General features: G+C 35.1%; 1 protein-coding gene and 1 long non-coding RNA gene across 8 annotated transcripts; both read left to right on the top strand.

Annotated features, from left to right (window-relative positions):
- The first annotated feature begins 22,649 nt into the window (after positions 1-22,649).
- Positions 22,650-45,046, top strand: LOC118916651 (uncharacterized). Of its 2 annotated transcripts, XR_005026476.2 has the most exons (4): positions 22,650-22,725; positions 27,364-27,563; positions 43,181-43,251; positions 44,735-45,046. It is a non-coding gene; the product is annotated as an uncharacterized LOC118916651 (long non-coding RNA). The 2 variants fall into 2 exon arrangements; XR_005026475.2 differs by lacking the exons at positions 43,181-43,251; positions 44,735-45,046 and adding an exon at positions 32,258-33,277.
- A 145,091-nt stretch (positions 45,047-190,137) lies between these two features.
- PCDH9 (protocadherin 9) lies at positions 190,138-1,138,517 on the top strand. 6 transcript variants are annotated; one of them, XM_036893668.2, is made up of 6 exons: positions 190,138-190,709; positions 191,906-195,076; positions 515,116-515,217; positions 797,217-797,418; positions 1,134,925-1,134,993; positions 1,136,349-1,136,452. In XM_036893668.2, exons 2-5 carry the CDS (start codon positions 192,041-192,043, stop codon positions 1,134,951-1,134,953), a joined length of 3,369 nt encoding a protein of 1,122 aa, XP_036749563.2. In that variant the 5' UTR covers positions 190,138-190,709; positions 191,906-192,040; the 3' UTR covers positions 1,134,954-1,134,993; positions 1,136,349-1,136,452. The 6 variants fall into 6 exon arrangements, with proteins under 6 accessions (XP_036749563.2, XP_057350543.1, XP_036749558.2 ...); XM_057494560.1 differs by lacking the exon at positions 1,134,925-1,134,993 and having other exon boundaries at positions 190,139-190,709; positions 515,161-515,217; positions 797,343-797,418; positions 1,136,349-1,138,517; XM_036893663.2 differs by lacking the exon at positions 1,134,925-1,134,993 and having other exon boundaries at positions 190,139-190,709; positions 515,161-515,217; positions 1,136,349-1,138,517.
- Positions 1,138,518-1,153,433: the final 14,916 nt, after the last annotated feature.

Below are 1,153,433 nucleotides of genomic sequence, written 5' to 3'. Positions count from 1 at the left end.
TATTTTTAATTAAAAGGCAAATTGACTGAACGTAATTGAACTTTGAAAATACACTTAAATCTGATTTTTGATTAGTGAAATCTTTCTCATCAATAATTTAACTACTAAACTGATAAATCCCAAAGCATTTCTTTAAAAATCTCATTAACGTGCCTACATCCTCATTGTTCTGTAACTCATGTTTAATTACAGCTAAGTCTTTATTAAGAGACAGCCTCAAAGAAAAATTTTTAAGAAGTAGTTCCCCAGCAGAGATGAGATCTAACTAAAGGTCACATGAAATTGTACAGGAAGCTGCAGGGATGCTAGTGGTGGCTTAAGGCAGTGGTGTCATCCTTGGGGAAGTGGTGCTTCCCAGATCTCTGCATACACCAAATATGTCATGTTAGTTAAACTTGCATCCACTTTCTTCATCCACTTTCTTCTTTGGGAAATAATTTTGAGATGAACTGAAAATCAACTAATGCCTTCTTTTTCTCATTTTGTCTGTCAAATTACAAATTTAACTGCTGTTTAAAATTCATTATATAAACAAATCATTTATACTATTGGAGTCATATAACATTTTTTTCAAAGGATCATCATTTTTATTAAAACTTGCATACATCTACTGAAATCTAGTAAGGCAAAATTTTAAAGAAAATAAACACTATGAGATTAAATCCTCTGGCGTTTTTTAGAACCCAACACTAAATATCAAATCTTTATCTGACACATCTTAGGTCTTCCTGCCATTGGCCTCTATCTTCAAACTTCAGCCTATCTTAGTTTTCTCTTTTTCTCAGGAAAGTAATAGCCTGGTGCCTGATCAGTGAATGCAATCACCTTTTACTCTTAGATTTGTTCCTTGTTGAACTGCTGAGTTGTAAGTAATCAGCCCAGCTTCCTCTATATCAGTTTGACTGCTCCAGAAACTGGAATGTAATTTGTTAGACCACTCTTAAATTCAGCCTCTGGGATCCCATGTCACACTGCAACCTAATCTCTGCTCATTGGAAAAAATAAAGCAATTCAGTCTTGGCACTAACTATATATTTTTTTCATTCATATAGTAATTTCCTCAAGTCCTCTTAAAAAGTACTAATATTTTTTTACATGCAACATTCTGAAATACATAAATTCTACAAACATTCATTTGCATTTACCCTGTAACTTTTACCTATTTTCCAAAGAGTAAGCAAGGAATAAAAATTGCTTATAGAAATAGGATTTTTGTGTCTCCTGTGGTGTTTGTTTTTCTAATATAACAGTTATAATTTAACAGCTTTAATGTGGTTGCAAGAAAGCTTTTGTCCAAATTTGCAGCTATACATTAAAGTTGCTTCCAATGTCAGTCTACTAAAAATTTTAAAATAAAATAAAACAAAACAATGACTTAGAGTCCAGAGTACTTGCTTTGCAATCAAAATAGTTATCAAATAAAATTAATATGAATTAGTATAAACAGTATAATGAGTCATACATCTAAAAATAAAATTTCCACATGCAATCATTTTTAAAAAAAAAAAGTTATTTGTTTCTTTTATTTAAGCTTAATGAAATATCAACAGATACATTTCCCCTACTCCTAAACAACTCATATATTTCCTTGTGGGCAATACTTGGAACAGATTATTTACAACCTCCATTTCTTGAATTCATATCTTGCTGAAGCAAATTCCCAAATTCATTATTATTTTGTTTCTGTTTAGTGAAATTGAAGAAACTTTATAAATTTATTCTTACTGACAAACCTGTAGATACTGCCTTGGGCTTCTCAGTTACATAAACTAACAAATTCAAAAAATTAAATTTGAAGATTAAACTAGTTCAAACCTCTTTTTTCATATATAAAGGATAAACTCCTGAATAATAATATATATCAAACTGTTAAAGTATTTCACACTTCAGGTCTTCTAGGATATTCTTGGTGTCTAAAGATGAATTTCCCTAAATAATACAGTCTCATGTAGAATTTATAGACAATAGAGTTCCTATTCAGTAATGCCTCTTGCAGTACTGGTATGTGACAGATCTGAATAAAGGTTTGCTGCTTGCTTGTTTTTGGTCTGGTATTTTTCTGAAGACTATAGCACATCAGAATGCTACAGTTAATTTATTACTTATCCTAAAATCTAAGCAGAGTAGTAATAGAGTATTAGATTTGAGGAAGACCATGTAGATGATCTAGTACTAGCTCCAGTGCAAGTGAGATACTGTTATAATGTGTAAAATGACATGACGTATTATGATATGATGCTATACCATTCCTGAAGAAGGTCTCCTACCTTCTGCTTGGGAAACCCAAGTCATTGGGTATAAATATTTCAAAATGTAAGCAGTGATTTTTTTAAAGATGATTATTTGAGAGTGATTTTGCCCCTTCTTCTCCTGATAGAGTCCTTTTACTCATTCTTCCAGTTCTGGTGGGTTAAATATGTGCTCTTCTGCCCAGCACTCTTCCAACCCCACTCCATGCTAGGAAGAACTAATCCCACCATCTAGGGTGCCTCTGTGGTTATTTTCTCCAAGGTTCCTGCAGCCCCTGTCCTACCCATTTATACTTTCTTATTCAGAGTAGTAATAGAATAACCATTATAATGTGTCACTATTGAAACGTCTCAAAACCTAAGCTAATATTCTTTATTTTGTGGGAGCATGTATTTACTGATTAGATCCTTTCAGAAGGTAGAGACATCAGCAAATGGTCTCACATGATAAGGGTTTATTGCAAGGTTAATTAAAATGTTAAGAGAATAGAAAACAAACTCTACATCTCCTCTCTTAGAAGGGCTTCATGAATATCAAGGGACATCTCGGGAAATTCAGCAGCTTTAGGAGCCTCGGGCAGGTTCTTGTGCCTTCAGCAGTAGGCGTGCTCTGCTTCCGCCTCAAACCCCCATCCTGATGACCCTACTCATCTCTGTTGATTATCTGCCCTCCTTCCTTTTCCTTTCCAACTCTGTGGCTGTCATGGTCAAATAAAGAACATAATTGGTTTAGTTAATCTCTATTTGATCTATTCAATATACAGTTCCCCTGTTGGGCAGAGTTCTCCTATCAAGCTACTGCATAAACCACAGCTCTTAATTTCCAGTCTATACATGGTGCTTTTGGAAGGGCCCCAATTCCTATTTGGGCAACTGGAAGGGAATCATGTGACACAAAGCATGAAAATATGTATGCAAAAATATTGGCTGCTTTTCTCTAAAGAATAATGTGGGGGTGACATGGCAGAGCAAGTTTCCTGTGCTATCTAACAAAACATGCTTATAACTTTTCTGTTTCTTTGCTGTTACACAATTACAGTTTGAAACTAAATTAAGTAATTATTAACCAATTTAAATTTTTGCAGGCATCAGAATGGCTCACCAGGATTAAAACCGTTTTAGTTGGCCATAATGAATTAAATTAGGAGTGTAATATTTAAAACAAAGACAGAAATAGGCACAGCTGCCCACTCCTCCATTCTCCATCCCAGGATTCAGAATTAAAGGCTCCGTGGTCTGGGTGTGCTTACACTGGATGTGTTTGGCTCTTTAAGACACGATAGCACTGGTTCTACTGAATCCTTGGCTCATCCATCACAAAGGCCTGCACTGTTCCTAGGGGAAAAGGGGGAGGGTAGGTGTGCATCTCAGGACACGATGATATGGACGGATTTCATTTCGCCACAGCAGGGCCAGCCGGTGTCCAGGGTTCTGGCCGCGTTAAGTGCCCTCTTGATTTTTTTCTGTGGAAGCGTAATAATATTAACACCACCTCTCTTACGCAAAGCACCAGAAATTGAGTTCCTATATTAATTGGCTTTTTTTTTCATATAATACTTATGACAGAACAGGAGATCTAACTAACACACGTTCAAAAAATCTATCTTACTTGGTGAGGCAAGTTTAAAAAAAATCAAAACTTTCTTGCATCTGGGCGCTGCCGTGGAAGGAACTTTTTTGATGTGCGATTGTGAGCTAACAGACGCCGTGAGGGGAGACAAAAGCATCGGTAGCGAACACTTGGCTGCCTCTTCCTTCACTTTGTTCACCTCAGGTGAACAAATTTTTTTTTTTTATTGTTATTGTTGAAATGTCAAAATTTATTATTAATCTCACACCGAGTTATAAGGCATGTACACATTACATTCCTTGACTGTGTGTTTTCCTTTTTCTGATATTGACATGATGAATGTTGATTTTTATAGTAGATACTGATTTAGCCACAATTAACCTCTTGATCATGCCTAGTAGTCCTTCTGCTTGGCCATGTAAGAAATACATACGTTATTATATTTCACTATCAAAGGTGATTCTTAAACCTCCTGAATGCAGTTAAAGTGTTTTTTGCACATTTTCATGCACTATAAAAAACTGTACAAAGTTACAACCTCATTTGTGTCTTTCTCAACCAAGTGCTAATTACTAGTGCTGCCCGTGTGTTTGTTGAAGTAACCACTCTCTGAGCTCTATTTACTTACAGAGAATGGGGGTTTTCATCCAGCATGGAAATAACAGTGATTGAGAGCACAGAATAGAGTTTGACTCTGTGAATATAAGTGACTGCCACATGGAAGAAAAAGAATCTCGACCTACTGTTGTTAATCTCACCTTTTCTTACTTTGTAATCTTTTAGTTTTATGCTATCTTTTGTTTGCTTTGCTTTTAATATTTATTTGTAATGGCAGATGGATAGCAAAAGGACAAAGTGATGGATATAAACACAGCACATAATGCTACTGGGTGAAGTTTCTTCTCGGCACAAAACCTGTTTACACCTAACTAAATCGTTGGTGCTGCTTCTTGGTGGAAACGCGATCTTGATCTTAGATGGGAAGGACAGACAGCTGAAGTTCAAAATTTCTTACTCAGTTAATGTGAGAGAATCATATATAAATTGCCAGTACAGAAATGTGTAATATAACCAAATGACCCATGGGGAATGGCTGGAATAAGACTGGTTATTTCTTGATTGTGAGAAATACTGCAAAATCATGAAGATACAGATTGAATAAAAGGTATTATCCATCACCATCTTCATGATCGTGATAACAAAATTCACTCTCTCTCACAGGACAGGCTTACACAGCAACAGATAATAGCTTATTCAACTGTCATTGTGCAGTTACCGTGGTTTTTAAAGGGTAAAAAGAAAAAAAAATCACACAGGATCATTAAACAATTGAAAGAATTTAGAAAATGAATGGGAGAGAATTAAGAAAAGAGAGTTCCCTGATCAATGCTACCTAATACTTCGACTTCGTGCTAACAGATGAAGTTTTCAGGTCATCAGCAATTATTTTATATGTAAAATACCAGAACTTGACTAATTTCATTGGTTTGTTTGTTGTTTGTTTGACTCAACTGGCAAATCGGCATATTTTTTTTTCCTGTCATTTAAATATTCATACAGTAGTTCCAAATTGAGCAGCGCTTGCCTTGTTGAATTTTTGCTCACTCCTACAAGATGACAGAATAGTGGCAGTTTGGCCATAAATATACTGTTGAATAAATCTAAAACTTTGTGTGTTCAATACCAACTCAGCTTCAAAAAACAGACAGTAAGCATTTACATTCCAATTGGTCTGTATTAATATTCCTATCAGAGCCCTTTAACTAAGTACTATCTAAAATTTACTTTCACACAATCTCTGAAAGTATAATTATTGGTTGATATGCCACGGTGTCTTTACAATAGGCCATGAACTGAATATGAAAATTATTTACTAAAATAAATGAAAACCTCAGACTACTGGAACTTACTGAATATTGCTCAAAGGTTACATTGCAATTACTATCTAATAGCCTTAAGTTTGTGACAGAAGATATTTGAGGATCGCAAATAGAATGATGATTAGGACTTGGTACTGTGGTTAAATTGTTATAAAAGTATTCATTAAACTAAAACTTCCTGAATGGTATTTACTTCCGTAGTTTATAAAGACAGGGAATACATACACTGCACATACAATGAAAAAAGTTCTTTAAGATTTAATACACATTAATTTGTTCAGTCAGGTTTTATATATTATTTTATAAATTAAAATGGTCACTTCAAAAAATGCTGGGCAAAAAGTCCCTTGAACTCAAAATTTATCTTTAATAATGCACATGCCAGTGTCATAGTTGCAATTTTAAATACAGAGATCCAAGGTCTAAGGATAAAATTGACATAGAGTACTATTAAATAAAAACATGAAATTCAAGTCCCACAAGAGCTTACACAATGAATTTCTCTGTTTAAAACTGAGAACTGGCTGTGTAGACACAGAGATTCACTCCTTGGCGCTTTCTTCAGGTTCTCTCAAGCCACCCACTGACACTAGGTAGCTCCTTGTGTGCAAAATCATAGCAGTAATACTTTTATTCAAAGGATTACCTGCCTTTCTGGAATGATAAGTTTTCTCCAAATGTACATACAAGAATGCAAGGCATGTGCTGGTATGATTTCCTGAAGGGGAAAGAAATCCTCTTCTGGACACAAAAAGAATCTAAGTCAGCAACACATGGTGTCCTGATGATTTCAGAGCAGCGTTTCAGTTTTAAGTCTCCGTGGGACTGTGTGACCTTTTATTCAGTTTCTCCAAGAGTTTTCTCACCACCCCAAAACACATATAATCCATTATCCCAGCAACTGTCAGACCCTTAACCAAAACCCTCACTTTTCTTCTTCAGTGTTTCAATGTTTCCCAGTCAGCGTATTTGTATATATTTTGCACTTTCTATACTTTCTTTTACGGATGTTGTTATATATATATGTATTTTAAGTTTTGTTACTATCCTTAGAAAACATTTCTGAAGAAGATACTCAATAATTATTTGTTTATTCATTGGAATGAGTGAATGAATAAATAGTCTAGCTTTGCTTTTGTTTGGGGCTGATATATAAAGTGTAAAGCTTGCACATACAGTCTTTTGTAATACCTTGAGCAGCTCCACAAAGTACCTATCTTTCTTTCTGGTGTAGTTTCTGCTGCTTTTGTGATCTCTGCTTTTCTTATGTTGCGGAAAACTGAGCTGGACCGCCTGACATAAGAACCAAGCGGCCCTCAGAGATTTCCAGCAGGAATGAGGTTTATTTCACGCCAGCGGGCTCAGCAGAGAGTAAGCTCCAAAGGTCTGAGCTCCCAGCGCAGGCAAGGGGAGTAATTTATACTTTCTTACTTCCATATACGTGGCAGATTTTGGCACGCAGCAAGCAGGGCAGGAAGAAGAACCAGGAAAGGCCTTGGGGAAGGAGACTGGAATTCCCATTTTGGTTCTATTGGCCATGTTAGAAAACTGTCATTTTCCTGATCAGTTAAATTAAGGAATTTGACGATTTCCTTATGTTATGCCTTTCTGTTATTTAACCTGGTACAGATTTAATTGTTGCATGTTTTTATATTTATTTTCGATAAATTAATCAATATTTTCTTGTAGCATTTCTCTTTTAACTTCAGGAATATACATAGCAAAATAATAGTTGCATTTTAAAATACAAGAGATCCTAAGCTGATGATAAAATTGAGTTTTTCATTTTTATATTTCTTAGCATATTTGTTATCATTTTTGTTAAATAAAATCTGTTTTATATGATCAAGTTGAGATTAGTGCTCAATGATCTATGTTTGTGGGGTTGGTTGCCGAAACTCTGTTTAAATCAATATTCATACTTACTATCAAGAATTTAACAGTGAATAAAAGTAAAAGCTAAATCATTCATATACGCATATGAGAACACAGATGTTTCCCTTTTAAAATTTTGAGAATTTTTTTAGTTTGTCTTCCTTGAAATGATAAAAAAAGTAATCATCTGATTATTTGTAAATCCACAATATTCCATCATGAAGTGAATTTATTTCAGTACGGAAGGCATACACTTTAATTGCTTTTTAATATACTCACCTTTTATTGCATCTGTGTATGTAAAGAGTCTGTATATGTGAGAGGTGAGTAGGTGCAGAGTCAGTACATCATATTTAAGAGAGAGAAACCAGGTGAGCACTTTTAACTTATGCCTCAGACAATCTCTGGTGGCTAGCTGTGGAAATACCTATAAATGCAACGATTTTAGTAATCATGTAGCCTTGTGTCCCTCTACCAAATGAAATGCATTTGGAGGAGGATGTAGAATCAATTGTATTACTGCAAAGCAACAATTTTAAATGACACTTGAACTGAATAATAATCTTCATCATTTTTCAAATCTCACAGCAGAGACATATAAATTTATTTTTCTTTTTTCTCTTTTCCAAGCATTCCCCTCCATGGAATAGATTGACTTCAACAACTGAAATATTCTCACCTTCATAAACATAAGCACTGTATAAACTCTCTTCTGGTGAATGGTATGCCTAGATCTTTAGCAGGGTGAGGAAAGAACAGTATACCTGAAAATCGTCCTCCTCTTTTCTCTCTTGAAACCATGTTCTTTATCTGACATAGTATGAAGTCTAAGTCAGATACGACAGCAAAGCCCAATGAACTGAAGAGGGTGTGGGATGCTGGGATGACTTTCTATGGTGATCAGCTCTGGCAGTGCTACCATTGCATTTCAGTTTTAACATTTGCATGAAGAGGAAAATTAGAAAACTACATAAAGTGATGGTGCGAATGTTGCACCTGAAAATGGTATACAGTATGCATGCCAGTTCTGTAAATGAGAGCTATATCTTTCAGTGGAATATCATAACCTACAAAATAAACTGTTATTAACAAATTATCAAATTTCTTCTAATGACAAATTAGAAGACAGAGACTGCCATAAGTCTGAACTTCAAATCATTATAATAATGATACATTTGTGAGCGAATTTGAATTCAGCTAAAAGAAAGACACTTGAAATTTTAATAATGTGCAGCTTTATCACAGGCAAAGGGAAAAATCCAATTGGCATTTCCATACTGAATTTTAGTTGATAGTCTTCCATTTGTACTTTCCCAATCCACATTGAAGACTGGGGCCACAGATTAAGAATTTGGAAACTACCTCCATATGATCGCCAATACTCATAGGTTTTGTTTTTGAGAAATAATATTTTAATATTTTATTCACAGCTAAATACAGTTGACCTTTAAACAATACAGGGTTTGGGGCACTGACCCCAGCAAAGTTGAAAATCCATACATAAATTTTGATTACCTCAAAACTTAAGTACTGATGGGTCTACTGTTCCCTGGAAGCCTTACTGATAACACAAACAATTGATTAACACCCTGTTTTGTAAGTTACATATGTTATGTACTGTATACTTACAATAAAATAAGCTAGATAAAAGGAAATGTTATTTTCAAATTGTCATAAATCTCCAAAACATTTTCTAATATATTTATTGAAAAATATCTGTGTATAAGTTAACCCACACAAGTTTAAACCCATGTTGTTGAAGGGTAAACTGTGATCAAGCCAGAAAAAATATATAATAATTATATTAGCATACATTAAAATATTTTAATGGGGTGAGATAATGGTAACATATCTTTTACTGCCTGCATCAAATCTCAGCCAAAGGTGAACTGTATGAATGTGGATATCTCTGGAGGTAATTTAAAAAATCTAAACAGAATATTACTGTATCTTTATGCATTCCATAAATAAATTTTAATGTTTCATATATGTCATACTAATTCAGTCAAGATTTTTCTGCTCTACTATAACATTTTAATTTTCATGTTGTGCTGAATTTGTGAAGGAGGCTATGCTTTGGAAACAGTGTTTAAATCTGTTCTTAAATTCCATTTATAAAATATAGTGTGCACATTTTCAACTTTAAATGCTACTCCTGTCTTATTTATTTCAGAAACCTATGTTTTCAGCTTACATTACAGGAACTGCACACGTGTAACTCCACAAATGCTTATAGCTAGTCCTTTAAAACAAGTTGTAGGTGTCATGGATAGCTTGTGATAACTTCTAGTTAATGCTTACTGGTACCCAAACCATTAGACATGCATGTTTCAATAGTTTGTATCATTAAATCACTCCTAGCTTATCTAAAATTAAAATTTAATTTACTATATATTACTCTCACATTTCAAGAATTGTGTCAGAACAGAATATTACCATTTTACTAACTTTGAAAGCATTTATAAGATATGATACTAACATTTTCATTTATTTATGGAAATGTTTACCAGATACATAGTCCTACTACAGGGAAGTAGTCTGGATTTGAAGACTGATAATGACAAACAGAATGCAGTGTGAAGTTCTCATGAATAAGCTTAGTGAACACCACTCCCTTCTGCATCCCTCATTCCTGATGGAAACCTGCCACGACATTCTTCTTAAATAAACTCCCATAAAGTGAGTAACTCACAAGTCAGAGGTGCCTGGAAATTATGGATTTTCTTCCTTTTACACTAGGTTTCAGCAAACTAAAGCCCACAGGCCAAATCTGACCCATCACCTGTTTTTTGTAAATAAAGTTTTACTGGAACATAGCCATGCCTGTTCATTATATACTAAGACTATTTTTGCTTTGCAACATCATAGCTTAGAAGTTGTGATTGTGACTGCATGGTCCACAATGCTGATTGCTCACAGTTGTACCCCTCAGTGGGAAGTGCCCTTGATCACTAGAGACTGCATCATCCACCACAGCTATGCCTTGTCCTAGGGGGATACAAAAGCACAGCCTCAGTTGGAGACAATATTAAAGGTACATGCCAACTCTGAACTTTGCCATTGAGGGTTGACTGAGGTGTAACTTGCAACTCTACAGCATTTCCCTCTACCAAATTGTAAATTTATCACAGCTGTATCTCCCAAGTAGACCTCCTAGGAATCCTCGTACATGTAACTGCATGCAGTCAGTTCACTAGGAACCAGTCTAAACAGGTGGGGATGTTTCAGATTTATTTCTCCCATTTTTCTTTCTTTTTTTTCAATTGAAGTATAGTTGATAAACAATCTTATATTGGTTTTAAGTATACAACACAGTGGTTCAACAGATACTCACATTATTAAATCCTCACCCCAAATAGTGCAGTTACTATCTGTCAACAGAAAGATGTTACAGAATCATTGGCTATATTCATCATGCTGTACTTCCATATCCATGGTCAACTTATAATTGATAATTTTTGTGCCCCTTTATTCCCCTCCCCTATGGTAACCACCAGTCACTTCTCAGTGTCCATGAGTCTATTGCTATTTTGTCCATTTTTTTAAATTAAAGTATAGTTGATGTACATTCTTATATTAGTTTCAACTATACAACACAGTGGTTCAACAGTTACCCACATTACTAAATCCTCGGGCCCACTAGGTTTCAGCAAACTAAAGGTCAACATAGGAAGATGTTACAGAATCATCGTCTATATTTTCCATGCTGTACTACCATCCCTGTGACCAACTTATATTATGATTGAGAATATTTGTGCCCTTTTATCCCCCTCACTCTCCTGACCCACTACTGCAACCTCTCCCCAATGGTAACCACCAGTCATTCTCAGTGTCTATGAGTATACTGCTGTTTTGTTCCTTTTATTTTATTTTGTTTTTAGATTCTACATGTAAGTGAAATCATATGTTATTTGTCTTTCTCTGCCTGGCTTATTTCACTAGCATAATGGACCTTTAGGTCCATACATGTGTCCCAAATGGAAGGATTTCTTTTTTATGGCTGTATAATATTCCATTGTGCGTATGTACCACATCTTTTTTATCCATTCATCTATCGATGGACACTTTAGTTGCTTCCATTTTTTGGCTATTGTAAATAAGGCAGTGATAAACAGAGGGGTGTATATATCTTTTGAAATCAGGGACCTTGCTTTCTTTAGGCAAATTCCTAAGAGTAGAATTACTGGGTCAAATGGTATTTCTATCTGTACTTTTTTGAGGAATCTCCATACTACTTTCCACAGTGGCTCTCCCATTATTGTTGATTAATCTGCTAATCATACTGTAAAAGCCCTACAGACTTCAAAGGTCATGCCCAAGAGTGACAACTTAGAATTGGCTGAATTTTGGTTTTCTGTTATTGTTATTCATTTTTTTAATGCTATTGGGTTGACTATTATGCATGTCTGTGTGTCTAAGTTTTAACTTCCAAATGCCAAACAGGGGACGTAAACTATACCCAACTAAGAATACAAGTAAGTGTATGGCTTCCTGATATTCCTTGTGTATCCTATAGAAATGTACCTATAGTGTTTGAAGTCAATGCAACCTACTTGCAAGGAGCAACCTACCTGATGAGGGGAACATGAAGTTCTAAGTTCACTGTGTATTTTTCAATTCAAGTAGGAATAGGAACAAATCACTTAAGATTCTCCCTATGGGATATTTTAAGGACTTTGTAATTCACATAAGAACAATATGAAACCACAAAGATTTTTTTTTTAATTCCCTCTAAATCAGTGTGTTACATTTTGAGTGGTTAGGAGTGAATGCAAGACTATATAGTCCAGGAAGGAGGTAATGGTAGTTTAAACAAAAAAAATAACAGAGTAAGCATGAGAGAAGTGGATGGACTCAAGATGCATTTACTAGGTAAAATAGAAAGTACTTCGTAATCCATTAGGTGGGAAGGATGTGGTATGTTTCAGGGATGACTCCCATGGTTCTGACACACCCTACCAGATAGATCATCCTATTTATTATAATAAAGTGTATGAAAGACTTTTCATGTTAATACTGTTGAATTTGAGGTTTTTAGGATATGCAGATAGGATTGTCAGGCAATTTGTTGCAGAAACTAATCTACAGCACAGGGACAAAGTATACCTGGAGATGCACATTTAGGACTCAGTGCTGTTTAACTAGTAAATGAATCTATTTGTAAATGAGATTGCTAGAGCACATAACACAGAGTGAGAAGAGAGTGAGTCTAGGAGTCGACTTTACAGCATTGTACCGTTTAATGATCGGTAAAGCAGAGTACATCTGTATGAGGGTGACAGAGACCAGAGAAGGAGCTGAGAGAATGCTTTTATTGTGATTAAGTAATTTAAAATATGCAGAATATTTAAAACAGCAGCTAACACCTAATAAACACTACCTAAATGTAAGCTGATTGTTACTGAATGGAGGAGAGGGCAGTATATAAACAAATTCATGGGCTTCAAGGAAGTTATTTTTACAAGTGGTTAGGGAAATCACAGTCCTGAAGCAGCAAAGGTGAGCAAGGAGGACACTAACCAATTTTCTTACGATGAGGTATGTGGTGAGAGAAAATCAACCATTCCCACTCAGAAGGCCTGGATGTGAAGTACTGTGCTCAGTAGGAGCCTCAGAGAAGTTGATGTGAATATTGGGGAGTCTGGTGATAATGAAGAGGGAGAGGCGGAATGCTGGGTGGGGCAAAGGGCATGGAGAACTGGACACAGAGCTCGTTATGGGGATGCTGTTACAGAAGGGAGTTAGGAGCCTGGAGACCTATACTTTGGAAATGGATTGATTACTAATAATAAAAATAGGCATAACAGGTTTAATCCAAATTGTCCTTTGAGGAGGGAGACAATGGGCCTCACGGGCAGAGCATGTGGTGCGCTGCAGGTCGGTCCGTGAGCAGCAGCACCACATTCTCGGCTCATCGGCCTGAGACTGGGTAACATCGCCTGTGGCTGCTCAGTCTGCAACCTGATAGGCTCAGGGATTGTCAACTCAGTGATTGCAGATTCTGCACTAGAAAGAAAAATTTTTATTTAGCATTTAATTTACTCATTATCATTCATTCAAAAGAGGCATAAAATTTAGGTTAAGGATAGGGAAATGGTCTTTGGAAACAGTGGGAATCTGGATTCCATCTGCCTTCTTCAGTTATCCCATTTACATACCTCTTTAACTTCTTTTGTCTCCAGTCTCTATTTCCTAGAATTACATCAACTTTTCTTCCGATGATAGAAGAGTCAGAAGAAAGATTTCCCTAACTAATGGCAAATTAGAAAGTTGATGCTCATCTTCTTTAAAGACTCTTAATTTATCAAACTCATAAAATAACAACACATTGAAAACTATGTACCACATGGTTTTTATAAATGACCCATTCACTTTTTGTTATTATATCAACTGTGGGTGATAGGATTAGATCTTTTGATATTTTTAAACACACAAAGAAACTGAGACTAAAATACATGTGCAACTTGTTATTTCTTTTCCCTCCATTTGGCTTCCCCTTTCATAAATCCTATCTAATATATTAATATCTTCTAGAAAGTCCTTTCAATATTATCTCTTAAATGACCTTAACCATTGCTATACTATTAGATAGCACTAGCGTCTGGATTGTCTTGCCACTTATATATTTTTATATATTTTTTTATCCTTCAGAAATTCAAAACCCATTTGATCCAGCCTTTAATAGTCATCTTATTCCAACTGAGCTCTTTGCAAGAATAAAGGCCAATTCTTTGGACATATCCATTGTCATCTCTTTCACTTCCAACACCCTCCATAGCCATAAATTCATTACCTGACAATTTAGAAATCACACCTTCTGAATCTGATTTTATCTACCGTTTATATGTGAATGAGACGACAATTCCTATTTTCACATTTCACTTCTGATCCAATAATAATTGACCCCCTTACTAACCCGAAGTCCACTGTCAACCAATTTACTTTTGGCATTTTTTGAAGCAAGAAATCTAAAGCAAGGCAAACTCATCTTAAAATGCAAAGACTAACACATGGCATTTAAGAATGCAACCTCTAAAGCCAAATGGTCTGTACTTGAATTCAGAATTACTTAACTTTCTTTCCCATTCTCTTACCTATAAAGTGAAGTGAGCGGGTGCATAGAGTTGTGGTAAAGGTAAGTGGACATCATGAGTGATAAGCACCTTATAGAACCCAGTACATAGGAGCCCCATTAAGTCCCTAGGATTAAATAAATAATTCTTATGAGACACTTATTTGGTACTGCCACCTGTAATCATTCAATAAATGTTACATTCTGTAATTAATAATAATATTAGTAATGTTTGTCTTATGAGCACAATAACATCTACCTTATAAGATATTCTCAAGGTTAGTGAAAAGTTACATGAGCAGCAGCCATCATGGTGCTAAATAATTAGCAACTGTTACCAGAATTGTGGTCTCTCTTACCTCCTAATTCTTTTTTTCACCAATCAATATAGTCCCTGTCCACACAACAAAACAAAACAAAATGCTGCTTTCTTAGGTCTTATTTTGGAATTATAAAATGAAAAAAATACAGAATCCAGTGCAAAATCATGTGGTCTTAAATTTAACTTAATTCTTGTTTTAGAATTATTTTATTAAGCTCTGGGACAGATTCCTTATAAAGCTGATGCTAGCTGCTCAGAAGATTTGTTAATGGCATGAATTAATAGTTCATGTCATTAATCATAAGGAGATGACATATTTTTTAAAATATACTCTTTTCAGGCACTTTTAGGTTAATAGTAAAATTGAGGGAAATGTATAGAAATTCTCCATTACCCCTGCCCCATCCATACATTGAATTTTTTACATTACTAGAAAGTCATGTTTGACTTGACATGAATTCCGCAATATATGTCTCTCTCATCTAAAACAATTCAGTCTGGATAATATCCTCCTTTCCTTGTTTACATTCTTAGAGGCATTGATGTACTTCTGTCTTTTAAGTTGAAATTTCCTCAATTCCATTGTCTTCTTTGTCTTCTGGGGACCTGCTCCTTCAGTTACCCAGAATACTATAAAATATTTAACCTCTCCATCTTGATTGCTCTCTCACCTGTTACTCTCCAATGTCTAAAGCTTTGAAATATCTTCCTATGATGCTTCGGCTTCCTTTTCCTTTATTTCATTTTCAGTTCAAAATTTTTCATACAAGTGGTATGTATTGACTGCCTCTACTTAATCGCCAATTCTTAACTTCTTTAAGAAACATTTGCAATGTTTCGGCTACCTAAGGAAGTTCCCCTTTTTAAAGTTCCCCATTATTACCTCTCAATCCTTCCATTCTGAAGAACGCTGGCATTTCCCCAACTCCTTGCAAGAGCCAGAGAAACGGCATAAGAAAAGGCATAAAGGCAGGAAAGCATCTATTTGGTCTGGCAATGCATCCAAATTTAGTTGCAAAAGTTACATGAACCAGGCAGAAGATAAAACGGATATGTAGGGAAGAAGAAACCCTCACACAATCAAAATCAGAGTTAGAAAAAGGTGTTTCTTCCATGAGATGTCACTGTCTATAAATACTTATTGTGTATGAAACCAAGGATCAAACTTCCATTTAACCTGGGTATGTGTGTATGTGTGAAATTGGCATAATTAGCTCAAATCAACAGAGTCTACAGTTTTTCCTTTCTGTGACTTCAGTTACTAAGCTGGCTGTTTTTCCTCTCTGTGACTTCAATATTATTGATTAAAATATCAAATTAAAATGAATGTGAAAAGGCCTGGGAAAGAGCCTCAACACAGCTGGAAATATGACAGCAGTGAGTCATCAGAAGAACAAAACCTTTAAATACGGTTCTTGGAAGTATGAATACATCAAATTATCCTTGGTAGTAATTGATTATTAGCAAAGGATAACTGTTAATGTCATATATAATCATCCAACTTGGTGCTTGATTTTGAATGTTGATGTCATATTTAAATAGAATTCAAATAGTATACACAGGGATGGATTTCGGTAAGATAAGCAGAAATTTTGAGCAAAAAGTAAGCCCACTGTATCAAAAATAATCTTCCTGTGCTAGACATAAATAGGGCCTTTCCCTTAGACAAAAGAACTTGGAAATAATGTGCCCTGTAGACTCTTACAAAGCAGTAGTTGCACAAAGCTCTTTTTTAAAAACAGAAGATTTTGAATCCTTTTTAGATACTGTATAGTGTAAGCTAAATAGAGGTATTTGTGCCCTCTGAGAGACAACAAACACTTCAGATAAATAAGCATTAGTTTTGGAACAGTTTACTTCCTTTACTTTTCCAAAAGATTAACTAGAAATTCAATCCAAGCAACATTTAAAGAATCACAAAATAAGAAAAGTTTAATAACTAGGCAACATTAAACCATTCATAGAAGGATTATATGCACTTGAATCAGTGACTATAATTAAAGATGATCTGTGATTTTTTTTAAAAAGTTGGATTTGAGATGAAAAGAAAAAGAAAACAGCACAGTCATTCAGAAATTGAATAACAGAAATATAAAGCATTTTGAATTATTTTTGCTTCACCTTCACAATTTTTGTTTAATTTATATTAGAGTTCACTATACTAATATTACTGATATCTTTCAGTAGACCTTGAATGCATTTCCACCTATTTTAAAATAAAGCAAAACTTCACATGAAGTTATGGTGTTGATATATATTTTTTCTAATATATATATTGAAGAAACATAACTATGAATTTTTAAAAATAGGTCTGCACAGATCATCTTATATAGTAACTAGTAGTGAGGAGAGAGGGAAATAACTCTTTAGAAACTGATTGTCTCAGGCAGCTTAGGCAGCTATGCCAAGATACCATGGATTGTGTAGTTCAAAGAACAGACATTGATATCTCACAGTTCTGGAGTCAGGGAAGTCCCAGATCAAGTTGCTGGCGGATGCAGTTCCTGGTAAGAACCCTCTTCCTGGCTTGCAGATGGCCACCTTCTCACTGCACCCCCAGACGGTGGGGAGAGAGAACACTGGTCTTTAGTTCTCCTAGAAGAGCACTACCCATCCTGAGGGCCCACCTTCATGACTTCATCTAAACCTAATTACCCTTCGAAGGCCCCATCTACAAATACTATCACACCGGGGTTAGGGTCTCAGCGTGTGAATGTGGGGACACAGTCATTCAGACCATGACATTGGTTTCCATGTATTTGAAGAAAAAAAACTTAATTTTAAGATTTATTCCCAATTCCACCCCCATTATTTTTGTGCCAATTAGAGTTTGCTGTGTTACCCAATTTCTCTATTATTTGCACATCACCTTTCATTTTAAACTGGGTCTAACATTCTCATACTTTGTAACTCAGCATAATACATACAAGCAAGTCTTCATATCTAGTAATGGAAAATAAAATCCAAACATTCTACCTTCTTTATTTGATTCCCCCAGTAATATAATCAGCTGAAAACTTTTGCCAAATGTGATGTAGGTTAACTTGACGATCAGAAATGATTGATAGTGGTGAAGGGGTTGATACAATTCCAGAAAAGTGCATAATATCACACCACGGAAGTGAGTGAAGACAGGTGGTGGACATGAAACTATTAGAACACCACCAAAAGTATTTCATAAAATGAGATTTTATGTTTTAAATCATCTTATTTTAATATAATATGCATACAATAAAATTGACCCATTTTAAGTGGAAGTTTGTAAGTTTAGAAAAAATATATACCCATGTAACTGCAATTTCAATCAAGAAATAGAACTTTTATATCACCAAAAGCATTCCCTCATCCGTTTTTAGTCAAACCTCTTACTTACAACTATAGATTATTTTTTGCCTATCTTAGATTTTCACAAAAATGGAATTATATAGTATGTACACTTTTGGTTTGGCTTCTTATTTTCAAAATAATGTCTTTGGGACTCATCCATAGAGCTTTTATATCAGTTGTTCATTTTTTAAATTGATAGTATCTATGCCACACCTTGTTAAATAATTCACTTTTTAGTAGACATTTTGGAGTTTTCTAGTTGTAAGCTATTATGAAGACAGCTATTCTGAGGCATAATTCTTAAATTTTTGTGAGAAAATAAATTTTCACTTTTCTTGGGTAAATACCTAGAGTGGGATTGCTGGGCCATATAATGGTTGCATTAAACTTTGATAGAAAATGCCTAATTGTTTTCCAAAGTGTTTGCTCCATGTTATACTCTTGTCAACAATGTATCAGAGATCTAGTCATATCACAACACCACTAACACTGTATTCTTGTCTTATTAAAGTCAAGTGTTTGTGGTGAATGTATAGTGGCATCGCACTGTGGCATTAAATTACATTACATAACATATTGCTTCAAAATTATTTATTGAAATGATTACTCTCTCCCTATTTAATAACCTTGGCACTGTTGAAAATAAATTTATCATATACATATGGTTGTATTTATTTACTCTTAATGTCTATCGCCAATACCATTTCTTGTTTATTTTGAATCTGCAGTAAATCTTAAAATTGGGATGTTTAAATTCCCCAATTCTGTCCTTCTCATTTAAAATTCTGTTTGCAGGACTATTTCATTTTCAGATACTACAGATTTTGGAAATAGCTCACAAGTTTCTACCTGAAAACCCACAGAGATTTCTATTGGAATTGTATTAAACCTATAGATCAATTTGGGAGTAATTATAATTTTTACAATATTGAGTTTCCCAATTTATGAACATGGTATATGTCTCACTGTTATAGTTGAATTTATATGTCAATTTGGCCTGGCCACAGTACACAGTTGTTTAGTTTGACTTCGGTCTAGATTAATTGTGAAGATATTGTTTAGATATGATTAACATATAATCAGTAGACTCTTGAGTAAGGTAAATTACCTCCATAATGTGGGTATACCTCATCCAATCATTAGGAAGAAAAGACTGTGGTGCTCCAAAGAGAAGCACTCAAGCCTGCCTTCAGACTCAAGCCTGCAATGTCAACCACATTAGTTTCCAGCGTGCTGGCCTGTCCTGCATATTTTGGATTTGCCAACCTACACAGTTGTGTGAGCCAATTCCTTAAAATATGTCTCTCTCTTTATATGCAACCTATTGGTTCTGTTTCTCTAGGGCACTTCCGCTAATAAATTCTTTTTTTTTTAGAACTTGTGTTTTTCAGAAATGCTTTAGATTTTTTTCACTCAAAATATTGAACATAGTATTTAAAATTATCCCAAAGCACTATATGTTTTTGATACTATTTTAAACTGTATTTTCAATTTAATTGTCCATTCGTTTGTTGCTAGTGTAAAGAAACCCAACAAATTTGTGTTATTTTCAACTTGAAATATTCAACCTATCTAAATTCACTTGTTTATCTAGTCCATTTTAGTAGATGCCCTGGGATTATTGGTGTATACGAATATTTTTTCTGCAAAAGAAGACAGATTAGTTCTTTATTCCAATCTGTCTATCTTTTATTGCTTTTTCTTACATAATCCAGGAAGGAAAACAAAGCCTTAGAAGGAATTACCAGTTCCATTTGTGCTGTGAGAAATTATTTATACAAATGAACAAGATTGAACAGTTTTTAAAGAAAAACTTATGGCCATATTTGATTGCATAAGAAACTCAGAACCTTATACATCTTTGCAAACCTAAAATAAAAGAAATATACAAATTACTTCTGCAATAATTTCAAGAAACCTGATTGTATTTTACATACCTTTTAGAGATGTATTTTTACCTGCCATTGGAAAAAGAGTTTATCAAATATAGGCAAGCATTCAAAAAGAATGTATGCTCTTTCAACTTCTGAGAACTTTCTAAAAGTAATGTATCGGTTTGGTAAAAAGTGGCATTTTTTTAGGTGTGATTTATTTTCAAAGATGATCAGTAATCACCATGCATGTGAAAAGGCAGAATACAGTGACTCAAAGGGGTCAAGATGAAAGAGAAAGAAACAGTAACTGTATGACATAGTTCTGGGTCCTGGGCATTGTGAGGGTCTTCGCACTGGGCAGTAAGTACAGGATGAGAGCTAATATCAGGAACTATGGAGCCAAATAACCTTCATTCACTCACTCTGTGATCATGGGAGACATTTTTAATCTCTCTGTGCTTCACGTTTCTTCACATATAAAATGCAGATAATTATTGTAGTAACCTAGTAGTGTTATTATGAGGATTAAATAAGTTATTATTCATAAATGACTTGGAAGAGTGCCAGACACATATTAAGGTGTGTGTGTGTGTGTGTGTGTGTGTCTGTGTCTTTTAAATATAATTTTAAATTCATATTATTCATATGCCTCAAGGCAAAAGTATAATAGTTGTCACAAGAACTACTCCAATGATTAGTTCAAGAAGTTACATATTTAATTATAAAAAGATTACAGATTTCACTATAAAGAACAATTTCATAGCCCATTTTAGAAGGTATTATCATAAAAGAAAAAAGCTACTAATATCTTTTCACATGTTAACCAAAAATTAAGATTCTCCCTTAGCATTCTGTGTTCTTTCTTCCTCACATAGTTCATCACATCACAGTTTCCTGGCCCTCAAATGATAGCTTAAATAAGACTTTCTCAGGGAAGTCTCCCTTGATCTCTTTCTCTCTGATACATGTCTTAATAAGTCCTACATTCTTGCCTTTATAGTACCCACCACAATAGTACTTAAATAATTATTCCTGTAATTATTCCTCTTATGTCTTTCTCACAGCAACACAATAAGCTGCTCAAAAGGAGTCTTTCTTGTTTGTAACTATTTCTTTTTCTAGCAGAGTGTCTGACACACAGTATCTGCAAGTTTCCCTGAGAGAAGGGATCCAGCCATACTCCTTTTACCCCTAGCTATTGAGTATATTGGGGGGTGCAATAAATGTTAGTTGCCAGAATGAATAAAGAACTTAGCATATAATAAAATGACACAATTTTTTGAGTGACAAATCAAAGATATGTTCTGCAAAGTTACAATGTAGATTTTTGGTGCCGCACTTTGGAAACACTGTCTAGCAGTATAATGCTAGTCCAATTCCCTGGCATTTACTTGATGGGTTGAGCATGTTGTATTAAGGACTAAGTGGAAGGACTAAGTGCCATAAAATTAAGGAATTTTATGACAGTCCCTACTAGTCCAGCCTCCACTATACATATACATTCTTCCATTTTTCCAATAATACACAAATTTAGGCGCTGCTACGGAGGGATTTTGCAGATGTAATTAAGAATCCAGATTGGGTTGACCTTATAAGAAAATTATATGGGAGGGACCTATGACCCTTTAAATCTAGGTCTAGAGGTTAGAGACAGGAGTGGAGGGATGAAGTGTGAGAGAAATTCCATGCAAGAGAGGACATTCTGTGTTGCTGAGGAAAGGAAACTTCTAGGAGCTGAACGTGACCCTTAACTGACAGCAAGGAAATAGAAACCTCAGTCCTTTAGCTTCAAGAAACTGAATTTTGTCAATGGTCTGAATGAGCTTGGAAACAGATTCTTCCCCAGATCCTCAAAACAAGAACACACTCTGGCCCACATCTTGAATTTCAGCCGTGGAAATTGAGAAAAGAATCCAACCACCTTGTACCCAGACTTCTGATCCAAAGACTTGTGAGCTAATAAATGGGTACTGTCTTAAGCCTCTAAGTTAAAAGTAAAAATGTGTTATGCAGCAATAACAAGTGAGTATGTCTCTGTATAGAAAAATGTAGATTTGGTTTACAAATGTAAAGAAAAGTTGTATGGGGCTCAGATGAGTCGAATTTATCTGTCCATAACCTTTTGAGATTCAGTTTTAACTGTTGAATAATAAAATTTGAAAATACTCAATTTAACTGTTAGTTCTGTTGTTAAAATTAAAATTCAGTCTCGAAAGAAAAGATGAGAAACCAATTTTAAAAATTATTGTGAACATACTGTAAATTAGCTCTAGTCAACAAGACAATGTTAGTGGAAATGAAAAAAAAGTTTTTAAGTTATATTTTTAAATAAACATATATTTAACAGAGAGTTTGCTATTATGCTTCAGTTCGAAACACGTTAGCTTATTTGAATATGCTAGAGAGATGATCCAGGTTTACAGATCTCCAAAGGCTGTTTCCTTCAATATCCCTGTACCTTCACCATTTCTGTTTGAGATGCTTGTTTGAACCCCACACTTCATGTGGAAATCACAGAGGGGAGAGAGAGATTACAGCCTGCCACTGTGTTTGAAGGTCAGATCTGTGCCGTTTTTCTGTGTCCTTTTATTAAAATGGAGAATCTGCACACTATAGACCATGATGAGAATAATTTCTCTCTGTAACTGAAACAACTCACTTATTCTCAGTCAAGAAAACTTTTGGTGCTGGGGAAAGACCCAGTGGTGAAGGGGAAAGGTAAAGAGGAACTTCAGAATTTCTTCAGCAGTGCAACAGCTGCTGTGCTAGATAATGGAGAAATCCCAGCACTTCTTCCTTCTTTTTTATAATGTTTTCAGAGCAACTCAGTGAATCCCTTGTATATCTGAGACCCTTGCAGTATTGTCTCATGTTGCTTTATTACCATAATAAACTTGTGAATCATAGTAACTAACTCAGCAGGGCTCCTGTGTTGTCACAAACGTGATCCAAAAGGGTGCCAAGTCAGCAGTTCCTTGCTGCTTATTAATATAGCACATTACAGAGATTCATTTAAAACTTCAACAGATGTAATATAATGAAACACTCTACTTATAATTACAATTATGCTGACACTTAATAATAATTGGGCCTCTGTGCCTGTATTTCATTTTGCTCTAAAGACAATTGGATCTTTTCAAAAGAAGCTAACCCCTCAGCAGGTATTCTGCTAAAAAAGAGCTAGCATAATTAAGTGAGAAAGCAAAAGTGGTTATGGCATAAGCAACAAGTGTGCAACTGAAAGGTAGAAATTAGAGATTTGGGGATCTAAGTTTTTAAAGAGAAAGCATGGTTGCAAAATGAAAATCAGGAGGCTTAATGATAGTGTATAAATACTTAGAAGTAAAAAGTAGTAAAATGTGTCCTGATGTGATTAGCAGTTTGTTGTTATTATGTAGAATTATATGTCAAGTGTAAAAAAGCTCTTCATAAACAGCTCATCACACCAAACTGTTTCTTGAAGGTTCGTTAAGGGTAGGAACTAACAGCCATTCTAGTGATTAACATAATGCCTGTTTTCCTACCATACCATATTTACCTCTGTTATAAATCTTTATCTTTATCACAAATATAACTGCAATATAGAAATTATACACCAAACATTGATGAGACTTGGATATCAAATAATTAAATTTCTTCTCCAAGTGCAAAATTTATATTTAGGATTTTATTGACTCAGAAATTCCCTATAATTAAGGGTTCTTGATCTCACAATGAAATATACAGTTTTAAATGCAGTTCACCGAATGATGCTGTCACCTCCACAAGCTTAATTTTAATTGTAATAATTGAATAAATATGATTGAGTTATAAATTAATGGTGAAACATAGTAATAAATAATAAAAATATATTATAGTCTAGGTTTTAGGGAAATGTATTTGTTAGTACCCACGATTATGCTTTAATTATACAATCTAAGTGAATGCTCCAATAGGCACTGGATATTGACATCCTTCCTTTGGGAAACATCATCTAGAAAAAGGTATATAATAAATAAACATATAGTGATAAGTTGTGATAACTGCAGTGATACCAATAAAAGCAGGGTTGTGTAAAAGAATAGCACAGAGGATTGAGTTTAGAATGGATGAACAGGGAATGGTACTTCCTCAAAGGAGCCATTTTAGCTGAGAGCAGATTGCTCAGTAGCATAGTTTGGGGTGAGAGGATGAGAGGAAGTAGTTCCAGGCTGAGCATATGCATCTAAAAACTCTGAGATGCAGATCAATGTAGATGTAGCAGATTGTGAATGGTCCAGGGTAAAGTCTGAGATCTGGAGTGTTTAGATCATGAAGAGTCTCTTAGAACAGGTTTAAAAATTTGGGATTTTAGTTCAACATTGCAAGGTCATGAAAATATTTTAAATATATGGAAGATGGGTGACTAATTTTAATTTTTCAAAACATCTCTTTGGATGCTCCGTGGATAGGGCACTATGAGCAGAAGACTTGAGTTCTGAAGATCAATTCTGCAATAATCTAGGTGGGCCATGCTGGTTTTAATGAAGAAATAGACATTAGGTCTTTGGGAATTGTAACTATACATTGAGCCTTTAAAGTTTTACATCCAAGAAAAAGTATCCTGTTAGTGGTACAATATTTTATTTATTTATGTAACTACTAGTTACTATGCTTTGCCTCGTTATAAGATTCTAATGTGTTTTATTAAAGACACTGCTAATTAAAAATAAATGTGTGGCCAATCATGGTGAAGTGAACACTGAGCAAAAAGGCAAAAGATAAACATCAAAAATGAGGAAAATTAATTAAACTGAAAGCTATACTATCCTGTACATTAACTAGAAAGGGGACACGTTTTGCTTATAATATTTCTAGAACCTAATAAATGGAAGGAAACATTTCTATTTACAAAATATAAACATCGAAAGTTCTAAGAGAAATAAAACTCTCAGTTGTAAACAATTCCTGATATTGATATCCAAAGTGAAATCACTCCATATGAAATCCTCGACTGAAAATCCTATGCCTAGAAAACAATGACCACCAAGTGACTTCTTAGTACTTCAGCTGAGACACTATGCCCAGGTTTAAAATTTTTTCTCCAGAATTAGTTTGGGACTTGTTCCAACTGCTACTTCAAATGGTCCCTAAATCTTCATGTGTCCTTAAGACTGCTTAACTATTGCAATATAAAGTAAATAGTGTAATACTGAGGAAAGGTCAGAAAAAGTATGAACAGAAACCTTATTCCTAACAGGTTCCTTCACATTGTGCTGAAAAATGCAACTAGTAATTTCTAACAGAGTAACTCAGCCCCCACCTACCTCTTAATCAAACCCAATAGCCTAGACATCTGCAAGAAAGACTGCAGTGGTGATTGGAGGCTGGACACATTAGAGAGAGCAAGGACTGTGCTCTCAAAGGGCCTCGCTTTGCAGACTGCTTCCATGCTCAGCAATGTTTTAAGATCTCTGAGCCTTGCTTACCTGGTTTTAAAATGCTGATAAGACTGGCTGAACATAGCTGTCATGAGGATTAGAAATGACTCATGCAAACCATCATTAGAGTGCCTGATGCATGATAAGCACTTAACCGATCACAACTATTTTTCTTTACTTGTTTTAAACCAAAACAAATAAAGTTTATTTAATGTTGCTTCCAAAAGCTTAACGCTTGCAAAAATAATGCCAGTAAAGTTGCTGATCTAATGAAAGTAGCAAATAGCAGGACATTTTGTTTTACTATAAGATACCAGGGACTAGGAATGCATTTTTATATGGTAACTTATCATAGTAGATAAATACACACTGATCATCCCACAAATTCCTGAAAAGTCACTCTCAGGACAAGAACAATCACCAGGTGTTCTTACCACTAAGAAAAATCCTGGCAGGAATAGCAGGGTGTAGAGAGGATGGAGATTAAAGCAGCAGGAAAATGGTAAGGAAGGAACTCACATATAGAACTGTAATAGCAATATATTACCCACTTTACTATAAAGCATACCCTTAATTTCAAATCAAATTATGCTGATTTTCAGCCTAAGAACAAAGAGTATGTGTACAAATCCACTGTTTGCCTTCTATTTCTTTCTTTTTAGATACATTAACATTGAGTCATTAGTTTTAGACATGTGAGAATTTCATACATTTATGAAATTACAGGTCAATCATATGAAATAAATACACAAGAAAATAACCATGTTATATCAAAATATCTTTTGTGAGCATTCTCAGTGATCCTGGATTATATATCTTTTGTTGTGAATCACTTAACTGCTTCTGTCCCCAGAGCTGAAGACAAAATCTCTTATAAAAGTGTGTCTTTTATAATCAAAAATACCTGATAGCAGATTTTGCAAGTTGGTTTCACTCTGCAGTTATTTTTCAGCTTTATTTACAAATATAAAGACATTAAGGATAATGCAATATGGAATTCTTAAACTCAACATGCTTTCCTGAAGTAGCACTAATTTCGGAAATATATAAACTAGTAAGGTGCAAGTGCATTTGTGTGTCATAGTCTGCTGCTTTTTATCATTCCCTTATCTATTAAGAGCATTTAGATGTGTGTTGTTTAATATTCAGATGTAAATGTAGTCTTAATTCTTTGGAGGTATTTTCTCAGTCACAATGAGTCAGGGAGATGCCAAAAATATTAATCATGGATCTAAAATCAATTGTAATGTTTGTGTGCATGTTAATCTTGCACAGAGAAAATTGGGAGCAAGTATCTCTAAGCAGATACTTTAACAATAAAGTCTGGCTGGCAGCTATTGGTGCAGTATTTTCTGATTTTCTACTAAATTCTCATGGAAAGCCAAAAATAAAAGATTGTTTGAGTACAGAACAGTAGAACTGATGGTTAATTGGCCATCATAATCTGGGGCAATGTTTTGCTAAGTATAGGGTCTGTAGAACTGGATTCAATACTATAATTAGGGTAATGTATTTAGGGGATATTTTGCCTCTCCTCTTCTACTCCCTGATTTAGAAGCACAAGTAAAACCAATCAACAAACTGCTGTTCTTTGACAATCATGGTGCTATTGTCAGCTCAAATCCTATTCTAAAACTGCCATTGTCATATAACAATTGCCCGGGACACCTTGGTAGTAAGGAAATGACAGAGGTACATTGACTTTTGAGACTTTCCAGAAGTAATTTGTTGTTGGCAGGCAGCCAGAGCCTTGGTCAGTTATGTCATTACTCCCCATATGCTCCATCTATACCAGGATCCAAGGGGCAAGACAAATGGACAGATGGAAAGAATTACAGTTCATCAGAGCATGAAGAAGAAAATCCCTCGGATGGTAGAAACTGAGCCGTATGCTGATGTACATTGACGTACTGTCCAAGTTTGGTTCAGAGAAGAGTCTTCAGCTAGCAGCCAAGAGGCCGAGATAGGAGCCAAGTGAACACCAAACATTCATGGGTAAGCGTCCGATTTTGACAGATCACTCTCAATTCAAGGATCAGTAAATCAAGGATAATTTAGGACTGAAAAATGACTCCCCTTCTTTGTCTGCTGAGTTTCGCAGCATCATGCTTGAAGCAGTCGGTATCTCTGCTGTACGGTCACATTCCCATAGTGCCCTCTACTGCCTTCTAGCAGTTTGGAGACAGTAGGTTGGTTGAAAGCCGAGGTGTGTGCTTTCAGGTTTGAGAGAATAGATAAGAGAAGAAGGAAAAATAATGAGATTTCTTTTTTACATGTTCTTGATTACTGGAAGATATATTTTAAAGCCATCTTAAATGCTTGTAAGCAGTGTTTCTCCTTCAGGCCCTGGTCGAAGGTCCTTCATGAATACCTCTCAGAATATTCTATCCCAGTAAATTAAAATAAAAGTATACTCTAATTAGATAAGTGCTAATTTATCAACAAAAATGTTTTTAAACAAGTTAAAAGTCTTTTAAAATGGCATTAACAATTGATGTTAATACATCACTGCTTTAAAATGTTAACTGCAGAAAAATAAAATGTTTATACTGCAGATTACGAACCCCAAAAACAGTATTCCCTTCCACTAATTGTTGAAATTTGCATTTCTTAAACCAGTAACTGATGCTAGAATGCTTTTATAGTAGTGGGGAAAGTCTAGTTTGATGTAAGAAATTGAGAACTATCTTTTTTAGTCCAGATAGTTGCAAAGAGAAGGAACTATACAAAGTAAAATTTTCAGAGTGTTGCAAAGACAAATAAAATGATTGAGAAATAATAAAACAAAGCCTTCAAGGTAGCAGCAGACCTTTTTTGGTATTACCACAGTTACAGCTTTAAAACTCCACTTGAAAGTCTCAGGGAATCTATATGACATAGCAAAATGATTGACAGCCCAAAGTAAAGAAATTATTCTGCACAAATTGAAATAGTATAATGTTTTTAAGCCTGTTTCTTTTAAAGAAATTCCATAAGAAGTTAATATGAAATGGGATTTAAAAGATACTGACATGTAGATATAACACTGTGTCCACAATCACATTCAGAATCACAGGCCAATTTTATAACCGACAAGCACAGCAGCAGATAGTTTTACTTTGAAGTTTATGTCAAATTGCATTTTGACATTTCTTTTTATAGTGAGTAAATGTAAAAACAAACATCAAAGTGAAAAGGAATGTATTTTATGCCTGGTGTGTATTAATAGTGCAAACTTATCAATGAATATTGAAACTGAAATTAGAAAAAAACACTGCAGTGTGTTCTCTTTCCAAAACAGAAATGGTAAATCACACAAACACATAATTTGTTCTGTTATATATATTGTAAAGGTTATGTTTATACTATGAGCTGTGAATGAGATTAATGAGTTTTCTCAGCACAGTAAACCTCCTCCACAGAAACAGAAGCTAAATTGCAATAAATCATGGGTTTATGTTCAAGTATTTATGGGATAGGAAAGATTTAGAGTTCCTGTGTAGAGAAAGCCATCCCAAAGTAAAAGGGAAAATTACGGCATCCGTAACATAAAGGTAGATAAACTAGGGCAAGCACAAAGTTGTGCATTCAGTACACTTTAGTAATGTCAGTAATTTATTAAAAGTAATTATCATAGCACAGTTTCATGGTTATACTTCACCAGAAGTGACAAAACGCTAGCTCAATATGTTAGTTACCTTCACATGATTATGTATCAAGACCAATTAAATTAGAGCTGTCATTTTTCTCCATTTCCCTTAAAACTAAATATATTTTTTCTTCTAAAAATTTGTCAGCAGTTTCACAGGGAGTGTGGTGCAATTCATCTAGTATAAAGTATCTCACATTATCATTTGTGCCAATAAGTTGGTCTTATATCACTTCCTAATGAGAAGTTCTTTTATTTTTATTTTTTAAACAGGGGAAAAAATCTACTAATCATTTGGTTTCCTGGTAAGAGTGTACTTTATGAAAGTTATATATAAAGAGGTTTTGGAGACAAATTTTGTAGACAAACATCTTGAAGAAAATCTAGTATCATTTTGAAGTGAACAGTATTTCTGTATCTTTAGTTTGTGGCATTCAAGCCAAATGCTGAAATACAATATATCAGTACTAACCTAGATGCCAAGATCCTAGTTAATTTAACTTTGCCTAAACCTCTAAATGAAAGATTCACTATTGGAAACAGTAGAGTGACCTTTCTACTCAATATCTTGAGGAGAAAAAAGCAATAGAATCTGATATATTCTGCTTCTGGGAATGTCATTCAATCTGGTTCAAACATGATGTAATGCTAAGAAAAGAGGAAATCACATTGTTTCAAAAAAGATCAAAATCATTTGAAGTGAAAGATTAAATAAGTAAATTCTTATGAGATAATCAAGAAAATAATTCTGATCTCTACAAATAATGACACAGTAATAAAGTTGAAAATATATGTTAAGGCATGAATATTATGGTTTAGACATTTTAAATGGACTACTTTTCTCATCTATTATCAGAAGGAAATCAGACAAACCACATAATTAAACTTATATCATCTATGCTCACAAGTGAGTTAACAGTCTTTGTTAAAATTATATAGCCTCAACATACTCTTGATGGAATAGGAACTTTTTGGTTGAGGAACCAGAGATTACTCAGATTCAATGGCAATGCAACTTTTCTAGAACAGATTTTATTAGGTCTTTTGAGAAATTTGTGTCCACTAATGGATGAACAGTCACTTATATTACTAAGATATTTTAATCTGTCAAGTTTAAGTATGTCTAAATAACAGATTTAATGAGTGCTAATCAAGAGAGAGCCAGAAGTACCAAAATTTTTAATGTATAATATTATCTCTAAAGTGGTGAAAATCTAAGGGTAGAGATAGAATTAATGTAATGTGAGAGATTTTGATATTTTCTGAAATGAAAAAGTTAACATTTTTCTTTAAGCTATGCAGTCTCAAAGAAAGAGCAAACTCCATATTGATTCCTAGGCATCAATAAATAGCAACTGACAAAAAAGTAAACTATTTCTGATTTGACACCCTTACAGACACCAAATTACATCAAACATCTCAGTCTATATAGTACATAAACTATTACATGTCACATTTTCACATATGTCTACTTTGATATATTTGGACCCTTTTAGTGCTGTCAGACTATTTGCTAACAGTAATTGGCAGGTGAGTAAGTGCGTCATTCTTATTATTCACGGAAACCATTAAAATGATTCATCTTTTTCCCAGCAAAATTGTTTCATTTCTATCTAAACATGGAAAACCACAGAAGGATAATTGCATTCTTTAGTAGTATGTTCAAACTTATTCAGAATTTTTACATTGGTTTGATAGGAACCATATTATTCCAGCAAATACAAAAACACCACAATCTTAAAAAAATAGGCCAATGTACTTATTCTTGCCTTATAAAGATGTACCATGTAAGATGAGATCACAAGTAAGAGCATTTCGCTTTAGCTCTTTTTTAAAATGTACTCATTTAGTCAGTTTTATGTAAAAACGTTTTACATCTTCTCATTTGCAAGAACATTCCTATGTTAGATAAAAGAACAAATACATTTACTTCATAATAACTTTTATGAGTGAAATTTCATAACAACAAATCAAGTTATGACCACAGCAAAAGATCATATCTTCTCATGACATTGACACATGACACAGTTAATGCTTTATCAGGAATTAGTTCCAGAACAAAAACTCTAAGGATGATTAAAGTGTTGTTAGTGAAAAGCTAGGGACAAGTAAAGGAGTATTTCACAGGGCCACGGTACATTCAAATCTGCACACCATACAAAGTACGCAGAGTTAAAACAAGCTTACAATACAGTAAATAAGCAGCTGAACCAAATTAACCCCAATCTAACGGCAGATGCATTTACAGGCACACTTCGGAGACACTGGCACACTTCAGTTCCAGACGACCTCAATAAAACAGAATCACAGTACAGTCAAAGGAATTTTTTGGTTTCCTAGCACATATAAAACTTTTGTTTACACCATACTTAAGTATGTTAGTGTGCAACAGCATTATGTCTAAAAAAAAGGTACTTACCTTAATTTAAAAAAAAACTTTATTGCTAAAAAATGCTGACCATCATCTGAGCCTTCAGTGAGTCATAATCATTGATCACAGAGCATCATAACAAATATAATGAAAAAGTTTGAAGTATTTTAAGAATTACCAAAGTGTGACACAGAGACACAAAGTGAACAAGTGTTGGAAAAACGGAACAAATAGACTTGCTCAAGAGGGTTGTCACAAACCTTCAATTTATAAAATACGCATTATCTGAGACATGCAATAAGGCAAAGCTCAATAAAATTAGGTAGGTATACCTGTACTTTCATACATTGTAAAATGAATTTAATTTGTATAATTTAGAGCAAAATAGAAATAGCTTGATAGCTTAAAATAGCAAAATAGCTTAAAAGCAAATTTATAATAGTGTTAAAATATAAATATCTTAGAAAACTTAGGCTCTAAGTGAACAAGTTCTCTATATTAAAATCTATAAAATATTGCTAAAAGAGATTTAAAGAGACCTTAAAAATGGAGAGATATATCATGTTCATGGAGGGGAAGTCTCAATATGTTTAAAATGTCACTTTCTCCAAATTGTTCTGTAATTTTATCTCATTCTCAGTCCTAATACCAATAAGTTTTTTTGATTTTTGGTTTTGTTTGATTTAATAGCAAATGACAAGCAGACCTTAAAATTTGGATGGAAATATTAAGGACCTAGAATACATTAATCTTGAAGAAGAACAATTCTGGAGCTCTTGACTTCAAGATTCAATATAAAGATAAAATAAAACCAAATAAGGATAACCAAATAAATAAATGGCAAAACAGAACATGGAGCCCAGAAATAGACTCAGATGTTGATTTTCTACAATGGCATCCAGCAATTCAATAGATAAGGGCAAATATTTTTTAATAAATAGTGCTAGAAAAAGTGACTATGTATATAATGTATTATACATATTGGGGGATGGGAATCTAGACTCTTACTTATTCCACACACCAAATTATTGTAATACCTTTGCAACCTTGGATTAAGCAAAGTATTTAGGCCAGACACAGAAAAAAAATAATAAAAGAAAAAAGCAATGAGACAGCACAAAATTAAATACTTCTGTTGATTAAAAAAATACTTTTAGAAAAATAAACAAGCAAACCACAAACTGGGAGAAACATGGAAACCGTCTTGGCAGTTAGTTAAAAAGGCATGTATAGGAAGTTCAAGAAGAGGCAAAACAAATATAATGTGAAAAAAATCATTGTTGACCTTTCAAAGACAATAGAGGTAGTTCACTGGGAAGAGACATGAAAGAACTTGTGGAGGTAAGAGTTCCATATCTTGATATGGATATAAATGCAACTCTCTATGCATAGCCTTGGTATAATCGCCAAGTAATATCTAATAACCCCACCTGAGGCAACTCCTACAAAATCACTGGCTAATCATCTTCAAAAATGTCAAGATCAAGAAAGACAAATAAAGACAGTATGTTCCAGATTTAAGGGCCTAGAGAAAAAGGGCAACTACATACAATGAATGCATCATCTTGGATTGGTTTTTGGAGCAGGGTAAAATCACTATAAAAGACATTATTGAAGCAATTAATAAAATTTGAGTATGGACTGAAATAATGTAATATGAAAGATTTTGATAATGCACTGTGGTTATTTCAAAGAATTTCTAAGGGAATATACATTTAAATAAAAAAGTACATCTTTAACTTATTTAAATGGCCCAGAAAAATATGTGTGTTTATGTAAGAGAGAATATTAAAGGAAATGGAGCAAAATGTCAACATTTTTTGAACTGCACAAAGAAGACACAGAAATTTCTTGTACTATTTTTGCAAATTCTCTCTAAATTTAATGTATCAAAAGAAAAATCACATACAAATCTAAGAGCAATGTAAGACAGAAAAAAGGGAGCATCGGGGGTAATGGAAGGCTAGGAGATAAAACAGCAGAAGTTCACATTTCTCGGTTTGGGGAATACATGATTCCTTTGGTTTTACGATGTGGTTGTTATCCAGATGAAAGATCGTGGAGGAAAGCCTTGGAGAAAGCAGTGAGGAAAAAAATAACTCACCATCTGGAAGGTGACTGTACTTAAGGGAAGGTACTCATTTGCTTATGAGTTATTTAACAGGATGATGTCTACTAGAAAGAAAAAAAGTAAACAGAATCTCAAGGTTCAACTTACAAAGCATTCTCTTTAATGGTACATGTCTCACTCAATGTACACTAACCAAGATAGGTCAGTTTTAGTTCTAGATCTGCTACTTAGTGGTCAAATATATAATTTAACATTTTGGTGCCTGAATATCTCATTTGTAAGTAAAGCAACAAAGATATCCAATTCATGATACTTTAATGAAAATGTAACCATTCACATAAAGAAATTAAAATATCAAACAATTATTTAATAACAATTCATTAATCAACAATTAAGTATTATATGAGATGTCATCATGCACATGTATAAATATAAAAATTAAACCATCTGTTGATATTCATAGGTACAAATAATATATATCACTAGATTCCATGTTATTTGCTTTCAACACTTGCAAAAAAATAAACATCAGTTGCTAAAGCAAATTTTTATTTAAAGCTTTTGACATAATATAACCATTAAGATACATTATCTTGATTTTCCTTCTGCTTTTTTTGGAGCTGTCCTCTGTTTTGCATAGTTCAATCTGGTTCCATTGGCAAACCCAAAATTTTGCAAAAGCGAGCAGCTTTGCAGATGTTTCTCAGGTATTGAACATATTTGAGCTGCTGTCTTGGGAACAAGGCAATTTTTACACAATGAATTGCTACATATACTTTAAATGTCAAGACATGCTCTCCAATTGTACAGGCTCTTTTCAGGCGGCCTAACTTAGAACACTGTCACATTTTTAATTCTACACACATTCATTTATGAACAATCACAGCAGGTCTTCTTGACACTTTGTTTTCTACTTTTAAACCTTGATCTAGAATTTCTGGTTCTAATTACGTTTTCTATTGTCTTCCATGGGATGTTAATAGTTCTAAAACTTTAATAAAAACCATTCATTATATATATTTGAAAGGTCATTTAACATAAAAATATTAAAATTGAGTCATGACATTGAATACGATCAGCACAGTTGTGTATTTACATATCTGTATGCATATATAATGATATCTGCAAATGTCATAAAATTCCAACAGATTAAGAAAGTCACATTGAATGCTTCATAAATCAGTGAGGATAATACATGTACTTACAACAGAGAAGGATCTTTGGAATAAATCACATACATAAGTAAATGATGAAAATGCTCATAAAAATAAATGTGATATTCCCTGCAATTGTGACAAAGAACAGGGAACCATAATTTCTTGTTTTATTTTTATTTTTTTATTGAAGCATATTTGATATACAATATTATATTGGTTTCAAGTGTCCAACACATTTCTGGTTTTAAATAACTTTATATCAAGGATTTAGGATTTGGCTTTATATGAGTCTTTTATATATTACAATCTCATTTTTGTCTCTTTAGAGCCATTGTGTTCATTGATTTTGATAATGAATATAATTTATACAACACAAAAATCTATTGAGATTTGTTGAAATTAAAGTGACACATGGAATGTGCTTTGATAATGCCTACAATATTTGTACATCCAATTTTTCATCATTAACTTATTTAATATCCAACCATGACTTTCTCTCCTTTTACTTCTTCAAATAATAAAAGAATCAAAGGATTGAAGAATCATTCCAAAGCTATGTATTGAACACTGCATAGCTATGTGCTTTACAACGTAATATAAGTTTGCACATAAGCAATAAAAGTAAGAAAAAGAGAAAATAAGGAATTTAAATTAAGAATCGCTAATGATAAGGCTGGTGCACATAATGGACTGCATGGACTTCCTTATATTTTTATTTACAGTCCAGGAAGCAATTTACAATCCAGGGTTATCAGTAAAATCGTTCTGTAATCATTATCAAATAAATACTAACTAATCGCTTGGCAGACATTTGACTTTTCTTAATATTTGAACCAAATATGTAACTTTTTTCCTGAAGAAATTTAAAAAAGGGCTTTATGGTTCTGATAAGAGGCCAATGAAAGCCATTTAAAAAGCCTATCTCGATACTGGACCATTCTCTCTCTGCCTGTCAGAGAGATCATTGCAAGATGTAGATAAAATCCATCTTTCCAAATCCTATTAAATCTTACCATCTAAATCCTCAGATGGTATTTTACTGAACATGGCATAAAGTCTCACCTCCTAACTAGGTTGCACAAAGCCATATATATGAACTGGTTCTTTCTTAAGTTTCAAATACCCTGATGGCTAGCATCTCTGCTTTTCTCACTGAGCTTCTTAAATGAGTCACTTATTTGAAATTTGCAGATAAGCCCAACTCCATACAGCTTATTGTTATAGCAGTTGCTTCCCCCCTTTATGGAAGGCTTTCACTCCAGATCTTCACACGCATGGCTGATTGAGTTCATCTGGGCCACTGCCCAAACATGGCCTCCCCTGAGAATCCCACGGACCTTGTCCAAAGGGATCCTCTTCTGCAGCCCACACCCTCTGTTATGATGTTTTCATCATCTTCATGGAACTTACGAATGTATGTGATGATGATCCATATACACAGACGTTTTTCACATGTTGCTTATCTCCTGTCCCCCCAGGTATAACACAGCCCAAGAAACAAACCCCTGGTAGTGGTGTTGCTGCTATGACCCAGCACCAAGAAGAATGTCTGGCTCTGAGCAACCATTTAATAATTAACTTTTGGGATGATTCACATAATGGGGAGCTAACACACTATTATCTGAGAACACCACTCTCTGATTTCCTGGGTTGTGCAAACAGAAATTAAAATACTTGGAGTAGTTTCTGATCTTCAAAATCAGAGGATTCTGCATTAGGGGACAAAAGGGCTGGATGCTGAGGGATGAATAACTGTGGTGGGGGTCCCCATATCTTTCAAACTAAGCAAATTTTAAAAATCTGTCTTATCTCTTGAGCTGCTGTGCAAGATTTTCTTGGAAAATAATGGTTTTATTTATTGAAATAACAGCAACACCAGAAAAATGTTTTAAAACCAGTGATCTATGGGAATGGGTGCAATGTCCATAAACTTTAGGTGTGCCTCCATTATTTTTTTTCTTTGAACTAAAATTTAATAGATATTGGGCAATATTGGGTTCAAAATTACTTCCTGACAAATCCTTGCAAGCAATCTATTCTATGTAATTGCTCAAGTGTAGAGTGGTATCTTTTCACAGCAAAACACTTACTTTTTTATAAAAATTGAAGATCCATACAAGAACACTTGACTGAATGTAAGGTCACCACATCTCTGTAAGAAAATGAGTAGAAGTGGTTCATACTAGTGTACCATTCTTTCACAAGTGTGAGCTTTTTCTAAAATATATACCTATTTATAATAGGCACAATTACTTTGTATCTTATTAGTCTTCAGCATAAAACATTCCAAAAACTACCTATTGCCTAAAAGACTAGTTAAGGCATCTTTGGACAGTACTATGACACATCATGAACTGGTTAAGCCAGCCTCTCCCACCAACCCCCCCCACTTTTCTCTTTCCCATACACTGAACTCTAGCCTTCGGGAAATTAGCCATTCCTGTGCATGTTTTCACTCAGTCTATTATCACTTCCTCTTTTCCACTCCTCCCTGGAGCCTATAGGAGTCAACCACAACCCTCTGTCTACTTCCAAGAAAGAAGTTCATTGGCTGCTAGTCAAAGAACATATTCTTGTACTGAGATAGATGCTGGATTAAACAACCTTAAAGGTCACTTCGACTCTTTACCAACATTCTACTAGCTATTAGTTTGAATAAGCATTACCCACATCAATCAACAAGCCCAATTAAAGCTAGTTTTTGTACTTAATTTCCTCAAATACAAATTGTGTTTCACATAACTGCATTTTTGTTTTATCTAAGAACTTTTTATATCTTTCAGAATGTTGGGTACCTTTTAATTAGATAGGTAGACATGTATTAGTATAGATACATTAGCATATTAGATAGAAATGCTACCTATAGTATGTAGGATATAGTATATAGGATAATGTAATATAGTTTGCCAAGGCTGTCATAATAAACTGCCACAAACCGAGTGGCTTATATAACAGAAATGTCCTCACAGTTCTGAAGGCTGGAAGTCCAACATCAAGGTTTCAGCAGAACTGGTTCTTTCCAGGGGCTGTGAGGGAAAATCTGTCCCATGTTCCTATTATTTGTTGGAAATCTTTGGCATTACTTGGCTTATAGAAGCATCACCAATCTCTGCCTTCATCTTCACATAGCATTCTCCTTGTGAATGCATCTGGGTATAAATTTCTTATTGTAAAGACACCAGTTATTTGGATTATGGTTCCCACAATCCAAATTGGATTAAATAATTTGCTAGAATGGCTCAAAGAACTCAGGAAAGCACTTTACTTATAACTACTCATATATTGAAAAGTGTGTAACTCAGAAAACAGCCAAATGGAACAGATGTATAGGGCAAGATATGAAAAAGAGGTGTGGAGCTTCCAAGTCTCTCCAAATGTGCTTCCCTTCCTTATGTACATGTGTTCACCAACCCAGAAGTTCTCCTGACTCCTTAGGTTAGGGTGTTGTGTGGAGGCTTCATTAATAGACATGATTAAACCTTCTTCCACTGGTGTCTAACTCAACCCAGGCTCCAGCCCTGGAGGATTGGGGTGGGGCTGAAAGTTCCAATCTGCTAATCATATGATTAGTTCCCCTGTCAACAAGCACCCACCCCCCACACTCACTCCTGCCCTCTATCCTTAGAGGATTTCCAAAAGTCATATTATTTACATAAACTCTGGTGTGTTTGAAAGAGGCTGTTCATGAAAGACAAAAGACTCCAGAGCTGTTTTGGGAGATGGGGACAAAAACCAAATATTGTAACAAAAGATGCTCCTATAGTTCTTAAATATTTAGAAAATTACAAGGGTTTTAGGTCTGGCCAGGAGCTAGTACAAAGATTAAAATACATACCTGGTAAGATGGCTCTAACTATTTGCAAGAAACACAGTTGCTTCTAAATTGTAGTGTACGTTCTAGCTTGGAACCTTTCTGTATCAGGCTGAATGATTTCTATTTCTAGTGTTCCTGTGTATTAACTTCTCTGTGCTTATATAACAAGGATAATAATATTATTATAAGTATTAAATACCATAACAGCTATAAAGTATTCAAATAGTCAGTGACATACACTAGAACTTGATAAATCATCTATAATTATCATCATCCTTTTATGAAAGAATACAAACTAAAATATTAACAATGCTTATTTCATATGTTGGAATTAAAACGGATTATTTTATATATTTTTTAATATAATTTTTCTAGGTCTTTATTAGGACCATGAATTGCATGAGAAATAAGTAATGTTTTGAGATGAAATAAAAAGAGCCCAACAGTATTAATCCAGTGGTTTTAATAAACTATAAAATATTCATCATATAAAATGTAATATTAACTCTGTTTTAAACCAAATATATACAGTAACTCTTGAATCCATTAAAAATATTTATTAACAATTCTGACAAATTGGAAAGTGACACAAACACTAGCTGTTGCTTGTTTTATTCCACTTGTTGAGAGTGGATCTAAGAACCATATAATGGTTTTGAATTGGATTTTTCTTTGGCTGTTATTTTGGGCAATTTACTCAAATTAAAAAGCATTTAGAAAGGACTCTCTTGGCCCCTGTAACTCCGGAGGGAAAATTCCCAGGGCAAAAAACCTTTGAAAATGAAATCAGTCAAAGGGAGAAATAAAGTTTATGGCCCATTTACTTCTTATAAGCAGCCCACCTCTGCTCTCCCATCCCTCTCACCACCCAGCTGCAGAATAAGAAGCCCCACCCAACCTCTCTGGTGCAGATAAGCCCTCACTCGCCCTTGTAATTACCTATTGATATGGAGATGGACGACTACTCCTCTCCACCCCCTGGAAACACCCATTGTATGGAGATGCACTAAAGCCAGGCCAGAGATTTTGGAAATATTGTAATTTTACCCACAGCCCCTTTTAATACCATTTATTACCCACAGCCCCTTTTAATACCATTTACCTTGCATTCTTATTTATATGAGGTTATCTTTGCTGCACCAGGATTTATGTGATAGCATTTACTTAATGTGTATTTATTTTTTTGTCCCTTTACACTCAGCTCTACTGTATCTTCTGATTTAGGTATTTCTCTAAAAGGAGCATATATCTGAATTTCAGTTTTTACCTGATGAAAGACTTTTTGATCATCTGATAGGAAATTAAACCAGTTTACATTTGTTAACGTTACTGACAGTTGGACTCATTTGCTATTTTCTTATGACATAATTTTCTTTGCTTTGCTTTTACCTTCTTTTGACTTTCAATAGATATTTTCTACTTCCCTTACTTTTCATATTTAGGGTTGCATAGTATATATTCCTAGTCTACCCATTAGTTGTTAACTTTTACATTTGAATCTATATTTTTTCTTAATAAATACTAATATTAATGCCTTGTTGTTTATTAAGAACAACACAGTTCCTATGGTGTACTTTACTTTCTTAGGACCCTTTCCCCCCGGCCACTTATGTCATTTTTGCACATTTAGTTCAGATTTATTGTTAACCATAAAACTATATTTATCTTATTCTTTTCTCTTTATATTTCTTATTTTTTATTGTTAATACTTAGTACATGTATTACTATGTTTTACCAACATGTGTTCTCATTATTGACTTTTTGTCTAATTATTTCTGCATTCACTTTTTCTTTACTCACAAAGTACATCCTTTGATAGTGATTTTACCATCTCTGGGAGTAACCTCTTTTTAAGAGTTCATCAATTTCTTTTCTCGACAAGTGTACCTGAAGAAAAGTTTTCTGTCCTGATATCATTCCTCTGTACATAATCTGAATTCACTTTTTTGTAGACTCTAAAATTTTTTTCTCTGTCCTGATATCCTGCAATTTCATTACAACATGGCTCTTCGACACTCAGGGGACTTAACTGATAATTCATAGGTTTATTTATTCTAGTATGTAATCTCACATTTTATTGTTTCAAACATTTCCTTTCCACCACTCACCTTATTTCCTCCTGCTTGTTCTTTTAGAATCTATGTTACAGGGCCTCATCAGTTTCCTACCATCTTTGTATCCCTCTGAACTGGATTTTGAGACATTTTCTTGCTCACCTTTGAATTCACTATCTGTGCACAGATTCAATCTTAGTGTCTCCCAACTTTCATCTCCTTGTAGAACTTAAAGAAAATATTGATAAAATAGAGCATACTTGAGTAAAAGAGAAGTCTGCTCATTCCAGTAATTTACTTTAAATATTTAACAGAACAGTTGATGTTCTTTCAGTAATGTTGCCAAGATTCATAACCAGTGCTATTAACCAAGCACAGTTAACTATTACCTTCAGGTGCATCAGTTTATAATAAAAATATTTTTTAATTTAACAATCTGGTTTTGGGTTTATATCAACTGACATGTTATCACTGTGAGTATTACTCATGTTCTTCAGAAATTAGACCTTTCTGTTTCTCTTGTTTTTTTTGGCACCAAATGTCAGCAATTGCTGTGCAGGCTGGTTAAGAGAATTCTGCAATTGGGTGTGCTTATTTTGACTTCAGCTATTAATGGTAAGATTTGCAAGTAGTTTATTGAGCTCAATCTAATACTCTTGCGATGTCCTCCTAAGAAAAGTTTAAAAAGTTCAAATCTTTTTCTGCCTACAGTGGATATTCTTGTAGTAATTCACTAGTATAATTATACAAAGTCTAGCACTATTGCTGGCATAACTATACAATATACGATATCATTGCTTCATTTGATGCATTTCCAATGAACTATTTAGCTTGAAAATGAAGAAGATTATTGAGTCCCACCAAGATACATTTGTGCATCTTAATTCTAGTCACTTCTTTCCTTCCTTCCCATCTTCCCTCCTTCTCTTTTGCTTCCGTTTTCCTCCCTTTCTTCCTTCTTTCCTCACTCACGCCTTCCCTCTCTTTCTTGCTTTCTTTCCAATTTCTTTGATTATTACATTTACTCGTGGCTTTGGTGATGGAAACTAAAAACATTGTTCCTTATGCTTAGACTATAAAGATATGTAAAGATGAAATTATATTAAAGATAAAATACTTAAGTGGAGGCATTTTGACTTCAGAAATCAAATTTTCAAAATTTATTTATAATTAAAATATTATAATTTAAAAAATTATAATAAACATGTTGAGAAATATAGCATGTTTTAAACAAATTAGTAAATATTGACATATTTAATTAAAAAGCACAATTCTATAAAATGAAAAAATGAGAGTATGACAAAATACTTAGAAAAATAAATTTTAAGAAGCTCATTTTATTTATCAATATAGCTGGCTTTTAGAAATACATGTTTTTTCATTCCAAAAAGTAGTTCATTATGAAATTCCGTTAAATATCAAACTGTGGTTAATTTTTAGTTTCAAAAAAAGTAATGATAAAAGAAAGAAGGATCCAAAAGAAAGCAGTCAAGCAAGTTCCATTTAGAAAGAGTTAAGATCAGATGATGGGAATAGTAACAATTGCCACAATTCAACAAAAATTTTAGATTATAAAAAAAGTACAAAATTAAAGAATATATGATATAAGTAATTGTCAGAGTAACTGAGATATAAAATGGGAAGAGAGAGAATAGAACCAGACAGTATGGCCAACGCAGAACATTCTCCAATGGCAGGGACTGGGCACAAAGTCACATAGGAAAAAATATGAATTATAAATTTAGTAATTTTATAGAAAGACACACAAAAACATTCCAACATAATTTCACAGGCAGACCTTCCAATGGTTGTAAAAGTATTTTAATGTTAAAATTTATGATCATTTATATCTCACAGTAAACTATACTCAAGTAGTAACAGTATTGGGAAAACCTAAGCTTGCTTATTCTTTAACAACACTGATTTTTTAAATTAAGTCTATTTTATTTCCAGATTTTTACAATGTTTTATGTATTTTTCATGCAAACTACTTCATCCCAAAGCTCTTTGAATACTGAAAATCTCTACCAGTACCATCAACTTAAAAACTTAGATTCAACCAAGACCTCTGAGCTTGGGGCCCAGGCATCTCTTGTTTTCACTCACTTCACAAAAATTCTGATATGGGTGGAAAAACACAATTCCTAAAAGATTTTTATGGCCACTTTAGTCCTTCTCTGCTTCCTTGAAAGTCTGCTGGGAATTTTCCTACCTTGACTCTGTGGACAGCCGTTCCTACTAATACTTCCCACATATTCTAAGTTATGTTTGTGAGCTCATCTTCATCAGTAATTATCTTCCACTCTGTGTTTGTAGGTTGCAGCCACTATTACCTTTTTCCTGGTAAATTCCAAAACAGTACTTACAGTTGTTGATGTACTAAAGGTTTTAAATGTCATTGCGAGTTCAATTGATGTTAGTCTTAAATTTAATTCTATTACAATCAATTTACTAAAACTGACACTGAGTGAGTTTTAGGTTTTCAATTTTTTAGTGGTTGGTTCTCCTGTATTTCAGCCTCAGTGGAGAACTGTCTACAGCCGAGGTCCTAAGAGAGCAGACAGAAATGTACCAATCTTTATTTATAGGTAATACAGTACCTTCCTGGCTTCTGGCTTTATTCAGACCAGTTTTAACTAAGGCTCCCCTCTGGGTCTTATATCCTGTCCCTAATATCCTTATTTACTCCTTTTCTCTTTGCAGACCCTGTAGATTTAACTCCTGCTCACATTCCAGATGGCCATTTTGTTTCTGGTCACTTGGGGATTTCTTTTTCTTATTTTTGAACATGACTACCCAATAAAAATTAAGTAAATATTTCTTTGAAACAGGCAGGAGAATATTCCAGCATATCATTAATTGCTTTGACTGGTAATCTTGAACAGTAACTCTTTAAAGATAATGACACACTGTTCTGAAACAATTTTGCTCAGATTAGAAAAAGAATTATGCTCTTTTTTAGTCTAGAAAGCCATGATGTCTCTGAACACGTAAGCCAAAGACCCAGTGTTACCTGAAAAGTGACAAACCAAATTTTTCATAAATTTGAGAATAAATAAAATAAATTAGCTTAATGCAAAAGGCTATTTATTCACCCAGAAATATATGTTAATATGCAATGGGAAATTTTAAAACACTAAGATATTCTCCTGAAATGCGACCCAATAATTACCTAAAATCCAAAATATAAAATCAGATGCCATTCATGATTTAAGTGTTACTTTTTAGAGGTTTAATAAAGCAATCAAGCACTTATTAGGCTCCTAGTACTCACCTAGGATTAAATATTTAAGATTTTTATAATACAAAAGAGACTCCGAGGTTAAACAGCAACTATATAGATCATGGTATTTTTGAGGTAGGATAACAAAAGAGACTTAATTTGCCCACAATGATTTTATTTTCCCCTTCACCCGAGTTAGAAGTCAATACCTAATTACATATTCTTTTTAAGTGAAATATTAGAATATCCTTACTAATGCTAAATTACATATCACCAAAAGATTTCACCTTATGTATTAGAAATTTTTCTATCAATCTTAAATTTAATTCTTATTTTGTTATTGCTAAAATATTCTTCATGTTTTAGACATTTGATTTCATAAAAATATAGAACAATTTTATCAGTTTGCTAGAGAATGCCTATGTATTTTATATAAATTCTTTATAAAAGATTTTTGATATTAGCCTTTCTCTCAGAGAACTATTCTTGGTTCATATGATTATCTTAAATCCCTAAGTCTTTTTTCCCATTGCCCAGGCTTCCTTCTTTACCCTTTATTTTGGAATTCCTTACAAATTTATAATTTTTTTCTGGCACTACAGCCTACTTCTCTCTTCAGTATTTCTGATTCCCAATAATAGAAAGCAGACACAGTCAACAATAAAACACTAACCATTTTTAAAAGCAAGGATAATGTTTCAAAAGCCAGGTTTTAGCTTGAAGAGTTAAAACTTGGCAGACATGCTTTATAAGTTCTGATATTCTATCACATTTTAATAGTTTTAATTGCCTAATTATCTGCTCCAGTGCAATAATAAAGCCTTTTAATATTTCATTTTCTTCTGCAGGGAAGGTACTCCAGTCTGTGCAAGAGAACCTTCTAACCCTTTGCTGAGTGTTAAGTTGAAGTTTTTAGTATAATCTTGCACTTTTGTAAAGGAGCTCCGTCTGTCATCTTACTTTCGTCCCCTCTACCTCCCTCCTTACCCGTCAAGGAACACCTCGTTTTCTTTCCTTTATCTTTTTTGTCATTGGCAGCTCTGCTTTTTATATCCATTTTTCTACTCTTCAATAAATTTCTGTCTATATATACGTGTGTGTTCTTTAATACAGGCAGTAACTTCGCTTCTGACTCTTACATGCGTTCCCATGCCTCTGAAAATGTCGTTCTCTACTCCCGATCTTGCCATTAGCGCCTCTCTTAATCTGTCGGTTCGAATACTTAGGAGAGAATCAGTGCTTTGTTTCCAGGCACTGACGGTGAGAACTGCCTTGGGCACAGTCAGCGCAACGAGGGTCCCTGAGGTCGCAACCATAAGAGGACTTGAAGACAACTTCTAATCACTGAATTACTGCTTAGGAAATTCTGTGATCCATTTTGTGTCTCCTTTATCAAACTGATCAATCTATAAGAAATATTCAAAAATATTAACAATTTTTTAAATTTATTCATAACTTCAAGAGTTTATTCTCCACACCATAGGTACACAAGAGGTTCTGGGGTTTGGAGCACAGAAATACTCTCATAAATGTTCAAAATATTACTATTCTTGACTCCCTGTTAGTCTGCTGGTGCCCCATCTCTCCAGGAGCCTAATCTTGGCTCTAAATCTCCAAATAAACATTTAATACCCAACAGGAGAATAGATATACATATTTATATATTCCTATATATAATTTATATATTTTATATATATTCCTAATTTGTATTGAAGATGAGAACTCTCAGTTTCTAGTTCCCTCACTGGGCTCAGCCCATTAAGTTACTCAGTCTTGGCCTTTATTTAGGCACTACCTGCTAACTCGAAAATTTTTGAGACCTCACAAATGAAAATGAAAATGTTTACTTTCGGTTTCATAATAATACAGCAAAAGAACTAATCAACAATAATTAGGGCTTTAAATATTCTTCAGTGATGATGCTATGATTATAATCAGCTTGGTAAACCCTGTAAACTCATTTTCTTTTTGGGGAAAACATAATGTTCGATTGAGAAACTTCATAGGAAACTCAAGCAGCCACATTTTTTGAAAATCATTTCTCTTCAACACTTTTTTTCTTTAGAAAAAAATCAGTCTTGCAAGTCACAGGAAAAATATTAAAACCAAGTAAGAGATTTTCATGAGTAATACAATTACTATCAATAACGCATTTCAAAAAGATGTCAATACTTATTAACCATATTACTATCTCCACTTAATTAATCAAAATTTTCTTTATGGCTTAAAGCAAAGGAAAACTAGAGGGTAGGACTTATAACTTAACCCCATAATTGGTCTTGAAATTTGATTTGGTTTTATGTATACTAGGCATATAAAAAAGAGATGATATGTCTCTTCAAATAATACATTTTACAAATAAGCATCAAAGAACTTTTCACAAGAAAGAATATTTAATTATATACTAACAATACACTAAACCAGGTTTAGATGATTTTGTACCATACCTGGATCACTATTCCACAGACATGTTGAAAACAGCTAAGAGTATGCTTCATTTGTTTTTGAAAAAGCCTTTGATGCGAATTTTGTGACAGGCCCAAGTTGAAAATTATAAGCATAAATGATCCAAAATAGAACACCAATCAAGTAAGGATTCGGTTAAGAATTGAGGGTATTTAACAAGAAATTATCTTTCTTATGGTTTTAGTGATGACAACTCTAGTTAGTTAACTACACAGAACTGTGTCTAACAAAATAAAGGATGCACACCATAAAAGAAAGTATATTTTATGAGAATGCAGCTTATAAAATATAAAATATTAAAAACGTTGCATTAGATTGGTAATCTTAATATAAACTAAAACGACATGCTGTATTGATTTCCAAATCATTTCTCTTCAAAAAATAAACTGAATTAAAATATTTACTCATTTTACACATTTATCAGTGTCTTTAAAAATCACCTTATGCATGTCAGATATCTTAAGTCGAACTCCTTTAGTCAGTGAATATAAATCTTAAACAGATAAACATGATCAGTTTTAGAATTATGCATAAATAGCAATATTAGACACCAAATTTATGAGAAAATAAAGCTGATATCTTAAAGGAGATTAATCTACTGAAGACTTGCCACATGATTTTTGCAGTATGTTATTTTTTTTTTTACATGCTTTTGTATGTTTACTTGTATCCCCATAAGTGTTGCAATAGTTAACTTTACACCTAATCCACAGTGTGAGCTACAGGGTGGAGCGGTCGCTAAGCAACCTAACCAGGAGAACATTAAGTACCAGATTTTCCTCATTTAAATCTGTTTGAGAGCTAGAGAAGTGAGAGATTTTTAAAGGCAGAACTTTTCAAGTTGATTTGGCTAAACTAAGCAGCCTGCAATTTGTATGCCTGAAACCTTGTCAGGTTGGCAAAGGCCGAAACAACAGAAATTGCTTTAAGAAAATACTATCACTACTGTGAGAAGGATTTTTCTTTAAGAGGTAGACTCAGATTTATTCTCCAAGTAAAAAGATGTATTTTTCAAATACTGTATAAATTTTATATTTGGTTATTATTATTCCTGTGTCACTTGATATTCTGCAAATAATTCATTTTAAGGCAATTTATTGTGCCATTAAATTTAACCCAAACGCATATAGATTTAACCTATTCCTAATAGATTCCTGACATTAATAACTCAAGTTAAAGGTGTAGGGGCTGGTCTTTGATTTTACAAATCTACAAAATATTCATTTTTTTTTTGGTCTGTATTATGACTTTTAAAAGACGATTTCCTAGTTTGTATGATTTCATTCACTATATATATATCCTCCTATTTTATAATTACTTATTTTGAGATTTATATCTGTAGAATCTTAGCATATATTAGAAATTAATCATTTTTCCTTAAATAGTAAGTTTGTGTTTAAATGAACGTTTGTGATTTTGTATGAGCTGTAGTTTACTAATTTTGTTACTATATATTATTTTGTTATGAGTGGAACTAATATAATTATTTAAAAATAATTATGCATAAAATGAGTCATATTAATAAAGAAAATTTATAAATAAGACAGTTTTTTGTCTAAATGATTGTCAATGCACATTCAAGGTTTTTACAATTTGGTGGTATTAAAAACAATTCTTCTGTGGCAGTTGTACATGTCTCCTGGAGTACCTGGGAAAATGTCCCTCAGGGTGTACTTCAGAGAGCGGAAGACCAGGTTTCCAATTGCTAAAACTTTAACTTTGCTAGATAATGACAAATTGTTTTCCAAAGTGGAGCTACAAATAAAATACAAAGTCTTTATTTGTAGAATAAGGGGGAAAATTGTGTTCCCAGCCTGGGGCAAATAAATCTTTGAAGCTGGAATCAGTCAAATGGAAAAATAAAGTAGAAGAAACCCATATATTGCTTACAAGAAGTCATCTACTTCTGCTTGCCTGTGTCTCTCGTCCTGGCTGGGAAAAAGCCTCCAAAAATCTTCTCCGGGTCAGCTGTATGCTCACTCTTCACACCGCTTGTAATCAGTCATCTACTGGTACGGTGATGGACTGCTTGTCCCCACCCCTTGGGAACACCTATTGATATAGAGATGTACTAAGGGCTGGCAAGAGATTCTGAAAGTATTGCAATTTTACCCACAGACTTCCATGACATTATTTGATCATCTCATTAGTTTCAAAGCTTCACCAAACTTGTTACCATCAGATTTTTTTTCAATATTTGCCAATGTGGCAAATCAGTGCATTTCACTGTGGTTTTAATTGATATCTTCACATCACAAAAATGCCTATTGTCGGTTAAAATATTTCTTGACTGTGACATGTCCCATGAGAGATCATATGAATGTCCAAACATCTCCATCTGGAGGTGCCCTTCCCAGAGGTGCTCCTCCCTATCAGAGGATCATACAGCTCTGTCCTGTTGAACTGGGCATGAACATAGCGTGGGCAGAAACTGTGTGTGTCACTTCTGTGCACGATATTTAAGGACCACTTGTGGTCCTGAAATCCTGAAAAAAACTGGTGGAGTCTTTTGCCATGGAGATAAGAAGGGGTCAGATCCCATGGAATTAAAGGATTTCAAAAATTGATGTAAGGATAATGGAGAGAAAAATTCAAAGATATTGTCCATATTTCAAGCCTGGAGATCTAAAGAGAGAGAGACTGGAGCATCAAGAAAAAAATTATTAGTAGGGAAAAATAATGAGCTAAATTGGACATGAGCTTTCTTATTATAGGCAAACCTTTATCAGGTAATGATTTAATATCTTAAAAAGAGTCAAAATTCCTTTGGGTTGAGTGGAAATATGGAAGCAATGAAACTGTAATAAATGTGTGGTTATTTGTTAATAAAAGCGGTCATTTTGTAAAACTTATAAAACAGCTCAGAAGGTTCATAAGAAATGTTCCATAGAAGTTTTAACATTGACAATGTTTTGGAATAAGTGATGGCCTTCCAAAATTACTATTTTGAAGAATTATCATTTGAATCTACTTGATCTAGTGTATGCATTTAGAAAAATAAATTTTGATTTTTTTTTGCTAGTCATCATATATATGTTTGTGTATTTTAAATTAATAGATATTTTAAAGGGCATTCTCAAACTTTAATGGTTATCTTTTTTATGACAGTAAATATTACTAAAAATAATAGCAGTAGAATACTAGAGAGAATTCACATAGCAACTCAGTGAGGAGTAATAAAGAAATGTATTTAATTAAATATATTCAGTGCTCAAATTTGTCTTCTAAGACACTACTCCTACTAGCATGTGAATCTTTAGTAAATCTACCTTTAAAAAGTAACACTTGAAAAAATATATGAAGAAAGCAACAGCATTTAATTGGGAAAGCAAACAATATAAGCTAGGAAAAAGTTTAAAAAAGTCGTTCCCTATCAAAGGCTTGTGAAAAGAGGATTAACCAAACTGGATAAATAAATAAAAGTAAGATCATCTCAAAATTTTTAAATGATATTCATCATGAAATAGAAACAGGACACAGCATGGAAAGACCTCCTAGGTTGACTGATACAGTGAAAACATAAAAGTTTTTCAAAACAATTACAGTAATTTCATGCTCACAAAGTGGATGAGGGAGAAAAACAAAGACTGAAGCTCTGCATGCTAGCTGCCTGGGGAAAAGCATGTTACCGCATCACTCACGATCGCAGGTTTTACTCTATTCCTGCCTGATATATTCAAGCATACCTAACAGGTATAAAATGATAGTAGATGACCTCCTGTGGGATTCTGTGCACAGAAAATGGAGGATGAATCAGCCTGAATTGAATTGTGTTTCTCTCTCCCATGGATAAATATTGCATACTAAATCAGTTTCAGTGTACTCGCATTGCCTTCCATTTAGCTTAATATATGCAGTGTCAAATTGTTTCAAACTGAGTACAGTTTGATTCTATGTACATAGTTTGTCTAAGGTAGGAATTTGAAACAGTTAAAACAAAGTATAATGAAATTCTTTTCTCCTTCTGTAATTTTCAAGGAATAGAGAGAAAAATCTGTGAGCTAGAACACCAGCTTAACTGGCATTTCTAATATTACTCAGAGGCATGAAAAACCCATATCCTTCAAATTCTAAGAAAACCTACCAGATTATTTCACTCAGAGATTTCTGCGTATTATGAATTTCTTTAGTCATTGTCTCAGTCAATTAGAATTAGGTTATATTTTCCAACAAGAAGTTTTTCCTAGGTTACTAAATTCCTGAAAATATCGTCATCTACACAACTCCTATCAGAGACACATATGTTTTGTGCAGAACTATTTATCTCTGAAGGCTTATGGTGACAAAACAGTGTATGTGTGCATATGTGTGTATATATGTGTGCATGTAACATGCACAGTGTAGTTTATAAGCTGGGCATAAAGTTTTTGAACAGAGTCATAGTAAAAATACAATACTATACTTTTCTGCTCTGCTCTCTTTTCTCCAGCAGACATTTCAGCCAACACCTAAATAAAAGGTGAGGGACAGGCAGGAAGGATGTTGGTGATACTGATAAAAAGAACTACACAGAAAATTAGATTCACTTCTATTGGTTAGGACATTGGTTGGGCTGCTTTAACAGAGACCGAAAGTAACAGTGATTTAAAGAAACTAGAAATTTATTTCTTTTTAATATAGATACAGGTTGATGTGAAGACTCTGACATACGAAGTTATCTATGATTGAGGTGTTTCCTATTATGTATAACATCCCTCGGCTGATGACCTGACTTCATAGTTTAAGATGGCTCGGTACCCATGCAGACAATCTACACATTGGGAAAAGGGAAAGAAGAAGGGTTGTGTATAACTGGGCCAAAACTTATTTTAAGGGCACAACCTGAACATTAAAAAAATAGAAATTCCTTACACTTACTTCACATAGTCCAGAAATTAGTCACATGCCACGTCTGGGTCTGAGGATGCTGGGCAATGTAGTTTTCACCCCAGGCTACCCTGTGCCTGGCTGAAAACTGTGTTCTATGACTTTACATGAATTGGCTGTTACGAGTCATAGTTATCAGTCCTATTACTCTAATAAAATATTCTTATGTCAGAATTCCCTATTGTCTTCATTCTACTAAGACGTATAATACTTAATGAGAAGTGTAACAACGTAACCATTTGGAAAACCACCTCAGAAAACATATGCCCTTTGATTAAATCCTGGCTCTGCTACTTTCTTACTGACTTCACTGTACATCAGTTTCCTCATCTGTGAAAAATGGGAACAAATTTCATTATGTTACTCTAAGTATTAAATATGTTCTTGGATGTGCATGCTTGCAACAACACTGGACACATAACAAGAGCTTGATACATTTACAACAGAATTATGTGCCTGCATTTCTCTAGAATATGTTTGAAAATAAAGTCCTTATCAGTCTTTTATAATTTTTTCCTTCTAATGACTATTTATACATTTCTATCTGGTTTTCTTAAAAACCAATATTACTTACTAGTGTCAAATATAAAACTAAATCAAAGCTCTAGAATTACAGTTTTTTTCTTAAGTTGGGATCTTTATGAACAATTTCTAACTAAAAGTATTGAAAAATATGTTTTATATATGCCACTATAGATGATAACATCATTAATTGGCTAAGTAGGTTTATCACTAGCCTTAGTCTTATTTTTAAATGCCTAAAAACAATGCTAACTTTTCAAAGCTCTGTGTATATATTTAAGAAACAAAAGCACACTGTTTTAGAAAACCAGAAACTAATGATTCTTTAATCTTTCATTCTAAGCATATGGTGATAATAAAGATTTGCTAGTGCCTACTAGACCACAACACAGCTTGAGGAATACAGCTCAGAATGTCAAAGGCATCCTGATGAAAGGGAGTCAGATAAAGTTTAAGAAATTATATGGAGTATAAATTATAAGCAAGCATTAAACACAACAGACCCATGGCAAGTAGCTGATTTTCTGCATAGGCACAGGGTTAGTAGTGATAGAGTGTATGGTTCGTGCTTGAGCACGCAGATGGACTAATAGCAAAGGGAAAAGGCAGTATTGCCCAATGATGGATCAACAGTGAGCAGATTTCATGTCCCAAGACAGAAAGAGCAGAGAAAAGACACATGTGGGGAGAGCCTACAGAAATAAAGGGAAGGGAAAGTATAAAATGGTAAAGATTAATCATGGCTGATATAAAAATTCTGGATCTGCGAGGGGAAAACAGGAAAAAAGATAAGAGTATGAGAGAGAGAGAGATAGCACATAGGACAGAATGAGACGCAGAGGGAAGATGTCAAGAAGAAAAATTAACAAATAAACACAGAAAATCTCTCTTTCTCAAAATTGAGGCCTGAAAATAGAGGCTAAGATGTGAGACAGATTCAAGACACTAATGAGCTAAGCAGCCTGGTTCAGGTCTTTGCTAACAGTGAATAGATCGTGAAGTTCCCTCCTGTCTGTCTCTCATAATCTGAGGACCGTGCCATCCCTTAGCCATGACATCTTGCCCCACGCTTCATATTTACATCAGTTCTTGGGTAACCACTGCTGCCTGAGAAGACAGTTAACCTCAAATCATAACACTTTATACACACACGTTTGTCTGAGGCAGATAGATCTAAGTTGAAGCTAGGGGTAGAGGCACTTCAAAGACATTGGCCTTGATAGTTTAGAACTACACTGGTACTTGTGATCTAGAGTCAAGCAGTCCAGTATGTTAGCTTCCAGTCACATTTGGCTGTTGGGCACTAGTCCAAACTGAGATGTGCTCTAAGTAAAAAACATGTACTGGGTTTTGAAAACTTAGTACCAAAAATATGCAAAATTTTTCACTAGCACTTTATATTGTTCACATAGTCAAATATATTTCATTATGATTGAGCTTAAAAATACTACTCAAATTCAATTAATTGGTCTCTTTTTATAAATGTCGGTATTAGAAAATGTTAAATAACATATGTGATTAAAGTTATATTTCTATTGGATTGCACTGGTCTAGAATTTTACCCATCTCAAGGGAAAATTTTTTGCCCTTCCGTAAATTAAAAATAGGGCTTTCTCTTGAGTACAGCCTTAAAAGCTTTATAAGTGCATAGTCTGGTACATCCCTGAAGTGTAATGACACATGGCTGCACTGGCCAGACACAACACCTGCTCCTGCCTTTCATCTAAGGACTGAGGTTGTATGCAGTCCAATTTTGTTAAACTAAATATAAAGCAATCATTCCTTCTTATATCCTTCTAAACTCATTTTATATATTCTCCCTGACCAATGACAGATAACATAACAGGCAGAAGGAAAATTATAATTTGTACTATATATACTCTGACAGTCAGAGTAAAGAAATTTTTTAACTATTCATTGAAAAATGTAGGTACCTGACATGTAATGAAATGAGGCATAGAAACTACTGCATCCTAGTCAACATTAAATATCTGAGAAGTCAGTACTTGGCCATGTCAGTCACTAGCAGGAAAGTCCTACAGTAGGCGAAAGTATTACATTTCATCTGTTATATGTTTTTTTCATAGTTAATGTCTTTGAAATCAAGATGCATCTTATGATTGATGGCATCCTATGATTTCTGTCAGGCAGACAGCATTCACAACTAACTCAGCACTGCCTCTGTACACATGGGCATCATTGGTCCGTGCAGCATGCTACCCAAGAGAAATGTCGACATTTTCACCTCAAACTCTTTAAAACCACCTGAGAAAGGATTATGAGTTCTGTTTCTATTTTGACAACCTTCCACTGACTCATCCTTGTAACATAAATAAAGCAACAGCAACTCTTGCAGAACTGGCATCCATATCACAGAAGGAAATTCTGGATATAACGCAGAGTAGTCTGAAAAAGGTTGTTTTTCATTGACGTTCTTAATGGTCGAGGGGACAATGTGTTTAGGGAGAAAACATAACAAGGACATTAATAAATTGGTGATATTCATGACTGAGATGATTCAGACTCTTTATATGAATAACTTTAAAAATACCTTAACCAATTTATTTCACTGTTATTTCCCATATTCACACATTCGCTAAAGTGATATGTGATAAGAATATATATAATCTGACAGATCTCTTTCAAAAAGTATAAAATTACAATTCTAAATTATAGTAATTAATTGAGTTATAGTTTAATTTGAAGATTTTTTTCTCAAAATTTAAAAAATAATGGTACTTCTGATTGATAACATCATAACTTAAATGAAGTTTAAAATGTCTAAACTGTAAAATTGAAGAAGAGCCCATCATCAGTGATAAAATATCTAGGGTCTCTTTGAAATTACCAACTTTATTTATGCTTTTTAGATCACTTTGCGGTTCTCAGGAAAACATCAAAATAGATGCTTCCCGTTCTTATTTGATTGTATTTAAGCAGTATTTATTGATTCCCTAACATAAGACAGGAAAATATTACAGAATTTGTTTTATCTCTTATAATTTTACTATTATCCCCCCAATTTTTGTTTGTGCTCCTTAGTTTTTAGTCCTTTGCCTAAGCACATATACATAAAAACAATTCTTAGTCTATTAATTATAGACAGTATTTATTGAAACTTTTTAACTCATCTCGCTCCCACTGTCTCCTCTTGATGTCTGTTCAATATGCTCTTGTTTTACATTATCCATGTTCACAACAATACCTTCTTAAACTGCAACTATCTACTATTGCATTTATTTATATGTTGAACAAACTAAAAAGCAATATACAAGAGCATACTGTCATGCTTAAGTAACTACTTCCTTCTTCAGGAGCAAATGTGATGATTGGACCCATAAAGAAAAAACATAAAATGTGATCAATTAATTTGCGCCTCTTGCTTAAAAATAATGCCACAGGGTTTTTTTCCAGCATAGGTGGATTAACGCTTTTTTAAGCAGATTTTTATTTTTTAGAATTTTAGATTATTTTTTCATCCTACTTACAGGGAAAAAAGAAATGACCTCACGATAATTTTGACTTCCCTTTAATTGTAATTAAACAGTTTCAGAGGTTTTTTTTTTTTTTTAAAGAGATTCCTCTTATTTCCTGATACACCTTTAAAATTCAGCATTTAAAAGAAGTTCTGCTCCTGAGTTTGGTTTACTCAAGCCATTTTTATTGAGTTTGTGGGATACAGTCCCAGAAAATTGAACTATTATTTCTTGCTTTTGTTTTGTTTTGTTTTGTTTTATTAACTTATTTTGGTGTGTATGTGGATTGTCAAGTAAATTTTTCTACAAGAAGAGTCTGTGAAAGGCAGAATTTATGAGGATTTTTTTTGTGCCTAAAAATGTCCATTTTTTTTGTTCTTAAACTTAATTTGGCTGGTGTTACAGCAAGTGTAATTGGTTTACTTAACACCCTTTCTCAGCTCCAGGCTACCTTGTCAGCTTCTAATATAAGGCCTACAAGAATGAAAATCAGTACGGAGTTCTCAGCTTCCTGACAGCTATGAGTGGCCAAGAAACACAGTCGCATCTGGTGAACCTAAGTGAAATCCTACAAGCAGAGGGATGTATGCAGAAAAACTTTTCTTCCCTGAAGAAATATGAATAAAAAGACTCATAATTGGGAAGACTAGTCAAGAAGGGTGGCATCTAAACATTTATGCATCATATATCTGAAGTCAAAAATGAATGACATGCCCTGTTTGTTGGTAGGTTTGCCAAATCTAGCAGCTCTACAGCTGTCCTAAGGTTAAACACAAACACACATGCATATTCAGAGGGGGGATCTAGAAAGAAAAAGTAATACTGTTGCATCCCCAATGATAACTGACATCAACAGCCAAAATTTTAAGTAGTGTACAATTGGATGGAGTGGACTGCTTAGCTGTGAATGTCCATTTCCATGGTGGGTCAGCTCCAAGAAGGCTTTAAAGGCTTGAGCTTAGGGAGAAGCTGAAGGAGAAGGTGTTTGGATGGAGACGAGTAGAGGGCATCAACAGATCTACTGATGCTGAAACTTTTTGCTCAGCAATGGGAGGGGAAGGTTCAGCAGTAAATTGGAAGTTCTCCCTAAGGAGAAAGCTCCTGGATTAGAAATATCTCTGAAAGAAAATGCTTCCTGTGTCTTACATATTTTTTCAGAGTCTTCTATGTAAAGGGAGAGTTATTAATGTGGTCCAATATATATTTGATAAAATAAGGAAAATGGGGAATGGTAGGTCAGTGTTGTTAGACACAGTGAAGAAGAAAACATTCATTTTCCAGAAAAATAAAAGCAAGAACATTAGCCACAAAGCAAGAAAGAGATATAATTTGGGCATGGGGAAAGGGCTGAGGCAAATTTATTTTTCTCGGTTCATAAGTAGCCAAGCCATTTTTATTGAGTTTGTGGGATACAGTCCCAGAAAATTGAACCATGTTAAACGAGACTTTCACTCCAACCAAGCTTTGAGTTTTGCGTGTGTATGAGTGTGTGTGTATATGCATTTGTATGCAAACATATACATGTTTCAGGTGATGTGAGCATTAATTCTATATCAAACTATAAACTGTATAAATATAGGTGTACCTTTTATGCCCTAACTGTAGATACTTTGTGTTAGGGTTTTTAAAGAAGGAAAATTTCATATAAAACATATTACCTTAAGCTACAGAATTTCTCCCACTTCTAAAAAACATTTAAAAACCACGATATATGAAACACCTTCAGAGGAATGACCCTTTGTTTTGCAGTGAAAGAAAATATTCTAGGTTACTACCCTTGCTGCAAAATATCACAGAGTCTGTGAAATAAGAAAGTCAATACAAATTAGACAAAGGGAAGAAACGAGTATATAGAGATTGAACAGAAAAGCAGCAGTGAGGAAAACAGTAGGGGGTGGCTTGTTGAGTCCAGTGACCTTTTCCTATTCTTAATACACAGAAGATTGTGTAGATCACAGAAAAAGAGAGACTTCTTTAATTTTTAGTTTTCTGTATGCAGATAAGGATATCTCTTTCTTCTATTTTCTATTTAACTTTAGCAATTTTCCCCAACAAGGTTAGTACAGTTGTAAATTCAATTCAGCGTAAACTAAATAGAAGGAAATAATAAGTATCTTGTAGTTTTTCCTACTATTTATAAAACTCTGAGAAATGCAAGTATTCTTCCCCTAACAAGTAATACTATATTCACCAAGGGAAATGAAACAAAGCTTAGAGTGAGTCTTGCAGCCTATTAAACATTTAATAAGTAATAAGGATCCATCAAAGTGTGGACTATTTTTTACATTATGACTGCAGACAGTCACTTCCCAATATGAGCTTCAGAAGCAAGGAGGGAAGCTATTATGACAGAAGAATCACATATAAAGTGACTAAGAATAGCTGATTTATTGTATTTGACGTTTGTTAATATGAACTTTCAAGGACTAGGTCATGAATACAGACAATTTTTTGCCATTGTCTATGTATATGTGTCCCTAGCTCAGTAACTCAAACAATTGAAATCCTATTTCATTTCCAATGTCTTAATAACTACTTTGATACATTCATTAATCAGATCTCTGGATTGCAATTTGTCTTGTCATATTAGAAACTAAGACTGATATAAGAGACATTAAACATAATTTGATAATTTGGTGCACCTCTCACATTCTATTTGTCAAGACTGGCTAATTTCACTAAGTAGCACCCATCAGTGACAACAGGCTTAGGGTTCACGTCCACCATCAGTGTATCACTTGCTGCTTCTCCCTCCCACTCTCCAAATCCAGCCTACCTTCATCATCTTGTGATGATGGCACATTTGTCACCATCCTCTACTGTTCAAATCAGATCACCCTCAGATGTTAGGACAGGTAGGCAGAATTTTAAGATGGTCCCCAAATCCGTGCCCCCTGCTATTCATGCCCTGTTTAATTCCCTCTCCTTGAGTATGGGTGGGACCTGTGAATATGATGGATATTACTGACATGATTATGTGATATTCCTTGGCAAAGAGAAAGAAATTATGCTTAGGTAGGCCTGTCCTAACTAGAGAGTCCTTTAGAAGTAGACTTAGATTTTTCCTGTTCTCAAGGATTCTCTTAATATTTTTAAAGAAATAAGCCACCTTGTCATGAGTAGGCAATGTGATTAGGTATTAAGAGTGGCCTCTAGTTGCAGAGAATGACCTCATATGAGAACCAGCAAGTAAACAGGGACCTCAGAGACATAACCCCAAAAAATAGACTCTGCCAATAACCTGAACAAGCTAGGAAGTGAATTTTTCCTTAGTGAAGCTTTCTGATGAGAACACAGTCTCCCTGACATCTTCATTTCAGCCTATTAGACCCTGAGCAGTCAAGCCTGTGGAACCATGTTCAGACTTTTTACCTACAGAAATAATGAATTAATAAATGGGCATTGTTTTAAACTGTGGTGATTTGTTATGCAGCAATAGCAAACTGATTTATAGCTTCTAGGCCAGGGGCATCATAATACAAATTGAAGTTGACTGATATTTAAAGGACTCTGAAAGACTTTCAATGAAGGACTAAGTTAATAGAAGTTGGCAACCTGGTGGTGAACACACAGTAGAAGCCGAAAAAAGTTATATATGTCTGAACAAATGGTTAATTTACAGTAAGTATTCACACTGCAGATAACAAAGCACTCTGAGATATATTGATTTTTTTAAATAATAAAATATTGATAGGAGTGTTCTTAATAAAACACACATTTTAGAAGTGAGAAAAGTAATTCACAGAGAGGTAAGTGACTTGACTGAAGTCACCGCATTTGTAAATGACAAAATTTTCCACCATAATCTGTCTACCTCTATTGAACAGAGGTATTGAAAAACGAAGTCGATGGAAATGTGTTTGAAAATAAATTGAATTCTGATTAATTCATGAAAGCAAGTAGAAACAGCACCAAGAAAATCACTTTTGGGGCATGTTATCTAACATCTTTGAGTTTCAATTCCTTCATTTATAGAACAGAATTAAAATAGGACCAAACTCATGGAAGGCAGAGCATTCCAAACATTTCTTTTGCAGATTGATAAAAAGGAAATGGAAACTAAAGAATTTTTTAATTTTGTGGCTTTTATAACCTTGTTACATGCTGTTTTTATAGACATCTTCACATATGCTAAAAATGATAAAAATAAATCCCTTATAAATGTGATTTTTAAAATAGATTTTGCACACTTAAAATAGAGCTACAGGCTAAAGATTAAGTGTTTTCTTTTGTTTTTAAACAGTTTAATCAAATGTTCAGAAGGGGTTGGTCAATAACAAAAGTGTTTATCATGTGTCTATAGTTTTCTATCCATCCTCCAAAAAAGAACATAGAAAGCAGGGTTCATTTAAAATGACAATAAAGGCACAGCACAGTTCTAATTTAACTATCATCTTTAGAATTTCAAAGGCAGTCAAAATCACTTTGGAATATTAAGCAAAGGACAGGATGATTTCTTGAAAGATCTTTAATTTTCTGAAAGGAGCTCAGGATGTATCTTTTCATTAAATATGGGAAAGAAAGCCATTTAGCAAATAGCTGTTTAAGACACTCTCATTGAAATGTTTCCCCTTAGAATAAAAAAGAAAACATCATCATATGTGTACCACTTAAAGAAAAATATTAAAATAACTTCACAAGAATTTTTTCTATCTTTAAATGGTTTGAGACTTGACAGTGTAGTTCTAAAATTTATTTCATATTTTCCAATTTTCACATACTTTTTTAAGCCTAGTAATTACTTTTGATATCTCCAGAAGAATTCACTTCAGTCATTTGCCCAGAATAGCTCCAATGGATCTTGAATAGGACTTCCTGACAGATACACTTAGATATGAAATATCTTGCACATGATTGACAGATGCTCACATATACATACACTAGAGTTACAAAAAGTAAATGTCATTTTCTGGAACAGCAAAAACTGAGTTTAAAATATGTAGTATTAAACTTAACTAGGTATTTTCTTTACAGTCACAGAAAACGAATAAGTTGATGTACTGATTGACAAATGAACACTAACATTGTATTCTTTACAGAGGAAAAATAAAATTTAATATGTGTATGTTTGTTTTCTTGGTTAACATATGCTGGGAACATCTGTAGAAAATTCTCACTTATGTAAACATTTGTATTTGTCTCTTTTCAGTAATTTTGTTCAAAATATAAAATATTTTTTTAATCAAAGAACTCAAATCCCTATTCATTTGCAGAAGTTTTACAATTAATACTGAATTCTAATAGTGCTTATCACATACATGAATGTAACAAAATGCATTTTCCGCTCTCCCAGACATTAAACGTGCACAAGATACCTTTAAATACATTTTCACACACAGCAGAAATCATACTCTTCCTGTGAAGAATGTATCTTCAATCACAAGAAGACTCCTACCTCTGCCTGCCCTTACCAAATAACAAAGAAATTGTGATTTGTATCTATTCATATTTTCATATTTAGTATGACAAATGTAAAATTAGTTATATCAGTAGTTGGGAGAGGGAAATAAAGGTCTATATGCAAAATAGGAAGCTTTAATTTTCAGAAAAGATTTGGAAGTAGACTGATGATGAAGAAGCTGGCAAAAGAAAAGCTATGTGTATTCAGGGAGCCTTGAAAATAGTGCACGTTGACTGTGCATCTTGTCTGGCAATACAGAATTTCAACACTGTTATGTATATGAGCAAATATAAGTCAGTAATTGTGATTATAGATACATACATCAATAACTGAGAAAATACTAAAACAATACTTTCAATATTTTATGAGGTGGTGGTTTTTCAAATGTAATAACTGCAACACATGGATGGAGATTTTTTTAATAAAGTTCTAGGAACTAAAAAAATGCAGTTTTACTTTAGCACCCATAAGCACATCATAAAGAAGCTACAATAGATTTTGTTCAGATCATGAAGAAACTTGTGACTTTTATAATAAAACTAAGATCCATTATAAAAAAACTGAGTAATTTCCTACAATTAGCAAATCATTTTTACTTGACAAATTGATACTTTTAAAAAATCTCTTTATCTCTGAAAGAAATTCAATTAGGTGCTGGCAAGATCCCAATACCTGAACAGCAGTCACATACACCTTGTCCCTGTCACAGTGCTTGATATTATCTAGAGGTGAGTGACAGAAAAGTCCAGCACTAACAAACGCTCGCTCTGTTCCTGTCAGCAAGCCCTGGTATATCTTTCTTATTGGCCATAGCAGGAGCTTTCTTTGTTAAAGTACAGTCCTAGAGTAGGTAACTGCTGGCTCTTGTTTTTAACCATTTATGTTCCTAAAGGAAGCACATCTTTCTCTACCAAGGAAATGCCTGCCCTCTTTTGACCAAAACCAGCAACTTAATCTACATTCAGAAAGGCAGACCAACGTCCCCTCTTCCTGCCACCTGCTTCTGTCTTAAATAATAGAGTGAAAGGTTCTCAGGCTAAAGAGAAAACGAATTATCATGATGCAGATTTTGAGTTGCAAGCCAGCTCCTATCTTTTGTTATACAGAAGTAGGATTTTGGAAGGAGCACATGAAAGAAGTTCCTGTGTTCAAAGAAATTCAAGTTTAAATTTGCAGGTCATCAGGCATCACAAATGTATTACTTTTTTCCTGGATTCAGATAATTATAATAATAGCAATTATAGCTGGAAACAAGTTTCAATAAGGTTACAAGTTAAATGTCAAACCATTTTAATGTCGTTTAAAAACTAATTTTATATATTCCATAACTTAAAGACATCACAAATTACTAATGCAAAAGAGAAAAAGAAACATACAAAGTTTGCATCAGTTGTTAATTTACTTCTCAATTCTAATACTGTGATCAGGAAATATTGTTTCATGAAAAATATAGCATAGAATGTGAAAAACAAGAAATACCCAAGCATAAAAATAGGTGATTCAATCATGAATATGAATAATCAAGGAAGTTAAGAAAAGCTGAAATTTTGGAAGAAAAATAGAACAATTTAAAGAGAGCATCAGATTGGTCAAATACTAACCTTTAATTCTGTGATTAGGAATGAGATTAGGTTGTAGTTCTTAGCATAGGGATAAAAAAAACTTCTTGCTTTTGCATTGAAAAGGTGATTATTTAATCAAGAATGACATTGGATTTACTTGCTTCTTTGTGATATACTCAGTGCTCATGTTGAAATTGCATGGCATACCATTTCTTTCAGACACAGAATGAAAAAGAAATGGCAATTTTTTGGAAAAGATTGTTGAAAAAATCTATAGCTGTTGAAAAAGCCATAGTATTTTGTTTAGTAATTTATTTCATCAGATTTAGTAAATGTAAAGCAATATTTTCTTGAGTCTTTCTGGATCTAAAGAACTCTAATCATATCAAAGCCTCTTTGTTTCATTTTGCTGTTGTTATTAATATTCTGATTTATGTTTATTTGGATGTAGTGCCTATTATCCCAAAATAATCCCTCCCCCCCACACACAAACACTTCCTCTTTCTCTACACACACACACATCTATACTCAGAAATAGTCTATTTTTGTAGGAACATGAACCTGATTCTCTACCTTGAAGGAGTAACGCTGTCAAGAGCTGATCAAGATGAAAACACAGGCTTCCTGTTTCCTCCGGCTTGATTAAACTTCAGAAAGGCTTCTTCCTAACTCTAGGCCCTGCTCTCCTTTTTCTTAGAGCATTTACCTTAGAAAACTATTTATTCTTAATCTGTTACCTCCTTCTGAAACCCTCTTTCCATTTGTATTAAGAGATTTTCTTGATCCTTCTCCCTTTTTGGGTTTATTCTTTCATGTGATTCATGTTCCAAGACACAGCTGAGATGCATCTTATTTGGGAGGTGTGCAAATATCCACAGTTTCTTAGGTACAGGTTGCTCAGACCAGCACTTGAAGTCATCAGGTAACTGCAGGGGACTCTGAGCAATACGGCTTGGAGTGTGTGAGTTCATTTACAGGTGGACTTTTTCAATAAATATATTGGAAAATTTTTTGGAGATTTGCAACAATTTGAAAAATCGTTTTGTTTTCTCTAGGTTACTTTACTGTAAGAATATAGTATTTAATAATACACCATATAAAATATGTGTTAATTGACTGTTTATGTTATTGCTAAGGCCTCCAGTCAACAGTCATGAAGTTTTGGGAGAGTCAAAAGTTACAAGTGAATTTTCCACTATATGCAGGTCAGTGCCCCAACACCCTCATTCTTCATGGGTGAGCTATATTTCTCTTCACTTGCTAATCTTTTCTTGGACTCATCTTTTGTTGTCTTTAGTCCTTGGTGACAGCAACACCATGAGGCCCAAGATTAGGATGTGGGCATCTGGCAAGAGTTTTTAAACTACTTTGTATCATGAACCCTTTTGACAGTGCTGAAGCCTAAGAACCTCTTAGAATAATCCACTTAAATCCATAAAATAAAATACATAGGATTAAAATGGAAGCCAATTAAATTAAAATACAATTACCAAAATGTTTTGAAATGTGTTATATAGTAATATATTTGATTTTTTTTACACATTAAATAATAATATATAATGGCTGGTCTATTATCAACCATAAACTCAAAGTGGAGATAACTGACATTTTGGGATATCTGCAACAACTATGTAAAACAAGGGGGAAAAATAAACTCATTTTTGCCCATATTCATAACAGAAGAAAGTGTTAAATTTCAGTTGGTGGTTAGTGAAAAAAAATGTATTATTTTTCCATGCAAGTATGTGGGTAGCCTGGCTTAGAGCACAATGACCAGAAGTGTTTTGATTCTAAATTAGGATTGCAATGAAAACTTATGGCCATAGCAGCCCACTGTGGCTTTTCATCATTACTGACAATGTATGAGAGATAGGGGCTGAATCCCTATTGCAATAAACTCTAAATCCCTTCCAAATAACTTCTTATAAAACTGAAGCAGTCCTAGGATAAAAATTCAAAAGGCTGAAATTCCAGCACAATTTCATTACATCTTATTTTTACTAACCTCTAGCTGCATGAGCATAAAATATACTTAGTCATCTGCCTATGCTAAGTTCAAATGCCTTAGGGACAAGCTTTTCACTTTCAGTGGGTATTTTTGTAGTGTGAGATAGGAAAGAGCCACAGAAGAAGGCATTTTTGACTAATGGCAAAGAAACCATAGGGATCATTCACTTACAAAGTGTTCTTTCACCTCTTAAATACATGAAGCTGAATTTAAAAAACTCCTCTCATAACAGCTGTCTAATGCTGAGTTTGTTTATATGTTAGAATAATATTCCATGCCTCTGAAAATAGAATCATCTGAAAAAGTAATACTGTCAAGTTAAGCCATAGATCATTTCCCAGCATAAGCCAATAAACGGTTGCGGCCAGCTGACTACCGGTCTGCATCTCTTGTTGATCTGCATAGAGTACACTAAAATTACAATTAAGGGGGAAAATAAGGTGGAGCTTTTGGTTCTGCAGCCAGCTGCCTGACCAAGAACACCTCAGGCTTTGGTGTGGAGAGATGAAGGACCACTGCATGTATTTCGATTTCATGGCCTCTCAGATTCTCTCTTGACCTAAGTCTACCCAATCAAATGCCAGAATCTGAGGGAAAGGGAGGCTGTTTATAAAGAACAAGGCAAATGAAAGTTGTATTACTGTGCTTTCTGTATACAAGAGGAGGTTCCACATTGTGACTTTAATACAACAATAAGAACTTAATAAAGAGAAATGTTTGAGGGGTGACAAGACAGATGTACTTTTGCAGTGTTTTTTGGATGGAACCATTCCCCTGTCATGTGGTGTCAGCTTCTAGTACACCTGAAGATATCAACCTGAGACCAATATATTGGCAATATCTCAGCCAGGAAGCCATGTAAAATTAGGAAAAAAGAGGGAGTGGTGAGACCTCCCATGATTCATCCAATCGACCAAGTTAGAAAAATAGGAACAGGCTCCAGTTCCAGCAGTCCAGCTTCTGAGTAGAAGAGCTGGTGTTAGCTCACAAATTCCTGTCTTTTTGATGTTGTCTTTTGATCTGTTATTACCCTCAGGCCACTGGCTTAGGTGAAAGCCTTACAACTCTGACAACAGGTGTTTAAGCACTTTCAGTTAAATGGTCAGGCTCAGCAATGTACTTAGACCTAAATAATACATAATACATTTTCTGCATGTAAAATGTTTTTTTTGGAAAATAGTATTCATTTTTTGTTTAAGATATCAGCATGGCTCACCAATCCATGGATGAAGAAATATTTGGGTTAATGGTCTATGCAGTATCCACAGATAGAATTATGAATTTTTGAAAGTAGTAAAACAATATCTTCTTTCTGAGGCATTTAACTTCTGGATATAATAATTATAACTTCAATGACTTAGAGAGAAAATTAAAGTAAAATGTCTATGCTCCTGATCTGAAAGATAAAATAGAGTAATTTATCATCAGAGGAAATAGATGAACTTGTTATTCAAGTTTAGGAATCTCTTTATTCATGTTTCCTTATTGGCTCTGTCAGAAAAAAATGCTTGTCTTTCTACCTATCAGCCTCTAGCACAGTGCCTGGAACCCAGTCTGTCGTCATTAATACTACTGCAAAAGGGAAAGGTCAATTCTTAACAGATTTTCCTTATCAGAGCTGCAGGAAGAAAACTGTAACAAGCATATATGGGATACTTAAATTTCACCAGGAAAAGTGATATCACACCCCACAATAGTTACCTACATGAAGTATTTATTATAAAGTTTTCTTAATCTAAGCTAATAATGTCTACATGTGCCTCTTCCAATTTTGCATCATATAGTGTGGTATCATTTTTCACTCTGAGAAGAGCTTACTTCCATTATTTGGCTTATCCTTGTTGTAATGACATTTGTTCAATTCAATGAAAATCCTACTGACTTCAGAAGCATACTCTGAAGCTAAAATAAGTAGACCTTTTGCATATTAAGAAACACAGCAAACACAACTGACATTATTTGCTATTGAAAGACACAGATTTGCTATGGAAACATGAAAAAAAAGTAAAAAACTGAAAAACACTTTTTTTAGTGGATTTGTTTAGTTCAGTGGACTATTAAAATACTAAAATTATTTAATACCATTTTTAAATTTTGCCTGTTTCATTCATTTTTACTCATATACTAACATAACCATGTTTTCATATTTATGCGCCTTTCTTCTAAAGGATATATGACCTGAAAGGGCAAATATAACTCATATTTTATTTTGAGTACTTTCAGCATTGTCATAATAAGTACCTAGTTAATTACTATCAATTCTAATGGCCAAATCTTTTATGCCATTGCCTGAAATATCAGTGTCCTCCAATCCCAATCCAACTGGAAAGTCATTTGGATAAATCCCCTTATGTTTCAGTGTCAAATTTGGAGAAAAATACCATAAAGATACCTTTTGTTACCACAGTCCAGACTCTCTTCACTTTTGAATTTTTTTGGCTCTAAATGTCTTTGTAACTGGTGGAAGTTGAGGCATTTTAGAGAGTCTGAAGCTCTCCTATCGCCAGAAGTGAAGCTGTTCCCAAAACATGCGGAAGGCACTGGGAGCTGATTTTGGTTCCCTAGACAAGCTCCAATTCCAGTATCTACTGTTGCTTTTTCAAAATGTGGGAAATCCATTAAAATGTCCATAAACCTTCCATTTCATAGACAAAATGAAGAAAATGCCAAATGAAGAAAGAGAGGTATCACCAACTTATGGCCTTCCTTTTTCTTGGTGTTCCAGTGGATGGTCTCGGTCTCACCTTTCAGAGACGTTTCTCCGTGTACCCCCGCTTCTCCCCACAGACCAGCGCACGGAAGCTCGTTCTGTTACTTAAGCCCCTCAGCCCCTGCCTGACCTCAACCTCCGATAATGACTCTAGGCGGGGTTCCCTCCCGTTTGCTCCTTCCCAATGAATTCTTTTGTTCCTTTTTATCCCCCATGTCTGATTGCTCCTTTTCGGTTTCTTTCCATTTCCTCTACTTCATAGGTTGGTTTTTCTTAATAAAAAATTTAAAAATAGAACAAACTGCAAAATTAACTGCGACGTATTTTTTTTCTAAGTCACAATACTGTTTTTAACCACAGAGAAAGTCCCCCAAATATTAAATTCTGAACGTTTGTAATTGTATTTCATACATATCCCCAATGTTCTCCATCACTATCATCACCAGCATTAGCAGCCCAAACTCCCACCTGTCTTCCTTGGAAGATGAACAGCTTCCTTCCTATTTTCCCTGTATCTCTGTGGCTTCCTGGAATCTACCTTTTACAAAGAAACCAGAGTAATCTTTTTAAAATGCAAACTGGACATGCCCTATGCATATCCACACACAAGCAAAGGCACACACCATCACTTCAAACTTTTTTTTTCTAAGGATAAAGCCCAAATTTCTTAGCATGACTTGCAAAGTGTTGTACGGGTCTGTTTGCTTTCTGCTGCCGCCTCACTGCACAGAAGTCCCCGACTGCTCTGCGGACTCCGCTTGTCGCTCATCTGCTTTCAGCTCCTTTAATGTGTCCTGCTTCTGCCCAGTCACTGCAAGATGTGGCGATTCATGTTCCTCCAGCCGTGCCTTCTCCTCTCCTCTGACCTACTTTACTCTTACTTTTCATTCAAGGTTTAGCTCTCTCATCACTTTCTCAAGACAGCTTTCCTACTCCGACTTCTGCTTGCTCAGTTCCTTCACTGTACACTGTTTTAGCACCATCTATCTTTCTTTCTTTGCATTATTGTAGTTTGTAATCAAAGATTCAATTTTATGGCATCACCTATTTATTTATTCAAGCCAGAAATTAAACATCCAACAAATGATTCCTCTCTTCTGCTCCCTTAATTTGTCTCAGATATGGCCCATTCTTTCCACACCTACAGTGAATTTCACCCAGATTGCCTCTATGAATTAGCAAATATTTACCCTGTCTCCAGTCATGGACCATTTAATCTCATCTGTCTCCCTTTATCAAATAATAATCTTTCCAAAACATAAATCTGATCCTGCTCCTCCCCTGTTTAAATCAGTTGAAAGGACCCACCCCATGGCTGTTAAAATCAAGTAAAAGTTGTTTAATTTATTTTGTGAGCCCTTTGTAGGAGAATCTTTTTATCTTTATCCTGTTTCCCACCTACCACTTGGTATCAAATGTGTTAACGCTTCCCTTGCTCCCCTGCTTCTGATTCCATTGATCTATTTCCTTACCTGGCTGTCTTCTAAGCATCTCCATAAAGATATCCTCCTTGGTCACATGAGCTGTTTCACTGCATTTAGTATGATTTCCTATAGTAGCTGGGCTTTGTTGCTTTTAGGCTGATTCTTACATTTCCTAGATCTTTTAAGGCATATCTATCTGTCATCTACACACATATTATGTATACGCATGTGCATATATATGTGTGTGTATATATACACATATATGTGTATGCATGCATGCATGTACTAATTTATATTTTTCTTCAGGGTCATTAACTCTTAAAGGGCTGAGTATACTTCATTCATTTTGTTCCCCCAGGGCATATACTATGAATTTCTTATTTGTTAATGTCTAAAACATTTTAAGATAATAAAATAAAAATGTAAGATGTTAAGATAATAAATCTAAAGGGTCTGATTAACCAATTCCAACATAGAGGACAGAATGGCTTCCCCAACACCACCAAACAATTTTTAGATAACAGCTGGGTGTCCCACAGTCCAATTCATTTCTGACACTTTCTATACACATCTATCTACAGCATCGGATCCCACAGGTTAAGGGCTCAGGCCTACAAGCCTGCCCTCCACTTCAGCTGTTACCTGTGCTCTGTCTTCTAGCTATGGATTGGAGGTTCCCATAAACCCCTCCTTTGGGATGGGGTTATTTTCAGTTAATTTACTAGAGTGGCTCACATAACTCAGAGAAACACTTTACTTACTAGATTATTGATTTATTATAGAAGGATATTTATAATCTTTTTACACATTTGACATTATGAAAGAATATATATAACTCAGGAACAGCTATATAGAAGAGACGTACAGGGTAAGATACGGGGAAGGCCTGGAGCTTCCGTGCCTTCTCTGAGCAGGCCACTCTCCCACTTCTCCACGTTTTTAGCAATCCAGAAACTCTTCAAACCCCCAACTTCCGGGTTTTTAGGAGGCTTTGCTACATAGGCATGATTGATTAAATCATTGGCCATTGGAGGTTGATTCAACCTCCAGCCCTCACCTCCTGCCCTGGGGTTACAGGGGTGGCCCTGAAAGTGCCAGCCTGGTTAGTGTCACAGTTGGTTCCCCTGGCAACCAACCTCCAATCTTAGGTGGGTCCAAAGGTCACCTCATTAGCATAACAAGAGACAGCTTTTATCTCTCTCTCCTCATTTAGGAAATAAGGGTTTCAGAAACTCTGTGCTTGACATTGGAATGAAGACCAAATATCTTTGTTATTATAAATCACAACCTCACAAAATCACTGCCTTATTAATGAACTTTTATTGTGATATATGTATCCTTGTCTAACTTCCCAATATATTATGAATTTATTGAATGTTATATTAACATTTGTAAAGCTTTATCAAATGCAGGATAATTTCACCTGTATTATCTCATTTGAATTTCAGAACAAATGAGACTGATGAAGCAATGTTATTGCTATCCCCATTTTTTGGAATAAATAATTGAAACTCGAGGTGATAAAATGAGTTGTCCTAATGTTATTCAATTCAAACCCTATTCTTTAACTTCAGATCATGTCCATACACTAATTGTCTCCTATGTTCTATTTTTTTGTAAATCTAAAAGCACACAGCTGGGAGGTCTGCATACAAATTTTTTGAATGAATGAATGCATTAATCATGTAAATAAAAATTTCACATTTTTGTTACAAATTTACAATTATTGGAAGAATATAAAACAAAATATGGTGGACTTACAGTGTTCTGCGAGCTAGCTCTGTACCAGAGAAAGTTTAAAGAATTGTAAATTGAAGTTCAGACAAGATGTCATTTTTTGAAAAGATCAAAAATATGAAGAAAATAGCAAATGTAATGCAGGATGCAGAACTTTCTTTATTGTTAGAAATGTCTTAATTGATTTAAAAGATTGTATATCAGATTTAGCTTTCTTTTATAAATTTCCTTAACATAGAAATACTCTTAAAATTTCCCACAATTAATCTTTTAGAGAGTTTTCTTTCCATTTGATGGTGTTTGCATTTAAAATCATAGTGATTTAAGGCTTAATATCCTTGTAAATATGAACCACACCTGCCTTTGTACATCTCCTTTCATGTAAGTGTGAATGAAAATTACTAGAATGAGAAAATTATAAGCAATTTACATTTGTTGTAGACTTGTTTCTATGGTAATAGGAGGTGACCATAATCTGTCCCCCTGGTAACCAACCAGAAATGCATTAAGCATCGTAAGGGGCTGCCCCACACAAATGCTTCTCTTCAGACTTAATGAGAGAATAAAAGGGACAATATGTTCAATTTTAAAATTGCTTCAATAACATGTTAAAATTTGTTCACTTAAAAAATGAAATCATCATCATTAACCCTTCTAAGTGTCTGCATAGTGCTCATTATTGCTAGGATTAAAAAAGAATTAAAAAGGAAAACAGAAAAATCAGAGCCTTTCTCATCCTTAAATTATGCCCTGAGTCAGACTCAGTTGAGTCATATTTTTTTTTAAATAATTGTTTTTTATTCAAAAGAAAGAAAGGACGAAAGGAAGGAAGGACCTAAGGCAAAGCCCAAGCATGAATTGCTATGCATCACTAATTTATAAAGATACCTGAGTCTTTTATTGTAAATTGATTTGATTTAATGATATAGGACAATGTTATTTTATATGTTTTCTCCCAGATTACAAGTCATGGGAAAACAAAAACTTCTGATTGTCAGACATAATTTCAGTGCCAAAAATTCTAATGTCTGCTCTATTATACAAATATCTTATAGGATTTATAGTAATCATTTAATATATTTGAATCTACTTTTCAAGAGTTAAGTATCTATTTCATTAAACTATGTACAACATATTCATAAGCATTTCATAAAACAGTTAACAATAGCCTCAAAATATACTCTGAAGATTTGAATTCCCATTGCAGACTAATTGAGAAGTTTTGATTTTAGGGCTTAAAATGCATATTGTGCAGAAAAGTTGTAAATTGGATACATAGTTGTAATGTGACCAAATATATAGTTAGTGAATTCATGAGTAGTCTTAGGACTCAGGCAACATGGTTACAGTCTGCTGCTAAATATATGTTATTTCTATTTCTCACTGAGATCATATAAGAGGTCACCAAATAGAATCTTCCTTTGGTACCTATGTTCTGTGGTAAATAAGACTACACTGAAGAGGTATGTAGACATTACCAAAGGTACTGTTGGTTAGTAGATATGGCACAGTATTCCATTAATCCATGTTAATAACGGGTAACTTCATATACTATTCAAATTCATGCCAGTGGGAAGACTGCTTCTCCAACAGATCTAACTTGGAAGGAGCCACACATTTCCAGAACTTGACTGAATCAATTTTATGCACAGTTATCTTCATTATATTGACATCTGTCCCATTATATGTGATGGCTTATGTGGTTGTGATTTTCTTTTTCGCACCAAGCACAATTGAAAAAAAAAAGCAATGATTTCAAAAGCTTGTTATCTATAGGTTCCTCTTCTAAATTCAACTTGGAGAACTCAAAACTTATAGACATTCACCCACTAACCTCTGTGTATCAGTTCAGCCTCCTATTTAGTCACATCCTTGACTCTGGGTTCAAACTTCTTACCTATACTTGCTTAAATCATACCTCAGAATCCAATCTGTAATATTTGCTGATACAATATATTTCCCTAGTCTTGCATTGCCTAAATTGTTTGGGTAAGAAAATGGTTAAGAATCAACATGTATTAACCATTAACTACATACAGTTGGATATCTAAAATCTTGGAACTACAGTTGAGTAGCTAAAAAAGAAATCTGCTTCATACAGACTTCCACTAGAGTAGATCCCAATGAAACAAAAATAATTCTACAATAGATGCACAGCTGCTCTTAGCTTACAGTACTTTATGTATACTTCTTTGTACCTTAGATACATAGTCACTCCCAAATGCTCTCATTATTATCCAACTCACACTGATATCTTCTCTTTCTTGACTTTGTTCACTACTTGCCAGGCTATTTGCAACTTCTGGTCAACATTTTAACTTCATTCCTCCCTATTTGTTTCTGAATTAAAACCACTGATAGACAAAATCACAAGACTTTGCTGAAGAGGTGATTATAATCTCAGCTTTCAAACTATAGTTGGTCCTTTACTTTTCTCAGCAATCATTTTCTCTCATTATTTTGGGGCTCCTTTTAGGTTTCTTGATAGTGGCTCTTTCCATGTTTCAGAACTACTCCTGTTTTCAATGTTATCCTTGCTTGTCTCACTCAACAGATGACTGCCTATTCACTTTCTGGTAAGATTAAAATCACTGGACATAATTTTCACAATGTATTTTCTCTGGACAAACTCAACACCTGTTAACACATACATCTTTCAATTTAAAAACATGTCTGCATCTACATAGATCACTCTTCATAGACCAAAAGTAGCCCTTGACCCCAGACCTTCCTCCTTTCAGCTCTTAGTAAATAGTCTTTCTCTATATTTCTCTCTGTTCAACAGTAAGAATATTCTGGGGTCCCACACAGGATTTAATGCTGTGTCAAAAAGGGAGATAAAAGTAACTTAATCAAGGTCACTATCTCCACTTTGATAATGTCTATTCTAGGACCACATGTACTACAGAAAACCCATTCTAACATTTCCAAGGAGCTGCCAAACAAGAATACCTAGGAAAGTTTGTTACTGGGAACACAAGAATCAGAAATAAAAGAAAATACTTCTTATAATTTAAATTTTGATGCAAAGGTAACATGCTTAAAGTTCAATTTGCCATAAAATGGCTAATTAACTATATGAATCTTAACAAATGGTGCTTAAAGAGCACTCATTATGCACTTTTATTTTGGTAATACTATCTCATTTGAATAAGCAGTTATAAGTGAACTATTATCACTTGAAATTTCCAAGATTTCACCTTCTCTTTGGATGAAGCATTCAGATGATTTTTCTCTCAATATAACTCTCCATGTTAACTCCTAAAGTCCTTTGTTCTTTGTTCCCATTCTTATATTTAGTTCTCCCCACTGCCCAGCCAATATCCCAAATTTTCAACATAATTCTAAAGTAATTTTCTGTTCTATAGAGCCAAAATCCATAATGTATTCAAACTAACAGATATCACCCTCTGAGCATCTCTTACATGCATTTACTAGTGGCCAGACCTGAGAAAGTCCATTATCTCTTCTATTTAATTCTGGCTCAGGATTTGTAGCCTTACTGGAGTAAGTATGATAATTGTATTAATAGGCTTCTGTACATTTTCAATCCATTTAACTCAACAAATACATATTTATTGCTTATATTACTCAGTGCTTACCACAGGCTGGGCACTGGGCAAAAAAAGAAAATGAGATAATTCCTCCTTTTGAGAACCATTCCTTTGCTAGGTATTAGAAACATAAGCTAAAATTTAAAAAAAAAAAGAATTTGACAAAGGCAAAGAAATGTAGAAAAAAAACTGTGTGCATGGACTGATAAGATCAGAGATGAGGGCCACTTCACTATGCCTGGAGTGGGTTTGTGGAGTGTCATGAGAATACAAGGATTCCAGGTAGATGAATGCAGCCAGAGGAAATAGCCCAATAGGTTTAAGGAATAATAAATACTTTTGATCTAGTCTAAGATTGAGGCTGTGCAGGTAGGAAAAAGATTGGGTACAGAGGAATATTCCATATCATTTCTAAAAATGTGATAAAGGAGTATCAGCACCTTCATCAAGAAAGGGGAGAGACTGAGACTTGGACATAATGGGTTTGATTAGGAACTTACTTCCTAAGTAAGTGTGTACTAAGCAATGAAATACAGTTTTGAAACATCAGATAGATATCAGGGTAGAAAATACATATCTGAGAAGGTCTTTATATAAGTAACAAATGAATGCACAGTTGTAAATGAGATCACTCACTTGATACAAGTTAAATAAGAATGATAGATCAAAGATAGAACCCCAAGTAATAGCAGCAAAATGTTTAGGACCAGAATCAGGAGGAGAAATCTTGAAGCTTCTTAGAAAAGAGCTAGAGAGTTGAGAATAAACCCAAAGCTCATAGTACCACAGAAGGCAAGAATGACATTTTAAGAAGCCTGTGCAGATGATGACTTTATCAAAAAAAACAAAGGACAAATGACACTGAATATACATATGATTTCAACATAGAAAAAATGTTTCTAAAAAATAAAAGAATTTATATTTCAAAGGAAAAATATAAATGTAAGTACAAAGGTTAAAAGAAATACATACCTCAAAAGAATAAATACATTAAAGGTAGTCATCAAACCATGAAAAACATTGGTACAAGTATAAAATGTGGTTAAAATTATTATTATATAATAATTCTATGCAAGTGAATAGGGGGAAAAAATCATTCCAATAGAAAAATAGACTAAAAGCATGAAGAGAAAACACATGGAAGATAAAATACTAAAATTGAAAGTCTATTAAAATGCTCCAAGGTACCAATCACCAAATAAGCTCAAACTGAAGAAAGAACAAAGTAGCATTTTGGCATATCAAATTTATTAGAATACTTATTTTCTCATTAGTGTGTGGTGAGTTAAGAAATTTGAAACACTGATAGTTGAGAACACATTGATTTTAAAAGCTTTCTAAAATGCTATCTGGCAAAATCTGTCAATAGCCTTAAGAATATCCATATCTCTTGGCCCAAATCAACTTCTAGGATGATATACTTCTGAATGGTAATAAATACTTAGGAACAAATTCATTCATTTCTGGGTAATGGATAACCAAAATAAAAATTATAATAAAACATATAAAATATAACTCAAACAAATGTAATTATGACACATTCATATGAAAGAATCTTTGCAAACATTAGAATTATTTATGTCAAACTTTTGATTATTGGACATACAAATTGTAACTAGCAGTTAACTGAAAAAGTAGGGGAAAAGTAGGGCATATTTTTAACATGTATGTGTGTTTCTGCAGAAGGAGGGGTTGGATAAGTGTTTGCAGTAGGAAGTTCCAATTGAGCTCTCCCTCAGGAGGCATGTAGATACATCTGGGAATTCAGGGACACTTGTAAAGTGGGCCTATCAAAAGCCTGCTGGGCAATCCTCCACTTTAATAGAAAGAATATTGGATACTGAAGTTTTCTTTCCTTGAAAAGAGTTGTCTGAATTCTGTTTCTAGACTAATGTTTGTCATTTAGAGTTTGAATTCCATGGATTCACAAATGTGTGCTAAAGTAAAGCTGTTACTCTAAATAAATAATGTAAGGCCTAAATAGCAACAGTTTGGGGAAAATCTGGATAAGTGCTCTGTCTGAGAGCAAATAACATTCTCCCCACGTCTGAGTATAGCTTTCGGCCATCTCCAAAATGATATCAAATAAATTAAGATGGCATGGATGGGGAGGCACGTTAGTGGACATCAGGAAAAGAGAAGCCCAGAGAGCAGGAAGGGAGGATGGCAAACGTCACTTAGTAGTTCCAAAGATTAGTCCATAGCATGTGTGGGACATGTTCTGATGATTACCAGAAAAGACTAGAAACATTTTAAAAATCAAAGTTTCTACAACTACCTAAGAAATACATTGTATTAGTTTCTTCTTGCTGCTATAGCAATTTGCAGTAAACTTAGTGACTTGAAACAAAACATATTTTTATCTTACAGTTCTGGAGGTCACAAGTCTTAAATGATTCTCACTGGGCTAAAACAAAGGTGTTGGCAGGACTACATTTCTTCTGGACGGCTCTAGAGAATAATTGGGTTTTTTGCCTTTTTTCAGCTTCTAGAGGCTTCCTTCATTTCTTACTTCATGGCCCTCTTCCACCATCAAAGCCAGCAACTGTTGGTCTAATCTTTCTCATGACACCATCTATTTCTGACTCTCCTACTTACATATTCATCATTTAAAGACCCTTGTGATTACATTGCACCTTCCTGGGAAGTCTAGGATTATTTTGCTTTTTTAGCAACCTCAATTCCTTTTTGCCATGGAAAATAATACATTGACAGGTACTGAGGACTAGAATTTTGATATCCCTGGGGGACAATTATTCTACTTACCATTCACAAGTTACAAATGACTTGATCTAAACTCTATACTGCAGTAGAATGAGCATCCCCAGGGTTATTATCAAGGAACAATTGTTGACTGGGCTTTGGATATAACAAGGAATTTTTTTTTCTTAATCATACCTAAATAGCTTTGTCTTGCTAAATGACATAGGACCCTGAACAGATTTTTAGAAAGGACGTATAGGAGAGGTAGGTAGAATCACTGTAATTGGAGATGCTGAGAGAAGGGAGGTTTTGATAGTATATGTAAATCCGCTATTAGTGTGGGGAATTTGGTGAATGGGGCAGATTTGAAAGCAGAGATTATTGTGTTATATATGATATGATCCAAATTTTCATCTATCCAGAAACTTTAGCTAAATATCTTCAATACCTTTAGAATAACATTTGTTTTCCATTGGACATAATCAAATATAATATTACAAAATAGGAGAGTGGATTATGTCCATTGAGAATCCAACCTGTTTAGGTTACAAATGTAAATATTGCTTTCAAGTTTTTGATCCTAAGTGCTCGTGAAGATGTGGTTCAAAATGTACATCTTTCTCTTTGTTTTTAATTGTTGCTATTTATAATCCAATGCATTATCTGAGGACCCTGAGAGCATATCTTGGTGATGACCCCATTGGCAACCATGTAGCAATTTCTATATAACTTATTCTATGTTCTCTTACTTTCTGTGCTGTAGTTTATATCCACTAGTTCTCTAAGATGTTGTATTTCAAATTCCAATTTTTGGAATATCAATTTTGAGTAACCCTCCCAGTGTTGTTATTTATAAATATCTATTCCTGACAAACCTCCATTGAAAGAGTTAGAATTTTTATCCCTGGTGTGTAGGTTAGTTGTACTAATGAAATAAAAGTACCATAATGATACATCAGGACAAGCTGCTTCTCATTAAGTGTATCTCTAGATCTTGAAAGGCTTCTCAGATACATACTATTTCTAAAAATACACATTTTAGCAAGTTGGCAGCTGATTGGAGTCAATAAATATATAAATATTTACCTAGATCATGAATACAGTGTCTACCCTCTCCATGTAGATTGAAACCATATTATAAAGGAAGTCCTTGAAGAGAAACACATACATTATGACCACAATAATGTCTACAGTATGGATACTCAATAGAATTGTGTCTAGTCTTATTTTTAATGTTAAAATGGGTAGCTGGCATATTATACCATATTTTAATATTATTTCATGTTTCATTTATTTCATTATTTCAATTGAATAATGTTAATGGATCTGTAGGTCTTTAAAACAGTCCTATATAACAGTCAGAAATAAGATATTTTTGTCAAAATACTAATAAATATAAGCAATGTAAGACATAATTACTTGAAAATTAACATCTTCACACATACCAGTTGGCTATGCCTTTTTTGCTTATCTTCCAGAGAAGCTCAAATGAGATTTTTATCTATTTGCATCATGGATAAGAGATATTGCTTAAACATAATAAATGTGTAAACTGTTTGGAAAAGGAAGATGCTTATTGCAGAAAGGGTAGTATGCATGCTGAGGAGGTGAAAAGGTTTGCATATTTAAATATTTATACAGCTATTAAAGTCCATAGAGCTATAAAATTAAGCTCTCCTTAATTGACTATGTATCTCTAAAAGAAATACTCAAATATATTACAATGCCTTCTACCTTGTATTAAAAAAGTGAATCAATATCTTTATATAGAATGATCTTAGTAAAATAGATTGCCTGCCGGAGGCCTTCATTTTTAACCTAACAGTACTTAAAAGACAAATGTAAAATCTACAGGAGAATTTACCAAGATTATTACGTTATACCTTTATGTGCTATGGTACTTTGTGTGATATTCCATTGCAAAAACAACAAATAAACTCAATTCAACCAAAGTGAATGGACAATATCAAAAAGATCTCCTCAATGATAGCATTCTAGGATATGCATGTTTTTTGCACTTGTAATATTATATTCATATAAATAACACATTATTAATATTATGATTTTAATTACTTAAATCAAAGGACAAATAAAAACATTGAATCATTTTAAATCTTACAAAATTCTCATCTACAATTCCTAGTTATTTCACTGATATGTGTTCAATTCTTCATTTATAATACTGAGATATTCAATAGAAATAATTGCCAAAATTAGCTTAATTGTTTCATATTCTGATTAATTTGCTAGGAAAATATGTATTGCCATTAGTTATATCCAGGGGTATTAGGATAAGGAATCATAATTATAAAGCCACAGTGTGTAATACTTATGTCATTGACATGCTTATCAACTCAATACCTCTTTCTCACACATTCTAAACCAACTTTTTAATTTTAATATTTGATGTTAGAATAACAAGAGTTAAAAGGAATAAGGTAAATAAAAAATCCAATGGCAGGAAATAGCCTAATATTGTGATTCCTGTGCTTCTTCAGCATTCAGTGTTTCTGCATGATTCCCATCTCCCTGTGTATAAAACAAGGGTTTTCTGTAATACAAGCCCTATATATCCTCTGGTTAGACTCTGCAAAAAGAAGATTCAGCTAAATATTGAACAACTCCACAGTCAAAACCCAAGTATTGTACATTAGCATTGGCATTATTTCATCCTAGTTAAATAATTATGCCAAAAGAAATCACAGCTGTTTTTCATTGGCAATTACAGTTACCTAGGATTTTTTTGAACCAAGTGATAGAGATAAAGAAGTAAGAATAAATCCTTACAAATCCAATCAGCACAGAAAAATTATAAATTAGAATTAGATTTTGACCACATGCCTGGAAAGATGAATATCCACCTAATATGAAAGTGCTATTGAGCTATCTATTTTCCACTGATGTCTGCAGCTACAGAATTATTAAAGAGTCACACGGTGGTCTACTATGTGGTGCTAGGCACGAACCCAACGGGTGATCAATAAGTACTAATTATGGCTGCTGTGTCAGTACTCTAAGGTGGCTTTGGAATATTATATAATCAATGGAAAAAGAGTACAAATTACATCAGTAGATTGTTTTTCTTTTAATTATCTCGAGCAAGGATGGCAAGGAGGGAAGAGAGCAGTTACCTCCCAGAGTCCTTTCAAGACATGAACAAAACGTCCCACAGGTCCTTCCCTGCTCAGCTTTGTGTAACATAATTCTGACCTAGCTCCAGGGAACACATGCAAATTCAAACTCTCATTTTCTCTAAGAATATACAGGGTGATTACAAATTAAAACAAAAATGAAAAAAGGAAGGAAAGTTAGTTTAAGAGAAAGCTAGAGAAAAATGGAAGGCAGGAAGGGGCGGAGAGAGGGAAGGAGAAAAGGAAGTTGGAAACATCCTTTGGAATCTCAGGGTCTTTTGGGGAGAGAGACACTACTGGCTTTGGGTGAGGGGCAGGGAGATTGTTTACATCTCCGGCCCCCTGTATAAAAGCCTGTGACACTACCAATCACCATTAAAAATAAAACCATCTGTACACATTTTCAAATATGCTGGGCAGATGATAGCTCCTTGTTTGGGGACCACTGCAAGACTTCATATCTCACAAAGCTCCCGTTAATTCAAAATACACCCAAGACACATGGCATACAACACCAGTGGTTCTCAACCCTGGCTGCACATTAGAATCATCCAGGGAGCTTTTAAAATTCCCAGTCCCAGGGCTATGACCCAGCTCCGTGATATCAGAGTCTGTGGAGGAGGGACCCCGCACATCAATTTTTTAAGCCTCCCCTTCTCCAGACCAGTAATTTTAATGTTTTATCACATTGCAGTGAACCACCCTCCAGCCTAAGCCTTTAGAGCTGTGTTGACTTAATACCCAAGAAAGACCTATAGCACCCCTTCACCTAAAGGTCTGGAACTAGCATTTTAATGAGTTCAACAAAAGCCATGAACTATTTGTGAATAGTCTACTCTGCATCAGAATCCTGCTAATAACTTACATACAACTTACAGATATATATGCACATACATGTGCCTGTGTTATAGATAGATAGAGGATAGGTAGAGGATAGGTACTTGATAGATCTCAGACCTCAAAGCCACTCTGAAAAACACAAATTATAATTCCCGTTTTTTTTTATGACAAACAGGTAGTGATAATTGTCTCATTGGAGAGCATGTGAGTAAAAGATTATGGTGGTGCACCTGCGACTACCCAGCTCTTTCGGAACATGAAGCAATGCTGGAAGAGAGCAATCCCGTGGGATAGAGCCCTGCAGGGATCGTGACGGGAGCCGGGCTGCGGGGCTGCTGCCCTCAAGCGCGGGAGCAGGAGAGGGGGCAGCCAGCGATGCCAGCTTCTTCCTCGGGATCAACAACTCCAGCAATTAAACGTGGCTGACACAGTCAAGTCTCAGCGGTCAAGGCCTCGCAGGAGGTGAAACGTGGAAATAATAAACATGAACATGAACCGTATAGAGTTCATAAAAGGCGAAGGTGGGAGGAAGGGCAGGATGACAAAAGTAATGTGATTTTAATTTTTAGCACTTTAGACTTAGGGCTTATTTATAATACGCAAAACATAATTCAAACCCACAGAGAATTCCTAAATAAATAAAGAATCATGAGGTTTCTAATTTTCTTATCCCAAAATGAAAGAGACACATATATGATATAAATGTAATGAGCACACTGGTCAAAATAGAAGATGAGTTATTAAGGGAATAGCATCAGCACGAAAATAAAGTCCCTGTGGAGGGTAGTTCTAAATGCTATAAATATCTAGTTCATTTTCATCCGTTTTACTGAAGCAGAAGGGGAAATGCTGTACAGAGAGAAGAAATAAGGACTTTGAACATTCACTCACATGAAAGACAGTCAACTAACCACAGAAAACACTTCATGTCACTGTGGAGTATCACCTCACAATACATAATATCATGTTTCCAGTTAATTATAGTAGAAAAATTAATGCCATATTTTTTAATTTTATGTGTTCTAGATTTAAAGGTTTTTTTCCTCTAAACCATATATAATGATTTTGGTATACTCCGCAAGAAAGTGACACATATTCATACCAATCTGTTTTGAATCCATGCATTTTAAGAAGAATATGATTAAAAATTAAAGTTGCTGTCTTGCCAACGTGGTTCAGCCCCAGGCAAGTTCGCTATGGATTCAATGTGACCAAAGAAAATAACAGCCAAACGTTCTTTGGGGTGAAAGGGTTTGTTACCTGGCTTGTTCTCCTGGCGGTAGGTGGAGCACTGGCGTCTGTGCCTCCGCCCAGAGCACGGGGCCGAGCTCCCTATGCAGCGCAGTGATAGCTTGTTGCCTACGGGTGTGGAAGCGGCAGCCGAGCAACAGGCCAGTTACATCATCAGGTGGTCTAAGTTCAGTGAGGAACCTGGCCGTAGGAACCCCAACTGCCCCACAGTTACTCATATTTTTGGAAGCATAAATCAGGAAAATTATGCTTCACTACTTAGCTCCTTCTCTCCTTTTTTGTCTCCTTTTCTAAAAATTATTTGAGAACATTTTAAATAAAGTATAAACTTATTTTTTATAAATAAGCATTTGTTCAGTATTTTCTTTCTATCCTATCAGGTACGAGTTGGAGTGATTAAGAGTTTAAATCTCTAGTTGCAAGCATATTTTGCTTACATTAAAATCTTTTCAAGTGTTTTAAGCAATATATTCTAAATATCTACAGTAAAGTAGTTGGGAAAATAAATGACCTACAAGATCCAGCTACAGGGTTGGTAATCAAATCTGTAATATCATGTCTTGAAAAGGAATCATGGGGCTGCATACTAAATACCTGACATTATTTTTCCTACTCCCAAAGAGAATATGACTTTCCCCTGCAAAACATTCAAATGGTAGTTTGTATCCAATGCTCTCAGACTCTCAAATTGTTTAAGACTTTAAAATTTAATCAAGGGATTTCTTAATGGAAGCTAGGAAGAGCAACATCAGAAACACATTTGACAAAAGGGTAACAAATTTCTACTTAATTATTTACAATGGCCATATAGGGCTAGAGAGAGACAGAAAAGCAGTCAGCCTCTTGTGCATCAAACTCAGCTGTCTGAAAGAACAAGGGCATCAATTCGTCCTCACACCATGCAAACAGTTTTCAAGATTGCATTTTGTTGATCTTGATGAAATTACAAGACTAGGATCTGAAGCTTCCTGCTGGTAATTTATGGCCACAGGTCACTCTGAATTGAATGTTTTCAGGGTACAGACGGTCTACTTGTCATTTGCATGCATCTCATTTTGCCACCCTAACATGTTTTTTTCATCATTCTGAAAGCTACTATTTTTAAACTTTTTTTCTCCTTCTCTTCCTTTTTTCTTTTTCTGTCTGTATCACTCTCTTGCTCTCTCTTTTAAGGATAAAAAAGATGTTTTCCACTGAGCCCAACATGACAACAAACATCCACAAGAAATGATAGATTAAGACAATTTAACCTACAATTTGAGTTTAGGTCAGAATTTTTCTTCTTTTGCTAGTTACTGAGCTAGAATTATAGTATAAATCAAATATTTCAGTTGTTTTATTTGTGGGGAAACCCCTTCCATGTTTTGGATTATGCATCTATTAACTTTTATCCCATAAACAATTGCCCAGGTTTTCTGTTACTAAGACACAGAGATACACTTGCAGACCAAAACTTGTCATCCTTGAAATTTTAGTATTAAATAAATTTGTTAGTCTTGACATTTTTAAGTTTAAAATTATAATATACATTAGGCTTTTTGAGCTTTAATTTCAAAAAATGAAATTGGGTGTTTCTTCAAGGAATGTCATTGTAAATAGATCCATAGGGCTTTTGAAAAGCTCTGTTTCTTGAAGAGGAAGTATCAGTTTATTTTTTACAATTAAAAAACACAAAGATTGTGTAAATATTGTATACTTTTATGAATTATAGGCCTTGTTTGTGTGACTTAAGCTTTCTGAATACACAAGTTCCTATAACCTATATCAAACTAAATATATACAATCCTTGAAATGACCCAGTATATTTTAAGACCTGCTTTATTTTCAGCATGTATAAGATATGAAACTGGAAAATCTTGTTTCACATTAAATACCAGATGATTTCATTAATAGAATCAATCTAATGATGTGTAAAACATACTCTAGCAATTAGGCTGTTACAAAAACATGTAATTAAAAACACTTATGTGAATTTTTCAAAATACCTGACAGTTGTAAAATCATTGAGTCTTAGAGTTGGAAGGAATCTTATGAGTCATAATATAGCACCTAACGGAATCCCTTTTATAACATCCTGTACAAGCATCCAGTCATTGAGAGACTAAATGTGAAAATATAACTCATATCCATAATTTATCCCCTTTTATTGCATATTATATTTCTTTAATTACTTACAGTACTTGAGAACTTTTTATGTGTCACTAACTAATGCAAAAGTAAAAGAGGTTTTCTTAGAATCTTATTATCTCTTGTTTAGGGTACACATATGTATGAACTAGGCATATCTGACATTTCCCCCAATTAAACTTGATATATTTTAGTATTTATCTTGGCCCATTATAAACTTTTTACTAGATTCATTAGCCTATATACAAAGAATATTAACTAATGATTAATCATTATTTTAACTTCAGTTAATTCTAAGTGGTCAGGATTATTTTGCAATGTTGTACTTCCCTTCACCACACCAGCCAACTAAGAAAATTCTGCTCTGGTTTTAAAGATCTGCTCTAATTAGCTAATTTGAAAGCTCACTGGTATAGGATACCTGAGAAATATTCACACTTAGGGTAAGATTTTCTCCAGCTCACCAAGGATTCCTAAACTATTCCGTTGCTAGGAGGAACCATCAGGAGATTTCATGAGTGGTAGTGATACTCCTAAGAGCATGGGCTTACCAAGAAATGATAGTGAGAGAAGCATCATTTTGTATTTCAAGAACTGTTCAGGATCTGAGGTATTATTCTCCTTGCAAATGAAGACTTTATTAGCCTGACACTATCACAGAGGCTGGCAGAAGACATGAGATCCTGAATCAGAGACGAAGGACATTCCTTTATTCCTTAGCACCCAGCCATCAGTGCAGCAGCTCCCCTTGGCCCCAGACTCCACAGAGGTGGAACAGAGCTCGACTCAGGTGGATGTTGTACACAGATGAGTGTCACAGCAAAAGGACCCTGAGTTTAGGAATTCCCAGCCTTGTAAAAGTGACTGCTAGCAAACCTGTCTGCACATTTCCAGGAAGAATATGGTATCTCTTTTAAACCAGCCTGCAAACAAACCTGTCCACAGCCCTAAAGGGGAACATTATTTTTATCTTCCAAGGCTTTGGAACACAAACACAAACATCCTTGGAATTTAGTCCAGGACAAAAGTTGACACATGTGCAGAAATATCATGGAGAATTGCCTCCCACTCTGATATGTGAATTAGTCTAAAAATCTCCATAAGTTATTTCATTGTGATTGTAGGATTTCAAAACTAGAATTAACAACCCTGTTACCATGATCCAAAGAAACCTAAACATTTCACATGGATTTGTCACAAAGGATTATAAAGGTCTTACACTGAAGTACTCCGAATTTTTTAAATTATATATAGAATCAATTTTTTCTGGTCTAACACTCTTGGGACAATAACAAGATCAGCCTAAGTGTTAGATCAATATTCTGATTGAAACATTTATACATTTTTCATGAAATTCAGTCTTATTATAATTACATTTGTTCTAACTGTTTTAGAAATTAGTAGTTTGGTCTTCAAATGCCTCCTGTCCTTTTCTCTTTCTCCTGCTTTCTTTGACTGTAATAATTTTCCTGTCACCATCAAACCCACCTAAAGGTATTTTCCCCTTATGCTTCATCTCAGGATCGATGTTACGACCTGAAGTTCAGATCTTTGTATCCATTCCCACATCCTGTGATGCTCAAGTGATAGCTGCATAATGCAAACACTATCCCTCGTATCTATGCAAGTGAAACTGCTCAGGAATCTATGGACTCGTGCTGCTTTGAACTGCCAGTCTTTCAGGAATTTTAAGGAAAAGCACTTTAATTTAGTTATATGCTGTCTATGTGATTGGGGCCTATTTTAAAAATAAGTGTGGGCACCATGGGGAAGGAAAAATAAAATCCACAACTGGGAGAAAATATTTGCTTCACATCTCATCAGCAAAGGACTAGTTGATGGAAAAATTAAAAGACACTAAAAATTAATTTAAAAAATACAACCTAAAAGAGAAATGGGCAAAAGTTACAAAGAAGCATATCATAATATAGAACATATAGTCACTTAAATAGGTGAAAATATGCTCTGCTTTAGATTCAGAAGATTTCTCATTAAAATTACAATGAAATATTATTCTGTACCACTAATTTGGCAATAATTCAAATTTGTAAGAATAAAATGCTGGCATACTTGTGGTGCTCAGGAGCTCTCATATATTGCCTATGGGTTAAAACTGATATAATTGCTCTGGAAAATGATTCTACAACATCTTGTAAACAAGTAATCCTTGTGCATTTGACCCAGGAAACAGGAAAGAGGATAGCATGAAGCATTGTTTTTAATGATGTACAACTGGAAACAACCTAGTGTCCATTGAAAGAATGGTTAAGTAAGTTTTCATTGAATGAAGAGTACAGAAACATTTTTAAATGATTGCATTATAGCAATGAGCATTAGATTTGTAAAAATATAAAATACATACATTATAAAAATATTTTCATAAGACAAAGCAAAAACTGTAAATGTTTAAAATGTGGTACATATATAAAAAACAAATACATTAGAAAAATAAAGAGAATGATAAATAAACCAGTTTGGAAATTGTTTGCGTGTGTGTGTGTGTGTGTGTGTTTTCATTCTCTGAGAGTAAGTCAGAAAGACAGACTGGTAAAAAAAAATACACAAGCAAAAGAATTAATAATGTTCCCTTTCTTTAATAGAGAGAGAGAGTTAACAGATCATTAATTATTGACTATTATGCTTCATAACTTACACATATACCTAACACTTTTTATGAACCAACTATTACACAATAAAAAATGAGAGTAAAAGGTAGCCATAGTATGTAAACCTGGTAAAGGAATGGTAGATCTCTCTCTCTCTCTCTCTCTCTCTCTCTCTCTTTCTCTCTCTCTCTCTCTCTCACACACACACACACACACACACACACACGAGATGGAGAGAGAGAAAGAGAATTTTGGTTTGGTTTGGTTTGGCTTATAGTACAAGGACAGGTACATTCTGTCTATTGATGTCATAGAACATTTAGGCAATTCTCCCATATTTACCTAAACTTTATTGCATAAACAATGATTTTTTTTAAAACTAATTGTCCTGGATTTTTAAAACCCTAACTTTCCCTTCTCTTTAGATGCATTTCCCCCCTTCCTTACAAAATTACATATTTTGACTATTAACCCTCTTTAGTCTTGTCAGAATTCTAAGGAGAAAGGAGAATAAAATGAAAAATTAGGGTTGGCTTGTGGATATGTGCAGTGATTTTTTTAGTTAATGAGTCTAGTGACCATCTGACCACCATTGAAGCAACAGGCAAGCTGAAAAACTTGCTATGATTCCTTCCCCCATGTATTTTACTTACATCATTATATATTTCCATGCTAAAAATGACTTATTATTTTGGGTTCATCACTTCTTTCCTTTAACTTGGAACATATTCTTATAAAATTCATTTTTCTTTAAGATGCCTCCATGCTACTTTAGTCTTTAATAAGGAAAAAGAGACTGAGTAGAGGCCTTAGGTTTCTAGTGACAAAGAGGAATACTTTTACTGTTATTCCTTTTTTTGTAATAAGAGGGGAGGTTAGAAGAAATTTAATTTTCAAGTAATTTTGGTATAGTGATGATATTGTTGTGCAATATGCCTGTTTTGTAGACTAATCAATTATTAATCACTGAATTTTAAAATGACTTGCAAAACTACATTAATATTTCATGAAACTTTACTGGATTTTTGGTATCTAAATACATGCATTAGACCTGTGGGTTCCATTGATGACTATTTTTTTAAAAACTCCATATTCTAATGTTTGTATGTATGTTTATATTGGATATTACAAGATTAGAGAATTTGAGGTCCAAGGCTTCATGTTATTGGCAATTTCCTAAATTGTAGAACTTAATACATCATCATTACAGACTTTTTTTTAAACTACAGAGAATAAGTAAATTTCAATGTCTGCAAAAATGTTATTCTCATCATCATAAATAATATTAAATACATAGAATTTCCAGTCTGATTTACTCCTTTATCTTCAGATCTTAAAATAGAATGAAAAACTAGGTTGGTTTTGATGAGAATAGATTCTATATTTAAAACTATTTTATACCCGTAACTTGTGACTTTACCTTAAATTTTAAGTCAAAATTATACTCTAGACCTCAAGGTACAGGATAGATATATATATGTGATTGCCAAAGCATATTTAAAGAACGTCATAATGAAACTATAATTATTTTTCTTTTATAAAATATATTTTTATTGAGGTACAGTTGATATTCAATATTATGTTGGCTTCAAGTATACCCCATAGTGAATTCAATAGTCACATACATTATCAAATGCTCACTCCAGCTAATGTAGTTACTATATGTCAACAAAGATGTTACAGAACTATTGACTGTATTCACTATGATGTACTTTCATCCCCATGACTGACTTATATTATGATTGAGATTCTGTGCCTCTTTACCCCCTTCACCTATTTCACCCACCCATCCTAACCACTCCCCAATGGTAACCACCAGTCCCTTCTCAGTGTCTATGAGTCTTTGGCTATTTTGTTTGTTTTGGTTTTAGAGTGCACATATAAGTGAAATCATATGTATTTGTCTTTCTATTTTTTTCTGATAGTAAAATTTGTAACACTTGCTGCCAGGTAAAATACATGTATGTGTGTGCTTATTAACTATTCATGAAATAGTAAAATTATATTTATTTTATTATGCTTTTCTCCATAGTTATAAAAACAATAAAGGATGAAATTTGAATGTAGAAAAAAAAATCACTGACATTTTCTTCATTTTATTGTATTCTTCATATATATATATATACGTGTGTGTGTGTGTAAATATCTGCACATGTTATATCTGTGGGCATATATAAATGTATGCATGCACATGTATATATGTGTGTGTGAATAGATAAATGATGGATAGATATAGACAGATAAAGAGTAACATATATGAAAGGTTTGCTTATGATTAACAATCTAAACAAAGATTACTGAAATAAACTGTTATTGCATAAAAACATGAAAATTCTTATAATTGCTTAAGCTCAATTACTTATTTATCCCTTTAAAAAATTCTGTAAAGATTACTCTAATAGTGAAACAAACTTTCTTCCCATAACACACCGATGAGACAAATACAGGAAATAAAATATGAGGATGTTGGCTGTACCATTATATTACTATGTAAGGTCTAACATTCTTAGCAACTCAAACTTTTCACTCATTTTCAGTTATAGCAAACCCTTTTTAAAGTATAAAAATAGCTCCCTATGTCCTGTAGTGGGATGGAGTCCCTCTGTATTATGCTTGAAATTTTTCAGTGAACACATTAAGCTCCTAGTTACTCACCCTGCAGTCCACAAGCACACTAACTCCCCTTTCGTTTGGATAAGATGATTCTAAGCTTTACTGTAGCTTTAAATTGCTGAGGGTCCCTGATAGAGTCAATTTATTCATTGTGCTTTCTATCAAGTTTCCTTAAATATTGGCTTGTTCTTATATTACCTATATATTTCATACATTACCACTTATTTTTATTCTGAAGATCTATGTGTTTCTCAAACTGAATTGGGGCTGCTTTTATATATCAACTAAGTTCATTGAATTACAGAATGGAATAAAATTGTGAAAAGCATTCTTCTTCTTCACCCCCATGATTGCTGCAATCATTTAAACCCCCACTTTTTGTTTGGGAAGTATTAAATGGCTCTGCCTTCAATTTCACCATACTGTCATTTAATTGATTTTTTTCTACAACAAATCTGATCATACTAATCTTCTTAAAATCCTGCAATTGTTCCATTGCCTACAAGCCAATGTCCACACACTTTAACATAATTTAAAGGCACTTCATTGATTAGGTATAAACCTCCCTTCACCTTCCTTTCCAATTATTTTCCAATTACATTCTCCGCTTCTAAAGTACATTACTACCTCTACATTTGTTCATGCTGTTCCCTCCACATAAAACACTTCGCCCATTTTGTTCCCCTTATTTCTCTTCTAAGCTTTAGCACAAGCATTCCTTCTACAAAATATCTCTCTGATGCACCTGAGAGGAGGAAGACATGTCCTTCTTTTTGTTTTTCTCTAAAACTTCATATTTGCAACATTCACTCAGCTGCCACTATTTTTCCATTTGCCAAACTTCATTATCAGTATTTGTTAAATTATGCATGTCTTTTATTAGATTCAAAGTCCTGTTAAGGAAAGGTCTTCCTCAACTTTGTATTACCAGACTTAGTACAAGGCTGAAACAGCAAACTCTCAATTGACAGCTACTGAAAAATAGAAAGAAGTGAAGCATGTACACCAGAGTATTAGTAATATGAGATGAATCCAAAATATGGATTATGCAAATGACTTTGTACATTTATATCACTCTATGTATTTATACATTTATATGAAAACTTAGACAATACAGTAAATAACATAAAAAATTTCTGAGGTGCTTATTATAAATACAGATTTCTGGGTCCCAAGGAAGAGAATTTTTGACATCTTAGACGTGTGGGACACAGATAACTGTATTTTAGCTAACTTCCAAGTTGATTCTTTTACATGCTGATGTATGAAAATAAATCTTCATAAAAATATTGTAAGAAAAAAGGGGTAATTTTTTAATAGACAAATTGCCATGTGAGGCAAAGTCTCACCTCTGTTTTCATAATGAGCAGAGTTGAGCTATGGAATTAGAAATCCCTGAATCTTGAACATGAGCATGTTTTCTCATATATCAATACAGCTGTCTCCAAATATCTCAAGATGGCATATATTTTTGTTTTCTAAAAACAGAGTTGCTTAATAGTTTTAGTAGTCAGAGGTACTTGATGGTTTAAGTATTAGATATGACCAAATGCAACGCCACTTTTCTAAATTGAATCTGTTAGAAAAATTTCCTGGGGGACAGTCAAGGGTTTATATAGCATGCATTTCTCTATCATATATTATTTATTTATGTAATTGTACTAAAATAGTTTCTGTAATCAGAAATTAAGTGATGTAGCTAAATCTCTTTGAAACATGAAATGTAGTAGATGAAATACATAGTATACTTCTCCAGGCATATTTACTAAAATCTGTATATTTGATCCATGTTGCTAAATGCAATTATTATAGAATTAGTATTGTTAGATAATATAAGTTTGTATTATTTTCTTTACTTATTTAACCTCTTCTCAGTGACGTATATGACTTGCAAAAGAGTTTGTATTTCTATATGGACATACACACACACACACACACACACACACACACACACTGAAAGACAATTTCTTGTCTTACATACCATATGGTCTCTTTTTAAATCTTCCAGATTGTATAGACTTTTACTATTGATTTGGCTTATCTAACTCATTTTCAGAAATGAAATGAGTTTTCTGATTAACTTGACTCATTCTTAAATGTATAGATTAACTACCCCTTAATGTGTCTGTTCACATCTGGCATTCCAGATGTTTGCTATAATAATCATATAAAAATCGACACAGCATTTCCAGGGCCATGAAAAACACTGAAGAATGAATAAAGGCAGAATTGTATCTCTTCCTGTTTATGATTCCCTAGATATGGGGTATTCTTTATTGCACCACTCAAATAAGTTCATCAAAACCCCAAAACCTAGACAGTTCTAATCTAGTCTTAAATAAACTGAAGTCCTAAATAGCATGAAATGAATTTCTCAAAGATTCTCCTCACTATAGAAATATGGCCCATAAGAATGCCCTAAAAGGAAGCAATTGAAATATTTTCTTTACCATGAATTTTTTTTTTTTTTAGGAGAGTGGGGTACAAGTTTTTATTTAGAAATAACGTAAAAGGGCAGAGCTCCCAGCTCGCGCCAGGAGGGGACAGAGAGTAGGAGAGCAAGGTGCAGACTTTTATTTAGAGATAAAGTGAGAGGAAAGAGCTCCCAGCTCATGCCAGGAGAGGACAAGAGAGTCCCTATCATGATTTTTTTTTAAAGTCAGAACTAGGGTTCAATGGGGTATGGTACAGTCTGTGCCAGAGAGCCTTGCCCAGGAGGCTAGATAGCCACATAGCAGCAGCTTGTACGGGAAGGTCCAGGATGTAGGTATTGGGAGAGAGGCTGGAGACACAAAGGTATAACTTCAGAGGTGGCTGCCATCAGACAATAGGTTGTGACACTGATGTACTGTGGCAACATGAATGTCTCTGGGGGAGTGGCAGATGTTTCAGAATGTGAACATGGCCCAAGAATTTATAGTTGTCCCTTGTATTACAAGAAAATGAAGCTGAGGTACAGAAATTTTTTTCAACTTACCTCAATTAATAATTGAGATTCTCAGTGTGAATGCTAGCAAGATGTCTGAGTTCATGACTCCATACAGACAGATTTCAATGAAAACTACTAGGTAATTTTATTTATTCTTTATTCAATAATGGTCCTTTGCACAAAGCCAAACTAGAGAGTATGTATACAGGTTGGTTGAAATTTTTTAATTTAAGTATACTCTGACATACTGAAATGATGGGCAGAAATAATCAAGATAAAAATAAATATTGAATAATGCAGGATTGATTTATGATTAAAACAAATTCAGAGAGGTGAATACACAGTAGGGAAGACACAACTTAACAAAAATATCTATGGAAATAATTCTCAACATGAGAATAATACTATTTCATGCCTCAAATTCCAGGACAATGAATAAACAATTAAAAGCGTTGTGGGTTTTAGACCAAGCAGAGCAATATTCCACCATGTTCTCAATACCTAGTGCTCAATTCTGGACCTCTATATTACAAAGAACATTGGCAAACAATTATATATTGAAGACAGCAACCAGTTCAATTCAGTTTATCATATATCAGCATGCTGATAATTCGCAAAACACTTTGCTAGATACAATAGAAAGCTTAGAAAGTATTAAAGGGAATATAATTTGTAGAAGTTGAGGCTGTAATTACCTGGAAAAGAGGACTTTGTATGAGGTGGAGTGAAGTTGGAAAGAATACATTACATTGCATCTCTTTTGAATGAATGAAACGCTGAGTGCCCAGGGCAATGATATTCATTAAAGGTAACTTAATAGAAAAGAAACTGAATGGACTATCTTGTGAAAGAGTACTTCTTGTATTGTCTACATGTTCAAACAGAGGAATGGTGACAACATTTTGGCACCCTGAAAAAAAGATGGGCTGCATCTTACATCGGTGAAAACCTTGCAATCCAAAATTTTGTTTTTTCCTAGCTGTTTTATGGCCAGTGCAGAAAGAGAATCGAGAGATCCTGTCTTTTATTCTTTCCAATGTACTTTGACTTATCTAGGTGACATTCACCAGCCTGCCTCATCTCTTTCAGGGTAGAATAATGCACTATAACTACTTCATATCAGAAAAAAAAACAACAAAGACTGTGAAATGTTGCGCCAGCTCTGTATACTGAGCCCTGGAGAATAGCAATACCATAGTTTTCCTTTTCCAGAAGGATGGAAATGATGTATCTGATGTGAAGGTCCATGAAGAGTTGGAGAAGGTGGTAGTATTTGAAACTTAACTAAAAGAAACACTACTTAATTTACAATTTTGAAAATAAATTTCATTGTCATACTGTTCCTGACATCTTTAGACATAATAATTTGATTATAGCACTATTTCCTTACATTTCTTCTGTTGTACTATAAACATTATTCATTTATTTTTTTATCTTCACCATAATGCAAGGACAATCTGGGATGAGAATTTAATAAAAAGTGTCCTATTTACTTCTCAATTGGCATTGAAAACACACAGTATATAAAAACACCATCAACCTATGACATGCTTTTTTCATTTTGGAGAATATGGGGACTTAATACATTGCCAACCAAAATTCTTAATACATTCTATAAATTTTCTTATTTAAGCAGATTTCAATTACAAGATGATAGCACTTTGATCAGTATTGAAAGAAAAGCTCCTTTTCACCTAATGAACATACCAACCTAATGGGCCATGATATACAACTGCAGCAATGTGCCAGGTAATATAATATTTCCAAATAAATTTAAGACTACTCAACACAGGTAGATTAATATTTTCCAAAGAGAAGGAGGTTATATCCACAAAATCATGTCAGCCTTACAGTGCCCTTAGAAGTGAAAAGGTAAAGCAATCTCTTTTTTAAAATTTTGATATCATTAATGTACAATTACTTAAACAACATTATGGTTTCTAGACTCCCCCTATTATCAAGTCCCCCCCACATGCCCCATTATAGTCACTGTCCTTCAGTGTAGTAAGATGCTATAGAATCATTACTTGTCTTCTCTGTATATACTGCCTTTCCCATGCCCCCCCACTATTTATGTGTGCTAATCGTAATGCCCCTTTTTCCCCCTTATCCCTCCCTTCCCACCCACTCCTACCAGACCCTTTCCTTTTGGTAACTGTTAGTTCATTCTTCGGTTCTGTGATTCTGCTGCTGTTTTGTTCCTTCAGATTTTTTCTTTGTTCTTATACTCCACAGATAAGCGAAATCATTTGATACTTGTCTTTCTCTGCCTGGCTTATTTCACTGAGCATAATATCCTCTAGCTCTGTCCATGTTGTTGCAAATGGTAGGAATTGTTTTTCTCTTATGGCTGAATAATATTCCATTGTGTATATGTACCACATCTTCTTTATCCATTCATTTACTGATGGAAATTTAGGTTGCTTCCATTTCTTGGCTATTGTAAATAGTGCTGCGATAAACATAGGGGTGCATCTGTCTTTTTCAAACTGAGTTTCTTCATTCTTAGGGTAAATTCCTAGGAGTGCAATCTTTCGCTAACTTTCAGATGATTACAGAGATAGTTTTGTTTTTTTTTTACAAAAATCTCGATAATTCAAATAATTTTGAGTGTGAAATATTTCCACTATTCTTGAGCATTGCATATTCCTTATATGCCAGTTTACCTCAGCAGATGCTTTATGACAACTTTGCAAACCTGTAATGCCTTTGCCCAGGAAAGATGTCTAGGCTAGCACTGGTACTTCTTTTGTTACAGTACCCAGATGTGAGTATATATGACTGCAAAAAAATTCCAAGTGGTTGAAACCTCAGCATATTAGTAACAAAACACTGAAGAAATGCTTATGCAACAGAAATAGTCAGCAAGTTCTATCTCTGCCCACTCTCCAGTGCTTAGAGTATAATCAGTTTTGTAAATGGAAATGATATATTGTCAGTGGCACATTGTTACTTAAGAGAGAAGTTCTCAAGCAGTTCTTTCTTTATTTCTAAATTTACTTCACCTAAGTCATAGCCTTGGGTCATTGATTATAAAGTGGAAAACTTTAGAAATCCAGTCTTAACAAAATAAAGATGATCAATTTGCAATCAGTTCAAGTCTTTGTATATGTAATATTTAAAATCATCCTCAAAAATATTTTAGAAAATGAAAAAAAAGTTGGCTAACTTATTTCACTCTAGAATTAATTCATTCTAAAATGGGTAAAAATATGAAAAAAATACAAACTGTTGGGAATCAGCTAAATTGGGCCTTAAAGATACGGTTTTCATTTTTTAAATGATACTTTTAAAGGATTTTTACTATTTTTATGTGCTGACCACGATGTGTATTTGGGAAATAATTCATACTGAGTGAACATATGACCCCAAGTAATAAATGTAGTTTTCATTCTTTATACGAATATTGCTAATGAACTGATAAAAATTAAAATACACAAACTTTATTAAGATAATTATAGCATTATGTCCAACATTACTTAAGCAAAGCAAGACAGAAAGGCAAATACAGAAATGTGTCCATGATTTAAATGTGGTAGAAAGAACTCTTGACCTTGATCAAAGATCTTAGTTTCCATCATGCAAGTTAAACTTTTTAGATATTATTATCTTTGTAAAATATAGGAAATTATATCTACCTTACATAACACACAGTGTTGTCATTTTATAATGTTAAAAGTCATTATAAAATGACATTGCTAGCAACTATAAGAAAGCATACAACTGATTAGTAAAAGAGCAGATAAAGTTGAAAAGGTCAGCTTTCTAGAAGACAGATATCGTTATCCTATTTGAAGGCTTTGTCTGTCTTAATGGAGGTGTATTCCAGAGGACTTAAGGTACCATTCTCAGCAGCCTCTGGTGGTGAGGTGTGAGTGAGTGATCTAGCTTTAGAAACTCTTAATCTCTCGCCTGAGACTTTGAATCCAGGGCAAGTGGACCCTGGAGAAGGGAGAGACTGTGATCTGTTTTCCCAACCTCTATGCCTGGTGGCGGCGGGAATACTGGCTGGGGCAGTGGAGGCAGGGAGGGCCAATGCCCTGGTAGTGTAGGCTCACTGGTCTGGTCTTGGGCGTGACCTTCGCTCTGGTGCCCACGACCCACTGGTTCCTGGCTTTGTCTCATCTTCTGAGGCAGATTCTGTGATCTGCTGGCGGTTTCTGAGACCTGTCTGACATTCTTCCAAAATGTGTTATTTTCACTTAAAAGAGTCAGAGTTAGTTTTTGCCACTTGCAATCAAACACCTTATTGTGTCATGTGATGAGCTCATCAACAGCTTGTTTTGATACATAACATGGCTATAGTAATATAACTGATACTTTTAAAGGATTAAAACATAGTTATTGATTTAATGAGTTTCTCTTTGTTACAAGTTTCCTTCTATCTCTCTGATCTTGTAGGTATCTTAGTATGTTAATTGTACCTGGAGATGCTCTGAGACCTCAGCTATGAGGCCTTGCCTGAAATGGTCATACTCAGAGTTTCTCCATAATTCCTCTTACAGCCCAAACCCCTATCAGAAGTTAAATGATATTATGGTAATCACCATCCTAAAAAGAGCCAGGAAGGAGTGGCAGGTATCAAAATAAGACAGTTGTTACATTTATTAGCAATGTATATCTTGGTGCCTAACATTGTCTACTTTTCACTGCAATGCAGTGTTTCTTACCCCTCACTTGTGTAATGGAATTGATGGCATATTTCTGAGGACTGATTTATTTGGCTTAGCTTGTATGAATTGATTCATTTTGGAACATTTGACAGAATGGCTGGTATCAAAATAATGCTGTACACAGAACACATAAATGCATTATTGAATGAAGAATGAACTGAAAGATCATAAGTTCTCAGAGATGATGCTCACAGCAAGAGGCTTAAATTGCATAGAAATCAAGTCACTGCTCTGAAATACACAGTGTAATAAAAGCTTGAGAGAAAAATGCATGATGAACTCAATTTCTCAGCCATTGCCATGAGTCTAGATATGCATCCTGCTGTTGTGTGAACGATTACCATGCCTGGAGGGAACTGAATGAATGCTGGCACCTATTGGTAGATGGAATAAAAACCTAAGCTTATTCTCCTATCGTGAGGCTCACATGCCATATGCTACAAACTAATACATTAAGTTGGCCTAATGAGGAAGATAACACATTCTACCACCATTTGCTTACATTGCAAAAACTGTAACACCATTATACAAATTGCCTGTAATTCATTGAATTTCTTTTTCTTGCAATTCTTAGAAACTTAAAAGGACACAAGACATTTAGAAGAAATACCAGTTTATTTGCTTGGTTAAGAGTTTAAGGTACATTGGACTTTGACCTAAATATTATTCTTTGCATTTTTCTGGAATCTTCCCAGCTACATGCTGTGCATTTGTCATTGAGTACTTTATTCTCTATGTATCTTTTATAAAATAGGAGAATGATGAGAAAATATGAAGATATGATAATGAGAATATTATTTGGTGGATTACTCTTATAAATATAATTTTAATTGTATAATTTTGACTTTCTTGTTAACTTTGACTGTGTTGCTTGTATAAAAGGCACAATGTCTAGCATAGTTTAGATTTTGAAGCAAGGGGCCAACAAATGCTTGACTACAAGATGAATAATTGATACATGGAATGCTTAAAAATTAGAGGTCTGCATAACCAAAATTCATTATTTCTCACAAATTAAACTGAAGCTGTATGGGGGGTGGGTAGGAGAGGGGAGCAGGAATTGCCTTAAATAGAGAGGAATAAATTTAGTCCTTCTTTCCTATTTCTTCTGGCAGAAACTGCATGGATATCTCTGAACAGAAAATTGAGGTTATGATGGGGCCACCAAGAGTGAAAAAGAGTAATATGCATGTGGTTATTATATGCATGTGGTTATTATATCCCTAGACCTCTCATCAAATCAGACAATCACCAGTGCATTCTGCCTTTGGCCATGCACTGTGGAATATTCAAAGAGATACAGGACCTGATTTTTCTTCTCAAGGAGCTTAAAATTCAAATGAGGGTGCCAACACATACAGACTTAAAGTACTAAAAATGACATGTAGCATATGTGGGATGCACCAAACTACTGTGGGACTGTAAAGAGTTAGGAGGCTTCCTGCAGAAGATTGGGGTGGATTGGCTCATGAAGGATGTGAAGGATATGGACAGGAAAGGAAAAGTGTTAGAGAATCCATGGAAAGACAGGCCAGAATAAGCAAAGCCATTACAATTGCAATGGGCATCTTTTGTCTTCAAAAGAAAAGAGTCAGATTGCTTGAAGAAATGTCACAGGGAAGTTTGATATATGTCTGGTAGGAAGGAGTAGATGGCTCATGGAAAATATTGAAGAAGAGCAGATATTTGGACTTGATCTGCTAGATAATAAGGAAATACTGAAGAAAACACAATTTCATTCAAAACTAATACATATTAATGTAATTCCCAGCTACTGTCTGGCCATTGTGCAGGATGTTATCTAGCTAAAATAATTTCCCCTGCTTTATAGATTCAAAGGAAGGGGAAGACTCCAGGAGTTATAGCATCTAGGATAGCCTAGCTCATATTAATGTTATATATTGGTAATGTATTCCAGGTGCATCAGCTGGTATCAGTGTGTGGTTTCTTCCTCTTGAAAATGTTTTCTGCCTTGCTGAACAGGTGATTTTTAGACATCAAAAAAGAGGAAAGTGAAATGTAGAATTTCTGGTTAAGATGACTTTGTAAACTCACATTTCTAAACTTGTATTTCTCTGACAACCTAACTCCTTCATCAAAATGTGTAGCAATGGTAAATAAACATACAAGAAGAAATTTTAAAAATCCACAAAATAAGCATTTCCAGGAGTCAGAAAGGGAATATAAACATAAAGCAATGAGTAGAGGGTGAAGCCACATACTTGCTGGGTTTCAGCTGTCAGTGCAGGCTTGGGAAAACTCAAGTTTATTTCATCTAAGTAATACAGATGGAAATTGCACCTAATAAGGTGGGGGGTGCTCACCAGAGATAGACTGACCTCCTAAAACCAGGGCTGAAGAGGATCTCCACTGATGGTGAAAGAAGCTCAGATAATGCCAAATGGGGCCTAAAGTTATGGTTTATTTGAAATAATGGATCTGGGAAGTAGATAGACAAAGACAACAACTTAAGACCAGGAACTAAGACAGTTCACTCTGGCTTGGCATCTGAATTTACAATATCTCATTATATTATAGGGTAGGACCTCCAACCTGACACTCTAAGAATGGTCTCTGGATTAGGGGTCTTGTAGGCTTGTTGGAGGGCATTTAAATTCAGTGTGCAAGATGAGTTATGAGAAAGAGCGAGAGAGAGTGAAAGAAAAAAAGTTCTAATTACTGCCCAGACCACACATAATGAACTTGACAAATAAAAGTTTTAACAAACACAAAGAATGAAAAATAACAAATTACTCTAAATGAATTTACACTAAATTAAATAATAATATGATGCTATGTAAAAACTTTAACATGCTTATATTTAATATCATTCGAGAGCCAACATTCAAAAATTCATTTCTGTGAAAATAATGAAGAAAAAAGAATTTCAGAAGACAATGAAAGACTCCAAAGGAAACATGAAAAAAAATGAATATTAAAAAACTCAAGATAGGCCAAATTCCAGACTGTTTAGAGTTGAGGTCCACCATGCTAGTTGGTAGAGACAAGTATTCTGGATGCTTTGGAAAGAGGCACATGTGCCAGGAGGTGAGAGACAAAGCCTTCAAACATTCGGAGGTTCCCACATCAGGGAAGTTTACTTTGATTCTTGCAGTAATTTTTGGGTTGCCAGAGTATCTTTTTAAGTCAGTGGTTCTCAAACTTAAGTGTATATTAGTATTACTCTCATGGTTTCTGATTAGCAAACCTGGGTTGGAGCTCAAGAATTTATATTTCTAACATGTTCCCAAGTAATGCGAGGTCATGCCATCTGCAGCAGGAAACAAGGCACTGTTTAAAAGCAGATACCTGGCATCTGTCGGGCACTAGCTGAGGCTAAGTGCCTGACCATGAGACATCTGTGAACAGGTATCAGAGACTTATAATGTTGGTTGTATATGGCAACAGTTCATTATGCAACAGAAACAATTCACTTAGGATTGAGTCCTTGAAGATTCAGAGGACATAAGGAAGGTACATGAATAGTAAGCCAGACTTTTATAGTACCTACCTCTTTTTTACCACTGTCTCTCCCTCAGCTTCACTCCTAAAGCCTCCTAGAGGGTTCCTTAAGGCTCACTGACAAAGATGGATGTAATTCAGATGTGATTTGCCAACAAATAAGTTGTTATTAGAGGGAAATGGACTACTTCTAAGCTCCAATCGATTTCAGGGCTGACCCTAAAGAGATGGGGCAGGAAGAAATATCTCCCAGCAGGAAGAACTGTGTGCAATGCACTTGGTCATTTATTTGGGGGGTGGGAATGGCTTTAAGTACACTGACTCCTAGGCAGGCATGAATGGTCCACCAGTTTGCTCCAGATATTTAATGGACAAAGATGGGAAAATTGGAGTCAAAGAAGTGTGGCAAAGAGTCAAGTGGATGGATCCATTGGATTGGGTGCAAAACACACGTATCTTTGCTTCTCACATTAATATTCACCAGAGACCAATGTTGAAGACTCTTAATGATGGGGAGTATAGGATGATTTTTCCAGTCTATGCCTACCAGCCTCTCTCCTAATCAACTCCCATGTTTACACAATGGGTCCAAGAAAAGAGTGAACATGGCAGTAGGGTTGTAAACTATATACGAGCTGAAGGAAATATGTTCTCTTTCACCATCTATAAACTTGCCAGCCGAAGAGAACAACTCTGAGCATCATTCCTCAAAGAGAACTCTCATGCCAGGTGGAATATATTGGACCCTTTCCACCCTGGAAGTCACAGAAATTCATTCTTACTGGAATTGACATCTACTTCAGATAGGAGTTTGTCTTCCTTGCCTACTGCAATGCTTCTGCAAGCATTACCCTCCGGGGTCTAAGAAAAACTCTGATTTATTGGCATGGGATCCTGTATTGCTTGCCTTATACCAACGGACCAATTTTATGGCAGAAGAGGTGGGACAATGAGCTCCTAGAATCACAGAACGCACTGCTTCTACAATATATTGTATCATAAATGCATACCTTGACTAAGAGAATGATAAAATGGATACTGAAGTCACCTCTAAGAAACAGCTCAGATTAACATATCTTCTGAGTTTAAGATGCTATTTTCCAGCACTTGCATTGGATCACCAGCATATATATAAGGTATTTAGAAGTTAGGATGCTCAGGCCTAGGAACACTGGGTTAAAGTAGGATTGGCCCCTCTAAACATTACTCCAAAAGACCTACTCGGGAAACAAAAGGGCAAGAATAAATGACATTGATTTTAAAGAACAAATTTGGGAAGACTCACTCTACCAGATAGGAAGGCAACATATCATTGGTTTAGATGGACAGCATGGAGTGGAAGCTCAGCAACACACTGAATGACAGATTTGGCTTTACAAAGCAGTAAAGAATGAACTTTCTATGTATTGGAGCTGGGCTGATTGGTTGTTCAGGTGGAAAATATAAATTTGGATTCTTTCCTCAAATCATATGACAAAAATTCACTTCATGTAGATTACAATTTCAGTGAGAAAAACAAAAAGTTCAAATTGTAAAAGAAGATTTGATCTTTTTTTAGATTTTACATATAAGTGATATCATAAAGTATTTGTCTTTCTCTGACTTATCTCAGAATGAATAAATAAATAGATAAACAATTTTTTTAAAAAAGAAGATATGACCTCAGGATAGAGAATATTAACTTAAATAAGAAATAAAGAGCACAAAAATTCAAAATAATATTTATAAATTTGATCATAACTAATTGAAATTTTGCCTAAATTGAGACATTATAAATCAAATGAAAAGAAAAGCTACAGTCTGAAAAAGGATGTTTACCAGGCATATGTAAAAAACAAAAATGGTGTTGCTTATTTTTTAGGAAACTCTTCAAAGATAATAAATCAATAATAAAATGACGACCCAACAGGGAAAATGAAAACAATAAAGCAATTCACACAGGAGGAAATCTGAATGATTTGTGACACAAAAATTCTCTCAAACACCACTACTATCTACAATAATGAAAATTAAAACACAAATGTCATTCTCATTATTATTATATGGGATGGAACATTAAAATACTTTAAAATGCCAAGAACTGTCAAAGATGTGGAAAAATTAGATTAGGGATTGTCTCATACTCCTGACAAAAGTGTAAAATAACAACAGCATTTTCTAAAGTAATTTGGCAACATCTAGAAAAGTTTAGGAGGTATTGTTTCATTTAGAATGACGTTCACATATAAGTAACTGGAAACCAGATTATAGTGCTTTAATCAAGCAAGAGGTTTGTCTCAGACAGTGAAATAAAAATTATCTGGGCAGGCATCCCAGGGCTGGAGCAGTGGCTCACAATGCCCTCAAGGAACCAGACCTGTTTTGTCACTTTGCTTTCCTTAATGTGTGGCTGATGCACCTCCAGACTCACCACAATTCCAGGCAAGAATAAAGTCAGATGATGAAGTAGGCATTGGCAGTTTATGCTTATATTGCATTGGCCAGAACTATCTCATAATGTAGCTGCCTCTGGCTGCAAAAGAGATGCGGATTCAGTTTGCTTTTCAAACCCTAAAGTTAAGATAGCCAACTGAAAAAAGGGTTTTGAGTAATGTTGAATTAGCTAGCTTACAATACTTACTTCATAGGCATATTTAACTTCTCCATGTATATATATATGTATAGATATAGGACTGTATATATGTGTGTGAATATACATATAGGATATATCTTCCTTGCCTTCTGCAGTGCTTCTGTGAGCATTGCGACCTTAGAGCTAAGAAAAATCCTGATTTATTGGCCTGGGATCCTGTACTGCTTTGCTTCATACCAATGGGCCTTACATAAATATAAGTTGTATATACATATGTATATATATATATATATATCCTAGTGTCTTGCTGCTCCACATGTTCTGTACTCTTGTGCACAAGCAACAGAGACATCATTTAGGAATATTTTAGAAGTGCATAATTTCAGGTTCCATCCCACATCTGCTGATCAGTATGAGCATTTTAACACGAGGTCGGGTTGCATCCACATACAGATTAACATTTCAGAAGCACCTGCTAAAGAAAACCCTGAACATGGAACAGTGTACATTGTGTCTTACAAGAAAAACAGAGACAACCTAAACTCCCATCAGTAACAGAATACTGAATAGATTCAGAATTCAGAATATTGAAATAAATATTGGATAAATGCTTATTTATTCAGTAGAAAAACTTAAAGGGCAGTTTAAATGAATAACTACAATAACTGGTATTAATCTGTACAAATACAAAAACTATATTGACTTAAAAAGACAAAATGCAAAATTAAATCAACAGTATGATATAATTTGCATATTTTTAAGTGTACAAAATAATACTTCATATGGATCCATACATATTATTAAAGTATTAAAAATGCATGGAAGAATGATGCTCACAACTTCAGGACACTGACTAGCTTGAAGTAAGGATGGAAGAAAATGTGAATGAAAAAGACTAAAGTGATTACAATTGCATCTGTTATATTTTATTTCTTCAAAAAACTGAAGCAAATATGGCAAAATGTTAAGAAATGCATGTGTGTGTTTGCACTGGTGTCTGCGAAATTATTCCCTAAACTTTTTATATGTTTAAATATTTCATAAAATATTTTTAAAGATAAAATGAAGGCAGATAATTTTTTGAAAGGATAGTAATGGTGTAACTCTTTTCACACTGGCAATTTGTTCTTAAATGATTTAGCAATAGCTGGGTAAAATGAATACATTATTTATGAAGATTAAGTAAGTCAGCATTAGAGAAACATTTGTAACTGATTTTTATGATAGTGAGTCCAGAATATTTCAATGAATTTGCAGCTCTCTCCTGGTAATAACAGTTAGGAAACTCAAGAATGTATCTAAATACACGCACACATATTTATAACAAGCATGCTTCCAAACAGCTCAAGATGAATAGAAAAAATGTAGTGATGCTGAATATTATGTCTGTTTTTGAAAGGGCACACAACTTTCTCTGTGTTTTTAGTGCTTAATATTAACACTAGAAATAGCATATTGTTTTGCACTGTATAAAACAATTTTTTAGCATATAATACCCTCGACAGAAATAAGCTCTGTTAATAAAAGGATTGTTCACCTAGTCTCTCTATTATGTGTACCACTTTCACCTTTATTAGCCAAAGTAAACTAACAGGAAGAAAATGTAAGTGACACATCATGAAAACACATAATGGAGTCTGGAAGGAGCAGTTTGAAACAATCGCATGCTATTTCCACTCTGTTCTCTTTGAACCATTCACTATCTTCAGTATCCTGAAAATAAAACCCAGAGACGTATAGTTTCCTACTGACAAATAAGAGATTTATAGTTTATTCTGATATTGGCCTCAAGTACTATTCTTTACCTTCTCCCATTTGTAGATGTCAAGATAGTTTCTAAAAAGCTGATCCATGACTATTTGGCCATTTCTACCTGCTTACACAAATGCCTGAAGCTGGAGCATCTAGAGGGTAATTATAGAAAGAGAACTGGCAAAATTTTAAATTGGGGAACCAAGAAACAAATAACTAAATTGTCATGAGTTTGCACACAATATATTTCTATTCCTAGTAAATGTAAAAGGACCACTTAAAAGCTAATAAAACTAATGAGTATTCAGTGAAATAGCTAGATATAAGGAAACATACCAAAATAATAGCTTTCTCAAATGCCAGCAATAATCAGTTAGGAACTCACACACACACACACACACACAATTTAAAATAGGAAAAAAATCCTAGATTCGGAAATTAGGGAAAAATGTAGCTGAACAAAATAATAAAACAGTAAAGTAGTATTAATTGAAATGTCCTGATAAAAGATGCTAGATTCCTGGAAAGGAAGAATCAATAATACAAATATGCAATTATCTTAAAATAAACGTGCTATTTCAATGTAATCTTTAAACTTTAATAAGAAGTAGATATACATGTGCTGGCATGGAAAAATGGTTAATGTATATTTTCAGTTGAGTAAAAACAAGATGTAGATTGATATTCTTCATTAGTCGTGTATAGTTGTATATGCATAGAATAAATAGAATGCACATGATTTTCCTTCTTTTCTTTTTGTGTGCATGCATGTAGAAATGGACTCATCTTCACCAAACTCTCAATATCAGTATTGCTGGGAAGCAGGTTGAGGGGAAGGGAGAGCAGGAGAAGTTTTTATGTATCACACACTTCTGTGTTGCTTGAAATTTTTATGATGACAAGATTATATTTGGAAAAGAAATATGAATAAACCAGCAAAGAAACAAAATTCAGAGATATGTCATATTGGGAGACATAAAGGAATCATTTTGGGGAAGCTCTGGTTGCTCCACCAATCTGTTTCAAGAAGGGCAATATGGTATGTGTAATAACGACACCCCCGCCAAAGGTGTCAACATACAAATCCTAGGAACTTGTGAATATGTCACCTTACATAATGAAGAGGACATGCAAGTATGATTACTTTAAGGACTCTGAGTTGGGGGATTATCCTTGCTTATCCCCATAGACCCAATATAATCATAAATAACCATACAAGAAGGAGGCAGAGGAAGATTTGACAACAGAGAGGAGAAGGTGATGTGAAGACAAAAGTAGACATTAGGTGAAGCAGTTAAGAGTTAATGTCAGTGGGCTCCAAAGCTGGAGGAGTCAAGGACTAGGTTCTCTTCTGGATGCTCCAAAAGGAATTAGCCCTGCTAACAACTTGACTTTATCTCTGCAAGACTGACTGAAGTTCTAGACTCCAGACCACAAAGAGAATAAATTTGTGTTGTTTTAAGCCACTAACTATGTGTTAATTTGTTATCGAAGCAACAAGACAATGAATGCAAGACAATGAACAAGCAAAAAATGCATTGAGACAAAGCTGATATGTAGTTAGGATAACCAGGTAACCTGCATACCCAAAAACTTACAAGTCAATGAGACTGAGTAAGTTTGGCAGTGCCAATCAAGAGGAGAAAGAGAACACGAATCACTATGGTATGGGTAGAGCCAACATTTAAACCACAAGCATAAAATTTAAATGATAACCTGGGATAAAATTGAATAAAAAGTCAAAGACCAAGACAGTCATCAGATTAATCAGTCAGTTGATTAACAAACAGATATTGAGTGTGTATTATGCACAAAGCTTGGGATGGAAATGTAATGAGAAATGAACTGTTGCTTTACAGAGCTGCAATCAGGGAAAGATAAACCACAAGGGAATATTAAACAGATATGTCATATGATCACTTGCTTTGGAGAATGGTTACTCTGGCATCACTAATGGGGGTTGAATTGAAAAGATAATATTAACCACAAGAAGAACAGAAGACTATGTCCCATGTGGAAACCACTGGAAAGGCCTAGATCAGAAGAGGAAAAAGATCAGGTCAGAGCAGCTATAGGGGTTAAAGGTTAAAGGAATGACGTGCCCATTGTATCTCATCTTGAGACCCCAAGGCTTCTCAAGAGGTGACACGGAGCTTTGCCCTGTGGAGGCTTGGTATTATGGGTTTCCCCCAAAAAATGAAACTTATTCTCCTTAATAGAGCATTACTCTATGTGAGAAAAAACAAAACCAAAAACTTGTATTGAACACATGTCACATTAGAATTCTTTGCTGAACTAATGCCAGTTAGCTTCTGATTATTCCTATAACAGTGCTATTGATCTCCCTCCTTCTGACCCTCATAAGAGAGCTAGAGAAATGGACACACATGCACACATGAATATGCCCACTTGTTTTGTGCAATATTAGGTATTTTATTAATATTTTGGAAAGATTATTACTTATTCACTGTCTACTTTTGTTTTGATCCTGTAGTATTGGCTTTAAAATATAAACTTTTGAGATGATGGTAGTGTGGTCTTGTTAATCTGCTCCAATGCCATTTCAGCGTCAGGCACACATTACACACTAATTGGATTCCTGATGCATCTTTAAAAACTAATTTCAAAACACTAAGTAATCAGAGGCTTTGTCTTCAATACAAGACACTGCATCAGCAAAAAGTGTTTATTACTCAGCCACCTGTGTTCTGCACAAAGCAATTTAAACAGACACCGTCCCTGCCCTGAGGAACTGTCTAAAGCCAGTGCCATTGTAACATTCAAAGACAGTCAAACAACTACACTAATGACAAATGCAAGCTACTAACATTATTAAAAAATAAAAGAACTGACTTCATAATGTTATTTGAGTCAAAAGATGAGCTAGTGTTTTATGTGGGGGAAAAAGGGACATGGGGACTTGCTGAATACTCAATAAGTATTTGTCAAATTAAATAAGGCATACAAGAATCCTATTTAGATTCAAGGGATGGAAAAATGAAAATGAAAATGTGGTTTCTTGATTAGAGTATATATATATATGTATTATAAAATGGCATACTCCATATGAAGTGGACTTTAGATAGTTTACTTGTCTGAGAACCAGGTATGTACTTTCTTCAAATTCCATTAGATTGTAAACCACCTGAAGGAAGGACCAAGAGATAACTACTATTTGTGTGTCAGTTTTCCCCAAAGTGTCTGGCTTATAAAACACAGAAATGTTGAGGATGACTAATAATGAACAGTAAAAAATAATATTGGAGTCCTTTTTTCTACAAGTAAAAATGTTCCTGTTTATACCTACTTACTAAGCCTCCTATTTAATATTTGTGATTTGGAATGTATTGAACTTTTCAATAGAAAGGATTTGTAGATCATGCTGGCTTTCCTTATAACACATTCCCATAATAAAGATTATCCATGCTTGCTCTGTATCCTCCACCATCAAATACTTCTTCATTTGCAAAAAGAGGAATTAAATCAGTTTCCAATTGAGTCATTTTGTGAGCCCATCTAATTAGGATGTACACACAATTCTGTGGTGGGAGGTCATGATTTACTTGGACACAATGATGTAAAAGGAAATGACAACCCACCAAGTGGTTCATTGTGGTGGACCTGGGTGAGAGCAGTATACATGTATACAGTCTAGACAATGTCTTTTTTCACAAAGTGGTATGTGCAGTTATCAAACCCAGGTAAAACAATCTCTTCACTGGAGCATTCAGTCTCCTTTCCACTATACATGTGTTCTCTCAAAACATAACCTTTTTTGTTCCTTTTAGTGGAGAAGAAACAGATAAAAGATAATAAGAACATTAAAATAATTATGGCATCCTCATACATCTAGGGAAAAGGAATTACTTCCATCAAGCCATGGAATAACTTGTTTTGAGACCACAATTCATTGAATTAAGTTCAAATGTTCAAATCACTTTAAAAATACATCATCTATAATCAGATTTGCTCTGTGATATGGGATCTAGAAAAATAATTTGGCATAGTTCCTGCCTTTGAAGAGTTTTTTGGGAAAATAAGAATTACAAAGTACATAGAGTGAGATCTATTGTTAGGTCTTTCACTATCAAGATACGTGGGGAAATTCTCACAAAACATGCAAGAAAGAATTTTGTATAATCAATTATATTATCTTAAATTCATAATGTATATAATCTTCAAAGTATAGTAGAGATAGGCATAAGGATGAAGATAGATGATGATATAGATATAGATGATAGATAGATAGATAGATAGATAGATAGATAGATAGATAGATAGACAGATAGACAGATAGATAGATAGATAGATTGACTGACCCACACCCTTTACAGAATGGGTGGGCAACAGAATCGATGCACTACATTCAAACAAATAAATCAGAATCAGTAAGTTTCACTTCACACATACTGTCATAGGCTGAATAATGGTAGCCAAAGATATCATGTCATAATCCTCAGAACCTGCAAATGGTATCTTATTTGGAAAAAACATCTTTGCAGATATGATTAAATTAAGGATCTTACGATGGGAGGATGATCCTGGATTATTGGGATGAGCCCCAATGTAATCACATGCATCCTGATAAGGAGGCAGAGAGAAGAGGAATGAAAGGGAAGTGAGATGTGGAGACAAAACAGGTACTTGAAGGCGCTGCCCCCCCTGAGTCCAGGAATGCAGCCCAAGAAGCTGGGAGAGGCAAGGAGGTATTTTCTCTCCCAAAGTCTCCAGCGGTGCAATGGCCCTGCCAATAGTTAGGTTTCAACAAAGTGAAGCACTCTTTGGAATTCTGACCTCCAAAGCTACAAAGAAATAAATGTGTATTGTTTTAAGCCATTATGTTAGTAGAAAATTGTTACAGCTGCCATGGGAAACTAATATACCTACTTTCAGATAAGGAACTGGAGTCTTTGGACATATTTTTTTCCAAATAATTTCTCTCTCTTCCTCCTTTTAAAGTCATTAAATTCCAAACACAAACACTTCCATGAAGGCTTACATTAATCAAAGAATATTTAACCATGTCTTTCTATTGATTGGATCTACTGAATTTCTATTTATTACCTTCCTTTAACTCAAGCTTACACTTAGGTCCTAGTCTCCTATGATATTTACATGGGATACTTCTTCACAATTATTTTGTTTAGTGTTTCTGCTATTCTCTGAATTTTTCCATAATGTAAATTAAATATATTTTCAATCTTAGTCTTGTGCCGCTGGAAGTTAAAGACAATTGTAAATTGTATCCATTTTTTGTTGCTGCTGGAATAAATTTTCACAAATACTGTGGCTTGAAAAATACAAATTTACTACCTTACAGTTCTATCTGTCAGACACTGGTCTCACTGAGACAAACTTGAGGTGCCCGTGGACCTTTGTTCCTTTTTGGAGGTTCTAGGAAAAGTTCTGTTTCTTTGACCTTAACAGTAATAGGGACTGCCCGTGCTCCTTGGCGGGGCACTGATTCTCCACCCTGAGCACAGCAACAGTGTGTCCGGTCCTTCTCGTGCTGCAGTCAGACTGGTTCTTCGTAGCTGGGAAAGATTCTCAGCTTTCAAGGGCACATGTGATTAAGTTGGATAGACTTGAATATTCCAAGCTAATCTTTCATCTCAAGGGCTGTGACATACAAGCCCTGTGACACATACATATATGTGACATATATGGTGAAAGCCCCTTTCACCATATAAGATTCAAAGACTCTAGAGATCATGCATGGACATCTCGGTGGTCCATTTTTCTCCCGACCACTCATCTACTATGTATATTCATATATATATTGTTCACATTCTAAACTATAATTTCTGGCATTTGTACATGACTTATAATTGAGAAGTGTGCCAGATGACAGTTGGATTCAGAGGCTGAGATTTACCAGCAGTTTGTCTGCTCAGGTGCAAATCTAGCAGTAGATTTTATCTGTTCATTTTTTTGTCGGCTTAGTTGTTATTTGCCTGTGCAACACAGCAGAGGTGTGAATTTTAACCTAAATTCAGATCCCTAAACATCTCTTAACATGTCTTTAAAATGCTAGTACTACAATCCAGCACTGAAAACAAATTCATAGACAGAAAATTGCCTGTCACACACTAGGCAATGTTATCAAAGGTGGAAGAAATTGCCAAATTTCTCAAAATAGGATAAACCTTTTCAAAATTAGGACTTCATGGGGAAATGGATTCATAGATGATGAAGAACTATGACCCAGATGCCAACAGACATCAAAAGAGAGGTAAGGTATTTTGGCAGATTTTAAAGATGAGCTATTTAATTTTCAACAATATTTAATTTAACTATGATAAAACAAAACATTAATTTAACAAACTAGGAAGTGCAGACAGAATCACGGTACCCTTTGATATTACTGGAAATTATATGCTCAGGCTTGAGGTTTAAAGATATCTTTACATATTAAAAGTGTGTCACAGTGTTGTAATGATTGTCAAAGCCTGAGGTGGTTCACAAAAGTCTTTGTATTCTGAAATTGAATTAGGTATAGGCTCAGGTTCTAATTGTGTCATTTCAGAAGGGAAATGGTCAGGAATCTGAAAGGATAGCATTATTAGTTTTTGATTCATTAAAAAGTTCTGTTTTTAACAGAGTACATTGTCAAAAAATTGATTGTGTATTTTGTAATGAGATGGTGTGTTAGCCTCAAGAAAATATGACAGTAAACTCATGATGAAATGGTCTAGGTAGATTTCAGCAGTGTTCCAAGGATTTAGGGACCACAATTCACCGGGATCAGTCTGGTGCTGTATATGAAAATTAGCGAGAGCATGTCAAGTGAATGAGGGGCTCATGAAAAAGTCAGGAGTCTGAGGTTCTACCATTGTTCTTCATATTGGCGATCATTATGGATTGTTTTAGCATCATTCAATTAAAAAATAATGAATTAGAGTTATTATTTGGTAGGTGGTCATATGATTCCAAATCCCATCCTTACATCCTGCAGAGTACTGAGTTTGAAAGTTCCTAGTTTAACTCTTTCAATACTATAGTTACTAAAACTCTCTTGGAAATTTTACCACATTCATTAATAATGTCTATTATAGATGGCTTTCAGTAAAAGGAATATTAAGGTGGTTTTCCCATTCGAGGCTTGAGAAAATTAAACATTATCTTCAGATTGTATCCATTCTATCCAGTTATTTATGTACCTGGAAAAGAACACTTTAAATTTTGGTTTATAGATGAAGGAAAGAGTCACGTTTGAAATGAGAGCCATACAAGAATATTTCAAATAATCTGCAAGAGAGGTTTTATACTAACTACTATTAACTCTTAAACAAAGAATTGTCAGAGCATTTAGGCAAGTGTGACTAGGAACAAATGTTTCCGTTGCTCTTTCATCATCCAAGACATGCACCTCCCTTTGTTTGGCTACTGTGTGTCCCCTGCTGTTTCACTTGAGCAAGATTGTTTCTTTGAAACTGGGTCCTTGTACTGACTGTTTGCCCACATTCCCACTGGGAAACAAGTACAAAGGCATGAGGCACTGAGATAAGCATAATGTCGACTATATTCCCAGTTTGTAAAGCCTAAGTTCGACTGAAGCACAGTACATTGAGAGCTCCTCCAGCAGTTCTCTGCTATCCAGCAAGAATGTTGATTAAATGACCAGTGTCACAGTCCGGGTTGACATTTCTTGTCCATGAGAACCTTGTCCTCTCTTCTAGTTCCTTCTCTCTCTCTCCTTTCTTTCTTTTTTCTTTATTTTTTATTTTGGTATCATTAATATACACTTACACGAGCAACATTGTGGTTACTAGATACCCCCCATTATCAAGTCCCCACCACATACTCATTACAGTCACTGTCCATCAGCGTTCTATCCTTTCTATAACAATAAAAAATGCGTATGTTTTCCCAAGTAGCTTGAAAAACCTCTATAATCTTCAGCAATCTTACAATCCTGTGTTTATATACCGTGAAGCTGTGGGAACCTCTTGCTTTCCTTGGTAAGTGACTTCTACCAAAGACCATCGCGTAAGCCCTTGTCTTTTCTTTCTCTTTTGTTCATTCTTTCGGAAAAATGTTTTCTTTTTATCAAAGTAATAAATTTCTATCGTTTTGATAAGAGATATAGGAAACTTGTTATTAAAAAATAGATTTTTGGTTCACCCTCTTAACATGTCATGTCTGTTCTGCCGTAGCTGCAAATTTAATATCATTTGTTCTTTAATTTTATTCACATTTCTTACTTTTTTTTAGTCATAGATACTATTTACCTAATTTCTTGATTTTTAAAAAAATTGTTAGATATTTTCTATTAAATTCCATGTATGGATGTTTGGGGTCACCTCTCTTAAACTCAAATACTCACCATAATCTCATCCTCTCAATATAACTGTAACAAAATTTGGGGTTATATTGTTTTCCATTAGTATTACTCTTTAATTGTTGATTTTTATCACAGCTGAGCCATGTGCTATTATATCACTAAATAACATTGTATCATTATAGTTTTTTTTTGTCTTTTTCCTTAATTCATCCTCAAACTCCAAGGAAGAAGTAAATATCTCCTTTATTACAGCCAAATGCATAAAATTTTTATTCGTTTCTTTTTTTTTCTCTTTTTTTCTTGAAGAAAGTTTTCCTGGAATCTTTGATCCTCCTGTTCCAATATAAATCATTGCCCCTATATTCTTGCTACATGACTGTCATTCTGGGGGTGTCATTTGTGCTGGTCTCCTTTTCTCAAATTAACTGTTCTTCACATTCCAAGGTTCTCAGTTTCCATTTAAAATGAAGCACAAATAATCCCATGCATTGGGATTCATTAACTGTTGATCATTACCCTCTAATAACCAGGTAGGGACCAATCAGCTTAGTTGGGAATATACAGGTCTTTCCTCCTGAGTTTCTCGGTTTCCTTTTCTCAGAGAGAAATTATCCAATGTCAAAATGACTGCCCCCAACCTGGAAGCAAGTTCAAGAAAGAGACCAGAAGTCCCTGCTAGGGATGTAGACTTTCACTTAATGCTGTTGTTGCTGTGCAGAGTCCTCTGTTTCAACCCAGAGAAGAAATTTACAGGATACTCCCCAGTGTTGTCTGACAGCCCTTTAAACAACCTTCTGACTCTGAACCACAGCAATACCCCTTCGTCAGAACCCACTTCCATTCGTGCCCATTTCCATGACTGAGATACTTCTTGACAATCTTCCTGAAAGCTAAGGCGTCAGCTCTCAGTTCTGCTGAGTTTCATCCATATTCCAGTTTCAAAACTTTTGTTGACAAGTATCTTCTATTATCTTAACTCTCTTTTCTTGTGTTTCTATGTGTTTATGACATTTTAAAATCTGTAATTGTTATATTGATGGAGTTTCTAGAGAATATGGAAACAAAAGCATGTGTTCAATCCACCTGTTCAACGGCCTCTCTGTTGCTTTTTCCATCAATTTCTCATTAGTGAAACTTTCCCTCTAACTGTTGTCCTCAGTACACTGCAATGCTCTTCATTTCTCCCTTATTATGAAGCCACGGAGGTTTAATCTCCTAGGAGATGGGCAGTACTTCTATGCAGTTTCACCATCTACAGCACCAATCACCTATTTGACTATAGAAGTAGTCTGGGATTAGCAGTGTTTCTATGTCCAGCCACCAAAACAAGAACTTTAAGTAATGCAGAAATCATTCTTATATGTGGACCAACTGAAAACAATTTTTTCTCTCCATCTGTAATAGCTTAAAGTTGAATCTTTAAATATATAGAATACATAGACTATTTTTCTATGGAACTTCTGTTTTCCTAAAACATGCTCTGATGAATCTCTGTTGGCACTTACTTTTCTCTCAGTAAGCACAAATTTGCAGCTCACTTTTTTCACTCTGAGAATCTTAGTGTTGCTGCTTTCTAGCAATATGAAGATGCTCATAGTACTGTAATGAGCCACACAAATGTGTTAACTTAAAACATGGCATCAGAAATCCTCCTAGAAAAGTAATGATCATTGCCCTACAAATTACACTGCTGAAACTGTATGGGGGGAAGTAGAAATTTCAAGCTCGGTGTTGTAAAACAAAATAAAACAATACAAGTTAAACTGCTCTGCGTGAATCAAACAGGAATTTCTTTTGCATCTGATCAATTATGGGATTGGAGTTATAAGAAACGGGGAGAGTTTGGGAAAGGAGGCAGCCAGATTGTGATTATTTTGTATTAGTTTGTGATTATTTGAACATAAACAAAGCCATAAACTCAGGCCATGAAGTCTTGGGAAGGAAAGGGAAAATAGGATTAGGAAAAAGTTGAAACGGAACTTTAATTCTATATTTAGTGTTTTATTTCTTAAAAAGAAGTCTTTAAACATTTCTTAAAAAGAGTTAAATATGGCTGATTTCACTAATTTGTGGAACAAAAAAAAAAGCAAAACAGAAGGAACAAAACAGCAGGGGACTCATAGACACTGAGAAGTGACTAGTGGTTACCAAGGGAAGGAGGTTGGGGTGGGGAGCGGGAAGGGGACAAAGGGGCAAATAATTTGCAAGCACAATCTGAGTTGATCACAGGGACGGTAGTATAGCATGGAGAACGTAGTCAATGATTTTTAACATCTTTCTATGTTGTAGATAGTAACTGTACTAGAAGAGGTGAGGACTTGATAATGTGGGTAACTATTGAACCACTGTGATGTACAATTGAAACCAACATAAGATTGTATATTAATAACACTTTAATTAAAAAAAGAATTCAATATGGAAAAATGGTGGGAAACATTAGATTACATAGTAGGAACATACATATTCACGATGTTTGTCTCTGTACCTTTGTATGTGCTTGAAATACTTCATAATTTAAGAAAAAGCAGCAGAAGATTATGGACTGGTGCTTCTGAATTGGAAAATCATATCCATCTTTCAACTTAGAGAACAAGGCCTATGGTTGAATGTTTCTGAACATCAGCCTGGTCAGAATTGTCCCAGATCATAAGACTTAGGTCTAGGACTCATTTCCACATCTGTCCAAAGTTGATCTTTCATCCGAGAGTTAAGTTAAGGAGAGAAAGAAATTAGGAAAGTAGAAGAGAAAAGAAGTGGCAATTATCTTCCACTAGAAAAAGGAAAGAATTCTCAAAGGATAGATATTAGAGGACTACCGCCCAAAATGTAATGTTCTTTCTGTTGTACCATGCTATTCTATGTAGGTGGACTGCCAGACTGCTGATTTTACTCCATCCCCTATTTGTGCCTTTGTTTTTATTTTTTTGCTGTTATTTTGTTTTCTATGTCATGCGTACTTCATCTATTTATTTGGATGTCTTATTTCCTCATTAAGACTATAGAGTTGAAACAGTGTCCTTTAAAATAATTTCTGTTTTATCTTTGTTAACAAAGGATTTTCTAAAATTAATTGGGGATTGGATGACTTCTTTTTTCACATGGGATCCTTCTTGCCATCCCACGATACTAACATTGCATGGATTACACCTTGAAAATGATGGATTACATGATTCCCTAAGGTGCATTCAAGGACTACCATTAGATGATTCCGTCATTCCCCTGAAATATTGCCCCTTCTTGTGCTTGTGGTGGAAGTTCTGCTGAAACTTATTAAACAGCAGATGCTGAGGTATCCTGCTGCCATCCAGGGAGCAGGTTTATTTTGTAGCAAGTGACACTTCCAGATGGCGAACTAGATGCAGTCTAGCAAGCTGTTGATGAAATTGCTCAGGAAGTGGTGTAAGGCATTTGTGGGCCATCCAAATTCCATTCAAAATTAGATATTAACACCATGTTTTACATATTCAATGGTTCGCAGCTTAATGCCAGGGTTCAGCTTTGTCCGTTAAGCTCATAAAGGTCATGCTTCATCATTAAACTCTATACATTTCCTCCACTTTGAGTGTAATTTTGGTAGCTGATTTTATCATTTCTGTCTTCCAGGTATAAAAATTGCCTTATATAATATACTAATAGATATATGACCTTCTCTTTTGGGTTATTGACATGCAGCATTTTATCTACACTGCAAAGCAAGTTAGATAAATTTTGTTTCTAATTTTGCATTTTGATATTTTAAAATAAGATGAATTATTATTTGTTAAGGTTTTCTGGGCTGATTTTCATTTTAAAATTGTCATTCAAGAATGATCATATATCAAGTGCATATTAAATTCTATAATTTAGGTCTAGGTGTTATAGACCTAACACAATGGAGACCAGGAGGTATAAAAACTCCCAAATTAAAGAAAACATTGAGTAAGTGAGATCCCTGCATCAGACATTAAAGCACATAGGGAATTTAATTTAGAATGTATGTGAGTTATGCTGAAATAAATACTGTGGCATTAGCATAGATTTACTTTCTCCCTACTTCACAGGAATAATTTTCTCTAGTTGTATCCTAGCAATCACTTCCCTAAATGATTTATATTAGGTTATGCCCATGCTTTCACTAATTACATTGTTCCAATTTTCCTAAGTCCCGCAGGGTTCAGGTTTTTTAAAAAAGTGATTTGATCTGAGCATTTGGCTTAAGAATCCACTTTTGTAAATATGATCCATGTATATAGTACTGGACCTATTTCCAGATAAACACACCATGGCAAAATGAGCTCTGCCTTTTTACAAAAGTAAAAGAAAAATACTCAAAACTTACTAGAACGTCTGTATTACTTATATATCATCCCATAACAGTTCACTTCAAATGTAGCAGCTTAAAGCCAGAAGCATTTTATTATCTCACGTTTCTGTGACTCGGGATTCTGGTCATGATCTAGTGGATCCTCTGGTTTAGAGTGTTAATAGGTTGAAATCAAAGTGTCGGCAGTGGCCGCAACCGCGTCTTAAAGCTTATGTGGTGCTCACGTGGTTGTTTCAGGGCGTGGTTACTCGCCCCAGAGCCGCCTCAAGGCAAGGCAGCTGACCCCTTCCCAGGGTTAATGATCCAAGAGGAAGCCAGTCAGGGTACCCAACGGAAAAGCCATTCATTTTATAGCCCAGCCTTGGCAGTGTTGTCCTTTCACTTCAGCTATATCCTGTCCCTCAGAAGAGGGTCTCTTAAGTCCTGTCCATGCTCAGGAAAAATGGATCACACAGGAGCATGGACACTGAAAGGCACTGAGGGCAGCCTTAGAGAATAACTACCGTAATATGGTTCACAGCTTAATTGATTGAAGCAAATATTATTTTGAGTGATAATTTAAGTGTTTTTAATATATAGAATCAGTAGGATTAATTGAGGCATTCGGGTCTTAAAAACATGGAATTAATACCCAAGAAAGTCTAAAGAATCAAAAGTCTCTTGAGAAAATTTTCCATTTTTACATAAATAGATCTAACTGTAATGCTAATAGAGAATTAGCTTCACATAATTTTATACTGGGAAGAGGAAATTGTTGCCTCCGTGAGGAGATTTGCCTGACTCCAGAGGGAAACATTTATGCATATGGATATTGTATATTGACACATAAGTTATAAACACTCCATTTGATAAAGTACCTTTGTGATTATCCACTACTTTTAATGCCCTAAAGCAAAACAAAGTTATTATAACACTGTAAGAGGTTAAAGACTTTTTAAACAGGTATTTTGTATTTCATTACATGTATTTTTACTAACAAGTTAAAGATTTTTATTAGTATTAACTATAACGTTTAATGATTTTATTTATGGTAGGAAAAAACATTCCTGTTCCTCTGAACAAGGAACAATGAGGAAATGGGAGAATTTAACCTACCTGTGATACACAAAATGTCAGCAGTGAGCTGACAATCAAAAAGATGCCTGTCTATGCCTGTCTTTCTCTCCCTTCAATCATATTTTCTCTACTAGGATTTTAAGATTTTAACCAAAACTATAACTTACAGTTTATACCAGTTAAAAGATATTCACATGCAGGAGAAACTTCAGGTCATTTTATTAATCATTATATTTTCAGTTAATCAAATCTATGCTGTAAAGGAATTCAAAAGATTTTCATAAGAAATGTGTAGAAAATATCAGTTGCTTTACAGTCATTTTCCAAAATCAATACAGCCTCCCACATTACAGATTGACACCCTTTTTCAAATAAACCTAATTACCATCTCATAACTAAACATTGAAAAAGTAACCTATTTCAGATCAATGTTTCATGATAGATACTTTTAATGATAGCTATCCATATCACACAGCTTTTGTTTGTTAAGCTGACACAGAAAATTAGCTCTGCTTTTTCTTGCTTATGATTTGCACTTGCACATGAACCAGATGGCAGTAAGAATCAGATAAAAGAATAATAAACTTAAGCTAGAGAAATTGAAATTGTTTGAAACAACATATCATCTTGAAGATATAAAAACCCCAGTGGTTAAATCCTTTTCCTTTCACTCCTTGCATGAGCCATCTAATGCATTTATTTCCATCTACCTTTATTGGAGAATCTGTCCATTAAATTAAACCACGGAAATGCAGAGCAGATGAGTCTTCGTTCAAGGAACTAATAAGCCCACTAAGTCGTGAACAGTACATCAGATGAACTGTAGTTTTTCACCTTTCTTACACACCTGGGAGGCATTATACAATTTTTCCTCTGAAGGGGACTTTTTTCCTTGTCCAAAGGAAATACTTTTCTTACACAGGTTCTAAATAATGAGCCACTTTAAGGTAACTGTGTAGAGGGAATTGTATAGCAGAAGGATGCATAACAGCAGGATGTGTGCTGTTAGAAACCCAAGTTTATTACTTTGATGTGCCAAATGATGCCACAACTCAAAAATTCCTAAAGCTCTATCTGTTTGGCATGCAATGAGGTAAGTGACAAAATAGAGACTTTCTAATATATAGCCGTGCTGTCTCCATGTCAAGGCCTGTATGAAACAGAAACCTACATCTCATAAAAAGGTCTTATGAGCTACTTGCATGAGCATGGAGCCTTGGAGAGATTATAAATATGTCCTTATTGCATGAGAAGTTAGCTTTAATAGCCTATTAAGTATAGTTAATAAGAAAGCTATTCTGACAGTGGATAAAAAGAACATAAGAACTTGAATTGGTGAATAAAGAGGAATAAGAGATGAAGGTTTAAGAGAATACCAGTTATTTCAGATTAAATAATAATGAAATAAGTAGAGGTAGTCATATATGTATGTTGTAACCTAATATCTGCATAAATCAAACACTAATACAATTAAAATAGAAACATGTGGATATCTTTAAAAATATTTTTATTATTTTCAAATTGTTCAAATGTACATCTTGATAAATTACCTATTTCAAATAAAAAATCACCCCACAATTCTAGGAGTCTGAGGACATGTGTGGGCATTAAAAAAATAAACATTTTCAGGTAAGAACTGAGATTTGGAATTGCTAAATGTCATTTGCTAAAGAACAGTGATTTTTGTGATACTATTTGAACCAATGGCTTCACATAATTATGTGAAATAATTCTAGCACTTTTCAATAAGTAAAGCAAGTTGAAATAACTGAAGGGGCGGGATAAACTATGCACAAATATAGTTTAATTGCTGTTGGTGCTTTTTGGGTGAGTTGCAGGTTAAATTCTGACAGGACTGGAGAAAGCTGAAAGGAAAGCTAACACATACAATTTTATTTTGTGTATTTCTAACTTAAGATAATACTTCTTATATGACAATTGACCTCTGTTTATATTTTTAATAATATTTTAAATAAAGCATCTATAAAAGGGTATTATTGATGAATACTATCCTGAATTGAGAAAAAAGATTTGAATTAACATACATTTGACAGAATTAAATATTCATATTTTTCCAAAAGTAATTAGTTTGTATTTTTAAAAACCAAAAACCAAATTTCAAAATTCTGTAAATGAAAATAGATTTAAAAATGAAATTTGTTCTCCAGAAACATTGACTTCAATGGTCCTTAGCACCCTATGAGTTTAGTGCAAAGTAAATAAAAATAAAACATTGGTTGTTCATTTTTTAATCTTTTTAAATACTCAGCTTGAGGAATGGAAAATTTTATAGTGCCACTATATCTACCAGCTTAAAAAGTAAAATTGAAAACTGGATTATATTAATAGTTGCCTGTCTCACCTAATAACTCATTCACCTCCTGACCAATTACAAAGCACTTTCTAAACCTTGATCAGTGTAACTTATAGGTGCAATGTCCTTGGGTGAAAATGGCATTAAAATGGGAAGAAGGGTCTACTGAAGGATATTCCAGGACTCTCAGTAATTTACCGTGTGTAAAGAATAGGCTGTAGTATGGGAGCTTAATCACTGTCTGCTAAAGAGTGAGTAATATACTTACTTATTCATCAATTCCACTTACAAAGAACATTTAGAGTATGTTTTGGTGCATATATCACCTGTCAGTGTGCTCCAGACAATAGATAAACTGTTGGTGAGTTTATGAACTTAAACCAGAACAAAGAGCAAACCAACTGCTTTCATGGAGTTTAAACCTTCTATTTCAATGGAGATATTTTGAATTTCTTATGTTCACGGTCTCATTGAAGAGAAGTTTTTGTTTTTCACTCGTAAGAAAAGTAAGGTAGTCATATGGCTATAGTCATAAGGACTCACAGATGTTTCTAATAACTGAGATAGGGAATTGATGGTCAATTTGTATTCATGGAAATTTCAAAATCATTCAGAACAGAATTTAGCAGTTTCAGGAAAATCTCTTTGAATTTCAAAACTTTACAACTGATGTTCTTTTTTCTTCTGATAATGTGTGTATATATATATATATGTATTAGCTATTTGTAATGCATTTCATTGAAAATAATGGCACATTATTTTCAAAATATTTTTGGCTGCAATGAGAGGAAACAATTATCTGAAAAATTAATGCTTGAGAAGCAGCAATCTGTTCTTATTTTGCCTTAAAAAAATCATGACAAAGTTCACCCAATATAAAATCTGTTCATATCTAAAAAAATAAAAGGTAAAAAATAAAATCTATACAAAAATTAAGCAGCTAGCTTACATAGTTTTGGTATAGGTTTAAACATTGCAAAAAAATTAAATTAGAAAAGTTAAACTACAATAAATAGAATTTTTTTTTTCTTCTCTCATCATAGTCTAGAAATGAGTGGAAGGTCAGATAACACTGATGCAGGAAATAAATAGGGTCCAATGTTCCTTTCACAGTTTTGTTTTGCCATTGACAAAGCCCTGTTTTCATATTCATTGTTGAATGTAAGTCAATGCTGATAGGTACTATAACCTGAGGTGAGAGAGAAGGCTATTCAAATAAACTGCATTTAACAAGTGAGTTGAATGTTCATTCATTTTCACATTTCACAAAAGAAAGAATAGTTATAACTAACTCAAGGGAGGTTAAAAAATGTCCTGGAAGTCATGTGCCCAGAAAAAAAATCTGCAGTAATGAAAGTATGGATTTGGAATGACCGTAAACAATGGATCCAAATACACAAGTCCTTCCTCCTTCTCCTACATAGACTCATTCCACAATTTGTTGCATCTTGCTCAGCTTAGGATCTCTTGGTGAAGCATAGTCCTCTTCATCGAGCCTAAATATGACTCTCTGCAATCTGATAATCTATAAACTAATAGGCAATTTACATGATGACCTCTCACCCAAAAAAGCAATAGAACAGTGTATTACTCTATCATAGGCAAATAATTAGCTTTGGTAGGCCAAGCATTTGGTTTGGTTCCATCAGCAAAGCAGTAAAATTCCCTCAAAAAGAAAAAAATATAAGGTTTTCACTTCATTTTATTCCAGTTGGGGTTTTTTTGTTGTTGTTGTTAAAATAACCATACCTCAAAATTTCCTCTAGATATACACCTCAAGCTCACCAATTCTCCTATTTACTGGTTCTGGGCTAGACCCATCTACTCTCCAGTGATATAAAGGCAGCTAAATTGGAGATACCCTGAAACAATACAGTTGGATGATGAGGCAACACCTACAATCTGAGATTTACTGCAGACTGACTCCCTATTCTGACTAAAACAAAAATTAATCTGGAGACCATGAAGATTGGTTGCAAGTGAAAAATCTCATCTTCTGCAATTTAGGATAAAAAAACAGTTGGTATTTTAATGTTTTCAGAGCCCATATTATTGGTTGCTCAGTCAATGTGATTGCTGATTGTAGGCAGAGATTGCCTCTCTTAGCAGTGCTATATTTTCTTCTATATAGGATGACAAAAATTACTTCTTGCCTGATCTGAGCTTTCTTTACTAGTAATTTTGCTAAAACACCACATCATTTATCTGAATTTTTCTAACACGTTCCAGAAAAGCTACAGACTTGTTAAGCATATGGCCTGCTATTGAAATTATCACAAGTGATAGCTTTACAAGTGTTCTGCTGTGACCTGACATGAGTTGTCATCTTTCCAGCCAGAACACTCACGCATCCCTTTTTACTTCCATACAGCAATGCTGAGCCACAGGATTTGCTGTTTGTTTAGTAACACCTCATTTCTAGGTCCTTTTCTGTATCAATTAAAGACTAGGTTTATTAAAAATAGACCATAAAACAGATTAGTTTAAATATGAGTTATTTCTCCCCCACGTGCAGTATAGGAATGGTGGAGAAGAAAAGCGTCATGCCTCTGTGAAGTCCTTTGTTATAAAGGAACCCAGCTTATTTCCATTTGGCTGCCCTTTCTTCTCCTGCAATATTTATTTTATCTATACATCTGGAAGTCATTTTCAAGCCATGTCTCAGCCCATAGAAATAGGAACATCTCACTGGAGGCAGGCAACTTTCTTTTGAGCAAGACACTCAAATGTTACACAGATTATGTATACTATACAGTATTGCATTAGAGAGAACGAATCACACTTAGAATCTTGGCCATGTTTATCTGCCAAGTACCCACCAGACAGATTCCTCCTAGGGGAGGGACTGGTTAAGCCAGCTATGTGGAATGTGTCAGAATATGTATTTCCACTGTCAGATTTTGCAGGCATTGCCTCAGTTGCAAAGAGCCGTTTTATCTAAGGACAAGCCCCATCCAGGGCAACTTATATGTAATGATTAATTCACGTGGAAATCTGGAGTCTGGTACTCTCACCAAAACTGAGGAAACTCCTGGAAGCCTATTCGATTTGCAAAGCCAAAGCTGGGCTGGAGTGTGACTTCTTCCTCTGACCACTCTTATTTCCTTCCCTGCTTCCACAGGTATTAATCCCAAAGACCCTCCTTAACAAATACGTTGCAACTATACTCCATCTCAGAGTCAGCTTCCTGAAGAACCCAATAATCAACAGTGATGAGGTACTTCATTTACTGAACACATATATAAATTTATCTTTCTATAATTTAGTTAGCACATCAAGGTAAATATGATGGATGTCTCTATATACGCCATCTACCTGATTCAAACTTTCCATTAAAATAGAAATATTTCCCACAGAAGGAAGTTATCCTCTACTCTTTCCTTGTGGCTACGGTGTCAAGTGCATAATGAGAATAAGGAAAATATGTGGCTTTAATCATTTTAGTGTAAATTAACATGGCTCCTTAACAATATATGTATTATATCTGTATCCAAAAGCTACTTCCTGATAGGAGTAACCAGACTGGCTTTTATCACTTCATTCCAAATTTATGTCAAGTTTCCAGGCAATGGTAATACTCCAACCTGCTCTGCTTCTATTTATAAGTACTAGCCTTCATTTAAATGGATCATGACAAAGCCAATACATCATATATCACTAGTGAGACTAAATAAGGAAGCCTTTGATCAGCCTCATAAGCAGTGCTTGTAGAAGAAAGAAATGCAAACAGAGGAAAGAACATAAGGTCTATTAAGGTTTCACAAAAGCAGGAGGATTTAGCCTGTTCCTTCCCATTTTTAACGACAGATTAGGAGAGGAGATCTAGGGGAGGCTGTCAGTGGGCACAAGAGTGACTTTCCTTATGAACCAGGGGAGTGATGTTCCTGGAGCAGGAGAACAAAGGTGATAAATTCCTGCTAGTTGGAAGATAAGACTTCTCTCTGAATAGCTATGCCATTTCTATCCTGCTATTACATTTTTTTTTGAGTCAAATGAAGGCCAAAATTTTAATACATTCTACATTACATAAATTACCATAGTGTGTTTTGCTGTTTTGACCTTTTTCAGCATTCCTTGTATAATTTGATTGGGCAGCTATTATACTTGCTTTCTGTTTACAACATTTAACCTGAAAGGAAGAGAGATATTGAGCCAAACAAGGCAAATACTAAAATAACACAGAGACTTAATTAGAGGTATCATGTGCTGCAAGCCAGGGGATCAAAATGCCAGCAAGTCTAGAACTGCCTTGTGAGCTTCTTGATTGACACAGGCATCAAGGGAAGTGAAAACGATAAGTAAAGTAAGGACAACTAAAATCAATTATTGGTAATATTAGAAGGTCATCTACATTAATATTTTTCTACTATATTCGATGCAATAATAAAAATATTTTAAAAATAAATTCACAGTTGAGAAATGGGAAATGTATCAAACTTACGAGAGAGCAGCCTTGGATAAATAAAATTTGGCAGAACAAATCCAATGCATCAGGTGGCATTTCTTGAGTGCCTAAAATGTATAATGCATTGAATTAGGAACTGAGTACAAATAAATAGAATACATACTTCAAAGTGCTTACATCCTCCAGCCAAAGTTGCAGACAAGGAATGTGTACTGACACAAACCCATACAACTGAGTGATTTTCCCCAAGAGCATTCAGCGACCTGAATGAAGAAGTAGTGGTGATGAACAGTTGGATTGATTGAGGGTTGAACTTTGCCCATCCTTGTGGCAGGAAGATTAAGGGACAAAGAAGTTGAGGTTGTTCGTTAAGATGGTGGTTTTAGTGAGTTCTAGGAGTATGATAAATGGAGTATAGAATGTGAAGAAGGGGAAGAAAGACACATTGGACAGGGAAGAGAATTGTAGTGTTGGAAATCAGAAGATGTTAGTTTGGAAATAGCTGTTAAGAAAATACACTGAGGGGAAAAAAATGAAAAGAGCTTCAGGGATCTACCTGTGTGACTTTAATAAACAATTGAATATTTCTGTCATCAGAGTTCCAGAAGGTAAGGAGAAAGAGGGAAAAAGAAACTTTTAGGATCAAAAGAAACTAAAAGAAATGACTGCTAAAAACTTCTCAGATCTGACAAAAGCACTAGACCTACAGATTTAAGAATCTGAGTGAAGCACCCACGCACATACACATGCACACACACGTAAATCCACACCAAGACACATCAGGAGCGAATGCTGAAAATTAAGAATAAAGAAAAAATCTTGAAAACAGTGATAGTGAAATAACAACTTACTTATAAAAGCTATAGGTAAAATAACCTAAAGCAATTAGCAGGTTTCTAATCCCACACAGGCTAGAAGGAAGTGGGACTACATTATTCAAATGTTAATAGAAAGGAACTGTCCACCCAGAATTCCACTTGCAGAGAAAATAAACTCCAAGAATGAAGGGGACATCAAGACATACCCAGATGAAGGAAACCTAAAAGAATTTATCACCAAACTTACCCTAAAAAATTGGTTAAAGAAGTTCACTGAACAAAACAGAAATGATAAAAGAAGAAACCTTAGCACATTGGGAAGAGAAATAGCAGAGGTAAAATACGAGCAAAAGCAATAGCTTTTCCTTGTCCTCTTGAGTTTTATCAATTTTATTTGATGTTTGAAACAAAAATTTAACAAACACTTCACGTCATGGTTTTAAGCATATGTAGAAGAAAAGTTTAAGACAATCATATTATGAACAAGTGAGGCTAAAGGACAGACTGATAGGTTACTGTGGGTAAAACTGCAATATTTCCAGAATATCTCACCTGGCCTTAGTGCATCTCCATATCAATAGGTGATTGCAAGGGTTGGGGGAGCGAGGACATATCTAGACCAGAGACGTTTGGTGGGATCCCTTTTTGCAGCCAGGTCACAAGAGACTTAGGTGAGCAGAAGTGAATGACTGCTTGTAGGTAATAAACCAATTTCTCCCACTTGATTTCTCCCTTTGAACGATTTCAGCTTCAAAGGTTATTTGCCCTGGTGTGGGAACACATTTTCCCCCAGCAGTTACAGTTAGGCTTCTACATTTCACTCTAGTAAAATGTCCATGTGACTCTGCTGTGATAAGTTGTGTACATATTGCATAATACCAGCGAGATACACTCAAAAAAACAATCCCACTAGCAATACATAGATTCTCTAGTTATTTCACGTTCTTTCTGTCTATTAGTATATGTCAATTACTTTGATTTTAGCCATTCAAGTGGGTGTGGCATTGTTCTCATTGTGGTTTTAATTTATATTTCCCTGTAGCTAATAACATAGTCTTTTTCTTGTCTTTTTATTTTCTATATTGTATGTATTAATAAGGAGAGATATTTAATTTTGATGAAGTCCAATTTACCATTTTATCTCTTTATGCCTTTTGTTTTTTTGGGTCCTTGTAAGATAATCACAGCCTAATCCAAGATCACAAATATATTCTCATATGTTTTCCTCTACAAGCTTTGTAGTTTCAGCTTTCATGTCTATGTTTAAAATCAGACTTGAATTGGTTGTTACATGTGATATGAAGTGAATGTCAGATTCATTTCTTTATATTTATCAAATTCTTTCAGCAACATTAAGTCTTTCCTTTTTTCCCACTGAATTGCTTTCACACCTTTGTTCAACACCAATGAAGTCTATTAATCAACTTTCTATTCTGTTCCATTTATCTGTTTTTCTTCCTTATAATAATACCTAATTATTTTGAACACTGAAATTTTACAGTAAATATTGAAATAAGGTAGCCTGAGTCTTTCAGTTATTTTTTAAGTCAATATTGTTTGCTTCTCTAGACTATTTGCATTTTTATATGAAATTTAAAACTTACTTGTCAATTTCTCCAAACAGGTTTATAGGGATTTTGGCTGAACTTTGTGACAAATGATGTTGATTTAGGAATCATTCTGGATAAAATTCACATTTTAACAACATTGTCATCTAGATCATGAATAGTATATGTTGTTCTGCTAACTTTCCCTAATTTCTCTAAACATTTTTTGTTCACTTTTTAGTTTTTTTTTTTAGTAGGCCTGAACATTTTTGTTAAATTTTTTCTTAATATCTTAGTTTATGATGCTATCATGTCTTAGCCCATCATTAAAATAATACCAACTAAACAAAATAATAAAAATAAACAAAATACCTAATAAACATTGAGTTAGGCATTAGCTATAGAAATATATTTTTGAAAATGAATTGTTCTACTGTTCCCCTCCATGAGGATGGATTAGTATGAACAAATTGAGAATAAAACGTATTTTGTGTTATTTGCAAATAATGCAGTTGAATAAACCAGGACAAATATTTCTAGGAGAATGTTGCTTTAGGAAAACAAAAAATAATAAAATTTATACCAAGAGCCAAAATTGTATTATAAAGAAGAACTGGTCTATTTGATGAGCAGAAGACCAGAGCTCTGGCCTTCACTGTCCCACTCCTAGCTATATGACCTCAAACAAGTTGTAATCTCTGTTGTCTCTTGACTTCAATTTTTCTCATCTGCAAAATAAAAAGGATAAGCTAAATAATCCCTACATCCCTCCATTTCTAAAGGTAGTACACAAATGGACTAAGTTTACTTATAAGTCATAGGATTGGAAAGTGAATTATATTGAACAAGAAATGTATTAAGCTTTCAGTATGTTACCATTTATGAAAATGTGTACTTTTCAAAGCAATTTTTTGTTTGGCAAAACAATTATTTTTTTTCTAGAACATGGGCTCAATATTAATTCCATTGTGAGTATGATATGTTTTTCATGCTTAAGTATCAAAATTTTGGACTTATGAATGTTTTATTACTTTAGGAAATCATAAACAATCATATTTAAGACACATTGTTTCAGAAGATTGATATATTATCTTTGGAGACAACACTGAATGGGGGATTAGCAAAATTACTTTATTACTGGAAAAGTATATGATAGCAGATAGGGCTTTTTACATTTTAATTAGACCACTGATGTACAGAATATGAAACAGATCTTGGCATATATATAGTATTATTAGGTAGAAGTGTTCAACAATAGTTTACAGACTTTGTGAATTCATCTGCTTGCTAAAATATATTTGTAAATTCATACTTGTGGCATTTTAATGGTCATTCATGAACATGCTCAGAGCAGCAAAATTTGGGTCACCTGACAACCACATTCCCAGCTGGCATGGTGCAAGTCCCATATTGCTTTTTTCTTCAGTTCTCATCCAGAGATGACTAGCGGATGGAGAGAGTAAGGGTGGTGGAATGAAGTACAAGAAGCTCCAGTTCTAGGATGAGGATTAAATCTTAATTTTGGCACCTGTGAGTGGAGCAGCCTTAAGCAAGTCACTTAACACTTCTGAACCTCATTTTCTCTTTTGCAAAATAAAGAAAAGAGAGTCTACCAGGATGAATTGCTTTTAGTATTAAATATTATAATCTATGTGAGTTATGTATATATACAGATTTCCCCTGGGGCAGTAGTTCAGTATTTTCAAATTCAGTATTTGACAACATTTTAGAATATAACTGTTGTGCATAACAAGAATGGACTATATGTTATGTCATACTACAAATCTATATTAAGGGGATAAAACATTTACGTAAGCAGTTGACCCTTGAACAACATGGGCATTAGAAGTGCTGACTCCTATGTAGTCAAAAATCTCCATATAACTTCTGGTTCTCCAAAGACTTAGCTACTGATAGCCTACTATTGCCTGGGAACCTTACCAATAACATAAATAGTAGATTAATACAAAATTTGTATGTTATCTGTATTATATACTATATTCTTACAATAAAGTAAGCTAGAGAAAGAAAATATTTCTTTCAAATTCTCACAAATCTAGTGTCACAAATTTTCTAATATATATATATATATGTATATACATATATATATATATATTGGAGAACATCTGCTTATTTAAGTGGGCCCACACATTTTAAACCCATGTTGTTCAAGGGTCAACTGTATACTATTTTGTGATCAATTATATAGGCTGTACAGGTATGTTATCTTGAGCAAGTATCTTCTAAGTTAATACGGAAGGTTGACTATATGAAATTTTGTTTGCTCCCTAAAACCACTAAAATAATAGTTAAGAAATAAAAAAGTAGATACCGAGAATGAAAAAGAGGAGAAAAGGAAATTTTGGGAGACTGAATGTAAGTACTCAAGGTCATGATTAGAGAAAAGAAAGCTGAAAGTATCAGTAAAGAAGCAGTGCCCTCCCTCCTTTCTGTAATAAGTCTTCTCTCTTTTAGCTGATACATGAACTGCCCAGGACTGAATACATTTCTTAACATCTCTTGCAGCTATATATGTTCACTAGGATACAGGGAATGGAGTGCAAATGAAGTAACTTCTGTGATTCCCAGATCAAGTCCTTTGAGAAGAAGGCTATTTGCCCTCCAATTATGTTTTTCCCATACTTTTTGTTTCAACTTGGATGCAGTACTGGTGGTTCAACCTTCACGTGCAGATGAGTGTAATACAATGAATGATGACTAAGGAGACAGAAGGAACCTGGGTCCCTGGACAACCCCCAGGAGTAGCTTCTACTCCTTTTGGACAATCTTGTTGTTCACTGGCTGGCTGTCAAGGACAGGTGAGGAATGGGATGAGACTATTAGGCTCTCCAGGTCCCTTTCTCCACCCCAACAGAAGACTGGAAGTTTATTCTCTTGAATGAATGAATCAGAAATAGGCTGAATAAGAGGAACCAGGGCTTAGCTGAGGACAGAGGTAAAGCACCATATCAAAATAGAAAATAACTAAAATGTTTAAAGGTGAAACTGTACAACTCCAGTCCCTTTCTCTAGCTTTACAGCAGGCTTCCTATATAAGAAACTTGGAAGACTCCTCTTTAAGGAAAATGATAAGCCAAAGAATAAAATGTACGAAGATTGATGTGTCTCTCAAAAATGTGGTTAAGTCCACAATTTTATAAGAACTCCATGAACACTAAACTTTCAGTTAACTTTTGAGCCTCTTACTCCTAAATACAAACTGGAAGTCGAAGAAAAGCACACCATAAACAGAGGATGACAAGACAAACAAAACAGAGTGAAACTCATAAAATAGTAGAAAAATATACATAAAGGAAAACAATATTTTAAATTTGAAGTTAATATTATGTATATTAATTATATAGTGTTGGTTAATGTATTATCTTAAACTTTAGTGGCTTAAAACAACAATAAATTGGTGGAGTCACTAAGAGAGTAAATGTTTAAAATTATTAGCACAAGAAAAAATTGTCTATGTATGTTGACAGATGTTAATTAAACCTATTGTGATGATCATCTTGCAATATATGCAAATATCAAATCATTATGTCATACACCTGAAACTAACATAATGTATGTTAATTATACCTCACTGTAAAATAATAAAGCTGCCAACAGATTTCCAGTTCAAAATGTAGAGAATCACACAATTTCCTCTTGTCTCCCTGAATACTAATAAATAACTCTAATAAACTCAAAGAATGCTGAGAACAGGAGGAGGAAATCCTTCAGGAGAACAGAGAATCTGGGAGAAAAAAAACAGTATTTATTATCTCCCACAGTTTATTGGATCAGAAGTTTGAGAGCCGTTAGGCAATGTGGTTATGGTTCAGGATTTCTCATGGTTTAAGTCAAGATGTCCAACTCTCCAGTCATCTGAAGGCCCAACTGGGGCTGGAAGATTCCTTTACCCTGTTGGTAAGTTGGCACTAATTTTTGACAAGAGGTCTCAGTTCCTTCTTCATGTAAGCTGTTCCCCAAGGTTACTTGAATGCCCTCATGACTCCTGGTATCTATACCCTCATGTAGACCCCCTCCCATAATGTATAATGATTAGCTAGTATGGCCAATAGAATACTGGACAAGTGACTATGTGACTTTTGAGGCTAGGCCATAAAAGATATTGTAGTTTCTGTACTGGCTTCTCTTGGACCACCTGCTGTGGTTGACAACAGCTTTCCTTGTTTATGTAAGACATTTTGAAGAGGTTATGAAACTACCACTATGAAAACACCACACAATGTGGAATACTGGGAGAAGGAAGAACAAATATTTATCTGCTAACTCCTCTCCAAATCCTATCTTTCAGGGCTTGAGACTCACCTCATGGAGTATTAACTTTCCTATAATTCTAGGCTGTTATTGATGCCACAAGACTATTACTAGGGAAGTTAAGATTCCCTATCACCACCATCACTACCCAGAAGAGAGGTACTGGAAATGGTGAGACCTGAGAATGTCTATGAGTTCATGATGGAAAGCTTTCGCCACAGAAGATGCTCTGCTCTATGCACAGTAGGTGAAGTGGAGGCAGATTTACCCCTTCAAAGACCTCTTAGATAGCTAACAGTGATAGATTAGGGGACAAAGGGCAGCTAAGGATCTCCATTTTGTAAGTATCTCTACTCAAGAGGCAGATGGGACTGAGCATATCTGTTGAGATAGCACCTAAATTAGATTTCATATAGTCCATTTCTTGCACCACTCAGATTTGGTCACATTCTCCAATAATATGAAAATTAGATTGCCACACTTTTTCACTAAGAATGGAGATGCGGATACAATTATTTGGTAGCCAGTTGCAGAATTCTAAAAAGTGTGGCAGAGGGCTAACAAACCATGCTAAGAGTGCCTATCATGGAAGCTGCTTCTGAAATTTTTTTGATATTCGCTTTTCAACAATTATAGATTCACCTCCCCCTTCTGCTTTGACCAATATTTCACCTTGCTTAGTGAAATAGTGAAGTGACTGAGATCTTCATACCTGAAAGTTCTGAGTGTGACTGTCTTGCTCATGTCCAGTGAACTTGTTCTTAGGCACCAAGCAATGGCACCTTGAAATTCACTCATTCCATCCATGTTCCTTCCTGTACCTGTTGTGTGGCAATGAGGGTTAACTATCCAAGCCAGTCCAGTAATCCTTTGTTTTCCACTAATCCACTTCCCGAATGAGGAGTCCAATATGGCCTAGTGATATTTGCAACTTCCATTGCAGTGAAACTCATATGGTTTCTCTGGAGAAATCATCCCCCATAGTAAACAGAACTTCTATTTCAGCAGTTTTTTGGGGGGAGATAGGCCATACAAATTCTACAACTGGCCACTGGGAGCTCTGATGACATAATCAATCCTATTCCTCCTGTTACGAACCTTCTGGGTCTACATCTCCATTTATTAGCCACCGGATCAGCTCACATACCATCTCCAACAGGACAGTGCATTGAACTCATTGTGTTTTCCAGTATGGCAGCAATAACATATTCCACTTCATATGCCCTTTTGCAATGTAATTTTGTCAGTCTTACTCAGAAGGTGGGATATAAACTTCCTTTCTGAAACTCTATGAATCTGAGCTGGCCATAGTGAATACTTGGACCAAAAATAGTGCCAATGTTGATATCATAGACTGGATCATAAGAAGTCTTACAGCTCACAAGAGGGTTTTACAACACGCAATACTGGGATGCTCCCTTCCAAAACCCAGCCCTCAAGTGCAAGCTGCATGGAAAGGACATGTGTAGATACTCCACTTAGAAGCCCCACCTGAGCTCCTGACTTCAACTGCCAGACATGTGAATGAGCTATCAATCCCATTAAGCCTTCTGCAGCCACAGTTATAGCCTCAGCCTCAGCCTCAGTATTTGACCTAAGCTATCTGCAAACCTCCAGTGAGAACATCCCAGCTGAACTCAGCCTACCAACAGAAGAGTGAGATAATAATTTATTCAAGCCACTTAGTTCAAGGGTGGTTTATTGCATAGAAATAGATGACCAGAAAAGTGCCACAAATGCTTCAAGATGTCGAACCCAAGTTCTTACCTTAGCGAAACTCCAACAGGCCATTCCATTGTTTAATCATTTTGAATAATAGAAAACATTGTATGATCGGAAAATCTCATGGTTATAAACCCATTATCATAAGTTATTCCCATTATATGGGTCCCTTAATTTTAGAGACAATGCTGTTTGGGATATTACGTTACCAGATCAGACATTTTAAAAGTCAATGGTCATTAAATAGGCTGGCAGGAGCAGAGAAAGCAAACCCTTATTTACAATGTGTACCAGTTTCAGTAAAAAGTACCTCTGTCCTCTCCAAAGCAGAAGGTGCTCGTTATAACCTACCAAGTAGATGGTTGTCTGATAATACTGACATGCTAAGGAGCCAGCACTGTTCTTTACTTCAAGAGCTGGATATTGGGCAGTAATTAATTCAGTGTTTACAATAGGCAACCCACAATTTTTGATAAATATAACCAGTTATGCCACAACAGCTGTTCTGTTCATAGGTTTATTTTGTAGGTAATGGAATAGTTGAGGAAAGCGAATTACTCATATAGGTCATACTGTTACCTAGTTTTTGAAAACCTATTCTTAAGGAAAAGTGCGTTGGTGGGCATTAATATGATACCAAAAGATCTTCAGACTTTGTGCCTCCTCCCCTAAGTCCATTCATATAACTCTTCTCTGGACATCCTTATCCCCAGCCTTCCATTCTTATTTCTTCCCAGTTATTGTCCACTACACAGCATTTCCTATATATCCATACATTAGATGATATCTCCTTCCATACAAAAGGAAGACTGAGCATTTTGTTCACAGCTTTGCCCCCCTGAAATGATTTAACTTAACTAATACCTTTTAGGGCTGCCTATGAATGGGAGTATAACATGGCAGCAGCCTTTTGCCTAATAATGCTAACATATTGTGGTGGTGCTTCTGTGAGCTAGGCCCAGATCTCTTCTTCTCTGTCAATTGGTCAAAAGTTACTCCCTATAAGGACATAGTTGTGAGTAGAAGGATAAACATCAGATAAACAGAAGTAAGTGACAAGGGAGTCTGGGCCATCTGTTCATTTAATTGACTTGTGTTTTCTACATCTGCTTCAGCCTACTCCTAAATGGGTCACCTCCATTAAATACTTGATTGCTATAGCACCTATCTAACCTTAGGACTAGCTGAATTCAAAGTAAGTTAGTTCATGGTGGAAAGTTTTGGTTACAAAATCTCTTGGTGTTCAGGTCAGGTCCTCCGGCAAAAGCAGTGGCCCAGATGAAGGCAGCTGCTGGAATGTGCCAACAAAATTGTACTTCCCAAATGGAAGCTAATTCTCTGCCGTGCTGGGTATGGCTTTGCTCCAGGAGCCTCTCTGATTATCCCATATCCAGAGACTCAAGACAGCATCCTTATCTATCACAGATTCCTCTAGCATCAACTGATCATGCATAAAGTGGATACAACAGCAGGGCAGGCAGCACTGAAGACCAGACCTTTGAATCTCATTCAACACTGATGGCATTCAGACTTTTCCAGTCAATGGTCTGGAGCTGTATTCTCAAGTGCTGTGCATGTTGTATCCATAATGCAAAGGGAGTTATCAAGTACCATAGCTTTTTCTTAGCGGTATATGAGCAACAATTTGTCTGTAATTTAATGCAGGATATCCTAGAATGCCCTAGATCTCCAAACTCCTGGGAATTTTACTAATCTAGCAGGCCTCTGGTTTATATGGATTCATTACAGCCCTCTGGCAATATTTCACTGTCATGACTCTCAGTTGGATATAATATGCAATTGAGGCTACAAAGAAAAAAAACAACTTTTTGCAGTTCTACCACTCATATAGTCAGGTCTTTGGTCTGATATTCAGCAGAATCTGTCTAGTGACTGTAGAAGATAAAAGTCTTCTTCAGATATACTATAAATGCTCTTTGATTTTGATGGCCTAACTTAAATTCACAATTAGCTTTCTTTAAGGTCTGCAAAGCCATCAGAAAAAAGGTCATACCACATTATTAAAAGTGTAATTATCATCTGTCCTTATACTGATCAACTAAACTTACCTTACACTTACACCTCAGGTGAAAACATGATTAACTATGATGCCACTGAATGCAAGGGTTTATTAACATCCCATTTATCATTTGGAACATGGCCCTATTTCATTCAGTGATAAGCCCACTCTAAAACCCCAGCCTGCAGATTGACTTTCTAGGGCCATTTCTGGTCAATTATTTCAGCCCAACTTCCCTTACAATTGTGGCTTTTGCCAAGGCTTGCGTGCTGATGCTATGTTAGTGGGTGAAATCCCAGGTAGTGAGATGGGGGGGTAACAGTGAGCATACACCAAGGAGAAAGCAAACACAGGTTTGTCACTAAACTGGTTCACCTGCACAAGACATCCTTTGTGGGCTTGGACACTGGAGCTACCACATCTCCTACTACAGTAGAGATGCTGGAAATTGCCTCATTCCGAGCTCACGAGAGCTGAGCCAGCCAGCAGTATTTAGCGATAAGATGATGGAGGCTGCTGTGGTCACATCCTCTAGTGGTCAAACAGCAGAGAAGGGAAATGGGAATCTGGTAGGTGCTTAAATTGCGCCCAATAACATAAATTATGAAGGCTAAGTATAAATTCTGAACATTGTTTTTGCAATTATATTTTGTTTTTATTCTTATATCACTCCACTTATTTGTTAGCAATAGGATTAATGTTAGCAATCGGTATCACTTTCTCCAAATATTCTATGTACTGGACATTTATATACATTTTCTTTAATCTTCGCTGTGAGTATTATTATTTCTAGTTTGGAGAGATGAAATAACATCCCATTATCAGATAATTAGTGTTTGTGTTTCCAACCGAGGTATGAATTAATCTAAATCTCAAGTTTTTCCCACTTCACTATGTCAACACACTACAAATAAATCGCTGCTTATTCATTCATTTGTAGTATTAAAAAAGTCATGAGTATTTGTCCCCTTTAAAACTTATAGAATAAGCCTGGTATAAGATATTACTCTTATTTTTCAAGTAAGAAAACTGAAGCTTAGAAAAGCTAAATATACTCAAGTTCACATTGCTGGAGGGCACAAGGTTGAGAAAATATTTCTATCAATGCTCTGAATATTCAGTAAGCCACCAAAGGACTCCAGGAAACAGAAACATTTTAAAGATGTGGCTTAACTTTATACTGTGCATCACATTTGCCAATGTTCATCCCTTACTTCGAACTTAGTTATTTTTGTCCACAGAAAAGGAAGATAAAACTATATGTAAAGCCACCATAATATAGACTTCACTCAGAAAGCATTTCTACTAATGGGAAAACATAGAAAAATTTAGTAACTCAGGGTGTTTAGGAGAGAGAGTCTCCATAAATTCTTTTGCAATGATTAATAAATCAGGTTTCTCTTCCTACATTAATAGAAAGTTCTAGAAGTAACAGGACAAGCTATAATATAGGTACTTTGGAGGTTTGTATTGAGGCACTGAAATATGAATAAGTGCTCCAGAGGCAGACAGGTCTGGGATCTAAACATTGTACACCCTCTTAATAACTACGAGACCTAGGCAACATTAATGAGTCTTTCCACTCTCAGTTTTCTGATATCAAAATGGGGATTTCTAATAGGCATGTAAAATGGAAATATTCAGCTTGTGTCAGTGGAGGATATCATTTACAGTGGCCATAGTAGATACCTAGTTTCAGAGTCCTCAATGCCCAGCAGTCCCATGGTTTAATTTCAATATTTTAATTCCTATTTTATTGTTTATATTTCAGAAAATGCAAAGTATTTATTCATTTTAGTATCTGTTCCTCATATATTCCCACAAAGTTGGACACTTATAAAGTTAACTCTCAGTTGCTAATTAATTTGAAAATGCTACACACTCACATGAACTAAATCCTTGTTTTCATCGTGAGTCACTCACTACTAATGAAGAGCTGTTTAAGGTTGTGTAAAACATCGATTAATTATCTATCAGAAGTAAGAGTCCAAGGATATTTAAACTCTGCATTTCAATAGCAGACAGTGTTTAACTCAAATCACTAAGTCATTTTATGACTGAGGATGCAAAAAATGAGCTCTCAACTGTGCGAAAGGGGTAACATGACACAGGAGAATGACCCTGATCCCCATTTTTGTGGCAGCATGCAAAGTGTGTTGCTGTGAAGTGAGCAAACAAAATCACATATGGGGAGAGGCAACAGCTGTCTCCATAAAGTCCTTGGCCTCCTGCTGCCCTCCATCCTGGAGGCAGGCTCGGTGGTTGATGGCTGCCCACCATGCTATACTTTATTGCTTCATTGACTGTGTTGCAAATGCTGACAACAGTGTACCAGCCGCAAAGAAATTATTTGATTTACTCAAGTTCTTTTGCTACCACTCTAGTGTCTTGCATGTCCTTGCCTAAATGGTGCCCTTGTAAAATTGCAAGGCAAAAAATAAACTGTTTTCCCCTTAACCAAATAGATATAGTGCTGCGATGTGAAATTACTGAAAAAAAAATGTGATTTGGGGAAATTACAGTTCCTTGTTTAGTATGTATTTTGCATGCCCTACAGCCTTCCCTAACCAGTAGCTCCCGATTTCATTTAAATTGTAATGATTTCCTTTAAGGACAATTAAGTTGCCTAAGAACAGTGCATGCATACTAATACAGCAGAGGCAAGGCTCAGTGTAGAAGAGAGTAATAACTGTTTATTAATATGATAATTAAGTGTTAATGCTTAGCAACCTAATGATATCTGTTAAATAACTTATATTTTGGAGCCAAATCCTGGCAAATGGAATTCTATTAAAAATAACAAAATGCAGGGAATATAAAAATAAATGATGCTAATCTGCCATTAAATCACATACATTTTCTGATTTGCATCTCATGTGAGAGAAGTCCCTTATTCTCTTTTCTACCAAATATGTGAAACCAGTATAATTATCCATGTCCATTTCAGAGTTTTTAATGCTTGCAGAATGTTTATAATATATTCAAAGGGAAAGAAAAGTAATAAAAATTAGAGATGAAGATGAGAACCATTTTAGAATATTCTTTCTAAAACTAATCTTTTAAAAGTATGCATTTTCTGCATTTTCAAAAAGTTCTAAAATAAAAAAACAAAACACCCAAAATATGGTATTCAAAATGTTAACACTTTCTGTGGCTCCTTTTTCTCCAGTCTCAAATGATCTTTCATCTTTTCACAGACTAGTCCATAAATAATGAATACTTTCAATTTCCCCAGTATTATTTGAAATTTTTTCTCTTTTTAAAACTCATGTTTAAAGTTTAAAATGTATATCCTTAATCCCTCATCATCATTGCACCTTTAGTGACATGCGCATTTGAGAATGTGACTAGCTATTCATTCTCAATTTAGCAGAGTTCTAGTCCATGATAAATATTGAGAGAACAAATAAATTGTAATTGTTCTTGCAAAATGAGTAACAGGGACAATTTGTTCTGGAAGTGTGAAGTCACTCTTCTATAAATGTAATGAACGAAGCTCTCATGAATTGCTTCCTTTTGAAAGCTGCCAGACTACTTCCTAGGTTGAAATGAGACACAACAGTGTCTGAATTTTTTCAATGAATGGTTTTGGTTTTCTGATCTTCAGTCTGAACCCATCAAAGGAGGAAAATATCCCATCTAAAGACACATTCCTGAAATCTCATTTTTTCCTGCATTCTCTCAGACATCTCTTTTCACTGCTCTGTGGTCTGTGTGGTAAAATATGCAAAAATGTATTGAGTAAATTCCTGGTGAAATTTTTCCATCGTAACCTGTATGAATGTTGATAGAAGTAGAGAAGTCAAATGCTTAGTGGATCAAATAAAAATGAGGACTAGGAACACTTACTGTATTTAATCACAAAGAATTCCTTAATGGCCTTTCAGAGGGTAATATTCTTAACAGTATCAGGAGCTAGGTCAGACTTTGGTGGACTGAAGTATGAGTTGGATTAAATTAAATCATATACACAAAATATCAAAATGAAAAATAATTTCCACAAAGCTTGGCTATAAAGGGAGAAGAGATAGAAGGCATTAGCTAGAGAGAAACTACGGAATTGTGGACTATTTTTAAAGACAGAGTGAGTATATGTTTACTTAAATGTGTTTAGTTGTCAAAGAAATATTCAGGAGAGAGTGGCGGAGGATCAGCAGGAAAGGAGTAAGAAAAGATGAAACAAGATCCTTGAAGAAGCAGGAGCAGATAAGACTCAGCAAAAATGAAGACACTGGCCGTGAATCCTATAGGAGCACTTCTGTCTATGAAACTGAAACCATTGAGGTGGTTCTTTTTGTGTTGCAAGGCAGGCACCTCTAACTAAACCACCTCAAATTTCTCAGTGAAAAAAAATAAAACGAGATAAAAAGCACTGTTATCTCACCTTTTCTCACTGTCAGTAGTTTTATGTTTGGTGTATTTTTCTCCAAAATACTAAGCAGAGGGGTCTTCAAAGTACAAGCATTCACAGCACACCTATCATTATTCTCCTTTAGTCTGCAGACTTCTCAACCTCAAAGGTTGTAGCTGCTCTAGTTAGCCTTTCCTGCTTCCAAGTTCTGGCTCAAATTTTTGTCCTGTGCCTTTCTTTGGATCTCTAGGGTAGTAAGGAATTCTTCCCTATTTTCCCCCAGGTCCTTCTCTTTGGCTTCAGGTCACAATTATGCTGACATACTGTCTAGTTCTGTGCAAATCTGGCTGGTATCCATAATGCTAACTGGAGAAGGCTTCTGTCTCTTGGTTAACTCTTCTATTCAGACTGGGGCACATGCCCTGCTCCCCCTATTAAAGCATGCTGCATATTCTGTTTTTCTACATTTTCTGCCTTTTTTGGCTATTTATAACTTATTCTTTATAAAGTACAATGAAGAATAATGCAGATAGGAAAAGAAGATTGCCTTTGTTGTAAATGATTGTTAGCCAGTTAGCTATTTGTTGAGGAGTTTAGACTTTCATTAATAGTCCGAGAGTTGGGAAGTCCTTTGCTATCTAATACATGTCTTCTGAGCAACAAGTAAGGGAATAGAATCCAGAGCTCTAGAAATACAGATTAATCATTTGACTAATGTGCAGTTTAAATGACTTATTTTATTTTATGACTGAATAGAGTATAATTTGTGTATAAGGCTGGATAAAATGAAGGTTCCTGTGGCCAGGATTCTCACCTGGCCCTGGTTGGCTAGCTCACTACACACGTGTGGGCAATGTGTTGGTATTGACTCTATATAAAGAACCCTGCCCAGTGCTCTGGGCAACACAGTGGCAGGGCTGCAAGGCTGCAGGAGAGCAGAGCAGAGGCTGGAGTGGTGGCAGCATCGAGGACAGAGGCCCAGAGGATAGTTGTGTGGGTAGCAAGGCCCAGAGGCATAGACCAGCTTGCTGCATGCAGACTCACTCTGAGTGAATGAGATTTTAGTGATTGACCGGCCATCATAGCTGGCAGAGGGGTGCAGAGATAGAGACACTAGTGCTCAACCTACTGCTGGGAGAACAAACCAGGGACTGAAACTCATTGGCAAGACAAAGGGCTAACCTTACAGTAGTAAAAATAAAAATGTTTCCAAGTAAGGTCATGGAAGGGGCCAAACTCAGGAGAAGCTAGAACTTTAAGAGGTCTGAATGGAGATAAAGCCCATCACCAAGCATCCCTTGTCAGGTTGATCAGCAAACACACACCAATGGTTTGGGGTTAGGAAAGATATCTAACAAGTGAGTTTACTAGGAAATCCTAAGTGAGCACAAGGAACTCACTCTCAATGCCAGATTTATTTATTGTATTTTTACTTAATCAGATTTCCTAATTGTCTTGCTGTGCAGCAGCCCAAAGCACTGGGCAGAGATCTTTATACAGAGTCAATAACAATGTATTGCCCACATGTGTGTAGTGAGCAAGCCAACCAGGGCCAGGTGAGAATCCTGGCATAGGAACCTTCACTTTATCCACAGTAATATAAAATTGTGCATCAAAGTGCTTATAAGAATTCACATGCACTGCCTAGTCCAATGAAGTAAATTACTTTAGGTGGACCTAAAATTATAAAGGAGATCATAAGACACAAAACCAGAAAACTTCATGCTAGTGGAAGCAATATGAATGCTTTATTTTTAGAAGGAAACAAAGATAATAAACTATGGATTTCAAGATGTCAGATTGAACCCACATATTTACATTTCTTCCCTTTAGGTATAATAGAAATCATCAAGTAAACATGATTAATTCTAAAACAGAGCTAGGAAAAAAACAGTGCTATCAATAGAACAAAAGTTGACTTAATTTTTGAAACAGAGGAATTGAATGGGATTGGATAAGGGAAAAAACAATTCATTTTAAAAAACAGCGATTAAACATATCAAAAGAGGGACACACAGAACCAAGAAGACTTGTGTCTCCCTCTAAATTTCACCAGTTTGAAGTATGGAGTCAGTGTTATCTGGGAGCATATGCGTGTGCACTTTTTTAATGTGTATGTATATACCTGTGTGTGTTTTCTGAGTGGTGGAGATTGAAGAAGTCTGTAAACTTCAGCAAGACCAAAACTGACTGCAACATATCCTTAGGGGTTGCTTGGTGGTGCATCAAATGGACAGTCTAATGTGGAGAATCCAGCACAAAAGGGGAGGGACACAGCTCTCCCGAAGCCCTGGATTGTGACCATAAGAATACAGAACAACTTTCAGTAAAGTAGTGAAATCTCCAAATCAGATATGTTTCTGCATTACCTCCTTTCCTGGGCCCCACTCATGCCTGCATTTAGACTGAAAAGCATTCTCAATACACCTCTGGCAGAAGATGAAAGTATAGAGATTTTTGAGTAGTAGACAGCGATTAGATCACTGATTTAAGGAGCCCCATTAGCATCCTTTGCTGAGTGCAGCCAGATATTGCATTCATCTCCAGGGAAGTACAGAAGCGAGCTTTGTCCCCCGGCTTCTCTAATCAAGAGAAGGTTTCTGCCCCACCCTAGGACTCATTTGGAGGAGAATTCTCCAACATAGAAGAGAATTCAGGTGATGAGCAACCAAAAAATTCACTATGCTGTTCATGTCCTCAGTGCCAAAAAAAAGAGAAAAGAAACAAAACAGTATAGTACCATAATCCAGACTCATAAATGTCACATTGTCTGAACCCATCATAATAAACTAGAATTAACAACCAAAAAAGTCAAAAGTAATCACTCAGAAATTTAACAACACTTCTCAATAAATGGATGAAAAAACGAATACAAAATTAAGCTACAGAAGTACACAATACAGGGTACTACAATAGAAAGGAGAGCTAATATACCTTCAAAATCCCAGAGCATCTATCACGGAGGGCTAGAGGAGGAAGCGGAGCTGAAAATCAGGGGACTAACTGAAGGTCAATAAAAAGGAACAACTGTGCACAATGCCTGTCACTATCCAACCAGGGTATGCACACACATGCACATGCACATGCACACACATGCAGAGCATGACTTTTGGCAAAAGGACAAGTGGTTCATCTCTGTAGAAAATGAAATAGTAATACAGTGAGAGCAAAGTTTCCTAGTGTTAGAGCCTTAACAAAAGCCCGACAGCTGGCTACTTGTCTGTTGTGAAGAAGTGAAGACTTTTCAGTCAACCCAAACTTTTTCCCATATATCAGGGTCCCTGTAAACTTCCCAGGAAGCAGGGGTGAGAAATCATCCTATAAATTCAAGCAGAAGAAGAAACCCATGTCTTGCTAATGGGTTTCAGCCCCAGACAAATTCACTATAGTTTCAATGAGACTGAAAAGTGACAATGGAATGTTCTTCGGGTGAAAGCGTTTATACCCAACTTTATTTCTACGGCAGCAGGTCAATCACTAGAATCCCATCCACTCAGACTGAGTCTGCGTGCAGCAAGCTGGTCTCTGCCTCTGGGCCTCTCTGCACCCTCAGGCTTCTCAGTCTCTGTCCTTGGCACTGCCACCCCTCCAGTCTCTGCTCTCCAGCAGCCATGCCACCATGTCACCCAGAGCACTGGGCAAAGCTCTTTATATAGGGTCAATAACAATGTATTGTCCACACATGCAGTGAGCAAGCTGACCAGGGCCAGGTGAGAATCCTGGCCATAGGAACTTTCACATTCTCCCCATCACACCACCCTCCCAGTGTTTATAATCAAATGAAAATGGACAATCAGAAATTACTGGATAGACTTATTAACAACACTAGAAGCACAAAAGATAACAACCAAGATCAACAAGCAAAAGCTGATTCTCAGAGAAATATGCCATTCAAAGAGGATTTTACAAATACCTGATTAGCACATCTGAAGAGATTAGTTACATCTTTTACACAAAAATTGAATGCCAAGGGGGAGAAAAGGGAAATATCAGAGAACAATCTTGAGAATATAGATTTTGTGTGCAAAACATGAGAGATTTATTATTTCCTCCATTCAGCAATTACTTATAGAAACGTGCTACGTGTCAGTAATGAGGCACCCTCTCCCATACCCTCACATTCGAAAACTGGCAGAAGAACCATGCTCAAAACTGAGGCTTCAAACGCCATTAGTACTGAAAGAAGTAAGAAAATTTATAAAATGTGCAATACTTTACAAATGATAATAATCTAAATTTTAGATGAGAGAAGCTGGGCACCAGAAGGAGTAGGTAGGGCAAAATCCTGAGGCAAAGTGATTGGAGATTAAATAAAAGATACTGGGAATTGAAGAACTTTGCCTGGCCCAGCCGGCCCAGGTTAATGGCCCAGCTAACTAGCCATTCGCTTGGTGAGTGAGCAGCCGCTTTTCCCAGCCCTGGACAGTTTTCTCAACACCACAGCCAGGCTTCCCCACCAGGTGTTCTCAGCTAGTCTCCAGAGAGGACTTTACGAAAGCCTGGGTCCAATCAGGAGCTCATAAAAGGAAAGGAAGGGAAGTGGGCGGGTGTGCTTGCAGGCACCCCAAGGCGGCTACAGCTGGAGTTTAAAAAGGGGAACCTGGGCACCAGGAGTGTGGGACCCCACCTCAGAGAGCCGCGGGCATCAGAGCTTCCCCTGGTGGTGAGTCGGCTCCTCTGTTTCTGCCTTACACTTTCTGCCTTCTGTTATCATATTAGTCTGTTTAAATTTGACAGACTTTGAAAGGAAAGGTGTGATCGGTGTGCTGTTGGAGTGCTCACCTTGCTTGTCTAACCGTTGCTTGGCTCTGACTTAGAATAGAGATACGAATTCTGCTTTGATAACACTGCCTGCCCTGGATATTCACCAAAATAGCAATACAGAGATTACCTGGCCTAGTGCATCTGCATCCTGGGAGCTCACTCCAAAGAGCTGTTAATACTAGTGAGTTTGTATCTGCCACTGACCAGTAGTATAGCCATTTTTATGACTCTTCTCTACAAATAGTGTTGTCTTTATCCCGAAAATAGTTAAGAATTCTATTATCAATACAACTGCTACAGCTGCTGTTTTTATTATTACTCTTAAAAACTCTTTAGTCATCAATGGACTATACTTTTATAGGACAAAATGCTTAAGTTAAAATAATGCATAATCATTATCTTGCCAATGGGTTTCGGCCCCAGGCAAGTTCACTATGGATTCAATGTGACCAAAGAAATTGACAGCAAAACGTTCTTGGGGTGAGAGGGTTATACCCAACTTTATTTCCAGGTGGCAGGTCAGTCACTTGAATCCCATTTACTCAGAGCGAATCTGCGTGCAGCAAGCCCGTTTCTGCCTATGGGCCCCTCTGCCTGCACAGCTGTCCCACACAGCCATCCTCTGGGCCTTTCTGCACAGTTGTCCTGCACAGCCATCCTCTGGGCCTCTGTCCTGGGCGCTGCCACCACTCCAGCCTCTGCTCTTCTGCAGCCTTGCAGCTGTGCCCCGTGTCATGCGCAGAGCACTGGGCAGAGGAGCTCTTTATATAGAGTCAACAGCCATGTATTGCCCACAGGTGTGCAGTGAGCTAGTCAACCAGGGCCAGGTGAGAATCCTGGCCACAGGAACTCTCATTTTATCCACAATCATAATTCAAGAAATGTTTCTTTAATCAGTAGGAGGAACTGTAAAGAGTAGTTGACAACATTTCAAATGTCCCAAAACTACCAGGAAAACTTCTTAAAGAATATAGGTCCCTCTCCCAGTATTTCTGACTTGGGCTTTGGAGCTGCAGAACCCACAGTTCCCAGATTCTTTATTGGGGAATCAGTCCTTGCATATGAATTGTCCAGAAGTTAAAATATCTCTCTCTGTCTGTGAGTCAGCTATTTCTGGTTGGCCATTTATTATATCTTAAACTATTAATAGAGTTTAATATCCCCATCTTTACTTTTATTTTAATTCAAAAGGAAGAGAGTTCTGCTGTAGGGAAGTCAATTAAACTCCTCATTACTATAAATATGATGAAGGTAGAAAAATTTTATATTACCATAATTCTGTAAGGTACTTGCAGGCAGATTTAAGAGAAAGCTTAGCAGAATATTTATGATGTGTCCAACTTCACAGGTGTAAACTGTGAGTAAATCTGCAGTTGGGTGTACTTGATTAGTGCTCGTGCTGAGCCTATGATGGCTCAATCCACAAAAATGGGCCGGAATAAATTGAGGTGAGAAAAGGGTTGAATGCAGTCAAACTGCCAGTTCAGGTGCTTGTTTGGGCCTCTATAAAAGCAAAGTCATTTACTTTAACTTTCCACTGGTGGTTTTGATATTCAGAAACCATTAGTTCATTTGTTTATTCAAGGAATAACTACTAAGTACCTACCATGTGCCAAGGAGATTATTTCATTCTTACACAAAGGCTTTTAATGGAAATTTACAAGTTTGCTGTTGTCCTCACCCAAGAGAGTAACATTGTTGTTAGGAGACAAAACTCAGTACGACTACTTCCATTTGAAACCTATTACAAATTCTCTTTGTAAGCCTATCCCCAGGGGAAGCAGGTAAGTAGACTGGTTCTAGAATCTTGTATTTATGAACCTCAGCCAGTTACATTTACATTACCAATTCATCATGTAGAGCCACACAAATGATTTCCTTCTCATCTATAGTTTGACTTGTTTATCAAAAGATCCACCCTGTTTTAAAGACTAAGCATTCTTTTCATTCTCCACAGGTCATTTTTTAGAGGGCTCCAGGAAAAACTAAAAGCCTCCTCAAACATGCCCATTATTGTTACTTACCAAAGGAAAAAAACATTTTAGGACACTTTGACCTAGTGAAAAAATATTTATTCCCTCTTTATATTTCCAAAATATGTCTGGAATTAAGATTTAACTATGACAAATATAACTAAGTCAATACTAAGTAATATATTAAATAAAGTTGTGCATGATTGGTGAGCTTGTTCCACTAAAACATTTGAAAAGATTTAGTATTCTGATCTTTAAAAAATTATTCGTACTGGATTAAGTAGAAAATACACGGGCATTTCTTTTAAAATTCCACATTAGGCCTCTGTCAGAAATATCTGACCATTATTTCTATAGGAAAATCACATTTGATTTATATCATTTTGACTTAAATTACCTTTTATGGGTCTGTAACACACTTTATGTGTCAAGACTATTCTTGCCTCTGTTATTTTTTTTTTTGGCAAATCTAACTTAGCTCTTGACATTTTTTCAAGGATATCAGCATTACAAGAACTATATCATCTGAGGAAAACAAAGGAGACTTTGAAATGACCTGAAAAGATTACACAGGCTGTCTGAATGCAGTGAGGTGCAAAAATAAAACTAGTGGAATGAAATAAAACTGATCAGATATATAGATAGCAATCTGTTAATGAAAAAATAAGTTCAAGGAAGATCTAGGAGAGATAATGGGAAATAGAGTGAATAAGACTTTCCAGATGGAAAGCCATTTTGATGACAGGTTGATTCTAGTAATTAGAAGTTTTGATACTGAAAAAGCAATCAGATATAAACCAGGAAATGATGGCAGTTTGAGGGTTATGACTTGCTTCCAAAGTGAATACTGTGGCCCCTAAAAGGTCACTTTTTGATTACAGAGGAACCTAAATAACAACTCTATTTCAGTGTGTCTAGGACTAAAAACAGGAAAGGATTCATGGAAAGAATATGAAGAATGCACGAATTTTACAGACACCTGAATGGGTAAGAACTGTTCCAATGAGAGAAATTCTCCAAACCAAAAGGGCTGATGTTGGAAGGGTAAAGGGAAGAATGAAAATACTGTAATATATGTAGCACTTTAGAAAGCTGTGCATAATTCAGTTTTATTCATTTGATCTCCACATCTACTAGGTAGGAGAGTATGGAGAAGTTGGGGTTCCTATGACCAGGATCCTCACTGAACTTAAACCACCTGATGATGTAACTGGCCTGTTGCTGGGCTGCTTTTTCCACACCTGTAGGCAATAAGCTATTATTTCACTATATAGAGGGCTCAGCCCAGTGCTCTGGGCGGAGGCAGAGATGCTAGTGCTCAACCTACCGCTGGGAGAACAAGCCAGGTAATAAACCCTTTCACCCCAAGAACGTTTTGCTGTTGATTTCTTTGGTCACACTGAATCTATAGCAAATTTGCCAGGGGCTAAAACCCACTGGGAAGACAGCAAGACAATTGGCATAGTCGGCAGGATTCCCTGCTGACCAAAGAAAAAGACAGGCTGCCCTTATGGGAGGGGTGCTTCAATGGGCTGCCCCTGTGAATGGGGAGACAGTGGATCGTCCCCCAGTGGGTATGTGGTCTGAGGTGGCTTGCCTTATAGAAGGCTGGGCCCCACCCCAGGACTGGAGGCAAGTGGAGGTGACACCTGAGGCAGTAGGGGTGGCCCTTGATATAGTAAGCAGATCCTTTGAGAAGCAGAGTGCCCGTGAGGCAACAGGGATTGTGGATTGGCTGCTTCTCACAGTATTAAAAATGTCTACAGAAGAGAAGGAAAAGCTCCTGAAAAATACCCAAGAAAAGGCAGCATGAGAACATGAGCTGCAAACTTCTGTGGATTCCCTGGAGAAGGAAATGGCATTGATGCGAGAGGAGGCAGTATGAGAATGCCAACAGCAAGGTGCCATTGAAGACGTAAAAGATTCCTTACAGAATGAGCCTGCAGCACTGCCAGGTACTCTGAAGGAGGAAGAGGCCATCAGGGAAAAAGATGAACTCCTGAGGGAAGCACAGGTGGAGGTGGCATGAGAATGCCAGCTGCAAGCATTGAGGTGAAAGTAAGGGAGCTGCTGAAAACTGAGCTAGCATTGCTGCAAGGCAAGGTAGGAAAGGTAAAGGTTGTAGTAGAAGAGGCACTCGGGGAAGGGGAGAGAGACGTGCCATCAGCCCCAGAAATGGAGGAGCTGGAGAAGGATGAAGGAGTGGTGCCAGAGGCACTGGCCCCTCCTGTATTGAAAGCAGGCCCAGTGGTTGTAAAGAAAATAAAGACCCAGCAGCTGAAAGTTCCCCAAGGAGAGGAGCAGCCCTCTCCCCAGGTCGTGGAGCACTGTATGCTCTGCCCATATACTCAGTCTGAGCTGGTGGATTTGGGCTCCTGGTTTAGACAGAAGCCCTCGGAGTCAATCTCAGCTTGGCTCCTATGTCTGTGGGACTTAGGGGAGGATGGAATTGTTCTGTCCGGATCAGAGATGGGAAAGCTGGCTTCCCTGACAGTGCAACCCACCTTGAGGCAGCAGTTACAAAATGCACATCAGACCCCAGGGAGTCACTCCTTTCTCGATTGGCTTATGGCTGCACTTCATGCTGTGTGGCCCAATCAGGGTGATCTACCATCCTCTCCTGTTAAATGGCAGATGTATGCTGAGCTCCAACAGGTGTTATGAGAGCTAGGCATAAGAAATGCCATCTGTAGTCCAGAGAATTATGGCCCAGGTGAAGAAATTTTCACTACTGGAATGAGCCATGTGCATCTGCCTTTACTGCAGTAAAATGGTCAGTCAAGGCTGTGCAGCCCTTGGGTGTGATAGACTCATCAAGGCCCTGTGAGCTGGATGTTCATGTCACTGAAGATGGTTATGGCTGGGGTCTCTGGCAGCGGCTTGAATGAACTCACCAACCTATTGGATTCTGGTCACAACTCTGGAAAGGGGCAGAGGTACGATACACTTTGATAGAAAAGCAACTGGCTGTCATGTATCACACCTTGCTGGCTACAGAACCCATCACTGGAATGGCCCCAATAAAGGTAATAACCACCTATCCCATATTGGGGTAGGTACGAGACTGGATCCCAAAGCCAAGGAGTGGTGTGGCACAAATGCACACACTAGCCAAGTGGGGTGCTTACCTACAGCAGCATAGTGCCCTCTCTAGTAGCCCCTTGAATGAAGAACTCCAACACTTATTGGGACCAGTGACATATACTAGTGAAAAGCAGGAAGAACTTGCTTTTGAACCATTAGCAGCAGAGAATCCCTATCAGGAGGGAAGAGCCCCTATATCCAAATATGCATGGTACACAGATGGCTCCAGCCATGGGCAGCCCCCAAAATGGAGGGCCGTAGCTTTCCATCCTAAGGCTGAGACAATATGGATGGAAGATGGTGAGAGGAAGAGCAGCCAATGGGCACAGTTGTGGGCTGTGGGCTTGTGGTCAGCCAGGAGCCCTCCCCTATAGTTGTCTGCACTGACAGCTGGGCTGTCTATTGGGGCTTGACCCTGTGGCTGGTACCATGCCAACTGGCTGGTTGGTCACCAAAGCCTTTGACGACAAGAATTGTGGCAAGACTTATGGTCCTGTGGTCAGACTAAAATAATTACAGTATACCATGTGACAGGTCATTTGCCACTGGCATCCCCAGGAAATGATGAAGCAGATAAATTGGCTCATATATATTGGTTAGAAGGAAAGCCTACCTCTGATGTAGCCCAATGGTTCCAACAGTGTTTGTTGCATGCAGGGCAAAAGACAATGTGGGCTATAGCCCATGGGTGGGGCTTGCCTTTGACCTTTGAATAAGTTAGTAGAGCTGGGCAGGAGTGTGTCTTGTGCTCCAAAAGGGATTTCGACCAAGTTCCACAGCAACACGGGACAATAGCTAAGGGGCCTCTACCCCTCATCAGGTGGCAGATAGACTAAATTGGACCTCTACCTGTGTCAGAATGGTATCGGTATGCCATGACTTGTGTGGCCACAGCTACTGGACTTCTGGTTGCTTTTCCTACCCATTGTGCAGACCAGCAGATGACCAAAAGAGGCCTAGAGTGCCTCTTTGCCACCTATGGCTGACCACAAGTAATTGAGAGTGATCAGGGCACCCATTTTACTGGACATACACTGCAAGAATGGATGTAACAGCTGGGAATCAAGTGGAAGTTTCATGTGCCATACAATCCTACCGCAGCAGGCATGACAGAGAGGCACAATGGCTTGTTAAAATCCAGACTAAAGTCAGATACCAGTAGTCTTTGGGAATGGTTGATCCACTTATGGATCATGCTATGGTGTTTTAATGAGAGACCCCAAAAGGGAGCCCTGAGCCCCGTAGACATGTTAACACCAAGGAAGAATTACTGAAGCCGAGGTTCGGCCACCAGAATAACATCTTGCTGCCAGTACCAACTGCACTGGACCCTGGAGACTCCATTGAGTGGACATATCCTTGGAGCTTTCAACACATGGACCATTGATGGCTGGCTCTCCTGGCACCTTGGGGACAAGGCCTGGGAGCTGGCCTCCTGTGTATTTCTGAAATAATAGCAGAGTGGCCCCCAAAGGTCATAGTAGTATATCCTGAACAACCAGAAGGTAGGAGCATCTTACCGGGGAGTTTTGTTTTATCATTATGGCCAGTGCATGCACCTCCTGTAGCACTATCTATAGACCCTTCAGTAACCCCCATGGGAAAAGGAGTACAAGTATGGTATACTAGACCTGGAAGGGGCCCCCTTCCTGCTACAGTCCTATCACAGGACCACTGTCTTGCATGCATCCTACCCGATGGACAAGATTTGCCTATGTTGGTGTCATTAAAACATGTGTCTTATTGCCCCTAAGTTCTTTTTGGATCAGGAACTTCTCTGGCTTGAGGATTATTATAATTTTTGTTATTAGGAACCTCCTCTGTCTTGAGAATTATTATACTTTTTGTTACCTGTATCAAAATCTTGTTGTATCTTAATTTTTGTTATTATCTCTAAGTTGTTATCCTCTGTTGCTGTTGTGGAATCTGGTTATAGTGCTCCAGCTTTCTCGCACAGTGACCATTGCAGAAGATTGAAAGCATGTAGATTGTAAGGCGAGAATCCTGGAGGGGTGGACTGTGGGGAAGTTGGGGTTCCTATGGCCAGGATACTCACTGAACTTAAACCACCTGATGATGTAACTGGCCTGTTACTAGGCTACTGCTTCCACACCTTTAGGCAATAAGCTATTATTGAGCTATACAGAGAGCTCTGCCCAGTACTCTGGGTGGAGGCAGAGACACTAGTGCTTGACCTACTGCCAGGAGAACAAGCCAGGTAATAAACCCTTTCATCCCAAAGAACGTTTGCTGTTATTTTCTTTGATCACACTGAATCCATAGTGAACTTGCCTGGGGCTGAAACCCATTGGCAAGACAGGGAGATGAAGACATAACCCCTTCCACAGGTGCCTAATTTTTCCAGACTTTTTTCTTACCCCGATATATCCATGACTTCCAGCATCTCTTATTCCTTTTGATTCCTTCTGCCATACCTTTTTTATTTTTGACCCAGAAAGCAATAAATATAATCATATGACTCTATTCTTCTCTGGGATCTCTTATGCCTTCCTGCAACAGAGAAAAACTGAACAGTATTAGCAAGTCTTATGTTTCCAACAGACACATGGTGCAGAGAAGCTTCTAAACCACAGCTATATGCCATGTCTTTGAGCTGCTTTCTCTCTGTATTCCAGATTCCCTCCCTTCTAAATTCTGTAATGAAGATTTTTTTTCCCTGCCTGTTGGTATTTAAGACTGCTAATAAATTACTTCCTCTCTTTCCTCACTTCTAAACTAATAGGCATGGAGTAGTGAGTGGTCCAAGTGAACATGTCATAAACAGACATGCTAGATAAAGCAGCTCAGAGTCAGCCTGAAGTCACCTGGCCACTGTCTTAACACAGCCCACCTGAGGACAAATGAGTCTGTGGAGCAGAACTGTTAACAAACTGCTGTCTCTCTCTGACCCTGGATAGAGAGGGAAAGAAAACAGACCCTTTCACTTGGAGACTTTGGTTCATTCAGTTCAATGAAAGGTAAGATTAAGGAGTAAAATATAAGAGGAGTGTTTCTCAAATAGAACTTCTTCCTCATCAAGAAAGAGATTATTTTCAGCTGTGAACAAATCCAAATACGTGACCAACACATGATAGTTTAAATTCTTTATCACCAAATCTTGTACATAGTACAAGATCGTTAGAACAGCTCTAAGATCCTAAGGGATCCCATCCTTTTTAACTTAAGTCTCTTTAATATTTTTATACCTGATTTCTACTTTGTGGAGACATCAAAAATGGCATCCTACAAGCATGCCTGCTTACAGTTGCATGCACCACTTTATTCTATAGCACATTGGTCCAGACTAAGTTACTTAATTGCAAAAAGACTAGAAAATGTGGTCTTTATCCTGTGTGCTCATGCTCCAGACTAAAATTTAGGTTTCCATTACTAAGAAAGAAAGGGAGAACTCATATAAAGCCAAACTCAAAGAAAAAGACTGAAATGTCAGTTACTAGGAGATGGAGGAGCAGGGAAGATAATTGGTCAAGAATACAAACCTCTGGTTAGAAGATGAGTAAGTTCTGGGATCTACTATATAGCATAGTGGTTATAATAATATTGTATTTTATATATTTGAAAGTTGCTAAAGGGATATTAAATGTTCTCATCACACACAAATAAAAGGACATTATGCAGGTGTTAGCTAATGCTATGGTAATAATTTTGCAGTATATCAAGTGGACACATTGTACAACTTAAACTTACACAATGTGATATGTCAATTGCATCTCAAACCTGGAGGAAAAATGCTTAGGAAACATTTGTTTCTATGAGACACACTTACATTGCAAAACTATAGATTACAATTGCTTTTTTTTAAAAAAAAAAAACGTTATTTAGCATGGGCTCTTTTTGTTCAGGGGGATAGCTCTCTTTTTCCTACCAGCAAAACAAAATATGTCATTATGTACATCTGGGGTCTATCACAAGTACACTGGACTGCATGAATTAGAACAGGTAGAGGCTTCAAGGGGACAGATGGGTACAGAAGGCAATAGTGATTTGCCTGCCCACTAGCAATTATCCCTTATTGTGGTAATGGCACCTCAATTTTTCTTTTTTCTTCTCTCTGTTTATATGATTTATATTTCTGCTCCTGTCACTTACTCTCAGAATCCAAGGGGGTAGGTGACCCACACCTGGTCAATTACAGGGAGTTCCATTCTCCCTGGCCATAGGAGTCATAAAGCACAAGAGATCAATGGAATCCATTCAAATTCTATTTTGGAGAACAGAATCCAGCTAGATTTATAGTCAGGACAACCCTGAGACTTGGAGATTTTTTTGTTAAATAAACAAATTACACTGTTTTTACTAAAGCCAGGCTGTTGGATTTGCATAACTTTTTCTTAAAGTTTGGGCAAGGTGGAGGTCATTTGGAATCTAATGTACTGTAATTGAACAATAGCAATTAATATGAATGTGGCATGCATGCAACCTTAAGATGGTTCCAATAATTCTGTCCTCTTAGTATTCACAATCTGGCCTTACCCTCTCCTGTTGAGTGGGGGCTGACCCAGAGACACTCTTCTAATGAACAGAAGGAAAGAGTGATGATTATCCCTTCCAATAGGAAGTTACAAGGAGTTAGGGCTGTTGTTTTGCATGCTCTTTCATACTTGGCTCACCTTCTCTGAAAGTAACCGTCTGCCATGACTGAGCTGCTCAATGGGGACGCCCAAGTAGGGAAAAAACTGGTGTCTCCAACCAATAGCCACCAAGAACCCAAGACTACAGTAACAGGAGTGAACTTGGAAGGGGCTCCTCTCCCAGTCTAGCCTGGCAGTGACTGTAGCCACAAAAGCAATTGTAATCTATAGTTTTGCAATGTAAGTGTGTCTCATAAAAGCAAATGTTTCCTAAGCATATTTCCTCCAGCTTTGAGATGCAATTGACATATCACATTGTGTAAGTTTAAGTTGTACAATGTGTCCACTTGATATACTGCAAAATTATTACCATACTTCAGTAAGCCTAAGGACCCAGCTAAGCTGCACCAAGATTTCTGAACCACAAGAATTATATGATAAATATTTGTTCCTTTAAGCTGCTAAATTTGGGGATACTTTGTCATGTAGCAGTAGATAACTAACAGAATGGAATTAACCCCAAATAGATTAACAAAAATACTCATCCATTAAAAAAGAACTGTTTAATTAGAATTATTTGTCAAGATTAATTTATTAGTGGAATTTAAATTATGCATGGTTTCTGATGTAATATGAATACCTTGAACAATACAAATTTTTTTTAAAAAAGGCTGAGTAGTGGGGACATACTAGCAATTTCTACTACACTCACCATCAACTTCTTATATACCAACTGCTACTGGAGGGGTAATGTTCACATATTTATTTATAGCTTGTCTTTCTCTGGCCAATGACTTTTCAACTACTTGATATGAGTTTTTACCTTTGCTTAGTTTGATTAATACTAGTGTTTTGTTTTGTTTTTTGCTGCTTTACATTTTTTTCTTGATTGCTTTACTAGGTGTGGAGAATGGAATGTTATGACACTGCATTTACTCTGGAACTTTGACTCCTTTAACTTATTCTATGGGGCTCAATCAGGACACTTTCTAGTCTTTCAGGCATGGGAAATCTTCTCTTACCCTATAACTTTATGAAAAGAAGTAAACATGTAAAAGATTCATATATATTTTCCTATGATCATTCTAGCTGTCATAGCAGGTATGAAAAGAAAACATTTCCAGATTATTAATTTGTCAATTGATTGTCAATGGACTTATAAAATGCATGCATCTCCCTTTCTCTTATTGCATTAAAGGATTCTTGTGGGCTGAGATCATGCCCCAAAGGTACATAGCTATATAAATATATGGAATCAACAACTATTTGTAGACATAAAAAAAGCAAATAAAGCAGAAGAGATAGGAAAGCAGATTTAGGTAAAAAGGGGAAGGAAACATGGGTGAATAATCAATGCTAAATTTCATGAAATAGAAATATTTGGTGCATAAGTAAGAACAGGCTAGACCACTATTGTATCAATAGGAAAAAAAAATGACACTCAAAGTATCTACCTGCATTATATATTAATTCAACATTATTCAATAGATAAAGTAAAAATTTACTACATATTTTAATTATAACATTGGACAAGAAAATAAAATAACACATTTTTATTAACTTCTATAACTGTAATCAGTTGATGCATAAAATAATTGAATAATTGCCCTTGCAGGTTAATTTTTTTCCTTAAAGGAAATAAACCTAATTATCATGCTTTCAGGAAAAGGAAAAACCAAATGCTACTAAAAAGAATCTCATACCTTAAACAAAAAGGCAAATCTCTGGCCAATATTACTAGTTTGCACACATTATATTTATGACCTGTGTGGTTCAATTAACACTGAGGCATGATGATTGATTGGGTATAAGTTTTAGCAAACTTAACATACCCAAAATAACAAACATAGATTTACCAAAATAGGTATTTCATTAACATTATCATGACTCCCTTGAGACTGTTTCCCATAAACTAAGGATACTATGTAAAAATGGGCCCTTTGGGGTGTATAGCCAGGAAAGGTTTCAGGAAGATCAAAGGTTTGTCCTTGCTCTTAACTGAATTATTCTATAGGGTTATAGCCAACTTTATGAAATAGCACAGAGAATGTTAAATAGTAATTCCTTTGGAAAGTGATAATAAGAAAATGAATCTTACTCAAACTACTTTTTCCATCCCCATATTCTAAACTAATGAATTTCCATTTTCTCTTCACATGAATGTAAATCCCCATCATATGTTCAAGGTACCTGTATTAGTTATTATGATCAGCACATCATGTTTGAGTGCTACTTGACAAAGAGTGGCTTAGACTTCACACTTGGTCTCTAAGGTCTTTGCTACTAGAAAGAAACAATACAGTCTGTAATGCATAGTAGATAAGACTATCGCCATTAAATTACAGAAAGTTAGAATACATACACATGAGAATGTGTGTATCTATATTATATATAATATATAATGCACATATATACACACACTATACATCAAAAAGCATACTGCACAGTGTTTTACTTTCAATCTTGTCTTCCCCTAACATACAGTGCAGTTTCCAGCGTCAAGGAAGTGGCCTGGAGTACCTGGGGCATTTTTAATTCTACTTGGATGAGATTGGACATCTTTGTGCTCAAGATTAGATGAGCTTTCATAGAATAAGAGCACTAGAGAAGATGCAAGCAGTATGATAGGCTAATAAAAGGTATATTATATAGTCTTTGGCATCTTTTTGGAAATTAAGCTTGTGGCACAGTCGTCCACTTAAAGTCAAGATTTTGTATAAAGCATTTGTTATCTAGTCCTGAAATATACTGAGAAAACAGTTATCTGTAAAGACTGGTTCCAGAAGTATATCAAGGCCAACAGAGGCCAACTAGTTTGGCAAGATCCACGTGATCTCAGACAATGCTGTGTAACAAGTTTTCTGTGACAGGCCAGTTCAGTCTCCAAGGTTCAGATAGCAATGGAAGGGAGAACCCCGATACTATAGGACTGAGGGGGAGCAGAAAGCTTCTGCCAGGCAGGCAACTTCAGGACTGATCTATCTTGGAGTGAAACTCTAATTTTAAGACACAATCTAGTTCCATTTACAAAGCCACCACTACAAAGGAAGGAGAAAACTGTGATTTGGGAGCAAATGGAGTCCTACATGTTCACCATGGGGTTCTAGTCTATGCCCACAGACAAGCCGAGGAGACTACGGGGTCAGTGAGGGGCACTGCAGGGGCAAGGCATTGGTCGTCCCAGGTGGGGGAGTTTGAGGAAGACACGGCCAGAGGAAGAAGTAAGGTAGAAGACTGCAAAGTGGGAGAAGATGAACAATACTCAGCATTTGCTTTTGTGTAGAATAAAGATGGCCGACATAAAAATAAAAAGCTGAACAGAGAAAGGTTCCAGATTTAATATAACTGTTAAGGGGAAATATTATATAGAAGTCTTTTAAATAACTTTCGATTCAAATGTATGAAATTTGACATATATTTAAACCAAGAATACATTTTAAATGAAATAGTGAAAAGAGTTTAATGTACTTTGTAGCTATTACGGACTTGGAGAGACTATGCTAATAGCGATCTAGGGGCAGGAACTTGTGATAGGCAAGTGGAGATGCTGTGACAGGATGATGTCAGCAAACTTAGGGCTTGTCTCCAACATGTAGGTTGCAGTTAGAAGCAAGACTGATAAAGATTTAATATAAAGAGAACAAGAATAGTTTGTTTACAAGCTGTAGCTGGCCTAGAACGATTTAGCAGCTGTTAAGTTTTAGTTTAATTTTCATTGTACATTAGCCATCTAAATATCCTTTTCTACCTCAATAAGGTTAATCTTCATTATTTATCATTAATATCCAGCCTTGCTCATCTTCCTTAGCTATATTCAGACTTTCTGAGCTGAGGAAATCTCAGCTTTGTGGTCATTAGTATCATTATGCTTAAATGAAAATGTACTGGAAATAACTTTCATATCCTTCTTATTGGGTAATTTAAGGGAGAAAATGGGAATATTAATGTTGAAAAAGTACAGTGTAATAGTCAAAAAGCCTGTTGAAGAGAATATCAAGCAGCAAGGATTATCAGAAAGAAGTGTCCTTGTCTGATGCTTCATATAAGGTCTGAACTGTTCCGTTCCCAGTACCAGAGAAAGCTCATTCCTGTCTTCCAAAGCAAAGAGAAGGAATGCTGACCAATATAACCTGACACCAAAGTGGTGGTCTTTGCTCCCAGTGACTTTTTATGACAGAAATACCAGCTTTCTGTAATTGCCAGAATAAATTACTCACTGGCATCCTAATTCATCCTGCAATTCTCTATTTTTTAAAAATCTGATATTATAATCTTTACTCTCAATCTGGATGAAGCATTCGTAAGCATGAAGCCCCACTTGCCAGTTGCTGCCTTCATTTTTCAGTGAAAAAGAGCATCCAGAGGTACTGTCACTTTGCGGTAAGCCTCCGCTGGACAGCAGGTGGGACTTGGCAAGTCTAGGCTCAAACAGTGGAGGGAAACACTGACCAGCCCTGAAAACAAGAAGCAGGACAAGGTCCTCCGGACTCCCCCACTGAGGCTTAGTTATGCAGCACCAGATTGCATCATCTGCCAAGCCAAGCTACCCCAGATCAGCTCACCAGCATCCCCTCTGTCCCAGACACTGGCATCCACCACGAGTCAGCTCACGATCATGGGTAGATTCAATCCATATCTCTCATTGCTGCAATTCCTGAAGCTCTAGACCCTACTACTTGCCCATTTCTCCCATTCTTATAGAGCTTTCCATGCTTTCTACCTTGTTGCATAATCCAACTTCCTCACATTTCTCTGTATAGAAGTTCTCTGTAACTGTAGTCTCATCATAAAAAGACTTCCTTCTATGCCCTTCCTTCCTCCTATTAAAACCTAGATATCCACTAGAAATTTCTACTTTCCTTGCAGTTTTCACAAGTGGAAATCATCCTTCTCTGCCACCTCACATTATTGACCATGAAGCCGGGAGACAAAGTCCCCGTTCTTCTAACATGCTTTTCAAAGCTTGATTATTCTTTTATCCTCAGATAAAAAACTCTCCCCTCCAAATTCACACCCTTTATCCGCCTTTTCAATAATATATTTTGATGAGTCATTTGCTCTCATTCATTCAGGAGTCAAACTGAACTAAAGGCTCTTTCATCATCCCAACTCCTGCCCTAAGTGTGAGAAGTATGAATATCTATTTGATATCCATCAAACAACCAAACCTTTTTCTCAGCGAAGTCTATTGCCATTTAGTTTCAACAGCTCACTCCCAAGAGTGCATCTTAAACTTAGTATCCTCACTTCTTACCGCAACTTTCTATGCCCTTCATAACCTCATTTTTAAAGAATAGAATTCCTGATATATATGGGTGGTGTAAAATATTTGATTTTGAAATGGGGAAAAAGATGAGAAACATGATAAGCTTTGAGGCAAATATAAATGTCAGATTGAATTCCTTATAAATGTAGAGAACATTAACAATAGGTTTTCTTAATGATTCAATAAAGAATTCAATTTTTGGCATTGTTACTTGTGAAGGGAAATAAAATAACACTGATATTATTACTAGATTAATCAAGAAAACATAGAAGGTACAATTACAAGGAGATAGAATCACATATTTAAAAAGTTTTAAATATGAGAGGTCATAAAACATACACCGATAAATCAAAATCTTAGGTAAATGAGCTATTTCTTGAATAGTTTACTAAAACAGATTCAGGAAGTCAAAGAGAATCTGGGAAGCCTATAATTATTGTAGAAATTGAATTCCTAGGAAAAGTTATGCCATGGACACAAAATACACTAGGCCAGATACTGTGTTCCTTTTTATCATATTGTCTTTCAAACTTTTAAGTAAGATTTTTCTGAAATAAAAATAAGGCTATATATTACCCCATGAATATATTTCCATTTTTCAGTGAAAAATCTGGAAAGTCAAAATTCCTATATTTCTTTTTTTTTTTTTTAAATAATTATTTTTTATTGAAGGGTAGTTGACACACAGTATTACATTACATGAGTTTCAAGTGTACAACACAGTGGTAGAACATTTATATACATAATTCTAGGTTCCAGCTATCACCCTACCAGGCTGTTACAATATCTTGACTATATTCCTTATGCTATACATTACATCCCGGTTACTTATTTATTTTACCATTGGAAGTCTGTCCTTTTTTTTTTTTTTTGTGAGGGCATCTCTCATATTTATTGATCAAATGGTTGTTAACGACAATAAAATTCTGTATAGGGGAGTCAATGCTCAATGCACAATCATTAATCCACCCCAAGCCTAATTTTTGTCAGTCTCCAATCTTCTGAGGCATAACGAACAAGTTTTTACATGTAGAACAAATTCTTACATAATGAATAAGTTACATAGTGAACAGTACAAGGGCAGTCATCACAGAAACTTTCGGTTTTGCTCATGCATTATGAACTCTAAACAGTCAGTTCAAATATGAATACTCATTTGGTTTTTATACTTGATTTATATGTGGATACCACATTTCTCTCTTTATTATTATTATTTTTAATAAAATGCTGAAGTGGTAGGTAGATACAAGATAAAGGTAGAAAACATAGTTTAGTGTTGTAAGAGAGCAAATGTAGATGATCAGGTGTGTGCCTGTAGACTATGTGTTAATCCAAGCTAGACCAGGGCAATAAAACATCCACGTATGCAGAAGATTTCTCTCAGAACAGGGGGGGTGAGGTTCTAAGCCTCACCTCTGTTGATCCCCAATTTCTCACCTGATGACTACCCTGCGACTGTGCCTGTCTTAGGTTGTTCCTCCCTTGAGGAAAATCTTACCCGTCTCTGGCTAACCAGTCATCTTCCGGGGCCATACAGGGAAATGTGAAGTTGGTAAGTGAGAGAGAAGCCTTATTGTTTGAAAAAGTTAGCTTCTTACTTCTTTGCATATTTATGCCCTGTGGCTTCTATGCCCAGCATTTGTCTTGAGGTATCTTTACCACTTGGAAGAATTATGATACTCGGTAAATTTGATATGAGGCACGAATTCTATTTAAGGGTTGTAATTAGGAAGGAAGAAGAAAAGCTATAGAAGTAGCAGGCGGAAGAAAACATGGGAAGATTGATTATTTCTTTGACATATCTTCTTGTAGAGTAACTTCAGCATGTATAGGTTTTAAGCTACTACTTAAATTGCACACACACATTAACATAATAGGAGTATAGTTACATAACCAAAGCATATCTGTAATTACCAGCCATCTGCAGTGAAACCAAGAAAACCAGTTAGGCACCTTAGGCATTTGTGAAAACTTATCTATGATATGGTGGATATTGTCCAACTGAACTTGAACAGTCTGAGAGAAATCAGACAAATTAAAACAACCCATTTTTGGGGACTGTTCACATGCCATATGTTCTTTTAACAGTAAATAGTTTGTAGTTGTAAGACTTTGGAGCGCTACAATTTGCACTTCTCCAAATTCTTGGTTGAGTTCCAACAGTATAGATCCAGTCCAATTTTGTTGTTTTACTGTATGCACAGGCCAGCTTAGATATCTCCTTCCTCATTCCCATGGCAAGTCCAGGAACTGGTGGGATGAGTGCATCTACAGCTGTAGCAGTGCGTGGATCTTTGTTGGGGTTTTTTGATGATCATCTTCTGGCATGAGTCTTCCAGAGAGTGCTGATGTTGGAAGTTCTTTTTCATATCGTATCTTAGTTCATTTTCGGGGTAGCCCAATTAGGCTTTGATCCTCTGTATAAACACAAACAGACCCTTTGCCTACACTTTTATATGCCCTTTATACCCTTGTGTAGAACTCGTTGGAGGTTACCACACAGGAACTGCCCTTTTTTTTTTTTTTTTTTTGCTATCACTAATCTACACTTACATGATGAATATTATGTTTACTAGGCTCTCCCCTATACCAGGTCTCCCCTATAAACCCCTTTACAGTCACTGTCCATCAGCATAGCAAAATGTTGTAGAATCACTACTTGCCTTCTCTGTGTTGTACAGCCCTCCCTTTTCTCCTACCCCCCCATGCATGTTAATCTTAATACCCCCCTACTTCTCCCCCCCTTATCCCTCCCTACCCACCCATCCTCCCCAGTCCCTTTCCCTTTGGTACCTGTTAGTCCATTCTTGAGTTCTGTGATTCTGCTGCTGTTTTGTTCCTTCAGTTTTTCCTTTGTTCTTATATTCCACAGATAAGTGAAATCATTTGGTATTTCTCTTTCTCCGCTTGGCTTGTTTCACTGAGCATAATACCCTCCAGCTCCATCCATGTTGCTGCAAATGATTGGATTTGCCCTTTTCTTATGGCTGAGTAGTATTCCATTGTGTATATGTACCACATCTTCTTTATCCATTCATCTATCGATGGACATTTAGGTTGCTTCCAATTCTTGGCTATTGTAAATAGTGCTGCAATAAACATAGGGGTGCATCTGTCTTTCTCAAACTTGATTGCTGCGTTCTTAGGGTAAATTCCTAGGAGTGCAATTCCTGGGTCAAATGGTAAGTCTGTTTTGAGCATTTTGATGTACCTCCATACTGCTTTCCACAATGGTTGAACTAACTTACATTCCCACCAGCAGTGTAGGAGGGTTCCCCTTTCTCCACAGCCTCGCCAACATTTGTTGTTGTTTGTCTTTTGGATGGCAGCCATCCTTACTGGTGTGAGGTGATACCTCATTGTAGTTTTAATTTGCATTTCTTTGATAATTAGCGATGTGGAGCATCTTTTCATGTGTCTGTTGGCCATCTGTATTTCTTTTTTGGAGAACTGTCTGTTCAGTTCCTCTGCCCATTTTTTAATTGGGTTATTTGTTTTTTGTTTGTTGAGGCGTGAGAGCTCCTTATATATTCTGGACGTCAAGCCTTTATCGGATGTGTCATTTTCAAATATATTCTCCCATACTGTAGGGATCCTTCTTGTTCTATTGATGGTGTCTTTTGCTGTACAGAAGCTTTTCAGCTTAATATAGTCCCACTTACTCATTTTTGCTGTTGTTTTCCTTGCCCGGGGAGATATGTTCAAGAAGAGGTCACTCATGTTTATGTCTAAGAGGTTTTTGCCTATGTTTTCTTCCAAGAGTTTAATGGTTTCATGGTTTACATTCAGGTCTTTGATCCATTTTGATTTTACTTTTGTATATGGGGTTAGACAATGGTCCAGTTTCATTCTCCTACATGTAGCTGTCCAGTTTTGCCAGCACCACCTGTTGAAGAGACTGTCATTTCGCCATTGTATGTCCATGGCTCCTTTATCAAATATTAATTGACCATATATGTCTGGGTTAATGTCTGGATTCTCTAGTCTGTTCCATTGGTCTGTGGCTCTGCTCTTGTGCCAGTACCAAATTGTCTTGATTACTATGGCTTTATAGTAGAGCTTGAAGTTGGGGAGTGAGATCCCCCCTACTTTATTCTTCTTTCTCAGGATTGCTTTGGCTATTCGGGGTTTTTGGTGTTTCCATATGAATTTTTGAATTATTTGTTCCAGTTCATTGAAGAATGTTGCTGGTAGTTTCATAGGGATTGCATCAAATCTGTATATTGCTTTGGGCAGGATGGCCATTTTGACGATATTAATTCTTCCTAGCCACGAGCATGGGATGAGTTTCCATCTGTTAGTGTCCCCTTTAATTTCTCTTAAGAGTGACTTGTAGTTTTCAGAGTATAAGTCTTTCACTTCTTTGGTTAGGTTTATTCCTAGGTATTTTATTTTTTTTGATGCAATTGTGAATGGAGTTGTTTTCCTGATTTCTCTTTCTGTTGGTTCATTGTTAGTATATAGGAAAGCCACAGATTTCTGTGTGTTGATTTTGTATCCTGCAACTTTGCTGTATTCCAATATCAGTTCTAGCAAAATTCCTATATTTCACAAAAGAAGAAACTGGAAGGTAGGAAGGTGAGCTGCATAGTCAAGGGAATGTAGTATCCATAACTGCCCCATTTACCGCAGCTGCAACAAAGGAGTCCAGAACTTAAGTGAAATTTTTTTAAAACAACCATGTTAATTTGTCTCATGAATCTATTACCCGGGAGAAATGTCAAAAAATTTGCAGACACGTTTTAAAGCCATCACAGTAACCAAGAAGTTGTGTTTTAAAGGACGTAAGTGAATAAAAGTAAGATGGATGATTAGAACTGGGACTAAACCAAAGAGATTGAGACCTGAGAAGTTTCACGCTCAGTGAAACAGCCCATCAGGGAAGACGAGCTCACCAGCAAGGAGGGAACCTAAGGAATGTGTCTGTCTAGCCAGGATTCTAGACAGAAATACTCACATTTCTCTGAAGATTCATAATTATTGATCCATTTCTGTGAAAAATGCCATTGGTATTCTGATGGGGATTGCACTGAATCTGTAGACTGGTTTGGGTAGTATGGACATTTTAACAATATTCTTCCAATCTAGGAGCACTGTATATCTTTCCATTTATTTGTGTCATTATATCTTTCCATTTATTTGTGTCATCTTCAGTTTCTTTCATCCATGTCTTAGAATTTACAGAGGACAAGTCTTTTACCCCTTGATTTAATTTACTCCTAGGTGTTTTATTCTTTTTTGGTGTCATTGTAAATGGGATTATTTTCCTAATTTCTCTTTCTGGTAGCTCATTATCAGTGTATAAAAACAGAACATTTCTGTATGTTGATTTTTATATGCTAACACTTTATTGAATTAATTTATTTGACTTTTTTGTAGAATCTTTAGGGTTTTCTATAAATAATATGTCATCTACAAATAGTGACAGTTAACTTCTTTCTTTTCATTTTGGATGCCTTTTTTTTCTTTTTCCTAATTGTTATGACTAGGCACAACACTGGGTTGAATAAAAGTTGAGAGATTGGGCATCCTTGTCTTGTTCCTGGTATTAGAGAAAAGCTTTTAGCTTTCCAGTTGAATATGTTGTTAGCTGTGGGTTTGTCACATATGGCCTTTATATAGTGACATATGTTCTCTCTGTACCCACTTTGTTGAGAGTTTTTATCATAAATGGACATTAAATTTTGTCAGATTCTTTTTAGCATTTATGGAGATGATCATGTGGTTTTTATCCTTTGTTTTGTTAATATGGTATGTCACATTGATTTTTGCAAATGTTGAAACATCCTTGCATCCCTGAATTAAATCTTGCTTTATATACACTCAGATGTTCATTGCAGCATTATTTACAGTAGCCAAGATATGGAAGCATTCAAAGTGTCCATTGATAGATTAATGGATAAAGATGTGGTGTATGTGTGTGTGTGTGTGTGTGTGTGTGTGTATACATAAGTGTGTGGTAGAATATTACTCAACCATAAAAAAGAATGAAATTTTTTCATTTGTGACAACATGGATGGACTGAGAGGACATTGTGGAATAACAAGTAAAATAAGAGAAAGATATATCATGTGATTCCACATATATGTGGAATCAAAAAAAAACCAAATAAAATATATTTATTGATACAGGAAACAAACTATTGGTTATGGTTGGGAGGGCAGTGAAGTAATAAAAGTGGATTAAGAGATACAAACTTACAGTTATAAATAAGTAAAGGGGATGTAATATACAGCATAGGGATATAGTCAATAATATAATAACTTTGTGTGGTAACTAGACTTATTGTGGGGATTATTTCACAATGTGTATGCAATCACTATGATGTACACCTGAAACTAACAAGATACTGTATGTCAATTATACTTCAATTTACAAAGAAGCTGACTGAGCTCCATTTGCTCTTTTATTCTTTTCTCATCTCCTTTCTGTCTGGACTGCAGGTGTTATGACTCTTGAAGTCACTTTTTGAGCATGAAGAGAAGGTTCACAATTATGACTTGTTCTATAATGTTTCCTTTTTCTAAATAACATGAATTTATTGTCTTCCCTCTTCTTCTCCTTGCTCTTCCCTTCCTTTTTTTGGTGTGTTTAGCACTGTGTAAGGGGAAGGTATACAACAAGCTTGCAAAAGTGATTCATTTTCCTCATATAACAAGAATCCAGAACTAGGGCAGGGCCTCTAAGATGTCATCGGTGCTTCAGGCGCCATCCACCTGTGGGGTCTGCAATTTTTGGAACGTGACTTTTATCCTCAGTTCCAACATGATGTCTGCACTCCCATGCATCATAAAGACCTTCTGGAAGATAATAGGGGAAGGAGAAACCAAAAGTGAAAGGGGAATGAGAGCTAAATCTGTCTCACTTAACCCGAAAATAGACACCTTTCCTCACCATCCTGCCCAATACTGATCTATTTACATTTTCATGGTCAGAAATGTATCACTTAGGCCACACCCAAATGGGCTGCAGCCTGGAAAATGAAGTATTCAGCTGGCATATTGCCAAACTAAACAGAATTGGGTTTCTGTTATTTAAAAAAAAAGCAGAGAATGAATAGTGAGTGGACAGCCAGTACTGTCTAGTTACATCCTCATTTTTTCCTTAACATTCTGATGTTGATTGATTATTCAGAGTAAACCAAAGTCACTGGAATATTTTATATTTAGCCCAAATCAGACAATTGGGTATGATTTTCAAGATAAAAAAATGTCATGGAATTTTAGTAATGATTTTAATTACTAATAGAGCCCATTGGTCCAGTCTTTGAAAGAGATTACAGTAATGTTTATAGTAGCATTCAGATTATTGTATTTAATATTAAATCAGTATTCTGCTCCAATTTATTAAAGCTAGGATAATACTTTGTCTAACTTTCCAGTGGAAGCTTTTGGATATTATTATATTCCTAACCCAAATGTCCTTATTATATTTTCCTCAGGCGTTTAGCCATTTTGTTACATCTTACAGCAGCAATAATTCTCTATTCCATAAAATGGAACTTTACAAGCAGGACAAACGGTTCCATAAATTAAGAGGAATACCTGTCTGTGCTGAAACAATGCATTTCTTTCTTATTCACTCTTTTGTGATGTATTTGTCTTAGAATCATACTCCCATTTTTCTTAAATTTACAACTCCTTTTTATGGGTTGAAAATCCGGTGAAAAATTGGTTGACACCTAGAATATCAAGAAGCAAGGAATTTATAAGTAAAATGCATATTTCAGATATGAATGTTTTCTCAAAACATATCTCATCCTAAAGTGTTCCTGAATTTATTTCATAAGATTTTTCTCCCTGAACACTTTCAAAGGCTAAAGAATAGGTGTAAAACATATACACAAACATATAGGAATCCATTTAGTTGAAAATCTTTATTTTTCCCAAACAAAATGATGATGTCATTGACATATTGGGGTTTTCTTTCCATAAAAGGAGACCTGCTGGGATTCATCCAAATCTGTACATGACAGTTTCTAAAGGAAACTAATCTGTAGAAACAATAGAAGAGCAACAATAACAAGGTAGCAGCAATAACTTAACACTTTGCATTTTAATTGACTTATTGCATCTGATTGCCTTTCTCACATGTTACAAGTGAGGCAACTGTGTCAAAATGGGTGAACACTTTTCACAGTTTCACATTTGAATTATGCAGTTACTGATAGGAATGAACCCAAATGCTTTATATAAGTCATACACTTCAAAGCCAGGAAAATACTGAAAATAACATTTGTAGAAGTATGACTTCCTAGCATTTCTTTCTTCCCTGTATATAGGCACTACTAAATGCCAAGAAAAAGTACTAAAAATTAAAAAAATTACTAAATATCTTAAAAATGTAAATGGCTTAAGAATTTCAAAGTTTTGAGATATTTCCCTCCTGATATTCTTAGGACAACTCTTCACAAAAGCCAATACTAATTTTATGTTTTCATGGATGTATAATTAATATCTCTGAACTTGTATAGTTTCTGTGCAAATAGATCAGAATTCACTCATGAATATGTATTAAGCAACTACTGTATGCCAGGTCCCATGTTTATTGGAAAAAAAAATTGTTAACCCAAAAAATTTACCTATATAAAAGTCCAGATTTGCAGGGGAGGGGGAGATAAAGCTAAAATCAGTTATGCATTTATACTTTATTTGACTTTTGAAAAATGAAATGCTTATTTTAATTTCTATTTCAGATTACATACAGAGCTAGAACTGTGGAAAACTCTTAGAAAGCCATTTCTATGTTGGAGAATCATAAGTTCTTTTCGAGTATTTTTAAATGCCTACTGAAACCTATGGTAGGTTCTTAGGTGCTTATGCAGACATAAGAATGAAAAAGACACATGCTGTGACCTACAACATTTAAATCTAGTAGGCAAAAGAATAATTAAAGTATAAGGCAAAATGAAAAGTGAAACATGTTTGTTACAGGTGTTCAGGAGAAAGGAAAAGGGAGAGAGAATGAATGTTCTCTTTGGGACATCTGACAAGTGCTTTAGATATTTTATCGTCATGATGACTTGCAAGGATGGACAGTCTACTATTCCCATTTTATTGATGAATGAATGTAAAGGATGAAATAACTTTCAGGGTCTGCATCAATCTGTGTCTCTGAGAGACTCTGCAGAGCAAAGTACACCCTCTGCCTCTTTTTCCCACTAACCACTGTCCCATACACAAGTATTTTCATAAAGAGCAAGAAATGAACTTTCGTTTGTTATACCACTTAGATTTGGAGCTGTTTACTGCAATGCAACCTGTAATATACCTTCAGTCAAAGGCCTTCTGGGTAGAGGAAACAGTAAATATAAAAGTTTAAATGAGTACATTGAGTATAAAATAGTGAGAAATTTAGGTTGGCTAGAGTATACCATCTGTGTAGGGTGGTAATATGGATTGAGATTGTAAATAAAGACCCATTTGGTCTATGTTATGGAAGTCCTTCAGTGCCAGATGGAAAGCAGCTATTCTCAGCTCAGCAGGTATAATTCAGTACTTAGGAAGCAGGCATCAAAATTAATCAGCACGCAATGCAAAGAATAAAAGTGCTTTTTAAGCTAATGAATCATATTTTTGAATCTGTTTTGTATACTCTTAAGTGGATATATACAATTCTTTAAAATGGTTTTTATAAAAGATATGCAATGAGATAACCTGAAAATAGTCATTTTGGGAAAAATATTAAACACATTAGTTATATTTATTAGCTAATTTGTAGCAAAAATAAATATTGTTAGGAATATAAATAGTTCACTAAGTCAGACATAGTATCTATTCAACTAACAGATAACTTGAAGAAATACCGAAAAGATATGGTGGTTTGCCCTTCAATCACTAAGGTTATTAATATACTACAAAAAATTGCCTTCCCACATCTGCAGTATATTAAATATTATCATAATAAATGTATATTAAATATTGGCCATCTCTTAAGCTGGAGCCACACGTGGTGGTGGATACTAGACTGTGTGAAACTGACATTATTCCAAATAAAAACTGAAGATGTGGAGCCTGGAAGTAAAATCAGAAAGATAGTGCCCAAAGATTTTTGGTTCCTTGTGATTTTGAGGTGGAAGTCTCTGTTCTCTTGTGGGATGTCAGCCGGGAATGGCTCTTGGCCCTTAGAGGCTGCTCACAGATCCTTGACCAAAGGTCCCTGGATCTCAGAAGCTGCCTCCCTCACACTCTGAATCTGAGTTCCTCTTCTGTGGTCATCAGGAGAAAACTCTCTGCTTTTAAAGGGCTCATATGATTAGCCTACTTGACTATCTCCCTTTCTTAAAGTTAACTGTACCATGTAATAATTGTATGCATGAAATCTCATTCACAGTTAGGGGCTATACAGACTGTGTACGCTGGTGGGGGGGGCGGGTGAGTGATAAAATCTTCAGGAACATCTTAGAATCCTGCCTACCACAGGGTACAATAATTCTTTGTTGTAGATGCGATTGTATGCATTGTGGGATATTCAGCCAGATCCCTGACCTTTATCCAGCAGAGGTCAGTTAACCCCTCCATCCCAGCTGTCACAATCAACTCTGTCTCCAGACCTTGCCAAATGTCCGTAGGGGGAAAATTGTCCTAGTTTAAGAACACTGATTTAAACCCTATCCAATTATCATGAAATCCAATGCAAAATAAAAATATGCATAGTCCCATTTTTAAGTCAAGTAAAATATGGATTTTGTTAATATATAATTACAATTCTATTAATAACTTGGTGCTGATTTTCAGATGCATTTCCCAACCAATATCAGATAATAAGCATTTTTACTTTTGGAACCATAACATTTGTTTAGTTTTACTAGCTGAACAGCATATGATAAATGCCTCTTTCGAAAACTTAGATAGAAGGCAGGAGTGGGAACTCCAAAGAAATTGGACTTCGTGTAAATTATTGTGATAACCCACTAATAACAGTCATAGCTTGGAGCATCAGCCCTCAAGTTCTAGTCCCCCTTCAATTTGTTATGAATTTGCCACCTATGGAATTCCATCTTCTTCAGATTTATGTATATCTTTTACATGGAGCATTTTCAAGGTTTTAAGTTCCACAGTTTTACAACTAACTCTGTAAAATAGAAGTATCTTTTATTGGTTCTAAAAAGTATCTTTGTGAGTTTCTGGGGACAGCTCTTCCCATGTCCTCGGATTGCCAAAAACTTTCGTGTCCATTCTCTAATATTTTTGAATAATAGATTTCATAACATCTCTTCTTGACTTTTATTTCTCCAGGTTGAAGAATTCCAATTAAAAAAAAATATTTCTACCTACACAGTAGCATTTCTTGGCTCCATAATTCATGAGGCCTCAAGCTTTTATGATGACAGGATAGACTGCTTTTGGGAAGTGTTGCTGTCAGTGGTATGGAGAGAAGGGACAGGGTTGACACTGCCAAAGCATTCACTGTGTGTGACTTTTCACACTGTAAATTTGGGTCTTCATTATCCTTATGCTCAGCTAGGGATTAAATCACACATCTTTTAGGATTGTTTAGAGAGAGGTTATAACCTTTTCAGGGTCCTAATACATAGGTACTTAGCTCATGGAATCACTAGTAAATTAGTTTATTTAAGAAACTGAAAACTTGTCTGTGGTAATGCTGCATATTTAGGAGTTGGAAATATACATACAAAATAGACTGGCCTTAGTTCTTTTTGGTCTAGTAATTTTTATGCTCCTATGAAGATGAGGGAAAAGAAGACAAAGATGTGATGTTCTTACCCCACAGGTAGGAAAATTGAGATTCTGGAAGCTACCACATAGGACTAGACACTAATGACAAGTCCCAATTATTTTATCTTTTCAGACTTTAACAAGAATTATTAGTAAGATAGATGAGTAGTTTATATCCTAACTATACTCATCTTCTGTGAGTGACTTAACAAAGTAACAGACATCTAGGCCACACCCCAATATATTCTGATTCAGTTAGTTTCTAGTGGGAAACACTATCTGAATGTCCTACAGGAGCCACAGGTGAGTTTGAAACATAATGTGTTAGTCTAATTTTTCCATTTTTTAAGAAAAATTAACCAAAAAAACCCCTCTTATTATTAACCAAGGTGATCTCCACTTACAGAAGTTTTGCTATGTTTTCTTTCATATATATGGCCATTAATGTCCCCTAATCCTACCTTTATTGAGTCCCATTGAGTGGAAATAAGTTTTCAAATAAGACTAACTGGGCTGTATTGATAAAGTTACCCTAGAAGCCCCTCTCAAGACAAATTCAATTAGTATTCTTAATGGAGCCATTTGTTAATTACAGGGTACCACATTTTCATAATTTTATCCTAATGCTTTTCTTCCATATTCTTGGTAATTGCTTAGTCTCTCATGTGTCCTTAAAATGCCAGCTTTCAAGTGTTTTTACCATAGTTATGAGTAATATAGTTGTATGATATATTTTTTACATGGTGACCAAGGAACATCTAGCACAGTGGGTGATCAAAGGAATCTTCCCACCCACCCTATGCACTTCCTTCCAATTTTCTTGGATATTAATAGCCCCAGATTGAGGTATAACTTGGGCATTTACGTGATTGGGTTTTTGGCAACCTTTGCAAATGGACGTCTAGAACTGGGTTTGATTCACTTGGAAAAATAAAGAAATGTTACAATTCTTCTGCTTCTAGTGTCCTGGAGCAATACATACCCATTGCAAATCCAATTCATATTGGTTCATTGCCACCTTCTAATAGTGTTGTTTCATACTGATTCCGAAATTTGCCATTTTTTCAAAAAGTTTACCATTTCCTCTAAGGACTAGATATCAGGCTCTATAATGGAATAGAAACTGGATGTGATGTGCTCTTCTACAGTCTTCTAGAAGAGATGTGTGTGATGCCCTACATGATGGGCAGGGTCCTAGGAAGTTAAGGATTCCAGGGTTGGTAAATGCATTTTTTTAAGAACAGAAGTTAAAGTAAGGCTGTTTGTCTGTGACTATTTGCTTTAGGCACTAAAAATAATTTAGTTCTACAAAGATTATTCAAGACAAGAATAGTTCAGATTTTTTTCCTTTAAATATATAAAGTATTTGCTGTATTCTCCAATATGATGATGAATCATTTCCAAAAAATACACACTTATGAATTGAGCCAAAAGGCAAGTAAAATTTAGATATTTGAAATTACCAAGTTTTATATGCTAACATATCATCAACTGATTTATGTTATGTTAAAAATGTAAATATTAGGAAAAGATTCTTCCTTTCTCATACAGAGGTTTTCTCCTAACTTCTAGGAATGTTCTATTTACTTTTAAAAATTAGGACTCATGAAATTAGGTTGATTAGCAAAGATGATAAGACTGCTAATACTACAATAATTTATAGGAGTAAGAGTCACAGAACTAAGGTAGAAATTTTACTGTCCAAAAATTGAATATTTGCTGGATTCTATCATTAAGCAAAATGTATAGTAGACATCAACACTTTTTTAATCTACTTACTTATGCTATCTCATCACAGGACACCACATTTGAATAGCAGATATAATGAAAACATATTGAGAAAGAACAAAAAGGTCATTAAAATACATGTAAAAATGGGAACTAGTCCACAAATTTCATTTAAATAGCTGCTTTCAGAACTGTGAGCTGCTTTTATGTAGTATTTTGGCTTATGCAGCTGTTTTCATTTGACAAACTTTTTCAAGTAATATATATCTCAGACATAGCATTAAGAATTTGAAATGCCTTTTTTTAATGGGATAGCTGCAATAGGAAATTTTAAAATGTAGTGAGGATCTAACATGTAAACTAATAAGTATAATAAATTGAGTTGATTGCTACAGATTTGGAAGAAAGTCTGTCTTAAAGAAATAGCGTAAGCTTTGAAGTGAGAGTAAAATATGATTCAGTGAATCATTCAGTGAATCATTTTTCCCAGGGGGAAGGGCTTGGGAAGGCAATAGAAAGGGTTTAATGCTAAGATACTGCTGGAACTTAACCTGAGAGGATGGCTTTTACATACATTCTGCTCTCAATAACATTAGGTTGCTCTGAAGTTGTATTTGTTTCTGTCCTTATAGACCTTATTTTTAAAAAGGGTACAACATCAAAAAAATAAAAACCATTATGTTCACTTATAATTTTTAGTTAAGGAGATCAAAATATGTTAATAAAAAGCAGCTTATTCAAGATACAAAGAGTGACATTAACTACTTTCGCCATATCTAAGTCTAATCACCTTTGAATCGCACAGGCTTTCAAATAAATCAATACTAAGTTGATGAATTTGCTAGGGATCAGGACTTCCACTATGCTTTAACGGCTTTCCTGAAAGTATCCTTTGATATATCCAATGAGTTACCAGGAAGAGATTATTCAGGTAGAAAGAAAGGAAATTTCATTTCCAGATTGAAAACAGGAAAATTAAGTGACTACAGTCCTGCCACCTTGCAGACCTCTGGTTTCATCAACCCTGTTTTTATCCTGGGACCTTGTACCCTTTTCTGTAGAGGCACGGAGAAACAGCTGGAGTAAGGGAAGTGGTTATCACTGTGGCTTTTGAGGAGAGTTTGCAAATGGGCGAAACTGTTAAGATGGGCTGAAATCAAAACAGTAAAAAGTGACTACCTCCTGATCCTTAGTTCCATTTTCTAACATGAGTAATATTCAAGTTTGCTGTGCGAAAATTGTGAGTGTTAATTTAAAAAATCATTTGTCCAACATACAGCTGCTAAGTATTTATTACTTGCCTAGGACCAAGCTAAAGAGATACAGAACATGTGCGTGCACGCGTGCACACACACACACACACACACACACACACACACACACAAACCACAAACAAAACAAAACAAAACGCAGCACACCTTTTCACATTTGATAGATTAGTTTACTGGGTCAAAGGAAATGCATATTAGTACTGATAAATATGTATAGAGGATGCCCAGTGAAATAGAAGAAGATGCAGAATAAGATGTTGTTTCTCTCAAACTAATGCTTTCAAGATGAATACTAAAAAGTGTTTTGAAATTCAAAAGATAAGCATTATTTATCTAGTTATCAAAACTTTTCCTTTCCCAAAGGCAGGGGAAATGGAAAACCAGAATTTCCCAGAATAGAGGATTATTAATTAATGTATATACATATATAACTACATAAACACACTTTATATATGTACATCATATATATGTATGAATATATAAATGTTTATTATAGATTACATATATATTAGAAAACATATCTAGTATTGTTTTCTGAAACATAATTTCTTATTGCTGCTCTGAGAGAGCAAAAATGCCATCCAGTATTCTCAGCATCTGACATATTATGTATATACTAGAGTTGGGCTCAAAAGCCATTTTGTTCAAAATATTTTCACAAGTTGTATTTTTTTTTCTGGAAAAATGTATCAACCAATATTTTTTCCTTGCTAAATACTGTACAGGGTTTTAAATTTAGCCTTTACTATTACTACAATTGTTAGTAGAGTTTTCAATAAAGATGGAGGATAATTAAGTAGAATATGTTTAAAAGCTTGTAATTACTTACTTAGAATATATTTTTTATGATCTTGGGATGGGTAAGAGTCTTGAAGCTGTGATGTGAAACTCAGAATTGGAAAGAAACAGATACAGATTTGATTACTTTTAAATTTAAACTCTGTAAAAACACAATCAGAAAGTTGAAAGGCAAAATTTGTTATATTATCTGACAGTCTTTTCAAAATGCATTATTTGCTCTTACATTTCAGTAAGAAATATGTAATTTGTAAGAAAACAAAATGGCATGAACAAATACCAAAAGAAATACAAACAATAATATATATCACTTAAAACTCTGATGATCATATAAATGAAAAGTTAAAAATAATTCTTTTTTTGCCTCTCATAGTGGTAAAGAATTTTAAAGATTGGTCACAGTCAATTTTAGGATCTGTGTATATGTTTACTGGTGCATCTTTAAGTTTGTATCTATCTGGAAGGCAGTTTGGAAATATTATCAGCATATAATACACATTTCTTCTGATCCCACAAACTCAGTTCTAGATATTTATCTGTAGGGAGACAAAATAAACAAAGACATGAACTATTAGATTTTAGAAAAATAAATTTCTAGAATGTTCCCACCAATAATAAAGTTGATCTCTATTTCCATACAAAAATACATATAAATACCAAATGCATATTTATGTGTACATGAGTATGGTAGAAGTGAGAGTGGGTGAGATCCTGAAAATCGAGAGTTACTGTGCGCTCATCTGCTGGTGGCTGAAATGGGGTAATATGGACAAGACAACATGACAGGAGACACTGATTCTCTGCATTATATGGTTCTTCAAATTATTCCTTTCCCTACAAGAATTTGTACAGCTTTGTAATTTAAGAAGTTATTTCAACTCTGAAACACATTTTTACATATGAAAGCCACATTTTGGTGGGAAAAGAAGTATATTAAAAATTAAGTATACTAAAAATTAAAAGGAAATTTAATCTCTAATGGGAATAGGTAGCAATTCTTTTTTGTATCATACTAAATTAAGTAACCATGTTACTAACCTGAATTGTTTACAACATACTTGCTTAAGTTAGGGAGAAAATACTCTATCTCAGTCATTGAAAGCATTTTGTGAAAGATTTGAATTTAAGTAGATTAATAGATTATGTAAAGTTAAGATACAAAATGGTAAAGGAAGACAATTCATCCTAACATCAGAATTGCAAACAGCAAGTATAATTTATACTGATAACATTTTAAAATGTAAAAGAAATGAAAAATACTATTCAAACAAAATTAAAATGGTCAAAATTGGGAAAACAGCAAAATCCATGTAATTAAATACCTAGTGTATGTGATCCTTTTAAAAGAATAAATTATTTTAGGTTTGGCAATACCTCTGTGAATTTTATAAAATCGAAGACTTAGTAATGCAGCAAGGTTTAAATAAGAATTTCATATTTTTCCAAGTATACATGATTTCCTAGATTTTTTTTTCAAGCCTTAAAAGATTTCCAGAGAAAAATAAAACTTCCATGCTGGGTGATTTAGATCTTATAAAAGGTTAACAGAATGCTAGAAACCTGATCAGCGCATGTTTTTGCTGCATTGTAGGCAGCTGAGGTATATTAACTATATAATTCTTTTTTGCTAGAGGAGTGCATTTGTCACAATGACCTGCTGGCTACTGTATGACAGTGGTCATACAGTATGTCTTGGTCACGTATGTCTTGACTTGGGGCCCACCCTGAAACCTCAAAAAGACAAAGGCAGACATCACAGAAGGCTGATACCAGCTCTTCAGATTGTGAGTAAGCTGTCTGCAAAGCATTGGGGTCCTTTAGGTTTGTTGGGTTGAAGTACAGAGAGCTACCTTTTTTAAGTGACCAAATTCCTTTAAAGGAAAAAAAAAAAAAGCTGAATTAAAGAGCAAATATCCTGAGACCTGTCTGGGTAGTAAATTTAAAAGCCAGCTGAGAATGCCCTCAAATTAATTTGGAAACCAATACAGCCCGAATAGAAGGTTTTTCAGTATTCGCGAAGGGAGGGCAAGGACAGGAAAGGAGGAGGAAGAGCAGAGAGGCGGAGGGCGTTCCCGGGGCCGCAGGGACGGCGAGCGAGAGGCTGAAGCGGAGCCCTGCAGCACCTGGGGCTCAATCTGGGTGTCCCACTGCTCCCCAGGGAGCGCAGATGTGGGAGTGTGGGATGGAGATGAAGGACGCAAGTGTCACAAATTTAACATCCAAGACAAATTGGTGTATTTGAGTCCAAACCAAAACGCACAGGGTACATAATCCAGCAGGTCTGTATTTGGTGCTTGCCGTCCCTGCACTGCGATGAGGCTCAGAATCAGGCGGGTGACAGTATTGGCTCCTCTGTTGCTCTGTGAATGAAGGCCAGCTCCCAACAAAGGGGTAGTGGTGAGGAGAGACCCCGCCACATCAGGAGGAGGGGGTTCGGGATGCCTACCAAGCCGCTGGGATTCTGCCCAGGCGTCAGACCTCAGGGAGCTGAAGGGAAAATCAGGACAGATGCAGGCCTGGGCAGGCAGAGGTGAAAATCTAGGGGAAAGGGTGCCGTGAGTTCATGCTCAGGCCTCACCCTGTCGTCGAGGGTTCTGGTGAATTCTCCGGTAGGTTGCAGGCCCTAACTGTTGACGGACTAGGCTCCTAACCTACTCCAGGTGATTGTATGGATTTAGGACTAGGTGGGCTACAAGGCTCAGGTAGGAAGGAACCCACGCCAACCCTTCAGGGGAAATACAAGCCACTCGCTGGCGCTAGAGAGCCTTGGGAGTTTGTTTCTGTTTGTTTCTTGTTCTGTCTTGTTTTTGTCACTCTGCTTTCTTTGCATTTGTTTTCCTATATATGAGTAGAGATTACCTACAACCTTCTCATGACGGCGCCAAAGAGCTAGGAACTAAGATGGCAGAGAAGAGATGATCTTAAGGCTCTTCTTCAAATGGCTTTGCAAATATGGAAACTTATCTAGCCCTGAGTCATTAGTTCAATTACAGGTGACCTTCTATCTTTCATGTTTAGTGTCTGCTGAATAGTAAAGCAAGGAAAACTGTCTTTATTTTCAGATACTGTGACTACCTTTTTCTGCCATACAGCAAGCTGGATATCCCTCTTCTTCTTCCTGGATGAACAACAGCTGGATAGAGGGAGAGTGAGCCAGGAGCCGTAACAGAGGCAAGAGAGGTGACATTTTTTAAAGTATTTTCTCAGAATCATGCATTCTCTGTGTAAAATGACAGAGTAAACAGGTGTTTGCCTATTTTATCCTCTTAAGGCAGAAATAATCAGATAACTGGAAGCTGTTCTAAGTGCAACCAGCATAGGTGATGCTATATTCACATTAATGTAAATTCAACAACTCATTTCTAGAACATGTTTCTAAATCTAACATAGTGTGTGCATATATATAATTTTTTTCCCAGGTAGGGAAATCATTGTATGCTTGTTTTAACTCTTTTTAAAAATCTTCTTTCACAATGACCATAAAGAAATGAATTGGGAGAAAAGCCACAAGAGTGAAAAGAGCAACAGAAAGTCAAAAGCAGATGTGAAGTTTCAATAAATGTATAGAGGATCATAAAACAAAGAGAACATATCTTCAAAGTGAAGAAAGCTGTAGGACACAGGAAGTTTAGGGCTGACCCTAAAAAATCCCAGACTCACAAGTTTAGGAATAAGAAATACTATATGTGACTTTTGGTTTTCTAGCTAATGTGTGAGAGAGCCCTGAAAAATCAGTCTTAACCATTATAGGCAGGTTCATTCCTTAATGGGTCCTCCTGATTCAGGGACTGGGTGTTCAAGGCCTGAATCCTGGACCCTGTGTGTTTTCACCTTGGGCTTTAGCTATCTTCACAGAACAGATTAAAAATTAAGCCACATTAAAAACTATCTAGTACACTCAGAACAATTTGAGAAAATTTTGTGTTCAAGAGACAAGAACAGGATACTATGAAAAAAGATCCCTCAGAGTATCAAGGAGCATTAGAATTTGAAAATATGACTGATTGGGAATTTTAAGAAAAGATGGCAAAAACGAGTGAGAAGGAAAGCACTTCTGTATTAAGAAATGACATCTAATAAAAGAAGAAAGATAACAGTATTAGAAAATCCCTATTCTGCAATACATAATTATTCAGGGATTCCAAAGATCATCAATGAATGTTAGAATCATTTGGTGCTAGTTTGCAAAATAAAAAAATACTTGAGTAGAGCCAATTCATCATCCCACAGATAATTTCCTAATTGAAAGGAAAAGTCCTCTACAATGGAAAAGATTAGTTACTTCCTGCATAAGATGACCATGCTTCACATCATAAATAGTGAAACAATCTGAAATTGGGACTCCTGGTGTAACTGAATATGAATACACAACCTCACCTATGAACTGAGAGAATGCTCAGCTTCAATCAAGACTCTAGTTCTAGCCCTATGTTATACAATATAGTAGCCAATAGACATAAGTGGGTATTGAGGGCATGTATTGTGCTATAAGGATAAAGCACACATGAGACTTAATAGATATACACTTAAAAAATATTAATTCATATTTTATATTGGTTACATGGTGAAATATGCTTCTGATATATTGGCTTGGAAAAATATCATTAAAGTAATTTCATCTTATTTTTTATTTTTTAAAGTGGCTATTAGAATATTTAGGTATGTGGCCTAAATTGTATGCTTAATGGACAGCACTACTTCAGGTCTAACTCCCAGTTTACAAAAATTCAGGTCACAGAGAATCAAGGTAATGACCTCAAAAGGAAGTGATCAAGTAAATGAAGATTGTAGGAGTCTACAATAGTCCTAAACTCATTGGAAATAAAGTGTCAAGGAAAATAATTTAAGGGAACTATTTTAAACTGAGAGTAAAATGATATAATGATAAAGTTGATGTAATCATAAATTAGGTCAGATTGGATCCAGAAGGGGCAAAAAATACATAAATGGCTATCAACTTTATGGGAATGAGATGAAAAATGAATATAAACTATGTGTTGGGTGATATGAAATTACTACTTTCTTAAGCATGATAATAATGTGGTTATACAGGAGATTGTCCTTATGCTTAGGAGATGCGTTCTGACTGATTTTTCAATGACAGGTCTGTATCTTACTTTTGAATGGTTAAGCAAATATGTAAGAAAAAGATCAAGGAAATAGGACAAAACATTAAAAATAGCTTAACTTAGAGGACTGTATTATTTTTCTACACGTAAAAGTTATTATTAAAATACGCCTTATTAAAAGAGGAATGTCCAAAGTTTCAAGTGATAAAGAACAGCAAAATATTTTACATTTTGTGTTTCTCTGTGGTATATTATTTTCTTCCTTAATATTTCTTACATTGATAATAACTGTACAGAACGTATACTATATATATATATATAAGTAGTATCAAATAATATAAAACATAAACATATATAGTCTCCATGGGAAAAGAAGTAGTTATTCCTATGTCCGTTCATACTGATTTAATTCCTTCCTTTCTCATCAGTAATCATTTACAACTGAAACACCAGATGTAAAATGGTGATGATTATACCAGTCAGCATTCCACCACTATCATTAACCCTGTAATTTTTACTTACGTAAATGCAAAGTAGTAATTGAATAAAATTGTATTGGACTCTATTGTGGATATTCATTGTAGTTAAAACATCAAATTATGAAAAGAAAAATTACTTGTATACTAACTTGTCATAGATTTCCCCTTCAACTAGGCATCTCGACAGCTTTATAGCTACTTTGCAGAACTATATTTTAATGCTATCTGTCTTATTTGACTTGATTTGAAACTTACAGTCTCCTTTGTCTCCCTGATAACAGAATTAATCTCTAGCAGTTTAAGTGCAGATCTAACATACAGAAGATACTAAAATAGATTCCTAGTTATCTCAAAGAATTGCAAATACAATAATGTTGGTTACAAGTGATATAAAGTAGATTGTTTCACAAGTTTCAGTAATAATCAGTCTGGTTTCCAGGGAGCATATACAAATCAATTTTAGTAAGTGACATTTGTATAATAATTTTTAACTATGAATTTATATGTTTGATAGCCATTTAACCTTAAAGTGGATGCTATTGTTATTTGGAAAAATTATCATAGAAAATACATGTTTTTCTTTCTTTTTTCTTTTACTGTTCACTAATTTTAGACCATGGGAACTTCAGGTATGAAGGTGTTAGTATTTCTATGTAAATAAGCAACACAGCAAGGTACTTTTCTTTTTTCACAACTTTTTAGGCGATGAATATCCTGCAGGGTCTCAGCCCCATTGGTTAATGAGTAACTCCTCAAAAAGAAGATCTTAGAAATCAGCACATTGTATAAGTTAATGACACAGAACTGAAAAATGCTCATGTTAAAACTAACACAAAAAAGCAAAGGAAGAAATAAGAATAGTACAGGTAATTTTGTCACTTTTCTGAAAGAACATCTAAAGTGTATACATTACATATTAATATCATTTATTGCTGATTTTTCTACCTACTGGTTCTAATATATATTTTTCCAGAACATGGCTATAATTCTGATATTATAATTTAAATTTTTGAGTAAATTATTGGCAAATGTGAACAACTTATCATGGTTAATTAAAACTATTTCAAATAACTTCTTTGACAATGTATTATTATTGATACTTGAAATTATAGTAAAAAATACTTAGTGCCCTAGTGTTGCCACCAAGTTAAATTCATAAGAGATAGAAAATTTTGTGTCGGATTTATGAAATTTGTAAATAAAAAAATATAGTGTAAATCTATGTTTATCACATTTAGGCATTTAAGTTTTGATGTGCATTATAAAGAAAGTCCTCCAGATGGCAGTGTTTACCACAGTTAGAAATTATTGAACTATTTTAACTTTAAAATTATTCTCAAATGAGCCAAAAGGCATATAGTTAAAATTCATTGTTCTAGTACTCAGTATTTTGTCAGCATTTTCGTTTTGCTCTAAATGAATAGTTAACCAATTTCAGCGAGTTTTTGCTCATTTATTAGATTCTTGCAATTTAACTTGTGAATTTCCAGTAACCATTAGGTTGGCCCAAAAACATTAGAATAAACATATATATAATCTGTATTCTTTGGAGGAATGCAAACAAGTTGAGACTATGGTAACCAGGAATGAAAGAAATCTTAGCAACTCTCCAGGTGAATTACTTTTTTTCCCCAAAGCTTGTATATAATCACTGATTTGAATGGAGTTATATCCTTTATTGGGACTTCAGAGTCTTATAACAAAGGAAAATTTTTATCTTCTATTTGAAATAGTTGTAGTTTTAATTTATGGAAACCTGATGAACAACATTAATAAGTCACAGATATATAACAGAATCTAAGGCAACCATATTTTGTCAAAACTTGTGAATGGGGTATTTTTTAAAATTATGAAATAAAAATGATACAGTACAGATATGATATAAAATTAACTTTTATACTAGATGTATTAGTTTTATACTAGGTGTATTAAAACTAGTAAAAATGTCTCACATATACATGCAAGAATCTTACATTTTCTGAAAACAAGAATGGACAGAAATAGCCAAGTTTAGGCACAATTGTTGGTTTATAGAATTTTTTGTGCCTTCTGTAAAGAAAGAAAACTTGTCACTAAGGGTTGGAAGAGACCTCTATTCAGATTTCAGTTAGTATTTTAGGTACACAATTCATAACATATTTTGTCTGTTTTCTTATAGATCATTAAGTGAACTGCAGTGATATTTTAACTTTTGGCTATTTAGAGATTTAGATATCAATTTATTTAAATCATAATGTGTGAAAATACAAACGGTATTCCTCTAAAGCAGGGTTTCTCAACTTTGGCAGTACTGCTGGTTTTGGCCAGACAATTGTGTGTGTGTGTGTGTGTGTGTGTGTGTGTGTGTGTGTGTGTGTGTGTGTGTGTGTGTGTGTGTGTGTTGGGGAAAGGAGTGGGGAAGGGTAAAAGGGAAGCTATTCTGTGCATTATAGAATATTCACATTCATCCCTGGTCTCTACCCACTAGATGGTGGTAACAGTTACCCAAACCCAGGTTCCAGTTGTGATCATCAAAATGTCTCCAGACATTGCCAAATGTCCCCTGAGTTGAAAATCACTTATAATAAGCATTTTTTGTCACTTACTTTCTTTTACGATTATAAAGTATCAAACATGTTGTTACAGTTTATATACGAGTCTTTCAGTGGATAAATTAGGAATAGGGTTAAGCAAAATCACCCTGTTGCTGTGGTCAGTTCTCACATTAGGGCTCTTGGCTGCAAGTCACCGCTCCTATAAAGGCTACTCTTGTAGCTTGAACAGTGGCAGGGACATGACTGAGGACCACCAGTGAACTGGAACTAGGTAATTAACACAAAGGGTTCCCCAACTCTGATTCCTTCTGTATATATTTGTTTGTTTGTTTTTCTTATTCTTTCTCCCTCAACCTTCCTTTGTTTCTCTGGTCTATGTAATGAAAAACTACTAATTACTGCTGAGTACACACTCCTTCCTGTTCACAGAGTAGTTAGACTGATCTTGTGGTATCTCTGTTACAGATCCAGGTTCTTTGGTGAAGGGGTTCATTGCTTCATCTTGAATTTAGTATCTTCATAAAGGAAAGCAAGTCTTGGCAGAATGAAAAGGATCCACCCATTTCCAGCAGGGTGGAAGGAATTCATACCATGTGGAGATAGCTACTTTGCTTGCTGTGTGGATGTAACATGGGGAGACACATTTCTTAAAAAGGGAGTTTTGCAAGCTTTGGAGATGACCCACAGGTGTCCACACATGTATTCTATCGCCTTCTGAACTCGTCAGTGGCTTGGTGACTTCACATTGCTTAGCAAATGCCCTAAGTCCTCCTGTTGTGTCCCGTGCAATTCTGTCTGACCCTGAATAGTACTGGACTCCGAATAGGCTTCTTCCTCACTCCTGGTCCAAAGTAAAACTAAAAGAGCACTCACAATAGCTAAGCTCTGTGAGGGAGAAAACAAACTAAATTAATAAGAGTGATGTGTAAATTCCTTGAATCTCTGAACAGTGCCTGCATCAAAAGAATGCTTGGGAACAGAATTAATCCCCGAGTGCTAAAATGCTAGGTATAATCTAAGAACCTTTCACCAATGTTCTCATTGTTTTCTTTCCCCTGTAAGCCATGACGCTTTGTGTCTAAGATGCCTTCTAGGTCCTTGCTACTTAAAGTGTGGTCTGTGGGTCAACAGCATCATGATTCCCAGGGACCTTGGGAAAAATGCAGGACCTCAACTCCCATTCCAGAACTAATATATCAGAACATGCATTTTAATTAAACAAGATCTCTGGGTAATTTGTACATTCATTAATATTTGAGAAACAGAATCAGGTTAACTTAATTGTGATTTTAACCACAAAGGCAACTGTAGTAAAATAGGCTTATAATAATAAACTCAGTAAACATTCTGGACCAATATGGAGACAAAACAACTAGACTGCTAGTGTACTTATTTATGAATGTTATCAAAAACTTGCTACTGAATATTCAACCTAAATAAGATTAAAGTGACAAAAATGTTTTAAATATGAAGGAGAGATACTGTGATGAGTAAGACCAAGTAGAAAGGACTCACAGGCTAGTATGCCCCACTGTAAAAAACAAAAAACAAAAAACAGAATAAGTGTTTGAAATACAGAAACTCAAATGTCAAATATCTCTGTGCTGAGTATATAGCAGGTTTTTAAAAATATACTATTTCTATCTTTTGACATAGTGTGGCTTTAAATGTATTTTTTAATGAACTAATGAATAGATTCATGATACAGAATTTGTCTCATGTGTGTTTATAGTTACATCATGTAATACTCACTTCCCACTTTTTCCTCTTACTGTGTTTACGTAAAATGTCACCTGGACTTTAAGATCTGTTTATCTGCTCTCATATAACAAAAAGTAGCCTGCTTCCAGAATGAGGGACAAATATTGCTGAAAAATAATCCCATTGCTCTCTTTCAGCATAGCCATTCAAGATACCTCCTTTAGGGTCTCTAGAAATAGTTACTTCTAGAAATTAAATTTGCCATTAAGCCATAGATATACTGACATTGCACGTAAACATGGGTGCTATTGACCCTCCAACATGTGGCATGAATGTTTTTGTGACAGAAATGTTGATCATTCTTTTTGAAATTATTGTAAGAGGTATTTATTTATTTTCCTTATATTTTTATAGGTGATATTTTTCCAAGGAAATTTTTCTTAATTAGGCTTTCTTATAAACTCTACATGTTTTTTTTTTCTGTCACATACCATTTAAAAAAATAAATCTCTCTCCTGGTTGAGTCCTGGCTCTAAAGCAGATTGATCCCATTCCATACAGCCAACAAGTTTCTTCGAGGTTCTGTACTCTTTTCTGAAAATTTCATGATCTGTTTGTGGCTGGAGCACAGTAAATTCATAGGCATAGGTTTGAAAAGATAATGTGAATTTTAGGACCTTTTAAAGGATTGTTGTTAGTATACAGAACAAAGTTTTCATTGATGATAAAAATATTTTGAAGAATTATGTGTATACAAACAAGTTTTGTAATGAGAGAGATTGATGTACATCCTAGACAGAGCATACCAGCATCTTTTAAAGGCTGAGTAACCCCTATCTCCATTACTGGGTGTTATCAGTCATATGGAATTAAGCCAGGGCTGCAGGAGTCAATGGAATATGCATAGTCTCCCTGACTCATCCTAATTCAATTAAAGGGGTCTGTGGGTTGAATTGGGTTCCTGAAAGGAGACAATAGGAGAAAAATGAGGCTTATCCATCATGCCTTATATTAGTAAGTCTATTTGTGGGCACATTAGGTAACAAATTGGGCTCCTAAACGAATATCATGAGTTTATTTTGAGGGAAGAAAGGGAAAAAATTATAGACATGAAGAAGTTGGGGGGAGGGGAATAAGGAACAAAAGTACTGGAATGATGTTTTTTAGGTGATAGGAAATTCTGTTTTCAACAACGTACTCTTATTAATGAGAATGTTCTGATAGAATAAAGAAAAACTTTTCTATATTTTAACTTGAAAAAGTCCTAATAGCTAAAAAAATATTTTTCCCAAATTATCTTTGGGAAAATGCTGTTGTGCTTGAAACATGGTCTTGTCTCAACATTTTTCCATTTCTATTTTATCTCTAAGTGTATATAGGGGTGATTCCAAATAACATACATGCTATTTCTCCATCTTTGGTTATATACATATATATATACATTTATGTAGGTATGAATTGAATAGATCATACTGGATATTCTAATCAAACAGTACTTACCCAGAAAAATAAATATACAGATGTAAGAAACAAAGTTTTATACATTTCACTTGAAATTACATGACTTAAAAGTGATCAAATTATTTAAGGTTAAACATATTCTCCTTTTACAATCTTTAAATGGCTTTTTCATGTTCTCCTGCATGATGACTTGAGCCCTACCTGTGATGGGGAAAACATTTGTTATGAAAGTTATGCCTATATCTACTCTTAAGTCTTAACCCATAATGAAATTTGGAAATTCAGTATTTCCTTTATTTATATAGTAATCATGATAAAATAGTGGCAATGGAAAATGTCAGTTTATATTATAGTAACTGTTAGAGCTACAAAGATGACATCTATAACTGTCAGTCAGGACAATATAGCAAATTGGGATAAGTTTAATTCAGTCATTCAAACAGAATGAAGCTTCTTGTCACCTGCTTTCTTTTGTGTTTTGATTACCTTGGTCTGGGGTTTCCTTAAAAGAAAGAAAGAAAAGGGAAAAAAAGGCATTCAAAGGAAGGAACTAACAGTGGAGCAAAAAGAATTATTCAGGGAGCTTACTACATTTTGCCAGTTTGCATAGCTTGAAAAGGTGTTAATTTTCTTTTTGCAGTGTTAAAATTCTGCATTGTCATTTTCTAAATAGTGATAATACAAATAACCCTTAGCACTGTTCACATACTTTCCCCCTGGAAGTACAGGGCAATAGTCTAGGCTCTTTTTTGAAATGAGGACAATAACACCTGTGTGACACGTAAGAGCCTCTGTGATTGATCAATGTCTGTTAGACACAATAAGGTATCTGGATTAAAGGGACTTTAGGATTATAGGGCACAGAAGTTGTTTTTTTTTTAACTTTGGACTAAAACTAGAATATCAGCTTTGAAAATTTCAGTCTCAGAATCCTTGAGGACATCATTCGATCATTCCAAATACAACAGTCTATGTCTCATATAAAATGTAACTTAAAAAAAGGCCATTACAAAATCTGTGTGAAATGTAATTTTGAAATGCTGAGTGGTAACTAGAAAATCATAGATGAAAATCCAATTAACACACTGAAATGATCCATAATATAGGTTATTAAATGCCATTACATGGAAATTATCAATATATATAAACAGAACATTAAATTTTGGAATATAAAACAATTTTATTAACTTGACATCTGTTTCTGTATAAATCAGTAATAGCATTTCAGTCTTCAGTTAGCTGGCTGAAGGTGACTTAGCCTCACAAGTATCCCATGACTTATATAACCAGCAGAGAACACTAAGGCAATTTAACTATATAACCCAGATGGCATAATTCCTAAAGTGCTAATCAGGTACAACACAGGTGAGAACATCATAATTCCTTGCTGTAGAAAACATGCATTGACAAAAATGAGTAAGGGTTAAAGACGTCTAATTGAAAGTCTAAAATTGTATTGGAAGATCTATACTGGAAGTCATATAATTGGAAATCTAATATTTGTTAAATTTACTAAGGAAAAAAGTGATTAGAATGCAGCAAAACTCCAATAGATGATCCCCTACAAAAGCTAAAATTTATATAATTTCCTTAATTTATAATTATGCAGAGATCACTTAAAAAAAATAGGAGAGGTAGATTATGAGCAGCTTCATTATGCAAATTTTTTATAGCGTTTTGGTCAGAAGCCTTAAGTTATGATAGCAGGGGCTTAGGAATAGGACCCTTTATATTTTTTTCCAGGAATGTTAATAAGATCTCTAATAATAGTTCTCATTCTGGAGTTCAGTAGTTGTAATGTAATAGGCCAAACAATAAGCTTCAATTATTCTAGCTTTAAGTGCTGAAACTAGTGTGATTAAAGAATCCCCCAATAACTTAGATGTGCCAAATAAACACCTACAAGATAGAATGAACTGAAGTCGGTGGCTCTATTCTGTTATATTCAGTCTCCTTTAGAAAGAATTTAGATATGCTTCATTTTGGGGCTTTTACCTGTGGTTTCCTTTAATTGAAGACTCATGGTCATAAATTAAATCATGTGATAAATTTTTCTCTTACCTTCTTCATCTGTGTTCATACTAGGATTCCATCTATAAGCATAGGGTAATAATGAGTTGTGACTGCAGTTGAAGCTCTCCCTTAGCAAAGAGAAACAATTCTGCATGGGTAATAATGTTAAGTAATTATTGCTGAGCTCTGTGTTGGGACTCCAACATTACTTTGAAAGGACTATTGTATGATTAGAATAAGAATGGAAGATAACAGTGATGCTTATGGACTGGAAAGCAGCTGTGTTCTGTTTATTGTAAAAGTATCAAAACGATGGCTATTTTAAAGTAGTTCATAACATAAAATAGGTGACAATTGGAACAATGCACTAGCTTTAACTGTAAATTTTGTGAATGGCAAAATGATCATTCACTGTGGTAGAAGAATCTTCCTTTAATTTACTTGCATTATTGTATGAGGCATTTTTTTTTTATTTAAGCAGTCCTTTTTATTCTTAAATTTGTGTATTCTTATCAGACAAAATGCTGTTGTAAGAATTGTTTGGCTATTTAAGAACAATATCAATCTACTGCCTGCAAGAAACCTGCCTTATATTTCACATATAAGAAATTAATGTATTTTTCAGTGGGCTTTTGAGCACTGCACGTTGCTGTGAATATTCACCTTAGGAAAAGTTTGAAAAAAAGCTTACATTTTCATAGATGAGGGGAAGTTGTAATGTAAAATGAGTTGGTTACGTAATGGTATTACTTATACACTGGTAGGTTTGCTTTGTAATTTTTTGTACTTTTAATTTAAGTAGTTTAATGTAATGTTCATATTGAACAAGGAAACCACTGAAAAAACAAGAGGTATCCGTGAACATGTAATCATAGTGCATACCTACGTGAAGAGCCTTTAATCCATCTACAGCCCGGTACAGAATGGGGAACGTGTAGGTTTAAAATAAATGCCCTTAATCCTCCCTGTAAGTTAGAACAAGTTACTCAATCATGCATTAAGACCTTCTCAGACAACCTTTATAGGTCATTCAAAAAAAATTAATTTTTTGTTCCAAGTGAACTGTTAATGCTTCAAACTTTACTCAGGTATCTGGCGTTGTAGGCACAACCCGCTTACACAAACCTTCGCGATTTACTGATTAGAAAAGATCAAATGCAGAGAGCGCTTTGGGGGCCAATATTTAAGGAATAAGGCTAATCCTTTCGGGAGTCATCCCACCCGGCTTTTGTATGAAAATGAGAAACGTGTGAGGATACGGTACAGAACTGGAGTCAGAGAAATGAATTGCACAGGAAACAACACGTATTACATATAAAGTTGGAATCAGCAGAGTCCAGGGGAAAAGGAAACGTTCCACAGCTTGGGGAGCAGCTGGACGGGACTCCCTCCAGCCTCTCCAAAGCAAAGTTTGCAGTTAGGTGAGCTGGAAGCGGGTTTTGCTGCAGCCGCGCGTCGCGAAGAGCTCGGGTTCGCAGGGCTCGGGGCGCGGCGGGAGCAGAAGCGCAAGGACAGTCGCGGTCGGTCGCCGCGACCAAGACCGCACCGCACACCAGACTGGCTTAGGGCTTTGGGGACCCCAGAGCCTGCCACTCTCCGTTTCCCCTGGCAGCTTTCGTCACCCTGCCTGTACAGAACGCTCAGGTTTTCTTTCCGGTTCTGATGGGTTCAAACATCCTCTGCCCTGACCTTTCGCTGTCCGCCCTCTCGGCCCTTCCCGCCAGCGTCCTGCCAGCGAAAGCCTCTAGTCGCAGCCCCGGGCACGTACCGCGCTCCGAGCATCGGGCCCCTGCTCACCTCCGAGGGGTGACCCAGCGTCTCGAGTCTCTCGGCACCGGGTTGGCTCTTTCCTGTCTTGGCATTTTGGCCCCTCCATTTAGCAAAGTGCAAAATGTGTGCCCCGAGATGAGCCCCTCTGGCGTGCCCCATCTGCCCACCGCTCCCCGGGACTGCGCCCGCACGCCCGGCTGGCCTCCCGCGCCGCCCCTGCTCGTCCGGCAGCCGGGGCTCCGCCGTTCGCTGCCCTGCGCAGCACCGAGCAACCCGAAGGCCCGCGAGCGCTAGCGAGCGCCGCGTCCCAGCGGGCCTCGGTGAGAGCCCGCGCTCCCCTTCCCGGCGGACCCTTCTGGGCATGCTCATTACGCATCCGGGAGCCCGGCTCTCCGGGGCCAGGATCACTTCTCCGGGTTTTCGCGAATGCCGAGGGGGCGCCGAGGAGGGGTGGATGGGAGACAGTCAGCGCCTTGTTCCGCGACCCCTCCCTCGCCCTGGCTGCGGCCGCCCGCACCGCAAGATGCGGGCCAATCAGGGCCCGGGGGCGGGGCTGAGGCCGTCACGCCCTCCCTCTGGGCTTATTGAGAGTTATATCAAGAAATTCCGTTCAGAGAGGAGAGAGAGGAGAGGGGGAAGGAGCGAGGGGCAGAGAAGAGAGAGCGGGAGAGCATGCGAGACAGGAAGGAGCGCTGTAGAGTCTCTGAAGCACGGAAGAAATAACCGATTAGGAATTTTTCTGGCAACTGTCACCCGGGAGAGGAGCCAGAGAATCACTGTCACCCCAACTCTGACGTCTCCTGCAAGAAGTTAGAGACTTAAGCAGTATTGGCATCGGAGGGAAATGGTATGCTTGATGCTGTGGAAAAATACCCCTGAGCGGAAGAAGTGCAACTGGATGTTGTGCTAAATACCAGAAGAGCCCAGACCCCGTGGGTAATACAGAGGAAATGTGGAGAGAATGACTAACGACAAATCTGTGAATTTGTTCTCTGGAGTTGCTAATTTGCCAGCCCGAAGCAACATATTTTACAAGGAGGAAACGTTTTGCTGCTTCTGATTTCTCCCCAAACTGGTGCTACCAGATGCATGGCTTTCTATGTGTTGGAACAAATCATTCCCAACTGCAGCATATCGGGAAAGGGGAAAGGTTGAGGCAACTAACGTAAGTATAAAGTTTCGCATGCACAATTGTAAAATTTGTGTTTGGATATGTCCTCAGTGTAGACGAGGGATGTTTGTAATTGGGTAGACGGCTGGGGCAGAGCTCTCTTACTAAGGCTGTATCTGCATCCCTACCTGCATCGCTCTGCTGGAACTAATCGCGGGCATCAGCTACCGTGCAGCCTAATGCAGATAAGATTAGAGTCTGGGAACTGACTAGTTCTACTCAAGGAGGTAGCTTCCTGGAGCCTTGCACCCATTAAAATTGCAGCCAGGGAGTATCTAAGCAAAAGCCTTTTTACCTGCTCTATTGGGCTGCAGTATTTATGTGTGGCAGATATTACTAATATTATAACCAGAGATAAGGGTTAAGAAACTGCATTTTTTCCCCTTTTATGCTCCGTAGCAAATATTGTGTTGTTACATGGAAATGTTAGCTGCGTTTTACTTACATCTCGACACACTCTTCTGCCTCTAGGATAAGGAATTCGCTATTATTATACATTTTTAAAAGTTTTAATGTGTTTATTAATTCTAACGGGAATAATCTGGCATCATGGATAAATGAGAGCAAGGTCTGGGTAGGAATCTGAAGTCTTGGTATCGTGCTTTCAGTCAATGTGTGTCTGTAGTGGCCGGCGACTATTGCTTCTGATGCTGCAGCAGCATGTCCGGATGCTTGTTTCCTAGTAAGATTGTATTAGAAGGCAGTTGAAGAACTGGAAGGAAAGAAAAAGATAGTGTTTTTAGAAGAAAGAGATGACTCAGTTCAGCGGAGAAGAAAACACATCACATTTGACATGTGACAAAGCAATTAGCAGGAACCATAGTTAAATACTAGTGTTTTTCACTTGCACCTAAAAAAACTAAGGGAGGTGGGTTAGAAGCCAGGAGGCGGGGAAAAAGGGGGAAGGGAGGAGAACGCATGTTTTGAATTGAACAGTGTCCTGAAAAATACTGTGGGTGAACCGAGGTAAAAATAGCAGCTGTCCTTAATTCAAAAGTAGATAATTTCATTTTCTCTGGGCAAATGCAACAAGCAGGGGCTATTTAATGTCTTTATCCACATAGTTAACTTGCAAACAGGGGCAGAGCAAACTGCCATGTTTACTAATATGCAGTGGAAAATGTGATATTTCATGACTGCGTGTTTTTGTTTCCTGAAGAATAATATTGTTTATACGATTGTGTTGACAGTGGCTGTCTCCAAATAAGCGGCAAGATGTAATGCATCCTCCAGTCCATGCTTGCTCCCTCTTGCCATTTGTGCATCATTCCTCAGTGGAAACCTTTAAACTCTAAAATCCGGGAGAAGAAAATAAATACATTAACATGGACCTGAGGGATTTTTACCTGTTGGCTGCTCTGATTGCCTGTTTAAGGCTGGATTCTGCAATAGCTCAAGAACTTATTTACACTATTAGAGAGGAATTGCCTGAAAATGTGCCCATAGGAAACATACCAAAGGATCTGAACATTTCTCACATCAATGCTGCCACGGGGGCCAGTGCCAGCCTTGTCTACAGACTGGTCTCTAAAGCTGGGGATGCCCCTTTGGTGAAAGTATCCAGTAGCACTGGGGAAATTTTCACAACCTCCAATCGAATAGACAGAGAAAAACTCTGTGCTGGAGCCTCTTATGCTGAGGAGAATGAGTGTTTCTTTGAACTTGAAGTGGTGATCCTTCCCAATGATTTTTTCAGGCTGATCAAAATAAAAATAATTGTCAAGGATACCAACGATAATGCCCCCATGTTTCCATCTCCTGTCATCAATATTTCCATTCCAGAAAACACTTTGATCAACAGCCGCTTTCCAATCCCATCAGCAACAGATCCTGACACAGGCTTCAATGGTGTACAGCATTATGAATTGTTGAATGGGCAGAGTGTTTTTGGACTGGATATCGTGGAAACTCCGGAGGGAGAAAAGTGGCCACAATTGATTGTTCAGCAAAACTTGGACAGAGAACAGAAAGATACCTATGTGATGAAAATCAAAGTAGAGGACGGAGGCACTCCGCAGAAATCCAGCACAGCCATCCTGCAGGTCACAGTAAGTGATGTAAATGACAACAGGCCAGTGTTTAAAGAGGGTCAAGTGGAGGTGCATATTCCAGAGAATGCTCCTGTAGGCACCTCTGTGATTCAGCTCCATGCCACTGATGCAGATATAGGCAGTAATGCTGAAATCCGGTACATTTTTGGTGCCCAGGTCGCCCCCGCAACCAAAAGACTCTTTGCTTTAAACAATACTACTGGGCTGATTACAGTTCAGAGGTCCTTAGATCGAGAGGAGACAGCCATTCACAAAGTGACAGTGCTGGCTAGCGATGGCAGCTCCACTCCTGCTCGAGCAACAGTCACCATCAATGTCACTGATGTCAATGATAACCCTCCTAACATAGACCTCAGGTACATAATAAGTCCCATCAATGGCACAGTGTATTTATCTGAGAAAGATCCTGTCAATACAAAGATTGCCCTAATTACAGTTTCAGATAAAGACACCGATGTGAATGGCAAAGTGATCTGTTTTATTGAAAGAGAGGTCCCATTTCATTTGAAGGCAGTCTACGACAACCAGTATTTGTTAGAGACCTCCTCTTTGCTGGACTATGAGGGCACCAAAGAATTCAGCTTTAAAATTGTTGCCTCTGATTCTGGGAAGCCCAGTTTAAATCAGACTGCCCTGGTAAGGGTTAAGCTTGAGGATGAAAATGACAACCCACCCATTTTCAACCAGCCTGTAATTGAGCTGTCAGTTTCGGAAAACAACCGGCGTGGGTTATACTTAACAACGATTAGTGCCACAGATGAAGACAGTGGGAAAAATGCAGACATTGTTTATCAGCTTGGACCGAATGCCTCCTTCTTTGATCTGGACCGAAAGACAGGAGTTTTGACAGCCTCCAGAGTCTTTGACAGAGAAGAACAAGAACGATTCATTTTTACAGTAACTGCCAGGGACAGTGGGACCCCTCCCCTCCAGAGCCAAGCGGCTGTGATAGTTACTGTTCTGGATGAGAATGACAATAGCCCCAAGTTTACCCATAATCATTTTCAATTTTTTGTGTCTGAGAATCTGCCAAAGTATAGTACTGTGGGGGTGATCACAGTGACAGACGCAGATGCTGGAGAGAATAAAGCCGTGACTCTTTCCATTCTAAATGACAATGATAATTTTGTGTTGGATCCCTATTCTGGAGTCATAAAGTCAAATGTCTCATTTGATAGAGAGCAGCAGAGTTCCTACACGTTTGATGTCAAAGCCACCGATGGAGGACAACCACCCCGGTCCTCTACTGCAAAAGTAACTATCAATGTCATGGATGTCAATGACAATAGCCCCGTGGTCATCTCTCCACCTTCTAACACTTCTTTTAAGTTGGTGCCCCTCTCAGCCATTCCTGGCTCTGTGGTGGCAGAAGTTTTCGCCGTGGATATTGACACGGGGATGAACGCAGAACTGAAGTATACCATTGTGAGTGGGAACAACAAAGGCTTGTTTCGGATTGATCCAGTAACAGGGAACATTACTCTGGAAGAAAAACCAGCGCCCACTGATGTGGGCTTGCACCGTTTGGTGGTCAACATAAGTGACCTGGGATACCCTAAGTCTTTGCATACACTTGTGCTTGTCTTTCTGTATGTTAATGACACTGCTGGAAACGCCTCCTATATCTATGACTTGATTCGCAGGACTATGGAGACACCGTTGGACAGGAACATAGGGGATAGTAGCCAGCCCTATCAAAACGAGGACTATCTCACCATCATGATCGCCATCGTGGCCGGCGCCATGGTGGTGATCGTGGTGATCTTCGTCACCGTTCTGGTGCGCTGTCGACACGCGTCAAGGTTCAAAGCCGCCCAGAGGAGCAAGCAAGGTGCTGAATGGATGTCCCCAAACCAGGAGAATAAACAAAACAAGAAAAAGAAAAGGAAGAAAAGAAAGTCTCCCAAGAGCTCTCTTTTGAACTTTGTTACGATTGAAGAGTCCAAACCCGAGGATGCAGTTCACGAACCTATCAATGGGACGATAAGCCTGCCAGCTGAGTTGGAGGAGCAAAGTATAGGAAGATTTGACTGGGGCCCGGCACCTCCAACAACCTTCAAGCCTAACAGCCCTGACCTGGCCAAGCACTACAAATCTGCTTCTCCACAGCCGGCTTTCCATCTTAAACCAGACACGCCGGTTTCCGTGAAGAAGCATCACGTGATTCAGGAACTCCCTTTGGACAACACCTTTGTCGGGGGTTGCGACACCCTTTCCAAACGCTCCTCCACTAGTTCAGATCACTTCAGTGCCTCAGAGTGCAGTTCCCAAGGAGGCTTCAAGACAAAGGGCCCCTTACACACCAGACAGGTAAACGAGCACTTTTACTGGTCTATAAGTACTGCATACAAGTGCCCAGTCAACCAGTATTAACGTGCCTGTGTGTCTATTGTTTTGGTCTAACTTTAGCTGAGTTATCAAGAGGGAAAAAAAAAACTTGACCCCTTTTTCTGTTCCTCTGGGGCTCAGTTGAGAATTTTTAAACAGCTTTGAAATTTCTGAGTTCCGAGAATTATTTAACCTCCCAGTTTTCCTTCAAATGGCAAAAGATGAAAAGAGGAAATTATTCCAAAATGTCCCAAGATAATGTTTGCTGAAGAAGAAAACCTGTCCTGCTATGCCAAATTCTGCTCCTGGGGTTTCCAAATTGACTGCTTCAAGATTTTCACATTACATTTTGATCTTAAAAAGTCACCTTCAAATCTCAAGTATTAAATGACGTTTGAAGGACTGACTGTTAATTATGTTGGAGCTGTGGTTGCTAAAGGGGTTAATTTTTTTTTAGTCTCTAAACAAGCTAGTATAATATTAAATGTACATCAGCTGTGAAGCACATGATTTTGGATAGATTGCAGCTAAGCCATATAGGAAGTCTTCTCTTTAATTTCCTATGATTTTACTGTAATGTACTAAATTGGGTATTGAATAGAAAGGTTTGCAGATTTTCCACAATGACCAAAGTACTCTTTCAAAAAAACACACAAAAACAGAAGGAATGCTTTGCTTTCTCCCTGATATAACTGATTTATACAGAAAAGAATGACTCCATTGTAAATACTCTCATCTTAGTAACACATAAGTGATCTGTCATAACTCATTTTAAACTGTGAAATATGCCATATGAAGAGGGATTAAGAGGATGAGAAACTCATATTTCAACCAAATCCAGAATTAGTTTTTCTTAGGTCTACTAATTCCTCGTTAATAAAGATTTAAATGCGGCACTGTCTTAATTTATTTCACTGGGACTTGTCTGTTGCCACGAAATTTGAGTGTCAATAATAGCCTGTAGGTGGCACTAGGGTATCATGTCGTTTGTGCTGGCCAGGAGCCAACCCTGCAATAGCCAGGAAGGGGGGAGGGAAAGATCTAGCTGGTACTACAGCCAAAGATACCTTTTATTTAATGATGGTTGCTCTGGAGCAACTAGCATTTGAGTTCGTTTATTTGCTCTTTTGTGATTAGCTCTCACGACACCAACTTTCTAGGATTCCATAAGCCAAGTTCTGTTTGTGTTGGTATTGACCCCACCTCTAGTGATGGCCCATCTGGATTTGCTAAAAATAAGAAACTTATGGATTTCAGAAAATCAAGTAAAGTAAAATAAATTTGCAGAATAGTATTGATAGTCGCCAATTAGTGTTTGAAAACTCAAGAGTTTTTCATTTTCCCTTTTTCCTTCTTTTAGTGGCAGTGGGGATGGGTGGGATGTCTGATCGAAACTCTATCTCCCTCTCTCCATCTAGTGCTTATTGCTCAGGAGGGACTGTAAGGTTTTTTGATAGTAAGATATTTATAAAAATAATTTTAACAATGAGTCACATAGATACTCCTAGAACCTTAAGTACAATGCCTATGCTTATAAAACTAAATCTCCATTTCTTAAAGGGAAAAATTACCTGGAAAATTTTAAATGTACATGTACTTAAGCTTGAATGAACATGATAAAAGGAATTAAGTCAATATAGAAGTTCTAGAGGAGAATATTAAGTTATTAGTATAAGTTGAAGTTGGAATGACTTATTTTCATGTTAACTTCAGCTTTTTAAAAGAGGTTGATGTTTTCAAATTTAGAAAATTTCTGAGCTTAGTAAAGGTTCATAAAAGTTACTAAATAGCTAATGATGGTAAAAAAATGATTGATGAAACTAAATGGATTTAATTGTGAAGTTGCTACTTTAATGAAAAGAAAGCGTTTTAAATAAATTATTTGCATTTAATGTGGTCACTAACAATATACTGGTGATATGATTTGCATAAGGAGCAAAAACTAACAAGATTTAAACTTTTCAAATAAAATCTGAAATTTGTTTTCCAAAGAAACATACTGATATTCTTGCCACATCATCTTTCTTTTCATATAATGCAGTGTACAGACCCACTTTTTCTGACTTCTCCCCAAAAGTTGAAACTCTATGTAGTACAGTGGCATAAATGCTAAGTGCATCTCAGTGTTATATTAAGGAATTTCAAAAGGATTACCAAATTTAAAGTATGGAAAAAAAATCTTTTTGTTGAGGCTTTATCAGTCATAAGAATGTTTGTATGATGTAATCTTCGAAATAGGGTGCTGAATAATCCTCTGCATAAATGGAACAAAAATGCATTTTAGACATTCCTTGAGACCATGTGTCACTGTGCAGTTCTGCTTATAGGCATTTTGATGTTCAAATGCAGCTATAATTCACTATTACAATGAAGAGCTATTGAAATGGCTTTGCTTAAACTTCTTAGAAGCTTTCATGCTGAGAAAAAAAAATGTTGGGAGAAGGAAAATTGGAAGGGGAGATGATGGTGATAGCTATATATACAACTTTAGTATAAAAGAGGCATATTTTCTCTGAATGAAGAACATAAAGTATGTATTATCTTTAAAATTTTTTCCCACTGAACAATATCATTGTTATCTGAAGATGTTCTAGCTAACCTAGAAAGTAAATAATCTTTTTTTAGCTCCTTCACTTCAACTAGTGGCTTTTATACAAATGTACTCCTGAAGCTTCACAATTTTGCAAAAGGATGGTTTATTACAACAAAAGCTTTCAAGGGAATTTATAAACCGATATAAAATCTGTGAAGAGTTTTAGTTGAGTGGGCGCAGACTGCTGTTAATGGGAACACATTGTCACTTTATGGTGCTAGTTGACGTGTAGTTAAAATGCAAGACTCTTGAGTAAAGGGTTACTAAGTTTCAGTATCATTAATGTGACTTGTCTGTACGATGAAAACATGTTATCTGACTTTCCTACCCTGAGATTGCTTGTAGTGCTTTGGTTCTTATTGTGCCTTTTAGTCCCCCTGCTGTTTTCCCTTGTTTGAGCCTGCAAAGAACGTGTAAAGCAATTGCAAATCACATTCCTTGTCCACTCTAGTTTACTAACCTTGCATTTTCCTCTAATATAACAAATCTGTCACTGAATTTTCCACAAATTATGTTTTGTGAATTTTTGGAAGTACCCTTAGCATTCATAGATTGAGTGAAATTTCCCTTCCCCTTCTTTTAGAGCAAGATCATGTCTTGCTATTTATTCATGAATAAGCAAAGGTCACTGTTACAGGGTTAAAGGATGGTAACATAATAGGCCAATTCCAGTAGGGCTTTAAATGATAAAGCTCATCAATGTATTTTCTCTAAAATGATAAGACATTTCTGATGGATATGATTCTTAAAATAGAACACTAAGTTCTCAAATTTTAGGGTGTCTCAAAATTACCTGGAGAGTTTCTCACAATGTGGGTTGCTGGGCCTGATATTGATGCTGTTAGTCCAGAGACCACACTTTGAGAACCACTACCTCAGCTTGTTGGATCAAGGATGGCAGCTCCTTTCCCTTTCAGATTACCATTTCCAGAGGACCTGTTTGTGTATAACCCAGCTCTCAGCTCACTCTCACTTATTGACAGCCGTTTTATTGTAGCTGCAGGCTTTACATTAAGCTGTTTATTGCTGTTTCCCAACCCAGTTGACAGCGTTCGGGGAATTAATTTTCTAGGCCCCAGTGTGCTTTTTGTGGGGGTATAAATGAAAATGTTAAAGAAAAAAAGAAAGTGCCCTATTTACATTTGACAACTTTTTCTAGTAACAACCTGATAGTTTCACTACAGTTTGGATGTGGGTAAACAGTCCTGTTTAATTTTCTAAATGAAATGCTCATTTAAAGCTTAAGCATCTTGACTTTAACTTTTCACAGTCTAAGAGTATTTGCTCCTATATACATTTGTGGGTATATTGCAGAAATTACCTATTGAAAATGTGTAGGCATGCTGTACTCGTGTATATATATATTTTTACAGTATAAAGAGAATTGCTTCTATTCCCAATCATTTAGAGATACGATATTGCATTTATGATTACTTTTCATTTTTGAGTAATCCCACTACAACCACTACTGAAATCTTATGTTGTGTAAAATGCGCAAGACAGTTATAGAATTGCTACTTAGAATGGTGAAAAAGAAAAATGCACTTGAAAGTGAAGGAAGAAAATGTTAGCCAATGTGAGGTTAGCAAAAACTTTAAGATATTTTAAACCAAGATACTTTGCAAAGTGTTATGATGGTTGTACATAGGTGGCATGTGGTAACAATTGCTTCCCAAAAATGCAGATTATATTTAAAATATTATCAGTTGTGATTTTTATTTCTGCTCCTTCCCTTTAGTTAAGTTCTTTCTGATCATGAAGTCATTTATGAGGTAGAATATACCTTAAGCCCTTGGATACTGATGAGGAATTTGAAATGAGGATGGGCCATCCATGCAAACTGACTACCTTTCCTTCTGGATTTGTGAAATGAATATTTGATGATTTTTTGTTTCAGCTTGATACACCTAAGCTGTAAAATTTTATGTATGTTTGCTAAAAATAAGATTATTGCTTAACCTTAAGGAGAGTAAAAATAAAAAGTTGCCATTATATTAAGCATAGACATGTCTGCTGATTACTGAACATTTGTTAACATAGAGAAAATAATTTCCATAATTAAAATATTCTATTATCTTATTTTCTAAATTTTGTTGCAATTAGTTCTATATATAGAAACACTCTAAGTTGATGTTCCCTTAGTTTCAGATGAGTCATCTTCAGATCACAGAACACGGGCTTTGGCATCATTAAAATTACCTTGCAAATATTGTACATGTAAGAATATGTTATATTCTTATGGTATATGCATAGTCTTAGTGAACTATTTTAAGCTATAATTATCTTCTCATAATAGCATAAATTAACATATTATATGTGAAATATTAAAATAGAATGTAGATTTAATGCAAAACTTCAAATCTAAAATCAGATTTGCTTATCATCAGTTGCACATGATTTTGACTCGTAAGGTTTAATTTTCATATTGACATACATGCAAAGTGTGCAAATTACACCCAAAATATTAGAAACGGCTTCTCAGTGAATTTGTTTTCGCATTACATCATTTAATGTGATTGGTACTGAGGTACGAAAGGGACTTCTTTACATCATTCTCTCATAAGCTCTATTTCCACAATTATTTTTATTTTATTATTCAGATTGTTTGATTTCTAAATTTTTTTGGTCGAGGGGAATGCAGAAATCCACCAAATGTGAAGTACAGTGGTTGTGTCAGCCTAGCAGGACTGAAGAGGTTGTTTGCAGGACTTCGGACCATGTCAATTGTACTGCCCTTTTTGAGTTAGTACTTTCTCAGTTTGATGTCAGAGTAGAACTCTTAGCTTGTGTATAGTTAAACAAGACAAAAACAGAACTGTGAGTCTGGTGGATTTTTACAACTTCCACTTCAAATTCTTGTGGTAAGCTTTCTGTGAATTTAGTCTGCTGCTTTCTTGAAGGGGATCCTTTATTAAAACTATAAATTAGTCTCTTGCTAAAATTAACAAATCCATTAATATCTTATATATATAACATCATTGGAAACTAAGTAAGAAGAAATGTGGATTTTTAAATTTCGACTTTCTTGAAAGCTGATTTTATGTTTAACATGTTCTCCAGGATTTGTTACATACCAGGGCCCTAAAATCTCTTATCAGTTTTGTTGAGATATTACTCGAATCACAGGCCAGGTATTCGTGAGAATCTGGGAATGCAAGTGAGCAAGAGACTTTAGTTTTCAATATCTGGAGGTACACGTGTCATGTTCAGTGAGCAATAATGCTAATGTATTAAGGCTTTTTTAATAGCACCCCCAGAATCTGCATCAGATCATAGAAGCAAATCCAAGTGTAGAAATAAGATCTCTCATGTACATAAAAAAATATATTTCGCTGTTTAAGATTTCATGAGTTATTTCAGATGACTGTTAAATCTGTCAAACATTTCATTTGGAAAGGAACACATGCTTTTTACCTTTGTTTGATACAAACCTATTGGGCTGTCAGTCATCAGAAACATAGAGCAAGAAAGACATATTAGCATGATTGACATTTTGGTTTTGATTTATATTCTTCTTTCACTAGGCCAAGATTCATTAAAATGTGAGGTTCCTAAATAAGTAAAATAACTACCCTTCATTAACAATAAGGAGTGATAGAAGGAATAAGCTGGGAAACCAACCCATTTTTAATCTCTCTCCCTCATATTTTTGTCCTATAAACAGTTGGTTTCCTAGAGACAATAGTGGCAGAGTAGGTAGAATATTTTGAGCTATAATGTCTGACTTTAAGGCATTCAAAACTTGAAGTCATTCATTAGGGATCTGTTTTTACATAGGTATCCAGTATTTAAGTGGCATGTGAAAATATGTTCCCCTAATCTTTAACAGCTTGAATGAATACAGAGCCACAAGCACATAGCTATACATTTAAAATGATGGACTTGGGCACCTCTGTCCAGCTGGGAATGTGGAAGATACAAGCACAGGCAGATCTTTGAATTGTATTTGATTAATTCTTGTCATTTTACACTAATTATTCTGGAATTCCTTGAGAAAACATGAAATTAACTTTCCGTTTCTTGAAAGAAACCTACTCACTGCTCATTAATTCATATAGCGTTTTGATTATATGGGCTGCAGGAAAGAATGGAAATTTGGTCAATTTTATCGTGTTTGTATAATCTTTTTTTAACATTCTTCCCTAGTTTGTCTTCCTATCTGACCGTCTCTTCATTTTAGTATTACACTGCTTTGGTATTATCCAGTCTCTGGCCTTTTTCAGTCTTCAAGGCAGTTGATTAAGAAATACTCTAATCCCTTCCAGGATACTGAGAAACTAATGGATTGCAGAGTATTTGGGTCTTTAAGCTTCCATTGTAAATGGTATGATGAATTGTCATTGAGCTGATGATTGTATATATCTCTCTCAGTGCTCGTTGTTTGGCCTCCTTTTTTGTCCTAATCTTCAGCTTTCATTCTAAGAATATTTATTTTAGTTACAAATAAGCGTGCCAATGATAGAAATTTGGGATTCACCTCCAAATGAATGCCATCACAGACAGGGAAGTTCTGGCACATTTTGCATAGATCTGTATGAACACAGTGCACCCTTCATAAGCTCTTAGATTGCAGAAAATCAGTGCTGAAAATTAAGTGGGGTTTTAAAGATTTGCAAAGTAGAGAGCTTTGTATAATGCTGGTATTGCAGGTGCCTATTAAATATGAAGTAAAGGCTTTGTAATACAACTGCTAACACATTTCCCTCCGCATTAGAGTGATTTATTGCTGAGGGAATTAGTCTTGCCTATTTTTTCCAAATGCAGAAACATTGGATGTGCATGAAAGAACAAAAATCTCAAACACATGCTTTAAATGAATAGATTTGCTCTTTGATGATTTTAGTTATTCAAGGTAGATGGTGTAGACCTGCTTATACTCACCTACAGTAAGTGTCATATTTACCTCTGATGCCTGTGATCTGCCCTTCACCTCCCCTGAGAAGAAACTTACTAGTGTGTATAGACTGTCCTCTGAACATTAATCAGATTAAAACGCTAGGTATCTATAAAAGTATAGCATTACCATCATGAAGAAGACTGGCTGCTATAGTGAGTGCTTTGATCCTCATAGGAATTGCTGTTGAATCAATTCTCAAACTGTATTTTTAGAATTTGTCTCTCCTTCATTTGTAAATAGTGGGTATTTGTAGCCTAGCATTTTGTTCCAGACATACATGGGTTTCAGTGTATTTACCCTCATGGCAGTTTTCAGTAAAATGCTTCACAGTTCTTTAATGCTTAATGTCTTTGGTCCTGTTAGGTACAAATCACTGGCAATAGCCAAGCATATTTTTTAATGATTTTACAAACCCTGTATTTTTGCCTACCTGAGAAAGTATATAATCCATGTGCTGTCCACAGTATGTACAGTGGACTTGCTGAGAATCATCACAGATGATTGATTTTTAAAACAGTTTTTGTGCAAAACAATAGTAAGTGCAATTCAGTGAGTGAGGGTTTTTTTTTCTCATGAAACAGACCTCAGTAAGGAGAAGGGAGGTGGGGGTACTTATGGAGGAGTATATAAAATAAAGCCATATCCTTTATAGGAAGAAAATGTCTTCTGATGACAGGAGTTACATAGTAGATCTTTTCTGGAGGAAAAAAACACTGGTGCTTTTTTGGATTCAGAGGATGCAACCAATCTGTGCCTCTGTGTGATAGCAGCTGCATGCTGAGGACGTTCAAATACACAGCTGCATAGGATTCTGCAGGAAACTTTTTGTAGAAGGTGCAAGTGACAAATGGAGACAAAATGGAGTGAGTTCTAAGTTGTGAGTTGATGCCCTCCTTTGTCATATATTCATGTCATTGAACCAATTTTCACATTGGAAGCCTAGAATCACAATAGCCTTCCCTCTGTTTGTCAGCTGTGAAGGCAACTGGACTGGCAGCTCCGTTTCTTGTCATTCACTAGGTGGATTATATTCACTGATGTACTTAATATACATCTGCTTTTGTGGTTTCTTGATAGATTTTAAAATGATGCAAAATGATTTCTGCATGTCTTCTCTCCGAAGAAAAAAACCAAACAAAATATTTTGCTCAAGACATCCACCAAGTGTCAAGTAAAACACCCACAATGTGTCCTTTCTTCATAGAAATAGAAAATACCTATTTATATTTTTCCTTTGCAGTTTTTATAATTGAGTTCTCCTTACTGATACCATTTCAAAGTTAAGAAATAAAGTTAGCTATATGGATTAATAATGTGTCAATGCATTCCCAATCCATTCAAAAAAAATTTTTTTACCCTATAAATCAGTGGGGTTTTTTTGTTGTTGTTAAAGTATTTTGATATTTTTTTGTTTCAAGTATGCAACATAGTGATTTGAAAGTTATGTACATTATTAAATCCCCACCCTAAATAGAGTAGTTACTGTCATTTGAAAGTTATGTACATTATTAAATCCCCACCCTAAATAGAGTAGTTACTGTCAACATAGAAAGATGTTACAGAACTATAGATTATATTCTACATGCTATACTTTCATCCCTGTGATAATTTATATTGTGATTGAGATTTTGTGCCTCTTTACCCCCTTCACCTATTTCACCCACCCACCCTAACCCTTCCCCCATGGTAGCCATCAGTCACTTCTCAGTGTCTATGAGTCTACTGCTGTTCATTTATGTTTTGTTTTTAGATTCCACATATTAGTGAAGTCATATGGTATTTTCCTTTCTCCACCTGGCTTATTTCACTTAGCATAATACCCTCTAAGTCCATCCATGTTGTCGCAAATGGCATTCATGTTTGCAACATAAAAAAAGTCTTAAGAGATTTTATGAAAATAAGTTGTCTTTTTTTTTTTGCTCCAAAATTGATATGAGTATCAAAATTACATTAAACCCTAGTAAAAACAAGCACAGTCTTTAGAATATTTTAGTTTGACATGAACTCGTTTTCATTCTTGGTCTTGACAGTAAAATCTTCTGCCAAGTAGTGATGGCAAAATATGTTGATATCACTGATTGATTTTTAAACATGGTAATAATTAAGCAAAATCATTTTGACACCTAAAGTCTCTGTTTTAGACAATTAAATTCTGCTTGTAGCTAAGGGTTATTGACTTCTGGCTGATACTAGGAGAAACACTCCTCAGGGTTTAAACTATTCCTGTAGGACCATCTGTTATTGGCAGGGCTCTGCATCCTCTCCTGCCGATGTAGCATCAATCCCAGGCGTATACTCAGGATTGTTCAAAACACGGTCCTGGTTCTTCATAATCTTTGATATTTCAGTCTCAAATGGCAACTCAGTCAGATCAAACAGTGGTATATTATAACTTAGAGCTTAATAATCAAGGCAAATATAAGAAAGTTCCTCAAAGTCTGGAAACATGCTTTACAGATAAGCAACGTATTTCCATTGATTTACGCTCTGTATAAATAACATTACCATCCTTTTTCAACTTATGTGGAAAGAGTCAGGAATGCATTTTTTTTTTCAAGTCTCATAGCTAGAGCCAGTGGATTTTATTTCCAGTCTAGAATCCTACCTCTACATTGGTATTTTTTCCCCATATATGGCCTACTTTTACTTGTAAAACACTATTTTCAGGCCAGATACAAGTTTGAAACATCTTCATTAGGGACATTATTTTATTGTTAGAAAGGAGAATAGCCCATTTATAAAACACCCATATTACAAGGCAACTCATTGCCCCAAAATTGTTCTTCATGAATTACCTCTCAGTAAACTAACTTTAGACTATGAGATTCCATTAAAATGTGGTAAGCGTATGACACACAAGAGCTCCTCTGAATCTACTGCTGTGACAGAAGCCAAAATGAATAAAGTATACAGGGGGAGAGTTCTGAACGTCTGGTTTCAGCTGCTGTCCCTAGTTTCTTCTTTAACAGCTGGGACCTGACGACAAAAGCGCTAATTAGGTTTAAGAATTTTTGTAACTGAGGAGTCCCCTGGCTTTACAATCTAAGAAATAATGATCTCCCTGATACTTCTGCATCATATTCCTGGAGGTCCAGTGAAGACCCGCCTGAGCTGACCTAGTCCTATAGATGAACAAGTCCTATAGATGAACAAGACTCTACATTTTCCTGTTTTGAATTTTTGTACAGAGAATTGTAATTAACACCCTCATATCATTCACCAGTATCTTGACTCACTAGTGATTTCTGTATATAAATCAGAAAGAGACCCAGAGGACTAGAAAACTGCTGATTCTGATGTACACAAATACACTCTTCTATCATGTAGACGTATCTGTGGTCTCTATTTTATCCCTTATTTCTTCCACATCACTATTCTGCCCATGATAACATCTTTTTTTCGTATTAGGATATAGTGGGAAGGAAAAGAGTGGACTAAATAAACAAGATCAGATTCCTTCTCTCCCAAGTGTTTTTTTAAAACTTTGAATGCTTAGATTGTTGAGTGATTACTTCTAAACACAGTAGTCAGTAGATTTACTTTAATATCTGCTTGATAGAGATAGGTATTTTGGAGGAAAAAAGTTAGCATATGAACGTTTCCTTACTAGACATCTGAGCCATCCAGACATCACCCTAGAGTCACATATGAATTCTATAAAAAGAAGCAAAATAATAATTGAATAGTGACTAAAGTAGTGTCTAGCTACTGTATTAATTTTAGGAAGATAAATTTGGTGTCTAATAGGACTCATAGAATAGTTTCTCAACACTCAAATGGACCTTTGAGATTATTTGGCCTATTTAATTCCTTTTCCAGATGACAAAAACTGAGACAGAAGTATACTTTGGTATTTGGAGTAAGAAAAATGACTTGATGAATAGCTTCATAAAAATCATGACATTGAGCACATCATTTAAATGTACTCGTCCTTGTTTCCTAGTGTATAAAATGGATGTAATCTGCCTGATCCATAAAGTTGTTTTGAGAGTGAGTGTGATATTTACATGGGTACATGTAATAGCTGGTCCGTGGTAGGCAGACACTAACAAAAAAAGAACAGCAAACCTGTTTTTCCACCCCTTTGTTCAGGAATCCCAGCTGGCCGCTGACATATGCACCTGATTTCACTTAATGCATGCTCTCTTAGCTTTGTTTCTGGTGGTTTTCTTGGATTTGAGTTTATTATATCTTTTCAGTATGCAAGTTATCTCAGTTGATCTGCTTTTGGTTTAAAATACTGTTCTTTGGGTACTTAGGGTTTCTGAAAAGTTGATCTTGTTACACATCAGAATATAGCAGATATTTCTTTTCTGATATAGCTATATAGCAGATATAGCAGGATGTTCTTTTCTGATCTTAATCCCTATTATTTCACATTTGTATAATTGCTCCATCTTTCATTTGGAGTATTTCACCATTTTCATTTGCATGTTGTATTTAAAATTAGTCTGCTCCTTTTAGCATTTGTTATTAATTTACTTCCCTGTCGTTTACTCCACACATCTGGGGATTTTCACCTTATACATCACTCGTATTACAAAACAACCTATAAGAGAGTGAATCTGTTTCTCAGTCAGTACTTAACACAGCTGGAGCCATTTGAAATCTGCTGGTCTTTGCTTCTAATTATTTCATAGACTAGAAAGCATCTCTATTGAAGTAATGACATCCATGGTGTAATCAAACTAGTTAAAACGTCTTAGAGTATATGGATCACATTTCTGGGATTCATCAAATTCACTCCAGAAGCATATTAACCATTGTTTTGTTTCTAAATTTTTTATTTTGAATATATATATTCACTTATAAATATGTTTTTTAATATCTGAACATGCAAGTATATAATGTTTGAGTATGTGTGTGACATAGTAATATAAATGAGACCCAACAAATAAAAATATAATACCATATAATAGTACCTGAAAAATACTTTCTCTTAATCTCTTTGGGCCAAAATCATTGCTTTATGTTTTGGAATAGCTGAAATCATTAAAATAAAGTTAATATTTAGGATTTGGAGGAGAATGTAGTGGGGATTTGTTACTAATTCAATTAACTTTATCAACTGAATAAGTAGATAAAGTTGTTTCAAATGGCCTTATTGTGCATTAGATTGTAGAAGTTAAATTTTTAACTCCTTAGTGACCTTTACTACCCTCTCAGTTCAATTCATTTGTTTTTGGGTTGGCATTTTTGTTCAGTTCTAATTTCGTATATAGATAGTGCCTAAGTAAGCAGAAAGGACTTTAAAAACAGAACAAACAATGACAAGAAAATGTACTCTTTGTACTTAGAAACATTTAATCAAACATAAAACATGGCACAGTATGATTTTCTTTAGAGTACTGCTTGTTTTACACTGAGATGTAATATACCTCTTAGAGCCTTGGGATAGAGAGCAGGGTGGGGACATGGTCTGGATGTTACCCTGGGCATAAGACTTCAAGGAATTCTTGTCAGGATTATCACATGGCATATAAATGATGTTCAGTAAATTCTATTTAGTCCTACCACATGAGCAAACATGGAGATAATCAAGCAAAATTAGGGTGTTAAATACATTTTTCAATAGCGAGAATCAGTCTGTAAGGATTTGAATTCGTTGTTCTTTTTGAAATATTTAGCATCCTCATGTATCAAATGTATATACATGTATACTGTGTGTATCTAAATGTAAATTAAGATGACCACCATTTTATGTTGTCAATATCAACATAATCTATTAACTCTTAGAATGAAGAGGTGATTGTACATCCAGGAAGTCTATGTAAATTCCAGTTCAGATAATGACCAAATACTTATTCAAGGAAGAGAATTATGTTTCTTATCTTGTGGCTGTCACATCTTTCCCTATGTGAACAGGGTTCACTTGGTTTTGTCAATGAACTGTGTGAAGGACATTTCCTTCCTGCTGAACACTTACCTTAGTTGGGTGCAAGCCTGCCAACTGGACAATATCCAGCTCTATCACTGGACTATTGAACCACATTGCATTTCCTTCATGGATACTAACACTTACTCCAGAATAATATACTATAGTTTAAATGTGTATTCTTTTTATGTTCTCTGATATATAACTATGAATTTTTCTGCTGCCAAAGATCTGTGATACAATCTACTGATACGTACACAAATTAATCTTTTTAAAATTTTCATTGATTCTTTTATTCAATGGACACCCATTAAATAACTGCTGTGCTCCAGGAAGAGTTTTAGAAATTAGGATTTTTTTTTAAATAACTAAGACATTGTATTTTCTTTAAAAGATTCCAGTGAGTTTTAAACACAATATGTTTTTTTCTTGAAATTTCTTATTTTTAAAAAAATGAGTTCTCTCTGTTTTAAATTGATGTCATCATTTCCCTGAAATATATTTTTTAAAGTCGCTTATTTTAAAACTAGTGCTGGAGACTTGATCTTTCAGTAGGGTAATAAAATTCCAAGATCTATTACTCTAATTATAAGAATGCCAAGTTTAAATTTATCCTTTGGTTAATTTAGAGGGAAATAATACTTTTTCATCCTTAAAATCATACTTCTTCTACAGGCAAAGGTGTTAATAAAATATAGCTGTAAGTAAAACTTCATTTTTATAACTCTGTGAGGTTAGCGTATTTGCCATATTAAAAATCACTTTAAAAACATGACACACATTGATAATGTTGAGTAATAACCCAGGTTAAGTAAGACAGTAGTCTCTAAAAATGGAATTCCACTTACATAAGGATCCATTTTGAAAGGGGTATTTCAGATCACGATATTCTGCAGAAGAATGTTTCAGCCTTCTGCCTTGGAGGAGACAAGCTTTAATGGAACATAGATGTTAAACTCTGGTTGGAATAAATGTTTGGTTTAATTGGCTTTTATCTCCAGGTGGTTATGATTTGGGCAAGACCACTTTTCTTAGAAATATTATAATGCACTATTTCAAGGAATCCATGCAATGGCATTAACGCTGAAAATAGAAACCTTTATTGTATACTTTTTTCTTACATTGAGAAGTAGTCACATACTAAAAATTTAAGTTCTTTAATCACAGAAGAAATGTCATAATTGGGCTTTATATTTCAGGCAAGACAATGTTATTTTTAACTTAATCATATCTAAACCACTAATTTACATATGGGTGGCTACTTACACGAGCAGGTCATTTCAAAATGTCAACATAATATTCAGGCACCAATGTTTGTTTTTTTGAAAAATAATGCATTTAATTCTTCACCTGCACATTTTTGTGCAGACATATTTTTAATATAAAACTTTTCTGCCATAAAATGTACTATTTTAATTGCAGTTAGGCTTCAGTGCTAACCATGAAAGCTGATACCTAACTCAAAAAACATTTTTCCAACTGTTCTGGGGATACTTAGACCTCTTTTCAAGTGATGACTATAATGTAAATGAACTACAAATTTGAAGCCTGATAAACTATGTACAACTCAAGTATAAAATGCTTAATAGCATTGTTAATTAAATATGTGGATAGTATAAATGTATTCTGGGGAATCAGAGATTTATTGATGTGACTAATCCTATAGGCAATCCACTTTTCAATAATGTGAAAATAATGGACAGTTTGGTAAGCTAATTTAGATCCATGCAACAGGATACATTAAGTTTAGTAAAATAGATACATTCAAATAAAGTTTGGTGTGGAAATCATATGAAAGTTACCCCGTCTGCAGTAGCCCATTTCTACATAAAAGCAGAAATGTATCAATTTCACCATTACTCTATGACAGCTTGCTGTTTCTACATAGTTTTAATTATGACTTTTATAAATGACCATTATTTTATAGAAGAAAATAAACCAGAACGAGATATTAAAACAAATACTTAGATTTTCCAATGTTTAAAACTTCGACATTACTTTCTCATTTTTGGCAACAATATCTATTCAAAACCACTCATACTTTGCTAAAACTTCACTTAACATGTTGAGAATTCAGTTTACTCATCTGAAAATTAGATAATTGGATTCAATCGGTTTTTCATTTCTATTATTAAAAATTGAACTATAGCTTTTGTTAGGACTTCGGGAAACATCACTTTTTGGCAGGTTTCCTCTTATCACCCAACATCTGTCTGGCCTACTTCTTTCTATCAGTTGGTATATGTTCAAACAGTGCAAATCAGTGTTAACATTGGCTCAAGAAAAACAATTACAAAATAAATCATATGGTTCTGCCTCTCCCTACAATGAACAATTTGCAATATCCCTATTGTTTGTATGATCTATGTTATCACTCTCTTGCATTAGTGTTGATAACAGAGTGTTGCCTTTATCTTCTTTGAGGTCTCTACCTGATTAATTTTCCTCTTCTGAACTAGAAAATTAAATTTTCCTCCTACATTAGAAATCACAAAACAGAACTATAAAATCTTTAGCAGATATTGGTGTTTATAGTTTGGTTGGAAAACTATCAACCTAAAATAGTATGTAGCTACCATATTTTTATCAGTAATATTACTTTATGTTCGATTTTTTTTCTGTAGTTAAAAGCATTAAGATGAATTTAGTATTTTAGCTTTTGTGAATGTTGTAGAACTACAGTTTGGGGATAATGTGTAAATATAATTTTTTAAAAGGCAGGTAGTGGTAATTTTGATTGATGGTATCATTTGTTATCAGGATAAGTCTTAGAAAAAGCAAATTGAAACGCATAATGTACACTGTTTTTATTGACAGCCTGTTCATTCAAAGACAAAATAGAGTTAAGTTGAAGAAATAATTAAATAATCAGAGCTGTCAATCTATTGCTGAAGGAAAATTAAGTTTGGGATTAAAGGGACTGAATTGCAAATTATTTAAGCAGCCCCCAAGCACACCACCTGAGTGTTGCCTATAGGAACCTAAATTAGAACTTGGTTTTGCTATAGTAGGGCCTGCCACGGTATCTCTAGAACAGTGCAGGAACAGAACCCCCCAGGGTGAGTCTGGAACCTGGATGTAGACTGGGCGTGCTTACTCCGTTAACATCGCAATGACTTCTGAATCTCAAAATTTGCTTGCATGCATCACTACTACTTAACTTCATTGTGCTCTTTTATCTTATGAAACATTCAGGAAAATCCAAATCTTTTGTTGTCTTTGGTGGAGGTATTACAAAAAACGACTATTTTACCCTATAGGTAGATGAGTTTACTAGTTTCTTTGAAAGTCTGGGAAGTTGACATAGATGGAAGAGGTGTCATTCCAGAAATGCCACATGTTGGCCACAAGACTTTTTTTTGTTTTTCACATTAACCAACCTCATCCAACACTAAAACCTGAATGTACAGCAAAAAAGATGTCTTCTTTAACCATATGGCTATATGGACTGTACATATTCTAAATATTTATTCCATAGATATAAGGTCAGTTGGAGATTATTAAAAATAAAATCTCAAAACCATGTAATGTAAAATCTCAAAACCATGTAATGTAAAATCTCAAAACTATTTAATTTCAAAACTTTAACATTACATGTTATTTTATATAATGCAGATGACAGCAAATTATGAAGAATCTAAAAGTAATAAATAGAAATAGAATGAATTTGAAGTATCTAAAATTATGAAGAATCTAAAAGTAATAAATAGAATAAAAGAAAACTAAATAAATTACCATGGAAGGAATACACCATGATTTTTGTATTAGAGGCACTTTAGCTATTTGGGGCAGTAATTGATGGAGTGAGATGTAAGCAATCTCTGTCAAGGTGAGAAGCGGGACAAGCCAAGAATTAAAATCCTGTGAGCTCATGAAGCATTGTGTGAGCCATTCTGAGGACAATACAGCAAATCATAGCTATAAGATTAATCGAATCAGTCCTCTATTGTAAAAGTACAAAGAGATGATGTCTGTTGGCATCTGATTTGGAATTGCATGCTTGTAGATTAATGAACTCTGTGCTTTCCAATGTTTTGCCTGGAAAAGAATTTTGTTAGGATTTTGGACAAAAGCAACATTAGATAACCATACTAGAGTTAGAGTAGCCTATAAAGGGGAAAAGCTAACATTAAAAAGAATAAACTCATTCATCTTAATGCTATGTCATTGAGTTTGAAACTAATTATTGAGTACTTTAACATGATTAGTCTTTACTTTATTACTAAGAAATGTAAACATACTTTTAAACCTAAATAAAAGTAACTGGCCAAAATAAACCACAGTAATTTCAGCTAAATAGCAAACATGGAAGATATTTTGGGCTCTGTAAAGAGAAGATCGCAGTGTTCATTTTGGCACCATTATCTCTTTATTTCTGGAAACTGAGTTTTCAGTGCTTTGAAATTAGATTCCCAACACCAGATAATGATAATAGCCAACATTTACTTGTGTGCTCACTGTGTATCTGGCATTCGTCTTAGCCCTTTACATGTATTCACTTCCTTAAATAGGAACAGTGACCTTGTAAGTCAGCTGCTGTTATTAATGTCCTTCTTTTACAGTTGAGGAAAAATTAAACAATTTGCTTACGGTCAAAGATCTTGTGAGTAAAGAACAGCTGGGATTTGAACCCCAGCACTCTTACGCCAGAAACTTTGCTAGTCGTTGCTATGCAATACTGCCTCTGGATCAAACTTTTAGTTAAAAAAATAAATTGTGTTGCCTGATCAACCAAGAGTCAGTTCTGCCAAAAATGAAGTATTTGTGTGAAGGCAAAAAAGGGTAACTGAAGTCTAATTTAACATGTTTTGTTTATAATTCCTTTAAGCGTGCAAATTTCACCACTGAGCATGTGGTGTGATCATACAGCCACATCTGAGGCCTATGGGGTTATTTCCAGTTTACACTGAACATTCAAAGATGGTCTCCAGTAAGAGTAATTATAGCATTTGTATCTTTTAGGCAATAGGATTCTGGATACTTTTCATGGACAGTGGATTTTAGCAATGAATTTAAAACATTCTCCTCATCTCAAAATAGAACAAGAGTTGAGTGATGAGCCTTTTTTTAAACCACTCTTCGTATCAGGTAGGAAGGGATCTAGAATAGGGGGAGGTCAAACTATAATGAAAACAAAAAGATCTGTGTTCTCCACTAGATTAGAATGATGCTTTCCCTTTTTAAAAAAAATTTTTTTTCCAGTCCTGTTCCTGAATGGGTCAGATGCATCAGCCATCAAGCACCTCTGCACAAACTTGCCAACTAAGATCAGTGGGCCTTCCCCCAGCCTATCTGTCATGCATTGAGAGTATACATCTTTATATCTATTTAGAAACAAGTGTATAATAAGTTATTGTTGTTTATAAAACGTCAGTCCTTTTCCTAGAGTAGACTTTCCAGTTTTGTCACCTACAAGGACAAAAATTGTCCAGTAATTTTATAAAGTGCTCTAAATTATACCACATTTTATTACGGGCTTCTTAATGCCTCTTTGCCTAAAGCTTTAACAATAGGCAGTAAACACTTGTCAACCACATGTTGGACGTTCAAGATCTCCCTTACACCGGCGAACTAGAGAGAACCCTTTTAGCTATGTAGTCAGGTGAAATTTGTTTATCATAGATTATTATAATGAGTGGATATTGATAAAATTTCTAGGTGAGAAAGTTTTAATTTGAGATGCATTTGAAGGTTAAAATGAAATAGTTAAGAGTTATGGATGCACAGCTTTTCCTACCATTTAGCAAAGGAAAATGATTCTCGGAACAATATGCTAACCTTTTTGTCCATATTGTGTAGTGTGAGTGGATCACTGAGTCACTTTCATGAACACTATTCTTATTTATAACAAAATTCTGTCACCTTCCTAGAGAATAAAAAAATATCTGCTCTTCCAAAAAGAGCTTCTTGATATGAGCAAGCAGACTGATTTTCATTTAAAAAATATATAGTTTTGAAGCTTTGAATTGCTTAAGTTTAGATTGTGTGGACTCAGTTTTTACTTAAAGTTTAGTTTGATTTGGGGGCAGCAGCTTTTTCTTGATGGCCTTTACTAATTAGTTTTAATAGGCAGAAAAATTTCAATTATTCTAATCAAAGAGCAGAGTTGAGCAAGTTGGCCAGAAGTAGATTTGATGTTTTTAATTAGACAATAAGAACTTGGTAGGATGTACTTTAGATCAACAGTTGATATAGGAAAGCTAATTCATCTGTTAGTTTGTCAATGAACTAGAGTGGCAAGATTTCCTTAAACTATTAAGGTAAAATATTGGAAAGGCATAATTCTTAGATATGAACTCAAAGACATACAGACAATTTTACTTTAAACTCAATAACATGCAAGAAAAGAAATCAATTTGTGGTAGGGATGTGAGGAATAATTTTTGTATATTTCTAAAAGAATCATTTTTAGAGAATTATTTCAATTATGTTTTCTGATGGAATTCTTGTTTAATGAGATCGAACATAAAAGCAAACACTCTTAGTAATCTCTTTTACCAGATTCAGGTAGAAGAGTGGCACACTGTTTTGCTTTTATAAAAGGTCAGTCTTGTGATGATAGAGATCCCAGTTAGAGTTTGGTAACTAAAACCCTCACATGCAGACAGGAATATAGTGGTTGGACAAGATGTGTGTGTTGACTTCGCTTTCTAGGTGTCTTAAAATATTACTGGAGCTCTCCTTTTTCTAGGGACTAAACAGACAAGGCTTTGTGAAAAACTAAGTTAAGTTTGCATTGAGATTCTGGATATTGGAGATGATTTGTAGTGACATTATGTCTATTGGTTATGGTTGTGATTGGCAAGCTCTATCCAAATAGACATTACAAGAACCAAATTTAATAGTCTTCGCATTGTTTCTGCCTTGAAGAGAGCAGAAGCTTTCCAGCATGTACTTAGTTTTTTAACTCTACAATTCTGTGTTAATATACATCAATCGTAGGCCATTGAAGAATGACATAAGACGATTAACAGAATTGGGCAACATTCCATTAATGGGGTGAAAATTCTATAATGGTTTTTCTGTACTGATGTGGCAGAAAAGACAAATGGACACCAATTCCTAGCCTTTGCACTTTCAGAATTTCAAGAAAGAACATGAAAAGGGAAAGTGGAAAACAGCTATGTAACTCAAGCTGGTATAATTTTTCTCATCAAATACATAAAATGTCTTTCACATATATCAAGAATTGATTTGAGTGGCCCAATACTGTAGGCAGTGTATGATTTAACCCATTTGATTACAACCACTTTTATCTCTTAAAAATATTCACAGAAAAGACATGCTTAGATGCTTAGCCTTTGACCACAATAAGAAAATTAGATGTAATAAATATATGCAACAAACCTACTATACAACTATAAACATTGCTGTGTGAAATGCTGTCTCTGAAGTAAAAATACCTTTCCATATCTTATAAAACATTTCAACTACAATATATTGAAGGCTTCCCTAACTCCAGTATTTTTTTTTTCCTGCTACAAAGCCTGTCTATCATAGCCATGGAATTATGGCAATATTTTCTACTGCTAAGGCTGTGCGTCTATTTTTTTCAAGTTATCTGAGAACTTTAACTGTGTTTATTGCACATTGGCTGTTTGCATAGTGGTGCTTTAATAAAAGTACTGTTTGGAAACTTTAATTTAGCAAGCTCTTGAATATACATTTGCATAGATTTCTGATGGAGTACTAATCTTTAGATTTTTGACTGTGATTTTTTTGAGATGTCTATTCAGTAGAAGATGGTTTCCTTTCTTTGATTGTATATACTCTGTTCTTTTGACCATAAAATGTATTTGAATGTTATGCACAGATTGGCAAAAGAGAACTACAGCAATATGGAAATGATTTTCCCAGTATCACTGTTCCAGATCCACTTAGGCGATGGATTCTAGTAATGCACAGCATTTTTTGAAGCTTTTTTAATTACCTCATGGAATAATAATATTAAAGCCGAAAGGATTAGGAATATGCCAAATTTGAGATGATCATTTGAAAAGGAAAAATCACAAGCTTGTTTATCATCTATATTTGAGGTGATTATAGATGAATCTTTGATATATAGAATGGTATTAAAATAGAATCATAAAGTCTATTAACCATAATGATTGAGTTTTATATGTGACAAATGAAATGATTGTTTTTAAACTTGCAATAAATATGTTACTCAACTTAGGGACATTTGCAGCTTATGAAGCCTTGTTTATGTTTATACAACTTCAAAAAATTAAGAATTAGGTAAAGAATGTTTGAAGTTCTTATTATTTAGTTTCTAGCATTCTGAGAGTGTGGCCAAGAGACTGGAAATATCTTAATGTGAATGTATACTTACTTCATAGTTAAATAAATCATTTCTTTGTTACTGCCCAGGTTTTAAAGCACAGTATTGAGAAGATACCGCAATTTGCTTCATTAACCCCTGTCTGTTCTACAGGGCAAGAAATGTGATAACTCTTTCGCAGTCACTTTCCTTGAATTATACTTAATCTCTTATTAATCTGAAAAAATACCATACACACAACACACACTCACTCACACATGCACACACCTGATGCAAATACAGAACAACAGAATGTCCCAACTCATAAGTTAGTTTATTTCTTCCTAACATAAACTGAATGTTAATAGCTCTGATGACATTTCTCTGATGAAAAACTAAGGTGCCATAGTGAATAAGGCAAAGGTCTTGCTTCGCAGGTTTATGGCCTGCACGAAAAGGAAGGTCTTTATTTGTGTGTGTCCTCTACGTAGCCTCCCTAATATCAAGTGACTTCTCACAGAAAATGTATATACTTTTCATTCTGACCAATAACAGGCAACTTGGTGAACTTAAAGAGATTGACTGGGTGCTTGACATGTGGTGCTGCTCTGCTAAGACAGTGGGTAATTGGTACTGGGGAGGTTTAGGAGAATTTAACTTGTTTTGCTTGTTCTTAGATATGCTTTTAGATATGTCGGTATCCTAATATTCTAAAAATATAAAAATGCAACTTCAGTTCACATACAGTAGGTTTTCTTATTGCTTTTGTAATCCAAATGTAAAAAAAGAAATGATAATGTGCTCTTAGTGATTCTATAATCATGTTCTGATATTTCAGTTTTTGTAGACATAAATAAGCACATTGTTCCTTATTTAAATGGAAAATGCATCTATTCAATCATTGTTGCCTATGTAACTTTTAAAGAATGATCATTGACTGGTCTCTCAGTTCACCACTGTAAGATAGGTGGATATGTTTGATTCGTTTTCCATTTTTTCTTATTAGTAAAGAAACCCTATAGAAAATACAACATTTATTTTCAATTTAAAAAAAAACATTGGTATTTTATATTCAGCTTTACTTCTGCAAAATAGCCACATTTATGTAATTCCAAATAAATTCTCATGTAGAGCTATATGCTAAAAATAATGACATGTGGCTGAAAATAATTTCCCTTTTTGTACAATGTATGAATAATTACAAGTGTAAACATTTAACATCACATTTTCTTAATACCTTTATTCTGTAGGTAGCATTCTCAATTCACTGTATTCTGTTGCTACTTTGTGAAATGAACTCTTGAGACTCATAGTAAGGCACTACACAAAGCATTAGCATTAAAGAATTACAGGGAAAAATTTCCCAATTGAAAACTGATAATTCAAGATATTTAAAGTAAATATATTGCAGAGTAGATAAATTTAATGCAGCAATATCTATTTTGATTTCAAATTAAGTTTTTATATATACAGAAACAATTTGGTCCAAGAATTAGGTGATATATTTTAGAAGATTTAAAATAGCCAAGATAATGTTACAGTGTATTACATGGGTAATTTATCCATAAAAATTATTACTCTTAGTAATTGTTAGAATTTTTTTCTCCCTGTGCTAGTGATTTAAGCTGAATGGGAAGTTACATGTATAGGGATGAATCTTAACATCTATATTTGCTGAACAGTTGAACAGTGTGTTAAAAACAGAATTAAAAGTTGTCCTCACTAAATGGACTTTTGTACACTATAATTTGAATGAAATAATGAATATATAAAGTATTTAAAAAGTTGTATATCAAAATGTATAACATTCCATTTTTGGCTATATTTTGTAAAACATTTTTGGTGTAATCAGTATGACTCACATATATGTCAAATCAAGTATTTTACTATTTATTTAAACATATATATACCTAATGTATTTGGAAGCTTATTGCACTCATATAATTGTATATATTGTAGCTTCAAAAGTCTGTACTTATCCTTGCTTTAAAAATAGTACTATGTGCATTTCTTTCCAATTTATTTTAATTAATTATATTAAGGAAAACATCCTTTACTAAATGTACCTTAAAATTCACAATAAAGTTTCAGAAATTGTTTTGTACAATGTTGAGATTTTGTGTTGAATTTGTTTGCGAACATTTTTTGAAGTTGTTCTTTGGTTTTCTAATGAGGAGCTCCTGAAGTTAATCTTATTGATAAGATGATGAGTTAAAACATGTTATGTGAATAGCTAGCCCCTGTTTAATTGGGACGCTGTTCGCCTAAGTGAAGAATTGTACACATCTGTGGAACCTTGGCTAATAGACACCAATGGGCTTCTCCCTCAAATCCCTGGTATCTCATTATGTCCAGTTTTCAGCACTGGAATGTCAAGCACTTTAACTGAGTGTTCTAGACAGCAGAGAAGCAGTTACATGGAGGTAATGTGGAAAAAAGTAGGTGCAGGTCTATTAATCAAACTTTTAATGTTCCATTTACAGAAGTTAAATAGATATTTAAATGTAAAAGTTTGGCATACATTAACTTTTGACTTCCATTAAAAAGATAAGATGAGACTCTCAAATATAGTAAATATAAATACCCAAACATGGTTCAGGTTAGCTCACTGAGGGAGAGACTTACTTATTTTGCTAGGAAAATACAGATTTCTTGGCTAAAGACGTCTGGGGCATCGGGAGTTCATCACAGTATTTAATGTCACCCTTGAAGCCTGTTGGGATACAACCACATAGCTGCTCCCACATGAAACACATATACCTCTACATTGCTGATTAGGGATACGTATGTGTCTGCTATGTGTTTATTTTTAGACTCCCTACAGTAAGAAGTGAAGAACTGAATTAAATTTTTATAACAAGTAACTTTCCCAATTGTAGACTGATTATTTTATTTATATACTTGCTAAAAACAAGCAGATAATTATTGGTGTCATAAAAGGTCTCTACATTTTTCATGTGAAAGAGTTCCATTTTGTAATGATATTTATGTGAAATAGTAGAGATGAAACATTGCTAATTATAAATATGGAATGCATGTTACAAAATTGCTGTGGTTCTTAATGTTATCTTTGTTTTAGCCCATAGAGATTTAGCCCTTTCTGTCCTATTTGCCAGGTTTTGTTTTTACAGATGTTTTTCCCTTAAAAACTGTAAGTTTGTCAGGTCTATTCAACAAATGGTAGTTGAATGAAAATATTTTTATTTACATTGACATTGTGATGCTAAACTCAAAACAGAACTTTTTTTTTTTTACATTCCATCCATGTAATGAAAATATTTTGAATACTGATGAAGTCAAATGTGAGGACCAATAGGAGCTGGACAAGTGGCTTGTTGGTACCTCAGTTAAATATGGAACAGTCAGGAATGACAAAGTGCTTTTTCCATAGAAGTAAAGAAGTGATCCCAAATATGAATTTTCCCATAGGTTAGTTCTTTGAAATTGCTTCCTGTTTTAACACTACCCAGCAGTTCTATTCATTTCTTTCCTCTTTCGTATTTTCTCCTAAAACACAATTTCTTACAAAGATTTTACCCCATATTTTTATTCATACATGGTGCATATTTTATTAATATGTTAAAATGCATTAACAGAATACATTAATACACTAATGCATTAATACAAATAATTTCCACCATTAATTTCACTTCAATGATGCATTCTGATATTAATTGAGAGGGTTAATTAATAATTATTAATTAAATAACTACTATTAGTCACATCTTAGAAGAAGCAAGTGATTTTTTAAGAATAATCAGGGGACAAAAGGAATGACTACTATGCCTAATGCCAACATATTATGATAGAAAATACCAGCTAAGTAAGTCATACTTTAAGTTATTTGATGACTAGAAATAAAGTGATTAATCTGAGATGTATGTGTATATGGGTATATGTTCATATATTTATATAGAGAAATATAATCTAATGCCTATATGTATAAAATATATTTATATACATATGTTTAAATAGATTGAGAATGATTAAAACATTAATTCTGCTTTACTGTAAAATCTGATTTTTTATTTATTAAATGTAATCCATTATCTATCACACAGATTTAATACATATTCTAATGTCAATAATTACTTCTGAAATTATTTAAATAATGTATCACCTTTCTGTTTTAGGTATTAATAGAATCTTTGGAATTATTTTTAATTAGTATTTTTATTAAACTAAGTATCATAGACTGAGGTCATTATTTCTATTCTAGTTACTTGTGATATTTAGACATATTTCCTTCAGTAGAGCACAATACCCTAAATAAACAAATAGCCATTTATTTATATGAACATATAAATAAATTCAGGAGTTTCCAATTAGTGTAAATGAATCATTATTTTAACTTTTATTTTGACTACTTGGAAATACTTTGTCAGAGAAAAAAGATTATACCTTTTTATATTTTATTATATTTATAGGTCACCTATACTATCAGTTAATTTTATTATATGGTAAGGTACATGTTAGGGTTAATTTTATTACTTTGTTTCATTTATTGTCCCCCTTAACATACTTGAAAGATAAAGTGTGTTCCTTTTACAATGGGGAACATAATTATTTTGTTTTGCTATACAAATACATGCTTAATATTTAAAATAAATGTATTGTCTTTACAATCCAGGAAAGTCATCATCCAACTATTTGCTACTTTGAGTATAAATCTATATTTCATAAGATGACACTCTATTTTTAAAATGCTGACAATTAATACTGGTGAACTTTTATTTTGATAACCATTTGTGGGTGTCTTTTCTTATTATTCCATGTTTCATATAGAAGAGTAAGGATGTTAAAATTAATTCATTTATAAATCATAGCTTTTAATTGGTACATTTAAGAGACTATCTTAAATATATGTATTAAATACATGCATGTAATATTGTGCCTTTTGGCAATTATTTTAGTCATTTCAAAAATGTGCAATAGCCTCAAGTATATAAATGGTTATTAATGTAACAAATATATGTGCTACTTTAAATATTCATTTTTGAACTAGCAGTGCTTAAACGTTTTGTATTCTGAATTCCTTTGGGTATCATTTAAAAGCTGTAGGTCCACTCTCCAAAAAAAAAGTAATATCCTGCATATATTTTTTAAAATTGGAAATCACTCAAAATTTCCACAAACCCTGTGAAGCCCATCTGTGAAATCTTCCAGGGGCCCATGGCACTGGGTAGTAAACAAATATATGTAAATTATTGGAATCTCTATGTAATTCCTACTAAATATTGCTTGAAAATCATTTGTAAAGGAATTTAATATTCTTTTCTCCATACTATTTTTTAGAAAATGAACTTTTTTTAGAACCAATTCCTCCTAAAACAAAGGCTAAAACCTATAATAGTTAGGCTTCATTATCTTAGAAAATGTACACTAGAAAAATGAGATACAGTAAAAACATATATTTTTCCATGGGAATGAATACATTGATTGCATTAATGAAATGCTCTGCATTGAATACATAATTGATGCTGTTAGCAGACATGCAAATAAGCAGCCAGATATAGTCCGCCAAATGAAATAAGGCAGCTTTGAATCTAAACTCCCTTTGATGTATGCAGGTCTCACTATTTGCTATGTATGATTTCTTTTTCATATTTTGTCCATGGTACTTCAGCAGCCACAAGATGCACAGGCAATCCCTATGGAGTGATGTAACGGAGCTGTAATTTCCTGTTCACCCTCACATTTCTAACCTAGGCTTTGCCTGACAATTTCTGTCTACTTTCAAAGAGAATATCAATACAATACTTTTTTTCGCCAATAGACATATAATTTAGAAGTTGATTTTACATAAAGAATATGCTTGGGCCTAACAAAAATATGTAAATTTGGTTTCTAGCCCCATAGCTGAGAAAAATTAAATTCAGTGTTTGAGCCTGTAACAGGGTCACACAGCTCCTATGTGGCCCAAGTAGGATTTTTTTTTTTTAATCTTCTGTGCTCACCCAAGTAATCAAGATTAATGTGAAAAAGAGCAAAAATATTTTAAAGACAATGAAATGAAACATTACATAAGCATACATCAAGATGTATTTGCTGAGGATTTGTATTTGAAAATATGCACAGAACTTTACAAGTTATTTAGTCATATTTTTATTATATTTGTCCTATGTACAGAGACTGTTTTCACAGTACATTTTCACTATCTGTGGTTTTTCTCTAACTCATGGTCAGAGACATTTCAAAGTTGGTGAAGTAGTAAGGGCTCCTTTCTTTTTTTCTGTGTGTGTGTTTGTGAATCATCTGTCAGAACTGAGAGATGGGAGTAGTTTCTCTCGTCACTCAGAAGTAAGGCAGGAGTAAGTCCTGGATTAGAATTCTAACCAACACAAACTTATTTCCATATCCTAACTACCATTGTCTACTAGTTCAACTTTTAAGGATGAATTTCTTTATTCCCCTTCCATTATAATTTCTCTTTACTTTTGGCAAATTCATATCAGTACAAGAAATACTTTACATACTTTAAATACATTCTATACAATCCTCAAAACAGCCCCAAGAGGTAAATGTTATTCTTATCTTCACTTCACTGATGAGGAAACTGAGTTTCATAGACATGAATAATACATCCAAAAAGTTTGTTTCAACTTAACAACAAACGATTATAAGATTGAGTAGTAAACCAGTTCAACTTCTTCAAAAGTTAGTGATCCCTTTATTTTTTTACACCTTTATTAAGAAGTGTTTTACATATCATATATTACCATTTATAGTGTGCAATTCCACAATTTTTGATAAATTTAGCAAGTTGTGCAATCATTACTATAAATCCATCTTAGAACATTTTTATCACCCTAATAAGATCCCTTGAGCCTATTTATTATTGACCTCTTTTTCTCACCTTTTGGCCCCAGGCAACCACTAATTTAGTATCTGTCTTTGTAGATTTATCTTCTCTGGATGTTTCATATGCAAGGAATCATAGCATATGTATGATTTTTTCTCTTTAAGGTTTGATACTTTTTAAATGAATAATTTTAAATACCATTACAATTATTAATACTGCAAAAATGTAATGTCTACCTATGTCTTCATGAAAATGAATCATTTGCCCCCCACAGCTTTTCTAATTGGCATTAGACCCTTATTTTTCTCAAAAAAGATGTAAAATCATATAACTCTACAGGCGAGTGACAAATTATCATTACTGCATCCGAATTGGTGTTTGCATTCTTCATTACCTATTAAATAATAGATTACCTGTTAAATAATAAGTAAATTACTTATAAGGATCCCAGAATGTATGAAAACTAACATTATTCAAGGCATCATTAATTCACCCTTTGAGACTGTATTTACTGCATTTTTATAAGCATTTTGTAGCATGTGTAGATGTGGCTCTGTGACCTCCTGTTACAGAGATTTCTCAGCTGATACAAATGATCCAGGTTTCCACTTTCCATTAAACTGGCAATTTTTCCTTGACACATATCACACTCATTGTTAAACTTACAGCTGGTTCTCTTGGTAGACATTCCCTTTTTTATATTGATAGTGTCTCTTCATCATACTTTTGAAACAACTTGGTTTTATTTACTATATTTCAGCATGTACTCTACACAAAGAGGTTCCACTCTTGCTAAAAAAGTTATAAGACCATGAAACATCCGTCCTCCCACAGGAAATTACATGAAACAAAATACTTGGTATTTCTTTGTAATTATTTACAGATAATGAGAAATCAAAAACCTCAGGGTTTTAAAGGATAATCGATCAAATAAAATAATAATAGGAATATTGATGTATTTGAGAAGCAATGACATGTATGTCAAAATAGGAAATTATCCAAATTTTATTTGTCTTTATCTTAAGATGCCATTCCTGGAGTTTTGGTAGCAAATTTAATTCCTTAACTTTGATTTTGAGCAGATATTTATATGATTTTGCTCTCTGAGCAAATATGAAATAGGTAATATGAGATGACTAGACATGGTCAATAACAGACAAGTCATTTATCGAAGATTCATCATACCTATGAAGAATGAAGCACATAAAGATAGATAATGGAGATGAAAGTGGAGTTACAAAGCTTTGCCTTTGCCCCCGATATTTTAATTTGGAGCCAATGATTTATGATTTTGTGTCTCAACATTTGTGAAACAAGGAAATATTAAATGTGTTAACTTTTCAACAGTGCTTATATGAGTGCAATAATCAATCAATATTTGAAAGGCTTAGAATAGTGTCTAGGACATAGTATGCATCATAAAGTGTTTGATAAGTAATTTTGCTAACACTCCCAAAACAAAACTTTCCTCTCAATATAACAACTATGTTTGTTTTAACAGTATTCTGTCAAATAAGTTTATTTTTTAAACTCACCTGGATTCATATATGGGAAAAATCCAAAATCATCTAAATGTACACAATTTGAAAGTAACATTTTTCCTTGTTCCTGTGTGTATATGTGTAACTTAAATATTAGTGACACTGAAGTTAAATGATAACACTGTATTATAAAATCTGATTTGACAGAAATATTAAAAACTGGTTTCACTTCCTTAGATATAGGGATAGAATTAGTAAGAGGTTATTGCTATGGGGATTACAGAAGACTATCAAATTGAAAAATTAGAAAAGCTTTCTTTGAAACCTCCATAAACTAACTGTAGGCTTTCTCCTTTATCATTACTTGTAATTAAAGTTCTTTTTTCCTCACTTACAAGGAAACGAACTAAGAATATATATGCAAGGTGATCTACAGTAACCTAGGCTTTGCATGAGAGGTTATTTAATTTTATGATTTATTTCTTTAGGAAAAACTGTTTTAGAATTTAATAGGAGTTACAGTGAGGATTCATGTTCATTTCTTACCCCTGTGGAACATCAGGTCAGATTTGAGATATTGTGTTTACTTTTCTGCATTTGCTTATATCAAATACAACAAGGCTTGAATAGAGGAAATATAGGTGAATGATGATGCAAAAAGAACTGTGTGAATGGGACGGGGGAGCGTGCCAGAGGCGTTCTTTCTCTACTTTTTCTTTGGTGCGTGTGTGTCTTTCATCTCCTGTGCCACAGAGTACAGTTCCTTATATATAGTTGACCAAGAGCTAAAGCCTCAAGGAAAGTGAAGAGCTCATGATACTAACCGCTTTGGCATGGGGTTAACTTGCTCTGTCAGACATCTTTATTTCACTAGGCTGCAGAAAAGAATCATAGGTTTTGTCTGAATCTGGCCTGTGACTGGATGTATGCTTGATTACAAACAAATGTGATATTAGTCAGGTGTATATGGATACAGTAATAATGCCTTGTGCAATAATTGGGTTTCCATGTGCGTATTGTCAGTTTATTGTTCTGATTTTTACTAAAACAAATTGGATATTGACAAAATTGAGAAAGGAACAACAGGAGGAAGGAGCCGGCAACAGAACTGGTGTAGAGGGTAGCGCCTAATGAACAATTTTTCCTTCTGTCTACTTGATGAAAGATACTAGAATTACACATAAACATTCCTTATAAACCCATGAAGGTATGTATACTTCTGGCAATAATTCAATAAGCAGGGTATTTAAATTGAGTGATTTTAAAAGTTGCAACTTTGTACACAGAAGTAAGGAAAGAACTATCCCTCTCAGATTATCTGTATTATTTTAAACGATATCTCCTGAGGAATCGGCTTCACTCACAATGAATTCTGCTTTTTTCAGTTTAACCACCAGTGCTTACTTACCTTTTCTTCCATTTTATGAGATAGACCAGGATCCTTCCCATACATTCCTAACCTGCCCCCCCAGTTTTGAATTCACTGTCATTAAGTCAGTCTAAGTATGTTGTTGTTATTTGGGATCCAAGAATCCTAAAAATGTTTCTACAAAAGCACTTATAAATCTTTGGATTTTATATTTATAATATTGGGCAATATATATATGCAGCCAATGGAAAGGTAAACTATTATTTATGATTAGGACAGTCAGGAAAACTTCACAGAAAATATTGAAACTTAACTAAGGTATTTCAAAGTAGTAACTTATGTTTGGTTGGTTTTTAGAACTTTCCTAACACTTTAAAATTTATTTTCTGAATCATTCACAAAACCATTATGAGTTTAGAAGTGTGGCATTTCTTTTCCACATCTTATCATTGACAAAATTAAGTTTGAATGATGGGATGTGTGGTGGAAGAAGAATATGTGTTATATTCTTCATATGTACTAAGAACTGCACTAATCTTTTAAGTCTTCCAGCAATCCTTTTAATTACAGATTGACTTGATCCAATTTTTACAACTAAGAAATCAAAGTAATAAAGTTGCCTAGCCTGGAGTCACATGGAAAGCAGGTGGTTCATTTCCAGTGAGAACTTCTTATTTCTGATTTGATTCAGATTTCTTTCTTTCATGTAGTTTCTTGAGGGAGAATTAGCAGAGAAAGAAAAAATGAGGGAGAATGTTCTTGGGAGAGGTCTGAAGCAGGAGGGAGAGGAGAGAAAACAGCACAAGACAAATCGAAGGCAGGTGCAGGTAAGGGTGTGGCTGATTGAGCAGGCAGGGACTTAGGCAGAAAAATGGTTAGATATGTGCCCCAAGTGGCAGGCTCGTTTAAATTACAATTAACATACAATAGCTTTCTAGGTGTTTCCAGTGTTTTCAAACTGCAGTACGCAAATGGATTCCTAACATTAAGTAAGGTTACATATTGTTTTCCTTAAAAATGTTGGAAATAATTTTGGCCAGTAGAAGGCCAAATTCAAAATTGTGAGCTGGAGAGGACATGAACAAGGTAATGGATTGTAGAGGTAAATTCTGATAAAATTAGAGATAAATACAAATACATATCCTTATTTATTGAGAGTCTATTACATGCTACAATCAGGGATAACAAAATCAGTAAGACATCCTCCCTGTTTTCAAGGAATTTATGTTTTTCAAGAAATGTATGTTCTCCAAAGGATTTACATTCCAGAAAGAGAAATGTAGTAGTTAAATAATGTGTTAAGTATATATTTGGATTACTTATGGAATTAGGATTTAGCCCATAGTAAAGATTAAAAACTCAAAGAATGAATTATTTTCCTGAAAGACAGTATTTTCAGAGCATTTACCGAAGTATTAGTAGATATTACAGCATCAAAAATATGTTTCACTGCTTCGAGAGATTCAGTCTTAAGAGATCACATATGAGTAGAATAGAGGCCAAGGCCTTGAGAACTTCTTTTGCAATCATTTCTCATTATTTTTCAGTAGGATAGAAAATAAAAATTACCAGTTTGACTTTTTCCCCCCCATTTTCTACATATGTATAAGAAGGTCAAATGAAAAATTGGCTTTCATTTGACATTTTAAAATATTACCAGGAAGGATTAAGGACTTAAGAGACAAAGAACACTAAAAAAGCAATGTGTATTCTAACTGGAAGATAGGAAATAGTCTTTTGCTCTGTTTAAAAATATATCATTTAAAATTACAGAAAAGTTTGAGTTAAAAATAGTAAGACTATTCATTATAAGAAAAGTGTTGACAAATCTACATCATGTAATGCATGTGAGCCCTTCTCCTATTTACATTTAATTACTAATTTTACATTAACAGCCTTTTACTGGATTCTGACTATCCAGTATGCTGGATTCAGCATTTTCAAAGTAGAAATCCAAAGTTCAATCTTAGAAACTACATTATTCAATTTACTAGTTCATCTTTCTCAAAAGAATCCATTAATTACTCAATTTCCTCTTGATATTGAACTCAAAATGGGTACAACAAAATAAAACATTTATTCCTAACTTAATGTGTTGAAGTCTAGGTGAATATACCATAAAGAAGTCTGGGCATTTTGAACTTGGAAAAAGTAAAGTCAGCCCTGCAATCATTTATCCATTAACTCTACTAATTTAACAAGCAGTGTCTTCAGCTGCCTATCTATGGTTGATGTGTTAGAGACATAAGGCACAGAGCCATCACACAGTAGGCTACAGGACCTGATGTCAGTGGGCCTAGTGACCCCAAATGGATAATATCTTTACGCCTCATGGTCTTTATCCATACAATCAGAAATTTTCAAGAATCTTTGCGTATTAATATTCAATGAGGACTGCCCCAAAACTTTTAAAAAAATTTTTTATTAAGGTATTATTGATATACACTCTTATGAAGGTTTCACATGAAAAAACAATGTGGTTACTACATTTACCCATATTATCAGGTCCCCACCCATACCCCAATGGAGGCACTATACATCAGTGTAGTAAAAGATGCCACAGATTCACTATTTGCCTTCTCTGTGCTACACTGTTATTTCCGTGACCCCCTCACCATGTGTACTAAACATAATACCTCTCAATCCCCTTCTCCCTCCCTCCCCACCTGCCCTCCCACACCCCTCCCCTTTGGTAACAACTAGTCCCTTCTTGGAGTCTGTGAGTCTGCTGCTGTTTTGTTCCTTCAGTTTTGCTTCATTGTTATACTCTACAAATGAGGGAAATCATTTGGCATTTGCATTTTTCCATCTGGCTTATTTCACTGAGCATAATATCCTCCAGCTCCATCCATGTTGTTGCAAATGGTAGGATTTGTTTCTTTCTTATGGCTGAATAGTATTCCATTGTGTATATATACCACCTCTTTTTTTTTTCAGTATCACTAATCTACAATTACATGAGCAACATTATGGTTACTAGACATCCCCCATCACTGTCCATCAGCATAGTAAGATGCTACAGAATCACTACTTGTCTGTGTTGTACAACCTTCCCCGTGTTGCCTCACCCCACATTATATCTACTAATCGTAATGCCCCTTTTCTCCCCTTGTTCTTCCCTTCACACTCATCCTCCCCAATCCCTTTCCCTTTGGTAACTGTTAATCCATTCTTGGGTTCTGTGAGTCTGCTGCTGTTTTGTTCCTTCAGTTTTTTCTTTGTTCTTATACTCCACAGATGAGTGAAATCATTTGATATTTGTCTTTCTTCACCTGGCTTATTTCACTGAGCATAATACCCTCTAGCTCCATCCATGTTGTTGTAAATGGTAGGATTTGTTTTCTTCTTATGGCTGAATAGTATTCCATTGTGTATATGTACCATATCTTCTTTATCCATTCATCTACTGATGGACACTTAGGTTGCTTCCATTTCTTGGCTATTGTAAATAATGTTGCAATAAACATAGGGGTGCATATGTCTTTTTGAATCTGAGAAGTTGTATTCATTGGGTAAATTCCAAGGAGTGGGATTGCCAGGTCAAATGATATTTCTATTTTTAGTTTTTTGAGGAACTTCCATCTTGCTTTTCACAATGGTTGAACTACCTTATATTCCCACGAGCAGTGTAGGATGGTTCCCCTTTCTCTGCATCCTCACTAGCATTTGTTGTTCTTAGTCTTTTCGATGCTGGCCATCCTTACTGGTGTGAAGTCATATCTCATTGTGTTTTTAATTTGCATTTCCCTGATGATTAGTGATGTGGAGCATCTTTTCATGTGTCTGTTGGCCCACTGAATTTTTCTTTGGAGAACTGTCTCTTCATATCCTCTGCCCATTTTTTAATTGGGTTATTTGCTTTTAGGGTGTTGAGGCATGTGAGTTCTTTATATATTTTGGATGTTAACCCCTTGTCGGATATGTATATATTCTCCCATACTATAGGATGATGTTTTGTTCTTTGTCATACAGAAACTTTTTAGTTTGATGTAGTCCCATGAGTTCATTTTTGCTTTTGTTTCTGTTGCTCGAGGAGATGCATTCAGGAAGAAGTTGCTCATGCTTATATTCAGATTTTTGCCAATGTTGTATTCTAAGAGTTTTATGGTTTCACGACTTACATTCAGGTATTTGATCCATTTTGAGTTTACTTTTGTGTAAGGGGTTAAACAATAATCCAGTTTCATTCTCTTGCATGTAGCTGTCCAGTTTTGCCAGCACCAGTTGTTGAAGAGGCTCTCATTTCCACATTGTATATCCATGGCTCTTTTATCTTATATTAATTGACCATATATGGTTGGGATTATACCTGGGCTCTCTAGTCTGTTCTATTGGTCTATTGTTCTTGTGCCAGTACCAAATTGTCTTGATTACTCTGTCTTTTTGGTAGAGCTTTAAGTTGGGGAGCATAATTCCCCCAGCTTTATTCTTCCTTCTCAGGATTGCTTTGGCTATTTTGGGTCTTTTGTGGTTCCATATGAGTTTTAGAATGATTTACTCTAGTTCATTGAAGAATGCTGTTGGTATTTTGATACGAATTGCATTGAAACTGTAGACTGCTTTAAGGAGAATGGCCATTTTGACAATATTAATTCTTCCTATCCATGAGCATGGGATGTGTTTCCATTTATTGGTATCTTCTTTAATTTATCTCATGAGTGTCTTGTAGTTTTCAGTGTATAGGTCTTTCACTTCCTTGGTTAGGTTTATTCCTAGGTATTTTATTCTTTTTGATGCAACTGTGAATGGTATTGTTTTCCTGATTTCTCTTTCTGCTAGTTCATTGTTAGTGTATAGGAATGCCACAGATTTCTGTGTATTAATTTTGTATCCCGCAACTTTGCTGATTGCAGATATTAGATCTAGTAGTTTTGGAGTGGATTCTTTAGGGTTTTTTATGTACAATATCATGTCATCTGCAAACAGGGACAGTTTAACTTCTTCCTTGCCAATCTGAATGCCTTTTATTTCTTTGTGTTGTCTGATTGACAAGGCTAGGACCTCCAATACTATGTTGAATAATAGTGGGGAGAGTGGGCATCCTTGTCTTGTTTCTGATCTTAAAGGAAAAGCTTTCAGCTTCTCGCTGTTAAGTATAATGTTGGTTGTGGGTTTGTCACATATTACCCTTATTATGTTGAGGTACTTGCCCTCTATACCCATTTTGTTGAGAGTTTTTATCATGAATAGATGTTGAATTTTGTCAGATGCTTTTTAGCATCTATGGAGATAATCATGTGGTTTTTGTCCTTCTTTTTATTGATGTGGTGGATGATGTTGATGGATTTTCGAATGTTGTACCTTCTTTGCATCCCTGGAATAAATCCTACTTAATCATGATGGATGATCTTTTTGATGTATTTTTGAATTCGGTTTGCTAATATTTTGTTGAGTATTTTTGCATCTATGTTCATCAGGGATATTGGTCTGTAATTTTTCTTTTTTACTGGTGTCTTTGCCTTGTGGTATTAGAGTGATGCTGGCCTCATAGAATGAGTTTGGAAGTACTCCCTCTTCTTCTACTCTGGAAAACTTTAAGGAAAATGGGTATTAGGTCTTCATTAAATGTTTGCTAAAACTCAGCAGTGAAGCCATCTGTTCCAGTTTTGTTCTTAGGTAGTTTTTTGATTACCAATTCAATTTCTTTGCTGGTAATTGGTCTGTTCAGATTTTCTGTTTCTTCCTGGGTCAGCCTTGGAAGGTTGTATTTTTCTAGAAAGTTGTCCATTTCTTCTAGGTTATTCAGTTTGTTAGCATAAGATTTTTCACAGTATTCTCTAATAAGTCTTTGTATTTCTGTGAGGTCCATACTGATTTTTCCTTTCTCACTTCTGATTTGGTTTATGTGAGTAGACTCTTATTCTTGGTAATTCTGGCTAGGGGATTTTCTATTTTGTTTATGTTCTTGACCCAGGTCCTGCTTTCATTGATTCTTTCTATTGTTTTATTCTTTTCGATTTTATCTATTTATGCTCTAATCTTTATTATATCCCTCCTTCTACTGACATTGGGCCTCATTTGTTCTTCTTTTTCTAGTTTCATTAATTGTGAGTTTTGACTGCTTATGTGGGATTGTTCTTCTTTCCTGAGGTAGGCCTGTATTGCAATATACTTTCCTCTCTGCATGGCCTTGGCTGTGTCCCACAGACTTTGTGGTGTTGAATTACTGTTGTCATTTGTCTCCATATATTGCTTGATCTCTGTTTTTATTTAGTCATTTGATCCACATGTTGTGAAGCCTCCATGTGTTTGTGGGATTTTTCATTTTCTTTGCATAGTTTATTTCCAATTTCATACCTTCGTGGTCTGAGAAACTAGTTGGTACAATTTCAATCTTTTTGAATTTACTGAGGCTCTTTTTGTGGCCTAGTATATGATCTATTCTTGAAAATGTTCCATGTGCAATTGAGAAGAATGTGTATTCTGCTGCTTTTGGGTGTAGAGTTCTGTAGATGTCTGTTAGGTCCATCTGTTCTTAAGTGTAGTTCAGTGCCTCTCTCTCCTTACTTATTTTCTGTCTGGTTAATCTGTCCTTCAGAGTGAGTGGTGTTGAATTCTCCTAGTATGAATGCACTGCATTCTATTTCCCCTTTTAATTCTGTTAGTATTTGTTTCATGTATGTAGGTACTCCTATGTTGGGCACATAGATATTTATAATGGTTATATCTTCTTGTTGGATTGACCCTTTTATCATTATGTAATGTCCATCTTTATCTCTTGTGACTTTCTTTATTTTGAGGTCTATTTTGTCTAATACAAGTACTGCAACTCCTGCTTTTTTCTCTCTGTTAGTTGCATGAAATATCTTTTTCCATCCCTTCACTTTTAGTCTGTGTTTGTCTTTGGGTTTAAAGTGAGTCTCTTGTAGGCAGCATATCAATGGGTCTTGTTTTTTTATCCATTCAGTGACTCTATGTCTTTTGATTGGTGAATTCAGTCCATTTATATTTAGGATGATTATCAGTAGGTATGTACTTATTGCTATTGCAGGTTTTGGATTTGTGGTTACCAAAGGTTCAAGGTTAACTTCCTTATTATCCAAGAGTCTAACTTAACTCACTTAATATGCTATTATAAACACAATCTAAAGGTTCTTTTCTTTCTCCTCCCTTTTTTTCTTCCTCCTCCATTCTTTGTATATTAGGTATCATATTCTGTACTCTTTGTCTATCCCTTGATTGACTTTGGGGATAGTTAATTTAATTTTGCATTTGCTTAGTAATTAGCTGTTCTACTTTCTTTACTGTGGTTTTATTAACACTGTTGACAGTTGTTAAACCTTAGGAAGACTTCCATCTAAAATAGTCTCTCCAAAATACACTGTAGAGCCTGTTTGTGGGAGGTAAATTCTCTCAGCTTTTGTTTATCTGTAAATTGTTTAATCCTTCCTTCAAATTTGAATGATGATCTTGCTGGATAAAGTAATCTTGGTCCAAGGCCCTTCTGCTTCATTGCATTAAATACATCATGCCACTCCCTTCTGGCCTGTAAGGTTTCTGCTGAGAAGTCTGATGATAACCTGATGGGCTTTCCTTTGTATGTGATCTTATTTCTCTCTCTGGCTGCTTTTAATAGTCTGTTGTTATCCTTGAACTTGAACTTTGCCATTTTAATTACTTTATCACTTGGGGTTGTCTTCCTTGGGTCCCTTGTGTTGGAAGATCTGTGCACCTCCATGGCCTGAGATACTATCTCCTTCCCCAGTTTGGAGAAGTTTTCAGCAATTACCTCCTCAAAGAGATTTTCTACCCTTTTGGTCTCTCTTCTTCTTCTGGTACCTCTATAATTCGAATATTGTTCTGTTTGGATTGGTCACACAGTTTTCTCAATATTCTTTCATTCTTAGAGGTCCTTTTTTTTCTCTGTGCCTCAGCTTCTTTGTATTCCTCTTCTCTAGTTTGTATTTCATTTATCATCTCCTCTACCCTCTCTAATCTGCTTTTAATACCCTCCATTGTGCTCTTCAACAATTGGATCTCCGACAGGAATTCATTCCTGAATTCTTGAATTTTTTTCTGTACCTCCGTAAGCATGTTAATGTTTTTTATTTTGAAATCCTTTTCAGGATGATTCACAAGGTCGATGTCATTCAAATCTTTCTCAGGAGTTTTATTTATAATTTTACTTTGAACCAGGTTCCTTTAGCATTTCATATTTGTATACGGTGCCCTCAAGGGCCCAGAAGCTCTACTCTCTAGAGCTGCTCAGCCCCTAAAGTAATGTCACTAGTCACAGGGCAGTGGTATTTGTGCCTGGGGGTAGGAAAGAGCTGTTTCCTGCTTCCCGGCTGCTATGCCTGTCTCTACTGCCTTTACCAGTAGGCGGAGCACACAGGTATAAGCCTCTATGCTTTGCATTTGTAGTTGCTGTAGACAGATCTTCCCTCCGGCTGGCCTAATGCCAGATAGGGTTTAGCAGTTTGCTATCAAGGTGGGGCTGGCTGGGAGAAAGGTGCAGTAGGCTTCATATCACAGAGGGAGTCCTTGGAGCTGTGTAGCCAGCCAGGGAGCTGGAGTGCCTGAAGATCATGAAAACTCCCAACCTGCTGGGCCAAGTGCATCCAGACAATTTTGTCTACCTGTCCTTTCTCCTGAGCAGTAAGCTCTGTGCAATCCTTGCCTCTTTAGCAGCCCTTTTGCTGTTAAGAAGTTTCTCAGACTGCCTGCCTTTCTTTTGTTCCAGAGCAGTCAGATATGGGTCCCTGCTTTCCACAAGCAGCTGGAATCTCAGTCTCTCCAGGAATTCGGCCTGTCTTAGCTTTCCACCCCACTAATCACAACAGTACCATCCAAGCACCATGAAATGTAGGTTTGTGCTCCCAGAGCGGATCTCCCAAGTTAGGTATTCAGCAGTCCCAGGCCTCCACTCCCTCCCCACTCCATTTCTCTTCCTCCCACTGGTGAGCTGGGGTGGGGGAAGGGCTTGGGTCCCACCAGGCTACAGCTTTGGTATGTTACCCTCTTCCGTAAGGTCTGCTCTTTTCTCCAGGTGTATGCAGTCTGGCACAGTCCTCTTTCTTGTTGCTCTTTCAGGATTAGTTTTATTCATTATATTTTTGTATTATATGTGGTTTTAGGAGGAACCCTCTGTCTCACCTCTCATGCCATCTTTAATCCCCCCAAAACTTTTTGAATATTGCACACCTTATAAAACGAGATTGGCAAATAAGATTTAATTCATCAATGTTAATGTCAAGAGTGGCATATGTCGTAATGTCAAGAGTGATGTGCTTTTGTGACAGTATCTCAAGTAGTACTACTTTTGATCTTTGTATTTTGAGTATTTGTTTTATTTTATTTTAAGAGTATTTCTTTCAGTGGATTAGTTTACACTTAGTGTATTTATATAGACAAATTAAACAGCATGCTTTTCTCTTGAAGCTGAATTACTTTTTTCCTTGAAGTATTAGCTTAGTAATCCCTTTTACTCTTGCCAAGTTCCTTATCTCTACCTGGAGTTTTTATTTCCAGACTGTCATGTGGCCTTTTCCATTACTTCATTCACATCTCTGTTCAGTACTCCTAGTCCAATGCTGTCTATCCTTTTTTATTATTATCTTTTATAACACTTATTACTATGTGGCTTTATATTATATGTTTACCTAATTTTTACCTGTATGTATTTTTATGAATGATGAGAAGCTTCAGGAGGCTGATTTTTTAATTTACAGCAAAGTTGTATCCCTATTGTCTAGATTTGTTACACCATCCAATAAAGTAGATCCTAGCTACATGTGATGATATAATTTAAATTAATTAAAAGAAATAGTATAACAAAACTATTTCATCAGTCACACTAGTGACAGTTCAGCTACTTAATAGTTGCCTGTCCCTAGTGGCTGCTATCTTGGAGAGTGTAGGTGTACAACATTTCCAACCTTCCAGAAAGTTCTATGTTCAGCACTACAGTGATTGACATGCAAAAGATGCACAATCAGTAACGAGTGGCCAGATCCAAAACCTTAAATGTTATTGTTTTGAATTAGGACCCATCATTTTTTTTTTGCTGTTTTTAGATGGAATTATTCCCATGCATTAAAAGATACTATAAAAATAAAATGGTGATGTCTATATCCTAGACTCTTCTTCACCACAGAGTCAAAAATTTCCAAGGCAAATCACTAGTTTTTACCTTTTCAAATGCGATTCCAAGTATTTCAGTAAAAGCAAAGATGTTTTGTAATAGATAAAAATGTTCCTGAAATTAGAAAATTCATCTTAGGAAAGTAGAGTTAGTGTTACCATACATGATCACACGAGCAATTGTATGTCCCTTGCCAATTAAATAATACTTTAAATAAAATTGATTCATTAATATGAGTGTTGTCAAAATAAAAGTCCCCAAACCTTTATTTTTTAAAGACTACATTTACTTCACATTTGTAATTTCAATATTTAGACTTAAATTAAGGCAGGAAAGGGAGGGCAGATTACTTATGACTGAAATAATCTCTTTTATAATATTAGTAAAGCTTTGCTGACATAATTGTGTGACAGGTCAGTAATTTATTGTCAACAGAATTATTACCAGTAAACTCAGAAAGCTCATGTAGATCATAGAAATTGGTATGATAAATATAAGGCATGGACCTTTGCTTAAAATCCAACTTCATTAGTAAATCATAACCCATAAACTTCCTTGATTTAATACTGAAAATTTCTTAAGGAATTTTTACAATTATATTTTACTCTTGAAATTGACTTGCTCATCTGAAGCACATGGGCTTTGAAAGTGCTGCATTGTGGATATAGTTTTACTTTCCCTTAGCTTATAACAATAAAATAAAAATAGTTCTGATTTCTAAATTTCATTACAATCAGTACGCACATATGTGTGATAATGTTTATGATCACACATATTTATATATAAAGTAGTATAAAATCAGGTGTGCAGTTCAGTAAGAGCAGTTTTTGTTCAGTTGTACTTTAGAAAAACATAATTTTATAGATAATACCATCTAAAGATAGTGGCTCTTCTGCTGGAAGCAAAAATGCTATTATCTCATCCTCACAGGTTGTAGTGCACCATACTGGGTAAATCAAATCCATCCATGGACACTTTGGTGCACATTTCTATACGCTGCCTTTCCTCTCTCCCCAGAGGCTCAACACGAGTCGAGGAAAGGCAGTTATGATTGTTTTCAGTTACTGAAGAAAGCGGCTTTTATATTTACAGGGAGGATCAGAGAGGTATCGTGCAACCTGGGGAGCTCCCTTGGCTCCCTGTTCTAAGTCGTTGGGGTGTGTTTGTTCTTTTGTTTGGCTGTCAGGGCTGCGAGGAGCAGCATGGCCATCATGTTCAGCTTTGATGCCTGTGGGGGATAGGTTAGATAAAAAGCCCAGTGCTGAGAAAGACAGATGCTTGCTGCATTTGTATTGAAAAGTTTAGAAGAAAAACGTTAAAAGTGTTAGGCCCACCTAAAATGAAACAAGCATGTAAGTGAACAAATGAAATATTTATACTTTGTTGATCAAATTATCAGTGGTTCCCTCTTTTAATTATAACACAGGCCATAGAAAATGGCCTTGCTAGTCACTGTTTCCTCTCCAATGCCAGTGTTCAGGCAGGCAGGCTTTACACACCTGAGACTTAACTAGCTGAAGAATATCCATGGTAGACTGTCCCTATGTTACTAAGAGAGGTTGCTCCAGAAGATTTGAGATCTATGGTCTCAGTTTCATTCTTTCAAAAGCCTTAAAAATAGATTAAGCACGTGAACAAAATTAAATATTTCTAATGATTAGTTTTTTTTTAACTCCAGATTATGTTAACTTCCAGTATAAGGATTTCTTGGCCTCTGATGAAGCATATTGTTTAAATGCATACCTATTTATGTATTGTGATCACTTATAACATATGTTATATATTTACATATTAACATATTTTCACACAACTATTATCCTAAATTATATCACACCTGTCCCTCAACACCCAGAGTAATATCTTTTAACCTAGAGTAATCCTCTATTCCTAGTTCTAATTTTAGCCATCTCCTATAATTTAGTTGAGAAATACTTCCTCCTGTCATTTTTACCTTATTTTTTTATTTTGAAGTCATCTGTACATTCAGCTATTTTTAATCCCAGAAAATAATTTCGAAGGAAATAGCATTTCAACTCTCTTATCAAAGACTTCATCATTAATTATAAGCCTAATACATTGAATAAACATTTCTTTTTCGCTTAAACAATTTGCTTCTTTCTGGGCCATACATCTTTAACTATATACCAGAGATGTATTGGATTCTCAGAATACAATATAAAATTCATAGGCACTACATAGATATGATTTTTTTTGTTTAATTCTGTGCAAAGAAAAATAGACAATTTTTAATTTGCTTTTTTAATATTCATACAGAGTTGGTGTTGGGTTTTTACTATTCCACATTAAACAAAACAAAGGAATACCCCAAATTATGCATGGGAGTAGAATCTATATGCAGAAACATTGTCAAATAAAATGTCACATAAGTTGTCTTTGGCAGAGATGGTGCTTCCTTTCCTTCCTGTTTGTGTGTGTGAGGAGGGGTAGGAACACTTACCATGAGATGTACTCACTTATTGTGCATTTTTAAGCACACAGTATGTTGTGTTCTTTTTTTTTTTTAATTAACTACAGTTTGTTTTAATTGATTGCCTCTCTAATAGATCAAGAAATTAGTGTAACATTCACTACTACCTTCAAGGACATTGCTAGATAAGAGACAGAGAAACTGTGTGGACAAGTAATTGTCAGAGAAGGTAGTATATGGCAATGCTGTAGGGAAACTGACTATGTAGTGTGGACATTCTGTGGAAGAGGTGACTGCAGTCAGCTGAGAGGACCACAGGTGCATTCAGATAAGGTGTGACAGATGAATCCCCTTTTGACAGGTCAGGAAAGGTCACTCTAAATGAATGGAAAATAGTGAAAAGTACTGTACTATTTCTAGAATTCATGGTTTTATTTGCTAAGAGAATAAAGTTACTTTCCCCGATAACACACAAGATGAATTTTACAGGGTAGAGTTGTCATTTACAATTTATCAGCACCCCTCACCCTGCCTACACCTTAGTTTTAAAATCTTGTGTCTACAAATTCAGAGATCTTAATGGGAATCTAATAAGATTATCACATGAACCAAAGGCATAATTGATCTAGAATTACTTAGCACAGATTCTGTGGCATGAAAAGGAACTTAACCCCTTTTCCCATTATAATCTTCATCTTCACAATTTTTTCTCTTACAGAAGCTGGTTGACTTTTATTTTCAGTGTTGTTCCCTGTGTCATTTGATAGAATATTCAGACACCAGTCACTTGAAGGAAGCTCAGCCATGCATTTTCACCAATCGGGTGGTTGTAAAGTAAGGACTACAGAAAGAGACACTGTTCTCTTTCGTCCATGGGCCCAAAACATACAAAATTTACCTACCCACAAATTACAAGATATTTTAGAAAGAGGTAAATACAGCTGTAGGGCACTAGTTTTCTCATTAACACCATGCATTTAAGTAAGAAGAGAATTATCAATGCATCATAGAATGATTTGCAAATATGCATGAAAAGATACTGCAAATCTGTATCTTTAGATCTTAATGTTTAACCACTCTGGCAGTATTGTTTTGTTTGTATATTTACTTAAATTTTAAAATGTAACAACAATCTTTCATTACAAAAGTTATAATTAGTCAAACTGCTTAAACTATTTCTTTTTTACATGAAATAGGTCATACTATCTTTTTTTTTTCTTTTTCGCTTTTGAAAAAATATATATACAGTGTATGGCAAGTTTTATAATTAAAAGTGACTGCTTTTTCCCTCTGAGGCACTCCTCTTTAACAATAGTTCAGAGACCCAAGAGAGACATAATAAAAATAGCAACTGAGGTATTTGGGGTGATGTTGGATTCAGAAGAAAAGGAGGAAGCAGCAGGCTATGGATGCATGCGCTTGGAAAGATAAGATCATAGCAGGTTTTTTCAAAAAGTGTATTTACCTACAGTGCCCCAAATTCCACCTGACATGCTAACTTTATATTTTTTCTTAGTAGTTATGAGGCCAGCCTTAGAGTTAGTAGAGCTGAATTTCATTCCTGCCAATAGCTTTCTGTCTGGTTTTAGACAAAAACTTAGCCCCTCTGATCTTCACTTTCTGAAATGCACTGCAGTATGGTTCCCATGTACCTAAAGGGCTAGGCACCCAATACATAGTACTTGCTATTTTTGCTGTCATTGACATTGGTGATAGTAGTATTAACAGTAATTGCAGCAATCATTCAAATCTGTAGACGAATTAATTGAATCCAATTAATTCCACCCAACATCTAGCTAAGAAAGCTGCACTGAGGAAGTAAAGATATTCTTTTTGTTCATTTTCCTTTTTTAAGAGATTGAAAGGAGAGTTATTTTACAATTTAGATCCTTCATGCCGTGACACCTTCCAGACACACTACAGATGTTAGGAACAGTAGCACTGAGCTTAGGTTACAAGGAGAGCACTTGAGGACAGGGACAGCTAAAGAAGGAGGGTGCCTCAAAATAACTTGCATCTACTTCCTAACTTTACCAGGAAGGACTAGTAAACATTTTACTCTCCTTCCTTCAACCAATGATTCCTTAGTCTGGGTGGTAAAAACCCATTTATTAAAGGATCAATGTGTTAAGGGATGTTGATCCCTAAGGGAGCTGAAGAGTTGGCAATGATCAGTTCATCTAAGGCCTAATCAGCTAAAATAGGGTTATGAAGATAATGAAGAATAGTAACTGAAAGTTTTCAGCAGAGGGATAGCTTGATCTGACCTGTGATTTAAAAAATATATCCATTCCAATTATTATGCGAGAACTGGCTTTACTGGGCAAAGAGTACAACAAAGATAGAGATAATGGTAGTTTGGACCAGGGTATATAGCCAAGGAGGTGGTAAAGAATGGTGAAATTTGGGATAGTTACCATATATATAGTAGAGTTGATACTATGTGTTGGCAGATTAGATGGGGAGGTTGTGGAGGAAAGAGACAATTTACGGCTCCTTGGTTTGGGGCCTCAGTGAAAGAAGTGGGGAATCGGGCTGGAGGAGATTTGGGATGGAAACTGAGCCCTGTTTTAGTTAGGAGAAGCCTAAGATGCCTATTTAACAACTAAATAGAAATACCAGGGAGGTAGTTTAATTTATGAGTCCTGAGAGGGAGGAAGGCTGTATCTAAAGATATATTCGTAATCCATCATTGTATAGTTTAATGCTCTGAAACTGGATATCATGTGAGATCCAAGGGCAGTACTTGAGACACACCCTCAGTCCCAGGTGAGCCGGCAAAGCACACAGAGAACTGGACAATAAGGTGAGGGGCAATATGAAGTCAGTGATGTCCTTGAAACCCTGGGAAGAAAGTATTTCTGGAAAAGGGAGTGATTAGCTAGGAGAATTCTGCTGAGGGCGCACAAGGACACTCTTAGAGACAGAGAATTGATCATTCAAAGAGAGAAATTGTGGCCTTGAGAGGAATGATTCTAGAACTCATTTTGTTGTAGTCTTTCATGTCCTACATTTCCTATCACTTTCCTTTAGTGATTTTAAGAGACAGCTCATTGACACCCTCCATCCATTTTTCCAAGATTAACTCATATAACTCTGATTTTATGCCCACTTACAGAGCTGGCACCCACTGTTATTCTTACCATTTTGAGGATATTTACATGGAATGTCCACTGTATACTGCCTCCATTACCCTATTACCTGCAAATATTTGAATACTGTTCCATCTTACCAAGTTAAAAAATGATTTTAATCTCCAATGCTTTCTAGTTGTCTTCATGTTCATTTCACAAACATTTTGAAAATGGTCTGTATTCTCTTTCTTTCAGTTCCTCTCTATTCTCTTTTCCAAACTTCTTGCAGTATGAATTTCCTATACCACTTAGCTGAAATTGCTCCTCTTAATGATAACAATAACTTCCTAAACACTGAAACCGGTGGCTTTTTATGATTATTCTCCCTATGCAGCTACTTTAAGTAGAAAGGTGAGAAAAATTTTTTGTGCTATTTGCAAGTTTGATTTACCATGACGTAAATTTCAATAATAAATCCCCAGGAACTCCTCTTTTGACTTAAGCTTTTCATAGACCCCAGTTTGAAAGCCACTGATCTAGAAAACAAGCGTTATGTTAATGTCTTTTACAGAGGACAACACCTAGGGTAAAGGCCAAGTTGATTGTCTCTGGGTTCCTACACATTTCCCACTGTTAAATTTCACATTAATTTGAAATTGACTTTTAGTAATTAAAATCACAGTTATATTAGCCTCTCGACACAGATTTAAAATGAAGAGCTCTAACTTTATAAACGGTAATGCTCGTTGCCATTGATGGTGCTAAAAGGTAACAATATAACTCTGTAAACACATTTGGAGTTGCTATCCCTGAACATGAGCCAGCATCATAATCTGCTTATCAGTGAGAAATGTTCAGGGAGTGTGAAATTCAACAAGACAAGCCAAAGAAAATTAATTCAGACTTGCCTCAGAAATGCCAATTGACCTAATCTTCCCTATCTATTAATTCTGAAAGTAGAAGGAGCAATAGATAGAAGCCTAGGGGGTAATCATAATGACACAAGACTCAGGGGCAGCTCCCAGAGTCTGCTCAGCTCCCGAACACCAACCAGGGAATTTTGAATAGTTATTTTAAATGGGCAGAGGCCATGTAGCATCTATAGGTCAAAAGAAAAATCCAAAAATCAATAACAAAAAGTGAATTAGGAAACTTGAAGACATAAATAATGTGATGGGTTAATTTAATACAAGCAACTCTTGGAGTTGGAGGCATCCTGTAATAACAGCAGAACCAGGCCTTTCAGTGAGTCATACTGGAACCCAGCAGTGAGCTTCATAGCAGATCTGCAGAAAATAAAAGCTTTGACTCATAACGCTTATGAAATGGTGTAACTGCCAAAAATGTGCCTGAAAGCTAGTGCTAAAACCAGTTTGTGGTTGTAAGTAAAAGTTTGTAGGCTTCACACTCCACAGCTTGTCCATTCTTTCATTCCCCGTTAAATAAAATAAAGCAGGAAGCATCTGTAATTAAGAGATGAAACCCATCATCTAGGAGATATTATAGATTGCTATATCATACTTAAATCAAATATCCATTAGCTACTTCATTTAACCATCCAAGTAATCAAATTTGTAGAAAGTATTTCTAAGAAATAATACCAACTGGTAGTTTGGAGATTTAAAATAAGTTCTATTCTAGGTGACTAACTGACCATAAAAATGTGCAATGATAGATACATTTTAGTTTGGAGTTTTCTTGGGTGCCTTAAATACAGACCATGGATTTCTTAGCAAACCTAGTTTTAAGTCTGTATTGCAATCAATATTTGCTTTCCTGTTCTACTTCTCTTTCCCTTCCCCTTAACCTTGACTTTGAAATAGATTTTAAAAAAGACGATGGAAACTGATTCCCGAGAGATGTAATGAGAGCACATCCAAGAAACTGGGCAGAAATGTTGTAACCTAGCTTAATTTTTTCTATCATTTCTCCCCAAAATAACAGCTTTTGGGTAAGAAAGATATATGGAATATTTACTTCATAAATGATGACCTCAAAATGGCTTCTGTTTTTTTTTTTTTGGCTTTAATTCTAACACAATATGACAGGCATAAAAACTAGATTTAATACCACTAATTATTATAATTATTATAAATTAAATAAACAGCAGTTAACACTAGAAATCTGTTTTTGCTTAACCTGGTTTGTTAGGATAGAGTCCCTGTAGGCTTGATTTGACCTATAATCTAGTTATTTTAACGACCCACTTCATAGTCATTTAGCCATTGTATATTTACCGGGCTTTGCTGGCCTGTGGACAGAGTGCGCCAGATCGATCACAGCCGCTGACTGAAGCCTCAGTGATCCCATGACAGAAATTAGTTATACAGATGTTTGAATAAACAAAATAAAAATTTTACATGGACTTTTGTGTCTGACAGTTGAAAATGAGTATTGACCCTGGCAATTGCATGGACATTAAACCATCACCGAGCATTCAGTCAACCTCAGTTTTCTCTTCTGTAAAATAGGGACTTTATTACCTAACTTGTAGTAGTTACAGTGCCTGGGATGTAGCGATACATTTTCTCACACCTTCACAACTCGATAAATGTTTATTGGGCAATTACTACATGCTACAACTGTGTTTAATTGGGGATACAGGCATACATGTGCAAGCTTACAGTTAAAGTCATTGTCCTCACAGACTTCATGGTGAAACTGGGAAGAAAATTAAGCAAGTCTTTCCATTGTGCTTCTTCTGGTGAGTATAAAATACCATGGAGTTTCATAGCCAAGGTATCTATTTGCCACTTTGTTGGATCTTAGGAAAGTCTTTCTCCCTTTTGGGGTTGTTTTGAGGGATTTACAAATGAAATTATTTGTGTAAATAAATCTTCTCCCAGTGTCTAGCATAAGCAAGCAGCAAATATTACCTATTATTAACATGCTTAAGATAAGATTTAAAAGATCTAATTCCAGTAGGATTTAACTGGCAAAGATTCAGAAAATATAACAACATGTGCAAAGACCTGGGGTGAATGGTGAATGACGGTGGCACATAGAAGAGCTAAAAGGAAAAAAATTGGATCTGTCTATGGCATACCGGCACAAGTTCAGACAAAAGGCCAAAGTATGAGAATGGCAATTAAGCTAAATTAGAAAATGTAGACATTGTTCTAAGTTGACAGTGAAATTCATCGAAAGTTTTTAATGTGAACTGATGTAATCAAATGTAGAAAAATCACTGATAAGTAACAGTTCCTGAGTGTTAGAATGAACAGTTATTGTATGCTAACTACTTTACACAAATCTCATTTAATCCTCCCAACATAAGATTAAGTGCCCTCTAATCGCAATACAGGCAGGTTGCTGGTATGGTAGAATAGCACGAAGAATACAATTAATGACTCTATAACATCTTACTACATTGATAGACAGTGACTGCAATGGAGGAGGTGAGGTCTTGATAATAGGGATGAATTCAAACCACTGTGTTGTGTATGTGGAACCATCATAAGATAGTATATCAATGATACTTAAATTAAAAAAAGAAATATTAAGTGCCCTCACTTTACAACAGAAGAAATTGAGACATAATTTGCCCAAGATCATACAACTACACTGATTAAAATGCAATTCTAAACTATTTTAGTCAGACCTTTAGCTTCTTTGATACAGTCCCATCTTAGTAATATTAACAAGATTTCTTTCGGTGAACAGAAAGGCAATGTAAGAGTTGACAGCAGTATGAATGCGAGAAATGATACCGCATAGACTAAGATGGTAGCAGTGAGATAAAGAGAAAAGAACAGGCTTGAGAGAGATTTAGGGTCAACGGCATTTTTACCAGATTGCATACAGTGGTTGAATGAGAAGGATGATTTCAAAGATGACCTTCAGGCTGGGCATGGGCAATTGGGCAAATATTGCCTCACTTTGTTGAGGCAGGGACAAGAAGGGACCAAGAGTGGAGGTTAGACACCAACCATGGGATGTCTAATTCTGGACATGCTGAGGTTGAGACATCTGGGACATAGCCAAGGTGAGAGATGCAGCTGTAGTAAAGTGTGTTTTCCCATCTGAAAGTAGAGATTTGAGGACCATTGGTAGTAAATGGTAACAAATGCCAGTTAACATCTTGTCCTCCAGGAATGAGAGAAGAGGACAAAGAAAGAAACACCCACATAGGGGAATAAATACCAACATTTAAGGGTTATACACAGAAGCAAGAGTAGAGTTCCATATTCAGTCATGGACAGAGGACAAAAAAAAAGAAGGTCAACGTGTCAGATGCTGCCAAGATACTATGTATGGTAAGAGCTGGAAAATCAACTGGATTTGTAAAAGAATTAATAGAAATTTCAGCATAGTGGTGTAATCCTCATGGAAGTTGGGCAGTTGAGCAGCACGTGGTGGTGATGAAATGGAGACTTAATGGAGATAATATCTTCAAGAAGATAGATTCTAAAAGAAGGGGGTACAGAAGCTTGGAGGGGTGACAGGTGCAAAAGATTTTATTTATAGAGAGAAAATGTTTACTCTTTAATAACTATAAATGAAAGATACTCTCCATTTGAATTTTGAATAGCAAATCAAGTTCTGAAAGTAGTAGATCAATATCTGAAACTTTGTATGACATGTGAGCAGTAAGTCATAATAGTCAAACCAGTAATAATAATATAGCAATAATAAAGGCACTTAATTGAATGCTTATTATGAGCTGGACACATTGTTATTAACAATAGATACTATAATTCTTACAGCAACCTATAAAGAAAGTGTGACTATTGCTTCCATTTATAAAATGTGGAAATGATGAGCATGAGAGACTGCACAGTTAGTACCTAAAGTAATATTCTCTCTGACAGCAAATTGGTGCAGCATATCTTTCTTTAAATTTTTTGTAATAAGATAAAGTATCTTCACATGTTCTTTAAAAAGGAAGTGCTCATGTGAGTAGAATGAATAAATAAATGGATAAATAAGTTCCTCCTTCCCCCCACCACACACACACACACACACACACACACACACAAGCAGGTATGTAATGGAATAGACAAGGCTAGATAAAGGTGTGGGCAAATAATCTATTCTTAATTAATGTCATAGATACATATTCATTTTTGCTTGGTCTGCAAGCAGGAATAAGTGAAGCTAGGTAGCAGTCTCAGTTGAAGCATCATTAAATATGTTTTTCAGGCCTAAAAGAGATTCTTTTTATTTTTGCTTCTTGTTTTTATTTCAGGAAACCATTGAAAAGATGCTTTAACAATAATGCTTTGACAGCAGGATGATTTTAGTCAAAAACTTTGACACTGAACTGAAAGTAACTTTTTGTGGAAGAGGAAATAAATGAAGAGAGTGGGGCAAGATGCATGTGCACAGATCTAGGCAGATCATCTGGTTAAGTATGGGGGATTGAACCTGAAAAGATTTATGGGACCCTGAGCGATTTGCTTTCTGCTAGTAATAATTGCATCACTGCTTATCCCTATTCCCCTTATTAACTTTCTCTGCATCACTGCTCTCTTTGAGTTCATCTATCTTAATGAAATATCTATCTTCTGTCTTTCTTTCCTGCTTTACATTTGAGACCTTATAGAGGATTAAAACTGGTTTTCTCAGCTGGTCCCACTCACTAGCCAGAGGCCAACTTTGCTTCCAAGTAAGACTCCATCCAATTTCCTCCATTAGGCATTTGTTTCATTGTCTACATGAGAGCAGTAAAACTTATCAGCCAGCTCAATTGAACACATCAGCTGGAAACATCTTCTGCTGTGAATGAACAGACCTATTTTTTTCTTTTTTTAAAAAAAGGTTTCCCTGGATTTTGTTGTTAGAACAGTATGAATCTGTTGTTTCTATGTCTGCATATTTGTACTGGTATTTTAAAGCAAATACTATCAAAATTCTCTTTATAATTAGTTAGGGCATGGAAATATGAGTTGTAGGTGAGCTTTTAGAATTATAGAAGTACTTTATTATCTGTAACAATTTGAACAAACAACCATTCTCGGGCAACAATTAAGTTTCCATTCTCTTTCTAATATAAGGAAAAATGTGCTTATGAGATCTTTTACACTCATTGAAGACACTCCCTGAAACGTAAATGGGAGGATCATTGTATTGGTGGTTCCATCAGAAGTATGAAGTGAGGGCCTAGGTGGAAATATGTGTAGAAGTAAGAAGCTGGGTATCACCTAAAACAACCATCAATACATACAGGGTGCTTATTGGGGGATACATGCATATATATATATATTTGTGTGTGTGTGTGTGCCATTTTATAGCTCCTGTTTGTTCTAGGCCCAGCATATGATGTTCTCATACATAGATAGAGAGGTTTATTTCTATGTCAGGATGACTTACTTATAATGAATCTTGGGTTGTGATAAACAGAAACCAACCAAGACCCCTTTATTTCCAGGAATGTGAAAATTATGTTTCCTTTCTGTAGATAGGGCCATTATAATAAACAATAAATTATTCCCCTACCCTCCACATCCTCCCATATATTTCAAAATTAATATTTGATATAACAGTACACACAAGAACAAGTGATATGTATATTTGGAGTATGTGCATTTGTGTATGTGTGTGTAAAAGAGATATTTAATTTTCCTAGAAATAAGTATTCTTGTTAATACAATCAATGTTTTGTCATATGTACCATATGGTCTATGAGGTACTAAAACTGCCTTTAATTTTTTCTTTCATTGAAAAAATAAAATAATAATATGAATAAATGAATTCTAAAATTCAATGTCTGTAAGTTATATGGATTGTTAATTTTTTTGCCCCCTTAATGGATAGGTTTATTTGACAAGGAAAACCTGTCATCTAAGCTGTTGAAAAGAGTTAGCTTTTGGTTTTGTAGAAAAAGATTTTGTTAAAAAGCACAAATAATTCATGCATGCAACCCTACAGATCAGGCTTCTGGGAGGAAGTTTATGGTTTGATAAGAGGGTGGTGGGGTTCTATTTTATTTTTGTCTTATAGCTAGAGGCATAAAACAGCATTTTGTGCCTGTAAAGAGTACTTAGAATTCGAAATTAAAAACATATGGAGGCACACACTTCCTGCTGCCTTGCTAACCTATTTTCCAGGGTCATTTTCTTTCAAGTGCTGTTAAAAATTTTCTCTGTCGAACTGAAGTATGTGCCAGAGGCTCTTGGGATTTGAGTTCACCATTCCAGACTTTTATCTAGAGCAGGTAGCCTAAGTGAATTTTCCATCTTGTGAAACTCCAGCAGTGAGGCTGCAGAGGGGAAAATGGAGCTAAGTATTAACCGATGTGCCGTGAGTCCCTATATTGTGAATCAGGGTTGTGGCTGGGAAAAGTGTATATAATTTAGCTGATCTGAAAGGATATATCTTTCAAGGGGCTAAGCTATTCACCCTTACATTTTCTGCTTTAATACTTTTCACAGGAAGGTAGATTTAATACCCTATACTTCTCAGGTGATATAATGCTGCATGTTCCATTTCTGCTCCCAGTTATTTTTATATAGCAAATTGTGAATTCTATTTATTTAAGAAGATCACTATGGGAAAAAAAAGTCAATGTGGATAACTTTCAATCCTGTCCCCTGCTCCAGTTTCTTGGTCTCTATCTGTATAAGATAACCACAGTGGTCTAAATTCTTCTCCCTTGGATTTATCCTTAAACAAAGTTGTTTTTGTTTCTCTTTCATTTTGTTTCCTGAGCTGCAAGGAACAAAGTTTCAGAGAAATGAGTGGCTCTTTGCTTTTAGATTTTAGCTGTCGGTAGCTACAAAGGCTCCTGCCTGAAGTCTGAATACAGCCCACAGATTTATTTTATTTGTCCTGCAGTGTTTTAAGTTTGAATTAGCAGCCAGTATTTGAGAATTAAGAAACGTTGGCTTCCCTTGAATACTCGGATGAAGTAGCAGCACCACTCCACCCTTAAAAAGTCACAAGAGCCCTCTAGAATGGAGCCCAGGCTATCTCTTTAGAGAGTTCTGGTTCCCTCAAATTCAAATGGTCCTACTATTCCCCTCACTTGGGGTCTAGTCTCCACTGCCATTTCCATCTTTCTCCCCGTTTTGCTTCCCTTCTTTACTTCGACTGCCTGTTCATTGAAGTCACTTTAGTTTTCTGCTCATTCTATAGAAAGGACATAGGTGTTACAAATTTTCTGCCAACCTGCATGAATTAGTATGTCCTGTCTGGAGAGATGTAGTAAGAATGATTCTGGGTCTCTGGCCTCAGCAGGCAAGTATGCCTTCAAGAACTGCACTGTCTGCCTGGGGGAGGCCATGAGAGCAGTGGTGCTAGACAGAGCTGACACACACTTGAGAGGAAGGCCGGCGAGGCTGCCTGAAATGGTCCCGTGACAGCAACTGGAAGAGAAGCTGGTGCTTACTGGACATTTTTTTTTTTCAAACAGATTAACACACACTCAAGGATTTTGGCTGCATAATAATCCCATTAGCCCCAATTTACAGATAAGAAGCTGAGGTTCAAGATCTCATCTGATGTGATAAAACTAGTAACTGGTGGGCTTAAGTTTTGAATATGCATCCCTGTTTATTATACTGCATTCCTATGTATCATATATAGTGTTTAGAAAACTCAAACAATTTTTTTACAGCAGCCAATGAAATCCAGATACCTGTAGTAGTGAACAGATTGAGGTCTTTTAGGGAAATCATTTCCACTGCTGTCGTTTATTGAAGACTTATGACATGTCCATCATGTTCCTGGGTACTTTATAAAGGTTATTTCATTTACCTCTATAATTTCCCAGTTCATAGAAAAGTATGCTAATCGTCACTTTATAGAAGAGGAAATTCAGGTTCAGTGGCTTCAGGTGATGTATCTAAGATCACCAAACTTACAAGTCACTGAAGCAGGCTTTACATCCTGAGGGAAAATTTCTACATTGCCTAGTTTCTATGCACTACACCATTAAAGGTCTTGGTTGAAATGTATACTAAAATGAGGGTATAACCATATTACCAAAGATAAGTCACTGTCACCACAATTTTGCACAGGGCTAGTTCCTGAGATTTTAGATGAGATCCTAACTAGCTCAGTGTCTCAGCTCTAGACTTCCAGTTTCATTTCTGACACACATGAAACACATATGTTGATCTGACACAATACTGAATTAAATTGATTGCTTTAACGATCAGTGGCAATCTAGTGCCCACAGAGTCCTCCGCTGTTACTGGAAGTAGAACCTGAAGACCCACCCTGAGCTGGAAAAGTCAACAGTTAGCTTCATTTTAAAGTTTCACCCCAATTTGTGCTTGCCTTACTTAATGTAGATACATCATCTTTGCTTTCATCTTCTAAACATTGTGTGGAGTGCATGCATTTAATAAGAAAAATCATTTCCTATAGGAAAATTTACTTGGGAAAAAAAGATAAAAATGACAAAAATCACTTAATGAGAATATGGAACCAGGTCATGGTAAACAAATTTGAGCATGCTATATTTAATATAGGAAAGATAAGTTGCTTGGGCCAGGAGTTGTAAAACTTTATGACATCAGCCTTTGATAGCTCCAGGGATATGGTGATCTTTATTTAGATTATATGTGTAATTTATTAGCCCATGGTTCTCATTTCTTACTTTTGGTACGTGTATTCCAATATGTACCCCCATTGTTATTATACTATGACATTCTAATGTTATATTCGAAAATGTGATTCTTAACAGAGGACTTTGCTCTCTGAAGTCAAATGGAATTTCTCATTTTAGATTTCTTTTCACCCGTTTTAGAGAGTTACTCTCCATATCTGACAGGAATAATTCTTCTACCTTAGATTTTACCCTATTTTTAAGTTAACTTTTAGCAAATGGTTTTAGAAACCTTATATGAAATTCAGTCCTCTATGTTAGGAAAAGAATTGTGACCTCCATTAAGAAGCAAACAGTTACTGTCTACAGACATGTTACGTGTGTTTTCATTTCTTTATGGTGGACTTGAGAATTAGATGCTATGTAAAGTTTAAACTTTCTTAATGAAGCATTAAATTCAAATACAAATACTGACAACTTTGCTAAAGAATGTAAATGAAAGTAAACTGATATTTTTATAATGCAATAGCACCCATATCTCTGAATAATATTCAGTAGTTCAAAAAATGTAGTGTCTAGAGTGAGTGACCAGTCTGTAAATAGGCAATACCTATTATATAATAAATGATATAAAACAGAAACAGGATTCTAACAAGTTCTACAGCATAAAGGGGTGCACCTAATCCTTTCCTCAGACTTGGGGAGCTGTGTGTGATACCTGCATTATAATTCAACAGAGAAGGACACAATAGAAGAAGCAGCAGAAACCAATGTATGACTTTGAGCGAAGAGTTAATTGGACAAAAAATGTAGAAGAAGAAAATAAGGGCTAAAAAGATTAATTTATTTGCTAAAGATTACCTAAGTGGGTAGTAGAAGCTTTTTTAATTTAATAATAAAAAGTGTCATTTTTAAATAAATTGTAAGCTGCATAGATATTTGTTGGATTTTTTTTCAGTAGCATATGGTTGCTAAGATTCTACCTGAATCTAACATTGACATGACAGTTTGAAAAGCTACAGAGTAAGTTTAAAGCATTATTTAGTTTACAAAATAATCTTTTAGTCCATTGTAGAGCTTTTCAATGAGAATAATTAAAACATGAACCCTTTAGAATCTGCTATAAGATTCTATTTAAAAGAAGCCAAGAGAAGTGTAAACAGTAATGATTTTATGAGTTAAATCTATGTCAGAGCTTTCCTTAACACAAGAAAACAAAAAGGGAAAGACTTTTCTACAGTAGAGACTTGGAACACATCGGTGTTTAAGTTTTTAATTTTCTTAATGAAGCATTAAATTTAAATACAAATACCACAGTGAGCACCACAAAATATATATAAATAAATTGAACTGATAATTTTAGAATGTTATAGCTTTGATTTCTTTAAAATGTGAGTTTTCAATAATTGCATATTTCTTGCCTCATATTTGCATTCTTGGTTCTCATCAAGTGTAATAATCTGTGTGACAAATATAACTATACTCTCCATTTATAAACAACCATTGATTTTCTATAGTGACACTAATGACTCCTAGTGTCAACCATGTGAATAGGATAATGTCTACACCTCAGGAGCTTGCAATGTTTTGTGAACAGGGAAGCATAGATAAAACATGTAGTAATCATTACTTGTTTAACAAGCATTTATTAAGCTCATCAACATTTATTATGCTACTCATCCTTAGGAATACAAAAGTGATCCAGACTTATTCGTGAAAGGTCCCCTAAAAGTCATTTTTAAGTATTGTAGAGATTCAGAAGAAGCTGAGCTCATTCAAGTGAAAGATAACAAAATATAAAAATGGGGAGAACATTTAAATGACCCCTGAACAATTGTTAACAACTGGTAGTCTTTTTTTTATATATTCTTTTTTATTACTAATACCCATTTTTATAGTTACAGAACACCTTTTTAGTATTCTTGGTCAGGATCTATGCTCTCCCCATATTTCCTTCCCTTTCCTGTTTATTTCCCATGGTTATGAACATTCTATATCAGCCTTTAGAATCAATGTTCTTGAAATATAGCAATATAAGCTGGTGATATGATGCCAAGCCTTAGCAGAGAGATTATATATTGAAATCATTTCCAAATCAGATATTTTACATTAGAAGAAGGCTGCAAGAATAAAGGTTCTGTCACAACTTGTCATAAATGTGAATGCGGATTGCCACCTGCTTTGGATAATAAGTGATTTACTGGAGAAGTTGTCTACAACATGGTAGCCTTTATCAGTACGTTTTCTTCTCTCCTGGCATTGTATTTGTCATTTTTAATATGAGCTTTTGTTATCTGTTTCTGTAAAGCAAATAATTTGTTTCTGCAAGAAATAGGACAGATCTGACCTCAAGCTCCTGAAGGCATCTCTGTCTCTCATTTTTCTCTGGGTTATTAGGAGGAGCTTGATTTCTGACGAGTCCATGTCAATTTGAATTCCTCTATACATTAATGTTAATACTTTTGCTAATAAATTAGATTATGAATATAACTCCAGACAGCTGGTCTAGTCAAAGTTTGGTCAGAGCACAATAACTACTGCTGTGGCAAAATCATGAAAATGAAAAAACATGCTCCTCTATTTAGATGGAATGGGGCTTAGAACTTCAGCGTCTTTGAAAGGCTGTTGAAAACAAATTGAAATGGATAGAGGCCGAAGATAGGCCTCAGTCTGTTATTTGATGCAAGTGACTCAAAATGTTGATTTTCCTGTCACAGGGGAATGTCAACACTTGTAAAGAGAAAGATACTGACTTAAAGCAAATGAGTCAGAAGGCTGCATCAAAAGCTTTTCTATGGTTAAGTGAAAGCTTGATGAAGAGCGACCTTTCTCCTCATGAAGCAGTAAATTTGACTTTATGTACTAGAGAACTACATGATACAGCCCTCCCCAAAGTCAGTTATTGTCCTTATGGTTTTTATATTAACTTCTAAAATCCTCACACTCACACTACAAAGTAAATATAGTTATTATCCTCCTCTTTTTAAATAAGAGGAAATAGAGCCCCAAAGGGTTTAAGTAATTTGCTTAGAGCTATGCAGTTATTAAGTAGTAGAAGCAGATTGAAACCTATATAGTCTTGCCCTAGATTCTCTCTGCTCTTAACCATTTCATTATGCTGTCTAATGACACACATAGCCCCTTTTAAAGTCAACTAACATAACTTAAGTATTTTATACTTAGACTGAACAGAGGATTAAAAAATCATAACGAATTCCTCTGAATTTATTACTTTAAGATAGAGTAAGGGAGGGTGTTGTTCTAAGGAAAGAAACCAGATTAGTTAATTTAATTACTAATGATAGTGTTAGCTTACCTTTCAGTGATCATTTTTCTAAATTCATGTGGTTATTAATGTCATGCAAAGACTTTGCCAGTGTTAATTTACCAAAGAAAATACATTTTCTTTTAGATAATAATAAACATAATTGTTAAATTATCTTTTAGGTAGAAATGCAGTCAGAGATAAATATGAGCTTTGACTACTCACAGTAGGCCATTTCATTCCAGCAGTATACATTTTTTATGCTGATAAAGAAAGGTTCTTTATTTATCTTATTTCCACTATAATAATTTGGCATATAACAAAAAACAACAAAACAATCAAAACAAGCTCAAAATCCTTAAAAATTCTTATTGACCATGCTTTATATATGAATCTAATAAAATAAAGATACCTTCATTTGACAGAAAATACCAGTTATGTTGCATTACCAAACTAAAACAGTGTACCAACCACATAATTTATATAAACTCATTACCCTCATTGTTTAGGTGCATACTCAAATATCCACATTTTGCATAATATGAAACACAATTTCAAAGACATTAAGTGACTTGTTCAAGGTTATACAATTTAGTGAAATTAGGCTTCCAATTCACAGGGATGCCATGAATCCCTTGAATCAGTTCATTCACAGTTAATTTTTAGATGCCTGCTCCATAAGTCTAGGTGGTTGGGGACACAGCACTGAGCTAAACCAATGGAAGAGAAAAACAAATAGCAATATATTGTATACCAGGCTCCCATAAAGGAATGAAACACCAGAGAGTTATGGTGGATGTGAGAATTATTTCAGATGGAGTGGTCAGCAGAGGCTGTGCTGACAGGAAAATCCAAAGGAAGCCACTGCAAATCCCCTGGTCTTAACCATCCTGACCCTACACTACCCTATTTCCAACTCAAGAATAAACAGATTTAGAAGGCATAATTTATCATTTTGGTTTACATGTGGTCAAACCATTACTCATAATACATACATTATGTCTGCAAAATGGGTAGAGTTGTGTAGCTTCTAATTAACAGAGCATAATAGGCTATTAAGAAGTACTCATAAATCAATGAATCAGTCATTCAAATATGATTTATTACACTAATGAAAAAATGCAAATGCTGGTATATCTTGAAGAATTATTCAGATCACTAGGAAATAAAATTATATTAAAAGATAAAATAATAATTAATGCCTATCTACTTGTCAAAAATAAAAAATAAAGTATCCAAAATCAATCTAGGTTCCAATAGACATTCTCATAAAGAGTTAATAGAAATATAAATTAGAATAACTTTTTTTCTCCTGGAAAGTACAGATAGATGAATAGAAAGAAAAAGAGGAGAGAGGATAGGTAGAGAGCTGATAGATGATAGATTTAACAAGACAGATGATAGATAGATAGATGATAGATAGATAGATAGAGAATAAAAATTTTCTCTTTATTCTGGATCCTATGGCAATTCTGCCTCTTAATCCTAAAGCAGTCTTAACAGTTTATAAAATGGAGCAATATCAGAGTTACAGAAAACAGAAATGAGGTAAGCAATGTGAGCTTTTTAACACGACATGGTATGGTAAGCACCCACAAAATATTAGCTTTTATTATTGTAAAATACATAATGGTATATTCTGCAGCCATAAAATTCAGTGTTAGAATTTAACGGCATGCTAAAGTTTTTATTGATGTATGTCTAAAAATTTCAGGTTGCAAGATAGTATTTATAGTATGATACCACTTTTTAAAAGTAATCATATACATTTTATCATGTATAACCATATTTATATTTAACTTACTGTTCAACTACCTCAAGCTCTTTTTATTCATTACCATAGTTCACTACTGAAAAAATTAACTGAGAGAAATAAGTATTACCAAAAGACTTAACAAAGTATATTTCTGAGTGATAGGATTATTTGTGACTTTTAATTTTTTTACTCATTTATTCCTTTACACATTGTTTTCCACTCACTTTGCTAAGGCCCTGTTTTAGATTCTGTCAATAAGATAGTCAAGGTCTCTGCCCAATGGGGCTTTCATTGAGGTATATAGCCAACAGGCAAATAAATTCATCTGTAAGATATTTGTAAGATTTGCTATAGGGACACAAAACAAAATCGTGAGATAGAAGGTGACTGGGTAGGGAGAGGGAGGCAGAAGTTCCTATATATAAACCAATAGTTAAGCAATAAATTGAGATCAGGATAAGGAGAGGAAGGCAGACTAGTGCAGCGTCTGGTCAAAGGGCTGAGGGGCCCTTAAGCCCCACCCATGTGACAATGGGAAAATTACCCAGCAGAGTGAGGGCTGTCGGGAAGGGTAGAGGAGATCAGCCAGCCAGACTCAAACGTTAGCTCTTCTTCATAGCTGGGTTGGTGGTTGTATTTTTCTATATTAGGCGTGATGCATATTTTGAAACATCTTTACTGAAATATTGATCTGTGTTATTTAAAGAAGTGGAAATAACAAACATAAAATGTTTAGAGATGAAATAAGAACAGAGGAAAATGAACTTGGAGGTGCATTATAATTGCATTATGTGTAATTCACATGCATTTGGGCAATGCCTAGAAGATATCAAAGCACATAATTATGTTTGAATGGATTAATAACTTTTTAAGAACTAAATCCTTTAAACTTACAGCTAATTAACTTTCTACAGTAAGGTAAGGGAAAATCATGTCATTTATTCCCTTCACAAATCTCAGGAAGCCTTTTTATCTTTTACTTCAAAATTCCTGCAGGCTGTCATTATACTTCTCTTTATTATAATGGCCTGGTTTCAGATCACCAATAAACAAACCTGGACACATTTACTGAGAGTTTTCCCAAGTATAAGAAAAAAGTAATAAGTCACTGATTGTTACCAAAAGAATTGTGCATTTTGGCCACCTCAGTATAAAGTTAAAAGAGATGCTGTATCTTTGCAAAATATTATGCAGTGCTTCAATTCAGTTCCTTGACCCAGCAAGTTTTGGAATAAAAATAAACTTTTTTTTTTGGTTTGCTTTGGCATACTAATAACTAAAATCAGAAATTATAATTACTGCCTGAATATCTTCCTACAAGATAAAACAAAATATTACAATAACATAAAGTTAAAGAGTGTAATGTTTTTGGTGTGACCTTATCACAGAAAGCCTGCACTGGAATTTTAAATGGTTGGAATATAATGGTAGAGAAGTAAATTTAAGACAGAAAAGTAAGAGTACAAGATAATTTAAATGACCCTGTTTGACAAATGAGATTAAAGTACTTGATCTATCCTCAGAAAGCATTGTTCAAGATCCTATGTATTCCATATATATATATTTTAAATATGTGTTTTAGATATTTCTAATACAAATTATACCTGAGAGTAGCTTGATTCCTCTCTGCTGGGGACTGATAAATTTATGAACAATTGTTGTATGGTAGATCTCTACAACATTGTTCCTACTGATAACAATACTGTATTGTGCCCTTAAAAATCTGTTGAAAAGGGTGGATATCATGTTAAGTGGTTCTACCACAATACAAATTTTCAAAAGAATATAAATAGATTTTTAATACCATGCTATTAAAATAGTCAAATAGATGGATTCCAAAAAGAAATTATGAACAGTTAGCACAAATGTATTTGAAAGCTGTGGTCTTTACTTCCACATTTTTATTTATCAGGGCTGAGTAAGATCTGCCCGCGCTTCTTTCTGTTTGATTCCTTTTGATTCTCATTCAAATACATGGAGTTGCTACAGTAACCAAACACTTGAAAGCCCAGGGATGGTTACTTCTCTGATTGTATATGATGGAACTTAAAAGTGTTACTATTTATATATGGTAAATAATTAACTGTCCTGGTTACTCTGCATCATGCTCTGAATGTGGGAGAACTAGATAGCAATAAAGGACTATGAAAGTAAATACATAATTTCGCTCATATTTTCTCGTTAACTTCTACATGTCCCTACTAAATTTAATGGCATACTTAAAGATTTTCCCTTCTAGTGGCCTCAAACCAAAGTGGCATTTTCTCAGTTTAGAATAGTGCAGGTAATTGTATATTCGACAGACCTTTTTTTCTGAATACATTATTATTTAAACAGTAATGTCTAGGGGTTGCTTGCTCAGTTTTCCTTTCTCTCTGATGAGAAGAAAGGTGTTAAAGACTGTAGCACCTTAGCTTCTCCTCTTGCTTGGGAGTTTTAGAAGAGGGCGGTGAAGTATGGCTAATTTTACTTTTTGATGCAGGCTGCCGCAGGCCAGGAACTAGGTCAGAAAGTGTTGACCTCCTGTGAACAATTTCTCTTAGTGATCAGATAGGAAAGGCTTTTCATGATTGTTCTGTGAGTTAGGAGTCCAGCTAGTGGAAGTCAACACTGCTTGTGGTATGTGGTATGTGAACCTTAATACAAATATTACACGCTGAATTCTCCAACAGTACATATTTATTCCACTCTAATGAACTGAATTCTGAAACAAAAGTTCTAGAGAGAAGTTTTCATTGAGTCAGATGCTTTAAAAGTTGATAATGTATCTTGAAGTTCTTACATTTTAGGAGAAATTTGAACTATAATTCAACTTGAGAAAGAGACTGGCATATCTTTCTATTTTATCAAATGTCATAATCTAAAAGTGTTAGTTTTATGCAAATGTGCATTATTTAGGGTAGTTAGGCCAATAAGTATTAATAAATGGAAGGAATAAAGCCAAGGAGAATTTAGCTTGAATATAAAAATTTAATAACACTAAAATTTATTGGCTTTATAATTGCTTCCCAGAAGACGTGGCAAAATCTCTACTCCTAGGATCATTTAAGAAGGCTGACTTGAACCAAGTCCTTAAACTGTGAGCTAGGCTAGCTAATGAGTTTTGGCCCTCACCAATTCCCAAATACTGTTGGCCGCACACAGACTATCACAGCTGTCAGTTTAGTAAGCACAGAGAAGGACAAAACCTCCCTACGCCTCAGAGGAATTGTGGTGTCCCTCTATAATCCTTGGAGGAATTTTGTTGTTGCTATTATTACAACATCTTCTCTAGTGATGAAACTAATGGGAAGAGACACAAATTACAGACATTTGGCAAGGGGAAATGGCTTCATTTTCTATTATTTCCCTTATTAACTACTAATTCCCTCCCCCTACTCACATTAACCCTGCCTAGCAGTATCTAGAAATTAAAATCTTTATTAGGTCCTGTCATCTATACAGTTAGTAGTAAGCACTTTCTGGAGTCAACAGTTCCCTGTCATAAATTATGGCTCTGTATGTGGGTAGGTGACCAGCAGAAAGTGACGTATTCCTCTTGGAGTTCAGTGGCTTTCTTTGGAATTTACCCTCAGATAAGCTGCAAGAGTCTTGGGTTCTGCAGATAAATTATGTTTAGAACAAGAAGGAATAAAGAAGATTCAGTTATTCAGAGGGGGCTGGAGTCAGCAGGTACTAAGCCAGGTATTTCTGTCACTGAAGAGCTTTAAGCATGGAAATAGCAATAATGCAGCAAAGCAGACCTCCTGAATAATTAATCACTGCCCCACACTCTTTCGAGGTTGTACTCTTATTTATGAACAGAGATTATACTGTTATTGATTGCAATCCTCATGGAGGCATTTCATTAACTGGGAGGTTTGTCTGTTTGCATATGCTTTGTTTCCCTGAGAGTTTCCTTGTATTTGAACAGAAATTTATAGCTGAAATAAAATTAAAGAGAATTGTTGAACATTTCTGGCTCATTCTGCAATCAGGAAAATGATTGGAAATGGTCTCCTCTAACTACCCAGATTGTTAAATCATTTTATTCCATTAATTGTACTGTGATCTGAAAGTGGGATGAGAAACACCCAAGAAAGAGATTCTTCCCAAGAATCTCTCTCCCTACCTAATTTACTATGGTTGTTCCAGAAAGTTGATCTGAAATTTCAAATAAAATTTCTCATGATACTTGGATTTCAGAGATGCTTAAAATATCTAAGTGAGTAGGTAAATTGCTTGACTGCGCCACAAACTAGCTCCTAACCACATTAATTTGAAAAGCATGAGAATTCAATCGTGCTCAGTGCTGCATGAACGTGCAGAGGAAATCCAGAATCTGACTCCGTAGGACAAATGCTTCTCTTAGGTGCCTGTGAGCAGAAGCACGCTCTTAAGAGGGATCCTGAATGATACTCATGGCTCATGATACTGCAATAGCTGATTGAAATGAGATGCTAATTTATAGCTGATACAAACGTGACAGTGGGAAGGGTCCCACAGCCTGAATGTTGCCTTGAGTCATGCTATTTAGAACATAAATCCTAAGATAAGAACCTCATTAGAATACATAAGATTGAATTTTTAGTCAAAGCTCAATAGAAATATGAAGGCAAATTTTTCTACTGTAACAAAGAAAACTCATGAAAATATTCTTGGAGTATTTGTTTTTGTTACTTTTTGTGGTTGGTGCTGATGATGATTCTTTTGTTTGAAATCTACAAGGCTGAAGAGAAATTAATCACAAAAACTCAGAGGACTCAGGATTTCCCATAAGGCAGAGATGCTTATCTGGAAAAGCTCTTCAGAAGGTGTCTAAGCTGGGGTACTTTGGCAATGGGTGAAATGGGAGAGAAGTTCACATCAGGAGTTGCTTCATTTGCACAGTTACAAAGAAGTCCTTAGGATTCACCAACTGCTAAAATTAATATGAAAAAGAAAAAAGTAAGCAGTCAAAGGCTCCATTCTTAACAAAAAGGAAATATTTTGATTGCATGTTTTAGTTACATCTTTAGTACAATGTTGGTTTTCTTTGCACTAAGTACTGAATTTTTTTCAATGTCAGGTTTATTTTTCTTTATTCCTGAATGTACCTGTTTCTAAGAGTCAATTACTGAACAAATTGCTTATCTAAGAAGATATGTTGCCATTTGTTAGGCAAAAAATTTTTCACCACCTTTCTCTTCAGTCATTTCTCCAGTCATCATAAAGGTTTTAAATAAGAATGTTTAAATAAATTGTTAATTTAAAATAATACTTTATTTCTTTAAAAATTGTCTACTCTCTCCTTCCAGGTCCAGTCTAGTCTCTTGACCTCCATTATTTCCTATTTGAGGTCCAAGAACTCCCCCTATTGCTTTTTCCTTCATAATTCACTTGATTTCAAGAAGCATTATGAAGGGCCCAGGGCACCAACAGTGTCAGGTGGTACATACCACACTCGCTTCAAGTCGTGTTATTCCTGTGCCCCACTCTCATCCTTTGCCCATGACTATCCCAGTTTAGCCAAAAGTCCCACATCTGTAGAAACCAGGATAGTTGATCATTCTATACTTCCTCCCATTCATATTCCTTCCTTCCTTCCAACAACTTTCAGTTGTGTGATTTTGAAGAAATCATCTAATTTTGCTTATCTTTAATTTCTTTATTAATGAGATTGGAATGATAACATTTCCCTTCATGGTTCTTTTGAAGATTTAAGATAGTGTAACTGGACCAGGTCTGTCTTACTGTCCATGATTAGAGGACACCTCTTTTGGAGTTTGATATTATTTTGTTGGACCACAGTAGGACACTTATTTCCTCTTGCTGATAGGGAATTAATTAAACTAGTGTAATTTTGACATGGCAGCTTGTGTATCTTTTGCCTAAGTTTTTCATCCCATGTCCCTCAGGTTAGACAGGTATAGTACAAACACCACAGAGAGCAGTTCCATTTAGGCCGTATCTCCTGAAGGGTGAAACTAACAAAAACTATTTATTTTGTATCCATGTTTTGGGGTCTTTCATCTAGCTTATTTCTACTAGCTTATAGTGTGTGAGACAAATGAAGAAGCCAATATATTTACTTTATTTGGGCCTATGATAAACACTAATAGCTCTATGCTTTGACTTGTCTCTCAGGAACATCAAAAGGTCTAGTGATACCAATTATGTCAATTACAAGAGTGTGTAAATGATGTACTAGAGAAAGACATTGTAATTATTGGTATTTTAGAAAAAACATAAGATTCTGACATTCAGTTACCTTTGTAAGAAGTTTACTTTTAAAACTGCTCCCTCTCATTTGGCATCTAACTCATCACAGATGCTTTATGATTTTATGTTTTTAATTAATGTCAACCCCCAGGTTGCACTGTGAGTTGTCTGATTTCCCTGCCAGAGCCCAGATTGAGAGAATTATGCTGGCGATGAAGAAATGATGATGCCCATTAAGGTTTCAAACTCAAGTTTCAAATTTCTCCAAAATATGTGTCTATTTCTGCATTCATTTTAAGGTAGTCTTCTGCTAAAGGCCCTTCTGATCACCAGAGAAATATCTTTAATAAATATGACAGCAAAAAATTGATTATATTCATTATTACTATTCCATTATCTCTCATGGCATGTTTTATTTCCTATGCAGTTCCTATTCAATAAAAGAAATGATTTGGAGTTACAGACATTTACTTTTGCATGATCTGGTATGGGTTTGAGAGTCAGTATAGTTGGTCCACAGTGAAGCTGGTGGTATAATCATGTAAGTGCCATCTCAGAGACGACTTTTAGAAAACTGAGCATGTTTTAAGCTGATAAGTAAAATGGAAATAGTCATTCTTACACTCCCCCTTAATATAATTTACATCCATTCGTTTAAACAATATTATTTGAGGAACTTAATATATGTATGTCTTAAAGGCATGAATATTTCAAAAACGAATAAAAGAAAACCCAGCTGTCAAGAAATGTGTAGTTTAATAGAAGATATTTTTAAATAAATCCTGAAAGTGGTAAGTGGCCTAGGTGAGATATACACAGTGTTGGGGCAAAGATGGAGATGGGCATAAAGGAAGATACATGGTGCAATTAAGATATATTAATACTCACAAGGGAGTGTGTTTCTTCATCAGTTAATGTTTATTCAATGTATGTCAGGTATTCAAAGATATAGGGGATAATACTCAAGATAAGTGACCGATTTTATAAAGCAATGAGGGAAATGAAGAAATAATTTCTGATAATGTTAATACACTGAAAAAAATGCATCAGCGAGAGGCAAAAAGAATATATTGTGTATAGGTTAACTTCCTTAAAGACACAATATTTGAGTGGAAGGAGGAAATTGGCCAGCCATATGAAAGTCAAGGAGGTGAAGGTTCCAGGGAGGAAGAAGAACAAGCTAAAAACCTCTGAAGCAGGCATAGGTTTGTCAGTTGTGTTAGTGTTTAGAGTTGGATTCTAAGGTGTGGATAGAATTTAGACACCTAAAGCCAGATAAGAGTGATATTGCCTTTTCTTATTCCCACAAAACAGCTTTCTTTTGTTGGTTATTTTAGAGTGAGTCCAATGTTTTACTCCTCTTCGTACAGTTCTTAGTATTCTGGATATTTCCTTTAGGGTATCTAGCTTCTGTCAGCAGTAAGTAATTCCTCAGCAAATACAGAGGAAAAAAGAGACTTTCCCCTAGGACTTAAAGAGAAGGTAACTTAAAAATAAAGTTATCTAATGGGATATGTCATGCATCTAGCATAGGCTCCATTGTTATTAAAAAAAAAAAGAATATTTGTTTTCCACACATTCAGTAATCACTGCTTATGGTTATAACCCACTTTCAACATAAATGAATTTTGCTTTCCATACCTCTACTTCCCATTTGGAAATCTTCCCATGCTTGTGTAACATTCTAGCCCCTGATACAGTAATATCAAGTAATCACTAAACCAAAGCCCTGGTAACAGATTTAAAAGTATTAGAAAAGCCTAAAGCATTGAGCTATCTCTGAAAAACATGAAAGATTTAGAAATGATACTAGAATTACTTCAGCCTGCTGACCTATTGCATTCAGTTCTAGATAGTTTTAGTTTACTTCTGAAAAATAACTGATAATGAGTTTTTAAAAAGCAAGTGAGAAATTGTGAAATAATCTGATAAATTGGGATGAGGTGCTGAAGTACAAAATTGAAAATTATATATTTAGAAAGCAAAACCCTTTTGAAAAAATACATAAAGATAATGTGATGAAATGACATAGAAGGAAATTCTTATAGAATAACATTTCTTAACACAGCATAGGTTACCAAAACAAGATAGCATTTCTTTCCCATATTTTCTAAACTGGCAGTGGATTATTTTACACATTTACTTTTTATGTCTTACATGAAGAGAATTTTTTGTCATTTTAAGTTTCTGTTTATTTTCTCTTCTTCTTTACATTTGTTTCAATTCAATGCACCAATTTAAAAAAAAATTAGTTGTATAGAACAATATATGCCTTGAGCAAGATGCCAAAATATATGTGTATATTCATTGTGTGTCTTATTAATTCTAAGGCCACAACAAACCAAAGGAGCCTGCTGTTGTTTTTGTTATTCATATAAAATGATTTCCTTTGGCAATTCAGTTATTTCAGGGTGAACTAAATATTTCATCAGTACCTATTATAGTCTAAATGTATTTTTCCAGCAAATGGTAAATCCAGTAACTGCAGATAAAAGCATCACAGAAGAAACCTCTGGGTTAGCAACAGAGTAGATATTAAAGGGCTTATATTTTTTCCAGAAACACCCCTACTTAACTCTATGACTTCCACCAGCACATATGGAATGCCCTAAATATGTAAGGCATTTCAAAGTATTCAAGGATGAAAATTACACAACTTTTATAAGTGAAAAGTTCACAATTTTACAAACAGAATACAAGTTGTTAAGTGTATTGAGAGAAGAGCCAGAAAATATTTTTTAAAAGATATTACATAAGGGAAAACTAATTCTGTTAAAGAAGGAAGGTTAAAAAGGGAAGCTCAGCCCGGGTCTTCGGGCCCTGCAGGAACCCCAGGGAAAGCAGGGGTGTGTCTGGAACGCTGCACTGAGGCTCGGGGTGGGCAGCGCTGACCTCATCCGCTTCAACAGGAAGGGACAGAATCCTACGTGTGGAGGAAGAAGGCACTACTGCCCCGAGATCTGAGTTTCAGCCCTCTGATTAGCATCCAGGATTTATTCTTCATAGGGATTAAAATGTAGAACTCTCTCATCTACCTCATTCTCATTTCCTAAGTGTAATTGTGAAAGAGGTTCCCCCAAATAAACCGAGTTTTAAAGTGGCATCAATGATGATTTTTTTGCACAATGATTGATGGAAAGCTTTATTTTTTTTTCCCTTCGTTTGAAAAAATGAAAAGAGCGCTGTTTTGGTTTTAAGGGTATGAACATAAGACAACATTCCTTTGAACAGAGCTAATATTCCTTCCTTTCCAAAAGGGCATCCATCATTTTGAGGCAGCAGACATTTTCTTGAGATGCTTCAGTCTGTCATGTCTGAGGGGATTTAAACAGTTTTAGAAATACTCTGTTAGCCACCCAAAGAGATGCTGATTTCAGCTGATTTACTGTTGTTGAAAAATTGAAGAAATATTCAGAGATTTAGGTGAGAAAACATATGTTGTTCATAATTTTTCTTCATCAATAAAGTAAAATCAGAAGTCTAGCAATGTCATGCCTTTTACTCTGAGAGGTACAGAGAGGCCTTAGGCAAAAGTGGATTTCTGAAAGCAGCAGATTTCATAAATTTGAACTAAATTGTATCAAGCATGGAGTGCTGCCAAATTCTAATTCATTAGTTCACTGCTTGGCAGAGTTCCGTTTCCTATCAACAGTAAAACATCCCGGTTTCTTATGGGGGTATGGAATGCTCTCACTTCCAAAAGGCAGCTTGTGCTTTTATTTAATATAACACGCATAATTCTTAAAACAAGTATAACACAAGGTCTCCTAAGTTCTTTAGTTATAAGGAGATGAAATTTGGGGGGACTCTGGAAATATTGCAATTTCTCTCATGTAATTTGGGATGAGTGTTTTAAGAAATGAAAAAGTATCCTTAAGAAGCTTTCAATTCACTTGCATCATCTGGCTACAAATGAATTCTCTCTTCAGGCACCAGGATGATACAGGAACCTGAGTACATCTGGGCATGGTGGCTTAAAAATGGGTGCGGGCCAGAATTGAGTGGAGATCTTACCTGCAATTCAACTGTGGTTGTTACTTACTGAGGTCTTTACAAGGCCTTAAAAGCCTAGAGTCTCTGAGCTTAATGATATTTTCCTCCTGATTATCATTGCCTCAGTTTTGATCGATTGAAATAAAGAATTTTTTTTTCTTCCTCTAAGTATTGAGCAAGAAGCTTTCCCAGCTCCTAGAAGAGACGTATTCCCTGTTGCTAGCTGCTGTATGAAATCAGGTTCTTGGATCGGTTGGGGTCTTCCAGTTCTAACATTATAGGATTTTAGAATGCAGTGCTTCCTCTTAGATTTCCTACCCATGTGGGACTCATGCCCATTTCTTTCAAATAAATCATCAAAGAAGTTGCAGCTATTGATTTACCTGTAGAAGTTGACCCTGCTCCCCTGGCTTTTGCAAAGACACATACACACCCATATCCAACAACCGTAAGAGCAATTGCAAGGCAGGTAGGAAATAAGGTCATATTCCTTCACTGCATTAAATATTCATGTCCCTAAAGAGAAAGAAATTATTTTCTTCGGTGTCTTTTGGTCACCTGCTCTACACAAAGTATTGTGCTAAGCTGCAAGGGGGGAATAGAAAAATGTAAAAAGATCTTGTCTTACTAGAAGTTTGTATCTAGTGGTAGAAAACAGAACAATAAATGGTCCTATTTCAAGATAGTACAGAGAGAAAACCCAGAAATGTCATAAAAGCCAGGAGCTCTGGATATTCATGGGAGGAACAGTTTTGAATAGAATGTCCAAAGAGACCATCAAGAAGAGGATGGTCTTTTCACTGGACTTTGAAAAAGATGCAGGATTTTTCTGAACTGAAATAGGTAAGGGCAGAGGCCAGGCAGTGTAAGGCAGAAGTCGTATTTGGTTAATGTTGAATCGAGTTTTTCCATAGATTAAGTTTTATTTATTTAGTGGACAGTGGAGAGAATTCGGAAAGCGAGAGTTACAATTAAATTTGGTAAGATAAGGAGGTTGATCTGGGTGTAGCAAGTAGGATGGATTAAAAGGGGTTAGTTCTGAGCTCAACTTGCAAAGAATTGTGCAGTGGTAAATTACAGTCCTCCTGGAGTTCTGTCAGGTGAGGGAATGGCACTGAATACCTCTGGTTGCAAAGCACAAATTCTAGTTCCTCTGTTTTCCAGTGGGTTTTTTGATAAGTTAGAAACAAGTATGCATGACTTGCAAATGGTTCTCTACTTATTTACAAATCATTATTCTCACTCGTTGAGATAATTACAGGCACTTATTTTGGTGTATTGTGGCTGAGAAACCTACAGCTTAAATAAATTATACTTATTGATTTAGCAAAGCCAAGGGTGGGGGAGCAACATGGGGCCATTGAAATGAATAAAAAACAACGATTATGTTTCTGATTAACATTTATTCAAGCTATCTGGGTTATGCATCCTTTTTTAAGTGCCAATGCAGTCAAAATACAGCTTAGTAAATATAACAACCTCTGTTAGTTATGATTTTTTCTGACTTGTTAGGGGAAGTAATGCTTTGGACTTTTTGTTTCGATTAAAATGAAAACTTAAAATGTACCATTAAAATATGGACTGAAAATTCTCCTGCTCTATATATGACCCTTACAAGACTTTCATTTTCAGAATTTTGAATATCAGATACTCCTGCCACTAAGAAGCTCTGTAATCCTGACTCTTACTTTCTTCATCTGTAAAATGGGGATGAAATTTATCTCCAGGGTGTTTGTAAGGATTAATTGTGCTTATTTGCATGGAAGTGTTTAGTTGAAAGCAGGGTTTTTAAACTCAGGCACTATACAAATGCATTTTTATCACTACTGCCATTACGTAGTTTTCAAGTTAATAATCTTAGATTTTTTTTATAGGAAGTAAAAGCTTTTAAAGTAGTTTTTCTTCATGGAACTAGAAATTGTAATGTCTTTGCAATCTTAGGGTAACGTAATCATAAAAAAAATCAAATAAAAAGTCATGGCCCTTAGTACTTACAGGTTGATTTTCCTTTTACTATTACTTTGATTTGTGTGAAAATAGATGTTTTGTTGAGCTTTGTTTCTTTCTTTTCTTGTAAAAATAATGATGATAGTCACCATAACAGATATTTATCAGGTCCTAACAGTGGGCTGGGCACTATGCCTAAAATAAGATATCTTTCTGAATTCTCATCACACGTGTGTACAGTGGGCCTATTATTGTACACATTTCATAAACAAAATGAGATTTAGGAATATTAAAAATAACACGGCCAGTATGACAGAACTAGGGAGTGCAGCTGAGTCCCAGCTGCAGGAGCCCGGGCGCCTGCTGGCTGTACTATGCTTGCTGTCTTCATACTGAGAGGTAGGGTTTTAAGGATCACAAACTCTAGAGGCCGTATCTCTGTTTTAGCACTTTTTCCACATAATTATTCATCTTAATATTCTTTCAAAAGACCTGGCAACATTTCTGGCACAAAGTTTCTCCATAAATATGCTTGAAAGTTTATGGTGCCATAAAAGTAAAATTAGGGCAGGGACTTGGGTGCTCAGGTTTGAGCACCAACTTGGAGGTTAAAGCCTCCTTAGATTTTACCCCATTTGCCTTATCCTGGGTGTGACCCTTTAGATGCTCAATAAACATGCTTTGCTGGAATGGTTCCATTCTTGATGGGAACTGACAAGGTCACACAGTGGTTTTACATCAAAGAATAAAAAATTTAATATAATACATCTTTAAAGGTAAAAGGAAATTGCCTATTTATTATATTCATCCTTGGGCAGTTTTCAGTAGCTATATTTTTGCAGTGTAATGTGTAGACCCGAGCCTTTAAGAAAATGAAACCTCCAGGCCTTGATCAGTTTTTCTCAGGCTTTTAATGGTAAATAAACACATCTTTATGACAAGTGTAAAGAATGTAGAGATGGACCTGAAAGGACATGGAAGAAATATATGACTGAAGCAAGAAATGCAAAGTTTTAAATGCAAACGGATGAATAGATTGATTGACTCAGAAAAGTGGTAATTTTAAAGAGACTGTTGGCTTTTGTTTGAATCTTGTCATTCAAAATTAAAACTTGCACAAGCATTCTAACCAAATGCTGATTATCACATATAACAAGAAGCAACATAATTACCTCCTTCTTTTCTTTTTTCTGTCCTGTGTCTCATTGCACATATGCATGGTGCTGTTACCTAGGAGAGGAGTGAGTGTACATCAGCTGTAAAAATCCAAAGAAAATAGGAAATTCCTGTAATTGGTCCCTGCCTGTCTGGGGAGAGCTGCTTCTCACAGAGAAATGGTCTTGAACAAATCTTATTTGGTAGTATGTTTCCTTCAAATCACACGGGAAGAAAAAATACAAATTCCAATTAATGTAATTTTGCAGGAAAAAAAAAGAAGACATGGAAGGTATCCTTAACATCCTAGATATGCTTATAAATTCTCTAAGCCGCTGAGACTTGGTGACTTCTGAAGACTTAAAGTATGTTAAGAAGATAGACCCGCATTTAAATGCTGATCTCAACTTTTCACTGGGGACCACTAAAAAGCCTTTCAGAAGAAAAGATCAGGATCAGCAAAACATGAAATCATTATAGCAGCAGACTTTCTAGGTCTGTTTTATATTATGCTTTTGAAAAGGACATTTGTTTAAGGATATAATAGTTTTTATCCTGCATGTAATGCCTGCTCATTTACTGGGGGGGAGGGAGGGAGGCAGGCAGGGTGGAAGGGAAGGATGGAGGGCTCTGACAGTGAGGTCACACACCAGAAACACAAGAGCACTGGCCCAGACCCCAGCTGTTTCTTAACAGTTCATCTGTGAAGGCATCCTTCCAATACTTAAGGAGGGCAAAAAAATCAACAATGGACAGTCTCTGCTTGTCCATGTGTTCCTGAAATTTAAGGAAATGACTGTGGCCAATAAAATGGCTATAGTTGTGAAGCAGTCCCAAAATTTCATTGCCTTCTTTCAAAATCACTCAATCTCAGTTATTATTCTTTTTGGTTTAAAAGAAGAAGAAGAAGAAATGGATATGACACTGCTTTCCAGCTGATTAACACAGCAGTGAACACTAGCTGAAGAGGCCACTTGAAGGCAAGCCTCCTCTGCCCCCAGGAACAGCACCGGGTGGTGGATGGGACCGCATTGCGTGCTGTGGCTATGCGAGCCGACACACAGCATGGTTTTACGTTTCTGATGTGGGCCTTCTCTCACCCTTCCCTCTTGCCCCACTTGCACCTCTGCTGTTAAAATAATAATTTAAAAAGTACCATAAGTAGATTTGAATAATTGTAAAGATAAAGCCATTTTGTATTTACAAAAATCATTTCCTTTCAAAAAATGAAAGTCTGGTAAAAAGTTTAAGCATCCTCTTTTCAGCTGTTGAAAATAAGAAACCGAATTAAAAAAATGCTAAGTCTAAAAACAATGGATGAACTGTAATACTTTGCTGAATAGATAAAATGCTGCAGGCCAGATGAGGGGATTGGAGAAACAGTCCATTAGAGCATCTCTGCTACACTGTTTATCTTCTTTGTGTGTATAAAATATGCTTCCACTTGCCTCTGGGCATGTATATGACAAAATTCAGAACCATGAAAGAATAATTAAACTTAAAAAAGAAAGACAAAATCACAGTTGTTTCTTGCCAAGCTAGAATCTCATTTCCTACCAGAAAAGAGAGAGGACAAAAAAAAAAAAAGAAAAATACTCACTATTTACTTTATGAAAATGTTTAGAAAAAGTAACTACTCTTAAGTGGAAGTTTGTTTTGACTGAAGTAGGCTTTTCTGGCAGAGTACTTTTAATAAAAGAGAAAGAAGTTGCCGGTTATATACAAGCATTGAAAGCATTTCAGAATTGGAACCCTTTCCTAAAACCACTGCCGCTTTTAAATGTAAACAGTCTCAAAGATTCCTGGAAGGATCTATTTTGGATAGGGTCATTTGCTGGTTTCCAATTGTTCCATGCATATTTTTTGTATGCTTTACAAAATTTACTAAGCAGATGATTTTTTAAGATTTCCATTGACATCAATAATGGCAGAAAGCCTGAATCAAGATGTCCATCAGAGCAAATCAAGGACAATCATTCTATTCTGTTTGTTTTGGTTTGCTTTTTTTTTGTGAATTTGGCTTCAAAATTGCACTAAGAAATTTCAATTTGGAGGAAATGTGGCATGTGTGGTAGTCCCCATTGTATAAACAATCATATATCCACATATTAACTTATATGCATTTTATATGTGCTTAGTTTTGTAACATCTTCATTAGTAAAGTAGATTATCATGAGCATATGGCTTCCTTACATAGAATCTTATAAAAGTATTAAATACAGGGAGTTCTGCTGATTATTCAGCATCAAATATAACAGAGAGACTGTTTAGCATGAATTTCTGGAAACATGTGAAGACATTTCAATGTCATTTTATGTTGACTGAAATGGCACGTGAACTATTTCTTCAATTACCTGCCTAAAACATTCAGGAAAAAGACCTATTAAATCTCAAGATTAAAGGCAAGCCAGCTTTATAGCAGACAAAATTAATTCTTAAACTTATTGCCTTGCAAGTTAAGAGCAAGACTTTCTGATCATAGATATTAAGACCCTATAATGTCATCCTTCAAAAGCACGTGTTCACCTAAAATCCTTATAAAATATGATTTTTGTGTCATTTTATTGACAGATATATCATCTCTTCTGAAGTCTGAGGAGTGTCATTGATGTGACTTTCTAAACACTTCAGGAAGAGTTTTTATTCATTATACTATATATATTTTATATCCTGTAAAAAATAGAACAGTAATCATCAAGTAGTAATTTGATTTTGAGCTGGTCTAGTTTGCATTAATGCCTCTCTTAGTTTCTACTCATAAAAGAGTCCTTTTACTTATTTCTGGATTTGAAAAGTTATGGGGTGTACATCTGGATATATGAGAGAAACCTCAGAAGGGTTTTCTTGTGTAGTCTACTATTTTATAACGTAAAACCTATGGTATAAACTGTAGTAAGAATGATAATAATTAAATAGAGTAAGATATTCTTTCCTATTAGGCATGAACAGTCTCCTCTCGTTATTGAGAAGTCATATTTTGTCTTAATTGATACTCTTGAGCTTTTATGGTACTAAATGAGGTGCCTAAAATCCCTCAACATTCCTATTATTTATGAGACAGGAAGAACAAAAAAAACCATGACAAGGTAAAAATAATTAATTCAGAACACTTGGAAGAAATCTAAGAATCTTAATAGAGAGACACTTCATTTATAAGTGTCTTGTTCAGACCAAACAATGAGTTCTTAAAGAAATTTATTTCTTTGGTGTTTGCTACTAATATTTACACAGTCATCCAAACAGAGCTTTGGACAAGATATTTGTCAACTATTATTATGCCATTGTACTATGGTGTAAAATAGGTTGACCCTTTAAAACCAGTTAGGGAGACTCATGAACATATGATTTAACAGAACTTTCATTTTCCCACTGTTTTATGTCAAACACCAAAGATGACCACGAATCTGAAAATCTGGGAACACTCCCATCTCCCAATTCAATTGATGAATATATGTGTAAAACAGGACCAATGTGATTTGGTGTCTAGAGGAAATTTTTATTTTAGGAATTAAGAGGATCAAAGTGACAGGTGGGATTTAAATAATTGATAAACAAGTTTTCAATTCAAAAGAAGGGAATTGCTGAGACATTTCCCATTTTATCCTATCTTTGTATAAAATATGTAGTGGGTTGGAGAATATTTATATGTCCTCCTTGTATGTTTTTCTCCCAAATGCATACCATACTCATCTTCTCTCAACAGCTTTAAAACGTAAGTGGAATGAATCGTAAGGAAAACTGGATCTGATATACAAAGGTATTCTCTGGACACTGTATTAGCATTCTTCTACAGTGAATGATAAAAGTAGTTCATACAGGGATTTAGGATCCTTGACATTTTTATGTTCAATGTCAGTTTGGTATATAGCAAGTGCCTAATGTTTTATACATTTACTACATGTACTTGTTCTCAGAACTATAGATATTTCCTAGTATGAATATTTTATAAAATGTATGAATGTTTCACTAATTAACTGAGGTAGTTCAAGATTAACAGGCACTCGTTCTTTATTTGGACTGTATTTTCTTTAGTATTAACCACCAATAATAAGATATTATATACAGCAAGGCTCTTCTCACATGAACACTATTAATTAGGATGAAAAACAAGGATGAGAAACAAGATCGTTGTTCCTAAGAGACTGTTACTTACAAATTTTACAGAGTTGTAGCACCCTCCTTGTCCTTCATTTTAAAACATTTCTTCTTTACATTGTTCCCTGACAAATAAGTCCACTATCATTAAAGCAAATTAAAAATCTCTTTTGGAAATTGTGTGGCAAAACCACAAGTGAGAATTGTTGCTCTGAAGAGTTCTAGTTGCATTTCCTCTTTAACACGTTTTTATGTTAGAAAGCTCCTAAAGGGAAACCTTTTTGCCTTTCTTTGGCTAAAGGAAGTTCCTCTGTGACAGTTATTATTACCCTTCAGGGAGAGAGAGGACTATTTCTTCAAGGGAAGAAATGGCAAGTGTGTTCCCTGGCAGTGTTTATTCTCCCAAAATACACAGGTGCATACTGCTTATGACTCAGCTAAGTATCTGTAAGGATGCATTTCTTCTTCAGTTTCCCTTCCCTAGTGTAACTGAAGCATGTAACAACTGTGATATCTTTAAGTGATTGGAATTGACGATGACTTCCATTGGAACCCTTATCACAGAGGAGGCTATAGACGTATATGATACAGCTCACCCCTCTCATCCTTTGTTCTGTTGTGTCTGACCAGCAGAGTATCCCCTTCCTTCCTTTATTAATAGATCTTTTGTAACTTTCCTAAAGTTGCAAGCCCAACAGAGAAGGAACACCTTCTCAGCTCTTATACTTTTCTCAATTGAGATACTATAGTCATATTTTATGCTAGAGCATTTATATTAGATACATTTGTATTTTATGCTAGATGTGTCTATATTTTTTTATTAAGGTATTATTGATATACACTCTTATGAAGGTTTCACATGAAAAAACAATGTGGTTACTACATTCACCCATATTATCGAGTATCCCCATACCCCATTGCAGTCACTGTCCATCAATGTAGTAAGATGCCAGAGTCACTACTTGTCTTCTCTCTGCTACACTGTCTTCCCCATGATCTCACCCACACTATGTGTGCCAATCATAATACAGTTTTGCTTCGCTGTTTTGCTCCACAAATGGGGGAAATCATTTAGCACTTGTCTTTCTCCACCTGGCTTATTTCACTGAGCATAACATCTTCCAGCTCCATCCATGTTGTTGCAAATGGTAGGATTTGTTTATTTTTTAGGGCTGAATAATATTCCATTGTGTATATGTACCATGCCTTCTTTATCCATTCATCTACTGATGGACACTTAGTTGCTTCCATATTGTAGCTATTGTAAATAGTGCTGCAATAAACATAGGGGTGCATATGTCTTTTTGAATCTGAGAACTTGTATTCTTTGGGTAAATTCCTAAGAAGGGAATTCCTGGGTCAAATGGTATTTCTATTTTTAGCTTTTTGAGGAACCTCCATATTGCTTTCCACAATGGTTGAACTAGCTTACATTCCCACCAGCAGTGTAGGAGGATTTCCCTTTCTTCGCATCCTCGCCAGCATTTGTTGTTTTAAGTCTTTTTGATACTGGCCATCCTAACTGGTGTGAGATGATATCTCATTGTGGTTTGTATTTGCATTTCCCTGATAATTAGTGATGTGGAGCATCTTTTCATGTGTATAGATGTGTTTATATTTTATTTTATAAACATCTACATTATAAAATCAGTGTGACCAAAACCATTTTTCCAATAACTAGCAGAAAGAATGCTATACAAAACTCCAAACCTGAAGCAGACCCAACTAACCATTTTCCTAATTCTAAACCTTAGGTGGCTTAACATTAAAGGCTATGTCTACTTCATAAGACTGTTGTGAAGCTCAGTTGGGGATATTTTAAAAGAATAAAGTTGTGTAAAAATGAATTATTAAAACAATTATAATCTGATTCTCTTGCTGTCCAAGAAACTGCTGATGTATTTATTGAAACAATTTTGTTTTGGTATGTTTCATATATATTTTGAGGAAAACAAGTCTAATACTTCAGTGCCTTGTTCTTATTTCATGTACTTTCATAAAGTTTATCAATTATTTCTAATTTTGCAAGGATTTCAATTTCAGAAACCAAATTCAAACACCCTAGTATTCATTTATTTAATATTTTAATTTTACCTTTCCTTATATCACTTTGCTTATGTTTATGCATTTTATAGCATTTTCTTGAGCACATACTATGTGACATTTTTTAATTGCTAGGTAGAGAGCAGTAAACTAGGCCATCACCTTTATTTTCATTTAAAATTCAAACATCAGGTAGGAATGGGGCCATTACAACTGTTGCTGATTTAAAAGCTACAACATGAAAATTAATTATAAGCCATAATTGTTTAAAAGACCAGTTTTTGATATAGAATCAAAGCCTTTTTTCTAAGTCTTTGATGAAGAGCAACTTTTTTTCCATGTTGAATCAATGTAAGATCTTTACTGAAGCAACTAATGTTACTAAATGGACTCATATAAAGTTCATCAGAAATTTACTACACTATATAAACATTTAATTCTGTTTGATTTTGTTAAAACATGCATTACCAAAACAATGGAATGAAATGGGTTTTGTTGTCCATATTCTACATTCAAATGAACCAATTGTGATATTTACATATATCTCCCCAGGCTTTCATATCAGTGACATTGTTGTATGGATGTTAACATAAACTAGCAGTCGCCAGTATCACCACAATATTTTCTAAACAAAGTGCATTTAGGTAGACATCTGAAATGGTTTCATATGAAATGTAAACCCCATATTTACAAGTGCTACAGAGACAAATCTTCCAGCCACTGAAAGTACTGGCACATTGTAAATATAGAATTATTGATGCCAATGGACTCCACGTGATGTTACCAGAAAATAAGGAGCAGTAAAGGTGATACAGTCACACTGTTGAGACTCAGGATCATGGTTACCCGATATGACCCAAAACTGACTCATTGTCTTCTCAGTACTTAATTTTCATGCCTTCTGCTTTCCCATTCCTGTTTCTTCTTTTCCCACTCACTCCTAACACTTAGCCCACTGTTCTTACTGCACATGTGCTCTTGCCTCTCTTTTCATTTTTGTCCTTGGGCATGCGTTAGTGGGATACCTCACAAAATATATAAAGCCATTCTAGACTTCTTTCTTTAAGACTCATTGCTTTTAATCACATACATGTCTTCTTTTTCCTCCATTGTTAGGGATCTAGCTCATCTTTTTGGGATGTCTCAAGTTGTTCTTCAAAGTTAGTTTCCAATAAAACATGAAACAAAAAATAAAAGTATTACAAACAAATGTGGGGAGAAATGCAAAAGAAAGAAAAGGTGGTGCCATACAACTGAACGTCTGTCCTGGAGGACCATGAGAACAGAGTGTTTGCTGAAGGCTTGACTTAAGCTTTTCCATAGCCGAGACAATGAGAGAAATGCTTTACATGCAATCCACAGTGTCCAGAGCATGCGTTTCTTGAAATAAGAACAAATTGTTTCTGATCCTAAGAGAAGAGAAACATTTCTCCTGATGGTACAAATAAAGAGATCAGTGGAGACGTCATATTGGTATTAACTGGGATTAACTGTTTTAAGAAACACCAGTTATAGGCCCCACCCTAGATCAATTAAATCACAATCTTTGTGGGTGCAAACCGAGAATTATCATTTTTAAAAAGCACTGAAGGTAATTATAATATGCCCTCAGGGTTGAGCACACCTTAACTAGAGTAGACAGGACTGGCTCTTAGACTTGAAGCAGCTCAATACCAGACATATGTGCTTGTCAGTATTATTCCCCTGGGTTTTTTGATTTCTAAATCAAAGAGTTTGAATTAGATACTTTAAAGGGTCTTTGAAGTTTGCTTTATTTTTCTCTTTATTCTTCCACCAGAGGACTTTTACCTCTAATAGTTCTCACACTGCACATTTTCCAGAAAAAGCTAAGATATACATGGATTGCCACCTGCGGTCATCATAATTAATGGTCAGTTCTAGCAATGTGAGCCAGACATTTTGTGTGACTAAATTCTGGACCCCAGGAGGTGCATTTAGTCTTTCAGATAGTAATTGACTAAAAGTGCTCTTGTCATAAATCAGCAGCCACTGACGCGTACAACCATGTTCTTTTATGATTTAACCCCTCCTGAAACCCCAAGAATATTATTGTTTTAAAAAATTAGGCAGTGGGGAGTGAGTAGAAAATAGCTTTTCTGGAAGGGAATCAACTGATGTATTTCAGATCAAGAAAAATACTCAATCCTGTCACAAAAAATCACTCCAAGACACCAACAAAGCCTACTGGAAAATAATCCAGATGGCTTAGTTACTAACTGTTTATCATTTGTGACCAAATACCAGCTAGTGAGACATGTTTTAGGGTTAATGAAAGCAAAATGACTTAATTTCAAGGGTTCCTATGCAGAGCCAGACGGGGTACAGCAGAGCAGATGTGGTGCTTTGGTGCAACCTGAATCTATTACCATTACCTCTTGACGTGATTGGTAACCAGATGTACAAGTCATACACTTTGAGAAGCAGAAGTGCTGATTGTTAGGATGTTTTTCATTTTAAAGTAATAGAACATATTTGGGATATGTTTAAATCCTTGGTGACAATGGATACTGATAGCCACTGAAAACTCCAGATGTAGTGGCTTACAAATAAGTACCTGTATGATTTCATTTCTATTCACAGAGAACTGGGAGAAAGAGAGATTAAGTTAGGGAACTTGGTGTTATCACTGTTAGTGTCACCAGAAACTTCTGTTCTGGCATCAAATGGGGGAGTTTTCTCTAATTGTAATATCCAGCTGTGCTGAAGCTCTGAGCGATGAAGACTTGTTAATAGTGGTGAAGACACAGTAAGACTGCTCACAGATTTGAATGGCAATGTTGAGCAGTCAGAACAAAAACCAAATTATTTTAATGGAGCAAATTTGATTCACACATAGTATGACAGCTGATGTGAGAAGAAAGTTTTCTGTTAATGTTTCAGATAGTTATGTTATTACTTGGGTGATTCGACAGACTCCACCATGGCTTATGCAAAATAGGACGTGGCAGATGTCAGGGCAGAAGCAGATGCACATTTGGCACAGTGTTGACTCGAGTTTTGCCCTCACGAATTGGGGAAGTGACATTTCCTTCCCGAAATCATCTTAATGCTTTGGATTCTGACTGTAGGAAATCCGTTTCCCCAGTCACACAGATACACATGTTGGTGATATTGTTTCATATTATTTTACTTTAAACCATAATTGTTCTATTTTCTTCCCCAGCAGAATTTTGTGTGATTTGATCCAAGTATTTAGTTACTTGGATTTGCACAGGGTATTTTCAATGACATATTAACAGATTACCATTAAGTACATTAGATTAATACATGGCACAGACCATACATTTCAAATACATGGCAGCCATCATAACCATATTTTAACACTTTGTGCAATTTACCTGAGTTGCATAAATAAGGGTGCCATGAACTGAGTGCCTGTGATGTACCAGTGTGCTGAACAGTCTAAGTATTACAGATTATTTGGTTCCCAGGCCAACTCAATGAATATGGCATAGTTATTTTTGCTATTTCATAGAGGAAGATACTAAGGCTCAGTGAGATAGAGTACTTTGCTCAGAATCTCTCAAATGGTACAGACAGGATTTAAAGCCAAGAAGTTCATGCATTTTCCACTGAGCTTAAATGGACTTCTCAGTCTCTCTCTCTTTCTCTCCCTCCCTCCCGCTCTAATCTCTCTCTCTTAGAAAACTTCCTTTTTCTTTACATCTTTGCATGGCTACTGAAAGTAAGACTGTAATCAGTTTGTTTATGGGGATTTCTTTTAGCCTCAAATTATTTTAGAAATTTTGACATTGAAATTGAACAGATTTTTCTCTTCTTTCTGGACATTTTTTTAATGTGTGCTTTTTAGTGAAAGCCAAGTAATCGATTATGGACTAAGAAAATCAAATAATCCTTATGGTTGATGACATTTTTAGGCCAAGCAGCTTTTTGAGTAGCTGGAAGAGACCACCAGTGAAAAAAGAATTCCCTTTTATTCCTGTATATTAATAGCACATAAGTAGCTTTAGCAGAATCTGTAACAAAAGCGCTACCTCTCAGTATTGCAGACAGAGCTGAAAAAAATGTGGATAGGTTAAATGTTCTAAAATGTATTATAAAATTACATGTCACAGCAGCTGAAAGCCAATTTCCATTACAACATAGCTTCGCTGTGCAGCAGTTGAGTCATCTCTATTTTGGTAACTGTTCTTTATCACTAAAGATAATTCATGCTATATTTTCATCCTCATGATGGAGGCAAGAGGATCACCTCAAAGTTTTGACCTACAAAATTACACTTGATAAAGCAGAGTGAGGAAATAGTGATAGATACTTGGGTGCTTTCATTGAGCTTATATTTGGAGATTTCAACAGACAAGATTTGATTTAAATAGATTACCAACCAGTCTTCATCCTTTTATTATTACCAGAATATGACTTGGCTTACTTATATCATTCCCTGGCTGTTCATAGGCAATGACAAAATACTGAGTAAGATGATCGAATGAGAAGTCTTTGCTTCTCACATTGCTACTCAATAACACTGCAGGGTAAATAAATACAAATAATTTCCATAAATTATTTTATAAAGCCTTCTATCCATAAATCATTGTGTAATATTTTGGAACAGAAAAATGGAGCCACGGGTATTTTACTGTTCTATGCTATTACTATTATTATTATTACCTAGCTTGCAAAATGTCAAATTAAGGTCCAAATGATTGAATTAGATTGCAACTTTAATCTCTATTTCAAGAGATTAGACAGTGGCAGTGAATGCCATCCATCTGAAACAACAGAGTGTATGTAGATTGTTTAATTACCCTTTATTTTCTTGGGTGCAGTTAAGTAGTATATCAAAATCTCAAAGTATATACTCAATCCCTCTTTCCCAACTTCTTTACTGGAGAATTATATAATGCATCAGACTCAAAGGATCAACCACGAATCTAGACTATACTGCCATCTGCAATACAGGTACTTTTGAAGAGGAACGGGTGCTGCAGTGAGGGACCGATTCATTGTCTTTCTTATTGCTTATGCTTAGAGTATAAGAATATTCAGCACAGGTGGAGAGAAAGGACTAGCAGTTGAGGCGGCACCATAGCAAGCATGTCAGAGAAGCCCTGTCTTGCTTTTCTAAGATCAGGAAATATTGTAAACGAGGATGGCATAGCTTGCCTGCAATCAACACTGCCAGATCTCCAATACAGCATTGTCCAAGAATATATTATATGAGAGTAAAGAAATCATGGGAATACCTGTTAACACCTCTCCCCACTTTGCAAATGTACTACAATTTCTCCCACTTGTATTTATGAACCAGTGTTTTTTAAATTGACTCCTGACAAGCTTACTGCATGCATTTTCATATTCTCCCTGATTCTTCTCTTGTACATCCTCTCCTCAGAAAACTGCTGTTTATAAACCACTAATTGTTTGTATCTCCTAAACACTATCTCCAAGTGTTCTTATTGTAAAATTACCTTTGCTAGAAAAGTACTGGTATATGGTGAGAATGTTCCAGCTCAGAATTTCAGAAACCCTTAGGCTTTATGGGAAACGAACTGAGATTGAAAAAGGCAGGAAATAACTCCTTTTAAAATGAGATCTGTGGGAAGAAAATGGAGGAAAACGTGAAAACTATAAATTGCATGTGTACAGCTGGAGTTAATTTTTTCCTAAGCTGAGCTCTGAAGCCAAATGTCCAAGTTGAGCTGACTGCGATACCCCCCAGGTACATCCACTCTCTCCAGACTCATAGCATCATAAAACAGCAAGCAAAATAAAAACTAGAAATATTATTAATTCATGTTAATGATTCACAACAGATATTTTGATATTTCTGAGGTTCTGCATCTAGCAATCGATAGCATCTTAAAACTAATTGATACTTAAAAAAAGTTAAAAAAAAACTGATAACATTTTTAATGGCACATGAAATCATAGTAGATTTTATAAGTGATGGCATCTTAGAGTCAACGAAATGCATTATTATTAGCAGTAATTGTGAATACTAACCTTTCCTACCCAGGAATGAGTTTCATAAACCTATACATATTACACAGAAGACTGGAAATTTCTTCTTCCTTCCATGTCATTGCTACCTCTTAACTACAGCTTGTTTCCAGTTTCCATGGCAGAGAACCAAACAACCAACATGATTTTTTTTTCCTCTTTAAATAGCCAGTTGTTTGAAGGAGTTTTAAACATAAATTTGGATGAAGAGTCGAGGAGTTTAAATTGCCATCTCACCCATGCCAGATGCCACTTTTATGTTGTCTTAGAAGCTCCTGGAGTGTATTTATATCTGGCTTGTTTGCTCTCATGCATCTTAGGTCTACATATGCTACTGTTTGGAAGGATTTTCAGATGTAACATAGCAGCAATCCACTCTGCAATTCAGCCTTGTATTCCTTAAGAATGTACTTTTGCAAAAAAATAAGAAAGAAAGAAAAGAAAAAACCCACAAGCATTAAATGAAGAAACACACATATGTTAGAAGAAAATGTAGCAGGAGAGAATTAGCTGTGCGATGAAATTTCTGCAACTCTGATACTCCAGGGTCATCTTAACGCTGTGGGAGCAGCCAGGCTCATGATTCCAGGTCCCTCTGGGGTGGCCATGCATATGAACCATGGTGAGTTAGAGTGCCAAAAAGAATGGCTTATTCCGGATTATTAAAACAGCTAATTCTGTGATAAAGGGTGATTTATATCACTTATTACAAGTTTGTGTTTTTATCTAAATGAAATGACCTATATCTAAGAACCTCAGGGAGAGTTTTGAATTTTAAATTCTCCTGAATCCTGATCTTTGTTATATTGAAAATGGCAAAAGAAGAGGATATGACCATTAGGGCTTTTGCTTTTTAAATTGCATATTTTTATCAACGTCGGCTTTCATGGTTATTTTGAAAACAGCTGGCTTAGAAGATTTTATGAAAAATAGTCGCTTTTATTAAAAGTTAGGTTGTGCAATATGGAAATATAATTATTGGATATAAATATTCAAAAGTCATCACAATGCTACTGATGCAAATTTTCAAGAGTGGGAGTCTTTCTGCCTGGCTTTAAGAAATTTTCATTTCTATATCTATTAAGACACTTGGCTGAGTCTGAAACTTCACAGGTATCTTTAGGTAGAAGTCTTTGCCATACTACCCTCTTGTGAACTTTTTTAAAGGGCTCATGAGACTTCCATGTATTCCAAAACTAAATAAATTAATGAAACTAGTCACTCTTTCTAACCTTGCTTTTGATTAGTTTATTGCATGGAGAGTTTAACTTTGATTATCAGGATATTTTCTTGGTGATATCTTTGTATAACCTCAAGTTTCTAGTCAAGCAACACAAGAAGAGGTAATTCGGTCATTTAGATAAAATACACAGTGCCTACCAGGGAACCTGGGTTTGTTCCAATTCTCCTTTTAGGCAAATCTTTTATCTCCCTTAGACATAGACCAGGGTTCTACGGAGCACTAAACTAATGAAAAGAGGGTGTGTTTTCTCTAATGCTATGGCTTAGAATGTAGATTTGAAACTGTAGAATTGTAGAGTGGAAGAATACTTTGTAGTCATGTAATTCCTTGGAGCTTCATTCAGCCTCTATGCAAATCTATCCAGACCAATGAAATTCATCATTTTTAAAGATGGTCTATTCCACTGTGGGCTTTAGTTACAAGTCAAGCTAAAATCTACTCCTTGTTATTTTTTATCTGCTGTTCTTCTGACTAGCCTTTGACATAAAATGGATAGATCACTATTTTCCCAAATTAAGACCCATTAAAATTTTGAAGCAGTTTTATGCCCCTCTTCTACTGTAGATTGATCAAGATGTCACATTTCAAGTTCACATTTTTTACTTTTGGAGATCTTGCATTTCTTGTTGAAAAATCTGATATGCAGATGTTATATGTACACAGGATTGCCTATCTATGGTCTGAGTACTTTTGAAGACTTATTTCTCATGATATGGGTATCCTAATCTATGAATTTATCTTTTGAGGAGCATCACTGAAATCTCTTACAAAAAGATGCCATCTTAAACTCTGGTACATAAAATAAGTATTGTTGGAATTCAGAAAACACGTAAGTAGTTAGGATAGACATCCTGGATATAAGTGGATCTGAGTAGGGTCTTAAGTAACGCATAGAGGTTTAACTAGAAGAAAGGTCCAGGATTGTTTTCCTTCGATCTGACACAACACTTTGTATTGAATTTTTGAATTTTATTGACTGCATGATCCATTAAGGACCACAATCTTTTTGACATATACTCTGTCAACCATACCTGTAGTCATATATTTGAAATCACTTATCTTTTTAACATTATGTTCTGTTCTTGGCATGAATCACTACTAAGTTTTGTTGTTGATTTGGCCCATTATTACAGCCTGTTAAAATTACTTTGAAAATTTGCTGTTATTTGCAGCTGTTGCTGTGAGCTCTGTGATTCTTTCTGTTTGACATACATGCCTTCTATATATTCATTGAAGTTATTGATATATACATGGTGAAAATGGAAGATCTTTGAACTTCACTTTCAGTTTATATAGATACCAGAATGTAAGCTAAATTATGGATTCCTAAGATATTTCTAGCTGGAGAAATTAGGAACATTTTCTTGAAAGGTGTAACATTTTAGTTGTGGATTGGAAGATGAGAGAAGAGAATGGGAAGTATATTTCAAGTAATTCAAATATATCTTTGGAGGTGGGAAGGTGTTAAGTAACAGGGTTAAATGGGAGCATTGGTTCCCAACAGGGAAAAATGCAAATTAAAACAGAAATAATATTCATTCTTGTTTCCACTGATCAGAAAATCAACTTTAATTTTCTAACTCCCTGATTCTTCATGCTTTCATAAAACCTACCAATTGAAATTTAAGACATATCTATAGGTCCATAAAGCAATTTGGTAGGTAATTAAACTGAACTAGACACTGGTGTTTGTAATCCCTGTGAAAAAAGAGCACCTCCTCCTAATAATAGCAGCAGAAATTCCAGGTGGGCATTTGACTGACTTGGTTGGGATCAAGATTCAAATGTGCAGACAGATGGGTGGGCAAGGGCTGAGTTCTCATTGAGAGGTGGTCTATTATCAGAGCAAGAATGGGGGTATGCAGGCCATTACAAAGTCTGTTGTCAATGGAATCATTTGCTTATTGTACCCATAATCTCGGTCTCAGAGACACTTGTCCCAGGCAACATCCAAAAGCTCACATTGTACTTTTGAAGATGAAGATGATCACAACGTAAATTGTGTGAAAATAAGATGAAGAGAAGTATGCTTAATTTCTTTGAATTTTATTTATTTCTCATACTTGTCCTGAGCTTTCCCTAACTTTTCTGCTACATTGCCCCATAATTGTTATTAGTGATTCCTAATAAGTGATATTGAAAAAAAATCGTATCACTGAGATTTTGTGAATGTAATTTTTTTCCTGATTTAATCTTGGAAGCAACAAACTAAGGGTTAGCAATCAAGAAATGTTAGTAAGTTCAGAAATGCACACACAAAAAATTAGAATTTGCCATGTTAAATCACACATGTTAAACCTTTAAGTTTTGGGACAATGTTTGTAAAGTGTGCCTTCTTTCCCTTTCAAATCAATTTTATTTTCTGGGAGCAATAAACCAGTCTTAGAGAGGCAAACTATCTCTGATGATTGGTGGAGATCAATTTAATTCACATCCATCTCCAAAGAGGTGGGACTCTTGTTATCTGGACACTCGCTTGACCTTTCTATGATCTCTGCTTTGTGATAAGTAATACAGTGAAGACCAAAGGTCCAAATGAAAGTTTAAAGTAGAAGACAAAATTTCATGTCAGATATTTCATGTATTTCACAAAATATGTCCTATAACCCAAACTATAAGTAATAAATAGGCATAGATTTGAATTAAACATATCTGATCTTTCTTTTCACTCTTCTCAATTACTATTTCTGTATTTTAATCTGGCAGCATTTTATTATTTTTAATTAATATCTTCAGTTTTCTCACTGAAAAGGCATTATAGAATATGAAAACTACCGTAATATCCTTTAAGCAATATACCATTTTGGAGTAGTAGATCTATGAATTTTAGATATTTCATGTGTGAAGTAAAAGCTGGAGAATTACTTTATTTACTACATTTAGAATTAAGAATTTATTTATGTACAAAAGGGTCATCTTATAGTTTTGCATTTCTTTTTTTTTTGTTTTAAATGTTTATTCATCTTTGACGTGTTTCATTTCTAGTAACAAGACGGTATAAGAGATACACTGAAATTATTCTTTCCTGCAGAGCTAAGTGAATACATCTATCTTCTGTTTCTTTCTTTGTGTGTGCAGAAAGTGAAAATGCTCATTCATAATAAGAAAATGTAAGTCTGGTAGGCACCAAGGTTTTAATATTTAATTTTCTACATTATAAAGCAGACTCTTCTCAGCCTTCCCATAAATGCAGAAATGGATAAGATTAATTAAACATTAAACCATTATTCTTCATAAGAGAAAAGCCCATTGCTAGTCATGTTTGATATACTTTCTTTCCAAGGTGATCTTGCCCAAGCCTAACTCTCATCCCTTTTTAAAATTTTCAAAATAATGAATAACGTGGTATATAATCATTTTTACTGTCATTCTCTTTTTTTTCTTATATTGTGATTGACTTTAATAGGAATTGTGGGTTGATTCCAGAATAGGTAATTTATTTGACATTATAAATCCTAGCATTTATTTTGTAGTAGAACTGTCTGGCAGGACAGAAAAATAGATTTCTTTTCTGAATCTTTTTCTATGGAGAATATACATATTTAGATATATTAATTAATTTATTTATTTGATTCTAGGGAAGAGCAAATGTTTGAGCATTAGCAGCCAGTCATGCTGAGGTTTGTGATTATACTATTTTAACCAGTGACTCATACCTAATAGATTCACAAGGTAAAAAATGCCAAGAAGTATTGGACTAATTGTAGAGTTGGAATAAGTTTCAATCCGGAGTATTGGATTGGAACACACACACACACACACACACACACACACACACACACATATTTTTATGCATATAATTTCTATCATGCATTGTTACCTTCTAACATGTATAGACATAATTCATAGTTGCTTTTACTTTTTTAAACCATGAGCATAATCACCATGAACATAATTAAAGCATTTGCCAGATTCTGCCCATCACAGAGAGGTTTTGCTTTCATCTCCCCTCTCTTTTTGTTAGGCGAGGTTACTCACTATTTTCACTGTCATATGGTAACATACTTTCTGTATTTTACAATGATATTGCAGTGAGTCCATGGAAACATTCAGCATACAATATAAATAAAACGGAATCCCTGAAATTCTTATTCATGGTTACGTTACAATTGTTCTTGGAGGACTGACTTCTGTCCTGAGGTGGTATCAAGTAAAAAAAATGAGTTGCCAGGCAAGTGCTCAGCACTATAGGCAGGAGAATCTGCCTTTGGGAGTCGTTGCTCGCTTAGACAGACCAGGATCAAGCTTATCTCTACTGTCCCCTTTCTGACTCTGAGAGTAGGAAGGATTTCAGTAAATCCTTAAACTCATATACTAGTGAAACTTCTTTAAAAGGATTATAGACTAGTTGCTCCACCCCCCTTTCCTAGGATGCACCTCCTATTGGAAGATAATTGTGGAAGCTCAAGGTGCCCTAGGGGAGGACAAGCTGTGGGAAGACGGGCAACTCCAGGGTTTATCCACAGAGGTCTCCCTAGTTACAGACATTCTACTTCCTCCTTTCTAGACAGTCACTGGAGCTAAAGTTTACAAGCAATAATACAAACTGGGGTTAAATGCTAGAGGGAGAGAGTAGAAGGGTGATAATAAACCTACTGAGTGATACGAATAAAATAAATAAATAAAAATAAATAAATAAACCTAAGGAAGACCTTTGTGGTACCCAGCTGCCATAACTTTGATTAACCCTGCTGTGTTTCAGCACTGGGTCATGCAAGCCTTTTGACACCATTTCTCTCAGATGTCAGTCACATTTCAATAACTTTTCAGCCTGGGCTTGTAAGTCCTGTCTCTTCATTGACTTTGAATGAGGCAGGTTGCTTATGAATACAGCTTGAAGTGTCACTCAGAGATACTTGCATTGTGTTATCTTTGATTGGCATGTCTGGGAGTTGTGGAAAAATTCCAGCATATCCAAATGTGCTTGTCTAAACGCTGAGTATCTTTACACAAGTGTTTTTTCCAGGAGGATCAGCTCATGCCCTTATGATGATAATCGGTTGCTGCAGTGTTCCCTCTCATATAGATGAGGTATATCCCAAAGAAAGGGGTAGCTTCAAGGGATTTGGGAAGTCAGACTGCACTTGCAATTCTGATCCCACAAGCCTTTGGGGCTACAATTTAACTAATGTATCACATTAACTATCACATGCAGAGCCTATTAACAACCTAATTACTTTGATAAGACTACCTGTGTAATATCTTCCTACTTGGCAAAAACAAGTGGTGCTAAAAAGATCCCAAAGCGTCTACTTCATCTGAAAAAAAAGATAAAAAAGCATTTGCTTCATTAACAAAATGCAGACATATAAACAACTGATTTGAAAATGATCTTTATGGACAAAGAAGTGTTCTTGGCCCTTGCAACAGATAACATGAGCTGACTCCCTTACAACAAATGACACGAGCTGTTCATATCCACAATAGTGTGGTCAGCAAAGCTATGGCTTGATATGTTATATATACTGATATATAACAAAAACAAAAAACCTTGAAATGCATAGGGCAGCTAACTCAGAGATGGCTGAAGTAAAGACATGCTTGAAATGCCCTTCCCTACAGCATGAACCTTCTTTCTGTTGTAGTGCAAAGAGAACACGCATGTACACATACCAGTGCACCGCAGCGAATGGGGCTATCAGGAAAAGAGTCACTACCACGGTCCCCCAAAGTCTCATCATCCCCAGAGAAGGTTGTTTAGTTTGGGCATAGCTAGACCAGGCACAAGGAAGATGCTCCAGGAGGGGGTTCCCCACCCCAACAATGCTTAACAAAAACACCTGGACAACCATGTACAGCTAGAACTTCTCGCCAACAAAGTAGCCTTAGAGGGTGATACCTTCAGAGAATACTGTATCAGTCTGCTCTTCCATCAAGCTCCTTAGGTTTGTTGAACCAGCTTCTTATTAAACTATCCAAAGCAGGGAGAAAAATTTTCTCCGAAACCATCTGTATTTGTCTCTCCTCATTTAGATACCAAATTCAACCAACTTATTATTAATCCCATTAGGGAATATCCATAATACAAATATCTCTGAGTCCACCATAGGATGATTGTCACTTATATACTATTATATATTTAGATTCCATGCTCCCAACCTAATACATAGTACAGATCAATTGGCTTAAGGAAATAAATATCTTGATTGTCATGGAATGAACTGTCATGGGCTACAATGGCTTGAGAGCACTAAGGGTATGTAGCATATGGCGCGGAAGTACCCAAATCAAATTCAACTATCTAAAATTTTTGCCTGAAGTCAGCCCTAGTTCTCCTTAGCAAAGGAGGCACTTGTCTCTCCTCTTCTTTGCCATGCCCGTCTCCCTGCTGCTAGGGCATAGGAACATTAATGCCCTAATTAATAATTAGTTAGTTACTAAGGGATTAAACAGGACTTTGTAACTGTCATTGGCATCTTACCACCATTTATAATATGTTTCCATTGATCTACAAATTAAATCTTTTAAGAAAACAATGTGTTTATGAACTAGTATCTTGCCCACACTGATCTGGTGAGTGCTTATTTAAAATAAGTTCAATTTATATTTATGAGTAGAGTAGTTTGCTAGAGAACAATGTTACTGGTTGATTAAGATAGTTAAATGAAAAGTGAAATAGCCTCAGTATAGTAATTAACTTACTTCACTAGTGGCTAGAAGCCCAGAGTCTCGGACCACCTTGTGTAAATTTGAATCCTGACCACTACTTACTAAACAAATGACACGTCTGAATCTTTTTAGCCTCTTTGTACCTCTGTTTTCTCACCTGGAAAATGACCACTGGGTTTTTAAATATTAAATAAGTCAGAATACATAGTACACTTAAATCAGTGACTGGCACATGATAAGCACTTGATAAACATTAGCTATATTTGATATTCAACATTGAAAAATGGTAGATTGTTTTGAAGAATTTTTAGTCAAGAAGTAATGATACTAAATCTATAGAAATAATGTATATTCTCATTAAAAAATTAGTTTGTCCATTTTAAACATAATATCCATTGTGTAAAACTCTGTTATCATATTTCTTAAAACTCTCAACTCTTTATGTGTAAATACATGAAGGAAAATGTAGAAAGAGATGCTTTGAAATTCTTAATTTAAAAGGCAAATAATGTTGTAGTAATTAGGATTAGGATACATGGCATATTAAGCAATATTCCAATTGTTTTCAATTCATATTTATATTATATAAAATTGTACATTCACATATATAAACTTTAAGAAACTTCCTTTAATAAAATATATTTGACACACACAATGTGCATGTTTAAGGTTTACAACATATTGATTTGATGCATTTACATATTACAATATGATTATCACTATAGCATTAGAAGAATAAATTTAAAAGGACATGTCAGATGGCTGAACTGAAAAGTAGAAAAATGTGAAAATATTTGGTCAATCTGAGACAATATAAGTGATAATATAAGAGAGACAAGCCCTTTGGAATATATGACAGGGGTTATGAATTACTTATTCTACATTTTATTGAGTTCAAAACTAAGAAGAAGTAAATTCCAAATGCATAACAGCAGCCCTGGATGATGGTGATATTCATTGATAATGAAAGAAATAAGGGGTGTAGGTTCAAAAATTCCCATAACTTACTCACTGCTCCTTCTTCATGTATGCCATGTCCACAGTCATATTGTGATTTTCCTGTAGCTTAGTATTTCTGTAACAAAGGGAAGAGGAGCGATTCTTCTTCTCCTCTCATATTTTTGTTCCCTCTGAATACTAGCCAGGTAAAGTCACAGAGCTTTGATTTTAAGCTATGCCCTCCACACTACACAAGGTGTGGGAAGGGGGATACAAATTAAGAAAAAATAATAAAGGAAAACATTTAAACATTTCCTAAAAAGGTTGTATCACTCTTCTATCAACAACACTCATGCACATGCACTGTGTTCAAGCGGCCAAGGCACAAAGGAGATGCAAAATGGGACATCATAGTCCAGATCCATGTCTGAGCTCAGTGGCTCACTGTGGAGAGTATAGATCTAGGAGCTAGGAAAAAGGGGTAAACATTTATTTATGTCAGACATAGATATGTTATATCCATTATTCCACTAAATTATCACACATCTCTGAGCATTCCCGATCTTGCAAACAAGGATATAAAGGCTCAAAGACTTGCCCAAAGTCGGAAGGTTCATGGGTCGCGGAACCAGGATTTGCATTTTGCACTGACTCCAAGCCCAGGATCCTTCTACTGCTACACAACTGAATTTCTAGTTCCAGGCCTGTTGTTGGCTGTGTTGACATATACAAGTCACTTTCCTAATGTATTGATTTAGGGAATTGTACCAAGACCCACGTGGATCTTGGGAATATCTAAATTAGTAAAGCCCAATGAGTTGAGCCTGAATATATTCATCTCATCAAGATGAATGCATTACATAGAAGGTACATAGAAATCTCTTTCTCAACACCAGCAGAATGGTTCTAGTCCCACAGGGATAAAGCTTCCTGAACAATTTATTATTTTGCAGGTCAGTTGAAATCTGCTCTAGTCAGCAATGACCATGGAGGGAAAAGGTGTAAAATCAAAGAGAATCCAAAAATCTGTCTTCTATTTCCACTATTATTCTAATTCACTCTACTTCCAAAGAAGATTCCTTTTGTTTCTTCCTCCAGACATTTAAACAAAATGAGAGAATTACTGCAGGTGAGGTCAATGATCTACATCAACAAGAAAGGTATGGGTGATGCTCTAGTAGATGTTAGGTTATTAAACTTAATAAAGAATAATGTAGCTTGAAAAATGCTTTGCTTTTGTCATAAATTAATACAGGGCAGCCAACAATGTTTATTGTTTTATAGCTAAAAAATGATTAAGAAGCCCTGTAAGACCCTCTACCTTGTTATAGAATTAATTTTTAACGTCCTTTTCTACTTTACAAGATTGAAAGATGCTTGAGGAAAGAGAACAGGTTATTTATATACCCTTATTTTTCATTATGCATATAATATTCCTGTGCACATCTTGGATTTTCAGTAAGTATGTATTAAAGCTTTCAGATGAATATATATGCCCACTACATCTGAGACACCCTCACTAGTCACTTATCCAGTTGTTTCTATATGTCATGAAGAGCAGACCTGAGCATACTTAAAACCCAGTTTGATCTTCCTGGTCTCCAGGGGACAGCAGTATGGCATCCTACAGATATCACTGTTCTGACAATATTTAGTAGTTATGTAGTGCATGCACTTTACTCTTCTGAGACTGTGGGTTCATTATTATTTAGCACCAAAAAAAAAAACAACCCAATGTTAATGATTCAGAGTAACTGGGTAAATTACAATGAAAGTAGAGACTTACATTCAGTCATGGCTAGGGATGATAGCAAGCATTTTTGTTAATCTTTTCTTTAACTCTTCAAATGGAGTACATTTTGAGAAGTAAGATACTGTTTGGAGAGATTCTTTATTACTGACTGTCTAATCTGAACTAATTTTGAGCAATAGTATATAACATACCTATAAGTAACACATTTTATAATCTACTGTGAGTAGGTGTTGAGGAAGGAAAAGTACAGAAATCAACTAACATACCTGAAGCTTCTTTTTAAAATCACTTTTTGGAAACTTTTAATTCTTCTTAATATTCAGAAGAATAAAAGTTAGTTCTGTAATACATTGTATTTCCTTTTGATTAAACAAGAATAAGATAACAGATATTAAGTTTAGTTGTAGGTGCCATCATACTAACCAATGTTGCTTTAGAAAGGCACATATCTGAGTAAAAGAAAATCAAAGTGGGGCATCAGTGGGTGTTAAAAACAAGAGAGATACAAACATGGGTAATGAAAATGTTTCTCTTCAACCTCATGTATGTTTATAAAGGATGGAGAGCATTCTTCTTTGCCTTAAAAATGTGAAGAGAGGTGCTATGTTGGAGCACAGCCATGTATTAATTTGCTTTAACTGGGGAAAGGCTTAGGAGGAAAGGAAGGAGTTCTCAGTGGCTACATCCCTTAGTATTTCTTGCAAGAAATATGCTGCTATATATGTCCATTTGAAGTAGCAAGCCATGGCAGTTTTTATTTATTTGCTTTCTGCTCTCTGGCACTTAATCTTTTGTGAATCAGTTAAGAATATAAAGATGGGTAAAAGAGGTCCTTTACTGCAACATGTCTGTATAGGTGAGTAGATTTTATCCTTCCAAGTTTGAAGGAAGGAATCAAGCTAATTTAAAAGCAATTATATTAATATATGAATGAAAGAATGAATGAAGGAATGAAAGAGCCTTAAACAAAATTAGAGAATTTGCATACTAATTTTGATTAGCTCTATTGAACAACTGTAGTCAATGTTTGTGTCCTTAACAAAGTAATAACAGAATTCTTTCTCAAAAAGAATAAAATTAATTTCATGGGTGAACTAATCTACATATTAAAGGAAATATTATTGGCTCAAATCCTGGAAGATTTTTCTGGTATGACGAGGTGACTTTTAGCTAAGTAGGATCCTTGCTTGCTAACTAATAATTTTACAATGAGTCTCAAATTCCTCGTCTGCAAAATGGTGAAAGTATTCTTTATGAGAATATTGTTAGGAATAACCTAGAACATATTCTATACGCCAAGGAGGTGAAGACATCTAGGAGATATTGAGCCCTTTTCACAGGCATCTCTACCATGTAAGAAAAATGTTTGGTGCTTACAATTAAGTGCCATATTTTATTTATATGAATTTCCTTTACTGCAGTTGAAATTCATCCATCGTTCAGCTGTTCAAAAATAAGAAAGAAAAAAAGAAAAAAACCAATCAGGAATCTGGAGCAAATAAAAGGCTTTGGGAAAAACCTTGTCAACAAATTCAACTTTGCTTCTTAATATAGACATAAGTTTTTCTTTAAGACAGTGTGCTTAGAGAGTGTGTTCATTATGATCAATGATACCATTTTAAAAAAGCAGACCAAAACAATCTAGAGCTAGGTGAGGAAATCAAAGCCCAGGACAATTACCTGAGTTCTATGAGATTGCATACACTTACTTAATAACAAAACCCAAATAGCATCAAGTCTCTTACACCCTCAAATCCAGATCACTTTCCGCTTTATAACAAAAGATTCTTCTTACAGACAGTAATGTCCATATGATGTTGCATCAAAAAGATTCTCTTCATCACTAGTGTACAAGTACTTTTTCTAATAAAAATTATGAAAGGAGTATACATTTAAGTGGCATTCTCTTGAGATTGCTGATAATATGCAAAGAAGATTACACTGTGATACAAAGTAATGTGGAAAAGGGCAGAAAAAAATAATTATTCTGCATGATGGATAAAGAAAAAAAGCTTAAGATACCACAACAGAAACATTAAAAGTTAACATTGCTCCAGGCAGCAATATGTTGTAATTCTCTGGTAGAACACAGAACAGATTTCCCCAGTCCCGATACAGTAACTCATGGGGTCTTGTGAGTTCCACGAACTTTAAAATGATAGCTCATGATCATTGTCTGCTTGTAGGGCAAATAGAGCTCCTATGAGAAGCAAGAGTCTGTAAGTCCTAGACTACAGTTAAGGCCAAAATAAATAATATTTGCAAATCTTATAATGTGCATTGATTCTTATATTTTATAACAATGCCCATATTTAAAAAATGAATATTGATATAAAAGAATATTCTGAAAGAGCTGAAGATTATCTTATGATAGTTTTGCACATATGTCTGCCCCTCTGCCCAATTTTAGGTTGAGGGATGGAATGTGTTACTAATTGGTATCTTTAGAATCTTGCAGAATATACCATAGGAAGTCTGTAGTTGTTAAATAGATTAATAAGTAGATAGATTTTGTTAATAATGTTACAAATGTTAGAAATGTTCCTTCTCAATGGAACAGTGCCTCCAGGCCCATTTCCCCTGCAGAGGCCCAAGTCCCAAGTAATTTCCTCACAATAAGATGTTTTACAGCTTCTTAAAAACATATGCTGGCTTCTCATTGCAGAATCTGTATTTTTGTCTCATAACATATGAGAAAGTAACTTGAAAACTGTGAAATATTACATAAATAGAAAAAGTCATCAATTTATTTCAGCAGGTTTTTAAAGAGGACCAAACATGTGACACTGAGGATTCAAATATTAATTAATTAATTAATTAATTAAAATGAGTCCTTTGTCATATTGGCCCAAGTATTGCTGTGACTAAATACTGATATGATATAATTGAACTATGTGTAAGCAATAATGCGAAGGAATCTAAGTTTGTTGTACCAGGGAAGAGTTAGAGATAATCACAGAGAAACTCATACTTAAAACAGATCTTAAGAGCAAGTTGTGCAGCTTAAAGCAGAAAAAGAGAGAAGCAAAAGGAGAAGGATTGAGTAGGGAAAGCCAAGCTGTTAGGTGGCAGAAAAAGGAATTTCAACGCTCATTTCTAACCCCTAATTCCAGACATTAGCCATAAGTGAAGTCTACTGAAGATTTATGTTCATCATAGATCATACCTGCATCCACAGGTGGCCCATTTACAAAGGAAAATCCATACTGCACATGTCATTATGTAATTGCATGTAGACCCGGATTAAAAACAATGGTATATAGACACCTTTTCTGGGTGCATCATTAGCCTTTTTCAGGGCTTTTATAACAAACACGTATTATTTCTTAATGCCTGAACATGATATGCAGTAGAGTTTAGAAGACTTGTTTTTAATTCACACACTTCATATATATATATAGGCTTGTGGAAAAAATAGAAAGTCTTAAATTCCTCACATGTTTACATATATTGTCTGTTCTTAGAGGTAGCATGAGACTATTAAAGAAATGGCATATGCCCTTACAAGGTTAGAGTAAGATGAATACATAATTGTTGTTTTCTGTGTACATTTACATATTTTCTACAAAAACATAGACAATGGAAGATCTAGCAATGTAAAACAAAAGCTACAAATGCATTTAAAACACAGTGGTCCCAGGCCCACCTACTCATGACTACCTGGCCCAAAATCTTCCTAACCAATTTTAACCATTGTTTGAGGTACTGGCAGTGTTATCTGTCTCACTCCTCCATACTCTGTCCTACTTTTTAGGAGCCATTACACTGATTGCTTAAGAATTCCTACAACATGTAGGTTTCCATCTCTCAGGGTAGGTTTCATCCTTTGGCCAATGAATACATGAGCCTCAGTTCTACTCCTGAATCCTGAGGAAAAAATGAATGTGTCAGTTCCCTATGTAAGTCGCTGCACTTTCAGATTGCGCAAACTGTTTTGTCTACTGAACTCTAAATTTTGTTTCATGATTCTTTTCTGAGCTAGTTTATTAATAAGTAGCATGTTGTGCATTTACCTATTTTACATAAAATGATATAGACTAAGAATCAGTTTGAAAGAAGATTGATATGGAGATGAAAATTCTTTCCTTCCATACTAATACAGTGGAAGTGTTTCACTTTCAGATTGCACTGTTTTGTCTCCTGAACTCTAAATTTTGTTCCATGATTCTTTTCTGAGCTAGTTTATTGCTAAGTAGCATGTTCTGCATTGACCTATTTTACGTAAAATGGTATAGACTAAGAATCAGTTTGAAAGAAGGTTGATATGTAGATGAAAATTCGTTCCTTCCTTACTAATACAGTGGAAGTGTTCAGGAGTGGAGGCTGATGTGTTGATCTTAACAATTACAGATTCTCCTAGATTACTGCTTATGAAAAATGTAAGGTTACATCATGTATTTTATTCTAAGGTAAGGTCCAGGAGATCCAAGCCCAGGTGATTAAATGATGATAATCACAACAATAGTTATAACAACACGATCAACAAACCCAAAAAGGAAAAAGGAAAATAAAAAACTTCTAAGCCTCCTATGGCTTTAGGCTCATAATGGATTTTAGGAGGTAGCCTTCTATTTTTCCATTCACTGCAGCTTTGCTGAAAGGACATTCTGTTTCTTATTTGATCTATTCTAAACATGATCTTGACCGTTTGTGCTTTATTTCACTGTTATAAACCACCTGCACCTGCAAAGATGTTTTAAATCCCAAGCACAACTAAATTAATAATCATATGATGCCTGCCAGGTCACAGCCTTTCTCTGACCAAATAAACTAATTTAAATAAGTTACTTGTTCTACATTTGCAGGCTGACCCTGGTAAATTGTGATGACATCTAGAAAATTACTTGTTAGGAAAAGGTATTTAGGATAAATAGGTTGTAGTATGAAGGTGCTGCTTTGCCACAGATACAAATATTTAGAAACTTGATTAAATTTTGATGTTGAGTTCAGGCCAATCTTTAGTTGAATACTATCATACTCCATGGCTGCTTCTTATTCAAACAGCTTTAGCCACTTGGAAAGTTAATTTAAGGGGTATGTGAATGTTTCACCTTACTGGCTTGCAGAAATCACGCTTAGATCTTTCACAGACAATGAGGAAATGCTGGGAGCTCACTTTAATGAAGCTCAGATAAACAAACAAAATCCATTGTGCCATATGGCAATTATGCCATATGATTGAATTTATTACCAAATAAAACTGTTGGCTTATCCATTTCACAGTTCTTACTATACATATCCAGCATTTTTCAGAGGTTTTCTGTAGGATTATTTGTCAGGACTTCTAGAAAAAAAATAACAATGTGTCCTTGTTGCAGGAAGCCTTAGAAAATGAAATTCAACTAGAACAGTGAATAAAATTACAAACTAGTTTCTTCCCAGTCCTGTTATAAGTGTCAAGAGCAATAGCTATGTTTACCCTAGTGAATGTAACATTTTATTTGGTTATGGATAGGTGCACTCTTACATCCATATCCACTGCAAAGATTTCTGCAGCATATAAACTTTTGTTGCTAAAGAGGAAATAAACGTTTTCTTACCTTAAAGTTATTTAACACTGACCATATGAACTCTTAACTGCCAATTAGGCTGCTAAATTTTGAGTTCAGACAAATTCACTATTGAAATTTAATGTCACTTTTAACTTATATAGTGATACCACATTTTTCTCAAAATTTCATATATTTTAGCCCTGATTATCCAGTCAATGTATCCACATTCCTCATGGAAATTATACTAACATGTCCTTTACTTGGGAAGTCACTGAATAGTTCTTGCACTTTATGTCGGTTATCTTGAAATCCTCAAATAAGTTATATTTGAGATCTGACATTTTTATGGCTTAAAATCCTTTTTAATTTACACCTCTAATTAGGTCACATTAAGGAAAGTGCCTTTTTAAAAAAAATCCAATATATCCATTCATCTGTAAAAGTGGACATTTATATTATTACTTCAGTTAAGACTGCTCTGTGGTTCACAGGCTCTGATGTATTTAACAAGTACAATTTCATAGCACGTGTATGTAGACCACATTATAAATAGTATTCAGTGTAACTTTTATTTAGGCTATAAATTTATAAACGTATAAACTTATACTTCATTCTACTTCCTTTCTCACTCTTCTGGGTTTCTCATTTTTCATTAAACCACTTTCAGAATAAACTTAAAATGTGATGGTCAGTGATGATTATAGTTAGAACCCATCACAACCCCTTCCCCCAAGAACAAAGCTGGATGTGAATCTCCTTACTTCCACTTGGATATGCAGTTTGACTTTCTCAGTGAGTTTGGCAATGATCCGTAAGGCTGAAAGGGAATCCTTCAAGGAGGACAATAATGCTGTTCTTTGGCAGTAGGGAAAGATTCAAGAGAACACAATTCCCTAATCTGGCCTTCAATGGCTCAATTCAGCTGGGCCTGTTCATCGGTATTTTCAGTGATTGGCATGGAAAGCAACACAGAAAAGTGAATCTACAGAATTGCTCTTCAACTAAGACAACTCACTTATCTATAATCTGTCAAATTTGCCACCGATTAGTGTCAGTATCATAAATTCTTTACAAAGTTGTCAAGATGCTTTTTTTTCTATTTTTTTAGACTAGTTCTGTTCTTAGAGTATATTCTTATAGTTCATCCTTCTCTAGTATATACATTTCTTTCTTTTCTTAATAACTAATGTGTAATATGATAATACAAAGTTGTGAATAATGTTTGGCCCAGCTCATGTGAAATGGGAATTCCCTGGGAGGAAACATCAACAATGGGCTGGCACAGTAAGTTTGCTAGAATGGTTTTGACACCTTGATGGCATTCCTGAGTTTCATGTGTTGTTGCTTTGGGGAAAGTATGTATATTGGGCTCAATAAAGCATAGAATTTTAAATTAACCTCTTATTTTCCTCACCTTGAGCATAATGCTTTTAATAGTATCTTCTTGTCTATCTGAAGTGGGCAGAAGAAAGGAGTAAGTGTACACTTTCATCAGTAACACCAGCCTTACTTCAGTCAGTTCAGTTTAAAGGGAGAAAGTATTAGTGATACTTCTCATGTATCCGTTTTATAGGTCCACTTGACTAAGCCCATTCCCAGGAGGATTCTTTTTTATTAAGTTGAATTCAACAATAGCTTCCCCTAATCAAGTTCTAAGAGTAGGAATGATTAGCACTTCATGTTTCTACTGGACTTCCTAACACCCCCACCCCCACCCCATGAAACTGGTTAAACTTTCAAAGAAGCTGAGAAAAATCACAAATTGATTTGGGGAAGTTAGGCCAGGATCTGCTCTGAAGGTAAATAATATATATATTTTTAAGTGGAGAGATGTAATTAAAGTTAATTTGCAAGAATGAAGATAATACAACATTTTCATCTAACTTCTGATTCTGTGTGGCTGTGTCCATCATTGTCTAGTTGATACTGTGGTCCATATTAAAATATTTGGGTTTGGGGGTTTCCATCTAGGTCTGGGGAGTTTTCATGTACCAAAATAAAAAAGGGAATCTTCAAATATCAATGACCTAAGAGAAAGAGAGTAAACAAAGAATTTATGTGATTTACCAAATTTTTTCATTCCTCCCAGAAGGTCAGCAATTTAAAGCATGTTGAAATAACACAGGAAAGAAAAAAAAAGCAACATTTTGTTAGTCATAAAAGTGAGAGAAAGAGGAAATTACAGCAAATTAAATACTCAAATACTGCTACTACTTTCATTGCTTTCCAAACAGATCCTAAAATTTAGCTCCAACCATTTGCCAGTCTAAGTGCATTCCACGCATGTACTCATCTCCAAATCACACAGGATAGGAGCTGGTAGTGCTCCCATTTCACTGATAGCAAACAAGGGCATATTGATTTTAAATAATTGTAAAGAAGTTATATCATGGAAAGCCTTTCTTTACTGCTGAAATGGATACTTGGAGGATTTCGTAACTTAACCAAAATCACAGAGCTGGCAACCTCCAGACTGCAGCCTAGACAGTCTGACCAGTGCCTTTGGTCCCAACAACTACCCTGTGCTGCCATTCCTTAATTACAAGGATAAAATTTAAAGCAGGGTATAATCAATTAAATGAAAGCATGTCAAAGATTTCATCCAATTCATTAATTAATGAGGGAACCAGTAAGTTACTACATTTGGTCCAAAGTGGAACCCCAAATTCCACACATCGAAGTCAACAAGAAAGGCTGAAGTAAATTAACAAATGGAAGGGACTGGCAGAATAGGTCAATATCCAGAGGGACAGAAGTGCATTCCACTGGACACAACTTGTATTTTTATGGCTAAGAATTATTTGCATTGCTATCTGTATTAATCACAAGTCTCCCACTATGGAAAGGACTAACAAGAATTACTTTATTCTCACAAGAACCTTATTACAGGCAACAGATACAGATCAGCAGCAAAAGAAGGATTTGCACTGTGCAGGGGTCCAGAGACATGAGGGCTTTTATGCCACCGCAGTCCTGGGGGAGCTGTACAGGTAATCCATTGTCTTCAGGAGTCAAACCACTACTAGGGTATATGCAAAACACCTCTGGCCAGAAAGCCCAAAGTCTGCTCATGGTGGGAGGTATGCTGGTCACATTGGCAGGTCCTAGATATGTGACCAGAATTAATCTTTGAAACCCATCTCAGGCTTCACCAAAACTAGATACAAGTCATAAATCACTATATGCTAACACCTCGATATATCCTACTCCCAAACAACATATAGACAACATGGTTACAAACTAGCATTTATTCTTAGTTAATAGATTCCATAGCACTGGGTCAGCAGCTATGGGATTAGTGTGTGGTCAGTCGAAACCAGGTGAAATTAACCCCTACTGAGCACTTTCATTTCTCTACAGTTTAAATTCTATCTGTACAGAGCTATAAAAAAAATCTAAACAAAATTGAGACAACAAAGTGGAGATAACACAGATGAGAATCAGGATTCTCACCAAAGTCTTCCACAATTTTTTTCATAGAAAGTATACTCAAAAGTAAGACAATTTCTAAAGGGTACCAGTCTAACCAGGAGAAAAAGTTAAAAATCCAGGCAATCTTTTCTTCTTCTGTTTCTATCTATGACCAAAATCTATGATACATGGATATATTTATTATTGACTTTCTCTTTTTTTCTCCTCCTCCTCCCTCAGCTCTACCCTACCCATAAAGACTGTAGTTCATAAAATTAGAATGTACAGAAAGGGAATGTTGTATAGTTCTGGAGTTAATTTAAAGCTCTTTATTTGTAAATATAGTTGAAATTTTACATTCCTCAATACCTCATTTCATGGAGTAACTGAAATATTGCTTTAGAGATGGCTAAAATGTTTCTCTGCTTCTCTTCATTTGTCTCATTCATGTAAAATTCTTTCTAAAAAATTATGAGAGGTTAATCTATATGAATGGCCAAGTGCACCACTGAAATGAGAATGTATTTTCTACAATGTGAAACTTTGAGCTTTTACTGAATTCATTCTCAATGGAAGATACAGTGGCAAGGAGAGTAAATTTGGCTTCTGAAAGGTGGGATGGTGAAAAAACCTTACTCTTATGTGTATAAAGCACAAACATACATGCATCACAGAAAGAGACATACACTTTATCTGTGGTATTAAAATTTCATGGGGTTGACAACTAAGAAAGCATGTCTTGAAAGGCTACACAGGGGAGAAAATTTTTTAAATGTTGACAAACATATGTCTGTGAAGTTCATGGAATAGTAAATTACAGTACAGTCAATAGATGATTTTGTCTATTTTATTTTTTTCACATTGAGCTAGCCAATTGTTTCGATGTAACTCAGACTTTTCTAGTACATTATAATTATGATATGTAATCTTCCCTAACTTGATTCCAAATAGGAAATAAATAAAACTTAGGTTACAATGTATAAAGCATTCCTCTCAGTGATGTATCAAATTAGACACCTTTATTTATAATTAGTTCTAAATAGCAAAACAAGTACATTTTACTGCCTACCTCAGTGATTGCATTTCTCAGTGTGGTCCAGGTATTTGATGGGCAAAGTTTTGGCAGTTACTGTATCAGAAGGAATCATGATTTGGCTATGTGTAAACTAATGTAAAGTGTTCTTTCTGTTACCATATGGAACCAAAGTAATTATTAATGATGGAAAAGAGGGCGATTTTATAACTTACAGTTTGTTGAGGAATATTCCTCATAGCTGACGGTGTTGTGGTTGAAGTTATAAGACACTGAACATTGGAAGCCATTTGTTTAAGGAATGTAATAAAGATTTTCCTTTGCCTTTTTTCTAGGGACAAAGGCAGAGGAAATATAGTCTCAAATATTTTGTGTGGTTTTTATTTGGATACAGTGATACTTACCTAATTAAGATTCCTGACTGATTTGATCTACTTCACTGCACCTGGGTACTACACTTTTACTCAGCATTGTATTGTGAATTCAAAATTAATTCCAATAAAGTTTCAATCTGAAGGCCAATATTAATAAGGAACTAGCCTCTAAGAGTAGCAAATAAGATCACACAGGGGTCAGTAATATGATTCTAACTATAAAATTAAATATTCTAGTGAGAGCGGGCTAATGTCACAAGGCAAAGGAGGCCTATATAGATGCAGAGCATCATGGTGCAGAAGCTTTACACACTTTTGCATTTTAGTTAAATGACAGTACAATGTTATTCAACTTTCCTAAAAGATTGGAAAATCTGTAGCTTCACTTATTCCTTTAATTCTTTGGGAGTTAATTAGTATATATGCTCTATTAGGAACAGCAGATCAGGGCAAATGAGAATCCCGTCCCTGGAAGTGTAGCGATGCTGAGGTGCAAGAGCCAAGTACCTGCAGAGTTAAAACAATGTGTTCACTGCAGCTGAGAGTTCTGCCGCAAAACGCAGAACGCGTGGCTCTAAACACGGAGCTTCCACACGCCATCTATGTGTCCTCGGGCAAATGTATTGCCTCACCTCTTGAATGACAACCATAATAACTGTCACAAAACTGCTTCGAAGGTAAATACATATGTGCTAAACACCCTGCCTAGCAACAGAGTAAATGTCCAGAGAAAGTTTAATATTAGGGATGAAGGAAATGATGAGGATGGGAACTATGTTAATAATAGCTGTATACATGGCCCTGGAGGGAGTACCGAATAGCACACACGTGGAAGTTGGGGCCAGACTCTACTCTCAATTGCTTATGACTTAAATGCAGAAAATGACACAAGAATAATCTAACTGGCATTATTCTGATGTCAAATGCACTGTTAAAATATACATAAAATATGTACAAAACTAATGTGCTTGCTGATAAAGACAAAAGGAATAATGGCATGACATATCTAATGATTGGATAGTCTAAATGCATCTGAAGTTATGTGTGAATTTCCTGAAAGTTAGTTCGAGGTGAAGACACCATTGGGAGGCTTAAATAGCATAAAGATCCACATAACTTAATCCCACATTTTTGTAGCTTTATATTTATATGTTGTTATATATAAATATATAATAATATTAATTATATCTTAATAGCTATTTTTTAGTTGTTATATATGTATTAAATTGTGTTCCATTGATCTTATCAAAGCCACTCAAAAATAACACTTGACATACTCATTTCCAGGGCCTGATCCCACTTCCATTGAAATAACTAAGAAAATATGCCTTTAGAAGACTGAATGGCAAAAAATTCCTGTTAATTTTATAATAGATTTAAAGATAAGTAATGTGATGGCGACTCTTAGATTTATCCTATCTTCCTTAAAAAAACAAAACAAAACTTTTTGACAGTGGTGACAGGAATTAATCATTTGCATGATGGATTACTGCTTGGAGTTTTTTTGGTATTTAGCCCTTGCAATGGGCCATACATACATACTACCACTTAAGAGCTGCTCTTTTGGCGTAGTGCTCACCTATTATTCCTGAAAATGTCTGTTTATTTATTTGTTTATGCAAAGCTTTATATAGCCTGTGGGATCATTTGTCTAAAAGAATAATATGGAAATATCTCAGAATGATAATAACTATTTGAATTTCATGTTACTAGACTCATTACATCTCTTACTTGCTTTTATGTATCTGCCTGTTATGCCTGCTTACAAAAAGGGACTTGAAAGTATGGTATGTAGAGGCAGAACTAGAATTTTAACTCGCTTTGATTCAAGATATAAGAAATGTTATTCTAAGAAGCCACCTAAAATAATGGCAAGCTGTATAATGAAAGGGGCATGAGATGCAATTAGTTCAAGCTATTTATTTGCTTAGACAATCAACCAATATACACTGAGTAGGCACTATGTTATAAATGCTAGAAATAGAGAAGGTATTGACTTCATGGAATTTGCATTCTAGTGTATAAGACTATAAACCTGTGAACAAATCAACTGTACAATTTCAGATAGTGACTTACTATAAAGAAAATGAAGCAGGGTAATAGGGCAAAAATGCATAGGGTAGGAGTGTTTTTTTGGGGGGAATATAAAAAAGAAGCATAGATCCAGAGTCAGAGAGGTAAATAGGCATATATATCATTCAAGGCTCGGCTATTTTCTAAGTGTGTATGTTACTTTGGCTCAGTGAATTTCTGTTCCCTTATCTATAAAAGAAGGATCATATCAACCTTGTAAAATTGTTGTGATATTATAAATATTATCTGTATAATTCCTGGTGCATAGGAGGCCTTCAATAACTGTCAGTCTTTAGGAACCATACAATAAAAGCCACAACGATCTCTTACGTGGTTCTGTCTTGTTTATAGCGTTCCCTTCTCCTAGAATCACTTTTCCAGGGGCCTTATAAACTAAACATGCAGTCAGGTATTTCTATTTGTATTTAACTTTCAATTTTCACTGCAAGTGAAGTCGTTAGTCCACTGCCAGGAGTATTTGCTGCTCTAAAAGGGCAAAGACAGGAATCTCACCTACTAACTCAGTATTTTGGGAAATAATTTATCTCAATGAACCTGGTTCAAATTCATTATTGCCAGTTTGCATTCCAAGGGCCACCTGGCTTATCATTTGCACAACAACATGCTGTGTGATTTTAAAAGAAGTCTCTCCATACTTCAATTTTCTGTAAATGAACATTTTTGCATAGCAGTTTTCCATATGAGAAGCTTAAACCTAGATTACAAGGACTTAAAATGTGCACTTGCCTTGTCAGTCTATTTATTATTGAATTCTTTCATGTGTGTGAAAAGTCTCCTCTAAATTATCAAGCTCTTGAAATCAAGAACTCATCTACTTCTTTAAAATATGGAAATGTAGTGCACAAATTAAGTGTTATGTACATAGTAAAGGGTCACTTGTTATGGTTAATATAATTGCTATGTGATGCATTTCAAGAAACATATTGTCATTTCACTAAGGATTCATCACAAAAGCTTTGATTTTTCATTTTGTAAATAAGAAATCAAAGCTTCAAGATGCAAAATAGTCTTTTCCAAAACTAAATAGAGAATTATAACAAATATTTGAACCAGCATTTTTCATTAGACCAAAGAATAATTCTGATCTAAAATAAAAAATTTTGCTGTTTCTAAAATAGCATGAAAATCAATTTAGCCTTACTGGAGAAAAGTTTTGAAACAATTCTTATGTCGTTATGATACTAAATATTAGCATTTTCTAGAGACATTTATTCAGATGGGTAGTATAAATATTGATTGCGGGTTAGAAAGTATTAGACACAAATTTTAGAGAAACCTTTTAAAAAATCAGTAATGAAGGTTTATGTGTGCTTATGAATAGGTAAGATGTCCAGACTTGGACTGATTCTACAAGCGTACCAATTAAAGACAGATGCATTTGAAGCATACATATGCCAAACTATGTGCTTAGGCTACATTATGGGCTTACTTAGGAAAATTAATTTGGTCATTTTTAAAACATACAATTACCTAAATCCCATTGGCAAAATAGAACTTCAAAGTAAATCAAGATTATAGTGATAAAATAATGTTTGATTATGGACCTACAGGAGGCAGAAGGTGAGGAATTGTAGAAGATGGAGAAAAAGTGACAAAATCAGAGAACAGTCTTTTCATAAATAAAAGATCATTTTATTTTTTTCTTGTGAAACATGATTAATCTCCATTACCTCTTTAAAAATCTCAGATATGTGACAGTTGGCAGTGGGTTAGGTGTTACTGAAATAAAATCTTACAAAATGTGTATATTTTTAAATTTGCCCCAATTTTTCCAGACACAGGACTGAGACCACTTACCTTATTTCAAATAGGCTACATGATTTTGACTAAAATTGACTGAAGATGATATGAAAATGGTATTGAGGCAAACTTTTAAAATCATGCTAAAATATTTTGGTGGCCTGATTAATAGTTTTGCTTTGTAACATTATTCTTTATAACATTATTAAAATGGAAAATGGTGCATATTTTCTCAAATGTGCCTTCACTGGAGTAAAATTGATGTATGTTCATTCAGATTTATTAGAACATTCACCTGTCCCCATCCATTTATTTAATGTAATACTCAGTTTAATTAAAATTGTGGATTTATTTGATAAATGGTGATTTTCATATTTACATGTGTGAATCTAATTAGTCCTTGCTATATCCTTGTGGATCACTCTTTATTCCTTTAATAAATGTTGTTAGCAGCTAAATACTATACCATATAACTGGTTCAAATGGGAATTATCTCTTCCTCTAAAAAAGGATTTTATTATTGTCCTGAAGTGGGATTTTCTACACTGAAATTTTTAAAATAAGTTGTTTATCTCTAAGGCATGAGTGTCTTTTTTAGCACATGTTCCTTATTTCCTTTAAGTGTCAAAATTTAAAACACTATATATTGCTTATTATGAATAATCGCTAATTCTGTATAATTATGATATCATCTTACTAGTAAGTGATCTGTGTGTATTGTTTAATTATTCTGAAAGATAACATCCTGAATCAGAACTCCATTGTCCTTCATACACCATATTAAAATTAGAATTGTAGTACGGCCAAATTAACTTTCACTGCAAAATATGAAATAATCACAACTGATCATTAACCTGCTGCTTTTCACTTAAAGAAAGTATAATTCTTTGTTACATTAAATACAGAGCAAGTCTAGAGATGCAGTTAATGTTTAAGGGAACCTTGATAATCATACATTTATCTTACATTTTATATAAAGCACTCTTTCAACTTAAAGCACTTACAATACCCCACACACAATAGGTAGTTAACATGTATATGTTAGATGAGTTGATAAATGTATGAACAGCAGTCACATGTAAAGCAGAGCCTCCAAGAGTTTTGATAAATTATCTAATTTAATCCTCACAGTAACTGAAACAAGCAAGTATACTTTTATTGACTGCCTTCCACGTGTGAAACACTTGATATGCCTAATCTCCCTTAATTCTAACAGCATTATCTACATTTTACTCATGAAGAAATATAGATTTGAAAGTTGGGTGACTTGGCCCATGACATCATTATGTTAGTGGACAAGTGAGTATTGATGAGAGTTCTAGCTGACTCAGATGTCCATCAAAATTTCTTTCTCTATACCACAAACTTTAATGTTGGATATGAATAAATATTATATATCAGACATACTAAATATACTTATCTTGAGGTTATTGATCTACTTTATTTTTTTGCAGTTGTAAAAATATAAGCTTTAAAATTTAATAAATATTCTTCTTCAGAAATGTGTAAATGTAATGGCCAAAAAAGAATAGAAAACTGCTTATAAAATAAACTAAAAAGCAAAAGACCAAAAAATTGTATTTCATTACTTAGTTTTAAAAGATGCTGTATCATTCTCTTTCTCACTCATCTTCTAAGGATATTGCTTTTTATCTGTAAAATTAGATCATTCCTGAACGTAGATTATCAACAAATATGTCTTTCAAATTTTAACGAAGATAAAAGTACTAACTTACTTCACAAACAGGCAAGTTTTATAATTCATGTGCTCACTTTATCTTTGGATGCACAGAGAATCTGCATCTATCATTATTATTTCAAGACTTTCTTGTCAATGACACATTCTTTTCCAGTAATCTAGAATGCAGTTCTCAAAATTTGTAGCCAAAGAATATGGTATTGTATGGTCTGAAATAAAATGTTATCTTTCTTGTGTTTTTATTTCCGAAGTGAGTTCCTTTGCTCCATGGTATTATTATAATTAACCAAGTTACTGACTAATGATGGAAGATTTTCCATTTTATCTGAAAGGAAAAAAATAGTACAAACCCCTACATTTTTGGTTTTTTGCCAAAAAGTATAGGCATGATCATCTTTTCAAATCAGTTTGTGATGCAGTTATAGAAAAGGGGGGTCATAAAATAATGAATGACTGAAACAGGAAATTCAAGGCTTCCACTTTTAAAGTGTTAATGGCAAGATATGTGACTGTAGATGTAGTAGTGTGAGTGATGACAGAGAATTTGAGTTCAAGTGTAAGAAAACCTTGTGAAGGAAAGTTTCAAAAGAGCATTCTAGGGAGAGGCAACAGTTTTCATTTCAGTGAAGTTGAACTGATTTTAAAAAGTGAGTTAAAGATTCTCATTCAGATAAACACTTTTCATTGTATACGTAAATATGATTTATATGTTTATTAATCCAAAGGGATCATTTGTAAAGTGTTATGCTAAGCAAATTTGCAATCAATTTAAAACCGATATTGTAACCGGGAAGGAAGATGGCTCCAAAGGGAGGTGGGAATATGTTATAACAGCTCCTATCATTAATATAGCTAATCTGAAAAAAGGGCTAAGGGCCCTTTAAAAATTCTATGTGAAGTTATTGTGTTTGCTACAGAACTCTGAAATATTTGAATTTCCAGCAACACAATGTATAAACAGACTAGTTAGAAGTAACAGAGATACCCATTTCTTTTATACTCACAGTGAAATATAGCCTAAACTCAGCATGATATGTTTAAACTTCAGGACCAAGATTTTAGAGGGGATGCTGTCAGTTGCTTATTCATATGAATCATATGAACTGCATGCAGTTCCTTTCAATAGATAAAGCTTAAAATGCTGCTGCATTTTTATGGCAGTTGGCAAGGCCTTGCTTTGAATACATCATATAAAAACAATGTATTAGTGAAGTGTATTTGATTATCTTGAAATGTCTGCTGTTATATCCTTAAGACCATTAAACTCTAACCATACCATAACTACTGTAATATGGTAGCAACTGACCTCTTTGCAGCTAGATTCAAAGTAGTTCACTTAGCCCTGCACACAGCCATCAAATTGACTGTGTGAATTCCCTGCTCAAAGAACTTCAATGGCTCCCTACTGCCTACTTGAAGACAGAAATTTCTGAGTCAGGCAGTCAAGTCCCTATGCAATCTACCACTCTCCTGTGTTCTATGAGTGCAAGATAAATTATCCTGTTTCTTGTCCATCATACATCATGTTTCAACAGAATTTAAAATATTTTCTGACTATGTAAGTAACTCAGGTCTATTCCAGAAATTTAGGGAAACATAGAAAGAGGGGAAATAAAAGAAGGAAAGCACTTGTTTTCTGCCACTTGAATCAATATTAATTGCTGATATTGTTAGCAAGTTTGAAAATATATTGAATTTAGAAATTTAAAATCTCTTAATGCTACATATTTGTCATATTTTGTTATATTACACAATACATTTTTGTGGCCATCTGTAATAACTTGTAAATAAATTCTTGAAAGCAGAGTACTGAATTACAATGTAAGATTCTAAACCTTTTCAGTTTTTATCAACAGCTTTGCCTGGTCACAGAGATGTAGCCTTCCAAAAGGCAAGTGTGAGACGTCCATTTCCCAACCCTCCTTATATATGTGTTAGTAGTTGACATTTTAAATTTATGAATATTGTTTCATGAATTTTATTATTTTCATGGTACTACAATTGTTTTTATTGACTTTAAAGATCCAAATATATGTAAAACACTTTGTTATATATTGTGAAATTTTCCCCAGGGTTATTCTTAAATTTTGCTACATTTATAAACACTTAAAAATATTTACATCGTGAAGCCATCTCTCTTACAGTGGTTTCTTTCACCATAATATTTAGAAAATATTTTAGGTAAGTACTTACCCACAGTTTTACTAATACATTTCAATAACTATTAAAGTGTTACGGCCATATTCTATAGGCACTCTGTGTATCTGATGAAAGGTAGAAATATAACATTATTGTATTTCAGACAAAGTTTCTCAGGTACTATGTATTGAATAAACTCATGATTTTTGTTGTCAGTTTCATTATGAACTAAATTCTAAATTCATATCTATCCTAATCTCTATTTCTATTAGTTTTGTTTTATCACTTTCATCTGTCAATTATTCTTTTAGTAGTACAGTGGACTTACAATATGTTTTATATTCAATAGTTCAAGTGTAGTCGTTCTCTGTAGCTCTTCCCAAGGAAGAAAAAATATTTACATGTGACTTTTCTTTACTTGGAGGGGTATGAAGGATAAATAAAATGATAATTTGGCATTCAGTATGGGTTTTCTTTTATTTGAAAGTGTTTCATCTTTTAGAGCTTTTGATTTTTGTTATTTTATATGTAAAAGCACAGATTTTAGAGTACAATGTTGGCAGCACTAATATTTTTGAATGTCAGTGGTTAACACTGTGTACCATTCCATGTTCAGAATATGCTGAGCTGTAGGTACAGTTGGCCCCCATTACAGATGGTCTACTCTACATTCATCTACATTTTTGGTTCTGTGGGTATACTGATAGGTGTATAAATATGAGTATGTGTATGCATATGTACATATACATATATGTACACACACATATATACATGAGTATGTGTACATGCATACATTCATGTGTATAAACACCCATGTATTTAGAGGATGCTAAGTGGATGAGGAAAACATATCCTACTTCATTTGGCAATCTACTTTTCAAGTTTTTAAAGAAATCCTATTTTTTAAGAAACTGTCATTTTATTACATTGGATCTCAGAAGAAAAGCTGAAATATATAAAATGCTAGTAGTGTATTTGCTATTCACATATCAAATATACTCCCTCAACTTCTTTTTTCCCAGCTGAATGAAGCCAATTCAGTGAATGATGATTAAGTGGCAGTACATGTCACAACTACAGTTTTTGGATAACACTTCTTGCTTATAATCGGACTGAATCTAAGGTCTTTTCTTTCTGAAAGCATGGAAAAGGTATGAGTTGGTGTTTGCCATTTTGTTTCACATGGGAAGCTTCCATTGCTGGATTGCTGTGGCTGAGGATAACGATGAGGAAGGGCATTGCTTTGGAGAGCTGACAAGACACTTGAGATCAATGCTGCTGCTTCTGCTGATAATCAGTTAGGCATCCATTGACACCCTGCAAGGGCTACTCAGGGACCCCTTTCTTGAGGCACTTTGCATGCTACAGAAATGTACCCATTTTTTGAATGGTTGCATTTCTTTTCCAGCAGTTTTCTCTCTTAGTTCTCTTTCTGTACTTTTCATTGTGCTACTATGTTAGAAGTCTTTTTTCCAAGATATCCCAGGAGCAGCCTCAAGTACAGATATTCAACCTCAACTAAATAGGCTGAGAAGGAATGAGGAGTTTAGAGCACTTTGTAAGTCACCAAGCAAAGAACGAAATTCTCAAAGTATTTGCTTCTATTAGAAAATGATAAGAAAAGAGTGAGAAAAGACTGTGACAAATATCTCTGAGGAAGAAAGGAGCAGTTGTAGTCTATCTGGAAGGATTTTTGGCAAAGCTGTGGTAAGGCAGCAACTAGTGATTACTTGTTTGGTACTTATTTCTGCAGTTTCTTAGTATTAATTCCTACATTAAATTAATTGTATTAATTACATATATGTAATTCAAGATAGAAATATTTCCTGTGTGTCAGTAGACTGTGCTTTACATATATGGTTAAGGTTAAGTTAATTTTGCCTGTCATGTAGTTTTGCATTTCAAGGAAAAATTCTCTATCATCTATATAAAGCAACCCCTTGTGCATACTGAGCACTCAGTGAGCTAGTTCATTATTATTTTTATTATCACTATGTGTACTATTATATCTTAATCAATAGTATAATAAGGATGAAAAGAAGCCAATAGTTATAATTTAATTAACTAATATGTTACAGATCAGCTGACCTAAAAGGCATTAATGGCTTCAGCAATGTTGGGCTCTTTAGGCACTGGGAAGAAAGAGCATTAATGAAGATGTCAACCATTTCAGAGGCCAGGCAAAAAGCCACAGACTTAGTGGCATGTCTACTCTAATGTTTTCTTTTATTTTCTTTTAAATGTAGTTCAGTGATTTAAAATCACTAGGAAGAGTGTGTTTGAACTTCTAGAGATGTGTAATAGATGTTATACAGTGCCATGGAGCACAGGGACCCATTATTATATTTCATTGTCTCTTTTATTACCCGAGGGTAAGTGCAGGCAATAGAACAAGGTGTCAAACTTTTAACCTTTGCTAGAGGAAGAAGGTAGATGAAGGGTTGAAAGGTATGTCTAAGTTATTATCCTTAGAGACACCTCACTCACTGTCCCTTTGCAGTGAGTGAGCATGAATGTTACCCAGTCTGTAGTGTCAGCCCCTCATATCAAGTTCTACTTAGTCCTGTTGTGTTCTCCACGGGGCCTTTCACCCGAGTGCCTCTGCTTTATCTAATGCATTGTAGATGAGTTAGCTTTCCCCACTGTGCAGTCTAGTCAGATGAATTGGACTTAAAAAACATAATAAACTCCCTTTCTGAAGATTTAAAAAAAATTATTTCTTTACATCATTTCATTTGGGATATTCTGGATCAAATGTCAAATTTATTGATTGTGGTATACTCCCTTAAGTTAGATATATATGGTCAGATAATAAAAAGTTAATATTGGAAGTCATTGATATGTACCTCATTTATTTGAATTTTTACAAATTTAATGACAGGTTTTTAGAAGTCCTTTGACTTCTGATTTAACTTTTGGTTTCATGTGGGCCACATTAATTCTGAGACATGTAGTATATATAAAACAGTCTAGATAATATGGTCATTTAGAGCTGTGAAGCCAGACCTATCCAGTGGTTTGTCCATTAATCTTCCTTATGACCAAAAAAAAAAAGAAGACTAGAAGATCAACTTAAGGTTCTATAAAATCTGACTAATGTCAGCTACAATATTCATAGCATTTCTAGGTTTATGTAAATTGATTTTACCCTTTGAGGACTTTGTTGTTGCTTAGCGGACTTAAACGATTGGAATGAGAGAATTAGTGTAAAATGCTAGACTCAGAAGATCCAGCTTCAGATCATTCTTTACAAAGGATTACCCAGTAGGACATTTAGTAAGTGCAAATTCTTTGTGACTTATTAAATATCTATCTCATGTCTAGAAATAAGTGGAAGAATTAGTCTACCCATCACCACCCACCTTCTAATCAGGAATCAGTTCTCCTGTTTTAACTTTTGGCTTTTTTACTTTATTACTTATATTGATTTATTTTCCTTTTATGCAATATTCAAAACTCTTTATTTGCATTTCCTAACAAAGATGTTTTAATCATCCATCCCTATCAACCAATAATAAATCTACTTCATTGTGAGAATATGAATTTTCTCTTATTATCATTGTTTGCTTATTCTTTTGTTTTTAAATTTGTAAATTTATTGTCAAATTTGTCAAATTCTTTTATTCTAACACTTTTGGCATAAGGTAGCCATGCAAACTAGAACTTTTAAAGAAAATTTAGTTTAAATAAATTCAACCAGAAACATGATTTAGATGAAGAACTTAAAAAATAATTGTGGAAAATAAAAATACATTATTTACAATCAGAAGCAGTAAGAAAAAAAGATACTATAATCAGAAGACTTTGAAAAAGACCATCTTTAATAAAACAGCATTCTAATTATTTTTATTTCACTTAATTTTAAGAAGCATTTCCTCTAATCATTTAAATATTCTTTAAAATCATATTATTTAACCTTAGATGTATGAAATTACAGAGCTGAGCAATGCTTCAAACATCACTTAGTCCCATTAGTTAACAGATGTGAATGCTCACAAAATGTCATAATTCAGAAATGATGTATTTTGACATTCTGCAAATTATTTATTGCATACTATTTGATAGCTCTATTTAATGTTTTCTTGGAGTCATTTATTCCTCCTGTATCTTTTATTGTTGTTGCTCCTACATATTTTGTGTGTTTTTAATCTTGGCAATTACAATATTTTCAGTGTTGCAGTGATAATCCTTTGAGATCAGAAATTAATGGTTGTGTGAGTGTTTTGTTTGTGTGTGTGTGTGTGTGTGTGTGTATGTGTGTGTGTATTTAACCAAACCTTCAAGAATGGCTTTTGAAGAACTGCTTTACCTTCTGCAATATTTTAAAATTATTTTTATTCATAAATGTGGATAACACTTAAGTTCACAAGGATGTTGTCTGGAATTAGCTAATTAAAAAGTACTTAACACATTTGTATAGTACTCTAAAGTCCTTATCTGATAATGTTGCCCAGCAACAGTAAACTGTTTAGCTCTTAATTGGTTATGTTCCTGGTGTTTATCAGTTCTAGGTGTGTAGTTTTACTTTATATCAGGAATTTATAAACTCTTCTTACCCCAGAAATCTGCTTTAGTATGGTTTCCACGATGTTAAAATTAAATAAAAATTAAATTACTTTTTTCCTTTACCAAAAAGAGTAACTATAGATCAAATGGTTATGAGAGCAGAAAGTTTTGATTGTAAAATTTTTTGTATAACTCCTGTCCTAAAAGGCCCAATTACTATTTTAGCCATAATGAGCCATTTGTTTTTTTAATAAGAATATAGATAATTTGTTTTGTAATGCAGATAAAAATTTTAAATTAATAAAATAAAATGAAAAGAGAGGTTAACAGAATAACTTTTAGTTAAACCTGTTGATATATTTTGAAAATACTTAAATTAAAACAATTCTTAAATTATTTTCCAACTATGCCAGTCATTCATTTGATAATAAAAGTAGAGTATGAGAAAATTATCTTATCATTTAAATTTTATATTATTAAAAAAAGTAGACTTTTAGAGTTTTAGTTTACAGCATAATTGAGCAGAATGTACAGAGTTTCTATGTACCCCTGTTCCCACACATGCACTCTCTCTATCCCATACCAGATGTTTACACACTTTTTCCATTTACTGCTAAAAGAGAAAGAAAACAAAGATGGAGAAATAATGCAGAAATTCAAATCTTTAGCATCACTATCTTAATTCTGGTTGTTCTATGATATACTATGATTATCTTTAGTCAGTGACATAAAAGAGAACCACTGATAAGAGCAGTGCAAGGCATGTGAACAGCATCTAAAAGTTGTCTTTTAGATGACCTGACCTAATTAACTGGGATCCTATTCCATGAGTTGCTGAGGATTCTTGTGGTGTTACTGAGAACTGTATCCATCTATGGGAAAATTATTTACAGAAAAATAACTTCAGTTTTCCCATCTCTTAGTTGGCACAATGATAATATATTCTATAGAGACAGGATTTAAATAAATTATTTTTCTTAGTAAATTCTGAAATTCTTCTGGGTCTAGGAAATAGAATGTTTTTCAAATGACTTGTTTGAATTTAATGGGTAATGGTTTTGTTGTGTTGCTATATGATAAACTAGTTACAACAATGAAGAAGAGCTGATAAGGAATATGCAATATAGGACACACTCCCCCAACACACTCACACTCACAAACAATTTATCTTGTATTGCTTCTTTATTAATGGCTACCTAAGTTTTTTTTTAAGGAGAATGTATTCTCCGTAATATATAAACTATGTTTTGGCAAAAAGAAAACATTGACTATTTTGTGCTTATCTTTCCCAATATAATTTTATAATCTATTGTATTTATATATTTATAATATATATTTATATATAATATATAATTCATTTATATATATAAACTATACATATAATTTATATGTAGTATTAATCTATATTTATAATATAGATTATACTTATATATAATATAACTTTTATAAGTTAACATTCTGTTCCTGACTGGCCTTGAGTAACTACATATGGCTTCAGTGTGGCATGGGGGAATCAGATTCGCTAATTTTTAGTAAAAGGTATTTAGTTTCTATTTAATTACAGCTATTTTTGCACATATAAAGATTCAGACTGCAGTGATTTGGACTGTGTGTTGTGACATAACAAACTCAACAGTTCATGATAAATAAGGTATTATCTGAGACCTTGTTTTAGATTCATTTAGCTGTGGAGAGGAACTAATCATTTCTTTTGTAACAAAGATTCAGTAGGTGACTATTACTATGGTGGGGACTTTATATACATTATCTCATTAATTCTTCACAAGGAACCAGTTACAATGAACTGAAGAGCAGAAAGCCAATAATGCTTCTAAAGTCACACGGCTATGAATGGCAGAGGCAGAATTTAGTAAAACGTATTGCCATCATTAATTTGATGTTTTATCTTGGTCAAATATGCATCCTCTCTTCCATATTAACAGGGAGAGCCATCACAGATTATGTTATCTGACATTGTTTTTTCTTTAGTCTAATTTACCCCACATGTACATATGGACTGACCCTGAGAATCTTAAACATAGTACCTTTTGAAAAAATATTTTCTGAACTTCTTAAGAATTTTAAATAATCCATAACTTTGAAGTAATAGCCAAGAAGCACCTTGAGTCCAAATCCTAACCATAATAGTTGATATACAATCCAAGTGAATTCTATGCCATAGTACATAGAGTTTTTTGGGGATCTGTAATAAAATTTTTCAACGCAGCTGCATTCCATGCTGTCTGAGTAATTGGAATGCAAGTAACATTTGACTGAATCACACACAAGTCAAAGACTAATGCCTACTTCTGTGCTAGTCATGCTTCAGCGAAGGTGGTAAAAATGAACAAAACAATTTGAAAGAATATTTGTCTTATGGAAAAAAAATAACGCTCAAGATTTTAAATCAAAATATATATGTCATGAAGAGAGCCAAATGTTTTACAGTTTTCCCATCAGTAAGGTATCCAACTTGATTTTCAACTAAGAGTTGCTGTTCAGTTCTTAAAATATTATTGTTTCCTGATTTTAATCTAAGATTTTTGGCCAGATTCTGGGCTGAGAAGACAAATTGGTAAAACTTCTGAATGGAATGAACCATTTATAACTGGAAAAGCAATAATGGGAGCATGGTTTGATTTCCCTAGGAATGGAATTCAGAAAATTCATAGGAATTAGAAATTGGAATATAGCAGAGTCATGATTCAAATAACTGTCTTGACATTATTTTAAAAAGAGAGACAGAGGAGGTTCATGCATGTTTTATTAAGTGTATTTATGCAAGCAAAAAACCAAAAACCAAAAAAAAAAAAAAACCCATAAAAAAACCAAGCTAAGAATGTCTGACGTCTTTCTTGGTGGTCAGCACATCAGTGTTGGATGCAGGTTTGTATTTTGGTATTCTTACGTCACTTTTGTCACATTGGACAAGTTACTGATTTTATTTCCATCCTATGTAAAGTAAAAATACACAGGCTTCTTAGAATAGTAATCAGGGTTAAATACCAGAAAATATCTATAGCATAAAACACATTGAATGCCTTCCACAAATGTCAGCTTCATTTTTTTCCTTCCCCGTATTAAACCATGGCTATTAGCTTTGTTAGCATAGGAAATGATGACACCAATAAAGTGTTGTGGTAAAATTTTCTAAGTTACAGGAATGGGACATTGAAATAAGAGAAGTAAATAGTAGAATGACTGAAATACTTTTTCACCAAGTATTCTCACTGGTCCATGAGTTGAATTCACACCCATGATTGCTACAGATGTTACTCAAGTATGTCCTATTCTCCTCTTGAATACCCAAAAGCAGTTCTGACTGCTTGTTTGGAAGTGTATTTCCTATGATTTAATATCACAGCCACAGATTAGGGAAATAGAGATTTTCAACTATATAAGCAAATGTATTGTTGGTAGTCAATAGTAGTCCGTGTAGTGGAAGAATAGAAAATTCTTGGTCCATTTACCCTTTCTTAACCAAATCTACCCATTTCATATATTATATCTTTTCTACTACCTCATCTGCCAAATTCCCTAAAACCAGAAAGTAAATTAGCCAAGATAAATTGCATAAATAATGTTGGAGCTAGATAGTAGTGTTATCTAATCACTGACACACCCAGTCAAAAGGTCCCATTGTCTGTAACTGCATAGCCGCCTTTCAGGCAGGTTTTGACTACACAGGTTTTAACCCCTGCTAATCTGCCATATTTAAATAGGTGCATTGGTCTTCCAATGAGAAACAGCAGCAGGCTATGCTAATTTTCAGAGGAATGATTAGCATATTTTTATCTGAAGTGTTATTCCAAGGTGTTTTTGTTTGATTCAGAGCCCAGAGGTTCTAGTTGACAATTCTGTTCTTTTAAAGACAAATTAATTTTATTTTTCATTCACTAATAAAATTAAACTTCCCTTATTGCTACTTTTTTGGGTTTCAGATGGTAAGAGGTTACATTTCTCTTTTGAGGGTCAAAACGTTCTCAGTAAGATCTTATTCGTGTGATATGTAATTGCATGATTACTTGGTTTTGAAGTTACTGTGGATTTATTTTTAAACTTTACCTAGTGGTCTAGTGGTCTACATCACTAAATAGCTGAAATTCAGTCAGTAAGTGAATCTGATTTCTGGTTGGGTATCAGAAATGCTGATGCCAATGTGAGAAACTTCTGACTCGCATTACCCACATTATCATTTTCCTCTAAGAACCCTAAAGATGTTATAAAACTGAACATCACAGTTGGAGAGAAAAAGCTCTGGCTCCTAGGATATTTCTCATTGTGCTTTTTATGGGAAATAAAATGAAATAACATAGGGGAGAAATCATGTGGTTTAGTGCTGTTGAGATGACAACTTTAGCAAACAAGGTATGCTGCCGTCAAGGAAAGCCCAAGCAGCATCAGGCATTGAAGCCGTCTCCTCAGATAGGGGAATAAACTATGGGGAAAGAGTTATGTTAGTGGCAGTGGTTCAAATCTCTATGGGCCCTTAAAAATGCGATTTTGCTGTACTCTTAGGTTTTTGCCTGGATTCTAATAGCTATACAAAAAACCAGGTACATTGCTGTTGAGTAATTTTCTTTACAATTTGGTACAGGTTTAATGAAGAAATTAAACCATGTTCTTGAAGTTTTGACTTTGCTATGAATTGAGTACTATTAATTCATAGAGCAAAAGCAAAATACCCCAAATTAAAACTACTCGTGATGGAAGACTGGGATCCCTTTCTATGTATGTATCATAAGCTACATATATAATAGATCTTTCATGTAGATATCAAGAAATTTTCAATCCCATAAAATAAGGTAAGAACAACCCAAATAGATGGACAAAGTGCTTTCTGTTACCTTAAAGGTAAGATCAGGATGGAAATAAGTTTATTTAAGAAAACTGATAATTTCAGCATAGATTAGCAAGACTCATCAGTGTTCAAACTATGGAACTGTTCTTGACATATGTCCCAAATCTTCAATCTTGTTTCTGTATTTTAGATATAAGTAAAATATGTTCCCTTTAAAGAATTACATTATGCCCCAGAAAAAAGTTATAAAACAATTTGAAAAAGTATGAACCTCAGTAGACAATAAGCAATTTTATTGGGAATGAAAGCACAGGATTACATTTATTTTCCATGAGTCACTTGCAGATGGACCCTATAAATGATATCATGGGAAAAAGAAGATAAGGTGTCTCTGACATACTTGAGGCAATATTAACAGTAAATTGCTATAATAAGTTGAACCATGCCTGAGTGTTAAATAATTATTAAATTGACTTTTACGTACATTTTGCAAGTTTAATGCTTATGTGAGTATTAGTATCTTCATTATGCAAGTGATGCAACAAAATAAAGGGTAAATAACTAAACCAGATAAACTAAACACTTAAGTAAATGGAGAGCAGGATCAGCTATGTGTGACTTTAAAGGCAATGATCTCACAGCAATAATATAGTGTGTCCTTGTAGGAGATTCTGGAGTCACAATTATATTGGTTAAAAAAGTGGAGAAAGGATGTTTGAGTACCTGTTTGTATATGATATAAGTAGAACTTCTAATATGCAGAAAAGATAACCAAGGTATAATAAACAGGAGTGACATTTTGATTCACAACCCCTGGGTTCAGCGTATTTCCCTTCAGGCTGGTAAGCCTCAATTTTCTCATCTGTAAAGAGAAATGTTAATATCACCTTCTGGCTGATATATGATAGTCATAGAAGATGATGCATGTGTCTTGTCAATTCCAGAGCACATACAGCTGTTGACTTTTGATTGTTATGTTATCTATTAATTACCATAGGGAGGCAGATGCCAGAGAGCAATCTTAAAAAGTACCTCAAACCTGCTAAGTTCGAGCCTATAGTTACTTTATTTCTCAAATTATTTTTTAGGATGAAATGTAGAACATTTGTCCCTAGTAATATGATTACTGTTGGAAGAATAAATATAAGACAAATCAAAATGAATATAAAGAAATTCAAAGGTTGTGGCTGCCATCACAGATTCTTGGACACGTAAGCTAAAATCTGTATAGAACAGTAAGAGAACAACATTGGCAGCAAGTCATGGCAATCCATATATTAAGCAAAATGTGATAACATTCAGAGCTGGAGTTTTATAAACTTTAGCTTTTGTAATTTCTAACAGTGTGCATTTGAATTTGTAAAATTTATAATGTATTAACTTCATCTCTTGCATTTTTCATGAAGATTTTTGTGTAGATAAAACATAGGTTTTATTTTGAATTTCAGTTTTATGTACATTTGTAATATTTAAGTCATTTAAATAAGGAACATATGTGATTTTAAATTCCATTGCACCAAAGGGATCTAGAATTTATTTAAATTAATACTTGAGTTCAAACATGTTATGAATTTACAAACACATTGGAGGAGGAACAAAGTGAAACTTTTTAGGAAGCATTCAAAGGAGAAAAGTTGAAACTGAGTTATTTAGTAACCACTGCCACATATAACATCAAGGGTTGAGGAAAAGTACACTGAAGTTCTAAAAATGATAACACATCTATAGTCTTCCTAATGTTAAGCAAAAATAATTTCAGTGAAGATTCTAGAGTTGGACTTAATTTGAATACTGGCTCTAACAGTTCCTAGCAGTGTGACCTAGGCCAAGTGATTTCACCTGCCTGTGATTCTATTTCTTCATTTATAGAACAGTACCTGTCTAAGATTATTCATAAGAATTAACACATGTGAGCATCTAAAATGTGATCAATTCAAGCCTTTTGTGATTGGAATATACCCTGAATGGAATAGCATACCTCCTTTTTTCTCATATTTTCTATCAAAATTAATAATTTTCTCCCTTTTTATTCTTTAGCATTTCAAAACTTCATTGCAGTTGTACACAGCCCTTGCTTTTATAATTGGTAATGGGTAATTCAGTTGCTATTATTCCTTCCTCTTTATGTTGCACAACATTCTTTATTCACTGTCCAGTGAATTTATAAATTCCTAACTTATAAAAGTGCCTGCCATGCAGTAAGCACATGGGAAACACTGAATAAGAAACAAATATCATCATTGTTTTTAAATTCAATCCAGGATTATTCCTTCTAATAGCTTTTTAATCCAAGTATTTATGGCCCCAAAAAACGTGTACTCAGTAATGAAATTTTATAGTAGTACCCTAAATCCTTCCTGTTTAAAATGCTCTTGGGGGACCAGCAACATTAGCATCACCTGGAAGACTGTTAGATGTGCAAACTATCAAGTCCCTCCTGAGAAGTAGTCAGAATTTGCATTTTCACAAGTTCCCCTTGATAGTTCATATACATGTTAAAATTTGATAGGAGTGCTCTAAAACATTTTCATCCAACTACACAGTCTGTGTTAGTAATCATGTTATCCATTCTTTCAAGAGATCTAATAAGTGCCTGTTTTGGTTTCTTGAAATTCTTCCATTCTAATGATTTGAGATTATGGTCAATGCAAGGAGGCAAAGGTCAATTTGCAACGGCTATGCTGAATCTCAGCAGACTAATTAGCATTAGCTTGGGCTAGGGGAGAGGACACAGAAGCAATTGAGAAAAATAAGGAAGGGAAATCTATGTATTTGGGGTACTAGGAAACTGGTTCAGGGCAGGTATGACTCAATATACTTATGCATACACTAAAAGCTCCAGGAATAAGTAAAGAAGTAATACCAAATATGGACTTTGTGCTTTTTGCTCAAGGATAGCTCTATAGATATCTGGAGAGGGACCAAAAAAAAAAAAAGAAAGTGAAATGCAGGTAAGTGGTGTATGGAAGAATATTCACATTCTAGAGGATTCATGTTGGACCAAAGAGGTCCTTTATGAAAATGGCTTCTCCTGTGTACTTGAAATAATTTTATTTATAACATGTGACTAAATAATTATATTTCAGGAGCAGGTTATTTTTCACAAGTATAATAACTTTTTATAAAAAGAAATGACAAAATTTTCACAAAACTCTCTGTAAAGGCAAATTTGTTTAACCTTCATATATTCACGGCCTAATGCAATACATGGATGTGGTGTGTGAAGGGAAGGAGTTGAGAGAAGGCCTGTGGAGGCTATGTATCTTGGGCTTTGTCAATAAACAGCAAACTTAAAAAAATCCAAATAAAAATATAATCTTATTTAAACAGGGAATTATATTTATGTACTTGTATATAATTAAAGTGGAAAAAGAAGACAAGTGATATTTGAATCTCTAATTATTCATCCTCCACACATACTATTTCTTCTTGTTAAAATATTCTGCCTCTGAGTGTGGAATTGGTATATTAGAAAATGATGCACACATTATTAATGATCTTTACTCTTCCTGCTTTGGCATACATAGTCTTAAACAATCTTAGAACTTCCCTAGGTGAAAAAAATTTTGAATGAAGGCAATGACTTCACAAGAGAAATATAAAAGAAAATAGAGTACATTTACTTATATGCTTTTATATAGAGTAAATTGTTATCTCTAGTTATATTTTCTAGCCTAATAGCTACTCTTGTTAGCTTTCTTCCATGCTATGAATTATTCTATTATTAATATTAGAAATACTTGATATATTAAGTGCAAGTCAGAATCAGAAACTTGCACAGCAATCAGTGACTTCCTTACAGAGTTATTTTCATTGAAATAAAACTAGAATTGTGTTTTTAAATTGCCCAGTAATATTTTCAAAACTTGTACTTGATACCACAACAGGTGTCACAGAGTTTATGCCTAGCCCTTAACTCAGGCCCTCTTAACCCTAATGTTATATATATTTCAAGTTATTAAATTTTCTTTTTGCTAGGTTAACTGATGATTATACTATTTGCTCAAGTCTTCTTCAGCCCTAAGGAATAGTGATGACTCGGCCTCTTGTGGGGAGAAAAAGTTGGCCCATCTGTCAAAAGTTTAAACATGCTTAGTTGAGATACTTAGCCTATCATTAAGGTTTTCTTATGATTGTAGCTCTGTGGGGGAGGGTGTTCCCAACCTGGCCTGAATCCCTAGTCAATCCAGTGAAATCAAAGTAAGTCAAGGGAAAGGGCAGGTTGGGAGAAAAAGTCTTTTATTTCTTACAGCTTGCATGGGATTGCTAGCCAGGCCTGGCTCTGTCCATCTCCTCTGGCTATGGCTCACACTCTCTTTTTCCACCCTCCCCTTCCAGGAGGAACTCCATGGGCAGGTCCTTGGTGACAAGCAAATGCTAGACCAATTACATACCAGGAACATAGGGAGGAAAGAATGGCCATTTTCTCTCCACCCCTTGCCCCAGATCAATCGGAGGCTCTGAAGCATCCATTGGTATGTAAATGGACTAAGGCCAGGCTAGAGATTCTGGACATTCTGAATAAAATTTCCATTTACCCCACAATGACTGGTCAAAATTCTATTTTTTTCAACCTTAAAAGGAAAAGTCTGGAAGAAGATATAAGAGAAGAAAAAAATCTCTATTTTTGTCACATCTAAATGCTCCATGTAAGATGTATCACTTGCAAATGTAGGTGCTTAACAGTTTAAACATGTTTAAACTGTCAAAAGTTTAAACATGCTTAGTTGAGATACTTAGCCTTGGTGAATGAATGGATGGCCTGCAGACTAATCTTGATTTAGAATATCTGAATTTGTTTGCATACCCACTCCTAGAATCTGGGTAAAACTGAAATGCAGTCTAAATGATTTGAGATCCAGAAAACATGGGTTAATGTGGTGAATTAAACACTATGACCTCATCCACAAAACTAGAGATAAATGTCACATCAAATCATTTAGGCAGAAATTTTTGTTCTTTAGGCAGTAACTCTGGGAGGAAAAGAAACAAAATGATGAAATAAACCGAATCCCTACCTTTCACATTGCGGAGTAGCTGCAATTCCTAATACTGAAGCTCAGCAGCTTTTGGGCTGATCAGGCTATTTTGGTGCCATATCAAGAGACAATTTTGACAGTTTTGGCTCACAATTTAACCTCCTTCAGAACTGCTACTATCTGTTGGGGGAATATCCATGGAATACTAATCATCTATCTTGTTTTAAAACCAGCCATTCTCTCATAAATAATAGCTGTATTTCATGCATGATCCACTTTTTGTTCTGTTGCTACAGAAGCAGCCAAGTAGGCAACAGAGGAAGCAAAAATAAACTAACATATTCCCAGTTCTCTTGGCATCACTGGTGAAAATGTCTATGATGCTTATGACGATCCAAAAGACATCAGGAGAAAAATGCGCTGGCTTGTGTTGTATAAGTAAAGTGTGTGTAACAGGAGGATGGAGCATGGGACAGCCAATGTTTGTCAATCTAGAAGAACAAAGCTTGGAGGAATAATGTAATACAGCTCTGAAGCATGCTGCAGTTTATGGTGACTAAGAGATGAGCATTTATACCTTTTTTTTTGTTACGCATTTAAATATATATTTATTTACTCTTCAATGCAATCCTTTTTTTTAAAACTGAAGTATCATTGATATACAATCTTATATTGGTTTCAAATGTACAACACAGTTGTTCAACAACTACCCATGTTATTAAATCCTCACCCCCTCTAGTTCAGTTATTATCAATGTAGAAAGATGTTACAGAATCATTGGCTATATTCTCCATGCTGTACTACCCTCCCCACAACCAGCTTACACAGTGATTGTGAATTATTGTGCCCTTTTATACCCCTCCCCCTACACCTGTCTCAACTCCTCCCCACCTTGGTAACCACTAGTCACTTCTCAGTGTCTGTGAGTTTACTGCTGTTTTGTTCCTTCTGTTTTGTTTTGTTTTTATATTCCACAAATAAGTGAAATCATACGGTATTTGTCTTTCTCCACCTGGCTTATTTCACTGAGCATAATACTCCCTAGAACCTCTGATTGAAAAGATAAATGCACCCCTATGTTTATCACCGCACTATTTGCAATAGCTAAGATATGAAGCATTTACACTATTTTTAACACTCTGGACTTGCATTTACCATTCATTTTCTAGTAATGGTTGAATTACTTACTGTATTAAAACTTATTTCTTAAGGAAGATTAGAAAGTATAAACCTTTCTGTAGATTAGAATAAAATGCGGTCTTGACATATTTGTAAAATTGGTACTAAGAAGATTTTTTCTTGTATCCTTTAATCTTTGTTCTCATGGAGCATATCAAATACTTTTTTAAGGCCTCAAACTCAGAAGCCCAGTGGAGGGTTTTAGCATAGGGACCAGGCAGTCCTTTGTTGTTCACTAGGGAATGACCTTAAAAATGACTGTGCTAGCTGAAACCATGCAAAGATATCTTAATAACTGATGGGAAAAATTACAATTGCTCTGTCACCTTTTCAATTTTTTCTAAAACATTGAAAACTCTCTTGATGGTTATACATGTAAAGGGAAATGAACAAATAATAAAACTAATATTTATAGAGGACACTTGTCATTTAAAACCTTAGAAACATTGAGGGTGAAAGTGTTTTATATCTTTGTAAAGAAACCTTATCAAGAAGAGTTTAAATAGTAGAGCTTACCTTTTCCTTTTTGTCACATAACCTTTAGCACAGAAAAAGCATCTTTATGCCTTGGTGAATTGTCATACTCCTAAGTTTGGATCAGCTAGAAACATTTTATCCTCTGCAGTTTCAATGTTTTGAAGTATCTCTGAGAGTTCAATTATTGTGAAGTTTTTTGCCAGAGCCACTTCTTTTGGGACATTGTCATCCTTTTCATCACAGCCACTTTGTTGATTTATGTCTATAAAGTTGCATTCACTAAGGTCCTCTGGCTGCAGATCTAGAGTCTCTTGAACAGTAGTAACAGGATCAACATTCCCATGTTATTTCTTCTATAACTCATTTATGTCCTATCCAAACTTTACTTGCAATATTATCACTTTTTTGTTTCTTTGCTGTACTTTCATTTTTGTTGACTAATTACCTCTTTCAGTTACCTGCTTTTGTAAAATGTCATGTGGGTTTATCACTGGGAGACCGAAGGCAACAGAACTATATGCTCTGCTGTCTGTGCATTTTGAAAGATGTGCCAAGATTGGTCACTGATAAATACATAGTAATTTTGGGTCTGAACAGCTAGCAGTAGAGTTTGTACTGTGTGACTCTAAAACTGTACAGCAAGCCACTTTCAATACATCACGGTAACTGAAATTCCAACCATGTTGTTGGAACACTGGTGTGATTTAACTGAATCATGATAACTACAATTCGTACATATAGGAAATGTGCAAATGAGCTTGCCTATATAAATAATTTGTTAATATGTTCCATGATTTAAGATGTTTCATATCTAAATAATAAACCCTTTAACTTTCTTTATCAAAAAGAACAAACATTGTACAGACTATAGTGGATATATGGTTTGTTTTCACCCACAGTTATGCCAATACAGAATTTGCCTGAACAGAGCAATAATATTTCCTGCAGGTATAAAGATGATTGGAGAGAAAACAGCAGGCTATATCAAGCTTGGTGTCATAGGATTAGCTAGTGGGGTCCTTTGGGGTCAAAATATATATTTTTCTTTTTTACCACCTTAGAGATTTCTAACTTCACATTGACAAATCACTTGTATAAGTCATGAGTTTTTGGCACATTCATTCTTGTTAACTAGACTAATAAGAAAATACTAATTTATTTCAGGAGATCTATCTACCCCAACAGGTCATTGGAATTTGGCAGTTCCTTTGAACACATTTGTCAAGGAGTGAAATCATTTATTGGAATATTGGTTCATAGCAGAACATACTAAAAGCCTCAAACTATTTTTTTTCAATCAAATAAGCACATTAAATAATTTTTAAAAAGTCTCTGCTTTTTTGAGAAATTTTTCTTTTTAGATCTCTTTAGATTCTAATAATTGAGTGCCAATTATTAGAATCAACACTTTATCACCTCATTGCTGTGAAATGAATACAGACAAACTTTAAGTTTCCAATGCTTATTTATCAACAATGTTTACTGGCAACCAAAATTAATTCATTTTGTAACTCTTTCCTTGTAAATACTTGAACTTTTTACAGTACATATGGCAATATTCAACATATATTTGAATATATCCAGAAACACAGTAGATTTCTTTAATCTTTCCTTTTCCTCCCACTAGTTATTTTTATTGTTGTTGATAATCTTTCTTTAAGGACATGCAACATTCTTGTTGAGATTAGAAAGCTCCTTAGGATTCTCAGGGCAATATCCACAGATCACTACCTTTATTATTTTTGTACTGGGAATATTTCCATCAGGAAGTCATTTCAAATTGTTGATGTAAATCTTCATTCATAGAAAATTTTTCCCCTTAAAGGAAAACACAGAGTGAAATTTTCTAATTTTTGACACCCACCAGTGAGGGTATATGATAATAAAACTTGTAACTTCCAATCAGTAAATAAACTCCCAATCACAAGATTGAATGACAGCATAAAGCAGGAAGTAGGAGGGTATAAACTTTTAATACAGGTCCTACATTTAGATGAAATTTGCATGGCCTGGAAAACTAAAACAGACAAAAAATCTCTTTTAAACTAAATTGCCAACCTGTTTCAAAATGAGTGTTCCCAAGACATGCTAATAAATTGCATTATGTCATGTTTATATTTGGAATCTCATAAGGGTAGGTTCGCAAACAGACCTCTCTGGTGTTACATGGACGCAGCGCTCAGTGTACCTTGTACTAACATGATGCATGCTGTGACATGTTCCATCTAAAGAGTCCTTTGTGCTCTGAGTTCATCTTTCTGCTGACCATTTCCCTGTCAATTTTTTCATATTAATAGATAAACAACACTCGATTAAAATAAAAAACATATTAGGCTCATGAGGTCTCATAAGGATACTTAGTAATAAAAAGCCATAGAACTGATTATTTTCCTATAATTCTCTGTATATGTATTATTTTAAATGATCATAATTTCCCAGTTGCAGGTTGATATTTTAAATTAACATATAGACCATCATTTCTTAATAATGTAGTGACACACATTTTTTTGTTCTCTAATTATTTATTTAAGGCTGATAAAAGAATGCTTCCCACTAGACATCACTAAATGTACCTAACCCAGTTATGTTTCCAGACTGACTTTTGTTATTGTAACATGATTAAAATACCACATAAATTATGCAAAACTCTATAAAATGGAATTCCACAGAGTTATAAATGCATATTAATAATACATAAGTTATTAGTCTGTATATTTGGTCAAAAGAGATGCAGAATATATTTTCAATTCATAGAGATTAACCATACTTTTTATTTGGTTATTTTCTTTAATGTTACCCAGCTAAGAAAAGAAAGCTTTTAGGGCTAACCAGGATTCAAGATCCATTTCATTAATTTTATTTTACCTTCATAATCTAATCTGAATAATTATTTGGTATTTTGGAAAGTTTCAGAGATACTGTATTATTTCTTTGGACTTGGATTTTCATTTAACAAAAGGACAAGTAGACATCAATGTCAGAGAAGAGAGTTTTAGCAGTTTGCCGGTAATTTTTATTTAAACATAGCACTGTAAAATTATTTGGTCTGTTTATTTAGGAATAAGTATATGGGCAGAGGTCTGGGAACAGGTATTTGTGATTAGTTGAAGAAGCAGCACAAAGACATAGGGATGATAGGAAGTACCACTTGTAAATATGGATTTTTAGTTAGATTTTTTTCCTCCAAATGATTTCTGAGGAAAAAAAAAGGACATTTCAAATAAGGGATAGAAGAACGTAAAGACATAAAGTAATTGGTGAAGTTTTGATTTAAAAGTTAAACCACGACTCAGAGAAATATTGAGCAAAGTACATAAGTGTGTAGGACAATTATATCTTGTCAGAAGCTAAGGAGGGTCAGTGATTAGAAGTAAGGTAAGAAAACTCTGATAAAGAAAAATAGCTGAATTGCTGCCAATCAGTCTCTAGGAAATTATTAAAAGTAGACCAGAAATGTTACATTTCAGATATTAATAATAAATTAAATGCTAAAGGTAGGACAGGATTTTACCATTTTAAGAACAAAAGATTTGCAATACAGGGCAGTGAATACAGATCGCATTTATAGGGTTTCTGCATACCTCAAAATTAACCACATAAAACAGCATCCTCTCCTATGAGACTGTCATTAAACACAGATGATACCTGTTTAAACACAAAACAAAAATCATCACATTCCTTAAAGTATTATCACCACTAATAATCATTTATTATGTGTGATTTATTTTTGAATTACTATTGTTCTCTATATTCTTGTTTTATCTTTGAATCAGTCTATTTTCAACATTATAAATTGAATAATGTTTAAATTATAGGACAATTAAGAATGGGTATTTCTTTTTTCAAAATTAAATCAGAAAGTTATTTTCCTATCATTATTGTGTTAATATAACATCTCACATTGTTAGATTGACTTGCAAAAGTTTAATGGTTTGCTAAACAAAAAGTTACTGTGCTTTTTGCAAGTTATTCCATTAGATTTTATAAAAAGATCACACAAATAATTTCATGGGTTTATTTATTATGTACAGATATCACAACTAATATGACTAAATATTCTTTACAAAGAGATTAATTCACAGGCTATGTTTCTGTTGATACTTCTGTTAACCTCACGAGCTTTGACTATATTTATTGACTGCCATCCTAATAGGATGCTAACATTGAGCAACTGATTCTAACGGAGCTTGGCTAGACACTAATAATTTGTTTATATTTTTAAATTTCTCCTGAAATACCAAATTGTTTTATTGATTATTGCTAATACCCCTTAAAGCAGAAAGGAGTCACAACTATATGACAATGGCATTCAACTGAAAACTTAACACTTCATACAAATATGGTTTAATAAATGGCTAATCAGAGTGATGCTTGAAGAGGGACCTTTAAACATTGACTACTAGACCAAAAATATTGCTAATGTAGCATATGTCCATTAGCATTATAATTCTTAAAAGTTTTAACTCAAATAGCCTTTTTGTACATTTCCTAGTAAAATTCCAAAGTTGGTGTTCTAAAATCTATGTGAACTATATGGATAGAGATAAAATATTTATTATAGGTTATTGAATAATTGGTTAAAATTTTGAGAGCTTTGACAATGATTTAGGAAAGATAAAGTTATGTTTTAATTACTACATATTTAATTAATTTACCAAGATAGTGTTTCTTTTCCCATTTAAGAAAATACATTTAGAAACTATTTTGTTTCATACATTTCATATTTTTAAATAAAAAATAGGAATATATTTCTGAATATTATAATTTTTTATGTAACTTTTCTTTCCTATGTGTTAGATGTATCCTAAAAGCTTTGCTTTTGCACTCTTAAGAAATCTGATTTCAAGCTCCCTTATACTGATTTTTAGTGTTTATCTAACATATTTAGGGTCATGGCAATTATATTACTTACATGTGAATTTGGTTAACCATCCATGAGCTTTGGACTTTGCCCACTATGGTAAAGGGACATTTTCTTAGTTTATTCTTTGCAGACCAGAGCCAGACTGGCCACTGCAGAACTGTAGTAGAGTATTGCTTTCTAAGTTATTGGAATGTTATAAAAGATTTAGATAAAAATGTGAAATGGGGCTGTAGATCATAATCAGTACTTTATTTTGATATCCCAACCTGGCTGTCTTCTAATAAAGGACCTTGAGCACTCTAACTCATCAAATACAGAATGAATTTCTATAATTTCCAAGGATTTGTGTTTAAATTTTATGAAGATAGTAAGACATGGTTCCTGCCATCAAGAAGCTTGAAGTCCAATGGGAAAACAACATGTTGTACAGGAAGAGTTATAATTAAAAAATTTTAATGAAAAGTTCACAAATTGGAAAGATTACAGAAAGGATATGAATGACATATATTTGAGCTTTCAGTTTGCCACTTTATGGCCAAATAAGATTTAGACAGATGGAAAGAAAAGGAGGCCACTGTAGGAAAAGCAAAGAGTTGAGAAAGATGAAACTTTTGAGGAGCAGTGTGTTGGTTCGAATCCTCTGCAAGATGCAGGCAACAAGATGGGAAAAGACCTACAAGAGGTTTATCTATAAATAAAGGGGAAGGAATGGGAGAAGACAGGGAAAGCCTGTAGACTAACATACGTTTTACACCTGTGAAAAAAGAGGTAGGCAAGGGAGGATTGGGCAGAAGCAACTCAGGGCTCAGGGCAGGTCTGAGAAAAACTTGGCCAAGCTGAAGGGGCAGCAGGGAGCCAAGTCACCAGCACTAGGCCCCTTGCCACTCGTAGCCTTTTTGGGAAGCAGCCTAGGGAATGGCTTAAGTATTGAAGGGTTGCAGTTGGAGACAGTGCCCAACTATGCCTCTTGCAAAAGGTCTGAAGTTGAGTGGCTGATGGCCATTGACATCACAGCCACTTACAGGAGTGCCGAGTAGTTTTGTTGGCAGGACCATGCCAGGAAGGAGCTGAGACTTCATCATGAGGGGCCTAAAATGTCATGGTTTGGAAGGTGTACTTTAATGGAAGTACAATGAAAAGTTTTAGACGTATATATAGAAGTATCCTTTAGAAGAGTTAGCATTTATAACTATATCTAAATTAATATACATATGATGGAAAGTGGGCAGGTTGGCTGCACAAACCCACTCATTACCTATGGTCCTAATTCAAGTGAAAAAATTATGCTTTAAATCGTAATATTAAAAATGAGTATCTGTGACTGAAATGCAACATGAGGGAAACATCTTAACAAAAGAGTAAAAGATTTGGGGAGAGATATCAAGTAGGATGAAAGTATGGGAGGGAAGATAAGTGATTCTAAGTTTAAATCTAGATTTCGCAGACTGTTAATGTCATTGATTCATTTATTCATTCAAAAAAAATGTGTTGAGCATCTACTATCTACTGTGTGCCAAATACTATTTGGGACAACAGAGGTACATCAGAGAACAAAAGGGACACAAATTCCTTTCCCCAAGGAAAAACAAATGTACTAAACTGACTGAAAAGTTTTGAATAAACAGAACTACTTCAAAAGACAGAACTAAATGTTGAAAATGATACATGTAAGTGGGTCATATTCCTTGGTGTCCTGAAATACTTTCATCATCTGGTTATCTGCTTCTAAGCTTTTTAAATTAAACAGGAAGTTGCATTTTTTTCTTGTCTATATCACACTAATACACCAAGGGATTGCACATAGAGGTACACAGGACAAGTAATCCATTCCCACTGGGACAACACAAGGCACCTAAATATGTCTACACTTAGGACAAGTGCAGGGTTATGGCTTAGGTTTACAGAGTTTCCAATCAGGTTCCAATCAGGTACCAGGTACCAAACAGGATTTTCCTGTTCTCACGTGTAAGAATAAACTAATATATGTTGAGAATCACAGTCCTCTTAAAATCATTTTCTTTTCTTTTTTTTTTTTAAGTTCAAAATAATATTTTGCATATTAGCACTAATAATTCGATACTCTTGCTTAATTCCTTTTTATGCAGAGATTATAAATCACACATTAAGTACATATGCATCCTTCAGATGTTTTCTCATTTTGGCTTGACTTTCTATTTTTACAGTTGAGTAGAGCCACTCTATAGTATTTGTCTTGAGTTTGCTTTCCCTGGATAACCTTATAAATCAAACTACTTGTAGGCACTTCAGGAAATAAATATCCCCTGGGGTGGCTTTCAAGATATACCAATCTTATATTAAATTTTACTCCATAATATTTGCTATTACAGGGAGATATAGATAGTAGATGATGATAAGTAGGTAGGTAGGTAGGTTAAATAGATAGATAGGCTGTTAGATAGATAGATAGATAGATAGATAGATAGATAGATAGATAGATAGATAGATAGATAGATAGATAGATAGAGATGATAGATAAATAGACAGATAGATAGATAGATGGATAGATAGAGATAGAGATAGATAGATAGATAGATAGATAGATAGATAGATAGATAGATAGATAGACAGATATAGATAGATACAGATGTTTCATGAAATAAAATAAAAGAATATGGCCCAAGTCTTGATCAGGAAGCTATAGCGCAAAGCTGCAGTGGAACCCAGGAGATTAAAGCCTTCAGGTTTACCACCAGATATTAAAAAAGCATTTTTTCAACAACTCAAGAAGTGGACCTTTAGTATAAGTCCTTCATTTTAGTGGAAGTGAATATATATATATATTCTTATGTGGAAAACCAGGGTGTTTCATGTGTACAAAGAATAAACATATATTAATATTGTAATATTATAAGTGAAAGTAGTCCATGGGACATTAGTTAGCATACAAGAAAACTATATTATTTTGAATCTTAAAACTATGCATATTTAGAAAACATTATTTTTTACAATGGAATAGCTTTGCATAAAAGATTGGCTAATATATTAAATTATAAAGGTTTAAAATATGAGTAAAGACTAATTGTTTTGCCAGAAAGTTTTGTCTTTTATATATCTCCTGGGATTCATATATTCCAGTTTCATCTGATAGCATTACTTGCATGTTTCCCACTCTCCATAAAGAAGTTTCTAATTGTGTCTAATAGTTTTCATCTTTTCATTTTTTTTGCTTGCAATATGCAACATCATGTTTTTCTGCTACATGTCTTTTTTCCTAACCTCTCAACATGAAGAGGTCATAAGGAGTATTTTAATCAACCATATCATAATCTTTAGTGAAAGTAAATAGGATAGCATTTTAGTTCTTCTTTGCAATTTTTCTGCATTAATATTAATTGGATACATGTTTCTGTAATAGCAAATGCCAAGTTATTGACAAAATGAACCAAAGGTAGCTGTTGTTGATATGGATCTTGATATTTACTGTCAGATCATATGGTTCAATATTTCATCTGGTGAAAAATGAAATTTTTATCTTTGGTTGATATTTGCCAAAATTCAGTTGGTTAATTTTAAATGTTCTGACATACAAAAGGAACTATTTTAATTACTATTGAATGTGTTCCAAGACCATCATTTCTGCTGGTTTTTGGAATACTTTGCTGCTTGTTACATCATAATATTATTGAAGATTTTCTATATTTGAAGGAGGTCATCAGTAACACTTCCTAGAACAATTTTCCAAACCTATTAACTTCAACCTTGTTCTGGGGTACCCTTTTCAAATCGTGATTCCCAAACCACTTGCATGAGAAATACATGGTTACTTTATACAAATTAAAATCCTTAGGTTTCACTGCATACCATTTGGGCATGTGTAACCTCGAATCTGTTATTTTAACAAGTTCTCTGTGTGATCATCAGGTGCCTAAAGCCTGAGGATAGCTGCTGTGTGACACAAATTTCAGGGAATCCGTCGAGTATCTTTAAATGTACTTGTGTAGAACCAAGTCATTTTCTTCAAGAAAATTTATGATTCAATTTTGCATGTGGTCAACCATTATTTCAAAGTTCCCTTTTGGTGGAAGAACAAAAATGAACTAAAACTACTGGCTGCTGGGAATCATCTTGTAAACACTGCTTGAAACTTTCTAGCACTTAATGGTTACTTCCACTCTACTACAAACACTGTAATTTATTTTTAAGTTTAGGATTTACTTATTATTATATAACATAACACATGTTGCTTTGTAGAAACCTTGGAATACTTACCCTAACACCACCACTATTTTTTGGAAGTATGTTATGTAAGAAATTCCCTCCCTGCCACTTGGGTTACGGCATGCAGAGCTTCACCCTCCACAGTCAACCACATGGGAGTGAGATCTCACTGGGGATAGATACACAGAGGTCAGCAGCCACTCCTGTTCTGCGCAGAGGGATCTCTCTCAAGGGTGTCACATAATCTATATGCAAAACGCCACAGCTTTCTCTAGGAACTCAGTTACATTAACCATATTGTAACATTGGTAATTTTATTTAGATTTTTTGGTGTAACAGGTACTGAGTCATGTTTCTTAAGCATTCTCTTACTATTGAATAGTTTTGTCTTAATTTTTCTTGATATACTTTTAAAACACTTGTGATTTACTTCTATTAGAAGATTTATTAAAAATAAGGCTGCTGGATAAGATTATGGTGATTTTAGCTTTGATAGATACTACCATATTACTCTTTTACCAATGAATGAATTTAATTCCCACCAAGGTTTGGACAAGAGTAGAAATTAGAAATGATCAGTATTAAATTTTTAAAATTTTGCCAATCTAATAGTCACGCATATTACATAATAATATCCACTAGCTTCTGTATTATTTAGTGAGTTTAGTTTTTTATATTACTTCTTTTGTGATTTGAAGGGTCATGGTCATTCATTTAGTTAAAAACAATCACCATCAGTGGTTAGGCATAAAATAGGGAAATGGGATTACTTACTAAACTATTAAAACTGATTATTCTCTTGTCATAAAATAATTTGACTCTTCTTTTTTTCCCCTATTGTACCCCAGGGATAGGGGGCAGGGCAGGGAGAGCTGATTGTCCTTACAGAGAAAAAACTTTGAAGAGAAAGTGCCTTTTCTTGGGAATTCAGCAGAGATAAATATGTAAAGTTCAGGTTATTGCCTCAATTTGCTAGAATGACATTTTGTCCAAATGTATGCCAGACTACCCAGAGATTAGGAGTTTGATAAAAATACAGAGGACTGTTCCAGACCTATTGAATTAGTATCTCTGGAAAGTAGGAACAAAGATTCTACATTTTAACATTACCCATATGCAAACTATAATTTGAGTACCAATGCTGTGGGGGAAAAAAAAGAACCAATTTATATACAAGTATTAGATTTTGCATGCAAGAGCTAAATTGAACAAATAATTAGGAATACCTACTACAGACCACATAGTTTTTTGTAAAAAACAGAGCTATTAAGATGCATAATTTAAAGACAAAATACACATTCAGGCTGAATATAATGATTCTCAATGTCTTCTGCATAATTTAATCAGTGGCTATTGCAATACTTTGATGCAATAGTAAAATCTCAACATAAAACAGTTTTGCTTGTTATAATCATTATAAACAAGCCCAACAGGTAGATTCCTGAAACAGTTATGAGCCTGAAGAGGAAATGTTTAAAAATAGTGAAGGCAACTTTCACGCAAACTGTAAAGTGTTAATACTCATGCAATAAAACGTTATCCACCTCTTTTTATAGTTGATGTTACTGATTTTCAGAAACCTTATAATATTTGTTGACAGACTTATAGGAACTTCTTTTTTGGAACTCTGTGAAGGTAAAATGAGCCTCTTTTTTCTTTACAACAGTTATGCCTGGCAATAGGTAGAAGTTAAATCTTGTCATTGGTAACTTTAAACTTTTCTTTGTACATAAACAGAATCAAGAGGTGAATACTTTTTAATTTAGTCCATAATAAAATCAAGTATTAACATGCAACCATTAAAAACCTCTACGTGGAAAACAATCATATTTTGCTTCAATATTTGCATTATTAATGTATTCTATCTTGTTGCATTTTCATATAGTAGGTGGCAGGGCTGAAAAAATCAACTTGTCAATTACCCAGAATGCTGTTGAAGCATTCTGGATCACAAAATGTCAAGAGATGGAGGGAAGCTTAATGATCTCTGTCAAAAGAAGTTCTTAGTCTTTTAGTTGATAGAACATGAATGATGGCTGATACTGACATGCCCAGCATAATCTCATGAACATACTCTGCTTTGACAATTCCAGGGTTTTTCAGACACAGAACAATTAGCACCACAGATTCTTTATCAATTAATCTGCTTAAATCTGTTCCCATTAGTACTGTTTATTCTTAGCCTCCATAAGGGTAAAAAGGCAACAATTTAATTAGAAGAAATTTCCTCACCGAAAACACACATAATGATTTATTTACCATAAAGGAGTTGTGGTCTGCAAAAAGCAAATTCAGAAAGAAAGGAGATGGTCTATTATTATAGGGTGTGAAAAGCACAGGCATGAGATGTAGCTGCTCATTCTCAGCATGCACTGGGAAGTAAAGGAGAGTTAAGCAGGCTTGAAAGTGGCCTGATCCTCCTCTGGTGAGTTGCAATCCTTTAACTCTAGGATTCCTATTCGAGTTGTTTCTGTTTTTGTGCTTTTAATCTGAAGATTAATTACAGAATATTTGAATATAATTTTAATGCAATTGTAAATGGAATAGTATTTCAAATTTACTTTCTGCTAGGTTGTTATTTTCTCTATCACTGAACACCAATGCAGAAAATAAGGGCTGCCCTACATTCAGCTTATTTATGTTTATTTGTGGTTTGGGAGGAATTTGGTGGATGGTGAAAGATACTATCATATCCGGTGCTCTTTTCATTAAATAATACCTTTTTTGAGAAAAAGGATATTTGCAGTCATTCAAAAAATTCATTAGAAAATGATTATTAATGTAACTTTAAGTTTTATGAAAATGTAAGTTACATGCATTTAATATATGCCTTATAAAGTAAGCATTAAATGTGAATCTAATGATTTATTTAGCTTTCATTTACAAAAATATTACTGTAAAAAACATTCCTAACTTTAAAATGTTAAGAGAGTTAAAACACTTAAAGAAGGAAGCTTTGTGTTATTAAAAGACAAACTGGGTGTATAGTTTCCTTTTATTTTAGGGCAGACAGCCTAAAAAATAACTTCCTAAAAAACAGCTGCCAATGTGGCCAATTTCTGACCATAGAGCTACTATAAAAATAATTCCTTTCAAATATCTTGTTAAGCTTCAGCCAGGTTGAGCAATAATTATTCCTGGCAGTACTGAAAAACTCTAGGAGCAAGAGATGTCCCCCAAGGGGTGCAGAGGGCAGTAGTGTTCCAAGATCTAGAGACTTTCCCAAAGATAACCAAAAGAGAGACTTCGACAATCCCCCTGAGAGCTGGCAACAGTCAGTAGGACCCTAACCAAAAATGGGGCACAACCTACATTTCTGTCCAGTCATAGTTTTGGGGCTCCCAATCTGAGGGTCTCCAAGTCAGGTTTTCAGGACATATGAAACAAGACAATATACTGCTGTCCCTGGGAGAGAGAGGATCCAAAAATCTAATTCTCACAAGTGGTTTTGTCTGCCAATGTCAATTTGGAAAGGAAGGGACAACATGAACTTTTTCCTTCCTCTCTTGACGGGGCCCCATAATAGAGATCTGGGAGAGTTGAATGGATAAGAATTCGCACCCTTTTCTGGCAGAATTCTGCCAGTTTTCCCAGGATCCCATCTGCAGGCACTGGAGCAAGTGGGGTCTCCCAGAGGGTCTCATCCTGGTAACCAGAGAGGAAAAATCATTTCCCCTCTACCCTTTATGGTGAGTGCTTGGCTGAGACCCCTTTTTTCTCTAGGGTACCTGGTAAGCGGATAAGCTTATTAGGTTAAAAGTTCTCCACTGTGGCCATGAAATTCAGGATTATCTTTGTTAAGGTTAACCTGCTTGTTCAGCCTTCAGAGAAATTTCACTCACTGCGGCCTCACGCGGGCCCAGTCCAGCTTCAGTCAGACCCAGTTCCAGCCCGGACCCGCTCGGGTTTCTCAAGAGACCCAGTCCAGCCCGCCCCCGATCCAGTCCGGCTTCCACATCACACCCAGTCTGACCCGGGCGGGTTAGGTTTCTAAGTCGGACCGTTCTGATCCCGGAACCAGTCCTTTCTTTCAGACACACCCAGTCCAGAAATAGAAATGCTCCTTAAGGCCTGAATCACAAAAGCTGCGCAGCTGGGACCCCGGAGGCGCCTACCGCTTGCTGAGGCGACGACGCTCCTCAGGTACCTGTCTGTGGGCTCCCCGCTCCCGGGGGTCAGCGCCTCCTTCCGGTTCCCGCCTCCCACCAGAACTGTCAAAAGATAAACTGAGGCATGATACACATTTTAATGGTTCAATTGAGCAAAAATGGATTCAAATTGGGTGGCATCCAATCTAGCAGATAGAAAAAAGTCTATGAGAAACTATACAAAATAGCCACTGTTACAGGCGGAGGCGCAGGCGCAAGGCATTTGAAGAGGACAGAACAGCCGGTTGACCGTGGCAAGGTCACTTTGCTTTAGGTGATGGCAGGTCTGTCAGGCCGACCCCCGAACAGGGCGCATCGGGTAATTCCTGACGGATTGGTTCAAGATTCCATTTCTGGGAGAGCCGAAACTGCAATTAAATCTCAGTTAGTGACATGGGCTTGGCATGAGCAACTCCATTTTGGGCCTGTTATTTGTTTTTAACAATATGCAACAAATTTTTGTTTAGATATAGTTTTAGTTAGATAGGATAAACGTTTTAAGTACAAAGACTGTTAGGGGTCCAGTTATTTGGAGAAAATGATGAGAAAGCAAGACATGAATATATTCTGATTGAACTAGTCCTTCATATCTTCAATGTTGGAATAATTTAAAATGGTTTTATTTAGTGTTTTCACGAATGGTTGTCAATGAGTTAAATGCGATACTTTGGCAAATATTTGAAAGAAGATTATTATTATTACTATCTTTAGTTTCAATTTTTTTCCTAGATGATTCTAAACTGAAAGGAATATACTGTTCAGAAATGAGTTTGGGATCAAACATACCTGTCCCAATGCTCACTTTGGCACTTGTAGAAATAATGAGAGGCTATTTAATTTTTTTGAATTTCAAATTCCTCATGTGTAAAATGGAGATAGTATTATCCAACCCATAAAGGCATTGTGATTAAATGTAATAAATATGTAGCTCTTAACTTTCTAAATGTAATAAATGTTAGTTTTCTTAACTCCTATAACTCGACAGAGAACACATGTCACACATCTTTGTATATCCAGTTTTTAGTATAGTGCAAGTTCATGTCCATGCAAAGCTAACTTTTGTTGACAACTGCTTTTAGGAAAACTATGAACTTTTAACAAAGAAGCTTTTCATAAAAATCATAGTTTATAATATCCTCTTACCTAACACCTGAGGGATTTTTTTAAAAGAAAATTTAATTGAGGTAGTATTTAATAAGTATATATTGATTTTATAGTATTATGAAAGCACTGTGTAAAATTAGAAAATAATTAGCATTGCTTTGTACTTAGTATGTTTGTTTTACACTGTTTTCTTGAGTTACTCTATTAAAAAATAAATACATGCTGCTTTTGGAGGTATTTGCTTAGGAGATATCAAAACTAAATGTTATGTTAACACAGTTGGTACTAACTTAATACAACTAGTAAAGAACTATGAACTTTGAATGACCTAAGGATACCAGGCCTTTATTGGGACTAACTGAAGACTTTACTGACTAGGGGATCTTTGCATTTCAATTGTGCAAAGACTTTCAGGCACTCCATCCTGTCCAGGAAGCTAGCTTTCCATCTTTAATTAGCATTACCATAACTTGCAGGAAACTGCCACCCACCACTGCTCCTTTCTTTCCCTGAACAGGCCCAGCACTCAAAACTCTGGACTTTTTTCTCTAAATCAGTGATCTACACAGTACACTTCTCCACTGTCAGGTGTTCCCTTGCCTGGGAACTTAACACACTCAGATTTTTGTTTTATTGTTGTTTTGTTTTATTTTAGCTCTGGTGATTTTTGTTTTATTCTTTAAAATTCTTTTCCACAAAGAAGGTTAAAAGAAAAAATAATCACATGACCACAGAGTGATGATCTTTTACATTAGTAAAAATGATGCTACCCAATAGGGAGGGTAGCTATGAGCCATGAGTGACAGCTGAGCACTTAAAATGTGGCTAGTCTAAACTGAAAGGCTCTGTAAGCATAAAATACACAGCAATTCTGAAGATAGCTAGCATGCGCGCACACACACACACACACACACACACACACACACGAATTGTAAAGATCTCATACTTACTGATTGCATTTTGAAGCAGTGATATTTTGGATACACTATGTACAATAAAGTACATTATTAAAATTAATTCTACCTACTTTTTAAAAAAGTATTGCTTCTTAAAAGATGACTTCCTAAACCTGGACGGTCCTGAGTTAGAACTTAATTTACTAATTGGGTTTCTCTACTCATTAATGAAGACATCTTCTCCCACACTTAAATTGAAAGACAATACCAAGTAGGATGGCTAGAAATAGGAATGAAAAGATTTTGTCTGGAATTCTTGGCTAAAAAAAGAAAAGGAGCAGCAAGTAACCCTGGCAGGCATAACAGCCCTGGGTGTTTTCCAAGCCTTAGCCATGTGTCAGTCTCAGAAGCAGAGGTCAACAGCACTAATAGGCGACGACGGTATTGCGGATATAGATTCTTGCCTTCAATATGGATGTGTTGTGTCTGCTCTGAATATACAGTTAACCCCTGAACAGTATGAGTTTGAATTACATGGGTCCACTTTTACACTCATTTTTTTCTATAGATACATTGGAAAATTTTTCAGAGATTTGTGACAGTTTGATAAAACATTTTCTTTTCTCTAGCTTACTTTATTATGAGAATACAGTATATAGTACATATACAGAATATGTCTTAATCTATTGTTTATATTATTTGTAAATATTCCAGTGAACAGTAGGCTATGGGTAGTTAAGTTTTTGGGAAGTCAAGAGTAAAAGGTGGATTTTTGACTGTGTGGAGTGGGGGGTGTCAGTGCCCCTAAACACTGCATTGTTCAAGGATCAGCTGTAGTAGTGAAGGGTGTAGGAGACGAAGAGCTTCCTTCACCCACCCTTCTAAGGTCTGTGGTTGGATCTGAAAATTAAACTACCAAAGACAGATTAACAGGAGAAAAAGAATATATTTTTATTTAATATAGGTCTTAGGTGACATGGGAGTGACCCAAGGAAATAGACCTGAGCATTTTTATGTTAGATTAAATGAGGATCGGGCAGTCATGGAGAAATATGACAGGTCAAGGAATATGAGGTAAGTGTAGTAAACTTGGGGAAAGTTATCAGGGTCTATTCTGATTCTTAACTGTTCCTTTGTCCTCAGATAAGGATGTTCCTTTCCTCTAGGTATAGAGAAAGCACCTCTCAGATGAGAATTTTATGACCTATTTCAGGGGAAACGTTTAGAGAGGAAGGTGAGAATGAACTTTACTTCTGCTGTTTTCTCAAACTTCTTCAGCTTAAAATATGCCAAGGTACAATATTTTGGGTGTAGCATGTCCTGAGCCCTATCAAGGAACATTATCAGTGCATATCCTTGTAATCTAATTAGGGAAATGTTGTACAACCTCGAACAAACTGCAGCAAAATTGGGCATATTGTTATTGGTCATATGGAGAAAAATATGTGGAAAATTAAGAAGTGGCCTATTTTATTTCATGTTAACTATATCTGTTGTTCTCTCAGCAAGAAACACTGGTAAGATCTCTACAAATTCAACATAGTATAATAAATATAAAAAAGATCTTTCCATATAAAAGGCTTCACTTTAGATTTTTAAGTATTTATTCTAGTCATTTAAGTCATGTTAAAAAAAACCTAATGGAAAAAAGACACCTTCTGCATATGTGGTTTAAGTTGAACCTCATATGCAGTTTTAAAACTGAACCGATAGAATAAAAATGCAAAAATATATCATTTCTATATAAAAATACTGTGAGGAACAGCCCTAAACCATCACATTATTAAACACACATTTATATTATTTTTTAGAAATAAATTTCTTAAGGTAGAGGTGATTATAGTGAAAGGAAACATATATTGTAATGGGATTCTTAGAGCCATGTTCTCCTTGAGAAGTTTGTATCGGTTTGTACTTTTGCCAGCAGTCTAGTAGGCTTTTTTCTAACCATGATTTCCCTGAATTTTAGTCTTTCAGAACATGTATTGACTTTTTATTTCCCAATTTGATGCCTAAATATTCAAATTAATATGTGCTTTATATACACAGTCTTTAGTTTTTCAGTGTAAAATTAAAGTACCAGGAAAAGAGTGACAACAAAATTCTTTTCATAAGAAGTGAATATTGAACTTGTGTGCTAGAATCTACTCCATCCTCAATGGCCTATGGCTTTATGATTTTCATATCAATTATTTGAGTTGCCGTTTCCTCATTCCTGGTATTCCTAGTGGAACTTCTAAATTTTGAAAGTAAAATTTTGTATTAAAGTTGTATCATCTAAACCAAACTGCAATAGTGGAATTTTTAGCCCTCACAGATTCCTAGCATGTGTGTGGCATGATTAAGTAGCTTCCAAACTTCATTCTATCTTGCTCTGTGATATTGGAGTTGAAGTTCAGTTAGTATCTGAAATGAGAATATAATTTTAGACAACTGAATAGAATTTGTGAAAGAATAATTAAATCTTTCAAGATGACCTGTTTTTAGATATTACTAAATTAGATGAATAAAAAACATTTTTTTTTTCAAATGAACATAGCTAAACTCTTGTTCTCCTTTGAAAAAGCTCAGTCATGGAGGGGGGTGGAGAGAACACGGGAATGTTTTTCTTTACATTTTACCTGTTACCATTTAGTGAGCTCACACTGAAGAGTGATTAAATGCATGATTAACATCGTGTAAGCATGCTTATTCCAGTTTCCTGACAAGATACCAAATCCTCTGAGTTTTATGTGGGAAGTAATCTCAAGATTCAGTGTCAGCATAATTCCCCCAAGACAGCTTAAATATTTATCATTCTCTTTGACATCAAGTAATCCCTTAGGTAAATTCAGATTCCATTATCTACTATCTATGTCTTTATAAAGGCATGTTCACATATATACAGACAGACACACACACACACACATGCAAATTTTTTCCCTTTGAATACAACAGTCTTCCAGGATTGTTGAAATGTGTACCATTTGTTTCTCTTTGTAGTAGTCCCTAGTACATAGAAATATATTTTAAAAAGTGTGCAAGGTTCACAAATTATATCTTTGGAAGAGACTAAACCTGGAAAAAATATGAGGGGGAGAGGCATTTATTGTGATTACTATCCTGGAGTCTCAGTAGGCTAGGATTATTGTAAGTAAAATTGATTTTGTCCATGATTTGATTTTAATCTAGTTTAGCAGAATCATATTCTACAAGGAACAGATATTTAATTTACTACATTATGATGAAAAGACTTCAGTTCAAAGAAGTTTAATGCACTTGATGGGATAAAAACACAAACTGATTATTAGGTTTTTAAAATTAGTTATTCTTTATTATTTTATTACCATTAAATAATTTCCTCTATTCATAATATTTATATTAAATCTAGAAAATATTTTAGGCTCTTGTACTCAGGTTGATTGTCTCTATAAAATGTGGCACTTTAGGAAGGAATAAATAGGATTTAAAATTTGCTGCATGGATTTTTTTTTTTTTCATTTAAAGATTTTCAGTGAAGGCACTTGCCATAGAAATGAGCTGAAGCTGTCTGGTTACTAGCTACAGTTGTAAGCAAGGGTCTATGGAAACCAAACCTGTAATTTTCCAGTCTGCTGTTTTCCAATATCAAGCAGTAAGAGCATTGGGCAATTTTGAAGCTGCTGCTCAAAAGAGGTCTCTAGCACTTTAACAGTTGGGACCAGATGGGACTATTTTCTGAGGTTAACAGGGAGGCCAGGAGAATTATCCAAGCAAAGGATAGAGACAAAGGGGAAATTCAAAAGGTGGAGTATCATATTTCTTTTCCTATTGAATAATTTATGTCAAAATGTTCTCGATTTCCTCCATTTTTTCATAGGCTCTTGATGCTATATAAATAATCGTTGTCAATTCATTGTGTTCCCTGCAACCTATGTGTAGTACAGCAGACCCCCCTGATCTGCAGTTTTGCCCTCTGTGGTTTCAGTTACCCACAGTCACCCATGGTCCAGAGGCAGATGATTCTCTTTCTGACATAACGTCAGAAGGTCAGTAGTCGCCTAACACTGTGTCACAGTGCTTCAGCATTCACCTCACTTCATCTCATTATATAGGCATTTTATCATCTCTTATCATCACAAAAAGAAGGGTGACTACAGTACAATAGATATTGGGAGAGAGACCAAATTCATGTAACTTTTATTATAGAGTATTGTCATAATTGTTCTATTTTAATATTAGTTATTATTGTTAATGTCTTACTGTGCCTAACTTATATATTAAGTTTTATTATGGTATGTATAGGAAAAAACAGTATATATAGGGTTTGGTACTATCCAAAGTTTCAAGCATCTACTGGGGGTCTTGGAACATATGCCCCATGGATAGGGCAGGGACTACTGTGTATTTTTGAGTCATACTGAATACAAAGAGTACCCACATTTTAAAAAAGTTAAGGCTGCACGATCTTTTAGGTCTAAACCCTTAATTTGCTTCACAAACATTTTGTTATAAAATTACAAAGTTGATAAAATTGCAATGTCAAATTGAAATGTCTGTATGCATGCAGCATGCATTTTGTTGTTGTTTTTAGAATAAAGAATTAAATAGTACCTGAGACCTAATGGTAGAATCAGCAGGATGGTGTAGAGGAGAGAGGGTGACCATTGTCAAACAGTAATAGCTTTTCTGCTTTGGAAAGCTGAAATTTTGTGGGCCTCAGGTTCATTCAGTAAGCTGAATGAAACCTTAATAATATCAACCTGCAGGAATTACTGTATGCATTAAAATTATGCAAAGTAGGTAAAGCACCTCCCCAAACTTAACACTTAGTTGGTCCTTAATAAAAGGTAGTTGCTTCTTCTTTTATCCTTCCCACTCCCTTGTAGTTAGATGGTCCCTTGTGAATAGTACACAGTGAATTGTGGGCGTAAGTGAAGTTTATTGCTGCTGGGCTAGAGCATGTATTGATTATGTGAGATCGTCCAGCACTCTTTATTTCTTTCTACCATGGCAGCCAGCATGGTTACAGGTAGTAGTTGTGTCATCAACTAAGATCCCAATGTGAGTAAGACAGAGTGCAGAGCCTCTAGCTGACCTGTGGTGGACTTGTAGTATGAGTGAGGAATAAACTTCTTGCTTTAAACTATTAAGTCTTGGGGGCTATTGACTGCAGCATACTCTAGCCTATCCTGATTTACATAACCTTTCAATAGGTATAGAGTATAATGCAACATTATTCTAGTTCTTTGAAACTACTTAGCCACTTGAAAGCAAATTCTGACCTTGATTAAGAAACTTTAGTCATGTATCATAGATTGCTTCTTTTTTTTTTAAGAGAAAAGCAATAAATATATACTATTTTTCTCAAACACATTAGAAAAGACTGAATCTACATCATCAATTAGTTAAGCTGAAGACTGTTTAGCTAATTTCTCCAAAACTGTTTTAGGACACTCCCAGTACTTCTGATTTCAAATTAATTTTATCATTCACTGGATTGCTGTATGAAATATGTCTGTATACAATTTTGCAAGTTTAAAAAAAAAGGAACATTTTTAATACCAGCGCTCCAGATGTTGTACAGAACACACAATTGTTCATAGTTCCTGATGATTATCTTTTTCTTCCTTTTCAACATATATCTGCCTCTGCAAATGTGCGCTAACAATATACAATGTGCAATATGCAGTCATACAGTGAAATGGCAGGAGATGCGTTTGCTTTTTATATTATCTAAGATGGTTAACATTGTGAAAGAGATCTTGCGTCCTCTGCACATTTCTCTCTTACCATTCTTGAGAACTGCCAAGAAAGCTTTTCTTTTGTTAGATGACTGTAGCATGCTTGCATCCATTCTGATAAACACTGGAATTTTTCCTGCAACATGTTGAGGGATTTGAAGCACAGGTCACAAGCTTAAACGTGTTGTGTTTCTCCGTTTTTTTACATCTATCTATCTAATCTCTCCAATTTCTTGTCTGTGTTTCACTATCTGTTCGGGGCAAATAAGATTGATAGTGCTACCTTGCATTCCTGTCACTCGGGGCCTGGTGAAACAGTGTAAGACACATTACCCAAGCTGAAGCAAGGGAGCACTCTTTCGGCCTCTGTCTTATCAGTAATCTTTGACTTCCACCAGCTGGAACTGCTCGAGTGCTTCATTCTACTTCCTTCTCCCCCCTGAAGATTGGGGAATAATGAGAATTCCCCCGCCATTACTGCCTGTGAGTCCTGCACTGAGATTACATCAGTTCATTTAGTTGGAGCTTTTCAGGCACTCGTTGGCAGGAATTGATTTCCTTATTTTGGTCCCTTTGCTTTTAGATTCTGCCCAAAAGACAGATTCAAGGAAGTGAATTCGACCCTTAGAAGGTTTGTTTCAGATAATTACTTGAAAATGTTAGAAAATTTAAGGCAGAGGGAGGTTTTTTTCCTTTATTTGTAAACCCACTAAGAACGTTTCTGTAATGCACTTTTAAAAAAGCGAGTTTCTTCTTGGGAGTTTGCTGAGAGGTAAGAGACACGAAGGGAAATGAAAAGTTAATCGATTTGCCTTTCAGATCATTTCATTAAGTTTCTAAAAGACAACAGGTTCTGAAACGCAACAAGGTAAATTGAAAAAAATATAGCATATATTTTTAAACCAATCTTTTCTTCATCGTCATCATGTCATTTCAAATACATTTCCTGCTAGTTTTCAAACCACTGCTTCTTTGCATATGAATATAGCAATAATTTTATACCTATGCTAGGTATATGCAGAAATATGATTAATATATTCTTCCTACTCCCAAAGACCTTGCAGTTGAATTGGTATTAGTTTTTCTGCTCATTTGCTTACATCCACAAAGTGGAGACAAGCAAATGAGCAGAAAAACTACTGTCTGTTGATAACTGCTGTGATTGAAGGAAGCAGCACCTCTGGGCTGCTTAACCTAGGGGGATGGAAGAGGCGAATGCTGGGGAAAAGTCAGTGTTTGAAGAGAAAGGCTTAAGCTTTTGTTTCTGTTTTTACTGCTGTTAAATAATACATGAAATCTTTTTTTTTGGTATTTCATCTTACAACCTAACTTCACATGAGTAGAAAAACAGTAATTAAATTTTAAAAAGTCATTTGACTTGTCAGCTATGCAAGGTATAGCTTCTGGTTCTATAATGAAGATGATGATGTTGATGATAATAATAATAATGATAATAATAATAAGTAGGACACATCAGTTCTTTTTTGCCAAACAAGATCCTTTTACTTCCTCTCCAAAGATTTTACACAGCAGCATTATAGTTAAATGACCTTAAAGGAAGCCTTAATAGAAGAGACATCAGAGAAAGTTCCTATACTCTCACCCATGAGGAACTGTGGAGGGAAAATCCAATCTACATCATCTGGGAAATGATTCAAGAGTAGATGGAATTAGGTTCTGTTATTTTTGATACTCTACTTGGTTTTGAGTTAGTGAATGTTGCCCTCAGAGTGATTTAGAGAAACTAATTTAGAGATAGAGGAGTACATGGAAACAAAAAGGCTGATTTGAATTTCTATTATATGTTGATAATTGTCAGAAATGTGTACTGGTGTTGAGAATGGAAATGAAGGGATTGATAAAAGAGTCATTTCAAAACAAATATAATACCCATGTCTTAGAGAGTGGTTAGATACGACAGGTGAGAAAAAAGAAGTGAAAGCATTTATTATTTGTTTTGTGACATACCAGACAAAAAAAACCCTAAAACACCCCCCAAAAAAAAACAGAAAAATAAAAACAGGAGTTTGTGGTTATAAAGGTCCTAGGTTTGAAGTTTAGCTCTCCACTTCTAATGTGAGAGCTTGGGAGAATTACCTAACTTTTCTGGAGTACCCTTTACTCTTGGGTAAATTGGGCTATTATAAAAATTACTTGGAATGAAGCACTGGAAATGCTCACCATCTTATGGTCTCTTTTGCTGCTCTGGAGTGCCAAGCAGAGCTCAGGCACTGTGTGTACCCAACCTCATGAAATCCTCCCAGCAAAATACTGAGGACTTTTTCCTGTCATTATGACTTGTAACAGTGGAGGTCCAGTGATGTAATGAACGTGCCTTGCCTTAGTCCATTCAGGCTCCTATACCAAAATACCACAGACTAGGTGGCTTGTAAATAGAAGAAACTTACTGCTCACAGTTCTGGAGGTTGTTAAGTCCAAGGTCAGGGAGCTGGCATGTTTAGGTGAGTGCCCTCTGCTGGCTCAGACTTCTCATTGTATTTTCATATGGTCTAAGGAGCTCTGTGGACTCTCCTTTATAAGAGCACTAATCTCATTGATGAGGGCTCCACCCTCATTTCCCAGTTCACCTCCCAAAGGCCCCACATGCTAATGCTAATCCCATCACTTTTGGGATTAATATTTCAACATGAATTTTGTTGGGGAGGCAAAAACATTCAGACTGTAGAATACATAGCATCACACAGATAATGAGTAGCACAATTAGAATGCATATCCAGGTCTCTGAATTCAGAGCCACACTCCCTACTATATAGCTGGCACTCAATATATGGCATTTCTCCTCTTCACAAACAGTGTTTGTTATATATTTTGAACATACAGTAAAAGTGGTGGGCCCTTGTTTTGAGGGAAAAGAAACAAAAATGTATTGACACAGAATGTTGGTGTTATGGATGCCCTTAAAGCAGAATGACCCTGAGAACCTTGTAGCACAAAGGTAATTTATATAAAATTAAAAATATGCTAATAGAAAATCAGTACAACCCTAGAAATAAATTTTTCCCTCTTTTAAAATGGTTTCCTCTATTAAACTTCCTGTGTTACTTCCGTTTGATAGGCAGTTGTTGAGTAGCTTCATTAATGTCTCGAAGAACATTTAGAACCATGTGTGACTGGATTCGCTTCCCAAGATAGTCATGGGACTACACTCATTCTTGTCATTCAGGTCACTTCTCAGTTTTCTGAAACCCTCCTTGACCAACCTCTTTATCTACAGTCACCCTCCACATGCTGCATTCCACATCCTACTATATTTTTCTTTATAAGAGTTATAACTACCTGACCTATATGTTAAATTTTTTTTCCTATCTCCACATTAGATTGTAAGATTCATGAGGTTCTGAACTCTTGTTCCCTTTCCTCAGCACCTAGAACAGTGCTAGCAAACAGTAGGCAGTGAAAATCTATTGCATGAATGAAATGGAAGGGTTTCTAGGTAGCAGACAATTATATGTGGACAGCGGTGGGACCGTTTTTTGCTCTTTTAGAATAACAAAGGAGGACAGAACAGGAAGGAGAGGGCAGAGTTGTGCCTGAATTTTTTGGTTCAGGGTGCTTGTGTGACCCTGGGAGAGCTCAGACTCTCTTGGGAATAGCTGTGTGAGAAGAGGAAGAAGAGAACATTGTGAAGTTAGGTGCACTTGGAATGACCTCGCTTAAGCCTGGTTATCTACTAACGTGCCCCTGAGACAATCTTACTTAACAAATGTTGAAAACCCCATCTTTTAAAAAAACTACACCTACAAACAAGTAAAGTACATGTGTTTACAATGATTAGAAAGCTGTCATATATTTGTAGTTCAGCTGTATCCAGTTAGTTCAAGATGTGGATTTCCTTGTGCTAAATGATACCTTCATCTTTAGCTAAAAGCCCTTTTCAAAGACGTGTTACTATAGAAAGCTTTTAATACAATTATCTGTTGCTCTTTGATGGTGAGAGGTGACCCAGTTACTAGTGTTATTATTTAACACTGATCATGGGTATACTGTTACTGCTATTTAAGATGACCCAGAGACTTCAAAGGATAAACGTTTGTTTGTTCTCATTTATAGTAATGCTTCTGTGTGTGAGGAAAAGTATGTGTAGTTATAAGTTCAATTATAGCTCCTGATTATCAGTAGCAGTGTCCTAGACTGGGCCATGGCCCAAACCAGGGAAATGCAGTGAAAAATGAGATCATGCTGAGTATAACGGAAACTTAAAATGTGATTGAGTTTAAATTCACTTCAGGGACTTGCACACTTGGCACAGGAGAACATGGGGTCACTATAGTAAGATAAGGAGCATTCAATCATGTCCTTCAGGGGAGCTAAGATTCTGGTTTTGTGGCTCTTGTCTAAATGCCTAGTACTTTCTCTTGGATGATGTATATGTTTGTATGTGCATATGTGTATATACTTAGATGCACAAACACACAGATATATGTGTATTATTGAACAAATAAGCTATTTTTAAGTACTGAGAGATAAAAATTAGGAAGTCATAGTTCTTTTTCCAATGATGTTATTCTTTTACAATCTTTTGACAAAAAGAGAAAATGCCATATAATATAAAATATAAGAATTTAGAAATCATATTTCCTTATGATTTTAAAAGCTATTGTTAAGACAGGCTACTATTTAAATCAGATATAAATTGAGAATGTAAATAAAATTCAGGTTTTGGATTTTTACTTGCACATTGATAATTACAGAGTTTCAGAGAATAATACTGAGTCAGAAAAAAAATCCAAAAAATTGTAAGCAAGAAATAAGAAAGGAAAAGAATACCACATTTTGTTCATGGGCTTATTATATGCCAGGTATATTGACTGGCCATTTTGGGAGTGGAAATACTCTTTATACACAGAGCTAATAAAAACCAAGTGTCATCTCTATTTTTAAAGGGAAGGAAACAAAACCTCGAAGACTTTCAGTAATCTGACAATGTTTAAATCTGCTTCAAGTCATCAGTAGAAACAAGATTTAGATTAATATCTTTCTAAATTCAAGTCCATCTTTATTATTTCTGGGCTTATCCAATTTTCTCTCCCCCACCCCCCACCCCCTCTTCACAAAAGTAATTTTATTTTGTTTTTTTGTATGTTTCACCTGTTTCTTAATACATATCTTAGGAAAGGGCATTAGAGAACCTAATTCAGTCCTGGAATGCATGAAAATCCTTCAAACACAGCAAATACATGGTTAATAGGTCCAAATTAAGTACATTTTTGCTTTTGATAGCCAACTATGGTGCTGATGATCTGTGACCCATGTGATGCACATTCTGATTATTTCCAAATATTGTCAGGCTGAGAATTTCACATCCTCTCAGTCATTGCCCCATATCAGATACCAATGGATAAAAAATTAGTTTGAATCTAAGAAGGAGAGGTTAATTAAAAAACTACTGTGCTTCTCTTTGGACTTCTGTCATTCTTGTATTCATTCAACAAATATCTAGCAAATACCTGTTCAGACACTGTGCCAGACCTTGTCCTGATCCTTATAGAGCTGAAGGGCTTCTACAATAGCTGGGAACACAAATATGAAGACAGGTGATATAAAGAAGAGAAGTGGGTGTGTGGGGTCCATCTATAATTATCCAAAAGACGCCGACCGCATGTAAACGAGTACAGCTGCTTCTCAACACCCACCAGTTGTTGCCATGTAGTGCTATAGCTCAGAATAGCCTGAAATACTTTTTCAGAAGAACACATTTCTAATTTTTATATGAAATCATTCATTTTTAAATATTAGCACAGTTTTTGTTGTTTAAACTACGTGCAGAACAAATACATCCAGCCTATAGCCCAACACTTTGAACTGCATTATCTATAGAGATTATATTGTTGAATATGTTTTTTGCCACTTGATAGCACATTTCTAAGGACTGGGATTTTCTTTGTTTTTGTGGAGTTTAGGAGACACTATAGGTTAACAATTGTATTATAAGGTAGAGAAACTTACTTGCTTAGAAAGCCATTGGTGATACCTAGTAAGTGGGAAGTAAAACTCTGAACAAGATGGAGAGAAGCTATTTATGAGCATTTACTATATCATGGATATGTTGAGTTTGTAATGCCATTTAATGACCCAAGTCAAAGTTGTTACGGTATCTATTTTATAAATGAAGAAGATAGCATAATTAAAGAAGGTGCATGAAGTTGCATCCTCCAATAAATACATGTTCAGAATAACTGGAATCTTGAGTCAAATATACCTGACTTAAAATTCTAGTGGTTCAAAGTATATTCTTATAAAATACTGTGTAAGGTATTTAACCTTGTTGATCCTCAATTTTCTGATTTATACAGGGAACATAATAATTAAAAGATCTGTAATATTTAAGATAGCATATGTGATGTTCTTATTGCAGTATGTGACATCTGGTTGGTTTTCAATAAATGGTAGATAACATTATAGCTATTGTTTTGTGCTTAAACCTTCTGTTCTGTTTCCTATATATCTAGGGGCAGAGGCTGCCAAACAGTTTATTAATGATACTGAATCATAAGAAAGCAGAGGCAGTGGTTTGTTATCCTCCCACACATTGGTTATTCCTAAGTAGCCATGCCAGGGGCCCAAAGGCCACCAGAACTAGAGCCCATGCTTCTCTGTGGATGCCGAGTCAACTATAGCACCTCTCTCCCAAGCTCCAGTCAGTCAGATGTCAGGTTGCCCCATTAATTCCATTTAGCAAAGAAGCAGCCACTATTTTTAGGACGCTATGTATTGAATCATGAATTTCAACCTGGAGAACACAATTCAGAATTCATGGGTTAACCTTGTCAAGTAACAAGTATGCCTCACTCCAGGAAGGCACACCAAAGAGCTATGCCCTGAGCTGAGAACCACTGGTTTTCAAAGAAGTGAATATTCAACCAGAAGTGTTGAAAAAACAAGAATGTGTGTTTCATAGTGGTGATTTATATCTTTTCAATTAACTATCTGTATGGTCATGAATCTGAGAATATATGACAAATAGGGTAGTAATATCATTATAGAATAAAGAATTGTTCATCTTTGTATCCCAAATTCCTTGCACAGTATATATAAAATAGTGAATACATCATCAGTGCTGGCTAAAAGCTTAGGTTGAATCTGTCTTTCTTGTCTTTGTGTTAGTGTAGTAGATGATGATAATGATGATGATGATGATGATAAAGCATCTACTGACAATCACTGAGTACCAGGTCCTACATTAACTGCTTTACATGTAGTATCCCTTTGTAATCCTCACAGTGTCCCCAGTACTCAGGTGTTATTTTCATCCTCATTTAACAGGGGAGGAAATGAATGGTTGGAGGGAGAGGTTATGTAGTCAAGGTATTATAGAGCCACGGTTTGAATCCAGGCATTCTGACTCCAGAATGGGCTCATAGTTTCACACTTTGTTGTCTCTCATGAAGAGCAAAGGACTCAAAGGGAGGTTAGAGGTCCTCCTTCAATGATTCCCTTAAGACCCACTTCGACCAAGAAAACTTCTTTAGCATCTGTAATATTGAATCTCCACCCCCCGCCTATAGCGAATATAATAACTGTGCATCTTCTTGGGAAGCAGGAAATCAGAAAAACACAGAGACATAAAATCAGGCATAGAGATATATAGATAGATAGTATCTGGTCAGCTAGCTAAGTAGAATAGATATAGTGATCAGTTCCAGAAATAATCACATTTTTGTTAAGTAGACCCTCAGTGCTGTTCTTTAAGTGCCATCCATTCTTCTAAACAAATAAACAGTTGTATTTTAATAAGTAAATTGCAGCCCTGGCCTCATTTAGTACAGTAACCACCTTATGAGAATTGATAAGACTGCTTTAAATTTCCTAATACCCTGCAGCTACTCCTTTTAAAAAAAAGCATTCAGTTTTGTAGATCTCACTTTAGCAAATTCACGTGTTTTTGCATATTGTTTCCTAAGATATTCTACTAATTTGTTCTGTAGTGCTTGTACTGTTTCTATGTAGATACTGTTTTTCTTAGACTATGACGTTGCCCTGCACCACCAGCAGAGCCCTCTCCTACCTCTGCCTGCCAGGTCTAGAATACATGATTCGCTCAGCAAACATGCATGAGATGACTACTGATTCTGCCCGCACAGCCTGTTCAGATAGACATACATTTATCTTAAAATCTCAACAAATGTAACAGAATTTTTAAGAAAACCATTTGACACTTAGGAACTATTTGGAACTTCTCAGAGTCCATTTTGGCCAGTGCTTCCTATAGCAGCTATTACTCTACTATCTAATGTTTCAACAAATGTACTATAATAATATCAAAACCTCAAATAAAGAAGAATAGTTTTTACTTAAGTGTAATATTTTCCTAACAGAGCGAAAAAACCCAGATAGTATAAAAATAGTTTAATGACTTTTAATTGGAAATAATAAAATATAATCCACCAAAGGGAAATGGAGTTTCACAATAGGATCGGTGCAATGGTCAGAACTTTAAGCAAGATTACAGCATTTTAAGATTCTTTTAGAATCATGCACTTCTCTGATGGTCTCAACAAATAGAATGTGTTTATATGATAGTTACCCAAGCAAACACATTCACTCATTTGTCCATACTTTTTTTTTGAGTATTTACCGAATATAAGTCCCAGGACTAAATAATATGATAGAGGCTGGGACATAAACATTCCCAACATTAGGGATTGTAATTTTTCTCAGGATGAATTTAGTCCTATTATTTCAACTTTTAACCCTTCATGCTGTTTTAATTATGACAAATTTTTAACATTAAAGCTTTGCAAAGTTTTATTTCTTTTTTGAGGTCTTGAATGTTATCCTAATTCTATCAAAAAGTTACATACACCCATCATATGTGCATTAAAAAAATAGCTAGTAAAACTCTGAATTTTTACTAATACTACTTTGACTAATCTCTCTGGGTGTTAGATTGTTCACGGTTTTTAGATGAATTATTTTTGAAAAAACAGGGACATGCAGCAAAATCGACAGCAATGAATGCATCTTTTGGATCACTGTGTGCAAAAAGGTCTTTGCCTGCTTGTCTGTGGGTGTGTATACATGTACAATAGAACACATTTATGTTTTCATTCTGCAAATTAGCATATATGAAAGTAGAAATGATATAATCTCAAAATAGCAGATTTTTCTTTCTTAATGTATTATTACTCTGTTAACTAAGTTATGTTTCTTCAATTAATGTGAACTATAGTTGGGATTATGAAGAGATTTTTGGAAGTGATTCTAAATACATGGTCAGAAAGAATAAGAAGAAAACTTTAATATTTTGTCCCCACTTCCTTTTTTCCTTTTATTTGACCAGTCTATCTGTTACAATGAGACAACTAGATATGCTTGTTTGTTTTTCTCAAGGTGGGTGGGTGGATGGGTGGGGGAGTCAATTGTTTGTATAGTCCATTGATGATGGTTCGGAGGCCCCATATTTTAGAGCATCATAGAATAGAGGTTTTTCTACACTGAAGGAAGTATAATAATCTCTAGGTCATTGGATTTTTAGGAAGACTCAATGAGTGAATAATTGTGCATTGCTTAGACCAATACCTGGCATATAGCACATGCTCATTCAGTGTTAGGTATTGTATTGTTGTTATCCACAAAATCACAGAACTTGTTTCCAACGTGTTATTAAATATTAGAATTATAAACTTCAAAGTGTCATTTGTATCATCAAGATACCTAATGTAAATGATAACTTGGCCTAAAAGGCTCATATATTCATATATCATACACATTATTTTACCAGTGAATCACAAAGGTATTTTGCATTATTTTGTTTGTTTGTTTTGGTGTACAAATATGGGGAGATAAATTCAGCATAAAGTCATTGTTCTGAGAGCTGATCAGCTAGAGAATAAAGATGTGTGGGTTCCACTCCCCTCCCCCTGCCCTTCTTCCAATATCCATTTTCTTATTTTATGCTATTAACAGAAATTTCCCACCCCAGAGCACCACACTTTGTTTCCTTTATTCTCCAACACTGCTATTTCTTGTCCTCTGTCCTGTTTCCTCTGTGCTATTTGTGGTTTCCTATCCTTCTGTTCCTTTCTTCCATTCTGGGGTTCCTGAGGATAGAGCAAAAGTGAAGTTCTAGACATATGTATGGCACTTATTTGGTACTTATTTTTGGACAAAGCTGTGGCGCAAATTCCTTTTTTCACCTCCCTATTTTATATGATGGGTTGGACAACCTATATGGAAATAAAAATTCTTGTTTTTTTGCACTTGTAAATTGTGCCCTGATGTAAGTTTTACTCAAATAATCTTTATTTCCTCTCCCTGGGGATCCCTCCTGCTCCCACCGGCTTCTCTGAAACACTTGACCTCCCCACCCTTTCTCAGACTATGGGCTCCGTCTCTAGGCGGCTGTGCCCTGCAGGCTCCGCAGAGCTGCTTGCTTGCCATGTCCCTGTGGGCAGCACCATATGGCTATCAGCAGCGCATCAGACTCATCCCTGTCTGAAATAGTACAATCTACTCCTCTGCCTTTGTAGCTTGTTTTAGTAAATAGCATACCAGTTCCTCAAACCAGATGCCTTGAATCCCCCTTCCTTCCTCACCCTCCATCTCCAAATAAGTAATAGAGTTCACTTCTCTGCCCAATACATATCTCATAAATTTATATATTTATAAATATTGTTTGTTTTGGTGTACAAATATGGGGCGAGGAATTCACATTTCATATAAGAACTACTAATAAATAAATTGGTATATCATTTATAGAAACAACTTATAGCTGAGTGACTTTGTTTACGCCACTTATTTCTCTGAGTTTTATTTCTCCATCTACAAAATATGGGCTATAATATCAGCCTTGCGTGTCTACAGTAATTTTTTTTTTTTGGCTACAGTAAGTTTTAATAGTATCATATAATATCTAACACAGTGCCTGGAACATTTAAAAGACAGCATGAATAATGGTAGCTGTTATCCAGGTATTTCCCAACATAGGGTATTAAATCTTCAAATTAATTTGATCTATTCATCCTGCCTACTAAGATGTTACATAACATGTTACTTAACATGTATTAGGAGAAAGAGGAAAATTGAAAGGCAGATGGAATTTGCCTGCCAAAGCTGTAAAGAAGATGAGCTCCTCTTGTTATTTCTTACTGGCTCTTCACTATTGGATCCCCCAATTGTTTTGCTTTTCAATGTACTTCTGGCTTTTTAACCTTAATTAACAACCACTAATCCTAACTCCTGATCATGTGTGGACCCATCTCTCAGAAATATGGAGACACAAGGATAATTACCGAGTCAGTGGTAATTTCAAACTAGATTAATGCTTTTCTTTTTCCCTTTATTAATGTGTGCTTCTGTTTACAGACACCTTTGGGAAAGAAAACGGTTTACTCCAAAGGCTGTATGAATGTGTGTTTTCATTGCCAAATATTAATTACCTGCCATTCTTGTAGGTAATTATTTTGGAACAGTTATCTTTAAGGAATCTTGAAACATTGTCTGCTTCATCTATGCTCTAAGCAGTCTGGTTCCTAGTGCTACTGTATCTTCATTTGTGGACATTAGTACAACTCAAAAACAAAGTGAAGGAATAAGATTTCTAATTCCCCAAAGATTTATATCTACCACTTGTTGAGCTTTTAGTTGTATTTTTTATTACTAACTCTTGACATGTTTGTATACGCTGAAGATTTCAATTAAAATAGACAGCAGAATGATATTGAATCAATACTTGTTGTTTTGTATCTAGGGAAAAAGAAGCAATATGAAATATGGGAATCTGAGAGAATGTAACTACTCTAAACTCTGCTGTGAGACATACCCTCCTGGTTTGTCAGATAGACAGATTTTTCGAGCAGAGAATTTGCTGGCTTAAAGAAGCCAACTGCCTGTTTCATTAGTTTCCTATCTTACTCTAGACAGAGTCACTGTTCCAATCATTGAAGTACCAATTCAAGTACTCTTCCATTAAATTTGAGCCAAATGACAACTTATTTTAGAAGTGCTTTGTACAATAACAATATGTAGCTGAACATTGCTTATAGATGAGTAAGTTTGTGATAGCTTCACTATTAACTGAGTTCTGCTCTCTTTTTCATTCTTGCTTAGGTTTCCTTTTCATGAGCTTGCCAAGAATGTTAATAATTATTAGTGCTTCTTATAAATACCCAGTGGAGATTCCTCTGAAAGGGAGTTATTCTTAAAAGAGTGAAAAATTTACAAATATAAAGTACCAGTATAGTAGGAACTGAGTGGGTGGAATCACCGATTTTCATTACGGTAAAGTTGTGGGTTTTTTTTCCCTACCGGCTAAGGTGTATATGGAGAGTTCAAACAGTTTAGACCAAAAGAACAATACATTGCTTAAATATATTTAAGGAACCTTCAGAATAAATTATATCAGATCATGGGGCATCTCTTGCAACCAAAATTAGGATGGGAAACCTACCTGCTAAGATTAAATCCTTAGAGAAGAAAATAATATTTTTTCACTTTTAAAATCAAAGTATTTCACTATTTTGTTTCATACAGTGCACCCCACACACTGTCAGCCAGGGATTCAGAAGAACCTGCAGGAAATCTTGTGACAAACATTTAAGGTCAAGTAGATAACATTTTTCTTCTGATTTCCTCTGTATTTGCTATTGTGCATTCTGAATTCATTGTTCTCTGAAGACAAGAAGCAGAACAAACACTAACTGTTGGATATTTTGTCCTACTATCTATCTGCAGAATGTTTTGGCTACATGCAGTTCTTCAGATATGGCAGAAAATAGTATTTATGTTTATACATTTTGTGTTTCCTCCTGAACATATCATTTTCCTACAGACTCATTAAATTTCTTAAACTGCTAATGTATAAGTTTCCCAAATTGGCAGTAATTTCATAGACTGGCAAGGTAAATATCTTCTTTGTTTGAAAAGTTAACTATGAAGAAAAATGGGGATTTTCAGCTGCTACTAGTAAGTGCTTGTGTCCTTGTTTAAAAGCACATGGCTTCTTTATAGTCATCTGCAGGCAAAGATTCCTACAAAAGGTGTTAATAAGTTCTTGGTATATATATATATACATAAGTCTCTTGGGCTTCTGCTTCACCAACAGCAAGGAGAGAACTAAAATAATCTGCCCCTTGAGAAAACTGTGTTCATTGCAGGAAAGAAAAATCTGATTGCTTTTTCATAATGCTTGGAATAAGTTTTATCTCCATTGTTATAGATGTCCAAGTAGGAAGCATTGTATAATAGATGATTTTCCACAATTTACATATTCCTACTGCTAGCAATATCATTCTTTAATAAATGCCTGTAAGGCAGTTCATCAGGACCCTATAAATGATATGCTCAAGGTTCTTTTTAAAGCAGTGTGTTAGGCCTATGAAATAATTAGTTATATATCATTCAGATATGATTGTTTTTACATTTATAGTCACATGGTTTAATAAACACAGAGAACATAGTATTCAGGAAAGCTACTTTCCATTAAGATAAAAAGTCCATATTAAGGAAAGCTGAAAGGTAAAGAGTGCAGACCATTTTTAATTTTAGACTACTACAAATATGTGATTACAGTGCACACAATGATTACCTTTTAAGGGTGACTGGGATTTTTGGCCTCCTAAGTCTTTAAGCATAGTCGTTATTGCAAACCCTGCATGTATTTCAGTATTGTAATGTCTTCCGGTGGTTTTGCTTTTAATTCAAAATGTAACAGGCCCCCATGTTTGCCTGTCAGTATTACAGAACTATCCTAGCAGCAGATCCAATTCAAGAGAATAATATTTTGAACACCTACTGTGTGCAAAAACCATGTGAGTCACTGAGCAAGACACACCTGTGAGTAAGGCAGAGGCCCATCTGCTAACTGCACACTATCTAGGGGGAGAGGCATAGCCTTTATTGGGCTTTTAATTAAAGCCAAATAACTTCAGAGTTAGCAGGCCCAGGGATACTCAATTCAGTACACATTCGTTCTTTCCTCCACCCACCCATTCACTGTCTTTCTTTTCCCATGCAACCTGATTTCTTTCTTTTGGCCTCCTTCCACTGAGGCTGAGAATATGCATCAGTGTGGGAGTAAATGCCCTGAGTCACTGCACAAGCACATGAAAACAAACAGGACAGGCAGCAAACTATGCTTTTGGAAGTGCAGCCATGCTCCCCTTCGCTCCTAACAGTGTCACCGCAAGCCCTGAGCATATGGGTAAGGGCTTGTCTTCAGACCCACTTATGGAACATATATAAAATTTACTGTACCTTCCTGGAAAAATGCAGTGCTGGTGAACCATTTGTGAGAGGGATGGATTTATGGAAGGGGAAAAATATGCCCAGTAAAGCTATTAAACACTGGTTTCTATGCCACTTTGAGTCGCTAGGATATGAATGAGGAGCACTTGTGTTAGGCCACAAGATGAGCAAGTGTTTGGATCCTTTTTGAAATAAATTACTTGTCAAGATCTCTTTCAGGAATCAATTTCACTATTTATATCTTTGGAATCACAGGTTTTTGAGGTTGATGGTCTAGGATAAGGGATGGGCAACACATGTAATGACAGAAGTGACATGAAAATGACTTTTCTATTCCTGAGGAGAAGTGCAATATCAGAAACAGCCATTTCTCAAGTAATTAATCCTTCTGAATTGATTTTTCACAGAAATCTGGTTCATAAATTGTACTGTACCTTTGTTGGTAGAGAAACTGGTAATATGTTCTACAGCGCTTTGGGATGACTACTATTTAAATGTTAATCCATACAGGTCCTTAAACCAATCTTCTGACTGGGCATTAGCATTCCCATTTCACTATGCATGATATTTTTAAAATCAAGAGAGTTGGCTTTCAGTATAAGTAGACATACATCAGAACACAAGACCTTGGTGGCGTGCTGTTAGGCCCTGTTTTACTTGAAATGGCATTGTAAATTTTCATTAATATGCTTAATTTTACTTAAAGGCATTATACTTGCTCCTTCCTGTATTTATTTGTGAAGCTGTATCAAGAACTTTAATGGTGAAAATGCACCCCAGTTGACAGGCAGCAAGGGTGGGAAAGAACTAGAACTCTCACAGAAATACTTCCTGGATGTCCATTTCCAACGAACATAGGGAGGGAGAGTCTTTTGTATATAGTTATATATTTTGCATAGCTTAACCTTTAAAGTGTTGTGTAATTTATTTATATACATGAAATCAAAAAGAAAATGCCACTCTTTTCTATTGCAGATGTCATTTTGGTTAGAGCTATAATTAGAAATACACAACTTGAATATTTAAAGAGTGTTTGTTTTTACTTGGGTGGGATTCGAGGAGGGAAGATAATAGCAAATACGCTTTAACAGGTGCTGCTTACTATTCAACTTGAACATTTCACCTCAGTGGAGCCTCTGAGCACCATGGCCTTTTGAGAAAAGTATTAGAGTGGATGTTAAGAAACTTGATTCTAGCTGATTTTGCCACTAGTTAGGTAACTGAGAGGCCATCACTAGCCTTGTGTAAGTGCCTCTCCTTCATTCCCCATTAGCACCTTCATGTTATATACACATTATAGCCCATGTGTACATGTGCTTGCTAGGAAGCCATGATAAGTTCTTTAAATGTACTGCTCTATTTGAAATGTCCTGGCCAAATAGTTACTAGATTACATTGCAATTATCTGTTCATGAGTCTAAATCACCTGTGTGACAGAGACCATGTTTTATCGACATATTAGATGCTTAGTCAGGTTTGTTAAACTGAACTTACCTTTTCTGTCCTTCATTTCTCAATTGTTTGGGTTTTTAATCTGTCAAGTAAAAATAAGGTCAGTTTTTCTCTTCATCAGGATAAGGAGGGTCTCCTTAGGGTTTTCTCAATTGTTGTTATGTTATGGTATAGTATATTTTGGTATACATTTCCTGTGTTATCATAGACCATCGCTATTTTAATTTTATGTTTATCCCTCAAATAATAAACTCAGACACAGTGAAACATTTCCTCAATACAGTGTTCTTAGTGATAAGCATAAACATCAATAGTTGCTGAGTTCCATGAGACAATAAAAGCATATAATGGAGGCATAGACTTTGCCAAAATAGTGATCTTTACATTAACCATTGTGAACTTGAATTTAGGTCTTTTTGAAAAGCAATGCCTTTTTATGTTTCTGTATTTGTTTTTGTGATACAACTATTAATATATTATTAAGCTTTATCAGTTTTATCAAACAAAAAGTTTGTTTGATTAACCAAGATTTGTTAGTCTGTATCTGTTAATCTAAAAACATCTTTTAAGAGTTATTTTCTGATACAGGGTCTGTATCTTAAAGCTGGGTGTAAAATCCATTAGCAGCCCACATTCAGGGCTAATTGCTAGAGTGTAATCTTGGCAACATTTTTATAACTGCTAGTGAAGCCCACATAGCTAAGAGGGTACATTATTTTATAATAATTATATTCTCAGGGGATTTTATTCTTAACCTATTATAATAGCATGAATAATAGCATGGGCCACTGGCCAAGGACGGAATTATAATCTGTTGAGATGAAGATCCCCTATAGTATCAACTATGCTTGAAGTGTTTTGAACTTTTATTTGGGGTGGATGGGATGAGTTACATGTAGTTAAAACACACTTTTTCTCTTTGACAATGAAAACACCCCAGTACCATTAAGGAGGAGGGGAGTGAATAAAAAAGAAGAATAAGAAGAAAATAAAAACAAAAACAAAACATATACCAAAAAATTATCAAAGGACAACAGTTATCAGAATTTAATGGAAACTGTTTTCATGATGCTCTGGAAAGTCAAAATGAGGCTAAGGGTTTATTCCTTCGGAAAAGTAACACTGAAGCATCATATCATATTCAATTAAATTTTAGAAGGAGTCATGATAAGGACATTAAAAACCTTTAATTATCAATGCTACAGTGTTATAGGTTTTCCAATTTCCTGACTAAATAGCATATTTCAAAACTTAGAGTGTAGTGACCTTTGAGGTCATTTGAAACGTATTTTTAGTCACAATACTGCCTTTTCTGTTAATTTTCTTGCTGAGCAGTGCCCTTGCTTTATCAAACAAGAGAGCAAATGATATAAAGCAGAGATGCAAGGTGGAGAGAGAGACAGAGTTATTGAGTGAATGAGAAGGACCAGGTATGCTAATCTAGATACATTGAAATAAGAAAGTATCTTAGGCAATGGGGGTCAGGGGGAGGGTGGAGAAGAAAAGACCTTGGGAAGAAATTGTACAATGCACTCTCTACTTTGGCCCGAATGTAGTATTTCTGTAAGGGGTGGCAAGGAATAAAATAGGAAATTTTGGGTCATTCAGAACAATTTAAACTCAGCTGAGAACATTTACCACAACAGACATTAAAGTTGCTTGTTAGCACTGAAATGATAAGGATGCAGGACAGACAACTCTGATCCTAAATGTTATTTTACTCAAGGCTCTGCTGAGGCTTCCCCTGCTTCTTGGAGATTTGAGTAAACTTGCTCTGTTAATTCCTTTTATCCTGTGAATGTCTCAATATTCTCCCAAGAGTCTCCCAAAGGCTGGTATTTCCGTTGTTGGCTCCATTTCAGCCCTCTATGTGTGCACAATCTCTACTTCACACTGTATCTGCAGGAGTATCAGATTCAGTATCCTCATTTTTCCATTAAAAAAACCCAGCTACAATAAGTGTTTCCATTTTTTGGTGATTTTGCTGAAGGCTGAGAAGCCATACCCCTAATTTTCTTCTTCTCTACTCCCTCACTTCTATTTTATTGGGAGTAATTACTCCCCCTTCTCTGAAGCCCTGATGAAAACCGACATTCATGCCCTTCAGGGACTCCCCCACCACCTCTAAGAATTTGCTCATTTTCTTGAATTATTAATGTTCAGTAAGATTTAGGCACAGCCTTTTCCTATCTCTGAAACTAGTGTAAAGTCAGCAGCCATTGAAAGATCCCAGGATATATTTTAACATCTGCCATTCCACTTAACAATATTCCATTTAAAGAATTAGACTGTTTTAAAAGGGATGGCCTGGAGCAAGCTCAGGGAATTCTCTTGGGTCTAAAGAAATGAGTGAGTTATTGCACTTGGTATATGTGTGTGCATATACTGTACACAAACACACACTTTCATACATGGAACTCACACGAATACTTTTGAGATGCACTGAGAATTCCCTGTGGACTTGGCATTTGGGGTATCATTTTGATAGAGCCATATAAAATGTGATGTGAATTTTGATCTCTTCTTTCTAGCCACACTAGTAATGGAATATTGTTACAAAATGATATTTCTTACTATTTTCTGTAGCCAAAAGGTATTCTTTTATAAATGAGCTTGCTTTTTTTTCCCATTTTTCCTCCTTTCAATGCAGCTTCAGGATAAAGGATTTTCAGAAATTAGCCCAATTTCTTCCATGAGCTTTGTGGACAATTTTGGCTGCCTACCTAGTATTTCTGAGTCCATTCCTCATTCCCAGTAGAAACCTGACAGTATTTGGGTTTCTTCCTTGGTCCCAACCCCTGCTCCAGGGCTGGAACTTTGTTTGAAAGGGCTTATTCAATTAATACAATTTCTCTTTGCCTAGGTTAGGGATGGAGTCACCCAAACTGGTTTAAATTAGTTTGTTGAGCAGTTTCAAGTGGCGTGTTTGAAGTTTTCATGCATTTAAAACAAAGTGTTGAAGCCAGCACAACTCTTCTGTAGGACAACAGGTTATATATACACAATTATGATTGTTATACTGGGAGCCATCGTGTGACCATCAGAGATAGCAAATATATGAAGGAGCAACTTACAGACCATGAAAGTATAAAGAAACTAGTCACTGATGGCACTTTTAAACCACGAGATCAACCAATCCTGACACTGGCTTTAATTTTGGACTCTTGTTAGAGGAACCAATACTTTTCCATTCATTCTAAGCCATTTCTTCCTTCTTATTAAGCCAGTCCAAACATTTTATTATTTGAATCTGTATTTCCAGCTACTGTGTATTTTAATCTCAATATCCCATAGCCCCTGTAATTTTACCATGTTATGTTTTACTTAGTGGAGGTTTTATCCCTGTATTTGGCACTGCTGCCCACTTCATCACAGAACAGAAATCTCAGTTTTTCCCCTTCCTGTTCCCTCTCACTTCTCACATCCAATTGATAACTAAGTCTTACTGATTCAAACTTCTATACATCTCTTAAATTCACACAGTCCTCCTGTACCAACTTCAAGTGGCTTGCTTCAATCCTTAATTATTTTTTCCATGGATCTTTTGCAGTAGATGCCAACCACTCTCTCATCCTTCCATCTCTTCCACCAACAATCCAATCTCCAAGATTACTCCCAGGGCGAGCTTTCTAAGACAGAAATTCGCATGTCATCTTCCTGCTTAAAATTTGAAGAAATTTCCTATTTGAGGATTAAGTCTAAATTCTTTTTCATGATATATGATTTTCTTCTTTTCTCTTTTATATATTTCCTAGCTTATTACTATATGAATGCCATGTTCCAATTATACTAATTCCCTAAAATGTTCTAAATATGACTTTTTTCTAATTTGATGGCTTTTTAAATCCACCTTCCTCCACATACTCTCTCTAATTTATAATATTTGTGTATGGAAAACTCTTTTTTTCATACCCAAATTGTCAGGGATTAAATTTAGTGTAATTTCTATCCTGAAACTGTAGGAAGTGTTAGGTCTTTCCCCAGAGTGCTCCAAATGAGGTCAATGTTCACTGGTATTAGAGTGCAACAAGGTAAATTCTAAGAATCTTTTTTTTTTCTTGTCTGTTTCTCTTCTAAACCCTGAACTCTTGGAGCTCAGCACCATTTGTCATTGTATTTCTGATACTCTCATTGTGCCTGGTACATAGTAGACAAGCAATGTTTGTTTTCGAATGAATGGTGAGAAAGAGAATTGCTAAAGACTAAAGGCTGTCTGTATGTGATGTCAGCCCAGCTTGTTAAAAAAGAAAATTTCTGAGAGTTAGTTGTTTTTGTTTGCAATTATCCTTGTGATAACACATGACCAGTTTTATATTTGTTTTGGTCATTTTATTTTGGTTTTCACTTAAATACTTGAGATTGCTCTGTAGTTTTATGTTGTTTTTCTGCTCTGGAATGTATTTAGTAACAGGGATAAGGTGGGCTTGGCTTAAATAGGAATTATAGACATGCAGGAAAACAAAATGGAAATCATATTTTTAACCAAAATTACATATTAAGTAATTTAATATTATGTGAATATATATTCTGTTCGATGTTAGGGGAGACTATAGAACTTAGGGATAAAGTGAACTCAAGAGATATCCTCTATAGCTTATTTTGGACAAAGGTACTATAATGATCAGGACAGGCTAGATCAAAACCACCCAACCCCTCCCAAACCCCAAGATCTCAGAGACTCCATACCACAAAACTTCACTTCTTCCTTGTGCTACAAGCCCCATGCATGACAAAATATCTCCATTCCACATAGTCACTCAGGTATCCAGGCTGACAATATGCACCCAAATGAGAAATATACTCTAAGGAACATGGGGCTTCCCTGAGAAGGCAGTCCAGGAGCAACTGGGACACTTTGCGAAAGAAACAGACAAGAATTGTGCATGGATTTTTTTGTGGCCCAAACCAGAAGTAACACACTAAGTTTTGAGTACAATTCTGTGGCCAGAACTACTCACATGCCCTTGTTTAATGCCAGGGGACTGAAAACATAAAGGAGCAAATGCTGTTATTAGTGAGCATTTCTTCCTGCCACACTCTTGTGGTACGTATTTCATAGATGGGGCTATAGTGATCCAGTTTTGGAAAAATTAGTGAAATTTGTGAGGCGGCAGGGAAAGAAAGTAACAACCTTTCATTTCTTCTTTCTCGTAAGTAATACTGCTTTTCATTTGAGACTCAAGTTTAGATGTCCTTTCTCTATAGATATTTGCATTTGTATTGAATTGCTTATAGAACATTAGATAAAATACAAATAAAAATTAAAAGTAATACATCATCCTACTTTCTTCATCACGACTTTTTTATTTCTAATGTACAGAATCCAATTGTGCTTTTTTTTGTCATTTAAAAAACTGATTTAATTATTATTATTATTTTTTCCTTCCTTTTTTAAAATTTTGGTATCATTAATCTACAATTACATGAAGAACATTATGTTTACTAGGCTCCCCCCTTCACCAAGTCCCCCCCACATACCCCTTCACAGTCACTGTCCATCTGTGTAGTAAGATGCTGTAAAATCATCCAATTGTGTTTTTTAAGTGCAAAAGGGAACATATTGGCTGTTAGTACTGAGAACTTTAGGCATAGCTTCTGCTTAACTTCAGGCTTGGCTGTGACCTGTTGTTCAAATAATGTTTTTAGGACCTGGGCTTCCCTTTCATTTCTGAAACTTTCCTCCATTTGGACTTTATTTCTAGGTAGGTTCTTGTCATTTAGTGTTCCCTGGTCTTCTCTACACCCTTCCTGCTCATTAAAAGTGATATTAGGAGGGTGACATTAGTTACTATAGTTAATCTCTAAAGGAAGGCCCAACACTTGGTAAATATTGCATATGTATTAGTTATAATAATTTTGTCCACTGTTCCAGGAAAAGTTCTGAAAGAATTCCATTACCCTCACTCAAATCAAATACAAAACCTTAATTAATCAGTGGGATTAGTAGATCACGTATTGTCAGTAACCCAGGTCTGTGTCATTTGCAGTTTGGGAGCAGGGAGGGATGTGGTGAGCCCTGACATTCTTGAACTGATTGTTGGAAAAGAGGTTACTCTGAAGAAGAGATGGGTCCTGGGAAGGCAAAACAAAGAGACAAACAAAATGCCTACTGTGTTTATTATCCACATAAGTATTAACATTTTGATTTGTAGTTGTTCATGTGCATATATAAGGTGTACTGATGAATTCTCATTTTCACTTAAAATATAATATCTATCAGTATTTTTGTACATTCTTAAAAATTACCAGGTATAATGGGGGGCAGTATTTCAAAATGAATACAGGATTCTTAAATTTTTAAGTCTTGGAGGAGTAGAAATTTCCCTTCTGAAATAAAAATAAATATGTTTATGACTTTGATAGTTAATTATTTAATCAAATAGCAACTTGGTTTTTTTGTATAAATGAATCTTTATTGCTTACCCAAATTACTATAGCCTTTTACCAGTGAAATTTATTATGTATTTTTTTTATCTCCACCTCTCCTACCTGGCCCCATTGTGTATGGCAATTTTTAATTTAAGTTAAACATTTGATAAGCAATTGGTCATTGGAAAACATATTTCAGGTTTTCAGTAAGATTTCAATATTTTTTTCTACAAATAAGTAATATTAATATCATTATTAAGTGCTTCACTGTCATGAAAAAGTGTGGATGATTTGACTAAGTGGTTTTAAATTTCAGACTTGTAATTTCATTAGGAAATGGGACACAATTTGGTTCAAACCTAATTAAATCAGATTTGGGGCATGTGTATGTTTATTAAGTCAACCTGCTGTGTTACTACCTTATGAGCAATTACATTTAAAAAATCAACACTTTAAAAATCATGCCAGGTTGCATTTTCCTAAAATCCTGAACATATATATTCACATGTTAATTACTACTGTTACCTACAGTAATTATGTTTTTAGTTGCTTTTTTATTACTCTTTCAGGTCTATAAATATATTTCAGGTCTTAACATATCTCTGGAAAATATTTGAAATACATGGTTTTTCATAATGCAATCCATTGTATACTATTTTTATTCCAAAAGCGTTCACCTTAAATTAAAGTTTAATTCATTTTATAATATAAATCCCAAAATAATTTATTTTACTGACAGCCAACATCAAAGTTATTTCCTTAGACTCTAGGTGAGTTCTTGATTTCAAGTGGAATTTTGTACAACCTATTTTGTGATTTCTGTTGCTGGTTTAACAGCTGTTTTCATCATTTCCATATAAACTATTATTTATAACTTAATGTTAAGCTCCTAGGCATTCTTTTCTTTAATGGACTATCTCACCGCATATCCTAATATTTACAACCTTCCTGCCAGCCTCTTTACCACCACCGTCTTTCTATTTCCATTGCAATGATCTTTCCACTGTTTTTATTATCAAAATAACTTTCTAAATGCCAGTATTCTTATTGGTTAGAAAGACATTTCCCCATTGGCCAAGAATTGAGGTTTTGGGGTGAACAAACTATTCCTCCACATTCTCAAGCTGGCCTTTTTTTTAAACCAGAAGTTCCCATTAATTTCATCTTGCTGAGATACTGAAGTAGAGCAGTAATATATTTTCATTTATGAATTGGAACAATCCTAGACCATGACTCATTTGAGTTTCCATTTCTCACTGCTATGCTCTGTGATAATGCTTGTTACCAGAAAGGAACTTTTAAATTTCTGTCATGTGAAAGCTACAATATAATTTTCATGAAAGTACTTTCCTGATATCAGATTTATATAACAGAACAAGAATAGTACTGTATACTCAACATAAACCTTAAAATTTCTGTGCGATGGTGCCTACTGATCCCAAATCAAGATCTCATAATTTTGTGTTTAAACTTTGAATCATAAGAGTTCATAAAGATGGCCATAGTTAATGAACAGCAACAAGAAAAAAAAAAACTAAGGAATATTTTTTGAATGGAGCATTTATAGTGGCTTTTTGTATCTGTTCACAGAATACCTACAGTAATGCTGCAGAAAGTATAAATATCTCCAGACTCAGGGTCGACAGTATACATGTGAGTTCAAAAATCATTTCTGTGCAAGCTAAGCAAGTAATATAATTTCATGACTTAACATTTATAAAGTGAGCATTTTTACTCAACCTGGAATTGAAAGGAGTTAAAACAAAAATCTCAAACTTCTCTTGAATTGATTTAGGTTTTTCCCTGCTATGAAACTCCAGCCAGAAAATAGTGTAGGATTTTTTGTGAAGTTTAAGGGGATGTAGTCAGGGATTGAGGGGTACTATAAAGCTGCTTTTAACTAATTCAATGGGGTAATCTGAAAACTAGATCATCCAGCATAGTATCAGGTATATGTTAAACCCCAGTTTTAATTTCCAACCCGTAATACAGTTTCCTTGGCAGTGATTCATAAATTCTCTTTTCATTCTATGACTGCTGCATGATAATGGCACTTTCTCTGGAGCAGCTCTATCTCTAGTAAGCCTGCTTCTCAGGCCATGGAGCCTTCCATTTACAGAACACCACCCAGTGCAGTCTTAACAGATGCATAGCCTTATTGAAAATGTGCTGGTGCCTCACGTCGTTATGCAGGTCCATGGTCATTAAAATTTTATCATATAAACCCTGCTGTCTGCATAGAAGAGGAATTGAATGTGTTGGCAAGGGATGAGCACATATTTTATCAGAATCTTCTAAAAGGGAAAATCAACATGTTTAGAGCAGGAAGGAACCAAAATAACATTGCCTTTAATTTAAATATAACAAAATGTCAAAAACCTTGGAATTGACATTTATCTACTGCAGTTCGTTTTCACATTTCCTGTGAATGTCTCAGTTTCCCAAAGTTGCATGGCAGTTTGATCTAGTTCACATGATATGATTTTCATGTTTCTTTTGAAAAGCCGATATTAATCAAAGGAGGAAACTGAGACCTAAGGGCAGCATGCTGTTGATTGCAGTGTTGACTAATCAAAGGGCTGAGAGGTTACTAAGTTTAGAGCTTTGTGTGGAAGAAATTTGAATGGCTGGAAACCTGACATGGGAAATGTACTTTAGTTTATGAATGCAGTTAAAATATGAAACTGTGGGGACAAAACCAGTCCCACAGTACTCACATTTTGTATCAAATGCCCATGCATTCCATCGTTGCCCCCCAAAATATCCCTTCTTACAGTTGTGTCTGAATATATTTTGTTTTTAGTGAGATGTGGCATTTTATGTTTTTCTTTTTTAGATTTAGAACAGACTGTGACTCTTATTAAAATGCTCATGTGCTGTTCCAATTTCCATCAATGGCATGAGTAATCACTTTGAAAAGAGAAAATCTATCAGCTTTGAAATATTTAAGAGTTGTTTTTTCTTGTCATATTTTAACATTTTATTGTTAGGAACAGTTTTAATGACTTATGTCTGTAAGTTGTCAAAGTTAAAATGAGAGTATGGTCAAATAACTTTATCAGTTGAGAAAATCAACCAAGGACAAATATTGGTTTATGTCCTAAACTGTTAAATATTTGTATTATTCTGTGTATAGGTAAGACAAGAGGTAAGACATCATTAGCAAGCAAGCTCTTGTTCTAGAGTAGTACAAATTTGCTTTGATTTATCTTTTCCTCTTGGTCTTTGAGATTACTGTAGAGTTTCATGGGGAGATTTCTTGATCCAAGTAAGTAAATCTAGGTTCAAATTTACCTAGGTGCCTTAGCCTAATGGCATCTGTTTTTCCCCTAATGAGCAAAAATTTAATATGTAATCCTAATATACACCTTAATATATAATGATGTATTACATGTTTATTTGAAAGAGTTTTTGTTTTTATTGTAGTCCATTTTCTGATTTTAGTTTTAAGAGTTCCAAAGGTAAGAGAAACATATAAGATTGTGATGAACATTTGCAAGTATTTGATTAAGAAATTAAAATTTGTATATCAATTCTATGAATATAATTTGTCTATCATGGAAATTCTGAGTAAACACATTGGGAAAATTAAAATAGGGATTATATTTTCTGATGTATAATATAATGCATATAAACTTTGTATGTAGCACACTTGTGTAATAATAAGACATTTTGGTAAGAGATGCATGCCTTCCATGTGACTTGAATTTATGAACCAACTAAGCAAATTTGTCAGCTTGGAACTTCATAAATACCAAGAATAAATTAGCTATTATTTAATAATAATTTAACCTGCATTATTTTCCCTTTAAGCTTTAAAAAAGAACACAGGTACACATATGTACCTACATGAATATACACATATATTCATGTGTGTGTATATATATATATATATATATATATATATATATATATATATATATAGACCTCAATATTCCCTGGGCTCAGAGTGCTACAGGTAGAGCATAGATCTGGATACACCGGTTTGTGTTTTGCTTCTGTCTGTTTAACTGAGTGTGCTAGATCATCAGTAAAATGCCACTTCATGTGTATTGAAGACTGATATGAATGGACACCAAAAGTGGCATAGGCAGGATAAGTACATTGAAAATGTAAAGAATTGGCCTTAAGTTACTATATTCATATGCCATTTCATGTATTTCAAATAACATATATAAATGTTTAAGATTGTATCACTATCCATTTTATTCCTAAAAATTAAAATAAAATGCTATCCTTTTGAAGTTTGTAAGTTGTAATAGAGATTTTCTTATAAAATAATTTTAGAGTATGAATTTCTTTCTAATCCTTGTTCTCATCAGTGAATAGATGTTTTGTTTATCATCACTGAATGGAAATGGACATTAAGTGTTCAAAGAATACTGAATGTCTTACCTCATGAGTCTGTCTTATAATGATTTCAAAGCAACCATTTCTTCAGAAAAAAAAAGACATTTAATAATTTCATATCATAGAAAGTAGAGAAGTAGGCAGGTCCAGGAATCAGTGACTCAATCATGTAACTGTAGCATTTGTGAAGCATACAATTTTGAAAATTCTCTTGGTCTCCCTTCAAGGTCACAAGATGCCTGCCACAGCACTGATCATGCCCTCATGCCATTGTTCCAGGAAGAACATTAAAGCACATTAGCAAAATCTTTATGTACAGCCATACCATGTAACTCCTCGCAGATCCTATGACAAAATTTTCTCCTATCATTGTTTTGTTTTTTCCCTTTTGTCTTTCAGTGTCTCATCTGTGACAGGTGAACTCAGCTGCTCTCTAATTTTGCAAAAACACTTCCTGACCAATGGGTTAACTCCTTCCCCTGCCTTACTTTTTCCTTGTTATCTGATGCTATCATTTATGTGAACATTGACTTCTCATTGCAGTCATGTACAGCTATAACTATGGCAAATATTTCATTATCCTGCTTCAACATTCAGTAAAAAGATAGATGCACTGTTTGATAACAAAATCATAGCAGAGAGAGAGAGAAAGAGAGAAATCCTAATTCTCATTGGTCTGAGGGTAACTATTATAGCCTTCATGCTCTTAGATCTGTGTATCAGGAATGGCAGAAAAGGTGGACTGTAAGTCAAGGAACTGAGTCCAGCTTGTATTCTGGGGATTTCCTGAGGTCTTGTAATTACTTTATTTTTCACTATTCATCACAGCAGTTGAGAGGTAGCATTTAGAAGAAAAATTAACAAGCAGACTAAAAACATAGGCCAATTATGAGGAAACATGAGAAATCAGTACTCAGCTTTTGCAAACTATAAAAACCACACTGGTATATCTACAGATAATCACTGACTTGTATTGCTTCAAAACCCAGCACTAGCTGTATTTAGGAGGCAAGCTCTTCACTTTATTACTCAGTAACTTGCAAAGAACAGCATCAATCCTGTTATATATTAAGAACTATCTTAAGTTTTATGCCCTTTATATAATATAGCTGATGATACTCATGTTTTATAGTTTTAATTCACTCTAAAAAATAGCAAGGACATTTGCCCAAATTATTCTTACAATGAGTCTCATTCAAACTGTGCTAATAACATGTGCATTCCTTGATTTTACATTCAAACCTTAGGACAAGGGATATCTTTTATTTTTAATATCAACAGAATTTTTCCATAAACACAAACAATTCTTCTCTAAGTTAGAAATATCTGCTTATTAAAACTAAAGTTTTAATTTCAGAAGCCATTTAGAAGTTACCTTCATACCTTCAATGCATGACTGTGATGTTTTTAAATGACTTCAATTAAAAGCTCAATGGCTAATTATAAAATTCTTGTTGGTGCAAATGCACCTGCACTATGTATAGAATTGCTCCTCTATTAAAATTTTTTTGAACTTTTATTCTGAAATTCCCTATATTTATCAATGGCAAATTTCTATAAAATCATGTGAAGTTGAAGTACAAGATCAGAAGGCTGTGTCTCTTTGACAGGCATAGTTTCCAAAAGTAGCCTCTTTTAATTCCATGATAATAAACCAGAAAAAACATAAACATCTACAATTCTCCAAAAAGTGCACTAGCAAGGTAAGTGTTTCAGACATAAATAATGGAAAAAGCTATCAAAATACCCAAACAATGGAAAATCCAATGTTTTATAGAATTCTATTTGTAAAATGAATTAGTGGACTTTTGGAGGGGATGTAATATTTCAATTGGATTTTACAGGTAGGAAAAGAGCTAAGAATTCTGGAAGGAATTATTACTGTGAATTATAGAAAATATGGATAATATTTAACTTTATTATATATATATATATATACACACATACACACACATATTTTAATTTATTGAAGTAACTTGTTTTTTTTAATCTGTTGCTCATTACAGAAATCATGGATGTTTTCCACTTTAGGTTACACTATGGTCTCATTATTGGTTTTTAACATGTGACTGGAAACAAAAAGAGGCAACATTACTCTCTCTCAAAGCTTTCTATAAATGCTCCCATTTTTTTCCTCCTTTATGTTTTGAATACAAAGTTAGTTTGAAGCAGTGATTTTTTTTTCCTCTAAAAATGTCACTTTGGAGACCATAGCATTTAAGAATAGGGTTAGTTATTTTGTTTCTTGGATCCGTGGTACTAGGAGTTTGAATAGGTTACTGTGAATGACTTGATTAAAATACTAAACAAACTTACTTAAGGAGTTGCAGATGTTTTGGATCTTCTTATACCTGCTATTTTTTATTTTATTGTCAAAAATTTAGAATTTTGCTTTCTAACTGGTAAGGTAATCAATAATGAGAGAGGAGTGAAGGTAAGCTTTAATCTATGGAGAAAGACCCACAACCTTCCGATTGAAGGCTCTTAGAAGGTACGGAGAGTAAATTATTCCTTCCTTTCATGAAGAGTATGTGGGGCAGAAGGCACCTGGATTCTGGCAGAATTACCATCAATCTCCGCTGAAGCTGTCTAGTATAGGAAAAAAGAACTGGCTTCCAGAGACGCTTCTAAGCATTCTGAATTACTAGAACCAGTATTATCTTCTACTTTGCCCATTTTTGTCCATGGAAAGTGTTGCTATTTGTCTAGGACTACAGCTTCAGAGTAGGGCATGCCTGAGACATTTCTTCTTATGTAAGATAAAATGTAGTCTCTTCTCTGAAAATGGGATTACTAAGCCAGCAAAAAAAGTGTCTGACTGGCTCAGAAACGACCAATTTGTGGCTGTCCCGAGGCCTCTATTAATTTTTACAATGGTTTTGACAGGAAGATAAAGGGTTCTGACTTGTGTCCAAAAATTATTCATTAAATTGAGAGGTTTACCTAGAAAGAATAAAAAAGTAATAATAGAAAAATAGACTAAAATACTTAGAATTTGTGAGTGGAAAAAGGAGAGTCATGAGAGGTTGCATTAGGTGAGTATTATTATTTATGTTTAAATGTTCTCACCAGAATTTTGATATGTTTTTCTGGTTGGAAAAAATGATGAATCAGCACAGTTCCATAATGCATATTGATCATTCAAAAGCACATTGCAAACTAAAAGGCAGAACAACTCAGTCAAGGCTCTTAAAACACATGCAGGGAATTCTGCCAGTAAAGGAAGCTGCTTTCTAGGGAACACAGGGATATATTAGCTATTGAATGAAGAGGTTAACCACTGAAGAGCTATTTTAGAAGGGATGGACCAACAGCAGATATTGAAAAAAGATACATCATTCTCCATGACTGAAAACAGGCTTCCACGAAAGTCTACATAGGGTATTTTGAAGAATTAAATAATTAGGAGTGATAACTTGTAGAAAAACTGCATCAACGTTCTTTATAAGAAGCCATGTTTCCTACTTTGCACAGCTTTTCACATATAAATCCATCTAAGGACAAATTGGAGGAAGATATTTTCCTTTCTGCTAAAAAAATTCCAACATTTTAAGTATTTTATCAGAATTATTATTTTATCTTTCTTGCCTTGATATTATGAATTTCATGATGGCAGATCATTTTTTTCATTCATTTTGCATAATCAGTGTTTAAGTCAAAATATTTATTGAATAAATTAAGAAATTGATATAAACTATTAAGAGATTTATTTGAAACTACAGAATTCATATAGGTTATTTTTAGAGGAAATCTGACCTCAGGCTAACATAATTTTGCCAGAATTATCCTTATGAAATAATTCAACTCTTGTAGTCTACCTTAAGGTAAGAAAGAATAAAAAGTTCTTTGAAGATGCCAGAATATGTCTAGACCTCATTTATATTTGTATGTAATCCATCAAATTAAGATGTTATTTATTCTAAGGTATTTGTTTGTATATACTGTAAATAGGTATTTTAAAAAAGTATTATAAATGTAGATAGTAACATATGTTAGTAAAAATAATTATGCTTGTTTTTTAAAAGAGCATAGCACAGAAAATAGAAAAAGTAGGTATAAATTCAGCTACACAGTAATAATCTCAATACTATATAGTATAATAAGATAGTATTATATAATATATAGCATTATATTATATATCATAGCATTATATTTTATATATATATGTATATCTATGCACACATATAGTACAAACACATATATATGTGTGTGTATATATATATATATATATGCACACACACACAAATACACACACACTTTAACCTACCTTTATCTGAGACTTTTAAAATTGATTTACTGAAGTAAAATTGACAGAGAATAAAATGCAGTTGTTTAAAATTTAATTTGGTAACTTTTTACATGTGGATATATCTGTGAAATCATTGCCACAATCAAATAGTAGACATGTCCAACACCCACAAAAGTTCCTTCAAGCCTTTGTAACCACTTCTTCTCATTCTTTCTCCAGGAACTTTCAATCTATTGTTTCAGAAATGGGCTTGCTTGTAACTTACTATGGGTGACTGTTCGCCAAATGTAAATTAAGTAAATCAGTAAGTTCATGCTCCAAAGAGATTCTTTTCAGAGAGGATAACTTAGCTAATTTTGTTGTGAATGGCAAGATCCTAATTATACTTTTGAATATCTGGAAAGAAAAAGATAAAGGGGCTCCCCTTAATAGCAACAGATATTTTTTAATACAAGAATAATTCATATTAATTTTCTTAGATATCCCAGGTCTTATATTTGAAATAACTTGGTTTTGATGTTGTATTACATTTGTCTAATAGTCTAATGAAGACCTATAAAAGATGGCCTGGATTTTCATAGGAGAGTTAAGATAAAACAAACTAAACCATTTTCATCTGTACATTGAGAAGAAATAACTTAGAAAAACAGCACCATGAGTAGATAATTACTTTTTTCACCTTTTGTATGTACACACAAGACACAGACGTGTTTATTATACATTTCACTGATATAAAGAATGTGTAACTCACGATTTACAAATAATAACATATACTTCATAGTAAATTCTATATAACCAGCTGATTCTTACAGAGTATTTTTATTAATTGGTGGCAAATTACAAATGGATATACTTCCAACATGGGTGTTGGTTGATATTTTCATTTATAAGTAAAACAGAAATAAGACAAATAGGAGACATACTTCACTCATTCATCAACATGTGAGCATTTATTTGTTTATACATATATAAATATATAAAGATAAGTTTTCAAATTCTGGAAAAGTATTTCATCAATTTTTCCTGTTACTTGCAATATAACACCTACAGATATGACACATTTATAAAGTTTATTCTGTATAATCAATATTTTCTCCATCACTCTTAAGTCTAGATAATCATTAAAACAGTAAAACAAGGCCTGATGTGTAGTATTTACCAATTTCTGTTTTATCAGTCCTCCCACCATGGTCCATTTCAAGCTATAAACATGATATTACCAAAGATGGAGTTGATGAGGGATGCACTTAGCACACTATTATACTATTGCCACCACATACTTAGGAGATAGATGGAAAACTCTCAGCAGCATAGATAAAAGTTAGTAAAATAGTGATTTTAATATACTTCATTAAATTAAATATTTGTATGCATTAATTTTTAGTAATGACTGTGTTTTATAACTGGCTCACAAAATTTCACTTAACACCCTTTAACAGCTCTAATACACCACTGCCCATACAGGCTGCACTCCTTCCTACACAGAGAAACTATGATCAATGGCCACTGTGTATTATTATTATTTTTTATACAAATGGTAGGATTTGTTTCTTTCTTAGGCTGAATAGCATTCCATTGTGTATATATACCACCTCTTCTTTATCCATTCATCTACTGATGGACACTTAGGTTGCTTTCGTATCTTGGCTATTGTGAATAGTGCTGCAATAAACACAGGGGTGCATGTGTCTTTTTGAGTCTGAGAACTTGTATTCTTTGGGTGAATTCCTAGGAGTGGAATTCCTGCGTCAAACGGTATTTCTATTTTTAGCTTTTTGAGGAATATCCATATTGCTTTCCACAATGATTAAACTAGTTTACAATCCCACCAGCAGTGTAGGAGGGTTCCTCTTTCTCCGCATCTTCACCAGCATTTGTTGTTCTTAGTCTTTTCAATGCTGGCCATCCTAACTGGTGTGAGGTGATGTTGTATTGTAGTTTTCATTTGCATTTCCCTGATAATTAGCAATGTGGAGCATCATTTCATGTGCCTGTTGACCATCTGAATTCTTCTTTGGAGAATTGGCTGTTCATATATTCTGCCCATTTTTGAATTGGGTTATTGGATGTTGAGGCATGTGAGTTCTTTATATATTTTGGATGTTAACTCCTTGTTAGATATGTCGTTTACAAATATATTCTCTCAAACAGTAGGATGGCTTTTTGTTCTGCTGATGGTGTCCTTTGCTGTACAGAAGCTTTCTAGTTTGATATAGTGCCATTTGTTCATTCTTACTTTTGTTTCCTTTGCCCAAGATGTTCAGGAAAAAAGTCGCTCATGTTTAATTCAAGAGATTTTTGCCTATATTTTCTTCTAAAAGTTTTATGGTTTCATGACTTACATTCAGGTCTTTGATCCATTTCCAGTTTACTTTTGTGTATGGGGTTAGACAATAATCCAGTTTCATTCTCTTGCATGTAGCTGTCCCGTTTTGCTAACACCAGTAGTTGAACAGGCTGTCATTTCCCCATTGTATGTCTATGGCTCTTTTGTCATATATTAATTGACCATACATGCTTGGGTTTATATCTAGGCTCTCTAGTCTGTCCCATTAGTCTATGGATCTATTTTTGTGCTAGTACCAAATTGTCTTGAGTACTGTGGCTTTGTCGTAGAGCTTGAAGTTGGGGAGCATAATCAACCCAACTTTATTCTTCCTTCTCAGGATTGTTTTGGCTATTCGGGGACTTTCATGGTTCCATATGAATTTTAGAACTATTTGCTCTAGTTTGTTGAAGAATTCTGTTGGTATTTTGATAGGGATTGCATTGAATATGTAGACTGCTTTAAGCAGAATGGCCATTTTGACAATATTAATTCTTCCTATCCATGAGCACAGGGTGTATTTCCATTTATTGGTATCTTCTTTAATTTCTCTCATGAGTGTCTTGTAGTTTTCAGTGTATAGGTCTTTTACTTCCTTGATTAGGTATTTTATTCTTTTTGATGCAATTGTGAATGGAATTGTTTTCCTGATTTCTCTTTCTGCTAGTTAATTGTTAGTATATAGGAATGCAACAGATTTCTGTGTATTAATTTTGTATCTTGCAACTTTGCTGAATTCAAATATTAGATCTAGTAGTTTTGGAGTGAATTCTTTAGGGTTTTTTATGTACAATATCATGTCATCTTCAAACAGTGACAGTTTAACTTCTTCTTTACCAATCTGGATGTCTTTTATTTCTTTGTGTTATCTGATTGCCATGGCTGGGACCTCCAGTACTATGTTGAATAGAAGTGGGGAAAGTGGGCATCCTTGTCTTGTTCCTGATCTTAAAGGAAAATCTTTTAGCTTCTCGCTGTTAAGTATGATTTTGGCTGTGGGTTTGTCATATATAGCCTTTATTAGGTTGAGGTACTTGTCCTCTGTACCCATTTTGTTGAGAGTTTTTATCATGACTGGATGTTGAATCTTGTCGAATGCTTTTTCAGCATCTATGAGATCGTGTGTTTTTTGTCCTTCTTTTCGTTGATGTGGTGGATGATGTTGATGGATTTTCTAATACCGTACCATCCTTGCATCCCTGGAATAAATCCTACTTTATCATGATGGATGGTCTTGATATATTTTTGAATTCGGTTTGCTAATATTTTGTTGAGTACTTTTGCATCTATGTTCATCAGAGCTATTGGTCTGTAATTTTCTTTTTTGTGGTGTCTTTGCCTGGTTTTGGTATTAAAATGATGCTAGCCTTGTAGAATGAGTTTGGAAGTACTCTCCCCTCTTCGACTTTCTGGAAAACTTTAAGGAAGATGGGTATGAGGTCTTCACTAAATGTTTGATAAAATTCAGCAGTGGAACCATGTGTTCCAGGAATTTTGTTCTTAGGTAGTTTTTTGATTACCAATTCAATTTCCTTGTTGGTAATTGGTCTGTTCAGATTTTCTGTTTCTTCCTTGGTCAGCATTGGAAGGTTGTATTTTTCTAGAAAGTTTTTCATTTCTTCTAGGGTATCCAATTTGTTAGCATATCATTTTTCATAGTATTCTCTAATAATTCTTTGTATTTCTGTTGTGTCCATAGTGCTTTTTCCTTTCTCATTTCTGATTCTGTTTATGTGTGTAGACTCTGTTTTTTCCTTGATAAGTCTGGTGAGGATTTTATCTATTTTGTTCATTTTCTCAAAGACCCAGCTCCTGCTTTCATTGATTCTTTCTATTGTTTTATTCATCTTGATTTTATTTATTTCTGCTCTAATCTTTATTATGTCCCTCCTTCTACTGACTTTGGGCCTCATTTGTTCTTCTTTTTATAGTTTCATTAATTGTGAGTTTAGACTGTATATATGGGATCATTCTGCTTTCCCGAGGTAGGCCTGTATTGCAATCTTTACCTCTTAGCATGGCCTTCGCTACATCCCACCGATTTTGTGGTGATGAATTATTGTTGTCATTTGTCTCCATATATTGCTTGATATCTGCTTTATTTGGTCATTCATCCATTGGTTATTTTTTGGAGCATGTTGTTAAACCTCCATGTGTTGGTGGGCTTTTTCTTTTTTCTTGGGTAATTTATTTCTAATTTCATACCTTTGGGGTCTGAGTAGCTGGTTGGTACTATTTCAATGTTTTTGAATTTACTGAGACTCTTTTTGTGTCATAGTGTATGATCTATTCTTGAAAATGTTCCATGTGCACTTAAGAATAATGTGTATCCTTCTGCTTTTGTGTAGAGTGTTCTGTACATTTCTGTTAGGTCCATCTGTTTTTATATGTTGTTCAGTGCCTTTGTCTCCTTACTTATTTTCTGTTTGGCTTTGTAGTGAGTGGAGTGTTAAAATTTCCTAAAATGAATCTATTGCATCCTTTTTCCCCCTTTAATTCTTTTAGTGTTTGTTTCACATATGTAGGGGCTCCTGTGTTGGGTGCATAGATATTTATAATGGTTATATCCTCTTCTTGGACTGACCCATTTATCATTATGTAATGTCCTTCTTTGTCTCTCATGACTTCCTTTGTTTTGAAGTCTATTTTGTCTGATACAAGTACTGCAACACCTGCTTTTCTTTCCCTAATAGTTGCATGAAAAATCTTTTTCCTTCCCTACACTTTAAGTCTGTGTATGTCTTTGGGTTTGAAGTGAGTCTCTTTTAGGCAGCATATAGATAGGTCTTGTTTTTTTTATCCATTCAGTAACTCTATGTCTTTTGATTGGTGCATTCAGACCATTTACATTTAGGGTGATTATCGATAGGTATGTACTTATTGCCATTGCATCCTTTAGACTTATGGTTATCAAAGGTTCAAGGGTAAGTTCCTTACTGTTTAACAGTCTAACTTAACTGATTTAGTATGCTATTACAAACACAATGTTAAGGTTCTTTTTTTATTTTCCTCCTCCATTCTTTTTATATTATGTGTCATATACTGTTCTCTTTGTCTATCCCTTGACTGACTTTGGGGGTAGTTGATTTAATTTTGCATCTGCTTAGTAATTAATTGTTCTATTTTATTTACTGTCTTTTTATTTCCTCTGGTGACAGCTTTTTAGCCTTAAACACTTCCATCTATAGCAGTCTCTCAAAAATACACCGTAGAGATGGTTTGTGGGAGTTAAATTCTCTCAGCTTCTGTTTATCTTGAAATTGTTTAATCCCTCCTTGAAGTTTAAATGATAGTCTTACCAGTAGAGTATTCTTTGTACAAGGCCCTTCTGCTTCATTGCATTAAGTATATCATGCCACTCCCTTCTGGTCTGCATGGTTTCTGTTGAGAAATCTCATGATAGCCTGATAGGTTTTCCTTTATATATGATCTTATTTCTCTCTCTGGATGATTTTCATATTCTGTCCTTATGCTTGGTTTTTGCCATTTTAATTACTATATGTCTTTGTTTTGTCCTCCTTGCGTCTCTTGAGTTGGGATATCCATGCACCTCCATGGCCTGAGAGACTATCTCCTTCCCCAGATTGGGAACACTTTCAGCAATTACCTCCTCAAAGACACTTTCTACTGCTTTTTTCTCTCTCTTCTTCTTCTGGTACCTCTATAATGCAAACATTATTCTGTTTGGATTGGTCACACAGTTCTCTCAATATTCTTTAATTCCAGAGATCATTTTTTCTGTCTGTGCCTCGGCTTCTTTGTATTCCTCTTGTCTAATTTCTATTCCATTTACAGTCTCCTTCATTGTATCTTATCTGTTTTTAAATCCCTCTATTGTGTGTTTCATTTCTGATACTGTATTTCATTATGATTGAATCTCTGTTTGGAATTCCTTCCTGAATTCTTGAATGTTTTTCTGTACCTCCATGAGCATGTTTATGATTTTTATTTTGAAATCTCTTTCAGGAAGCTTGATGAGTTCTGTTTCATTTGGCTCTTTTCCTGGTGCTTGTGGTATTTTGGTTTGAACCAGTTTCCTTTGTTGTTTCATATTTCTATATGGCACCCTCTAGAGCCCAGAAGCTCTACTTGCTGGAGCTGCTCAGTCCCTGGAGTGAAGTCGGGGGTCTCAAGGGAGCAGCACTGGTGCCTGGGGGAGGAAAGAGCTGTTTCTTGCTTTCTGGCTGCTATACCTGTCTTCCTGCCAGAACCAATGTGCTGAGCATAAAGGTATAAGACTCTATATTTTGTGTTTGTAGCTGCCATAAGTGGGGCTTCTCTCTGGCTGGCCTCATTCCAGGGCAGGGGCTGTCGGTTTGTGAGCCTGTTGTGGGCTGGCTGGGAGGAAGCTGCAGCAGGCTGTGTATCACGGAGGGGTTCCTTGAAGCTGTGTAGCCATCCAGAGGAATGGAGTGCCTGAAGCTCCTGAAAGTTTCCAATATGTTGGGCAGAGTGCACCCAGACAATTTTTTCCACCTGCCCTTTCTCCTAATCAGTAAGCTCTGTGCAATCCTTGCCCCTTTAACAGCCCTCTTGCTGTTAGGAAGTCTGTCAGACTGCCTGCCTTTCTTTTGTCTCAGAGCAGCCAGATGTGGATCCGTTTTCTACAAGTGGCTGGAATCTCAGTCTCTCCAGGAATTCTGCCTGTCTTAGCTTTTCAACCCCACTAATCTTCAGAACACCATGCTATGTAGGTTCGTGCACCCAGAGCAGATCTCCAAGTCTGGTTGTTCAGCTGTCCTAGGCCTCCACTCCCTCCCCACTCCATTTCTCTTCTTTCCACTGGTGAGCTGGGGTGGAAGAAGAGCTTAGATCCTGCTGGATCATGAGTTTGGTGCATTACCCTGTTCTGTGAGGTCTGTTCTTTTTTTTTTATGTGTATGCAGTCTGGCACACCCTTCTTTCCTGTTGCTCTTTCAGGATCAATTGTATTAATTATATTTTCATAATACATGTGGTTTCGGGAGGAGGCTTCTGTCTCACCTCTCATGCTGCCATCTTTAATCTTACTATGCCATTTTGTATTATGGTAGTTAGCTTATTCTGATACAAATTTTTGTTCTTTAGTAATTAATCACCTGTTTTTAGTCAGTCTTTGCTAAAGTCAACTTAAGTTTCACCAGATTGTAAAATTCTCTATCGTTTGGTCTAAATGACTCAATGTCTTCTCAAAATCCCTTTACATGAAGGTACCCTGATTTAAAGGTGAAATACAAAATCAGAGTCTGTTGGCTCCTGATAAAGAATTTAGAGTAATACACGGGCTAACAGTTGCACACGGATTTAACTTTTCTGGTGTCAAAATATGAAAAACAATTATGGCAGTTGTAGTACTACATCCTAACACTTCTCTTCCTCCTCACCTTCCAGCTTTTTCTTCTCCTTCAGATAGATAGAGTGCCTGATAAAATGAGAAGTCCTTAAAATACAGTCGGGTCTGTACTGATTAATTTAATTTATTTTCTTCATATATTTTTCTGAGAGACTCTCTCTTTGTCTAAAAATTGCATTTAAATATGCATTATTTCCATCCGTCTTGTTTTTAAGTGTTTCCCAACTGCCTTTTCCTTAAGCCAGTTTTTTTTTCCCTGTGGGTTGCATGTAGCCATGGTAACAACCAGTGGACACCAATTGTGAGCCTTTCCATCCGGGAGCTTTGGAAAGGCTGGCCAGATGCCAGGGGTATGTGTTGATTCAGAACTTTGAAAGGGTCCATTTAGTTGTCCAGTCTTTGATCCAAATTGAGACTTCCCCTAAAGCAAACTACCTTACATTTAGTTGTTTCAAATTCTCGAGTTGGCTATTCGGTGTCACTTCAAGTAACTGTTAAAATGAAAAGATTTCACTTCAAATACATCTTTAGTTTATGTGCTTTTCTATTTCCTGGAAGTTGATTATGTTGGCATATAGGAGATATAGTTGTACTATAGAATATCTGGTATGTGTTTGAAGTTGTGAAATTGTGTTACAAAGGATGCTAACGTGATTGTTTTTTTATGGGTAAAGGAAGGCAAATGACAGTTGGTGGAGAAGAGAAGTAGGAGTGTGGGATCAGAGTACTAATTTGGAACAGGTGTTCATCATTTTGGCCTAGATTAAGTAGTGTAACTCTAAACAAATCATCTTCTAAAATAAAGGCTCAAAGTTAAAAAGGCTAAAAGAAAGGATTTTCATGAGAGAGCTTCTTCAAGCCCCTTCCTGAAACAAAAATGTTACTGTAAAACAGAAGTTTCAAAGTGGTTAAGAGTGGTTGGCTGAAAATAAGAGCTGAAAGGGAAAACTTCATTGCAGTGATTGGTTTGATTTGGTGAATAAATTGCTATTTTCAGATTCAATTTGTATCAGTAGGCAAAGCTCATGTACCTGCAGACCCTGTCACAGTCAGTACCAGGGCACTGAAGCAGTCAATCTTAAACAATCAGTGTCCCTTTCGACAGTAATTGTACCCCCATTCCTGAAGCCTCAGCCTATGAGAGGAGACTTTGATGTCTGAAAGGTAAGCAATACTCTTTTCTGTCTCTATTGAAAAGAACACCATGGTTTATAAATTTAGAGAATATCTCAGAAAATTCTACCTCCTTGTTTTTAAGAGCTGAGGCTGTTGAACTGTTAGATTCATCTTTATTAAATGTGACTGAATACTGGAAGTGTAAGATAATGTTCCCTGAAAGAAAGTAAAGAAATCACACATTGGTTATTACAATGCTCAGTGTAGCAGGTTGAGTTAAACAGGTATTCATGGAAATCATGCATAGTTCCTGGCTAAGAAAAGTAGCAAAGCAATTTCACACCCTTTTCACCATTGAGGGGTGGGGCTGGAGTGGAATACCATACCTAGTCTTCCTAGTCTCTGATTTTGATCTCTAAAACCATTATCTTACCATCTTAGCACTTAGAAGCTGGAATATGTTTATGAAATGAAGAAATCTTTCATGTGGAGGCTTAATGCATACTAATTAATTAATTCATAAATATTTTTTCTAACTTTCCACTTGGTGAATGTTAACAAAAATACAAGCAGTGTACTACATATAAATATACAGAGAGAGAGAGAGTGAGAAAGAACATAAAAAGTTACATTTGAAAATGACATCATACTTAGTATAAAAATCGCTCTTCACATCCCTTAGTATGTTCATAATAACATTTCAACTTGTAAATCCAGAGGTATAAGGGGAAAAAATATGTAATTTATTTCAATGATACTTTTCTAGTACCTAAAACATTTATAGGTGCTTGAATAAAATAAAACTATACTACTTGTTTTGCAAGTATGCTTTCAAGTATTTAATGATTTCTTTTTTCCTGTTACATTCCTTGATTAAATATTTATTGAGTGTCTGGTACTCAGGCACTGTGCTAGGCAAGAGAAATACAACTATTAATGGTTCCTGAAGAATTCCACTTAATCTTCTAAAGAGGGCTTACAGATACAGCAAAATATTCTTCCCTGTCCGCTAGTAGCTGTATAATAACAATAACGTAAGCATTTGTCACTTTACTTCTTGAGTCTGAGGTTTGACTGGTCTGCATTGGGTAACAGGAATGAGTTGTACATCGAATAACAAGAATGTAAAGGGAGACTGAAACTTTGAAAATGGAATATGTTTCTTTCACTTTGTATAGATAAAGAAAAGAGGTTGGAAATTCTAAGTTATAATTTGTAGATATATATGTAACAGACATTCACATTTAATTGTGAACTTTGTTTGAACTGTTTTGCCTCAGTCTTCTCATACAGATTTTCACTGGTGTTTTAACTACCAATAGACATCTCATATATTCAAATTTTGTTGATTCAAAGCATTGCATACATCAAATAATTTTCTGTAGTCCCATTTGACTTGAGTTAACAGATGACAGATAACACAATTCAGTCCAAACCAAATACACTGTTACTAGTGTTATTACAATGATTCTATTCCCATACCTCTTCATATGATGTATTATAATAGGCTGGATTGATTTATTTGACCTCTAGTCAGTTATTTGTTTATTGACTGAAGTCTACATGGCATTTTTCCCTGTGGGAATTTGGCTAGTAAATAAGAGCAACATGCCAACTACATATTTTAGTGTTTCGATTTTTCCAGCTGCTTTCTTAATGGACAGTCTGTTCCTGATTTTTTTTTTTGAGAAGAAAAAAATATCCACATTTCATCTCCCACTGTAAGGATACTTTTTTCAGGGGTTCGACCTTCCTGACCCATATTTTGCCTGTTTGTAACCCAGACAAATACAGATATTGCATGGGTTGCTATGGATTCAATAAAGCTTTAGTTGAGCAATGAATCCAAAAATAATGTTGTCTGTAAGCGTACTTAAGCTTTTATTTAACTACAGCTTGTCAGTGTCTGGTGGGAAGAAGGCAGGTGGCTGGATGCAGGGGCATTAGTCACACATGATATAGCTTAGTCCAACTGGGATAAGTGAGTATATCACACAACCAAATAAAAGCTTTTTTTTTTGTTATTTTTCTGTAATTTTTTTCACAGATGGATTTTGCCTGTAAGCAGCACTTGACTTTTAGAAAAAAGAAACATACACTACACACACAGACTAAAAAGACAAAAATATAACTTGATCCTTGTGTGTTTTGAAATATAAATACAATAGAAAATGAGAAGCTTATTTGCAGAAAATTTATAAAAACATTAAGGCATTCAAACATAGGAAATCTGTTGATACCTAAAGAGTTCTTAATTTGTAAATGGCTGAGATTAATACTCAACTGCGTAACAGGAATGAGTTGTATACTGAACAACAAAAAACCGAGATTGACTGTGTTCAATAAAGCAAATTATTAGATAAAGCCACCTTATCCAGCCACCATTTCCTTCCAGGCACTGTTCTTTCCCAGTTAACTGTCATATGGCCAAGACCATTTGCTCACCACGCCTGGAGGGCACCTGGTACTAGTCTCTTTTGCCGCTGAAATTCTGTTCTGTCCCGTCCCCTTCAGGAGTCTCTTGCAACTTCCTCTCTGCCTTCCAAATAATTTCCTTCTTTAGCATTTCCATTGTCCACTCCAGTTTGTGGCTATTCTTCCCCTCCTTAAACATTTACTGAGCATTTACCATGTTCAGGGGAAAGATAGGCTCCGGAAACACATCGGTGAAAGAATATAGTGCCTCCCTCAAGAGTTTATAGTTCTGTGGGATACTCACAAAAAGCAGTAATTACAATGGAAATACATAGATAATAAAAACAAACACACTACTGCCTGAGGACTTTGGAAAAGCCTCACAGGCAACTATATTTGAACTGCCGTTTTGAAAGAAGATTCTCATGTAAACTTTGAGGGAGGGCATTTTAAGAGCAGGAAGAAATCATCTAAAAATACACGATTGTGATGTGTTCAAGGAGCTGTAATTAGTTTAGCACTACTTGAAGGGAAAAGTGAGAAACGGATAGGGCAGTCGGTTGTTTGTTAGGAGACTAGATATTTGTGAAGTTAGGAGGTAAGTCTTACCAAATAAAGTTCAGACTTCATAACGGTTTTGTTTGGGGTGGGTAAACACAGTCATCTTTAAATTTCAGAAAGGACATTAATTATCACATTGCATTATTGAGTGCAAAGGCAGAGATACTAGAATGGGGGGCAGTGAGAGGCCAAACGTGAGGCATGTTGGAGAGCTGAGGTGTTTAGTAGAGATGCTTAATGCAGGGAGCTCGACGGCCTATGGAGAATGAGCAAGAAGGAAGGTCCTAGGAGAGCTAGGGTAAATGTGGCTCTCCGTGTGAACCCTCCCATGCTTGTGCCCGTGCACAGTACTGACTCATCAGGGCCCTCATGGCAGCTACACCTGGGCTTGGTTCAAGACCACAACACTTCTGGACCTACCCCCAAACAATCAGAGGGGCCAAGGGAAGGGACGTATATTTGCCGTTACTGAGATCACATGACTCCTAGTTATTGGTTCTTTTTGGGAATCTGATGGGGGAATATGTTTAGTTTATATTTAGAAATTCATTACTTGGCCATCCCTTTTATTATCATCTTTTGTTATATATTTTGTTTATATTTATTTCTTTTAAAAGGCAATATGAAACTCTCACTTTTAGTTTTACCCCTTTATGATTCTTTTTCTAACTAAACTACGAGTTCAGTTGTAATCCTGATATTATTTACCTAATATAACTTTTCTTATTCAAAATATAATTTGCACATAACAGCAATTAGTCAATCGTTGCTGAATGGATCTGTGAGCTGGTTCAGTTAACATAAGGCAATGTCTGAAGAAATGCTAACACACAAGAACATATTGCTATTTTATTAATAGGTGAATTTGTAAAATAAAAAAGGACTAATAACAAATAATTGGATTACTACTAAACAAAGAAAGGTATGTAGATCTCTGTCCAAATATTTGTTCTTATGTGCAGCTGAGTTGTGTATCTGTGGGTCTTAGATGTTATTTACCCCCACCCACACCATTAATTCTAAATTAATAGGTTCTTTCTGAAATACCAGTCTGAGATTATTGGATTTATAATTCTTCTCTGTGCATAGCAAACTTTTAACATTTTTTTCCCACTTACCACTACTGATAAATTCATGTGCACTAAGTTTTAATTAGTCATAGACTGTTCACAGCAATAATTTTCTTAAATTCCTGAAGATTCTGTAAATCTTATTTTGTAGGAAGTTGTCAAAAACAGTCATTATTTTGCTTTGGGATGTAGTTAAGTTCTAAAAATACTCAAATAGAAAGAAATGTTTTAACTGTGATTTTTCCTATTCACTTTTCATAAAGGAACAAAAATTTAAAAATAGAACCATCTACTCAGTAAACCTGGAATCATGGACACATACTTAGTAACAGGTGGGCACCTCTCCTTTTCCCCTCATGGTGCCCATCTGCTGGTACCCATCTGCCTTAGCTTTGTGAACAGGGATATTTTATACTGTAAGGGAATATCAATGTCTGTAAATTGCTTAGAGAGCAAGACTTATTTAGATTCCCAAAAGTGATGGTATAACTCACTTAAAGTGAAACTTCATTTATAGTGAAACCGAATGAATGTTCAGATATCTAAAATGTATTGTTTAAATTGCATTTTTGGTTTATACAGAGCCACTTTTCTTGGGGCAGGGTTTACTTATGAAATCAAATTGAATTCTACTCTTTTTCTGTTCAACAGATCATGGTTCTGCCCTAAATGAAATCATTCTGTTTTTCTAAACAGTGGAAGACAGGACATGGCCAGCTTTGTCTGGCCTGCACATGATTTACATTTGCCCATGTATCAGAAGATTCTTCTCCACAACATCTAATACCCACTATGGCTATTTTAATAGTATTTCATATTGTTAAATTCAGAACTATTGGAGGTTGCATTGATTGTATTGCCCTTCTGAGAGTGCTAAAAATGCTCTCAGAGGACAAAAAGATGTCTTCTGGAATATATCATTGAGCACTTCATGGGAGCCCCTGAGTCCTATGTAGTAGGTGCTATTACTGAAAAAGAATGCAATACAAGAAGTAAACTCTTAAAGGCTTATACGATGTAGAACCTATGCATACATGCAGTAATATGAAAGAGAAAATACTTTTATATCAAACCAGTATTGTTATATGAGACTATTGCTAAAATGTTAGTGATGAAAGAAGTCAGTGAGCTTGTAGTCTGGTTTTGATGAGTAGTAGCTCTGGTGATGTAACAGGTCAGTGAATTATTGGAATGAATACAGGGAAAGCATAAATAAAATTTTCTGAACTGAGACCAAAACTCATTTTCAAGAAGTTCATTGAGCTTTATAGAAGACTTGTATGATTGTAAAGCTTGAGGTAAATTGGCAAGATGATTGGGAAAATGGCACAATAACTTCCTCTCTGTAGAGGCTTTAAGCCAATCCACTTACTGTGAATCTAATTTATCAGACTCATCTCTTAAATTATATAGGCTGCTTTTCCTGAGTAGCTAAAATTGTCTTACAGACATTACCTCATTTGTTCTCATAAAGAGATGGTAAGTTCCTATTGAAGGAATGCTTCATGGAGTGAATATGTTAATTAATGGAAATTCAAAGTAAATGTTTTTTATCCCACTGTATCACCCACTGGCTTTGAGACAATGACAAATAACTTAACCTCTGTAAGTCTTATTTTCTTTATCTATGCCATGGAGAAGTACTCATATTTTTCACTTAATATCATGGGGAGTATTATAAGAAGTCATGCCAGTGCTCAAGAAAATTCTTGGAATTTTTCAGAAGAGAAGACATGCACTAAATTTTAATGAACCTAAAACTACAGTATAGAATTTTCTGCTATTGAATTAATCTCACCTGAAGACAGCTTATTCTTTTCTTTTATTGTATCATTGCTATACCATCTTATATTGGTTTCAAGTATAGAACACAGTGGTTCAACAGTTACCCATATTATTAAACCCTCACCTCCACTAATGCAGTTACTATCAACATAGGAAGATGTTGCAGAACCATTGGCTATATTCTCCATAAGACAGCTTATTCTTATAGATATCAGAATGATTTTCATCACTGAAGTTAGTTTTAAGTATTTATTGGGCCACAGAGATTTACCAGGAATTGTGCTGATGTGGGAGTTACAGAGATGAATAATATGGTTGCTGTCTTTCAGAAACTTCTACTGTAACTGGAAGTGCAGGCATCTAAGAACTTAATAAAACAGAAGTAGTTGAGACCTTTCTACTAGGCATGAACAATGAGCCATGGGGGCATAGGTGAAATAGTGATTCATTCTGCTTGGGTGGAATAAAGAGAATGATTATGCAGGAAGAGAAATTAGAGAAGGAGTTTGGGGCCAAAATGTAAAGGACTCGAGTAGTAGATACAGATTAAATCCTGTTAATAGAACATCTAAGTTTTTAAGCCTCTTGAATCTGATCATCATATTTAATCTGTTCTGTACATTTTAAAGAAAATTGTGATATTGGTGAGAAAGTAAATTAGAAATGAGTTGTGGAGAGAAATAAAAACAGGGAAGGATAAATCAAATAGGATTTGATGATTTCTAAGATGAGCGGCTGGATGGGTGATGATACCATTAACCAAATATCAGAAGTAAAGAGGAAAAGCAAGGCTAAATGGACGGAAGGAATAACAAAGTATTATTTTTGTAAATAAAGTTTGATATTCTTCTGTATCCGATATTAGAATTTTCACTTAAAATTCAGGCTATATTTTTAATATCCATATGAATATCTGCAGTTGTGATTGTTACTTATGTTTAGATAACAGGAGAGCCATGGAGGCCAGTGTGCCTATCCAAGGAGAATAGTGGAGGAGAGAATGCAAGAGAGTGAGTGAGGACCTAATTCAGATAATATTAAAGGGGTTATTCACAAAAGAAGTGCCCATGTGGATAGCAGAAAAAAGTTCTAAATAAAGAGCGAGAAGTGAATAATGTCACAGAGGCTCTAGAATAAAATCTCAGCACATCAGGAGTATCCTATTGTTAAATGCCTTAGTCATGTCAGGGAACTCGACTGAGACCAAAACTCATTTTGTAGGAACAAATGAGTTCTTTGGAATCGACAATTACAAATTCACTGTGGGGTGGGAGGCAATGGTTGTATTATATTATATTAAGAAGAAGAAAAAGCTAGACAAATAATTCAAGAAGTTTGAAACTAAAGAAAAGAAAGAAGGGACTAATTTTTGAACAGGCACTAAGCTCAAAGGAGATTTTTAACTATGGAGGACATTTTTAACACATGGACGAGCAAAGAAATGGTGGATGGAGGGAATGGAAATACAGGAGGTAGAATATAGCATTCTCAGAGTAAAGCTGGAAGGTATAGGAGAGGAGATGAGGTCAGAAATAGTTTAAAAGTAATTGGGCCACTTTTTCCCAAGAGACTGTAATTAAGTCAGCTAGTCAGTAGTGGTGCAGAAATAGGTCACCTGCTGAAGGGTTGGTTGTATGTGTGTGAGGGGAAGAGATGGGTATTTTGAGTAGGGTGGTTATAATTCAGAACTTTGTCAAAGGAAATGGGAAAGGAAGCCAAGTAGATGTGGCTTACATGTGCCTGGTAGCACTGAGATAAAAGCAGTGATATTATCAAAGGAAATCCAGACTTCAGGTAAGTAGAGCAATAGAATGTTCTGGGGGAAAAGAATGCGGGCATCCATTTTTTCTTAGCAAATGAATAAAGTTCTAGAGGACACAGTCAACCTAGAAAGGACATTTTGAAATGAAAGAGACATTAAGGGTCCGGCATGGGACTGTGCATGAATTGCCTATGGCAGTCCTACTTCCACCAACTGCCAGCTCTTTGTTTATACAAAGGAAATCACTGTAAGACAGTTTGACATGTTAGACAGGCCCAAAATAGCTGTCCAGAGGTAGCATTCCAGCACGATGTATATGGTAGAAGTTACAGAAAGTGATCCTTTTACTACTGGGGTTGAGTAAATTGCCCAGATTTAAGGAAGGCAAAAGAAGCTGTGTAGTTCTGACTGATTTTAAATTTGAACAGGAAATGATAGTTTGATCTGGGTTTTAAGGCCTCAGGTATACAGGAATACAGAAATGTTTCTGAGAAATAAGTCAACAGAGGTTGAAATGGAATGAGACCAGGCCTTGGGTTACACAGTGAAAATGAGAACAAGAGTGCAGGATCCAGGGAGTGCAAACACAACACTTTCTGTCCTGGAGCCTGTCTCCCACTCCCGTGGCCTTTCCTTTCTGGGCTGCCTTAGCTTTTTTCATGGGTAAGGTCAGTAGTCTTATGCTCAACCTGCTTGTCCAATCTAAAGCTGCTTTTTTGCTGAATACTTTATTTCTCCTATTTAATTTCTGATTTTTTCCCCTTATTCATCAACTGTGAGTATAACTCATCCAAGGACAACCAATCAGGGATGAGTCAGTCTAATATCTGAAGAAAAACCAGTAAGCAGTGTCAGTCTATGCACAAATCATAGGTTATATGGTCAACACATGGGTTTCTATAACATATTTTTGAAACGTTTTGTTATAATTATAACACATAAAAACCAAAACCTTGATCTACTTCCAGGAGTTGATATCAATGAAACAAATCACAGATACAGAGAAAGAATGATGCATACAGTTTGTCACATATAGATATGTGGTTAAATATGTATGGTATAGTCATAGGATGAAATTAGGATTTTTTTTTTCACTTAACATTCAGTGATACTGGAGAAAATGCTTATGTTATAAAGTTAACTAAAGAAAAATAGGTTACAAAACAAATCCATACTTCAGGAGGAAGAAGTTTGTGTGTGTATTTGTATTGCAAGCATATGTTTAGGAAGAATCCTGGAAAATATGATTTTTATACTAGTTTCATGGGTGAGTAGTGGTTTCATGGGTAATTTATGCTTTTCCAATACATTCACCTAGATATGCTAAATTTTTCACAGTGATCATGTATCACTTTTCTAATTATAGAAATGTTACTAATACAAACAGAATACTTATGTGATTACAGCTATAATTTTGTTATGCCACAATTTTCATGGCACACACACACACACACACACACACACACTTTTGACATGTTGTCTGGCTCTTAAATGAATACACTGACTCTATCTAGTAATTATCTCCTGCAGGTCTGGGAAGTGTGTTTTTTTTTGCCACAATGTCTAATGCCAACCAATTTACACTTACATCCTCTACAATTGGTCTTCTGGGCCTTTCATGATATAATAACTCTTTAGAGTTTTCTGAAGAGTGTGACTCTTTAATATTTTTCATAAAAAAGGAAATGCTTGTCTATTATGGAGTGTTTCAGTGTTAACCATTTGGTTTTGTTGGAGAAAAGGAGTGTGAGAACCATCACAATTATGGAGTAGGAGCTGGTGAATCAGAGGCTGTCTCTGCTGTTCGCGAGGTGGAAAACAATGTGATTCACTAACCATTTAGTTTATTCATACTCTTCCTGTTCATTAGTCCTTGAATACTATAAACTAGGCAAAACAGTGATTCAGAATTTTCTTATCAGTGTTCATACAGCAGGAGAAATCTTGAGGTCCCACAGTTTTTGTTTTTGTTTTTTTCCTTTCCTTCCTCATCAATGATAAATTTGAAAAGTAATTAAATACTGTTGGTAATAATTTGCTTGGTGTACCTTGAAAAAGGACGTAACTCATTATAGAAGACCCGCTGGCCAGGTTTATTCTCATTCTCTCTCTGTCTTTCACATGAACGCAAGTATGTGCACACAAACGTACTACCAGATATTTAAATATTGCTTTGTTGATATGAATACACCCTAAATTTCATAGTCAACAATAATGCTGCTATTATTAAAAATAAAACTAGAGAGAGAAGTGTTACTGAGCTTTAAAAATGGGCCAGATGCTATATAACATTATATATGTGAATCATTCCTTGTTGATGGCTTTCTTTGCTAGTACTTAAACTGAGTAACAATTTATTTTAAACTATAAAAGGGGTTAAATTTGTTTAATTTCTCACAGCTGAGTATTCTGTTCAACAATTGATAATATAATCACTATTCAGAAACTATTAAATTATTTCAAAATCCAGTGCTTTTTATTAAAAATCTACATAAGCTATGGAGTGATTACAGAATTTCAAAAAGAAAGAAAGGAGATAGGAAAGAAGGAAGGAAAGACAGAAAGGAAGGCAGGAAGAAATGAAGAGAGAAAGGGAGAGAGACAAAGAAAGAAAATAACTTACTTCTTTGCAGAGGATACTCTACCCAAAGCAAGGTCCTATATTTATTCATTTCATGGTTAAATTGATAATTGGAGTAAATCTGTTCTCTTTATAAAACTGTAAAGACGAGTTGCCATGCTGCTTTTGCTGAGTCAAAGATGAATTTAAAATGACACTTTGTTATCTTGGAGTGTAGGGTTGCTGATTAATAGTAGCCACATAGGTATATTTTCAAGGAACAGGAGATCTAAATATGAACATGCCTATTAAGAACAAAAGATTTTTGCAGGGTCATGTCATGAAGAATGCTAACAACATGCATCTTTTAAACCATCATACCTGGCTCTAAATAAGTTCTTTTTAATATGCTGGTACTGCTGTTTTTCTAAGTACATTTAATTTGATGAGCCTTTTAGAGGCTTCTCTGATGGAAAATGAAATATCTCAATGATATTTAATACAATGGTCTAATGATATTTAATACAAGACCGTCTCTTGCAGAACTGTGATGGGTTGGTGTACACAGACATTTAATTATTGGCACATCAAAAATACTTCTCAGTAGTAGACTCACCTTTAAGGTATTAATTTAACAAAAATCTTAGTGAAAAGCATTTTAGCAAAACTTCCAAATCCCAAGATAAGAATGAAATGCTTTTTGTTTTAGAAAATGAGTATTTTAGTATCCCTATTATGTGAAGGGAATAAAAAGCATTTAATAAATTATAAACTTCTGCATTAAATCTTTTAATATTCTAGTCTATTATACTTTAGACTATAAATGTAGAATACGGATACACACTTTTCTGTTTCCTTATGGTTACATTGTATTTAGCATGTACCCAATAAGTACTATGGATGACAACTATGTCAGTACAATTTGATAACATTTTATCAGAGATGATGCTAATAACATCATGATTAAAGAAATGACAAAAAATCATAATTCAAAGAAAAAATATGGCAGTATATTAAGTAGAGTCAGAAGTTGTTTTTGCCCACATTATACCTACGTCTTTTTTTTTTTTTTTTGTAGATAATTATTTTTTATTGAAGGGTAGTTGACACACAGTATTACATTACATTAGTTTCAGGTGTACTACATAGTGATTCAACATTTATATACATGACAATTCTAGGTACCAGCTATCACCATACCAAGCTGTTATAATATCTTGACTATATTCATTACATCCCGGTTACTTATTATTTTACCATTGGAAGTGTGTACTTTTTTTTTGTTTGTTTGTGAGGGCATCTCTCATATTTATTGATCAAATGGTTGTTAACAACAATAAAATTCTGTATAGGGGAGTCAATGCTCAATGCACAATCATTAATCCACCCCAAGCCTAATTTTCGTCAGTCTCCAATCTTCTGAGGCATAACAAACAAGTTCTTACATGGAGAACAAATTCTTACATAGTGAATAAGTTCTTACATGGTGAACAGTACAAGGGCAGCCATCACAGAAACCTTCGGTTTTGCTCATGCATTATGAACTATAAACAGTCAGTTCAAATATGAATATTCATTTGATTTTTATACTTGATTTATATGTGAATACCACATTTCTCTCTTTATTATTATTGTTTTTAATAAAATGCTGAAGTGGTAGGTAGATACAAGATAAAGGTAGAAAACATAGTTTAGTGTTGTAAGAGAGCAAATGTAGATGATCAGGTGTGTGCCTATAGATTATGTGTTAATCCAAGCTAGACAAGGGCAATAAAACATCCACGTATGCAGAAGATTTATCTCAGAACAAGGGGGGTGAGGTTCTAAGCCTCACCTCTATTGATCCCCAATTTCTCACCTGATGACCCCCCTGCGACTGTGCCTGTCTTAGGTTGTTCCTCCCTTGAGGAATCTTACCTGTCTCAGGCTAACCAGTCATCTTCCGGGGCCATACAGGGAAATGTGAAGTTGATAAGTGAGAGAGAAGCCTTATTGTTTGAAATGGTTAGCTTTTTATTTCTTTGCATATTTATGCCCTGTAGCTTCTATGCCCAGCATTTGTCTTGAGGCATCTTTACCACTTGGAAGAATTATGATACTCGGTAAATTTGATATGAGGCATGAATTCTATTTAAGGGTTGTAATTAGGAAGGAAGAAGTAAAGCTGTAGAAGTAGCAGGCGGCAGAAAACATGGGAACATTGATTATTTCTTTGACATATCTTCTTGTAGAGTAACTTCAGCATGTATAGGTTTTAAGCTACTACTTAAATTGCGCACACACATTAACATAATAGGAGTATAGTTACATAACCAAAGCATACCTGTAATTACCAGCCATCTCCAGTGAAACCAAGAAAACCAGTTAGGCACCTTAGGCATTTGTGAAAACTTATCTATGATATGGTGGATATTGTCCAACTGAACTTGAACAGTCTGAGAGAAATCAGACAAATTAAAACAACCCATTCCTGGGGAATGTTCACATCCCTTATGTTCTTTTAACAGTAAATAGTCTGTAGTTGTAAGATTTTGGAGCGCTACAATTTGCACTTCTCCTAATTCTTGGTTGAGTTCCAACAGTATAGATCCAGTCAAATTTGTTGTTTTACTGTATGCACAGGCCAGATTAGATATCTCCTTCATTCCCATGGCAAGTCCAGGAGCTGGTGGGATGAGTGCATCTACAGCTGTAGCAGTGCGTGGATCTTTGTTGGGGTTTTTTGATGATCATCTTCTGGCATGAGTCCTCCCGAGAGTGCTGATGTTGAAAGTTCTTTTTCATATCGTGTCTTAGTTCATTTTCATGGTAGCCCAATTAGGCTTTGATCCTCTGTATAAACACAAACAGACCCTTTGCCTACACTTTTATATGCCCTTTATAATCTTCTGTAGAACTCGTTGGAGGTTACCACACAGGAACTGCCCTTTTTTTTTTTTTTGTATCACTAATCTACACTTACATGACGAATATTATGTTTACTAGGCTTTCCCCTATACCAGGTCCCCCCTATAAACCCCTTTACAGTCACTGTCCATCAGCATAGCTAAATGTTGTAGAATCACTACTTGCCTTCTCTGTGTTGTACAGCCCTCCCTTTTCTCCTACCCCCCCATGCATGCTAATCTTAATACCCCCCTACTTCTCACCCCCCCTTATCCCTCCCTACCCACCCATCCTCCCCATTCCCTTTCCCTTTGGTACCTGTTAGTCCATTCTTGAGTTCTGTGATTCTGCTGCTGTTTTGTTCCTTCAGTTTTTCCTTTGTTCTTATATTCCACAGATAAGTGAAATCATTTGGTATTTCTCTTTCTCCGCTTGGCTTGTTTCATTGAGCATAATACCCTCCAGCTCCATCCATGTTGCTACAAATGTATACCTACATCTTAACTTGCTTTTTCTTTTGTTTGATATTTATATAGGGAATTGTATTAGTCATATCCTCTCTAGGTCACATAAATATTATGATGAACATTACAATATCTGTGAGATTTTTTGAATTCATAGAAGGGTAACTGGTGGGAAGTAAGAACTAACTGTTTAGTCTTCCTGGTTCAGAAAAATGGAAGTCAAATAATCCCACATTTGACTTTCCCCACAAATCTCTACCTCCTGTCAAAGGTGATTGATCCCCAACCCCGTGTCATGGTGATTGATCTGAGTTTGAATTACTTTCCTTTAAATTGGTAAAGTCCAAGGAAATGTTGATAAGCACTGAGTTATATCTCTGTTATTGGGGACAAGGAATCTCTGCATGAGTCAAAAGTTGATACAAATTGGAGAATGCATGCATAAGTAAGGAAAAGAATATATTGCAAACAGACCAGGATAATCTATTAATATGGAATTTCAGGTCTAATTGGATACTCATCAAAATAATAGCAGCTGCCACAACCTGTTAAATAGTATTTTATCAGTCTGGAAGCTATAAAAATGACACTTCTGATATTATTCATTGTCATGCCTCTGACTTCCAGTTTATCTGTTCTCTTCAGAGTTGGTGTAGTGCTGTTATGCATGGTGCTGTTATCCATGGTGGTGTTATGTGATTAACTAAGTGAAGTTAGCATCCTGCCTCACAGGCCTTTAGGCAATAAAGAAGAAAAACAATTGAAAGACCTCCCTACACCCACTGCACTTCAACATAATGGATTACAGCTTCTAGTTAGTTGATTAAGAGTTAAGATTTTCAAACTATAGTTTAGAGTTTGAATCTGTGTTCTATGTCAGCTGAGGGACTTTGAGAAAGTTCTTTAACCTTTCAGTGCCTTAATTTTATCCTAAAACAACAATGAGTGCAGCAGTCATGGTATCTTATTTTGCAGAAAATCTGAGGTTGGGATGAAATAATATGTGCAAAGCTATTAGCACAATACCTGCTGGTTAGTAAATCTTCAATAAATATCATCCTCCGTTGGTATAATCATTTTAATTAGCCTGAATATCGTATTCTTCACATTTCCCTAACATCAATTCGTGAATTGATGGATATGTAGCTTGGCAAAGTAACATCCAAAAGGATTTTACTTTCATTGTCTATAGGGAGAAACACATATAAAGAACTAGTAGTTTATAATCGCAACACAAAGCAGCTGATAGTTGCTAAGAAAATAGCTACATTAGTCTAGTAAATAAAGAAGTGGTCTGGGTATTTAAGGATGGGCAGAATTTACTGTAGGAGAAAAGCACGAGCAGAGTGAGGGCTGACTTAGGAAGTAAGGGAAACATCTCCAGGTACATAAATGAAAAGTTTAACATACTCATAAATCAATGAAAAACCCTAGATCCCTAGCAGCCGGGGAGGATCCAGGCTTTGTATGTCTTAAAACATTTATTTTTAGAACTCTCTTTAAGGAAAATAATACAAATTAATTATAAGGCCTTTGAAGAGGCCTGTGAAAATGAGGGGCCTTGAAGCTGATGTGCGAACTTCACTATAAATCCATACCGTCCTAACAAGAAAAGCATTTACTAAGTGTAGTGAAGTAAGTATGGTATAGGACAGCTTTGAAATCCTGGCAGAGGTTTTTAGGGCTGTGTGTTGGAATAGTGGTTCTCAAAGTGCAGTTCCAGGACCCACAGCATCAGCCTCATATAGGAACTTGTTAGAAAGGCAAATTCTAGGACCTAACTTAATTTCTGATTCAGAAATTTTGAGACCACCAGCCTGTGTTTTACAAGGCCTCTTGATGGTAATGAAGCACACTGAAGTTTGAGAATCACCATGTTGGAAGAGAGGCTCTGAGCTGCCTAGGGTGAAAGGGGTATAGGCACATGGTGAGTTTTGAGAATTGGCTGGGTTAGAGCAGACGGGCCAGTGAAGATGCTGATATATTGGTAGGTACATAATGCATAGAAGAAGATATAAGGAATGGGGAATTGGCTAGGCATGCTTTCTGCACATCGCGTATGAGGGAGGTTTATATCAGGATGAGTCTGGATGTCCAGGTTGCTTGGGGCAGCAACAGGGGAGGTAAGGAGAGGTGGTTGCTGGAAGGAGGAGATGGGATTGACAGATGGGGGCAGGGATAGAAGATTCTGTTTTAAATGTCGTTAGAGACCCAGACTAAGACACATTCAGTGCATGTAATAAATTATTTTCAGTTCTGTTCTGGAGCTGTCCCCTGAGGTCTCAATTTGCAACACTCATTTAGGGCTGACATTCTTCTACATCAAGGTTTCAGGGAGGGGAGAGAAGTGGCCTGCAATACTTGGGCAACAGCGGGTGTTATAAAGACGTAAGACTTATGGGTGAGGGGGCTTGACCTCTCCAGATTCCTAGGGAATCCACTTCTCCAACTGGGCACGAGTTCACACCAGAGTCCACGCCAGCAATGCTGTAATATAAGTAGGGCCAGGATTTTTTTTCCTTACTTTTGAGATGAGGAGAGGAAGCCCAGAAAGGGGAAATGATCCCCATCAGGTTAAAACATTATTCTGTTTTGAACATGCAGACTCTGGTATATTAGTATCATATCTACATAAAAAGTTCTCATAACCAATAGGGTAAATAGGAATGGAGCTGGTTGCAAGGACTGGAAGTATAGAGTTAGCATATTTCCTGGATAACAGTATAGTACAAAACATACATAGTTATACACACTCCTCATCCCACAAAAAAATAAACTAACAATTTTATAGATTGTGTACTAGCTGATTTCTCCTTGCTCAAATTGTTTACTTAGAAAAGAAATGTGATACAGTTGTTTTCCCAGTGGGTAGCTAGTACCTAAAAGAAATTCCATTATTGGTTATAGTGCCTTTTACTTTCCAGTAACTTTGAATTGGCTCTAACAATTTTAAGTGCTATGGAGAATGTAAACAGAAGAAACAAAGGGTTTGTTGAGAGTTTTTCATTATTTTGTTCCATATTATTATGGTTTCGTTATGTTCTCTTATTTCAAAATCTACATTTTACATCCACTGCTGATTGGGAATTATTCTAACTTTAACAAAATCTGCCTTTATTATTTGTACTTTTGCAGTATATACATAATAAATATATTTGCACTTCATGATTATGTTAATATGAATGGTGAAATAGGCTCTGATTAGAAGCCTTCCCTTTGGGTACTATGATTAATTCCCATGTGTTCAATGGTTTAAGGTTGATATATTCATGACTATCCTCAGCACTCACCACTCTCAAACTGGCTGTTACACATGTTAGGAAAGACATCTCAATGAAAATGTTAGCCGTAGGCACAAGGACTCATGGGTGCTTAAGGCCCGAGCTTTGGCTGCACTAGTCGCTGATCAGCAGCAGCCCAAACTGGACACCACCTGCGTGCACACACGAGGATTCTCACTCAGGTGCACTGCATGGTCTGAACACAGTATATGGTTAAGTAACTTTTTGCTGAGCGAGTGAACGGAAGTTATTTATTCCTCCCTCTCTGTATCCCATGCACCCAGCTGCTCAGGAAAGTTAGGGAGAGAGTAGTGAGTGTTCTTAGTTATGCCACAAATGACAACAGACTGCAAAGAATTTCTAAGACAAATTAATATGGTGCTCCTCACTCTACAGAAATATTTAGTTTTAAAAGTAATTTTATTAACATGTTGAGAAGTTGATAAATAAAATTAACGTTTTAAAAATTAAATCTTTCAAATTCCTCATATTCCCTCCAATCATGATTAATGTTATACCTCTTTTTTTCCTTTTGTCCTTTGTGCTCACACATAAATATGTTTACAGATTTATTATCTTCATGTGTATAACCTGTTTGTAGATTTTTTACCCAAAATTATATCTTAAAATATTTTCAAAGCTTTTCACAGTTTTACTATTACTATTTTGATGGCTGCACAATCCTCAGTGTAGTAACATTGGATTGATATTATAAAATATATTTAGCTTTTTCAGCACATCATAGAAAATGCTGCTATAAAAAGTTTTAGAAAAGAGCTCTTTCTACTATTATAAACATAGGAAAATTTCCCAAACAAAAAGATTTCAGAATAAGTTTTGATGTTCTTTGGAATATTTTGATGTAATATATTCATACACCGGCAGTATTGTTGAAGCTTCAGTGTATATAAATATTTTGGATCATGACATTGTAGGCCAAATTAGTCTTAGAAGGATTTCTTCCTTTAAAAATATTTTTCCCTTTGAAATGGTATCATTTCCCTTGAAGTTGAATTACATATTATATATTTGAAAGAATATATGAGATTATGTTCTCCTGTGAAGTTATAAATTTTGTTATACTTCAATAAATTATACAATGTATAGTTATCATATATAATAATCAAATGCAATGTGATATATAGTAATATTTCCCACATCATAGGAACTAAATAAGTGAAAATTACATCTAAATTAATGATCCCAAAGAGATACTTTAAGAATAAATGACCTTAATCCAACTTAAAAAGCTAAAAAACACTCTTTTTAAATATATCCCTTGACTGATCTTCCCTCTTCTAGGTTATTTGGTTCCAAATGATGGCCCAAAGACCACTGTGGAAGGGACTGTGTTAAATCACAAGAGATAGGGCTTATAATACTTATTTCCAGATCCCATCAACCAAATCTTTAGGAGTTGAGACTTAGGAATCAGAATTTTTAATAAGTTCCCAGGTAATTTTGATCATTCCATACAGGATTCAGAAGCAGTGACATGGATTACCAGAGACACTGCCTCCATTTCTATTCCCGTTTTATGTCCCTCCACAATCCATCCTCCGTGTTTCAAATAGATCTCATTCTCTTGGGGCTTGGGCTAAAGGTATTATTATATTTCTCCCTACAAGATCCAATTTTAATCCCACTATTTAATGATACCTGCTACTTCTTTTTAGATTTACCCTCGTCTAAAGACACTCTGGATATAGGGCAGGACTGAGTACCTGTGAAGTAAGCAGAAATACGTCGAAGGATATTGGCATTCTTCGCTTTCACTGGCAGAATGCAGCCAGCACCTACTATCTAGCTACATTCATTCCCAGTGTTTGAAAATTAGAAATGTGCACGCTGTCTCTGGAAGACATTTTAAAATGCACATTTGACATTACCACGGTTTAATTTAGTATGATTGCCACCATAGGAAGCACAAAACCTCAGGAGAAGTTTGGTGGCGATAAGTAGAATGATCCATTTGATATTGGATACTGACCACGGGGAGCACATGTGGAATGTTTGAGGGAAGCAGAAGGTGCACTTAAAGTTTTAAAGCGGGGGTGTGGAGGGGGGAGGGTGGGAGAAAGAGTTCTGGAGACAAAGTGATGAGGAGTACAGAGAGGAAAACCCATCTAGCTGTTTTTGCCTCTGTTTATTGCTAGCCAAGCACACTAACTCAAACTCTCAAAATGGAAAGCCAATAGTTAACTCAGTTAATGTTAAGAATGATCTGTCATTTCACTAAATCAATTTCCTCTCCCAATTCCTCTTTACCATGTTTTTCATGGAGATCTTAGTTTACAGGGTGTGAATCTCCTACTTAATCAGTAGGGAAAGCCAATGGATGTTCTGACAGATCAGATGTCTGTGACTAGCTTGCCTTAGTTTTTCAGATTCCCTCCAATCTCCTGTCTGAAGTTTTTAAACAGGATATAATTCCTGCACAATCTCTTCCTCCTGTGTTCACATCTTCCCAACGGGGACCTTTTTCAATGTCTATTAAGTTATCTGGAGGAAGGAAAAGAACCCACAAATAGTTTGGAAAAAATCGTTACTGTTAGGAGGACCACTTCAAAATTCATGTTTTTTTTCCTTTGATGTTGACATTCACAGTTAGAGATAAATGACTTGGAGGTTGGTTGGACGATGCTAACACCAACACCAACACCGCCACCAGCTAAAGCATTTAATTATGTTATTATTTGTGAAGAATAATAAAAGCCTTGAATGAAATAGCTCATTGAGTCTTTTGCCAAATCCCATGAATCTAATGTTACTTCTCTCCCTCATTTATGCTAAGGAAATTGAAGTGCAAATAATTCAAGAAATATCTCCAAAATCACACATTTACCAAGTGAGAGAAACTGGATTCCGACTTTGACTTCCATAGAAGCTTACAGTCTATTGCTTATTGCCAAAAATATTTAAAACATATTTGTTTCAAAATACGTTCTGCTGGTAACAAAGTGCAGGCATAAATTCCTTTTTTAATTTTAGAAATTGATGTTTTGTGTGAATATTTGAAAATAATTTCATTAATATATAGTCCTGTGAGAAGTTTTTTCAGTGTATAATGTGACTTTTAACCATATGTTTACACCAAGCAAATTAGTATATAAAGAAAAAAAATAAATTTAATTTTTCCCTCTGTAACCTAACCTCTTCTATAGAATTAATCGGGGCCCTAATAGCACCACACTGAAGAATAGGGTCATTTCTCAAAGGTATTTTTCTCTTCTCAATTTCTCAAAGAACTTTGTCAAAACTAATGGAACTATAGAGAAGATTAATCAGAAGCTCGGTCAGGTCTGCTAGATTGCCCCTGCCCATGGGAACCGGCAGATCCATCTGCCTTCCCTAGAGATTAGTAGGATAGAGAACTTATGACAGATATTATGCTTTTTAAAGAGACTATTTTTTTAAATAAAGGCTCTTTCTTCCTATTCTATTCTCTAAAAATGAGTAGCAATCATTAAAATAGATCCTGTAAAGTGTTATTTAATTTTGTAGTTATAATGGATAGACTAGAGAGTAAAATATCTTAGGGAGTATATTATGACTAATTTTGCAGCTGGGACAGCCTCTTTGTCAGTATATGAAGTAATGAAAGTTCCTGCTTCATACCATATATATATATATTCTCTTTTAATCTTCATTTAAATAATTGGATGTGATGTTCCTAAGTATATTCCAAATCTGGTAATATTAAGTCTATCTAATATAATAATATGCACATCCATCAGGGTTTCCTCATGATGAAGAAAAATACCTTTAGTGTAGATACCCTCAGATGGCATAAGGGGTTAATTTAAAATGTGAAAGCAAACTGCAGTCATTATAGTTCCTTAAAATAAAATGGTAATAATATAGGTTAATAATGAACATACTATAAAATGAGGAGATAAGTTGATTGAATCTGTTTTTTTCACCATTTCTTAAATTTTAACTGTAGTTCACAGCCCAGTGTGAGGGACCAGAATGTGAAAGTGTTTGGAATACCTAACTTTTCAAATAGTTTCTTTGTTATATGAAAGTTCTTTGTAAAGTTATTTAAAATATAACAGTACTTCTTGAAGTATGTTTGCTGTGCACATGGATTTCTAAACCAGGTGTACTTACCTTCCATGTGTGTGTGTGTGTGTGTGTACACTTACAATTGTGAGTAAGCTTTGTAAATGAACCAGGTCAGTCAGTTAGATTGGGAGATTGTGGAAAACCAGTGTGCTGAAGGCCAAAATGTTGCATCAGGTGTTTTCATGAACTAATGTGCTACTCTATAAGAACTTCCTGTCTACATGTGGTCATTGTATTTGACATTAAAACAACCACGCCAAATCAAAATAATCTACTGAGCAAATGGAAACAGGCTCCATGTCCACCTGAAACCACAGAAAGGCCTGGAGGGAGATGACTGAAAATGAAAGAACTAAACTGATAATCAGTGAACTGACCGATACATCAGTTCCCAACACCATATGTGATATTTTTCATTAGAGGCAAAAAGAGCATAATAAACCTAATAATTAAAAGTATAGTCATTTGGCAAATGAATAGGAAGAAGGAAGTTCATAGAAGATTAAATTTTTTAGGGTGGCTAGCTTCATTTCCGTGAAAGTTATGAGTAATTTGATTTAGCACATTGCTAGTCCTATTTGGAAGGTGATGAGGGGTAATCATTGGTCTCAAAAATTGGTAGTCATCTTAAAAAGACAAAAAAAATGTGGAAACAAAATAGTATCTTTTGGGCTGACTCAATTAAAAAATTCAGTCTTCAGTATATCTGACCTACCAATCTAACTCAGCATAAAATACGGTTTCATGTATACACTTTAGATGATACATATTTTGACATAAATTTTGAGAACTTAATTGTATCTTTTTTTTCATTTGAATTAACATAGGATATTGAACAACTTAGGAATTTATTATTGACAATTAAAAAATCCTTTGTAAAATATTTTAGTGTGAGTTTATTGACATAGTAAATTGGATTTTTAATAATAAATGTTTCTCTTAATGATTGCTGTGTTGTCCAATTTCAGTGACTAATAGAGTGTGATTTTACATAAAACTAAATATTTTGAATGTTTAACAAATATCTGCCTCAAGGTGTCCTGAAGAAAGACATTCTACAGGAAAATGTAACTAGCTTACATTTTGCATTAAAGTAGTTTGGTGCTAACTATTTCTGAGGGCAACCAGAACAATTTCTTAGTATTACTTCAAATAATATTTATTTTACAAATGACATAATTCAGGAGAAACCTACGTTAGGAACTTCAAGGCATAATAAATAAGCTGAAAAATTTTTCTGACAATTACTGAATTCTTACAAGCTACCTACAGAGTCATCACCTGTACTGAAAGAAATTAAAACTAGGAGAAATTAAAAGTAAAAGTTAAAAAAGCTTAATGTATCAAATGCATCCATGTTTTTGGATTGGCTATTAATTGTCTCTGGAAGATTCTCTTCTTGAGCAGGGTTCCTGGGATTCACTATTACCATGGGGGACTTTCCTGTCTTCCCCATCCCACTAGGAGTACTCGGCCCCTTCTGTTTCTAGATCCCATGTTGCTCTCTCTCTGTCTTTCCAGTCACAGCCAAACAACACTGGTCCTAATTAAGCCAAGGGGATTGACATTCTCTCCTAGGTACTTAGAATGCTGTACCAAGAGCATTCTTAGACCATGCCAGCCAGGGAACAAGCCACAGCTTTTCCCATTTTGGGATTTCTCTACCCTTGTTTTGTTAGCATTAAGAAACAAACTAAAATTTGAATTCCTGGCTGCACAGCATAGCTCCTGCTCTTGTTCTTTTGTGTATGGTGGAATTATTTTCAGGAACATAATTCTTAACATTTTATGGCACAATTTTACAGTGTTTTACGCAGTTTTGAAATTATTTTGCTGTTTTACTCTAATGAATGTCATCAGTAGGAGCATGATAACTGTTCATTTGAATTTTAGTTCAGACATCAAATCTCCCACTTTTATTTGAGTGATGGTGATTATAAAGGCTAACTTATCAGCTCTGTGGTTGGAAAATAAGTTTTGATTGAGACTGCCTTTGTTGTGTGTTGAACTTGTTAGCTATGTGACTTTGGGCAAATATGTTGTTGCCTTTCTTAATTTAATATTTTGTAAAATGTGGGTAATTATAAAAGCTAGCCTTCATCTACCATTTTGTAAATGAGTGAAGGATGCTAAATACTTAGAAAAGAGTCACGTAAGTAATCAAATGCAAATTGATACCAATAAAAATATTATTTTATTGGAATGTTTGTACCACTTTAAAAGAACCAGAAATTAATACTTCCAACTTTAGGAAATTTTTGGTATTTGTTTCCTAATTTAAAACTATTTAAAGATACTGTGAATAATATCAGTTGGTCATGAATTAAGTCTAAAAATCCACTTTTCAGCAAGATTAAAATTAAGAATGTCATTCATTTCCTTAGTTACAAGGAAAATTTGATTCTGTTACTTGTGAAATTTATTTTCTCAGAAATATGATCGAGGAATGGAAATACTGTCAAGTTACTTATTCCTTTAGCAGTAAGTTTATTTAGCTTATAAATTCAAAGAAGGTACAAGGACCATGCAAATGTAGCATGTACTTTAGAAGTGTGAGTTTGCTCACTTCCTTTCATGTCTTGCCAATATTCATCCTTCTGCTACTTTCATTATTATCAGCATTTCTACTATTTGCTGCTGAGTCTGAAACCTGCATCACAACCTTGCTTGATATCTCAAGCTAAATTAATTGAATTTAAAGGTTAAATCACACATGGACTGGGCCTTAAAGGATAAGTAGGAGTTTTCCAGATTGATGCAAAAGAATAAATGCTATGTAGTATGAGCACAGTCAGAGAAGTGGGAAAAAACCCAGTTTATTTGGAAAGCACAGCGTTCTAAAGAGTGGTGGGTGGTTAGGGAAAGAGCTACATTTAAAGGATAAAAGGAGGCTGGTATAGATTGTAAGAGATTCTGAGTCTTTCTCAGGTGTTGATGATTTATCTTGGTTTATATTATAGTCAATAATAACTATGGATGTCTTCGCTTTTTATTTTGTTTTTAGTTTTAATTGTGCTCTAATAATATGGCCCATTATGGCTTTCAATAAATAAATGGGTAAGTTTCTTCTGGATATGGCTCAATTTTCAAGTTCAATATCCTAATCTGAGATTGTCTGTGTTATCCCTTGCAAAGAATATTTAAGAGCCTATTCATCACCTCCTGTACTCCTGTCTCTTCCATATCCAATCTAATTCAAACAGCACTTCAAAGCACAGCTGTTTATGTACTACTCTTTCCTATTCTTTTCCTCTCTATCCAACTTGAGTTGAAAAGTAAGTAGTTTTCAATTCTATACTGAATTTCCTAAAAAATCCTTTACTTTGAATTTAGAAGAAGGCCTTGACCTAACTTTTTAGCTTTTTCTACCGTGATTCTGTTATAAACACATCTCTTTCCAGCTAATGGGATTGTTCGCATTTAGACAAGTGCACTAGTACTTAGGTGATACTATGCTGATACATTTATTTACTCAGTGTATTTTTTTGTGCCAATTCTATGTCAGTTTAGTACTAGGCTCTGAGGATAAATATAAAAATGAATTATAATTTTGATGCTATTTCCTTTCTTAAACTTTTTTTCCCACAAGCAAATGCTTATTAAAATTCTTCACTTCTTTGTTCATATGTCACTTTCTCAATGAAGCCTATCTCCTCTATCCTATTTATAATTGTCATCACTTATTCCCAGCGTGGGCACTCTGAATCCCCAACTAACTGCTTTTCCTTTTTCTCTTAACACTAACGTTCTAATATGCCATATAACTTATTTGCTATGCCTGTTTTACATAATTTGCCTCCACTCACTGGACTGTAAACTCTGCAAGGGCAGGGATCTGTGATCACTCACCAGTGTATCCCAACTGCCTGGAACATAGTAACATTCAGTAAAATGTCCAGCTCAAAAGATACTTTCTTAATGAAACTACTTCTAGGACTCAAACTATAGTTTCCATAGCCCCTTTCTTGCACCTCTCAGATAAAACAATTTTCTCTCTGCCTTATCTGCCTACTACATAGAAAGCTCTGTGAGGCTAAACACTGTTGTTCACATAATTATATCTCCCATAGTATTTAACCTATTAGTCCAGTAAATAGCAAATAATTGTCTACTGAAAATAAATGAATGAGAATTGTAAACTGTGAAGCAATATACTGTGAAGATGTTCTTTATCATTTAAAAATTACTGTGTCCCAATAATAATCATCTAAAAGGTCAAAATAACCATTTTGTCCATTTAGGCTTTTTTAATTTGAAAACAATATGTCAGAGAATTTTTTTACAGAGCAGTCATAAAGATGATCTGTGCTCCCTGACCTGGTTGAATATGTTTGATATAAACTGTTTTCCAATCATTTTATAGAATGAGATTGCGCTCTGGAGGGAGGGAGAAGAGTTCGAGGAGCTGTAGCATTTGCACAGGAACACACAATGTAACAGATGTTCTTCTTTACAGTCTAGGAAAAACATCCTCACTTTGCAAAATTAAAGGGTAACTGACACAAACATTGAACAGTTCTCCTAACTTCTTAACCCCAAAATATAGGGTTTGAAAATTGGTTACAGCTGTTCCTTTCTGTTTCTTAGGTTTTCTTTCCCCCACCTTAGTGGTGGACACATTTACACACCAGCACTAAAGCAGAGCCTCTAGCTGCAGGTGTATTTACCATTTGGGGAGTGCGCTGCCCTTGTTTTGTGAGCCTCAGCATTTTTCAAAAACCTCACTTCACCTATGGGGCTTGTGAATATATCACTGTCCAACTCTTTTGCGTTTTGTATTTACCGTTGTCTTATGCTTCAACATTTCCGATGCCCTTGAGAAGCTGTAACTATGCTTTACACTTGAAAGAGTGCCAGCTCATTTAATCAGGCAGAGTTTGAGAGGCATGGATGAATTTATTCTATGTAACATTTAATAAAAAATAAATTAAAAATGTGACTTACGCCATGACATGCTTAGCATTACCCTTCGAGTTTTAAATTTGAGAGTTGTCAGCACCCTCCCTGGTCTGGAAACTGACATGTTATCAATCTAGTGCATGGGTGACAAGGCTGCTGATGTCTTCCCAAGGTTCTTGTTTAATAATTAATTTTTCATTGCAGGCATGTTCAATAAATGGATTACAAAACTTAAGCCCATTTAAAAGGCTTTAGAAATTCATTATTAGTTTTAAAAGATGAATGCAAAAATTAACTATCCCATGATAGATGGGGCATACCAAATATATAGTCAGGTCCTATGGGGTTTTAGCCTATATATATACAGTATGGAATAAGGTATAAAGTAGGTACAGTTTTATGGACAGTGTCACTAAATCACTCAGGAAGTGATTCTTTTCAAAGGAGACACAAAAAGGGAGATCAGATGACAAAATTGTGCTTTGAACATTTTCATCTTTTCTGTTGCTCTCAGAAGTCCTCAACCACCTAGCCCCTGGACTTAGTGCTATTTCTGGAGTCAGTACCCTAGCTCAAGATCTTCCACAGAATAATATCATGATTTAAGATGAAAGGAATTCTTATCAGTCATCACATCTTAATTTCTGTGATTAAACTTCAGTGTCAGTTATTAAGCTGTTATCTTTCAGCTCCAGACCCACCGGCTTTGGGACTCCTGGGCAGCGTCTCTGTGAACTGCATTTCCCCTTGGCCATCTGGCTTCCTGTGAGGACCTGCCCTGCGAGTGCACTAGAAGGAGGCTGGCTGGCCGGGAAGAGGGGAACTGTGCCTTCTTTCATTGCCCCCAGCAATGGCACTTCATCCTGGCAGCAGCCTTTCTCTGGTTGCAATACATCTTTTTATTTTTATTTTTGGCATTCTTAGAATCAATCTTACCACATCCTCCTAGAGCTACTCGGAGTAGCCAGGAAGTGTCCTCTTCAGAAGTCTGAGTCCCAACCTTGTGGGCCCTCTGCCAGGCCTCTAGTTTCTGAGAACCCCAAGCACTTGCCTTTGCGTCCTAAGCTGGATCGGTGTGGGATCCTTCCCACACCTGCTCGTAATATGTTACCTCAGTGTCTTTTGTCTTTCTCTTCTCATTTTTAAAATTTGTATCTTTAGCACTCCAGTATCTGATTAACAATTCCATTAAATTCTTGCCGTTAAAACAATATCCTTTGTGTTTTCCCAGCTGGTCCTTGGCTAGTATGAGTGCTATAGACCTAAAAAAGTATATGTATAACCAATTTGTCAACTAGCTGTTACAGAAATTCTGGATAATTGGATGATTAGAGAATTCTGGTATCTTTTGTTTTAGACCATTGAAAATATTTTACATGTAATTTTAATACATATAGTTTTTAAAAATTATAAAATCAGAGTTTTTATCAGGTTGCCTCACAGTTTATCTACTCATTGATTCCTTCCCTCCCTCCCTGCCCAGCTTTCTGCTTTCTCAGATTTCAAGCTGAAGTTTGGGGAAGAACAGTAGTAAAGGTGGCCACGACTCGAGAATCCCTTTCCCTATTAGGCATCGTACTAGCGAGAAGATCTATGCAGTCTCCCCGCTGCTCACCCCCTCAGAGTAAATAAGAAGCTTCAGTTAAAAAGCAGAGGAGTCACCCTCCTTCCATTGATGTTTTTCATCACTGTACTAACACTTTTGCTTTGTGAATAGTCACTCTTACTTCCCAGTCATGACTCAGATTATACCGAACAAAGGCTATGTCAGGAATTAGTTCTAATTTAAATCTTTCCCCAAATGAAATTAAGCTAAAAACACTGGCTGAAAATGTTTATTTATAGAAAATTAGAATTATTGATATTGTATTATTTTTCCATATTCAGTATATGAAGTAAATCTCAGGTAAATCAGGAAAACAAAACTATTTCCTTGGTTAATCATGTTTCCATTTATTATATATTAGCTTTTTTTTTCCTATAAATGTTTCACGAATGGCTACTATGTGTCATGCAACATACCAAACATTGACTGAACATTTTTAATGAGAAATTCTTTGTGGAATCACTATAATATTTACTGAATATTTAACCTAATATTTACTAAGTAATAACTCATATAAGCAATACAAGGAAATTATTTCATGAAGATTGAAAACAAATTATTTTTCCCTACTAGAGGTCATTTCATAGGAAACTCAAATTTTAATATTTTAACTTTAATGTGAAACATTTACTCCTTACAGTAATAGCAGACATCATGTTTTCTCCTTTCTTGCTTTTTTATATTTTAGCTGTAGTTCATTCTGGACATTTTTAGTGTTGAGGCTCTAAGTGACCATAGCCGTTTACTCTCTAGCACTGGCTTACATCCTCATAAAGACAATTGATAGACAAAAGTAGTGTTATACATTCTTCCTAGGAAATCCTTGATGATGGAAATCGTTAGCCTATTTTCTCTGCTCTTCTTTTATCTTTTGGGGCATGCCTTTTTATCATTTCAGCTTGTTGTTTTCACTAGTGCAAAGTTGTCCAGACATTTATGTCTGAAATAAGCTGTTAATTATTAGCCAGTGTTTTTGTACCACCCACTGTACTCAGCTAAGAATGTCAGGGGGCTGTGAAGTAGGAACAGATACTGGCCCTGGAATTAAAAGAGCTCATCTTCAAACAGGAGTATGATAATATATTAAAAAATAAATTAATTAATATCACAAGAGAGATACAAGAGTTAAAAAACATTACATAGATATAATTAAGATGGTGCTCTATCAAGGAAAACAAACAGTATCTCTGATGGCTTGATACGCATTTCAAGTTGCCTCACTTCACTGGAAGGGGTGGGTTCCCCAATATCAAGTTAGATCCTTTGCTTGTTCTTGAGACAATGACAATGTTTCGTCTGCATTATACCCCCACCTGTAGGGTGAGATGTAAAACAGTAGGTGGTTGGAAAATATTTGATGAATGAATGAATCAGTAGGTGAGTGAAGCATTTGTTTTCCTATGGGGATATATTAGTCTCCTTTCTCCTCCTGAATTTCAGGTTATAATCTGATCCTTGATAGATCAGAAGTCATAAAACATTTATATAGAGGTCACTGGTCACAATCTGAATATATTTCTCTAAAAAATCTAGAGTCTTTGGTACTGCTTTTCATTGTAACATTAGGCAAATACAAAGCTTAGTCTATCAAATAGAAACTTAGAACTTCCATCAAATTGGAAGGAAGTGATATTAAATAAAAAATATACTTTAACATAGTCATCGATCATTTCCTACTCTATGAAATATTAAAGTATGAATGAAACTCCTAATAACTAAGGAGTATGCCCCAGTGCATTTTTACATTGCTTCTTTTCTCTTGTTCCCATTTATATTTATGCTAGTGAAACTTATTATTATCCTTCATGTAAACACTATTATTTTCCTCTAAGGAAAATATTTTATTTCCTTCATGAAAGTATGCTTTACTTTACTTCTGAAATAAGGACTTTAGTTTGGTTTTTGTTCTTTTTGTTTGTTTTCAAGTCAACATCGTTCTTAATGCTCACTCAAAATTATACCCAAGGCTTGATTGAGTTCAGGTGACAATGTTAATGGAGTTGAAAAGCAGCTAGTTAAGTGAAATTAGAATGAATAAATTAAATTTGAGGTAAACTGAAATAATAAAGGCTGCTAAGTTTATCAAAAAGGAGTAAATCAAAATTATGGTTTTTTAAAAAAATGTCTACAGCTAGAGAAAGTAATTTTATTCTGAAGTCTCTCATGATCCTTTGAGATATGCATATATATATATATATATATATATATATATATATATATATATATCTTTTTTTTCCCCTTCTTCTTCCTAGAGGGTACTCCTCTAGGAACATATACAGGAGATGTTCATTTGGGTAAGACAGCATTACTCAAATACTTTTTGTCTTGATGTGCAGGATCAAATATTTTACAGGGACAACTAACCTTGTCCTCTTCTACTGCAATAGGAAAAAAATGTGCCTCATCATTTCTCCTTTATAGTAGTTTTTAGATATAAATGGACGGATCTTGCAAATTGAGGTTACCTCTGCTGATGTTTTGGAGCTGCATCTCGATTCTCTTGTATATACAGATAAGTTATCAACCATAGATAGATTCAAAACACTGACTTAAATGTAGTTAGAGGAAAAAAGAATAAGAAAATATGAATTCTGGTCCAGATAATATGTGTAACTGGCAAACTGGAGTCAGGGATATGCTAAAAAGAAGTATAGTAAGATTGCCTATCCTTTCAGATGGGTCTTCTGGAAAGGAAGTTAGCATTAAACAATAACAGGAAAAGCACACTTTATTGAGAGATAAATGCCAGACCCTATTTTGGGGGATACTCTCTGTACTAAATTTGTTCTTGACTGAAAAAAGTACTTGTCTGTTCTGAAAAAAAAGAAAATTCTAGTCAAAATTAGAATGAGTAGGATTTGGAAAATGGAATTTATATTGGTTATCCAACGGATAATGAAAATATCAAATATAAATAAGCATAATCTTAGTATTAAGAATCAAGTGTGGAGACATCTGTCTTCTTCAGAAATGTGAATTCCTCTTGAACATAAATGAGAGATTGCCATCAATTTTGTTTGCTATCAAATTTGTTTTTGATATTGATTTGGCTCTTACATTTGCTTTATTAGTATGTCACAAATGCTGTGTTCTTCTGAGGGAGAAGGAAAAGGAGAGGGACATGCTAGATTGTCAAGTACTGTCACTTGAGTTTTCACCAATCCAGGCATAGCTAGTGGTTGGAGTTTACTACTTATAATTATTTAAAATAATCTGGGTTTTAAAACTGTAACCCCTTTTATCCCTCAAGATATAAAAATATACATAATTGCTATTTTAAACCTCTTCCAGTTCAGCTTTTAAATTAATGCCCCCATTCACTGTACTATTAATAAAGTTTGTTAAGAAATTAGAAAGCTTTGTAAACAATTACTGAAGAAAAAGAAAAAAAAACCCATCACAGTACCTTTTCTTCCATCGAAAATGATTAATATCGTTTTTAGCTAAAAAAATGTTGCTTATACATTTATTATACTGCTATGGCTTTTAAAACTTACTATTTCCCATCAGTCTTTGAAATGTGCTATTACAGAGTGCTTTATTTGTTTCTTCTAAGGAAATGGCCTAGGCATCTAGCAGGGTAGTAACTGCGAATTGTTCTACGGTGCAGGCGAAAATGCCTCCAGTCTGAAGAAGTATTCCTCCTCGTTCAATTTTTTATTTCCTCATTGTGCTAATGGCTCACCCTTTTCTGTAATATTCTGTGAGCGTCTGAGGAAGTGGCTGCTGTGTCAAGTACGTAGTCAATTAGCCACTCTGTCACATGAAGCGAGAATGTAAATTTTAAAATAATTTAGATATCTGAAATAATTCACAAGTACACAGGATTGTCAGTTCATTATTCATGAATAAAGTGATTTAGAGCTGAAGCTGAGATGAAAGTCTTTCTGGTAAAGAGGTTGAGTAGACAAAAGACTTAGGATCATAGAGTAATTTCATAAAGTGCTATTTCTATAGTCAGAAAATGGCATTCATTACTTGTTCAAATTAGTGGAGGAATAAATTTTAGTCTGTTTTTCAAATAATTGTATTTGTAAGATCATAGGAAGCAAACCATTGGGAAGGTGAAATTAAATTGTAGTCTATTTAATGGCTACAACCTCTACAATAAGGAACTTGTCTATTCCTAATAGCAATATGACTGTGTTATTTCATAAGGTTATTTGGTGGGTCAGATATGGAAAATATTTCTAGTTAATTTTTGATATCCACAAAATAATCAGAATATGATTTTTAAAGTATTCCACACTGTGGTTGTTCATATTATTTCAAATGGAACCATCAGTTATTGACTTGCAAAGTATAGAATATTTACAACAATACCTGTTCACCACGATTGGAAAGCAAGTGTAGATCCTTAATTTTTGCCCCGCACAAATCCCCTGTCTAAAACTCACCTATCCCATTAGAAGTCTCACTGTTACTTAATGGATATGTTGTGCTCCACCAGAGTTTGCTGCATAAGAGAATCTTCTGTATTCTCACATGTATTTGCCCTGAATGGCTTCCCACAGTCTTCTCTGTATTCGCAATTGGTAAAAAAAGCTCTGGAAAAGTTAGGTGTAAGACCTCTTAAGTTTAGATCACCATTGTACTCCCTGCTATTACTAAAGCCTTGGGAAAGTCATCTGCTGATTTTGGACATCCATTTCCTTATCTGTAAAGAGAAGTAGGAATAGATAATTGTCCCTATTGCATCTAACTCTGAAATTCTAATTCCCACCAATTCTTTCCTCCTTCTTTCATTCGAAGTCTTGCCCAGTTCCTTCATTTACATTCCATATGGGAAATATTCTATGTGTTCTACTTTTAAACTATTTTTTAAGCACCTAGAGCACTATATAGAACAATTTTCTCCAATAATGAAAATAGAGTAAATATCCCCAAAGTCTCTGTCATCCTTTCTGTCGTGGAAGGTACTACCTCGTCCTACTTCTTTTTAGAAGATGGAACTCACAAACTTACTGTCTGGTGCCTAGTGAGAGAGAAATTGTGAGAGGACTCTTTTAAAGAATGTTTTTCTTGGCATTTTGAGGGAATGGAAATGAAGAAACTGGCAAAACTGCTTTATGTGAGGTTTTATTGTATAAACATTAGACCACATGTTAAAAGGTTGCCTTAAGATACAGAATTTTATTTTCATCTCGTACCATAACTAAGTTTCTGTGGCCTCAATTAACTTTTGTGCATTTTCCAATTAGCTTTCGTTTCTTGGTAAGCATAAGACTTTACTCAGGTTTTACCAGCAACAATTCCATGTAAAATATATTTTTGAATAGATATTTATGGTGTCATGGAGCACATTCTTAATTTATTTGACACTTAAAAATAAAATCTCTATTTAAAGTTTAAGTTTTAGAGCTACTTCTCTTGCCTCAAACCATGAATATATTGCCCAGCCCACTCATCGGGTAATTATTATTTAAAAGGAAATTACATTAAAACATGTGGAGCATCTTTTCTAATCATGAGGCTGTAGCATCACAGTTTTGCGATTATGCAGTTCCTTGCAATATAAATTCTGCCTACCAATGATTTAGTTGATTAAAAAAATAATGAGGTGCATATCATCTGACTCTTTTTTCATTTTGTAAATTTATTGGTATAATACACATTATGTAGGTTGTTGAATATGGTGATTCACGAGAAAAGTGCAAAGCAAGGTCAAATTGAAATGCAGATGAGGTCATAAACTTTTAAAATAGTCAATAAAGCAATTAATGTATCAACAGCATGTGCTATTAAGCAGCAATGTAATGATGCCACTGATCACACCAGGGTTCTCTGAGTGTATAAGCAAGCAAGGAATCCGGGCTCTGTAGACATTCCCCATGCATGCTGCACAAGAATACAAATGTAGCCTTGGAATAGTTAAAAGAACTCTATTTCAAATGTTCCTGGAAAGCTCAGAAATACACAAATTACAAAGCACACTTTGAAGGAATAAAATGGAAACATACAAATTACTAATCACAGCCCCTTTTTTAATTTATTTTTTTAAATGGCAAATAATATACATACATTGTAATAAATTTAAGTAGTACTGAAGCGTGGGAACTAAAAATCAATATCTCTGTCCTCTTCACCACCATTTGTGATGATAGGCTCTGTTAATAGTCTAGTTTGAATTATTCCTTCAATTTTCCTACCCCTGATATACTGACATAGATATATGGCACATATGTATATCTATCTATTATATATGCATTGATATTATTATAATGGAATCATGCTTTGTCTACTCTGCACATATACTTTTTCTTTATTTCACTCTATTATGTGTTTGTTTTTATGTTTGTTTTGAGCACCTTAGATATTAAGAATGAAGCACATCTTGTGCAACAGCATATAGATTAATCTTATGTGCAATTAACAATATCTTGCTATAAACTTTAGGCATCTCAAACTATCATGATTTTAGTTAGTACCTCTAAAAATCTATTGGAAAACCACTGTGAAGATGCATTATGGAAGTTTTAATAAGATATTAATTAATTTAAATTCCTAGAATTAAAATGTACCTAAAGGCCATTCCTCTCCCATCAGTTGTATCATTGACTATCTCGTGTTTGAACTTATTTCTAATAATGTATCTTAAATATAATATCAGGCTATCTCAAATTTATTGCCGTGAATGAAAAACAGATTATTCAATTTTATTTGTTTTATCATGGTCATTTATTCATGAAGTGTCAAAGAAAATGCCAGAAATGCTTGTTCCTATTTTGGCTGATGTGATGAAGAGACTTTACCGATAAAAAATATACAATATGTGACTTTATGAACTTTTAGTTCATAATCGCAGCTAAGAGAATGGATATAGTAGCTATTGACAAGATGAGGATTTATGGATAGGACTGACCATCATTTTACTGCAAGTTTTTTTTTCCATCCTAAGGTGTATAATGAGTGTGCCGTATTGCATTGAAATGGAAGAACATAATACACTCAACTCCAGCATACAAAAACGCTCATATATACAACTAAACATCTATTTTACTAATTTACATGCTTTTGTAGTAGACAAATGATAAGCCATTATCAGTCACCCTGCAGTTATTATTACAGAGCTTGAACAGTACAGCAGCTGAGCATCATTCAGTAAATAAGTCAGTTTTTTCATCAGTCATGCAAATAAGCTATGTTGATGTTCAGTAGACATCAAAAGAGAACCATAGCTTGTGAACTTTGGTACAGTCCCTGGTTGGAGAAGAAAATAATTCTGGTCTTGTTAACACCTGAAATTTCAAATAAGCTTTTAGAGGAAAAAAATGTGCATGAAATTTAACTATACAAGCAATGCATTTTATTAGGCATAGCTACTTGTTCATAGGCCAAATCATGAAAAAAATTTAAATATGAAATATAATCATAACTTATTAACTGCGATTGAATTAACTTTATATTATTTTAATAATCATTTAGCTTTTTGTGTGTTATAAATGCCCAAATGCACATCTATATTCCTTCAACAAGGAAAGGTTTTATTGCCAGGAACTGATCTTGGCACTACAGTAAAGAAGACAGAAAAAATACATGTTCTTGTCAAGGCAATGAAAAAAAAGCAAGTAAACAAATACTCAAACAAAATGATTTCATCTTGTAATAAGCACCCTGAAAGACAGATACCTGAGGAATACCGGCAGAGACTGCAGTATAGACAAATCAGATCTCTTTCCTGAGAATGTAAGAGTTGAACTGAGATCTGAATGATCTAGACAAGCAATGATTTGGAGGAGAAGTATTATTAGGCAGAAATAAGAAGTGCAAATAACCCAGGGCAGGGAGCTCAAAGAACAGGCAGATAAGCAATAGAGCTGGAACAGGAAGAGTGAGATGGAGGGTCCACTTACAAAGAAGAGCTTTTCAAAGTAACCTTTGGGAACAGTATAGGAAATAACAAAAACTTAATTATAATTCAAAATAGTAAGAAAATATGCAAGTATGATATTTTATGAAAAGTATCCATTGTCTTACTCAAAGAAGAAAAGAAATTATTTTGGTAGAAATAATTTTGATAATGAGTTACAATGATAGTTATTATTCCCTTCATAATTCATTCTATGTGGTTGGATTTTATTTCTATCTTTTACTTTCTTAAGTCCAACCAAGGGGTGTTTCCACTTTAGATTTGGAGTGGAAATTTAGATTTCAAAAATTTCTTAGCCTTTGTCGGATCCAAAAATTTCCTGGCTTCTCTTTGGCAAATAAGGAAACTGAAGGCCAGTTGGTTCCAGTGATTTTTTCCTAGGTCAGTCAAGCAATGCTTGGAAAAGTTCTAGTAGTAACTTTCCCTGTCCACTTAGGCCAGTGTGCATTTTCCTGCTGTACCAAATGAGAATCTTTGTTAGGGAAATACCCAAGAGGTAGAAACAATGATGTTGGTTTCAAAATGTAGGTTATAAATATTTTAAGAGCATTTTCATGAGTATGTAAATGTCTGTTTTCAGTAATTCTTAAAGCAACCCTCCACTGTGGCAAATAGTCTAGCCATTTAAAAAAAAATAGTGAATGATTATCCTTGTTCTCAGTGTTACAGGAAATGGAATTTGAGCTAGTAAAGAGGTTTTCTGAATCCTAAACTAATATTTGGTCAAGTCACAACTTTGAGTCTGTTTTCAGGGAACTTTGGATTTTGATACTTAGTATGAATATTTATTTGCATAGTATAAATGTACAAAAAGGGTATATAGTTTATAGCAGGATATTTACAATTATGAGCATTTGTTTCTTGTTTACTTAGATAGTATTTATTAGACTATGATGTTTAGGAGGAGAACTTTTGCCAAAAGTAACTTTTCAACAGAATAAAATTCTTATTTACACTATATTACATTAGCAAAAACAAGAGTGAATGTACAAAGTAAAATTTTATGATTTCTGTTGCCAGAGCACACGCTAAATTCATGTTTTAATTTGAGAATATTTTTAAAGCCATCTGCTGCATCTCTAGTAATTCTGAGAATGTAATCATTCTCCTAAACTCTGATAATGTGTGATATCCAAAAATATCAAATGTTATGGTTTATCTTGTAAATCCCAATTACCTTCTCAAAAGAAGGATAAAGCAAAGCAGTGAATAATCCAAAAACTGTATTTGTCTCATTACCTTTCCAACTTATTTCTATTTTTTTCTTACATAATTTCTCACACATACAGGTAACATCTCACAGACTTACTTGTTTCACAAGTTGGAAATAATCTTGTTTTTAGTGACCCTACTCTGCTGGCTAAAGAAAAGGAACAAGGCATTCTATCATAGTTAATAACCTGCAAATTTTATTCAAAAAGTAACATTTTAAAATTTGATTTTTTTTATTTAAAGGTAGACAAAAATCTTAAGCAACTAAGGAAAAGAATAATTTATAGGAATCAAAAAACATTCCATTATCCTTTTTTCCTCTCTATTGCTTAATAATGTAAATATGTATGTATGAAGAAACGCAAATGCGCTATTGTAGATGGGTCTGTGTTGTACTGCAGCACTGTTGACTCCAGCAGCATACCCACTCAACTTACCTGCAGTTCCACAGCAACTGCTTAATTTGCATAGTTTTGAAAACTCACAGGAGGTCCTATTAATATGGTAGATACTCTTGGCTGCCAACAGTAAAACTCTCAATTCAAACTGTCTTAAACAAACAAAGAAACAAGAAATAGTTGGCTCTCCTGTCTGACAGACTAAGATATACAGGCTGCAGCTACCATTGATCAGCGGTTCTACTCCATATTTCGCCATTTTCTTGGTTCATCTTTGCCTTGTCTTAAGATGTATTCTCTGGCTGGTTTCTCTCATGATAGCAAAGAGCTCTAAAGTTCCTGACGTCGTGTTACACATGCTTCTCGTAATGTCAAGCCCAAGTCCTAGGCTTCCCTCTGATTAGACCAATTTAGTTCATTGACTCACCCTGACACAATCACTGGTGTTTATAGATACCATGTGTTGACTGGCACATGCTGGGTTATGTATCTGTCTTTAAACCAACTATGATTATGTGGATTGGTAAAGCAGTCAGGAATCACCCTTAAGGGCAGGAGTGGAGTTATGCTTCCTAAACTCTGATAATGTGTGATATCCAAAAATATCAAATGTTATGGTTTATCTTGTAAAGGAATGGTAAAAAAACAGGATTTTTGTAATGAAAATGAATGTAGGGAATTATTTTTTGTTGTTTTTGATTAACATACAATTTTCTTTGTGTATATATGCAACACTTAGCTTTGTGTATATATATATCTATATATGTATACAGTAACACATTATATTAAAAAATGCTTCAATTACCATCAGTGCTTTATTAATTTCATCACAAAATAGTGAGTCATATTTATTTGTTTATTACGCCACAATATTTTTATAAATTAAATTTTTAATGATTAAAAATTTTCATTTTGTATGAATATCAATATTCACAGAATATTTAATACTAGTATTAAGTTATTTAACAGAATATATTAATTCTATAACCTATTTAATATTAATATTACTGAAAATATATTAATATAGGATTGTAATATTCATACTATATAGAATATTTAATATACGACTTTTAGAAATATGCTTTTTCATGGAAATCCACAAATATAAAAAACTAATAGTTATATTTTACTTCAAGGCATCTGCCAAATTACTTTCCTGAGCCTGTGCAATTGGTGACATTAGGATTTCTAAAACTTTAATGCCAACTAGGTTTATGAATTAATCCAGAAAATATTTATTGAATCCTCCTATATGCAATATATATTATAAAAACAAAACCAAAAATCACTCTTCTCTCTGATATTACATTCTATTACAGGGAGAACATAAGCAGATAAACAAGTAAATCAACAGCACGTCAAACATTTTGAAGTGCCATAAAAAAATACAGGGCAAGGTCATTGGATAGAGGCTAGGGTAGCAGGTGAAGTGTGAATTAGCTGAGTAAAGAAGGACTCTGATAAAATGAAATTTGAAGGGAAGTAAGAAATGAGGATGTAGACCAAGAAAATACCAGGTTCTTAGGGACAGATCATTGGGGGCACTGGTAAACATGTTCAAGTTTTGGGGGTCAAGACGAGTGCTATAGCCCAATTCATGAGCTTCCTTGGCTTATTGCAGTAGCAAGGAGGGGGATTCAGGAAAAATGTGAGAGGTGAAGTCGGAGTCAGCAGGGACTGCACCATGGAAAACTTGTAGGCCGTCCTTATTCAGACTTCAGATTTCTTTCTGAGAAGGGAAGCTATTGCCAAACATTGAGCATTGAGCATGAATGTGATACAATCTGACATATTTTAAAAAGACTGTCTGGGATGTTGAGTGGAAATAGGTGATGAGGCTGTGCTTTATGTTTCATACTCAAATATTTTTGTTTTTCAATGTATTAGTCACTGTGTTAGTGATTACCTTAATTATCTTGCCTAATTCATACAACTCTATGAAGTAGGAACTGTCTTTACCCCCAGTTTACACATTAGCCTGTGAGGCCTTGAGAGGTTAAATGAATCTCCTGGTGCTAAAGCGGCAGACTGAGAAGTTACACCTACCTGTGCCTGTTTCACTATAAAGCTTGAAGTTGCAACCATGGTGTGGCCTTTTATCATGTGCCATTCAGCCTTTCCTATACTGTTAATTGGGGCCCAGTTAAAAGCATATTGGCTTAGTTTGTGCAGATTTATTAAGGTACAAATTTTAGTAAGCACTTATTTTTTAGGAAAGCATATTTTAAGTAAAACAGGAGACTCTATACAAGGCAAACTTCATATCAATTCTGATTGCTTTTATTATATTAGAATTGTTTACTTTCTTAGAGCTTAGTAAAAGGAAACTGAGAACTTTTTCTTTATGAAAGAAACTGTGTTTAGGTGAAGGTAAATACTATAAGGTAAAACATAAATATATAACTATGCAGTTGTAACCAACATAAAACAATGTATGACATATGATTTCTAGATCATGCTGAAAACTAGATAATGAGATATAATTATTCAGAGGGAGCTAATAAAATATTTTCCATCCATATTATCATAAAAATATACTCAATAAAATTATTGGATTGCATTATTTAAGCCAACTACCATAGTCTGAGGTCTAATTCCTCTCAGAAAATATACATTTTGCATCAGAGGCAAGGAGAGGAAAATGCCATGATGTCCATGCCTGCCACACCCCCTTTTCAATGAAGCAATAGGTACTTTTTGTCTCAGTTCAGGGTTGTGCAATTAATGGTAGGAGGGGTGGGAGATTAGATAGATAGATAGATAGACAGATAGATAGATAGTCTCTCCCACCATTTTATAAATATACGCATACTTCTGTGTGATTATATATATGTACAATGGTTATATACATATGAGTATGGTATAATAGGTTAAATGACTAAAAATCTCTTACTGCATATAAAAATATTTTTAATTAAGGGGAAATTTTGACATGAATTCTTTTAACTGAAGTTGAAGGAAATATGTTCTTTCTTTGAAAAACTATTTCTGGTCTTCTAAAGTATATGTATGGGCCCAGATAACCTATTAGGTATTTGCAGTGCCTGTGTTGACAATGGTGTTTGGTTTTCCTGAATGATTTTGTCGAGTCATCATCTTTTCATTTCTGTTGACTGTCACCAGCAAAGGTTGGGATTGAATTTTTTTTTAAGAAAAATTGTAAATGTTCAGAATGAAACTAACATTTTACACACACACACACACACACACACACACACACACACACAGCAGTTTGTGAGTATCTACGTAGTGTGGGTCAGGTACTACAAAGCTGCAAGGACCCACTGGATAAAAAAATGTCTGAAACACTCCTTTTGGGAAGTACTCTTTAATACCAATAAAGAAATTGAAATGTACTAGATGTTGAGAACATATGTACATTCATCTACTTAGGCATTTGGACAATTTATCCATGTAAAAAACTGGAAAGAAGGGACAGAAATAGCATAATGACTACTATATAGTAAACACTGAATAAACAAGCCAATAATTTTTTAGTGCTTCCAAGATCTCATTCAAACCTTTCAACAACCTGTGCAGTAGGTATTGTTACTATTTTAAAGTGAGGAAACCACCCAAAGGATTTTAACCCAAACCTAAGTGACCCCAAAGTTATCATCTTCATGCAATCTACTTTAAAAGCAGTTATGTGAAGAAGGGAAGTACACCTTTCAGGAAAACTAAAGAGGTATACAGAGCTCCTATCTCCTTAACGTGTTCCATGGTAATTTTTAACTTTTACATTTCAGTTTATTTTTAAATATTTAATAATGTTTGCAATTAGCATTATGACAAATCAAGAAAATTGATGGCCATATTTTACATTCAGTAAATAGAGAACTTTAATTTATAGAATAATAAGAATCCCATTAATAAGTTAATCAAGTGGGAAAATTTATCTTTTAGTAGAAATTATATAATTAACAGGATCTTTAATAAGATGTAAAAAATTCAGTAATTTTCAATTGAATCAAGTTTTAGATAAATAATTATAGTAGTAATACAGAAAAATTATATCTTAAAGAGAGTTTCTGAGTATAATTTACTGCTTTTTCTTATTTCTTAGTCTTTAGCCGATTCTGAAAATTTCTTTGAGGCCAGTGCTTTATATATTCTGTTAATAGATATAACACCTAGCATGTAGTACATGTTTAAAATAGAGTGTTAATAGCAAAACACATGGACTTACTTCAATAAGCATTATACAAAGGCTGACTGTGATGGAACAAATACAGCTTATAAAACAGCTTGGAACCAGCATGTGTGTATTTATGCATTTTTTTGTTTATTTTGTTTTAGATATATACTGAATTTTTACCCTAATGCTCTTTACTAGTGAAAGTGTTTTGCTAAAATATTTATTTGGCAGTATTTGTTAAGTACGTACTTAGGGTCAAGTATTAAACAAGAGTTTGGGTTTAAAGCAGTAAGGAAAGTATACAAAACACAACTTTCATTATTCCTAAAAATCAGTGTTTATGTAGATTTAAATTAGTGAGAATTCAAAGGAATATATGATTCATAATTGTGATAAGGATTGTAAAAGAGAGAGAATGAGAAAGCATAAAGTGGCTTTAGAAATCAGGAAAATTGAGCTATAGGAGGTAATATCCAAATTGAGATCTGAAGGATGGATAGAAATTTCTAGAATAACCATTGAACTATTTTGGCCAAAATAATAAATCTTTATTTTATTTAAATTAAAAATCATTTTAAACAGAAGAGTACATTATTCCAATATACTTTTATAAGACCTGGTTAAATTGTGTGAAGGGACTTGGCTTGGACTTGGATTGTGGAGATAGAGAGGGCTTATTTTTGTGTGTGTGTGTGTGTGTGTGTATGTGGTGTAATCAAGATCACTCTTTAATGGATTAGTTGGGGCTGTTGAGAGGGGTAGTGGTTTTAAGAATGCCTCCCAGTTTGGACATGAGCAACTGAATAATCAGCATTGCCATTTCTTGAGATGGAGAAAAGAGATAACAAGTTTTTGGAAGGATCAGAAGTTAGGTAGATAAATGTAAAGACACATATATGTATATATACATATAGTTTGTGTATATAGATATATATACACTTACATATACTTATTGTAAGTGTCATTGCCAAATAAGTAGTATTAAAAGCAATGAGAATAGAAGATACCACCTTGCAGGGGGGAAATAAAAGAAATTGCACCAAGCTGAGCTATTAAGAATTTCAGTAGTCAGTAGTTAAATAGAAGAGAATGAAATAGGGAAGAAAATCAAAGAGAGGCAGGCAGAGGGCTAGGAGAAAAATAATTAGCAGGTGTTGACTGAACATATCCAAAGAGAAGGGGAGAGTGGAGAGAGAGGATGAGGCATGGGCAGCGGTAGGGACAGGGAGAGATTCAAGTATATCATCAATTATGTAAAATGAGCACTGAAAGTATCTTTATCACTTGACAGCCACAGAGGCTATTGGTTGCCTTAGAAAAGTAGTTTTTGGAGTTACAAAGAAGGGGATATGATTAGAAAAGATGAACTTTCGAGAACTTTGAATGAATAAGAGACAAGAAAGTTGATGGCATTTTGATGGAAATGTGAAGTAAAATACCATTGGTTGTATTTGTTTTAAAATGAGAGAGTTACTGTAGAATGTTTGTATATTGTTAGAATGAGCCAATAGAGAGGATGCTGAAGATTCAGGGGAAAGAAGTCTTTGAGAAGGCATGGGTGGGGGATTGGCTCCAGAATAGGTGGTTACATCAACTTTTAATAGTAGGAAAGATACATCCACCATTATTGATGAACAAGATGATGGAAAAGATAGATTCAGAGCCATGTAGATTTAGACTTTTTGGATAAAATATGAGGAAGTTTCTGTGGAATGGCTTTTATTTTTCCTCAATGAAATGTGATGCAAGACCTTACTTTTTCATTGGAATGCACAAAGGGCATTCTGTTACAATAGTAAGGAAGGGACCTAATTATAAGAAAGATTGCCTAGGGTCCATTTTTGCATGGACTGCAAGTCTGTACCTCCCAAAGACATTGAAAATCGCAATAATTGTAGTTTTATTTTTTCTGTAGGCTTTAATCTCTTTGGTCCGATAAGGATGTCTAGTATCAACTGAACACTTAACATTTAGTTTAAAATAAAATCAAGTAATTATTTGCTAGCCAAATATAAGTATTGATCATGAATAAAAGGTAATTTTATGTAATTCTTTATAAATACAAATATGTTTCTTTTTTGTAAATATAAACACATTTTGATCCCTATATTTTAAATTGCTGTATATATATTCTCACAGAAGATATAGATAGCTTAAAAAAAACCTATATATGGGTCTCTGATCTCTGATTCACTTTTACATAAAAATTAGATAAATATTTTGTAGATAATGTGGGAAAATAAAAATAGGAACATATGTTAGTATCTCATAATAAATTTCAATTTATGAACAAACACATTTACCCAACAGGTACGTTTCAGAAATTTGTAATAAAGCATGCTAGGTCATTTTTCATGTTATCATGAAGAAATTACAGTAGCTTTTATTTTGCAGATTGACAGTACTGAACAAAAACAAATCCATGTTTTCTTTCTTTATATTTGGTTTGGAAAGAAAATTTATCCTTAATATCTTAAAACTCTTATCTAAAAAATTATCTTTTAAATTGACTCTTAAATTTCAGCATTTGAAGATAAATCTCCTGTTCACTCATGGTTAATGACAGCAATAATAACAGCACCAATAACGTAACCCCAAAACTAATAAAAATAGTAATTTAAGAGAAAAACATATCAAATACCTGACTGTATAAATCTAAATCATTGTTCCTATATTTGGTAAATGAATCCTTAGTATGTTAGTTTAATGAAAAAGTTAAACAACTTTGGTGATTTCTTTCCATTTATATTATGAAAAGGTTTTAGAATATGTTAAGAGTCCAACAAATATGAACAAAGTTCAATTTGGCATATTTTCACTTAACATTTTTACATTTATCTGGATTATTTGCTTCCTTCAGATATTGCAATCTTGCCTTTAAAAATCAGGATTCTTTTAAAAGCACTTTAGCTATTTTTTGGGGAAATCTGGTGGTATAGACCATTTTTAGTGAGGAGATCAGATTTCACCAGAAGCACTACTTCCCAGCACTCCTTTCTGGTAGAAGCTGGGTTCCTAGTGGAAATGATGCTGCTATTAGGATGATCTAAAGTACTCTGGAGAGAGACCTTCTGCTCAGTTACTGTTCAAGCTGGAACCTGCTATGACAGTTGTCAACAGTGCCCTTTCTGATGTCTCCCAGTTGTGTTCCATTTAGAATAAGTACTTAAAGAGACACCTGCTAGGAAAACCACAATAGAGAAGCTGCACGATTCTGGCAAACGTATGTAGACAATAATATCCCTTTCCTGCCTCGGGCAATAACTTAATAAAGCCCTTAACATAACAGAATCTTAAGTAGTCATCCTTTCTGTTGTTGATGAGAAGGTGGGATGTGGATACCAGCACCAAAACTTTGTGTGCCTGCAGCTGTGATCCGGGCACTGCCATGCTTTCCTGCTGCTATGACTCTCCAGCCATATGCTGCCGTTTAAAGTACAGTCTATGACTCAGGCTGCAGTGCTTGTGAAATTGGCATATAGGTTGTCATAACTGTACTGTAAACACCCTGAAAGCCAGCTTTTTGAATAATTCCTTTGAAACTCAAGAAATTATTTTACCGGTAAAATTTCAGGCACTGAAAATTAGACAAGATCCTCCAAGTGTCAAGCATATAGATTCTAAAGATATGAAGAGAGAGATACAATTCAAGAAGAGTGAAGTGTTGCTTGTTATTTATTACCATGGGGGAAGTGTAAAGATCTCAGAAATTTATTAATAGAATGAGAAATAAAATGACAAACCCCAGACTTACAGGTTTCCAGTGAATAAAAGAAAATGATGCTCCCAAGAAATCATTTAAACAGGACAGATTAGGTATTTTGATCACTGGGTTTGGAGGGCCATGGTCTACTTTTCAGAAGTTTGAAAATGTTTACGTGAAAAATGAAAACATAAAATTAGGTTCGAATTTCCAAAATAGAAATTTAATTTTATGCTTCAGTCTTTATCCGTAAGAATTATGAAATAAAAACATTACAGTACAGATGGAGCTATAGATAGAAACTAAATTCTTTTCAGTCCCCTAAATGTCCTAGTTGTCCTTTTCCTGTTATTTGATTTCAAATAAAAGGTAATATCCTGGACAGGATATAGGTCATAGAAACAACACATGACAGTTTGCATTTGGTTTCTCACCTTTCCTGACTTCCAGCTTAAGGGACTTGCCCCCAACCTTATACTGCCTGCCTTACCTAATACTGACTCTTGATTTCCATATTGGTCCTGAACTTTGTTGGGTTTACTTAATTGCTACTCCCAGCAAAATAGTATGCATGGGAATAAGGTGTGTTTCTTGCCTAGGGGAATCTACAGTTTATTCATGAAGCCAAAAATCATTTGAAACTCAAGGAATTATTTTACTGGTAAAATTTCAGGCACTGAGATATTCCATAGAGGAAATGAGTTTTAGCCAAAGGGTCTGAATAGTCATCCTCAAATTATAACCCTATAAGAGCTGCCCGGTGGAACATTAATACATCTCTAATTCATATGTTCCTTCTGTTGACTGTTTTATAAACAAATACCATATCTTCAATTCATTTCTTTCTGTTTATTCTTTAAGATGACTAATCAACATTTTTCTTCCAGTATTTAACACTAAAGGAAAAAATGGGGAAAAGGTAATTGCTTATAACTAAAATACAATTCGCTAGAGAGGATTTTAGGATTGAAGGATATCCATTAGACTGATTGAAATAATCAGTAGGCAATAGTCACTTTGCATGTTTTCCTCAGAGAACAAGTGAATATCTCCTGTCTCACTTGGTACATGTCCTATCTTTCAGAAGAAATGTTTTTTTCCGTGCCTCTTTTCTTTTTTCAAATATCAGTTCCACATCCTTTCTTTAAAAAGCATAGCAAAAACTTACCTCTTACAGAATGTTTCATGTGATTTACTATATTACACTGATTACTGAATTGCTCTTTCACAATTTTATATAGAAATATATTACTTTTCATTTTTGTAAAGTTGTTTCAGAGCAGAATAATATTATAGTGCTTGGTATATAAATATATTGCCTCTTACCATATTTTATTGCAATTTTTTCTATCTCCTCTACTATACTGAGATCTACACAAGATCAAGCACATTATTTTTGCGAGGCTGGCACCTAGTTATCTAGTTCCTGGCACATAGTGTGCACTTGATAAAAATTTGCTGAATAATAACATTAATGAATATAGAAATGCCTGTTGTTGTGTGATTCTTCCATTTTCTTGTCCTTTCTTCAATCTGCTTTTCTTTACCACTGCTTTAAGTAAAATAGTAAGCATTTAGCAGAGTGCTTAAAAGCATCCTTTGCTAGCTGGATGCCCTTGAACAAAATACTTAACCCTATATGTTCTTTTGTTTCCCTACCTATAAAATGAACATAATAATACCTATCTATCTAGTTAGATGGTTTGGGGATTAAATAACTCCACAGATGTAAAGCATCTAGGACAGTGTCTAACACTAGTAAGTTTTGGTCCATGTTAGCAATTATTATTAACACTTACCCTAACCAAAAAAGAAAAAAATCCATTGACATCATTTGACACTAGAATGGTTTGTCAGTGCTCCTGCAATTTACATGTTATTGACATCTCATCGGAGAAAACTTCATTTTATGAGAAATAATTCTGATTGTTATAATTCAATAATTTCAGGTAATTTCTATTTCTGCTTTCTGTACCCTATGTCTCTTCTATTTTATTATAAACTTCTCTGGGATAAACAGAGATTCTTTATAGGCATTCATTATGTTAGTTCATGGTGAAGATACAGATTCTTAAATGGAAATTTTAAACCCACAATTTTCTTTTATTAGTTTAGTACAATGATTAATATTCTCAAATAAACAAAGGAGGGAAAGCCTGAACATCTCTAACATCAGACAGGCTTTTATTAGTGTCATATCAAAGTCATTTAACTACTATGTGGTTAAAACGGTCTTATTTAAACTGGATTATGTCATAACACTGTTGCAGACAAGGTGAATAGTTCACATTGTACTGCATGTTGAGTCACTCATAATTAAACTTCACAATATAAAATTCACTTTAGACTTGGTTTAAACTCTCAATTGGCATAAGTACTGAAAATATCTACATGTGTAATTTGTCATTTATGAATGGTTTTTGTTTCCAAAACATGTGGTTAAGGTTGATTGTTGAAAATTAGAAAGTTGATTTACTATAGGAACAATGTGTTTAAAGAAGAAATTAGGTGAACAGGCTAGCTCACAAGTTGCTCGTAAATTACTTCAGAAAAAGTTCTGTAGAATGTCACTAATACATTACTATTACATGGAAAAATGATTTCAGAAGTTCAAAATGAAACGCCAAGACTGTCTTTCCCTCAAATCTGGTCTATAGTTTCTCTGCTTCTTATAATCCAGTTTCTGTACAGATGGATTCAAACCTCCCTCATCTCAACCTGTATCTTATGGCAGGAAATTGAACAAGGTAGGCGTCAGAATGGCTCTGAGAAATGAATTGCATCTAGAGAGAGGGAGGAAGGAAATGGGGTTGGCTTAGGGAAAACAGAAATAAGATTTTCTTTCCTATAATCTCTTACATGTACTCCTTTACATAGTAGCCTTCAAGTGGGGAACATATTCCCCAGGGGGTAGTTGAGATGATGCATTGTAGCATAGCAAAAAAAAAAAAAAAAGAATCTCAATGTATTTTTCTTAAAGAAAATAAGTAAAATTTAATCTTGTAATATTTAATGTATGGATTGAAACCTAACCCCCTCACCAGTCATCATGGTCATATACACCTTTGTGGAGTATTTTGAGGGGCAAGTGGAAGAACCATACCGTGAAAGATGAAGAGGAGCATCCATAGTCACACATGTGCCCTCACTGTAGTGCAGCATGTTCCATGCTTGCTTCTGTTATATGAGATAATAATTATATTATGCCATTGTAGCTAAACTAATCCTCAGCAGATGGACATGTGTCCACTTTCAATTGACAAAGCACAAAATTGCCAATTGAACATAATGCAAGTCAATGTAAGCAAACATCAAGAAAATGACATATCTACTCCTATAATAAGCTTTATATCAATACATTGTATTTTCTAAATTGTTAATCTATGTGATGTGATAAGAAGCCATACAAAAATTGAAAATGTAGGAGATTAAATAAAATGTAACATCATCTGTTATTAAATGATGAATTTTACCCCAGGTTTGTATTGTGCCTTGAGCTAACAGTGGAAATACGTGGATATAATTAAAAATGAATAGATAGTTACATATAGAAGGTTCCTGTTTATGTCTATTTTTAAAAATCTGTTGAAGTACATGAACAAAATAGTTTGAAACCATGGTCTAGAGCACCTCTTCATTTTTCTTTGAGGATCTCCAATATCAGTCTGTCCTCTTCCTCTTTCACTGCTCCCACCTTAGGCTCATAAGTACAGTACCTCTTCTTTTGTAGCTGACTGTGGAATGCAACCCAATCTCAAGAGCATACCTTTTAATAAAATAACCATGGCGTGGTGTCTTGTTGTTTGGGAGTTTACTTTTGTTATTGCTTGAAACACCTTATATCATCAGAAGGGGTAAACAAACAAAGATAAACCTTTAGATTTCTGAAGCACTAAAGCAATGTTTCAAAAAACCCTGTAACTTGTAGTATGTTAGTGATGGGAATTACAGAAAGAGACAAGGTCTGAGGAGTTGGATGCAACAACTGTGCCCTGAGGAAAACAAAATAAGAACAAAACACAAGCTATCTGATTTTCCTGACAGTACTGTGATTCCATGAACTAGGGCCTGAATCCAAGTGTTAGTTTTAGGGTATAGTCCTAGCCAGTAATATTAGACAGAGCATTGAGTGGAAAGGAAGTGGGTATACTACATGGAAAAGAAGGGAAAGAAAGAAATTTTCTGGGACTACTTGTCTGTATACTCACACTAGACAAATTTTTATACATTAAGTGTGGACAAAGAAAAGACAGTGACCAACCTTCTAACTTAGCTTTATTTCTTAACCTTGTTTTACACTATTTTAAAGGGAGGATGGTAGAAGTACAAGTCATAGAGCTGATCTTTCTAATAGAATCTGCAGTGACACAAGGTGATTATGAGGGTTTTTGTGTGCCAAAACCCAGTGTGGAATTTCTGTATGAATACAACAGAGGTTAGACTGTGTTAAATCATTCTTGTGAAAAATAAATGAGACAGCGAGCCACGATTTCAGATGGATATATTTGGAAATGGCCATATATCTCAACAACAAGGCCACAAATTTGTGATTTCAGGACTTAACTGTATAATTATGCTCCAGTATTTTGAGAAAAATTCAGTATTGCTCACATGCTTGGTGTGGAGAGTAGAAGTCATTTCTTAGGCAGATGAATGATTGTAACATACAATTTTCATGACTTAAGCCATGTCTCTTTCCAGATTCAACACTAGGTTCAAGTGTAATGTGAAGACAGGGCCACAAAAAGGATAGGCATTGTATGTGGAAAAAATACTTTTGAAAACAAATTAACATTATTTTTTTTTCTGGGTATTATGGCAATTGTCTCTTATTCTCCTACCACTATTTGTATCTGTGATTGTTCTTATTTATTTGGTAGTATAACATGATTAGTCTGTTTAACATGAAAGAGTATCCAGGTATGGATATCTTTTAGCAATTATATTCCTGAGCATTAGAACAGCTACCTCTGTAAGTAATTTGATTCCTGGCATTGTGCTATGTGTGTGTGTGTGTGTGTGTGTGTGTGTGTGTGTGTGTGATAGCAGTATATTCAGGTGGAGCTGTCCATAATCAGTGTGGAATAGCATAAGCAAAATTAGAAAATGGTCATCATAACCTAACTTACTTTTCTTCCTTGGTATTAAGAATGTTCCCACTCAATGAAGTTATATACCTAAAACAAAACTTGTATTACATCAGTTGAATTAAGATGATATTTAAGGGTCTAATGCTATCTTTGGTGGAGTACACTGTTGTTTAAGAGTACCCTGAAATCTTAACTGTAATGTAATTAGAGTGATTCCTTAGGAAATGTGAAATAGTAGGCAGTAGTTTATTTTTATTCTTTTAAGTAAAATAATCTTTTGGGTTTGTAGGTCTCCTGATATATTATTTGAAAAGGCTTTCTCCCATTTTCTTGTTCTTGTTTTGTTTCTGCTCTTCATCAGGACAAACACATGTTCAAGGACACATTTGAAGGATGGAATTTATGGGCTGACTGTTCCAGTGTGCATTAGATTTGCAGTTATTGAATAGATTAGTTTAAGCAATTAAAAGAGACACCATATAAACCTTACACAAGCATATAATGATGCCAGGAGGCAGTAATGGCCTTCAGAGAATATAAATCAAATAATCAGAATAAGATTATATTATAGCTCCTTTTCAAAAATGCAGGAGAGAAAGCATAAACTTTTTTCATGCATTCATCCTTGATCTTATTTAATGTTTTTAAGAAGACAGGAAAAATGTGGTTTTAAGAAAGGGATTTTTTAAGGACACATCAGTAAACATTATTCTGGAGGTTTGTGTTTGGTTTTGTTTATATTCATTTACATATTATGAACTGCTGTTTGCATAATAAGACCACTGTTATTTCTAGTCAATCCATGGATGATTACACATATGAATAACACAATCATGTATCCTTTGTGATATACATTATTGTAATCTATGAAAGTATCCTGACAGTTCTTGGAACTGAAGACCAGTGAATCAAGCTACAGCATTAGATGACAATTCCACTGTATTATATTGCTATTTAAAAGGAGAAAGATTCTAAAAACACACAGAATTCGTCTAAATGCACTTCAGTTCTGCAGTGGTGCAGTGCAAAGCTGATCTCATGCATGGCCAAAGATCTGGATAAATTAGTCTCCTTTGATCAATATCTATGACTGGCAGGATTACACAGTGATCTGCATAGATAAGACAGTCAAACAATTAGATTGAGTAGGCGGCAATTCTGACACTGATCATTATAGGCTAGACAGAAGAATTCGATACTGGCCGGCCTTTTTTTTTTTTAAGAACACCCTCAGAGACTTGTAACCATAATGAAAAAGGGATGGGGTGGGGAATAACATAAATCTTGCTGCCTGGAATACTAGAATATTCCTGTTACCCTGTGGAAATGTTAGGATTCATCTCATGAACCAAAAGGGACCCAGGGTGAGAACTTGGAAGAAAGTTGGACTTGTGTGAGATATGAGGATATGCTTTTTTTAACTCCTAAGTTTTTTCTTAAGGACTGCTGAAGAAATGCTTTCTGTGCTTGTTATTTTCAGTATCCATATAATTTCACATAATACTACACATTTCAGCAAATTACTTTTTAGGTTCTTCTATAGTGAAAATTATGTGAGAGTAATAATCATCACACTATCTCTAGTTGTTATGCATCTAGATTTTCTGAAATTCTAATCAGACACTTAAGAAGCATAGACCTGGAACAACTTCCCTAGGTGTTAGATAATCTAGCTTTACTTTGCCAGACTATCTAAGACAGGTATGCTCTTTTTCCTTTTTTCAAAGAGTATGTATTTTATAATTGCAGAGAAGAAAAAGGGAGAATTGGGTCTAGATTAATATCTTAATAGCACACATATATGCACATACTGTGGATTCTTTTCCCAGATCTAAAATGTCATTATTATCAGTATGATTATTTTAAGACACTTGATCTTTTCCAGGAAAAAGTTTTATAATTAACTTTTACTCTAAAAATAAAAAGTGTCACTAATTTTGACTCAAAAGTATGTACATGCTCCATTTCAGAATTCTATAAGAAGAAAATCTAGTAGCTGATATTCAGAATAGATTTAGCTTCTATAATTGAGTTGGTATATATAATTGAAAATATAATTTTGATCAAAATACCATTTTAGATGCTTTAAGTCAAAGCACAAATATTGTGAGATTTTTGTTAACAGTTGCTAGAAAGTGTATCAATCAATGCTTGTTATTGAAAAATGGTTTGAAGCAGAGGGCATTGAGTTGATGTTCATGATCCTGTTTCATATAGAAAGTTCTGGGCAAAAGAGTCAAATTTAGATTCCTCAATCATACTATTGAAGTTGAAAATTACAGTAGTCTTTCACCAGACAGGTTTATCCTATGAACGTAATTGTAAGCACTGGACTATAGTGATTTCAACTTATTATTACTATATAAACTTTGGATATAACAATGAGCAATAAAATGTTGAAATGTAAAGTATATATATATATATATATATAACTTGCTTTTGGGGGGGTCTGAAATTAAGAAAGGATTAAATGGTGGATTTAAAATAATAAAGATTAATTGATATAACACTTCTTCATAGAAAAACATGGGATAGAAAATTAGTTGTGTTGCAAACACTTAGAAAAAGAAATGGTATCACTAAGATGTATTTGCAATATTAAGAATTCCAAACAAAGTTAACTTTTAATCTTGAAGAAATGGTAGCTCACTGAAATGCTATAAAAAATAATCAGCAATATCAGTATGGATCTTGATAGTCTTTATTATATTTCAGGGGACAGAATAGATAAGCATATTCTGTATGCTAGAGCTAAGAGGATCCAGTTGTACTTGAAGGGAGTCCTTGTATCATGCGGTAACAGTGAGAGATCCCAGTTAAGATTCCAGCTCTAGCCATGTCTCATTCAGTGTTCTAAATGAAATCACTCATATTTTCCATTTCTTTCTCTATAAAATGCAGATAGCATATGAAAGGGTGGTTATGAGAGTTAAAGATCATGTATGTGTGGTTCCTAAAACATCAGAAGTGATTAAAAAGTGGTAATGTGTAAGTATCTTCTTAGAAAGAAGTTTCTGATGCTATAATACGTGTATTTTCCCTTGAACTGATTTTTATCAGCGACTCCCCTGTAGACATACAAGATGTGCTTATCATGTCTGCATGCAACAAAAAGCTGAATTGATAGCTAATATTTGATGTTTGACAGAAAGTTTAGAAAATCTTGACTGATAGAAACAACATGCTCAAGCCATCAGAGTGAAATGAAGTCCTTCACTCTAATACAAGAAACCAACTAAAAGAACCGAGGACAAAGGAGTTCGATTTGATAACACTTCATCTTAAAGACTTAGGAACTCTTAGTTGATTGTAAGTGGGCTATGAGTCACCCTGTGATGAGAATGCCAAGGAAAACTAATGGAATCTTGGGCATCATTAATAGAAGTATATGGTACAGAGGAATGGAGGTAGTTCCCACTGTTCCCTGCACTGATCTGAACAACTGACAGATAATGTAATGATCTGGACATTGGGAGAACCATAAAAGTAGAAGAAGAAAAAGTGCCTGGAGATGAGGCGAGTTGGCAAGTTAAGTGTTATAGTCACCTGAAAGTATTTCAAAGACTTTTACATGGGAAAAGAAAGAAACTTCCCTCAAACTTTAGCTGCTAAAATGTAGGACTAATGGAAGTTACATAAGCAGGTAAATTTGGGTTTTCTGTAATTAAGAAACTTCCTTCTAACTGAACTGTTAAAAATGGAATGCTTCTTCTTATGAGGTGGTAAATCCCTTGCCAGCGTAAGTGTTGAAGCAGATGCTGAATGATTTCCTGTTAGAACTGGATGAGAGTCTTCCTCATTGCACAAACATGTACCGAGTGCGTGCTACATACCAGGGTTATGAGGATGATAAACAGAGGTTAGTAAATGGACATGTTTTGGAACAGCAATATGTGCTGGGCTGCAACGAGGGAGCACCTAACCCACCCCCAAGACCTCGAATTACCCTATAAATGTGAGATAACTTTCACTGTTAATAAAACTTAGTAAAAACAAAATGATCAGATTAACCCTTTTGTCAAATATTTAGTTTGATTTAGTTTTTGACTTTACATAGCACTTACTCTGAGGAAAACGGTCATATTTTCCTTGTATTTGTATTCTTTGTTTTTATATTGCTATCTTAGTATTATAATAGGTATATACTGAGCTCATCTATGATTTTAGACAGCACAGTCACTTTAGAAATATTCGTCTGTGCCTCAGTATTTGAGAAAACTGCATTACACTAAAGCAGTGTGTTCCAAAAGAGCTTTCTGCAGTGACAGAAATGCTGTATAGCTAGGTAACAGATGAAATAACCACATATTCCTGAACACTTTAAATATGAACTAGTGTGATAGAGGAACAAATTTTTGAACTTTAATTTTTTTTTAGTTAAAATACAAGTAGCCACATGTGCTAGCAGCAACAATATTGGATAATGCTGCTTTAAACAAATGGATTAATTTGATATCTCTAAATACAGTTGCAGTTGTCAATTAATAAGCATACATATGTAGGACTGAAGGAGCTATGTATTTTCTTTAGCAGTATGAGGATATAAATTCATGCTACTATTTGAGGTAAAACCAAACATTTTTCCTTCAACATAACTAGGAATTTGTCTTATCTTTGACAAATCAGTATACCTGAATCTTTAAACCTCACTTTTCTAATGTCAGGTCAGGAGCTATCTTGAAACAGTCCTTCAGCCTTATTCCTTTTCTTTCACATTGGTCTGTAGGTGAGGCATTGAAGTTTAATTTAATATGTTCATTTATTCATGTATTTGGGGGTCAGGCCACTTTTAATTTATCTATTTGGCTTCATGCCTTTGCTTTGTATCTGCTGTCATTTCCTGATTCTAAGTTAGTTACAACTCTGTACAGAAAATATTTCCAGTTTTCTTCTCTTTTTCACACTGTATTTTCTCAATCTCTCACCTCTTCACTATAGAGTTCACTTCCACACCTTCCATTGAATGCACCACTGCATCTCTGAACACTGTCATGTCCTCACGATCCTGCAGCAAAAGACACAGGGCACTAAAATTATTGTGAATGGTTTTTACCTCACTATGAAGGCTGCTTTTAAAACTGTCATCTAAAAATAATAGAATCAAAGAAATTTATAGCAAACCTGAATTTAAGAAATACTTAAATCTCTACTTCTTTGGTCTTAAACTGCTTTTATTCTCACTTTTATTTTTTCTTAGAAAGATATCTTAATATTTCCTAATGATTAATTCAATTTTCCTAAGATAATCATCATTATTGACAGTCCCCACTGAGTGTATATCGTTATAATCACCACAAAGGTAACAGAGTGGAGAAGGTTTATATACATATGTATTTTTTTTTTAGTATTTCAATATTATGTATATTCACATGGCTGTTTTAAGGGTTAGATTTCCTTCTGTTGTTTTCCACTAGTTGATTTTTATTCAGGTAAGTACTTTTAGTTAAAATTTTAGAATAGTTTAAGTTGATATTAAAGGGCAGATACAGAGATTTCCCATATATTCCATGCCTCCACACATTCTTAGCCTCTACCTATTATGAATATCTCCCACCAGAGTGGCACATTTGTTATAACTGATGAATATATATTGACATATTATTATCACCTAAAGTCCATAGTTTCCATTAGGGTTCACTTTTGGTATTGTACATTCTATGGGATTAGACAAATGTATAATCACATATATCCATCATCATAGCATCATACAGAATGTTTTTGATGCCCTAAATATCCTCTGTGCCCTGCCTAGTCATCCCTTCAACCACTGATATTTTTACTGTCTTCATAGTTTTGCATTTTCCAAAATATCATATATTTGGAATCATTCAATATGTAGACTTTTCAGATGGGCTTCTTCCAAATACTAGTATGCATTTAAGTTTTTTCCATGGCTTTTCATGGCTTGATAGTTCACTTCTTTTTAGCACTGAATAATATTCCACTATCTGGACGTACCACATATTTATCCACTCAACTACTGAAAGACATCTTGGTTGCTTCCAAGTTTTGGCACTTCTAAGTAAAGCTGCCATACACTTCCTTATGCGGATTTTTGTGTAGACATGAATTTTCCATTCCTTTGAGCAAATATCAAGGAGCACAATAGCTGGATCTCATGGTAAAGTATGTTTTGTTTTGTACAAAACTGTCAAACTGTGTTCCAAAGGGGCTGAGCCATTTTACATTGCATCAGCAATGAATTAGAGTTCCTGTTGCTCTACATCCTCTCCAGCATTTGGTGTTAGTATTCTGGATTGTAGCCATTCTACTAGGTGTGTTGTGGTATCTTGTTTTAATTTACTTTTATTTTTATAAAAATGTTTTTATATTATCTCACTTGATACTTGAAACAACTTAAACAAGTGGGATAGACAGGTAAATCATTACTATCCTTGTTTCCTAAATGAGAAAACCAAAGTGCAGAAAGAGTTTGTGTGTGTTGAGTACAGAGATGGGAAAGAAACCAGATCTTTTCTTGCTTGATGACCCTAGTCCCCATGTTAAGAAATAAGGAGTAACATAGAAGTATAAGATATTTTTAAAATATGGCATAGAATGCAGCCATTTCCTCATTCTTGATATATATTTGTAATGAGAATACTTTCAAAAGGATTTAGGTGACCTGAATTTAATTCTTTAAAGTATAAAGTACTTTTAGGCCTTGAATTTCTGGCTTCTCTTTAATTTATAATTGACACTGATTTGTATGTCTTGAAGAAGTTATCGAAATTGCTTTATATAAGAATTTACACTTTTGTTTTCATATATCTTATATTCTCTTTACTGGAACAACTATAGCTGATATTAAAAATAATCAGATTATTCTATTAATATGATAATACTGTAGTGTTGTCACCTTCGCTGTGTTGTTAGGACATAATGAGTTGCTGTGATTAAAAATTATCATTCATTCATAAGCATTACAATAAATAAATTATGAAACCTTGTTAAATTGATTAATAATAAATTTCTGATGTATGCTGTGTGGGCCCTGAGGAGGGAAGAAATAGAACAATTTAATATAAATAGGAGAAATAGAGATTTGTAAAAGGTCACAGTTGGAATGTTTGACTGAGCAGGTTGCTTTTTGGGGATATCTGGAGGAGGCTGCAATAGCTTGAGGAGTGTAATCTGGAAGTCTTCCTAGGCATATGGTGAGAAAAAGTGGCACAGAAATGCTCATGAGGAAAGATGAAAAATAGATAAATCAAGGGAAAAGCCTGGGGGAAGGTAAATTCCTGACGAAGGAGATGAGAGCAGATGTAGTGATGGTCACTGTATTTTTTGACATTCTGAGATTATTTTGAATATGCTCTTTAAAAGAATAAGCTACTATCATAATTCCAGCTAAACTGGCTGGAATGGTTAAAGAAGGTTTTACATGATAGCAGTTTCGAATTTCAGCATATTGATTAAAGTAGAATTTAGAATGTCCAATAATGTGTAAGCTGGAGTTTTCAATTATATGTTTGCACAGAACCATAATGACTTAATTTTATAGTGTGTATATTATTTCCCTTCTGAAAGTAAGGACATTTACAATGTATAGAGGATTCTAAATTCTTTACTTTTCTTTTATTTCAAAAAGAAACATTAAATTATTTTTTTGCAGAATGTGCAAAAATTTACTTGCTCTAATTATTTAAGCTATTATCTTTAGTAAATGGAAAAAAATACACATTATTAGTTTTAGACTTTGAGTTGATGATTGTCAGGCAGATACAGGTATTTAGTCCTGTAATGCCCTTGATTTTACATGTTCCTGAAATCTCTCACTCAAATAAATTATATTGTCAATTAATCTTGGGCATACACTTTTACTTCAAAAGAATATTTACATAGAGATGCTCATTCCAGATAATGGAAGGAATATTTTTGGAATGACATTTTGTCTGTCATTTTGAAGCTGGACAAAAATTTTGCCAAGACAGGACTCAAGAGCTTTTTAAAAGGAAAAATTCTTTATTTGAAGATATGTTAGAATTCTGAAACTTTTTTTTCATGTTTTTTCCCAAGAAAGCATCTCATGCCAATAGATTGAGCCATAAAAGCTCACAGTGCATCCATATTGCCTTAGAACATCATTTTAAGTCAAATATTTGACGTAAAGAATTTGACAACAATTTTGTACACCAAAGCCAGTGAGTGCATTAGCTTCAGACCAAGTAAACATGATTTATTTGCCTCTCATTGCTGACGTATGCAGTCACCACAATCCATTTTCCTTATAGTTTTCTTGTTTACTCATATCATTTCTTTTTTCTGTCTTTGTCTGTTATGCCTCATCTTGTCTCAGAGGAGACATTTTTTAATCACAGTGAGAAGTATTCAATTTAAGCCTAATCTTTAAATGCTCTAGGTAGCATTGCGTTCCCCAGAAAGTGATAGAGAAGAAGATTTGACTGCATATCTGTTTAGTACTTACCCTATTGCCAGTAAAGATACCCATCTTACCATTGGTTTTCTGAATATAAACTGCAACTGAGTTTGTATTTGTTTCATGCAGTTATAAAACTCATGAATTATCAACCTGAGATAGTATATTATGGTTTTAATTTTAAACCTAGAAACTATTCAAGTATTACTAGTAGTTTTAATATTTACATCACTAAATTTTAAGGTGTTACTTAAGAGACAGCATGAACACAAATTTTTTCTAAAAGAATGAATAACATCTGTTTCCAAAAAATTTTGCATTATTCAAAATTATTACTGTGCACAAGATCAGGAACATACAAGATCCTCTGTTTTTAGATTGATCAAATGAATCCATATGGCATTGTATATTAACTTCTTAATTTGTGTTTTTATTGACACCCCAAAAGAATAATAATGAGCGTTTGGAGTTTTCACATAGAGATGCTTCCCCCATCTTAGTTACCATTGACCAAAAATTTGTTTGCAAGATTATTTGAATGTTCTTATCACATTATCTCATTATTAGGAAAAAAGGAAAATTAAAAAAGTGCTGACAGTAGTCAAAAAGGCAAAGTTTTATCAATTTAGTACATTTTGTTTGGGAATCATTAAAAGTATCTTAGTGAATTTTTTAACTTTACTTGGATTCTTACTGTATTTAAACCCATCTACTGAATATTCAATTATGAAAAGACACTAAACCAAATAGTAAATATAGAATTCTGGAGATAAAAGATTGTACTTATAAGGCAAGGTGTGATGGTGGGAATCCACATCACATTTAACTATTCTGGAAATTGAGTCTCCTCATAGCACAATAATCCAGTGTTTGATTTTTGCTATAATTTTCAATTGATATGTGCAAGAGAAGAGATCTGCTTATAACTGATGAGATTTTTCTTTGGCAGTATCTGTAGTATTTGAGAAAATGTTCTGACTCATATCCACTTTTGCATGTTTCCTCAAATACTTAAGGACAACTACTTATGATCCCTATATACTTTTATGTGAATCTAGGAGAGCAATATGTTTTCATTCAAAATATTAGAACTGTAGATGAGTCTATTACCAAACTGTATTCAATAAGGACCCTTTTTGTTATCCCTTTTTCCAATGGAACCAGTTTTATCCAGTGTGCTATTAAGTAACTACTTACCTTATCATTTATTAACCAAGGACATAATACAATTTATAATCATCAAAGTTTTTGAAAAATACAAACATATCTCATGTTACTTTTCTGAATTAATGAATTCTATCCTTGATATTTTAAGCTGTGGAGGCTTTGGATAAACATTTAAATTATATTAATTTAATTTCAGTATTTCTTGAATTTGAAAAGGATATAGACTTCTGTTACTCCCTTTGAGAGCCCTCTTAAGGATTCATTTATTTTCCCAGTTCACTCAGTAACTATTTAGCATCAGGCAATGTGTCTGTTGGGAACAATACTGACACTAAAGTGACTTGTTTCTTGCCATCACTGTGAGCAAAGTCTAGTGGACCTTATTTCAGGGATATAATCTCCATGTTGCATAAATAAATAATGAGCTCTTTGCTTGCTTTTATAACACACTTTCAAAAGATGCACCAGTGGAGTATTTGAACATATCTTTAGAATGTGTAACAGTGTTTCTTTTTCATTTCTATTTTAAGTTGTATAGTTCTTTAAAGAAAAATAGGTAATTTTTTTTTGTAATACAGTCATGTTAATGTTGGTGCCACTAACTTGAAAGAATAATAAGAGAAGATATACAGACATTTTAAATACATATTCATCAATTTAAATGGATTTTCCTTGGCTGCTACTTTTTAGAGATGACCGATAGATAAATTGTGTAATGTTTTGCTTATTTTATGAGTTGATAGTGTACACATTTGAATCTTTCACAGAACCAAGCCAGCAAGGCTTAAATGTGTATTGTTTCTGAATAATTTGAAAAATTAATCAGCATTGTTTTTAGAATTTTGTAAGTTAATTGAACATTATTATTAAGAATTAATGTAGTGATCCTATTTCCCATTGAAAAAATATTTTTTCATTCTGTATGGTACATTAAAATGTTAATGGTTGCTGCTATTTTCTGTTTTTCTAACTGCCCAATTATAAATTCTGTTAAAGTAATAATTGTAATATCAATGGCTAGATTACTATAGACTCTAAAGAAATATTATTTATAATCTTAACTTCTACTTCATGTAAAATCCAAGAATGTAAATAATAATGGAGGGTGACCTTCATTATATCTTGGACAAAATTTAATTAAACAGAGACCATCTCTTTCCATGAACCCACTGTAGCCCTTTAAAATTCTTTGGAGTGACTAGATTCTTATCATAAGTTATTTAAAGGATTTTCAGAATTACTGGGGGAAAGTAGATAAAGTAAATGTAGATGTATAATTTTGGTAATAATCAACAAAACACTGATTCACAGGGAGTCGAATGATATGGTGTTGCTTGGAAATATTTAATTATATGTCACTTTTTAAAATTAAAACCATTCTTTTATGACTATTTTTTTTTAAACTGCTTCTTTAAGATGTTCACAGAACACTGACACCTAATTTTGGCTGATGACCAAAAGTTCTGTTTGCAATCAAATATATTTTAAATATATTTTTAAGTGAACATGAGGTCAGTACAGGTCTTCGGATTTTAGTTCAGTTGCAAAAGTATAGACTGATATTTATGGCTATAAGTCAATCATAAAGAAAACTTTCAGAGAAGTCTCTGGGATTTTTTGCTTTATGCTCCTTCGTGTCAAAATCATTCGCTAAGAAGTATTGTGGTATGTTAGGTGCTGTTTCAGAGTACTGAGTCGGTAAGGAAATAACACAAAAGTCCTCAGTAAGTTAAATGGCTCAGGAACCATAAAAACCTCAAGCATTTCAGCAACTCCGTTGATTTTGTTTCATCAATTAAGACTTGGTGATTTGAGCAAAAGGGTAAACTACCTTGTCAGGTTTAACTCTTAGGCCAAAAGAATCTCTTTTGTTGCATAAGTAACTTCTTAATTTGATATTTTTGTCATTGACCATTTATAGTTGGCCAAATATATTGAGAATTTCTTTCTCATTGAAAGAATGCCCTTGTACTTTACAATTGACAAATACTTTTATAGGAAAGAGTGATAAAGGGTGTTGTTTTTTTAATTTTTTAAGTTTTAAAATGATGTTTATTTCATGGTGCCTGCTATAGTATTCATTTAAGATTTTTCAAAAGGTCTAAGTGCCAGTTCTTAGGTGTGCCTGTGTTATATAAAGAATACAATATTCAAATAGGCATTTTTATCATGGTCTTTAAAAAGTATCATTTGATTATTTCCTGAAATTTTTGTATACTTAAGGACGTAAATCTGTTATTTAAAATGATATTATCCCCCACACACTGTTAAGGTATATGTACTAACTTGCCATGAATTGGAATAGTTATAAGCAATCATTTAAAACTCAGTTCCTAAAGGTGGATGAAAAGATAAAGTTTGAGTTTACGATAGAACCAACAGCAAATTTCAAAGAAAAACTATTCAGAAAATAAAATGGGAAATTTAAATTCTTTCACTTCTGAGAAAGTATAAAACACAGCATGATGAATCTCTATAGAAGGCACCACCTCCTCACTAGCATGAGTACTCCTGTGAATGACACTTCAATGGAAATGGAGAGAACTCCTGTTTATGTTTAGCTTAGCTTAAAAACAGCAGCAAAGCTCTGTGCCTAATATAGAAATGCTCTCAACAGATCTAGTTCATTTCATGAAAAAATAAAGAACAAAAACTTAAAAAAATAAAATCAATGAATAGCATGTCCTAGTTGTGTTTGTGAGGAAAAAAAAAGAGGGATTTTTTTTGTAATGTAATATATAAGGAAACAATTATGGGTCCTTAAATATTAACTGTTATAAAATCTATGTTTATAAAATTAAAGTCCCTTAATCTATGTTATTGACTCCTCATCTTTATTCTGTTTATCTCAAGCCCCACACAATCTAAGACTTGCCATGAAAAGTGGACAATTAACCCTTCTGCTCGATCAAGGCTACTCCCTGACTAACGTTTGGGACGATTCCTACTTTCTTTGATATTATTTGCTATCTACAAAATTAGTTACAGTGTTTCATGTTTTCTTGCAATCCACCTCATGCCTCCAACTTTACAAACACTCCAATTCTAATATTCCATGCCCAGGATTATTCTTTTCATCATGAGCTTTCATTTTAACAAGTTGCTCTCTCTCAACTATACCATCCCTGTCCATCATATTCAATTTTAGTGTTCTCATGGATTTCATTTCTTCTGCCTTCAAACAGGTGAAAATCTCTTAAACTCAAACATACCTTCATGTGTAACTCTTCTTCTTCGAAACACCAGTCATGTTTTTCTTTGTTTTTGGATTTCTCTCTGTATAGTATGCAAATATTCTATGTAACATATCATGATATAATATATTGTAATATATATATCAATATAACAAATGCTTCTGTGCCTTGTTTTTACAAATCTTATATTAACCCATCATCAAACTGTAATAACTCCTCTCAAGTTTGTAAGTAACTCTCTTTCCTTTTACTTTGTGTTAATCAGTTAAGCTGCCATAACAAAATAATATAGACTGGGTGGCTTAAACAACAGAAATTAATTTTCTCATAATTCTGAAAGCTGAAGTTCAAGATAAGGGTACCAGGATAGTGTGATTCTGGTCGGAGCTCCCTTCCTGGCTGGTAGACTGCTGCCTTCTTGTATGTCCCCACATGGCAGAAAGACAGAGACAGCAGCCCTCTGGTCTCTGGTGTCTCTTCCTAGAAGGTGCTAATTCCATCGTGAAGGTTCACCCTCATGACCTCATCTAAATCTGATTATCTTCCAAAGGTCCTATCTCCAAATACCATCAAACTAGGAGGGTAGGGCTTAAAAATAAAAATTTGGGGGAGACAAAATTCAATCCTTAGCCAGTTTGCTGAAATATTTAACATCTCTGACTCATCTTTCTTTAGGAGAGGATCTGTTTTTAATTTCCTGACACTTCACCAATGCATCTTCATTTGCTTTCTGTATCAAAAACTTCAGTGAAGTCATAGATTCTTAGTTGGCATCGCATTTACAGACTATGTGAAACTTGGCAGTGCAGTACTGTTAGAAGGCAATCTAGTAAGCTGGACAAAAGTAAGGGTTAAAATAGAGTTCTGTGTAGCTCACGGTGCAAGGATGGTTGGAGGATTATGAGGCTTATCGGAACTGACACAAAGATGTTGGGATTTTAGTTGCTGGAAGTCTGAATATTAGTCAATAGTGTGATATGACTGCCAAAGTGCAAATGCAATTTTAAGCTACTTTAGTGAGCATGCAGCTTCTAAAGTAAGGGAGATAAAAACCTCCCTCTATGCTCTGTCTACAAAGTACTGTTGCATTAAATTCTGGGAACCACATATTCAATGTTACATATTAGAGTGAGTCAAAATCATGCCTTATGAGTATTCCCTGTGGACACATTGAAGATTCAGTCTAAAGAGACACCAACTTGGAAGCCACAACTTCAGATTCCTCATAAACTGGAATATAATGCTTCCCTAAATAAAAGAGAACCCTGCTTTCCTGGGGGAAAAAAAAACCAATGACCTATCTGAATACAGAAATATGTAAGGATATAACACATAGTCAGATTTCTACTTGTAATAGTTAAATTATGACTATTACTTTTCAAAATCACATTGCATGACAGATTTTTTTTAACTTAATTCAAGCCACATTATTGTCAGTCTCAGTCAACAACAACGTCCCCTTGAGGGTGAATAACAAGTCATTTCCAATTTTTCAGAGAGATGGTACTTTTAGAAGCCAGTCTCAGTATAAATTTTTACATCAAGCCACCATTAATGATACATTTGTTCATTCCATTCGTCAACACATGCATTTGGAACACCTCCTAGTGTTCAGGCACGTTGTGGGTGACAGGGATGGTGCAGTGAGCAAGAGCAACAGAGCCTGGCCTTTGGGTTTTTATATGTGTACAACAGGAGAACAGTTGATTTTTCATCCATCACTGCGGTACGTACACCTCAGTGCCACAACAGATACATTTTGTCCATTGAATTTTTGAAGTGGTCTTTGAAATTTGTTATTGCATAGTTATTGAACACTTGAGAATTTTAGTTCATCCTTGAACTAATTATTAAACTGTTACAGTATTTTGCCATTTCTTTTTAACTATGACTTCTGTAAGCATCCAACAAGACCTGCTTCATGTTCTCAAAGGCTTCTTCAAATAAGGCTCATAACACGCAAGAATTCTAAAGAGGCCCAGCAGAGTGCAGCTTCTTTTGTTCTGAGGGATGTGCTTGGGGAGAATAGTACTTTACATTCAAGCATTCACAGAACTTGATGAACCTTAAAAAAGGGGCGTGATGAAATGTCTCTCTCTCCAAAGGATCAATGTTTGGGTGGCAGGTTTCAGCTGATTTTATTTGTGTGAATAATATTCTAATAACTACTAAATTTTCTAGTAATTAAGATAACTCATTAGGAGAGTGAGTTCATCGTACTGGAGATCCTATCACAGAACGATGAATCAGGGTGGCCCAGTGTTCTTTCCTTTGTCCTCCCCTCTTCTCCCCTCCCTCCCTCTTGCTGACTTGCTTTCAACTTCTCTCTCTCTTTCTTTAAAAGTTTTGCTAGTGAATCTTCAATTCCCTGTGAATTCCAATTTTTTACATAATTTTTTAACCTGGTAAGGGGCTTTGAAATAAATAGATCATCGATGGTCAGTGATATTGGTTAAATAAGAAAGAATAGCCCATCTAAGTTGTGATTTAGGATGTTTGATCTGAGGAAGAGGGTTTAGCAGGCGAGTTCCTAATCTACGTGTCCTTGGTCTGTGAGAGAGAGAGGGTGCTGTTGAGATGTTACACTTGGCGCCCAAAGCCTGGGCCAGGTCAGTGAGCTGAGACCTGCAGTGCTCTACAGGGCAGAGGTTTCAGCAAAGAGGCAAAGGGGAGAAGCCCAGGCTCCCTCTGTTACACTCCAGCACCCTTGAAATGTCACGGTGATCATTCAAGCTAATATTGCTCGTGCATAATCCTGGAAACTGATCTTTCGGTCAGCTTTAGCCCATCCAATATTTCAGTTAAAATTTTGTATGAGGCAGGCAGCGAGTGCAGAGTAGTGGGTCTAGGTTTATATTGCATGTTCTCTAATCACTAGCAGGGTGGCCTTACTCAAGGGGCTTAATTTCTCTGACTGCCTATTGTATGGAAAACCTGGAGGAAATGGTTTTCATCTCATAAGCTTGCTGTAAGACTGTATATGTCAAATATGTACATGTGTAATTACATATAAAATTACATATGTATAAACATAGTGTTTATACATATATAGAGAGAAAGTCATAAGTGTCATAGAGTCATAAGGCACAGGCTAGTGGCAGTTGGGGACATTAAGAAAAGTACAGACTTGTGCTATTTCAAATTAGCATCAGCTCCTGATCTGGCACATGCTACCACTGACCCCACTGTTCTAGACTTTCTGCCCAGAGATTTCTTCACTTGATATTTTGGCCTGACCAGATTGCACTGCTGAATGAAGGGCATCCTGGTTATTGTGTTTCCTGAAATTTCATTTGGTTTGCTGAACTGCAGAGCCACTATATTGCAGTAGGAAGCAAAGGGGCAAGATGAGGTAAAGACCGCTGTTCTGCCTTTCACTATCTCTGCAGGAATTAGGTATTTTTCTTGATTTGCTATGATTCAGTCCCCTCACCCTCTACTTAATGTAAACCTGCCCAATAGAATTCTGAACCTAAGAAGAAAATACATGTATTAAATATACAAAGTAAAATCCCTGTGAAGAAGATCCTTTCAAACATATACTGCACATTGGGCTTGGTGTGGGGAGTGGAAGCGGTAGATGGGGGTCATGAGGATTTAACAGCAACACCACCCTCATTATTATTAGTGGGTGCAGAGTAGAGGGTTGACCAGTTATGGGAAAGAGTAGACAAAAAGGAAAGGACGGACACACTGATGCAGTTAGAAATAATTTGTGGGGAATTTCTGCAACAATGTCTATACTCTAGAATATTTGCCAAGAAACATTAGGAACAAGTTTATGAGTATATGTATACAATATATAAATAAATACTGCAGTGACTAACATTGCCATTGATATAGATTGCTAAGAGATGTGGTAGAATGTTCAGTCATTGATTAAGCAGTTAGTTTTTGAGCATGTCCTGTGTTTCAGGCATTATAAGCTCTGGGAATGCAAAGATGAACAAATCTTACTAGGTCCCTGACTTGAGAGACCATAGAGTAAGTAATTACAGTATTGGGGGCATACTGGCTTCATTGTTAGTATTTTTAGATGAACTTTTAAAAAAATCATATGTCACATATTGGTGTTCTTTACTAGCAGAACTTTATAAGGTTTAGTGCTCATAGCAAATGTTTATATGTGCATGTTTGTGGATATATATTCTGGTTTTCTCTATTTTTCTTGAAAATCATTAATCTAGTGATCTGTTTTGGTGCTTCCTGTTTTCAAAGTGGGAGATGGATTGAGTAGCCAAGGTACAGTGGAGGTTAGATCATATAATTAGTATCCCTTCAATCTGTGACCTTACATTTAATACTTACATTTCTTTGGCTTCACATTAATACTTACCTTCTACATGAACTACTTCACTCTGTTATGAGAAGGGTTTTAGTTTGGAAATGATGGATGAGAAAAAAATAGAATACAGACATAAGAAGCACAATTCTGGAGTACCTATGATATGTTATGTACTTTCATTCTTGAAATAAACCATTAATTTATACTGATTTTTTTAGACATGTCTGTGAGGTTGTCACATAACAGTGTAGTGGGACATGTCAGCCTGAATAATTAGAGCAGTGCTATAGCTGCAGGAGGTTGAGCATCACTCAGTAAATACAGGGAAGCAGGGTTCATATCAATTTCTGCCCAAGGTGCCATCCACAATCCATTGTGCTTCTGCTGAGGGATCATTTGGATCACAGGGTGCCCTGTCAGCACCCCACTCTCTCGCGAAGGGGAAAGCCTGTGCATGACCATGTGAAATGTCCATCAATAGGAATGTAAGTTTAGAAGATGCAACAAAATTCAGAGAAACGACTTGCAGAGTTACCAGGCCTTTTAGTAAAGCCAGCTTGCTTACCTTAGCACAGATGCTCACCCATGCTCTAGTTAAAATAATCTCTAGTAACAGCTGAAAGAAATAATTACAACACACTCCATGTTTATTTTATAGGGAGAAGATTAACATACAAATTCACCTTCTCCTTTGAAATTTTCTTTTAAACAGAGAGATCCCTGCAAGCACTTAGAAGATAGAAACTGTATCTATTTACAAACAGGGAATGAGGAAATAAAGGTTGTTATCAGGAAAGTGTCACCCACGAACTCCCATCTTTATAAACAAATGCTACAGAAAGTTCAATGAGGAAAAGCTGCACAGCACCATCAGCATGTTCTGCTTTTATTGGGGGACCTAGTTTGGTGTTTTGACATCTGAGTCATTATGGATACTGACTCTATTAGGAAGTGACTGAACAGGGAGACTGTTTTGCCCAGACACACTCATCTTTGCTCTCTTCTTTGCAGTTCACTTCCCTGACCTTTAAAATGATCACCCAGGTTGCTTATGGGAAAACAGGATCTTTGACAACAATTTCATTTGTGATTGCTAAGTTAAGTGTTCATTACACTGTGCACTGTGGCTTTACCAATAATCGAGAAATGGCAGAATGGAAGACATTTCACCCAGTAAGTGTTGAGGAAAATCAATTAAATGATAAAATTCAGTATTTTCCTTGCTTACAAGCCAAGGGTTAAGTGTATCTGATAGAAAATTCACGTTCAACCAGCTGTCCTGAGTAATGAGAAAAAATAAATACACAATGGGAACACCTGTCCCATGCCGTATGACTGATGGGTGGATAGCCTGTGGTAGCAGAACGGTTTGCTGTCAAGTGGACAGTTTTAAGCTTTTCACATGGTTTTAATTATTTTAAAAAGTCTGTATGATCACCTGTCTTGAAGTTTTTTTTCCTTGTCAAGGTCCTGGCAGTGTTGAATATTTTCTGGAACAGTATTTTTTTATGTATACATGTCTATGGTCACCTGTTTTATATTTAAAATTTCTGCCACTTACAATTATTAAATATTAAGAGGGTAATCATTTTTTTAAATCAAATATATACAATGGCCTTACAGACAAAGAGACACAATATTTTCACAGAAGCTGAAATTTTCATTTACTAGTAAAATAATATCACAGATAAATATCCTTATGGTGAAACTACTAGGCTCCCTGATCTTAGATACACTACATAAATTATCTCAAAAGTTTTAAAAGAATCCCACATGGCATAGCATAAAGATAGTGTTTATATAGATGAGAAAACTAATATTTCTAAAGATTGAATAAATGCTACAAATCTCATAGCTATTAAGGGGTGGAATTTTGATTCGAATCTTCTTTCAGATTTTAACCCCCTGCTGTATGATGTCACAGACACAGGAGAGAGATCCATCGATTTCTGAGGGAATTCATGGATTAAATGGAGCATACACTATTATCTTTGAGTTATAGACAAATCTGATTTCCTTTAAGTATTGTTATTTTGTGTCACTATATGCATCAATGAATTTAGTATTTACAGAAATCCTATGATAGGCATTATTATTATCCATTTAAAGTGATAATCTTGTTTTCATAGTTATTTAAAAGTAAATATAGTTGATATAGAACTTAGACTTATCACAGTCAAAGACATTTCTTCTAATCACTGGATTCTTCTGTTGAATATAAATTGTTGAAAGTTGCTTGAATAGCATTTTAATTCCAAGTCTCTGAGCCTTTCTTTTTCTTTTCCTTTCTTTCATATCCACATATCTCATTTACTCATAACCGGTGTCAGACAAAATTGTGGACTCTGGAAGTTCCTATTTCAGGGTTTTCTCTCTCCTGCTGGTATCCCTTTCTCCTTATCTTGTTTCTGTACTCATTTTTCCAGAGCTGTATTCTATTTCTTGTTTCATTCCAACTAGCCCTCTATGATGATAGTGGATAAAAGATTAAGGCTTTGCATCTCCCAGGAGTATTTACCTTTTAATGGGGGTCTCTTGCCTATCAAAAAAGTCTCTAAGATGCAGAGGAATAAATTCTAAAGGTAACAGTCGGGAGAGATATTTTTAGATAGGAGCATCTGGCTTGCCCCTCTAATCACATCTCATAAGCTGCCTACTCCATTTATTTGTAAGACCTTGGCTTTGCTGTTTACAGTGAGAAGGTTCTTTGTAATTGCACATGCTTTTTCAAAGGTTTGAATTCTGTTTCAGAGATGGTGTGATATTGTTTATTCTCCCTCCTAGTTCCGCATTTTTGATGACTGGAACAAATTCTAAAAGGCTTTTTAGCGATGATGTAAGGCCTTGAAAAAAATAAAAATCTGTTGTTTTAGCATATTTGGAAGAGAATAATTCAGCTGTCACAGGATTAAAGACTTATCTGGAAATGCTATCTTTACTTCAATGTGTTATGATGCACACCTAAAAGGGAAATACCATTTTGTATAAATGTTAGAGTGCTCTTAGATATAAAGAAAAGAATGCATAATAAAGCACTAAGCAGGCTTTTGTCACTTCACCTGCAGAACTCTCTTTAAAGCATATTTAGCCAAGCTAGTACGCCTACTTGTTTCATCAACTGAAAGAACTGAAAAGATTAAAAGAATTTTTTCTTGTAAGTATTGATTTAGCATATATGCTAGATTAAATTGGGTGCTCTCACATAGTAATTTTCTATGTAAAAATAGACACCCTACTGGGTAGTTTCAAACCTAAAATGCTGAATAATTTTCAAAAAGGCTTAGTAATTAAGTGTGATGATAATGCATTAAAAATGGAAAACAATTAAAGGAGGCTTTCAAACACATTCTTGAAGTGGAGAAAGTTGGGGAGACATCTTGAACAACTTGGCCTTCCTTCGGTCAGTTAATTGATTTGTATTATTTAACTGCTGAGTACACATTCTTTCTTGATTTGCCACTCATTTTAATATTTGTATAAAAATCCATAGGCATTTACCTGTTTCCTGCTTTATGTCATTCATTTCTCCTAACATTCTGAGCATGCTTTGTATTATGTAGCTTCAAGTTAAAGATAAGCTGTACAGTGTCATACTGTTTTTTTGTATGTGTTTTTTGCATCACTGTACATACTCAAAAATGAATGAAACAAAAAGAAAGACACCTGTAAATATGGACCCTAAATACAAAGTCTGCATTTCAACTTCCTTTCCAAGTACAGTCCTGAATACTTTTGAGAAATAAAAGGGCAAGACATCACTATAATAGCTCCTGTAGCAACTGATTTTTTGTAAAAGTGCCCTAAACTGTTATTTTGGTGTTCTGCTCAACCATTGTCACCAGCAATTCATTACATTTCTACTGTATGTTAAGAACTGTACCAGTGTGAACTGCATCTATTTCTGAATAAATGCTAACATTTATACAATTTGAGGTCTCCAGAAGCCTGTTGGTATGTCCAAGTGTGGTAAATCAGCCATTTCTCCAGAATTCCCAATTTATGTCAATGTCCCTACTGTTCGCTGAGTCATACAATTCAACTTTTGAAAGTATCTTTGAAAAGTCCATTAGCCTCCACATTCCCACATTTGTTAATGAGTCTTGTGAATTCTACTTCTGTAGTGTTTCTCCCATCAATTTTCCCCATCTTTTTATTCTTTACCACATTTTATTTCCCTTTCGATGAGGTAGTTCCATTAACCACTTGGCTTTCCTCTTCATCCAGGCTTCCTGTTCAGTCCATCCAAATCACTGAAGACAGATTCACCTTGTTAAAGATTTTAATTATGTCTAACCTCTCTGTTTCCCAAAAAAGCATAAACACTTAGCTTTGCTGTGCACGGTCCTGAACAATTTTACTCCAATCTACTTTTAAAGAATTTTCTCAAATATTTCCCTAAAATATAACCTAATTTCAAGCCAAAGAGAATTATTTATTATTCTTCAGAAAGAGCCTGTACTTTTCCATCTCTAGATGTGTACTTATGCTGATTCCATCCCACTGTTCCAATTCTTTGATTTTCATTTAAATGTGTCTCCATGAAGTCCTTTCCCATCAATGCCCCTATCTACCATCTAAAAAAGGAAAAAGAAATTATATCACTACATTGATATTTAAACTCTTAAGGGCTTTATTTTCACTTCCAATCGCAATTATTTTCTACCTTGTACTGCAGTAATCTGTGTACTTGTCATAATACTCATACTTGGGAGTAATTTTTGGAGGGAAAGCATACTTATCCTTCATTTTTACAGTAAAATTCATTATTTATAGTAAAGTTTATACAATAGCTCCTGTCTCTGACTCTTGGTTTCCTCATCTGTAAAATGGTGATAATAATTTGTTATTATCAGGGCTGTTTTGACAGATAAATAAGGTAAAACTATGTGAAAGTACATTAGCATAGGTGTGCTTATATTAGTTCTCATTACGAGGTATCAGAGAGTGATATATACTGGGTAAAAATTTCAGACGAATTGCCTCACTTAAATATTTTGTCCATTGGACACCATTCTGCTGCCATGCCAACCAGCTGCCCACAAAAGAGACGTTTCATGTCAGGGCAAGCTTGCAGTTGAGCCCAGCTGAATTACATGCTCTAAGGTCAATCTTATCAATATTACTTGGTTAACATGTTATATCCTTATGCTAAAACATGACTTCTAAGCTATTTCTCCCTTTGTTTTAAAGTTAAGGTGACTATTTCCATTCAGGATGAAAAATTCATGGCAAAAACACAACACATTTATTGAACATATATTTTGTGCAAGACATATGGTGGCTTCATTTCACAGAAAAGTGTCATACTTCTGGAGCTATTCTTGAAAGAATCATATTAACTACATATTACCCCCTTCAGGCTACTACAATTCTATTAGGAATTATTTCTAAAAGATATAGAATTATATCAAAAGATAAAAGGTAAGGCCAGAAATAGAAGAAAAGAGATTTTTGCCATAAAATTCATAAAGACTGTATAGTTTTGAGAAAGCCAGTAACTCCTGGATTCTTTAGTTTTCAGATGCTATACTTTAGGATTATATATTTATGGCCCTTGCTATTTTCTTTTAACCATTATTATTATTAAATACTTACTACCATAGTGTGCACTCTTCTCACAGGTGTTATATATAATCCTTTGCAAAATATTCTTACGGCATCAAATTAACTACAATATGTGCCCATAAATGTAACAACATAATTTTTGAAAATATTTTTACATACATTCACTGTGATTTAATTATACCAATGTTTAATGAGTATCTAGTTTATACTCAGCTACTCTTCACTCTAATCATAATCCCTGTGCTTAGCATTTTATATCTTTATGCTGAAATATGATCCCTAAATTTTCCATATGTTTTGAAATTAAGGAGGTAGTTGTAGTAAAGGAAGAAAGATTTGTGAGAAGGATGCCGAACATTTACTGATACATATTTAGTGTAAGAAATATAGTGGTTCAATTGTTGAAAAGTATTTTGGTTCTGAGCAGTTCTTGAATTACTCATAATCACTACTATTTGAATATTGCTTAATAATTTTCAGAGTGATTTAATAATCATTATTTCATTGGATTCTCACACTAGCCCCAAGATACAGACACAGAATCATTATTATGATCAAAATCTGCCATTAAGAATAATGAATTTCCCAGTTTTCAAGAGATAGACCTAGGGTCTTGCAGTTTATATTCAGGAAGGCAAGGACTAAAAGCCTATTCATTCACTTCTGCACCTCACATGTTTATGTTGTCTCAAGCAGATTTTCAGGCCCACATTGGTGCCATTCAAAGCAAGTTCTTTGCATTCTCTTCCCCCTGCCCACACACAGTAATTGCTTGATATTTTTTCATATTCCTATATTGATAGTTAGAATATTATACCAGGAGTCACTCTTCTTTGAATGATAGATATAGGTAAGTACACAGGTCCTTTGAGTATTGAGATCTATGTTAATCTCTAGGAATCTCCAGAGAACGCTCTAATGTGACAAGTCTATAGTCAATTTCAAACAAGTTTTCAAAATCTTAGAACAATTATGTTTGAAACTAATGGAGGTAATTTTGATGTAATTTCAAGATTTCTAAGTTCAGAAAATTTTAAGGAACAAGAATTATCAATAGGGAAATTATTGGCAATAGAGTAGATAATTCTCAGTTCTCTATTATTTCCATAATCATTGATTAGCTAACAGGAAAGTATAGGGTAGAACATCCAAAAAGTTCTTATTAATCTTCTCTGTTGTCTCATTTTAAATAGACCACTGTGCCTATGACCAAACTAGGCTCTGCAGTTAATTCCATGAGGGCCAGTAAGGAATGGGGGATAGAGAAATGTTGGAGTTCATGACCAGAAAGGGAGCAAAAGTGAACTGTTGTAAAATTACAGACAATTTGTAATGTAAAGTTGAGAACTTACCATGATGTATTTAGTTTGCAAATGCATTATGAAGGCATGTTGTGATAACTATCTTTAACATGAGTCAGTACTAGAAAATGATGTTCAAATTAGTACAATGTGTAAAGTAAAAGAGTCATGATAAAGCCTCTCAAATTAAACTATCAAATAGAGTTAATTAAAACTTCTTAGGGTTTTTTCTTCTATCTGTAAATTGGATATAATAATGGGAGGGATATATCAAATGCTATGCAGGGAAGGCTGCAAGGGTGCCAGCACCTCTCTTTTCTTCAGGATTTGCTTCTTTACCTCAGTGGCCAGTTCCTATAGGGGTATTCAACACTTAGCTCAAGCCACTTGAGGATTAAACTAGGAAACCAATTACATCATTTAAGTTTAGAAGTTCAGGTTCCATATTAGATCTTCACTATCTTTATTTCATCTCAGAAATTGTGCAGTTCTCATTAAGTATTCATATTGAAAGAATAAGCAGGATTTTAAAGAAGCCTGAGAATGTCCAGACTTGCTGAGGAAGATGAGGCTGCTAAGACCCCCAGAACATATCCCTGTAGTCAGGGCTTTTTAGTTGAGTCAGCCTTTATTCTATTTCTTAATCTTCCTCACATAGTCTTGACATGTGCATCTGGTTGAATAAAACAGATAGATTGGCCATATAGTGCAACTTAAAATATGGCTTGGCCAGTGAAGTCACTTAGAGAGGTTCCAAAAAGAATGGTGTGATACCTCATTACCCCAGATCGGTGAAGGAATGGTCAGAAGAAAATTTCTGTAACTGAATTAGATAACATGACTATGGAGTGAATTGCATGCTTACCTAATGTCAATCTTCTTGTTTATTTGGTGAAGTGGCAACATCAACAGGTACAATTGAGTAAAAATCAGAGACACTATTAATTTGAAGCATAACACATCACAGATGCATATTGCAGGGATTAGCAGAAATGCTACAGCAATGCCCCACATTCATTTCAATTTGCCCAATTCATTGAATTATGCATTACTAATGAAGACAACAGGTTCAACATGTGATGTGATGTCATTGAATATATCATGTTTTGTAATATATCAATAATCCATGTATTACAGTATTCACCTATGTTTCCAGTTATTGTTTTATATATTGCAATGCCACAATTTCTTTACAAGATCTCTCCTTTAATACACAAAATCCGCCACCCTGCCTAAAGCAATCTACAAATTCAATGCAATCCCTATCAAAATACCAACAGCATTCTTCAACGAGCTAGAGAAAATAGTTCTAAAATTTATATGGGACCAAAAAAGATCCCGAACAGCCAGAGCAATCCCGAGAAGGAAGAACAAAGCTGGGGGGATTATACTCCCTAACTTCAAGCTCTACAACAAAGTCGCAGTAATCAAAACAATTTTTGGTACTGACATAAGAACAGACCCATAGATCAATGTGAACAGAGAGCTCAAATATAAATACATATGAGGTAAATTAATATACAATAAAGCAGCCATGAATATACAATGGGGAAAAGACAACTTCTTCAACAACTGGTGCTAGGTAAACTGGACAACTACATGTAGGAGAATGAAACTATATTATTGTCTAACTCCATACACAAAAGTAAACTCAAACTGAAAAAAAGACTTGAATATAAGTCATGAAACCATAAAACTCTTAAAAGAAAATGTAGGCAAAAAACTCAGAATAACCATGAGCAACTTTTTCCTGAACACATCTCCTCAGGCAAGGGAAACAAAATCAAACATCAACAAGTGGGGCTACATCAAAGTAAAAAGCTTCTGTACAGCAAAAGACACCATTAGCAGGACAAAAATTCATTCTACAGTATGGAAGAATTTATTTGTAAACAATTTATTTGATAAGAGGTTAACATCCAAAATATATAATGAACTCACACACCTCAACACCCCAAAAACAAATAATCAAATTAAAAAATGGACATAGGATCTGCACAGACACTTCTCCAAAAAAGAAATATGGATGACCAACAGGCACATGAAAAGATGCTCCACATTGCTAATCATCAGGGAAATGTAAATTAAAGCCACAATGAGATATCACCTCACACCAGTTAGGATGGCCAACATCCAAGAGACAAGAAACAACAAATGCTCGCAAGGATGAGGGGAAAGGGGAACCCTCCTACACTGTTGGTGGGAATGTAAATTGATCCAGCTATTGTGGAAAGCAATATGGTGATTCCTCAAAAAACTTAAAATAGAAATACCATTTGACCCAGGAATTCCACTCCTAGGAATTTACCCTGAGAATGCAGCGGCCCAGTTTGAAAAAGACCTGTGCATCCCTGTGTTTATTACAGCACTATTTGCAGTAGCCAAGATATGGAAGCAACGTAAGTTGCTTCAGTACATGAATGGATAAAGAAGATGTGGTACATACACACAAAGGAATATTATTCAGCCATAAAAAGGAAATAAATCCTACCATTTGCAACAACATAGATGGATCTAGAGGGTATTATGCTCAGTGAAATCATCCAGGTGGAGAAAGAGAAATACCAAATGATTTCCCTCATTTGTTGAGTATAAAAGCAAAGCAAAACTGACAGAATGAAATTGCAGTTTCACAGACACCAAGAAGGGGCTAGTGGTTCCAAAGGGAAAGGGGATTGGGAGGGAGGGTCGGAAGGGAGGAAGAAGGGGATTAAGTGGCACATAATTTTGCAATCACAATATAGGTGGGTCAGGGGAAGGCAGTACAGCATGGAGAAGACAGGTAATGACTCTACAGCATCTCACTACACTTATAGTGACTGCAATGGTGGGGGAGGGGGATGAGGACTTGGTAATATAGGTGAATGTTGAAACCACTGTGTTGTTTATGTAAAACCATAATAAGATTGTATATCAATACTTTAATAAAAATAAATAAATACACAAAATTCCTTTTATCAGAATATATCTGGAAACCTGCTTTTTAAGAATGTATTCTATATGCATGTTATAAAATGTATTTTCCTTAAAGAGAAATGCTATAAATTACATTCTTAACTAAAGAATCAGAATAAACTACATCACAGATAATGACAAACAATATACAATAGGTATAAATACAATGTTTAAAAACCTTATTATCATTTGGAATAGAAAAATTATGTTCTGAGGCATTAACATGTTTTTAAAAGATGCCTAAAAATGTTCCTCCCCCAGAAGTCTATATTGTATGAATAGACTCAACTAATGTGATAGGAGGTTGGGTGAGAGACTCCAAAGTTTAGATTCCAAATAGTCTATATATGCCTTAAGTACACTAAACATGTTTACTTTTTACATAGAATGTTCATTTAAAGTGTATTTTTAGCCACATTTTACCAATAAAGGAATTAAGATGAAGTTTAATAACAAACCCAGTAGTCTGTAAGTCTGAGCATTAAAAACTGCCTGTATGTATAGAGCAAAGGACAAGCAAGTTCCTCTCCAACCATGTCTCAAGATTTACTGCATGGTTAGTACTTTCTCAAGAGTGAAGAAATGGGATGCTCTTCTTAGTATCTTCCTTTAAAGTTCATGCATATACTTTTATCTTTTTTCCTTTAATGGATCACAATTTTGGTACTTCATGATTTCTTCAGTTTTCTTTTAGGTGTATAGTTTAGATTTTATTTTTGTTGAAATGTTGCTGTCTATATCTGTATATACTTCTGGAGTCTAGTTTGTTCCATTGGTCTATTTTTCCATTATGCATTATGCCAATCCCATACATAGTTTTTGGATTGTAGCTTTATAAGTCTTGAAATTAGATGTTCTTAGCCTTCCAAGTTTGTTCTTCTTTTTCAAAGTTGTTTTGCTTATTCTACGTCCTTTGCATTTCCAGGGGAATTCTAGAATCATCTTGTCAATTTCTACAAGGAATTCTTATGGAATTTGATTAGGGTTACAGTAAGCCGCTAGATCAATTTAAAAAGAATTAGCATCTTTAAAACATCAAACATGTAATCCATACACATGATATGTTTCTCCATTTACTGAAGTGTTCTTTAATTCTCTCAGCAATGTTAGTTTTCTGTGTATAGGTTTTACACATATTTTGTCAGATTTATCCATAAGCATTTCATTTTTTAACATTCTCTCAAATGATCTTTTTTTCTTAAATTTTAGTGTCAATTGTTAGTTACCATATATAGAAATACAACTGAACTTCGCATGTTTATCTTGTGTCCTACAACCTTGCTAAACTTACATGTTTCTTCTTGTAACTTTTTGGATTTTTCCATTGGATTCTCTACATAGACATTTATTAATTGATACAGTATTACTTCTTCATTTCCAATATTCATGTTAATCTCTTATTCTTGCCTTGTTGCACTGGATAGAACTTCCAGTATGATATTAAATAAAAGTGGTAACACTGAACATCCTTACCTTTTGCCTGAACTTAAGGGAAAGTATCAGCCTTTTGTCATTAATATAACATTAGTTACAGGGATTTTATGGATGAGTTTTAACATGTGAGGAAGTTCTTCCCTATTCCTAACTTCCTGAGAGTGTTTATCAGTAATACATGTTGGACTTTATGTGTGTACATGTGTATTTTGATTAAGTAGTGAATTAAATAAATTTATTTTTGCTTTTAATCTTAACCAAAAAGCCAGGAAGCAAACAAACTTGTTGTTTTGAATACCTAATTTTGCACTTGCATTCATGGAATAAACCCCATTTGGTCATTGTATTAGCCAGTGTTCTCCAGATAAATAGAACCAGTAAGATCTATATGTTAAGTGATTTACTATAAGGAATTGGCATGCAAAATTGTGGAGGATGGTAATTCCCAAGATCTGCAAGTTGAACAGCAAGCTGGAGACCAAGCAGAGCCAATGCTCTACTTCTAGTCCAAAGGCTGGCAGACTGGAGAACCAGGAAGAGCTGCTGATGATTTCAGATAATATGTTCTCTTAATCCACATATCATTATAAATGGCTCTCCTTATTCCTGAAATATTTTTTGGAAATCCACTTTGTTGTTGGTATATCCAATCTAGATTTATTTCAAATAGTGTTAAGATGATATAACATTTTCTATGTTTTCACTTTTAAGTGATCTGTGTCTATATTTTAAGTGCATTTCCTGCAGGCAGAATATTAATTAGATGCTGTTTTTTATCCATTATGACAATCTCTGCCACTTTTATTTGGTTGAGATCATTTACATCTATTGTGATTATTTATAATGCTGGATTTAAATCTATCATCTTATTATTTATCAATATGTCCCATTTTTTAATTTTCTCCTTTATTCTTTTTTTAGCCTTCTCTTGGATTGAATATTTTTATGATTTATTTTTATTTCCATTTTTGGATTATTAGCTGTAACATCTCATTTTGTTGTTTTTCTTGGTTGCTTAGAATTTATAGTATACATCTGTAAGTTACTATAGTCTATCTTCCAGTCATACTCTACAGTGGCATATAAATAGTATTATGTTTAGATCTTATTTAAAAAAAAATATGAAAACAGTGTGTGACTAAGAAAAATTACTCTTTCTGTTTGTTCTCTTTTTTTTATTTTCCCATTTTGTGCTTCTACTCTTTGTTATTTGTATGCTTGCATAATGTACTATGGAATTTATTATCTCTTGCAGAAAACAAACTTATTTCAAATATATCTATAGAAAAGTTTTGTTACTCAGCCATTTAAAATACAGATTTTCCTTTACATTCCTTGCTTTTTCTGTTCCTCTTTATTATCCCGAATTTGAACATGAGATATAGAATACATAAGCACATTTGAACACCCTCATGACAGTGATTAATAAATTACTAAAATAATAAAATATTCAGAAAATATTTTTTAACATTTTGTTTCATCATAACATTAAATTGTTCTCTATAAACAAGAAAATACCTTTTGGTTGTATGAAAGAATTAGTTATGTACAATATGTTTTTGAACAGAACAGGTTTGTATGTAGGGATGTTTGTGACTAGAAATTGAGCTGATAATTCTTATTTCATAATGCATTTTAAAATGAGGTATTAAGAAATACTTTAATGAGTGGCTTTACATCAGTCCAGTTTATGAAGACCAGTGACTTGAAAATGGCACCCAAATTGAGAGAAAAATGGAATTAAAACTTTTATGCAAAACATTTAACCTTTACATAGTCTGAAATATAGATCAAATTGTAACCATTTGCTTGTCCTTGTTAGCCTTTCTTACAAATACGTATTCCTCAGTTTTACCACTTACATATATGGTTTACCAAAAAAGAGAATTACTTTTCAACTCCAGAAATTACAAAGACAAATATTTTGAAAGAATTTTAAAAATATCTTAAGGAAGTTATACATCAAATTGAAAAAGCAAATGTGAAACAACACAGTGGGCCTTCCCACCTCCCAAAGATACTAATTCACAGCTCTAAAAATAAATACCTGACTATATACTAGTATTACCTACACATAGAGATTCTTTAGTCTAATGTCAGCCATTTTTATTCACGAATTTTTTCATCTGTATGTTTTATTTTAAATTTATTTAAATATAAATTAAGTTGATTTCACTTTCTTTGAGAATTTATTATTGGAAAATGAAAATTGTCCTAGGAGAGTCAGTCCTACTTACTCATATTAAATAAATGCATGTCAGAACATATACACAGTTAAAAAATATGTTATCTTTGGTAATTAATTAATTAAACTTGATTTGATCCTGGAATCATGATTAGAAAAAAATAATCATTAATAAAATATTAATATTTACTGTATTGATTTTAATTAAAAAGCTTTTAAATTATTAATTAAAAATAACATTTAAGAAATGAAATTTCTAGTAATTATCATTAATTCTTTTGTTTTACCAAGAGTCTTATGTAATATAGATGGCCCTCGGTAAATTTTGAATGTCTCAAAGTTAAAATATATAACAGGTTGAGAAAAAATTATGCCCAAATGTAAGCAAAATGCATTGTCCTAAAGAACTAACTCATCATATGTTAATTGAATGTAAAAATATTCCCTTTTTATATAAACACTCTGATATTATATCTCAATATGAAAAAATAAACTGATAGACATTTCCTCAATTAAATTGAAAAATATATAAATAAATGTATTTTAAAAATGATTCTATTACAATTATCTTACTTGTCATATGTTTGCACATGCAATTCAAATTAAAATGATTTGGCTACTTGGACTTTACATATATAGATATACAAAGAAACTCAAAGTAAATAAATGTAAGTGATTATTTTCATCTAACAAAAATAATTTCCTGGCCTTTTCTGCTCTTCCAATGATGCTGTGATGGTGAGCTTCAAGTGAAAGAAAGATAAGAACAGAAAATGGAAATAAGTTCCTCATTTAAAAGGAATTTAGTTTATTGATATCAATGACAACGGTTTCTGCTTAGAGTTGAGAATCGCTGAAGGGAACATTGCAAACGCTAAACAACCATCACATGGAAAGATTGCATTTTAATTTGTAGCTGCTGCAGTGTATTCTAAGTCTATGGCACTTTAAACAAAATACTTTATTTATTCTGGTCTACCATGTAGAGAAAATTATTTAATTTAAATCTCAACTTTGTAACTGATCATTTAAAGCTCTACTGATACTTTCCTCCTTAATTTTTCCTAATGATAACTGCTTATACCCCTGGTACTTAAGGACCTGAAGTCAAACCATCCATTACCTCTCAGAATTAGGCTAGGAACCTCTAGTTTGGAAGACTGAAATAAATACCACTTGATAAAGAGGTGGATAAAATTTATTATGAGTCATGGTAATGAGCAAACTTTTAGAGCATTCAGGGATGAACCATTCACAGTTTAATCTGTCTGAAAGATTATTTATTTAAATATTTAATCAATAAATATTGAGTTCCTACATATACTAGGTTTATAGCAGGTGTGAAGCATAAAGCCATGAGCTAGCACTATTATAGCCTGTACTTACAGACCTCAGAAACAAGGTGGGAAGGCAGGAATTAGGCATTCCTGGGTGTGAAACCTGAGGCTACTACTCTGCAAATTTCTGCAAGTCAAGTAAATTTATCAAAGTTGAAATTCCTCTTCTATACAATAGGATAGTAAAATGAACTCCATAGGATTCCTATGATAACCAAATAGGATAATATATGTAAAATGTGTAGTCAAATGTCTAACACATTATATACATTCTAAAATAATTGTAGCAGTAGTAATTGTTAGTACATGTGTCTGACAAATAAAGGCAGATGATAAAACTGGAAAATTATATTAAGAACCATGACTCACAAATATTTATATTCTGTATCTTATTGCTTGGGAAAATTTTATATCCTCTCAACAGAAATTATTGCTTGTGTTTCCAAATCATGCACCACACAGTTTTGTAAAATGGCTTATACAATTAGATCTATTGGACATTCATTCTTTGATATAAAATACAATAATGAGATAGGTGATACATCAAATAGTTGTAAAAAAGTGCTGCCTTAGATTTGTCTTGAGGAGAATGAGCATTATCCTTATTTTCCAAATGACATCTTCAAAATTTAGGAAGTTAAGGAACTTGGCTAGAGTTCATTGTTATTAACTGGTGAAACATTGCAACTCAAACTCAACGTCTGAATCCAAAGGCATTGTTGCTTCTGTTATTATATTATTGTATCTTTATCACTTATTAAGTGGATAGATAATGAAAGAGCCAGGGATTAATTCAGGTCTCCTATGTATATATACACAGATTTCTTCTCCAAGCTCTATTTTACTTTATTTTCAGCGTATCATTTCTAGTTCTCTAGAGTTCCTCTGAATTTTAATTTTGTCACTCAACATGATTGCACAACTGTCTTAAATTCATTCCTCCAGAAATCTGGTTATATACCTTTAAAAAAATGAAAAATCTTATATAATAGTCCTCTATTATTTCCTACATAAATGTAGTTTTGGGACCCACATTATTAATAGGAAAACAAAACAAAAATTGAAACTCAGAAAGATACTACAAATTATGTTGTTAAATTGGAAATACTAAAGATTAGAATGCATAGATCCCTGATACTAAGCTGTGATGTAGATGCTCTCAAAAAAATATTCCAAATGAGACTGAGTCACCTAACACCATGAAAAATAACCTGTCTAAGATATGTAGGAGAAATCAGGTATCATTATACACCCAAAGAAATGCCTATTCATTAGTAATTTTATAAAGTTTTATAAAGAAGGTTTCACGGTATCTCAAAGGATTATTTTGTAACTAACATGGAGAGCATTAGGACTTTTTAATCATAACATTTACTTTTGTTTTCTTTATTTCTAGTTAAATACTCTTACTTTCTTCTCTTTTTCTGTTAAGGTGTACATTTTAATCAAACCAGCAAATCTCCACGTGAACAACTGTTATGTAGTAATTATCTGCGCTCAAGACTTTGCTTTCATTATTTCACTGGAGTTCTTCGTAAACTATTCGCCTTGACAGCTTATTTCTTCATTTTATTGGTACCGTCTGTCACTATGTTTCTGTTTCTACAAGTTACACCTGGTATCTTGTAGTTCAACTGGAAAAGCACAGCAGCCATTGAGCTTAACTCAAGACCAACTTAACTTTGTAAACCTTAGGAGCTCAATTAAAAAATAAATAACTGAATGAATTAGTGAAATGTAAAAATGCAAACCCATGAAGATTGAACATAAATATCAGAGGGAAATGCTGTTATAAAATATTCCAAAGAACACCTCAGCATAGAGCTATTCTGCATTTTGCTTTGTTTTTTTGCTTTTATGCCTCATTAAGTTTTTATATGTTTCATGGTGTAGATTGGTGAAGACAGTTGTATAACAGAAAACTTCGTGAAGTAGATGCAGTGCCATATTGTCAAGTCGTTCTGCCGAGTCATGTCAGGTTGAAGTCTTGGGCAACAGTGGGCAAGCTGGCTTTACGTGCTTTGAGTGTATTTGTTTGTGAACCATAACTTTTTATACATTTTCTGACCATTAAAACTGTTATTTGTGGTCAGGGCGATTACATTGTTAGTCGGATCTTCCTCTTCTTTTCTTAGTTCAGTTGAAACTCACTGTCTCTTCTGCCCTGATATTTTCTGCCTCGCATCTATTTTTATAAATTTAATGGATTCTAAATGTTTCCTATAAAAACAAATGTCATGTTTTGAGCGGTTTAATTAGAGCTGATGCAAATTAATACACATTTTCTAACTAATATTTACAGAATCCAAGACACTTCACAGGATTCTAAGACTTGATTGATGACACTTTTTCCTACCTTGTTTGCCTGATGTTCAAATTGCTCAAGATCTAAACAGGAGAACTAAACATTTTGTCTTGACAGGAAAATAACCACAAATATCTCTTACCCTGGGTTGAGTAAAGTACTTTTATAAATTGAATCTATGAACCAATAAGTGCATTCTTTTTCCCAATTTAGATACTAGGGTATAATAAATCTACTTTACTATTATAGCAATACCAAATCTTGAAAGTGTTTTTCTCAGTGGGTGCCAAATTTGGCTGTATTATTTGGATTATGAAAGAATACAACCTACAACATGATAACATATACTGTTGACAAGTCATCTTAATCTTTCCTGTTGAGTTTTACAAGCTACTTACCTTATTCAGTTGAGAAACTGAGAAACTTATCTTCTCCAGTCTAATTCTTTAATGCTCTCTTTGTTGAAAATGCTGAAAATATACTGACATCATGGATAAAAGACTCTTTAGATCAGAGATTATTAAGAAAAAAGTCCTTTACAGAAAGAGTATTTGATTCTTACATGCAAGAAGAAATAACACATATCTCAGGAAACAAGGGGCAGGACCTAGAGGGACAAAAATACCATGTTAGTTTGCTGTGAAATTGAGTAGTAGTGTGGTTCTCTGGGTGATAGAATATAAAGAATATGAAATATTTCTAAAAATTTTGCAATTTTGCTTAAATATGCCTCATATGCTGCTTATGAATAAAGTTCACAGTAACTCAGTAAATTTAATTATTTTAATTATTTCTGTAAAACATATATACTTTATCTGTATCAATGCAAAAACTATACCACTTGCAAAGAATTGGCTATTTTCCATAGTTTTGATACAAGCTAGATATTCTAAGAATGGTTTTGAGGACATTTTTTCCCCTCAGTTACACTACTATACTTTTACTATATTTAGATTTTGCCATATATAACTTAAAAGCCTTGTAAGTCTGTTTAAAAAAAAGAATTGGGATATTTACACAGTTGAGCCTATACAAATGGAAGTTTTTTTAACTTTCCAAAGTAAATTATGTGGCTTCTCTTCTTAAGAGTTGGAGTAAACAGGGTACTTAATTAGAATCTACTACCCTAGAGATTATCTAGAGAAGTCAATGTTTTCTCTCTTTCTTTTTGATTTTGTTCTGTTTTGCTGATGTGCATTTTGAATGTACATATGAGTTTGCAGTTAGAGCCAAAATATTTTAGGAATGACTTTAGAATCAAAGATAAATGGAGGATTTCAAAACTTATTTAGAATGACTTAGGACCTGAAAGGCAATTGAAGAATGTTCTTAGCAAACATGGAGGAAAAATTATACAGAGGAAGAAACTGAGATGCATACAAGCTAAGTGAATTTACTTTAATATTAAAACACCTAGCAAGTGGCAGAACCAAGACTTTTGCTCAAGGTTTCTACATTCTGTGACTCAAAAGTGTTCTGGTATTCTTTCAAGAACGAGAGATCATAATTTATTCTTTGAAGTGTACCAAAAGAGAGACTCTACAATTTCCTTCCTGTTATGAGAGTAGGTACTAATATATATATATGTCAGTTGACTAGTCGTTCCCCCTCACTCATCTCTTCTATCCTTCTTTCCTAGTAATATAACAGTTTTATTCAAACAAAAGGAAGAAGACACATACACCCATACCCCCACACACACACATACCTTAGTATTCATCCTTTCTTAGTTATTAGAAATAGAAATTCTCTCAGCCACTCCATAGTGGCTTGCTACATAGACAAATATTTGTGGGGAGGGGATAGATGATAAGCATATTCTATCATTTCTGGAAAAACGTTGTAAGAATTAAAATGTTTGATAGCATTAAGTCAGAGAATAATTACTTGGATGGAGTCAACGGTTGATGATATCAAGAGTTAAGGACTTGACAAAGGAAATGTCTCTCTAGAGGTACACCTACAGGGTAGAACATGGATGCCAGTTGCTTGGGGCTCCCTACTCTTGAAATCACTGAAATACCATACATTGTAAGTCCAATGAGTGATAGCATTTTTTACTTTGATTTCCGTGTGTGTGTGTGTGTGTGCACGCAATTGTCTTCAACCTTCTAAAACATCAACTAAGAGTAAATAAATAGACTACATATTTCCTCTACATCAAATACATTCACTTACACTTTCCTGAGGATACAGCAGAATCCCCTTGATTAACTATAGGAATATTTTTCCTCAGGACTCTTCAGCAGTGTATTTATAAACCACTGAGTAGTGTGAGAGGCATAGAAATTGGATTTTTCTTCTTCTTATTTTTTAATTGAAGTATCATTGATATTCAATCTTATATTGGTTTCAAATATACAACACAGTAGTTCAACAGTTACCCATATTATTAAATCCTCAACCCTTCTAGTACAGTTACTATTTGTCAACATAGAAAGATCCTACAGAGTCACTGATTATGTTCTTCATACTGTACTACTATCACTGTGACCAGCTTACTTTAAAATCGACAATGTTTATATGCTCCTTTATCCCCCTCACTCTTCCCACCTACCCACCCCAACCCCTCACCCATGGTAACCAGTAGTCACTTCTCAGTGTGTATTAGGCTACTGTTGTTTGTTCATTCTGTTTTGCTGTTTTCATATTCCGCAAATAAGTGAAATCATATGGTATTTGTCTCTGTCTGGCTTATTTCACTGAGCATAATATCCTCAAGATCCATTCATGTTGTTGCAAATGGAAGGATTTCTTTTCTTTTTTTTTTGAGAGGTCATGTCTCATATTTATTGATCTCATATTTATTGACAAAGGAAATGTCTCTCTAGAGGTACATCTACAGGGTAGAACATGGATGCCAGTTGCTTGGGGCTTCCTACTCTTAAAATCACTGAAATACCATGGTTTTTTTGTTAACAACAATAAAATTCTGTATAGGGGACTCAGTGCACAATCATTAATCAACCCCAAGCCTAACTCTCAACAGTCTCCAATCTTCTGAAGCATAACGAACAAGTTCTTACATAGTGAATAAGTTCTTACATAGTGAATAAGTTCTTACATGGTGAACAGTGCAAGGGCAGTCATATCACAAAAACTTTCTGTTTTGATCACGCATCATGAACTATAAACAATCAAGTCAGATATGATTATTCATTTGATTTTTATACTTGATTTATATGTGAATCCCACATTTCTCCCTTATTTTTTTTAAAATAAAATGCTGAAGTGGTAGGTAGATGCAAGATAAAGGTAGAAAATATAATTTAGTGCTGTAAGAGGGCAAATGTAGATGATCAGGTGTGTGCCTATAGACTAAGTATTAATCCAAGCTAGACACGGATAACAAAACATCCTCGGATGCAGAAGATTTCTCTCAAAACGGGGGGGGGGGGGGGAGGTTCTAAACTTCACCTCTGTTGATCCCCAATTTCTCAACTGATGGCCCCCCTGCGACTGTGCCTGTCTCAGGTTGTTCCTCCCTTGAGGAATCTTACCCGTCTCTGGCTAACCAGCCGTCTTCTAGGGCTATACAGGGAAATGTAACGTTGGTGAGAGAGAAGCAATATTCTTTGAAAAGGTTAGCTTTGTACTTCTTTGCAGATTTATGCCCTGTGGCTTCTATGCCCAGCATTTGTCTTGAGGTATCTTTGCCACTTGGAAGAATTATGATACTCGGTAATTTTCGATATGAGGCACGAATTCTACTAAAGGGCTGTAATTAGGAAGGAAGAAGAAAAGCTATAGAAGTAGCAGACAGAAGAAAACATGGGAAGATTGATTATTTCTTTGACATAACTTCTTGTAGAGTAACATAAGCACGTATAGGTTTTAACAAGAATTTCTTTAATATTTATGACTGAATGATATTCCATTCTGTATGTATCCCGCCTCTTCTTTATCCATTAATCTATTGATGGACACTTAGATTACTTCCATATCTTGGCTATTGTAAGTACTGCAGCAATAAATATAGGGGTTCTATATCTTTTTGTATCAGGGATTTTGTTTTCTTTGGGTATATTCCTATAAGTGGAATTAGTGTACCAAATAATATTTATATTTTTAGTATTTTGAAACAGCTCCATATTGCTTTCTATAGTGGTTATACCAATTTACATTCCTACCAACAGTGTAGGAGGGTTACCATTTCTTTACTTCCTTACCAACACTTAACTTTTGTCTTTCAGATAGTGGCCACAGGTGTGAAGTGATTTCTCATTGTAGTTTTTATTTACATTTCTCTGATAATTAGCAAGGTGGAACATATTTTCATGTGCTTGTTAGCCATCCATATTTCTTCTTTGGAAAAATGTCTGTTCAAATTCTCTGCCCATTTTTCAATCAGATTATTTATTTTTATGGTGTTTAGGTGAATGAACTCTTGTTGGTACATTTTGGATGTTAACCCCTTACTGGATATCGTTCATGAATATATTCTCCCATATGGTAGGTTTCATTTTTGTTCTGCTGATGGTGTCCTTTGCTGTATAGATGCTTTTTAGTTTGATGTAGTCCCACTTGTTCATTTTTTATTTTGTTTCCCTCACCAGAGGAGATATGTCTAAAATTGTTTATACTTATGTTCAAGAGATTTTTGCCTATGTTTTCTTATCAGAGTTTTATGGATTCATGTCTTACATTAGGTCTTTGATCCATTTCAGGTTTACTTTTGTGTATTGAGTTAGTAATCCAGTTTCATTCTCTTGCATGTAGCTGTCCAGTTTTCCCAACATGGGTTATTGAAGAGGCTGTCTTTTCCCACATTGTATATTCATGGCTCCTTTTTTATATATTAACTGACCATATATGTGTGGGTTCATATCTGGGCTCCCTATTCTGTTCCAATGATTGATGGACCTGTTCTTGTGCCCATACCACACTGTTTTGATTACTGTAGGTTTGTGGCTACTCTTCTTAAGAGTCAGAGTAAACAGGGTACTAATGGGATATAGCTTGAAGTCAGCATAATCCTCCCAGCTTTGTTCTTTCTCAGGGTTGCTTTGTCTATTTGGGGTCTTTTGTGGTTCCATATGAATTTTAGAACTATTTGGTTCTAGTTTATTGAAAAATGCTGTTGGTATTTAGATAGGGATTGCATTGAGTCTGCAAATTGTTTTGGACAGGATGGCTATTTGGACAGTATTAATTCTTCCTATTCATGAGCACAGGATAGATTTCCATTTGCTTTTGTTTTCTTTGATCTCTCTCATGAGCAAATTATAGTTTTCAGAGGACAGGTCTTTCACCTCCTTGGTTAGGTTTACTCTTAGGTATTTTGTTCTTTTTGATGCAATTGCTTCCCTAGTTTGTCTTTCTGCTTGTTTGTTTTTACTATATAGGAACACAACAGATTTCTGTGTATTAATTTTTTATTCTTCAACTTTGCTGAATCCAATTTTTAGTTCTAAATTTTTTTGGTGGAGCCTTTAGGGTTTTCTATGTATAATATCATGTCATCTGCAAATACTGGCAGTTTAATTTCTTCCTTACCAATCTGGATGCCTTTTATCTCTTTCTGTTGTCTGATTGCTAGGGCTAGTACTTCCAGTACTATGTTGAATAAAAGCAGTGAGACTGGGCATCCTTGTCTTGTTCCCAATCTTAGAAGAAAAGCCTTCAGCTTTTCACCATTGAGTATGATGTTGACTGTGGGTTTGTCTGTATGGCCTTTATTATGTTGAGGTACATATCCTCTGTACACATTTTGCTCACCCCATATATTCTGAAAAATGTTTATGCATTCAATTTTTACTACAACATGGTTAACTCACCTTTGAATATTAAATAAAGAAAAAGACAAAGTGACATTTATTATTGAAAGTAAACTTACAAAAAATTTAAATACATATTCTATTTATAACTATTGTAATTTTTACAAAGCTCTAAACTGATCTCTTTTTGAAATAAGTAAGGTGGGATGGGAGTTCAGTGTGCTGCAGTCAAGAATACAGAGCTGCAAAACATTAGTTGATGTGAGCAGAAAAGATAGATTTCCCTTTTGAAAATTTTAAAACCCTGAGCACATTCAGTGTGTGCTGCCACTTAATGCACTGTCCAAGTATTTCCTGCACATCCAATTTTTATGAGAACCTTAAAAGGTTTCTAGCAGACAGTTTAATCACATTTCCTCTCACCACTTGTATGTGTGCTTCTTACATGGAGGTCATTGTCATAAAGAGGAAACTTGTTTGGTCTCTTAGTGTGCCTTTTCATTTTCCTTTTTTTTTTTGGTGGGGAGGAGGTAGGGCATGGAAGCCCAGTAAATACATCAAAGCAGATACCACTTATAAATATGTTATTACTTGATTTTGTCACATACGAGCTAACATTTTAATGTGCAAAACACGTATTTGTATATCTCTAAACTTGGTTCCACCTTCTTCCCTGCCCTCTAAATTCATTAATGACCATGAACATTAATAAATGAATGACAGAGGGACAATTGCTCATAATCCCTATGATATATGTGTAGTTAGATGAAATAACCTTTTAAAAATGACTTCATATGATTATCATGCTCATACTTTCTCAATGGCTTTCATACTACATATCCTAAATTTACAGATCAAAGGTTATGTATGAAAACAAAGCCTGAAATGGAAAACCAAGCAGTCCTGTCCAGGTCTCATTTTCCATGTGTAAATATTCCTTAGTTGAAGTTTTTGCTGCTGCTGTCACTAACAGGGCATAAGGTTGCAGTAGATCAAAATTACTCTTCTTGAAAGAGATTTTATAGCAGGAACAATGAGGGAAATAAATTTTGGTCATTTTGTGAAAACTACTCAAAAATTATCTTTAAGTTCACAAATAATGTCACAGGTTTGAATGACTGTATCCTCAGAATAAGAGAATACTAAATACAATTACTTTTAGATCAAATAAAAACATGAATACTGTTGGTTTGATTTAACACTCTCAAAGTCTGTGTGGGGCTAGAGCATACCATAGGAATATAATTCAGATAAGAAGACCATGTATACATTTTTTTTTTTTTTTTTTTTTTTTTTTTTAGATAATTATTTTTTATTGAAGGGTAGTTGACACACAGTATTACATTACATTAGTTTCAGGTGTACAACACAGTGATTCAACATTTATATACATGATAATTCTAAGTACCAGCTATCACCATACCAAGTTGTTACAATATTTTGACTATATTCCTTATGCTATACATTACATCCCGGTTGCTTATTTATTTTACAATTGGAAGTGTGTACTTTTTCTTGGTTGTTGTTGTTAGGGCATCTCTCATATTTATTGATCAAATGGTTGTTAACAACAATAAAATTCTGTATAGGGGAGTCAATGCTCAATGCAGAATCATTAATCCACCCCAAGCCTAATTTTCATCAGTCTCCAATCTTCTGAAGCATAACGAACAAGTTCTTACAAGGAGAACAAATTCTTACATAGTGACTAAGTTACATGGTGAACAGTACAAGGGCAGTCATCACAGAAACTTTTAGTTTTGCTCATGCATTATGAACTATAAACAGTCAGTTCAAATATGAATACACATTTGATTTTTATACTTGATTTATATGTGGATACCACATTTCTCTCTTTATTATTTTTAATAAAATGCTGAAGTGGTAGGTAGATACAACATAAAGGTAGAAAACATAGTTTAGTGTTGTAAGAGAGCAAATGTAGATGATCAGGTGTGTGCCCGTAGACTATGTGTTAATCCAAGCTAGACAAGGGCAATAAAACATCCACATATGCAGAAGATTTCTCTCAGAACAGGGAGGGTGAGGTTCTAAGCCTCACCTCTGTTGATCCCCAATTTCTCACCTGATGACCCCCCTGCGACTGTGCCTGTCTTAGGTTGTTCCTCCCTTGAGGAATCTTACCCGTCTCTGGCTAACCAGTCATCTTCCGGGGCCATACAGGGAAATGTTAAGTTGGTAAGTGAGAGAGAAGCCTTATTGTTTGAAATGGTTAGCTTTTTATTTCTTTGCATATTTATGCCCTGTGGCTTCTATGCCCAGCATTTGTCTTGAGGTATCTTTACCACTTGGAGGAGTTATGATACTCGGTAAATTTGATATGAGGCACGAATTCTATTTAAGAATTCGTTGTAATTAGGAAGGAAGAAGAAAAGCTATAGAAGTAGCAGGCGGGAGAAAACATGGGAAGATTGATTATTTCTTTGACATAACTTCTTGTAGAGTAACTTCAGCATGTATAGATTTTAAGCTACTACTTAAATTGCGCACACACATTAACATAATAGGAGTATAGTTACATAACCAAAGCATACCTGTAATTACCAGCCATCTCCAGTGAAACCAAGAAAACCAGTTAGGCACCCTAGGCATTTGTGAAAACTTATCAATGATATGATGGTTATTATCTAACTGAATTTGAATAGTTTGAGAAAAATCAGACAAATTAAAACAACCCATTCCTGGGCACTGTTCACATCCCATATGTTCTTTTAACAGTAAATAGTCTGTAGTTGTAAGATTTTGGAGCGCTACAATTTGCACTTCTCCTAATTCTTGGTTGAGTTCCAACAGTATAGATCCAGTCAAATTTGTTGTTTTACTGTATGCACAGGCCAGCTTAGATATCTCCTTCATTCCCATGGCAAGTCCAGGAGCTGGTGGGATGAGTGCATCTACAGCTGTAGCAGTGTGTGGATCTTTGTTGGGGTTTTTTGATGATCATCTTCTGGCATGAGTCTTCCCGAGAGTGCTGATGTTGGAAGTTCTCTTTCATATCGTTTCTTAGTTCATTTTCGGGGTAGCCAAATTAGGCTTTGATCCTCTGTATAAACACAAACAGACCCTTTGCCTACACTTTTATATGTCCTTTATATCATTGTGTAGAACTCATTAGAGGTCACCACATAGGAACTGCATTTTTTTTTTTAATCATTAATCTACACTTACATGACGAATACTTACGAATACTTTGTTTACTAGGCTCTCCCCTATACCAGGTCCCCCCTATATACTCCTTTACAGTCACTGTCCATCAGCGTAGCAACCTGTTGTAGAATCACTACTTGTCTTCTCTGTGTTGTACAGCCCTCCCCTTTCTCCCACCCCGCTATGGATGCTAATCTTAATAAACCCCTACTTCTCCCCCCCTTATCCCTCCCTACCCACCCATCCTCCCCAGTCCCTTTCCCTTTGGTACCTGTTAGTCCATTCTTGAGTTCTGTGATTCTGCTGCTGTTTTGTTCCTTCAGTTTTTCCTTTGTTCTTATATTCCACAGATGAGTGAAATCATTTGGTATTTCTCTTTCTCTGCTTGGCTTGTTTCACTGAGCAAAATACCCTCCAGCTCCATCCATGTTGCTGCAAATGGTTGGATTTGCCCTTTTCTTATGGCTGAGTAGTATTCCATTGTGTATATGTACCACATCTTCTTTATCCATTCATCTATCGATGGACATTTAGGTTGCTTCCAATTCTTGGCTATTGTAAATAGTGCTGCGATAAACATAGGGGTGCACTGATCTTTCTCATACTTGATTGCTGCATTCTTAGGGTAAATTCCTAGGAGTGCAATTCCTGGGTCAAATGGTAAGTCTGTTTTGAGCATTTTGATGTACCTCCATACTGCTTTCCACAATGGTTGAACAAGTTTACATTCCCACCAGCAGTGTAGGAGGGTTCCCCTTTCTCCACAGCCTCGCCAACATTTGTTGTTGTTTGTCTTTTGGATGGCAGCCATCCTTACTGGTGTGAGGTGATACCTCATTGTAGTTTTAATTTGCATTTCTCTGATAATTAGCGATGTGGAGCATCTTTTCATGTGTCTGTTGGCCATCTGTATTTCTTTTTTGGAGAACCGTCTGTTCAGTTCCTTTGCCCATTTTTTAATTGGGTTATTTGTTTTTTGTTTGTTGAGGCGTGTGAGCTCTTTATATATTCTGGACGTCAAGCCTTTATCGGATGTGTCATTTTCAAAGATATTCTCCCATACTGTAGGGTTTCTTTTTGTTCTATTGATGGTGTCTTTTGCTGTACAGAAGCTTTTCAGCTTAATATAGTCCCACTTGTTCATTTTTGCTGTTGTTTTCCTTGCCCGGGGAGATATGTTCAAGAAGAGGTCACTCATGTTTATGTCTAAGAGGTTTGTGCCTATGTTTTCTTCCAAGAGTTTAATGGTTTCATGACTTACATTCAGGTCTTTGATCCATTTTGAGTTTACTTTTGTATATGGGGTTAGACGATTGTCCAGTTTCATTCTCCTACATGTAGCTGTCCAGTTTTGCCAGCACCATCTGTTGAAGAGACTGTCATTTCGCCATTGTATGTCCATGGCTCCTTTATCAAATATTAATTGACCATATATGTCTGAGTTAATGTCTGGATTCTCTAGTCTGTTCCATTGGTCTGTGGCTCTGTTCTTGTGCCAGTACCAAATTGTCTTGATTACTATGGCTTTATAATAGAGCTTGAAGTTGGGGAGTGAGATCCCCCCTACTTTATTCTTCTTTCTCAGGATTGCTTTGGCTATTCGGGGTCTTTGGTGGTTCCATATGAATTTTTGAATTATTTGATCCAGTTCATTGAAGAATGTTGCTGGTAGTTTCATAGGGATTGCATCAAATCTGTATATTGCTTTGGGCAGGATGGCCATTTTGACGATATTAATTCTTCCTAGCCATGAGCATGGGATGCGTTTCCATCTGTTAGTGTCCCCTTTAATTTCTTTTAAGAGTGACTTGTAGTTTTCAGAATATAAGTCTTTCACTTCTTTGGTTAGGTTTATTCCTAGGTATTTTATTTTTTTTGATGCAATTGTGAATGGTGTTGTTTTCCTGATTTCTCTTTCTGTTGGTTCATTGTTGGTATATAGGAAAGCCACAGATTTCTGTGTGTTGATTTTGTATCCTGCAACTTTGCTGTATTCCGATATCAGTTCTAGTAGTTCTGGGGTGGAGTCTTTAGGGTTTTTTATGTACAGTATCATGTCATCTGCAAATAGTGACAGTTTGACTTCTTCTTTGCCAATCTGGATTCCTTGTATTTTTTTGTTTTGTCTGATTGCCGTGGCTAGGACCTCTAGTACAATGTTAAATAACAGTGGGGAGAGTGGGCATCCCTGTCTAGTTCCCGATCTCAGCGGAAATGCTTTCAGCTTCCATGTATACATTTTAAGGTGAATGTTGGTTTCTTATTATTATAGATCATCAGAAAGCAGAGACAAAGTTGCCAGTTTAACCCATTGCGTATTAATGATGTGAGAATATAAGCCACATTTTGTCACAGGACTAGATTATACAACAGTTAGGTGCATTATCTGGAATATAATATCTCTTCCAATTTTTTATTTACCAGGAATTACAAAGATTTTTGCATAATGCTGTAATGTGAAAACTCTCTGCCTTATTATATTCTTCAGTATGTCTCAATGTTTCCCTATTGTGAAGACTAGATAATATAAAAATTTATACTGTACACTAACTGATATATTCCAAAGGTATGCCAGTGTATTTTATCATAGGAAAATGTATGTATGTATAAATTTTTATGGTATAGAACTATACCATAACAATAAATTATAGTATAATTTAAACTATCAAGAATATAAAGTTCCTAAAGTTTAAATTTTCAATAAAAAGTAAAAATAAAAGGTCAGATGAATATGAATTAATCACTTTAATAGTAAAAATAAGATTTAATAAGTTATAAGGTTATTGGACATGAAAAAAAGTATAATGTAATGTATCTAGTAAATATTTTTTAATATCAAAATTTATTTGAAAAATATGATCAAAATGTTTTGTAAGTATAATTTTGATAGCATGAGTTTTTAAATTTTTATGTATAATATTAAAGAGGAATAAGGTGAAAACATTGTTATTTGGTTAAAAAATAATTTGCTTAAAGGTAAATATATTTAAAATATCAGCATTATGTTCTATAAATTTTTAATTCAGTATGGAAACTACTCTTTATCCAAAAAATACTATCAAGCATGGAAGATAGAGTCTTTTTTTTTTTCCAAACTGTGCATGACTATAAAGCTGTAGGCATACTCCAACCTTTCGTAATATGGAAAGGTCATGAACTGTGGAGAAAAAAGCCATTTTTTTCTTGGTTATGTGGCTTTAGAACATTATTTTTATAAGTGTTCTGAGCTTCTATTTCCATATCAGAAAACTGGGAAAATAATGTTCACCTTGTACACTGTTGTGAGAACATGAAATTCTGTACACAAAGACCATAGTGTCTGAACCTTGTACTAAATACATGGTATTAGTTATTACCTTCTTCATGTCATTATCCTACCACCTGGTTAAATAAAGGCCATTGAAATCTCTTTTAACTTGAAGAAATTTCAGTGTAGTTCTCCTTCAAGTTTTTATGTTTTTAAAGTGAGATAATTGAGACCACAATCACTGACCTACCAAGGCCACATAGCAAGTGTACATGTAGCAAAACTGAGAAGGAACCCATGGTTCATGATATCCAGTCTAGTGTTCTTCCCATATGACTGCAAGTGGAGAGAATAAATATCATATGCTTTTAATTCCTAACATTTCCCCCCCTAATCCTCTGGGGCCTTGCAGTTAGGGTGATGTGAATTAAAATTGGACTTAAAAAATAATCTGATTGATGGTGATTACTTTGGCTGCTAATTTTTATTTTGTAGCAAACAAATGTGCATTTACTTGGTGTTATGTACTGAATCGTGTTCCCCCCAAATATTTATATTCAATTCATAACCCCTAGTATGTTAGAATTTGACAATCTTTAAAGAGGTAATGAATTTAAAATGAGGTCATTAGGGTGGGCCTTAATCTAATATGGATGGTGTCATTATAAGAAGGGATTAGGACATAGATACACACAGAGGGAAGAGTATGTGAAGATGGAGATATGATGACCATCTAAATGCCAAGGAGAGAGGCCTCAGAAGAAACTAACACTGCTGGCCTGTGTAATCTTGAACCTGTAGTGTCCAGAATTGTGAGAAAATACATTTCTGTTGTTTTAGAACCTGATCTGTGGTACCTTGTTATAGCATGCCTAGCACACTATATACTAGGCACTAGACAGTCGTGTGAAAACTTCATCTACATTGTGGCATTCAGAGCTGAAATTCAAAACTAATTATTCCAACTGTGGTGGGAAAATGTCAGGATCATTTTCCCAAATGGAGACTTTATCCTTTATCTTGGACAAAAGAAAAAAAAAGGGAAAGCTGTCTGAGAGTCAAGGAAGAAGATTGATACATACCCAGAATCCTCTCATTAGAAAGCTATCTATAGTTACTTGAACACATTCATAGTTCAGTCCTGTGAATCTACTGTAGTACCTTTCTGTGAATTTGTCTTAGGAAAGTCTTCCTATTGTGTTTTACTGATTCTGTGTTTGTCTATCACTTCTGAAAGAATGTTACTCCATTTAAAATGAAGACTGTATTCCCCGGCATTTAGTGCAGCAAATTGTAGTGTTATCAAGATACATGTACGTACTTGATAAATGCTCATGGAATTACACTGAAACCCTTTCATAATGCTGATCTGAGTACTCATGCTATGTAACTGACTGCCTTGGTGGTAAAACAGTATTACAACATGATCTTTTAAACACCTCAATAATTAAATTTGCTTGGATGGTGTCCAGGAAAGACTAACTCTTGCCAATATTATTATAGGGAAATTCCAGAATGGTAATTCTGATTCTTGGTTGTAGAGATCATCCTTGGTACCTAAAGCTAATTAACATAGCAATACGAATCTTAATCCATGCAGTTCACAAGTGAAAACCCAATTAGAGTGATGTGATATTAATTAGAAGAAGAGAAGAAGTTTAGATTGATAGCCCAGTGGTACAGTATAAGCTATCAATCTGTGATAGGGAGAGAGTGAAGGAGTCCTTGCCACACAGGGCATTACATCAAACAGTTACTCAAAATACTGTGAGGGTTATTTGAGGGTATTTCAAACATCTTTTCACTCATCTAAAGAAGAAAGATACAACATTAAAAAGTGATAATTTATTCTTTTTTTCATAGATACTACACAGTAGTCGAGACAGGGAACAGGACAATTGTATTCAGGGGTAATCAGTTAAGGAGCCCCTGCTTCCTCACTGCTCACACAGGGTGGGAGTCTCATGCAACACTAAAACCATTTTAGGACACTGGTTTTCTAGGAGAATTTCATTATATCGGTGAAGGATGCTTCTTTGGAAAAATAAAGTTTGGAAAGCAAAATAATCTTTGGAAACATAACAGTGTAATTCCAGTATTATTGCCATTTCTGTTTTATTCAAATGATTATGTATAGATAATAAACCCAGCAAAGAATAAATCATGATTAAATTACCATATCCAGAGGTAAAAATTTATTTTAAGGACTATCATAGAAATTGTTAGGAAAATATTTTATGGTATTATCTATGTTATTACGAATTATATTATAATTTATATTGTATAAAGAATTTGATAAAGAGAATGTAAATAATTTAAAAAACAACAAATATGTTATTAATGAAAGAGACACCGAATGTCTAATAAGAAGGAGAGAACATACAAAATCTACTTGAGAGGGATAAACAGGGTCAATTAATAACAGCTGATGGCTACATAATTGTGTCAAACTCAAACCCAGAAATGAACAGGGCATTGAAGCTAAAGACAGTTGTACAGGCAAAACCAAGCTTTTAGATTCCAGTGTGACACATAGAATCAAATCTGTTCAATGACTCTTTCACATAGGGTTCCAAAAGGAATGCATACAGAGTTCTTAAATATTAAATGATTGTATGTTAGGGAAAATATTTTATGAGGTGCATGTTATAGATACGGTAAAGAGATGCAGATGTAAATTGGAGACTTTAGGACTCTGAATATGGGCGAGTGAGTTATTTTCATTATTGGAAGCAGTTTTTGATATTAAAAATAAAATGGCTTGCACACAGAGTATTTAGAAATTGTATTTAAAACTTTCTGAATGAACAGTCATCTATCCTAACACTGTATTTCTTTGTCCATTTAACATTATTTGGGAATAAAATATTGATAGTTGAATTGAACTGACAAAAAATAGATGTAAAATTTATTTGTAGGCCATTGATGTCTTTTATTTTTATCATTTATATTCTTCCTATTTCTACTTGACAATTTCAGATCATTTGCTGAGATCTTTAATATTTCTTATACAAATTTATGATTGTATTTGTGCCCTTCATTTAGATGTTCATGCTACTTTATGAGTTTTGAAAAGTATTAAGGGCTTTTGCTGTGCCACAGTGTGCCAGTTTGCCCTGTGGGATATTATGTTCTGCTAATCCAAATCCCTAGAGACTTAAATAATAATATAGCTACACCAGCCAACTTGAAATTCTAAACACTCTAACTCCAAGCAGTGAAATTCCTCTGATATTTATCATACCTGCATACATTTCATTTTTTCTTCATGTGTACATACTTAATGTCTGTATACTTCTCTCCTTGTATATATATTGATTACATAATTTTCCAAATATTTACATTTACATTTTCATTTGTTGCTTTTTAATTACTACATGATAAAATTCCTTATAGATCTTTAAATGATGAGCTTCCCTAGTACATTAGTAGAATCTCAGATTATCAAAACTCTTACCTTGTGAATTATAAAATTACAAAAAGAATTGATTAAGAATGTATACAAAGTGCAGACACTATATTTTTTATATTTTTCTTTTTGCATAAAGCATGCACTTAGCTGTGTAATTTATTTGGATACAATAAAATGGCAGAGAGAATACAGTGAAATGTGAATATTTTATTACATTGAAAGCAGTACTATCTGAAAGGGTATTTTTTTGTTTTAAATCAATCTTACTTTATCTGTATTTAAGAACTGTCTGAGACAAGATATAAATATGTCTTAAATGTAACAGTAGCAATTTGATTTGATGATAACTAAGAAGAATGGTTTTGTGAATTACAGGAGCTTTTAATTGATACACTTCCTATGAGAAGCAGGTGGCTACTTGGTCATGGATTGGTGGCCACAACTGAGTTCTCACCCAAAGGAATTTCTAGTTTTTAAATCATGCAAGTTGAAAACCAGTATTGAGCAAGGGAGTTAAGTAAGGAGTGGTCAGATAGGTCAAGGATAAAATAAAATTTCAGAATGGTTGTCTTTTAGGTTACAGGAGTTAAGAGTAGGAGCTCTATTTCCCTGATGTAACTTTTCTTGGCCTTCTTGCTTCTTGCTTTAATTCTGTGCCAACATGTTTGTACACATTTGGAATCTGACCTAAGCTTTAAAGCTCATTGCAAGGACTAGATAAAATAGGAGGAGCATATATCTTTAAACATTAACACATAAAATTATCATTGATATGTTAAGTACTATATTTAAACATCAAACAGACTACAGTTTCATGAAACAGGCTATAGCTAGTAAAGTGAAAAGAATTGTGAAGGTGCATTAATAATTGTTGATTCCTAGAATCTACTTCATCCTCATGAATAAGAAAGTGTTAGAACAGAATGATTGCCAACGTTTGGGCCCTGTAGCCATACCAGATAATTCACATGTGGACTTTTTAACTTACTAGTTTTGTGACATTGAGCAAATTACTGAATCATGTAATGCTTCAGTGTCCTATTAAAATGAGGATGTAGATTGCACATATTCTATTGGGTTATGAAGATTTAAAAATAACACATTTGAATTAGAACTGTATCCCATACATAGTAGGCCATGTTATAAGTTTTTTATTTTAACTTTGATATTAAAATAGCCCTAATCATATAGAACCAGATATGTTGATTATCTTGGTTAATATGGAGTCTTTATTCAGTATATAAAATAAAAATACTTGAATACAAAATTTTCAGAAATAAGTTATGAAACAGAATTTATTTGTAATTATGTACACAACTAAAAGATGTGTTGTGTTTTCTTATTATCTTATTCTTCATAGTCAAGATTTGGTACATCCAACTAGTTATCAAACATGTGCTAGTTATACTACTGCTTATGTGTATTAGCCAGGTGCAGCATACCTTAAATATTAATTCTGTGAATCTGAAGAAATTGTGTGAATGAGACCATTTTCTGCTTCTGATAATGGGCATACAGTCATTTACTCACAGTGATTTAATCCTTTCAGATTTGTGCGTAATTTTTAATTATGTGAATCATGATACATTCACTATGATATACCTTAGGTTGTGACTTTAGCATAAATATTCTCATCTCTTTCATGCTCTAGTGATGTCAGAAGAACATTAATAAGATAGAACCAAAAAGTGATACGTATACACTTCTATTTATTTCTAAACATTTAATAATATTATAAGGCTTTTTTAGAAAATGAGAAAGTAAATGAGACAAACATGACCATTGCAATTAGTAGCTCGTCCTGGTAGCCTTATCCTTTTCCCAAGGAGAATGGAAGAGAAATGCATTTTGAATGGCTATATCATCTGAAGAAAAGCTAAACTGTAAAATTGAGAAGCACTGTCAAGTTCCTCATATCTATACTAGAGTGGCAAATTAAGAGTTATCTGTCGCACTAGGAATAGGAACAGATTGCATTATAAATCATCATATCATTGACAGACAATTACATTCAGAACTTTCCAAGCATGAGGTGGTGGCAATATTTGTCCATCAACAAAGTTATTCAAGCCAAAAGCTTAGGGAGGATGTGAACATAAGGAAGTTACTTCTGGGTGAGTTGCTGGATTAATTTCTCCTGTTACCTTTCTCCCACACATCTCCTGTAGAATCATGAAAATTAAAGATAGAAAATGCTTGTTTGTGCTCATTGAGTTTGCTCTCCTGCCCATTCAGAAGCAATTCAAATGTACTGACTTTTTCACTTTCTTAGTTGGAGGAAAAATGGTTTATAAAGAGCGCAGAGAAATAGTTTTCTTGGAGTTCAAAAGAAATAGCTGATCAATTTTTTTTAAATTCCAAATGTGACACTTGGCACCTATAACTGTATATAACTATATAACTATATATAAAAATATATATATATATATGTGTATATATATATGTGTGTGTGTATATATATATATAATACATATATATCTAAAACATTTGTGTAAAATGTTATCAATTTTGAAAAAATATATTTGCATCACATTTAATTTCTATATAATCATTTCATCAGTGCAAAGTCAATCACAAGACTGAGTGTAATAAATTGAAGAGGTGGCTTGGTTCTCACTATGAAAGGAAAACAAATATTATTATTACCTACACATGAGTTAATTTAACCCAACTAGCAAGTCCTGTCAAGGCATAGTTGACAAAGTTTACCTAAAAGTTTTTGTTCTCTCATGTGGTCTTAACTGTTCTATAAATTGGTTAGTTTATTAAAACTGCTACCAAAATATGAATAAATTTCAGGACAGTTTAAATAACTGTCAGAACTATTACTATTAGGACTGTTTTGTATATTTCCCTAGAAGTTTTACTAACAACCAACTGAGTTACACTGCACTCAAAATAGGAAGCATTCACATAATAGCTCACCTAGTTTTAAGTTACTTTTTGTACACACGGTCTTCCTTTGATATCTGAGATGCAGAAAGATATATAGTATGATTTAGTTTTTTCAGTTTCTCCAGGTTTGAATATGTGTATTACCCTGCTTTGTGCAAAGCATATGTCCACACGTATGTAACATATATGTGAATTCACATGGAAAATCTTAGCATAAAATCAATATTTTAGGTATTATTACCCTGCTTTATGCAAAGCATATGTTCACATATATATAACATATATAACGTGTGAATTCACATGACAAATTTTAGCATAAAATATTAATATGTTAGGTCTTCCACTGAAATTCTCTGTGTTTTTATATGGTTTTGGTAAAATAACAGGGCCAAATGCATTAAAAACATTTCACCCTAGTTTTGTCAACTGGATAGACCAACAGACCCTGTTCAAGGTGACTGAGTTGTCTGCTGTATTACGAGTACTATTCCAAACCTAACTCTTGTTTTTGTCTCTAAAAAATATCCTATTTTTATGTAAAGGATACAATCTCTGCTTCCATAGTTAATATAATTAAAGATAGTTAATAATATCAAATTTTAAATCACTTTTCCAATGTTCCTCATTTATTCACTTTGAAAATAAACCAATTATCTGAATCCTTTTAAATAACATTTTCTGGTTTTTCAGAGAATTCTCTGACTTAACTCTACTATCTGCTCTAAGATTATGTTTTCAGGTAGAGGTCTTTGTAAGCTGAACTAAGAATTCAGGTCAGTTGGTTGAGTATGTCCTTTAGGGTCTTTATATATAGTGAAATTCAGTACAAACACTCAGTCTTACTCAAAGTGGAAGCCTCCATTACTGAACTCTGAGATTCACTCTTAGAAAGTTTTATGTAAATGGAAGTCTTGTAGATTCCAAGAATAACCCGATAATCTGGCTTCCCTGAACTTGTCAAGGCATTCATATGAAGAGGTAATTTTTTTAAAGACTGATGGAAAATATACAAACATTCAAGAGGTTTTTGTTTTAGGAAGGCTTTGATTTTGGAAATGGAGCTATTTTTTGCTCTGAAAATTATGGCTCACTGGAAACAGGAATTTACTCAATAGAATTGATTTGGAACACAAAATGCTACACAATTTTCAATATATCCATGTTACATAAGTGCAGAAGGCTGCATAATTTTACATTACATGGGTTGAGGTTTGGGGATTGGTGTTTTGTTTCTGCTTCAACAATTGCCTGTAAAAAGATGATGAATTGCAAGGTGGTTACTGGCTTTAATTTTTTGATTGAATGAAGGGATTATATTTATAGAAGGTCATTCAGCTCCTGTGGGGAAGGTTATTAATATAAAAAAATATGTGCTGAGGTAAACCACTTCAGTCAGACAGTGAAATTCATCATTCAAGACTTGTTTAGGGATATGCAAAATACACTGTAAGTTGAGTGTCTTCTCTTCAAGGAAATTAATGCTATAGTTCAGGAATTTTCAGAAAGTTGTGATAAGAGTCCAGAGGATTAGTAACAATCAGAATACAGTTACTTTTTCCTTAATTTACCTGGAAACCAAATCCATTTTGTGACACTTCCTTTCATTCTTGTTCTCAGTATCTTGCTTGGAAATACAGGAGAAAAAAATGTCTATTCATATCATTTCTGAGTAAAAATTAAAAGTATGCATCATAAAATAGGTGAATTCATTAAGTCAAGTGCTTTAGAATGCAAAAAAGTGTAAGTATATGCAAAGTGTTTAGCTATCAAGCATATGTTCTTTTGAATTATAGTGCATCAGTGTTTATTCTTGGGACAGTGATTTAAGGGTCATAGTGTATTATCTAGGTTGTTTAAGGCAACAGATATATTATCAGTTATGAATATGTTTAAGAAGGGAAAGAATCTTAGAAACATCACCCTAATTTTTTTTTGGAAAAATGACCAGGTTAGTTTTAAAATTTAAGAATACAAGCAACTTGTTATATATGCTTTTTAATGTTAATATTAACTAACAGAACCTGACTTTGTATAATGCTTCATACTTTTCACTTTCACATCTAATTATCCATTTAAGGCTCTTAGCCACCTTCCCTGATAAGCAAGAGAGGCATTATTATCCCCATAGGGACATAACCACTTGCTCCTTGGTTTACAGTGAATACAATGTTTTTTTTCCACTGGAACATTCTGAAAACTGTGCCTGCATGCAACCTGTCTGAAAGAAACAGTACCAAATACTCAATAATTCCAATTATCTGTAGCAAATCTATGGAGTTCTGTAAATGCCAATATATTTTGTGACTTTAAAGCAGAATTTGAAATTGAAAATATTGAATATTTTTATTCAAAAACAGTTTTAAGACTCTAGTACTTGCTAGACACTCTGCACAATACTGGGGCACCAAGGGGAAAATAGACACAAAACTACATAATTATTATACAGAGAAATGAATATTTAAAAAGCTGTATTTGCTATAGAGGCAAATGGAAAAGAGTAAGGAAGGTGTAGGCCAATGATTTGGGCTTTGGGTGAGTTGGTTTACAGGTGCATGAAAGAATCTTAGGTGGGATAGTGAATATTTAAAATTGCAGAATGAAGCACAGAGCAGTTGGTTCTGAAGCAGTAAATTTGGGTGTCATGACTTATAGGTGTATAGGAGATAATTGAAGTTATGGAATTGCATGAAGTTTCGCAGAAGAAATAAGAAATAGAAGATTAGGTAACCAAGAATGTAGTCTCTTGAGAGACTATAAAAGATGTTTCCAATGAGAATTGATTTGGAACACAAAATGCTACATAATTTTGAATATATCCATGTTACATAAGTGCAGAAGGCTGCATAATTTTACATTACATGGGTTGAGGTTTGGGGATTAGTGTTTTGTTTCTGCTTCAACAATTGCCTGTAAAAAGATGATGAATTGTAAGGTGGTTACAGGCTTTAATTTTTTGAAGATTATTGAAATGAAGATATGATTGAGGAGCAGGAAGATAAGCATTATGCAAAAAAAGGGAAAGAAGAAAAGAACGATGGCTTTCCAAGAGTCCTTTCTGTCAAATGCTAAGGAAGCTGAAGCATGAGAAATAAGGAGATTGAAAATCAAAGCTATAGGACACTCTTTCCAAAATGCATAAGGAGAGGAATATGTGGAAAATAGACAATGAAAATACCAGTGAGAGTTCGATTAATTTAAGTATCAAGTGATAAAGTTGTATCATTATTTAGATTTAAATTCATTTAGCATGTTGGGAGTACCTTGGTGGTCTTATCAGGACAACATAGAACTAGTGCAATATCCATTTGATATTTTGGCACATATCATACTTCTCTGCTTATTGTCCTTTCAAGATGGGGAGATTAGTAAAATTTGTTACTATAGTGATTATAAAAACTGTTAAAATGGTAAATTAAGACACATTCTTTTTTTCTTTTTGTCTTTAGTAAAACTGAATTTAAATGTCTGTTTCCCTTACCCTTTCCTGGAAAAGAAGAGTAATATAGTGATATAAAATACAGTTTCAAAAATAGTTTCAATAAAGTATCAGTATATAATTATAAAAGTCAGTGATGAAGACCCTTGTGGTTATAAGAAACAGCAACTCGCTTAAACCAGTTAAATTGAAATCGAGATCTCATGGAATCCAAGGAGGGAAATAAAGAACACTCAGGTCCTTATGTAAAGTGGAACAGAGAACGGTGAATGAAGCACTTTCTCTGTGTGTATTTCTATGTCCCTCACTGTCTCTCTCTTTCCACTTGATTCCTATGCATTTCTGGAAATGTCTGTTTATTTTCTCTATACTGTTCCATCACAACTTGGGCATGGCTGCTACAGCATTCTTGTGTGGTCCAACCCTTCAAATTCCACTTCAATTATCCACTGAGATTTTCTTTTTCCATTTAGTTTAAATTTCCATGGAAGCATTGGGAAGGAAGAACTCATCTTTATTTGAACACGACCATATACAATACTTTCTTAACATGAGACGCTGGTCATCTCAGGTCGTACTTGTCTTGGGGTCTGAGGCACCCCACTTTGCTAATGTGTAGGTGGAAAAAAATGAGAGAAAGGTGTCCTCTGTGCTGGGATGGCTCTTCAGGGAGTTTGGGAATCACAGAAAGAGATGTCTTGAGGGGTCTGTCACATACATAATGCTAAAGTGAAAATATAACACTTTAAATTTGTAGAATTGTTCATATAAATAAAGAAAAGTATTACTCTGGGGGCATGTTAGTAAGGGGGTATTTATTTTTACCTTGTAAATGGGATCTTATGATAAATTATATCTTATATACTTTCCTTCTGTCTGTATTGGATTCTCCCATAAAGTATTTGTCACTTCTTTTCCATAAACTTATTTTACACTGAATCCCAATGAATTAATATCATAAAAACAAATAGCATGTCAACACATTTACTGGACCAGAGCCCTCTTGAGATCACATCTGAATTTTCATCAAGACTGTAGTGATTAGTGTTTCTGATTATGATAATCAAATAACTCATTAGTATGTTTCAAAATGGATTTAAAATACAAAATGTTTCTAGAATACAGTGACTCATTTGACTCAGGCTGTTGAAAAAGAGGAAAACAGAAAGGACAACCTTGTCCCCTAATATCATGCACTAGCGAAATATCTATAAGACAAGGGTGCCTGCTACTTTTACATTCAATACGTTCCCAAAAGCCTAGTTTCATGGCAGATGACTTTAAAGTGTGCTCTTGTTTATTTACAAATTAAAATTGAGTAAAAGTCTTGTCTAATGTAACATCAATAAAAGCCAACATGTGAATGGATAAAAGTTTTCAACAAGTGAAGTGTATATTTTATTAGTTGATGCTCAATATAGAAAGTAGGCAATTGAAGTAAGGGAAAGTAGTTTGTAACTATTTTTCAAAAAAAAAAACCTAATTTGCAAATTTGCAAAGAGTTTCAGTTTAATGAGCAGCAGAAAATAAGGTTCTGTTATCTTTCATGTGCACTTTCTATAGCTTTTTTTAAAGTTTGAAATATTTGCCGAATGTGCTCTTTATTGGGTATATGTTGTGTATGGGCTTTCCTTCCATAGGCAAACTTTCCTGGTGTTTAGCTATTTATTTTAATAAGACTCTGGACAAATTCATATACTTCTCCATGCTTTAGAGAGCTCACTAGGGAATAAGATTGCAAAGAATGTTCTGTATTTTGAGAGGATATATACATTGTCAATTAGCTTAAAAGCGCAAAATAAAAGTTGGTAAAATTCAGTCAAGCCTTGCTTACAATAAGCCATTAACACAAAAGGGTCTAAGCTCTGTGGATAAATTACATATACAGTTACAAAATGTAGACCTACACTTTTCAGATTCAAACACATATTTATCATATGTTTTAAGCTCAACAGACTCTCCTTTTCAGCTGTTTCAGAATATCTGATTGGCCCTTTTAACCTCCCAGATTCTGAGCCATAGGGTAAAGTTGAACTGAGAAAAGTATGTTTTGTGAATACATTTGAATATTGATTTAAGCAGATGGTTTCTAAAGATTTGGTTTTAAGTCCCTTCCAGGGAGATCTTTTTTTTCCCCCTATTAAATTGAATAGCCATCTGGATTAGATGAACCAGGGACTCTGAATCCAGTCTGTTGATGGGTCTTTGTTATTAGCCTCTTGCATAGGTGTGATCTGGGCAATTTGTGAGAATATTAGTAAGCTGAGTTCAAAGTTCCCTTTAAACTCTGTAAGTCTATAATTTAAAAAATGAGATTGAAAATATGGCTGAATTTGTTCTTCAATAGTAGTAAAATAAATTAAGATAATTTCTACCCTATGCCAAATAAATAAAATAAAATACATTATCCATTAGCTTCTAAATATGTGACCTTGGGTCAGTCAGTCTCTGCCTTAATTTTCTTATCAATAGTAAAGACCAAGAAAAGAATCTCTGAAGTCCCTTTCAACTCTAATATTCAGTGAGACTATCAGATGTTGAAGTCACCCAAAGGAAAAGGAATTGCTACAAATACTTACTTGCAAGCACAATTTTCAAGCCCAGCTTCCAAGCTCTTAAAAGAGCTTCAGTGCCACAGACAAGTACAAAAAAGGGACCTAATAGAACTTAAAAAGAGCAAAGGCTGAAAGAAAGGTAAACAGGGATTCAGAGCTATGAGCTCAGTGTCAGGAGTATGAATCCTATTTACTCTGATTTCCTGTTTCTTTTCATGTTGAGTCTCTAAGAAACCAGATACCTTATCTGGTTGCTTTCTTCTGCTTCTGTATGTAGACACACACACACACGCACACACACACACACATCCCTACCCTTTAGAAGCTGGTGAAAAGTTCTATTTTTTTTTAAGGTAAGTGCCTCATAGCTGTTTGTATTATTGCAGAACACTCTGGTTTGCTGGGTTAATTTAAATAACATCTTGCCACAGTGAGGTTAGAAAACCAGTACAAATTAGTTTTGATTGTTTCCTTCTCTGTTTATCTTAGGTCTCTTGGTAATCAAAATTGTAAATAAAAGATACCATGTGAATAGTCTTGTAAAATCTTTGCTGTTCCTTCATTAAATGGGAGTGAAAAAGTCTTCTTATTTTTCTCAGATTTTTATCATCTAAGTTTAAATAAATAAATAAATCTTCTGTATGAGAGCTTGAAATTGTAATACAATGCTAACACAAGATCACAAAGAACCATGCTTCAGTATATTGAATTTTAAGTTATAAGACAGTAATTAAAATTTCAATATATACTTGTTTTCTTTTCCTTAAATTATTTCCCTTGAATCATTTATTATATTGATTTGGAAGTTGATCTGTATTATAAGTTTTATAAATATAAAGAGAATGTTTTATAAAGTGTTCTTTATGTGTTGTTTAATCACATTTAAATACTGCCCCCACCCCAACTTCATAAAACTCTCATGACCTTAAACGTCAATCCTTATTTAGTTGGAGTAAATATACTTATTTTAATATAATTCTAGGGCAGAAATAAGTTATCTTCTGACAGAGTCATCATGTCAAAACTTAATATGGGAAAAATAGCACTATCTAGTCCTATTCTCTTTATAGTTTATTCTTTTTTCTCCTCCATTTTGATATATTTACATATATTGCTGAGTACATTTGGGAGATATGAGAGTTCATTCAAATTATCATTTTTTAATTGAAGTATAGTTTATATATAATATTATGTTGATTTAAAGTATACAGCACAGTGACTCTAAAAAAAAGAAAAGAAATACCAACTTAGAATTATATACTCAGTGAAAATACACTTCAAAATAAAGACATAATAAAGAAAAGTACAGATTAGAAAAGATCATATTTAATATACTGTCAAGTAATCCTTTGAGGATAAGAATTACTTCTTATTTGTATTCTGTTAACCAAATCATTAAAACATATTTGCACATGGAGATTATTAAGATTCTGTTTGTTGAATGAATAAATGTGTTTATTTGGGAAAATTCTCATTACAGTTACATCATTTAATGTGCTTCTTAAGGAAAATACTAAGTCATATGTTTTATCATTGTCTTTCTCAGAGAATAAATGTTTCCAAGTTATACTTCATATTTATTTTCTAAATATGTTTTTGTATATGTTTCTTAATTTATCTCTAGTTCATTTTCATAACTCCCTTCACCAGGGAACATCTTTAAAAGGATAAATCAGGGAAGTATTAGTGATTTAGAGGGTCATCTAAGTGTTACAGTTCTGTGATGTGAGGATTAAAAAATGAACAGTGAAGTGGTTTTGCCAAAGTTACATTAGTTTGGAGCTTGGAGATGAAGATAGAATTTCAAAAGATAGACTGTTACAATGACTACATCTACAGATATTTTCTTATTTGTTAAAGTACATTCATTCCTTCAGGGATTCTCTGCCCAAACCTGTAAGGAAAATCATTTTTGAGACCTTGAAAGTGAGTATGTTCCTCATGTGAGTTGGTTTTGTTCCTTAAAATATATAGAACTTTAATTTTAAAAATAGATTTAAAAAACACTCTACCCTTTTAAGGATTCACAGCTAGATAGATTCCAGACTTGCTGAAGAGTTCCCATCCAACATCACTGTGATTGGGTTAGTTAATCTGGCCTGAAATAGTTTAAATTATTTCAAAAGTTATTCCATGCACCAATTCTTTTTCTGGAAAGGAAGTGGAAATGTAGTCAATAAGCATGTGGTCTTTAATAGTGGTATTTTTTTCTTCATGAATAAGAAGATATCTATGGAACATAAGAGTTAAAAGTATACTTTGGTTTTAATAAAGTCTCACACATTTTCAAAGCTATTAGCAAGATAAGAGCATATAGTTGTAATATAATTATTGGTAAAGTTTCAGCCTTACTGCAGTCCCTTTTTCAGCTAAATTCTTTACACCATTTTATGACAAAATAAATTTAGAGAGTGATATTTGGGGAAAAAAAACCCTAACAAGTTTTAGGGTAACATGTAATAATATCTCCTACATATGCTGCATTTTTTACTTGGAGAGGTAGAAGAGAGCCACTCATCTAAACGTCCCATTTAACAAAGACACTAGGCTGTGAAATGATATGGTCACATGGTAGCAGAGCTGAGGGTCAAGTTCAAGTCCACCAAGTGCTAGTTGGCACTTTCCAGTATATTCTGGAACATCGTTTATACTCTAAATCATTAATTAAGAAGTTAAGATTTTCATTCAAATTTAGATACTGTAAAATTTGCACAAATGAGTTTAACATCACAATATCAAAATGACTTCAACATCAAAATATGAAACACCAAAAAACATGTCTTAAACTTTTGTGTTCTTAAGCATTAATTACTTAGAGTGAAGATACTGATTATTTATTACTTGTGTACCATTAAAAAAAACAGTGTTCTCTTGTCTTTTTCTCTGTGTTTGCTACTACAAATATAGGTTTCAGTGTCAGGGTCTGTTTTAGAAAACTTACCAGGAGAAGTATAATAAACTACTGAAATTATTTAAGAATATTCCTTGCAAAGATAATCTTAACAAGAAGATGGGCTCAGCCTTGAATTTTGAATGCACTTTAAAGCACTCTGTATTTGAATCTGAAGGTTGATTATTTGAACCTGATTTCTCTGACTGAAGGCTGACTTGCAGACTGTTGACCACGGGCATGCAGATAGCCAAGGCTAATATTATGTAAAAGGTTTATTTTTGGAAAGCATTTTTTCATGATGCAAGGACATAGTCCTACTTACAGAAATTATATTCAGTTCAGATATTTTTTAAAATTTTCTCTCTTTACCACAGAAATTTCAAAATGTAATTCTCAGTAAGATTATTTTTCAGAAGTATTTCACCCTAAACTGCAAGATGCATTTCCATTAGACAATATATACTTATATATATTACTATAGTATAATATGTGATATACTGATAGCACATTTAAAATTTTGTAACAAATATTTACATATTTTATCTATGTAGTTAATGGTGAAATCTTTTAGAAAAAATATATTACTTGATGTAATATTCATACAAACAATTCTATGTAACATTCTTTCATATGCAAATTATGAAATAATCTACATAAAAATATATGAATCACCTACATGAAACATGTATTCATAAGCATGGTATGTATGTGTTTGTGTGTGTGCACACACATGTAAATGCAGTTCACAAATGGCCATCTCTGAGTTGATCGAGAGCCCATTGCCATGACCCTGTACTCACATCTTAGGCTCATATCACTTTTCTGTGCATTTTGATGCTATTTAATGGAACATGTTACAAACTGATACTGTTTTCTGATAAATTAGTTTTAGTACTATGTATTCATCACTTTTTTAGAACTCCTTGGAGATATTTGCCAACTCAAAAAAATTCATTGACTTGTCTATTTTTAAGCATGAATTTCTTTTGCTGAAATCTTTCAATTCAATCTGAAAAATCACAGGAAGACTTTATCCTCAAATTCCCAGTGAACACTTATAAAACAGGACCTCTCCCATTATGTTTGGAATTTTAAAAATATTTTTAGTCAATCTATTTTAACTTGTGTTGATAAAATTTTAGTTTTTGTTTCTTCTCAAGGTATAAATATAATTAAATGATAGACATATGAAAAAAGTCTCAAGGATGAACTACAAAACAGTTGTCTTGAATAAAAGTGTAGCATGAATAATCCTGATTAACCCAGTACTGAAATTTTCTGTCATTGTATTCTCTGGAATGTTTGGACTGAAGTTAGCATCTTTCCTTTGGTATCTGTGGAACCAAAAAGGCCTGCATTGCCTACATTGTTTATTTAAAATGCAGAATTCAGTTGCAGTGTGCATTGCCGACTGGCATTAATAAGGCTTTGCCCAGGCAATATAACATGTAATCCTTTTGTAATTTAAAACCTTTCAATGTATTATTGCTCTTGTGAAATAGCTTTACAGTAAGGAAATAATACAAAGAGGGGACCGATAGAGAAATTGTGAAGTACAGAACATTAGTGTTTGAAGCATACTTTCTGAGGAATTTTATTCTTGTGCATGCCCATAGCAACTGGGTCAAAAGAGGTACATAAAACTCTAATATAACACCACTGAACCATTTAAAGAAAAGTGTTGCAATGTGCAAAGAGCAGCTTCGATTTGTGGTCCTCATAAAGGTGGTTTTGCATTACTCTCCCTTGGTGAGTAATGTCCTGAACTTGGATCCAGTTTATCTAAATTAAGTTACAGAGCTTAGTAGTAATACCTCATGAAGGAATTATATATGGCTTATTCATGTATTTATTTATTTAGCAAAATTGTGTTCAGTCTCATGTACACAGCAGCTCTACCCTGAGGACTCCTTGGCACACTTAATGTTCAGTGCAGAGAGGTCCACTCTGTTATTGTACACTTAGAGGAAACCTGCCGAGTACTTTGGACATAGGGTGGTGTTGTTTAGTTCTTAGTTGATTACCAATAATTCTACAAGACTATAAAATTATTTTTCACTTTCTTCCAACTTTCATTAAATACTGTATTGAGAAAAAAATCAGCCTAATGTAGTCCTTTCAACATTGAATGATTATATTTGGAATGTGTCCTATCTCTATTTCTGCATTTGTGAATAATCCCTGAAGAAAAACCTTGAAAGTTATTGCAGAGAAGGAAAATCAACTGAACAAGTGTTCTCAGGAAATGCACAATACACAGAGTTGTTAAAACTTTGTGGTACCCAAAGCTATTTATGGCACTAGATTGCTCTCAAATACCACTTATGCAATAACCCATTGAGAGAAAGCTATTTCTTGGTTATGGTACTTGTACCTATACATTTTACTAAATTGGTACAATTGTTTGAAAAATGTCAGCTAGCCTGTGATAGAAACCATTAAACTTTGGAATAGAATATGAAAGAGGAATTCCTAAACAAAGAAAAAGAATTTCATCTGGTACTTCAGCTAGAACCACTTACTGAATTTCCTTATCTTTTAATTTTACATTCTTAATTTTTTTCCAGTCCTCTTGTTACTTAGATTTGTTATGATTTTTTTCTGGTTATAAAGTTTTTTTTTATATCTTAACTGTTTTGGAACAGTTTTAGTATATCATAGAATAGTAAATTGAGGTGAATGTTATACTAATGTTTTAAAAGTGACCTATGTGCAACAACAAAGTGCAAAATAATAACTACATTTTTGTATTTGTTAATTTCACGTGATTACAGGGAACTGTAATTGAGGGAAGCCAACTGATCTATTTAATGGCCTGTGCCAAAAAACTATATAAAATCAGTTTTTGTTTTCGTGTAAATCCCACACGGAACAGTCAACTTCTGCTGTTCATTGAACAATAGTAACTACCTCCATCTGGCTAGTCTCTCTGCAAACGTGGATTAAATATTGGATGGTTTGTTGGAATAGGGGGAAAAGAAAGTGCTATTGGGAAGGAGCCTAGAGGAGAAACCTTTGAGACTTCAGATATGGGAGAAGAAGAAATGGTATCTCTAGACTGAAAGGAGGTCTGGAATGGAGATGATGAGATGGGTGGGGATAATGTACACAAAGTGAGAAGGGTTACAGGTCCGTTCAGTGAATTTTGAGGCTGATACCAGTCAATACACATACCCAGAAGTTCTGCGGCCCTGCAAGAGCCAAGAGGGTGGACTTGGCATTGTCGGACCAGTATGGAAATGTCACAGGGACCAGAAGTTGAACAGAAGCTAATTTGTTCATGTATGTGGTAGGTGAATTCAAATGTATCCCGCTAAGCAATACATTACTGTAAGGAAACTGCTTTCTGCCCTAAGTTGCTAAGGGGCCTGTTGGAGAAACAAAGCATGGTGGCTGAACCCGCTCCTTTGCTCCGTGCCTTACTACAGGGACCGTCAGTCTGTGGCGCTGATGGACTTTATTTTATGATAGCATTTGTGATACCAAATGTAGGTCTTGGGAATGCTAATTTTTTGGTAATTTGCCTGTTTACCTCCCCGATAAACAGCTACAAAGAAATTATTACCCAGGGAGTCAGAAACCAAAATAATCTAAGTGAACATAAGTCATTGTAAAAGTTTTGAATTTATTCATTTATTCTTTCATTTCACTTAAAATTTCACTTTAAATATTTATAAAATACCTAGTAATGCTATATGCTGGAGATAAATCGCCAATACACTCATCATGTTCCCTCATGAAATGAAAGAAATCAAAACTATATTTAAATGAAGTAGGAAAAAACTAAGCTGTAATGCAATAGAAGGAAAAAAACTAACATTTCCTCACCTGGCTTTAAAGAACTTTTTCTCCTAAAAAGGGGAGGATCAACCCTGAGCCAAATTAGAAAGCACCTAACACCCACGTGGTACCTTTACTTCTGAAAATACATAATTGCAAGATATTTTTTGCCCTTTCACTGCCATCATCAGAAATCTTGCTAAGGTGATAGAGGAAATTTTTAACAAAGCCAAGCTAATTCCTTTTCTATATACTTATTCATTTTTAGGTATGTAAAAAACTTTGAAAAAGTAAAGAGAAAGAAGGAATATACCTATGTTCCTGGTACCCAGAATTAACATAGACCAATATTTTGTGATATTTCTCCCTCCAATTTTTAAAGAAAAAAAAATTTTTAGAAAATAAACAGACTTCCTTTGACAGTCTACCTTTCTTTCTCACTCTGCCTAAGTAATCTCTGCCTTGATATGTATTCTAGCCATCTGGAATTTCTATGATTTGATTAGCGATTCATGTGGCATTTCTTTTAAGATTTATTTTAAATCTATCAGTCAATCTATCATCTATCTATCTATCTATCTATCTATCTATCTATCTATCTATCTATCTCTCTATCTTTCTGTCATCTGTCTATCTAAAATGCAAGCTGAATACCTATGTGTTTACCACAGTTCGATGAGCATTTTAGCTTTGTTTTTCAATCATGTTTAATGATGACTGGAAAATAAGCCAATGGAGAAGTGCACACAGACAGAGAGAAGGCTGTACATAGAAGCTCAAGACTTCATGATGTGAGATAGCGTAGGTTTCGTGACATTAAGTGATTGAAACAAATTTTCCGAATGCTAAGAATCCACACTATGGATCCCTTAAACGAAAAATTTGTATCTGTTTCTAGAAATATTCACAAAGATATGTGCTTTGAAGTGAGCATGTTTAGGAATATTCTAAGAATCCTTCATTTATCTTTATAAATATAGGAAATTGTTAATGTATCTGAGAAAGTATTTTAGAGTCAGGAACCACCAGAGCACACCATGGGAGAATATACTTTCTGAGAAAGTACTCAGGCCTCATCTTCTCTAGACTTTTCAATTTTAACAACAATAGTAACAGCCTGAATGGTTAAATGGTTCCAGAGACAGAGCCTACAAGGAAAAAAGAACCCATGAGTGTGTGATGCCCTGGAAAGCTCATGATGTGTGTGTGTTCTGAAGGAAGGACTTAGCAGTTGTGTCCAGTGAAATGAGGCCTGAGAGTTGCTCTTTGAGTCACTAATGTAGAAATCACTGGTGATTACAGCAGAGTAGCTGCAGTGGAATGGGGGTGAAGAGAGCTTGATACTTGTGGGTCTTTCAAAGGAATGGGGGAGAAGATGAAGACACCAAGTACAGACAGTTCTTTAAAGCAGATTCTTTCCTGTAAATGTGAATTTCTTATTAAGCTTAGAGCTTTTCTTAAATAAAAATTTTTAGGAATGTTTCACAAATCTTCATGAAGGGAATCCTTAGTTTCTTAAAATGAGTAAGGAATAACATTTTTAGTGGGAGTTTTTGGCAAATGGAATTATCATTTAATGAAACCTGTAGCACAAAAATAAAAGGCTACTGCTTCTGCAGTGATTGTCCCAAATTCATAAGAGCATCATTCCATTGACTTTTAGCAAACCCTGATTTCGTAAGAAGGTAGGAGGTGTATTAGAATAAAAAGGCACATTGCTGCTACCATAGGGTTGGGTGGGAAATGTAAAGAAACCCCACTTTAGCAAAGTCGGCAGCTATGTCTTACCTACAGTTATGTGATATTTTTCTCTTGATATCATGGCTATAATATGCTTTCTCAGGAACTTGTCTCAAAATGAAAGAGCTACTATTCCTGATTATGAAGCAAGTTGAGTAGGCAAGTTGTTTCTATACGTAGTCAATGACAATTCCCTAGGAACTACAGTGGGTTTTGGGGGAGGCCAGGCTTATCCATTTATTCAGATAGAGACTATTAATTGTAGGTATTGGAAAACATCAAATGGATTTTAAAGTGTAAAACAAATGTTTTTACAGTGATTTCCAATTAGTGTGATTTTTGTTATTAAACTCGGGCCCTCTCAATTTTTATCTACATATGTACCCTGTGATATTAAATCTGATTTAGCAATTTCATCTTAACCACAATTAATTATATAGATGTTCATATAAAATTGGGCAAATGGAAAATTTTTTTTGTGGGTGAAATCTTGAGACACTTACAATAATACATCTTGTTATTTCAGGCTACAACTGTGTCTGAAATAGAAACTTGTTTGGAAGGATTCATAGTGATGGAATTGTTTTTCTCCTAAGAACTTGTTTCCTTAAAGTTTTTGGCAATTTATAATGTTTGATCTCAAAATATTTTTTATAGTGTAATTAAAGTTTTTTTTCTTTTTTGCTCTGATTCATAGATTTGTAATCCCCAGAGGCTATTTACATCACAACACTAAAAAAAATTTTAAAGTGAGGAAGTATCAATGGTTTAAACTTTTTATTTTGATATTATTCACTGTTTTATAAAAAGACGTTTCTCCAGAATTAGACCCAGAGGAGGTTTAGGAGTGAAATCTTGATGGGGTGGAGGGATTTGTCCCAGGTGTCATATCATACTCAATAACTCATTTTGCTTATATTTTGTTTTCTTAGGGAGTTGGGAGAGAAGGAAAGACGATTAAAGTTCACCTTTGGCACCACTAACACCCCATTATTTTGTAGTCATATTAAGTCCAATTCTGTAACTTATCAACATTGGATTTCCTGTTAAGCTTATTGCCTAATAACTTCTATCCCTATCCTCATATCAATCCTTACATGGTCCATGGTTAAAACACTGTTGGACTACTTTAAGCTCACACGCCAGTCATAAGAATCAGTGTCTTTTAACCTTTGCATTTACTGTTCCTATGCTCGTGAATGTGTGCTAACCATGATTCCCTCAACAGCCCAATTTTCATGACTCATCCCATGTATTAAACTCAGGGGTCTGGTCACCCTGTCTTCTCTTTCCATTAACAACGTGTGCGTACATTTTCATGTGTCACTTCCACATATGGTGGTTATTTATTTCCATGTATGGTTTCACTCTTAGAGTGACAGTATTGCAGATATTAAATGCCGTGTCTTGGTGAACCAGTAAAATCCTGACACAGATAATCAACAAATGTCTGATTATTGAACAAATGAATAAAAAAGCAAGATAGAATATATGAACGAATGGGCAAATGAATGAACTCCTTATGGAAGATATGGCAGAGTAGAAATAGCCCATCTTGTCAGTTAGGGGTGCTTTACTGGCCAATCCTTGCACAAAGGGCACTGAATATTTCTGAATCTGTCTTACCCATCTGCTATAGAAGGATTATATTTTCTACTTCTCTGCAGAGGTTTCTTGTGGATAATACATAAAACCCTGTATGTAAAGGTATAAAGTATTATACAAATATAATTATTTTTTCCACTACAGAGGCATTGTGATATATTCAGGGAAAAAATCATCCTATATATGACAGGTTAGAAAAGGAAAAGAAGAGGCGGAGCCAACATGGCGGCGTGAGTAGGACAGTGGGAATCTCCTCCCAAAAACATATATACTTTTGAAAATACAACAAACACAACTAGCCCTAAAAGAGAGACCAGAAGACGCAGGACAGTGGCCAGACTGCAGCTACACCAGCGAGAACCCAGCGACTGGTGAAAGGGGTAAGATACAAGCCCCGGCCCGGCGGGACCCGAGCGCCCCTCCCCCCAGCTCCCGGCGGGAGAAGAGCAGGCAGAGCGGGAGGGAGACGGAGCCCAGGACTGCCGAACACCCAGCCCCAGCCATCCGGGCCAGAGCGCAGACACAGTACGTGCCCAGGGGGCCCTGGATACTGGGGGAACAGGGAGTAAGACCTCAGAGCGGGTGCTGAAGCTGATGCCCCTGTGACAAAGAAAAGCGGGGGCTTTTTGAAAGTCTTAAAGGGACGGGGACTTAACAGCTTGACGGAAACAACCCAGGTCACAGTACAGCAGCTGGAAATTACAGGGAAAACCGGGTGCACTAACCCCCTGGGCAACAGCTCTGAGACCCCTCACGGAGGCAAACAGTCAAGCAGCCCCCCCATCCATCACCCCACCGGGCGCTGCGAAAGCAGAGAAGCAGCCTGAGACAAATTCCGCCCACAGAAAGGGAAATTTCTCCCTCCCGGCCAGGCAAGACACAAAGACCCACTCTACACGCAATTACCCAACACAAGCCACTAGGGGTCGCAGTTGCCCCAGTAAAGAAAGGCCAGTAGTAAGTGAAAATTTTGGCCCTCCCAGCTGACAGTCAATAGCACCTGTCAACATGAAAAGGCAAAAAAATATGATTCAGACAAGACTAACCCAGACAGCTTCGGCATCTGCTACATCTTCCCCTGAGAAGGAATCTGGGGAGATAGATTTAGCCAGTCTACCTGAAAAAGAATTCAAAACAAAAGTCATAACCATGCTGATGGACTTGCAGAGAAATATGCAAGAACTAAGGAAGGAGAATTCAGAAATAAAACAAGCTCTGGAAGGACTTCAAAACAGAATGGACGAGATGCAAGAGACCATTAATGGACTAGAAAACAGAGAACAGGAACGCAGAGAAGCTGATGCAGAGACAGATAAAAGGATCTCCAGGAATGAAAGAACTTTAAGAGAGCTGAGTGATCAATATAAAAGAATTAATATAAGAATCATAGGCATTCCAGAAGAAGTAGAGAGAGAAAAGGGGATAGAAAATGTCTTTGAAGAAATAATTGCTGAAAATTTCCCCAAACTAGGGGAAGAAATGGCCTCTCAGACCACAGAGGTACACAGAACTCCCATGACAAGGGATCCAAGGAGGGCAACACCAAGACACATAATAATTAAAATGGCAAAGATCAAAGACAAGGACAAAGTATTACAAGCAGCCAGAGAGAAAAAAAAGGTTACCTACAAAGGAAAACCCATCAGGCTATCATCAGACTTCTCAACAGAAACCCTACAGGCCAGAAGAGAATGGCATGATATACTTAATGCAATGAAACAGAAGGGCCTCGAACCAAGACTACTGTATCCAGCACGAATATCATTTAAATATGAAGGAGGGATTAAACAATTCCCAGACAAGCAAAAGTTGAGGGAATTTGCCTCCCACAAACCACCTCTACAGGGCATCCTACAGGGACTGCTCTAGATGGGAGCACTCCTAAAAAGAGCACACAACAAAACACCCAACATATGAAGAAGGGAGGAGGAGGAATAAGAAGGGAGAGAAATAAAGAATCATCAGATTGTGTTTATAATAGCTCAACAAGCGAGTTAAGTTAGACAGTAAGACAGTAAAGAAGCTAACCCTAAACCTTTGGTAACCACAAACTTAAAGCCTGCAATGGCAATAAATTCATACCTTTCAATAATCACCCTAAATGTAAATGGACTGAATGCACCAATCAAAAGACACAGAGTAATAGAATGGATAAAAAAGCAAGATCCATCCATATGCTGCTTACAAGAGACTCACCTCAAACCCAAAGACGCGCACAGACTTAAAGTCAAGGGATGGAAAAAGATATTTCAAGCAAACAACAGAGAGAAGAAAGCAGGTGTTGCAATTCTGGTATCAGACAAAACAGACTTCAAAATAAAGAAAGTAACAAAAGACAAAGAAGGACATTACATAATGATAAAGGGCTCAGTCCATCAAGAGGATATAACCATTATAAATATATATGCACCCAATACAGGAGCACCAACATACCTGAAACAAATATTAACAGAACTAAAGGAGGAAATAGAATGCAATGCATTCATTCTAGGAGACTTCAACACACCACTCACTCCAAAGGACAGATCCACCAGACAAAAAATAAGTAAGGACACAGAGGCACTGAACAACACACTAGAACAGATGGACCTAATAGACATCTACAGAACTCTACATCCAAAAGCAACAGGATACACGTTCTTCTCAAGTGCACATGGAACATTCTCCAGAATAGACCACATACTAGGACACAAAAAGAGCCTCAGTAAATTCCAAAAGATTGAAATCCTACCAACCAACTTTTCAGACCCCAAAGGCATTAAACTAGAAATAAACTGTTCAAAGAAAGCAAAAAGGCTCACAAACACATGGAGGCTAAACAACACGCTCCTAAATAATCAATGGATCAATGACCAAATCAAAATGGAGATCCAGCAATATATGGAAACAAATGACAACAACAACACTAAGCCCCAACTTCTGTGGGACGCAGCAAAAGCAGTCTTAAGAGGAAAGTATATAGCACTCCAAGCATATTTAAAAAAGGAAGAGCAATCCCAAATGAACGGTCTAATGTCACAACTATCAAAATTGGAAAAAGAAGAACAAATGAGGCCTAAGGTCAGCAGAAGGAGGGACATAATAAAGATCAGAGAAGAAATAAATAAAATTGAGAAGAATAAAACAATAGCAAAAATCAATGAAACCAAGAGTTGGTTCTTCGAGAAAATAAACAAAATAGATAAGCCTCTAGCCAGACTTATTAAGAGGAAAAGAGAGTCAACACAAATCAACAGTATCAGAAATGAGAAAGGAAAAATCACAACAGATCCCGCAGAAATACAAAGAATTATTAGAGACTACTATGAAAACCTATATGCTAACAAGCTGGGAAACCTAGGAGAAATGGACAACTTCCTAGAAAAATACAACCTTCCAAGACTGACCCAAAAAGAAACAGAAAATCTAAACAGACCAATTACCAGCAACGAAATTGAAGCGGTAATCAAAAAACTACCAAAGAACAAAACCCCCGGGCCAGATGGATTTACCTCGTAATTTTATCAGACATACAGGGAAGACATAATACCCATTCTCCTTAAAGTTTTCCAAGAAATAGAAGAGGAGGGGATAATCCCAAACTCATTCTATGAAGCTAACATCACCCTAATACCAAAACCAGGCAAAGACACCACCAAAAAAGAAAACTATAGACCAATATCCCTGATGAACGTAGACGCAAAAATACTCAACAAAATTTTAGCAAACCGAATTCAAAAATACATCAAAACCATCGTACACCATGACCAAGTGGGATTCATCCCAGGGATGCAAGGATGGCACAACATTCGAAAGTCCATCAATATCATCCACCACATCAACAAAAAGAAAGACAAAAACCACATGATCATCTCCATAGACGCTGAAAAAGCATTTGACAAAGTTCAACATCCATTCATGATAAAAACTCTCAGCAAAATGGGAATAGAGGGCAAGTACCTCAACATAATAAAGGCCATCTATGAAAAACCCACAGCCAACATTATATTGAATAGCGAGAAGCTGAAAGCATTTCCGCTGAGATCGGGAACTAGACAGGGATGCCCACTCTCCCCACTGTTATTTAACATTGTACTAGAGGTCCTAGCCATGGCAATCAGACAAAACAAAAAAATACAAGGAATCCAGATTGGCAAAGAAGAAGTCAAACTGTCACTATTTGCAGATGACATGATACTGTACATAAAAAACCCTAAAGACTCCACCCCAGAACTACTAGAACTGATATCGGAATACAGCAAAGTTGCAGGATACAAAATCAACACACAGAAATCTGTGGCTTTCCTATATACCAACAATGAACCAACAGAAAGAGAAATCAGGAAAACAACTCCATTCACAATTGCATCAAAAAAAATAAAATACCTAGGAATAAACCTAACCAAAGAAGTGAAAGACTTATATTCTGAAAACTACAAGTCACTCTTAAAAGAAATTAAAGGGGACACTAACAGATGGAAACGCATCCCATGCTCATGGCTAGGAAGAATTAATATCGTCAAAATGGCCATCCTGCCCAAAGCAATATACAGATTTGATGCAATCCCTATGAAACTACCAGCAACATTCTTCAATGAACTGGATCAAATAATTCAAAAATTCATATGGAACCACCAAAGACCCCGAATAGCCAAAGCAATCCTGAGAAAGAAGAATAAAGTAGGGGGGATCTCACTCCCCAACTTCAAGCTCTATTATAAAGCCATAGTAATCAAGACAATTTGGTACTGGCACAAGAACAGAGCCACAGACCAATGGAACAGACTAGAGAATCCAGACATTAACTCAGACATATATGGTCAATTAATATTTGATATAGGAGCCATGGACATACAATGGCGAAATGACAGTCTCTTCAACAGATGGTGCTGGCAAAACTGGACAGCTACATGTAGGAGAATGAAACTGGACCATCGTCTAACCCCATATACAAAAGTAAACTCAAAATGGATCAAAGACCTGAATGTAAGTCATGAAACCATTAAACTCTTGGAAGAAAACATAGGCACAAACCTCTTAGACATAAACATGAATGACCTCTTCTTGAACATATCTCCCCGGGCAAGGAAAACAACAGCAAAAATGAACAAGTGGGACTATATTAAGCTGAAAAGCTTCTGTACAGCAAAAGACACCATCAATAGAACAAAAAGAAACCCTACAGTATGGGAGAATATCTTTGAAAATGACACATCCGATAAAGGCTTGACGTCCAGAATATATAAAGAGCTCACACGCCTCAACAAACAAAAAACAAATAACCCAATTAAAAAATGGGCAAAGGAACTGAACAGACGGTTCTCCAAAAAAGAAATACAGATGGCCAACAGACACATGAAAAGATGCTCCACATCGCTAATTATCAGAGAAATGCAAATTAAAACTACAATGAGGTATCACCTCACACCAGTAAGGATGGCTGCCATCCAAAAGACAAACAACAACAAATGTTGGCGAGGCTGTGGAGAAAGGGGAACCCTCCTACACTGCTGGTGGGAATGTAAACTTGTTCAACCATTGTGGAAAGCAGTATGGAGGTACATCAAAATGCTCAAAACAGACTTACCATTTGACCCAGGAATTGCACTCCTAGGAATTTACCCTAAGAATGCAGCAATCAAGTATGAGAAAGATCAGTGCACCCCTATGTTTATCGCAGTACTATTTACAATAGCCAAGAATTGGAAGCAACCTAAATGTCCATCGATAGATGAATGGATAAAGAAGATGTGGTACATATACACAATGGAATACTACTCAGCCATAAGAAAAGGGCAAATCCAACCATTTGCAGCAACATGGATGGAGCTGGAGGGTATTTTGCTCAGTGAAACAAGCCAAGCAGAGAAAGAGAAATACCAAATGATTTCACTCATCTGTGGAATATAAGAACAAAGGAAAAACTGAAGGAACAAAACAGCAGCAGAATCACAGAACTCAAGAATGGACTAACAGGTACCAAAGGGAAAGGGACTGGGGAGGATGGGTGGGTAGGGAGGGATAAGGGGGGAGAAGTAGGGGGGTATTAAGATTAGCATCCATAGCGGGGTGGGAGAAAGGGGAGGGCTGTACAACACAGAGAAGACAAGTAGTGATTCTACAACAGGTTGCTACGCTGATGGACAGTGACTGTAAAGGAGTATATAGGGGGGACCTGGTATAGGGGAGAGCCTAGTAAACAAAGTATTCGTCATGTAAGTGTAGATTAATGATTAAAAAAAAAAATGCAGTTCCTATGTGGTGACCTCTAATGAGTTCTACACAATGATATAAAGGACATATAAAAGTGTAGGCAAAGGGTCTGTTTGTGTTTATACAGAGGATCAAAGCCTAATTTGGCTACCCCGAAAATGAACTAAGAAACGATATGAAAAAGAACTTCCAACATCAGCACTCTCGGGAAGACTCATGCCAGAAGATGATCATCAAAAAACCCCAACAAAGATCCACGCACTGCTACAGCTGTAGATGCACTCATCCCACCAGCTCCTGGACTTGCCATGGGAATGAAGGAGATATCTAAGCTGGCCTGTGCATACAGTAAAACAACAAATTTGACTGGATCTATACTGTTGGAACTCAACCAAGAATTAGGAGAAGTGCAAATTGTAGCGCTCCAAAATCTTACAACTACAGACTATTTACTGTTAAAAGAACATATGGGATGTGACAGTGCCCAGGAATGGGTTGTTTTAATTTGTCTGATTTTTCTCAAACTATTCAAATTCAGTTAGATAATAACCATCATATCATTGATAAGTTTTCACAAATGCCTAGGGTGCCTAACTGGTTTTCTTGGTTTCACTGGAGATGGCTGGTAATTACAGGTATGCTTTGGTTATGTAACTATACTCCTATTATGTTAATGTGTGTGCGCAATTTAAGTAGTAGCTTAAAATATATACATGCTGAAGTTACTCTACAAGAAGATATGTCAAAGGAATAATCAATCTTCCCATGTTTTCTCCCGCCTGCTACTTCTATAGCTTTTCTTCTTCCTTCCTAATTACAACGAATTCTTAAATAGAATTCGTGCCTCATATCAAATTTACCGAGTATCATAACTCCTCCAAGTGGTAAAGATACCTCAAGACAAATGCTGGGCATAGAAGCCACAGGGCATAAATATGCAAAGAAATAAAAAGCTAACCATTTCAAACAATAAGGCTTCTCTCTCACTTACCAACTTAACATGTCCCTGTATGGCCCCGGAAGATGACTGGTTAGCCAGAGACGGGTAAGATTCCTCAAGGGAGGAACAACCTAAGACAGGCACAGTCGCAGGGGGGTCATCAGGTGAGAAATTGGGGATCAACAGAGGTGAGGCTTAGAACCTCACCCCACCTGTTCTGAGAGAAATCTTCTGCATATGTGGATGTTTTATTGCCCTTGTCTAGCTTGGATTAACACATAGTCTACAGGCACACACCTGATCATCTACATTTGCTCTCTTACAACACTAAACTATGTTTTCTACCTTTATGTTGTATCTACCTACCACTTCAGCATCTTATTAAAAATAATAAAGAGAGAAATGTGGTATCCACATATAAATCAAGTATAAAAATCAAATGTGTATTCATATTTGAACTGACTGTTTATAGTTCATAATGCATGAGCAAAACCAAAAGTTTCTGTGATGACTGCCCTTGTACTGTTCACCATGTAACTTATTCACTATGTAAGAATTTGTTCTCCATGTAAGAACTTGTTCGTTATGCTTCAGAAGATTGGAGACTGATGAAAATTAGGCTTGGGGTGGATTAATGATTGTGCATTGAGCACTGACTCCCCTATACAGAATTTTATTGTTGTTAACAACCATTTGATCAATAAATATGAGAGATGCCCTAACAACAACAACCAAGAAAAAGTACACACTTCCAATTGTAAAATAAATAAGCAACCGGGATGTAATGTATAGCATAAGGAATATAGTCAAAATATTGTAACAACTTGGTATGGTGATAGCTGGTACTTAGAATTATCATGTATATAAATGTTGAATCACTGTGTTGTACACCTGAAACTAATGTAATGTAATACTGTGTGTCAACTACCCTTCAATAAAAAAAAAAAAAAAAAAAAAAAAAAAAAAGGAAAGGAAAAGAAGAGCAAATTCTGAGGAGCAAGAGATCCGATTAAAAGAGAAGTGAGGCTAGAATTCACCATGGTGTCCTGAGGGCCAGACAAAGTTGTTCTTAAGTCAGAGATTCTAAACTTTGACTGTATGTTCAAATTACCTGGGTATTTAAAAAATATTTTTGCCCAAGCTCTAATTTATCCAGTGTGAGGTTAGAGCTTAGTCATTGATATTTTTTAAAGCTTCCCAGGTGCGAGCCACTCTAGGACCCAGGAATTGAGGAAATGTTTCTAGAGAGGAAAAAAACTACCTAATATGTTAGGTATTTTAAGAAGATTAACCATCATGAATAGATATCAGGAGAGGCAAGGGACAGAAATTGTGTGATTACAATGTGCAGGAACATCACAGGTGACAATAACTTCTTTAAGGTCTAAACTTCTTTTAGAAAGCTGAGGAAGTTACTATAGAGAAATATCACAGATAGGCCTTCATAATTACCAGTGGAATTGTTCAGACTAACCTGGGCACATTCCAAGAATTAATACTGGCAGAGCAGCATTGTACAAATTTCACCTAAACTTAACTTGCAAGCAGAGGTGTAAGTGGTAATTACCATTTAATTACCCATGAAGAGTTCCTTGAAGCGGTAAGTTTGCACAGGGTTGAAATGATACTGTTTGTAGAGAGGACAAGCATAAATAAATTTTTTCATGCCCTAAGTTTCTAGTACGGGTTTTTAAGAGTCATGCCATATTGTTATTATAATTGATATCTTTGAAATGTAACAAAGGGCATCCTCCTCCTGGAATTCTTTTTAGTGTTTTTGTCCCTTTTCTGTGTTTAAATTTATTTCAAAATAGAAAATTAAAAAAAATGTGATGTGTTCTAAAATATATTGAGAGATACAAAATGGTGGTCTTGAGTTGCAAATATTCTGTACTCAAGTACTAAATTCTAAAACTCCCTGCTTTTTAAAATGTCTTTAATAGGAATTTTCCAAAATTATTCTTTGAGATGGGGAAAGTAAAATTTGATTAGTGAATCAGAAATGTGACATACCAGTTTGAAAAATTTTATCTTCCCTACTTAGGTAATAAAATTCTGTGAATATGTCGTAGTCTTACAGGAAAGGAAATATTATATACCAATGTTGAACCCTTTGTGGAGGTTCATCCAGAAATATTGGAGGCACTGCAGTATTTTTCATTAAAGTAGAAACCTTAGAAACTCCAACATTATGTTGAATAAATGGCCAGAGAGCAATACTTACAAATATCTCTTGCAGTGAATCTAACAAGCCATTTAGGGAAGATGGAAGCAAGGATAACAGATAGTAAATAATATTTTTTGTTTTCACATAAAAAACTCTCTTGAGAATATGGAAAACATCCATTTTAATATTTTCACAGAGAAAGACCAAGCTGTAATTTAATATCTTATATTCTACAATTCGCATACAAGTTAATTATTTTAGTTAACCTTTTTAAAAAGAATACTTTACACTTGGTACAGAAAAAAGTGAAGTCATATTTTAAGATCTTAACCTTTTAGTTTTTAGTTTTATTTATTTTAGTTGTTTTATAAAGGCCATGCATCTGGGTAGATAAGGTGTGGGGCATGGTCCCAGAACACTGAGTAGCAGTCCAACCTTGGAAAAATATTTTTTTATGCCTCCTCTTCCTCAACTATAGTGGGAATAATAATGTCTTTTATTGTTAATATATGTATGATGTATATCAAGCACTTGAATAATACCTCACACAATAGTGTTACCATATATTTTAGCTACTAATGAGCATAATAAGTAAAAAAAAAATAAGTAAAGTAAAACAACAAAAATAAAATAACTACATTTTAAATTCCTTTAGCTTTAGTTAAAACATTTTGACAATTTGTTTATCTTAAGGACACTTTTTACCTTTTTGGTGAAGACACTGTGTTAACGCATGTATCTGTGAGTATAGACTCTTGTTAGTTCAATGGTACTCCTTTATCAGTCTCTTAGCAAGCAACCATGTCTCTCAATAGACACTCTAAATGTGGAGAAGTTTGTCACAATTATTTGGTAATCTCTTTCAGTGTAACTCACACAGCAAAAGTGACAATATTCCTGTCACTCCTCAGAAATGTCCCAGCTCTGCGGGTTTCCACATTCAGGAGAATGAAGAAAGCCGTTACGAGGTATGCCATATCTCTATAGAGTACCAAGCAATTTGCATTTTCATAGTAATTTAAAATACTCTAAGTTAATTATTATAAATATTTTCTTTGCCAGCCTCTTTGATGGTCAGACTTTTATACTAGTACCTTTTAAAACAACTTTAGTAAACAATTTTAGGACAACAAATGAACAGTAATATTTTCCTTTTTGGAATGATCCAGCTATTAAATATAATGTTCTTGTCATTTAATGCAAAGTGTTGATATTTGCCTATTTTCATAGAAAGTAATGAGCAACTTTATTTTGGAGTTGAATAATCCTAATTGCTTCATTTTTGTTAGTTGTGCTAAAAGATACACACATCTATTGCTGAGAGAGTGGTTTGCTTTATCCCCTATACTAAAGAAAGAAAAAGAAGACAATGCTGCTTAATATGAACAAGTTAAATTGGAGTTTTCACTAATCTTTTTGTCTTTTTCTTTTTACTTTTTCTCAGCTTCATCCTTTATTTACCTGTATGTTTGAATTTAAAATAAAAATCATTACCTTCTTTTTTCTTAATGAGTTCATTCAGGGTAAAACATAAACAATTCATATTATTTTCTTCTTTCTTTCTTTTTTTTTTTTTTATGTTAGGAAGGCTATTCCAGGACCAGTTATGCAAACATGGCTGGATGTAGAAATCTGTTATCTTTCATTTCATGTTTTAAAATTGTGGGTTAAAACACTTAACATGAAATTTATCATTATAGCCATTTTACAGTGTACAATTCGATAGTGTTAAGTATGTTCATGTCATGCAACAGAAGATTCAATTGTTAAATTGTTTCAATAGTTAACTCTGATATTAATACATATATATATTTGTTTCACATATTTCCATATTCATAACATATAGATTAAAGATAGATGATGGATAGATAGATACTATGTATCTATACATATATATGTATGGTTGTCTGTATGTTATTTCTCAATGAAACTAGATATCTTTCCGTATTCCCTTAAATGTATTGAAACCTTTTTGATTATTATTAGCAGTAGGGTTTTTGCTAACCAAAGGAATCTGTTCTCAAAAGCTCCTGTAGTAATGTAGGTCAGAGAAACTACTTTGATGAACAGAAACTTGATTGAGTAGACAGCTTCTTTTCAGACAAACCATTAACTGAGGTAGAAAAAAGATAAAGTGATACTTTGGACAGTTTTTTCCCCTGAATTATTTCTTCATATATTTTTCTTCTTTATCTTTGTACAGATCTAACTATTCAAAAATACCCTTTTAAACTACAGCGTATATTCTTCTTCCTATTTTGCTTTTCTTTTCTTCTTTATCTTTCTCTTTTACCAAAATATTCATCACTTGACAGTTGTAAGAAGAACAATAATATTTTAACTCTTTGATTTTTCTTCATCACTCTGTATGTTTCAAGTGTCTAGAAATAAGAGTTTCTTCCATTAGTCATCCTTACTTCATTCAAGAATAACACAATAACTTTTAGGCTATGGCAAAAATAATTACATTTTATTCATATATGTAAAAGACTCATGTAAATCTTTCAAAAGTCTACCCAGAATATTCTGAAAGCCATTGAAGTCCAGGTGGATTTTAAATTTCTAAGAATTACGTTTATTTTTCTAAGACTTTTATTTCTATGATATGTGAGTAAAAAATGCCTACAGCTCTTTGATATCCCAGTCAGTAGAATGGGGAAATTGTTTACTGAAGATTTCCATATTTTTGCAGAGAATTTAAATAAGCTATAATTAAAATAATTTTCTATGAACCATATTTTTATTCACCCCAAGATGTTTTATAAGGCCCAGAGCACAAGAACACAGTTTGTACAGGTTTTATTTTTCTAATGTTCTAGAGAAAGTGGACAAGAGGTAATGATACTCAGAGTTAGATGTTGATTTATATTATGACTCAATTATCAAAGAACAGTGAAAGTAAATCTATTGTGCTATATTTATTAAAAAAGAAAAGTAGTCATATTATTTTAGAAACTATCCCAGAAATTCTCATTTAACCATCATACTTCAAGCCTGTTGTAGTCTGAGTCATTTCAGAGTAGTTCTTCCGTAAGATCCTATCTATCTCTAGCATTCTACAATACTAAATAATGATAATAATATCGACAGCTGATACTTTTTGTAACTCAGACCTGAGGGTTTGTTTCAAGTTCTTTATGTGTATATTTGGACACCATTTATGTTTTTTCCTTGCTCGGTTTAAATTGCTTTTGATCAAAATATGCCTAATTTCTTAAGTATATATTTTTTAAAATGCAGAGAGACAATCTGCGACATTTCTTATAAAATGAGACATGCAGTCAGAAGTGACATCAGCTTTGGAGTTACATATAAAGCATTCTGATACAAGGTTTCTGTGTAAATGCTTAATATCTGTAGACCAGTAACAAAAGGGATAGTTTTAGCAACCAATTCCTGAAAAGTTATTGATCTAGTAATAATTATTCTTGAGAATTAATAATGAAAGGTGATTATAACTTTCAAAGTTGGTACCTGCATTAGGCTGCTCTTTTTTTCTTTATATTGAATAATGTGCTAAGTCCAGTAAATGTATGTATATTCCTAATTTTTAATTTTCTCACAACTTATACTTTCCCTCTTTAATCACCTTGCTTAAGTAAAAAAGAGCATGTTTGTTTTTTATCATAAAAAATATTTAATTGAATAAAGCTATACTGTTGTTTAAGAGGAAAGGCATATTTTGTGTCAACCAAAATTTCTTAATCCAAATTAAGTTACTCAATTTGTATTATGACACTAGATACAAAAAAAAAAGCCTGATATGACTAGCAAACTTTTAATCATTCTCAAATTATCATTCTTAACCTATCACCCTTAACTTAGGTATAACAATTATTGCTTACTTATGGAGAATATTAATACCAGCTATTGGGGAATTTTGGTACCAAACATTATACTAAGCATTTTGTATGTATTATCAATTTTTTTTTATCCAATCAAAGACACTCCTGAGTATAAAGCATGCTACTATTTTATGTACCTCTTGGGAAAAAATGCTGTCAATTAAACTCTGATAAGTGCTTATTTTTGTTTTTTTAAAATATGTATTCTGCCTTAGTATGTTAAAATATAGGATAATATACATGTTAGCATTTAAAAAATACTGCTTATGTAGTCCTGACAATAAATCGTTAGGTAGGTATTATTATTATTTCCATTTTACTGGTGGAGAAACTGAGACACACAGAGTTGACACAGTTTGCTCAAATTCTCACAGATAGTAGTAATCAGTGGAGCTGAAATATAACCACAGCAACATGGCTCCAAAATCTGCAAGGTTAACTACTCTGACATAGTGTTTAAAAAGTAAAATCACAGGCAATTTGATTGTCAGGGACCACAGATATTATATATTCATATTACTGAATCATAATTTGAAGTCAGGAAAAAGGGAGTAGCTTGTCTTAGGCCAGAGAACTAGTCACAGCACTAGAACTATGTAGGTCCAGGTCCACTCACGAACCTGGGGTGACCCAAAGACTACCTTTAAGCTGCATAGAAATTTCTAAGCAAGTGTCAAAGAAAACCATTCATATTTGACATTTTTTCTTAAATTAGATTTCAAATAAAGTGCAGAATTTAAGCAAACTTTCATATTTAAGTCTTCTCTTATTGGCAGGCCTTCTGTGATTGGATACACAGAGCACCAAAATGGAAGCATGGAAATGAATAAGTGCACATTGTTTTCATACTATAAATTCATATTACCTTTACTAAGCATCTTTGGTTTCTAAATTTTATTGCCATTTCTCTCATATTCAATTTGCCTTACCCATGAAATAGCATAGATGTGAGCAGATACAGCTTTCATTGTTTATATTCTCCAGTCCTAGGAAAATGTCTCATAGTTACTGGAATTCACACAAGACTGCATCTCAGTATGAATAGCTGTTCCCTGTCACTGTTTTTGATGCTTGAGCTAAGTATTTTACAAAATGGTTCAGTATATGAATTTTTGAGATAAGACTTTTCCCTTGTAGCAATGTAATCTGAAAATCAATGTCAGATGAAAATCCTAGCTCTAAGAGTTAGGGAGTTTGGTGAAAGAGTTTTAAAATACGTGTGAGTTTTAGCCTCCAGACTTTGGAAATGTGGCAGTTATTGCAAGTATGAAATTCAAGGGTGCAGATGGCTAATCAAGATATCCCAAGATAGATTACTGCTATAAACCTCCAGACCAAAATTGGGAGAACTGTTTTGATAAGGGAAATATTTCTGACCTTTTACATACATTTGTAATACAAGATTTGCTGGATTCACAGATTCATGAAAGTCAAATTATCATTGGTTTCATTAACATTCCAATTGTGCCATTTGATAGAGGTATTGAATAGAATAAAAAATGTTAAATGTGGAGTGACAGGAGCATGTACAAAGAGAAGAGAACTAAAACATATTAGACTGTTATTACTATGTGTCTCACATTTCACATTCATGACCTTATTTAGGACAATAGTCTTCCAGTTAAGTATAATTTTGCCCCCGTTAGAGATGAACATATGGTTGCACTTTGAGCTTAGGTCACCAAACCAAAGGCACACTGAGAGCTAGCAGTACAAGGTGGCTCCATGTTTGTAAAACAGCCTAGAACACTCCTGTTTGATTTAACAATACCAAATGGAGTAAAAGCAAAATCATAACATTATCTGCTACTTTCAAATAAAATAGAAAACCCTTTTGCTTTTGTCTTACTCAACTCTTATTCTTTTTTTCTCTTTCTTTTTTCTTTTCTGTACTTACACAGATTAACCTTAACTAATAGTGTGGATCTAAATAAACAAGATTTAATATATGAATATTACAGTACATACCTATATTTTCCTGACCTTAGTATATTATATAGTCATGTTACCCAAGCATATTTAGCTTTCAATAAATGTTTTCAGCCTTTAGAACAGGTATTACAGTTGATACTGACTTTTATTTAGAATAATTAATAGTTAAACCATTTGGTGAAAATTTCCTATGTATTATAATACTTGGGAGTAATAAAGGTAATTGAAATTAATAGCTTTTCACTAATAATGCTAAATTCATTCACAAACCAGTTTATTTTCATTTTCTTTCTTCATAAGAACCTTTTCTAAAACCCCAAGTGTAGGCAAATATAAAAACACATATTTTTGAAATACACACACAGACATACATACACATATTATACATATACATACATACGTACTTTGGGACTATTTCCTAGTATATCAAAATATGTAAAATCTCAACATATATAATTATCCGCCAAAATGCAATACATTAACAAAAATGATAAAAACTGTGTTATACCTCAGTCACTGTGAAGCTTTGCATGTGTTACAACCAGTAGAGAAATCTTGTGATGACAGCACAACTTACTTGCTAGATAAGGATTTATTCCCCTTTCCATCATTTTATCATGAGGGATCTATATCTGCACTTCAGCAAAATTACAAAAAATGCTCATCATAGATTGCAGAGTTTGAAGAGTTAAGTGTTCACATATCCAACTGGGAAAACTCAAAGTTCTTACATGCCATTTCATGTAAGACTGGCCTTGCAAACAATTCCTAATGAAAGTGGGACAACTAATATTCTAAACAGTATTTAGGAGTTTTTGTAATGCCTGGTTGGAAACTCTCTTTGATATGTGTCTGTCGTGTGTAATTTAAATTATATAAGGAAGCATTTTTCCCTAAATAACTCATTAAAATTTTAATTAACCACCTATTAGCTCCTGAGTAAGAATATATGTATATATAGATACTACATGCACTCATGTCTAATGCCCAATATAATATTTTTTACAAACATAATGAATTTTGTTTTATTTCACAGTATTGAACTTAAATTTGAAAACTTTGAGAGTCATTAGAAGTGTAGGCAAATATAAAAATACACATATTTGCCCAAGACTGTACTTATTTTATTTATTTATTTATTTATTTATTTTTATTAAGGTATCATTGATATGCATTCTTATGAAGACTTCACAAGAAAAAAAATGTGGTTATTACATTCACCCTTATTATTGAGTCCCCTCCCCCCACAAACCCCATGGCAGTCACTGTCCATCAGTGTAGTAAGATCTCTGCCTTTTGATGTGGATTCATTTAATTTTTAAAATGGGGCCATAAATCAGGTGAACAGGAACTGGGTGCTAAACATTCCTTCCTCTGTTTCTTGCCCAAACATGATGTTGAGACTTCTTTGTAGGGACAACAAATTATCCATCTTCCTCTTGTTGAACTTTTCCATAATTATGCTGAAACCAATCTATGTGTCATAAATTAACAATTCTTCCCTTTCCTCCTTCATTCCTCCCTTCCACAAGTATTTATCCAGTGAATATACCAGAAACACTGTTTGTTATAAGTACATCATGCTGAGTATGCAAGCATGATTCTTTGTGTCCCAGTCTAAAGGGATGTACTCATATTTTATAAGTTACCATGAAGTATAAATAGTACTAAAATAAGATATGTTCAAGATTCAATTCAGAGTTCTTTCCTGGCTCCATTATTAAGACCTCATTCTGGTTCAGAATGAAGAATGACAATAGCCATCAAATTCACATTCTTAGTTAATGTGATAGCTATGTACATTTTTACTTATTAAGAACAGTGACTGTATTTCTCAATGTGTGATCAATATAGTTGGTTTTAAAATTTTTCAACACTTAATTGTAAACTCAGATGTGCATATTTATAGGTACAGTCCTCCAGATTTGGATTTTTTGTACAAGTTTTATATTTAATAATTATGTGTACTACACATGAATACATATTATTATGTATAATAAATCTGATTTAGGGATGCATCCATATGTGAATGTGCAAATCTGATTTTACTTATAATAATTAATAGCCCCTTATAATTATAGAAAGTGCACATAGAATTTTCCAGAGGAAATAAATATACTTGATCAGTATGGGAATCCTGATGAATTGCTCCATTGGAAATTCATGGAAAGGTTTTCAGTGCAGTTCCCTGTATTCCAGCAACAGATATAAACCAGTCATCACATTTTCCACCAGCTCAATTTTTATTTCAATTACTTAACCCTATATAAAGGATGGCTGCTACCTTCTTTTACTTTTTATTAAGCATGTTCTGCCAATTTCTTCGTCACCACAGAACAAGTGGCCGTGGGTTTATTCACAGGAATAGCCGCATTTGACAGGTCTGCTGATGGTGTCAGCAGTGGTCGCAGGCTTGACGGACAGTACCAAACCTTGCTGCAGCCCAGCTCCCGCTAATTAGTTGTTTGAAGCCACTTCATGTGCCACAGGCATACACTTATCACCCAGACATCTTTGCCATTCAGAATGACAGCTATGATGCAGCTGTTTGTGGTGAGAATGGACTTAAGAGAGAGGGAAAGAGCCTTTCAAACAAGTGACAGCCAGAGTACCTTTCACTGAAGGATCTTGAAGATAGAACAGAACAACCAAAAGGTAGAATACAGAAAGGTATAAATTAATGTCTGTTGGATCAACATGGAAACCACACATAAAGTGACAATAAATAATACCAGACCATGAGATGAGATAAAAATATAGCTGCCTCACAGTACTTTTTAAATAAATTGAAATTGTATGTTGTGATTAATACAGACCAGACATTTGCTCGTGGAATTTACATAGATGTGTGGTGTTTTCAGAATGTTCCCAACATGCCCAGAGATACCAATAGGGGAGGCTGCCAGCAAACCTCATTTTTATACTCCTGCAGAGGATATGGTACTTTATTGGATAAATACTTTATTGGATATCTTAGGATATTGAAGATACATTGGGAGGAGCAAAAGTAAAACAAATACACATGATAAGAGTATGGAAATGGAAAAGATAGAAAAATAGGAAGTGCTAGCTTTTCCTAAAAGTCTGCCTATATTGAAATAATAATGAAGGTAATTATTTCCAATAATGAAGGTAATAATAATGATTGATGATTGTGAATTGTGAGATCACTTTTTAACTCTTATGGAAAGCATTTGGAAATACAATGGAAAATCAAAGTACCTGTTAGGTCACATTGACTAATTAAATTAAATACATATTTTCACAAAAGCATTTTGTATTATAAAATCATCATTCTAATTTCCAAATATCCACCAAGAATACTTCTTTTATAGATGATACTTAATATTTTATAAAACAATTTTAATTGAATATATACATTATGGGATTTGTAAATGTGATCTAAATTATTATGTAGGCAGCAAAATTATGATAATAAAAGATACTTCAAACTAGAAATGAATTTTTAGATGTTTGCACTGATTTTATATAGTCATATAATTTTATTATACTCTATAGACACATACAATGATTATTTCAGAGAGTTTATAAGATAGCTTTTGTTGTGTCACCAAATTCTATGAGAAAGGGAAGTGGAATTACAGCTAATCTTATCTCTTCCATAGTACATAAAATCCTGGGTATAGATATAAGAATGTTTTACCTGTTTAATTGGCCTGAGATACTTTAAGCCAATTAATGATACAGATAATATAAACTACATCTTTGACTTTATTTTAACTGTATTTTAAACTTTATTTTAACTATTTATTTTTAAATGTGATGACTGGTTTATATCTGTTGCTGGAATACAGGGAACTGCACTGAAAACCTTTCCATGAATTTCCAATGGAGCAATTCATCAGGATTCCCATACTGATCATGTATATTTATTTATCCTCTGGAAAATTCGATGTGCACTTTCTGTAATTATAAGGGGCTATTAATTATTATAAGTAAAATCATCACAACTTTGACTTTATTTTAACTGTAATTTTAACTTATGTAATTTTGAGTTTAAAAATGTTGAAATTTATTTACAGATAGAAGCAGTATGGAATCACACTAATTACTGAGGAATAGTTACCTGGATTTGTTTATTTTTCTCTAGAATGGTTCAAACAAATAATGAATGTATGTTAGCATGTATGTCTGTGTTGCTTATAGTAGATACAGATTAAATTTTGAAAAAGAATAAATTAAGCAGAGGCCTTCTCTTTAAATGTCATTTGTTTAATTTTGGAATTATTGGAAACCTAGATAATTCATTGTGTACAGCATGTTATCTGTGAGAGATTTCTGTAGTTAAGACCACCAGGAGATCCATATTTATCAGGTCAAGGATTAAGTGGGTATCTGAATTTTTTAAAAAATTAAAATTTTATGATGTATCTAGTGAGTTTTGTATGACAGGTAGACAGAAGAACTGATGGCAGAGTTTAAATAATGATCAATATATAGGTCATACAGATAAATAAGTGTTTTGCAGTCTGAGGTTTAGGACCAGCTTTGTCTTAATGGAATGGAAAAGAACAGACTAGAATAAATTGTTTAGAGTTGTATAAATAGGTTAGAGCAGAATAGAATGAGAGACAAAGAGAAGAAGAGAAGAAAATAGAAGAGAATAAAAAATAATAGAGTGTATTATATAAAGTAAGTATTATCTTACTTAACTTTCCTTTTCATGTGTGTGATTTGTATGTTTGTGATTTTCTGAGTGTTTTACTGGGTATCTGTTTATAATCACTTATTTTGGGTCAAGGTCAAAACTTTGAAAGCCACTGATAAAAAGTAGCTCATACATTTATCAGAAAACTTCAAAAACATTTTGATTATATTAATTGAATTAACAAATCATTGGGGTAAAATCTCCATGGCTCTGGTTTTTAGTTGAATAAAGGAAGTCATAGAGAGGTAAGTGACTTTCACACAGTCACACAGCAAAGAAGGGGCTTGTGGCAGGATTCAAATCCAGAAGTCTACATCTGTAGTGGTACTCTTAGCTGCTGCTCTGATGCACCTGACAAAGGTGGTGACAGACGCAGGATTTGAGACTAGCCTCCTGACTCACAGGATAATACAACACTCTTTCACTTCATCAACTACCTATCCTGTTAGCCTAAATCCCAATCATAGGTCAGAGTTTATGGATATTTGCCTCATGGGTCATTGTCCCCTAAGATAGTCCTTGTAAAAAGGATGTGTAGGCTGAAAGAGTTTAGAAACTTTTACCCTCACTAATTTTTTGGGGTGATTTACAATAGGATTAACATATAAATGCACTTAACCAATTCAAAGTAAATAAATCTATTTATATTTGCTTAACCTATGCTCTGATAAAATAGTTGAACTACAAAACAATATTCAAGGAATGAGTATTAATACTATTTTCCATATAACTTATTTTAAAAATTTTTTTATCTATTAGCAGAGTATTTATTTCACACAGTCACAATACAGTTTTTAATTTCATTAATTTACATTGATACATTACTACCTTTACCTAATGTATTGTCCATGTTCCAGTTTATAAGTTGATATACAACCGTGCTCTTTATAGTACTTTTTTTTGAAGAACATTATGTTTACTAGGCTCTCCCCAACCCCAAGTCCCCCCCCACAAACCCCATTACAGTCACTGTCCATCAGCATAGTAAGATGTTGTAGAATCACTACTTGTCTTCTCTGTGTTGCACAGCCCTCCCCATTCCCCCACCCCCCACATTATACATGCTAATCATAAAAACCCGTTTTTCTTCCACGCCCTTATCCCTTCCTACCCTCCCATTCTCCCCAGCCTCTTTCCCTTTGATAACTGTTAGTCCATTCTTGGGTTCTGTGATTCTGCTGCTGTTTTGTTCCTTCAGTTTTTTTGTTCTTATACTCCACAGATGAGTGAAATCATTTGGTATTTGTCTTTCTCCGCTCTTGGCTTATTTCACTGAGCATAATACCCTCTAGCTCCATCCATGTTGTTGCAAATGGTAGGATTTGTTTTCTTCTTATGGCTGAATAATATTCCATTGTGTATATATACCAAATCTTCTTTATACATTCATCTACTGATGGACACTTAGGTTGCTTCGATTTCTTGGCTATTGTAAATAGTGCTGCGATAAACATAGGGGTGCATCTGTCTTTTTCAAACTGGAGTGCTGCATCCTTAGGGTAAATTCCTAGAAGTGGAATTCCTGGGTCAAATGGTAAGTCTATTTTGAGCATTTTGAGGAACCTCCATATTGCTTTCCACAATGGTTGAACTAATTTACATTTCCACCAGCCAGGTAGGAGGGTTCCCCTTCCTCCGCAACCTCACCGACATTTGTTGTTGTTTGTCTTTTGGATGGTGGCCATCCTTACTGGTGTGAGGTGATATCTCATTGTGTTTTTAATTTGAATTTCTCTGATAACTAGCGATGTGGAACATCTTTTCATGTGTCTGTTGGCCATCTGAATATCTTCTTTAGAGAACTGTCTGTTCAGCTCCTCTGCCCATTTTTTTAATTGGATTATTTGCTTTTTGTTTGTTGAGGAGCAGGAGTTCTTTATATATTTTGGATGTCAAGCCTTTATCAGATCTGTCATTTACGAAAATATTCTCCCATACTGTAGGGTAACTTTTTGTTCTATTGATAGTGTCCTTTGCTGTACAGAAGCTTTTCAGCTTGATATAGTCCCACTTGTTCATTTTTGCTTTTGTTTTCCTTGCCTGGGGAGATATATTCATGAAGAAGTTGCTAATGTTCTCATCCAAGAGATTTTTGCCTCTGTTTTTTTTTTTTTTTTTTATGTGGATACCACATTTCTCTCTTTATTATTATTATTTTTAATAAAATGCTGAAGTGGTAGGTAGATACAAGATAAAGGTAGAAAACATAGTTTAGTGTTGTAAGAGAGCAAATGTAGATGATCAGGTGTTTGCCTGTAGACTGTGTGTAAATCCAAGCTAGACCAGGGCAATAAAACATCCAAGTATGCAGAAGATTTCTCTCAGAACAGGGGGGGTGAGGTTCTAAGCCTCACCTCTGTTGATACCCAAATTCTCACCTGATGGCCCCCCTGCGACTGTGCCTGTCTTAGGTTGTTCCTCCCTTGAGGAATCTTACCTGTCTCTGGCTAACCAGTCATCTTCTGGGGCCATACAGGGAAATGTAAAGTTGGTAAGTGAGAGGGAAGCCTTATTGTTTGAAAAGGTTAGCTTTTTACTTCTTTGCATATTTATGCCCTGTAGCTTCTATGCCCAGCATTTGTCTTGAGGTATCTTTACCACTTGGAAGAATTATGATACTCGGTAAATTTGATATGAGGCACGAATTCTATTTAAGGGTTGTAATTAGGAAGGAAGAAGAAAAGCTATAGAAGTAGCAGGTGTAAGAAAACATGGGAAGATTGATTATTTCTTTGACATATCTTCTTGTAGAGTAACTTCAGCATATATAGGTTTTAAGCTACTACTTAAATTGCGCACACACATTAACATAATAGGAGTATAGTTACATAACCAAAGCATATCTGTAATTACCAGCCATCTCCAGTGAAACCAAGAAAACCAGTTAGGCACCTTAGGCATTTGTGAAAACTTATCTATGATATGGTGGATATTGTCCAACTGAACTTGAACAGTCTGAGAGAAATCAGACAAATTAAAACAACCCATTCCTGGGGGCTGTTCACATGCCATATGTTCTTTTAACAGTAAATAGTCTGTAGTTGTAAGACTTTGGAGCGCTACAATTTGCACTTCTCCAAATTCTTGGTTGAGTTCCAACAGTATAGATCCAGTCAAATTTGTTGTTTTACTGTATGCACAGGCCAGCTTAGATATCTCCTTCATTCCCATGGCAAGTCCAGGAGCTGGTGGGATGAGTGCATCTACAGCTGTAGCAGTGCGTGGATCTTTGTTGGGGTTTTTTGATGATCATCTTCTGGCATGAGTCTTCCAGAGAGTGCAGATGTTGGAAGTTCTTTTACATATCGTATCTTAGTTCGTTTTCGGGGAAGCCCAATTAGGCTTTGATCCTCTGTATAAACACAAACAGACCCTTTGCCTACACTTTTATATGCCCTTTATACCCTTGTGTAGAACTCGTTGGCGGTTACCACACAGGAAATGCCCTTTTTTTTTTTTTTGCTTTGTTTTTGGTATCACTAATCTACACTTACATGACGAATATTATGTTTACTAGGCTCTCCCCTATAACAGGTCTCCCCTATAAACCCCTTTACAGTCACTGACCATCAGCATAGCAAAATGTTGTAGAATCACTACTTGCCTTCTCTGTGTTGTACAGCCCTCCCTTTTCTCCTACCCCCCCATTCATGTTAATCTTAATGACCCCCTACTTCCCCCCCCTTATCCCTCCCTACCCACCCATCCTCCACAGTCCCTTTCCCTTTGGTACCTGTTAGTCCATTCTTGAGTTCTGTGATTCTGCTGCTGTTTTGTTCCTTCAGTTTTTCCTTTGTTCTTATATTCCACAGATAAGTGAAATCATTTGGTATTTCTCTTTCTCCATTTGGCTTGTTTCACTGAGCATAATACCCTCCAGCTCCATCCATGTTGCTGCAAATGGTTGGATTTGCCCTTTTCTTATGGCTGAGTAGTATTCCATTGTGTATATGTACCACATCTTCTTTATCCATTCATCTATTGATGGACATTTAGGTTGCTTCCAATTCTTGGCTATTGTAAATAGTGCTGCAATAAACATAGTGGTGCATCTGTCTTTCTCAAACTTGATTGCTGCGTTCTTAGGGTAAATTCCTAGGAGTGCAATTCCTGGGTCAAATGGTAAGTCTGTTTTGAGCATTTTGATGTACCTCCATACTGCTTTCCACAATGGTTGAACTAACTTACATTCCCACCAGCAGTGTAGGAGGGTTCCCCTTTCTCCACAGCCTCACCAACATTTGTTGTTGTTTGTCTTTTGGATGGCAGCCATCCTTACTGGTGTGAGGTGATACCTCATTGTAGTTTTAATTTGCATTTCTCTGATAATTAGCGATGTGGAGCATCTTTTCATGTGTCTGTTGGCCATCTGTATTTCTTTTTTGGAGAACTGTCTGTTCAGTTCCTCTGCCCATTTTTTAATTGGGTTGTTTGTTTTTTGTTTGTTGAGGTGTGTGAGCTCCTTATATATTCTGGACGTCAAGCCTTTATCGGATGTGTCATTTTCAAATATATTCTCCCATACTGTAGGGATCCTTCTTGTTCTATTGATGGTGTCTTTTGCTGTACAGAAGCTTTTCAGCTTAATATAGTTCCACTTACTCATTTTTGCTGTTGTTTTCCTTGCCCGGGGAGATATGTTCAAGAAGAGGTCACTCATGTTTATGTCTAAGAGGTTTTGGCCTATGTTTTCTTCCAAGAGTTTAATGGTTTCATGGCTTACATTCAGGTCTTTGATCCATTTTGAGTTTATCTTTGTATATGGGGTTAGACAATGGTCTAGTTTCATTCTCCTACATGTAGCTGTCCAGTTTTGCCAGCACCACCTGTTGAAGAGACTGTCATTTCGCCATTGTATGTCCATGGCTCCTTTATCAAATATTAATTGACCATATATGTCTGGGTTAATGTCTGGATTCTCTAGTCTGTTCCACTGGTCTGTGGCTCTGCTCTTGTGCCAGTACCAAATTGTCTTGATTACTATGGCTTTATAGTAGAGCTTGAAGTTGGGGAGTGAGATCCCCCCTACTTTATTCTTCTTTCTCAGGATTGCTTTGGCTATTCGGGGTCTTTGGTGTTTCCATATGAATTTTTGAATTATTTGTTCCAGTTCATTGAAGAATGTTGCTGGTAGTTTCATAGGGATTGCATCAAATCTGTGTATTGCTTTGGGCAGGATGGCCATTTTAACGATATTAATTCTTCCTAGCCACGAGCAGGGGATGAGTTTCCATCTGTTAGTGTCCCCTTTAATTTCTCTTAAGAGTGACTTGTAGTTTTCAGAGTATAAGTCTTTCACTTCTTTGGTTAGGTTTATTCCTAGGTATTTTATTTTTTTTGATGTAATTGTGAATGGAGTTGTTTTCCTGATTTCTCTTTCTGTTGGTTCATTGTTAGTATATAGGAAAGCCACAGATTTCTGTGTGTTGATTTTGTATCCTGCAACTTTGCTGTATTCCGATATCTGTTCTAGTAGTTTTGGGGTGGAGTCTTTAGGGTTTTTTATGTACAGTATCATGTCATCTGCAAATAGTGACATTTTAACTTCTTCTTTATCAATCTGGATTCCTTTTATTTCTTTATTTTGTCTGGTTGCCGTAGCTAGGACCTCCAGTACTATGTTAAATAACAGTGGATCGAGTGGGCATCCCTGTCTAGTTCCTGATCTCAGAGGAAATGCTTTCAGCTTCTCGCTGTTCAATATAATTTTGGCTGTGGGTTTATCATAGATGGCCTTTATTATGTTGAGGTACTTGCCCTCTATTCCCATTTTGCTGAGAGTTTTTAACATGAATGGATGTTGAACTTTGTCAAATGTGTTTTCAGCATCTATGGATATGATCATGTGGTTTTTGTCTTTCTTTTTGTTGATGTGGTGGATGATGTTGATGGACTTTCGAATGTTGTACCATCCTTGCATCCCTGGGATGAATCCCACTTGGTCACGGTGTATGATCCTTTTGATGTATTTTTGAATTCGGTTTGCTAATATTTTGTTGAGTATTTTTGCATCTACGTTCATCAGGGATATTGGTCTGTAGTTTTCTTTTTTGGTGGTGTCTTTGCCTGGTTTTGGTATTAGGGTGATGTTAGCTTCATAGAATGATTTTGGGAGTATCCCCTCCTCCTCTATTTTTTGGAAAACTTTAAGGAGAATGGGTATTATGTCTTCCCTGTATGTCTGATAAAATTCCGATGTAAATCCATCTGGCCCGGGGGTTTTGTTCTTTGGTAGTTTTTTGATTACCGCTTCAATTTCGTTGCTGGTAATTGGTCTGTTTAGATTTTCTGTTTCTTCCTGGGTCAATCTTGGAAGGTTATATTTTTCTAGGAAGTTGTCCATTTCTCCTAGGTTTCCCAGCTTGTTAGCATATAGGTTTTCATAGTATTCTCCAATAATTCTTTGCTTTTCCGTGGGGTCCGTCGTGATTTTTCCTTTCTCGTTTCTGATACTGTTGATTTGTGTTGACTCTCTTTTCTTCTTAATAAGTCTGGCTAGAGGCTTATCTATTTTGTTTATTTTCTCGAAGAACCAGCTCTTGGTTTCATTGATTTTTGCTATTGTTTTATTCTTCTCAATTTTATTTATTTCTTCTCTGATCTTTATTATGTCCCTCTTTCTGCTGACTTTAGGCCTCATCTGTTCTTCTTTTTCCAATTTCAATAATTGTGACATTAGACCATTCATTTGGGATTGCTCTTCCTTTTTTAAATATGCTTGGATTGCTATATACTTTCCTCTTAAGACTGCTTTTGCTGTGTCCCACAGAAGTTGGGGCTTAGTGTTGTTGTTGTCATTTGTTTCCATATATTGCTGGATCTCCATTTTGATTTGGTCATTGATCCATTGATTATTTAGGAGCATGTTGTTAAGCCTCCATGTGTTTGTGAGCCTCTTTGCTTTCTTTGTACAGTTTATTTCTAGTTTTATGCCTTTGGGGTCTGAAAAGTTGGTTGGTAGGATTTCAATCTTTTGGAATTTTCTGAGGCTCTTTTTGTGGCCTAGTATGTGGTCTATTCTGGAGAATGTTCCATGTGCACTTGAGAAGAATGTATATCCTGTTGCTTTTGGATGTCGAGTTCTATAGATGTCTATTAGGTCCATCTGCTCTACTGTGTTGTTCAGTGCTTCCGTGTCCTTACTTATTTTCTGCCCAGTGGATCTATCCTTTGGGGTGAGTGGTGTGTTGAAGTCTCCTAGAATGAGTGCATTGCAGTCTGTTTCCTCCTTTAGTTCTGTTAGTATTTGTTTCACATATGCTAGTGCTCCTGTGTTGGGTGCATATATATTTAGAATGGTTATATCCTCTTGTTGGACTGAGCCCTTTATCATTATGTAATGTCCTTCTTTATCTCTTGTTACTTTCTTTGTTTTGAAGTCTATTTTGTCTGATATTAGTACTGCAACCCCTGCTTTCTTCTCGCTGTTGTTTGCCTGAAATATGTTTTTCCATCCCTTGACTTTTAGTCTGTGCATGTCTTTGGGTTTGAGGTGAGTTTCTTTTAAGCCGCATGTAGATGAGTCTTGCTTTTTTATCCATTCTATTACTCTGTGTCTTTTGATTGGTGCATTCAGTCCATTTACATTTAGAGTGACTATTGAGAGATATGTACTTATTGACATTGCAGGCTTTAAATTCGTGGTTACCAAAGGTTCAAGTTCAACCTCTTTAGTATCTTACTGCCTAACTTAGCTCGCTTATTGAGCTGTTAGATACACTGTCTGGAGATTATTTCCTTCTCTCCCTTCTTGTTTCTCCTCCTCGATTCTTCATATGTTGGGTGTTTTGTGCTGTGCTCTTTTTAGGAGTGCTCCCATGTAGAGCAGTCCCTGTAAGATGCCCTGTAGAGGTGGTTTGTGGGAAGCAAATTCCCTCAGATCTTGCTTGTCTGGGAATCGTTTAATCCCGCCATATTTAAATGATAGTCATGCTTGATACAGTATCTTTGGTTCAAGGCCCTTCTTTTTCATTGCATTAAATATATCATGCCATTCTCTTCTGGCCTGTAGGGTTTCTGTCGAGAAGTCTGATGTTAGCCTGATGGGTTTCCCTTTATAGGTGACCTTTTTCTCTCTAGCTGCCTTTAACACTCTTTGCTTGTCCTTGATCTTTGCCATTTTAATTATTATGTGTCTTGGTGTTGTCCTTCTTGGATCCTTTCTGTTGGGGGTTCTGTGTATTTCCGTGGTCTGTTTGATTATTTCCTCCCCCAGTTTGGGGATGTTTTCAGCAATTATTTCTTCTAAGATACTTTCCATCTCTTTTCCTCTCTCTTCTTCTTCTGGAACCCCTATAATACGGATATTGTTCCTTTTGGATTGGTCACACAGTTCTCTTAATATTGTTTCATTCCTGGAGATCCTTTTGTCTCTCTCTATGTCAGCTTCTATGCGTTCCTGTTCTCTGATTTCAATTCCATCAATGGCCTCTTGCATTCTATCCATTCTGCTTATAAACCCTTCCAGAGTTTGTTTCATTTCTGGGATCTCCTTTCTGGCATCTGTGATCTCCCTCCGGACTTCATCCCTTTTCTCTTGCGTATTTCTCTGCATCTCTGTCAGCATGTTTATGATTCTTATTTTGAATTCTTTTCCTGGAAGACTGGTTAGGTCTTTCTCCTTCTCTGATGTTGTCTCTGTGATCTTTGTCCGCCTGTAGCTTTGCCTTTTCATGGTGATAGGAATAGTTTGCAGAGCTGGGACGAGTGACGGCTGGAAGAACTTCCCTTCTTGTTGGTTTGTGGCCCTCCTCTCCTGGATGAACAGCGACCTCTAGTGGCTTGTGCTGCGCAGCTGCGCGCAGACAGGGCTTCTGCTTCCTGCCGGGCTGCTATGGAGTTTATCTCCGCTGTTGCTGTGGGCGTGGCCTGGCTCGGGCAACTACTCCAAAGTGGTGGAGTCACATTGGGAGCAGGAGCGGCTGGGAGGCTATTTATCTCCGTAAGGGGCCTCCCTGCTCCCTGCAGCCCAGGGGTTAGGGTGCCCAGAAATCCCGGATTCCCTACCTCTGGATTAAGTGACCCGCCCTGCCCCTTTAAGACTTCCAAAAAGCACCCGCCAAAACAAAACAACGCCCACCAAAAAAAAAAAAAAAAAGAAAAAAAAATTTTTTTAATTAAAAAAAAAAAATTTTTTAATTAAAAAAAAAAAGGTGGTTGTTCGTTTTTCTTTATTCTCCGGTGCCAGCTTCAGGCCTCTGCTCACCGGTCTTTCTGCTCTGTTTCCCTAGTATTGGGGTCCCTATCCCTTTAAGACTTCCAAAAAGCGCTCGCCAAAACAAAACAGCAAAAAAGCAAAAAAAAAATGGTTGCGCACTTTTCTTATGTCCTTTGTCGCCCAGCCTCCAGTGCCTGCTCACTGTTCTTGCTGCCCTGTTTTCCTAGTATTGAGCGCCCTGCACTCTGGCCCGGATGGCTGGGGCTGGGTGTTCGGCAGTCCTGGGCTCCGTCTCCCTCCCGCTCTGCCTATTCTTCTCCCGCCGGGAGTTTGGGGGATGGGCGCTCGGCTCCCGCCGGGCCGGGGCTTGTATCTTACCCCCTTCGCGAGGCGCTGGGTTCTCTCAGGTGCGGATGTGGTCTGGATATTGTCCTGTGTCCTCTGGTCTTTATTCTAGGAAGGGTTGTCTTTGTTATATTTTCATAGATATATGTTGTTTTGGGAGGAGATTTCCGCTGCTCTACTCATGCCGCCATCTTCCGCCCCTCCCTGCCTCTGTTTTTTTTTCTAAGAGTTTTATGGTTTCATGACTTACATTCAGGTCTTTGATCCATTTTGAGTTTACTTTTGTGTATGGGGTTAGACAGTGATCCAGTTTCATTCTCTTACATGTAGCTGTCCAGTTCTGCCAGCACCATCTGTTGAAGAGACTGTCATTTCCCCATTATATGTCCATGGCTCCTTTATCGAATATTAATTGACCATATATGTTTAGGTTAATGTCTGGAGTCTCTAATCTGCTCCACTGGTCTGTGGCTCTGTTCTTGTGCCAGTACCAAATTGTCTTGATTACTATGGCTTTGTAGTAGAGCTTGAAGTTGGGGAATGAGATCCCCCCTACTTTATTCTTCTTTCTCAGAATTGCTTTGGCTATTCGGGGTCTTTGGTGTTTCCATATGAATTTTTGAACTATTTGTTCCAGTTCATTGAAGAATGTTGTTGGTAATTTGATAGGGATTGCATCAAATCTGTATATTGCTTTGGGCAGGTTGGCCATTTTGACGATATTAATTCTTCCTAGCCAAGAGCATGGGATGAGTTTCCATTTGTTAGTGACCTCTTTAACTTCCTTAAGAGTGTCTTATGGTTTTCAGGGTATAGGTCTTTCCCTTCTTTGGTTAGGTTTATTCCTAGGTGTTTTATTTTTTTTGACACAACTGTGAACAGAGTTGTTTTCCTGATTTCTCTTTCTATTGGTTCATTGTTAGTGTATAGGAAAGCCACAGATTTCTGTGTGTTAATTTTGTATCCTGCAACTTTGCTGTATTCCTATATCAGTTCTAGTAGTTTTGGGGTGGAGTCTTTAGGGTTTTTTATGTACAATATCATGTCATCTGCAAATAGCAACAGTTTAACTTCTTCTTTACCAATCTGGATTCCTTGTATTTCTTTGTTTTGTCTAATTGCCATGGCTAGGACCTCCAGTACTATGTTAAATAACAGTGAGGAGACTGGGCATCCCTGTCTTGTTCCCGATCTCAGAGGAAAAGCTTTCAGCTTCTCGCTGTTCAGTATGATGTTGGCTGTGGGTTTATCGTATATGGCCTTTATTATGTTGAGGTACTTACCCTCTATACCCATTTTGCTGAGAGTTTTTATCATGAATGGATGTTGAATTTTGTTGAATGCTTTTTCAGCATCTATGGAGATGATCATGTGGTTTTTGTCCTTCTTTTTGTTAATGTGGTGGATAATGTTGATGGATTTTCAAATGTTGTACCATCCTTGCATCCCTGGGATGAATCCCACTTGGTCGTGGTGTACGATCCTTTTGGTATATTTTTGAATTCGGTTTGCTAATATTTTGTTGAGTATTTTTGCATCTACGTTCATCAGGGATATTGGTCTGTAATTTTCTTTTTTGATGGGGTCTTTGCCTGGTTTTGGTATTAGGGTGATGTTGGCTTCATAGAATGAGTTTGGGAGTATTCCCTCCTCTTCTATTTTTTGGAAAACTTTAAGGAGAACTGGTGTTATATCTTCTCTATATGTCTGGGAAAATGCCGAGGAAAATCCTTCTGGCTCAGGCTTTTTGTTCCTGGGTAGTTTTTAAATTACCGCTTCAATTTCTTTGCTGATAATTGGTTTGTTTAGATTTTGAGTTTCTTCCTTGGTCAGTCTTAGAAGGTTGTATTTTTCTAGGAAGTTGTCCATTTCTTCTAGGTTTTCCAGCTTCTTAGCATATAGGTTTTCATAGTAGTCTCTAATAATTATTGTATTTCTGTTGTTTACGTCGTGATTTTTCCTTTCTCATTTCAGATTCTGTTGATGTGTGTTGATTCTCTTTTTGCTCTTAATAAGTCTGGCTAGAGGCTTATCTATTTTATTTATTTTCTCAAAGAACCAGCTCTTGGTTTCATTGACTTTTTGGATTGTTTAATTCTTCTCAATTTTGTTTATTTCTTCTCTGATCTTTGTTACGTCCTTCCTTCTGTTGACTTTAGGCCTCATTTGTTCTTCTTTTTCCTATTTTGATAACTGTGATGTTAGACTATTCATTTGGGTTTGTTCTTCCTTCTTTAAATATGCCTGATTTGCTATATACTTTCCTCTTAAGACTGCTTTTGCTGCGTCCCACAGATGTTGGGGCTTTGTGTTGTTGTTGTCATTTATTTTCATATATTGCTGGATCTCCATTTTAATTTGGTCATTGATACATTGACTATTTAGAAGCGTGTTGTTAAGCCTCCATGTGTTTGTGAGCCATTTTGCTTTCTTGGTACAATTTAGTTCTACTTTTATACCTTTGTCGACTGAAAAGTTGGTTGGTATGATTTCAATCTTTTGGAATTTACTGAGGCTCTTTTTGTGGCCTAGTATGTGGTCTATTCTGGAGAATGTTCCATGTGCACTTGAGAAGAATGTGTATCCTGTTGCTTTTGGAGGTAGTGTTCTGTAGATGTCTATTAGGTCCATCTGTTCTAGTGTGTTGTTCGGTGCCTCTGTGTCCTTACTTATTTTCTGTCTGGTGGATCTGTCCTTTGGAGTGAATGGTGTGTTGAAGTCTCCTAAAATGAGTGCATTGCAGTCTGTTTCCTCGTTTAGTTCTGTTAGTATTTGTCTCACATATGCTGGTGCTCCTGTGTTGGGTGCATATATATTTAGAATGGTTATATCCTCTTGTTGGACTGAGCCCTTTATCATTATGTAATGTCCTTCTTTATCTCTTGTTACTTTCTTTGTTTTGAAGTCTATTTTTTCTGATACCAAGACTGCAACACCTGCTTTTTTCTCCCTATTGTTTGCATGAAATATCTTTTTCCATCCCTTGACTTTTAGTCTGTTCATGTCTTTGGGTTTGAGGTGAGTCTCTTGTAAGCAGCATATAGATTGGTCTTATTTTTTTATCCATTCAGTGACTCTATGTCTTTTGATTGGGGCATTCAGTCCATTTACATTTAGGTTGATTATCGATAGGTATGTACTTATTGCCATTTCAGGCTTTAGATTCGTGGTTACCAAAGGTTCCAGGTTACTTTCCTTACTGTCTAAGATTCTAACTTAACTCACTTAGTATGCTGTTACAAACATAATCTAAAGGTTTTTTTCTATTTCTCTTCCTTTTTCTTCCTCCTTCATTCTTTATATATTAGGTATCAGATTCTATACTTTTTGTCTATCCCTTGACTGACTGTGGGGATAGTCAATTTAATTTTGCATTTGCCTCGTAATCAGCTGCTCCACCCTCCCTACCATGATTTTATTACCTCTGGTGACAGCTATCCAACCCTAGGAACACTTCCATCTATAGCAGTCCCTCCAAAATAGACTACAGAGATGGTTTGTGGGAGGTAAACTCTCTCAGCTTTTGCTTATCTGGAAATTGTTTAATTCCCCCTTCAAATTTAAATGAAAGTCTCCCTGGATAAAGTAATCTTGGTTCGAGGCCCTTCTGCTTCATGGCATTAAATACATCATGCCACTCCCTTCTGGCCTGTAAGGTTTCTGCTGAGAAGTCTGATGTTAGTCTGATGGGCTTTCCTTTGTATGTGATCTTATTTCTGTCTCTGGCTGCTTTTAACAGTCTGTCCTTATCCTTGATCTTTCCCATTTTAATTACTATGCGTCTTGGTGTTGTCTTCCTTGGGTCCCTTGTGTAGGGGGACCTGTGGATCTCCATGGCCTGAGAGACCATCTCCTTCGCCAGACTGGGGAAGTATTCAGCAACTACCTCCTCAAAGACACTTTCTATCCCTTTCTCTCTCTTCTTCTTCTTCTGGTATCCCTATAATGCAAATATTGTTCTGCTTGGATTGGTCACACAGTTCTCTCAATATTCTTTCACTTTAAGAGATCATTTTTTCTCTCTGTGCCTCAGCTTCTTTGTATTCCTCTTCTCTAGTTTCTATTTCATTTATTGTCTCCTCCACCGTATCCAACCTACTTTTAATACCCTCCATCGTGCTCTTCAGCAATTGGATCTCTGACCTGAATTCATTCCTGAATTCTTGGATGTCTTTCCGTACCTCCATTAGAATGTTGATGATTTTTATTTTGAACTCCCTTTCAGGAAGAGTCACTAGGTCCATATCATTTACATCTTTCTCGGGAGTTGTAGAAACGGTTTTACTCTGGACAAGGTTCCTTTGGTGTTTCATGTTTGTATATGGCGCCCTCTAGTGTCCAGGAGCTCTATTCTGGAGCTGCTGAGCCCCTGAAGCAATGTCAGGGGTTGCAGGGGAGCGGTACTGGTGCCTGGGTGTAGGAAAGAGCTATTCCCCACCTACTGGCTCCTGTCCCTGAGCCAGTGGGCCAGTCACACAGATATAAGTTTTTGTCCCAGAGCAGCCAGATATGGATCCCTGCTTTCCACTAGCAGCTGGAATCCCAGTCTCCCCAGGAACTCTGCTTGTATTAACTTTCCAACCCAGTAGTCATGCAAATTTCATGAAAGCACCATGAAGTGTAGGTTTGTGATCCCAGCGCAGATCTCCAGAGCTAGTTATTCAGCAGTCCTTAGCCTTCCACTTCCTCCCTGGTCTGTTTCTCTTCCTCCCGCCGGTGTGCTGGGTTGAGGGAGGGGCTCGGGTCCCACGGAGCCACAGCTCTGGTACGTTAGACTGTTCACTGAGGTCTGCTCTTTTCTGCAGGTGTGTGCAGTCTGACACATCCTCTTTCCTGTTGGTCTCTCAGGCTTAGTTGCAACAGTTAAATTTTCCTTTTTTTTGGTAGATAATTATTTTTTTATTGATGGGTAGTTGACACAGAGTATTACATTACATTAGTTTCAGGTGTACAACATAGTGATTCAACATTTATATACATGACAATTCTAGGTACCAGCTATCACCATACCAAGCTGTTACAATATCTTGACTATATTCATTACACCCCGCTTACTTATTATTTTACCATTGGAAGTGTATACTTTTTTTTTTTTTGTGAGGGCATCTCTCATATTTATTGATCAAATGGTTGTTAAGAACAATAAAATTCTGTATAGGGGAGTCAATGCTCAATGCACAATCATTAATCCACCCCAAGCCTAATTTTCGTCAGTCTCCAATCTTCCGAGGCATAACAAACAAGTTCTTACATGGAGAACAAATTCTTACATAGTGAATAAATTCTTACATGGTGAACAGTACAAAGGCAGCCATCCCAGAAACCTTCGGTTTTGCTCATATATTATGAACTATAAACAGTCAGTTCAAATATGAATACTCATTGATTTTTATACTTGATTTATATGTGGATAAAACATTTCTCTCTTTATTATTATTATTTTTAATAAAATGCTGAAGTGGTAGGTAGATACAAGATAAAGGTAGAAAACATAGTTTAGTGTTGTAAGAGAGCAAATGTAGATGATCAGGTGTGTGCCTGTAGACTGTGTGTTAATCCAAGCTAGACCAGGGCAATAAAACATCCAAGTATGCAGAAGATTTCTCTCAGAACAGGGGGGATGAGGTTCTAAGCCTCACCTCTGTTGATCCCCAATTTCTCACCTGATGACCCCCCTGCGACTGTGCCTGTCTTAGGTTGTTCCTCCCTTGAGGAATCTTACCCGTCTCTGGCTAACCAGTCATCTTCCGGGGCCATACAGGGAAATGTAAAGTTGTTAAGTGAGAGAGAAGCCTTATTGTTTGAAATGGGTAGCTTTTTATTTCTTTGCATATATTTATGCCTTGAAGCTTCTATGCCCAGCATTGGTCTTGAGGTATCTTTACCACTTGGAATAATTATGATACTTGGTAAATTTGATATGAGGCACGAATTCTATTTAAGGGTTGTAATTAGGAAGGAAGAAGAAAAGCTATAGAAGTAGCAGGTGTAAGAAAACATGGGAAGATTGATTATTTCTTTGACATATCTTCTTGTAGAGTAACTTCAGCATGTATAGGTTTTAAGCTACTACTTAAATTGCGCACACACATTAAGATAATAGGAGTATAGTTACATAACCAAAGCATACCTGTAATTACCAGCCATCTCCAGTGAAACCAAGAAAACCAGTTAGGCACCTTAGGCATTTGTGAAAACTTATCTATGATATGGTGGATATTGTCCAACTGAACTTGAACAGTCTGAGAGAAATCAGACAAATTAAAACAACCCATTCCTGGGGAATGTTCACATCCCTTATGTTCTTTTAACAGTAAATAGTCTGTAGTTGTAAGATTTTGGAGCGCTACAATTTGCACTTCTCCTAATTCTTGATTGAGTTCCAACAGTATAGATCCAGTCAAATTTGTTGTTTTACTGTATGCACAGGCCAGCTTAGATATCTCCTTCCTCATTCCCATGGCAAGTCCAGGAGCTGGTGGGATGAGTGCATCTACAGCTGTAGCAGTGCGTGGATCTTTGTTGGGGTTTTTTGATGATCATCTCCTGGCATGAGTCTTCCAGAGAGTGCTGATGTTGGAAGTTCTTTTTCATATCGTAACTTAGTTCATTTTCGGGGAAGCCCAATTAGGCTTTGAACCTCTGTATAAACACAAACAGACCCTTTGCCTACACTTTTATATGCCCTTTATACTCTTGTTTAGAACTCATTGGAGGTTACCACACAGGAACTGCCCCCTTTTTTTTTTTTTTGGTATCACTAATCTACGCTTACATGATGAATATTATGTTTTCTAGGCTCTCCCCTATACCAGGTCCCCCCTATAAACCCCTTTACGGTCACTGTCCATTAGCATAGCAAAATGTTGTAGAATCACTACTTGCCTTCTCTGTGTTGTACAGCCCTCCCTTTTCTCCTACCCCCCCATGCATGCTAATCTTAATACCCCCGTACTTCTCCCCCCCTTATCCCTCCCTACCCACCCATCCTCCCCATTCCCTTTCCCTTTGGTACCTGTTAGTCCATTCTTGAGTTCTGTGATTCTGCTGCTGTTTTGTTCCTTCAGTTTTTCCTTTGTTCTTATATTACACAGATAAGTGAAATAATTTGGTATTTCTCTTTCTCCGCTTGGCTTGTTTCACTGAGCATAATACCCTCCAGCTCCTTCCATGTTGCTGCAAATGGTTGGATTTGCCCTTTTCTTATGGCTGAGTAGTATTCCATTGTGTATATGTACCACCTTTTCTTTATCCATTCATCTATCGATGGACATTTAGGTTGCTTCCAATTCTTGGCTATTGTAAATAGTGCTGCGATAAACATAGGGGTGCACTGATCTTTCTCATACTTGATTGCTGCATTCTTAGGGTAAATTCCTAGGAGTGGAATCCCTGGGTCAAATGGTTGGTCTGTTTTGAGCATTTTGATGTACCTCCATACTGCTTTCCACATTGGTTGAACTAATTTACTTTTCCACCAGCCATGTAGGAGGGTTCCCCTTCCTCCGCAACCTCACCAACATTTGTTGTTGTTTGACTTTTGGATGGCAGCCATCCTTACTGGTGTGAGGTGATACCTCATTGTGGTTTTAATTTGCATTTCTCTGATAATTAGCGATGTGGAGCATCTTTTCATGTGTCTGTTGGCCATCTGTATTTCTTTTTTGGAGAACTGTCTGTTCAGTTCCTCTGCCTATTTTTTAATTGGGTTATTTGTTTTTTGTTTGTTGAGGCGTGGGAACTCTTTATGTATTCTGGACGTCAAGCATTTATCGGATGTGTCATTTTCAAATATATTCTCCCATACTGTATGGATCCTTTTTGTTCTATTGATGGTGTCTTTTGCTGTACAGAAGATTTTCAGCTTAATATAGTCCCACTTACTCATTTTTGCTGTTGTTTTCCTTGCCCGGGTAGATATGTTCAAGAAGAGGTCACTCATGTTTATGTCTAAGAGGTTTTTGCCTATGTTTTCTTCCAAGACTTTAATGGTTTCATGACTTACATTCAGGTCTTTGATCCATTTTGAGTTTACTTTTGTATATGGGGTTAGACAATGGTCTAGTTTCATTCTCCTACATGTAGCTGTCCAGTTTTGCCAGCACCACCTGTTGAAGAGACTGTCATTTCACCATTGTATGTCCATGGCTCCTTTATCAAATATTAATTGACCATATATGTCTGGGTTAATGTCTGGATTCTCTAGTCTGTTCCACTGGTCTGTGGCTCTGCTCTTGTGCCAGTACCAAATTGTCTTGATTACTATGGCTTTATAGTAGAGCTTGAAGTTGGGGAGTGAGATCCCCCCTACTTTATTCTTCTTTCTCAGGATTGCTTTGGCTATTCGGGGTCTTTGGTGCTTCTTTATGAATTTTTGAATTATTTGTTCCAGTTCTTTGAAAAATGTTGCTGGTAGTTTCATAGGGATTGCATCAAATCTGTATATTGCTTTGGGCAGGATGGCCATTTTGACGATATTAATTCTTCCTAGCCATGAGCATGGGATGCGTTTCCATCTGTTAGTGTCCCCTTTAATTTCTTTTAAGAGTGACTTGTAGTTTTCAGAATATAAGTCTTTCACTTCTTTGGTTAGGTTTATTCCTAGGTACTTTATTTTTTTTGATGTAATTGTGAATGGAGTTGTTTTCCTGATTTCTCTTTCTGTTGGTTCATTGTTAGTGTATAGGAAAGCCACAGATTTCTGTGTGTTGATTTTGTATCCTGCAACTTTGCTGTATTCCGATATCAGTTCTAGTAGTTTTGGGATGGAGTCTTTAGGGTTTTTTATGTACAGTATCATGTCATCTGCAAATAGTGACAGTTTAACTTCTTCTTTACCAATCTTGATTCCTTGTATTTCTTTGTTTTGTCTGATTGCCATGGCTAGGACCTCCAGTACTATGTTAAATAACAGTGGATCGAGTGGGCATCCCTGTCTCGTTCCCGATCTCAGAGGGAATGCTTTCAGCTTCTCGCTGTTCAATATAATGTTGGCTGTGGGTTTATCATAGATGGCCTTTATTATGTTGAGGTACTTGCCCTCTATTCCCATTTTGCTGAGAGTTTTTTTCATGAATGGATGTGAACTTTGTCAAATGCTTTTTCAGCATCTATGGAGATGATCATGTGGTTTTTGTCCTTCTTTTTGTTGATGTGGTGGATGATGTTGATGGACTTTCGAATGTTGTACCATCCTTGCATCCCTGGGATGAATCCCACTTGGTCACGGTGTATGATCCTTTTGATGTATTTTTGAATTCGGTTTGCTAATATTTTGTTGAGTATTTTTGCATCTACGTTCATCAGGGATATTGGTCTGTAGTTTTCTTTTTTGGTGGGGTCTTTGCCTGGTTTTGGTGTTAGGGTGATATTACCTTCATAGAGTGAGTTTGGGAGTATCTCCTCCTCCTCTATTTTTTGGAAAAATTTAAGGAGAATGGGTTTTATGTCTTCCATGTATGTCTGATAAAATTCTGAGTTAAATCCATCTGGCCGGGGGTTTTGTTCTTTGGTAGTTTTTTGATTACCGCTTCAATTTCGTTGCTGTTAATTGGTCTGTTTAGATTTTCTGTTTCTTTCTGGGTCAATCTTGGAAGGTTGTATGTTTCTAGGAAGTTGTCCATTTCTCCTAGGTTTCCCAGCTTTTTAGCATATAGGTTTTCATAGAATTGTCTAATAATTATTTGTATTTCTGTGGGGTCCGTCGTGATTTTTCCTTTCTCGTTTCTGATACTGTTGATTTGTGTTGACTCTCTTTTCTTTTTAATAAGTCTGGCTAGAGGCTTATCCGTTTTGTTTATTTTCTCAAAGAACCAGCTCTTGGTTTCATTGATTTTTGCTATTGTTTTATTCTTCTCAATTTTATTTATTTCTTCTCTGATCTTTATTATGTCCCTCCTTCTGCTGACCTTAGACCTCATCTGTTCTTCTTTTTCTAATTTCGATAATTGTGACATTAGACCATTCATTTGGGATTGCTCTTCCTTTTTTAAATATGCTTGGATTGCTATATACTTTCCTCTTAAGACTGCTTTTGCTGTGTCCCGCAGAAGTTGGGGCTTAGTGTTGTTGTTGTCATTTGTTTCCATATATTGCTGGATCTCCATTTTGATTTGGTCATTGATCCATTGATTATTTAGGAGCGTGTTGTTAAGCCTCCATGTGTTTGTGAGCCTCTTTGCTTTCTTTGTACAGTTTATTTCTAGTTTTATGCCTTTGGGGTCTGAAAAGTTGGTTGGTAGGATTTCAATCTTTTGGAATTTTCTGAGGCTCTTTTTGTGGCCTAGTATGTGGTCTATTCTGGAGAATGTTCCATGTGCACTTGAGAAGAATGTATATCCCGCTGCTTTTGGATGTAGAGTTCTATAGATGTCTATTAGGTCCATCTGCTCTACTGTGTTGTTCAGTGCTTCCGTGTCCTTACTTATTTTCTGCCCAGTGGATCTATCCTTTGGGGTGAGTGGTGTGTTGAAGTCTCCTAGAATGAGTGCATTGCAGTCTGTTTCCTCCTTTAGTTCTGTTAGTATTTGTTTCACATATGCTAGTGCTCCTGTGTTGGGTGCATATATATTTAGAATGGTTATATCCTCTTGTTGGACTGAGCCCTTTATCATTATGTAATGTCCTTCTTTATCTCTTGTTACTTTCTTTGTTTTGAAGTCTATTTTGTCTGATATTAGTACTGCAACCCCTGCTTTCTTCTCGCTGTTGCTGTTGTTTGCCTGAAATATGTTTTTCCATCCCTTGACTTTTAGTCTGTGCATGTCTTTGGGTTTGAGGTGAGTTTCTTTTAAGCCGCATGTAGATGAGTCTTGCTTTTTTATCCATTCTATTACTCTGTGTCTTTTGATTGGTGCATTCAGTCCATTTACATTTAGAGTGACTATTGAGAGATATGTACTTATTGCCATTGCAGGCTTTGAATTTGTAGTTACCAAAGGTTCAAGGTTAGCCTCTTTAGAATCTTACTGCCTAACTTAGCTCGCTTATTGAGGTGTTGTATACACTATCTGGAGATTCTTTTCTTCTCTCCCTTCTTATTCCTCCTTCTCGATTCTTCATATGTTGGGTGTTTTGTGCTGTGCTCTTTCTAGGAGTGCTCCCATCTAGAGCAGTCCCTGTAAGATGTTCTGTAGAGGTGGTTTGTGGAAAGCAAATTCCCTCAGCTTTTGTTTGTCTGGGAATTGTTTAATCCCACCGTCATATTTGAATGATAGTCGTGCTGAATACAGTATCCTTGGTTCAAGGCACTTCTGTTTCATTGTATTAAATATATCATGCCATTCTCTTCTTGCCTGTAGGGTTTCTGTCGAGAAGTCTGATGTTAGCCTGATGGGTTTTCCTTTATAGGTGACCTTTTTCTCTCTAGCTGCCTTTAACACTCTTTGCTTGTCCTTGATCTTTGACATTTTAATTATTATGTGTCTTGTTGTTGTCCTCCTTGGATCCTTTCTGTTGAGGGTTCTGTGTATTTCCGTGGTCTATTTGATTATTTCCTCCCCCAGTTTGGGGAAGTTTTCAGCAATTAATGTCTTCTAAGATACTTTCCATCTCTTTTCCTCTCTCTTCTTCTTCTGGAACCCCTATAATACGGATATTGTTCCTTTTGGATTGGTCACACAGTTCTCTTAACATTGTTTCATTCCTGGAGATCCTTTTGTCTCTCTCTATGTCAGCTTCTATGCGTTCCTGTTCTCTGGTTTCAATTCCATCAATGGCCTCTTGCATCCTATCCACTCTGCTTATAAACCCTTCCAGAGTTTGTTTCATTTCTGGGATCTCCTTTCTGGCATCTGTGATCTCCCTCCGGACTTCATCCCATTTCTCTTGCGTATTTCTCTGCATCTCTGTCAGCATGTTTATGATTCTTATTTTGAATTCTTTGTCATGAAGACTGGTTAGGTCTGTCTCCTTCTCTGGTGTTGTCTCTGTGATCTTTGTCTGCCTGTAGCTTTGCCTTTTCATGGTGATAGGAATAGTTTGCAGAGCTGGGACGAGTGACGGCTGGAAGGACTTCCCTTCTTGTTGGTTTGTGGCCCTCCTCTCCTGGGAGAACAGCGAGCTCTATTGGCTTGTGCTGAGCAGCTGCGCGCAGGCAGGTTTTCTGCTTCCTGCCCGGCTGCTATGGAGTTTATCTCTGCTGTTGCTGTGGGTGTGGCCTGGTTCGGGCCTCTGCTCCAAAGTGGTGGAATCCCGTTGGAGGGGGAGCGTCCTGGAGGCTATTTATCTCCGTAAGGGGCCTCCCTGCTCCCTGCACTCCAGGGGTTAGTGTGCCCAGAGATCCCGGATTCCTCACCTCTGGATTAAGTGTCCCACCCTGCCCCTTTAAGACTTCCCAAAAGCACCCACCAAAACAAAACAACGACCACAAAAAACAAACAAACAAACAAACAACAAAAAAAAAATTTCCGCTCGTTTTTCTTTATTCTCTGGCGCCAGCCTCAGGCATCTGCTCACCGGTCTTGCTGCCCTGTTTCCCTAGTATTGGGGTCCCTATCCCTTTAAGACTTCCAAAAAGCGCTCGCCAAAACAAAACAGAAAAAAAAAAAATTGTTGCGCGCTTTTCTTATGTCCTCCAGCACCCCGCCTCCTGTGCCCACTAACTGTTCTTGCTGCCCTGTTTCCCTAGCATCCAGGGCCTCCTGGGCACGTACTGTGTCTGCGCTCTGGCCCGGATGGCGGGGGCTGGGTGTTCGGCAGTCCTGGGCTCCGTCTCCCTCCCGCTCTGCCTATTCTTCTCCCGCTGGGAGCTGGGGGGCTGGGCGCTCGGCTCCTGCCGGTCCGGGGCTTGTATCTTACCCCCTTCACGAGGCGCTGGGTTCTCTCAGGTGCGGGTGTGGTCTGGATATTGTCCTGTGTCCTCTGGTCTTTATTCTAGGAAGGGTTGTCTTTGTTATATTTTCATAGATATATGTGGTTTTGGGAGGAGATTTCTGCTGCTCTACTCACGCCGCCATCTTGGCTCTGCCCCCTACATTTTCTAATTGTATCCAGTTTTAGGAGGAAGCCTCTGTCTCTCCTCTCATGCCACCATCTTTAATCCTCTGTCTCCAGCAGAATCCATATAACTTATTTTGATTAACTCTGGCCCAGATCATGAATGATTCTATAAGCTAAAATTGATTTTCTGGTGTTAAAAATCAAGAGTCTTGAATTGTAAGTAAAACATCCATTTTTAAACAAGATGCATGTTAGAAAATAAAGCAAAAGGAAATGAACATGTGATGTCAAAGATGTGTGCTTGTGTGCATATTAACCACACACTTGTTATGAAAGAAATACAATACTTATTAAATTTTCTACTTCTGGCTTTAGACAGAAAATTTGATGACATATTTGTAGTATGTTTTTCATAGGAGCATCCGTTCAAAAAGTGGATGTCCAAAGTCCAAAGATTTCTTATTGAAATTAAATTCTTACTCTTTTTTGCATTGTTACCCATCCTTATTGTTGGGCAGCTGCATCTGGGGAGGTTTCTCCCTGCACTCTAGGTGGAACTGCAACCTTGACTCCTAACAAGAAAGAATTATGAGCAGGTGGGATGATTGTAGGTAAGGAAGGAATTCATTAAAGTGTGAGTAGCAGGGAATGGCAGCTGCTTTGCAGGCAGCAGAGATCAGGGAAGAACAGAGGGAGAAAAGGAAAGCTCATTGAACTCTGGCCCAGCATAGGGCAAATCCCTTGCCAACTCTTGAAGCCAGTCACCTGGCGTCCAGTGTCTGCTTAATCTGCATAACATGGGAACTAAGCCCCTGCCACCCCAGGATTTGGGAGAGGCACAGAGCACTAGATGGAGTGAGATTGTGTTCTGAGAACTTCCCAAAGGCAATGAAAGGAGATTTTCAGGCAGATTACTAAAGAACACAATCACTCAGGTGATGGGAATTTGTAAGCCCAAATTATAGATTTTAGTACCCCTTCCCTACTTGTCTTAAGTATGACAGAGAGAGTGAGGTCTTGTGCTTAAATCTAGAAAATAGAATGAAATAGTGAAGTAACAAAGATACTTACCACTGGAAGAGCCCTGAGACAAAATGCAATAGTCTGAGCAGAGTGAAGTCTTTATTTAAGGCAAAAAGTACACACTCAAAGAAAGGGGAGTGCATACAACCTCAGAGATAAGGTGCACTTAAGGGCTTAGGATTCTGTCTGTTAAGGCTTTCATAATGGGGCAAAGGGTGGAAGGTAGTGTGGGGGGATTTGGGCATAGGCTAGTCTGATGGTCTCATGACGTCCTTCTCTGGTGAGAGACATTATGTCACCATCCATAGTCCTTCCTCTAGATATTCTGTAAGATAAACTTAACACAAGGAATTTTTCGATCCTGTTCTTCTCCAAGATAGTGGTGACCTTCAAGCAGTGGGGACATATCATTTAGGACTGCTTTCCCTGCTTTAGGATAGGGTCAGTTGTTGGCTGATTGTCATAAAATATGTTAGGAATCCTACCTTCTCACTTCCTGGTTTTTAAAATGGAATCTTAGCCTTAAGATGGAGCTCCTCCTGTTCTTACTCTACTGTTTATAGCTTGGCATTTTTCAAAACAGTCAGGAAAAGTTAACTGTGATGCTTGTCCCATGTCCCTGCCCTACCTCATTATCTGTCTCTTTTTGAGGAGACTTGTCACAAGTATGATGTCTTCTTTTTTACCATTTCTGCTAAGAACTTTTTTAAGAATAACAGCAAATTGAAATTAATTTTTCTAGTTTCTATCTACTGGACAAAATAATAAACCTAAATAGTTATATGTTGAAAAAATTGCACAAACACTGCTGTACAGTGAAGGATGACAAAAATAGAGCTAAATTTTGGATGTCAGCTAACTCCAGCTTCTTCTGCAGGTAATGTACAAAAGGTTATTCTGCATACAATGGACATTTCCTGAATATGAGATATAAAAATAGTGCCAAAAATTTAATTTTGGTCAAAAGTATATTATATAAAAGTCAAACACTGCTTATATATATATATATATATATATATATATATATATATATATATATATGAAATGTAGATAGTTTCATTTTGTCCATTAATATTTAAAAACTAGGCAGTTAGATTTACTTATAAGGGTAATATGAGAATAAAGGAGAAATTAATTAATTAAAAAATAACCTAGTAAATCTGAAGATCTAAATGGCTATATTAAGTGATGCATGAATTGGGCAGCATCCCATCCAGCAAACTGAGAGCTGCTCCAAGGAATTGTAAGAATGGAAGGCTTTTTAGGAAGGAGGGTGGGGCAAGGAATTTATTAGCAAAAGAGATGAAAAGATTGTTTCAGGCAAGGTCACCTTAGAGGGAAGATGAGGTGGCCTTCTCATGCAGATCACATCATCTTTTGGGGGATGGAAATGACCCAACTGACAGATGATCTCATTTGTGTAGAACAGGAAATTCCTGATTGCTAAAAGTCACATTCCTGGAATAGGTTGAAACTGTAATTAAGTCTTGGTTGGGGGAGTAAATGACTCCATTTGGGCTTACTATTTCTGTTTTAACAGATTGTTCAATACTTATTAATATATTTTAATTTTTCAATATGGCACCCTACATGTTTGTATTTTACAGTTGGAATAAAAAAGGGTAGGGGACTGTCCCTACATTCAAACTTTCTCTTAAGAGGCTGTCCTCTAGATGCAGAAGGTGGAAGGTCGCTGATGTCCCTGATGCCAGGAGTCATACTGTTGTGAGTCGCCTTTGTTCTCCTTGGTTCTTGTCTCCACTAAAACAAAGAACTAAAAGACAGAGACACAATTGCAAAGCAAAGCAAAAGTGTATTTGAATACACTCCAAGGGAGGAGTGGGCCAGCGTCTAGGTAGACAAAAGCCCTGATCTTTTAGGGGAGAGTCTCTTTATCATGTCCTAGCCTCTTTGATTGACAGGGTGAGGTCATTTGATTAACAGTTTCAGTGCACACTCATTCCTCTTGGTGCACATGTCTTTTCCCAAAATGCACACAGAAAAGCCCATGGGGGGAGAAAAACACAATGGAAATTTTATTTTAATGCGATTATGTGGTTATATGTGGTCATAGTTTGTTAGATGGTGCTTCTGTAGTGATCTGGTTGGGACAGGTTTGGCCTAATCCTATAGGCAAGGAAATTACCTCTCTGCAAAGCCTTTGCTGTCTTCATGTGGGACCCCTACCTGGACATGATTTGGGCAGTTTTTTCTTTGAACCTTATCTTCTCCTTGCCTGGCTACACATGTCTATCTTTCTACCTAACAATACTGTCCCAATTAATTCTACTCAGTGTCAGTTCAGGATTAAAAAGTTGGCCACAAACAGCAAGTGCATAACACATGTAGGTTTGATGATGATGAATTCTCTAATAACTAAATTCTTACATTTAAAATAAATAAATATGTGAATTTAGTCTGCTTCTAGCAACAGGATTTTTTTTAAAGCGTATTTTAGGGAAGAGGGTTATATTTCTAAGTTGACCCTATAACCTTCCACTCTCTAGTACTCCTATTCTATTGGTATATAATTATTTCTGTATTTTTGGTTAGGAAGCCAGGCTGTATTAGACTGTACTTTCTGGCTGAATTATCTCAATTATGACTTGAAGTGTTATTTAGTAAATAATATCTATCTAAAATAAATGGATAGTATAAAATTTCAGCAAATCTCATAATGTCATTTAGTTTTAAGTGATGTGTAGACATGTATTTTACCAAAACTTTACAGGAGGTTTAGTGTTGTTTTTAAAGCGGTGGTTAGTTTGTTTATTCACTTATAAGCATAGTTTATATATATGTAGATTTTCAGTTGAGACCATTGAAAACCTCTGCTCAACCTGGGAAGGAAAAGCAAGTATCCTGTGGATGAGTCTAATCTTGATTCAGAATATATCTAGAAAATACAATCTAATTAGTACTATCTAAGACAAAGATTGATGCAGTAAGGAGAGCCAAATGTAAATTCTAAATATGAATTGAAAAAATAGATAAATTATGGTAGTATACAATTTAATACTGTGCAGCAGTGAATAGAAACCACAAAAGAAAATAACATGCAGTTAACACATGGATGAATACTATGCCAAGTGAAAAAAAAAGAAATAAAAGGCTACTTACTATATGATTTAATTTCAGTGACATTTTGGGAAAGGTAAAGTTATAGAGATAGAATTTAGATCAGTGGTTGTTGCCAGGAGCTGGGGTTTGAAGTGAGGGTATTAACTGCAAGGGAGCTCAGAGGAAGTTTTTGGAGTGAAAAGTTGATTGCTTTGTCAAAGAGAAATTGCACTGGATGAAGTTAACAAGCAAAGGAGAGTTTATTCAAGACTCTTGTCAGGGAAAGAATTGGAACTCCACACCTTTGAAATAAATGCAGGAGAGATTTTAGGTACTTGGGTGAGCGAGTGGGAAAAAGCTTGGAGGATATTAGAAGGGAAGCTGGTCAATGTAATCAGACCATCGGTATTTACCAATTGTACTTACTTATCAAAATTAGATTCAACCCCTTCCACAGAGGCTAGGAGATATGGAAGCTGTCTTTCTTGATGAGTACAATTCAAAGGGATACCGACCATGTTCTTGAGAAAAACGTTTCTGAGTTGTAAAACTGGCAAGTGCTGGGAGATTTCCACCTCAAAAAAGCAGACACAAAATTTACAATTCTTAGTTTTTTAAAGTAAATGCTCTAAAAAAGGGAGGACTGGGGCCTAGAGTCAGGAGAAGCCTGTTTCAAGTTCAAACTCGGGGAACATTAAGGGCATCTTTGTCAGGTTCCATGACTGAGTGTCTCTGTTGGAACTCATAGAACTCTACTCCTAAAAGAGTGAATTTCACTGTATGCAAATAATTTCACTGTATGTTCAATAAACCTTACATTTAAAAAAAGTGCACCTGGGAAAAGAGTCATTGTTGGTGTAGACTGAGAGCAGCAGAATTATGATGCCATGGAGTAAAAAAAGTGAGATTAGAACCCCACAGGACGTAAGTCCTTTTCTATTCCATATATGGAACATCTAACATCTTTTATTAGTGACGTAATTCATAAACCTAATATATTCACCAGACAGCAGGTCTCTGCTCAGAAATACAAAATAGAGACCATAACTGCTACAGATAAAATGTTTGCTTGTGTATCTTTCTATTTATTGAATTGTTAAGAAAATCAAGAAGCTGTTACTTAGAAGAACATATTTGATTAAAATCAATACATTTATATATCCACATGTTATAGCACACTTACTATTTCAGCTTCATTGAATTGAAGCAATTGGCCTATTCTTTCAGTAACAACTGATGTACGTAGTATGCTGAAAAGCATCCCAGCAGGAGTGAACTTTGCTTTTTGTCATGTGCCTCTTTCTCAGAAGGCAACAGTGTAGAGACAGAAAAAGCAAAGAGAGTTTCTGTATGTTGATTCCTATACTGCTGAATGCTTTATTTTAATTCCAGTACCAGAGAGTGTCCACTGTCCTTGTAGTGGAGATTGGAGGGCAAAGTTCTCATTTCACCAGGTAGTAGGTGACAAGGGGCTGGGGATGAGAGGAACTAGGATCTCCAGGGAACAGCATCCTTTATGAATCTTGTTAACAGGATTCACAGGTCTTTAGTCCCCACCTTTTAGTCACTTCACTGAAAATACAAAAGGCTCATTTAGCAGAACTTGTAGGTGTAAGCATCACAGAGCCAATCAATCAACACAAATATTTCCTCTCTGAGATTCCCTCATGACCTTGAGAAGTGTGACACATGACTTAAAGGATGGTACAGGCAGGAGTTTCATGATAAACCCAATATTATGTATTGTTGTGTGATGAATATAAATAGAATGGAGAGTTAGATACATGTTTAGTTTAAATAAAACCCGATAAATTCTTTAACTGCTTCTGCAGGCTCGGCCCCAGATCAGACAAACTCAGCCTGCACAGTAATCAGAACTGTCTCAGTAAACCACGGCCTGTTACTGTTTTTACCACATTTACTTTCTCAATATGATAGTACTTTACAGTTATCTACTCAATTATGGCCGGAGTTCCTAGCAGTTATTGATAACCATCCCATAGACTTTATATCTCAACCAGCACAGGCAGGAGGAAGGCAGTAAGCAGAGTGAATTTCCTAACCTGGATATATCTTCCTGCAACGTGAAGATGATGACTCAGTTCTACAATTGAGCTTGTGATTCTCACTGTGGCAAAACTTCTTATGTCATTTTTATTTTTAGCACTTCAGCACAATTATAGAAAATTATTGTAGGAAAATCACAGCTTCTATAAGGAGGAGCCCTGACTGCTTTTAAGAGGTTCTTAATGTTGGGAAAACTCATAAACACTGTGCAATGCATTTCTTGGTGGGGAAATGCAGATAAAAAACTGTTTACTAAAAGAGTGAAGTAGGATTTCAAGACAGTTTCAGTTTATCTTTCCCCTTCTCTACCTTCTGTTGGTGAACCCTGCCTTGTATTTCCTTCATCATGGCTCCTATCAAAATCCACACTCTTCCAAGGCCTACCTTTCTTCAAAAATCACCTGGATGTGATTCAAAGGTCCATCTCTTGTGTGGGCAACAAGCTATGTTGGGTGAACACATCGTTGATGAGAATGACAATTTGGAGTAATTACTCCCCCACTTTCCTCCCGCTGAGATGCAAGTGAGTAAAATAAACTCATTTAATAGCCAGAGGTGTTGCAAGCTGAATTCAGTAAAACCATGTCATGGTTATTTGCTCTATCAAAGTGATGTCAATACCACAAAATATGGGGCTAAAATCTTAGAGCATCACCTGAATAACTTAATGTATCTTTATGGTCCACATTATAAAAATTAATCACTCTTTTATTAAAAGCAATGTTGTAACTTTTAGGTCTGCAGTGATAGAATTTTTATATATTCTTCTTATGTGGAAAAATGACATTTATATTTTGCAATTTTAGTTTTCAATAGTTATAGCAATATGTGTATGCTTTTATTTCTAAGCCAGTGTCTAGTATACTTAAAATACTAGCGATGATTTGAAATAATGATATGAATACAAGATCTAGGTCATATTCTATGATACAGCTATTGCATAATTGTCACTCTTAATAGTTTAATAGTAATTAATATATTAGTATTAATATAGCTAATAATGAAGTACAGCAGTAGCTATGACTAATAGTACTTTTACTGATTTTACATTTTATGAATGCACGATATTGTGAAGGCATCTACAGTTTCAAATCAGTAAATTCCTTATTTGAAAGTTTCAAATGTGTATATTAACATCTCCCTATTACACAAACATTCTCATGCTTCCTTTCCTACTGTATGTTTGCTAAAAGGTGTCTGCTGTAGAAAATAGAACATAGCATTTTTTTCCCCATGGCAGAATGCACTTCTCCATTTTTAATGCATGAGCAGGCGGTTTTGGTTCATTAAGCTCAGTGGCACTGATAGTAAACTAAAGAGGAATGAAAGGAAGAGGAACTGAAATACCATCATCCCACTAATGATACTGAAGCTGCTCAGCTTTATTGGGAGACTGCCCAGACACCCACTAATAGAAGGCATGGTCTGGGATGTGAACTTGGTGTTCAAGTGCCAAAACTACAAATCCAGGAAAAAGCATTGCCTAGAAGAATGTCTGGAACAATTTAAGGAATTGTCCAGGATTACAGGGTGTGTGCTTGTTGCAGGGGGTATTACTATTTTTCTAGGTGGTGAGTTAGAGAGAGAGGAGAGCACAACAGGACAGAGGAAATAATGGAAGCAGGGAATATTCCATTACTTTATGGAATAAGGACAGCAGTTTTATCACAGGGATATATGTATCTCAGGATGCATGAATTGGAGAATATCCAGATAGCTTGGTGTTACTTTTTGATTTAAAGAATGTAGCTCCTGAATGTCAAATAATTTCTGACAAATGTACACTTTCTTAAGAAAGGACTAGAATGCATGGCTCTTTAGATATCCATAGTTTTCATAGCACAGTGCTGTTTGGATATTTACCAACACTCAGTTATAATAATTAACACTATAGATTATTTTATAAATGCATATTATTGTTCCCAGTTCACCCCTGCACATGAGGAAGTATACAGAAATGTACCCTTTGAAGCGAGGGAAGAAAACAGATTCTCTGTTCAAATTGGGCTCATGCCCAGTTTGAACAGAGCATTACTCAGCTGGGGATGGCAGCTTTCGCGGCCTCGGGCTAACACAAACCCCTCAGTGGCTTTTCATAGCCACTTAGAATCCAGTCCCTGCAGTCTCAACGTGGAAAGTGCAGCTGCAGACGCTGGGGAGCACCTAGGCGGCCCTCTGCGCCTGCTCACAAGCTCCTTTCTGATTTAAATTCTGCTTATGTTTTGTGCAGGAGGTTGGAGGGCAGGCAGAGATGGCACATTCCTCTCACCCCATTTCCCACTCCTCTTTTATAAGCCCTCAGAGAGAGATAAACTTTTTGTAAATTGCTCATGTATGCTCTGAAAAACACAGATCAGAGACGGGGCTCAGGAACATCTTTGCCCTTTAAAAAAACACAGAGCTCAACACAGAAATCCCTTTCATAAGTTTAAGAGTCCGATAAAGGCAAATGAATCAACAGAAAGAAGCAGTAAGAAGACCAGGTCTGATAATGGTACCTGAGTTCATGCTGAACATTTAAATGTGGTGTGAGAATCAATCCATGTTTAAAGCTTTTCCTGCTGGAGGACTTCACTGAGAGGAGAACAGTATGCTTCACAATACCAAGAGGATCCTACAGAGGTAGGACCTGGAACATATGGAAGAAATGGAAAAAATCCAGCAGTATAGCCTCAAATAGAAATGAGTTTTTAGATAAAGAAAAGACTTTCATGAGAAAGCAGCACACACTATTTCTGAGTCCAAGGTGTTCACAGCCCACCAGGAATCTCCCTTTAGTATCACAGGCTATAATAAATTCTGTTATTATAATTCCTCCAATTTATTTCAATTTTTAATACTATGTATTTCACAGTAACTATAGAAGAGAAATGAAGTCTTCTTACCAACTAGGGGATTAAACCTAAGAACCTCTTAGAGTTCAATAATATCAACTAGTGAATTGGAATACTGGCTAGTTTGGCAACATAAATGCATAATCCCTACTTTTACTTGACTCCTCTCTCCCTTTCTCAATGGTTTCTCTTCCATTGAACGTTGAGCCCAGAAACCACATTTTTAAAAGACACCCAATAAAAGAAACACCCTGGATCTTAATGAATGCAAATTCCTGAAGATATTATATAATATAAATTGTTGTTATAGAACATCCTGGCTCAAAAGTGAGTAAATGCATTCAATTCAGAGTAGCCTAGTTAAATAAGCACATTCTTCTTCAATTTCACATAGGTAAATTGATACACTGCTTATGTACAAGACATAGACATTTTCTTAAGCACTTTGGGAATAAATGTTGTAGATAATTCTTAACTTCTACATCTAAATTTTCTAGAGCTTGAGACAGATCCTGTACATACATCAAGAGCACAGCCTAGTGTGAATCATACGTTGTAATGGCACACGTAAGGCGGAAAAGGGCAGAAGGTGAGGTAGAGTCACGCTGCCATCATAAAATGCCTCACGGAAGCAGTAGGATTTGAGTAGAGTATCAGAGAATCGTAGGAGAACTATCAGGAGATTAGAGCACTAATCTGGAAAGAATACTGTGGGAGTTTTGCAGTCCAGACAAAAGAGGTAGCAAAGTGAGGGGCAGAGGATGAGAAAAATTCAAGTACACTGTGGCACAGGGAGTATCCTGTCAGGAGGGATGCACTGTTACACTTGATTCTCGCCAAGAGACCAAGAAGAGATAGATACATTTTATCAATTGTATTACTGATTTGAATTTGTAATCCAGAAATACTCTAACACTAAATATATAAAAATTTGATGACCTAGGAACATTATAAACTTGATCAGTCTACAAAAGCATGTATCTTATAGATGTAGATGGTCTGGTCATCTATGCTACCTAATCAAGATACTAGAATGAGGGTAAGCCGTTTTAGCTTTGGGATCCTTTTCTTATTTATGCTATCTTTCCTCCTACCTTCTTCTCTGCAAAAATGAACATAACCACTACCAACCCACTTTCCACAGAAAATCAGCTTAATTCACAGGTTTTTTTCAATATTGCAAACATTTTAGACTTCCTGGTGAATGCAGGACATTATACTCACATGAATTAAGAATAAGAGAGAGACAAACATAAGATACATAACAGTGATGTTGATATTTACAATATTTTGAGTGCTGTGAGAACACAAAGAAGCAATTAGATTCTGATAGAGGCCAAGTGAAAGAACCAAGAAACAGTAATGTTTAAGATCTATTTTGAGTGACAATCAGGAATTCAAAAGGCCAGCGATTGGGATTAAAAGCCCTCAAAGTGGAAGGGACTGAGCAGTAAACATGTCCTTAGGTTACAGGAGGAGCTGGTTGTCTGCAGAAGCTGGGGCAGCACTTCCCCAACTATGTCCCATGAGACCGTGATCTAGGGAAACGCAACAACGAAGCAAGCAAACAGAAAACACTAGTATGACAAGGGTCAGCCTTTAAATCTCCCGGGTTCTCTCCTGGAGGATTTCTTTACCCCTTAATAAGCTAATAGCTTTCATTTGTCTCCCATGTCACTATGATTATTTCAAGAGGCATCTAAAGTGACTAGTTCCCTGGAGCACAGCTTGAGAAAGGCTGAGTTAGAATACCCTCAAGTAAACTGTGCCTGTTTTGTTAGAGGAATGGAGATGGAAGAGTTTAAGATTCACTGGATACTTGAAACTGGGATAAATTCTTTCAAACAACAAATATACACACACATTTGTACTGATTATACATCTGGAAATATATCTATGGCATCATAAGCATAAGAAAAAGACAAGTAAAGCATAGTGTAAATCTCTTAAGTAGTTGACAGTGTGTTCAAGTTTTACAAAGGAGAGGAATATTTCCCAGTGTGGACTAGCTGAACACTCTTGAAGCAGGTAACATTTGATCAGAGTCTTAGAGGTGATGTAGATGTGCACGAAGGGCTTTCTAGGCAGAGGGAATAGCACAAACCACAGTTCTGTCTAGAGCTCAGGGGATAGTGAGGAGACCTGGCTTGTCTGAACATACATGCATGCTTTTGAGAAAAAAAATGAGAACAAGAGTTTCATCTTATCTAGATACTGAAGGACACTGAATGTCATGATAAGGAGTTTGAAAGTTAATCTCTAGATACCATGAAGATGCAAATTTGAAAACTGTGAAATCATCTTAAAGAAACTTAAGAGAACTTCATAACATCAGCATTATTTGTCTTGAATTAAGATAGTGTGGGCAGATGCGGGTGGGGGGCGCGGGGAAGGCAGTATAGCACAGAGAAGAGAAGTAGTGACTCTATAGCATCTTACTACATTGATGGACAGTGACTGTAATGGGGTATGTGGTGGGGACTTGATAGTGGGGGGAATTTAGTAACCACAATGTTGCTCATGTAATTGTATATTAATGATTCCAAAATAAAATAAATACAAATAAATGATCAGATAAAGGGAAAAAAAAGATAATGTGAGCAGATAGAACTTGTGTGCTCAAATATTTTGTTGAGGACAGTTCTTCATTGGGATTTATGTATTTTAAAATTATGTTCCCCTGTAACTGGCCATTTTTCCCATTAATTAGTGTCATGAAAAAGAGTAGCTGCCAATACCATGTATTTAAACCAATGAACATATACTGCCACCAAACATGTGCTTTTAGGATACATTTTGAGTGCACACAGTATTGCACAAATATTTAGCAAGTGCTAGTCTGATGGAGGGAAGCCATAGCTGCATGTATGACTTTTTTGAGGTTAATTATATGCTTGCTTATATGGAAGTAAAACGTGAATACAATAGTTTAGAGCATAGAAAGAGGAATGCAGGCTGCTCCTCTTCACCGAAGAGAATGAAAATAACGCCAGGCCTTGATGAACTGTGAAAGTCTGGAAAGGTTGAGGAGGTGCTGAGTTGATCTGGTAGGAGAAAGCAGGAGCACAACTGCACTGCCAGGTTGGGTGGCTGTGCTCGCCTGGTATCTGAGAATAAAAGGCAGGATTCTCACATGACAAAACTTGGTTTGTAACATGGAAGTACAGTAAGGAAATATAAGGTAAGTTATGCCAACCAAGAGTTGCAATTTAAAGAGTAGAATATTTTTAGATTTTTAAGAGTGTTAGCCAGAGTTTCTCCATGGCACCTGGATAAATACTAGTTTCAGAAATAAATATATGGCCACCACGAGAATCTTAGAAACTAATGTTCCATGGGTTTTAAAAGCATTTTTAAAGTGTCACTTAAGTTTACCTTATATAAACCTATAAAGCTATCCTGCTTTACCCAGCTCTAACACTGGTGATCTTTCTTGCCCCATATTTTACTTATGCAGTTGTTTCTTTTCTTTTGCACCATTTCTGTGGTTTATGAATTCAAGAATATGCACAACTTAAATTTTTATAGAAGGCATTGGAAATAATCCTTGAATTTTAGGACTAGAATGCTGGCAATCTTGTATTATTTCCCCATCTGCACAGGAACACATTTTTAGATATGTATCATTTTTTCCTGCAAAATATCTTCAAGTAACATGCTTTGGAATTAAATATTGTTATATATCTCTTAATAATATAAAATGCTACCCCAATCACAAATAAAATTTGAAAATTACAATAGGTTATGAATAGTTCAGTTAGTTTCATTAAATAGATAAATACTATATAGACACCCTTCTACTACTAGTTGATATGTATTCTTCTCAAGCAAGTCTGAAGTACTTTATGTGAATTATTTCATTTAAAACTCAAAAATATTACTGTATCCCATTTTTTAAAGAGGAGCCTACTGAGGTATAGAAAGGTTTATTTGTTCAAGATCACATGAACCACGTGAGTGTTGGGATTTGAATTTTGGCTCTAGAACCTAGAATTGTCACCACATCATCAAACCCTACAACATCAATAATTTATAATCAGTAAACAATTCATTGCATTAATATATTGAAATATTATGATGTGTTGAGGGAAATAACCAAATACATTCCATGACCCCACTGCCCCACTACCTGCTTCATATATATTATGTTGATTAAATAAACACCCTGCTAATTCTTCTCATGGTGCAGACAGGGATCTTTTTTTCTTGTAAAGAAGAGAAAGAATGTGAGATAGTTTGAGACAAATATGAATATTCATATTAGGACATGAATTATCAAGTACAATCGCGTCTGGTAAAGATACCTGAATGAAATTCAAGGTTTTTTTTTTTGTCTTAAATTTAAGTCTATATTACCTTTCTGCCCAGTAATGTAATTATTTTTGTAGTTCAATTAAGTTTCAAAATCCTTCTGGTCATGATTGCCAACTTTCAGTAACAGAGAGCAGACCCTCCCATTTGAAAGGCAACATGTCTCAGTCCTCATCAATTTTCCTTTATTTCAGAGTTGTTGCTGTCACAAGCGATGATGTCTGATGTTCGAACTTTATAGGATGATTGTACCCAGGGGCTTTTTAGGCAGCTATGTTTGGTGTCTCATGGACATTAAAAGGAATGCCCTCGCCATGGCTTCCTAACAAAGTACTAGACTTATACTAAGTACTATGAATCCAACCCGTGTGCTATCACTGTTCTACTTACTTTGATTTATTCTTTAGTACTTTAATAGCACAATACAACCAATCTCTTGTTTGTTCTATTCACTGTCACTATGCATTGAGTTGAGTGCTTTGTAGCTATTTTTTCCTTCAATAATAACATCTCCTTTCTCATCCTGTGTCCTGGAGCATTTTTTGCATTTGTCCTTTGGCTCCAGGATTTGTTTGCATTCATTTGTACTAAACTACATTTTTAAATTGTGTCTTCAAGCCAAGCCATTTAAATTATCTAAATGTGTCATTGAGTTTTAAAGGATGTCTTATTTCATTTCCTATTCTGCTTTTTAATTTCATAGTATTAAAAATCGTGCAACCTATTGTAAATCGAATTTGAATAATTTTTTATTCATTTGGACACTTGATGTCTTGTCTCACAAATGTATTTTAGAGATTTCCTTTCATGTTCTTTCCTATCTCTAGGTCTGGACAAATGAATAGAGCCATCTTTTCTCAAAGATACCTTTTAGTTGGGGATATTTTTTAAATGAGTAAGGTGGAAAAATGGACTTCTTAGATATTCATGTTATTTAAACATAATTAATCCTAAGTTGCCATTTGATATTTGGGAATGCATTAGCTGATTTTTCAAAGCTACCACACCATCTGTAGGGTTATGTGTATGTGCAGGTCTCACAAAAGAAAAAATATAATGATAATTGGTAGCCAGCCATGGGAACCAAGACTGCTCATTGAACTAGGCTCACTTATTTCAGGGCATATTGTTTTTAGTCATCTATTTTCAATATAAGAATACATTTTAGAGTAAAGGCTGGTCTATGACTCTTGCCAGAGCAATTACATAGCTTTCTGTAAAATTAGCTTAAGGTTTGTACTTGTTTTCTACCACCTGAGAGAATGCCTTCTCTAGTAGTTTTGATAGTGGAAATTCCTATTATTCATGTGATAATATTCAAAATAGGAAAGGCCCATTTCTTATTAATTGTGCACTAGGTATTTTTTTCATATGACTTGAGAATAAGTCACGGCTCTCTATTCTCCTAAATTAGTTCACAACAAATCTGTTAAGTGTCTGTTTTCCAAAGTGACTGCCTGTCTTCCTGGGAGGGGCATAGCTTTCCAGAAACAACAATTTTACTGTTTTGTAGTAATGCCTTCTCCTTGCTACATTGAATGACAGTGTTTCGTAGTCTTAGGTTATCCACACTCTTAAATGCAACCTCTGTTTGTCTTCTGTGTACATAATACCCTGTCCAACTTGGAAGTAGACATCCATTAAAGAAGATGGTAGAAAAACCCTGAAGTTATCTATCTGGTGTTCCTGCTCTCCTATATGCTGTTCTTCACTTTCTATTCTGGTTTATCATATTTTAAAACCATCAAGATTCTTTCTTAATGTTAAATTCCCAATAATCCTCCTTTGTAAATATCTTTGTTTACAAATACATTTTCTTCTTAAACTTTGTTTTAAGTTGTAAAATGTGTAATTTGCTGCATTCCACTTCGGGACCACAGATGCTAAAACCTAGCTGTTTATTTTTGTTCCGCTGTGGTTGTTCCACCATGGCACCTGACGTCCCACTCCATGAAGATGAAATTAGCCTTTCAAGGCCTACATATGAGAAATTTTTTCTTATCTTTTAAAATTAGTTCCACTGTCCTTGCATTTAGCCTCTTATGAATTTAAGATTGCCCTTACTTATCTCTCTTTTTCACTTTCTGCATCTTCTACTTTCTCCTTTAGAACACAGTCCTTATTTTTGTATATGTCAGGATCTGTGAAGCAATTTCTGAAGGTATTTAAAAATCTCTTGGATTAAAGTCTGGTGTCAAATGCTAATTGAGAAAAGGGAGTATTTGAATAAAAGTTTGTCTTCTCTAATTTTTGGTCTGTGATTAGCAGAATAAAAGTTAATTTAAGCACCCCTTAAGGTGAAAGGACTTGGGAGAGTCATCAGAATATGGAAGTGTTCCCTGCTCTCTTTGTTTAGAAGAATACAGTTCCAGATAAAGTATTTAAATTCACAGAGCCACCCACAGGAGAAAAGAAGGATTTAGGTTCTAAGCAGTTGAAGAATAGTCTTGTTTTTTCTCTATGAATATAAAACATTGTGTTCTTAAAAACGGCAGCCCAATGAAGATGTTTTATTTTTACTAAGGTGTTGGTTTAAACATAAAACTAACCATACAATGCCTAGAGGGAGAAAGTGGAATAAAAATTATCTGAATGTTTTCACGAGTATCTGAAGCTTGGAATGGGCAGAATGCAGGTACATTTTCCTAGAAGAAACCCCTAAAAACCTGTTAACTGAAGCTGAAGACTCTAAGGCTTGTAAGCTCATGTTCTCCAATTCTTCAAACAATTTTAATTTGGATTCTCCTTGAAATTAAAATTGCTTTTGGAAACTTAAAGAGGTTTAGGTTCAAAGCAAAAGGTGGTAGGAGAGAAGGTAACTCAGTGGCACTCAGATTTACATTTGAGTAATTTTAAATTTTGTTTTCTATTAATTCTAATACTATTGTTCACATAGAATACATTGTTATTTTTAATAGACATCTATTTTTTATAGTTAAAAGGATATGTATCAGACTTTCCTGTCTTTTAGCTAATGCATTTGTTTTTCAGTTTTCAATTTGGCTAAGATTGATTGGACATCAAGCATTGTTAGGAGGTTTCATAAACATTGTTTTATTTAATTTTTCTCAAATCTGTGAGGTAGATATTAAGATTTTAATATTTAGATTATAAAGCTAATTATAGTATCTAAGAGGCATCCAAAATCAAGTGATGAGAGCAGTCTGAATTGCAGGACAGTGTTCCAAAGATATATAACTTTAAGAAACTGACAATATCCTCTGATTAATAAAAACAGAATATGTGAAACTATCAGATTTTTCTTTTACTTTAAAGTCATACTTTGCCTAGTGACATTTAAAATATTCTGATCTTTAGAAGTCTCTTGTCTCTTTTTTATTCTCAAGAAGAATTTCTCTAGCATAGTTAGTAATGTCTCTTTTTATTATTCATTTTAGTTTGACTGCTAGTTAGGCTACCCACATGAAAACTTCAAATCATCATTAATATCCATGTCTATAACCCAAAATCAAGTAATATCAAACACTAGAAAAACTGAAATTTCTCCTAAATCATTCCTTTAAAAAATTAAGTTCATTAGTCTCTTTGTTGACATGAAGAGCGGAGAAATGCATTTGAATTTAGAGACAAGAAACCAGGTTTGAATTAACAATATGAAACTTGATGTTTTGTGGTTGTGTTTTTTTTTATTTTACTCCTTCAAAGGCAAAGTTATTTGTTTTGCTGTGCTTTCCTTACCAGCAGTAACTGAGTATCTGATCTGTAGTCATGCTTTCATTTTTGTACTGAGAAAGGCAGATGCACTATAATTGAGTAATATACTTTTTTAAATGTATTTACCCTCTGATTCTGGATGCATAGTATTCACTTTAATTCACAGTATGAAGTCTAATCAGTTCTGGTCATTGGTTTAAGTAAGTCCCTGCAATATTTTAGTGAATAACTTTATCAACTACTGAACACTGTGGTAATTCATACTAGGCACTATGTGATTCGTTATCATTCATATGAAGACAGGACAGGGAAGCAGAATTTATAGTATCAATATTTAATATCTTGATGAATTGTTTTAGTGGTCAAAAATATCTAAATTTAAAGTTCCAACTCAACCTTTTGTAACAAAATACTATTTTAGAATCATTTGTTTTTCAAGAGAAAGGTGGGACTTTAGGACTGGCATACTGCCTGACATATAATGTGTTTACGGTATTTAGGGAGAAGGAAAGTATATTTTCCAGGTCCCCCAATTTCATTAACTGCAATAATCTATAAATCCCAGTGTAAACAAATATGAAAGGGCCCATTGGCCCCTTAGAATTTCTAAACATAGTTGTAAATTGTTAACAGTAAACTGTGAATATATTGGGGATAGATTACTTTTTAGAATGTAGATAACAAACATATGGGATTATAGCATTAAAAAAGGGTGAAATGTGATTCCTATGGTAAGTGGAAACTTTTCCTTGGTTGACATTTAAAAATACGCAGTGCAGTTTTTTTCACCAAAATAGACACTGGAATGGATACTGCCCACACTCTCTCATGTAGAAAAGTAGGAAAATGTTTCTAGCAGCCTCTCGCCCCTTGCTTTTTATGCTCTGTGTATCTGGCATCATGTGCATTCAGACTCCAAATGTGGTGATGTTTACCAAACAGCAGGGTGCACAATTTCCTATCACGGTGCATAGGAAGAAAAGCAGAACATATGCTTGAATATTCCACATAATTTGTTAGAAGATGCATGTGGATCTATATCTAATATGAAATTAATTTTCACACACACATAGAGCTCTGTAACCAGATTTTTACACAGTGGGTTGTGATATTGTAATCCCTCATTCATGAGCTATGTGTTGGAATTATGCTACTAGAACTATCAAAATTGTCTTGCTGTTTAAATGCTGCTGGCAACATATTTGAAAAAATTTGACAATCAAGTCTAGCTCCTTTAGGGGAGATGTTTGTACTGACCCTGTAGGTGGTACAATAGATGTTAGTTAGTGGCTTGAAGCTAATTTTTCTATTTCATGTATTTAAGAACATTGCTTTCCAAAAGATAACAGAGTTCTGATAGACTCTCTCCCTCCCTCCTCCTGCACACAATGCACACACTCATACATGAAGACATGTATGCTTTTGCAGACACCATCTGAAGTCCACTGAACTTTTTAAAGTTTTAAATATTTCAACAATTTTATAGAGGATTTGATACTTAGGGAAGGCTTCAAGCCTCTAGATTTGCAGTTAAATAAGTCTTATCTAGCAAAATGAGTCTCATTTAATGTTCTAGCTTCAAAAGAATCATACCAAATATATTTTAATGAACCCCTATTCCAAAGCCAAATATTTTGCTAGGCATCCCCATTGATCTCATTTACTTATGACAGCTTTATGCTATAATTATCTCCATGTGACAGCTATGTACAACTCACAGAGTTCTTCTTATACTGTTATGCAGCGCAGTGCTGCTCCTTATCCTAGTTTAGTGTAGTTTTATTACTGACTTTGATAAAGATCCAGAAAGTATGTTCATCATATCTGCATGTTGTACAAAGTAAAATCTACAGGATAGATGACAGGATCAGTATAAGAAAATATCTAAGTGACTGAAATAATAGATAAAAATTAATGGCTGTATATGTAGTGTGTTGTACATATGAATTACAGCCAAGGAGAAATATAATTAGAAAATGCATTTGACCTAGCTTTGCATGGAAACAAGTGATAAGATTTGGAGTGTTAAATTGATCATAATTCATGTAATCTGGCAGGTTTAGATTGTTTCTGAAAATGATGATATTTTCTTAAACCAGATTAAGAAATATTCTGAGTCTATGATAATGAGTTTAATGATTTGACTTTCAATTGGGCTTATCAAATCATATATAGAGTTTTACATTCAAACTGTCAAGGATGCATTGCTAGAATGCAGTGTATACTAAGGAAGTAAATGCGGACAATGGCTGTCTGGACACCCTTTTCTGTGTCAACCAGGGATGATGTAACTGGGAAATAAGACTTGGGAAGCTGGGGGAGGGGGTGGAGAAAGGAGCTGTGTATGTTCTACGTATTTTTAAATATTAAAAAGATTATCTGGGAAGTAGGGTGAAACAAATGTATGGCATTCAAGAAGACCTACGCCTGGAGATCAGGAGAAAAGCCACCCAGAGGAAAAGGAAAATTATAGGAAAGAAAAATGTCCCATAATAGAACAGCTTATAATGAACTACTTTTCCTTGGAAATGCATTTGTCATATTAAAGGGTAAATTGGACTCTTTGGCATTCACTATTCCTTCCATTTTAAATGCTTAAGACTTTACACTTAAATGTAGAACAGAGTAGTGAGAAAAAATAGCTTATGCATATTTTAAACACATAAAAATGACATTCCTCTTGCTTTTTAAAAATGTTTTTATGGATATTATGGTGACATTTCATAGCAGGCCATGATAACATAAAATAACATAAGTAGACTGACTCATGAATGCTGTTTACCAAAACAAAAAATACAGGTTAAGTTGACTTTATTTTTTTTACTAATCAAAGTGATAATTTTCAGGATAAAGGGATAAAAAGGAAAGGCTTTATATTATTATATATAATGGCTAACTTTTAAGGATGTTTCTACATTACACATTAAGATACTAGATATTAGAGCTCATTTTAGGCTTACAAATCTAAAAACTAGAAACTACCTCCTTCCTACACTCAGCCATAAGAAATGACATGATATATCTGTATATTTATTTAGTCTGTGGTCATCATCCCATCATCCCTTCATCCACTTCATACCAAAGCTTAGAGATATTGTTGCAAAAAAAATTTCTGAATTTATAAGAGCACATTCTTTAAGTTGGCTATAACTAGAGAGAAGTAGGAGAAATAGCCTTAGCTATTTGAACATGTCTGTTTCATTTTAAAGACTAGCAAACTGAATCCCACAAAATTTGATCCATAACTGTGCTCAGATATCATATTGGCTTTCATATGGCCTTTCTATTGGCCTGATTTAAGAATGTGATATGAAGAATATTAGAAATCATAATATAAAGAGAAAGAATATAGATTAAAACTTGATTTCAAAAGAGACTGTATTTTGTTTTATTCAACTCTCCATACTGTTGGTGTGTTTTTAAATTTATCACACCTGCCTTTTTCCTAGGATGATTTTATGAAGAATTACCACATCTTTAAAGCTTTTCTAAAAATTACAGCCATGCTAGATATATGCTGGAGACATGGGTATATGGGTACAGTCAGATATGTTAAAAATATTTCTGCTTAATTCATCAAAACTAGAATTGAAAAGGGCAAGTCCACACTGTAGAGAAAAAGAGAAGTAAAATCTTATGTTTCTGTATGAATTGATTCACTAAAGAGGTGAACATAATTATTTTTTACCTAACTAGATCTGATAATAAAATAGTTGTAGCACATAATGAAAGGCATATTTTGTCCTCTTGAAATAAAAAAATGACTATCAGCAAGAGCACTCATTTTGATACTTTCCTCATCTTTGGCTCATCATTTTACCATAGGTCCTTTATTGAGAATCTTTAACATCTGGCAATGTTTAAGACAGTTGTACAAGAATTTAAAGTCCAGTGGTAGAAAGACTTGTTAAAATAATCAAAACACAGGTTTTCAAATATACTATAGATATGTGTAGACAGAATTGTCATTCATTGTGATTGGGGGGCTCAGAGAAGTCACTAAATAGAGAGAAATTTTAACTTGGGTCTGGACGGTGGAGAAGTTTGTCTTGCAGTGAAGGTAGGGCAGAATATTTCAGACAATGGGAATAAGAAGTAAAGAAAAAAAAAGAGGTGTAATAGCAAACCACAAAAAACTTTTGAATTTTTATGACTTCCAGAAAGTAGGTCTCAAAAGATGTTCTAGGCAGATCAAGATACGATCAATATAAATAATAAGAAATTTAAGCAGATAGTGACCAGGGATGCACAGGTGCGGCAGAAGGAGCAGACAGGTTCAAGTATATCTTCTCCCGATTCAGAAAGATGAATCAGAACACTATTAAAAATTCCAGTTCTGAAGCAGTAAGGAGCAGAGTGACCAACAGCTTAGCCCAGGATGATCATTTTATTTTTCTTATCCTTTGTGCTCACAGACTAATCAAAGAGAATCGTATTTTAACTGGAGCTCTTTTCCTCTCTATAGACCCAACCTTTCTTTCCTTTCTGTTCTTTCCATCCAAAAAATAGTTTTTGAGTCCAGTAGTCTTATCTCCAGTCATTTAGTTACTAGAAAAATTGTAGTGAACAAAGTAAGAAAAGGGTGTCGTCTGTAAATTTGTGTGTGTGTGAGGGGGGGGGATAAGGTGTGCATGTCAAGCACAATGAACACATACTTAACCAATAGCAAAATGTCAATCAAATAATTAACAGATTTTGTATAAAAAGAAACATGCAGGTATACAGTCAGTCCTCAGTATTATCATCATTCAAAATATCTCTATTAGAGCACAGGAGCTAAAAAGATAGGTGGAAAAATGGAGAGGATGGAAATGCAAAATTTCAGCCTTTACAGTCCAAGCTGTCTGTGCTGAAATCCCATTTCTATTACTTGTTAGCAGTAAAACCTTAGGTCATTTATTTGGCCTCAATGTGCTTCAGTTTTCTTCCCTTGGAAGGTTGCAAAAATAAAACAATGTGTTCAGCATCTGGCCCATTGTAGGCTTTCAGTAAATGTTAGTTATGACAATGATGATCATTAAGGCTGTTAGGACAAGGACACTATGAAAACTCCTCATTATTGTTTCTACTTTTAATTGTTAAACTCAGTATTCATTTTGTTATCTTAAAATCCCCTCTACAAGTGTTTCATCTTCAGTATGAGATCTGGAAATGTGATGAAGGCCATCTTATGGTGGCAGCCTTGAACCATGACTGTCAATTGTAGGTCAGACTTAAAAAGGCACAGGATGTGTGGTTACTTTCTCAAATAAACTCATGAATGAAAGTTTTGTGTGGTTTCATTGAATCTAAAATCTAGTGTGTAGTCAGTTGAACCAGATTATTTAATCACACATTTTATTCTCCTATAGCATAACATTTTGCATAGATACAGATGCAAAAAGTTTTTGTATGTGTGTATATATATAGTTATATCTAGAACTAAAACTTTATATATATATAACTTTAATAAATATTTTAACTATATATTCACCTTGCTAGTTTGTCAATTCCTTAAAGAGAACCAGATTTTTCTTAGGTTTTTAAACTCTGCAATTGTAGCATGGTGCTTGGCACATAACAGGTATTGCATAAATATCTGTTGACTAAATCAGATATAAGTTTTATTTTTCCCAGCTTTTTCTTGAAGTAAACAGAAGGTACCAACTGGAATCAATCAACTCCTGTCATACCCTGATTCCAGATGTCTCCTAATCTTTGTATATAACAGCAAGTTTATTTCACAAGCAGATTGCCAATGTCCAGTATCCATCTTCTGTCCTATTCACTCTGGATTCATGTCTATGATGTTCTTTCTTCACACCATGACAGAAAAATAATACAACTGCCTTTTATAGAACACTCACCACATTTTTGCTCCTACAGTTCTTATTTTTTTTCTGGCATGTGTTCGATTTTCCTCAAATATTTGTTAAAGTAAAAGTAAGGTACTTTGGTATATTTGGGTATATTTTTCTAAAAAAGAATATGAAAACCACAGGCAATAATTTTAAATGATTGAAATATTCCATGTATTGTATATTATCTTTGATAAAAAATTTCAATGATGACTTGACAATGAGTTAGTGTTATCAAAATTTACCATATAAGTAATGTAATTATAAAACTAATTATAGTATTTTGTCATGGTAAAATTACCTAAATTGCCCAGTAGTACTGTTATCTTCATAGACTAATATTGAATTTAGCCTTTCTAAATTTGTACTGCGTATTACATTTTAGCAGCAGTTTCAGGAACCCATTATTAACTGTCAGATGTCATATTATATCAGTGAAATTTGAATCACTCATTACATTTTGCCATTTATATTATGACAGCACATCAGTCTAGGAAACCCATTTAAATAGTGATTTTTAACTTTAGCTAATTTATTATTTAGATAATATACACTTTAGCAATCTAACAATTTGTATTTATGTGAATACATACTATAAAGTTTTATTTAATCAGAATGAAATTAACTGAAATCCACATTTATTTAGCAATATACAAAAATAGCTGCAGACATTTTATACTTGAGTTTCAAAGGAAAAATGAAAGGAGATCAAAACTATATTTGGATTTTTTTAATAAGTTGATAATGCTTGGTAGAGTGAGAAAATATTCATTTCAATGTTCTCTACTTGACCTCATCAGATTTACATTATAAATTAATTTTGAAAGGCTTACTCTTTGCCAATAGCAAAATCCAAGTCATCAAAGAAAAATGATATACATCACATGATAATACATTTTGGATATTTTTTTGGATAGCATGGTTTAAATTATTTTTCCCTTCAACTTTGAATTATTCACCACATTTCATGTTTCTAAGCTTTTTTAAAAATTGCAGCTCTTCTCATTATACACCCATACCTCTGCTTTGTCTTTTACATTTTATGATTCATATAAAAATATTATATCATATACTATTTAGTAACTGAGCATTGTACTTTGCAGTCACCCTAAAAATAGGAAATATTAGAGATAAACAGTTTGGTTTTTTAAATATTTAGATACTCAAATATCATCCTACAGTCTTAGTCTCTCCTTTTGAGACAAATTGCTCCCTGGTTCTGCATCCATAAACATCACCAGAGAGACCATTAATAATCATTAGGTATGTGCCTCAATAGAAATTGGGAAATAGTTTAATGGGATTTTAACTTAAATGAAGACCAGCCATGAGTAACACTTTATGATGGATCATCAGGGTCTGCAAGATAACCACTAACAAGAAAATGATCACTTATCTTTTGGTTTGCTTTTTCTTTCTGTATGAGTTCACGAATAAAAAGCTCAAAAAGTAAATTAAGTATCGCAATTAAGTCCTATTAAATGTGAATAAAAATTGCCACACAAGAAACTAGTTTAATCACCACTGTAAACAGTTTAAGAACCATATGGATCCAGTGTTTGTATTTCCAATATTAATATCCATTATCTTAGAATAATCGTTCATTTCCTTAAGCATGCTGGATTTCAAAAATTCAGAAGTTTAGTATATATCTCTCTACTAAAGGGATGATGCTTTGGGGATACAGGTGAGGAAGCTTTCCCCCCCAAGATTATATATTTCCCCAAATAGTGATAACTGTAGGAATGATTAAATAGAAACAAATTTTCATTGAACAAATGTATTTATTCCTGCCTTTTGTTCTTTCAATGTTCTTGTTTCTTTCCTACTGTTATAGCAAAGCAATCTACTCCACATCTATCCTCAATATTTTTTTACTTAGTACAGAAAGGTATAATTAAAGGCCCACTTTCCCTGAAAATGAGTAGTAAAGGAATGAATTTGAAACAATAAAATTGAGAGATAGCCTTTAATTCTGCATAGGCTGCATAAATTTCTGACTCAAATGATTGTTTGAAAACAGGGGTATACAATTCAAAAGGATATATTTTTACTAGCTCAACCACTTAATACTGCTGTGTATCTGTTCTGGACTCAGTTGTCATAATTCAAGAGTTTAATTTAGAGGTAACTTAAAAGAAGCCTCAAGTGATCTCTGCCACACTGCAGGGCGTTTGCAATAATGGCATTTTGGAAAATAAACAGATGCTCCCACCACATCCCATGTCCTTTTCTGTAATACTCACTGGGCATCCCTAAGCGATAGGAAAGCTATTTTGTGATGTGTCTTAGCAGAGACCCATTGAAGATAATCTAATCTATATTGCTTGATGCTTCTGACCTGTGAAAAAGTAAAACAATTAAAACTGCGCCTATAAGACAGAAGCTAATAAGAATCAAAAGACATCATTTTTTCAATAGGTTTCAATTATGCAAAAATATTGAGTTGTTTGGTAATAAAAATAATTGCAACTTGTAGTAACAACATGAAGAAATGTTTAAAAATTTGACTACCTATAGAAATATTCTGGTATTGAATGCTCTAATAATATATTTATTAGTATTCTTTTGGGAGGCAGGTGCACCCATATTTCTGAAGCTCCCATTAATGAGCATAAAGAGCTCAGAGGATTTCAGTGTGCCTATGACACACTGAAAGGTAAATTACTTTAGCCATGTTTTAAAATCCACATTTAAAGTCCTTTTCTGTGTTTTGAAACTGTTTACACCGTATTTTTAGGAAAAAAAATAAAATCAAGGGAATAAAAAAATGAATGAAGATTCTGTCTTAGTGATACATACTTTAATTTTTAACATAATTGCAAAACTCAATCAGAAGGATTTGCTTTTAAGATCTTGGCTCATTGCTTTTCCTTGTATTTGTTCTTGTTTGTAACACTTGTTCTTCCTCCCACTTTCCACTATGCCAAAGTGATCGAGAACGTGTGTTGGGTTTTCTTCCTTAGCGCTCTTGTTTTGCAACTGTGCTTTTTCTGGTACTTTTCAGACAATTGGTCAGCTTTCAAGTTTACTGCATTTTTAAAATGACATACAAAATAAACTACTCTGAGATCTGATTAATGCTTACAGTTTAACTTGTGAAACACAAACAAACAGGCAGTGCAGGCCAACCACCTGCAAAATGCTAAAGGGGCCTCCTGATGACTGGGGGCGAGAGCTTTCCGTGCAAAATGTTGCCAGCAGGAAAAAGTGGGCATAGTTAGTTCTAGAGAAAATGACTTTGCCCACAGATTTTGGATAGAGTTAAATATAAATGAAGGAAATATCTTAAATGTCCAAATACATTTTGATTGTGCTTTGGTAATGATATGATGAGTTACTGAGCGTAAAATTATCCATAATCACTGTTTTTATTACATAACTTCAAGTAAGACAACAACAATAAAGAAAACTACATAGGTTTTAGAATAAGGATCCTCTTGTTTCAAAACACCTAATATCTGCTTTTCTGTTTTCTGCTCTCTCTGTCTGAGGGGAGGGTGGTGCATGAGTGAGCCCCAGAAACTGGCTTAATGACCGAACAACCTCAGCTGTTCTACTGCTACTAAGAAAATGAGAAATACCATACAGAATATTTGCACTATAATTTCCCATAATACTATAAGGTACTGTTTATATTATGATTTCCTATAATGTCCCATAGTGACATGGCTCACTGGAAATTTTGCATGTCACATAGTTCATACAGAAGCTTTTATTATTATTAATTTTGTTACAGATTGAGTTGATCTCGGTTCTTATCCTTGCCAAAGCAAAGAATTGAAAGGCAGAGACACGATAGTGAAGCAGAGTGAAAGATTTATTTCAATACACTCCAAGGGAGGAGCGGGCCAGAGTCAAGGTAGACAAAGCCTTGACCTGTTAGACGGGAGGCCTGTATATTGCATTCTGGCTAGGAGGAGCCTCTTTGATTGACAAAGTGGTGTTATTTGATTGACAGTCCATTGATTAAGACGTCCCTCTCAGAGGTATGCATGTCCTTTCCCAGAATGTACACAGAAAAGTAGGGGAGGTTGGGGGGCAAAATCACGTTTATTTTAATGAGATTTTTGATGAATGGTAGTGTGTTTCTTAGTAGTTTTGTTCGATTGTACCTGCATTGGGATCTGGTTGGGGCCAGTCTGGCCTGGCAGTTATCTTCCTAGAAAGCCTTTGTTGTCTTCAAGTGGGACCCCCTAACTGGGCAGTTTTTCCCTTGAACCTTTTCCCCTTCCCCCACTGCTTATGTCCTTCTTTCTACCTGACACCATTACTAGTTATCCCAGTAAGTCAGTTTCCAAATGTGCTATGCTTTACTTGGGAAAACTGACTCAGTAAGTTGATTTTCTGAGATTTGTTTCAGATCATTTATTGTTTGCTAGGCAGTGAGCTAAGCACTGACCCCCAGCCTTATTGCAATTAATCCTAAAAACCAAATTCTAAGGTAGTCATTATTACCTCTGTTCTGCAAATGAACAAAATGAAGCCTGGAAAGGTTAAGTAAGTTTCTATAGGTTTCATGACCAGAGAGGACAGAAGCAGAATTAGAATCTAAACAGTTCTAGCATTAGACATTGTTTTTTTTTAACCTTATGCTAGCTCTATGAGACAACTAAATTAACCTCTCAGTAGGAATATTTAAAAACTTGAATGATACCAACTGCTTTTAAAGAAATAACATATCATGACTTTGAAAATGCAACTTTCAATATCCCACTGTTAAGACATAAACTATTGTCGAAATAAGGGTTTCTTACTCATGATGGATCCTAAAAACAGCCCAAAAAAGGGTTGTATTTTCCCAAATATCTAAAAATACACAATTAATTTTCTCAGTGTTTATCTTTTTTTCATAATTATTTCTCAAAATATTCTTGCCTACCACCATGTTTTTCTGCTAGGTGGTACTGGAGGATGAAAAAATAGAGAGTAAATAGCAAATATAAATTACAAACCTTGGACACAGCAATGATGTGAGTCCGGGGAATTCTTTCTTAATAGGGATCAGCTCATTTCATGAGTCTAGATTGCTCATGTCATATGATATCTTAATAATTTCTGTTGACAAATTGTTCCATCTTTTATATTAAAACATACTGACTTTAAAGGATTTATGGAGTAGTTGGGAAGAAGAAGTATGGGCAGATCTTTATAACGTAGAGTGACAAATACAATGAAAGCTATAGGCCAGGAGGTTCCTCTGCATCATATAAACCAATCCAGTCTGGAGCACCGTAAGGAAAATTTTAGAAGGGAAACTCTCAACTGAAATTTAATGACTGGGACAACAAAAAATGGACTTCATTTCCTTAACCATTTTTATTTTAGATAGTTTAAAACTGTTAATAAAGAGAATAAACAACTGATATTTTTTACAGTACTATAATGAAAACTAGCAGAGACTAAAGATACTTCTCTGTAAGATAAATTCTAGAATGTAAGACAAATTCTAACCAAAATAAGCAGGCGACGAGAAGCAACAAAGGGCCAGACAGTTTATTTGAGCACGATTCCCAGATGATGTCCCCTGGTCTGGGTATCACAGGCCAGGGAAGTCACACCCGGTCAGGGAGGTGGGAGCTTATAAGGGATTAGGAGGGGGAGGAATGGGCAAACTATCTTAGGGGGGTGTTGAGAGGTATGATTGGCTTAAAGTGACATAATAGACAACTAGAAACTGGTCTGTTCTCCTTTTATGGTATCTCTCTGTTCTGTTTGCATGTCCTTGTTTTTCCTTCCTCCAGCCTAACACTCTCAATATTAACTTCTAGTGAAACATCTATTTAACAGTCATTTGGGTGTAGGTTCTCTAAACAGCAGATTATGGGAGTTCCAAAATTGGCAGTAATATAGGGAATTTAAGTCCTTTGTTTTCTCTATACCGGGAAAAGTTAGCAGCAATGGTTTTTATTCTCAAAATCACTAGACTCAGTATGCTTTACAAGTCCTACAACCTACTCATCAGAGACACGTCACTGAATAGATTCTTTCTTGGCTAAAATCAAAGTTTTGTGGGAGTGAGTCTTTTTATACACACTCCCTTTTGAGCTAATAGAACACCTACAAGATATGAAAAAATGCTTAGAGATATACTATCCCTTTCTCTAAAGATTTCTATGTATTAGTAATTGAGGTTTGAGGACATATAATTTAATGACTACAAAGCTGATGTAAAGGCTATAGAGCAATGCTGTTTATACTGTTTGTAATATTTCTACTGCTAATGATGGGCACATTGCTGTCAAGTTGAATGCAAAACAAACAATAGATGGAAATGTTAAGAGTCCATGATTGGTTATAGAATTATTCTGTTGTTTTTATTTTTGCTGTCCTCCTTTTATAAAATGAGAAATTACAAGTATTAAAGAAATAAAATCAGTGACACTTGTTAAAGATGGTAAGGCAGACTTTATCAAGAGCATCATGATAGATATAGGGAGCACTGTGATGGAAGTTGACAGTCAGGGAGAGACACTGGACTCAGCTCCAAACACAGCATGAGCAAGTGGGAATATATGACCAACAAACAGGTTGGAGGTCAATGGATGGGAAAACATCAAGGGTAAGGAGGATTCTGGATAAACCAGTCTAACAGGATTCTTGCTGAAGACAGGTCAGAGTGATCAGATATCACCTAGGGATGGTGGAGCATGAGGAACCTGGTCACATATTAAGAATGAGGAGTTCTGGTTAAAATGACTTAGCACAGTTCTTGCTAAAATAGGATTTTACAAGAAAGCACACAGATAAGCCTAGGAGAAGGTTCAGAAGCCTGACTAAGTCTTGGTCAGGTTAAAAAATCTGTCACAATAGAGGAAGAAATTGATACAGAAGTGTCCAGTGACTTTTTATTTCCACAAGTGCTTTAAATCCTTCAAATTCTGTATGGATTTGAATTTCTTTCCTTGTTCTGTGATTTTGTTAATGATGTTATATAAAATATAACAACACTATTTTATTTAAAAGCAATGCGCTTTCATGTATTTACAGATAAGTAAGGCTCTGGAAATAGTAAAATATTTTTCTAAGAGTTGAAAGTAATGGGTGAATTGTATGTAATGGAAACGTGGTTCACTGGAGGCATTTAGTGTCCAGAGTGGAATAGCCTTTGACTGATTAAGTGGGCAGACTTTATTGACTACATTATTAAATATGAAATCTATTATACTTAAATACAACCTTTCCGCCCTTCAAATGTTAACATCAGTACCCAGTGCAAGAGTAAAACTCATGACATTTAGAAGGGAGAGAGAATCAGATGAGATTTACCAGAATGGTAATACATAAATAATTGAATAGGAATGTCTGTAACAGTGCAGCTCTTTCAGATAATGTGTGACAAAATATTTTTCTACTTTATGATGGGGAAAGGTTTTTTTAATAGAGGTCTCAATCAGTTGTTGTTCCTTAGGTACTGCAATCAGGGTAATTTTGGAAGCTTCCTTCCAAGTTCTGATTTATCACCCCAGTATCCCAAGGGCCCTCCATGTGATTGCCTTGGCGCTGATATTTATGCTGGATGAACTCAAAGTGCAGCACTTAACTTGGTATTATCCTTCTTTAGGTCACAAGGGTGCTATCTTTCAAGTATATTTGGGTGATTTTCACACCACTCCATATCTCACCAACACGAGAGGTATCTCTTCTTTGAAACTTAGAAGGCGTCCACCAGACCGGTAAATAAAATTCAGCTAGTCTCAGTGAACATTTCTTTTCCCAGCTGGGATGCTAGTTCACAGAAGAGGAAAGGCAATGCACTGAAGTGGGATAAATCCGTGCTTTGGCTCCCAGTACCAGCTTTGCAGCTGTGTCATGATTTCCTTTAGGGGTCTAGGAAAATGTAGCTTTTCATGCCTGATCTCCTTTCTATTATTGTTATCTATCCTCTTTAGAGGTGTAAAGAAATGACCTTTCTCCTGGAAATGCCAAACTGATTCTTTAAGGGAGACTGCTGTTGCTTCCAAAGAGACAAGCCTCGGTTTCACTCTTTTGAAGAACCTGCCACTGAGCTTGCAGGTACAGTACTTAGCAGCAACGAGGCAGGCGGTGCCAGGAGCCTCCAGGGCGGGCTGCTCTCGCAGAGGGCGTGGCGTTTGCTGCTGGCTCCCCACGCTGAAGCCGCCAGAGCAGTTCTCCTATGCTATCTTTACATAGCAAGACCTTCACTGTCCTTGTTTACATTCTTAAAGTGAGGCTTTTTTTTTTCTTGCTATAAGTTTGCAAGCTGACAACTTTGGAATGCGAATTTTTCCGCTTGTTTTCAGATCGAGTACAGTACCATTGAGAGGAGCTTCCCACGCTGCCTCATGTTAGTTGTTGATAAAACTTGAGCTAAAGACTGGTGTCCACTCTGCTCAGCAGCTAGCTGGACCCTTGCCCAAAGGCAGTGATGCCCGTATGCGTATTGATGGAGTGAGGTCTTATGAATGGGTTTACTGAGGTAGCTGAAGGTTAGGAATGAAAAGATTCTCCTTTTCGATCCCTTGCCAAAAATAGATTCCACTTAGGATTGTGTTGTGAGATTGGTTTAGATCTTGGCATTGGTGGAAATACAAGTTCTTTACTCTGGGAAGTTTGACACTAATCAATTCCCTGTCATTTGCATAATGTTAAATGGTTGGCCAACCCTTGATTTCCATCTGTACTTCTTTGGAATCCAATCAACCTTATACTGAAATAGACTGAGGACCTAAAATACATCAGGTCATAATACAGCTAGACTGTGTTTGTAAATTTAAAATATTTGAAGATCCACTACATTCAAATGGCCCTGTGCATCTTTAAGTTACTACAGAGCCACAGGTTTTATTAGTAGAATTTCATTTCTTTAAAGCCAAGGGGCTACAAAGTAATTAGCAATTATCTGACAAACCAGAATGTATCCCTTTATGTACTTTTTTCTTGGGTTATATGGTTATTATTTCACTGTATTTTCTCAAGATAACCTTGGGATTCCTCTTTCAGCAATGCTTTCACTAAAAAAGTGAAAAAAAAATGTCAAGAGTGAAATAGCCTTTGACTGATTAAGTGGGCAGACTTCATTGACTGCATTATTAAGTATGAAATCTATTAAACTTAAGTACAACCTTTTCTCCTTCAGATGTTAACATCAGTGCCCCATATACATCTATTGCTAATCAATAAAACAAACAAACAAAATCTTGACTGATCACTTTATTTTTTAAGGGATTTCAATAAACCAAACGTACCAATGGAGTAATGCTTATTTGCCCCAAGGCAAAAAATTTAAAAAAAAACTTCAAAAAAATCAAACTTTTCAGGTTAGTGATAAACCCAAGAAGAAATTACTTTGATTATTTAATATTATATTACATACCAGTATAATCACCAAATTTATTCTCTAATCTTGCTCTCAAATGACTATTGTTTATGCCTTAAAATATATGCTGACTTTCTATTCCTAAGAGCGTTTAAAGACTGGCTATAAAACTTGAAGATAGTTTTTATGAGATACTGCATGCAATTAACCAGCCTAACCTACCCTTAAACTGTATTTTAAGCTGAAGTGTTGGCAATTCAAAGGCTTTTCTTATTCAAATGCAGACATTAACAAAAATTATTAAAAGAAAATGCCAGAGAAACAATGAGTCAGAGTGCCTATGTACTACAACAAAAAGAAATTGGTAACAACGGTGAAACAGAGTTCTGCAAGTAGAAAGTTTTCAGATAATTGAAATGTAGTTAAAGTTTGGATATCTCATTAGTAATTTGGATAAGGAAGAGTTTTACTTATATTTTGTATTATTAAATGCAGGAACTAGCAAAACAGTCCTTTTTCATTCTTCATAAAAATCATGATTTATCAAGCTCATAAAATTAAGGTGATATTGACAGAGCCATACCTGAATGTTTTTGTTCTGAAAAGATTTTTTCCAAGTGTCTGATATTCAGAGCACTGAGTAGTAGACTCCCCAAAGCTCATTTTCACCAGTAATTACTATAAAATATTAAATAACAGTATGCAATGATTATGTAGACATAATAAAATTGATACTGGAAGAAGTAGGAGAGAGAATGGGAAGGGACTTGTGCCGCATTAAGTGTCTACTCTGAGCCAGACATTCTCCTAAGCACTGTGAAACGAAAATCATTGGAGGCGTGAGGAGTTGTTATCTAATCAGGGAGGCAGACATGTAAACAAACAATTACAGCATGTGAAAATTATTAAAATAGGAGACAAAAGGGAGGGCAGGGACATCCAGAAAAACTTGGCAAACTCTTGTCTTGTGGAGTCTGGTAACCTGAAGTCAACAGGATGGATTAAACTTCAAAAGTTATGTTGAAATTTGAGCTGGTTCTTACAATATAGAAGAGATATCAGGCAAACAAACAAACAAACACAAAAAAAAAAGAGAGAGAGAGAATTCCAGACAGTGGGAAAATTCAGTATCATCATTTGTAGGCTTAATATAAATATAGCTAAGTCAATGTGGCTGGATCCAATGGTGCTGTGTGTGGACATGGCAAACGATGAATTTGGAAAAACAAAAATACAGGTCACATACAACTTTTATGTCATACTAAGAAATTTGGACATTTTATCTGTAACGAAGAAAGACAGTAAAATATTTCAAGCACAACTTATAAGGATCACATGTGACTTCTAGAAAAAAATTTCTCTAGCAACTGTTTGAAAGTAACTGTCCTGTCACTTTTCAGGTTTATAGAGCTGGTTAATTAGCAGTAAATCCTCCCACATGTAATCTCCTCTAGGAACCAAAATAGAAAACAAGTCAAATGAAAAAGGAATACGTTTACCCTGTTTAAATTTTACAAAGAGTCAGAGGCAACTTAACAGTAACTTAATTGTGCTATTCATCCTAGTAAAGATATTATTTTAGCAGAGAATTAACTATCTGCATTGAAAGAAAGATTCCATTTATTCTCGTCATCTCAGGATTTTGGTAGTGTGATGCTTCTTGAGTTTTTAGGTACAAGACAAGGGACAAGCAGCTTTTTTATTGAGGCCCCGTTTTTTGGTTTGCCACAAAGTTTGAAGTTCTGGGAGGACTGCTGTGGACAAGGCAGATAATAAATATCAATGTCTGTGAATTTGGAGAAGGAGATGCTGTGTGGTCAGGGTGGAGATCGTATTTCCAAAGATAGAAGCACAAGAGGAAATGATCTATTATGAAGCTTTAATGTTTGCTGCATTTATTTTCCCTATCAAATAAAACTACATAATCTGAAATCCCTTTTCTAGTTGGAATTCATTGGAATTAGATGATTATAAGTAAAGGATGAGGAAGAGCAATGACTATATAGACCAAAATGAAGAAATGTGTTTAAGCTTCTAATGCATAATCTTTCATATTAGATGATAAATAGAGCAATGAGACTAGTTATCTGTATTTGTTCTCTAGTTAACTCCAGAAGTTGTGACTTTTAACAGCACAGTTCTCTGCATTGTGTAAATAGAGCAGCTGCTTTTTCACAGCTGCTTTGCAGTTCCCGGACATCCTTTTCCCCCATCTCTTCCACACCCAGCCCCATATGCATCTATTGCTAATCAATAAAACAAACAAAATCTTGACTGATCATTTTATTTTCAAAGGGATTTCAGTAAACCAAATGTACCAGTGGAATGTTGCTTATTTGCCCCAAGGCAAAATATTCATTTAAACTTCAAAATGTCGAACGTAGATTGTGAATTTATTGGAAAGCACAAGTCTTTTGATAGCCTTTGACCTCCTCGATGATTTTGCTGTGAAATATTGTTAATGCTCTGATCTCAGAATTTAAGACAGATGTTAAGACAGATGTTAGCATCTAGGTTAGATGAATGTAATGGGTATGATTACAATTCTTGAAAAATAGCAGCTTAAAGTAAAAAAAAAAAATAAAAGGAGAGATTGAATGCTTATGTAGAGACTGCTGAATTTCTTATATTTGGTTATGTGAAGTTTTTAAAAGGAAAAATTTTATTTAGCATTATATGAGAAAAGAAATAAATCTTCAAAGGTATATAGGTATATGCCACCCCATCCTGAGATAAAGCCCTCTCTTACCAAGGTAAGGGTGCATGCTCCTGTGTTTTAGGGGCAGATATGATTATGGAAATACCTTTTTGGTAGAAACACAGTAGTATGGAGAAAGGCAGGTGATGAGTATCATAGATCTGGCATAAACATTGCTGATGTCTGTGTTAAGATGCTTACTGAATACCCATATTTACAACAGACGTTCTATTCCCATAACTCCATCTCCAGCTTATATTACTTACAAATTTGAGTGCCTATGACAGTGGTGCTGAATCAAAAGGAGGGATTGATAGACCTCTTATGACTATTTTAAGGGAGATTCATGATGTTCCAGAGAAAAGGGCAATGAGAGAGTGTGCATATTATCCTGTCTCTAAAGAAACAGGGGAAAAATTTATCTTTCTATCATGTTGTTACAGGTTTCAGAAAATACTTCTCAGGCATAAAACTGTTCTTTTCAAAAGCTATTTATTGTGGTTGATAACTTATTTTCAGGTGATCAGATAAAATAATTACTACTCTGTTTCATATTTATTCTCTAAGACTAGATGTCTTAAATGCATTTGAGCTCCGATGGCTTTCATAAGTTAAAAAGAGATTACCTCCAACTTTCTCACATTTCTTCTGGTGTGCAGGGTATCTTACTCTTCTTTTACAGTCTCTAAAATGGTGCAAAAACATTTAGTTTAAACTAATCTATCATCTATCAACCCTGCTTCAATGTGCTAGAAGATAGCAAAATAATATAACTTTCTTGTGTTTTTCTATTTGTACATGTTATTGAAGTTAGTAAATAATTTATTATTCTGTACAAAGAACTGAAATAAGGAAAGCCTCTATTCTCGAATTTGAACCTAAAACAGCTTTTATTAGCCCAAAACCCCATACCTATCATGTACTTCAAGTATTCACCTTTTCCCACTTATCACTCCATGGAAAGAAACTGATAAACCATTACTATCACTGTTTCATGATTTATGAGACTTAAGATTTTGTCTCTTTATTTTAGAGCAACTCATAAAATTTCTAATGTTTTACTCATTCAAGAGATCTTATTCATGACAATATATATCTCACTTCTGCTTAAGTAGATAGTTGGATACATGTTTATTGATATTTATACACATATAAATATGCATAAAATTTCATTCCCTGTAAAGAGAACTGAAAGAACAGTAGGCAAATACATTAGCCAAGTGTTTGAATTCCCAGCTCAGCCACTCACTAACTTAACTTACACAAGTTATTTAACTTTTCCAAGCTTTGTTTTTTGTTTGTTTGTTTTGTCAGTAAGCTAGCATAATAGCAGTAATAATACCTAATTAATTGCATTGCCAGGAGAATATATATGTATCTCTTGTTTAACATAGTGTGTGGAATAATGGCTAAAGAAATGTTAGCCATCATTTTAGTCCTGTGTCACTTGAAAAGTTGTTTATATTTCTTTGAGAAGTCTAGCAAAATCAGGAAATGAGTGAAGGCTACAAAAACATAATTGTATTCTAATAACAGTGGTCCTATCCCAGCAGATTGGGAGATTTGCGCTTTGTCAGCACCTGGCACGTATTAAGGAAACAATCAATCAAGACACTGTTACAACACAGCGATCTCTGATCCATTATTCATTTCTGAAATACTAGTTGTAAGGAAAGGTCTGTTAGAGCTGATTTCCCATCTTATCACTTGTTTTCATTTTCTGGTGAATTAGAGGAGTGACTTCTCTCTCCTGGACCAAGTCCCCACTACTGCTGAATAAAGCAGAATCCGAAGAACATGATAGCAGCACACAGGTTAGTCAGCCGTCTTTCCATAACATTAGTAGCACGACTCCAAACCCACCCTTACTTCTTTTTTAATTGCCTCACACTTTGTCACCTGTGAAGTAGAAGAGAGAAGAATTTAGTGTTTCCTAAATTTTCAAACTCCATGTTTATGTGTTCATTTATAAAGAAATACATTCTAGTTCTCATTATTCATTATTCACAGCATTTACCTTCTATAACGTCACCCTCAAACACTGAATTTGTGAATACTGAACTGTTGCTTCTAGGGGAGATACTGGGTCAGGGAAGTTTCTGTGAGCAACTGGTCATAACATTTTAATGTATTATCAATTATAACATTTTCTTACGTGTGTTTCTGTTTAAAGACACCCTATTTAATACATATTTTTGATTCACTAATATTAAACTCATGTCCAACAACGCCGTAACTCAACTTGAACAATTTACCTGATAAACGTATTTTCTCTGTAAGGCACATCACAACCCTCTTGTGTTTAGGAACACTAGACGGCACTAGAGTTCATTTTAAACAGCAAAATCACCAATCAAAAACACAAAGATATTAAAAAAGTGGCTCTATATAGGCTGCAAAAAGAGATTCTGGTTTACAATATGAAAGTTGAAATGTGAAGGCAGAATGTCACCTCGTTCGACTCCAGTGGGGAAGATGTACATTAGGCAACACAGATTTTTGGAGCTCTGGTAACACCCACCAGGGCCTCAGAAGCACTGTGATTATTGACTTTGGGATTACAGATGAACTTCAGCAAGTAGGCAAATTCACAGATATTGAATCCATCAATAATAAGGACTGACTTATTTTTTAATAATCTGTATAAATAATCTGTATTTTTAAAAGCTTTCATTTTACGGTAGGATAACAATGGTACAGACATAATTTATAATAATAAAAAATACTTAGTAAATGTCAGGTCAGGCTCTGAACTAAGCCCTTTTTATCCATTTAACAGTCATGACTGTACCACTCTTTTACAGACAATGAAGTGAAGGCTTAAAGAAGTAAGGCCAACATCACACTGCTAGAAGTGGTCTAGTTGGAATTCAAACCAGTTTGCTTGAATCCAGAGACTAAGCTCTTAACTGCTATGTTGTACTTCTTATTATAAGGAATACAATATTCAATTATTCACCATAGAGCAACATTAGTGGCTAAAAGAACAGCGTGTTCCATTTTAGTGCGTTTTTTTATTTTGAATCTCATTTTGAAGGCTTTACTTCTTACCTTTGAACATGCTATTGAAATGCAAAATAGTATTTCCCTTTTTGTATATTTTGTGAAGCCATATTCTTCTCCATTTTTGAGAAAATAATTTCATGTTTTTCTCTATATATATTCCCATTAGAAGTGATTGACGGATGAGTCATGTTCCCAAGGTTCATTTGTGAGTCATTCAGAAGTTCTGTTATTTAAACATAGTGGGTAATGTCCTGGAACAGCCCCTCCGAGCCCATTTATCCCATAGTGAACCTGGATGAGCAAAAGGCCACCAACAGTACTTTTGGAACCACCATTTATAGCAATCCCTTTGGAAAACACAGTTTTGGGGTGAGCTGACAAAAATCTGTACCTCCAGTAAAGTTGGTGAGGGGCTCACACTCACTCATGAATGGTGGCTGTGGAGACTCCTCCTCCTCCTGGAAAACATTGCTGGCAGTCTGAGAAAGGAACAGGCAGAAACTCCGGGAACTTGGGAGCTGGAGAGGGTGAGGGGAAGGAAACACGTGGAGGTCAGAGGTTTGGGAAGAGAGAAGTAACTGAGTAACGAATGAGGTGGCCGGAAGGACTCCCCTTTCTACCAGGGCCACGACATCTTCCTACCTAAACAGTATCTTTTTTTACTGCTACAGATCTTGGATTTTGACTCATAAACTAACTTTTTTACATTCACTTTTATTGCTTTAGACCAGTGCTCTACTACCCTGAAGAAGATTATTCTACAGATTTTCATTTAGATTCTTGTTGCTAAAGTTCAAAATTCACAAATAATTGAAGTGTTCTTAGGGCATTTAGTGCTAATAATGATAATAAATAAGCTTTTTAAAGAAGTCTCTGTTCTTTCTACCCCTCTGTCTTTCTCTCTCCTCCTCTCTTCCTCTTTCACTTCCTTCCTCTGAATTGCAGTGTCTTTCAAATTTTAATATAAAGAAAATCATCTAAGGAGTGTGTTTTTAAAAATGTATATCCATGGATGCCATCTCCAGATGGTCTGACCAAATAGGTCTGCAAAGGAGTTTGGGATTCTGCATTTCTGACATGGGTCCCAGGTAGTCCTGTTGGAGGTGATAAGGGACCACCTTGAGACCTGTGACTTAGTGCATAAAAGGAAATGAAGTTCATACATGCAATACAGAAAAATAAATAGAATCAGCATTCCAGAAACAAGCTCTACACGTTTGATTAAACACCTAGGAACAGGAGGTTGGTAACAATAGTATCATCTCTTCTAAATGAAGGTTGAAAATTTGTCCTGGGAGAAATGACTCTTCTCAGTCACAATGGTCTAGAGAGGAAAATGAAACGTCATCCATACAAACCTCTGTTTGTACCTTCTCCTTGTCTTTCATCATTGGTGATTTGGCCATCAGATACCTCACCTGGATGGTATTTAAGTAGAAAACGAAAAGAGAAATTAAGATTGAAGAAAGGTGGTTGTCAGACCTACATCAAGAGATTGAAAGGAAAAGGAAAATTAATTATTTTTTGTCTGCCAGGTCACAAGCTAGGTGACACTTCTGTTAGTGGATGTCCCTCTGTTAGTGGATGAGCAACATTATCATCATCATTACCATTGTAATAGCCATCATCATCTATTGCCATAAATTATCCAGGATTAAAAATTGTTATAGATTCAACTGTGTCTTCTGCAAAATTCATGTTTATCCTAAACCCCCAGTGTAATTATATTAGGAGATTGGGCCTTTATGGAAGTAATTAAGGTTGAATGATGTTATAAGAGTAGGGCCCTGGTCCAATAAGATTTTTGTCTTTATAAGAAGAAGAAGAGAGACCATAGCTCTTTCTCTGCCTCCATGCCTATGACCTTGGAAAGGCCATGTGACAGACACATAGAGAGATGCTTCCATCTGAAAGCCAGGAGGAGAGCTCTCTTCAGAAACTGAATCAGCTTGATGTTGACCTTCCTTGACCTTGGACTTCCCAGCCTTCAGAACTAGAACAAATAAATTTCTGTTGTTAAGCTTCTCAGTCTATGTTATTTTCTTATGGTAACCCAAGTAGACTAAGACAAGGACTTTGATATATTCTCATTTTGTTATCTGGGGAGTTTGAAGGGAATTAGTGTAATGTGTTTGTAGTCAAAGAGACCAAGTCTTAGAGAAGTTAGGTAACTTGTTCAAGGTCACACAACCAATAAAAGGTATTTGTGTTTGGTGGGTGTAAGATATAACTTAGTCAAATGCCAGAAACTAAAATCCTAACTATGAAACCAAACATAATTTTCATAGATGCATGTTGTGTTTTTAATTTTTTATTATGGAGATATAATTTAAATATTTTACCTTTCTTTTAAATTTACTGTTCATCTTACGTAATTTATTTGTTGAAAAATATAACCATTCATCATTGTATAAACTTACTGTTGCATATTGAGTAGGTCCTTTGTCAATAAATTTATTATTATTTCTGTTTTAAAAGGTTTGTGGCTCTTTATGATACAGTCAGGAATTTTGCAGTCTATTCAGAGGAAGGCTTTTTTTCTCTAATAGGTTGAAATATTTCTAGACACTAACGCTTTTGTGGCAGATTTCAAAGGAAAGTTGTCTAAGGGCAGCATGTATTTTAGAAGAGTATCTCAAATGCTTTCCTGTCCTTTGTTACACTTTGTATTTTTAAGTTCTTTGAAAGTAGGTGTAGTGCCTCATATTCAAAAGATGTTAGAAGAACCTAAACTAGATTTCTATTGGTTTAATTTGACATTTCTTTGAAAACATGCAAGTTGGCAAAGACAGAATTTCCTCAAGGAGGTCCAAAATTTCAGTTCAGAGAAGACTGGTTTGTCTACAGACACACTGTTTCAAAGCATTTAATACTGTGATGTGACTTGAGAAGAACATAGGGACCCACATAAGATAGCTGAAAGATCAGTTGGGCGTATTTTCAAACGGAAGAAATCTCCTGTTAAGATCGACTCCCTTGTTTGAACTAAAACTTTTTAATGTTTCAGCTCAGTGTAACAATCATATAATAATTTGTAATCATTACAAATGGAAAAAATCAACAATTATCTAGGCTAATCATTGAAATATCCTCTCACTGAAGGGGAAGGAGTCCTATCTTTAAACTTCAGTAGATTTTAAAGTAATTTATTCTAATTTATTTAAAAAACTTCCTGAACAAAGGAAATAAGAACCATCCCTTGCTGTTTTTGTCTTCTTCCTTTACTTTTCTATTTTAAATTACATTCTTATCAACAGCAAAAAAATCTAAGTTTCAGTAGTGGTGTCTCTCTAGCATTCTTCAGCAACTAGTCATGATTTCTGCACCTCCAGCTCTACTACCATATTTAGTGCTACAAAAGTATTGCTTTTCCCCGATAGGTGGTAAAATGGGAAGAAAAGCTGTCTCCAGGAAGGAGGACCCCCAGGATAGCAAGTGGCCATTAGTGACTGACCGGCTCTTCTCTAAACAGGGACAGAAGGGTACCCTGGGTATCGCACAGCCTGGCCTGATGCTGAGTGTGCGCTCCTGTCGAGCGGTGAGCAGCGGTCCTCCGAGGCTTTTGCCAGCTCTGTCTCTGGCAACTTGTGGAGTCTACAGGCAACCTCACCCTTTGCTGCCAGACTTCTTTCAAGCTCATCTTTCACTGGCAATCAATCCTAGTCAAAATTACATAGCTCTGATTCCTGCTTCTTTGCTTCCTCCAAAGGACTTCATCACATGCTCTTCCCTTTAAGTATTACAGTCCATTCACTGACTCAGAATCCTTTACTTTAAACCAGCGCAGCTCCCCCATCCTACTCACGTCTAAAGGGCGTTGCCAGGTAAGACTTGCAATCTCTGTATCTGTCTGTCTATCCATTTATCATCTATCATCATGTATCTGTCCATATGTGATAACATCCCCAAATATCATATCATATAGGTCCCTCAGAACAGTTACATTTATACTAACCAAGTGCAAAAATCATTCATCAAATCCAGTGTACTCTAAAGAAGGCTGTATTGTAAGATTTATTTTAACAAAACCACTATCACTGCCTTACATTGCCAAATTAAATATGCAGTCACGCTGAACAGATGAATGTCACCGTGTTCTTCTATAGTGCTAGCGGTACTGGTAATATTGGTCAAATCATAATATATTAACAAAATAGAAGAAAAAAATGAATGATGTAAATTCTTGTATATCCAATTGTTACTTGAATAGTTGATGAAAGTAGCTGTAAATATGTAATGTACTAAAATACTAATGTTTGAAACTTCCAGTGTAAAGGAGATCACATGTAGAATATTTGGTAGGGAAGTTACTGTAAACTTTTTATAACAAATGAAAGAAAATTTTCCCTTCTCTTACATAGTCTAGAAATTATATCCCCGAGTATGTAGAGTTATCCAAACTGCATATTTATAAAAGGATTCAAGATACAGAGCACTATTGATATTTAGCAGTTAGTGACAAGAGCATGAATATTTATTAGTACCCCAACATTAAGCTAATTTAAATTATATATCCCAAGGTCTGATGTTATTCCTTTTTAAGGGTAAATGTTTGATTAATGATATCTTAGCAAATAAATGAAAAAGGGACTGTTTTTTCCTTTGGTCATGTAAGACAGCAATAAAATGTGACTGGCCACTTGAAGATCTCTTGCCAGGTTTTGACAAAAGCAGAGCTGAAAAGTTCATTTACAGAATTTGAAAAGTAGGTTAGATATTTTTAAATTATAAATGTACCATTATTCTAAATATGCCTTATTACTAAGCCTAGTCATTTTGATAATAATTTATAATGTAGCCAGATAGAAGGGGAAACATATTCTCTGCAACAAAACTTATTTCTACATCTTTTTATTCAAATATTACTTTATTTTTAAGCACTGAGTTTTGTTGCTACACCAAAATACAGGAGATTTGAGTGCATGGCAAACCATAGGTGGTAACAGATCAGAGGTTCTGGAACAATCAAGTAAAATACATAGAAATAGAAATATATTTTATAAAAATCTGTAGGCATGAAATAGCAAATTTGTTACTTAAAATGGCCTATTATCATCGTTGAAAAGGAAAGCAATGTATTATGGAATCAGTTTTATTTAAAAAAAGTTGAATATCTTAAAGACATATTTGGATGTATGAAAATAATTTTACATAAACCTTGTTTTGGGAAGAACATCAGCGCAAATCTTTTTTAAAGGCAAGAACTACTTAATAGCTTTAATGTATCAAACTTATAAAATATGTCAGGCACTTTTATTTTTGTTTGTGTAGTTTTCATTTATATATTTACTTGTTCAAAAAGAAATGAGAGAAGTGATTAATTAGAATTTTGATGTCTGCTTTTATTAAATTATCTTGTTTATCAGGAAACAACTGTAGTGTATGATGTAGTATGTGTAAGTGTGTGTATGTGCATAAGAAAGATTTGTGAAACACTTTGAAAATGTTCATTTTCATAGCACCTTTTACTATTATCATATTTATACACAAAGTCGAGGAGAAAGAATATACTTTAAACATTCAGGTGGTTTTACTCACTGCTTAAAAATTTTGCTCTGTTCTCAGTATTATTCATATATTTCTCACAGATACTCATTTGATGTGACTCTCGAGTACAGTGTCTGATAATTTGATTTATAAAAAAGGATGGAGAAAAAAGCAAAGATCAATAAAAGGGAAAAGAATACAAAGAAGAAAAATGGAACATAACACTCGCAGAGGATTATCAATATGACTGATCCTTCTAAAAATATAGTGCAAGGAAATATCTACATAATTTGAGGCTATAGATTTGTTTTCTATTTCTAGAATTTTAGGTGAGTAATAAAAACAACAGGTTCAATATGCTAGTGAAAAAAGCCATGCCTATATTGTATCATTCAGCAAGATTGGAATCTGCCTAATTACTTAGCAAAATACGTTAATCAACAATTATCCACATTTGAGATTTTTATATATTTAAAGGACACAGAATTAAGATTTCCCTGTTAAAAAGGCACTTACATGTTAAGTGATACTTTTCTCCAAGTTCTCTGCCAATAATTTTCTAAATATACACCCAATGTCCTGTATTTTGCTCCCAGGAGCTTTTATGCCTTGCTTGTGTCCAAGCTGATTTTGCTTCCCCTCCCCACCCAATCCCTGGATTATCTATATGTGTTTACGTGCTCCACTGTAATGGCCCCAGAGGAAGTATTACAGTCCATCTTGTCAATAATCCATGTTTAAACTCTAAATACATGGATGGCATTATCGGCTATCCTTGTACCGATCTCCACTCTAAGAAGTATCTAAATACATATTTATCAGCTTAATCTGTGTCTTGAAAGGTCCCTAAGTGTGTATTTATATGATAGAGTATACTGACACAATGCAAACTGACCTTTTATGCACTGTTATAACTTTTTTATTATTATTATATAAAGCACAAAGCTATAGGGTATCTTTAAAATACACATTGAGTTGAGAAGTTAAAATTTTCCTTTTGGGGATGTTTTCAGCAACCCACAGTAAAAATGTATCTGTGATTTTGAGCTTTCTCAATTTTTTATAAGTGTCCTAGAATCAAAAACTTTGAACAAACTAAGAGCCTATGAAAATGTAAGAAATGTTTTGTGTATTTTCTTTGTTCAAAACCAAGGATATATTAAATCAAACAAGATATCTGTTCCTCATTAACAGAAACTTTCATTGGCATATAATGAGATTTTTTAGATACTCTCCATTACACAAGAATATCTACAGAATGGACAGTTTTGTTCAACATGTTACTTAGGTTCCCTGATCTTTTAGGAACTTATATTCTGTTTGGAGTGTTTGAAACATTTTCTTTAGTTCTAGTTCTTTAAAACTTTACCCACTAATTCAAACTAGAAACCAAACTTGTGTATGATGTTGGATATGAGGAATTAGGAAAACAGAATTAAGTAGAAATATGTGTATTTGTGGGTATTTTACTTCAAATTAGCTAAACTGAAATCTCTGACAAGACTATCACAGATTTTCACCTTCCCTTGCCACTACTCTCTTTGTCAATTGTCTCTTAGATAAACATTCTTGAAAATACATATTGGAGAGTAAACTACCACTGGGTATTTCAATGAAGTCTGTTAGTTCCACCATGCATTGGGCACCAGAGAAGTAAATTTGACTCTTTAAGCCACAAATGAGCATATATACAAGACATCTCCACAAAAGGACATTTAGAAGGGCACATATGGACACGTGCCTTGGTTGTACCTTAAAATCCAAGCAGGGGCATCTGCTTGCATCTTGGGATCCCTTTCTTCTGGGCAGTTCATTGACAACTCTGTGGCCCCAGCAGCTGGCCGGCTCCTGTGGTTTGAACACATAGTCTTGTTGAAGAGTTCCTACGTTAGACAGATTTTCTCCCTGTTTCATCTGGGGAAACCAGGCCACATTCCTATCCCTAAACAATTGTTTGTGCCTGGAAGGGTGGAAGTGATGTCTGGTATAGTTCTTGACCCTCGTCTCAGACTCAAGAATTGAAAATGAGAAAGAAGTCTGTCCAGAGCAAATTCGAGACACGAGTTCTAAAAGAAATGGAAATGGGTTTTAGTCTGAAAGCCACGACAGATGTCTGATACATATAGTCTCTGAAATTTTAATAGATCCAGACTTCAGTGTGTTCACCACGGAATATTGGGGGATGTGTATGTGTGTGTCTGAGTGTGTGTGCGTGTGAGTATGCTTCTCTAATGGGGTAAGTCTACTATAAAAAGTTCAGCTTGATCAGGCAGATATTTTTGTTGGTGATGTTAGGAGGTTTGTAATATTTGGGTTTCTCCATCTGTTTCTGTCTACTTTACAACACAACCACTTAAAATCTCAAAGCAGTGAATGCAGCGGCACTCCTACTTAATGAAGGCTTAGTCAGATTTATCTTTGCTGAGGGCACACACCTGTGTGTAGCTGGCGTCCAGACCTAGGTCTACCTGCAGTTCACTGCCGATAGTAATTGATTTCCTTCCTTCAGTCAACTTAACACAGATCAAGAGTGAAGTGGCACTTGGCTACACACACAGTCTCAGCAGCTGCAGTTTTGCTGTTTGCCTGTCAGAGTCCTTCCTTTACGGTTTCCATAGAGGCTGGGCATGTTTCTGAATTTAATTATGAGGCACTGGCTGATTCGTCCCTTTGCATCCGAGTCAGGGAGACATCTCATACTACCAGATCTGAAAGAAAATTGTCTCCTTTGCCATCATCAAAATGTACTTTTCCCTCTTTATTAAATGCTTATAACCATAACATTTCTTTCTCATTACCCAACCATTGGGAGATAATATTTCATTCTTACTTCCCAAACATCAGGATCAGTAAATGAGTAATATTGTCACCAGAACATATGTTTACACAAAATTGATCCTATTTTGTTGCGTATGCTCAAATTAAGAGTAGTTTTATGTCATCCTGAGTTTAGGAAAGAGGTGAAGTTTCCTCATTTCTATAAAATAACACACAATCTTGGGGCTATAGCAGGTCAAAGCCTTAATGGGGTACATACTGCTTCTTTTGGAGTGTCATCCAAAGCCTGAAAAAGGTCATGAAGGGGGGGAGGAGGGAGCAGCCGTGAATTGTTCCGTCCAGCCCAATGCAGGTGGCATTAAAGCACGGGGATTTCAGTCACATTAGAATTAAGTAACTATGTGTACACTGGCAGAATGATTGAGGGAAATAAATTCTCTTTTTCCAGGATAATGTTTAAAGTAAGGTTTACCCAGGTTATTGGTAAATTATTTTATAGCGGATGCTGCCTTCAAACATAATGGCAACTACATGAGGATATACATGATTTTTCAAAAAAACAAATACTATACCACTTAGGAAAAAATTAAGATAAAACATAATTTTAAACTATGATGTTAAATGAAGTTACATTTGATGTTAGCGAAGAATCACGTTGCATGCCTAGAGGAATCCACGGTAATCCTATTTTCCTCTAACCTCCACTCCTAGTTTCCCAAGCCAGGGATCTCAGAGCTATCCTGCTTTCTCCTTCCCCTCACCATCTCCTTCTCTTGTTCTTTAATATCTGTAATTCTGACCTTTAGAATGTCATTGTTTTAACTCTACTGTCCTAATTTAGCCCCTAATCATCTTGTATTGAAATTAATGCAATGATTTCATATGTTCCCAAGTAAATTTCTAATAAGAAATATAAAGCAATGGACAGATTTATTTGGGGAGACTCCAGATAAAACTTCAGATTTATGTTCAACCCTTCAACTTTGATAACAGGTATGTTTGACCTACATGGTAAATCTTGGAGTGTCTCTGCTAATATTTACTAAAAGTAATAATTGTTGTTATTATTTTCTGAAACCCAGATATGTGATTCCTAAAAAAAGTGGATGGGGGTGGCTAGTAGATCAGGCAATTCAAATATGGTTTGGTTCTAAAGTTGTTATTTTTATTGTTTTCATTATTGTTATAAAATATGCTGATTATTAAAACTACAGTGAAAGTGTGCTCTTCTACAGAGCTCTAACATTTTATAACCTGTGGCTAATTCTTAGCTATATTGCTAGATTCTAACTATGTTAAAAATATATCATTTATTTTCAGTAGCATATTATGCTTGTTTTAATTTGCACTGCTTATAAAGTTCACTTAATTAAACATAAGAAAAACACACATACAGGGGAAAACATCACATAATTGTCATTCAGTGTACATTGTAGAAGGATCCCTGATTTTTTCCCTAAGACTAGGATGTTTGTCAAGAAGACTTTTATATGTACCTATATTTATGCATTCCTTACTTAGGGAGCTGCAGGCTATTATAAAACTCATTATCATATTTTTTTAATCTTTTTTACTTTGCTACCCTCTCTTAAAGATACCCTCTCTTTTAAACATACTTAGATATGATCTAAATGCCTAGATTTGATCACATTGAATTTTAAAAAATAAATTATCTTAAAAAAGGTATTTTTGTTTTAGAGTTTTCACTTGAGCTGCTCGTGAGGCAACAATTACATGAGAATTCAAACTAAGACAAGCCACCAAGGTACTGCTTTCTGCACCCCAATGGTCTCTACCAAACGGAGCATCCATGGTATATTTTCTTTTAACTTGACTTCGTTTCTCTCTAATTAGTAGTGTGCAATGTACCATTGTGATGCCTGCTTCACCCCCTTGGTTCTTGCACCTCCTCTTGGGGATTTCCCAGCTGTTTTGTTCTCCTGTGGTAATTGAAATCTTACTTGTTCCAGCCTGTAACTGATAGTGAACCCAACCATTTTATGTTTGTCATGCAACAGATGTACAACAGAAATACTCAAAGTGGCATATGGAGAAACTGCCCTGCTAGAGTGAAGTCAGATCCACTCCCATATCGCAATTGCATTCTCCCTCCATGTCGTGGTTTCCTTCTCCCTGTTAAGTGCCTTGTTGCTGCACAAGTCGATATAAAATCATAATATGCATTCTCTGTATGGCAATTCTTTTTTAGCCTTGTTATCTGATTGCATATCCATAGTAAGGGCTTCACAGAACGATGTAGATTATTTAACAAATATAATAAGGTTTTTTGTGTACTTTCTGTCAGTTCTGGTCACCACTTAAAAGCAAAATAATTAACCTTACATGAACATATTTATGCCCATGAATAAATCAAGAGATGTTTGAATTAGTTAACTATATTTCTTAAATTAAAGAAAAAATACTTGCAAATGCAAAATGAATCTCCAAATAAATTAATTCTAATTCTAATTACACCTGTAATTCAGAGTATTTCAAGAAGTCTTTGCTTCAAAAGAAGTATCTTTCCAATATAATATAAAGGGCTTTGAGTAATTGATTCCATATTAGAGGGTATATATTATTTTTTCAAAAGATGGTGTTGGATGCTTTGTAGATTGGTCAATTGGCTTTTGTGTGGGTATGTTGGAACCCCAGTGGCTTGACAAGTGTGGAAAGAGAACAAGAAAGAGCCTAGGGAAACTGACCACTTCTTAGGATGTAAAAACCCTCTGCAGTTGGAATGTGCAATGCACTAAGGCTTTTTTGTAAGTACCTGATTAAGTCAGATCCAGAAGGAACAATATGGAAGTAAAATGTTTGGGTAGTGGTGAATCTGGAAATAGAATGAATAGCAACTTCATATTACAAGTGTTCTTTTTAATTTTTAACAGAATCTCAGCCAATCTCTAAGAATGTGAGGACTGAGATGAGAGGGAAAAATAATTGGCAAGTGGTGGGGATGTGCTAGGTTACCAATCAAGAGTCAGATTAGAACTCTAAGCCCCAGTAGAGACCTGGAGGGCTAATTAGCTAACTGAGGTAGAAGACTGAATGGCTGGTAGTAGCAGAGAGGTAATTTCAAAAAATGATTGATGATATTATACCTGGTATATATGAGGACAGAGAAGAGGAGGCAGCGAGATGAGTTAAGGGCCGTCAAAAGACCCAAGTAAGATGCCAGAGCTAAACAGAGGACCTGAGGAGTACCCACAATAGAGGAAGATATTTCAGAGGTCTGTGAAATATGAAGGGAAGAAAATGTAAAAAATGACCCAGGTATTTGTAGCCTTACTAGAAAATCTTTTAATATTGGTAAAGGGGAGGAAATGCTGGAGAAAAAACAGATTTTGGATATGAAGTAAAGGAATTGGGCACATAATATCTTGGTTATTTTGTTGACATATCTAGATGCAGTGTAAAGTAATTATTTAGAAGCAGGAATCTGGAAGAAGTTAGATTAGATATATGCATTATATAGTACCCTGTTATATAACATTTTAAATATGTTTCAGAATGTTTTATTGTAAGAGATCATTTTTGAACATAAATATGTTGAAAAGTTAATAATATTTTAGACATTTTAAATACAATCTAATACATGTTTATTCGAAATGTATTAGATAGGAAAATGATTAAAATCTCATTATTGTATTTTGTACTTTACAAAAGCACAGATTTGATAATCATTATAAGAGGTTAGTTTTTTTACACTGGTTCAAAATTTATTTGCAGTGCTGTTTTGTTCTGAATTATTCAAATAAGTGACATTATTTTCAAAGGGATCACTTCTCCCTTTTGAGTAAAAGTCTGTTACTAGAGATTAGTGCATCATACATTATAAACAGAACAGAGAAATGAGTTTTGCTCTAAATAATTCTAGTGAGTCATGTTTTCCGTTAAGTGAAAAAAGAGTAGAAACATGACACTTATATTTAGCTATGTTTGGAATAAGACATGGCTGTAAACTCATACATTTTATTTCAATTATAATATTAAAATGCAAACATTCACATGAGTTTTTATGTACTGTAGTTTTTCATGCTAGCTTGAAAAATTATGTTAATATTGGTTCAATTTTAATGAAGTAGAACAAAAGGTAGTAAAATATATCAAATGCATTTTAACTATTAATATCAGAGCAAGTTTTTTCTCTATTGAAAGTCTGGATAAATTTTATATTATTCTTAAAGTATATAGAAATGTGTACAAATAATTTGTTTTGTTTATGATAAATTCAGAATTTACTCTTTTCCCAAATCACCACACCAACAATGTGCATTTTTAAAACTGTGAATAGTGTTGAAGATAAAAATAAATAAGAATACTCTTGTAAAGTGTAAAGTGCATGGTACTGCCAAGCTGATTTTATTAGCCTACATATTTGAGGTGGCTGAAGTGTACCTAGAGAAGGCCTTTAAAGGAAAAATGGAAATGGCTTTGTGGTGAGACTCTAGTGAGCTGCTGAGATTTATAGAAGAGTGAAAGATGAGAAAAAGATAAGGTAGAATGACATACATTATCTGTAATGTGAATATATATTTAGAAACCTATAAGTAATGGTAATGAGGATAAAACTGGAAAGTTTGGCATAGTGAATTAATTTCATTTTAAATTTTTTATGCTTTAGTTTTAATATTTCATGTTTAATTTTTCCTTTATGTTACAGTGAAAATTCAGTATTAAATTCATTGTACACCATCCTCCTATTATTATTGCATTTTCTGGCAGTCTGATTGAAATGGGACAGGAGGAAACTCCTGTTGCTAACTCCCACGGGAGCACGTGTGTATTTGCAGTCTCAGAGTGTAACTGTAACTGTTGCCTGGGGATTGATTGCCTTTGTCTTCTTGAAGCTTATTTGATAACAGTATTATCAAACCTCATAGCTGTACAAAGATGGCTTGGAAGATTGTTATCTATAGACAAAGTTATTAAAGCATAAAGACTGAAACCTGCAATAGTTTGTACATGTTTGTAGTAGGCAAAATTTGGAGCAGGCAGCAAGAAGAAAGAAAGATTTCTGTGCATTACAGAGCTTGTTCTCCTCCTTCCCTGCAGACTTGGGTGAAAGGAAGCAGAACTGGAATCTGGAAGAGAAACAAAGGAAAAAGAGGCAGAAGGGGGCTAAAAAGGGAAAGGTGTCTACAGGGAGCCCGCTCTGTGAGCGGCAAATGAATCAAGTGGGGCCACGCATAGTCTTTGGAGCGATTTGGTTTTGCCTGATTTTGTGCTGGTCAGTTAATTTCTCTGTCCCTCACTTTCCTCCTCTGTAAAACAAGGCCACTAGCAGTATGTCAGTTTGTAAGAATTAAGTGAGTTTATACTTATAAAGCATTTGGAAAAGGAACTGACCTATTAAAAGTGCTGGGTGAGATTTTGTTAAATACAAAATAAAGGGAAACTTAAAAGAGTGTGTGTTTTTGAGAGATTTTGGAATATGGCAGACAAAAAATAGAAACGTGTCACTTCATTTCCCGGTACCTTCAAAGTATTAGCTGAGGAGTTGACCTTCACAGTTTTGTTTTATCCCGTGACCTAGCAATCCCATCCATGGGTACATATGCCAAGGAGATCCTCACCCGGTATGCATATGGTTGGCCTCATACATTGATGAGTTTGGTGCTGATTGTCAGCACTTACTTGTATACTTGGTATGTGTTGACCTCTTTAGTAGCAGTTTTGTACATTAACACATTTACCCCTCAGGCCAGCTACATGAGTAGACTATTTTATAGGTGAGGTATTGAGCCTCAGATAAGTGACTCGTCTGAGGTTACGCTCCTGGTTTCTCAGGGATCTGAAATCCAAGCCAAGATAATCTGACCCAGAATCTTGCTTTTACCTACCGGTCATAGCAAATGGAAAGTCAGAAACATGACAAGCCACTGACAGGTTCATTCAGAAACATTTACTCAAAATGCACAAAGGGCCAGGACAGTTCTAGACACCAGTGAAGCAAAAGTTGAGGGAAAAATGATGTTCCCAATCTCCAACCCTCAGCTTTTCTTGGTTAAGAGACAGCAAAAATTGCCATTTAGTGAAGTAAGTGCTGGTGCGGGTGCACAGAGCACAGAATTAACTTCTCTGCCTGTGTGTCTAGGGTTCAGCTAAGATAATACAGAAAGGAAACTCTGGATGGAATTGCTGAGGAGGTCAAGAAGTTTGCTGGCAGACAGGTCTAGGTACCAGGATGACTTTCCAAACAAAGGAAATAGTATGTAACATTTAAAAAAATCATAGGAAAGTTCTATTTAAGTATGAAAGGGAAAAGAAAAAAGGTCAGTGTGTGAAATTCGCATGATATAAACATTATTGATATCCCAGTCCTCAAACTGGGGAGAAGATCTTGCATCAGGTTTTTCTTCTGTTTTATTCCTAAGAAACGTAGAGCCAAGAAAATGGGGCCAAGGGTATAAGAAAAATGGCTTTTCATTTTGAACGTCACTGTTCACTACTGTGGGCAATATCAAATTCAAACAAATACACAGTTTCTTTTAACTGTTTCCCCATGTGACTAAATGTACTTTCATTTTTATTCCTATCTTTTCTGTACACAGCTGCTCTTTTGTTTCTACTCTTCTCTTTTCTTAGCATTACCTTTATGCTCAAACCTCAGTATTTCTTGCACCTGGAAAAAGAAATGCTGGTTCTATTTCAAATTGATATTGTTTTTGGTCTTCAACTTTTATCTCAAATTAGATGTCTAGGGTCATATTCGAGCTTTCTTTCACCTTGCTTTTTATAATTTGAATAATGTTCTGAAAACTCTTTTAATAAATATGTATTAAATGAATTGGGTGAGGGAGGATAGTCATATTAAGAGCAACCCTCTGTTTCAAATTTATATTTGATTTGATTGTCTCCTAATATTTCTGTGCAAAAGAAAGTCCAGATTTTGAAATTCATTGTGTATAGGCATTCTGTGCAAAAAATATTTGTTGTGATGGTTGGGTGGTTAAGAGTAGACTAAGTTTTGTACTGTCCTAACAAATCCTAGAGAAAAGATAACCCAGCATCTAACAGATTCAGGGGGAAAAGCAGAACTGCAAATCATCCACCACTTTTTTGTCATGACCTCTGCTGAATCCACCAGCAAATCCTGTGTCATTAAATCACAAAGACAGACCCAAACACAAATGTCATGACTTTGTTCTATGCCTTGAGACTTGCCACAGCACCATCACCATTTAATATTCCCTTCCTGGGGACACTGTGGAAGATTTAGAGACTTTCAACCTAATCTGACTGGCTCCATGCAAACAGCGGGAGCTTTGCCAAGAGCTGAGCCTGATTATGTCAACAAGACTGCCTTGTCCACAGGGGAGCTCCAGCTGGGTGTGTGGGAGCTCTGGGAACCTCCATGAATTAGCTTTATATGCTCCAAGAGGCAATTTCCTATAAAAGCAAACTTCAAAAGCTGCCAGAGGAAATTGTTTCCCATTGGAAACAGGCCTAACTGGCAATTGTCTTCAACAACTGTGTCACTTTAGTAGCCAGTCCTGAGGACATACCATGCTTAGCCTTTGGATGTCAATTTCAAGACAGAACCAAAGCCTCGTTACCACTGCACATGTCAAACACTTCTGTGATAATTGTGAAGCTGCCATTCTGCACCCAATTATTTAAGTTATTGTTTTCAAGTTGAAAAGTAAGCTAGCTGAATAGGTATTTCTGACCTGAAAGAGGGTCGCTCCTATAACTTGAAAGAGGTCATTTTATTAAATATAGCATCCAGATTAAGACGAGAAGCACAAAGTGCTCCACAGTTCATTAGCCTTTTGCTGAAGTGTTAAATGGAACGGTGGGGAGCTCTGCTTACAGGTATGTTTAAATATTAGTGGCATTTAAACAAAGGTTATCCATTTTGACTCTTTGTTATATATTTTTCCAAAAAGTATTCCAGCTCAAAGACTACCAGGAAGGTTAACTCTTAGATTTCCCAAAGTACTACGAGTTTGGCATCTTAACAGCAACCTGTTGATATCTAATAGCTGTATATATGAGCAACACAATAAGATGACTTTTTGTACATCCTAGAAAGCAAGCACCTAGAGAGTTAGGGAGGATTCTAGTGTTTTCATGAGGTTTTATAAAATTTAGAAATATCTGCAAATTGTGAGTTTGGGTGTGGTTTTATAATATGAATGCATCTAGAAGTATATAAACACTTAGATCATTAGGTGTATGAAAATCATGTTCAGGACAATGAGTTGGCAAACACACTGAGGGGCACCAGAGTATAAAAAACTGTGTGCATGTAAAGAACGCCATATTAACACAAGGGAGTGAATTTGTAAGAGGAGCTTTTTCACTTTACCAAAGGTGCTCTTTTTCTCCCTAAACACACATATTTTGGTAGGGGTTTCATTGAACTTAAGTATTAATCAGCTATTTAAGCAGAACAAGTAAAAGAAATCATGGTCAAGTCATTTCTGTCACTGATTACTTGTTATCCATATTTTCCTACACAAACCAAGGAAGAATTTGTTGAAATTTCAAATTTATGAAAATGGTTTCCCCTCTGTGGTTTTTAATTTGAAAGCCAATGGTTACATGCCTGGAAAGGCCAAATATTATTTGATATCACTTTTCTCACAAAATCATGACCTTTTTTTCCTTACAAAATTGCTAACTTACACTCAAAACTACAGAGAGAATTATAATAATCACCATTTATTCAATTAGTCACCTATTAAAATTGGTCAATCATGTACTCTAGTTAAAATAATCTTCCAGACATTTTGAGGAATGTGAAGGTAAGGAAATGTGTACCCCCACTTGGCTCTAGTCTCTAAATAGGAGGGTCAGTACACACAGTAGGTAAAGAAAAAAACAGAATTTGATGCTGGCCAAGAAGAGAGCAAAGTGTATAAGGAAGATGAGATTATGATTTCCTGTGCCTTAGGATGGAGAGATCTACCCAGATTATCTTTAGGGAGGAGTTGGCATTTCCTAAAATGCCAGCAAACTATAGAAATATGAGTAAAGGAGAGAGAAAAGTAAAAGGATTAGCATCAGCAAGACAAGACCTGGGCTGCAGGCAAGAGTTTCACTTTAGTTTTGTTAGAAAGAAGAAAGAAGGAAATAAGATGTGGCACATACCCTAAATGTTACTATAAGGAGTCAGTGAAGATGGTAGAAGAGAGAGGAGACAGCCTCATTGCTTTCTCTGAGGACTTCCACCTGGTGTAAATGTGCAGCATTGCTGGGAAGGGGAAGATTGTTGGCTGTCGATGACATGATGTTGTGGTTTCAAATAGGGGCAGTGAGAATGAAAAGAAAGGAATGCTGACAAACAAAAATACTTGATAACTGTTTATTTTGTTGTATGAAGAAGCAGATCATCAAGATTTCAAGTCAGAGTGACTTGGAGTATGTTGGTTCCACCAACAAGTAATAGGGAGCAGAGGAGAGATACTGGGTGGCCTTAGAAATAAATTCAGTGCTGTGCGCAATGTCGGGAAGCACTGGTGTATCAACCCAGGGCCTTCAAGACCCTGGGAGAGGGGCTAGGACCAGAGCAACATCTGCTAATCATCTGATTTGAGCTAATGATTGAATGTCTCTGAGTTGATATGGACAGCTATTTTATAAGATTCCAGTCATGGAAAAAATACACATTTTTAATTTTATGTCAATATTTAGGAAAGATATTTAGGCAGCATGACCCAAATGTTACAAAATGGGATCATCCTAAATATAGAGAGAGGTTGAGAAAAGAGGTAACCATTATTCGTATCTATACATACTCATGTGTGCTATATGTGCAATATACACATATATCAATATATGTGAAAAATATTTCTATCAAATATTCACATTTTCTATAGATCTGGTTTTGCATAAATGTTTATGAAAAATATTGGTAATTATAATTTATCATTAAAGATAAAGCTTAGGGAAGAAAACATAGTCAAAGTTTTGATTTCTGCAAGATATTTTAGATATTTCATTGACTCAAAGGATACCCTAATTTGATTTCAGTTATTAACCACTTTAAATACATTAAAAAATTTTATATATAAAATTGTATATGCTGTAAGTTTATTTTAAGTTCTGGCTTGATTAAATATAACCAGAAATATAATTTTTATTTACAATCTTTAAATAAAATATTTTTTCATCTTGTGTTGGATTATGTTCTTCTCAGCCATCTGCACTACTATATGCTTTATGTACTGTTACATCAAAGAGAAACTTCTTTCGGGGGTAGTTGATCAGTTACTGTCATCCTTTAACTTTGTGGAAACTGCAGTGGCTTCCTGTGCTTTGGTGTGAATCCAATAACATTTTTAAGCAACTGTGTGAAAGGAAAACAAATGTATTTTCAGTATTTCCCCATAATTTTATACTCTTAGATAGGAGACATACAAGGAATTATGTGGATTTTTGAGCGCTTGTAATTTCCAAGGAAGTTTTCATTATACTACTTAGTTGACACACATCTAATTCCATTAGCAGTATTGTTCCAGATGGTAAGATTCATGCTTTTAGAGTAAAATCTGTGTTTAAATTTCCCCCACAAATTGTGACCCCTGTATATCAATACAGTGACTCACAAATCTAAGGCTGAAAGCAGCCACTCATGACAACAATTAATTTGAACACATCTTAATATACAGGCCCATTTCTCAGTCAGAGATTTAATTTAGTGCTCCAGATGAAATCCTATTTGTGAAAATTGAATAGAGTTTAACTGAAGATTAGGCTGTCTGCTGTTTAAATGTCCTCAGCTTTGATATGACACCAGTATGATGTTTAACTTTTATTTCTGTCTCCCTATCTGTTCTACCTCCCTGTCTCAGAGATCCTTTCCTCATGCCGGTTAACAAACGAGTGGTGCAGAAGAATTAGTATGCCGGTCACAGCTGCGATCATTCAGGGATTCCCTTGTAACAACTCAGAATACAAAAGAGGGAAAACAATGCCTGCTTCGTGCAACTTAATTTCTAGAAAAGATCAGTGTCCAGAAACCACACCTCATATTTTACATTGTCAGTTTTAGAATTTCTTTTACCTCGAAACAAAAAGAGGTCTTAGGTATATTTTAAAAATGTAAAATGCTGCACAATAGTCAATACAAAAAAAAATACATATTGTAGGTTGACAACCCAGTATGCACCACAGATCTGTCTGACGGAAAGAGAGACCACTGCTCAAGAATTAATATCGCATTGTAGAGTGAATGCATCCATAGAGAGCCTGATTTTCTTGAACTCATATTCTCTTATTCCTCTTAGCCTAGTGGAGTCTCTTTGTAACCAGCCGTGGGTATTGACCTACCCTTAGGGACCTTACTTTGGTAATAGCTGCAGCTGTTTCAATTTTATGCGTTTTCTGTTAATGTTGTTACTTTGGTACTTGTGCCCCAGGCACAAAGTTTGTGAAAAGGTACAATTTAAAAAGTGGAAATTTAATTTAAAAAATTGTAAGATAAATTCTAGCCGAAATAAGCAGGCAAAGAGACGCAACAAAGGGCCAGGTAATTTATTTAAATACCCCCGGGTGAGGTTCTGTGGCCTTCTTGTCACAGGCCAGAGAAGTCACGCCGGGTTAGGGAGGTTGGGCGCTTATAAGGGGTTAGGAGGGGGAGCAGTGGGCAAACTATCTTAGGGGGGTGTTGAGAGGTATGATTGGCCAAAGGTGACATAATAGACAACTAGAAACTTTTTTTCCTTCCAAGAGGGAGGAGGCTGACATCCGGGTCTTAGTAGGCACATCAGAAGGATGGAATTCAGGGAGAGCTGTCCCCTTTCCATATACGGCACGGACTTTGGGGTCTGCTCTGTTCTCCCCCTATGGCATCTCTCTGTTCTGTTTGCATGTCCTTGTTTTTCCTTTCTCCAGCCTAACAAAACTTATCCAGCTCTATAGTACGTACATGCTGATCACCTTGAATTCATTCTCCTCTTTGAAGAATAAAAGGTTTTTTAGAAGTTGTTTATGCAATTTATTGTTAATTGTTTATGCAAAACTAATCAACCCTTTATTTAAGATACCCTGAGTTGGTTTGCTTAGTCATGGGTTAATTAAAATAACTAGAATTCATAGTTAAATTCATTTTTAATTTCATAGATGTGATCTAATAATTTTCAAGTATTAATATCTGGAACTAGGGTATAGTGCCTTAATTTAAATACCCACTGTCTCATGGCTCATGACTTAAATCTCTTGATCTTCTTCATAACGTAATGATAATATCTTCAATTATATATATGATATATATCAGTGAATACATATATATTAATATTTTGCCTTTAGTTCATATATTAAATTAGAATGTATTTATGACTTAACTTTAAGAACCCTGAGATACTTATTTATGGAAATAAATTTAGTGTGTAATCTGCTCTCCTGTAGAGAAATCACTAGTGAAGGTATGTTAATGACCACTGACGGACTAGCCAAATTGCCTCAGATGAAGTGGCCTCTAGCCTTTTAAAAAGTTAGGTCAGACTTTGAGCAATTGTAAAGTCACTTGTTTAACCAGGCAGTAATAATTTCCTTTCATATCTGTAGTTCTATCTCTATTTCCAATATTTTATCTTAAGTTCATGCTGCTAGTCACTGAGAAACAAAGTTCATGTTGCAAATTTTTTCTCTCTAGGTTCAAGGATTTTCTCTGGCTTTATTTACATTAAGGTTTTATTGATGTTTTTGTAATATGTTTAGCTTGGCTTGGCCAATTTTTGCTGCTTTGTTTTGTTTTCCTCTCCACGAACTCAAAACCAAAGGTTATAAAGTTGGAACAATTTCCTTTTCTTTTATATAATTTTATGTGTTTTAGCCTTAGGGTTGAATGTAAATGAGTTATTTTTAATTTAAACTTCAGATTTCTGAGTAAAGATTTGATAAGTTAAAAATGGGCTGCAAACTTTGAATTTTGAATCAAATTATAGAACCTGGAATTCTAGAGCAAAATCCATAGTTTTTCAACATTCCAAAATGCATATCTTTTTCTTTCATTTTTTTTTTTAAAGTTTAACTGAGATATAATTTCATATAGTAAAATTTACCCTTTTCAGTGTACAGTTGCTGTATATTTGACAAATAGATACAGTCATGTAACACTGCCACAGTCAAGGCATGGAACATTGACATCAGCCCTGGTGATTCCCTCCTGTCCCTTTATTATCAAGTCTTCCCCCAATCCCAGCCCATGGTAACCTCTAATCTATTTTCTGTCCCCATATTTTTCCCTCTTTCATAATGTCATAAAAGTAGTGTTTACTTTATGTAACCTTTTGTGCCTGTTATTTTACTTATCTTTTACTTTTAGTAATGCTATTGTTAATTGCTCTATTACCCTATGTGGTTCTTTCTATTATCTAATAGCCATAGACATCCTAATCACATGTGTGTGTGCTAGGAGGTATACTTTTTAACTCAACTTCTGTAGGTGAAAAAGGAACATGTTTTGTTCTCCCCAAGTTATTATTATCGTGATGTATGGTTTACAGTGAACTTTAAGGAGCAATCACTGTGAATCTCCAGGATACATTTAATACATTACTCAAATTTCTTTTAAACGTGTTTTTGTTATTCTGTATCTTCTTGACTCTTTTCTTTTTCTTAATATACTGTGTTAGTACTTACAAAGACAAGTGATTTACAGGCACAGTGTTTTAGTTTTCCTACTGTTCTAAAGCATTGTGTACTAATAGATTTTTTAAAAACAGTGATTTTCTTAAATGATTAATGATATGCAGTATTGTTTATAGGTACCCCTGGTTTTACCTTAAGAGGTCAGTTAAATAACATAATTATGAAATATATTCATATTGGCAGGATAAGTATGTACTTTTAATAACTGGGGGTAAACTAAGTATTAAGTTCTGTTTTCAGTAATGTCATTAATATCTTTAAGAGTTTAACTTTAGTGTGCTGTATTTATATTTCTCTTCTGAAATGGTTACATCAGGGGAATTCAGAAATTATTTTACCTTTATGATAAAATTGGTTATCACACAGAACATTGAAGTTCCAAACTGATCCTTGATTTATGTCTTCATTCTACAAAGTCACTGATTTTAACTCATGCTTTCGTTTATCCTTACATCAGCCCTATAAATTAGTTTTTAGTGCCTTCATGTTTTAAACTTGGTATTCTGTTTGTTATTTTTTCTTTCATTCTATCTGCCAGTAGTTTCCTCAGATGTTAGTTCAGATATTGGCTTGAATTTAATTTCTAAGTGGGTATATTTGCCATTTTTTATCTATACAAGAATGGTATAGAGAGAAGAAGTGAGATCTATATTTATATTCAGTCATAAAATAAAATGAATAATAAATAGTTTTTGTTATTAGTTACTGTGTATTAAGAATTTACAGGGTCCCTGGGGAAGTATTCTTATCTTTTGTGTTTTAAGATGTCCTCTAATTATTCCATGGGAATTGGGAGTATGAAGGTCTATCTGGGGTTGGAATATGAAGGACTATCACCCTCATTGTCCCTGGTCATTCTCTTGAGCTGAACTTCTTTGGTACCATTAGTTAATATTTTAAATAACTCCCTGCTGAAAATGCTGTGAGCAGGACATGAACTCTCAATTCCCCTCCTTACCATTTTGTGCTGGGTTAGCCATCTCTCAGAAATGGTACACAGCCACTCAGTTGCTCCAGGTTTTGGATGACTTCTTCACTCCATCCATCTTAACCATCCTCATGTCCATCATCACCACCTTCAAAATATGGCCCATACCTGAGCCTTTTCTCTATCACAGTCTCCACCCCCAAGTCCAATTCACTGCCATCTGATGCTTAGAGTATTTATTCCTCTTAGTGCTGTAACAAATTACCATAAACTTGGTGGCTTAAAACAACAGGAAGTTACCTACCATCTTGGAAGCCCGAAGGTTCGCTGGTTTAGGAGCAAGGGTTCAGCAGGGCTTGTCACTTTTGGAGGCTCTGCAAGAGAATCTGTTTGCTCTGCTTTTCTTGCTTTCTGCATCCTTAGCTGTTGACCTATTCTTTGCACCCTGTCAGCCTCTGACTTCACCTCTCCTACCACTCTTTTGTGTCAAATCTCCTCTGCCTCCGCTTCATAAAAACATGTGAGATCACATGGACAATCCACGATAGTTCTACCATTTTAAGAATCTTAATCCCATCTTCAAAGTCCTTTTGTCCTGTAAAGTGGCATTCACAGTTTCCAGGGATGAGGACTTGGATATCTTTTGGGGGGTCATTATTCAACTTCCCACACTCCTGAATTGCTTTGCTGAAGCCAAACTTGGTTCCTTAAGTCAACTTTTTATAGTCTCAGGGCTTTTTGCTTATTGTTCCTTCTGCCCAGGATATGCCCTCATATCATTTAGGTCTCTGCTCAAAAGTCTTTTTCTTAGTGATCTTCTCTAACTCCTTATTTTAAAAGTTTTCCCTTCTTCCCATTCACTCTCTAGTGTTGTATTATTTCTTTCAGAGCCCATATAACTCTGGTATTATTTTTTTACTGTCTGATTGAAGCCACCAACATAAAGCAGGTTCTTTGGCTTGTTTTTTTGACACATTCCTTGGATTATCTGTATTAGCAAAGACATGGTAATCTCTTACATATATATTGATAAACCATATATTATTCCGATTATAAAGGTGAGTAAACAGAATCACCAGCTTTAATTAAGATCACAGAGATAGTAGTTGCAAAACTGAGATTTCATCTCAGTTTTGTCCAACTTCAAACCCCACATTTTTATGTTATATTTTCCTTTTTAAAGGAATTTAACTTAAACTATGACCTTTATTAGTATGCATCTACATTAGCCACAACAAGAAGAATCATACCCCAAACAGACATCATTTGCATTTTTTCAGGGAATCCTGGAGAGTAATATGCAAATAAGTACTATTGCCAGTACTCCCCTTACATTGTGCCATTTTGGAATCCATTCTATGGCCATGTGGTGAATTCAAGCTTAGGGAATGATTTATATAAGTCCTTGAATATGTCATACAATATGGTCCTTAACATGCAAGTTATCTTTCTATCATCCTAAAAATGGTTCTGGAATGTTAAATGTACTCATTCTTTCAGTAGTTTTATTGAAATCTTAAGTAGTCTCTAAGTTTCAATTCAGTTCTAAAAATGTCATTTTAGATATGCAATCCTTTAAAATTTGTTTTCTTTAAAGATGAATATTAATGTCTTACCAAATGAATGATTCTGATCAATATGCAAAAACTTACTACAATTTTTTTTTTTAATAAGAATGGTTTCCTTCTATAATGCCATGTAGTTTGTGATTTCTTCTGGCATCATTTATTTTATCACGCTGGTTGTCTATCAGCCAAATTCTTGAATCATTGCATTCATGTAGAGCAGTTGCTTAAGTATGTGAGAAAACAGGAATTTCATCACGTTGATTTTGTTTTGAAACACAGTGACTTTTATCACTACTTCGGCAATTTTCATTTAGCTAAACAGATAACCTAACAAATTTACATTAAAGCTTTTTAAAACCTTTGTAACACTTTGCTTTCATGTTATTTAGGGTTAGTACAGTAAAGTTAGGACCATCTGAAGTGCTCCCCGAATATGATAAAAATAAAACATACAGTGTGTCCAAAGGAAAGAAGTACATTTGCATTTGTTCCATGTGTTGTTCAGCTACAGGCCAAAGGGAATCAAAAACATTCTGGACCACTTTTCTCTTCAGATGATTAGAAAATTCTAGTAAGTTTGTAATGACTTAAAATTAAAGAATGATGTATGATTGATTTTAACAATATGAACATAAATAACATAAATTTCTGGATATATTTTATTTCTGAATAGTTTAGCCTCTATTCCTAATTTATTGGCTACGCTGATAATAGGAGCATCCTACAGCTTGAGGTATCTGGTACTGGCACACAATGACAGCTATAAAAACCTAACCTCTTATGTGGGTAAAATCTTTTGGACAGATTTTAGACTTTCATTTGGGGTATTTCTGGAATATGCTACATTCTTTTACTTTGGTACTTCTGTTGAACTGGAAAATCAAATATAATTATCCTATATCTGATTGGAGTTAATATTTTTAAACATTTAACTGTACCCATATCACTTTAAGCAAAAATTTGCTCCAATTGGTTTTTGGCAAGTCAACAGGATTAATTTATAACTTTCATTGACAATATTTTAGTATATTAAGGAAAATTTCTAAAAACAGATTTAAAATAGTTAAATAGATTTAATAGATTTTTAAAATATTTCTTTGTATTATAAGTAAAACAGTTTTTAATGGCCTAAATTGTGTTGATTAACACTGACTATTTAATAAGTTATGGAAGAAATTTTTGGATACAGAACAACCAGGGATCTGTAAAAAAAAAAAGTTGTGTTTAGGATTCATTCATCTTTGGAGTCCATATGGTACTCTCCAAAGAAGAATGCTTTACAAATATTACATGTTGCATACATTTAAGTTGACTGAATGAACACATTAGATGGTATATATACATAGAAAGGGACATCAGAAAATCAGACATCTTTGATAACATGCACTAGTGTTAGAGAATCAGTTTTGTTCACTAAAACAAGCCTTTTTATGGTTGAAACTAAAATATGCCACAGAAATATTGGACGATTTTATGAACTCTGGCTAAAATTATTTAGAATATTTAATATTAGAGCACAGTTGCTGAGATGAACCAAAGTATGCCTTGAGAATAGGGGGAAGTTTTAGGCATCCCTTAATAACTAGTCGGTGTTCCTGAAAAATCAATACATTATCATTTGCAATTATAATTTTATTAAGATGATTTATGAAAATTCATTATGTAAAAGAACTTATTGGCTAACATTTTAGGGTAAAGAAGCAACTTGTAGAATTATTATTTTCATTCTATACTATAAAATCTCTCTTTTTCATTATTTAATTTGTTGCCTATGTATCATCATTTATTAAAGTCTGCCTATACCTAATTAAATATTTTTAAGGTATTATCATTATACATTATACTTTTGCATAAAGTTGGGAACATGTGTATTTATTGCTTCTTCCTTTTTTTAATGGTGTATAAGAGTATGTGGCTTTTATTAGATACATTATGTGAAAATACTGTGCTCATCAAAATGACTTAATTTTTATATTTGAATATTTATGGAATACTAAAAGATGTAAACATAGTGACAGCAGAACTCCTTTTTTCAGGTTACTATACAAAAATAACCTCAATTACTTAATATGTATAATTTTTGGTACTGTTAACTTTGTAATCTAATGGAGAATATGAGATAGAGTACATGTCTATTTCTCAATTTTATATATTGTTGAATATCTTACACTTGATTTACTAAATGTATAGAAAATCATGTATTACAAATCTCTAAAAACTTTTGAACTATTTGACATACCTATTAAAATTATACAGTGCAGGTCTATACACAAATACACCTCCATGGTATATATGTGGTAGTTCTCATTCATACAGAATTCAGGGAATTCAACTATCTTTACTTAATACATAACCTTTTAAAGGAATAATGAATACCAATAGTAGCTTAATGATTTTAAAAATCTGTGGTATCACAAATTCAGACTAATCTGTTGTTCAGGATAGCTGTGGCAGTGCATAATAAAAACCGCTCTTCATAATTGTGAATCTGAAGGATGACAGGCATTGAAAGTAGTATGTGTTTGATGTGATGCAGATTTTAAATTTTTGAATATTGGTAATCCATAAATCATGTAATTTTTTTAAACTTTCAACTAATTTAATCAGAGATGTCCATTCCTAACAATTATGAATTAATGTAAGATTACTAGCATGCTCAGCACTCAAGATCTGCATGCCAAAAGCAAACACATGAAGTAAGTAAATCTTACACATATGAGTGTGTGTAAATAGAAAAATCTTAATATTTATGTGTATATGTTTATGTGTGCATGGGTATTAAGCAAACCACATTATATAGTTAGTATCTGGAGGGCAAATGCTAAGTGAAATAAGCCATAAAGAGAAAGAAAAATTCTCTCTGGTGTCACACATGTGGAATCTACCAAAAAAAATGCCAGTATCACAGAAACAGAGAATAGAATGGTGGTTGTCAGGGGCTGGGAAGTAGGGGAAATGATTTTGGTTAAAGGGTAATGCTACTCAGTTGCAAGAAGTATAAGTTCTGAGGAATGAATGAACAGCCTGGTGACTATAGATATAATACGGTATTCTATACTTGAAGTTGCCAAGAGTAGATCTTCCTTTTTTAATCAATTTATTTTTTATTGAAGTATAGTTGATACAGTATTATATTGTTTTCAAGTATACAACACAGTGATTCATCAGTTATACTCATTATTAAATCCTCACCCTAACTAATACAGTTATTGTCAACATAGAAAGATGTTACAGAACCATTGGCTATATTCTCCATTCTGCACTTGCATCCCTATGACCAACTTAATTATAATAGAGACTTTGTGCCTCTTTATCCCCCTCACCCTTCCTACCTCTAACCCCTCCCCCATGGTAACCATTAGTCACCTCTCAGTGTCTGTGAGTCTAGTAATATTTTGTTCATTTCCTTTTATTTTGTTTTTAGATTCCACAAGTAAGTGAAGTCATATGGTATTTTTCTTTCTCCAACTGGTTCATTTCACTTACCATAACACCCTCTAGGTCCATACATGTTGTTGCCAATGGCAGGATTTCTTTATCCTTTACACACACACACAGTTACCTATGTTAACTGTGTGAGGTAATGGATATGTTAATTATCTTGATCTTGGTAACCATTCTGCAGTGTATATATGTACATCAAATATATCAAATCATCACAGTGTACATTTTAAATATATACAATTATATTTGTCAATTATTCCTCAATAAAATTTAAAAAAAGAACAAGAAACCAATGGACTATTGAGCTAAATGAACCATGTTACTTTGTATTGAAGTCTTTAAAGTATTGATATAGGTCAAGGCATGAAATTCAATAATAAAGGAAACAACTCCCAACATTTTATAAAAGCAGCATTCATGTAGACTGCAATTTTATGAGTAGTCAGTTGACATAAAATCATACAGACAGAACTCAGCAAGAAATCTGCAAAAATAAATGTGCAGGATAAAAGAATTATCTCCAGGCCAAATTAACATGTTTCTTAGCTAAATCTTCCAGACATGTTGCTAATTATTTCCAGTTATGGTTTGAAAGCACATTGGGAATTGAATGCACCACAAAAGTCCTCACATAAGGATAACAGTTTCATACAGGAACAATTAACAGATGTTTTTATTTTTACGTTGGGGATTCTGGTCATAGAGTTTGTGGAAATGCTATGAAATTAGGATGACTTAATAAAAAATGTTCCTGCATCATTTACCACTCCAAATTTATTTCCTCCAGAAAATAAATGGTCTGGCTTACTCTCTTAAGGATGCCATTTAAAATACTGCTTTTTTCTATGAAAACTGAGTAAGTACTTGGTAGGAGATACGTTGTGCCATTGCTAGTGAAGTATGACTCTTACGAGTTTGGTTTCCGGAAAGTCTCAGAGGGATATAAAATGATCCGTTTAGCTTATGTTTATATAAACCCTTTTACTCTGTCAGGTTCAAAAAGGAATAGCTACTATACTTCTGTGATTCAGTTTTCCTCTTGTTGCCTATTTCTTTCTGATCCTCTGAAGTATCTTCATTTTTATCTAATCCAGAGGTCTAAGAAATATCTGAGTGGAAAAACATGATTGTACTTATTTATCTGGTGTAAAATACTGCTTTCAGCTGCACATAAAAATGGAGATCAGCATTCTCACCTTTAACTTACAATTGTACAACAGAAAATTCAAGGTCACTAGAGATATAAAAGGTTTACAAAATATAAATAAAAATGTATAGTTCAATTTTAATTTGCATTTTAATTGGTGCGTGGTGGTGACATCTATAGCTTATGAATAGAGTGATTTTACTAGAAAAGGTATCCTGTCAATACTCCATGAGTTGAACAGAAGCTAGAAAGTCAGCAATATAGACAAAACAATAAACAAACAAACCCTACTGAAAGTAGAGAAAATAACAAACTGAATTTGTTCAAAATTGGTTAAATAAGACAATTTAGGTGACAGAAATTTTATTTAACACTTTATAAAGTGGATATTCTCCTTTTGGAGAACTGAAAAATGGTCAGAGGCAGAAAGCTTTTATAGGATAAAGAATAAAAACAAAAGTAAAACAGAAAAATATCTGATTGGCTGGGGCCACATAGTCCACCTTGTTTGGGATGAGAAGGCCCAGAGCTAGCTTGGTGAAGCTCAGCATTTTTAGGGACATGAAAGTTATCTCAGTTTTGGTTTATTGACATGGCATCTCAGGCAGGAATAGGTCCATCTCTCACTTTTGATTATCCTCTTGACCATTAAGAGGTTTGATAAACAAAATGTCAGTTTTAGCATGACTCTCAGTTACTGTTGTCTCTTCAGGTTCAGTGCGGTATTCACAAGAGATTATGTCAGGCTTATATTCTTGGACCTGGTTACATTCTGTTTTCTTATCATTCCAGGTGGAGAGAGACCATCTGTAGGATGGCCAATGGCTGCCCATGTGCACTTAAAACTTTTGAAAGAACATAGCGTGTTAGGGAGACAATAAAAATTATTAGCAACAATCCATGCTAGTGGTTGAATTGTACTCTTAAGCCAGGGTGCCTGTGCCTCAAATCAGCTAGAATAAAGTAAGTCAAGAAATAATCCCTAGGAGGGGGATACTTCTTTAAGACAGTTGGCTTTCTAATGTATGTCATGTAAATGTGTCTCCACTTCTCCAGAAGTGTTTATTCACAAGCTTGTTGGAGAGAAACTGAGGTATTGGAGATCAGGGCCAGGGTTTTGATGGTGGACTCCTAGGAAGGTGCACAGGGGAGACACAGGTGTTTTAGCTTTCTAGCTTTGGAACTGTTGCAGTTGTCAGGCCACTAGGTGGACTTTTATTTACTGTCCTGTGGTCTTCTCAGAATGGAAAGGCAATTCAGATAGAGGATTAACAGACTGAGCACCCAGGTAAAGGACCATAGCAGGAGTGGTAGAAGTCATGTCAGTCTTACAGTCTTGTTTTAGGTACCTCTTATGTCTTTCATGTTTCATTGGCTGTTTGCAGTGAATCATCCATTGAAGCTCTCCTGGAATTTTGATAGCTTTTGGAGGCTTCTGCTTGCCAGTTCAAACAGGTATCCTATTCTGTTTGTTTGATTTGGGACCCTTTCTTTCAAGTGCTCTCTCAAATGAATGATCTTATCTAATTGGAATGTCATTCCTAGTGGTCACTGTACTTCTAGGCTGTCTTAGTAAGATTTTACATTTTGTGTAGATATCTACAGTTTCCAGAACCACAGTTCTTAAACATATAATCAACAGGTCTGCCAGAAGGATGGCACATTCAGTTCTTTGAAACTTGAGGATTCCATCTCTCAGAGCCAAATTAATAACTAAGAGGGACATGCCTCTGTGGTGTGTTCCAGTGTACCTCATTTCACAGAAATTTTCTTGAGGTCAGCAGATGATCTACTATCTATCTAACTTGTTTCATGGCCGATTTATACTAGCACAGGAGTCTTAGAATTAAGTAGCAAGTAATCTAACAGATTTTAGGTGCTCCATTCATGTCCACTAATTTTGTGCTTCTGACTTTCAAGATACCCATTGACAAAAAATCTATTACTCTTTTCTCATGAACATTTCTTTATAATGACTTTTTATTGTCCAGCTTGTGCCTACTTTGGTTTTGATTCTGATCATCAGATCAAAACAGACCAAATTTATTGTCTTAATTTATTTCTCCACATTCCGCAGTGGTTTTTGCTATAGAATTACCATGAGGCTTTGTGTGTCCCCTAATGATTGCCACATTTTGCAGACATTGGAATTCCTTCTTCTTGAGTCCTGTAACAGCTGTCACCCCTTGTGGATTCCAGAATAACTCTCCTGGAACCTTTCTAGGATCCTAGAACATTTCTGGGAACAGTATATTAGAGACTTGACCCATGAACAAAAAGGAGGTTAATGGTGTCAATCCCTTGCACAGTCGAAAATCTGTGTATATATAGTATATGTGCCATATTATATACTATGTATTTAACTTTATATGCATACATACATTATAATTAAATAATATTTGTTTAGATTAGAGAGCTGCACACAAGGAAGTGAACCTCCAATCCATGAGTGACTTACCCATAGCCCTCGGTTATGCTGGCAGGAACAGTGAACTTGAAGAGTTTGGTGGGCACCTGGCCTATGCATCTTGTTGTCCTGTAGGTCATTAGTGATCAGTTTCAGATCCCATTCCTTGTTGAACATGTTCATAATATTACAACTTATCCTAAAAATTACCTACTCTGAACTACTCCTTGAATGAAGAGTAACATGTTAAGAATTAATTTTGTTTTAAAGTACCTTGTAATTTTCTTATTATTGAACCTTGTGTTTGCCCTTTCCAATGAATTAGAATGAAGAGAAAATTGCAAAGCTTATTTTTAAAAGATGCAATGGGTACTCTCTCCCTGATGCACTCATTTTTAGGTACTTCATGAAGGTCTAACAAAAAGTGTTGTCCTTTAATCAAGTAAGTTTTGATGATAAGGAAATCTCTATATTTCTTTTCATAGAAAAAGTCTTTAACTTTCACCAATCTGTACTACAGTATGGGCAGATAATAGAATCCAAAGCCTTTCTTTAAGGTCCTATCAAGATTGTTCATTTTGGTAAAGAAAGAGTCAAGCAAAAACACCTTTTAAAAGGTTTTTTGGGGAGGAAAACAGCTGCTTTGGGAGGACACAAATGGAAAGTTTTATGATGGGAAAAATAAATAAATAAATAAATGCTTCAACAGGCAGCTCTGTTAAGATTTGAGAACCCAACAGAATTTGGCAAACCAGTGTTTTTCATAGATTTCCCTTTTATTTGTTTAAAAGATGGACTCCACAGCCAAGCACTTTATCTTTCCTATGCTCAGTTGGAGGAAGTGATGAGCTGGAACACATCTGTTGGCTTTGGCTGCCCTAGCGAGCCCCTTCTTTGTAGGGTACTTTGTTGTAATCATGCATATTGACGCCCATTTTAAGCTCTACTATAAACCCTTTGAGTTTTCATTTGAAATAAATCATCACACCTGTTTGACAGGGAGCACTGATCCCCTTTCCTTCTGTTGAGATCTCTGGCTTTGTCAGCAGCTGCAGCAGGGAAGAAGATACTATGGCTTCTTAATTAGTTCATTGATTTGATATAGTCTCAGTTTACTTTTTTTTTCCTATTTCCTTTTCTGCTGATACTGTGCCACAATGTAAGAGTTTCGACATAGTCATTTCTATGCTTAGTCAGGATAAATTATTATTTTATTTAAAAAATTAAATACTGATTAAAATTGGAGTTGAGGTAAATCTTCCTCCCCTGAGAAACATTATCAAATCTTTTTTAAATGATAAAAGTAAGCAACATCATAACTTAAATACTAACTAAAGGAAGAAATACAACTCTAAAGGGGAATTTGAGTCTTGCTTATTTTTTTGGACATATTTTAATCAAAATACATGTTTTGTCATTGGCACCACTCATGAATCTGCACATGGCTAGATGAATAGGGCATAACCATACCCCTGAATTTATGAAGACTGTGCTCCTTACTAAAGCACTATGTGGAAACCAATCAAGATTTCAAACCTTAATAATAGAAACTTCTTCTCAAGTGAAAATGTTATCAATGTAGAAAGTAAACTGAGACTGTCATTTAGGAAGGAAAGGTCTGTATATTCCATATTCAGCTTCAGTCACTTATTTGGATATATTTATTTTGTTACCTAGTGAAATAGTGTTTTAGAATGGTGAAAGGAATTATTTGAATCAATTCTTTATCTGTATATAATTGAAGCCCAGCTAAACACATATTTTTCATTGGTATAGAATTAAGTAGTTTTACTCAAAAACATCAATAGTATTACAATATTACAATGATATTCTATTTAAAATGAAAACTAAACTATAAAATGTGAAGTATTTAATGTGTGGATTTAGTTTCCACTCATTAGATAGTTTTACAAAATATAATATAGATTATTGCAAATAATTCAAAAATTTGGACTACATTCGGTGATATGTATCAGACAGATGTGAAAGAGAGATAGAGATGGGGTGTGTGTGTATGTGTATGAGAGACAAGCAGACATACATTTTACACAAATTGAAATTCCTAAACAAGGTGGTCTTTAAAGTATTAGTCTGCAGACTGCCTTTTCCCAGCCCAAATTTAGGAAGAGGGAGGCGTATATGCAACATTCATCATTAAAGGCATTAATAAGCTTCAGAAACTTCGGGAACTCAACATGTGAGCAATGCAAATGGGGATTCCTATGCAGTCAACTCAGTTTATGCTCTAACCATGCAATACCTCCAACACACCAAGATTCACAAAACCATGGCTTGTTTCACAAAAAGTTTGTTTCCTTAATCCCCCGCAGGGATTGAAAATATTTGTGAAAGCACACTTAACATTTTTAAATACCTACCGAGGAATTTCTCTTCCTATCCACTCTAAACTATCCACAAACTTGGAAAGTGGCATTAATGCTAACTTAGGAAAGGAAAAGATAATCCAATTTAAAAATAATGTGATTTGTGTGTTTGTGTGTGAGACAGAACGAGAAACAGAGAGACAGAGAGAAAAATTGTTCACATGCTTTTGGGCTCTAATCCAGTTCTATTACTGCCTGATAATAATCCTAGTGCTCTAGGACTGGTTTAGTTTTGGTGTTGGTTTTGTTGACACCTAGGGCCAGAGCATGGCATCCTCGAGTGTACAGTCTCTCCTCATATTTGTGTGCTCCATTCAGACACAGCTAATAGGTATGTCAGTTTGCTTAATATTTTCATATCTCAATTTTTCCCGATTGTAAGAAGGAATTACAATCCCTAATTTACAGACTTGTTTTGGGAGAACAAAATATTATATATTACCTATATAACATATGTGTTAAGAACCTGTCATAGTGAATAGCAGTACTCAATAAACTTTTCCCTAAACTTTGAAATGATATCATGGAAAAGAACCGCATTTATGTAAGAATCATGTTATGTCACAGGAAGACAAGTTCAATAAAATATTTACTTTCAATTTAAAATTTCAATTAATAACACTAGCACATTTGAAGCTGGTTATTTTATTAAGAGTCCAGTAATGGACATTTGGATATTTATAACCAGATAGGTAAATGCAAGTATATTTTTTTCTGTGCATCAAACTAGGCTTGCTCCAGGAATGGGTGACTAACAGAAATACATAATTAGCTAATTTGATAAGCATTTATTTCTATCCAAATATAAAGCTTTAAAATAATAGCGGGAACAGTCAATAAATTGCATTTATATGACTATCTAAGGAGACTTTGGAATTAGAAATTGTCCATCTTTTCTTATAACCATCATTGATTAATAACAGCTTAATAAATTTATGCAGAAGAAAAAAAATTACTAAGAACTTACGTTTGTTAGGGCTTAAATTTCCATGGCTATTATTTGCAATTGTGATCTAAGTTACTTAATATGTTCTGAACAAGCTTATTTAGTTGGAGGGCACTACATTCTTAATATTACAAAATCTTTTATTTTATTAACTAAAAGGAGCCTTAACTTCCTCCATAAAATGCTAGGCACTGACTTTCTAGAAAGTAATAGGCCCATTGTCCATTTTTTTCTGTGATCAGTGGCATTTACATGTTTTACTTCTGCGCTACATTCACACGTTAATGTGTCTGTGTTTTACTAGTTAGGAGTAAGCTGCTGCTAGCTTGTCTGTCACCTGGTCCACTCCTTCATGCTGGTATTTTAAAAGCCAGTGTTTTGGTAGCAACCTTCACTATTTTTCCACTTTGCCTTTGGTTTTTTTATTTGGACCATTTCTTTAAAGAGGGGAGGCTACTTTTGAACCTGAATTTCACTATATTATGAATAATAAAGAACTTGTCCTTGTTCTCTTTGTAAGAACAATGGAAGGATGATTTGTCAAGTTGTAGAGCATGATTAACCAAACACATCTTCTATACTTAAGAGAGAACAGAACATAGGCAAATCATACTCAATGTCATCTAAAAACACAATGAAATAAATACAATATACAAAGATATCTTTGTTTTTATGTTTTAGGATTTTGTTTGTTTGATAGGTAAATAATATTCATCTTTATTTTGATATCTGTTTCCTCCCTTCCTTCCTTCTTTCATCTTTCCTTCCTTTCTCCACTCATTTACTCGCTCAACAAATATTGAGTAAGTATCAGCTGTGCACCAGGAGTTGTCTGGCCATAATGTCTCTTTTTTATGTTCTGGTTAAAGAATAGAATAAATTTACTTTACTTCAATGCATGCCTCTCTTTGCTTATGGTCAAATTAGATACAGTTGGGGTTTTTTTTTTTGCCCAAGGAATTGCTTTAGGATGTCTGAGAGTCAGGAAGCCTCAAAGTGGTCATCTCTATTCTATTAACACCACAGGCATCAGCCCATGGTAGCGATCTTATATTTTGACAAGTGAAAAAAGTTGGTGCTTGTGAAAATCTATCTGTACAACCATCACTGCTCCATTCATCATCCTCCTGCCATCAAGGGGGACGTGAACAGTGCCGTGTGAACAATCTGCATTTATGGGCATGAGGACTTACATGGATTGTCTGTTGATTGCCTATTCCTATTGAGGCAGCACCAGAGTGACCAGCAGGTGTGAGCACAGTTAACCACTGAATTGGCCTAGTGTTGGAACAAGGTGGTTTCTCTGATTGTTGCCACTGGAACTGTAAATACCAACAAGTGGTGTTATCACTAGACCTTTTTAGGGGACAATGAAGTTTAAGCCAAAGAAAAAAATAATGAAACTTGAAACGTGTTCTTAATTATTTCCTCATATTATTTTTTATCTTGTAACAACTCAACTACGGTCACCTAGTCATAAGATAAGTCCTTTTCAACAAAACAGCAATAGACTCATAGACACTGGAAGTGACTGGTGGTACCAGAGGGGAGGGGTTAGGGTGGGTGGTGGGAGGAGGGTGAGGGCTATAAAGGGGCACAATAATTCACAATCACAGTATAAATTAGCCACGGGAACCTTAGTGCAGCATGGAAAACATAGTCAATGATTCTGTAACATCCTTCTATGTTGATAGATAGTAACCCCACTAAAGGGGGTGAGGATTTAATAATATGGTAACTGTTGAACCACTGTACTGTACACTTGCAATCAACATATGATTGTAAATCAATGATACTTAAATTAAAAAAGAAATAGTTCTTTTTAAAATCTGTTACAGCGCATGGAAATAACATCCCCTAGGAAGATGTGGTGCTCTCCGCACTGTTCTATTTTATGGTACTCGGATGCTCTTTCTTCCACATACTATTCAAAATCCCCCCCAAGGCTCCATCAGTGCCTCAGGCTGTGAAACTGAAATAGGAAATGAGTTGCTCCTAGACATAGCAGATACATTTTATATGCAAATTATTTCCTTCTCAGTATCATCAGAGTACAATAATGTGAGTGTTTGACATAGTGATTTTTCAGTGTCTGTAATTTGTCTTTTAAATACTAGAAGCCTTCTGACCCAACAGCATTTGGTTGGAGTGGTGGCTAAACTTTCCCAGTTTTCCTTTTTCTTTGTTTTGTTTTGCCTTAGGTGCTCGACTTAGCATTATTGAATTGTTATAAAATGTATAACATAGTGACATTAGGGACTTTTGCTCCCACATTTTATATTTAATCACCTTACAAGTTTTGTATCTCCTTCCAAACTTCTTTTTTTTTTAAATTCATACAGGCATTCTGTTTATCCTGAAAATTCTACCTATAAGAAAATACTGAAAGAGGCTCAATCTAGAGGCAATTTTATGAAACCTTTTTATTTTAGGATTTTCTCTAGGCTTGGGAAAATACTCTGGGCTGCAAGCTTTGTAACCAAGAAAATGAAAGAATGAAAGAGAGAGACAGAAAGAGAGAGGAATCTGAAGAATATTGGAATTGACTGCCAGTGAGCAAAAGTATTTTCAAGTATCAGCTATTAGTTTGGTAAAATATTTAAGCACAGGAAAAACTGGCATTATTATGGAAGCTGAATGGGAGCATTTAAAAAAATATCTCTTTTTTAGTTATTTCCCTCATGATTACAAAATCTTTGACAATCACACACCTGGTTCACAAGAAGATGCTTAATGCAGGGCCATAGCAGATTAGCATTAGCAGATTCTTTAATACAACTGCTTTGGTCCTTGTGTCAATTAGAATTTATTTGTAAAATAGCAAAAATACCTTTTTTCCACTTGTTTTCCCCTCTGGTAGACAAAAGACCCAGGAGGCTATAAACTGATAATTGAAATCAGCATTCATAATATCTAAATGTTCACTGTATTAGTAAGTTTTTGTTTCTTCCCTGAACTAGAATAAAATTTTATTTGTGAACAAATTCGAGACAGTCTTTGTAGAAGGGATGACTTCTTTTCCACCCAGAAATGCCTGAAGTAAAACAACGTTCAATGAAACTGCAATCAGTTCTCAGAAGGTGCTATCAGAAGAGGTTCCATTTCATTATCAGATTTAGTTAAGATGATCACCATTAACTATGATGAAATAATAAGCCCATAATTATATTAGCTAAAATGGAATTGTGTATTTGTTCAGTATCCTCTTCTATAAAAGGTAAGAATACGTATCTTGTAGTGTTACTAGCAATACCTAGAAAAACTCTCATTCAGTTTCCATAATGATGCTTGTTTTTCTTAACCTTGATGTATCTCACAAATATATTTTCATTTTGGAAATGCTCTCTGGCAGTTAGTTATAGGCTTCTTCAAAGTTCATTTGGTGTTTTTCAGATTAATTGCAGCCTAATATAATATTTCTTAAGAAGATAGAACTGTAGTGTATTAGTGTTAGAGATTTAATTTAAGCTGTGTCATCATACATTTAAGTGCTCATTCTTATTTATGTAAGTGGCATGAATCATGATAGCCACCACTGATTGAGCCACTACCTGCCCTTGTACTTTACATTTATTATTTTTCCAATAATATTAAAAACTGTATAATTTTTACCTGCTTTTTAACAGATGAGGAAACTGGGACCCTAAGAAGTTCAATAACTTATCTATTGTCCCATAACTAATAAGTGACAATACTAAAATTAGAGTGGGTTTGTTGAACTGTAATGCTCCTGAACCTTTCATGCAGATTTGTTTTTATTTATAAGCTATTCAAAATATGATGTAGGCAGAAGGTAGCTTAAAGAAAAAAATAATCTGTATTTATACCAACTCTCTGCTTTCAAAAATAATATTGAGTCATAAGAAATATTCCAAACCTGTGCTCAAAGCTTTTGTTCATAAAGTTAACAGAAAACAAGACTGTGACGTGGGCTGCTAATGGGAATCCTCAATGAACTGTATCTGCATGATTTGATGATAGTAAATAACATAGTCATAAAATGTAATTCCACACCAATATAGCCATTTTTGGTAAACATTTTCCACATACTCTCTTTTATGTCTCATTCTCTTTCTCTTGGTATTTCATGCCTCTTTTATATTGCTGTGTCTGTGTGTTCTTCAATAATAGATTTGTATTGTAATTATTATTTTAATAGCATTGCTTTCCCTAATCCCTAGGGTCAAGGCCAAAACATGGAATTTTCTTACAAAATTTATGAAAGCTTCTGATGATATTGATTTTGTTGTATGTATTTTCAGTGGCACTCAATAAATATCCATTAACCATCTCTTTTTTGTTTTTTGCCAAGGATTAAGTAGATACTAGAATTATACAAACTAATAAAACATGGTCCTTGTTTTCATGAGCCTGTAAGTATGGTAAGACACAAGTGTTAACAAAGGCACACACTGAAATTAGTGCTGGACTAGAAGTATGTACAGATTGGTTGTGAATTATTATGATCATGAACGTTTGCTAGATATACACCAAAATGTGTCATCTTAATAACGATATTGAGCCTTAGAAACAGAGAACCTTGCTACCATATTTAGTAACTTCCTAGAATATACTGATTTTTTTTCCTACTTTAGCCATAAGTTTGGTAATAATTTAAGCATTTTTATTTATTGCAAAATAATTTTTAAAAAACTGGATTCCACAATGATCACATGATCTTTATCATTTTGCCTGTTTTCTGTTATGGTAAAGTTAAATAACATTCTCTATAAATCTTAAGATGCATACAATGTATTATCTACTCAGTTAATTTTTGTACCTGGTACTCTTTCTTAAAAAAAATGTTTTTAAGATTTTAAATCACAGGAATACCTTTAGTGTGGCTTTTCAAAAGGTAATGTGCATACAGATCTGTTGGAGCTCTTATTAAAATGAGAATGTACATTCAGTAATCCTAGGGTACGGCCTGACATTCTGCTTCTATAAACTTTTAGGTTTTGATAATACAGCTGGTTTAGGGTCTGCCTTTTAAGAAACACGTCCAAGAGTAGTCATGAGTAATCTGCATTCTGTAGAGTTGACAGGATATTTCACTTCTCTGGTCAATTAGCCTACTAGAGCTTTATCAGGAAGCAGTACTAGAAATATTTTCAGTAAACTTGAATTTATTCAGATTGCATTTGAAAGACTTACCAGGCAATTATAGGGAACTGGGTCTCATTACCTGTTCTCAAATCTGTTACCAGTTAAATTTGTTTTTGACTTTCGCAGTCAAATAATCTGAGATTAAATTGCTCTAGTACCATATGATTATTTTAAAAGATGCTTTTATATGTATAGAAATTGTATCTGTAGTTGCTGTAAATAGTAAACTCATTTTACCTATGTTCACTTGCTTCTGGTCTTTATTGTTTTTGATATGTTGATATATCATTGTGCTATGGAAACTTGATCAAAATCAAATTTCAGCTCCCTACCTATTTTCAGTATCAGAGAGAAAGAAGTCAAGATACTTAAATATAATTAGTACATATTCTTACAGTTCACAAGATTTGCTTTGCTCAGCAGGATGAACTTGGGGGCTGATTGTTTCATATATTTTTAATATTTGATAGTAATGGCTAGTTTTTCCTATAGATCTGGCCATTTGAATAACTCTGGATGCAAATTTGAGAGGTAATTGTCTCACAATACTCTTAAACTGAGAAAACTTGTCCTCTGCTCTGATTTATTATAATAGTGACTCCAGAACCTTCCTCAGTCACTCCCCACCAGCCCCACCACACTCACTACGATTCCTCCACATCCTGGCTCCCAGGTCATCACCAGAGGAAAACAGAAACCAACTGGAGTGTTATCTTTTTGCCTCCTTTTATCTTTTTCCATTAAAGAGTTCAGAAGAGGTTACAAGCTCTTTACATTTATGAATACCTCTGCAAAGTACAGAACTATTAACATGTTTAATTACTGTTAATTAATTGTCTTTGTATATTGCTTTGAATAATATGAAGGATTAAAAGTCTCAGAAGCTGAAAAATATTATATTATTTCTTCAAAACAATACATTCCTTCATCTAATATTACCTTTCAAAGCATTTTAAATTGTTAGTAATAATCACAAAAATTTTGTGTTGTTTTATACTGTGCCTTGTGTAAATTTCTTACATACATTATTTCATTTAAAGCTGATTAAAACACTAGTTAATTTTTCCATCGCAGAGAAGGAAATTAAAGCTGAAGAAGTTAAAAAATTCGCATACCTGTTGAAGGACAGAAATGGTTAGAATGTTTTCTGATCCCATCCCCAAGTTCTTTTATACCACCCTACAATATCTGTATTTATTTAAACAATGAAATAGACCAGATTATAATGATGTTATAATTTTTAAATTTGAAGAATAGTGCATTTAAAAGTGTTGCCCGTATCCACAGATAGCTATTGGGTAGTTTGAAATTTCAACTTTTGATCACTTAAACTTTCAGGCAATGCCATAATATGTACCTTATTAGATTTTGAAATCTATAGGCTAGAATAGAGATGTTTTTGATGAAGGAAGGAAGGGAAGGTAAAACTTTTAAACCAATGATATAAAACAGTCCTGGAAGTTAATGTATACTTGCATTTGTATTATGGAGAAAAATGGTTGAAGATGGTCTAATTTCATTCATACTGTTAAAAGTACTCCATAAATCTGAGATTCAATGATGAACCAAACTTAAGGTTTGAGAATGTCAGTGGAGGTTATATTTACATTATTAAAGGAAAAGTAAAAGTAAAGTGCTGCTATATTTTTCTAATTTAGTTTGTAGGTGTTTAGAGTAGAAAGGGAAGTGTGATGAGAGACAGAGTTAAGAATAGATCTGATTTTAATCATAAATGGATACAAATGGCCCTGCTTTCTTTTTTGCAAAATGCATAATTGCTACTATTTATTATGTACATACTAGTTGCCAATATTTGAAAATTAAATGGATTGATTGATGAATGCATGCATGTAGACATTGTGCTAAGCACTGTACTCATTTATCTCACTAAATACAGCACAGCAGGGTACATTATTTCATGTTTATCCCAAGTTTATATTATTATTATTATCCCAAGTTTATATTCAGAACTTAATGAGGGGTAGTGCTTTGCTTTAGGCTGCATAGCAAGAAATTATGAACAGCAGTCAGAATACAAACCCAGAAACAGTCCTCCTAATTATTACACTAGTTATTTAATTTTGCTAATGAATGCATGTGGATTGTAGAAACTGTTTGTAGCATAAATGACTAGCTGTTTGCTTCCATAACAGCAATGACAAAGGTAGTCATACATAGCCATATTACACTGGGTAAAACTGTTTAGCAGATGGACCTGTTCCAACACAGAAACTAATAGTCTGATTCACGTTGGATACTGGCTTGGAAACAAGTTTTCAGCAAGAGGTGGTTATGTTCAGATATCTTCTACGTTGTGTTTTAGGCAACATAGGTCATAGCACTTGGGGCTATTCTCTATTATCAGAACTCCAAACTTCTACTAGTCTTGTAAAACTGAACTACCCAGGATAAACAAGTTTCAGAAAGGAAAAATTAATCTAATTGTATTGGAGGTTTAAAATAAGCTTTAACATAAACATTTTTATCAGGAATATCTATACATAAATGAATACATGTGTGTATGTATCATATACATCTATCCACATACACACACATATACAAGATTCTAAAATTTAACATATCCCTCCCAGATTTGAACTATGAAAAATATTCTTTGCATTTATAACAGACATGCTGTCAGCAGCTAGGGCCACATTGGCAACCCATTGAAGAAGTCATGTTTTTTTTCCAGAATTGATTGATGGTTTGCTGTTCTTTTCCATTGGGCTTTGGGGGAAAAAAGTGTCATAAAACAGAAAATAAATATGAACTACTGTGGTATTTGGCAATCTTTTATCAACTCTGCTAAGCCAAAAGGGCAGTCTGCCAAAGATTGCATTGTATCAGAGTGGATAAAAATAACTGTAGCAAAATAAATAACAGAAAATCCATAGTATCGCAATCTGAAGAAAATAGGGAATTAGTATATTGACTACCTCTTATATTAACAAACCTGTTAATTTGCTTTATTCTTTCATAAGATGTACAATTGAGGGAAGATTAGGTTAGTTCCACCCAGTGGGCAAATGCCTGGTTGTGTGACTGTGCCTGTTATTTAACTTCAATGATCTTGGTATCTGCCCTGTGTAATATAAGGGAATTAAAGTATATCACTACTGATCTCCTTCCAGCAATAAAAACCCAGTTTAAAAATTTTATAGATAAACCTAATATTTTATTTTTATTAGAATTTAAAAATTGCCTCTTCCCCCAAATCTCTATGAGTACAGAGTTATCACCCCTGGATTCTCTAAAATGTCCTCAAGCCCAAAATTTTGTCTTTGGACTAGTGCTACTGAGTATCCTGAATAAGTTGGACTGTAAAATTAATTCTCTTGTCTGGCAATTAGAGCATAAGAATATTCTCTAGAGATTATTGATCCTGTAGGATTTCTATAGTATGTGTACCTAAGAAACATTGCAAAATTGAAATTTTTAAACTTAGAACAATTTACTTTGTGTGAACTGAACAAAACTGATGTTGTACCATCAAATCAAGCATTTAAGGTTCCTAAGGAATATGGGTAAAAGATGACTTATAATTAATTATTAGGTGTCTGCTGAGATGAGGGAGGCCGTAGAATAGGGTACATTCTTACCAAGGTACCCCTTCCATGGAAGCCCTGTGGTCAGTAAGCTTAGCCAATGTTCTTAGAACCTCCAAAAACAATGCTTAGAGGTGCTTGACCATACATTCCAATTTGTCTAGGACTGTGCTGGTTGTCCGTATATAATTGTTAACAGCACTCCCTTTCACTCTGGAAAGTATTTGAAATTGGGCAATTAAATGTCTTGTCACCTACTTATAGGAAGTATAAAAAATCCCACCAGCTTTCTAGAGTTGAACTTCAGATCTTCATAACTGTTACTCTTACATTCCCTGGGAAACTTATGATGTGTCAATTATATTTCCAAGTTGCCAGAAAAAGAAAGAATTTTCATTTAGGAAAAGTATATGAACTATGAAGAAGAATTGATTCTTATAAGAATAATTCTAATTAGTGAACAACAGATCTTTTGAGCAGTAATAGGGCAAAGTTGGCTTTCTACCTATTTAAACCTTTTTGAATTGATTTGTTTGCTGGTTGATACTGTTTCAAATCACAACTCTGTTCGGAAGAGGTAGAAAACAGCTGGCAACTGTCCTGTGGGTCTTGTGAGACCATATGTTCTTTATAGTCTTCAACCTTATCCTAACCAGGAAGACTTACCAAAATAATTTAAATTATATCTTAAAAGTCAAGCAATTTAGGAATCATGTAAAATGTCATGAAACTTATCTGTTCACTTTGTTTATGCCAAGTACAGGTCTCCCATGGTCTTTACTTGTGTGGTGACTGTGGGAAAACATTCTTATGATCTAAATATTTACTAATCTTTAGGAAAATGAAACACTGGAAAGGCCCTTAACCCTGGACCAGTTGTACAGCTGAATTACTTGAGTGGCTGTTCGAAATACAAGATAGAAAAGCATGACATCCTACCCGGAGAAGAGTGGAAGGGAGAATTAGAAGCATACAAATGAATTTGATAGTAAGGCTCCTGATTGACAACGGCAGAGTCACATTCCCAAACGCTGCTATTACAGCAGGGTTTCACTGCTGTTAACCAAGAAAACAGCTGCCTGTTTCAAAATCATGTTGTGGTCAGTCAGCAGTTCCTGTCAAGCCCGAGGCCGAATTGTTCAGGTTGCTGCTGGCACCCACTGAGCCAGAGACCGCGGTTATTACACCAGGCTAATCACACAGATCACTAAACAGGGTGTCTTTCTCAGTCAGTTGGAAAGCACCTTCATTTTTGTGGATTATTCCACAAGCCAGCACAGTTTGCCATACCTTTCCAGATAACTATTTGAAATAATTTATTAAGCAAAGGAATATAGCTGACAGTTCCTTCTCAGGGGTCAAGTTATCTGTAATATTATCTACCCATTTTTACACCGAGTAGTTTCTAAATCCTGCTCGCCTCATGCATATGAAATGAATCTTTATTGTAAAGAAATTCAAAACACGCTAGAGTAATAGAGAGGAAAGGGAAAATAAAATAAAAACCTGCTGCCCTGGTATTGCAGACAGCCAAAGGAAGGGAATTGCTTCAGTGAACGTGTGGTTTTGTGATTTCAGAGAGCTGCTGCTACAGAAGTTCTGGTGCGGCAGGTGGTAGGGGGCAGGTGGTCCCTGCTGGATGCTCAAGAGCAGACATTCAATGTGCAGTGAGGGTCATTTCGGCTTTGCTGTCTAGAATATTATGAAGTGGTTGTGTTTGAAAGTAGAGGCAATTTAAAGTGGGCACTTGTTTCATTTAGCTCTTAAATGTTACCTTTTGACCTAGTCATTACTGCATAGGTTTCCTCAGCAGCAATGCATTTTTCATCCCTGCTTTTGACAGCTTTTTATTCTGGCCATTTATTGTATCAGGAATTGCATGTTTATAAAAAGCAGAGAAGAGAAAAGGAATGCTTGCTTTATGGCATAGGGCTGAAAACAACACACATTAGCTGTGTACCTCTAGGGACAGGATACCCCCTCTGGAGATGCTGACATCATAATTAATTACACCCATACGTTTCAGAGGAATGAAATTCGGTCTTGACTCTACTGTGCACTGAGAGTTGAACCTGTTTGTAAAACTATATACTACACTTTAATAACTTGAACTCTAGAAGCATATTATTAAATTAGTAACGTCTTTTATACTTTATGACTTGACTGCTAAGTTAAAAACAACTCAGAAAAAGAATGACTTAGAAGGTAAAAGAATCAGAACTGAGAGACAGGTAGACTTGTCTACATGGGAGAGTCAGATAGTATAAACTGTAATCAGTTTCCTGTGAGTCTATGTGCATTGATTTTCAAAAAGTTATATCTCCCAGTTATTGGCTAACTTTGAAGTACATACTCTCAAAATAAAATATTATTTGACTCTAAAAAAAAAAAAACTCAGAGTCCCTCAATACCTGGTTAAATTTGGAAGAAAAAATATCCCTTATAATAATCTATTAGTACTGTTAGAGTGCTGCTGACCCTACTGTCCCTGTTTAATTAGAATCACCTCTTACTTGGAAATAATTGGAAAATAATTAAAGGAGAATGGTAAGAAATTGATGTATGTTAAGATTTTTTGTTTGTCTCAATAGTTTTGTGATGATATAGGGAGAAACATATTCCTTTGTAAATCACAAATAAGAGTTTTTTCATTATTGGATAAAATATTTTAAGTTTAGTGATTCTTGTGAGAGAAAAATTAAGTGCTTTTAAACTGTACAACGATGCACAGAAGTGGACATTCTTTAGAACAGATTAAATAAAATAAAGTAGATAACAAAAGTTGAATAGATAACTTTTCAGTTGAATAAGATTCTCCATTGTCTTTAAGAAGTAGTCCATACAAAATATGTCATTATAGTGATTGTTGTTATATCTCTGATTTCATAATATTCCTAAGGTAAAATATTTGAATGATCACCATTTTTATTTATTAAGGAAAATTATGCCTATTATTTTTAACTGAATTTTTCATTATTTTAAATATCCTAGGTGAATAAGTAGCCTTGTGTATGCCAGACTCTGTTCATAGCATTTTATGTTGCAGTGATAGTATCTTAAAAGGAATCCATTCTTCTGAAAAGTTAGGTCTTGACAAAGATTCTTTGCTTGGCTGAACTTTACCCAGGCTCCTGAACCTTATCTGAGGTTCATCTATGCACTTCCTTAAAAAATCCAGTTTTAACAAGAATCATCCTATGTCAGTTTAATCAGAACACCCCACCCTTAATATCTGATAATGCCTGATGTCTGACCAGGTCCCTCATGCTCCACCATCCCCCAGGTGATATCTCGTCACCCTGACCTGTCATTACCAAGAATACAGTTAGATCAGTTTAGGCAGAATCCCATTACTCCTGATGTTTCCTCATAATAATTTTATTTCTGCTGACCTCCATGCCTGGTTAAAACTCCCACTTGCCCATGCTGCCTTTGGACTTGAGCCCAGTTTCTCTCCTCCGCTGTAAAATCCCTTTGCAGTGGTCTCTCTACCTACAATGGTCCTGAGCAAAGTCTGACTTACCATCTTTAGTAAGTGTCATTATCTTTTTTCTTCAATAGTCTCTGTGATCTCTTAAAAGATTAATCAGTTCTTAGAACTGTATTTTTGAAGCTTTGATAATCACTGACTGAATTAATTTTTAAGAGCAGACAAAAACAAATAATAAATAGCTCTAAGAAAAAATAAAACTGATTAATGAATTATGTGCATAGTTGATCCGTTCAGAATTAGTTCCTCCAAGAACTTATTGTGAAAAAAAAAAAATTACCTGGATTCCATGTTATGAAAATTAAGAATTCAATGTACCTATAAATATTATACTTTAGGGATCTGATGAGTTCTGTGGAAATAAACTGCTTAAATAAACTGTTTTCTGATGTTAATATAGTAAGTTCAAATAATTTGTAGAGAAATAGGCTGTATGGATTTTATTAAAGAAGTGTTTAAAAGAATTTCAAGAATCCACAGGACTACTCCCCATTTGCTTAATAATATATCTTAACCTTCCTGAAATGTGAAGAACATATGTGTATTTAAAAAAAATAACCAAAAATGGCATTTCAATTCTGAACATTCAGAAATTATATAGCATTTTCTTTCTTGAATTAATTTGTATAGATATCTGCTTGATTTTTTAGAAGCATTTTTCCCCTTAATCCTCAACCAAATAAAATGATAAATTCTGGCACTCTGTTAATTTGCATAACAATTGGCCAAAAGAGTAATTCATTAATATTCAATGAAGTTCTAATTTGCACAATGCCTGAAGCAATATGTAAACTTCATTTTGCTTTAAGATGGAAATTTGTTACAGTGCAAATATCAGTAAGTATAATTTTATTAATCAGCCTCAATGAGCATTTAATTTTGTGACCTTGACAGAGTCTATAATTTTGTCCTAGAACACACACAAAAGAGGAAATTAAGGTCACTGTATTTTCTTCTGGTTGTTGCTACTTAGTTACACATAGTTCTACATATTAAAACACACTATAGTGCAAGGAGCCTTTACTATTCAAAGAAAACTACTGTTATTGGTTAACCTTCCCTAGAAAACTGCAGGCTTATTTTCAGTCATGTTCATTAGTTTAATCAATTAACATCTGTTGAATGTCTATTGTTTCACAGTCACCTGGAAAGGTGTTGGGGATACCTTCAGACTTGCTTCAACCTCCTACTGCTTGCAGATTACATGTTATGACTTAAGAAGGATGTGTTTGCCATGAAATAAGAAGGGAAATGCTGTAAATGTGTTTTGGTTTGAATTGAACTAAATAATAATAGTAATAATGAGAGTTATCATTTATTGAGTGCTTCTGATGTGCCAGGCACTCTTCTAAGTACACAACATGTTCGCTCATTTAATTTTCACAAAACCCCTAGAAGATAGTTGTCATTATTATCCCCCTTTTAAGTTAGGAAACTGAGGGATAGTGAGGTTGTTAAATATATTTATACAAAGAGCACTATGACCTAGATTGTGAATTAACATCAAAGTTTGATCTCTAACAAGATTTTCTGGTTAGATTTAAAGGTTCCAAGACAGTTAACCAAAGTTAATATGCAGGTGATACATCCTAGTGACTGAAACCGTGCTTTCAAAATTTTTTAGATTAGCAAAGGATTTTCACTTGCTTATTTGAAATATGTGTATTTACTTAAGCATCTCCAACCTGTCCCATCTAGGCATTGAAAATTTATTTGGTCAGTAAGACAAACAAACCTTGCAGCTTTGGTGCTTACATGAGGGTGTTGGAGACAAACGATAAATAAATAAATGTATGCAAAATATGCTTTCAGATAGATAAGGAAAAGCAGTAGAAGATGATTGGCAGTGGGTATAAGGTAAGGTTGAATGTAGCTTGAGTGGTTGAGGAATTGCTTAGTTGAACAAAGACTTGAATGAAATGAGGAAAAATTCTCTCTGCAATCTGAAGCAAAGTCCTTCAGGAAGAAGGAACAGGTACTTAGTGCATAAGAATAGATTGGTGTTGTGGAAGAAAAGCTCAGAAGGTAGAGTGTAGTGTGTTGTTGAGGTCAAAGAGGTTATACCAGTTGAAAAATATTGTAAACTTCAGTGACCTGGAAAAATAGTTTGGGTTTTATTCTAAATGTGTTAAAAAAAAAACCAAAGGAGATTTGAAGAAGGAAGTCAAGTGTGGAGAATATGATTTTAAAAGATGGCTCTGCCTTCTGTATAAAAAAACAGACTATTCAACAGCTAGGAGTGAAGCAGAGAGATAAGTTAGAAGTTTCTGTTCAAGCAGTTGACTGTAGGCAGGTGGTATAGTAGAAGTGGTGATACATGGCCATAGTCAAGAAATATTTAAATGGCTGAACAAACAAAACTTCCTGATGCTCTGGAGTTTTAAAGCTGTCACCCAGATTGCTAAATGTCCAAATTTCAGGCAGACTCATAAAATGTTTTATTTTTTTCGTCTGGTTTCTGATATTGCGGACTGACATATAAAAGAAGGTAGGGTTTTGATGAAAATTATAAGGAGAGATAATTTAAAATTACTGATTATTCCTTATCATAATTCAGTGGCTCTATTAAAGATCAAATAGTAGCAAACAATGCATAACCATTCCTTTTTTCCTAAGAATCAATTACAAATGAAATAAACACTGGTCTTCATATTTCTTAGAAGATAATTACTGCGTATCTATTAAGGAAAAGTAATTTTATTATGTACTGAACATTTTGCTAGTGAGTCAGTCATATGCTCACAGGTGACTCATCAGGGTTATAAGTTAATGATGATATTACTCCAATGCAGCAAGATTTCTCCCCAGCTTTACTGAGGTATAATTAACAAATAAAATTATAGAATGAAGTGTACAATGAGATGATTCGATATACATACACATTGTGAAAGAACTCCCACAATCAATTTAATTAACACATCTGTCACCTCACATGTTATTTTTTTTAGTAAGACCACCTAAGATTTACTCTTAGCAAATTTATTTCAGTTATACAATACAGTATTATCAACTGTAATTACCATGCTATACATTATCCTCAGAACTCATTCTTCTTATAACTGAAGGCTTATACCCTTTTACCAACCTCTCCTCATTTCCCCCATCTCCCAGCACCTGGAAACCACTAATCTGCTGTTTTTATGATACCAACTTTTTCAGGTTCTACATGTAAGTGAGATCATATAGTATTTGTCCTTCTCTGTTTGACTTACTTCACTTATCATAGTACACACCAGCTTCATTCAGTATTGCAAATGGTAAGATTTCCTTCTTTTCTAAGGCTGAATAATATTCGTGTGTCTGTGTGTATTTTATTTATATATATATATATATATATATATATATATATGTAACTATATAAACTATATATAGTTATATACAACAATTTCTTTATTGACCCCTTCCTCAATGGGCACTTAGGTTGTTCCCAGGTCTTGGCTGTTGCAGATAATCTGCAGTGAATGTGGTGGTGCAAGTATGTCTTTGAGATCCTGATTTCAGTTCCTTTAGCTATCCCCAGAGTGGGATTGCTAAATAATATAATAGTTCTATTTTTAATTTTTAGAGGAACTTCAAACTATTTTTTGAACCTGAATACAATTTTTTACTATATTGTAAAATGTCTGCACCAATTTACAATGCCACCAACAGTGTGCAAGCGTTCCTTCCCTTTTCTCTATATTCTCACCAGCATTTGTTCTATTCTTTCAGAAGAACTATTATGGGTCAACGATTAAAGTGCTTTCTGTTGGTAAGGTGATGAAGTGAATGAAAGGAGGCCTGAGGTCTGTGGTTTGTGTTAAGCAGCTGCCCAGGGCAGGTTTCTGTGAAGCAAAGCTCTCCTTCAGGATAACTGCCTCTATTGCCAAGAGATCCTTTTGCCTTTGCACAAATAAGAGGAACCAACCTCCCCTTTCTAATTTGATGGAGGAACTGGACTCGTTTCTCTGGAACATTATTCTTTTGTCTAGATTCAATACCTGTGCACACTTATGCCTGCTCACAAGAAATGCTTATACTCCGAAGGGGAAAGGAAGATGAAAGGAAAAGAAGATGGAAATAGAGACTCTCCTAAAAGAACTTTTGGTTCTAGAGAATCACTGGCCATGAAAAGATGATAGTTTTAATATTTAAATCAAATCCTTTAGGATATTTACTATATAAAAATTAGTAGAGTATTATGGTTAAGTCATATTTAGAACAGTTATTTTGAAGAGATGGTCATATGTGTTACAGAATTGTATTTGTGTTAGTAAAGAATTTAGTGAATATCTAATATAATATTGTCATATAGAAAAATAAGACTAATTCTGTTTAACTCCCAAGAATGACTTCCTACTCCCCTTTTTTTTCCTCCAGTCATTCTTCTTCTCCTCCTTTTTCTTCCTCTCTGCCTTTTTCACCCTTTCTCTTCTCCTCCTTCCCTTTATTCCATAAAACAAAACCCCAAAAAACAAAAACACTGGAGACTCTCTGTATATGGGATCAGACCACCATGTTGTGACCAGATAAGATTAGTAGATGAAGCAGGAGAGAAAGTTTCCAACTAAACTGGGAATGGGCATTGAAGACTCTACCAAGAGTTGCAATCTCCTATTCTTGTTTATATATGATAATACCCTTTATTTTTTAAAAAATCCAGTTTGTGTGTTTATTTTCATATGTGTGCTCTTTAAATGCAATCATATTTATGTGGGTGATTATATTACATCCAAAAGGAAGGATGTGTCATATGGTAGAGGTAAATGTAAGAAATAATAATATGTATTTCATTCACCATAGCATAATTACTGAATTAGTGATATCATTTACCATGTGTACAAAATTGTTTTGAAAATTATGATTTACATAATGTTTTACTTGGAATGTTTATTACTGGAGGATTGATACTTTATATACTGAAGGAAATTTATTCTCTAATATATTTGAAGCAGCCAAAAACTAATTTTTATAATTCAGAGAGCAATGTCACTATGGCATAAATGCTAAATTCCAATTTGAAATATATATGCATTTGAATTAAGGGTTTAAAAATTAATTTTATATAACTATACACCATTATCATCTTGCATTTTTCATTACTCCTTACTCTATTTTCCCAAGAAATCTAGATGTGTGTAGGTTTAATAAGTCTTTAAACAGATGCAAGACTAATGGCATGGAGTACTAGAAAAATTAAAGCGGTTATCTTGAAAGGTAACTCCCAACCAACAGATCCCTGTAACTCTGTGGGATAGTCTTAATTACTTCACATGGCACAGAACTACACCCTCAATCATTTCTTTATTTACATCCCTGAATCTTTCTATTTCAACATATAAATTATTTATACTGAATTTCTGGAAATTTCTCTTATTAGCTGTATCATTTTGATACTTTATCTCTTTGCACCTCTTATATGCTTTGCACAGAATTCTCTTTCCCCTGGCCATTTTCTAAATTCTTTATCTGCTATAAAAATGAAACTTTCCCTGCACTTTATAGCCTTGCGTAGCATTCTTCTACCTTCATTGTGTGTATATTCTTCTTGAACCGTTAGTGTACCTCCATTGAATTTTATTCTTTTGTTTTTTCTGGGTTGGCCTTCTTTTCTTTTTCCTTTTTTAATTTTTTTATTAAGCTATCATTGATATACACTCTTATGAAGGTTTCACATGAAAAATATTGTGATTACTACATTCACACATATTATCAAGTCCCACCCATACCCTATTGCAGTCACAGTCCATCAGCGTAGTAAGATGCCACAGAGTCACTAGTTGTCTTCTCTGAGCTACAGTGTCTTCATACTGACTGCCCCCACACCGTGTGTGCTAATCATAAGATCCCTCAATTCCCTTCTCCCTCCCTCCCCACCCACCTTCCCCCACCCCTCCCCTTTGGTTACCACTAGTCCATTCTTGGGTTCTGTGATTCTGCTTCTGTTTTGTTCTTCAGTTTTGCTTTGTTGTTATACTCCACAAAGGAGGGAAAGCATTTGGTACTTGTCTTTCTCCACCTAACTTATTTCACTGAGCATAATATCCTCTAGCTACATCCATGTTGTTGAAAATGGTAGGATTTGTTTTCTTCTTATGGCTGAATAATATTTCATTGTGTATATGTACCACCTCTTCTTTGTCCATTCATCTACTGGTGGACATTTAGGTTGCTTCCATTTCTTGGCTATTGTATATAGTGCTGCAATAAACAAATGGGTGCAAATGTCTTTTTGAATCTGAAATCTTGTTTTCTTTGGGTAAATTCCTAGGAGTGGAATTCCTGAGTTAAGTGGTATTTCTATTTTTAGCTTTTTGAGGAACCTGCATATTGCTTTCCACAATGGCTGACCTAATTTATATTCCCACCACGAGTGTAGGAAGGTTTCCCTTTCTCCACAACCTCACCAGCATTTGTTGTTGTTTTTCTTTTGGATGTTGGCCATCCTAACTGGTGTTAGGTGATATCTCATTGTGGTTTTAATTTGCATTTCTCAGATAATTAGTGATGTAAAGCATCTTTTCATGTGCCTGTCGACTATCTGAATTTTTTCTTTGGAGAAGTGTCTGTTCAGATACTCCGTCCATATTTTAATTGGGTTATTTCCTTTTTGGGAGTTGAGGGATGTGAGTTCTTTATATATTTTGGATATTAAACCATTGTCAGATATGTCGATATGTCACTTGTGAATATATTTTCCCATATCGTAGGATGCCTTTTTGTTCTACTGATGGTGTCCTTTGCTGTACAGAAGCTTTTTAGTTTGATGAAGTCCCATTTGTTCATTTTTGCTTTCATTTCCCTTGCCTGGGATGTGTTCAGGAAAAAGTTGCTCATGTTTATATTCAAGAAATTTTGGCCTATGGTTTCTTCCTAAAGTTTTATGGTTTCATGAGTTACATTCAGGTCTTTGATCCATTTTGAGTTTACTTTTGTTTATGGAGTTAGACAGTAATCCAGTTTCATTTTCTTAGATGTAGCTGTCCAGTTTTGCAACCACCAGTTGCTGAAGAGGCTGTCATTTCTCCATTGTATATCCATGGCTTCTTTATTAAATTATTTGACCATATATGCTTGGGTTTATATCTGGGCTCTCTAGTCTGTTCCATTGATCTATGGGTCTGTTCTTGTGCCAATACCAAATTGTCTTCATTACTGTGGCTTTGTAGTAGAGTTTGAAGTCAGGGAGTGTAATTTCCCCAGCTTTGTTCTTCCTTCTCAGAATGACTTTGGCTCTTCAGGGTTTTTATGGTTCCATTTTTTTTATGAATTTTAGAATTTTAACGAATTTTATGTAATTTTTAAAATTTTCAATAAATTCATTTTATGAATTTTTATGATTTTAGAACTATGTGTTCTTATTTGTTGAAGAATGCTTGTAGGTATTTTGATAGAATTGCATTGAATCTTTAGATTGTTTAGGCAGGATGGCCATTTTGACAGTATCAATTCTTTGTATCCATGAGCATAGGATGTATTTCCATTTATTGGTATCTTCTTTAATTTCTCTCATGAGTGTCTTATAGTTTCCAGGGTATAGGTCTTTCACCTCTTTGGTTATGCTTATTCCTAGGTATTTTATAATTTGTGATGAAATTGTGAATGGAATGGTTTTCCTGATTTCTCTTTCTGCTAGTTTATCATTAGTATATAGGAATGCAACAGATTTCTGTGTGCTGATTTTGTATCCTGCAAATTTGCTGAATTCAGATATTAGTTCCAGTAGTTTTGGCTTCTTTAGGTTTTTTTCTATATAATATCATGTCACCTGCAAACAATGACAGTTATCTTCTTCCTTGCCAATCTGGATGCCTTTTATTTCTTTGGGTTGTCTGATTGCCATGGCTAGGACCTCCAGTACTATGTTGAATAAAAGTGCGTTATCTTGTTCCTGATCTTAGAGGAAAAATCTTTAAGCTTTTTACTGTTAAGTATGATGTTGGCTGTGGGTTTTATATGGCCTGTATTATGTTAAGGTATTTGCCCTCTATAACCATTTTGTTGAGAGTTTTTATCATGAACATATGTTGAATTTTGTCAAATGATTTTTCAGCATCTATGGAGATGACCATGTGAATTTTGTCCTTCTTTTTGTTGATGCAATGTATGATGCTGTTGGATTTTCAAATATTGTACCATCTTTGCATCCCTGGAATAAATCCTACTTGATCGTGATGGATGATCTTTTTGATGTATTTTGAATTCAGCTTTGTAATGTTTTGTTGAATATTTTTGCATGTGTGTTCATCAGGGATATTGGTCTGTAATTTTCTTTTTTTGTGGTGTCATAGTCTGGTTTTGGTATTAGAGTGATGCTGGCCTCATAGAATGAGTTTGGAAATATTCCTTCCTCTTCTACTTTTTGGAAAACTTTGAGAAGGATGGGTATTAGTTCTACACTAAATGTTTGGTAAAATTCATTGGTGAAACCAGCTGGTCCAAGGATTTGTTTTTAGGTAGTTTTTGATTGCCAATTCAATTTTGTTGCCTCTGTTTGGGCTGTCCAGATATTCTGTCTCTTCCTAGGTCAACTTTGGAAGGTTGTTTTTTCCAGAAACTTCTAGGTTATTCAATTTGTTAGCATATAATTTTTCATAGTATTTTCTAATAATTGTGTGTATTTCTCTGGTGTCTGTAGTGATTTTTCCTTTATCGTTTTTTATTCTGTTTATGTGTGTAGACTCTCTTTTTTTTCTTGATAAGTCTGGCTAGGGCTTTAGCTATGTTGTTAATTTTCTCAAAACCATCTCCTGCTTCCACTGATTCTTTCTATTGTTTTATTCGTCTTGATTTTATTTATTTCTGCTCTGATCTTTATTATGTCCCTCCTTTTACTTACTTTGGGCCTCATTTGTTCTTCTTTCAATAATTGTGAGTTTAAACTGTTCATATGGGATTGTTTTCTTCTGTGAAGTAAGCCTATATTGCTGTATTCTTCCCTCTTAGCGTGGCCTTTGTTGCATCCCACAGATTTTGCAATGTTGAATTATTGTTATCATTTTTCTTCATAGATTACTTGATCTCTGTTTTTATTTGTTCATTGATCTACTGAGTATTTAGGAGCATGTTGTTAGGCCTCCATGTGTTTGTGAGATTTTTCATTTTCTTTTTGTAATTTATTTCTAGTTTCATACATTTGTGATTTAAGAAGCTGGTTGGTTCAATTTCAATCTTTCTGAATTTACTGAGGCTCTTTTTGATGCCTAGTATATGATCTATTCTTGACAATGTTCCATATTCACTTGAAAAAAATGTGTACCCTCCTGCTTTTGGGTGTAGAGTTCTGTAGATGTCTGTTAGGTCTATTTGTTCTTGTGTGTTGTTCAGTGCCTCTGTCTCCATACTTATTTTTTTGTCTGGTTGATCTGTTCTTTGGTGTGAGTGGTGTGGTGAATGCTCTGAAAGTGAATGAATTGCCTTCTGTTTCCCTCTTTAATTCTGTTAGTATTAGTTTCCCATAAGTGGTGCTCCTATGTTGGGTGTGTAGATATTTATAATGATTACATCTTCTTGTTGGAATGACCCATTTATCATGTAATGTCCTTCTTTGTCTCTTGTTACTTTCTTTTTTTTGAAGTCTATTTTGTCTGATACAAGTACTGCAACTCCTGCTTTTTTCTCCCTATTAGTTGCATGAAGTATCTTTTTCCATCCATTCACTTTTAGTCTGTGTATGTCCTTGGGTTTGAAGTGAGTCTCTTGTAGGCAGCATATAGATGGGTCTTATTTTTTCATCCATTCATTAAGTCTATGTCTTTTGATTGGTGAATTCAGACCATTTATATTTATGGTGGTTATCTGTAAGTATGTACTTATTGCCATTGCAGGCTTTAGAATAGTGGTTACCAGAGGTTCAAGGTTCCTTACTATCTAATTGTCTAACTTAACTCACTTAGTATGCTATTACAAACACAATCTAAAGTTTCTTTTTTTCTCCTCCTTTTTCTTCCTCCTCCATTCTTTATATATTAGGTATTATATTCTGTACTCTTTGTCTATCACTTGATTGACTTTGGGGTTAGTTGATTTAATTTTTAATTTGCTTAATAATTAACTGTTCTACTTTCTTTACTGTTGTTTTATTACCTCTGGTGACAGCTATTAAACCTTAGGAACACTTCCATCTATAGCAGTCCCTCCAACATACACTGTAGAGACGTTTTGTGGGAGGTAAATTCTCTCAGCTTTTGCTCATCTGAAAATTGTTTAATCCCTCTTTTAAATTTAAATGATAATTTTGCCAGATAAAGTATTCTTGGTTTGAGGTCCTTCTGCTTCAGTGTATAAAACACATCATGCCACTCCCTTCTGGCCTCTAAGGTTTCTACTGAGAAGTCTGACGATAGCCTGATGGGCTTTCCTTTGTATGTGATCTTATTTCTTTCTCTGGCTGCTTTTAACAGTCTGTCCTTATCCTTGATCTTTGCCATTTTAATTACTATGTGTCTTGGTGTTGTCTTCCTTGGTTCCTCATGTTGGGAGATCTGTGCACCTCCATGGCCTGAGAGACTATCTCCTTCCTCAGATTGGGGAAGTTTTCACCAATTACCTCCTCAAAGAGACTTTCTACCCTTTTTCTCTCTTCTTATTCTGATACCCCTATAATGTGGATATTGTTCCTTTTGGATTGGTCACACTCTTCTCTCAATATTCTTTCATTCCTAGACATCCTTTTTTCTCTCTGTAGAAAGAGAGAAGCCTCAACTTCTTTGAATTCCTCTTCTCTAATTTCTTTTTCATTTATTGTCTTCTCCACCATATGTAATCTGTCTTTAAAACCTTCCATTGTATGTTTCATTTCTGATACTGTGTTCCATAATGATTGGATCTCTGACCAGATTTCAATCTTGAGTTCTTGAATATCTTTCTGTACCTCCATGAGCATGTTAATGACTTTTATTTTGAAATCTCTTTCAGGAAGATTCATGAAGTTGATTTCCTTTCTCTGGTGTATTCATAATTTTGTTTCGAACCAGGTTCCTTTGATGTTTCATATTTGTATGTGGTGCCCTCGAGTGCCCAGAAGCTCTACTGTCTGGAGGTACTCAGCCCCTAGAATAATGTCAGGGGTTGCAGGGGAGCAAGTTGTTTTGGTGCTGTGGGGAGGAAAGAGCTGTTTCCTTCTTCCAGGCTACTATGCCTGTCTCCTCTTCCAGAATCAATGGGCCGAGCACATGGTATATAAGCCTCTATGCTTTGCGTTTGTAGCTGCTGTAGGTGGGGCTTCCCTCTGGCTGGCCTAATGCCAGAGTAGGGTTTGCCAGTTTGTGAGCCAGGTGTGGCTGGCCCAGAGGAAGGTGCAGCAGGATGTGTATCATGGAGGGGTTCTTGGATCTGTGTAGCGGGCCAGGGGGCTGGAGTGCTTGAAGATCATAAAAGTTCCCAACCTGCTGGGAAGAGTGCACCCAGACAATTTTGTCTACCTGTCCTTTCTCCTGGGCAGTAAGCTCTGTGCAATCCATGCCCCTTTAGCAGCCCTCTCACTGTTAGGAAATCTCTCAGACTGCCCACCTTTCTTTTGTCCCAGAGCAGCCAGGTATGGATCCCTGCTTTCCACAAGTGGCTGGAATCTCAGTCTCTCCTGCTATTCTGCCTGTCTTTGCTTTCCAACCCTCTTAATTACAAAAGCACCATGAAATGTAGGTTTTTCCTCTCAGAAAAAATCTCTGGAGCTAGGTGTTCAGCAGTCCCAGGCCTTCACTCCCTCCCTGCTCCATTTCTCTTCTTCCTGATAGTGAACTGGTTGAGGGAAGGGCTTGGGTCCCACCGGACCATGCCTTTGGTATGTTACCCTGTTCTGTGAGGTTTATTCTTTTCTCCAGGTGTATGCAGTCTGGCCCAGCCATCTTTCCTATTGCTATTTCAGGATTAGTTGTATTAATTACATTTTCATATTATATGCAGTTTTAGGAGGAAGCCTCTGTCTTACCTCTCATGCCACCATCTTTAATCCAGTCAAGGGCACCCTTCTTTTTCATTGCATTAAATATATCATGTCATTCCCTTCTGGCCTGTAAAGTCTCTGTTGAGAAGTCTGATGATAGCCTAATGGGTTTTCCTTTGTAGGTGATCTTTTCTCTCTCTGGCTGCTTTTAATAGTCTGTCCTTATTCTTTATCTTTGCTATTTTAATTATTATATGTCTTGGTGTTGTCTTCCTTGGGTCCCTTGTGTTGGGAGATCTGTGCACCTCCATGGCCTGAAAGACTATCTCCTTCTCCAAATTGGGGAAGTTTTTAGCAATTACCTCCTCAATGACACTTTCTATCCCCTTTTCTCTCCCTTCTTCTTCTGGTACCCCTATAATGCAAATATTGTTCCATTTGGTTTGGACACACAGTTCTCTCAATATTCTTTCATTCCTAGACATCCTTTTTTCTCTCTGTGCCTCAGCTTCCTTCTTTTCCTGTTTGCTAATTTCTATTTTATTCACCGTCTCCTCTACTTCATTTAATCTGCTTTTATATCCCTCCATTGTATGTTTCATTTCAGATATTGTATTTTTCACAGTTTCTATCTCTTTCTTGAATTCCTCACTGAGGTCTTGAATATTTTTCTATAGATTCATGAGCATGTTTATGATTTTATTTTGAGTTCTCTTTCAGGAAGATTGATAAGTTCATTTTCACTTAGCCCTCTTTCTGGCGTTTGTAGGATGTTGGTTTGTACCAGGTTCCTTTGATGTTTCATGTTTGTAGGTGGCACCCTCTAATGTCCAGAAGCTCTACTCTCTGGAGCTGCTCAGCCCCCAGAGCGATGGCGGGAGTCTCAGGTGAGCAGTGCTGGTGCCTGCTGGGAGGAAAGAGCTCTTTCCAGCTTCCTGGCTATGGTGCATGCATCCACTGCCAAGGTCAGTGTGCCGAGTGTGCATGGAGGAGCCTCTATGATATGCTCTCGTAGCTTCCTTGAGTGCGGCTGCCTTCTGGCTGGCCTGGCACAAGGGTGAGGGCAACAGTTTTATGTTCCAGTCTGGCCGGAGAAAGGAGCAGCATTTTGCATATTGTGGGGGGCCTCGAAGCTGCATTGCCGGCAGGGGGATGGAATGCCTGCGGTGCCTGAAAGTTCCCAATCTGTTGGGCTGAGTGCACTGGAACAGTTTTGTCCACCTGTCTTTTCTCCTGAGCAGCAAGCTCTTTGCAATACTTGCCCCTTTAGCAGCCATCTTTCTATTGAGAAGTCTCTCAGCATGCCCTCCTTTCCTTTGTCCCAGTGTTACTGATGTGGGTGTCTGTTCTCCACAATCAGCTTGAATCTCAGTGTCTCCACCTATTCTTACTGTCTTAACTTTCTAACCCCACTAATCACCAGAGCACCATGTGATGTAGGTTTGTACTCCAGGAGCAGATCTCCAGAGCTGAATGTTCAGCAGTCCTAGGCCTCTAGCCCCTCCCCACTCCATTTCTCTTCTTCCTGTCAGTGAGCTGGGCTGGGGGAATGTCTTAGGTCCCACCAGATCATGGCTTTGGTACTTTACCCTTTTCTGTGAGGTCTGCTCTTTTCCCCAGATGTAGGCAGTCTGTTACAGCATTCTTTCCTGTTCCTCTTTCAGGATTAGTTGTATTTGCTATATTTTCATAATATATGTGGGTTTTGGGAGGAGGTTTCTTTCTCACCTGTCATGCCACCATCTTTAAGCCAATCTCCATTGAATTTCATTCTGTTAATAAAAAAAATTTAGTATGATTATGTATTTACATGCTCCTGTCCTCTAGACTTTAGGCTTCTTGAAAGCCAGAACTATTCTATTCTTCATGTTTACAAACAGTGTGTGGTATAATCTCAATAAATATGCAACTCTGGAGGCAAACTATGTTTACAATCCATGGCAAATAATCTTTCAAGCCAAAATCAGTCTAAGGGTGAAAAAATGTGGGGGAAATCCATTTATTGCCTACAAGCAGTCATCCACTTATGCTTGTCCATATCTTTTGCTACTGGGCTGCAAAAAAAGACCATACCAAAGCTCTCCAGTCCAGGTGCACACTCTCTCTCCACCCCTCTTGTAATCACCTGTTGATATTGAGATGCATTAAGGCCAGGTGAGAGATTCTGGAAATATTGCAGTTTTTCCCACAAAATATTTGTTGTATGAATTAATTCCTTAGAGCAAAATTATATTCTGAATAATATTTATAATCTTTGCATTTGTTCAGTTTATTTGTTAGTTATACTTCTTTTGGGGAGCATTGAATTCTATTTGCCTTTTGTCAATATCATCCAGAACTAAAAATTTATTATACTTTCTTAACTTGTCAGGCCAGTGTAACAGAGTTATTTGAGGAAGCTGCCACTATCTGCAGTAGAAGGGGGTACTGCTTAAGCGGCTGTCATTAATTGTAGAAAGGAGACTGATTTCCAGCAATAGTAATGCCACTGCAGTGAGAACATTATATTGACATTTTCGTGTTGCTCCATGGTAGGCTCTCACGTTTTACAGACAAGGCGCTGCAGCATCATTATTTTCCAGATTCTGTGCACAGTACAAAGCTCCCTTAATGTTATATAAAAGTGGAGGTGGCTGAGGAAGTAAGCTTCCTTCATACATATTCAGATGCATCAGGAGTCGTCATGACATTTAAATGCTGGCCAACTGTAGCTCAAGGCCAGAAGTGCCCCATAAGCCAATGGCTAGTAATAACTGGTGGAAAATACCTCCAAAGGGTCATGCTAACTTATCATGGAAATATCATATTGCTGTGAAATCCTGAATGATTTCTTTGGTCCAATAAAGCACTGAATAACCTGCTAATAGTGCCTATAAAATGGAGGAGAGAGTATGTAGACAGCCGTCCTAGAACATTGCTGGGCAACAGTTACTGCTGCTTAGAGGAGAGAAGAGATGAATCTTTCCAAAACCACTGAGCAAGCACACAAACAAATCAGTGGGGGAAGCAAGAAGATAGAGTGGAATTCACTGTTTGTAGTAACAAAGTGATGCTGTTTTATGGCCACAGTAAAAGTTCAGTTGTAGAACAAAATGAACACAAACATTCCTCTTTGTAATGAGCTGCTTTAAAATGACAGCATTATCATGTTTTCACATCTTTGCAAAACATTTTATTAGCTTGATTGGCAATGAATAAACAGAGCCCACTTCCTTTTCCCTATCATTTGAATGTAGAAGAATGCCTGATATTGAAATAATGACAGCCATAAAAATACAGGGGGCATAAATATCCCACTCCTGGAACACTTCATATCACCAGTAAAGAAAGAGAATAAACCAAGAAAGAATATCTGTATTGACTATATTATATACATTGACTAAAATTATTTGATTAAAGGTATTTATAAATTGTCAGGTGACATTTTCATGAAAGTGTTAGCAATAAGTATTTTTTATCAATATATAATATACTTATATACAATATTATTTATTTTAGACTACAAAGGAAAAATAATTGATATCATATTAAATAAGCTCTCAAGGAACTTGATCACCCTGTACTGGCTAGCTTTTAACACAACATCCTTATTCCTTATTTTTCTTCTTATTTCATTCTGTGTGTGTGTGTGTGTGTGTGTGTGTGTGTGTGTGTGTGTGTGTGTGTGTGTGAGTTAATCCCATTTGTGAAACTATCTGATTAGTGACCCTAGAACTGAAATCTAATGGGATTCATTCACTTTAAATTTATTTGTTAAAAATACTGCAGATGTAATCTTGAATGTCTTAGTGAACTGGAAGCAGAGGAAGGACAAAAATGCTAATAACAGTACAAAAGCTTTTATATGGTTTCATTGCTTAATCAAGAACTTTACAGTGCAAGATACATACAGGATGAAAAAAGTTAGCAGGCTGCAATACAGTATTGACGGCAGGAGAGTTAAGGTCAAGAAAAGTTGAATGATACCGTTACTACTAGCCATTCTTCCTTGTAGATCTGAACTTTAATCCACAGAGATTGTTAAAGCCTCAGGTGGAGGTTGGGTGATAATGGTGGTTGTTATCCTAAGGAACAGATGGTAGAGTGAGTGACACCTATAAATGTGCAGGCTGTGTTGTTTCAGTGACAAGACGCTAAACCCTTCTGGCACTGAAGTAAAAAGACAGGTGTCTTGACACAAAAAGAAATATCAAAACTATGCCTCAAGCCATGTGTAATAGTGGAGCCAATTCTTCAAGTCTAAGTAGCTGAAAATCTAAATTGGGGTGTATTAATATGGAAAAATTGTTCTTGGATCCTCCCCACCAATGTTTCTTCCCTCTCTGTATTCTTTCCTACCTTCCTTTTATGATTCCTTCCTTTCTTCCTTCTTTTATTATTTCCTTCCTTCCTAGTGAGGCTCATTACCTTTCATCTAATCCTAAACTAGCAAGTATTTATTACAATCTAAATTCCTGATTTTAATGGGTGCATGCATTTATGTGTAAAACCTTTATTTCTTATTTGTAAGACAAAATAGCAAACAGTTTTTCTTTGCTGGGATTATACGTGATAGTGGGGTTATTCAGTTACATTTGTCTGCTTTAAGTATAGTGTGAAGTTAACCACATATACATATACCATTTATTATAATTATAATTAGCAGTGTCAGGTTTAGAGATTCATGTGGCCAACAGGGAAACCACAATAGTGTTAAAACCAATTTAATGAATGTACTTACTTTAGATTCCATTATCACTTCAACAGATTACTTGTTTTAAAAGGTATTAAAGTTAATACCATTTAATCTACTTGCTTGAATGTAGCAGCATTTTTTTGGAAGGCAATGAAAATAAAGCTTCAATAATCAAGTACAACAGATGTTAAAGTTCTCACACAATTCTTTCTGAAAGAAATTGGGTTCTAAGAGCTAGCTTCTTATACCGTCTTTTTCTTCCCCCCGGATTTTAAATGATACAGTCAATATTATATTTTATACAAAGATAAATAAATGCGATAGAAAAATATATCATTTCATAATATTCCAATTAAGTGTTTTGGCATTAAAAATAAATAAATAAATACATTACAAATGTTGAAAGACAACATATGAGGGTTGTTTAGATATATTTCAGTTTAGTAGTAATGTGAGTTAATGGCACCACAGATTCAACATAGTAGTGGTATTTAGAAGGAATACATCATGGACCCTACTTTTCCTTACCTGTAAAATCAATGACCCATCTAGAGTAGTACTAAAATCTTTTCTACATCTGTTATTCTAGACTATAGCTTCTTAAAATAAATGTTCTCTTTCCATCTATCCATTGCAAAATGAATTCACTCTACCCACTTTTGCAGCAAATGTAGTATTGGATAAAAGATCATAGGTAAATGTATACCATAGTAGACCTGAGGCATGCATACAATCAAGGTTAATAGTAAACCAATAGCATGTTTTAGATGCTAACATACTCTAGATAACTACTCAGAGTATTCTCATTTAGTGTTTGATTTGCTTTCCATCCTTTTCTTGAGTGCAGAATCTGTATGTATGAACAAAAAATTCTGATCACAAAATTAACTCTATACATGTGAATGATTCTATATAGCATGTATGTATACCATATGTAACATATATAACATATATACAACACAGATGCATGACATATATATACACACATATAAAATATACATGATATATATATGTGTGTGTGCATATGTATATTTGATATGCATACACATATACAGAGTCATTAATTAATCATGAGTTTTCAAAGGTAACCTATAATAATACAACAAATTATCATAGGCTTGGGTTTTATAATTGGCCACATGTGTATAGCCTATTTTCTCCTAGCTACATAGAATTAATATGTTTGCATATATTATATATTTAATAAAAGCTCATGTTCACATATTTTTAACTGGTATATCCTTGTAATAATTTATTTAGTTGTATGTAATATTACAGTCAGTTCTTTACTACTGAGGAATTGTGACCCTGGAATAAATCCTGAAGGTGATAGATGGACCAACATGAAAGGTATTTTCAATGACTGCATTACATAAAACCACATGAACGTACCTTAATAGGCCCTTGGAGTTTTGTGAAGTGAAACTTGCAGAGCACTCTGGTGGAGCAAAGTAAGCATTCTAAATAGGAAATTATTGATCTCTTTTGTAAAATTCATAACCCAGGTCTTTAAGAGTCTTAGAATAAGTTATCTATTGACTTTGGGTCAGTAGAACAAAGATTTTGGGGGCATAATTCAAAATATTTGGGTGGCAGTCAATACACTGTAATATTTATATTGTAGAAATGTCCACATGATGGGGTAGGAATAAAGAGAATGTGGTTTATGTATGTTTAGAATATTTAGAAAACTATTACAACAGAATGTTATAAGTGTGCACATGAATCTCAAATCTTTATAGCCCTGCAGTAGTCATTTTAACATTGCCAAAATTATTTCACTGAAGTGTTTACTAGTGTAGCATAGTAATGAGCTCTCTTTTTAACACATACCTAATTGTTCTTATAAAACACTGCCCAAATTATAATATATTGACTATTTTACAAATTTGAAACATAAAATATTTGTCAAATATTAAATCCTCTGTGTTTTATGAATCACCAACCTTGATTTTGCTGTACTTATTTAAAATGTATTAATTTCTGGATGAGTTAAGCAAAGGCTTGCCCTCACGTTATTGTAGATTAACAGAGCTACAATAGAAAGTGAAGTCACTCCACCTACACTTGCAATAAATCCAGTGTGTGGTGAAAGATGATAGCTAACCTTACACAATAGCATCTTGCTACAGGTTAGGAGCTGGATAATTTGCATAGTAATAGCATATTGCCTGTTTAGAAATTGTCTTGCACTTGAGTATTAACTTTCCTACATTTGATTAATCATCTGTTGAAATTTAACTCCCATAGAGAGCCTACATTGACTGGCTAAGATAAAATACAGTTTTAAAAACAGTATAGTTGATGGCAAAACTGAACAGTTACATGTAGGAGAATGAACCTGGATCACTGTCTAACCCCATACACAAAAGTAAATTCGAAATGGATCAAACACCTGAATGTAAGTCATGAAACCATAAAACTCTTAGAAAAAAAATAGGCAAAAATCTCTTAGACATAAACATGAGTGACTTCTTCATGAACATATCTCCCTGAGCAAGGGAAACAAAAGCAAAAATGAGCAAGTGGGACTATATCAAGCTGACAAGCTTCTGTACAGCAAAGGACACCATCAATAGAACAAAGAGGTACCCTACAGTATGGGAGAATATATTCATAAATGACAGATCCGATAAAGGGTTGACATCCAAAATATATAAAGAGCTCACGCACCTCAACAAACAAAAAGCAAATAATCCAATTAAAAAATGGGCAGAGGAGCTGAATAGACAGTTCTCTAAAGAAGAAATTCAGATGGCCAACAGACACATGAAAAGATGCTCCACATTGCTAATCCTCAGAGAAATACAAATTAAAACCACAATGAGATATCACCTCACATCAGTAAGGATCACCACCATCCAAAAGACAAACAACAACAAGTGTTGGCAAGGTTGTGGAGAAAGGGGAACCCTCCTACACTGCTGGTGAGAATGTAAATTAGTTCAACCATTGTGGAAAGCAGTATGGAGGTTCCTCAAAAAGCTCAAAACAGAAATACCATTTGACCCAGGAATTCCACTTCTAGGAATTTACCCTGAGAATGCAGCATCCCAGTTTGAAAAAGACAGATGCACCCCTATGTTTATCACAGAACTATTTACAATAGCCAAGAAATGGAAGCAACCTAAGTGTCCATCCGTAGATGAATGGATAAAGAAGATGTGGTACATATACACAATGGAATATTATTCAGTAATAAGAAGAAAACAAATCCTAGGCGGAGAAAGACATGTACCAAATGATTTCACTCATATGTGGAGTATAAGAACAAAGAAAAACTGAAGGAACAAAACAGCAGCAAAATCACAGAATCCAAGAATGGACTAACAGTTACCAAAGGGAAAGGGACTGGGGAGGATGGATGGGATGTGAGGGATAAGGGTGGGGAAAAAGAAAGGGGGCCTTACAATTAACATGTATAATGTGGCGGGAGGGCACGGGGAGGGCTGTACAACACAGAGAAGACAAGTAATGATTTTACAGCATCTTACTACGCTGATGGACAGTGATTGTAATGGGGTTTGTGTGGGGGACTTGGTGAAGGGGGAAGCCTAGTAAACATAATGTTCATGTAATTGTAGATTAATGATAACAAAAAAAAATAGTACAGCATCAGACAATCCACTGTGAATTATGTTACATGAAATAATGGTATTCACAACAGATCTACTGCAGTTCACATGCTTGGATTTAAATAAATTTTAGTTCTTAAAAGCAAAAAAAAAAAACAGTGTAGGTGATTAGATTCCTGAGTGACTTGAGATTTCTTCTTTAATCCTGTATAAAGTTTCACAGATTACAAATATGGCTAAGGATTTCTAACCATCTGGAGGAATGTCATTTGAAATTATATATGAAATTGGGCAGTTGAAAAAGAAAGAAGGCATTTGGTATATGAGGGGAAGTGACACTGCATATCATTGGATTAAGTATAGAGTTTTCAATAAATATTGATGAAAGAGTTGGTTATTAATTTGAATAAAAACAATAAATAGGCTCCTGCCTCATACCATACATAAAAGTCAATCCCAAATTCACAAAAGAACCAAACATGTAAGGTATGACTAGGGAACTTTTAGAAATCAGCATAGAAATATATACAGGAATTTTTGTGAAACAAAAATTATAAACCATACAGAAGAAGACTAATACATTCATCAAAAATGAAAAGAATCTCTTTATGAGATGTTGCCAAAAAATGAAAAAGTCAAACCATTCACTAGAAGATATTTGCCACTTAATTAACCTATGAATGATTACTATGCAAAGTATATATAAGGAACTATTATGAATCAATAAGGAAAAACAATAGTCCATTGGGAAAAAGTTGGCAAAATAATTTTATAGAAGGGAAAGAATAGATACTTAAAGCTACATGTCCCACCTTACTAATTACCAGGGAAATGCCAGTCAAACCTCTGTGAAATACTATTTCATACCTATCAGGTGTTTAAAAATTTAAAAAGTCTGACAATGCATAAAGAAATGGCCTGCGTGTAGCTTAGTGTAATTCTTATTCATTGTGGAAACAAAAATTGATAGAACCACTTTAAAAATAGGTTAACATTACCTAGTAAATACCCTAGAGTTCAACTATTCTACTATAAGTAGGAACCCTGGAAATAATCTTGGTTGATAACAGTATTGTAGGCTTCAGGTTTCTAAAAATAAACAAAAGTATTACTGAAAAATAGACACACTTGTCCACTGTTCACTTTTGTTTACCCATTAATTTAGAAAATATTTGTTAAATACCTATTTTATGCTAGATATTGCTTTAGGTGTAGATGATATAGCAGCAAACAACCCTGATAAAAGTTCTGTCCTCACAGAGCTTGCATTTTGTGAGGGAGGCCAGATAATGAACAAAAGAAGCAAATAAATTATAAGGTGTATTGGAAGATGGTAACTTAGCAAGATCAATAAAGCAGGAAAGGAATACAGAGTGCTTGTGGATGTTGCAGTCTTAAATTTTACTTTATTCATGGACCATGTAGAGCCAGAAAAACATATGTTCCATTTTGAAATCTGGAACTAGCTTCAGTTGCTCTGTAAGTAGAAGCTAAGTTCTGAACAAAAAGCTTCCTAACTGAAAAAAATCACTATGGATATATTAGTGCCTTACTGTGTGGAGACTATTTTGATAAGATGGACATGAAAATTTAAGTTTGTCTGAGTGCCAAGGAAAGAAGCATTTCAGCATGCTCTTGAACAGCAGGCACTGGTGGAAATAGAAATTCTTGCAATGTTAATGGCCTGGCTAATAAGAGCTGTAAGTCACCTAGGAGATTGCCTTGTGATGGAGGAGTGCTGGTAAGAGACTGGGCTATGGAAGCAAATAGACATTTATAGAATTTTAGATTTGCAGGATGTCACTTGAGCAAACTGACCTTGAGCCTGTTCCTCAGGTTCTGAACTACCAATAATCCACAAAGACTTTGTGAGGGTTGTAATGGGACAGCATCTATAAATGTCCTGATGCAGACTCTGACACATGAAAAGCACTCCTAAATGGGTGATGCTTGCTGACGCTGTTACTTGAATTTGCTGGGCCTTCTTGATGAAGGCCAGGAGATGAGAAGAACAGAAAGGTGTTAGAAGTCCAGTGGATTTTTTGAGAAGAAGGGGAATTCTGTATGTGCTAGTCAGAAAGGAGCTCTCATCTCCACAAAACCCCGCTGGTAACCTGTGTGGCCAGAAAAGAGGGAAGACTAAACAGGAAAAACACAGAGATTAACCACTGATTTCATGTAGTAAGACTGCTGTGAGGACAGCAGTAGGATGAAGTTAGTTCACTGGGATTTTTTGCTTTATTTTGTTTTGATTTTTCCCTTGAGCCTTTAAAATACTGACTTGAAGCCCAGGGAGAAAAAAATACTGTTTCTCTGTGTACTCTTGGAGATGATAGACCGAGATATCAACCTGAAATTTAGAGTGGAAGTCAGTGGGCCATCAAGCACCTCCAAAACTTACTATTAGAACAATAGGGAGATGCCAAATACATTAGGAGTCATTAAATGTCTTTACAGATGCTATTCAACTAACAGTCACATCTCTATGATGTGTATGTTTTATTACCATATTACAGATGAGGAAGACAACAGTCAAATCATATCACTTACCAAGGTTGCCAAATAGTAATGTGATGAATAGGGATTTAAACCCAAAATTAGATGTCTTGGGCCTATGCCATTTTCCTGACTGCTTCAAACATGAGCCAAAATGAAGAAAAAAATGAGACTGTGTATTTCCAAGTTCCGTATCTTTAAATTTTGATGAATCCCTCTTTTTAAAAGTGGGTTAATTTCCTCAACACACTTTCTTATCAAAGACCTTATCATGGTGCATTGGTAATGTGGAAGGCATCGATTCCCCACAGCAGTGAGGAATTACAGAACTGGGCCCCTAACTGGGTGGAGAAAAAAACTCTCTCCAGGTGGTTTTAAAGGCTAGTTAAGTTTGAAAAGCATCGGGTTACCATTCAAAAGTATCATTTGGTAATAACTAAAATAAAGCAGCAGACACAAATGTAGTATTTCCTTAACATTTACCCTTAAAAATTTTTCACTTTGGAAAAATAACAATACTGTATCACCTATAAAATATTCTGTGATCTTTACTGTGTGTGTGCTGTTCCAACCTTGTATGTTGGGATACTAGCTAAAATGACAGGATTTACACCAAATAGTGCTGCATGTAGCTCAGCCATGTGATTGACTATACACACACACACACACACACACACACATATACACACACACACAAACACACAGACACACACATATGACAAACCTGATTTATTTGGTAGCAGAATAACAAAGACTAGAAAACTAATTTATTCTACCTTCCACCTATATTTTTCAGCCAGGATTAGTTTTTGACAATCTTAGTTGTTTGGAGAAACTTGCTTAGGAAGTCAGATAGTTTTAGTATTTTGATTTGCTTTTGAAAATGTGTTGCTATAATCTGCAGTTCTCTTTATCCTTTCTGATATATTGCTTATACATCTCTTACACCTCGCCATTGGTTGTGTTTTTTTTTCCCTTTCCCTTACTTTTTATTTACTGTCTGTTTTAATAGAGTTTCCAGTTGAAACCATTAAGCTATTTGCTACTTTGAGATCATGTATTTTCAAATGGGATTTTCTTTAAATGAAGCTAACCCCACCTTCCGGAAGGGTAGGGAAGTTTAAAGAGGATCGTTGTTGCATCTAATAGGAGAGAGGAACAAACTGGATGATTTAGGCTACAAGTAATAGGAATACTGATTTTGATTCAAACTGGCTTTTTAAAAAATAAGAAAATCTGTACTAAATTGCCTTGATGCAATCAAATTGATGACAATAAATTTACTGAGAAATCCAGAGCTGTCTTCTACATTCTGCCATCTAACTTCTGTTTCATTTGAATTCTCCTGGTTGCAAGACCGATGCAATGACAATTTGGAGAGTTTTCTTCACATGCAGTAGTCCATGAATGCAAATCTCTTTCCTAAGCATGGAACATAGGATTTCTCCATTGGCCCTACTGGGCCAGCCTATATAATGGGTCTGATCCTTGATCAGCAGCAGGCACCAAGGCAATACCACATGGCCCATTCTCAGGAGGATCTACTTCCTGGAACTTGGCATTGTGCCCAGCTGTCCTTGATACATGTGGCTATATGTAGCAGAGATAGACACCTCAAATAACACCGTGTAAATGGAGAGAAAGAAATGGATAGTGTCCATTCAACCAGTTTACCACTGGGGCTAGTTAGCCGTGTGACCAGGAAAACACTGATTAAGCTTTCAGAGCAATATGACTGTAGAGCAATAAACTTTGCTTCATAAGGAGCTAAGAAATTAAATGAGATAATGTAACATGAGGTAATAATATAATATGTGGGCAATGCTCTATGGTCAAAACTGTTACCTAGTTGTATTATATCAGTATTTTTTTCACATCACTGTTATCTCTAAAACTCCAAAATTGATCATTGATGTTTTTCCTTAGTCTGTATGAGCTAAATAAATGACAGTTTTAAGTAGTTTCTTTTGTAGAAACCACAAAACTTCAACAGTGATCAGTGAAAGTCATGATGCAGGGTGACCCACATATGGCCTCTCCAGTAACACTCCATAGTTGAGGAAAATGGTGAAATAGTAGATTAATATTCACATTTTTCCAGGAGCTTTCTATTAGTAACAGAACAAAAGGAGGTATTTCAGAAGAGTATACAGACAGAAATTTCACCTTAATGTTACTGATGTCCTGTCAGTTATCAATAGAATGAAATTTTCTGAAGCTGACTAAAACTGATAGCATTCTTGCCTTGATAGATACATACTTTCCAAGGTAAATGTTCTAGGAAAACCCTATCTCTCTCACATTAAAAACCAAGAGAAATATATTGATAAAATAAATGCAAATTAAAACAAAGTTGTTGTCAGTAAAATAAAAAGAATAATTAAGTGATCTATTTGGACTAATATCCAGTGAAGCAGGCTAAAATAATACACTCTTCCAAGACATTGATTTGAAAATATTCATTACCAGAATTAAAAACATTCATGTCTTCTAATTCAAAATTCTACTCGCCAATTTTCCAAAGGCATAATTGATGATGCAGACAAGGATTTATTAACTTGTTGTCATGGTATACTGTAATAAAGCATTAGAGAAACTTATCTAATGATAGGATCAATGGATGGTTTAACTCTAGATGGGATATTTACCCACTTTTGGAGAATATTTAGTGTCATAGCTAATGAAGCTGTTACCATGTTAAGTGAATAAAGCAGGTGTAAAAAATGGGGTTACTGCCATGTAATTTTTAAAGGAAAAATTGCAACTATTACTATTTTAAATGTGTTTTAGAATTATAAGTTTTAAGAATAGTGGAAATACTAAAGTATGGTTTCAAAAATGAGAGAAAAGGGAAAGATAGTTTGTAGCAGGCCCTCTTAAAGTTTAAAAAATTGTTAAGATATATATGTAAAACTTAGAGGTTTATAATTTATGGAAGTATAAGCATTGTAATTAGGTATGACATTCCTCTTTGAATAGTATTAAGATGCATTGACTTCAGAAATATGTTTTACTTGACCTTTTTCTATCAAGATGTTATTTGTAGTCTAAATATTTTATATTAATAAGTATATGGTCAACTGAATGCAAAGTTTTTTTTTTTAAATACAACATATACAAGGACACCAATAGAAGAGTTTTATATTTACAAGTCTTGGGAGAAATTACTGTATGGGTTAACATAAGAACATGACTTTAATGTTAATGATACTCTGTCAGTAAGAGTTAGATTGATGTGCATAATAGGAAAACACAAAATAAGAGTCAGTTAAAATATATTAAGGTTTACTTATCTGAATTAGTTAGGCCTGGAGATGAGTGGTCAGGGTTTTGGGGTTGCTTCATGGCATGTGCAAGGACTGGCTGCAACTCCTTAACATATGGCTTCCATTCGCAAGTTAATTTGCAAGTCATAGGAGATTATTAGAACTCTAAACTGAATTTCTTCATTCCAGGTAGCCAAAAGCACAAAGGAAAGAAAACGGGCGAATCTGATGCCTCTTACAAAAGACTTCCCATGTGTCTCACACATTTCTGTTGATATCTTGTTGACTCAAATTCAGGCATGTGGTAATGACTTGATGCAAGGGGAACTGGCAGGTCTAGTCTTTTGTGTGTGGTGGCAACGTGCTAGCTAACTATCACAGCACTACTACTAAGGTGGAAGAGACGAATGGCTGTTGGGGTAGGTGACCAGCAGCTTTTTCTGCATAATTAAATTTCTAGTATCAGAGCTTGTGGTACCACTATCCTTTCCTTAATGAAATTTCTGTTTAAACTGTTTATGAAGTTCTTCTCAATTATATAATCCCATTTTAATGTTTTGAAATTGGAGATTTATTCTATTATATTTCATCCCTTAGATAAAATAAAGTCATATTCAATCATACAACAAGCATTAAAAATGAATTTTAAAAGAATAAATATGCAGTCTTGCATAGAGTTTAATACTTAGGATGTTTCATTTCTGCTGCATTGGACCTAAAGTAAGTCAGAAAATATATAAGGATAAAAGGAATGATAATTTTCAGGGGAAAGAATATAAATTGTCAAATGAATATTATGCATTGTTAAGTATAGTGGTATGATTATCTCTGTTTTGTTTCTTTGACCAGTAATATGTGTGGAATTTTTTGTTTGTTTTCTTTTTGTTTTTAAATATATTCCAATGGATTAATTATAACCATTAAAATCTATGCATAGTAAACATCAACATTTCTGATTTTTGCAGCAGTCACTATCTTTCAATTAGGTTAATTTCATTTCTTCCACTGTGCATGCCATTGTTAATGATATGCCTGCCCTTAACATGGCACTTTTGAGGGGAACTCTCCTGCTCATAGCCTGGGCAAAAGTATGGTCTGTGTTTCTGACTTTTCTGAGCTATGACAGAGGAGAACATGAATGAGATAATCAGATTCCCTGTGTGAGGGATATGAATTATGAAATAAAGAGGGAATCGGTTGAGAACACTGGGGACAAAAGCAAAAAAATGGAATCAAGAAATTACAAACAGAGAAAAGCAGGAGGACAGCCCTCTGGGACCATGTAGTGGCCAAAGCTGGGACGCGTAAGGACTAAAACAGGGCGGGGAGTCAAGAAAGCATGGACTAGAGAAAAAAAGCCAGAAGCTGCCTGCAGAGAGAGGTAGAAATCCATGGAGCGATTAAGACCATGGTGTGTCCCCCTTCAGAGAGTTAAATGGCCTATAGAACTGCTTTTATTCTAGTCCTGGGCCAGCCCTGCTGTTTTATAAAGTTATGTTCTTACGATGGGAAGAACAAAACTGAAATACAGACATGTGAAATTATTTAATTTACATGAAATGAGCCATAGCTGTATGGTGAGTCATTAATTTAGAAATATTAATAATATCACTAGCATTTGACAGAAAAGGAAGCTTATTTATCTGACTTAAGTTATGTGTAATGACCTCTTGCAGGATCCACTCCCCTATTTGAAAAATTCTTTCAAATAAATTCTAGACTAGCGTTATCTAATAGAAATATAATGTGAGCCACAAATGCAAGCCACATATGTGATTTAAAATTTTCTAATACCTAATTGACAGTATGTGAAAGTAAAAAGGAAATGAGGGAAAATGAATTTTGATCTATCAAGTATACAATTAATTTTAACAATATCTTTCATTTAATCCCATATGTCTAAAACAGTATAACTTCAACACAAAACCAATATGAAGATATTAATGCAATATATTAGGTTTCTTTGAAATAACATACATTTTACATTTCAAGCACATCTCAGTTTGGACTATTCATATTTTGTGTGCTCAATAACCACATTTGTGACAAGCTACCATATTGTGCAGTGTGGTTCTAGAGATTGCTATGATTTATATCATTAGCTTCCTGTCTCCTCCAAAAATAAGTAAATCAAATAGCTGGCATCCATCTCTCCTAAACTCTTCTTGCTTCTTTAGTTCTTTTATTAAATGGAAATAATGTATATTATATGTGACTATACCATTAAATTTTTCCTAATTCCTAATTCATAGGATATAGGAGTTTTCCATTTCACAACTAAAATGAACATTAACTCTTAACAGCATTTTCAGTTGGCAGAGGGGGAAGTATAGGAGGGCTTACCAAGGCAAGATGTAATGTTAAGAATGTAAGATGCAATGTGAAAACAAGATGTTAATGCTCAGGAAATTGCAAAAATGTAAAATACCAAATTCTGAATACAGGAAGCTTAATATATTGAGATGTACTTGAATAGAATAATGAAAACATCTATCTGTTCACTAGTTCCATGAAGAAAATAAACTCATAATAAAGAACCACAGGTGTTTGGGCAAATTTTCAGATAGTGCCTAGAAGCTGTTGGTTGAGTCCTAGACGCAGCCATTTCATACTAAACTGATGGCTTATTATATGATTTACTTTAATAAAACAGCTTAATATGTAACTGAAAAAAACTCTTATCTTATGTACCATTTCAAGGTTGAAGTTTGCTTTTATAATATATTTCAGATGGGATGGAATTGTAAAAATCCAAATTCTTGAAACACTTTTAAAAATGTATGAATTCATATGTTCTACCAGTTTGGCATGTTACTTAAGTTACTAAATCCCTGCATGGCTAGAAAATATTTCATGTAAAACATGAGCTAATGTAAGCCTAATGTGTTCTTTTAAATTTTTCTTCCCAAATTTGTCTTTTCTTTTACTGCCAAAGACAAAATATAAATGCTGGTCTAATGCAATCTTTAGAGATCAAGCCCCCACTAGTGATAATTTCCTATGCCGATTTTTAATTCCTTTGTAATATCAGTAACATTTTTAACACCTTGTCAGGCATTCAGGAACTTCCATCTGTGCAGCATGGTATATTTGTGAAATAAGCCCATCTGTACAACTGATTAACAGTTGGATTAAATCCATGTTTTGACTTTGCCCTGGAAGAGGAGAATCCTAGTGCAATAGTTGCTAATAAGGGCAGAATGTGGAGAGACTGACATGCACAGAGCCAATAGAACCAAAAGCCATTTTCTATTTGATTGTTAATTAATTTTAATCTAATCCCAGTTTAAATAAAATCAAACAATACCTAAAGTAAGTGTGATGCCTGAACCAATTAGAAATAGCAGATCTCTTCTCATGATTTCTTTATAGTCTAAGACATATGTATAGCTAGTTCCTCCCAGTTTTATGCTGCTTAATATTGGCTGCTTCATACAATTAGATAAGTGTAGGAAAAGTATAATGACACATTGTCTTGAAATGCCTAGCCCTCTGCCATTCTTTGGCATGGACTAAATTTCCACAATTACAGCTTCATGACATTACTTCAGTTAAGGTTTTATTGGTTTTTTAAAGTGTATATGTTGTAAAAAGGAGAACAAGTTTTTAATTTGGTCAAAAATATTTATTGAGCACCTATTATGTCATAGGTACTGCCTAGGCATTCAGATAAAACTGAGCTAAACAAAAATTGTTTGTTTTCCTAGGATTTATATGACTTACATGACTTATATTCTATTACTCTGTTGTCAGAAAGACCTAAGTAAGTTAATTCTGTCTATATATATACACACACACAAGAAACATACACACAGATAGATAGATAGATAGATAGATAGATAGATAGATAGATAGATAGATAGATATAGATGTAGATATAGATATAGATACATATGTTAGAGTCTAATAAGAGTTTTGGAGAATTATAAGGTAAGGCAAGGATAATGACAAAGGAGTGGGGAGTGGTCAGTTTTAAATAGAATGGTCTTGAATGTCACTGAAAAAGTAGCTCTTCAATGAAGATTCCAAGAAAGGGAGCAAGCTGGTCATGTGGGTATCTTAGGGAAGGACTTTCTAGTCAGAGGGCACATCCCAGTTCCTAAGGCAGGAAAGCACATGTTGTACTTGAAGAATAATAGCAAGAAAGCATGCAGTCAGGATTTGAGACTGAGTGTTGGCAAGTAAAGTCTGTTCTTTCCACTACTCTGCATGGTCATATTTAAAATAGATACAAAGGCTGTTCCTAGTGAAATATAAAACCACGGCTTTAAGAAACACAATTTTAAAAATAAAATTTAAAACAAAGGAGAGGTGTGCATCTATGGGCAACCTTTTCAAATCGAAATATTGCTCAAAGAGAATGGAAATGTAAGAAATGACATAATTGTACTATAAATTACAAATAATCTCAGTGAGGAAGTGATCAGTAGAATAGCTACTAAAATCAAGGTGACTGTATAGGGAGCTCTCTGACAAACTGATACTTTTAAACTATGAAATATTAATAGAATAAACTGGAAGGGAACCAAAGATAAACACAAAAGAGTAGCTTAATTTGTAAAAATGATGTTCTTAAAGCTCAAATCCTAAATGTACTACAATATGGGGAAATGTTAAGCAAAATAAAAATGATCTATTTAATCTATGCTGTGAATTAGAATATAAGCTAGGAAGGCAAGGCCCACAACCCAGGGAAGATGGTATGAACCTCTTCTTGCAGAGATGATATATAAATAATTATCTGCAAAATGGAGGAATATACTTAAGCTAAAATTAGAGGTAAAATGTTAAGTCCAAACCTGGAAGCCTAAGGAAATATTTTCACAGATGTAACTAGATAGATAAGCATATGCCTTAGTCTGTTTGGGCTGGTATAATAAAAGTAGGATAGTAACGGCTTATAAACAACAAACATTTATTTCTCACAGTTCTAAACACAGGGAAGTCCAAGATCAAGGCACCAGCAGATTCAGTGTCCTGGTTCAGAGAGGGCAGGCTCTTCACTGTGTCCTCACATGGTGTAAGGGGCAAGGGAGCTCTCTGAGGTCTCTTCCCTAAGAGCACTGACACTACTCATAAGATATTACAATACCATTCATAAGTCTTCCCATGAAGCACTTCCCAAGGGCCCCACCTTCAAATGACATAATTTTGAACTTAGGTTTCAACATTTGAATTTTGAGGGGACACAAATATTCAGTCTATAAGTGAATATTGGAGTCGGAAATTGAAGTGCGGAGAGGATTTTGAGATGGAGTTTGGTAATGACATTTCAGAGAATACGGTGAGCGGCAAGATCCTGAGTAGTGAGCGTGTGCCAGAGACTTGAGCTAAAAACAGTAGTAGTATTGGGGCCTCCAATATGATAGACTAATGAACCCCCTGAAAGGCTTGGATTACTATATACCCAAGGATTCATCTCCATATGAAGAACTTCCTTAAAATATCCAAACATTCATAAATCCAGGGTCACTATGTTCTGGTTTGCCTGCAGTAATCCTCATTTACATCTGCTGGCTTAACTGGCTTAGCTTAATTATTGACAGAGCCTTATTTCACTCTCAAAAGGGTACCACTCTGGGACAATAAATTACATGGACACTTTACCCAAATCTGAAGGCAACATTACGCATATTGAAAATGTGAAATGATTTAATTTTGCCAAAAACACGCCCTGCTTCCCAAGACACTGATAAAAACCCTTTATTCCATTTCATATTTTTCAAAAGTGATCCTTTATAAAAAGCAAACAAATGTTATGTCATTTTTTGAAAGAAACTCTGTGTTTGTTCATAATCCATAAATCAAATCCGTTCATGTAAAAGGCTCTTCCTTTTGTAAAGCACTAGCTGTAATCAGCACAGAGAACAGGAACTAAATCATTATGCAGATAGGAGCCTGATAATTATAAAGGATTTCAATGTCATATACTTAGAAAATAATGTCCAAATTAAATCGAGTGAGAAAAAGTAACAAGCTAGTTGATAGTAAAAGGAAACATTTCCCAGGGAGCCAAGTACCCAAACTTGAGTAGGTAAAACAAAGCTGTCTGATTGAAGGTGAGTGAATAACAAGCATTGGCTAAAAGTTAGGAGGACATGGGTAACTGTAATTATACACAATAGAATTATTGCCCACTGAGTACTGATTTTGCTTGAATATAGGCCACTTTAATGCTTAGGTGATAATAACAATACGTCATTTAGAGTATTGTAAATCACCTCTAGGGATCAATATGAAAACTCTAGGGTTGAATAATGCCCAAGTGTTAGTACCTTGATGAAGCACAATAAATACATAGGCTTCTTTTATAGAACAAGTAGGACTAAAATATAAGCACAGTGTGTTATGTTTGGCATGCCATCCTCCACCTGCCCATTTTATATGCCTTGAAAATATGTTAAATATCTTTTCAAACTTGCTGATGAGTTCTCCCCAGAGTGAACATCTAATGGATGAGCAGGAAAAAAAAAAAAAGTGACTCCATCATTTCTCCTCTCTTCTGCACAATGATAAACCATCTGTTTGGGAGCTGCCTCCTTCCTCTCATCACAGAAGCAGACGGTGATTCACACAGAGACAGTGCAAGCACGTTAGGTTTGCAAGGTGGCTTTTTATTCCCCCAGGTAAAGATGGGGTGAGTCAGACATTGCCTCTCCTAATAGCAAGTCTGTCTCCTGTGATCTCTTAGTCCCTTATGAGTATAGCTAAAGAGACTCAGGAAGAGACATATTCTGCAACTTAAAGCAGTTTATTATAAATATGTTTGGACACATTTGTCTGGTTTCTGGACACAAATGTTAATTTAAGAAATTGCAGGCTTAGGTGCAGGTACAATTATTCAGACCATACTCTGCTGTCCAATATGGTAACCACTAGCTACCTGTAGCTGGTAAGATTTAAATTAATTAAAACTCAATCAAATAAAAAATTCAGTCCCTTATTCACAGTAGGTATATTTTAAGTGATCAATAGCCACATGTGGCTAGAGACTATCATATCGGAAAGGACAGATATAGAAAATTTCCATCATGGAAGAATGTTCTGTTGGAAAGCACCGACTACGTGTATCATTTCTTTTTCTTTTGTATTCGATGTGATGAGAACAGTCATAAATGGATGACACAGCAGCTGGCTGGCTCAGAATCAGTCACATGGATGAGTGGCTACTTCATATTACCAGAAAGGGTGAACTTCAACAACTTACACATTTACTTTAATTTATTCAGCTCATGTCTAATCAACCAAACTTAAGAGAGTTCCTGGCATCCTTTTGTAATCAACTAAATTTAAATGACTGGAACTATTTTTATGAGACTTTTTTTCCTGGCTTACTTTCCACCAAACAATGTGAATCTATGGATAGGTAGGAGGCAAAAATAGTGGCTAACCTGCTAGGTAGAAATACTGATAGTCCCATGACAGTGATATGCTTTGTAATGCTGTGTTAAATTGTTATATAATTTGACATTTGAGAGTAAATAATCAAAATATGTTATTTCCAACATAAAGTTAACTCTGACTTTCCTGGGTTTATTTTTTGTTTTTCTTATTTTATTCAAATATTCTATTATACGTATGTTGAACCCCCTTTTGTGACATTTAGAAATTATCATTATATAAACCAATATTTATGCCACGAGTATTTATATGTAAGTTTACATGGTCAAAAATACAACGTAAAAGACAAATAATGTTTCCGATTGGTGTCATATTCTCAGGGACAACTCAAGTGAATATTTCAATAATAAACCCTGTCATATGAAATAATAATACATAGCTTTTATTTGTAGCAGTTTACCATATATAAAAAACTTCCAAAAATTAAGTTTATAAATGAGGCAAGAATAAGCTAGAAATCAAACACTCACATGAAACACATCCTGCCACTGATAAAGAAGTGAGACTTAACTTTGGATTGCAAATTAACACTCAGCAGAGGCCACAAAGGATGGGAGTTTTAAAAATGTACAGAAACATGATCTCTTCTACTTCAGGTGTCCTGAGGTACACAGGATGATTGCAAATGTGATCAAATTTATGCATGAAGCATATACTGTATTAATAAAGCTGTTTTATTACATTTGCCAGGTGGCATCTTGTACATAAAGCTATATTTCTGAAGCTGATAGAGTGTTTTTTTTTTTCAAATTCCTTATGCCAGAATGTTGGCTACCTTATGCCTTATGCTTAAAATTCAATTGTTCCATGTTTTTGTGAAGTTTTAATTATGGTTAATTTAAATTATGATAGTCTCCCAGAAATAGAAAAGATATAGGCTATTTTTTATCTTGTTTTTCTTTCTTTTCTTACTAATCTATATACATAGACAAAATAATTTTCCCTTTCTAGAAATACTACTCTAATGCTAGCTTTATGTGTTTGATTCTTTTCTCAGTGATTTATGTAACTTTTTCTCAAGTAATACGTAAGGAAGATTCTATAAGTCCTATTTATAGTTAGGAAACTGAGAATTAGGGAGGTAAATCAATTTGCTTCCTGTCCATAGGCAACAAAAGTTAGAGTCCAAAAGCTGAAGGCGATCAGAGCTGACAGCACTGCCAGTGCTCTTCATCAAAACTGTGCTGCCTCTTTGCCTTCTCTTAGCTGCCGGTTTCTGTTGCTGATTTTGATGTTAAGGCAGTAAAGATGGAATAGATAGGACCTTGATTCCTGCCCTTCTAGCTCTTATGATTATAATTAAATTAGTATTTAAATTAATGGTTTAATATCTGTCTTCCCTCTCAAAAAATAATATCCAGGAGGACAAGGACCATTGTGAGTTCTGCTAAATATTTATGAAAAGAACAAACTGAAAGAAAGACTGAATGATAAAAATTGGAGACGGGCGAGAAATGAAGGAGGGAAGGGAGGAAGGCAGAAAGGGAAAGAGGTAGAAGGAGGGAAGAAAGAAAATGGCCCATATTTTCTTAAAATTCAAAATCTAATTAAGCAAGTTAAATTTCAGATGACCTCTGTGAAGAAGTATAGGAACCAACAGTGGTACACACCTAAATAGAATATGACATTAAGACTGAGTCCTGAAGGACAAGCAGCAGGTAATTCAGGTGAAAATGGGGTAAAGAGGAGAAGCCAGGACCTACTATATTTTGTAACTCAAGAATTTGGGATTTATCAATGACCACATTTGTATTTTTGAAAAGTTTCTTCTGCTTCAGTGTTTACAATAGACTTAAAGGGGCCGACTGTGGATTATTTGCCTGAAGGACTAAGGAGGGAAGAGTTTGCCAGGATGGAGAGACTAAGGTTATAGGAGACACTTTATGGCAGAAGCTGTGGCCCTTTTTGGAGAGACACAGTGACTGCAAGAGCAGCCCTTGGTGAGGGATCCCTGAGCATAGTCACCCAGACTTGTATCTCTTCCTACTATCCAGTCTCCCACCAAGACAGCAGAGGGCAGGAGGGTCCTGTTGAGCCTGTCTATAGGGGTCAGCCCCCTTGGGCCCAAAGCGTGTGGAGGAGGGGAAATATCCAGCACACTGTTAAAACAGTCTTCTTGAGAGATGAGAATATATTGACTTTTGGGCATACCAATGAAACCTACAGATGCTTGATCCTATTAAACTTATTCTTTAAGATGTCCTATTTTCTTACTTAGGGGATATGAATTGTACTTCACTCTATCCATACTAAGAATTAAGTATTGTTTCATCTCTTTTACCTAACAAAGTTGAATAACTTTTAACTTTTGAAAGGTATTAGTAATCCCAATTCTCAGTGCAAATAGAGTAGTGATTTTCATGTGCCACCTCCAAACTTACTGTAATAGAGAGTAGTTTTTAATATATTATGTAACCATAAACTGTTGAAATGTACTGGAGTACTGGTTTCTCAGTAATTTATTTTCAAAAGGAAATACCCTCCCCAGCCAAATGAGCCCCCACACCTCCTAGCTCCCAAAAAAGACCTAGCTTTATCCTAGAACTGTTAAACATTTGTCTTCATGCAGAACCTTCAACTGTGAAAACAGGGAATTTGACCTGATAAATAATCAGGTTCCCTGAGGCTACATTTCTGCGGTTCTATTTCCTGGAAAATCATCTACCTGATTGAAAGCCAGTGTTTGTTGCAGTGAATATTTAAGGATATGATCTTCAACAAAAGCAGCCAATTTTAACTTCAATCACAGACTGATGTGATCTTGTTGAATTTCTAATTGTAGAGCAGCTATATGTGGTCTGTAGGTCAACTTTTAATAGCATAAGTATATTTTGGTTGATAGAATTGTAACCACACAGTTATCAAAGTGGCTCCAAGAAACCTAGAGAATTGCATCTTTGAAAACATATATATTAATGAAGCCAGAGAACTTCAGGAGATTGCCTTCCCAAATATTAATTTTTATATATTATCCCTACTTTCATTGTAGTGCTATACCCAATTAAAGCATCAAGCACTTAACCTATACTTGTGAAAAAAGCAGTTTATGATGGGTGCAATGATACTCCCATAGGTCCAATTATCTCAATTGGCTCCCAATTAATCCATGGAGTTGTTAGGGATTCTGTTTAATTAGATCTCTTCCTCTTAAAGAACAATCTTTTTTTTTTTTCATATTTCACTTTATTATTTCCTTTACGGGAACCCTGCAGGGTGGGGATACTATTTTGAAATGTTCTTGTTTGTTTGATGGCTAATTGAGATTTAATAAAGATGGTATTTTTAACTCGAGTCTGCTTCTGAGTGGATGTATAAATGCAACCCCTTCTCTCTGAAAATTAAATGCAAATATGTACAAAGTGAGAAGAGGCATCCCTGGTATATTTTAAGTTTAACATTTTTCTCATTAAATCCCATTGGTCTTTTTGCATTATCTTCCTGAATGTGAAATTTGGCACTAGAATTAGCTGTTTTTTTCTTTCTGTCTGATTTACCTGTTAATTTTATTACCTTTAAAGACATTAATTTATGTTTTAAATTAAGATATAATCAAATGAGCTCATTTGATCTGCAGTGACATTTTGCCTGTTAAATCTCCTATAGGCCATAGATAAAGTATGAAGGATAAAAGGTTGCTTTGTCAGCAAGGGGTTTCTTTTATATTTGCTTTCTGGTAGCTGATACACTCTGGCATTCTTTTTGGAGTTCATCAAGAAACCTCTTTGAAATTATAGATTAAAATCTAAAATTGTGTCATTCTTTCCAGCCAACCTTCTAAGCAGTTAAAAATATTGTTTTATGTGAAACCTTACTATAATATTCAGAGTTGATACAACTTTATAGGAGAACTCTTTTTGTCACATCCTGCATGCCTGTTCACTGGCATGGAGGGCATTTCCCTGAAAAGAAGAAAGTCAACTATTTCATCTTTAAATTTATTGACATTACAGGAACTTAGGAAATTAGACTTCATGAGGACTTCTTTTACCTCCAAAAATGTTGTTATATACGTCCAGCTGAATATAAATAAGTATAAATTTAAACTGTTATTTGGAAAACCTGGCTAACCACATGTGATATAAATTTAGTCCAGTTTAATTTATTATTCTGCTTTAGATTGTTACCTACTGTTGCCACCAGGGAAAAATTTACACAATTAATGGGCAGCCGTATTTTTCCTGGATGTCAACGAACAATAAAAGTATTAACATACAAAAAAAACCTATAAATATAAGATTTGTACTAAAATAAATCATTCGTGACTGGGAAAATTTAAGAGTGATAAACTGAGTGAGACCTTGACTTTAGAACTTTCTCTTCAATTCTAGTCTGTTCCACTGACATGTGGATTTGTCATCCAAATATTTCTTCCTCATAGCAACTATCACACTTTGTTACTCTTACTACTTTTAAGTCTGTCTACTGTACTAGACTTGACTAGATGTAGGACTCAGCCTAGTACTCTGCAGTTGCAACCTTTTTTGCATATTTACAAGGCTTTCAGTAAATGTTTATGAAAGGAAGGGAGAAGAGAAAGAAGGGTCATTTTTTAAAATCAAAATATAGTTAACATTGTAATATTTTCAAGTGTGCAACATAGTGATTCAATATTTATATACATAAAATAAATGATCACTTTTAATATCTATGCAGTGAAATTATTCCATAGACAAGATTGACTACTTCAGACGTTCTTTCAGTGCTTGAGAAACAAAAGGCTATATTGAACACAGGTCAACAGAATTCACTTTATCCTGAATTCCCTCAAGTGTTGTTGGAAAGAAGTCACAGAGATTCTGGCCATTTGCTGTCAAGCCAACTAACCTTTTCTGAAAGGTACCTACTATGTAGTTTGAAAGGAAGAGTGGATATATTACTATTAGGGTGGGCAATTTTAGTCTTCAACTGGTGTGAACTCACAAAAAATGTATGTGAACCAGAATTTCCAGTTATTAAGCTTAAATTAAAATAACTGACTAAACATTAAATCAGGCTCAATTCAGATTATCTTGACTTGATCTTTCTCATATGGGAAACTGATGGAAAGTAAAATGTCAGAATGTTGTTTAGTGATCAAGGAATTCTAACAATGGGGCCTGTTTGAAGGAATTAGGCTAAGATACTGGCTTAAATTTAAAACACAAGCATTTTCCAGATAATCCCCCCCACCTCCCTTTGGTCTTATGCAAGACCATCTCCCTAGCACAGTGCTTGGATGTCACTGCCAGTATGTGTTTTAGTGACTCTTTGTTCACCTGCTTTGTCAACCATATACCCTGTAGGTTGCCACAATCTTTCTTCACATAGGATTTACTTTAATTATGTTTTTAGATTCTAGATCAGACCTGGGAGTCAGTTTATATAAAGAGATTTTAAACATCTCTTTTTGAATCATTTTTTTTTGTTGACTATATGGCTTAACTTGTTTGAAAGCAGTTCTGTTTTCCTTCTTTTGCATATTTGAACCCTACCATGTAGCTCCAAGTAGCAACCACATTAGATGTTCAAAAAGCTTAATTGAATGAAACCACTACGTGATAGTCTACCATGTCACAGTAGCTGATACCAGTTGTGAGACATATTTATTAAGAAAACAAATATCTCAATTTTGCATTTGGGCTTGTTGTTTTACAGAGTAATCTTCAGTCATTGATGACTGACCAATCAATCCCAATAACTGAATTTCCCAGACACACGAGGGACTGAATGGAGGATGTTTGTACCGTCATGACCGACCAGTGCTATTTTTAGTGTTCTTCCTTCTCTCCTCCCTCTTCTCTTTCCCCTTTCCCTCCCTAACTGCCTTTTTCTCCTCTCCTGCTCTGCCACCTCTCCCTCCCCCTCTGCCTCCTCCCTTTCCCTACATTTTCTCCTTCTCTCCCTCTTCCTCCTCCTCTTCTTCTTCCTCCTCATTCTTCTTCTTTTCTCCCTTATTTTATTGTTCTTCTCTTCTGAAATATAGAGAACTTCCCAAACTCAGGTCTGTAGACTGCTGCTGTGCTATTCCTCATTAGAATCATCTGCACAAATGAAAAATGCCTGTTGACTGCATTATATTTTGATATACTTAGGCTGGGATCTTGAATTATGTTACTTTTCCTTTTAATGCTCATTTGTGCCTGGAAATGACTGGGTATGTCCTGTATTTGTCTGTCATGTCTTCAGGAGAGCTCTCTGGCACCTCCCTTTCCTAAGCAGTAGCCTCTTCTACATTGGCAGGTCCGTGATCTAGTGGATTTCTCTTTGTTACTGACTCTCAAAAGTTGCCACAGTGACTGCTGCTGTCTGGTTCTGCCACAGACTCCAGTGTCCATTCGCAGAGCTGTTAACACTTGGAAATCTCTCTGTATTTTTCTTCTCCTTTGAAAAATTTTTTTTTAAATTTTAGCAAACTTTACTGTAGGATCATTTTATTTTTTTTAATTTTTATTTAAGTATACTTGACATCCAATATTGTATCAGTTTCAGGTGTACAACATAGCGATTCAATGTTTATATACATCACAAAGTGATCACCATGATAAATCTGGCTACCATCTGTCACCATACAAACTTGTTACCATATTATTAATTATATTCCCTAAGGTATACATTGCATCCCCTTGTCTTATTTATTCTATAACTGGAAATTTGTACCTTTTAATCTTTTCTCCCTATTTCACCTATCCTCTCACCTTCCTCTCCTCCAGCAACCACCAGATTATTCTTTGTGTCTGAATTTGTTCTGTTTTGTTTGCTTGTTTTGTTTTCTAGATTCCACTTACAAGTGAAATCATATGGTACCTACCTTTTTCTGTCTGACTTATTTCACTATCATAGTACTGTCTGGATCCATCCATGTTGTCAGGAGTGGGTAAGAATAATTCTTTTTATGGCTGAGAAATATTCCATTGTGTATATATAGCACATCTTCTTTATCCATTCATTTATCAATGGATACTTAACTTGTTTCCATACCTTAGCTATTGTAAATAATGCTTCAGTAAACATGAGGGTACATATATCTTTTTGAATCAGTGTTTTTTTTCCTTAGGATAAATACCCAGAAGTGGAATTGCTGGATCAAATGGTATTTCTCTTTTTAGTTTTTTGAGAACCTCCATACTGCTTTCCAAAGTGGCTGCACCAGTTTACACCGATACTGTATGAGAGTTCTTTTTTCCCCCTCACCAACACTTATTATTTCTTGTCTGGTTAATAATAGTCATCCTGAGAGGTGTGAGTTGATATGTCAAGGTGGTTTTGATTTGTATTTCCCTGATAATTAGTGGTGTTGAGCATCTTTTCAAGTCTCTATTGGCCATCTGTATATCTTTTTTAGAGAAATGTCTATTCAGGTCCTCTGCACATTTTTTAATTGGATTGTTTATTTGATATTGAATTGTGTGAGTTCTTTAATATTGGTTTGTATATTTTGGGTATTAAGCCCATGTCAGTTATGTCATTTCAAAAATCTCCCATTCAGTAAATTGCCTTTTTGTTTTGTTGATGAGATTTCCTTCACTGTGAAAAAGCTCTTTAGTTTGATGTGGTTCCACTTGTCTATTTTTGCTATGTTGCCTCCTCTGTACTTACCTTACCTCCAATTCTCAGCTCTTCTTCTTTCCCTCTCTCCCTGGCAGTCAATTATGTCTTCTATCAGATTACAACCTGAAAAGTGTCACAGGTTTTTGTCAAACAAATAGAATTACTGTTATTTATATTGTGAATGAATTAACTAATCATAGTACATGGGGTGTGATCATTAGGTCTTGATTTAATTAATTGGTGCTACTCAGGGGCTGGATTTTGTTCTGCATTTAACACCTGTAGATTCTGGCAGACTGGTATCAAAGTAACAGAAAATTAATTGTAATTATTATTAGAAAAATCATACTACCATTATTACCTATTCTTTGTTTGTAGAATACTCTGTACTGGGCACTGTTCTAAACAATTTGCAGCCATGATTTCACTGTTTTCAATAAACCTAAGAGGTAAGTGCCGATATTAATTTCCATTTTATAGGTGAAGACATAGAGGTTTCACAAGATTAAATTAATTTGAGATCTCTGAGCAGCTAAGTGAAAGCAAGTTTTAAAAGCTGTAAAGAATTATATTTTACATATGATATATTCATTATTTTAAGGTAGAGAAAGCAAAAAACAAATACTGAGATTTTTTTCATTTTTGTAGTTAGAGCCTAAGTATTCTGACTGAAAACCTCATGGCTTTTCCTTTAGTATAACCAATATTGTGACTTTAGCATTATATAATTACAAAGATAGCATCCATTTAAACATTTTTTTAAGATAAATTAAAATAATTTTAAGTGACAAAATTTGGCTTCATTAATAGATGCCAGGATAGAACCAAGTAACTCTAGTATTGCTTGATTTGGAAACTTTTAAATAACAGCATATATTGTACTCACAAAGTTGAGAAGCTAACAAAGATAGTGTTCTGATGCAAGGCATGCTATTCTTTCTTTTATTGTGTAGTCATACTGAAGACCACTAGCATCCAGTCCTTTTCTCACAATGATACAGTCAAGTGTATGCACTCAGCCTGTGCAGGATCCTTTGTGAGACAGTTCTAACTCCACCTATTTCTCTCCCCTTCAGGAAAACATATCTGAGTGAAAGTTAAGAATGATCTGTGCTGGAATACCTGCAAATCTATGCCAATGTACTTTTAAAGTAAATCATTCCCAACCTATGGTGCTTTATTATTCAAAACACGTCATTTTTCATACCCAGATGCTGTGAAATCCTTGCTTAGAGATGACTGCTATTAATACCTGTGGAGAACATTAAATACAAATAAAAATCTTAATCATTTAGCTAATACTGGATGTCTCTGTTCACAGGAAAGGTCCTTTTGTCATGAAGTACCATTTTGTAAACCATGAGGTAGTTCCATTTTGTAATCCATTCCAAGAATATTAGAAGGCATAGATAAGGTCTCATAAATGAAGAATATCCCCAAAATAAGGAATATAGTAAATATTTATCAATTTGTAGTCCACATGAAAATGTTACATGGAAAAACATCCCAAGTTTTCTTAAATTATAAAGAGATAATTATTTTTTATATTTTTTTCTCTCTATTGATTTCTCAGTGAAGTGGTATATTTTGTATAGCTACTAGGAAAAATATTTTTGAATTTCATCTTAGTGTATTTTTATGTTATTCCAGGGTTCTAGTAACAAATGGAACACCAAGAAATCAGGGTTTTCTTAATGTGCCCATCCACTAACAATGATGCGAAGCAGTAATAGCATTTTTGGCATTGTTAATCACCTGCTTGTTCAGAAATCACAGAATTTGTCCTGTACTGGGGAAGTTGATGTGATCAACTGCAGCCTTTTTTGCTATTGAATTGCCTTGCACATGACTTTGAACACTATTCCATAAATCTGCTTTAGAGGATGTAGAATAATTGTATTGCTCCCTTCTTTCATTTTTTTTCTCTTTTTCTTCCTGAAAACCAAACATTTTAAAGATAAATTACAAAGGAGGTGGATTAAAGATGGTGGCATGAGAGGTGAGACAGAGACCTCCTCCTAAAATAACATATAATATGAAAATATAATTAATACAACTAATCCTGAAAGACCAACAAGAAAGAAGGCTGTGCCAGACTCCATACACCTGGAGGAAAGAACACACCTCACGAAACAGGGTAATGTACCAAAGCCATGACAGGCAGGACCCAATCCCCTCCCCCACTCCAGCTCAACAGTGGGAGGAAGAGAAACAGTGAGGAGGGGGTGGAGGCCTAGGACTGCTGACCACCTAGCCCTGGAGATATGCTCTGGGAGCATGAACCTACATTGCATTTCTGCTCTGGTGATAAGTGGGGTTGGAAAGCTAAGACAAGTAGAATACCTGGAGAGACTGAGATACCAGTTGCTTGTGGAAAACAGGGATCCATATTTGGCTGATCTGGGTGGGCAGTCTCAGAGACATCCTGAAAGCAAGATGGCTGCTAAAGGGGCAAGGATTGCACAGAGCTTACTGCTCAGGAGAAAGGACAGGTAAACAAAATTGCCAGATGCACTCTGCCTTGCAGATTAGGAACTTTCAAAATTCCTCTGGCTGGCTATGCAGCTCCAAGGGCCTCTACTGTGATATGCAGCCTACTGCGACTTCCTCCTGGCCAGCCTGTACCTGGCTCACAGGCCAGCAGACCCTGCCCTGGCATCAGGCCAGCCCGGCCTACAGCAGTTACAAATGCAAAGCATAGAGGCCTATGTGTTCAGACCACTGGTTCTGGCAGTGGAGAAAGGCACAGTAGCCGGGAAGCAGGAAACTGCTCTTCCCTCTCCCCAGTCTCCAGCACCACTCTGCTATGAACACCAACATCATTCCAGGGGCTGAGCAGCTCCAGACAGTAGAGCTTCTGGGCACTAGAAGATGCCACGTACAAATATGAATGATGGTTCAAAGCAAAATCTCAACAACAGAAAAAGAGTTGAGTGAGACTGAACTAATAAATCTTCCTGAAAGAGATTTCAAAATAAAAATCATAAACATGCTCCTGGAGTTACAGAAAAATATTTAAGAACTCAGGAACAAATTTAGGATGGAGATCCAATCATTGAGGAGCACAATAGAGGGTATTACAAGCAGATTAGATATGGTAGAGGAGATGAAAAATGAAATAAAGAATAGGAATACAAAGAAGCCAAGGCACAGAGAGAAAAAAGTATCTCTAAGAATGAAAGAGTACTGAGAGAACTGTATGACCAATCCAAATGGAACAATATTTGTATTCTAGGGGTCCCAGAAAAAAGGAGAGAAAAAGGGATAGAAAGTGTCTTTGAGGAGGTAATTGCTGAAAACTTCCCCAGTCTGGGGAAGGAGATAGTCTTTCAGGCCATGGAAGTGCACAGATCTCCCAACACAAGGGACCCAAGGAGAACAACACCAAGACATATAATAATTAAAATGGCAAAGTTCAAGGATAAGGACAGACTATTAAAAGCAGCCAGAGAGAGAAAAAAAGATCACATACAAAGGAAAGCCCATAAGGCTATCATCAGACTTCACAGCAGAAACCTTACAGTCCAAAAGGCAGTGTTTAATACAATGAAGCAGAAGGGCCTTGAACCAAGAATACTTTATCTGGCAAGATTATCATTTAAATTTGAAGGAAGGATTAAACAATATCCAGATAAGCAAAAGCTGAGAGAAGTTACCTCCCACAAAGCATCTCTACAGTGTATTTTTGTGCGACTGCCATAGATGGAAGTGGTCCTAAGGTTATATAGCTTTCACCAGAGGTAATAAAAAGGCATAGAAAAGAGTACAGAATACAATACTTAATATATAAAGAATGGAGGAGGAAGAAAAGGAGAGAAAAAAAAAGAACCTTTAGATTGTGTTTGCAATAGCATACTAAGTTAAGTTAGATTCTTAGAGAGTAAGGAAGTTACCCTTGAACCTCTGGTAACCATGAATCTAAAGCCTGCAATGGCAATAAGTACATACCTATCAATATTCGCCCTAAATGTAAATGGTCTGAATGCACCAATCAAATGACATAGAGTCACTGAATGGATGAAAAAACAAGATCCATGTGTATGCTGCCTATAAGAGACTCACTTTAAACTCAAAGACATATATAGACTTAAAGTGAAGGGATGGAAAAAGATACTTCATGCAACTAATAAGGACAAAAAAGCAGGAGTTGCAGTACTTATATCAGACAAAATAGACTTCAAAACAAAGAAAGTCACAAGAGACAAAGAAAGACATTACATAATGATTCAGGGGTCAATCCAACAAGAGGATATAACCATTATAAATATGTATGTGTGCAACACAGGAGCACTTACATGTGTGAAACAAATACTAACAGAATTAAAAGGGGAAATAGAATTCAATGCATTAATTCTAGGAGACTTCAACACCGCTCACTCCAGAGGACAGATCAACCAGATAGAAAATAAGTAAGGACACAGAGGCACTGAACAACACATTAGAACAGATGGACCTAACAGACATGTACAGAACACTCCACCCAAAACCAACAGGATACACACTCTTCTCAATTGCACATAGAACATTTTCAAGAATGGATCATTTACTAAGTTACAAAAAGCCTCAGTAAATTAAAGAAGATTGAAATCGTACCAACCAGTTTCTCAGACCACTAAGGTATGAAACTAGAAATAAATTAGGCAAAAGAAAATGAAAAAGCCCACAAACACATGGAGGCTGCACAACATGCTCCTAAATAACCAATGGATCAATGACCAAATAAAAACAGAGATCAAGCAATATATGGAGACAAATGACAACAATAAATCAATACTGCAAAATCTGTGGGACTCAGCGAAGGCTGTGCTAAGAGGGAAGTATATTGCAAAATAGGCCTACCTCAGGAAAGAAGAACAATCCCATATGAACAGTCTAAACTCACAATTAACAAAACTTGTAAAAGAAGAACAAATGAGACCCAAAGTCAGTAGGAGGGACATGATAAAGATTAGAGCAGATATAAATAAAATTGAGAAGAATAAAAAAATAGAAAGAATCAATGAAAGCAAGAGCTGGTTCTTTGAGAAAATAAACAAAAAAGATAAATGCCTAGCCAGACTTATTAGGAAAAAAAGAGAGTTTGCATGCATAAACAGAATAAAAAATGAGAAAGGAAAAATCACTATGGACATCACAGAAATACAAGGAATTATGAGAGAATACTATGAAAGTTTATATGATAACAATCTGGATAACCTAGAAGAAATGGACAACTTTCTAGAAAAATACAACCTTCCAAGGCTGACCCAGAAAGAAACAGAAACTCTGACCAATTACTAGCAATGAATTGAATTGGTAATCAAAAAACTACCTGAGAACAAAACATCTGGACCAGATTGCTTCACCACTGAATTTTATCCAACATTTAGTGAAGACCAAATACCCATCCTCCTTAAAGTTTTCCAAAAAGTAGAAGAGGAGAGAATACTTCCAAACTGATTGTATGAGGCCAGCATCACTCTAGTACCAAAACCAGGGAAAGACACCACAAAAAAAGAAAAATTACAAACCAATATCCCTGATAAACATAGATGCAAAAATACTCAACAAAATATTAGCATACTGATTTCAAAAAATAAAGATAAATTATAAAATGTTATTAGGTTTTCAGGATTCCTGTCACTTTCTTCAAATATTTAACCTTTAGCTTAATAGAGGTATAATTTAGTGATCTATTGTTTCAAGGTCTGTATTGGATTATCTCACCTAATCTGTATAGAAAGTTTTACATGCAAATCATAATGGCTGTGACTCAAGGGAATTGAAGTAAGTTAACTCCTCTGAGTCATTAGCTCCTTCTTGCCTGAGTCAGATCTTTTAACTGACATTGATTTTGTTTAACTCGAATAAAATTTTCTCTAAAATACAGACAGAATGAGATTCAAGGGCTTTTTATTTTTTATTTTTTGGTTCCCCATGCAGATTTGTGTGTGTGTGTAACTGATTATTCTGCTGTTATTTTCATTATATATACCTTGTCCATATGCTACTTCTTGTGAAATATAATATAGAAGGCCCTACATGAAATTTCCTCATATTAACTATTGAAAAGATTAAATCCCGCAGACTTACCATTAAACAAACTTGAGATCTAGGCCAGACAACTTGGTGCAGAACTTCTTGAAGGCATAGACTGAGTCCTGTGGTTGTCTTCTGCCTGGGATCTCTGTAGTTAGCCTTGGTGATATCTCACCTCTCCTAGTAAAAGCCACTTATAATAAAGAAGACTTATTATCCTTCCCCACTTTGTGTGGAAGCATCATTTATTCTCCTTTTCCTTTGGAATTCTCTTCTGGCATCTCAAGGAGAATAGAGTAGGGGAAGGATAAAATAATATATGGCCATATCATCTGTATTTTAAGTCTATAATTAACATTCTATTGGCCTTATTGGAATCATCTTTTATCTTAATCCAACCTCATTTCATTTCCCTTGTGCTTACGTACTTCACATCCTTGCCATTAAATATTGCCTTTTATTTGGCTCTGATTTTAATACATCTGCTATTGAAATAGCATCTTTCATTACAACTGCTATTGAGTTCAATATAGCTTGTTCTCTCTCTCTCTCTCTCTTTTTTTCCCTTCTTAATCCCCTTTACCTATTTCACCTATCCCCTCACTACCCCCAATCCTGGTAACCACCAAGCTGTTCTATGTATTTAGGAGTCTATTTCTGTTTTTATTTTGTTTATTTACTTGTTTTTTTTTTAGATTTCACTAGAAAGGATATCATATGGTATTTGTCTTTCTCTGACTTATTTCACTTAGTATAATACCCTTCAGGTCCATCCATGTTATCACGAATGGCAAAAATTTCATCCTTTTTTACAACAGAGTAATATTCCATTTTGTATATATACCACATCTTCTTTATCCATTCACTTCTCAGTGGACATGTTGATTGCTTCCATTCCTCGGCTATTTTAAATGGTGTTGCAATAAAAATAAGGGTGCATATATATTTTCAAATTTCATATATTAGGATATATATTGAAAATATATATAGTTTGATATGGTTCCAATTATTTATTTATTTATTTCCCCCCTTGCCTGAAGAGACAGTCCAGTTTCATTTTTTTGCATATAGCTGTACAATTTTACCAACACCATTATTGAATTTGAAATATTACCAGAAGTGGTATTGTTGGATTATATGGTATTTCTCTTTTTAGTTTTTTGAGGATCCTCCATACTGCTTTCCATAGTGGCTGCAACAATTTACATCCCTGAACAATGTAGGAGGGTTCCCTTTTTCCACATCCTCATTTTTATTTATTGTCTGATTGGTAATAGCCATCTGACAAGTGTCAGATGATATCTCAAGGTGGTTTTGATTTGTATTTCCTTGATGATTAGTTGGGTGAGAATCTTTTCATGTGTCTAGTGGCTGTTTATATATCTTCTTTGGAAAATATCCATTCAGGTCCTCTATGTGTTTTTTAATCAGATTGGGTATTGGTGTTGAATTTTGTAAGTTCTTTATATATTTTGGATATTATTTGGACATATATTAGGATATATATTTAGCTATTGCAAATATCTTCTCCCATTCAGTAGTCTGCCTTTTCATTTTGTTGATGTGTTCCTTCACTGTGCAAAAGCTTTTTAGTTTGCTATGGTTACAATTATTTATTTATTTATTTCCCCCTTGCCTGAAGAGGCAGATCCAGGAAAATATTGCTAAGACTGATGACCAAGAGATTAATGCCTATATTTCTTTTCAAGAACTTTATGGTTTCAGGTCTTATATTTAAGTCCTTAATACATTTAGAATTTATTTTTGTGGGGTATAAAAATGTCCAGTTTCATTCTTTTGCATGTAGCTGTACAATTTTCCTTACACCATTATTGAAGAGACTGTCTTTCCCGTTTGTTTATTCTTGTCTCCTTTGTCATAGAATAATTGACCATACACGGATTTATTTCTGGGCTCTCTAATCGGTACTATTGATCTATGTGTCTATTTTTGTGCAATATCATATTGTTTTGATTATGATAGTTTTGTAGTATAGTTTGAAGTCTGGGATTGTGATACCTCCAGCTTTGTTTCTCAAGATTGTTTTGGCTATTTGGGGTCTTTTGTTTCATGCAAATTTTAGAATTATTTATTCTAGTTCTGTGAAAGATGCCATTTGTATGTTGGTAGAGACTGAATTGAATGTACAGATTGTTTGGGTAGTATAGGCATTCTAACAGTATTAATTCTTACAATCCATGAGCATGATATATATTTCAATTTTATTTGTATTGCCTTCAATTTCTTTCATCAATGTCTTGTAGTTTTCAGAGTACAAGACTTTTACTTCCTTGGTTAAATTTATTCCTTGGTATTTTATTCTTTTTGATGCAATTGTAAATAGGATATTTTTCTTAATTTCTCTTTCTGCTACTTTGTTATTAGTATAAAATATAGCTTGTTCTTGTTTTCAGGTATCCTTGTCTGAATTCTGTTTACTTTTCATTTTTTTGCATATTTGTAATACCTTCCTTCATGTGTATAAATTACAGAGAAAATATTTTCACTATTTAATAAAATTCACATATTTATAATATATGTACAAAAAAATTAAGTACTCCTATAATTCTGAAAAATAATTTGCCACATTTTTACTTTAAATGCTGAACTCCAAATTTAAATGTGAACTGATTCAGAGGATATTTATTGAATATCCTTTTCAGTCCCCAAGACTTCTATGCTGATTCATTTGAACATGCATATGATGTGGACTGACCTAATAATGCCTTGCCATAATCTGATCTTCATAACATCAAAGAAATAAATTTTAAGATGTACACTTTAGAATCAATCTGTTTACCTTGCATATTCCTTATCTTTAGTATCATGCCAATAACATGTGAGAAATAATTATATTTTAAATTTCTAATCCATTTAAGAATGCATTAAGAAAATCATTGTCTTTGAAATATTTTAGTTTTTTAATAATATAAAACTGGAAAATCTATATTTAGTAGTGTGCTTAGAGTTTAGTAAAATCCCATTTTCTCTACTTCTTTACCTCATCTTCAGAAAAACACTTTAAGTTAGTTGGTATTGATATATTTTATACCAGCTGACGCATATGAAGATGTTAAATAATTACAGTGGATATTTATTTCTACAGTAGTCAAACATTTTCCCTTTTATGAGGGGTGAAGTAATATTTTCCCCCATATGTACCATGTAACTTTGAGTCTGTATTTTATATTGCCTGCTTGAATTCTAATCCTATATCCTGAAAGGTAAACTGTGGTCTATTTTTCATCACTTGCACATCCTAAAAAGTTTTCTTTTTTAAAATGAAGACACTTAGACATTGATTGAATGAATAAGTGAGTGAAACAACTAAATAATGATAATTTAAGTAAACTTGGGCCTGAACTCTCAGGACTATACTACTGTAGCAGTTAAACTAAGACTTAACCAAGGGACCTAAAAATATTCAGTGACTTAAAGAATATAATATAATAAGAATAAATAAAAGAACATGTTTATTTTAATGGCCCTAATTAGCTCTTCCAAGTTAGTGACTGATTGTGCTCCAAGAAGTCATCCAAAGACCCAAAGAAGGGCAGCTCTGTAATCTCCAACTGGTGTTCTCCAATGTCACTTGAGGAAAGGCAGAGGGACAGAGCGCTGAGAACCCAATGTGCAAGTTTGTCCAGAAATAACCACATGACCATACTTAGCTGCTGGGAGAACTGAAAAATATGGTCCCTAGATAGACAATAATTCTCAGCTACAACTCTATTAATATAAAATAATTAGAGAACAGAATTTGGTATACAGTTACCTATATCCACCACTCTCTTCTTGGCACAGATACAAATATGTTTTTAAAAGGAAATAATTCTTGGAAACATGGGAATCAGAATTGGTGTGCCCATGATATACACAGCCTTATTCAGACTGGTATTACATCACAGATTATTCTACGAAAGAGCTTGTTGACCTCATTGATATTAACATCAGCAGTCATGGATCTTTTTGCCAACATCTCTTTCTTATACTTAATAATAAACAATGGCATGTCATCTAATGAAATTCCTAAAACTATCTTTATGTTCAGACTGCATCCTTATATAATAATCAGTTTAATGCATTAACTCATGTTTTACAAAGTACCTATTAATTTTATCTATTCAAGATTCCTTGATTTTTTTCATTGTTTTGATATGCTAGGATTCGGTGAACATTCATATTCATCTTATTTATATTCCCATAATTAAAAAAATACCCTAATTCTGAACTTACAGGGTTTTTTCCTTAAGCACTGAATATACTGCTTTATTCACAACAGGCTCTTAATTATGAGTTTATAGAACTAAATGTAATTTTAGACTATTTCAAACAGCAGCCATATCTTCACTACCTTGTGTCATGTAGCTGTTTACTCTGGGCCTTCAGCAGGTCCATGGTATTAATCCAAGACATAACCACTTGTTCATAAGGAACTGTGTTGAGAGCTGGAAGGGATGTAAAGGATTTGGACATTCACAGAAAGCCACTCAAGTGCAGACACCCCCTGGTCTGTAGCTAGCAGGACACATGAATCTAGGACTCAGAAGCAAGTCCTGGAGAATTTCTCTGTATGCATCAATTTCTTATTCATTGGAATTTTTCCTTTGTGCTCTTCTTTATTTTTTTTAATCCTTGTTTTCCCTGACAACATTTCCAAATCCAAGGCATGTACTTCTTACTTCCTCAAGTGATAAATTTTATGGGATTCCTCTTCCTCTATCCCTCAACACCTTACACCCCCACTTTCAGATAGTTTTATTATTTTCTTGCAATATAGTTAATATGCATTTCAGAAAATTAAAATTGCTTTTTCACATTACAGAAGATTAAGCCAGAAGGATCTGCAATGTAGTGGACACCTATATTTTTTGACAAACAAATTATCCCTCTATCGAAGTGTTATACAACACAGTGGAAAGATGAGTTTTGTTACAAAAATACTCATTTTTATTTCCAGCTCCAGTGCTTTATTTCAAATGAACAGATATATACTGCATTTCAATGATACATCAGTCACTGCCCTATATATTAAGTTCAGAAAATAATAAGACAGTTCTTGCTCTCAAAAATATTTATAGTCTGCTAAGTGTGTAATATAGGCAATTTAGTTAATATTTGTAGTTATGTTTCCTTCTCTGTAGAAAGGGGATAGTATCTACGTCATAAGAATATTATGTGAAATTATACAATTTTACTTGACTCCCTTAACTTTAAGTAATATGAATTTTTGTGTTTTTGCTCTGAGTTCAGCAAATCTTAGTTCTATGGATTAAAGTAATTTAAAAATTTTAACATTACAGTTTTGGGGAATATTTGAATATTGACTTTGCATGGAGGCAACAAAAAGTAAATACCCTAAGGTATATTATAAGCTTGAGATAAGTAATTTATAACAAATTCCTTCCACATTGTTATAATTCATTCCTCATTGATGAAGTTTTTTCACATAAAACTAAATTATAGATTTAAATTCATTTCATAAAATTTCAACCTGCCTTAGAATTTTATATTACAAACATAATATGTAGTTGTAAAGATATATATTACATACATATATATATGTAATTTTATTTTTTGGCTAGTACTTCTTATAATTAAGAGGAGTCAATGGATTACCAATATGATTTGTAATTTTGATCTAGAATGGCTGAACTTTTCATTTAAGTTTCTAATATAAATGCTTGATGTATTTACACTTATATCAGTTTCATCTGGTTAATGTATTTATTAGATAATTAAAAAATAGGCAATCAGCAATTATGGTGCTTTATGGAGTTCTCAAAGATTCAGAATCCCCAAAGTATGTGTTGATTCAGTATAGCATGTTGTATTTTTTGTAATCTCTTCAAAAAAAATGTTTCTTGGAGGTTCTGGATTATAAGATTTGTTTCAGGAGTTTACCCCTTCCCTACCCTAGCAGTGTCATACACACATGTACACACATGTACATACACACACACCTCATCCAATGAAGGAAATGAAGAAAAGTTTAAGGAGCCAATTAATTAAGAAGGATAGGTTCAGGAAGAAATGGATGACAACAGCATGCTACCAGAAATTAGAAGAAAAAAATAATGACTAAGTTTGTTTATTGATGATCAGTAAATTCCTAAAAACAGAAAAATATGAACATTCAATATGAATGTTATTACAAGAAATTTCTTGTTCATATTTATTTGTCCCCATGTGTGGCTTTGACAATTTGATCATCTGGATGCCTATGTTTAAACAAATAAACAAATGATGTGTGTTTTGTGCCTTTTTTGCCATATTGCTTAAAACAAAAGTGTAATATCTTTATTTAGAATGAGTAAGTAGAGTTGAGCTTTGGGTCAATGCACTTAAACTTTTTACGTGTAGAGCTGATATGAGAATGGGAATATAGTTGGGACAAGGGAAGTACAGAGAGGAAAAGGAAAATAGATAACCTGCTCTGTTCACCCCATCTCTTTCACTGGGGTCCTTGGAGCCAGTTTTTTTTTTTTTTCATTGGATGCCATCTCCTCATTAATTTTTGTTTTAAATGGAAAATTCGTTTAACAAAAATTGTACTAAGAACATACTAAGAGGTTTTGGGGAATACAGATATGTGTATGTATCATGCTTTTCTTATCAATTCTCATTTAAACTTCTTTGTTTACTCCTCTCGTTGTTCATTGTCTTCAGCACTAATCCCATAAGTTTTAAGACTAGTTTCACCTGTCACGCATACCTGACCTGCAGATCATCCGTTGTAAGAGTACAGTTGGAACTGTGCTGTCCAGTATGGTAGCTGATAGACACATGTGGCTTTTTAATCAATTTTAATTATGTTGATTAAAATAAAACATTTTCATCCTCAGTTGCATCTGCTACATTTCAACTATTAAATAGGCACATAAAGTTTGTGGCTACCATACCGGACAGAGTGGGGAATATATATGTTCACAATCACATTGAGAAAAGACCAGTGCTGCTTCAGAATGAAAAAGCATTTCAGTTGCTTGTTTTTGAGAGATTGCCACATCACTCTAGTGAGACAGAATTGTTCACCCAACACAGAATTGTACAAATCATACCTTACTGGTGCATAAACTTAGTGAAATTTTGTCTTCTATAATAAGGCAAAGAGTTTAATAATGGGAGAGTCTTTTTTCTAAATTGTTTTTTGTTGGCCTTTTTCATTAGTTAAAAAAGTGAATTATTGTTACTTTATATCTTCACATTAAAAATGCTTAGATCTATATATTACAAAACTTGCTCACTTCTCCCAGAGAAAATTTCTCTTTGAAGTCATTGGGAGATCCAAACAGGAATAGGAGATAGAATTGTGCCGGGGGCAAAATGTTATTCTGTTTCATATATCTATAAAATGAAATGAAATATATTTGATGAAATGCAGGTCTATTTGCTCTGCTTTAGAACTTGTAAGGTACCTATGTTATTATGAAATATAGATGTCAAGGAAATCTGGAGTCCCTGAAGAGGGGGTGGGAATGTTAAAAAGTAGAAGGGATAACTTAGTAAAAATATAAAGTAAAAAGATCAGACTGTCTGGGTCTATTGTTAGCTGTTTGTTAGCTAGCCTTTTACACAGAATTAAAATACCCCCTGTGTTTCTGATATTTCATGTTGTAAGGATACATCTTCATGAATGTGTAATCACTAAACCTTACACAAATCCTATACATTTTAAGTATCTGTAAACCACATCATCTGGCCTCAAAAGGTTTAAATATAATTTGATATTAATATAGCCACTTCTTCTTCCCTCTTGCTAAGGTCTTATGACTGTAGCTATACTCATTTCATTTTTCTATTTATTCTGAAATTTTATTTCTAAACCTTTTTATGTTTATTTTAGGCAAACATACTTAGATTTAAAAAATTCAGCCCAAGATCTTTTTTTTTATCTTAATGGGTTAATTTAAGCTGATCATTTTTATCATATCTTGTTATGGAGAGTAATATCTAGTTTTGGGGGAGTGCATGACTTTTTATTGTCATAAAAACAAAGATAGTTTCAGTGATAGGAGGGCATGGGGAGTAGAACTTGCACTTCATAGGACAGGCCTCTTTTACTCACTGAGGAGGTGACTTATGTACCCCTCCACACCTTTAATTAGCAGTGATGTGGCAATAGCCCTCCTCTGCTCCCCTAGGCCTGGCTGGGGGAATCCTTTCCTGTGTCGGCAAGTTCCCACCTGAGCTCCAGAAGCACAGGTTCTATGTCCCCATCCCCTCTGCTTCATCTGTTTGCACCCACATAAACAAAAAAGTGTCCTGAACTTAAAAAGCTGTTTTTCTCTCTCTCTCTTTCTCTTAGAGGACAGTGGGCCTCCACTGATTGGAAAGGGAATGTGCTCTGAACTGAGAGAAAGAGTGATGCAGTGTTGTGTCTCTATACCTGGCTGGTAAATGCCACCTCTTAGCTACAAGGCTGAGAAAGCATCCCCATTCCTCTCCTACAACCTTTTGATAGGCAGGTGTGAACCCCAATGACAGGACAGACTAGGCCGCAGTGGGGAGGATTGCTCTCACCCTGTCCCCTGGCTCAGAGCTAGACCCCACGGACAGGCAGGACCATGCTTTTGGTAGTTCTGTGAAGAGTAAAACCTCAGCCTCAGCAGAACAAAGGTGTTGAGGAACACAGCACTGAAGAAGTCACGGCAGTGACCGTCTTCACTCACACACACACAGGGTGCAGATGGATTTTGATCATCCTATCAGCGTAGCTGTTGATTGTCAAAACTACTGGTGGGATTTAAAACAGGTAGTCACTACAGATGTTGCTGCAATGCTCCCCACACCCACATCATATTATTGGTGGATAAAGAGGTTTAAGAAGATGAAATTTTTTGTGATGCCAGAGTCAGTAATCAAGATGAGTGATCCATGTATCTGTGTTTGAGTGTGTTTCCTTCAGCAATATTGTTTTGATAATGATGACTATACATAGGAGAATCTAATAATTGTACACTTTTTACTATTGTTTCCTTTTCTGAGTTATCATGAGCACCTTACAGTGAGCTGCCTATGGAGTCTGCTCTACTGACACACCACACCCCTGTGTGATCAAGAAAAGACAGAGTGGCAAACATTTTAAAGTATAGCTGTGGAGACTAACCAAGATCAGGAGAGATGCACACCAGCATTTGAAAATACTTGGCCACTTCTAGAGAATTATCTCAGTGATACTTGAACGGTCTGGAGAATTTCAAAAGGTGAAAAAGTCCTGAACCTCCCTTTGTGATTTTTCATGGCTAATTACTGTACATTCATCTACTTCAGGAATGAATCTGACTTTTGACAACTGCATATATCAGCCAAGATACACACAAAATAAAATTTCCCAAACAATATGAAACATAATTCTAAAAGAATCCACTTTATGTCCATCCATTGCTATTGGTTTAAGTCTCTAGAATTTCTAACTGGTATGTAAGTCATTATGGTAGCCTTGTCAGTGATCAGTACTCTAAAGTTATCCCTTTCAGATTTACAGCATGCTTTGGATATATCCACAATTCAAGTTTTTCTGCTTGAATGTGCATGTTTAGTACCACTGAACCCAAAATATGAAGGTCTAATGAATTGGCTTTAATGGCTTCCTTACCTCCTTAAATGTTTTTGTTTTAATTGGTTATACCACACTATATCCTGAACTACACTGAAAAGTTCACAACATTGATGCTAATGGTCTCTTCCTAATTACTGCATAATGAACTAGGTCTGACAGTGCAGTTTTAGAGGTTAGACACCACAATTAGTGATTATATTCATATTTTTATGAAGCAGAAATCTTAAAGCATCCATTATAAAGTGGAAATTCTATATGCATATATGGGCTTCATTGTGTCTGTGTGTTGAAATTGTGTCTCTATCTTAGATAAATGCCTGAATAAATGTGTATTTAGGATATTTTATTTTTAGTAAATAAAATATGTACATATATACATATGCCTACACACATAGAAGGGGGAAAAGAACACTACATAATAATTAAATTCTCAATTTATTTGCCCAAAGCTTCATCTCCATTTGAATATATTCTCATAAGGGGAACTAGCACTTGCACATCATCTCCCTCTCTCTGGTCTCGAGGTGGAACAAAATATTCACATTAGTCACAATTAACATACTCTAATGAAAAGCGTTAGGGTCATGACATATATTTAACCATTTTAGGCATCCTGTTTTTCATTATAAATAGATGCCTCTTTATAAAATGTTTATAAAATTGTTCTTATACTTTGGTATTTAGGGGGAGTATGAGCAGGAAATCTTGACAAATCATGAAAGTTGGGGATAACGGACAACCACATTTAGCAATCTGACGCATTTATTATGCAAAAAGAGCCAAAAATGATTTTACTTGCCACTTCTGATACTGATTCTCCAAAATATTGATACATATATATATTTTCTACCATAGTGGTAAAAAATTTAGTGTGGCTTTTGTTATGCACATTTGATTTCAATTTGACTTTCTGGAATGAAAATACCACTATTTATTTTTAAAGAAGTTTGATGTCAAATTACCTATCAAAAGAGGGATAGGTGATATGTTAACTTTTTAGGGAAAAAGATCCAGAAATATCTTTAATGCAAGTTAAATTGTACATACTTACATTTATTTTTCCCTGAGGTTTTTTCTTTTAGGAACTTCCACTGCATTTTTGTGTTTATTTGTTTTAGAGATGCTTTACAAATAATGGCATTCAACCCCTTCTGATTCTTGTGTCATTATTCCTTTATCTCTTTATTCTGCTTATTATTATTTATTCTATTTATCATTACTCCTAAAATTAACCTTAGGTAGAGCTTGTTTTAGTATCTGAAAATTCTTTTTATTCCTCCTAATAGCATTGCAATATTTTTAGGTGTTGTAAGCAAAATACACTACAGAGAAACATTCTCATTATATTGTTTGCCATCTAAGGTTAAAAGAACAGATAAGTGAAAGGCATGTGATAACTACAGATAAGGTCATGTGAATGGAGAGAGAATGAAATAAGAAAAATGACTTATATGAATATATCAATGTGTTGGGGAAACTAAGTAGAAATGAATCATTTAGTAGTATTTCTCAGAAGAAAAAAGCTCAATACAGATGTAGAGGAAACATTTAAATTTTAAACAGGAGGCGACTGGGAGCCACTGAAAGGATCTAAGGGGGTAGTAATGTGTTTGAGCAAAGTAAAAATGTTCTCCGTGTTGGCAAATCTTACTAATTTCTTGCTGTGATAATTAATCAGAAAGCTAAGCACTAGCCACTCACCTGCTTCAAAACATAAATTTTACCTTATGGGCGCAACAAATTACCCTTTCATGCTCACATTAAAAAAAATATACACATTCTCCATGGGCTGGGAGAGATGTTCGATATCTGTCTTTGGTGGAAATAATTACTATTAATTTAAGATTAGCACACCCTAGACAGACTGTTAGCGTTACTGATTTATCTAAACACAGCCATGTGAGGGGCACAGGGCTGTCAGTGTGTTGGTGGAAGCTCTCCCACTGTTCCCAACAGCTGCTGAAATCACAAACATTTCAATCCTATTAATTCAACATGAAAAAATCATTAGTATTGTACTGAGGTGTTGGAACCCGCTCACTCCTGCTTGGTTGATCTCTCAAGTCAAATTAGCAAACCTCCTGCTTAGGAGCAATTTGCTCTTTGTTGAGTAAAGCCTATTATTCTGGTCGCATTTCAAGATGGTGTTTCCTTTGCTTGTCTTATAAGCAAAGATGGATTTAATTCAAGAAGGAAATTAAGAATTAGGGCTTTTGAGAGAAAAGGTTTTTGTTTTTTTCTTTTTATAATACCTAGAAAAAATCAATAAAATTTTAAATGAATAGGACACATTGTCATCATCAACAACACTTAACAGTTATTTAATTCTCATGAATTGTGAGATATTGTTCTAACTATTGAAGGTATGTTCATCCTCTTGATCTTCACAATATTCGTATGAGGTCGGTACTATTATACCCATGCTCAAGATCAGGAAACTGAGAAGGCGGGAAAAAAAGTAAATCACTTAAGGTTATATAACTAATAAGTCCTAGAGCTTGAACATGAATATGAAACCAGACAGTCTGGCCCTGGAGCATATGCTCAGTGCATACAGGTGAATGTAAAAATAAAATAAAACAAAAGAGAAAGTGAAAAGAAACTAAAAATTTTTCTAAGATATTTATATGAAATCTCATTTTATTTCTAGAGATGAACAAGTAGCTTGCAAATGCCATAACTAATATAAATTTGAGTTGTCAGATTTATGAAAGTCAATATGTCAGTGGTCCAAGTGGGATTAAAAGCCATATTTTCTTTCTGTCTAAAATTCTGTTCATGTTTACTTTGAAAGAATAACATATTGAACAGAAAATGATTCTTTTTTTTATAGCTTTTTTTTATTAAGGTATCATTGATATACAATCTTATGCTCAGCAGAAAATGATTCTTTATGTCTGGATTTCTTTCTTGCATTTGTGTTGGTTATATTAAGGGGTGTGGGGGGACAATATAATAAAGATTTGTTCTATTCTGTAGTATTTGCTTAGTATACAAAGTAAAATAATGACACACTGACTTTATATGTAATTATACAAGTTTTGGGAATGTATTTTCTTGTGTGAACATGTATCAGGTGAGATTGATATAAGAAAGGTAACACAATCATAATGTTGTATATAAAAGACAACATGTCCTTCATTCAGTTTTGGGCTTCTCTAAAAACAGTAATTTACTGATATTCCTGATTAACCTTCACTTAAAAGTCATACTTTAGATTCCATCTTCACAGTTTTGGGCATTTTGATCCAAGTATAAATTGTTCAACTATTTCATAAGTAGAATAAGAATTTTTGTTCTGTCATTGTCGTCATACAGTCTTGTCTATTTAGTCTTCACAGAGTCCTGAAACATCCCCCAGGAAATACGAATCAAACATTATGAAAATGACAAATATGTGTCCCAGGAATTGATGACAGTTTAAAAAGTGGTTTACAATTTAGGAATTTCAGGCACAAGCATCAGAATTTCATTACCCAGACTTGTAGGGCCCTCTGAGTCCAGTCATAGTGCAGGAAGAGGATTTCCAATGATTATGGGTAATGCTGGTAATCTTGTCTGGCACCTTTGGGCTGGTTACTTGAGCACTTAGCATCTCATGTTTCCTTTCTCTATTGCATCTTTATGTTTCGTATTTTTGGGGACACATCTATTTCCCCAATAAAATTTAAGCCACTTTAAGGGTAGGCACTATGTCTTATACAAATTTAGGTTGTATCTCATGATCTCATTTGGTTTTTGCTTATTTCCTTACAGAAGATTTTTAAAAATTATTTCAATACAAGAAAATAAAATATTTATTTGGTAAACACAATGAAATGAATAAAATGGTATCTATTGAATTACTTAATTGTAATTGATGTCCTAGTATGACCTTTGCAAACTGCTGGTATTCTTTCAAGTTATTTCAAGTTATTGCATAATCATGAAAGCTGGTGTCTAATGTGTAAGTCCTTCTCAAGCAGTTACTTTATTTTCCTTCAGTGGAAAGACATTGACCACTGTCTTGCCAGTGGGTTTCAGCCCCAGGCAAGTTCACTATGGATTCAATGTGACCAGAGAAATTGACAGCAAAACGTTCTTTGGGGTGAAAGGGTTTATTACCCAGCTTGTTCTCCTGGTGGAGATACACTAGCATCTCTGCCTCTGCCCAGAGCACTGGGCCGAGCTCTCTACATAGCGCAATCATAGCTTATTGCCTATGGATGTGGAAGCGGTAGCCTAGCAACAGGCCAGTTACATCATCAAGTGGTTTAGGTTTATTGAGGATCCTGGCCATAGGAACCCCAACTTTCCCCACAGCCATACTCAACCCTTTCCTACACAAACCTGATGATCTCCATGACAATAGCCTATTAATCACTCTAAAGTAACAGCGCTAACAATGATTTTCATAGACATGAATTTTGGGAAGTCTGTGAATTTCTGACATTGGAAAGGTATATGTGTGTATCAGTTTTGGCGCAGTAAACCTATAGCTTTCAATCAGGTTCTAAAAAAGATACCTGACAAAGAAAGCTTCAAGAACCAGTGATCTATGGATAAGGGCTGGACAACTATGTGCAGGAGAAATTTATCTGTGTTGAGTCACTGTGCTAATGGCATAGTAGGAAGCCAGACAAAGCCAAAATGCAAGCAGTTGTGTGTTTTTCTATGGAAAAAAGAAAAAAGGAGAGAATGAACAAGAATATTTATTAATTCGCTAGTTCAATTTCTGTAAAACAACTATTATGAGTAAATACAAAATAATATTTTATGATATCTTTTAACTTAACAGTGTCTTATTATGATTATTCATTAATTCAACATCATTTTCATATTTCCATGCTTATTTTACATACTATCCCACATCTTGTGTGAGATACCAAAAATATAGGTTCCAGTAATTTTTTCTTTTAGGAAATTACATCTCATATTGCTTTATAAGTAAGCCAAATGATCCTGAAAAGGCAAAAAAAGGTAGTAGGTAAGGGCCAATTCAGGGGAAAGATTGCTCAGAGATTGAGTCATTAGTTTTGTCTTTCTGTAGAGAGTTAGTTGCTGCATGACAGATTGGATTCAGATAGATGTTGTGTGGAAAATGGAAGTTCCTATGGCCAGGATCCTCACCTGACCCTAAATTACTTGATGTAATTGGTCTACTGCTAGGCTACTGCTTCCATACCTGTAGGTAATAAGCTTTTATTGACTGAGTCACTATATAAAGAGCTCCACCCAGTACTCTGGGCAGACGCAGAGACGGAAGCAGATTATGGACCTGCAGACTACTGGATGCAGATGTAATTCTAGTGCTCGACCTGCTGTTGGGAGAATAAAGCCAGGTACAAAACCTTTTACCCCAGGGAAGTTCTATTGTTATTTCTGGGTCTCACTGAATCCATAGTGAACTTGTCCAGGGCTGAAGCCCTCGGCAAGACAGATGTAAAGGAAGTGTATGTTTTCAGAAGTGGGAACTCCATGAGCACACATGGAAGCAAGAGTCTTCTAAGCACCCACAAGGTAAAAAAGTACCAGCTCAGATTATGTGATTCATGTTTGGTTGCAGTGAAAACTACTGTAGTACTGACCAGTTTTCAATGATTACATAAGCATTTGTGTTACCAATTAGATGATATCTGAAACTGTTTTTTATTAGAAGCCTATATTAGTTTGCTAGGGCTGACATAATGAAATACCACCATAAAAAATATGAATAAAGACTGGGTGGCTTAAACAACAGAAATTTATGTTCTCACAGTTCTGGAGATTGTAAATCCAGGATCAACATGGCAGCAGGTCTGGTTTCTCCTGAAACCTCTCTCCTTGGCTTGCAGCTGGTTCCCTTGTGGCTCTGTCTTCACGTGGCTCTTTCTCTGTGAGGGCAAATCCCTCCTTCTCTGAGTGCAAATGTCCTCTTCTTGTAAGGACATTTATCAAACTAGAGTAGGGCTCATCCTAATTTTAATGTAAGTACCTTTTAAAGGCCTATTTTCAAATACAGTCACATTCTGAAGTACTGGGCATTCGGACTTTATCATATAAATTGTGTGGGCAAATCATCCTTTAACAATGCACACAGTTCAGAGTATAAAAAAATAAATATACATATATTAAACTATACTAGCATGCTATATTAAATTTATAGGTAATATGATTTATGAATCAAAAATTTAGTGAATTCAACTTTTATAGAGTAACTGTTTCAGCACATATACTGAATATTTTTCAAATATAGCTCATTAAATCTTTACAATTACTGCATGAAAAGATATGAGAAAAATCACATAGTGACAAAACTCAGATTCAAATTCTTGAAATTCTGACTCCAAACTTCACTTTTTCTACTGCAGCTGCCCTCCTATTATGTGTCTGACTAGAAGATTTGTGATTCTATTAAATTCAGTTTGCTTGAGTACCATGTGTTTTTATACATGTACAGCTTTATATGCATCTAAATGTGTAAGTGTATGTGATTCATTGTAGCCTTGTGTTTGTGCACAATTGTACTTAATTTTTAGCTTATGAGACATTTTCTGATGTCTCATTAGTTTCTCTATTTTAGTAGTTTGAAACCTCTGCTGTCTTAATAGAATGAGCTTTAAGTTACATAAGAGTTTGCAAGTGTTTGATAGTTAAACTTTTACTTTATATTCTAGAGCATCTTGGCAGCATGTTTTGTCAATTGAAGGTAGTGGAATCAGCCTGAGATTTCACAGCTGCCCTAATTAGCTGATACTCTGGAAACTTGGAGAAGTCAGTAGCACAATCTGTTGTAGATATAGCTTTGCAAAACAACTATATGATATTTTGGGTTGATGGAAAGTGTCCAGCACTATATTCATGTGACTAAACAAGCTATTACTTATATTTTTGCTAATCATGCTAATCAAAATTACATATGTTTTAGCCTTAAGATGTTTCAGTTTTAATCAACCTAAACCTCAAAATTGGTTTGGGAGCTGTGTTAACAAGGAGAGGCTGCATTTGATAGTCATTCTGAGTGTGGAATTTGAAATAGAGCTGGTTTTGAATTCTGGCTTTACCACATATCAGGTGTCGAATCTTAGGCAAATTATTTATTTCTCTTCCTCTTTGGAAATGGACATAACAATATATCACAGATTGATTTGATAATTAAGGATTTAATAGATATGCAATATCTTACATACAGTTAATACTCAATAAAGAGAGCTGCTATGTATTTTGCCAGATACAGAATTTAATTATTTGTCAAAAATTTTTCACCAATCAGAGGTAGATATCAATTTAATATTGATGTCTAGTAGAGACTATTAGTATACTAGAGGTTTGGAAAACTGCCACATTGCAAAAGCTGATGGCAGAGTTCCCCAAACTGCCTTCACTTTTGGCTCCACTGTAAATTTGGGGGCATCACAAAACCACTCTCAGATACAATAATTCACTGGATAACTTACAGACACAATAAACACTACTATACTCAACAGTCACAGTTTATTATAGGGAAAAGATACATACCAAAATCAGCCAGAGAAAGAGCTCATAGGGCAGTCTGGGAAGGTTATAATACAGGAGCAAAGCTGCCAGAATCCTCAGGGTCTGTTATCTTCTGTCATGGACATGTGACCATACTCAAGGAGTGTTGCCAACCTGGGAAGCTACCTGAGGGCTCTGATGGCCACAGTTTTTTATTAGGGTTCATATCATTATGTAGGCCTGGCTGATTTATTGTCCAGATGAATTCAGTCACCAGGTTGACTGATACCAAGTGACCAAAGCCCCCACCTGAAATCACACAGTTGGTCTTTTTGGCATGGCCAGCCCCCTCCCTGAGACTGTTGAGGTGTGGCCAGGATCACCATACTACCTGGTGTGGCCAGCCCTTGCCCTAAACAAAGTCACTCCTATCAGGTGTGACGTGGATTACCTCCCAGAAGCTGAAAGAAAAGGCTGGACCTTTCTTTGGGCAAGGCTGAACTATTCACCGTGCTGTTGTAGTGCCTGGACTGTACAAGTAAGTTGGTTTGCTTTTGTTGTATTGTTATTTTGTATCAACCTATAAGGTGATTAGTGAAATAATATAAAATATGAATGTAAATACACAGTGTTGCTATAGTGAAAACTTTCAAAGTATAATCTCCAGTAGACAGTATTATAATGATATTCTTAATTTTTAAAGATACCTGCAAGCTAGATTGACAGCTGATGGCTCTCAGAGCGTTAATGCTATTTAAAAAGCTATTTTCATATCTTTTGCTATATATATAAAAGTCATTAATCTTAAAATTACTATATACCTGTAAAGATTAGAACACAATATAGCTATAAAGAGTTTCCAAAAAAATTATTGATATCTGAATAAAGAATTGGACTATGTGCCTTGATTGTTAATTTGTAGTATATGAGCACATCTTCAATAGCTTTACCTGCCAATTTGGGGAATGAATCCTTGGCACCAGTTTTGTTGTTTGTTTGTTTTTAGTTACAAGATTAATAAATATATCCATCAAACATGATTAATGTGAGGAAGGTGATCTAAACAATTAACTAAAGGTGACTGAGTAGCACTTTTTAAATTTAAAAATGTGAAAGGAATAATTTGTGGCTACACCTGGCAGAAGTCTAAAGAAGAGTTCTAAGTTTCTATCCTATTGATGTCATAGTTAAAGGGACATTGTGAAAGATGGAAATATCCTCAATGGGATAATTATGTAAATGAAAACACTCCCTGATGACTAAGTTTATAAAATTATATGCAGAGGATTTCCAAGGTTAGATTCAGAGCCACAGAGCCAGGTCTCAAATCTGTGCACCAGTCATGTTCCACATCACAGCATATAAAGTTTTGTTTTCTAGCTGGTGTTACCAACACCTGTTTCTGTTAAAATAATTTAGTAAGATATAAACATATATACTCAAATTGTAAGTTTTGGCTTTAGTATCTGATAGTAAGTATGACACACATCCATGTTAAGGTAAAATAGGCTACAAGAATTAAATATGTAAAATACCAACAATTAATACTTGTCATAAGTTTCTCCCATATATCACATTTTTTGGAAGATTTTAGAGTTGTGGGTCAATTAAAAATCTTTACAGCCTGATTTCCATATACTTAATTATATGCAAATGAACACCAATTTTCAAATGAGCCCATCCTAAATTTCAAGGTGTCAGTTGGTCTATATTAACATAATTTGGAGACTAGCAATTTAGCAGACAAAAAACATTAGTTCTTAAGTCTGAAAAGGAAACAAAACAAAGAAGGTATTTGGCAGAATTTTAGAATTTGGAAGTTTGAAGTATATTCTTTTAACTGTTAAATTAGTTTTGCTTTGGGGTGGTAAAATGTTGTTTCTTACCTCAAATAGATGCTAATAACTGAGTAACTTTTAAGTTATTTTCCAAAGGTGGCCTATATGAAGACATCTAGCTATTAAAACCATATCAATGTGGACATCAAATTTGATATTACATCACAGATGATAGTAGCAGTTTACTTTATAAAACATTATTGCCTGAAAAGCTAAAATTTTATTTTAAAATCAAAAGTATATATTAGATGTAAGAAACAAAATAAGTGAAAAAAAATTTTCCCTAATATATTTTGACTTTTCCAGACAAATATATTAGTGCTTATAGTCTTTCACATATGGTGATATTCTTAGGGCCCACAAAAAATAACAGAGCAGCATCAAATGTTTTAAGAAATATAGCAGAGTCTATTGAAAATGACATAAAAAACATAATTTTATTATATATTGATATAAAATATTTCAGATGGTTTTCAAGAAAGGTGGAGAGAAATATGTTGATAGGGCAAATAATTTAATATTATGACAATAGTAGTTTGAGTTTTGGCTATGGTATTTATAATGTATTTCCTTTGATGTGCTTTGGGTTTTACTGCTTGTGAATTATTGAAACTTTATTCACTTAGGAAATAAGTTTATCTCAGTTTAGTTCAAAGTGAATTTCTTTTTCCTTTCCATGCAAGAGCTCATATTGAATGTTCAGTGGGACTACAATCCATCATATTGTAGTTTGGAAAACACATTTATAAACTTAATAATGCACAGATAATTTACATTTCTATTGCATAGGAAACACAGAACTTTATTTTATTAAGCAAATGAAACAATATTGAGTATCATCTGAACAAATAATTCAAGAATTCTTTAATCATAAGTAAAATAAAATGAAATCAAAATAAAGGCTAAAAGTAAACCCAAAATGCTCTCTTCTGTTTTCACTAGAGCCATATACAGAGACAAATTGGATAAAAACTGTCTGACTTCAATTCCTATCTTATATATAACTATGATGCTTATACAGAAGAAATTCCATAAACTTTCTTATTTCAATATGTAAAGCTTTTCATTGGCAATAGAGTAAACCTCTGAGGGTATATTTCTCTGATTGCTACCATTTTCTCTTCCAGACTTGAGAAACAACCAGTCATTTTCTTGGGCAGATTCTTTTCTAAGACTAAAGATTTTTATTCAATCACATTTAACATTCCTCTTTGGAGTTACATGTATTTATTATTTGAATATATATATGGTAATAAATACATGTAGTAATATATATAGTTTTTTATATATAGTTATATATATAGTTATAAGAAATACACCCTTACCCTCACAGAGTTAGGAAATACTAATATACAACTGTGACTGTGATAACTGATGTAAAGAAGAGGTGTGTGGTGTTGTAGAAGCCTAGATTAGAGAAATCCAGCTCAAAACAAAGGCAGGTAATATTTCCATGAGGTGAATATACTTGAACTAAGATCTTCAAATTGTGTGGTAATTAATATGGTTAAGATGAGAAGCAGAACATTTCTAAGTGCTGTCCTTGTTTTTTTCAGATACTTAAGCAGTAGAAGTTTAAAATAAAAATTAATTTTACTTATAAAATTTACAAATGTCCTATCAGAAAAGATAGGAATATTAAACATTTTTCAATGGCAGGAAAGCTTCTTAATAAATTCAGTTTCAAAAGTAAAGTAGAAACAAAAGGATGGAAAGAAAGATTCTAGGATATTAAAAAATAGAATGACTATATAAGATACTGTCAAGTTTTATTCAGGACTGAATATGCATTTAAAAACATCCACTATTCTGCTTCCAGAAACATTTCCACAGAATGCAAATCAATTTGTGTTACAAATTAATTAAATAGTTCAATGACTTGAATTTTGTGGAATGTACCGAAAACCAAATCTGTACAGAAAAAAGTATAGTGAACAAAGTCCACTGCAGTTGGTAAAATGTGTTAAAAAATAAGATTAACACAAAACAGTGGTTTGACAATCATTCAGAAAACTTTTCGTAATCATATTATTCTGTAGGCTTTAAGGTTATAGGGATTAAGAGGGCACAGATGCTGTGTTTTCTGCTCTCAAGCATTCCATAGTCTACTCAGTAAGTGAAACAAGCAACAGATCTGGCTTACTGTAGCACAGAGGACAATCAGTGCAAAACAAGTCAAGAAACTTTAGGAAAGGCTCCACAGAAGAGTTTAATCTTGAAAAATACATGAGTTAGCCAAGCAAAACCGGCCTAGTAGATGGTTAAGAGAGTTTTCTCAGGCAGAAGGAGCAACAATAGCAATGTAAGTTGGTGACTAGAATAATAGCAACTTGTTTAGTGTGGCAGGAAGCAAAGTGTGCAGAAGTCGGAGAGGGTGGGTAGTCGAAAATAAAGAATGAAACAACCATCAGAAGCTCTGCATAATACTCTAAGAAGTTTGGACTTCCTACTGCAGCTGAAGGGTATGTTGAAGATTTTTGAACAGGGGAGTAACACAAATTGATTTGCATTCTGTGGAAATGTTTCTGGAAGCAGAAGAATAGTGGATGTTTTTAAATGCATACTCAGTCCTGAATAAAACCAAGGAGAGCACTTGGTTGTCTATTGTACTAACACTGGAGAGAAATGATGACAGCCTGATCCAAGGGGGATTTGTGATGAATTTTGAGCCAAAGTAAATGGAGGATTAAAGATTATCTAGTTGGGTTTTTATTTGGTACCTCATCACTGGAAGGGTGACACTATGTTATTCACTCATCAGAGTAAAGGCAGCAGGTTTGTGGATGAGATGCTGAATCTACTTTCAGATATATTGAGTATTAGAGTTTTCTAGGACATTCAAGTGAGTATTACATAGACACCCAACTCTAAGAAACAGCTAAACTTATATATAGGTTAAGAGCTCAGAAGAGATGTCTGAACTGATACAAGCATATGTTGTTAGCAAATAAATGGTAAATAAGGATGATGTCATCTGTGAACAAAGACAGTTTTATTTCTTCCTTCCCAATGTGTATACCTTTATTTCCTTTGCTTGCCTCACTGCATTTGCAAGGACCTAAAGTGTGATGTTGGAAAGGAGTGGTGAGAGGGGCCATCCTTGCCTGGTACCTGGTCTTAGTGGGAAGGCTTTGAGTTTCTCACCATTAAATATAATATTAGCTGTAGATTTTTTGTTGATAGTCTACATCAAGTTGAGGAAGATCCCATCCTATGAGACCTACTTGCGTAGTCTAAAGATTTATATGATTGACATATAAACGTTATGAATGAACATTGTATGTAGAAAGAAGAAATGCATTTCAAAGAAGTTTTAGCAGGATAAATGTAAAGGTGCCAAATTTAAATCAAAGAATCAATTGTACAAATTAAGAGTGAGCAAGGTCTTGTGTGAAGAATATTAAAATCAGAATTGAATTAACTATTATCTCCTAGGAATAGCAGTATTACCCAATGACAGAGATAAAAAAAAGAGACAGAGAGAAAAATATCAGAATTAAAAACAAACAAAAAAGTCCCTAATGAAGATTCTAGGTTTCACTAATTGACATGTCTACATATTTCACAGGCCCCACAGAGAAGAGAAAATAGCTAAGGAACAAATTGTTATTTAGAAACTCCAGTGTACAAGGGAGTTGAGTGGTACCGCATTATTGCCCTAAATTAAAATAATCCTGAAAAGTTAGGGTTATCTAACAGTGCAATTAAAATAGTGAATTGTACATACACCATATAATATGGATGGTTAAATGCAATGCTTTAGGAATGGTGTAACAATTCTTAAAGGGTTTATTATGCAAAAAGGAAATATGCTGTTTTTTAAAATTATTCTGGCTTACCAAGTAGGAACTATAAGAAGTGTATTTTGAAGTAATTTATAAAATAAATTACAAGGCTTATTGCTGTCAATAAATAAAATATGTACCCATCAAAACAATTAGTTCTTTACCTCTACTACTATTCTAAAATAGTGTTTTAAAAAACACCTACTAGTAGTTCTAGTCTCCAATATGATATAGGACTTAAAATTATTTAAATTCAATTATAAAATAATATTGCCCAAAACTGGTATCCCACTAGGAAATGAACTAGAGGAAACCTTTTTCGGTTTACCTCGTTTACACTAATTTCCACATCAAGCATAATTTTTGTAAGAAAATGACAAAATTAAGATGAAGGAGAGGATGGAGGGGAGGAGAATAATTCAGATTCACCCGCCTTGACTGTATATTTCTATTTCCATATATATATATATATCCTTATACTGCATGTACATACATACAGCAAAACGTTTCTACAAAAGTATGATCTGTTTTTATTTGACTTTTTTCATGGTTAAAACTCAATATTTTGTAGTACATGTTAGTGGGAATGTTTTCTCCATTAGTGCAATAGTTTCAAAGTCTTGCAATTTTATTTTTTTGAGAAATAGAGCACAAAAAGGAAAAAGCAGACAATGAACAATAGAGGCTTTAATCTCATTATTAGGCAGATGACAAAAGCACTGAACTATCCTCTTTTACTACGTTTGACAAAGGTTGCAAATTTAATTTGTAAATTACTATAAAGCATTTTGGGTTTTTAGAAAACAATCTACATAATTAAAGCTATGCAAGAAATAAGGCAAGCAATAGGCTGACACATGAGTAGAAGCTTTTTGCCATTAGTGAATATATTTGAGACACTCAGCAGTCCCTAAAAGCCAGATTGACTAATGTTAAGAAATTTGGCTATACTTGTTCAATTCAGTTTAATTCTCCAAACATTTATTTAACACATACTATACTCCAGGAATTGTGCTGGAAATCAGATACCCACATGCATAGTGCTACATTTGAGGTTTATGTTATGCAAGAGGGGAAAAAGACTAATTCCAGCTACATCAAGTATTGCAAAATTATTCTGAGGTAATTTTGGGAGTAAGTGGAGCAGGAATTCCATGAAAACCCTGGAACAACTGTGCTTTACAGAGATGGGACTTTTCTTTCATAACCATCAGAGATTCAATGACTCAGATGGACCTCTAGAGACAAGAGTATCAAGGTTCTTGTATCTTCACTCTAATATTAAGCTTTAAGGAGATTCATTTACTTCTCCACTTTCCTTACTCTCTGTATTTGTCTGCTTTTTTGCCGTCTAATTGCTTTATCTCTTACTCTCCATCATTCAAGTTTTTACCACCTTAAAGCTTGACTCAACTCCACTTCCTTCCTATTGCACCATTAAATTTATTTCATGGATTCTTACAACACATCTTCTCATCCTTAGGTCTGGTTTCAACTGTGTGATCTTTCCATGTGGCCTATTGAAAATGTTTAAAAAAGTTCAACCACTTTCCCATGAAGCATGTATACACCATCCTCTCTCTCTCTCTCTCTCTCTCTCTCTCTTCCTATTTTTCACTTTCTCTCTCTTTCTTTTGCCAGGAAAAGTTTTGAAACATTTTTAAATAAAATTTTAAAAAAGGAAAAAAAAATTGCAGATGTCCTATCTAACTCACTCATCTGGATTATTTTTTATTTATGCCTTCCATTGACTATTTTTAGGCTCTAGTGGTTGTAGAAAAGTGGCGATAATGGAAATGATCCATATACATAGAAAATTAATTTTTCCCGTGGGTATCTCTGATAGGCTTCTATTTGAATATTCATTTCAGAATCTCTTACTCCTTGTATATGTCTCTGCTCTTTGACTCTCCTTTGAACAAGTTGTAACATTCTAACTGGTTCCTTCATTAATTAGGAGGTAAATAAATTACTTGACATATATTTGTATGAGAATTATGATTATATTCTGTGTTAAAGTATATCCTTTAAAAACTTTTTTAAATCTAATTTTGATAGTTTTTGAACTATTAAAGGTCATTGTCCAGCCTTTGGAGAGGTAACTATCACAGTCTGAACAGCTGTGGCTGGGGAAGAGGATCCTGGTAACCAGATCATGTAGAAAATGTTCACGCTTTGATGTAAATTGTGAGTGTGAAAGGAAGCAGGGAAGTGCCAAACTGAACCTTTAGAAGAATCACCATGGATGTGGTTTTTGATAGGAAATAGGAGGCCAAGGGTAGAAGCTGGGAAATCAATTAAAAGGCTATTACTGTTACCCCGATGAGAGGTGATAATTGCTTGGACAAACAACCCAGTAGGTAATAGTGAAATGGTGCAATTTAATTAGGTTCTTGATATCTTTTGAAGGTTGAACCAATAGATTGGCTATTGAATTATATGTGCAAGGTGTGAGAAAGAGAGCTATCAAGAGCCTTCACAAGACATTGGATTTACGGAATTGGGGTGGTGGAGCATTTAGTTATGGGGTTGGGGCAGTATTTGCACATGTTAAGTTTAACAAATTTATTGAATTTCCAAGTGTAGATATTGTGGAGGAAACCAGGCATTCAGGAGAGAAATCAGGGCTAGAGGTAGAATATTGGGAATCACTAACATCTGGATGGCATCTTAACTCCAAGCATTTGTGGAAATATACAAACAATGAGCCCCCAAATGAGAGCAAAGAGATACTAGTAATTCAAAACTGATTATATCAAGGTAGTCAGCCACCTTCACATGTGTTTGGCAGATTTCAAGGCAGGCATTGGGTGGGAAAGCTTTTCACTAGGGGACAAAAAGGAAGACTTCACATATGCTCTGATTGGAGGTTATTGGCATGGGGAAGCTGGAGGTGGGCTAACTGAAAGCTGGGCTTCTTATGTGATTGGTTCAAGAAGGTTGTTTAACTTTCTGCTGGTCTAGAGTTGGAAGGGTAGGGGATGGTAATATAATAACAAGCATTTGTTAACAAAATAGTGACTGTTCTGGGACAAACAAGACAGTGACAATCTTATGGCTTCCTGGACATCTTATGTGGGTCAGAGTTCTAGTGTCATATGTGGTCTAGTCACTGTCTGTTTACATAGTCATCTCTCACACTAGATAAGATGACTGTGGGAGTAAATGTAGGTCAAAAGCTGAGGGTGTAAATATAAAGGTTTACATCCACTTCAATATGTATAGAATTTTGTTGCAACATTTGGTGAGGCCAGGGAGTGGTTTTCATGACTCCTGGTGGCAATTCCAAGTCCTGTTCTTTTGTGTCTCTCTCATGGTGCTTTTGATCCAAGTTTAACTCTTCTCTGCAAGGACACAACTAATTTAAATATTATTGTCTTGTTTAAATAATGCTTGTAGTGAAAAATAATCAAACGAGTGGTATATAAAACCTAAGTATTAGGTTGTTATGTGAAAATACCTTAGTTGTGAGTCATTTGGAAAGAATCAGCTTTTCTGTAGGGGGAAAAAACAATTTCTGGGCACTGTCAATATCATAGTTGATCAGCAGTGCCATTATTGTAACTTTGCCCACTTTTGTCTTTCTTTTCTTCTTTCATTGCTTTCTGTTGTCAGGTTTTTCTTCCCTAAACCGGTGGCCTGTTTTTAAAGAACGACTTCCAATTAAGCAAAGCTATGTTCTTGAAATTTTAGAGGACTCTGGAGTGAGGCTCGGTCCAAGCCCTCTGGCTCAGCGCTACGTTTAAAAACCGTCTGCCTCTTGTGTGGCCTTTCACTGTTGCTCTTTAGCTTTCTGCTCTCCAGTGCTGCAGCTTTTCATTAGAATTCTGGGCGTGTTGCACCATGTTGGCATCTCTGTCCTTCCCTTTATTCCTGTGCCCTTCCTTTTACCCCTGTCTCTTTTGCTTCTGCCTGGGTCATTTGTTATCCAGCTTCTCCTCCCCTCCTTGCCTTGCTTCCTTTTCCTTTGTATCCTTCTGTTACGATTGATGATTCTGCCCTGCTCCTTCTTTCTTCAGACCATCTGCTTCCACGAGGACTCCCTACCTTAAACCACAGTCAAAACTTAAACTACTTGACTTTATTTGCAATTGAATTTGTAAATAGAACGCTGAGATAATTCTCATTTATAGTTGTATTGAACACAAGCAAATCCTGTAGTATAATTTTCTTTCACCATTTTCCCTGAATTTGTAAAACCTAATGCTGTTTTCTCTTTTGAACACTTTATTCTAAAAATTAGGAATAATTGTGCATTTCATCAAGGATGAGTCCTTTTCAATAAAATGTTACATGTGGATCCTTCTCTTTTACAGAGACCCAGAAGAGGCCTTTTTAACTTTTTTCTCTCTCTCCTTGATTTTTTTTTGGATAAGACTCAGGGTAAGAAGACTTAAAGGGAAGGCCACATAATAAGGCAAAGACTCAGGCAAACTTAGAATATTAGTTAGAAATGAATTGGTTGCACAAAATAGAAAGCAGTGCCAAACTGCTTAAGCCAAAAGTAAACCTGTATGGGCATTTATGATGAGAATATGTATGTATGACTTGCAACACAAGAGCAGAAATCAGATATTTGCCAGAGTCAGAAATAGGAGTCTTTCATTGTTTCTCAATCCATTTGTTTTATTCTTTCCTCTTCCACTTGTCTTCCTCCACAAGGAAGAAAATGACTGCCCATGAATCACACATTCAAAAGATCAGTAGACGCTGAGACAGGAATCTCTCCCACAGGAAAGTTTCAGAGGAAAGGAACTCTGCTTGGCCTACCTAAACCAAACATGTCCAATTAATAACTGTTGGAGTAAAAGAAAGGGTGACACAGTACAATTAATCATGGCTTCCGGGGAAGTCTGTCTCTAACACTAGTTGTTTAACTTGGAACAACGTACTCAATCTCTTTGAGATTCTGTGTTCTCATTTGTAAAATGGGAGCAACAGTACCTACCACATTAAATAAGATAGCCAGTAAACGGAAGCTATTGTTACTGCCAAAAACAAAACATTGTGTGCATCACATTCTAACTATATAATTACTGTGGAGCACATTCTAATTTGGTGTATTCATGTTCCTGATATAGAGTCTCCATTTTAAGGAAATGCAGCACTTACCCCTTAATATTATGAGGACATTCACCCATGGATGACATTTCTGGCAAATTTCCACGATTATCTAGGTCACCCGAAGTATTACAGAAAGTAAGAATATTGTCTTCCTGAGAGCAAGTGTATTTGGGTAATGGCTGAAGATAAATGACACCCAATAGGAGGAGACAGACTAGGGGATCACCTTTAAATCTCTGTTCATAAATTTATTTCCTCAGAAAATATTTTGAAACCGTATTTAGGTTATAAATCGGAGGCTCATATTGTTGGAGGTTCTGGGAGAGATGAGGTATTTCTAGTACTTGATGTAGAATGAGAACAACAGTAGAACAGAACACTGTGGAAGATCATCAGGAAGGATAGAGACATCAGTGCATTTAGAAAAATATTGAAGGATTTGCTTACTGACAAGGTGTGGATGACACTGGCTCTCAGAGATTTAGCCAAGGCATGAGGATTCCTGATTTCAGATTTCGAGTAGCTACTAATACTTCAGGGGAATATTGGTGGAAGAAATGCATTGTGACTGTCTTTAAAATATAGATTGCTCTATTAATTTCATGTGTTTTAATCTGAATCACAGTATGATGTGGGGGAACATGAGTTCTACCATGACATAATAAGAAAAAAATTCTAAGATAGCTAAGAGCTTATATAAATACACTTAAGGAACTTTATAATTTAGGTCAACAGTTTCCACAGCATACTGTATATTCCTTAAATGTTAACAGTAGTAACAAAATGCTCTAAATTAAACAAAGATAAATAGTTATCTTGACTGCTGGACTGCAGAGACTTTAATATGCCAGTATGCATCATGAAGTCCCAGCCAGGAATCCCAGGGTCTAACTAATCTCTGCACTTTTCTTCAGTACACTTTGTGAAACTTGGCATTCTGAGGACCCCACTTTAGGGAACATAACTTCATTAAATTGTTTCTCCATATTGCATTATATTTATTCCCAAATTGGTCAAATATAATCAGCATAGCCCATATGACAAGATGGTTTTATACATACTTCATTAAAAGCACTTGTACTTCCTGTGTACAAATAACTTTCATGTTAAATTAATACTAATGATTACAAACACTTAACCTTTGGAACCTTATGTGTAAATGGATTTTTTAAATGTGTATGATGGTAATTCTAACCCTGTGATATAGTCACTATGATTTAGTGTATGTGCACAGATATTTTGGACTTCCTTATTGCTACTTTCCCATTCCATCATACAAAATTTTTTCCTATATATGCCCACAATTCCATTTTGATTTTTGGACCCAGAACATACGATCATCAGGTTACTATTATGTTTGTTAATCACTCTTATTATTATAATTTTCTCTCTTGTGCTTTACTATGTGCCAGAATGTATTGCTTTACTAATTTCACCTAATGCTTTGAGTTTATGGTTAAGGATTGGCATCTGAAAATTAAAAATCATTCCACAAAATGTGTTCAATATTTTGGTCTCCTGCCAGCTTTGCCCCCCTAAACTCCCTTAACTTTGTATCTTGCAGCAGAAATTTTCTTGGTATATATGGCATTTAATTAGGATTCTATTGGTCCTTGGAGGAAAAAAATGTGTGCTCTCAAAAAAACAACTAGTGCTGTATCTCTAAATAAATGTCTTATTTCATTTTTTTTGTCTAATGTAAACACTTTTGATGAAGTCTAAGAAATTGGCCTATATTAAAGGTGCTTAACAACATTTAATATTGATCCTTCCCATGCCTGCCTTATATCCCCTAGGAGCTCAGGCAGGTGGCTGACTGATCAGGAGCTAACCTGGAATGTGGAGCCAACCGGGAGGAGGAGGATTCAGTTTGTGTTAGGCCCACAGATGCCTCCTTATTCGGTTGAGGTGCCATGCTTATTTTTACTTAAACCACTGGTGTTTTCATCAGTCTTGTCCTCCTTATTTGTTGTTAATTATATTTTGGCTGAACCATTTCACCTTAGTTGCTTAGAAAAAGATCTGGAGTCATTTTCAAGTTACACTGTTTGTGTTCTGATGCCAAACAACTTCACTATAGTTCAGAGAAAGGTCTGAACCTTCTTCAAATTATCTATTTAAACAAAAGTGATACAAATGTTTAGCTGTCTCCTTCATTGCTATCATCTCCTTATTTTGAGCACTAATCATGTTTCATGGTCATACTTAATCCATACCAGTAGCATTTTTATGGAAACGAGTGATATTAGAGACTTGTTTAAGACCTTTCAGCAACGGAGTAGCAGAGTTGGGGTTGAAGCCTACATATAAGATACCTTCAGGATTGAATTGCAGTCTACTAAACCACCCTTCCTTCTATTACATCTGAAGAATTTATTATTGAAATCTATCTGCATTATGTAACAGGTTCCTATTTGAAGATAAATGAAAAGTTAATCACATTAACTAGGTTTTGTCAATTTAGATAAAAACAAAATCCACAGTCAGGAAATTCAACAACTTTCTTTATCACCCACGTATAGGCTTGGAGTTTGTCTTAACTAATAGCTAGGCTGGAATAGTCCTGCACCCATGGTTCTGGGCAGCTGCCCCAGGGTTCTAACCAGGTAGTACTAAGGCTTTTGGAAGAAAAATAACTTTGCTAAGAAAGTATTAAAACTCTTGTTTTTCAGACCATGTGTAAACTCAGACCTACCACAGGACATGCTTGAATCTGGTGTTTATTTTGGGGACTAACACTTTTTTGGGTACTTTTGTTTCATTGTTTGAATCAACAAAAACATTTGAAGTCGTTCCCTCTATGATTGTTTATAATTCTCATGACAACTTAATCATTATCTTTCTTGAAATTATCCTCTGATGATAACTTTTATGAATCCTTTTGCCTTTTATCACAGCATTTTAAGAAAAATAATAGACAAATATTTTATTATCCTTTAATTCTGCTATACATAGTTTGAAGATGCATACATATATGTAAGTGATTTTTCTAGCAGCATGGCGTATAGATTAAAGAATCAGATTCAAATACATTTGGAAACCTAGGTTAAAGACACACTTCAGGCCATTGAAGGAATATTTTTGTATGTGTTTTAATTCCTCTGTGCCTCAAGTTTAGCCCCTCTGAACCTAAAAAATTTGACGCAATAGAATTCTTGTGAACTATAAATGATACAACATATGAAAATACTTAATAAAGTGTCACCACATATAATACCTTCCTTCTTAGTTTGAATATATCTTAAGGTTGAATAAGCTAAATATGAATTCTAGCTGTCTTACTAACCTGTTAATTTTAAGTATATGAGTTGCAATTTACTCATCTCTAAAGTGCAATTAAAATATTTACTTCCAGGGTGTTTTGACCCTGAGTGTAATTTAAATAAGCACAATGGTGAGAAGACAATAATTTTTCTATCTTCTCATCATTGTGCTGTCATCCAAACCTAACTGATGTGCCCTTCTTCAACTGTTGTTTTGTTTTGTTTTAATATGAAAGAAAACATATAGTTATTGAAGTTGTTCACCTATGAAAAGATGGTGGTTTGTATTACAGTGATCTTGATTATTTTGATCACTGATGGGAATACAAAATGATTTCTGTCTTGTTCTATTTGAGAGACATGGGACTATATAAATAAATAGGATACTTACTTGTAAATTATGTTGGGCATCTCAACATGCACATGAGACATTTAATAAGTTCTGAGAATCAGATCTAGGAAGGCTAGATCTTAACATTGGTATACGTATCTACTTAGAAAATATCACAATAAAAACTTAAGAGGTTTGAGATAGAAAAATGGCACAAAGATTAACTGCAAGTTGATTATAAAACTTTGCAGGACATATTAAAAGTAGCCTGAGAGTATTAGAGGCTATTTAAACAGCAACCAGTAAATTGAGATTCATAAAACTCTTAAGCAAAGTTGTATTCAAATGCTAGACATAACCTGCATGACTTTCATTTTAGCTTTGAATTCAGCTTTAAATTTCATTGTACTTTTAAAGATACCATATAGTAGAAGGTAGTGGAAAACAACCATGAAGAGTCCTCTAAGAAGTTAAAAATAAAGAAGATAAGATAATTTTATAAAGCTTAAGCTTTTAAGATCAGAATTTATACATGAAAAATCACCATATTATGACAAATGGCTCCCCGACTAGGATTGCCATGTTTAACCATAACTGGGAGCAGATTCAGGTTTTGTGTGGCCTGAAGTTTATATTGGAAGACCTTCTTTCAGAAACAAATATATTACTTTTGAAAATTTCATAAAAATGTATCACCATGTGGGCACTTTGTTCTTCTCTCAGGCCTTGGAAGAGACTGTTCATGTGAGGAGCTTAAGCTTTTTTAGCTTCAGGGTTATTCTATCCGCAAGTATACCTGAATGAGGGAAGGAGCATTTGCGAAAGAAGATCATGTCAGTAAGAAAAAAGTGGTTCAGCCAGGAAACTGTATAACCAGGAGAATCCTTGAGATAAATATTGGTGTTGTCTATCCAAGCAATGCCAAGGAAAGGAATCATAGTTAATAGATTTGAAAATTTGAGTTTTGTTAGCAAAACTGCTTGTATTGTGAAATGGATTCATCTGGCCATTTTAGAATCTAACCAGGATCTGATTTCTTATTTATAAAGCTAAGCTTGGATTAATCCCCACCCAAACCTGTTCATTCCTTTCTCTCTCCTCTCCCACACCCTGGTATTCCGCTTACAGGAAGAGCATGAAAAGGCAGAATGCATCTACACCTATGCTCTCTTCTGCACTTCTTATAAATTTATAAACAGGCCTACTGATTATATGCATTAATTTACCCAAGCCTGAGCATTACTTAATTACTGTTCTGAAGGTATTTGGTAGATAGCCCACATGTTGACTAAGTAACTCTGATTTTTGCTTCTATGGAACAAACACAGCTATTTTCCTGCAGCACTCTATATTAGCAGAGATCTTACTAATCTCGGAGAAAAACAAATGCTTTATCAAAGAGCTCATCACTTGAAATTTGAAAAACAACAATTAGAAATCAGAGATGTAAACCTATTCTCAATGATGTAGCCACCTTCTTTATTCCTTCTGATAGGATGAAGCATGTTATTAATCCTATTGTACACAATATACACTGGCTGTAATTCTTGGGGCAGTTTTTATAATTGCAGATATTAATTCACTCTATTTTGCTTTACAAATGCTTTAAAGGTTCCAAGTGCTCTTTTATACTAGTATATTGTTGAGAGCAGAAGATATTAAAAGAAGGAAGAAGGCAAGGCGTGCTGTAAAATGGAGTTTTTCTTTAAGTCAAACCACCTCTGAAATGCAGACACTTAATGCACATTCATATTGATCTATTGGTTCTTAGTATCTGTTTATTGTGGCGTTTATTTGTCTGTATATTATTTATTGACACCATTATACTCGGAGGATTAGATAAAGACTGGACTTTTTATTATGGGGAAGTGGAATGTTGTAGAAACAGCACATTACACACTAAGACAGACACAATGATGAATTAGATATGTATATCATCTTTACTGTAATATCTTACAGTGCCATGTAAATAATTGAGTTAATTTATTGAGTTGAAACCTAATTATAAACTATACATGGCTCAAGCATGCTATAAATTCAAAATGTTGACTACTAAATTATGCATATTCTTATTTTCAGGTAAACAAATGTCTCATTATTACATGTTTTTCTTGTTAATCACCTCATTTTAAAGTCATATCTCTAGAAGCCAAGTAACCCCACAACTTGCATTAGTGAAATACCAGCAAAACCTGTAACTGAGAAGGAAAATATTGATGACTTTGATGAGGTATTTTTAACAGTTTAGATTTGAAGAAAAAATTATACAAAGTAGCAGAAAATACAAATAGTAGATTCCATCAAATAAATGGGAATTAATTTAGAATTTTGTTTTGTAAAAATTAGAGTTCAAGAGACCTCTGTCAGTTGAGGGGAACAGGAAGATGCCAGTGACTGATGATTTGAGGCTAAAGTCACAAGCGTGCTTTCTATGACAGGAGCAATCTGAACAGTTTTTTGTTCTCTGCTCCAAAGATACTAATGTTTTGTCCTTATAGTCAGGTGACCCTATAAGACCACAAATATCTTATTATTCTCTAACTCTCCAATAGAGGCAATATGACCACTACTTTTGGAGAAACTCAGTTTTGGACAACTCAGAATCAACTGCTGATGTCTTAGTTATGCTCAGCCATAACCCCTAAATTATCATGCTGGGGTTTGGGGAGAGGTAGTAACAATGAGTTAATACATATTTTTTAATTGAAAGGTAGTTGATATACAATATTATATTGGTTTCAAGTATACAACGTAATAACTTGACAGTTATCTACATTATTAAATACTCACCTGAACTAGGGCAGCTACTGTCAACATAGAAGTTACAGAATTATTGACTATATTTTCTATACTGTACTTTCAATGCCATTACTAATTTATATTATGGTTAAACCAATTTAAAATATTTGAGTATCTGATGTTTCTGTGGCCCTTAAGAAAAGGTAATGGTTTTTAAATTTCAAGGAAAAGTTATTGAGAAGAAAAATGGGAGAAAATCTGAATTCGTTCAAGCCATATAAAATGGCAAAATCATACTTTTATTATAACATTCATACATATCCATTAATATAATTTCAATTTGGGTCCTTCCCTTAGCACTCAATCTAAACTTCAAACCCTGCACCAAATATTTCACATTTTTATTTTTTGCTTGATTTTCCTTAACTCTGATCATTCCGTAGTAGTCACCTATTTTTACTTAAGTAAAAAAGAAGAAAGATTCATGAGGGCAAGATTTATGTCAGTTGTCTTTTTTTTTTTTTTTCAAACTGATGATTTTTCATGGCTAAAGCAAGGCATATAATTTATCAATGAATAAATGATAAAGGTGATTCTTTGTGTTCTCAAAGAAGTGAAATGAAGTACAACTATAGAATAAAACACCCAGATTTAACAGTTTTGAGTATTTTATCTTTTATACTGGGCAGAATCTATTGGCTAGAGACAAGACCGTAACTGTAATCATTAACATAGGCCCTGCGATAGGCGATTCGTATGTGCTCACCCACATCCACACAGCTTCAAGGAGAGAGTGACAGAGCTGGGTTTCCATTTCTTTCACAGATCTCACATTCTTTCTCATGGAACAAAACAAAAATCTTCCTTAACTTCCTTCATTCTTGCTGTTACCCTTTCCTGATAGTACTAATGCTTTACTATAGCAAGGTAATAATCTAGTTTACTGAAAGAGAGAGAAGCTTTTAGGAAATAGAGAATAGAAAGGAAGAGGGGAGGGAGGAAATCCCAAGAGAGATAGATAGTGGAGTCTTACCTCTGACCTTTAGTCTGCATGTGACTTTTCTCAGGAATTTTTATTTTTCTGAAGTAAGGAGAGTAGATGAAGCAAGCTTATTTGAAAACTGTTTACAATTGGCAGTTAATATTTGTGGTCGTCTTGATTTGTTGATCATTCCAATTTGTAGTCTTATCATTTAGGGAAGTCTGATTTCATTGACTTAAATGCTTTTTCTTATTGTGTGAAACTCAGCATGGTGATTTTTAAAACCTAACAGTGCAACACTGTATCTAGAAGCAGTAGAATCTTCTTTACTAAACTTCCATTAAGAATATAAGAAACAATGATTGGACCTGCTATGAATATACATTTCAATTTTGGATGTATGGAAGACTTTTATTATATGAAAACCCATGACTTCTTGGAGTGTTAGTATCATGTAATTAAAAAAATATAACCCTATGATGTGAGCAGTGTCCTGTAAGAACAAATGTCACTCATTCATTTGTTCTTGACCTTTATCAGTTCCTTTCTAAAGTCAGAATGATTCAAGTTTGTCTAGGTTATTCATACTAAAGAAGTATAGAGGGTTTAGGGCAGCAGAAAAACAAATTATCTGAGTGCTTTATGTCCAGTATTAATGTACTGAAATTAGATCAAATTTTTTAAAAATTGATTTCTACTGCTCCTGATTATGAGACATTTCTTTTGACGCAAAATGGTAATCCAAGGTGTAATTTACCTAGCCATGCATAAGTAGGGATTCACATTTAAAGCTCTTCATAGTAATACTTTTATTAACCAAAATTTTGCCTGACTTTTCTCTCACTGACTAGAAACATTATTTCAAAAAGATGCTAAAATATATAATATTACTCTGTTATTTAATTCATTTAATTAAATTTTCATGTAATGCAATTTCTGTTCTATCTGATTAGATGACAGAGATTGAGGCTGACTTCAAAAATCCAGAGGGGAAACTGATATTTTTTCCCATTAGATTTAATATGACTTTATTGTTTGCTGATTGAGATTTCTTCTACTTTACATAGGTTAGCAGAAAACCTTTTTTTTTTTACAATAGGAATAATTTCTCCAGTTAAATATCTTCAGAAAATATATTTTGATATAATGTGTTGTCAAAGTAACTTCTTAGAAAAGTGGCCCGTAGGTTCTTTTTCATTCAGGAATGGTACCTTGTCTCCCTATATTGGAGAACAGGTAAAAGGCTCAAAAAGAGATTTCAGTTCTTTCTAGAAAGTCTCTGCTCATAAAAAAAAAAAAAGGTAAAAATATACTTAAAAAACCTGTATTAAAATATCACTCCTGAATCATGTAATAAGACTTTGTTAAGCAGCTAAGTTGATATCCAGTGTTTGGGAATAATTGATATGTTTTCTTTTTAAAAGCTGGAACCTATTATTTTTGAAATTATTATGAGTGAGCTGCACATAATATGTACCAAGTAGCAGCAATTGCTTTCCATCAACACATACACATCCGTGCACACACATGGAAACATACATACATGAGTATACTTCATGTTTTACATCTGTAAATTTTGACTTGAATTATTTTTTTCAGAAGAAATAGTTTTGTATGTCAGTTTTTAATCTAAATTTTATCTTTATGAATTCAATATCTAATTTTTATTAAAAATAAATATGTCTCAATTTTTTGGTGTAGATGACTTTCTGTGTATCTGATTAATTTAATTGTGTTCTTTCATTTTAAAGAATGGCTTTCACTATAGAAAAACATCATTAATATCATGGGAAAACAATAACCTGATTGAGTAAACACCATCAAAAAAAATAAAAATGGCAGAGTTGCTTCTATTAGAATACCAAAAATTTCCCACAGAAGTTTGGACATAGTTGAATGAGTTCCCATGTAGCTTTCATTTCTTTGTGTTTTCTGAGAGCAACCATTTTCATTCGGAGCAATTTGGCGATGACATGAGACACAATTATTGCATACAACTTAAAACATTTATTATAAGATACATAATTTAAAGAATAGATGAGGATTTTTTCCCTCTAGTGTCTTTTTTTTTTTTTTTTGAGACTATATTGGTAAGGCTACTGTATTTCAGGTCTGTACCTTCCTTTCTGATGTATAGCAACTCATTCTATGGTCAGGTTTTGTTAAGAGTGACTAGTTGACTAGTTCATGCCTAAAAAAAATAGCTTATGCTGTTGTAAAAGTAATGTGCCATTTGAAAACATACTGATGTTGGATTGGTAACATACAAAAAGGAACACAACAAAAAGATCAGAAGGTTTAAATGAAACAGTATTTGAGGTCAAGGTTTGGGATTATCTAAAATGGTATTTTATTTGTCCTCTTGCTTTTGCAAGTACTTTCTCCACTAAACTGAATTTAATTAGAGTTTTTCATTGATGGTGGAATCTGACCATTTGTTCTAAGCACACATATAATATATGTCTTTGTAGTTTGTGTAGAAAAAGCCAATTCAAAAAGTTCAATTTTGTTATAATGCACTAGAAAATATGTTATGTATATGTAATATCAATAAGTCCACAATTCTACGTTCAGAATTAATAGCAATAGGGGAAAAAAATGAATTGTCATCTGAAGGTAAGATGAGGATAGAACAATTGAAAATGTTATCGAAATGATTTCTATATTTTCAAAGCTTGGCAGTGTCCATTTTCCTTCCAAAAGGAAATAATATTTTAAAATTACAATAGAAAATTCTACTGCATCAAATGTATTAGTTTTTCATTTCTTGTGCCCATTGCAATATTTATTCTTGCATTTCAGTGAATGCGAAGCATCATTTGTGTGTAAACTACTTTATGGAAAATCAAAACCCTAATTTCAGACCTTAGTTTAAATAAACATTTTTGAAATGATTCTATCTTATTTAAGCTGAGAACAAATGAATAAGTGTTGGGTTTTTTTGTTTGATTTCATTTCTCTTGACTCTCAGCTTTGTGGAATAATAACCTCTTTTTTTTGCATTCAGTGTAATCTAGCAAATGCTTTATATCATTAATTTTTATTACATGCACCAAGCCTATGGTAAAATAAGCCAAGAGAAAAATACTACTAGAAATATACTAAAATATGAAAAAGAATATCTCAACTTATTTTAAAATTAGTTCAGAATCTCAACAAAACAAATGAAATATTCCTCTTTTAATTTTCCCAATATCTAGCTCTAACACTCTTAAAAATTCAGATTCACAAAAATTTCAGGAGTACTTTTGCTCTATAACCCATGAAAAAGGAACATAATGAAAAAGGAAAAGCCCCATGAACTGGAAAGGGATTGTGCAATGTCATAAACTTGGGAAATGGGAGACAGACGTAAAGTAGAAGTAAAGTTGTTTGAGTTTGAATCAACTCTCAGCAGGGTGCTGTTGTCCAGAGCAGAAGCCAAAAAGGGCTAAAAAATCAAGTAAGATTGTAGCAGATGTTCCATGAAGCCCTGAACATGCAGCAAAGTCAGTAAAGCTCAAGGCTATGAGTATAAATGATTCAGATAATGTGACCATGGATTATGAAAAGGATAGGCAATTTGTGGTAAAGAAAGAGCATATTTCAAAAATAACTTGTAACTCCACTTTTCACTATTCCTGAAGTTACTGACATAATCCAATGTCAACCTTAAATTTTATAATCATTCATGTGTAAAACATGAACATTAAGTAACATTTCTTTTTAAGCAAAATACTGCTGAATTTCTTCTTTATTTTTGACACTTGATAATGCTTAAGAATAAGCTGAAAAAATACACTCTAAATATCACAACCTCAATGTGAACTTTAACAAAAATAAGCTATAATACATTAATTGCTGTATTTCAGGTTAACTTATTTTGTAGTTTTCTTCCTCAACACATAAATTTTTCTCTAAAAAGTCAATATACAGACTTGGTTCTGAATATGGCAGACCTGAATCCATATAGCCAGTGATCTTAACAAGTTAAAAACATCTTTGTTCTTTGCATTTAATGTTGATTGTTATCCTATTTCCTTGCCTCTGCATATTCGGCTGCCTCGTTCTTGATAACCAATGTGTAATGTTGCATTGCAGGTATGTATCAAAATTTTCTTAGTCCATTCTCTGTTGATGCATAATTTCCAATTTACTGTGAATTAAAATAATATATGTTTTTGTTTGTGCATAGACAAATAATCCCTTCACCAACAACTCCATGTCCTAATCCCCTAAATCTGTGATATGTCACCTTACAAGTCAAAATGGACTTTGAGATGTAATTAAATTAAGGAATTTGAGATAGGGAGATTACCTTGGGTTAACAGGGTGGACCCAAGGTCATTACAGGTCCCTAAAAGTGGAAGAGAGATACTAGTATGAAAGCTGAGGGGAGGGAGGTGTGACTGTGGAAGAATGGGCAGACAGATGCAGCATTGCTGGCTTTGAAGATGGATGGTAGGAGTCATGAGCCAAGGAATGCAGGCAGCCTTTAGACAGTGAGCAAGGCAAGGAAATGTATTATTCTCCACTACAGCCTTGATATTAATCATCATCTTGATATTAGCCTAGTGAGAACTGTATCAGTCTTCTGACCAATAAATATAACATAATAAACCTGGACTATTTTAAGATGCTAGGTTTCTGGTAATTTGTTACAGCAGCATTAAAAAGTTAACACATCATGCTTATGTTAACACCTCTGTAGGCACCCACTTCTGAAGCAGAGTTACTGAAGTACGGAAAACAACATGCTTTAAGTGTTTCAGGACGGGGATAAAGGCTGCCAAGTCGGAAAACATACCTGTAGAAGCAAATCTTATACATAGCAAAGAGCATGGCTGACTTGTCGTCTTGTATGCTTTTCTCTTTTAAAAGTTTAAAGGTTAGGTATTACTGTTTATGGTACCAGGATAAAACAGCACTTTCTGTTTTTTTCTGGTGCTCAAAATGAAATCAAATCAAGTGAACTGCTGCACCATAGCAATGTATAATAGAAGATATAAAACATTCTAGTGAAATGTGCAAAGAAAGCTATATATTAATTTTCAGTAAGAAAAAAACCATTCTAGTTCCAGGTATATGTGAAATGGGACAGGTTTCATTCCACAAGTCTTTTCTCAGACTGTGTAGTGAGTGTGTGTAGTGCCAGATCAAGAGAAAATTGATTTTATTAAACTTATCTTAAAAATGGCTGACCAGAGGGTATTTTTTAACCCTAGCTGTTTAAAAGCACAGAAAAAAGTGACTGATATTTTAAAGTCATTGTGATAAATTTTATTCATTTTAATTGAGAAGATACTTTCTTTTCTGACAGTAGTAAAATGATTTTGCTTATGTATCTACGTATGCAGGTATGCACATATCTATTGAGTGATTGTCCCAATCCAATGTTTCAGTCACAATTAGCCTTAGAAAATATAATGAAGACACTAACAATTTTCTTTGCATTCTGTTAACTTGTGTACTTCATCCTTCTATGCAAGTCTCCTTAAATGAAGGGACGGCTCCAATTTGCATCCACTCTGACTCGGCCAAGAATATACTCCCTCTTCGACATCATCCATCATTCCATCAAAACATGCATGTTCTGTATCAAAGCCCTGGAGCTCTTTGCTATTAGACAAATTGCATCAGTCACTGGCAGTGATTTTTTTGACGTATTATTCCTATGCCATAAATGTATTCCTTTTGGCATCAATATCCAAAGGCCAGTGTCTTGACTCAAAAAAATTTATTTGACAGTGAAATTTTCAAGCACCAGAAGAGGGAATTGGTGTTTGCTTGCTTGTTTGTTTATTAGCAAAGCAACCTACTGGTAGCTCACTAATTAAACTCTGTTCTCTAGTATCTGTCAACTCATATGCTTACTTAGGGAACAGGACTTGAATGAAATTTGGCTTTAGTTGATGAAATGATTGCAGAGGGACCCAGAGTATCTGGTTCTCCTGCTATAACCTGTATTGGAAAAACTGAACTGGACACAGAAGCAAAGAAGTATTTCTGATTTCTAAATAATTGTTTTCTTTGATGCAATTATGTTTAGTTATTCCTGGGACTAGGAAATGTATTTTAAAATTACAGTGGAAAATATAATCATAAATATAGCTTCATTTTAGAGTAATCAGCTTAAACCTGTAGTCTCTTGCCTTCACAGTGCCATGACTCTCTACATCTGTAAATGTTAATAATAGCAGTATACAAAATATTAAGTTATTTTTACAGTGAATTGGAAGAATCTCCTTCCAGGAAGTTGTTCAGTAAATCAATTGTCAAGTCGTGTTTTCTACCAGCACATCTAGCAATATCCTGAGAATGAAAAAGCCGGAGGACTATCTTATGGCTAAAAGCTTTCAATCTCAATTCTGATCTTGTCCCAGAACCACGGACTCCCTTAGAAATGGTATGTTTCCCCAAGATATATCAGGGCACACCAGGACAACTATGACACTTTTGGGTGGTATAATCATCTCCCTAAAACTGAACCTTTGAAAATTTTGTTGGGAGCAGACTGAGTGATCTCTATCAAAACGGCAGCTGAATGTCATGCATTTCGCTCTTGTGTATGCTTTTTGAAGCCAGGGATTGCTTTAACAACATGCTACTTTTGAACTGTAGGGTCGGTAGTTTAATTGCAAATTTGATTCTCCTGCTACGAAAAACAGTATCCCTTATTTGGGCCTTATACTTATAAATGCAGAAGCTGTACATTTTCAACATCTCTCTGTGTTTCTGTGTGGACTCTGTGATAGTGTACATTCACAACTTGAAATATTGATTTGACTTAATGTCATTAAGGGATATCTACATACCAGTCTATAGTTTTCCACAGTTTTCTGTTAGTTTTCCTGAATGTAATACTAAAAATAATATATATATATATATATATATATATCTCAGAACTAAATCACCAAGCACATTTCTAAGTTTAAAAGAAGAATTAAAAAGGTTTCTCTGTTTAGGTTGAATATTTCCTTGACAATAAACAAAAAAACACAGAATCCAAAAGATAAAATTCTGTGAATTGGCATGAAGATAAACAAGCAGAATATTTTTCCAGGAAGAACAAAAAGTGCTTTTTATTACGAATCATATTGAGCACATATTAAATCTTACGGATATTTTAAGCAGCAAATTGTTACTACATTGCTTAATAATTTAATACAGAGTGATATATTCATGAAGCATGCAATAAATGTTAATTGCCAGTGATTAGATAAAATCTTGCCAAACACCCCGCTTGCACACAAAAGATAAGTGAGTGACCTGAGCAAAGAGAGGAACATGTCTCTTATCCATTGCTCCTAATTTGTCATCCTTGAAATTGTGATAATCTCTATGAGTTATTTTCATTGATGAGTTAATTAATTAATGTTTATTATCTGAGTTTAGAGCCTATGTAATCTCATTTATCCCTATGGTGATCAACGCTAATGAATAAATGTGATGAGCGTTATCTCTGTACCTACAGAGTGTAAGTGCTGCCTAAGCTAAAACGAGTTCATTTTAAATTACCAGTACTTGAGGGTTACTTTAGCTTAACAGCTGACCTTGTAGGCTGCATTTTGGGTCTGACCCTTGTTTTTCCTCAATTCCTGGTCATCACTGTCTCTCCTCATCCAACACTGTGAAATAAGTCAACAGCGCAAGTATCTAGATTAAGACACACAAAAATTATCTGTAGTGTTCAAAATGGTAAAAGAAGTTGAAATGATTAATCAGAGTCTGTCTGACATTGCAGCTTCCTAGACTGTATTATTGCCCCATGTTTTGGTCGAGGACTAACTGTGATCGTGCTAAGTTTTACCTCTTTCACATCAATGGCATATTCCATGGCTGGGGTTGCTAAAATTACAATATTTGTTGGGGGAAAAAACTTTAAGGAGTATTCAGCACATATTAATTTGAAAGATTACTTATTAAGACTTGTCCTTACCTTTGGCTCACAGCTCTGACCCCAGCCCTATCATCCTCCATCTGTCCTTCTAAAGGCTTCAGAGGCTGAGCCCAAACATCTGAGGACGATGCCCACACAGAACCACAACAGAAGTGGCTCCATGACTGAACTAGATGTCCCCCAGTTACCTGTGTCCTTGGCTTGACAGTCAGCACCTGTGACCATTTGATAACTGACTGTTTTAGTTCTAGCCCTGTTAACTAGATTCCTTATTTCTCAACTCTTTCTATCTCAGTTATGGTTTCCAAAATTTTCACTGGGTAAGGAATAAAAGTAATGAGTAGACTCTTATCTTTCATAGCCTTCCAGCTTTAACTTGTCAGTCACAACTTTTCATCTGTCTAAAATGTCCTTTGTCCCATGGCATTTGATTTATATATTGGGTATACAGACATGGTTTTTCTTAATTGCTAATATTGCTGTCACTATCACTACTGCAGCTACTATGTTTTAAGGTTTGTCAGGCTTGTAATATTTACCAGATTTTTCACTAATAACTTTATATATCTCAGTTGATGCAACCCTAACAAAGGTTCTGGGATCTGAGTGTTTCTTTACTCTGTATTGTTGAAGAAATAGAGTTTCAAAGAGTTTAAGGAACCTGTCCAATTTGCACAAGTTGTAAGTGATAGAGCATGAATTGGAACCAAGGTTAAACTGAGTCATAAGAATTTGAAGAAATGGTCTCTGAATCTAGCCTACATCTCTGTATCTGAATCACCCAACATAACCTATCATACCTTGGGGTTCTCTTGACATTGACACTTCAGTTCCCAGGTGCCACTGAGTTTTTTATGATCTTGCTTTAATCCCCCAGTTTCTAAGCATTTCTAAGTTAAATTATTTCTTCTAAAGTGTATTTCTCCTGTTCAAATACATGTTCTATTCTTCATATTTTGGCTCAGTTATAATTACCAACTCTTCATTTACACAATGGTAGCTGTCTTTTGGCCTCAAGTATGGTTTTTATTCTTTGCCAGAGTATTTCATTACACCCACCTGGTTGTGATCAATAGCTGATGAATAACTTCAAAGGAAATTGTCTAAAATCAGATGCCTACAGGGCCAAGGAAAAGTAGCCATGAGATAAAGGACTTTTCAATAAGGAATGACTGAATATATTTATTGCTTGTAGTATTTAAAGTTTCCTATAGTCCTTTTATGTTTATGATTATTTACATAGTATACTGAATTAAATCCTCAGTTAAGTTTTAACTTGTCATCCTGTCTTATAAAATATTATTTTCTCCATCATTAGTTTACGTACTTCTCTTGTAATTCTATATTCTGTATGTGGGGAGAGAGGAGTGAAACCTGCATCTCAGCTTTTATTTCTTTGTCTAATCTATTTTCGCATACCAAAATAAGAGGTTTGTTTGCAAAGTTTTAATATATATGGGATATAAATTTATTTATGAAAATTGTCATACATTACGCCAATTCAAAGGCACTTTTAAGTTTCTCCTTCTAAGAAAAATGAAGTGAACTTTATTTAGGTGTGATGGGGGATTGGGTGATTTTCTGTTTTCCTCTAGCTAACTGTGTAATTTAGGAGGAAGTCAACATAAGCAAGAAACATGTTGAATCAACATACAGTTAAGCTTGGAGAAATGTGCTAGCATCCAAATTTGTAATGCCAGCATGGAGAATGATCTTTCCCACGTCTCCTGTAAACATTTTTACAGTAACAGCAGTTTATATGCTACATATTTTGCATTTGTTCTCCATTTTAGAAAATATCCTGGTAACACATGTGTTACCTTTAATATTTATATGATCCAGATTTATCCCAAGAAACCTTATATATTTTCATTAATAGAAGGGACTGAGTTATCTATTTCATAAAAACTTTATTATATAAACCATCACTATAAACTTAACATTCTGTAACCATTTCGAGGATAACTCTGATAACTGTTTCTTTGATTAGAGAAAAGGTATACATTTTATAATCTCAAGTTTAATGGGATATTAAGATCAGGAAGTAAAATTTGCAAATTTAACTAATTTTTTTTATCTTTAAGCATTCATGAACACAAATTGCAATAAAAATGAGCAAATTAACTGTTTTATGTCACTTGCATTTTCTTTTTTAAAATCACAATATTGAGACATGCTTGATATACAAAAAGCTGCACTTATTTAATATATACAACTTGATGAACTTGGAGCTAAGTATATACCTGTGAAAGCATCACAACGATCTATGCCATCACCGTATCTATCACCAACAAATCCTACATGATACCACTTACACGAAGAATCTAAAATAGTCAAACTCACAGAGGCAGGGAGTAGCATGGTGGTTTCCAGGGACTGGGAAGAAGGGTAAATGGGGAGGTATTAGGCAAGGATACAAAGTTTCAGTCACACAAGATGAATAAGTCCTAGAGGTCTACTTTTACAGTATAGAACCACTTTCATTTTCTAAATCAGCATCTAGAGAATTGTTTTTGTAGAACATGTTTCCATTCAGCCTATTATAAGGGAAATATGAGTTTATTTTCCTTTGCTAAAAGTTATATTTACCAGTCTCTTTTCCTCTTTTGGCATCATTTCCATTATTATCATTCTGTCTTGTTCTATTAAAATAATCTCCTATAACTTATAAATGGATTGGAAATCTTCGTCTCCCTACTTCCCAATTCCCTTTTTCATTTACTTTAGTTTTCTCAAGTGCCAGAAGCTTAGCTTATTGTCATTTTACATTTTGCATTTAAGAAAGGATAAATCAAACTAAAGTTGCTTTTATTTAGACTCTTAATAAAACATGAATTATCTGTGTAAGGCAGAAATGTAACTGAAAGAAAACAGCCCTAAGAAATGTCTAGTGTTATGGCTCATATCAGCTTAGCCTCAGGCAATTAAGCTGCCTGTCACATGTAAGACGTCAGTTTGTGCTTTAACTATAGCAAAGACGTGTTATGAAATTGAAGCTATAATTTTTTCCTAAATGTATACTAATTTTATTTCATTCATAATTGAACATACCAAATTTCATTTCATGCACAAGCTTGTTGTTTTCATCAAAATTAAGTATCTATTCAAATTTTGTTCCTGTATGAGTCTTATGTGACTGTGTACACAAAAATAAATCTTCCAAAAAACTGGTTTTTAAACTGTGCACCATGATATTCTAAGTGTCATGAAGTATTTTTAGATGGAAAAGGAAAAAATATTCAAGGAAGATATGTTTAGTTTCATCACTTTTTATTCTTTATGGACTGAATCAACATCAGTGAATGAGAATGTATGGCTGTAAAGATTTACTGAGTGGAAAAATCTTCCTTAATTTCAATTAATATATTTATCCATCGAATCTACACAGACTGTCTTGAGAAAATAAATGATTTCTTAATCCCTTATTCCTACTCTTCTGGATACAGAGGTGAGAAATACCAAGAGAGTTGAATATGATTGTCTGAGGGCTTTAACACAAAGCTTGATCTATCTTAGTATATAACTATTGTTCATTAAGCCAGTTATTAAAATCCTGGCACTCTGAACAATTAATTATATAAACAAAGTGATATAATCCATTGTGTTAATGCAGAGTCAAAGCCAGATAGTTATTTGTGGTATTGCTTGTCTGAGCAAGAGGTGGGGAAGGGCAATTCCTAGAAGGAAGTAATTGGATTAGTGAAAACATTGAATACAATTATGGACATCTAAGAGAAAAATACAGTGATGATATGTATTGCATGATAGTAGTAAACTGAAGTATTAAAATCCTGGGCAATTCATACTGGTATTTTAGGACTTTTCTGGAAGCAGTAATAACTTTGATATTTTAATTTGTGTTCTGTGTATGATTTCATTATTTATTCCAAATTTCTCCTGAAAAAATATACAGATGCTCACATATATACATGTTTGTATATACATGCATTTGTATCTATATATGTGTATATATATGTGTATTTACATTTTTATATATTCATCTACATAAATATTTTAGAATTTTATTTTTCAATATTCATTTGTTTTTCTATAACTAGAAGTCTCATTCCATTATGATGTTGTGATATTGGAGGTATAAACATTCAAATGCATTTGAAATTCACATGACATATTCCAAATTTATGTTTTTCCTTGGCAAATAGAAGCCTTATCAATATCAATTTGAATGTTTTGATTTTTATTTCTTTATTCATGGTACATTAGTACCTATTTTCTAACAGTAGACTTACTTTTAAGTTTCCTTTTAAAAATTTAGTGGAACATTTCCTTTCAGTGATAGAAATTTTAGTGCTAAAATATAATTTTCAATATCTATAATGCTTCATAATTTTCACATTCTCTCATTTGCAAAGTGCTTTTTTTAATATGAATTCGTTTTTCTTAAAGGAAGTACATTTTTTCTTAAAGGAAGTACTTATTTAAGCAAATTACAAAAAATTAACTTCATATCATCAGACTTTGTATGAATCAGTGTTTGTGCGGCTATTTGAAAATGTAATGCACTATATGTAAAAGAGAGTAGAAATGAATATGCTCCTGCACAGCGTGGCTTTCCAGGTAAGGGCATGTGCTTCAGAATCAGACCTAAATACTTGTGCTTTCCCAAGACTCTCTATTTGGGAAAGTTACTCACTTTGTTAGACTTCAGTTTTTTTCACCTGTGAAGGGAATAAAAATGTCTGAAACACATGAATAGACATTATCAGGATTAAATTAGAAAATGTGCATGGTGTTGGGTATATAGTTAACCAGCATGAAATGAAAACTTTTTTTCTATTTTCTTTACTATATTGTTAATTACTATGCCTCAATACAGAATATCAGAGAAATTAAATTCAGCTTCTAAAAGCCTAAAAAATTGTCTCGTTAATGGTTAAAACAACAACAACAAAAAATGTAAACCCAACCAAACAATAATAACCACAGGCAAGAGCAGACTCAGTTGAGGATGGCTTCTGAACCTGCCCTTTTACAGGATGTACATATTCTGTACATAAGTGAATGGCCAGCTCAAACAAAAAGACAAACACAGTAATTAGGAATTTTATGTTTCCTTAACTTCAGGTGAATTAATCTCAGGTATTAATTAGCCTGAGCATTAATGAAATGTGAAAATGCACGTGTGTGTATGAACATGTACATGTGTATATGCATGTACATACATACACACACAAACATAGATATAGATATGAAGACAGAGAGAGAGATGGGCCGTATTTTTGTTCACAGTATCCAGGATGCAAAAACCTGATCAGAGAGAAAGCATGTGGCACCGTTCTATTCAGGGAAATCTCGCTGCTTGAGTCTGCTGTTCGTCCTCATTTCAGGATACCTGATGTGTTCAAATAAATGTGTCAGTCTGGTGCAAGTTATGGAATGCAAATGTCTAATTTTTACTTCTAATTAGGATGTACATTTGTTTATTCCAGAGAAAAAGCTAACTTGAAAAAACAGTATTTTATGAAAACTCTAAAATACTTAAGTAGAGAAAAAGGGGAATCTAATTCCTTATGCTAATTAAAAGAAAAATAAATATATAGAGAGTTTATAGAAATATAGAAAGAGGATTTCATAGCATGAAAAAGACAGAAAATAATTGTCAGTGTGTGAAAATTATTTCCATCAATATAACTTTTTTTAAAGGACTTGCGGTATATGTGAGAATCTTGCTGTATATAGGAAAACGGCTTCATTGTCAGGGAAGCACAGAACATTTTGCCAATTCAGCACATGCTTGACAGAACAAATAAGTTTGCTTTTGAAAGTCTCATCCTGATTTATAAAGAACACACTTTTTTTTCCCTTGTGTTGAACTTCAAATTAATCAACCCAGTATTTTCAAGCTGGCCTTTGGATGTTCCCCCCTGTTTTCCCCTCAACTGTAATTACTTACTGAGCATTCTTGTGTTCTTTTGAGATCTTGCAGTGAGACAACTCAGAAGTTGTGAATAATAGGTTCAGACTGCTCCTGCATTCCAGCTCATCCCTTTCATAACCTTTTGGAAAGCTAAGACTCCCATGTTTTATCGGCAGCTTATATTAGTTGTAATGGCAATTATGTCCTAAGAAGCTTTGTAAAATTAAAGAAAAAAGGGAAAGAAATGACACTGGTCTTTCCAGCAGGACCTCTTGTAGGCTTCTGTCTCATTATGTTAGCAATCTGCCAAGGAATGGAGTCAGATCTCAAGAGCAGACTGGATTGATTTACTTTGCAGGCCTTTCCATGCAATCCAATTATTGCATTACAAATAGCGAGCGATTCCTTCACCCGATGAAGAAGCCCTTTGATTAGCGCCTGCAATACAGGTGCTGGGGGCTGCTACGGTAGGTGCCTGTTAACGAGCTTCCTCCGTCGCCATCGGCCCTAACAGCACAGAACGGGAACAGATGCCTTGTTTGACATATTTCTGAAGTCTCTAAATGAACTTGTTTAGGACAGTTTATAGACAATGCTCTGTGTTACTTTTACTGTTAGGTAAAAATACACACGCTCTACAGCAGCATTCTTTAAAAGAAAGTTATCAGTAGCATAGTCGCCACAGTCAGCATTATGCCTGAGATGTGGTTAAGTATTTTAAATCTTGTTTTAGCAGAAGAATGGATGTAGTTTTTTAAATTGCAAATTGTAGTTGCCTTTAGTATTAGTTTTCTGTGCCTGCTCCAACAAATGACCAAAAGTTGGGGGTAGCTTAAAGAACAGAAATTTATTCTCACAATTCTCAGGTCAGAAGTCTGTAATCAAGGTGACGGCCAGGCCATGCTCTCTGCAGAGGCTCTAGGCCAGGGTGCCTCCCATGCCTCTCTCCTGGTATCTGGTGCCGCAGAACCTTTGGCGTTCCTTGAATTGTGGTGGCAGCCACTCTAGTCTCAGCTTCTGTCATCACACCACCTTTCCTCTCTTTGCGTCTCTCCTCTATGTGTCTTTTATGAGGATACTTGTCATTGTATTTTGGGCCCACCTACATAATCCAGTATGACCTCATCTAAGAATCTTTAATTTAGTTATATCTACAAGACCCTTTTTTCTAAAACCATTCACATTCATAGGTTCCAGGAATCAGGACACTGACATATCTCTTGGGAGACCACCACTCAATCCACTACATTCCAGACCTGCTGTTTGCCAGGGTGTTTAGTGATTGTCATACATTTACTAGTCATTAGACAAGTATTTTCTTTTGTATTAACTAGACTCATTTTAAAATGCAAATCATTTCTCAAAAGTGGGTTTGAGAGGAAAGTAGTACTGATCAGTTAAAAAGTGAGGAAACATTTTCCTTTATAAAGAGGAGCTTGAAATGTGAAAGAAATAGCACTAGTGTTATGTGAAATAAACTCACTAATTGCTTAAAATTTAAAGAAAATATAAATGCAAACTAGTTTTAAAGCAGTGGTTGTCAATCATGGGTGGTTTTGTCTGACTCCTCGGGACATTTGGTAATGTCTAGTGACTTTTTGTTTCATTGAGGCCAAAGTACATAACAAAGTTTAAACCATTTTAACTATTCTTAAATGCTTAGTTCAGGCATAAACAGTATTCACATTGTTGCACAGCCATCACTGCCATCATCTCAGACCGTTTTCACCTCCTGAAGTGAAACTTTGCATTTAGTTAATAATAACCCCCCATTCCTCCCTCCCCACATTCCCTGGCAATCACCATTCTCTTCTCTGTCTCAATTAATTTGACTGCTCTACATCATATCAGTGGGATCATACAATATTTGCCATTTTGCATTTGTACTGTTTCACTTGGCATAATGTTTTCAAGGCTCACTGTGGTGCAGCATGCAGCAGGATTTCCTTCCTTTTTGCGGCTGAGTGACATTCCATTCTGTGTCTATACTGCATTTGGACATTTGGGTTGCTTCCACCTTTTGCTATTGTAAATAATGTTGCTGTGTACACTGGTAGGAAAATATCTTCTTGCGTCTCTGCTTTCAGTGATGTTGGGCATATACTCAGAAGTGGAATTGTTGGATCATATTATAATCCTGTGTTTAGTTTTTTGAGAAACTGCCACACTGTAGAGACATTTTTTTCGTTGTCATGACTGTGTGTGGTAGTGTTACTGGCATCCATTGGATGGAAGTCAAGGATGCTTCTTACTGGCTTACAGTATAGAAGACGGCACCCTTCCCCTCATTAAACAGTATTATCTGGTCCAGAGTGTCAATAATGCCCCTGTTGAGAACACTTGTTTTAAAGAAATCTTAAGAATGACCTTGATTTTATTACTTTAATTCTTCCAAATACTATCAGAGGGAGATGGAATATTGCATTATATAGTCCTGTAATAATGCTTCAGCCATAAAGCAGCTTAATACAACTTCACTGCTATGTGCGGGTCCGTCACCACACTGCCCTGCTGTTGTTCTGCTCTATGACATTGGCTTACATTGTGGGCAATGAAGAGGATTGCTGTTCATCTGCATTACCTTCCCTCAGGTTTTTGTAGGGTTTTTTTGTAAATTTTAGAAAATAATTTATGAAATCATGTATGAAGATTACTAATATTAATGTCAATATTATTAAATTATTTGTGATTTCCAAGAACATAGCTGAACAACTAATTTTCTCTTGTTTAGTGAACATATTCTTAAAAGATGAACACATTAAGGCCTTTCAAAACCTTGCAGGAAAAAAACAACTAATGTATTGAAGAGAAACTACTTTATAGAAAATTAATAATTTAAAACTTCTAGTGGTCACAGAATTTTAGTACTAGAAGAAACTTTAGACTGTAGAGGGCTTCTGGGTGAGTGGGACTGTGTAACTGCTGTTGCATGGAAGCCACAGTACCTATTCCCTTGTTAAAGGAACTAACAATCCTGGAGATTAAGTACCTTCCTCAAAACCACCTGGATAATAAGTGGTACATCCTAGAGTAAATCTCCGCTTTGTTGGCTATAACTGTCCATCATTCCTGCTCCTGATTCACCCTTCATTTTACAAATGAAAAACTTGAGATCGAGAGAGTTTTGACATGGCCAAAGCTCCAAATAAAGACCAAACCTAGCTTCCAATCTTATGTGTTTTCTCATTAGTTTTTATTCAGTCTCTGAGTCATTAAGTCTCTGCTATCCACTGCTGAACCCAGGCTAACTGGCAGCTCTTTGGCCAACAGGACCCATCTTCTTGAACAACTAGTAAAGATTCTCTTTCAAAGTCAGAAACACAGGCTTCCAGTAGATCATTTGATCTAAAAATTAGAGGTTAAAAAAAAGTGACAACAAACATTTGGCTGTACAAAAGCAGAATTATGTAGCATATTATTAATCAAAACATCTTCTCAACAATCCAGTTTTGCTATTAGTAAGTCAACTACATTGTCCAACATGAGTGATGGTTTGTGTAGACATAAGCTAAGCTATACATTGTAGAAGACCCGGTGAATGAACAAAGAATACTTCTTCTTTACAGCAAGTTTAGAGGATATTTGTTTTTCCTGGTATTGTTATGAATATGAAAACTACTGTAAGATAATTACCTATGCCCTTTCTAAAATAAATGGTTGCACAAAGAAAAAGCCACCAATTGATAGTTCAGTTATTTTTTTATAACAAAGATTGATGATTATCAGAAAAGCACATCAATGATTACTGAAATATTGAGTTGTGACATAAATGAAGTTTCAGTGATCATTAATTTAGTACAATTGAAAATTATTTCTCCTTTTTTTCAATGTTTATAGTCTCAGAAAAAATTTAAAAGATTTTTTTAATATACACCAAATTCACATATCACCTGTAGAATAATTCTACTTACTAGTGAATTTTAATCAGTCTATGATGTTCTGCTTTATAATACCATGTAAACATAATTCATGAGTTTATGTAATTTTCAGTATAATAAAGATTTTTGAAGTCCAAGATGGATAACTAGCTAAATCTATTGTATTTTTCATGTCCATATTTTCTGAGTCATGATAAATGCAAAGATAATGCATGATAATGCAAAGAAAGTCATGCTCTCATTTTTAATATTTATTCTCAGAACATGAATTATAATGTTGATTAACCATTATTGAAAATACTGAAATCGCCATGCCAGTATAATAACAAATATAATCACCTCATAATTAAGCTAATAGGTTCAACTACCTTTAATCTAACATTCAAGCCCAGGGGCATTAAAACATACTTATGTTAGTAATGCCCCAGTTAGAAAACAAGAATTCTTGGTTATTTTTGTAGAGAGTTTTTAATATAGGCAAATGATTAAAGAGGTACTGGAAGCCTAAAATGACAAGGTATGAACTGAAGGAACTTTGAAGGAGCAAGTGCTGGAAATAGGAACCATCCTTGGGGCTCAGGGAGCAAAGGGTGTTTGGAACCTAGAAGCCTGAAAAGGCTACCCTGCCTGATTGGGACCAGATCTTTGAGGAGAAGGTCCCATCAACAGCTAATATTTCAAGTTCCATGGAAATGGAATCCAAACTCCAGTAGTACAGATGAGGGGCCTTGGTGGAGTCTGAGTTCTAAAGAAGTGGCATTAACAGGACATCTTCTGAGACATTATGGGTCTAGAAGTGTGGAAAGAAGCTAGAATCTAAACTGAACTGCTATTGACTACAACCTAGATATTGTCCCATTGCTTGGATGAAGAGTTCAGGCACTGACGGGAGCCCCGGCTCCTCCAAGGCTTGGGCTCTTTCTTCACTAGGGCCCTGCTGCAGGTACCAGCCTAGCAGGCAGGTCAACAGAAAGATGCCTCCCCTTCCCTTTCAGTCGGCTAAGTGCCCCATACCTGCAGAACCCAGCAGGGAGCCAACTAGCAAAAAGATACGCAGTTTGCAGAGTTCAGCCTCTGCCTCATAATGCACAGATGAGAGGAGTAGATTTGGATTGAAGACAATCTCTTAACAAACAGCTTGTATCCAAAGCTGGTTTCAAAATCTTTCCTACAGTGGTGAGTGTAGAAGAATATGTGTTACATTTATTTTAGCATAGTAAATTACAATCAACCTACTGGTTAGTGTACCTGAAATAATTACTGAAGGAGAAAGCATGATTGTGTTATATGTGCTCAAGATACTGTCATATCATGTGACTCATGATTATTGAGATTTACTTTAAAATATCCTGATTTGGGGAATATGGTAGTTCAACATTGGGCCCAGATCTCATTAAATCAATTGCTAGAAGAATCTAGATTAATAATGGGTTATATTATATGACTTAAGTCTTAGATTAGTGGCAGAAACCCGAACCCACATATTTTGATTCCCAGTTTTAGATTGGTACCAATATCACACAATTAGTGATTAAAATATTTATATAAATGATGAATGTGTATTCTTTAAGAAATGCTCACGTTTAATTCAGCAAATATTTATTAACCCCCTGAAGTGTGCCTGTTATTATATAAATTGTTATTGTATAAATTGGATATGCAAAGATGAATCAGGAAAGAGCTTTAAAATAGAGAAGTTTCTAAAATCTATGATATATATTACATGTATTTTCATTCACACATCTTCTCTAATATTTCTTTAAAATTGTTAGTTAACATGTAATGATCACAAATTTTTACAATAGTGTTTTTCCAGATATGGGTCATATTTTTTAACCTAGTGGTACATTTGTGGGAGAGTAACCACAAATTAATACCTGATATCACCTGAGGGTGTCCCCTATGCAATCAATATAAACCAAACTACTCTCCTGAGAAGTAAATGCAACTTCAGTTGTGTAATAATGTCTTTCCATTAGCTGACCTTATAAATTAACTTACCTGCAACCCACAGAGTTGTTTTTTGATATTTTGGTTTATGTTGATCATCTGACAGCCCCTTAGGCCAATGCTGCGCACTGCCACTATTAGCAAGGTGTTCCTTTGGTAATGCATTTCTTGAAAATCACATTACATACAGGATTTTATTACAGACATCCGTTACAGAAATTCAGATGAGACTCTTTCAGCTTTGAGTCTCAAAGTCACCCACAGATGACTTTTTGCATTTACAGAACATTTTCAACTGATGGTATAAAAACATTTTGAAAACAACAGGACATTAACTAGATCTCTCAGCTGGGATGTCCCTAAGGGAATGTCCTATACACCAACCAGCAAGGCTGCTAAATGCCACCTGCAAATTTCATCTTAATTTCTTTTTAATTTCTTGTGTATTTCACAATATTTGTTTGGTAATGTGTGGCTGGAGACATGTCAGGGTGTTGTGTGTCTTCTCTCTCCTCTAAAACCGTTAACAGGAACACTGCAATTTGCCATGCAAAAGTGTCTTACAGAAGATAGTGGAGGGTCCTGTCTGGCACTTACACTACATGTTACTGATTTTAGGACTAGTTAACTAGACCCACCTAATAACATACTTGTCATTTATCATGTGGATATATTACATATTTCTGTTTAGGATGGTACAATTGGACCATTTTATATGCAATTTGGAAAAATATAAAGCCTGTCAAAGCAACTTTGTTATTAAGAAAATAGGTGACCAGTTCTAGGGTACCTGTATATATATATATATATATGGGAAATTGTCCACACAGTAGTATCAGGAAATATTCTGACATTTTTAAGAAAAAATAATGGATTTAATAAAATAATGAATTATGAATATTAATAAATAATTTTATCACCAAGTATTGTAGTTACTATGTGCAAGTCAGAAATACATGTAGCTCCTTACAAATTCCTCTTACTTTCTATTTCTTCTCTGTGGGTTCTTTAAGAATCTTAGATGAAAGTGTTTTTTTCTTAGTATTATAGAAAGCTTACAGAAAAGGACAGCAAAAGCTAAGAAATAATTTATAATCAATATGTATTTGAATGAGACTTGACAAATTTAAAACTATTCAAAGTTTATGAAAACAAATATAATGGTACAGCTCTGTGACACAAGCAGGAGAATGCTGCTCTTCCAATTACATATGAAGAAATTCATGTCCGGTAAGAGTAAAACATTTTGAGAAGATGACATGTTTAGTGGTAGAATCTGGATTAGACTTACGCCTCTTGCTATCTAGATAAATGCGCTGACAACACAATATCCTGAATCTTCTCTAAACCTTACATAAGTCCACCATAGGGAGCTTGATTTCTTTTGGAGTTTCACAGTAGGTGTTGTTAGTGCCCACTCATGTTGTATTCATTGTTTCATATTCAGTTCCTTATATTGTAGGAACTTTATAGTGCTCCTCAAATAATCGGTTTCTTGCTCTATCACCTACTATGCCCAGTGTAGTACTATGTTGACAACTACCTAGTGATAGATTAATGTACAATGCTACTCTTCTTTACTAGAAATTGTACATAATTGTCTTGTCAGTACATCTCCAAATAATGCAATGATTGGAATATTTTACAACCAAAATTAAGGTAATTCTAAATGTAATTGAAATGTGTGTAATAATGAAGTTATATTGTTATACTATAATTAAGGGTATTTGTGTAGAGTATCTTACACTGAATTGAAAATGGTGTATTAAAGGATGGTTATAGATTAGCATAGGTTTATGTGGATGTTCTCAAATACATTGGCTGCATTGGGATTGTAACCACATATCTCAGAAAGTCTAAATAAAATCCAAGAATATGATTTCCTTTAATCAATACTCATTGTATGAACTTTAATCAATACTTGTAGAGTGAGCATAATTATATTATTTCACCTTTAGACATCTTTTTGGGTGACTTATTGGAGATGAAGAACATTGAATCATGTAAAGGTATAATATGATACGTCCAATCCACCAAAATGGAGAACTGTTCCTTTATTTTTCAGTAATTTATATATTATGGTCAAGGAAATATTTTCTCTCTAAAACTCTACCATGTTATACCTGGATTACAAGCCTATAGGTTTAAGTTTCCTTAAGGCAAACTGATTTCTTATTCAAATTTGTAACTTAGAAGGTGACTTGAAGATTGACAAAATCACTTCATGCCTTATGTAGGCTTATACCGGAGAAACTTTGCCATAGCATGGCCTTCATTTATTCTATTTTGTATTGATTTATACACTCAGGTGTAAGGTTTTTAAATAGGAATTAAGAAGCCCAGTGCTCCATAGCTCAAGATGGCCTGCCCAGAACTGTGGTGAATGGTGGTGGATTTTTAAAATTTTATTTTCCATGTGCATCAAATATTGCCCAGGCTTAAGAAGGTAGCACAGCACCTTTCCTGCCCTGCCCCTACCAGAGAAAACTCTGACTCAAATTTGTCATATTTTTACTGACACTAACTATAAAGAACATCTATTTGTCGCTAGTAAATATAGTGACCATTATTTCAAATATTATAACTTTAATATGAAATTTGAAAACATGTATTTTTAGTATTTTATGACATTAAACACATTTTTACAAATATACTACATGTTTTCTTTTTCTTATTCTCATTCTCTTCTGAAGAACTTTAACTCCAATGAGTACAGAATATGTGGGTTTATTTTCCCAATGGTAATTATAGTGATTAAGTTTATATTTCCTCTGAGATATCAAGACAGATATTATAGTAATTTTCAGATGCAAGAGCATCTTATGTTTGAGTAGTTTCTATTGCTTATCACAAGAAAGCTCAAATGATCAGGAAACATCAGATATGGTTTTTCTTTTTTAATCCTGCTACAACAAAAAGACAAGAGGACAGATGTGTTGACAATATATTCGGCTGGATGTTTACTTCTGAGCATACTTCGAGCATTTCATAAGGACAGGAATTCCGTTATTCTAGCTAAATCAATAGACATATACAAGAGTTAGAAAGTATTCAAATTTGAGTAAAGAAATTGTTTAAAACTTTTAAAAAATGTCAATAATTAAAAATCCCTAGTGTGATACACCTCAGGACCAAGTCCATGAGATTCCTGATATAGCTCATGAGGTTCACAGTTGAGGACAAATGTGCTTACATTCTAGCGTCTGGTTAGACTATTAGTCACTAAGACTCATTAATTCCATTCTGATAATATATACTGCACTCAGATAATAATACTTACTTCACTCAGAAATGTTTTTTGCCGTTGAAAAAACTTAGGCAAGAAAACAGAGAAAGCTCGTTTGTGACCTTGATTTTGACACCTATCCACCATGATATTTTGCTAACTTTCTACTGTGTGAAATGATGAATTTTTTCTAGATGACCTTAAAACTTCACCTAACTGACTTTTAAAATTGCCTTTCTGATATACCATAGCACTTATGGTTAGAGCTTTACCCTCTGTTTCTATAGCCCTTAACACTGTTCTAAGCCTTTGATATATCTGTTGTATACCTTAACTGTAAACTTAAGAGCAGAAAATGACTTAGATGATGTTTTAATCCTAATACTAACCAAATTCAACCATTCTCATGAGTTTGAATTTGTTGAAAGAATACATGAGTGATTGTTAAAGTCTCTTCTAACTCAAAAAAAAATCTATCATGTTTTGTCTGGATTACCACCAAAGTTTCTTCAACTTTAAAATTATACAGATTTATATTCATCTATTCCATGTTTATATTTTCTTAAATAATTATGTCACCTACCTGCTATATTGTGATGAAGAATTGATACCCAAAAGAAAGGAAAATGTATTCCATCAAAGAAAGCATTGTTTGAACATTAAATATTTTTTAAAAACTTAGTGTGCATTTTCTACATTCCCATTTAGAAAGGAATGATACATAGAGTCTATTTCTGTACTCTTGTTTCTCATATTATGTAGTCAGTCCATGTGCTCAAATCTCTTTTCAGTGGCATGTGTCTCTTTTTTTACTTATGTAGGTTTTATGTGGTCCAATTCTGTAACCATGATAGATAATGCTCATCAAATTTTGAAGCTGTTTTTAATTTTCAAAGGATAAATTTACTTTAATTGAAAAGATAGTACTTAGGATATGTCTTGAGGCATAGTCCTTTAAAAAAGAAATTCAATAAAACTCAAGTCTGTGCCCTGCTTTGTCTCAAGTGGATAGGACTGTTTTGTCAATAGCTCCATCTGCAGACCAGGGACAGCTTGTGAATCTTGCTTAGTGATCAGATTATACAGAATGAGATCTCTTGCTTGCGGTTGTCCATTAAAATTTGATATGAGAGGAAACACGCAAAGACACCTTCTTGAGGGTAATTTTTCAGCAATGCCAGGCTTTATATGATTTTGGAGAGGAGAGCTGTAGGCTCTGGCAATGGAAATTCACTGGGATAGAGAAAAAGAAGGAAAAGAAAACAGTAACAACTGCTGAAGGCCTGAAATTAAGTGTAATAAACTCCTCAGTCAGCAATTTAAATAAGTACATAGAAAATTAATTTTTTTCCTGAAGAAAATTGATTTATCTGAACATTTTTTCCCCTCATGAAGGCAGTTTCCTAAGCTGTCATGTACTCAGCACTCTTTCCCTAGTGATGTGAGTGAGAACACTTCAGTTCCCACCACCAACGCTATAATTTTAGTAGTTTAAATAATGTATGCTCCTAGCTGTAATACTGTCAGCAGTGATTCCACACTAAAGGAGGTGGGTGAGGGGATGAGTTTAGCCATGCTAGAATGCATTTTCTGTTGGGGGTCTCTAGCTTTGAAACACTAGAGGGCTGTATAAGTCTTCTTTAGTATCCTGTGATGGTGATGGATTCCCTGAGAAAATGGGCTTCACGTTATAAATTAAAATCAAACTTCAGTCTTTCAAGATGCAAAACTACCAGCAGAATTCAAAAGGATAGTGTATATATACTAGTATATATACTATATATACCTGTTTCCCTTAAAGTAGTGTATCTCAAAGCATAATTACTAGAGTTGAGAACACCTGTATATCGAATTTTTTGGTCTTCAGTGCAACTTTACCTTAATTTTTAAATGTCCATAGATTTTTCCCATATAGCCACCAGAGACAATATATTTTCTTACATAATTAATATGTTTATAATGGAGCATGTTAACAGTAGGATACAATAAAACATCATGTATGTAGGTACAGTGAATTTGCTACTGTGTCTGCCATATACATAACAACAGGGTTGGTATGAGGCTGAAATAAAGTAATAGTTGAGAAAATTCTTTGACAATAGGGAAGTGCTATAAAAATCTAAGATGACTATTCATCATTAATAATTAAGTCTCTATGGTATCATGACTTTCAGACAGTGGCTCCTGGAATATAACATGCTGAAGTAGATTAAGGAAAGTTGCAGTTGGTAAAGCAACTGGTTCAAACCACATCACAAAGAAAGATAACTCTTGTATACTTTTTGTTGTTCCTGGCTTCAGTATTTATATACATCAACTTCTGGTTTCAAGCTAATGTGAACCTTCCACTTTTACTTTCGTGCTGAATAGATGTGAACACTTTGTGCACATCTGTATTGAAATACTTTTGAAAAGTGAAAAAACACTTTGGCATAAACCACCTGAGGAACACTGGTGAGACAGATATATCTACATAAACAAGTAATACTTGGAGCACATGATGATGTCAATAGTTTATTTAGTTATTACAAAGCTAAGATTACACCTACAAAGTGGAACAAAAGTAGAGGATTAAAGGCAGTGAGCTTCAGGCATTTTGGCAGAAAAGATTAAGCAAACCTAATGAGTCAGGTATAGAAACTATGTACAAATAGGTGTCAAAGAAGGGAGAATATGATAAATGTCTTAAAAGAGTAAAACATTAAGAGGAGAGAGTAGTATACGTAGATTCAAGTATAGAAAAGCCTTCATAAGCAGGAGTTTGAAAGAGAATCTTGGAATTTTGGTAACATATTAAGAAGTACAAATAAAGAAAAGGTCATTAAAGAGAAATGTGGACAAAGTTTCCCCAACAGAAAAGAGCAAAACTTAATACCACAACATAAACTGAATTCAAACTAAAGAATTCTTTAAGTTATCCTTCAGATCCTATATAAAGTACAGGCACAGGAGCAAGTAAAAGTCAAGGTCTCTCAAAAAGAGACAGTTGGCCCTTGAACAAAATGGGTTCAAACCTGAGGATTTTGTTTTTCAATCAATATATTGGAAAATTTGTTTATCTGCAACAATTTGAATCAGATATTATTTCTCCTTTATTGTAAGAATACAGCATATAATACATATAACATACAAAATATGGGTTAACTGACTGGTTAGGTTATCAGTAAGGCTTCCAGTCAACAGTAGACTATTACTTGTTCAGTTTTTGAAGAATCAAGACATATACAGACTTTTTACTGCTTGAGGGTCAGCACCTGTAACCCTTGCATTGTTCAAGAGTCACCTGTAATCTTACAAGACAAAATGAAAGGTATGAAAGTGGAATGGTTGAGGGCACTTCAGAACCTCCTTCATAATTAGATTTTAAAAGAGGTGTTGGTAAGTATATACAGGTGGGAACTAAGTGACCAAAATTAGATAATAAGAGACAAAAATATGCATTATTTTGTATATCGCTTAATCCATCCAAAACATATTTGTTCAATTATTAGACACTAAAGTTCTACAAACCAGTAGAATATATAGTTGAGCATGTCCAATAGATAACTGGAAATTCAAATACAGAACTTGAAAAGGAAATCAAAATGAGGTATATAGAATTGGATGGTACCTACATAGAGTGATTTTTGAGCTTAAGGTAGATGCAAAGTCTGAGAACATGTAAAGACATAATGAAGGAAGAGAGCCCCAGAAAATGTATTTTTGAATCTGGAAGAAAAAAATTACTGTAACACAAAGTAAACAAAGAGAAGAGTAAGTGAAGCAAAATAGAAAAAATAATGAAGAAATAAATAGCAGTGAAGCATCATTTTAAAGATGGTTACTTGCATTTTCAAATTCTGGATAGAAGAAATATTTGTCTCAAAAAAGAGGATAACTCATGGATTTACTATCTCTCCCCTTCCTAGTATTGCTGAGCTTGAATCAAGCGTACTCGTGTGTGCTTGGAGACAAGCTTGTGGTTGCATCCCAAGAACGATCCATACTTCTCCATTAATAAAACTTCAGCTCATGGGTCACCTGTACTTTACTTTGCAGTTCCCCAAACTGTATCTGGTCCTACTGCATGTGGGAAATATACATGTCTTTCTCTGGGTACAGTTAGGATCCAGGCTTTTTGTTCTGGATGTTCTTTTTGAAAAGTTCCATTTCTCTATATTCAGTCTCCTCAGATTTAAGTTTAGAATTTATAATTAAAATTTTGACAATTTGTATTTCTGAGAATTTTTCTAAACAGAGTGATGTACTTTTTGCTAGTCATGCACCCTGCCTGGGAATATTGCCTCTGAAGGAAAGAGGCTTCTATTCAAACCTTGCAACTGCCTCTTACTAGCAAATTATTCACCTCCCAAATGTGATAATGTTTGTGGCAAGTAGTATATGGTTACACTACCACCTTGCACCCCACATATTACACAGACACAGTACATAAGATCAATGAATATTGTTAGAGGATAAATGATATTTTTTTCCAAGATTTTTTTGCAACATACAGAAAAATTAGGATTAATGTGTTCTAATTGCAAGCACTTTATTGAGCTATGGGTTGACCATGTTGGATGACCTCTTTCTGTGACTTGAAATACTGCTGAATTGATGTGCCCTTAAGATATTAAATAAGCCAGTAATCTCACCATCTTTTAATTTTGGTTGTTGATTTAGAAGACTGCAATGAGTTTCCTAGAAATAAATGTGAGTTGAATTTTTAAAAGAAAAGCATAAATTTCTAATAAACAGGGTATCCTTCAAGCTCTCATATTTAGTACTATCAGAACTGTACTTTTTTTCTTAGATCTGAAATGAAAAACAATACTTTTTTCATATATACATAATGATGTGATTTTAAGGGGACTATATTCACATAAGGGTGAAACTATGTAACTATGTGAGAAGAATACTTTTCTTTCTCTATTGCTTTTCAATAAGGATCATGCTTATTCAAGCCAAGACTTTATATGCAATCACAAAATATAATGCCTACTCTATAAACAAAACAGGAGTTCATAGACAATGCTTATAACTCAAATCCAGTTTTAAATTTGTATAGACAAGTCATAAACTTCCAACTTCAAGATTTTCCATTGCAATACATAATTTAATTATAATTGCTTCCTAAAAATGCCAATCAATGACAGAAGTAGATAATTAAAGAATGTGAATCACCAGGTAACACTAATGAACATTTTAGGTGAATAATTTATTGTCTTGCAATTAGTTTCTTCATGATAACTCCTCAAAATCTACCTTGAAAAGTGGCAGTGTTTAGTGATCATGATGGCTGTAATCATATTAACATTTCTTGTAACAGTGATAAGAGGTATAAATACTTAAGTGATGTGTATGTAGGATGTATTTTAATTAGTAGTGATAAACTATAAATTCAGAAAGTTAAATTATTTGTTGAAAGTTACATCCATTTATACGCAACCATGTCCTCCAACTTCAAACCAGTGATATGCCTATTTTGGACTCTACATTGCTACAAAAGTTTCTTTTTTTTTTAGATAATTATTTTTTATTGAAAGGTAGTTGACACACAGTATTACATTACATTAGTTTCAAGTGTACAACACAGTGATAAAGCATTTGTATACATAATTCTAGGTTCCAGCTATCACCCTACCAGGCTGTTACAATATCTTGACTATATTCCTTATGCTATACATTACATCCCAGTTACTTATTTATTTTACCATTGGAAGTCTGTCTTTTTTTTTGTGAGGGCATCTCTCATATTTATTGATCAAATGGTTGTTAACGACAATAAAATTCTGTATAGGGGAGTCAATGCTCAATGCACAATCATTAATCCACACCTAGCCTAATTTTCGTCAGTCTCCAATCTTCTGAGGCATAACAAACAAGTTCTTACATGGAGAACAAATTCTTACATAATGAATAAGTTACATAGTGAACAGTAGAAGGGCAGTCATCACAGAAAATTTCAGTTTTGCTCATGCATTATGAACTATAAACAGTTCAAATATGAATACTCATTTGGTTTTTATACTTGATTTATATGTGGATACCACATTTCTCTCTTTATTATTATTATTTTTAATAAAATGCTGAAGTGGTAGGTAGATACAAGATAAAGGTAGAAAACATAGTTTAGTGTTGTAAGAGAGCAAATGTAGATGATCAGGTGTGTGCCTGTAGACTATGTGTTAATCCAAGCTAGACAAGGGCAATAAAACATCCACGTATGCAGAAGATTTCTCTCAGAACGGGAAGTTCTAAGCCTCACCTCTGTTGATCCCCAATTTCTCACCTGATGACCCCCTGCGACTGTGCCTGTCTTAGGTTGTTCCTCCCTTGAGGAATCTTACCCGTCTCTGGCTAACCAGTCATCTTCCGGGGCCATACAGGGAAATGTAAAGTTGGTAAGTGAGAGAGAAGCCTTATTGTTTGAAATGGTTAGCTTTTTATTTCTTTGCATATATTTATGCCTTGAAGCTTCTATGCCCAGCATTGGTTTTGAGGTATCTTTACCACTTGGAAGAATTATGATACTTGGTAAATTTGATATGAGGCACAAATTCTATTTAAGGGTTGTAATTAGGAAGGAAGAAGAAAAGCTATAGAAGTAGCTGGTGTAAGAAAACATGGGAAGATTGATTATTTCTTTGACATATCTTCTTGTAGAGTAACTTCAGCATGTATAGGTTTAAAGCTACTACTTAAATTGCGCACACACATTAAGATAATAGGAGTATAGTTACATAACCAAAGCATATCTGTAATTACCAGCCATCTCCAGTGAAACCAAGAAAACCAGTTAGGCACCTTAGGCATTTGTGAAAACTTATCTATGATATGGTGGATATTGTCCAACTGAACTTGAACAGTCTGAGAGAAATCAGACAAATTAAAACAACCCATTCCTGGGGACTGTTCACATGCCATATGTTCTTTTAACAGTAAATAGTCTGTAGTTGTAAGATTTTGGAGCACTACAATTTGCACTTCTCCTAATTCTTGGTTGAGTTCCAACAGTATAGATCCAGTCAAATTTGTTGTTTTACTGTATGCACAGGCCGGCTTAGATATCAATGGCAGGTCCAGAAACTGGTGGGATGAGTGCATCTACAGCTGTAGCAGTGCGTGGATCTTTGTTGGGGTTTTTTGATGATCATCTTCTGGCATGAGTCTTCCAGAGAGTGCTGATGTTGGAAGTTCTCTTTCATATCGTATCTTAGTTCATTTTTGGGGTAGCCCAATTAGGCTTTGATTTTCTGTATAAATGCAAACAGACCCTTTGCCTACACTTTCATATGCCCTTTATACCCTTGTGTAGAACTCATTGGAGGTTACCACACAGGAACTGCCCTTTTTTTTGTTTTGTTTTGTTTTGTTTTTGGTATCACTAATCTACACTTACATGACGAATATTATGTTTACTAGGCTCTCCCCTATACCAGGTCTCCCCTATAAACCCCTTTACAGTCACTGTCCATCAGCATAGCAAAATGTTGTAGAATCACTACTTGCCTTCTCTGTGTTGTACAGCCCTCCCTTTTCTCCTACCCCCCCATTTATGTTAATCTTAATACCCCCCTACTTCTCCCCCCCCCTTATCCCTCCCTACCCACCCATCCTCCACAGTCCCTTTCCCTTTGGTACCTGTTAGTCCATTCTTGAGTTCTGTGTTTCTGCTGCTGTTTTGTTCCTTCAGTTTTTCCTTTGTTCTTATATTCCACAGATAAGTGAAATCATTTGGTATTTCTCTTTCTCCACTTGGCTTGTTTCACTGAGCATAATACCCTCCAGCTCCATCCATGTTGCTGCAAATGATTGGATTTGCCCTTTTCTTATGGCTGAGTAGTATTCCATTGTGTATATGTACCACTTCTTCTTTATCCATTCATCTATCGATGGACATTTAGGTGGCTTCCAATTCTTGGCTATTGTAAATAGTGCTGCGATAAACATAGGGGTGCACTGATCTTTCTCATACTTGATAGCTGCATTCTTAGGGTAAATTCCTAGGAGTGCAATTCCTGGGTCAAATGGTAAGTCTTTTTTGAGCATTTTGATGTATCTCCATACTGCTTTCCACAATGGTTGACCTAATTTACATTCCCACCAGCAGTGTAGGAGGGTTCCCCTTTCTCCACAGCCTCGCCAACATTTGTTGTTGTTTGTCTTTTGGATGGCAGCCATCCTTACTGGTGTGAGGTGATACCTCATTGTAGTTTTAATTTGCATTTCTCTGATAATTAGCAATGTGGAGCATCTTTTCATGTGTCTGTTGGCCATCTGTATTTCTTTTTTGGAGAACTGTCTGTTCAGTTCCTCTGCCCATTTTTTAATTGGGTTATTTGTTTTTTGTTTGTTGAGGCGTGTGAGCTCTTTATGTATTCTGGACGTTAAGCCTTAATCGGATGTGTCATTTTCAAATATATTCTCCCATACTGTAGGGATCCTTTTTGTTCTATTGATGGTGTCTTTTGCTGTACAGAAGCTTTTCAGCTTAATATAGTCCCACTTACTCATTTTTGCTGTTGTTTTCCTTGCCTGGGGAGATATGTTCAACAAGAGGTCACTCATGTTTATATCTAAGAGGTTTTTGCCTATGTTTTCTTCCAAGAGTTTAATGGTTTCATGACTTACATTCAGGTCTTTGATCCATTTTGAGTTTACTTTTGTATATGGGGTTAGACAATGGTCCAGTTTCATTCTCCTACTTGTAGCTGTCCAGTTTTGCCAACACCACCTGTGGAAGAGACTGTCATTTCACCATTGTATGTCCATGGCTCCTTTATCAAATATTAATTGACCATATATGTCTGGGTTAATGTCTGGATTCTCTAGTCTGTTCCATTGGTCTTTGGCTCTGTTCTTGTGCCAGTACCAAATTGTCTTGATTACTATGGCTTTATAGTAGAGCTTGAAGTTGGGGAGTGAGATCCCCCCTACTTTATTCTTCTTTCTCAGGATTGCTTTGGCTATTCGGGGTCTTTGGTGATTCCATATGAATTTTTGAATTATTTGTTCCAGTTCATTAAAGAATGTTGCTGGTAGTTTCATAGGGATTGCATCAAATCTGTATATTGCTTTGAGCAGGATGGCCATTTTGACGATATTAATTCTTCCTAGACACGAGCATGGGATGAGTTTCCATCTGTTAGTGTCCCCTTTAATTTCTCTTAAGAGTGACTTGTAGTTTTCAGAGTAGAAGTCTTTCACTTCTTTGATTAGGTTTATTCCTAGGTACTTTATTTTTTTTGATGTAATTGTGAATGGAGTTGTTTTCCTGATTTCTCTTTCTGTTGGTTCATTGTTGGTGTATAGGAAAGCCACAGATTTCTGTGTGTTGATTTTGTATCCTGTAAATATGCTGTATTCCGATATCAGTTCTTGTAGTTTTGGGGTGGAGTCTTTAGGAATTTTTATGTACAGTATCCTGTCATCTGCAAATAGTGACAGTTTAACTTCTTCTTTACCAATCTGGAGTCCTTGTATTTCTTTGTTTTGTCTGATTGCCATGGCTGGGAACTCCAGTACTATGTTAAATAACAGTGGAGAGAGTGGGCATCCCTGTCTCGTTCCCGATCTCAGAGGAAATGCTTTCAGCTTCTCGCTGTTCAATATAATGTTGGCTGTAGGTTTATCATAGATGGCCTTTATTATGTTGAAGTACTTGCCCTCTATTCCCATTTTGCTGAGAGTTTTTATCATGAATGGATGTTGAACTTTGTCAAATGCTTTTTCAGCATCTATGGAGATGATCATGTGGTTTTTGTCCTTCTTTTTGTTGATGTGGTGGATGATGTTGATGGACTTTCGAATGTTGTACCATCCTTGCATCCCTGGGATGAATCCCACTTGGTCATGGTGTATGATCCTTTTGATGTATTTTTGAATTCGGTTTGCTAATATTTTGTTGAGTATTTTTGCATCTACATTCATCAGGGATATTGGTCTGTAGTTTTCTTTTTTGGTGGGGTCTTTGGCTGGTTTTGGTATTAGAGTGATGTTAGCTTCATAGAATGAGTTTGGGAGTATCCCCTCCTCCTCTATTTTTTGGAAAACTTTAAGGAGAATGGGTATTATGTCTTGCCTGTATGTCTGATAAAATTCCGAGTTAAATCCATCTGGCCCGGGGGTTTTGTTCTTTGGTAGTTTTTTGATTACCGCTTCAATTTCGTTGCTGGTAATTGGTCTGTTTAGATTTTCTGTTTCTTCCTGGGTCAGTCTTGGAAGGTTGTATTTTTCTAGGAAGTTGTCCATTTCTCCTAGGTTTCCCAGCTTGTTAGCATATAGGTTTTCATAGTATTCTCTAATAATTCTTTGTATTTCTGTGGGGTCCGTCGTGATTTTTCCTTTCTCGTTTCTGATACTGTTGATTTGTGTTGACTCTCTTTGCTTCTTAATAAGTCTTGCTAGAGGCTTATCTATTTTGTTTATTTTCTCGAAGAACCAGCTCTTGGTTTCATTGATTTTTGCTATTGTTATATTCTTCTCAATTTTATTTATTCTCTGATCTTTATTATGTCCCTCCTTCTGCTGACCTTAGGCCTCATCTGTTCTTCTTTTTCCAATTTCGATAATTGTGACATTAGACCATTCATTTGGGATTGCTCTTCCTTTTTGAAATATGCTTGGATTGCTATATACTTTCCTCTTAAGACTGCTTTTGCTGTGTCCCACAGAAGTAGGGGCTTAGTGTTGTTGTTGTCATTTGTTTCCATATATTGCTGGATCTCCATTTTGATTTGGTCATTGATCCATTGATTATTTAGGAGCATGTCGTTAAGCCTCCATGTGTTTGTGAGCCTGTTTGCTTTCTTTGTACAGTTTATTTCTAGTTTTATGCCTTTGTGGTCTGAAAAGTTGGTTGGTAGGATTTCAATCTTTTTGAATTTACTGAGGCTCTTTTTGTGGCCTAGTATGTGGTCTATTCTGGAGAATGTTCCATGTGCACTTGAGAAGAATGTATATCCTGTTGCTTTTGGATGTAGAGTTCTATAGATGTCTATTAGGTCCATCTGCTCTAATGTGTTTTTCAGTGCTTCCGTGTCCTTACTTATTTTCTGCCAAGTGGATCTATCCTTTGGGGTGAGTGGTGTGTTGAAGTCTCCCAGAATGAATGCATTGCAGTCTATATCCCCCTTTAGTTCTGTTAGTATTTGTTTCACATATGCTGGTGCTCCTGTGTTGGGTGTATATATATTTAGAATGGTTATATCCTCTTGTTGGACTGAGCCCTTTATCATTATGTAGTGTCCTTCTTTATCTCTTGTTACTTTCTTTGTTTTGAAGTCTATTTTGTCTGATATTAGTACTGCAACCCCTGCTTTCTTCTCACTGTTGTTTGCTTGAAATATGTTTTTCCATCCCTTGACTTTTAGTCTGTACATGTCTTTGGGTTTGAGGTGAGTTTCTTATAAGCAGCATATAGATGGGTCTTGCTTTTTTATCCATTCTCTTACTCTGTGTCTTTTGATTGGTGCATTCAACCCATTAACATTTAGGGTGACTATTGAAAGATATATACTTATTGCCATTGCAGGCTGTAAATTCGTGGTTACCAAAGGTTCAAGGTTAGCCTCTTTAGTATCTTACTGCCTAACTTAGCTCGCTTATTGAGCTGTTATATACACTGTCTGGAGATTCTTTTCTTCTCTCCCTTCTTGTTCCTCCTCCTCGATTCTTCATATGTTGGGTGTTTTGTGCTGTGCTCTTTCTAGGAGTGCTCCCATCTAGAGCAATCCCTGTAAGATGTTCTGTAGAGGTGGTTTGTGGAAAGCAAATTCCCTCAGCTTTTGTTTGTCTGGGAATTGTTTAATCCCACCGTCATATTGGAATGATAGTCGTGCTGGATACAGTATCCTTGGTTCAAGGCCCTTCTGTTTCATTGTATTAAATATATCATGCCATTCTCTTCTGGCATGTAATGTTTCTGTTGAGAAATCTGATGTTAGCCTGATGGGTTTCCCTTTATAGGTGACCTTTTTCTCTCTAGCTGCCTTTAACACTCTTTCCTTGTCCTTGATCTTTGCCATTTTAATTATTATGTGTCTTGGTGTTGTCCTTCTTGGTTCCTTTCTGTTGGGGGTTCTGTGTATTTCCGTGGTCTGTTCGATTATTTCCTCCCCCAGTTTGGGGAAGTTTTCAGCAATTATTTCTTCTAAGAAACTTTACATCTCTTTTCCTCTCTCTTCTTCTTCTGGAACCCCTATAATATGGGTATTGTTCCTTTTTGATTGGTCACACAGTTCTCTTAATATTGTTTCATTCCTGGAGATCCTTTTGTCTCTGTCTATGTCAGCTTCTATGCGTTCCTGTTCTCTGATTTCAATTCCATCAATGGCCTCTTGCATTCTATCCATTCTGCTTATAAACCCTTCCAGAGTTTGTTTCATTTCTGGGATCTCCTTTCTGGCATCTGTGATCTCCCTCCGGACTTCATCCTATTTTTCTTGCGTATTTCTGTGCATCTCTGTCAGCATGTTTATGATTCTTATTTTGAATTCTTTTTCAGTAAGACTGGTTAGGTCTGTCTCCTTCTCTGGTGTTGTCTCTGTGATCTATGTCTGCCTGTAGCTTTGCCTTTTCATGGTGATAGGAATAGTCTGCAGAACTGGGACGAGTGACGGCTGGAAGAACTTCCCTTCTTGTTGGTTTGTGGCCCTCCTCTCCTGGGAGAACAGCGGCCTCTAGTGGCTTGTGCTGCGCAGCTGCGCGCAGACAGGGCTTCTGCTTCCTGCCTGGCTGCTTTGGAGTTAATCTCAGCTGTTGCTGTGGGCGTGGCCTGGCTCGGGCAGCTACTCCAAAGTGGTGGAGTCGCGTTGGGAGCAGGAGCGGCTGGGAGGCTATTTATCTCCGTAAGGGGCCTCCCTGCTCCCTGCAGCCCAGGGGTAGGGTTCCCAGAGATCCCGTATTCCCTACCTCTGGATTAAGTGTCCTGCCCTGCCCCTTTAAGACTTCCAAAAAGCACCCGCCAGAACAAAACAACGACCACCAAAAAAAAAAAGGAATATTTTTAAATTTAAAAAAAAAAAAAAATTTTTTTTTAATTAAAAATAAAAGGTGGTCGATCGTTTTTCTTTATTCTCCGGTGCCAGCCTCAGGCCTCTGCTCACCGGTCTTGCTACCCTGTTTCCCTAGTATTGGGGTACCTATCCCTTTAAAACTTCCAAAAAGCGTTCGCCAAAACAAAACAGCAAAAAAGCAAAAAAAAAAAAAAAAAAAAAAAATGGTCGCGCGCTTTTCTTATGTCCTCTGTTGCCCAGCCTCCAGTGCCTGCTCACTGTTCTTGCTGCCCTGTTTTCCCAGTATCGAGGGCCCTGCACTCTGGCCCGGATGGCTGGGGCTGGGTGTTTGGCCATCCTGGGCTCCGTCTCCCTCCCGCTCTGCCTGCTCTTCTCCCGCCGGGAGCTGGGGGGAGGGGCGCTGGGCTCCCGCGGGGCCGGGGCGTGTATCTTACCCCCTTCGCGAGGCGCTGGGTTCTCTCAGGTGCGGATGTGGTCTGGATATTGTCCTGTGTCCTCTGGTCTTTATTCTGGGAAGGGTTGTCTTTGTTATATTTTCATAGATGTATGTTGTTTTGGGAGGAGATTTCCGCTGCTCTACTCACGCCGCCATCTTCCGCCCCTCTCCTAAAAGTTTCTTTTTAATCAGAGTAAAGTACATGAAGTGGCTAAGACCACAGGTTTCAGCAAGAGACAGTACTGGGTTCACATCCCAAAAGTTTTCAAGTCTATTTTCCCATCATTACTATTAAACAGTCACTATTATTTTCTAAAGAGTCATAATTTTTCCTACCATATCTCTCTTCTTGGCATCTTGATCTGCCTTTTATATATGTATATCTTCATATATGTTCATATATATATATATCTTTTTATCCCAATATTTGGAAAACAAGAGAGAAACCAGTAAGCCAACTTCCAAGGGACAAATGCAGTAATAATTTTGTGTACCTGAAAGCTAAATACCCCTTACTTGACTAGCTCAATAACTATTTGACTGCTACTGGAGACTCTTCTGTTGCTTCTTATACTTTTATGACTACCTGTCAGATTTGACTTATATATAATTAGGAACTTTCCAAGAGATCCTATAATTGTTCAAAGAATTTAAAACATTTTATCATGTATTGATAAGTATGATTATAGCAATAGTTGGGTTAAGTCAGATAAATGACCAATTATATAGACTTACAAAGGGACACAGTGGTAATTAAAATATAGGACACTTAACTGACTATGCTGTAGGAGTCACATAAAAAAGACTTGAGAAAGTTGTCATTTATTAAATTTCTTGGAGTGTAGGGCAATTCCAGAGATTTTCCAGCTAGGACTAAATCAAGGTTTTTTTTTTTACAATTCCATGATGTGTATGAGGCATGGTACTAGTTTTAAAAAAAAGTACTAGAGGTATCAGAAATAATATCCCCTTAAAACCTTCTGATCTATTTAGTGGTGATCTCTATGATAAAAAAAAGTTTGAACAATGCATAGAATGGTACTGATCAGAAATTATTTTATACATGAATCATATAGCTCCTACACTTAAAATATCACTGTGAACTCCAAATGTTTTAGAGAGTTTTGAGTGGGAACAGGGGTGGATTTGGCTTTGAAAGATGGCTAAACTTTGGGTTTGTCTGATAAAGAGGAAAGACAATTGTCTTTGCTTTACAATACTGAGCAAAAGGGTGCAGCTCAGCTCGAAGTAAGCCTGTGGGTTCTGTGTGAATGCTGTCAGACTTTAAACCTGTGATCTTTCCTTCCCTGGATGTTTACTATGACCCAAGTTTTTTGTTTTTTGTTTCTTTCTTCCTGGCCTGTTTCCTCATCTGTGAAAAGAGAACAGTAATAACACCTATCTCGTATGGTTGGTGTGAAGCTAAATGAAGTGAAGCCCTTAAACACAGTGCCTGCCAACATAGTGAGTGCCAGCTGTTAATATCAAGATATGGCCTCAGAATACATCCACTGGACTAGATGAGAGGGTTCATGGCATAGCAAAATGAGGTATTATATTGCCTGTGGTTTAGTGTTTAGTGTAGGGGAAGGAATTGGGAACATTTGGAAACTTCTCTCAGTTTTGCTGTAACTAATGCCTGTTTCTTTCTGAGGCCAGTGTGGTATTGGACGATTCCATTGAGGGGAACAACTAATGACTGGTGACAAACATGACTTGTCAGTTCAACCATGTAAATTGATAGTCTCAGGACTAAACTGGTGTTAGGCACAGAGCTTGTGAATGCCTGCTGGGAGAAAGGGGAAAAACAAAATGTGAAGTGTCTCTTAGAGTTGCCATCATCATTGAAGCTTCCTTGATTGTGGACTTTATAAGCCCCTCTGCTCTTCTGTGTCATAACCTATTGTAACGTTATATTTAAATAGCAACCACCACTGCAAGAGGATTTAACAAGGCAGTGGTCCCTAGAGGCCTTGTAAAGTATTCCTAGCAAACCCCTGCCATTTGTTTCTAACCACTCCATGGACTAATAAAAGCCAGAGAAAGCAAGAAATAGCGCTGCAATCCCATTCTCTCTGCAGCTGCTCATGTAAGACCAGGGTTTTCCCTGCACCTGAGATGTTTGCCCACAGAGAGTTATTTTTCAAGCTGCCTGTGGAAACTGAACAGATCCTAATGTCACCAAGAGTTTTCAAAGCTTCAACTCTGATATAGCTTTGAAAGTAATTAGATAAAGAAAATTAATTCCAGTTGGGAACACATAAAACATTTCATTTGGAAACTGACATGAATAAAATTATAACTATGGTAAATATAAAATATGAAAATCTGAAATTACAATACATTCTGACTTTAATATTTCCATACAAATTAATGTTTTGTTAACACTCAATAAAGTACGCAATAGCCAGGAGGCCAGCACAACAATCGGAAAGGAGGAAGCTCTTTTGTGAAAAGCCCCTGGGCAGAGCCAAATTTTGAGACTGAGCTGAAAATGGGAAAAGCTCCTGCAAAGAGCTTCTTGAGCAACACATCAAAGAGCGCTCATGTGGGCATTCCCCGTCTTTCCCCCTTCCTTCCTTCTTCCCTCCTTCCCTCTTTCCCTCCTTTTTCTATCTAGATAGAAAATATATAAATAGATGATAGATAGGTAGACAGACAGACAGACATGTATTGAAGTAAAGATAGATGATACATTCTCAATCAAGACAATATTGTCCCAAGGGGCAAATTCATTTTGGTCGCAAAAAAATTTAGATGTTATAATAGTTATGGATCCTTCAAAGGGCCACAGAACATAAAGTGTATATGCATGTAGTATGAAAACTTCACAAGGTGGAGGCAGTTAGGAAGAAAAAAATATTTAAAAAGATTTCTTAACAGTGTAATACTGGAAAAAAAAAAAGAAACAGATACAGATGTCTGGACTTTGAGTCATAGGTAACTTCTATTAGGCCCACTAATTGTACAGAGATAGGACTCAGGACAGCAATATCATGGAGAGAAAAAACAAAAAAAAAGAACAAACCCCAGAGCTGTTAGGTGCATATATTTATACTGATATGTATAATAGCTCCACAGATATTTATGGCATACCTACTATGTGCCAGGAATTGTACTTTCTCTGGAATAGAGCAGTAAAGGTGCTCTAATGGGGAATATAAGCTAGATGACAACAGATCTCAGACTATTATTAGCAGAGGGGATGTAGGAAGGAGGAAGTACAGTGCTTTGAGAGTACAGAGCAGAGGAATCATGGGAGGGTGAATTTTAATGAGACACGTGGGTGATAAATACAAAGTAGTCAGACAAAGGTCACAGAAGAGTGTTCCAAGCAAAGGTACTAGCATTTCCAAAGGCCTGGAAGTGAGAAGCAGTGTGACATTTTCAAATAACATGAATGAAATCTAGAAGGCTGAGATTTAAAGATGAGAAAGGGGCCAGTGGAAGATGGTGAGACTCAAGAAGCAGCTCAGAGAAAAATGGAGGCCACATAAGTGACGTTAAGCATTTTGGGGTCTAGCCCTAAAGAAAAGGGAAACCATTGTACTGTTTGAAGAAGGGAGTAATTACCCTAATCTTCTGAGGTGTAATTCAAACACTGGAATAAGTCAAGTTAAATTTCCAATGGAAATAAATGTCTAGCAACAGATTTCCTTCTAAGGACTAATGAATACTCTTGCAACCATATAAGGCTCTAGTTTAAAATGAAAACCCTGAAAGCTGCAAACCCTTGCTTAATAATATGCAGTCTGGAAATTGGATAAAAGAATGCAATGGTTTATGTAGTCAGATATACAAGTAATGTTATTTGAAGGAGGTAAAACTGTTGTGACAGGTTTTTACAGGGCATGTGGGACAGTTTGAATTAAGATGCCTGTGACATTTGCTGTTTAGCTTATTTCTGTAGTTAATGTAGCAGTCCATTGCTGATGGAATGACTAGTCATAGAACTTGAATAAAGGCAGGAATATAACTGAGCTACTTTCCTAGGACCCATGTGATTTCTACATGCAGTAGCTTTATGGAGGAGTTGGAGCCAGTCTTACTGTGGTCATGGGAGCTGAAACTGAGTTGTAGTCAAAATGTCTCTTTGAACAACATATTTTCTTTTTAAAAGTAGAGTGTAAAGGAGTAAAAGATTTCAAGCCTTTTCATTAACAGGAATACACAATTCATTAAATGATTCCACCATCTACTAATGCTTTTTATTTGTTCACAAATGGAGTGAATAAAAAAACTTCAAAATATTTTCTATAAAAGGCAGGTAGCAAACTGAGATAGTTTAATAACCAGAGCTTTCCTATGATATAAATAGCTCATATAAGAATATAAAAAATATACTGCAGGAAGACATACAAATAAGGAGAAAGTCTATCTATTTTTCCTTATATCAGTGCATGGTTATTATGCACATATGTATAATATTTATTTTTGGTGTGTTAATTTTGCAGCTATTATCTCCTTTTTTGGAATTATATTTGGCTGCAAGAGTAGTTACAAAACATTACATTTAAATTCATCATATTTCCTTGAATTTTGTTGTTCTGTTTTGAGTTTTTATTAGAGGAGTTTGGTACTATGTGTTGTATACTAGTTCTCATTGGTAGTAGCCCTTGAGTTCACTTAGAAATCTACAGAGCTTTGAAATGTCATTAATCAAAATGGGAAATTATAAATGACAATACAATGTTATTTTATGGTGGTAACCCATGTATGAAAACAAGGCCTGAAAAAAATCTATAAGCTTATCCCAAAGCACTTAGGGAAATAGCAAGCTCTTAGAAAACAGAATGTTATGGTGAATGGATGTAAGTCTGTCTTTAAATTTAAAATATTAAAGAAAAAGAAATCCACTAACCCAAATGACCCTAGCCAGGTTATCTAGAGAATAAACTGTACATTAAGTTTGGTGGGCTATAAATTGATTGATTGATTGGCTACCTTCTAAACTGGCAAGATCCCATTAATCTCTGTCTCTCATCAATGAAAAGAAACTTTCTGAATTACTTATAAATAGGATGGTCATTAATTACAAAGTAAAGAAACACTGAATCAGCATATAAATGTATGTGTGTTGTTTCTGCTGCTCTTTGACTTGGATCGGTTTCACTGAAGTCCAACATAATGCAGTGTAAAAGCTAAATGCTCCTTGGTGACAGCACAGATGCATCATCTGTGCTGATGTCAGCTGCTAAGATGCCTTGGACATAGCTGATCTTCCAGAAATACACACCAAAGAAATCCAGGAGTTGACACTGTGAATCTAAACTCTTGAACACATGCACTGATTCTTACCAGAAGAAATAACAAGAAAAAATATAAAAACCCTAACTAGATTAGCAGAATTCGTTAGTAGTATTTAAGAAGATACTTAAAAAGCAGTTTAATCTGATGGTTTATGCTATGAACTATCTGCCATTATTTAAATAGAATTTCTGAAAGATCATCTAATTAAAGATGTGTTCAAGGCCTTTGCCATGTATTAGGTGAGCTAATTTTTAAAAGCATTTACACACAAAAATTATAGAAATTGTTCCTTTCAGCATTGGAAATCTATGCGTATCATGTCAATGAAAGCAATTATATCTCGATATTCTTAGGTAACATATTTAAATAATCTATTGGGGATTTGCTTTTCAAGTTAAATTACTATTACATTAACATTTCTATAGTCATACAAAAAAATGAAGGTTTAAGATACATTAATTCCAATTTAAAGCTTTTTTTCTCATCTTTCAAAGCAAAGCAATAATAATTTGGAACAAAAAAATTAAACATGAGGTTAGGTTAGGTTGAGTTGGGGGAATATTGTAATCTTTAGCTTAAAAGCTCCAAAAGGCCCATTATTGGGGATCCAGTGCTTCTGTACTATCTCCTTCTCTCTCTATCCCTCCACACATATGTATATATTTATATAATTGTTTATTATCTGTGTTTCCTGTATCAGAGTAATAATGACTAGCCCAAAGCCTTCAGCAACTGAGTAGTAAATATAGTTAAAGGGTACATATTTTCTAATTCCTAATCAAGTTACTTTCCCTATTTTCTATATAAGAAAATCCTCTTTACTTTCTTAAATGTTTCGCACGTTTAAAGGAATAATTAGCATGGTTGATAATATGCAGAGCATGTGCTTTTTACTGACGACCTTATTTCCAATAGTAGCTTTACTGATTAATACTATTTGGTTTTGAATATGAGTAAATTATTGGGTATATACGATCTGTTAAGAACAGTGACTGGCTCACAGAAAGTATTATGTACGTTAACTTTTACTGAATTAGTCACTCTGAAACTTGGTTTCTGAACATTTTAAGTGGGTATTTCACAAGATAATGTACATTAAGAACCTCAGTGATTTTCTACTATAATACATACAAAGTTTTGTGTTCAGTTTTGGTTCATGCATGACTAAATTTTGAGTTTTCCAGGCTCAAAGTAATGGAGATGAGATCCAAATGCTATATTTCTATGTGTTTCTGAAATTTATTTCTTTAATCACACTAACTTATACACATTTAAAAGTACTTGTTTTAACTTGACAACAATTGAATGTAATATTTATTGCATTTTAAATGGACTTTAAAAACAAATTTCTAGTGAAAATCAAGTACGGATAAAGTGAACTAAAAAAACCAAACTAAGGCCAGTGTATATACCAGTAACACCAGAAATAGGCAGGAAGGAAAATGTGAATCATAATATATCCAACTTATAAAATGATCAATCATAAATTTTCAAAATTTAAGGAATAACTTAAAATAATATTATAAACATATCTTTATAAGATTCTGTTGGTGATTGTCTTATTACAGTTAAAAAAGGGAAATTACCTTTGCTAATTTTAAATTAAAATGAAATTATTTTTTTAGCAAATATTCAAATACAAAGCAAGTATTTTAGAAGGAAACCAGACTGACATTGAAGCAGAATATTGAGCAATAAATATTTGTAAAAATTTCTCCAGTATTATATGTGCTGCCTATATACTTTAAAAAACTTTTCAGCATGCTTATTTACATTTTAAACCAGCTTATTAACTGTCCTAGAGCTTAGAAAAATGGAATTTATATTTATATAACTTAAAAAATAATAAAAACATTGTTGACAAGTGGCTTTTTATAAGTTAACCTAGACAAGCATTTCTTCTCATTTCAAGGTACTTAAAATGAAATTTCACATTGATTAGATAGCATTTTTTAAAATTCTATTATCTTAAAATTGCTGTCTGGGCATGGTGTTTATGGTTTTCTAAATTGCTTTGCAAAGAAGTTAAGATGACAGGTACACCCTTTAATGATTTTCTAACCATGGTCAATCCATTATCCTTCAAGAAATTCCTGTATCACTATCTATATCTTCTTGAGTTTGATCTAAAAGAAATTTTAATCCACATACCTACTTTGAGTAGCTGGAAAATAAATCAATATTGGCATGTAAGTAGATGTTTACATTTTAACAGTATAAGGGAAAACAAATATATACTTATGTTGGAATTACTAACTACAATTAATATATAACAGAAAATGATGCTTCTTTACACCTTATAGTTTTCTGATTCTAAAAGTTGAAATATATATGATCAGCACCCCAAAACATGTTTGACAAGTAGTTACAGAAGGAGATGTCCCTGTGCACATTTAAATACACAATTGTTTTGTTTTCCTTAGCTAGATTTTAGATTCATCAGGAAATAGAAAGATGACAGTTACACATCTGAATCCATAATTTCACTAGCAATAAGTTATTTTTAAGAAAATGAGGTAATAATGAGAAGATCCTTGACGCTTAGAACAACAGACCTTGGTGAAGATCTTCACTTCACCAATAACTTGTCATGTGATGTTTAGCAAATTTATAACCTCTCCAGAACTTTCCAAGTTTTAAGCATATATTTTAAGTCACTTGGGGATCAGGGACACTACCACTAGGCAGGTGTATTCAGGTTTTCCTTTGATATCTTTGCAATGTTTCAAACAAATTTTTAGTACTGAAGAAAAATAATTAATATATAAACTTGGTTCAGTGGAATAGGATTTGATTAGTAATACCATGTTGATGCCAGGGTTCTTATTTGTGGAGTCGAAGAATGAATTTAGCAAACACCCAAGGTAGGAGAGCCAGGGAGAGGCTTTTACTGAGAGATACAGTGAGAGGACAGAGCTCCTGGCTCATGCCAGGAGGGGACAAGAGAGCCCGTGGTGGTGCGTTGTCTAGGGGATTTATAGGCAGTTGAGAGACAAAGTCTAGGGATGCAGACCCAATAAATGATCCCCATATGTTTATCTTTGAAGAGACACTAAGTTTCTTATCAGTCTTCTGGATTATTTTGCAGAGTTAACACAAGAAATTTACTGCTCTGATTCTTTCCCAGAATAGCAGCTTCTTGGTTTGTGAGTACATTAATCAAGACTGCCTGTCCCACACCCAAGGTGGGCTGGGTTATTGTCTGTTATGTTAAGAAACCTATTTTTTTTCCTTTTGGGTTTTAAAATGCAATCTTCTCTTTAAGATGGAATCTTTCTTGTTTTTAGTATGATGTTTGTGACTGGGCTCGTTTGCTGTATTAATTGCCCGGGTTATATATTACTTGATTAGGGGCTGGAGGAGGAAAAGCAGCATCTGGGTAAAGTTAAAGAAGATAAGATGGGCTTTTTAGCAGGCTAAAGTAAATTTTACAATAGCCTCATTTAATTGACACAATGAAGACATGGGCTATGTTGAGGTACTTTCTTGTCTGGGGGATGTTCAAACATTCCAGGCCAAGTTACTCCTGGCTATTTAGTTTGAACTAATCCCAATGAAGAATGCTTATATTCCTAGTTTGATATTTTACTTTAGGGAATTAATGTGACTGACTTTGCTTAACTGTTTAATGCGGAGTTTTGATGGGTCTTTTTCCAGAGGCCCTCACCCTACTCTGACTACACCCATGGTTCCTGTCTCAATGTGACATGTTTCCACTGGACTGCAATTATGATGATTATCTCTTTTTGAGAAGATGAGCTATTCAGTGAATCATGTGAAAATATGAAACCAATAGATTCTTGCTAATTTTTAAAAGTAGCATGCTAAGGTGAGAGTTCATTCAGGATGTCAAGCCGACTACCATGAAATGAAATTCCTGAAATTGTGATTCTTCATGCTGTGAAGATTGAGATAAAATGTATGAAAAAGATAGCAGAGATACTGACAAGTTATAGATGTCCCTTAACAAAATCTGGAGCTACAAAAACACCTATTTGTATATGTTAAAATTGTCTAGATGTAGTACTAAGTTGTTATACAGGTTTGGGGGTGGGGGTCATTGAGTATTTGGCCTGTTTTAAATTACTCTGTGTAATGCTTAAACAAAGACCAGAACTAGAAAGCTGACACAAAATACAAAGTCCTTAACTGACTTGCACAAGAGCAATCCCTTCTCCATAACAGAGCTACAACCAAAAGCCACCTATCCTGGCACTTGTTCTTAACCATTCTGTAGAAAGGTGAAGGAAGGAACAGGAAAGGAATTAATATTTGCAATATCCTAGTTAGAGATGTTGTAATATGTATTTTAACACTACTTAATCATCCCACAGTGTAGCCATCATTCTGGTAACTCTAGGGAAGAGACACCTGAAACTCAATTTGTTTAAGTCACTTGCTCCCTTTCCATGTGAATAAACCCAAATGCATGGATGAAAGGTTTGATCTTTCATTGAAATCTAGATCCTGAATGTGGATCCTGTTTGAAAGTAAACATTTTGATTAGTCTGCAGAAGGTATAGTGTGGCATTTATACCCAGAAACCTAATAATTCGCAAAATAGTTACCAGCACAGTTCTCTGCAAAATCTATTAAATGTGCAACTTTGAAAGCCAGATACACTTGTATTTCTTCTGCCTATTTAAAGATGTTATTCAAAATTTTATGAAAGTGGTATGTATGATTTCAAAAAAAGAGCACTTGGATAAAAATTAAACCATAGGCAAAGACACAAGCAAGAAGCTTCTGAAGAGAACACAAAGCTCGTTGCCATATGTGTTCATTGAATTTTATTCTTTATCATAGAGAACTGAATGAAATGCATAAAAGTCTATAAGGTGCAAATACAGGATTTTATCTGAAAATCTTCAGTCTGTTTTTATAAATAAGGAATCTGAGGCATCAGAAGTTTAAATTTTATCCCCACAAAATTCCTATCTGGTTTTCCAGTAACATTAAACAAACCTCACAAAATTTAAAATTGGAGTAGTATGTGGAAATACAAACTGTGACAAGAATTAAATTCGAAGATCATCAATACTTATTTGGAATTAAATACATTGTGAGGTGTTTTTAGAATAATAATTTAATGATACCTCCCCTTACTCCATTGGAAGCATCAGTTAATTACACTTTTATATCTAAACTCAGTGTAGGTTTCCATATCTTTATAATAGGAAAATCTGTTCACTGAGTTTTTTTCTATAATGCTTAGAGCATCTTAGAGATATGACATGAATATTAATTAAATTAACATGAATTACATTAAAGGCAAATATTTATTCTATGGATCATAAACTAGAACTCACATATCCACAATTGTGGCACACTTTCTTGAATAACTACAAAAGGAAAATACTTATCACTTTGTCCTAATCCTTTTCAATTACATTCCTTTGATAGCTCTGATATTTTGTGAAAAATTCCTATATTCATTTTTACAATATGTAGAAACAAAACTACAGGTGGCACTTTCTTTGTAGGTCATACAGTTCCACAGTACAGCACAAGTTAACATAATGGTTTACCCACAGGGCCCATTTATGTTTTGAACTCTACTACTGCCTTTCCAATTGCATTCTATCATTCTTTTAATCAATAAAATATAAAGTGAAAATCCTTTCTACATACCTTAGTGTTGTCAATGAATTTTTGATAGTTATTTTTAGTTTGTGCTATAGGGAGTCAAACAGAATGTGCATTTTTAAGGTTAATGCAAAATAACTGTGATAATTCCTTTTTGATTCTATCAGACAAGGTTTATTTTAGGATTTTCATTTACTTGAATATGTGTAGAGATTTGTAAATCATTCTTATAAAATAAGCTCCATAGATTTTGAAAATGTTATGTTATTTGTATTTTTTAAACATCTTGTTTGACGGTAGGAAAATCTGTTGTCTGATATTTGAAGAGGATCCAAAAATTATAAATTCATTTTCCATATTTTAATGTGAAAAATGTATTAATATTTAATTTTTCATACTCTATAAATAATATTCAAAATAATATCCCCTAATTTTAGGTCTTATTATAATTCCCCACATGTGTTGATGATAACAGAAGGATACCATAAGATAATTTTATAGCAAAGAAAGGAAGACAAATAAATTGCAACTATGTACTTATTTAAATGAGTACATCATTATATTAAATGTTATTAAATAATAAAAGTTATTTAAATTAATGTGATGGAACATGCTTAATTGAGTCAACTTCTAGATATCTAAATGCTGCACCTATGCAGAGAGACATCAGCCTTGGGAGTTGGGAATGGATGGTGTGTTAATATGTTGGGCCTGTGGTAACGCTATACTAACACTGGATGTCTTAAATAGAAACCAAAATGAAGGTGTTCAAAGGGTTGTTTTTGTCCGAGAGCCGTGAGGGAGTGAGTTCCTTGGCTTAAGGATGTTCTTCTCCCTGTGCTTTCACCTCATCTTCCCTCTGTGGGCATCTCCACATGTTACTACTCTGTGTTCAGTTTTCCCCTTTAATAAGGAGACAGTCCTATTAGATTAGGGCCCACCCTAAAGATCTCATCTTAACTTCATCTGCAAAGGCTCTATTCCCAAATAAATTCACATTTGCAGGTACTACAGATTAGGATTTCAATTTTTGGTGAACACAGTTCAATCCATAACATGTGGACATCCTATAAATTCATTACATGATCAAGCTTTTCCAGAAATAGTGATCAGTACACGTGAATATATAGAAATAGCCAAAATTAGGTAGAATATGTTTTCTATTTCACTTAGTAGCATGCAATTTCCATCTTTCCTCACACATCCCTCCCTGTTCCCACTTAACTAAGTACATCTTATCTTTTGGGAGATATTTAAAAACATATTCATGACATCAAGTTGGTAAAGATTCAATATTTTAGAAGATGCTGTTCTTAATTTTGGGATTCCAATCCAGAATTAAGATAATGATGTTCATGTAGCTTTTATCTCAGATCTCCATTCTTTTCTTCTTTCAACATTTATTGAATACTAAAAGGTGCCAAACTTTCAGTTAGGGCTAGCGCTATGAATTATTTAAATCAAATGAACAGATAACTCAGATTGCTCATTTTATTTCCAACTTCCATGTCTTTTATCTTTCAAATTCATTGATACCTACCATAGCCCAGCATTCTATTAGGTGCTGGTAAAACAAGATAAATTAAGACACTCCCCATATGGAATTTAAATTCGAATAAGATGAAATATCATTAAAAGCCCTAAATGAATAATTTCAGATAGGAATGAGTTATAAAGGGAAATACTACAGGATAGTGAGAGAGTGAATTTAGGGATAAGTTTGAGGGTGGGTCTATGTTCGATTAGGTGAAGGAGGTCCCTCCAGAGGAGGCACTTTGGCTGTTTATAAGAGAAACTGAATAAAAGCCTTTGAACAAAGATAATTGCTTATGTTTAGTATTCTCATTTACACATTGCATGTGCAAAGTAAAAATTTTGTGAGGGTTGTCTTTTTTCAGTATACAGTTAAGAAATGTGATGCTTGTAAATATGCTTAATAGTAAAAGACCCTTCACTATTTTTGTTCATTTTCTATAGGTCAGCTCAGGTAACTACTAGTTAACTTCAAATGCATATTTTTTTATACCTGTGTTGTCTTCTTCTTATTTCCACTCTCCTACTCTCCACTTCTGTTTAGTTTTCTGAAATGTTGGAGAGAGGCTCAGGCTGCTTGTTAGGAAATATGGCTTGTAACCCCTTTGAGAACTTGGGCTCCATTTCTGTCAACCTGGCACAGTTCACACATCTTCAGTTTGCTTCATTATTTATTGTTTTATAGAACAGTGACAGGATACTTGGCTCTGTAAAAAAAAATTGAGAGAGAGAAGGCCACTCTCTGCCCCAAGGACATGCAATTTAAGTCAGACAGTTCAGACATAAAACACAGTGGCTGAGAAACTGGTTTGTTTTCAGAGTGAAAACAACCTGAGTTTCCATTCTATTTGCAGAGGTGGCAAATTTACTGAGGGATATATTTTCTTAAAGTACGAAAAGGTATGGAGGGAAGAAAATGGAGAGATAGGCAATTCTATCTTTAAATTTTATTCTTTATGTTTCAAGTCAATTTTTAGCTAAACACATCCCTGTAGTGATATTTGAGAATCAATTCTATGACGTAGCCTTAGATGCACAAGTGTGCAGGTGGATATTTCACTTGCCTCTGTAGGACACGAGACAACTGAAATAGATTCAGTGAGGTAAAATCAAATTAAAAAACCAAATGTAAAATGGCATTGAATACATTAATTCTCACCAAAAAAATATAGGTAAGATATTTCCCTAAAGAGTATAAAAATGCTTTGTCTATCATATTAGTGATTTAAAGGATGGGGACAGAAACTGTTGAAAACAAGTGTGAGACCATAAAGCTACTATGAAAGAGTAAAACCTGTTGAATACACTGATTTTTTTTTTTAATCTGAAAAAATACAAATCGGCTGTGTATTAACGAGCTAACTTTTGCATAGTAGATGCTTAACAAATGTTTTTGGAAAGAAGGGAGGGAGAAAGATTCTTCAGAGAAAGAGTAATTTTCTCTAATAAGTTGCATCTAAAATGGCAGTCTGTGACAAATACCAGAACTGAGTTTACTAGCATCATATGTGTCCATAGACATACTTGCTTTCTCACAACATGAAGAACTAAGTTTAGACACCAAGGTGGTCTTTTTCATTTATTTTGACAAAAATATTCAGTGATTTGTATTTCAAGATAAACTATCATACTGAGGCATTTGTAAATTCAGGTGTGAGAAACTGTTCAAGACTTTCTCCATAAGTTAGCCATCCTTCATACTTTATAATATCTGTGTCCTATGTCTTCTAGAGTTTCTGTACCAGCATTATATACAATTAAAAACAGGAACTATCAAGAATTTTTTAAAGCTAAAACAATAGGTAGCAACAGTATAATTTCTGTCTGAACCTTCTTGAACTATGTTCTCAGGAAAACACACCTGATGACACTTAGAATATAGTTTTTTACAGACCTAAGCTGCCAGGAATAATCAAAACACAATGACTATATTGAGGAAAGTTAATGTTCAATTTAAATAATGAAATACCTATACACAAGAGATAAAAAATAAATATAAAATGTGGGTCTGTGAAAGCCAGATGTTCTGGAAATCCTTAGAGGGCTCTCTCCATCACTACTCCATATTACCAATTACATTTCACCAAGAAATTCATGTATTGCTTAAATCAAACAAATGGGCTATTTAAATTGCATGTTTCTAAAAAACTGAATGAAGTTTGGATAAGAGTAATCAAAGAGATACCAGTATTCCAGGGTTCAGAGTCCTTCAGGCCAGAGCAGCTGGGGGCACAGGCCCTGTGTGAGACTGATGTAGTAGCAAAGGACAGCATGGAGGATTTGGGGTCCTAGGGGGCCAGAGAGATGAATGGAAAGGGAGGTTAAACAAATTCTTAGAAAACAAAAAGTTACCATGTGTCAATTTTGTTGAAGGCAACACCAAAACATATATGCTACCAAAAATGTCCTGCCTTTAGTTATAAAAAAAATTACCAACATTTTGGTTATATGCTTTACACTAACTTTTTCAAACTGTTCTAAGAAAAGGTAGAAAAATAATCATCCTAATCTGCTTTACTGAATATAGGCCCTTAGAAATTATAATTACAGAACCCACAGTGATAGGGAACCAAGTAATTTGATTCCCAACTTCTTGAAACTCATATCTTTACAAATCATTCAATGGATTTTATTCATTGTGCTTATTCCACTGTAAAATTAGATGTACAAAGAAATACATAATTCTTTGTATTTGCTATTGGTTATAAATCTTTAGAACAAGCTTAGGCAACAGTTATTTAAAACTATGTATCATGACCACATTTGGAAGGTTTTTTTCCGATATTTAATTAATACTACATAGATATTTATCAAGATTCATTTGTTGTGAAACTAAATATAGATTGCCTTCAAATTATATTGGCAAGATATTAAAATGTAATACAACTCTACTAGATATGAATTCTATTTGTCAGGAATAAACTAAGTAGTTAGGGGAATATAATGGTGACCCTCAATGGCATCAAGAACAAATTCAGACATACCATTTGTAGGTGTAGACAGACTCTAGCTTCTCATAATTCAAATGGACTTATAAAAGCTATTATGTAATAAAGTATTATAAATATGGAGTTCTTAACCTATGATTTATGAACTCTGTTAGATCCATAGGCCTAGATTCAGTACTTCAGGATTCCTGTAAACCCCAGTGTGTATGGCATTTGCATTTTGCTGGAGAGATTTCATTAGCTTTACAAAAGGGACTAAGAAAGAAACAAACAAAATTTAAGATCAATATAAACCATTTTTCTAAATTTTATTTCAGTATAATTGTATTTCCATCACTGTGGATGTTTTAAAAAACATCCAAATGTTTGGGAATAACAATACTCTTAGTAAGTAATAAGCCACCACATGTGTGAGTGATTTACTTGCAGAGACCTTCCACATGGGTGATATGCTCCCAGTTTTCTCCATCCCTCTCGATCCTCCCTTGTCCCCTGTCCCTTTGTCCTTACGTAACCATTAAGCCAGGCACTATCTTAGGTACAGGTACCCTGTGTCCGCTGTTAGATCCACTTTGCCAGATTTTTTCCTTCTCTCTCTTTTCTCAGCTTATCCTGTTCACTTTTTTAGATAAAATGTGCTGACAGTCACCCCACTAGCTCAAATGTTCAATGTCCGTAATTGATTTATATTTCTAGTCTAAAACTGGCATTATAGCTCCCTTCTTTATATGCTGGGTCCTTTTCTTATTTGGTTCCCAAGTATATTGAAGTTTCAGTTTCCTCAACTATAAAAGAGGAGGAAAGTGATAGTGATAGCCCACCTCATAGTTTGTGTGAAAAATAAAACTGAGAATACATTTTCATATATTCAAATATTTTTGCTAATACCTGGAATATAGCCAGTCAAAGCAAGCATAGTAATGCCAGCCATTACTAGGAAGTTCTTAAGGCGATGTGAAAATCTCTGTCACAAAACAGTCTATTTTGAACAGGAAACTCTGATCACCATTATGAATAACAATAAAGAAATAGGTGTTGCCCTCTGGAGAATCTGACACACTGTAGAATAATTCTCTTGGAAGCTCATTCTGGAATCTGCCTGACTAGTGGTGAAATTCTTGAATTATTTCATTAGAGTACAGAAGATGCACTGTATCTTTCTAGGTAGTTTAAAAAGAAAAACCTGTCCTGTAACTTAACTTCTGGCATTTTGTACAAATGGAGTCACCTTAGAGCTTCTGGCAAAATAGCTTTATGAGGCTGCTTCAAGAGCATCCAAAAGATGGAAAACCAGAGAAAATCAGAAGCCAGTTGGAAGAATCTGTGCATGAGGAGCGAATGGGACCCTGAGCCAGCTGGAGCCGCCACCAGACCCCCAGCAGAATTCCATCTGCGCTCACGAGGAACTTCCCTTCAGCCTGTGCAGCACGGAGCATTCCGTGGCTTCGCCCTGGTCTGGCTTTCTGGCCCTCACCTCTCTGCTTTCCCCGACAGCCTGTTCCACGTTTGACCTGCTCTGTTTTTCGACTCTGACTTCTGGATGGGCCTCTGTTGCCATGACTACCAGTCCTTGGTTTTGACTCAGCCTGGCTTCTGGTCACAGCGTCTGCACTAACACCCAACCGGCTGCTCAGTCCCTAGCTTTGGATTCGTTTCCAGCCTCCTTTGTACACTTGCTCCAGGCCTCTAAATTCAAGCCTAACCTCCTTGGTTTCACTCATTGGAATCAGAGGTCTAGACCCAAGGTTCCAAAAATCAGCTGGATGATTTGATGTCACTTGAATTCTGTCCACATCCCTCTCTAGTGAATGGCTTTGAGACAGTGCTCCCTTGCTCACCCTTAGTGGGGAATACTTCGTACCCTAATCTAATCTCTCAAAGCTGTAAGTAAATCAATTCTGCCAGCATTCATTTACTCTTCCACGAATGGTTCAAGTGTTAGCTTAAATGAGTTTACATCAGTAATTCAATCTAAAATTATATTGAGCACATGCAAGGGGAAAGAAAATGTAGAGGACAATAATGTACATAAAATAACCACATAAATAATAATCCCACTATGTCAAGTGCCCTAGAGGTACATTAAAAATAATAATAAAAAAAGGAAAAATGGGAAAGGGAATTCGTGGGTGAGAGAAATGATTTATATTGGGAATATCACAGAAATCTTCCTAGTAGAAGTAAAAATTTATATAGATCTTAATGAATAGTAGGATTTGGGCAGAAAGTTGGGCAATTATGTATGGACCTAACAGGGTGAGAGAATAATGAGGGGAATAAAAGGACCTGGTACAATGTGGAACAGCATCAGGAAAGTGGTTAGCCTTCTGTTGTGGCAAGAGGGTAACGTTGGTACAGAAAAATAATAGGAGGACGAAGCTGACTGGTTACTGGGGTTTCCAACCAAGGGTTTCAAGGCTTGAGTGAGAAGGCTCCATTTCATCATGTAGGTGCTGGTAAGAAATTGCAAATTTTACTATACCTTAGGACTTTTTTTTTTAATGTTGTAGAGGAGAAAGACTGGGAGTGGGGTGGCAGGGATAGGAGGAAACTTAAAAATATTCCAAATATTCCAGGTAAGAGGAATAAACAAACAAAGGTGGTAAAAGAGATTCTGAGAAACAGTGGGTGGGGAATACACTGGGTAGAGAAGTCAGGAGAAGGCTACAATGCTTCTAACTGCCTCTATCTCTCTATTATTATTATTTTTTCCATGAGGAATATAGATCATAGTTAAAGGGAGAAATAAATCACTTTTCTCCTTTTTAGAAAGACAAGTTTTAAAGTGAATTATTTCTTGAACTTATAGAAGTGTTTATGAGTCATACTATCATCTACAGCAGTAGTTCCTAAACTTGATGACATATCAGAATCACATGAACAACCTGTTCATTTTTTTTTAATTTAGTAGATATTAGGTAAGATGCTTGAAACTTTATTTTGAAAGATAGCAAGTAGGCATTTGGGAAGGGATCTGAAAATTGCTGATTGCAGGATGGTAATGTCTATATACCACCTCTAGCTTTCTCTGAAGTCATAACAAACCACCCCTAAAACTCTGTTGACCTGGTGACATCACTATAAGTTATTTTAATGGTAACTCAATAAAATAAATTATTATTTACCCTTATCTCAACATAGATAAAACTATAAATGGAATACTTATGTGTGCATAAGAGCAAATTATTCAGAATTTTCATAAACTAAATCATAACCTGTTTAGAAACACTTTTCTCTTTTTTTTAATGAAATTACTGTTGGCCAAATAGATTCGATCATATTTTTTATTTAGCTAAGGGACCAGTGAATTTACCCACAGTGGTTTGGGTGGATGGAGTCAGTGTAGCCTGCTAACAGAATTACAGAGGTAAGTGGGTGGTTCTTTTTTAGCTTGGTCCAAGCCCCATGGCGCTCAGCCAGGCAGGAAGCTCCAGTTGCCTTCAAAGATGACTCTTCACTCCAGTGAGCACTGTGGGGTGCAGAGCAAGACAAGAGTCTGGCCTTCTGAAAGAAGCTCTAACATGCCTCATTTTCGATCTTGCTCTGCCTAAAAAGGATTCTGTGGAATTCTTCAAGGCATGTACGCATCTCTAATTCACAAGATGAAATTACAAAATACAGCAGACTGAACTTTATATTTGAACAAGATTTAGGATAGGATAAAACATATACAGATGAACAAATTTGCATGTCTTGATTCTCTCAGCACATCTAGTTCATGTGTTAGGAGATACAGTAATTGTAGGTCAGTGGTACGGATAAGGTGTATGCAGGTAAATGCACATGCACATCCATTTATTCTATGAAAAATAATTAATGTATTTTAGGATACAGGCCACTTTTCTATGTAAGCAAAGATACTATGTAGTTATGAATACTTTCATCTTTATTTCTCAAGTCTCTTTTTGTCACTGACTACCAAAGATGACAGTATGTGGTCTGTTCTCCAAGGCCTTCCCAGACGGTGCTAATTCAGGAGCATATTTCTCTCATGCTGTCAGGTTCTGCCCAGATTTTTTTCCTGATATTTGGGATGGTCCTGCTGCCTTCACAGCTACAGAATAATATTAATGGCTAAAGGGTTTTACAGGTTTCCCCTGCTCTGGATAATTGTATATCTTAAATATCCCAGGACATCAATTTCCTAGGTAACATAAATGAGAAATCTTGCTAAAATGTTACAAAATATCATAAAAAATAAGTATCAGTAGGTGTTCCAACCTAACCAAGAATAGGACAATTTATTATGCATTTGTTTACTGCCCTTCACATCATTTAGGCTATGGTTGCTAAGATTTTCCTATAGAGACCAATTTGTCAAAAGAATGGTAAAAAAAAGATACTGAATTATTTCCCTTACATTAAATACACATACAGTGTTATTACTCAATTTTAAATCTAAGTGAACTGTTGATATTGCATGGTTATAGCATATATTATAGTTGAAATCTAAACTGGTAGTGCTTCAAGTCAAAATTAATTGTATGTCTCAGCCAGTAATTCTCTCTAGTAGTTTGCCTTACTAAATTCCACATAACACATCATGTTTCTAAACTGAATTATTTTAGTCTTCTTTTCTTTGTCTTCTCTTATTTGCCCTTTACTGGCATTGAGATGGAGAAGAACAGACCGGAGCCCTGTACCAACTCCTTCCTTCACCCACTGCCCCTTCACCTGCCCATCCATCCTTCCCATTTATCTCCCCAAACATGTCTGAGAGTCTACTACATCTCTTTCGTAGCTGCACTGAAGTGACCAAAGTTTCTGGAAACTTTCCTATCCCAATTCCCAGCACACGCGCGCGCGCGCACACACACACACACACACACACACACACACACACAGCACATACACATTCACAATAATTTTCAACATGCCATAGCATGGACTTAATGTGGGAAAGTAAGCCTGAGCTATTTTATTTGTTCTCTTTGAGTGATTCTACCCTAAAGAGTATATGTGCTAACAGCAAAGGGCTATGCTAATAGAACTTATTGTTGATTATAAGTGCAAATCCACCAGAAAATGCAGTTTGTTCAAAGTCTACTCTGAACAAATATATATAGCAATTGGAAATTAGTCACATAGCTCCACCCTTCCTTAGATAGGATTGGCCTTCCAGCATCAGTTTATATATTTGCACATGCTTTTATATGGTTTATATGAGCCTCATTGTATTTATGTGTGGATAAAATTGTGGAAAAATTTTGTCAATTTATTTTCAGCATTTTCATTTGAATTAGCAACAACTTATGGTCCCCGGGTTGGTTCAGCCGTGATTTTATGGTCTAACCCAGATAAACAAGGGTAAACCTCAGGGGACCTCTCAGTGGTAAAGCAATTTTAATTAGTAAAAGACCCTGAAACTGCACATTCAAAACAGTTATTCAGCAGACAACGTTGGTACCATCAGTCAGAGTTCTCATTCACAACTTTTGAAAGGCAGGGAGCTTTGGGAAGAGCTGATGAGGGGTAATGAGAAGTGTCACTTAAAGTCAGTTCCTGGAAGGAAAGATCAAAGTGAAGGACACTCATCTTCTTGGCACCAGGACTGATATCAATTCTGCAGTTCCAGTCAGGGAAATGGAAATGCTCAGTTAACTTTCTACAAAAAAAATAGGGTTTTTCATTTTGAAATTCTTAGTTCTTAATTCTTATTTCCTATTAAAAGAAATAGGAAATGATGGCATAATTATGGGAATAGCTAAACATCATCAAAACTATCCTCACCACATAAAAAAATAATAAAATTCATATATAGGTTTGATTTTTCACTAATTTGGAAGTAACAAATTTAAGTTTTTATGTATTTACCGATATTTTCAAGACTTATTTTCCTCTAATACTTCTGATTGTTTCAGATTTCAGCTATTCATAGTAATGATTAATAATACATTGTGAGTAATAAGTTGCTAGATGTATGTCTAGAATGAATCACTAAAATATTTGTGTTGTGCAACCTTAAAACTGCTTTAGCTAGATACTGAATATTAAAGAGAAACTTTACATCAAAAATTTTGTGTTTTGCTTCAGAAAGGTTTCAAGTGTAACTTTATTGGGCATTTGAAGTCAGATATAGGAGTATATTGGTCACTGTAATCGGTTGGCTAAGTCAGTCATCAATATTGGAACACACCTCTTCTTTCATTTTTTCAGGCTACCTTATCTAAAGGCAGACTTATTAGTCAGGTAATAGAATGATTAATAAGACCAATGATGGCCAAAAAACAGGGAACTGAATATAGGAAAGGTTGAAGAAATGAAGGTCTCAGCTCTGTGTACTGTATGCCACAAGCCAGGAGAACTCTTGCTTCTTCAGGTTATGAAACCTCGTGCTGAAGGCAGTTAAAATAAATACTCCTACTCTTCCAAGAAGCACTTAACCAGGCTGGAAAACCTGTTTTCCTCCAATATTCTTCCTTATTCCAAGTCCCAGCAAACTCTGATTTGCTCAACTGTGTGGGTATGTATTACCATTTTCAACTCACAATGAAAAGTGGGGAGATGTAAAGGTGGAGAAAGAGAGATTGATTTTACACATTCATCTGGCTCTGAATGTTGGGAAGATTTAAATGCCACCACTCACGCAGCATAGCTTAGTATCCCCCCCCCCCAATTTAATATTCTTGTTTCAATACCAGCAAAACAACAGTGCCTTAAATAGTGGCATCTTCAGCTGAAGAGTTTGTTACAGGCCACTCTTTTTGGTTGCTTGCCCATTCCCTAGTCCTGGATAAAAAAACAAACTAAAATGCACACTTTCTCCCAAAATAAGATAACCTCTGTGGCAAAAGTGGGACCACATTTTTAATAATTCCAAGGGTGGAGTGGACAACAGGAGACAGAAGAGAAGTGTTGGGGGGTGGGGGAAGCAACAATGGGAACATTTAAAAAGTCTTTCAGAAAATGCAGCAGAATACATGTACTTTAAAGTTGGAGAAGAAAATTAAAACCTGTTAAAGAATAAGCAAACACTTTTTTTTTTCTCTGCTGCTTCTGTCAAACATAGAAAATACACACCCCCAGTGGTGGGAACAGCTACATGACACTGCATCTGGCTTCAAATGTTCCCAGGTCTGTTTTAATGTAGTTACTTTTTCATAAGTTACTGTGGAATGAAGGACCAGGGGTTCCCTAGGATTTAAAACTTAGACATAACTGAATCTGATGAGCTGGTGGTGGTAGACCTCTTTTTGGATAACTAGTGTACATACAACTGAATTTCTCTAACTCAGTACTTACTGAACTGTACTTACTGTTCTAAGGCTAGGGATATATTTGACAGTAAAACAAACAAGACTCTGTCTTCATGGTGCTTATAAATTAGTAGAAGTTCATCATTACATTATTTTCTATATGTTTGTCATTTAAAAAAATTGTATTCCCTTTTCCCATCACTGGGGTTAATGTACATTTTGCTTTTGTTTTCACTGTGTCAGTTTTGTTTGTGCAAATGGAAAGAGTGCATGCAGATAACAAGCAAGGGATCTGACCCTGGTAATTGCACTTAAATATATGACCTGGGTCTCTTTAATTCCATATCCTCCATTGCAAAAAGAGGAACAAAAAAGTTCATAAGTCAGAGTTTGTTGAATATGTTCATTAGTATAAAGCACCTAGTACAGTGACCAGAAAACAATACATGCTCAAAGAACATTAGTTCTATTTTTTTTATCCTTTCTTGGCCATTAACATAGCATTTCATCAGTTCCAAAAAGCCATAGATTGCAAAATACAGAGTACCATTATTTTATGTACTGTTAAGAAAATAATACTGACAATCAAATTTCAATATAATACTTTCTTAATACATTTATATGACACATCCTGAATCTATAGTGTATGTATATATATTTTTAAGAAGATGTGAATATTTTCAAATGGGTGTTTCAATTATGCTCAGAAGATATGGTGTTTTAAATATGAAAATAACTCATATCAATGATATAGAGAAAAGATGAAATTGATAATTATATGTGCACACATTCATATATGTATTGTAGGACATGGAAATAAAAAGTAAAAGTAACTAGTTAAGGATCATGACTAAACATTACCCTTAAAAATTGCTTATTCTTTAAACAATGGACTAGAACAAATGAATGAATAATATTAAAAGCTGTAGGCACCTCTTAAACTAAAATAAATTTTATTTTTACTTGGGCAATTAGAATAGATATAAGAAGACTTGAAAATTAAATATAACTCAACATAATAGTGTTTCTTCATATTGTGTTCATATTAAGTGGGAAGAGCTTTATTTCTAAATATATCGAGTGGTGTTATGTTGGCACTAAGAAAACTCAAACCACTCAACACAAAATATGCAAACAATCAAAATTTAGCAAAGGCCAGGTTTTCCTACTAGATTTATTTGAAATTGAGTCATGGGAAGACTAACATTAGACTTACAATAAACATCATATCAGACAGGTAATCCATGTAAGTGGTGATACTTGGCACTCACAAATGTGCCCAGAGGATTGCAATGCCTTTTCCTGCTCCACTGGCAGGAAGAAATATTATGGCATGTACTACCATGAATTCTTGGAATATAACACACACACACACCATTCAGATCAGTGGATTTCAAAGGATTGCTTCAATACTGGATTTTCCAAATCACTACACAGTGAATGAGAATTTTGTTTAAGGTCACATTTGGAGTCAGAATGTGCATAGTTGTTAACCAGGCAAAAGTCATTCTTGTGACATAATCTGGGCTACCAAGGGACTCTTTGCCTGCCAGTCTCTTTGTGTCCTACTTTGAACTGCCAGGATCATAGCTCTGTGAGAATATGATTACGGGGCATTATGTGCAGGTGGACTGATGCCAGGTGCCTTCCTTCCATTTGTATTAGCCCCCCACCTAGAAAGGACAGACGCTGCAGTGACTCAGTGAAGGCTGTTTACAGAAGGAGAGGTTAAGGGGAAGCTCATTGGAAGCTAAAATGATCCGCACACATGAACTAAGCCTTCCACAACTTGCTTGCAGCTTGAGTGGAAAGTTATGTAAATGGCTATCATGTTTTAGATCCATTGATCTCTTTGTATTTTATTCTGGGCCCTGAGACATCTTAATGAATTCTAATGTAGAATGCCTGTTGGCCCAGGCACACAAGTGTCATTAAAAGGCACAGGGAACTTTGCTTGAGGAAGCTCCTTTCTGTTTTCTTTTTCATGTTCCTCCTACTCTGACTTGCTCTTCTGGGGCAAGAGGCAGTTCAGCTTTATAATCTCCTTTAAATGTTTAAACGCTTTTGCTCCCTTTTGGGGATTCAAGAAAGCAAACAGGAAGTGTCTTGAAATCACCAGGTAAACAGTGAAATCTGTCATTTGTTTTCCTTTTTCTGCATAAAGGGAGATCTACAGCGCACCTAACAATTATAGAACTAATTCAAACTTGGAGTTTCATAAATATTTTTCTGCTTCTTGTCATGTTATTCTCCTGTTAGTGGAAAGGACTTTTATAGGAGCACCCGCTCTTAGAGGATCTCCTTTCAAGGGACTAAGGAGGAAGGGCTTTTTAAAATGCCCTGCCTCCCAGTGCTCTTATGCAGTGAGTGCACCTTTAATGTGTGCACTATGCCTGGAAGGAGCTACTTTTTGCAGTAGAATGACACTTAATAAAGAAAAAGATAAATGTCATTAGCTTTTGGAGGAAAACCATAGATTTTTTTTTCTTTTAAGAGAGAACAAAGTACCTAATGAAATTTGTTTTTCAAAGAATAGCCTGAATGCAAAGAAGAGGGAACTTTTTAAATTAGAATGTAATTCCAGAAACCTCTGATGGTGTCTGAGCCCTATACTGAATATGGAAATTGTAAGCCTTCTCTGTTAATTAACTCAATTCGCTAACATTGCGATGGACAGGGCTTCTAACCGCTAAGCTTTCTTATTACACTTTGAAAGGAGTAGGTCAGTGGGACTTCATCACTATGCTTCTGTGCACCACTGGCTTTATTCAGTAATAGGCTAAGCCAAGTAATGGCCTGCTGACAAGCATTTTGCTTTGGTTTTGTTTCTTTTTTTCTTTTCCCTTTAAAATTTTTCATTTGTTTTGCCAACATGCCTGCTTTCCTGGCACACCTGCTTTCCTCCTTAGATAGTGTTAGTTCTCTCAAAATCAATTGCGAGCAGCTTGCAACCAAATGCCTGATTAAAAAGTTAGCAGACCTTGAGTGCAATTACTTCAGCTCTGTAGCACTCAGGCATTAAACCTGGTGTTAATTGTTTCCCATTTTTGTAATGATTCTTATAATAGGATAAAAACAGACGAGATCATTTCTTGTAGTTAAAACAGCAGAAAATAAAGTAATTCACTCTGATTAATCATTGCAATATGAAATTAAACACTATTAGAAATAAATACATCCTAGGATATTTTTTGATTCCAGGCAGCCATCATCACTTTTGTGTCAAATGTATCTACAAATTGCCACTACAACAAATGACTCATCTAAGTAAAAGATATATGTAATAAAAATTTTTAATATAATTATTTAAAGAGTTTTATATTATTTCTGGGTATTATTTGCCTTGGTTAATATTTGTTAGAAGTACATTTCCCCTTAATAAATCATTTTAGGGTCTGACTGGCCTATATATTCTTATGCATTATGATTTTTGAAGCATTTAAACCAAGCATATTTAAAGAATTGACCTTTTAAAAGGATTGAAGACACATTAAGAAAATTGTGTGAAAACATATTCCAGCCAACATTGCCTTATTCCAGCATTGAAGAGATCCTTTACCATTTAGAGTTTCCAATTCCTAACATTTGAAATGTTTTCTGCATGTGAAAATAAGGAAATGTGTGAAGGCACTTTCCTCTTTTCTGTCTTGCACAATGCAGCTATATTGTGCCTTGTTTTCTCAAACCAGTGATTAGGACATTGAACTTTATTATTTGTCAGGGATACTCATTGGACTTAACTGCTTGATTATTGAGATTTTGATTGTTTGATTGAAGTTTTGATTGTTGAGATTCAGGCAGTGATTCTGTATTTTATTTCATAATACAAGTGGTCATTCATGGCAGAGTCCCAGAGAAGAAGGGATTGTAGGTAGGTACAACTTTTTGAGTGGCCTTCAGAATTAAAATGTGTAAAAATCCACTCAGACAGTAAACATTCCTATAGTGTCCATTTCACTTGCATTTATATACTGTTTATTAATTATTAAAAACATGCAGAGCTTATCTGCTTATTGTTTTCCATTTGTTAACTCAGATTTTCAGTATCATTTTTTGAACAGATAAGAATTTTCATGTTGGAAAGAAAACTCAAACTAGTTCTTTTATTTTCACACTGTTGTTACAGAACAGAAAGCTTAGAAATTATGTAGATTGCTGTAATTTTAATTCATAGCATACTTTGAATGTCTGTCAGGTGTTAAGGCTATACTAGGTACTAGATATATTAAGTGAAATTAGATATCGTTCCTGTCTTTCAGGAATTTCTACTTCTAGTTCTGAATGACCATAATTTTCTTCATGTATAATTTCGATCATGATCTTAGATGATAAGCTGAAAATAACAGCTATTCAAATAAATCTTTAAAGAAGCAACTGGGGTGATGCACTGTCAGAGTACCACTATTAAGTACCTAGCCTTATTGGGACCTGATCATTTAATTCCCCCAAATGAAACATAACTACATCCATATTCATATTAATGTATTTAGATAAAAGCAGTAAAAATCAAGAGATCCTCAACAGTATTGGAAAGTGTGCTTCAGTAGCATCTAGAACTTTACATGTTAGCTTTGCTTAAGGGGTATGAAATTTGTGTTCCACAGAGAAAAGCAACAAATGCAGACAAGAGGCTACTTCTGAAGAGTTGCTATTTCATATTTTTTGCATAGACTTATAAGCTAGTGGAACTATGAACTGTAGCCTCCCAGGGTCTGCCAATACTGTGCGTGAGCTGCAATATACCTTATTGAAAGATTTCTGTAGTGAGCTGGATCCTTCTGTTATACACATCTATTGGATCCTGAAATTCTCCTTCATAATATCCAACACATTTGTAATTAGCCAGTCCTTTCGTTTACTAGATTGTGAGTGGAGAGACTGCTGTTCATGATTGAAAAAGCCCCTCAGTATCTAAGAATACCTGATGGAAAGAAAACAGGTGACTAACAGCTTTTCATGAATAGCTAAATAAAGAGGTCTAGGGAATCTCTGAAATCTTAAATCATTCCTCTTAGCATGTGTTGCCCACGCTTGCAAATTCTGCTAATGGTAAAGTTTCAGGGGTGTCCATTTTATGAGGACTCAGAATTTAGATAGTTTTCCTTTTACTGTATTTTGTTCTTTTAACTTTCTCTTGCATGTACTTTGAAGCCTAGTAATGAAATTAGTGAATAGATTGAGTTGGGAGATTTTTAACACATATGTACATATATTACATATATTTAGCATACATGTAACATATTACTAAAATAGACTTAAATCTCAAATTATTAGCTTGCAATTCCTTTTTTCACCAGAAAATACTGTGATTGTCCTTTTTGCTCTAACAATATTGCCTTACAGACATTAGGAGAGACTATGTGTGTGGGAGTCAAATATTCATGTCCTCACACTAAAAGAAAATTTTCTGTCATAGCTTCCTAGGAACTAAAATTGTTTATCTGCCATGTTTGATCAATTATAACCCTAACTGCAGGTTTGATCAAAATCTAGATTTTCATATCTATGAAAAGTTAATGATAAAACATCAAATCTGAACTGCATTCTCTATGTGCTTCAACAGTCTTTGAAACCTAAGATAAGATGCCTTGTATACACAGTAAGCTCTGTGATCTATTCCAGGAAAGTAATTCCTTAATACCCCAAATACCATCATCTATCTTCTTCCATCTGTCATGGAGTAGATCAGAATTATTTTCTGACATGAGAAACATTTTATTTCATCTTCATGAAGTTAACTCTCTGAAATATGTCTCCAGAAATATCAAGATTGGTTTGTATCATTGTAAAATATCAATTAAAATGCCTGTTTAGTAGAGAAACATTCAAAGTATATACTGTTTCAACAAATAAAAAAATAAGCACACAGTAATATACTTTTAAATGCATTTATTACTTTAAAATACCTAGTCAGGGCTAAATAGAAGAATGATAATACCTGAATATTTATATCACCAACACACACACACAAGAAGTAAAATTCAACATAACACAGAATAGTGCTGTGATCTTTTAAATTCCTTGAAAACAGCCTGAAGTCTCCTCTACTTTCACTGTAAAAGTCTTTGTTTACCTCCTCTCCCTGCCTAATTCTGTTTTTTCCTATAAGTATTTATTTTCGGGGCACTTTTGGGTATAGGAAAAATTGTGCATGATGTACACAGAGTTCCCATATATACTCTCTTCTTGAACAGTTTCTCCTCATAACAACTTGCATTAGTTTCACACATCTGTTACAACTGATGAACAATATTAGTGTATTATTATTAACTAAAGTTCATAGTTTATATATTAGCCTTTTGTGTTCTAGAGCTATATCCTAAAGAAAATTTTCTTTCATATAGTTAATTGTACTTTTACCCCATTTTAAGTACACGTTTAAACATTTGGTGACTGCAATATTTCTCTGAAAAAATTTATTACTGCTAAGAATTTGTCCATCATTTTTAACATGTGCATAAGATAATATATACCAGACTTTCAGGTTTCTAAACATAAACTTTAGGAAATTCAGTATATATATTTTTTCATATTACAGACTGCCTCAGGCTAAATTGTACTCTATAGTAAGTAACCCCTGGAGTGGGACATTTTGTAAATTTCTCATTCTGAAACTGTGTTTCCCTCTGCCCCAGACAAAAATTAGAAGTGCATGTGTGTTGCATCTTAGAGTTTAGTAGACTTATCAGTGTTTACTTTTTTATCTTTAAAAAATATTGCTAAGATCTTTGGATGTTTACTTTCTGGATTGCTGTGTCCACATTTGGAACACAAGATTTCAGAGTTTCATCTTTTCGAAAGAACCTTTTTCTGTGTACAGCTCATTAGTTTATAGATGCTAAATGCTACCTAAATGTACAGCTTTTGACATATAGAAGTTCTTGACGAATGTTTGAATTTTCTATATGTATTCAGGGAAAACGAATACCACCCCCCTACCCCCTGTGTACAAATAGCTGTGATTAGTGACTCAGTAGTGTTTTCAAAGGAAATTCTAAGAGCCACAGGGCAAGTAGCGATTATCATTGAGATTCAGGAGTGATTTTGTTTCAAATATCAGACTCAAAGTCACAGTGACTGTCTACAATAATAGGTGGATAGTTTTTGAAAATAAAGTCCAGCCACTTTGACTGTTCAGAACAAAAGCTGCTCTACCGAGGAGAAAAGAAATATAAAATCTTACTCATGTTTATTAGAGCTGAGTTAGTTTCTCTGTTTTCTTAAGATTTAATAAGGGCTCTGATTCTAGCAGAGTAGAAGAGGTAAGTTACATGTAACATTTTTCAAACCAGTAGGGATTTAAAACATTTTCCTCCAGTTTATCAGGAAATCAGTGCTTTACACTCTACTGAATAATATGTATTAATACATTCAAAAATATTTTGATATGACTTCCATATCCAAATGTTACTGCTCTATACACGTGTAGCCAACTTGTTTCATGAGCTTTTTCTCAGATTTCTAGATTTCAAAACTCCTATGAAGTCAATCACCATTCATCTCATACCATACTGTCTTCACTATTCTTTTTACATTTATGATCCAAAATGAACATTACTGCATATAAGCTGAGGATAAAGACGAGACTGATCTTTATACCAAGGAACAGAAATTATGCATTGAGATAAATGCCGTCTTTAGAATTTGCCCTCTTTTGTTCCTACACTGAAAATTCTCCTTTCTCAAAGTATTTTGGAACTCCTCTTTTGTAATGGTCCTCAAAAATAGTTTTTAAACCACTGAAGAAAATGTGCTATATCATTTTGTAACCTCCCCTTTTTTATTTTATTTTATTTTATTTTGGTATCGTTAATGTACAATTACTTGAACAACATTATGGTTACTAGACTCCCCCTATTATCAAGTTCCCACCACATACCCCATTACAGTCACTGTCCATCAGTGTAGTAAGATGCTATAGAGTCATTACTTGTCTTCTCTGCGTTATACTGCCTTTCCTGTGTCCCCCACCCACTACATTATGTGTGTTAATCGTAATGCCCCTTTTTCCCCCTTGTCCCTCCCTTCCCACCCACCCTCCCCAGCCGCTTTCCCTTTGGTAACTGGTAGTTCATTCTTGGGTTCTATGAGTCTACTGCTGTTTTGTTACTTCAGTTTTTGCTTTGTTCTTATACTCTACAGATGAGTGAAATCATTTGATACTTGTCTTTTTCTGCCTGGCTTATTTCACTGAGCATAATACCCTCTAGCTCCATCCATGTTGTTGCAAATGGTAGAATTTGTTTTCTTCTTATGGCTGAATAATATTCCATTGTGTATATGTACCACATCTTCTTTATCCATTCATCTATGGATGGACACTTAGGTTGCTTCCATTTCTTGGCTGTTGTAAATAGTGCTGCCATAAACGTAGGGGTGCATCTGTCTTTTTCAAACTGGGCTCCTGCATTCTTCGGGTAAATACCTTTAAGGGCTATTGTTTGCCACTACAGATGGCTTTAAGTTGTTTAAAAAAGTCAAATCAGATTATGACAGAGTTGGCACCTTGAGACTATGCAATGTGATGACTTAAAGGTTCTCAAAGCAATTCAAAAGCACAAACTCCAAAATCTTTTTAAATTTTAAATAATAAAATTTTTAAACTTAAAATTTAAAATAAGTTTTTAAATTATTAAGTACCTCCTCAAAATAATTAAATGTTTTATACAATTGCTGTTTATTTAAAAAGTGATTTTCCTTATCTTGTAATCACAATTTTATATGATGGATTCGACATTCAAGGAACTATCATTGCTAAAAAAGAACTTTTTTGGTAACATGCGTATCATATGACACAAAATAAAACCACAGAGACTATAACTTGTGCTGTCAGAATATGTCTAGATTAATTCAGGTTTTCTCAGATTCAATTAACAAAGTTTGGATTTCTTTTTTCAACATTAATAAATAAACAGAGATCTCAGACATATTTAGCAATTTCCTTGTCAAAGAATAGAAAACTCTCACATCCTATGACATCTGAACAGTGTCTGTCTGTATTGGAATTCGCACATTAGTTTTTGTATCATATATGCATTAAATATACATACACAAATTTGTATATATGCTGTTATCTAAATTTTTAGAAGAATCCTCATTTTCTTCCTAACATACTCTGAAAAAAAATGCTTTGAATATCATACATTCCTTATAAAAATTTTTCAACTCCAAATAATATTTTCACTGATGTCCTTGGAGAAAAGGGAAAGAAGACAATGATAGAAAATGCTTGTCTTTCACAATACAGATGTTTTTCACAGTATGGTGGCAAAGGACAAACGAAGTTCTTAATAATTTTTTTCAGATGTGATAGCACAGACAGTGTTTTAGAGGGTATATAGCCATCCTGTATCAATATGGCTCTCTATCAATCTGTTGCCTGTCAGATTATTTACCAGTGAGTCAAGGAATTTGGATGAAATTCCCAAAGATGCTTGTTTCTTTTTTGAGTCCTCTGTATGGCTGAAAACTGCTCTCCCGTATCCGTGCTGCTGCCTCCTTCCCCATTCTGAGAAGCATTTCTCAAGCATGTGTCCTGGAGAGCCTAGCAGAGAATTTAATTTGCTAGTATCATCATCATGTTTTGTGCCTGTACACATACATTTTCATATCTCCTAAGTATAACTTAAATCTTTACCTATGTTTTGTAGACTATGTCTCATTATTCATCTTCTTCATGCAAATTAGTCCCTCCATTAACCTGCCTATGAGGAACGAGTTCTTTATCATGGCTCACTGTCTTGGTGGCTCCTGTGCTAATTAATAGTTACATGACCATCTCTCCATTCAAATCATATGAATTATAGACTAGAAAGAGTTCCTCCTTCAGGAGTATCATTCCTATTGCCATTTTCCTTTATTGTTGGAGACATCACAATTGATGTCTCAGAATTATTTGTCATCATGGGCTGTCAGTGGTAGATATCCAGTACTTATGCTAAGACTAGTTCAAATAACTTCTTATTCCTTCACTGCTGCTAAAAAGAGTTTTAATGTTCTTCTTTATGCTACAAAAATAAGACCAAAAAGCTAGATAAATAAAATCGAATTGCAATGTGTGACACAAGATCAATTGAAACAGATTATACCACATTTTAGGCATAAATTAACAATCCTTCATGAGGACTTCTAAATAACCTTATTGCACAATAATAGTATTTCTTGGAGAACTTATACAGATTGCTCTTCTACCCCTCTATTTTTGTTTCATTCTCTAACTTAGAATAACGTGAGCTGTCCTCTAAAGCTTTGAATTACTAGCCTTCATTCTTACTAGATAATTATGATCTTTTTCCTCTTCAGCAGTCCACAAAGGAAGTTAAAGTGTACGTGTGCCTGCATGCATGTGTCTTCATGGTTTAACTCTTTTCTGAAGAAGAGTCAAGTATCCATTGTCTGAGGTTAATTATAATATAAAATCAGGGCTACCCCCTGAAAGATACCACTTATGTAAAGAAAACATGGCCTACTTTGAGTTTACAAGTCTTATTTTTTTTTTCAGAATTATTAACAGAAGGGAATTCTAAGGAGATGCCCATTTCCTCTTTTGTTAATTCTCCTAAAACTACCTGAGATAAACTCTTGAATCCTATACACCAAATCAGACTCTATTTCTGTTACTAATACTGACAGATATGATACATATTTTTTTAGTGATTGTTTCTCATTACTCAAAGAAAGTCTCCCTTTTTGTAAAAGACCACATGCTATGTCAGTGGGATCTATGTTTCTCCTTAATGACAGTGATAGTGTAATTTCTAATTAAATTGTTACAACTGTTATATATGCTGATTTTATAAATACAGTAAAGATAACTTACCTAGTTACATGGATGTGTTTATACTAGAAAAATAAATTGGAAAGGACTCCTTCTGAGTTGTTTCTTCCCTGTTTTTGTACATATAATTTATAGATGCAAAAATTCTGCTTGCAGATTCCAGAGCAGCTGCTCCTGTTTAATGTACTCATTTTATATTTTGTATGTCCAGATAAAGTGTTGCATTCCTACTGGGCAACATTTAACTGTGGGAAATAGAGTGAGGGCATTTCTGATAACAGGAAATAAGAATATAAGAAGCAAAATAACTAACAATACTGACAATTCATAATCCTTTCTGCTTGCTCTGGACCCCAGAAGCCCCTGAAGGGTGTGGTGATGTCACCAAATCCTTTTCCCCTTCTCTGCTATACCACAGGGGGAAATGATTTAGGGAGGAGATTCTTCTTTTTTGTTTGTTTCTAGTATTTAAATTCAAGCACTAAAGCTACACCCCAAAAGAGTACAAGGAATTTGCTTTTCCCTTGAGTTTCTGAAAACTATCAACTTTTTGCACATGAAGAGAAATGCTATCTAGTTTTCTCACAGATCATACTGAGATCAAAAGGAAATAAAAACAAAATCATATTAAAAATTTCACCATATGTGATTAACATGACAGTTTGAGCTATAGGCAGTCTTAGAAGTATTCAATGCACTTGATTTACAAAGCATAGGAAGCACAGGTCCTTACTTTGAGGATGTCATTTCACAATAAAACATTTATAAACTAAAGTAAGCAGGCTGGCTTAAGTTAATGTGAATTTCCCACACACATTGAAACAAGTTTCCTAAACATACAGTTGTGTAGTGAATTTAGAGCAAAAGCTTGACAGCTCTCTCCTGAAATAAAGCAGTTGTTTTCAGTGAACTGGTTAACGCAGGAATAAATATAATACAAACACTCCCCATTGCCCCTGAAAATGCTATCCATCTTTGTATGGCCAGTTATCATCTACACCCTAGTCCTTTCTTATTAACATAGATAATTATAGGAATCAAAACATTCATTTTAAATTTGCTGATACCTCTACATCATACATCCATTCTCAGTGAAGTTGTTATACACCTTTCTCAAACACAAACTGAACCTACCCCTTTGTCTCCCGATAGTCTAAAGTGCAAACATTGAAAGAGGAAAGAAGGAAAAATGGACAACTGTTCGATTGTTAGGTTTCATTTTGCTACTTTAAAAACAGGGCAGCACTCACCGCAAACTTCTTGCTGGGGAGTTAGACAACTTTTGCCAGGAAAATCACCCTTGGAGAATGGACACTGATCCTTCATATCTATTGTATCCCCTTTAGATTTCCTACATCCTTTTTGGGTAAATCATCTTCATTCAGCAAATACTAGCTATAAGCTCAGAAAATGTCAAGTGCATACATTCTTGAGAAAAAATTGCTGATGATCTCATCAACTCTTATCTCAGGTTGTTAACATTTTTCTAACCACCTAGATGAAAAAAACTGCTCAAGGATATGCCAGGTTAACAATGATTCTGTATTTGAGTCAAAAACAGCCTACCTGAACAGTCTGAGTTGCTCTTCTATCTTTTTTATTTCACAAATGGCAATGAATTCCAGTCTACGGATGGCAACAAATCTGGGGATTGCTTTGGCATAAACTCAGAGCATATTCCCCTTCCTTCTTTTTTTTTTCCCCAAGGTTGTTGTTGATTCATACAGTGAAGGTCTCCCATTCGTGCACTGACCTTGCCTTAGTCTGCATAGTTTGCCAGAATTGGAAAGGAATCACATAAAAAAGTGACACAGCTGCTGGCCAAAAGCATCCTCAGAACTGAGAGTAGCATGATGCAATTCTACTTCTTTAGGAATTGCAGGATATAGTTTTTGTCTTGTTCACCATTTTATTCTTAGGAGCTGGAATGGTGTCTAGTATATTTTAGGTGCTAAATAATTATTAAAGCACTACTTATTCACTCATCTATTTATTTATGTCAAAAATCAGAAAGTGTGGGTTTTGATTTCCACTACAACCTGTACAAGTCACGTCACCTTATTTCCTTGTCTGAAAAAATGTAGCAGATCAAAATAGAATAGAACACACCTATAAAATTTCTAGCTAAAAAAAGCCCATGTATTCTATATTAGCAGAACCATTTTAACATATGAACTTTCTATAAACTGAGAGAATAACTCAGTTTACCAGTTACAAATAAAAAAATGACCCATTATCAAAATATTTCATTTATCACCAGCCAAAATGTCTCTTACAATTGTATCCTTCAAAACTATTCCTTATTCCTGATGAGCCCATTTTTATTCCTAAATTACTAGTAATTGTCCTAAGTCATAAATCCAGAGATATTTTCTTCCTTTACCATTTGGATCTCATATCCCAAACATGAATGAAGACGAACATGCATGTGTTAATATTAGTTTCCCCTCATTTGAGCCTGCTAGTATTGAGTAATAGCAACATAAACTATTAGCAGAGGTTGCTTTTGGGAGTTGCATTTACCTTACCTTCTAAACTACCCTGAGTTTTATTCACTTATGGATTTTGTTAAAAAGAAGAATTTACATTGGTTTTAGATGGTAAGAAGCTACTAAGGACCTTACTATTGAATTGAATTAGTGGTTTTAGCTGAAAATATGTCCTTTTGTCATTTAAATATTCCCCTCTCCAAAGCTTGAAAACTAAGTTTATATTCATGACTATTGTTTTTAACATCTCAATTAAAATATATTCTCTCAAAAATAAGAAAGATGGAAATGTTTCTAATTAATATTATAATAAATATTTGCATTAAAATGCACTTTCCAGTCCCCAGATTTGTTTAATCCTCCCTGGGATGATTTCCTTTGCTACTTTAAGAAGAGATATATATGAAATATTATTTCAAATGAAGAGAATAGCATATCTTCATTGCACTTAATGCTGAGATAAAGCAAAAACAAGTTGGCATATGCAACTTTAATTCACTTTCAACCTTTACTTCATTGTAAGTAACATTTTTGCTTATGTCTTCTTCCAAGAGTTTTATGGTTTCATGTATTACATTTAGGTATTTAATACAATTTGAATTTACCTTTCTATATGGAGTTAGACAATAATCCAGTTTCATTCTCTATGTTGGTGTGATTGCACTATTCAGGCTTTAGATAAATAGGTAGATGATATATTAATTCTTAAATGTGGTTAAAAGAACTAAATCAGAATTAGCAATATTTCTTTTTTTTCTAAGAATAATTCAAATTATTTTTTTCATTGATTTTTGTGCATTCTTTATCTAAAATGCTGATCTTTCTCTATATTTTTATTAAATTATATGATACACAATATATTGGTTTCAAGGATGCAACACAGTGGTTCAACAGTTACATTATTAAATGCTCACCCCTACTAATGCAATTACTGTCAACATAAGATATTACAGAATGATTGGCTATAATCTCCTTGCTATATTACCATTCCTATGACCAACTTATATTGTGATTGAGAAGTTTTGTGTCCTTTATCCCCTTTATCCTCCCCACTCATTCACCCAAACCCTTCCCTTATGGTATCCACCAGTCACTTATCAGTGTCTATGAGTCTACTGCTATTTTGTTCATTTTGTTTTTAGATTCCATAAATAAGTGAAATCATAAACTACTTGTCTTTCTCTGCCTGGCTTATTTCATTTAGCATAATGCCCTCTAGGTCAATCCATGTTTTCAATAATGGTAGAATTTCTTTCTTTTATATGGGTAAATATTATTCCATTGTATATATGTACCAATTATTCTTTATCCATTCATCTATTGATGGATATTTTTGTTGTTTCCATAGCTTGGCTATTGTAAATAGTACAGCAGTAAACATAAGGGTGGATGTGTCTTCTTGAATCAGGGATATTGTTTCCTTCAGGTAAATACCTAGAAGTGGAATTACTGGATCATATGGTATTTCCATTTTAAGTTTTCTAAGGAACTTCCACACTCCCTTTTACAATGCATGCACTAATTTACATTCCCACCAACAGTGTAGGAGGGTTGCCTTTTCTCCACATCCTCTCCAGTACTTGTTATTTCTTGTCTTTTGGATGGTGGCCATTCTGACTGATAATGAGGTGATACTCATTCTGGTTTGGATCTGCATTTCCCTGATGATTAGCAATGTGGTGCATCTTTTCACATGCTTGTATTTCTTTGGAAAAATGTCTGTTCAGATCCTCTGTCCATTTTTAAACCAGGTTATTTGTTTCTTTGGTGTTGACGTGTATGAGTTCGTTATCTATTTTGGATGTTAACCCCTTATCAGATGAGTCATTAATGAATATATTCTCCCATACTGTGGGCTGCCTTTTTGTTCTGCTGATTGTGTCTTGTGCTATACAGAAGGCTTTTAGTTTGATATACACCCATCTGTTAATTTTTATTTTGTTCCCCTTACCCAAGGACATGTATCCAGAAAAAGATTTGCTCATGCTGTGTTCAAGACATTTTGCCTGTGTCTTCTTCCAAGAGTTTTATGGTTTCATGTATTACATTTAGGCATTTAATACAATTTGAATTTACCTTTCTATATGGAGTTAGACAATAATCCAGTTTCATTCTCTAGCATGTAGCTATCCAGTTTTCCTAACACCAGTTATGGAAAAGACTGTCTTTTCCCCATTGTATATTCATTTCTCCTTTATCATATAGTAATTGGCCATATATCTGTGGGTTTATATATGGGCTTTCTATTCTGTTCCTTTGATCTATGGGTCTGTTATTGTGCCAGAAAAATACTGTTTTGACTACTGTAGCTTTATAGTATAGCTTGAAGTCCAGGAGCAAAATACTCTCAGTTTTGTTCTCAGGATTACTTTTGCTGCTCAGGGTCTTTTGAGATTCCATATCAATTTTAGGATTATTTGCTCCAGTTTGTTGAAAAATGTCGCTGGTATTTTGATAGGGATTGTATTGAATCTATAAATTGCTTTGGGCAGATGGCCATTTTGAGAAAATTAATTCTATCTGTGAGCATAGAATAGATTTCTATTCATTTGTATCTTCTTAATTTCTCTCATGATTGTCTTAGTTTTCAGAGGACAGTTCCTTCACCTCCTTGGTAGGTTTATTCCTAGGTATTTTATTCTTTTTGATGCAATTGTAAATGGAATTGTTTTCTTGATTTATATTTCTGCTAGTTCATTGTTAATATATAGGAACACAACAGATTTCTGTGTATTAATTTTGTATCCTGCATCTTTGCTAAATCAGGTTGTTATTTCTGATAGATTTTTGGTGGAGTCTTTAGGGATTTCTAAATATAGTATCATGTCATCTGCAAATAGTGACAGCTTTACTTCTTCCTTACCAATTTGGATGTCTTGTATCTCTTTACCTTGTCTAATTGCCATGTGTAGGACCTCCAGTACTATGTTGAATAAAACTGGTGAGAGTGGGCATCCTCGTCTTGTTCCTGATATTAGAGGAAATGTTTTCAGCTTTTCATCATTGAGTATGGTGTCTGTGGATTTCTCATGTATGGCCTTTTTTTATGTTGAGGTATGTTCCCTTTATACCCAACATCGTTGAGAGTTTTTATCATGAATGGATGTTGAATTTTGTCAAATGTTTTTCTGCATCTATTGAGGTGATCATATGATTTTTATCCTTTGTGTTAATGTGATATATCACATTGATTGATTTATGAATATTGTACCATCCTTCCATCCCTGGAATAAATCCCACTTGTTTGTGATGAATGATCCTTTTAATGTATTTTTTAATTCAGTTTGCTAATTCTTCATTGAAGATTTTTGCATCTATGTTCATCAGGGATATTGGTCTACAATTTTCTTTTTTTGAAGTGTTTTTGTCTGGTTTTGGTATTAGAATGATGCTGGCCTCATGGAATGAGTTTGGAAGTATTCCCTCATCTTCAGCTTTTTGGAATACTTTAAGAAAGATGAGTATTAACTCTTCTTTAAATGTTTGGTAGAATTTAGCTGAGAAACCATATGGTTTTGAGTTCTGTATTTTGATTTGATTACACATTTAGTTTCATTACTGGTAATTGGTTGCTCAGATTTTGACTTCTTTCTGGGTTAGTCTTGGAAGGTCATACTGTTCTAGGAATTTGTCTATTTCTTCTAGCTTGTCAAATTTATTGGCATATAATTTTTTGTCAAATTCCCTAATAATTCTTTGTATTTCTATGGTGTTAGTTGTAACTACTAATTTTTCATTTCTGATTTTGTTTATTTTTGCAGGCTCTCTTTTTTTCTTGAAAAATCTGGCTAGGGGTTTTCTATTTTGCTTATCTTGTCAAAGCAACAGCTCTTGGTTTCATTGATTTTTTTCTGTTGTTTTATTCTTGTTTATTTCTGCTCAGAATTTTATTATGTCACTCTTTCTGCTAACTTTGGGTTTCATTCGTTCTGCTTTTTCTAGTTTCTTTAGTTGTAAGTTTAGACTGTTTATTTGGGATTATTCTTGTTTTTTAGGTAGGCCTGTATTGCTCTGTACTTCCCTCTTAGAACTGCTTTTGTAGCATCCCTCATATTTTGGACTGCCGTATTTTTGTTTTTGTTTTTCTCCATGTATTGCTTGATTTCATCTTTGATTTGTTCATTTGTCCATTACTTAGAAGTATGTTGTTTAGCCTCCATGTGTTTGTGGGCTTTTTGGTTTTCTTTGTGTAATTTATTCTACCTTCATATCATTGTGATTGAAAAGATGCTTGAGATACTTTCAGTCTTTCTGACTTTATTGCAGCTCTTTTTGTGGCCTAGTATGTGATCTATTCTGCAGAATGTTTCATGTGCACTTGAGAAAAATGTGTATCTTGATGTTTTGGGGTGGAATGTTCTGTACATATCTGTTAAGTACATCTGATCTAGTGCACTGTTTAGTGCCTGTTTCCTTATTTATTTTCTGTCTGGTTGATCTAAGCATTGATGTAAATGGTGTGTTAAAGTCCCCTGATATGATTGAGTTGCAGTCTGTTTCTCCCTTTAGTTCTGTTAGAATTTGTTTGACATATTTAGGTACTTCTATGTTGGGTACGTAGATATTAATTTGTTAATTGTTATCCTTTTTTTGGGCTGATCACTTCATCAATATGTAATGTCCTTTGTTTCATTACTTTCTTTGTTTTGAAGTCTGCCTTGTCTGATACTAGCACTGCTACTCCTGCTTTGTTCACCTTATTATTTACATGAAAATCTTGTTCCATCTCTTCACTTTCAGTCTATGTATGTCTTTACATCAGTTTATGTATGTCTCTTGTAAGCAGCATATAGATGGGTCTTGTTTGTTTATTCATTCTGCCAGTCTTGTGTCTTTTGATTGATGTATTCAGTCCATTTATATTTAAGGTAGTTATTGATATGTATGTACTTATAGCCATTTTATTGTTTCTGGTTGTTCCTTTCTGTTCCTTCCTTTTCTTATAATCTTCTTTTGTTATTTGATGGTTTACTTTAATGCCATGATTGGATTTCTGTTTTTTAAATTTTTGTGTATTTATTATAAGCTTTAGGTTTGTGATTACCATAAGGTTCAGGGATTGCTTCCTAACATATAACAGTCTAAACTGATCATTCTACTTCAAACACAGTCTAAAAGTCCTTTTTTTCCCCTTTTCCTCATTTTAGATATTAGATGTTGTGATCTGCATTTTTTATGTAAACCTTGACTGATGTTGTGTATAGTTGTTCTTACCTCTTGTTTTGTTTTAATTGCATACTTACTTGGTAAGTAATTAATCTACTACTTTAACTGTCAGTTTATTTGCACTGGTGAAAACTATTTAGGTTAGAAACATTTCCATCTACAACAGTCCTTTTAACAATCCTGTAAGGCTGGCTTAGTGGTGGTGAATTCCTTCAACTTTTGTTTATCTGGAAATTGTTTGATATCTACCTCAAATTTAAATGATAATATTGCCAGGTGGAGGGTTCTTGGTTGAAAATCATTCTCTTTCAGTACATTAACTATTTCATGCTACTCCCTCTGGCCTGTAAAGTTTCTGCTGAGAAGTGTGCTGATAGCCTATGGGGTTTCCTTTATAAGTGTTCTTTTTTCTCTCTTTGGTTGCTTTCAACACTCTTTTCTCATCCTTGATCTTTGGTTTCTGTGTTCCTCAGCTTTGATGCTTTCCCTGTTGTCTAATTTCCATCTCCCTGATTGTCTCCTCAACTTGTAGCAATCTATTATTCATCCCCTTCATTGTATATTTCATTTCAGTTACTGTTCTTCAGCTCTGAATGGCTCTTTTTCAAATTTTCTATGTCTTTGTTGAAGTTTTCCCAGAAATATCATCGGATCTTTTCCACAGGTCTGTGAGCATATTTATGACTGTTATTTTGTAATCTTTATCAAGAAGACTGGTGATCTCCATATCACATAACCCTCTTTCTGGTGTCTTATCCTATTCTTTTGTTTGGACTATATTCTTCTGCCTCCTCATTTTGTTTGGGTTTCTATGTTTCTTCCTTTGTGTTGGATAGATTCTCTATGCCTCCTGGTCTAGAAGGTAATGGCTTTATGAAGGTGTCCTGTGGTGCCCAGAAACTCAAGACTCATTGCTCACTAGTGCCTGGTTCTCCTTTGCTGTGGAGCTGCAATTGCTGTGGGTGGTTTGTGGGTTAGGCTGCCTCTCTGCCTGTCTGCAGTCAGTGTCTGCACTATGTCAGCCAAGACCTTCTGTGAGCTGCATACTAGCACCTTTGCTGGGATTGATGTGGGTGGGACCAAACTCTGCCTGCCAGAGATGGTAGTGCTGCTGAGATTATGGGGTAGGTGGAGTGGGTGCCCAGGGAATGCGGCCAGTGGCTGGGCTGTCAGTGAGGAGGAAGGAGGGCTCGGAGCTGGCTTCCACAAGTACTTCCCCAGTTGTGCTGAGAGAGGGCTGGGAAAGCCTCCCTCTGCCTGCCAGGCAGCAAAGTCTGCCTCTGCTTGCAAGGTAGCAAAGTCTGATCACTGCTCAGCTGAGAAGGCCATGTAGGTGGGCTGGTGTTCAGGAAAGCACCACTGGGCTGAGCAACCAGCGAGGAGGATGGAGCATATGGGGCTTTTGCAAGCACCAAACCTGTTGGGCTGAGGAAGACCTGAGAAATCTTTGTCTACCTGCCCTTTCTCCTGCAGAGATAGCTCTTTTTAACCCTCACCCCTCGGCACCCTTCCTGCTGCTGGTAAATCTTTCAAACTGCTTCCTCTGTGTTGGATCTCAGCTGGACTGATGGGGCATGCCTGTCCTCCACAGGCACCAGTAGTCTCAGCCTCCTAGAGTGCACCAACTCTCCCAAGTGTTCCCTGCATCAATCACCAAAGCCCAGTGCAATGTGGACTTGTGTTGCCAGAAGAGATCTCGCCAGGTGTGTAGAGTTCCTGAGCACTTATTTCCTCCCTACTCTGTTTCTTTCCCTCCTGCTTGTGGGCTGGGATGAGGGAAGGGATTGGGCCCCAATCATTCATGTCACTGCCACCTTACCCCTCTCTGTGTGGTCTTCTCTGTGGTCTGTTCTGTAGTCTTCAGGTCATTTTGAGGGTCGGTTGTATTTGCTGTAGTTGCTTTCTTAGTGTGTTTGTGGAGGGAGGTTTCTGCCTTGCCTTCCTACTCCACCATCTTTTCTGTCTGACTTAGATATATTTCTTTGAAAGGGTATTTAAAGATTTCTCTACAAGTAAAACCATGTTTAAACAGTTTCATTAGCTGGTAAATTTGTTTATTTGACTTGTAGCAATTGGCTTAGTGTGAAATTCACATTGTTATTTTGTGAAGAAGAGAAGGCAGGGTCTTTAATTTCAATGATTAAAAAGCTTAGGTAAGGAAAATAAATAATGGAAGTTATATTATTGAAGTAGAGGTAGGAAAATTGTTTGGCATTTCTTAGCTCCAGGAAAGGTCACCTACTGTCTACCAGAGTTTTCTGTTCTCCTGGACTAAGTTCTAATTGCTATGAGTGACGTAAAGGAATATTTAAAAATCAGAATTTGTTTAATATTACAAAGGTAATGCATAGAAATTTTTAGTATAGTCAAAATTATAAAAGTTCAAAATACCGTAAATCCAAACAATAACCACTTTTAATGCATATTATATGTGTAGTCAGATCTTAGCTTATGTATATTCACATACAAAACCACATTAACAAAAATGCAATTCAACTAAGTAAAATCTTTACTAACCAGATTTTTACACTTAACAATATATTATATATTTTTTTCAGTATCAATAAACATTAATATAATTTTAAGCATTGTGAATTATTCAATTGTATTATGTTATATAATGTATTAGTGAATTACCTATTAGACAGTTCACTCTTTTCTACCTTCTTAATCACCATATCTTTGCACATGGGATCCTTTCATATTAATGAGACTGGGATTATAGGCTTGAGTGTGTGACTCGTTGATTGGTGAATAATATTCTATACCAATAAGAAACACACAAGCACTTAAACCATGACTGGCATTTGTTAGGTGACATATTCTTTCAGAGACTCTTGAAAAACAGTGCCCAATGCAAAGACATGGAAACATGTGTGTCTTCCCAGAGCATCTTGAATTCTCTTTCTCTTTTCTTTCTACTTATCTACAGAAAATTTTTGTAAAGATGCTTGGCTATGTTTTTGAAAGTAAACCAGTGTGGCACCTTCCAACTTGTAGGACCCTGAACATATGTGTATTTGTATGCATGGCCCTTTATACTTATGTACACTACAGAGTCTCTGATGAAAGTTGTGCATGTTCATAAATCGTATGAGCACCTCTGAAATGTAGTAACACAAAACAACCTTCATAGTTACAGTTCTCATCTTATTCTTTTTTGGGCACCCAGGGACTTAGAGCTAACCTGTTAGTGATAATTCAGATAAACAAGTGTGACATTCAAACCATTAACCAGGTATAGCCAATAATAATCATAATAGTGTTTCCCATGGAAGAAAATGTAATGGGTAAGAAATGGGTTTAGGAAAACAAAATATAAGTGCCCAAGATTTGAAAACTGTGAAGTAGTCTCATGTAACATGTATTGTCCCAAATCAGCCGGGCAGGGTTTGGCACTATTTATAACCCAAGGCAATATTTATAACCAAAACTGGGCATATTTCCTTGTGGATGTACAAATAATTAGGTCTCTTGAATGGATAATGGGACAACTTTCAGTTCTTCTGGTGAGAAACTGTGTTTCCTAAATTGCTGGTCTTCATCCCTCACTCCCACCTACAACTTCCCCTTAGAAAGTCTCTGAGCTGAACGATGCACAGACACACTGTGAGGCATGCCAAGATTCTGGAGTCTAGGCCTTCCACTCCAAAAGAACAATACTTTTTTTCTCGGGTGGAGGAATCACATATTTAAAACTAGCTAAGCATTGATAGCCCCGAAGGTTAAATGAGAATATGTACTTATAAATTTCACAAACTATAGCTACCTTTTATTGGGTATCTACTATGTGTCAAGTATTATATACCAGGAACATTTATTTTATCTATTTGAGCCTTACCATACTCTTTTGGTGAAGGCACTATTTTCTCTACCTTACAAAATCAGGAACTCCATTCAGAGAGATGAAGTACCCTGCCCTGGGCCAGCGTCTGCAGAGCGAGGGCTTCCAGCCAGAAGGCCTAGTCCTGGCTCTTCATCTGGTGCTCTGTGGCAAAATCTGAACAAGAGCTGTTGTGTCCTTCATGAAATCCACAACTCCTGGTTTTTAACACTTCATGGATCCTCAATTTTCTGCATTTCAGTTTATTCAGATCCTCTCCTTATATCTTCCTTGGTATTTCAGACCTTCTTCCACTTGCATCAATCATTAGGATGATAAATTAAAGATTGATTTGCTTGATCAATTTGCTCCGTACCATAACATCCATGTTCCAATTCTTAGTCCGTATGCATCAACACCCCCACCTCCCACTAGACTGATAAATTGTGCACAATTTTGCCAATTAAGACTTAACCATCTTTGAGTCAAATTAATTAAGAAATATTTCCGTAAGACACAGTAGTTTAAACATGATATCATTCTAATTTGCAGTGTCTTATTGCAAATAAATTACATTAGATTTATATCTTTTCTTATTCTCACTTATAAAGGGGTAAAGAAATATCATAATATTGTATATATGAGATGGAATCTAATAACTTGTATGTGAAATAGTTTTGAAAATAATATTTTCCTCTTTATTCTCAGTGTAATTATAGTACCAAGTATCAGGAAGTGCTCAATAAATGCTAGTTCCAATGACCATGCTATAAGAACTGGTGGATTCAGGTTTAACTGGTATTGTAGATTTGGGCATTCTTAGGAGAAAAATATAGATTTTGTAAATCTAGCAATATTAATTATGTTAAGAGTATCACAGATGCAGATTTCCCCTTTATCTTTTGTCTATGAAGCAGGTGCTTTATAATGGCCATATGAAGCTTCTGGAAATGCTCTAGAAAGATTTCAGAGTCATCTATTCTTGTCTTTTTCATGTATTTTGACTTCCTTTTTACTCACCTGAGCTATAACTAAGAGATGTTCCTCCAGAGATGACACCAAAGTTGCCTTCCTCACTAAAAATACTGACTTTGTGATAGGCCAGTCACTTTAAAAGCTGTGTTTAACAGACATGAATAACAGGCAACCTGGTGATCATCCTTAATGCTGTGTTCATGACAACAGAATACTGAGGAGTTGGGTGCATACTGAAACAGAAACAGAATATTCTTGTATTATTAGTTTTCCCTAAAGGGTTAAATTCATATGTGAGTGGAAACACTGTAGTATAAATGATAGAATGACCTTCTTTATATAGAGAAAAATGCTTTTCAGACACCAATATAAAAGTTTGTCTTACATATTGTATAGCACTCAACTAGGCACGTTTCAAAATTTATTGAGGGGGGAATGATGGTACTGAGATAGCTGTGCATGAAGGTGAAATGTGCTACAATAGACTCAATTAGAACCATTTATGATTATAGTTTATGTGATGTTGGCATCAGTTCATTAAAAATGTACTGAACTATCAAATCATTTTGCATAGGTCATTGAACAGCAATAAAGTGGTACCAGCTCTCCTTCATTATGACTCTGAGCTAGATTTGAACCAGTGACTCACAGGAAATAGGCTATGTTCTATTTTCACTCCATAAAAATACATATATCAAGTAGCAATACTTCTTTCTATAGTATTGTATCTGTAACTGCATTTTTTTTCTTGAAATGGACACAATCTATAAATTATCTCAAAAATACAAATTTTAGGTATTATAAAAGAATTATATTAAACACATTTAAACATTACATATTTTATTTATATATTCATAATTTCATTTAATCTGGGTAAAAGTAGTCACATGTGACATGGTAGTGAAAGGCCTTTTGGCTACTAAAGCAGAATGAAAATTATGTGCAGTCAAACACATGGCACAAATTTGCTCTCATGTAATTCCCTAAGGCATACATCTCCACCCCATATCTCATGGATTACATCAGCTAAAAGAATATTTGCCAAGAGAACTAAGCAGTGATATGTACTGAAAAGCGCAATTTTCTTAAACACTAAAATTTACTGAAGTACCCTGACCATACTGTATGTCAATTCTGATAGTGACATTGTACCAAAGTAATATTCTGAACACCTCTCAGCTGGAATATTCTATAACTAAAAAGTAGTGGTAATACAGCCAGTGAACAATAACTACTTCAAACCATCAAGGGAACACAATGTCTGTTCATTCAGAAGAAATAGAATGTTGCACTATATAGGTAGTCAAATTTATGGAACAAATGTTTGCACATTTCTGCTTATTTAAAATTTTTCTATACCTTCAATAATTGTTTAGATTATTTTTGTCTTCTTTACTATTATTTTCAATTGTCTACCATTACCTTTTTGTACTTGAATTATACAAGATTGAAATTGTCTCATATTTTCCAAGTTGGACATCACACAGTACATGAGAATAAATGTTTGTTCCTAGCTTTGTTCCAAGTGTTATTTACTTTGCTTTCACACTGTATTGTTTGTTGAAAGTTGTTTTTAATTTTCTGTTCCATGTGCCTCTTGAACTTGGGAGGAGTGTTAATCAGCATGTCCTGTGGTCTTCTTTGTAGTCGCAGCGCCGGGTTACGTTTCACCTCCCTGATGGCTCCCAGGAAAGCTGCAGTGACAGTGGTCTGGGAGACCACGAGCCGGTGGGTAGTGGAACCCTGATCTCACACCCTCTTCCTCTGGTTCAGCCACAGGACGAATTCTATGACCAGGCCTCTCCGGACAAGAGGACTGAAGCAGATGGCAATTCTGACCCCAACTCTGGTGAGTCCCTTTAAAGTTTAATTGCTTGGAGTTCTGTTTTTTTGTTGTTGTTGTGCATTTGAGTTTTAACACTAATTCTGGGGAGCAAGTGAATGGACATTCTGTTGGTTTTTGTTGGCTCTATTGTTGTTATATTTGAAAAATATCAGGTCTGATGGGCTTGATATATTGGCTGCTAAATTGTGTGATGCTCCTTTATTTTATGAACCATTAAAAAAGAAAATAATGCTACAGATATAATTGCAGGAAGCCATTTGTTGCGAGACATCCTGATGTCAAGAATGTTAAAATGTGAAAGCATTTTAACATTTTAGAATTGATAAAATACTGTTAAGAAATTTATGAAAAATAAGAAAAAAAGTATATGTATATAATTCTGTGGAATGCTATTTTCAAATGAAGACTTTTTAAAAGATAAAATAGTGATTAAAACAAGCATTAAAGAGGATGATAATTTTTGAATTGTAAATTTTTTTGTCCATTTCAATTTTGGATGATTTGTTTTTAACCAGTACATTGAACAAGTGGAATGAGTGGGATGTATTTAGGAAAACCTTTATTCTCTACAGATGCACACTCACACCTCAGAAATCATTGCCCATTCAAAGTAGTCCCTGTGAGGGTACTTCTTCCTTGGCCTCTAGAGGGAATTTTGAGCAAGTGCTATATTGTTTTAGCCATGCTATTATTTTTTGACAATATCATTGACTAATTTACTTTTGTTTAAAATTATAAGTCCAACTCAGCAGTTAATATGTTCAGTCTAGAGTAATGACCATGATTTAAAGTTTTGTCTAACTCATATTTAATCTCTTTCAAACTTTTTGCCTGCTATGGAAAATGGGAATAGAGTAACCTTCCCCTAATTTTTTGGCTACTTCTCTCCTACTGCTTTCAATGTTAAAATAGCTCTGACAATTCTGTGGTTGAAGTAGAAATATGAAGAGGAGGTAAAAATTCATGAAAGGTCTTTCTTAACGAGTTCCGTCGTGGTAACCCAGCATTGGTGTTCTCTGGCATCTAGGATTTTAAACTCTGTTTCCAGAGTGCTGATATGGTGTCTTTTGTACGTGTGCCCTTCGCCTGCCCCAAGTTGTGCCCCCATCTCTGCCAGTTTCTCTGGTATGAGGTTCTCTTCTCATTGTTATGTGGAATTACATTGCATCTTCTTTCTGCTGAGGTTTTTCCCCACTCCAAGCAATTTTTTTAGGAAGACTAAATAAATTTCACACCAGCTCTGCTTCTCAATCTTTCATTCCTATGTTTCAGTCTCATAAAGAAAATATAAGCACATCTTTTGATACATATCCAGAGATTTGGTAGAGCTGACCAACTATTCTCCTTAGATATTTTGGTTCTGATTAGCCTAGGCACCACTGAATCTAAGTGGTTCCACTGAATCAAGCTTTTGTGGACCATGAGAAGAGGCCAGATAGGGAGGACAGCAACTTCTAAACTCATTTCCTAGTCTCTAACTTCCCCCTTTTCAATTTTAAGACATCTCTCACTGGCATTAAGCTAAGAGTCCCAAAATTGTCCCTGGACCCCTCTTCTGCAGGTAGGGAGTGGTTGGCCCCTCTTGTGTTTGAGCCTCAGCTAAAACCAAGATGGAAAGATCCCAATTTAAATTTACCAAAGTGAATGGTTTTAGGACTTGTCTATATATTTCAACAAAGTTATTTTTATAGAAGTAAAATTTTTAAAAATGTATACAGAAGTATGGTCAACCTAAACTGCCCTAAGCTAGAATTTCATTCAATATGTGCAGCTAAACACTCGGTGGCTTCTTAGAAGCCACCTGCCTCGCCTGGCCAATAGCACTGGGCGAGCTGCCAAATGGGAGAAGGCAGAGGAGATTCTAAAGCTGCAAGAAAATAAATAAATAAAACCTTTCAAGCCGACTTCAAGAAGGCCCCAGAGGTTTTACCAAGCTAGTCACATAGAAAAAGAGACCCGAGGGATGACACACCCTTGCACACTCTAACATTCAGCTCAACACAGTGACTTTACCCAAGAGAATCATGGTCAATAAATGTGTTAAACTGGAACAAGTGCTCTTTGGTGGGAACAGGATCCTTATTAATCACTGGGAAAGGAGGAGAGGAAAGTGGGGAAGGGATGAGCCCTGAGGGCCCCTGGAGGCCAACAGTTCTTATGACATATAACAGGACTTAAAATGTTAACCTCCTTTGTACATGTCTAGAGCAGAATTAATTAGAATAGCCTAGAAATATTAACAGATTCATAACTACATGGTAATTCACATTAGGATAATATTATGATATATTATCTTAGAATTCTGCAATCACATTTTTGTAATTAACTTTGAGGAATTTGTGAAAGGAGGTACAGTAGAATTGAAGCAACAATCTTCAAAAGTAAAATCTTGCTATTTAGATTTAAATGGTTTTCTTTGTCTTCATTTGGGTTTTCTGTCTGTGCTCTGATAATTCATGAACAATCAAGTTTTTATAGCAATGTGCTGCATCTGTATACAACATAAATGTCGGTATTATCTGTAGGTTATTAAGTAATGCATCTGTATGGATTCCTATTTTATCAAATATAATGCTTTTCAATGAAAAAAATCATTAAAAGTTGGTACAAATTTCACAGTAACTTTTGTCATTATGCACTTTTTTAAGGAAACTAATACAAATGATATAGGGGAGTTTTTGAAAATGTCAGGCTTTAATATAGGACCTTGCTTCTAAACACACTCACACACCCACACACACAGTGACATTGTTCTAGAGTATTCTTCTTAACTTCCAATTTTATACCTTTGGGTTGTTGGCATCATAAGGTTTAGATAATATCAAACTCTCGATTTTTGTAAAATAAGCTAAGGATCAAAGTCTTTACATGCAATGTCAAAATAAAAAAGTTTGCATTTAAGCTATAATTGATGGTTTTGTAAGTGATATTTATGTAAAATCTACAGTATTTACCTACTGTAACAGATATGACTCATGCTAATAATTTAGATGTGCTGGAAATACCTTTCATTTATTTTTGAATTTCTAATCCCCATTTCTCTAGTGTGGCAGAAACTTTACATTTTTCCCCTCAATTCCTGTGGGGCGGGGCTCTGTAGTCCAAGATATTCTGGTTCCTGGGTCATCTGTGCACTTACTTGTCCACTGAAATGTTTATTATATCACTGGGTCCGCCTGGGTCTTCATTCTATTACTCCTGGTTCCCTCAGGAATACTGCTCTTGCCTTCATGCCGTGGAAGGCAAAGGGGTTTGTGGGCTGCTGCCTGTGGACACCCACGCGCAGATGCGCAGGTCACTCTCTAGGACCTCCCTGCCTCGCTGGGCCTGCCATGGAATCTCACCTCCGGGCTGTGTAGTCCTACTCCTCCAGGTTTCTCTGCGTACTGCCCAAGAGCGCCATCTAGAATCTCACCTTTCCCTTTCTATCCTTTTTATCCCTCTCCTTTCTGCTGGGCTGAGGAAATGTTTTTAATGTCTGGGGTTGGGGATCCCCAGTGTTTTTTGTTTTTGATACTTTCCCTTAAAGACACAATTCCTCTTTTTTTTTTTTGCCACAGTAGCAACTAGGAAAAAAAAAATCCCCATTATAGGTTTAGAACTTTGCAAAATAACTAAATGCTATTTCACTGTTTTTCACTCTGTCTCATCCTCATCTATGTAGTGAATCTGAAGCCAATATGTTTTTGCAATGAATGGGGGTAGATGAAGGGATATATATAAGCAGAAAAAAAATCGTATTTCAAAATTATATTCACAAATATTGTGTAAAGTGGTATTTGTGTCTATTACTGAAGTAATTGCAGAGCATGCTATTAAATTGTAAAGTGGATAGATATAAAAATGATAGACAAATTATTTTTAAGTGGTTTAAAAACATTTCATTCCATTAATCATTGATTACCATGAAATCCAGTTCTCACAGGAAACCCAAGATATATACTTGACTGATATGTTAGTTTACAGAATGAATTGGTGCCCTAGAAACTTCCAACAGTGACCAATACCTTTGTTAGTTCTTTCAGTATCATAAAAATAAGTTTTTGGAAAAATGGTAAATATATTAGTATGAGCTGGGTTTTTATATAACATTAAGAATCATTTATCTTGTTAGCTGTGATAATGGAATTGTAGTTTTGTTAAAAGAACATCTTTTTGTTGGAGATAGATAATGATGGATTTATGGGAGAAACAACATGATGCCTGGCATTTGTTTCAATAATACTCCAACAAATCAATAATAACAATGATGATAGTAAACAATGAAATGTTAGTAGTTGTTGGGGTTGGATAATGTTTATACAGATGCTTTTTATATTATGATCTTTGACTTTGTACATGTTTTAAAATTCCCAAGATATGAAGTTGAGGTATATACTGGGAGACAGGAATAAATTTCAGAATCAATATATGAAACATAGGAGTTCATCCTTTTACCGTTAATTGTTTTGATCCAAAGATATGGTATAGTTTACAAAAGTTTAACCAGCTGTTTTTATATATAGCAAGCATATTTTATACATTGAAGAGTGTTTCAAATGCTGCAATTAAACAGAGATTTTCAGTAATTTCATGTATGTTTTGAAGACTAGAATGCATGTTGCTATTTGCCTCCATCAAAGACCTTTTGAGTAAAATGAAGCCTTTGAAAACTCCCCTTTAGAATTTAGGAATAAAATAATTAACCGCAAACCTCTGTTTGTACAACACTCTGATTGCATGACCTTCAAGAAGAGTTTAATGGCAGGACCTGATAAGTATCCTTCAGGCAACCAAATAAATGATGTCTCTATGTTAGAGGCACATGTAAGTCTTAGAGCATACCTAGCCAGCTGCCCCTCACATGACACACATACATGCAGTATTTCTTGCAGTGAGTTTTGTCTCCTCTTCTGCATACAAAGATTTATCCCATTCACAAATAGCAGAGTAAATCATATTTCCTTAATAGGTCAACTCATTAACATGATCATACACTCCATGTAAAATTCAATATACCATTAATTCTAAGAAAACATTAAGGAGGCTTTCAATTGAAGATTGCTCTTTTTAACAAATAAAACTAGTCTGATGAAAGAATTCCACTAAGTTAAAAACAAACAAAAACAATTATGTGATCAGATCAGGAACAGCTTATTACCACTAATTCAGAATTAAGTCTTAATCTTGTCCCATTGAAAATTGTGAACAGAGTTATTTTTATATCTGGTATTTCCTTTAAATGTTATTTTAAGGGATTTTCTGCTATTCAATCATGTGCAAAATTGAAAATTATATTTACTTTATTAAAGCTCTGTTACATGCTTCTGACTCGACCTGGACTGTGGATGAATCTTGGTGACTTTTTTCTCTAAGGACAGTTTTGGTAACTAATAATATTTAAGGGTATTATTTATTGAGGTCTAATTTTGAGTCAGGAATGCTAGTAAGTGCTAGTAATTGTTTGTGCTCTCACACCAATATTGCAAGTTAGATAGTATGCAAAATAACCTGAATATCAGAAAATTTTAGGCATTTGTCTGAAACTTCTTGGCATGTATCTGAGGCAGCATGTGAACTCAGGTGCCTGGCTCCACAGCTTACGCTTCTACTGTTTAGAGAAACCACCTTCCAGGTACACGTGTTTTAAGGCAGGGTATAACTGAGTGCGATCACCGCTGCCAGTTTAAATTCTGGGGCAGTGATCTTAATTTTTAGGAGGAAATTTGAGAAATTGTGTATTAAAATGAGCTGGATGAACAGTCTGTCAGTAAGTTGAACTTGTGAAAAATCTACTCTGCAGGTTTCTTTTTTATTTCTTGTATTCGCTTAATGAAAATTTAGACCTTTGTGGCACCCTACCAATCATACAGTATAAAATTATCTTATATGGAGGCATAAAAAGGGAAGTGCTTTGCCTTTAGCTACATAGTTTGTGGGCCGAGAGTAAAACTCATGTATGCTGACTCTTGTTTATTGCGCTTTTCAGTGGAACTATTGTTAAGTATCATACCTTATACTTTTTCCTCAGAGAAAATCTCTATGATTTTTTGACTAACTTCTACTGATCTGTAAGGACTGTTTGTTGACTTTTCTATTCTCCATGTGTAAGAGTACCTGGCAAATGACAGACCTTCAAGTGAATTTGCTGACTGAGTGAACAAATCAATATTTTACATGAAACACATGAAAATACATTCAGATACATTGCTTTAAGATAAAAACAAACAAAAATTAGAAAGTAATGCATTATGTTAACTGTTGTTATCTTCAGGTTGGAGTATTTATTTCTTCTTTTTAATTGTGTTTTCCACAATTTTAATAATAAATTAAAAATTGTATTTTCCTTTTGTAATGAGATAACCTACAGGGAAAGCATCTGATTACAGACATGAGAAAAAATATTCCTAATATGTATTTTTTGCATTAAGTAAAAAATTACATTAAAAAATATCCTTCCTGTGAATCCTAATGATACAGGATGTACATGCTAAGAAAAATTGAAAATTTAAAATATTTGGTATGAGAAACAGACAGTCATTATGGAGAGAAAAAAAACTGAGTAATTAAAACTTAAAAGGCTCCAGAAAACTCCAGAAAAAAAGTTACCCTATGTAATTCCAGTCCTAAGAAATTGTGCTAATTTCCTAAACTGAAGGAAAAAAAATATCACTAACCATAAAATGCCTTGGGAATTAAACATAAACTTGATTATTTTTTGGCACAGTATTAAATAATTTTCTGAGCTGTGTTTATTATTTTTATAAGTATCCTGGGTTGAGCTAATTATGTAAATTCAAAGAAAATTGTTCAGAGGTTTCAAATTGTCACCTGTTGCGTTCCCTTCCCCGTGGGATTTTTATAATCAATTCAAGGTGATCCTACAATAGTGACACCTGGGTTAATGAAGCTAGAGTTCCTCAGAGAACGGTATGGAGAAAAGATAGTCAATCCTGTGTTTTGAGTTTAAGGAGAAAAAAAAAGTTACAAAAAAGCCACAAAAATGATAATTTGCTTATTCTTTTTATCCTATGAGACTTTAAGTTTTTGACTGACTGAATTTATTTTTCTAAATCTGAGTTTAGAACTTATCTAGTGTTAGCTACTTTCACCTCAAAAGCAGTAAAAACAGACTATTTTCTAGATTAAAATCACCCAAATTATAAACCAAATATACATTTACCCATCTCCTATCTCTCTCTCCTTTGATCTATCTAATGATCTATTGCTAATTACCACAAGCTGAAAGCCTCAAGACAACATGAATTCATAATCCCACAGTTAGTCGAGCATGGTTTAGCTGAGTCCTCTACTCAAGGTCTCAAAAGCCTGAAGTCTTAAGTGTCAGCCAGGTTGTATTCTCATCAGCGTGCTGAACTGTGGAAGAATTTACTTCCAAGCTGTTTTGGATTGTTAGCTGAATTTCTTTCTTTGCAGTTACAGGACTGAGAGCCCCAACATCGTGTTGCTGTCAGGCAGAGATGGGTCTCAACTTCTAGAGGCTACCCTCAGCTTCTAGCCACATATGCCCCCCAACATCACTGCTTACTTCTTCAAAACCAGTTAAAGAGCCAGTTTCTGTAGAGTGAGTTTGTGGCAATATGGAGTCTTGTACAACTTAACATAATCACAGAAGTGACACTGCATCACCATTGCCATATTCTATTGGTTAGAAACAAATCTTAGGTCTCATCCACATTCAAGACAAGGAGATATACATAGTTGTGAACACCAGGAGGTAGGCATCATGAAGGGCCGCCTTAGACTATGTCTGCCACAATCTATGTAAGACTTAGTCATTCTTATATATCTTAGTATTCAACAGCTTTTAAGATCCTTTATTCAATTGGCTTTTGCATGATTCACTCATTTATCTATTTATTTATTTATCCATTTGTTCTGTAAACACTATCTGCCAGGTACTATGCTAGATTCTTGGGACAAGTATTAAAACCGAGACTCCCTAAACTTAAAAAGAACTGACAGTTATTAAACTGTGAGATCAAGAGTTCTTAATCTGAGTTCCTTGGTAGGAGAGGTCCCTGAGTAGTTTTTGTCAATCTGTGAAGTTCCTGGAATTCTTCTGCAACTTTTTTTTCTATAAGGGGTATGCTATGAGCATTACATAGACAATTAAAAGGAGACAGAAAAGAAAAAGAACATTGATTTTTGTTAGAGAGAAGATACTAGATATCAATATTATTAGGGAACTAGGAGGAATGCTAAAGGTAAATGTATTTAAAAAAGGATTTCAGCATAGAATGTCTTGAATAAATAATAATTAAAAATTTGCTAGATAAAGTGGTACTTTAAAGAAGTAGTAATGCATGAATAAAAATTGTCTAAGTCAGTAAAATGTATGTGCATGTGCATGTGTATGCACGTGTGTGTGAATACTCTCTCAGTGAAGGCTTCTTGGTGCTATGAAACGTCATGGCCAGTTGGGCAAGCAAGTGAATGGTTTGGTACCTCTGGAGCACATGCAGGTGTGATTAGCTCCACCAGTTGGTCTCAGATTATTAACCTCCAAAATGAGACTGTGTGCACCTATGAGAATATTGATACAAAAATTACAGTTATTTGATATAAATAAATATTCACCTAGCACAGAACCTGAAACATAGTCAATAATACATGGTTGGTATTAACATGCTCAAGTATGTGACAATAAATGAAACTGTAGTGGGAGGTAAATTGGATCCAGATTTTGAATAATGGGGAGGATAGGATAAATTCTAATTTGATATAACAGTTAAAGAAAAAGACAGATCTGAGGGTTTTAAAAAAATTTTAGTTTATGAGACACTGGAAAATTACACAATTAAATATACCAGAGAGTGTAAAACTCAGATTAGGAATTAACAATTTTGTATTTTATTTTAAAGTTCAAGCTGCTGGACAAGCTTATCTAGGAAGTAGGAATATGGTTCTGAGTTGGAAACTGGAAATTGACAATATTGAAGGTGAATGAAACTCTGGGAATAATAATTATGAGGAAAGACAAGTTGTCCAAAAAAGCAATCATGACAAACTTTAACATTAGTATAGGCCAAGTTGAGGGTGGAATGGAGTAATAGCAAAGACCACAAAAATGAAGCAGGTACATCCAGCAAGATACTTGAAAGCTCAAGGGATATTTGTGTCCTGTGCATAATAATGAATATCAGCTTTTTCTGAAGACAATGTAGGATTGTGATTAAGAACAGGCTATAGAGTCAGAACAACCAATGACCTAACTCACTGACCTTGGGGGTCACAGAACTGTTGGCATATAACACAGGCTCAGTTCATAGAGATCAATATTTTTTGTTATTATTATCAGCAGAGAGTGAAAAGGTATAGAACAAAGAAAACATATGTCTTAATTATTTAGCAAAAATTTCCAATCAAGTTTTAAAAATTGCCATGGTAAATTTTGAAATTTAAAATCATTGTTGCACATTAGAAGAAAGAAAATTCTAAAATAAACTATTAGTTTAAAATAATGAAACTTCATATTTATTTGAATTTTTTATGTAGCTTTTCTTCATACTTATCATATCTTTTCATCACAGTTTGCCAAAGAATAGTAAAAATTACATAGTAAAGCATATTTATGCTCCATTATCTTCATTGTTTTACTTTAAAATAACTATTTCACTTTATGATTTTAAGGTAATAACTCCTGTATTAATTATTCACACTGCACTGTTTTATTACCATTTTATTTTAAAAAGGGATACAATGAGATGATTGTATATAACATTACTTGGTGTAGTTAAGATGGCTGTAAAACAGACAGGGACACAAGCTTTCTCTGCTGGAAAGTGCTAGATCTCATCAGTTTCAAGTATGACTTTAATTTCCCAAAATAATTAGCTTTGAGTACTCATTTATTGCAAATGTTTTAAAGTTTTTAGTAAAATTATTTTGTATTCAGGCTTTAAAAGAGTCACAAATAGTGTTTAGTATTACTGTAGAAAAATCTGTAGGAACAATCTGCCTCCTAGTGTAAAGTGAGGGTAATGCCAGCTTGCACTGGTGTGCTGCATGCAGTCTCATTTCTGTAGCTGCACACTGTCATGTGATTCATTCTTCTAAGGAGCCATAAAAAGGAATGGCATTACTCAACCCGGGATGTGTGGTCTGCCCTAGAGAAGAAAAAAACTATTCTTGGTATATCTGTGTTTACAATAATTCAAGAGGTGTGAAAGTGATAGATAAATAGATAAGCAAATCAGTAGTCACTTCTAAGCCAAAAATAAGGAGCTTACTGCTTTCACTAACTTTTAGAAGTATTAAAATTAAACTTTTTTTTAAACCTCAACATAAAGCTATCTTGCAAGGAAAGCATGGAATATTACTAATTATAAAGGACTACTCATTAAATCAAACTAATGGATTTCATTTCATCTTAATATATAAAAATAAATAACAGAAAGTGTCTGTGGAGTTTTAAAACAATTGAAATTTTTGAAGACATTATAGATGTTTGTCTAAAACATCCCCAGTTTTTTTAAATGCTATTCTGATACATATTTCTGCCAGAGATTGAGGATTATTCAGGTTAGTGTGACTGACAAATACGTGGATGCCCAAAGTTTAATAACCTTAAAATAAGATTTCCAAATAAAATACGGGATGGCCAATTAAATCTGAATTTCAGATAAACAATTAAATGTTTTTCAGATATTTTATGTATATCCCAAATATTTGCAATATTGCAATGTCAATTGCAATATTTAGGATATTCTTACACTAAAAATGTAAAAATGTTTATCTGAAATTTGAATTTAACTGTATTTTTTTATAAACCTGGCAACTGTACCCTACAGACAGGGTGTATTTATAAAGTGAGTTCAATGAATTAAATCATATAACTCCAGTACTATGAGGAAATCTACCCATGGCATAAATGTGATTGTAATTAAAATTCAGAGCAATGATTAGTCAACCTTATATTAAAGTTACTCATGTAACACTGCCCTATGTACATTCTTTACTTTAAAAAAGCACCTGTTTTTAGTATAGTTATTTCCATTTCCAGAAAATAATCATATTTCCACATTAGAAATTTAATTTGTGTTCATATTTAACGCTATAAATGCATTGATCCATCATTGAATAGTGACTTTTACGTTGGTCTTTCACAGTTGTTGTAGAGAGAAACTCTGGATAAAGTTTTTTTGAATCTCTTTTTATTTTTCTTTTGCTTAATAGTCCTTTAGATATGTCATATTTTAGGATTCTGTATGTATTCATTGACCTTTATATGCATTATTTGCTTTTGGGATCTAATTATAGTTTTTAGGATCTTGCTACCTCCAAAAGAACCTGTCAACATGGGGAGGGGGAGGAAAGGGGGAAGGAAAGGGGGGTGACAGTGTTAAAATTTGTTTCTGGAATTTAATGCTTTTGTTGCATATCCTAGAATATATATCCATCTAGAATACACATAATTATCTTTTTAACTGCTCTCAAGTAAGATGCTGAGAGGAAATGTGTGTAGTGGTTAATTGCTATGGAGTTAGAAAGACTGAGCGCAAATCATGCCACTTTCATTTGCCAGCTGCAAGACCATGGGCAGGTTCCACCACCGCCAATGGCCTCATCTGTAACATGGGGTGAGCATAGACTATTTACCTCAGAGACTTATTGTATAGAATGTAATGGGCTAACACATGTAACTCAGAATAGTTCTAGGTTCACAGTCAGCTTTCAATTATATCTGCTATCACTCTAAGAATTACTAAAGTCTAAACAGTTATCTAAGCATAATCTTTGGCTTCAATTCTGTCTTCATAACTAATTTACAAGGAAAGAAACACGAGGCTTATCTTCCCCAAAATACCAATTGCTTGACAAGTAGTTGAGGCAAAATAGGTATTTATTGCTTTAGTGAATCGTTAAGTATAGTATCTTAGCTCCATGTTTCACTTACTTGTATAGTCAAATTTTGTTTTTAAAAATTGTGTGATTTAGTGCCTAGTTGTTTGAAAAGTTATATAGATTATAATCTGAAAAGAGCTTTTGAATAGTAACATGGACAGAATTTCAGATCATCACAGGCATCTCCAAGTAGGTATGGCTGGTGAGCACTTAGTTATATATGAAGAATATTAATAAAAGTCTTATAATATTCCAAACTCCTAATCTTCACTTGAATTATGAACCTTTACAGATTTATTCATCTGAATTGGCCAGAAAATGCTTTATTTCTTTGCTATTAGTAATTATCAACTCAGATCTGCAAACAGGCAATATACTGTACTTTGGGCAAATCTGCTAGTTAATCTCTTCAAATCAACAGTGTAGTTAAAAATAACATAATACCAATTTCTATTAAATGCTCATTGGAAGGGAAGAATTAAACCATAAACTACGTAAGTGCAGGCACCGGTTTCATTGATTTTTTTTCCTCATGTTTTTGTGTTTTGACATGAACAGGTATTTTTTCATTCCTGAGCATTCAAATTAAAACCCTTCCACATTTGGAATAAATAAGAAAATTTGAAGTCGCTTTTAAAGTATTCCATGAAAGAAAAAAGAAAAAGAAATTGTTTGACTTATGGAAGGGAGTACATTGTATTTTATGTTTTTTAACATGCAGTCTTACACTAAGCACAGTATGACAGTTGGGAAACTATGTCTTGGGACCAAAAATATAAGTAGGGTTTCCACAGGTAACAAGCCGAGGCTTAGTAAAGGTACCATCCTGTCATAGGAAGAGTGATGCCTCATTAGAATATTTTCTCAAGGCCTCTTTTTACGAAGGAAATAGTTTCAAAGAGGGGTCTTCATTCAGAAGAGGATGTTGAGTTCTGATTTAAGCTCCTTAAGAAGTAGCTATAGAATACCTAACAGTAACTATTTGGTAATCTCTCCTAAGTCAAAACTATTGTGCAGTAGAAGATTATGATTTAAAATAAATTCAGATATTTGGAGCCAGAAATACCAATACTCCACATGCAGTAAAATCCTGACATAAATGACAAGCTTCATAAGAAAGAGGGAAGGGAAATTCATATAGTCTATCAATTTTACATGATTTTAACATGGTCAGAAGGCTTTCTGGTGCTTTAGTTTGTTCATTGTTCAAAAAAGGTATGGAGTATGAAGGTATTTTACTATCTGCAGGGCCCCTAGGAACAGGTGCTTCTGAATAAGGAAACCTGAGGTTGACATTGGGCCCTGTATTCTCTGATCATGTTAGGATATCTCAATGTCTTCTCTCTCAATCTCTCTGTCCTTTTCTTCTCCCTATCTCTCACCCCCAGTCTCTTTGAGAAAATAATATGACAATCTTAAAGAAAAGATGTTAGAAGTGTTAGAAATAATATAGTCAATATGTCCTTAATAAGGTTTGGCACATAATAAGGGCTCAAAAATGTCAGTATTACTGCTTTTAAGTAAGAAATGCAATTTTTCCTCCCTTGTATTAGTGTTCTCACACCTAGTCTTTCCAGTATGATGCTTCTAACCAAATCTGAGCTGATCAATTGAAGAGGCAATTTGAATAAATAAATGAGGAAAAAAAAAACCTGTGGGATATTTCCATTAATGATGTACTAGCATTTTTTATGAACATAGGGAAATGTATTTTGATTGTTCAGACAATATTTTTATTAACAGTGCTCAAAAGAATTATGTTTTATTTTTCAAGTATAAATCAGAGGAAAGGCAAAAATCATGATTACAATAATTTAGGTGGTATTGAATAAAGAGTTTTAAAATTCTCAAGTGGTCAACTATTCAAAATAATCTTTGAAATATAAGTAGTATAAATTTTCACAAAGAGTTTTTAAACCTAAGAACTCACTGCTGTCTTCTATTATGTTTGTCTTCAAATGATGAAAATTCATAAATTACTGATTTATGTCCCATTACTAGACATTGGAGTTTATAGTAATAGTGACCATTCATGAAATAAAATTGCTATGAAGATATAGCAACTAAGTAAAACATCCACTTTTGGGGTTATAATATTTTACAGTTAACAAAAAATATATATTTATAGTAATTTACTTTACATATACTGAAAATGATATTGATACAGAAATCAATTTTCTATTCCATTTGTAGTGTTTTTCTATTTTTCCTTATGTCTCTAAATTACTTTTATTTGTCCCCAAATGAACTGCAGGAAGACATTCCTAATTCCTTGTTAGGAAGCCTGGTATGTGGCATGGTCTTTCTCATTTTCACGCAATTGCACGAGCACCTAGAATGCAGTGTCTCCTTTCTCTGCCGGTAAGCTTCTCCTTTCTTTTGGCATTAATTATACCGTGATTGCCCTTGACAGTCACCACACACTTTCAGTATTACCTGCCTGCACTCTAAGATCTCACTTTGTACACACCAAGTTGGGGTCTCCACAGAATGAAAAGGCCAAAGTAAGGGAGACCTTGAGAGGTCCATTAGTGAATTCGTTTGGTACAATTCAAAGGTTGTATTCTGTAGAAATAACTTTTTTTTTCTTTTCCCTACTGAGTTGTATTTTTCCTCCTTTCACAATTCAAGATGCTGATTTTGATACAAAGCATTTTAAATCTATTTCCCAACTATTTTAGGAACTGTTACTTCCTCTTTTGTCCTACGGTGATGTGGAGGTCAAATGGAACTGTGTGCCTAAAGAGTCCATCAGTTTGATTCTGGCCTGAGTGTAGCTCGGGGTATCCCCTGCTCAGAGGAGTTTGACAGAATTTCTTCTATTAGCCTTTAGGGTGAGGTTCAAACTCTGTCTATTCCCTTTGCCTCTTTCCTAGCACTATTAGTTTGGGGAGTTTGAGGTTTGAGTGAAGGACGTGACTTGTCCTCTTATTCCAAGCAGCTGAAACAAAACATTAACCATATGCTGCCTCTTTGTACCAGCAAACCAAAACAAAGGGACTTTTTTAATATGAAATTTTGATTTATTTCCCTCCAATATTTATTCAAAAGAAATGTGTGAGATTGTAAATATGGGAAGCTTTGTAATTATTTAAAAATTCATTATGGTCTCCTTGACGTTTTAGACATTACCATGCTTTCCCCAGACACTAAGAGCAGTTTATGGAAATTACATAATAAATTGAAAGTTTAATCTTAAACCTAATGATACCATGTAAACTCTTTACTATCAGTTGTCATAGACATCTAGCTTTCAGTTTTTTACTGAACTATTTTTATCAGCTTTTTATCTATCTACCTTATTTAAAGGAGAAATATGCCAAAAATGTCCTCTGACCCAGATTGTTCCCAAAGAAACAGATTTTTTCTTCTTTGCACATTGCATTCATTGACTCATTCTTTTATTCAAACACTTTTCATTTATTTCAATAATTATTTCAATTATTTCAAAATTTTATTTTATTTACTCACACATTTGGCAAATTTTACCTAATGCTTACCTGTGCTGCAGGATGCTTGAAGAAGCATTTTAAAAATGCTGTATTCCATTTTCTTTTTTCCACCTAGATAATGCTCATTTTACTCATAGTTTCTATTAAAAAGAGGGTTATATATTAAATAAGTAGTCACAGAATAATAATTAAGTTTTTATGTAGTCACCAAAATGACCAGGTGCTTTACAGGAAAATGTCCTCATTTTGACTATAATTTAGGTGTACATTCTTTTTGAAAAACATACTGCTTTATAGTAGCTAACAATCGGTATAGTATTCCACTTAACAGATGTTTGTATTTTAGACTTACTTTCCTACAACAAATCCAAGCTTATATGAATGTATTAAAGATACTAATCCAGTGTCTTTGTGAGACATAGTTAGTTGGAATAGCACAGAAATTATAACTAACCCTGGTGGGATGAAGTACTATTTTATGCCTGAGTAGGCTTTATCTTGCCTTTATTGTGACATAACTTTATACCTCTGAGAACAAAGATTCCTGCCTTTGTTTATGAAAGAAAAGTAGAAGATACATGTTACATAATTTGTAACATGGTTTGGGCTTTTTATTGAGCACTCACAGCTGCTAGGCACTGTGATAGGTTAATTTCCTGGCTGAAATCATTCTGTCCTTATTACAACTTTATAAATTAAGTGTTATTTTCCCATACCACAGAACTGAGGCTTAAAATTCCTAAAGGTTGCCCTAAGGTCATAATGCTGATGGATGGAGGATAGGGTCTTAATTTAGCTTTCAACTACAAAATTAGCCATCTCTTCAAGACAGTCCCTAACTAATGTTTTATTTTTAATCTTAATATTTTTATATGTAGCAAGTAATTTTTCAGTAGGGATATCTAGTATTTTAACAGACCCATTGGAAACCAGTTTTGGACTCCTTTGAGTATGAGTAGGATCTGCAATCTCAGATTAGTCATTAAATAAAGGATTTTGTCTTTCAGATCGCAAAACACAAAAGGACCATCTCAGTTGTAGTGTGACATGACCTGAATGTAAATGCGTGGGCTGAGACACATCAATACAATGTCACTAATTTCTTTTTACCTTTTGGTGAAGCAATGTTCAGATGATTTTAATATTAACTTTTAAGCTTCAGATAAAAGAGTAAGGCTGTTAGGCAGGGCTGACCTACGTAAAGAGAAAAGAAAACTGCTACCTAGTTGGGTTGCTAGTTTTAGAAAATAAAAACAGAGGACACCCAGCTACATTTGAATTTCAGATAAACAATGAGTAATTTTTTATATGTACCATGAATGATCAGAGATGTAGTTGTACTGAAGTATTTATGTTTATCTGAAATTCAAGTTTAACTTTCCTGTATTTCATCTTACACCTCGTGAATAATACTGATTATACATTACTGTTATTTATGTTATTGACAGTTGCACACAGAGCTGGACCACTGCTCTGAGGAGACCTGAAAAATGATCTGTTAATTCATCCTGTTTTCCCGTGGAAGCAAGCGTACTTTACCCCAGAATTCCAGTACTCTGCCCATCAGCACGATTTGCCAAGCCCATGTTGCCACGTCACACATTTATGAGCTCCGATTAGAATCAAAGCTTCCTGAGAAGTTTGGTTCAGTGCTGCTCCCCCAAGTGCCTAAAACAATGCCTACCACACAGAAGGCACTCAATAAATATGTGCTGAAGAAATGCATGAGTGAATATGAAAAGTGCTCACTGCATTATACTCATAGTGGGTATTCGAGATATTTTAAGGAGGAAAATGTGTACATTTTTCTTAACCACTAATAGAAGTACAAAAAATATTGTGGTGACCCTCTGTGCCAGGATGGTTTGATCAGTGTGTGACCACCTCATCTAGTTGGGTCTCTGCAGCCTTACTTAGAGGCAAGTTTCATATCAGGAGAAGAAGATACTGTGCAAATGGATGTAGTTCTTGCCCCACCAGCAGAGACATCTTTTGTGAAAATTGTGCATAGAAAAATACTTGAAAAGCATATTGCTAATGAATGGTTCCCATTCAATCATGTGACGTAGATCATTTGTTCTATTTTTTTATATATTTTAATTTTGTATTTCAAGTCTATATTCATGTCACATTAAGGAAAATAGCCTTAGTTAATAGTTATTTAAATATTTTTATATGCTTGGTTAATAACTTTTTGGTAATCATGTTAGAATGAATCAAATTACCCATCTGGTCATTAACACTTCTTTAGATTCATGTTAATTAGGAGAGAGATGCTAATTTTGGATGGAAATAAATGTGTAATGTATAATAATAATTTACCTGAAATCATATTCCTTTTTATATTTAGGTCAGCAGAAAAAATAGTAGGGTTGAATAAAAATAATTATTTGTCCCATTATCATGATGAATTGATCAAAATTAATGCATACATGTTACTGTCTATATACAAATTAAAATTATTTTTAGAATATTCTATTACACTAAGAAAGATTACAGAATGAAAAATCATATGTTGAGTCAAGTGCATTGGAGAAAGATAGTTTTGATCTGAGAAAGAATCTTTCCCTTTAAAACATGCAGGAGAACTCTGAGCTATAGAGAGTTGTTGACAAATGAAAGAAAGCATAAAATAACCAAAGGCCAGAGAAAGGGAAGTCTGAGAGTGAGGAAGAATGGGGCCAAAGATGACTGCTCACTTTTAAGAGCTATATTTTGGAGTATAAATCTGATAACTTAAAATATAAATTTTAATATAAGGAAGCAGTACTTATATTTATAAAGAGGAGTCAAATATCTATCATATATGAAAGGAAATACATAGTTAAAGCCACATCTAATTAAATAGAATTTTACCAGAGAAGATCAGAATGAAAAGAATGAAAAGCTACAACTAAGTTTAACTGAACAGGAATATATTTTGAATTTGTACTCTTGTACTGATGATTTGTTTGCTAATATCATGTATTTTTTCAGTTGATTTTGAACTGCATTATTAGATAACAGTCTTAAGTTAAAAGAGGAATTCTAAGAAAAAAAGAAAAAGAGGAATTCTATAGGCAACTAAATTCTATGTGAAACTCTTCAAAAGATACTTGGAGCACAGGCCATACTTTTTTTTTTTCAAATTTAAGTGTACTTGACATACAGTATCATATTAGATGCAGGTGTACAACATAGTGATTCACTTTTTTTTAAACCCTTACAAGAGGGGCTCTGTTTATAATAATGAAAACATATCAATTAAAGCTCAACTATTATTTAATGCTCTGTGTATGAATTTTGGTGTAAAACTTATAGATGATATTCAGTCACATATATTTCCATGAAATTTCTTGGATGTACATTAAATATATTGGACAATTTCTAAGTGACTTAAAGTATCACTACATTTTGTACATGGAATAAATCTCTTTGATAGTTTATGCAAGGGTATTTAGAATTTTGGGAGGATGATGCTAAATATATCCAAAAAATTGTATGTTCTTCAACTCTAATTTTAAATGAAAAAATTAAGACATTTTATGTTTATTACAGCCATATTCTGCAAGTTAAATGGCAGCTAACTTCTCTAAATGACCCAAGCTCTATTGGTTTTCCTCATGTTTAATAGTCTGTGCATAGTCTAACACTAAGGAGATTATTATTCTGAAGAAAATTTTAACTCTACTTTCTGTTTGAAGCCATATGACTTATTTTCTTTTGTGTGCTTTTAGAATATTTCTATCTGGTAACATGACCTTAAGAGAAAATGTCAATACAAATAATTTGCTCTGTGTGTTAAAGTGTTTGACTTGATTTAATTGTGATACTAATGATAATAGAATCAGGAGAGAGGACACTTAAGTCAATTATAGTTTTATTAGGTTCATGGCCTGACTATTTAATGCTTCCTTACCCTTACCAAATGAAGTGAAGCCAATTTCATTTACCCAGTGAAACTAATAAATGTTTTTAATGTCTACATAAATTAAATCAACCAACAACTTAATTGCATTTGTACTTTGTGTAAGTAGCCTGTGTCATTCTCTAGCAAAAATTCTCCTGAGGGGGTGTATGTTTGTTCATGTGTATGTGTGTGTGTCTGTGTTTTAAATAATAGATGAAAATCCAATTTCAGAAGATCTGTTTACAAGGCATTGAAAAGAATCAAATAGTTTTTAAAGACAGACAAAGATATCAATTTTTGCAAGGGATACCTTTCAAAATTCTACCAGTTGGGAATAAAATCAAAGACTTTTGTTAGATCCAGCCCAGCCCTATCACTTAAAGAATGTGATCCTTTGTATGGCATATATGTTTTGTGAATAAAATATTGTAAGCTAAGTTAAAAAGACACTTCAAATATAAAGCACTGTTGCCTTATAATATGATTTCATAGAAGTGTACAAATGAATCCCAGGTTTGCCCCTGGGAAAGATCTACTTAATTTGTGAACACCAGTGGAAATGGAATTACATAGTCTCTTTCTCTCTCCTTGGAATTTTATAGTAATTAAGAAAAGAAATATGAAAAAGGTTAAGTGTTCTCAAGTAAAACAGAGTCCTCCCTGAGACTTTATGTTTTTAGTCTTAATGCATAAATCTAGAGAGAGAAATAAACAATTATAACATGGTATAAAGATAGCTCCCTTAAAAAAACACACACTTTTAATTTTTCTAAAATGTTATTATACATGTGTTTTCTTGAACACATAAGAAATAGTTCAGGCACAAACTTTAATGCTAATGTCTATACCAGTATCCATAACTATTGTTCATAAAATGTAAAGTACCAAACAGATATGACAATATAATACTGTACTTGTACAAAATATGTAACAGGCCCAACAACTAATTGCTAGTATAGGGCAATTAAGTATTTTATCATGTACTTACAGAGAATGTTAGAAAAAAATGTGTAATTACAGAATTGCTTCAAGTGCTTTTAGTTTGAATTTATCTTTTGTCAGCTTATTAGAAACATAAGAAAACCAGTCATCAGAAATACTACCAGCAGAATAAAACAGGATTTTTTGTTTTCTAGAAAAAGACAATTGAAAATTGATAATATCAACTGCTAGACATTTCCTGAGTAGACTCTGTGGTACTAAAATATTTTGCGTTTGAATGGTCTCACAATTTACTCTAAAGCCAAGGTTCTGATCATCAGCCTTTACAATTGACACATTCTGGAGTTCAAGTCACTTTGGAAATTTATCCAGTATATTTAATAGTTCTTCTTTGGTCTGTTCTATAAACTCATTGAAAGTAGATGCTGGGGAGCAGTTTAATTCCATTTCTAGAATACATAGTCCACTCATTCATTTGTTCTTTCATTGATTTAAAATTTATTGGATGCTTATATGTAACTGGGAAGGGAAGTAAAAATGAGATATAGCCTCAATTTGAAAAGTGCTATAATTGAGGTAATAGAGCATTTGCAAGCATAGCATCATATCAGTCAGAAGGCTTATCATTGTTAAACACTGAAATTGAAACCGAATCTTGAAATTCCTCTTTAATAAAATTTTAAGAAAATTAGGTAAGGAAAAAAATCTATTGTAGAAAATCTTGAAGTGCTAAAAACTTGCTTCTGGCATTTTTCCTCTCTGACATATATAGAGCTTTCACATAATTAAATTGATAACATTAACATAATTAAAATGATAGAAGATGGTTTAAAAATTGTTAATTAATGATGTATAATATAATTAAATATTTTTCAAGAAGAAAAAGATTCAAACAAATTATTAATATTTCATTTAATAACTTCTAATAGTTGGCAAACACTATAAAAGTAACCCATTCAGTGACATACTAAGCCGTTAGGTGTTTTAAATATTTCTGAATAGGGAATTCTAATGTTTATGTGTTTTTTTTTAGTTGAAAAATCTTCTCAATCAGAACAAATACATACTGATTTCCCAGTGGGGGAAAATATTTTGTTTTTAGAGGGTGTTTATAAAACTGTATTTCATAACTATGACAAATAGTAAAATATAAACCCTAATTTATATTATGGACAGTTCATGACAATAGTGCTGAATTAAACATTGTATACATATATATCACTACATATTAACACATCTGAAAAATTAAAATATTTTTAAATTTCAAATATGCTTTTGCAAAAGAAACTATTCTAACTTCCCAGTTAGATGTAACAAAAATAAATTGCATGATTTTAAATTGTTCACTAGAAATAATTATTACAACAGATTATCTCCAAAGAAAGCTAGTATTCTAATTATAAGCTACTTTGATTATTACTGTCTTTCCTTTAGAGGACTTTTATAGATACACTGTACTAATCAAGGCTATTTCAATTTAGCAATATAAGATAAATAATTACAAGGCTGAATATATGAACTCATTCTCTCAAGTTCCTGATATGTTCCTTTGAGTCATTTATGTAGGATCTAGTAATTGTCCCTTTTTCCCTAAAACACACTTTAAATTTATGAATCCACCTCTAGTTTTTAATCTCCATTAATGTGTCATGTACTAAACAAATTTAAGCCAGCACAAAATTTTGCATGGTTAGATTAATTAAATCATTAAGCTAGTAGTTGCTATGCTGCAAATATCCATTTGGCCCTGTTGAATTTATTATCTAATATCTGTGGGCACTGATTAGCAGTTTTGCTCATTATTAAACTGAACTTGGTGCATAAATCAATGCCCTAAAACATTTACTTAGCATGGTTGTTCCCTGAGCCATTTTTAACCTTTCTGGCTCAAACATTTCATTTAGTTTAAAAAAGATAAATATGTATTAATTTCTTGATCATAACCTTGAATATACACCATTATGGTATTTGAACAATTTTCTCTCAATTTATATATTTTTCTATACATGCTCTACATTTAATTTTACACTTAATATAAAGATAACCAAGAGAACAAAAAGAAGCAGCCTCTTCTGCATACCAAGGTTTCACTCCAGTACAAATGCTACCTTTACATTTTAAAGTGCTCCCTTTTAGTTTTTATTTTTTTCAGTTTTATATTAATGCTTCCTTGGGCAAAAAAAAAGCAAATTCTTTTTTCTGGCAAAGCAATGAATTATTAAATAGTATATATGGGAGTTTTATCACATAGATTTCAATTATTTCTTTTGATTTTTAATCATTTGACATCATGGTTAAGACTATATAATAATACAGTAAATGGAGAACATTATTTCCACTATTACAGCTTTGACTCATTCATTTAATGAACATGGTCATGTATAAAATTCCTAAAGAAAGATCACCAATAGAAAATATCTGATGATATAAGTTACACATAGAAGAAATGAAGATATAATGTATTTATCCCCAATTTACACATATGAAGGTGTATATATATATATACATATATACATGTACATACCTATAAACCTACATATTTGTGTGAATATGCTTTTCTATGTAAACCATCTTAACCTCTGTATTTTCAAAATTCAAGAATTTTCCTAGAAAAAAATGAACAATATTCAATTTGTTTATGTATGTATGCATTAAAGAATCATTTGCTGGGAAAAGGCAGAGAGAATAGATAAACTTAATGAAGGTTTGGTATAACAATCTTTCCCCTGCCTGGATAAGTGTGTATATAGTATTAATCATTTTTTCAGGTGTATGAAATAAATCTCTTTACAATATGAATTTAAAATTTGTTATTATATCCCTTCAGTATTAAATCAAAGCAATGTGACCTTTTGAATCATGGAGAAACAATTTGTATTAGTTTTGTTTGTAATAAATTATTACATATAATTTTTATATGATCTTAATGATTAAAAATAATTATTTTAATGTTTTTTAGCACAATCTATCCATACTTTGTGTATTTAATAATAGCCTATCCAGTGCACTGCATTTTTTAAAACCCTATTTTGCTACAGGATTTTGCCAAATTTTACTCTTACCTTGTAAGGTAAAAGCCTGCTTGTTCACTTATCTATAGGTACTGATTGGCAGTTTTGCTCATTATTAGACATGTCCTATGAGAAAGAATATTCTTACACTCTTTACAGGATTTATATTTATTCATTTTTACTCAAAAAGGGAGTAATTCCTAAGGCAATACTCTGAGATTACAAAGACTGAAATGAGTCTCTCCCCTATATACACAACCCATTGCTGATAAGTTTTCAAGATAAACAATAATCAGTACTCAAGTAAGAGGACTTGAAAACACCATTTGTCACTTTATCTGGAAATAGTGGTGACCATCTGTATTAGCTTATTGGCATTACCAGGTGGGAAAAAACTCCCCATATCCTTATGACAGGGTATAGTTTTGCCATCTGGAGAAGGCACCCTCTGAAGTTAGGCTCCTCTCCTTCTACAGAAACTGGGAGGTGCAGGTGCTATCTCCCATAATATTTACAATTCAAAGAGAGGAGTCTCAGCTCTTTTTTTTTAGGGTATCATTGATATACAATCTTATGGAGGTTTCACATGAACAGCAATGTGATTACTACATTCACCCATATTATCATGTTGCCCCCACATACCCCATTGCAGTCACTGTAGATCAGCATAGAGTCCATCATGCTATAGAGTCACTACTTGTCTTCTCTGTGCTACACTGCCTTCCCTGTGCCTCCCCATATTATTTGTGCTAATCATAATACCTCTTAATCCCCTTCTCTCTCCCTTCCCACCCAGTCTCCCCAACCCCTTTCCCTTTGGTAACTACTAGTCTTTCCTGGAGTCTGTGAGTCTGCTGCTGTTTTATTCCTTCAGTTTTTGTTCTTATGCTCCATAGACAAGTGAAATCATTTGGTACTTGTCTTCCTCCACCTAGCTTATTTCACTGACCACAATACCCTCTTAGCTCCATGCATGTTGTTGCAAATGGTAGGATTTGTTTTCTTCTTATGGTTGAATAATATTCCATTGTGTATATGTACCACATCTTCTTTATCCTTTCATCTACTGATGGGCACTTAGGTTGCTTTCATGTCTTGGCTATTGTAAATAGTGCTGCAATAAACATAGAGGTGCATGTGTCTTTTTTGTATCTGTGATCTTGTTTTCTTCATGTAAATTCCTAGAAGTAGAATTCCTGGGTCAAATTTTTTTTCTATTTTTATTTTTTTAAGGAACCTTCATATTGCTTTCCACAATGGTTGAACTAATTTACATTCCCACCAGCAGTGTAGGAGGTTTCCCCTTTCTCCACATCCTCACCAACATTTGTTGTTGTTTGTCTTCTGGATGCTGGCCATCCTAACTGGTGTCAGTTGATATTTCATTGTGGTTTTAATTTGCATTTCTCTGATGATTAACTGTGTGGAGAATCTTTTCATGTGCCTGTTGACCATCTGAACTTCTTCTTTGGAGAACTGTCTGTTCATATACTCTGCCCATTTTTTAATTGGGTTATTTGCTTTTTTGGGTGTTGAGGCATGTGAGTTCTTTATATATTTTGGATACTAATCCCTTGTCAGATAAATCACTTACAAATATAGTCTCCCATATAGTAGGATGCCTTTTTGTTCTACCAATGGTGTCCTTTGCTGTACAGAAGCTTTTTACCTTGATGTAATCCCATTTGTTCATTTTTACTTTTGTTTCCCTTCCCCAAGGAGATGTGTTCAGGAAAAAGTTGCTTATGTTTATATTCAAGAGATTTTTGCCTATGTTCTCTTCTAAGAGTTTTATGGTTTCATGACTTACATTCAGGTCTTTGATCGATTTTGAGTTTAATTTTGTGTAAGGAGTAGACAATAATCCAGTTTCATTCTTTTACATGTAGTTGTTCAGTTTGGCCAACGTCAGTTGTTGAAGACACTGTCATTTCCCCATTGTATATCCATGGCTCCTTCATCGTGTAGTAGTTGACCATCCATAGTTGAGTTTGTATCTGGGCTCTCTAGTCTGTTCCATTGATCTATGGGTCTGTTCCTGTGCCAGTATCAAATTGCCTTGATTACTGTGACTTTGTAATGAATTTTGAAGTCAGGGAGCATAATCCCCCAGCTTTATTCTTCCTTCTTAGGATTGCTTTGGCTATTCTGGGTCTTTTGTAGTTTCATATAAATTTTAGTATCATTTGCTCTAGTTCATTGAAGAATGCTATGGTATTTTGATAGGAATTGCATTGAATCTGTAGATTGCTTTAGGCAGGATGGCCATTTGGACATTATTAATTCTTCTTACCCATGAGTATGGGATGTATTTCCATTTATTGGTATTTTTAATTTCTCTCATGAGTGTCTTGTAGTTTTCAGTGTGTAGGTCTTTCACCTCCTTGGTTAGGTTTATTCCTAGGTATTTTATTCTTTGTGATGTAATTGCTAATGAAATTGTTTTCCTGATTTCTCTTCCTGCTAGTTCATCATTAGTATATAGGAATGCAACACATTTCTGTGTGTTGATTTTGTATCCTGCAACTTTGCTGAATTCAATTATTAGTTTCAGTGTTTTGGAGTGAATTATTTAGGGATTTTTATGTACAATATCATGTCATCTGCAAAAAGTGACAGTTTAACTTCTTCCTTACCAATCAGGATGCCTTTTATTTCTTTGTGTTGTCTGATTGCCATGGCTAGAACCTCCAGTACTGTGATGAATAAAAGTGGGGAGAGTGGGCATCCTTGCCTTGTCCCAATCTTTTTTGTTGAGAGTTTTTATTATGAATGGATGTTGAATTTTGTCAAATGCATTTTCAGCATCAATGGAGATGATTGTGTGTTCTCTGTCCTTCTTTTTGTTCATGTGGTGGATGACATTGATGGATTTTTGAATATTGTACCATCCTTGCATTCCCTAGAATAAATCCTACTTGATCATGATGGATATCTTTTTTATGTATTTTTGAATTTGGCTTGCTAGTATTTTGTTGAGTATTTGTTCATCTATGTTCATCGGGGATATTGGTCTGTTATTTTCTTTTTTTGTAGTATCTTTGCCTGGTTTTGGTATTAGATCGATGCTGGCCTCATAGAATAAGTTTGGAAGTATTTCCTCCTGTTCTACTTTTTGGAAAACTTTAAGGAGGATGGTTATTAGGTCAAATGTTTGATAAAATTCAGTGGTGAAGCCATCTGATCTGAGGCTTTTGTTCTTCAGTAGTTTTTTTGATTACCAATTCAATTTCATTGCTGGTAATTGGTCTGTTCAGATTTTCTATTTATTCCTGGGTCAGCAGTGGAATGTTGCATTTTTCTAGAAAGTAGTCCTTTTCTTCTAGATTATCAAATTTGTTAGCATATAATTTTTCACAGTATTCTCTAATAGTTCTTTGTATTTCTGTGGTGTCCGTAGTGATTTTTCCTTTCTCATTTCTAATTCTGTTTATGTGTGTAGACTCTTTTTTTCTCAACAACTCTGGCTAAGGGGTTTATCTATTTTGTTTATTTTCTCAAAGAACCAGCTCTTGCTTTCATTGATTCTTTATATTGTTTTATTCTTCTCTATTTTATTTATTTATGCTCTAATCTTTATTATGTCCCTCCTTCTACTGACTTTGGGCCTCATATTCTTCTTTTGCTAGTTTCATTAATTGTGAGTTTAGACTGTTTATATGGGATTGTTTCTTGATGTAAGCCTGTATTGCAATACACTTCCCTCTTAGCATGGCCTTTGCTGCATCCTATGGATTTTGTGGTTTTGAGTTATTGTTTTCATTTGGCTCCATATATTGCTTGATCTCTGTTTTTATTTGTTCATTGATCCATTGATTATTTAGGAGCATGCTGTTAAGCCTCCATGTGTTTGTGGACTTTTTCATTTTCTTTGTGTCATTTATTTCAAGTTTCATACCTTTGTGGTATAAGAATCTTGTTGGTACAATTTCAATCTTTCTGAATTTGCTGAGCCTATTTTTATGGCCTAGTATATGATCTATTCTGGAAAATGTTCCATGTGTAGTTGAGAAGAACATGTATCCTGCTGCTTTTGGATGGAGTGTTTTCTGTAGATGTCTATTGGGTTCATCTGTTCTAATGTATTGTTCAATGCCTCTGTCTCCTTACTTATTTTCTGTCTGTGTTCTGTAGATGTCCATTGGGTCCATCTTTTCTAATGTATTTTTCAGTTCCTCTGTCTCCTTAATTATTTTCTATCTGGATGATCTGTCCTTTCGAGTGAGTGGTATGTTGAAGTCTCCTAAAATGAACACATTGCATTCTATTTTCCCCTCTAATTCTGTTAGTGTTTGTTTTACTTATGGAGGTGCTCCTATGTTGGTTGCAAATATATTTGTAATGGCTAAATTCTCTTGTTGCACTGACCCCTTTTTCATTATGTAATGTCCTTCTTTGTCTCTTGTGACTGTCTTTTTTTGAAGTCTATTTTGTCTGATACAAGTACTGCAAATCCCGCTTTTTTCTCCCTATTAGTTGCATGAAATATCTTTTTCCATCCCTTCACTTTTAGCCTGTGTATGTCTTTGGGTTTAAAGTGAGTCTCTTGTGGGCTGCATATAGATGGGTTTTGTTATTTTTACTCATTCATTGACTCTGTGTCTTTTGATTGGTGCATTCAGACCATGTACATTTATGGTGATTTTCGATAGATATGTACTTATTGCCATTGTAGGCTTTAGATTCTTGGTTACCAAAGGTTGAATGGTAGCTTCTTTAATATCTAACAGTCTAACTTAACTCATTTAGTATGCTATTTCAAACACAATCTAAAGGTTTTTATTTTTCTTCCTTTTTCTTCTTCCTCCATTCTTTACATATTAGGTATCATATTCTGTGCTCTTTGTGTGTCACTTGACTGACTTCGGGGGTAGTTGATTTAATTTTACATTTCTTTAGTAATTAATTGGTCTTCTTCCTTTACTGTGTTTTTATTTCCTGTGGTGACAGGTATTTAATGTTAGGAACACTTCTATCTTTAGCAGTTTCCAAAATACACTATAGAGATGGTTTGTGGGGGGTAAATTCTCTCAAATTTTGCTTATCTGGAAATTGCTTAATCCCTCCTTCAAATTTAAATGATAATCTTGCCATGTAGAGTATTCTTGGTTCAAGGCCCTTCTATTTCATTGCATTAAATATATCATGCCACTCCCTTCTGGCCTGTAATGTTTCTGTTGTGAAGTCTGATGATAGCCTAATGCGTTTTCCCTTATATGTAATCTTTTTTCCCTTTCTGGCTGCTTTTTACTACTCTTTCCTTATCCTTGATATTTCCCATTTTAATTACTATATGTCTTGGTGCTGTCTTCCTAGAGTCCCTTGCAGTGGGATATCTGTGCTCCTCCATTCCCTGAGAGACTATCTTCTTCCCCAGATTGGGGACTTTTTCAGGAATTACCTCCTCAAAGACACTTTCTATCCCTTTTTCTCTCTCTTCTTCTTCTGGTACCCCTATAATGCAAATGTTCCGTTTGGATTGGTCACACAGTTCTCTTAATATTCTTTCATTCCTAGAGTTTCTTTTTTCTCGCTGTGCCTCAGCTTCTTTGTATACCTCTTCTCTAATTTCTATTTCATTTACTGTCTCCTTTACTTCATCTAATCTTCTTTAAGTCCTTCAATTGCATGCTTCATTTCAGATACTGAATTCTTCAATGTTTTTGTCTCATTCCTGAATTCCTCCCTCAGTTCCTGAATGTTTCTCTGTAGCTCTGTGAGCATATTTATGATTTTTATTTTGAAATAATTTTCAGGAATATTGGTGAATTTAGTTTCACTTGGACTTCTTTCTGGTGTTTGTGAGGTTTTGGTTTGTACCAGGTTCTTTTGACGTTTCATATTTGTAATAACCTAGTATAGTTGACACTCTCTAGTGCCCTGAAGTTCTGCTCTCTGGTGTTGCTCAGTCCCTGGAGTGATGGCAGGGGTCACAGGTGAGTAGCACTGGTGCCTTCTGGGAGGAAGGAACTATTTCCTCCTTCCCAGCTGCTGTGCCTGCTTTCACTGTCAGGGTCAGTGGGCCAAGCACACAGGGAGGAGTCTCTGTGCTATGCCCTTTTAGCTGCCATAGGTAGGGCCACCCTCTTGCTGGCTTGGCACAATGGCAGGGGCAGCAGTTTGTGAGCTGGTCTCAGCTGGGAGAAAGGAGCAGCAGGCTGGGTATCACTGTGGGGGGGGTCCCTGGAGCTGCATTGCCAGCCAGGGGAATGGAGTGCCTGAAGCTCCTGAAAGTTCCCAACCTGCTGGATTGAATGTGTCAGGATAATTTTGTTCACCTGTCCTTTCTCCTGAGCTATAAGGTCTGTGCATCCTTGCCCCCTTAGTAGCCCATCACTGTTGGGATGTCTCTCAGAGTGCCCACCTTTCTTTTGTCCCAGAGTGGCCTGTTGTGGGTACCTGTTCTCCATAAGCTGCTGGAATCTCAGTCTCTCCAAGTATTCCTCCTGTCTTAGCTTTCCAACACCACTATCTCCAGAGGACCATGTTATGTAGGTCTGTGTTCCCAGAGCAAATCTCCATGGCTGGATGTTTAGCAGTCCTAGGCCTCCACCCCCTCCATGGTCCATTTCTCTTCCTCCCACCAGTAAGCCAGGGTGGAGGAAGGTCTTGGGTCCCACTGGATTGTGGCTTTGGTACTTGCACTTTTCAGTGAGGTCTGCTTTTCTCCCAGATGTAGGCAGTCTGTCACTGCCTTCTTTCCTGTTGCTCTTTCAGGATTAATTATATTTGCTGTATTTTCATATTGTATGTGGTTTTGGTAGGAGGTTTCTGTCTCACATCTCAGACCTCAGACCACCATCTTTAATCCAGGGCTCCCAAGTTCTTGAGGAGGACATTCCTGGGTCATGAACCTGACAAAAAAAAAGTTGTCAATTTTTCAAAGGATTTATATATTTTTAACAGATAAGAAAGTACTTATAGTTTTAAGTTTTATAAATTAAATGCTATAAAAAAATGAAGGGAGGGGAATATCTATTTTCAATAGAAAGTATGAAGACTCTTATTTTTAATTTTCATTTTTATTGATGCCATTAAAACTGTTAATTATTTTATCTAACCTAAATGGATGCTGCCTTAATTTTGGCTATTTCAACCAGTTATAGTTTGTGTTCAACAATATTGTTCCCTTTAAGAATGTTGTATATTTTCCTTAAAATAAGGAATTGCAGTGGTAGTTACATATACGTTTCATATAAATTTTCAACTTGATGTGTTTTTAGAGAACCAGGAATGGAGGTTTTATGCTCCTTGTTTTTGATTCAGAAGATTATGCTCAAATGTTGTGACAGGCTAAGTAGAATATTGTTCCTCAGAACATTATAGGTATGTTTTTCTCTCTCTTCTTTCATATCACACATCTCTTAGTCATGTTATTCTGACTTGAGAAAAAGCTTTTCCTTGATTCATCATTTCTAAATTAGCTTAAATTTAATGAAGTTCTATTTCCAGTAGATATTTTTTCTTGTTCCACAGCATGTTACATTAATAAAACATAATTGCTTCAGTTATGTCATACCATCTGTTGCCCCAACACCATTATCCTTGAAAAAAATTCATAAGTAAACTGTATACTTTCTATATAATAATAATGGTATTAATTCCACTAGATTACAAACCCTGATGAGTATTGTGCTGATGTAAAAAAGAATTAATGTCATTTAGAATAAAATAACAGTGTATGGGGGAGAAAAATGCATTTCCCTTCTTTGAGTACTTGTCTAGAACTCATATGATAAAAGACCAATTATGAAGAAAATAACAGAAGTTTATTAACATGTTATACCTCATGTGTGTATGAGAGAAACCACGGGAAAAATGAGTAACTCTCCAAGGTGCTACCTTTCAAGTATATAACAAATTAAAAATCTCTTTCATCCTTAGAAAGTGTTCTTTCTCCTTTGTCTTCAAATGAAAATATAGAGTTAAAAAATAACCCAAACATTTTTCATTCCATGTTTTGAAAAGAATACTCTCTTTGGCTATTTAGAATTAGACAATTTACTAATGCTTTTGGGGTGCTAGAAAAATAATTTTTCTGGCTCTATGACCATTGTCAAATAAGAAAAACATGATGTGTTTTAATGTTTCCTCAGTGTTACAAATGACTTTTTATAGGTATAGAATAATATTGACTTAGTTATAAAGCAACATCCATTATAAATAAGAACCATCTTTATTCATTCTTTTAGACCACTGAATCTACAATAAAACCACTTTCTAGGGGAAGAAGAATATATATCCTAAGAATTCCATCCCATATCTTTTCTTTCCTGAATTTGTTTTTAAATTCCATATGTTCATTTTTTGGATTCCATATCCTGCAGGGATATCATTAGAATTCCTCTGCTATACCACATGAAAATCTAGCTTTGGTTGATACACCACTGATAAAACTACCTTTTTAGTCACATGAAGAAATGCTCTTAGGAAGATGCATCTTCAATCACTAGTCTACCTATACACATTGAGTTCATAAAAGCACTATACCTAATAAGGTATAAAAAATGTGCCTTGCAATTTTAACAGCACTTGATAAATACTTCTTAGTTTAGATAAGATCTCAGAGCCAGTGATACAGATTTGAGGATTCCTGGCCCACTCTATTCTTGAAATACTGTCTTTCCCTGGGCCTTTTTGTTGTTGCCTTTACCTTTAACCTTAACGTACAGTGGACAATAAATGTCAAATTAACACTTACTTTATAAGTAAAATAATAGGAGACTACATTGAAATACTATCTTTTTCTACCTCTATTTTGATTTTTCCTCTCTTGCATTAATTATATCTATCCATGTGTTTCACTTTCTAAGCAAACATGTTCATATAGTACTTAACCCTTTAATAACCAGCTCTTGTTATAAATTCTTTTTTTTCATTATCTTTTTATTCCATTTCTTTTGAAATTTCTTAGTTCACTACAATTATATTACAGAAAATGAAGCTTCATTTGACTCATAACAGACTAAATGAGAAAAAAATTCAAACAAACCAATTATAGTATATATATATATATATATATATATATATATATATATATATATATCAGGAATAAAACAATGCAAAATCAGTTTACTGGAGTTTTGTTTTCTGTTTTTTTTTTTCTACATTTGACTTTTAGATATTAGGAGCAGGGAGAAAATCATAGAAAGCAAAGGGAAAATCCAGTGTTTATGAAAACCATTATGTATTTCTGATATCAATGTAAATTGAGTTCATTTCTTTTGCTTTTAAATATCTTTAGCCACTGATATATCATATTTCAATAGCACTGCATTATGAAAAGTTCTGAACTATCAATTAACTATTAAATATTGAGGCAGGAACACATTAAATAGACTATTTTAAATCGTTCTTTCATTTGTTCCTTTCTTCTCTCTTTCTCTTTCTCACCTTTCTTTCTTATTAAAAGATTAATACTGATCTGTGAGTTAACTTAAATAGGACATTAGATTCATCATAATGATTCATGCCCCATCTTCTAGTTAACTGATATTGTGTTACATATTTTTGTGTCTTGTCTAACATAAAGCTGTTTGGTTGATTCAATCTTGACTTCCCTTAAAGGTGAGTTTAGTCCAGTCACATTCAGGATATAAATAAAGCCTCTAATTTATTGTGCTTATTTGTCTTCATGTATTGAGAGATACTACTACAGAGAGGCACACATCAAATTTCTGCTCTGAAAGTCTCTCTGGGTGACGTACAATTCATTAAACAGCTGACCTTCTCACATAAGCACCAGATGTTTTCAGTTTTCCTTTTTCATTGTCATTTTTTCAGTAGATACTTTTCTATCAGGGTTGTCATGAGAACACATTTTGTTTATTTGTAATGCTACTATTTAATGTTTAAAATAGCACAGATATTTTCTTCAGTATTTTAAATTCTTTTATCATCTTGTTTTCCTTCCAATGTGAATTGCTCCCCCATGACTCTGCATTAGGACAACTAAATAATCAGAATTTTATACTATCTCAGTACTATAAAGCTTATAAACATTGCAGATCCTTTTTTACTGGCTTATTCAAAGTTCATTGTTGTTTGGTAATTACAAATTAAACAATGTTCTAGGCCTATTGTAATTCTGTCCAAGTCAACTCTTCTTCCCTTGAAGCTTAAATCATAGCTGATCATTACTTGATACATGCTAATTGATTTCTCTTTAATTTGTCTTCTTTCTGTATTGCAGTAAATCAAACCACTTGACAAGACTCCAAAAGTTGGAAGTTGCTTTTAGTTTTGCTTTTAAGAAAGTTACCATCTGTGGGTAAAAGTTTGGTTCATAGTGGCTTAGTTTTCATACTACAATTTTTTTAGTGACATTCATCTTAAGGTAAATTAAATATTAGAAAAAAATAGATTTAAATGAGAAATACTTTAGGCCAAATTATTATTTACAAAATATTGGCATGCAAAGAGCTGCATAAAATATATGCCATTCTGGATAAACCATTATATCACAATAACATTATTTTGGATACAAAACAAGTTAAATATAATACCAAAATAATCAGGAAATAGAAAAATGGATGATGGATTGATGACAATGCCTCCCATGGTCCACTAGCACATAATTCCTCTATAATTTTTTTATCTGAAATAAATGTAGAAAACAAATACAGAAATTTTTCATTAGATTATCATAGATTAACTTTTAATATTAAAAAATAGAAAACATAATTAAGGTACATATTATTTTTTGACATCAAATAAAAATTGCCTGTAATTTTAATGTAACTTTACATTTTTAAAAATCATTATTTGACAGGACTCAATATTTTGGGGTTAATTTGGTTACCTATGTTTAAAAATGCCCTTATAGTAATTTATAAACTTTGTCTTATTTATGTTATATATTTAATGAAAGAAGAGAATAAAGCAATATAAGAAAATGAAGATACAGAACTATATGTAAAGGAAATACAATATTTTAATCCTATAGACTTAAAGAAAGAAGCATACTTCTTCTACTTTTAGATTTACTTTTGGGATTTCTAGGTATGAGTAAAAAAAGTAAATTTTAAGAGAGTATTTTCTGCCTAAACTACAGCTGTGCAATAAATAACAAAAGCAAAAACAGAGAATAGTTTTCACGGAATAGTTTAATTCAAATGACAAGTTCCATTCATTTTCTGAAAATGGTAGAGATTAGAGTGAGTTCCTTAAAGAGATCCTCATTTCCTGCTCAATAGCATGTGCATTTGTTATCCCCAGACCTTTATTATTTCACACTGTGATACTAAATTTCACTTCACTGAATAGTCAACCAGTTCATGATTTAGCAGGAATTTACATAATTTAGAGAAAGACTGTGTCTCATGTTTATTATATTAACTTAAAAAAAATAAGTTCAAGGGAGTATTTTTTGTTTGTTTTCTCTTTCTGGCTACATAGATTTTTCAATAGTTCTGAAGGCTGGATTACTGGTACGCATCACCACTCTGCTTAAACTGTCTCTGGAATTGTTAATTTTTGTATATTTAGAAGTTCTATGGTTTAAAAATACTTCATGATTAGGTTTCAGATCGAGAGCTTTTTAGGAGTCTAATGCTTTTTCATTAATGTTTTCTTAAATATATATTTAGAAACAGAGATAATAATCATAATAACTTTTAAAAGGGTCAAGAATTTCTTGTCTAAGGCTTAAATTTGAATATTACCACACATTGGTTAAGTAATCATTATGAAATACAAGTATAATCAACTTTGGTTGGTTTGAAAAATATAAACCTATATAAATGAATTAAAAATATGCAACTTTAAGCAACCCAAAACAAATTTACATGACACTTATAGAAAAGGACTGCGAATTAATTTTTCTTTCAGAGTTCTCCCCACTTTTTCCATTTGATTAGGCATTTTTATATGGACAAAATCAATAAAACTCTGCTTTTAACTTCCCTGGAAGGCATGCCAGTCATCTCTTGACATGACATAAAGTATTTGCTTCTGCTTTCTTAAATAGCTCTGTGAAATTACTGCAGTCACACAATCTCCCCAGATGACTATAATATGTACTCTGAAACTTTTTTAATTTCTTCAATTATAAAACTTTTCAGTCATGTGCAGGATTATTTGTAATATAGGACAGCTGCTGTCGTTGAACACAGCATAAGCAACACAACAGGATAAGCCCAGCCTGTTGCCCTCCCAGGACCATCCCAGGCTCTCCATAACAATGCTGACCTGTCCCCATGGGACCCCAGGCACCTTGAACTCCTAGGGATCCATGCAGCACTAACTGATGAATCATGCCTCCTATGTGACTATCCCATAAAATTACTTTAAAATTAACCTTTTAATATGTTCACGATTCCATTCTACAGTTTTTATAATTGACAGGACTTGTCAGAGTTTATTGCTTTATTTCAAAAACAATGGCTCTACCTAATCTGTACATATCATCAAGATTAAAAAGGTAGTTAGGCAAGACTAACTTTATTTATAAGGTTTTGTAGTAATGCTTCAATTAGTTGGATTTAAAGAATAGAAAATACTTGAATGTTCTTTCTGCAGCCAGGAAAGTGACAGGCAACCACTAAAGCAGTGTCTTTTTGTTTAGGTAAAATGAACATTTAATATAACATTCATATTGAAAAAAGAATGAAAGCAAAAAGGAAGTATAGGAAATCTTGTAGAAATACTGATTATTAAGTAATTTAAAAGTCAACCTTGTTCCTGTTCTTTGTCAAACAATGGCAAGCTTTTTAAAATGTTCTCGTATAACAATAGATTTGTAATTACATCAAAAATATTTTTTTTTTGTTATTTCTTTATTGGAACTGCATTGGAACCTCAAACCACACAATTAAATATATATGTTGTGCTGTCAGCTTATTGAGTGTCCATGAATTATATTCAAGATTGTAACTTGTTTAATCAGCTTTCAGTATAATCTTCAGGAATTTTATCCTATATATCGTTCTTCTGTGAACATAGACATGAGGACAAAGTTTGGCAGATTTCAGAGCAAAGAATTTATTTAGAAGTTTTCAGGTGTATAGACTCTCATTTTCTCTAAGTTTTCAACAATTTAATAATAAACCTATGAAATGTGAATATATATATATATATATATATACACATATGTATGTGTATATATCTGTATACACACACATACATAAACATATACACATATAATAAAGGTTTTCTTCTTTGAGTACAAAATAAAAAGTAATAACAGTAAAAAGCCGATGGGCAAAAATTGATTCATAAATGAGATGGTGGCATTCATCTCAATGCTCTTATTGGAAACCTAAATCTCAGTAAATTTGTAGCCTAAGGATACAATGGGCTTAAAGGATTTCTGTCTCTGAAGAAAAATTAGAAGGCCTTTGAGGTAAGGTAAATGCAAGAGGTTGTTTGGCAAACGTGGAGCTCTAGCATTATTAAATGTTAAGCACCATCAGGGGGTATCTCAGTCATTAACAAGAGTGGCATGTGGGAAATTGTTTCAAGCAGGAGAAAAATTATAGATGGCTATGTGAAGTTGTCCCAATGCCATAGGGAAATTCTGTCAAGCAAGAAATGACTTTTTTACAAAGTTATTGTAAAGAAAAAGTGAAGAGGTGGTGACCATTTCTTCCCTTTCTTTACTCAGTCTCCCAGAATAGGAGAGAACAAGATAGTTGTAAGAGAGGAGAGATATCTTAGAGGTATGTGGATCACTCATTTCCATTCAACCAAAAACATGAGGATAAGTAAAGAAGCAAAGTTCAAGAGTTGTTATACTCCAACTGTTTAGCATTCTTGGTTGCTTTTATTGGCAGTTTATTGGTTTCAAAGTTAGCTTTATGCATGATTTAAAAATCCCCAAGACTTTTTTCCATGATATTGCAGGTTAGCTTCTGATGCCACAAGCTTTCACTTAAGAAGGGATTATTTAAGCACGAATTCAGGGCTTTTGTCTCTGACATTAGAAACCTGAGCACATATACACACACAGTACTGTGTTTTCAGGCAGCTACTTTCACACAGCACTAGACCATCCATCTTCCAACTCTGAAAAATACCCTGAGATTCAGACCTCTGGGAGAAGACATCGATATGTCCCAGCTGGAAGCGTGTGGTGCTGGCAGTGGCTACATAAATTTCCTGATTACTGAGATGGGTTCATCTTTAGAGTTCTAACTCACCAATATCCTTAGATTTTCCTTAAAGAATAGCTCAAAAGTTGGTAGCCAATGCAGATGACATCTGAAATCACTTAAAAAATTTAATATGCTTATATTTTGTTTGTATGCTTGCATTTTTTGTTTGACTGTAATTCATCTTGATTTATACTATATCCTAAGCAGTACTATGTTAATTTTATTTTCAGTTTTCCTTTAAAAAAATTGTATGTAACTGGTCAGGAATTAATAATGATGGAGTTCAAATAAAAAATCAGTTTACTTTGAAAGTGAAGAAAATGTTGATACCATGATGAGATGAGTTGTTTTTTTGCCATTTATCTTTGGCAATAACAGATAATTAGGAACTTTGAATTCATTTTGAAATTTGCCACTTTAAATTTCTACTCTTGAACATAGTATGTAATGATTTTATGGTAGATTTCAAATGTAAGCACAGCTATTTTGCACCTCTTACCATATAAAAAGGTGGAAAATGTTGGCATGTTGAGGCTTGTTCTGCTTTGTTGCTGGGAACTCTGAGACTTCCATTTGTGGAAGCTTGGGCTAGGCTTCCGGGGGATGAGACCCAACCATGCCAGCCATTCCGGTGCAGGGCAGACTCCAGCTGATCTGCCATATGACTTGCAGGAAAGACCAACAGCTGCACATTTTCTTTGCTTTCCTCAGAAATGTATACAGTATCATAGTGACTACTTTCAAAAGGCTTTGCATAAATTAAAAAAAGCAGAGTCAGTTTTAAGAAATCTGTAATTTAATCTCTGAATTTTAGCTAATGTGTTTCTTTTTTGTGGCTATTGCCTATTATTACTTTGGCTCTCTGATAGTTTTCATTTTTTCAAATGTGCTGTCATTAATCTACCTAAGGTCTAATCTGTCATTATGCTAGTACTTTTCCTCCTTTTAGTTCATTTATGTTTATTTCTCCCTGAATCTATCAGAGAATCTGAATAAAGTAGTCAACGTATTGTCTCCAGTATATTTCAAAAGTGTATGAGCTGACACTCAGCTGTGAAGGCTTTCTCTTGCTCCCATCCCACAGACAGACTTTTATAATAAGTGGTTTATGTTTAATGTGGTTTGAAATGCAGCAAGCTTGTATTACAAAGGTATACTGTGCTAACCCAATAGAGTTGACCCCAAGATAAGACACTTATTTAATGGCTTCAGCTTGAAACACCGAGTGTTAGCCACAAAAGAAATAGAAGACCTTTTTAGTTTCTTTGTTTTAGGTCAAAACTGAAACTGGGTTTGTTGGTCATGTATTCATGTTCTAAGATCATTTGTTCACCTCTGTGCACTGCAATACAGTTTAAAGTAATTGTTAGTCCTTTAAGAGAAAAAAAAGGGCCAGTGGCATGACAGGCCACTTCTGAGGTCTCCTGACAATGTGTGAGGTCAACTTCAAGCCCCCTGCCTAGTGTCAGTATCATTAGCTTTTCATTTTGATGACACTATTATTTTTAAGAGAAAATAATCAATAGCAGGAAATATTTTAACAGATATGATTTCTGAAATATCTTTTTAAGTTCTTAAATGAAAAGACTTAAATGAATAGACTCTTTAAAGTAACTTATTTTTAAAAATTCATAAGACAGAACACAACCTTGCCGGATCTCACTTATCCAGGAAGTTTTGTCAGGGATGCAAACAAAAGAATCTGTGAAGTGTATAGAAGGATAGATACACATTTATATTAATTTTAATTGGTTGCGCTTATTATTTATGTCAAGACTAGTAAAAGTACTAGTTATAGGAAAACTACCTAATTAGTTTCAATTCTCATTAATAATTACAACTTTACACAGTACTAGGAATATTTTCTTGTGTTTCATATTCCCAGTATGCATCCTCATATTCCAGTACCCCCAAACTACTAATTCATGTGCTTTCTTAATTATATGTCTTTGTAGAAATGATTTTCCCTAATGGGAATGACCTCATCACTTTTTTTTGCATAACAGAGTTTTATTTGTCTTCATTTTGAATACCACCTTCTCTTTGAAATGTTCTTGGCTTATTTCCAGTTGGAATAAAACAGTTTCCCTCATTTTCTTAAGGCAGGTGTTACTACTTTTAGCATTTATAAACTGCCTCCTATTTCAGTTATGAGCCTTTAGAGGTGAATGACAATATTTCATTTCTCCCTCTATCAACTACCATGTCTTGTACGTATTTGGAATTAAACAAATTATGTTTGAACTGAATTGAATGATACCTTCTTGGCAGCTTTTGAAGTAATGAAATTAATTTTGGAAGATATTCAGGGTTTGTTTTGTGGAGTTAAAGATGATCTAAAGATATATGATGTATAGGGAATAAAATGAATAATATAGTGGCATAATGAATCATTTAATCCCTAAGTAACTAAAACTTTTAAATCACTCATTCTTTTAGTGATTGCCTGGTAATAGGATCAAATGATTCTCTACTTTGGTCAATAATTTGGTAACTGTTGAATCTCCTAGTAATCAAAATAGAAATGCCTAAGTCGTTCAGAGAAATAGTAGTTGGTTGCAATCTAGGATTTGTGGGCTTTCATGAGAGTCTAGAAATCATGATTAATTCCATACTAAAAAAAATAGCTCTGTTGAGTATATTTTTTTAGCATTGCTTTGAGAGGTAGCTTTCTTAGGCTCTTCTGTTATGTATTTTCTGCCTAAATGGCATAGTTTCTAAACAGATAAAATGATGAAATGAGCATGGGATGATAAACTCTTTTTGAAGAGTTTGAATGCTCTTTGGGTGATCAGGTGCTAAGGAAGTACTATCAAGTAAATAAAAATGATCAAGATGTCAGGGGCAGTACATATATGCATTTATTTTTCTGAACTGGATATCCATCTCTTTAATCAGACTGTCAAAGTGGAAATAAGGATTTATAGAACACCAGACTTGGTATTGGCATCCAGATAAAGGGTGGGATCTAAACTAGATGAGAGATGATCCACAGGTGTTGTAGTACAGAGTGAATGGAGGATTTATGTTCAGAGCACAATGAGAGCTTGAGAGATGTAAGAAATATTAACAAGCATTGATGGAAAACCCTTGTTCTTAGAAGAATATTAAGATGGAACCAACATCTTGCTTTCACATTTGTAAATTTCTTCTGCTCTGAGAAATAGATTTTGTAATAGATCCCACTAGTGGTAAACTTGAGCTTTAGAAGAAAATTTATGATTCCAAAATCTAGTTATGCCTGTGTACTACTTAGGTAGTTTTGACCACAGAGAAGTAGTTTTGCAGATCACTAGGCTTAATAGTTTTGTCTGCATTCAAAATTTGTATGAAGTACACTTTTCAGGAATTGCACTAAATATGGGAGATAATACAAGGGATGTCTTTTAGTTTGTATTAAGAAATGTTAAAAGAACAAGTCTCTAAAAGTAGTGATTATTAGTCAACTTGTTCATAAATCATCCTTAATATAAGATGAATAGTTTCTTGAGATAAATGAAATATCATGTTTATTGAAGTTTCTTAGTGACATTTTAATTTATACAGATAGTCTTATAACAGGTGCCATCTTGAGAAAAAAATAATCTTGTCTTCTAATATGGAATATAACCATGTGAAATTGAGAAGATAAGACAATTGAAAAAAATAGCTCCATATGCATTTTTGTACTTTTAAAAAATGAGAGTACTCTTTTATATCATGATAGGTTAGGTGTGTAATTATATATACCTTTGTCTCAACACATTACCCAGAATGACGACAGATCATAAGATTCTCACTGGCTTTTAAGAGGAAGATTTAAGTTAGAAATGAGAGATGTAAAAAGAAATGGATTAGCTGATCATGTATGTCCATATGAACAGTTATTATGCTGATTAAGTGGGTACATTTTTCAAAATCTAAATAGTATGACTGGTAGATGGTATAAATTTTGTATTATTATATAGATCTCTGAGGCAGAGCTTCCAGCAGTAGGCATCGGAACACAAAGAGACTGAAGAAAAAATGTGGGAAGGCCCTTGAGTTGCCGGTTTTCAGAGCAGCACCCAGCTCACATCACTTCTTGGGCACACATGGAATAAAATTCAGTTTCTGTGGATGAAATCTCAATCTTTTGAGGAAATCAGAGTCTTTAAGTGATTTTGCTTCATGAAGAAAACTTGTTTTTAAGTTTGAAGTAATGTTTTTCTTTTTACTAGTCTTTTTGCTATGCATGTTCCCTTCCAATGTAAGTTTGTTGTCATGAGAAATAGGAATAAATGGTATAATTAAAGCCATCTCTGATAACATCATACTTCAGAGAATTCACTTTTGCTGAGTATCTGTTTTGAGACAGGAAACCCACAATAGAAGGTGTGTTTAATGCTAATGTCCTTATTATTCACCACCCAGTATTGCAGGAAACCTTCACACAGCAAAATATGGCCTGGCTTAATAATCATGCTGTCTTGATGCTTATTTTATCCCATCCATGGAATGATACTGGCTTGCCAGTGGCAAAAGAGTCTTAAGACTTTGACTTGCTTTTTGAAATTTGTTCTAGAAAGCTAAACGTTTTTCTGGACATAATCTATTTATAAATTTTCACTGTCTGAAATTCAAAAATTACAACTTCATGGTTTCTATTTGTGGCAAATGTGAGGCATTACTCATTTTATGGTAGTTTAGTAGCTTTCATAGCACTTTAAAAAAAGTCACATTAAAGGGGTTTGACATAAGTATTAGGATTTCATAAATGTGGGAATATCTGCAGAAATAAAGACTGACAAGGCTGCAGCCAGGAACTGTACTCTCTGATCACCTCTATGGTCAGAATTCTAGCCATGCTCAGCACTAACTGACAGAAAGCCCACTCTGTGTATCCTCATCATCTTCCACTTACATCCTCTCATCCTGTTCTGATATTTCTCAATTACTTTCATGGTTAGCTTGAATATATAGGAGAAATATTGTCAAACTTGGCATGGCAATTATTGACATTGCTGTGTTTTTAGTGGTTTTATTGAGATATCATTTATATATTATAAAATGCATTCACTTTAAGTATACATTTCTGTGGTTCTTAGTAAGTTCACAAAGTTGTTCTATCATCAACACTGTCAATTTTAGAACGTTTTCTTCACCCCAAAAGAAAGCTGTACCCATGAGCACTCATTTCCCACCACTGCCACCCTGCATGCCTTTGCATTTGACAATAGTTAACACTTGATTCAAAGTTTAATGACCTTTTCCACACATGAATTATGGTGAGATCAGACATATTTGTTTAACAAGCATTTTACTGAATATCTCCCAAGTGTCAGACAGCGTGGCAAATAGGATAGAGAGATGAATGTAACATACCAAGCATCTTAGTAAGAAATAAAGTCGCATGTACCAGTAATTCTAGAAAAATATTTTAATAAAGATGTTTTAAATTGATGTGTAATCTCAGAGGAAGATTTGGTGAAATTTGCCTGGAATGGGGAAATAAAAAGTTTATACACATGTAAGAAATTAATTATTACCTTTTAATATTCTTTTCATATAATACTGATTCACACAGTTTATGTCAGGTTTAAACCATAGTCTTTCCAGATGTATAGATCCTATTGGTCTTGGGAACTTGAGAGTTCAAAGAAACATTTTAAAGAAAGATATTTGAATACCTTTGAAAATCTTTATATGGTTTAGATCTAATTTGGACCCTGGAAGTATTGCCTGGGTTTGTTGAATTATCTCCAGGATCAACCCACTTAATGTGCTCTGATAGGGAACTTTGCAGATTATTATTTCCAAGTTAATACTCAAAAACACTAGTTTTTTCAGGTAGATCTAAAATAAAACCTACCTTTGTGACTTTGCTTTCTCCTACCTTTTTCTCTTCAAATGTTTGAGATATTTCAGTATTCATGTGTCAGCCACCGTTTTGGCTTACTGTAACCATTTTTGGAATAAGGTGGGCATAAAAAATAAGCCTGATCTAACTGACCGATATGTCCATTTTTCACCCTGTTTTTTATTGTAACAACACTATTAATTGGTAATTCCCTCTCCCCTCTTATCACCCTATCATACCATGATACCATATGTCCAGGTTCAAAGCAAAATTTTCTGCGTAGAGCATCTGTTTGTCCACCACTGGCATATATTTCTCATAATGGTCTTTTTCTCATTCATGTGTTTGACCTTCAGTAAATGAATGTGGCAGTATTTTGTTTGGTGATAATTTAGCATTGCTTGTCCCTGTTGCAATATTTTTGCAGTTCGAAGTTTAGCATTTTGGCTGCTGATATACTTCAGTATATTTATGTGAAGCCATTTTATGTAGTAGATTTTATGATCTCCATTATGGAACACTTATTATGATTTATATATTTATATTTTAGTTGTGGTTAATGGCTACTGCAGAATGAAACTAATAGGAGCATCAATTTCAGAAGAAAGAGTTCTCTATTATGTATGCCAAAACTACAGACAAAGCAATTAAGAGACCATGCACCTGTAGAATGGAGGGGCTTCTATTAAATATGCAGTTTCTGTGGTCATAAAAAGTAGGAGGAAGTTTATTCTGGGGGCCTCAGTCCCTGCTGGTTGATTGCTAACTACACTCTCTAACACTGTCAGGAAAACAGAGGTCCATAAGTGTATCAAGCAGGGATCAGTAGAGTTAGGTTACCTTTTGTTGCAGAGATAGTTAAGTAGTGCTCAGATCTGCAAAGATTAAAGAAGTTTAAAAGATTAACTGAATTTCAAGGGAGGAGAGGTTTGTGACTAGATGGCGGAGAGCAGTATGAACGCCACAAGTTCCCTCGATGCTTACTGAATGTATTGTATTACCTCATATTATGGGCCATTATGTTATTATTATTGTCATTTTCAGTGTTGTTTTCACAGAAGAATAAATGCAGGAAATTGAATGTTCATTTTCAAGACATGTTCATCATTCAAAGCTCAGCTTTCTCTTTCTTCTGCTTAACTCATGGGCTGTTGGAAACTTCAATATAGTTTCTAGTTCTGAATGTTTTCTTCCTTGTAAAATACTCCCGTTGAGAACCATTTGTGATGACTGGTGTAGAAGTTGCTATTGCAAGCAAGCTTTCTAGTTGTTCTCTACCAATGAGTCAAACCCAGAGCCACTCAGCAGACGTACGGAGTGCTCATCCACGCCCTACAAGTAGGCTGACTCTATAAGGGGTTTGTCCTCTCACCACCCTGCAGAGTGAGCAGTTATTTTCTTCACTTCAAAGACGAAAAATCTGTAGCTCATTAACTTAAGGAATTTATTCCAAGTCAGGCAACTAATAGCATTCAATTCAAAGTCATCTCTCCCAGTTTAAACCCTCACTACAGATGCTCGTCCCTCAGTAGATAAATACCACATTCAGGTAAGATAATGTGAGCCCAGGTAGTCAGATGTCTTCCTTAAATCAGAAGAATTTTAACCAATTACCTAAAACAGTGCATGTTTCTAGTTTATGGGACTTAAGTAATATTTGTTTTATACTTGCTTTAAGTGTTTTCATGGAGCATATTGACTACGTTAGGGAAATATTTAAAATGTCAGAAGTTAGATAATTTATATAATCTCTTGATGGATATATAGCATACAATTTACACAGAGAAAAACATTGACTTACATCTCAATCTAACTGCTCGTTGTGTTAAGAGCAAAGCAGCAGCAATTATTTTGTGATTACAGTTTTCCCACCTTTAACTTCGAATCAGCACTTTAAGATGTAGTAAATCTCTGGTGGAAGTTCATCAGCTGAGCTTACAGTTGTGTGTCCTATTTTTCTTTTCATGCATCTGTCACCTTCTAGGTTTTAGCCAAGTTTGCTGAGCATCAGAATCCTCAATCAACAAAATACTAAAATCCGTGATTCTGGGAACCCTGTTTTAACCAGTAACAAATGCTCTTCAACTCAAGTGGAACTGCAAAACTTAAGAAAATATGAAAGCAATCCCCCATCAATGAACCAGGCTGCTTCTATTTCAATTTTGGGAGGAATACCAAAGTAACCAAAATAGAGATATGAAGTGTATTTCAGGGCTACTGACCAGGCAGAGGACAAAATTTTGAAATAGGTGTCACAGCATTTCAAGTTTTCTGTTAATAAAAGTATTTTGTACTCCAAATGTAGAATTCATGTAATATTGGAAATATATATATTTTTCCAAAATGTCACTACTGAAACAAAATGAATATTTAAAAAATGCTTCCATTATTCATTTCTGTTTCCATCATTTACTTGATAATTATTGGTCCTGAAATCCAGGGTAGTTTATTTACTACAAATAATAATTCTACCCTTAAGATGAATCAATTCAGAAAACTTTTTTTTTTTAATTTAAAGATCCATCTTAATTTTTATACTACTGGCAAAGAGTATACATGATAATATTTCTAATTTTAATTAACTGTACATTTATTTGTTAGTCTGGTTCACTGAAGAAATCAATATCAGTAGTTCTGATCTCTTATTACAGTGGCAGCATTTTGAAATTCATTTAAAAAATAAGATTATTATAAGTGAGATAGTTTGTCAATTATTTGTTCCATGAAATTATGTGCTGTTTTTCATTTTAGCAGTTATAATGTTTTTAAGATTATATATATGTGTATATATATATATGTGTGTGTGTGTGTGTGTGTGTGTGTGTGTGTGTGTGTGCTCTTTAATGTAAATTTACGTGAGAAAAAGAAATATACTGTGGTGATAGAAATGTCTACGTCTGAATAAATTAACTGATGAGTTATACCTGTTTTAATAACCCATAGAAGCTATTTCTCAATCCCACAGCAAAGTCCTGCATCCAGTTTTTCTATAGCTTCTCATCTCCTAGGATTTCATTCCACGCAAGAATGGAAAATTGAAAAGGAGAGGGATTGTGGCAAAATAATTGATGTCCCTTTAGTTTTTTCCCATGAGAATGTTCCCATAATAGCTTAAATTCCCCTGATTTAAGTCTCACAGTTTAACTTGTCAGTATGTAATTATGATTCCAAAACAAAATAGATCACTTTGCAGTTATGGTGTGGACGTTGTCATGCTGAATAAAAAAGAAGTATTGGCTAGGCGAAGGGAATATCTCATTAGTAGTTTCTTATTTAATGATCTACCAAGGTTAGGACTCTAACTGTGAATGCTATCTTTAACTTAAGCAAGATTCCTCCAGAGGCTCTATGATAGCTGTAAACGCGGGAGTCTACAACCTTAAATTTGACTGCTACAATTATGAGCATTACAAAAAAGAAATATATGTACACATAGCATTATGTATCTGTGTGTGTAAAGAAATCTGTGTATTAACATATAACACTTCATAACATGGAGCTGCATAATTCATTTATAATGAACATTTTTAGATTGTATATTAACTTTGAAGTTCTAAAGGAATGAAACTACCAAAGCAATTAAACATTTATATTTTCATGGTTGGATTTACAAAATGGTTTCTAACCTCATGTTGCTTACATAAGTAGAGGCTACCTGTTTTGGACTGTTGAAAATTTTTCCATCACTTTCTTTACTGTGATAGTTTATGGTAATTGCTCTTTTTATTTAAGTTAAAAATAATCCAAAGCATTTGAACTTACATACTCTAATCCAATGACTTTTATCTACTATACCAATCTGTTAATTATAGCACAAAAACATATAATGAATGTATTTATTGAATAGCCACTATCTCCAAGGCCATGAAGTATCAGCACAGAATAATATATTTGCTATTTTATATATTATTTCTTCTTTTTTTTTTAATTGCAGTATCGTTGATATACAATCCTATATTGGTTTCCAGTATACAACACAGTGGTTCACCAGTTATGCATATTAATACATCCTCACCCCATCTAATGTGGTTACTATCTGTCCACATAGGAGGATGTTACAGAATCATTGGCTATATCCTCCATGCTGCATTACCATCCCTGTGACCAACTTATATTATGATTGAGAATTTTTGTTCCCTTTTATGCCCCTCACTCTTCCCACCCACCTACCCCAATCCCTCTCCCTCCCCCACAGTAACCACCAGTCCCTCCTCAGTGTCTATGAGTTGACTGCTGTTTTGTTCATTCTGTTTTGCTTTGTTTTTATATTCCACAAATAAGTGAAATCATATTTTATCTGTCTTTCTCCATCTGGTAAGAAAGTCACAAATAATTATTTAATTTATAAAAAATACAAAAAATTAAATAATGAAAAAGGTACAAGGTGTTTTGAAAATTAATTAAAGATAAACTTGATATAGTTGGATGGAAATGGTCAAGGAATGTCTCTGAGGAAATGACATTTTAACTAAGACCCAAAATGGAAAGTTGTGGATGGATGAGGATACCACATAGTGAGAACAAGGAATGCGTAAAGCCTAGGTGGAATTAAGAGCAAGAAATATATATTTAAGGAACTAAATGAAGCACTTTGTTTGGTGCATACTCATCATTGCAGAGTGGAGTGATAGGCAGGGAAGGTTAGGGACCCATCTAAGGCTTTGCAGCATTATTCCAAAAGCAGTGGAGAAGCTTTGTCAGATGTTGAGAAAATGTTACTGGGACTGGATGTGAGAAGGAATTCAGGGGAGCTAGTAGTAAAGACACTCAGATTTCTGACTCAAGCAACTGGGCGGATTATGGTGCCATTTCCTGAAGTAGGATGATAGACACTCATGAGAAAAATCATTGGATAATTCTGTGTTAGGAACCAGCGAAGAGCTAGGGTTGAACATGTATTCCTTAAGTATTTCAAACATAAATATTCCAGTTGTTGCTTGGCCACTCCTTATTTTCTCTGCTGAGGAGTTTAGTTTACTTAGTTTCCTCTTCTTGTGAAATGACTCACAGTGCAATCATTTGTGGATAGAGCAAGGCCAGCTTCTACAAAGTAGTCAAGGGCAGAAGCCACAGTGGAGTTTAGTGAAGAGTGAAGAATAGTAGGAGGGAAGTTGTGAGGATGTGACTTTCTCAGGAATCTTTGCTGGAAAGAAAGTAGAGTGGTAGTGAGACACACTAGCTTGAGGAAATTAATTCTAAAGGTGAACATGATCTAATCTATTTGAAAGACCCATAAGGGAGTGTGGGAGTTTGAAGATACAAAAGAGATTGATTTAACAGTCGTAAAGTGTTCAGAAGGCTGAAGGGATTGGAATATAGAACTCGAAAGAAAAGATTAAGTAACAGAGATTCCGTTTTAAAATGAGTATATGAAAAAAATGGTAGCTTATAGAACATCATTTTAAGGTTATTCTATTTTCTTTCTATATTAGTAGATTAAATCATTGCAAGGGTTTTGAGGCTGGTTCAGTAAAAAAAAAAAAAGAAAAGGAAAGAGAAGTGAGACTGGAAGGAGGAAGGTAGATCTCAGACTGAAACTAGTTGGAAACTGAATGTGTAGAGAGCACTACAAACTGATTGGAGAATGAATGTATGTTTGCCAACAATACTTAGCATTCACCTAAGGCTGTGGCCACAATATGTATTGTGGTTATGTAATGTGATTTTTCTCGAGCAATGGTTAGCAGCTTGTTTGGGTTTAGGCATGTAGGAAGCAGAAAACTGAATTGATTGAGAGGGGGTGTTTTCCTAGGTGGCTTTACCCAGAGTGACAAGGGCAGTTAGACAATTGAGCAGAGGGATTACTGCTGAGTAGAGGGATTTTTATGGAGAGACTAAAGAATTATAAAATGAAAAGCAGAGAAGAAAAGTAAAGCTGGAGTAGACTAATGGAGAAAAAGAAAGCAAAGGATAAAATTTACTGTACCTTAACTATAAGGTAAAACAATATTTTACTGGAATTGTTCAAGATGCCTGTGTCCATATGTAAGTAATGTTGATTGATTAGTCACACTGAATTTCAGTTGATTCTGTACCTAAAAGTCATCAGCACTTAACTAAATACCCTTAATTATATGACTGCTATTTGATAGTGACAATAATAAAGATGTCAGTCTATAGATCACTTTTCAGTTTATAGAACACTGAACAGGTTATTTCAACCTGGTATCTCAAGGTGATATCTAGCCAGATACGGTGCTAAAATGTAGTGATACAAGGTGAACAGGTTGATCCTTGCCTTCAAGAAACTCATGTTAGGCAATAAGGAATTCTATCTAAGAAGGTCATGCACAGTTACAGATGGAAGGTGATAGTTGAATGGGGTCCTAAATGAAAACAGAGAAACCAGAGATGTACCCATTAATATGATAAAACAGAGTAGAAGTTGAAGTGGAATCCATGTCTTCTGACTCCTATCAGTTGGTTTTCCTCATTTTGACATATTGTCTGCAAAAGTGTATATATTTAAAAGTTAATGTCACCACCATTTGCTGATATGCAACCAGAGCAAATTATAAATTTTTATATGTAATCAGACATTCATATTAATTCAGGCATACACAATGAAATATTTGTTTCCAAGACCCAGCCAAGACAGCAAGGAACAAAATGTTGAAATAAAAGCCTGGAAAAAGAAAAAAAAATGTTATTATTATGCTCAAATGCTTGACTATTTTATGACCTCAGATGAATTATTTGCCCATTACTATTGAGATTTCTCATTTGTAATTGCATATGCAATAGACTTATCAGTCTATTGTGAGCAAGCTTTTTATGAAAAATGGCTAATAAGAATAATTATATAAAAACAGCAATCTTTTAGCAGTTGAACTGTCTAGAGATAATGAGGATGTTAGCCGGGAGTGCAAATGGTATGTAGGGCAGAAAAGGACAATTATTTCTCATGGGAACAAGGTAAAAAAAAAGAACATCAATGCCATTTAATTCCTATTTTTAGCCTAAAGAGAGCTTGCTTAGTCTTTGGTAATGCCCTTCTATTTTGCCATAACATTCAAGCTCTGGCTATCATAATTTTCCATATACAGTTAAGTGAGTGAATCACTCTGATAGGTCTATACATACCAAGCAAAGGGTCAGTGTTTTTAAATTACATGTGTTCATCGCTCGTAAAGAAGCTGCCAAATGTATTGGAATGTCATTTGAGATAAGCCATAACAATTCATAACAGATGCCTTGGAGGACCAGAATTAAAACAGCATATGTGACATAATATGTGAGTGTGCTGTTTGAGTAGGATAACTTACCATATCACACTCACCATTCTCTCACAGGAAACATAATTCAAATTTTATTATGTTTCATTTAATATATATTGACAAAGCAAAAGTTCTTTTAAAGTTACTGTGAACCAGTGGTAAGATATTGATTCTGTTATGCTTGATAATGTTAAAAAATATTACTTATAAAAAATGTTATACTTCCCTTATTGAATAGTTCATTAGTATAGGTGTTTACATATATTGTTCAATGTTGCCTTTTTTTGATATAAATGTTCAGTCTTATAAGTACTGAAATCTTATAAAATATACCTTCTAGACTTAGTAAATTTCCTCTCTTTTTGAGAGCCATTTATTTAAATATGTCCTTTCATAAATGAAATAAATTCCCTCTTATTTTGTGTCTTGTAACTGTCATAGATGGATTTATAGTCTTCAGCTTCTATAATTCTACATACAAAATCTATTTCCTTAATCCAGCCACTTTGTGAAGCTAACCACTTAACTTTTTCTAAAATCTAATTTTTCCTTACTTTGCTTTCATTGTGAATCTTCTTCAGTTAATCTTTAACTGAAATATCTGTGGAAGTAATTGAAGAGTCACATGCAATTTTAAGAAATAATACAGAGAGCTCCCTTGTCCACTTGGCCCAGATTACCAAATGTTAACATTTTACAAAACTGTTATACAATATCACAATCAGGATATTGACATTATTCAATCCACCTAATCTTATTCAAACTTCACCAGTTTTACTGATACTCATTTGTGTGTGTGTGTGTGTTGTATTTAGTTCTATACAGTTTGCTTTCCTGGGTAGGCTCATGTGTCCAACACAACAGTCAAGACCCTGAATAGTTCCCACAACACAAGGATCTCTCCTATTGCCCTTTTCTAACTATGCACACCTCCTCCCATCACCCTTTTCCCTCCCAACACATCTGTCACCCCCTGGCAACCACTGGACTGTCCCCTATTTCTTATATTTTGTCATTTCACAAATGTTTTATTAATGAAATCGTATAGTATTTAATCTTTGGTATCAGCTATTTTCATTCCCTGTAATTCCCTGGAGATCTGTCCCCATGGTTGCATGTGTAAATAGTTTGTTTCTTTTTACTGTTCAGTAATAGTCCATGTTAGAATCAGTTGGTTGCATCATTCACTCACTGAAGGATATCTGGGCTGTTTTCAGATTTGCCTATTAGTAAAGCTGCTATTGGACATTTCTATATAGGTTTTTGTATAAATAACCCCAGGTCTTAATTGTGCAGTGTTTTAATCTACTTGGGCTCCCTTAACAAAATAACATACACTGGATAACTTAAACAACAGAAATTCGTTTTGTCATAGTTCTGAAGGCTGAGAAGTCTGAGATTAAGGTGCCAGCCAATTCAGTTCCAGGTAAGAGCTCTTTTCCTGGCTTGTAGATGGCTATCTTCTTACTGTGTCCTCATATGGCAGAGAGTTCTTGTGCCTGCCTTTGCCTATAAGGACACCAACCCTATCAGATTAGAGCCACACCTATGAAATCATTTTACTTTTATCACCTTCTCACAGGTCCTATGCCCAAATACAGTCACAGTGAGGTTTAGAGCTTCAGTATATGACTTTTTGGGGGAAAGGGGGACTCATTCAGTCTATAACATGCAGAATAACAGTAGGCTTGCTTATTAAGCAATTCTTTAGGCTTTGGTTACAAGCCAACAGAAGTAGAATATAAACCAGAGAAACATACTTTTAAACTAAAATGTGGTTCTAAACTAGGCTTGCATGAATGGGACTGTATGTAATTTATATAACAAGAACTAAAATTTCACAGCAGAAACCCTGTAAACACTATAATTTTTTTCAAGTTTACAACTATAATTTCTTATTCATTACATAATTTGATGGTAAAAAGAAAAGCCACTAACTGTAATGTCAATTCAATTTGGTTTTGTATTTTAAAATGTTACTTTTGACAGTTTTAAAGAAAACTTTCTACTGAATTATTGATGATGGTGGTAAATATATATTGTTCCAAACATGTCCTCTTAGCCCATTATGCAAAAGAAAGACATGTAAGCATTTCAGAGGTTTATGCACTTCTTTGTTAAGATCATGCATTTGCATTGTAACATCATCTGTTGAGGTCAAAACTATTGATTTATTAGCTGACGAATAGATTTATTCAGTGTTGTAAAAATGAAAGAAATCGAAAGGAATAATTGAAGCTCAGTCAGTGATTGACATTCTGGTATAATGGATGGGAAAGGGAGAAAGAAGACAGTGTCAGGGGGAAGGGAGGTTACTACAAAACCAGTGTAAAACAACTTAAAACTATGTAACTCATATACCATGCAGCTTTAATACAGATTTAGTTTGGTATTGTCATATATGTAAACTCTTCCTTCCTAACTAGAAAGTGAACTCCTTGAGAAAGAACAGTGATGTAGAGTCCATCATATCCTGTGTATCAGTCAGCACAGTGCTTTTCCCAAACACTCAATGCACCTGAATGTAATTGATTTAATATAATTAACACTGAATTGGTAAAACTCTTCCCTTAGGACTTGCTGAAGTTCTAGTAAGCAATTGAATTTTAAGGACTTTTAGACTTAAGACTAGGGAATGTTTCTCCTGTTTTCTTCCATTCATGTACCTATATTTTCCACACAATACCAGTGGATTTCCTGTAATCCTATCACTTCTTCCACAGTTGACTAATTACAGTTTGCTGGTATAACTGTGAGATGTCAAAATTGTCTTCACTGACATTAAACACTATGTTTTACTCTTGGTGTATAAATTAAATGGATGCATCACAAATTTGAACATGATTTTTTTATAAGATGCTATCTAACAAAATTGTAACTAGATGTTGAAGTTATGACCAAATTTACCATCAAGACTAGCCTTTAATTTTCTAAGATATGTCTACTTCAACACAACTAATAAGAGGCCAGATTACTTTTACATATCATCTATTACATCCCTGACAGGCAAATTACTATTAGTAAAATAAATGCACGTCAAAGCGATTTTGATGTAGTCATTTTACTTTCTCTGAATTTTGTGTTACATTCTCTCTTAAATTCTTTTACTGCCTAGTTGTTTAGTATGAGGAAAGGGAGAGGCAATCTACTCAGATGCTACTGCTATTTCTTTATTAGATAAGCACATATATATAGGAAACAGAGATCACCTAAAGGTGGCTTTTTATAGAGGTAAAATTGGATTAACATCTCTGGTTACTTGTGGAAATCCAAAGTGCTTCCTATACTTTATGGATATTTACAGGGAGCTTGCATTATGGCTGGTCTACCTCCAGAAGTTTGCTTTTTTAGCCTCATTCTACAGTCCCCGAGGTAAAGCACAATTATTTCTTTTTTTACAAAAACAAACACAAACTCCTGGAAAATATTTTTCAATGTAATTGACTTTATTTTTTTTTTTTAGTAACCTAGGAGGGAGGGAAATCTGAAGAGTACATCAAATAACTTCAAATTGTCAAATACTTCAAAGGCTAAATCACTTCAAATTGAACATTAAGCTTTTATATTTTTAAAAGTCCTTTCAGGGACTCTGTCACCTTGAATTTCTCCCAAGCCTAGCTCCACCCTGAAGCTTGATTGTCAATCTTCTCTTTCCCAAACCCTCCCTTCTCTGCTATCCTCACTCCCTTCTCCCTCTTGGAGCAAAAACTAACACCCAGACCAAAAATTTATTCTACCACGCAGAGCACGAGAGGGCTTCTCTAATGTCTGAGAGTCTCTTCCAAGCAGAGGAAATAAGGGACCAAATGTGAAAACAATGCATAGATTGCCACTTGGTAATATATTGTAATAGACCAATGTTCTAGAAGAAATGTATATAACTATACAGGAATAGTATGTGAATGTCTGTGTATTTTCTTAAGGAAACTGTGTCTGGCTCTAGGTTTTATCAAGATATGTGTGGTTTCATAAAATAACATTTTTAGCATGAAAAGAAATCTTATAATAGAGTATGAAAATGTTGAATAATAGAAGGACCTAAGAATGAGATCACTAATTCCAGGAGAGGAATAAAGCAGAGCGTGAAATCCAAGTTGGGGATAAATTTGAAGCTTTCTTTGTACAGGCATTAACAGCTGTTCTGTCAAAATCTGCCACTCTCCCCGGTTTCTGTGAACCCAGGACAGACAGTTCATTCCAGATATTCGCTTCACTGTACTTTCTAGGTTTCTCATACAGCTATTCTTGGTCATACCCTGTGAATCTTGGCACATCCGTTCAAGGAAATGGAAGAACAATATATCACAAAACTAGATAATTATTCTTCTGCACTTAAGTTGTTATCACTGTTTATTTATTTGCATGCTGTTATGTTCCCAATGCAAGAGTGAAAACTTAGTACCTCAGCATTAGGATCAATTTGAGGTTACGATTTCAAGACAAAGCAATTTCCCAACAAGATGTTTAATACAGCATTTTAGCACCAATCAAACATGAATGAGTATATGGTATTCAAAATGTACATTTATTGATCTGAAACAGTTAAAAGAATATGTACAAATTTTATGGTATTGTATTATAGCTGTGTAGCTTCATAAAGAAAGAATATTCTCCACATGATGTCTATCAGAGAAAAGAGGTTACATCTGTGTGGACAACTATAACCCTCCCATTGATTTATAGACAAAAAAAATCCTCAGGCAAAATTAAAAAAAAAAAAGACCTTTATTATGTGCATGATTCATCTGAGTGATTTAAATTTTTTATTTGCATTTCTGAGATGGATGAAAGATGAGGGAAAAAATCACTTTGAGAGAGAACTTCCCATGGTACATCAGGAAAAATGTGGCATGTGTTACTTCAGCAATTAGATGGAATACTTTCATGACTAGTATACTGATTTCTGTGAGGAGAATTCAAAGAACTAGGAAAGGGAGATAAAACATAGTTCTCCCTGTTTTAAAATGGTCTTGCATTTTCAGAAGGCATTATGTGTCATTTCAGTGGCATCACATTTCCTAATCCTCCCACTTCTCCTTCATCAGTCTTTTTTGCCATATTTGAAAACCATTTTTAAATCTTTGCCAAGCCATTGGTATGAAAGATGAACATTTCTCATAAATAGATAAATATTGAAAAAGAATGTCCATGTTAGTGTCCCTTTTAGATTTGCCAGCTTCTAAGATTGTAACCTTCTGGTTATTTTCATCAGCAAACCCTCTCATTCATCCCACAATTGTTTCTTATGAATGGATTCCGTGCCAGACACATTCTAGCCCCTGCAGATGCAACACGCAATGCTAGACAGTAGTTTTACAAAGGGCAGCAATGCAGGGTAGAATTAATAACTTTAAAAAAAAAGAGCCCAACTATATAAATTATAATAGTTCGGTTGCAAAAAGTATTTTGATGAAAATAAAACTGGATAATGTGATTAAAAAAGGCAGGTGGGTATGCTGTTAGGCTGCTAATCTACAATGGCTAGGTAAGAAATCCCTTTCTAAAAGGTAACATTTAATCCCAAACTTGAAAAAAGAAAGATGTCAAATGTGGGATGATGATTTTGGCAAGGAGCCTTCCAAAATACAGCCATGTAAATAGGGATTGAATGGGTTTCTCTCTTGAAGAACAGAAGGAAGAACACTAAAGATGGAGCCTGGTGAGTGAGGCTGAGTACAGGTTTTTATTTTAAGGACAAGGAGAAGACAGCATTAGGTTTAAAGCAGGGAAATGACAAGCTGTCATTCACAGTTTTGATGGATCACTCTGACTTGAGTGTAGCGATGGCTTTTCAGGAGCGCTGCGTGGAAGCAAGGAGAACAGTTTGGAGAATACAGCCACTACCCAGGCAGGAGACAGTGGTTTTGGCTAAAGCAGTAGAAGTGGACAGACAGAGGCTAAGTGGATATGCAGGATCTATTTTGAAGTCAGAGCCAACAGGACTTGCCAATAGACTGAATTTTTCTGTAGGGAGAGGGAAGGGAGGATGACTTCTTTTTCGGCCTCACAACTGGGTAGGCAGCGCTGCTGTTAACAGCAGGAAACAGAGCAGGAACAGGTTCACACAGGAAGTGGTGGGGAGAATCAATAGAGTTCTATTCTATTGTAGAACAGACGTCCCTGCAAGAGGAGCCTGTAAGATGGCAAAGTGGAGAAGTCAGTCTCTGATATCTAATTCCTCAGGCCTGAATGATGTCCTGCAAAACCCACAAATATGAAATAAACTTCACAGAAGTCACTGAATTCAACCAAAAAAGAAAGCTTTCTGAGGACATGTTAAACTGATTTTTAGTTAAGGTATTACTATATGTATATACTATATGTACAAGCATATGTATATGCAGCATCTCTATACTTCAGATACAGAAATATACATACACATATACACCTAGTTTTAAAACATAGGAGGAGGGTAACCATCATCTGCTAGTTGTATTTTATTGTCTCTCATCTGCAGTGGCTCTGTGAGTTCTTGTGACTCAGTTTCACAGCTCTCCATTTACTTACTTAAGGGAGATGCCTTTGCTCTGACCACTCGTGCATTTAGTACATCTGCTTTATTGAGATCTATTTGTTTCTAAAACTAGGAGCTCTTTAAAGGTTTAATGATGTGTAAAACACAGCAGCCTACATGCTGGGCTCAGAATAAAATATATCAGGAATGATGATGTCATCAGTGGTAATAGGTTTACTTTTTGAGTTTTATTTTTTTCCTTTTAAATGCATTTTATGCATAAGTAGTGCCCTACTTGGTTCATCAACTTTCTAAACTGCACAATCCTAACTTCTGGATGGATGCTGTATCACATTTCTATAGATAGAGAGGTGACTGGAAAGTGGTAGTATGTAAACAGACAGGAAGATAGGTAAGGTGGCCTTAAATCAAAAAGATAATTTTAAGCTATGGCTGAAAGATAAAGATGTCTTAAGTTAAATCTTCCCTTTCATCTGTGCAATCCAAGAGTAGCTTGCAGCCAATTTTATTAATTGACCATTTGTTTGAATTCACATAATTACCTACTGTGACATCCAGAGCTGAGTGTTTTTACCACTTACAGGGTGGTAAGGCTGTGTGGTCAAGATTGAAAGATAGATAAGTGCCACCCTGGGAAGGGACCAGTGCGTGAGTCAGTGTTGCCAGAACAAATACGCACACCAGGCTCAAGTAGTACAGCCTTTACTTGCAGCAAGAAAGGGGAGCGTGCACAGAATCAGCTCCTTGCAGTGGGTGGACCCCATGGCCAGCCCAGGCCGGTGATGTAGCTACGCATGCCCAGCTTCGCGCTGCGATGGAAGGAGCCCAGCTCCTCCTCCGTGGGTCTGAGATAGAGAAATCCTGGGGAGCATTAATTGACACGTGTGCTTGCACAGAATACAGGAGTACGTATGAAGCCCATGGCAGAGCAGGACACTCCCCAGTGCAGCCAGCACAGACCGTGAGCGCTGCTGTGTGGCATTTAGGCAACTTCTGGGTTTTCTGGATTCAGGCCCATCCCCTCGTGGCCCAGCAGGGAGTCAAAAACCTTCGCAGGCGATTACCTTTCCCAGCACAGAGAAACGATCATTTTAAGACTGAATAAACTTGATACTTCTAATTTTTAATTTCTGTTGCTCTCCTATGTATGCAAATATGATGTTTCCAAGCTGTAGACTTAGCATGTAGACTTAGCATGGTGAAGTGAAAAAGAATGGGTTTTGCCTCAGGTCGACCTCCATTTGAATCCTGATCCACCCTTTCAGTTACTTGATATCAAATAGTTACTTAACTGCTATGAAGCGAGTTTCATAATACTAAAGTAGTGATAATCTCTGCCTCAGGACATTTTGTAGGATTACATAAAAAAACATGTAATAAAATATTGGTCATATAGCAAGCACACAGTCTCTTCTAATAAAATGTCAAAAGGCAAGTTCTCCCTATTTGTGGACATAGGAGAGAAGGGTTCAAGGAACATGAGTTCTCAACAGCTTATTACACAGGTCTTTTCTAGGTCACAAGATTATTAGAGACCAGGAAAGTGAACATATTAATAGTTTCAAAAGGCTATAAATTAACAGAATTAGACATTTTATTCTTTTTTTTCTCCTGACAAATCTTTTCTGACTGTGATCAAAGGTGAATCTTGCTAACAGAAACAGCAAGTTTTAAATTCACCACACAGGAGAAACTGAAGTGCAGAGTTTCCCCTCGTAGCCTTTTAAGGGTTCTGTCTGACCCCACTTCTCAAGCCCTCAAAAGTCTGTGCTTGTCAGCTTTGTCACTGAAGTACAAATTAAGAACTCTCAACTACCACCAGGTAATTATGTCTCACTTCATTGACAAAGTCTTCCATTTGGCTTACAGAATTTTAGTTCTCTTAATTACAACTAAAAACAATTCTAGGAACAACTTATAGAATAAGCCGTTTGAACCTTTGCCCTAAGGAGTCTTGAGAACCAAATTTTAGCTGCTGGCTGACTGCATCCGGAGTGGTCTGAAGGGAATCCAGCGTTTTCCCGACTAAGCCCATACGCTGCCTCACTGAGCTCTTTTACTGTGAGCGCCTGCCCTCGCTGCTTGAGGCGCTGACTCCGGCAATTGCTGCAGAGGAACTGACTGCGTACCAGGGCACTTTCTGAAAGTTTCAGGGAGGGAAGAAAGGTTTTTTATTTCTGTCTGTGCCAAAGAGGGCTTTGGGAGTATTTTCTTCCTCAGCAACTCTTTAACTCTCCTCTTGTGAAACATCTTTCTGTGTACTTTGCAGAGAATGGAATCTCACCAGAGGCCCTGTGAAATGACTTCGGAAAAGTGTAGACAGGAGTTGAAGGCAGCGTTGCCTCCCCTTCACTCCCTCACAGGGCAGCTGCCCGACAGAACTTTCGACCTCTTTTTGACTATGTGAAGATTTTCATGTCATAAAAGGTTTTATTTCAAGTACAAATTTGTGTGATAGTATGTAAAATGATTTCCAAAACCAGTCTTTTTTACTTACATGGATTTTCATGTAATAATGGTGCTATTTAGTAGTAAAAGCAAAAGAAATAGTGGTATAGCTGGCTTTTTATTGTTCACTTCTGTTTTTTGTCTATAGTCTGATGATACTTCTGACTTTGACCTATGCATACAATACTATCATAACCCCATATATATGCTTCATATATCTTTATATATATGACAGTGCTTTTCTTAGCATATCTCCTTTGTCATATACTGGTCATTTTTTCCTAAGCCTAAGAAGACTCTGTAAACTCTTGAAAATTTATCATATTAGAGTAGTGTTTTTTGCTTTAGATTTTTCCTTTTGTTTTTAAAAACGCTCACCAAACTTACTGGGAAATTTTACTATAACTAGTGCAGAGGGAAATGATTTCTGTACAGTAAAGGGAAAGCATTTTAAGTCATTGTGTAATCAAGTACATGGTGAATTTGATACTTCTGAGCAGATGAGAAGCATATGTTTCTCTGAGGTTTTTTAATTTTCTGTGAAAGAAGTATCCTTAGTGATAAAATAGTTCTAATATATAAATTTGGAAAAGATACTACAAAAAATTTCAAAGACTATTATTTTTTTATGATTTGAGATATTTAAAGAATTCACAGTGTCACTTTTTTGGCTTAACCAGAGAAATTCTTCTAAATTTCTAACCAGCTCTTACTGATAAATAATCATCAGCATCATTTACAGTGTAATTATATCAGTAAGATTTTTGCATGGTCTATGTACAGACAAAAGAATACCTTCCTTTTTCCAGCTCTGCTGGCCATTTTATCCCCCCTTTACATTTTTCTTTAATCCATTTAAACTTGAAAGCGTGGACTACTTCCTCAGCGGTATTTGGGTGTCTCCCGTCCATAATCTGATTGATGGGCTCCTTTGTAATTTGTAAAGCAAAATTAAAATCGACCTGTAATCTGTTAAAACAGTGCTAAGCATTCACATCAACCATTAGCTCTGATAACTCCTTTATCTTTGTGAAGAAGGAAAGGCTCTTAAGTATTGATTTTAAATAACAAAACATAGCTGCCTATCTAGTTTTACCTGTCACACTTAGGTTCTTGGGTTTTGTTCTTCCTACCTCTACCTAAAGGTTGCTCTTTTTGTCATGAAATAATGTGCTCTTCTGTCTCAGGGAAACATTGTAGAACTGTTTGTATCCTTCCAAGCAACTGTAGCTTGAGCATTTGCCACAGTAGAGAACTGAGTAAAACAATGTAAAACTATAATTAAGGATTTTTTTTTTGTTTTACTTTAAAATGTTCATAATCAAATTATGCAGTTTAGGCAAGCGTCATAAAAATAATTTACTAGAACAACTTCATTAGCATATTATAATGCCATTTATAACATACAAACTATTGATTATTGTGATGGAAGTAGTAACCCTCACTGAAATATTCTGTTTCCCTGTATTTCTCAGCTCCTTTGCAGTTAGGCAGGTTCATCTGACTTGTTCTGACCCATGGAATGTCCAGGCTAATGGAAATTCCAATTTTCCAGTTCCTCTTTTTCAGCTGAGTTGGCCTAGAAGACTATAACTCGGGGGAGAAAATATGTTCCCAGCCCAGGGCAAATCACCTTTGAAGCCAAAATCAGTCAGAGACAAATAAAATGGGAGAAACCCATTTATGGTTTACAAGCAGTCATCCACTTTTGCTCACCCATGTCTCTCCTGACTGGCCCCACCCAACCCCTCTGGTCCAGATATGCCCTGGCTCCCCCGCGTAATTCACCTATTGATATGGAGATGGCTACTTCTCTCCACCCTTTGTAAATACCTATTGATATGGAGATACACTAAGGCCAGATGAGAGTTTCTGGAAATACTGCAATTTTACCCACAAAGCCTATGTGTCCCAAGAGTAGCTACATGAGGAAGAAATGCTAGTTAGTCTGGTTCCCTCAGTGACTTTGTGAGGAAACAGTCACCTTTGAAGGTGATGTAAAACTAGCAAGAAATAAATGTTTAATTATGCCACAACCATAGATTTTCAGGGCTAATTTACTTTTACATTGTAACCTAGCCTATCCTGGATAATATAATTTTAGTCTAATTCATAAGTAGAAATTATATTGTCATGATCTACATTGATATGTCCCATCAAAATCTACTGCAGAGCTTTCAGAAATAACTTAGTATAGTTATATTGCAATAAATATATATTAAATTGGGGAGTTTCTTAATATTCCATTCAGCCCCTTACGTGTCCAGGATAAGAGCAAATGAAAAACCAGAAGAGAGTGAAATTGTTCTTTAGTGGAAGGAATTGTGCTTGCTGTCATTCATCTACCAGAGACAATTCAAGGGCAGAACATCTCTAGGTTTTTGAAGACATAGTCCAGTTCCTCCAAAAAAGACAGTTTTTAACTTACTTAAAAGTCCTTCTAGATTACTTTAATGTTACTTTCTCAAATTCAGATGTCAAATATCTTCAAAAGATGTTCAAAATGTGATTTGTTTTCAGTGAATTATATGTAAGTATGTAATTTGAATCTCATCTCAGTCTCAAGTTTTATATTAAAAACCACTTTGGAATCTAGTAAAGGTTGTTTATATTTTATTATGTTTTAACAGAAATTCATATACAATGTAATAAAAAATTTACATAGATTTATCTAAAAATATAATTCTGCTTTTAAACTTCTGAAATGTTTAACTGCTAGTGAAGAAAAAGACAGTTCCTGCTATTTTTCAAATGTTGTGACATATCCTATATATATAGAAACAGAAACTACCCGTTTGTTCTTTGAAAATAATTCACTAAGAAGTGATTCCTCTTTTTACACACAGAGAAAGAGTTTATACCTTAGTAGCAGAGTGGCAAATTACTTCTATTATAGTAGCCAGTTTTTCCCAATACTCACATCTTAGTATTTGTGCTCCAGGAGAAAAAAAAAATGTATAAAATGAAGTCACCACTACCTACAAATTTTAAGTAATTCATGATGTATTTTAGGACTACATCTCTTGTTAATTAAACTGCTATTTTAGGATTTTGAACAAATTTAGAAAGGGTTTTACATTGCATTCAAAGCTTAGTATTAGTAGTCTATGCTCAGAATAAGAGTCTGAAACTGATTTTTCAACTTATATATTGTTTTAGATGTTAGAGGCTAAAGAAATGAGTATTTCATGGACCTTGCCCTTTACATACACCAGTGTAATGACAAACATTGATGTATAAATGAAAAACTTCAATTCAAATTGGTTATTATAACTATTAATAGTACAACTAAGTACTTTAAGGTACAGGAACTTCAGTTTCAGGAGAGGAGAGTAAAAGAAATAATGCAAGTCTGAAGCAGACAAGTAAAAACGATAGGAGTAAATGAAAAATATATTTTGCAGATGCTTTTTTTTTTTTAATTTGGTCAGCATTTGGAAGATAAAAGGAACAAAGCAGTTTAAAATTGCTGCTTACGTTTCTAGAATAAATGACCCAAGTAATTACATTTATTTTGTTACAGAATTTATCAAATCAAACAGAAAACACTTGAGAGAAAGTGTTTTTTGCCTCTGTGAAATAACTCTTATATCTCCAGTATGAGGACATGGCCTAGCATGGAGTTGGAATAGAAAAAACACTCTTTAAATGGACATACACAGCTAGTTTACGTTACATACTATATTCTTCAGATGTTTTTCTAAAGGCATCGTTTAACTAAGCCTATTATTTACCACAAATTTGCTAATACGTTGTTTGGTTTTCCTCCAAATTTCTTGTTAATCTTTAGCAACTCTTCCTATTTGAAGCTCTAGATTTTCTTAATACTATTAACCTTGCTACCAGTGATGTCCTATACCTATATGGTAAAATCCAAGACCCAAGTATTTTTTCAGTAAGCCAACAAAAGTGTCCAACAGCGTATTTATTTGTCAGACTTTAATGGATTTTAACTATTAATTAATTTTCATTCAGAAGAAATATTTCATAGTATATTTATATGCCCTTATTCAATAAAATTTTGATATAAACCTATCTATTGCCCTTTTTCAATAAAATTTTGGTGCTAATTAGAAAATATTATTGCCTTAGTCTTCAAAAAATTGTGACTTTCAACTTCCTTCTTGGAAGTGATTTGATTTCACTTTTGATTACTGTAAATGGTCCTACTATATTGCAACAGAGAATACATTATAAATATCAAAATGAGTTGTAGCTACATATTTAATGTCTAGAAAATAAGTGTGTGGCTTTCTAAAAACTTACTTTTAGGGGTTAAAGCCTACTTTTTAGGTGGTTAGAAAAATAATTACTATTGATTAGCAATTGGCTCAGATTCTCTACAAGGGTTATTAACCTCCTAAAATACAGAACAGAGTGTTATAAACAATATTATGTTGTCCCCAGTCTGTCTTGCACTAACCATTTCTTTGTCTGAAATGTCCTTTCAACATAGCTTATGCATCTCAGGAGCTTTGATATAAGGAGCAATTTAGTACTAAAGACTATTTCAGCATTTAACAGAGAGAATGCTCAGAAACCCCCACATAAGCTGTAAACTCTAAGTGAATGGAATGGAATAATTATAGCACCTATTGATAATTACTCGTGTATATAAGATTAAATAGTTCTTCTGGATTTACATAAGTATAATGGAAATAGAAACGGCTCCAAAATGTCTAAAAATGGGGATTTTATCAAATTGCAGATGAAATAAAATGTCCACATTGTGTGGATATTTTTTATACACAGGAGAAATTTGTTATTAGTAAGGGATACCTCTTGAGACCTGCATAAATTCCCAAACGATTGAACACAGAGTTATCTGTGAAGACCCCTGGCTTTTGCCCAAATCACATTTCTGTTGAAGGTCAGGGTTTTTTTTCCCTATGTTTATCATTTCAACACAAATCAACTCTTCAGTTTTCCACAGAAGTCTTCTCTCTCTTTCTGGGCAGTTTTTGTCCTGATTGAAATACTGTATAAAGCCACCTTACAAGTCAACTTTACATACCACAGTCTAGCACATAATGATGTATATGTTTGAGTCTCGGACCTCAGTGAGAATTGCACATTAATCTGTTTAATTTATCCAACAGTTTAATTTGCTCTAAGAATAATAATTCACTCAATTCATAATCCATTTAAAATATTTTGTGTATTTCAACTATTTACAAGGCTATATTTTAGGCATCAGGGATACAAAAACACACAAGGAACATTGTACTCTTATGTTGGTTCTTTTTGTCAGCTTTCTTCCAAATTACTTTAGTGACTTCGTTTTAGAATTGGACTTCCTTTTTCACTATACAAGTGTCCATCTTTCTTCTTTTAGCTCTTTCAAATTATTACATCTCTAGACCAATCATCAACATATTGAACATACTATGTTGGTTTTCATATGTATGAATTTTGCACAAAGATACAATCAATATCTTATTATTTTCAATATATCTAGTGCCTGGCAACAGTAGGTTCTCTGCATATATTTGTAGAACTGAACTATCTCAATAACACAAAGGAATTTGGGACAGCCATCAAGCCTGGGTTCAGTAACAGTCAGGAGTTACTGGGATTAGGTATAGCTGATACCTGAGGGGGAATGACACCATCCACGTTCTGGTCTCCTTAGGCATATTGGTACTAAAAGTCCACTGGTGCCCAAAGAAAGAGGTGGCCTAGGAACAGAGAATGGAGATAGAAAGTAAACATTCAGACAGGCAAATATTGAGCCAAGTCTTCATAGAACTAGACACCAAGGTAACCCTGGCTGAGACGGGGGAATAATTTAGAACCCAAGAATCAATATCAGGAAATTTCAACTAAGATCAGACATTTGGGGTGATATGAGTAATATCTCCCTGAGCCTCACTGTACTGCCATTCACTTTTTAAGGGCATAGATCAGGGCAAAATCTGCCTCAAGCCAGATTGGGATGGAAAATCAGGCCAAACTGGCACAATAAACAATAATAAGCCTGTGGGCTAATCTTTGGTGGACTGGAAAGAGAACTTTGCCGGGGACTGACAACTGTAAGACAATCAGCATTAATATTCTTTGTGTTCAGCATGTTCATAAATGGGTTCCCATTACATTTAATGAGTGACGTGTCTGGTTTTTCTATTGCTCTTTAGGATAAAACCCCCCCCATAAAATGCATTTACTTCTTCATTCATAAAACAGAATAAAGCAAATGCAGGTTTTTGGGCCCCTGAAATTGCCTCCTATATTGTATGGTACACGGTTTTGCTTCACTTCTTGAGGTGAAGAATTGTTCCACACTGCTTCCAATGCCAAAAAATGAAAAAAAATTGCAAATCTAAAAATATACTTTGATCATCAATCGTAGCCTTAGAGTTTAAATTAACCAAACTTTGTTTCTACTTGACACCAAGCTCTCCTAACGCTTCTACTCCTAAGCTACTTCTACTACTTCATTGCTTTATACCGTGAGGGCCTTGATGTTTATGTTTGCACTTTCAGGCAGATTAAATAGACTACGTGCAGATTTTTTGTTTTAAATTGCTTAGCTGGCACTATGAATGTGCTTTAAATTTGAGATGAATTCTAGAACACCTTCATTTCCTGTTACCTCCTCCCTCCCAGCTTTCCCTTATATTGTCATTTTGTAATTCTTTCTGATTTAATTCTTTCAAATGGAGAAAAAGCCAGAGGATAGCAGAAGGGCATGTGATTCCAGGTGCCTGGTCCTCCCTTGGTGAGCTATGAGTCCTATGAATCATATGAGTGCTATGAATGCTGTGATGCTATGAGTCATGTTCTATCTCTTCTGCTTTAAAACCGTTGCTGTAAAAAATATCTGTCTAGGCTCCCTTTGTCAGAGAGGGCTTCAACTGGCTAGGGTCCTTGGGGATCTTCTTTCCAAGGTCATTTTACAGAGGTTACACATCAAGTCAAGGAAAAGAAAGTGTTGGTCAACATGAAGAGAAGAAGTTAATGGAAAAGCTCTGCTTCCCCTAGACAATGAGATATTAAAAAAAAATTAATTTAAAAAAGGGTCACCATGAGGTTGAAACCCTAGCTGACAAGCTTGTGAAAGTAGGTGAGCCAAATTTCTGAAAATGTCATGAATTGCTTTTGCTTTCCTTCAAATGAGAATAGTGTCAAGGGGCTAGTCAAACAAAGTAGAGAAATCAGAGATGTTAGTCTAGAGTATCATTGTAGTCACAGACATTGAGTATACAATATCTCTCTAGTATGTTCGTGAATCACTTAAAAGGTAAAAATAAAAAAAACACCAGGCTATTTGGTCAGCATCATCCCTCTTCCCTCCAACAATTCGGTACAGGTAAGATGAGGTTCATCTGCAAATGATACAAAATCCAAAATAGCATGTGGCATGAGCCAAACAGTATTTTCTGCTTATATGAAAGCTTAGGTCTCGTACGAGCTTTGCGGCATCAGAGACACAGCCGCCTTTTCACTTGTCGCTTCACCACACATTGCCTCTGACTCAAGGGTCCAAAACAGCACATGTAAAGCCCGGGGAAGAGGATGGTGAAGGCCAAAGGTATCCGAGAGATAAGTCTGTTTACAATCCGTTGCCCATTACTTAGCCTTGGGTCTGGAAGGAAATATACTGTGGTGGCCACATACAGTACCAAAATGTTTATTTCTGTAGAATAAGGAGCAAGAGAGGGTGAAAGAAAACCAGAAGTCTCTGCATCTCATTTGTTTCCAAGAAGTCTTATAAAATATTAATACTCTTGTACTATACTTTGATGTAGAAATGCCAATGGGATTTAGATTCTATTACTTAGTAAGAATTTTATAAACTTTGCATAATATTCTATTACCTGAATTTACCCCTTAGTCTTAAACCATTCAACAATTGTTATAAAATACACATTGTATTTATCAATAAATCAAAATTAAAAAGTTTAAGTCACCTCTATTCAATTCATCCTTGTACCTTACACCCAAAAATGTTTCTGAATTATAGACTTTCTTGTTTTTTCAGTTTTAATTGCTTTTGGGGAAATACATAAGGCAAATTTTTAAATGAAAACTTGTTTTCTCTTTCAATTATTATTCAAATTTTTTTCTACTCAAGAATCTCAAGAAAAAGTAGTATTATTATGTCATGAATCTTAAGTAGCATACACCATAGACTCATATATTGTTTAATTAGCTCCATATACCCAAGAAAATTATCTTTATAGGTACCTCCAAGACCTACTTAGAATTTGGAACAGAACTTTGATCATCAGACTCTTAGAAAAATTAACTTTGTCAGCTATCTTTAAAACCTATCATGCTAAAGTATCCTTTAGACGAATGTTTCAAATGGAATATGTTCCTTGTAAAACTAGTTTAGTGTACATATATAAACACTCACCCACACAGAGATATCTGTATGTATGTGTTGATTTCTTTCACTGGTATATAACAATGTATTTAATTCCATCATCACATATTCTGTAAGTTTGCGACTACAAGGTTTAACAAAACTCAGAAGAATGCTGTAATGAAGTACTCTTAAGATTTAATATATTATTCTTCATTGTACCTCTTTTAGTGGTGAATAAATATGTAAACATATTTGACCAAAGATCCTCTATTTTAAAATCAATCATTCAGTCAATCAATCAATCACATACAATCAGTATTCTATGGAAAACATTTTAGGAAATGATGGAAATCATTGACTGATATAAAAATAGATAATTTTCAGAAATATTAAAATCAAATCACAAATTCAGCATGCAACCTGATTTACCCTAACCCTGGAGTTAGTCTTTTTATGGAAGGATAGATTCTCATGTCAGTCATATCAGAAACACTTGGAATATCTAAAATGGAAAATTTATTTGGATAAAAATTTTGTAATTTTGCTGAGTTAACAAAATTCAAACTCAAAATAATAATCCTGTAGTGTATAGTAATGTATTCATTATTTTACTTCACTTACCTAGACTGTTTCTGCCCAGGAACAAGCAATTATTTTGACTTACTTTGTTCACTGCTCTTTTTTCAGGGAAATAATTAATTTACTACCTTTACTCCATTTCACTACTTATATATTAAAAAAAAAAAACACCAAAGGCAAAACATTTATTATTGAAAACTTATCATGTAGCAGGAGTAATACAAATAATACAATTACTGGAAATATAATACAACATTAAGATAATTGTGGACTGTTATAAGTTTATATTTAATTACAGAAGAGAAACAAAAAATTAATGCCTGTCCAGAACTTTACTTAGAACATGAAAGTCTTTAGCATTGACTAGAATCATTGCCTAGTTTAAATAAAAATATTCATATTGTCAAACTTCTAATCATCTTTAAGAATACCAACAGCATGTTTATTAGTTGTTACAAAGACCAGAAGATATTTGAATATAAACCAAGTAGTTTTGAATTAATTAATCTGTGAGGAACAATAAGTATATATGAATTCCAAAAAGCAGAAATTGTGAGTCCTGGTTTTCTGATGACAGTGCAGTAAAATTAGATGTTAGTAAAAGGACTGAATAACTCCTGCATGAAAGATGCACTTAAAAAAACTAAAATGGTAAGCCATTTTGAAAATTCCAAAAATGTAAACATCACATAAGGAAACATTTTATATGAAGATATATATAATATATATGTATACATACACATAAACACATATATGCTATATGTATATATGAAAGTAAATTAACAGACTTAGATCCTTAAATTATTAAACTAATTAGTAGAAGAGAAAATAATGGCTCATTCAATCTGAGAAATTAAGAGGAGTAATCAAAATAATCGAATAGGAAGAAATTAACAAATAATTCATTTTGATTATTTAAGGGGGTATGACAGAAAACAAAAACGACAGAATGGATAAACATATCAAAGATGAAAAGTTTAATCAATAAGAAAGGGAGAAAATACAAAGGAGTAGGAATAAGAAATTAGATGTAAAAACAATTTGAGAATTTAATGTACTTTATAAGGATTTACTTTTTCACCTGTTAATTAAGGTAATTCTGTAAATTCTAAAACAAAACAAAAACAGTAGAGGAATGAAAGCTTGAACTCTCTGAGAGGTTGCAGTGTTGTGATCACAGCCTCTGGAGTCAGAATATCCAGTCCAAAGCCTGGTGCTACCAGTTATCCTTGGTATGAACTTACCCAAGTATGGGAACTAAGTGCACCAGTTCTCTCTTCTGTAAAATGGTCATAACAAGAGAACCTACTAAATAATATTGTTGTAAGAATTAAATAACTTAGCGTATATAAAAGCACAATATAATTTAAGCACTGTAACAGTTGTTTGCTAAATCTAGTTTTTTCTGTTATAATCATTTTATAAATCCTTCCTGCTTAAAATCAATATAAAAATGCATACTGCCTTTGTGTCCTAAGTAATATTTTGAAGTCCAGAAATCCACTGAAGTTTGTCTTCATTATAAACTAAAAACAATTGTCCTACATAATGAGAAGCATGTATCAGTAACTGAAAACCTTTTAAATGTGCATCTATAAATACCAAAAGTATTCCAAAAATGTCTTATTTTCATGCAGGACAAGAAAAGCCTCATTTAGAAGTGGAAAAATGTTCCCATGTAAATTCACAAAACTCATTCTTTGCCATCTAGTGTTCTCATGTACATATATGTTTTTTCAAAATCTAATTAAGAAATATATGTTGGAGGAAAATAATTTCTTGCAAATAGAGTAAACTAACTGCATGAGTTGAGAAAAATTTTGACTCTTTTTTCCCCTTATGGTGGTATGCTTTTCCTTGAACTAACTATCCAAACCAGTTCTTAAAGTGTATTCCTGATTTTTAATTAAATAATATTTAAGATGATAGTAAATTTTCAGTTTTTGATTACCTGGGAAGAGTGGTTTTTAAATATAAATGTCATGAGCACTGTCTATAATCACCTTGAAAAGCTCAAATAATTTTTCTCATGAAAATTAGTATCTGTATAATTCAAATGTAGACTATTTACAGTGAATATCACAATAGTTGGGATGACAAAATATACATTGAAGGGCAAGAGTTTCATAAATTACAGAAAATGATTAAAATAAAAATTTAAAAATGAAGAAACAACTGACATTTATAATTTTTACAAGACCAGATCGTTAAAAAATAGAATAATGTTTATTAAAAATGATTATTTCAAATGACATTACTGTTAAGTTTTAGTATAAAATACCTCATTATACAGTGAAGAAGATACAATTGTTCTCAACATTAAGACAGTGAAAAAACAGGCACTAATACACACACACACACCATTAAGCTTCCCACAAGTTATATGTCTTTAAGATCATTATTTTATAATTAAATATCATGTAAATAGTCCCACAAGTTAATTTATATAAGGACATATCTATTTGACTCTTTGGATTGTTTTAAAGTATGCATTCTGTATTACATGCCTAACATAGCTCAGTGATCTTGCTCTATATGGATGGGGAAATAGGAAAATTGCTTTTTCAAATTGTAATACCTCCAAGAAAATTTTCCTTCAGAAGTTACCAAAGATAAATGGCTGTATGATAGTTCTTTGTTATCCTTCAGTAAAATTAGTGGAAAGATATGCATGGGCACCTTTACCTTATATCAGGATTAAGGAGAAAGATTCCATCCGGAGCAAATATATTTGGGATGTGGGAAAGTTCTTGTCAATACTGGAAGTAGTGCAGAATGCAGTTACCTTTACACCCATAAGAAAATGTACTATATGGTTCAGTGTTCACTAGAAAGTCAATTAATCTTGGTCTCCCATCCAAAGCCTTGTATATGTTGTTGATTTGAACAATGAAGAACAAAAATTCCATTATGAAATAGAGAATGTAAAAATACTGTTCTTCATTTCCACTAGGGTTTATAATCCCCTCAAATTAATAATAAATGCTGTTGAGGAACTCTTGGCTCTGCAGAGCCCAGCACAGAGTATTCAAGCCATAACTTGATCTAAATAGTAGATAAAGTGCTTTTTAGTAGCTGCTGCTTATGTAGCAAACAACTGATTAGTGTAAAAGTTATCAATTGAGTTTCATTTTTATAAAATTGGTACTATGAAATAATGGGTTTGAAGGCTGAAGTAATTATAGAATAATAAACCTATATAATTTACCAAATTTTGAAAGCCTAATTTCATTAGATAAAGAAGTAAAACTCATGTACCATCTAATTAAAACAAGTCTCATTTTTATTACATTTCCTGAAATTTTTTATTAACTACTTTGATATGTTTTTATTTTAAGTTTATGTAACCAAGAGAATGAAAACCTCGGGATGTGTTAATCAATATCAGAATGTTCCATTCTGGCTCACTAAGAGAAAAACAATCTTAAGATTTCTCAATAAAATGACTGTTGTGACAATCAAACAAATACAGTGCGAATCAGCATCAAATCAAGTAAAGGAAATTGAATATACTTTGTTTTCTCATTCAATATAATCATGTAATCCTAGGGTAACAAGCAATGTAAAGAACATCTAGACTGGCTTGAATAACTTTTTATTCAATATACATTTAAACTACATGCTATTCAGATTAGTCAGGGAATACTGAATTCGCCTAAGAATGGATTTTCCTTTCAGGTACATGTGTATGTGAATATGTGTATGTAAAACCACACTTACTAAAGTTGATTGAATATGTTTGATTAATTTGGAAGTTTATGTAAGGCCTTGGCATGTCCCATAGCCAATATTACTAGTGTGAATTATCATTCATTATCAAGTTTTTCCTGGTGATGGAATTCTGAATCCGAGATTGTGATAGAAGCTAGGGAGATATTGGTAATACAGAGAGCCCTCATCCCTGTGGTATGGAAGCTTGCTGTTATTATAACAAGGCATCAAAACCCTGTGTAAACAAGTATCAAGTTTATCTGTATCTGAATGGGAAAAAACTTTTTCAGTAGTCCTACATTTCTAGTTTGTGTCTAAACAGTGGAATCAAGAGCATTAATATACTGAACTTACATGATTTAACTGCTGGGAAGGACGGAGCTGTTCAGACTGTGTAGAATGCCCCAATAGACATTCACAGGAAGTGGGGTGTGACAGGAGTGAAAGTTGGCTTTTTTTCCCCATTCAGACTCATTCCCTGCATACCACACAGAGGGTGATTTGGGTGTAGATGATTTTTGATTAGAGGCCAAACTCTTATAGCACACCACCACTATGTTTCCTTTCTATATTTTATTTATATTATTTGTTTATACCATGTTGTTTGAAAAAAACATTTTAAAGAGGTGTCTTTTAAAAATACATTTTATCCAGGTGACTTTTCTCTTTCCTTTCTTTAACTAACTTACAGAGACCTTAATAAGTTTGTGGGACACGTATTTATGTCTCAGACTGGAAGAGTTTCACCATCTCACCAGATCACGTATACATGTTTGAGGTGAAAATTACATATACTGCTGATTATCCTATTCTACTTACTAGTGATGTGAAAGAATAATGTGTCAGTGATTTTCGCAGTCTAAATCCAATTGATTTAAAATTACTTAATCCACTCCCTTAAGAACACCAGCATGTGGATGAATATGTAGAAATGGAATAAAAAGGAAACATACAAAATTGGAGAGTACAGATTCTGGTCAACACTCAATTAGAATTATCTTTGAATATATTTCTTCTAAGTTGAAGGTTACACTTTATGACCATAGGACTTTCTACACACATATATTAATCTGAAAATTACAAATATTATAAGTTGCCTCTATAATGATTACTCTGTAACTTACCCACGTATTAATAAAGGTTTCCAGAGAAACAAAACCAGTAGGATGAATACATAAAAATGTAAATGTAAATGTAAAATACATACATACATGAAAAGATTTAAGAAATTGGCTCACATGTTTGTAGGCACTGGCAAGTCTGAAATTCATAGGACAGGATAGCAGGCTAGAAACTCAGGCAGGAGTCGATTTTGCAGTCTTGAGGCAGAATTTCTTCTTCCCTACTAAACCTCAATTTTTGCTCTGAAGGCCCTCAACAAAGTAAATAAGGCCCATTCACATGATCTAGGGTAACCATCTTCACTAAAAGTCAATTGATTATAAACGTTAACCACATCTGTAAAATCCTTTCACAGCACCACCTAGATTAGAATTTGATTACATAACTGGGTGCTAAAGGTCAGGCAAGTTTACACATAAATCCAGCCTTTGTGCTCTTCACTACCAGTGAAAATCTAATAGTCAAACCAATTTAATTTTTTAGCCTGTTCATTAATGGAAATCATCTATTTTATACTTCACATAGTATCTTATGTAAAGCAGGTATAAATTATAGAGTGTATGGTGAAGATGATTACTAGTCTAAACACACCAAAAACTTTCACATTTAAAGATTGCTCATCTACTGTTTCCTACAGATTTCTCAGTGCTTCTCCTTAACCCACTTTACCTATATGTGCAAGCCTTTAAAATGCAAAGAAATATTTCAGTAAGTAAAAACTAGAAAGGCATGTATATTCCAAGCCCATCAATATACAGATAAGGAAAACTCCAATGAGTTTCTCTGATTCTCTGGTTCAAGTACATGCATGAACATATTTTCCTAATTATTTCTGGTTTTTTTTGTGTGTAATTGAGTACTTACTCTATAGTGGGTGTGGATGTGTTCCCCCAAAATTCATATCCATTTGGAACCTCAGAATGTGACCTTATTTGGAAATAGTTTCTTTACTAGAATAAGGTGGGTCTTAAATACAGTGACGGATATCCTTATAAAAGAAGAGAAACAGAGCAGAATGTCATGGAAAGACAGAATCCACAGGGAAGATAGCCATATAAGGGTGGAAGCAGAGATTAGAATTATGCTGTCAGAAGTCAAGTCACACCAGAAGCCACCAGATATTGGAAGAAGCAGGAGAAATTCTCCCCTACTGCTTTCGGAAGGCATGTGAATGGCCCTGCTAACACTTGATTTGGGTCTTCTAGCCTCAAGAACTGTGAGAGAATAAATTTCTGTTGTTATATACCACCCAGTTTGTGGTAATTTAGTATCACAACCCTAAGAGACCAATACATTCGCATTACAATTAACCATTGGCGCTTTCTCCACCTTCCTTACATTACTTTTGAAGAGAGTAATGGCACTTCCACAGAGAAATCATAAATGACTTGTGTTGTACCTTGGGATTCCTGGGACTCTGTAAAAAGAGGAACTGCCCCCTTTTGGGACTTCTCTCCAGAGTCTTGCATGGTAGAAAAAAGTCGTGAATGGATTAAAGGGCCATTTACACTGACAAAGAAGAAGGAATTTTTCTTCACTGGGATATGTTGACAACATTAGCTGAACTGAACTCTGTTGAACCTAGTCAAAATTCCCTTCCCAATCCAATTATTCTTTCCCCAAGAATTAACTGACCTAATGTGTTGTGGGTAGAGTACAATAAGTGACTTCCATTAGAGTAAGAATGAACAGCAAACACTGTCAAAGACGTGGTCTTTCAAGTGTTGCTCAGTTTCTGGCCATGCTGCCACCAGACTCATTAAGCTCATCTAATTAAATAAAAACAGTGACTCAAATAATGAAGCACGAAGCCATGACCTTTAATGATTCCCTTAGCTTATCACTAATACAAAATGAATTTTAATTACCAGTAGTGGTCTGTGTATACCTGAGGTGTGACACGGTTGTGGTCCACCCAAAGGGAGTCCTCCCTTCCTTTTGTATGTGAGGTACCCTTTTGGGAATGGGTATTAATTACTCTTACACAGAAACAAATATATGTTAAGTTCTCAAGGCATTTGCTGACAACTGTCAGCATAAATGTACATAAAATTATAATTGTGTCCTGGGTGTTTTCTAACATAAAATTATCCTTGAGAGATTTTAGGAGGACTTTAAACTTTAGTTGCCATGTAAAGAAAGCTTATTAACTAATTTTCTGATTAGGTTCAGTCAGTACAAGTTACATTTAATTTATGTGACTAGAAGTGACATTTTGATGTGTGGTTCAGATCAAATTTAATTTCCTACTAAAATTACTAAATTTGCAAAATCAGCACTACAGTGTACTGTTCATATGAACCTATAATTGGTTTTAAAATAATTCCTTCATAAATATGTGTATAATAGCTTTTTTCAAAATCCAACGTATTATTGCTCAGTTTTATTTAGAAGGCTATTCAGCAGTCAGTTGTTCATATTCTAAACTTTGGGTCCCATTTTGGGTATCTCTTAGAAATAAATTTTAGATAGGCAGGCAAAAATGTAGTAAATGTTAAACTTTTCATGTTTATAAGATGTATATGACTTACCTATTACTGTATAAAACCAAACCATAAAAAACAAATAAGAAACCCTAAAACTGCATGATTTAATGCCACAACCCTTTGTTTAGCTTGAGGTTCTGTGGATCAGCGACTGGAGCGGAGCCCAGCTGGGTGTTCCTTCAGTTTATGGCTGGGCTCTGTACTTGTATTCAGCTACCAGTCGTATGGTGGATTGGCTAGGGAATGGCTGGTCTAAGATGGCCTCACTCGCATCTCTGGTTGTTAATTCCCTGGTGGCTAGGATGGAAAAGCAACTAGGCTGCATGTCCCCCATCGTCCCCCAGGCAAGCTTAGGCTTGTTTTCTTGGGAGCTTGGCAGGGTTCCAGTGCTGAGTGTAGCCGTGGGAAAGGCCTCCTGAGTCTAAGCTCAGAACTGGCACAGCTCCATTTATTCCACATTCTGTTGCTCACAGCAAGTCACAAAGCCCATCAAGATACAAGGTACAAAATAAATAGACTCTGCATATTGATGGGAACAGCTACGAAGTCTCAATGAAAAAAAATATGATTATAGGGTAGGATGGAGAATTGTGGTCGTTTTCCCACTCTATCACAGGATGCTTGTCAAATATGCATGGTGTAAGACTCTACAGAGCTTCTAGTTTGGTTGATCTAGAAACTACTTAGTAATATTTGTAGAGGAGAAATAGCCCGTAGTGACACTCAGAATACTTATGTTTTCATAAAGTTTGGGTAAATCACAATTTTGTCAAGTATTAATTTATTCACCAATGAAATGATAGAGTTGATAATTCTATGTGCCCAATCAATTCTGCACATCTTATCTAACTTCAGTTATCAGGGAAGTACTTCACATATAATCCAATATTATTAAATATAGTATTACCCACAGATTATAAGAAAAAATTTCCTCATTTACATACAGTAATTTATGTTCATTATTTTAAAAAATGCTTATTCAGTCCAGTTAACTATTTTATACTTATAAGTCAATGGATCAACTAAAAAAAAGGTCTCCTTGTCTATAAAACTGAAAAAGAATAGGTCTTTTATTATAAGGTGGTTATATTGTCTAGATTATAAACTTTTTATATTTAGGGGAGATATTCTTTTTTCTGTTGCAATAAAGGTGATATACAATATTATGTTAGTTTCAGATGTACAAGATAGTGACTTGATAGTTGTATACATTACAAGATGTTTGCCACAATAGGTATAGTTACCCTATTATCATACAAAGATATTAAAATATTATTGGTTAAATTCTCTATATTGTATTTCAATTCCTATGTCTAACTTATTGTATAATTTTCAATTTGTACCTCTTAATCACCTTCATTATTTCACCCATTTCCCATCCCCTTCCCTATGGTAACCAATAGTCTGTTTTCTATATTTGTGAGTCTATTTCTTTTTTGTGTTTTTTGGATTCCACATATAAGTGAAATCTATGGTGTTTGTCTTTCTCTGCCTGGCTTATTTCACTTAAACATAATACCCTCTAGGTCCATCCATTTTTTATCAAAAATGACAAGATTTCCTTCTATTTAATGTCAGAGTAATATTCCATTATGTATATGTATCACTTCTTCATCTATTGATGGGCCCTTGGGTTACTTCCATAGATTTGGTATTATAAATAATACTGCAGTAAGCATAGGGGTGCTTTTATCTTTTTGAATTAGTGATTTTGTTTTCTTTGGGTAAATACCCAGAATGGAATTGCTGGGTCCAAGGTACTTCTATTTTTAGTTTTTTGAGAAACCTCCATATCACTTTCCACAGTGGCTGGGTGAATTTACATTCTAACCAACAGTGTAGGAGGTTCCCTTTCCTCATCATCCTAGTTGTTTCTTGTCTTTTGGATAGTGACCATTCTGCCTGGTATGAGGTGATGATGCCTTATTATGGTTTTGATGATTAGCCATATGGAACATCTTTTCATGTGCCTGTTGGCCATGTATGTCTTCTTTGGAAAAATGTCTATTCAGGTCCTCTGGCCTTTTTTTAATTGGATTATTTGGGCTTTTTGTGTTGAATTGTATGAGTTCTTTATATATTTTACTCCTTGTCAGATATATCAGATATTATCTCCTTGTCAGATATATCATTTGTAAATATATTTTCTCATATGGTAGGTTGTCTTTTTGTTTTGTTGAGGATTTTTACTCTTTAGTTTGATGTAGTTGCACTCTTTTATTTTTGCTTTTGTTTCCCTTGCCTGGGGAGACATACCTAGAAAGAAATTTCTCATGCTGATGTTCATGAGATTTTTCCCTCTGTTTTCTCCTAAGAGTTTTATGGTTTCCTCTCATACATTTAGTTCTTAACTCCATTTCAACATTACTTTTGTGTATGGTATAAGATAGTGATATGATTTAATTCTCTTCCTTGTAGCTGTCCAGTTTTCCCAATGCTATTTATTGAAGAGATGGTCTTTTTTCCATTATATATTCATGGATTCTTTGTCTTATATTAATTGGCCATAATATGTTGGTTTATCTCTGGGATCTGTATTTTGTTCCATTTATTTATGGGTCTGTTCTTGTACAGTACCATGCTGTTTTAATCACTGTCACTTTGTAATATAGCTTGAAATCAGGGATCATGCCCCAGTTTTGTTCTTTCTCAAGATTGCTTTGGCTATTTGGGGTCTTTTATGGTTCCATGTAGATTGTAGGATTATTTGCTCTAGGTCATTGAAAAGTGCCATTGGCATTTTGGTAGGGATTGCACTGAATCTGTAAATTGCTTTGGGCAGGATGGCCATTTGAACAATATTAATTCTTCCTATTCATGAGCATGGGATAAGTTTCTATTTATATGTGTCTTCTTCCATATCTCATTGGTGTCTTAAAGTTTTCAGAGGACAGGTCTTTCACCTCATTGGCTAGCTTATTTATAGGTATTTTATTCTTTTTGATGCAGTTGTAAATGGAATTGTTTTCCTAATTACTCTTTCTGCTAGTTCGTTGATAGTATATAGGAATACAGCAGATTTCTGTATATTGATTTTGTATTTTACAACTTCACTGAATCTGTATATTAGTTTTAATAGTTATTTGATGAAATCTTTAGGGTTTTCTAAGTATAATATCATGTCATCCACAAATATTGACAGTTTCACTTCATCACTACCTATTTGAATGCATTTTTTTACTTTTTCTTGTCTGAATGCTGTGGCTAGGATTTCCAGTACTATGGTAGATAAAAGTAGTGAGAGTGGGAATCCTTTTCTTATTCCCAATCTTAAAAGAAACACTTTCAGTTTTTCATGATTGAGTATGATGTTGTCTGTGGATTTGTCATATATGGCCTTTATTATGTTGAGGTATGTTCCCTCTATACCCACTTTGTTGACAGTTTTTAACATGAATGCATGTTGAATTTTTTGAAATGCTTTTTCAGCATCTATTGGGATGATCATATGGTTTTTATCCTTCTTGTTTAATGTGGTGTACCACATTGATTGATTTGCAGATATTGTACCATCTTTTCATTCCTGGGATAAATCCCATGTGGTCATGATGAATGATCCTCAATGTACTTTTTAATTTGGCTGCTAATATTTTGTTGGGGATTTCTGCATCTATGTTCATCAGGGATAGTGGCATAAAACTTTCTTTTTTTGTAGCGTCTTTGTCTGGTTTGGTTATTAGAGTGATGCTGGCCTCATAGAATGAGTTTGGAACTATTCCCTTCTCTTTTGTTCTATGGAATATTTTAAGAAGCATAGGTATTAATTAGTCATTAAATGTTTGTCAGAATTCAGCTGTGAAGCCATCTGGTCCTAGGATTTGTTGAGAGTCCTTTGACTACCAGTTCAATTTCATTACTAGTAATTGGCCTGTTAAGATTTTCTGTTTCTTCCTGGGTCATTCTTGGAAGATTTCATGTTTCTAGGAAATGATCCATTTTTTTCTAGCTTGTCCAGTTTATTGGCATATAATTTTTAATAGAATTCTCTTATAATTCTTTACATTTCTATGGTGTTGGTTGTAACTTCTCCGTCTTCATTTCTGATTTTTGTCTATTTCCATCTTCTCTCTTTTTCTCTTGAAAAGTCTGGCTAAGGGTCTATTTTGTTTATCTTCTTGCAGAACCAGCTCTTAGTTTCATAGATTATATTGTCTTAGTCTCTATTTTATTTTTTTCTGCTCTCATCTTTATTATGGCCCTCTTGTACTAATTTTGGACTTTGTTCTTTTTCTGTTTCTTTTAGTTGTAGGGTTAGAGTGTTTATTTGAGCTTGTTCTTGTTTACTGAGGTAGGACACCATTACTATAAACTTCCCTCTTAGAACCACTTTTGCTGAATACCACAAATTTTGAACTGTTGTGTTTCTGTTTTCTTTTGTCTCCATGTTTTGTTTGATTTCCTCTTTGTTCTATTCCCTGAGCCATGGATTCTTTAGAAGTATGTTGCTTAGCCTCTATGCCTTTGTATTTTTTCCAGCTTTTTCTTGTAATTAATTTCTAGTTTCATACTATTGTGGTCTGACCCAGGGTCACGCCCACCACACCTGCTCCCCACTTGCTCTGAGGAGCCCCCTTGGTGGCACCCACCCACAGACTCTTGCACCCTCCCCATGAGTCATGGAATTTTCCAATCCTGCTTTGTGGGTTGGGCAGGTGGATAACATCAGGAAACCTTGTGGGACTGCTGGATCACACCCAGATCCTGCCCTCAGCCCCTGGAAGATGTGCAGAAGGAGTGCAAACAATGGTGCTGGTTGGCTCTTCCAATCCTGAGTTGTCTCCAAGTTTCCTTGCCAAGTGGTGGATGTTTAGTTCTGAAACTTAGGTTCCTTCACTTATTATATAATTATGCTTTAAACTGCAGGGCTTTTTTCCTCTGCCTCAGGTTAGGGGTGGCCATGCTGTGAATGGGTTTCCCAAGGTTACTGTGTTTCTTTCTCCTCTGTCATTTTGGTCTTTTTAACAATTTAATCTTTCTGTCCTACAGTGTATAGAAGGTGTTGATGTTAGTCTCTGTTCTTCCTCCAGTTGAAATACTCTGTGTAAGTGTAGATTCAGTGTGTGGGTGGAAGAAGGTGGATTCAGGCTCTCTCCTCCATCTTCCCAGAATGCTTCTTTGTTTTGAAATAGTGCTTATTTCCATGTCATATACTTCATATCTGTCATACAATACAAAGAACAGCACAATTTCATGGTTGAGGTATGTCAGCATTTTTATTCTTTATTTCATTCAACATAGAACAAAGAAGAGACATAACACACCTGAGAGTATACTACTTAAGAAGAATCCCTAAGGAGGTTCTATTTGAACTAAGTCTCTCTGATGAAGATGGCATGCCAAGCCAATGGTTAGGTAGTGTTAAGCAAGTAGTAAGAAAGAGAAGAGGAAAATAACTCAGTCTGCACGAAGATGTAATGTGGTGTTCAAAGTGCTGTGCAAAGCAGAAGAAAGGTGAAGTGAGTCTCTACCAGGGGGCATGGGATACCATCCCAAGAGCTTGGACATTATCCTGTAAGATACCTAGTGGATTTTAAGGGATTAAATGCATTTTTTTTCCAAATCGTCAAAAATTTCAAGTCATTCCAAGTGTATGGTACTTTGATGTTTGCATAGAGGGAGAAAAGAATCATCCTGGGATGATCAGATAATAGAATTCATGAAGGAGATAAAGAAAATCATACACTTTGAAAAGGTAATGTTGAGTGTCAAGAAGGAAGTTGTGAAATCCATAAGACTAAAAAATGTCAGTTAGCAATAAAGAAGTCAAAAGTGAGTCCAATGATGGTGGTTGCAGCAGACTGTAGTAAGGTGTTGAGTGATGTTATAGAAATGAGTAGTGGATATGAACTAGTTTTCTGAGAAGTTTAGAAGAAAAGGAAAGATATTTTTTAAATCTTCCTGTAAACCTATCAGACCTAAAATATTTCAATTGGTGTCCATGTATAAACTGAACTCTATTCATTTGTACACACACACACACACACACACACACACACATATGTGTGTGTGTAGTTTATTTTAAACTTTGCTTTCATTTCATTTACTTGTTTTAGAATCATGAGGTATTGTGTTGAAATTTACACTTCTCACTGAATAATAATATTTTGACAAATATTTTGCTGAGATGAACCTCTCACATTTCCTAGAGAGAAACATATTCCACTCCAATCCGATATTGGAATTCATCTGTGTGTGATGGTTAATTTTATGTGTCAACTTAGCTGTGTCGCGATACCCAGATATTTGATAAAACATTATTCTAGATGATATTGTGAAGGTATTTTTAGATATTAATATTTAAATCAGCAGATTTTGAGTAAAGCAGGTTTCCTCCAATGTGGTGGGCCTCATTCAATCACCTGAAGGCTTTAGTTAATAATGCCAACCATCCCAGTGAAGAGGGAGTTCTGCCAGCAGAGATTCTGCTTTTGGACTCAAACTGCAGTTCTTTCCAGCATTTCCAGCCCACCAATTTACTCTGCAGGTTTTGCACAGCTTCCATAATTGCATGATGACCCGATACCTTAAACTAATCTCATTCTCTTTTTATTCTATCTGTGTCTCTCTATATATGCATGCGTGCACACACACACACACACACACACACACACACACACCCTATTATTTTGTTTCTCTCTGGAGAACCCTAACTAATACCCCATGAGATATGAATATTAGAGGATCAGGAAGTGTTATTTTGTAGAAAGCTTTATTATTGTGGCAAAACAATTTCTCTGAACTTACTAGTTGTGAACAATGTTTGATGAATATTTATATGTAGAAAGGCAGATTATTAAGTAATTACCTTTAGTGATATATTCCTTTTGTAGATGTTCCTCACTCCTAATTGCTTTCTGTATACATATTTTAATTGTTAGCACATCACTTTTCATACTGTCTCCAAGAATAATATATAGAAACCAAGAGTACAAAGCACCAGTTAATGAAAATATAAGCGAAGCATTGGTATTGTCTGAGCATCATTAGCATGGAAGACTTTTTAAAAGTATTCTTGTCACTGTACTGGACAACCAAGGTAACTAGTGAAAAGTGTAAAGGAAAAAATAGTTTACCTTCTTGTATTTCTGTATTTCATTTTTTACTTTCTACTGGCCTTGTTAAATAACATATAATGATCCAAAGAAAAGCACATTTAGTTTTTGCAATGGAACAATTCACGAGTAACTTGGACGGCCCCTTTTTTTACTGGATAGTTTTTAAAATGAACCTGTAACAAAAATGTTTGCCACATTTTTGTCATTGAATACCAAAAACTTATAGGACTTCCTGTTCAGTGACTAACTTATTCAGTGACCATATGTGCCCTGGATAAAAGATTTATTTTAATTAGAATAACTGTTTGAAAGACTTCTGTGTTAATCTTTCCAGAGTAAACACTAAAGACTTTTCAATAGTCTACAGGGCTCTACATAATCTGGCTGCTGGCTCTCTCCTTGACCTCATCTCCCCACACATCTCCCTTTTTTCTCTCTGGGTCAGCACGAGGCTTCCTTTTATTCTTCAAACATGCAATGCAAATTCTTCCTGGAATACTCTTCACCCAGGTATCTTCAAACTCTTTCATTTCTTTGAGGTTTTCTTTCCGAATGGCATCTTCTCAGTAGACCTTGTATGCTATGTAAATGTTAACTGACCCTACCTGTTGGTCTTTCCTATTTATTTTGTATATCAAAATAGTAGACTAATTATATAATTAAATAGTTAATATGGACAATATGAATAGATTTCAGGTTCACTCCTATATCTGCCAAGAGTGATGCCAGTGCTCAGCACTCACTGGGCATAATGCATCATTAGCTGACAAATGAGACCTACAGGCTCAAGAGTGGTCATAACGAGGGTCCTCGCAACCAGTGTGCAATGCAGCTAGTGGTTCTCACCTAGGCAGATCATTAGAAATACGTGAGCACAGTCCCAGCAGAACACATGCTTGATAGCTATGCATTATCTCAATACTTAATCTTCATACTTACTTATCTTTGTACTTTCTAAAATTCAGGTCCATTCTTCAGAGCAATAGTGTTGAATGCTAAATAAGTTAATGTATTTAGAGTTGCAATTTAAATAATCTCATGTCCAACCTCAAAAATTCTTCAAGGAGATTTGTGAGAATTTTTAGCACCTAAAATTTGTTGGCTCAGTCATTTGAAACTCACCAGTTGGATACAATTCTGTAACATGTTTTTGTACTTGTTTGTTTATCCATTGATGAAATTGGTTCTATCTATGATTTTAAATGGCCAGAGATTCCAGCTTCAATTTGTAACTATTTTGGCACATTTTCTGTGATGATAGAAAAATATGGCCCCATAACTCAAAGTCAGTGTTTGTTTAACATATATCCTTCTTAGAATAATACATTTGTACACACCCAGTGTTTAAGAGTTGCAACAATTCGTTTAAACTGTTTTGCACAGTTCACTAACATTTTTCTAATTTGCCCAAATCATTTGTTATAAGCTCTTATATTTTCTAAAATATAATCAAAACACCAGGGCTTTCTTCATTTGTGCCCAGCAGCAGAAGCCACTTTGATAATAGGAAGATGAGGCTTCCTTTTTTGAGTCTCATCTTCTCATCACAGACAGGTGAGGATGGAATGTGGTAACATATGGGAAGCATTTAAAAGATCACAAAACAAGAACACAACAAAGTTTTTCTAGAAACCAAATACAAATTTATTTTTATATTGAAAGAAATTGTGCTAAATGGCTAAACTGATTCCTGTATTCATTCATTCATTTATATTTTGTTTCTGTTACATCCTTCTTTACAAGGTAGAAGGGAAAGGGCACTAGGTGAGGAGTCAGAAGACTATTGTTTGAGCTTCGGCTACCTTACTCCCTAAGATGTATGACCTGGAATAAAGTGACCTAATAGAATCAAATTGCTTATTATCTGTAAAATAGAAATACTACTTTTCTAACAATCATATGGGACAGTGAGGTTAATAAAGTAAAAGAACCAAAAAATTGTGCTCTAAACCTAAAGGGCCATATATATCCATACATAGACACATACACATGTCGTCGTTCACATGCAATTTGATGTGATTGCCTCATTTCTATGATTATATTTCAGTTATTTAAAATATAGCTAAAATTACTTTCAAAAATATAGTGGACATTTTTTGGGTTATTCTTTGAACTTTTTTTCTCATAACTAGCAATATATTCTGGGGGGAGCTGCCCCCTTATACTACTATGTGATTATAGTAAGGGCTGCCAATGATGGTATCATTGACTATGGGAAAATTGGAGAGATGGTAGTAGTCAATCAGAGCCCATCCTGAGCATTATTTTAATTAAATTAAATTAAAAGAATTTTCTAGGATCCGTTGGCAAGTATAATATCTGCTTTCTAAGTAGTTAAGGGTAGCTTTTCACCTGTTACCTGAATCAGTCAACCTTGGATGAAGTCCTGGCACATCATAATTTAAATTAAAATGATACTTCATAAAGTTGTATAAAATATCGTATTCAGGGTAATTCTGCCTGTTGCTCTTCCCACATCTGAATCATTTAGTGGGGTATTGGGCAGAAGAAGTTCTAGCTTATAGAGCAAATTTAAGAGCTTGCTATTCAGAGAGTTTCAAAAAGAATAATTATGATTATAGTATTGTAGTTTATGATGTATTGCATAAATATTCACAGTTAACTTATTTTGCTTATTTCATGTTAGTTAAAAGGGACCATTTATTTCATGTATAACTCAGCACCTATGGTGAGTTGCTGCAAGGAAAACCAGACACCAAGAAAATGTTTTCCACCCTATTATCAATGCTTAATGTGTCCTATACACAGTTTCTTATTTCTACTATTACTAAATATTGAAGTGGCTATATTTTGGTTTCCCAGTGTTGCATGTTCGAAACTCAGTGTATCACTGGTTTGGTTTCCCTTTGTGCCACATATACTTTTAAACAATGAAACAGATTTGGACTAAAGGACTCAGTAGCCCTTCTTTATTAAAAAACTATTTTTTAATTTGGAGGCCAGGTATATTTTTATATAATAAACTGAGAAAAAATAAAGTTAACACACCATTTTATAATAAAATATACCTGCCAGGCATTAATGACTCTGGCTTTTGTCATATTTGACAAGAGCTATTTTTGAATTTGTTATGAATTTCAAAATCTCTAACAAAGATTTTGCTGCCAATATTCATAAGGATACTTAAAAGACTGTTAGCTTTTATGCATTCATTAGACAGTTTCACTGAGTGAAGACTCACCAGTTAGTATAACTCTTATAGGAATGCATGCAACTAAGGCCATTATAAAGACAAAGTGTGTATGAGAGGGAAATAGAAATATACAATAAAATTTTAATGATGGCATCCTTTAAAAAAAACTATGCATCTTTATAAAACTAGAGTTTCCATATTTTCTTGACTTTTTTCCAAAAATTGCTGATTCTTCAAAATTATATAGTTGCATCAAAATGATATCATAGTATTGGAACCACCTGAATTTTTTATTTTGAATTCATCTGGTTGCTTCTTTGAGGTTGAAATATCAATATGCATTAATGAAAATATCACTTCTAAAAGCAAGAGTAAGGAAAATAATTGAATCAAAACAAAAGATGATCATTCATAGTGTTACTTTCAGTTGTTCTTTCAAAGTGTCTGATTGGATGGATTTCCACCCTCCATAAACTTTTGGTCCACACAAAGATCTAGAAGTCAATCAATAACACTAAAATTGTATTTGATTAAAAAAATGAAGTATTTTTTGGCTGTTTTACCTGAGACTTTGGCTTTCATTGCGTTTTAATCAAAACATGTTGGTATGAATTAGTCGGATAGCCATGCAAAATACATGTTGACTTCTCTCCAAAATTATGACTCTTAAAACTAACAGAATAAACACATTAAGTAATATTATGGTTAAATAAGTGCATCTTGCAATGAATAAGTAATGACATTTAGTCTATTTAAATTTAGTGACAGGAGGAAAAATACTTAAAAGCAGATGTTTTCATTAGTGAGGGTACAATTGGAATATTTTATTTTTTAGGTGAAGTATAGTTTTTAAGTATTTTAATTGTTAAATTTGGAGAAAACAGAGATCAATGCTTAAGTTTTAAATAATTTACAGCTCTTTCCTAACTGTAGTACATTGCTACTTGCCATGTAAGGACTACATGTGAAGAAAAGTTCAGAAGAATTTTCAGGAAAAGTCTTTTTTCTTTTGTGTATTTTAACTTTACTGTGGTATATTTTACTTGCCTTTATAATGATACAATTGCTTTCTTAAAATTAATTTCACGTTTTAAAAATAAGACTTTTAACTTTAGTTTTGCTTTTAAAAGAAGCATACGGGACCCATGTCGTTAAACAGTTAAGTTTTTCTAAACAAATTTTTGTGATTAATTCATAGGGGCATTAAAACTACTGCTTAAAAGCACACAGATCCTTTCAATATAGTATGTTCTTCTTTTTGATTTCTCAGCAATCTTTAGGGAACGTTGATCAAAAATGGTGTTTTTACACATCAAAAGTGAAAGAGACATAGTTACACTCTTTTAGAAGATAAGATTTTGTCTGGTAGTAGAAAATGGAAACCAGCATTACAAAGTAACTATGTATTTTATTCAGCATTTTTGCTGTTGTTGTAACATGTCTCCCAGTTTGTAAGCCCACATAGTTTTTCATTATTTTCTTTCTCATTTCTTCACTTTAATTTTGTTGCACTTAACTACCTGTACCTCTACATAGAGCTTAGTATTTACAGGTCTATGTGACTTATTCACCTCCATATAGAAGTACTTTAAAGCATAATATATTTTATCACAACTTAGAAAGCAAATAGTTCATTACTTAATTCAACTCAGTAGCTAGCTTATATTTCATATTCAAAGAAATGAACCTCTGCAGATATTCACTCTCTCAGTTATTTATTCTCACAGTTTTCACATACTCTTTAAAATCCTTTTTTAAATTAAAAAATAGTTTATTAGAAAAAAGAAAAAGTCAAATATTACAGAAATTAAAATGTTCCATATTTCATGTCTTAGGCTTTAGTTTTGTATATATTTTCAAGAATTATAAATAGATGTAGATATAGATATAAAAAATTCAAGCTCACCATGTCAGAAAGTCTTTTTTTTCTTTGAATAATATATGTAACTTTCACATCCTATCTATCTATTGTGCTGACTGCAACTACTAAGTTGACTACCCATCACTAGAATTAATTGACTAATACCATCAGGTCTAGCTAAGAATCTTAGGATCCAGAGAATAATCTTTTTAAAAAAATTATTTCATCAAATTAATTCTTATAATTGAAAGCAATGGGAATTTGTTAATTTATGAGTACCAAATCATTTTGCACTATTTATTTTTACATATCCTCAATATTTGACTTAAAAAAAAGTATAAACCATGAGATGTACAAAGGGTTTCAGTGGCTCATTATGAGAAAATAGAGTTAAAATTCTAAACAAGGAAAGGATTGATACTTGGAACATATCCACAATAATCTGGAAACAGCTGGTGCCCTTTTACTATCACTTCAAGTGAAGGTCCTGGTTTTAGCCTCTCTGCCAGAAATAACATCAGTCCAGAAGCCCTGAATCCCAGCAGCACAGACCTGCCTGGATGCCAGGGAACATGGGTGCACAAGCGGCTTCCTCAGTCTGCATGACTAAGGCCATAGGAAAACCCTTTAACTTCAGCAATGCTTTGAGTTATGCATATCTTTAAGCCATGATATCTTATCCTTGGTTAAATCATTTTTTAACACTATAATTAGTTCTTGAATTGTCACCTAGTTTGAAATATGCATTACACTCTGCTAAAAATGCTATGATAGCCAAGCACTACTCACAGGTAGCAAGAAATGTGAAAGCCAAGGAGAATGGCTATTATAAGGAAGTTGAAGAATAAGAAAATAAAGTCAATCAAATATTTATATATTTGGAATAGAAAATAACATTGTAAGTAATTTGCTAACGTTTTCTAAAAAAACGTTTGAATTTGTTTCTTCATGTACAACTCATTTCCCATGTCTTAAATTTTAACATTAATGGGTCTAATTATAGATCTTTTTCAGTCCTTATTTGGACAACTGCCATGCTAACTTACAAGGCATGTTTAGGCCTAGATGTTTGATTTAAGGATTTCCAGCTTATGAAATGAATGCAAGTAACATATCTTAGGGTGGAAAAAACAAAGCAATTAGAGATGTGTAGCAAATCTCCTGATTTTATAGGAGAGGAAATTGTAACCCAGAATTTAAGTTAATTCGAGCCTGTAGCCAACGTCTCTAAGTTCTTTCTGTTGTTATCATTGATTAGTAATCACATCATGGAAAACTAACTTAAAATTCCATTAACATACTTGTTTTAATGTTTCATTAATTACAATGTATAAACAGTATTTCTAAATGAAATCATTTAAAGCCGCAAATAAAAGTTTGTTCCCCATTTTTGGCCTAGAGTCCACTTGTATTTTAATGATTCAGGGGATGGACCACCATCCCAAATGATTCTTAAAATCAATGTTCGTTAGAAGAGCTATTAAAATTTAGATGAGGCTTTTCTTCTTCTAGTACAGATTCTTGATAATAAAGAATCTCAAGTGAATGAAAAGATTCATACCATAACAAGAAGATTGCTTCTTGAGATGTTTATAATATACTATCCTTTTATTTTAACATTATGTCTTGTTGGTAACAGTGCTTTCAACTGCCAGATTGAAAACAATGATTTTTAATCAGCTCTCCATATATAACTTTTAATGAGCACAGCACAGCAATCCATTGAGATTAAATGTGGATAAAGACTGTTGTTCTCCTGTACTTGATAGGAAAAAAGTGCAGCATCCTCCCAGTCTTAAAATAAATGCAAAAGTGGAGCCATCTATTATCAGCAAGTTCTCATTTGTCTTTTCTCCTTTAGACCAGAGTTCTTATCACCACCCAAGTCTGATAGAACCAGTAATACCAAGAAAATAGGACAAAAGGGATAAGAGACAGGGGATAAAGGGAAGTGAAAGCAAAAAGAAAAAAAAGGTTTAAAATAAAACAGGGATTTTGTTTTTACCCCCAACACTTTTTAATCATTTAAAGTTATTTTAAAAATCCTTTCTTCTTAAGGCACTCTAGTAGTATCATGATAATAAGCATGGGGAAAAGACAATGGGGGATTAGAGAGAAAAAAAACAAACAAACAGATTCTTTCTAACACCAAGCATCATGCCCTGGCCTGAAGAAATAGGAATAAATAGTGGTGGAAGCCAGTGAGTTTCCAGAAAGGTATGCAAACACTTCAAAAGAGAAAAAGATTAGCAAAGTATTTCAGAAGGCAATGTTGTCCCCAGAGTGAGTCTTCAGAATAATGCAACCAACATCAGCAAAAGATTTAGTTGTGCTATTTCACTGGATAAAATATTTTATTTTCTCACTGTTAGCTTAACGTGCTGGTAACAAGATAGGGAAAAGCTGTGTTAGTGGTATTAACTATATTTTTATGTTTTTTGGGTCACCAGGGCACATGGAAATAGGCATTACTAATGTCTACTGAGGATTGTGCTAATTTCTAAATAGAATTTTTTTCAGCATGTATTGTGATACTAGGTTGATGAAAAATGGGAGACTTTTTTCTTGTTAATTTCATAGCTTACATTTTTTTAAAAAAAGACAACTACAAAGACATTTAATAGATGGCACAGAGATAAGAATCCCTCAAATAGAGATCAGACTCCTGGAAAGTTAAATGTTACTAAGTCAGCATTAAGTTTTCATCTCATTTGAGATGGTTTCAGGAAATAAGTCCCACAATGTCTAGAAATAATGGAGTCTGAAAGGTTGGCCACTGGGAATCCTTGTCACAAACACGTATCTTCTCATGCTTTGACAGTATTAATAATCTCTTTCCATAGACAAAAGACCTTCAAAACCATAGGCCATATCAGGAGAAAGTAGAAGCTTAAAAAGAAATTAAAATTAAAACCTGTACCTACATTTGAAATTGTAAGCAGAGAAGTTATTGCTTATTAAACTCCACTAACAGTTATTTACATTGTAAAATACCAATATAACTTAACTACATACGCAGGGAGATATGTGTGTGCATGTGTATGTGTTCATGGCATATTTTTGTGTGTATTTATGCCCTTACCATAAAAGTTATGAGTCATTGAATGGAAGGTAGGTATTTTTTTTCTGGAAAGGAAGGTATTTTTTTTCCTGAAAGTAGTCCTTTTTTTTCCCCACAGTATGCTACTATATATATAATATATACATATATACACACACACACACACACACACACACACACACACACACACACATATATGCAATACTATCATGTGTTTATATGGTATTGATCTTTTGCTTTATATCTTTGTTGTGTAACTGTTATATGTCATATTTTTATGTCACAGATTATATACTACCTACCTTATAAGAGACATATAAGAAACAAAACAAATCAGTTTAGTCTATCAAATACTTTTGCAAACAGAAAAAAAAGACCTATAAAACAGACTTCTTATAATAAAAAGAGATTGTATGATATTCAGTTCCAATACAGCTTTATTCAATATTCTAGAGAAAATCAGATTTCATTACATCTCAACAGTGTAGTTATTAGTTTTTTGGAATAAATTTGACTCTACTGATGTGCAAACAATAAGAAAAAGAGATACAACCTTTTTGTTGCTCAAAAATCCTCATACAAATAGTAATAAAAGATAGTTTGTTTTCCCCCCCAAATAGTTCACTTTAGTGCAATAGGTTCTATTTTCTCAGTTGTCAGTACTATTACTGGTGTAAAGACTAGGTATATAGCTAGAATTTTCCAATTCTCTTAAGTGGGGAATGAGTTTGTGTCTGACGAAATGCTCCATTTCAAGTTCTTTTCAACCTGTCAGTACTTGAGACTTATTAACTTCCAACTTCCTTCTTGGCTTTTGAAATCTGACACTGATTTGTCCCATATTTCCCAGAGGCCTCTATGTGCAATTAGCCATTGGATTCATTGAGTAATTACTTCATTTTTCATGTAAAATGCACTTGATTTATTATATACTTGGGAAGCAATGGCAGAGATAGGTCAACAACAGTTAGAGGAGATTAAAGGAGATACTCTGTTTAACAGTGGAAGCAATCAATCCCCGGAAGACTGCAAGAGAAGAGTAAGAAACGCTGCCAGTCAAAGTTTAGCTATGGTTTTCTAGATGGATTTGCTCTGCTTTGAAGATTAACTGAGTAATGGGAGGTCCTTTTTTAAAACTACTACCTTGCTAACTTATCCACATCCTAATGATTGCATTACTAAGGACAAATTCAAGAAAAAGATGTTTTGAAGTCTCAGAGCTTCAGAGCTCTTGCAAACCATGTAAATCAGCACAATTTTACAGTTTAAAAGGAAAAAGAAGACCATTGTTATACTCTGCCTGCCCATCCTTCTAGGAAAATTTTGCTAACAATTGCTGAGCTAATGTAGTACTTTTCTAAATAGCTTTTCCTGTCCATAGCTAAGTTACTCTGACTGAATGATATTTTGTGCAGTAATACAAAAGTTATGACTGGTTTAGGTTAAAGACAGATTGTTTCCTTTTCACCAGGAACTCACATTTCATGTGTACTTTAGTAGATGATACTGTACAGGGGAAAATTATACTTCACATGTTTGAAAAAACACATTTTAGCAAGATGCCATGACTTTGTTTCTATTTGTATAATTGCACTATCACTAGGAGCTTCCTCGGTAGGGTATTTTCCTTCTGCGGGGCTGGCATCGGAAGAGGATAACTGAGTGGCTCGAGTGACTGAGGAGGAACACCATGTCTGAAGTGAAAGGCTCCCCGGCGAAGGGAACTGCTGAAGTTTTCATTGCACAAGATAACAAAGCAGGGAGGGGATCTTTCAGAAATTATAAAGCTACCTCCAAAGAGACTAAACTTTCTCTTCTTCGGCCCTTTCTGTTTTTATATTTCTAATTCTAGTCATCTGAGAGGTGGTATAATAGCAAGAAAGGGGAAAAAATGCTATTCCTCCAGGGTTATTAACCTTTAACAATGCAGTATGCACTGTTTGTGTAATTTAGATTGTTTTTCTGTAATAACATCTCCATCCCTTTTCCTTTAGAGACAATGGCATTATAACTTGCGAACAGAACACTGTAACTTGATTCTTTTCAGTATTTATTTAGGGACACATCTGGGTGGCTTTGTACATTCAATCAGCATCTGTATAATTAGTCTTTGATAATTTATCTCTAACAAATGACCCTTTCTTCTATATTTTCTTTTGTTTTCAACATTTTGGGCCATTACATCAAGGTATATTTAAAAATGTAAAAATGCAAGCTACTTTCCTTATATAGTTTAAATCATATGGAACTTGTTCAACACAAAGGATACTATCCAGTCTATAAAATAAAAAGTCCAGAATATCAAACTTTCTACTTTGGAGTATCAGATATATGTCGACATAAGCTCCTTAATATTATTGCCTGTTTGATGTAAATTAAAAGATTGGAACACAGATGAATGCAGGAAAAAAACTCATTTTCAGGTTACAGTAGTAGAGAAGATTTATGTCTAACACACAAAAGGATGACTTCAAAGAGAGAATTCTATCTTTTAATTTTAAACAATAACGTGACAGTATTTGCTGGTCTGGAAGTCTTTTAACAGCTTGAATAAAACAAGGTGGCCAGCTACATTTCACCAAGACACTTAATTATAGTAATTTGGGAGTGACTGCAACATGGAAAGATGGATGAAAGTAAAAATATAAGTTTTATGCACTCAGATATTTTCCCCAAGGAGTGTCCTGTAAGACTGGTAATGTTGTCTGAAAAGCTTTTTTAGAGGGTGAGTGCTAGTCAGTTGTAATGTCCTGAAATTAAGCTGGCCCAGGAATGAGGAAATCCCAACATTCTTATTCAAATGCCATAGCCACTGCATGGCCTGCCCACTCCAGCTTAGCTCAGCCAAGCCTGGAATGGCTTTTTCTACCACTTCGGCTGTTGTGTAAACTCAGCACATTTAGCAAGATGTTGCTCACAGTACTTCTCTGCACTTTTGTTTGCCCCAAAGATTATCATGTAGGCCTATCATTTATAAGTACAGACATCCCCAACTTACAGTGGTTTGAGTTACAATTTTTCTACCTTATGATAGTGCCAAAATGATACGCATTCCATAGAAGTACTTTGAATTTTGATCTGTGATCTTTCCCCAGGCTAGCTCTATGCAGCAGGATCCTCTTTCATGACCTTGGGCCGCAGCAATGAGCTGCAGCTCCCCGTCAGCCACGTGACCACGAGGGCAAAGAGCCAATATGCTCACCAACCTTCTGTACCATACAACCAGTCCGATTTTCACTTTTGGTACAGTATTCAATAAATTGCATGAGATAGTCAACACTATGTTATAAAATAGGCTTTGTGTTGGATGATTTTGCCCAAATGTAGGGTAATGTAACTTCTGAGCACATAGAAGGAAGGCCAGGCTAAGCTATGATGCATTTTCTACTTACCATATTTTCAACTTATGATGGTGTATCATCATATACCCCCTTCATAAGTCTTTAACCCAAAAGACAGATGCTCTTGTTCACAGAGATTTTGTTAAAAACAAAAGTTATCCTAACATTTTACTAACAAAGTTCAGTTTGAGATACTCTTGCTGGGGATGTTGTTCAACCTGTTTTGAACTTCCACTCATGTGAAACTTGATGTTATTGTATTTCAGATAGTCCTTTCAGATATTTGTTTCAGTTAAGAGGCCTCAGATATTCAGAGAAAAACCAGGGTATCAAAAGTGTCCTGTATGTCAACTCCCAATGTAATGAGAATTAATCTCTTTCTAAGTACTCAAAAAATAAAAGGTAATTTATGGCACATTAGCAAATATTAGTGACCTAGGGAGAAGGGAAGGAAGGCAGAGGGAGAGAATGGAGGCAGGGAGACTTAAAAGTGTCATATAAGTTTAAAAGTACACAGAATTGAAGACCATCATGATATTTGGTCAATTTAGTTCAGCAAAATATCTGAACTTTGATCTGTACAGACTTGTCTCTCCTGGGGAATCTTCATTCTGACAAAATTGTTCATCAAAATATTTATACAAGACACAGCACTCTTTATTTTTGTCTTTTACTCACACCGCAGGATCACAGTCACTTTACACAGCATTTGTAACTCAAACCTCGGGTGTTCTCTCTTTGCGCTTGTTCAGTTCATAATTAAAATAAATAGTATTACTCCTTCTCTAAAGCACTTGCAACAGGGAGACTCCAGTTACTGGAAGCTTTCTCCCTTTCTTGATAGAAATGGAGAGGTGCCTTTACAGTTACAGCTATTACTTATTTTTATGGAGCACCAATTATGTCCAAGCCTAGTGCTCAGCCCTAAGAATATACAAGGAATAATATTGTCATAGTCCCTTCTATGGGGGAATCAGACTGATACCCAATTAAGTAGTGCAAATAAATGCTTTGAAAAGGAAGAGCTATGCCATGGAGATGCAAATAAATGGAAGGATTTAAACAACATTTAGAGCTAGCATCTAAGGATTAAATTGGGTATGTTAAGGGAGAGGGCTAAATCAAGAATGATGTGCATGGTCTTAGCTTTGGCAACAAGGTGAAAACTGGGGAGTTGGAGAGAGAAGTTGATAAGCTTCATTTTGGACAAGCTGAGTTTGAAATACCTTTGGAGAAGGCAAAAGGAAATGTGTGCAATTCAATTGAATGTATATGGAGACAGAGGCCAAATTACAGCAGCCTGAAGCCCAAATGGGTAGTAAAGAGTCAGACATTCAGTGCTGGCAAATGCATTTAAAGAAATTTGACCTCAAGTAGAAAGAATGAGTGAGTGGATTAAAGAGGAGGATTTGTTTTTTGCTTTATTTTAAGATGGAAAATATTTGGACCCATTTAAATGCTGATGGAGAAGTGCCAGAACATTGAAGATTGAATAAAAGAGTCATAGTTGATAGTATGTGGTGCCTGGGAAGAGAAGAGGAAATTGAATATAGAACACACACGGAGGGGCTAGGATGTGACATGAGACCCGCCAACATTAATTTTAAGCACACAGAAGTAGAAAGGTTAAGGAACCACAGAGGTGGCACCTTGGGGGAATTCCCTACTGATGATGTCTGTTTCAAACATTGACTTGTCCTTTTTATAGGTGGAGGGAGACTGATGGAGATGAATGGTTAAAGACAACAGGGAAGATGAAAAGTGCCATTGTAGAGAAGGGGAATCAAAGAAAGAGAACGAGAAGCAGTGTTTAGCAATACTAAGGAGCACACAGCTGAGCTTGGAACCACAAATTAATAGTGACACTAACCTGTGAAATTCTTAAACTTCTCTCCTGCAGCTTGTGCGCACACACACACACACACACACACACACATGCACACACACAATCAGTCAAGATTTTTAGTGGATATTTCCTCTGAAAGTTGCCAGTTAAGTTGAAAGAGGAGCAAAAAATGGCAATTTTTTCAAAATACTGGAGGCATCTACGTATTTTGGGTTGCAAATAATATTCTCTATTTTAAGAAGAAATGTCCTCTATTTTTTTAATTTCCAAATTTTAATTTTTAGAAACTGCAATACATTAGCTTGTGCTTTACTAGAAAGCTCATATAACCATTTTATAGTCCTTTTGCATTTCTCAACAAAGGCTGAGTTAACATTTGAAGGGATAAGATGGAATAATAAAATATTCTCACTTCTGTTTCTCTCCCTTTGGGTTGCCCTTTCAATAGCTCCACATTTCCAGATTTCTCCAGGTCATTTGGCAAGTACAAACTATGTTACCATTAACACTCCTCTGTAGCTGAAAAAAAAAAAAAAAGAGTCCTTAACCAGCCTTGAAATCTGTCAGATTTGCCTCTACCCTCTTTAGAAATTCTTGAACAGAATGTATGCTGATTACTTATTCTCAAATTATATATGAAAGTTCAAGACACACAAGATTCACAAGACTAAAATGCCTGTCTTCTACGCAAATAAAGACCGACACAACAGGAAGAGTACTAAGAAAAACAAGTCTGATACAAATGGAATTCATATTTCAAAGGAAATTAATAACCATTTTATATGATAAAACTATGAAGATTTAGCATATATAATAAAATAGGTGCAAAATATTTTTATTACTTTCAATGTATTTGATTCTAAATAATTCTTGTAATTATATTGTGATAAAAGATTTTGAAAGCTTTTTTTTTGGCAAAAATAGCATGAACTCCTTAAAACCCTTCCCATTATTTATTTGTTTCCCTTCCCTCAGTTCTCCCCCTGAGGTCTGAATGATTAAACACATTTATCATGATGGAGCATCACTTCATAACGGGCTACACCAACCTTGATTATCTGCATATCAAGGGAGGCTTTGCTGGTATGCACTGAAGCTAATGTACATAACCCACTTCACAACTTTCTCTTTGTTCTATTAGATACAGTATTTTCTGTTTAAGTATCTTTCAAAAATTGACATCTTTAAAAACCATACAGTTTGTTTTGCCTGCCACTACCATGCATGGTTTTTTCTTCTGTGCTAGTGGAGAAATCCAGTCTCTGAGAGTGATGCTACAGATGCTATCATGTGATCCAATCATCTGCTTAGTAGTTGTGGTAATAACAATTAAAACAAAAGCATCCTTACTTAATCTCTTCTCACTCCTCTCTTTATCTTTCCTGAGTCTAACTCCCCCACACTCACTCCCAAGGAGGACCAGTCCGTATGTGCCTCCGTCTATTGAGTCGCTGTGAGCATCATAGTATTCTTATGTACAAGGGAAGCTTGTCTGAACCCTAGTTTGGGAAAGGAACTGTATTCTTAGAAGACACACATTGTATACTACTTAAGCAAATACGTTATTATTATCGGTAACAATATCACCATTTGGCAGATTATTTTTCTCACATCAAGTCCTTTTCTTTACTTCACCTTTGGGCAAGTACTCAAGCTCTGCTTTTTTGTTCCCCATCTGCTTAATGGCCATGATAACAGTACTTTTTTTATAGGCTTACTCTGAGGATTAAATGAATTTCCTTATACACTATGCTGGCACATAGCAAGTGCCATTTAACTGCACGTGTGACCACGATGGCACTGAGGAGGGAGGAGAAAGACGATGACGGGCACGTCACAGGAGGGCAGTAGTGCAGGAGAGGCAGTTGTTCTTGCCTCTGATTATTCTTCCCTGAACAGCTCCCTCCAACTTCACCTCAAACCAACCTTGCTTTCAGGTCGTTTTGAAGAAATACCCTTAAGAGGAACATGGAACACTCTCTTCTTAGGTTTAATTTCCACTCAGCGAACTAAATTGAGGCTATTATTATGCCATCTACTAATAGGTAAGAATAAGACATATTTACAAGAATAAGATCCTTGGTTACCCACAACCCAGAAATTTCTTCTGTCCTACCTTCAGAGGCTAGAAGTCAGAAATCAAGGTGCTGGCAGGGCTGCACACCTCTAGACTTCCTAGGGGAGGTTCCATTCCCAGTTTCTGCTGGAAATCATATGTGCCTTGGCTTGAGGCTGAATCCATCTGTACCTTCCTGGTCACACTGCCTCCTCCTCTTCTTCCTACGTTCTCTCCTTTCTGGGCCCATTTTGAGGACACTTATCATTGTATTGAGGGCCCACCTGAAAATCCAGGATGGTCTGATCTCTAGAGCTTAATCACATTTGCACAGACCTTTTTCCAAATGAGATCCCATTCACAGTTCCAGGGGTTTCTATGTGAATGTCTCCTTTGGGTATCACCACTCAAATAGTACAGGTAAACTTAGGATATGTGATGGCTATGTTTCTAAATAACTGTGAAATTGTCCTTCTTTATCAATTCTGAAGTTCCTTAATTCATTTCCTTAATTCTGAAAGCTACTCCATCCTCAATTTGATGTCTTAGTCACACCTTTTGTGTGTGGAGATCTCTGGCCACTTGAATTTTATATGAAACTCCTATTTTCCACATGTCAGTAAGTGTATATTCTCCGTGTTACTTAGTTTGGTTGCTGGTCATGTATTATTTTAAAATTTGAGGTATTAAAAAAATTCTGAGACCTGATCCTTCCCCTTAATATTCTGACTCAACTCAGCTTCAGAAAGGTTTCTGGTATTGGTATTTTTAAAAAATTCCCCAGGTAATTTTTAAAGTACAGCCAAGGGATAGAAACACTGCTTTATGCAATAATTCTAAAAGTTTAGTGTCAAATTTCTCTTTCAAAATCCAATGCAAAACAATGGAATCCATCCCAGAAATGTATATGTATGTTCACACACAAATAAAATAATATATTTTAAAAGTATGTGTGTGTACATATATCCTTGTAAGTGTTTTCACAGATGTCCTAAGGTTAGAGACAGCTGGATTAAGAACCTCTAAATAATGAGTTTATTTTGTGAATTGTTTCCTATGTCAAATCTTCCTTAAGCAAATCCCACCAATTAAGTTAATTCTTTTTGGACCAATTTTACATTTTGAGGATTTGGTAACATTGTGGCTTAAACCATTCCTCTTGGTATATAAAATATGTCTCAGCATAACACATACCACTAGTGTAATCAGTGTCCTGAGACCTCAGCAATATAGGAGGCTCTGTTGTATTTTCACTCATTTTAACAATTTCAGTGCTTTTACTGAAAGGTAGTTTCTTAGGACAGGTTTTATAAAATTGAAATTCTATGTTAGCCACCTATGATAGAATCTGTGATGTTCATAAAAGCAGTTTTCTTATTCCATCTTCAAAGAGGTGACTGTTTTTTGAGTGACTGACAGAGAATAAGATTCTACATCATGTGGCAGAAACTACCGACCTCATCGTGGCCCATTTCCTTCCAAATTGCGCAGGAAAATAAATGATGAAAAAATGTGAAGGAAATGTTTCAGAAACAATCTTTCATGTTTCTAACCACATTACACAACACTTGGAAAGGCTAATATTGTATTTTATCTCAGTTAGTGTAACTCATGTTTTCAACAGAGGAAAAAAAGATTTAAATACAGGTCTTGGTTTAATTTGGAACTGATTGCTCATTAATCTTTGGAATAGGTATGCAAGCTGTCTTCCAAATGAAGGGGTGGCTGTTGGCTGCTTGTTCTAAACCCTACTGTGCTGTTTTCAATTTGTTTTTCCATATGATATTTAGTCTTTCATTCAGTGTTTAATTCTAAACATTAATGGGGAAAATATTGCTTAATGAGCTGTTGTGTTGGGCAGAATGCAGTCAAACACGCCTCCTTTGCAAGAGCTCACCAGAGTGTGCCAGTATTTAGATAGCGTCATTAATCATGAAGCATTTCATTCTTCTCTATCCTGGAAGACAAGGGTTTCCTGATGTTATGGAAATAGGCCCTTTTGAAACTGGGTGTGAAGTAAGACATTAGGATATGTAGGTATAAGATATCACATTGTTCAGTTACTATGAGGCAAATATCCTATTTATGGTTCATAGTTCTTCTGTTATGGATTTTATTCGCCCTAAAAAGTCCAGAGTTATGTATTCATCCTGTAGATGCACAGGATTTGAAGATTCTGCTGTAGGAAAAGATCAACTGAATAATCAGATACCTGATAGATCAATTCTGAAGACAATGAGCATTAAAATAAGCTTCTCTGGTCCCAGGAGACTGGTTTGCATTACAGGTTCTCAGGTAGTGTTAGACTTACAAGGTGTTTTGCAGGACAACTACAGGAAATGTGTGGCAATGTTCAATATCTGTCACTTTCTGACCTGCAATTACGTCCCAAACAGTGGAATGAAGAAAACAAAATGCATTTCAGTTCATATTCAGATTACTGATTTTTCTTACAAATAAGAAAGCCTAAAGAACTTCAGGACAATTATAAATTCCAAATTAAATGAGAGAGAGAAAAAACTCCTTATGTACACATTTAATATACAAATTCAGGGAAGTCTGCTGTCACTGACATTTTATTACAGAGGCCTTCTCAGTTTAAGAAGTTAAAGGAAAAAGATGCTGAAGTAAATAACAATGTTGAGGCTAGGAAATGACAAAGAGGGCTGACACCACCGATACCCCAGGAGCACCTGTTTGGAGGCACAGTGCTTCCTCTTGTCACCACTAATGGTCAGGAGAGGACAAGGCCTCGTCACTCTTTTGCCAAGAACCTATTTGGTTTGCTGCTTTGGCAGCAAATGACAATCTGAGTAACAGGAAATGTGTGTCAGTCATAAAAGTTTTCCGTGGTGTAATCCCTTGTCAGTAAAATGTGGAAGTGTAGATTCTGTGTTAATAGGACTGCCACCAATCCCTCAAAAAGAGAAGCTCAGAAGCTGTAAATGCTTGTCACCTTGGCTTTGCACAAGGTTTTCCAGTGGCCCAAAGCTGCTTTGGTCTGCAAAATCAGAAAAACGCTTAACAAAGCATACATGATTGAGAACATTACTGTGTTGTGCAAATGTGGGTTGAAAGGCTCTTTAGTCATATCAGGATCATAACCTCTTGTAGGGAAGGAAACCAGCTTGTGTTTTGTCTGTCTCTCTCATAATGCCTCACAGCGGTCTGAGACATGATACTCACACGTTAAGAGGATTCATAGACTAATAAAATCTTGGGGCCAAAGGACCTTGGGATTCTGTAAAGTAACTCAATTTTTATTTTTCATATATGGAAATTGAGGTTCCAAAGCTCTAAGTGGCCTACCCAAGGACATGCTGCTAATTAGAAACAAGTCTGAGGTCATAGACAGGGGCCCTGACCCCTTCTCTCGCTCCTGGGGTCCCTCTGGCTCCTCCGACGCCTCCTCTGTGGATGGTCAGTTTGGGCATCACAAAGCTTTTGCCCATTTTTCTATCTCCAGTTACATATATAACCCAGTTGGTGATGAATCCACCTTGATAAATATAACCCATCATAGCGATTAGTCATAATGATAAGCAATCTCTCCTATAGAATTTATAGGAACCTCGCCTTTTTTTAGGGATTTCCATATAGTAATTTACTTAATCCTTATAGAACCATAAGAGGAATGCACTGTTATCAACACCTTTTTTCAAAACAGCATACTAAAGTACTGACAGCAGAAATAACCCATCTAGGCTCACGGAGCATGTCACAGGCTCACTCAGCTTTCCCAGTGCCCAGTGTCACCCCTGAGTGGATGACAAAAAGGGTCCCAGCCTCAAGCACAAACTATGCCCAGACACAGGTGTTTCCCCAGGAAGTCTGAGAAATGTTGTTGTTATATCTGGGTTACCAGACAAGACTTCCATTATTTAAAGAAGTCTTACTTCAGAGATCTTGTCGCCCTGCTTTCCTTGGGCCTTTGTTTGGACTGCTGTCTTCCAATAAAGCGATTTGCCCTGGTTTCAAATCATAGGTTAGGGTTTTAGACTCCCCTACTCTAAAAGTTTTACATTCTTTATAAAAATGAACTGACTACCCTTTGAATTCCCTGGCCTCTCCCTACTCCCTCCCACCGACAATGGTATAGACCAAGGATTTTGGAGTATGGCATGTCAGAAACGTATCCGCCTCCTCCATAAGCTACATACATCAAAGCAAATTCAAGTTCTTCCTCAGCATTGCCTCAGGTGTTTCCTCACAGAGCTCATATGTGTTTAGAGGTAACTGTCTTCTCACCCTTAGAAGACAAATAGACTAACAAAAGTTTTGAATCCCCCAAAGTGTGCCCTTTTAATTCCTGATTAACAGCTACAGTCTTACACATATAGAGGCGTATTTCCATAATATTTAATTAATATTAGACAACAGTTTACCTCTCTGTTAAAAGGTAAACTACTCTAATATTAGAGTAGATTAATATTTAAACCAAGTTTTCATTTGGGAGACAGGGTTCCCAATTTAGGGTCAGGAATCAGCTATTGTTTCTAAATTTCACTATGGAAACTTTGAAAACTATCACCCTAAGGTGACTTGTTTTGATGATATAGAACAATAGGATTAGCTAAAATGTGCCAATTAATTTTATTGGGAATAATGATTGCTTTAATATAGAACATATTTATTAATTCCTTCATTTATGTACATATATATTCATAATTTTGTGCCATCCCTATTTCAAAAATGATTTTATTGTACAGAATTTTTTTAAATTATAAAATCACTAAAAGAAAGAAAAACAGGAATTATGCATTAAAAAAATGGAGTGCAGAAGTGTGGAGAGCATGACACAAAGAGAAATCTAAGATTAGCTACTAAAATTGAGGTTAAATATTAGCTCTGGGTTTCCTGAAGGCCAATTTTAAAAGGGAAGGACAATGGACTGGGAACTTGTCATTGTCTAATAAAGGGAAATATAGCAGCTCATTAGGAAACACACACTTTTCCTTAATGTTGAATTCTGGGAAGATTTCACATGAGCTTTTAAGAGGGGCTTTGAAGACAGCATTGGCTGTTGTTCTTAAAGACAATTTTCTTTTTTAACTACAGAGACTTCTAAGAATGTTTCATTGAAAAAGCTGAAAGCATAATTACTGGCAAAGGTCCTCAAAGCTATCTTTAATCCTACAGTTATGCAGCCCTGATATGTAGTACTCTGGTAATCTCACTAGATAAAGGAATCAAGTTTAGAGGAAATGTGGTTTATATCATAATTGGATTTCTTTCTCTACAATGAGTTAACAAATCAATTAGGTATCAAGTGTCTATATGTCCTCTGAGCTGTGCGAGGTATTTTAAGGCCATACTCAAAATATAAATTTCTAAAAATTATTCATAATTTCAAGTATATTACTTTAGTTGGAGAAATAAATTCACTTAAAGGATACTGGAAATATACAGTTAAATTATATTTTATACGTTCTATTCTAAGTTTTATATTCTTTGCCAAAAGTTAGCAAACTTTTCTGTAAAGGCGTAGATGACAAATGATTTCAGAATTTGCTGGCCACATAAAGCTTCTGTGGAGGCTACTCAGTCCTGCCATTCTAGCAGGAAAACAGCTGTAGACAAAAGTGAACAAATGGCTGTGGCTAGATCTAGTCTCCTGACAATAGTTTGAGAACCGTTGTTATAGAAAATAGTATTTAATCTTAATTCTAAACCATAGGACAATGATTTACAAATGCTTTAGGAGTATGTGAAAAGAGAAATCCTTAAGTAAGGAGATAGTTGCTAAAGGCTTTGATGACAGGGATAAATCGGAACATGTCCTTGGTAGACAAAATGTGTGCATGTGTTGAGGATGGATAGTTTTAGGAGGCTGGCAGCTTGTCACCTTTAGGTGTGTTTCCCAATGACTAAAGACAAAGTATTCGATAGTCTCTGAATAATAACTGGATACATTAATTAAAACATTGAATATTAAATTTGAAAACCATTACAGGAATGATTCTAACTTATTAAGATTGGAGAAAATAACAAGCAACAAATTTGCATTTGTGCAAAACTTGTATACATGACCCATAATTTTCTATCAATTTATGTATGTTTTTGTTAAATAATATTTTCAATTTTTCCTTTTTTAATTATGAAAGATTTCCAAAGAGAAAATTTTCCAAGAGAAAAAATGAAATGCCTATGTACTAATCATCTGGACTTAGCAGATATTAACATTTTACTCTATTTGCTTCTCACTGCTTAATTTTTTATGAAAGAAATAAAACATTACAGATACAACATTCTCTCCTTCTTCCTGCCCAGTCATATAATTTCCATGTAGTCATGGTTTTGTGATTTTTCTACATAGATATGTGTTCCTAAAATATATATGAAAATTATTTTCTGATTTTAAATTTTACGTGATGATATCATGTATTTGTTCTTTTGCAACTTTTATTTAAGAATCAAATTATCTTAAAAATATTTCAATGATAACAAATTTGAATAGCTGAACTTATTCAAATCCAGTTACCAAATATATTAGTAACTCTCTGTAATTAGTTGAATAATAATGAACTTGAATTTGTTCAAACATCAATCACATTTTGATTTCCTATTCAAATATAATAATTGTGTTCATGTGAGCAAAGCAAGGTTAATAGGAGTACCTTGGTAACACATATAAATACATTTATTTATACAAAACTGAGCATAATATGCTGTATCAATAGGGCAATCTCCCACAAACGCCTCCTGCATCTTCTGTCCTTTATTCCATAACTGTGTTATTTATCTTAGAGTGAGGCCACACCAGGCCAGGAGTAAGACTGGTAGCTCTCTCATAGCATTGCAGAATTCCAGGTATAATCAGGGAGCTAATCTAGTTTATGATGATGAAAACACTGTACTGTACTTACAACACAGAATGGAAATCAGTAGATATTCGGGTCCTTAATGTAAACTGAGACAAATGTCTCTGGACAAAATGGACTATTACGGGTTTATCTTCAATTCATTTCAGAAATACACTACAGTAGACCAGTGGACCAGATAATCACATATAGTTGAAAGTGTGAACGATGCAGTGCAGCCATTCATTGCTTTTACATTTTGTAGAGGCAGAAAATTGGTGAGAATTCAAAATGCCTATAAATAGCAACCTCTTCTGAATAGAGATTTCCAGAATGCTTACTAAATAAGACAATATGGAAGCTTGCTCAATCAACTGGTTTGCTCATGTCAGCCACAAAGTACACCAGAAGAATAAATTCTTTCTGCATTTAATTTCTAAGGTCTATATAATATACTTAAAAAATTTTAATTTAAAATGTTGCCTGAGGCATCCATCTCCTACCTATGCTCAGCAACTAGTTTTGCATGTCTCCTTTCTGTTTCTACTTCATTTTCCCATTAATTAATTTTTAAACTTAAATGATTTATTCTTTAGGCACATTGCCATTCTCTGTCTGCATATAAGGACATGCCCCCACACCCATGTCTCAATCCCACTACAAAATTGATTTTGTGTTAATCAAACCAAGTCTAGGTCTTTGAACAGGGTGAATGTCCCAATAAATGTGACTAATTCAAGTCCAAAAAATAGACTTTATTGAATCATATTAGGGACTTGGGATATGCCAGGCAACAATGTCTTAGCAAAATCAATTTGAGAACTTTGATTAAGTATACACTTACTGTGTATGCCTAATCAAACTTTTTTTTTACTCAGACCTATTTAACCAGATTTGCAAATACAGTGTCCATATTTTTAAGGAGATAAAACTCTATTTGGTATGAATCCACCTAGTGATCACCAGCTGCTTATTTTACTTCCTAATCTGTGGATGTGGGCCCAGGGTCATAGAATAGAATTTACCCAAGAGTTGTTGATTCAGCTAAAACAAAAATGCCGTGTCAAACCTCCATTTGCAGTTAGTGCTAGTCACTGCCAGGAAACAGCTTTTTGAAACAGAGTTCTTAAATTTAATATCCACTTGATTAAATTAAACACACATATCTGAAAAGAAAAAGAAATAGTTATCTCATTGCCAAATTGTTAAAGAAAAGAATGGGTGGACCTTTTAAGAAAAAATACTCTGACTTCAACTTATTTCAAGGACATAGGGCATTTTTTTTTAAGTTAAGAAAGGTTACACTTTTTTATTCTGTCAGACATTCTTTTGTTTTCATTAAAGACTAAAGAATGAAAGATTATGAGAATATTCAGCTGCACCTGATAAGATTTTTTTCTTTAAAGATGACCCCAACCTGTGGAAAATGATTTATGAAATCATGGTTTTCATTATTGGACTTGGTGCTGACGGTGTTGTTTTTGATTGATGGGCCTGTAGTTTTCGTCTTCTTTTGTCTTCAGTAGAGAACAAGGGCATAAGAACACTGCTAGTGGATGGATGAAATTCTGTAAAAAGTGGCATATTTAGGGACAAGTGGTTTGAAAGAAATGTAAAGGAAAACATTCAAATAGTTTAGACACGTAATGAAAGGTAAACCTTTTCTTTTGTTTTTAAAATAGATTATTATTTTTAAAGATTACATAAACTGTGGCCAACAATTTGTGAAGGTTTTCAGTTGCTATTGATGAAATTAATGTTAAAGTGCAAGAAAAGGGACATTTTATTAACCCTGGCATATAAAATGTTCTGTTGACAGAGGAGAACATCTGTTATGTTATAGGCAAACAGAAAATGGATTAGTCTGTTTTTATAGTATGTATAAGACTTTGTCTTTTTGCTTGAGTTAGTAGCTCTACAGCTTAAATTTCAGGAAATTGGTTATCACATAAACAATATCCAATGGAAATGCAATTTTTTTCTTATTTTTTGTAAATCTAAAGACTATGTGTTTGTAGGTATGTGTGTGTATTCTCTTTAAAATTTCTCAAAATAATGCAGACAAACGTACAAATGAAGGGGGACAGATTTCCACATCAGAGCCATGGCACACAGCACCTGTGATATCGTGGAGGCCCTGCAGGGATTATGCAGTCAGAAACATCTTCATTCCCCTCCTTTTAAACAATTACTAGTTATTCCCAGAGTCTATTCTTATTTTATATTTTGTTCATTGTAATTTCTCAGTCAAAAAGAACTTTAAAGTTGTTTAAAGCCACATGTGTTTTATAAAGTACAAGACTTTATATATAATTGATACAATCTATTTATTATTGATTTATAGCTCTTTTCTCATAAGCATTTATTGTTTACATATAATTCTTAATATATCCATTTTTTTTGTCCAATAAATGAAATTATTTTATGTTTCTCTAAAAATTCATTAGAAATGTAGGCAGGCAAGGATTCAGGCCTATGTATTATAAAAGTTGCAGGGCTTTCTTTAAGAAAAGTTTATAAAATTGTGATATGGACAGTGTTCAGGGAAGTAAATAATAGTTACAAAGAGGCTTATACAAATGAGAAATCCTGAAAGTTAAGCTTCATTAAATTCAATGTAAACTTGTCCCTGAATTTATTTCCAAAATGGAGTGGGTTAAAAATCTATCAAGCATAGTAGGTAAAACCCAGCAGTTATGAAGACGTGACCAATCTGTACCACTCCTGCCCCCTTCATCATCATCATCATTTGTTGACCACTTACAACATGGCAGGCACTGTGCAATGGATTTGCATTAATTATCCCATTTAATTCTCATCACAACCCTATAAGGCGTATGTGATCTTATGTGCATTTTAGTGATGAGGCAATTAACACTCAAAGGGGTTAAAGAATATGCCCCAGGGAATGCAGCTAGTACGGGAGTGAATAAAAATTCCAACTCAAGTTTATAGAGACTTAAAAGTCAATGAAATTAAATAAGGTGCTATCGTATATTGTATATATACAATGAAAAACAACTACAATGCAAAGCTAATGCAAACATTTTCATATTTATTCATAAATTCACTCAAATTTACAGTAATTGTGTGTTTCATAAACACTTCAGGAATTTTAATGTGACAGATTTAATATCAAAATCTTTCTGGATATTAATCCTGAGAGGACCACTGGAGTGTTCAAAGCTCATCACAATTTCAGGCCTCATTGACACCATTTATCTGCATGTTTGTGAAAAGAGTGGTTTTCTTTTATGAGCAAAGGAAGGATTGCCACCACGAATCTTCTGGTTTCCAAATTTTGCCTAGTTATTTATAGTTAACACAGTTGAACAGCATTGTAACAAGAAATTTCAGGGGTTATCTAAAAGCTCTAGTTTGCACACACTTTGCCCCTTAAAAATTCAAATGTAGATATTTTATAAGCAGAGGATGTAATGTAAAGATGTTAAAAGTATGCTTTTCCAATCAAAATACACAATTCAAAACTTGGCAGCTTTATAAAACTATAGAAAACAAAAACAAAAATTATTAAATCCCTGAGCAGCAGGTAATACATGCATTTTAAAAATGAGGTACATTAAAATGCAAAACACTCAATAGCTTGATTAAGCAAAAATGCTTTTTTTATATAGAAATAATGATCTATGTTCATAACTATAATTTGGGGTAGATGTTGGTAAGTGCCACCACTTATAAACCTGAAAGATACTTTGTAACAGAGCTTTTCAAAATTTTCTACCCCATAATATATCTATGTTTGTTTTCATAGAAAAATGTTTTAAGTGTCCTGCTAGGTTGCATTTTTCTTTACAAATCTTCATGTAAAATGTGAGTCCCAGGAAGATATCACCGGGCTCTGTGTGAATTGCCAAAGAAAAAATTGCACTGGCTAAAATTAAACAGGCGAGGAAGACTTTATTCAAAATTATTGCAACAGGGGAGAGAGACTGGACCAGTAAAACAAAATGTTGGGTATTTTAAGCACTGATGTGAGATAATGGATAAGTACTAGAGGACAATTGTGGGGAGAGGTTGACCAATGAGTCAAGCTCATTTAGTTATTCCTAAATTTGCAGATTTTTAAAAATTTTCTTTAATTAGGCCATCTGTTTGCTGACTGCCACCCATCTAAGTTAGGCTCCTGAGTTTACACAGAAACTGGAAGATATGGGTGCTAGCTCCTTCAAGTTTACGTGTTGGAGATTTTTCCCAGGTCTTTGAGAAAGGCATTTCCTAAGTTGTAAAATTGGCAGGAGGGTAGGAAAAGATTTGCAAACTATTTCAAAGAGACAGAGAAAGAATTCACAATATCAAGTTTTCTAATGTAAATGTTCCAAGAAAAGGGTGTTCAGAGATCTAAAGTCAGGAAGAAACCTGTCTATAAAATTTAGTCAAGCTGAGGAGAAACTGGTCCGCTCTCAGTCACAGTATATATAGAATCTAGTTTGAGAATCTACTGGTTTCTTTTTGTCTACTACAACATACCTCTACCTAAATTTACATCTTAATTTATGTATAATCTCTTTCAACAAGTACATTTATAAACATTTATTATTATAAGCCAAGCAGAATTCAAAATTCCTTAAGTTCATTATCTCATTCAATCCTCACAACATCCTGAGAAGTCTTTCTTATGATCACAATTTACCTATGAGAGAAGAGAAGCTTATAGGGTTAAAAAGTGAAGAGACTGGAATTTAAACCTAGGTCTGTTTGACTCCAAATAGTAGTTACACTGTTTCCTTCACCAAGAACTTCTCAAAAGAAGGTAGCTCTATTTCTTCATTACAAACATAAGCATATTTTTCATAAAATAGATTGGACATCGCTACATCTGTTACTCAGTCTTGCCATACTGTGCAAGATAGTGAGAATGAATAAGCTGTCAGGCTAATATGATAGATGGTCCTGATTTAAGACATTGGTATTGGATTTTTGTGACTGTCAGTGGGGTGCAAAGATTCCGTGTCAATTTTTTGGCAGAATAATAGGCATGAGTGGGGTGGAGAAAAAATAAAGCCAGTAAAACTCACTAAAAGTGACTTAAAGAGTTAACTAGATAAAACCAGAGAGTCAGAAAACACTCACAGAGTTAATGAGTTAATTAGTTGAGGTTCCAAAGGCCATGAGTGACTTAGAATGTCTGGATATTTCCCTGATAAAGGAAAGTGTCCAAGTAAAGTCCATGTCTTCATTGTATCAATTAGATCACACCATTATAGCATCTACTTAGTCTTCAAAAAGGCCCAGATCATTCTTTAATTTAACCTATATGCTGTCTTTTTGCTCTTCTTCCAGCCCCTTAATAAAGTAAATTTGTAGTAAGGACAGGAGACAGACCACAGAAGTGTATATAAACCTACCTGGACAAAGAATGGTGAGACCCAGGCCAACACAGTCACCTAAATAACCCTATTCTTAAAACAAAACTTCAAAGAAATTATAAATCACCTGTATACATCATGTTTTATGCTGACCCATACCCAATAAGCCCTATAAAAAAACCCTAGACTCTAAACCCTTCGATGTGCCTCCTCTCTGAGGTTGCCTGTACTCACCTTTCTTCAAGTGTGTCACTCTGTCTGTTCTACTTCAGATAAGTAGGAAGAGGCTCCTGAGAGCTCTGATCTGGGGCTTGCAAGTTCCTATCTCCTGGGTAACCTGGATGGAACTGAGGCTATATGATCATATTCCTTAGTAGCCTCTCTTTTGTTTGCTTTTGGGAAGCTCTCAGAATATAATCTCACTCCATCCAGTGCTCCCTGGCCTTCCCAAATCCTGGGCTAGTAGGGATTTAGTTCCCATGTGTGCACATTCAAATGGATACTGGATGGCAGGTGGCACTGGCTTTATGAGTTGGCAATGGATTATGCCCTATGCTGAGCAGTTCAGTGAGTCTCCCTTTCTTCTCTGTTCTTCCTTTCTCTCTGCTTTATTGAAGTAAACTTGCCTTTGCCTGCCTTGATTCTGGCCTGCACCTCCCTTGTAGTGTATTCAAATAAAACTTTCATTACGCTTCACTATGGTGTCTCTGCCCTTCAGTTCTTTGCTGAGGTGGGGACAAGAACTGAAAACAAATTAACCCCCAATGTAATGATGTTACCAGTGATGATTAGCAATGGGGAGCATCTTTCATGTGTCTGTTGGCCATCTGAATTTCTTCTTTGGAGAAGTGTCTGTTCAGGTCCTCTGCCCATTTTTTAATTGGATTATTTGTTTTTGTTTGTTGAGGTGTGTGAGCTCTTTATATATTTTGGATGTCAACCCTTTATCGGATCTGTCATTTATGAATATATTCTCCCATACTGTAGGATGCCTTTTTGTTCTACTGATGGTGTCCTCTGCTGTACAGAAGCTTTTCAGCTTGATGTAGTCCCACTTATTCATTTTTGCTTTTGATTCCCTTGCCCAGGGAGATATATTCGTAAAGAAAGTTGCTCATGTTTATGTCCAAGAGATTTTTGCCTATGTTTTTTTCTAAGAGTTTTATGGTTTCATGACCTACATTCAGGTCTTTGATCCATTTCGAATTTACTTTTGTGTATCGGATTAGACAATGATCCAGTTTCATTCTCTTACATGTAGCTGTCCAGTTTTGTCAACACCAGCTGTTTAAGAGGCTGTCATTTCCCCATTGTATGTCCATGGCACCTTTATCATATATTAATTGACCATAATGTTTGGGTCATTATCTGGATTATCTATTCTGTTCTACTGGTCTGTGGTTCTGTTCTTGTGCAAATACCAAATTGTCTTGATTACTGTGGCTTTGTAGTAGAGCTTGAAGTTGGGAACTGAGATCCCCCTTGCTTTATTTTTCCTTCTCAGGATTGCTTTGGCTATTCAGGGTCTTTCGTGATTCTCAGGTGTTTTGCCAATGCAAATTATTATTATTAAGGGGTCCAAATAATAGATAATACTCATTTAGAGCAATATTTATTTGGAAGGTACCATGCCTCCAGATACTGTGCTTTATATCAAATACTTCATTTGAACATTATGGCAAACTTATAGATAAATTGAAGCACAGAGGTTAAACAGCTATCACAGGTAACAAGAAATAGAGCCAGGTTTGAACCCGTTTAGTCTGCACATTTACCACTGGGGGTAATCCTGTGTCTTTGTAGCAGATACTGACACAACTGTGCTTTTAATGAATACTTAGTTTCTTTACTGCTTGATTAATGCTAGAACATGACATACACACAAAAATCAAGCAATAAATAGCACCCACAAACACACATACAGGTTTCCAAAGTAGATAATTGGGAAAGGCCAGGAGTAGTAGAGTTGCAGAAGGAAGAAGGAAAGCCCATTCCCCACACATGTAAAGTGTAAAATAAATTGTTATTTTGTTGTTTGTCTACCCATGATACTCATTCTGAATTTTTGCTACATAAAAATGAAGAAAAAATGTTTCAACTTAAATGCATTTTGCCTTAAGGAGCTTCAGACAGTTTGAACTTGAAATGCAGCCCATGAATGAATATTTAATTTCACTTTCCTTATAAGTGAAGTTGAATCACTTTTGCAAGTCTGAGGGTGACAGTTTCAAATTTTAGCTCAGGCAGGCAATCAACAGAAAATAATATTACAGTGGGGTAAAAAGTTGGTGATTCAGTAATGACATTTTAATGTTACAGAACAGAGTATTGGTATAGAAATTTGCAATCCCTTGTGATAGCTTTCTGTTGACTTAACAATCAATACCGTAATAACAATAAAAATATGCAAGTCCCTAGCTATAGGCAATGCCTAAGAATGAGAACATGTCCATCATTTATTACAACGTTCCGGGTTTTCCTATACAACAAAGAATTTCCCGTGCATTTAATCTAGTGTTATAAAGCCAGGCATGGACATTTAAAGATACTGAAAAAGTTTTCTTCCTTTTGGCTATTATTTACTAGAGCAAAGGTGGCTTTACAGAACACTGTTTAAGTTAGCTCCTAAAACAAATATGCATTTTTATTTTAAATTCAAATAGCTTTGAATGCAATAGATAGTATCTTGTCATCATTAAGCATTTATTAAGCTTTCTTGTTGCATGGCGCCAAGGATTTAAAACAGCCGTGATCTCTGTCCATTAGAACAGAACAGCCTATACCCTGCTTAGAAACCACAGAATGGTCTTCAGTCCACTCACTGTCTTTACTTACTGAGTTAAAGAATAATGACTCTAACGGTCTGATCTTTTCTAGTAATGATGTTTATAAATTGATCTTCTCTCTTACTATGATCCATGAGCATTTTCTCATTTCTGACATGTGTTTCTGTTTCCTGGGAACCTTGAAATAGACTGTTATTATGTCCATCTTCTAGGGTGGGAGTAAAGAATGAGAAATAGCAAGAGTTCAGAGCTTTTAAAATTTTCAGTTAGGGAAATATGATCATAGAAATTTCCCAGGCTTGTTTTGTGGTATAATTTGACCTTACAGTTCTTTTTGGGTTGGTGATAATATCAGGTAGGACCCTTTGTTTAATAAGTTCCTATCTAATTTTTGCACACACAGGGTGGTCAATAAAGTATAAACTTACAGGCCCATAAATACAGTGTGAACATTGAATCCCTCTCCCCCCTGCCAAATGTTTCTAGACACAATTAGTTTACTTTACAACTGTTTATAGTGCACATCTGTCTGCCAAAGGTAGGGAAGACAATGCGGCATGATATCTATCCTTAATGAACACATACTCTCAAAAGACAGAAAAGAAGTACTAAAAGCTTACCGTGGTTAGGAAATGCTCTACATACATGCAAGAACTATATGGGGGTACAGATACCCTCCTGCCTCAGTAAATGCATCTCATGAGAAATGAGACTATTAATAGGCTTTGAATGCTGAGTAGGGTTATCCCAGGCTGAGAAAGATAGGAAGAGCACTTGAGAGAGTTGAAATAGAATGAAGAAAGATGCAGCAACCACAAAGCTCACAGAATGTCTGGAAATGATACATAATCTGCTATGGAAAGAATTAAGGGTGTGTAGTGGTGAAACTTCTGAAGATAACTGCGAATAAAATACAGATTCCAGGTTTTGAAGGATAATGTTTGTTTTGCTAAGGAGTTTGAATTTATCCTGATGCAATGGCAGCCATTGAAGGGGAGTGATTTGTTAAGAAATATAACTGCAGGAAAAATGCTTATACAGAGAGGGTTTCACCTCATAAGCATTACTTAGCTCATCTTGGATCTTGTATGAAGTGTCCCTGATAACTTTCTTAACAAACAAAGTTTATCAGTCCACTCTTTCATCCATTTACCTCCTTCCACATGCATTGATTGAACACCCATTATGCTAGGCACAGTTCTTCACTTTGCAGACATAGTTCAGTAACCAATGTTGACAGTCTCTGGGCTCATAGAAGTTTTGTCTGTTGAGAGAGTCTGAATTAATTGCCCACAGACAAGCCACCTGAACCTTAGAGCTTTAAGGACATAACCATTTTCTTTCGCACAATTTTGTGGGTTGACTGGGCAATATTCTACTTGTCTAACCTGGGCTTACTCTTGGGGATGCATTCAGTGGAAGCCAGCTGGACTGGGTCCTCCATGATGGCCTCACTCACATAGTCAGCCCAGATTCAAAGGATAGATAAATAGACTCCATCTTTTGAAGAGTGAAGCGGTAAAAATGATGGGCATGTGACTATAGGAGGAGATGAGATTAAATAAGGAAAAAAAATTACAAATATCAAAAATACTTTTAAGGAAATAGACTTGAGATAGACCTGGGTCCAGAACACCATTTTAGAAAGAAGGATTATCCAAGGCCATTCTAAGAAAGTGATATTAATCTGCAACCTGAAAGACAGAATGAGTAAATACAGTGGCTCATCTTAGAGATGCAGGGAGAGAAGAGTATTTGAGAAGCAGAAATGATGTCAGTGTGTCTGAGAAACAGTGAACTAAGAGGCGAGTGGCTTGAAATGAAGTTGGATTTATAGTTAGGAATCATTCTGTCTACATAGTGAGCTTTGTGGATTTTGGTAAGACGTTTTAAACTTCCGTTTTGTCACTTCTCACATTATCTCTCTCTTCTGTTGACCTTAGAGTTCTTTTCGGGTTGGTGATAGTATCAGGTAGGACCCTTTGTTTAATAAGTTCCTATCTAATTTTTGCACACAGAGGGTGGACAATAAATGTGATCTGAGTGAAAAAAGTATGGAAAGAACTAACTACAGAAATTTGGAAATATTAAGATTTAAATCAGCTGTTGAAAGATGTACATACTTTAAAGAGGGCTTTTAGTTTGTGGTTTTGGGATCTTAAAATAAAATGGGATTGATATGATTATTATCCCTTTTGTTAAGATAAGGAAAATGAAGCTTTAGTAAATCAAGTTACTTATTCAAATTCACCCAAAAATATTAATACATCTAATTTTCTTTATCCAACACAGTGTATCTCCTTTCATGCTTTCTTCATCATAAAAGAAAAAAGAAAAAGAATGTATCAGTAAAAGAGGGAAAGCTAAACTAGTATTTTCTTAAAATAATATTTCTGTATCATTTAGGTCTACCTTGGAAGAAAATTACCATGTGTGTTTGGTAAAATGTACATTATTACTAAAACAGTCCTATGGGTACTTCAGAAATATGTATTTTTAACTTCTCCCCTGGAACACTGATATATGTACACTATATTTTGCTAAACAATGTCTCTGTGCTTCTTCACAGGTTAGACAATCATTTGGAAATACATATTTTGGCAAATGAGTTATTCCATTGTTTAAGAATTATATGGTATTGAAGACTAAGCTCACATTTATGAAGACAAATTAATAGTAAAATTCAGTGCAATTCCAAATGATAGATAATAAGCATTTTTGTGGAAGGAATTGACTAGTTCTCAAAGGAATATTTTTTGTGGGATTTTTACCCTATCAGCATTTCAACAAATTACTTTGAGTGTTTATTTCTATTTTATTGAAAGTTTTATTCTTCATTAAGCTAACTCATATTTAGATATCTAGACATTTCTATAAGCATGTACTTCCATATTCATTATATCTTTTTACAATACAGGGGGACAACTGTTTAAAAGTTTTCACAGATAAAATTGCTAACCTCAGGAGATCATTTTTTTTTCTTAATGTTTCTCTCTATAGTTTTACATTTTATAAGAAAAATAAATCACTTGTATGTTTTTAAAACCCAATAAAACAAACTTTAAGAAAAAAATATTTTGGTCATAAAAAACACAGTAATGTTTTATAAGTAGTCTATTAATAGAGCTGCCCTGAACTATAAAAGTATGTGACCAAATATGAAATCCTAAACTTTCTAGTGGCTATGGTAAAAAAAAAGTAAAATGCACATGTGTACTACAATACCTTATGCAATGTGACAGTCAATGTGAAATGAAGTTTTACTAAAACAATAGTCTGTTTAACAGAAAGAATATTTTACTCTGCTTCAATTTTTAAAGTTAAAAATGTAATTAATTAAATTTAGCCCCAAGGTACATTTCCAGTGCTCAATAGCCACATGTGAGTAGTAGCAACCTTACTGGATAATACAGAGATAGAATATTAAAGCTGGCCATTGGCAAAGTTGCAAAAAAAGCTGCTGTTTCTTACCTTTATACTAATTAAGCGCTTATATCAACTACTGAATGCCTAAATCATGATTCCAGACCAGAGGCCCTGAAAGGTTCTCAGATTTCATGAGTTCCTTTATACCTCTGCCATTTCTTAGATGACAGTGCCTGGTCAGGAAAAGTCAGTTTGATTCCACTTTCTTTATCCTTTCCAGAGAACTTAGTGTCTCAGTTTGCATAAAATGGGGGTCTTCGTTCTGTTCCCCATAGTAGCTGTACCAATTTACATTATCACCGACTGTGTACAAGAGATTTCTTATGTTTTGCATTAATTTTTTAAAAATTCACTTTGTTATCATTAATCTATAATTACATGAAGAACACTGTGCTTACGAGACTCCCCCCCTCCCACCAAATCCTCCCCACAAACCCCATCACACTCACTGTTCATCAGCATAATAAGATGCTATAGAATCACTACTCATCTTCTCTGTGTTGCACAGCCATTCCGGTGCACTCCCCCCCAACATTATACATGCTAATCGTAAGGCCCCCTTTCTTTTTCCGCACCCTTATCCCTCCCTTCCCACCCACCCTCCCCAGTCCCTTTCCCTTTGGTAACTGTTAGTCCATTCTTGGGTTCTGTGATTCTGCTGCTGTTTTGTTCCTTCAGTTTCCCTTTGTTCTTATACTCCACATATGAGTGAAATCATTTGGTACTTGTCTTTCTCCGCCTGGCTTATTTCACTGAGCATAATGCCCTCTAGCTCCATCCATGTTGTTGCAAATGGTAGGATTTGTTTTCTTCTCATGGCTGAATAAAATTCCATTGTGTATATGTACCACAGCTTCTTTATCCATTCATCTACTGATGGACACTTAGGTTGCTTCCATGTCTTGGCTATTGTAAATAGTGCTCAATAAACATAGGGGTGCATTTGCCTTTTTCAAAATGGGCTGCTGCATTCTTAGGGTCAATTCCTAGGAGTGGAATTCCTGGGTCAAATGGTATTTCTATTTTGAGCATTTTCAGGAACCTCCATAGTGCTTTCCACAGTGGTTGAACTAATTTACATTCCCACCAGCAGTGTAGGAGGGTTCCCCTTTCTCCACAACCTTGCCAACATTTGTTGTTGTTTGTCTTTTGGATGGTGGCGATACTTACTGGTGTGAGGTGATATGTCATTGTGGTTTTAATTTGCATTTCTCTGATGACAAGTGATGTGGAGCATCTTTTCATGTGTCTGTTGGCCATCTGAATTTCTTCTTTGGAGAAGTGTATTTTCAGCTCCTCTGCCCATTTTTTAATTGAATTATTTGCTTTTTGTTTGTTGAGGTGTGTAAGCTCTTTATATATTTTGGAAGTCAACCCTTTATTGGATCTGTCATTTACAAATATATTCTCCCATACTTTAGGGTACCTTTTTGTTCTACTGATGGAGTCTTTTGCTGTATAGAAGCTTTTCAGCTTGATATAGTCCCACTTGTTCATTTTTGTTTGCTTTTGATTCCCTTGCCCAGGGAGATATGTTCATGGAGAAAGTTGCTCATGTTTATGTCCAAGAGATTTTCGACTACGTTTTTTTCCAAGACTTTTATGGTTTCATGACTTACATTCAGGTCTTTGATCCATTTCGAATTTACTTTTGTATATGGGGTTAGATAGTGATCAAGTTTCATTCTCTTACATGTAGCTGTCCAGTTTTGCCAGCACCATCTGTTGAAGAGACTCTCATTACCCCATTTTATGTCCATGGCTCCTCTATCATATATTAATTGACCATTTATGTTTGGGTTAATGTCTGAGGTCTCTATTCTGTTCCATTGGTCTGTGGCTCTGTTCTCGTGCCAGTACCAAACTGTCTTGATTACTGTGGCTTTTAGTAGGACTTGAAGTTGGGGAGTGAGATCCCCCCACTTTATTCTTCCTTCTCAGGATTGCTTTGGCTATTCGGGGTCTTTGGTGTTTCCATATGAATTTTTGAACTATTTGTTTCAGTTCATTGAAGAATACTGTTGGTAATTTGATAGGGATTGCATCAAATCTGTATATTGCTTTGGGCAGGATGGCCATTTTGACAATATTAATTATTCCTAGCCAAGAGCATTGGATGAGTTTCCATTTGTTAGTTTCCTCTTTAATTTCTCTTAAGAGTTTCTTATAGTTTTCAGGGTATAGGTCTTTCACTTCCTTGGTTAGGTTTATTCCTAAGTGTTTTATTCTTTTTGATGTGATTGTGAATGGAATTGTTTTCCTGATTTCTCTTTCTATTAGTTCATTGTTAGTGTATAGGAAAGTCACAGATTTCTGTGTGTTAATTTTATATCCTGCAACTTTACTGAATTCTGATATCATTTCCAGTAGTTTTGGAGTGGAGTCTTTAGGGTTTCTTATGTACAAAATCATGTCATCTGCAAATAGTGACAGTTTGACTCTTCTTTACCAATTTGGATTCCTTGTATTTCTTTGTTTTGTCTGATTGCCGTGGCTAGGACCTCCAGTACTATGTTGAATAACAGTGGGGAGAGTGGGCACCCCTGTCTTGTTACCAATCACAGAGGAAAAGCTTTCAGCTTCTCTCTGTTCAGTATAGTGTTGGCTGTGGGTTTATCATATATAGCCTTTAGTATTTTGAAGTACTTGCCCTCTATACCCATTGTGTTGAGAGTTTTTATCATGAATGGATGTTGAATTCTGTCGAATGCCTTTTCAGCATCTATGGAGATGATCATATGTATTTTGTCCTTCTTTTTGTTTATGTGGTGGATGATGTTGATGGATTTTTGAATATTGTACTATCCTTGCATCCCTGGGATGAATCCCACTTGGTCATGGTGTATGATACTTTTGATGTATTTTTGAATTCCGTTTGCTAATATTTTGTTGAGTATTTTTGTATTTACATTCATCTCTGGATATTGCTCTATAAGTTTCTTTTTTGGTGGAGTCTTTGCCTGGTTTTGGTATTAGGGTGATGCTGGCTTCAGAGAATGAGTTTGGGAGTATTCCCTCCTCTTCTATTTTTTGGAAAAGTTTAAGGAAAATGGGTATTATATCTTCTCTGTATGTCTGATAAAATTCCGAGTAAATCCATCTGGCCCAGGGGTTTTGTTCTTGGGCAGTTTTGTGATTGCTGCTTCAATTTCTTTGTGGTAATTGGTTTGTTTATATTTTGTGTTTCTTCCTTGGTCAGTCTTGGAAGGTTGTATTTTTCTAGGAAGTTGTCCATTTCTTCTAGGTTTTCCAGCTTGTTAGCATATAGGTTTTCATAGTAGTCTCTAATAATTCTTTGTATTTCTGTGGGGTCTGTCATGACATTTCCTTTCTCGTTTCTGATTCTGTTGATGTGTGTTGATTCTCTTTTTCTCTTAATAAGTCTGGCTAGAGGCTTATCTATTTTGTTTATTTTCTCGAAGAACCAGCTCTTGGTTTCATTGATTTTTTCTATTCCTTTATTCTTCTCAATTTTATTTATTTCTTCTCTGATCTTTACTATGTCCCTCCTTCTGCTGACTTTAGGCCTCATTTGTTCTTCTTTTTCCAACTTCCATAATTGTGACATTAGACTATTCATTTGGGTTTTTTCTTCCTTCTTTAAATATGCCTGGATTGCTATATACTTTCCTCTTAAGACTGCTTTTGCTGTGTCCCACAGAAGTTGGGGCTTTGTGTTGTTGTTGTCATTTGTTTCCATATATTGCTGGATCTCCATTTTAATTTGGTCATTGATCCATAGATTATTTAGGAGCATGTTGTTAAGCCTCCATGTGTTTGTGAGCCTTTTTGCTTTCTTTGTACAATTTAGTTCTAGTTTTATACCTTTGTGGTATGAAAAGTTGGTTGGTAGAATTTCAATCTTTTTGAATTTACTGAGGCTCTTTATGTGGCCTAGTTTGTGGTCTATTCTGGAGAACGTTCATGTGCACTTGAGAAGAATGTATATCCTGTTGCTTTTGGATGTAGAGTTCTATAGATGTCTATTAGGTCCAACTGTTCTAGTGTGTTGTTCAGTGCCTCTGTGTCCTTACTTATTTTCTGTCCGGTGGATCTGTCCTTCAGGGTGAATGGTGTGTTGAAGTCTCCTAAAATGAATGCATTGCATTCTGTATCATCCTTTAGTTCTGTTAGTATTTGTTTCACATATGCTGGTGCTCCTGTGTTAGGTGCATATATATTTATAATGGTTATATCCTCTTGTTGGACTGACCCCTTCATTATTATGTAATATCCTTCTTTATCTCTTATTACTTCTTTGTTTTGAAGTCTATTTTGTCTGATACTAGTACTGCAACACCTGCTTTTTTTCCCCTATTTTTTGCATGAAATACATTTTTCCATCCCTTGACTTTTAGTCTGTGCATGTCTTTGGGTTTCTGATGAGTCTCTTGTAAACAGCATATAGACGGGTCTTGTTTTTTTATCCATTCAGTGACTCTATGTCTTTTGATTTTTGCATTCAGTCCATTTACATTTAGGGTGATTGTCGATAGGTATGTACTTATTGCCATTTCAGTCTTTAGATTCATGGTTACCAAAGTTTCAAGGTTAATTTCCTTACTATCTAAGAGTCTAACTTAACTCACTTAGTATGCTGTTACAAACAGTCTAAAGGTTCTTTTCTTTTTCTCCTCCTTTTTCTTCTTCCTCCATTCTTTATATATTCTATCCCTTGATTGACTTTGGGGATAGTTAATTTAATTTTTCATTTGCTTAGTAATTAGCTGTTCTACTTTCTTTACTGTGGTTTTATTACCTCTGGTTACAGCTATTAAACCTTAGGAACACTTCCATCTATAGCAGTCCCTCCAAAATAGACTGTAGAGATGGTTTGTGGGAGGTAAATTCTCTCAGCTTTTGCTTATCTGGAAATTGTTTAATCCCCCCTTCAAATTTAAATGATAATCTTGCCGGATAAAGTAATCTTGGTTCCAGGCCCTTCTACTTCATGGCATTAAATACATTATGCCACTCCCTTCTGGCCTGTAAGATTTCTGCTGAGAAGTCTGATGTTAGCCTGATGGGCTTTCCTTTGTATGTTATCTTATTTCTGTCTCTGGCTGCTTTTAGCAGTCTGTCCTTATCCTTGATCTTTTCCATTTTAATTACTATGTGTCTTGTTGTTTTCTTCCTTGGATCCCTTGTGTTGGGAGATCTGTGGATCTCCATGGCCTGAGAGACTATGTCTTTCCCCAGACTGGGGAAGTTTTCAGCAACTACCTCCTCAAAGACACTTTCTATCCCTTTCTCTCTCTCTTCTTCTGGTATCCCTCTAATACAAATATTGTTCTGTTTGGACTGGGCACACAGTTCTCTCAATATTCTTTCATTCTTAGAGATCCTTTTTTCTCTCTGTGCCTCAGCTTCTTTGTATTCCTCTTCTCAACTTTCTATTTCATTTATCGTCTCCACCGCTGTATCCAACCTGCTTTTCATACCCTCCATCGTGCTCTTCAGTGATTGGATCCCTGACCTGTATTCATTCCTTAGTTCCTGGATGTCTTTCCGTACCTCCATTAGCATGTTGATGATTTTTATTTTGAACTCCCTTTCAGGAAGAGTCAGGAGGTCCATATCATTTAAATTTTTCTCAGGAGTTGTATTAACAATTTTACTCTGGATCAGGTTTCTTTGGTGTTTCATATTTGTATGTGGCGCCCTCTAGTGTCCAGAAGCTGTACTCTCTGGAGCTGCTCAGCCCCTGAAGCAATGTTGGCGGTCGTAGGGGAGCAGTACTGGTGCCTGGGGGGAGGAAAGAGCTGTTCCCCACCTCCCGGCTGCTGTGCCTGTCTCTACTGCCTGAACCAGTGGGCCGGTCACACAGGTATAAGCTTTTGTCCCAGAACAGCCAGATATGGATCCCTGTTTTCCACAAGCAGCCAGAATCCCAGTCTCCCCAGGAACTCTGCCTGTATTAACTTTCCAACCCAGTAGTCATGCGAGTCTCATGAAAGCACCATGATATGTAGGTTTGTGCTCCCAGAGCAGATCTCCGGAGCTAGGTATTCAGCAGTCCCAAGCCTTCCACTCCCTCCCTGCTCCGTTTCTCTTCCTCCCACCGGTGAGCTGGGGTGGGGGAGGGGCCCGGGTCACGTGGAGCCACAGCTCTGGTAAGTTACCCCGTTCGCTGAGGTCTGCTCTTTTCTCCAGGTGTGTGCAGTCTGATGCCGTCCTCTTTCCTGTTGCTCTCTCAGAATTAGTTGCGCCAACTATATTTTCTCATTGTATCCAGTTTTAGGAGGAAGCCTCTGTCTTTCCTCTCAAGCCGCCATCTTTAATCCATCTGTTTTGCATTAAATTTGAACGTTCTTGGTGATTCTCTTCTTATGGAAATATTACAACTCATCAGTTAACTCAGCTATTAAAAATATAGTTAAACCTAATGAAGTTGTTGAAACTGTGAATTACTATATTTCAGGTGTTAGCTTTGTCAAGTATTTTTTGTTGTTAATCTCAACCAAATACATATATCATAGAAATAGATTTTTTCATATATGGGCATTTTTGAAATTAAAAAAACCTGTTTCAAATATTTAGTATGAAGGAAATACTAAATAAGTAAGTAATTTGTATTTATTTATTTATTATTAAATAATTTTATTTATTTATTATTTATTAATATTATTGTATTAATATTGTTTCTAAAAAGTAAACATTATCTTTTTGTTCCCACTCAAATATTGCCTTTCTTTCCATTTCAAGTTTTTGTAGAGGTGTTATGTTTTAAACATAACATAGCAAAGCTGATTTGTAATATTAATAAATTAAATATTAAATCTTAAACATAATACTAGGATGAAATACTTAGAGTAAAAAGATTTTTCTAGCCCCAAATCTATAAGCTTTTATTTTCTCTTTCCTCCACATTTGCTTTTGAGGCTTTCATGTCTGGCATATCCATCAGAATGTAAGTAAACAATGATGAAAAGTAAAACGTTCCTTTGATACTTCATTCTGTTTATTGTTCTTTAGGTGAACTATGGCCATGTGATATTTGAGAATGGCATCCTGTATGTTTAAATCTAAAATTTGCTCTCGTCCTGTATTTTAAATCTGTTGATGGAAATCAAATTTCGGTGTAGCTGCCAACCAACTTAAGAACTAAACTCAAGGCTCAACTGTAAGAATGAATTTATCCAAAGGCAAGAATAAAATTACTTCTCTGTTCTTTTAGCTCTTATCTTTTCCACATCATATGAGCTAAGATATCAGCCTTTCATTTATTTCTTTTTTATTGTTTTAGGGTTTTATTGTCAGAATATCCACTTGCTATTGTAGAAATATGTCTTTGATTTAACTATGGCATGTTTTCCTTGGAAATTTGAATATTTGTAGAGGTTGAGAATGAGATATAATAATATTATATATGGGACACAACTTCCAAAAAATTGTTTCTTTTCAGACCACAGCGATGTTTAAGAAGTGGGTTAGTAATTAATACAAAGAGTTTTCCCTACTGGCACTTCCAAATTTCCTTCTCTACTTCAATTATCTGTTGTAAACATCTGTCTTAAGATGGCCTATACATGTTTATACAAGTTGGTAATTTCAAAACATCATGGAACATAATGTCAACAATTCCTCTGTGAGGTACAGTCACATCCTTGTACCAACAATTAACTACCTGTCCCTATTCTTTCAACTTTATATTATACCTAGTTCTTACAACCTGAGAAATAGGACATTAGCCTGGGAATACTAAGTTGAATTGCAGGAGAGCAGAGTGTCCAAACAAAACAGAGGGCCCATAGAAGTTCTTCCCCACTACGCTCTTGGTCCCTAGTGAGGAGCAAATTGTGCTGTATAAGGAACACCTCATAACTGTGAACCCCCCCTTACTACCACCTCTCAATGCTAAAAATATCTCCTAATTTCTTTTGGTCTCAAATTTCTAACTGTTAATATGTGGCATTTGAAACATGACCTATTAGAACCCTGTTAGCTATCAACATGACAGCTTGAGAAAGAAGAGAGGAGAGATGGCTGACTTTTTAGCCTAAATGAACATTTATATTGACTAATGGACTTTTGGGCAACTGAGGACTTTAGTTGAAAATATATCAAACGAAGCATAGTAAATAAGGTCACACAGAACATAAAGCATAATTTATTATACATGTATGATTTATGAGTACCACTCATTTCTTGATCTACTTCTAATTATTTGCTGAAAATAGGCAGAAACTTTAGAAAATCCGCTGCACACATAAAAGTATTGACGCACAAGGTGGGTTTGTGGTTTTCACGTATCAAAAGGAGGAAAATAAAGATAACACATAAATTATGTGTCCTATGAAAGCAGATGACTAATCACAGCCAATAAGGCAGTGGACATAAGTGCCTTAAAAAATGTCATAAATAAATAAGCCCATACTACTTTGGGGTTTTAATAAAAAATAAAAAGGAAACGTTTTTTGTTTGCATTTGATATTGCCACTAATTGCACTATTAAGAACTTAATTAATTGTGATATGAGGCCATGTTCACTATTAAATAAGGGACAGGTAGCTAATTGTTGGTACAAAAATGTAATTGTACCTCACTGAGGAATTACTGACATAATGTTTCATGTTGTTTCCAAATTACCAACCTGTATAACTCTGTATAGGCCATCTTAAGGAAGCTGTTTACAACAGATAATTGAAAGAGAGAATATTTATGAATATTGGTTGAAAGGAATATATATATATATGTTTATATGTCTTTGTGTGTGTGTGTGTATATATATATTCTATAGCATATGGAAATGCAGTCAGTAGAGGAAGAAAAAGAGTCATCATTCTGGTCTCTACTCAGTGCTAAATTAAACAATTCTGTCTTTTTGTAAGGCTGTATTTCTTTTATTTATTTATTTATTTATTTATTTATAAATTTTATTTTGGTATCATTAATCTACAGTTACATGAAGGACATTATGTTTACTAGGCTCCCCCTTCACCAAGTCCCCCCCCCCATATACCCGTTCACAGTCACTGTCCATCAACATAGTAAGATGCTATAAAATCACTACTTGTCTTCTCTGTGTTGCACAGCCCTCCCCTTGCCCCCCCCACACTATACATGTTAATCGTAATGTCCCCTTTCTTTTTTCCTGCCCTTATCCCTCCCTTCCCACCCGTCCTCCCCAGTCCCTTTATAAAGCTGTATTTCAGGAAGAAAAATTTCAGAGTGATCACCTACAGGCCCAGAGTTTTTACCAGAAAGCAAGCATTAATTGAATGCCAACTATTTGCAAAAGCACTATGTTAAATCAGAAGCATCACATTAATGCCATATTTTAATGGTTTATTTACAAAATCAAAACTACTTATACTAGACACTCATTTCATGGTTTTTCAGGCATGGTGGCTTGTAACTCTGGGGAGAAAATCCTGGGACAAAATACCTTTGAAACTTAAGTCAAAGGGAGAAATAAAGTGGGAGAAACCAATTTATTGCTTACAAGCAGTCATCTACTGCTGCTTGCCAGTGTCTCTCCTGACCCAGCTGTAGAAAAAGGGGACCCTGCCCAACCTCATCGGTCCAGATATGTTCTCACTACCCCTTGTACTTACCTATTGATATGAAGATGGATTACCTCTCTCCACCTCCTGGAAATACCTATTGATATGGAGATGCACTAAGGCCAGGCAAGAGATTCTAGAAATGTTTCAATTTAACCCACATGGATTGTTGTCCATGCCAGCACCATCTATTCCTTATGTATCACACTGTGATGGAATGTCTCAGTATCTTGACTATTATCAATTACATAAAATTATGCCCTAAAAGCTGAAAGCTGACTGTTTACTGAAGGGCTACCATCCTAAAAGCATACAGGTCTCTGAATAGAAAATTTGTTGGAGAAGTAGCTCTGTTGACCTTGTTCTTTAGCCAACCAGATTCATTTTCTAGTAATGTTCCACAACTCTGCATTCTCATCAATGGAATATTTACATTCCATTTCCTTTCATTTGTTACAATTCCTTTCCTCATTGATAACATAAAATTATTTTTAACTCTTAGGCCTTAGAAATGAAATTCAACCATGTATTCAGTGATCATAGTCAGCATTGCCATTATTATTTATTAGTGACTGTAACTCCAGGGAAAAGTAAGGTTCGAGCCTGGGGCAAAATACCTTTGAAACCAAAATCAGTCAAAGGGAGAAATAAAATAGGAGAAACTGTTTATAGTGTACAAGCAGTCATCCCCTTCTTGCCCGTGTCTTTAGTGACCTGGCTGCAAAAAGTGGCCCCATCCAACCTCTCTGGTCCAGATATGCCCTCGCTCACCCTTGTGGTTACTTATGGATATGGAGATGGACTATTTCTCTCCACCCCTTGGAAACACCTACTGATACGGAGATGCACTAAGGCCAGGCGAGAGATTCTGGAAATACCAGAATTTTACCCACAGTGACACATCACGTAATATTTTACTGCTATGTTGAAAAATATCATTAAACCTTTTAAGCATTGCAATTATCATGAATAACTATAAGGTTGATCATGTGGTATACCATAATGTGAATGTATACGAAAAGCATATGTATTGACAAAATGAGCTGTTTTTATAAATCAACCAGTTTGTCAAATTGCCTATATAAGTGGCTAGTACAGAGTAGGGAATTAATAAATATTTGTTGAATGAATGAGTGCATTGTTTTGATAATAAAATTGTTTCAAATATGTGTTATGGCATTTTCCTTGGTTATGGGAATTCCTTACTAACTGTAGATACTTATGGGTCAGGTTATTTGCATTTGAAAAGTTGAGAGTTAAGCAACTTTTTTTGACCATTCACATTTAAGGGTTTAAAATACTTTTTATGATAACCAGTCAGGTTACCAAAGTTGTTGAAAGATGAGTGGAAAATTTTGCTTGTTTAAAATGAAACCATTTGTATAACTGTTTTGTTCAAGTATGTCAAAAAATATATAGATGTGTGCTAAATTTACTAATACAACTGTTGTAATAGCAAATTTGAGTTTTTGAAAGAGGACAAGGAAATCAGTCTGTATTAGCTTTGGAAGTTGAAGTTAGGAACATAATTTGTTGCTTTGTCTCATAAAGGAAGACTTGCTAGCTAGTATTCAAACCCCACAGTAATATGTTTGCCAGAATGACATAAAATACAGTTGAACATTTTCTCCAAATACCAGATATGAGATTTACTACAAATCTGTGAAAAGATGTAAATATAAGAATCCCTATATATGATTTTCTTCTGAATATTTTACTTGCCTCTGGAATATGCTCTAATAACTTTATTACTTTGGAAACATACCTATTATTTTATTTATTTATTCCATAGTTTTCTAGTCTAGATTGCAGTTTAGTCATCCCATAGGTGGTGAGAAGTCACTCAGGATATTTATAATGAGGCAGGAGTTTTACTTCATTAATAAAACATTCAGTAGGACTGAGTTTCAGGATCACACTTAGCTCCAGACTGCTCACCTTTTCTTTTCAATAATGTCATTAATTTGTTGTATTAATTTGTATATATTTCAGGTATTCACCAGAGAAATTCATTTAATTTGATCATGACCTTATTATTCAAAGCTTAAATGTGAAATGTAACCTTTTCTCCTCAAGTGGTGTCACAAAAGGTTGCATCTTAGTCGTGCAGCAGATCAATGACTGTCATGCAGAATGAGGCTTCCATCAGCTCTGAGTGGCACCTGGTGGTTATTTATAGCATGACCAGCAAAGCCATCTATCTTTTCTGACAACTTGCAATGTTACTAACCCAGCATCATGTTTTTCTCTAATGCTACTTGCAAAACACCTATCTATCTATTCATCATTAATTTATTCAGCCCAGCTTTAAACAAATATATATTGAAGACCTGTTCAATGCCAACGGTAGAATGATCAACAAGATATTTCCCTACCTTCAGGAAGCTTTAATATGTTTTGTTTTGTTTTTATTGGAGAAAATCTGATGGTATAGAGATATGTGGATATACAAGACAAGGCCCCTAGACTCAAGGACCTTACTGTCTTATACGAGACTATAACCATGTATGCAAGTAACTACAAATGAGGGAAGCTAATCCTAAGTACCATGAAAAAGTGATATTACAATAGAGAGAAGAGACACTGTCTCTTCCATGTCTATCCAAAATATTTCTTTTAAGAGAGCTTCTTTCTCAGGAGGCCCAAGATGAGTCTTTTTTTCACATTTAACTGATACAAATTGGGCCATGTATACCAATTTTGGAACCAGAATTATAGCTAGGAGAATGCCGTGTGTGTGGCTTAGGTCTGAATTACCTGCCTCAATCACTTTGACACAAAGTATGTAGAATAGTGGATGGAACCTATCAGTATAAACTACTATGATGTGAAATCAGCTTAACTCAAAGCACCAGACCTACAGAGAAAAGGCCTGGATAATAAAACATGTGTATAGCAAAGGGGGAGAGGGGATGGATGCTGGTGAGGAATCAACAGTTGTCAGGAATTACTGTAATTGAAATTTGCCTTACCGTATGAGAATCTATACCATTATAAAACAAAAAGATATATTAAGATTAACTGAGAAATTAGTCCTGTGACAGAAGTAATCGTATTTATACAATAGAGTGTATGAATTAAGCTCTCAAACATCTAAGCATTAAGCGGAATAATTCAAAACAATACCAGTTCCTCAAGAAGAAACAAGATTCCTTTTGGTATTTTACTTCATCAAAAAGGTAGCAACTAAAGAAGAAACAATCAACTTTCCAAGTATTGAACTTGAAAACCAACATGTCACTTAACTTATTAATATGGTACATTTGGGAGACCTTATTTGGTGCTAGATCAAAAAATGCTCGTATTCTGCATTGGATCATGGTAGGTGCTCACTGAAAATATTCGTTGACTGAATATTTTGACTGAAAACATACACACACACACAATTTCTTTGTCCAAAATCTGTTTAGTTCTATACAGCAAAATTACCTGAGAATTACAATAAAATCCAGTTTTTCATTTAATTTTCCTATTGCATTTTTAAGCCAAATAATCTTTAATCATTTCCTAAAAAGAACAATGGACTATTCAAACTCAGTCCACATAGTGGGGTCCTATCCAAATTTGCTTTTATTAAACAAAGAAACAAAACAGCAAAGCAAGTGTCCATTTTGTTACAGGCAGTCGAAGTGTTTGCTGAGTTTAGTTTCAGTTTAAAATAGATGTTGAGGAGAAGCTGAGCACAAGCTGTATAACTAATACCCTGAAGTGAAAGAATATCTCATTTCTATAAACGGTGGGCTTAATTAGCTAAAATAAAAGGTAGGCTTATTTTCAGACAAGCTGTGAATCTCTACAGGGTAGCCTGAAGCAGGGACTGGCATGCTGGGCAGAAAAGACATGGAAAGTTCTGACCAAAGAAATATTATACATATTTAACTTTACTTATGAGAGAAAATCTTATTTGGATCAGATGCCAAGACAGTTGCTCTAACCTTGCTCAGAGTACTTTGTGACAGGGAATTCTTTCTGGGTTTTGTGTATCTTGATTTATCTATTAAGAAACAGTAAAGTGAGTTATAGATTCACACAGCTGACAATTCTCTTGCTTGAAACACCGTTCCTCCACCACCTCCTCCATTAAAGACTTTAACATCACTGGCAGACAAAAAAAGCTCCAAATCCATACCCCTCTCACCTCCCCAAAGAAATAAAAAACAAAAACATGAACCACAGAAATAGATGTTAAAAAAAGAAAAACACCCAATCCCCAAAAACTAAAACCTGTGCTAAATGTCACAAACTATACCCAAAAATCTCATTTTCTTTTCAGCTTAGTTACCTGGTTTTAAACACCACATTTGCTTTTAAGAGGCAAACTAGGGGAGAAACAGTCAGGTACAAGCTGATCCGCTGAGAGCAGCACGGATCCAGGCCATGAGTATGACCTCGCCGCTGCACCCAGCATCTCTGCAGGGAAGCATCCACACAAGCTAAGAGGACCAGCCAGAACTTTGGGTAAAAAGGCGGAAACCCTAAAAAAAACTCATGAGGCCTTTAAATTGATGTTCTTCAGCAAAGGACAGGCATTTCTATCCCTAATGATGACCCTGGGTTAACCATTATATTCAACAGAGTGTCTTTAAGAAGTCAAGAGAAAGTATACAAGAGTCAGAAATATTTCCATCCAGTGCTTGAACTTCCGTGTTTAGCCAGGAATCAGGAAATCCCTAGTTTGCTTGGTCGCTGAGACTTCTGTAATTGAAAGGGCTTTCCTGTTTGAGGACAATAAAAACAGAAAAATCTTTAAGGCCATAGTTCTCTTAGTTCTGATCATAACACACACTGATTATATCTCAAGCTAGTGCGAGGGTGTGGTATTTGATGAAGACCCTTTGCTGATTTTCTCTCCGTGTGTGTCTTCAGTGGGGTCAACAAAATTACACTAAGCACTGGGCATACAAAGATGGAATTTTCCTTAAGGGATTTGGATTGGAGTAGATAAATATATAAACAGCATAATTGTGTACTGATAAAAAATATGCTGAGGGAATTTTAGAGTAAGAAGACAGGACAAAAACCCAAGTCTGGGATGGGCTTGTTTGGGGAGCAGACATGCAAAACAATTTTTCAGTATAATCACACGGTGACATGTACTATGCGACATGAGCTGTCAGTTGTGCCACAGTGAAGAAGCAGCAACATGACTAATTCAAAAAGCAAAAAATAAAGATAAGAACCAGTTAAATTTAGTTTGAAAAGTAGCTACCTATATCATAATTTTGTAGATTAAAAACTTTGTTAGTTGTTAACATTATAAAACCTCAAATAGTAAAAAATGTATGCAAATGCATCTGAAATGCAGCTGTGCTGTGTATGTACACACGTACATACTTTGGTTTTATTTATTGTGCATTTTATATATTCTGATACACTCACCTGTGGTGACTAATTAATAAACTTTCTACTGGTTGCTTTATTTAGCTGATGAAATAAATATACATTTTGTATAAATGTGTGTTACATGTATTACAAAAACAACATAAACATGTTGATGTAATTTTTATGTAATGCAAAAAAAAAATCCAATTTTATGTTCCTCAAGATGTATCACCAGCACTTTTTAAAGTAAGTGATGCTTCTCACACAGAAATGAATTATCAACGATGTCATATGTTAAATTCCTAAAAATACATAAATTCTCATATATGTGTGTATATATGCTCTTTTAGTTCTGTAAATTATTCCTTTAACCAATACATCAATTTTATTACAGTGAGTCTGTAGAATTTTATGGCACCTGTTTAAATAACTCCGTTCCTCTTTTCTCTTCCTATTCTTTGCCCTTCTTGGGTATTTATTTTTCCATATGAACTACCACATTTTTATATTTGTGTCACACAGTCACTCCTAAAAGTCTCTTTATCTCTTCCATATGGTTTATCCCTTTGTCGGACTATTTTTATCTGTGCTTTATGATATCCCTTGCATTTAATTTTCTAGGGTGCTCATTTGGTTCTCACCAGTGGCCATCCCTTTTTCCATTCACACTTCCATTTGGGAACTGGGAAATCAGGTCTGTCAACACCAGAATTCTCCTTTGTATTATCCTTGAATTTCTAAAGGCCATCTCTCCCCCTGAGCAATTCTCTTTTGTATTCTGTTTTGTATTCCTCTGGACTAGTCTCCTTCCAGACATGACATTGCTACATTAGCCTGACTACACAATGTTGGCTTATTCTAGCTCAAGAGTTGTTGTCAGAGTTCCCTAATGTCAGCAGTTTGGTTGCGGTACAGAGCATCCCATTTTGGTACCTGTATCAATGAAATATAACTCAGCCACAAAATCAAATGAAATCTTGCCATTAAAGACAACATGGATGGAACTAGAGGGTATTATGCTAAGTGACATAAGTCAGACAGAGAAAGACAAATATCATATGATTTCACGTATATGAGGAGTCCAAAAAACAAAACAAAAGAACAAACAAAACAGAAATGGGCTCATCCCACATTGCATCTAGCTGGCCTATCAGTTTAAGGAGAAGCAAAAATTAGAAATAGTAGTAGAGGGGATAGAAGGCTTTTTCAGGTATGTTCCTAGAATTTACCCAGTAAAGTTGCCCTTGACAGAGATTTGAAATGGTAGCTTGTTTTTCACAGAGATAGAATATTTTCTATTATTTATGCAACAAGCCATTTCACTATCTCTGTAATACATTCCTAAACAGTTTTGGATATGGACAGTGACAGAGTAAGTTTGTCAACTGATTGAAAAACATGTTACCACTACAAATACACAGACTGTATCAAATTTATAGGCATAATTTCTATGAAGAAGAAAACATTCACAAGGACAAAATTTACTGAGACACATATTTTTCGTAGGTCAATACTATCAACTAAGCTTCCTATGTAAGTGAGAACTTCTTTTCTAGATAATATAAAACTAAATGTGTACAGAATTAGACAAATCATTGAATTATTGTACAAAAATATATCTACACTAGTTTTTATAATGATATCGATCATGTACTTAGTTCATATACTGAGAGCTTAAATTATTGTCTAAATACTCAAAGTACAACTTGTTTCACAAAGGAAATCTCTGACACTGAATCCTGATACAACAAGAGAAAAATTGTCAAAATCTTTGCAAATATATAGTTTGTGTTAATTTGCAATATTACTATTCAAAATATGGTAATATGTTCAATGTTCCTTTTAAAATGTATTAGGACAAATTATGTTTAATTAATTATTAAATCCACTAGTCTTGTGAAAAAATTTTATTTATATGCACACTCTTAATGGTTCCACAGAAATTTCTTTTGAACTGTAGTGCAGTTAATGGCAGTATGCACTTTCTATATCACTTCTAAAATATCACAACTAGCTAACAATCCATTATGAGCTTTGGCCACACACATGTTGTAAGTGCCAAACTGATCTTATTGAGCTAAACCTATAGCCAGGTTGTCAGGTTAAGGTACACACACACACACACACATGCATATAAATCATATATACCCACACGTGTATACATTGCTTCCCTCCCTATTTGTCCCTGAAACATAGGAATTCCTGAGTGCAGGGACCAAGTCTAATTTAATGTTGTTAAATCTGAATTTGGACTCACTGGCTGATATATGCATATGGTAGATACACATGAAATGTTTGCTGACTGGAGAAATTTTCTTTAAACCATCTAGCATGTTATTTTGTAAATTTAATGGCTTATAATCCCAACATAAGTCATTTTTGTATGAGTAATTATAAACATCAAGAAATAATATACACCTTTAAAAGTAAATATTAGAGTGACTCGTACATGAAGAAATTATGCAGAGAATTAGCCTTTAAGAGGTTATTTCATTGGTTTGAGCCATGGTTCCATAACATAACTTTGTACTTTTTTAAAGAAACAGAAAACAAAAGTAATTTAAAATTTCCCCCAAGCTATGCTTCAAGTTTTCAAGAATACTATTTAACTGCCAGACCTGAACACCTTAGAATTTATCATCCACCTTTCTATTTCACTTTCTGGCAGAATGGGATAAAAAAAGTGACAGGTATCAGTGTTATAAAATTGATTTTTTGAACACATAAATAACTCAAATTGCAGACACATTTTATTTTTAATACTAGAGCAGAACTTTAGAGTCATGTGTGTATCTATACATCCTTTATCCAATACATGACAAATGTTTTTAGAGCTCATCTCACCCTACAAAGCTCTGTATATTCTGTTTTATTCTATTTGAGTTTTATAAGTGAATTTTAATTAACAAGTGAAATATTCATTATAATTATCCTTGTTTTACATATAAGAAAACAAAGTCTCAGAGGAGTTCAGTGATATTCCCATGAGAAGAATTTGAATCCAAGCCACATATAAATTCAGATCACTCTCTTTACATAAAATGAAGCTAGTACTTTTTCACTGTATATGCATGCTTATGTGGTTAGAAAATTTTCCTGGCACTGAGTAACTTTTTTGCATGGTGTCTACATGAGAATTCCTCAATGTGGTTGTCAAGAAAGGAAATCATTTTAATTTAATCATAAAACCTACTGAAATTACATGTGTGTCACCAAGGACTGCCCAGAAATATACTCTTCTAGAATTTACCCTTCTATCTCTAATTTGGGCTCATTATGACCAGAATAATAGTTAAAAATAACACACCATATTGCCATATACTGTTAGAAATATAGATAATACCAAAGTTACTCTTAGAATAGGAATTCTTTCCATCTTTGTTGAGGTATATTTGATATATGACATTGTGTAAGTTCAGGGCATACAATGACGTGATCTGATATATGTATATATATTTTTTGTGAAATTATTACTACAATAATGTTGCCTTTTTGTGTGTGTATGTGTGTGTGTGTGTGTGTGTGTGTGTGTAGTGAGTATATTTAAGAAGTATTCTCTTAGCAACTTTCACATTTACCATAGAGTATTGTAAACTATAATCACAATGCTGTACATTAGCTCCCCAGAACTTATCTTACACCTGAAATTTTATACCCTTTGACCAACATTTCATTTCTTCTACCTACCCACCCCTGAAATCCTAACAACCATCTTTATGTTCTATTTCTTGAGTTCAACATTTTTAGACTCTATATATAAATGAGATCATACATTATTTGTGTTTTTCTGACTTATTTCATTTAGCATAATGCCCTTAAGGTTTATACATGTTGTCACAAATGACAGGATTTCCTTCTTTTTTATGGCTGAATAATATTCCACAGTATATGTGTCTGTTAGTGTATGTGTATGTGCTGGTGACTGCAGTTTTCCCATGTTGGAAATACATCACAGGAGCTTCCTGCACCCCACATTTGAGGAGATTGTTATGTTGACAAAACTATAGTATGATAACTTTGACCCTCTGGACTGCCTACCTCGGTTGTCTCTTCACATAAAGGTATTCACCCAACAGTTTCCTTCTCTGGCCATAATATGTTTCAGTCTAATTCTTGTGGGTATGTACTTGTTTCATATAAGAAAAAAAAAACAAGTCAGTTAGAAAGAGACTATACGGTGTAGTTTTGAAACGTTCTCTAATCAGAGAGGCTTAAAATTGCTTTCAAGCAAACATTAAAAAATGTTTGTAGGCAACCATTCAGATGAACTGCACATCTTTTCTGTACATTTCAGGTCAATTAACAATTGTAAACTCTTTAGAACATGAGTCACAAAGCACATTTTTTTCTCTCATAAGTCATCTGGTTGACATTCTTCCTCATAGCAAAACTTCTCTGCAGGGTCCATGAAATCCAGAGTGAAACACCTGGGACTTAGTCTGTGTGGAAGGAAGCTGGCACTGATGGCCAGGGGACGTGAGAGCCAGAAGGGCCTTACAATGTTGTCACAGAACCATGCATTTTGTTAACATTATGAAAAGATGTTTAAACATTATTGCATATTTTTTACTTCAATGATGCAGGTTGGATATTTCGACTGACTTTGTCATAACTAAGAATAATGTTTTTGCTCAGTGGTATTGGAGAATTCTCAGAATTAATCTAATACTTGGAGAAATCAAAAGTAGGAGAAAAAAAAGGAGGGGGGATGTAAATCATGTCATAGTGATAGAACAGCCATTGTAGTAACTACTCGTAGATCCTTGGAGTTTCCCAAACAATGTCCTTCTCACCAGGTACTTCCTGTCCTTGCTTTCAGAGCATGACTCTATTCGGGGTGGCAGTATACCCAGAGTCATGTGATAAATCAAAATATTTACAAACGTACCATGAAAATTTGATTTTGTTTTGTCAGGCACTTAATTCTCAGCTTTCCCATGCCTAGGGGTGACAGAGTGACCCCTTCTGATCAGTAAGAAACGGGGTTAAGTTTGCTGGGGAAGGAGGTCGATTGGGAAAGCATGCAGTGACAGCTGAGGCTGGCATATGGTGGCTGAGGCTGCTTTCAGACATTATTCCAGGCGCTGCAGTAGCTGTGTTGGGAGACTGAGATGATAAACATTAGGTCAAAGACCAACTGCCAAAATGGCAGAGAAAAAGCAGAAAGGGACTGGCCTTTGAAGACTATGCTGAGCTGCAGCTCCATCATTTGCCCTCCTATCACCAGCCATCCTGTTCTGTGGGATATTGATGCCTGGATTACTGAGGCTACAGTTAGTACTATTATAACTGTTGTTTGCAACTGAGAACATTTCAGATTAAAAATCTCCCCCTACTTTCTATGAGTAGATTAAAGGTTCACATCAATAAAGTTATAGGTTTTGGTTTACACACAGAATTGATTCATTTACTAACTTTTTGTGTTTTCTTTTCCATTAGTGTGTGTATGTGTATTAACCTCTGCATGAGTTGGGTCTTTTTTCAATATTTCCTGAAGTGTCTTTGTTAATGACTTTTGCTTTGGGTATTATTCAAAACTCTTGAAGAAGTGGAGATTTTAGATATGCTTAATTTAAGAGATTGGGTAAAAGGAGGTAGATTATGATTGTCAGTTACTGTTTCAGAGACAGAACATTTGTAATTAGATCTACAATTAACTTTGAATAATTCAACATTGTGCACTGTTTAAACTGATTTAACAAAGCAGATGTTTTAAATGACAGTATATAATTTCTCATAATAATGCCTTTGTAGTTTCATGGTCATGTAAGGTCATGTTAGAGAGAATTACTAGTTTATGTAAAATAAGCTAAGTTTTTGCAATTTAAGAGGATGGATAGATTTTGATTTTTTGTCACTTTATCTTTTCTTGATACTAATTGTTTTTTTTGTGTCTGGTGAAATGTAGATTCAAAGTATGGCTCCCATATGATTGATATTAATAATACTAACAAACAACTTTTATGGAAAACTTACATACTAGGTGCTATAATAACTGGGGTTTTTACATGATAATTCCTTCAATATTCGCAAAAGGCCTCGGATAAGAAGTACTAACATTCCTGCTTTTCAAATGAGAGATCCCAGACACAGACAGACAAAGCAGCTTGCCAACACCATAAAGCCCCTAGCAGTTGAGACAATCCAAACCCAGATGTTGGTTGGATAGCTACCCACCTGTAACCTAACCATATCCATCTCAGATGTTGTACAATTTAGGTAAGCATCAAATATCATTTGATTTAGGTAAACATTGAGTCCCATAAATCAGGTCATAATCATAGCTAATCATAAAGTTGACATTTATGAAATGCAGAGTGTTAAGTCTGTGCATGTATATGATCCCATTTAATCCTCCCAGTAATCCTCTTAGTTAGGTATTGTTATTATTCAGTTTTATAGATGAGAAAACTGAGATTCAGAGAGTAAGATGCCCAAGCCAAATGGCTTATAAGTAGATGACATCTAGATCTTTCAGGTATGTCTGACTATACTTCACCAAATATGCTCTTAACCAAGCTTTTCCTAATAAAATGTGTGGTCTTATCTTACTGTCTTATTTCTCTCTCTTTCTCTCTCACACACACGCGTGTGCGCGCACACACACACATACTCACTGAACTACCCTCTCTCATGAAAATTCATACTTTGGATTCCTCCTAATTTCTAAAATAAGTGAAATAGAGTTAATTGTTTAAGTAGAATGACTATTGGCTTATTCACTGCAGTTTTCATCATTGAATAATAATGACCTTTAAAAAAGTTAACAAAACTTAATTATCCATACTAATATTTCACCTGCTCATTTAAATGCATATGGCCAAAGGATCTTTATATCATAAGAAGTAATATTTTAAGCACAACTACTTATTAACAACGTTCAGCTTGTTAGTGCTATATTTTCCTTCCTGACAATATTTTTGGGTGTTAGTCTCCAAAGGATAGTTCTTGTTTGTGATAATAAAACAATATCATCAACTCCTAAGAAGATATTTACCTTCTTACATGATATGGGAGAGAGGCAAGCATCCCATTTGCGGGGCTTTAAAACATTGACATATCAGAAGTATATATTAAATCCACTTTGCAGCAGAGATGCTGTTATTCAAATTTTTTAAAATATTGAAAATATAACTCATCTCCACTATTGAGAATTTACATTAATCTCTTATTTATAATTATTTTATTTAAGCTGATAATAGTTTAATATAGTTAAATAGGATTGCAGAGCATCAAATATAATAAGACTGAAACATCTCACTGAATGCAAATAATAATTCTATTGACAATTCTCTTTGCAAGAAAATAATGTTTTGTCTCTATGTAACAAAGTCTAATAATTTGTGTAATATCAATGTTGCATAGTATTTCAGTGATTTTTTTGTTTTAAATGCAACTTTCCTGTTGGGGGGAGGAGCTTTCCGATTTGTACCTCGGAATACACAGACATGAAACAAACTCCCAAACTAGTAGGAAAACTTGAGCAATGAACCACTTTTTTGTCTTCATAAAGGTATCTGAGTGTTATAAGTGAGGTTAAGATAAGATTCAGGATCATTTATCTTAGGAAAATATTTCGAGAAGATCTTTAAAGAAAGCAAGAACCCATAAATGAGGGATGCAGTGAAGAGGGCTGACGACTGAAAGGGAAAACATTTTAAACCTGAAAGGGCTGATAACTTGAAGAGTTAACTTGAACAGTAAGAGACAAAGGACAAGGGAAAGGTCAGGAGATGGGCTCAGTTAGGGAAATGATTTGGAGATGAACTGAAGAGTTCAAATTCAGAGAGAGGAGAGAGAGTGTGAAAGACTATCTGGTGCTAGTGCCTTATAATAATATTCATGTTGAACAAATGTTTACAATTCATCGTGACAAAGTTAGCATTAAGCCTTCCTTTTTGGGCAAATGGCTGTATGATTTCAGTGGTGATCTGAGTGTTTTTCTCTCTTGACGGGAGACCATTTTGAGGGCATGTTACTAAGTAGAACTCATATTAAATATATGTTTATTGCATTATCCTTTCATCCACTTTGTGTGGACACAGTGAAAATAAAAATGAGAAAATATGGTGAGAGGGAAGAGGGGAAAGACAACTGAGAAAAGGAATATATTTAGCGGAAAGAATTGGAAAGCTACAAAGAATAGTATGCTAAGTCCAAATGGTTGGTCTCAAAATGGTTGAATTTTAGGCACATTACATATGAGAACTTAGAAGTTTTTAAAAGTTATTGTTTATGAATTGAATAGTGTGGAGTAAAATATCATGATAAAACCCATATAAGGAAACATATTTTCTGCAAAGCTATTTTCCAGTCACAGTGACAGCAGGGGTGTAAGAAGGTGATTAACATATTTTGCGCATCTACTACATGCCAACAAGTGTACTTTATACATATGGTCTCTCTTAGCAAAACTGGCAGATATTTGCTAATCTTGTATCTAGATAGGCTCCACAGCCAACAACAAATGCTTTTCTTTATGCTGTGAGCGTGTAACCCTTGTATAATGAGAAAATCATGTCGTTGTATTCAGCAATCTCTTTTCCTTAGACATTTTATAAAATTCATCTCTTCTACCAGTCTGGGTAGCTTCACATATCACCTAACTTGATTGGTTGTAATTTTTAACAAATCTGTTGAGACATAGAGTCCCGAGATGTCATTTACCCATAGGAAAAGAAATGTGGATATAGACACAGTCTCAATTACTCTTTCAGATGACAATGAAATTCATTCAAGGAGGCTCTAGGTAACTTCCTATACTCTACCTCAGAACTGATAAGCACTAAGACCAGAAACCATAGGGACAAAATACTAAGAATTCTGAAATTTCAACTCTGGATTAAAAAAGTAGAGGGTTGGTTGTGGTGGCTCCCATGAAGAAGCATGTGTCATTTGAGTGACAGTGATAAGAGCCAAGAAATATCAATCCCATTTACCTTTGAGCTCCAGTCACTTAAATAATTTTATTAAAATAACATTTCTGCATATCAAACAGTAAATTTACATTGACATGTTTTAATCCTATTCAGTAACCATTATTGATGTTTGTATTTGGGTGTATTTTATACCATAGTTTTTATGATGTTTTAGTTAATATTTTTTATTATAAATAATAAAGAACCTTATAACCAAGTGTTGATTATATATCCCTTTCAAAATTTCAATTCAGCAAATATTTATTGATGCTTTAGTACCTTATACTGTTAGTTCAGTCTATTGTATACAGCTTCAGATTTGTAAATTAGATGGTGGAATTGAATCTCTCGATTCTTCCATGGTTTTTATCTGCTGAAAGTCTTCAAAACAACTGGCATATGTATGAACTTAGAGAAATAAGAGCTGTTTTATTCATTAGGAACCATCTTTATGTTCAATGCATCAGGGAATCGTGTTTCCAGACTCACATTTTGGTTTGTCCGTGGAGATAGATAAGCTGAAATAAGAAATGGATGTAAACCTGTGGGTTGATTAAATTTGCTCATGATAATAAAACTATCCATAGGCTGTCTTGCCTAGGTTTACACTAAAATACTGAATATATTTGTTGTCACATTCAATTTCCTAAAGTAGATAAAACTAATAAACAATCATTTCTATCTTTGAAAGTTTTGATGGACATTAAAAGCTATGATTGGTAAGTGCATATTGACATTAAAGAGTTAAGGATTTTTATATCTTTTATTAAGACAGCTATTAAAGGGAATGAACATATACAAATATATAGGGATCAGCATATCCAAAGGAGATAGAAACAGATATATTTCTTTTGTGGATAGTCCATGAATGAAAATTTACTTTCCTCTTTGCAGCATTACTGAAGAAGCTTTACTAGTCCCCAAGGAAAAGTCAAGTTCTGCATTTAAAAAAATACATTAATAACTTGAACTGGGGCTCTCCTTAGAAAGCTGTTAAGTGGTTTAAGATATTTTGTATAGGTAGAATGTGAAGGGAATTGCTAATGACACATACAGAGTGGTTTTGAAGGATTCATCTTTTGTCATTTATCACATTGTATGCAGCAAATTACTAGTTACGTTGTAACATGAATCCTAATAAACCTATGATTCAAGACTTATTGATAGAATTTTAATCAAGATATACAAGTTTAGTTTCACTGTGCATTTATTAGTGGTATTCATTGTTTCTAAATGGACTATGTCTATATATATTTTAGAAATTTAAAAAATATGCCTTCATTATTGTTATATCATATGTATATTAGACAGATTATTGAAAGACTGAAAAATATTATTACCTCAGTTACCATTGCCTGCTTTTCTTTTTTAATTTTAACTAGGTATCTGCTTTATCTTATTAAAATCTTCATCACCGTAACCTTCAAAAATTGCCATAAGGGTAATAAAAATCATAAAATATGTAATTTCTTCTGTAAGACTTAGCATCTCTATGTAAAGTACAAAGGAAGCTTAAATAAATTGCCATGGCTTAACATCTTAGATTATATGTGAAACTACAATTGTCAGTTAGAAGCTCCTCAGGTACCCATTGCAAATAAAAAGAAAAAAAAAGTATAAAATTTACTAAGATTTTGTAATTTTGTGATGACATATTAATATTTAAATAGAATAAATATAACTAGAAATCACAAAGTTGCTAATGTAATAATAATACTGTCCTGATCTTTTATACTTAAGGAAATGAGTTAGTATTTCATTGAATTATCTACCTTTAGGATAATTTTTTAAAAATAGAGAAGACATAAATGCTTGATTCTCAGATTTTCTTTCTCACATCTAGGGTTGAATTTGAGGAGATTCAGACAGGTTTGAATGCTTACACCATAAAACTCAATTAGAAGATTCTTAACTAGAAAACAAAAAGATTCTTAAACGTGAGCGTTCTGGAATCTTCAGTATTGAGACTTGGCATGGATCCACACTATCAAAGCAAATACAGATTCATTTTTCTTTCTGACAATAATGAACTACATTTCTATTTTAAATGAATAAAACTGTTATATATGTTGTATGAAGAAATATAATTTTGAGGAACTATTAAATAACCCAGGTCTTGACCCAACACACATTCCTTTCTATTATTTTACATATTCCTCTGATATGAGAAAAATGGTTATGAGTGTTACTGGTTGGTGGATTGTGGAATTCCTCAGTTTTTGTCTTTTGAAAGGAAAGAATTCTGTCAAGAGACCCAGTGGAGAGTTAAAGCCACAGGGGTTTTTATATAGCACACCCTAAGGGCAGGCATAGCAATCTGAGTCATGGCACCAAATATGTTGCAGGTCATGTTTGTTCTCCTCAGTTTTTGTCCCCACCAAAACAGAGAATTAAAAGGCAGAAACACAATAGCGAAGCAAAAAGAGAGTTTTATTTTGAGTACATTCCAAGGGAGGAGCAGCCAGAGTCAAGGCAGACAAAGGCCCTGATCCTTCAGGTGGGAGGCCTTTTTCTTACATTTTGGCTAGGAAGCTCTGCCGTGATCCGCAAGGTGGGGTCGTTTGATGGCTAGGTCCATTTACATAGCCATCCTTCTCAGTGTGCATGTCCTTTCCCAGAATGTACACAGAAAAGCCCATGAAGAGGGAGCAAAACCACACTGTCAATTTTATTTTAATGATAGTATAATGAGGTGTGGTTTTGTGCGGTCATAGTTTTATTTATGCCTGCATGGTGATCTTTTAGGACTGGTTTGGTCTGGTCCCAGTAGATAAGGAAGTTACCTCCCTGCAAAGCCTTTGTTGTCTTCAGGTGGGACCCCTCCCTGGGCATTGTTTGTGTAGTTCTTTCCTTGAATCTTATGTTCTCTTTTCAGCTGCTGTGCCTGTTTTTCTGCCTAACATGAGGATACACTATAGAGCTAGACACCATGGTTCAAATTCCAACTCTGTCACTTAGTTGCTGTGTAAATTGGGGCAAGCTAATTAAACTCTGTTGCCTCAGTTTTCTCACCTGTGAAAGGGATAATAATAGGATCTTTTTCTTAAGTTTTTATGAAGTTAAATGTGTTCATTATAAGTAAACTGTTTTGCAGTATCTAGCAAAGAGAATATAATGTGTTAGCTATTACAATGATAAAGTAAAAATGTGTCAAGTTTCAGTCATATCAAATAATTATACATCCATAAGTTGATCAAATTATGATCCATTATTATGAAATTAAGATTCTAGCTAACTCTTATTTTTGTAGATTCCTTTAATAAATCTCTACAGTAGTAATCTTTTTTTTTTTAAACAGCAGCTCAATAAGATCAATTAAATAGAGTTGACTGATTTTAGCTAAACTTGTAGGAGTTGAGTAACTGCTAAGAATGTCTTTCTGTGCTTATTACATAATTGGTTCTCTTTGTTGTCAAGGTAACAATTTAATAATCACCTTTCCTCACTGTCTCCCTCCCCCTGAAAAAGTACATGTATATACTGATCAGTCCTTTTAAAGCAGTAGCTAATAATATGGAGTAGAAAAAATCAGATTGATTTTATGTGCAAGGAACAGTTTTTTTTAAGCACTAGGCATGGGTTCTGGGGTTGTCTGTCTTACTAGATAAGGAATCATTTCCCCCAGGTGCTCAGTAGAAGTCTTTTCCTCATACCAGAGATTAACAGTTGAACAACATTAATAAGGGCTGACTTTTATTGCATACTTATCATTTGCCATTCACTGTGCTTTGTGCACTTCACATGCATTTATTAGAAAGCATAATCCTTCTAAATCACTTAAGGGTCAGATATTGTGTCTCCACTTTATAGGTCGGAAGGTTTAGACTGGGAGAGACAGAACACTTCTAAGTTTCCACACTAAAGAGTAGAAATGGCAGGACTTGAACTCAGTCATGTGTCTACATAGTCTTATTTAATGTTAATTCCTATATAAGGTTACAAAACTCTTTTTTGTATTTCAGGGTTCATGCCTGTATAAAGTCACATACATTCCCACTTGGCTTTTTCCTCTATATATTTATAAGATTTCATGTTTATTTGTATTTTGTACCTGGTCAAGGAAAATAGATGTTTGTACATGCTATTAAGGACTTGCTTAGATGAATTTTTCTTCACAGTTAAACTGACCCAGATCCTGTAAGTCACCAAATACTCTTTAGGAATATTGTACTTTTTGAAGATGCATTAGCACTTTCAGATTACAGGTTTTTTAGTGACTAGTGATAATGTACTTAGGGAATTTGAGTTAATGTGTCTTATATAAGTGCCTACATTTTAGGGAGGAGGCACTAGATAAATATGGCAAGCCATGTGTTGATTATGCATATGTACTAAAATTCAACAGAAGGATATATATATATATATATATAATTCTAAGTATAAAAGTGTCTTAAGTCATACTGTTTCTTTTTTGGATTTTATTTTCTTGTTATTTTCTCTTTCTTATCTATATGTACATGTACATACCTACAGATGTCACAACTCAAAGTAGCAAGGGAGGGTCTGTCATATTCTTTTAATTATAGAGGCAATTATGCTAATATAGAAGAGACATTAATCAGTACTTGCTTAATCATTTATAGAGAACAGAAACATTGCTATGAAACACAAAAACAGAGAAGGAGAGAAAGGTATAGCTAGTTTGTTTGAGGAATTCACCGGAGACCAATTGAGAAAGTGGACCAAGGCTCGAGAATCAAGCAGGCAGTATAATTCGCAGAATCTCCCCTCTGCCATTAGCGTTGAAGGACGATTAAAGTGTGCCTATCTATGAAATGCTGTGGCTTTCTTTATCAGTTACAGACATGGCGGATAAAATATCCATGATGGAAGATTAAAAAAGAGAAAGGGTGAACCTAAAGAGAGAGAGAAAGCAAACCATTAGGGAATGAAAAGCCTGCAGAAAGTAGTAATGCATAGCTCCGTGTACAAATAAGAGGCGACCTGAGAGACGAGTTTCGTATTTTCACTGCCCTACCATCTTAAGGAATATATAATGCCTTAAAGGACTATTTTATAATTTTAAAAGTAAAATATAATAAAAATGTCCAGTGGCATAAGAGGAATTACATCAATATCTACTTGCTCACAGATAAGTTGTAAAATAAGAGAGAAAATAGATCCATTTTGAAGTATTTGGTTACAATTTGAGCTGTTTTTCCTTTTTTCTTTTTTTTCCCTTCCTTCTGTCCTGCCTTTTTTTTCTTCCTACTTCATTCCCTCCATTCTCCCTTCCTTCCTCTCTTCCTTTCTAACTCTCTACAATTAATGCCTTTTATAAATCAGTATTACTATACTATATATATATGTGTATGTATACACACATGTATTTAAGAAAGTACCTAATAAGAAAACATAATATGGTTTTGTCATAGCAAAATGATTCTTTCTGTGCAATCATGTTACTATCCTCATTTAAACAAATTAAACTGTCAAATGTAACTGCATATTTAATTATTAAATTTGTAAGCATCTTTAAAGCAATAAAAAAGGAAATTATAACTAGATTCTAAAAAATGGATAAGGTTTAGTCCCAAAATATCTGATAAGGGGCAAGAGGAAGATGTTAATTATCCTGGAAATATGGATATTTTGTACCCGATTTCTTTTTAGGTCCTATAAACACAAAAACAAATACATATACTACACACACACACACACACACACACACACATATGTATGCAAATACACACAGACATGCATAAACATGCCCTTTAGACAGCATCCCTACTTACAGTATATTTTTAGAATAATGCTTTTGCATATGTTTTGTACAATTTTGTTCCCTGACACTGTCTTCTTGAGTGCAGAATGACCTTATCTGGGTAGACATATTTGTAACATCAAGTATTTAAACCTATTTAGGAAATATATACAAGAATGCTTAGAAAATTTCTCTATAGGAAGGGTATATTTACAGTTTAGTACATCTTAATAAAACATTTCATTGGCTAATACAGAAAAGCTTTCACTTAAAATGTATACATTTATTTTATTAAAATAAAAATATAAAAATAATTTTAATAAAATAAATGTAGGCATTTCAGTTCCATAGGATTATTTAGACAATAAGAGGAAATTCAGTATTTTTAAAAATAATTTTACAAATGAACAAACTGAAGCACAGTCAGACTAAACAACATTTCAACTACTAGAATTAAAAGAGCCTAATTCAGTGTCCATTCTTCTATAAGCATTAGTTAGTTTAAGCTATCCAATGCATGAGAATTTTGATGTGAATAAAATGAGATGGTGTATTGCCTACCTTAATAGTACAATTATTTTGAAGTATATAAATCATACTAATTGAGCTGTCACATATACTTACATTTTACCAAAATTAATTTTATATGTGTTTAACTGGCAATTTAGTTGTAATCCAAAGCTAAACTACTGAGTCTGAATCATGATAAATACTGTTAAATTCAGGTTATGACAAGATTTAAATGATTTTTAGTGCATTTTTTGCCATCAAAATGTCTATATTTAAGTTTCTGGATGTATGCAAACATTTTGGTCTCCTATGAAATGTTTTTCATAATTTGAATTCTGGTAACATCAAGACTATATTCAGATCATACAAGGTTGTGACCCTAATACTTCTGGTTTTCACAGGCTATGGTTCTGTTAAATCAGTGCTTCTTCTCACTATGAAGTCATTCATGTCGCATTTCCCCCAGAATGGTACAGATGTATAAATTGCTGCTGCTGAAACTTCACTTTTCCACCAGATGTTCAAGAAAGACTAATGCTTTCACCCTAAATATGGCTTGGTTGTTGCTTTGCTATAGAAATATGTGTTAGATATGGTAAGATGGTACCCTTCATGAAGGTGAAGTTTGGTGTGGCTGAGGAGGGTAAAAAATTATCTGCAATAAATTAGATATGTCCTGTGTCACTGTTTCACATGAAATAGAATCTTTGGACTCAAAAAACAAATTTTGAGAAGAGACACCACCATTAAGATATTTACATTTGTCCCTATTTAAGTCCTCCCTTTCCTAAGAGTGCCACCCAAATTTAGGAAGCTGTGCCCAAACACTTTCCTGCAAATAGTCCATTTACAGCCCCTTAGCCAAGTAACTAGAAAAGTAACAGATTTCTTCCTTTAAGCATGTCCCAGCCTTTGATTGCTTCTCTTACTGCACAGTCCTATACCTGGCTATTAAATTGTGCAATTTTCCTTCATCAGAGAGTCGGCCTGCTTCAGGTTGAGCATACTGTACTCTGTCTTCTAATTCCAGTAAAGTCAATTATATAAACTCTTTTGCTTTTACAAAATGGTCTTTAGTGCACTGGTTCTCTCATAGCAGGCAGAGCCAAGCCAAAGAGAATTGTGGAACCTTTTCAAGTATAACTGTGTTCTGCTCAGCAGGTACATTTATTACTAATGGGTAAAATAGTCTCCTTTTTTAGCTACATAATGCTTCTGAAGCCTTCCGTTTTCTGGTTTTGATAGACTTTCCGGTTACAGTGAGAGAGGATGGTGAATACCATTGATCACGCTATGAAGCTGTGGCAGAAGCACTTTCTTTTTTTTTAATCATTCGCTTTGCTTCATAAGTCTGTGACTGCACCTGTCTTAATGAGCTGATTTTCATTGTATACTGGGGTCCTCCCTGGCTTAAATAGTTGAGTCTACTGCTGGTCAGTGCGAATACTTTTAAAGAGAGAGGACTCTAATATTTTGGATTCATAATTAAAAAATAAATGTTTGAGTCTGTGAGTCTGCTGCTATTTTGTTCCTTCAGTTTTTGCTTATTGTTATACTCCACAAATGAGGGAAATCATTTGGTATTTGTCTTTTCTCTCCCTGACTTATTTCACTGAGCATAATACCCTCTACCTCCATCCATGTTGTTGCAAATGGTAGGATTTGTTTCTTTCTTATGACTGAATAGTATTGCACTGTGTATATGTACCACATCTTCTTTGTCCATTCATCTACTGATGGACACTTAGGTTGATTCCATATCTTGGCTATTGTAAATAGTGCTGCGATAAACATAGGGGTGCATATGTCTTTTTTGAGAAGAGACTAGTGGCTACCAAAGGGGAGGAGTGGGGAAGGGAGGGTGAGGAAAGAGGGAGAAGGGGACTGTGGGGTATCATGATTGGTGCACATGTGTGTGTGGGGTCACGAGGAACACAGTGTAGCTCAGAGAAGACAAATAGTGACTCCGTGGCATCTTACTACACTGATGGACAGTGACTGCAATGGTGTGTGTGTTGTGGGGACTCAGTAATAAAGGTGAATGTAATAACCACATTGTTTTTCTTGTGAAACCTTCATAAGAGTGTATATCAATGATAATTAAATAAATTAAATAAATGAATTAAATTATTAAATAAATGAATTAAATAATTAATAAATGAATTTATACTTAATTAAATAAATGAATAAAAAATAAATGGATCCACCAAAAATAATAACCACCAAAAGTAATAACCACATTGTTTTTCTTGTGAAACCTTCATAAGAGTGTATATCAATGATAATTAAATAAATTAAATAAATGAATTAAATTATTAAATAAATGAATTAAATAATTAATAAATGAATTTATACTTAATTAAATAAATGAATAAAAAATAAACGGATCCACCAAAAATAAATAAATAAATGTTTGAGTGAAAAGGATGCCATCCATCACTTTGGTGTAAGAACTACTTTGCAATCCTGGCATCAGTTAAATTTAAATTCTTAATGCTGATGGATTGTTTTGCCTTTTTTTGCCCCTAGACGCCTACTTATACATGAATAAATAATACAGAATCATATGTAGATTCATGGCTAGCTTAAGCCAATAACTGTGTGACATTCTTTGCTCAGAATGACTAATTGCACCTTTGAGGAAAATGTGGTGATTTTTGACTGCGAGGAGAAAATAGTCTCACCTTCTGTGTTTATGACATTTCTGCGTCTGGGCATGGTATTTCCATGAATGCTGTTAAGGATGAAAAGGCAGTGACTCTGATGGATCCAAGAAACATTTTATTCTGAGTATTTACCATCTAGCAATTCAAAATGAGGTGCATGAAGCAATAGGCTCTGACAGCATCATATTCCCCTGGGATTTTGGTGAACATGCAGAATCTCAGGCTGAGTCAGAATCTGTTTTTTAAGTGCCCACTAAATTCTGGAAATCCCTGGTTGGCAGACCCTGTTTCTGCCTTCTCTTCCTCCCTCTCTCTCTGGCTTGTTGGCTGGTGTACGGCACAACTGCATGTGACAGAGCATGTTTGGGGTAGAAAATATATCTGTTAAATTTTATATCACATGTTTAAGCTATTATTCTGTTTTCTTAAACAGTCTGAAATTCTACCTGCCATTCAGAAAAAGAAGAGTTGCCCTTTGACTCCTGAGAGAATGCAGTCTTGTGCTCTCTTGAATTCAAAGGGTAGACAGAGTCAAGTGGTTGTTTATAATCTTAATGAATTCTCTCTATGGGAGAGCAGATGCCTAAAGAGAGAATTTTCCTTACAAAGTTTCACTTTGGAGGGACTGAGCTACTTCTTCCACCACAATTAAAAACATCTTGTATGTGTATAGTAGTATATTTCATGGTCTGGACATGCATCACAAAATATATAAAGCATTTTCTTTGAATAGCTTATGTAAATAGTGACAACACATCTTAGTTTACACCAAGAACAACTACCTATTTTTCTCACAGTTCCCTGACTTCTAATTGTTAAAATTTGGGAGTAGTTACTACATTCATTTTACTGAACTCCTCAATGTAGTAGAAAATAGGAGTGTCTTTCTCCCTCAGCTCTGGATAATTGCAGTAACTAGCACACTTTGTGGGACTGCCCTAAAGCCCTACAGCTTGTCATGTCTCCGTTTCACTCTGTGTTTCACAAATGTTAAGGCATTAAAAGATTTTAAAATATTTGACCAATGACGGGTGTTTCCCCAACTTGTCTGCATATTAGAATTACTTGGTATCTTTAAAATATTCCAAAGGTCAGACCACGTTCCAGACCAATGATGTCACAGTCTCTGTAGTTGGTAAACAGACATCATTATTTTTTGAGGTTCCCCAGCTTATTTTAGGGTTCAGACAATTTTGGAAGCTATTATCAAAGACAAAGATATGATAATAGATGATTTGAACTGTCATATTATTTAGCTCTTCTGGTCATTCTACTGAATTACATCCTTAGTTAAACAACTTAGGTCCCCATTAAACTTACAAAACAAGTGTCCTTGATTATGCATTTCAAATAATGGCACTTCTGTTCTCCAAACCATAAATGTTCAAACTGTCAAAATTACCTTTGACTCTTCCTCTTTTCAGTTTTGAAGCTTCATCTCTCTGATCCAGTCCCTTTGAATAAGTATGCTAAGAACTGGTACTGGCTTTTAGATATTATTTTTTGGTCCTGTAGCACTCACTTTTCTAGTATTAGTAAGGGGACTAGGGGGAGGTCTGGTTTATACCACTTTCCAATTTCCATGGTGTAAATTCTCACATTATGGCAATGATGGCTTGAAAAATTCATAAAATTCAATGATCAGCTCTTGAAAGCTGATACAGGCTGGCTCCAGAGCACCACTGCCTCAGGTACTCAAAAACTATAGGTTTTGAATAGGATCACTGAGTAAAGGAGGGGAATGCTAGGATGAGGGCTCTGATTCTACTCATTTTAATGAATTTTGATATTAATGTCTGTTCACTTTTATGTTAAGCTGTTTAACTTCATATTCCAGTATAGTCATTTAATAACTAAAGAAAAATGAGCATCTGGAACAGTCATATTTTCTTCCCAATTTACCTGGCAGTCACACAATACCTAATATAATCAATGTAACAGAAGTAGCTACTTGCTATTTCTCAAGGTATTGTATGAAATTTCTCTGAAAAATAAAAGGACTATATACATACACATAAAACAATAAACTTCTAAAACTATAAGCCTCACATTTTATACATATTGCTTTAAGGTCATGATGTTTCCTGCAAAGAAATCAAAATCACAATCTATGTTAAGCATAATATTAATTTTTTTACATAGCTGATTATATGGACACTTTTTTTTTTAATGGGCTAAAAAGTGTATTCATAAAAAATGTAAGTTACTTGAAATACCATTATTTTGCTGACCTTTTTTTTTCAAGATCAATATTACTTCTAAACATTTTTATACATTCAACACAAAACACTACTTTAATTCAGTGAAGTCTGAGATGAATAGAAATGTACAGCATCCCAGAGGAACTTGAAGATTAAAAAGTATTTTTGGCTAAAGATGATTTATTTAGTTGTGATATAGCTGAGACTATGCAGAGGGAATTTTCAAAAATGTAACAAATGTGATTTGTAGTCTTAAATTCCACATGAATGAATAATCAAAGGAATATATGAGTCAGGCATACATAATCTTTTAAGAAGGTTTAATGTGGTAATGATATCTTAGGAACTGACTTCCAATTAATTTATTCTAGGATTTTTGAAGACAGTCTCTTGGGGCATTCCTCAGTGATGGGCAGGAGGAGGACGTGGGCAAGTTGAAACTGTTGACCTGCATTAACCTTCCTTGTTTTAGCATCTAATAATCTGTCTGAACATATATAGGAAAAATCTTTAGCCAATTTCTCTCATGGTTTTAATTCCATAAATTCAAATAATCTAATCAGTATTATTTTTAAAAATGAAGAAACAACCAGAGTGTAGGTAGAAGCTTCCTGAATTGTCACCTTTGCTGAGTTTCTATAATGATTAGGATGATGTCACCTGTGAAGGGCTTTTGTGCTGGAGAAGTTTAGGCAATTTTGCAGTGTTGAAGGAAGAATCTACAGCTCCTGCTGTCTCTGCCACTCAGCAGCTGTACCTGTCTCTCCCACTGACTCATCTGTGTGACCTTGGAAAAAGTCATTTGAATCTCTGGGTATCTGTACTCCAATATTTTTAAAACAGGAAGTTGGTTTAAATTAAACCATCTCATAGTCACATTCAGTTCTTTGTAGTCTCCATGAGAAAAGATGCAGGCTTTTTATAATGTTTTGTTAGTTTTTAGTTATGTTCTTAACTTTTGAAATATAATTTATTTTCACTTGGCAGAGTTTTCAGAATATCCACCATTCCTTTCCACAACTATTGACATCCTACTGTCACCACGTAGAAAATTCTTGTTCAGTAAGCCATACTGGCAGGCATAGAGTTCATTCCCCAGTGATTCCTTATTTCTTGGTAAAGTAGCTCCAGGCTGATAAGTTCTTCATATTAAAAAAGGTAGCGGCCCTACATTTGGATATTTGTATTATATTTCTAAATTATGGAACTGCTTTCCTCTATCTTCCTTATCTCTCCCCTATCATTTAAGTCTATAATTCACCATATTTTTATTTGTCAGTGCTGTTGATATTCTGTTGTGCTTATTTCAATCATATATTTTAAACAATATAAACAATATTTGTATTTTTTAATTATAGTTGTAAGTCATTACCTGTCACAAAATCTGAAAAAATTAAATTGTGTAAGATAAAGATGGCACCCTCCAAAATGGCACTATTGATCTGACAAACCAAACAGCACAGAATTTATATTTGTTTTCTTGTTATTGTTCCTCACTTCTTTTATGTAGAATACAGCTGCTTTTCAAATAAACGCACTGTTGCTATAAACTGGAGGTTTATATATTGATATTCTGCATGAGAAAAACAGTCGCATACCTCTCCACCATATATTCATGTGCTGTGTATGACTTACATAATCTGTATAAATGTTTAATGATTCAAAAACAAACCCAGAGCTAACTTTGAATCTAGAATCCAATTAGATATGCAGATACTTATTAGATGCTATAACATTAAATATTAATGCATAGCTTTAAGCATGATGATACATTTGGTCTTCAAGTTTGTTAGTTCAGGGCTCAAGTGGCGATCTTCAAACTGCCTTTCTCATACTCCTCTAAAAAACTATTTTTATAACAATTGTTTTAATTGTCACTGACATTTTGGTTTTATATTTTATGCCCTCCAGAAATTTATGTCAGCGAACATGCCTTCTACATACTAACTCAAACTCACAAGCTATTACGGTCCAAAGAGTTGTGTTTTTTTTTAATTCTAAAGTAAAACCTCATGTCATTCAATCAATAGCTTCCACTTGGAAGGCAGAAGTTAGCTTCTTCCTACTTTTCACTTAGAGATAATATCTGGTGTCACAAATGCAATCAATTCTCCAATCCTTGCACTATTGTACTAGGTGACAGCTGTGGCTAGGAGCTGGCCCCTCCAGCACGGTAACAGTCCTGAAGCAGACCCCATTTATATACATGCTCTGTGACTCAGCTGGCTGGAGTTTGTTCCTCTGGGTCAGCCTCTCCACAGGCAACAACTTACCACAGCCTTAATATCTTCCACATGAAACATCAGGCCACTGAAAATATTTTTCCCTGAAGTTTCAACTGAAAACAGACAACAGTGAATTACAAGTTATTATTTTCAAGAGCCAGAACTGGCATATTTTGGTTCTTTTCAGGTTAAAGTACCCCTACCCCTACCCTCCAAAAAGCACACTGCTTTGATTTCATTTAATGGCCACAATATACTTGTTACTACATAAACAATACTACCTCCTAAACACATAAACAATACTACCTCTTGCAGAATGTCATCTTAATGGAGAGCAATGTACAACTGACATAATTTGAATTAGAGTTATTTAATTTTTAAATGAAATGGCATGGTCTAATTTATGCTAATAATCTTACAGTACATTTTCTCATGGGGAAATTTGGGAATGTCACAATTATTATAGTGCAAGTAAGCTTGTACTCTGAATGTCACCATTTATCTTCTCTGTAGTAATGCACGTTGTCTTGAAGTAGATTTTGGATAGGATCAAGGTACTTTTCCTGTTGTACTGGTGATCAATGTTGCCTGATTGTATTCCACCACCCTTCCAATTAAATTAAGTATAGGTAAGTTAAACAGTTTATGTCACCTTTGGAAATGATGGAGAAAGTCAGAGAGAGACTGAGAAAGTGACAGAAGCAATAGAAATCAGCAAAACATAGACAACAGGAAAAGATATGTTCTCTTTGTGCTTTTTTGCTTCTGGAGATGTGGCTTCCTATGTTTAAGTTGAATTCAATACATAGATTTCTTTATACTGGAGATAATTCTCTGTTAAAAAAATAATTTGGGGCATAGATTGCTGGTTCTAAATCTAAATACTATATGGTTACTATTTAATTTAGATGTAAGTTTTTAAAGAAAATATGAATAAAATGATCTTAAATAAGTTAAGTAGAACATTGTTTAAATAACCACATATGTGTAAGGTTGAATAAAAACAAGGTCTAGAGTTAAACAGTTCAGGTATTATGTATGATTTAAGAGACTTGGTACCTTAAAATCTCTTGGTAAGAGATTTTAGAGAGTTAAAGTTTTTATCCTTTGCCAGATATCATTAGAAAAAGCATGATTTGTCTCTTTGTATGTAACAGTTTGTTAGGTACTGTATTGAGCTAATTATTAGGCCTGTCTCCGAATCCATAGTATCTTGAAATGTATAAATGATAACAATATAAATGTATGTAAAGGACTTAAAAATAACAGAAAGCAAACCTGAGAGCAGGAGGAGCTAAATAATGATGGTGTATCATTTGGGAACAAAGTAGATAGTTTTGAGGGTAGCATGTGTAAAGAAATTGAGCCAAAAAATATTCAACACTTTCTCCGGGAAAAGTTCCGACAGTAGAGGAAGGTGAGGGGGGGTTAGTCAGTGTGCTTGAGGCTACAAGGGAGGTATTGAAATCTCAATACTTTAAATAAAAAATGGCTCAGCATAACTCAGTGGTTGCCAGCTTTGCTGTACTTTGCAATTACCTAGGGGTCTTTAAAAATATTAATGCCTCGCTCTCCCTTCTAGGCATTCTGATTTGATTATTATGGGGTGTGGGCTAGGCATTGGGATTTTCAAAAGCTCCCTAGGTATTTTAATGTATAGCAATGTTTGGGAATCCCTGGCATGAATATGATACCCTTTAAAAATAAAATATATCAGGAAAGCTGTTTTATTTTTTTAATAAGCAATAGCTTTTAGTATTTGTAGCTTTTCTTAATTGTGTATAAATGTAAATATATCTCTTATTAAAATTGGAAATGCTTTCTTTAACTGCTTGCATTCAAAAAGCAAAGCTGGTTATTTGGGTTGTCAGCAGCTGGTAAATGCATTCAATGACGTTTTATATACCATTAAAAATGAACATATTGAAGTATAATAACATACATATAAAGTATAAAAAGATATAAAATGATTGTTTTTGTTTATAAGTGTGTAATAAACATAAAACACATGAATAGGCCTAACATTCACTAAATTCAAGATACTGATTACTGCTGGGAAATGTGGGAAGAAATGGGATTACGAATGGGTACACAGCATTATCTTTAATTCCTTTATATGATACCCCAATCAAACACAGCAAAATGATAAGATTTGACAAAGTTGATGGTTTTACATGTGTTACATTATTCTTTATAGTTTTCTCTGTACTTAACACATTCCATAGCTTTAATAAATGATGTTGGGAAAACTGGATAGCCACATGCAAAAAAGTGAAATTGGATCCTTATCTTACACCATATAAAAATCAAGTCAAAGTGGATTAGAGAGTAAAAGGTAAAACCTGAATCTATAAAACTCCTAGTTGAAACATAGGGGAAAATCTCCTTGACATTAGTTTTGGCGATGACTTTTTGGAATGGATACCAAAAGCATAGGAAACAAAAGCAAGGGTAATAAGAAAGACTACATCAGATTAAAAAACGTTTGCACAGTGAAGGAAACCATCAACAAAATAACCCACATGGAAAAGATAACCCACATGGAATATTAGAAAACATTTGCAAACCATCTATCTGATAAGAGAGTATTACCAAAACATATAAGGAACTCAGAAAACTCAATAGCAAAAAAGTCCCAATGGCCCGATTAAAAAATGGGCAAATTACATGAATAGACATTTTTCCAAAGAAATACAAATGGCCAATAGATACATGAAAATGTGCTCAGCATCACCAATCATGAGGGAAATGCAAATCAAAACCAATGTTAAATCACCTCACACCTGTTTCAAAAGATAATTTTTCAAAAGGATGTGGAGAAAGAGAACTCTGTGCCCTTTGGTAGGAATTTAAATTGGTTGCTATTGAGACAGGACAGAGTTTCCTCAAAAAATTAAAAAGAGAACTATTATGTGATCCAGCAATCCCCTTTCTGGGCATATGCTTGTTATCTGGGAGACAAGTCTGCACTCCCGTGTCCCCTGCAAAATTTTTCACACTCTCCAAGACATGGAAACAACCCAAGAATCTACTGACAGATGAATGGATAAAGAAAATGTGGTATATGTTATATATAAATATAGAACAGAATATCATCCAGCCTTAAAAAATGAAGAAATGCTGACATTTGCCACAACATGGATGAACCTGAAGCATATTATGCTAAATGGAACAAACCAGACACAGAAAGACAAATACCACATGATTTTACATGTGGAATCTTAAAAGTAAATAAATAATAGATAGATAGATAGATAGATAGATAGATAGATAGATAGATAGATAGATAGATAGATAGATAGATAGATAGCTCAAATTCCTAGTAACCGAGAGTAGAATAGTGGTTACCAAGAGTTTGGAGGTGGGGAAAAGGTGGGATGATCATAGGATATGGGCTTTTCAGTTCTAAGAAAAGTAAGTTACAGAGACCTAAAATGCAGCAGGATAACTGTATTTAACAACAATGTAATGTGTACTTGAAACCTGAGAAAAGAGTAGTTATAATAGCTTATGTTTTAATTGAGTTAGTAAAATTGAATTAAGTAGGTGACGGTCTTACCTTCACTTTTTTGTTTTTAACTACTTTTTTTTATTAAGGTATCATTGATATACACTCTTATGAAGGTTTCACACAGAGTCACTTGTCTTCTCTGTGCTACACTGTCTTCCCCATGATCCCTCCCACACCATGTGTACTAATCATAAAACCCCTCAATCCCCCTCTCCCTCTCTCTCCACCCACCTTCTCCCACCTCTCTCCTTTGGTAACCACTAGTCCTTTCTTGGAGTCTGTGAGTCTGCTGTCACTTTTTTGTAAAGCTGCAGAAATATATGTAAACCAAATTGGCAAACATTTCTGAAAAATAAAAGTATCAAAGAAAAACAATATAATAGTATAAATAATTACTACATTAGAATGCTTACTTTATTAGAAAATAGTTCTACTTGTTCCTCAAAATGAAGCCCTCATATTAAGAGAGAAACTTGGAAATTCTTACAACCATACGTTCAAGAGGATCAACTCATCAGCTCTAAGGACTAATTTAAATTCTTAAAATTTCCTTTCCTTAAATCTTGACAGAAATGATATGCAAAGATCATGTTGTCCAGGAAGAGAGAAAACTTACCCCATAATCCCCTGACTTTTTTTTCATTCCTCCAGAGAAGAAGGGATAGTCTGGGTCTCTTCCCTTCAAGTCCGTTGTGACTTAGGTGATGCACCTTTGAGGGGGTTAGAGCACAGCCTCCCACATCTCTACTGCGTGCTGGCATTGAGTAGGGAGGCGAGGAGGGCTCCTTTCTGAGTGCTGCTTCCTTTGCCCCTCCTACATCACTGGGGAAACCACATTTTATTTATGTTTGGAGAGAAAAGAGAGATCCCTAAGACCTTTCTCATTGCTCTTGTATGTTGTATGTTCAGTGCATCTGTGAGTGTTCCTAGATATTACAGATGCTGATTAAAATCTGATAGTAAGGGAATTCAAATTTGTATTTTTTCTCCTATATTCTAGCTCATTATATTTTATTTGTTCAGATATAAACTTTTATGTGGCTGTAAGAATACTTTTTTAATACTACCCCATAAACTGCATATTATTTTTAGGAAGAAAATGCACTCCTTTATATATGCAAGTCTTATTTAGAGACTTTTTTTCCCCCACACTGGTAGATATATTTTGGGTTGGACTGAAATTATGATACTATCCTTTTTAGAAAGGACAAAAAAAGGAAACAAAAGGGTCTTGAAAAATATTTAATTCCAAGAGTGTACATTTAGTTGTAAAAAACTATTGACTATGTTTTGAAAGTCATAGTTATGTTTCAAAAGACAAATATGTTTTTCTCAAATTGAAAAAAAGTGTTATGAGTACTTTTTTCATTGATTACCGACAATGAGGTGAATTGTGATAGATTTATTTTGTTATTTTTATTACTGAATTGTTGCCAATTAGATATTTATGTAGAGGAGTAATAATTCAGAAATAAATAATTCAGAAATATTCTTAATAATTCAGGAATTTTAAAAAAAGCCAGCTTTGACCAACATAAAATTCATTGTTGTCCCAATATCACATTCCCAGGAGGAATGTGAGTTAGCCCAGCTTGGGCCCTGTACCAGAGCAGAGACACGGCTGCTGGGAGCCTCCCAGATGACATTTTCACAGATCCCTGTGGGTGTCCACAGTGTCTGGAGGATCACTGGGAAGAGAAGCTGATTTAATTAACTTCAACACTGTTTATGTTAGCACAGTTAAAAGTAATTCATCATTATAATAGGCACTGGGAGGAACAAAGAAGAGAACCAGAGTATGCCTTTGAAGCAGCCAGTGATTTCCTAGGGGAAGATTATAGGTCTGGAACTTGCAAGAAGGAAATGTTAGAGAACAATATGACATAGACTATCACTATGTTGAAAGTGCGTTTGACAGCTCTTAGGAAGAGTAGCTCTCTAGGTCAGCTCATTTTGTTGAGGATAGCTTTATGTAGGAAGTTAGTCTTGGGATTTCCTTTGAAAGGAGGAGTGGAGCCAGATTTTTCTTAAAGACAGGGTTTTAGATGGGCAGAGATAAGAGGAAAGAAAATTGGAAGATTTAGCTTATGTGTCGTGTTCTTCTTTTCCTGATGCTTGCAAGCTGAGTTAAAAGCCCTTTGAAATTCTCCCACAACACATGTCTTATCTGTAGCATACTCTGCTGTGTAATTAGGTAATTCTGCTTCTCAGCTTGACTGGAACCATCCTTAGGAAAGAACAATATTTGAGTCTGGATTTCTCATATCTAGCACATACCATCCACCTCTTCCTTAAATGTGGGATGTTTGCTTGGCTGGCTGGCTAGCTGGATGGACAGAAAAATTGATGGATGAACAGCATGGAATGATGTACATATGTATGTACATATGGATGGATGGATGGATATATTCTAACTGAAAAGATTGGCTTGGTCAAAGTCATGTAAGAAGGGATACCTAGAGAATGCTAATAATTGTGAGAGAAATCTCCTCTCTGAAATAGTATATGTTTAAACAATATATTTGTTTGTATAGGCAAGTTGAAATCTATTTACGGAGCTTCTCAGAGGCCAATGATATGAGTGTGTACCTAACCTAAGAAACTTTTGGGAAGTCCAGGGAAACTCAGGGGAGTGGCACCATGGAAGTCAGTCTGAGCCAATCCGAAAGACTGGAGACCAGGCGTCTCTTGAAGTAATCTGGTCCTAGAGCAACTAGTGCATGGATAAAGGAGTAACAGTGAGAATGTAGCAATTCATGCAAGTCCTAAGACATTTAAAAGATAGGATTGCCAAGAAATGCATGTATATTATAAATGGGGATAATGCTAAAATATTGGCGGAATTAAAAATTTGGCAAAAGATACTTTGCTTGAGAAAGGTAGTTAATAATCTATACTTTGGACCTATCAAGCATAATATATAATATATCTTAATATTATAATTTAATAGCAGTGACAAAGGCCAGTTATAGACCACATCATTAGAATAATTAAGATGCCCTTTTCTCCTCCCCAGAAAGCATCCTTTTCTCCTAATTGCCCCTGCCTGTCGCTGTTATGCAGCGCTGCTTGTCTGCTACAGCATCAAGGAATTTTCCTTTGGATATTAGCTGATAAGAGTTGTGATCCATCACAGTGATATGTTCAGGTCTTTTAGAGGATTATTGAAGACACGGGAGTCATCAGGCCTCAAAGACTATTTCATAATTTAGGGGGCCCATGGCAGGCTAGGCTCTTCCCCAGACTTCAAAATGAACAAATAAAAACAAAAATGCTGAAGAAAATATTGTCAGCATGGTCAGAATTATTGCAACAGATGGTTATTTTCATTATTATCTTTGAACTCTAATAGTATGTTAATTCCTGCTAAGTTCCTAAAGAGTCTAGTGAAAAGAGAATATCACAGGGTCAGCAATTTATAATAAATTATAGATGAATATTCCACATGTTAATAGTGTACTTTAGATTTTTGTGTATTCTTTTTTTTAAATAGATCACTCACTAAATAGCTAGATATCAAAATGCTTAGTTTTTAGTCTTGTATGTCTTAGTTGCTAGCTTTGTGACTTCTGGGAACTGACTTAGTCTTTCTGAACTTTAGATAACATATTTATAAACAATTTTTTTCAATGGGCATGCATATTGAATGTAAAAGGCATGATATGAATACAAACAATTGCTAGTATTATAAGATAATAATACTATTTTTAAGTTTATTTTGTTAAACTAATTCATCATAGTTTTAAATCCCAAGTAAACATTAGTTAATTAAAGAGATAATTGAAATTATGCTCAGCTACATATAAAATGTCATCATAGCACATGCTTTAAAAATTTTTACTGAAAAGAATGGAACCTACTTATTATTTTGCAACACCCAGATTAGTAAATTTTATCAAGACACATTTTGTAGAGGGAATTCTGCAAAACCTGAAAATGGACAGTTGCTTGAATTAGATTTATATGTTCCCTGAATTATATTCTGTAGAAGTAATTTCTTTCCTTCATTTTGTTGTAACATAGACCTGACATTTGAAATATAGTTTTTTAAGTGAATTTTAATACCCATTACTTTCTCGAGCTATCAGAAAACTTGGCATAAAAATTACATAAAATATAGATTACTATTTGATGACATTGGCAATGTCACAGTTCTGCTTAAAAACACTCTTGGTCATTATTTGTATTATTCAAACTTGATCTTGTACGTTCAAATGCTTGCTTATTCTTGCCTCTCTACTGTTACCCAATGTCTTCCCATTGAATATTATAATTCTTTCTATGTCCTTCTAAATGCTCAATCTTCTTTCAGAGCCTCTGCAGAGTCATCCAGCCAATAAGAAACTGCTTTTCCTCCTCCAACTCCTCATTACTCTTTAGTCATAGTTATCTGGAAAATATTCTATTACTCATTACCATTATTCAGGTTTTTTCATGTTCATAAGAATGAGTTCTGAAGGCAGGGACTCCTCCTTAGTGGTCTCTAATCTTACAGCATATTGTATAGTAGCATATATATAATAAGTGTTCACTAAATAAATTTTGTTAAATTGTTGCAAGATGGCAATTTGTTGACGGTGGTATTAGCTAGCTGTACACAATCTAAATTCTGTACAATTCACAAATAGTATGAATGACTTCAACTGATGGCTACTGAAATTTTCTCAAATCAATTTGGTCTATATTTTATGTTTTAAAAAGTTCTTTGAAAAAATAAACTCTTTTGAAGTGAATGATTAGAAGTATTGGAGTCTTAATTTTACTGCCTTCTGTATATTTTATGATGGCAATTTCCAAAGCAATATTCCTGTCCATGTCTAGAGGAGATAGGCTTATAGAGTTGATAGAATATCAAACTGTTTTATATTGTAGAAGTCACAAATATCACTTATATACCATTAATACAATTAGTACATATAGGAAAGGTTTTTCTAACTCTTAAAAAGAATCATGTACAGGTGCTAGACAGTGACCACAATGGAGGAGGTGAGGGCTTGAAAATATGGCTGAATGTTGAACCACTGTTATGTGTATGTGAAACCATAATAAGATTGTATATCAACGATACCTTAAAAAAAAGAATCATATACAGATGCATGATAATCAAATTTGTTAAAGCAATTTTATAAGCAGTATGCCTATACTAATGTAAAATTGGAACATAGAAGTTTGATAAAATTTTAGAAAGGCATTATGCATAAATTTAAATGCATGGTTTGATTATTTCATTCTTTTGGAAAACAATCCCAAACAGGTCCTGATGCTTATTTATTTATTTACAAAATTTCCATTCAACCTGATATTTTATTTGCAAGATATGATTTTATTAACACTTATGAGAGGCATCCATGGCAGTATTAATGTCTCCAGTACACCTGTAACACAGTGAAAGATGATAAAGTTCAGGTGAAAAGCCCATAGTCCTAGAGGTAAGAGTGGAGGAACTGAATTTTCAAGTCCCCATCATTGATTTCTCAAAATAAAAAAATCTTTGTTTTTAATTGAATATAGTAGGAGAAAGGATGGAAGAGGGCAGACAGGAAGACATAATAATGAGAAATAAAAGGAAGATGAAATAATCACTTTGAAGTTATATCTTGTCACTGCATGGCAGACTTAAGCATGAAATGATACTCAATTTTACTGTTAATTTTTCTGTTTGTCTGAAACATTCTGGAGGCCTTTTCCTGGTTACATGTGCAAATACTAGTGGCTAATTGGGTACATAATCTGAAAGTACCTTATAGATATTTTTTTTCTTTTTTGGTTCCAGTAAGTTTTTTATAGAAGACTGTTTAAGCTCACTAGGAGGAATACATGATTTTATCCTTTTGTCTCTTGCTGAGCTGCATTAAGAGGACTGTGTGAACTATTAAATTTCTTCATATCAAAGGCTTCTCACCGCTGCTGGGGACTGAAGGGTTGATTGAAACTAAGAAAGAATTGGTACGCTCCAAGGACCTAAAGCACCAAAATGTGACTGATAAGTTTCCATGATAGAAACATTTTCAGCTAGAATTATTTCATGTTTCAAAGATCTTGCAGTAAAACCTAGTTTCTTGAAACAAATCTAACTTGATTGTATGACTGAAAAAATTATTTGAAACTCAAAAATAGTAGGTAGCAAGTATCTTAGTTCTTTCTGTTATAAACCAATAGCTTTTCCTCTTGGCTGTATTTCCAAGTATTTTCCTTTCTTTAATATGATACTTCTAAAATATGATCAAATTTACCTTTCTTAGCCCACAATTAAATCTCTGTCCCAGTTTCTTTGATGTAGTATTATCAAAACTGCTAGTGCTTTTATACATACCACCAAGATAGGTCAGTACATGGAGTTTCAAAGATTTTCTTTTACTCTAAGATTTTTAACCTGTCCTCATAACTCAGTCTCTTTAATCCTAGGATTAACCCAGCTATAATTCTATGGCTCTTTTCTTTAAAGTGTTGCCATGTCCCTTTGCTATGTAGTGAAAAGAACTAACGCGGGACTCCAATTAGGGTCTGATCTTTACAATATGAAATGCAGCATTCGCTCAGTTTATCTTACACCTACCCGTGGGCTGTACGTACACATTCACTTCACACAATGTGCGGTTATGTCTCTGGGGATGCAATGGAGTTCTGTGGTCCTGGGCCATCAAAAATATACTTCTCTAGCTGCTTCTCACAAAACTATGAATTTCTGACATTAGGTCACCATAAATGCTACACAATATAGATTTTCACACCTCAAACACACCGTTTTCTTGGACTTGAATTTGTGCCTTTTTTGGCCAGAAAAATACCTCTTTAAAGTGCCAATAACTAAATTTCCCGCTACTTTTTTCTTTTCTTTTTTTATTGGTTAATAAGAGAAAAGAAAGGAACTTATTCAGCCAAATATTAGGACCTCAGTGTAGTGTGACCACTAAATACTTAAAGCAAAAATGACTATGGTGCGATTCATACCATGAGAAAGATTTTTGTAGGTATCTAAACTGATAGCAATGTCCCAGACTTAGTGTCACTGTGTAAGATTTTTTTAGTACTTGAAAATATGTTGAGCTGAATTTGCTACTTGGTGAAGATACATGCAAGATCAGGGTCTAATCATGTTTTACTTTGTCCTTGCAACATTAAACTTAATTTGTAAAATACCCAGCTTTTACAAATTGTAAGACAACTTTTACTCACTTTAATTCGACTATTATTTTTCAAGTAATTCTAATAACAGATTAGCTTTATCCTACATAACCATTCTTTCTGTTTTTATTTTACTAAATTTTGTAACCTGTAAGTACCTGCCATTTTTAAGGAACTACTATCAGTGGCAAACTGATAAAAAGGAAATCAGTCCTGACCACCTCATAGAGATTTAATTAATAATTTGTAAACATTAAATAGAAATGAATATGAAATTAATTTTTTTCAAAAAGAAAAAAGTCACACACAAGCAAATTCCTTGAGAGAAGTTGCATTAGTATAGGCAGATTCCTCTGACACAGACTCCTAATATGTGGTAATTATTCCCAGTTAATATTTCTTAAAGCATTTGTTAGCAGTTTATTATGAGCACAGTGCAATTTATAAGCCTAATATTAGGCTCAAATCTCCCAGGCTATTAGTTACATTAACTCTGAATACACATGTTCAAGCAGTGTTGTGTTGCAAATATAAAATGAAGGCTCAGTTGATAAAGGAAATCTAATTTTCAACTTAAAAACTGTATTAGAGTCTTTCCCACAACTTTTATAGGGCTTAGAAGCATAACACTTCAAAATATTCATTAAATATTTATGATTGCAAATAGATGGTGAAAATCAGTTTTGTATCCCTGATTTAAAAAAACTCACTATCAGAGTGAAGAAAAAAATGCTTTAATTAATTGCATGATCATTGTCATGTCCACAAATTTTGAACACACTGTTTAGAAAGAAAATTTTAACTTTATAATATTAGAGCCCAAATCCCTAGTTACATTTTAGGAAATCTTTTGTTTGGTTTCTCCCCACCTTTTGATTTATAAAATATGTTACTGATTTGTAAATGCATTGTTACCTGTTTTATTTTTAAAGAATTATTTTATGTCAAAAAGTTAGAATAAAAATTAAGGAATTCTATTTTTTAGAGTCCACAGTTTTACTAGATAAAAGGGTCTGACATTTATCTGATTCCACAATTTTAAGATTTCTGAATATGAAAGACATCAATATCCTTTAATTTAATATGAACATATTTCCCAATCTTCAGTCATTACCACTGAAAATCAAAATGAAATTTGCATTCATGTGCTTCACCTTAAGTATAAAATGTTCCTCAACCTACAAAAAAAGTAGCAACATTCCTTTATATGCACTAAGGATCTTTTAATATTCCTTATAGTATTCCTATAAGTACTTCTGATAATTCTAGTTTCTTCCAAGTGTACCTCATTTGGAGCCCTCTTTTTTCTGACCTATCCTTCAGAAATTCCATTAACACTATTTTTAATTGAATAACTATACACATAGGAATAAATTTACACATCCATAGGCTTATTTTATATAATAATTTCCAGCTGTCTTCTTTTCCTCTTTTATTTCCAAGAGTAGATTTAGCCTCTTTAAAAAAAAAAATGTTTATAAATAAGCTTTTATCTCTCAATTTATGTCCATAAGATTAACTCTTAGTGATAAAATTCTTGTGTTAACAATATGAAAAATTTGACATATTCCTTTTTAATGGTGTAAATAGTCTTTCACCAGATAATTTTATTAAAGTACAAATGACATATAACATAATATCAGTTTCAGAGGCACAACATAATGCTTTGATATTTGTAAACACTGTGACATGTTCACCAAGATAAGTGTAGTTTCCCTTGTCACCATGTAAGGTTACCTATTATACAATATAGTATTATTAACTATATTCACCATGCTGTATGTTACATCTCCATGACTTATTTATTTTATGACTGGATATTTGTACCTCTTAACTGCCTTCTCCAGTTTTACCCACTCCCAAATCCCCATCTCCCATGGCAACTATCTGTATTAAGTTTCTTTAATATTTGTTGGAATTCACTGGTGAAGTTGTCTGGTCCTAGATATTTGCTTGTTGGAGGTTTTTGCTGACTACTTCAATTCTCTGCTAGTAATCAGCCTATAAAATTTTCTATTTCAAGTTCAATATTGCAAAATTGTATGCTTCTAGGAATTTATCCATTTCTTCCAGGTTGTTGAGTTTATTAACATATAATTGTTCATAGTAGTCTCTAATGATACTTTATATTTCTTTGGTATCAGTTGTAACTCCTTCATTTCTGGTTTTATTTATTTTAGCCATGTCTTTCTCTCTTTTTTTTTTTTTTGTAGTTATTCTAGCTAAAGGTTTGTAAGTTTTATCTTTACAAAAAGCCAGCTCTAGTTTCATCTTTCTTTTCTATTGTCTTTTTAATCTCTGTGTTTCATCACTACTCTGATGTTTATTATTTCCTTCCTTCTGTGAATTTGTGGTTCATTTTTTCCTCCTTTTCTAGTTCCTTTAGGTGTGAAGTTGTTAATTTTATATTTTTCTTGTTTCATGAGATAGGCCTAGATAGCTGTCAACTTCCGTCTTAGAACTTCATTTGCTACAGTATGTTTTGATAATATTTTATTTTCATTTTTCTCAGGGTATTATTGATTTCTCCTATTTTATATTGGAGAATTTAGTCCATTTATATTTAAAATAATTATAAATTACACTTATAGTCATTTTGTTAATTGTTTTCTGGCTGTTCTGTAGTTCCACTCTTCTCTTACTCTCGTCTGTTGTGATTTGAAGACTTTCTTTGGTGTTATGTATAAAGTACATTCTCATTATTTGCTTTATGGTTACAAGAATGGTATATATACATATATATGTATCTGTGTTTGTGATCTAGCTATATTGTATATATGTAAGTCAACAGCAAGTTAAGTTTGAATGCATTATTTCCCTCCACCATGTTTTTTTTGATGTCACATTTTACATCTCTTTTATTATTGTAAATTTAATAATTGCTCTAGTTATATTTATTTTTACTACTTTTATACTTCATCCTTCATACTAGCTTTATATGTGATTAATCTATTACCTTTACTCTATTTTTACCTTTACCAGTGAGGTGCGATTTTATATGTTTTCTTGTTACCCGCTAGTGCCCTTTCTTTTCAGCTTAAAGAAGTGCCTTTAACATTTCTTGTAAGGTTGGTTTAGTGGCAGTGAACTCATTTAGTTTTTAGTCATATGAAGGATCTCTTGGACAAGTTATTTGTCTCTTGCTGCTTTGAAGATTCTCGCTTTATCTTTAACTTCTGACATTTTAATTATAATGTGTCTTGGCATAGATCTCTAGGGGTTCCTTTGGTTTAGAATTGTATGGTCTTCCTGGACCTGGATGTCTGTTTCCTTCCTATAGGGAAGTTTCAGCCATTGTTTTTTTTTTAATTAATTAATTAATTAATTAATTAATTAATTAATTAATTAATTTTTTTTGAAGAAGAACATTATGTTTACTAGGATCTCCCCTACCCCAAGTCCCCCCCACAAACCCCATTACAGTCACTGTCCATCAGCATAGTAAGATGTTGTAGAATCACTACTTGTCTTCTCTGTGTTGCAAAGCCCTCCCCTTTCCCCCACCCCCCACATTATACATGCTAATCATAATACCTCCTTTCTTCTTCCCCGCCCTTATCCCTCCATACCCTCCCATTCTCCCCAGTCTCTTTCCCTTTGGTAACTGTTAGTCCATTCTTGGGTTCTGTGATTCTGCTGCTGTTTTGTTCCTTCAGTTTTTCTTTTGTTCTTATACTCCACAGATGAGTGAAATCATTTGGTATTTGTTTTTCTCTGCTTGGCTTATTTCACTGAGCATAATACCCTCTAGCTCCATCCATGTTGTTGCAAATGGTAGGATTTGTTTTCTTCTTATGGCTGAATAATATTCCATTGTGTATATGTACCACAGCTTCTTTATCCATTCATATACTGATGGACACTTAGGTTGCTTCCATTTCTGGGCTATTGTAAATAGTGCTGAGATAAACAGAGGGGTGCATCTGTCTTTTTCAAACTGGAGTGCTGCATCCTTAGGGTAAATTCCTAGAAGTGGAATTCCTGGGTCAAATGGTAAGTCTATTTTGAGCATTTTGAGGAACCTCCATATTGCTTTCCACAATGGTTGAACTAACTTACATTCCCACCAGCAGTGTAGGAGGGTTCCCCTTTCCCTGCAACCTCGCCAACATTTGTTGTTGTTTGTCTTTTGGATGGTGGCCATCCTTACTGGTGTGAGGTGATATCTCATTGTGGTTTTAATTTGCATTTCTCTGATAACTAGCGATGTGGAGCATCTTTTCATGTGTCTGTTGTCCATTTGAATTTCTTCTTTGGATAACTGTCTGTTCAGCTACTCTGCCCATTTTTTAATTGGATTATTTGCTTTTAGTTTGTTGAGGTACGTGAGCTATTTATATATTTTGGATCTCAAGCCTTTATTGGATCTGTCATTTACGAAAATATTCTCCCATACTGTAGGGTGTCTCCCATACTGTAGGTTCTATTGATGGTGTCCTTTGCTGTACAGAAGCTTTTCAGCTTGATATAGTCCCACTTGTCCATTTTTGCTTTTGTTTTTCTTGCCCAGGAAGATATATTCATGAAGAAGTCGCTAATGTTCACATCCAAGAGATTTTTGCCTATGTTTTTTTCTAAGAGTTTTATGGTTTCATGTCTTATATTCAGGTCTTTGATTCATTTTAAATTTACTTTTGTGTATGGAGTTAGACAGTGATACAGTTTCATTCTCTTACATGTAGCTGTCCAGTTCTGCCAGCACCATCTGTTGAAGAGACTGTCATTTTCCCATTGTATGTCCATGGCTCCTTTATCAAATATTAATTGACCATATATGTTTGGGTTAATGTCTGGAGTCTATAATCTGTTCCCCTGGTCTGTGGGTCTGTTCTTGTGCCAGTACCAAATTGTCTTGATTACTATGGCTTTGTAGTAGAGCTTGAAGTTGGGGAGTGAGATCCCCACCACTTTATTTTTCTTTCTCAGGATTGCTTTGGCTATTCGGGGTCTTTGGTGTTTCCAAATGAATTCTTGTACTATTTGTTTCAGTTCATTGAAGAATATTGTTGATAATTTGATAGGGATTGCATCAAATCTGTATATTGCTTTGGGCAGGATGGCCATTTTGACCATATTAATTCTTCCTAACCAAGAGCATGGGATGAGTTTCCATCTGTTAGTGTCCCCTTTAATTTCTCTTAAGAGTGACTTGTAGTTTTCAGAGTATAAGTCTTTCACTTCTTTGGTTAGGTTTATTCCTAGGTATTTTATTTTATTTGATGCAATTGTGAATGAAGTTGTTTTCCTGATTTCTCTTTCTGTTGGTTCATTGTTAGTGTATAGGGACGCCACAGATTTCTGTGTGTTGATTTTGTATCCTGCAACTTTTCTGTATTCCCATATCAGTTCTAGTAGTTTTGGGGTGGAGTCTTTAGGGTTTTTTTATGTACAGTATCATGTCATCTGCAAATAGTGACAGTTTAGCTTCTTCTTTACCAATCTGGATTCCTTGTATTTCTTTGTTTTGTCTAATTGCTGTGGCTAGGACCTCCAGTACTATGTTAAATAACAGTGGGGAGAGTGGCATCCCTGTCTAGTTCCCGATCTCAGAGGAAAAGCTTTCAGCTTCTGAATGTTCAATATAATGTTGGCTGTTGGTTTATCATAGATGGCCTTTATTATGTTGAGGTACTTGCCCTCTATTCCCATTTTGCTGAGAGTTTTTATCATGAATGGATGCTGAATTTTGTCAAATGATTTTGCAGCATCTATGGAGATGATCATGTGGTTTTTGTCTTTCTTTTTGTTGATGTGGTGGATGATGTTGATGGATTTTTGAATGTTGTACCATCTTTGCATCCCTGGGATGAATCCCACTTGGTCATGGTGTACGATCCTTTTGATGTATTTTGGAATTCGGTTTGCTTATATTTTCTTGAGTATTTTTGCATCTATGTTCATCAGGGATATTGGTCTGTAATTTTCTTTTTTGGTGGGGTCTTTGCCTGGTTTTGGTATTAGGGTGATGTTGGCTTCATAGAATGTGTTTGGGAGTATTTCCCCCTCTTCTATTTTTTGGAAAACTTTAAGGAGAATGGGTGTTATGTCTTCTCTGTATGTCTGATAAAATTCCGAGGTAAATCCATCTGGCCCACGGAATTTTTCCTTGGGTAGTTTTTTGATTACCGCTTCACTTACTTTGCTGGTAATTGGTTTGTTTAGATTTTGTGTTTCTTCCTTGGTCAGTCTTGGAAGGTTGTATTTTTCTAGGAAGTTGTCCATTTCTTCTAGGTTTTCCAGCTTCTTAGCATATAGGTTTTCATGGTAGTCTCTAATAATTCTTTGTATTTCTGTTGGGTCCGTCATGATGTTTCCTTTCTCATTTCTGATTCTGATGCTGTGTGTTCATTCTCTTTTTCTCTTAATAAGTCTGGCTAGAGGCTAATCCATTTTGTTTATTTCCTAAAGAACCAGCTCTTGGTTTCATTGATTTTTTTTCTATTGTTTTACTCTTCTCAATTTTGTTTATTTCTTCTCTGATCTTTATTATGTCCTTCCTTCTGCTGACTTTAGGCCTCATTTGTTCTTCTTTTTCCAATTCTGATAACTGTGATGTTAGACTATTCATTTGGGTTTGTTCTTCCTTCTTTAAATATGCCTGGATAGCTATATACTTTCCTCTTAAGACTCTTTCGCTGCATCTCACAGAAGTTGGGGCTTTGTGTTGTTGTTGTCATCTGTTTCCTTATTTTGCTGGATCTCCATTTTAATTTGGTCATTGATCCATAGATTATTTTGAAGCATGTTGTTAAGCCTCCATGTGTTTGTGAGCCTTTTTGCTTTCTTGGTACAATTTATTTCTAGTTTTATACCTTTGTGGTCTGAGAAGTTGGTTAGTAGGATTTCAATGTTTTTGAATTTACTGAGGCTCTTGTTGTGTCCTAGTATGTGGTCTATTCTGGAGAATGTTCCATGTGCACTTGAGAAGAATGTGTTTCCTGTTGCTTTTGGGCATAGAGTTCTATAGATGTCTGCTAGGTCCATCTGTTCTAGTGTGTTGTTCAGTGCCTCTGTGTCCTTACTTATTTTCTGCCTGGTGGATCTGTCCTTTGGAGTGAATGGTGTGTTGAAGTCTCCTAAAATGAATGCATTGCAGTCTATTTCCTCCTTTAGTTCTGTTAGTATTTGTTTCACATATGCTGGTGCTCCTGTGTTGGGTGCATATATATTTATAATGGTTATATCCTCTTGTTGGACTGAGCCCTTTTTTCATTATGTAATGTCCTTCTTTATCTCTTGTTAATTTCTTTGTTTTGAAGTCTATTTTGTCTGATACAAGTACTGCAACTCCTTCTTTTTTCTCCCTATTGTTTGCATGAAATATCTTTTTCCATCCCTTGACTTTTAGTCTGTGCATATCTTTGGGTTTGAGGTGAGTCTCTTGTAAGCAGCATATAGATGGGTCTTGTTTTTGTATCCATTCAGTGACTCTTTGTCTTTTGATTGGTGCATTCAGTCCATTTACATTTAGGTGATTATTGATAGGTATGTACTTATTGCCATTTCAGGCTTTAGATTCGTGGTTAGCAAAGGTTCCAGTTTACTTTCCTTACTATCTAAGAGTCTAACTTAACTCACTTAGTATGCTGTTACAAAACCAATCTAAAGGTTCTTTTCTATTTCTCCTCCTTTTTCTTCCTCCTTCATTCTTTATATATTAGGTATCAAATTCTGTACTTTTTCCCTATCCCTTGATTGACTTTGGGGATAGTCAATTTAATTTTGCATTTGCCTGGCAATCAGCTGCTCCACCCTCCCTACCATGATTTTACCACCTCTGGTGACAGGTATCCCACCCTAGGAACACTTCCATCTATAGCAGTCCCTCCAAAATAGACTGCAGAGATGGTTTGTGGGAGGTAAACTCTTTCAGCTTTTGCTTATCTGGAAATTGCTTAATCCCTCCTTCAAATTTAAATGATTATCTTGCCGGATAAAGTAATCTTGGTTCCAGGCCCTTCTGCTTCATTGCATTAAATACATCATGCCACTCCCTTCTGGCCTGTAAGGTTTCTGCTGAGAAGTCTCATGTTAGCCTGATGGGCTTTCCTTTGTATGTGATCTTATTTCTGCCTCTGGCTGCTTTTAACAGTCTGTCCTTGTCCTTGATCTTTCCCATTTTAATTACTATGTGTCTTGCTGTTGTCCTCCTTGGGTCCCTTGTGTAGGGGGATCTGTGGATCTCCATGGCCTGAGTGACTATCTAGTTCCCCAGATTTGGGAAGTTTTCAGCAACTACCTCCTCAAAGACACTTTCTATCCCTTTTTCTCTCTCTTCTTCTTCTGGTATCCCTATAATGCGAATGTTGTTCTGCTTGGATTGGTCACACAGTTCTCTCAATATTCTTTCATTTTTAGAGATCCTTTTTTCTCTCTGTGCCTCAGCTTCTTTGTATTCCTCTTCTCTAGTTTCTATTTCATTTATTGTCCTCTCCACAGTATCCAACCTGCTTTTAATACCCTCCATCATGTTCTTTAACGATTAGATCTCTGACCTGAATTCATTCCTGAGTTCTTGGATATCTTTCCATCCCTCCATTAGGATGTTGATGATTTTTATTTTGAGCTCCATTTCAGGAAGAGTCATGAGGTCCATGTCATTTAAATCTTTCTCAGGAGTTGTATTAACAATTTTACTCTGGACAAGGTTCCTTTGGCATTTCATGTTTGTATATTTCACCCTCTAATGTCCAGAAGCTCTATTCTGGAGCTGCTGAGCCCCTGAAGCAATGTCAGGAGTTGTAGGGGAGCAGTACTGGTGCCTGGGGGTAGGAAAGAGCTGTTCCCCACCTCCTGGCTCCTGTGCCTGTCTCCACTGCCTGAGCCAGTGAGCTGGCCACACAGGTATAAGTTTTTGTCCCAGAGCAGCCAGATATGGATCCCTGCTGTCCATAAGCACCCGGAATCCCAGTCTCCCCAGGAACTCTACCTGTATTAACTTTCCAGCCCGGTAGTCATGCGAGTCTCACGAAAGCACCACAAAATGTATGTTTGTGCTCCCAGCACAGATCTCCAGAGCTAGGTATTCAGCAGTCCCAAGCCTCCCACTCCCTCCCTGCTCCATTTCTCTTCCTCCCACTGGTGAGCTGGGGTGAGGGAGGGGCTCAGATCCAGCGGAGCCAGAGCTCTGGTACCTTACCCCAGTCACTGAGGTCTGCTCTTTTCTCCAGGTGTGTGCAGTCTGACACCGTCCTCTTTCCTGTTGCTCTCTCAAGATTAGTTGCACCAATTAAATTTTCTATTTGTATCCAGTTTTAGGAGGAGGCCTCTGTCACTCCTCTCACGCTGCCATCTTTAGCCCTCTCCCCTCAGCTATTGTTTTTCTAAATCAGTTTTTTATCCCTTTCTCTCTCTCTTCTCCTTTTGGGCACCTGTTATGGTAATGATGTTCCACTTGATGCTGTCCTGTAGGGGTACCTGCACTTTTTTAAATGCTTTTTTCTTTTTGCTTCTCTGTTTGGGTGAATTCTACTGCCCTGTCTACCAAGTCATTGGGCTCTTGTTTGGTTTCACCTAGTTTGCCATTGAACCTTCTAGTCTGTTTTTCAGTTCAGTTATTAGCATTCTTCAGCTCTGTGAATTCTCTTTGGTACTTTCTTAAATTTTCTATCTCATGTTTAAGTTCTCTCTCTGTTTATCCAGTCTTCTGAGATTGATAAGCATCTTTATGACCATTACTTTGAGCTCTTTTGTCAGGTAAATTACTTATCTCCATTTCAGTAAGGTTTACTTCTGGGGTTTTAGCTTTTTGTTTCATTTGGAACATATTCCTCTATTTCCTTATTTGCATGAATTTCTGTTTCTCTCCATTAGGTGAAACAGTTATCTCTCCCAGTCTTGAAAGAGTTATCACAGGAAGACTGGGGGTGTGTTTTAGTTTTCTGTCTGTGCAGTGCCCTGGAACTGGTAGCCTGCCAAGAACTGCCTCTCTGATTGTTTCAGCCTCATGAAGCCCCAAAACACACCCCACCCCTCCCTGAGCCACACTAGAGCCACATATTCGATGAGTGTTTCCTGTGTGGACTGTGCACACTTGCCGAGATGTGGCCATGGGAGAACACCAAGCTGGAGCATGCCTACCTGCTGGGTTTAGTGGGGCAGGGCTGCAGGATAGTACACACAGGCTTGCGGTGCTTGTAAGGTAGAGGGAGAATGCAGCTATGGTGCCCACCAGCATCAGTGCTAGAAAGATAGAAAGAAAGTAAAATGGTGCCATCCAGTTCTTCTGTTCTGGAGAGAATTACTACAAACCTTTGTCCCTCTTGCAGATGCTTTATGATGAGCCAATGAATGTCCTTCACATATGTATGGTATTTTTCAGCCTATTGCTTTTGCACTGGTCCCATGGCAAGTTAGTGTGCGCTGAGCCCTTTAAGAGAGGAGTCTCAGTTTCTCATAGCTCTTTTGGTCTCCTGGATGTCAGTCCCTTTGGTTTTCAAATCCAGACATTTTGGATGTTGTCCCACCAGTGCAGGTGTCAGAAGGTTAGAGTGCCTGATGTGGGGCTTGAATCCCTTACTCCTCAGGCATTGACCCTGAGATTGTGATGCCCATTCCCCTTGTGAGTTGCTGCACTGGGGTGGGGGTTTTGGTGAGATGACATCTATGCTTCTCCTGCTCCTCTCCATGTGGTCTTTATATCCTTTGTGGAGGGAGCTATTCAGCAAGTTTTCAGGTCTTTTTTAGAGATAATCATTTACATAACTGAATTTGGTGTAACTGAGAGGATGTGAATTCAGGGTCTCCTGTGCTACCATCTTGAACTTCCCTCTCAGTTTTGCCTTTAATATAAAGATTAAGTGCTGAGCTGGCTAGCTGATCAAATATTGGCTATTCTCCTTCTAACATTACCAGATGGACACTGGAATGAAAATCTGCTAATGGACTTCCTGTTTCAAAAATAAAGGATGCAAATGTTTTCACCTTCAACGAGCACAGAAATACATACTTACAAATCCCCTGACACACACATGAACTCTGAGCTTTTATATTTTAATATTTATTAGTTTTGGTGTCACAATTCTTTCTAATATGCTAAAATTTAAGGTCTATAGGATTACTTTTCTACAAATTATTTTTTTCTATTAGTATAACAAAATTTACTGAAATTCTTATTACAAGTACACCACTCTGACTCCAGTTCTTATAAAAATCCTTTCAAAACATCTCTCTAATATATAACATTCTTGACAGAGAAAAATAAATCATAATAGGGTAAAGCAAAATAATTTTTTTGGGAGCTCTCTAACGGTTAAAACTCACAACTTCATTTCTTGTGCCTCTGAGTTACACTAAGTAGAAATCAGTCCTGGTAAGTTTTAATTAGACATGTAGAATAATTCTAATGATGTCTTACAACTGATGAAATCAGTCTCAGCCCTGTCTACCACCTGATTACCATGGAAACCATTTCTGGCCAACCAAGTAATTCTGATCAAAAGGAATTATTATTAATCCCTCTAGTATATGTTAGATAGGGATTTGCTCAGCTTTTGTTATAGTTTCTTGTGGAAGCTGGAAGGTTCAGTAAGGGTAAATATTAATTCTTAATGTGCTGGAGAACAAGAATGGCTTAGTCTCTGTGGGGCACAACTGGCTCTCAGTAAATCAGATATTAGCAGATTATAGGATCAGCCTTGCACTACCCAGGGATTAGAGATAAACAGGTGAATTTGTAGAGAAGAAAAATAATTTCTAAAGCTGACTTAACCAAGTCATTGCCTTGTCAAGTTAGAATTTAAAGAAGAAAGAAAGAATATGCAAGAAATTTCAATTAAAAAAAAAATAACATTTGTAATAGTTTCCAATGAATTGGAAAAGAACATTGAACAATTATTTTCTTCTTTTGCATATGTATGGCTATGAGATGTGGAAAGTGATGACCGAATTGTCTATAATGAGAAGCAAAGCATTGCTTAAAGTTCTTTCCTATGCGTCTTTATCTAAATATTTACCATATTCTATTGTACACTTAAAAACGTATTAAGAGGGTAGATCTCATGTTAAGTATGCTTAACCCATTAAAAAATGCAAACCCACCCCAAAATAAAATAACTTAAAAATTATGAAATCAGACTTGACATAATAAATTCTGCCAAGTACTGAACAAACTTTTAATTAAAAGAATCATCATGCAAAACTCATGTAAAGTTATGACAAAAGCAAGACTGTTTTCCATTCTGTTTTCAAATTCCAAGACTAAAAAAAAAAAAAAAAAGCATAAAAATCAGCACTATTAGTTATGTTAGCATTTTGCCACTTTTAATCCTGAACATTTTAAAAACTGCTTTGTCTTGTTAGTTTGTTGATATTGTAATGAGTGTATAGAAGCTCAAGATGAACAGCAACATAGGAAGTAATTCATTCACATCAAAAGAAATGTAAACCCTTGAAAAATGTCACAGTTTTTAAGATTTTGTCAGAATTAAAAAGCTACACCCTTTTCTGAAATCACTTAAAATCCATCAACAATGCCAACTAAAAGGTATTTCAGCCTATTGGCCAAAAGGATAAATGACTCTGCTTTGAAGTGCTCATTGAGCATGTGGCTTTGACTTAAACCTGTTTATTTTATGAAAGATAGGGTAATACCAAGCCAATATTTTCTGAATTATTTCTTGGCCACCCTGACATTGCACATTACTTAATATATTTCTCATCTGTTTAGCTCTGATGTGTTTTGCTAGGCCCTTGCCTTGCTATTGTTTTGGTATCCAAAAAGAGAGAGTTGATCTGGCAATTGAACCATGTATTTTTGGCTTGACTTGTTGAAATGTGTTAATTTCTGCAGCTGTGTAAACCGAAAAAGGAAATAAATATGTCTGGAAGTAAGAACTGCCGTTTACACATTGTGCTAGCTTAATAAAGTTAATAGCAAAAGTAAATTATTTGTATTTAATATATATTTTTTTGTCAATGGTTAAATCTCACAACTCTGAAAAGAAACAGTATGATGATGAGCAAATAGATGCCACTATGTGATATGGGAGTCAAACAATTTCAAAACCAAATTAATCATTTATTACTAAATTAAAGTTTTATACTAATAATATCTCTAAGTCTCATGCCAAAATGATTTAGATCAGATAAAGCTAAAACAATAAACTAAAGTGAATTTATTCTTTTAGGCAATTAGAGTAGTTCTTATTAGTCTGGAATCTAAAATTCATTTATGTGAATAGTGAAGATATTTTACATACATTAATAATTTATCCCATTCTTCGGGAGGGATCAAGTATTGTTTGTCACAATAGTTTTATTGCATTATATCTTTTTTCAGTGGAAAGAATGTTAGTCCATGATCTGATGAACAAGGGTAGGAAATCATTTTTTAATATTCTCCAACTAATTAATTAAAAATTTGACTTAACCATAACCTATGACTAGAAACCTTTGGTTTTATTTAAAAGAGAAAGAATATGTATCCTCTCTTCATAAGTATGCTATTTTAATCCCCATTTTTCTCCCATTTTTAAGAGTGCATGTATACACTCTTGATAGTCTTCAGAAACCTTTGGGGTAACCTCTAACCTTTCATTTATTTATTTTTTCATGCAGCCATTGCAAAGTACTCACAGGAGAATCAAAGCCAACTGCTAGCTGTAACAGCTGGTTTTGACACAGCCATGCTTTCTCACTATACAAGAAATCTTGCAGAAGCCAGAGACAGAATCCTCCCCACCTCATTATGTGGTTAGGAAATATAACATGTAAACTTATGATGTGGATACAACCATATACATTCGCCTAACATTCAGTTTAGATTAAAAACGCAACTAGATTATTCTTCAGGCATAATGGAATTCAAATTTTCTATTTGCATACATAACTTGGCAGCTAGGTGTAGTCTTAGGGTATATAAAAAAATGATTTTAAGATTTATTTAGAAACTCTACAATAAAGAAATCATAAAACATATATTGCTGTAACTCTGTTTTTTGATATTTTTAGTCTTTCATTATTCATCAGTGATTACTCTTTTCCTTTCTTAATTCATTAAAATAAAAGCCTTAATTAGTTTACTAAAAATACAGAGTAAAATATAGACAAAGCAGCTTAACGGTGGTTTTTGTTCTGAAGATCATTAATGTAAAAAGAGTTCCTTAGCTCTAGAAACTCTGTCCTTGCATTTAGGAATTTCAAAATAAACCACTGAGGTTAAATACTCTATGTATATATTTTTTGAAGTATCTTTTAAGAATTATTTAAAGGAAATCAATTCTGTTAGAATAGAAGACTTTATTTAAATAATCATCTTGCTTTGCAAACTTATATTCTAAAATCAAAAGCAATGGTTTGCTTCAGTATTTTCAAATATAGCTGACTATCCTAATAATTTTCCCCACTTTCTTTTTTTGTAACATAGAAATATTAAAATAAAATCCCACCATAGTCCCTTGAATTTTCATTGGTGTAAGAATATGAAATTTGTCTCCAGCTTTGGTGGACAATTTGTGAAAACACTGGTGGCACTCAGCCTCGTTAATGCCACTGTCGGCCCAGGGCAGCGGAGGAAGCGCTCTTTCCGCCAGAACTCTTAGAGGCAGCACGCAGGACTTGCTGGGGAAGTCACATCCAAAGAGTGGTTTTAATGTCCCAGGGCTGTAAATGGAGTGTATGGTAGAATGGCAATAAAAAAAAGCAATTTCATTTAGGAAAACTCATTTCTTAGTGTATGTCCTGCGAAGGGATATTGTTTGATTAAAATAAAAGACATTAAAATTCAATAAAGACAGAAAAATCATGGTTGAAGGAAGTCGAGTCATTGTAAAGTAATTTTTGCTTGTGGTTGGTCTTGTGGCTGTATAACTGATATATGTGATGCAAAATCTATATGTTTTCATGAAATTATATCTTGAACAAGAGGTAAAAAGTCTCAATATTGGACTCAGAGAGAAACATGCTGTCAAGGTACAAAAATAGAAGAAGAGAAGTACAGAAAATAAGATTATGAGGTCTTCCTTACCAAAGAAAAAGTTTTAAACTAACGTTCTGTAGGATAGGTTTGTCAAACATTTGTGTTAGTGAATGAAGAAATGTAATGGGGATTTTTACTAAGGTTATACAAGACCCAGCCTGAGTCCCTGCTGCTTCTATGCGCCTGTGTGCCTTTAGATTTGACTTCACACCTTTCTGAACTTATTTTCTCATCTATAAATTGGAGCTAGTAATATCTGTTTTAAACACAGTATATTGCCAAAAATATAAAAACATTGTAAAATTAATATAGTTTCAAAATACCTTTATTAGTAGATGTAGTATTTATAAATATAATATTTATTATGGAAACTGATTTAACTCTTAAAGTGTCCTGCCAGAATCCAGAAAGCATTTTCAGATATCAAATACAACAAGTGGAGAGTAAATAGGCAATGGCCTGATTTCTTTCAGCCATGGTTTAGACAGTTTCTCCTGTAAGTGAAAGTGTCAGTGACATCAGTGTTGGCATACGTGCCTCCTGGATTACAAAAAAATAAATGTGTAAGGGAAATTCTGAGACACTCTTTTATGATTAATCTGCAAAACTTGCCCATACAATTATGCCACATTGGCTTAAGTTGGGCTGTGTGCAGCACATGTTAGTGCATATTTACTGCTTGATGGAAGAACTCATTTAGAAAGAAATTAGTTTCCACCTTTCATTCAATGTAAGAACTGCCCATCAGGTGTGGCATATATTTAGAGGCTTTATTATTTTTTCTCTTAATATGATGAGACATTGTACCTTGTGTGATGTATGTTTGGTTCAAGGTAAACTTTAATTTGTTCAACAAATGTACACTTGAGAAATTAAGGATAAAGTATAAATTTGCAGAGTATAATAGATCATGGAATTGAATGCTGAAAATAATTTCTTCTCTTTATCAACTCTTCAAACACAGTAGAGCTGTGGTAGATATTTTGAGGACATAAAACCAACCTGACCCTCATAAAAGCCAGGGAGAACTTCAGAGGAGGTAGTGAGAAAGTAAAAGGGATGTATATACAGAATTTTGTTTAATTTATAAATTCCCTGAGACCTTTTATAATACCATGGTTGAATCATATGTATCAATTGCATGAACAACAAATTCTTATTTTAAAGGATAAGCTTTAACTAGGATTTCTCATTAGTAATAAAAATACCACCAACGACAGCTGTGGCTGTCACCGTTTATTGGCTGTTAACTGCATGAGAAGCAGCATACTTTGCATATGTTTTTATTATCAGCAAAACAAAGTTACTATTATATTACTAACCACATTTCTTAGATAAGTGATGCCTCTGTACATTAAATTCCATCCCAAGTTCACAGAGGTAAAAGGGGCTATTTCCAATAAAACTCAGGTGAACTATGGGCAAGGAATCAAGGCAGTTCCTGTTTTGAAGGTACAAGGTTGGGACCACGAATGAGAAATAGGGATGTTCCTAAGGACAATGGCAAGCCACATACTCCAAACTCAGGAGGGAATGTTTGTTTCAGTCCAAGCTGAGTCATAATCTTTGCACAGAATTTTCTTGTTTCTCCATGATCTTGGGTTTCAACTAGATACACTTACTTTTGTTTAGGATTATACCGTCCAGATTATAAGCATGATGGGTTATATTGGACTAAATGTTCCAGCATTGGGAGGGACTCTGCTCCTTTCTCATTCTCCTTGATTAGCCTGAGCTACCTTTGCTGACTGGGCTGGTTTCAGTACTAGTATTAGGTTGTGATTGCTGCTGTAACAACCCCAAATCTCAATGATTAAGCAAATATCATTTATTTCTTCTGTCTCACTGTCCAAAGTGGGTCAGAAATGAGGTTCTTTGCTGTTATGCAATATGCCAGGTCTTAGACTCCTCTATTGTTCATTCAAAACTACCAAGCAAGGAGAAAGAGATGGGGTAAGTTTGTGTGGGGCCTTTATGTGTTGAGGCCTGCAGGTGGTGAATAATACTCATGCATACAAACATTCATAATATGCCACCTACCAGCTATCCACTAACAAGAAAGAATGGGCAGTATTTTTTTGATGTATAATAAGTAAAAAAGGGAAATTGTTTTATAACTAATTAACCAGTCTCTGCCATTTTTCCCTAGAATTGTTTACTGATTCAAATAAACAATCAACAGTTATTTATCATTTCTTCTATTGCTAGCACCTAAATATATGTGACGCATGGTGGGTAAGCCCAATATTTTTTAGATAAAATTATTTCACATTGATATGAAAGAGTGGCCAAGATGCTTCAAAATAAATAAACTAACTAAATAGAAGTACACAGATCATAAATGTATTTACACAAATTGAAAACATCCATAAAAAGCCACACTCAAATGAAGAAACAGGATATTACCTGTATCTGAATTCTGCCTAAGACTCCCTTCCAGTTCCCTTTTAGTACATGTCTTTTAGTGAACATATGTATGGAATTATTTTAGGTATGTATATAAAAGTGAAATTATGGGGCATAAGACATGTGTTTTTTAAAGCTTTAGCACGTAGTACCAAGCCAAGCAGTATTCCAACGATGTTAAGCCAATTCACACTCCCACCTACAGTGCATGAGACTTCTGGGTGTGCCACATCCTAAGAGTTGGTGTTTTTTTGTCTTTTTCATTTTAGTCATTCTTTTAGTTTATAAACTATTTCATTGCAATATTATTTGTATGTCCACAGTGGCTAATGCTAATGGTGTTAAGCATCTTTTCAGCCACAAAGTTTTCTGATATACATGATAAGCATTTCACTCCCTGTGCTTTTGCTGTGTATTTCAAAGTATAACTTGAACATTTAGAAGCTGTCTTTGTTTTTTTTACCCCTGGTTTTCAACAAGATGAGAATGTGGGAATCATCCACAGGGTGAGATCTGTCCCCAGATTCTACCTTTCTCATCATGGAGTAAAGTGAGAAGAGGGACTTCATCCATTTGATCATAATTCCTTTACTGCACATCAAAGAGAATACCTATTTTCTACTCTCACCTGAATTTGTCAAGAAAATATTTACATTATGAATTTTCCAATTCATAAAGCTTGTAGTTTCTGGAAAAAAAAGTCATCTTGAAGAAGTTGGTAAGAAAAATCCAGCATAGTATTGAATGGACATTGCCCATAAAGCTTTCTCTCAGAATTTGCTTTGACTTCAGAAAAGATTGCAATCATATGTTATGTGTAAGTGTAAGCAATTTAAAGAGATGGAGATTAGGCCCATATTATCTTTATGTCAACAATTATGACAGTTTAATTTGAAAGTAAGTCATAGTTTAGGTTTCCAAAGTCAGCTCAGTGTGGCAAAAATGACCTCAGCAGTCATTTTTAGTTAGTATACCATGCAGTGTTCAGAAAGAGTCCAGGACATAGAAGGAGAGTTGAACAATCCAGAGGCAAAGCTGAGAAAACTAGTTATTTTTGGAACCAAAAATAGGCTAAAACCTTTAATAGTCTCCAACACTACACAGATTATGGTGACCCTCCCATATTTAATTTAAAATAAAACAATACTAAATAGTAAACTATAAAGTACACTCCAGCAAAATGAGGTTTATTCTTATGACTACTAGGCAATGATTTTTTATGTATCGAGTTATTTTCAAAATAATGCCCTTGCTTTGCTGACATCCTAACACTGCCAAATATGTGAGCCATCAGAATGAAAACTGATAGACAGTCACTGTTATCTAGGGACCCCAGATAATACAAAAATTAGAGCACTAGAAAAAACCATTTCCTCTCCCAAGACCTTGGGTCTCTGTAATCTCCTAGTCTGGTTCTGCCTTCAATCATGGGATCCTAATACAGGCTTTCTATTCTTAGCTGTTCAGCTTTTTGTATGTATCTGTAGATGATTAAAACAAGTATTTTGTAGTCTACCATTAAAGACAACATTTTACTATTCTCAGGCAATATGTAATCTTCCTAGTCTCTGCTTTGTCATAATGAATTCAATTTTAATGATATTATGTCAAAGTACTTTGCTATATATAATATTAAAGCCTTAGCATGTGAATTGAACATGAAATGAGTTAATCTTAGGGAAGTTGTTAATACATCTTAAAGTATTATCACTGCTTTAACATATTAGTGACTTTAATACACCAAGTTGGCTTGTGTGATAAGAAAGCAATTAGCATGCTACCAAGACAAATATTATAAGAGTTTTATATTGAATGACTAGCTTTGATAAAACCCTGGTAGTTTCCACTGAATAACTGATTTATATGTTCTAGATAATGTATTAATACCTACTATGGACATGGCATTTAAGGACTCATATATACTATTTTTCTTATTCCAAATATATTTTCACTTAAGAGAAACAGGATGTAGACAGAATTGCTTGTCAAAGGCACAATAATTTAGTTTTACTTAAATTCTTCCACTGCAAATGTTGATTAATTTTATCAGTTACTTTTCCATACTTAATTGCTGTCACTTCCCCTAATATATCCTGCAATTAAACTTACTGAAAAAATAAGCAGTTTTCCCAAGCCCTATAATGAATTATTTTGTACTTTTGTTATTTCTCTGGAATGACCTCAACTTCTGATCTTCACCCTCTGATTTATCCTTCTGTGTTAAGTCAAACCTCACTTCTGATGCAGCCTATACTGATTTCTAGCCAGTTAGCCATTTCCTTCTTTGAACTCTCCTAGCACCTTTTTCTTTTCACACCCCATTATAGCAAGTATACATTATTACTGAATTACTTTTATGTATCATTCTCTTTTTTATAGACTAGAATGTCGCTCAAAGACTCTTAGTATTACAACTGGCTTATCATAGAAACTCATAAAAATTCATTCATAGAATGAATTAATGAATGAATGTGTTATAGTTTAACATTGGAAAATAGCTTACAAATGAATTTAAAATGTTTGAACATTATTCTCAGTTCATAGGGTTGCCAGTTTAAAACCTAAACATATTCTAAGCTCCTGGGGACTTTTTTTTAATGATGACAATTCTTACCATATTTCAATTTTCTTGGCTTTATTCATACTTTTGTTTAGTCAACAGGCATTGATCACCCATTATGTGCTACACACTGAATTCTGCTAATAATGCAACAGTGAACTAAACAGAGAAATTCTCTACTTTCATGTTTCTTACTCTAGAATCAAGGAAGGCAGAACATAAACAAAGGAATGTGATATGTAAATGTCAACCCAAGAAATGCACAGCCCTTTTGATTAAAGTACAATTCATTTAAACTTACTTTCTAAACACTGAAATTCGGCTGAGAATAAGAACAAGAATTACCTGGTATGTTGTGTTTTCTATGTAAAATCCAGAATGCTTATAGATATTCAAATGGCCCAGTTATTTGCTTGTTAGTTTAAAAAGAATTGGAGAGATTCATGTGAAAACTATGCCATAAAAATAATCCTCACCTAGGATTAAATTGGTTCCTTAAGACATTTTGATACAATTGAAATTTCCAAACATTTTCACAGACTATCTTGATACTTTTACATTTTATACAGTTCTGTTTTACATACATATTGTAAATTAAAATGGCATCAGATCCAACTCGATCATTGTACTTAACTCTTGGGTCTACAAAATTAATTATTGCCTCTTAACCACGAGTAATATCTATCTGACTACTCAACTGGTTTCAACCAAGATTATCCAAACAGAAGGTCAGTGAACATCATTGAAATAAAGATCCAGTTGTGAAAATCTAATTAATACTTTTTCTTCAATTTTTGTCAGTGAAAAGGCTTATTTGACTAGCAATGTAATTTAATATTACATTTACCAAAAAAAGAGATTTCTAATTCAAAGAGCATGTAAAACAACAAACTATATTTTATCTAACTTAAATATGAGCAAACTTGAACCAGTTTTTAAACAGTATTTCTAATACCTGGCATATTAATGCATAGTACAGGATGCTTAGTATCAAGTAATGAGAATTATAACATTACAGTTGGTTATAGCTCAGGTTCTCAACTGCTATAAACCAGATAAGACATACACTTTAATATGAATGTATACCTGTGTTTAAATGAATGTTAAGAAATGAATCCATTTCTGTAGCATAGGAATTGTTTATATTAGCATACAGGCATTATTTTCTGATCTCTAGATTTGTTTATGAAATAGAGAAATAGTTTGAAGAATAAAGGTTTCATTAGTTCTCAATTAATTACATGTTAATTAAGATAATTTTATGAGAATATTTTTGTATGTTAAGGTTAGATTTAAAAAATTGTGAAAATAAGGGAAGATTAATTGCTTAGTAATCATAAATATAAAATTTTGAAAATTCTGAAGGCACTAAAACTGATAGTTAACATTTATTCTTTTAATTAACATTTGGAAAGCTTGCTATTGCAAGTTAGTCTGATACAATTTAGTCGATGAAAATTAAAATTGACATTTAATAAGTGTGCTGATTAAAATATATGTTGTTTTGTCTTCCATTTCAAATGACAATTAACTGCTTAAGCATCCTTTTCATTTCACAGATTAATAAGAACAGCAGAGTTTTAATATTCCTCTGGCCCCCAAGACTGTTATTTATATGATTTATACAATATAGGATTTTCCCAGTACAGAATTTACTTCCTTGTAGTAAATTAGGCATCTCCCCAAGGGCACTGAGCCGTATTTTCCTGGTGTACTCAATCTATGCCCGGGGAGTAATTGAAGTACATCAGGAGCTGTGTGAACTCCTGCAGGCCAGTGGGGTGCTATTTAGTATATAATTACTTAGACTAAATGGTATTCGCCACTTCATCCTTAATCTAAACTTATCACTTACTTTCTGACCACCATCTGCAGTTCTGACTTCTTGCTTTCTCACCATGTCTCCAGTCCCACGTCCACCCACAGTATGAACATAGGGCAGACCAGAGGCTGTGGACAGTGAGAATCCCAGCAGAGGAGAAGGACAGGACAGTGTAGGAACTTCTCTCTCTTTTCATCTCCTCCAACTGTACTTTCCTCTATCTGGCATCTTTCCTTTTGGTTTCCTGTGAGGACTGATGAAAAGTAATAGTTTTCCTACCACGCTCGTTAGTCACTCCTGTAGCCTGCATATTTCTTCTTGCTACACCCTGCTACTTAAAGAGGTCTCTGTCCAACTTGCCTTTTATGACAAGACATTACTCTCTCTGATTTTATGGAATTATTATATACTGAAAAATTTATAAGTGATCTAATAGCTTTCATGAAAAGGACTTTCATTTAGGGGCATCAAGCCATGTTATCATATTTACAGTAGAACCTGTGGATAATTTACTATTACTTTGGAAGTGCCCACGCTCTACTTGTTTCAGGTAAATTATCTCAAGTCCCAGTCACTATGTTCTTATCAATTTCCACTGGCAGCTTGAAGTAGCCTTCTTGTCTCATGTTCTACTGGGCTTGTTAGATTCTTGTGTATATTGGATATTTTAGACCTGTCAAGGTCATACTATTTAATTTTATTCAAGAGTCCTAGGTAGCTAAAGTTTACTTAAGTATAAAAATTTGGGTAATATTACCTATTTTATTTGCTAATATTCTCTTATACTGTGACAAATAGGTAGAAAGAACTTATTTAAATAGATCAATTTTTGCTTACATATAAAAGAAATGTAACACAGAAGAAAAATCTGTATCATCAATATCATTATAAATACAACCAACAAAAAAACCTTGCTGTTTTGATGGATCTTCTTAGAACCTATTTGGAAAAACTAAATTGAATATAATGAGTAGTGTTAATCAATATCAACAGCATTAGAAATATGATCATTGGCTAAATTAGCCTGTCATTCCAATGGTCTTGTTTCTGTAGTCTATGAAGCTTTACCAGAGAGAATGATGAGACACAAACCCTAATGAATCTCAGAAGTTATTAAAATGCAGTCATCCATGTTCTAGCACAGCTCTCATGTTAAAGCCTCTTTCATATTACCCATGCTTTCTAAAAATCATTTAATGTGTTCTGGGGTATCTTGGTTTTGAAACATAAGACATTGAAATAAAAGTCTTTTAGGTCTACTTTGATTTTGATGAAGAGTGAGTCAATATGCATTGTTAAACTCGTGCATGTTCTTGTTACAGGGTAGAAAACTGGTTTCTGAGTAGCAATATAGTAAAGAGTCCTAAAAAATCTGTTAGTATTCAATATGATGCATATCCTTTGTGGACTCACAATTTAACAAACTATCTTGTTAATAAGTCAGTATAAATACTGAGCAGTTTGAATGGGGCCATAAAGCATAGTGGAATACAAACAGATACTTTGAGTTTCAGTCTCCCCTCTGGCATTTACTACCTTTGTGATCTTGATCAATTTGTTTAACCTGTTTATATGTCAGTTTCCTATTTTATAAAATTTAGATATTAATACTTACCTCATAGCATTCCTGTACTAATTAACTGAGTTAATATATATAGAATACTTTGTATTGTTCCTTTCACATAGGAGGTGCTAAATACGTTTTAACCTCTCTTATTACTGAATAAAAAAATTCAAATTTTTCTCCATTCAGTAAGATTGTGTGGTAATAAGACTTTATGCACTATCATAGACACAGATCTCAACAGAGTGTAAAATTACTCTTCTTATTTCCTGAGACCTAAATATATGCACTATCATCAAATTTCTTGAGAAGGAGTCAATGGTAAAATGTAAATACATTAGTTTTATTGAAACAAAGTGTTCAAAGATTTTTAATGAACTGATATTATCTGAGGTATACCTCAAAGCTGAACTGTAGATTTGCACACTTTTTGTGAGTGTATAAATTGCCACATCCAATGTCCTTCTGATTTGGGAATTAACAGTTCAAATTTCTCTCTAAGCCTGAGAGAGAAGGTTCTTTTATGCCTGGGCCCCAGACCTTTTGTGCCTGTTCTACCCATTGAGTTAGACTCCATTGCAGTAATTATCACACTGCATTTCAAATGAGTGTTTATAGGTATGGCCCCCCTTCAGTTCAATTTATTTAGCAACATTCCAAGACTTCACCATGTGTTAGTGATAAAATGAAGCAAAGATGCTTACTGCATCCCAGAGTCAATAGCAGGGTGAGGAATTAGGGAGAAACTCTTGATGTCAGGACCCTTCACCATGTTGTTGTCCCTTATCTACTAACACAGGGCCAGCACCTGGTTGCCACTCAGTACATGTTTGCTGAATGAATAAATGAGTATACTATATTATTGCCTAACAGGAAGGATTTAGCAACATCTTTAAAAATGCATCCTCTACTCTCTCTCACAGACTACGTGGAGCCAAGATTTGCAGCTGTGAGGAAAATAGAGGTGCTAATTTCTCTTATTCTTACTTTACTTTTAGTTTAGCCTACTCTTATTCTGACCCTAATTTATTATATTTATTGATGTGGAAATATCCCCTTGATATATTAAATGAAAGAAGTATATTTAAATGAGATGTGTAGCATGATACCCTTAAGAAAAAAAGGTATGAGTGTGTCTGTCTTTATTAAAAATAAAGGTGAGTATAAACCAGAATGCTTGCTTTACAGTCGCTGACATTGTGTGGTCGAATAAAGAGTAATCTTTATTTCCCTGAATGTTTGTAGTAAGCGTGTATTTATTACTTTTGTAAATAGGAAAAAATAAGCTATTTTAAAAACACAGAAGTAACTTCAACTAGAAACAGTGTGAAATGGTCAAAGGGTCTGATTTTCTTCGTCTACTTACAAGAGGACTCTTTGCCTGCTTAGAGTGTGATTCCTACGCACTTTACCCCCTTATACACTTACTGGGGTGGGGGTAAGGCAGGGGATGTCAAATGGAGATATATTTGCTTTATCTCACTAGTATTTTCATTCCTCTTAATAAGCTCTGTAATACTAAGGTTGAGCTGGAAACTAACTTGCCATTGGTGCTAATACCTTTAACAAACTGTCCTTGACTATCAGCACGGTCATTGGTGTGCACTTGTCTGCCAGTGATCCAAAACCAGTTGACCTCAGTCTTAAGAACTTTTAAAATAACCAGCTAAAGTTTTTTTTTTTCTCTTTAGCTGTAGGCCATTGTTCTGTGTCCTTCTATCTTTTGACATTATGAATGATGTCCTTCCCTTAGCCACACAGTTACCTTGAAGATATTTATAGACCAAGTTCAGATCCCTCTGAGGGGGCTCTTCAGTTTGCACTCTTCAGGCTCAGTGTTTTGAATCCTCCAAACCTCCTTTTATAACATATTTATTCTGGTTAAAAGGCTCTGTATTAGGAAACTTTTCTTTGTATATTCTTCTTACCCACTGTGGGGGCTAAACAAAAGAAATTAAAAAGGAAATGAAAAATGAAAAAAAAAGTCAAGTCACACCTCAAGAGATTTGTGTTGTTCATGTACTCATCATTATATTTTACGTAATTTCTCCCTCCCCCCACCGCCCATTTATATTGCTGCTTCTTCAGGCTGGCATGGCCTAGTTCACTGAATTATTTTGTGTACATTCTTATTAATCTTTCTTGCTTTTCTCAGACATGTCATTCTTTAATGCTTTATTTACCTACAGTCTGAGGTATAATCTTATACTTTGCTAACTTGCAGTCACATCAGTGTGAATTTTTCTGTATAAATATATTTTGCCACAAAGCAAATAGGACACAGTTTACTTTGTTATCTTATTTCAGGTCACAATTGTAAAACTGCATATGATAGAACTAATTGAGTCATATGCATGCTGTGGTGAAACCAAAATTCTCTTTCCTCCCTTCAACTCTTTTGGACTGAAGTCCTACTGTACGCCATGAAAACATAGCCATTCATCCACTCAATGTTCAGTCATGGAATAGATTTATATTACTTGTAGCAAATTTAATGTTTTTAATGTTGGGGCACATCATCTTAAAAAGGTTGAATATGTTAATTACTATAAGGTAAGAGCTAATACTCCATTTTTTAATTAAAATGATTGATAAACCAAATGCTGAATTTAATAATCCAATTTATGAAAAGTAAGGAGGAGTATCTGAGAATGATACAATTTTCTTAACCCTAGATGTCCCATTCATTCCATCATTCAGCATATGTTCATATGAGATATTCATAAATTTAAATCCTTAGAGTAAGTTTAGAGCCATAAATATTCTTTTCCTTGCTTTACTGATGAGGCAGTTGAGGATAAAAAAGATTAAATTGCCTGAAGTAGGTATTAGCACTCTACTATCTTTTACATTTTACTACATTCACAGACTAATATTTGTCAATAAAAAGATGACACAGTTCCAAGGCCTATCCTGAGGGAGTCAGAATGCTACAATTTTATGTGCATTCTATATAACTCCATGTGCCGGGATCTTAATCTAGTCCTACGAGGCTGTAAATCAAGCCGTACATATTTTAGCAATCTTGCAGAGGTCCTGCAAGGATATGTATTCATAAAAAACCTTTGTTAATTTATCCACTATAGTCTCTATATACATACAAGAGGTTTTCCTGGAGTCACCAATTGTGAGTTTTTTCCTATCTCTTATGCATTGAGTTATACAGGGCAAAGTCAGATATTTTACAAAAGAGTGTAGAGAAATGTGATCCACCATCTAATATGGAGGCTGGTGTGCAAAACTTCTTCTATTGAACCTTTTAAAAATATAAGTAAAAACAGTACAGCCCAAAATACTACTACTTATAGTCCAATGTTGTTTCTTGAAATAAGGTACTTTATAATCAAAAAGAGACAAATCAAAGCTTTAGTTTTCAAGCTTACTTAATAATATTTTTATTATGTCAAAATAGATAATTTTATTTCTCTGGCTGTACTAGTTAAATCTATTGGCATTTGTACTGATCTTGGTTAATTTTCTTTAATCATTATCAACCTGAAACACTTACAGGAAGCAACTACCCTTTGTGTTGACTTAGCTGTGATTAAGATTATCTAAGACAGAATCCCTGATGCAACACCCCCACCCCCCAAACGTGGTTGATGCAACTATGTGGGACTTCTTCACAAGACTACTTCAACTTTTGCTTAATCATCCTTGATGAACTGTATATAAGAAAAAAAAATGATGGGCAGCAGGTTGGCTAGAATAATCTATTTTTGATAAATAAAGGAAACCATTCTGTGAAGATGCAATTCAAATGGCAATGGGGCAGTTGCCTAGATTTTATTCCTGGGCTCCTGCCTCTAATTTACAACTGTGACAAGAGCAAACTTTCATGTCTGGAACTAATACAAAAACTTGGGCTCTCAGTTTCCCACACATGAAATTAAATGGATTTGGAAGTACTTTCATTCATAGAAGAATAAATTAAAACAATGAAAACAAATGGAGAGATATCATACCAAGACGCTTCTGTTCATTCTGTCAATGAATGCACCAGCAAGGTGTACTGCAGCTAATCAAGGATCATGTCATTAGGACTTAACTATTATGGTAGCAATTCAGCTTTGTAATCAGAAGTAGTTACTAGATATATTAAACAATTATTCCTCAGTTTCATGACATAGATGAGTAATTTTAAAAAATTAGTACCTTTAAAGAGTTTGGGTTTTATTTTATTTATGTAGGAAACATTTTATTAGTCTTTTCATAGCAAGGTAAAATTTTCTGATGTTGACACTGTAACTAAAATCATCTTCCATGTGTTTGTATGCCATAAGAATGACAACACTTAGCTCACTGATTTCAAATGCAATATATAAAATCAGAATTTATAAAAAGATAAAATAGACAGCAATTATTCTAATATAAGATGCTGTGACAAAATCCTCTGTTTATAAGTCATTCACGAATTGTTTTTAGTGAGGAATTCTACTGGTACATTTCTTACACAAAAGGATATCCATTTAATAAATATTAAAGGTGTAATTTGATAGTAAAATATATATGGTTTCTTTAACTGTGGTAAACTTTTATTGAGATGATAGTAAAAATGCAGAAAATTACATAGTAAGGTTTTGGCCTTTAATAAATGCCAGATAATTTCAATTCAACTAGTTAAAGGTCCTTTTTTTAAAAGTCAGTACCATATATTTCCAATGAAATTCAGTTTGAATTCAATTAGAAATCCATAGTGTTTAGTTTTCACATAGTTTCTCCTAACAATAACAATAATAATAATAATAAAGCAAGTAACTTCTGTGAATGAAATTTTAACATTACATTGTTTAATTTCTCCATGTTTACAAATAGTATCCAAGGAATCCTAAATTTGCATTGTTCAAAAGTAAAATTGTTGTCTGGAAAATAAAATATAGTAAAATAGATGCTCCAGTAAATTAAAGGCCTATTCAAAACATAAACCACTTCAATGGAAGTTTTCTCTCTAGGTGAGGTTTAAGTTCACAAAATGTGCTTATGGTTCATATACTCTATTGAATATTCTATTTTTGAAAAAAAATAAATGGAACTATGGAATTGACTTCTCTCATTAGACTTCATTAACATTCATTAATCCCAATTCTCAGGTTATAGAAGAAAATGTTTTTTCTTTTTCCTTTATGGGATGGGTTCAATAGAAAGAAAGAATCATATTCCTACTACCTACTGAACAACCACAGTATCCATGTGACCAATTTGATCACTTTCTCCCATAATCATATTTACTACAAACCAAGAAACTTTCAATTCTTAACTCCCTCTTTCTGTCATGGATATCAGTCCTGATCAGTTTCTATCATTATGTTATGATGGACATGTTTCCAACTCATTGGACTATACCTAATCTTTCTTTAATGATTTCTTAGATGGAAGTCTTTATTTCTTATTGCTGATGAGATTTGTCAGAGATCAGAATTGTTAATGCTCTTGAGAAGTCCCCCTAACCTCTTCAACAAAGAGCACATTTAACCAGACTTTAGTTAGGATAATTTTCCTCCAGTATACTATCCATAGATGTCCAAATTCATGCAGTTTATGATAAATAGTAGCTATTCTAACCAGAATGATTTCATATAAAAACTCTTTCCCCAAAAGTGTGGCCTGTACCTATCCAAGGAGAATACTATGAAAGACATTCCTGAGGACCTGAACAAAGACCCACCCAGTTCCTTCCTCCATTCCTAAGAGGCAATTCACACCTTTGGAGAATCATTAAAGAGGACTCTCATAGAACACAAGCACCTTCACAGGGAACTTCTTTTCTATTTTCTGGAAATAGCATCAACTCTTTAGTGGTGTGGAGTTTCTTCCCCAAAAAGACAGACATAAAGATTTTTGATGAGATTGGAAAATTTAAAAATAAACCTATAATTTATTAGCTTTATTTTGGTTGTATCTTTGCTTTTATTGTTAGCAAACCTTGGGAAACTGAGTTATTCAGTGTAATAGGAGGTCACTGATTCAATCTAAATCATATGTCGCTGCACCATTAAATGCTATAACTTCAGAAGGCAATGGAAATAAAAAGTTGATTGTGTCTGAAGTTGTCAAACCTTAATGGTCTTTATCTGTAATGTGTTTCACAAAGCTTTTAGGCAGAAAGAGAGATCAAGTGTTATTTGTTTGATAGTGGAATATACCCAAAGGAGATATATACTGCTATATGTATTCTCTTTTTTGTGTCTAACAGTATTGCCATAGAATGATGAATGTAATAGAATTTTAGATTTTAGATTTTTCACTCAAATTATGTAAAATAGTTGATGTGCACTAAAGTATTAGAATTCCATTTGTATGGTTTGACCAGCCTAGCACAGAAACCTTTTTTCCTTAGCAAATGAACTTAGATTATACGTATTGCTTTTACATATAACCGCAAGTATCATTGATGAAGTTACCAGCTAGCTCTTTCTTTACTTTTCAATATAATATGAGCAATTAACGATTAGCTAGTATAACCCCAGGAATTGCTAAAATTAGGCAAAAGACTGTGTATAGATTTAGCCCAATGCCTCTTACCTGTAAATTCCAGAGAACTTTCCTCAAAGGAAAAATTAAATTAATGAATCTAATAATCTGATGATGTTTTTCTCTTTTTCTCTTCTTTTGTCTTTATGTCTGTATATTTGTTTTGGTAATATAACCCTTTGGTCAGTGTACAAGGAATGTGGCAATAGGACTTCTTCAGATGATTGTAAACACTCTGGGCAGTTGGAAAATAATCAGTGTTGTCATCTGATGTACAGACTCTCAGTTTATCTTTGGTTTACATTTTCTGGTCTATTGCTCTTATAGATAATGAAGTTTCAGGGTTAGAGGAGACCATCTGTACTGGTCATCTAAAGCTTAGATTCTTCCTATATTTATCCCAAATGGTCTTTTCACACCATGTTTGAATAACTGGGAAAATGATACATCCTTCCTTTGAAGAAAATCACTTTTCTTATGCTTGCTCAGATTAAACATCTTGTTTTTCAAAAGTGGAACAGAATTCATGAGATCATCATCATTGCACACATCTCATTCGGGATCCTACAGAAAAGTCTCATATTTCACCTACATTATAACATTTGAAATATTTAATGACATTTCTTTTCTCGTCATGTATATCTCCTTCTAATATTGGTCTAAGTCCAGTTCAGATTGTTTTCTCAGCTTGTGTCTCTTGACACTTTCTCTTGGTTTCCCCTTCTCACTCAGACTTGAGCAAGGCAACCCCAGTGGTCTCGGACCAATGCAGAGAAGCAGCGAAACTATTTCCTTCGCCACAGCTGGCAATAACATTTGAAGTATGAAGCCTGCAACTTTGTTAATGCACACTGCACACTGCCTCTGCCCTCCATGCCACAGGCCTGAACTCCCTGCCTGTCTGGATCTATGCAAAGGGCACACCCATGACAAATCCCTGCCACAAACTTTCACTTGCCAGATTTGGTAAATTAATCCAGGGCAATGGGCACTGTAACTCTGGTTTCTGAAAATGACAACCTATTTTAGGGCATTAGTTACTCTAGAAAAATGTTAAATTGGGTATTTGAAGAAAAGTAGGATAAAATTAAAGCTTGACATTTGCTGCCCAATTAGTAGACTTTAAGAGTCCTGGATGTGATCTGAAGAGCTTAGAAGTCCATTCTCATAATATTTAATTAAAAAAAGAGAGGAAGTACTATCTGAACTCATATGAATTAATTTCCAACCTTCCAGTATTTTTGGACAATCTTATATTTATACTATGTTTACATTATTTGTCTTTAAGGATCAAAAGGTGAGTACAAGGGTGATCTTTCCTTCACTTACTTTAGTTTTCCCTATTATTATACATCTTTTTTATTTTTCATGTCTCTATTTTACTTTGTTAGCATTCTTTTCTATCTGTCTTTGAGATGATATGTCCTTCATTCTTGGAAGTTGAATGTGGGAGAGAGGAAAATAGGTAGTGGCTTAGAAAGTCAGAGAAAGATAAGGAAATGTAACCTAGCAGTAGTCAACAAGTGCTAGAACATTCTGACAGTGTTACACGTTGGATGCTACCTATCCAGTTATAAGTAGAATTTTTTTTATGGGTGGTGGAAAATTATATGCAGTGGATTCTACCCGTGAAGAGATGGTAATTATAATGTGGACAGAATGGGAAGTTGGCAATGTAGAGTCGGTGGTCAATGAGTCTGAATGTTTTCTGGAACAGATAGATTTGGGGGAGGCTTTTTGGCAGAAACTATTTCCATTATAAACATTCTCTTGAACTTTTAGTTCATAGCACAGCTTTTTTTGTTTAAATAAGAAAAATACAGCAAAGGATAAGAGGGGTGAAGGGTGGAAGGTGACAGTAATGTTGGGAGGGGCCCTGAGTTCTATTTTGTTTGATATTTAAGAATGTCTTTCATCAGAATCCTAGCTCTTTTTACAGAATTAACTTCCAGAATTTATTCAGCTTGCCTATTTTAAAATTTTAATCCCAGATAGTACATTGGGCTCTATCCAATCTTATCAGTTTCTCTCATTCACATTGTTAGCACCAAAATTTTCATCTATTAAATTTTGTAGATGGCTAAGAAGCTACGAGCATCTTCCTCTGAGCAGCACTAGTGCTTTTAGCAGTTTATTATTTTTATGCCTTCAAATGTCATGTTTTGTCCTATTTTCATAAGTCTGTTCATTCACGAGGAAACGGGTATGCATTTTGCCTTGTTCATGCATCCATAACATTTTTACTATTTTGAAATTCAGATCATTTGGTTTCTGATCAGGAAGAGCAAAATAAAAAGCACGACATAATTTTTTCATGTTGAAATATTATGCCTGCAAAGCTGGCAACAAATCATAGTGAGAAGAATTGTACTAGTAATTTGATCACATGGGCACATCATATCTGTCAGATATAACATATGTTCCACATTTTTGGCAGCATTTAGTGGCATCCTGCAAAAACTCTAAGCCTTAAACTTGTTTAACTTCTGGACTTCATTAACCACTTCCATAGGCTATGAGAACTAAAGTGCACAAAGCAAATATGTTTATGTTTCCAAAAGAAAAGAAAATAACATCTTCCTCAGGATCATAAAGTAATCCATAGTCCCTGGTGGCTTTTATCATGCCAAATGTTCAACAACAAGGAAGAGAACAGTTGTAGAGAACTAGTCTCTTTTCCATCCCAAAGGGGCTTTATTAATGTAAGGAAACTGAGGTGGCTCAAGAGTTTCATGTAAACTTTGGATAGCCAGTCACTCCTTTATTCTATAAGAGCTGTGCCATGTGACATATGCCAAAGTAAATAACTGTCGTAGTTAAGTCAGCATCTCCACAATTTTGTGGAAAAGCAAACCCATTTGTTTATGTTCATTGCGGTTGAAAAACACTGACACATGAAAGCAAGTTGATCAAATCTGTTCCAAATTGCAGAGTGAAATTTAAAGTGTTAGGAGAGAGCTGAAAATAAATGAACTACAAAAAATACATGTCTAGTCTTTGATTTTTTTTTTTTCAGCTGTAGTCTTTTTAATCTTTTAAAATAGAAATATAATATTTTTCTTTCAGATGTCAGGTGTTTGAAGAAAGGCCCCTTTCTATCTATTAATCTAGACAAGAATCTTAATGTAGGAAAAAATACAGTTAAGATTAATACTGATGGGACCAGTTTAAAATCTGAAACTGAGCATGTGGAGCTGCATTAGGAGATCCATTGGTAATACTGTTGAGAGGGACATTTATTTTTTGCTAGTTTGCCCCATATCACAGGTCAGCAATTAGTGTAGATACACAAATGATCAGTTTTTCTCCTCAGCTTATGACAGCTCACTTTGAACAAACATTTCTCCAATAGAAAACTTGTCAAATGTCTCAGAATTCTTGGAATAGATAATTTAATCTGAAGGAATATCTATATCTTTTTAGTTGCTTAATATGTTGAATTTGTGGATATAGGTACACTGGCATTCATAGAAAAATAAGTGACTAAATAATGATGAACCTATTGATATTGCACTGATTTCACTTTATAGTTTAAGTACAACTTAAGTGTTTGATAATCGAACTATATGCTCGAGATCATAAGTTAATGGGCATATGGAAAGATGGTAAAATCAGGAAAGATGAATAAATTGTAAATGAAAATTAATGAATCATACACACTTGAATTTTTTCTTTATAAGACTCCTTGTCTTGTGACAGTTTAAGTCAGAAGTGTAGGTGTCAATTAGCAAAACAATGTCCTTGAAAGTAGGCACACAATGCTTGTTAACAGTAACAAGGTCTGTGAATCCAAATCTCTTCACACCCCACTGAAAATGCCCTTTCATGCAGAGGCACAGCAAATAATGAACATATTCCCTGTGTGTGTTTGTTTAGCTCAAGCAGTGCCTTCAACTTTCCCTATAAGACATTTTAGGTATCTAGGGCAATTTATGACTTCCAACCTTCAGTTCACTCAACATCATACCAGATTATTTGTACTCCATTAACAGAAGGACAAAAATTGGGCAGGGCCCAAAGTGAATACAGGTTTGATCACCAGGACTGGCATGTAAGGTTGTTAATATGAGGAAAAAAAAGAGTGTAACTTAGTAGCACTAGTCAATTATCTGACTGCATCTGATATTCAGGATACCAAGTATCTTTCTATACTGAAGGGAAAAATGAAAGAGATCATTTGACTTATACATAAATAAAAGATGGCTGTAAAAGTTCTGTGAAGTATTGTAACAAAATAATTAACATCTTCTTTCCAAAGAAAGGTGCAATACAGAGATATCCTTCTGCCTTTCCTGGCTTATTTATGCTAATAAGGAAAGGTCCTGTTAGTAATATCCCTCTTAATGTACTGTAATTCTGTATATTGAATGTAACTTGTACAGTGTCCCAACATTCCTATCTGCTGTCAAACTGGACTCGACAGTTCCGTATGTATGTTCTCTCAGGGAATTGTTTAATATATGTTCTGATGATCCCTGTGTGTATCATGGAATATGCATATATTGAATTTCCCTCACTGCCCCCATGGTGTTTGTTTTAGGTTATCTACCTATCACTCTCTGTCTATCATTCCTCTATCTATTTATGTATGTATTTATCATCTATCTTCATTGAGATCTAACATGTTAGGTCTTCAAAACTGCAATAGCCAACATTTCAGGAATTAGTCTAATGTTTTAGGCAAAGATAAATGATATTTCTATAAATCACTGAATCAAGAAGTGATTATACAATTCTTCCAGCTTAAGAAAAGACTTCCCCTGAAATGGGAGGGCAGCCTCTTGTATGGAAAGGTCAAAATCCTTTTTCCCAATGAAATGATTAAGGAATACTGGTTGTATATGTAATAACCTAAATTTTGAATATTTAAAAATCAAAATCAAAAGAGAAAAATAAAATAAATTACTGTTGAATATTATTTATTTGAAATGTTACTTATTACCATTGCAGGGACTAATAGAAGCAAGTGTTGAATATGTTTGAAGTATCATGAGCAGTTAGGTGTTTCATTGTTTTTTGAATCTTGCGAGTGTTACATCATCTTAATATTCATACAGCCCATTTCTTAGAAAATTTTCTAGATCTTTAACAACAAGGATGCAGAAAAAAAAATTTTCATCATCCTAAAAAAAAGCAAGTATTTTATCTTCCATTAAAGTAGATGATACTAAGCTTGTGGGCTGAAAAGAATTATATGGGTGCAACTCATATTCTATTCAGAAGGACCCACTCAGTGACATGGGGCTTCACACTCACCTTCTTACCTGTCCACTCTCAGTGACATTTCTGTCCTACAGGAACTAACCTGTTTACCAAAAGATTTAGGTAAGACTGCAGTGGCTGGCAAGGTTTCAAATCTTCAATCTTCTACTTCTCTGGAACACCAGAAATCACTCATTTTGAAGAGTAACATCTGGCCCTGAAAATGGCTGTAATAACTAAGCAAAATCATCAGTAAGTGACATGGGCAGAAGCTATAGTTTCCAACAGCCACTCAGGAATATTCAGCGTTACTTACAGGGTTATATCCAATCACTAGTTGCATGTGGTTATAATTTCCTATTCTACGCTATTCCAAAAGGTATGGACATGCAACAGGTTTGGGCATTGTAAAACTACACTGGAATGCTAATCTTTATGTAGAGAATCACATTAAACATTGCAGCCTTCCTAAAAATGTCATTCTTTGAAAGCCATTGAGGTTTATTTTTAAGAATAAATGATTTCAGAATATGATTTTATTTTTCATATTTCCATTATTACATGTACAAATAGAAATAAATGCAGAGGCTACTTTCTCACCCTTGGCAGTTGTAGTTTATTCCTTGATATCAAAGTTAAAAATCTAAAATTGATTTCCCATGTGAAGCGAGCTTTAGCCAACCATCTGCTTAGGAGAGGGGAACGGCAGACAAAGCGCTTTCTTTCCTGCTGCAGCTTCTCACGGCTGTTAGGTGGCCACTGGGAACCTTAAAATAGGATTGCCAGGTTTAACTTTTCAGAATACGGAGTAGGCATATGTGCCTACCAGGGGTTTGGAGCAGGGCAGGTTGTACTTCGGCCAGCGGGACTAACCAACTTATTAACTACTGATGTTGCTGAATGCCACAGATGAGAGCACAGATGTCACAAGCATGTCCTGCTTCCCATCTCACATTCATGATTCAGCAATAAAAGAATGGGATGATCCTGACTGTATGGATCACCTGGGAACCTAGGTCTAGGTTTACATGTTATTATTGCTTAAGCCAGTGGATTGCCATTTTCAGGACACCTGTTAGAGAAAACTAGCTTTAGCGCTGGCTGCAAATTAAAGGAACATTAAAGGAAAAGAGAAATTTTGGAGCAAAGTATTTTGTGATGATGTTCAGATGTGGAAATGTTGGAAACTCGGCTGTTCATGGTGAGCCCAGTTGTGCAAGAGAATTACTGGCATTATAGAGTTTATCATTATAAAATATTCTGTAATAGAAAAGAAAACAATACCCAACTAAACTTGTACATATACCTAACTAAATACTTAAAGCTGTATATGAAGCTAGGTTTTGCAATACAGCAATGTTTAAATCATCTTTTAAAAGACCATGGAATTATTAGGAAGGGAACGTAATGCTAAAGACGTTTCCACTGAAATATTTTTAAAAATTTGTTCTAAGCCCTGTGTCTGTATTCTCATATTTATGGGTATTTTCTTGGCTTCCTGGCTACTTTTCTTCATTTTTCAAAGTCTGTGTGGCATTCAAGCACTAAATCTCTCTGTTCCTACCCAGTCCAGTCACTCGTGGACTCATCCTCATTTAAATCTCTCGCTCTCTCTCCCTCGCCTCCCACCCTCCTCCTTTCCGATTCCCTCCATTATATTACCTAATCCTCAAGTATAAAGAACTTCTATATTCTCTGCTTTACTTCACAGAATCTCTTAAATACGTTTCCATAAATTTTGCAGTAGGAAGGTTTTCTTTCTTATATGTCAGTACAGGACAGAATTTTCTTTTTCCCCCAGAAAACCGCAAAGACTAAAATTTATCAACTGAAACAGAAGTAGTAATGTTGAAGAGGGAAAATGTTTGCCATTTAATGCCATTTAACTTAAACCTCTTAAAAATGAGTTAGTGTGCAGAACTTCCATGATTATTATTAGAAAAAAAAGAGAAGAAAGGGGGAGGGAAGAATAGGAGAGTGGGGGACAAAAGGGAGGCAATAAGTGAAAAATAATGCTTTGGTGTGTTATTAATCAAGACTCAATATTAGACATTCACATAGACGTATCCAGAAGTTTAAAGTAGGTTCTACTCTTTAGCTAAAGAAAAACAAATGAAAACCAAGAATCACAATTGTTTTACTCCTTTCAGAGTTTTAAAGAATATAAACCATGTGTTTACCATTATTCTCTTTTATTTATCACCTGTGTATGCCAAGGTAGATCCCCTAAAACAGTTCTTTTTGTGTCATTTACCAGCATTTTAAATTCTGTAGTCCCTGGTAATGGTAAATGGGTACAATTTGTGACTAGCCTTACATGGATTCTTCCTGCTTCTCTGCCCTTCAGTTGTGGATATTTTCACTTCAATTTTGTTTAAAGTCGGAATTGTCTGTCTCAATTATACAATTCACTTGGCCCAGTGAACCTGGCTTTGTTTTCCTTTACAATATTGAAAATACTGAAATATGATAGACACCTGAGATAAAATTTCATTAACTATGTACATGTAATTTAAGAATGTTAAGGGAACTATCTGAGGGACTTTTTTGTTTCAGTGACTACAAGTATATTCTGCTTTATTTTAAACTGTCAGGAATCCCAGGAATATGAAAACTGATGGATGGCAGTTCATGTAAAATGCTCAACATGTTTAGCTTTAATGTTAAAAATTAGTGATGACTATAGGTTGTTTTTCTAGTACTCTGGAATGAGATAAAATGAAAATGATTTTCTCATGAATGTTGTAGATGCTGCAATGAAATAATTTAAGACATGATTTGTTGAACTGTTCTAAATTGTGTTTTACTTACACAGAAATCACACTTGTGACAGCAGCGTGAAAAAATAAAAACTCGCCCCGTGGCCATGGTAACATGAACGCTTCCCAAGGGCAGGCCACACCGATGGTTCCTCTCTGCCACAGGCTTATAGGATAAATTACAAATGATAAAGAACATTGCTTTATTAGTGAGCCCAATCCTGTGTCCTTTTTTGAGCACAAGTGTTTAGCATGCAAGGGTGGGTATAGGTTAGAAGAAAGAGAGTCTGTCGGCGAGCATTCCTGAGCCTCTTCTTGGGCTGGTTTTTTCTCTCTCATATATATTTACATTGGAGCACATTTGTTGCTGCTCTTTTCATTGCTTTGTTAGTATTGCTAGCACTTTAAACTTTGAGAAGTTCCCCATCTCGGAGGAGAAATGATGGAAGTCATTTAATAGGAGGGCTTTGCTCCAGTGGAAAGGTTGAGACTCTATTGCTTTTTAAGTGTGTCTTTTGGGCTCTAAGTGAGATCTGTGCCTTGTTTCTGAGATGATCATGTAGCTCGGGCTGGGTAAGGCATTGCTTTTCTTTAGGTGACTCTTGGGTGCTTCTTTCGAAACCACTATATATGGTTGTGCTGAATCATGGACAGTAGAAATTTTTGTGCAGCTAAAAATCTCATGTGTATTTTAAACCAAAAATTGGCAAGATTAGATGAAACATGTGAATCTACAACTTCATGGATTTAGAATACATGTATTTATGTATTTACTGTCATTAATGGTTATTTTCATATTTGTTTGTTCTGTTCTGTTTTGTTTTGTTTTGTTGCACAATCCCAGGCACTGGTGATACAGTGGTGATAAAACCACACAGTTAAACCACTTAGAGGGTGTTAATTCTAAGGAATGCAGAGCTTTAAGATATAAATTTGGATTTAAGCAGACCAATGATTAGCCCTATTAGGATACTTATGCATTGTGAATTCTCTGAGTCACTATGTTCTCATGGTAAGTAATAGATTATAATCACTCTTTTGAACTTTATGTTACATAATTAAAATGAAGAGCCTAGGGCATGACTTAACTTCTGGGAAGTGTACAATAAATATTAGTTATTAGTATTGTTTGATGGGTACTAAGATTCTAATAGGAACAGGAGCATTTTGTACATTGACTGTGTGGCTCACGTACTGTCTAAAAATTGCACAGCAATTTTGTAAAGTACATAGTCATCCTGTTTACTACCTGAGAAATCTGGGCTTAAGGGCAAGAGTCTAAGTAAAACTCACCCAAGACTCATCAGGGCTACTTAGAACAAAGACTTGAACCTCATCTGCCTGAGGCCAAAGCCCATGTGTTTCTACCGAGTTAGTGTGATCCTTACCCAGTGCTTGCTCTGTCTGGAGCAGACGTCCTTCTCTTTCATCCTGTTTGGGAGAGAAACCAGTGATACTTTTCCCTAACCCCAAACGTGCATTCTGAAGCAGCATGACAGTCATCTGACTTCCTCACAAAGGCAGCACTCAGGCTTTATAACCTTGGAGCAGATTTTGGCCATCCATTATTAAAATAATCTCTCTCTAGCACCACCTCCTCTCTAACTTGTTCTATTTCAAATCTGTCCATTTATACATAAAGTCTCAGATAATTAATCTCCCAAACTGGGACATTTGGGGGAGGAAGAAGAGGTGTTAATGCTAACTACTCTGGGTTGACCCTGGTAAACTAGCTCCATCCTGGAAAATCCAAGATGTGTGGCCACTCTGTTCGTGTGTACAGGGTTTAGACTGCATGGTAGATTAGGAAAGCACTGAGCGTATAAGGGAGAAACATCCTTTGCTCCAGGAAATGGATACATAAACATTTCCTCTTAAGTCTGAGTAAAGTCACATTATTATTAATGCAGACTCCAGCCCATACTCAGTCACTTGCAATAGCTGTGTAATGACAATGCTCACCTTTCTTGGATCCTTCAGACCAAGAGAAGATGATCACTGGCACCTTCTCCTTATACCATTTAAATAACCTACTTTCTGTTTGAGGGAATCTATGGATAAAACATTTTATTTTCTCCTACAAATCCTTTGGTCAGTGCCCAAACACACAACCTATGTATCTGGGGGGAAATGTGCTGTGTAAAATGGTTTCTTGAGTTATAGCCAGGGATCTCTGCAAAGGAAAAGGTATCTGTAAACTGTAATGCAAATTTTGCTTTCAGGGCCACCACTGGTTATTTTCAGCAGTTTCTTATCGCCACCAACATCTTGGAAACAGGTTATATCTTTTATAAAGGGATAATAAAGAGAAGGTAAGAGAGAAGCAGAGTGTTCAGTAGGTGACTGAACCCGGGGATGGGAAAAAAGAAAGAAAATAGATCAAATAGAAATGAGATGCAAAATAGCCATTATGACGTAGGATCTATTTTTTTTCTAAGATCAGTGAATTTGGAAATTGGTTGCTCATCTTACCAGGTGTCTGTGATACCTGTGATAGTTGATGTCTTTTCAAACAATATTTTTTTTATAGATATAACATCTAAATAATATGAAAGCTATAAATACATGGGAGGCAGATGGACTGTAAATCTGGTTTTGCAGTATGTAGTCATATGGAGAAATGTTTCAACAATTCACCTTAATATCCACATAAAATTCATAATTGACAGAAAATATCTTAATCTGATGGAAATTTAAAATCAGTTCAAAGTAGAAAGGGAGGAAAAGTCAATCCAAGAGGGAGATGTGAGTAAAAATATTAAGAGATTTTTTAGTTTCAAAAAGAACTATTAAAAGAGAATAGGCCAGTTATGAAGTTTAAAATTGCATTGTGAATTTTAGTGATGTATTTTAAGTGAATGATTCATGCCTGACCTATAATTTCATTTACTTTCTTTTCTTTCCCTCTATGCTTATTTTCTTGCTTGTTTCATTCTCTTTGTATTTCATTTTTTTTACTCACAGTTCTGAGATCCTCAATCTTTTTTTCAATCTAATTTCCTTAGAGGAGTCTTACCTCTCTCCTTCTCTATTAGCTCTATGACATTTCCATTTTGGGGATCCCCCCTCCCTTATTAGTCTAACTTTTCGGAAATTCTGGCAATAAAACCAGAAGTGTCTATTCTTAGAAATGTTGGACTCTGCTCATCTAAAATTCCTACCTGACTATGGTTTTTCTTAATTATTTAAAATATGAGCAGCTCATGACTTCCAAGGATTCCTACCACTTATACATAAACAAGCACCCATTTTTCATTGTTTATCAGAATTAAGCCAGGAGGAAGCAGTGCCTCTGTTTCTACTTACAGATGGATAAAATTGACTTTAAGGCAAGTCTTAAATTTTATCATATATTCTGCCTTTAGGTAACTGAGTTGTCTAGAAGTTTTCACAATAGTTAATGTATCCATAGCACTGCCAGCTACAAACTGAATTAGAAAAAGCACTTTCCATGTTGCAGGCTTTTCGGTAGTATATCTGCCTTTATCTTCCGTCCTCCAATCAGTTGTTCTCTTTGAATACTCGCCTGAACAACAATGTACCTCCCAACAACTTTGGTCTATTCATTTTCCTCTGAGTTTTCCTATTCCTATAGTCCAATGATTATCAAAGAAAAGGCTGGGGACTCCTGTGTGTCTGAAAGATCAAAACTATCTTCACAGTAACACTAAGGCCTGCTTTGCTTTTCCACCATCATTGTCTCATGTGTAGAGAGGAGTTTGCCAAAGTCTACATCGTGTATGAAGGGCTTATTCTCTGATCGCTGATGGGATGTGTGCTGAGTATTCTTGTGCTTTAGTTTTTCTGTTTAATATTCTAATGGGTACCTATTGATAGATACAACCCACATAAATTAAAGTTCCTTAGGTTCTCAGTATTTTTATGAGTGGAAAGAGTTCCTGAGATCAAAATATTTCAGAACCACTGCCATAGTCCAGTCATGGGTAGGGTTTATCAACTCACAGTAATAACTAAAATTTATACATATATAATTTGTGTAAAGTTGCAAGTCTATTTTGCTTACTTCTCATACTTGGTGAAATTATAATTGTACATCTTACATTGAAGTGGTTTTTCCAGGCTTTTCTATGAAGGTTTCTCTTAAGAGTTAAATATTTCTCCAGCAGTTTTATCCATTCTCTAATATACCTGTTCTACCTCTAGAAGCCTTTTAGTCTGAGGACAGCATGCTTTGTTTGCTAAACAGTCTTAGAGAAAGAGACGCTCATGTTTATTTTATTATTGGTAGTAGTATGATTTTAGTCAACTGCCATCACTTTTTGATAAAAATAAATAACTGACATTTGGAAAGTTGATTTAAAACACATAAGGACATAATGTAGATTAACTTTTGCTTATTATCTCTGCCATTATTGTATCCATGTAATGAACAACTTTTATTTTTCATTGTTTACTCTTACATTAAGTACATTTTGCATGATTAAGTTAAGAGTCAACATTATTTCAGTTTAAAATGCTGAGATACAGAAGTTTTCAGCAGAGGTAAATTTACCAACTTACACATTTATATGGCATGTCAGCATTAATAAGAATTTGAATTTATAACAAAATTAATAGTGACCTCTCTGCTGCATCCATTAAGATGATTTAATAAATCAAAGATCCAGGTCAATCAGCAATCAGATTGTGATCATTATGGCTTCAAAGTCTTAAATTAGGAGTATAGATATAAAACTTTAATCTAAGTTACATTGACATTTACTTTATGTAAAGAGTATAAATATAGTAATAATATAAGTACTAGGTATGCTAATGAAACAGGGACATGCACAGGGACATTCTTTTGTAAGTCTTTAAATTCAGTGTTTCACTTACTGAAGAAATACATGCAGATAAAATACATCAGATTCCTGTAATCCATTAAGACATTTCTTGTTTACTTAACAAGAACTCTGGTATACTCAGTTTCAGAATTAGTTTAATTGCAGGTTAATGATATCATCAAGGGCTGTTTTCTATTCTTATACTGTCATCTTTCATCCTCTTGTTGGTTTGAATATAGCTGCACTAGACTCAAGTTTCACATATTAACTTCATCTTCTAAGGCAGAAAACAGTCTGTGAGAAAAAGAGACAAGATATTTGCTAATTTTTTTTAAAATTGAAAGATAGGTTTCCTCAGAAACCCACTGAGTGGCTTCTCCTAATGTCTTCCTGTCCACCAGTGTGTCCCATGGCCATTCCCTAGGGCAAGTAGCACTTGGAAAGTGATTATCAAGTGGAAAAATTAAGATTTGAATAATTAGTTTATACCTCTCAGTCCAGTCATCCTCTAGACTGAGCACACTCACATTCTGAAAATACGCCAGTTCTGTTAGGAAGGGAAGGGATCATTCCTGTTGACTGGGAAACTAACAACTTTGCCACAGTTGGTAAGTGATAAAAACAGGGACATGCACAGGGTACTCAGAAACCCAGAAGGTCAGGGAGCCCGGTCAGAGTAGCGGGGAGGAGGCACACCGGGAGAGGGGATCAGTGATCCAAACCTGGAAGGCAGAGTGAGAGTTAGCCAGGTAAACATGTTGAAAGGGAAATGGAAATGTACTATCCAATGTCTTAGGTGATATAGAGTGTCTGAAGTGATTTCAATGATGAAGGGTACTTATCATTCTATAAACTGTATTTTTTAGAAGGCATTTCACCCCACTTTTACATGCTTGTATTTCAATACTCAAGCAATGCTAAAATTAAACCGGTAGATTGCATGTCCACATGGTGGTATCACTGGCACTAGGTCAATGAAGTGCTTTCACACACTTATGATTTCCCTGCACATTTAAAGGGGTGTGAGGAAGCCATTTTTTTCTGTTTTTCTCCAAGGAGGCTGGAATTCCTTACTGCATTCAGTCTGATTACATTATCAATCCCTAGTGGGATCTTCATAACTTCTAAAGTGTAAATGAATTGAAATCAATGCACAAAGAGCCTTGGAACCCAGACTTTTTTCCCCTGTGATACTGACTACATTCTAAAATTGAGCTGTTGAAATCAAGCACTTTTATTTGTATGATATTTGCTATATAATCATTGTGAATATTGTGCTTTTAACACATAAATTTACTTGAGTCTCAATGAATTATTTTCAAATCCTGCAGCAACCTGATAATCCTATCAGATTAGCCCACTGCAGATTACCTGGGATATAAATACTCCACGAGTTTGCTTCCAGTGGAGGTGGAAACTCAATAATAGTGACAGGAATGTGTCTGTCACTCTCACTATTCATTATTGCAAATGCAAATTTATAAACTTATCTGGATATAGTATGACTCCTTTCAGTAGAGAAAGCCATAATTGGAGTGCAACTGCTAGCTATGGGTAAATGATCATCATTTTTTGCCATGGAGAATTTATTGTAGAGATGTAATCTATTATCTGTGCCTTGCCTCTCATTAACATTTACTTGTAAGGATTTAATTTTTTTTTTCTGCTCTTCAATTAATATTGCCTCCTTGCCTAGGACTGATACTCATTGTGTGTATCAATGGGTTCTATCCTGGCATTAAGCAGAGCTATGTATCCATAGATGATTATTAGAAAGTTGGTGGACCTCATGCCAAAACATGAAGATAGAATAATACTTTCTCTAAATCCAGGGGTTTTTTTTTTAGATAATTTATGATGAAAGGTACTTCTTGCAGTGCTAATAAAAACCGACTGCAGTGATTGTTATTTGTGAATGAGTATGGAATCCCTTGAACTGTTTCAGGATTAACAGTGATGTTGAACTGCACTGGAAATAACTTTGCTTAATGAATCCCAACTTGCTTCTCTCAAACTGAACTAGAAAGTCAGAAAATAAGAATATAAGACAATAAATTATAACCCAGGGTCTAAAGCTTACTCTTACTTTTTGTCCTTTAAACAAATTAATTTAAATATATTTGTGTGTATGAACAGATATTACTTTTTAATTTGCTGTGGGTGGTATTTTACTTCAGAATCCAGGATGGTGTTTTTCTTTGTATCTGTTTCTTTGTTTCTTCACTCTATCTTTTTAACAGAAGGCTGTTCTCTAGAGTAGATATATAAGGGAAATTTTATTTGTTTTAAATTTTGATTTTTTTTAATCAGTGTTCCTCAAAATAAATAGACAAATGACCATTTGGCTTAGGTACATATCCTACCTTAGCAGAATAATCAAATGTGTTTTTATGTTTACTTTTTCTAACTCTTCCATCCTAATTCCAAATAAGTATCAGTAACCAAATCTAATTTTTTAGCTTCCTGTTTTAAGTATCACCAAAAATAAAGGGGGGTAAAATTAATTCCTATTTAAACCACTTAGACATGAAAAAATAAGCTTCTGGCAAAAGATAGAAAGATGCAGGCCAATCCTAAGCATAGCACACACTTTTTAGAAGTTTCTTTCGAGCACAGAAAATGGCACAGTCCCACCTTGGGTGAACTTATGGATGCACCCAGCTTAGATCAGAGGAAGTGCATAGGAAGACACCCAGGCTGATATCCAGGAAAGAAACATAATTGAACATATATGGTGTCAATCTCTCTTCTAGGAGCCTTCAAGTGCATGCTCATTTATGCCCCACTGTAGCAATACAGGGTAAGGGATATTATTCCCAATATTTAGTAGCAAAAAAAAGCAAGGCTCTGAAAAGCCTAATAACTTGTCCAGGGTCCACTATTTGTATGGGCAGTACCAGAATTCAATTGCAGGTGTGCCTAATTCCAAGCTCCAGTGAAAAGCTACTGTCTTAATGAGTGGTGGTATTCAGTACTGCCTTATCCCCTGGCAGCATAATCAACACATCTCACAGCATGCAATTAAAAATGATTTTGTCCAGGTGCATGCTGTCTACAAACTATCACCTTTGTTATTTATTTTCTTCTTCTTATAAATTTGTGTGTTTAGTGGATGAAAATCACTTTCACTTAAAATAAAAATTATTCCCATAAATTTCAATAAATATTAGCTATAGTATGGTGATTGACATGGATAATGCATTGGTCTTAGTTTTTTAACATTCTTAATAGGTCTTAGAATGTTGTTTTCTTATATACTTAAAAATTGTGGCAAATCCAGAACTCAATTTAAATGTGGTCTGCAAACTTTCCCTGTTTTCTTCTTTCACATTGAATGAGGATACCTCAATTTTACATATTTGAGAGAGTCAACAGAAAAAAGTAAGGTAAATCTAATCCAATATAGATATTTTAAATGGACAAATTAAGTCCTAAATTAATTAAAATATCTCTCTAACTCGAAGGTCTTTTGCACTCTTCACTTATGTAAACCTAAACCCAAGAGCCTACTATTCATAAAATGAAGTCTTATTCATTCCAACAGTAGAATTCCTAAATACATTTGACTACAGTTACAGTAATACAAGAAATACCAACCAAAAAAATTCTGCATTTTTTCTGAAAAGTTATCTTTAATGTATACTTATCATCTAATCTTATAGCTATTTTCTTACTGCTACATTCCTCACTCCAGAGTTTGATTTAAAAGCATGGGATATACTACCAATGGTCTCATTTTTTCCACTTCTAACTCTGCCTATCATACGCTGTATAACAATGGACAAATCACATCACCTTTTGGAATCTCAGTGTCCTACTTTATAAAATGAGGGATCAGAGTATTTTCTTTTTCTGAATGAGTACGATTATATCAAATAAATATATGTTGCCATTATTAATTCCATAATTAAAGTATATATCATTTTTCTTTTCTCAAAAACTCATTATCTCACAAAAGCAATGACAACAAAAATAATAATAATGAGCCACTATACACGTCTATGGATTTATTACATGGCGATGTGAGGTGTTGACCTGAGACTCTTTTCTCTGAGTCTAGTGTCCCTTCCACTGCAACAGAGCTGCCCCAGAACCACATATCTTTATTTGTTTCTTCGTTCATCTTTTCACTTATTCTTTCACTCATGATCGTGTATAGGAATCAGACATCACAGGTTGTAATGACTGGTGCCAATGAGCATCTGTGATATTTGGGATCATTGTCGGAATCACAGTGAGTGGTGGCGAACAGCCTTAAGTCAGGTCTCCAGTGTGGGTTCAGCACATGCTCAATTAAGTCGGTCATCACACATTCCAAAGAAGCTTCCATCATGCCATGGGAGGTGTTAGGCTTTGGGGAATGAAAATGTGCCTAAGACAGAGTTGATCTTTGAGCAACTTATATTTTGGTGAAATAGTTATCAGTGAGGAGGAAGTTGAGAGGAGCTAAATGACCATCAGAATGACACCCATCTCCCCTGGGGCTCCTCCAGTACTTTGACATTACCTGAGAGACAGGAAGTGTTCTGTATGTGTCCTTTGCTCAAGTTCTTGGGGTAATTCTGATTCTCAACATCTCTATCTTTAACCCCTCCACTCCATCATACTTGATTTAAACCCTTAAACTACTTAGATACATAGGATACACACTCAGCCCTTCTACCTATACTCCCTCCAAATATTTTTGTTTATATATGACTCCTTCAATAGATTTAAATCTTCTTTGAGAAAAGAGATCTTATTTATTTTTGTCCTCATTCCACAATCTCTACTTGGGTCAAACCATACTAGAAGAGTACTTTTCACTTGGTAGGAAATTTTAAAACATTTGGTGAATAAGTAACCAATGCTGTAATGATACTTTAGAGTTAATACAAACACAGCATGGAAAAGATAATATAAGAGATTTTGTGTGTTTTTGAGTGTACACATTTTTACTTCATATTTTACCCCATAATCATCAAGGGCCTTGTAGCATTTTGGTTTAAGATAAACCAGCAAGGAGAGTATTTTGCTGATACAAAATACTTTTTCATTATATGAATATATTCTCTGGATACTGCATGAGCTCAGTCTTATCGATTTCAAACCTTCTATAGATATTTATTTTTTATAGATTCATTCTTCAGGGAAGCATGAAAGTCTTGAAAAACATCAATAGTGCTCAAGAATATCCATCAATTTTGTATCGAATGGAAAGGCTGCAGGAGTGTCCTTTACCTCGCCTTGTCCCTTGAGGCCCAACACTAAAATTTAGAGTTTCATTGAATATTTCATTGGCATTTGAAGCTGTTCACATATGTGAGAACTAATACAATGTTCCTCTTTCCCAAGATGCAAAACTGTACAAACAAATGCACAAAAGGACATTGTAAATGACCACTATTGTTTTTGAGCCTATTCCCTTGAACTCTGCCATTTGTGAAATTTCTCTCTTATTGAGAGACCAGCAGAATTGCTTAAACATATATATATATGCCCATCATCTGATCATTGAAATACATTATGATAATTTCCTTTTATTCAGTATATTTTATTTAGTATAGAATAGTCTCCTTTCACTTTCTCGTCAGAGAGCTACATTTATATAAATTAACTATTCTGAGTTCCTCCACTGTACACAACTGTCCTTTTCATTTACTTAAAAAACAGTGCATGTTCTTTGAAGAAGTATCATTATCTATTACACACCTTTTTCTGGTCCATTTCTCAAACTTGTATATTAATTAGAACATTTTTGTATCCGAATAAAACATCAAGTTAGAAAGAGGACAGTTGACATTATAAAGATGATGGCCCTTTAATATATTTTAAATGAGTTGGAGGATTTAAAATTCTCAGTCTTTTTCACTGTTCTCAAAGAAAATGTGAATGAAAATATGCCCTGACCACCCATAAAAATGGACACTTAATTTCACTATGAGCACAGGATTATGTTGCTTTAGGTATTTATGTCATTGATTATGGTTGACTATAAAGAAAAGGACCACAAATCATGGAAATATTTACTATTCCCAATCTTCAAATCATGTGTCTTCTCCTTCCCATCCCTAAGTAAATAGTGGGACCTGGAAATAAACACCATACAGGTAAATATTAACTTCTTTCTGGAAACAATAGGTGGCAAATTCTAATAGGAAATCTGGGGCTGATATTTCTTAAACTAAGGTAACTTCATTTATAGTTCTCTAAAGATACATTTCACTAAAATGGCATAGAAGCTAACTTCACAATTTATCATTTAGGACAGTGACCCGTGAAAATCTGAGAGGGTTCTTCACTGCCTTTTGGTTATCTCATCCTCATCATTCTGTCTAGATAATCACAGTGGTTTTCTAACTGGACTCCCTGCCACCAAAAGCCAGCCCACTGAGTAACTTTCTACTTTTCTACCAGATGGAAAGTGAAATAGTGTTTCATTCCTCAGCTCTGTACCAATCTGTTTCTCCTATCAGCCACAGTATAATGTCAGATATCTTAGCATTGTCCCAGTCAGCCCCTAACAAACTCTTTATAAATTTCATCCTTGCCTCATCTTCTTCCTTCTCTTTTATTCAGTAATTATTTTCTAACCACCCAGCAGGTGCCAGGGGTAAATAAACCTTAGTCCTGCCATCAGTAAATCACAGATACTCTTCATTTAAAAGACAACTCAAGAGACAACTTTGGAAACATGTCCTTACCTTCAGTTACGTTTGATCCTTCCCCACTACATACCCATAGTTCTGTAATTCTAGAATCATTTATGCATACTTGGTTTATTTATTGATATGACTTATGCATGATATACTTTTAAAGTTCTTCACTCATTCAGTACATATTTATCAGCATTAATTATGTGTTAATGGCTGGTCATTGTCAAAAGCTACTTTGGATCCCTGCCGGCCTTCCCCAAAGGCATGAATCTCCCATGCCTGTCAATGTCCATGCTTTGCACTATTTTCAGTGTTGTTAAATTGCTGTTCCTCAGCTAGATATCAGCCCCGTCTACCACTCTGCCAGCAACTCTCCCTGCAGAGCTTTGACAACAGTGCCAACTCAACTCTTCTCATAAAAGGAGTTAGAAGTGGTACTGTGTCCGTGGATACATTTACAGGTCTTCTTTTTTTGTCTCTCTTACAATGTAAATCACTACCTGTCTCCTCTGAGTTGGCAATGGCTATTTGCAGAAATGAAATGCCATCTACATTCTAACTTTTCTATCATCGATGTACACTATTTTTAGAAGAAAAAAATGTTTAGATCTAGGCTTCTAAACATCAATAGATAAGAACTCTATCATTTGAAGACTAGAAGGCAATTTGCTCTTGGAATAATCAAGTCCAAAGGCTCTAAAAACTCAGCTCAAGGTCACACAACAAGTCAGATAAAATGTAGAGAAAACAATAAGAGTGATGATGTGGGGCAGTTTTTTAATTTGCATCTAAAAAGCACCTAAGATTTAAAGAGCTATCTATGTAATAAATGTTGTTGACACAAGAAATAAATCAATTTTTCCCCTTCCAGTGGATTTTTAAGGATCTACTTTGGGAAAGAAGCAATGCCCATATATTTACCCTACTCTGCTTATTTGAAAAACCAATGTGTTGCCTACATAGATAAGGAGGCTCCTCCTAGCTCCATCAGTGTGGAACAGTTCAGAAACAGAGACACAACTCTCACAGCAGTTTTTACACAGCTTAACCTGCAATAGTGTCAGCTAATTTTATCTCTGTAAGATGTGAAAATGTGCAATTCAAACTCAGAAGTGTAGACTGCCAAGGAAAATTTATTTAACCTACTGTCCCATTGCTGATTAACTTTGTGATCTACAGACTTCAAAGTTTTCAGTTCCAGGGGCAAACAGCTTTAGTAAAACAAAAAATTGTAGTACAAACACACCAAGAGCAGCAGCTTGAGGAATAAAGAATTCATTGTGAGAGAAAACAATATGATATTATTATTACACTTCACTTTGTGCAGTGTTTGGGATTTATCACGAAAGACATGACCTGAATTATATATCCAACCATATAAAAATTTCCAAAACTAAGTTAAATGTTTTGAAAATTATGAGATGGCTAAGTAATTCTTGAAAATGTGATGAACAAAAATTATTTTGTGTTACTGCAACTTTTTCATCTATTACTAAATTACATATATTTAGTATTCTCATCTTATATATAGGTCTAAATTGGCTTAATAAGTTATTTCCTCAAATTATTAGCTGAAATAATTTTGTTTAACTTGGAAACCATATGTTTTCTCCAGTGACTTCCTAATCTTAGCATTTCAATTCCATCTCATTTGACACATTTGTATTTGATAACTACCATATGTCATGTGGTATTCAGGTTATACAAACTAGCAAGACAAAATTCCCTGTTCTCAATGATTCAAAATATGTCTCTAATTCCCAGCTTTATGTTGTAGTAGGCTTTGGGAAGATTGCAAATTTGTCAGTTAATCTAATGCTTTCTCCTTACAGAAGTTACCATGTAAACTAAAAAACCCAATTATATATATATATATGAACATATATGTGAGTGCATGTATGAATATATATGTATTTATGAAGAGGTTAAAGTATATTTTTACTATAAATTATACATCTGATTTATTTTAATCAACCTGATTCCATATCAGGGAAGATTGAGCATAGATTGCTTTTGTGGCTGTCATAAACTGAGCCCTTTAAACTGGATACATGATAAATTCCTTTTCTAAGACCTCTATGGTATGAGCTACCTTTGAGTTGTTCATTCATTTATGAAGGTTTAGGTTTGGTTCTCTGAATTGGGGGAAAAATTGCAATTCATGATACCAAGAAATGAGCATAGACTTCTTGCCATGCAACATTGAATTTGTGAATCTAACCTGAATATATAATGTGAGTTTCCTCAATTTGTTGCCAAGTTCCTCTTTTATGAATTCACTGAAGCTCAAGGCTCTATTAGATACATTTGTTGACACTTGGGTGCCTTAAAAATGTCCCTGTTCACTGAAGAAAATGATAAAACAGAGCATTTGTAGAGTTTAACAGTATTTGGTGCCTCCTAGTTACACTGTATAGCTTTCATTAGGAATTTTCAAGACATTGACATGAAGAATATATTTATAATTGCATAGCTTGTCAACAGAGAGTACATATGCAGGATCTAAATCTTAAATGAGTTCTGATCATTTACTGTAGCACAATGCCTACTCATAAAATTGTTGGTTTTCATTGGATTTCTTTTTGGTCGTTTTACTGGTGACAGTTTATTTTATATTACAACATTCTACTGAAATAAGGTATAAAAGAATTAATGAATTAAAGATCACAGTTAAAGTAAGGTAATATATATACTGGTAATATAAAAAATTACATGATGTTTTACAATGCCCGTGTTAGTAAAATACAATACTGTCATTTGAATTTGTTTTCTCAAAGAACTGCAAACCCAGAACTAGTTGCTTTCCCATTTGATGTTTTCCTCATTATGGCATGCTGAATGGGGATAAAGAGCATAGAACTAGAAAAAATAACTTGGTGTTCTCCACTTTCTAGAGGTGAATGCTAGTTTACGTAACACTATGGGAATACTTGAAAAGACAAAGGAAAGGAAGCCCAAGGTATATATAGAGTTGTGAATGGTTTCTTGAACTTTGAAGCTAGTCCAAGTTCTGCATGATAACAGCTTATATGCTCATCATATAGATTCAGCCCATTTACTAGCATGTGACAGTAGGACTGTATAAGACATAAGCCATAGTCTATGAAGCAATGTTGTAAGCGTGATGGTCTTGCCCAAATTTTTAGACAAACAGTAAGTGTCCCATTTGTTTCTGGCTGTTCTCTGCCCAGGAATTATTATTTATTCAGGAGATCTACTAGAGAATGTGATATAATTATAAGGTCATAGGGTGGCTTCTATTTTGGGGTCAGAGTGAAATGAGGATGGAGGACCATAAGATAGTCCAATGGCTTACATTGATTTCTCATAATAAAATGAACTAAAATTTAGTCTACCATGCTTGCCACTTGTCCACAGCATTTAAGAGGAGAGGTGATTAAATTGTATCACTGGGGAAATAAATTCTCTTGGATCAGCATTTTGAAATCTGTGTACTTTATATATTGACTATCAACCAAGTTTTTTCCAATAGAAAATGATCTAAGTAAACATATTTAGATATAGACATATGCTTGGAAGTTCTCTCTCTTTGTCCCTGTTTCTGTTTCTCTGTTTGTCTTTTTTTTGAATATGAAAATTCTGTGACTTGAAAGGAAAATATGCTTTTTTGTGTAGGTGCCAGTATTTTCCTCTAGGAAAGACATTAAGGAGATAGCATTTTAATTAAAATAGACATGTATGTCTATATAAAATACTATGAAAGCCTCATAAAAATACTTTTTTTAGCTGAGGTAAAGATCACTATCTGGAAAATAACTTTCGTGACTAAAGTCACTGACTACATTTTTAAGTCTCTATAACACTGGAAGATTAACTTCTAGGAAGCAAAAGCAGATCAATATAGCTCTGCTTATCTTATATTACGCTGAACCCCCTCTAACTAGTCAAGGGAATTGAAATCTCTTCACCAGCTAAGTTTGAGCCACCTGAGAGGATATATAAACATCAAGTTTTGAAGCCTCTTTTTGGACCCTGTTTTCATATACAAGTGGGATCCTATTGAAATGAATTTATATTTCACTAGATTTGTTTAAATCTCAAGGCAATTGACTAAAATTCTATCTTTGAGGGTTCTAGAAAATTAAACTTTTTTTTGACATCTGTTGTGGTTTCAAATGATCACCTTAATCCTTGACATAGAAATTGGCTATGTATAGGCAAACAATAGTTGTTCATATATTCTTAGAAATCACTTTACATGAGCCAATTGGTATACACATACAATGTAATATGTATATTATATACATACAATATAAATAAAAAGGTCATGTTTCTTCAAAGCTCTTTCACACTGGATTCAATCATTTTGAAACAGAGTTTTGGAAAGGGGAGGAAACTGAAAGATGGGGAATACAAGGTGGTAAATGGGCCCCAAAGTGATACTTTAAAACACATTACACGGATCAAGATTGGTACTGAAATTTGAAAAGGCTTATTTCTTAATCCAATGATTTTACTCATAAAATATGGAGAGTTTTAGTTCTTGAATGATTTTACAAATGCTTGTTTTAAGGGTGTGAAGAAGTATGATAAAAAAAAACACATAGAAGAAACAAGATTGTTTACATTAACAATATAAAGGAAAATTATGCATCATAATCTATTTTGGAATAATTTAAAACACAATAAAATATGACTAATTTAATATGTAATATTTATATTATCACTAATTTCATTTCTTGGAAATGTGATCTAGATGTATATGTAGACTTTTCTCTGTGAGGGGTTCCATCTTCACATATTTATGAGGAATGGCCTTTTTTACAAGACACTTGCATGATCACATATTTGTGATATGTTGATTGATGATATCCAACAGTATAAATAATAGTATCAAATAGAAATGCCTGCTCTCATTTAAAACTTTTCCTTATTGAGTTTTGTGAATATTAAATTGTAACAATTGGCTAAAAGGCATAAACATGTTTCTTTTAATTCTTTAAAAAAATTGTTAACCATAAAATATGTGAACTTCTCACAGTCAAAATCAAAACATCTAAATCTTCAAAGCCACCACATATAACCATTAAATATTACTGAAAAATCCTATGGAGTCATTGTGGTAGGAAGCACAAGGAAAAAAACTTAATAAAATCATAAATACCACATTGATTATCTTTGAACCTAGATAACAGTCCCTGGGAAGTCTATATTAATTCAATAAATGAAAATGCTAAAATCAGTTCACTGAAGGCAAAATCATTATCCAATATAAACTAATTCTATTTCCAGTGAGTAGGGAGTATAATTCTTAGGAGTGTAAACATAGTCATACATCTCACAGTTTCATAAATATAAATGATATATCCCCATTCCTTTTAGTTTAGAGAGTTCATTCTGTTGGCAAGCACAATTATTTAATGGAAATATATCTAAACTTTGAGTGGTCATGGATAAAAATTGAGACAACTATAAATTAATGAAATCCTCTGATAGATGGTTCTTTGAAAATAGATTTGCAATAATCACTTTCTCCTTAGATATGTATTCCAGGGGATTTGACTGGCATCCAGCTAATAGCAAACTGACTTTGAAAAACTGCCTGCCTAATACAAGCTTGGGGGAAAGAACCCTATTTATATCTATTCAATTCATTCAATTATTTATTCATCAAATAATTGGTGCAGCCATGCAGCAGGCACATAGTAGGCTCTAGAGACTGACATAAATGGAACAGAAGGCTACATTTGAGAAGCTCACAGTGAAAATCACAAAAGTAATAATTGCAGAAGAGGAGGTTTTGTCAGTAAACCTACCCAGGGGTCTCAGAGGAGAAACAGCAAGCTCTTTGTAATTTTATGGGAAATTTCACACTGGAAATAACTTTTGAGATACATTTGAAGGTAGAGTAAAAATCAATCAAAAAGTGATGACTTTCATTGCTTAATTGGTTGGCTGGAGAAGAAAGTCATGTAATTGATGATGGTGTACAGCCAGGAGGTAAGGAAACAGTAAAATAATGCTTTGTGTCTGATGTTTTATTTGTTTTTATGTTTTCTTAAAGGGGTATATCCATGAAGATCATTTCTCCAAAATAGTGTATTATCTTCTGAGTGTTGGAATGATAGTTATTTTACTACTAAGCATTAAGTATAGACTTGATTTTTGTGTCTCAGGGACCATTGAATTGACAAGTTATGATTTTTCTTGGTAGAAAGGAAACACTTAAGAATTATTAAAAATAGAAGTATGAAAGAAAAGATTAAAGATGGCGGTATGAGAGGGGAGGCAGAGGCTTCCCCCTAAAATTGCATTTAATACAAAAATATAATTAATACAACTAACTCTGAGAGAGCAACAGGAAAGAGGATGGTGCCAGACTGCATACACCTAGAGAAAAGGGCAGACCTCACGGAACATGGTAACATGCCAAAGCTGTGGCCCGGCGGAACCCAAGCCATTCCCCTACCACAGCTCACCAGAGGGAGGAAGAGAAACTGAGTGGGGAGGGAGTGGAAGCCTGGGACTGCTGAATACCTAACTCTGGAGATCTGCTCTGGGAGCACAAACCTACATTTCATGGTGCTTTCATGATACTCATGGTTATTTAGCTGCTTCTGATTATGGGGTTGGAAAGCTAAGAGAGGCAGAATTCCTGGAAAGAATGAGATTCCAGCCACTTGTAGAAAGCAGGGATCAATATCCAGCTGCTCTGGGACAAAAGCTCATAACTGTGTGCTTGGCCCCCTTGTTCAGGCAGTGGAGACAGGCATAGTGGCTGGGAAGCAGGAAACAGCTCTTTCCTCCCCCCAGGCACCAATTCAACTCCCCTGAAACACCCGACATTGCTTCAGAGGATGAGAAGATCAGGAGAGTAGAGCTTCTGCACACTAGAGAGTGCCATATATAAATATGAAATGCCAGAGGAACCTGGTACAGAGTAAAATTATTAATACAACTCCCGAAAAAGTTTAAAATGACATGGACCTTACGACTCTTCCTGAAAAGGAGTTCAAAATAAAAATCATCAACATGGTAATGGAGGTATGGAAAGATATTGAAGAACTCAGGAATGAATTTCGGTCAGAGATCCAGTCGTTGAAAAGCACAATGGAGGGTATTAAAAGCAGATTGGTTATGGTGGAGGAGATGATAAATGAAATAGAAACTAGAGAAGAATACAAAGAAGCTGAGGCATAGAGAGAAAAAAGGATCTCTAAGAATGAAAGAATATTGAGAGAACTGTGTGACCAATCCAAACGGAACAATATTTTCATTATAGGGATACCAGAAGAAGAAGAAGAGAGAGAGAGAAAGGGATAGAAAGTGTCTTTGAGGAGGTAATTGCTGAAAACTTCCCCAATATGGGGAAGGAGATAGTCTCTCAGCCCATGGAGATCCACAAATCTACTAACACAAGGGACCCAAGGAAGACAACACCAAGACATATAGTAGTAAAATTGGCAAAAATCAAGGATAAGGACAGACTATTAAAAGCATCCAAAGAGAGAAATAAGATCATATACAAAGGAAAGTCCATCAGGCTAATATCAGACCTCTCAGCAGAAACCTTACAGGCCAGAAGAGAGTGGTATGATGTATTTAATGCCATGAAGCAGAAGGGCCTGGAAGCAAAATTACTTTATCCAGAAACATTATCATTTAAATTTGAAGGAGGGATTAAACAATTTCCAGATAAGCAAAAGTTGAGAGAATTAACTTCCCACAAACCATCTCTACAGTCTATTTTGGAGGGACTGCTGTAGATGGAAGTGTTCCTAAGGTTTAATAGCTGTCACAAGAGGTAATAAAACCACAGTAAAGAAAGTATAACAGCTAATTACAAAGCAAATGCAAAATTAAATTAACTATCCCCAAAGTTAATCAAGGGATAGACAAACAGTACAAAATATGATACCTAATATTTAAAGAATGGAGGAGGAAGAAAAAGGACAAAAAAAAAAAGAACCTTTACATTGTGTTTGAAATAGCATATTAAGTGAGTTAAGTTAGACTCTTAGGTAGTAAGGAAGTTAACCTTGAAGCTTTGGTAACCACAAATCTAAAGTCTATGATGGCAATAAGTACATACCTATTGAAAATCACCCTAAATGTAAATGGACTGAATGTACCAATCAAAAGACACAGAGTCACTGAATGTATAAGAAAACAAGACCCATCTATATGCTGCCTACAAGAGACTCACTTCAAACCCAAAGACATACACAGACTAAAAGTAAAGGGATGGAATAATATATTTCATGCAACTAATAGAGACAAAAAGGCAGGAGTTGCAGTACTTGTATCAGAAAAATAGACTTCAAAACAAAGAAAGTCACAAGAGACAAGAAGGACATTACATAATGATAAAGGGGTCAATCCAAGAAGAAGATATAACCATTATAAATATCTATGCTCCCAATACAGGGGCACCTACATATATGAAACAAATACTAACTGAATTAAAAGGGGAAATAAAATGCAATGCATTCATTCTAGGAGTCTTCAACACACCACTCATTCTGAAGGACAGATCAACCAGAAAGAAAATGAGTAAGGACACAGAGTCACTGAACAACACATTAGAACAGATGGACATAATAGACATCTACAGAACATTCCACCCAAAAGCAGCAGGATACACATTCTTCTCAAGTGCACATGGAACATTTTCAAGAATAGATCATATACTAGGCCACAAAAAGAGCCTCAGTATATTCAGAAAGATTGAAATTGTACAAACCAGTTTCTCAGACCACAGAGGTATGAAGCTAGAAGTAAATTACGCAAAGCAAATGAAAAATCCCACAAACACATGGAGGCTTCGCAACATGCTCCTAAATAACTAATGGATCAATGACCAAATAAAAACAGAGCAATATATGGAGACAAATGATAGCAATAATTCAACACCACAAAATCTGTGGGATGCAGCCAAGGCTGTGCTAAGAGGAAAGTATACTGCAATACAGGCCTACCTCAAGAAAGAATAAGAATACCATATAAGCAATCTATACTCACAAATAATGAAACTAGAAAAAGAAGAACTAATGATGCCCAAAGTCAGTAGAAGGAGGGACATAATAAATATTAGAGCAGATACAAATAAAATTGAGAAGAATAAAACAATATAAAGAATCAAGGAAAGCAAGAGCTGGTTCTTTGAGAAGATAAACAAAATAGATAAACCCCTAGCCAGACTTATCAAGAAAAAAAGAGGTTCTACACACATAAACAGAATCAGAAATGAGAAAGGAAAAAATCACTATGAATACCACAGAAATACAAAGAACTATTAGAAAATACTATGAAAAATTATATGATAACAAACTGGATAACCTAGAAGAAATGGACAACTTTCTAGAAAAATACAACCTTCCAAGGCTCACCAAGGAAGAAACAGAAGATCTGAACAGACCAATTACCAGCAATGAAATTGAACTGGTAATCAATAAACTACCTAAGAACAAAACCCCTGGACCAGATGGCTTCACCGCTGAATTTTATCAAACATTTAGTGAAGACCTAATACCCATCCTCCTTAAAGTTTTCCAAAGAGTAGAAGAGAAGGGAATACTTCCAAATTCATTCTAAGAGGTTAGCATCACTCTAATACCAAAAGCAGGCAAAGACACCACAAAAAAAGAAAATTACAGACCAATATCCCTAATGAACATAGATGCAAAAATACTCAACAAAATATTAGCAAACCAAATTCAAAAATAAATCAAAAAGATCATCCATCATGATCAAGTAGGATTTACTCCAGGGATGCAAGAATGGTACATTTGAAAATCCATCAAGATCATCCACTACATCAACAAAAAGAAGGACAAAAACCACATGATCATCTCCATAGTTGCTGAAAAAACATTTGACAAAATTCAACATCCATTCATGATAAAAACTCTCAACAGAATGGGTATAGAGGGCAAGTACCTCAACATAATAAAGGCCCTATATGACAAACCCACAGCCAACATCATACTTAACAGCAAGAAGCTGAAAACTTTTCCTTTAGATTGGGAACAAGACAAGGGTGCCCACTCTCCCCACTGTTATTCAACATAGTACTGGAGGTCCTAGCCATGGCATTCAGACAACACAAAGAAATAAAAGGCATCCAGATTGATAAGGAAGAAGTTAAACTGTCCCTGTTTGCAGATGACATAATATTGTACATAAAAACCCTAAAGAATCCACTCTGAAACCACTAGATCTAATACCTGATTCAGCAAATTTGCAGGATACAAAATTAATACACAGAAATCTGTGGCATTCCTATACACGAACAATGAACTAGCAGGGAGATAAATCAGGAAAACAATTCCATTCACAGTTGCATCAAAAAGAATAAAATACCTAGGCATAAACCTAACCAAGAAAGTGAAAGACCTATACCCTGAAAACTTTAAGACACTCTTAAGAGATATTAAAGAAGATACCAATAAATGGAAACTCATCCAATGCTCATTGATAGGAAGAATTAATATTGTCAAAATGACCATCCTGCCTAAAGCCATCTATAGATTCAATGCAATTCCTATCAAAATACCAATAGCATTCTTCAACATACTAGATAAAATCATTCTAAAATTTATGTGGAACCAAAATTTGGCTTGAATAGCCAAAGCAATTCTGAGAAGGAAGAATAAAGCTGGGGGCATTATGCTCCCCAACTTCAAGCTCTACTGCAGAGCCACAGTAATCAAGAGAGTTTGGTACTGGCACAAGAACAGACCCATTGACCAATGGAACAGACTAGAGAGCCCTGATATAAACAGAACCATTAATTAATATAAAATAGAGGAGCCATGGATATACAATGATGAAATGACAGCTTTTTCAACAGCTGCTGTTGGCAAAACTGGACAGCTACATGCAAGAGAATGAAACTGGATTATTGTTTGACTACATACACAAATGTAAACTCGAAATTGTTTAAAGACTTGAATGTAAGTCATGAAACCATAAAACTCTTAGAAGACAGCATAGGCACACATCTCCTGAATATAAGCATGAGCCACTTCTTCCTGAACACATCTCCCCGAGCAAGGGAAGCAAAAGCAAAAATGAACTCATGGGACTACATCAAACTAAAAAGTTTCTGTATGGCAAAGGATACCATCAATAGAACAAAAAGGCATCCTACAGTATGGAAGAATATATTTGTAAATGACATATAAGACAAGGGGATAACATCCAAAATATATAAAGAACTTACATGCCTCAACACCCAAAAAGCAAATAACCTGATTAACAAATAGGCAGAGGATTTGAAGAGACACTTCTCCAAAGAAGAAATTCAGATGGCCAACAGACACATGAAAAGATGCTCCCCATCACTAATCATCAGGGAAATGCAAATTAAAACCACAATGAGATTTGAGATATCACCTCACACCAGTAAGGATGGCCAACATCGAAAAGACTAAGAACACAAATGCTGGCGAGGATGCGGAGAGTGGGGAACCCTCCTACACTGCTGGTGGGAATGTAAGCTAGTTCAACCATTGTGGAAAGAAATATGGGGGTTCCTCAAAAAACTAAAATTAGAAAAATCATTTGACCCAGGAATCCCACTCCATGGAATTTACCCAAAGAATTCAGCTTCTCAGATTCAAAAAGACATATGCACCCCTATGTTTATCGCAGCACTTTTTACAATAGCCAAGAAATGGGAGCAACCTAAGTGTCCATTGGTAGATGAATGGATAAAGAAGATGTGGTACATATACACAATGGAATACTATTCAGCCATAAGAAACAAATCCTACCATTTGCAACAACATGGATGGAGCTGGAGGACATTATGCCCAGTGAAATAAGCCAAGCGGAGAAAGACAAATGCCAAATGATTTCCCTCATTTGTGGTGTATAACAATGAAGCAAAACTAAAGGAACAAAATAGCAGCAGACTCAGATACTCCAAGAAAGAACTAGTGGTTACCAAAGGGGAGGGGTGTGGGACGGCAGTTGAGGAGGGTGGGAGAAGTGGATTGAGGGGTATTATGTTTAGTACACATGGTGTCGGGGATCACGGGGAGAACAGTGTAGCACAGAGAAGGCACACAGTGGATCTGTGGCATCTTGCTGCACTGATGGACAAGACTGCATTGGGGTATGTGTGGGGACTTAATAAGGGTGAATATAGTAACCACATTGTTTTTTCATGTGAAACCTTCATAAGAGTGTATATCAATCTTACCTTAATAAAGAAAAAAAAGAACAAAGAAAAAACTGAAGGAACTAAACAGCAGCAGGATCACAGAACCCAAGAATGGACTAACAGTTACCAAAGGGAAAGGAACTGGGGAGGATGGGTGGGAAGGGAGGGATAAGGGGGAAAAAAGGGGTATGGGCATTATTACATATAATACATATTAGTACATATAATACAGCGGGGGGGCACGGGGAAGGCAGTATAACACCAAGAAGACAAGTAGTGATTATAGAGCATCTTACTATGCTTAAGGGCAGTGACTATACTGGGGTATGTGGTGGGGACTTAATAACGGGGGGAGTCTAGTAACCCTAATGTTGCTCATGCAATTGTACTTTAATTATACCAAAATAAAAATTAAAAAAAAAAGAGAAATTAGGCATTGTAGCAGGTATCAACTTGTGATCAATGATATTGCTGTTAAAATAAAAGGATATCCATCATATAGCATTAAATCAAAAGGGGGGAAGAAAAAAAAATACAAGTGTAACTATCTTGCCATTACTGTATGAGTTAATGAACAGAGAAACTGTGCCATCATGTAGCAAAGCTGATTTTTAGTGACATAGCTTAATAACTTGGCTTATTTGACAGAACTCTGTTGCTTTATTCCCAATAGACTAATGTTAATAAGTGATGTTGTCAAGTAATACGTGCATGCTAGTGTTGGAGACCGCTCAATTTTGTCATTAATCCAGAATTAAGTAGCCCTCCACTTCTGCCAATCATTACTAGCATATTTCTATGACACCATAATTCTTGGAACCTTTTTGCAAAACTGAAACCATAATATAATTAATCTATAACAAATTAATCTGTTTGATAAGTAATTTCCAATAGTTTTTTTTACTGTTAATAAGGCTATGTTTATGAGTACATTGGAATAATTAATTATGTTTTAAAGTTACATTTTACAAGCACTTCCCTTATTCTTTGCCTGTATAAAAAACTCATCCAACTAAAATTTAATCATTTAACTCCCCAAAAACTAAGGAATATTTATTACGAATTAGTCAGGGACCTCATGGGGTGGAGTGGAGTGGGAATGCTAAGAAGTTGAATTTCAGTATCTGAAATTCAATACCTGAATTGCAAAATAAAAAAACCTTGTAGTAATGGGGAGGGGAATGCATTTCACAAGGTTTTCTATTGAGATGAAAGATTTAATTTTAGTTTTATAAAATTATAGTAAGTTATAGTGTTAAGAGAAAGACGTATAGCAGCATAGTAGTATCTCTTGAACTGTGAAGACACAGCACTGTTTTGGACTGATGGACAGTGTGCAACGTTGTTGTAAAGTATATATAATTTGTGTATGTATAAGAGAAGAATCTTATGGACCATTAAACTGGTTTATTACCAACATTTTTTTACTCTAGTTAAAAGATATCTTTTCTTCCCTTTCTTTATCAGACATGTTTCTTAGAACAGCATAGAAAATACAGTTGTAACAGTCTTTTATTTGTTACATTAAACACATTTAAGTGTCTGGCCACAAAGAGACCTTCACATTCCATGGTTTCTCTCAAGATTGGTGTATTATCCCCCAGTGTTCTAAAGCTGATTTTGTTTTCTATTAATCCCTACCAGACAGGTAATATTTCAAACCACTGTCATAATTAGAATGCAACTGGACCCATTTAACTCTTATTACAATCTCTGACAGCCCCATTGTAAACTTACTGTTAGAATCTGCTTAAAAAAATCCACAACCATTTTACTACTAGCTATACATTTAAATTATAAGAAAGGATAATGAAAAAGAAGATAAAATCCCTAAGAAGTTGTTAATCATATCATCTTAAGTCTGATTACTTAATTTATTTGATATCATCCACACTTTATTCTGATAGCATACAACTCCCTCTGGTTAATTTTTGGGACTGAAATGGGGAAAAGGAACATTCCTATGCTGAGACAATGGTTGGATTAATGTGGGGAAACACTGTTGTTTTGGGGGAGGAGGCAGAGTGAAGGTATGGCATAAAATTAGGTAGTGGATTCTATTTATATTAATGGTTGTTTTTTTACCTTTTCTGATGATTAAGTATAAATATTCTTCATGTTTTCTTACCCTAAAATATGTCTCAGCTCTCTTTCTTTTCACTATAAATAGATACACACAGTTTAAATTAGAGTTTATGAACTTTTAACACAGGATACTTAACTAGTAATCAAAGTTAGTATAAAAATATGTTAAATCCAAAGATTGACTATCCATATTGTCAGTAGCTGGGATGTGCATAGAAAAGTCTTCATTTATATGTTGGTATTTCCTGTAAGTTTCCTGTATCAAAATTACAGTTTTTACTAAGATCAGAGGAATTTCACTCAAATGTAGTCATTTAGTTTAGATTCTGTGTGTGAAATCTAAGTCCTGTGAAACATAAGCATATTTAAGGGAAAAAACACAAGCAGGTACATTTAATAAAGTTCACTAATCACTTGCAACAGTTAATATAATACATAATCAACTTACATATTTTAGTGGAAGTATATCCTAGAAATGCTGTTATTGGTCCTCTGTTAAAATACCATCTTGGTAGGGAAATTTCATTTTAATTACCTTTATTTAGAAACCTTTTGCAGTGTGTAGTGATATTAGTTTAGTATTGCATAAGGGGAAAATGAAAATTTGAAAAATTTGAGTGATTGCTAAAAATTCCCAGAAAGTGGAAAGATTGATATTAGGTCAGAAATGAAACACCACTACAAACAAAACATATGTATTAGTATCTTTATATTGAAAACCATGGTGACACTGTATTTTTGTTAATTTTGCTGATATCTTGATGCCAAATGACCAGCCTCATTTGCCCTAGAGCTGAGGAATAATTAGGTAGCAGTCATAGTTCTTGGAAAACAATTAAAACCAATTAACAAATTGACTTTGATGTATACTCCCCTTGAAAATGTCATTGCACTTCCACTGAGGAGATACCATATTTTTGAGCATTTCAAACTAAACAAGAACACCAGGAAGTCACATTGTCTTAGAAGACAGGCAATGGAATACAGTACTTTTACACCAGCCTTATGTGGGTAGAAAATGCAATGAACTCGGAGTCAAAAGATCCTTCTTCTTATATTTTGGCAAAGTGCTCATAAAAGCTCACCATTTTTTTTGTGTTCATTGCATCTCATTTCCTCATCAGATAATGTTCATTATGCAGTTTCCTTCTTTTCTGTCAGTCTTGTTGACCACTAGGGATTAATGCCTAATAACATTTAACTTGAACTGTATTATGCTTTGTAAAAGTAAGGTACATTTTCCCTCATATAGGAAATAAGATTGTTTCATTATCCTTAGATAGTAGTTGAAGAAGCTTTCAGTGATAGAAAAATAAAAAATCCACACTCTTGGACAGCAGCTTTCTGATAAGTGTTCAGTTTATCTCTGAAAACAGCTTTTTTCCTTAAAAATAGCTTATTAAATAACCTAGTAAGTTCATAAAAATCACTCAAACATCAGCTGAAATGTCATATGTATTTGCTTCTATTTGAAGTTTTCTGGTAGCTAGGGACAGAGCAATTGGTAATTCCCTTCTTGTTTCAAAGAGTACACCAGGTATTTTTATGGCTTTTTCACTAAACTTAACAACTATGTTGTGTGCCTAACCAGCAAGACTGTCATTCTTGACATTAATATCATCCCCATTTCAGATAGCTTTCCTTACCCATGGGCTGTATGGCCTGTTCTTGCTAATTAGATTCACTTCAAAGAATTTGTTCTATCAGTGCATATTGAATTCTAATTTGGGTAATTTTCAAGAAGTACGTTTGCTTTCACAGTGTATTTAGAAGATGAAAAGTTTAACAATTAATAGATTTCCTGGATAAGGGTTCACTTTCAAGCATAGTTTTGAAGAGAAAGGTTGTAATATTTTTCATCCACTCACCAACCTTTCTGATTTTCATATAACTTCTTTCCATAAGAAATTATTGGAGTGCCTAACCTATATTCCTTACACAAGAATCTATGCTGTCATAGGTTTTCTTTCCTTTTTCCCCCTTTTAATAATTCCACTCTTATGCATCCCTTATCACATTTAGTTTGCCCTTGGTATAGATGGCAAAGTTCTAAGTGAGGATTTAATTATAGCCATTTAGAGACAGCTTAAAAACTCCTGTCTAATTTACTGCAGTTCTAAAGTAGAGTCTGGATGAGAGTTTGAAGGTTTTAAATCTACTAATAGATAAGATGCTTACAGGGAGGTTTGCACTTTTTGAAATTTTTTCAAGGAGAAATGAAAAAATTGAGACTTTTTTTGATTGACTTTTTTACTGAAGAATATTTGATATATAATGTTATATTGGTTTCAAGTATACAACACAGTGATTTACCAGTTACCCACATTATTAAATCCTCACCCCAACCACTGCAGTTACTGTCTGTCAAAATAGAAAGATGTTACAGAATCATTGCCTGTATTCTCCATGCTGTACTGTCATCCCAGGACTTACATTATGATTGTGATTTTTGTGCCTTTTATCCCTCTAAACTTCCCCACCCACCCAGCCCAATCCCTCCCCCATGTTAACCACCAGTCACTTTTCAGTGTCCTTGACTCTACTGCTATTTTTTTCATTTTGTTTTGATTTTATTTTATATTCCAAAAATAGGTGAAATCATATGGTATTTGTCTTTCTCCACCTGACTTATTTCACTTAGCATAATACCCTGTAGGTCCAACCATGTTGTTGCAAATGGCAGTTTCTTTCTTTCTTATGGCTGAATAATATTCCATTGTGTATATGTACCACTTCATCTTTATCCATTCATCTATTGATAGACATTTTTATTGCTTCCATATCTTGGCTATTGTAAATAATGCAGCAGTTAACAAAGGGGTGCATATATGTTTTTCAATCAGGGATTTTGTTTTCTTTGGGTAAATCCCTAGAAGTGGAATTACTGGTTCAAATGGTATTTCCTTTCTTAGTTTTTTGAGGAACCTCCATACTACTTTCCATAGTGGCTGCACCAATTTACATTCCCACCAACAGTTTACCAGGGTTCCCATTACACTACATCCTTGCCAACACTTGTTATTTCTTGTCTTATGAATAGTATAAGGTGATATGTATAACTAGTACGAGGTAATATCTCATTGTGGTTTTGATTTGCATTTCCATTCATTGGTGTTGTGGAGGATCTTTTCATGCCTGTTAGGCATCTGTATTTCTTCTTTGTAAAAATGTTCAGGTTTTCTGCCCGTTATTAATCAGGCTATTTTTGGCGGGAGGGTTGAGTTACATGAGTTCTTCATGTATTTTTTATGTTAACACTTTAGCAGATAAATAATTTACAAATATATTCTCCCATTTTGTAGGCTGTGTTTTTGTTCTGTTGATGGCATCCTTTGCTGTAGAGAAGCTTTTTAGTTTAATTTAGTTCCCACTTGTTTATTTCTGATTTTGTTCCCCTTTCCCAGGGAGATGTGTCCAGAAAAAAATTGCTCATGCTTATGCTCAAGAGACTTTTGTCTATGTTTTCCTCTAAGAGGTTTTTGTTTCATGTCTTACATTTAGGTCTTTAATTCACTTTGTTTGCTTTTGTGTATGGAGTTGACAGTAATCAACTTTCATGTAGCTGTCCAGTTTTCTTGACACCAGCTATTGAAAGACTGTCTTTTTACAATTGTATACTCATGGCTCCTTTATCATACTTTAATTGACCATATATGCATGGGTTTATGTCTGGGCTCTCTATTTTGTTTCATTGATGTGTGCCTGTTCTTGTGCCAGTACCCTACTGTTTTGACTACTGTACCTTTGTAGTGTAACTTGTAATCAGGAAGCATGATACCCTCAGCTTTGTTCTTCTTTCTCAAGTTTGCTTTGGCTATTCAGGGTCTTTTGTGATTCCATATGAATTTTAGGATTATTTTCTCTAGTTCATTGAAAAGTGCCATTGGCATTTTGATAGGGACTGCACTGAATCTGTAAATTGCTTTGGGCAAGATGGCCATTTTGACAATATAAATTCTTCCTATCTCTGAGCATGGGATAGACTTCCATTTATTTGTGTCTTCTTTAATTTTCTCACTAGTGTCTTATAGTTCTCAGAGCAAAGTTCTTTTACCTCCTTGGTTAAGTATTCCTAGGTATTTTATTCTATTTGATGCAATTTTAAATGGAATTGTATTTCTGATTTCTCTTTCTGCTACTTCATTGTTAGTATATAGGAATGCAACGTATTTCTGTGTATTAATTTTGTATTCTGGAGCTTTTCTGAATAGAGTTATTAGTTCTAATCGTTTTTTGGTGGTGTCCTTAGGGTTTTCTATGTATAGCATCTTGCCACCTGCAAATAATAACAGTTTAACTTCTTCCTTACCAATTTGGATGCCTTTTATCTCTTTATCCTGTCTGATTAATGTGGCTGGAACTTCCAGTACTATATTGAATAAATGTTGGCATTCCTGTCTTGTTCCTGATCTTTGAGGAAAAGCTTTCAACTTTTTGCCATTGAGTATAATGTTAGCTGTGGGTTTGTCATATATGGCCTTTATTATGTTGAAGTATGTACTCTCCATACCTATTTTGTGGAGAGTTTTTATCATGAATGGATATTGAATTTTGTCAAATGCTTTTTCAGCATCTATTGAGATGATCATGTGGTTTTTGTCCTTTTTGTTAATGTGGTATATCACATTGATTTACAATTATTATACCATCCTTACATCCTTGGGATAAAATCCTGCTTGATTATGATTCTTTTGATGTATTTTTGAATTCAGTTTGATAACATTTTGTTAAGGATTTTTATGTCTGTGTTGATCAGGGATAGTGGTCTATAATTTTCTTTTTTTGCAGTGTCTTTGGTTTTGGTATTAGAGTGATTATGGCCTCATGGAATGAGTTTGGAAGTATTCCCTCCTCTTCAACATTTTGGAATACTTTAAGAAAGATGGGTATTATCTGTTCTTTAACTGTTTGGTAGAATTCAGCTGTGAAACCATCTGTTCCTGGAACTTTGTTTCTTGATTACCAGTTCAATTTTCATACTGGTAATTGGTTTGTTCAGATTTTCTGCTTCTTCCTGGGTCACTCTTGGAAGGTTGTAGTTTTATAAAAAAGTTGTCCATTTCTTCTAGGTTGTACAGTTTATTGGCATATGATGTTTATAGAATTCTCTCATAATTATTTGTATTTCTGTCATGTCAGTTCCTACTTTCCTTTTTTATTTCTGATTTTGTTTATTTATAATCTCTCTTTTTTTCTTGATAAGTCTGGCTAGGATTTGTCTATTTTGTTTATCTTCTCAAAGAACCAGCTTTTGGTTTCATTGATTTTTTTCTATTATTTTATTCTTTTCTATTTTTATTTATTTCTGTTCTGATCTTTATCATGTCCCCTTAACTTTGGATTTTATTTGTTCTTCTTTTTCTAATTCCTTTATTTGTGAGTTTAGACTGTTTATTTGGGATTTTTCTTGTTTTTTGATGTAGGCCTCTATTGCTAAGTACTTCCCTGCTAGGATTGCTTTTGCAGTGTCCCATGAATTTTGAACTGTTGTATTTTTGTTTTCATTTGTTTCCATGCATTGCTTGATTTTTTCTTTTATTTTTTCACTGATCCATTGATTTTTTTTTAGAAGCATATTATTTAGCCTCCATATATCTCTTTTATGTGCTTTTTGTTTTCTTTGTGTATTTATTTTTTATTCATTATTTATGTTTAGATTATATCATTTTTATTAATTATTATTTATATATACCTAAGCTCTCTTATTATTTGAGACCACATATTTCAATCAAATATTTTATGTCACTGTAAAACAAAGAAATAGAAGCTCCAAATATTTATCCTGTATGTTTCTTTTATGTCAAGTACTAAAGCTCTATTTTTCCCACAATGGACTCTCACACTATAAATTATAAGATGTAAATTTGTCTCCTGAAGAACAGAAAGTTAGGGTTAATTGAGTTAATGAATGGAAACACTATCCCTGTGAGCCTATGGCCAAAGCAATGGTCTTCAGAAAGAGACATATTTTAATTGCTATTTTTAAAATATAATTTTAAATTCTATCCTTCAAAGAAATAAAATGATTCTTTTGTGGGTAAAGGCATGAAATACCTAGATAGTTTTGCAAGCATTGTGTACACTGATAGAAACACTTCTTTTTATTTTTCTTACTGAAGGTTGACATAATATTTCTTTCTCAACTTGAATAGAGGTTACATTTCTGGGTCCCAGTAAAGAAAAACAAAATATCTTTTTGATAGACCAGGGAGGAAAATGTGATTTTTCTCCCTTAAAATAACCACAATCCCTCCTCCATCTTATTTCCCCTGCAGTAAGTGTCATCTACTATCCTTATTACAATGTCAATTCACTATGGAGGATTGTATTGCTTACATCTTATTACTTTCCAAGTCCCTCAGATAGTTTACAGTTATTTCAGTGTAAAGTTTAATGAAGTTCCTGAAGTAGGAAAAGGATATGTAGTATCTTCAGATGACATTGGAGTGGACAGAATGTTGAAGTTTTTGTCCTGAAATTCCAAACACAGAGGTATCATTTATCCAGTTTGACTTTATCTTTTTACCCCAGCACTAGAAAACTACCTATCATACATAGTTCCATTAATTCATGAAAACTAATACATTTCTGAGATTAAAATATTTATGGCTGCTTCTACATTGTTTATCACAAAAGAGCCAATTTGTTCAGAAGGAAATTATGTACCTTTTTCCATATGCTACATGTGAATCCCTATCTCAACTGTAATTTTGGATGACTTTTGGTTTCATAAATTTTAGGTCCATGTATATAGGTTTCCCCTGCTATCTGAAAGTAGAACAATCCTCTGAAATGTCTCAAAAGCCCAAATGTTCTAAAGTGAAAAAGTAATTACCATTCACTAGTATGGAAAATTTTTTAGTATTCCCCGACCCCAAAAATTACCTCTCTTAGGTTTTTCCAGTACCTTAGGACACATCTTGCTAATGGATGGATAGAGTAAATAAAGATACAGTACAGATGCTCACAGGCACTGTTCAAAGCTATTACAACTCAATGCTGAGATGCTGAGTGTGGTTTCCTGGGAAGGAGCTGGGTGGGGCCCCCTCTCTCTGCTCAGGGTGCACATTGCCTCAAGATGACTCACTGTCAAACGATCGGTAGTTTTGCTTTTCACCTTTTTTTTGTAAAAGTGAAAATCCTCTGTGGATTTCTTTCAGTTATCAGGAAAAGGTACTAACATAGGTGTTTTATAAAAGCAAAACGTCATAATGTGAACTTTATAAAATTAGAAGATACTGTATTCTATGTATACTCCTTCTTGACCTATCTTTTTCTTTTTCTCTACCTGTAACACAACCACCTCATTTTTGTGTTTTGTTTATTGTTCTTAAGGCACAGGCCACCTCCCTCAACCATTTTGAACTCTTTGCTTATCGAGCCATGAAAAGAAGTTTCTCTTCTTGAACAAATAACTCTGAAAGCTAATTGTCTGCATTAGCTTTTTATATGAACATGCACACATATAACACAGAGATGTGGTTTTAAACTGTTTACTTGTTTATGTTCCATTTCTCCAAGTAGTGTTTCCTCCCCTTCTCCCTTTCCTTTTCTTTCTCCTTCCCCACTCTCCTTGTCATCTTCAGCAAGGTCACTATGGCACACAGCAAGGTAAGCTGTTCCCTAAACCTACATGCAGCCGCCTCATCCCCAAGTAGGAAGCTCAGTTCTTCCAAGGCTCATGACAGCACTACCTGGTCATATCTGTCACCCAAGTCCTGCCTCTCCATGTCACCTCTTGTACATCAATGAAATGATTCTATCCTGGTAATCATTCAACAAAGCTTTATTCCTCCAGTTACATGTGTCAGGGGCAGAATTTCACTTAGCCTTCATTTAGGCTTTCAGAGTAAGGATTAGCAAACATCACACCTAAACTGTTAAAGTATTGTACTGAGTTAAAGCCTGATGTCAGCACTAATATCACCACAATCCAGTGGTATAGATAAGTATAGATACCATATTTCTTTGGCTCCAAACTTTGTAAGCAGTAAGTTGATCTGTGATATCCTGTAGCAGCCCCTCTCAACCTTTGCTTCATCCTTATATGCATAATAGGTGTCGCACACATGAACCAGCCATGTGCAATGCTTGCATCTCACTGCAGCTGTGTGTCATTCTGTGCTACTCAAGAGAGAACATCAGCATGCAGTGGCAGAGAGAAAGGGATACAGTGACAGTAATTTATTGTTTAAATATATAATACTTCAAACCTTTTGTCCTTTAAGTAACATTAGTAACACATTCCTGGTAATATTAATAAGAACTCATATACTCTACTGTCACACTGCTGTTGAAGCCATCCTATGGCCACTCTGGAAAACTTATTTGTAAGTTTCACTCAGCTGTCCACTCTCCTCACATCCTCTGGTGATGTGCAGCACACATGGTGGGACAGATGGCCAGAGAGAGGTGTATTATCTACGCACATGCAGCAGTTTCTCTGTGCATCTTTACCATTAGCATATGACTCTCCTGCCCTTATTTCCTTCATATCATAGTGTTAAGTGAGGTAGTCACATCTGCTGTACAGATTGTTGGGATCTTTGCTGCTAAACAATTAAGTAGGGATTGCCTATCCAGTGGAAAATTTTAAGTCTCAGTTTCTGCATGGTTTCCCTTGAGAGGCAAAGGCCATATATTGACAGCTTGAAGGTCACTCGCCTAGTGAACTTTTGTCATCTTCCTAATTCAGCGGCAAACCACAGGTTCACAGAACTGAATGACCTACAATCTTTTCTTTAAGACCTCTAAAATTCCTGACCTTGTATATTAGTCTTGGCTATGAATGAGAGAATGAAACCTAAGCCTAGTGCTCCTCTGTGTAAACATTCAACTGGTTAATGCACAGATAACTATAGCAAGTTCTAAAACCTACAAAAACAGCCATCTTCCTAGATCTTTCCTTGTTACTACTTAATAAATACTTAGGAACAATGAATAAGATGAGGCTATAAAACAACATTTCCTAGCTACAAGATCTCTCAAATCTTGTTGAAAAAATGTAACCATAGCTTGTTTGAAGTGCACACTTAACTTGGGGGTGGAAGAAGTGGGAGCTGGTGTGTTTCTACCTAGTGGGCGCATACAGAGCTATAATATTATGCTAGTCAAATATGGTGCTTTAGGGTCATACTCTGCTTTGTGATATTTTTCTCTTTTGGATAGCATGGTATTCAAAATGAATTTTGTTTTAATGTACTGTAATTGCATTTAGTAATCATATTAAAATCTCAAATATATGGCATTTACTTAGTATTCTATTAAAAACTGATTTTTAATAAGTGTATTTTGTATTTGATAAAAAATAATATCAAAATTTAGTTTTCTACTCAGTTTACAAGCCTAAAGCTGTGATCATTCTCATTTACTTTCTGCATATATTCAAAAGTAATTTGCTATGCCCATTTTGTACCTGGAGCATATAAAAATAGTTCCATATAAAAAGTGCACATCCCTTATGTAGCAAGGCATAGTTATATTCTAGAATCATAGTTCTTTAATGCACCCCTAAAAATAGAGCCTCTTATGTTTTTAGGTTTCTCATTTACTTTTGAAAAAACACAACCCCTCCCAATGTTTTAATGACAGTTTTGGTTGGAGTTAGTGTAGAGTATGCTTTAAAGTACACACACAAAGAACTCTTATTGCCCCAATCCTAAAGTGCTATTTTACAGAGAGCATAACTTCAGATATAAGGCAAACACCCATCTCCAGCTAAGGAGCTAACAACTGTAAAATGAACTCAGGATGGATTACTTCTCACAAAAACCAGGGCTCAGGCAAGATGGTATAAAAAATTTTTACATCTTTGAAATGTTGAACGAAAATAATTTCAGCACAGTTTGTGTGATTAAATCTATTTTCATTTAAGCACAGTTTGCACCTCTCTTCATCCGCAGGGCTTTTCAGCAAAGTTATTTCTATAATCAATCCTTTAAAGAGGAATAGAATATGCAACCTAGAGTCTCTGAATGAATTTTCTTTTCTCTCCACAATTTAAATTTCTTCAAAAAATGTTTTCCAATAGATCTAATCTATTATTCTAATGAACAGAATTGTACCTTTAGGATCTGCCTGGACATAATTGGAAAAATTGACTTTAAAAATCTCATTTGTGATTGGGGCTACACCTAAAAATATATAGACAAAAAATCACTAGGAAGAGAAAAAAAGAAAATATCAGGCAGAAACAATAAAGTGACAGAATGATAGGCATGTACTTATGAGAAGGTAGATAGTAAGAATCTTCAGTTCTCTCTAAACTGCATAGTCAAATTTTAAGAAAAGAGACAGGTATAATTATATCTGTCTGCTTTCAAAATATTTTATGAAATATTGCTAAGTCACATTTGTTTGTTCCTACAAGTATTCAATCACCCCAATTTATTCTTGGAAGGAGATTGGCCAATTCTTTTACAATCCTTTATACCATTAACTCTTCCCAACTGCAGGACAACCAGTTGGTTAATTTATGTATTACATATGGGCCTTGCTTTAAAAGCATGTGATTTTTTAGCCCATGTATTTTTTTAGACTGTGAATTTTTCTAGAGCAAAGCTTTTTGTTTTGTTTTTTTAATATCCTGAAATAGTTCCTAAAGTTGTTCCTTTTTGGATACCTAAAATGTAGTGTCTTGCCCCCGCAGGAGCAATATATGCCCTGGGAACTCATTTGAAAGACATTCCTGGAGCCGCGGCTGAGACTTCTTGAACTGGAAACAAGGGGTGGCGCCCGAAGTCTGGGAGGGTAACTAGTCCTCCAGGTGCTTATGATCCTTCTAGCTTGAGAACCACTATCCTAAACCAGGCTTGTTGTACAGTGAGCTGGACAGAGTAGGTATCCTAAAATGACATGACTACTAGTCCCACGTCAGTCCATGTGCAAAGAAAACTAACAATTCTGGCTTCATTATAGTTTTTTCACAGTCTCAGTGATTGCTTATGGCTGTGAAGAGAACCACAGCAAACTACAGCATCCTACCTGTTATATTCTAGTAGGAAACCTTGATTAGCCTGGCTCCTAGTGTTTTTTCAGCACAGCTATTTTTCATTATTTTGCTATTCTTTATAATTACATATTCACAGAAGGCCTCATAGCTAATGCCATTAGTCCAGGTAGGTGGTTGATTATTTCAATAAGCTGATGATAGTAGGAATAATAAAAACATTGTAATTTAAAACAAGTGAGTGTATAACCATTTGACAATCTTTTTTTTCAAGTAGTGCCCGGGCTATGTTTTCATTAGTCTCTTTAAAGAACTGAATTTTTTTCTTTATGAACCCATTCTATAATTCATCCATTTTTGTAATCTTTTAAGTATAAAATTCTCTAGACTTTAAAATACATGTAAAGGAAGAAGTTTTAATACAGACCTCTTCTGCATTTCTATTTCATTTCTCCCCCAATTCTCACATATTTTACCCATTCATAATTCAAAAGGAATTTGTGTTTTCTTTTTGTTGGAGTAACTTGCTTTCATTTTGCCTTTCAAGAGAAATCATGGTAGTTTTCACAGAAAACAATACTGTTTTACACGTAAATTTTAATGGTATATAAAATATTTAATTGACTAATACTTATAAGAAGAACAATTCAATAACCTATTGTGTATATATAATATATCAGGTAATTAAAATATAATTACAAGAAGATTCAAGATGGCAGCATGAGAAGTGAGACAGAGAACTCCTCTCAAAACCACATATATTATGAAAATATAGATAGTAAAACTAATCTTAAAAGAGAAACAGGAAAGAAGGCTGCACCAGACTGCTTACATCTGGAGAACAGAGCAGACCCCACAAAACAGTGTAACAAACCAAAGCCTTGATCCGGCGGGACCCAAGCCCAACCCCCACCCTAGCTCACCAGCAGGAGGAAGAGACATGGAGCACAGAGTGGGTAGAAGCCTAGGATTGCTGAACACCCAGCCCTGGAGATCTGCTTTGGGAGGAGCACAAACTTACATTGAATGGTGCTCTGGAGATAGTGGGGTTGGAAAGCTAAGACAGAGGGACTGCTTGGGGTGACTGAGATTCCAGCTGTTCATGGAGGACAAGGATCCACATCCGGCCTCTCTGGGACAAAGGAAAGGTGGGTGGTCTGAGAGGCTTCCTAGCAGCTAGAGGGATGCTGAAGGGGTGGGGATTGCACAGAGCTTACTGCACAAGAGAAGGGATAGGTGGACAAAGTTGTCTGGGCATGCTCTGCCCAGCACGTTGAAAACTTTGAGGAGCTTCAGGCAATCCATTCCCCTGACTGGCTCCTCAGCTCTGAGGACCCCCATTGTGATATGCAGCCTGCTGTGCCTTCTACCTGGCCTTCTGGCACCTGCTCAGAAAGCAGCAGTCCCTGCTCTGGTGTGAGGCCAGCAAGAGGGAGGCCCCACCTACAACAGCTACAGATGTAAAGCACAGAGGCTTACCTTACACCTGTGTGCTTGGCCCACTGGTTCTGACAGTGGAGACAGGCACTGCAGCCAGGAAGCAGGAAACAGTTCTTTCCTCCCCTCAGGCAACAGTACCACTGCCCTGTAACCCCTGACATCACTCCAGGGGCTGAGCAGCTTCAGAGATTGGAGCTTCTGGACACTAGAGGGCGCCACATACAAATATGAAACATCAAAGGAACCTAGTTCAGACCAAAATCTCACAAATACCAGGAAAAAGCCCAAGTGAAACTGAACTCACCAATCTTCCTGAAAGAGATTTCAAAATAAAAGTCATAAACATGCTCATGGAGGTACATAAAATTATTAAAGAACTCAGGGACAAATTTAGGATGGAGATTCAATCATTAAGAAATTCCATGTCTGAAATGAAACATGCAATAGAGGGATTTAAAAGAAGATTAGATGTAGTATAATAGACAGTAAATGGAATAGAAATTAGAGAAGAGGAATACAAAGAAACTGAGGCACATTGAGAAAAAGGATCTCTAAGAATGAAAGAATATTGAGAGAACTGTGTGACCAATCCAAGTGGACAAATATTCTCATTATAGGGGTACAGAAGAAAAAGAGAGAGGAAAAGAGATAGAAAGTGTCTTTGAGAAGGTAATTGCTGGAAACTCCACAATCTGCAGAAGGAGATAGATTCTTAGGCCATGGAGGTGCACAGATCTCCCAACAAAGGTGACCCAAGGAAAACACCAAGACATATAATAATTAAAATGGCAACATTCAAGAATAAGGACAGAACTTTAAAAGCAGCTAGAGAGAGAGAAAAGGTGACATACAAAGGAGAACCCAGCAGGCTATCATCAGACTTCTCAACAAAAACCTTACAGGCCAGAAGGGAGTGGAATGATACATTTAATGCAATGAAACAGAAGAACCTTGAACCAAGAATACTTTATCCAGCCAGGATATTGTTTAAATTTGAAGGAGGGATTAAACAATTTTAAGAAAACCAAAAGCTGAGAGAATTTGCCTCCCACAAAACACCTCTGCTGTGTTTTGTATAGGTGATTTTGGAGGGACTGCTATAGATAGAAGTATTCCTCAGGCTAAATAGCTGTCATGAGGGGAAAAAAAACCACAGCAAAGAAAGTAGGACAATTAATTACTATGCAGATGCAAAATCAAATCAACTACCCTAAAGTCAATCATAGGATAGACAAAGCATACAGAATATAATACCTAATATATAGAGAATGGAGAAGGAAGAAAAAGGAGGAAAAACAAAAAAGAACCTTTAGGTTGTGTTTATACTAGACTGAGTTAAATTAGATTGTTACATAGTAAGGGAATTACCCTCGAACCTTTGATAACCACGAATCTAAAGCCTGCAATGGCAAAAAGTACAGACCTATCAATAATCACCCTAAATGTATATTGTCTAAATGCACCAATCAAAAGACATAGAGTCACTGAATGTATAAAAAAACAAGACCTATCTATATGCTGCCTACAAGAGATTCACTTCAAACCCAAAGACATACACATACTGAAAGTAAAGATATGGAAAAAGATATTTCATGCAACTGACAGGAAGAAATAGCAGAAGTTGTACTACTTGTATCAGACAAAATAGACTTCAAAATAAAGAAAGTAATAAGAGACAAAGAAGGACATTACATAATGATGAAGTCCACCAAGAGGATATAACTATTATAAATATCCATGCACCCAAAACAGGATCACCTACATATGTGAAACAAATACTAACAGAATTAAAGGGGGAAATAGAATGCAATGAACGCATTTTAGGAGACTTCAACACACCACTCACTCCAATGGACAGATCAATGAGATAGAAAATAAGTAAGGACACAGAGACACTGAACAACACATTAGAACAGATGGATCTAACAGACATCTACAGAACTCTACACCCAAAAGAAGCAGGATGCACATTCTTCTCAAGTACACATGGAACATTTTCAAGAATAGATCATATACTAGGCCACAAAAAGAGCCTCAGTAAATTCAAAAAGATTGAAATTGTACCAACCAGCTTCTCAGACCACAAAGGTATGAGACTAGAAATAAATTACACAAAGAAAATGAAAAAGCCCACAAACATGTGGAGGCTTAATAATGAGCTCCTAAATAATCAATGGATCAATGACCAAATAAAAAACAGAGATCAAGCAATATATGGAGAGGAGACAAATGACAGCAACAATTCAACACTGCAAAAATCTGTGGGACACAGTGAAGGTCGTGCTAAGAGGAAAGTATATTGTAATATAGGCCTACCTCAGGAAAGAACAATCCCATATGAACACTCTAAACTCACAATTAAAGAAACTAGAAAAAGAAGAACAAATGGAGCCAAAAGTCAATAGAAGGAGGGACATAATAAAGATTCGAAAAGATACAAATAAAATTGAGAAGAATAAAACAATAGAAAGAATCAAGAAAGCAGGAACTGGATCTTTGAGAAAATAAAATAGAAAAACCCCTAGCCAGACTTATCAAGAAAAAAAGAGATTCTAAACACATAAACAGAAAAAGAAATGAGAAAGGAAAAATCACTATGGACACCACAGAAATGCAAATAATTATGAGAGAATACTATGAAAAATTATATGCTGACAAATTGGATAACCTAAAAGAAATGGACAACTTTCTAGAAAAATACAACCTTCTAAGAATGATCCAGGAAGAAACAGAAAATCTGAATAGACCAATTACCAGCAAGGAAATTGAATTGGTAATCAAAAAAGTACTTAAGAACAAAAAGCCTGGACCAGATGGTCTCCGAGATGAAATTTTTTTTTTTTTTTTAGATAATTATTTTTTACTGAAGGGTAGTTGACACACAGTATTACATTAGTTTCAGGTGTACAACACAGTGATTCAAAATTTATATACATGATAATTCTAGGTACCAGCTATCACCATACCAAGTTGTTACAATATTTTGACTATATTCTTTATGCTATATATTACATCCCGGTTACTTATTTATTTTACAATTGGAAGTGTGTACTTTTTTTTTTCCCGAGGACATCTCTCATATTTATTGATCAAATAGTTGTTAACAACAATAAAATTCTGTATAAGGGACTCAATGCTCAATGCACAATCATTAATCCACCCCAAGCCTTATTTTCATCAGGCTCCAATCTTCTGAAGCATAACGAACAAGTTCTTACATGGAGAACAAATTCTTACATAGTGAATAAGTTACATGGTGAACAGTACAAGGGCAATCATCACAGAAACTTTAGGTTTTGCTCATGCATTATGAACTATAAACAATCAGTTCAAATATGAATATTCATTTGATTTTTATACTTGATTTATATGTGGATACCACATTTCTCACTTTATTATTATTATTATTTTTAATAAAATGCTGAAGTGGTAGGTAGATACAAGATAAAGGTAGAAAACATAGTTTAGTGTTGTAAGAGAGCAAATGTAGATGATCAGGTGTGTGCCTGTAGACTATGTGTTAATCCAAGCTAGACAAGAGCAATAAAACATCCACGTATGCAGAAGGTTTCTCTCAGAACAGGGGGGTAAGGTTCTAAGCCTCACCTCTGTTGATCCCCAACTTGTCACCTGATGGCCCCCCTGCGACAGTGCCTGTCTTAGGTTTTTCCTCCCTTGAGGAATCTTACCCGTCTCTGGATAACCAGTCATCTTCCGGGGCCATACAGGGAAATGTAAAGTTGGTAAGTGAGAGAGAAGCCTTATTGTTTGAAAAGGTTAGCTTTTTACTTCTTTGCATATTTATGCCCTGTGGCTTCTATGCCCAGCATTTGTCTTGAGGTATCTTTACCACTTGAAAGAATTATGATACTTGGTAAATTCGATATGAGGCACGAATTCTATTTAAGGGTTGTAATTAGGAAGGAAGAAGAAAAGCTACAGAAGTAGCAGGCGGAAGAAAACATGGGAAGATTGATTATTTCTTTGACATATCTTCTTGTAGAGTAACTTCAGCATGTATAGGTTTTAAACTACTAATTAATTTGGGCACACACATTAACAGAATAGGAGTACAGTTACATAACCAAAGCATACCTGTAATTACCAGCCATCTCCAGTGAAACCAAGAAAACCAGTTAGGCACCTTAGGCATTTGTGAAAACTTATCTATGATATGGTGGATATTGTCCAACTGAACTTGAACAGTCTGAGAGAAATCAGACAAATTAAAACAACCCATTCCTGGGGACTGGTCACATCCCATATATTATTCTAACAGTAAATTGTCTGTAGTTGTAAGATTTTGGAGCGCTACAATTTGTACCTCTCGTAATTCTTGGTTGAGTTCCAACAGTATAGATCCAGTCAAATTTCTTGTTTTACTGTATGCACAGGCCAGCTTAGATATCTCCTTCTTCATTCCCATGGCAAGTCCAGGAACTGGTGGGATGAGTGCATCTACACCTGTAGCAGCGCGTGGATCTTTGTTGGGGTTTTTTGATGATCATCTTCTGTCATGAGTCTTCCCGAGAGTGCTGATGTTGGAAGTTCTTTTTCATATCGTATCTTAGTTAAATTTCGGGGTAGCCAAATTAGGGTTTGATCCTCTGTATAAACACAAACAGACCCTTTGCCTACACTTTTATATGCCCTTTATACCATTGTGTAGAACTCATTGGAGGTCACCACACAGGAACTGCTTTTTTTGTTGTTATCATTAATCTACACTTACAAGATGAATATTATGTTTACTAGGCTCTCCCCTATACCAGGCGTCCCTATAAACACCTTTACAGTCACTGTCCATCAGCATAGCATAATGTTGTAGAATCACTACCTGTCTTCTCTGTGTTGTATAGCCCTCCCCATTCTCCCACACCCCATGCATGCTAATCTTAATACCCTCCTTCTTCTTCTCCCCCCCCTTATCCCTCCCTACCCACCCATCCTCCCCAGTCCCTTTCCCTTTAGTACCTGTTAGTCCATTCTTGAGTTCTGTGATTCTGTTGCTGTTTTGTTCCTTCAGTTTTTCCTTTGTTCTTATATTCCAAAGATGAGTGAAATCATTTGGTATTTCTCTTTCTCTGCTTGGCTTGTTTCACTGAGCATAATACCTTCCAGCTCCATCCATGTTGCTGCAAATCGGAGGATTTGCCCTTTTCTTATGGCTGAGTAGTATTCCATTGTGTATATGTACCACTTCTTCTTTATCTATTCATCTATCGATGGACATTTAGGTTGCTTCCAATTCTTGGCTATTGTAAATAGTGCTGCGATAAACATGGGAGTACATTGGTCTTTCTCATACTTGATTGCTGCATTCTTAGGGTAAATTACTAGGAGTGCAATTCCTGGGTCAAATGGTATGTCTGTTTTGAGCATTTTGAGGTACCTCCACACTGCTTTCCACAATGGTTGAACAAGTTTACATTCCCACCAGCAGTGTAGGAGGGTTCCCCTTTCTCCACAGCCTCGCCAACACTTGTTGTTGTTTGTCCTCTGGATGGCAGCTATCTTTACTGGTGTGAGGTGATACCTCATTGTAGTTTTAATTTGCATTTCTCTGATAATTAGCGATGTGGAGCATCTTTTCATGTGTCTGTTGGCCATCTGTATTTCTTTTTTGGAGAACCGTCTGTTCAGTTCCTTTGCCCATTTTTTAATTGGGTTATTTGTTTTTTGTTTGTTGAGGCGTGTGAGCTCTTTATATATTCTGGACGTCAAGCCTTTATCGGATGTGTCATTTTAAAAGATATTCTCCCATACTGTAGGGTTCCTTTTTGTTCTATTGATGGTGTCTTTTGCTGTACAGAAGCTTTTCAGCTTGATATAGTCCCACTTGTTCATTTTTGCTGTTGTTTTCCTTGCCCGGGGAGATATGTTCAAGAAGAGGTCACTCATGTTTATGTCTAAGAGGTTTTTGCCTATGTTTTTTTCCAAGAGTTTAATGGTTTCATGACTTACATTCAGGTCTTTGATCCATTTTGAGTTTACTTTTGTATATGGGGTTAGACAATGGTCAAGTTTCATTCTCCTACTTGCAGCTGTCCAGTTTTGCCAGCACCATCTGTTGAAGAGACTGTCATTTCACCATTGTATGTCCATGGCTCCTTTATCAAATATTAATTGACCATATATGTGTGGGTTAATGTCTGGATTGTCTAGTCTGTTCCATTAGTCTGTGGCTCTGTTCTTGTGCCAGTACCAAATTGTCTTGCTTACTATGGCTTTATAGTAGAGCTTGAAGTTGGGGAGTGAGATCCCCCCTACTTTATTCTTCTTTTTCAGGATTGCTTTTGCTATTCGGGGTCTTTGGTGTTTCCATATGAATTTTTGTATTATTTGTTCCAGTTCATTGAAGAATGTTGCTGGTAGTTTCATAGGGATTGTATCAAATCTCTATATTGCATTGGGCAGGATGGCCATTTTGACGATGTTAATTCTTCCTAGCCAAGAGCATTGGATGAGTTTCCATCTGTTAATGTCCCCTTTAATTTCTCTTAAGAGTGACTTGTAGTTTTCAGAGTAGAAGTCTGTCATTTCTTTGGTTAGGTTTATTACTAGGTCTTTTATATTTTTTGATGCAACTGTGAATAGAATTGTATTCCTGATTTCTCTTTCTGTTGGTTCATTGTTAGTGTATAGGAAAGCCACAGATTTCTGTGTGTTGATTTTGTATCCTGCAACTTTGCTGTATTCCAATATAAGTTCTAGTAGTTTTGGGGTGGATTCTTTAGGGTATTTTATGTACAGTATCATGTCTTCTGTAAATAGTGACAGTTTAACTTCTTTTTTACCAATCTGGATTCCTTGTATTTCTTTGTTTTGTCTAATTGCTGTGGCTAGGACCTCCAGTACTATGTTAAATAACAGTGGGGACAGTGGGCATCCCTGTCTAGTTCCCGATCACAGAGGAAAAGCTTTCAGCTTCTCGCTGTTCAATATAATGTTGGCTGTGGGTTTATCATAGATGGCCTTTATTATGTAGAGATACTTCCTGTCTATTCCCATTTTGCTGAGAGTTTTTGTCATGAATGGATGTTGAACTTTGTCAAATGCTTTTTCAGCATCTATGTAGATGATCATATGGTTTTTGTCTTTCTTTTTGTTGATGTGGTGGATGATGTTGATGGACTTTTGAATGTTGTACCATCCTTGCGTCCCTGGGATGAATCCCACTTGGTCATGGTGTATGATCCTTTTAATGTATTTTTGAATTCGGTTTGCTAATATTTTGTTGAGTATTTTTGCATCTACGTTCATCAGGGATACTGGTCTGTAGTTTTCTTTTTTGGTGGGGTCTTTGCCTGTTTTTGGTATTAGGGTGATGTTAGCTTCATAGAATGAGTTTGGGAGTATCCCCTCCTCTTCTATTTTTTGGAAATCTTTAAGGAGAATGGGTATTATGTCTTCCCTGTATGTCAGATAAAATTCCAAGGTAAATCCATCTGGCCCGGGGGTTTTGTTCTTCGGTAGTTTTTTGATTACCGCTTCAATTTTGTTGCTGGTAATTGGTCTGTTTAGATTTTCTGTTTCTTTCTAGGTCAGTCTTAGAAGGTTGTATTTTTCTAGGAAGTTGTCCATTTCTCCAGGTTTCCCAGCTTGTTAGCATATAGGTTTTCATAGTATTCTCTAATAATTCTTTGTATTTCTGTGGGTCTGTCGTGATTTTTCCTTTCTCGTTTCTGATACAGTTGATTTGTGTTGACTCTCTTTTCCTCTTAATAAGTCTGGCTAGAGGCTTATCTATTTTGTTTATTTTCTCGAAGAACCAGCTCTTGGTTTCATTGATTTTTGCTATTGTTTTATTCTTCTGAATTTTATTTATTTCTTCTCTGATCTTAATTATGTCCCTCCTTCTGCTGACCTTAGGCCACATTTGTTCTTCTTTTTCCAATTTCGATATTTTTGAAATTAGATCATTCATTTGGGATTGTTCTTCCTTTTTTAAATATGCTTGGATTGCTATATACTTTCCTCTTAAGACTGCTTTTGCTGTGTCCCTCAGTAGTTGGTTGTTAGTGTTGTTGTTGTCGTTTGTTTCCATATATTGATGGATCTCCATTTTGATTTGGTCACTGATCCATTGATTATTTACGAGTGTGTTGTTAAGCCTCCATGTGTTTGTGAGCCTTTTTGCTTTCTTGGTACAATTTATTTCTAGTTTTATGCCTTTGTGGTCTGAAAAGTTGGTTGGTAGGATTTCAATTTTTTGGAATTTACTGAGGCTCTTTTTGTGGCCTAGATGTTGTCTATTCTGAAGAATGTTCCATGTGCATTTGAGAAGAATGTGTATCCTGTTGCTTTTGGATGTAGAGTTCTGTAGATGTCTATTAGGTCCATCTGTTCTAGTGTGTTGTTCAGTACCTCTGTGTCCTTACTTATATTCTGTGTGGTGGATCTGTCCTTTGGAGTGAGTGGTGTGCTGAAGTCTCCTAGAATGAATGTATTGCATTCTATTTCCTCCTTTAGTTCTGTTAGTATTTGTTTCATGTATATTGGTGCTCCTGTATTGGGTGCATATATATTTATAATGGTTATATCCTCTTGTTGGACTAATCCCTTTATGATTATGTAATGTCCTTCTTTGTGTTTTGTTGCTTTCTTTATTTTGAAGTCTGTTTTGTCTGATACCAGAATTGCAACACCTGCTTTCTTCTCTCTGTTGTTTGCATGAAATATCTTTTTCCATCCCTTGAGTTTAAGTCTGTGCATGTCTTTGGGTTTTAGGTGAGTCTCTTGTAAGCAGCATATGGATGGATCTTGCTTTTCCACCCATTCTATTACTCTGTGTCTTTTGATTGGTGCATTCAGTCCTTTTACATTTTGTGTGATTATTGAAAGGTATGAACTTATTGCCATTGCAGGCTTTAAGTTTCTGGTTACCAGAGGTTCATGGTTAGCTTCTTTACTATCTTACTGTCTAACTTAACTCACTTGTTGAGCTATTATAAACGTGGTCTGATGATTCTTTATTTCTCTCCCTTCTTATTCCTCCTCCTCCTTTCTTCATATGTTGGGTGTTTTGTTGTGTGCTCTTTTTAGGAGTGCTCCCATCTAGAGCAGTCCCTGTAGGATGCCCTGTAGAGGTGGTTTGTGGGAGGCAAATTCCCTCAACTTTTGCTTGTCTGGGAGTTGTTTAATCCCTCCTTCATATTTAAATGATATTCATGCGGGATACAGTAGTCTTGGTTCGAGGCCCTTCTGTTTCATTGCATTAAGTATATCATGCCATTCTCTTCTGACCTATAGGGTTTCTTTTGAGAAGTCTGATGATAGCCTGATGGGTTTTCCTTTGTAGGTAACATTTTTTTCTCTCTGGCTGCCTTTAATACTTTGTCCTTGTCTTTGATCTTTGCCATTTTAATTATTATGTGTCTTGCTGTTGCCCTCCTTGGATCCCTTGTCATGAGATTTCTGTGTACCTCTGTGGTCTGAGAGGCTATTTCTTCCCCTAGTTTGGGTAAGTTTTCAACAATTATTTCTTCAAAGACAGTTTCTATCCCTTTTTCTCACTCTTCTTCTTCTGGTACCCCTATAATGCGGATATTGTTCTGTTTCAAATGTTCACTCAGCTCTCTTAAAATTCTTTCTTTCCTGGAGATCCTTTTATCTCTCTCTGCATCAGCTTCTCTGCGTTCCTGTTCTCTGTTTTCTAGTCCATTAATGGTCTCTTGCATCTCGTCCATTCTGTTTTGAAGTCCTTCCAGAGCTTGTTTTATTTCTGAATTCTCCTTCCTTAGTTCTTGCATATTTCTCTGCAAGTCCATCAGCATGGTGATGACTTTTGTTTTGAATTCTTTTTCAGGAAGACTGGTTAAATCTATCTCCCCTGGTTCCTTCTCAGGGGAAGATGTAGAAGATGCCGAAGCTGTCTGGGTTATTATTGTCTGGATCATATTTTTTTGCCTTTTCATGTTGACAGGTGCTATTGACTGTCAGCTGGGAGGGCCAAACTTTTCACTTGCTACTGGCCTTTCTTTACTGGGACAACTGCGATCCCTAGTGGCTTGTGTTGGGTAATTGCGTGTAGACTGGGTCTTTGTATCTTGCCCGCCCGATATGGAGGGATCTCCCTTTCTGTGTGCGTAGTTTGCCTTAGGCTGTTTCTCGGCTTTCACAGCGCCCGGAGGGGTAATGGACGGGAGGGGCTTTTTGGCTGTTTACCTCTGTGAGCGTTCTCAGAGCTGTTGCCCAGGGGGTTAGTGTACCCGATTTTCCCTGTAATTTCCAGCCACTGGGCTGTGACCTGTGTTGTTTCCGTCTAGCTGTTAAGTCCCTGTCCCTTTAAGACTTTCAAAGCACTCGCTTTTCTTTGTCACAGGGGCATCAGCTTCGGAACCCGCTCAGAGGGCTTGCTGCCCTATTTCCCTAGTTTCCAGCCCTCCACGCATGCACAGTGTCTGTGCTCTGGTGCGGGTGGCTGAGGCTGAGTGTTTAGCAGTCCTGGGCTCCCTCTCCCTCCCGCCGGGGGCTGTGGGGAGGTGTGCTCGTGTCCCGCCGGGCTGGGGTTTGTATCTTACCCCTTTCACCATGCGCTGGGCTCTCGCACGTGTGGATGTTGTCTGGCTGTTGTCCTGTGTCTTCTGGTCTCTCTTTTAGGATTAGTTGTATTTGTTGTATATTCAAAAATATATATGTTTTTGGGAGGAGATTCCCACTGTCCTACTCACGCCACCATGTTGGCTCCACCCTCTCCCAGATGAATTTTATCAAACATTTAATGAAGACCTAATAACCATCTTCCTTAAAGTTTTCTAAAAAGTAGAAGAGGAGGGAATACTCCCAAACTCATTCTATGATTCCAGCATCACTCTAATACCAAAACCAGACAAAGGCACCACAAAAAAGAAAATTACAGAAAAATATCCCAGATGAACATAGATGCAAAAATACTCAAAAAAATATTAGCAAACAGAATTCAAAAATACATTAAAAAGGAGAAGGATTAAAGATGGTGGTGTGTGAGGAGAGACAGAGTCTTCTTCCTAAAACTGGATGCAATTAGAAAATTTAACTGACACAACTAATCCTGAGAGAGCAACAGGAAAGATGATGGCATCAGACTGCACACACCTGAAGAAAAGAGCAGACCTCAGCAACCGGGGTAACATACCAGAGCTGTGGCTCCATGGGACCCGAGCCCCTCCCCCACCCCAGCTCCCCAGCAGGAGGAAGACAAATGGAGCAGGGAGGGAGTGGAAGGCTTGGGACTGCTGAATACCTAGCTCCGGAGATCTGCTCTGGGAGCACAAACCTACATTTCATGGAGCTTTCTTGAGACTCGAATGACTACTGAGCTGGAAAGTTAATACAGGCAGAGTTCCTGGGGAGACTGGGATTCCGGCTGCTTGTGGAAAGCAGGGATCCATATCTGGCTGCTCTGGGACAAAAACTTATACCTGTGTAACCGGCCCAGTGGCTCAGGCAGTGGAGACAGGCACAACAGCTGGGAGGCAGGGAACAGCATGTTCCTACCCCAAGTACCGCTCCACTGTGACCCCTGACATTGCTTCAGGGGTGGAGCAGCTCCAGAATAGGGCTTCTGGACACTAGAGGGTGAAATATACAAACATGAAACGCCAAAGGAACCTTGTCCAGAGTAAAATTGTTAATACAACTCCCGAGAAAGATTTGAAAGATGTGGACGTCGTGATTCTTCCTGAAAGGGAGTTCAAAATAAAAATCATCAACATCCTAATGGAGGTAAGGAAAGACATCCAAAAACTCAGGAATGAATTCAGGTCAGAGATCCAATTGTTAAAGAACATGATGGAGGGTATTAAAAGCAGGTTGGATACGGTGGAGGAGACAATAAATGAAATAGAAACTAGAGAAAAGGAATACAAAGAAGCTGAGGCACAGAGAGAAAAAATGATCTCTAAAAATGAAAGAATATTGAGAGAACTGTGTGACCAATCCAGGTGGAACAATATTCGCATTATAGGGATACCAGAAGAAGAAGAAGAGAGAGAAAGGGATATAAAGTGTCTTTGAGGAGGTAGTTGCTGAAAACTTCCCAAATCTGGGGAAGGAGATAGTCTCTCAGGACATGGAGATCCACAGATCCCCCTACAAAAGGGACCAAAGGAAAACAACAGCAAGACACATAGTAATTAAAATTGGAAAGATCAAGGATAAGGACAGACTGTTAAAAGCAGTCAGAGGCAGAAATAAGATCACATACAAAGGAAAGCCCATCAGGCTAACATCAGACTTCTCAGCAGAAAACTTACAGGCCAGAAGGGAGTGGCATGATGTACTTAATGCCATGAAGCAGAAGGGCCTGGAAACAAAATTACTTTATCCGGCAAGATTATCATTTAAATTTGAAAGAGGGATTAAACAATTTCCAGATAAGCAAAAGCTGAGAGAGTTGACCTCCCACAAACCATCTCTGCAGTCTATTTTGGAGGGACTGCTATAGATGGAAGTGTTCCTAGGGTGGGATAGCTGTCACCAGAGGTAGTAAAATCATGGTAGGGAGGGTGAAGCAGCTGATTGTGAGGCAAATACAAAATTAAATTGACTATCCCGAAGGTCAATCAACGGATAGAGAAAAAGTATATTATTTGATACCTAATATATAAAGAATGAAGGAGGAAGAAAAAGGAGGAAAAATAGAAAAGAACCTTTAGATTGTGTTTGTAACAGCATACTAGGTGAGTTAAGTTAGACTCTTAGATAGCAAGGAAAGTAAACTGGAACCTTTGGTAACCATGAATCTAAAGCCTGAAATGGCAATAAGTACATACCTATCAATAATCACCTAAATGTAAATGGACTGAATGCACCAATCAAAAGACATAGAGTCACTGAATGGATACAAAAACAAGACCCATCTATATACTACTTACAAGAGACTCACCTCAAACCCAAAGACATGCACAGACAAAAAGTCAAGGGATTGAAAAAGATATTACACGCAAACAATAGGGAGAAAAAAGCAGGAGTTGCAGTACTAGTATCAGACAAAATAGACTTCAAAACAAAGAAAGTAACAAGAGATAAAGAAAGACATTGCATAATAATAAAGGGCTCAGTCTAACAAGAGGATATACCCTTTATAAATATATATGCACCCAACACAGGAGCACCAGCATATGTGAAACAAATACTAACAGAACTGAAGGAGGAAATAGACTGCAATGCATTCATTTTAGGAGACTTCAACACAACATTCACTCCAAAGGACAGATCCACCAGACAGAAAATAAGTAAGGACACAGAGGCACTGAACAACACACTCTATAACAGATAGTCCTAAAGACATCTACAGAAGTCTACACCCAAAAGCAACAGGATACACATTCTTCTCAAGTGCACATGGAACATTCTCCAGAATACGCCACATCCTAGGCCACAAAAAGAGCCTCAGTAAATTCAAAAAGATTGAAATCCTACCAACCAACTTTTCAGACCACAAAGTTATAAAATTAGAAATAAATTGTACCAAGAAAGCAAAAAGGCTCACAAACACATGGAGGCTTAACAACACGCTTCTGAATAGTCAACGGATCAATGACCAAATTAAAATGGAGATCCAGCAAAATATGGAAATAAATGACAACAACAACACAAAGCCCCAACTTCTGTGGGACGCAGCAAAAGCAGTCTTAAGAGGAAGGTATATAGCAATCCAGGCATATTTAAAGAAGGAAGAACAAACCCAAATGAATAGTCTAATGTCACAATTATCAAAATTGGAAAAACAAGAACAAATGAGGCCTAAAGTCAGAAGAAGGAGGGACATAATAAAGATCAGAGAAGAAATAAACAAAATTGAGACAAATAAAACAATAGAAAAAAATCAATGAAACCAAGAGTTGGTTATTTGAGAAAATAAACAGAATAGATAAGTCTCTAGCCAGACTTACTAAGAGAAAGAGAATCAACACACTTCAACAGAATCAGAAATGAGAAAGGAAACATCACGACAGAGCCCACAGAAATACAAAGAATTATTACAGACTACTATGAAAACCTATATGCTAAGAAGCTGGAAAACCTAGAAGAAATGGACAACTTCCTAGAAAAATACAACTTTCCAAGACTGACCATGGAAGAAACACAAAATCGAAACAAACCAATTACCCATAAAGAAATTGAAACGGTAATCAAAAAACTACCCAAGAAGAAAACCCCTGGGCCAGATGGATTTACCTCGGAATTCTATCAGACATACAGAGAAGATATAATACCCATTCTCCTTAAAGTTTTCCTAAAAATAGAAGAGGAGGGAATACTTCCAAACTCATTCTATGAAGCCAACATCACCCTAATACCAAAACCAGGCAAAGACCACACCAAAAAAGAAAATTACAGACCAATATCCTTGATGAACATAGATGCAAAAATACTCAATAAAATATTAGCAAACTCAATTCAAAAATATATCAAAAGGATCATACACCATGACCAAGTGGGATTCATCCCAGGGATGCAAGGATGGTACAACATTCGAAAATCCATCAACATCATCCACCACATCAACAAAAAGAAAGACAAAAACCACATGATCATCTCCATAGGTGCTGAAAAACCATTTGACAAAATTCAAAATCCATTCATGGTAAAAAGTCTCAGCAAAATGTGTATAGTGGGCAAGTATCTCAACATAATAAAGGCCATATCTGATAAACCCACAGCCAACATCATACTGAACAGCGAGAAGCTGAAAGCTTTTCCTCTGAGATCGGGAACAAGACAGGGATGCCCACTCTTCCCACTGTTACTTAACGTAGTACTGGAGGTCCTAGCCACGGAAATTAGATAAAACAAAGAAATACAAGTAATCCAAATTGGTAAAGAAGTTAAACTGTCACTATTTGCAGATGAAATGATATTGTACATATAAAACCCTAAAGACTCCACTCCAAAACTACTAAAACTGATATAGGAATACAGCAAAGTTGCAAGATACAAAATTAACACACAGAAATCTGTGGCTTTCCTATACACTAACAATGAGCCAATAGAAAGAGAAATCATGAATACAATTCCATTCACAATTGCATCAAAAAGAATAAAATACCTAGGAATAAACCTAACCAAGGAAGTGAAAGACCTATACCCTGAAAACTGTAACACACTCTTAAGAGAAATTAAAGAGGACACTAACAAATGGAAACTCATCCCATGCTCTTGGCTAGGAAGAATTAATATCATCAAAATGGCCATCCTGCCCAAAGCAATATACAGATTTGATGAAATCCCTATCAAATTACGAATAGCATTCTTCAACGAACTGGAAGAAAGAGTTCAAAAATTCATATGGAAACACCAAAGACCCCGAATAGCCAAAGCAATCCTGAGAAAGAAGAATAAAGTGGTGGGTATCTCACTCCCCAACTTCAAGCTCTACTACAAAGCCATAGTAATCAAGACAATTTGGTACTGGCACAAGAACAGAGCCACAGACCAGTGGAACAGATTAGAGACTCCAGACATTAACCCAAACATATATGTTCAATTAATATTCGATAAAGGAGCCATGGACATACAATAGGGAAATGAGTCTCTTCAACAGATGGAGCTGGAAAAACTGGACAGCTACATGTAAGAGAATGAAACTGGACCATTGTCTAACCCCATACACAAAAGTAAATTCAAAATGGATCAAAGACCTGAGTGTAAGTTATGAAACCATAAAACTCTTAGAAAAAACCATAGGCAAAAATGTCTTGGACATGAACATTAGCAACTTCTTCATGAATATATCTCCCCGGGCAAGGAAAACAAAAGCAAAAATGAACAAGTGGGACTTTATCAAGCTGAAAAGCTTCTGTACAGCAGAGGTCACCATCAATAGAACCAAAAGGTACCCTACATTATGGGAGAATATTTTCATAAATGACAGATCCGATAAAGGCTTGACATCCAAAATATATAAAGAGCTCACACACCTCAACAAACAAAAAGCAAATAATCCAATTAAAAAATGGGCAGAGGAGCTGAACAGACAGTTTTCCAAAGAAGAAATTCAGATGGCCAATAGACACATGAAAAGATGCTCCACATCACTAGTTATCAGAGAAATGCAAATTAAAACCACAATGAGATATCACCTCACATCAGTAAGGATGGCTACCATCCAAAAGACAAACAACAAACGTTGGCAAGGTTGTGGAGAAAGGGGAACCCTCCTACACTGCTGGTGGGAATGTAAATTAGTTCAACCATTGTGGAAAGCAGTATGGAGGTTCCTCAAAATGCTCAAAATAGACTTACCATTTGACCCAGGAATTCCACTTCTAGGAATTTACCCCAAGAATACAGCACTCCAATTTGAAAAAGACAGATGCACCCCTCTGTTTATCGCAGCACTATTTACAATAGCCAAGAAATGGAAGCAACCTAAGTGTCCATCAGTAGATGAATGGATAAAGAGGAAGTGGTACATATACACAATGGAATATTATTCAGCCATAAGAAGAAAACAAATCCTACCATTTGCAACAACATGGATGGAGCTAGAGGGTATTATGCTCTGTGAAATAAGCCAAGTGGAGAAAGACAAATACCAAATGATTTCACTCATTTGTGGATTATACGAACAAGGGAAAAACTGAAGGAACAAAACAACAGCAGCATCACAGAACCCAAGAATGGATTAACAGTTGCCAAAAGGAAAGAGATTGGGAAGGATGGGAGGGTAGGAAGAAATAAGGGCGGGGAACAAGAAAGGGGGTATAATGATTAGCATGTATAATGTGGGGGGTGGGGGAAAGGGGAGGGTTTTGCAACACAGAGAAGACAAGTAGTGATTCTACAACATCTTACTATGCTGATGGCCAGGGACTGTAATGGGGTGTGTGTGGGGGGGACTTGGGGTAGGGAAGAGCCTAGTAAACATAATGTTCTTCATGGAATTGTAGATTAATGATAACAAAATAAAAAAATATTTAAAAAAATACATCAAAAAGATCATCCATCATGATCAAGTAGGATTTATTCCAGGGATGCAAGGATGGTCCAGCATTAAAAAATCTATCAACATCATCCACCACATCAACAAAAAGAAAGACAAAAACCACATGATCATCTCCATAGATGCTGAAAACTCATTAGACAAAATTCAGCATCCATTCATGATAAAAACTCTCAACAAAATGGGTGTAGAGGGCAAGTACCTCAACATAATAAAGGCTATATATGAGAAACCCTCAGACAACATTATTCTTAATAGCAGGAAGCTGAAAGCTTTTCATTTAATATCAGAGACAGGACAAAGATGCCCACTCTCTCCCCACTTTTTTTCAGCATAGTTCTGGAGATCCTAACCATGGCAATCAGACAACACAAAGGAATAAAAGGCGTCCAGATTGGCAAGGAAGAAGTTACACTGTCTCTGTTTGCAGATGATATGTTATTCTACATAAAAAACCCTTAAGAATCCAGTCCAAAACTACTAGATCTAATATGTGAAATCAACAAAGTTGCAGGAAAGAAAATTAATACACAGAAATCTGTTGCATTCCTATACACTAATGAAGAAAGAGAAATAAGGAAAACAATTCCATTCACAATTACATCAAAAAGAATAAAATACTGAGGAATAAACCTAACCAAGGAAGTGAAAGACCTATACTCTGAAAACTACAAGACATGAGAGAAATTAAAGAAGATATCAATAAATGGAAACACATCCCGTGCTCATAAATAGGAAGAATTAATATTGTCAAAATGGTCATCCTGCCTAAAGCAATCTACAGATTCAATGCATTCCCTTTCAAAATACCAACAGCATTCTTCAAGGAAATAGAGCAAATAATTCTAAAATTCATATGGAACCACAAAAGACCCTGAATAGCCAAAGCCATCCTGAGAAGGAAGAATAATGTGGGGGGAATTACACTCCCCAACTTCAAGCTCTACTACAAAGAAACAATAATCAAGACAATTTGGTACTAACATAAGAACAAACCTATAGGCCAATGGCACAGACTAGAGAGCCCAGATATAAACCCAAGCATATATAGTCAATTAATATACAATAAAGGAGCCATGGATATACAATGGGGAAATGACAGCCTCTTCAACAACTGGTTGGCAAAACTGGACAGCTACATGTACAAGAATGAAACTGGATTATTGTCTAACCCCATACGCAAAAGATAACTCAAAATGGATCAAAGACCTTAATGTAAGTCATGAAACCATAAAACTCTTAGAAGAAAACATAGACAAAAATCTCTTGAATATAAACTTGAGCAACTTTTTCTGAGCATGTCCTTGGGCAAAGGAAACAAAATAAAAAATGAACAAATGTGACTACATTGTGCATAAAAGTTTCTGTACAACAAAGGACACCAGCAGCAGGACAAAAAAGCATCCTACAGTATGGGAGAATATATTCATAAATGACATATCTGACAAGGGGTTAACATCCAAAATATATAAAGAACTCACACGCCTCAACACCCTAAAAGCAAATAACATGATTAAAAGATGGGCGGAGGATAGGAACAGATTCTTCTCCAAAGAAGAAATTCAGATGGCCAACAGGCACATAAAAAGATGCTCCACATCACTAATTATCAGAGAAATACAAATTAAAACCACAATGAGATATCACATCACACCAGTTTGGATGGCCAACATAGAAAAGACTAGGAAAAACAAATGCTGGTGAGGATGTGGATAAGGAGAACCCTCCTACAATGGTGGTGGGAATGTAAACTAGTTCAGCCATTGTGGAAAGTAGTATGAGGGTTCCTCAAAAAACTAAAAATAGAAATACCATTTGACCCAGGAATTCCACTCCTGGGAATTTACCCTAAGAATGCAGCAGCCCAGTTTCAAAAAGACATATGCACCCCTACGTTTATTGCAGCACTATTCACAATAGCCAAGAAATGGAAGCATCCTAAATGTCCATCAGTATATGTATGGATAAAGAAGATGTGGTCCATATACACAATAGAGTATTATTCAGTCATTAGAATAAAACAAATCCTATCATTTGCAATAACATGGATGGAGCTAGAGGGTATTATGCTCAGTGAAATAAGCCAGATGGAGAAAGACAAGTACCAAATGATTTCACTCACCTGTGGTGCATAAGAACAAAGCAAAAACTGAAGGAACAAAACAGCAGCAGACTCACAGAACCCAAGAATGGACTAACAGTTACCAAAGGGAAAGAGACTGGGGAGGATGGGTAGGAAGGGAGAGATAAGGGGAATAAGGGGCATTACGATTAGCACACATAACATGTGGGCACAGGGAAGGCAGTATAGCATAGAGAAGACAAGTAGTGACTCTATAGCATCTTACTGAGCTGATGGACATTGATTGTAATGGACTATGTGGTGGGGACTGATTGCTAATGGGGGAATCTAGTAATCACAATGTTCATGTGATTTTATATTAATGATACCAAAATATAAAAAGAAATCACTATATTAAGATCAAATTCAGAAACAATGAAAAGTAACTTTTTGAAACCAGGCAGCCCTGTGTATGAGAGCTCAAATACAGGAGGACTTCATGAGCTGAAGCAGCCTGCCTAATGTCAGCAGTCAGCCCATGTAGGAGTTCATCTTTGGGCTTTGACAACAAATGTCCTTGTATCTGGAGAGTTGTTTAAAGAGGGGTGATAAGTGACCCTCTGCTATATGAGGCTGTGGGTAAATGTGCTAGGTTCTCTTACTTAATAAACCTTGGTTTATTCCTTCTTTGTTAGGTCATAGTAGATCTGGAGGCATCGACTTTTTTCTGCATTTGTGCACATGTGATTCTAATCTTAAGGAAACTGAATGGTCCAGCTCCATGGGAAGTCAGTTATGAGGATTCTCTGCTTTCATTTATATTTATTTTTTGCTTGTGTGTAAGTTGAACATCTGTTTCTCATTAGATGCACAGCACTTACAGAGGAGAACTGAAGCATGATTTTTTTTTTAATTATCTCATGAAGGACTTTGACCCTAATGGAAGCTCAACTTAGGCTATGGGATGATGGCGTCCTAGTGGTAATGATGTTTGGAGGTGAAGGGAGGGGGAGAGATTTTCATGGCTCTGAAATACTGATTTTAAACTCTAAAATGCAATGTTTATTCAAATTGGATTTTGTCTTAAACGATAGTTAACTCCGTTATTATAAACTATTCTCAGGTCATTACCTGCACTTTCTTAATATTGCATGCAGCTTAATGAGTGCTTTCTAATATGGCCACATTCACCCTACAAGTAAGTAAGAAATATTGCAAGATGAAGTTTAAAGTCCTATAAGTCACCCTCACTAAGTATTGAGGAAACACAGTTCTGATATTTTTTATTAAAATATATAGGTGCCAGCTAAAGAGAATGGAAGGGCAAATATATGGCATATTTTTTCTTGCATGTAGATCAAAACAAAGCAATAGCCAAGTTTTAGGGAGTAGTAAAAAGAGGATGAAATTAGCGGGGAGCAATGATAATCAGGAAAACATCTAATTCACTGCAATCATGGAACTAAAAAGTGCCAGAGTCACTAGGGAGATCTACCTTCTACTGATTTCATGTAATGGTATCGAGTTACTACCAAGAATTTTAGTAACAGAGTTAAGAATATCACTTATCAGTAGGCACCTGAGTAATAATATTGAATTACAAAAAGTAGTCTGAGACCATCTGGCAAATACTGACAACTTTCGTAAAGTCAACTATGCCATTGGCAATGAAATTTCTATTATCTTTTAGTGACAGGTTAGATGTTTGTAATAGAGTTAATTGTGTATTAGACAAAATGTTATTAATCCCTGAATAGCTTTAGAATATCGATAAGTAATACTTAGCAGCTTAAATCTGTTTCCGTAAAATTGGCAATGTTTGGTGAAGGGGCAGCACAGTGTATGGGAAGAGTGTCCACTGGTGGAGTGCGTTTGGGCAAATGCTTTCATTTCTCTGGGTCTAATTGTTCTCGCTGAGAACATTAGTTATGATCTCTGAGCATTCTTTCAACTGTAAACCACTCTGACCTGTCTGTGCTCGTTGAATAAATATATTTTGTTGTTCAGCAAAGGAATGTCCTCTGTCTTATAGACATTTGCCCTCCAGTTAGAGACAGTTTAGATTTAGAAGATGAAATGCCACGGAAGCTATGATCTTTCTGGTAAACCACCTGAGTGCATTTTGAAGAGTAGAAATGGTCAACTGGCATTATAGAAAATGCCTGGGCACAGAAACCAGAGAGATTAACTGAAAACCCACCCACCATTTACTACTTGTGTGCTTTGGGGCAGATTACTTACAGTGTGCTCATCTGAAAAATGAGGATAAAAGGCTATCTTCCAGTATTGTTGTGAAAATTGAATAAAATGAAATGTGTAAAGTGCTCAGCTCAGGGATGGGAACTGCTGTTCCCTCTCTCCCCAGCTTCATGTCGGCTACAATCTAAATGAGAAAGAATTCCCTAATCAAATTTCTAAAAGTGGTATTATTCCATCACTTTTAGTTCCTCCTTGATGCTCGTTTTTCCTCTTGCCTTTTCATATTCTGTCAAATTCATATAAGTCCCCTGTTCCCTTCCCATCCCTTCATCTCTATTGTTATGTAGAAAATTTACCTGCAGGATCAAGAGTTATTAATAATACATAGAAAGGAAGAAAGAAGTGCTGGATTTTTGTAAGTTATATCAATGCAAATATGAAGACCTGGTAAATGAGTCCAAAATTTTTTGTCTAAATTATCTAGTTTGTTCTCAGCACTGACCTCAATGCCCTGTGTGATGTTCATAGCTAATAATGGTCTCAGCCTGCCTTTGACAGTCTGTGGCAATGCTCTCTGCAGCAATTAACCTAGAAATTGTTATCACTGTTTACACAAACCCCATGAAGGAGGTCAGCAGATAGTAACATTTGCCTTTCTTGTACACCAAGCACTAATAAATGCACTATTTGAATTCATAATAATCCCATGAGATAAGCAGGTATTATTATTATTTATGAATTGTTTGTTTTAATCGAGTCATTAAGTGACTTTTCTAAGGTCTTATAAATAGAAAATGTCAGAAGGCAAGACTGGAAATTAGATCTTCTATTACATTATTCTCATACACAGCAGAGTCTCTGGAGACCTTTCTTTGGCAGGTTCCAATAATTAATTTCATCCATTGTTAAAACAGTAACACCTACATAGACCAAGTTGTATCTACTTTATTCCTGTTGCTCTTAAATAGGTACTGATAAATTTTAATGGCCCTTTCTGTTTGACATTCTCTTTCCACTATGCACATATTGAAGAAGTAATTCTGATCAAATAAATGCATATATGGCTATTTCCTTTTTCTCTCTGTCTTATTTTTTCTTTTTCCTTTTTCTTTCTTTGTAGGTTTTTTAAAAATGTAATTGAGATAAAATACACATTATATGAAATTTGTAATCATAAAAATGTTAAGTATATTCACATTGTTGTACAGTCAATCTCCAGAACTTTTTTGTCTTGTAAAACTGAGACTTTTCTACCCATTAAACAACTCCTATTTCTCCTTCATCCAAACACCTGGCAGCTACCATTGTAGTTTCTGTTCCTGTAAGTTTGACAGCTCTTAGTAACTCAATATAGTAAAATCAAAAAGTATTTGACTGTTTTTCGAGTGTCTTATTTCACTTAACATAGCATTCTCAAGCTTCATTCATGTTGGCCATGTGTCAGAAATTCCTTCCTTTTTAGGGATGAAAAAATTTTCCATTGTACACATATGTCACATTTTGTTTATTCATACAACAATGGATATTTGTGCTATGTTCACCTTTTGGCTATTAAGATAATATTGCTATAAAAATAGCTATCCCTATGAGACTAAAAGAATAGTAATTCTTTTAGATATATACTAAGGAGTGATATTGCTAGATTATGTGGTGATTCTAATTTTTGTTTTTGCAGAACCACCGTAATGTTTTCCGTAGCAATTGTGCCAGCCATCAAAGATAGTAGAAGACCTCCTAGGAACCAGGCTAACTTAGAGTCACATTTGACTTTCTGTCAGCTCACGGCCTTATTCTTTACATCCAGTTACTTACCATGTTTTATAAATTATACTTCAATGTATCTTGATGCTTCCATGCTCACAGACCAAATCACCTCTTACCCAAATAATTGTAATTACACGTTCAGGGACTTGTCTTGCCAATGGTCATTTCTTCACTTCAGTATGTCTTTCAACTCCTGCCAGATAATCTTTTTGAAGTATCGCTCTGATGCTGTCATTCCTTTGCTTGATAATTAAATGCCTCCCCTTTCATTGACTACTATGTAAAATCAAAACTGCTTAGTCTGGTGATCAAGATTTGTTATAAGTTTAACCCCTTTTCCAGTCTAGCTTCCACTACTTCTCTTTACCAAGCCTGGGGTCCAGCCAGGTTGACTTACATACAGACATATTTTCCATACTTTTCACTTTCTTGACTGTATATATACTGTTCACCATCAGGAATGTTTCCAAACATACTCTTTCTCTCATCCAAATCCTTCATGTCCATCAAGCCCCAGCTAAAATTCTGAAACTACCCCTGATTTCATGGTTTTATACAGCCTCTCCAAACCCAAGACCCTGATGGACCCTGATAGCACTTTATTGATTGTTCTTCTATGGCATTTATCACTTTCTATCCTGTATAAAAGTTATTTATGTACCTTAAATTTCTACAAGATTGAACTTCCAAACCACAGCTTAAGGGCAGATATTGTAAGTGTGTTTTCCTATTTTTGTCTTCTCCAGTACATAACAGACACTTTGCACACAATTACCAATCAATACATCTGTTTTGAGGGAATGAACCAACAAGTAAATTAACATAACTATTGTGGAATGTGACAGATACAGTTTCTTCAGATTCATAAAGGTAGTGAAAGCTTTATAGTTGCTAAGCTGAGAGGAAGCAGGGGGAAAGATATTCAAACACGACAGGCATTTGAGCCTGAAACCATAAATCTTTTAAGGCTAACTTTTTGCAACTTTTTTGTGCATTGAGAAGATCTTTGAGGATTTGAGGAAACAAACCAAAAAGTTGTCTTCTGAAATTTGAGGAAAAAGTATAAGTGATGGCAGTAGGATTTTGCTTATTACAAAGAAGTAGTATTTTATTTGGTTATTAGCATCTTGTGTTTTTTTTTATTGAAGTAAGTTGATACACAATGTAATACTGGTTGAAAGTATACAACACAGTGGTTTAGCAGTTACCCACATTATTAAATCCTCACCCCAACTAGTGTAGTTACTACCTGTCAACACAGAAATATGTTACAGAACCAATGGCAATATTCTCCATGTTGCACTTCCATCCCCATAACCAACTTATATTTGAGATTTCTGTCCTGTTTTTTTAAATTTAGTTTTACTTATTTATAATTTTTCAGTATAGTAGCCTGAAAGCTAAAAATTAGCCTAAGTTAAAAATTAATTTAAGAGCTTCTTTAATCTGTTAGGTGCTTACAGTTATACCTCTATTTTATTTAGGAGTGTTAAACATTAAAGGGAAAATGTTTTAAAGAATCTTACTATAATCAAGTAGGTGCAAAAGCATACACCATTTTGAGCACACTTACATATTACCTTGGAAACACTGTAATATACATCTCAGGACCATCTCTCTTATAAGGACAGCATTAAATAATAATTGAAACAAAAATATTCCTTTTGAAATATAGACAAAAGTATTTTTCTGTACAGGCAGAGTATACAGAAAGTCAAATAGTGTTCTGGCAAATTATGTGGGTGTTTTAATACTAAGATTATGTGATCTCCAAGTATTCAAAAAAGTCTCAACATTGTGTTATAATGATAAGTTAAGTGAAAAGTCACTGAACTAACTCCCTCAGTTCCTCATGTTGACTGATTTGGGGAAATGCTTCTTTATAATTAATAACTTGGAAAAGATTTAGGAAAATACGATCATGAAAACTTTTCTCATATAATACAGAACAGTTTTACTATCCTTGTCTGTTTTTGAATTCACAATATCACTTTTAAAAAATCATCTTATATCATCAAGAGTGATGGTCTTTTTAAAATTTATTTTGGTACATACAATTACATGAGCAACATTGTGGTTACTAGATTCCCCCATTTTATATCCATGGCTCCTCTATCATATATTAATTGACCATATATACTTGGGTTTGTTTCTGGACTCTCTAGTCTGTTCCATTGGTCTATGTATCTGTTCTTGTGCCAGTACCAAATTGTCTTGATTACTGTGGCTTTGTAGTAGAGCTTGAAGTCGGGGAGTGCAATCACCCCCACTTTATTCTTCTTTCTAAGAATTGCTTTGGCTATTCAGGGTCTTTTGTGGTTCCATATGAATTTTAGAACTATTTGCTCTAGTTCGTTGAAGAATGCTGTTGGTAATGTGATAGGGATTGCATTGAATCTGTAGGTAGCTTTAGGCAAGATGGCCATTTTGACAATATTAATTCTTGCTATCCATGAGCACGGGATGTGTTTCTATTTATTGGTATCTTCTTTAATTTCTCTCATGAGTGTCTTGTAGTTTTCAGAGTATAGGTCTTTCACTTCCTTGGTTAGGTTATTCCTAGATATTTTATTCTTTTTGATGCAATTGTAAAGGAATGATGGTCTTATAATCAAAAGAGAACATTTATGATTTTCTCCAAAGCTCATTAGGCTATAATCAACTAAGTCTGATGATAGCACTTCTTTAACTTTCTACTAAACACAGCAAAATATTAATTTTTGAATTTACTCATGTCCTCAAATTTCAAAGTTAAAATTGAATAACATAATTCTGTTCATAAATTCAAATAAATAAGTGACAGTTGTAAATGAAAAATTGTACCAGGCACTTGCTAAAAATAGCAAGTAAGACTTCATTCAAGACTACTGGAATAGCTGGGAAAGTTGAGCTCACCTTGCTGAAGAGAAAAGAACGAAGTAATATAAGAGGACTTGAAGGAGAATACTGGTCTAAATGATTAAGTCATTTGTGTTTGTTAATTGTCCCTTATCCAAGTTCGTCTCCTACCCTCTCTCAGGGAAGACAGACAGGGACCCTATTTTTCTTAAAGATGGCATTTCAAAAAGATGGCTCCCAGGCCCAGGAGAAAGACACTCCTGAGTTGTAGGAGATTTATATCTCAAAGGTTTGAGAAAGTATTTACCACTGCAACTTTTCTAAAGTTAATGCTTTAAGAAAAAAAAGAGGTCAGGGACCTAGAGTCAGGAAGAAACCTGTCTTAAGTTGAATTAATCTGAGGAAATTTTAGGGCCTTATTGGTCACAGTAGATACTTGCTTTTTTAGGACTCTCAACTACTTAGCAAAAATTTCAAGTTTGCTCTTTCCTACACTTTTCACTGGAATGATTCTGACCTAATTTGTGACAGGAATTCTTTCCAAAGGAGATATTTCCACTGCTCTCTGGGGAAAGTTAATTTTCAATACTTTTGACAAATAAAATATCACACCCAGAGGATTAGAAATAGACAATTTTTAGGCTTTTTTGTTAACAATTTCCAAATACGAGTCTTTCTAGTGAAAGCTTTTCTTGCTGGATCATTCCCAGTCCATCTTCACAGTACACCACCCTCACTTAATAACTAGGACAGAACTACTGTTATTTATAAGTGTTTAAGTTTATATTCTGTGACTAAAGAGTTTTCCTTTATCTTTTGATCCATTTTATAATTACTTATATAATCAGACATGCAAAGTAAAATAACTGTCTTTTAAAAAAATTAATGGCATGGTTCTTTCCTAGGTAGCATGTTATTTTAAAGCCAGTGATTATCAAAGAGTGTGAGAAAGAAGGGAACTCTGTCTCCCTCAAGAAACTAGTATTTTACTAAGGAAACATTTTACTGAAAAAAAAGAGATCTTAAGTTTCCTTTTTTCCAAATCAAAATTCCAATTAAAATAAATCTGATCTAAATCTAATTTTATCTTGTAAACTAATTATAGCATACAAAATTGTCTTAAGTATAAAGTGGTATGTCAGTGATACAGATAAACCTTTAAATATTCCTGATTTATACTAAATAAAGTGAATTAGCAAGTAAGTACAGTGTACAAATTTAACCACATATTCTTCTCGGATAACCATCAAAGTATCTACATAGTTGCAGAAAAGGGCACAGATGTTCACCCTAAAAAAACCTGTAATTAAGACACATTTATGCTCTGCAGATGCAGCCATTTCTAAAGACTACTGAGCATTCTTGTAAACACACCCAAACCAAAGAAAAATCTTTTTGAACTTTCTTAGGTTTATTTTAACAACAAAAATCTCCCAAGAATACTAATTACACAAATATGATGGTTTAATTTAACATTCACTCTCCAGCCGTATATATTTTATATATTTTACAGGATGTGTTGAACTTCATAATATTTAATTTTTTTCCCCAGACATTTACCAGGAAGATTTAAGTCATTGCTATATAATATAAAACTAGAGGTGTCATAGATTTTAGTAAACCTAATATAAATCAATAAATGTAATAGAGGGATTTTAAATACCTATTGAAGGAAAGAGGAAGATTATCTTAAAATTTTGCTTTGACAATATATATTAGGACAAATACTTTGACTTGACATTGAAAACACTGAAAGCAGTGGATATACCCATTAGTGAAAGGAAACAAACCTGCATATTTTCAAATTATATTTTGCACTAAAATTTTAACCCATTTAGTAGTGTTAATTAACAAAGACATTAAGAAAATGTTCTAGAAACATTAAATTTAGTTATCCTTATAATAAAAAGTCCATTGTTTTTTCTTTCCTTTTTAAACTAAATTTTGTACGCTTACTATGTCTATTTCTGCTTCAAATATTTAGTCATTTAAATTTCCTAATTTAAGTGTTTAATTTGCGTTTCAAAAATATATTTACATCTTGACATCTTGATTGCATTTTAAGAGATGTAGAGATTTAATATAACTTCTAAGGATTGCATGGAAGTTGTGCAAAAATAGGTATCATTTTTTGGGTTATAGAAGGCAACTTTTCTGTCCTTGTAGGCTGTACAGAGTTCCTGGGTTACCTATCTAAAGCAAATTTTATTACATTTCTTCCAAAATATTTCAATGGCTTTTTATCATCTTTGTAATAAAGTTTAAGTACCTGTGCAATGTATGACAGCCTTTTATCAGTGGCCCTTTGTTTTGCTTTCTCGTTTTACTAACCATCAGCTACCCACACACATCTGGGATCTGTGGCATTGCACAATTCAGCAGGCTGGCCATTCTATTTCCTTCTACAGGATCAGGTGAAATCTTTTCCTTTCACTGGTCACCTTCGATCCCAAATTTTTCAGTCTTGATGTTATATTGCACTTGTCAAGAATGCTGCTTTAAAAGTGCTTCCTTGGAAAGTCATTAGAGTCTTAATATTCATCCTGTGTCAGCAATTCCAGTACAGTATTTAGAATTGAAGCCACGTTTTGTTTGAAAAAGAAAGGTCATTAAATGTGTGTTTATTTAAAATAATTTCTCTTGATTTTTATATATCTAAGTTGTACTCTATAATTGTGTCAATATGTTGTTTCATTTATCAACATAAACATGTTTGCTTTTACTTTGCATACAGTTTTTTCCTAAAATGAGCTAATCTATTGGTTACTTCTGGAATTTTTGTTTTGTAGTGAATATATACACATAGAAAAATAAAATGTTAGTATAGTTTGCCCTGCACAATATTTCTTTAATATTAGTTCAGTTTGGATGTATATATGAATGAAAGTGAAAACATAAATAGTGCTTATCAACAGCATAAAAGAATGTGAAAGTAAGTTGTTACAAATTTGTGATAGCAAAAATACAAAAAAAGTTATGATTAATGTTGAACCTTGGGAAACACAACCACTTTTTATTAGAATTGCTGGGATATAATGGGCATGTAATATTTGAGGTGAATTATGTTGATGGACAGTTGTGAGTTACACTGGTTTTGCCAAGCACTTTAAAAATAACTTAGAGGGAACCAGGCTAACTTAATTATAATCCCATGAACTATCCAAGTATGTTGTATTATAATGAAATCAATTATTTATTAACCTGCTATTTTTATCAGCTAATATTTTTTAGATACTATTTGTCTGGGAGCTTTGTGCATATTTCGCATAAAAACAATGCAGTTTTCCATGAGAAATGAAAAGGATGACACTTCCACTTCCCTCTTGAAACATGAAATTTAATTTGATAAATATCACACATAAAAAATATTAAAAAATAGTCGAGCAGATAATAGAAATCTCATAGTTCATGACTAATTTTAAGACAATAAATGCTACTAGGATTTTAAAGGAGAGAGAAATCAATTTTGATATAATTTTACCCAAAGATGGAGTCTGAGTTGGGGTGAGATGAAAGAGAATTGTAATGGAAGAGAAAAATACCAATGATTTTTGAGAAAATATTATGTTAACCAATAAATTTAGGTAAGATGCTTATTTCATATAAGTAATCTCCTGGCCTTAAATGATACATAAATAGAATTAAAAAAGGATCATAATCAGGAAATAAACTTTCTAATTCTGCAAAAGTAAATTTGTGATAACAAAAATGCTAATTTGGGCAGGAAAAATATTTTTTTTAGCATGAACTCATGGAATTGGGAGGAACCTTCTAAGATATCTAAGTTCAATCTGAAGCCCAAGGAAGAAATGATAGATTTTTTTTGCTATATTGTTTTATCTCCTTATGTTGATTTGGTGAATTCTAATATTAATATAATTTGATAGAAGATTTTACTACATGTATATTTTAAGTTATTTTGAAACTTGTAATAAATCACTAAGTGATACTTTTAAACTTTGCAAAAATACTGTTATACTAACCTATTATTCCTATAAGAGTATGTAAATTCTGCATGTTAATTACATCACCATAATTAATTAAATTAATTAAATCACTCATTATTCAACACTCATCATTTATAATATCTCATGATATATCAAGAGATGTACTAGGCACTGGCAAATAAAGATGAAACTTGTTACTGCAAAAGAGAGAAATCACAGGCCAGTTGGAATGGAATCTAAATGATTTGTTTTTGCCATCACATACCTAAAAAATACCAGTTGACCGTATTTCTCTATTTTTTCATTTCACAATCCCTTTTCTCTCTGTCGTCTCTGCCAGGGTACAAAAGGAAATAAAAAACATAACTGATTATCCATTAACAAAGTAGTCGTATATTTAAAGGAATAGAGTAACACCTACTCTGAATGGGTCTGTTTCTGTTTCTAGTACTCTAATTCTTAGTTGAGTTGGAAGTCACAGTTTTCACAGCTCCTCAGCTTTTCCTGACGTTGTGAAGCTGGTGACAGTGTGCCAGTTAAAACATCATCTGCACATGTTGACAGTGTCGAAGGGAGAGAACCAACTGTTTCAGCTACACAACGATGACTCAGAAATAATCATCAGGCCACTGTGTTCTCCAGAGGTGACACATCCCTTGGGCTACAAGAGCCATTAGATGACATTTCTCCAGGAGGAAACCTTTTCGGTTTGCTTCCTGTCTGCTGTAGGGGTTTCACTCCTGCAATGTGACAAACCAGAAAAAAGACTGAGAGAAGGTACTGAACAAGTGTAGGAGAGAGATGAATTCTTAGTGTAACAATGTGCAGTATAAAATGAAAGATGTGAAGTTCATTTGTGTTACTCCCTATTGTGACAAGGAAGGGTCAATGCTTCAAAAAGGGTGCATGACTTAAACCATACCTAGAGATGCACCCATCCCTTCTGAAATACAGAACTACGAAATTAAAGGCATGCTAGAGTTTGTGCGAAATACCTCCTCAGCCTTTCCCTGATTTTGAATTTGTTAGTGTCTATTCGATTTGAGTCCTCAATTCACATTGGCATTTGTACAATTATGTTCTCTCCTGTTTTCAGCATAATCTTTGCATCTACTTTGCAGTGTGCAAGAAAAACCAATCTTTGACTCACATATTTGAAGGCTGTAGCAGTATTCAGCTATTTCCTCTCTCCAAACTTTTCTTTCTTATATAGACATCATTTTTTCTTAGTTTGCATGGGGTTTCACTCTCTATTTCATTCCATTTTCTATGTACACTGGTAAGATATCTAGCCATCAGAAAAACGCTATTTAATGCAGTGGGTAGAAAGGTGATACTCCTAGTATCATTCACCATATATCTTAAGTACATTAGTTCTGCAAAGAAGACTCTAAAAATGTAAGCTTAGTGCTGGGTCAGATCGTGCTTCAGACAGCTGTTGGAATAAACTCATCTTCTTCTCGGTATTAACATCTTAAATGTCTACCAGTCACCATCAATACTGAGTTCCCGTGATGGAGCACTCCTGGGCATTCAGACCGATCGAATAGTCACCCATAATTGAAGATTTAGGGACTCTCCTCCCTCCACTCCATGGCTAAAGGTATCTGTGTATTTGTAAATAATCAAATCAAGGATAGTTCCTCAAAACTGGTCCATTGTACCAATATATATAAACACAGAAGTAAGAAAGAATTGAGGTGGGGGGGGAAAGCTTTGTTTCTTAAAAAATTGTAAAAGTACTAGCCCCAACATCATTATTCCAAGACTCAGTGTATGCTCATGGAGGTATGTACACATTGACATGGGGGAAAGAATGCATTATGTATGAAGAGAATATGTTCACATGTATAAATATAGTTGCTCATATTTAAGTACATTTTCTCATATGAAACTGAGTGAAAATTGAACTCTACCATCTGGATTTTACATATTTTGGTTATAGAATTTACTATGAGGTCTGTTTTGAATCTATATAATAATCAAGGAGGACTTGGAATAATCTTCATAATTTTCCCCTTTATTTTAAGTGTGAAACACCTAAAAGTATTATTTTAATACCAAACTTCTACTTTATAATTTTCCTTATTCTGGTTTCACAGTTATCTTTTCATTTCCATTGAACCTGTTATGTATACTTCTCAACTGATTTCTATCTAATGCTTATGATGGATATTCTTGTAGATAATCTCAACATTGGTCCTTTCCTTTTTTGTCAGGACTTAAAAGATAGATGAATATATATTTCTATTTTTAACTTTATCAATGGAGAAAAATCAAAAGATCTGATAAAGTGATGATAAATAAAATAAATCTAAATATTTTGAATAGTTTAGTCACAGTGAGAATCACAAAAAATAAGGATCATTACCTAATCATCTTTTTTTTTTGTAGATAATTATTTTTTATTGAAGGATAGTTGACACACAGTATTACATTACATTAGTTTCAGGTGTACAACACAGTGATTCAACATTTATATACATGATAATTCTAGGTACCAGCTATCACCATACCAAGTTGTTACAATATTTTGACTATATTCTTTATGCTATACATTACATCCCGGTTACTTATTTATTTTACAATTGGAAGTGTGTACTTTTGTTTTGTTTTGTTTTTTTGTTTTTTGTTTTTTGTTTTTTTGTGTTTTTTTTGTGAGGGCATCTCATATTTATTGATCAAATGGTTGTTAACAACAATACAATTCTGTATAGGGGAGTCAATGCTCAATGCACAATCATTAATCCACCCCAAGCCTAATTTTCATCAGTCTCCAAACTTCTGAAGCATAACGAACAAGTTCTTACATGGAGAACAGATTCTTACATAGTGAGTAAGTTACATGGTGAACAGTACAAGGGCAGTGATCACAGAAACTTTCGGTTTTGCTCATGCATTATGAACTACAAACAGTCAGTTCAAATATGAATACTCATTTGATTTTTATACTTGATTTATATGTGGATACCACATTTCTCTATTATTATTATTTTTAATAAAATGCTGAAGTGGTAGGTAGATACAAGATAAAGGTAGAAAACATAGTTTAGTGTTGTAAGAGAGCAAATGTAGATGATCAGGTGTGTGCCTGTAGACTATGTGTTAATCCAAGCTAGACAAGGGCAATAAAACATCCACGGATGCAGAAGATTTCTCTCAGAACAGGGGGGGTGAGGTTCTAAGCTTCACCTCTCTTGATCCCCAATTTCTCACCTGATGGCCCCCCTGTGACAGTGCCTGTCTTAGGTTGTTCCTCCCTTGAGGAATCTTACCCATCTCTGGCTAAACAGTCATCTTCCGGGGCCATACAGGGAAATGTAAAGTTGGTAAGTGAGAGAGAAGCCTTATTGTTTGAAAAGGTTAGCTTTTTACTTCTTTGCATATTTATGCCCTGTGGCTTCTATGCCCCGCATTTGTCTTGAAGTATCTTTACCACTTGGAAGAATTATGATACTCGGTAAATTTGATATGAGGCACGAATTCTATTTAAGGGTTGTAATTAGGAAAGAAGAAGAAAAGCTATAGAAGTAGCAGGCGGAAGAAAACATGGGAAGATTGATTATTTCTTTGACATATCTTCTTGTAGAGTAACTTCAGCATGTATAGGTTTTAAACTACTAATTAAATTGCAGACACACATTAACATAATAGGAGTACAGTTACATAACCAAAGCATACCTGTAATTACCAGCCATCTCCAGTGAAACCAAGAAAACCAGTTAGGCACCTTAGGCATTTGTGAAAACTTATCTATGATATGGTGGATATTGTCCAACTGAACTTGAACAGTCTGAGAGAAATCAGACAAATTAAAACAACCCATTCCTGGGGAATGTTCACATCCCATATATTCTTTTAACAGTAAATAGTCTGTAGTTGTAAGATTTTGGAGCGCTACAATTTGCACTTCTTATTCTTGGTTGAGTTCCAACAGTAAAGATCCAGTCAAATTTGTTGTTTTACTGTATGCACAGGGCAGCTTAGATGTCTCCTTCTTCATTCCCATGGAAAGTCCAGGAACTGGTGGGATGAGTGCATCTACACCTGTAGCAGCACGTGGATCTTTGTTGGGGTTTTTTGATGATCATCTTCTGGCATGAGTCTTCCAGAGAGTGCTGATTTTGGAAGTTCTTTTTCATATCGTATCTTAGTTAATTTTTGGGGTAGCCAAATTAGGGTTTGATCCTCTGTATAAACACAAACAGACCCTTGGCCTACACTTTTATATGCCCTTTATACCATTGTGTAGAACTCATTGGAGGTCACCACACAGGAACTGCCCTTTCTTTTTTTTTTCTTTGTTATCATTAATCTACACTTACATGATGATTATTATGTTTACTAGGCTCTCCCTTATACTATGTCCCCCTATAAACCCCTTTACAGTCACTGTCCATCAGCATAGCAAAATGTTGTAGAATCACTACTTGTCTTCTCTGTGTTGTACAGCCCTCCCCTTTCTCCTACCCCCCCATGCATGCTAATCTTAATACCCCCCTTCCTCTTACCCCCCTTATCCCTCCCTACCCACCCATCCTTCCCAATCCCTTTCCCTTTGGTACCTGTTAGTCCATTCTTGAGTGCTGTGATTCTGCTGCTGTTCTGTTCCTTCAGTTTTTCCTTTGTTCTTATATTCCACAGATGAGTGAAATCATTTGGTATTTCTCTTTCTCTGCTTGGCTTATTTCACTGAACATAATACCCTCCATCTCCATCCATGTTGCTGCAAATGGTAGGATTTGCCCTTTTCTTATGGCTGAGTAGTATTCCATTGTGTATATGTACCACTTCTTCTTTATCCATTCATCTACCGATGGACATTTAGGTTGCTTCCAATTCTTGGCTATTCTAAATAGTGCTGCGATAAACTTAGGGGTACATTGGTCTTTCTCAAACTTGATTGCTGCATTTTTAGGGTAAATTCAAAGGAGTGCAATTCCTGGGTCAAATGGTAAGTCTGTTTTGAGCATTTTGATGTACCTCCATACTGCTTTCCACAATGGTTGAACTAATTTACATTCCCACCAGCAGTGTAGGAGGGTTCCCCTTTCTCCACAGCCTCGCCAACATTTGTTGTTGTTTGTCTTTTGGATGGCAGCCATCCTTACTGGTGTGAGGTGATACCTCATTGTAGTTTTAATTTGCATTTCTCTGATAATTAGCGATGTGGAGCATCTTTTCATGTGTCTGTTGGCCATCCGTATTTCTTTTTGAAGAACTGTCTGTTCAGTTCCGCTGCCCATTTTTTAATTGGGTTATTTGTTTTTTGTTTGTTGAGGCGTGTGAGCTCTTTATATATTCTGGACGTCAAGCCTTTATCGGATGTGTCATTTTAAAAGATATTCTCCCATACTGTAGGGTTCCTTTTTGTTCTATTGATGGTGTCTTTTGCTGTACAGAAGCTTTTCAGCTTAATATAGTCCCACTTATTCATTTTTGCTGTTGTTTTCCTTGCCCGGGGAGATATGTTCAAGAAGAGGTCACTCATGTTTATGTCTAAGAGGTTTTTGCCTATTTTTTTTTCCAAGAGTTTAATGGTTTCATGACTTACATTCAGGTCTTTGATCCATTTTGAGTTTACTTTTGTATATGGGGTTAGACAATGGTCAAGTTTCATTCTCCTACTTGCAGCTGTCCAGTTTTGCCAGCACCATCTGTTGAAGAGACTGTCATTTCACCATTGTATGTCCATGGCTCCTTTATCAAATATTAATTGACCATATATGTCTGGGTTAATGTCTGGATTCTCTAGTCTGTTCCATTAGTCTGTGGCTCTGTTCTTGTGCCAGTACCAAATTGTCTTGCTTACTATGGCTTTATAGTAGAGCTTGAAGTTGGGGAGTGAGATCCCCCCTACTTTATTCTTCTTTCTCAGGATTGCTTTTGCTATTCGGGGTCTTTGGTGTTTCCATATGAATTTTTGAATTATTTGTTCCAGTTCATTGAAGAATGTTGCTGGTAGTTTCATAGGGATTGCATCAAATCTGTATATTGCTTTGGGCAGGATGGCCATTTTGATGATATTAATTCTTCGTAGCCACGAGCATGGGATGAGTTTCCATCTGTTAGTGTCCCCTTTAATTTCTCTTAAGAGTGACTTGTAGTTTTCAGAGTATAAGTCTTTCACTTCCTTGGTTAGGTTTATTCCTAGGTATTTTATTTTTTTTGATGCAATTGTGATTGGGGTTGTTTTCCTGATTTCTCTTTCTGTTGGTTCATTGTTAGTGTATAGGAAAGCCACAGATTTCTGTGTGTTGATTTTGTATCCTGCAAATTTGCTGTATTCCGATATCAGTTCTAGTAGTTTTGGGGTGGAGTCTTTAGGGTTTTTTATGTACAGTATCAAGTCATCTGCAAATAGTGACAGTTTAACTTCTTCTTTACCAATCTGGATTCCTTGTAGTTCTTTGTTTTGTCTGATTGCCTTGGCTAGGACCTCCAGTACTATGTTAAATAACAGTGGGGAGAGTGGGCATCCCTGTCTAGTTCCCAATCTCAGAGGAAATGCTTTCAGCTTCTCGCTGTTCAATATAATGTTGGCTGTGGTTTTATCATAGATGGCCTTTATTATGTTGAGGTAATTGCCCTCTATTCCCATTTTACTGAGAGTTTTTATCATGAATGGATATTGAACTTTCTCAAATGCTTTTTCAGCATCTATGGAGATGATCATGTGGTTTTTGTCTTTCTTTTTGTTGATGTCGTGGATGATGTTGATGAACTTTCAAATGTTGTACCATCCTTGCGTCCCTGGGATGAATCCCACTTGGTCATGGTGTATGATCCTTTTAATGTATTTTTGAATTCGGTTTGCTAATATTTTGTTGAGTATTTTTGCATCTACGTTCATCAGGGATACTGGTCTGTAGTTTTCTTTATTGGTGGTGTCTTTGCCTGGTTTTGGTATTAGGGTGATGTTAGCTTCATGAATGAGTTTGGGAGTATCCCCTCCTCCTCTATTTTTTGGAAAACTTTTAGGAGAATGGGTATTATGTCTTCCCTGTATGTATTATAAAATTCCAAGGTAAATCCATCTGGCCCGGGGGTTTTGTTCTTTGGTAGTTTTTTCATTACCGCTTCAATTTTGTTGCTGGTAATTGGTCTGTTTAGATTTTCTGTTTCTTTCTGGGTCAATCTTGGAAGGTTGTATTTTTCTAGGAAGTTGTCCATTTCTCCTAGGTTTCCCAGCTTGTTAGCATATAGGTTTTCATAGTATTCTGTAATAATTCTTTTTGTTTCTGTGGGGTCTGTCGTGATTTTTCCTTTCTCGTTTCTGATACTGTTGATTTGTGTTGACTCTCTTTTCCTCTTGATAAGTCTCCCTAGAGGCTTATCTATTTTGTTTATTTTCTCGAAGAACCAGCTCTTGGTTTCATTGATTTTTGCTATTGTTTTATTCTTGTCAATTTTATTTATTTCTTCTCTGATCTTTATTATGTCCCTCTTTCTGCTGACCTTAGGCCTCATTTGTTCTTCTTTTTCCAATTTTGATAATTTTGACTTTGGACTATTCATTTGGGATTGTTCTTCCTTTTTTAAATATGCTTGGATTGCTATATACTTTCCTCTTAAGACTGCTTTTGCTGTGTCCCACAGAAGTTGTGGCTTAGTGTTGTTGTTGTCATTTGTTTCCACATATTGCTGGATCTCCATTTTGATTTGGTCATTGATCCATTGATTATTTAGGAGCGTGTTGTTAATCCTCCATGTGTTTGTGCGCCTTTTTGCTTTGTTTGTACAGTTTATTTCTAGTTTTATGCCTTTGTGTTCTGAAAAGTTGGTTGGTAGGATTTCAATCTTTTGGAATTTACTGAGGCTCTTTTTGTGGCCTAGTATGTTGTATGTTCTGGAGAATGTTCCATGTGCACTTGAGAAGAATGTGTATCCTGTTGCTTTTGGATGTAGAGTTCTGTAGATGTCTATTAGGTCCATCTGCTCTACTCTGTTGTTCAGTGCTTCCATGTCATTACTTATTTTCTGCCCAGTGGATCTGTCCTTTGGGGTGAGTGGTGTGTTGAAGTCTCCTAGAATGAATGCATTGCAGTCTATTTCCCCCTTTAGTTCTGTTAGTATTTGTTTCACATATGCTGGTGCTCCTGTGTTAGGTGCATATATATTTATACTGGTTATATCCTATTGTTAGACTGAGCCCTTTTTTTATTATGTAATGTCCTTCTTTATCTCTTGTTACTCCCTTTGTTTTGAAGTCTATTTTGTCTGATATTAGTACTGCAACCCCTGCTTTCTTCTCGCTGTTGTTTGCCTGAAATATGTTTTTCCATCCCTTGACTTTTAGTCTGTACATGTCTTTGGGTTTGAGGTGAGATTCTTCTAAGCAGCATGTATATGGGTCTTGCTTTTTTATCCATTCTATTACTCTGTGTCTATTGATTGATGCATTCAGTCCAATAACATTTAGGGTGACTATTGAAAGATATGTACTTATTGCTATTGCAGGCTTTAAATTTGTCGTGACCAAAGGTTCAAGGTTAGCCTCTTTAGTATCTTACTGCCTAACTTAGCTCGCTTATTAAGCTGTTATTTTCACTGTCTGGAGATTCTTTTCTTCTCTCCCTTCTTATTCCTCCTACTCGATTCTTCATTTGTTGGGTGTTTTGTTCTGTGCTCTCTCTAGGAGTGCTCCCATCAAGAGCAGTACCTGTAAGATATCCTGTAGAGGTGGTTTGTGGGAAGCAAATTCCCTCGGCTTTTGTTTATCTGGGAATTGTTTAATCCCACCATCATATTTGAATTATAGTTAGTCATGCTGGATACTGCATCCTTGGTTCAAGGCCCTTCTGTTTCATTGTATTAAATATATCATGCCATTCTCTTCTGGCCTGTAGGGTTTCTGTTGAGAAGTCTGATGTTAGCCTGATGGGTTTTCCTTTATAGGTGACCTTTTCCTCTCTTGCTGCCTTTAATACTCTTTCCTTGTCCTTGATTTTTGCCATTTTAATTATTATGTGTCTTGGTGTTGTTCTCCTTGGAGCCTTTCTGTTGGGGGTTCTGTGTATTTCCGTGGTCTGTTCGATTATTTCCTCCCCCAGTTTGGGGAAGTTTTCAGCAATTATTTCTTCCAAGATACTTTCCATCCCTTTTCCTCTCTCTTTTTCTGGTACCCCTATAATACTGATATTGTTCCTTTTGGATTGGTCACACAGTTCTCTTAACATTGTTTCATTCCTGGAGATCCTTTTGTCTCTCTCTATGTCAGCTTGTATGTGTTCCTGTTCTCTGGTTTCAATTCCATCAATGGCCTCTTGCATCCTATCCATTCTGCTTATAAACCCTTCCAGAGTTTGTTTCATTTCTGCGATCTCCTTTCTGGCATCTGTGATCTCCCTCCGGACTTCATCCCATTTCTCTTGCGTATTTCTCTGCATCTCTGTCAGCATGTTTATGATTCTTATTTTGAATTCTTTTTCAGGAAGACTGGTTAGGTCTTTCTCCTTCTCTGGTGTTGTCTGTGTGATCTATGTCTGCCTGTAGCTTTGCCTTTTCATGGTGATAGGAATAGTCTGCAGAACTGGGACGAGTGACGGCTGGAAGGACTTCCCTTCTTGTTGGTTTGTGGCCCTCCTCTCCTGGGAGAACAGCGACCTCTAGTGGCTTGTGCTGGGCAGCTACGTGCAGATAGGGCTTCTGATTCCTGCCTGGCTGCTATGGAGTTTATCTCCGCTGTTGTTGTGGGCGTGGCCTGGCTCGGGCAGCTACTCCAAGTGGTGGAGTCGCGTTGGAGGGGGAGCGGCTGGGAGGCTATTTATCTCAGTAAGGGGCCTCCCTGCTCCCTGCAGCCCAGGGGTTAGGGTGCCCAGAGATCCCCGAATTCCCAACCTCTGGATTAAGTGTCCCGCCCTCCCCTTTTAAGACTTCCAAAAAGCACCCGCCAAAACAAAACAACGACCACAAAAAAACAAACAAAAAAATTTTTTTTAATTAAAAAATAAATAAATAAATAAAAAATGGCTGCTCGTTTTTCTTTATTCTCCGGTGCCAGCCTCAGGCATCTGCTCACAGGTCTTGCTGCCCTGTTTCCCTAGTATTGGGGTCCCTATCCCTTTAAGATTTCCAAAAAATGCTCGCCAAAACAAAACAGCAAAAAAAAAAAAAAAAAAAATGGCCGCTCGCTTTTCTTATGTCCTCCGGTGCCAGGCCTCCGGTACCCTCTCACCGTTCTTGCTGCACTGTTTCCCTATTATCCAGGGCCCCATGCATGCACTGTGTCTGCGCTCTGGTCCAGACTGCGGGGGCTGGGTGTTCAGCAGTCCTGGGCTCCGTCTCCCTCCCGCTGGGAGCTGGGGGGGGTGTGCTCAGGTCCCGCCGGGCCGAGGCTTGTATCTTATCCCCTTTCCGAGGCACTGGGTTCTTGCAGGTGTGGATGTGGTCTGGATGTTGTCCTGTGTCCTCTGGTCTTTTTTCTAGGAAGAGTTGTCTTTGTTATATTTTCATAGATATATGTGGTTTTGGGAGGAGATTTCTGCTGCTCTACTAATGCCGCCATTTTGGCTCTTCCCCTTGAGTCTAATCATCTCTTTTTATAGATGAATGGAGATACAAGACTGATAACATATGGGGCTTGTATAAGATATTACTCATAGTTAGTACAAGAGTTCCTCTTGGAATGTAATATGATTGTCCTTTTATTATACCGCTTCAATTGGTCAGTCTTGATCAGTTTCCAAGATCTCTCTGACACATACACACCTCAGTCAATCTATGACCAAACCCACATACAGAGAGAAACAGAGAGGGAGACGGCAGGCAGGGGACACAACAGAGAGAGACAGGGAAGATGGGGGGACACAAACAGGGAGAGGGATAGAGAGGGCAGGCAGGGGGACACAGAGAGAGGGAGAGAGGACAGGCTGGGGGACACAACAGAGAGAGGGAGAGAGAGGGCAGGCAGGTGGACACAGAGAGAGGGAGAGAGAACAGACAGGGGGACACAACAGAGAGAGGGCACATTGGGGGACACAACAGAGAGAGGGCACATGTGGGGACACAAGAGAGAGAGACAGGGCAGGCAGGGGACACAACAGAGAGAGGGAGAGAGAGGGCAGGCAGGGAGACACAAAGACAGGGAGAGAGGGCAGGCAGGGGGACACAACAGAGAGAGACAGAGAGAAACAGGGCAGGCAGGGGGACACATAAGGAAGAGACAGGAATAGAAACATGCATATTTATATCTCTCAGCTCTGAGAACTTATCAGATGGTAATGGTTTCATTTTATACAAAGAAAATATGCAGAAGGACATGTCCAAAATCCAAAATCTTGACCAGGGCTTTAAAGTAAAACCCCACCTAATTTAATTAAAATGTTACCAATTTAAAAACCTGACATTGTAAAACTATGAGATATTATTCTTCTAAGTTTAAAACTGTTCATTTTAACATAAGGCAAAAAATAATATCCCATTAGGTAGCTAAGTGAGGAATTTTGGAGAGCTACTCAAACACTAATGGAAGCAAAGGCTATCATTGCACATAAACCTACACATTTATTAATAAGCTTGCCCGATAGTACATAGCTAAAAATCCAATATTGTGAGTCATTTATAGGCCAGGCCTTATTCTACCTTAGCGTGTATATCCTGGTGATCAATTGATAAAATAAACTGAATTTATGGGGTATATATTTTATTTTTAATCCTTTCTTGAGCATAGCAAAATCTTGAAATATATGTTTAAAAATTATTCTAAGATTTTGATTTGAAATCTCATCATTACTATGATTTTCCTGACACTGGAGATACCAAATAATGACATCTTTAAAAAGAGACTCCTGCTCCAACATGAATGATATGAAAGACAATGTATTTATTGCTACCTAATTAAATCGTATTTTCACCTATTTCTAGCTTCCTATTAATACTACTCTGTATTATTTTAGATATATTTGCATTAAAATTCATTAATTTAAATTAATAAGTATACATATTTAGTACACACAGCACACATCCACAAATACTTAGAACAATGCATTTTAACTCATTTAATTAGAATTATATTTTGAATGATAACTTATTTTACTGTCAACAGACAAAATTTGAATGGAGTAGAAGAGTAAAATGATATAATTATGAGATTAGTTAACTCTTCCTGTCAGATGAGTAAAGTCATTGTGGGTCAGTAGATCCAGTCCGCTTAATAGATGCCAGTAGAATTTTGTATATAGTCAGTGCCCCACTGACTTAACAGAAACACACTAGGGCCATTGTATTATGAGATTACTTCATCAGCCATCAACCCTGTGCTATATGAGGGCACTTGAGGAAACACCATGGCAGCCCTACTTCATTTGCTCTCAGTGACCTGTTGTTCGAACCGGTGTTCCATCAAATATCAGCTCAGCTGGGAAGAGCAAAGCCTGAAGAGATTATTGGGTACCCACACAAGTACCTTATGTAGTGCTGGTTAATTGCTTGAGATTTGGTTTGTTAGTTGTCCCACCAACTCCAAAAGTTGATGTATTAGAAAGGTATTGATGAGGTTGAAAAGAACTTCCATTTAACATTTATTTCAGTTCACCTTGAATTCCACTACTACTTTAATGCAATCGATCATTGAGGCTCTGGACCTTGAGTTATGGCAATTTTCAGTGATTTTCAAAGAACCTAATATGTCTTTCAATTTTTAATGTACAAGTGACCGAAGCCACATTCATGACTTGTAGGTAGAAAATTGGAATACCAACCTAAAAGGAAACCGTCTTTCAGACATTGTCAAATAAACTCTAAATAGTTGCTCAAACTATCCAATGTCTTTTTAAATTAACATTCATAAACACATAAAGAAAACTTCTGAGTTTAAAATTTAAATTAAAAGTCAAGCTGTCTTAGAGGGTAGGCATATTGCACACCAAAACATCCTTTGAGAATAACAGTTAAGGTTTAATAAACACTTTCCCCACTTCTGCTATAGTGTGAGTTTCATTTTGCATATGCTGACCTTGGCTTAGGATATGGAAAGTTTATTATTAAACTTACAACCTGCCATCAAGGTGGACATCAACTTTTGCAAAATAACCCCTATCCATATACTTCTCAGTTTAGCAGCAGGTTTTTGCAGCTACTACATTAATATCCAGGACATCAAACAAGGACATATGCAAAACAGGACTCTTAGTTCCTGTACAGATGAGTCTCTGTGTAGTAGGTCTGCTCTGCGGGACTCTGTGAGGTCCTCCCCAACATTTCCTACCAGCTGCCATCTAGATCAAATGTCCTTTATCCTGAGACAAAAGCACATTTGCTTAGAACTAGCTAAGTAAAGCTCAATCTTGTTTTTCCATCACACCTAAAGATATTTGAAAGATACATAAATAAATGCCACTACTCTGATTAATATTCATCCATTATGTTTTAAAAATATGCATACTCAACTTTGAACATATGTAATTATATACTGGTCTTTATAAGCTCAAAAGTAATACAGAGATTTTAAAAACTGAATAGCCTAAAAAAAATGGCCAAAAGAGTGAACTGAATAGGTAAGGAGATAATTTCTACAGATGGTCCTTTGTTTCTATTGAATTCATACCTTCCTGTTTGGACACCTTCAACTTAGGACACAGAAGAAATAGTTGTGCTTTCTCCTCACTATGGTAGCTTAGCCACTGTGTTACCAGACAGTCTCAGTGTTTCTCCTAGAATGTAATTCATCTTCATTGTTTCTGTGCCGACAGGATGAAAACTGCTTACAAATTTTACAGCTAGCAATACTTTTTATTGTTGTGCTGAAAGGGCTCCTGAGGACTTTCTATTTTATTTTTAGGAACATTCTGAATTTTTTTCCCTTTATGCTATACTTTCCACTATTATGAGTGATGACCCTAGAATACTGGGGAGGAAAAACAACCAACACCCACCAAACTCTGTAACTGTCATAAGTTTTAATGCAATCTTCTGATATTTTGATTCACTGCAGGTGCTACATTTTAAGTGTGTTATAGCTAATGAAGAATATCAACAGCCTATGTGGGATGTTGACATTCCTTCAAACTAAAAACCTTCAGGATGATGCATGTCTTTCAGACAGAAAAAGATACAATAAGGAATGTAATATTTTTCTTGTGCTTTTAGGTTTTGAATTAAAACTTTAGACATCTGAAATATAGTCAGTTTTATGATGAAACTGAAATTATATCACTCAATGTCAACTGTGTCCCTTTAAGTGTTCTATCCAACTCCTATGAATCCTTCCAGCATCATTATATTTGAAAGAAGCCAAAAAGAAGTCCAAGAAGCTGATACAGTATGGAATTACCATTAACAATGCCTTTTGCCTGAAATTTAGGACTAATTCATATGAGTTCAGAGAAAAAAAAATTACCGAACAGTAGTGGAGAGGGAAGCTTTGTAGGAAAAGAAAAACAACAACAAAATTTGTAGCACTTACAATGAAACAGAATGAATGTGGCATTTGGTATGTTAACATTTTAGGGATTTCCTAATTTATAAGTCACCCTTACGGGAGGGCATTTGTCCTCATATGAACAACAGCACAGGCAAACAGACACATTGAAACTGATGGACTGACAGTTAGGTTGAAGATGGAAGGGGCCCATCTTCTAAAGAAAAGGTAATAAAAATCAGAAAATAATTAAAATACTAACAAAGGTACCATACTGATGTGAAACTGTCCATGCTATTGATATTTGATGAAACCAATAGTTTCCTGTAATTAGTAGTTTTTTAAATTAAAATTATTAATAATTTACTGCATGTTGGATTAGGGAAATCATAACATTTTATCAAAGTGTTATCATTATGTAATCATCAATCTAAACTCAGTTTTGGTAAGCAGTTTAATTATATTGCTTCCATTGTATCAAATTTAAGTTTAGAATAACAATTCAGGTTGTATTGCTCGGAGTATATTACTGATAAATATTTTCATGCCAGTTATAGAAGCAATACGTTTATTCCACTCACTACGATAATAAAATTAAAAATCTTGTGAGCTTTCTGCATTGATAAACGTATTGTATGATATTGGGAAATAACCTCAAAGAATACGATATAGATTATATATGAAGGACATTTGTGCCAATAACCAAAGGTGTGTGTCTAATGCAGAAGTTGTTTATAGTTGTCTAAATTTTGTTTTCTTATTTATAGAGAAATTGTGAGAGCATGCAAATGAGTTTTAATCAAAGTATACCTCAGTGATCTAATGAACATTGATCATGAGATAATTTCTATTTTTCATGCTCTTACAGCATCTGAAATGAAGTAATCATGTGAAGCTGAATCTTTGCATGCAGTTTACAACAGGATTTTAACACATGCTGTCAAATATGCATCTATGTTTATGATCTACATGAAGAGTCTGAGGTTGGCTATAAAGGATTTGATTGCCTGCTGGTTTGAATTACTCGAAGAATTAATTGAAAAATTGTTTAATTCATTTTGGCATCTGTGGCTTATCTCCGTTGAGTAGACAGTGTACCCCCTACCATCACCTGGACAACACAGTCAGTTCTCCTCACAACTTGCCCTTCAAGGTTTATCTCCTTAACATTGCCCTGAAGAAATCTGTTTCAGAAAATCTGATTTCACCAATGTCCTCCCTCATTCAAACCTTTTACTTTTCTGTTTGTAAGCTTCTGTTCTCTCCACTCCTCTCGATAGAAATACTGTCCATATTTCTTTTGCCCACTCACCAAAGCCCATCTTAATGCAACCTTCTTTATGACAGTTTGGGTTGGTCTTCTGAATGTATTTATGTTGCCTAATTTGTCTTGACATCTTGGTCATGTTTTGCTTTGTCATTCTTTGTGCTCCTTTTCTCTCTTCTGAGAAGCTTCAAGTCCCAGAGTGGCAGGGAATATGCCTTACTTAGATTTCTACTTACTTTCCCTGTGTGTAGGGACAAAGGAGTGGAAAGATAGGCCATGGAGTTCATTGCTGGGTTTGCTTTCCAGCTCTGCCATATACTAAACTCTGTAACCTTGAGAAAATTACCCAATACTATGTATCAGTCTCCTATGATAGTCTCATCATTATAAGAATCTTGTGAGAATTAAATAAGATACCTAATTGATGCAAAAAGCTTTACCTTATTTAGTGAGTGTTTAGCATATATTTATTCAGTGGGTCAGGGATTTGGCTATCATACTAGGATCTCTTTTTGCTCTTAAGAAATAGTCCTTAATTTACTCTAACTGGACCTGATCTGTCATCCTTGCTTGTGAACTTCCTTTCACTTGTATTTTGTGAAGAAGTGACATTATTGTTCTTCATACAATGATGAATTTTAAACTTATTTATTTATAATTTATAATTTATTTTGGAGCAAAAAGAACTGGTGAAAAATATTGATGAGAAAGACAAACACTATTATAATTTTAGAGCAAGAGATATATGAGGGATATGTAGGAAATATCTGACTAAAACAGACTTTGGCCTATTCAAAGACAGGAATTCAAAGAGAAAGTATATTGTAGAAATTGCTGACCTTGTCGAATGCCTAAAGTAGAAGATTCTTTCAAAAGAGTGGCTTTCAAGCTAACCTTTAAAACGCAAGGCTTCTGTAAGGGACTTAAGTGATTTTGTAAGTTAAATTGGCATTTCAATTTGTATTTAATAAACTATTTTTTACTGCTTAAAATAGTTTGAAAATATCTGATTTAAGAGTTGATTGGGGTGGGCACCTAAAAGGGAATATTTTCAGAGGAGACATCAACTTGGAGTCTATGTTTCCACTGAAGCTTTTTCCTGAGAATAGTCCAGAAGGTATAGTCAATTCTTGTTATTTGAAGTAGTTTTGTTCTATAATGTCACCATGAACAATGAATTAGCCAACACTGAATCATTGCTCCTTGAGGAAGTACAGGGTTAAGTTCCTATGAATATCTGGTCACAAATTTCATTAAACAATCAATATTTAACCTTGTTTTTGTGTGATCTTGTTTAAAGACACCTTATTTAATATATATGGTTAACTCATTAACATTAAACTCACACTCATGGCCCATGGCATCGTAACTCATGTCTGTACAAAGCTTATCAAACATACACACTTTTTCCATAATGCACATCTTGAGCTAAAGAACATGTGACAGCATGTAAGCCCTATGCTGGGGGTCATTTTTAACAGTGAAATGAACAATAAAAGGCACAAAAATGCGAAGATATGGCAATAAATAGACCTCAAGAAGGATATGTGTTTATAAGTACTGAAACAAGAAGGCAAAAAGTCACTATGTGGAACTTCATCTGTGAATGCGACTCGGATTTTCTGCTGCTCTGTGCATGAGGATGTCCATGACTGCCTGCAAAGCATTATCAACGATTTCTGTGTTTACAAGTAAACTTTAGTAAGTAGGAGAATTTGCAAACATAGAATCCATAAATAAGAAGGATTGACTACACTTGGTCCTTAATCAAACTGGAAGATTAAAAAATAGTATTCACTTGGTTTAGGTTATTATTAAGGTTGGAAACCATTATGCAGAGTTAAACAATGACACATCTATGAATGTGCTGTTAGACTGAATTGGGAAACTTACCTTCAGCTTGTACCAGAGCCTCATCACTCCGGTGTGTTCCTTGGACCAGCAGCAGTGACATCTCCTAAGAGCTTGTTAAAGGCTAACTCTGAGGTCCCTAACCAGACTAACTCAATCAGAGTATGCATTATAGCAATTTGTATGCATATTAAAGTTTGAACGGTATAAGACATGGCATGTAGTAAATTAATCTCTGATTGGTAAAATGGTGATCATGTTTGCCTTATTTGTCTGGGAAGAACTGTAAAAAGCAAGTTTATTTGAAAATTCTAGGTGAGCTCTTAAATGTTACAGAAATGTAGAGATGGAAGCAGTGAGACCTAATGGTGTTGGAAAGAGGGAGAGACATTTTTATTACATAGCAAAATCATCTTTGTCAAAATGAAAGCCTTTCTGCTTTTAATCTTGTGTTATAAGAACAATTTCCTTAAAATCCATTTTTTTGGCAGCTGAAGCTCTTTCCTTTTTTTCTTACTTTTGTCTGTATTCTAAAGTGTTTTGTCACTTTCTACTCTTACTTTAATTACCTTTTTTAAAAAGTATGTGTCAATGATTTTTTTCTAAGAAGATGCTTTGCAACTGATAGAAGAAATTAGACTTAAAAAACACCATTCTCAAGACATTTTGGCCATCTAATTTTTCTCATGAGAAACAAAGCATAGCAAACAAACAAAAACCTCACCTTCATCTTAAGAGCAAGAGATGGTGGCCACATTAGAGTTTCTTTAATGGATTATTGTGATTGATGTTAAATGCTTTCTTATTTCATTTCTGCCTTTTTGAAATGATCAAAGGAATGTCTCTCTTCTTTTAAATATGTCTGGGACTTCCAACTACAGAAAAAACCTCCTGGAAAATCAGAGGGAGCCTGATATTTAATCTTACATTTTGCAGATTTTCTTCAGGTAAAGTTAAAGAAAGAAAAAGAGAAGAGAAAAACCCCATTCAAACCAAGTTCAAAGTTCCTGTGGTTATGAAGAAAGCAAGAGAGCAGTAAAAATGGAAAGGAGCGTTTCCATTAAAATGTTATCAAAGCTCCTCAAAAGCAGATTTTTGTCTCCACATTAATGTGAAGTGCTTCTATGCTGCTGTCTGCTAACTAGAGCATTTTCCTTCTTGCCAGTTGTTTCCATTCACAATATTCAGCCACCTAGTGACTGATTTCTGCCAGGTGGAATGTTTCCAAGCATGTGATATTTACAATTCTCTGTTTACTAGTTCCTGGAGGCAGTTAGACAAAAGTGCAACAGAAAGTAGTTCTATCTCCAGACAGAGGAATTCATTCAAGTATCTGAGACGAAAATGTAGACAGAGCCCTGAGATGCTTTGTTTTCACATACAAAAACACATTTTATTATGTTGTTACCGAGATAAAAAAAAGTCATTGTATTAAGTAGCATAGAAGATTTGACTTCAGATTATGAGATACCAATCTAAAAAGGTTATCAGCTGTATAGATAAAGAGAAGGTGTCAGTAAAAATCAAGAGTGGTACAGAATAGTCAAATGTATATAAAATTTACCTTATGAGCACGGAGAGCACTTTCAAGAAATAATTTGAAATTGTGTCAAAAATCAGAGCTGAATGAAGAGTGATCCTTAAAGACATCATTAGGCAGAACCCTTACGCTGTTTCGTTTTCACCACACAGATACACTGTAGGGAGTTATCTAAATTGATTTATAAACTACCTACCTCCCGCTAGCAATGGGCATCTCTTCAATTCTGCTTCTTAAGTAGGTGTTTGAAGTTTAGGCATTAATATTTTTATTCTTCAACCTTCTCATGCCTTCAAGGTTTTATAACACTATTGATTTCACTGCCAGTGAATCATTATGCTTTTCGAGGACCACTTGCTTTCTACCAGTATGGAAGTTCAGCTGCTTTAAAAAAATGTATTTTAAAGGAACCACACTTAGATCACAAGGAAAATCAAAAGAGGGGAAGGTAAAGGAAAGGATTTCATTGAATCTTGAATCAATAGTATTTGACCTTATCCAACATTTAATTGATTGGCTCTTCAAATCTGTAAAATGGAGGATTACCCTCCCTGGTTAGAGAGGCTGTTTTACAGCCAGTATGTACATTTGTATTGATCATGACTGTGCATTAGGTCATGGTTATTATTTAATGGATAAGTCAGACTGGAAGAATCCTTTTAAGTGTTCCACAGCATTGTGATCCTTCTGTAAGTTGTCAGATGATGCTGGCAATCAGTGTCAACTGCAGTTTTATTGTGGAATTCTGACCTCCCGGAAACACTTTCAGCTATTGGCTCTAAAAACATGTATATGGAACCAGCGACAGATGAATTATTGTTATGGACTGAATATTTGTGGCCCTTCCCAACCCCAATTCATATGAGAAGCCGTAAACCCTTGTGTAGCTCCCTGGGCAATGGGGCCCCTAGAGAAATAATTAAGGTCAAGTGAAGGCATAAGCATGTGTAATCAGCAGGATCAGAAGAGACACCTAAGGGCTCACCCTTTGGCTCTCCCTCTGCCAGGACACAGGAGGAGACCTTGTGTGTGCACAGATGGGGGCTGCCTCAAGCAGGAGAGCGGTCCTCAGAATCCACCTCACCTTGTCACCACCTTGACCCAGGCTTTCCCAGACCCCATTTCCATTATTTAAGCCATCCACGCATTTTGTTATGGCAGCGCATACAGACTAATACTGTTATATGGGGTATAAGAAAGAACAAGGATATACTCAGGCATGAATCTTGTCCAAAAAAACCTCCGAATTAGATAATTTACAAACAAAAGGACAGAGGAATGGCTGGTGTCTATTAATTTGTAATTAAAGTTAAGAAGTTCTATTGAGAATGCTTCCATGTAGAGCACCACTGATAACGTTGAGAGAAAGGATGCAACATAAGAAAAGAATGTATAAAGTGGGGCCTTTATTTTTCATTTTGTCATAGTGAAGAATTACACAGGCCCAAATTTAAGAGGACACAGCTAGGAATATTGATTCAGTCAATTTTATGCTCTGCAGTCCTGCACATGTTAGTCAATCTCTTTAAAATTCAGTTTCTTTGTGTATAAAATTTAGATAATACCCTATATGGTTACAGTGGATTTAAATGAGGGAATATGAACTAAACTCAGTCCTTGGTACCTAATAGCACTAAAATATTTGAGGATTTGGAATGCTGTCTCGATTTTCCTTTGTTTTTCATAAATATCTGATTAAAGAAATAGTTTATTTTTCCTTTAACATAACTATAAATCGAACATATGTCTTTCCCCTTTAACCATTCTGTACTTTAGATATACAATATGTAACTTCTTAGACAGAATAGGTGTAGCATCATCACTGGGAGATTTGGTACTGTTAGCAGTAGAAGACTCCTAAGTGCTTCCAGTTACTGGTCCATTATTAGCTCCTGTGATAATCCCATTATAATCTGGTACTCTTTAAGTGAATTTGCCCATTGTATACCTAGCTAAGCTGGGCTCATCTGCCACAACTTGGCTACACTGCCAAAGAATGATAATTCGAATAACTAAATGGGGCTGTAGAGAGGATTAAATGAGAGAATACATGTATGTAGTATTGTGTCTAGCCTGGAGTAAATTCTTCATAAATGATTAGAGCTGACACAGTTATTAATTTCTATCATTATTAGTCTTACCATGTTTATCCTATAGGTTACACAGTTCATCTTCTTTGCTATATACAATTGGTCTCACATTGAAACAATGTAAATGATAAAAGATTAGCTATGAAGTTTGATAAGGAAGGAAATAGCACTTTGGTCTATAACATTATTTCTGAAGCTATTAAATAACATAGACTTTCTTAATGATCCAGTTATTCAGTGAGATGGAAGCTATAGGGGAATTGTGAAGAGAGGAATGACATACTTTGACATAAATATTAAGAGATTCACTCTGAATGTGTTTGAAAAATAAAGGTAGAAAATAAGAAGCAGGAAACCAGTTCGGAGATTACATCAATAATCTAGGCAGGTACTAACGGCAATTTGGACAAGGATGCTAGGAGTAGTGAGCAGTGTCAGGTCTTGGATTACTTGTGAAGATCCACAGAATATGACCGTGGTTGAATGTGAGCTGGAGTAAAACACCAAGAGAATTGATTTTTCATTGACTGAGAGCCAGACAAGAGAAAGTGAGATGAGATTCCATCTGCCATGAATATACTTAGAGAAGAGAAGAGGTCTGAAGGCTAAGGATTTACCCTGTGCTGCTCCAGTACTTTGGAGTCATAACAAAGACTTTGGAGGGGTGGGCAGTGACATCAGAGAAACACTCCAAGAGAGTTTTTATCAAAGCCAAATACAGATAGCATTTCAAGGAAAAGGAAGTGATCAACTGTATCCAGTGCTACCGTGTAGACAAATGGAATTACTTGAAGATCGCAAGCTTATGTGACTGGGAAAATAATGTTGTTTTTAATATGCACTTGGAATCAAATGGAAGAGGTTTGTGGCAGAAGCTGGTCAATGACTTTAGGACAAGTTGAATTCATGGTCTGGGTGAGATATCATGTCAGATATATTTGACTTAAAATATGAATCTGGAGGTCAGAGCTAGGTAAGGAGTGGAAAATATAGATTATCATATGAACAGAGATAATGTCAAATCTATGGGGTTAGATAACATCAGTGAGCACGTAGAGTGTGGAGTGAGCAATGCAAGTTTCTTAGGAATGCCTAATTTAAGGTAGGCTAGCGACAGTTTAAATGGGAGAGGGGCAGTGAGAGCAATATGAACAGATAAGACTGTAATATTTTTAAAACCAGGATTTCTTTGGCTATGCATACAAATCAGTAGCTGAAAAGGTAATCAGGCTAGTAGTAAAGAACCAGTGGTTCCCTCATGTTAAGCCTTCCAACCTTGTAAGACATGCAGCTTTTGTGGATTCCATTCTCTCAGCTTATAACCGGTGCCTGGCATTTTTCTTCTTCCTCCTCCTTGGTTTATCCAGTTGGCAAAGCCCGCACCACCCAGAAAGTCAGGCAAAAGCAGCACTCCTGCTGTGGGGACTACAAGTGGTGACGCCATCCCCTGGTGTTCTGAAGCTGCCGGTGCTCTCACCAGCTGCTGCTGAGGAAGCCGGCTGGCACGTCGGAGGCTAGGAGACCCGCCAGGGCTCTGGGCACTGCTGCTGTGCAAAGGGTTCTGGGCGTGCCAAAGCTCTGACTCCTTTCCTGTCTCCTCCAAAGCAGAATGCTGCACTCTATGAAGGAGGACACCCTCTCTCTCCTTCGCTATGTTGATCACAGTCACGTCTTTGGGTCCCAAATATCTAACAGCAAGAAGTTGTCATCCTTGAGATAATGGGAACTAGGAAGAAGACAAAAAGACTGAAAAACACAGGATTATACTGTAAATCATTCCTTCCCTCCAACAGCCAATGCAGGCATCCATAAATTCATTTCTTCAGCAAATATTAATTGGGAGACTAGCATGAGCCAGAATCCTTCATCCAGCAAACATTGCCTGCTGGCAGCCACCTGCTGAGGTGTTTTCCTCATGTGGCTAGCCTCATTCCAGCAGATCTATGGATCCACGCTGACAAACTCTCAATGTGTCAGAAGTGCACCAGGGCAGTTTATGATTTAGGAGGTCTGGTGTGCACCTGGAAATCAGTTTTCCAGATAGGTCTGATGTGCAGATATGTTTGGTCACCATTACTTTTAGAACCTCATTTATATGTGCACAAGGTTTAAATCCCAGACCAAAACCCCTAAAGCACAAGGAAAGAGGAAGCTTACAAGTGTGATGAGCTATGTAAGTGCTGGAGAAAAAAAAAAAAACATGGCTGTTGGGAAATATAATGTAATTGGTTGACGTGGAAATCAAATATGACCTTGAAAAAATAATTTCAGCCTGGGGGAGGGTTCTGATTGCAAGGATTTGAAGGGTGATGCAGAAGTGGAATCTATCAGGCATTAGGCTATTAATCATTAAAGAAACTTGGTAGCAAGAGAAAGATAAATTGCAGCCATATAAGCACTGGAGAGATACAGCAATAAGGTTAGGAGAAAGTGTTGTGTTTTGTTGTTGAATTTTGTTTCCTGATTCTTGACAGAGGGCCAGTTATTGCACATTTCTATAGTGGAAGGAGCCTGCAGACGGGGAAATTAAACACAACTGTGTCTGTACGGTCGGGGAGGGTGGTGATGGGTTATTGATCAAGATCCAAGGGCATGCTCATAAGTCAGCAAGACTCTGTGAATGTGACAGGAAATGAGTAAAAGGAAAACAAGTGAAAGATAGTAGGTTCCTTCTCTGAGAGACAAAGAAGAAAAGATATGAGTGTGAAGAAGAGATGAAGGAAATTCAGGCCTCAGCTGGTCTCAACTACATAGCAGATGGTGTCATTTGCCAGAATGAGGTGTTGAGGTCTAAACCGGGGCCTGAGGAGAATTCTCCCGTCAGTCAATAAACAATGATTCAAGGAATTGCTGAACACCAGGGAGGGTCGAGTAGAGGTTGAAGTGCAACAACCTGTAGAGAACCTGTCAGCACCAGTTTCCGAGCCACTCCAGCAGTAACTGGCAGCTCAGGAGAGAAACAAAGCAGGCGGGTGAGGCTTTTTCAGGCAAAGAATTAGCAAAGGGGGAAAAGCTGAAGGTCAGCAGGGCTAGGCTCTTTGCAGGAGCATCTGAAATGGCAGACATGTGGTAAAGGCTAGGCAGGAGGGCAGGTGAGGCCAAAAAAGGGTTAATAAACCAGGGAGCAGAAGTACCTAAGGCACCCTTGGCCTCGATTAGGATGAACAACACCTTCAAGAGGCCCAAGAAAGAAGGTAAGGTGAATTTCGTTTATAGGTTATTTCAGATGTCAAGTTTTGTGGGACTGGTGCAATACTGAATGGTAGAATCATTTTTGCCTGTTTTGACATTTGCTTTGGTTTCTAATTTGCAGTCTCCACCATAGCCTAAGGCCTGAAACATTTATACATTTTAAGTACACTGAATGATAAGGGAACTGTAGCTGTTACAGATATTTTTTTCCATCTAAATAGAGCGACTCACTAAAACTATTAAAATTCAAGATGTAAATGCAAAATACTATTGCATTCTATTTGTGTATTACATATGTTCAGAAACATGAATACATTAAAATACACTTGGTATTCAATTGAACGGGAGCTTTAATATATTTTTCTTTGGAGACATTCTTAAATTTCCTGTGCCAGGTACATTTTATATCAGTGTATAAAATTTATACAGCTAGCTGTAACTTATAATTGTAATACATAGCACATTTTTAGTTGTAAAGATGTGTCCTTTTGACACACAATCCCTCAAGGCCTGAAAGAGTTAATGTACCCCAGTAATCCTAAATTTAATACAATGAAATGACTTTATTTGGAGGGAATTAACATTTATTTTCACTAGTGTTGCCTACTTGTGTTATGAGCCTTTCTGACTCCAACGCATGCATTTGGAATCAATGAAAACATTTCTTAGGGTGTTTGTGATTTGTAGATTTCTAGAGCTGGAAGGTTCATTTGCAAATATATGGCTTCTTTCCTCATTTTAAGGATGCATATAGCCACACCAACACAGGTTACCTGTCCCTTCTCCAGGTAGGGGGAGAGCTGACACTGGTGGCGAGGGCCACCCCCCTCCACCGGTCAGTACTTCCCTGGACTGTGCAGGTCATGCATTCTGTCTCCCTGAGGAAGGGACTTGAGAAATGAAACTCCCATTCCTCCATTTGTGTAAGTGCCCTTCCAAAAGCTCAGGCCGTCCCACCAGCCCCATGGGCTGTACGGTGAGGCATTGCTGGACCAGCCGCAGGGTGATGGGTGGGTTTATAAAGTTGTGTATTGATTCAGAAGGCTTCACCTCTCACAGAATAAGTCTCTTTGCTTTCAAAACTGGGAGGGGAAACACCCAACTTCTATTACAAAAGGTTATTTCAACAAGCACATTTTCTAAGCTCATCAAGTTCATGTACAGAGTGCATACAGCAGACATGATCTGTATGCACAAAAATCCCTAGTCTAGAATGAATCTCTTAGTGGTCATGTACTTACCATGGATGATAACCAAAGATGAATGAGGCCAAGAGTCTTATAGTTTTCACTGTTTGGGGGTGTTTCAGAGCAATCAAGAAATGCTTGCGGTTTTATTCTTCAAGAAAAGGAAAACAGTCCGTATTAACTGAATGCATTTGGCTCAGTTGTGTAAGTGTGACAAATAGAGATGTGCCAAACTGCTTGAAAATAATTTGGGTCATCTGCAAATCACTGTGCCTGCCAGTTTCCAGACAATTCCTAGTCCTCGTGGTCTGTCACATTCCTTTTCCATTAGCTATTTACCATCTGATGAGCGAAAGAGTGCACTAATTTATTTCTTGAAAAAAACAATCCTGTTTTACTAGTTTTTCTACCCTTCTAGCTTATTGTTGGGAGGTACACACTCCAGTACCTTTGTAAAGGCTCCCTAGGATCTTTCCCCCAACAGGTAGTGCTGTAGTAAAGGACATGGGGGGTAAATGCATTTTAAATCTGCCTGATCTGCTTTCTCATATGAAATGAGACTTGTTTTGAGACTACCTAACACTCAGTATGCTTCAAGACCCCTGAACAAGTAGTGTATGACAGTGGACTTAGCACGTCTCTGGGGACTGGACAACGGCAGCTTTCTTGCTCTGTGACTGAGGTCCAAATCAGCCTTCTGCTCCTGAGTTTACAGGAAATTCAGCATAAACCTTTGTAAATAAAAGGTTTGCCAAGATGGAATAAAAAAGCAACTGATTAATCAGCATGCAGCCTTCATCTTGAAGGGCCTCACTGCCTGGCCCTTTTCTGCATTCAGGAGATTGGCCTCATGTGAGAGGGATGTAGTGTGGAAATGCCTTTGATAGCTCAGTGATTGAGTCTATCATGCTTTGGAAAGGGACAGGACTTGGTTTAAACAACCCTGCCTGATAGAAAACCGAGTGTGCATGGCTGGAAAAAAAAATTACCTCATTATAGCTCAGTGCTGTTGCCCTTTGGAGTAAAATGAGAGAAAAGCTTGCTCTGATACTTTTGCTGATAAAATTCACTTTCTGGAACACAACCAAATCCCAGCATATATCATCTGAGAGAAATAAAGCAGTCCAAAAATTGTATTCCTAAATAGGCCTGGAACATCTTGGCAACTGCTAAAGTAACACAAATAAGGCACAGTGCCCTCCTAGCTCGACCCTTAAATTATGCAGCTGTTCATTACTCGAATTATACATCTCAGGCTGCCCTTTGGAAAAAGGCATGGAGCACAGAGCTGGAACAATCCCTGAATTATAGTACAATAAGAAAGACCTCCTAAAGTGTCACATGCATGTAGTGGAAGATAAAAAAGGCCAGCTTAAGTTCTTGGCATTTTAAAGAAGGCAATCAAGAAAGCCTTTGAATTCCTTAGTTTTCTTTCTCTGCAATTCATTTGCATTTTTGTGTTAGACAAAGCATCCCATTCATGTGTCAGCAGTCCTGTGTCAGGCTTCTGCTCTGGTGATGTGCTTGTGTGTTTTGGTTTGAGCTGCACGGTATTTACAGGTGGGACCATTAAAAAACATTAATAACTGCAACAGCATGCCCATCATATTTAGAGAATTAGGAATGACAATATTTAGTATCTTGAAGAATAAAGACATCATAGAAGTACAGCCATCAAGGAGCTTAAGGGCAGGACTCCAAAATTCATTTTGCCCCCTGTAATGGATTTTACATTTCTTCAAAAAAGTGAAACATTACGTGGTTAGCTTGACATGTGAAGAGCACATTTGGTTTATTTTTTCATGGTAAGATTCACATTTCTTCACTATACTATACTATCAATACTTAGATTTGCATCAGCTTGGCTGTGTTAATAGTATGTGGGTACACTTTTGAGCCAATAACAGGTTAAGAGTTCAAAGATTTTATTTTCTCATCCAGTTTGTAATTTTTTTGGAAAAAGTTAACAAGGCTATGACACTTTGTATTGTATGTTTTACTTAAATGACATAAGCAAATTTCTTTATTTTTTTGAAATTTCCTCTTTGATGAATATTTGGTAAATGATTTAAGACATTCTTGCAGAAAGCAAATAATTAAAGATTATGTGGGGGAGGTGATCATTATATTGGATAAAATCAGGTGATTGCAAACTTTGTTTTTGGTCCTCCAATTAGGCCATCAAGGCTCCCTTACCAACCCTCCTTCATCCCTTCCAAACTTCACAGCATAGGCAGAATGCCCCCACACAGATGTCCATGCCCTAAACCCTGAAACATGTGAATATGTTACTTTACGTGGCAAAAGAGACTTTGCAAATGTAGTTTTGCTAAAGGATCTTAAAATGTGGAGATTTTTCTAGATTATCTAGGTAGACCCAGTCTAATTGCATAAGCCCTTAAATGCAGGTAACTTTATCTGATGAGACTCAGAAGATACAGGGTAGAAGGAGAAGTCAAAGAAACTTCAGGTGGGAGAAGGGCTCATACATGGTTGCTGGTTTGAAGATGGTGGGGACAATGAGGTGAGCAAGCCGGAGGCCTTAAGATGCTGATCCCAGCTCCCAGCTGACAGCCGTCAAGGAAACAGGGACTTCCAACCAACAACCACAAAAAACTGAAGTTAGCCAGCAACTTGAATGAGTTCAGAAACTGATTCTAGAAAGGAGTACAGTGCTGCCAATAGCTAGATTTTTTGGTTTGTGAGATCAAAAGCAGAGGATGCAACTCTCTCTTCTGATCTACAGAACTGGGCAGTAATACATAGATTTTGTTAAGCCTTTAATGTGGGGTAATAATTACATAATTTATTACACTAGCAATATAAAATTAATACACCTGTCCTCTGTATTCTTTCATATTCTTTCAGATCACCCTTCCTGGGAATATCTGCAGCTTAACCATTATTTTTATTTATGAAATTAAATACTTGTTACCAGCTATAGCAATTACAGATGCCATTGAAGTTGTTGTGGGTTGTTTATTATTTGTTGTTTACATGGTTAGTGAGAATGATGAGTGATCCTTGATCACCAAAAACATAACAAGTCAGAAGGTAGTAGAGATTAATACTTGATTAAATGGACTCTGGAGACAGATTCGAAGTTTGAATCTGGACTTAATCACTTACTAGGTATGTGGCCTCAGTCAAATTATTTAACCTCTCTATGCCTCAGTTTCTTTATCTGTAAAAGGAGAATAATAATAGCACATACCCTAAATGAGTTAGTACATGTAACATCCAGCATATAGTAAGATATAGATACATACATATATATATACACTATAAATTATTTTGATGATTACCACAATTGTCCACCTTTATAGTTGTAAAAACTGCACTTAGCTATTTCTATAAGAATTCTTTATTTAAAACAGGACTTGTCATGTTTCATTAATGTCCTAGTATGTTTAAAAATACTATAGTAAGTCCTTGAGCTTAAAATTTAGAAAGAGAATTGATGTTTTCTTTTAAAATCAAAACATACCCCTAAATGATATTGAGTCAACCTTGATATGGAAACCACTCTACAGTATGGATATTTAAAAATCTATTATGTTCAGATTAATTTTAATTCTAGTGAGATACAAATTAACAGCTTTAATACAAGTTATTTTCTTTTCAGAAATAATGTCATGTTTCTCCCTTCGAATTTATGAAGATGTTAGTAATGAGCCCACTTTCCCCAACCAACCCAGAGCAGAAGAGGGGAGAATCCTTTTTCAACTTTTTCAGGTTTCAGTCTCACTAAGTTGGACTCTTGTCTGTGCAGCTGCTAGCAAAGTGTATGTAAACACACACTTCAAGTGTGCATATTTATGTCTCCCTGGAGCACAGTGGGGCCGCAGGCTCTCCTGCATTCTGCCCTGACTGTGCCCTCATTCTTGAGATTTATGACTGTTGCTACACAAAAGTCCTGTGCCTGTTAGTGTGAGAATTGTTCTAGCAAACCAGCTCGGTGCAAGCGTACACCTGGCACCGCAAAACACACAGAGATATAAGATGTTTGTTTTCTCTTTGGGTCACTGGTGCAATAAAAAAATCAACAGTCATTAATTACATCCGTGCTTCTCAAGCCACAGTGGGCTTAGGAATACTGGTGGGTTTGTTAAAACACAGATTCTGATTCAGGTGACCTGAGGTGGGGCTGAGAGTCAACATTTCCAACAGCCTCTTTGCACCACACTTTGCATAGCCCAAAATTAGAGTGTCATTGAATCTTTAAGGAAGTATCATCTTTTGAAAAAAGTCATTGTCACCTGTGAATAAGCAACAATATCTTTGAATATGCTCTCTAATTCTTAATCATTTTAAAATACTTCAGTTTTACTGTGAGAATTTAGGTTAGGTATCTGTTTTTATGTGAGTGCAGCTGTAATCGAGGTGAAGCCCTCTGCATTAAACTTAAATAATTTTCCTTCAAATAAAAGTGTAACTCCAAAGAGACTGAGGCTTTGGTATTAGTATATTCAGACAACCTCATATAAAACAATTTCTAGTACTTTAGATTTTGGAAAAGAGTAGATGTCGGTTTCCCCCATATACTATGTGGAACAAGGGGTCTTGAGCAGGTCACCAAACCACATTGGATTAATGGGGGATAGAGCTGTGCCTAAGACTAGAGTTTTATGTAAGAATTAAATGAGTTCAGTATGTAAGTTAGGAAAAAAGCCTAGTTAAAGGAATAACCCTTTGCAAGAAATTCAGGAGGCATGGAAAGGTATAAATTAAGCAGATCCTTATTAAATAACATTTTCAAGAGAGAGTTCAGCTGTCACTGTGGAACTACCATTCTATGGGCACAACTAAACAGGAAGGAACTGTTTCATTTGCAATAAAACTCCAGATCGAGCCTTTCCAGTGTTTCATATCATTTTGTTTTATTCTAAGCCCCGTGGTTTAGGGCAGGAAAAACAAGCCACGTAGTGAATAAGTATCACCGTGAAAACTGTTCCCTCAAGATAAAAAACGGGATCACTCATGTCTCCCAATTCTCAGTTTCTCCTGGCTGAGAAAATTTGCTAGGCTCAAACTATCTGAGAACAAAATAGAAAAGATCCTCAGAACTTTTCAAACATTAGATGATTCTTTACCAAATGAATTTTGGTTTCATATATAAGGAGTTTCGTTTGAAACACTTGAAAACAATGTCATGGTCACATTATTTATTATTTACTTGGATGAGTGCGTATTTGGAATTATTCTGGAATTTTTAATTGAGAAAAACAATGGACAAGCTTTGGTTTTTGAGTATTTCTCTCTCCTCGTCTTTCCCTCAAGTAGTGTTGCACAAGGGCTGTGAAGACGGAACCTTTGTCAGTAGGTTGCTGAGCCTAAGAAACAATAGATTTTTAAGAGTCTGGTTCAAAGAGAATGAAAATTGTGTGCTGAGAGAAACAAATAAAAAAATGAATAAAGAGCATTTTTTATATGATGGAAGGGTTGAAGAAAACCAAAGATGTGAACCAGAGGAAGCCACAGGCTGCTGTAACAGTCCCTGTCTTAAAAAGTGCCTCGGAAATGCGGATGGAGCTCTCTGTTTCCCACTCTGCTGTTTGAATCAACCACAGTCGCATGTTCAAAAAAAATTAAAATTAGAGGAAGATTTAACGCATGAATTTTGTTTCCCCTCTGTATGAAAATAATGCCGTGCAAAAGATATAATCTTGATATGGTGTATTTGCTTAGCATCTGTAGTCTGAATGTCTTATTGTATGTTGGATATACTATCTCAGTAATTTCCAACAAAATGTCTTCATGTAAGAGGCAAGCAAGAATATCTCCTTTAAAAAAAACCCAAAATTAATTATTAATGCAGTTGGGAAGCTGGAGGACTGAGGTTGCCTCTTGGACCTAGAATAAGCAAAGAGATGCAGAAAGAGTTCTCTTAGGATCATCCTTTGTTTTGTGTTCATCACTGTGTACTATATACTATGGAAAATGGAAATGAATATCTTACAATGTCTGTTTCAGTTGACCTGTGATCTTAAAAGCACAACTGTAAATGTGCTAAGAGTGGAAGCTATGTTTTCCCTCTTCTGCTCTAACACACGTTTTGACCTTTGCCTATGTGAAGAGCTCAAGTACCCTGAAACTAAAAGAGCTGTGGGTTTGTGAGGGACATTTTCATTTATAATTTCAAATCATATGCTGCCAAGGCTCTGCCACTGTTTCAAGTTATGGCTATTTGGAGTTCTTGTGTTTTTCTGCCAATGTGAAAATTGGTTTTGCGGGATTGTTTATTGCTGCTGCTTCTGTGTTTTTTTCCTCCCTCCACCAAGAAAATACTTCTGTTCTGTAGAAGCAATGGAAGCCTAAAAAGATAGAATGTTTTCATGTCAGAAAAATTAAAGTCATAAAGGAGATAGATTTCCAGAATTAAATTAGAATTGAACAAGTCAGTTATGTGTACATCCATCAGCCGAGTGGTCAGGATCTCATTTCCACTGAAGCAAACTTAGCTAGAGGGCAGATAGGATTTCTACCCAGAGAAACCCGCACCTCCAACATCTTTCACAGCGAATTATGCTAAGAAAAAACACTCACCTGCCAGTGAGTATAGTGTCTTAAAAAGGTGCGCTCTTATTTAAGAATAACTGTTAACTAAGGTTACTAAATAAGTATGAAGCCAAATACCAGATAGTTTCAGAATAGATTTACTCCTGTCATATTCAGAATATAATATTGATGTTTGGACATCCATTTATTGCCATATTAAAGTCAGTAAAACCCTTCATTTTGATGATTACTTATCAAAAATGTTAATACTAATGATTCTAAATACATTTTACACTAAAGGTTGTTTTTAATATGTCAGGTATATATATATATGTTCATGTCTATATGATTCAGTAGGGACTGTTATAATTTTGTTCTTTGACCAAGTGACACAGGAAGATAGGTACCAGAGAGGCAGAAAATGAAGGAGAAAGAGTGGACACATGCTAACTGGCACCTACTATATTTTGTGTACTATGCTACATGATTCTATTTATGTTTTAACAAACTTCACAGCAGCTTTCAGAGACAGGTGTTACCATTCCAAACTTTGCAGAATTTAAAACTTAAGTTCTAGCTGCCTAAGTAATTTACTCAAAGTCACAAGGCTCACTTATACAATGTACAGTTTGTTTGATGCCAGATCCACCTGAATCCAGTGCAGAAGAAAGAATCATTCACTGGTTATGGACATTCCCTTTACCCATCTTCATATATGTTTTCAACTCTTCTGTCATATTTTTAATGGCATACTGATTTTCTAAAATCAGGAGCACAGATTTCCCTCCCTAGGTTATTCTAAAATTTTATTAAATTATTTTTCACTTTAAATAAATGCTTCTCAAATAAATTGGAGATCTACTGCCACTTTATTCACTTTTTGCAATTATATGTAATTTAATGCCTACTATTACATGTTATGGTACATTACATTATATGCTTATAATGTACTGGCATATAGTTAAGGGTTTTCTTAACCTTACAGAAGGTTTAAAAAAGTGGTTTCGAGGTTGGTAACAACCTCAAAAGCACCTTGTAAAAACTTAAAACATCCCTAGTGACTCGAGTAGTCCTTGACTTTGATTCAGAAATTAAAGTCATTAGCACATTAAAGGTCAATTAGTCTATGTTTTTGTTTGCTTTCTCACAAGTACCCCAGGTGAGTTTACTTCCAATGGGGACAGTTGGAAATATCGAACTGCAGAATTACAACCTAGTAGCAGAGGTTTTAGGATGAGGAAAGACTTAGGAGATGTAACAATTCTAAAAATCAGGTATGCTGGCCTCATATCTCAGGCACCAGGGGCCTTCCAGGTCAGAATACCCTTAACTTTAGGCCAATCAATACTGGGGCCTTTAATGAAATCATCTAGTTTTTCCAAGATGAAATAACTGTGTTTTTCCACTTCTGTTCAAAGGCAAAAATCAAATATTAGGAAATAATTTTCAGAGCAACTTTAAATTTCTAAATGTATATAAATTGAATGGAAAGTCATAATTATTATTCAGCCTAATGTTGACCTTATGTCATATTTGGTATTTTTTTATAAAGTGCTTTTAAATTTGATATTCAAAGACACAATATTACTTTATTGTCATGACATGATATGATGATTTTGTATACGTAGTCATTAAATTCTTTATTCTGTGTTTAATGTTGATTTATATTCAAATGGTCTTCAAGTTTTATTTTAGTGAAAAGAAAGTTTCCTAAGTAAAAAGCCTTGTAAGAAGAAAATTGTCTCGTTATGACACAGTATCTTCTGTAGCTGCAAAGGAGAATTTTATTACTTATTATTTCTGTTCATTTTATTTTATATTTTAAGTTTTAATTTTTAGATAATTTGCATGTAATAGAATTTATTTAATCAAACTGCCGGTTTTAGTTACTAAGAGAGCTAGAGGATTTGGATTGAGGAAGAAACTGATTCTTATGAGACACAAGAGACAATATCTTGAGCTGAGGTTGACAAAATAATTTAAAAATAGAATCTATACCGACTTACTCCACTAGGATTAAAAAAAATGATGTTGAAGTGCCACGAATGATCACCATGCATTTTACCATTCACAACTTAGAAAATATATACATTTAATTTTTTTCAGCTTACTTCTGTCCAAATAAGAAAGCTCTTAAACTGTTCTCCATTCAGTTCCCATCCTGTCAAAGTTTGACATTTTTAAAAGCATCTATAGGCTACTTTATATTAATACATTTCTCATATTTTATTAATTTATATTGAACTATTCAAAAATCAATTAATATTTATATTAAACACATTTATTCAATGATTTCTATTGTTTAAATAATTGAGATAGCTTTTTTCCAGAGTGCTATATTATCCCTCTAACTCAGTCTGATCAGCTCTAAAATGAATAACATAGACCAGATCCAGTCTAGATTGTGATTTTACATTTTCACACCAAATCTTACCCCACTGCTGGCAGTCCAAATAGGTGCTCGCAGCTGGTATAGTACTGTGGACTTTGTAGTCAAACAATCATCCTGTGAATTGAAACCTTTGAGTAGGGTACTCAAACATAGGGGAAATTTATTATTTCATAGTACATACTTTTTCAGTGAACATTAGTACATACTAATTCACTTTAAATGGATAATGTTAACATCTCAAGTAATCTCACTTCTGTGGGTAGGAAGTGGGTTCCCTTTAGCTGAGAATATCTGCTTATGTTTGAGAGGGTTTTCTTATCATCATGTGCCTGTAGGGGTGGAAAACATTTCCCTTCCTCGCTTCTAGGTTCTTTGGCTGGTCTAACAATTACACTGAAATAAGCCAGATTAACAGGAGAAAAACAAATTTTGTATGTAGTGAGTCCCATAAAAACATGAGGTTCCCTAGTAGTGAGGTAGTTGAGGCTTATATAACATCCTGAGCTAAGGTGAAGAGGCTAGGTGTCTGGGGCCTCAAAGGGGAGGAAAACCATTCACAGAAAGATGAGAATTGCAAATGTTTGGTAAAGAAATGATTCCACGCCATGCAGATAAGTCTCTCTAATATAGAAAGTTACCTTCGACAATAGCTCCCTTCCTAGCCTAGGTCCCCTCTCTGAACTATCTTAGGCAGTGAAGTGGAAGGTTAAAAGTTCTCTGAGCCTGCTGGGCCCTGATTGTCTTCAGCTCTAAGTAATTCACATGCCGAATTGACACATTCTGGGGTGGCATGCTCTGCTCTTCTTCATGCCCACTGCCACACACGATTGCTTATCTTTAGAAGGGGCTGCAACCCAGAGGAAATTTGGGGATACAGTCATACAGTCTGTTCTTAAAGGATTTTCCAGTGCATGCTCTGCCAAAGGCCAGGTCATTGCGACATGGCTTTTATGCAGCAAACCTCACCTGACAGTCACAATATAGGCATCCAGAAGCCATCCTCTCAAATTCAGTAGAAGCTCCTTGTATTTTTCACTAATGTTTTGCTGGCTTACAAAGAGAAGAGTCAAGTTCCTTTTGTTTATTGTTAAAGATCATTAAATTCTGCCAAGAAGAAAAGTTGTAGGGTTAAAGCACATTTCACAGTAAGGGAATATTTTATCCTGCCTACCACTATGGCCGAAAGTATGTTTTGTACTCAGGTAATCCTGGGTTTAAATACTAGCTTGGCTACTTTTTAGCTCAGTTGTTTTGTGCAAATTATTTTCTCTTTTTGTTTCTTCTTTGCTAAAATAAGAATAAAAAGACCTATGTCACAAGATTATTAAGAATTTTAAAAAAGAATGCATATCAGATCCTTGGCATCGTTCCTGGTACATAAGTACTCAAAAAAGTGTTAATTCTTTTGTTTCTCTATTTAATTTATGTTGGTGTTGGTGATTATTGTTGTTCATAACAAGCTAACAAGCTGGGAAATACATAAATATTAAGCAGATCAAGCACATACGAAGTGTCAGAGCAAGCTATGTGTTCAGAGGAGATAATGAAAAGATGAGAAAATTCTAAAATATCAAATGAAGAGGAGAGAATTAAGATCCAGAAATGTAGAACTTTGAAGTAAGCACAAGTGAGATGTCCATCTACTGCTTTTTTTATATGTCCTGCTGGGCTAGCATGTGAGATCAGCCTGAAGCAAATAGTTAGAATTTCCATGGGGACTGCTTTTGACTTAAGCATCTGTGATGTGATGGAAAAGCCGAAGGCTTGAAGTCTGCCGAGGTGAATTTCAGTCCTAACTGCCCCACACTCCTTTATGTCCTGAGATAATTTTAGGATGCCTGGGTGTACTTCCTGGGTGTGCCTCAGGACACATGCTCACCTCCCCTTTCTCCACCTGTATTGTAAAGATTTGGGCAAGACACCCTCATCTATCATCTACTAGATAGGTGTAAAAATACCTACATCTTAAGGGTTTTCTGGGTGAATGTGTATGAAACTCAGTAACGCCACATCAGTGAATATAAGTATAATGTAAAACATTAAATTGTTATTTGGGGGAGTCACTAGAACTATAGCACCATCCTTAGCATATATAATAATGGGTTCAAGCATGAAAGGCCATGCCACTATCTGTTCTTTGTAAAATATGAATCAAAAGAGAAACTTTCATTGTAAGAATAGGATTCTGTCCTCTGATCACAATCATCCCATTAAGTGAATATCAAAAGTAAGTCATAGAGGAAAAACTGGTTGTATAGATGGGAAGAGAAAGACAGAGGGAGAGAGACACAAACACAGAGAGAGACAGAGGGAGATTTATTTTAAGGAATTGGTTCACATGGTTGTAGAAGCTGGTAAGTTCAAAATCTAGAGAATAGGGTGGCAGGCTAGGGACCCAGGGAAGGTCGCCTCTGCAGCCAGGAGCACAACTAACTTCTTCCTTACGGGAGGTCCGTCTTTTAACTCTTAAGGCATTCAACTGATTGCACGAGGCCCACCCACATTGTGGAGATAATCGCTTTACTCAAAGTCTACTGATTTAAATGTTGATATGATTTTAAATATATCTTCACAGTAGCACCTAGACTGATGTTTGTCGATATCGGGATCCCGTGACCCTGCCATATTGAGACAGAAAACTAACCACCAAAGGGTTATATCCATTTGTTTTTCAGAATTGAATTTAAATCAGTTTATTAATCACTCATCCTATTACTAATAAATACTCCAAGCACCAGAGGCAAATATACAACAAAGCAAAACTTCAAATTCTGTTTCTGAAAGAAATATCTTTTATTTAAGTTTTCTCTTCCCATTTTACAACCTGTCATTTTTATAGCAACAACAAAAAATAAAATCAGAAATAAAGATTTGTTCTTAGGTCACTCCATTTTAGAATTTCCATCCAAAGTCATTTTTCTCCTTCACAGAAGTATCTAGTCCTCAGAGACCCTACTGTTTACTTCAAGACAGAGGGGAAAGAGCATTGCAAAGGGACAAACTGCTCGTGGCTATGTTGTGAAGAACATGGCACCCCTGATGGTCTGGCCTGCATGGGGGGCCCCTAGCCCATCGTTTCTTACCTCATGCTATATTGGTGTACAAAGGGAATTTCAGAGTTCTCATGTCTCCTGCAGTTAATGTCTGGGACCAAGTTAAAAATAAAATCTCCATCTTATTCTTTGACAAATATTCTGAAACTGTTACACTATTCTGGTTCCTGAAAATCTACACATCCTGTATGCTTATTTCTCTTACCTAAGATAATAGTTCCTGGTTCTTATCTTTCTTCGTTTACCTTGTATTTGATGTTGTAAATGAACACGTGCTAGTGAGAAAGTCTTCCCTGTAATGGGAATCCTGTAGGTTTTCAGTTCTATCATAATTAACAGTCTTTGCAGTTGTAAATGCCACCTTTAGGTTAAATATAAACCGAACACCTGTTGGCATCAATGTAAGAGAGCAAATAACACCATAAATACTAAGAGAATAGAACTCACAGTGCATTGAAATGAGCTTGTCATCTCAATGAGTGGTGACAAACACTTCCCTGTTTAGATCAGTGAAAGAGCAGAGTTAATAAGTACATATATTAACACATGTAGTAATACATATACACCGTTTCTAAAGTGGTGCTCAAGAATGTGTGGTTTTCCAGGGTACGCTGCTGTGTCTCCTTCCCCTCTGACTTGCCTTCCCCGAAGTGCACTTCCCATGGAACTGATTGCAGGAGCCACCTCTTACACAAAGCATTCCTTGACCCCTTCCCCAGAGAGGCCAGACCTCAGTGCCCCTGTAGCACAGGAAGATGAGGATCCCCCTGCAGCTGCATTCACCATCTTACTTGCGGACTTGTATGCCTCACCCATGAGGCTGTGAGTTCCTTGAAGGTCTGTGTTTCCCCAGCACCCAGCACTGAGGTCTACCCAATCAGTATTTGCTGAGTGATGAATTAACATCAAATAATACATCAGTACACAACTGGTCATTTCTACTGATTCGGGAATTATGATAGAACTCCATAGATTACATTAATAAAAGGGCTTGAAAATGTTCTCTTTTGACAAAATGGAGATAGTCATGGACAAGCCATGGCTTGTTGAGCTGATAAGGGCCTCTTTCTAAGATGGTTTACTCTGCCTCTCATACAGCTGCTTTCTGTTTCTGGTCCCCTCCATCTCCCCTAAATGGGCACAGCAGTATCACTTCGTAATGGAGAATTACTTGGCCCTCTTGAACACCTCAGCAATTTGGAAGGCACTTCTCTCCTAGGTGGGCCGAAGAGGCATGGGGAGTTCTTACTGGGACCACTGAGAGCTGCCTTCTCTGCTTTTTAGAAAACACCTGCTGTCAACTTTCTCTGTTATTCCCTTTCACTGCACACTCTTCCTTTGCTTTAGTATCTGCTTTCCTTTTTTTATCTGCCCTTCCATTGCTTTAGTATTTGCTTCCTTTTTATCACCATCTGCAATAATTTTAAGTGGCGATTTCACCGCAGTGCCGAAGAGGCACTGAATCCTCCCTTCTGCATCTCCTCTCCATTCTCATTAAGCCATTCTAAAGTCTACCCCAAAAGAAAACACAGAAATTAAATAAATGCATTGTTTTTTATGTGGAGTCCCTTGGCTTGCTTGCCAAGGAACTTGCTGCCCCTAAGTCCCCATTCAGAGAAAGTCTGCCTTGCTGACTCACTTTCTGCCCCTAAACTACAGGCCTCATGGGATAAACTATCCTGCTCCTAGCTTTGTCCCCTGTGCTGGGCAGAGTGTCTGAAACTAGGGGATCACTGAAGGTTTGCTGAATAATAAACCTCCTGCCAACTCATTTGGGTTGGCCTCCAGTTTTAAAAAGTTTCTCAGTAATTCATAAGACCCTTTAAACCATTTTATAAATGGTACAAAACTTCTGAAATATATTTAAACCCACAGGAAATTTTGGATCACTTATGTGACTGCTCTTTGTTGACATGTCAATATCTAATAATAAATTCCAGCAAACATTAGACCAAATAAAGCGATTTATTGTAATCATCTATTTTTCCTCTGGCACTCTTACAGTTTGGGGCCAGCGTGATCCCATAATAGAATTTCAATATATGTTGGCCAACCTTCATTCCTCTCATGGATGGATTTGCCAAGCTCAACTTTTCCCAGTGACAATCAGATATGACCCTACTTTAATTTGAGAAATCTTCTGAGCACTCTGGAGGTCTTGAGGCATTATTTGCCATTATGTTTTGCATGTAGTGTAAATGCTTGTTATAAATAACTTAACATTTAAATGTTTAGTATTCAGATAATAAATACTTAATATGTTCCAGAAAACACACACATGTAGACATACATGCACATGCACACTTTCTTTTCTGGGCAGCTTAAAATTTCTGTCCAGTGTTCTGGGACTGATCTAACCAGTTCCTAATGAGAATCCTTCTAACTATACTTTTCTCTTAAAATGGACAAATGCATTTGTGAGAGATTATCTCAGGCATAAATAAACTATCCCACAGTATACATTTATTCCTAGCAAACTGCCTAGCTTTCAGATATGAGCCAAAACTTCTTCTAAACAGTATCATCTTTGCTTAAAATATAGTAGTCAGTTCTGGAACCATCTTACGCTAAGGCAAGATGTAATGAATAGAGGCCATTTGTCCTTAAATGTATAGCAGGCATTTGTTTTACACAGAATTGTATGATTATGGTCAGGTTTTGTTCTCAAGTTAAAAATCAGACTTAAAAGCCTTTGTGCTCTTAAGCATTACCTCCACTGTATACCAGAAGAATCCTAAAGATTTTTTCCTGGGAGTTATTTCATCCTTGATCTTTTCTTCTATGGTGTGGTTTTATTTATCACATTTCCCTCCTTTTGCCATAGCAGGGAGTAGGGTGGAAAAACAAACCAAATATTGGCGACAAACCCGTGTGGTGAGTGAGCACTGAAGCACAGTGGGTGCTGGCAGAAAGGATGAGCGCCTGAAACGCGGTGAACATGCAGCCCCGGCCAGGGCTCCTGGTGCCGAATTTTGCCACAGGACGTGCTGAGGCAGACACTTGTATAGACAACTGCTTCTAAATATGTCACTGTGTCAGCAGGATACAGAAGAGCTCCCTACTGCTATTTTTCAATTCTGAAAATGGGTCCCTATGAGCAATTACGTGGTGAATTAGCAAGCATCCTGAATAAGTAGTCAGTGCCAAGATATTGGACAAGAGGAACTTAAAGAGCAAAGAACAGAAAGAAGCCATCAAAACAAGCGCTGAGCAGCCTTCTACCTGACTCATGCCATGAGCAAATGGCATGTAAGGGGAAGAAGTGATGGAGTGTAATGTTTCTCAGGCAGTCCTGCTAGCAAAGCACTTACAAAGTCTTTTTAATCCTCTAATTGGGTTACATTCATTTAATTAGCCCTGAAAAGATGCAGTTTAAGTGTTTAATAAAATGTTTATATTCAGAACAGCTTCCAGATGTTTTTCATGGTAGATGATGTGAAGTTTATGCATTTTTTTCTTCTAGAAATTCAGTACTTTCGTATAATAAGAAATACCTGTTTTACTCAGTAGATGGTGGAAAAGAAAATTCATGTTTATGGTGTTACCTCTATCATTTCAGAAAGATCTTTGTGTTTTACCCTGCATGCAGCCTACCTGGGAGCACTTCCATTCACACACATCCTGCCCAGTGCCACGCACGCACACACGGGCCCACACTACTCTATTCAGAGCTGAGCAACAGCCAGGCTTCCTTCAGTTGACAACTGTTCAAAAGGGGCTCCCTGAACATTTTATTAAAAGCCCATTCCATGTATTAGCCACAGGGAAAGACATTAGAGAGCATCATGAATCATTGTGTCCTTCATCAGCTGGAGACATTCTCCTTAGCGTGTTACTCTCGCTCAAGAAAAAGTTGCAGGGAAACCACTGAACATGGATCCCTTTGGGCAACAGTGAGTGCTGGGAGATGGGGATGGTGAGGGGAAGTGGGATAAAAGGTTGAAAGTATATACTTGAACTGAATCTTCACATTCAGTGACAGAGCAGCTCCCAGAATCAGTAGAAGCTAACTTTTAAAAAATTTTTTCAAACTGTTTAACACAGCTTTTCTACATTATAGTACAAATCTGAATAATTGTTAAGCTTTCAGAATCTACCAATCTTACAGTCACATAGGCAACTATGGCTGCAGGCTTTGACTCAAAGTTTCAGATGTAAAGTACTGAAATTACAAAGATTTAGTTTGTAGAAAATTTATCTTGGTTAAGTGATATTTGCTTTATGGTGTGACTTACTATTCTCTATCCATCTCCTTCCACTGTCACTTTACAGATTGCTAAATCACTTCAGTTAACATCAAGAAAAAAAATAGAATTATCTCCAAAAAGGAACTTTCCTTAAACTTACTTTCTGAAAATGAGAAAAGAAAATAGTAAGACTAAGTGTTTGATACCTAATGGGCTCTTTGAATGATTAACTGAAAGCTGACAAATTAAAATGTTAACTAATCTTTTAAAGGAAGCTTAAGAATTCCTTCTTTATGTTCCACTTTTAGAAAGGACATTCAACTTTTGAGGCCAGTTTCCAAGAAAATATGCTTTGATATTTCTTTGAAGCTCAATTCAATGTCTTTGTCTAAGGGGAAAAAAATTCACATCTTGACTGTAGAAATCACATTGAAACAGCAGAGCGCTTACTTCTGCTGCTGCTGTCAGTCATACTCGTCACACTCGGTGACTGTCCTCAGTCCAGGCAGAAAACCCATTCTCAGTTAACATGGATCAATTGGAAAGAGTATAAACCACTCCACTGCCTTTAAGACATATAGACGTTAACTCTCACACGGATTATTTGAGTGCTCAATATGATGGGGGAGCAGCCAGGAGGGATCCTGATATACAAGGAACTTTGATCAAATATGACATTGTAAATTTTCTGTATTTTGTATGAACAATAAAAAAAATAATTGAAAATGATATATTAATATCCTACCTTGACTATTACCTCCTTTACTATAAATGACAAATCATACTTCTAAGGCACTTCTTACTTTCATAATATTTTTCTTCTAATGCTGTCAAGCTGCTTGTGAGTCTAAATGGCAAGAGCCCACTGAATCACAAACTGTCCTGAGCCAGTATTGTTTAGGACTGCGATATACCTTCAGTTTGGTTTCTGTAATTACAAAACCAGCAGATAAAAGTAACAAATGAGAGTAATTTGGTAGGGCATTTTGTTCAATGCCTCAAAAATATTTTGGAGAGAGAAAATATTTCTGGCTTTGATGAGAGTAAACCTCCAAAGATTAAAAACCTGACTGATGAATTTCATGTGACAAGTAATTACAAAGTGTCCTACATGTATTTCATTACCTAATGGGCTCTTTGAGGGGTCAGTGGTACTTTATTTATATTTTCAACATTGATCTTTAGGGAGGAACTAAAGGCTTATTAATTAGATGCCACATGATGGGAAATCAACTCCTAGGATTGTGGATAAATACAAATAGTTTTAGAAATATTAAACACACAGCAGAAACAAAAAATAAAATTGAGTTCATTTTAGCTGAAGAAGGTGGAGTACAGGAACTTGGATCATTACCTATATTATATATCTTTCATATTATTTTTATAGTAATTATGCACAACTATTACTTAATACATTTATCCAGTTGATGTTGATGCTCACAATAACCTCGTAATGAATCAAGCATTATGGTTCACAATTTTAGAGATGAATCTAAGGTACAGAGAAGTTAGATAAGGCCCCCAGTGTCCACTGTCTATGATGATGCAGGTATTTGAACCTTGGTGCTCAGAGGGGAGTCCAGAGACCTTCCGTCCACACTGTGCTGCCTCTCCTGAGAACAGGTTTTATATATTTATATAGTTTATAATTTTGGGTTACTCCTGGGTTAATATTTTTAAAGCAGTGATTAAAATGGTACAGTGAGGAAAAAGAGAAGGCTTGTGAAGACTGTGTTTTCAGACAAAACAATTTCTTTTGATTCTCAGAGTCCTCATGGAGGTGAGCTCCTCCAAGCCACAGGAAGGAGAGCAAACTGAGGGGGACTAGGAGCCTGTTACTCTCCTTCCCACCAAATATAAAACGAGCTGCTGAGGCTCTGTGGTTACCTGAGACCACAAAGGTCGAGGAATTTCGGTTAGCCAAACACAAAAGCATCCCTAATCAGAAGGTTTACATGTGTCGGTGTGGTGGTCGAGTGTTCGTGGAGATGTTCCTTTGGCGTCCAAAGCAAATGAGTACACAGTCCATTCTTACAACTGAGACCTGGGGTAACTAGTTCTGAGTTTGGTTACAAGATTTTTAAGGCTATTTCTAAGGCTTTGTATACAGAAGAGTGTCTTAATCATCTGCAAGCTATTATATTAAGAAAGATGATCACAGCGCCCTTGGAGAGAAAAGATTGGAGGAAAGAAATCTGCGTGGAGCCGCGGCGGGAGCGCAGCCTCGCAGCCCCGTGGGCGTCCGACTGAGGACCGGCAGGCGCTCCGCTAGGGCGGCGCAGTTAGCTTGGCTGTGGGAGAGGAGGCGTTTGATTTAGAATTTTACTAGTTTTTTTTTTACTTAAATTCAATACACTTATTTTTTGTCTTAAAGTTTAAAAATTGAATAAAATGTCATGATGCCTTTGTCATTAACTTCACCCACAGGAACATGATTATCATGAGTGAAAATGTATTATGCACCTAAAGAATTGCACCAGGATCAATGGATGTTTATAAAATAATCTAGAGGACATGGCTATTAATCTCTAAGGGTTTATAATTAGGAAAGATGACAGACCAGGGAATACACAGCCAAGAGAATATGTATGGAGTTACATCCATGTAAAGGAAAGGATCAATAATTATGAATTTAAGTTTTGTCCATTCCATGCCCTGGCTTAAGCCATATGAAGATGTGATCAAGATAATTCGGGAGGAATGTAATTTTGCTGTCACGGCATTTACAGCAGACTAGCTAAAAATGTGAGAGGCTGTTGGCTGCTGAAAAAAAAAAAAGGCTATTAGAGTTTTCTGAATATGAAACAACCAGTAACTGAGCAGAGGTTTGATACAGCAACGAGAAGAATAATGTACCTGAGACATATTACAAGGAAAAAATAACTCACAGTTCCTGTCAGATTTCTGAATAAGGGGTGGGAATGATCTGCCCATTTTGCTTCATTATGATTGTAATGAACCTGTGCTTCAAAGTCATTTCATTCCAATTCAGTCCAACTCCATGGACACAAGATCAAGTAGTTAATCTAATTCTTTCTGTGACTTTTTTCCTCAGTATCTTTCGAAAATGCTTGTATTCATTAAACCACCAAAGCATTAGCTTTAACAGTTGTGAATAAAATGAGAGCAACTGCCTAGGGACATATTCTTGGATTAAATATGTGTAACAGGAAGAGCGACCCTATAGAAAATACAGATAGTGTGTAAATGCAGGTGCACAGATGATCATCCTCAAGGACCACTTTTCTAAGCAAATTTTGGAATAAGAAAAAGGAAAGCTTCCTTGTAGTTCTCTGAATGTTAGCTTATTCAATAAAAGAAAATCAGAACTTTAACCTTGTCAGCTCTAATTGTGGAATAGACTGACACAGTTTAACTTGACACAAATGTTATCTCTGTCCTTAACGTTTTTTGGCTTCTGGAAACTTTTCTTTCCACATCTCATCGGCTAAAAACAACTAATCACAAGCTCCAGAGACATCGAGTGCATTTAAACCTTAACCTGTGTTAGAAGGAAGCAATCTCACAAACCTGAAGATCAGTGCTTATCCCACTAGTCTTTATAGACCAGCTTTCCGAATAATGATTCTCCCTCAGCAAAGACCACAAAATCCAGCCCTGGAATGGAGTGGCAAATATTTCTTATACGGAACTTAAGGTAGCACATTGTTGAAATCTGCATGAAGTTTGCCCTCCAGGTTCCCTACCTTTTTTTTTTTGTCCAGAATTTGAATAATGTAGTAGATTGCTAGTGAAAGGTACTGTTTCTCTCATATCAATAAATAATATTATATAACCATATAACCATGCTAAGGGCACAATATTTGTAATTGACTCAAGTGGAGATATCGATGTCCAGTTTGCCAGAATGGGAAGGAGAGATAATAGATGCTCTTGGTTTGCATATGTGTTCAGATTCACTGATTTTCAGCATGGGAAAGTTTTCCAGGTTCTGATGACCAACCCAGAAATACTAGTGACAGGTAGAATTCTGCAGTGGTAAAGCCATCACTTCCAGTCACTTGGTGAACGACATTAATCTGAGTGTTCTGAATAATTCCAGTTTACAGACAGCATATTTCTGTGCTTATATTGTTACTTTGTTCTATTTGCTTTGGAAATTTAGCTTTCTGTAACACTTGGCCTTGCACTATTTTTCTACACTCTTACCTTTTCAAATGTTTTCCTTCCATTGAATATCCAATGGCTGCATGCACTTTAGACTGTGTTAATTGGCATACAGTTTTATTTTATTCTTTTCATGCTTATTTTAATTACTGTTACTAATTGACAATTAATGTCCTCTGTCAACAACAGAGAAGTGGCAGCATGTAGCACTCTCTCTGGAATTAGAAGCTCTGAATCTCTAATTCATAGCCTAGCTCTAAATTGCTGTGTGACCATTGGCAAGTCACTTTACCTCTCTGAATCCATTTTACCTGGTGGTAATTATGGGGCAAAGGGAAATTCTGTCTGCTGTCTCTGTCAGACAATGCTAAAACATTGAGTATTATCTACAATATTCACCAACATATCTACCTTTTTCCATCTTGTGCCAGGAGAACATGGCATAGTGAAGCAAGATGGTATCTATCATAACCCCAGACTATATCTGTCTCTCAGATGCAAAGGGGGAAAACCTCATGCGTTTCATTCTTCACAGTATGCTATTCTATTGTACAGCACTCAGCTCAAGTCTCCCTCTCTTCCTCGTCTACGGTCCTTCTGCAAGGAAAATGTAAAGCAAGGAGGGAGGAGCTACTGCAGAATTGCAGCTAAAAAGCAAACACTATTGTAGAGAGCCAAGTTCCGTCTTAGGTGTGGGTGCGTTTCATTGATACAGCTTCAACCCCACATGCTGGGCACAGACAGAGAAACGGAGAGGGGCGAGATCTGGTTAAACAGCCCAGGCGATTCTGCCAGCCCTTCCTCCCAGGAGAGTAAGCAGATGCTCCCCCATTAACTGATGTGAGGACAAGAATGCCGGGCCCCCAGTTCCCTCAAGCTTCTTGTAATCTGAGCAACTTGACACACCCGAGTGCATGTTTAGGGGAGTTCTGACTATCCCTGAATTTTGCCTTGAGCACTCACTTCAAAAACGTCCTTAAAGATTGATGCCAGCCTGGGTTCCAGAAGTACACGTTCCAAAGCAAAACAAAACCAATAAAAGGAAAATTTAAAAATCAGTTTATTCTGAAAGAATCTTCACACTGTCCATAAAATCTGTGGTTTAGGAGCAATCATTCAAATTACAAGGGAGAAGCCAAAGAAGCAAAACTTTTTAGTTCCTTTATAAAATGAAACCAAGCAACTCTGTTTCTTCAGTGACACAATGATTCTCAATTTTATTATGTGTGTTGTTGTTATTATTATTATTATTTGCAATCTTTTTCCTTACACACACACACACACACACACACACACACACACACACACATGAACACACTTCAATTTTCTGCTATGGCTTCTAAATGACCTACTGTTCTGGAATTGTTTCTTAATAATTTTTAATCCACTAGCTGCAACTATAAGTAGCTGGTTATAGTGCAACTGCAGACTCCTTTCAAAGGAAATTTTATTATAGTTCTTTTCCTAAAGTTAATTTTTGAAGTAAAGACAAATGTTTTGGAATGGTATGGGGAGATGGGTGAAGACTCTCATTTAAAATGATTGTTAGAGATCCATTTCCTTACATTCCTGCTTAAGCCAGTCATCAAACCCAATAGAAGACTAGAGGGCACAAAGACACCAAGGATTTTAGGTGTCTTGACGAGCCATTCTATATATCATAATTAACATCTGCACTGCTATTCTTGTCAAGAAAGGGAAACACTGAATATGTTAACACTTGGAGATGCAGTAATTCTTTTCCTCCTGCTCTTAATAGTTCTTTTAAAACTATGTTTTTTGCTTTTAAAAATGGAAACTCATAATGTATCATAATTCACAATGGAGGAATTTTCCTGTTAAGTAAGATTGGATGAATTTTTTTTGAAAAAAGAAAGAGAAAGGGCCTGAGGGCTTTACCAGCCCCAACTTTTTTAATCCATTTGGACTGTAATCCAAATATATAGGGATTTTTTACACATCTAGTTTTGTTAGCAAAGCTGAGAGTGAACATATATACATATGCAAATGAAACTAAAATGTCTACTAAATGCTGATTATGAAATCATTGGATCTATCACAGAAAGCGTTATGTCATTGGTTCCTGGAGTATATAATGTCCAACATGCATATAGCACAGTTTCCCATCTGAAAATACAAGTTACAGAATTATTAAGGGCCATACATACGTGGTCACTGATAAGTATGTTGTTGAATAAACAGAGGGAAGATGGCCTGTGTCTGTTTCTCTAAATGATATGAAGGAAGCAGATGACTCAGAAAAAGATGTCTCATTACAAGGTGGTGAATCATAAATTGGGATCGATTACCAGCTTACCTCAAATCCAGCCTGTTTTCCAGACCCTAAAGCTCACTAAATGCTGCCAGTCAAGTTGAACCTACCTCTGTCAGACTTTTGATTCATGCATTTTAAACACTTAGGCAGTGTCTATATGTGACAGCCTGAGTCATGGCCATTTTCACAATTGATACTGGTCATTTCTGCCAAAGTGATTATGGGTTGATTGACATCTGTCATCGATATAACCAGAGAGAATAGCATGGCTTGGCTTACCTCCATTCACCTGGCACATCTTGGTGGGTACTGGAATGCTATGGACCATGAATATGTTCTCACAGAAAGAAATTTTTTAAAAAATCCAGTATGTCCTTCAGGAAAACAGTAAAAATAATATGACACCTTTGTTATGTCAATTCCAAATAGGAATCACACAGTCGATGCTCCCCCAAATATACAAAATGGGCCTGTTAATGTAATTTGGGTAATTTCACCAGCCTCACTTACGGTTTAGATTTAATAATAGTTGGTAAGGCAGTTACATCCCAGGCCTAGCTTGTGTCTAATCCACTGGCACTGCAGCTAGGTACAAATGATACTGTGGTGTTGAGCTACTGAAGAAACAAAGGATAACAAGAAAGAAAAGTGAGCTGCATGAGCTACAGCGAAGAAACTAAATAGCCTAGAAGGAGAAAACACTGAATAATAATTTCAAGTTTTATAGGAGCTCAGAAAACATACAAAGACATTCCTTATCTTCCTGTAGCAATTAGGGAGAACAAGTTTGTTTTTTAAATGAATGCTCTATATGTTTGCAAACACAACCTGTTCATCTACAGCGACCATTTAAATTAAACAAACAAAGAAAAGCAGCTTTGAATTTCATGTATTGACCTTAGGGATTAAAAGGGTACTGGGATAGGCAGCCAGCAAAACAACACACTTTCAAACAGCATTAGACCCTAAAACAGTAGTGATGACTGTTAACTAAAAATAACACACAAATACAAACATGTCATCAGTGTCACATTGACTTGTATCCATGATCATTCACCTGAATATCAACTTCAAAACTGGATCTTTAAACAAGGAAAATGTATTTCATAGTTGTCATTTCTAGTTCTTTTAAAATTAATTAGACTACAACCTCCTAGCCCTTGCAACCAAGCAGGTTATTTTTTTTTTAATTATTGAATCTGTTTTTTATCACAAACCGAAAAATCTATTGTCAAATTAACACCCAGTGTCTGAGGAAATTCTTTGGTTTGTCTCCTGGTTTATGATTTTGGTTTTCTTCAACTTTATTTCAGAGAATTGGAAGAAAAGTTTGTTATTATTGGCATATATTTATAGTTCCCTTAAGGAGCCCAATCAGGCATGATAATATACGTATGCCAGAGAGCTGTCTTAAGCTCTGCCTAAGATGTTTGTAGCATACTCCACTGAAAGGAGAATACATTTCAGTGGCTGTTAGAATAATAACCAAGAAATAATGCTTTAGATTTAGTGAAAAGCCCTCTTAAAGGGAAACAAATTTGGTTCCATAGTATTGCTTAAAGGGAGTATACTCAAGTTGTATATGGTCTTAAATGCCAATTTAATCTAATAATACCATTTCATCTTCTCTCATCCATGTTATCATTTAGGAAAATGAGGCTTGGGGAATATAATTGAGAATAATAATATAATGATATAATAATAAATAATATAGCTATATTAACTAAAATAATGCTACTGTCAACTTGGTACCTCTAAGATCGCAAGTTTATGGACAGACAAATGGATATGTATACATACGCAGAATGTATTCCCCAACTAATAGCTCCAAGTAGTTTATTAGTTATAACATGGTTGTGAAATATCCTGTTTGCTGGAGTTCTGTTTATATTCTCTGCTGACAGGGAGAACATTTTGGGGTATTTCAACCAGATAATAAATACTTTTAGTGACTGATTTTGACCCAGAGCCATACCAATTGTTGTAGATGACAACTTAACAAATCTTGCCAAAGGGTCACAGATCTCGGAACCTCTGACTGTAATCTAGATTAAAACGTAAGGGTTCACTGTGCAGTTCAGTTCTATTAGAGAGAAACGAACTAACACCCTAGGCAGTATTGATAACATTTACCAAGGTCTAGTTGTCTTCTGATTTCATCGAGGTGGTAGACTGAGGCACAGAGGCCACCTCAAGAACTCAAAACAGGAATCAAGGGCTTTAACCATGCTCAATGCATTATGTCAAAAAGACACAAAAACTGTGATTTATAAATTTACTAATATTGTTTACTTCCAATGAAGTCTAGGTTTGGTGTTTTGCAATTATCCACATACACTAAATGTGTGGTGTTTGGCAAATAGATCAAGTAAGTACAGCATTTCTAGACAATTCGCTAAAATTCTAAAAGGACAGTGGAATATTTTACTCATTCTTACTGGCTCTCTTTTCATCAACTTATAAGGCTGCTCTGAATTTTTTTAGAATAATCTTTAAACTGAGTATCATCCCAATATTTGGCTTTCATATTACAAATAGCTTATAAGTGTTGTTTCCAAACTGATCCCACCTGTCTGCTTTAGTGACAGATGGCCACTAACTAGGATTTTGAAATTGTGTGTAGATCAATTAGGTCTTTTAAGTCTGAGTTCCAATTGGAAGGTTATTTCAAAGGCTATTTATTGGCTTTCTATCTGGTGATTCACAAAATACAGACAAAAACAAGCTTTCCCACATTTGCTCTTACCTTTTGTATGACAGACTGTCTTGCCTGTTCATTCTCTAGTTTCTTGAGTAAATTTTTGTAAGTCTTCCATAGTTCTTTCTAGATTCCAGGCAGTCACACCTTCCCTTTCCTTTCCTCTTCAGGCCTGTGAGCGGTAGTACTTTCCTCCTTTTTCAAGTCTTTGCCTCCCTCTTTACTCCTTATTAGGCACTTTCTGCAGCCCCGACTCCACAGAGTCCCTTCATCAAATTCTTCTCAGTTAATCCTTTTGAGTGCCATCTCTTTCATGCCAGGACACTGAAAGATACCCAGGCTATGCCAGCTTAGGGGCAGGCAGACTTTCACGCTGTGATTTGATGGGTGCCACAAAGGCTTCTCTATCTCAAAATCACATTCATTTGCCATCATGCTCCAGCATTCATGTGTGTGGATTAAAGTTGCTCTCTAAGGCTTTTACTCAAGTGTAGGTTTTCTTCCAAAGGATAACACTTAACATTTTGGTCAATAACATTGTAAGATTAATGAGCTTATCAGAGTAGCCAGCCACCAATTATGCCCAAGAGACAGGTCATTTTGACGAGACAGATTGGAAGATAATAAAAACATATTTAATTGCAAAGGGACAGCAGATTTAGACAGGAAGCAAATGTGATCAGTCAAAACTCCTCCAAAGAAGTTATTGAAATAACCCAGAGGAAGAAAAAAGACAACCCCTCAAAAGACAATGTCAGATTTTGTTTAGCAAGAATTTTTCTCCAAGATATGAATTAATGTCAGTCCCTCTCCCCTATTTTGTTTTCTTACATTCATTAAGAAACTTCATTCTGAGAGTAAGAGTAGTTTTCCTAACATTTTGCATGTAAGTATCAAGTTCATCTCAAGATTTCAAAAATATTTTTGATTAAATTTTAAAGTACATGGATTTTGCACAAGATTTTGCTCTTTGAAAACAGTAAATGATTCGTGTCTCATATATAAATTCATAATGACAAGTAATGATTTTGCGATGACAAATATGGCAACATTCTATCTATTGAATAGTTGGGATTTATGGTCAACCACCAATAAAATAGTGAAATACTAGAGTGATGTAACTTGTCTTCTATCATCAGAAAATTATAATATGATTGGCAGAACAAAAAACATAATGCAGGAAACCTCAGCCAAATTTATATAGTTGTTATAAAATTCACAGGCAATACTTATTATTTTAAGACAAATTTATCTCTCAAAGACCTGTATTAATGAAGCAGTTTATCTGGATTTGCAAGGTGCATTCAGAGATTAAGATACATTTTAGATTGGAATGAGTAACTCTGCATATCACCTTGAAAAGGCATGATTTCTCTCCACAATACTCTATTAGACAGGCCATTTTCAATAATGAAGTAATGTCATTTTTAACAGTTCCTTTAGGAGATTATTTCAAAGTACAACATTATACCTCTTGTTCTTGGAGTAGTTTTTCTTTATGTACAACTGAATTTCACCTTAATATTCTATATGTAATCTAATGTGACATGGTCACTTTTTAAAAATCATCTTTCTCCTAAAATTTGTGAAAAGTAATTTCATCCTTATAGTTGCAAGCCAATATGATTATAGTCTAAACTACTTTTAAGTTTTTCAGTGCATTCCCTAATCACCTTAATTTTTCTTAAATAACCCCCCATTTACCTGAACACACCTGTACCAAAAGGCAAAATCCTACAATTAGCTGCATCTCATTAGAGCTCTGCTTCAGAGTAATTGCTGATAATTACTCTGGTGTCTTCAGGCTTTAAAAAATTGTTTTGTTATGAATCCTGTGATTCTGGACTTCCAAAGCATTTAAAGAGCTCTGTTCGTTAAAGGCATTACAAACTTTCTCTCATGATTAAGTAGTTCAGTATGATATAGGAAGCAACATAATTATGTTTCACTTTGGGGCATTCCATTTGTATCAACTCCAAAGTAAGGTAGCACATAAGTGCTTTGAATGCAGCTATTTTGCACTTGTTAATACCATTTAGACTTCCAAATATTATCTTGGTGAAATGTTATGCAGTGAACTCTTAATGTTTCTTATATACAGGTAAAAACTATTTGATTATTAACTACTTTTGGAGTGTAAATTACTTGTCACATAATGCTTTACATACAGTTGTTAACTCACTGGGTGCTCAGAACAAACTTCATTTATTATTTTCTTCTAAAATATATCACATAATTATCTACAATGTGCCAGAACATGGTAACAGATATCAAAAAGCCAATGACCTGGCTTTGTGGTGCTTACCTTCTAATATAAGATGTAGACTGCTAACCAATATATTGTGATGGTAGTCATGAGTGCTATCAAGAAAAATAGAGAAGGGTGAGGGGATTAAGAGTGGATGAGCAGAGGATATTTTTTTTTGTGAGGTGGTCAGGAAATGCCTCTATGAAGAACTGAATTTGAGTAAATCTCTAATTGAAGGCAAATGAGAAGGACAGTGCAGGTATAAACAGTAACAGATCCAAAGGCCCTGAGACCTCACTAATCGTGGTGTTTAAAGCACAGCAAGAGAGTCAGTGTAGCAAAGGGAGTAAGGTGAGGTGGGGGAGAGAAGTGGGGCAGGGATGGGGGTAGGAGGTCAGAGAGCTGGGCATGTGACACTCTATGGGCCATGTAAAGGAGTGTGGCTTTTACTCTGATGTGACTAGAAGCTGAGTGAGGTGTTATGGGTTAAGTATTGTATTAAGCAAAAGAGCCCCCTAAAATATCCACATCCTAGTCCCCAGGGCATATGACCATTTTATCTTATGTGGCAAGAGACTTTGCAGATGTGATTAAACTAAATAAGTTGAGATGAGGAGGTGCTCCTGGACTATCCACCTGGGCACAGTGTAATCACAATGGTCCTTGTAGGAAGGATGTGAGAAGGGCTAGAAGAGGTGATGCGATTGCAGAAGTGGAAACTGGAGAGGTGTGCTTTGAAAATGGAGGAAGGCCCCAGAAGCTAAGACATGACAGACACCCTCTAGAAGCTGAAAAAAGGAAAGGGGGTGGATTATCCCCTCAGAGTTTTCATAGGGAAACGGCCAGGAAGATACCTTGACTTTAAGTCAAGAAAATGCTTTCAGACTTTTGACCCCAGAAGTGTAAGAGAATGAGTTTAGGTTGTTTTAAGCCATTACATTTGTGGAAATTTGTTACAGCAGCAGTAGGAAACTAATGTATTAATGATATACTTATACCTACAAATATGCCTCTAGTTAGGGATTGGAGAAAAGAATGCTGAAAGAGTGGAAGGCAGGAGTCCTGGGAGGAAGTGATAGTGGATTGAACTGGGGGGGTCTTCAGGGAAAGAGATAAATACCTTGCTGACTGACAGTGTGTCTTGAGTAAAAGGCATGTTATATTAGTTTTCTACTGCTGAGTAACAAATTACCACAATTTAGCTGGTTAAATCAACACTAATTAGTTCTCTCAATTTCCATCCATTTATTATCTCAGGAATCCAGTGGACTCAGCGTGGCTAGGGTCTTACAAGCTAGGTACCCCTTTTGCTGACCCTCAAATGGCAGAGACAGAGAGAGCACTGCCTTGTAAGGGCATTGATCCCATTGTGAGGATTCTGCTGCCCTGACGGCATCTAACCCTGATTACATCCTAAAGGTCCCAGCCCCAGATGTCATCCCCTTTGGTGTTAGGGCACCAACCTGAGAATTTGGGGGAGACAGAAACCTTCAATCTGTAGGAGCCATGTAATTAAACACAGTCACTTGTGCGATATCATTCTCATTGGCCCATGGGTTTGTTTGGGGAATATTAAAGGGAGTGACATTTTAGATTCCTTCCTAACAGGTACCAAGGCCACCTCCTTTTTTTCAAATATTTCCTCTTTGAATTTAACAAGAAGGTGATCAATATGCAATATATAAGAATGATAAATGCAGGGAGAGTAACAAGTTTGGAGAAAGGAAAAATGGCAACAGCTACGTTACTTGGAAATGCCAATCAGAAGTCCAAATGTTTCAAAGGAGCTGGTAGTCAGACATATGTATATGGCTGCAGAGGAATGATATGGGGCTGGAAATATAAATTGGGGAATCAACAGCATGTATATGCTATGTAAGTCCACATAGTTATATGAGCTCATCTAGAGGGAATGTAGATAAAGGGAAAAAAGGAAAAGCAGGCGAGTGATGAACTGGAGAAATCAGGACAGTGTGAAAGCACCAAGGAACTTGTTGAAATTGGAAATTCTTCAGCTTCACCGCAAATCTATGGAATCAGAATTCCTAGATGGGGTGAAGCAATTATGTGCTTAAAAAGGCCTCCAACTAACTCTGATACCACGAAAGTTTGAGAACTTCAGCTGTTTGGACACCTGGGCGAGGACAGAATGGAGATAGGTAGCACCTCAGTGTCCTTGCATCTCAAAGTGAGGTCCTTGAACATGGGCAGCAAACGCATGTGAGAGATTGTTAGAAATGAGAAAACAACCCCAGATTTACTGAATCAGAATTTGTGTTTTAATTATTTCCCCAGGTGATTCATAGACACACTAACATTTGATAAACTCTGATCTATGCTATATTAATTCAAAGTTATGGCAAGACAATCCAGGTACTGTAAACGTACATATACACACACATGCACATACACACACATACACACACACCCCTACAGATGACATGCACCGTGTAATTGATATTTTATTCCACATAAAAATAACCTTTGGACATCTTTCAAAATATGTAAATTTTTAAGTCTTTAAATCCTTAATAATTTAGCAGAGTATTTCCCGCAAGGTTCCAGGTGCTGAAACTAACCTGGGGCAAGTCTCTGTCCCCTCTGAAGACTGTGAGAAATAGAATCTCTAGCCCAGAGACTAGGAGAACAATATTGCCATTGTAAGTGTTCCACATGAAAATTATCAGAGAGCACTGGGCAAATGGAAATTAACTTCACCACTTTTTTTCTTATTCTAATTAAATATACCTAAAATATAGGGAACAGAGGACATTGTTTAAAGGTGAATTACTTCATGATATTGTGTACTACAGGCCTGGTTTTAGGCAAGCAACTGAGAGTTTTTAAGGGGACAGAAGATGATGTGAGTTGCTTCTTGGTTTCTAACTTGGGTCTCAGCCTGAAATTTAGCTGTAAAGAATGATTTCCTTAAATTTAGATTAATGATCACTTTGGATTTTTGTTCCTGGACATTTATCGCACATCAAATAAGATTTACTATGTTTTCTTGAGAAATAATACAAGTAACAAAATACAAAATATACTCAGGAAGAAATAGTATATAAATCTGTTTTTAAAATGAAGGACATCAAATATGAAATAAAGATATACTAAAACACAGAAGAAAGTAAATATGATCTGTAATAATGTAAATAAGGTGTTTCACATCAAGCAATTTGGTCAGATTTGTTAATTAATCAACAGCCTTAGACCATTGTCATTCAGTTGATTATGACATCAAACACTAATTGTAAATAAACAAAATTATCAAAGATAATTTTCTCTTCAGCAGTTAGTTTTACCAGATGAGAAAAAGGCATCTGATAGGCCAGGCAGAAGAAAGCTAAAGATTTATCAGGAAGTGCTCTCCATTCTTTGTGAGCTTAAAGTCTGTCCAAGTAGCAGTATCCTCTCCCGCAGAGATCTGCTGCTTGGGCTGGCCCAGTGTTAGTGTATTTGATCTTGTCTCCATCTGCAAATGTTGACTTTTCATCAGAGACCAAGGAAAAAAAATCTGTATGAGGAATGTGTAACTTGTTAACTAAGGTTTTGTCAAATTCTGCTGGTATGGGTTTTCTATGTTTATTTCTCAAGGTGACTATAGAAGCATTCATGATGTTGTGGTTAAATCTGAACTATAAGCTAAAACTTCTACTAAACCATTAGGTCTTATTTTTGACTGAGAAATATATATACTTGTTTTAAATATATTTTCACATTCCAAAATCTAAATGTAAGTAATAGGTTATCTACAGAAATGATTGATATATATAGTTTCGTTGCCCAGCCTTGGGCTTCTTATTAGTAAACTGAAAAGAATAGAGAATGGTAGAGGTCATGCATCAAAATCTCGTCTTTTACCCTCAATTTTTACATGAGAAACTGGGAGCTAGAGAATCTAAAATTACTTTCAAAAGTCCATGGTAATTCATTGTTTTTACCAACTCCAATCTCATTCTCTGTTTGCCCTATCTGTGATGATCATGTGACTGGTTCTGATTTTAGATAGTCTAAGCAACAATCTCATTAACCTAACATGAGATTGAACAAAAATTATTGAATGAATGACTGAATGAAAACTACTTTTCCACAGGTATACTCAAATTTGCCTAATCCGTTTTTGAATTTAGACTGTCCACACAATTATGCTATACTATTTCCGATGCAAATCTGAGTTACCATAACAATGAAATTTATACTCTTTGATTGTTTTTCTGTATAATAAGAGCAGAGTAATAATTGATTTTTTCTCATGTGGTATTGATTTAAAATATCCATTGACCCTAGTATAATGTGCTCTAAAGTAGAAGTGATGTATCAAAAGGGAATGTGGAAAATGCCAAACAATATCATTGGTTTATCTTGCCAATTCTCATACATGAAATTAATTTGTACCATATTTAGATTGGAAACAAATTAATCAGTTTGATTTGTAACAGCAACTGTTCAATAAATATACTAAGTGATGATGGAATAGTGGATGTTAAGGGTATCTATCAAGTGAATTTACTTGACATTTTTTCAGGCCCCTCCAGCTTTCCATTCCAGGTAATCCACAAAAATAAGAAGTTATTATACTGTTGCACCTTTTCTAGAAAAAAATAAAAAATAGAAATAAACTGAGGATGGGGAGAGAGGAAAAGATGGCAGTGTGAGTAGGGTGGTAGAAATCTCCCAAAACCATATATATTTTGAAAATACAGCAAATATAACTATTCTTAAAAGTGTGACCAGAAGATACAGTACACCAGCCAGTCTGCATCTGCAAGAACCCAAATCTCACGGAAAAGGGAGAGGTACAAAGCTGTGACCCAGTGGGATGTGGGCACTCCCCCGACCCCAGCTCACTGGCAAAAGGAAAAGAATCAGAGCAGGGAGGGAGTGGAAGCACAGGACTGCTAAATAACCAGCCCTAGTAATCTGCCCTGGGAGCACAGGCACACATTGCATGGTGCTCTGGATATTAGAGGAGCAGAAAAGCAAAATTTGAGACTAAGATTATGAACAGGTTCCCACAGCCAGCTGCCCTGGGACAAAAGAAAAGCAGGCACTTTAAAAGCCTTAAATAGACAGGGTTTAACAGGTGGACAAAATCATCCTGGAACACTCAGACCAGCAGGCTGGGAACTTTAAGGAGCTTCAGGCACCCTATCCCCCTGATTGGCAATGCAGATCCAAGGCCCCTCACTATGATAAGCAGCCTGCCATTCCTTCCTCCACGCTGGTACCTGAAAGCAAACTGGCTGTACCTGCCATTGCTGCAGACCAGCCGGAGAGCAGCCCTGCCTACAGCAACCACACAGCTTAACAGAGAGGCTTCTTCCTGCACACGGCTAACTGTCCCAGACACAGAGGCTGCTTCCAGCGCACAGTTGACTGGCAGAGACAGTGGACACTGGTGCAGAAACTGGGAGGCACGAAGGGGCTTTGTTCTCGTGGCAGAACATGTATCACACTCCCACAAGTGCCCTAGGCTATCCCAAGAGCCTCCCTGCCCAAGGCAGCTTAGGGGATTAACCTGGAGGCTGCTCCCTGCACATGGTTGACTGGCACAGACAGTGGAGATGGGCACAGAGACCAGGAGTCATGAAGGGGCTGCTGGCCTGCAAACCCCACCAATGCCCTAGGCCATCCTGAGGGCCACACTGCCCATGGCAGCTGAGGGGATTAACACAGAGAGTGCTCCCTGCACATGGTTGACCAGCACAGACAGCAAAGATGGCTGCAGAGACCAGGAGGCACGAAGGGGCTTCATTCTCATAGCAGGATAACTGCTCTGGCCTGCAACCACTGCCACTGCCCTAGGCCATCTCGAAGGCTGCCCCACCCATCACAGATTATGAGATTAACCCAGGGGCTGCTCCCTGTGCACAGTTGACTGGCACAGACAGAGGAGACAGGCGCAGAAGCCAGGAGGCACGAAGGGGCCTAGTCCTTAGAGCAGACATACTCACTGCTGGCCTGTGACCCCTGCCAGTGACCTAGGACATCCCAAGGGCCACCCTGCCCATGGCATCCTAGAGGATTAACTCAGAGGCTGCTCGCTGTGTGCGGTTAACCAGCACAGACAACGAAGACAGGCAAGGCAACTGGCAAGCTTTAAGGGACTTTGTTCTCCCAGATGACAAACACACCACTCATTGGTGAACCCACAAAGGAAAACCCATCAGGCCATCATTCAGACTTCTCAACAGAAACAAGAGGGGAATGGCATGATATATTCAATGCAATGAAACAAAAGGGCCTCAAACCAAGAATACTCTATCCAGCAAGATTATCATTTACATTTGAAGGAGTATAAAACAATTCCAAGATAAGCAAAACTTGAGGGAATTTACCTCCCACAAACCATCTCTACAGTGTATTTTAAAGGGACTGCTCTAGATGGAGGTATGCCTAAGGCTGAATAGCTGTCACCAAAAAAAATAAAACCACAGCAAAGGAAGTAGACCAACTAAATACTAACTAAATAACTGAATGCAAAATTAAATCAGCTATTCACAAAGTCAGTCAAGGGAAACACAAAGAGTACAGAATAAAACACCTAACATATAAAGAGCAAAGGAGGAAGAAAAAGAAGGGAGAGAAATAATCATCAGACTGTGTTTATAATAGCATAATAAATGAGTTAACCTAAGTGGTTAGATAGTAAAGAAGCTGCCCTTGAACCTTTGGTAACCACAAACCCAAAGCGTGCAATGGCAATAAGTACATAATTATAGATAATCACCCTAAATGTAAATGCACTGAATGCATCAATCCAAAGACACAGAGATACAAAATGGATAAAAAAGCAAGGCCCATCTATATGCTGCCTACAAGAGACTCACTTCAAACCAAAGACATAACACAGATGAAATGTGAAGAGGTGGAAAAAGATATTTCATGCAACTAATACGGAGAAAAAAGCAGCAGTTGAAGTACTTGTATCAGACAAAATAGACTTCAAAACAAGAAACGTAAAAAGAGACAAAGAAGGACATTACATAATGATAAAGGGGTCAGTCCAACAAGAGGATATAACCATTATAAATATATATGCACCCAACACAGGAACACCAACAGATGTGAAACAAATACTAACAGAATTAAAGGAGGAAATAGAATGCAATGCATTCCTTTTAGGAGACTTCAACACAACACTCACTCCAAAGGACAGATCAACCAAACAGAAAATAAATAAGGACACACAGGCATTGAACAACACATTTGAACAGATGGACCTAACAGACATCTACAGAACATTCCACCCAAAAACAGCAGGATACACATTCTTCTCAAGTGCATATGGAACATTATCCAGAAGAGACCACATACTAGGCCACAAAAAGAGCCTCAGTAAATTGAAAATGATTGAAATTGTACCAAACAACTTCTCAGATCACAAAGGTATAAAACAAAAACAAATTGTACAAAGAAAACAAAAAGGCAGACAAACACATGGAGGCTTAAAAACATTCTCCAAAATAATCAATGGATCAATGACCAAATTAAAACAGAGCTCAAGCAATATATGGAGACAAATGAAAACATCAGCACAATGCCCCAATTTCTGTGGGACACAGCGAAGGCAGTCCTAAGAGAAAAGTATATAGCAATCCAGGCCTATTTAAAGAAGGAAGAATAATCCCAAATGAATACTCTAAATTCATAATTATTGAACCTGGGAAAAGAACAACAAATGAGGCCCAAAATTAGTAAAAGGAGGGGCATAAAAAAAATCAGAGAAGATATCAATAAAATTGAGAAGAATAAAACAATAAAAAAAAATTAATGAAACCAAGAGCTGGTTCTTTGAGAAAATAAACAGAATAGATAAACCCCTAGATAGACTTATCAAGAGAAAAAGAGAATCTATACACATAAACAGAATCAGAAATGAGAAAGGAAAAAATCACTATGGAAACCACAGAAATACAAAGAATTATTAGAGAATACTATGAAAATCTATATGTCAATGAACTCGATAACTTAGAAGAAATGGACAACTTTCTAGAAAAATACAACCTTTCAAGGTAGACCCAAGAAGAAGCAGAAAATCTAAACAGACCAAATACCAGCAACAAAATTGAATTGATAATCAAAAAACTACCCAAGAACAAAATCGCTGGACCATATGGATTCACCACTGAATTTAATCAGACATTTAGAGTAGACATAATACCCATTCTCCTTAAAGTTTTCCAGGTAATAGAAGAGGAGGGAATACTTCCAAACTCATTCTATGAAGACAGCATCACTCTAATACCAAAACCAGGCAAAGACAGCACACAAAAAGAAAACTACAGACCAATATCCCTGATAAACATAGATGCAAAAATACTTAACAAAATATTAGCCAACCAAATTCAAAATACATCAAGAGGATCATACAGCATGATCATGTGGGACTTATCCCAGGGATGTAAGGATGGTAAAACATTAAAAAATTCATCAACATCACTATATCAATAAAAAGAAGGAAAAAAATCACATGATTATCTTCATAGATGCTGAAAAAGCATTTGACAGAATTCAACATCCATTCATGATAAAAACTCTCTACAAAATGTGTATAGAGGGCAAGAACCTCAACATAATAAAGGCCATATATGACAAATCCACAGCCAATATCATACTTAACAGCAAGAAGCTGAAAGCTTGTCCTCTCAGATCAGAAAGAAGACAAGGATGACCACCTCCCCACTTTTATTCAACATAGTACTGGAGCTCCTAGCCACTGTAATCAGAAAACACAAAGAAAGAAAAGGCATCCAGATTGGTAAAGAAGAAGTCAAATTGTCACTATTTACAGATGACATGATATTGTACATTCAAAACCCTGAAGAACCCACTCCAAAACTACTGGAGCTAATAGCTGAATTCAGCAAAGTTGCAGGACACAAAATTAATACACAGAAATCTGTTGCATTCCTATACACTAATGGTGAACTAGCAGAAAGAGAAATCAGTAAAACAATTCCATTCACAATTGCATCAAAAAGAATAAAATACCTACGAATAAACCTAACCAAGGAAATGAAAAGACCTATACTCTGAAAACTACAAGACATTCTTGATAGAAATTAAAGAGCACACTAATAAATAGAAATTCATCCCATGCTCTTGGGTAGGAAGAATTAGTATTGTCAAAATGGCCATCCTTCCTACAGCAATCTACAGATTCAATGAAATCTCCATCAAAATACTAACAGCATTCTTCAATGAACTGGAACAAATAGTTCTAAAATTCATATGGAACCACCTAAGACCCCAAATAGCCAAAACAATCCTGAGAAGGAAAAATAAAGCAGGGGGGATCTTGCTTCCCAACTTCAAGCTCTACTACAAAGCCACAGTAATCAAGACAATTTGGTACAGGCAAAAGAACAGGCCCATAGACCAGTGGAACAGAATAATAGAGAGTCCAGATGTTAACCCAAGCATATATGGTCAATTAATACATAATAAAGGAGTCATGGATACACAATGGGAAAATGACAGCCTCTTCAACAGCTGGTATTGACAAAACTGGACAGCTACATGTGAGAGAATGAAACTGGATTACTGTCTAACTCCATACACAAAAGTAAACTCAAAATGGATCAAAGACCTGAATCTAAGTCATGAAACCATAAAACTCTTAGAAGAAAACATAGGCAAAACTCTCTTGAATATAAACATGAGCAACTTCTTCATGAACATATCTCCCTGAGCAAGGGAAACAAGAGCAAAAATGAACAAACAGGACTACATCAAATTAAAAAGCTTCAGTACAGCAAAGGACACCATCAATAAACCAAAAGGCATCCTACAGTATTAGAGAATATATTCATAAATGACAAATCCGATAAGGGGTTGGCATCCAAAAAATATAAAGAGCTCACGTGCCTCGACAAACAAAAAGCAAATAATCCAATTAAAAAATGGGCAGAAGATCTAAACAGGCACTTCTCCAAAGAAGAAATTCAGATGGCCAATGGGCACATGAAAAGATGTTCCACATTGCTAATCATCAGGGAAATGCAAATTAAAACCACGATGAGATATCACCCCACACCAGCTAGGATGGCCATCATCCAAAAGACAAACAACAACAAATGTTGGTGAGGATGTGGATAAAGGGGCACCCTCCTACACTGCTGGTGGGAATGTAAATTAGTTCAACCATTATGAAAAACAGTATGCAGGTTCCTCAAAAAACTAAAAATAGAAATACCATTTGACCCAGGAATTCCACTCCTAGGAATTTACCCTAAGAATGCAGGAGCTCCGTTTCAAAAAGACAGATGCACTCTTATGTTCATCGCAGCACTATTTACAATAGTCAAGAAATGGAAGCAACCTAAGTGTCCATCAGTAGATGAATGGATAAAGAAGATGTGGTACATATACACAATGGAATATTATTCAACCATAAGAAGAAAACAAATCCTACCATTTGCAACAACATGGATGGAGCTAGAGGGTATTATCCTCAGTGAAATAAGCCAGGCAGAGAAAGACAAGCACCAAATGATTTCACTCATCTGTGGAGTATAAGAACAAAACAAAAATTGAAGGAACAAAACAGCAGCAGAATCACAGAACCCAAGAATGGAAAAACAGTTACCAAAGGGAAATGGACTGGGGAGGGTGGGTGGGGAGGGAGGGATAAGGGGAAAGGGGTATTACAATTAGCACACATAATATAGAGGGCGGGCATGGGGAACTAGTGTAACACAGAGAAGACAAGTAGTGACTCTATAGCATCTTACTACGCTGATCGGTAGTGACTATGAGTATGTGGTGGGGACTTGATAATTGGGGAATCTAGTTACCACAATGTTGCTCATGTAATTGTATATTAATGATACCAAAATAATAAAAAAATAAATAAACTGAGGGTGAAAGTGAGGTAGTAAGAATGCTAATTTTTTATTGATATTTTAAGATGCTAAAGTTAAAATGTAGTGGGTAAGAGTATTTGTTTCCCTGAAATTTTATTATGGGAAGATTGATTAAGGCAAGGGGTAAGTATGAAAAATAAAATTTTTCTTAGTGTATTAATAATAGTATGTGCAAAACAGAATTATAGAATAAATACTCACATAAAAATGGAAAATTCTTTAATTGTGCCTAGAGACAAGGGAAACTGCTTCAGCAAATCCAGATGAGTTGGTCTGTATCTTTCTTTTTAAGATAATGCAAAGCTCTTTGCTTACTGCATTCCTGCTACTGTAAAATCCTCGGGAAATATAACAAAATTGGAATTTAAGAAAAAAATTTTGCATAAAAATACTGATATGTATTTGTACCACAAAAGGCCATTATAACATGACAATCAGATGCGTTTTGCATGGAAGAGGTATTTTTCTATAGCACAAACTGTACAAAGTGAAAATTGAGTGAATGCAATGAGTTCCATCCCAATTGATACAAAATGACTTACCTATTTTAAAATTCAATTCTGGCAATCTGTTTAGTATTATCTTACCCAACAATAAAAATTCTAAGGAAAATTCATTCACTGAAAAGCCAAACCTCACATAATCTGAAATCTAACCAGGATTAAGAAAGGGCTCATGATTTTTTTTTTTTAATATCAGTTCTGAACTTTAGAATTAAAGGATTTCAAATCATCAGATGAACAATAGGCCGGAAGGTACTTGCATTTACAGCAGTGAGTTAATCAATGAGGTATCAGTTCTGATTCTGGGTATAATAAAATGAGATCAAGGCCCCATTCAAGTATTCTACCATTTAAGTATAGCTGAAGATCCATTAACTTGGACAATTTCACATTTTAAACCTGCATCTTTAAAAGCCAGCAATTCGAGCAGCTCTCCCACCACTGTTGATGACTAAACCATAGGAAAAGTACTTTGTTTGGTTTTGAGTGAGGTGAGCTGTGTAGAGGTGAGAGGGGGATATACTGAGACCTGGTATAAATATTCACTAAGATAATGTCCAAGGTTTTACTCTATGCTTTTGTTTTTGCTTTCAGCATTTAAATGTCGAGAGAGATGGCTTATTTCTTTATACATTGGGTCTTTGTACATTCAAAAACCAAGAATGATAACCAAATTCATGACTGCATATTGTGAAAGGGAACCAATAATTTAGGCTTTAAAAACATCAACAAATGTTTCAGTGTTACAAAAAAATCACGATGGGGATTTTAATCATTTTTAAGAGAAAGGAAACCCACTCGTGTAATGCTGAGATTACAGAAAGTATTTCTAAGCAATTTGGAATCCTGACCTGGATTCTAGAAAGATATTGTATGATGCAGCACAAATAGGACATCAAAATTTATGAAAAAATTTGAGAAATAGAAAACTCATGTGCCTGCACTCATGCATGCACACACACACACACACAAAATCTAAAGACGTATATGAAAAATCTAACACAATGTCTGATACATGTTAGTACTAGCAAAATTTTCGCGATATTTTAAATGCCATGTATTTGATGGAGAATAGTGGGTCATTTCCATAGTGTGGGAAATGACAACAGTCACTATCAATGCTCTATCAATGTGTTTTTCTCTTTTTAAAAAGTGTAACTGAATTCTGTCAGTGGTTCTAGCAATGAGAGAAACAAATTGGAAACTATTTGATGTTTAGCATATGCTCTTGATTATGAACTTGTAAAGGACAGGGACTGTCAGGGCACTAGTGGAATGACTGTGTTCCCTTCAATAATTCATAATTAAAATTTTTTTCTTATTACCATTCATGATAACAGACTTCAGGAAAGAAAACTTGGAAGCATTGTTATTTCCTAAATAAATGTCATCGTGCTGTTTTCTGTTTTTTTTGTTTTTGTTATTGTTTTTCCTCTTAGTATCAGGGGAATCATATAAAGCCCCAAATAAAAAATAAGTAAAATTTTCTCTATTAATGTCATGCCCCCAAATGAAATCTTACGAAAGCATAAAGCAAAGCATATTTTCCAATGATGCAGCTCAAGTGCATACATGATTGGTATAACACAGTTTTCTTGTCTTTTTATTAATGCTGTCCTGACCCAGTTCTGAGGCCATGGCTAGAGGCTGGTCAGTTTCCCTTTTTGAGTGAGTGCCCACCCCACCCACTTCCCTTCTGGAGTCCTCACAGTCCTGGGTCGTTAGGCCCCCGCTGTAATTGCCCCAGGGGTCAGGTACCAGATAGTTAAGGACAACCCCTATGCCCTAGGGCCTGAGAAATTATTCCAAGTAGTCAATCCGCCAAGAGTCCTGGAAAACCTGGCTGACCCCATGTGGGCTGCCAGCCATAAACTGCCTCCTACAGGCCAAGCTTGCTTTTGCCCTGTTCCTGGGGCAGCTTCCTGTGTGGCCCTGCTTGGTGGCCTTTTCTCCTTTAGAGGTGTAACAAAAATGTCTGGCTCTCATCCTAGTGTTATTTCAACTTTTTTTGTGATGGATCTTTAAATCTTACACCACAATCAGCTACTTACCTGAGAATCTACGAAACTTCTATAAACTTACTTACAGACTTTATCAAAAGCCTTCAAATTTATTTACAAGAATGAATCACAAATTCAATTCTCAAAGAGCAATTAATATTATTTAATGCAAAGAAACTCAGTTTTTTGCAAGTTAAAGATTTTGTATAGTATATGCAAGTTTTAACTATAAATGTCTTAAATTGTAACTTATCTGTAAGAACTTTCAGAAAACAGTAGAAATGATATAACTTGAAAAAAGTCCCATCTGTTTGCTTATAAAGAGGCAAGCCTCACTAAATCAGTTAACTCTCTCCTATTTCTTTCCAAAGACACCTTTTCTCTCCTCTTGAGTTCACTGCTTTTATTTGTTACCCAGAATAAACCTAAAATTCCATGAGGATAGTGTTGACATCTTGTTGGTTCACTGCTGTATCCTGGTACCTGTCACAGTGTCAGCATATAGTAAATACTCAGTAAATATTTATGGAATAAATAAATGTTAACAGTTCTGAAATAAAAGTAAATACTCTATTTGCTGAAATGTGGCAGTCGATGCTGAAGACTTAGTGACCACATATAATTATAGACACACACAAGCACATGTACACGCATTGTTCTCAATCCTTGTATAATATTCTTCATTTAGTAAGTTGGCAATGTATGTTGGATAAGACTATTTAAGAAATAACCTCATATTTATTCTCTCTTTTTAATTGTATCGATTAAAAAAGGAAACTGGTTGTATTACTATTCCTGAGGTAGCTGATAATTTATTTTTTTCTTTGGAGATATTAGCAAGAAAAGAAAAATGTATTAATCATCTGGAAAAGTTAAAGTTAAGGGACAGGTATGGATCTCAAGGTATATTACACATCAAATTGGTGATTACTCCTTTTAAAATAGAGAGGAATGAACATTTTTAACAGAGAAATTAAATAATTCATTGATTAATTGTTACAAAGTATTATTAGGCAAAGAGATTTGTTGTTGAGAAAGCTTTTAGTATGATGTTTGTGAAATCAGCATCTTCTATTATAACTACTTAAGACATGTCTTTAAGCAGAAGATATCTTTAATAATTTCTTGGGACATTTTCAACCTCATAAAATTTTAATTAACAATTAATATTATTTGTAGATCATCACTGTTGCTGAGCACTATAAGGAATCAGAAAACTGATAAGTCATTTTTTCCATCAATGGATTTTAAATCTAGTTAGGAGAAAACAAAAATAAAAATATACACTCATGAATGTACGGAACCTTCCCCAAAAGTAAAAAATGTCATTGAGGTAAGAATTGGGGAAGCTCAATTAGGAAATTTGTTATTCATCAGTAAGGGAAGATCTGTAGAACTCTTCAAGGTGCATAGGAGCATGACTTGGTACAGTTATAGAAGCTTGTTGTGGTTCATGGAAAGCAAGCTGACCCTTGAAAGAATCGGTAATTAAAGGAAAATAGGTCAGAAAAAAAGCATCTTCTAAGCCTGCAATACTAGTGTAAGGAACGTGAATTGGTTTGAGCAAAATGTGTTTGCTTTTTGGGTACAGAGACACTGAACACGCCAAAACAAGCCTAGAAGGGAGAAGTTCACTTGAACTTTTGAAGTGTAGGCAGAATTCAGAGGGCCAAGAAAGGCTCATAGAGAAGTTTTAAATTAAATATCCTAAGCAGTAAGTTATCAATTGAGGTTTATGAGGGAAGTAGTTTTAAGAAATGAACCTGCGCTTAAACAAAATAAAACTGCTTTGGGGGGAATGAGTAGCAATTCTAAGGTTATTCTAAAACGTAGTTTATTTTTTTTAATGACTAACATTTGAGTTTATATGAAAAAGTACAATTTAGTCACATTTTTTTTCACATCTAGTGTCCATTCTGATGTTGCCTGTGCTTTGATGTCTCAGGTATCGCCATCAACTGTTACCTATCTTAGCAGGTACTATTTCACAAGCAAGAAATAACTAGAATATTATTAAGACAAATAGATGTTAATATAGCCCGCCCTCCTGATAATTGGGTACATAAAATAAAAATGTTAGTAGTACTACTTTGAGTTTCAGCAAAGACATTCTCTGTAGCTATTTTAATTGTTGACTTGGCAAACTTGAGGTATGCTTTCTTCATTTTCTTCTACATTTTCATTCTGATGACACTGCCTTTGAAAATGCTTCATGCCTCAGACCTTCTTCCCTATCCCCTTAACCTCATTCGTAAAATCAGTTCCTAATCTCTAAACCGTCACTTATCACTTGACTGTTTAATCAAGGGAAAAACAACAACACTATTACCACATTTTCTTTACCCACTTGGCTGTTGTTTTTCAGTAAAGGGCTGGTTTTGTCTTTATGTAATCAGAAAAGAGTTTACTCTTAAAATAATGGTCAGTATGTATGTTATAGATTGCCTGCTGATAAAAATAAATAAAAAAAAGAGAAATATCTTTGATGACTTCTTTACCCCTGAGTATTAGACTCCATGCAAACCAATTTACAGCTGAGCTGGACGTTCAGCCTAGTGAAATCAGGGTTATTTAAACACTTAGAAATCTAGAAAATAGGTTAAGTTTGGAAGGAACCAAATGCTGTCTTTGGATGCCAGTGGCATCTAAAGTAAAGTAAAATTTACTCGAATTTCAAAGTGCTTGCAGCAAGCTAGGTCTGACTTTGGTAATAGGCTTTAGTTAAAATACTCTTTAAAATGATCACTTAATATTTTTAAATGTTGCAAAATTATTGTTGGGTGATTTCATATAAATAATAACATGCATATATGGAATAACAATATTTTATATGACTATTTAGAGTATTTAATTTTAATACATTTCAAGTAGTACTTCTGCATTTTTTATGGAATCATAACATTTGCATATTCTTCAACTTTACAAATAAAATTCTTCCATTTTTTTTCATAACTTAGTATGAATATGAACTTTTTATTGAGAATTAGGGCATAAATCAGTAAAATACATATGCCATGGAAAAAAGTTCATCAGAAACAATATATCATAGGTACATCTGTCTGTTTGTTTATCTATCTACCTATCATCTATTTTTCTGTCTATATTTCTAGATGTAAATGAGGACTTAAGGAAAGGAGATAATTCTTACCTAGAAAACAAGGAATTGATTCTTTCTATTTTCTTAAAAAGATGGGGAATAATAGTTTTGAATCACTTAATACACTTTTCATGAGACAATGAGATTACCAATGCTCTTCTTCTCTAAGGAGATAATTTTAGATGAAAATTCTGACCACTTTCTTTTCTTATTTTCTGTCTCTTTTCCTCTGTAGATGGGCCTCTGGGCCCCCGGGGATTAGCTGAAGCTACAGAGATGTGCACTCAAGAGTGCTTGGTTCTGGGTCACTCTGATAATTGCTGGATGCCTCCTGGCTTGGGTCCGTATCAACACCCTAAATCTCCTCTCTCAACCTTTGCACCCCAGAAAGAGTGGGTCAAGAAGGACAAGCTTGTGAATGGGCACACCCTGACCAGAGCCTGGAAAGAAGACAGCAACAGGAACCAGTTCAACGACCGGAAGCAGTATGGCTCTAATGAAGGCCATTTCAACAATGGCAGCCACATGACAGACATTCCTCTGGCCAATCTGAAGGCTTATAAGCAAGCAGGAAGTGCTATTGAGAGTCCTAAGGAGCACCAACTCTAAGAAAAAAGGCTATATGGGACCTAATAACTTTAAATAGACATGCTAATATCGTGTGTGTCAGAGCTTTATGTATTCAATAGATTCTATAACTATGCCCCTTATAGCAGGGATATTCATAGCTTTGTGTTAGCACCATGGAGGATACAATGTTTTACCACATAAGAGAGAAGATAGGTCTACTAGCCCATGATCTTGTTTACTAGAATTGGTTAAACTCTCCAGAGATCTCTCCATTGTGCAAAAATCCTTTCTTTTAATTGCATTTTATTTTGACCCTGGACTGCTGCTATGAACAATAGAATATGCATTTGGTGAGTAAGCGAGTTCCGTGGATTAGAGTGACTGACAAACATATCCAGTTAGAAAATTGTGCTCTTTTTGTCATTGATTTGTGCTGGGACTGCTATACTTGACATTATACTTCAAAAGCAACTTAAAAAGATAAGCATTAAACCTCTTGTGCTGTTAACAACGTTAGTGGATACTTGTAAGTCAATCAGTGTTAAAGTATTTGTAAATAGAAGCAAGTTATTATTAACAACTTTTCTGTACTTATAATGTTCACCTAAAAAATGTTGTAGCATAATTCTGTGTTTTATGGTTGCTTTTCCTTTATTTTTTTTATTTCCTCTTTGTCATTTTTTGTTTTTTTTAGTGAGGTGTTTCTGCGTTAGTAGTCTGTCTTGACACACATTGTTCAAAGAATCTCAAACCCTTGTGTTTAAAAAAGGTTCTGGAATTTTGCTTCTTTCATGATAGCTTATAATGCTAGAATTCTGTAAAAAGTAAAGATAAAAAAATGAAACCTTTATATAAAAAAAGGACTTCTGCAAAAGCTTGGAAATTCAGAACCTATTTTCTTGACATCCTTACTTTCAAAGTAGGCAAAAGCAAAATCACTTAATTAGTAGCATTAAGTGAGAGACTAATGGGAAAGTGTTATCCTTTAGAAAGTGATATAATAACTTGTACTTGTCACTCATACAAAACTAATGTATCTAAATTAGCATATACTGAAAAATTACTATTCAAAAATAGTTTCAATTGGGCAAATGTGTGTCTACAACTTTGTTGAAATGGCAGAGTTTGTGTTGATCCTCATATACAATAATGTTGTTGTAACACAAGTGTTAGACCATAGCCACAAAATATTTATTGTGTTGTGCCTTCATGATGTAACCGAACATTCTCCAGGTAGGCTAGTTGGGGGAAATAAAGGGATAAATCTCTAATTATTGCTGTTTAACTGTTTGTTATCATAGTTGGTCAATGCCTGGCAGGTACCAGCATCTCGTCGCTAAAGTCAACTACAGTCAAACCAACAGAGTGACAACTAATGTTAATAAGATCTCAGTTGCACGTGCAAACAAATCCGAATTCAAACATTCTTAGGAGGTTTTTGTTAAGGCATGACAGATGATTTAAACAAATAAATAGCATGCAACAAAATGTCTTTATTGAAAGAAGTGAAAGTTATCTTAATGCCACCTTTCAACATCAGTTTAAAAGTAAAAAAATAATAAAATAAAAAATAAAAAAACGGTTTGCTTATCAGATAGTTAATTTGTCCTTACCAAAAATAAAATTACTTTGTAAATAGCAATTCACATTTTTCCACCATATACTGGAAAATAATGGGTAGGGGTGCATTGCTTACTGCAGTACATTTTTGTCGGTTTGTGAGGGGTGTTTGATGACTTTGACAGAATAAATATCTAAACAATTATCCTTGTTACTGCTTTGCCAGTTCTACGTTATTTACAATTATTCAGCTCTTGCAATAAATGTTCTGAATTCCTGATTGTAGTGTGTTAATTCTTGGTCAACATCTAAAGGGATGATTTCTACTCGAATTGTTGGATAACTGTATTTTGATAAAACTTAATTTTAATTAGAAATCAAGGACGTCTTGTTGAGGGTTAATACCTGTGTTCTGAAAATATGGTTCCAAGTTAGTAAACTCTGCTACTGGTGTATTAAATCATTTTCTAGGAAATTCAAGGAGAAAGCTGGTTTACTCTGTAGTCAAGATTCACACAAGTTGCATTAATGTGAAATCCCAAGTCAGAAAGTGGGCAGGGAGGACAAGTTAGGGAGGTTATCTTCTTGACTTTTAGTTTCTTTATTAAAGATTGCAGGAAACAAGCTCTCACGTATTTCAACATCCATCAGCCAAGGGAGAAGAGGACTACTCTGAAATTAAGGGCTTGGAAAAAGGGGCAAAACTTCATCTATGTTTATTTTAGGTTAGGAAAATAGGCAGAGAAAGCTGTCCAGGTTAAGGAGACATACCCAGAGGGCATGTGTTTGTATTCACCGTAGAGCACCGGATCAGCGTTTGCTTATGTTAGGGTTTTAGAGCATATAAACAGGACCGGCTCATACTCTAGAGCTTTTGGAAGAGTTAGGAAATAAATCTCAGAAGATAGAGACATGGATATAAAAATATTTGTTTGGAACCCTGGCTAGATGTGAAAGCAAAAGCTTCCACCTCTGAATAAGCTAGATTTATGTGTCAGTCTGAGGCACACCAAACACCATCTCCTCTCCTTACCAGTGACAGAGCCTGCTTCAGGACACAGAGGATGAATAAATCCTGAAATTAGACTACTCTGGAAAAAAATAGCGTCCATGCCTGCACAATCCCTTTCTCCATGTTTTAGCCATCAGATAAGTCCTTCCCCTCTGCCATGAAGAGTAAAGAGTGAGAGAAACTGAACAATTTCTCCTTTTACCTTCCCATAAAGAGTGGAATACAAATGCCCTCGTCTTTATGAAAAAAAACAGAAGCTTGGAAAAGAAATTCCCCATCCCCACCATATTTCTTCTAGTAAACACAACACTTTCTTCTCATATTAAGACATTCAGTTATATGCTGTGTAAAATTGTAAGAGTGGTAATGCCACAAACCAAAACAAATTTACTCATCAAGTAAATAAAATATACATTCATACTGACTATCCATTAAATACCATCCACATTGTTTCAATGTGTACACATTAAATATTATGAATCATCATTTATCTGGAGATCAAAACCACTTACATTTCCTAGGAAATTACACCTATAAAAATAATGACTTTTAGAGTGATTATCAAATATGATGCTATCTACCATTTTCTAAGGCAGGTATAAAAATAAATGTTCCAAAGCTGAATATGGCCTATTTGAATGAGCATCTCTACAAATACTCTAACACAAAAAATATGTTTAAATAACATTGATTAAAAGACTATTGAGTGGTGGTCGCTTTGCTTCACTGATGCTATTCAGCAAATCTCATTCAGCATAAAGTGGTGTTCCCTCTCCGCCCCTGATCATTCCTTAGCTAACACTAGAAATGCAGCTGAGGCCCAGAAGCCATTCTAGTACTTATCAGACTCTCTTGGATGGAAGCCAGGAAAGGTTGATTATTATTGGTGAGGAGTTTTGGCCGCAAGGGATGAACAGGGTGTCTTATTGGTTTTAATTCTAATGTGGATGCCGGGGGTTATTTTTGTAAGAGGACAAATCCACCTGTGAAAAGGAGGAGTGGTGTGGGTCTGAAAATGCTGTATTGTTCTGCTTTCTTTTAAATGGAGCTGCTCTTCTCTCCCTAAAGGAAGCTCCTTCATTGGCTCTTTGGAGAGAGATTGCTTTCAAATTCTCCCCGGGTTCTCAAAGGCATAGTGGTCACATAATGGATTCTCTGTACACTGCTCTTCCCCATACACAATTACTGATCTAAATTTTAATAGGTATCAAACAGGCTTTTCACTATTGAAAAAAAAACTATCAAATTAATCTCTTAGCACTGAAATACCTTTGTAAGGTATATACTATTAACACATGACTATCACAATGATATTTCATTCACATTTCGCTCACTTAAAGTGTAAATTGGTAGGTATTCCGATACCAATTTTCTCATGTCTTGATGCCACCATCATCTACTTAAAAACACTAAATAAAGGACTATATTTTCTCCTTCTATATATGCATTTTATTTTCTTATATGTTAAGAGTTCTTAAATAGTGCACCACACATTGAAATGAATTCTGTCCATATTTTTGTTATCCTAACATACTACATAATTCTTGAAACTTTATAATAAAAATCTCTTTTTAAAGAAAGTATTTCATTTTTTATCCTCAGATTTTATTTTGAAAGTTCTATGACTATATTCTTATTAATATACATACAGCACAATTATTATTGGACTCATTCAGTGCCAGATATAAAGTCCACGTATTTTCAAATACATTCAACTATAAAGATTTTTCAAATACTATTAAAATTACCATTTAAATTAAACCCCATATTTTCTGGGTCTTGTGGTTCATTTTTAAAATTTTTTATTGAGGTATAATTGAAACATAACATTATATTAGTTTCAAGTGTACAGCATAATGATTTGATATTTGTATATTCTGTAAAATGATCATTAAAATAAATTAATGTCCATCATCATCCATAGTTACAATTTTTTTCTTATGATGAGGATTAATATTAACTCTCTAAGCAACTCTCAAATATACAGTACAGTGTTATTTACAGTAATCACCATGCTGTACATTTATGACTTTTCTGGTTTTTCTATTTTAACAAGAGACTTTTTTCACCTCTAATTTCATCATTAGTTTTGGTATCATTGATGTAATTCTGAATAAGTTTTGGTATCACTGACATAATTCTGAATAATGATACTCAGTAATAATAATAAACATTTTTACCTTGGAAATCTAACAAAATTTCCTATGATATAATATTAGGTGATTGCAAGTAAAGTTACACTATTCTAATATTTGATGACATTACTTCTATATTTTTTTAATTGTTCACTATAAGCAGTTGTGGTCCATATTATTTTATATATGAAGGGCTTTCACTTTATTGCAGAAGAAACTCATGAAAATATTTAAGATACCATTAAATTCATACACGCTAAAACATACTTCAGTGTCAATATAACTGTCAATTTGGTGTTGCAGTGGGGTGTCAAAACTCTTAATAACAGACACAAAAATGACACTCCATCCTCTTGGAAACATTTTCTTCTCCTGGCTTTCTGAAAACCACCTTTTGATTTCCTCTTACCTCACTGGCCATTCCTTCTCATATCTTTCTTCTTTTATAACTTAAGTCTTTGCAGTTATAAACATACCTCTGAGCACTGCCTTTGCTTCACCTATCAGTTTTGGTATGTTCTATTTTTATTTTAATTTGTCCTTAAGTATTTTCTGGCTTTTCTGGTGATTTCTTTTCTGACACATTGGTTGTTTAAGACTGTTTTGTTTAATTTACATGTATTTGTGAATTTTCCAGTTTTATTCCCATTATTTATTTATTGGTTCATTCCAGTATGGTTAAAAAAAAAAGATCCTTTTATAATTTCAAATTTTTAAAATTTATTGAAACATTTTGGGTTAACATATCTGACCACCCCATTTTGTCCGTCTACTTCCACTAGAAGATAAGCCACCCAAAGGCAAAGATTTTGAACTCTTTTTTTTCACTGATGTATCCACGGCTTTTTGAATGGTGTCCGGCACCAATTAGATGCTCAATATGTATTTGATGAGCGAATGAATGTATGAATGAACTATAGCCTCATCTCTCAACCTTTTAATTTCTACAGGCTGCGTACATGTCATAGGGAGAAATTGATCTCACTTAGTCAATAGCCCAGTTTTCAGTTGGTCAACTAGGTGCTTAATAAATATAAACTAGGAGTCTTTTAGGTTATATGATAAAGAAATTGTAACAAAATGTGTCATTTGTAAAACAGTGAAACTCTCCACTCTCCACATTTTTTCTCTTCTGTTCCCTTCTATCTATGTATTGGAATTTGTTTCTTTTTCTCCAGGGGAATTTTGATTTTTTAAAAATAATTTTCAAGTACAAAATTATTATGTTTCTAGGAATTTGCTGGTTTGGAAGAAACCACTTATAAAGCAAAATAATTTTCATTTAATCCAACAGTTTTTCTTCATGGAATCCATTCTCCTTACTGTATTCCTTGAAGTCTACACACTCTGTTGACTGTGGTATGTAGTCACTGCTGTTATAGGTTACAGTTTCTCCTAACACTTCACAACTTGAGATTACCACTCAAGCCTCCTCAGATTCTGCTGCATTCACTGTACATATTCCATGCAGCAATATCCACACCTGCCCAGAAGAGGCTGTTTGTAGCCACTGGCCTTATGAAAAGGCTAAAGTGGTAACAGCTATCATCTTAAAACCATATCTTCTTTCTACCAAAGCAATTTTAGGTTCCTTTTTTTCCAAAAACCTATTTATCACAGAAAAATAAAAAGAAAAGAAAAATTACAAAAAACCCCCAAAAACTGATGCAATGGGAATGTATGTGTGTATTATATATACACACATACATACACACACACACACACACACACATTTTATGTCATCAGTTCTGCATACTTTCCAGGAATAGGTCGTATATTTGTTTCTGAGATTATTGAGAGACAAAGCAAAACAATCAAAAACACTCCATTTACCAATGAAATAAGTAAAATATGTTTCAGTGGGTCACATTTTATCTTTGCAATTTTCTCTGGAGCCTAATAACAAAAACATTTTCAATTTTTCAAAGTTTACCATTGCTTTAAGTAATAGTTCATGTAAATCATGAATATCACTACCTAAGTTATGTAAAATTTTATATAGAATATATTTTGTACTTCACTTATAATAATATCTTATAAATGTTCACTTACGTGTTAAGTAACCTTGCTTACAAGTTCCACCCTTTGGGAATCATCATCATAATGGCATCCGTGATATTCCCCAGACCATTCATATCATCAAGTCCTGTCATCATCTAATTCTCCTCTTTGCACTGTGGGAAGGACTACTTCCTTTAGGAAAGCCTAGAGTTTCAAAAGGAGGAAATAATTTCCTTGGCAGCCATAGACAGGACAGGAATCCCTAGGAAACAAAATATATCAAGCCTCAACTCTGTGTCCTCATCCTCCACCTTGTTTAAAGTACCCCTGATAAAATTCTGTTCAGGATCTAAAGGAACCCCATCCCTGGATATGGCAAAGGTTACAAAAGTTGTTAAAATCTTTATTACCCAGTACATGTTAGTTAAATGACCTTTAGTTGTTTCATAACATGATACTGATATAAAGTATTTTTTTTAATCAGGGTTTTGTTTTTCTTAGGTTGGGTTTATCCCAAACAACAGTGGAAAAAGTGGGGCTTTAATCAGAGCCCAGCAATCTTAAGAATCATTGACAGAGGGATTTAACATGTACATCATAGGACAGAGTATAATTCCCTGAAAAAATCTGTCTAGCTGTAAAATTGTCAGACTGAAAATCAAATAAGTGGGAAATATCTTTAACTCTCCTTTGTTTTTGTACAGCATATAAATAATATTTCAATGAAGTTTTTTATTTATTCATTAATAATTACAATTCCACTTAAATAGCACTTACTCCGTGCTCAGCACTGTTCTAAGGATTTGCAAGTGTCAACATTTAATTTTCTCACCTACTTTCATTTTAAGTATGCGTTATTTGTATCACCATTTTGCAGATGAGGAAACTGAGATATAGGGAGTTTAAATGAATTGACTTTAGATCCTAAGCGTGCAAGAAGTAATTCCTGTTTGCTGGTCTTAGTGTAGAGTTTGGGTTCTTAACCACTATGCAATACTGCCTCCTTATGAATGATTCAGGCACTTTTTAAACCTGGGACTGAATGATACAATTGTCTTTTTTTAAAACAACAATAAAATGGTTTATTAACTTTTTCTTAAATAAATATTCTCCTTCCACTTAGAATTTGGTTTATGCAATGGATGGCATACTTATTTGCTGGTTTAAATATTATATTTATTAAATGTGTAATAATTGTGCTACTTGTCATTGGGACAAAGTAACAGTCTAAAATGGCACACAAGTTTAGAGTGAATACAGCCTAAACTGTGTTACTGTGTTACTTAGTTACTAGCTAGCTAAAGTCCCTGCTGCTAGATAAAAACGCTGAACTCCTTTAACGGGCCCGAGGTGCATCTCTTCACAGCTCACACCTTTTTACAAGTCGCCCTTGCCTTCTGCTCCCCACCTTGGAAAATCAACCGAGGAACAAAGTGAGCCACACATCAGGCTTCCATTGCCAATAAACCGGGCCCTAAAATGAGACCCAAATCAGTCTGATAATTAACTTTAGCAAGCCTATTTTCTTCTCGTCACGGAAATGCAGCTCCCATTGACATCAAGGAGGGCTACGTGCTCACATGAAAAGAATGGGCTCTCTGAGCATCATGGAGAAAGCTACACATATGTTAAGCTTCAAAGCATAAATCCCCTCTCTTACTGCATCACCAATTCAATCAGCTATTCTTATATCTACATTTGACTTATTGTCCAAATAAGGAGATGTGCCTTCTAATTTGACAAACAAGAATCCCAGATTACAGATATGAAAGAAAGTGCTTGCATGTTAAGGTCATACTATGTACCAGTATTTCACTAGTCCTCCCCTCCCACAGGTAAGGCTGACCATAGATTTTAAACGTCAACTCCTCCAGTTCACAGTCTTATAGTGCACTCTTTTGTAACACAGTGTGATAGCAAATGGCAAAGTATTCAATACAAATATACAATTAATAGTAGTTTAACAACATCACAATATCATTCAGATACCTTAAGCCACATTGGTACAGGGTAACTTTTCATTTCTCTTTTATATTTTGATCTTTAATTATTTTCCAGGACATAATTGTTGAGGCAAATAGTTAAACATCCAGTGCATAGAAAACATTTGTTTATTGTATGAGACAAAACCAAGAATATTACATTTCTTGAGAAAGAAAATACATATATGGTCATTTCCTTTAAAAATGTTAACCTGGGGATCTTTGCATGCTTTGTTGTTAATAATATTTATTTTTTTCATAGATATAAAAATATAGTTTCATGGACTGTTGTATGTTTTTTTTTTAGTATTTATTGCTAACAGCTCATATGGTTATTTTTTGTGTTAATTTGACATTGCTTGTACAATTCCAGAAATCTAAGCAAAGAAGTTCATCTAGCACAAATACCCATTTCCCAGTGGGATAGCATTTAAACTACCTAGTGCAGATGAAATATCACCATAGAAGAAATTGCTTAGGTTTTGCATTCTAGGGGCTATGAATTAATTTAAGCTTAGATGGTACAAAGTGAAATATTTAACTATTAAGTTCATGGTTGATGCCTTTAGCAAAATTTAGTGCTAGTGAGATTTTTTATAATATTTCAATATTTATTAAAATTAATGGAATGTGGATAAGGAGATTTAGCTTATCAACTCTACTTATATAGAAATATTTAAAGGAGATAATCATCCTGAATTTCATCAAATTGAGAAATCTCCATTTTGCAGTGTAAAACCTGGCATTTTGTACAATTGGCCCAATCCTCTTTTAATGTAGTAAAATGGAGAGAGTAATATTCTTCATGTTGCTTATTGTGAAGATTGAATAGGGTGATACATTTATAGAGCTTCGAATGGTTCCTGGAATAGCATAAATGCTCTATAAATGCATTTATTATTATTATAATTATTACTGTTAATAGTAGTAATAGCTTACTCAAAACCCTTTCCATTCTCAAAACATTTAAAATTTAGTAATCACACATTACCACAAATGCATTTCTCTTTAGTCTTTCTCCTACATACTAAGTGTTCTAATCAAAATTTTCACTAATAAGCTTCCTTCTACTCCCAGAGAAGGTTTGGCCTCTCACTCCAGAAAGCACGGATGCTGATAGTTAATAATTCTCTCACTTTTTACCAAACAGGTAGAATTTTAATTGTGTCTCTTATTTTCTTTCTTCACATCTGTTAAAACTCACCAACTTTACTGAATCTGCAACTTTCAGGTCTTTCAGGCTTATTTTGTAATTATCCCATCATCATTCTACAGTTTCAGCCTGCACAAATTCAAACACTTAGAAGGGTCAGTTCAGTATATATATAAATTAATTGAGTAGGAAGTTGCACTTCTTTCTTTTGAAGGAGACACTGGCTGCTATTTGCCACAGCAGCCATGTGCCTACAGAATGGTGGGTCCAACAGCTGCCACATCTTCCAAGTTTTCAAGGAAAGCCTAACTTTAATAATGTAATGGGAATTTGTCTCCCTAGAATACATTATGGACTTAAAACAAATCTGTGAGACAGTCATGAACCAGATAGCATGTTTGCTAACTAGTCATAACTTCCCTTTTCTACTTTCTGTATATTGAACCTGTTTTTTTGTTTATTTTTACTTGCTCATACCCTTATGCTTTTTCATAAGCACTTCAAAATACTTAAGTCTCTAATTTAAAACAAACAAGAAGTAACAAACAAATAAATAGAACACCTTCCTTCCACTCACTCTATCTCCTGCCTCATCTGTTTCATCCACTTCACGATCTTCTTGAAAACGTACCAAACCATCAATACCCCACAGTCTTTCTTTCCACCTCTAACCACTCCAACAAATTTCTCTTGCTAAATTCTCCAAATTCTCTGGCCCAGATTTATTCCTAAATCTAAAGGTCACCTCTCAAGCATTACTTCACTCAATCTCTTAGCAGCATTTCAGATCTTAGAACATTTTACTCCTTTAGTTTTGAAACAAGGAACTCTGCTAGGTTTTCTCTGATATCCTCAGGGCATGTTTTAATATAGTGTGCAAAAGTCCTTCCTTTTTCCAAGTCGAGTGTTAGTTTTCCCCAAGGTTCAATCTTCTCTCACTTTGCCTACTGTGGGTGGTCTCCAGTGGTTCAATTACTAGTGCCCCAGATCTACAAATAGAGGCCAGCTTTTTCTTCTGCACACCAGCTGGTCAGCTGCAAAAAAGTTGGCCAAAGAGATATCCTAGAAATATCTCAAACTCAACTCCATTCAGCATCTCCATGCAGCTTCTAGTGAAATCATATTCCATGTTGTCAGACTATGTCTAAATCTAGATGTAAAGAAAGAATCAGGGTCCCACAGCTGCTCTGGGTGCGTCTACAGTTGGTAGGACGGAGGTGTATGAGAACAGCCCTGAGAGGGGGAGCTGGGATACCTGGTAAGTTGCGGAGGGAGGATGACAGCTTTGTCACTAAACCACTAAAGGCCACTACAACCACCAAACCATGAGAAGTGCTGAAGGCCTGGGAGTTCACTGGTACTGAGCAAATTTAGGGCATTGCTTAATTTGGATCTGGTACAGGCACCACGGTGGGGATGGTAAGCTCTAACACATACTTAGGTGCTTCTTGACTTAAAGTCCTGAAAATCTGTTCTCCACAAGTAGCTAGTGCATTTTGTCTAAAATGAAATCTGATCAAATCACTCTGGATTAAAACTGTTCAGTGTTTCTCTGTTACTCTCAGTCCAAAATTCCATGTATCTTAAAATAGCCTGCAGACTCCAGGATGCTCTTCTCTCTGATTACTTGACCAGCTTCTTTGCAAGCTGCCCTAAAACATGGATCACTTGATGATCCAGCTAAATTGAACTCCTTGAAACGCTGTGCTGTTTTTTTGCTTCTGGGTCTTTGTAAGTGCTCTTTACTCCGTTGGTATATTCTTTCTTTTTGTTCTCTTCCTTAGAGTAGGAATTCCTTCTTACTCTTCAGGTCAGAGTTTGAAATACAACTTTCTTCAGAAAGGCTTTTCTGACCCCTCGCAGCTAACCAGGAGCTATCGCTCCATCAGTGCACTTGCACTGCACTTTAATTGTCCATTGACATGCCAGTATCCTTCATTAGAATATAAACTCCTTGAAAGCAAACATTATGTCTCTGTTAATCACCATAGTGTTTGCTGAGCCTTTGACATACCTGGGGCTCAATAAATGTCTATGGAATCTATTCACGACTGTAATCTGATTGTGGAGTCCTATACACAGTGAAGGGTTTTTAGTCCAGGCATGTGCACACTGGCACTATTGGAGAGCTTGGAAGACAATGTAAGTGTTCGTTATAGAGATATTACAGGTATTATAAAGGTATAAGGGTGTTACTAAACCCATTTAGGAAGACTGCTCTGCTTTCTTCTTCTCTGAAATACTATGTGTTGTAGGGTTTTTCTTTATTCTCTTTTTTGTTTTTCTGTCTGGGGAAAAAGTAGACCTATTATTTTGATAGGAGCTAATTTAGACTTTCTGCCTCTTCTGGAGTATGGCTGACACAAGGGGCAGACATAATATGATCCCTCCTTTATGAGATAGGTGCTATGGAGACACTGTTGGGTCTTCCCCTGGCCCAGGTGCCCTTCCTGTGCATTTTCAGTGCCTTCCTTATCTAAGTACTATCTCATCAAATTGTAATGGTCAATTTATTCATTGGCACTCCTACTAGTGGGAACTCTTAGAAGGCACAGACTGATTCTTTATCCCTGTAGTGTAAACATCTCACAGGGATTTATAATATCGTAGGCATTTAGTGAATGTATAATATGAAATATATAATAAAATTATTCTGCTTTTAGAAGTAGCAAGCTATTCTTACTATAAATATGACAACCATTCATCAGCATTTTAAAATATTTTGTAACATGTAACTTTATAACATGAAAAAATAAGATACATTTATGGAGAGGTATATAAGATAATGTAAGATTGGAAAATAAAGATCTATGAGCCAAAACAGAACACTGAGACCCAAAGTTTTAAGTCTATGAGCCAAAACAGAACACTGAGACCCAAAGTTTTAAGTCTATGAGCCAAAACAGAACACTGAGACCCAAAGTTTTAAGTCTGTTTCTTATAATTGTAATTGTTTCACTGCAAGTTTTTAAAACATGATTGCAAAGTAGACATTGGACTACTTTATTCTAATCTAAAGTTACAAAAAAACCTCCTGCTCAAAGTTCTTTTTTGATTTCTCCACCTTCAACTTTGTATTATAGCATAAATAATTCAAAAATATTTCAAATTTTCAAATTCAAATATGAACTGCTCAAGAATTATGCCCCAATTGCTAAATGGCACTATAAAATAAAATGGTTGGGCTGTGACTATGAAAAACTCTACTGAAATACACTTGTTCAAAGTTTTATGCATTGAATACTGAATTATGAGTTATCAGTCATTCTTAAAAGGTGCATTTTATTTGAAATACTAAAAGATATTCCATAAGAGGCAGTAATTTGCACTTACTCAATGCTCCAATATATAGTAGCAGTAACGCTTATGCAGTGGAGATAAACTGCTATTTTAATTTACCAAGAGTTTCTCCTATTGCTCAAAGAGGAATCTGGGTTTTAAAACTATTGAAGCTGACAAAATGGCAAATATGGAATTTATAAAAAGATTCTTAATTTTAGGTTGGACATTGGAATTGTGCTTGAAATACTCTGCCTTTATTCTGCTCAGATAGACTTGAGAGCAACATTGACTCAAGCAGATGTGAGGCAATTTGGAACGGGTGATGAAGTCTAAATGAAGACAATCAGATGGAGTTGCTATGATGTCATTAGGGCACAGTTAGAGCTAAAGGAGATTACTATAATGTTTATTCATCCTCTCCCCATCCACCCGTAACCCACGCACACACACAAAAAGGCAGACAATGAGAATTTGTCTTTACGAATGAGGTTAGAAGTTGACCCTAGGCAAAATGATTCAAGAAAACAGATGGTCCTTGAAGTGAAAAGACTGGTAGATTCTTAGACTATCTGATACCCGTTTTTAAGGTGTCCCTTCCTATATTATAGTTCCTGATGTTATAATCAAACTTTAACTGTGTTGTATTACAAACCGGTATTAACTGTGGTGTAGAATCACTCCCTTGTCTGGGAAATGGTAAGCATTTGAAGAAGCAATTTTGAGGCAAGAGGTAACAAAGAGAATCATGGAACAACCCTGCAAGAAAACCTGGCAAGAGGCAAGCAGGATCAACTTGTTTTACTAGAGAAGCATTCCTTGAAAACCCTCAGAAATAGGAAGGAAGGTAAATCCATGAAAGACACATATTTTCTCTAATCAAATAGGATAAAGGGCTTGGGTTATGTTATTTTGGTGTTAGAGAAATTGCTTCGGGTAAAGAACTTGGGAAGCAGAAGCACTGGAAGTATGTGCATAGTATAGATTCAATTAATTTTCATAAGTAAGCATTCATGCACTCTTAAATAGCTTATACTCCTGAAATTCGCTTGGATATTCAATGTTAAAAATATGGATCATTTTTCTCAAGGAGAGAGTTACAGGATAGTCATATATGGCAGTTGGATGCCTCAAACGCCTCTTTACCTTATTGATCTTTTTCTCTAATCCTCAATGTGTGAGTACCACACCGTTATCTCCTCTACAGCCAGTTTCCTGCTGCCGTACAAAGCTTACTGACACAACGTGGATCAAAATACAGTCTTGATTGCAAGCCAAATACTCTTCTGAATTTAAGCAATGTTTCTTGACAAACAGAAGAAGCAGCAGCTCTTTCTTATAACTTACTTCCAACGTGACATACATAGGTCTTTCCTCCCCACACCTCCTTTTTTATTTTTAACATTGACTTTGTAGAAAAATATAAAATTATGGTGAATTGCCACTGATGGGACTATGTACAACAATGCAAGAAGCCTCTGTAGCAGACCCTGGTTTTCCTTCACAGTTCAAAAGAGCAGGAAGTTAGGATGTCAGGCTGGGACTGACTAGTCAAGAACTAATGAGGAAAAGGGGAAAGGTCACCCTCTGGACTCTCCCTGGGTTGTGATGAGGAGTACGGGTGGGGTCTTCAGATGAGCAATGCTAAGCTGCCGCCATTAGAAGGCAATGAATGGAAAGGCATTAAAGAAAGCAAATCCCAAGCATTAGCTTTGATGCTAGAAAATTCCAAGTAACTATTCCTGGGATCATGACTTGATGTAGATACCACTTACACAACAGGCTTAGCTTTTCTCTTTCAGCAAGAAATATTGGTTAGAACACTCTTCTTAATGCTTGTTTTACACCTGCTGAGGTGAAAAACCTTTCCTCAACAATTTTAATTTATCAATCAGGCTTTTGTTCAAGTGTAACTTCCACTTTTTTGTTAGAAAACTTATTTTAGTACACTAATCAAAAATACAGTCATTAACCAGCTTGTGCAGCTTATTCTCTTTAGAAAAACAATATTATATTTTATGTCTGTGATATTGATTAAATTTTCATCACAGTTAATGTTTCTAACAACCTATTCTACACCCATTTTTAAAAAATATAATCTTACTTTTTTTTAATGTGTAACTGCATATGAAATATTGAGAGGATCATCCATAATTACTGACAACCTTATGGCTTTAAATCTTCCAAAACAAATAGAAAGTATAGGAGGCAATCAACTCAAGATTATTTTATTCAAACAAAATGTTCAGTAATACAAAGTTGAGTACTGTTGCTTACTTAATCAGATTATCTATACAAGTATCTGAGAATAATTCTGCACTATAGTAGTTATCTTAGATGTCATGTCATATTCATTAAATTAAAATGAAGAAATGTACCCTACTTAAATGTAATATGCTTGATTTATTAATTTTGAACATTGCCATTATAAATATTTTTATTAAAACACAACAAAATAAGACATTTTTAAGTCTGTTTTTTTCTTTAAGTTATTGTGCTATTTCTAATCATAAAATGTTGCTAAACATCACACATAATTGTAATTTTTCAAATCATTGCCAACCTTGCTGTTATTTTTTTCCTATGCTTGATATGCTTCAAAATTGCCTTATTAATTTCCTAAAGGTTAACTTCCTACCTACCAATAAACTTAAATCTTACTGTCAGAAGCTCAAATAAACTAAGTGTCTACTGGACACCAACAGTATAAAAATATCTCTTTCATTACAGATATATGTTCTCATGATATTTTTGTTAAACTGCACATATGATCCTTTTTATTATTGAGGCTGAACAAGGTCAATAAATTTTGAATTCTTTGCTTCACAATGGAATCAGCCATGATTCTTTAACATATTAATTAAATTAAATTGGAGTACATATAAAATATGGTTCAATAAGGAAAGCTTCTTTGGTTTGAGGATATGTATCTAATATAAGTTATTTGTGATAGGCTTACATATTCAGATTTTATAATATTTTGCCCTGGAGACCAAATTTAATCATACTGAATTTAAGTTTTCTTCTGTTTTTAAGGTGATTTAATAACTGATTGGCTTTGTCTAATCACTATGTTTTAAAACATTTTTCTCAGATATGCCAGGATTTTTATACAGAAGCTATTTCCAAACTTTTCTCCTATTGCCACAGGCTTGGTTTGTTCAGCAGTAGAGCAAGTTTTCATTTATCTCACTGAAGATAAGATTAATCTCCGGTATAGGAATGGGTATGTAACAAAATTCTAGCTAATGCCACAGAAAGGGAAGTTTCTGGGGAATCTCTGGGAATGTTTTTTGTTTTTTCTTCAATAATAAAGAAGATGGCTTAGCTGGATTCAGCTGTCTTGTTCTGATGAGAAGAAGGCCAAGAGAATCACCAGGATGCCAACCCAGACTCCTGAGCTCACTGCATCTGTGGTCTAACCCAGTGACAACCAACCTTGAGGCTTTCTAATAAGTGAGTAATCAACACCCTGTGGTTTAACTAAATGTAAGTTAATGATAATATTTGATCGAGAAATGAAGATATTAGTTTTTATGCAGTAGGTCCCTTTACCCCAGATAGTAAGTAGACATTACATGAGTTTTCAAGGTTATTTTTGCTGGCAGAAAGCTAAGATCAAAAACAA

This window comes from Manis pentadactyla, chromosome 17 (genome assembly GCF_030020395.1).
Source record: "Manis pentadactyla isolate mManPen7 chromosome 17, mManPen7.hap1, whole genome shotgun sequence".
Lineage (NCBI taxonomy): Eukaryota > Metazoa > Chordata > Mammalia > Pholidota > Manidae > Manis > Manis pentadactyla.
The sequence above is the reverse complement of the archived record's forward strand: the minus strand, read 5'-3'. Positions and strand labels throughout refer to the sequence as shown.

Excerpts from the sequence above, each read along its gene's own strand:
- PCDH9 (XM_036893662.2), top strand. The coding sequence starts at position 192,041 with ATGGACCTGAGGGATTTTTACCTGTTGGCTGCTCTGATTGCCTGTTTA. Across the intron at positions 195,077-515,115 it reads GCCCCTTACACACCAGACAG|TGTAACTCACACAGCAAAAG; the intron begins GTAAACGAGCAC and ends AATCTCTTTCAG. Across the intron at positions 515,218-797,216 it reads ATGAAGAAAGCCGTTACGAG|TCGCAGCGCCGGGTTACGTT; the intron begins GTATGCCATATC and ends TCTTCTTTGTAG.